The sequence below is a fragment of the Anser brachyrhynchus genome (assembly GCF_964034855.1).
Source record: "Anser brachyrhynchus genome assembly, chromosome: 12".
NCBI lineage: Eukaryota > Metazoa > Chordata > Aves > Anseriformes > Anatidae > Anser > Anser brachyrhynchus.
In genome coordinates, this window is record NC_137707.1 from 8,347,367 (window position 1) to 9,308,850 (window position 961,484).

Consider the following 961,484-nt stretch of genomic DNA (forward strand, 5'->3'; position numbering starts at 1 on the left):
TAGTATTCAGACTCAGAACTATGGAATATATACAGTGCTCATACTATGAACATAATCTGCCACAGTTCTCAGTCTAGAGTCAAATTAATACTTTATGATTTCTTAAGAGAAGTAACAAAGGATTAGAAATCAAAATAAGTAATTTTCATTCTAGGCATTTTTCATGGTATACTTGAACAGTCTGGCAAGTGCTAATCCTTCAAAACTCAATGTTCATGGGAAAATTGCTGATGTAATGAATTTATTATCTGAGGCCGCAAAGTAATTAGCAATCCATGAGCAATTTGTTAAACTAAATTAACAAATCCAATTAGCTTTGACCAGCTACATATAACTAACTACAACCAAGAATTCTAATTGCTATTAGACACCTTTTTTTTTTTTTCTCCTCTTAGCATCCACACCATGGGCTCAAATTTGCCATTAAGAGAACCCCCTTTAATAGATCGATCCTGCAAGAATTGCTTTTGTAGCCTGTACAACATTACCAGGATCAAAGACCTAGTACTGAAGTTCCATGTTTATAACCTAGGAGATTTCCAGGAAATGTCTAGGAAAGCTCACAAGAGGTGACAAACACAACTCAATATTGAGTTAGAACAGGAAGGACAGCAGTCTAGTACTTCTCATCCATCAGAATGTTTTATCACACATACACATGATGAAATGAAGAAATCCCGTACTATGAAGAAGAAATGACAGAATTTCCTCTTGACTTCTCCTGTCTTATAGATCATTTCCAGGCAGCAACTCTGCTATGTAAAAATGAAATTTTTATATGTTAATTTCAAAACTGTATGTAAAATATTTCCCACATATTGACTTCACAGTTTGTTGCAAAAAATCTGGATTCAAGACAATTGTTCATATAACTGAAAAATGTGATTTCCTATATATGCTGGAATGTTTGTGCATTGAGCACAGAAGCTAAACATTAGTGAAAAGTAACTTATTAAAAAAATATAAATAGCAACCTTACATAGCGATACACTAGTACCTCAGACACTACTCACATTTTCCTGATGCAATTCTACCTTTATTAGTAGGATGTCTACTTTTGAACTCCGCTGCACTTTTCAGTTCAATTCTTCTTTTGCTTAAAATTTACCTGTAAACTTAAAGGTTTTTTTTTCAGTGTTATGCAAGAAAGTTGGCCTACAAGCTTCTGTCTTGTGAAACATACCATTAAATATTTTGACCTCAGAGAGAAGTCATCTTTGAGATGCCTAGAGAAGCCCACATTGCAGTGAAGAAACAAAACTGCTGTGTTGTGATTGAATTGCAACATCTTCAAGCCTGTTGAAGCTGACAGTAATTGTCACACACCAGACTATAATAGCAGTCAGAGAAATAAAAGACAGACAGCCTTAACCTGGAAATAAAACATCTTACAAGGGAAAAATCACTAGAAATACAGAAGACATCTGAAGAAAATTGAGGCAATAATTTAATTTAAAAGTGAGTTATCAGTGTTCATGAAGGACAAAAGCAACAGCTTTATTACATCTGCATTTTGCAACAATTTCATATGAAAATATGAAAGAATATAAAACTACAAATGAGTTTTGTGACTATCAGGAAACTGAAGATTGGATCATTCTTCAAATGTAAAATCCTGCTATAATGCTGTAATTAGAAATCTGCACCCCACTCCCCCAAACATCATACTGCCTGCAGAAAATTCACAAATAAAGCCATCAAGACAGTTGCATTTTGCTCTGCAACAGAAGCTTCATAAAATAAATAAATAAATAAATAATAATAATAAGAGTCCTTAGTACTACAAGAATTAGCAGTAAAGATTAGATTAAAAGCCTATCAAGTGAGTCCTTGGCTTTATCAACAAGCTTTGCTTGTGGTACAGGTGGAGTCAAGATGACAAAAGAAAAAAAAAAAAGGAAGGAAAAACAATTTGTACTTTGTGAGAACAGTAACTGTGAGATACTGAACATGCTTATTGCTCTGAAACTTATTAGCTACAGGAATCCACATATTGAGCAAATATGATTGCTAGGAAGAAGAATTTTAAATTTATGAACATATGCAGAAAAAGAAAATAATATATTGAGGATAAAAACACTTCCAACAAATTCAGAGTTGATGGGGAGGAACGCCGCAATGACCAGTGCCAGGAATCCTCAGTGCAAGGCTAGAAACGGAGCACAAAACCTAACACTTCAAGCTTATACAGTCCTAATAATCCTCTGCGACCATTATTTGGCTGCAGACTGGACTTCGATGCAAGTGAGGTATTAAGTGTTTACATTAATATCGAGACTAAAGGAAACATTACTGAAAAACATTTCACCAAATCATTAACAAGTACTTCGGTTCAGGGAAAAATTTAAACACATGCTGGAACTCTTTTTTTTGGTCAACAAACCTGACAAAAACCAGTATGACTTCAGCAAGTAACAAAAGCTAAAGACGAATTCCTTGATGGGAATGGAACAGTAACCTTAGGACAAGTTGGGGAAACATTAGGACGCTTGTTTGAGAAAAGGATGAATTTTAATACCTTCCCAAATCTCTTCGTTAATTTCAGTGTAAAAACAACTAAGAAAGTTAGCTTTAAAGTGTACACAGCTAACAACAACAAAATATACAGCAAACCTGTACCTGAAAAGCATTTCCTTGTTTGCATCTAAGTAACAGCATAAAATCACTCACAAGGCCAGCCTGCCCAGTAGGCAGAAGGCACCCAAGCACACCCCAGTGGCAGCTAGTCCTCAGAGTCACCAGGGCCCTATAAAAATATTTCTGGGGGGAAGCAACAGCCAATGCACATGACATAGTCTGAGAAGTAAGGCAGTATGACAGAAGGGACAGAGGCCACACCCTTACCACCACAGTCATCAATTCCCAGAGAAGTTACCCAATGCTGACCTCCCCACTTGCCCCAAAAAACATCAAACACGGTCACCGTACCATTAGCAGCGACAAAGCAGCAAGGCAAGGTGGTATTCTCCTTCACAGTGAGCTTTCCTGTGGTGTCACAGACTGAAGTGCTCCTCACAGCCTGTGCAGGTTGTGGAAACGCCGCCATTTCACCTAGGCCTAGCAGCACAGCCCTGCCCTGCTCAGTGCTTTCTGGAAACTTCCACTGCAGAGCACAGTGAGATAACATGATAGCAGGGCGCATCCCCCATTACAGGATAAAGAGAGTCAAGGCATTTTCCTCAGACTTTGTTAAGCTCTTTTGAACAGTGGAAAAGGAGGGAAATAGTTTTACCTCACCCTTACCAGGTGAGGCAGATAATAACACAGAGCAGCTGTACAACATATGGCCTAAGTATCTCCTGCTGTGCCTCACTGGTATTGAGATAACAGAATGCTAGTGGTGTTTTGTTGAAGAAAACTTCTGTGTTTTTTTGTTTTGTTTTGTTTTTCATAAGAAAAACTGCTTCAAGTTGTGACTTTACTGAGAAGAAGTTATTCCTCAGTGCTGCAAGTAAGTCTGTGTTGTGATTTGTTAGTAGTGTGGTATAAACACCTTTCAAGTATGCTAGTGTTGTGTTGTTATTTTATACAATGTAGATGCTTGTTTTGGTACTACTTGTTGAAGTTAAAAGTTGTGGTTCTGATCTACTATGTAACTTCTACACCTGGAACTGACCAAGGTGCTTGTAGAAGCTTTCCCCATTTTAAAATTTTGCTTTTTAAAATAGTATTAATGCTGCTCTGGAGTGCTGCAGGGTAAAGGGGATTGAGGGGGCAGGTGTCACCGAGGAATGTGTGTCACTTCCCTGAAGGGATTTAGGGATCGTTAACACAGAAAATGTGTTTACTAGCTAATTAAATCTGTAATATTATACCATGTTATGAGATGTCTAGCAGAAAATGGCAGTACAGATAGTTCTAAAAGTCTGATCCGTTCAAAAAAAGCCTTGTATACTTAACTGTATTGATTTCTTTCAGCTTGTGTTCTATTTAGGGAGGTGGGGAGTGATAAAGACATTCAGGTTCTTCTGCTAAGCTGAGGGAGAGGTTGTGCTGGGTAATTCAAAAAAATGACCTGACCTAGGTTGCGTGGTGAGGTTTCTTTTGTGGTGGTTCCTGGGTGCTGGTGGGTATGGTTTGGTTAGTTACAAATATTCAGCCTCATGTAGAAAGTTATTTTAATTCTTGATTGATTTAGAATTCTTGAAGTAAAACTAGATTTTATTATGTTTATGTGCAAGATAAATGGTTGTGTATCTTATTTAGTCAAATATGTCTTATTTCTTGGGGGCTTCAGTGTTTGTTATTGATAAATTTCCAGTAGGCAAAGTTGGATTTCTGGATGAAGGGGGGAAAATATCTAAACAACTTTCTAGCTGGAAAAGTTGGGTATTCACATGGGATTCTAAAGCTGTTCTGAATTTATTTCCCCTGACTATAAAATGATACACTTCTAAAAACTCAGAAGTTAACTTAGAGTACATAAATTTTTCTTAAACAGGTGGTGGTGGGGAAGCTACTCTAATTCAATGGCAAGCTTGGCTGTCTGTTCATTAGTTACTTGGAAATTCATCTTTCAGGAACATGATAAAGTTTTGCGGGTACTGGTATTATTAATGTTGATGGAATATAAGGAGTTACATTTATTTTAAGGCCGGATATTGTATAAACATTGATACTTATCTTTGTAATATAAATCTATACTGTTCCATGTCATATGCTAGTCATTTCATTTTAATAGTAGAGCAGTGGTGTTTAACTGTACAATCCTCAGATAAAGATATGCTATTCAACATATGTCTGATAGTTTGTGGTCTGCTGGTGTATTTCTCTTAACATCCACTTGGTTCTTAGATGGGCGGGCTCTTTAAGAAAGGTTTTCAATTTTTTTATTTTTGTTATTTCTGTTTCAAACTGGATATAGCTCAGTGGATCACATATGACTAGAAGCAATATCTTAAGGAAAATACCATCCTAATAAGTTTACTTATCACCATGCAATTCTGTAATAGCTTTTGTATGTTATTAGTATAATAAGCAAATATATGAATCTCTTAGAGAAATAAGTAACATTTTATTGTCACAGATAAGTCAGATTACGCACTAGTAAAAAGTTCTAGTTTAGCATGTAAGTTTCTTGCAGGTAGCACCAGTCTTTTGTTGCATATATGCTAAGATACAGAATAAAATGCCTTGTGACATTTTAAATAAACACTAACATATTCATACATCTGTTTAATAATGTTATCAAAATACCTTATTTTTCAGTAAGAAAGCTTCATATTAATCTAATTCAGCATGAACGTGCTGCAAAATTGCTTTATATTTTCATAGCATCCTGGTCTCTGATATTTTACCTTCTATCCCACTGTAACCTGACTCTTTTCAGGTTTGAAGATATATTTTAGACTTTAGATTGCAATACTAGTATACTGTTAATTCAGGTCAACTCCTTTCTGCTCTTGCTGCATTTTTTTCGTGGCTGTTTATTAATGTACGTTTACATTGTTTTCAGGCACAAAAGAAGCATCTACACAGTAGGTTAAGCAAGAAAGTGATGCAAACATTAGCACTTTTATAACTGTCATTGCTTTATTTTCCATGCAAAGATGAAGACATAATCCCTGCAGCAAAAGTCTGTGATTCCCTGCCAGTTGGCTGCCTGCCTTAACTTATGGGAATAGTAATAAATGAAGCCCAAGCAAATGGCCACCATCTGGGTAAAGCTCAAGTGAGCTTGTTTGGACAAGGCTCCAGGGTCATGTAAATAAAATGGACTTTAATGTTAAGATGCATCTGTGAACATACAATTCATCCTTTATAAACTGTCTTGATTCAATACAGGTGCAGAAAGTTGGCAGTGTTTATAAACTAGATATAACCTAGAGATTTTTGAAGATGTTTTTCATGTGTATAAACAGCCATCTGATTCCAATCTTTCAAATCAGCCTTGAAAACAGAAAGACACTTAAAATAAATAAAAGGAAGTGAGCATGGAGCAATCATATAAATAATGAATTCTACTGTGCTTATTCCTATGTGTTGTTTCTCTTCTGCTTCTATCGGTATGAAATACTGATGTTTTGTTATAACTAAGGATTGCATTTATTAAGACTTAAATACAAACAAAAGTTACATTTATGCAATCAGGTGAGTGAAGAAGTATGTGTGTTTTTAACAGCTAAAATGTGATGTATTATTTAAAAGTCTTTCATTTTGAACTCTTTGTTTTAGTTGACTCTGGATATCTTTTTCTATCCCAGATTACAGAAATTTAGATATAGTATTTTACCCTTTCTCAACCCATCCAGTCTTTTAAACTTGTTTTTGGATCTAATTCAGTAAAAGTCTTAGAGATATTAGCTTCAGCAACAGTTACCTATTCTAATGCTTGATTCTTGGCATATTGAGTCACTTAGTCACAGTTGCATTATTTAACTCTGTGCTGGATGGTAAATGTCTTTGAAAGAATTAATTTGTATAGCTGTGTATCACATTAGCAGTCTTACCTGACTCTTTGGTTGTAGTTCTGAGTTGTCGGATGATTGTTTTGGCTGTTTGATGGCCTTATTTATACAAAACTACTGGGCATTGTATAGCTTCTCACTAGTATGGATATTCATTCGTAATTTTGTCTTTTTGTGTATGCATGATGCATATGCAAGTGCTGCATCTTCAGGAAGAAGGAAGGGGTGTTTGGGATGTGGGGGAACCCTGCACCTGTAAGTCAATGTTGCATATTATGGCTGATTCAAGTATTAGCAGCCTTTTTAAAAATATGAAAGAACTTAAATTCTTAGTTCACAACTTCATATTAAAACTCCTTTCACAGATTCTGATGGTATGGTTGCATCCATGGGCAGCATCTTCTGATTTGCTGTTCCTGTGTCTCTGCCCCCATACTACTGCTGTACTTGCCAAGTAGATTTCCATTTATGCATACTCCTTTTTGCGTATCTGTACAGCACCTTATACCTGCACTAAAACTTACTCTTGTATGTATGTCCAGGAAGAGACAAGGGTGTTTCTGCCAAGTACAGTTAAGCTCTATAGCACTATGTAATCACTGAGTGCTGCCGCTGCTGGACTTCCAATGTATTCACCCTTTGCAGTAACAGAACTGAGTTGTAAGTAAGAACTCATGTGGTTCATATAAACAGCAACTCTTCCAGCTGAAATAAAGGGATCACCCCTTTCATTGAGTCAGTGGGAGCTGTGCTAAGCTTCTCAGCTGGAAGTCACTCTTTGCATCTTGCAAGAGACTGACTTAAAATCATTCCTTTGAGGACAGCTGGGGTGAAGGATTTGTTTGGGAATTAAACAGATGCCCCTCAAAGCTATGTACTTCTCTTTAAAATCCAGTTACCATAACAACTGTACAATACTTTTGCTCTCAAACAAAGATATATTTTTTTAATTTATTAGGAAGCTTGCACTCCAAGAGTGAGGTTGATTTACCTTCCCTGAGGAAACTAACCAGATGACATGCAAAATGTCAGGGAATGAGGAATACAAACCAGAGCTATAAAACCACATTAGAAGTGAAATACCTTATGTGAAACTATGCTTTCTGAGTTCTTAATGTTTTTTGATGAGATGATTAAGTTGAACTATACTGTTAACAGTATCAAGGCAGTATCAATAGGATAGATTATTATGGAAATGGCTCTGATAGATTATAAAATATGAAGGGATTGAATGCCAAACCCTGGTATCCTCAGGCATGTGTAAATAGTCATCATGAAGAAACCTACGGATGCCACACTTCCAACAGTATCACAGCAGAGGATGTACAGTGTCGATTGGCAATGCAATACAGTAATGATTGGTGTACCTTAAACTGAACTAGGAAATTCTATATGCAGTAATTAAGGGGATAGATTCTTATTACCCACTGGCAACTGAATAACAGTTGCAATTTTATATCCTCCTCTGCATTACTTTTCCACTTCTGCATCTTTTTTCACCTTTGTATAGTACATGTATGATCAATTATTGGCTTAATCTAAGAGTTTTCAAGTGGTAATAATGGCAATACTATAATGCCTCAATGCTATTGTCCAGTGTACACAGTTTGTTGTCATAATATAATTCCAAGTAGTCATAAGCATACTGTTTTAGTCTTAATATGAGAAGTCAAAAATTTGTTTCAATATGAATTTTTGTGTGAGTTGAGGAAGAAGTTGTTCCTGGACACTTGGGGGGGAAAAAAGCTGTTTGTTAGTTTTTCTAAATGTAATATGCTGTACCTCAACAAAATTAGGTCCTTGAACTCGGAAAATGAAATTATGCTGTTAAGGAAGCCAAAGCAAACCTTGTCAGTTCTTTCTTTCCCCTCTTGCCTGTCGGGTGATGTGAAGAGTTCATTGCTTCTAAATCAGGCATTGCTATAATATGAATAATTACTCCTTAAAAGAATCAAGTTCAGATCAAATGGGAGGCAGCAGACCTTCCGCTTATCTGAGGAAACCAAGAAGTTGTAAGTGACAGAGGAAACAAGTGTGGTTTTTTTTAAGTAGCAGTTACACCACTGATGGGTGTTTAATTACATATTTGCATTCATTGCTGATGTGTTGCTATTTTTGTAGTTCGGAGACAAAATTAGATGTTTGAATATCTGTCATATTTGCAAAATACTGACTTTTCAGCATCAATCTCTCTTAAGATACTCAGTTAAAAACAGAATGTGCAGGCTAATTCACATTCGTGAGCTGTATGCTGGTAGGATGTTAGCTCCTAGTTGAGCAACTAACTATAGTTTTAGGTGATGAGTTCTCTACACAACCAAGTCATGGAACCTGAATGTTCTTCTTACAGACTAGATAAATACTGTCGTTGCTTTAGTTTTGTTTGTTTGGTTTTTTTCCTATTACCAGGAGATGATCTTGGAAGTCATTAGATCACTTTAAAATAGACACTAAACATGTCATTCTTGCACGTAAGTGTATGTTCTTAAATATTCACATGAACTTCCTTGTGATTTTTAAAATACCATGTAAACATTCTAGAATGGGTTACTAATATCTAGTTTGCTGGATGTGTTTGTCACGGACTTTGATATGTTTACGTTCTTTCATGTAATTGGCATTGTAATTCTGCATATTCATACATTAATGTATGTATAGAAAATAGCTTTTTTGCTTAATGCAGGTAATTCTATTTAGGTCTAATAGCTTGCAAGTAGATATTCTAGGTGTTAGAGTACTTAAGTCTACAAAAGAAAATCTTAATTACCATTTAATTAATCTAGTTTAGAGTTAATCAACAAGTGTATGATTAAGTAATCATTACTTCTTTCCAAGTTTCATTGCTGCTAATAGAATTCAGAATAAAGAACATGAGTTAAGAGTTGCTATGCCACTTGAGAAAGGTGTGGAACCATACTGCACTGTAAGTGTCAGTTCTAACTATAACTGGAACAAGATGATTATGTAATGTACAGTTCAATTTTGTGTTAAGAACTTACATATTTTAGCAACTTACATAGTCATGAAGGCCTATTATGTTGAATAAAAGCAATTGAGTTAAAAATTACTAGGACTGCCTGTCGAATAAAAGAGCACATAAAAACAGTTTCTGCTATGCATGTATTTAGAGTTCTATTTCAATCACTTAAGTTAGTCTCTCTAGTGTTTACTTCAGAGGTCAGTGAGTATGGAAAGCTGAAATGGGTAGATTCCAGCTCTGTGATCTGTAGCATGTTATAGTGACTGGTGATAAGTTTTTTTACACCACTGATGGGAAGGGTGTGTGTGAGAACTTTTTTCATGTATATTCATAATCTCGCTTTACACTTCATTATTTTCCAGTTATACTCATCTGCAGAAGAATTTTACATATTTTTGTACTTTCAGTGCTCTCCTTCTCTCAGTATCCATGATTATCTTTTATTGACTGGTAAGGAGATTTCCTACAGAGCTTTATTTTAGTGACAAAAAGTAGTAATCACTTTTGCAGAAAGTAAACACTGTCAGGTAGTTTTGCCTGAGATACTTTGAGCAGAATCAGGCTTGTGTGTGTTATTTTATAATACAAATACAAAAAAAAAAATACAAATGCTGAAAGTAGCATTGACTCAGTAATGTGAAGACATGCGGATGCCTGACTTGCACTGATTGGAAGGCTTTGCATTTACTGGGTTATATTAGGCTTGAAGGCTTCAAATCTGCATTTCTAATAAATTTAATTACCTTGAGATCAGAAGTTAAGTGCTACTTCTGTTTGCTGTGGAAGTCATTAGCCATTTTCACTGTATCTTTGCTAACCCATGTACCTCTGTTTAAAAGTCTCAATCTAAGACAGTCTCAGTCTTTGGTCTGAGAGTTGCTCTGTTGAATTAAGCTCCACAAGAAAAGTATGTGTTTACATTTCCCTTTTGGTAAGGGAACAACTCAATGTATTTATGGTCTTCCATTGACGGGTATGGTAATAGTATGCTACTTTTGGAAAAACAGCTTGAAGAATTATAATGAAGTCCAGAAGCCTTTAAACTTAGGCTGAGCAGGTCTAGTAGAAAATTTTCTACTGCTGTACTTCAGGTGAAACTACTAAGTCTTGGATAAGTTACCAGGGTAGGTAACAAAAATTACTGTTGCCTTACGCTGTTCAAGACTGTTTTTATTCATACTTGTCCTTTTAGAATGACATTTTTTTGGTGGATATATATAAAAAAAAAAAAATCTCCCTCTTGAAGAATGGATCTTTACCAAAAGGTCAATACATGCCTAACTTTTTTTCCCAGTAAAGAACTTGATCATTCCTTCCCTGTTTTTAGATGTCTATATAATCATAGCTTGCAGTTTCTTGCAGCTGAGCTACAGTATCTGCATTCTTATATTCTGATGTACTTTCATGTGCATGAAGAATGGACTAGGAAGAACTGAATAAAAAAAAAAAGTAAAAATATACACATTTAGTAAATAATCTTTTCAGATGAATCTGGTTTGTAGAATATTAGTAAGTAAAGTTTTATGCCTTTGAAGCCTGATTTATTTATTTTACTTACTACATTGTTATGAATGTCATATGATTAAACATTAAGGTAAATCAGATTTCTGAAATGGAAAGAGGCATTCCGTTCAAACTAGTGATTGTGATGCGTCTGAGCAATAACATCTAACGTAACTTCCCAGATATTTTACTATTTCAGATAGTACATGGAATTACAGAAGCAAGTAAGACTTGAAAGGTTTTATTTCATGGAAATGAAAACAGTATTTTTTAATGATTCTTAAACTGAAACTATTACAGGCCATTCTTTTCTGAAGGTCATAGGTACAAACAGAATTCAAACTTCTTTAAATTTAAATGTTTTTCTCCAGTAATGCTAGTTAGTAGTAATTTATATGGTCAAGTAAGGTATGTGTTAATGTGAAACAACAGCACCATTGTGTTTTCTTGACTTTCTGATGCTTTTCTATATTTTCAGTGACCTGTGATTGCAAATAATTTTAGCTTTCATGTTAGTGGCATACGAACAAATAATATCTCAAGGTTTAGTAGTTATCTTCAAAGGAAGATGCAAAAAAAATGATGCTTTTCTATGCTTTCTGGTAGAGAAAAAAACTACTGAAATATGAGGAATAATTATGAATACTGATTTCTTAGGTGTATTGGTACCATTCATTTTTGTATGCATAGAAGCAAGGAAATAGATTTTCAATCTTATAGATTGAAATAGATCTTCAATACATATGTTTTTCTTCCTTGCATATCTTAAATGTAAATGACTTTATTTTTAAATTCTGAAAGAGATGCTTTAAAGTTTGTTTTTTTTTTTGGGGGGGGGGGGGGGGGGATTATATCCAGTATCAAATTGTCTTGAGAGAGATACAGCTATCTCTATTAAAAATCAAGACAGGTAGCATAAAGTCTGATTGCTTTCTTAGCAGTTGCATTTTTTTCTTTTTGGTTTCAGAAAATTGTTTTGAGATCGGATTTCCCCTTACTACTGTATAAAGTCGCATGTAATAAACCATTTTTTTGTTTCAAATACATATTTTTTTTTGGTGCTATGAAGACTCATTACGTAACACAGAAGCACTGCAACTTCAAAGCACAAAGAGTACCTACCTCTGGATGTAAACAGATAAAACTTTTCATAGTGAATCATCCACGTAAATACTAGTGTGTTCATCTTTTACCCAGATGATAGGGAGATCTAACTTCTGAGCATGGGCAGGGGGAAGGCAAGATATGTGTTCATTGTGTTATGACCTACATATTAGTATATTAGCACTGAGTATTGTCAGGTTGCTTAGAAAACTGCAATGAACTTCACTCCTTTTTTTGGTGGTATTTCTTTTGCTGCTTTCAAGATGAGTAGCAAAGCATCTATATCAGATATGGCAAAACTAGTTTATAATTGCTCAAAAATATCAAACTTAGAGACAATGACAAAAAGACCATCAGCTAGTAGTATCGCCTACTGTTTCCAGAAATTTCATGGCCCGCCGCTTCTTCTTGAGTCTCTAGACTAATAATGCACATCTTCTCTTAATTTTTTAAATGTCAGAATGAGAGGCCAAAAAGTTTTTTTTTTCAGTGTAAAAGTGATTTGATATTGTTTAGATAAGTTGAATGACGACAGTAAGCAGAAAGAACAAAAACAGAGCTCAACCAGATCATTGACTGTAGTCTGAGAGGAATATATATAACACAATTTTTTTTGTTCCTTAAATATCTGGTTCCAGGCTTCCATGTTTTAGGATTTTGAGGACTCTATACGTTGTCTTCAGTGCCGTTTGAAATTAAGCTTCTCCAAGCTTTAGTCTTCAGTAAGTACAGTTAATTAAGTTTGAAGAAAAAGAACATAGACCTGTAGTTAGTTAAAAGAAAATTGGTGTGAAAATCTCTGTATTCATCTGCTCAAACTTAAATGCAAAGGGTAGCGATATAAATTTTCCAATAAAAATCTAATTAAGAACCTGTATTGCAAGCAACTTCTTGACCCGATAGCGGAGAAGATAAAAGTCCATAGTTCATAAGAGTACTTGAGTAATCTGTCACATAACATAGTTTGGCTTCATTATAATGAGTTTAGAAACATTGCTATCTGTTTGCAATAAGGAACAGTTGCTTGTCTGAGTGGGGAAGAGATTTTTATCATTTTTTAATGGATAAGTAAGAGGGCAGAGTAAAATCCTGGTCATGAATTGGGATATCAGAAATGCTTATGGTCATAAACTCCATAATTCACAGTGTGATATCTGTGGTGCTGTGCATGAAGTAGACTGTGACAACTGCAAATACCATTTTTCTGCAGTATTGCAAGCCATTTTAAATAGAATTCATAAAGAACTATTCTGTACGAGAGTCCTGTTTTGATAAGAAGTAATGTTTACTTCTGAGTATCACACTACTGCTGAGCTACTGGAACAGATGGGACAACAGTCCTGCCTTCTTTATCCCAACATACATGCTCTTGTTTAGAACACATCTTCATATTGGTGTTGTTGCATAATGCTTAAGAACTTACAGGCCTGTGAGTTCCTACTGTAGCATTGTTATAAGAGGAACAATCTTAAGTGTTACATAGATTTTGATTCTTAAATGTGAAGGAAATAACTAAGCTCATTCAGTGGCAGGTAATTATAGCGTCCTTTGTATGTTTCTGAGGACAACTTGATCTTGCAGTGTTTTTGCAGCTCACACAAACATTTTTGATTATTGTGAGTAACAGTTTGCAAAGGTCTCATAGCTTTAGGCCACTTCTGTGATCAGTTAAAATGTGCCAGGTATATAAAAGGATTTTTCCTTTTTTTTTAATACCAAGCCCCAACACACCCTAGCTTGTAAGTACAAAATACAATTACTTACTAAGTTCTCTGAAGTCACTCAGTTCAGACTGCCTCCACTTTGTGTAGAAAATCATTTTGAATGACTTCAGCCCTTTTTGGGAATAGTAGTGCAAGTTCTCAAAACTATTGAGATAAAGATTGTATTTGTACCTGTATTATCTTAAAAATGATAGTCATGTCTTGGGTGTAACTTTTGCTTTTCTTGTACGCCTTTGACATTCTATCTGCAGTCAATTATAGCATATGAAAACATCAAATGGAAGTAATTAATGAATCTTGTGTCACTTGACTAGTTCTATAAAGTGAATGTTCTAGTACTTTCTTGTTATGGGTTGAGCTATTTATCGTCTTGGGTATTTTTTATGGAACAGTACAGCAACTTTGCTTTTTAAGACCACTGTGTTTATACTTAAAGTTTCAGCTACTATTTCTTACTATAGTGTTTTGCAGTAGAAATGAATTATAAAAAATTACTAAGCTCTGCTTCCCTTGCCTGAAAACTGTCAATCAAATTGCTTGATATTTCCAGTATATACTGGAAATATATATTTCCATATGTGTGTGTGTGTATATATATAATAATAATATATATTTCCAGTATATATATACTGGAAATATATATTTCCAGTATATACTGGTGACAGGGTTTGTTTTTTTAATTTCTTGTGGAATACTAGATGAGTCTTTTACCTTTGAATGTCCAAGTTTCTCTATTTATATTAGAGAAACAGCAGCTCAATTTGTTTTTTTTTATCCTGCAAAATTCACTCGTGAGCACTTAGGAAACTATGAGACGTGCAGCAGGTGGATTACACTGGCTTGTGGCACCACAAACAAGCATGAGTTTTTTGTTTTTTGTTTTTTTTTTTTTTTTTTAAGGGAGGGATGAAGGTGGTAAAGTGGAGTTTCTTGGCTGGGGGGAAAAAAGAAAGGTGAAAAGGTGAAGCAAGTAACATATCTGGGTGTTATATGGCTCTGTGTTCCTTCCTCAAAGTCTGAATTAAGTCAGTAAATTTGCTGTTGTTCCAAATACACAACTGTACCTGGATCTGCAGTGCAGGCAGGAGGGACCTGGAGTGGTATTCATGTCAACGACAGAATAGTTAGAAGGGACAAACTGAGTATTTTGTCCTAACAGAGTATCTTATTATTGGCTGATATATTTGGATGCAATATTGCTTCTCAGATGTCAGCTCTCTAATTGTAACCTAGATAGAAAGGAAGACTTTTAGTAGTTTAGGTCAAATCCATTTTTAAAATGTTCTATACAACAGAACATATTGTGTGATGGCTATAATTTCTTTTGATAAAGATGAAAATATGAACTCAGAAAGCTCTGTAGTTGAAAAGTACTTAGAATACCATATAAAATGTCACTGGTGTAATTGGAAACCTCCTAAAGCCTTTAATACTGTATGTGCAAACTTGACCTTCACATAGCATACGAAGATGCAAAAAAAAGCATAAAAATAAAATTAAAACCTAGAAAGCTATATAGTGAAGGAATTCACACTAAAGTAATTTTCCCTCTGCTTTGTTTTTTTCCACTAGATGCCATCAGTTCTGAGAAACATGTCAATAATCTCCAAACAATGAGCAAATTAAAACATACTAAAGCTGCTAGTGAGAAAATTTTTTCAGTTAAATGTAAATCTGGTAGATCAGAATGTTTCATTAACAACTTCAAAAAGGTAATCTCTTAAAATTGGACTAGTACTGCATTAAGACAGTTTCATACAGAATTGTCAACACATATCACAATGTACCACAACTTAAAAGCTACCAAGCAAATTATTGTGAATTACTGCTTTATGATCACTTTCAAAATCAGAGAAGTTGTATCCATTTAAACACTTAAGAGGTACCTCAAGATGTAATATATCCTGAAAAAAAATCTCTGGCCCATCATAAACATAATAAAAATTTTGGATTATGCTTGATCACCCTGATGCTTCTAGAACATAACTCTGGAGGTCATCAAAAAAAGGGTCTTAAGGTAAATGAATGAGTATATGCTATATGCCATGGGTATAACAACAAATGATATTTTCCTTCCAGAACGAAGGTAAAGCAAACCAAATGCCTAAGGAGTGTTATGCCAAGAAGGTATAATAGACTACTAAATGATTGTGGAAATAAGTCTTTCACTCAGGTCCTTAAAGTTTGCATCATGTTTATTGGACGACAGATAATAATTTATAATAAAGGAACAAATAACATTCTGATTTTTATAACTCACTAATTCTAATATTTGCAGAGGTGATAGTTCTAGTCCATTTTTCTAGTCATTTTTCTTGCTGCAGTTGGGGAAACCTCTCTCTTATTAGATGTGTTTTTATATTACAGGGTATACTACAGTGAAAACTCTGATTAAAACCAGACAGAATTAGATGAAAACCAGATTATTTTCTGCTTGTCTTTATTAAAAGATGAGAATAAGCAGGATGTTTTTACAACTTTCTCCTTTTATTAATACTCATTATTTTAAATCCTTCAACATAGCAGTCCTAAAATGGTGATATGCATTTGTTAATTAAGCACTTCTTATACTTTGCTCTGTTAGTCTGTTAACAACAATCTTTTTACTACTGTAACCTTAAAAACGAAGTCAGAAAAATTTGGGGTTTTGTTTCCACTTTTAAAATGAATGTTCTAGGGAACTTTGTGAAGTGCACCTGTCCAATTGCATTTCTTTCTGTGAAGATGAAAGACAAAACCAAAACCTGAACAGTGAATTTTTAGTGATCTTGGAAGAGCTTATATGCTTCCTGTTTTGCATGACATTGAGTTGCATGTGAAACACAATTATTTGCAGTGGTTAGCGACTATTTGTCATAGCCACAAACTGTAGAACAAATATTATGTATCTTCTCTCAAACTGTTACCCTAAGAGATAACAGGGCTTTTTACACTGATTCTATACTTTGACTATTTGAGAACTAGTTCTTTAGTTGTCTACTGATCAAAACAGTTACTTAAAACTTCTTCAGTGTACTCTGCATCAGACCCACAGTGGTGGTGTCTTTCTGGAAAGACTGGTTAATGTGTCTTAAAGAATAAAATCTCTAGTACATTGCTATAACTAACACCAGAAAAAAAAACATTGGTTTTCCTATGTTTATTTAGCAATGACTAACCTAGTGCTGAAAAATAACTTTTAATTTTCATTTGTTGGCTATATTTAATAATTCACTTCCTGCTTTAGATGCCACTACTTAGAATTTATTTCTGTACTTATGTATCATTTGCATAATGGAATTAAGAGGTCCACTCATGACTGTTTTAGTGGTATGTTGGACAGAGTGGATAGGTTGTAATTAGTGGCATCTGGCTTTCAACTTCATTAGTATGCAAATAGATTTACTACAAGGCTGCAAATACTTGGTGCTATTAAACACACTTCTGTATGTACCCGATTTTTAAAATCATGCTGGTTTGGCTTTCATATATTTATGTTAAACTGTCATACAGCAGTGTATATAAATATATATACGTACAATATATTAGCATCCCTGCCAAGGGCAGGGTGGTTGGAACAAGATGAGCTCTAAGGTCCCTTCCAACCTGAGATATTCTATGATTAAATATGCATATGGGTAAACAAACATATTGTTACTTGCCCTATAACTAAAAGGGGAACCTCAATAAACAGAACATCAACATAAATATTAATTTAATGGATGTATTTATTTTTGTCTCTTTCTTAAATTTTTCTTCCCTTGATCAGGATTTGAATCTGAACATAATACTCACCTGTTTGTGTTTTCTAACTGGAAAAATTACTATATGCAATTCAAGTTCCCAGGTACTTCAAAATATCTGCTTTAGTTCCTCTTAGCTGTATAGTTTCATATTTTATTTATTTATACAATTCTTTATAAAATTTTCATTTCTACGTTTCCTTCAAAGAAAATAGTATTTACAGCTTTTACAGACATCTTTAAATGTTCCAGAAGTACCAAAAATATTTTGGTTTCAACTTTGAATCCCTCTTTTTTTGAGGGGGAGGGGTTAAATGAAAAATTCCAGGTTTATATATCAATTGTCTATATAAATAACATTGCTAAAGCTCCCCCTTATGTGCCAGCACAGTAAAGTCACAACAAATTCCCCTGGATCAATAAGCAACTTTTCATTCTGGAAAGTTGAAACTCTTCTCCCAAGTGGGCACAGCTAGATTGCTAAGTGACTGCTAAAGTGCTATTACTGCTGTGCAGTTGGATTCACTTCAGACTGACAGAAAACACAACTTAAAAGGTAAGAAACTGCGCAGCTAGAGGATGATCATGTGTGTGCTCTTTAGAAACAATATTATTAGCATTTTGTGCTTCCTAACTTGTCTCTTGCTGTTGCCTTTGGCACGATCAGAAATCAAGTATTTAATTGTCGTTCTATGAAGTAGAATAGCTGTGCCTGCTGATCCAGGCAGTATTTGCACTATATAATAAACAAGCAGGTTCTGCTTTTTCTCCCATGTATGCATTTTTTCCTTTTTTTTTTTTTTTTTAGAAACATAGTCGTAGCTTAAATTTTAAATTAAACTGGTGGAAGGTGGTCTGAGGAGAATTCCATATTTCTACTAATAATTGTGATTTTTTTGTTTAAAATTCTGAAGGCTATGTGGCATACAGCTGCCTGTATCTCTGAGGGTCAGAAGCAAAAATTTTTTTATGAAGCTCCCTCCCACCCACTTCTCCACTACTAAGCTCAAATTTTTTTGCCTTTTGTATGGAACCAGTAACTATAGAAGTGGTAAGATCGGGTAACTATCTTCAGCGACCTGTTGCAGCTTGGGGGTTTTGGTATTACATGGTTCAGCACGTTTGTTGGAAATGTCTGGAGCGGTTACATAGGTAAGATCAATAATTAGAACTAAGATGCTAATGGAAGAGTGTGAACCATTTTACAAAGGCATTTATTAAGAATCGGATAGTTTTTAAATTTTAGGAAGGAGATGATAGTTTCTTTGTTTACCAGATAAGGCATCTACTTGGCTTATGGGGTTTTGATATCCTGTTATCACAGATAGTTCTAGACACAATTTATAGCTGAAGCATACTTCTATACAGATTATGAATTTATGGTATTTGATTAATCCCTATTTTTGACTTTTACCTACAAAGTAGAAATGAAACTGGATAATCTGTGGTTAAGAGTTCTCATGAAATCCAGTTCTCTAACTGGCCATGTGAACTTTCGTTTCCCAGTTCCTCTGGCTTTCATTTACATGAAAACCAATTATTTGGAAGTTATGCTGGTGAAATGGAATGTCTGCAAGATCAGAGACTATATTTCCATTGCAATTACTTTATGCTTTATTGCATAAAGGATATACAGATTTCCTTAAGACTTTCCCTGTCATTTGATGCTAACTATTTCTGCAGTTGCACAGAATATGAAAATAGTGTAGCTGAAACTGTCATCTACGTGACACATTTCTGTGGAAGCTATATTTTTAAAAGCACATATAAAAATATAAATATATATAACCTCACACATGTAAAACCACCAAAAATACTAAATGGGCATAAGGAACTACTAAACGCAGTAAAAAATTAGTATATAACAATCCTGAATATTTAACTATTTTTGAACAATATGATTCTGAAGAATAGTTAACATGCTAAATTCTCTGATATTATCTCTTACTTACAGATATGTCTATTTGTGCCAATGTAACCTCTTACATGATGAATCATTTAGTAGATCTGATGAGTATGAGCCCTTTTCATAGCAGATAGCAGGCTAGTGTCAATTGAGACACTTTCTGAGTTATGTAGTAGTTAATATAAAGATTGCAATTATAGAGACTGTTATAACATTTCTTTTTCAAAATAGTGTAACAAATAAACACAAATGCACAAGTAGAAACTTGTGTTTTTTCCCAGATAGAATGGATTCCTGTTTTTTCCCAAGTCAGTAGTAAACTACAGTTGCCTTCTGTTCTGCCAAGATTGCATTCAAAATCGAATGAAACCATACAGGAAATGAATAAATATTTTTCTCATAAACTTAACCTTCTGCATCCTGAAGAACCTAGGAAGTGGCCATGATTTTCTTCGTTCACTATATTACTTTCATAAGACTACAAGTGTTTCTCTTTTGTATGTTTCTGAAAGTCTCCTGATTTTTATAAATCCAGGCTATCTTTGTTTAGAATTCTTATGAATCTCATTAGGAATCAGTATGATCATTGAATCTCACGATGCAATCACGTTTCAGAAGCAGGGCTGTTGGCCTTACATGACATATTCTAGAGCACTGCATACTTAGAACGAGCTTTAGCTGTTAACTTGAAGAATTTAAAATGAAGTATCTGTCAAACTGGAATAAAAAAAAACAAAACACAAACATTTCAAGGACTCTGGAAGTATTTACTTATTTTTGAAGTTATATACGAAAAGAAATAGAGAATTGTTTAAGGACCATTTAGACTCCTTTCTGCGTCTAGCTTTATCTTATGCCACCAGCAGATTTTATATAAATATAGCACTAAGTAAAGTTCTGTTTCATGATCCTTTAGATCACTAGATACAGCTTAAATTACTTTCAAGGTGATGTATGGAGTGAGGTGAGGTAGTAACAAAAGTAATGACTTTATTACCTCTTCCCAGGAATTTAGAAACTCTTTTCACTGCCTATGATTTGATTCATATAATAGTGCTGCAGAAAAAGAATAGAACTTCCTAAACCTTGAAGAAATAAACTTTTTTATTATCTACGCCTAAGTCTCCCCTAAGCATTGTGACAGATCTGAAGAAGTGGGTGTTTGAATATTAAAAGTACAGTTTAAAGTTTCTTCTCCATTATGTTTTGTTCCCAAATGGATTGCCTAGATAGGCCTTGTTAGCAATAATGCTGTTCCATCCCTGATTGATCCAAGGAAGAAAACATGTTGAAAAGCAGTCATGAATAGCAGAGAGAAGGATGGATGAGACTCAGGATGTCACCTGGTGCCTAGAGAGTCTAACAGTATGTTCAGAAATGGAGGGGAAAATAATGAACCTACATTGTATGTTCTGGGAGGATAGCTGTGGGGAAAAGCAGCAGCAGGATTTGTGGCAATTTTAAATGAACATATTCATAAGCTTATACTGAACGGCAGTAAGCTTAACATCTCTCTGATATTCTCTGAAAGAGTGGTCTGTTTCACTAATAGGAGACGTGATAAACTTTAGGTTTATTAATTAGAAGACCGTTTCCTGCTTTGGATTTTATTTTTTGTCTTCCCTGGAGAAGCCTCCATTGATTTTAGTGGGAACTTGAGCACATGCAGATCAATGACAGGAAATGTACTGGTGGTGTCCATGCCAAAAGTAACTGTAAGTAATACATGGTAGACTGTATATTCCCAGCACTTTTTTTTGTATATATTTTCAAATTGCAGAGACTTTAGAAAACAAAAGAAAAAATGCTTTGAAAAGAACCATCTTTTTTTATTATTATTATTTGAGGAGCCAAGAGATGGAAGCAGTAAAGAAAAAAACACACATAGTGTTATGGGAGAAATCTCTAGGGCAGTATCCTCATTTTCCTGAAGAGAAGGAGGTACTAGTGGTTTCCTAGAGTTTATTTTTCAAAGGCATGCCAAGCTTCACTGTCAATAGTAAGGAAAAAAGTTTTGTGGGAAACTGCTATAAATGCTTTCAATGGATACAATGTAGGTGCTTAAAAGTTTATTAGGAAGAAATTGCTGTATATGTTGGATCAACTCTGGAAAAATTTGTCTTCAGTTTGCTGCTTTCTTGTTCACCTTAGATGCACAGAGTTGCATATTGCCCCCATGTAACAAAAACTGTTGTTGAAATCATGGTTGCTGTTCACAGAAAGCAATTAGTCCTTTCTCACAAAAAGGTACGTGTGTATAGGGCGCACTCATGCTGAAAGCAGCTTATTTTAAGAAGGATTTCATAATTAGCATACATGGCCTCAGATTTAAATAGGACTGAGATGGAAGTATGTTAGTTAATTCACAAGTAACTTTAAGACATGCATTAGCAAGTAGTGTGCTTGGACTGTTATATGTACAAGAGGTTCAAGTTTCCTGCCTCCCTGGCTGCATCAGAGCAACCATACAGGAGTATAGGGAGTGGGAGAGAAGTTAGTTAACCTCTTTCTTGCTGTGAACATTTTGAAATGTGTTTTTTTTTTTTTTTTTTCCCCTGTGTGGATGCATCTTTGAAGCAGCAGAAAATATCAGGCATGTGTAATTCTAGTAACCCAAGAGGGCTTTTCATCAGCTCTTCTTGTGGTTGTTAGTAGAGTTTTTAGTCTTTTGGAAAGAGCTTATGATAGAAATCTTATGTAAACTATTGCTAACCGGCACTATCACTGACGTAAAGTTTCACCTTGACTGGCAACAGGGCATTGCTGATGCCAGAAGGTTTTCAAATACACTTTAGAGCATTATCAAGGTATCTAACAGATCGTTTTCTGGCCAAGAATATAGTGAGACTTTTGTTACTTCTGTGAGATCTGTAAGCGAAGACTGCTGAAAAAAACTACATCCTCAATAAGTGGAAGTTTGGGGAAGTAAATCCATTTGTTATAGCTGTTAGGGTCAAAGCCATTCAATGTAGATGGATTCTTTTGTTTTAAATCTCTGCATTTTTCATTTCATCAGGTGCCATATACAAATGAATGAGTAGTAATATATAAGGAATTAATTCTTTTTTGCTTACATTTCAAACTGCAACGCGTTTCTCAATTTCAAGTGAGTAAGTTTTACATGATACTGTTAACCAGATAGTTTTCAATCAAGCATCACTTGTCATATATAACTATAAATCAAAGTGCTTCTTCAGATTTTTAAATGTCTTTATTTTCTGTGGAGTAAATAGTAATTATATATATATGTATATAAGAAAGAGATGATGTTACTAAGATTTTCTTAATACCTAGTTTCAAGAGTCAGGAACTTTCTAAATCAACATAACAATCACTTTGACGATATATTCGATGTCAAGGCTAAGAAGCAATCTTACTGAAAATAATTGTATTTGTGATGGTGAGGAACAGAGGAAGAGTGGATGATATTTTCTTTCAGAAGAGAAATGTGAGATGCTCATGCTCAAAAAAGTAGTCTTGTGGACAGAAGGTAAATGAAAGCTTCTGTGGGGGGTGGGAGTGGTAAATGCTCTGACAACTCAAAATATAATCATGTCCCTGCATATTTACTGGTTAAAGAATACCCTAAAAATCCAGCATCATGTGAAATACTTGAATTTTCATTTATTAAGGACCAGAACATCCAAGCATTAATTGTCACAGGTCTTTGGAGTGAGGGTCAATAGCTGATATACACCAAAAAAAGCCTGCATCAAAGGATTCCTGTAAGGCACCTGACTGAGGTCAGTCAGATACTGAGTCTAGATTAAAATCAAGTCTAAAAGCATGAGACGTGATATTTCTTCTACAAAAGTCAATAAGACAGCTTAGTTTCTTCAGCAGTTTAATAGAATTTTTCCTAAAAATATGCTGTTATGTTTTGCTGGGAACCAGACATACTTAATTTACGAATTACAATCTTTGTAGCCTTTAGGCAATTAAATGCTAATAATAATACTGTCATCTGAGTTAATCACACTTGGATTCAAAAAGTCTATTATTGGTGTCACATGATAGTATACTTAACTGCTGTCTACTTTCTGCTACTATTTAGGTACTTCTAATTCTTTGTCTTACTTGTGTGATCTGGCAGTTTAACTTTCCTCTCTGTTGCTTAGCTGTTAAATGTATTCTCCATACTTGAAATTATTTATTATACTGGCAAATGGTATATCTATCATCTCATGTCTAAGTGGATGAATGATCTTCCTATCATGTCTTTAATCTTCATATGGAAGGCTCCAACCTTCTGTTCAGGATACTTAAGAGAACAATTGAAGCACTGCTTTTAAGCTGAGTTCTTCCTTCCTCCACCACTATATTGGGTGCACGTGAAAATGTAAAAACTCAAGAGGTGATGTGTTAAATGTTTTGCTGATTGTATAACTGCCATACAAGACTGGATCTAAGGTCAACTTATTTTGGCATCTAATTCCAACAGAAGATTGCTGGATTTTTAGGGAAATGATAGATCATCTCTGGAGTTGTTTCCCTAGCTTCCAGAGAATGTGGGCATCTTGAACAACAACTGGACACATTTGTGTTTTATAGCTAATACTGAACCTATGTTCCTTGATTTATCTTTATCCTTTGTCCCTCTTGAGGCTGTATAACCTTTCTTTATTCCTAGCTTTGTGTGGCAAATGTCTTGGCTGTATGAGAGAGTACTCTGGCTGAAATCTGCAGCTTGATGGTTTCGCTGAATTAATCCAGGTTCCTGTGATCTGAGAAAGTATGCGCATCTATTTGCTATTTGTCTTTTCCTAGAATCTTTCAGATCTCCGTTATGTTCACCTTCTCATTATTTTCTTCACGAAACTGAAGACTTGTAGCCTATTTAATTTCTCCTCATATTGAACCTCTTCTGTGCTTCTGATCATACTTCTTTCATTTGTTAATACTTTCTCATTCTCTGTTAAACTGATTTGACAGTCCATGGAAGTAAAGGGAAAGTCGCTCAAAGACAATGATAGAGCTAGGTAGAACTTAGATCTCAAAACCATTTTTCCAAAATGGAATGTTCCTTCAGAAGAACAGTGAAGTAAGCATCAGGAGTGTGTTTGGGGATAGGAAGCTGCTGACTTCCATTATGCCCTGCTGATGTAGATTTGTTGCTCTAATTTGAATTCTGATAACAGAAGTAGACATACGTTTCACCAGAATTCAATACTTCTGTGGTTTGTCATATAGTTATTCATTGGGGCGCGGGGAGAATGAAGGTTAGAATGCCCCTTGGAGGATCAGCAACATCTGCTGCAGTGGGACAGGTATGTAGCCCAGGTGAAAATTCACGAAGTACCCTATTATAAATAACAAGACACCATTTTCAATCTTATTATTTATGTTAGCACACAGATATCTCCAAGAAAAAAATAAGCTATGAAGTAATGGCATAGTACACAACAAGACTAAATAAGAAATAGCAGAGCCCTTATTAAAAAGCAGATTACTGAGTTAATTGCAAGCACCAAATGAATAAATTTAGATAAGATTGTGTTGAGATGAACTTCTTAAACTGTGCTATTTCTATATTTTCATAGAAGACATAAACTGGCAATAAAACAGCAGCCTTCTGGAAGCCATAAACTGAGTTAATAGCTCTGACCTACGTAGTATTTCTTCATCTGAGTAAATGTCTAGAATGAATTACACCAAGCAATATCACATATCTCTTGGTTATCGAGACTTCCTCTTTGAGATGAAAACATTAGTAAATAAAAAAAAAAAAAGTACTTTTAAACAAGGTTTAGGTTGTGGAATTCACCAGCCAGCATGAAGAGAGGTGAAAATGTTCTCTCCTGTTTTACTGATGCTGCTTTGCTTGCAGCACTTCTATGCCATGCCTATGCTATGCCATTGTCCCTCTATGTGATACCGGGTTTCCTGAGTCACAGTACTCCCAGGCAAGCTGATCAAGCGCTGGGCAGTTTGGTCTCAATGCTGGGCCATTCCCTGCATTCTACTGCTCTGTTCATCTCCCCATGCTATCTTGCATCTAAGTTGTCTAGCTTTGTAATATCTATTAGGTTTTCAGTACTATTTTCAGTACTAAAATCTCTTGGAGAAGAATTGGACTTATATTCCCCAAAGCCTTCACAAACCTCCCATGCATCTGCAAGACCAGATTGCACAGTACACAGCTTGTAGGGTGTCATTTTGCCTATACACATAGGCTACACCAACATGCAAGCAGTACATTCAGATATTACATAAATGTGGCTTCTTTTTTTGGGGGGAATATCTCTGGCTGGGAACTTCCCCACTGAAGGATAGCTTGCTAGGTGTCTCATTTAGCCCTTGTTTCCTCACTGCTTTTCTCACTGATGCGAGTGCACCAGTTAATGGGCTGCCAAGCACCTGTGAGCGACCAAATAAAAGTCTAGTAAAATTTACCAGAGCAGTAAGTACTCTACTATATTGGAAAGAAACCAGTCACATCTGAGGAAGATTTACATTTATAGCAAATATAAATTTACTTTCCAAAGAAAACTCATAGTATAGATGTCTCTATAATTTACTGACAAAGGTTAACAGATATTTACTGTGAAAAGGCTTAGTACAAGCTGTGGCTCATCTTGCAGAGAGAAGAGATTTTGACAGTATTGCTGTTTTCACTTAAGTGAGTGAGATGATTAGCAATGCAATATTGTAGGCTTATCAGAAAAACAGACCTGTACATTACAGGAGGCAGGAAAACTAGGTAATTTACTTGATGTAAGGGAAGATATTAGCTACATAAGGTATGCAATATTACTGTTTTGCTGTCAGAAGAATAAAAACAAAAGTGAAGGGTAAAAAGTGAGAATACCTGCTGCTCAGTCTGTTGTGGTCTTCATTATATAGATTCTTCTTTTCATGTTTTCCTATAATTAGCAAAATTCTACCTGCAGTTTACATGTTCTATTTTATAATTCAAATACACATCAGTTGAGCTTGTGTGGCAAAAAGTAGATTGTACCATGAAAGCCACTTATATGTTAAAGATTTTAAGAAAAGGGCCACATTTTTAGTAGTGCTTGGAAGAGTTTCATGAGTTTTTCATATTTATTTCATGCTATGCAAAAATCTTGGTAAATATGTCAGGTATTATATTATTATTCTCATTAGACCGGTCCTAACTTGATAGCTTATCGCTTTGATCTGTCTTTCTGTTTACAATGATATATGCACTTGGAACTGAATTTTGGTGTACGATTCCCAAAAAAGTGTTGAAGATAACAGATTTTTGAGCGGGCAATTGCAAAAAGAACAGGCAATTCGTATTCTGTGTGGTGAGTCAGCAGCTTCATTCTGCTTCCATAAGCCAGCTATAAACTTTCCTCATTTGCTTTTTGAGGACTGAGAGTTAAACCAACACTGTTGTTCAATTGAATGTTCAAAATCTCAAACTAATTACTTTTGTTGTAGATGTTAACCATATAAAATCTCCCATTGGATTAATTCAGAGTTCACTCAATTGTGTCACTGAAGTATCACATAATTTGTATATAGTTAATAATGCAACTTAAATTCAATTTTGTTTGGCACTTATTTTTTATTTCTACAGTTCTGACAAGTAATTCATTCATGAAGTAAAAACTTCATTTTTTAATTAAGTATGAGAATCACATTAATGAAAATGAGTACTTTCAAAGCAAAATATTTTTACTTTAGGGAAAATGGATTATCTGTAAAGGAGGGCTGAAGATATTTATCTGATTATTAAATATTCATGTTGCTCAGTACTTAATCTTCAACATGTGTGAAAACCTAAGGGACTACTTTAGTGAATGTATGAGTATTCAGTTTAATACTGTAAATATTTCGTAGTATGGAAGTACAGTCTGTGGTTATTGTGCAGATAACTGGGACAAAGAAACACATATTGCTGGATAAACCTATTAACCTACCAATGAACAACTTAGGGGAATTTTCAACATATACAGGAACCTAAAACTGACCATAATACCAAAAATATTATGCTCAATAAAATGATGAGTTATATAACATGAAAAATGCAATTGGATTTTAATTTGAGCTTATTGTGGTGTTGCTGGCTCCATGGGTTTTAAATGTTCATATTCCTTTCTGTTATGACTTGTTCAATCCTCCAAATAAAATATGCATGTATCTACTCAACTCACTCTATGCCTTTATCCATTGGATGTATACTAACAATAAATACTAGAGAAGGCCCAAGTGACCGGCTTGCATTAATTGGTCAATAGGGCAAAATGTTTTAAAACAGTGGACTTACTGCTCTTGTAAAACTTCTGTATTCAGGAAACCAACTTCTGTAAACCTACTATGTTCAAAAAGTGCTTGGGTAGAAGCACCGATGCTGTTTCTGTACTGGGGACAGAATCTGTGTGAGACTTGCAGCTTCTTGATATTGCGCAGCTATGCATCCTGAGCGCAAACAGTGCAAATGCTTGGATTTGATGAACAGTTAGAAACGTTTTTCCCCCTTTTCACCCTCCATCAGTATATATTGGCAAATAAAACAATATGAAATAACCCAACAAAAAGAGAAAATATTTTCCGTTGTTGTAGGAAGGTCTTCCACTTAATAATAAGCTATTGCTTTTAGGTGCATGTCATTCTGACAGCCCTCTTATTTTCTGTCCTGCAGTGAGACAGATAATATCACAGCCTGCCATAAAGATAAGGGATTCAGAGGGCAAGAGAACCAAAAAATGGGAGTTGTTATTGATGTATTTAGAAGTCACTTTTTTTTCCTATTATTGTGAAGGTGGAATGGATAAGTTTCATAGGAAAGGGGCATCCTGGACCTACCATCTTCTTTCTCCCCACACCTCTGTACCTTGTTTTTCCTGAACTACTAACTATTATCATGAAAAAAGGAGAAGGAAGAGCAGTGAAATACTTAATGCATGATGTTAATGTTAACATGCAAAAGGGATATTTTTCCAAGGCAATAATGTTATCTGTCCTTACTTTTTTGTTACGCTGTGTTAACACATTCGTATTTCCAATTCAAAATTCATAATTATGCATAACTACAAAAAGGAACATTTTGTGTAGAGCTTACCAAGTGGGTCTTCTCAAGCATTTTTCATTATATCTAGTAGCTTGCAGATCCAAGCCAAGCTGAACTTTCACTGCTATTCCTAAATGCATAAAGTATTTGCATTGTTTTAAATTTTTAGGTACATTATCTGATAGAATCTATGCTTGCTGATGTAAGCCCTGAGACGTAAACTTCAGGTGCAATGCTGTGGGCATTTTTTTTGGTGCAGCACATCCTAGTGGAGCAGAGGCATATATATGAACTTTGTGCTGTACAATTCAGTAGAGTATAGATTAAGGCCTGAGATGGATCAGGCTTATACAGGCTATACGTTTCAGGAACTTTCATTGTCAGTTGTCCTTGATTTAAAAAAAAATAAAAAAAATAAAAATAATAATAATAAAAAAAAAAACACTTGTCCAGCTTCAGAGTATAAAGTTAGTAGGTTTCAATAGCTATAGAATTCATTCTGTTGCATGGCTTCTCTGGTCTGTCAAATCCTCTCAGATAGAAATCCGATGGGAAAAGTGTGATTTTACTTGAATCAAATCACCACCTTGATAGAGGTGTTCACCCTCTGCCACAATACTGCTCTCCAGATTCGGTCCCAGCTGCTGTGTCAGTGAAGGTCACCAAGCATGTAGAAAGATAAAAACACTACTTTCTTGGTTTTAATTCAAAATTTTTGCACTGGAAATACTCAGTTACAGATAGGTATTTTTAATTTGGGCCTTTAAATAATAAAACCTTTAAATAATGTCCAAGAAAATTCTAATTGCAATAACAACTAAAAAGGTAAATTTTACAATAACTATACTGAGCTTTGTTCTCCAGCATTATTTAGAAGTCACGTGAAACTTCACAGTCAAATTCAACTTATGTACTGTCTACTTTAGTATTTTGTGGACAAATTGGTAATTAAAATTAACATTTTTTCTTATGTTCTTTCAGTAAATACAGAGGGCAAAAGGTTTAACTGCAGGTAGTACTTCCATTTTTTGACCTTACAGTTGTCTTGTTAAAAGAAGTATTGGAGTTCTGGATAGGAGTTCCTGTAGATTTAGCAGTCTATTAACTATTGCTGATAAGACACTGCATCTAGTACTATGCATTATATTTTGCTTGGCTTTGAACGCTAAATACTGTGTTAATCAAAGTTGTTGATGTCAAGGACTGGGGAGCATGCTATAAAGTATCATATACATAAGAATAACATTAACACTAAAATTGACAAAAATAGGTGGAGGTTTGACTCCTGTTGATATAAAGTTATGATATAATGTTGATACATTATCTCTTCAGTTAAACCCTTGAAACTGATAGGTGTCAGTTACACTGTTAGGTAAGTTTGCAGATCTGGCCTTTCATCCTTGTGTACTGTTGGAGTTGAGAAAACTTTCCTGATACGATCATATATGTACGTGTATATATATATATAGAGAGAGAGACACCAAAAGCATTAACAAAATTACTTAGGGTAGTACTGGAAGCTCTACTGTGAATACGTTCTCATAAAGGTCACTCTGTCTAAGAGTAGGATGTTGCATTTTTCATCTTGCTCTTTTGGTGACCTCATTACTTCTGCAAAATCACTTCTGCTCTGTAATTTAGCCCATGAGGAGGTAAAGTATTTACACCAATTGGCATGATTAAAAACACTGAAGAAACTGAGCTAGTACACTCAATACTTCAAAGGTAATATTTAGCACCTCAATGATCCATTATGTTTTGTTACTGAGCAGAACTCAGGAAATAAAGCAAATGCACAACCCTTGGCCAGCAAAACTGAGGGTAGGGAGAACAGGCTGCCTGACAGAGCAAGTCTCGCTGTAGGAAGTTTGGTGACATTAGATATATCTGTGTTTTCTGGAAAAGGTTTAAAAAAAAAAAAAAAAGACAAATGCCATGGCAACCTGCAATAGTTCAGAGATATGTGAGAAGCATACGGTGGGTGCAAATTCTACACAGTAAAACTCATCCCTAATTGCTCATAAATATTGAATTCTGTGCAACAGCAACCAAGGGGTCTCTTTCAGGGGTTAGAAATAACTTAGTAATTATGTTATGGTTCATAATAGCTTGAAAACAATGTTACGTACACCAGCATTTATTTGAGAGAGATGGATTATGTTATTCATTGCCTTTTGCTGTAGAACATGTTACGATGTTCACAGTAATGAAGTGCAAATAATGAATGTGGAAATCAGGTTAGTCAAGAAGTGCATACATCCAGGCAAGGGGATTAGGTTTTCCTGATTTTCTTCTGATTATTGTAGTTCTAATAATCAAAATTGGTCTTCCTAGATATAGATTAAACTTTGATTTATGTCAACATATTATCTGTTGCCTCTTTCTTACTATTGCATCTCAGAAGAAAATGTCAAATTTTATGGCAAGGGAAATGGCTTACTCCACAGAGTAGGCTGAGCTAACGATCTGATGAAGTATTTTCAGCTAGCTTTGGAGAGATAATGAAAAAGTAATTCAAAATATAAGAAGTGATGCAACAACTTGTTAATTTGTCCAGAAACTTACTGATTTCTTAACTACCTTAACTTTAACACCACGTTTTATTGGTGGCTTAAGTCAAAACACCTCTGATGAAGCCAAGTATTGTGGTGGTTTTGCCCTGATGGAAAGCTAAACTGCACCACAACCACTCCCTCACTCCCTCTCCTCAAAGGAGAATACTTTACGTAAGAGGTGTATCTACTCTGAATATCCCTAGTCTGTTGTTACCATGATTCATGCTGTGCTTTGTGGGTTTTCTCACCCTGTGTTTCTGTCTAAGATACGACATAGCTTAATAAACTTTAAAAAATTGTTTGTGAATGATTAATTATTGCCTCTCTTCAGGCCGACTATCTTTCTATGTTTCTGTATTTTCCACAAATATTCCTAGTCTGTCATACCTATGGTAAAAGAATATTACAGTACTTATTTTGAATATTATGAGTTCCTTAAGGATTAAATAAACTGAATCTTAAGATTTTCTTGATGATCTGTCTTTTTGGGTGAAAGACCATTCCAATCTCATCAGAAACCAAATATACATCAACGTGTGCAGTACTTAAGACAGAATGGGTAATTGCTTCAGCCTGTGTGACTGATAATGCTACTTGCAGAATTACAAATAGTTCCAGTGCTGAATGGATATTAAGAACAGCTTAGAGGTATGACTTTCATTCAAAAGGTGTTCTGGTTGTATGTGTGAAGCTTGATCAAAGTTGTTCTGTGGAAGGCCTGAAAGTATTTCTAATGTCAGGCTTGTGAACTTCTTCCTCAGGCTTTGAACAGACTGCTCTGTGGAACAGGGAGTCTCTAAAACTCAGAGCATGTGGTGATTCACAAAACATCTTTGTATTCAGTTTCCTTAATGTTATTTAATTTTTAAGACATTTTGATTTATATTGAAAAATTTTGTTTCAATTACTGTATAAGCATAATGAACAACTCCTATGCGCACATCTCTGTACATCCATATTCTTCATTCTTTGTGTTGTTACTCCTACTTTGCTAAATCCATGTTAACTGTTGTGATTGTAACCACGTTCATTTCTTGACTGCAGACCAGTGCTCTTTTTGACTTGTAGTTAAATGACTGGGATTTGAAATCAATCAAGCTTCTTCTCAGCAGTTGTTTGGTGCTAGTAAGGTCACGTACCTTGTGCATAGTGAGGTACTGAACAAGTTAAGTCTAAATGGCTTTCTTCCATTGGTAAATACAAAAAAAGTACTAACCTGATGCAACAAGTTTTATTTATACCCCTTTCTTTTTAAAAGAAATACATACGAGAAACATTTCAATAACAATTTCATATTGTTAACAAAATTGGTATTGCACTAAGAGCCATTTCATTTTACAGTTCTCTTGGTTAACCATTTGTATTAAGCTTCAAGTTCGTTAGGATAAAGCCCTAAAAGTACGTATAACTGGTATATATGTTAAAAAGCATTTTAGCAAACAGAGTTTTCCAGTTGTATTACTGTAGATATGGAATCCCTGTATGAGCAAAAATAATATCTAAATGTAGCCTTTTGGAAAGAAATTTCTTGTATTCTGGGTTTGATTTTTTTTTTATTTATTTATTTATTTTACATTCTTTAAGTGTTGTTTGGAAACAGCCACTCACTGAAGCACAACACTAGATAAGGGCAATGAGAATTTGGTGACCAGGAAGTAATAAAAAGAAATGAACAAACAAAAAAAACACACAAAAATCCCCTAAAACAACAACAAAAATGTGTGGATTGAGACAACATAGAGAAATAAAATAATTCCTGAGATGACTGCACTTTTTTTTTTATACTCAGTGTAGAGATTTACAAGTCTGTTGAACTGCTGCCATCAGCATCTGGAAGTCTGGTTGTTAAATAATCAATATTTATTATTAAATACAGAGAAGCATTTACTAAACTCTCCATGGAGATTTTCCTGACATACCTTAGAAATCTTTCTTAATAAAAACTCTCTGTACTGCTTTTCAGAATTATTTGGCATATTTGGCAGGAGAAAAGATGTTTTTCATTCCAAATATCTTAAAATTAGCCAGACAGAATAAATACCACTTAGGAAGTTTAAAAACTTGAAATTAGTGTAAGACGTTATAATATACCTCTCTTAATGTTGTTCTATTATTTTGTCTTTTGAAAATAAATGTTATTTTAAGGATTGATCCAATGCCAACTGAAATCTTTGGGAAAATCCACACTTCCTTTTTTGAGTAGTACAGACTCATAAGTATTTACTTTTTATTCCAAGATACACTGTTATATGGTAATAGTTCTGAGATCTGTCTGTGTTCTTCACCATAGATTAATAAACTATTTAAACTTTTCTAGACACAATCTCATACTTCAAATAGTGATATTAAAAGAACCACTAATCCTTCAGATTTCTCAAATGAAACATTTCATCTTTCATGTTTTTCTTATATTAACATTTTTTTCTCATAAAAAAGGAAAAAAGTTTCTTTACAATTGTAAAACTTCACTCCAGAACATGTCAATGATGTTTGCAATGTTCATTCCTTTGATAAAGCCATAAAAATAAGGATTTTCAGCGTAGTCAAAGTGCAGAATGTAAATGGGTGTATGTTGTTTGTGAGATTTTGTCTACCCAATAACATATTTCAATGATTTTGAGCAAAATCTGGACTTAATCTTAATTACGGACGTCAATGAAAGTTTTTCTTCTTGGCTTTTGTTTATACGTATGCAAATAAAATATTTTCCCATGTATAGATAGAGATTTAAGATTTTAAATTTGTAATGTGTGTGTGTTAATGCTTAAACTTGTTGTCCAATTTATCTGAGATAGTGCTGAAGCTCCTCAAGAATCCCATTTTTATCTTTAAATAAAGGTAATTTAGGTATTTATGTACAGATAGACATAGAGTAGGTTGTATACCTGGAATTCATGATTAAGTTCCTTATTCAGCCAACACCTTTCCACTTATTATTGTGAAGTCAGTTTTCCCTTTTTTTCCTACCTCACTCAGATAAAGCTATTCTGTGTTGTTATCTGACAGTATATGAACAATAGTGCTCTGAGGAATTAACTAAAGATAGAGCTCATGGAAGCGTGAGGAATACCCCTGTATTAATGCTGAATGTTGAAGAAACTTACAACCAGTAATTTACCTAATAGTTTTTCCAGTACAGAAGCAGCAAACTGATTCCTAGACCTTTCTTTAAAATTAGCATAATTAGAAGATCTAGAGGGGAAAGCATTTTGTCATTCAGCACGCTAAACTCATTCATGCACACCCATTAGTGCATATCCTCTTGGGAACCAGGTACTGTGCTGGGTCTCCAGGCAAGCACCTTTGTAGACTCAGTATTACAGGCAAGCCATACAGAAAGAACTAGCAAAGAGCCCAACAATCTTGCTAAATGCTTGAGTGACAGACAAGTCTGACATCACCTCCTGACACATGCTTTGTCTTTTCTGGGCAACAAGGGAATTTTTAAGGTGAGGAGCGTGGCATTCACTTTAAATCCCAGAGGGAGAAGGTCAGAAGTGTGTTTTTGTGTATTTACAAAAAATCCAAGAGATTTAGTAACTTTACTGAGATACGAAACTTTAAGAGCTTTACTGTCTCTGCAATAATCAAGATACCCTTTAAGTCAGTCATGCAGAACTGTCATAAGTTACTAGCTGAGGCATAAAGTTTGCCCGCCTAGACTGTAGTGTGATACTTGATGGATTTTGAAGAAGAAAAAAAATCCTTGATAATATTTTATTTAGCTCTTAGAAAGAAATAGATAGCTCAGTTGTGGTTTCAAACTATATTTTGCAGTGCTCTTCTCTGCATTTGTGCAGATACTTCCTTTTGTTTGTAAACAGAAGAATTCATGCTGATGTAATTAGTTATTGGGCTTATATTTAGTCACCACATGTGACTGGTGCAGGTAACTTTATTCAGAATCAAGATGTTGATTAGAGGGGTGCAGCTGGCAAAGCAAGGCAGTTGGGACAAGGTAAATGGATTGCAAAGATTTAGTAAACGTCTGCTTTTATGTAAGGCTATGTGTTAGTGTTCATGGGTGGAGTGTGTGGTCACTGGAGAGATGTTCTGCTGCTTTTTTCAAGCAGTTCACTGTAGGAACATTTGCAACCTCCTTTCCTTCTCTCATGGGCTGAACAGTGGGATTAATCATTCTTAGCCTGAATTCTCTGGTTACAGTCTTCTCTTTTATAACTGTGCTTATGTTACAATCCCAGTTGAATTTGCCATGAGTAGGAAATTTTCCTTTGGGAGCTCTTGCTAATTCAAGTGACTCACAACAGCTTATTCAAAACAATTGCAGTGTTTATTCATCCAGAAGAACATACGAAGGCCTGTCCCACTGAGAGTTAGGTTTACTTTCCCAATTTTTCTGAAAGTTTAGGAAGATTGTGCTTGACCCAGATACAGTGAGTTCAGAGCTAGGAGTCACTGCATTTCTCTGTTCGTGAAGTTCACTGGAAAATGACTATGTAACCCATTCTTTCCTTCCCAGTATTGGACTTTTCTAAGAGACTTATCTCTGTGAGATGAACCACAACCAATTTCTCCAAACTTTGGAGAAAAAAAAAAAAGAATAATATAGTTTAGGGAAATAAATATAGATTGAAAAATAATCAGCAAATTTTAATTTCTTATCAACATATTTGTTAGTAATATCTAGAATTAGGAATAATGTAAGTGTAGGCTGAACATGTTTTTTTTTAAATAACATTGGACACAGGATTTAATCTACTATGATTATTATGGCTGTTTATTTTAGCGAAGAGATAGCAGAGATGTGTAAGCAAATTTTTCAGATAGTTTAAAGAGAAACGGCTGAAATATTTTAAGGCATTTTTTTCTACACGTTGTTTAATATAAGGGCTCAGATAGAATCAAGTATATTAGTCTGCTCTTCTCCCATTGTTCACTGAGTTAAAAACTGATTCACAAGAAGTTCACTGGGAAAAAAATAGCAATTATTTTCTCATACTGAATTCATTTAAACTTCTAAGTGGGAGTCCAGAGTTGCTGCTCATTTTATTGCCATCTACTCTAATTTCTATAGTTCTGTTAGCCTTCAGAAAGCTGGAAGTCAGATCCAGCTACTGGTAGAATTTTTATCACTGATTTCTAAGAAACTATGATAAAGTTCTTTTAAAAGCAGAGGAAAACTAATATTCCACACTCCAAGGTATATCACTAGAGTTGTAATTCTAATTTAAAGTCGGGAAGAGTCACTGACTCATTGCTGTGTATGGTGTACTCACTTCTAGTAACCATCTACTAATACTCATGGAGGACCAGGATGCAGAGTTACGCTATTTGTATTTTTATCCCTGGAACTGACATAGCTAGATTTACTATTTTGATTCTGAGCTGTTTAAAAAAACTGTAATGCTTAGGGCTTATGTTTTCCGTTTGCTAAAGTCACTGATTCACAGATTTCTCAATGGAAGCAGAAGTAACCCTCTTTCACAAACACCAGAACGTGTGCATACAGTGTTCATTGAGGGTTATCTGTGCTTTTTACCTTATCCTCTCAGAATGCATCTTCTCTGACAAGTTAAGCTTTTCTACAGTTTGAATCATACTGATAACATATGTCATGCTGTCAATCCATCTTCTGCTACCACAACATCATTTTGTGCCATCCTTAGCATACATCCTTTGACTTCACTATTACGTTTGATTATTTGATTTTTTCGGAGGGGAGGGGGCTTAATGTATTAAAGAAGCCAAATTTCAAAACATGACACCATGGTACCAAGTCCAAACACTTGAAAGCTGTTTGTCTTGTAGTGAGCTCTTTTTTAGTGCTGAATACATCTAGCCCCACCACCTATTTTTCTTTCTGCTTTTGGCTAAAGTCATTGTTACTTAAAAGTACTTTTCAAGTTTGGTGGTGAAAAACAGTTTCTTAATTTCTTTACCTTTTTTTTTTTTGTAATAAACAAAAAGGGCTCAGCGTTTGTCTATCATCAACACCCAAATCTAGTGATGTAGATAGACAAGAAAATAGGATTTCAGAGATGTTTTATCTAGGGCTTGTCTTACTGAAAATATTTTCTGTTGTAAGTGGTGAATTTGTTTAAATTGATAAAAGCTAGAATTCATGACAAGATGATTTAATACAACTCTTGCTAACAAGTTGTAGATGTTACTAGTGTGTCAAAACAACATTGCTACAGACATTCTGGCATCAGGCTGGACTGATAACTACAATGCAGTGTAACAGCTTTCTGACAGCTATTTATTCTTGAACACTACTGATTAAAGTGAGCTTGAGTTAGTGATATTTTTTCCCCTAGATATTTGCGTTAATGTGCCCTTTTTTCCTCACAAATACAACTGTAAATATTTTTAAATTAATAAAATTGAAAAGCTAAGATTCTAGTTCTTAACTAAATATGAAATGGAATTATAAATTCTTCTCCATTTAGACTCTTGCAAAAAATCACACTTTTGTGATTTGCAGCTCAGGAATAATCCCCACTTGTTAGAGGAATTTTTAAATATCTACTATGTGTGTTTGACCACCTCCTTTAGGACATGTGTATGATCAAAAAGCCTAGAATGGATACAGGAATAATTAGTTTTGTCAATTCAATAATCAGATATGTCATATATTAAGTGAAATTTGCAGGGAAAATATATATACCCGTATATGTAGATTATGTGGGACTTGAATTACATTCCCTTGAATTTAGAAACCTGTTGCACTTAAGCACCAATTCTATGCAAACCCCTCAATTTTGATCTGAAATAGGAATGTCATTTGCATTTAAACTGATCTTTATCCTTTTTCAGTTCTATTCAGTGCCTCCATACATGTTATAAACTAAGAATTTGAAGCTGATTAAAACTTTTAACTTTATTTTTCATCAGGTGTACACAGAGAATAACTTCTGAAAAAGTTGCTATTTACTTTGTGTGATTTATATTTTTCAAATTAGACCAACTTTGCGTGTGAAAATTGTAATATTCAATTTTACAGCTAGAAAGTTCTATGTTGATTTTTTTTAAAAAAAAAAAACTTTTACATGCTTTGTCCACAGGCAAATGTAATGGAGAGGTTTGTGTAAAATAACATGGAAGTTTACTGTCTGCCAGAGCTTGAAGCCTCAAAGATTGAATCATGGAGCCCTGAGATTCCCAAGGTAAGGATTTGTTCTTCATGTTCTTCTCGTTCCAGGAAAGGCATGGGTAAGTAAACAGTCAATTTACAGAGAGTGCCTATGTGCTTAAGGAGGCATATATTATTCATGGAGATACAGCCCTTGCTCCTGCTGAGCTGGAACAGTGAGCAATACCGCCACAGTGGTGTTCTACATATATTAGGCTATTTGATGTGTTGCTTTAACATGCCAGTGCTGCTTTCTGGAGCTGAGCACAATTGCTTATGACTGGTGCGGTGTACATGTACCTTGTCATACCTGTGCCTAAACACGGACATCTAGTGCTGTTTCAGACACATTAGTGTAACCATGACATCCATAATAGCTGTGACAAATATGGCATGGGAGAATCATACTGTCCTGGAGCAGCAGCTGGAGGATAGTTATGCATCTAAGGTGTCACTAGATGCCTACCTTAGACAGCTGAATTATTTTCTCAAACTCACTTAGAATGAACTGAGGGGTCTGTATTAGACATGTCTGTAAAATATAACTCTTTATTAGCCATCTCAGTGGAGCAAAATGCAAAAAATTATTTTTAAACAGTGGAAAACAACAGTGATCCATGCATTAGGAAAGACTATGAGGAAATGAAATCAAAGAGGAATGTTTTAGTTAAAAATTATTTTCTCAGGAAAAAAAGTGTATCTAACATGCAAGAAATTTTATGTTGGTGTGGCTCATTTTTGAGTGGGCAATGCTTTATATTTTAAATCGTAGAGATGTTAGTAATAGCAGATTATGTGGTTCCACATATTGTGTCAGTAGTCATATGATTTAAAGGTAACTCTTGATGTTGCCAAAGGGCTTAATCATCTTGGTTTTCCAGACTCGTTAGTATCTACGTGTATGTGAAATGTCCTTTTTCAACATAACACTGCATATTTATATTCTGAAGTTTAATAGATGTCTAAGTATAGTACCAAATGCGAAAGATGTGTCAATTTAATGGTCTGAAAAAGGGGGGATGGGGAAGTAAGAAACCAAATGGGCCCTTTACTTGTACTCTTGACTTATTCATTCAAGCATTTTAACTGGCAGACTCCTTCTAATCCCCTGACAGCACCTGGAGGGGTGCCGGTAGAACACCAAAGGGATGGTGGGAAGATATGACATATGACACTGGGGCAAGATCTGAACTCAGACAAATGAAATCTGTCAGCCAGCTCCTCAAAGGCTGCCACAGTTCTTATCACTGCTTGGTTGAGCTGGCTTGATACACAGACTTATTGTATTATTCAGCTGGTTTGATTTTCCTTTTTATGACAACCTTACCCTGGAGACCATCCATCTTTTTGCAGTGCTGGAGAATGACTGTAACTGAATGATATTTCAATATAATTTATAATCCTATACTGTAAACAGAAGTGATGGTTGCTTCTAACCACTGTGAAGAATTCTAATAGTTGTATTTAGAATTTTGTTTTTTGGAGGGTGAGAGGTAGTCTGGAATTAGGGGATTTTTTTTATATAGTTTAGTTTAATAGTCTTATAACAGAAAAGCTATGAAAAGCCCTGAAAAAAAAATTTCAGAATGTGTCCAGGCAGTTAATGATGCATGTGAACAACTACAGCTGCGACAAATTATTTGCCAGAAGTTTAAATAGTAGGTATTATTATCAGCTTTCTGGATAATGTCCTGGAACGAAGGAGTTAATGGTGAGAAGTTGGGCTCAAGTGAGATATCTGAATCTGAAAGCAATCTAACTAAATTTGGATTCTAGAATCCCCACTTTAAATAAAAGCTTCCGTAAAAGTGTAAAGTAAAATAGGTAGTCTACTGCCTTGTGTGGCAAGCTTAAGCTTGTATTTGATCTTCTTCTTTGTGTCAGGAGAAGGAGGGGGTAAGAATTACTAAATTCCTTAGGAAATGCTCCCAACAATACACTTACTCAATCTGGCAGATTTGAATAAAAAGGATTTGTCCTAGAATGGGAAATAGAAGACCATATCTTTAGCATAACCATTTTTACTTTGAGAAGACAGTCTTCTGGAAATATTCTCCCCACAAAAGATACAAAATAAGATATTAAAAAGATAAGCTACCATTGATCACATTAAAGTACATGTCATTAGATGGAAATCTGAATCATCTGCATTTTGTATTGTTACTTTCGTTGTTTGTTTGTTTGTTTCTGTTTTTAGGGAGCTTGGGGTATTTTTGATGGGTAAACAAAGAGAAAGGATTTACTGATCATGAACAGATATCCCTACCTGACTTAAACAATATATGTCTAATGAATAAATGACCCTAAGAAATGTTGATCCAAAATCTGATTAGAAATGTAACAGACAGAAATGTAACAGATGCCTGCAGTTTTTATAGTAGAATCACTGACCCTGCCTTCTTTTATGGAACTTGGTATGCTTAGATTGAGACGTACTGCACTGAAATAAGTGTAAATAAGTTCTTGGTGAGATTGCTTTTCTGAATATTCATTCAAAATGCACCAACCAGTGGGCTTACTTCAGTGTGTTGAACATATGGGTTTTAGTGACTGGTTTCCACTACTGATTGTGTCAGGTTCTGTTCATCTTAGCACTGTTAGTCAGTACAAAACAAAGACATACAAGCCCATCTTTGTTTCTGTATCTAGCAAAAATTGGCAGAAATGTTGCACTTTGTAAAGGTGCTGGTTGCAACAATGAAATTAAGAACTAAGATTTTCACCATTGTCTTCATTCTGGCTCTTCCTGTGTATTCTCTCCAGCACAGCTGGGAACATTGTGCAAAATGGCTCTTACAAAGGCTGCTGCTTCGTGTCTAGACACATTGTTGTAGTTTTCCAAAGCTGTATATAAAATCTTTGGTGAAATACATAGATCTTATACTTCCAAGGAAAAAACAGACAAAGAGCAATCACAATCCAGCGGATGAAAAAATTAAATTACACTTTTCCACTGTGATTTCTACAAGTTCTCAAAGGATTGTTTCATTTTTCCTTTCCAAATTTTGTGCTTATTACTAATTCACACATGCGGAAAGTATTTTTACACGAAAAAGCTGTAAACATATTTAATGGGATCAGTTCTTGTCACACATCCTTATTGATGTTACTTAAAATGACTTAAAATTTTCTTAAAATCTTTATAATGATAGGGTTTGTATTATTGAAATCACAGAATTGTAGGGGTTGGAAGGGACCTTGAGAGATCATTGGGTCCAACCCCCCTGCCATGTTAGTGTTTTCTTCTGGAAAGTTGTTGGAAATTGATATGATGAAACTGAAGAGCATTATTCCTACAGGTATATAGATGTCATTTATTTACAAGGTGTTATCTATACATGAGTAATATTTTTTTTTTCCCCATGTTTGCTGCATTTATATTCCCGATTATGTTGAATGTAATGGTAGATATATACTTCCTGTCCGAGGGAGTTAATCTTAATCTTCACATGAATTACGTATCTGAGGAAGAATAGTAAAGACAATTTCATTGAGATTTGGAGAATTACTGTTAAAACCCTCAGATACATAAAAACACTAAGTGACTTGGCATGCATGCACATTTACATATTGAAATCAAATGTGTTCTTTACAAGACATTTTTCAGAGTTTTTCTTTGAAACAGAACAAGTCCAAATATGCCTTAATTTTCCATTACCTTAGAGCTTTAGCATATTGTAGCAAAAATAAATATGGTCAGATTCATCATGCACTCAGTAAACCTCTCTAAAATGTATTTCATATTGTAAATACTATGCACTTACAGTGACTAAAGGTATCTACAAATGTGTTCTATTATCCTCTCAAACTTTTTTCCTTTTTTTTTTGTTGGTTCAGAAAAGATTAAAACAAATATTTTCCTTTCGCTACTTACTGTCTTCTAGAAAAATCAGTTTTTCTTGAGTGTCCTCAGTTAATACCCACATAATAAATTCTGTGAGTCTGTAAGCCCATGGAGCCCCAGGTCACTGAGCATATAGCTGGACAGATCAGTTCAAGTGAGAGCAGAATTTACTCCACTTGACCTGAAGTGATTGATCTCAAGAAAAAAAAAATTACATAAAACTGCCATAAAATAATTATTTCATGTCATGAAGATTGGAAGAGGTAATAAAACAATCTACTTCTAATTGGAAGAAGAAAATATTATAATATTGATTTGTTTATATTACGGAATGCTAGCATGACACTTATTTCTAGCACTTGTCAGTACTTTCTTTAACTTCATGTTCAGCAAGATTCATCTCAGAGCAGGAAGTGTATCAGCTTAAAAACACCACTGTGCTTGGATGTCTTAACAGTAACCTCCCTGAGATTGTGCCCATTTACTATTGAGCAGTTTGAATTTTCACTCCTGCCAGTGTGTGAGATTCTAGTTTTACAGTGTTTCCCTCTAGGTACAAGAATTGGACCCATCAAAATAACACTCTCTTCCGTGAATTCAGTTGATTTATCCTTTTTAACTGGAAAGCATAAATAACAGGAGCAGGATAAATATTCAGTATTTATATAATATTAATAATCAAATAATTAAAATATTTGAGTAATTAAAATTAACTTTTAGAATGTGATTCAGTGGAGTTTGTTTTACCATCACTGGTTAAGCTTAATGATATTTTGAAACATGCCTAAAATTCTTTAATGAGGCAGCCTGCTCTTCAGTGTTTAATTTTTTTTTAATATTATAGTTACACATGTAAAGTACAAAGAGAGGCAATGTACAAAGGCTGTAACTGAAATAGAAGTGTACAGTATAGCTCAATAGTAATCCCATTAAGTAATTCTATTTGCTGATGCAATAAAAGGCAATTCAAGAATACAGTCTTTTTTGTACACGTCAAATGGTTCTATAATAATTCAAATGCTGACAGTTGTCATTGTTCTGTGACTGGCAAACAAAGCAACTGTTTCAGTGTTTGATCCGTTTTTTATTGTTACTGTGTAAAATGACATACCACCTCAAACATTTACCAAAAATAAGAGGGAAGTTTTTTCTATACCATGTTCAAGTGAACTATCAACTGCTGGCACTTTCACATTTAACAGCAGCTAATCTACAAACAACACTAACGAAAACTGCGCTGCCCCCTCTCACCAGTATCTGGTATTTTTCTCTGACCAGTGGTGAGACATGTTTGTGTTTTCAAACTCTGCTGCTTGATCTTAGTTTTATTAACATGAGAAGCCCTCAAAGCAATATGTTCTCAAAGACCCCATTTTGAGCTCCTTGTTACAGGGTTGTTCTCATATATTACAGTACTCCCATATACCACTGCACGTGCTGTAATTGGAGGAGAAGAATTAGTAAAGCTCCTAAATGTCTGGGTTCTCTGATTTTAAAAGTAAAATATTCTTGAGATATTTCTGGAGAAAGGAAGGTCATTGAATGTTGCAAGGTGTTGTTTCAACATCTCTCAAAATAGGTTATGTTCTGAAGTCAGGAGTATTTGGGAGGTGGACTGGACTCTTTCACAAGACAGTCTATTCCAGGAAAGAGTGAGAGGCAGATTCTTTCAGAGGTATGGTAAATAACTCTGCACTGGGCCTCTGCACTGGCGGTGTGGTATAGCAGTGAAATACTAATGTGGATTTTGGGAAGTGGACCTTATTCTGTGGTCAAACACACAAATGTGTTAATTCCTAATCCCTTCCTCTAAGAAAACACAAAAAAGATTGTGTGCTTATACTTCATCTAGTGCACTTCAGTGTGAAAGCGTAAGGGAATGTTCCAGCTAAGGTGGTATTGCAAACTGAGCAAAAGCAGTTGCTGTTACCCTGGACAGCAGCAAGATACTGTTGATAACACAGTAGCTTCCATCGCCTGCCATCACAAAACCCACTGCCTTAGAACACTATCTTAGATAGAAACAGGCAAGTAGCGTCCTGCTGGTTGTGCAGGTATTCAGCCATTATCAGAACCTATAGTCTGAGAATGCAAGAGCAGGCTGAGGAAGAACTGTTTGGTGGGAGGATGAGTACTGTAGGGGGAGGATGGAGTAATAGAGGAACATGGGATTGACATGTTAATGTGAGAGAGATGAGAGGTGTCCTAAAATAGGATGAATGTAGAGTCCTAATTTGAGGATGAATCTGTCTAAGAATAGACCTGCATGGAGCCTTTTCATTTGGAATCTCTTTTCACACAGATCTTTATGTAATACTACACTGAGTGACTTTTCACAGTTGACAAAGCCTTAGATAATTCAAGTATCTATACTCAGCACAGATCAGTACCACAGGGATTAACTGAAGGATCCAAGAGGGTAGAAATTTTATAGTTTAGCCCAAGCAATACACCCTGTGTTCTGTAACCTTCCATGCTTGTGGAGTTCTACTGTTCCTAATTCTGAAGATCGACATAAAATATCTTGGACGTTCCAGCTCCAGTTCAACTGATAAGCAACCATTATGCTTTCTTTCCTCCCTACCCAATGATCTCTGTCCTCTGAGACCACCAGTTAATTCTGTCCTGTTTTTTCTTTCTTCAGACTTTAAATTCTTGAGGCAGGGATCATCCCTTTCTCCGTTTTTTTTTTTTTTCTCTTCCCTTCCCACCAAAACTAAGAAAACTGTCAGAACATTAAAAAAAAAAAATGCAGTAACAAATATTCCCTTTTCAAATAGAATCATTACCATAGCACAGTTATCCTTCAGGTACTAGCAGCTGCAAATGGAACAGGGAGATGTTAGTGTTCACTTCTACTGATCTCATTATACAAACCACTAAGAGAAGCAAGGGAATACACTGGGAGAGCTTTCATGTGGTTAAAGCAACAGGGGAAATTCATTCTTTGATATCTCCTTGTACGGTGTATCTAGCTCACTTTGTGTCTGCCCCTCAAAAGGCAAGGCTGTAAAAATATTACAGGATTGTTGAAAGGGATTGGAAAAATGATAAAAGTCTCTAATTAAATGTACAGAAATACACTTGGAAAGTGTTTCTCGGTGTTTTTAAGTTCAAAACCAGACCACCTATCCGAACCTCCTCATTAAGAGTCAAATTCAATTTTCATGCAGAGAGCTTGATATCAGGTTTCTATGTATCTAGACGCTGTACTTATTACTTTGATTTCTGTATTACCAATGTGCCTAACAACCACTGATTGATATTTGTGTATGTAACCTAATGACCTTGGCAAGGAAAAGTCAGCATCACCATATTTTATATTGGGAATGAAAGCTCAGATGTTAAGAGGTTTCTCCACAGTCACCTAGAATGCAAGACACAGTCCCTATCTCTGGAATTCCATGTCATCCATTAAGCATACAAGAAATGTTCTTTCATTCAGAAAAAAAAAAAAAATCATTTTTTTCCCCATATGAAGACAGTATGCTTTGTGCCTTGCTGAGACACTCTTCTATTTGCATGGTATGCAAAAAAAAAAAAAAATAAGGCAATTTAAGATGGAAAGCAAAGTTAATAGTATCCTTTTTTGTTGTTTGTTTATTTATTTTGAGTAGTTGTGGCAGATAAAGCCATGGTAAAGCTTGAGAAAAACTGTAATAAATCCTGACAGAATCTATGTGGATTCAGGTGTCAAAAATAATAGTGGCTATGTATAATTCATTGCCCTTCAGAGTATTACAGTATATATAGCATAGCATATGGAGAGGAAATGTAGCCCTTTTCAGGCTACTGGAGAAGTGTATTTTCTTTGGGGTTTGCTTTCTTTCTCCATTAGAAAGTGTTTAAGTCCCTATGCAGCTGATTCTTGCTCTTCAGAGGACTCATCTGCATAGTCTTTACTTCTACACTGTTTCCAACCTAGGGGGTATATACTGAAGTCTGACGGTGGAAAGAGATGTGTGCATGGCCACTTTGGTGGGAACTCCAAGTTATCATCATAAATAGATGTATGGCTCCCTTAAGAATTTAATTAATCATTTCACTTGAATTATTCACTGGGAAAAAGACACTGTACTGGCAAACTTTTAATCTAATTATCTAGTATTAGTCTATTATCTAGTAGTAGATGATGTTCATCTCCAAATAGAAGATTAACATTATATTTCAGCCAATAGGAGTACTAGTCTTTGAGGTAATGCATATGGTTTTGTAGTGCTCCCTATACCCATTAAAACAGTAATCTTAGAAAAGAAAACAACAACAACAAAAACTGAGGTTAAACAATGCTTTGTGGAATTTAGTTACATGTTGTAAAATTGAATGAAAAAAAATATATGGAGGAATTAGCCTGTAAGAGTGAGAATTAAATATATATATATATATAAAAAAAAGAAATATGCCTGTTGAATATATAAAAGTATATTTATTTATAAACTGCCTGATAAGGTGTCCTCTAAATAAAGTACAGTTTTCAGCCATTGCATGATAAAAAATAAGTATACCTACCTGAAAATATTGTGATAAATAGAATAATGAGGCTATATTTTAATTTTACTAAATTACTGGGAATAGATGTAAAGATTTATTTCACAGAACAAAAGCATTTAAGCAGGAGTTTATATTACTGTTATGCGTCAGTGATAGTAACACTGGGACTTCAGTCTGCATTACTACAATGATTAATTAAAGGCCTTGTTCAGGATGAGTGAACATCATTATTGTTTTTAAATAGGAAAGGCAGATAACCATTACTGATTATTCCTCAATTCCCAGTCTCACTTGTTAAAGACTAAAGAATACTAAAGTAGGTTGTGTAGTTTTCATGAAGCTATAAATGGAGCCAAGAACAATACAATTAATATGCAACACATATTAAGGTAAAGAGTGAGAGCTGGATTAGTTTAAAGTTACAAAAATGCTGTACTACTGTAAGTGAAAATGACAGTCATTTTTATTAATAAGGTAAAAGAAATTTAGACCATCGCTGTCATTTAAACAAATGTTTTAGAATGAGTTCAAAGATGCAACAGCATTACTTAAAGTATATATGTAAACAGAATCTAACTAGCTAGCCCTAAATATGAAATTCTGTAATCTTGGGTGCTTTATATTGGTAAGAACACACTGAAATACAAACCTGTCTGCTAACTCCTTGACTATTAGAGATGGTGCACATTGTTTAGAATCAAAATGAATGAGAAACGCTGTTGTTGATTTGGCTGAAATCAGAAATTATAGTCATAAGAAGTTTACATTAAGGATTCCAGCAGGCAAAATCATGGCTTTTGAGGGTGATAAGCAAGGAGAGCTCCAATAAAGATTTTTATATTCATCTTGCAGAAGAAACTTTATTCTGCATGCTTGAGCGGTTGGTTTGGATTCCTAGATAAGAGAAAAGAAAGTAGATTTCTTAGTTCTGTCAACTGTATAATAGGTGCAAATTGTGCTAGCCTTACAGTCTGACAAAATAAATAAATAAAAAATCTATGTGCTATGCATAAAGCTTTTAATCCCACAATGCTCAGAATGGAACTAGAATGTAGGAAGTGTTGTATATACACCTATGCAATTGCAATAATTAGAAATTAATGTCATGGAATAGGATTCAAATCACTCTAGACAAAGCTGATAGATTTAATCACTAGATAAATTAGCTGGGAAAAAAATACATTCTTTGTTGTGAGAGGCCTTGTCCAAGGCTGTAGGTTCTTGCTCAGGATGTGTAGTCTCAACTGCTTTACAGAAGAAGGTATTTATCTCTTTTTTTTTTTTTTTAAGAGAAACATGGTGATGATAATAGTCTGAGCATTGTCAAGGGATCAGATGCTTTAAATATGATCAGTAAGGATGGAGTGCAATCTTTTATTCTTTCTTGTATTTTATTGATAGCAGGCCCAAGAACAACGATCTTGTTCAGGCTCTCAGCTTTCATATGTGCACTGCTTTAGTAATATAATTAAGTATATGGTGAGTGTCCTGCTTTATACATCCACCTGAATTTTCCAGCATGATTTTCCCCTTCAGTGTCATGACTTTTTTCTGTCCAGAAGCCCTAAATGGGACAGCAAGGTGTGGTATGGTGGCGTGTAACAAATACAGAGGGAGTAGCTCCCAAGCATATTTTGCACCAAAAGGAGTCCCAATAGAAGACGTGTTTTGCTTGGTTCTAGCTATTTTTGCATTATGAAAAGAACTTGGAGGAACATTTGTTCTTACAGTATAAAAAGAGGAATAATATAGCTCTGCTCCTCATGCTGTCCTCTGTGGATGGCCTTCCAGACAAATAACAAAAACAAGGAAAGTCACAGTTATTTCTGATTATTAGAGCATTAATTTCAAGACATCTATAAGTTACAGAAATGCTTTTGAAATTAATCCATTTAAACCATCAATGGTCGGAAAAGATGAACTCTGTATTATGGGACATGCTTGTACCAATAAGAAAAACTTATCTTTTATTTTTTTTAAGTAGAGAAGCATTTTAAGAAATTGGAGTGGGGGGGGGGGAGATATTGCAAAGAACATAAAGTAATCTTTGTGGTTCTCACTGAACCATTATATTCTGTTATTTGTCCTTTAGAAAAAGTGAAAGCACAGCTGAACTGGAGCTACTTGCGTAACAGTCTCAATGACTAAGAATTCAAATTCAAAAGGAGATGTAAGCAAACAAAAACTTCACCAAAAACCATAAGTTGGCAGATAACAGAATATAGGCAAGTAATAGAGATAATGTGTTCTAATAAATAACAGATGTCAAGCAGCAAACAATGAAGGGAAGATGGAGGATGCTGGTGGTAAAAGGATTCTTGTAATAACACATTACAAAACTTCAGAACGTGTGTAAAAGAGAACAACCAATAACAGATCAAAGATAATGTGGTGGTGTTTTGTTTTTTGTTTTTTTTTCAAAAAACCCATAGCTTTCAGGATGCTACCTGAGCACTCAAAACTTGTACAAATGTAATCTCAACCGAAACTGTGAGGCTGAAATTTTGGAGTTCTTTCTCCTTCCTTCAAAAGGAAGACTTGCTTCCTTCAGCAACACTGAAGAATAACTTCCAAAAAACTGTAGCACCGATGACCTGTGAAGAATATCTAATGTGGAGAAAAATACAGAAATGTATCACCATTGATGCATGAAATCTTTCAGATATTTGGTGTGATAAAAAGAAGTCCTTCCGTGTTCATAAAGGACATTAATTATAATCTTTATACAATAGCTGGGGGAAATAAAGCCACACTTGTGTTGGCTACAAGTTTGTCAAACAGATGCAGTTCTTTTGTTTAACAGATATGAAAGCAGCTGAAATTGAAAATTGATTCAGAGATCTGCTTTAGTTGAATGAAGACTGAGGTCTGTGTCTTGTGCCTTTTTTTTTTCTTTTTTAATGTGATGGTGTGCCCAAGTCTCTTGGTAAACTCAGTTAATTTTGTATGTTTTGTTTCCAGTGTGTGGGCTTTCTGAGAAGGACTGGGTATTATCTGAATGTGTGTGATGTGACCCTCAAAAAATAATTCTGATATTTAAATGCTTTAAAATATATATATATATATGTATATTTTGAAATAACTCCTTATTTAGAAGATCCACATTCAGGTTCCACAGCTGCTCTCTCAGGATGTTTGCAAGGAATGGGTTCCTTGTTCTCTAGTTTACATGAATCTATAAATCTTTATGAAAATTTATGGCATATTTTTGGCTTTTTATTACAGAAAATTGTCAGTTACATCTAATGGTGTTATTCAGCGTCCAGTAAAGTTACTGATAGCCATGCTGTTTATTTTTCCAGGCATAGAATCAGGTTTACCTCTTTTTTGCTGAGTATTTTGTATTTGACTTGAGTCTGTTCTCTGTTTTAATACAGTAGCTTTTTCGAAGTTGAGTTTTCCATGCTACTGCAGTAGAAATTTATAAAATTTTGAGAAATCATACCTCTGCCCCAACCCTGATACTTAATTGGTAGGTTTTTTTTTTTCCACAAGTATTTTTTCTTCAAGCAATAAAGGTATTACAGACTTTAATCTGAAGGACTTTGTTCATTCTTTACATATGCTAAACTGTTGTTGGCATACTTGCATTGGCAAGAACGTTAAGTGTGTTTCACTGTAGTAGGTGGAACTGTATTTTGAGTACTGTTCTGCAATACACATAGGATTTTTCTGTCAAATAGCTAGCAATCAGAATCCTGTTCCTTGGAAGAAATTATGAGAATAGCTAGGTGATTCTTGCCTGCTCTATGTGTGTTAGAATAGTTTTCTTTTGAATGCCTTGGTATGGCAAAAAGTTCTCTCTCTCTTCCTGAGCAATGTGGGTTTATGAATCAGATCATCTTTCAAACAAAAAAAATGGGTCCTTTTACTTGAGATAGTCAGCACACAAAGATCTTGATCCAAACAAGTCTGTCCACTTATCCAAGTAGACATTGGATCCACCTTGTACCACCAGTTTTCAACACAAGGTGAATGCCTTTCAAGGCATTGTATCATTTACCTCCAGTGGCTTTAAAAAGAGATTTCCCATTAAACTCCAGGATGCTGCCTGACATGTACAAAGATTTTAGATGAAGAGCTCTAATGGGAGGCTTTTTTTTTTTTTTTAAGCTTGCACTCAAATCTTTTACATTTGATTATGGGGAGATTAGGACATTCAAGAGTTTTTGTGGACTTCTTCTGCAGTAAAATAAACTTATATTCTGTTGGCATATCAAACAATTATACTGAAAATGAAAAAGTCGAATAAAATAGATCAAACAGCTGAACAATGTAAATTCAAAGCCATTTAGCTGAGTAACATCAACTGACTGTAAATGATATCTTTATATATAGCCTTTTTGAATGATCTATCTATATATATATATAACCTGTATCTTTCACTTATAAATACACAGCGATAGTCCTCAGTTCTCCCAGTTTTTCCTGCTAATACCAAAGAAGGGTTTACCTGACCCTATTGGAAGGACAACTGAAGTGTTTAGTTCTTCTATATCATAATTGAAATTCTGTATGATAAATAAATCCTTACATCTAAGTATTTATTCACTGATTTCTCAAAATAGCTTTTGTTGTTGTTGTTGTTTCTCTGTAGTATTTTTGATTTAAATGCTACATTTCAGGCTACCCCAATAAGGTGTTTTGTTTTTCTTCCTTCCCTGCTGTTTTCTCTGTCTTCCATCCACAAGTTCTGTTACAAGTCAATCAAAACATTCTCTGTTTTTTGAGGGCTTGCATACAGAACTGAAACATCCGTAATTTTCCCACCTGTAGTAAAGCTCACTCTGGAAGGCTAACTGTAGGAAAAAAAAAAGTTGAAAGTTGAAAAATAGTTCATTAAATGTTATTTCCACAATAATGTATTGTGAACAAGTTATTGTTCTATAAACACATTGCTGTAAATTAGAGAAGAAACAGGCTAAAAATATTTCAGAGCAGCTGCCTGAAATGGTTTCAGTTCCGTGTTGAGGATGACAAAAGGAGGTGTTTGACTTTCTTGAGGCTGTGTAGTCGCATATTTTAACCATGAGAAAAGTTTGAATGATACCACTGCCATCGTGAGGCAAGTCAGAGTATAACAGCTGAATTTCTATTCAAACAAACCGTTCAGATAGTAAATGAGACTGAATATCATTCATTTCACCTTGTTCAGTCTTTGTACTTCACTATGGTTAAAAATTCGGTATTCTCTCCACTACCAAAAGCACAAGTGCTTGCACAGTAACATTAGTTCTTTAAACACATACACAGTTGCATAGCCTTAATGTTCAGGAAAAAAAAAAAAAAGGATTTACTTTCATTTTCATGTACAGAATGAATGCAGACAGACTGAGGGGACAGTGCTGAAAAATTGTCAGTACTCATTTTTTTATCTTAAAATATCCTATTTTTAACATTCACGTTGTTAAGCAATGAAATTCCATACATGTGCAGAGGCAAGTCATTTATTTGGTTTTTGATGAGACTCAAATTCATTGAGTAGAAATCCATTGAAAACATAACATCTGGCTGGGGAAATTGCTCAATGTAAATTGCTGAGAAAGAATTCTGCAAGTACCTGACTTTTTCTATACTCTTTCCTAAATAATGGTTCAGAGCTATGATAGTTGGACAATTAGGGAAAATAAGCCTTTTACCTGAGCTGTTACAGGTGCTCTTATTTTTGTGGTAGCGTTGTTTGTTTTTGGAAGGCACTTGAATAAAATGGTCATTGATATGTTATTAGAAGACTAATGGGAAAAATTATTTGTAGGTTTGTTTCTACACATGGGGTTGGAAAACTATTCTGCATAACTTTCCTGAGACCACGCTAGGTTTAATTCTGTGTATTCAAATCTTACAGGTCATTTGCAGAATCAGCAGCACAGAATGGAGAGAAAGGAATCACAGTGAAGTAATTCATAGTCACAATAATTACATTCAAATATTTTACTCTTTCTCATAGAAATAAAATGAAATGTCTTTCCAAGACAGTGGCATGCATAGTTGAGTATTGCAGCCGCATGCTTTCCAGGACGACCATCGTTACAGGCTCTCATGCTTCAACCCATGCTCTTTGTTGTTGTCAGCTTCCTGTACTTTAATTCCACTGACTTCAACCATTGCTGAATCTCAGTGTCTCCTTAGCCTTGCTCTGCTCTCCTTGGTAGGTGTGAATGTTTTTGCAGTAGGTCCATTTGACACACAATAGATCATAGTGGTTGGCTCTGCTATACATTGTAGGAGCTTGGCATCCTCACAGAACACTAAGAAGGTTCTGCTTTTATTTCCAGTAATTGCACATCTAGAACTCTTTCCTCCTCTGTTTTTATTTTCAGTATTTTTTTCCTTGTATTGGATTTTACTGGCTTTACTTTGTTACTTACCTAAGTGGATTTCTGTTTTTTTTTTTTCATGCTCCCTGTGAGGAAAGTCTTTTTCCACTTTTTTTTCTCTCTCTCTTACTAGTGTTGTCCCTTGACTTTGCAATTCTGTTCAAGTTTCACTAAAAGCAGCATTTACATGCTGTTTCTAGAAACTGTCTGACTTTACTAATCACTTTTTTTGCTGTTGTATAATGCATGGTACCTTCCAACTTCTATTCACAGAGTGTCTTTGAAATGGCCAATGGGAAGGTTTACTTTAAAATTTTGTCCTTTGCCCCTCAAATTCAACATTTAGTATCAATGTGTTTCATGCTTTAGGATCATTTATTGCTTTTTCTGTATACGTTAGCATGTAATATGGTAATTTTTAAATACATTTATTTTGAAGGTTGTAATAAATGTAAACAAGGTCGCACATAGGACATATTCAGTCTTATATAGCTACATCAGTATTTTAATGAAAATTTATGGGTATGATCCAGTATAAAATTCTGCACAGTGATTCCCAGAAGATTTAGGGAAGCTTTTCAACAGTTGAATCATGAAGTTTTATTTTCAGTTTCAGGAAGGGAAAACTCATTTAAGGCTTTCAGGGTTCAGTGATTTTAAAATTAAGCCACTACAAAGAACTACCACAACATGTTTTATCCATGTGGAAGCCTAGACAAGATGACCTAAGCTGGAATTGCTTGTCTATAGGTTTCATTTCTCACATTACTGGTATGTAAACTATTATGTCAGAGAAAAACTGTAATGTCAATAAGGAAATGCCTTAGTAAAAGTATTTGCCCCCCCCCCCCCAAACTGTCCACTGCAAAGCACTTTGTTTCGTGAAATCCTGATTAATTTTTCCTGTGCACCTGTGTGTGCCAGTGTTCTGAAGGAACTCCACACAGGCAGATTTGGAGTGCTTTTTAGAAGTTTTAAGGCAGCAGCCCTCCTTGCTGGGTGAGGGCAGATTCTGCTTCTATTTGCTTACCAAGATTTATATTTGAACTTCAGTGAGAAAGAGGAGAAAGCTTGTTGTCTATGCAATCCTTTCACATTCTGTTGGAGTTTAGCAGCCTGCTATTCTGTTCTTCCCTGCTAGCACAACTTCTACTTCAATAGCAATTTGATTCAAACACACTAGATCTCACCAGGCTATTGTCGATACATTCTTTGCGGTCAATTCAGTCCTGAGTATAGGCCTGTGCCTAAACGATCATAAAAATTGCATATGACAACTGGCAAGGAAGCTGTCAACTACTGCCAAGGTCTTTGACAGGTCTAAATGCTGCAAATAGATACTGAAAACAATGAGCCTGTAGTTTCATTTGATCTAGGCTGGACTTCCAGGGACTTTCATCTATCTACATTCACTCTAATTCAAAATCCGCTTGTAAGTCAGAATGAATCTGGCTAACCTGTGCCAATCATATCTAGAATACCAGCATTTGATATGTATGTGCATGAGCAACTTGAATATGCTGTAATATTATTGTTTCTGGTACATGCTAATAAATGTATCTTGTATTACTTCCTGTATAAAGAAAGACATATCTGTTAAAGTTTGGAATCTAGTCTCCCATGGTATTTGTTTGGGCAGCAATATGTATGGGTTGTGCCATTTACTAGACTGCTGGAACAGAGGAAAAGGCAGTGACAGCTGTCATGTAGAGTGAGTGACAAAAGAGCAGACCTTTAAGGATCAGCCAACACTTACCATAGCTAGTGGGTAGATGATGGCTTCTTGCCAAAATGTAGATTTACTTTGGTTTTCTGAGAGCAAAATATCCTGCCATTAACAGAAAGTTCCCTGTCTTGTCTTTAGGATCAGCAATTTCAAACTCTTTAGAAATATATCTTAAATTAAAAGTGACTGAAGGTGATAGAAGAATATATCACAATTTGCTACTGTGCAGGAAAGCAATCATTGAATTGTAGATTTATGATAACGCTGAAAAAAAAATACAGTGCACAGTAATTGTCAGTGCTATTTAGTTTGGAGAAAGGACGTTGTATTCTTAGTGTGTTATGAATTACAAAAAAAAAAATAAAAATAAAATAATAGGGTAAGCAATGCTCGAAGTTGACTGAGAAAGTCAAGAGAAAGTAGATAAGAGAGTTTGTACAGAGAAGGCAGGGACTGGGAGTGGGTTCCGTGCAGAATCCCTGAATGCATACATCGGTCTTGAGAAGAGGAGACTGAGAGAAGACCTCATCACTCTCTACGGATTACTGAAAGGAGGTTGTAGCGAGGTGGGTGTCAGTCTCTTTTCTTAGGTGACAAGTGCTAGGAAACAAGGTACTCCTCTCAAGTTGTGTCAGAGGAGTTTTTGATTAGATGTCAGGAAGAATTTCTTCATGGCAAAGGTGGTGATAAATTGGAACAGGCTTCCCAGGGAAGTGGTAGAGCCTCCATCCCTGGAGGTATTTAAGAGGTGTGTGGATGTGACGCTTAGGGACATGGTTTAGTGGTGGACTTGATAGGGTTACGTGATAGTTGGACTTGATAATCTTACGTTTCTAACCTAAATGATACTATGGTTCTTTGATCAGAAAAAGTTCACTTCTTTTTGTCCCAGGAAGTACTTACTGCATGGCATTTCTGCATGTCACACCCTGGAATGATACCCAGCATCTTTCCTGAATGTAATATACATTACTCCCTCCTGCGGACATGCCTCCCATTAGACAAATAGCTTCTTTAGTTAAACCATTTCCTAATTATTAACACTGAACAAAATATAAACCACTCTTCCTGAAAAAAGTTGTCAAGTGTAGTTGGGCATTTTTTTTTTTTTTATGGCTTTATAAGTAGATGAGAAACATTTTCCTGTACAGACAAAAGCCCACCTTTACTTTTATAACCATAGACAAAGCCACTATCAGATTAAAGAACGTGAACAGAGAATGGATAGAATGAAACAAAACCAGACATACAGAATACAGGCTTTACAGTTCAGTAGGCAGCTTGAACTCTGGAAAACCAGCAACCACAAGAGAGATGATCTAAAATAGTCCTTATTGGCTGGTGAGATAAAGCAGGTCTAGAATCCAGCCTTGAAGAGCCTAGCTGCAGTTTTATATTCATTATTACTTTGTTTGAAAGAGGAATAGATTTTTAAAATTTCTCTGACGTTTATGCTAAACATGGGAATTGAAGGAGAAACTGATCAAAAGATAGTCTTCATTAGCTGTGGACTGTAATGTTAAGGAAAAGATAATCATTTGGCTTGCTGGGAGTATGGGAAACAGGTGCACTGTTAAACAAAGAAAACTAAAATAAATTGTTTCCTTTCATATATCCTGAGACATTTCATATTGCCCTGGATCAGTAAGACAGAAGACACATTACGCTTCTAACTAGTATTCTGATTTAAAGAGGGCTATAAACACCTTCCTTTACCATAAAATTTGCATAAAGGCTGTCTCTGGTCTAATAAAAGGGGTTAATTTGTGCATTAAGCCTTTTTGGATGGAAATTAGTGGAAATAATTAAGATGTGGACTGATATATGTGGACTGTATATACTGATACAAAACAGGAATTCTTCTTTGCCACTACACTTTTAAAATTCTCATAAGTCCTCTAATAATAGAGAATGTTTGTTTACTTATGCAAGGCATGGTTCTTCCCAACTGGGACAGACTTTATCATGATTCATACCCTCCCTAACTGCCTTCAGTGTTTTACAGTTGCCTCTAGGACCCCTGGACTGTAATGTTCTGAATAGGCAAAGATCATAGCACTCCTTTAAAGGGTCAGTTGTAGAACTCAGTTTAATTGTCAGATCTGCTTTCATCATAAATTCTGGTTGGAAGGATAATAGTTGCAGTTTAAATTAGCAGATCTGATGCCGAATGTCTTTTTTTTTCACAGTAGGCTTGTCTTCCAGATGATATACTCTGATGCAAAACTCTTTGAAGTCACTTGAGTTTTCTGTTATGTCAAGAACAAACCTTTGGCCCAAACCTTTAGCTTCAATCTCAGTTGTGCTCATTTGTCCAAAGACATGACAAATGTTTATTAATGGATAAGTAGAATAGATTTCCTGCAGGTTTTTTGTATTAATATTTTTCCCATGACTTTACATGTCTTTGCATTAATCTAAGTCTTCCTTAGCATTGGGTCTATTGTAGTCATCAGGAGTTGCAATATAGTCTAAGCATAGAGAAATAGCAGTTGAATATTATGGTCATTTTAGTAATCTGTCTATTGCAGTACTTGAACGTGAAGGAATCTCAGTTAAGACCTACTCTCATTCTAACAAATATTATGTGGAAATATTATGAAAGCTCTGATTAATCTAACAATTTAATGTTTGTTTAATCAAGATATTGCAGAGGGACTTTTGTAAAGCTTGATAAATTACACTAAAATTAAATGTGGCAACAGATACAAATTACACCTACCTACATATTCAAATCCTGAGATGTGTATACAGAAAATAGGTAGATTTGTTTACTTTTTGAAGTCACTCAAACTCTGGTTTAATGCAAATGAAATATACAAAGTTCCCAAATGTGAAACTCAATTATATTATAAATATAATTTTTAATCATGAGAAGAAACCATCTAGACTAAAATTTGTTGTGATGAATATTATGATGATACAGGGAACAGAAGTGATGATGCTTGCTAGAAATATTCTCGAAGTATGCACAGAATTATTTTCTGCTGTACTGTGAACTACTTTGAAGAAATGCTGAAATTTGACGTTTTAGTGTCATGTGCCAGAGTACTGATTTTTTTAGTCTTTTAAAATGCATGGAACTTTAATATGCTATGTGAAATTTTCAGGGTTTCAGGTACAAATATTCTACTTTTTTTGTGGACTGTATAATAAAGTTGTATGGTAATTACTGCTCTTTCCCTGCTTCTTCTGGTAACCCTATGCTGTTGCACTTTAAAACAAACTTATGATAAGCAGAAATTTAAGAAGATTTAAGGAAAATAATTTTGTTAAGTAGCTCAGAATTCTGTAAGTCAAACAAATTTTCCAGGTTGCTTTTGTAATATGAAGTGTATATTCATGTCTTTATCCACCAAGATCCTACCTGTTCTTGTATGAGAGTAGGAAGGAGTTTATGATCAGAAATTGAAAGTGGAAAATGAAGCTAAAACTTATAAGTGATATTCTTTTTCATAGAAACTTGGGAAAAATCATTAGGGTACAGTTAGAATACTCCCTTTCTTCCTCAGAAGACTGAGGTACTAGCAGTGTTGGTCAGCTTGCTGCAAAGAGAAGGAGGAGAGAATAACATTACAGCACCTTCTTTATTTTAAATCCCTGAAGATAAATATTATTAACCTAGTAGTAGTAACATGTGTTCCATCATCTAAAAAACAAATCTCTCTCTCTCAGCTGTTATCATATAATTTCTACTGCTAGAAAAGCAGGCTGGGTAGAATTTGGTTTTGTGCACCTGGATTTTCCTAAGTGATTTACAAGAGATGAGTCAGATGTACAGTCTGTGAGGCCAGCCTTGATGTGTTCAGTAGTAGTTTACACCAGCTCTGAGGCTTTAGAAACTAGTATTTTATATTCTTTGTAACTGTGGAAAGATTTTCCAGGGGCTAAAAATTTGTGTGACAATCTGCTCCTTTACTACTATTTTTTAGTTCATTTAAATTACAATTAAACTGTATTGTATTTAATTAGGACACTTATTAGGAACTCCATGATACACTGGAAACAAGGTGGTTTTTTGTTTGTTTGTTTGTTGGGTATAAATGGCAAGGTATTATTAGTAAGACTGGCAACAGACCCATTGTATGCCAAAACTGAGACAACTGGAGGTTGTGGTGCCTCTGAAAACATGTAGGAGGAAACAGTGAAGGGACCAACAGCAGGAATGACAGAATAACAGTGTCAGGAGAGTGGGAGATGCTCCATGATGAAGCAGGTATGCCTCAGAAGGGCCTACAGCCTGTGGATGTGCCCATACCACAGCAGGTGTACACCCAAAGGGGCTGTAGCCCATGGAGGTTCCAAACCAGAGCATAGAAGCAGCAGAAGGGAACTGCTTTTTCCTGACCCCAAACTACTGTGCCACATGTTGCCTCACTGAAGAGATTGAGTGTAAGCTGGACAATACTAAGGTGGAAGAAGTGTCTGCACTGAAGCTGAGGCTGGGAAAGGGGGAGGTTACGGTTTTTAAAGGTTTGTGGGGTTTGTTTCCCTAATCAGTACTAAAATCAGTAACTATTCATGCTTATTGGCAATAAGTTAAGGCAAATTCCCCAACCTGAACGTGTTTTGCCCACAACAGTACTTGGTAAGCGATTTCCCTCTCTTTATTTCAACCTGCAAATTCTCTCACTCTTCATCGTAGCTTCTCCTCTGTCCCATTGCTGGGGTGGAGGAGAATGAATGAGTAGCTAAAATATTTTGAAGACTGAAGTTCCCTCTCCACTCCTTCTTTACTGGCACCAAATCTGTTTTAGCCTTTTTGATATTTTGACTCTTAACAATCTAAATTAAATTGTTATTCTCATTGCAAATCCAAAAATGTATGGAACAAGGCATTATTTTGTTGTTACAAGATTTCTTTTCCTTTTTTTTTTTTTTCTCCTCATTTATATGTTGCTGATGGTAATGATTAACAGTACAGGAGCATATAAATACACGATGGGGTGGGCAGGAAGTAAAGAAAATGGAGCCATACTCTTCTCAGTGGTATGTAGCAAAAATAGAAGAGGCAATTTCAACAAACTGAGATACAGGAAATTCCACTCAAACATAAGAAGAAAAAAATCACTGTGAGAACAGTCAACTACTGGAACAGGTTGTCCGGAAGGGTTGTGGGTTCTCCATCCATCCTGTTTGATATTCAAAACCTGACGTGGATGCAGCTGTGAGCAACCTGCTATTGCTAACCCTGATTTGGGGAGGAGGGTTGGATTAGGCGGTTTCTGGAGGTCCCTTCCAGCTTCACCCATTTTGTGATTCTGTTTTGACACTTCCAATAGGTACTTGCCTTCCCATGAACAGAAGCACAGATATAAAAGAAATATATGTAATACCTACGATTAATGCAGGGCAATGCCACTAATGTCCATAAAAAGCCATCTGAAACTGCCTGAAATGATTGCCTTTGAAAATAAATTGCACTCAAATCACCCAGCTGCAGACAATTTTAGTAAAAACATTGCTGAGCTTATATGTGGGTTGACGATGTTTCCATTGGCTATGGTTTGCAAGCCTCCTATTAATTTCTCAGCAGAAGCTGCATAGTCATTCATCTTTAGAACAGCTATTCCAAAGATTTATGGAAGCATAATATGAAAATAAGACTAATGTATTATCTGAAAAGGGCATTAATGTTCGTGCTACCCACAGCATAAATCTGGGGTCAAATGGTCATTCACATCAGAATGGGTAAGGCTCCCTATAGTACTCTCTTAAATTCACACTCACTGACATGCATTTTATTTTACCTGTATTAAGAAATGAGCCAAAGTACATATGTTTCAGTGGTCTGAACCTAAGAATATTATGAAAATAACACCACATGCAAAGACTAGAACAGAAGGAGGCAAATATACTAAAGAGAACACCAACTTATTTGGAGTTAAATGCTTGTCTTGTATGCAGCAGAGTTTTGTTGAGAGCAAAGAGGTGCTTTTTGTTCTGAGGCAGTGTAGCAACAAGACTTCTTATATGGTGGCTACCAAGAGTGCTTTGCACTCCTTAAGAACGACTAAAATAGAGAGCACAGGTGACAGGAGTACCATAGTTGTACTGGGATTAAACACTCCAAATCCCAGTTGGGTGAATCATGAGAATAAACTGTGCTTCAGGAACTTCTTGGTCTGCTGTATATTAAAGTGAAACAGTTGTAATTATGCTGATTCGGGCCTTCAGAGAATGACAAGAATGAAAAAAACTTTCATTATGTCTTTTACAGAGATGATAAAACTGCATTCCAATTTTATGTCTGTCTTCCTTTAAAGACTATGAGGCGTGTGTTTTTTTATTTTTTATTTTTTATTTTTTTTATTATTTCATGTGTGCTCCAAGGAAGGACTGTTGCCAGAATTACAGAAATCCAGACACCTGTAAGGTGAAACACAATCATTAGAACAGAGAGCAGTAAAGCTACAAAATGATCGTGGATAGGAATGTTAAAAGTATCAATAAAAAAATTGTAGGTGTGAAATGATGCTTAGCAGTAGATATCCCAAATGGACTGAGAGCCAAGAGATCACACAAGGCAGGACAATTTCTGAACATGTTTTAGTTTTCATATTTTGAACAGTTAGAAAAATGTCTTTATAAAGAATGTTTTAGAGCTGAGAGATCCAGGAAAAGAAATGTCATGTTAACACACTCCTTGTGGTGGGATTTTACAAATGTGCCAGGTCAGTACCTTTACAAGAAAAATGTTTTGCTTACTTTAATGACTTACTTTACTGACTTTAATGACTTACTTTTTTTGCTTACTTTAATGACAAATAGCAGTCCATCCGATATGTAGTTTAAAAAAAAAAAAGTCTCTCTTGGCAACAACATGACAAACAACTCTTCGTGGCCCTTTTAATTAAACAGAGGTATTAGTTTGCTCCTTGGAAAATCTGTAGCTTAGTGAATAAACATTTGTTATTTCTATTTCAAGGAATTTCCTCAGAGATCTCATGTAAGTATTCTGGAAGTTTCCGATTGGCTTTATTCATTAGATATGAAAAACCCACATCCAGAGCTGTCTTAGCTCTGAATAGAGTAAAAAGTCCTCAGCAGCATGCCTCTCCCTGAGGGAAAACTTTTTTAACAACAAAGACTGATACATGTGTGTTCCACAAGTATCATATATTATTTAGCATATTTCAAAATAATATTTCCTATAATATCACAAAGTGAACAAATACTAAATTTGTGTGTGTGTATACCCTGCTGTGTTAGCTTGAGGTCACTGGGATAATTTCTTGAGATATTCAATATTTTGCTAAGCTAGACTGTGGCACACCAACAGGTTCCAATATGGGTAGTCCTATTTTGAGCATTGCCTGGGGATATTAAGTCCAGAACTGGCAAGAAGATGGATGTTTGGCAGAAGTGACAAATTCAGTTTCCTGGAGAAAGCTGCTGACTACACTGTTCCAAACAGAGCTGCTTATCTGCTATTCCAGGTGTGGTGTTATAATGATGACAGCTGTTAAGCGTGATCATGAAGAGGTAAGGGAATGAATGAATCTACTGGAGAGTCCATTTTGTTTGTAAATTTAAGAAAAAAGCAACACTTGCTGTGATTCATACTTATATTCTGTGAGTCACGTCTGTACTCTGATCAGTTTCATTGCACAAAGTAGCAAAAATATGCATGTTAATGAAATTTCATAACTAACACATTTTCAGACCTAGCTGTATGTGGCCTGAACAAAGCAGTGATGTTCTGAAACAGAAAGCTTCCTCCTGTGTGAAATGTTCTCCTTTCTGTGCAAAGTTCTTGATTGTAATAGGCTGAAACGTGTTCAAACTCCAAAGCATAATGTACAACTCAGCTTGCAGTGGTTATGCTATCCTGCAAAATACATTGCACTCTTAGTCCTGCACATTTTTGGCAACACATATTTCTATTATGTGGAAATTATCTTATCCCAGTGGATTTTTATGGTGTGGTATATTTTTAGGTACTGGGTGCCTTGTTCAGTGTAGAATATATTTGTCCCTCCCTCAAAGGTATGAACTTAAAAATATTTGACTTCTGACAAGAGTATTGTTGGTGTCATGCAATGCATACAGGAGATGAGAGGGTTGAGGGGAGAGAAGAAGAAATGGAGATGGAAAAGCAGGTAAAGCAATGGAGTACTTGATGAAAAAGAACTGGCGTAAGAGGAGAGGGTACAAAGAAATTATAGCTGCAGCCCCCATATCATAGAACCATAGGATGGCTTGGGTTGGAAGGGACATTTAAGATCATCTAACTCCACCCCCCCTGCCATAGGCAGGGATGCGACCCACTAGCTCAGGTCAGCCAAGGCCCCATCCAGCCTGGCCTTGAACACCTCCAGGGATGGGGCAACCACAACTTCTCTTGGCAACGTGTTCCAGTATGAGATACTGTAAGCTAGAAATTTCAGATTGTATGCATGCAATTTCTGGAGTGATCTTTGAAATTAACACTGTATTTAAAGGTTATTGTTCTTCTGTATTATTATTAACTGTTTTATTTGTATTTACGTAATTATATACTTTGACATATGAAGTTTTAATGATAGTAAAAAAAAAAAAAAAGCTCTTATTAATGAATGACCATAGTCGTAAAATTGTAAAACAAATGAAGATTGTAAAATCAAGCTACCCAACTAATATCAACAGTTTTACTGAAAAACTGTCTTTTAATTTTTCAAGTGCATCAAATAATGTAAGATACAAAGTTTGTTCAGAGACTGAAACAGATGCTTGTCTTTCATTGAGTCTCTTTTGATAATATGCAGTTATTTGTAGGGACTGTTAGTTTTTTGATGTTAGATCATTCTGCTGATGCATGTGAAAAAGGCTAATTAACCTATTCTCCAATAAACCAAATGACAAGAGTTGCCAAATTTCTGCTCCTTGTGTTGTAGTGAAAAGAAGTTGAGTCCAAGAGTCATCAAGATAATATCATAGTGAGAGGCACTAATCAGATAGACTGGTCCACATTACAATTCTTAGATGCAACCATTTATATAGTTCAGTGTTCTTCTATGCAATGTAGGTAAAATTTTTCAGCAGCAGACTTAGACATTTTTAAATTTTTTAGATTTGGTACAAACTTTCTATTATACTGATGTTTCCAGCAAGATTATTATTATTCTGATGTAGTCATTTTTGTTCTGGGAATATCACTTAGTGATGAATCCTGTGCCATTTTAATAATCATGAACCGTTTGAGAAAATAATTACAATATAATGATTTCTACAGAGGACAATTTAAATTTTGATCAGAGGTTATAGAGGTCAAACATGATATATTGCCTATCAGCATTTTTCTGACATGCCCAATCAGTAGGGATTTCTTTCTCCATTTTCTAATTTTATTTTTGAAACAATTCAATTTAAGATTAAGACAATTTCAGAAGTAAGAACTGGTTTTGCCTTTTTAAAGTTTCAGTAATAAATGAAGGGTTTGCTTTCTCTTTAAGGAAGTGGCTATATTATTTTTTTTTTCCCCAGATATTGATGCAGCTTTAATCATCAGGTTTTGTAAGTTTTCAGTTGTTAATTTTTTCCCAACCCTATTTTTAGGAGAATCACTGTAAATTTTCTTGTTTGTGTATTAAGAGCAAAACTTTAGCATGTACAGACACCAGACATTGTACTATAGTCCAGAGAGGTCAGAAAAGGAGAATACCAGTTACATACAATCAGATTTGCAAATGCCAGTGCATTTAGTGATTCAGTGAATTAATTTGTCAGTTCACTTCAGCTGTTCCATCACAGTCACTGTTAAAAACAATTGTTCTTTCCTTTAAATTTTGATTTGCCTGTCTTCACTTTCATGTTGTACTGTTCTCTGTTCAATTAAAGAGCCATTTTCTAACTGGTATTTTCCCCTTATACATATATTTATACGCTAATCATTTTTAATTGCTTTGTCTTCTTTTTGGTAAGCTGAATAGATTGAACTCTTTAAATCTCTTACAGCAAGTATTTTTCTGCAGCCTTCATATAACGTTGTCTTTTAGAGCATACTTCGTTTTCTCAGCACTATCTTTAATATCTGAACAATCAATCTGCATGAAGTATTCCGGGTATAGGAGTAAAATTATTTACTGCTGTTTGTTTCCTTTGTGTTTCAGCTGTAAATTGCCTAATCACTGACATCGTCATATTCTCAGTTCCTCTTTCTCCACAGTAGTTTACTCTTCTGTTTGTATGTCTTACGTTTACTGGCCATGGATTCTTAGCTATATTAAAATGTATCTTGTATTAATTGGCTCACTCTGTCAAGACATCAGGTTTAACACGTACAAAACACTATCATCGATGTTTTTTGTTGTTTTTTTTAAGTACTATGCTACTCTTTGAGTAGTAACTCAGTGGTGGTTTTTACATACGTTTCCAGATTATAGTAACAATTATTAAAGCTAGCACACCTTTCAACTTCTCTTTACATGGAGTTTGAATGAAATAATGCCTTCACAAGCATATGGCATTATGATATTTCATGGAATAATCAGTACTTCTCCTGTTTCTAGACCTGCAAAGCACAAGGTGGGAGGAGAAGTAGTAGAGGTAAGATTAGCTTCAGAAAAATGGTAAATCTAGTCAGAACATAGCTTCTGAGGCCAGCTCTCAAAAAAACATTCATAAGAAGAAGTTACATGTTTTCAAGATCTTCTGCTAAACAAAGATAGAGAAGCCATCTGGACCTGGTCTTGGGCAACCAGCTATAGGTGGCGTTGCTTGAGTGGGAGGATTGGGCAAGGTGACCACCAGAGGTCTCTTTCAAATTTAGCCATTTTGTGATTCTGTGAATGAGTTATGGCTTACAGGACACAAAGGCGTCTCAGAGCTCTTTGCCCTCCCTAGAGGGGATTTTTCATGCTGTTAAAAGCCTTACATACAACTCTTATGTCTTTAATATAATTTTAAATTTAATATTTTAAGACAAACATTAAAGTCTCTTTGTACTGTGGTGTGCTCACAATGCTAGATTTCAAAGAGACAACAAGATAGTTAAAATTGCGCAGCTAAAACTGTGCATTAACTATTTACATATGTTGTACTGATTTGCTTTGTCTTCTCTCTCTCCACATTTTTCATCTCCAGTTATCCTGCTTCAGTTAGCTTCTGAAACAGTTTGTCTTTCACCATATTTTCCCTCGCTTCCATTGACAGTTCTAACAGTTTTAAATAGTCTGATAGCTAACCAGTATAATTCCATATGCAACTATGCAACATATGCAACTATGTTCTCTCTTGTTAAATCTTCTTAGTCTTCTATTTTTAAGATAAGCACAGCCTGCCATGTTAATGGGCTAGGAAAAGGGTATGTCCTTGCTTTGATTATCTCCAACTTCCTGGCCTTTATTTATATATTTATTTATTTTTCTATTTTATTCAAGATGCTGCCATCAGAAGAAAACTAAATATTTAGTCCAATCAGGTCAGCCCTTCCTTGATTGAAAGTAGATGAGACCAGGTAGAAATTAATGTAACTGATGGTAACGTATTGTGATATACATATTTTGGCATTGTCACTGTGAATCTCGACCAGGTACAAACATTCAGTACTTTTCAGTGCAAACTTTGTAAAGATACTATAGTCTGATCAACAGTTGCCTTTTAAATTGTGGTCAGCTCTTGGGATAAAGTATTTTGCAGAAGTGGAGCTGCTATTTATACTTATTTGTATTGATCTGCAATAGCCACAATAGCCAGCCTGTTGTAGGTGAGTAGTTAATAGAATAAGGCTCGTATGGTATTATTGGTGGGTTTTTTATTGTTGTTTGGTGGTGTTTTTAGAGTAAAGCACATTTCCTGGAGAAGCACCTAAGGAGACGATATAACTCCAGATAAATAGATTCGCCACAAAATGTATGGCAGTCACAAGGCACTGGCTGAGTTCTTAGCAGTGAAGAAACTACTTCCAAATTTACACTGCTGTTCTTGTCTGTCTGACATCTAGAAGATGGTTTTATTTTCTGAACTATGTTTCAAAACTTGTCTCAAATCTTTAAACATATAGAAGAAAGAAGAGCTTACTTTTTCTGTAAGGTAAGAATCCTTTTGATATCAGTATGTGCATGTGAATAATTTGGAATATATCATGGCAATTCATGGGCTGTTGGTATCTATTGTGATTACAGATCTGCCACTGTAGACAGACCATTATTAATATTGCAGTAGCAATTTAATGTCATCTTTATTCAGTAGACATGGTGAAGTAATCTCTGTGCTTAGCCAAAAAGTTTAAAGAACGTTATGAACGTATACATTCATATGTAAAATTATATCTTATATAAATATGAGAGATGTTATTTTACTTTTCTCACTTCAGTATTCACAGTAAACTTCAGGAATTGAATACCTAAATTTATCACTGCAACCATTTCTGGCTTATGCTACAATTTTTCATCACTCCTTTGTATGTGTGTATGCTTGCTGAACTTGTTTGTTTATTTTTCCTTATATAACATTAACTCAGGTAAAACGTGAGGGAATTAATTTCCTCAATTCATTGATCTAAAGTGGTTTTACTATTGTGTAACACGTAATACACAAATTCAAAATCTTTGCACTCCTAGGAGAGTTTCTATTTATTCTAATTTCTCTTCATTTAATGTTCTTTATTGTCCCTCTAACAATAAGAAAAACAGAGATTTACAGTAGAGGAAATGAAATTTATATCATGATTTTGCACTGCTGAATAATTGCCTCTGCATCAAATGGAAGGGAACCATTTTGTTTTCAATAGATGAAAAGGAAAAAGGAGATACTTCACATTTCAGATACCTACAGCTGTGATTTACCTCAATGTGAAATACTTACTTACCATATTTTCAGGCCAGGTTTTGTCTAATTATTTGATATGGAAAGACGTGTGGTTTTTTCGTTTGTTTGTTTGTTTTTGCATTTATTGTCAATTGTGGCATACAGTTCTACAAGGTTACTGTTTTCTGCACAGCCATAGTCTGCCTTGGTAAGTCCTTTCCAAGCTGTCTTTTTATTTTTAATTCTGATTTCCCATGTGTGACATATTAATTGTAGTTCTTTGTTTTAATAAATGCTTTACATATTTCAGGCAATTTATGATTCTTTTTTGTTCTTTTACTATCATACAAACTTTGTTTTAGTATTTGTGTATAAGTATAGTCAGCTCCAAAGTTCATTCCAAATACTTCCCATTCCAAAGTTTAGTTAGGATTCCAGGCTTTGTTGTCACTCACAAATATTGTTTCTATTCTATCAGTTTTTCAGATATTTTGTATTACCCTGTCTAAATCTCTCTGTCATCCAAAATATTCAGTTTCTCAACTAGGAATTGTATTTCATCCTCTTTGATTTCATACAATTACTGACAGTGCTGTGAATGTCATGTATAACCAGTTTGTTTGCCAGACCCTGTCAGTGCAAGAGGCGGAGGTAGCACAGGCATCTTTTCTCTCTATGCATCTGTACTGTTCACAGTCTTAGAATCAGGGTTAGCAGCTGGTATTGTGATCCTGAAAGCACAGAAATAAGTTATTCCAGTTCTTTCTATCCCAGCTGGAAGCAGAGGAGTGGAGGTAGTAGACAAAGGATTATGATCAAACAAAATTATTTAAATTTCAAGTGCTGTTCTGATGCTGAATTGTTTTGCTTTCCATACTTTTTTGTTTATAGGAGTCACTTTTTCATATCAAAACAGACATCAAATGAACATTTTGAACAAGAAAGAACTAAAGAAGAAGGAGTTGCTGTTTGTCACTCCTGAGCTTTTATTTTCTGTGTTCCCTGGGAGTCTATGTCATTACTTTTAATCTGAATGATGTCAGATATCACCAGATTGCAAACCTAAACTATTTTTTTCCTCTGAAACACCTATCAGATAATCTGATCAGTGTTCTATACCATTCTTAATTCTACTGAAGCAGTATTCTTCCTGTAACTTCATAAGGCTGATTTGCTCAGTACATTTCTATCAATCTTTCTAAGTGAAATACAGATATATCTCTAGTTGTACTTTTATCTGAAATGTTACATTTTCCTCCTACTGAAAACCTCGTACAGGATCTCTTATTTTTGCCTTGGGAAATTCATTCTCTGCTATTGTAAATAATGCAAAACTGTTATGTGTTTTGTTTTTTTCTTAATCCATTCATGCTTTATATTCAACAGTTTTGATTTTGAAAATCCTCTGCTGAGTAAATCTCTGTAGGGCAAGTCCTGTCCCTAGGGTAACACCTAAACAAGTTGGTTATGAATTAAGAAATGCAACAAGTACTGAAATCTGAGGAAATCTTTGGTCAAGTACTATTTGTCCATCAATGTTCTCTGGAGCTATTTCAGTGTCCTCTAGTCTCTTTCCCTAAAGATATACTTAGTTATTGATCTACTGACTACACAAGCCTACTGATAAATTTTCCATACTCTGCTGCAGGATGTGTATCTGCTGGCTCAGTAAGCATTTTGTGGGTATACAGAAGTGAAACAGCAAAGCTGTGTTTACTGTAGGAAGAGTCCTTTTCAGCTAGAGAAGAGAACTAAAAATTGTCTTCAAAGTTATAGAGAATTAGGTGTTTCCCAAACAATCAATCCTTCAGAAGTGGAAATTGATCTTAGTTCTCTATGTAGTGAATAAAAATGATATTGTGTATTTAGGAGAAGCAGACAAGGTTAGTCATTTTTGTACACAATACAGTTGGCCTACTTTGGCTTGCAAAATAAATGGATTTAAGAACTTAAAATGAGTCTTACTATTCTCTGAGCTCATTTTCTGAGTTTCCCCTGGTCATTTCTGACCAATACTGCATCAGAAGTTTTTTCCAGACCGGAAAAGGTCTCCCACTGCAGATTTGGAGATGAAGGATCTCAAAAAAGTAATTACATTATCTAAGTAGGAAGGTGAGATCAAAATTTGATCTGTCCCTATTCTCCTCTGGATGATCCCTTTTGTATTGTGACACATCTTTCTGCAGCAGATTGAACAAAACAAGTTGTTGTGGTTTAACCTGGCTGGCAGCTAAACACCACACAGCCGTTCGCTCACCCTCCCCCCTCCCTCTCTGGGATGGGGGAGAGAAACGGGAAAGTGAAGCCGGTGAGTTGAGATAAAGACAGTTTATTAAGACAGGAATATAATAATAACAATAATAATAATAATAGTGATAATGATAATAGTATTAATAATAATAATGTGTAAGAAAACAAGTGATGCACAATGCAATTGCTCACCACCCGCTGACCGATGCCCAGCCTATCCCCGAGCAGCCGGCCCCCCACCCCGGCCAGCCACCCCTATATATTGTTTAGCATGACGTCAGATGGTATGGAATACCCCTTTGGCCAGTTGGGGTCAGCTGTCCTGGGTCTGTCCCCTCCCAGCTCCCGCTGCACCCCCAGCCTGCTCGCTGGCAGGACAGAGCGAGAAGCCGAAAAGTCCTTGGCCTGGTGTAAGCACTGCTCTGCAACAATTAAAACATCAGCATGTTATCAGCGCTCTTCTCATCCTAATCCAAAACATAGCACCCTACAAGCTACTAGGAGGAAAAATTAACTCTGTCCTAACTGGAACCAGGACACAAGTCCAAAGAAACACCTCATTCTTTCATTCTCCACATGGCTATTTCAGTGTTTTTAAATTACTTTATTATTATTATTTTTTAAGCCCATTAGTTGTGGCTTCCTTCAGTGTGGTGTTCTAGAAGTACCTTGTTTTAATTACTCACTGTTCTCCAATCGTGCTGCTGTTTATGAGAACAATTTTAAAATCCTTTGATTTTTGTGTATTGGCATTGGTCTGATTGATAATTTGGTTTGATGGTTTAGCCATCAAAATCTGGATTGCAGCCACCAAATTAGATGAGACTGTAACAATGTTAGTTAGCAGATTATAAACACATGGCATATAGTATAAATAATCTAAAGGGGAGTCCATTGCAAGCCATTTGGTTTTCTTTCGGGCTTTCAGTGGGAGTTTTAGCCTTGCAGTCAGCCTCCAATGATGCAGCACCTGTAATGAGTTAATCTCCTTATAAAAATGCAAATCAGTTTCCCTAATGTAAAAGTGTATGGTATGCCCTAAAACACAATACTAGTGAGACAGATATTTACAGAAAGAATCATAAACTATAATTTAAATAAAAGTGTGTAATGTATGTATCAACTGCTACATTAACATGAGAAGATCTAATGCCTAAAGAGCATTTTATCTGCGGAAAATAAATGATAATTTAAAAATATAACTGGACTGATTCACTGATGGAAAAGAAAATGAGTATGAAGCCAGGATTCACTTCGATGTGTATAGTTGGGATTGACAACTGTTGGTAGTTGACATCATGTTTACCACAGTGCAGAGGACTATAGACTACACGTGCAGCAAATTTGTAATGCATGCCTAGTGTTGTGTCTATTTCTACATCAACTGTGAGGTGATAGCTTCCAGCATGAGACCTTCTGTGTATGGCATCTGGACTTTGGAACCCCCTTCTAAATAATTTCCATGCCTTAAACTGATAGTAATGCTAGACATCAAAATAATGTTTAAGGTCCACTGTTGTCTCTGTACCTTCCTATCATCATGTCTTCCCATCAGGTTTTAAAGTAGAATGTCCTGTCTGCAGAAGAATATGGAATTTCCAAAGTCTTTGCCATTTTGCGTGGTATCTGCAGACATCCCTATCAAAAGAAATTTCTTGCATTAAAGACTTTGCAGACTTCTATGTTTTGTTATTACTTGTCCTGTTCTTGTGCTTGTAAAATCACCCAACCAAGGTTTTTTTGAATACTTTCCGATTAAAAGAAAGAGCTGCTAATTTTTTCTTCCTGCATCTTCCATCACTCTTTTAATTTCCATCCTCTGCATGATACTCTTTCTTCTCCCCTATATCATATAAAATCCCTGTTTCTTAGTACTTTCAGCTTATTTCTGTTCCATAACTATTAGCCAGCAAGAGGCAGAATAGAATAAATGGAGCTATATCTGCTCGGAGTTGTGCAGCTCCCTGTTTTCATAAAATTCATAGAAATTTATTATCTGCCCATTTCTCAAATTCCTCTGAACTACTGGATGGACAAACAGACAAATCACATAGAAAACAGAAGGTGATCTTCCCTTTCCATGGTGGATGTGACGCAAATTATATTAATTTTTTTTTTCTCTTTACCTTTCTTTACTATAATGTCATAATTGGAAAAATTTATATCCTTTGGCAGATTTCAAGAACACCATTTTCCCCTACTCCTTGTTGTTTTAATTTTATTTTCTCTAATAATTTCAATTGAAGTTTCATTTGACTTTTGAGTCTGAGCTTTTAAAACTGAACTTGCTTGTCAAGACTTGGTTATCTTAATTCCCTGATAAGATTATTTGACAGACAGCTTTTTGTTGTGTGTTTCCCTTTTATTACTGAAAGCTGCTTCGTATCACCCTTTTCTGTGGCATTGCTCTTTTGAATATTGTTTTTAACTTAACTGAAGAAAATGTCTATTGAAGTTCTCAGTGAAGTAATTTTCAGAAATTCACAAATAAATATAACCAAACACAGCCAAAATTAAATAACAAAGAATCTTTATTCTCACGATTACTGCGACATAGCCAGTTCCCTTTCCCATCTTTGCTCACTCTGTTAAAGGATTAATGTTTGTGAGATTTTATTTTTTCAGTAAAAGGTTTAACCTTGATTTTCCTCCCCATTACCTTGCTGATCTCGTAAGCCAAGACAGTCCCAATCCTGTTTCCTGCTTTTGCTCCCTGGATCCTATCTGATTCTCGAAACAGAAGTTTGAAATTGCAAAGCTTCAACAGCTTCCCTTTTGCTTCCTAGTTGGTAAAGTACTGAACTTGTTGCCATGCTTATTAAATCTCTAAGTGCAAATCTATTTTCTATTATGTTCAGCTCTGTGTTAATTTGTAGTCAAGTTGTCACTATGTTTCCCAGACATGGTGAAAAGTTTTCTCTTATCTTTCTTTGCTTAATCACAGGCCGTGCTTGACCCTTTAGTGCTTCACTGCAGTATAAATTACTCCAGAAAAGAATGACAGTGTTTGCACAAACTGACCAATATTTACAAGCCATCTATGCTTCATGAAGTGTGCAGAACCACTCTGTGCAGTTTCCTGTATGTCTAACACTAGCTTCTGTAAACAGTTGCTGACAGCTGATATAGAATCATAGAATGCTTTGGATTAGAGGGGTCCTTAAAGATCATCTAACTCCAAGCCCCCTGACATGAGCAAGGACATGTCCCCCTCGATCAGGTTGCTCAAAGCCCCATCCAGCCTGGCCTTGAACTCTTCCAGGGATGGGGTGTGGGATATGAAGCTTGTGATTTCCAGTATTTTGCTACATCAGATGCTAATCAATCTTCTTGTTCTCTTATGATGGGTTCTGTAAGGTCATCGGCCACTGTGGATCCCACCACAGTAGGAAGATCATGGCACAGTTAGTGGTGTGGCTTTCACATGTGTATCTGATACCAGTCCACTTGTATCAAAAACTGCTTTTAGAATTTTCTCATGGAGCTTTTGAGAAGTGCTACAGACCTTTAAAACCCCATTCTACTCATTGGTATTTGGATACAGACAGTAAAAAAACTCAATGATTGCATATGACGACAAGGTTTGTGACCAGAGGAGGATGTGAGCTGACTTCTGGATCATTTAAACTATCAGTCAGAAAGCACTCTAAACTTCAGTGGCTAGAAATGAACATAGATTCACTGATATTTACATCTATTCAAAAGATAAAGTAGGTCGTGGAAAGCAGGAGTTAGTATCTGACCTTAAGGCCTTAATGTATAAGAAAGCAATCGAAGAGCAGCTTCCAGACTTCAGATATATAGGTAGAGAACTATTACAGTGTTTACCTGTAAGGATGAAAAGAAGTGACTTCTCCCCTCAACACTTAGGTTGATTGGTATTTTAATGTGAGATTCTGATATTTCTCACCTCATGCAGATAAGCAAAAGAGGAGTCTACTGGAAATATGCTGCCTTCTTGGCAAAAGCATGCTACCTTTTATGAGTACGTAGGAATGAGAATTCTGCATGTTTTCTCTAATTATTATTATTTTGACAGTTATCTTCCAGGAAGTAACATCTGTTACTGTAATGAAAATACAAGCAGAAATGTCAGTATTTTTTTCCTTGAGGGTTTTTATCTATTAGTAATGTTAGGGGCATCAACTTTTGTATCAATATAAAGTAAACAGGAGTAAAACTAATCACTTAGAAACGTGGAACTGAGTTGAGACCTTTAAATGTTACAGTGCTATCAGCATTATTTAACGAACTTATTTGAAAGGCTGCCCAGAGCTTCCAAAAAGACAGTATAGACTGTAGTACTCATGAAATAGGCAAACATTTGTAGGTTTAATACGCTGATATACATACTTGCATAAAAGAATGGTCAAGTCAGACCTTTAGACTGTAAGCTAGACTTCTTCCCATGTCCAACATGGGAAAAGGAAGAGTGTTTTTCAGGAAGAAACAGTTATATTTCCAAACAACAACAACAAAATCAATATTTGATGAGCTTTCTGACAAAGATTAAGTGTATTTTTAATAATATGCTAATGATTATAGCAGAGCAGACTATAATATATCAAAATGTGGCAGAATGGAAGTCCTGCAGGTTGGTATAATGAGAACTATTATTGTCACTTTGAAGATTGAACTGTTTCATTTAAGCAGTTCTGAATGCCAAAATGCTGAAAGTAAAATATCAGTAGTTGTTAACTGTAATGATTTTTAAATCAGGATCATTAAACAGAAGGATTACTGCAGGAGCTGGTGATGAAAACTGTAGCAATAATGCATCCATTTAGAACACATTCGAGATGTAGGAAAGAACATGAGTGTTAAAGTTAACAGTTCATGATTTAGAAAAAAATCACTTCAAACTTAACCATTTACCCATAAACAGATTTCAAGTAACATTTTCTGTATGTTGCTGTTGAGCTCATCTAATTATATGTTGCTACCCACTCAGAAAACTCCTGAACTGGTTTTAAAAAAAAAATCAAGATAACCCCTCAAGTTTACTGTTGGCACTATTACAACCTATAAATATGAAAAAACTTCCTAAGAAGCAGTATAGTTCAAGCAATGTCAGCAGTGCACAGATATGAATCTTGCAACAATGAGGTAGAATAATTGGTTGGAGGTAAAAATTACTCTGCTGTATGTAAAAGTATTTATTTAGGCAGTTTTATTTAGAGTAATTATACCTATGCAAATCAAAAATTGTTGAATGTACATAGACTCCACAAGCAAACAAGTGCATTTTCAAGTGAGGCTCCAGCTTCCTTTCTTATTCTAATTGAGAATATTTATAGAATAAATAAATGCATATATCAATAAAGCATATAGAATTTGAAAAATGAAGTACAGACACAGTCTGTACCATCGATGTTTCTGTTGTCATTTAAAAATGAAGTCTTGTCAGTGCCATTTGTTGCTATATTTAAGAACGTGCATCTGGTGCTTGTGAGAAACATGCAAATGATGGATTCTTTACAGGTCCATTATTAAGTAAATACAGACTGCTACAGCATCGTCCTATTTCAGTGCTGCTGAAAGAAAGTAATCGAATAATCCATAAATATCTTCAGTGTCCTTTTCCCTCTAAGAAACAAGTTACTTTTTGTGAAATTCATTTACATATTGTGTCTGGTAAGCAGAGTGACAACTCTCCTTTCCCAATGTATAAGGGGGAGAAGTGTTTTTATTATAAAACTTGTCTTTATCTAGCTACCGATAACATCGGTATAAATTTATAGTGAGGTGAGTGGCTTTCTGCTAAAACAGTTCTTAATCATGGCAATGAAGTGTTCTGCTTTTTATCTTAATATACAACTGTCAATGATGGGTGTTAAAAATGGTTGATCAGAATGGCTTGTAGTAGCCGACCTGTATGTGTGTTGATTCCATTTTCATAAATTTTTGGATCTATCATTCTCTTTTGTAGAATAATATTCCACGAATATCCATGGGCCAAAAATCCCAATAAATAGTATGGTTTGAAATATAACTCTCCAGCTCAGCAGGCAAACAAAGAAACTTCATTTACTGTTTTTTGTTGTTGTAGTTGTTGTTATGTTAGATAGCAACAGATCTGCTGCCTCAACTTACCAAGAGGCAGAAAAGAACTGGTTCATTTTTAGTTACTGTGCTTTCTGTCCTGGATTTCTGCATATTCTGAAAGTTTTCCTTTGGTTTTCTATCAGAGGAGGCTTTTAAGACCTTTTTCTTTTTTTGTCAGAACTTTTAAGTGCTTGTCTATGCTTTCTTTCATGTACTTGCATTGACTTTTTTCCCCAAATAAGAGCACTGATAGTACTTTGTCCTCTCCTGTTTTCACAAGTCTTTCGCCAAAAGTCTTTGAGTCATCTGCTCTTCTCAGATTTTATTTTATTTTATTTTATTTTATTTATTTATTCTGAAATTGTGTAAAGCCTCAAGAACTGCTGTGTTTGGAGACAGGCATATTCACATGTCATGTAAACCTCAATATCTTGGAAAACCATATTTAAAAATTAGGGTAATGTAAGCTGTGGATTAAGACAGAGAACACAGATTCAATACCTGCTTGAAAAATGAAATGAAACAACCAAAAATCAGTTCTGAAAACTTTGTCTCACATTCTGCCTTGTTGAAAGGATAGCATCTCAGAACAATGCTGACTGGAGCCTAACTCTAAAGAAATCTCAGGGGATGAGTCTGATCCTTGCCATCAGTGTTCACTAAAGAGGACAATTAGGGAAAACAGTTTCTTGCACTGATTGCCAGAACTTTAAATTCATTCACTTTGGATTGCTAGTAGCCACTGGATTATTTTATTTTATACTATGGACACAAACCTACAAATCCATTAATTTTACATTTGGGTTGCCAGTCATATCATTTTACTTTTCAGTCCAAGCTGACCCAACTTGAACTGACTGAAAAAGATTTATTCCCATATCGTATATGTTCTAAGTATTTGGATGCATCACTCATTTCAGAAATCATGTGAGAGTTCATTCTGATCTGATTCAAACACATTTTGAGCTCTCTTTTACACCTCTGTTGTTTTACAAGAAAGTATCCTATTATAGAAAAAAAAAAGATTAGAATGCTTACACTTCTGAAATGTAAAGTCGACACCTAATCTTGGGATAAAATTCTCTAAATGTTTAATGTTATTATGTAGCATTCTATTTATGTTTTTGATAGGTAGTGTGGCCTTTCCAGTGGTTTTCACTAGACATCTTCCACAAATTTAACGTTACCTTTTAAAGGCAGTTTATTGTCATTGAGGTGTAAGTTATGTGCCTGCTCAACTAAAACATTGTTGTAGTTTAATTCCAGCAGTGATGAATTACTGGAGTGAATTCATGCAAACAGGGAAATTGAAATTAAATTCATCACACTAAGAAAACCATTCTTCCCCATGTAAATTAGTAGCTTTTCTGCTAAAATCAATTTGTTTTGGTAAATTATGCAAAAATTCTCAGAGGACTTAGGTAGGTGATTTATTATATTCTTCGCTGTTTCATAATGTTAGAAAATGAAATTTATTCACACAATATTAGGTGGCATAAGCTGTGAGCTTTAGTGACAATTTCTGTTTATTACAATTAATCTAGGTTGTCTGTGGTGACAGAATTCCCACAATACATAGGACATAATCTTTATGAGAGATGCTTTTTATTAAGCTTTACACAAGTGTTCTTTTGAATAGAACAGATCATTTACTTTTGTATCTTAGGACCTTTCAATTTTTCTAATAATCTCTAATGAAATTCAGTATTTTCACGAAAACTGTTTGTATTTTGAATTCTTACAACATCAAAACTTAAAAATAGCCTCAGAAAGTAAACACTTTCTCAGATCATTTAAGCAACATAAATGAGAGTTATTTTAAATTACTTAAGGCATCTTGTTCAGAGCTCTAAAAGTCTGTTTTGTAGTTCATTCATGCCAAAGAGTCCTGAAGCTGAAATCATCAGTGTTAATGTGAAATGCATGTTGCTATCATTTGATGGGATCTAAGACCCTGAAGAAATACACAAATAGCTAGTGTCAGAGTTACTTTGGGGGGAAATAGGATTCAATCACGTAATTAATGTCTAGGCAGTAAAGCACATGGGCAAGGAAATACATTAAAGATAATGAATATGCATTTATATTTGGTGCATCTTAATTGTGGACTGTTTGGCTAGGCAATATGAATCGTACATATAGAATCATAGAATCATTTAGGTTGGAAAAGGCCTTTAGGATCACTAAGTCCAGCCCTCTACCTAACAATACAAGTCCACTGCTAAACCTTAGCTCTGCATCCACACAGGATGGTAACTCCACCACCTCCCTGGGCAGCCTGTTGAAATGCTGTTTCACCAGTAGCAAGTACAGAGGAATGATTACTTCCCTAGCCCTGCTGGCCACACTATTTCTGATGCAGGCCAGGATACCATTGGCCTTTTTGGCCTCCTGGGCACACTGCTGGCTCATGTTCAGTGAGCTGCTCTCCAGCACCCCCAGGTCCTTTTCTGCTAGGCAACTTTCCAGCCACTCTTTCCCAAGCCTGTACTGCTGCTCTGGGTTGTTATGACCCAAGAGAGCAGCCAGCATGTAGCCTTGTTGAATGCCATGGGACTGGACTTGGCCCATCGATGTATGCAGATCCCTCTGCAGAGCCTTCCTACCCTCAAGCAGATCAACACTCTCACCCAACTTGGTGTCAAATGCAAACTTACTGAGGGTGCACTCAATCTTCTCATTAATGTCATTGATCAAGATATTAAATACAACTGTCCCCAATACTGAGCTCTGAGAAGCACCACTTGTGACCAGTTGCCAACTAGATAGTAACTCCATTTACAACGACCCTGTGGGCCCACCCATCTAGCCAGTTTATTCAGGAGAATGCTGTAGGAAATGGTAGTATTGAATGCCTTGATAGAGTCCGAGTAATCATCCACAGCCTTTCCCTTGTCTGCTAACTGGGTCATCTTATCGTGGAAGTAATCAGGTTGGTCATACAGGACCTGCCTTTCAGAAACCTATTCTGACTGGGTCTTATCTTGTTATTCTGGATGTGCTGTGTAGCGGTACTCATACAGCACATCCAGGTCTGCTCCACGACCTTTTTGCACTGAGGTCAGACTGCCCATCCCTGGGTCCTCCTTCTAGCCCTTCTTGTAGATGGGTGTCACATTCACCAAACTCCAATCAGCTGGAACCTCCCTGGTTAGCCAGGGCTGCTAGTAAATTTTTTAAATTGTCTTTCTTAAGAATTTTTTCTGGTTGACCCCATGAAAATTAGCAAATTCTAGTAAGTACAGAAGGTCTGTCCTCCATCAATTGCCTCTCTCCCTCTAATATGTGACATGAAGGAAAAAAAAAACATTACCCCAAAGAGAGAAGTCTAACAACATAGTTTAACCACAGTGTAATTACAAGATATAATGGAAAAGCACCTTTCTGAAAGAGAATACTATCGCTTCCCATGTTTCAGAGATCTCTTATGAAGAGACATCTTTGTTACTTTCACCTAGCAAAAACTTACAGTAATGAATTGTGAGAACTTTTTATAGAGAGAAGTATAAAATAACTTTAAAAGCTGCTATCCGCTCCTCCTTCAATCATTACTTTTCTGAAGATGAAATAATTTTTGATGTGAAATAAAATATATCATGGAAAGTATTATAAGTTTGAACTGGGGTATGTTTTAATCATCTGACAGCTTGCCTGCGCTTTCTCTCGAGTCTTTAAATATTTTTATGCAAAGTCCAATTAAATTACTGTTTCAGACAAAATATAAATGTTCTAACCAACATTATCAGTTAAAAAAAATAATCTTCTATCACAGAGCTATTTTACATTTGCTGACTTGTGTCCAGCCATGTTGCTTACACCCTGAGTCAATGAAATGTAGCAGTGTGTCTGAAGGGCAAATGAAGCTTTGTGAATATTAATTAAAATGTCAATAGGCTAGCAAGAGATGCAAACCCCAAAGGATGATGTTATATAGTGCCAGGTGATCAAATGTGATGACCCTTTAGATGGCCACATTAATTGACCATTGAATCTAGCAGTTTACAATGTGGTTTACAAGAGCATTCCTTCACCTTGAGATTTAGGAACTTTATGATGTGAGGAGATCTGAAATTTGTGACCAGGATTTCTTTATTAGTAGAAGACAATAGGGTCAAATTGAATTTTCTTTATAAATTTGTGTTTTTTTCTTATATTAGTGTGCAGCTCCATATCTGTTGTACTTTCTCAGATACCCTCTATGAAGAATGTTTCAAATGTGAGTACAATGTATAAGACTAGACTAGGACAGAAAAACGAACTTTTCTATATAGCATGAATAATTTTTATATAACGATTACTATGAAAGTAGTCCAGTCGATTACCACATGACTTGCCCACCTCCCTTTTATCTCTCTCATTCCAAATGCAGAAGCATATCAAGAGTCTCCTAGCACCTAGAAAAAATGGAAATGCTGTAATTTTGACAGTAATATTGCAGTATACTTTTTAAATAAACAGAGTTTGTTAGCTGACTGTAAAGGATTTTAGATCAGCCCTCTTTTCTGTGAATAGTACTTTACAAGCTTGCAGAGTTTGTGTGGATAGGCATGGAGTAATTATGGGCTCAAAGTCTGAGATTAAGGAATGACTGCAGGGAAAACCATATGGAAAAACTACATTTGTCATTTATTTTTAATGACAGACCATCCTATATAGTCAGAAAATGGTCATATAGTCAGTCAAAATATGTAATTTGAGTCATTAAAAGGAGTTAAAATCTGATCTTTTGTCCTCTGAATCTGTCCAATGGCTTATTTCTGCTAGGTTGTGGCTTAAGTGTTTATGAAAACTGCTTTATTATAACGTCATCTTTCATTTTGTACTGATTGGGTCCTCCTTGACAAAGAACATGTTTTTCTCTGAAGACAAAATTCTGCTGTTGTGTGAAAACCAAAGGCTTGATACCATAGTGTGATACCATGTATGGTTTTGTACAGTTAGGTTGTTTACAAGAAAACCCCAAGCTGCAGAAAACTGACTGAAGGAACATCTTTTTATATATATATATATATATATTCCCCCCCCCCAAGTTATTTCCATTATTTTTCCAGTTAAGTCTGGGATTTGTTTTCTAAGCAAGCTGGTAATCTGTACTGACTCCAGGTAGAAACTCTTGTTGAAAATCTTTAAACACTTCTTACATTGAAATAATTCTAAATGCTTTAAGGAGGAGAAAAGAGTTGAAGAATTATATGGGTACTATGGTGATTCACAATACCGAAGAATGTTCAGGGAGCTTGGCAGTTAGGTAATATTCTGTGTGAGTGTGTGTCATGTAACTGAATTTGGCCAAGAAATTTTGACTCATCATAAAGGATCGAGGCTTGACGATTTTAGATCAGGTTAGTAGGTTAATTCTTTCCATTAATAATAATAATAATAATATACTATATGTAGTTGTCATACGTGTATGAGAGGGGCCAATGTGATGCTGATGTGAGCTTTTTGCATACAATTGTCCTTCCCTAAAAAAAAAAAAAGTATAGTTGTAATAGTCTAACAGTATGTTTAAGCAGTACTGAACTAGCTGACCACAGTGCCAAAGTAATCACAGCTTCCACTATGGGCTGTAAGCACCTTGCAAAGCAGCTGGAATATAGGCAGAATGCATCGGTATCTGCTTGTAAAAGACTACTATCATGTCCTTGATATTGCTGTTGCAGTTCTTGTCACAGTAGGAGAGAAAAATGTTGTATTTTAAAGATTAATTTGCTATTCATTACTTTTTTCTTTTTCTTTTTTTTTTTTTTTTTAAATAAATATGGGGATTCCATAATTATGTCATGCATCCCATTGCCTTTGGGCTTCTTCTTTTCTGGGAAAAAAAGAAGTCTAGCTACATTCCATTTTTATAAGAATGTTGTAAATGAGAACAAAAATAATAAATACACAATAATGCCAAAAAGCTATTTTCTCTATTGTATGGCTACTGCCATCAGATACTACGGTATCTGAGTTTTACACAAGTTGTTATACATTTATATATAAAACTGTTAATTTCAAGGCTTGGTGACATTCAATAGTTACATAATTTACATAAGCCTTATGCCTTAAACAATAAATCATTCTTCAGAAAATAATAATTATTAAATACCTCTAATGAAAAGGTAACTATACAAATGTAATTAAAGCTACATTTATGGCACATTTGCTAGTTTTCTATAGTTCAGTTCTGTGTACTAGGAGTGTTCAATATCTTATTTGTAAAAATAAACTCATCATTTATTCAAATGGACTTAGTTTTCTGTATTGGTTGAATTAAATAATAAAAGTAAATTTAATATATTGATTTATTATATATTAATTTAATATAATATTTATATAATTATAATATAATTATATAAATATTAATTATATATTATATATTAATTATATAATTATTAATACAATATATTAATATAATGTAATATAAAATGTATATAATTAATATATTAATTTAAATAATTAAATTAATAATTATTTTGACTTAAAAGATTCCCTGTATTTTAGAACTTCCAAGTAACAGATTGCAATGGCAATCTGGAATATCGGAAAACACTTTTCCACAAGGTAGTAGGGAAGGGAGATGCAAAATAAATAGTATCATACTATGGGTCATCCACAAGATGGCAATAATGGAATAATTTCATAAAAGTTCAAACACTTATGAAACTGGCCTCTTTGCTTCTTTTATGTATTTGGAGATTTAACTTGGGTCAGAGAAAAGCTGAGACAAAAGTTGCTTACTTTGTCTTTTTGTTCCCAGAATTATAATATGATTATAAAAATTAAAGCATAAATTTGCATACAAAACCCACTGATCTCATATATATATATTTTTAATATATAAAAAAAAAAATGTCATTGATACAGATGATTTTTTTTTTCTGCCCAAAATGTTGTGAATGACGTTTGTGTTGTCTGCCTCCATCCCAACTCTATTTTCTGTGAAGGGACCCAGTGGAAATATTTTGAGTGTTTGTCAAAGGACTGTAAGAATGTTTGTGTGAAATTAAACACTTGAATAAATGTCCTAGATTTTAGAGGTGCTAACCATCTTCCAGTACCCATACTTGAATGAGATTTGTCTGCAAATAGGAGTTTCTCCAAAGATTAAGCTCTAAATATCTTTAAAAGACATTTAGAACCTCTTCCCTGTAAAGACCTGCCTCTGAGGGTTCATTCCCGTATGCTTCTACATTTTGAGGCCTTTCAATTGCCTCAGGAAAAAAAAATAAAAGAAACAGAAAAGTGGGGGGTGGGGGGGAAGGGAATATCATTCCTTTTGCATTTCATTTGTTGTAAATGCTATCTAATTATTTTTATTGTTGTTCAAATTTAGTAACAAAGTGAATTAATAGATGGTAGTCCTGTCTTTCTTCGTATTAATTTGGGTAGGGCTGATAGGTTTATGTTCCCTAGGTTTAGATGCTGATCATGCCTAATTAGGAGCTGACACCACTGTGCTTTCTATAGACCAAACACTTGATTTCAGCATCTTAACCCTCAGCAATCTCTGCACTGTTTCCACTTTCCAAAACCAGATAGAAAGAAAAATCCTATTTCAACATGTTTAAGTATGAAGTTGGTAAAATGAAAATACTTGAAAACAGGTACTGTAATCGATAAGTACCTTACGGCTGTAATGAACTGAAGCATCCCTTGAAGTTTCCTTTCTTCACCGTCCATATAGGAAGCTGACAATCACTAGATAAATAGGGCAGATATCTTTAGTGAAAGAAGTCTCCACTAAGTGAAAAGATTCATTATGCAAGACTGAAATCCTATGTCTGAGTGCTTTCATGCAATAGAGTTTGTTTTTGAAGATGGTATTTTTGGCCTCTGACATGCAGAATGTGGTATGTCATGCTTCTTAACAAAACCTTAATATTTTATACAACACGTTGACATAATAAAATCAGGTGAAGTGTGTAGTATATATATATATGTATAGTACTTTTTAAACCTATTGCTGATATTTCAAAAATTTCACCTTTCCTACATACTAGGAATGTGAAATATGGAGCTCAATATTTTTGTTTTCTTTAAGATCTTGCTGGTAGTAAATTTATCGTGGATTTGAACAGAGAACAAAGGAAGTACCTTGTTTCTGCGGAAATTGAAGTTTCTGACAAAATTAGTATTTTATCTGTACTCATTTCAGAGAACTTTGTAAACGCTGTAATGGTGAGTGTACTTAGAAAACAGTGTCACATCATTTGTTAAAGCATAGGATATATATTTAACTGCAGTCAGTATCTTGTTACTTACCAATCCTGTGTTCTTGATACATGAACATCTGACATCAGCTGAAAACAATGGTATAAATTTTTAGATCTCTGTGGCAAATACACTATTATGCTATTGCTGGGCAACATTTAAGTCAATCTTGACTTAATGTAAATAAATTTGTCGGTACGTATCTAAGCTTCCATTTTCCATATGTATATCATTTTGGCTTAAACTTTTTTTTTGAGGAAGCAAACATTATAATGTGAATAGTTACAGACATGACTAAAGAGTTATGCTTACATCAGCTGAATAGTTACAGACATGACTAAAGAGTTATGCTTACATCAGCTGAATAAAGAATAAAAAAGTTCTTTTGACGTTGTCTCTATTCTGTTCAGTGACGGTCTGAAACATGACTGCCCAAATTATTTTTGAACAATACCAAAACTCTTTCATTTGTCCACAAACTTTGAGTTAAATTATTTACTGACCTACAGAGTCAATTTTGACAAAATATCTTTTGTGTCTTTTTTCTATTATTATTATTTTTTGGTAAATCTGATAAAATCAAAAAGTATTCCAGTACAAAAGAAAAGGCAGAAATATTGAGAGATTCAGGTCTTATCTTGAAACACAATTGACAAAAGCTTATTAAAATGTCCCCAAACAGGCAGAGAACCAAGACATGACAAAACTGATCTCAAGATTTATACTGCAAAAATGTATCATGCATCTTCATCTGTGGTTTTGTATATGTATTTTTATGGACTCTTCCCAAGAGACAGACAGGTTAAAGGAAGGAACTAAGAGTGAGTTACCCATAGGATCCTCCATTTAAATACTTATTCTTTTGTGAATTTTTTGAAAGTAGTAATTTTCCAAATTCTTTGTAGTATCGTGCTACTTCCTGTTCAGTCCTCTCTTTTGTTGGACTAATTTTTCATAATAGAAAATGTTGTGAGAATGTAGGCATTAATTGCATTATGTATTTTTAAAATTATTTTTCATTTTTCTGCCTCTAGAACAAGACTAGTATGCCCACTGACTGTACAGGTGTTATGAATCTCTAATGCCTTTTAATACCACATGAGGGCAGAGATGATCCATCATTTTCCCTGAAAAAAATAGAGTGAGCAACAGTGATTAGCTTGCTTTCCTTGTTTTCTTCTCACTGGTTATCTACAATTCATTGGAACTGGTTACCCATGTTCTTTCTCTTGATTGTCATTAGATGAATTCAAAGGGGAAGAAGGAGGAGTTAAAATCTGATCTTAACAGACAGAACATCAAATGAGCTAGTTTTCTATAATTAAGAGTTAAATTCAAGTCTAGAACATGCCCAGAGAACTAGGCATTTTGATTACAGCTGTTTGTTAAAGCCAGACTGTCGTATTTTCATCATTATCCTTGCAAAGTTGTACAATCTGCAGCTGCATGTACCCAGTTTGTGATATAATTTGTTGTTTTCTAAATTTATATCATCATTCCCTCACCTTCTAAATTCATATTACCTTTACCATGAGCTATTGATATGAATTCTAGGTTTTTGTTTTTTTAGTTTTTATTCAACCTCACGTCACTTCAGAATCCTATCCTAAACTAGTTATTTAATCTCCTATCGCCAGTACACTACTATAGATATTCAGCTTTAGCAATCTAAAAGTTGGGTGAGACAAATCATAGGCATCATCTTGCTGTAATATTTGCTAAAGAACCAGTAATGTACATTGTAGTTTACAAATATTAAGTCTTCAAATTAAGATGCAACCTTCAAGAGTGCTAGTAAAATATATATATATATATAACTTCTATATGAGTATAGCTGCTTAGATCTCCTGACTTTTTTATTTGATGGACACCTTCAAAAATGATGTATGATTCCAATGTAATGGACAATTTTTTTTCTTTTGTATTTTTATCTTGGCAGAGACTATAGAAACAAGAGGGTCCCAGGTGAATAAAGACAATTAACTATTAATCAAATCTCTGGTATATTCTAATTTGACACTAATTACTTTGTTATAATTCATTAATAAATATTTAATTTGGCCTTGAGCATGTACTGCTTGTTTGTTCCTGCTAAGACCTAGCATGAAGTCATTGTTTCTTGTGGCATTAGATCTGCAACCGATACAGCAGATTAGAATCTAAGGAGCCTAGTTTAATGGAGAAGTTTCACTAAGGTCTTATACCAATGCAAACAACAGGTATGAAGAGCCTCTGATGCATGCACCTTGTCCTTTGGCTGAGCATTTAAAAGCACCTCTGCGTCATACATCATTGTCAAACAATAAGGAACATTATGTTCCAATGTACCCATCTGTTAAGTAGTATATTTTTTGTCTCAGTTTGTGTAAGTGGAATGCCAGATTTCCAAGGAACTTCCTTTACAAAGTACGTAAGCATATTTCTTAGTATGTTCACATATAGATAAGCCTAGGAAATCATGTATGGTGTGACGCTTTGCAACATTTGGACCTTGTGTTACTGCTACAGATTATAAGAACTTCTGAAACTGGTTTCATTGTTTGTCACAGTTGATGTTCACTTTAATTTCACTTCAGTTTAAGGAATTCAGTACCAGCACTCACTTCAGAAAAAGTTTGGGTTTTGTCTTAATGAATGTCAGAGTATATGATGTACATGGAAACAACAACCACTGGTCTCTTGCTCTCATTAAACACCATTGTGTAAAAACAAAAAGACTAATTTCCTTCTGCAAAGGTGCCAAATGCTTTTGCTTGTCAATTAGAGGATCCTGAAGAGAGACAAGACAATGAAACCCCTGTCATTTTCAGAGTGTGAAAAGGGCAAATATCAAGTTCTTGCCCACTGCCACCTTAATTTTGCAAGTATTTCAAAGCAATTCCAATAAATGTTTCTATCTGCACTGTTTTAAAATTAATTTGTTCTTTTCTTAGAAGTTACATTAGTATATAGCTACATATATTTATTTATATGCAATACATATTTACAATATATATTTACAATATAACATATTTTGCATGTTTTATTCTTCTATCCTAAAAAAGGATGTCATTTTTTGAATTTTATTCTGGCCTTTCTAGTAAATATATGTATATATTTTTAATATTGGTATTCCAATCCTTGTGGAAACAAGCATTTCTAAATCAAAGAATGAGGCTGCATTGCTGTAAAATACAATGTTTTTACGTTTTTCTACCAGGGCCTAATTTTTGAAAGTGTTTTAGGTTCCATTTTGAAGATTCAAGTTATGATACAGTCTGTGAATATTTCTTGCCATGAGAGGTATTATCTGATACAGTAATGAGTAATGATGTAGGTATACTCCCAGTTGTAATCAGCAGGTGGAGGTTTCAGTTCTTTCCATGTCCTCACACAGTTTTCTTTTTTCAGCAGACAGCTCTAATTTGATTCCCACAGTATCACCACCACCCACATTCAGATAGATAAGAAGCCATGAATAGGGATCATGAAAAATGCACAGGGGAGGTGAAAACTGACAGTAGTAATCTAGAAATGCAGGGAGCTCTCATTGGTGTATGTATTTCAGCTCATCGACTTATGTTGGTATCTTCTGTTTCTGATGAATTTTCCAAAACATTACAGAGTTGGACTTTTCCCTACCAATCAGAAGACAGCTCTGTACAAGTTCTTTAACATTCACACATTTCTCCTAGGTAGTGGATATCATTCTAAATGGCCATCCAAATATATCCAAATTTTCAAAATGGCTATTTTGTCCTGCATTTATGGTTATGCACTACCTTTTAACTCCTAGTGTCTTTGATATTAATAGCATATGTATGCACACATTAAAGACAGCTTCCCTTTTCCCCTCTTTCCTACTGCTAACATCTGTAAGTCTGATTCACATCCTCTGTATCTAATGATCAGATATTAAAATCAGATAAGCTCACTAAGCTTTCATACTGACTTTAAAGGAATAAAAAAAGGAAATTCAATAATATGTAGATATAAACTTAATTCCATTGAGAATTATTTTTTTCACATTTTCTGTAAAGTGGAGGTGGGGTAGACTTCCTATAATTACTGAAGATATAACTGGAATAGTTTTCTAATCTAACACATTGAATTTAATCCCTACTGTATCTCACTAGCAGTAAATACAAGAAAAATCTGGAAATAAGGGCTTTACCAAACAACTTGAGTTATGTATCTGTTCTGGAACACTGCTATTAATTTAATGGTAATCATATATAAAAATACTCTTCACCTTTTTTTTTTGTTCCCCCAGAGTCCCAGGAGCATCCATCTGCACCCTACCTACTATGCCCCACTATATGTGTGTTAAAAAAAAAAAAAAGTCAAAGTGAAAAGTATAAATAGAAGAGTAACTGAAAAGCATTTTCATACTGTCTATTCTGTCCTTTTATATAAAGAGAGGAGAAATTACTCTTGTACAGAGATGACAGAGATGCAGACATTAATTGAAAGTTATTGCTTCTGCGTGAGGCAGTTTGACGTTTGTGGATAATTGACATCCAATTTCCAATACCCAATTCTGTGTTACTTCTCCTATTGCCCTTTGTCTTAGCACTAGGATCAATAGCAATAGTCAAATTTAAATAGCACAGAGCTCACGTATACTGCTGTACTTGATCAAAGCTTTGTATAAACAGGGCAGAAGGAGCTTCATTCCATTGTGCTGCCCTACCAGGTGGAAGTAAATCACCTGGAAGTATAATTACAGGATAAGTTGAAAGGGATCTCTGAAGGTCATTTGATCTGACACCCTGCTCCAGACTGGCTGAGTAGCACATTCTAATAGTACTGTGTAGAGGAAAGGAAAGATAGTTTTTTGTTGTTGTTGTTGTTGTTTTTTTTATAAATAAAACTTCAATGTCAGAGAACACTGATGAAGTGCTCTGCATGCGTACACTAATTATCATTTTAGGAGTCACTGTTCCTAGTTGTCTGTGAGGGAACAAAGTTTGAATTTTGATATTGTTGCAGAATTTCAATGAGAGCATTTTTGGGGGTATTTTTTGGACAAGTTAGAGTAGCTATACAGGATGTGCATGATTGAGAGAGGATTTAAAGCATACTGGACTATTCTATTTATGTAGAGTGTTGGTACATATTCTTCAGATTGCTTTATTTGTAATAAAAATAAAATGATTTTCAAATACCACCACTGCAAGTTTTCCATAGAAGTCAGTGCAGAATTTTATTCGGAATGTTAGATAATATTTTTGTCTGAAATGTTATTTCTTAGTTTTCTGTAGCAATACTTCATATTAAATTTATGTCCTTCTAGCGTCTCAGAATAACTCAGATTTTCCTGTCCTGTCTGACTATCACACATCAGCTTGTCTGTACAGAAGCTTGGGAAAACATAGAGGGTGCTTAATACCATCTTCAAATCATTGTTTTACTAACTGATTTCTAGAATTAAAAATACAAATGTAATAATGTTATGTTCACTCATCAAAATATCTATCTTATAATGGAAAACAGACAGTGAAAAACAGATTCAAAAGATTGCAGAAAATGTAATTTAGAATATGTGGCCCTACCAGGGCAGAACAATATGTAACATATTTTAGGTCAAGGTTTTAAAAGCATTAATAGGTGCCTAAAGCTGGAATTCTGGCTTTGTATTTGAGCTCTTAATTGGTTGAGTTTTCCTATCAACATCCTCACTGAATTCAGTGGGGGCTAGTTATCTCTGAAAGCCAGATAACTGAGTTTGGGATTTACCTCTAGACTGTGGAGGCGTTTTTTGAAGTGTTGACCCTAGAGTCTGTGTACAAGTATTGTAGATTTGTATCAAAGGACTCAAAAACTTTTTTAATTCTTTAGAAAAATACTTTCATATACCACAGTGATCGTTTCTGACCCCCCTATTCTAAAGGGTGATCAACAGAGCTAATGCTTTTTGTTACAGATTTATATACACAAACCAAATACAACTATTGTCTATGCTATTAATTATGAGCAGTTTTCATATGTTCATACACAGAAATGTAGTGAAATTTTGTAGTTAACACCAATGCTCTGGCCTCAGTCTTTTAACTTGATTTGTTTCTATCTGGTACAGGTCTCGTGCACGTATCTCCTTGTTGTAGTCCAATTCCTTGCCATGTTTCTCCTATGCCATCATTTTTAACCAACTCTCCTGTCTGCATGCAGACATTGCATCATACAGTTGATTTGGACTATCCGCATCACAGTTAATTTCTTACCTGCCATACATTCACCTCTTTGCCACTTTTGATATGTTCGGTTTTTATTCCTTAATTTGTTACTCACCACCTACTTTCTTACCCTACACTATTGTACTGTTAGACAATGAGATTAGACACACCTGAGTTATCGTAGTCAAGCTTGTTTATATTCAAAACCTTGTTCTGCTGTGTGGCTGCTTCAGTGAGGCTCGCTCATAGCACATCCTACTGTACAGGAGCCAGTCATTGATCCAAGACGTGTTGCAAGTATAGGTATGTGTGGCAGGTGGGAAATATACAATTGTTACTTCTGTTCTGTTTGCTTTCCCAAGTCTTTTCTTTATCTTCCTCAAACTTCCAAGAATGTGGAAGGGGAGAGACCGTTATTTACTTTAAGAGCACTACATTTTTGGGCAATTCAGGCAGATTGTAAGCAATGTTCATGTGTCTTTTCTGATTACTGTGGAGTTTGGAAGGGGAACAGGTATACCTGCAGTTAGATGGTTGAGAAGCTTAGGTAAATATAAGGCTCGTTATGGAAGTACTGCTGAATTTAGGCAGCTACCAAGGTTCAGTGTTATATAAAGTAGAGTAACTGGATCAGAGACTATGACTTCAGTCATTCTACATGCCTAACATCCCATTTAGGGAGTTTGAATCCTAAACTATTGAGAGAATTCTGTCTTTTCATAACCGCTTTGGAAATCACATATACATAATCTGTCATGTTTTCGTTACACACTAAATTCAGTCATTGTATTTAATATTTGTAACTATGTGTGCCCAATTTGGCAGTGAAGGGTAGAGGAGGGGAAGACAGAATGCTTCATCCATTCCTAGCAAATATAAAGTATAGATTAGTGAATATGGAATCAGTTTCCCCTGCTGATGCCCAGGTGACAAATTGTAACTCAAATATGAGTGCTGAATTGAAGGGGATTTTTGTGTTTCATTTATTCTTGCTAATCAATTATGCAGCTCCCAGCTAGAGAGAGATATTTTGCTGCAAATATTGCTTTATTACTTGATTGTCAGACAAACATGCCAAGTAACAAGTTGATTTTCACAGAAAACAGTGGGTGAGACCAGTGTGTCAGCAGACAGCCTTTTGAAAGTAAGATGACAAACAAAAGCACAGACTGAGTTAGTGAGGTAGAATACAGCCCCTCTGACTTGCTGGAAGACTAGGCAAAGAGGAGCAGGAAATGCCAGTCATTTTGATAAAGTGTCTGTATTATTTAAGACTTAAAAGTTTTTTTTTAAATAACTAAATGTTAACAATAAGAATGGTTAGTCAAATCAACCCTGTAAAAAATAAATATATATGTATTCATCAAAGCTCATATTTGTGCTTGTTCTTGACTTTGATAATGTGAACAAGTTGAAATGGTTTTGATTAATGAGCCAATTTCATTCAGGCAAGATCACAGTCATGCAGCATGTTGTGCTCAGCTAAATTGATATGTAAATAGCTAGTAGCTTTCTATGCATCTGATACTTCTGACAATGCAGTGAAGAATCAGAATCACTTGTCAGCCTGAGTTTGTGATTTTTCTGTCCTAAACCCTCCAGCTTTGGCTAAATTTATGCTACTTCCTCAATTGAATTTGGAATTATTGGCAGAAAACACACCTGTGCTGAAGGACATTTTCTTTTCTATTTGCCTTTGTGTTTGAAAGAAAACAAAGTGAAAATATCTGATAAAGTGTTATTCCATTTAGGTTGTAATACAATCAATACACAGATTTCAAATAAATTAAAATATATTATGTTCAATGAAATGTAAGTCTAAATATTTGGTTCTTCAAGTGTTTAATTCCACATCCCTGTCAACTTGCTTAAAGCATTAGTTTACTAATACATTATTCTAAAATAGAATAAAAATTACAATGCTAATTTACATTGCTCTTTCCTTTATTGAATTATTTATTCAATAGAACAGTGTTAACTACCTCTTGGGAAAAAAAAATAGAATTCGTAAGAAATTTTAGAGTAGAGATTATGTGAAAGATAACTGAGGTCTGATAGCATAGGTTTCTGCCTTTTAAGAAGAAATATTCTAACAAATTAGAAACAGCAAAAACGGTATCAGAAAAGCAATAGAAAGTCTCTTTGGCAATAAGATAAATAGACAGTGTTGTACCATCTACTGTTTGTTAGCTATTTGGTTATTTTACTGGACTTAAAAATCAAAATAATGTATATTAAAGAACAAGAAACATACTGCTGGTGAAATGTTCGTGATTTTTTTTTTCACTATTAGATGGAAAAATTCCACATTCACTAAATATTATTTTTTAGAGAGTATGTTGTTCCTTCGTTTCTCCCTTTATTTGTGGTTAGCCAAAATGTAGTATTTCGTTGCATTTTTAGGAGGGAGAGACTGACTGAGGAAAAAAAAAAAGTGAATATTTTAATGGATTCCTGTTTATTGATAAAGAAGACGCAAAATCTACTTTATCTAACCTAAGCTAAATTTCAGCTTAAAAATCTAAGCTTTTTCTCAACATCAGAGCTGCATTGCTTATTCAGGTTGTGTTCTTGGTTTTCTACCCTTTCTCTGTAGCATTTCTTTTTCATTCCTGTCTCACACAAATGCTTCTTGTCTTTCCACATCTCTCACAGGCATGCATCGCTTCACAAATTAATAACTAATGAAGCCCCTATGCCTTTGCATGCTTTACATATGCCTTTGTTCTGGCTGGTGACTTGTGACTGTATTTTCTGTGAAGATTTATTTGGTTTCAACAATTGCCTCTGTAGAGCAGGATAATTATTTATAAGAGTTATCCTGAAAAAGTAGCCACTGTTTAAATTATCAAAATAGATAGCTGTAATTCCATTAATACCAAAATATCTTGAAAATTTTGTCCATATCTTAATTATTATAATTCTGGATAGACAATATTAATTTTCATTTGCTAATATAATATATTCATACTATATATTTTTTAAAAGTCTGTTTGATAACAGTGTGGAATACTTGCTTACAGTTGGTTTTCTTAGATTTACCTTAAAGCAATTTTATATGGAGAAGGAAATAAAGTTTAAATCAATAATTAAAAACTAAAACTAACCCCTACTTTGTTTTCATCTTTCTCAAAACAATATTCTGAATTATGCCCATAACCATGCTTCTATTTCTTTTCGTTCCACTTTCCGTATGATGACCCTCTGCTGCAAAATATTATTTGAAAACATAATTATTTTTAGCATTAACAATTCGGAATACTTAAGGCTGAATATGTAAAAAAAAAAAAAAAAAATGCTGCAATGCTGCAAGCAGTGCCTCCCTCCCCCCCCCCTCCCTTTTTTTTTTTTTAAATACTTAGAATACTTGGTGAGAGGGATCCAAGATTCTTGGCTTTTGCAATAATGTATTTTCAGTAGTGATATCCAGTGATATATGCTACCTGAAGACCTTGTCTGATGCCTTCTGGGCACATTCAGTACTTCAAGATATTTTCATAGGTAGTGGTTTACAAACTGAAACTGTTATACAGGGGCTCACAATATAGGCAGAAATAAATATTTATCATCCCAGCAATTTTTTTTGCATCTCTCCTGTTCTTGAAGGATTTTGGAGAATTTTTGTGTAAATGTTCTTCATAATGGTTTATAGAAATGCATCCATGATCTATTTTTCCTGCTGTTTTTCCATTCTAAGGAAATCCAAAACCCAGTTCTTGAGTTTCCAAATAACCCTAGTGCTATGCTAACTGAATCTGAAATACATTTTGTCTTTTCCCCTACCAATGTTTTGAATTCTTATTAAAGCTTAAGACCATTAGAACTCAGGTTTTTTTTTTCCTAATATTGATATAAAAGGGAAATACTGATTCAGACACAATTCTCAGTGCATGGTTGGTCCGTGTCTTCGTGTTTCTCTACGTGTGAGATAGGCACTTTTGGTAAATGTTTGAGAGGTACTGCTGTCATTGTTAGTCTGTTGTAGAGATGCTACTACTATTTTATGCAGCGGTTGCCTTATAATTAACAGTGTCTAGGCGTACTCTATTGGGCACTAAATCTGGTCAGGAAGATTGGTTTCAAATGAGTTTATCCAGAAATGTGAAACACTGATTCCAGAAAAGTTCCCTGCTGTTCCCCCTTGGAACTGTCATTTAAGTATTTGATATCACAGTGTCTGTTAGCGAACATTTACTGGCTGGAGCCTCTCAGAATGGTGTTTGTATGGAAACAGTATGATGACTGTAATATATTGTGGAGAGGAAGTGTGACTAAAAAACTCAAACCGTGGTGAAATGGAAGCCAGGAGATAGAAGATACTGTGGCATAACAGTATATTTGGTCCCTTGTGGCAAAACCTTGTATTTAAACAATATTAATCATCTCCCTAATAAAAATATGTAATAGAAAGTGATTTTTCTGTTGTGCATAAGAATACAAAACCTGTATTTCTACACTAAAGAAAAAAAAAAGATGTGGAAAATTCTATCGTAATTGGGGACTAAAAATATATTTGGCAGTGATTTTGAAAATGTTATAACTCTTGGTAGTGAGTAAGACCATTTATTTAAAATTTATGTCTCTTTAGAAGATAACTAAGTTTTGTGAAAAGTAGAAATGTCTTCCTTGTTTTCCTATCAATTTGATTACTTAGGCTCGAAAATAAAGTCCATGCTACGTGTAGCATAGCCACACACCTATCCCACACACTAAAAATCTATGGAAGATATATTCAGAATCTGTGTATTGCACTGACAAGCTAAGGGATGAAGTACAGACTGTTTTCTTACTGTGTGTAACAAATTCCTGTGGACATGTAGATATGGAGATGCTTAATTATTTACGGTTCAAGTTAATTTTCAAACCAAAGCTCATTAATTTTTGTAATGCTATAAACTCAATGTGTTTTTGCAGTGAATATATTAAATTAAAATATCAGATTTTGGTAATTACATGTTATTCTCATGAGACAGCTGGAGTGTAAATAAATATTGTTATTTACTTGGCAAAATCATAATTATATCAATTATGGTTTTGATCCTGAAACACTATTTGAGCAAATCTTTAACCACTGAAGGGCTAACAGTCTGGCGTTTTTGAGGAAGCTAGGAGTAAATTAAAAAATGAAGACAAAATGACCTGCAAATTTCTCTTTTTAAGAAACACAAAGGATGTCCCATGAACAAGAAAGGGATTATCAGAGTGAAAACCTGTGTTCTAACTAATATTCAGTTAAAAAACACCCTTGAAAATCTCTATGTGAATAACAGTGCTACTCAAAAAGGGGATTGATCATATGGAAGTTTCAAATTCTCATTTAGTTTATAAATCTTAAAGCTTCTTTTCAAAAGACGTTCTGTTTCAGAATATGTCACCTATTTGTGGTATTTTAGCATTGCACAGAAACCATCATTCCTGTTCTACACGAAGCATATATATATGTTTGTGTGTGCGTGACTGAAGTAAAATCAGCATAGTTCTCTGAAAAAAATCTTATTTAAGAATGTTTTGTTAAAAAACCTGTAGGGAAAGATGTTGTTATTAAATTTCTGACTATTTAAGTGAGTTAATGAGAGCAATGTGCAAGAGGACCTCAAGAGTAACAAACCTACTGTTAACTCCTGTGGATAAATAAGGAAAAATGCTGATCTGTTCTTCTTTACTGAGAAACAAAGGTGAAATAAGAGGGAACATTTTGTTGGTAACCTGTGGAGAGTAAGAGAAGCTAACTGGATTAGCCAGGCCTCATTTACATATCAGATGTGAAGTATGTTTAAAAGTGAAATATTGCATTAAGATTAAATTTCTGCCTGTCTGTAGACCTCTGAATGAGAAACATTAGATGGAACAATAGCCAAAACTGCAACTTCTAGTTATAGAAAAGTCTCAAAGTTGTAGGTGAAAGCATTCACAAATATAATTGGAGGGGCATATGAAGAGAGTAGTTTTGAATACTGTTAATTGCTCAGACTGCTTTAAGTAGATGTTTTATTATTTTTCACTGTTCCATCCAATTATATCCTTCTTAAATCCCATTTAATTTATTGAAGAAGCATTGCTCATTCTTGTGTAACCTTCAGTAGGTCTTCCTGGTGGGTACTTGAGATGTTACTGGTTTTGAGTCTCTACGGTTACCTCTGGGGAAAGCTCTAGTAGCTGTTGAATACAGGCTGAGAAAAGGGGATTACATGTTATACATTATGCCCTTCTATGATGCTTTTCACTGAAAGGAACCAAAGCAAGTCATACACTGAAATTTCAAAATCTGCTGTGTGAGCACAGCATTATAATCTTGGCTGGATGAGAAAGCTGTGTTTCCAGGTACTGAGTTATTTGAAATTCCGTAAATGAGGTTCAGGGCATGGTGTGATGCCAGTCTTCCATATTTTCATCTTTTTCTTCTGAAGAACTGCAATATAAATAACGACCTGGCCATTAGCTTGAATGGCCTAAGGTAGTTCTACTGCTATTTCATTCTTAATGTCCACAAACATGATGTATGTAGTTACATCCTGTATCTCAGTTAAGTACCTATCTGTGTATGTAAACATTCATAAAGTGGGTTAGAGCTATGTGTGGAGCCATGAGTGCTTCCTGCAGTCCGGCATGTACTGGAACTTGCAGTAAAAGGCTTTGTGAGCATAACTGTGCCACAGCACTTGAGGTTTAGAGAAACAGGGTGCACGTAAGCTCTCCCTGCTGTGAGATATAATTAATTTCTTCTTCTCTTTCATGAGAAGAAAAAACACTTCTTTGCCATCTTAAAACTCTGTTCAAACTTTGTTGACGTCAAAGGGAGTTGCCAACTGGCTTGGTGTGTTGTCAGTGCTCAGATCTGCAAGCAAAGGGGAATCTTCTGTGAAAGAGTTCAAATTAAAGCACACTGAATGTCAAAGAAATACGTAAAATCATATAGGTTTTTTAAGGTAATTGTTTAATGAATTTCTTCCAGTCTAATGGTGAATTTCTGTATATTCTCTTGGTGGTCTATTATTCCATTATCACATTATCAGTTAAGAGTCTCTAACATATTAGTGTGTGAGTGGCACTTGTGGTAGTAATTACTTGTCTTTTCAAAGGTAATGTCACATGTGTTTAGTGACTATATCTTTGGTGGTATTTTCATCTGGTGAAGTTAAATAGCTTTTTTTTTTTTTTTTAAACTCTCAAGAGAATAAAACTCCCATCTCTGTGGCTGAGTTCTCTGAAGTTCTTAAATCAGAACAGTGACATGTAGAAGTAGCAACAATCTTAGGTGTGGTAAGCGGAGGAACAAGAGAATTAAAACATATCAGCAAGGTAAAGAAACTTGTCTTAACAACATCTGCCATACTCTCCCTATAAAGAATTTAATTAGTTTTATGTTGAAAAGTCAAATGTATATTTTGGAGCTTTCTGTAAGGTGGATACATATTAGTCGTATGTGGAATCTACTGGCAGTCAGTATCTTTTTTTTCTTTTTTTTTTTTTTTAGTATATTGCAGAATCATTCACGATAATATAGTTACTAAAAAAAACCTGTTGGTTCTGGTCATGACATTTAAATAACAGATACAGATCAATGAGGACACTTCATTTATACTCTGTGCTTTACTCTAAATCATTGGAGTTGAATAGGATTAGTTTGTTACAATCTACATCTATCCTTGCATAATAACAACAGCCGTTGTGAATCTGTGAGTCCCTCTGCCTTTTCTAGGCAAAAAAGAGTTGTCCTACTTGTCCAGTATCTTCTTCCAGCAGACAGCTAGCAATGCTTGTAATGGAAACAAACCCCTTGCATGCTTTTTCATCTAAATTTGCATCTTCTAATTTGGACCTTTTTTTTTTTTTTTGTATGAATCAGCCCATTGAGTCGATGAGAGCCTTTTTATTCATTTATTTTTTAACCATTTTGTAACTTTTATTTTTTTTTTGCTTCCAAATATAAGCAAGATGCGTAAGTTCATGTGTAACTCAAAGCAGTCATGTAACTAGTTTTAATGATTCACTGTTACTGGATGGGAGAAAATTTTCAGTTTAGATCTTTCCACTGAAGAATGTAGGTTCAGGTAAGAAAAATATTTTAACTCACATAAGCATTAATAGGTACTTTCAGATTTTACAGAAAAATAAAGCATGCAATTTTAGGAACTGAACTGTTTCTTGAAATAGAACTACCTTTATGAACTCAAAGCAGTTTAGCCTCCATTCTTGCAGTTCATATGTAATTAAAACAAAACATTGTTTTCTTGATAATTAAGTAATGTCTGTGATCTAAAAATACAATGATAAATCAGTCCTTGTGACTGGATGCTTTAAAGAAGTAATTATGTAGTTGACTCAAAGGACCTGTGGACATGCTTGAAGTTAGGTACAAGATCAAGTGAATTTCTTTACCATTCACTGTATAGAAAAATGAGTGAGAACTGTGAAGTACTGGAACCCTTAATATGAATGTTTCACCTGTGTATGATTTTACTTAACACTGGTTAAAATATAAGCTTATGTTTGGTTAAGCAGAAATTTTGCTTAAGGAAATTACTGTGTGTTTAAGAAAAAAAAAAAAAAAAACTAAATACATTCAAGATCATCATATTATAAAGTTGCCAAATAACTACAATATGCAGGTTAATAGGAATGTGTGTGTGGTGCACACAGTCCTTTACTGAACTCAAAATAATCCAAGGTTAGCTTTAAGTTTTGATTTTTCACAAGAAGAACCTTGCAAAACCTAAATCCATGAAAATAGAATCAATATTACAGTATGAACCTCTCCCACCCACTTGAACATGATGAAAGCTGGTATTCCAAATAGACATGAAAAATGCAAGAAAATGAAAATGCATGATTTTCTAAGAACCAGCATTTGACCTGTGCTCTATAACTGTAATTGATTGATTCATCCACCAGACTGACCAGGCTGCAACAAGCATGTCTGGAGAACAGGGTGGAGTTTTTTGTTTGGTTTTTAGTTTGTTGTTTTTCCCATTTGACTGCTTTTACACATCTTCATGACTGCCAAGAAATTAAAAGCGCCTTTTGGTTCCTAGTTCTGAGAGGCATCACTGATGTCCCAGGACAAAGAGGATAAATGTGCATTCTGTAGTTCATCCATTTTAGAGTCTTGTGATGTGTAGGAGTAAATTACTGTATATCTGCTGAGTGCAGATGACAAGATCTAATGCCTTTTAGGTGAATCCAGGCACATGTAAGGCATGTGTGCTTTTCTTTAGTGTTGAACTGTTGCAGTACTCTTTGTCACTGTTGCTGTTTATCATGTGTAGCCCAAAGGGTGCAAATCTGATAAATATAATACTGTGGTGTATCAGTGGAGTAGAGAGTATTTCTTACAGTTTTCAGCAGTATTTCATATCATATTAATAGGAACTTTAGGGGAAGGATTCTGTCACTTACAAACTTACAGCATAGAGAGAAGATCTGAATTTGTGCATTATAAAATCATATATTTTTACTTTATTAGGAATTATGGATTTTTGTGTTATTGCTCAGCATGCCTCTTAAGTTCCTAACTTAAAAACAAATATTGTCTTGTTTACTTACAGCTACTTACATTTATATTCCATTAGATTAAACCCTGTCATTGGTGAGGATGCAAATCAGTTCCAATGAATTCATCTAGAATCATGATGAAACTTGCAGTAAGCGATAAAGGTTTAGTTGCATTTAATTTCAAGTATTGAATTATCTGATTACGTTCTATACATTAAACAAGGAGACTTTTTTACTTTTTTGCCTTTTTAGTAATATTTCCTCAGAAGCTTTACAGACCCAAGTGAGTACCGTATTTCCTTTACAACTTTCTTGAGATAGAAATAGCCAAGGTTCATAGGTTCTTGCCTGAGAAAATAGCCAGGAGACTTCAAAAGGTAGATTTTCTTTCTATGCAAGTAGAAAATTAGGTTCTTAGATCAGTTTCTTTGAGCACGTAAGCCTTTCACAATTGCTTTTCTATGACTGTCAAACACAGTAATGCCAATTTAATTGCATAATATGAGTAATCAGCATTTCTAGAAAACCTTCCCCTAGTCCCATGTACCTCTTATTTGCTGTTAAAATGAGTTTATTGCTGGTTTATTTTTCACTGCCTATCAAACAGATGTTGCTCACTCTCTGAGGAATTTTTCAGCTTTTCCCAGTCACTCTGGCTTGGTGAGTTGCCAGATGTTTAGTTTCTCTTCTGCATTTCATAAAGGTACTAGAGATATGGAAAAGCTTGCAGAAGTAACAGAAACACAGATAAGTTTTCTTGCTGAGAAGATGCTTCAAAGGGGAAAGCACGAAGAAACCATGAGAAGAGCATAATGCATCCATAAATGTCTACCACATACATATGCATATTTCCATTGTTAGCTCTCAGTAGGCCTGCATGATATGATCTCAATTATTTCATGCTCCAAGCTCCCTTCTCTCAGCCAGAAACACAGGTCAGATGTTTTTCAAACTAAATTAATAACTCAAAACAAACAATTGTAAATTGGACCACTCATAGATTCATTAGTATTCAACAACAAAAGTCATTCCCACTGGATGAAGAAGAACAGAGACAGAAGGAGAAAAAAGGCAATCCATATGGAGGATATTAAAAACAAAATGTTTGTAAATATTAAAAGATCAGGTACTATTATCTCAACTTTAATGGATTTTCCTGAACTTCTTACCAGTCATGAAACAGTAATTGTTTTGTTAAGGAATGATATTGATAAGGTACATTAGGGGAAAAAATAACATGAGAAAACCTCTTAGGTAGCACAGGTGACACTTAAGGTATTAGTTATGCTAGTTGAATAGCCTAAAATGAACTGAACCAAGACTTTCTGAAGTGCCTTTTCTGTTATAATCCTGCTGTGGTCTTAAATACAGGACAGCCACCAGCTCCCCAGCCTAGCAAAAACAAGCTCAGCAAAAATGCTAAGAATAAGTTGTTGTTGCAGGTGTTCTTTCTATTTCTAATGTGTTTTTAGCTATGACTGTTTTCTACTCCTACTGCCGTTTGAGCTCAACTTCAAACCTTTCGAGCTACCTGAATACAAGTTTCTAGGAAGAGGATGTTTGGAACAGATATGCTAATGGATACTGTTTGTCTGTCCACATGTGCTGAGTGGTAAGAAAGGCTGCTTCCTCAACTTGCATCCTGCAAGCCTATGCTAAGTGGCAAGGAAAGGTTTTGAAGAAAATTTGTTGTGCTTTTGATTGTTTTTATTCATTTTTTGCACTTCACAGAATCATAGAATATCCCAAGTTGGAAGGGACCCATAAGGATCATCAAGTCCAACTCCTGGCACCGCACAGGTCTGCCCAAAGTTTAGACCATGTGACTCAGTGCACAGTCCAACCGCTTCTTAAATTCAGACAGGGTTGGTGCAGTGACTACGTCCCTGGGGAACCTGTTCCAGTGTGCAACCACCCTCTCGGTGAAAAACCTCTTCCTAATGTCCAGCCTAAACTTCCCCTGCCTCAGCTTAACACCGTTCCCGCGGGTCCTGTCACTGGTGATAACGGAGAATAGATCACCTGCCTCTCCACTCCCCTTCGCGAGGAAGTTGTAGACTGTGATGAGGTCCCCCCTCAGCCTCCTCTTCTCCAGGCTGAACAGGCCCAGTGCCCTCAGCCGCTCCCCATATGTCTTCCCCTCTAGGCCCTTCACCATCTTCGTCGCCCTCGTCTGGACACTCTCCAACAGTTTTACGTCCTTTTAGTACTGTGGTGCCCAGAACTGCACACAGTACTCGAGGTGAGGCCGCACCAGCACACAGTAGAGCGGGACAATCCCTTCCCTCCACCGACTAGCAGTGCCGTGCTTGATGCACCCCAGGATGCAGTTGGCCCTCCTGGCTGCCAGGGCACACTGCTGGCTCATTCAACTTGCTGTCAACCACAACCCCCAGATCCCTCTCTGTGGGGCTGCTCTCCAGCGTCTCGTCGCCCAGTCTGTACGTATAGCCACGGTTGCCCTGTCCCAGGTGCAGGACCCGGCACTTGCCTTTGTTAAACTTCATGTGGTTGGTGAGGTGAATCTTCCCAGAGGTGAATCTGTAGTGGGGACAAATTCAATCACTTCTGCTGGAAGTAATTTCTCTGGTAAATTATGTGTTGTAACCTGGTGGCAAAATCAAAATTGGGCTGAATTGCAGGGTTGCCTTTTAATGAAGAACAGATGTAGGACAGTCACTTGAGAAAAGGAACTACAGACAAAATGACTACTCATCTACTTGTGGACTGAGACTTTTAGCTAGCTTAATAAAAAATGAATAATGGAAATGACTGGTAAGAATTAGGAATTATCCATCTCTAATAAGAAAATAAAATAATTCAAAATGATGGAGCAGTGGTGTACTAAATATGCTAATATTCATGTTGAATACATTAGGTCTGATCACTGTCAAATGGAGGAAAAAAGTCCAACAAATCTTTTTAAAATTACATTTGACAGATTGAGAGGTACTATAAGCTGTGGATTTGTTTGATTTCTGGCAAAGACATATATTATTGTTTATATCAGTGCTTTTAAGCAAAAAAAAAAAAAAAGAAAAGAAAAATCCACTGAGGTTGCCTTTAAGAATAAATATCTTGGTTTTCACTTCTGCTTGTTAAAAATCTCTCTGAAATTGTTGTGGGAGATATTTCATAAGCAAGTAGAACATCTTTATTACTGTCTGCTTTTAAATAACTTCTGAATGCTTGTAAATGTAAAAGATGATGAAGTCTTATGTTATATATTAATCAAACTTTTCTAGCAAGGTTCTAGTTGTTATGTATGGGAAGGATTAGAACAGATACTATAGGTCTGTAATACAGTTAGATGTTTGGGTACTTTGTTTTTATCAATTTCATCATCACCATCTTGCTTTACTACTAAACATTATTTTAATCAGTGTAATAAAACATTTTCCACTACTCTTTGGTCCTTCTAAAGATCACCCGGACAAAAGAGATTTGAATCTGAAAAACAGATGGCACTCTTCCACTTATAACCTTGCCAAACATACTTTTGTAGAGATTAGGTTGAATAAAACAAGTCTGTGATTCCTTCAATATTCAAACCTAATCTCTTTAAGGCTTTGATTGTATTCCATATACAAGGCAGGGGATAATTCCAAAAGCTCCACTTTGACCAACCTACATGCCATCAATTTAAATCAAATCTCATAATTAAATTACAGATCAAAACTTCAGTGGTTTTCTCAGACTTTTCTTTATAGTTTTTATGGCAAATTGAAATCTTTAAGTCCAAAGATATCTCTGCATAGAGTATAAGGGAACTTCTGAGAATGTGATGACATAAGAAATGGGGTGACAGAGGTGTTTTGGACTGCTCATTGTACTTATATTTCAGTCAGCAGCTAAATATCTATTTATGGATCTATTAGGAAAACATCAATATCAATTATGATGTAAACAACGCTGATATCTTGGCAGACATATCCAATATATGTGAAAGAGGGCTGGGAGAATAAAATTGGAATGAAAATCCAAATGAGACTTCTGAGTGGGTACTTGAACCTTACATCTGTGTAGAGTTAGGGCAGGAAAAAGTGCTTCAGTTTAACTTACCTCCCATATGCTTCATAACAAGGGTGACTCCCATATCCTGGTATATGATTTAGGAATTGATATCTGTGGTTATCTTGCTTTTATTTCATCCATATGAGTTCCCAAACGTCCTGACAATTTGCAGCTGAAATGTCTTATAAAGGAAGATTTATACTCATCCATGTTTTAGGCCATAGTAAGGAGGGAGATAGGCCTTCCCATTTGCTGTGTGCTGCTCAGATCTCCTGAGCACACAGATGCTACAAGTATTATAAAAGCCTTCTGTTCTTCATGCACTGTTCTTCACTATGAAGAAAAAAAATAAAATCATGCTAAAATTAAGCATTGAAAGAATAAACTCTCTAAGAGTGCAATTCCTGCTTGCCATGTTTAGGCTGTAGCATCTGGTAGGGATGCGCTGCACATAACACAGCTGTCTTGTAAGGGTTTAAGCTACAAACTACTTTTTAGAATATTATATGTTTTCATATTTGGTTTAGATACAGAAATACATATGAGAAATGCCAAAAAAATGTTTTAAAACAAAAATGATTAGTTTATTGGATTATATAGGATGTATTAAATATGTTGTATACTAAAATATATTGTACAGAAGCAACAAGTACATTTAAATATATTTTGGAATTTAGTAAGTTCAGACCTTTTCCTAGAAAATATCTCCATTGCATTTCTTTTGATTTGTCCTTCTGCTTATTCAAATACTCAAATTCCCCCTACTATTCTCTGTAACACACAATCCTGAGCGTATGAAATGCTGTTTGATAAAATATAGTTTTTAAATAAATCCACATACATACATAATGTTGTTTTTGTCTAAAAAGTTAGTCAGAAAATAGTTGTATTATTTTTGGTGATCTTGTAGCCTTCTCCAATTGCCTACCTAAACTTTCCAAACAATGAGGTCAAGCCACCTGTCCCAGATCATTTACATGAAGTTTGAAAAAGAGCAAAGCTATCAGTATTTCTAGTATTTTAAATTGACTAGTAATCAATTTAAATAGAAATTAATATATATATAGAAACATTTGAAAGACCAAATATTATGTCATGAGAGTGCATAAATTTAACATATTTGGCTCAACATATTCTACAAAAGGATAGATTCTTTCTAGATTTCTGTATCCCCCAGTAATACCATTTTATTTTTTTTTCATACCTAAGCCATCTGACTATTTCTAAGTTAAGCCAAATAATAAAATTAGACTTCTGCTATGGAGAATCAGATTCCCTAATTGCAAATGTAAATGTTGCTGGATGTACTGCTCCCATGTTTCAATTAATAAATCATTAACACAATTAATAAGGGCCTGGATGCCTAGTGTTTCCACCTGCTTCTTGAAGGAAGAAGAGAGATGAAGGAGAGGTAGCTACAACGCCAGCGCTGGTGTGAATTTAGGGAGCTTTTTTTATGGAGCTTTTTGTAGGGAACTGGAAAAGAAAGATTCAGCTGTTGTATTATCACATGCTGAAGTGGAAAAGTGAAATAGAGAGAATCAGATTAGAGATGGAGCAAGAAAACCAATCAAGTTATTTCTATTTCTGTGATGAAAGAGACATGTCACATCTGATATGAGCCAGACATTATTTAGTTCTCTGTTCTCAACTTAAGGGTCAGTACTAAGGTCCATTTCAAATTGCAATGACTGTTTATGACCATTTAGCAACATCTCACTTCAAACACAAATGAGACCTCGCTAAATGAAACTCTGAAAAATTTTAATGTAATCTGTCAACATTATATGCAAGACTAATATATAATTAACGGTTGCTTTCATAACACCTTTAAAACTCTTATATTATTATGTTTTTTTTCTCTGGTAGTATTAATGTTTTCTCCGTAGTGCTTTCAAAATTTACCAGTTGAAATCACAAAATCTTAAGAAGTTGTGTGGAAGAAAACACTGATGAAAACCTGTAATACACCAAAATGCAGTGTTTTTTGTTTGTTTGTTTTATCATGCAGAAGTAGTTAGAATTGCAAATGTATGGTGACTGTCCATGTTGCAATGCAAGGATTTTAACAAACCATTCTTGGCATGAGAGACCTTTGCCATTAAAACTCCAGCATTTGTCCTATTCTTTGCAGTCCTGCATCTGGCTCTATGTATCTTCCCTCTTGAGACTATTTGGGAATAAAAACCCTTTTGATTAGACCTTTTTTTATGGTCCTTTACCTATTTTGTAATATGCTTCCCATGGAAGAGCTCTAAGTCTATTCTTAATGATAGATTGTAAGTGTAGTTGCTAATGCACTGTAGGTCTTTCATGGGCATGCACCCTAGGTCTTCCTCCTGTCTCCCTCAAACAAAAAACCACAAGGTCCTTAGAGTCAGCAGACATGGAGTTCCAGTATATCATTCAAAAGCTTTAGCTCTGTAAGAGGAGAAAAGTGTTGCAATGCATCATGTAATATAACAAAGTTCAGCATGTCATCTCTTCCAAGCACTGTGTGCTTTGAGCATGCTAATCCAAGCACTTCCTTCCATCTTTTTTCTCCCTGGCACTATTCTTAGCTCTGCTACCTCAGGTGGCATTAACCAGCAGTGTGGGCAGAATGGGTTATGTCAGGCAAATGGCAGTCAGCTTGCTTCCAGTGAGTGAAAATGAACAAATGAAAGTTTAAGAAGTTTATCCACGACTTAAAGAATAAAACCTGAAGAGAACTTTGCTTGTCACACTGTGGTAATTAATAGTAAGATTTTTCTCCTAGCATGATTCAGAAAATATTCCTAAACATCTTTCAAACCGTGCAGATTGATGACCTCTAAATATCAGTTCCATGACTGGAAGACTTTAATTTTCTTAAATTCTTAGTAAATGACAGGGGCATGCCATTATGCTTAACTGTCCTATTGTACAAGCCAAGCCATTAAAGATCTCTGAAGTCACTGTTGCTAAACTTTTTAGCGACAGTGCTTTAATAAATTATCTTTGCTTTAATAAATTATCAAGCTAACACACACACACACACACTTGGCAGCGTCTGACCAAAGTAGTCCCACTGGTATTAATATCACAAGGTGAGGACTGCTATATAGAAGTGTTTATGAAAGACCTGGGCTCAGTATTATGTATATATATACATATATATGTATTAATATATATATTAAGAGTAATTTGAGCAAATACAGTAACAAAATAGTTTATAGACTGAGGTGTTAAAAATCATTAGTTACGTATATTTAAAAAAAAAAGAAAAGAAAAGTAAAGAAAAATTATCCAGTGTTAACCTAATGCCTAGGTCCTCAAACATAACTATGTAGCAAGAAATGATCAGGGAAACAAGTCAAAAGGATTTAAAAATAAATGTTCCTTCATCTTCACAGCAGTGCTACACAGCCTGATTATGCTGTTGCTGGACTGAAGGTCACTCCAGCCATTTCTCAAGTTTTGACAAGTCATAGCAGGCTTAAGTGATGGAGAAGACAAAGCTCTGTAAGACTTCAGAGTTGTTGGGGACTAAAATAAAGAAAATTTTCTGTAATGATACATAGTGAACCATTTTACAGCAGTTATAGTATCAAAGTTATGCAAGCAGCACTGCCTGTATCTCATGCCTTGTTTCAAGGTGAATGACGTTGCACTTCGTTCCTGTGCTCCCACACTGAATTCTCTTTCTCATAAAAGAGGAAGTTTTATGTCCCTGTCATACAACAATCCTCTGTGTCAGGGCAGAAAATCTCCCTTTTAACCTGAATGCCTATAATATCCGTACTAGGCTTGACGTGATAGTTTTTGTGATTAATACCCTGTAAAGACATAAGCTACTGCAGTGTGTATTGTAGGACTCAGAAAAAAATAGGGACAGAGTTATAGAAATTTTGACCCATTTTTAAAGTTTGAGAACTCACTTTTCTATTGCTTAAATAAGCTTTGTATGAAATTTGGCATCAGCAGAAATTGTTCAGATGAATTATTTTCATTTGTCCAAAGCCGTATTACAGTTGTCCAAATGTTAAAGGCTTCCAGTGATTACAGATTCCCTGAAAGCTCATTAAACACCTCACAGTGCTAAACTATGATGTTGGCAATCCAAATATCAAAAAAAAAAAAAAAAAAAAGTTGCGATGTAAATGCTGAGGGGTAAAATCACTTGTTTTTTCTAATATTCTAGAAGTCACTTTGCTATTTTCATCCTGCACTAGCCATCCCAAGTACCAATTCACTTGGAGTGAAAAGGGAGAGGCCAGTAGTGTTCTGCTTAACTGAGCCTCTGTAAAAGCAATCAATAAACTTTCATCTCCTCCAGGAGGCCCACACATTTACATAATTGTACCTACTTTCCTTTCTGTATCTGATTCTCTATCTTTTCCTAAAGGTTAAGATACGGGGCAGATGTCTATATGCTTGCTGCTGTTATTAGCGTGCTTTGGCCATCTCATTTCTCAGTGGCTTTTATTGTGCTCATCTGTTCAGGAAGACTAGGTTTTCCAAGGCTCATTTGCTGGTTAATTGCATTCTCAGATCCTCTAAGATGTCTGTAGCACCTGCTCTCCACTTCACAGACTCTTTTGATCTCTCTAGAAATATCCAACTTTGATTATGTGAAAATCTTTCCTAACTGTACTACGTGCCTAGAAAGCAAGCTTAAAAACTGCCATTGTGACTATTGTGACCTATGTTAGAATTGAAAATATAATTCTATAATATAAAAGCCTGAAATGAAAAGTGATCCTATTTGTTATTCTGTTTGTATGCTTCACTGCTGCCTCTAGTTTTCCTTGCCTTACCAAACACTTAGGCAAAACGCAGGATGTTGCAAAATGCTAGATTACAGCACTGCAGCATACAATTCAATAGCTCTAAAAATACACAGTATAGGCCAAATTATCACCTGCTGGCATGAATTTTCCACTTGCAAATATGCTGAAATTGTGTTTACCTGAAATATCTCAATTTGTTTCTATCAGTATGTATTTGCAAATGTAAAACAGGCAGTTTCAGACACAATTGTCTATTTATTAATACAGATATCCTTTGGTAGGAATAAAGGCTTGGTTTGTGTACCTTTAATAGATTGCAGGCATTATTTGTTCTTGGTTTGACATTTGTTTCATAGTCAGTATGCTAAAGAGCAAAAAATGTGGAATACAACTCTCCTTTGTTACTGACTGATTGCACAATTAAGCTGTTTAATTAATGTCAGTATCAGTTTTTACGTCTGTCTACCTACTTTATGGGGTTAGTTTAGGGGCTGCTGACTAAAATGCTTTGAATGTGTATAGTAGTGCCATTTTCACTGTGCATTGTGGAATCAGCCTTGTGAATGGATTAACTCACACTTCTTTCCGTTCATTTATAGCACTACATATTTTTAGTTGTAATTTTTCATGAGTTTCTCTCAGGCTGTATCTGTTTTCAAAGTTTTAGCCAAAACAGCGCAGCTGTTTCTGAGGGCTGGAAAAATGCTGTGCCTCTTAAAATATTCCAATAATCTATGTGGTTAACATAAAATCTGTGTAGTCTAATTCCTCAACTAATTTGTAATCAAAAGTTGGGAGGAGTTGGCCTCCCAAACTGGAAAAATTAGATGTAAATGCATCAAATTCTAAAATCATTACAGAAAGTATCATAATATATATTCCCAAACAGAAGAAATTAATGTTATACAGCTAACTTTAATTCTAGTGTTTCCTAACTTCTAGTTCTTGACTTCATAAATTTAATAGTGTTCATAATATAATTATTTGTGGTTGCATGCATGCTGGTGAGTGTGCGTAATTGCTGCCATTCTGTGTTTAACACTGATATTTTGTAGTGGATAGTCATGAAATTGTATTTTTTGGTCTCTGTCTCATACCGATCTATGCAGAAAATGTACTGTAATACATTTCAACTGTAATGTAATTAGAAGCAACAATACAGTGTTGGTGGAAATAGCAAGTACTGAGTGAATTCACAAAAAGTGAATACCGTTGGGAGATCTAAAAGATGGAATGTGATCTCTTTCCTTTGATAAATGAAGGTCAAATTGCCCGTGCCACTGATAATGTAATGGCTGCTCTGTGTGATGACTAATCTTTACACTTGCTGATGTGCACACTCGCTGAAGGTGTATTTGCAGTTGTGCTGCAATTTCTCCAGTGAAGAAAAAGCTTAGACATGACACTGCTCCACCTCAGAATTCAAATGGAAACACTAATGATACTGTCCGCAAGACTTTCAGAATGCCCCCAAAAGCACTAAGCATGAGAGATTTATATCAAATGCTGTTGGATTTTCTAGCCTTCTCAAAGCTGACAACTAATTTTGGGTACTTACTGATAATTCAAGGTCTGATGAGCAAGCCCTTCAAGCTTACTTGCGAAAACCTTGCAAATTTATTGAGTCTCATGATGCAGAGCAAGTTTAAAAAAAAAAATATCCCACCAGATGCCACTGAGGCACTCAATGCCAGAAAATATAAGCTGGTCTGAGTCTGAAATTCATTAGGACTGCAGTGCCTCTAAGCCAATGTTCAGAGGGTGGTTACTTTCTACGGCCCTTATCCTGCAAGCATTTTTGGACAAGCCTTGCTTTATGCCCATGTGGATAGTCTCCCATTTCAATGCTGGTATTTATGTGCTTGAAGTTGGGCAGGTTCCTAGTGCGTGCTGTTCAGCCTGAGAAGAGTAGATAATCCAGTTACTGCAGAGAAAAAGATGAGAAGTTTTTTAGAACCTACTCTTTTTTTTTTTCTTCCTTTCTTTTTAAAATAATTACATATAGAAAAAGATGGTACGATATGCAGAAAAGCAGATTTAAGATTCAATTCTGAGTTAAACACTTTACCAACACTGAACAATTTTATCTTCCAGGCCAAAATTCAACCAAATATTTTTCATAGGTAATAGAAAAACTACATTAAGTAGCCATGTGTCTCTGTATCTAGGAGTTCAGAGGTTTTGAACCTTAACACTTTCTGTGAAAAAATCTGTTTTAGGCTGTGTTCTCAGAGGATCTGAATAAATAACTCAATGCAAGTAAACTGTCAGATTTAGTGTTTCTTAATCATAAGCAGACCCAGACTGATTCACATACAATAATCCAATAAATTATTTCACTATCAATGTATATATTTTCATTGGAATCTATGATGTTTTGTATTAGACAGATATTTGAAAGACATGAACAAAAGTTTAATGTTTTGTGGTACATCATCTTTGTGTGTGATATCAGGCTACAAAATTATAGTTTGTCATATCATTTATTTGGCATGCATAGAAATAGATTAGCAAAGATGAGAGGTAAACAGAAGTTAAGTAAAATGTTGATGGGTGAGAGATTACTGAAGCCCATGGGAGATTTATGGTAACTTAGATTTTAAATTCTGTACATGTTGTAAGACTCCTAGGACACATCTAAAATCAAATGAGGAGAGCTTTCATTAACAGGCTCAATGCATGTGGAAAGGAAAGGGTCAATAGTGCTGAGTCTGCTGTATCTTTCACTAGGTAGTGGAGAAGAATTTCAGAAAAAATATTTTTTAATGGATGTATTAACCCTACCTATCCTTGTCCTGCCCCTCCCCCCCAAAAAAAATAAATAAATAAAAACAAACAAACAAAAAAGCTTGTTCAGATTGCAGAGAATACCAGAAAAGAGCAAGGATACACTTGCAGATGTTAAAATTGGCACCATCACCACCCTAATCCTCTTTCTTCATTTCTGTGATTACCTTTGTGGTCAATAATAACTGAAAAGCACCCTGTTTAAAATCAGCCATAGAGATGTTGAACATATTTCACATACTGTTACATGATGAAATGAACAAAACCAAAACAAACAAAAAGAAAACATGCCTTTTTTTTTTTCCTCTCTCTACTTTCTCTTGCTTCATTTCCTGTTTACTGTACCAGAAAGAGCTTTTATCTTAATTTTCAATCCATTAATCTGAAGCAAAGACTGTTTGCTGACATAACAGAACTGAAAAACCTTGTTTCTTTTTGCTGCTCAGTTTATGATAGGTTTATTGAACACATATGCTTCAATAGGCACATCAGGCTAGAAAGGAGAGGGGACATATCAGACTATAAAAGGTTGCAACTAAGGGTTTAAATATATTAGAATTGCACTGGCAGGATTTGCCACTACTGGACTTCTTATAGGAAGTATTATGCTTTATTACTGATAACTCATAACCTGAGCTGTTAACACATTTAATAATCTCAGCTCCTTAAAAATGCACCTACCTGTTTAAAAATGATGGAGAGTTCATCATACTGGCAAGAAAAAGGTATAAATGTGTTTGACAGTGCTGTGAAATTGTTGATTTGGTGAGTAATCTAGAATTGAGGCCAAACTTGTTCTCTCATAAAGCAGCTGTTGCTCATACATATTAGATGTCCAGACTAGAAACTTCTAATTATAGCTAAAGCAAGCCTGGATACTCTTATTGCTGTTTTTGCATTGGGATAGTTTCTCTGTGAAGCCACATTGCTTCTCTCAGTACTTTATTCTGTCCCTCCCCACCCTCATACATTGATATACCCTACGTATGCCTTCTTGGAAGGGGCAGTTTGTCAGACCTGCAGCTATGAATATTGTTTTAAAGATGCAGACTGCAGCTAACTTCATAGCTGCAACTAGTAGGGCAATGTAGCATTCACAGAGGGAATATGCCTGATGCAGCACTGGCATCTGCTGCTACGTGCGCAGTCCTTAGAAAAGAGAATTAGGCAGTTGCCCTAATTACTCCTGAATTTCTGCTTTGTGCTGGGGCTGCAGAACAAAGTGTGTACTACTGAGCTGAGAATCTTCTTCGTATCTGTACTTTGATCCCTGCTGATCTATCTGTATTTGAAAGATTGGAGGTTATGGCTGGTTTTGGTGACAATGATCATGAGATTTCCTGGAGCACGGAGAATGGTTGGCAGAGATCCCCTGGTCGGAGGTTGTCATGCATCTGGAATAAGTCCAGCCTGAGCGAATCATAGCTATGACCTAACAGTTTTTTTCCTGGCTTGGTCAGTCTCTTGAGAGAGGTTAGATTTGCAAGAGAAAGCACAGTACTATCAGTTCTACTGTTCTATGTTTGTTCTTCTGTTCTGTATCTCTTTGCAAAACTGTGGTTTTGTATTGAAAATAAGCTCTCTGTGTAAAAAGGTGATTTAATACCTGTATAAATTCAGAAGAAAAATAACAGTTAGCCTCCTGCAACTCGGTTTTGTAATAAAAGATATGTAATGAAATGTTTTGTTTTTAACAGCTCAATTTCTTTAATAAAATGTTGAAAATACCTTTTATTAATTTACATGATTGCAGAGTGTGTTTGCAATGTCTTAGCTGTTCGTTAGTTACTTTACAGATCAGAGGGTCTAGCTTTTGTAAGGCTGAAAGTTGTCCTGTAAGGTTGATGAAGCCATTCCTATAAAATAGATGAATTCTGGAATCAAAGCAATGGAAGAAGAGATAAGCTCAGAAGAAATGTATGTACTATTTGCTACATAGCCTAAACTGGCTGTTGGTGGATTCCATACATGCACGTACATTGAATCAGTACCTAGCCTAGGGATTTGAGAGTTCAAAAAGCAGACAAAGTTGACAGGTTTTAGAAAGCATGAAGAAGAAGTGTTATGCAATTCTGGAGATGTTACTGAAGTATAGAGAGATGAAGTGATTTAACCATAATTTACTCAAAGGCTTTCTAGGGAGAATATCAGAGTCAGAATCTCCCAAGTCCAGATTCTCGTCCATGAGAACTTTATTCATTTTCAATTACATAATATTATTGAGAAGCCATTTGACTATCTAATATTTCTTTTTGAATCCTAAATATATCGTTAGAACTGTGACATTAATTATATATGTGTATTTTTTCTCATTTTGCATACCTGGCTTATTTTATAAGAACGGTTTTGCTGACTAGAGGATGAGAAATTTATGCCATTTTGGTCCTTATTGTCAAGGCAACTCCTTTAAAAGGCTCTATGCATCTAGCCCCAAAACAGCATGGCTGACTTTGAATGAAAATAGTGCTGGATTTCCTCAAAAGCTACATCCTGATATTCAAACAACATCACTTACACGGTTGCTATTGGCACTACAGCTCTGTAGTAGGAAATGTTCAGGTTTGTTACTTTTCTCCTTGCCAAAAGCATTGAGTTCTATGGTGCCTGGATATGCTTACACTTCTAAGTCATAAATGGCCACTGTGATTCTAACCTCCATTTGCCACTTCTGTGCTAATAAAGCCAACAGATAACTGAAAGCCTTTTCTCAACATAATCTAAGAATGCCAATGCACTTGGAAGCCCAGGGTGTAGTGCAGAGGACTTCTAATTCAGCAATGACTTTGGAATTGTTCATATTCACAAGGACTGAATTCATTAAAAACAAACAAACAAAAAGTTTTAAAATAAATTTCTATTTCAGTTTTTCATTTAAGTATCGCACTAGGCTGATTTACTTTTTTTTGCTTCAGTTTTTTCTTGGTAATTCAAGTGAGGAGGAAGATGATTGAGACATGCTTGAAAAAATGTAGCAACTGCTCCTTGCCCACCATCTAATACTAAAATAACAGCAAAGCAGAGCTATGGTGTAGTGTTTGCACTGGTAAAAAATCAATTCAGACGTTTTCAATATCATTATCTTCAAGGAATACTGAAACAAAGTTTTGTGAAATAAGCTTCCCAAAATCACTCTTTACAGTACAGAGGAGAAAAGAGTAGTAGTCTTTCAAATCCATTCTCTCTTCCAGTCCAGTAGGATACCCAACATAAATGCATCTGCTTTTGTTTTCGTAAAGTTAACTATTTATTTACAATAGGTGGTTAGACCTTGTCTTCATGGTATATTTTTTTGATGGAAAGAAGGAGTTCATTTATACTGAACATACTGCTGATGATATGTATAGACATGTATGAAATTAATGTTTTAACTATGAATTTGTTTGCCCACTAGGGGACCCTGGGACATTATATTTTTGTTCAAAAGAAAGACATTTCAAAAACAATACGGAAGGAAAATCCTCTTGTTCTTTCTCTAAAATAAAATAAAAATCATGCATATCTCATTTCTAATCAGTGCAGAATGATGTGTGATGTGTTTTAAAAAGCTTAATGAGTGGCAAGCTTATGGGCATGAAAGCTAGATCCAGAACATTATTTTAGCAAGTAGTTTGAACTGGTCCATGATATTACTGGTTTTGAATTGCAAAGATAATAGATCATATTTTTGGCATTTTCCACTCATTAAAAACTGTGTCAGAATGATGGATGAATCTATGGGCATTTTCTGTCCTTGCTATAATCTTTGTCAAAGAAATGAGGTATTAGAATTATAATGCCTTTTGTACTATATGAAATATGAGGGTAGGCTTTAGAACTTTGACTTTTTTTTTCCCCATGATGGTTAGATAACCTGCTATTTTACCCCTTTTGCAGGTGAGCAAACCCAGATGCACCATTTGAGTGAAAACAGAAGCTAAGTTTAGAACGATAAACTAATATGAATGAGAGTAGGTTAATGGTGTGTAGTCTATGTAAAAAGCCTTATGTACTTTCCATTAATGTATTACATTCCACAAATATATGGTTACTGACTTTTCCTCTTGTTGACTTTTACTAGAAATGAACCTATAATTTATGTAGCTAGACTGTGAATCGATCAGTGCTTTCAAGCAGGGAAGGAGGAGCCCTCCTGTGCCTCATGAAAGTTTCCACTGCCTGATTTGACTTCTTTCCTTGGCAGGTCCTGAACATGGGGTTGGAGATGTGAGTGGTTTCCCTAATGCTTGCTCTGTGCAGCTCCTCTCATGTGGGGTACTTTAATGTATTGCAGTTGTGGGATATAGGCGTACTGTGAAGAGAGCTTATGACATTGAAGTGTCTCTCTGAACAAGTGCTTATGAAGATGAAGCACCATCTACACATCCTTAAAGGGACAATTTAGATCCCAACCTGAGAGTCTAATCAATGAACTTAGACTGTTTTGTTACTGAGTTGTCCACTGGCATTTTTCAGTTTGTGAACAGAAAACATATGATGAATATCATCCGAATCATTCTTTGTCTGTAGCTTATTTAGAACAAGATACATGCACAAACACTTTAGTTAATTTATTAGATATTTGTGGCAAATATATGACAAACGATTATAGGGCCTACATGGTTATTTCAGCCTAGTTGTAAGTTTTCTTCCTGCAAAATTCTGTGTAAAATTCAAAGAAATGGTACTGTTAGTTTGAGCATCATTGACAGCAAGGAAGGAGAAAATCAGGTATAAAAGTGAAAAAAAAAATCCACATTGCTATACATTGTAACTTTCACTTTCACCCTTTCAGTAAATGCTCACACACACATCTTTTTCTGACTTTCTCACTTCTTCCTTTTTTCCTCTTTGTTTCTTCTCTACCATTCCAGACATTGCTCTTTTAGTGAGATGTATAGCAGCTTTTAGCAATGCCAAGAATACTGTACTCAGTCATCCTCTCAGTGTCATTATTTCTAACCAGTATGTGACCCAACACCTGAGACACAGTCATCTTAAGTCCCGAGGATCCACACTTGTAAAATGACAAACTCAATGCAATTTATTTATTTATTTTTAATTAAACACATCCTACATACTCTTGATGTAAGAGGACTTACAAATATTGCATACACCTAAAATTAAAGACTTCCATTCATTTGTTTGTATCAGGCTCTTTAAGGAAGTCACCAAAAAGGGCAAAATGCCCACAAAAATGTAAGGTCATTTTCCTGTCTTTCTGCATGTGATATATTTCTTAGTGTTTTGAAGACTGTAAACAAGGCTTTCCCACTTAAGTACCCATATGCCCGATACTCTGAAGTTGATTGTGATAAAAGAGTTAATACACCTCTTTCCATAAATTAAGGAACATGCAGTTCCTGGTTTTGCACTATTGTAGCAGTTCTATAAAATCATCAAACTATCCTGAAACACAGCTTTTACTCAGTGTTTTTTTTTCTTCATATCCATAAATATATTTATATACTTGTTTTCTGAACAAAGGCTTACATATATTTTCTGAATGTTTTTAAAAAAGCTGAGTCTATTTATGAAACCTTTTATGGATTATTATATTTCGTATGATACCATTTGGAAAATTATTTCTTAAAACAAGTGCTCCCCTCAGCATCCAGTCTCTTAAGTAATTCAGCCTGTATCAGTGGCATTGTTTAATAGAAATAGTGAATGAAATACTTGTCCTTTTGGAAGTCAGTGACGAAATTGAGCAAAGTCAGGATTTTGTCACTCATGTTTTTGAAAGGAAAACTGTGATAAAGGCATATACCCAAGTGTTGTAAGAAGAGAAATATTTAGGAGACAATCCCTTTATCCTGACATAAAATGTAAAGGGATGGTATTTTAAGAGAAAAATGTAGCATTCCTCTGAGTAGATCCCTAGTGCACATACCACATATTCATGAAAATGTGAAAAGTGCTTATTAAATGCTTCTTTGTTTTTCTCTTAGTCATAGGAGTTGTAGCTTTGTCATTGCTGTTTTTGACTTCTTAAAATATGTAATTTCTGTGTTCATATTTCTTTCAACAACCTATATTTTTTTTTCATAAATAACATACACATAACCGACTTCACTCATTTTTCATGTGGGAAATATATGTAGCTCTATCATTAAATTCTCATGAAACCTCATCATACTATTTGCTGTATAGATTTTGCTTGTACTAAATAGTACTTAAGAATTCTTTTTTAGTGCTTTATTTTTAGGTAAAGTATCTTGTTTCTTACATTTCTTTTTCCCTCATTTGTGGCTTCCTTCTTTTAATGATGAAAAGGATGAGAAAGCTGAGGGACTTCTGTCCTGTGCTTCCACTCTGGTGGGAGCCCTGCTGGGAAAGGTACATCACATTCTTTCAGTCCTCTCTTTGGCCCTTGTGCCTGTGGATGATTTGTGGCAGAGCTTTGGGCTTTATCTATGGAATAGATATCCATTTGGTGTATTTATCTAGTGAAAATGCTAACTATATTTACACTCATGAATATATGCTGATACTTAGTTATAGAGAGGACATGTTGAATGAAAAAAAAAATGAGTGGGATTGGAGAGGGGATCTGGAATGGAAATGCCACTACTAACTAACTCAGAACAAGAAACATACATAAAAAAAAAAAAAAAAAGAGAGACTATACTGTGTCTGCTTGTCTCATTTTGCAAGAAATCCTAGTTACTAGCTGCCTTCATTCAATAGTTTAGGCATGTGCTTTAAAAGATCTCAAGGTCCTTTTGTTTAGGGAGAGGGTGTATAGTAATCAAGAATCCTTTTTTAGCCAGCCACCTTTTGTATCTATAGGAAAGCTGGTACTTAAAAATAAGTATTCATTCTTTCAGACTGTTTAACAAAATCTGCATTTATTTTATTATTTTTTTTTGAGTCATCATAAGGTGAATATAATACCATTGCCTTTTTGTGTTTATAACAAATGTTATAAACACAAATGTTTTTGAGTTTTATAACAAAAAAATCCTCCAATGTTTTTGATGCCTTTCTGGAGTACAAAGTACAGCATGTTACAGAAAAAATGCTCCTAAAGTAGTTTACATTTTATGTGGTAAAAATGAATAGCTTAAAACATTGTAAAAGATGAGCTACGCCCTCAGCTTGTGAAAGCATTGCTGTACACAGAATATTCAGATAATATTATAGGAGCTTGATTTAATGCAGACTATTAATTACTATTAATTATTTAAAATGTTATAAAACTTCTCCATAAATCCCTACTGAGATGCTGGCATGTCAAGCAAGCAATTAAAATACAATACAGTTAACCATAAAACAGAGAGAGCAAAAGGAAATAAAATATTAAAAAGCTAAACAAAGAGGAGGTATTAATAAATCTTGTTCACTTACTGAAATTCTAAATTCCTGAAACTTAAGCAAATGAATTAACTGATTTGTTTTTCAACTTATAAAATCCTATCTTCTCCAAAGATCTTATTGCATAAAAGTCAAATGACTTGACTTTCTTATATGTAAGTTTATGAGCTTTACTATTGGAACTGGTTAATTTATGTCTTAAAGAGAAAGAAATGGTCAAACCCCAGCAAACAGTAAAGAATAGTGAATAAGATGGTATTTCCTTGATTCCAAGAGATATTCTGGGAAGTAGAGTGAGGTGACTGTTAGTTACAAGGTTTTTCTCCTCCACTGACAGCCAAAAAAATAATAAATAAAATAAAAGAGTGAAAATTTTGAGATTTTTAAAGGGAAGAAAAATAATAGCCACAGTAAATGCCACACTACAAAGGTAGAGCTGTTCTGCTCAATTTTTATGCTATGGAAAAAGCCATAAATATTTTGCCTTTTTAAGTATTTTTTAAGTAACACCCAAATACACAATTTTCTAAAAAATGATGTTTGGTAGCATTTCTTTGTATTTTGCCTCTAAGCGGCATCACGTCATGGCACTCATTACTTGTGTAGGATGCCAAGGTGATGACAGATTTGATGAAAGGATTTAAGTGGTAGGCCACTCTCTCAAATATCACCGAAAAATAGTGCTATATATGTGGCCCTATCTACTGTTTCACAAGAGACATCTAACAAATGTACAATATTATATAACCAGTCCAACTGGGGTGGGCCTTTCACAGCTTACTCCTGAGGTACTCTTTTCTTGAAAACTTAAATATAAATTGCTGAATGAAACTGGGGCATTTTCACCCCTTCTTCTGCATATCATTGAGTCATTCATCAAAATATATTTCTAGGAATCAGCTGGTTTTTCTCACCTGGATGCAAATTACAACAAAGTAATAATTTTTTCTTGCTATTAAAGCTTTTGAAATTCTGTACTGATTGCAGTTGTGCCTGCATGGCACAGTGAGATGATGAAAATTCCTTCCTCAAGCCCAAAAGAGGTGAATCCTTCCTGTGCTAATGATCTATAAGGTTTCCTTCCATATGCATGTTTTTAATCATATGTGAAGGTGTCCTTATGTGCCTTCATATGGCACATCAAACTACCATACAGGACAGGCTTCATAGGGTCCTAAAGAGCATTTTCTTGAAACACTGTCTTCTGTTGTCCAATGGTTTGTCTCATCAGAGACTTCAGAGAGAAAAGTTATTGCCTCTTGCTATCGGCTGGTATGACCCTGTGTCTGTTTTGTATGTTAGCAGCAGAAGGAGGGCAGGACCACAAATACTAAGTTCAAAATTAACAGGAATAATATTAAATTATGAAAATATGTTAGAAGGGGTAGGAATTCAAAAATAAAATGTGTTCTACCTTCCTTCAGCTCCATGTGATGGAAAAACAACATAGGAGAACTGAAGCATACTGCTCCAGACCCATCCTCTCACTTCATCCTCCTGTTTTGTTCCGTTCTCTCCAAACATAATGAAATTTAATTTTCTGCAAAAATTACTGTTTCTTATTCAAAACTTCTGGCTGCTGAGCTTATAGGGGAGATGTTAATGTAATGTAGAATCACACAAGGGTTCTCAATACTTTTTCATGTCCTTCATTTATTTCTGTCTCTCAACATGCACATTATCTGCATAACATTCTTATATCACCACAAAATATGCACCCACCTCTGTTATGAAATTCACATATCTTCTTCTAGCCTTATTTCTCCACTGTCTCTCATCTCAGTATACAAATTTGTGAAGTCGGATTTCATGTCAAAAATCCAAGAGATTAAGAGGATTTTTGGCAAGAAAACAAAATAATCATGGCATTTATTTTGGGTATCAGAACCAACTCAGGTTGGTTTTTGAGTTTGGTGTTACTTGGTTTTGTTGGTTTTTTTGGGGGAGTGGGTATCAGTGTCATGAAGTATAGTGCCTTGGATCAAATAATACCATGACACTGAATTCCCATGATGTCGATCTACAACTTTGTTGTTCCATGTATTCCATTCATTACTGAAAAGATTTGTTGTTATCCTGATATTAATATACCTTTAACATTAAACAAGTATTATCTCTTCTGAAAATTGAAAGATTTTATAATGTGTGCGAGGTTCTCTTACTTAATTCTAATTATTGTTATTTTGAGTTGAAAGAAAATTTATGCCACAATGACACTATTCAACCAGTGTTTCAGAAAATGTAAGCAAGTATCTATCAGAAAAATACATCTTTGTGCTCCTCACAGCAGCAACTTTCATTAGAGAGCAATGGCTTGGTAAAGATCAACATGAACCCTTTTCCTGTGGGACCTATTTAGACATTAGCAAATTACAATGCACTTAACTAGACCAGAGTCTGCCTGTACTAAGAAGTTAGACATGCCACTATAAATAAGTTATTTAAGATAAAAGCCTTTTATAATGTAATAGATCTATTTAATTTTTCCTTCCCTATGTCACTGTAGCAAGAGCTACTGTCTGCATACTAAAATGCTGAGAACCGTTGACTATTCTTTTGCTTTTTTACTGCAGTTGAGTAAGTGGAACTCTACAATCCTGAAATTTAACCTACAAGTAGCGCCTATTTCTAAATGTAACAGAAAATATCTGCCTTTGACTGTTGTGTCAAATGCCAAGGGCTGAAATTTTCTAAGTTTTTCCCCAAACCTCAATATATGATATTATGTATTTGCCTTTTATCTAAGTCTTACCTATACTTCTTTGAGTCTTCTCACCTCAAAAGACCAGTGTGATAGGCTTTCTTAATGCACATCTGTCAAATCAGGAGTGTGAAGGGGAAATGATCCAGTGAAATATTTTGCTTTTCGTATCCTACCTTCCTCTGTAATTAAAGACAATTCTGAAATGCAACAGTTTAATACAAATGCTTTCTCTCTACTCAGTTGTTAAGCATAAGAAAAAAAAATGCAACCATCTGTCACGATTATTAGACGTCATCATGATTTGTGCCACAGTTCTTTGAAGTACTGTAGCTTATATATGTCAATTTATATGGTGTGATCCTTTACAAACTCAATATATACATTTTGTACATCAGTGTCTCAAGGGAAGGCTGTTTACTTTAATGGACATCCCAACAACTGTTAAAAACACAACTGTAATATCAAATGATCAATGCTTAACTGAAGCAAGACATAAAACTCCAGAAACGTTGTTACAGGTCACATTCTACTTAATTTGTTTTTTTGGTGGTTTGTTTATTTGGTTTAATATTTAGCATACCCACTTGATAGTTCTGATTGTCATTGGATGTGATTTGGAATAGTAGAGACTTGTGCATTTCTACACCTACAAAAATGTCTGTCAAAATCTGCTCTCAAAAACATGCAACATTTAAAGAATGACTGGTATAGTAAAAAAAAAAAAAATAAAAAAAAAAATCACTTTGAAAATTAATTTTGCTATGCCCTGGTTATGGTAATTGTTCTCCCTGCATCTCAGACTGCTCCTGCTGTGATAGTCCATTGTATCCTTCCAAATATATTGATTTAGAAAGCCTTGGAATGGGATAGTGCTTTTCCCACTTATTTATGTTTTGTTCATTGCAGTGAAGGTCTTGCTCGGTGATTGGTGCTAGATATTCTGCAGTACTAAAACACTAAGTTTCCTCCTCCTGAACCCAAGTTCTTGAAGAAATAAACAACCAAATAAAACACTTGAGAATATTTTTTCTCAAGAAATGATTGGGAACTTCTGGACCTTAGTATTTTGAAAATTACAAAGCAGGCAGGCTCCACACCTTCTGCTTCATGGGCTTGTATAATATTTTAGGAGTGCAAGGATACTAAAGTTTGAACAGCTGGGATGGGCATTTATTGCTAAGCATGATCAAGTCCTGCCATAGTGTTTTTTTGTTTGGTTGGTTGGTTGGTTTGGTTTTGTTTTGTTTTAATAGAGCATTACAGCAAAGCTATCTTTTCTTGTCAAAATACATTGCTGTCAATACTAAGAAGTTTTTGACTTTATATACAGTATTATACAGTAATAGTGTTATTTCTGTGTGAAATTAAATGACTTAAATAATGCCTACAGGATCCAATCTATTATTATAACATTATTCATAATAGATTCAATAATTTTGTATATTATATGATAAGTATAGATACTAAAACAACACCATTTGATTAGCTTTCTTCTGAAATGACTTGTGGGGTAAGTTTTGTAAATATATATGTATGTTAGTTTGTGTCAGGCTTTTTCTTGTACTTCTGCATTCTTGTTTGAGCAGTTACATGAAACTCCTTCTGGACATCAAAAGAAATTTTTTTTTGTTACTTCATAACTGTTTTCACAGAGTGTAGAATTGTTTTTTTGTTAAAATGATTTAAGCTGCAGTCTGTACATACAGCTGCATACAGCTGCAGCTGTATGTATAAGGGATTTTTATTACTATGAAAAATATATAGTAAGGTGTTATTTCTTAAGCATATATATATTATATCTCAAGCATATAAATGTATGTCTGCTTTTAACCCAAACCTTTTTTTTTTTCTTTGAAGATATGCTGAAACACAATTTCAATAGGTAATAACAGACTCTATTTCTGCCTTTTATCTGTTATTTCACTAGCTAAAGCTATAAGCATTTAAGCAGTTATCCCCTTTAAGCAGTTATCACTTTTTTTTTTTTCCAGAGGTTCTTTTTTATTGTTATGACTATGATTTGAGTACCGTAATTTTAAAGCAGGAACATTAAGGTCATGAAGAATTAATTTCGTGAATATTTGGTCAAGTAGAATTATATAAAAATATACTTTCTACAAATTTTGATATTCAGTAAAGTTAGAAAATTAGTACAACATCAAAAATAATCATAATGAAATTTCAGTAGAATTCTGATAGAAAAGTATTAGTTCTTTTGTCACAGATGTTATAGACTTGCTTCTGCAATACATAAGCAAAAATCCACCCTTACTCCAGAAATTCATTGAACCACATGAGACATTGTTTGAAAATAAAAGATTAAGGTTTGTATCTTTGAATGCAAAGATTCTTTTGAATTAGGTGAATCTTCTTTCCATTCCTCTTATCATTGTAATAAACAATTTACGCTAGATAGTGTATCAGGGATGTCTTTTCCTTACCATTAGCCAGTAAATAATTAAGAGATCCGTGGGAATTGTGGATTTAAAGTTCTCCTTGCAGGCTCTGGCATTATTATTATTATTTTTTAAACCTGGAAAATTTGTCCTAGAAGTATTTAAAATGTTTATATACTTATCCATCATTTCAGTCTGCTTGATCAACCTGTACAGATCAACCCTATAGCGCATACATGAATATGTCAATTCTCTAATAAAGTATTGAACTGATTTTTTTTTAATGTACTTCTGGACATGCAGTTGAACATATGCTTAAAGTATCAGATGAGCATATGAGTGCGTGTTACAAAGCAGTAACTTACGGCACAGAGAGGGGGCCCACAAAAGACATCAGCTAAAGTGAGGAAGTAGTCAGCACTACAGGCAGCGAACTTATGGAATTTGTTGCCACAGGAGATGGTAGAGGCAGGGAGAGCCAGGAAGGTCAAAAGAGAGTTAGGCAAATTTGTGGATATGTTCATAAATGGATACTAAAGAGGACTGGCAGAAAAGTACTTTCTACTGCCCCTACTCCAATGACTGTTGAGGGAGAAAAAACAAAGGATTGCAGGACGTAGCTAAGCTTATGTGAGTGCCATAAACAGCATCTTTTATCACTGCTGCAGCTGGAGATACATTACTAAACTAGACTATTGGCTTGACCCAATAGTGCATTTCTTATAAAGTGGCTAAGTGAGTAAGAAACTGCTCCACCATATTCTATGAAGCAATGAACATGTGTTCATGACATTGTGCTTTAGTGTTTTGGCTCCAGGGCATTACAGACCAGATGATATCATAAGGAAAGAAATTAGTCATTGTTAAGGGGTAATGTTTTTAATCCTATATTTGAAAAGATCAAAAAAAAAACGGAGAGGAATTAAGCTGCTGGTGGGAAGTTCTGTGGAGCTTTAGAGACTGCAAAAACCTCAGTAACAAGCTGATCGAGCTGCTGTTGCTCAATGTAGCCCCACCTAGATGGTTAAGCGGCTGTTACACTGTAGTTTAGAGCTCCTTTAGCAAGCAGAGAAGAATTGTTTGAGAATGTCTCTCTCATCGGCCTTATTTTTCAGAATTAAATGTATTGGGCACTGCACAGGAATAGTATGGAATTAATGTAGCCACCCAAGGTCATCACACTGCAAGCAGCACATAAGAGAATTGGGGCCTCAGAAGAACATATGCAGTACTCTTTCGGATATTGCAGCTTGACTATATCTAAAGTCACAGGTGCAGCTATATGTTGTTTTCATTTTCAAAACTGCAGTAATATGGGTCTCAAAGCGCATATGAGTATACCAGCAAAGAATGTTGGGATAGGATAAGAGAATATGCATATCACAGCCATGTGCTACGTAATCACAGGCAGAAAGGCTTTTAGGTGGACACTCCTTTTCTGCAAGAGAGGATTAACAATATTGCTAACAGGTGATTTTCTAAATTGTTCTTACAGGTCTCTCCTAATGTGGGCTTTATAATCTCCGAATCCATTCCCCTGCTTCACTGCTACTATTTCTAGGAAGATTTCTTTTCTCCTTGGTATTTCTTTGACTCAAATGTTCCTTATTCCTTTGAAGGCTTTTTCTTACTACCAGCAGGTCAATATTTATTCCAGTTCTCGTACTGGTCTATTATAAAGCAAAGGTAAGGAGCATTGGAAGCTTAAAAAGATGCAATTAGAGGAGAGTTTTTCCTAGTCTCTAGAGAGGCCATGTGAATAAAACAATGTGAATAAGAGGAAACATTCACAATATTTTGTGTAATCTTGCTTGCAGTCATGTATAAGACAATCAAATATTTCTCTAGATAAGGTAGAGGTGTTTTTAAAGTGTTGTTCTTTCAAACTTTTGTTAATATTTTAGACTATTACAAAACTAAAAGATCCAGAATATTTCAGAATTCAAAATGTGAAAGATCTCTGTTATATCTAAACAACAACATAACATGAAAATAAGGTAAAAAAAATCCTATTAGTTAATAGATAATTAGTTACGTATACAGATTCATTAGTTTTCCATAAAAACAAGGATGAAATGGTCCCAGTGTACTAAGACTAAATTAGAAGCATGGATCTGTAGATTATTTTAATGGCCCCTTTAAATACTCACTAATTTTTGTTAATTAATTTGGAAATTTGCCTGATTGATCACTAATTACAAATGAACTACACTGTTAGATTAGTGATGGTATTTCTTGGACAAAGGAAAGTGGATTCTCAAGGTTAGTTCTTCTACAGTAAGCCAAACATTCCCTGGCACTCTGCAACACCATTTGCATTTCAATTAGATTGTGGCTCAGTGCCACTGGTTACCATACCTTGTCTTCAGTCTAGTTATCCATTGACTGAAAAATAACAGCATTTTTTTTTTGTTTTTTAATATTACTATCCTAAAAGTTGTTTTATTACATGTATTTTCTTATGTGTATTTTTCTTTTGTAGTGTATTAAACACAAAATCAGATGCTATAGTATTTTCTCTAGTTTTAAAGGGATAAAGCCCATACATTTGGCAGCTTAGTACCATGCGTAAATGACAACACATATGTTATTAATATCCTTTAAGAAAGCTAGTGATGACAGTGACAAATACCTTGAATGTTCCACTCACCTAAAATGAGAAGAAGCTAACTTAAATTTCCAGAAGTGAACTTTCTAACTTTATACTTCAGTGGTATCTTAAATCTGAATGTTTTGCTTCACTGATCCTTCATTAGTAGCAGAATTTTAGGGAATACAAATGCTTCAGATTGCTTTTCTGTCTTTCATTAAAAAATAATATATAAAAATAATATAAAAATATATATATAAATAAACAATGTCACATAACTGTCTGTTTCATAAGTACCTGCAAATTTTCTCTTTTTTTTTTTTGTTGGTTTGCTACATCCATTACCCTAATCAATTTTTATACTAAAAATCAGAACAGAATAACATACTTAATTCTCATGTGAGGTAAGTGCAGCAAATAGAAGTTACCTGTATTTAATTTTGTTTGTTTGCTATCCTGAATTGGCCATGCCATATAGAGACAGATCTTCTATTGAACATCCCGGAGTATTTAAAAATATTTTTTTCCTTTTTTTTTTTTTGACAACCTATTTCAAAGACATACAAATAAAAATTGATCAAATTGACTCCCCATTTTTATGCAGTCTCTGTTCTTTTTGTCTTTCCACTTGCAGTTCTAAGATGTTTTGGATTCGAATGCTTTAATGGCCTCCTCTAGTTCTGAACTGAATAATATAGCAGTGTGCTAAATCAAAATCGGTGATCTAGTACAGAAATATGGAAACCTTTGGCAAATACAATAGAAGCAACAGAATTATTACTCTACAAAATTCCTCTTTTTGTTAAGCTAAATTAATATGGAATTTTATATTATATGTCTTAAGAATGACACTGTAGACTGGCAGTGGGGGTTGGCACCTGTCACCTAAAACAATAGGTAGGAAATAAATGCATTCAAATTATCATTGTACAGATTAGGCAGTGTCAAAGACAATGTCGTAATTCTTTTGTTAGCATTAAGAGCACATGAAAGACAAATCCAGTGAGACATTTTGCATGGAGTTCTCAAAAGTGATTGTAAAGAGCAAGAGAGAGTTTAGTGTCAGCGTGTTTTAGGGATGATATCGAGTACTTTCTGTCTCAGGTCTTAAGAGTGTACTGTGAATCCTGTTGTCACATGTTGATTCTTTCTTTTCTTTTACTGCATTTTATTTTCCTGGTTGTTGCTTGTATTTGATTGGGTTGTTTTAAGTTGCATTTTGATTGATTTGAAATGATGGGCTGCTCTCAGCATTGCTTTAACCATAGTCAGACCACCTCTGGTTATGCTCTTGTTAGATCTCAAACTAAGCAGATCCATGTGAATTATCTGTTTAATGAGAAACCTTCCAAATAAACTTCTTGTTACACCAGTTTGGGTAAATAGTGAATCATTAGACAGAATTGTGGGGTATGTCAGAATTGAACGGTTTTCTCACGTTATTTGCTCTGTGCTGGTAAAGATGTTGACATTCATGTGTGAAGAAAAATTATTTCCATTTAGAATAATTTAAAAAAAATCAACCTGGGGCTTTTTTGTGTGTGTGTTTGTATGTGCAAATGCACCATATTTATCACAGTTTGCAGTTGCTTGTTTACTGGTTTGTTTTATGTTCCCTTCCTAATGTCATCAGAGTGCTCTGGGGAAAAACCTAAAACAGCAAACATCAAACTGACAATAGGCAGGATAAGTATTCCCAGACCTTGCATCATCTTAAACAACCACAATAAATAATTAAGTGCAGCCATAGCATCAAGCAAATGTTTGACCAAGAAGTGGTGCCTCACACTGCATTTTAAATGTCAGCAAAGTCCAAGTTCTGGTGAAAACTGCATGAAGCAAACTTAACAGCAGGGTATCTGAAAATTCTGTATTTCTGTACCAAGTGGAAACACTACACTGAAGCACAGATGCACTCAGGGGAGATCACTGACTGACTGTCCACATAGAGATTCTGTATTTGTAGGTGCACTAGAGTCCAAAGCACATTAAAAGCCATAGCTTCTTTTCAGTTCTCTTTGTAAGGGAACCACAATGTCAGGCCTACATAAAAAGAAACTATAACTATCTCTGCCCTGTCACTTTTCCCTTCCCTCTGCCTCCACATATAAGCATGCTCTTTCAGGTCTTATGGTCATGTGTGCTCCAGGTCCTGTGGAATAGGCATTTTGGAGTCCTGCAGAGAAACAAGGAGCTATGGGTTCCCTATTTCCAGCTGCTCTGGAGACTAACAAGTAATTATGCTTTGGGCCCCATAATTTTTATGTTGATGTTATTCCTTTTGCAAGCCTAAACAGTTAATGAACGGATGTTAGAGGCAGCCTGCCTCACTAATAATGTTACTAGTAGATCACCAAGTAATGCTCATTCAGAATCAATAAACATTATAAATTCTTTTGTTTAGTCTCTGAAGAAGAATTACAGGTGTGAACTGTAAAAATATTAGGGTGATTCAGTATGTTAAGCAAACAAAAGTATACCTTGGTACAATCTTTGAGATGAGCACTTAAGCCCTACAGTGGGAGAAGATAGTAAGCCCTTTGCTGTAACCAGCATTAACTTTGAAAATGAAGAAAGTAAACCTCACCTATTAACAGCATGCAGAGCTATAGAGTTAGAATACCCTTTTAAAATGACAGCTGCTTCTGGGATTTTAGTTTTTGTCTGTTCATGGATATCACTTCAATTATGAAGTGAATATTCTATTACAATTTAAAGTTACGCTAATGTCTTTAAATATTTCTCAGTTTAAAGTTGTGGTCACAAAGGGATTTAAGACATAACACTTTCTATTTTGATCTGCTTGACTCAGGTACTATAGTGTATACTGTGAAGTTATGTAAAAGCCTGGTTAGGTTATATGGATATATGAGCAAATTTTTGGCCAATGTAAATCAGCATAGACTTATTGTCAATAGAACTATATGGATATTTACCTCCTACTGTTCCAGTTTGTAGCATGGAATTTTGTAAAATTTATCTTTTGGAACTTCTTAATTGTGTGCTTCCAACTGTATCTTTAAAATGACAAGAAGAGAAGGGGAAAGAAAAGACCATTGACATAGCTTTGGCTTTGGGTCGGTTTAAATGAGGGTGTTTTAACTATGAATAATTAAATGGATAAAGAACAAAAAATATTTTAATTCTTCTGTAAGATACAGTGAAGAAAGCCTTTTCTTCTCAAAAATATGCGTTAGACGTTAGGGGGCTGTAGGGAACACCAAGGAGTTCATATCAAACCTCCGAATGCTGCAGTGAATCTATTCCTGCTACAGGTGAAATGCTGTTCTTTCAGGTTATTGTGCTGTTCCTGTATTATTTATATGGGAAAAGTCAAGGACATTGATCCTTGGACATTTTAATATAGTTACAGACAGCTCTAGTTTCTGGATATCATATTTAAGGAACAACTTCCATGATATGTCTGAGTTTTACTGGTCTAGGTTTTTAGCCTTCAAGGATTTCCTAGCACCCAAAGAGTAGTTGAAATAATCTTGTAAGTATTGTAATCTTGGATAGATAAGATTCTTGGCAAAATTACATATTTAGGTTCCAATGGTGCATATCTTAAATTAGGTAACCTTTGTGAATCTTAGTTGGTTGTTATTAAATGTCAGACTTAATGTCCAGTTATCAATAATAATAACAAAAAGGCACTCTAGATGTTACTTTGCATGCTGGTGTAGATTTGGCTTTAATAATGCACTGATACTGTTTTCTAAACTACTTTTGTAAGGTTTACTTTATAGTACTTAAAATTTTATTAGTGGCTATAGGCTACACATGGATTATGGTCAGTGACAGAATTAAAATGTGTATTCTGGGGAGAAGCAATTACCCTCCCCAAACATCTTTAAGTAATCAGTGCATTATTTCTGTATTTATGTATATGACTGTCTCTCCAGGTGGTCAGAGTCCAGCTGGATGTTGAAGGTGTACTTTTACAGTGCAGTACTTTTTAACCAAAGAAATAATATCATCCAGATTTTGGAATTATCCAAATATCTTGTTTTAGATGTGTGGGGTTTTTGTTGTTGTTTAAGATAAATCTTTTTTTATAGAAGATATCTCTGTCTCCAGTGCTTAATGAGAAATTGTTTATGGATGTGAATAAGAAAGAAATATATAATCATTTCTGTATTATACTTACAAAATACAAAGTCTTTATTGTCTCTGATCTTTGAAACATAGAATAAAATCATAGGATCATCTAGGTTGGACAAGACCTTCAAGATCAAGAAGTCCAACCATCAACCTGACCTGCTCAGTCCCTCCACTAAACCATGTTCTTTAGTGCCATGTTCTCCTCTCTCAAATGCCTCTAGGGATGAGGTCTCCACCACCTCCTTGGGCAGGCTGTTCCAAGGCTTGACCATTTCTTCTTCCCATGAAGAAATTCTTCCGAATATCCAATCAAAACTTCCCCTGGTGTAACTTGAGACAATTTCCTCATGTCCTATTTCTTGTCACTTGAGAAAAGAGACTGACACCCTCTCTACTGCAGCTTCCTTTCATGTACATTGAGGACGATAAATTCTCCCCTCAGCCTCCTCTTCTCCAGACTAAACAGCCTCAGTTTCCTCAGCCACTCCTCATAAGTCTTGTTTTCTAGTCTCTTCAACAGCTTCATTGCTCTCCTCTGCATGTGCTCGAGCAACTCAATATCCTTCTTGTAGTGAGGTGTCCAAAACAATATTTGAGGTGTGGTTTTACCAGTGCTACATACAGGGAGGCAATAACTTCCCTAGTCCTGCTGGCCACACTATTTCTGATGCAGGCCAGGATGCCACTGGCCTTCCTGGCCACCTGGGCACACTGCTGGCTCATGTTCAGACGGCTGTCAATGAGCACCCCCAGGTCCTTTTCTGTTGGGCAACTTTAAGGCCACTCTTACCCAAGGCTGTACTGATGCATTGAGTTGTTGTGATCCAAATGCAAGAGCCAGCACACCTTAGGTCTTAGGATTTCTATACCAGACCTAGTAATTAAACATAAGGTACCACATTTCAGAGATCATGAACAGGTACTGTGATTCCAGTACTGTATTAATAGACTTCTAGAGATAAGTTTTCCTATGTCTGCTTTAAAATTTAAAATATGTCATGAATCAGCCAATTCATCTCTTACCAGGTATTAAAATCTGAGGGTTGTTTTATATGCTTCCGCATTTTGCTTCTAAGTTGGTGAGTCAAGAGTCAAATTGTAGGATATTCCTATACTACAAAAAAGGATGAAACTGATGTTACTAAAAACCAAAGTCTTTATGAAAACTTCAAACCAATTTTGCAAATAAAGGAGCTTGAATAGTTCAAAATTTAAGTACATCCTTTTCCAGAAAACATTATGTATATTGCTGTCTCAGTATAAATAAAACATAACTAAATTGTTGGGTGCCTCTTAAACATTTAAAGTTTCATGTATTTTTACTGATTACTACATAAAATATCAGAGATGACAGCTGGGCACTTTTTATTTGTTATTACTTTGTTTTTATTTGTTATCTTCTCCTGTAAGTTGTATTCTGTAAATTTACTTTCAGTAAATATTTGTACAGTGTCTGTTAATTACAGCCACTGCATGGGCAATGATGACTGAGACAATTAATAAAATATGTGCATAACTTGATGCATTTCTACAATTTCTCCAATTTGGTCCATGTTCATCTGGGCCTGACACATTCAGTGTTCCTGAACTCAGTTTCAACTACTGAAGTATCCCTTAGCGTAACGGAATTGGTTCTTCAACATCCTGCCTGCCAGAATAAAAGTCCCGGGAAACAGTGTTAAGCCAGGACTTCCTCATGCTCTAGCAACTCCTGGAAGCCACAGGCTTCTATCTAGAGTCATGTTCTTCATAAACATAGCATACAGCCAGTCAAAGATTATGCATTCATATTCTTCCTCCCAAAATACCCTCTGCCCCCAACTGTATCTAAATTATCTCTTCCATTATCAGTCATGAATGTCATTGATGATATACTGCCATTTCAGACAAAATCAATGGCTGTCGTGCCAAAGTCAGAAATTAACTTTGCTTTTATTATTGCTGCAGGCAATGACTGGCGGGAGTGGGTGGGAGTTATTCATGTGAAGTAGTCTCTCCTGGCCTCTAATATCAGACTGTGTGACTACTGCTCCAAGCTTATTTAAGTCCATGGTCTTTCATAGCATGTGGACATCAGTATTTCTTGTCTAACAGCTACTGTAGTTCATATAGATGCTTTACCAATTTTTGAATCTTAGTATGTTTGAGAAGATATTGGGATAATGCCATTTGGCATTTTGGAATATTAGGCTATTCAGCATAGACAAGGCTAATTATTATTTTTTTTATCACCTTCACCAACTTGTTTCTTATTGCCAGTTTGGGAGCCATCCATCATCTATCTGACATGGTTATTCAGCAAGTCAGAACTGATAAATCTGAATTATCTGGTCTCGCTTGTCAGCATACATGTCATCCTTGAACAAATGCAAAATCAATTCCAAACCAAAGGGTATGCTCCTGCCAACTGTTAACTATTGACTGCAGAATAAGTTACATGTTTCCTAGTGATTAGGAAACGTTGGCAAACTTCTTGACTCACGGCTTAGTTTGGGAATTAGGATCATACATATACTCTGAGGAGGCAGTGGGGTAAAGCACATAATGACTCTTGTATTGTGGTCTGAAACAATTTCTCTGCATCCTTCTTCCTTTTTCTTCATTGTGGAAAAAAAAAAAAGTGGTAAAAGTCTCCTTAACAGCTAATCAGAAAGTCCCTTTAAAGTATAAAATGGACAGAGGAGGGAGAATTGGACTAAAATGAACAATTCTATACTTCTTGGAGTACACATCTATAATGCATGGCCAGGCACAGGACTGACTTAGCAAGCCTTCTGTCCAGATAACCAGATCACCTTTTGAGAAGCCAACCAAGAGGCACTTTTCTTTTCTGGAGGCATTAACCTGTATCTGAAAGGAAGTAAAATCAGCTTGTCAAAATTGGCTGAAGCTAATCTTTTTGTACCAAAATGAGCTCAAGGTGGTTTAAAATCCTCAGTACTGCCAGATGCAGGTTTCCATTTCTCAGCTGGAACATATGCTTAGTCTGCCTTTAAGTCACTCACACTGCATATGCAAACTTGCTCGCAAGGTCATCCAGAAGAGCTAGTTGTCTGCTGAGTGTAAACTTCTTGAGCGTTTCCATTCATAAGGAAAGAGAATCACAGCATATGAATAAGGAGTTAATGTTGAGCTGAGTTACAGAATGATCTTCAGGAGTAACCAAATTTCTGTGTATACCTGACAACACCTGAGGTTGCTGCTTATCTTTCTCATTACCAGTTGTTAATGCAATTTAACTTGGAAAAATCCTGAACCTCAGACTTGCCATTAATTGCATAACTAACCATTCAAACTGAATGCTGCTATGCTAATCTTTATATAGTTTATAAAATATGTGAGAGTAGAGCTTGCAAAAGAACAGGTCTAATTGTATAGGGAGACTTCACTGAATATTTTCAGACACTCTCTTCTCAGGTACTTATATATCAAAATAAAACCTCAAAAAAATAACTGTATATCACTGTATACCATCTAGACACATCAAGTTATAAATAAAATAGAAGAAAAAACTAAAATAATACTGGAGCATTATGTGAAGAAATAAAGATTCTGTGAAGGTCTTTTTAATTCAGGGAGACCAGGATAAACATAATTGAAAAAAATAACTTCTACTGAAGTCTTTTTACAGGGGACCACTTTATGGCTAGGATGTCTGTTTTTATATCTTTAATTTGCTGAATAAAAAGCTAAGTGGTTCTTTTTCTCTGCTTTGTAGGAAAACCCTGGAGTTAAAAACATGAATGTAAGTATACATACATTTTCATGTAACTGATCCTTATAGCAATCTAGAGAGCAATACAAAAATCCATTAGGTAGAGATAGCCAGCTATCTTCTATAGTTGTGTCCAGCATAACAAATAATGTAATGTGTATGGAGATTTTTATTCTTTGTCTTTAAAGATTTCTAATCTGTCAAAAATGTACCTCCTAAATTCTCCTACAATAATTTCTGTAAGATCAGCCAGTTTACCTTCATCAAATGAGAGATTTTGAGAGTCAAAATACAGGAATAGAATTTCAGATGTCCAGTGTTAATGCTTAATTTAGTTTCTCTTTGATCCACATGGGTACAAATATTCATTCAAACACCTAATTCATAAAAATACACTTTTTTACACATTTTCAGAGAGTTTGTGATGGCAACTATAAAATAATGTATCTGATACTGCCAATCAGTGGATCTTCAGTGGCTTTCAAACAGTGTCATAAGGTTTTTTGCTTCTGTGTTTATGTACTTATTTATTTGTTTATTAACAGCAGATCCGCATCCAAACCACAGCGCTGTTTTGGGTTTGGTCTAATCTGTACAGAATAAAGTACATGCAGAGAGACTATGAATATGCTTACACAATCTAAGAAGAAAAGCTGTGTCTAAAGTGTAAAAACGCTGAAGATGGTGAGTGTTCTTAAGTAAAAAGATAGACCATTATCACACTCACCAGGATGGTTGTTCTGCAGCCATTTACTTCACCAGCATGAGCACTTCACTCAAATCCCACTTTCTTAGCAATTCTAGACATTTGGTTGATTACTCAGCTGACTATATTTTCAAACCTGGACAGAGATGCACTTTAGCAAGAATTTTATGGTTTACATTCTTATTTTAATGTCTAATTTAGGGGACAATATTTCTTATTCTGCCTTTTAGTTTCATGATATATCAAATCACTACTACTCAGATATTTTATTCCTCTAAAACATTAGAAATTATTTTCTAACTAACTTGAATAAGTAGATTAGTTGCTTGTTGTCTAATACAAAAATATTTTCTTAGATGATTTTCCTCTTATTTTTTTGTTTTTGCAATGTTTATTAGTAATTGGTCAGTCCTAACAATTTGTCTTCTCTTTTTTGAGAAGAGAAATGAAAACACCATCATATAATATGCAAATACTCTTCTTCCTAATGTTGTTTTCTTTTGTACCATTTATTGTTTCTTCAGGGCAACTCTAAAAGATAACTAATTAAGCTTTTTAAAGAGGGTTCTGAAAAATTAACTCTTTTATGTATGGAGGAAAAAGCTAATTAAGTCTCAGGTACTAAAAATGTGGATTTTGTTGCAGACCTCATTTTTCCTACTTAGAATTCTCTTTCTTAGATAGCTCATCTGATATTTGCTTCTGAAAAGTGCTTCATTGTTCTTATTATATTATGCTGCATGATGGGCAGTCTGTCCTTGTCAACTTGTCCTGTCTGCAGTTCACCTCCCCAAGAAATTCCCTGTCTTCTTTGGAAGAATAAATGAAGATAAAAATATGAGAGAAATAGAAAACATTGTTTATTTAGTTCCATTAAAAATATTTAGCAAATAAAATTGTTCAGCATACATATTTTTGACATAGATCTTGATTAACTAATACATTCATTTTTTTTTTTATGCTAGTGATAATATGTGGAAACTGTTTTTGGAACCTGTAACAATACACAATATTTCTTGAAAAAAGGTTCCTAGCTTGCAATTCTGTGCTAGAGAGAGTTTAACAAAACAAACAATGCTGTTGCATCTTCAGCATTTATTTTACAGAATTTAAAAGGAGAATATGGTGTCTGCAAGGATGAAGAACTCTGGTTAAAGCTGCAGTTGGATGTCATGTTAGTTGGTATCTCCTTATATCTTTTTTTTTTTTTTAAGTGCATTCTCAGTTGGTCCTCAGAGACTTTTCAGATTTTTACATATAGCCAAGTATCACAATATGTTGTTGTTACACATGGATGGTGTGATCCCATCAGAATTACGGAAGTTAAGTTCTCTGTCATATGATGGTTAGACCTAATCAACCAGATTCATAGTATGGGTTTTGCTAAACCTCTTTTTGAACCTATAAAACTGTGGGTAAAATCAGTAGCATGTGAACATATAAAGTATGTAATTAGTGATGAGTAACTGATGAGACCATCTTCCCCTGTACAGAGCTTCCAAACTCATAGTTTCACATTTCAGATTAAGAGAATGAAGGCACATTGTGGCTTTGTTTTGGTGGTATTTTTTATTATTTTTTTTTATTTCCTTTTGTATTCAAAGATGGCATAGATATGTCCTCGGACGTGCTCTATACATTCTATTATCAAGATCTTGGTAAATTCTTGCTTTCAGTATATACTGTGTAAAGTAAAATCAGTTCTAGAAAAGGATAAAATCAACAATTGGCATAATGTTAACAAAACTAATAGAAAAGCTATTGAAGAACCCTTCATCCTACTGTATTTGCAGCTCTTCAGCAGACCATCCAGGTTAAAGTCCTGATGGTACAAGGAATATCCAGATATATTCCACACTATAAAGCAGGACTGAGAATAGCTTACCACCAGTTCCCTTATAGACAAGTCCCTTTAACAACAGCAGAAATGAAATATGGCTTTCTTTAAGCAACACATTTGAGATCTTTTTTTTTTTTTTTGTAACTTATCTTTCATAAAAAGGTAAAGAGGGCCTTTTTTTTCTTTTTTTTTTTTCTCCAGATAGCAGATCTACTAAAAAGGATTATTTTTCAGTAATTCCTTCTATTACCCAGAAAAAGAGATCAAAAATCCTTTGAAAAATGTCTGGCAGATTAAGGAAGGCAGTACAGTAAGAGAGCAAGATTCTTTCCATCCATTTATCTTCTTTCCCATTTCTTCATCAGTTTATCAGCAGGATAGACAATATTTCATATCTGTGAGGTTGTGATCTTCATGCATTCATGGAATATTTCAGTGAAATAAAATTTTACTTCAAACTGTTTCTGTATTAGAAAATAAAATTATAGATTTTTCAGTGATTGAATCCTACCAAGCTTTGGTGATACGGTCATTAAAAACATATGTTCAGATAATACTACAGTTTACAATGTTGGTAGTATTAATGCAACTGTATCACTCCTAAAAAATAATTACATGTTACAAACTGCAGAAAAGTATAAGGCTCACCTTTTACATCTCTTACACATCATCAGATTTTCACTGTTCCCTTTCTGTTTTGTTCTGTTATTATGAAGTTCTTTGAATTGCCTAAGCAGTCAATGGGAGAACTACTTACCTGCTATTCACAGTTCTTGACATCAGCTAAACAATGCATGAAAGCATTTTATAGAAAGAGACAGACAGGAGAAGAGATGTAGAGAAACTATAGATATAAACTGACATTACACATTTTATGAAATGACAAAAGAAAACACACTGAAAGTCAGAAACCTCTGACAGTAGTGCCATTTTAGAAGACCCTGTAGCACAGTAAACAAGATTCTTCAGAGTCTTTTGGCACAGGGAATAAGGTTTTGTCATTGTTCTCTATTGCTAAATTATCCTTGAAAAAATGAAAAATCCTCCTAGCAAAGAATAACTAATGCTAAGAAAATTTGCTACTAGCAAATAACTAATGCTGCTACAGTAGTATCCTATCCAAAGGAAAAGTTTATGGGACACTTATAGTGCAGAGAACATTTTTTGAAAATGACATATTACTGTTCTTTTCACTGAAGTGAGAACCTATTTTTAGTTCATTTTGTGTGGTGTTTACATCCTTCCTCACACAGGCCTTGTGGTTCCATTTTAATTTTCTTCTTTGGTATTCTGGTGTGGCAAAATTTATTGGCAGTAACTGAATAAATTACAACATTCCTCATGCCAGGGTTAGGGATGACAGGATTTCAAATAATTTAGTTGAATCTACATTGTTTTTAAGCTGTTAATGTAGCCAGGTAACTCAGGGATTTAATATTTCACCTTATTTGGCTAAAAGTTTCAATTTTCTTTCAAATTGGTCAAATTTGGGTCAAATAATATTTGTGAATATTATTCTTTGGCTCACATAAGCTTGCGTGATTCAGACATTATTCCCTGGGTGTGAAGTAGCAATCTAGCTATATGTTCCACTTATTTCAAGAACATTATTTTACATTATCAAACTAAATAATATTTAGAAGATAAATGCAAATGGTAAATGACTCTTGTGCTAGATTTCATACAGAGTATGATACTCATGCAACTTTTCAATGAATACTATATATTGAATACCATGGACAGATATTCTCATAAACACCTGACAAAGATAATGAAGGACAGGCATGTCCTTCCTCCTAAGATCTTAATTGGCATATATATATGAAAATAAATGTAATGTAATGGCGGAAGAAGAGAAGTAGGAACCAGAACTTGTAAATTCCTTTTCTGATTCTGCTGCTGACTTGCTGTTTGCCTTTTGGCCAAGACTACCTTCCCTGTTTATTACTCAGCAACTTTAATAAGCAAGTATAATGCTTCTTACCAGTCCCTTCCTCTCAGGGATGATGTGAAGCTGAATTAATGCTTAAAAAGCATTTTAAGATCCTGTAATTGAGGCAGTGTGTAAGTCCAATGTATTAACATTTTACTGAATAATTCATTATGAGTAATCATGAGTAATTCGTGAATTTTAAGCAGGAAGCATACTGTTAAACAGTATAGTTGGCATGACTGTAAATATTAAATTGTAGCATCCAAACTAGACTTTAAATCAGATTTCCTCATGGAAAAGCCACCACAGTAAACATTCTCTTTTCAGCTGGAATCTGCCTGGGTAGAATTTAATAAAAAGCTGTTTCTTAATATACTGATACCTTTAATACCTTGATACTTAAACTTTAACAATACAGACAGTATATTGTTGGATTTTTATGACAGATATAGATGACAATGAAATTATTTTTATAATGAGGCATCCAGAAATACACATAGCAGAGGGACAACAAATGTTGGTTTGAATTAATATTTAAATCTGATTGTTTGAAACTGTCCTCTTGAAAGAAAATCATGAGTGATTTTTAATAGCATGCATACCCTTAGAGTCCTTTTGCTCTATCAGCTCTGAAGTGTCAGTCTCTTTTAATCAGTCCTTCTTTTATCACTAACCCCTAGATGACAGCCTGAAGTTTCACCCTGAGGTGTAAAGCATTGAAATATATATGTGACTTATCTGACTTCAACTTTAAAAGAACTGTATGGAAACAGAAGGACATATGCTGTCCTGATCGCATTCAGCTTCCTGGATATCATTGAAAATAGCACTGGCAAAAGCTGAGAGGCCTAAGAAGTAGGAAATAGCAATTTTATAAATAGCAATATTTAATTTTACATTACAATTGACAAAATCATCAATCTCATAAGTCTCCAAATTGATTTTCAAAGTCTTAATGCTGATAGGAAAAGCCTAATCCACATTAAACCAAAGGTAGCATTCTCTGATGATGTGAAGGGATTTTATCACTCATATTTTATCACTCATATCATGTTCTGACTCACGAAAATTGAACATCTTGTGGCAAATACCCCAAAGTTGCATCTCATTTTTCTCATGCATTTACTTGTATTCTCTCTTGCATCATATTGTGTGAACTATATTCACGAAATCACAGGACCACAGACTGGTTGAGGTTGGAAGGGACCTCTGGAGATCATTTGTCCAGCCCCCCTGCCAAGCAGGGTCACCTAGCGCACATTGCACAGGATCACATCCAGGCAGGTTTTTAATATCTCCAGATAAGGAGACTCCAGAGCCTCTTTGGGCAACCTGTTCCAGTGTTTACCTTTCTTCATTCAGCTAAGGAGTGTCTTTAAAGAAGTATTTTTTGATAACACTTTATAAAGATCATAGGGAATTTGAAGGCACCTCCGTATAAAGGTGTTGCTAAAAACCCAAAAGAATGCATAACAACCAATCTGATTTGTTGGTTGTTGAAATGCATTGGATCTCTTGGGTGGATGTACTATCAGTAAGAATGGATCTAGTAACAAGATGAAAGGCTTTTGTCATGACTTTTTTTGTTATGACGAGTGTCTGGCAGAGACACTTGTGTCTCACAAAAGAGCTTACGCTATCCCAGGTCCTTCACAAAGGGAAATGTTACAGCCTTCTCTCTCTCTGCTCCCACCCTCCCTCTTCTGTCTCCTTATCCTGCAATTCTGTGCTCCTAAATCTTTTGTGATCACCCTATAAACCTAAATGGAATAAGCAATGATTTTTTGCCTGTAAATTTAACACAGTATTGAATTATAAGAAGGATATATCTTTTTATTATCAGAAAAAGATAACTATATTCTAGACTTTTCCATATGCAACAGCTAAGACTATTGTTTGCAAAACTTATACAGTGGCTTAACTTTACTGTGCAAGAGTACTCATATGCTTGATTTGATCACAACCTTTTAAAGTTTATAGCATAGCAAGAATATCAATATTTCCAGGTTAGATAGACTCTTCCCCATAGAGATAATCCAGAGTCAGTAGTGGTAGTCTTCTGGCATGTGTTCTGGTAATCTTTGTATCCATGTATATATTCTTTATAAAGAAGTCGCTCTTGATTAACACTGGATGTATATAGTAGTAATCTAAGTATACTGTAATAATTTCATTTAGCTAATTTTTAAAAAGAGAATATTTTAAAAGGACATAGTTATGAAAAGGTTATTTCACATCTCAAATATTCTAGGCTTATATACATTTTTAACATGCCTGACAGAATGCCCATCTTCCTATACTTCCTATCGCTACTTTTCTCTGTACCAAGATGTTTGTTTGTTTGTTTTAATGTAATAATGACTGAATTTGGTGAAATGAGTGAAAAAATCCACCTTTAGATCAGGTTTTAAGAGCAAACTCCACTTGGTCTTTAAATCCTTCTTTGAGCGGATGGAAAAGCATTAGCAAACAACTGTTTTAACCAGTACTAGTATGAAATTAAAGTGTCTTTCAGAACCCTATTTTACCATACTTAATGTTTATACCTAGAAACCTGGCTGAATAATGATGGTTAATACTATTAAGTTCTTTGGCTTTTGCACATACTGACTTCCTCTTTAAAAAAGCAATAATTTGTAATGGATAAATCAGGCACCTGTGTGTTTCCCAAAAAGCTTTCAGGAATATAACTGACTCCATAGGAAAGCTGTATGGGCATTTTGATTCGAATCACCTTATTCCTCTAGGGGGAGACACTACTTCACTACTATTTATAGTGTAATCTTATCTTAAACTTCTAATGAAGAATGAAACCAAAAATAAATCTGCAGGTATGTCACCTCCAACAGACCAAATTACCAAACAAACCTAATGTTTTCTGGAGGAAACTGAACTAACAAAGATTGGATGCATCACCCAGCTGAATCACGGTGAACAAATTTGGTCTGATCCTCCTTAATTAAATATGTTTTCCAAAACTATCTTAAAAACAACATAGCCTGCTAAAGTAGGCCTCCAATAAATGTTGTTTTTAAGATGCAGTGAGTGAAACTGGGCATATTCTTTTTTGAAGATTCACAAATGTTAATAAACTGAAGATCTCCTGACAAAGCTTCTTAGGAATTGTAACTTTTTACTAAAAGGCCAAATTCAGCTTAATACAGCTACACAGCTGCTGCTATTTCTCACAATATGAGAAACCTCTAGAATTGCTCTTTTAAAACAGAGACTTTTTTCTTTAATTAAGGAATTCTGATGGTGAATCATAAATATGTAGTATGAATGCAATAATATATATCTATGAAATCAATAATTCCTGTATTAGACATGTTTAGCACTAAATGATGAGTTCTGTTCTTGTATTTAACAAAGAAAATGAAATCACTCGATGTGTATGTAATCCAAATGTATTTGGGTCTATTACACTTGCCAAAGCCAGAAAGATTGAAAAGCTGAAAAATATCAGTAGAGGGAGCTCCTACCGCATTTATTGAAAAAGATATATATATTTTTTATTTTTATTTTTTTCCTTGGGTGGACATGCCATTTTGCAGTTGTTATGGAGAAGTTGCCCCTTGTGATATGCTCCCTGACTGTTTAGCAGCATATTTGAGGCAAACTACATAATAACACAAAAAGAAAATGGCTTAATATCCGTCTGGCTTGTCATCTTTCATATATTATGGATGTATTGCAGGTTGCAGACCACATATAGCATTATTGCTCTAGTTCTATTTTTCTTCTGGATCTCACACTGAACCCTTTCAGTCACCTCAAATGTCAAGCAAAGATTGAAAAAAATCAATGCTCAAAAAAAAAAAAATGGTGTGGCATGGTAGAATTTAATTTGTCTAAGTGAAGGGGAAAGAGAACAAAACAATTTTTTCCTCAATATCAAGAAGACAAGTCTTCTTGATCAATAGGATATACTATTTGCTGGTCTGAAACTCCAATAATGACTTTCCAATTTTCTTAAAAATCTTAAGGGTGTCATTTACTCATTTTCTCACCTGACTTTTCAAATAAGAAAGAAAGCAGCTTGATGAGATCAAGCGCCTGTGACCTTCTCTGTACAGAGTACCTCAGAAACTTCTCTCCTGTGGTTTGATTACTTTGACAGAAAGAAATTCATGGTCACTGTTAATAATGACAACTAGCAATAGCATATGAAAAAAGCCTCTGGCATTGCTGACAAAGGTCAGATAGCAGCACACGTTGCATTTCTGCTGCTATGTTTAGTCATTTTCCAACACAAACTCAATTACATATCTTGCACGTCTGAGCAGGCTATATAACTCAACACAATGAACTGTTACTAAAACAAAGTATAGTGAGGCTGTAGTTACAACTGAGGAGTCACATTTAATATACTGCTAAATTCACCTGTATGATTTGCTCAAAAATTTGCCCAATATTTTCAAACTGCAGGAGATTCCCAAAATATCATTTCTTGGCCTTCTTTCTGTTTACTTATCAATTAAAAAGTTTGCACAGTTTGAATAGCTGTGCAAATGCCCACCTTTGTGTCTGTGGAAGGAAAAAAAAAAAAAAAACAGATTTTTTTCTAAACAAAAAGGTGCTAAAAGAATCTCCAGGCTTTAAGGTATCTTGACATATTTATGGTTATGCTTTCTTTATATTATTATTATTAATAATAATAATAAGAAGAAGAAGTAGGTAGTCTTGGTCAGGTTTTCAAGACATTTAGGTATCTGGATGCACACATAGTTGGAAAGATTTCTAGAACTATTCAAATTCTTTTCAGGTTTTAAAGCTTGCCTTTCTTGATACATAATGCTTTAAAAATCCTCAGCTTAAGTGACTAACATGGCAAAGTATCATTCTTAAAGCATTAAAAAGCATATTTAATTCACAGGTTGATTCAAATTCAGGTTGCCTTCATATCTGGGTTTATTGAGTATCTCATTTGTTTATACAACTTTTCAGGAAATAATGCATTGCACTACTTTCTTGCCTAAGTTCTTTTTTCCTCATTTTAAAATTTTATTTTCCTTAAATGTGTTCCAGATACTGATCAGACCAAGTAAATCTTTGGTGCAGGTTCAGTCAGAAGTGTATTTAATATAGAAATGTTTATTCAAGTCTTCTGAGTATAGTCCAGTTGAAAAAAAGTTTAGTGATGCTAATCGAAGAAATGTCACCTTATGGATTGGTGCTATAGTTTGAAAGCATACGATAATTACCATGTACTGCTCCAAATATTAGCCTCTTTATGATGCTAATTATAACAGTTTTGAAGATTATAACAATTTTTGAAGAACTGATACATAACGCATATAAAATTGACACTTCGAACTGGTGAATGAATAACCTATCTGCCCGAACAAACATATGGTATAGTAGCTGGCAACTTTGCAGGTAGCACAGAAGTACTGCTGTCCATGTCTCTAAAAAGCTTGAGAAACCTGACTGTTAATGGCTGACTGCAGTGCATTACATTGGAGCCAGTGCATTATGTTCTAGGCCAGCAGTGTTAGAAATGTATCACTTCAGATGTGCAATTTTGTTTTTAGAGAGAAAAGGAGATGGATAATTATGCTTAGATTATGGGTATTTTTATTCTCCCTGTAGGTATATTGATGATAATCCCCTGGCCTGAGACATTTTATTCCATTCTTGAGAAAAGGCTTTCATATTTTATCAAGGCTTTTCCTGGAGCCAGCCTTAAGCACTAACAAGAAAAAATGACTGCTTGAGGCTCTGATTTAGCCTTAGCAACTTAGCCCAGAGACTCAAAGGCACTAGGTGTCATGACACAGGTCTTTGCAACACCTAACTTTAGGCATCTGACCACCATAGCAAAATCGTTTTCACTGAATACTGAGCTGAGACCACTTATATTATCTGCAGGCATAATCTTGTACTTTGGGATGAAATAAATGCAGATTAGCATGAAGAACAAAGAGACAGGCAAAATGGTAAGAAATTTCAAAAAGGGAGCGATGTTCTGTTTCTTCTGCCTTCTTTGGCCTTTTACCTGACTGAAACACCCAAGTTCACCTATAGACGCAGCCTTTTTCATCTCCCCTGTAGCAATCATGCAGAAAGATCGATACATTGAGAAGGCAAATAGACCTCAAATGGGAAGGATACTTCATTGCTGGCAGAGCAGGGAGTTCGTATCAACCACCCTGTTGTCTTGGATGGGTATATAAGGTTCATTAAGATGGATGTGGCCTTTGTATACACTAGACACAAGTAGGTATCCTTCTTCAGTTGTAGTTGACAACTTGCAGTCTCTTATGAAGGTAGACTTATAATTCTCTTTTTAAAAACTTAAAGAGATTAAACTACTTTCATGAGATGAGTGAGAGACAATTCCTGTCTTCTTGTCCCTCCCTTGCCCCTGTCAGTATTATTCAGTCTTTTGTAAACTAGAGAACTCAGCTAGGAATAGGGATTCAAAGGTTTGCTTTTGCACCTGTGAATGCAGTCCCCTTCATTTGCATCTTGGAAGAATTCCGAAATCCCAGGTTATACAGCTTTGCTCACTCCTTTTTTCCACTGTTCATATCAGCCTCTTTCATTCTGTTATGCAGTGCAGAACAGCTCATAAAACAGGAAGGATGGAGAGCAGCCCTTCTCCTAGCTTATAACAGAATAGCTTATAACTGTAAAAACTGACCATTTCAGCTTTCAGGGATCCTAGGCATTTCTAATATTTGCCTTGAATTTAGGTTTCAGTAAAAGTCAAACTGGCAAACCATATTTCTCATAACTTCAATGAATCATCATGCATAACAGCTTCCTTTGAAGTTAATTGAAGAGGCTTGGCCTCCATTGACTCTGGTTTAACTTCTGGTTTGGCAATAAAACTTCAAACTAAATGAGTTGTGGCTGCTGTAGTTCTTATTTCATTTCTACAGAAAGTTCTTATTGTACCCACAAGCATATAATAAGTTCTAAAAAATGACTCATTCCTAGCTCATATTTTGCTGACAGAGAAGACAATTTGCACGTGTAACTGTTTTCCATTGGTGCAGTTAGAATTCCTCAGCTTTGGCTTTTTTTCCCATTGATGCCATGAAATGGTCCGTAAAACCAGGCATCAAACTTAAAACCAGGACAAATCTGCTGACAGTTTTAAGACATCTTATTAAGGACAAGAAGGTAATTGGGAGATTTTTGAGTAAGAAGTCATATTTGACCAATGTGATAACCTTTGAAGATGAAATGACTGTCTCAGTGGATTAGGGAGAATGGTGGAATTGCTTTTCTTGGCTTTAGCAAGGCCTTTGACAATGTCTGCCATAACATCCTCGTAGATAAACTGTTGAAATAGCAGTAAAGGAGAATTCCACTGTATTATGAAAATAAAACTGGAACCAGGTCTCTGAAACTGTGTTAGTGCATCCTTGTAGGAGCATGGTGAAGCTAATTCAAGTCTTTTTTATTTTAATGGGACCTGGTGTTCTGAGCAGCATAAAAAATATAATGTGATGAATTCTGATTGGTAATCAATGGATGCTCTAGTGAACTTATTACATGAAATCACAACAGATGACCTCACACTTCAGTGCATATCCTTCCTTTTTGAAGTATACTGCCTTCTCCCTGTCTGTGCTTCATCCCCCAGGGGACTGGGAGATTGAATTTAATGGTTAGCTAAGCAAGGATGAGCTTAACACTGCTCATGTTAAGTTAATCATTGTTCTCAATGTGAAAACTTGTTATAGAATGGTTTATGCACATTGTTTAGTCCAGTAACTACAAATATAATATGAAAAAAAAAAAAAAGAAAAAAAAAGAAAAAAAAGATATCGTGCAGAGACCCTTTACTGGCCACATATTATATAAGTTTAATTAAATGTGGAAATCACTGATTAAGGATTTGAAAAGTCTTAATGAGTTGACTTGAGACTCAGCTGAAGTCATATGAGAAAATTAAAGATTTTTTATGTAATAGATATGCCTGCTTTTTAATTGGCATGATTTTAAGTGGCACAATTGTTTGTATGCTAAATACTTGATAGTTAACTATATTTAACTATAGTTAAGGATAGGTTTTTATGATTAATTCTTCATACAAATTCTTTTGTACCAGACAGTGATATCATTACCAAGAATGCGCTAGGACATATAACAAGTAATTGTCATTCTTTAGTAAAACCCAAACTTTGGTGATTAAGTTCAAACAAAGCTAACAGGAGTACTAATATTAATGAGTGCTAGGGAATCTTATATACTGGTGAGCTGGTCACTGGCTCCTGAAGAACTGTTGCTTATTTTGATGTCCCTCCTTGAAGCCTCAATTCTCTTGTGAAACACCATTTCCTCACAGTGTTTTCTCCTAATTACTGTAAAAATTCCCCAGCCTATGCTCTCACAGCTTGTTCCAATCTAGCACATTGCCCAGTCATGCATTTCCTGATTTCTTATCATAATCACTTGAACCTTTTATAGTTCAATCCATTAATAATCAAAGAAGGCTGGATATGAAAGAACATAAGAGATGAATGCAGTTCACCTCTTTTTTTAACCCAGAGAAAAATTTGGGAGCAATCACAGAAGTTGGCATTAGGCTTTTGTAGAAACTACCCTAGGAAATAACAGACTGCTGCTCATCAGTCTAGGCCCCTCTATTGCAAATAAAAGACTTTAGATACCCCTTTGCATAGGTTTGTCTTTCCAAGCAATAAAATCTATATGTGTAATATAGAAAATCTGAGCACATCTGTCTGGAATGAGAGTTTGTAAAGGCTTTCTTTGAAACTATATAAGGGAGCAGGCAGTCCAGCAGTCACCACAGATTTCTCAGGAACTTACAGCCTATATTTCCAGTTGCATTCAATGGCAATCTCTATATTCCTTTTGTTACTGTTGTAGGGATGAAGACACTTCTGTGACACCTAGTAAAAAGTAGAAGCAGTAAAGCAGAATTCATAGAATGGCTTGTGTTGGAAAGGACTTTAAAGACCACCTAATTCCAACCCCCCTGACATGGGCCTCACACTGGACCAGGTTGCCCAAAACCCCATCCAACCTGGCCTTGAACACTTCCAGGGATGGGGCACCCACAGCTTCTCTGGGCAACATGTTCCAGTGCCTCACCACCCTCTGATTAAAGAATTTCTTCCTGATGTCCAATCTAAATCTTCCCTCTTTTAGTTTAAAACCATTATCCCTTGTCCTATAGCTCCTTTCCCTGACAAAGAGTCCCCCCCGCCCCCCCCCCAGCTTTTCTGCAGGCCCCCTTTAGGTACTGGAAGGCTGCTATAAGGTCTCCTCAGAGCCTTCTCTTCTCCAGGCTGAACAACCTCAACTTTACCAGCCTGTCTTTGCAGGAGAGGTGCTCCAGCCCTCTATTCATCCTCACAGCCTTCTTCTGGACTTCCTCCTCATGATGGGGGCTAAAGAGCTGAACAGCAATATTCTAAGTGGGGACTCAGAAGAGAGGAATAGCGGCGGGGAAAATCACATCCCTTGACCTGCTAGTTACCTCCTTACTTCCTCTGCTACTTCAAGGAATATGTATAACTCCACCACTATCCAAAATTTCTGTCAGTGGCTTAGTTCACAGGTAATTCTGAAGAAGGAAATAATTTTTAGATTGTTATATCTGAAGATACACATAGTGCTTCCCAGGCATGAAATCTAAAACAGTTTGTATAAATTAGAAACAGGAGTGAAGTAGAATAAAGTTTGCTTTCCTACGCGCTTTAAATGAGTCCAAGTTATTTCCTGAGTCAAGCTGTATCAATAACTGACACTTCCCGAAATGTAATGTTAGCAGGCTCTGATAACGCATGGTTAAACCAGCAGTTACCCATTTAGTGTAACCTTTGCTTCTGGTAATTGAGAGTATGTATTGCTTAGACAGCTTTGAATTAGAATTAGTCATGGGGACCTTTCAAGGAAAATATGTAAAAAGCTGCATTCTGAGTCCAATTAGATCTAAGGTCAGTCTTCTTTAGCCCATCTCATTAGTGCACTCTGGCAGCAAAAGTTACTTCAAGTCTCCAAATATTTGATTCCTGGATATTTGTTTTGAACGGATATCAACTAATAGGGAAGGTGTAGTCAAAATATAAGAAGTTACTTAAACTAATTATTGTCCAAATAAAATGTGTATTTTCTACATCATTTTTCCCCTCGTGTAATGGATCTAATCTTTTATGAAGGCAGTCATGTTTTGTGAAGAGTAAGTAGTCTCAACACCCTTCACTCTAATATGGAAGCTGATGCCTTAGAGTTAAGCTTCATGACTCCCATTTCCAAAGGCAGAATATCTGAAATTAACTGGAAAAAAAAATAATGGGGAAAACAAAACAAACAAACAAACAAACAAAAACAGATAAACATGCATAGTTTGATAAGAGATTATAGCGTCTTGTATTCAGTAATACAACACATATACAACCATATGTTTGACTGAAATCTTGTACAGTCTACATGTGAGGCTGTGTTATTGTAGCCACAAAAATGAAATAATTGCAATCCTTATTCCATAAAGGTACAGGGAGATAAAGTGTATTTCCCTTCCTAGTTATATCTAGAATATATAATAGGATATATATCTGAGTATTCATTTATTTCCCTTATGTATGCCTTTATATGTTTCCAGATGTTAAACTCTTTAAACACTTTGAATTCCAGAGAAGAATCTGCAACAGAGTGCAATTTTATGCCTTGGAATCAGTTCCCAACCTGTCCTGCTGCATGCTCAGAGTGTAGCCTGGAACAGTTGGTAAACCCAAGTTATTTAAAAAGCAATTCCATTTCAGATCATCAGTCCTCAGTCCCCATCCACGGCCCAATGTTACAAAAAATGTATTTTCTTCCACAGATATCTAAAATCTTGGATCCTTCCTAGATCAGATGTCAAGGTTGTTTCTTTAAAAGTTATAACAAAAATGAGCTGGTTGGAATAACCCTCACTCCTAAAGTCACTTGACAGTTTCCAGTCATTACAGGGCTTTAAGACATTTTTCATTATGTTAATTAAAAAGATTTCACGTCCAGAGTTGTTTTTTTTCTCTATTTGTATTTTGAAAAGGCATAATTAGAGCAATTAGAGGAAAACACTTTGTAAGTGGTTTGTAATGAAAACTCTGAGGTAAAGCTTATGAATCTTTTAAACTGGTAGTTTAATAAGCATTAGAGGCAAAGGCTTCTAAGGAAGTGACAAGTAGATCCCATCTGGCTGCTAATGCACTGTAAGAACAGTCAACCAGATTGTTCTAGGCACAAACTTGTCCTTACAAAGAGGGCAGTATTGGAAGGAGTTACTATTGGGAGCTAGAACAGATTTATCTGAGGACTAGACAGAGAAGATGTAGCAGAACATGGTTCAGCTCTTTTAGTAAACATGTTTTAGCGTTAAAGTTACAAGGTTTCCAAATCTGGTCTTCTATCTTTACATCTCATTTCATTATTGGGCCTGCACTTCTTGTCCCTAGGCATGCCAAATTACTTTTTCTATGATGCAGGTATGTTACAATTATTTCCAAGTTAAATTAAGTTTCTCAAGCAGTCCTTTATTTGACTTTCTTATCTGTATCTTATTTCCTTTCTCACTCGTTCCACGTATTAAAATGACATGTTGTAAATTTTGATGGAGGAAGCCACCCAAACCAATTTCTAGCTAAGGGTCATAGCTCAGGATATTTTTATATGTATTTAGAATTTTATTAGTAATTCTAACTCATTTCCTTTGTTTCTGTAGAAGGAAAATTCAAGAGAATATGTTAGTGGATATTAAAAAGTAAAGTACAATGAATGTCATATATCCAATGTAAGTGTTCCAGATATGAAAAATAGATATATATGAAAAGTAGAAAGTGCTTTTCATGAATGCTTCACAATTCACATATTTTATTTCAGTGATTCAGGATGCAGAGAAACTGAGGTATGGCTTCCAAATAGTATTACTATACTGGTAAAACAGGTCACTTTCTATGGATCATACTATTAATTGCAGTAAACTAGCCTGACATGTAATAATTCTTAAATGCAAAACTATACTTAATCCAAAGGTAAATTAGGTTGACGTGGTGACATTTCTAAGCAATTGCAGTTAAAAGGAAATGAAGTCTTATATATCTAAGTGAAATAAAGACCTAATGAGATAAAGGCAGTTTATAGAAGGAAAGCATGGTTATGAAATGAGTGCTGATTAAGTGTTAAATAGAAATAAATGTTTATAAATGTATTTTAAAATATTTTCTAATAATTCGAAAGAAAAGAAAGTGATGGTGAAATAAATTAATGAATTTGGGTAAAAAAAATAGGTTAGAAATTGTGTATTTCACTTAAGGAGGAAGTGACTTATAACGATTAATGACAAGCAGAAATTATAACTGTCAGTAGTAATGTTCAGATCCTTCAAGTGCAGGAAAAATAAATAAATAAATAAAAGAGAGCAAAACATTTTTACATAGGCTTGTAGATAAAGCTAATCTGTAAGCAAAACTGTGTATGGAAGACACTAGGAAATGTCAGGAGTTGCACTCATTGATCAGGATTATTGTCTACACTGGAGTCAGAAGGGAGTAGGGGAGGAATTGTGGCTCAGAGAGGTTACTTAGAGGTTGTTTTTTATTCATTCTGCAAGCGAGGCTTACAGTGCTTTTGCTATTTTTTTCTCTTTGTAAAAGGTAACAAAAAAAAAAATCTTATGCCTAGTGTTGGATTTTCCACAAAATCCTAGTGTCCTTTTATATGCACAGTTTTCATTCTGATCTCTAAAGAAATTATTGAGTATGTTTTGAAAGAAAAAGATGATAGGTTTTTCTTGAGTTAATTAGTAGACAGCTGAAGGCCAGACTTTAAGCAAGACATAACGTTATATGTCATACACATATGGGCAGACAGTATCTTTGTTGCTTCTCTGAAGGATAAAAATAGTATTTTATTGAAAAGACAAGGCTACCTTTTAGACTCAGTTATAGTTGCAAATGAACTAGTGAAACAAATACTCATTCTTAAGATGTTTAAATTAGTAAGCAAGTTACTGTTTTGTCCTTTAAAGGGGGTTAAACCAACCTTTTAATTCCATGTGTTCAGGAACAGAGAGCATTGTGAAATTTTGTATTATTCTTAAGTTTGAATTTTGTGTGGTATATGCAGAACTTTTTCATTTAAGAGAAGTAAAACTTGCATGTCAGGTGGGCCATCCAACATTTGTTAATAGAAATAAGAGTGTATTAAGTTACTGACATGAGTATTAGTCTGGTGCTCATAAAGACATTCATGAGCCTTTAAAAATCTTCAACAGTCTTTCTTTAGAGGTGGTCATGTGTTTGCCAGTTTTTCAATGGCCAAACTCTCCCATTTTCCAAGGCTGGTATAAATCATGAATATATGTCATCCTCGCAAGTGTTTTGAACATATAGATCTAATGAATGTTGAATTCTATCAGGTGCTGCCTTTGTGGATTTTTGTTGTTTCTTTGTTTGTTTGTTCTGTTTGTTTGCTTTTAAAAAAGATACTGGACTCTGAATACTGAACTGTATGATTGCATGAGAAAAAAAGGATATGCATAAGAATAATTTGTAATATTTTCATTTGTGGTGGGATCTTTGTGAATGAAAATAGAAAGAATAGGCTAATGGATATCATAGAGGCATTAAGGATTCTTTAATTGCATTCTCAGCTTGTGTTCTTTATATATTTAGGTAACAAAGCAAATTGCTTTCCCTGTCTGTGTGCCAGTTATCCTAACTATAAAATGAAAATATTATTCACTGAGTTTTTTAAGTGTTTCTTCAATCATTAGCTAAAGCACACTGGAACTGTACAAGCTGAATCAGTACAAACTTTTAAAGTGAGAACTATACAACAACAACAACAAAAATGTTCCTTGAATGATTTTAAGATTAAAAGTAGGATTGGAAATGCCAAAGAGTTGCCTCACTTTAAGTAAAAATGCCAAATGTTTATATATATATACAAATATATATATATATTAGCATAACCACCTTCTGACTCCAGTGGTCAAGGATATAAGACATGCCTCACAGAAAAAGTTCTTTCAAGGGACTCTTGCTCTATTCTACACTATATCAAGATTAATTAAGTTGACTGTGCATGTAAAACACAGCCTCCCCTATTCTTTGACTAACCTCTCCCAGCATGCCTCAGCCAAGTCATCACTATAGCAACTAATCATTCCCAAATCCATCAGTACTACAGTGACATGCATGATCCATCTTATGTTATTATTTATAATTAATCCCCATGGAAACATTGTTTATACGCATGTTACACAGGAGTTTGAAAATACATGAAACTGTCATAAGAGATTCAGGATGCCCATAATGTTTCCATGATACAGCACCATTTGCTATTTCAACAGCTCGTCTACCTGTATAAATCAATAGTAAATATTGGAAGGTTAATATTGGAAGACTCTCTGAACAAAATACAAAGACAAAGCATGAATTACGGGAACATAGGTTTAATATGGTTCCTATAGAAAAACATCCCTGACAACCACATAGCTACTTTCTAGGCTTAAATTTGCTAAGTGGTCTTTCTATATTTCTTATCATCCAAAAATTATGAAGTGCCATAAGTTATAAATGTATATAGCCCCTACTAGGTTGTTCTCCAAGTATAGTATTTGGAAGCAGCAAAAGCAGAAATGGCTAGAATGAGTTCCACATCACATTCTGCCTTAATCCTCCTGGAAAAAAGAAAAAAGAAATTGTTTACTGAAAACAGCTGAGGACTTCTCAGTTATGCTCTTTACTACTGAAAGTGTAATAAATCCCTTCTTTTGAAGGGATTAGTAATTACTGCGCTATATTTGAGTATTTTCTGTAATCAGCTGGGAGCACTCTGTTTTTCTGTCTTGTAGAGACCAATCTTGAGTTTGTTATCATTCTAGACTGCTGTAGTGTTCTCTCACGAGTCTTAAAAAGCTACTATGAAGCTTCAACTGTCACAGAAGGTGATAATCTGTCTGCTCAGAGGTGACTGAATATGGTTTTGTACATCAGGTACCTTGTGGACTGCAAGGTACTTTAGGAATTGCAAAAACATTTCTGGAATAAATATTCTGGAAATGGTGGTCAGGGGAGGGATGTCCATTTAGTAGAACTCTGTTTAGGTATCTTTTATGGCCTTCCTCTGTGATAGTGTGAATTGCTTCATTTCAGTATCTTTTCTTGGGAATTTGCCACAACCTAAGGTTTGGTTTTGCTTTGCTTGCTTTTTACCTTCAGGGTATTTGCATGAGTGTGTACTATTTCTGGGTAGCTGTAGTGGTTAATCAGAGTGTCAGAGAAGTAGCAGGTGATCATATCTGGTGCTTATGCCTTACTGTTATAAGCATCTTAAACTAATAGGTCATTATATGCAGTTTATGTAGTCAGCCCACATGCCACAAAAGCAACAGTACAAAAATAGAAGACAATCAAAAATTAGTGATCCTGCTGCACCAATGGGAGCTATTGTTTAAGGTAAAACATATGTTGGATATTCAGTAACACAAATGAGAGAAATATATAAATATACCGCCATCAAGAGAAACCAGACCAACATTTTTAAAGTCCAACTGACAGCCCTTATGAAAATGAAAGGAGAAAAAAATGCATAAAACTGATTTTTAGCTTACAGACAGATAATCTAATCTTCTAGATAAAGAGAATGCAAGAGTTGAAAGCTTTTGTTTGATTCCTGTGAACATCATCAATACATCAGCAATGTATTGTAAAAGTGAATTCTGTACTCAACTATTTATTTCAACCAGTACAAAAATGGTATGTGCTTTTTGTCATCTGTAAGAAAGAAGGAGTTGGATATGCTCCTTTGCATGAGAGACAGTTTTATTAATATGAAGATTAGACATTTGGGGGACAGAATAATATGCTTCATTTTTAAAGGATGCTACTCAAGGCTGTGTAAATGGAGAACAAATTTGTAGTGCTAACAATGCATTTTAAGATTTAAACCAGCTACATTTTGCACTCAGACAACAATAAATTGTGCCTATACAATCTTATGGTTTATCATTTGTAAATAGCAAGCTATATGTTAGGTCATCTTTAATGTACAATTTGGACAATTGATTTTGCTGCTGTCATTTCTCTTTATAAGACATTACATGAACCTGTTTCTTGGGTTATAGCCTCAAATTGTCCGAACTATGTTAATCTGACAGGTCTCAATGAGTTTGGCCAGTGACTGGTTTTTCCTCTGGGACACTGTGGCAGTGGCTTAAAGACTGATAAATAATTGTGTTTGTCATGAAAATAAAAAATAAAAACAAAAATAAAATAAACACCACCACAAAAAAAAGAAAAGAAAAAAAAACTATTTACCTGTAACTATTTACTGTACACATAGAAATACTTAGTGCAAGATAAAGGGCTGTAATGAAAAATTCAACACACATATTTCTTAAGGTGCTTGCTAAAGGTAATATACATACCTTTTACCAAAAGTGGGCAAACAGTTTGTTTACTGAAGTGTCTTGTGTGCTTTTAGTATTTTGTTTCTATTGGCATCCTCACTCTGAGGTGCTTCTGAGACGTCATTCGACTTGCCTTCTTCCCTATACTACCCCCTTTGAATTTTCATGTTCCCTTTTATTCTGGTCTCATACAGAGGGGAGAATAAATCCAGCTGTAGGTTGTGTATTTGACGGCATGTATGCTTTGAGAGTTCCTTGGGTTCCTCAGTCTGCTTTACTGCTGCTGATCTCTTTTAATTTAACTCCTTACCGTAAAGTGAAACAGTATCAAATATGTGAACTGGTGTGCATATGAAATTCATAAAGAAAATATACGCAGTTCCCTTTTTCCCTTACAAGATAAACTGGAGGGGACAATCTAATAATTTACCAGAATGTAATTAAGTAGCGAAGTATTTACTGCTATAAGAGCTTTCCCTAAGGAGCTGAGATAACATGCATGGTAGAATTGCTTGAAAGGTGATGAATTTGAATGAACAAGAAAAAGCAGTAATAAAGAGCTAGAGAGAAGATTACATTAATAGTACTTATATAGTGCTTCTAAGGGTCAAATGCATTGAAGTCAGCTGCAACTGGAGAAAATCCTATATGTCTAACAGACTATATAGACATTGTTTCATCAATAAATAAATCATTAATACATGGACAAATGTTTAATTACTGTACAGAATGAAAAGGGCAATTTTTTTTATATAAAGATCAGGAATTCTTATAAAAATGAAGAAAGAAGAAGTAGTAGGAGACAGTTAAAGACAAACTTTAAATTCTATAGTAAGAATTAGTAACTGTGTTGATGCATAACGAGGAAAAAATATAAATTCAATACATACGTCACTGAGGCAGAAACCGTGTTGGTATTACCACACATGGAAACAGCTGTTTTCTGACCAGGATATGGGAACAGCCTTATATTATAGTCTAGTAGAGCTGATCAAAAATATTTTTAAAATTATCATACAAATATATATATATACAAATATATATATATTTATTTTATATATATATTAAAAAAAAAACCTCTTTCTCACTTCTATATATTCTTCTGTTAAATCCTTTTGTGTGCACAGAACTTGACTCATGAAATCATTATGTCACCATTTCTAGACCTAACCCTCTGGGTTTTTTTAGACTGGAAACTTACACAATTATTTGAATATTTTCACTCAGACTTCCAATTTTCCCTTCTGTTTGCTACTTAGCTTTTATTCCTTTTAGATATTCATCTTTTCCTTCAGCTCCTCAGTTTATAATTTACCTGTGTCTGATGGATGATTACTTGGGGGCTCAGTGCGAGTCCTGTCACAACAGTTTCTTTGGGTGCTCATTGTGACTTCTTTTGCTTGAAGCTATACATCTAAGAGACCATTTCAAATCCAGTATATTTTGGGGTTCAGCGAGTATCTCATCTGAAATAAATTTCATATACATAAATTACAAGAACATATAGTCTGAGCACATTCTGTGACCATCTGTCCAGTTCAGTCATTGGTATGTTCAGATGATGGGGATGCTATTTAATTACTTCCTTGAGGTTTCCCAAGTTCCTTCCATCCCATCCTGCTGTCACTTCTAATAAATAAAGGTGTTACTGGGTAATTAACTGATTGGATTAATGGTGACAGAGGGTGTTTTTCAAACACTTGATGTAAAATCAGATAGTTTTAGATTCTTAATTGGAATGTGTTATGTGTTAAGTTTAAATGTTCTTTAAAAGCATTTAATGTTTTCTTCATTATATTAAGTTTTTACATCAATTTCCTTCCTTAGTATTTTGAGTTTTTTTTTTTTATTGGGAGTGAGTCTCATTCACTCTCATGAAAACCAATAGTAATTTTGTTTAAATTTAGGTAGCCCAATGCTTTTGATGAAATAAAGCAATCCATTTTAAAGTAATAGAGTAACTAATATTTCTATCTTATACAACTAACTGTTGCATTTGATCTGTGTTACTGCATATTCTGAGCTTCAAGGCATTTGGGCATCTGCCACAGAACACTCTGCTCAGGCCACAGATCATGTAACAACAGCATATCTTGGAGAATGAGAAAAAAATGGAAAAGGAGCATTTTCTAAATTTTAGTTAGATTAAATCAATAATATCCATTGTGTTAATTCCATATATATTAATACATTTTTTGTGTCATTTTGTCTAGAAAATATGAGTAGAAATGTTTACTTTTCTTATTGATTTGTCTGATAACAAGTTTGCAAAATACGCTAAAGTGGGGGAAACAGTCCCCCAGGAGGCTACAGGAGAGAACTACACTTCACAGTGTCTTTGGCCACAGGAATGGTTGATCAGAAACATTATAAAATTCAAGAACAAAAAATAAAAAGTCCTGTACTTGGGAAAGAGTAACCTCTTGTAACAATACAGGCTTGGGGCTGAGTGGCTGGGGATTGGCTCTGATGGAAAGGACTGGTACAGAAAGCTGAACTTCAGCTAGTAGTATACCCTGGCAGCAAAGCTTTTGGCCGCCCAAAGCCAATACAGTTCTTGATAAACTGGAGCAAGTTCAGAGGAGGGCCAGCAAGATGTCCAGGTGGGTGGAATATTTGCCATGTGAAGAGGCTGAGGGAGCTGGGCTTGTTCAGCGCAGAGAAGGGAAGGCTTCATGGGGGATCTAACAGCAGTCTTCCTCTGAGGAGGCTGTCAAGAAGGCGTAGACAGGTTCTTCACATTGATGCATGTTGGGAGTAACACTGGCATAAACTGAAACTAGACAGACTTTTCTTTTTTTTTTTTTTTTTTAACCAGGAGGATAGTCTTCATCACTGGAGGTTTGCAGAGAACCTGATTGCATAAAGGCTGCTTGAGCAACCAGGTCTGATCTCAGCTGAAACTGCTTCAGTCAGAAATTCGGTCTAGGTAGCCTCCTGTTGTCCCTTTCAATCTAAATTTTTATATGATTCTATGATTCTGAGGTTCTGTGATGCTCATTCTGTGTTTCTGTGATGCTCATCTTTTTGGCGGCTGAGAGCCTGACAGAATTTTCAGATCAGCTTCCAGGAAGAGGTGGTACTATCATTCTCATTTAGTAGCTGAAGGCATGAGGTACTTAGAGACTGATGTCAGCCTAGTCCATTTTGGAAGTGTCATTTGAAATGACACTGTATTCAGATCTTCAGATTCAGCTCATAACATTCATTTCAAAGTTCTGCAGTGAGTTCCACTGCCTTTGGTTGTAGTTCTAAAGCCTGCTAGTTTGGCATCTAGGCTGTGTAATCCTCTGGACAAATCATGGATAAGACATTGGTGACATAGGGCAATTAGCTCTGTCAGTTGTCATTCAATTTCTGTAGCCCTAATGTATACTGTAAAACAACCTTTCTGATTCTTGAGTCTCCTGCCTCATTCATTATTCATTTTTCACCTTCTACAACAAGTGAAGCAGAAGTCTTATGAACAACATCCTTCAGTGCACTTTAATTAAACAAGTCAACAAAATATGTCTTGGGTCCTGTGGTGAAAAATGCAGGGAAAAAATATGCCATGTAGTGTGCTACAATCCCAAATGTAGAAGTGTAAATGCCTTCCTAGCAATTATTTGCACAGATTTGAATGATGACATTTCTATGTTATGTTTGTTAATTGTACTGAAGTACAGTTTTTTTGGTGTTTATATTCTTATATTTAAGAAAAATGAACTGAAATTTGACATCACATTGAATTCCAGGGGTGTTATCAGTAAGATAATGTATTTGATTCACTATATGTATTTGATTCACTATATCCGTGCATGACCATGTCAGCAGTTAGCAAAGCCTGAACAAGTAGTACAGTGAAATGTTGTCTCATAAATATTAGGACTGATGTAGTATGTAACTCTCTGACAATAGGTTTCACAGACAGCAGAGTGAAAGTAATTAATGGCAATCTGACATGGAAAATTTTTATTAGTAAATTGTTTTTGTTTTGTTTCAGCTTCCTACCCTATGCTTCATGCTCCCTAAACTGCTACTGTCGTATTTTCTCCTCTCTTGCTTCTCTTTGTTAACCTTACACAGAGAGCCTTACCCACCCTATATAAGGATAAATTTTTCCTTCCCCAAAGTTCCTTTTTCATTTCCATGTAACTTTTGATCTGCTCTGTTTCTTTCCCTTACTCTTCTTCCTCAGCTTACAGAATTTCATTCCTGTTGACTAGTTCCCATGTCCAGTCTTTTTATGTTGCTATCTTTTGATATGTAGCCCTCTTGTAAATGCCTTTCTAGCCACCATTTGCAGAATGCTGTACAGATCTACTTGCTAAAATATTCTACTCTCCACCTGTCTTTGTTCCAAGTTCTCATCTTTCTCCAATAACCTGAGACTACCCATTTCAAACAACTTTGTGCCATAGCTATACTATCCCCTTCATATTTCTATTTTTTTGCAGCACGGAAAGTTAAAAAGCAAGTTGCTTCACCTCAGTTAAAATACCCAAGTTGACCTATAGTAATCCAGAATTTTAATGTTTGAATTCTTAAAGAAACTTAGGTTTGGGGGCTAGTAATTATCTGTTGAGCATTTGCATGCTGCAATTTTCAAAGGCTATAACTGTCAAATATAGGTGACTTTCAAATAGATGGCAAAAGGTCTACTCATGACATACACAGTAACCTCTGCCAAATTTCAAAATAGTAAGTGACACAAATGATGGAAGAAAAGGTCACCATAAGTTTTCTAACAAGGGGAAAAGCTATTTTTCCTAACTGTTCAGAAACAGATTAACTAATTTTTTAAAACCTTTTTCAAACAAGAAAACGGATTTCAACCCAAATTGAATAGCACTCTAAACCACACAAACTGATAGCGGGAATGTTGGGCAATTTAACCATACTGTGTATACTGTGGCTGAAAGCCTCCCCACTTTCCTTAAACAAACATCCACTGAAGTGAGTCCAAGGAGATTAGCTCTTTAGGATTATGTGCTTATGGCTCTGAACAATAACATCTCATTAGGAAAACATTTAACATTTTTTTCTGGACACCCTTTTGTGTTTACAGCATAATTTCATCTGGTTTAAACTAACGCGTCACATTTAAATTATTTAACTTAACCAACTGATTAAGTTAAAACAATTTTGCTTGCATCAAAATGAGTATCTTAAGATAAATCAGTTTTCATAAAACCAGATAGATGTTAAAGAAATAACTTTGGATTTAATCCACTGATATATACCAAGCATATCACTTTCTTGCTGACATATAATAATGAAATAGATGTTCAAAGACTAACTTCTGCTGAGAAACAACCATCATAAATGTGAGTTAAAATTTTGATAAGAATTGCAAATGTATTTCTAATTTAAAGAGTTTTGTAAACAATAAAAGTTTAGTAAGAAGGAATCCTAAACCACAAATTTTATTCCCTTTCTGAAGTACAATTGAGGTTATGTATTTCAAAAAGGGAAAATTTCCAACATGATTGAGAAAGGTAGTTGTCTTTCATCTCAGAACAAGATAGGTCTCTGTGATTTAAATTTTTGGCACAAAGTCTTTTGCTTGTCCAGGTGAAAAAAATAAATGCACAGATTGATTATCAGTTGGTGAGAGGTACTGTTTAGAAGTAAGTCACCCACTCTTTGATGTTGATTAGCATAACAAAGGAAAAATACAGATGATACTTGAGATTTCTTTAGTAGCATTTAGTAGCATTTCTTTAATAGGTTTTGGATGATAATCAGGAGTGTTTAATAAGATCACTTTTATTTAGGAATACAATTATAGGTATGTATGATTGAAAACATGACTGCATTATCTGAATCTTTCCCTGTGGACCTTTATTGTGCTGCTATTGCTCTCCAGTTTTCCTCTAGTGTGTTAACTTCTAAACAAAAGGCTTTTCCCCATATGAGCTTCAAACTTTTTGTTGCTGGGCAGCTGGTGAAAATCGGGCTTTTAAATGAGAAATCTAACCTTCCAACAAATATGTTTAAAGGTTTTTAGTTCTATTTGAATGTGTATCATTTCTTTCTCTTTCTTTTGTTTCTGTAATTATATAACTAGGTCAAAAGTATGTAAAATCATCAGAGAAGAAGAAAAAAATATGTTTGAAGGCCATGAGCTTTTAAAGTTTTGCATCTTAGCTTCATGGCTGTTAATAAATCATTTAGTATTCTCATTCAGGGTTCTCATTCTATTTTATGTAGACAGGTGGGAATTTTTTCTCCCAACTCTGAATTAATATAAGGTTTTTATCACTAAAACTCACTCAAACATATTAGACTGTACATAGATTATAGATCAGACTATATGTAGATAGGCTATCAACTGTATATAGATTACTAGAAGCACAAAAATTATATTGATGCTTATAATATTGGCATCTATTGAATTTAAGACAGAATGGTATTCAAAAGAAAAATGAAATTATAAGGTGGTTTGTTTTTATTTTTATTTTTATTTTATTTTTATTTTTTTATTTTTATTTTTATTTTTTTTCAAAACTACCACAGGAATATTAGAACTTGATAAGAACATGTACTTAAGTAATTTTCTTCTTTTAAATTTAAAATCAATATATGTATAGTGTTATGCTAAGTGAACATGATTAGATAATAAATATTTTACAGTTCATTTTTATTTAAAGCATGGTTATCTCTTTAGGCTAATCACTCTAAGTGAGTGTGTGCATTTAGCAGCTGACATTTTCCCATATTATTATATATTTCACATAACAAGAATTATTTTTCTTGTACTATTCCCTGTATCATTCCTGAGAAAAGGAGAGCTGGATTGGCCTAGTGTTGTCATCTCCGACAACACAGCCAGTTTAGTGGGAATGAGAATAGCAGCTGCTGAGAGTAGCAGGATGCAGGAGGTAATAGATTGTCTCTCTGCCTATGGCTGGGGAGTGAAAACAGCAATGACCATCTTGCTTCTACTCCCGGAGCGGTATCATCTGGTGTCCTCTCCTGCCATGGTCTCTAGCCACTAAAAGGCTACAGCAAGATGAGCTGGAAGAAAGCAAGCTGCTTCTTTTGTGCATCCTAAAACAGAAAATTGCCCTAGATTGTTGGCTGGACTGTGGGCTCAGAAGAGAGGGACTCCACGGCTATACTGGAAAAATGGGAGAGGGAGGAAAAGAAATCTCTACACGTAGGCTCTCACAGCCCTTCTCAGCTACTTGCCTATCTGGAACCCAGTATCGTTGTGCAAGCCTACTCTCCCTTTCCCTCCCATTAGAACCCTGCTACACTTACCCAATGTGATGGCTAGGCCGTTTTTGTCTGGCACTGATTCATATCACACAGTAACTTTAAGTTACTCATTAAACACAATGCAAGCTGTGAACGGAGAGAAGTATGTGTATATACACCCATAAAAATTCATCTATATGTAAATAAGAATGTATGTAGGAGCAATTTGATAAATATTGCCACATTTTCAAGTGGTTAGGAAGATATTCTGGAAAGAGGGCACCTGGAAATAAGTTCTAACTCTCTTAAAAGTATACCTACTTTTGCCAGGCAAGATTTCCTTGTTTTAAAACATAATCGTTTTGGATCTAAATTATCTTTATGGGCTGATTTTTGTAAGCAAACATACAGGCTATATAGAGAAAAATATCTTCAGCTGCGATATCAGCTGAACGATGTACAGAACTTACTGAAAGTAGCAAGGTAGGTAAAGTGTAGAAAGGTATATATCAAATTGTGTCTGGGGGGAAATTTACCTTTTCTTTCAAAATTAATTCTGTGTTCTCCTCTAATATATCTGTATGTATTAGTGCATGGACAAACTTATTGATGGCAAACTTTTATATTTAAAGACTAGTTCTGAGATAAACAGGCATTTGAGAAATTGAGTACTTAGGAGGAAAGCTTAACCTTCACAGACTCACAAATGGCTCCACCTTTATAAACTGAACATATCTTTGGAAATGGTCAGGTGAATATATATTGCAGAATACTATTCACTGCAAATATGCAAGCAGTTCTTACATACTAAGTTGTGATCTTAGCAGTGTAAGGAATATTAAGTCCTACTTTTCCCTGCATGGTCTGGAATAGTCTCAGATTTTTGCAGGCAATCTTGATCTGAAGCTGGTCAAAATAAAAATATTAGCAAAATGTGTTGGCTGCCTTCATAGGCCTTGATGATAAAATGTCTTATATCACATCGTGATTAAAAATACTCCTTGGGACAAATGTATATGTCAGTGGCATGGCTTTCAGGGAGCAAGAAATCAACAAAAGTAAATAAAAAAGTAATGCTGAGAAGACCAGCAGAAGGGATGACTTGTTATACGGTTTGCTATAATTTAGAAGATTACAGCAGAAAAACAATAAAATTAATTATTTATTTAGATAAATTAGTTTGATACCTAATGAACATCAGTTTTATGTGGTATCTAATGGGAGTTTTAACAATACAGTTTGCAACTTCCATATGAGAACTCCCCAGATAACATACTATTCTATCTTCAGAGTATTAGTCCTTCAGTCAACAAAGAGCCTCCACAGGTAAGCAGAAATTAATGCTTCCAGTTAAATAAAAAGTAAGAAATTCCTCTTTTTAGGCCAAAAGCCTAAAGGCTATTTTTAGGCTATTTTAATTAGAAATGAAAGAAAGAGATATGGGCTTCTTTTCATTGTGCTATTCTCTACCTACTTCAAGACATATCTTTGTCTGGAAAGCTTTTAACTGTCTAGTGTGAACTTCGTGTACTGAAACATGTATGGACACACGGATTTCTGTATCCAATGGATATTGCATCACCTTTATAAAGATTCTGCACATGTCCATAGGTTTCTAAGAAATTGTCCCCTCTTCCCATTGTGTGCGTGTTGGAGAGAACCATGCTTTCACTATGGAACTCTTTCAAATCAGGATCAGGCAATGGTGTCATGATGTTAGCCAGTAGTTGCTATGGTTGGCTATCGTGATTATGGTAGGTATGGTTGTAACTTTATTCTTTAGGTGAATACTCATCAGGACACACATCACAGCTTTGTAAGACCATGTGGTTCCTGGGGGAATTTTAAGAATGTAAGGAAGAGGACCCAGTATTTCTCGAAGATTTTGATTAAAAAAATAATATACACAATTTCTTTTTTTTTTTTATTTTGCATAATTAGGAGACAGGAATTTTCCTGTCATGGCAGGTGCTTTACAGAAGGACATAACTCCTATTTTTCTCTTCATATAACTAAATGCCACAATGTATTTGCTAAGATATGAATACTTATGCTAATGTAAAGAGTAGGCAGGTGCAGGAGCAAAATATTTTAATATCATTTATGCAGAAAACTATATAAAACTTAAAAAATGTTACTTTTATGGCATTTTAAACACTTTTGTTTAAAATTTCTGAATAACACCTGCTATAGGCAAAAAATAAATTTGTTCTTGCCACTCTAAGGGGAACATTTTCAGTGTGAACAGTGATTTAAGTGCCTTCTCCAGCACTAATAAAGCAATAAAATAAAAACTGTGGGAAGTTTTCTTCTTTATGGAGGTTGGGAATGAGAGCTGCAGTTCATTTGCTCTGAAAGGACAGATGCAGCCAAGCAGCAGGTGCTTTGGCTGGAAGGATGGCATGGGTTGGCTACCTGGGATCTCTCTCTTCCTTGGCACAAGAGGCTGTCAAATTGCTACCTCAGGAGACAGGAGATTGTCCAAGTATGTTATTTTTCTCCCTTCTGGCCTTGAGGCTCTGATGTTTGTGTATCCTTTCATCATCTAGTAAATCACATTGTGTGGATTGAGTGGATTTATTTTCTAATTTTCTTATCATTCAGCATCTGCATCACATGCTATATGCAATGATTACCAAACTTTCCTTCTCAGTTAATCGTTGCTCCAAGCAATTTTCATCTAAGCAAAAGATTCTATAAATTTAGGAACACTGCACCATTAGCATTTGCTGAAATTTTACTGATAATTGGGGGGTTAGTTTATCAGTGCCAAGAGCTATGCAAGCGTAGAATTCTAGCTGTGATTTACAATGCGTAATAAAACATTCCCTAACAACTGAAATGAAAGAGCATTTCTATTAGTAGCACAGTGTATGGTATGTAGCTTCTATCAAGAATGTGATTTACAGGAGCCAGTGATCTGAGGCATTTGCTTACTTGCACTAATTAGCTCAGACCATATTTTGTCTTTAAATGTAGCCTTCAGCAGTAGGAAAGGAGTATCCTCTAAGTCACTTTTGGTTATTTGTGTTTCTCCCACTGGACAGTAGTACTATCTTGACACTGCTTGCCTTTTCTTCTGGTTAACTGCAGTGATCCTTGGGGGAGTTCTGCTGTGCTCTGGTGAGTGGGGAATGAGTTGACCCCTTATTACCAGCAGCTAGTAACACCAAACTCCTGTGTGTTAGGCATTTAGATTCAAGTTTAGAGATAGTGCATAACAAGTTAAGTATTATGAAAAAAATAGCATATTTTATCCTTTTATCAATAATAAATTCAGGGGAATTTATAGATTTATAAATTTAGAATACAATAAATAAATTTCATGTCTAATAAATTCAAGAGGAAGTCTGTTTCCTATGACAATGCAAAAAATGAAACAAAACAAAATAAAAAAAATACTGTAGATACTGATTTGCTATGGAAAACTCAGCACACTACAGAATTGAACTACTTTGAAGTAGCAGAAGATACATCTTATTCATCAGTTCAGTCCAATGTTTTTAGTCATGTTCTGTTTTCTATTCTGACCTGAGAGATGACAGAAGCCCAGTTAGATATTTTGGTCCTACTTTGATATCAAGATCACTTAATGATGACTTTTGGGGAATTTCTGCTGCAATTTCTTGCAGCCTTCAGGTCTGAGAAGCTAGTTTTTCCTGGTTTGTTTTTTACTGGGTATGGTAATATTCATTTATGTGTGATGGAATTTTAAACAATGGTTTAAGTAGAAACTAAAGAACGTTCTTTCATCATCTACTGAGATGTTTTGTTTTATCTTAGCCAAACCTAGGAAACAAGTGGGCTGAAAACTAAGCAATTTTTAATGTTAATTATACTTACACCTCAGACTCTTTAAGCGTGGTAAAGAGAAAAGCTACATGTTACCGTGTTTTCTACTTTCTAAATCTCAAACATGAATTACAGAGAGTTGTGGCTTGAGCTTAGGAGAAAAAAGAGTTTATAATCTTTGGAAAAGAGGGCGGGCCACTCAGGAGGACTATAAGGCTGTTGCGAGGCTGTGCAGGGACAAAATTAGAAGGGCCAAAGCTCATCTGGAGCTCAATCTGGCTACTGCGGTTAAAGATAACAAAAAATGTTTTTATAAATACATCAACACAAAAAGGAGGACTAAGGAGAATCTCCATCCTTTACTGGATGTGGGGGGAAACTTAGTTACAAGAGATGAGGACAAGGCTGAGGTGCTTAATGCCTTCTTTGCCTCAGTCTTCAGTGGCAAAACCAGTTGTTCTCTGGATACCCAGTACCCTGAGCTGGTGGAAGGGGATGGGGTGCAGGATGTGGCCCTCACTATCCACGAGGAAATGGTTGGCGACCTGCTACAGCACATGGATGTACGCAAGTTGATGGGGCCAGGTGAGATCCACCCGAGGGTACTGAGAGAACTGGTGGAGGAGCTGGCCAAGCCGCTTTCCATCATTTACCGGCAGTCCTGGCTATCAGGGGAGGTCCCAGTCGACTGGCGGCCAGCAAATGTGATGCCCGTCTACAAGAAGGGCTGGAGGGTAGACCCGGGGAACTATAGGCCTGTTAGTTTGACGTCAGTGCCAGGGAAGCTCATGGAGCAGATTGTCTTGAGTGTCATCATGTGGCACTTACAGGGCAACCAGGCGATCAGGCCCAGTCAGCATGGGTTTATGAAAGGCAGGTCCTGCTTGACGAACCTGATCTTCTTCCATGACAAAGTGACACGCTTAGTGGATGAGGGAAAGGCTGTGGATGTGGTCTGCCTTGATTTCGGTAAGGCTTTTGACACCATTTCCCACAACATTCTCTTCAAGAAACTGGCTGCTCATGGCAAGGACTGGCGTACGCTTAGTTGGCTTAAAAACTGGCTGGATAGCCGGGCCCAAAGAGTTCTGGTGAATGGAGTCAAATCCAGTTGGAGACCAGTCACTAGTGGTGTCCCCCAGGGCCCAGTACTGAGGCCAGTCCTCTTTAATATCTTTATCGATGATCTGGATGAGGGGATCGAGTGCACCCTCAGTAAGTCTGCAGATGACACCAAGTTAGATGCGTGTGTCGATCTGCTCGAGGGTAGGAAGGCTCTGCAGGAGGATCTGGATAGGCTGGACCGATGGGCTGAGGTCAACTGTATGAAGTTCAGCAAGGCCAAGTGCCGGGTCCTGCACCTGGGGCACAACAACCCCAAGCAGAGCTACAGGCTGGGAGATGAGTGTTGGAAAGCTGCCTGGCAGAGAAGGACCTGGGAGTATTGGTTGATAGTCGACTGAATATGAGCCAGCAGTGTGCTCACGTGGCCAAGAAGGCCAACGGCATCCTGGCTTGTATAAGAAGCAGCGTGGCCAGCAGGTCTAGGGCAGTGATTGTCTCCCTGTACTCGGCTCTGGTGAGGCCGCACCTCAAGTACTGTGTTCAGTTTTGGGCCCCTCACTACGAGGCTTGTGAGGGGTCTGGAGAACAAGTCTTACGAGGAGCAGCTGAGGGAGCTGGGATTGTTCAGCCTGGAGAAGAGGAGGCTCAGGGGCGACCTTATCACTCTCTATAGGTACATTAAAGGAGGCTGTAGCGAGGTGGGGATTGGTCTATTCTCCCACGTGCCTGGTGACAGGACGAGGGGGAATGGGCTAAAGTTGCGCCAGGGGAGGTTTAGGTTGGATATTAGGAAGAACTTCTTTACCGAAACGGTTGTTAGGCATTGGAATAGGCTGTCCAGGGAAGTGGTTGAGTCACCATCCCTGGAGGTCTTTAAGAGACGTTTAGATGTAGCCCTTAGTGATATGGTTTAGTGGTGGACTTGCTCGTATTAGGTCAGAGACTGGACTAGGTGATCTTGGAGGTCTCTTCCAACCTAGACGATTCTGTGATTCTGTGATTCTGTGAAACTATAGAATGTCAGGTTAGTAGAAGTCATTAAAGAGCATATAGGCTTTACTTAGCCTTTCTCTGAGTAAGAAACTTTACATGTGGATGACATATATTCAAAGAGAGTATTGAATTGCATTCACTGTGAATAGATTTTGTGTGATTATAACTCACTAATATAACCCCGAGCAGTACAGATTATCCTGTGTGTAGTGAGGACTCCGTGCTGCTACCTTCCAGGTAGAGAGTTTACGGTCTTGTATTATGCTGTATTTTACTTGCTTTTCTCAATTAAAGTGTGAAGCTTCCACTCAGTTGCATAGGTATTGCTTCTTTGAGACTTCCAGATAAAAGCACCAACTTTAAAATGAAATAATGACTTTCACTGAGATGTAAACAACATCCAGCCTATGTCCACTACTGCTAATGTTCCTAAACAAAACTTGCAATTATAGTTATTCTATAATGCTAAAACATTTCAGAATGAAGGAAAAAAAAAAAGGCAAACAAAATGAAATCATAATTCCTGCCATCTCATGTTTCTACTTTGTACTTGCTCTTTTAGTGCCCTCCTGCCTTGAGTTCATAACATTTCCGTTTAATGATCTTATTTATATAATCCCCACTCTGGCAATTTGAAAACAGGTTTTAGCGATAAATTCTTTTTAAAGAGTATGTGTTCAATTAAATATGTAACCAGATGTTATTGGTATGCCTCCTTAGGTAGCAGCCTTTGTTTTACTTCAGCCAATGGGGATACTATACTTCCCATCTCACTTGTACACAATTCTATCAACTATTCATATTTTACAGACATCCCTTTAACTTCTTTCAGTTCTAAATTTCTTGTATCCTTATGCATACAAATATTTCTGATAAGGTCTTTCTCCCATCCAAAGGAAATTACTATTAATATATTGAAATATTACCAATATAACTATTATTGTAACTATTAATATATATATATATATTATTATTTGTTCAGCTTACTTAAACTGAAGTTGTTCTAAGAAAGAAGTCCAGCCACAAGCCTGTTATCTGTATGAGCACTCATAGAATTTGAATTCATTTCTTCCTGTTCTGTTCTGCAGCTGTATAGAGGGTAGTGGTCAGTGCAGGTCCTTTTCTACACAGCAGTTATAGCTAAGAACAAGACATATCTCTTTTAACTGGTGGCCTTGCTGGCCTTTCCTCTGTTTCTTACACTGAAGATGTCAAGTTTGTGAATGTTGATGTGACTTTACAGGCATCTGGCAACCATTCTGGGGTGAAGGAAAGTGCACCTAGTGTGTACTATAGACAGATTAGAATTAGATACATTTAAATGTTTTCCCAAAAACATTTAAATGAGCATGGGAGAGGTGCAAACTTTCTTCAGCCTGGGAAAGGGTAATGCAATCTGCAATATTTAGCTGAAATCTCATTAAAGAAAATTCAATAAAAGGTAAACTTCTAAATTCATTTCAAATTATGAAGAAAAGTGAAGAACCTTGTCAGGTAATCCCCTTACTGAAGCATAGGCACATGCTGATAACCAGAGGGATTTTTGTCCAGATGTTAGACAATATCCTGGAGTAGATCAAGATTTGGATCACTTTCTCATCCTGGGTTTTATAGTTTTAGAAACAGCTTGAATGTGTTTTGTAAAAGTGCAATAGCACCTGAAAAGCTGTATCAATCATGATTTACAAGCTTTAAAAATATTCCTGTTGTTAATTTACCATAGAACATCATACCAACATTGTAATGTGAAATTTCTTCTGTGTTGGTTTTCATGAAACTTTTCTTGTCCTTTTTGGAGTTGTTTATTGATCCTATATGGAGGCAGCTACCCTGAACATTCCAGTATTACTTTCAGAGACTGACTACAATTATAATAGTATTTCTTTTCAGTCATACAATGAGTACAGAACTTAGGATATTGAATTTAAAATATAAAGATCTATTAAAGATGAAATGCAATTTGAATATAAATTGGAAGATATCTTCTGGTATAGGAAAACAACGTTGTTTTTTTTTTTAAATTTTGCCTTACTGAATCTTAAAATCCAATAAAATCATACACTGTGACAAAAGACAAAACACTGTATTTTCAAGGGCTTCATTTTTGGTGATTCTTGGTAACTTCTTAGAGGCGCTCGACACCCTCAGCCATTATAGAGCTAAGTATTTTAAAGGCTACTGTAAATAAATAATAATAATTTTTAAAATGTTCTTATTTCTCTGTTCTGGGTTGGGCTTGGCCCAAGAAAGAGTTCAGCTAACAAAATAAGGGATATCAAAGTAACAAAAAAAATCATACCGTTTAGTGGTACAATACATTATAATGATTCTAATTGTCCTTTCTTTACAGTTGTTGCATGTATACCATACTGAATGTTGAGCAGGTTCTGAAATTAAATGACTTATTTTTCTAATGAAGGTTTTCAGTTATTTAATATATCTACAGTGGTATTGTACAGTATTGCACAGAGCTATTATTTATATAAAAATGCACTTATAGTTGTCTTTTTCCATGTTTTCATTTTTAGGTTGTATTTGTTCATTTTTCTCTTGCCATGTTTACAGAAATTAGTGGGATTGTCTTGCCTGGATTTTGTTTAAACAAGGATTTATTACTGAACAACAACAACAAAAGGCTGATTTAGGAATAATCAGGGAGAAGAAAAGATATAATCAGCCTGCTGGAGTTTGAAAATAACTCAGAGATGAACCTGAATTATAATTTTGAAGAAAGTTTTATTATTTTGCTTAGAATATTTTGGTGCTCCCTGGAGGGTAGGTGCAACTTGAATTATGGCTCTGGAAAGGAAACAGCTGTGTTTTTTTGTTTGTTTGTTTGTTTGTTTGTTTTCATGGATGCCAGACTGAATATTTGGGCATCCTGATTATCCTATTGCTAAAAACGCTGAGGAATAACTGAGGGAATAATTGAGAAGGGCTTATTGAAATACTGTTTTTAACTATTGTTTTTAGTGAAATAGGACTCAAATGTTTCATTTAAACTTCCCTTATTTCCTCAAAAAAATAAGAGGAGAGAGGAAATAGTCTCTCTTGCATCCTTTTAGCACATACTGCTTTCCTGTAAGGGTCTCATCTTCCTCTGAAAATCTCACAACAATCTACACTGATTTTTTTTTTAAAATGGTCAGTAAAAAATGCTTCTGTTTAGGTCTAATTCCACTCTTAAAGGAATTCCAAAAAAAAAAATCTAAAAAAAATTCTTTTTAGAGTTTGTTTTTCCAAATACAGGAATATCAGGATATCTATTGCATTATGCTTTTATATAAATTGAGAAATCTGGTTATATAGTTGTAATTTTAAGTTTTCTCTTCTACGTATGTATAACTTGTAGAACAACCTTGCATAATTATTTCATGAAGTTAAATAAAGAGCAATTCACGGGGCCAGGAAGTCTAGAATTTTCTGTGGCATATTCTGCTTTTGTTGTCTAAGTTAGCTTTAACACGCATTCACTAAAAAAGGGAATATTTGGTCTAGAATTGTAATAGATTAGTTATGAAAGATAGAAAATTTTGGCTTAACTTCCTATTTCTAGACCTCAAAGAAAAAAAAAAAAAAGCTTTGATATGGGTTATCAATCACACATCTTCATTAGATATTGGAAACTTTAAGAATTGAATAAGTTCATATTTTTTCATGGCGACTTTTATTTCAGTCTTAAAAGTAATGCATTCTTATAATGAAGACATCTGCTCAACTGCATCATTTTCCAAAATTAGAATTTATCAGAATTCTTAAGTTCATAATATGTGGTAAAGGTACAGTGTATAATATATGAATCATGATATGATCCTGAAGTTTGTGGAAGGTTACCTAAAGACGAAGGTTAGAGAAAAGAGGTAGAAATAACCAACAAATTGTGGTCCTGAGCTCATTTAACAGCATGAAGACTTAAACCATACCACTGCGTAATCATTTCAGTGCTGTTGGGGAAAGGAAATTTTGTTACTAAAGATTAAATATGAATAAACATAGCATCATAAATTGTTATATTTAAACATTTATATTTATTTTTATCCAGATCTGCAACTCAGAGAAAAGTTAACTGGATACTTCCTCTTTAAATCATGCAGCTGAAAATACCAAACCCAAATCCCCCAGCGTTAGTGAAAATGCTGGGGAGAGTCTGCCAAAAGGGGACCTTTGCTGAATACACACTGTTCAGATCACAGCAGGGCCTGTTATTTATACTAGTTAAGTGGCGCGTCTGTTTGCTTCAAAACGCAAGCTCTTTAATGTATTATGGTTTTGAATGTGAAATAGCAACTGTTAGTATAGTCCTGCAGTGATAACTCTAATCAACCTACTAAATGATCACTATAGAAATATACTGTTCATTAAATATGAAATATGACTGAGGACACGCAAGAATAGTGTATGTTGATCTGCCTATACAAAATATTTTTTTAAAAAATGTAGTGTGTTTTAAAGGAACAAGGCACAAGAGTACTTCTGCTCTTGGCTACCCTATTTCTGATCCAGAACAGCTGCTTTGAAAAATGTTTGTCCACAAATAGTCCACTTCTGGTTCAGAACCTCAATACTGTGTATTCTTTGTCTGTGAACATTACATCTGCAGCATCGTGCAGCAGGCAGGCTATGACTTGGTTGCCATCACGGAAATGTGGTGGGACCACTCTCATGACTGGAATGCTGCAATGTCTGGCTATAGGCTCTTCAGAAGGGACAGGCAGCACAGAAGGGGTGGTGGTGTGGCTCTCTATATTAGAGAGTGTTTTGATGTTGTGGAACTCGAGGCTGGGACTGATAAGGTTGAGTCTCTGTGGGTTAGGATCAGCGGGAAGGCCAACAAGGCAAGCATCCTGGTGGGGGTCTGTTATAGACCGCCGAACCAGGATGAGGAGACGGATGAGGAGTTCTACAGGCAGCTGGCAGAAGTTGCGAAATCGTCCGCACTTGTTCTCATGGGGGACTTCAACTTCCCAGACATATCCTGGAAGCACAACACAGCCCAGAGAAAGCAGTCTGGGAGGTTTCTGGAGAGCATGGAAGATAGCTTCCTGACGCAGCTGGTTAGGGAGCCTACCAGGGGAGGTGCCCCGCTAGACCTTCTGTTCACAAACAGTGACGGACTGGTGGGAGATGTGGTGGTCAGGAGCTGTGTTGGGCAGAGTGACCACGAAATGGTAGAATTCTCTATTCTTGGCGAAGCAAGGAAGGGGACCAGTAAAACTGCTGTCTTGGAATTCCGGAGGGCTGACTTTGAGCTGTTCAGGACACTGGTTGGCAGAGTCCCTTGGGAGGTAATTCTGAAGGGCAGAGGAGTCCAGGACGGCTGGGCACTCTTCAGGAAGGAAATCTTAATGGCTCAGGAGCGGTCTGTACCCACGTGCCCAAAGATGAGCCGGAGCGGAAGAAGACCGGCCTGTCTGAACGGAGTTGTGGTTCAAGCTTAGGAGAAAAAAGAGGGTTTATAATCTTTGGAAAAGAGGGCGGGCCACTCAGGAGGACTATAAGGCTGTTGCGAGGCTGTGCAGGGACAAAATTAGAAGGGCCAAAGCTCATCTGGAGCTCAATCTGGCTACTGCGGTTAAAGATAACAAAAAATGTTTTTATAAATACATCAACACAAAAAGGAGGACTAAGGAGAATCTCCATCCTTTACTGGATGTGGGGGGAAACTTAGTTACAAGAGATGAGGACAAGGCTGAGGTGCTTAATGCCTTCTTTGCCTCAGTCTTCAGTGGCAAAACCAGTTGTTCTCTGGATACCCAGTACCCTGAGCTGGTGGAAGGGGATGGGGTGCAGGATGTGGCCCTCACTATCCACGAGGAAATGGTTGGCGACCTGCTACAGCACATGGATGTACGCAAGTTGATGGGGCCAGGTGAGATCCACCCGAGGGTACTGAGAGAACTGGTGGAGGAGCTGGCCAAGCCGCTTTCCATCATTTACCGGCAGTCCTGGCTATCAGGGGAGGTCCCAGTCGACTGGCGGCCAGCAAATGTGATGCCCGTCTACAAGAAGGGCTGGAGGGTAGACCCGGGGAACTATAGGCCTGTTAGTTTGACGTCAGTGCCAGGGAAGCTCATGGAGCAGATTATCTTGAGTGTCATCATGTGGCACTTACAGGGCAACCAGGCGATCAGGCCCAGTCAGCATGGGTTTATGAAAGGCAGGTCCTGCTTGACGAACCTGATCTCCTTCCATGACAAAGTGACACGCTTAGTGGATGAGGGAAAGGCTGTGGATGTGGTCTGCCTTGATTTCGGTAAGGCTTTTGACACCATTTCCCACAACATTCTCTTCAAGAAACTGGCTGCTCATGGCAAGGACTGGCGTACGCTTCGTTGGCTTAAAAACTGGCTGGATAGCCGGGCCCAAAGAATTCTGGTGAATGGAGTCAAATCCAGTTGGAGGCCAGTCACTAGTGGAGTCCCCCAGGGCCCAGTACTGAGGCCAGTCCTCTTTAATATCTTTATCGATGATCTGGATGAGGGGATCGAGTGCACCCTCAGTAAGTCTGCAGATGACACCAAGTTAGGTGCGTGTGTTGAGCTGCTCGAGGGTAGGAAGGCTCTGCAGGAGGATCTGGATAGGCTGGACCAATGGGCTGAGGCCAACTGTATGAAGTTCAGCAAGGCCAAGCACCAGGTCCTGCGCCTACGGAGTATTAATATTCTATTGAAATTGATTTTCTCTATTTAAAAACATAATAAAATACTTAATAGTGAATACTTGATAGATAACTGCACTTGAAAGCCTTTGTTTTTCAGTAATTTAAATTAATGTATAAAATATATTGTAATAGATAATATTTTTGTCTGATTACCTATATACAAGTTTAAACTTTTTATGAGTGACTCAGTTCTGGAACTATGAAACATTTACCCCTCTTAAGGTCAGTGGTTTCCTTTTTCAAACACCAATAGTCAGGTGAACTACAGAACTACTATGGACTACTTTCAGGTAGTGCTGGCATTATGAATGTGGGAGCTTGACCTCAAAATAAAAACTAAATTTCCTTTCTTCTGGTTGGTTGTATTTTAATTATCTTGCAGTATTTAATAGTAAAACAGGGCCATTCAGAGCTATGGAATCAAAGCTTTGTGCTTTTCCTAACATCATTAGGTTACACAGTCTTATGTTTTTCAACAGGCAACTTTATGACCCTTGATTACCACTAAGGCCCTGATTCATTCAGAGTATTAAGTATGAAACTGGATATTTGTCTATGCTCAAATTGGCCAGTTTCTCTAAAAATCTTTATCTGCTCCAAGGTATTCTCTGCAGTTTCCTTACATTCATGTATCTTCCTTAAAGGGCACCTGTAATTCAGACACATACGTGGCAGTGACATGTTTGGTGCAGTTGTGTTATTCTACCCATTACCTCTTCGTCTAGTCTGTGCCACCTGCATAGATTATAAGGTCCCTGTGTGACAGAAGGCGTTTATTATACTGCTTGTACAATGCTTAGCAAAATAGGGTATCATCAAGCACAGTCAAAATAAACATGCTAGTACTAAAATCATCCTTACTAGATATTAAGTGGTGCAAAAGAGTTTGTCTGCCTTTATTATCTCCTATGCACCTTAAATGACTATTTAGCCAAAGCAAAAGGGGAATGTTTAGGTGATGACTCTTGATGTGTTCATTAGCTGTACCATTTTCCAAATGAAGCACAACTTTTTTTAGATTTCTTCCACATCCATGTTTTTTCCTATGTTATCTTTCTATACGATATCCATGTCTAACTGAAATATGGATTTCTCATCTTGAAGCTATGCGAACTGCAATGTATGCACCTGTAGCTACAGCTTATTTTATTTGCAACTGCCTGATGAGTTTTGTGCTGAACGAAGTGAGTTGAGTAACATACAGCCATTTTCCACTATCAGTTACTTCATGCAGAAGAATAAAAGAAAATGGAATGCCTATTTGAAAAATGAAATAAAACATACTGGAACCACTTTAATCCTAATTGCTTCCTAGCAGCACTAGCACATCTATAATATTAGATCTAATGCAATTGGTTACAACAACAATGAAACAAGTAATTATAATCATAAGGCTGACAGTAGTTTTGAGGTTATTTTCTATAAGTTTATCAATAAGAAGTTTACATCACATAATCCACACTAAATTTATTCCTGTAATATATCTTAACTTCAAGTGTAGCAGTAGTTAATTGCTAATCCATATTCATTGAACAGAACAAATGAGGACAGCAAAAGTAGATACTTCATGTACCATCAGATCAAATATGTGAACTTCTGAGCTCAGTTGTTCATCCAGATCATTTACATTTGTCTATCTTCTGTCCCCATGACTTAAGAAAGTATTTAGAGATTATCACAGAATTTAACTGGCTACAGTTGATGCTTTTATTGATGATGTCTGGTATTTGCATAGGCATTAATTAGATATTTTGAGTTGTATATGTATTCTTGATTGTAGCTATTGTTCGTCATCAGAATGTGCTTACATTTCAAAAGGTTGATTGTATTTTAGTAATTACTTTTCCAGAGCACCCTTTTGAATCTATATCTCTTTCGTCTGTAACATATTAAACTTCCAATTGAAGGTCCTTGGTTGTTGCTCTTGGCATAACATACATTTCTTTTTAAGGTTCACCTTTGAGCACAGCATGCTAAGTTTATCACACAGCTTTTAGGGCTTAATCAAAATCCCATTGAGGTTGACATTAAAAATAAATAAATAAATGAAATTAAAAAGTCTCTCTTTGACAGTCAGCTTTGGATAATGTTCCTGGTCTTCTCCCTTATGTGCATTACTCACAGATTGATCCCAGCTGGGTACAGTTCTATCAAGTATTTGCCAAGTAGTTTATGTATTTCAGCAAATAGGTTCCTCACCAAGTATAGGGATACATCACTTTCTGAATCATTTTCCAAATTCTTTTCTGTTCCCTATCACTGTTGCTTTATTTGTAACTGAAAGAAAGAATTATTTTAGCTTTCTGCTGGGTAATGATTTGAACTTCTTTAACAGATGAGGAGCAAGAAATTTAAAATAGTAAACCATAAGCAAGTAATGAATATTCTTATCCCTGTAAAGTTATTTTGCCTTTAAATAAAAAAACCATTTGTATGAAGAACTACATTCTACACAATAAAACCTGTATGATATGAATGTGTGGATTCTAATACTGATAGTGTTTGTGATCCATGTCTTATTCAGCTTCCGTTTTAACAGGACTTGTTTCCATTAGTATAAATTGAATTAAATGGAATACTGTTGATGGAATTAAATCCATTAAATATATGTGAAAGTAATCCATTCAAATATATTAGTATATTACATAAATTAGTATTTACCAGTAAAATTCAAGATATAATTCCCAAAAATCTAATAGGAAAACAAACTTATTTGGACAAAAAGATCTGGCCATAATAAATTAGCTTCTCTTCATAAGTAAGAAAGAAATCTGAATGTTTTGACTGGGAGATTAGCAGAAGCTTTAATGATGAGATGCTTTAAAGAAAACAATTCATTCCCTTCTGAGTAAAAAAAAAAAAATCATTTTTTTTAGTGCGAATGGTCCCTCCTCTGATTCTCTGTCATGCTCTGAGTTTGAAAGTTTTCTTTCTATGACAGAAAATATCTCATTTTTAATGATCACAGTATATTTGTATAATCTGACTAAGGATTGATATTTACTACCTTATGCTGTCATCACAAGGGAAATTGCCATGTCCAAACTTTAATTTAGACCTTATTTGGTATGCAGTATAATTCTATAAATATGCTAGCACATGCCTAAATTGCAATTTTGTTTATGAATTGCATGAAATATCTTTCCTGAGCTGGATATAAAGCAAATCCAGAAATAAAAATTAACCACACTTACATTTTATTATGCAGTTGGACAAATGCAAAAGGAAATAAAATTGCATAATATCTCCTTCATGTGATAACATACCCATGTATCAAGTGTCAACAGGCTTGATAGCAGTGATCTTTGTGGGCAGAGAGCAACTGGCCAGGTCCTACTGAAGAAGGAGCCCTACAGAATGTGATTTTGTCCTTGAGAAACAGAAACAAGTCTTGGAAAAATAAGAAGTCTCACAGACATTTTGCCAAATACTTATTTTAAGAGGACATTTTAGAACCATTTCATAGAAGGCTTTAGAGAATAATTGAATACAATATTGGTTTGATGCATTGAATCAGAATTGTATAATTATCTTTGGTTTTTGTGAGAACAGCTTTAGCAAACGGGAAAAATCTATGCTTCATGTCTATTTGTAGTACCATATATATTGCATGGAGTACACGTCTTAGTGCTTACTCTTTAAATGCAGCAAAAACTTACACCTTTTAATACTAAATTATCCTGTATCTTCATTTGAAAATCTGGTTCTGAGTAAATTTTTCTATAAGTCACTTATATTGCAACCAGGGTAGCTACATTCCCTTTTTCCATTTCTTGTCATACATGCATTTTAATGATTCATTAGCTGTAGTTGGTTGGTTAGTTTTCTCATGTTTCAAGATTCGATGGGTATCTAAACATATGCTATAATTCAGCCAATAAGAATACCACAGAACAAACCACAGTAATCAAACTACGTGATTAAAATGGCTCCCTTGTCCTGAGTTGGCATAACTTGAATTTAGCTAATGGGGAGACTTTATATCCATCTTTCATTGAAACAGTGAAGTTATTGATCACATTGTGCACTTAGTCTCAAAAATATGCACATAAATACTCTATGAACATAAAATCCACATTGCCTAGGGATGGGAGTGTTGATAGGATAGACGAAAATCATAGAATCATTTCAGTTGGAAGAGATCTTCAAGACCATCAAGTCCCACTATAATAAAAAACACATTATTTGCCCAGTATTTTCTTTTTCAAAAAGGTAGTAGTGTTTAGCATCATTATGACCAAGTGAGGACACTGTATAACAAGTTTTGAATTCTGTTTATTATAATTTCCTTCTTCTTGGTGTATGATTACCCTACTAATATTTAAAATTATGGGGACTGTTGAAAAATTTGTTTATAATGAATGATAATTTTCATACTAACAGAATTTCAAATATATTTTACTGTCTTTTGACTTAAGCAATCAGGAGTTTTCAGAAAACAGACAATATGATACAGAGAAAAAGCCTGTTTTATAGACTTCAATATCTTTTTTATTAGACTTCCAGACTGTTCTGTAGCAAATTTTTGCTAACTTCAAAATTATAATATAGACTTTCCAGAATTGCAGTGAATTTTGACTTGACTGTGTTCATTATTGAGTTGAGAGATAGAAACACATGTTTTATGATTGGAAAACACTGGGAACTATGTTGATCAATAAGTAGAAGTAATTTTGGGGGCAGGAGACTGATGATATGCAAGATTCATAATAAGATGCATCTCGTTTTCACTTCTCTTCTTGTTTGGAAAGGACATTGAATTTACACTTCACAGTAGTGTGTGAAAGGACTGTTAAACTAAGTTATTCATTCAACTATTCCTTGTTTTTCAGTGACTATCCATACTGTTTTGAGATACTGAGCATGTAAACAAAGAAAATGGAAATGACAAATTAAATTACAGAACACTAAAAATGTCAGTATAAGACAGTTTGCTGTTAACTTTCTCAGAATATATTAAGCATTTATTGCCTTATCTGATTTCTTGTACTCTGCTTTAGCTATGAAGTTTACCACAGGAAACAATATAACAAATACTTCTTAATGAAAATGATAGTGAGAATAGGATGCATTACAAAACTTATTGTTATAATCAGATTGTATATTTTCATAATACTACTATGCAGTGTGACTGTAAATGACAAAATACAATATTTCTTGGTCTGTGAGGTCTGACATATATCTTCGGGTGGTGTTAGAGAAAATACTGTTATTAGATTTTCTTTCAGTACATATATTAAAACCACTAATAGATTCCCTTGAAAATTATCTGTGGCACCTGCTTTTCTTATATTTCTCTGGGACACTTATTACACTGCATTTTACACAAAATAAGAAAAACTTTGACCTTTCCAATTTCTAACCCTTACATGTCCTGTTTGTTCTTTTCTTCTCATATTGATATTTAATGTGTGATTTCAGTTTAGCTAAGTGATATGCCTTGATGGCAGGCTCTGCCCTTGTGAAATTCTAGTAGATTTGCTTTCGGAATCTAGCCTGTGTTATATGCTCCAGGGAACAGTGAAAACCACCATGGTTGTGCTTTTATAACACCTTTCATGATGTGATAATATTAGTATTATCATGATAAAGGTCCATGTGTTTGGCCTTGCTCTTTTGTGTATTCATCTGTGCCAAAATTACATTATTTTTTTTCTTTCCCAGTAGCCTTCTGTTTGTTTCTAATGATGTGTGTTCTCTCAAACTAAAGATAAAAATTGATTACTGGGCATATCAGACTTGGTTTATACATACCAAAACAGAATATATTCTCTGCTCTTGTCTTTCTCTGAAGACACTTTCATAATGGCATTAAACCCAGCACACACAACAAAGCGTGTGACCTGCATGTAAATTATCCAATATGAATTAAGAATACAATCAACACTTTGGTGGCTCTGCAAATTAAAAAGTGTAAACTGTCTCAGACCTTGGCAAAACATTTGTAATGAATTGGGCCCTTGACTTTACTTCAAGACATTTCTACATTAAGTGGTTGCATTTTTATTTATAGCTACTTGGTGGAGCGCAGCTAGATGATGAGCTGAAATTCTGCTACGGAAAAAAGGGTTTAATAGGTAACTAAATATTTACAATGAGCTTTGAAAATAAATATTTACTCGATTAATTTTGTGGGTAGGAAGGAGTACGTCAGTATTTTTTTGGCCTGAACTGGCATCTCTGTTGAATACAATTAAAAATTGAGAAAATAGTATATAATTGGTATGAATGAAATATGCTTTATGAATTAAGAATTCCTGCTGAAAAGAAAGTCTTTGTATCTGGTATTCATGTTGATCAAAGTAATTTTTCAATTTAATATTACCCCAAATAATTATAATTAATTATTATAATTAATAATTACCCCAATTTAATATTACCCCAAAACATCTCTTCTAAAACCAGTATTTCTTTCCTTTTCTGTGGGCCAACTGAACAAGCATACATCTTTAATGGTAACTGCCGTAGCTCTGTTACCTTCAGCAACATCTCTGAGAAATGTGCTAATACTTATAGCGGAGTAAAAGAGTGCTTAGTATTCGAAGCTAGTGAGAAAATCAACATCAGTCAGAAAACAGGATGTCAGGATCTAATGGCAGATCCTGGAACTATGTTACTCAAATGGATTTTTGCTGATCTCATGCTACTCCTGCCCAGTAAATAAAGCACAGGATATATAAACAAGCTTTTTTCAGTAGGTATTATACTACAGTAGCAGAGTACATTTTTTTGAGGGTATTGTCTGTTGTTTTCTTTCCCAAGTGTCTATTTGTCTTACAGTACCTGGATCTTAACAATTGATGAATTATTCTTTGTCTTATATGGAAACCTAAGTACATTTAAAATGCTGACACACCTGACAACATGAAATTGAGAATACAGCTGGAACACTTCAAACTATGGTTACTAAAATATGGTAAATATTTCCTTATGCTTGGAATTATAATGCCCAAAAAAATAACAGATTGCTGTAATATATTTGGATAGATTACAAACAAATGCCTTTGTGATTCTCCACGAATAATAATCTGCCGATGCTCATTCTAGGTATGTAAAAGACTGTATACTAATAGCTGTATTAGATCAAGATTTGAAATTAAGCACCTATGTTGCTTAATGAATTTTTGTGGCATCGCTACAAAACTGATTTTTCTCCCACTGAGAACAATAACAAATATGGATCTCTTGTATAAAGTCATGGATTAGAGAGGTTCTTAATATATATTCAGACCAAGATCTCATCTACCGTAGACATCAAGCAATACGTTCCTATTTAGACCTGATTGAAACGGAGGAACACTAAAAGAGGAAATGCTATTGCATACCTTGTAAGCAGCTAATAGAGTGATGTACCTAAACATGCCCATGCACATACATCTTGACCTGTGTTCTTTTTGAAATTGTTTTCATGTTTTTGGAAAATTCAATTCTTCTCAGAAATAAAAGAAGACAAAAAAATGAGTCTAAGCATAACTGGGTGAAAAAGCATTTTGCTGCTACAGCAGCAAAGACTAATTCAAAGTAATGTATTTACTTACCAAAATGAATATTCAATGTACAGGGTTGGAAGAAAGTGCATAAAATGTGATCAGTAACATGCACAGGTTTTGGACAATACCTTCTTCTTAGACTTTTAAGGGGAAAGCTTTTTGTTAGCTACTGCAAGCCAGAGTCTCTGTCTTTTGTATTGGATATTAGCATGAAATTCTTTGACATACAGTTTTCTTTTCACTGAAGAATTTCATATAATTTTAACTTACTGTTTTCTAAACAGAAGACTCACTTAATTACAGCTTTTGAGTTCTGCATGACCTTGTTTCACCCTTTCTAAATATTTGATGTACTTTTCATTAAAAAAAAATAAAAATCAAAATGTTCTAGTGGAACACTAAAATCTGAGCAGAAATATATTTTCCTTTGATTTTTATTTACTATTTATTTTTTTTTAATATTTTAAATTGTCATCTTTTGTATGCTATGATATTTTTACTGCAGCTAAGCCATACATCAAGAGTCTTGAGATGTGTTTCTACCAGTATAATGTAAAGTAGGACTTGAAGGAACTTTGTTACATGATTTAGCATTTTTGTTTATCCGTAGCGCAGGATCTGCTATACTCACACCATTCCTGACAGCTGTTTGTATAGTCTGGACCTACAGATGCTTATCTCCTTAAGCTGCCCTAGTACTTAGTTGTCAGAACTACTAGAATAATTCTAGAAACATTATAAAAAAGTTTATTCATGTTTAACAGAGCTTTCACAGAATCACAGAATGATTAAGGTTGGAAGGGACCTCTGGAGGCCATCTGGTCCAACCTCCCTGCTCAAGCAGGACCACATCTCAGTAACTTTTAAAGATATCCAAGGAGGGAGGCTCCACAAGCACTTTAGGCAACCTATTCCAGTGATTTCTTGCTGCAATTTCATCTTTTTCCATTCTTTCTCTCATAGGTAATGAAGGAGCAAATACCCTCTTCCTGCAGAAGCATTTTGTGTCCATGAACACTGTTGTCAGTCTTCTCTTTTTATGCTAAACATTTCATCCCTTCCAGGCTGACTTTGTGTTTTGTATGCCTTAAACCACTTGTTGCTATCTTCTGGGATTCTCTCTATATCTTTGGTCCCTTTGATACAGCCAAAACTACAGTAAGAACCTACAGTAGTTGCAAAACTGTGTAAAATGGAAGGATTACTTCAATCTCTGCCATATGATCGCAATCAATGCTTTATAAATACTTAAGTCTGTTTCTTGTTTCAGATGCCCAGGATTTGTACTTTTTCATTTCCTTACCCTATACTCTTGCCTGGGCAGTTTGAGCTGAGCTTTCTCTACTTCTCCAAGCTGACTGCTCCATTCACCTCCCACAAAACCAGTAGCCCACCCTCCCCATACCACTTTGCCCGACCTCCATTTTCTGCAGTCAGCAGATTTTCTTTATCCTTGCATGTTGTTTCTGTGGGGTCACTGATTAAATAAATCAAACAAAAGTGGTCTGGTATTGATCTTTATAGCATGCTGTTAGTATTTTCCTCTGCTCTGAACTGAGTTCTTTTAGAAGCGCTTGTCTTTAATAAGCAAGCCAGTCCATTATCCACTCAAGCAGCTCAGCAGCGCCAATATTATAATCATTCCCCTTACACACAACATTGTATCAGATTACTCAGATCAAGTGAAACGTCTATGACTTTCTCCCACATAGTGCTTTTGTCCTTGTTGTGTGACCCAGAAAAGTCCTTCCACAAATGCATCCTTGAAGCCATTTCTCTGTGGTTTCTGTATGGATTTGTTTTTAAATTCAGCGTAAGATAAATAAGCATTTGTTCCTTTTACTTTGCATTGATTAGGATTTTCTTTCTTCTGTTTCTTGCAAGTGATATTTTGCTTGATGCAGAGAAAGAAAAAATACAAGGATTGCTTACTTTAGAAAAATCAGAATATCAGCACAGGAGCAGCAGTTTAACTATGAATCTTGTTTTTAGTATGATGGCTTAGTGGCAGCAGGTAGGACAGAATAGCTATTGATGTGGAATTGAGATTTGTGCTGCAAAGCTAAAACACACCTTTTGGGGATGTGAATTTTCTGCCAGTAGGAAAGGGAATAGAAAATTAGTATAAATTCTTATGACAGTAGTAGACTTGGTTTTGGTCTTCACAATAACAACATTAGCCTATTATAATTATGTATGTGTAACCACAAAGAAGCCTATTCATTCAGGTGAAAAAGCTGTTGCCTACAATCTAATAAACTGCCCACCCAAATAAATTGCTTGATCAGTCCAAAAGCAAAATTAAGCCTGGAATCTCCAAAATAAATGCATACTACTACTAAACACAGGAGATTAAACAAAATGTTCTTCAGCTAGTAGAGTTTTAATATATCCACAGGTGTGGATAATGACGCAGAGCAAAAATTCCTTCTCAATTTAATTTAATGTAATCTAAATTTTTAGGTGTTACTAATGACTAAATTAATGATATGCCAATCTGAGATTTCTCGAAGACTAATTTTTAAGCAAATTGAATACTTGTCCTTACTTTTGGAAATCAAATCCTTTTGAAATACCTCAAGTTAGAAAATAGAAAACTGAGCATTGCTACTGTCTAGTCACCTGCTTAGCTTCCGGTAGGCTTATTGGGAAATTAGCACAGGTGGAGAAAAGATCTGACTTCAAATGTGTTGTAGGATACTATAATACCCCCGAGGAAAATAATATTATGGTGATATCTTTTAATGTGTTTTCGCATTATAGCTCTTTTCCCATATAGCTCTACAGTGAGCTGTATTACAATGAACTATTTGGGAAACAAAATGTCTATGCTACTACATTATCAGTGGTTAACCATTAACATTGCTAACACAACTGAACAATGCAAATTTAGTTTATTAAAAGATCAAAGGTAGTATAATATTGGCTAGAATAATCTGTTGTTTTCTATAGTCTGTCTTCTGTGTTCCTTTTTTTTTTTTCACTGCAATAGATTCTATTAAATAAAGACATTTTCTGTGTACTGTACCAAACCAAATCATATTATGGAAAGCAGAACACAGTTAAATGAGAGTTAAAATACTCTCAAATGACAAAGAAAGGTTTGGATATGAAAAAGTTCATGAAACATTGTAAAACAGAAGTGCAATTGAATTTGCAGAGAGGTAGATTCTGGGAGAATGGGGGTGGGGAGTATGGGGGGACATGGGAGTCCAGCTGGCAGCATTTTAACAAGTAAATTTCTATTGGAACCAATTAGAATAATGGAATTAACAAAGGGTTGATGGGCAGGTCTCTACTTTGTGATCTTCCATGTACCGTGGCCTAGTTTTATCCTGAGGTTCTGCTGCTGGGAGCTCCTCACTCACAATGGAAATGAGCTCTTTGTAGAACACTGATGAGGCCTGTGCGTGGTGTGTGAGCAGTGCATTGGAAAGCTCTGGGGTTTTGACATGTTGCCAAAATCAAGCTTTATAATTGAAATCACAGATGGGAAATCATGATTCTCTGTAGTTTATAACTGCCAAATCTAAATGACATTTCATGGGACCAGCAAAAATACATTTGTTCAGTGACCCCCAAACTACCTTTAAGCCAAAGTCCAAAGCTGTGTTGGAAATATTCAGTTTTATAAATCCTAACATGTCAAATCAAGTCCAAAAACAATGTGAAGCATTAGATTACTTTCATATGAGTTGCTACTAGGTCTTTGATTCCCAGTTTATCTTCATTCTTCTCAGCACATCTGCTATTGTAAGCATCATAGGACAGGTCAGTATTGAGAAAAAACTTGGTATATTGGATTTTTTTTTATTTTTATTATTATTTTTTCTTTTTGTAGAGTCTTTCTGTTGCATTTCAGGATAGCTGGAGGAAATCCCAGGTCAGAAAGGGTGATTTGCAAGCAAGTGCAGAGATGTGTGAAAAAAAATGATAAATGCTTTGTTCCTGCCAGGTTTGATGGTAGGACAATGGCCACGCAGCAGCAGTGTAAAAAAGAAGGAAGATTAGTGAGCAGGCAGATCTATTCTGTTTGCCTTGGAAGATGTGATTCCTGCTGATGAAGTGGAAAAGGGGAGGTCAGGAGAACTGCTGAAAGAAAGGTTTGAAAATCATGAGGGCAGGAATTAAGCATAACTCTGGAGACCATATGCATTTTCACATAGTTATTTATGAACTCAACAGAGAAGGAAAATTAAATCAATGAAGAAAACAATATGATTCTTGAGAATTTTACCTGAGAAATTCTGGGGGGGGGGAGAAAGCATCAAAACTGAGTCAAAATCCAGTTGTGTGGGAGAGAAAGGGATGAATCAGATGGCATAATCTCAGGCGTCAAACTTCAGTGATAATGACAAGCAATGATAATGGTACAGTATGAGAGGGAGAAGCCTTGTATTGTTCTGGAATTCACTTATGCTCATGTTTCAAGTTGATGACAAGGTGTACAAGGGCAGCGTACAATATATCTGTACAAATAACCGTAATCTGACATCTCTTTCTGCTGTTCATGTAGTAATATTTTTCTTATCAAAGCGCTAGAGATATTCTTTCTCTTGAAACCAATATAAGCTTTAATAAAATTGATCTCTGATTAGCAAAAAAAACAAGTCTCATAAATCAATAGTACAGGTCTAATCTAGCAGGTTTTGTTAGAAATCGATAGGGTTACTGTTTACTTTATAAAAACAACAACAACAACAAAAACTGAATGTTCCTGCTTATATAAAATATTTTCATGTTAAAAAGTTTCAGGAAAACAATTGTTTTTACATTCAATCAGAAGAAAAAAAGATTGATTTATTCAGATAAACATTTCTATAAAACAACCGCCTTTGAATTTCTCTCAAACTTTTAGTTCAACCTTTGATAGCTACTGTCAATCAACATCCACCATATTGTGGCCAGCCTAGCTGGCAAGCAGTTGTGCTTGCATCTGACACAGATGCTACCCACTTCTATTTGGCTTATGTGAAAGGAATACATTAGACATCTGCTACAACATTTGATTGATTTATCATGCAGTGTTAAACTGCTTTAAAAATATGCTGAAATTTTTGGTAATGTTCTAGGAAGTTAAACTTAGATCCTCATTGCTCTTACCTTCCTGAATGAGTTATTGAATATAAAACAAACCGATTCAGGATAGAAAATTTTTAAAATCCTGAAAAAAAAAAAAGTGCTTTATTACTCATTATTAACTAACTAAAGTTTAAATAGTGACTTCATGGTGTAAGATGTAAATTTATGGTGAAAACTGTGAAATGTGGTATAGGCACAGAATCATTTGGCTTTTAAGGTAGTATAATAAATTATCTGACCTATCTTTTTAGCTATTTAAGACAGCACTCAGGATGTTGAGTGAATGGGAATTCTTTGATGATAGTACAAGAAGATAAGTGGTTGTTACTCTGTATTTTAATGGGAAGAAGAGAGGAGTGAATTCACAGAATCACAGAATCGTCTAGGTTGGGAGAGACCTCCAAAATCACCCAGTCCAGCCTCTGACCTAATACGAACAAGTCCACCACTAAACCATATCACTAAGCTCAACATCTAAACGTCTCTTAAAGACCTCCAGGGATGGTGACTCAACCACTTCCCTGGACAGCCTATTCCAATGCCTAACAACCGTTTCGGTAAAGAAGTTTTTCCTAATATCCAACCTAAACCTCCCCTGGCGCAACTTTAGCCCATTCCCCCTCGTCCTGTCACCAGGCACGTGGGAGAATAGACCAATCCCCACCTCGCTACAGCCTCCTTTAATGTACCTATAGAGAGTGATAAGGTCGCCCCTGAGCCTCCTCTTCTCCAGGCTGAACAATCCCAGCTCCCTCAGCTGCTCCTCGTAAGACTTGTTCTCCAGACCCCTCACAAGCCTCGTAGTGAGGGGCCCAAAACTGAACACAGTACTTGAGGTGCGGCCTCACCAGAGCCGAGTACAGGGAGACAATCACTGCCCTAGACCTGCTGGCCACGCTGCTTCTTATACAAGCCAGGATGCCGTTGGCCTTCTTGGCCACGTGAGCACACTGCTGGCTCATATTCAGTCGACTATCAACCAATACTGCCAGGTCCTTCTCTGCCAGGCAGCTTTCCAACCACTCATCTCCCAGCCTGTAGCTCTGCTTGGGGTTGTTGTGCCCCAGGTGCAGGACCCGGCACTTGGCCTTGCTGAACTTCATACAGTTGGCCTCAGCCCATTGGTCCAGCCTATCCAGATCCTCCTGCAGAGCCTTCCTACCCTCGAGCAGCTCAACACACGCACCTAACTTGGTGTCATCTGCAGACTTACTGAGGGTGCACTCGATCCCCTCATCCAGATCATCGATAAAGATATTAAAGAGGACTGGCCTCAGTACTGGGCCCTGGGGGACACCACTAGTGACTGGCCTCCAACTGGATTTGATTCCATTCACCAGAACTCTTTGGGCCCGGCTATCCAGCCAGTTTTTAAGCCAACTAAGCGTACGCCAGTCCTTGCCATGAGCAGCCAGTTTCTTGAAGAGAATGTTGTGGGAAATGGTGTCAAAAGCCTTACCGAAATCAAGGCAGACCACATCCACAGCCTTTCCCTCATCCGCTAAGCGTGTCACTTTGTCATGGAAGGAGATCAGGTTCGTCAAGCAGGACCTGCCTTTCATAAACCCATGCTGACTGGGCCTGATCGCCTGGTTGCCCTGTAAGTGCCACATGATGACACTCAAGATAATCTGCTCCATGAGCTTCCCTGGCACTGACGTCAAACTAACAGGCCTATAGTTCCCCGGGTCTACCCTCCAGCCCTTCTTGTAGACGGGCATCACATTTGCTGGCCGCCAGTCGACTGGGACCTCCCCTGATAGCCAGGACTGCCGGTAAATGATGGAAAGCGGCTTGGCCAGCTCCTCCACCAGTTCTCTCAGTACCCTCGGGTGGATCTCACCTGGCCCCATCAACTTGCGTACATCCATGTGCTGTAGCAGGTCGCCAACCATTTCCTCGTGGATAGTGAGGGCCACATCCTGCACCCCATCCCCTTCCACCAGCTCAGGGTACTGGGTATCCAGAGAACAACTGGTTTTGCCACTGAAGACTGAGGCAAAGAAGGCATTAAGCACCTCAGCCTTGTCCTCATCTCTTGTAACTAAGTTTCCCCCCACATCCAGTAAAGGATGGAGATTCTCCTTAGTCCTCCTTTTTGTGTTGATGTATTTATAAAAACATTTTTTGTTATCTTTAACCGCAGTAGCCAGATTGAGCTCCAGATGAGCTTTGGCCCTTCTAATTTTGTCCCTGCACAGCCTCGCAACAGCCTTATAGTCCTCCTGAGTGGCCCGCCCTCTTTTCCAAAGATTATAAACCCTCTTTTTTCTCCTAAGCTTGAACCACAACTCCGTTCAGACAGGCCGGTCTTCTTCCGCTCCGGCTCATCTTTGGGCACGTGGGTACAGACCGCTCCTGAGCCATTAAGATTTCCTTCCTGAAGAGTGCCCAGCTGTCCTGGACTCCTCTGCCCTTCAGAATTACCTCCCAAGGGACTCTGCCAACCAGTGTCCTGAACAGCTCAAAGTCAGCCCTCCGGAATTCCAAGACAGCAGTTTTACTGGTCCCCTTCCTTGCTTCGCCAAGAATAGAGAATTCTACCATTTCGTGGTCACTCTGCCCAACACAGCTCCTGACCACCACATCTCCCACCAGTCCGTCACTGTTTGTGAACAGAAGGTCTAGCGGGGCACCTCCCCTGGTAGGCTCCCTAACCAGCTGCGTCAGGAAGCTATCTTCCATGCTCTCCAGAAACCTCCCAGACTGCTTTCTCTGGGCTGTGTTGTGCTTCCAGGACATGTCTGGGAAGTTGAAGTCCCCCATGAGAACAAGTGCGGACGATTTCGCAACTTCTGCCAGCTGCCTGTAGAACTCCTCATCCGTCTCCTCATCCTGGTTCGGCGGTCTATAACAGACCCCCACCAGGATGCTTGCCTTGTTGGCCTTCCCGCTGATCCTAACCCACAGAGACTCAACCTTATCAGTCCCAGCCTCGAGTTCCACAACATCAAAACACTCTCTAATATAGAGAGCCACACCACCACCCCTTCTGTGCTGCCTGTCCCTTCTGAAGAGCCTATAGCCAGACATTGCAGCATTCCAGTCATGAGAGTGGTCCCACCACATTTCCGTGATGGCAACCAAGTCATAGCCTGCCTGCTGCACGATGGCTTCCAGCTCCTCTTGTTTGTTACCCGTGCTGCGTGCCTTAGTGTAGATGCACTTCAGTCGGGCCATTGCCTTCTCCCCCGGCCTTGCCATTGTTCCCCCTGGCACAGCTCCAACAAGCCTTATTTCAGCCCCGTCCCCCTTCTTACCTAGTTTAAAGCCCCCTCAATGAGCCCTGCCACCTCTTGGACTAGGATCCGTTTTCCCCTTAGAGATAGGACCCGTCTGCGGCCATCAGGCCGAGTGCCGAGTAAAGCGCCCCATGGTCAAAAAAACAAAATTTCTGTGTTGGCACCAGCCTCTGAGCCATGTGTTAATCAGGTGGGCTTTCCGTGTCCACTCTGTACCCCTCCCTGCTACTGTAGGGATGGATGAAAACACCACCTGTACTCCCGCTCCATCCACTAACTGTCCCAGTCCCCTAAAGTCCTGTTTGATAGCCTTCAGGCTTCTCTCTCAATATTGTCACTGCCAGCCTGGACTATCAAAAGCGGATAGTAGTCAGAGGGGTGAACCAGGTTGGGAAGCTTTCTGGCAACATCCCTGACCCTGGCCCCAGGGAGGCAGCAGACTTCCCTATGGGTAGGGTCAGGCAGACAAATAGGGCCCTCTGTCCCCTGGAGAAGGGAGTTGCCTACAACAATTACCCTTCTGTCTTTCCTGGTGGAGGCAGTCTTGAGGCGTGGAGTCGACCTCCTTGCCCTAGGCATCCTCCTGGGTAGACTTTCTACCGCATCTTCACCCACCAGTCTCTCAAGCTCTAGGGCCTCAAACCTGTTTTGTACTCACACTTGGGAAGGTGGGGGCAGTAGGTGGGGGCGTCTCCTGCGAGGTTTAGCAGGGACCTGTCTCCATTCCTCCTCAACTGCTAGGTCCTCTCCCTCTGCCCGACAGGGCAGGGGTTCCACCCCCATTTGGGGTGTCTCAGCCCGGTACCTCTGCTTCAGGCCCTGCAGGGAGTTGCTCCACCAGTCTATCTCCTGCTCACACTCCCTGATAGTCCTCAACCTCTCCACCTCCTCCCTGAGCTCTAACACCAGGCGGACTAGGTCATCCACCTGCTCGCACCTCACACACACAGTCTCTCTGCCTCCCTCAGATGGCAGCAACAGGCTCAGACACTCCCTGCATCCAGAGACCTGAACTGCCGCATTTTTGAGCAGGCAGTCAGTCTGCGTGGTTACAGACTTTCTAGAGAGAGCAGTCTGCCTGGTGTAGACCATTGCAGCCCAGCTTGTGGTCGACAGCTGTTAGAGGAGTTGTTCGTATGGGTGGGGGGGGGGGAACGTTCTGCGATCTCTGCCCTCCCTGCTCACCCTGCCTGAGCGAACTGCTGTGCCATACATTTTATTTTTGCCAGAGTAATAGGCTTTCAATAATTTCTGGAAAAATCTCTGTACCCAAACCCAACGGTTATATATTAGCTTAGTGAAAATTGATTTTTTGTTAGGTAGAATTCACTTTAACTATTTACCTGAAAAACAAACAAAAAAACCACAGCATCATACGTAAAGATACTTCTTAAGTCAATAACCCAAGTTTTCAGTAAGAAGTGTCTGTTCACTTCGCAGTTTTGAATATTAGCCATGTATAAGTCTAAATTAGGTACAACATTATAATTTTTATGCAGTTTTTAACTGTCAATGCAACAAATGAAATGCATTGAAATATTTTATTTTCCTGACTGATGAAAAACGAAGCAAATAAAAGAATCATTTCTTTTAATGCTCAGTTAAAATGAATAATGAATCTCTTTTTCCAAGGGTTTTTTGGCTTTTATTTTTAAAGCAATTTACTTTCCTATGATTTCTACTCTAAGTATTTCATCAATGATGTAATATTAAAACAATAGAAAATTTGGAAAAGCATTAGTACTTTTCTTGAAGAAAATTAACCCGATGCTAATATTTTTTTGCCAAATGTCTGCTTATGTTGATGCTTTACATGATTCACCAAAATTAACAGCAATTAACTCATCCCTGAAACTATTTCCTATAAATATTTTTATATGCTTTTTTTCTAACTAATCAGCAATAAGACTTCCCCTGATGTTCTTTCATCGCAGTGGACAGGATGCTAGGCTTCAGTCCAACTGAAGTAGCACAACCCTAACAATAGCAAAGTCTTGTAACACAAGAGAACATTTAGACATCCAACTATACAGATTGTATTGTGATAATGCATTGGTGGGTTGTTTTCTTTTTTTTTTTTCCTTCTGAATTTGGAGTGAGGAGGTATGCTACTGATCATTTTTTCAACTTTCTGGCCATCACCCCCTTTTCCTATAAGGGACTTGAAAGATTTGTCTAGTGGCTAGTTCCTTCCTTCCCTCCTTCCTTCCCTCCTTCCTTCCCTCCTTCCTTCCTTCCTTCCTTCCTTCCTTCCTTCTTTCATTCATTCATTCGTTGTCCTGTTGTTCTCTTTTTTTCTCTCAATCTCTTTTTCTCTCTCTCTTTCTCTCATTTTCTTGTTCTCTCTTTCTTTTCTTAAGAGACTCAGTTTAAGCCTTTCACCAGAATTCACTAGTAATACTTTTCTTGGTAAATAAAAGATAGTCAAAGTTAGTTATGTTAGTCTAAGTATTCTAAATGCATAATCCTGTATTTGTCCAGTGATTTTGTTTATGATCACTTTTAACCATTGTAAATATTCAGGTGACTTAGTGCATTTACAATCCAGCATATTGGAAGGAACCTGACAGTCCAACCTGACAATTAGTTAGGTTGAAGGAATCGACAGATGTTCACACTGTTAGGGCACATAGACAGTACTGATTTATTTAAATCAGTTCTGATTTATGAATCAGAAACTTCAGATGAAAGATTGGCCAGTTTTTAAAGATGACTTTTGGTAATATATTTAGTATAAAAGATCTTTTTGACATCTCAGAAGACAGTGAATTGTTTTCAAGAATTTTAAGTGGAAGACATGAAAGCCAAGATGGGTCCATCATATTTTGATGAGGTGGTGGAGCTTGCTGCAAGTGTTCTCTGTAGGGGAAGAAAAGTATGAGAAATTTATAGACATGACATACAAACTAATTCTTAGCTTTAATCTGGTCTTTTGATTAATGTAGTCTTTGCAATACTTGCTTTGCACTTGACAAATTCATGTATCCTAACATATCCTTCTACGTGCCACTATCATGATGCTACTCTATCTGCATACGCTGCTTCTGTTTGAATAAGAAGCTTATTTTTATCACCTACTCTTTTAAACTGTCATAGTCCCAGCAGATTGTCCTGACAGTAACTTCATCTTTTCTTGTTCACTTTTAACTTAGAGAGACAATGCTCTTTCTCCAATTACACAGTCCTCACAGATCATTATGGAATATGGGTGGCCTACAATCACTGAAGCAAGAGATATTTAGTGCAGTCTTATTTAAATAGTTGTCATAGTTCCACAACAACCGCGGAGCACTTTTGCAAATACTTTGTAAGGAATATTTGCCTTTACGGTTGACTCTCCATGTAGGTTTTATGTGGCTCAAATGTACTGGGGTTTGGGAAGGAGTGATGAGCCCAGAGGTGTGTGTGTTCATTCAGCATGTGAGGGATTAGACTGTTGTACTGTACCCGATGGGTTATGTAAGGGTTAGGAAGATATTTAAGATATTTTATTGACTAGTAGTTGATGTGCACCTGGTAGAGAATGGGGGAATGTGTGACTAGGTTCATTTTGGAATGATTTTTCTTTTTACTTAAAGTGGTAGTAAGTGTTCTTAAACATGCAGTGTTTTCTTTCCTTTATGCAAAAATCTAATTACATACTTCTAGAGAGGATGTTGCGTGAAGAGTACCGAGATTAGAAAAAAAAACACACACACATAAAATCCCCAACCTTTAATATTCCATTTCTGTTTGAATCTACAACAAAAGGTAAATCTTTAAGAATACATCCAAAAACAACAACAAATAGATAGCTGGCTACTGCTGCTATCTTGATCTCTCTTCAAACCCTTCATCTCCTGTAGCTATGGACATGTTGATACCTGATTCTTGCCCCAGCCCTACCAGGGCACACTTGACATAAATTGTCCCCCCAGAAAAAAAAAAATCACCAAATTACACTGCACTGAATATACTGTTTGTTCAGCAGTTTAGCCAGTGAAAGAATATTCTTGACTGGAAGTGGAGGGAAACAGAAATAGTATGCCAAAATAAGAATATAAAATATGCCATCTTTCATTAACTTTACTAAAGGTTTTCTCTCCACAAGAGTGAATTGGTGTGAATCAGTGTTTATGAATATTTGAAGTAATAGTGTATTATTTATATATTAAAACACAGTCCAAATTGTTAAAACAAACAAACAAACAAAAAACTTTCCTATGTTTTAAGGTACCTCCTTAGTGTTTTTCATACTTCAAACAAATTGTAATGAAAACATTGGCTTCAAATGAATTTGACTAATCATCTTACTGTATTATTATGCTATTGCTTTCTTTTGCAAAATTATCAAATGTTTTATGGAGCATAATAAAATATTACTCTGTACAATAAAATAGTTAAAGCATTTCTGAAAACTTCTGGACAAGACTCAAACTTTCTGGTATATATGTTTTTACATTAGCAATAATAACATGGCATTTTTTATTTATAACACTGCAATATGATATACATAAAAAGTATTGCATATGAGTATATGCACACAGGGAACAGGGAAGCTGATTCTATCATATTCTCTTATTTTGGTTCTAGTTTATACATATACAGTCTTATTTTAAAGGCTGCTAAAATAAGAGCCCCAAGTTTCATATTTTTTATATAATTCCTTCCTGTGTAATACTTTCTTGTATCTCTGTTTTTTATGAGTGCTGAGGGATAAAATTAACCGATCATATTTCCAATTTTGTAGCTGTTGAAATGAAATAATAGATATCAATTTAGGCTAGCTGAAGAATTGACGAGGTACCTTCTGTTGTGTGTATCCCAGTTAAATTGGGAAGTGATTAAAAACAATAAAAGCACTGAAGCCAATTGACACTTTATAGAAATGGCCCCACCCACACCACTTCAGTAAGGGATGTTATTGTGGTATGGCATTAAATGAGAACTGTTTTTTTTAAAAAAAAACTCTCTCAATTTCATAAATCTCTATAAAATGAAAGCATAACATTAGTTGTGAGAAAAAGCAAAGCTCTTTTCCCCAGGATTCTTTACAGAGACTTTTAGAGGAAGAAAAAACACAACAAAACAAACAAAACAAAAGTAAGCAAAAAAACAACAACAACAAACAGAACTATATGAACCACATTCCCTGTTTTCCGGGTCATAACACAAGTCAGGCTGTTGGCCAACCCAAGACCAGTTCCTGAAACAGCGTCAGAGCAGTGTCAGATCAAGAGGGAGGTAAGGAAATATACTGTTTACTTGATGAACAGGTGACTTTTACCTAGGTTAAAATAATTTAGCTGACCTCTGTGCATGTATCACTTTCATTTACAATTTTCTGGCAAATCAAATGATAATAAATTTGCATCTAGTCTGCCAAATACTCCTGACTGAGATATTATAGCTATGACCATTTCTGAACCTGTTCCCTTTTTTTTTTTCAAGGAAAGAGATAGTAGAGATAAAAATTTTGTACAGCTTCTACTGTAAAGGAATATGAAAAAATATTTTAAAAGTTGTTTATTATATTTAATGGGACTGAGAAGTCCAGAGAAATTATTAATGGTACTAATGTTTTGAGCTTGGGTTGACCTAAGAACCTCAGAAAGCATTTGGAACTCGAAAGGAAGGTTGGACATAGTTGGCTCTAAATAAGGAAGAATTTGCATGAGAGGAAAGCCTCTTAGAATATGTTAATGTTACTTGCCCCTTCAACAAATATTTATAAAATCATATCACACATTTAGTTTGATAATTGGTGTCAGTGCAGAAAATCAGACTCTTCCATACAGTAGCTTTTGTGCCCCTTTTTCCAGTCCTGTTCTTTCTTTACATTTATCTTTGAGGAGTTTTTTTGGAGACTTGTTATCCTATCTTTTCTTTGGTGTCAAGGACAGTCAAAAAGGCTTTTGACTGTTTCAATGTCACTTAACTAAAATGCCTTTATTCAGCCTATAGGGTTGGAACTAGTATAATCAAGAGGCTTGGTTGTCCCTGAAGTTGCTGTAAGCAAAGTTAATGGTATCACAGTTTGTTTCCTCTTCCTGTTGTATTTCTTCTGTATTTAACATCTTGTGTAAGATATGTTGCAGAATTATAAAACTTATCTTTTGTCCCTGTGGTTCAAGATGGTCCATTTGAATTTAGAGTATGTGCAATATACATAGTTCAGGAAAAAAGGTTTACTGGTATATGAGTAGTATGTGAAGGTAAACCGTATCTTAATTAACATACACTTATAAGATGCTGTATGAGAAGAAAAGATATTTGTAAAGTTACCAGTTCTGATTTTGTAGATAAATTAGAAGACTGACCTTCTCTTGCCATTAAAATCAGTCATAAAAAAGCTATATTTTAAATGCAGTGGATATTATCCTTTATTAAATATTTGAAAGAGACCATTTATTTACTTTTACTATTCTATTTAACAGTGCTGAGTTATAGGTCAATGTGAAGATTCCAAGGACAGGGAGACTGTAACTGTTGTTACAGCTATCTGTTTTAGGGCTTTTTTCCAAGTAGATTATTATTATTATTATTATTATTATTATTATTATTATTATTATTATTATTTTCAGGAGCATTATTTTTTCTTACCTTGAAGTTTTAATGCTCCTGCTAATCTGTCTCTTTTTGATTTGAAAACCTCTGAGCTGTCCAACAGATGAGACATTTCTGTCAGAATAAGCCATTAGGGATTGGCAGCTCATTTCAGTACTCCAAAGTGTGTAGACAGAGTCCTTATTTAGGAGGACAGTTAGTATGAAAAGTTAGTATCTCTTCAAAGCAGAAGTCACACATGTTTAGCTTGAAGTATGAACTTAAATATACATGATTCTGAAGAGAAATCAGTGCCTGGAAACAGAGGAATTGTGCCACTAAGAGATAAAGGCTTCATTTTGAGATTTATTTTATTTTTAAATAGTCTTATTAAAACAAAAAGGCACTAAAATGAAGAGGGGATGTGCAGGAACACTTAGACGTCGCAACTCAGCAAATGTATGATAGGAGGGTTTAAGAAAAATCCTCTGCAAATGGAAATCAGATCTAGTAGAGCATAGTAAGAAGAAACAATTTTTACCACTATAGTTGAAAAGCTTGGAATTAGAAAGACTCTCATGGAATTATTTCAGTGAAGTAGTTAATAAGAAATTAAGTATTTCAGACACATGCAGTCTGTGAGAGAGCTGCTGGGTCAGTGGGCCTACCAAAGAATGAAAGGAGCACTTAAGGTGAATAAGGTTTACGCTGAAAAGCTAAGTGATTTGTAACTCTTTTCAAAAAACGTAAATTAAAATGTCAGAGGAGGTACTTGAAAAACATTTAGCAAAAATAGAAGAGGTCCAGAGAAGGGTGACTACATAATTACAGACCTCGAATGACTTTGTAAGAGGATAGATTTGGAATGATTACAACCTTCGTGGAGTAAAAAGGAATGAAATAGGACATAAGAAGCATGAAAAAATGCATATATATATATATTTTTTTATTCCTCTTACAACTGAGTGTATACTCTTTCATCAAAACATATAGTCTGGGGAAGTCACTGCCACAGCTGTAGAATATTAGATGTTTCTATTCTGGACATATGATATGGCAGTGTTTGTAGTAGATAGAATCATGGAGAGTTGCACAGTCAAACGTAAGGCAGAAACACATTAGTCAGAATAAAGATAAAACATATAAAATGTGGTTTACTTTCAGAGTTTTCGGAAGGTTCCCTGAAACATCTACAAACCTGGATGGAGGAATATGTTTCTATGATTATATGAATAGATTAGAAACAAAACTAGTTCCAACCAATGCACAAGTTTCCTAAGGGAACCCATAACTCAACATACAAAAAACTGGCAATTCTATTTCACTTTAGAAAATCACTTTAAGAATGTATATACAATATAGTTTATTAATGTTTTCATATACTGGCTTTATAACATTTTACTATGCGCTGTCTGTCTGAAGCAGTTTTCCACCAAACAACAAAATGAAATGCATACTTTAGCTTTATATACATACTACTTTGCATATAAGTTTTTATATATATATATATATATGTACACACACATTATTTAGGAAAATAGTTGTCATCTGCATGGCTGAGTCTTTACTATTCTGCTGTTGATTTCCTGTGTATTAGCAGTTTGTAGCCGAGTTTCATTAACTCATTTTGCATTCCATTAAAGCCTGAATTCTAAAGGACAATGCTTGACTCTTCTATGGAGTACTAGCTAAAATGGATGCAGAAATCTAATGACTTGTGTGAAAAGTCACTCCATGGGAACTTACAGGACTGTGAAATACAGTACACGGAAGCAGTGTGACTGCAGAATCTCATATTTAGAGGAGAAAATACTTTATGTTTTTACCTTGATGTTTTTATCTTCTTCATACATGATTAAATTATTGATGTAAATTTTACCTTGTGAAAAATCAAAATATCGTGAAGGCATCCACATAGATTTTGTCCATAAATAGGGCTTTTCCAATCTAGCTTGTGCCCTATAAACCTTTTAGTGTCCTGGTGCAAACAGATTTTGACAATGCAATTAAAGTAAATTATTTATTTTTCTTTAGAGCAAATTGCCTATCATCTATATCCAATATACTTCCTGAATCAATATTTTGGGTAAAATTGCAAATGAAACATAACTAAAATTTAGGAATAGATGAGTAGCTGTTTGGTCAAATGAATTAATTAACATAGTGCAACTCTTCCTTTTTAATACAGACAGTTAACTTGCAATAACTCTTCTTGCAATATCCTCTTCAGGTCTGCATCCCATGGAGAGACTGAACCCTTATTTATCTCTGGGTATACTTTCTTTACTTTCTGCATGTTATTTATAAGTGCTATCCTCTTAAGATGGAGCAGTGGATTGTTTGGCGATATAAATGTGCAATTACAACAGTTTAGTCCTGAGCTGGTGATATGGTTCACTTGATTCACTTGGTGCAGAGGAAGATGTACGTTATGATATACATATGCTGTGTCCTTTTCTGATATCATGATAAATCAAATAGGAAAACAGAACAAATGCTAGCTGCTCTGAATGTCCTCTCTGCCTATTCTGAGCATCTGCTTTCACCTTTGAAATTAACATCTCTTCAGATAATTGGGCCAGGATACTTCCCGGTCTTGGTTTTCACTTCAGTACTTTGCATGAACAGTTGTTTGACCAAGAAAGATATTAAGACCATAATTAATTAAAAACAAATAAACAAAAAAAAATGTCTAATGTATCCTTTGTTGATATATTAAAACACAATTGTGTTGCTACAGCACCAGCTATTTTTTGAAAGTTATTTTCTTGCCATACATTTTTCTTTTATTGCTTAATTCTTCTTTTTACCTCTTGCTAATCTTTGTTTCTTTTACTTAATGGGATCTTTTTGCTGCTTCTTCTTTTGGCTCTTCTTTTGGCTTCAGATATGCATTAAACAGTTTTTTTTTTTTTTTGATCTTGTTGAGTAGTTTTAGGACTACTTAAATTCAGCAGGTAGTGTTGTTTGTTTTCTACTTCTAATTTAACATGCCAGCTATTTTTGTCTCTTCCTTGCACATAAGTAGATATTAACTAAGCTGAACACATATTATCTTTGAATTATTGGAGTCTTAATTGTAAGTATTTTTTTCCAGTTTTATTTAATCTGGCACACAAGGCATTCTTTACATGCCTTGTAAATGCCTATTATTACACAAATCAGGCCTCGCTATTAAACACCTTCTCATAATACAAGAGAAGAAAGGAATGGTGTCATTCCAGAGGACTCAAAGGAAACATGGCATGACCTGATTTAGCCAATCACTAGTTCAGATAAAGAAATCTGCTTCCTGAACGTCACAGCATATTCACTCTGCTTCCCCTTTATTCCTAAACTCATACACTGTATCCCAGACTGACTTAGAATCACAGAATCATAGAATCATTAAAGTTGGAAAAGACCTCCAAGATTATCTAGTCTGACTGTCCCCCTAACACCAATATTACCCACTAAACCATGTCCCTAAGTACCACATCCAACCTTTCTTTAAACACCCGCAGGGACAGTTACACCCCACCTCCCTGGGCAACCCTAATGCCTAAATTTCATACAGTCTGACCTAAAGAATCCAGCTTGCTGTGACTTGTCCTTAGTTCTTTTGTTCTGCTTTCACTCTTTTTTTTTTTTTTTTTTTTTTTTTTTAACCTTTACCTTGTTGTGGTTATCATCAGTTGGTTTTTCTTTGAAGTATCTGAAATGTCACTAGTGGGGTCCCTCAAGGCTCCATTTTAGGGCCAGTCCTCTTCAATGTTTTTATAAATGATTTGGATATAGGACTAGAAGGTGTTTTGAGCAAATTTGCTGACGACACCAAACTTGGAGGAGTTGTGGACTCGGATGAGGGTGGAAAGGCCTTGCAGAGAGATCTGGACAGATTGGAGAACTGGGCGAACACCAACCACATGAAGCTTAACAAAAGCAAGTGCCGGGTCCTGCACCTGGGACAGGGTAACCCTAGCTATACGTACAGACTGGGCGACGAGACGCTGGAGAGCAGCCCCGCAGAGAGGGATCTGGGGGTTGTGGTTGACAGCAAGTTGAATATGAGCCAGCAGCGTGCCCTGGCAGCCAGGAGGGCCAACCGTATCCTGGGGTGCATCAAGCACGGCATTGCTAGTTGGTCGAGAGAAGTGATTGTCCTGCTCTGCTCTGCGCTGGTGCGGCCTCACCTCGAGTACTGTGTGCAGTTCTGGGCACCACAGTACTAAAAGGACGTAAAACTGTTGGAGAGTGTCCAGAGGAGGGCAACAAAGATGATGAAGGGCCTAGAGGGGAAGACGTATGAGGAGCGGCTGAGGGCACTGGGCCTGTTCAGCCTGGAAAAGAGGAGGCTAAGGGGGGACTTCGTCACAGTCTACAACTTACTCGCGAGGGGGAGTGGAGAGGCAGGTGACCTATTCTCCGTTATCACCAGTGACAGGACCCGCGGGAATGGTGTTAAGCTGAGGCAGGGGAAGTTTAGGCTGGACATCAGGAAGAGGTTCTTTACTGAGAGGGTGGTTGCACCCTGGAACAGGCTCCCCAGCGAAGCAGTCACTGCACCAACCCTGTCTGAATTTAAGAAGCGGTTGGACTGTGCACTGAGTCACATGGTCTAAACTTTGGGCAGACCTGTGCGGTGCCAGGAGTTGGACTTGATGATCCTTATGGGTCCCTTCCAACTCGGGATATTCTATGATTCTATGAAATACGGATTGTGAACCATGCCATGTTCCTTATTCTACAAATACAGTATAGTATAAAAATTAACACCCAAAGAATGAAAAGATTACGTTTTTTATGGTTGATAAGCTAAGTATAAAGGCATCCTTACTAAGGACATTGCATTCATAGAGGTAGCAACTAAAAATATTTTAAAGAGGCATGAGCTTATTAATCAAGCAAATATAATTAATCAGCACATACAAATTTGCTAAATCAACTAATTATTCTAAATATATATATTATGTTGTAAAAAATGTTAAATTAAAATATATTTCTGTTTTAATTTGAGTGTAGTTATTTCAGCATCTATCATACTACTAATTCTGGGACATGAATAATCTCAACATAACAAAATGAATTGCAACATTCTTTAGGTGCTCCAGTTTCCATATAGTTTGTGTTTTGCAGCCAAGGGCATAACTTTGTTGCTGGGGGAATTCATGGTACATGGAGAAAACAGTGATAGCTGTATGATTGACTGATTATAAGCATCCCTGAATCTAAGGAAGCTTTCCTCTGTGCTTCAGTGAAGTAAGGACCTGCTAAGATTTTAAGAATCTTAGTAATGCTCTCTCAATAGACGTGATGTTTTTAAGTTCTATTTTCCATAAGAATGAGTATCTGAACTTGAGCTAAATTTTATCTGTAGCTGTATTTGAATGCTTTCATTAGACTGAATCAGGAAGATCTGAGAGGTAATGTATTAATAAAAATAAGATGCTTTCTTTAATGAAATACATATTGAAGACTCAATATCTAGAGACATACACAGACAAAATTTACTCCCAAGGAAGGAAAAACCTTATTTACATTATTGGTAAATAGAAAATGTACATTTCATAAAATAAGAAAGAAAAAGTGTTCTAAAATTACTTTGATTCTAGTTAAATATATATGATGTAGTTATCTAGAGAAACTGAGACTGGTGCACATCTTTAACACTTAGGCAAAAGAGATACAAAGCTGACTAACACTGGTTGGTGAATGCAGCTTGTAGAAAGTGAATGCATCAGATGCTGTATTTTCAAAAGTGGTACATAGATAGTTGCTGTAGTTAATGACTTAATTCTACCAGCTTAAAGGCAGATCTCCAAAGTATGTTTAGTCAGGTGAGTTTCTTCATCTCAGAATCCTCAACAAAGAATTGGAGCAGAGAGAAAAGTTATGGAAACTAGAATCAATTGACAGACAGGTACAGGAGAGAAATGATTTTTGGTGGCCTTTGTGTTGATTTCCATAGTCCTCTTTCACACACCCTATTGTGTATTTCTAAGATCTTCTAGACATCAGTTTTCAGCACAGCAAATCTTGGCTTTCCAATGGATAAACATCAGTCTTTTCTCATCAGTCACTACTTACATTATCTTTTTTAATTTTCGACAGATACAGTTTATCTAAGTAAAGTTTGCTTTATTTGGAAATTACTTAAAAAATTCTATTGGCTAATCATTTTATAGATACTGTTTAATTAGTATTCATCTGTACAGAGGAAATGGTATTACTTACAGTGTAAGTCACTGTGAGTAAAATGTAGAAATCAAGCCTGTAAGCTTGCAGTATATGTCAAGGTTAAAAAAAAAAAAAAGAAAATAGATTAAATTAGAAAATTTACCACTGAAGAAACTTAGACAGTCTTTCAATGTACTAATGCATACTTATTCTCCATACTTACTCAGTGGGTTTCTTTACATGCCACTTTCACTTTTTGGAGAATAAAAGATTTCTTAACATACAAAGTTTCAGAATTATTTTCTAGATTCCAATATTAACACTTGTGTGGTTGTATGAAATACTGAATATTATCATTGCATTATTTTCATCTTCAGAAGTTGCATTTGGAAGTAATGCAACTGGGATGGTTTGGACCACATCGTCCACCTGCTATTTATTAATTATTGTCTGGATGACTGATTTTTTGGTAACACTAAAGGAGGTGTAGCTCTTCAATTCTGGCAGCATCCACAGAATGGTGTCACTGTAATGGATTTTTGGACAACATAATCTGCTCTACAGTCATACAGCAGTGGTCTGTGCCTTGAGCAATATAGTACATGTGACTAATCCAAGTGCTTCTTGGATATAAGCGTAGTGGAAGTTGTATTTGGTTCATGACATCTAAATAAGTTCATGTAATGCATTTTTAGATAACTGCAATTATTAGCTTTTTCCTTTCTTACATTTACTTATTGTCAAAAACACATTTCCAGTTAGGGATTCTTGTGTCCACATGGTGATAAAAGGCATGTTGTTCGAGATGAATGGTAACTTTGCCTTAAAAATGAAACTAAGTATTAACAGAAATATGGAAATCTCTGGACTACAACAAATGTACTCATTCCTAATCTAAGCATCCCTTGTCTACAAAATACACCCACATACTAGAAAACATTCATGAAGTGAGAGCTGGAAGGCATCAATAATAATACACACCAGTTGTAAAATGCACTGCAGAGTGAATGCTGTACCCAGCTTTAGCTGCTATCTAAAAGCATTAAGCCTAGCCATAATCTGCATGCTGATGCCAAAGAAATCAGAGAACAATATTTCACTAAGTCCATTTACAAAATCTGTCATATTAGCTGCTATAAAGATTCTTCAGGTTTTCCCCTTGCAGAACAAACTTGATGTGTACAGCTTTTATAGGCAAGTAAGCACTTTTTTCCTCTTGATTCTCCAAAAGGGTTCATAACACATTACATATGTGAATGTAAGCAATGGTCAAAGTTTAAGTGGAGTGCTCTTGAGTAACAATCAGAATTGCTTTTTAGGATGTATCCAAAGCCACACTGGCTCTTAGGGATATTCTCTTCAGTTTCTGGTTGTTTTGTTTTCATCCGCAGTTCTTTTAAAAGTAGCAGAGATGAGTAAGTGGCAATGTGCTACTCACAGATTAAAATAAAAAAAAAAAAAAAAAAAGAAAACCACCTGAAATATTATGTAAGCTACGGGTGGCACAGCATTTTCTGTCCTTTGGTGTTGGAAGTTGATTTTCCCACTATAACATACTGATGCACTTTGCTAATGGGGCTTCGGCAAATTAAGTGCGGAAATACACATTTGAATAAAAAGATAGTTACCTTACTCACATATGTTTCTTAGTGATGACAAGTGGTTTTAAGATGGAGATTCGTGTCAGATGCCCACTAAAGAGTTAAGAAACTTGATCTTCTCAATATTATGAAATTAAACCATCTGTTTTGCTTAGAAAGTCCATAAAAGAACTTTCGCTATCTAAACCCAGCATCTGTTGAAATCATGCTGTATGTATATAGTTAAATCCAGGGGTTAAGAGGGACAGTAGCTGCTCTTTCAGGCCATAAATAGATAACAGTTGCTAAGATACTGTATGGATTATGGAGCATGGAAGGGTCTCTCCTACATACTTCCTCTGGCTTTGGTACAGAGACATAAATTTTACATCTGGAAGGACTGAATAAATCCTTCCTTGATAAATCCTTGCCTAAAATCCTTGCCTAAAATTGTGCCTTTCTGTTTAGTCAAATTATCTCTCCTGAAGCTCATGTTTCTCATCTCCCGTATTAAAATAGGTCTTTTGTCCCTTTCCATCTCCCAGTGGAATTGGATCTTCTGTTTGTTACCATGCTCCTTTTCCCCTATTCTCTCAGCTTCAAATTTCTTTTCACTTATTATACCTGGAATGTATAGATCTGTAGGAGAGGAACCATCTGGAAGTGCCCTTGAGGTTTTGTTTTTGTTTTAATTTTTATTTTTTAATCTTTCAGTAGCGTGTCTTGCTGCAATTTGTGCCACTTGATGTTTCCAGATGACAAGGGCTTTCCAAATTAATCCCTTTCTGTTCCCAATGCGTAAGTTAAGAGCAACACCTCCACAAGTCATACACATACTCTCATACTTTCTTCTGACAGTTTTGGGAGGTACAATAGCTCTGTACTCAGGTGCTCTGCCTCCTGAGTGGCTGGTGAAAGGAGATCCCATGAAGCTTGGCTGTTGGAGTAAGAGGAATATCTTAGTATCTTGCTCAGCAGAAAGGGGGAAAAAGTGGAGCTTTTTTAGAGATCTCTCTCTGAAGTCACAGTTACTTGGAACCATATAACCATCACATGGTGGGGAAAAAAAAAACCTCAATTTTTACTTCTGACAAAAAATATCTCCCTACTCCAGTGATAATCGTTACTAATCATTTACATATTCGTTTTGCATTTTATGAGGGGGGAAAAATAAGTCAGATTTACCTCTAACATGAACAAATTACTTGGGCTTTTTGTGCTTATATTATATGTAAACCTAGTCTTTCTTGCAGGGAACTGGTAGATGAACTTGACCTTGTACCTTGTACTGTGCATTAGTGAATGGCCATTCATATTTTCATTAGTGAAAAAAGGTCGGATTATTCTTACTTTTGTCTACTCGAATTTTGTCCAAATAAGAACTTTTCCAGAGAAAGAACTGCATGGTCATGATCTACATTAAAAGTTATAAAAATGTGGGTGAGGGAAAGAATGCAAAAGACATTCTTAAAATTCCTTATCCCAGTGGTACGTCATGCCCAGTTGCTTTCATCAAAATAACATAATCAGCACACTCATCCGAGTAAATACTGACTGTCACAAACTTTCTGTGAAGAAAGTAAGTCTTCATTGTGGTGTATTAACTGTCAGGCTTAGTATGAATTCACTGTTCATTTTGGTTCATAATGATGTATGTGTTTTTAATATATAATATATGTATTTATATATTATATACACTACATTAAAATATATTTCAAAACTGTATTTCAAAAATGTATTTCAAACCTATATTTCAAATGTGCTGAAAAAGGAAACGTAACAATGTAGTACGATAATGCTGAATCAACTTCTTAGTTCAGCTACTGTTGATATTTCACTGTTGCAAAAAATTATTTTTTTTTTAAGAATCAGAAACCAGTGGGACAACCCTTGCCGTCATCTTTCATATTACACGTTAAAGAATCTTTTTGTGGACATTTGGTTGGCTAATGTGGCTTCAAGCTAAGTGCTTGCATGATGCAAGGTCATCAATGAGTCATAAGTCATAAGTTAGTGATGCTAGGTATGGAAGTAAAAAATAATAATAATAATAATCAACTTCATTTTTTAATGTATTTTTATTTTTTACTGCTTTATTTGCTTTTAGTTCCCTAAAGCATTATCTAAGAAGCTTTCGTTAAAGGAATAGATTAGTTTTCACATAGCCAAAAAATATTCTAAAAGAAATGGCCAATATACTCAGGATGTAGGTTGATCTGGTGTTTTAACTACAGCATTGTGCAAGTTGATATTTTTAATATGTCGTGATTTATTAATATACTTAAGTAACTTTTCATGATCATGGAAAATGGTTAATTTGGGGTGAAATGGGATCATGGCAAATGGTTTGAATCAGCCTAGATTATTCAGACATTGATGTACTTTTAAATCTTAAACAAAAACAGGAATAAGGAAAAACTTCATTCTAATTAAGGTGATTATTAATTTGTAGAACTGAACATTAAAGTTCACTTCAAAAGATATTCTAACATGTTTAATTACAATTCGATTACATTTTCTTAAAGCTCTAATTAGCTTGAATTAAATTAAACTTAGATGTTTTTAAGGAAATACAAAGCTCAAATTAAAGCAAGCATTAACTAAAACAGTTTAGAAATCTAAATTTAAAAGTTCTGGGGTGAAGTGAATGTATATAATATAACCAGGGTCACACACAGAATACTTTCACTGTGTGACTGTGAAATTGTAGTTTACCTGTAATGTATTTGCAGTATAATTTCCAAAGCTTGCACCTACAATCACAATAGAAATTGTGGTTGTTAGTGACAGGTACATATCCTAGATAATTATTTGATTAAAAAAGCCTCTGAAAACCTGAAGCAGTCTCACTAACAAGTGGAGCTTGTCTGAATTATTTTCCTTACTCTTAGCCTGAAGAAAACTCTACCATGCAAGAAAGGAAATTTTAAATAAAGAATAGTCATTGCACCTAAGGAAAAACTTTCAGGTGAAAATAAATTTTGTAATTTAAGTGATATAATTTTTTAGATCTTTTTATCATGTTTGAAACATTTTTCAGTGAAATTAAAACTCCATTTTGATATTTTTCTATGACAAAAATAATAATAAAAAAACAACAGTGCTTGGTATTACAGTCAAAGGCATAGTTAGCGACAGAAAGTATTTTTTTAACAGTAGTTAAAACATTTGCCATTTTGGTTGTAGCAGAGGTATTTGTAACTTTTGGAAACAAATACATTTAAGGCTGTTTTCAAAAGAGAAGCAGATTTGGTGATCTCATTTATGCACTGGCCCAGTGGTTCAGAAAAGTACTGTTAAAATGAGATATTTCCTTCCCTGTAATTACTGAATAGGTGCCTGATGACCATGTTCCCCAAGACAATGTCTCCTCACTTTTCTGAGTACTATGGGATGTATTTCTCTGAAGGAACTTCACCCTCAGACAAAAGTAGATAAAGCAAACAGGAGAACTAAAGCTCTTGGAAGTAGTGCTACAGTTTTTCAAACTAGGGGAAAATGGCAGTAAGAATAGGGAGAGCTGTGCTCCCATACTGCAAATTTTATCATCAACATAAGAGTTTTCTATACAATAAATAAGCTTACAATTCCAGTTTTATAGCTCTGCCGTATAGGTTTTTGTTAACTACTAACTACGTACATGTAGGTTCTTGCACATGTGTAGTAAGTGAAAAATTTTGCTAGCGTCTTCAAAGAACGTCCATTCATAATTATTGATAGAAGTTGAGGATGGATTACTAAATTAGGTCAACAAAGCTATTAGGAGGGGAAAAAAAAGAAAAGGAGAAAAAGGAGGAAAAAAACTCTGCGCTACCTATTGGAATGGACCTCAGTCATTTGTGTGATTTTGGCCCAGCTTTCAGACTTTCTGTGCCCTCGTTCCTCCTGCAGTGTTTTGTTGCTTCAGATTTGTTAAGATTAGTGCATGTTAATCCTTACATTTTTGGGTATCTTCACAAGTCTGAGAATATGTTTGTAATCCTTATCTTCTCTAGAAGTATTTGATTATTAAAGTGTTTATTTCAGCAGGACAGTAAAGAGGTGCATTACATTTTGATCGTTTCTATTTTGCTAATTGTTGAAATAGATGCTGACAGTTAATTTTCATATTTAACATGGAATGATAGTCTTAATTACTTTTCCAGCCACCAAAACTATTTCTATAGCACCTGAAGACAGATTATTTAATTCTTCTGATACATCTACTAGTAACATCAACAAAATTGGCAACGGTGAGCTAGTTCAAGGGAGAATTAACATCATCTTTGTTTGTCACCTTTTAGTTGATACTTTTATGTCATTTTTCTTTGCAGATCAGTTTAAAATACTGATGCTTGGAAAATGCAATTTCTTAATATATATATATATTTTTTTACATCAAAACACTTGGAGTGAAATTTGGAGTCAAAACTTAATATGTCCCTCAGAAATACCAACAAACTAAGTATTGGTAACTTCTATTGCCAAATAAGTTTCAGGAATGCAATGATTTTACAACTCCCTAGCTGCTGTGATATGACCACAAGGGAGGACTACAGCATAAGAATTAGCTCTGCAACAGCAAATAACATCCTGTGATGTTGTTACACCAGCACATGATAACAGGTGAACACATACCAAAATAGTATATGCCTTCACACTTTAGCATAGTTTAGAAATGCATAATTTCATATAATGAAAACATTAGCTACACTTGACAGTGACTTCCAGGGCTAGCTATTCCTGTCTTTTGTATTTTTGTGTAGCTGGATTCTTTTTTCCTTCTGATGAAAACATAAGGCTACACCCTAGTCACTGCCTCAGGCCTGACATTGAATCACATATCCAGTCTTGTTCTTGAGTTGGTTCTTGCTCAGTATGAAGAGCACGCAGTGGTTTGGATCTATTGTTTCACCTTTCCTGCTCCCTGCAGAAAGGGAATTAACCAGTGAGCCATGGTGAGGAATACAGCATGCTCGCAAATTTGGAAAGATCCCTGATTTCTCCAAGCAGGTTGCTGGCTGTTTTAATAACCTCTTTCAAATTAATATTTACAAAGTTAATTGAGTCAGAATCTATCTAATGTCCTCCATGCCCTCAAGGCTTTTTTCGCCCCCTTCAATGGCTAACTGCATTCTGGTAAAGTCTCAGTGGAGAGATTCCTATCCATAATTGACGGAACTCCTGAGACTGTTGGTTTATATCAATGAGATTATGAAATATAGAGTTCAGTAACAAGGACAAAGCATGTGGATAGCAGATTACTCCAATTGTCAGTGTTTTGTTTATTTGTAAGTTTTGAAACTTTAAAGAAAAAAAAAAAAGAGCTCCAAATGGGAACCTGGAGAGAGAGGAAAAGAAAAGCAGAAAGGAAGGATATTTTCCTGTTCTCTTACAACTCCTGTACTCTGACCCATTGTTTTGCTTTATTTCTTTATCCTTCAGAGATGGATATCAACAGCAATTGCTAGCTGAGTGGCTGTTAGGCCTATCACATAGCAAGGTACTGGACATTGTACAAAATGAAACATTTAACGCTAGTAATACTAGCAACACATAAAGAGCTAGCCATTAAAATTCTGACAGTACTGTTCTACCATACGTGCCTCATACAGGACAACATCATTACAGACTTGTATTGTACTGCATGGAAGACACTGAGATAGAAAACACTGACATCTTGTACTGTATTCTTTGGTGCTGTTATGGATAAAACAGCTTACTGTCATGTTGTTGATAGTCAATTTAAATGGTATTGGAACTAAAATCTATCCAGTGAAGAGGTGAATAACAGCAACTGTGCAACCAAGTTATCCTCAGGCATCTTTCTCTTTAAAATAAGATTTTGCTAATGGTGGGATCTGACTTGTGAAAAGCAGCTGACAATGGGAAGCACAGTTGGGTAACAAACTCACAATACAGCTGAAAGTACATTCTGAAGCCTTCAGTGCCAAAAGGAACAGATATGGAGAAAGACATAACAAAATGTGTTAAGTCCCCATGAATTCCAGTTATCAGGGTTGCTATGTCATTGCCCTCAAGAAAAGTGCAAAATTGACATGTTCAACATTTCACAGAAAATTCATTTTTCTTAGGAATTAGTGCAGATAATTTGAGGGGAGAAATAGTTTAGCTTAGGCACAGAATTGTGAAGCTTAGCAATGGAAAAGACATTTTAGGTAAGGTAACCTTGTCACTTCCCCTGACAGGGCAGAATGATTATTTACAGTCTAGCTAAGCATTTCCCTGGGTTTTTTAAAATCTCCTGTAACACTATATTGCTCTTAGTGTGTATTTGTAAATCTCTCTTCCCCCTCTCCCCCTTCTCCATTGCTCCATTCCTCAGATTTTTATTCTGAAGCTAATAACCTGAAACATCTCTCTGAGTTCTTAATTCCTACCTCAAATATCTTCAGTGTGAATGTTTCCTTTTTTTTTTTTCAAGTCTTCCTACCTGTACTAAACTAAGGAGCAGTTTGAATGTATAAAAACAAGAGGCAAAGAAACATTAAATTGAACTGATGTTGTTTCAACACTGTTTAGTTCATATTTTGCACAGTCTAACTCCATCAGAAATTCAAACCAATGCTTATCAAATACAATACATGTAACAAGACTAATTGTTCATTCATTAAAGGTTGGAACTGTTCTGTTTGTTCTTACTAAGCACATTTGAAATTTGAATAACATGTAAAATATTCTAGCCTTAAAACTCAGTTTGGAATGTTGAAAACGATTTGAACAAATAGCTGAAGCTGTTTATTTTTGAACACTTTACCATCAAAGAGTCACAGTTTAGCTTGTAATGCTTTGTCATATTCACAATCCAAACAGCTTTTCCCCAGATCATTTATTTTTAATTGCATATTTCCAGGAAACATGAAAAGCTTCCTTTGGTTTAGAAGAGGAATTTGATGAATTTATAGGAAGCATAGAGACACATCAAATCAATGACCTGCAGAACTAAAACTTGTTCCATTTTGTGCATGCAGATTAAAATGCTGAATTTAGACAGTTGTGCTCTTGGAAATCTAGCTCGAGTGGTTTAAGAAATTAACTTGCATCAATGTTATCTTCACATCGTTTACATGGGAGTGCTCTCTTTTTGTGTCAAATCAATGTGAAATAGAGTAGTGTAAACCCTGCTCAAAAAAAAAGAAAAAAAGTAATGAAATGAAAATCCTCAGATAATTTAATAGTTTTTTAAAAAGTTACTCTTTTTGTATGTTGAGGAAGAGAAATCAGCTTACAATAGGCATGTGTAAAAGGAATAGAATATTCTCTTTCCATTGCAGAACCGTTTTGATTTTTTTTTGTCTGGAATTTTTTTTGAATTCTCCAGGTTTGATTTTACAGCATTATGTTAATATAATGTTAATAGAAATAGCATAAAGAAAAACAGTATGGCAAGATGAACCATTTATGGAGACTTTATCATCCCCACAAGAAGCTGTAGTTCAAACCTCATTTAGAGTGAAATGTGAGGAGTTTAAAATCTGTCCTTAATTGTTGATTTGACTTGCTACAAAGAGGGGGAAATCTGTAAAGGACAAAGAGGATGAGTGTATTTGCTGATTTGATTCATATACTGTTTCACTTTCAAGTCTTTAAGTTCAGCAAAGATAATCAGATCTATTAACTATTAAAAAAAAAATGCCATTTAATGATATTCAGCAGCCTTATAGGGTATAAAATAGCTTAGCTCTCCAAATAGCTTTTGCTGCTAAGTTCCAGTAAAATTCTGAAGGTTAATATCTTTGGTCACCTTACAAGGGGGAAAAACAGGGAAACCAGATGATTTGTGCAATATCACCTGCTTATGTCTGACTTCAGGGACATTGACATTGTCTAGCCTATTTTTATTTTGTATTTTAATGTCTGTGATTATCAAGGGGAAAAGACTCAGTGTACAAGCTTGAGATGACAGCTAAAAGCAATCAAATTCTGCTAGTGTCTTTTCTTGTCCTTAAGCTTTGTTTTGAATTAGGCAGTGTATGTATTATATCAGAAATTAGAAATCGGACACAGCAGTGAAACAGAACATTCTGGGACAGCACTAGCAGCACAGCTTGCTTTTTTTTTTTTTCCCATTTTTTGGCAAACTTTCAATTAGTCTTTAAAGCCCTGAAAGCCAGGTTTCTGAGCCAAGAAGGACTTGAAGACTGCATAAAATGCATCCCAAACTTATGATTTCACCACTTGACATAAGGTGTGCTGAAGTTGAATAAAATTAGAGCTAAAGAAAATAGCTAATTTTGTAACTGTCATCTTATTCAGGTGGAAGAATTGTGTGGAAATGATTTTGAGAGTAAAAAACACCTCTCATTGCTAAAGACAGCATACTTGTTTTTATATGGAAACAGGTTACTGCACAAGCTCTCATGATTACTGTGACCGTGGCAAAGGGCTGGAAATAAAACTGAAGCTGTGGAAACCCCATTCTTGGAAGACTTTGAAGGCGGCCCTGATTTGAGCATCACTAGCTGGTTTCAGCGGGAAGGTTGCACTAGAACTCTCCAGAGATCCCTTCCAATATGTTCTGTGATTCTGTCAAAATTTCAGCAAAACAGATTCCAATGCAAAAGAGAAGCTGTTGAATTAAAAATACATCCAATGTCCTCTTACTGAGGTGTCACACTTTGCTAAGGCCATAACTGTACAGAAATACTAGAAATTCAAATCTGTGTGTGCAAAGCTAGAGTGAGAAAACTTTTTTGCAAATAATTCACCTGCTTAAATGTAAGAAAGCAGCAGTATCCAAAAACTGAGAAAGAACATGAAAATAATGAACTAAGAAACCTGTTCATATAAAGGAAGAAAAATGAAAAACAATTCAGAAGCTTTTGTGAAGGGGAAAAAAAAAAAAAAAAGAAAGAACTTAAAAGAGGCACCATTTAGCTTGTTAGGATGCTTATAGTTACAGTACTGTCTCTACCCATTTCTTCTCACAGAACTCAGAAACATTTGAACTATTATTTAATGTATTGCTCAGTTAAAAAACAACAACAAAAAAAACCACCAATAAAAGGCCTTAAAGTACCTGTGTTTTTATTATCAAATCAAAGGACCTGAGTCTACACTGAGTAACTGGTTTTCTGTCTTATCTGTTCATAAGAATGAATTTGAAAATTGTATGAGTGTTAAGGATGCTTCAGTAAACCTTGGTTTTTAAAAATAATGGAATTACATTTGATGGTGGTGTGGCTCTGTTTTTGTTGTTGTTTGTTTGTTTGTTTTGTATTTTTTTAACCATGCTTTGTTTCTGATGATTTAGCAAATTCTGTCAAACTGCTACATCTGCAAATGTAATGACTTGAACAATATAAAGCCTTTTCTTTCTGTGTTTTTCACAGCTCACAGGTAGAAAAGCTTTGTTTGTTTTGTTTCACTTCTTTGCTTTGAAGATGACACTACAAATAACATGACAAAGCAATACAATTCCAGGTAGTATAATGTTGTCTAATTTAAGTTCACCACACTTATGCTTATTTGGGCATACATGTCTAGCTGTATTAATTTTTATTCATAAATTGCCACAATTCATCCACAACATGCAGATACTTCAGGATTTAGGAATGGGTTGCAAGTGTTTAACATAGAGAAAAGAGTTTGCAAACCTGAATCTGAGAAGTCATTTGCAGTTTTCTGAACAGAAAGAGTAAATAAGGCATAATCTTATCAGACTTTATTTTTATTATATTTTATTTATTATTATTATTATACTATTATATTTTTTATTATTTTATTATTATATTTTATTTATATTTAGTTTTATTATCAAAAAACACAATATTATGTTTTAATTTTTACTTTCTGGAAGTGAAATAAGGGCCAAAATAATAATATACCTTCTTTTTAGTTCTGAAAATGCTGTATCAGGAGGCACGTTCAGTAAAGAACAGTGTTTTGTATTAAGAGTTCAAGACAGTATGACCTGTATGTATTTGAAGACATATCAAAAATGAAATTTTTTTTTATTCTATATACATTTACCAAGGAAGCATTTACTTAAATCTTAAAAGACCAGACATTTGAAGCTGTTACTGTTGAAGGACTATCGCGTCTTTGTGTGTTACAAAGTACACAAATAATGCTGATGTTTTTCATGTCAACTTCTGCACTGTTAATCCCTCTTTTTTTTTTTTCTGTGATCTAGGATTTCAGCCAATTTTCGAGATTTTGAGATTAACATCCTCCAATGTAGTATATTTAGATGTCATGATCATAAATCATAAAAAAGCCCATGTAATCCTTCTGTTTAAGCATTCCAGAAGTGAAAAAAGTTAGTTTTATTAAATAACGAAACATAACAATTTTTATAGGGCATAAGCGTAAAAAGCTTTCTCATAAACATGCAAAAAAACACTTGATTTTTTTGTCTCATTTGAAAAGGCTGTAAAGCAGATAAATTAGTATTAAATGCATTAGATGAAGTGGAATGTCAAGAGATTTATGTTGTCTCTGTCATTCTCCTAAGTGTTTTTTGTTTGATTGTTTTTTAGTATACCAGGACATTCTTATTGGTCACTTCATCATCCAAATATTTTTTTTCCCCTCTTTTAGAACCATGGGATAGTAAAAATAAAATCTGGCAACACTTGGAGAGATCATTAGGTTCCTTCCTTTGCTCAAGAGTAATATTAATAGCTATGGCAGACTTTTATTTCACAAAAATACATATTGCTTTTAATAAATCGCATGTTAAAAAAAAAAAAAAGCTTCAATGGTGAAGACTCAACACATTTATATAAGAACAATACCCATACTCAGCTATCTGGATTTTTATGTTGTTTTTTTTTCCCCTCTAAAGTATGGATTTATTCTCCCTTATTGTAATTTATGAACATTAATATTTAAAACTGTGTGGACCCAAAACTCAGGTTTTTACCATCTTTTTTTGCAGCTGCTTCCTACATATTTCAAGGTTTTCTTAAGGTCTGATTTCAGTAATTTGTTTCTCTGGATTAACAGATGTACTATTTCAATCTTTCCCAAGATTAATAAATTATTATTTTCTAGGCCTCCAGTTACTCTTATTGTCTCCTTTAGATTCTTTCCAGTTGCTAAACTACTCTTTTTCACTGGATGTCAAGAATGCTGGATAAAGTAGGAGGATTGCTTCAAATGAGTTGCATAAAATGTTACTGATCTAGTAATTATGGGATAATGCTGATTCTGATTTAGTTTCTTGATTGCTGTATTCTCAGATTTTATTAAATGCTGCTCAGACAGTTGTTCCTGATACTCCATATAGCTGATTATTTTACCTAAATCCAGTACTTCACACTTTTCTATGTAATATTGCACCTTACAGGTTTGTGTGTTTCTTCAGTTTATCAAGATCACCTCATCTTGCCCTCTGAAATGTTTTCCTTCCTATGTCATCTTTTCACATTTTAGGAGAGGGTAGTGTATTATTTTTGTTATACTCGTTTCAAGCTCTATGTATCCTTCATTCCGTTGTTTACAAGTGCTCTTGAAAGTGTGTCCACTACAAGAAGTCACTTGCTAGGGAACTATTTCATATTTGACAAATGCTCCTACAATTTTGTAATCCTCTGTTGATGTGTAGGTGGTGTTTTGCACAGTGGATTCTCTAATGTAGCTTCAAGTAATTGGTAGTCTGTTTCTTTACCAACCAATTTTGGCTCTTCTGTATTCATGAAAGTACTCAAAAGTTTTCAGCGTTTTGTTTTCAGTCTGAGTACAGTTTCATAAGCTTCAGTCAGCCTTTAACTCTACCACTGGTTTAGCATCTTGCAGAGACGTAATTCCCAAAGTATTTTATGATTAATCAACAAAGTCATAAGGTTCTTTTTTATGTTTCTAGTGTCAGGTCCTAAATACTTTCTGGGAAATGTTCCAGTTCTATTCTACATTCTCCATGTAAAACAAACAAACAAACCTAAACTGATGGTTTAGTTATGACAAACTAAAATATGTTCCTACATGTGTAAGTACAGCTATGAATCTTCGTAAGAATCCAGGACAGAAAGAAGCTATAAAGAAACAATAGTGTATAAACTCTCATGTTGTATTCTGGTTTATTATGATGATAGTTTTCACTTCTATTCACTTCTATTTTGTCACATATTCATGTGCTAAGCATAATGCTACCTCAAATTTATGAAAATCAAAACAGCTCTCCAGTTAAAATGGACAAAATAGGAGCATGCAATTTTGATAATTTTGGCAAGCAAATGTAAGTTGCAGCAAATCATTTAATTCCTTTTTGTTCAATGTAAAATCAGTTGGTTATGTGTTTTCCTGAGTACATTTTAAAGCTACCACGCCTCCTGAGAAATGGATTAGGAAGAGGAAGAAAGTGGTGCTGGAGAAATTTAAGAATTTGATTTATATATATTGTAGTTTGCATGTTGCTTGTGGTAAATAGTCCATATCATATAGCACCAAATAGAAAGAGCCCAGCTCACTGCAAGCATTGCAAATAAGTATTATAGTTAACTTGCATCTAGAGGAGAAAAGAAGAAACAACAGAACACACAACAAATATTTTCAAAACTAGCTTCTCCATAAATAGAATCTGCAGTAGGAGTTTTCTTCACTGTGGCATTATCTCATTATGCATGGTATCTTCCTGTAGTTTCCCATTACTTTTATCTTCTGTTGCTGTAACAACACATCTGAAAGGGAAAATTATTGCCATTGCCACACTGAATGGGATACATACTCTTGGGTGGCAGTGGTTGGAGCACACTGAAGCAAAAGAGCTCTGCATTAAAAGCTATGTAATACCTCAAGCTCTCCATCTGAGGTTACAAATGAAGCCAAGCTGGGTGAGAGAAACTGCTTTATTTCAGAGGTTCCACAAGACCTTAATGAATCATTGCATGCCCAACTGCTCAGACAGCAAGATTGAGTATCCATGGATGTTGTTAGGAGTTTTTTTAGATTAGTCAAGAAATTGTATGTTTTGATGGCTGCCTTATAAAATGGTTAGGACACAGTCTTTTAAAATGAAATTTTAATATTGACTGCTTGTTTTCTTGCAAGTGGTTACTCATCACCTTAAAGTCCATTGAACTGTCAGATTTTTAGATTCTGTCCAGACTACAGGGCAAATATTGATCAGGAAAATTGTAGGTATTTTGCTACCAAGACAGTTTTATAGTCATCTGCTTATCTTCTGTTGACTGGAGTAAATTGTAGAGGGCAGTCAGAGACCTATAGATGTCTATGCAGAGTTATTTCCTTACTTTTCGTTAAAATAAGAGGCTTTTAAAGGACAGTTTGCATGGTCATGCCTGAGAATATTTCATGCTATCCCTGGTAACCTGAGGATAAACCATAGGTGGGTTGTGTTCTATTGACATTGAAATAATTTTTCAGTTCTGCTTAAGATCGTAGTATGGAGCTGTATCATACTGCAGATATTCAGGTGGTGTGTTAATTGTTTGGATTAAAATATGTGATGTTCTTTAGGTTTTTAGAATGAGGTGTAACTGTGAAAACTCTCTAAAAGGAGATACTGTTGAGGTACAGGAAAGGAGAATACCTTCTGACAGGGAAGAAAAATGCATAGAAACAGACAATAAGGGAGCAAGACACAAAACAGTTTAACAACCATGCAGCTATGGAATGCTGCAGACAAGTGATGTGGGGCAGTGAGTGTGGACACAGCCAAAAGATGATTGTAGGGTGAGGGAGGGTCTGGACTTTCTTTAACCTCATTTCACTTCTAGTAACTCAACCACACTTACCAATTCCTTTCTCTGAGCTGTAAGGAGCACAAATGCTACCTGATGAGGAACAGTTAAACCCTTCCTGCAGTTGGTGTTCCTCCCAGAGTTGTACACTCAATTTTGCCCCCTCCAAAATCCACAAGGTTACTCAATATTTAAAACCATGTGTATATATAATGACTGGCGTTTGCTTCTCTGCTTTTGTTTGGGAATTAAAAATCCCAGTACCAGACTCCTGCTCAGATCTGAGGCCTGTGTGGCCTATTATGCTCCCTTGCCTTGCCTTTCTGCACATCACTTTTCCTAGATTCATGATCTAGTGCAAGATCAAGTATTTACATAAACATGCCTTAGACATGGTCCCTGACTAAAGGGCCACATAAACCAAGAAGAAACTGGAAAGGAAGCGTAGACAATGATTGCTGTGTTTGTGTGTCGCTTATGCTCCCTTAGTCAGCAGCTGGTATGAAGGAAGGTGGCTCTTTCCTGAAGGAAATACTGAGTACATGGCAAGCTGGGGCCTTCACGCAGCCTGGAGAGGGGCAAGTGCAAAGTGGCGGGGGCGGGGGGGAGTACGTGTAAGAAGAGCTTTCCCTGGGCATTTGGAAATATTTTCTGCTAACCGAGGAAATCCCTGTTACCAGTGGAATGCACAGACTGAGCTGCAGGGGCCCAGAGTAGAGTTGTATATAAACAGCCTTCTAGCTGCACTTCCCTGAGTTTTCTCTCTGGATGCTCTAGTATATGCCTCCATTTAGCCAGACTTTGTGGAGTTGTAAAGCCTCTTTGTGGGTATGTGTGGAGGGGGATTGCAGTGTGAAGTGTGGGCGGCCTCCTGTCAGTGGTGGGCCTCCAGGTCCTGTCACAGGCCCCATTACCCAGAGGAGCAGGCAGATGCTGCTAGCTTTTTCAACTTCTCCTTCCGATGTCCTGAGATTGTTTAAATTAGGGCTGTCTGTCACCTGACCTGGTTCAAATCATAGTTTAGTTCGAAGAATTAATGATTACAGAAAGATGATGAATCATGAGAAATTGTTACCCTTCTAAATATTAAGACCATTGTCTGCATTAGTGTTTTATCTGCAGGTGAGGTGATTTTTCTGTCGTTAACCTTGGATGGCTTCTGAAGTCCTAGGTTACTAAATAAACTTCTGTTTTCAGTTCGTTTCATGCTGTTGAAGTAGTGCTGGAGTGGAACCAGGGCTCCTCTCTAATACAGAGAGAGGTTCCTGCCCAGTATCAGCTTCAGTGCTGATGCCTCTGACATGATCTAGCTGAGACTCTGGCCCAGTGCTTACAGAGAAACCTCCTGTCACCAAAAGAGTGGTTCTTGTCTGCTAAAATAGATTTTATTTTTATTACTGTTAAGAGTATTCTGCCTGGGGAGGTCATGTTTCTTCCTGAAACATGAATGTAGTTACTTGCAGAGGTGAAAGGGATACAGTACAGCTGTCATGTTTTACAGTACCCTGATGGCAACCTGGAGGCCTCTCATGTTGGCGCATGAGGTACTGGTATGTGTTGTCGATGCTTCATGCCTCTGAGTCTGTGGAAAGCAATGGACAGCAATGAAAGGGGTGTTAAACACAACATCTAAATGTTAAACTTTTAAGAACTTAATGTTATCAGGTCATGGTTTTGAAACCTTCTCACACTCGTCCTCTGGGGCAATTTAGCTCAACTGACCTTTGTATTCTTGTAAAAGCAGCCCTTTTGGTCAAACAAGAGGCCTGTTACATCATTTGCCTAAATGAATATTCATGAAGCCAAGGTTGCAATCCTGACTACATTCTGGTTAAAAAATGAGTAGAAAACTTACTGAGTTGCTGTGCAATTGCGTTTACACTGAGCAGCTTTTTCTTAATACAATGAATCTGGCTCCATAAGGCATTCTCTCAGCTGTCTGTAATGCAGCTGAAAACTCCTTTCTGTGAACTGTACTCGTTTTCTTCTTTAAAGGTCCACCCTTACAGGAAAACTAGAATTTGTATACTACAGTAAAATCTTAAAGGGCTCTTCACTGAATGAAAATGTGCTAGCGTATTGAACAAATCACAGGAATGAATACAGGTTACCACAGATTTTGTCTTGTTAAAAAATACTGGCATAAAAACACCAAATAAGGTCTGGTTTAAAACAAATTTTTTAACTGTAGTTTCACAGTGATTAACATCTAGAAATAAATTCCTTTGAAGACTGTTTCTCTCTCTCTCAAAATGCACAACAGCATGTTTAGTAAAAAGTACTGCAGGAGTATTTTTGGTTTTGAAAACGTATTAGCTATCTAGTGTAAATACGCAAAACTGAAATTCTTGATTTTTTTTCCAAATGATTACTTTCTGATTAAAAAGTGGTAATATTTTATTTAATAATGAGCTTTAGAAATTATAACTAGAGCAGTGACTTTTAAATCCGGTTATGGTATCTACTTTAAATAAATCTCTTAGCCCATCCTACCTATTACTTGCCAAAAGATAAAGATCGGACAATTCACTAGTAGAATAAATTGCTTGCTAGTGCCTGGATGCCTTTGAAGAAGATGAAATATAAAATAACATGAAAAAGTGAGGCTGTTCTCTGCTTTTCTTTTCCTCCCTTTGACCTCTAGAGGTAACAGACATTTGCACTAACATTTGTAGGAGTCTTATTCTGCATAGCCAAACTGAAGCTGAATTAGCACTTGTTTCAGTGGGTCTAGCAATAGAGCATATTGCTTATTGAAAGCTGACAGTTGGACATATGACAGCTACCAGACTTAGTCCTATGAATAATGTGGGACACATGATGTATTCAGTTACACAGCACAACCATATGATTAAATTTCACAAGGAGATGTTGTTTGCATCACAGCACCTTGCATCACATGGCAGCAAGGTTTGGTGAACCACAGATGCTTACACCTTGCCTTCCCCAACTCTGGCTAAGTAACTTCACATAAATAAAAATAAACGTTCCCCACGCTACATAATGTTGGAGTACAATTTTAATTTCTTCAAGCATCATTGACTGAAATTGACCTGGGAGTACTTCTTAGAGCAGCTTTGAAAGGCCACCTCTTTGTATAAAATCTTTAAATCTTTAAATATCTGCAGTCTTACTTTTGTGCGTATGGTCACTGCTTAGGAAGTGTCCCAAATTTGCTGATTAATACCTCAGCTGACCCTCCATGTATTAAGCATTATGTAACAGTGTTTTGTGTTGCTAGTTCTCTTTTACGGGCATTATCTATAGCAAGAAAACTAACATCTTTGAGAAGGTTTTGTTTTCTTTTTCTTTAAACAAGATTATAATTGAAACCTCTCTGTGCTTATGGCTATTTGTTTGGATTCATTCCTCAGCCTTTGCTCATGCAAAAACTTCCGACTGGGATTGTTAAGTAGAAACGTTGCTCAGATGGGGAATGTTGGACACTGCCCTTCATGAGCCCTAGGATTTTGTACACACTTGCTCAATATGAATAGTGAGAAGTATGTTGGAAAAACACAAGTGCTCATTTATTTTCTGAATATTATAGTGTTCCTAATGTGTATGGGCTTAAAAACAAATGAGGAAAACAAGTAGGATAAGTGGGCCTTTCCTACTCAGCAGCAGCTTACCCTTGCACCACAGTAGATATAGGCTGCATTGGAAGACTGCCTAGCAGTTCAAGTATGTTCATTACTGGAGCACCACATTTTGGTTAAACATTCCACATCTTCTAGGGATTACCTTCCCATATCCTGGCCCCATTCTGTTTTCCTCAGCCTTGTAAAGAAGGGCTAGGAGTTGAACAACAGCTCTGTGCTCTTCACAAAAATGGTGGCAGCAAAGAATTGGAGTGAAGGTAGGAAATAATGGGAAGGGATGTGGTAAATATGTGTTTGCAAATGACTTGTAGCGTACATTTCTTAAGGACACTATGTTTGCTGCACCAGGTGGTTTGTGTCCTTGTAACTTCATTCCTCAGACATTGAAGCTAGGGAGGAAAAAAGATTTCACTGTAATAACTGTATTTGAGAATCCTACTGCACAAATAGGGAGTTGTGGAAGTTTATCATCACAAATTCTGTCCCTCTTCTGAAGTTCATCCGAAACCAAAGTCTAAAAACAAGTCAATGGAAATAAGCAGAGGAGAAAATTTGCTGTCGCACTTGTATAAGTGAGGTCCCTAATATCAACCAAAAGTCGTTAGCTGTGCAGATATCACTACAGATCCATTATTATAGTTTTAGCATGACAGAAGTATCCTGACATCCAAATGCAGCATCAGATACTTACTGCCATTGCTACTAGGCAACGAAATACTATCCCCCTGTGAAGGCATTTAGAAGCTGTTGTAATTGGCATCTTTAACCTCAAAGCATCAGGGTATAAAATGAAACACAGGTCGCCAAAATGATAAGCTTTCTAATATTTCCTAATGCTTGTGTAGTTGTGCTACAGAAAATGGATTGAATGTTGATACCACCTAGTAATGTCAAAGCACACTTGAATATACCCAAGAATATACAAAGAGTGTATCTGAAAAAAAAAATGAGGCTAAGGAAGAGAACAGTCATTTGGAGGCAGTCCTATTTATTTATCTTCCCTGTGTCTTCTAGCATAAAGGAACACGAGTGAACTGATATCTGGAGTGAATACAGAAAGCTGTGAGTCTGCTTTGAAAGTACTGCTCACTCAGACGGTAAATACTGTTTTAACTTTTACTTTATAGTATTTAAGTATTGCTATGTGTTTTAGATTCACCAAGGCTTTTATGTACATATTTTAATGTTAATATAATATCCTTTACAGTATAAATGCTTTAATCTAGATCTCGCAAAGAAAGAAAAAAAAAAAAAAAGAAAACCAACCCTGAGGCTAACATTTCAGTGAAGTATGTCTGTTTTCTGTGTGGCCCTGTTTGCTTTTTAATTGACCCATTAATTACCTTCACCTCATGGAGTTTATGTACTGCTCTCTCTCTCTCATGCTCATCTGGTGGCACTGATCCTCCCTTTCCTACGGAGTGGAGATAAGAATATTCTGATGATTCCTATTCTCAGAATAACACGTGGACTGCAAATGAAGGCTTCTGTTCATTTTCAGACTTTTATTGTTCTTGCCAATTATTTTAGCTTCAAAGATTATTGCAATACAGAACAGTAATTCTAGTTTATGTATCACATATTATGCTGGCAACAGAGATCTGAAATTGCAGAAGGGTTTGTTCCTATAGCAGATCAGTAACAGAAATAAGATAAATGTTGCTGAAAACAGAATGATGTCTGAGCTGTAAGTATGTAGAATAGCAAAGCTACTCTGTGCGTTCCAGAAGAAATGAGGTACTTTTATTTGCTTAACTAAAGTGTTAGGTAATATGCAAGCTTGTAAAATATGTTAATATACTGAAATGTGGAGGCTAAAACTTAAGAGATGACTATTGTGGCCATATTTGGGGAAGACATGAGTGCTTTCCATCTACCCACAAGCTGTGGTTTCCACAGAAAGGAAACCTGTGGTTTCCACAGGTTTCCACAGAAAGGAAACCTCCATGGTTTGGAGGGAGCCTTCTTAGTTTCTAGTGCGGCCTTTGCAGATGTTTCCGGAGATATGCAATGACATGCACCTTCCTGCAGCCTTCAAGGCCAGAAAGACTGGGAAGTTGAAGAGCTGGAATTAGTGAATGAGCTGTTACACCAAGTATCAAAACTATACCCACTTACTTTTTCCTACCATATTCTTGCATGGTCAGAGGTAAATCATGTTATGCTACCAGGTGGATCATTCTGTCTGCAACCTGTTATTTTATTCAGTTTCATCTACCTATTAAATTCACATTGAAATCCACACTTTCTGTTGTGTTCTAGAGTTCAGGTTGCGGGTTTTGTTTTTTCTTAACTGTTACACTTTTTGGAGAATAGAGAAAAGCCAACGAAGCATCAGGATATATCTGGGCTAGCCATACATCTCTGGTCTTCTAGCTACTTTTTTAAAAATGTTTAGAAGCACGGAAGTGCAGGTGGATGAAATAGGCCCCTTTATGTCTTAATTTAGCTGTGACCTGACCCCTAACATCCTCTGTGTATCATAATCAACAAGGTTGACAAACAATAGATGGTAGAAAAATTGTGTCGTTGGGCTTTATCTATTCTATAAAAAGCATCTCTGGTTACAAAAAAAAAAAAAAAAAAGTCCATAGATAAAAGGATAAAAGTGGGTTTAAAAGCAGGTCTAAAGAAGTAAGAATTTGGTCTATAAAATAATTGGGAAAGTTATAGCAGAGTAGCTGAAAGTAAATAATAAATAAATTTTAGATAGGAATAATACTGAAGGAGTAGAAGATGAATTAATTAAAACAGAAGCTAGCATAAAGGTCTATCTGCAGTTCAAGTACATATAACAGATAATCACGGGTTAACAGAAACATTGGTTTAATTCTGTTTTCTCTGTGAATGAACATTTCCTATCAAAAATTAATATAATAAAATATTCCCAAGGAGGATCACTGTTTTTTCCTGTTTTGGAGAAACTCAGTGAACTAACACCAAGCCAGTGTCTGAGTTTAATAAATTTATTTAAAATTTATTTTTTAACACAGTGTTTCATCACAGTACTAACATATTATTTGATTTCCCTTCCTGCTGCTGCATGTATAATTGGATGAATGGTAGGATTATGTATTCAGTGGTTATAGAAAGATTTCTGCAAGATGACTTAAATTCTCAGGAGAGTGAGAGAACGACAAAGATATAAAATGATATTTATTTGAATGATAAATCTGGCTATGGTAGGTTTAAGCAGCACTTACAGCCAGCACAAACAAGCATGTTCTGTGAATTCCTTTTAAATTGAAGAGTATGTTCTTGCAGCCTTCGTTGTAGAATTTCTTCCTAAATTACCAGTAATTTTCTCTGCTCTCAGAGTGCTGTATAATCATACATGGTCAAAACATTGTAGTGAAAAGCCTAATAGAAAATGAATTCAACATAATCATGTCTCCATGAGCCCAAAACCATAGCAGGGAATTAGGAATGAAAATGGTGAATTTGAGATAGTATTTGGCTGATTTTGGAAGAAGGGAAGTGGCTTACAGTGAACTGTATGGTTTAATGTTTTGAAGGTATCTGCCTTTGCCATAGAGATTAAGATCTTCATTTTGTCGCTATCTTCTTATTCCTGTAATATGAAAAGCCAGTTCTGAATAAAGACTGAACTCACATGATCAGAAGGAGACGTGTGTGTGTGTGTGGAGGTGGAGGTGAATTTGCATATGACTTCTGCAGCACTGTCTCCTTTTTAAACAGATGATTTCCTAAATAGAAATAGTTCCTTATCAGAAAGCTTCTTTGTAATATATTTGCTGGCTGTGAAATGGATAAGTCATCTCTAAGTCTCTCTTTTGACATTATCATTATATCTGAGAGAGAGAAAAACATTTTGGTATGTTTCTGAGGTTTCTGCTGACCCAAAAAAGGGTTATTGTTTCCTTTTTCATAGAGGGAATAATTATAGCTTATTAAAAGTCAGTCAAGAATCTTAACATGTAAACACATTTTCTAAGTGTTTTTCATTCTCTACTGTTTATCAAGAGTTACTGAAAATGTAATTATAACAAACGATATCTGAAAAAATCACCTATAACAAACCCATAATCTAACAGCATGGCTTTTTTTTTTTTGTCACATTTCGTTTCAAAGGGCATCTACTGCATGTAGAGTCTTCTAATGCAGATTTCTTACACAGCTATTGCATTTTGCTTTTTTCAAATCTAGAATGTCTTAGCTTTAAATATTTTTAAAGTAAAATTTATTCCTGTTGTGACTTAGTTCTGTTTATAACAGTTGTAATTGAAATGTTTGTCTCATTATATTTTGAGTCTGAAACTTGAAGGTATTAATGATTGTTAGTGAGACCAAACAAAAGAAATTCAGTTATCTACAATGATGCTGCAATAGGTTCATTTTAGGATGCTTAATTTTCAGTTAAAGACCTGTACCTTAAGCATGTTGAAGGTTATCTAATTAGGGGAACTTTGGCTTTAACCAGGCTTCGTATTTCATGAAAGGATAAATTGCATTATCCAAGCATCATTTTACCAAGTAAAGAGATTAAGGTAACATACTTAGAAGTAACTCTTTGTTAACTGGGTGTGCTATTGTTCTCTTAGATGAACCATAAGCTACTGAGGAAAAATCAGAAAATATTTTGCTTTATTAAAATATTAGAAGCTAATATATTCTAGTGCTACTTGGCTACAGATTCGAAAAGTCCTTCAGAAATCAATGTTTTTCATTTTCCTCCTGACTTGTCAAGGTGTCATTAACATGAGAGCAATGATAGCCATGTTGAAGAAGATTTTGAGTGCTTTTAGCTAGGTAAAAATTCAGTCATTCATATTTTGGTATCCTCTGTGTTTTCTTCTGTCTTTTAATTAAACAGAAAGCCTTGTGGTTTTCTAAAAACATTTCTAAACTTTTAAGTTGTAAAGTTTCAAAGAAAAAGGTAGACATGTTTAGATGAGTGAGATTTAAAAAAGGTTTAATAAGCATTTGGTGAGTTACGATTCTACTGGAAAAGTTTTTACTACAGATGCAGAAAATGAAATAACGTCTCACAATCTATGAACATAAAGCTGACATAAGTCATCACTGGAAGGATTTCTTTCGTGTACATTCAGTTTGTGTGTGTCTGTGACCTACCAGTTTATCTCTAGTCATAAATCCTGGTGCATTTTCACATTTTCTTTGCTTCCCCTAAATAAATCTGCATTAAATATCTTTATTTCCATATTAGGCTGATGCATATTATACAGAGTATTTCAGGAGATGTCTCAGATTGCATCACATATTTTATATATGAAAGCTTAACCCTGTCTAGTCCTAAAGTTAGGTCCTGAACATTTGTTTAAATTAGTGACATAAGCTCTTTAATGAATTTTCTCCCATTTCAGTGTTGAAGTATGTTCCTAATGTGAAGTTAAATATGGTCTAAACTGGTCTTTAATAAAAAAGGTGCTTCTAAAAATATTTTTCCAAGTTTTTAGTAAATGTTCTTTCATAATCTCAGGTTCTACAGAGAGCAGAAATTTTATTGACATGCAGGACGTATTTCAGTGAAGCTTTTCAGATAATATATACAAGTTTAGTTTAGAGAAAGAAATTAGAAACTCAGAAAGACTTTGCAACCTTTCAAGGTCATTTGCCAACCTTTCAAGGTCATTTGCCAATCCTTGGCTTCGACTAATCTTTATTTTGTTTATTTATGCAATTTCTGAGGTTTTAAGTATTTGCAAGTATTCTTTGTCAGGCAACCACATATCATACAGTGCCTAAGTGCTAATATGCCTGGTATGACCATAACAGTGTTAAAGAGAAGCATACTAGAAAGGGCAAATATTGAAGTATGCAAGGTATAAAGCTTGAGAAATTTTATTGGAATAAGTGGGAGGAATATTCTGTGTGCAAGGGAAACTTTGAAAATAATTGAGCTTTTTGACCTTGAAAGTAGTCCTGCATGAGGCTGAATTCTTGTATAGATGATATAAAAATAGGAGCATCCAACTATAATACCTACTAGACTGCCTTTTCAAGGTGTAACAAGTAAAGATTTAGGAGATTAATTGTCCTGTTATCTTCTAAAATCATTGACGATTCATGATCTTTCATAAAACTCATATGGAAATGGATTAAGATTTGCTCTTGAATGAAGTAAAAGGTTCCTTTAGAACAACTGAATTTTTTTTTCATCTTTTTTAGATAGCATCTAGTTAGTGAGTGGAAAAATAGACTGAATATTTACTGTTCTAACACATTTAAACTGAAGTTACATCAAACCTGAATATGCTGTATTATTAGTGTTATTTAAATATATGTGACAGTATTTGAATTAGTAGTAGTTCATTTTTTGTACTGACGTCCTATTTTTGTGACTGATAGTGTATGGAAAATGTTTTAGTATCACTATAGTTTACAGAGATAGGTGTATCTTACACAATTATTAAAACAGAATTTTCATTGCAAACATTTTGAAATTACTGTAATGCAGGACTAGCACAGTATGCTAGTATGAAATATGTATCAGAGCTCTTTCATATGCCTTAAGTGTTGACTTTTCTTCCTAAAAATCCCCCGTTCACACTGTTCGTATTCCAGCAGGAAACCACCAGTCTCTAGAGATTCCAGCACTTATTGCATTTCTTCCTGATATTGTGTATTGCTCATTTCAAAGCCTGATTTGCTTTTTGTGAACATTTTTGATGTTCAGCTTTGTTCACTTTTGATGCCAAGTGCTTTTTTTGTGTCTTGTACAAACACCTAACACTGCAGATACAACGTGTAGATTGATACTGATTTGTACAGTGCAATTAGCTATGTAAGAGATGATATGAACGTGACAGAGAAATACAAAACAAAACAAAACAAAAAGTACTTGTTAGGACATGCAAAACACATGAAGCTAAGATTTTATTTTAATTTTCAATTATGTTAAAAGGTTGCCCTGATCCAGCCAATTTTTTTGAAGAGTCGAATAAATTGAAATCAATACATATGTGAGAAAAAGCCTCTCCAAAGCACTAACTGTGAGAACAAATTAAAATATCTCCTAGTAATGAGGAAGGTGATGTAGAATGCTGTTATATTGATCTTGATTAAGTTTATAAACTTGTGGTGAGAGTTACAGTAATGAGGACCATTTTCAAAATGACCCATACTCTAGGAAAAGAAGTAAAAGATTGAACCATCACTCATCTTTAATAGCAGACAGAAAGACAACAACTTGAGTTTCATTTCCATTAAGCCATACATTTCTTCTTCTGAATTTTATTGTAAGCTTTAATATTTTAGCTTCCAATTTATGCCTACAATCTGCAAAATAGTATTGGTTAGTGCTTTTATTAGACTGAGTGAGGTGAAATGGCTGTTAGTACACTCAAAAGTTCACTGTAGTGAAGGTAACTCCTGAAATACGTGGACAAAAAAATTAAAGTACACCGGTCACAATGCTGACAAGGGACCTTATTCTCAGCTTGATTCTTCTCTTCCATTTTATTAAAGCTATTCCTGAATTACTGCTAGTGAATTGCTGCTCTGAGCCCACAAAATCTTTCAATAGTTAGTATAAAAAACATAGTTAATGGGCCAGGCTCGTGCCATTTTGCTTCTGTATGAACAAAGTTTATTAATATGAGTCATTAGTATTAGTCACTTTTCTGATCATTTCAGATATATAACCTTTATACTGTGGCAATATAATGTCTATGTATATCTGTTTATATGAAAGTTTTCTATTATTTTCTTTGGTGTATAGACATTTAATGAAATTAATATTTAAGAAAGTAGGTTCAGGGTACTAACTCAAAGTATGAAGCTAGGTAGTAACAGCATAGTTACTTGCTAATTGGTATGTGATTACATTTACATTTGCCATCACAACTATAAAAGGTACCTTAATTGCATCTCAAAATAATGGTGTTACTCCATCATGTTACCTTCTGCTTAACCGAATGGAAAATAAAACTCTTTAATTATTTTGAAATATCATCCTCAGATTCTAGACATTTAAGAAGGTGGGTTTCTTTTTTTTTTCTTTTTTTTTTTTTTTTTTTTCGGGGGGGGGTTAACGGCTAATTATGGAGAAACTATTTCATTCAAAACTAGGTTTGAAGAAAAACCTTAGACTGTATTGAGAGTCTGAAATTAAGCTCCTAATTGCAGGATACTTCTGAACTCCTTATTGTATACCATCAGACTATTAAGGGTAATATCTTTTACATAATGATAGTAATTTAGTGAACATTTATCACTGAATATTTCAACTTACAATGCTTTAAGCTATGCTACTAGTCCAATTTTAGAATCTAAAGATGGTACTTCATAGCCCTAGGAAAACCATTTAAGTTAACCTAATGGCATAAGGAGGCATAACCTCCTTGGGGAGGTTGCAAAGTGTACATTAAGCATTTTCTACCTGGGTCCTACTTGTGTTCTCCACCCAAAGAAGTAAGTTGGAAAGACAGATGATTCTCTAAGGAGATGCCCTCATGCCCCAAAGCTAACCTTCATAGTTGCTTTCAGCCGTAGACTCAAGACTAATGGACATTTGAATTCCAAATACCATCAGGGAATACCTGTTTTGCAAAAATGTAGACAGTAGTCTGTACAGTTTATAAGGCTAAAGCTTGGAAATTTTGAAAGCTCTTGAATGCCCGCATGTGGAAATGTTTTTGTTTTCAACACTGAGCTGTGAGAGACATTCAATTTGCATTTAGAAAACTCCTTAAAGTAAAGGCCTAGTCTCTATTATTTAAATAAATAAATAAATAAATAAAAATATTTGCTTTGTATTGTTATGATATGTTAAGATGTAAAAATAAGTAACTTGATTTTCATTTTACTAAACCCAATATAGACTGCCAAGCTAAAACTAGATAACAGGTCCTAGAAAAAGCTAAAATGGATTGGGAATAGAGAAGTAACATCTGCTAGATCCAGGAAATTTTGAAGAGGCATGGAATCAGTGCTACTGTTTTACTAATCTTTTAGTCCCCATGATTTGAAGCAAATATGGAAAGAAGAGAAATTTTTACTTTTTCACATATTTAAAATAAGGCACTTACATCCTGGTAGCTGCTTCATTCACCTTCTATTTGAGAATAGGTTTGCTAGAAGCAGTATAGTTTGTGTTTGATTAATCTCGGTAACTGAAGAAACATGAAAGAATTAGTACTATGTGTCCTCTTACTTCTGCTTCATCCTTTAGTTCATAAATTATACTTGCAGTACAGTATGTCTGCCATATTGAAACTTGGTGTTTATACAAACTTTATAAATTCTTAGGAATTTCTAAATTGCTCAGAAAACAGTTCTTTCAAAATTTATTTAGTTAAACAAAGAACAAATAATGTGCTACAGTTTAAAATATATTCAAAAACTCATTGCCATTAATCTGGATCAGCTTTTATTTATACAGGATGTGTTATGAGATTTTTATTTATTTATTTATTTATTTATTTTGGATGTAAAGCTCTTGGCTTGATTAGCCTTAGCAGGGCTTATAAGGTATATCGGTTATTTTCCTCTGAGATACCAGGAAGCAATTGTATTTTTCCATCCCAGTGTATTATAGAGAGACATACATCTCATCATAAAAATCTCCTTCCACTGAAATGAAAGCAGAATAATTTGATGGGTATTGCTGCAAGATATTGGTCTGATAACAAAGGCTAACCATATGCTCAATGGTGCTTAAAAAAGGCACAAGCTCATTAGTATTTTTGCTGTTGCTGCTGCCAGTGTTGTTGACAAAAGTATTATTTCTGTAAATAGTTGCCCTTACAGTTTGTGTACTCTAATGGCCTGGGAATCAAGTGGGTACAGAAGGGTAAAAGAAGTGCTAGAAGGGTAGAGACTTGTACTAAAGAACTTGACACAACAGGAGACACTAAGGTCTTCCAAAGCCTGGACTCCATCCACAAGTGTATGATGTTCCACTGTGGTATCGTTACTTTCAATTGCAAACAAGTGTTGTAAACAGGTTGATGCACTGCAAACCCCACTGCTGTCAGATAGCATACATTACAATACAAGATCACTAAACTGTTTGCTCTATCTTTCTAAGTCACTCCCTCTTTCAATTAAATTTACCCTCATTTCTGTCTCCACTGCATCTCTGCATTCATTCAAGGCTCTTCAGACACTTTATTCTTCATTATCTGTAAACACATGGAGACAATTTTTCTCTCTCCTTGTCCCCAACAAGAGAAATCGTTTCACATTGCAGGGTTGTAGCTTCTTTTGATTGTGAGGTAGGGTATGAAAAAGTTGTCTTTATTTTTTACTTGTTTTTCCCACAGAAGTTCTCTACATTTAATTTTGATTAAAAGCAATTTAGACATTATGCTCTAGTATGTCAATTTTTATCACAGTGTATTTTACTGCCCATCTGGGCTCTAAACATGAGTTAAGACCTTGAAATACGTGTAGTGAAACATATATAAAACCTTAATGTCCACTATGAAGTCTTACCCATGTGCAAAAAAGTTACTTTCCAAATCTGATGCTTAGTTCAAGCCTAACTGTATCGATGAACTTTTTTGAGTACATTTTTTTTTTTTAAGATAATAGCTTTGGAAGTTTTCAGCCTTCTTCTGTTTCTGAATCTGCTGCTGAAACACATATTTCTCTCTCATCTGTTCTGACTCACCTCTTTCCAGTCCCTAATGGCTTCCCCCTGCCTGCCCTTGAGTTATAGACCATTTCTGAAATACTGTCTGACAGCACTTTCTTGCAGTGTTTTCAAGAAAGAAAAATTGGCTGTTTATCTCTCAAAGTCCTGAGAAAGAACTTTTGCTCTTAGCATTTTCACGAGGTAGAAGGGCAAGGTTGGATTCTCATTCCCCAATATCAGATGGGAAGACGGTATAGGGAAAAGTAATATAGATAACTGTTTAATCAAGCTCCCAGTCTTGTAAAGCACTAATCTTTTCTTAAGGATACTAAGTATTCTCAGTTCCCACAGAAGGCAGTGTAAACCAAGAACACTCCGTGGTATCTTGAAGACCTGAAATTTAATGGTGTTTAGTCTTAACAGGTACAAATATACTGAGCCACATCATATAGAAATCAACACAGCAGGAGGTAGGCAATCCATCTTGGTCCCTTACACTAATAATTATTCACCTTCCGTGTTTCTTATATGAACAATCATCAGCAGTAGATCTTGTGTATTTTTACTGCTAATTTGCAGAGCCTTTAATAACCTCCATTTTTGTTTGTGAATGGAAATAATTGATTTAGTGCAACCAAATCACCTTTGATCTCCATATAAGCTAAATATGATGACCTATATAAGTCTACCACTGTGACAAATATTGAATATATACATTTTACTGACTTTGGCACTTGATTTTTTTTTTTAAAGAAATATTTTAGATTTTTTTTTAAATATGGACATTAAAAATTGAAATATTATTGTAACAGCAACTTTGACAGTATTACCCTAAATACTTTACCTATGCTTCCTGAATATTTCTGTTTAAAAAAAAAAAAAAAAGGATTTTGATTTTGTTTATTTATTGAGCCACAATAGTATTATTTAGGGGAGAGTTCTGATCTGCTCAGATCCTCTCTGAGTTCAGTTCCTCTCCATCTTGTCATTCATGTACCATTTGTAGTAAAAATGTAAGGGGAAATCCCTATTTCTTAAACATCTTACTGAGAGGATTGTTCAGAGATACTGTCCCTGAAGGAGGGCACTCAAAATATATGCAAAAAGTCTGCCTTCCCGGTGTTTCTTCTACATGTGCTTTTTAGGATTCCTAGATTATAATTCTGATAACCAACTTTTTTTATCATAGGAAATTTTGCATGTGGCTAGTGCTAAAACTCATGCTCTAGGATTCTGCTAGCCCTGGAGTATAACATAATACAAATAGCGTTTGTTTTGAGTTAGCCTTGCCTTCCATGTTGTGGCTTTCATTTGCACTGTAGTAAAGTTTAGGAGATCTATATTAATTTTATGTAATTGAATGACCCATAAAGGGATTATCTCTTCCATTCTTCTCTTGAAATTTGACATCACAGGATTACCATAGCCTGTTGGGGGGAAGACATTGCAGAATGAATCATCCACACATTTAGACTATTTTAGGTGTTTTATTACTTGTATCTTTTCTCTTGTTTCCTCCCAATTAATTATTTTTTTCATTAGCAAGTCCTTGACTGAACCATTTCAAGCAGAAGAGATGAAAAGGCATGTAAATAATGGAGTGATATATACAGAGTGGGTACAGGTGGGTTGTTCATAGCAGTTAGTTGTGTTTAATGATGCTCAAGGCAATTCAATAGCACAGAAGGAAGCCAGATCCCTTCCTTCAGCTGAACAAAAACAAAGTAAATAAATATTTTTTAATATTGACAGAGCACCATGTGTGGTATTTTATCAGTAGTTTCTCATCCCTTCAGCCAAATGCCATAGGCTAGTTCTGCCTGGTGACTGATTCTCTGTATCTCTCAGCTCCTTCTAAAAGAAGTTATTAATCTGAGAGTGGAGAAGGGCAAGCTGTAGTTTACAGAATGAGAGTTAAAGTGGTAAAAGTAAGCTTGGTAAAGGAGAAAAAAAAAAAGAACGTGAAGAAGATGAGAAAGCCAATACTTTAGTGCCTCTTTATCAGCAATTCCAAAAAAACTTTGCAGAATCTCATGGTGCTCTGCAAGCTGCATGCTAGAAAACGAAGTGACAGAGAAGAGGATCTTTGGGAACTGGCTAATAGTGAAGACTCCAGCCAGTCTAAGACAGAGTCAAAACTAGTTGCTCTATCAAAAAAATCTGCCAGCACTATTTCTGTGTTTTAATCTATCATTTCTGTACTATCTTTATACATGAAGATTGACTGAGAAAGCAGATGAGAAAGGGAAGATGTGAAAAAAGTATGAAATCTAAGCTGAAATCTAGTACCTTTTTTGTGAGCTGTGAGCTCCTCTTATGTGGCACTGGCAAAAGCAGAGGTCTCTTGCTGCCTTGTATTAAATGTTAAGACAGAACAAATACCACCATCTCATGTACTAATTTCTATTACACAGATCCAAGTGATTAAGTCTGCCATTTGAGTTAAGCCAAGTAAAAGTGCATCACTTATGAGGGTGATACATTAACAAAAAAAGTAAGCCTGGATTCTGTCAGCATTCTAGGTCTTCCTGTAAGGTTCTACACAAAGTACTCCTCGGCTTACTGTTCTTTCCTGTAGCACCCAAAGTTTCTAATGGAGAGAATACAATTTTCTTGGGTAACAAAACACAAGTTTTCTTCAGGAGCCTTGGCTGAAATAGCACCACAGTTTGGGGCCTTAGCAAAATTAAGTAAGAACTACAAGAGTCATGTCTAGCAATGAAAAGACAGGAATATGGAGTAGCTATGCTTCCAGATTATATGAATATCTTCTCTTTTGGTGACCTAGTAAAAATGGAAGACCAGCATTTATAACATCTAAAATGAAATTTTGAGGACAATATGAAAGTGTTTTCTAAAAGAAAGATACAGCTGTCCCTAGTGTGAGCACAGAATGAAGTCTTCTCTAACATACAGTGGAAAATCTGGAGAATCTCTCTCCATTGTCTTTGCTTCTCAACATGATATAACTTCATATTTCAGAAGTAAATATTTAAAAAAATAAGATATATTGAAGTCTTAGAAATTTTGTTTGGTTTACACCTTCAACAAAAGATTCTTCATCTTTGAGGAGATGTCCATATTTGCTGATTGATTGCTGACCAGATGATTTCTTGCTCTCAAATGTATTACTGGTATTTCATCTGCAACTTGCAGTTTAAGCTTCTATTAAATATTTGATATGCATCACAAACAACCATAGCCAATGCTTATGCATACATTTTCCAAAAGATATCTTTAAGATATAGTATAGTAAATTTAAAGTGGAACAGTAACCATAAAAACTGCATTCTATTCTGAGTGTGCAGTTGGGTATTTATGACTGAAGCTATTACTTCTTTAATGCTTGATGTTTATGCTTGGATATGGGAAAAAAAAAATAAAAAAGCACCAGGACTATTTGTAATTAATCTAAACATTTAATTTTAGGGCTATTATATTGGATAGCCACTATGTGTATAAAGATTACTGTTGATTGGAAAATTCCATAAAAGTACAAATACCTTTGAAATTAATGAATGAACTGGAACAAATTTATTGCTAACTATTTTTATTTCAGTCTCCTTGCTACAATCTCAAATGGGTACTGGCACAGGGGAATACACCCTAACAAAGTGTTTTATGAAGCTTTATCTAAAATACTGGAGAAACAGCTCCTAAATGCAAGCATGTCTATGGACACGCAATCTCTTGAACAAGATGTTTAGCAATTACTCTGGACTTTTTTCATAATATTGTCACTTTAACTCCTTAGATGAGAATCCAACTGCCAAACTTTCGTCATAAACCTTTTTCATACCCTGGTAAAAGCTCTGTAGATCTAGAAAGAGTGAGTTTCTACCAGGACTATGTTTTTCTTGGTGGAAGGGGAAGGCTGTAGAATTTTTTTAGTTCTCACTTTGTCAAACTCAACAAGCTAAAGAAGGCAAATACAAAGTTAAACTGACTGAATATAAATTATGAATACACAGATATCAGTGTATTTTTTTTTTCCATTCTGTGGCTTTGTATTTCTTCCACACTGTCAATGTGTTAAAGGTAGTTTATCTTGAATCATAGAATCACAGAATCATTAAGGTTGGAAAAGACCTTCAAGATCATCTGGTCCAACCATCACACTACTGCCAATGTCACCCACTAAACCATGGTCTGTAAGCACCAGTTCCAACCTTTCCTTAAACATCCCCAGGGATGGTGACGCCACCACCTCCCTGGGCAACCTGTTCCAATGCCTGACTACTCTTTCTGAGAAGAAAATTCTCCTAATTTGCAACCTAAACCTCCCCTGGCACAACTTGAGGCCATTTTCTCTAGTCCTATCAGTAGTTATCTGTGAGAAGAGGCCGACCCCCAGCTCCCCACACTTTCCTTTCACGTTGTTGTAGAGAGCAATAAGGTCTCCCTTAAGCCTCCTCTTCTCCAGACTCAACAACCCCAGTTCCCTCAGCCACTCCTCATAGGACTTGTGTTCCGGGCCCTTTTTAACAATGTAATGATAACAGAGGTGTCAATTTTGAAAAGAAAAATAGTGCAATTAACTGATATTTGAAAATGTTCAGCTGTTATTGTAAATTAATTATATAATAAACTAAAAAATTCTTATCATAGCATAGTAACCTAGGAAAGTAATAATCTCTTTTATTTCTCAACACCAATTCATTAATTTACCCTAAAAACATTTATATAATCATAAATAATTTTATTTTTTCACTAAACAAATATTAGTTGATTTGCACTTTATTTACTAAAAATAGACCAATGCTATTTTATTGTACTCTATTCTTATGACAACTTTGAGCACTTAGGTGTGTGTTGCCCTTGAAGGTAAACAAATTTCTCACATGGTCTTTCTGACTTAGACATTAGTGTTGCCTGGATACAGCTGGTGCTATTCAAATAGCCTGCTGCAATGCTGTCAGCATAGCCATTTTGTTACATTGATTTATAAATGCATTATCTATAAAAGTGGCTCAGCCTTCTACATGAACAAAAGATAGGAGCCAATGGAATGTAATTTAGTTAGCTTTTTAGAAGTGTTGTTTTCCCAATGTCTTACAGAAAGGCAGATACGTTAGAGGAAATGAAGGTTGAATACTAGCAGTATGTACCTTTTAACATTACTGCCCTAGAAGGCATCTTTCAGTATCATTCACCAATTTAAATTCTGTAAGTTACAAAATTAAAAATGCCAATGGTAATTGTCAAATGAGCTTAGAGATGTTGGTATTTTACAGCTAGCATTTTTGCAACACTTCTATAAGTTTTCCTAGTCCCTTTTGATATATACTATATTTTTAATCTTTAACATGATAACACCCTGAGAGCTTTGGAGTTCTACACTCATAGTGCACTCTACTGTAATAACCTACATCACAAGGACCCAGATTGTCTTTATAAACCAGTTTAATATCTCTGTGAGAGCTGAGAATTACAACCTTAAAAAAAAAAATTAATTTCATATGTGCAAAATATGACTTTCTCAGTTGTTCCACAGTTCAGCTTCTGCACTTTAAGGAAAAGTAACCCTCTCAGTAGTGTCACTCAGAAAAAACAATGAATGGTGATGTCTGGGTGAACACCTAGAGGAGGAAATGGTGTCATAAGCTGAGCATGCTGCAGGCCTCTGCAGTGAAAAATAAGTCAAAAATTATAGCAGGAGTCACAGCAAACCTTTCAGCAGTACGTATGAGCTGCACTATACAGTGTTAAACTGGATATCATTAACATATGAAAGACCCTGTTGAAAAGAATTATTAGAGCTGAGAAGCAGATTTTTATAAATGTTGGTGTTTCACGAGTTGTTCTCTGAAGCATCTTGTACTCATCATTGTTTGAGGCTGGATTTTAATAATACCTTAGTCTGCTTTATAATAGCCTGAATGTAATTAATAATTTACCATTGGATTTCTTAACACAGTGCACACTATGTTCCATTGCAAACACCGCATTAGTTACACACCCGACAATAAGGGATTGTAGACCAGGGATGTGGTGTTTAAGCAGACTTGCAGGTATCATAATAGTCAGTTACTACTAGGAATCATTAAGGTATCTCTGAAGTTGTTTTCTGTTCAGGTAAGAGAAGATGCTAGCTCTCTATCTAGCCAGCACTTGGTGAGCACATTTGTGATTTTGGATCAGCTTTTCCCCTGGTTTGTACTGAAGCACTGAGGTGCTGAGATCCAGTTGATTCTATAAACTTTTTAAACTGTAATTTTACCAAGAGTTTTTCTTCAGTTAAAGAAACTGTTTCCTTAATTTATTAAGGGAATAGGCCTTTTAGGGGCAGATCCTGTTAACAAGTGCTAAGAATCTAGTGTTCACTGGTGTTTCTTGAAACGGCAGCTAGGTATTTGGAACTTTTCTTCAAAAAGAGAAGATTCTTCGTAATAAGGGTGACTGCTAGCAAAGTGGATGAAATTTCAGAGAAGAAGCCTTGCTGCTGGAATATAATAAGAGGTTACTTGAAGAGAGAGCAGGTTAACGCCACTTATTTTATTGAATAGTAGGAACACCTACTACTTAGCAGATGCATGCAGTTTTCCCGACATAGCATCTAATAATGCATCACACGTTAAGAAAATGGAGATTGTCTGTTCTCATATTGATCTGGCAAGCTGGCTCTTATTTAGTCATTGTAGCTGACCAGAATAGACCACAGCTGTTCTGTGTAGCGCAAGAAGAGTGGATACAAATGCACATAGCGTATAGGTCTTTATTTTAGCATAACACACCACATTTTGTAACTACATACGCTAAATTCTGCACTAAAACCTACTGTACTTGAAAAACCAGTCAGATTTAAATTCTCTATAAACCTCTGCAGGTGAGCAATATGGGACAGGGGCTTTATTTGTGTTCTGAGTGCTCAGTTCATACCACAGTGGGGCCTTCAACTCCCAGACTGATCATCTAGGTGCTATTTCAATAAAAATGTAATAATGATAATAATAAAATTAACAGTTATAGTTAGCTGTGACAAGCTGGGTATTTTTTTTTTCATCTCCAGCTGGTAGGAAATTGCAGTACATATTTTTCTCCAGACATAGTCTTGTACTTAGGCTTTCCATTATGTAGAAAAATATCCCTGCATTTTCTTGCTCACTTTGTCTGTTCATCTGCTTCAATGACCTTACAGATATGAAACCTTGTAAAGTAGTGAACTAACACTGACAGACACAGGAGGTCAGACACACGTATTTGCTGTAATGAGTGATACTTATATGCTTACATTAGCATCAGTGTTACTTCCAGACTGTTAGATAAACAGGTATCAAGGCTGAGTTTGCAATCATTATTGGAACTGCCTGCATGTCTCTCCTTCTGGTTTTATCACTGCAGAAAAGTCACACAATGTTTACATTTATTAAAGTCTTAGATGACAATAAAGCAGGATTTCTCTAGATTTCTTGCTATGATTAAAATGCTTACTTGTCTGACTCCTGATGAGACATATTGCTGCACAACCACTGTACCAAGTGCTCTGGCTCACAGACTAAGCTGTTATGTATGCTACTGCTGCTGCGTGTTCATTTCAAAAGAAAAACAATAGATATGATATTTTGAGAATGATATTTTAGCACTCAGACAAGAGGCCAATATTGGCCATCAGACATATCAAAGGAGGAGCAACTCCTGAGAACTTCAGAAAAGCCATGCCAACAGATACTAGCAACAATTTATGAAGGAAAGACTACAAGACACAGAACAAGTATAAATTGTTCATTACTGTTATATACCACTCAGATTCTAAACATTGGCAACTAAGGGATGTAGCTAGGGGTTACATGTGAACCATCATTGTATATATATATTATCTAACGCCTTCTGCTGTTCATTTATATTGGTTTCTGTGGCTTCTTGTGCCATGATGCTCCAGAGCTATACATGCTTGACAAAACAAACAAACAAACAACAAAAAAAACCTCACTTACTAATTCTATTGTCTGCTTTCTAGTTCATATATTGTAAGAAATTTTAAGTAATCTTGAGACTTTTACGTATGTTTTATCGACTGTTGTATCCTCTTTCAGTCATTTATTTTCTGAACTGAAGAGGCTTAGTGCAACTCATCTTGTATGAAAGCCATGCTATAGTAATTATGATTCTTGTCATCATTCTTTGTGACATTTCTAGTTCTATCATATCCTTTTCTGAGATGGCATGAACTTATTTTTGTATAGTTTTCAAATCTGAAGTTACCATTTTGTAATGTAGAGTTCCACAGATCTGAAGGGGAGCAGAATGCCCCCCGTATATTGTATAAGCTTTCTTGATAGGCACTGACCACTGAAGTGGCATTTTCAGAGAATATCTGCAGTGATTCAAAATGACCTTCCTTTGTATTTATGAGAAATTTACAAGGTATCAGAATGTTAACTTACTCAAGATTATTCCCATGTGTGTTTAATTTTGTCTTCCATTGCACGTGTCATTTATATGTCATTCTGTACTGTACATTTTTTCTTCATTGTTCTTTGCAATTAGATTTTGTATTGTTGAATCTATTTTTATCACCTGAAAACACTGTCACCTCTCTATTCCTTCCCATGTAATTTCTGAACTTTCATGAAGATTGTCTGGTAATACTCTTTCTTACCCAAAGACATCAACTTGATGTGGTTTGATAATTCTGCATACTTTAGGACTAAATTCTTCATGAGATTAAACTATTAGAATTCTGTAGAAAGGACACTTGAGATGGTAATTCTGAATAAAATGGCACAACATCTACAGTCAGAAAATTTATAGAAGGAAGGATTTTGACTAAGTTGGTTGCAAAGCAGTCAGTAAAATAATCTTCCATTCAGTGAAAGGTACAGTTTCCTGATTATATGTAGAGGGATGATTTACTCTGATTTTTCCAAGTCTTCTTTATCTCTTTATCTTGTAGAAAGTAGACACTGTTAAAAAAAAAAAAAGGCATGACTAGCACACTGTAAGAATAAGAAACCAAGTAACACTGTAATTCAAATATGAAGAAAATAAGGTAAAGGTGAGCATAACAAAGCTGCAGTGTATCTTTCTACTGTTAATTGTGAAAAGAAAGCTAGCAACAGTTATCATGCTGTGACGTCCAAGTCAAGATGTAGTCACAAGAAATTAAAAAATTCTAGGAATTAAAAAAGAAAAACTGTCTACACCTCCTATATACACCAGTATTTTGTGTTATGTTCTCCAGAAATTAAAATAAATAAATATATACATAAATAAAATCTGTATCTGTTAGAGATTTAGTATCTTAACTGTTAGTAAGGATAAACTGTAAAATCCAATAGTATCACAATAATATATATTTTCAGAAATATTTACCTATATGCCAGTAGTGGTAAAAGCAACCATTATAAATGTAGACAACCTGCTTCGGTGTTACCTTAATCTCCTGCTGTACCTTTTGTTTTATGTCCTATTTAAACTACGCCTAGCATTGTTTCGTCCACAGTTTCAGCTCACATTGATAACTCAGAGTGCCTTCTTTCCTTTAAATTTGTGATTCACACAAGTCATTTACCCAACTTAATTACAGGCTTTAGTCACTTTTTGTGTCCTCTTCTGGCTGTAGTTTAACTGAGATTCCTACCCCACTCTGCTCATCACTGCACTTCTGTCTGAGGATAGTGGTGTCTTAAATATGCTGTCTGAGCTGCTCTGTGGTCACTCACGTTCATATCAGTCTTAATGGGCTAAACTGATTAAAACAGTGTGTCAAGGAGTGATTAAGCAAGGAGTTCAGCTGCCAGAACTGTGAATGCACTAAATTCCAGGAGGGAGACTGCAACAAGTAGCTGGGGACAATAATCTCTCCAGTAGGACATCTGCAGCCAAAAAGAGGCAGATGTCTCCAACCTGATTCACTCCAAAATTCTCCCTCGGTCTGTAATAAGTAGTTAAGATATACTTGCTTTTCCTCTGGCCTCTCAGCTTGAACTGACCTTTCACAAACTACCCGAGTCGCTTTCAAGTGTTTTGTTTTGTTGGTGGTGGTGGCGGATTTTTTTTCAGAACAGTCACACCCATCATTCCCTGTATCTGGTCTGCTTTGCAGAATCACCTCATTTCACAGTTCTTAATTAGTTGCAAAGCCCTACCACTGTGCGACCTAACCTTATCACTTATGTTGCTTTCTTCTCCAGACAACACATAACAACAGCTCTAATCCCATCTGTGAGCTACTGTCATTTGTGACTTCTTATAGCATCATCTGTGTTGGTTTTTTTTGTTTCACACTTTGGAGAGAGGTGTTAATTTGTAAAACAAAACAAAAAAAAATTAAACAGTGAAAGCAACAGGGAGAAGCCAGTGCCGACTAAAAAGAAGATCAGGGAATTAGAGAACCAGCTCATCTTGCTGCAGTGCTTGTTGGCTGCATTGATTCGTTGATTGATTCAGTTAGTAGCTCTGACTCCAGAGTCACGTATTACTAACTGGGTTCTTTTAATGTTTTCACTTGGACTGTTCATGTTTCTTGTTACCGAGTTCATCAATATCACATTACTTGAGGAGGAGGTAGAAATAAGATGTTTTAAGTCATCATGACCATCTCTGATGAGATCAACTGAGATCCATTTTACTTGCAACCTCATTTTTGATTGTGAAGTTGGCTAGATTAGAAAAAAACTCAGTTTTTCTCTTCCTCATTTGATTCTCCGGAGCCTTACACACTTTTGCTGAAACCTCTTTAGGTCAGTTCATCTAACTAATCCAAGAACTGTTTGCAAATCTAACTAATTTTAGGGATTTTGCAGTTTTGGGCAGATCTTGTGGTAGCTAATGTTATGAAAAGATCTACTTAACATAAAGATCTCTGTACTGAATTTGATTAATAAAACAAGTGATACCACACTGTGTGACCCCAAATGCTTTATTAATCCATAATAAATAATCTATTCATACGGACTCATCCATCACATCGCTGTGTTGTTGCAGGCAGCCTGAGACTGAGACATGTGTCCGTAAGTGAATAATCAAAAGAAGTATATACAGCAAGTTTAGGAAATTGTGCACATTAAGGACCTAATAGTCCTCCTGACCCTAATAGAACTGCCTAGCTATCTACATTTAGAATTCTACTGTATTTTTTTTTCTCAGTTTATTTTTACTTTCTTGGTATTTAATGTCCTTGATAGTATTTTAACTGAAACATTACATTGGGATATATCATCTGTGAATAAAGACAGATAGATGTTTTATTTCAATCAATACACACTTTGTGCTCTTTGCAGCATACTGGTTTTAAACAATAGCTTCACCCATGAGAAGGGAAGTGCAGTGCAGCAGAATGAGTAAGATCTGAGTTTTGTTCCAACTTCTGCCCCAGATTGCTCAACAGTCTTATGAAAATCTCCACTTCTCTGTCTGAGCTTTACCATTAACAACACTGTGATTCTGATATTTGTATTCTTTGAGTGTTTTGAGAACTTCTGTTTAAATGTATTGTGTAAGAGATGCATGTTACTGTCACTATTCTGATTTGACAAATATTCCTTGATGTTTGCATATTTAGTTTTATATCCAGAGAGAACAGCTTGTTGATTGATTCTGGTGGATTTGGAATTTCTGTTGTTTATGAGATGTGCTCCATGCACCAGAACATTTACTACCTTGTCGCAAATGCATCTGGATTGCTGTCTTTTGCTCTTCAAGAAAGAGCAAAGAAAGATATGATTGTGATTGCATTGTCAGATCTCCTGTTATCCTTAAATTCTGTTGGGTTATGTCTGCTTCAGCTGATATATGCCCCAGTTTTTGGTGTTCCCATTTTGTAGTCTAATCCTCTGTATTTATGTTATGTATTATTTTGTTAATTTCTACTAATAGGTAAAATAGTTAGGATATACAATGTGGTATTGAAAACTATATTGATATAAGAAGGACATGGACCTATTAAAGCGAGTTCAGAGGTGGGCCACGAGGCCCTGGAGCACCTCTCCTATGGGCTGAGAGAGTTGGGGTTGTTCAGCCTGAAGAGAAAGCTCTGGGGAGACCTTATAGTGGCCTTCCAGTATCTATGATTTCATTTGCTAGTTTGTTTATTATTACTGTTACCAACATTGAAAGAAACAGTGAAGACATTTTGGTAAACAGGCATGAATGCAGCAGTAGGAATTTTTATCCTATGTACTCCTTCAACCATTTTATTTGAGTACATAGGTCTTTAACAAATCAGGATACAGAGCATCTAGTATCAGAAGAAAAAAAAAAGTGTAAGCACAGCAGAATGAAAACTTGTTTAAAGACTTTGAGATTCTATTTTCTGGAGTAATTTTATCTGGAAATGAAACCGAAAACAGAGAAAAAAAAACTCTTGCCAATAGCTAGACAAGCTGGAAATGGAGGATTTAATGAAATAAAAGTGATAATTCTAGATCTGTAGTACATATAATTTTAATAAAAGACCATGTTATGGAGAGCCTGAGGCTGCAGCACAGCAGGGGTCTAAGTTTTATATATAAAGAACCCATGTAGTTATGCAAGACAGACAGGCTAGTAGAACTGATTCTGATCTCCACTAAAAGCTTTTTACATTGCACTGTTGTAGTTGTAAGGGGACATAATTACATTTGCATGTATTGTAAGACCTCTTTTTCTGAGAACACTTGCTATGTATTTATATTTTCATGGAACATAAAGTCCCACCAATATTTCACACAAGTGAAAGGACAGAAGAAGAAAAGAAATGAAAAAAGAAAAGAAAACAAACATTTAAAGAACATTCTCTTTATATAATCAATTTACAGTCCAAATGTGTGCACATATTTTTGCATACAGCTACAGCTCTATCTGTTTGACATTAGAAAGTTCAGCAGCTTTTCATGAATTTTAGTACGTTTGGAAAAAAACAGAATGTTGCAGATGCACAATGGGCCTTCTCCATTAAAGAACACACTTCAGTGTAGAAGAAAGAAAAGGTTTCAAAGCCTTAAAAATAACTTTAAATTTCTATTTGTGAGTTTATTTCCATTTATAAATATAATTCATGAAATAGAATAGGAAATGTCAGTTCTTCACTATGTTTAAATTACATGTCACATTTTGTCACACAGGTCTCCTTGATATCCCACTGTGGCTTAAAAGCAGTCTATTACCAAAAAGGAAATCTCTCTAGTCAATATTTTATCTTTTTATAAAGATCTTCTGTCTCTTCTGGGTATAGTGAAACTGAAATATGTTTCAGAAATCTTGTTAGACACAAGTATTATTACTTTACAAAGTTTTATTACTTTGTAAATCAAGATTCATTACATTTGCTTTTCAAATAAATTTTGTAATGTGTATATATGTTCAGAGTACCAATAAAATGTGTAAAAATCATAAATCAATTTAAGCAATAAATGGCTTAATTCAGAAAATAATTTTTCAGAACTGTTTTTAAAATCAACTATTGGCACACCGATTTCCCCCGATACCTACGTATTGACCTATATCTACATATCTATATCTTTACTTTCAACGAAATACTTTTCCCCTTTTCTTTCCCATTTTCAGAAACTATCTCTAATAACTATGTTTTCAACAGTTATATTGCAAATGACTTACTTGTAATGCTTCCTATGTTTTCATTGGTTAGACATGCAAAAAGTCAGAAAGTCAACTTTATTTACTCTACAAGCTATCCTACTCTATCACCTTGGGTGATCTCATCTTCCAAGGCAACAACTGGCAAAGAAACACTTTTTCTTCAGGGGACTTGTTAACCCTACATTAATGATTTCTTAACTCCTTGAAGCTTTTCTGAATATATATGACCGTAAATGTTTGTATGGGATGATTAGGAATGTTCTATATTCATACTAGTGAACAAAATTTGTTAAATTTTATAATACTGAAAAGCAGTATAGGAAAATGGGAAAACTTACATCATCAATTAATACTTTTGGCAGAAAAGCCAGATTTGTAATTTTTTATAGCAGAGGGTCAGTGTGATACAAATGAATGAATTGAAATGCACCTTGCAGTCAAAGCCACCACTGGCTCATTGGAGCAGGTTTTCATTAAAGGTGCCTGGTGTTATCAAAGATATCATTGTATTCATTTGCATTATGACTTCTGAGACTGAGCTAAACATTTAAAGATGTCATAACACTTTAGATCTGAAGAATGTATGAAATTAGATCAGGCAGATCTGCACTAATGAATCCAACCCCAAATATTTAGTATCTCCCCAGAAAGGCGATTATATATACTGCATCTGGTGTGACGGCAAGAAAAGTTTCAACTTGATGCATAAGCTATCCTAAAGAATGAGACCGACTTTTGAAAGACTAAGATGCTGAAAATAAGTATATGGTTCATATCCTTGAGTAGAGCATTCTTTTTAAAACTTACTGCTGATTGAAGAAGCTTTAATCCTTCTGATTGTGCAGTATCTTGACAAATGAATCTTTTTAATTCTGGGAAGCCAAGAATAAATTGTTAATGAGAACAATGGCACTACTTACGTGATTGCTTAAAAAGAAATTTCAGAGAGAAATGTGTGCTGAAGATTCCAGCTTTAGTGTCTGACTCCCATGAGATAAGAAATCTCTGTTGCCATGTATTTCTTCTGACTGCTAGCCTCTAAATGATTTAAACCAGAAGCAATGATGTTTCTGAAGGGACACTGTGTACCCTCTTGAATTACACTGAGCAGATGTATGAAAAAAAAGGAAGAGTTGCAGTGCAGCAATTTACTAAAACTCAGGTCCCTCCTTGTAAATGTTGCTTGCACTACTTTCCACCAGAAAATGAATTAACATGCCCTGCAGTATTAGTCTTACTAAAGCATGTTTGTTCAATAATAATCATCAGATTAATGTTTTCATTTCTTTCACATTTTTTATTGCTACAACACAGGTTATATAATTCATTAGTCATTATTCTGTGTTAGAAAATATGTATAGGTTTGATTTACATAGTCTTTAAACTGTCATTCTCTGAACTAATTTGTAAAATGAAATAAAAAAAAAAAGGTAGAGATGACATTTACGGTTGATTTATAAAATGTGGTAGATTTATAGCTTTGATGAAATCCACTTTGAATAAATGTGATCTTGCACCTATTACGAACGCGGATTTTGCATGAAATACCAAGTGGTAAATTATTCTGTATACCCTGGGCTTTAGTATTCAACATAATGATGGCCTTTAAAAAGTAGAACAAGTCAGCAGCCTAAGTAGCAGGGGATCTGCAAAAAGAAATGAAACATAATTGAGATGAAAAACTTTACTTTGGTAGCAGAATATTATCTATGCTCATGAGGAAGAGTGCAACAGGCATTCAGGCTATGCTGTATGTATTGGTGAGGTACCTAGCGGTTGTGCTCTTCTGCTGTAGGGCAGGATAGCATCTCCTTTCAATGATTTCTCACAGGCTCTGCATGTGTTTCGTGTACCATTTTTACATGCTTTTTTAACACATAATTGGCCTGAATCAACATTTTTAGGAGTTGTTTTAGTAAAACCAGATATACAATATAACTGCGAAAATTCTGACTGCACTGTGCGTCCAGTGAGTACACAATATGAAACTTTGTCATGCAGTCAGTTACTATTTGCAAGAAGCACAATTTTAATCCTACAGTCAGGGTTCTCTTGGGACACTGTCTCTCTAACTTCCTCTTGAAAAAGAATTTAAGATTTTGAGCCCTTTACCTTCTCACAGGACTCTGTGGATGATAATGCCTGTGAGCTGCAGGAAACTATCTGCTCTACACAATTAAAAAAAAAATGAACATGACTGTTCATCCAGTTGACTGTGTCTACGTCCCATCCCTTTCAGCCCTCCAGATTTGACTGTGCAATTGCAGGGTTGAAACCATTATAAGACTCCATTATAAGACGTAGTTGAGGTCTTCCATCTAAAGTGAAAAAGGGAATCCTTTGGCAAAGAAGAAGGGGAAATTATGCCATACTTCAGCCTCCACGCCTTGCTTTTGCTTAATGTCTTTTTATGAGGGGCTATGAAAGACTTTAAAAAATACAAGCAATTTACTTGAGCTATGTTTTCAAGTACCTGGCTTAAAATTTTGCTTGACACTTTGAAATATATTTATATGTATGTTAAAAATCTAGGAGGAAATTACAGACGATAAGTAAGTGTTAATTTGCTTGCAGGCACTGTAAGTTATATTATTCTTCCTAAAAGAAAGGTAATAAAGTTCTATTGTCACAGTAATCTGATGGGAATAAAGGTGGCTGTGACACATTTATTGCCTCTAAAATGACCTTTGTGTCAAACCTTGCACATTGATTAATTTTTATATCCAATAATTTGGTTTTGTTTACTAGTTCACCCAAGAGCTCCACTTATGCTATGTCACTCATTTTCTCTTCTGTTCAGTTAAACTGACAACTGAAGAGCTATTTAAGTTCTGTGTGGTTTTTACCTTTTGAACATAAATATAAAGCAAAACCTGGCAGACTTAAAAAGCTGTGGTAGCAGATGGACTTATCAACATCCCTTTGCCTTTTTTCATTTGAACTGTGGCAACAACCATCTAAATTGAGGCTAATTATATACAATATTTCTACATAATTATGTGCTAAAGATTTCTAGTCCCAGAGTCTGTGCAGTTATGTATGGTTGTCTATAATTTCTTGGTTAAGAGAGTAATTTATTCTCAATGCTAATTGATGATGAACAGATTATTAAAGCTGGATTGTCTGACACTTTCTGTATTCTCTTTCATTTTAAATAAGACTGGAGCAATTCTAAATAGGAAGCTGGTGCCAGAATTATAAAAGGACGGTGTGTAAAACTGCAGACCTTTTCATGCAGTGTTGACTGATAACCCCTGATAAAATTAGAGCAGTGCCATAAACATTTTAATATGCATCATAAAGTTTTTCCATGTATAGCACTAGCCACATGGTATAGCTAGTTTAAGGCTGTAGTTTCAAAAGCAGTCATCAGAAATTATCTTGAATAATAAGTTCTAAGTGTTTTAAAAGCTAAAACTAATGAAAGCTACAATGTTATCCATTTATATCCGTTAAGAAATTCTGTTAAGATTTTCCGTGACTTGACCTTTATTTTATGACAAGATATCTGAAAGGTTGATTTGTATGAGTCATAGCTGTAATTATGATGGTGTATGAAAAAAGGGAAGTTAATGGCTTTTCAGAGCTATTTTGTTTAAAAAAATAAGGAATTAAGAATACTTTAAAGAACCTTTATACTTCACTATCTAAAACATTTCTTACCAGGTCAGCCACTCTATCAATCTATAGTTTAAAAAGAATGGAAAAAGAAAAGCAATATAAAATGTAACTTTGCTGAGTATACTGCGAGAATAAGACTCAAGCTCCAACTCAACATGTGTAATTGTTTAGGAATATAGTGGAGATCCATAATAACCATATGAATTAAGCATGTTTACCTAAGTATGAAATGTACATACATACATTACTGTTAAAAAGTTGACATTAATGGGATTTCTGGTTGCCTATAAAAAATTGGCCTGCATTATTCTAATCCTAAAGTACAAAGGCCCTTATTCAGTATTTTTGCATGGTATACGATTCCAAGTGTCTGATGGATGAAAGAGCTCTGTTATTATTTATACTATGTTCTTTTCCTCTTGAGAATTCTGGTTTGGATTTTCAAAGGAACCTAAATAAGCTACTCTTTCTTCCACTAAAAGCTTAAGGATTTTATTATTATTTACACTAAAAGACTACAGACTGTCCTTGCAGTAGAAAGGAACATTAATTTATATGTGAATCTTACCCAGTAGGTTTTTTATCCCTGCGTTATTTAGGCTCCTTTGAAAAGTCAGCCTAATGCAAGCAATCTTATTTACACAAAGAGAATTCCCATTAAAGAAAGCAAGGCTGCTGAAATAAACCAAGTCTATTCATGTAGAATCAGATTCTATCTGCCCCTCTAGATTTATAATTTTAGTTCTTGCCTTTGAGGACTAAATGTCTTGCTCTCCTCATTTTCTTCTCAATATACTTAACAGTTAAGCCGGGTTGTTGTTTTGGATTCAAGTACAAAGGAGAAAAGTTGATTTACAGATGAATCAGGATGTTTCTTGCCTGCTATTATTGCTAGAAGCTTTTTTGTTTAGTTACATTTATAAGAAAGTTACAGTTATTTTTCCCACGAACCCCTCCCATTCACTGTGGTCCTGAGATGTGTGGTAGGTCTAATGTCATTCTCACTGTACTTCTATGATCCAGTTATTATGGCTCAGATTCATAATGATGTGTGTGGCTTAATAATTCTGAATTTACTGACTCGATTACATTCAGTAAAGAAATTGTTAAAGCAAAGAAAACGTAGGGCAAACAAGTTAAAGTGTTATGGTTTGCTTGGCAGCTTTCAATACTAAAGGACATTTAGAAAAATAAAAGTAGTTACATATGTACTAATACAGACTAAGCAAATTGTCATTAGTAATAGTGGTTTTATTTATGTCAGGATTCCTAAAAGTTTGAAAGCAAGTGTTTGCATTAAGGATATATTTCTGACTTAGAAATTTTGACAATAAATTTCTTAAAGGATTTTTTGATCCTTTTGGGATGACCATATACGTGTGTGGGTATTTACTTTTGTTCAGTTTCCAGGAGCCCAAATGTTTAGAGAACTCCAATTATCTATTCATGCTTTGGCTCTGCTACAGTTTAAACAAGACCAAGAGTAGCAGAAGTGGTTTTCTTATTTTCTAAAATGATTTTGTGAAATAAATCACTCAAGGCTTGAGGTTTTTTTATACTGTGTTTCATCCCTTAGGGAACCTTTCATACACACTTTATAACTTCCTGAAAATAGGCAGATTATGCACAGAATAAATAGCAGACAGCTGTGAGCTATGAGTCTATAATGCCAGCGAAGGGATTTGGTGATCTCATAAACCAGAAAAGCAAAGTTTGAACGTCTTGAACACTATTCAGACCCTCAAAATGGAATGAGTATTCTATAATGCAACTCAATTTTTATTTGGTATAACATATGGATCTGAGTAAATGATTAATACTGACAAGATGGAGCCCTGTGATCTTACAACAGCTCCCATATCATCTCTAGGCTCGTAGCACTAACATTTCCTTTCTATTTTCCCCTTCATTCTCCCTCCTCTTTTACTTGCTCTTCACACTATAGTACTGCTCTCTCATACAGTCTGTAATTTGTTTCCTTCAGATAAATTTCATGTACTGATGCTGACCTGGAGCCAAAATGCCTAACCATACCTACATTAATAGTGCAGGAATAATTTGAATTTCTCCACAACGTACTTGCCAGCAGTCTGGGTCCTAAGGGGGCATGACGCTTGAATGATTGAATGCCTCTAGCTTGATCTGAACAAGTGATATAACTGAATTAATAAACTCTCATGAGATCCAAAGTGCTTTAGAGCATGGTACAGGGATGCCTTCATAGCAATGCTAGACCCAGCTGGTGACAGCTTGCAGTTATTAGCACCAGCTTAGCCCTGTGATGTGGACTAATGCCGGAACCAGAGTTAGTCACATTTTTCTGCACTATGCTTCCAACTATCTATAATAGTCAGTCTTTTCCAATTTTTGGAGTTTCAGAGTGTCCTAAGCATCACTTAAGCAACAAAAATGCTGGAGATACCGTTTCTCAAAAAAGATGCAAAACTAAAGCCCTGCCGTATGTTACGTAGTAGTTATAATAAGTCTAGAAATGATAAAAGCTATGTCATGCTGCAGTAATATTTCATTTCCTAAATCTAAATTATTTACTCTGAATTTCTGTTTGTACCTTCATGTTGTAAACATTTGGGAATGTTAAGAGTTATTGAACAGTTAATAGGTACCATGGAAATGAAAAGACTTATTAGTCTTTTGGAAAAGCTAATAAAGACTTAGATAATAAAAGGCATAAATAAATATTGAATTGTAATTCACATCAGTTGCAATTCAGACAGGTAGTTACTTGATAGGATGTTAAGTAGTGTCTTGGCTGTAATTTGTTATCTTGGGTGAGATATTTGATTAGAATTATTTTATGCTTGTAAAACTAAACTGGCTTCTGACTGTGAGAACATATTCATAGAAAAGCTGCAACAGTACTTGTTGCTCCAGGTGAGTGCCCCACGTTTCCCTTTCTCCAGTGCCATCACGAATTTCTCTGAATTTTGGTGTGTTCAGCTGGAATTCAAAGATAGGAAAGATTTTAAAAATAAAATATCGTATTACATTGTGCATCTAAGTAAATTTATTCTTATTACGGATATGATCTGGAATATCCAACTGACCTAAACAAAGCCGTATAGGCTTAGCTTCAGGCAGAATTATGTTTTCAAAGGGAAACTCAGTAACCTAAGGTAGTTTTTATGAATCTGAAATTTCAATATAATATGCTAGCTTAGGGTAACATTTGATTAGCATTTACAAATTTTCTATTGAATGTTTGCAGTATTGTTTCTCACACAAAAAAATGAACTCCAATTCACTCTTTTGTCTTCTGGTCTCTTGGAAAAAAGACTATTGCTTATTGAACCATTATAGTAAAAACTGTCTTCTGACAGCTGTACAGGGAAATCATGTTCTGCTCTTAATCCAGTTATAAGTAGTACCAGTTGGAGATTTTCCAATAGAACAGTTTTTTTCATCCCAAAATGCTGATTCTTTGAAACACTTCTGAGTATGCATGTTGATTTTTGACAAGCAGAATAACAAAGTGCTAGAATCGTGCTTGTCAGACAGGTTTCAGTCAACTGTCTAGTTGGTTCAGTAACACTACCGAGTCTGTGTAAGTCATGAAACTACTGAGAATTTTCTTAATTTCAGATAATGGCCAACAGATATTCCCAGGAGCATATTCTCATTAAAAACTTTTTTTTTTTTTTCCTCTCATCGTTGCTAAAACAAAACACTAGAATTTCATTTTGGCAGTTTAGAGTGATTAGGAGTGATTTCTTTTTATATCCCCATACCCCCAAAAACCATCACTGAGCAAAAATGTCTTTTCTTGGAAGATATTGTCATCAATCATGTTACTTTTGAAACTAAATTTTGTATGCTCCATCCTTTGAAAAAGATATAATAATCTCCCTAATCCTCTCAAAGAAAACAAGAATAAGACTGAAGATACAGATATATCCTCAACTAACTTTTACTTTGGAGTTCTTTTTTTGGTCAGGGTATTCTGTGTATCATCTTGTGCTGATGACAACACCAATCACAGTGTTCTCCCAGGTGTCACAAGCTACTGACCATAACATGAGCTTCAGAGACCAGCATGCTCTCTAGGTTATTAAGTGGATGTTGTACAGATCTCAGATGTAGGCATTATGCCTTCAGCTTCGTATTTTCTCAGACATGAGGAAAAGATCTGCAGCTCTACAGCATCAGCAGAACATGGAAAGGGAGAAGGCTTTAAAATATTAGTGTATACAAATGGAGATCTAATTCATAAATAGTATCTTCCACATATTCCCATGGCTCAGGTCCAGCAAAATCAGTGATAGCAACACTCGTTCATATTGAAATACCTTCAGGTCTGCCAGTGAAGGGTAACTCATCAAAATTTTGGTTAGGAAAGGCTTCTTTTTTCTTCTCATTGTAGGAGATCAAGTTGAGATCATCATATAGAACATGTGATTCTGAATCTAGGAATTATTTCTGGATGGGAAGGTGGAAGATCCTTCCAACTTGTTAAGAGTAGAGAAAACATTGAGCTACATTAGTTAGAGTAGACTGTGCCCACATAGAAAATATGAAATTATGATAATCTCCCAGTTACAGTGTATAAAATTATATACTATTTGAGAAACACTGCATTCTCAGCAGGGGTTTCAGCAAGTTTGTGGCCAAAAGCTATCTTAATGAGACAGCTTGCTTGAAAAATACAGTAAAAATGGCAAGGGAAATAAATGAACAATTAAGCAAAATGAAACTTGGATGAAAGCATAAAATGAACTTGCACAAGCTGTATCCTGAAGACATTGTTAAACCCCATTTTAAGGGCATGAAGTCAAGAGAATTATAGTTTCTCACAGAACCTTTAGCTGTGTCCTTTTTAGCATCTGTTACCAGGCATTAAAAACATAGTACACCATGCAAGTTAATTAGATTACCCGTGAAATGTTTTGGCACAATTGAGTTATGAGAAATCTTGATTGAAAAAGAAACATAACAGAATTTACTGCTTAGCTTCACTCTAATCTTTTTCACAAATATAACAGAACCATCACAGAATGAGGTTCTTGTGTTCTATTAAAACTGTATACAACTTTTGGGCTTATTAAAGAAAAAATGTCTGGGCAAGAAATTTGAAACTTAGTAACTGGATTTTGTCTAGATCAGAATTATGCCTGAACTATGCCTGTTTCTTGCATATATGTATTTTGCATAAGACAAAGCAGTTTATTTCTGTCTGTGGTGGAACTTCTTTATCTTATTATTTTTAAAATTTCATCAGCAAATACACTGCTCAGAACATTAATGTTAAACCTTAAGGCTTTGGAATAACAAACAAGAAAAATTTAAGCCCTACCAGAGGTATTTTTTTGCCTCCCAGTATAATAGTACCATCTTCGCTTTTAAGAACACTTGTACCCATGTGTGTATGTACAGAAATTTTCCTTACATAAATTCCACTATGTTCAGGGGCAGATCCAGCATTTCTGCTGATTTCAATGAACTTCATTTGCCAAGTAATAGCTATTGGCATTGCTTATGGCATGTAGTAATGATGTCAGTGAGTGAGATGGCAAGTTGGTGTTATATACATAACTTTTTCTATCATTCCATTTACATAAAATTCTGTATCAAAATTTGACTGAGTGCATGGTAACACCTTCATTAGGCAGGGTGGACCAAAAAATAACAATATAAGGATTTTAAAGGAAAACGTAAAATCTGTCTTTTTTCTGTTCAGTTCAGCTGTCAGTGATGAGGTTTAATAAATTATTATTGTAGTGGATCATTCATAGCTGCACCTCAGTGCAAATATTCAAGGATAATAATTAGGATATGTAAGCAATCTGAAGGCAGTGGGAGCAGATCTTTATAATAGGTCATATCTTTTTTAGTACAAAAATGTTGCTGTCTTCTGTGTCAAAACAGCTGAGCAGAAAGATATCTTCATTGCAAATTCCTATTGCAAAAAAAAAGTATAAAACATGATTACAAAAAATAGAGACTTCAGACACCAAGCCTTTCTGACTTCAAAGTATGCTAAAGAAGTGGCAGAACAAGAAAATATGTATGGTGGTACTCTGAAAATGTTACAAATTAGGACATACGCTGAACCTAAGGAAGATCTGACAGAAGAGCTGTCCTGTTTATAAGTAATGTTACAACGCAGAGACATACTTGTACCAGATCCGAATTCTTCCTGCTCTTTCATCATAAAACAGCAGAATTCTCCAGGCACATGAATTTTGTGGTCAGAGATCTTTGATCTGATGAGCACAACGTACTAGATGCTAATATTTGAAAAACCCTCTGTATCAGGGAATTCTGCCAGTAATGAGTTACAGCATAGAATCATGGTAATAGCAGGTGTAAAACTTTTGGTATACAAGTGGAACAGTATGAAATACAGCATACAAATAGGTTGGAAATGGTGGGATAACAGGTTCACCATCTGATTTATCTGAACCTGCTCATAGACAAAAATGACACACCAAAATTAGAAGTGACTTGTACATTAATATAAGTAACTGGACAACAGAAAGTTATTCTGCTTTCTGACAATCTTTCAGTTGCTGCTTTTTAAACACAGAAAGCCTTTTCCTGCCATCATACAAGTTACATTTATTTTGCAATATCGAGCTGTTTCACAGCACCTTTGATGGCTGCAAGAGAAAGAAAATAGAAAAATGAATGAAAGAATAGGAAAACCAACTACTGAAAAGAGAAATCACAATTAGGGAGAAGGGGGGGGATTGAGAAATCACACCCTTATATATCAGTAATGTCTTGCTAAAACTTTGCATTTAAGGAGTTATTTCTTCTTTCAAAGTGCCTTAAATTCAAAGGTGGATGTATTTTTCTAGCCTCTGTATTGCAGTTGGAGAAATTAAAAATCCGAGAAAGATTTCAGTCACAGTCTTCAAAATGTAGCGAATATTTTTTTTATTTTTTTTAACTTTGGTTTTGATGTTCCCCCTGAAGGAATGTTTGATTTTTGTGAGGAATTTAGATATCTGATTTCAGTTCATAGTGGAGTATATTTGTTGTTACTGAGTTTCAAAATCCTGGCTATTGTTCAGTACATCTAAAGGTTTTCCTCAGTACGAGAATGGAAAACACTCTCAAACAAATGACCCAAAAAAAATGTAGTGTTAAATTTGCTTTGCATAATATTGCAGAATTAGTGGACAAAGGGAATTGTAGGGTCTGTATTCATTCTCTAACTCTGCTGTGGTCTGGGAGAGGAGTTTGTACATCCAAAAGTGAAACTTCACATTCTGTTATACTACAGAGAATTACAAACATTAAGATAAAAGGTAAAATCTTCCTTCAAGTCCAAAGTGGAGCTGTACAGCATATCTATTACATATTCTATACTTGTCCCAAATACAGAGTTCTTTCAGGAGAAGAGCTACAGCTTGGACTTTAAAACTGGAACAAGTACTCATTTGGGACTTACAGAGATATGGAGCAGTAGCTTACTTGAGATACCAGTGGAAGTTCCGTGGTTGAAAAAGCTCAGACTACATGGACACAAATACGTGTTCTGGAGTCAAATCTGAGTGACTGTAAAACCTCAAGAAAACAGTCTTAGGTGATGAAGTGTTTGCTCAGTTTTAAAGATTGACTTAAGTTGTTTCAGAAACTGTCACCATTTTGACATGTGGTTCTAAGTTTTCATTGAATCATGCATTCTGTTTACAAATATTTATATTTTGATTTTTAATACAGCATTTTGTGAAACCGCTAATCTAGGTAATAGAATAGTTGGATAAGTAAGGTTTTTAGCATAATTATTTTGAAATGAATTGCTCAGCGTTAAAAAATACATTAAGACAAAAGTCTGAATACAGGGTTTATCAATGACTTAATTTAATGCGTTAATAGTTTGCATTAATGTCATGTCATTTGTGTGTGAAAAAAACACCTAATTACTAGGATGTAGGGCCTTAGAGTACTACATTCCATAGGCCTTAGTTAGTTCATCATATACTTTTTCAGAACCTGAATCCTCAATAGCTAACAAAAAAATAAGGTTAATAAGAAGCACTAGAACTGATAAGGCACTGATATGAAATGCATTATTCAGCTGCTCCGTGGATGTGCAATTGAGGGGTAGATGGTAAGGGCATCTGGTAATATATTTCTCCACTGTGAGGACCCAGAAATTGAGTCTCATCATTCTCATAGCCAGATTATCTTAAGTGCAATGTATTCACATAATGAATTAAATACATTAGATGCAGCATAAGAATAGCCCTTAAATTTGCTCATCTCAAGTTGAATCTTTTGAATTATTTGTTCTTCTCAGTGATACTTCTGTGTCAAAATCTATCAATTTTTTATAACTTCAGATACATCTATGGTTTGACCTTCAGTACTAGAATGCCTTTGAATATCAGAGTTATAATGCATGTGGCATCATAAAATAAGTGATATTAAATCAAAAAGAAGAGTTGTGCACAATGAAATATATCTCAAATTCCTGAGAGCTACTTATTTAATTATGCATTTTGCTAATGCCTTGAAAACAAGTCTATATCTTTTAAAAACCCATCCCAAAATGGCTGAGGTAAATGGCAGTAAGACAGGGATTTTTCTTGGGTTTAATTTCCTTAGACAAAAATATATTTCCTTTACACATAGAGTAAGAATGAGAGCAGGTTTTTTTAGTAGGTCAGTGATATTAGAATGAAATGCAAATGCACAACTAAACTACATAACACAAATCCTGCTGTTTACTCTCTTGGGCATTACTCTGTGTTTGGTATAACGTTCTTATAACATTTTATGAAGTTTTCCAATTAAATATTAATGTAACTTCTTCAAAGAGAAACAAAGATTTATAACCCTGAAGTGAAAGAGAGCGGATGAGGGAAATGATAGCGCAGTTGGGCAGGAGAATTCAGCATCACTTCTGAACACTTTTTCATTTCTTTGAGAGGCTGCACATGCTATATAAAACAAAATATGTATATGTATAAGCTATGCTCTAATTGCATGTGGTTCATGATCATATGTGGTACACTAAGATCTTTCCACTCTTGCAACAAACAGTGTGCTCAATCACTGTTTTAAACACTTCTTCAAGATTCCTTTTGATTTCTTACATTTTAAATATCTTAAGCCTTTAGAAAAAAAAAATCAACAATTAAACTGGAATCTAAAGTTAAAGCAACTAATATATTTTAGTATTTTAAAATTCAATTGAACTTATAATAAATAATTTACTTAAGCATTGCAAAAAGGAAGTGATAACCACTCTTGCCTTTTGGCAAGAATGGGTATGTGGTATGCCTGATTCATCAGCACTAGACAGCAGTAACTCATGTATATGGAACAGCCTGTAACGTTTTTCAGTTTACTTGAGGGAATGAAAAATGTTTAAGATTCTGCATACTCCCAGATATTCTTCAAGGTTACCAGAAGGTATAAAGACATGTTCTGAACCTCAGATCAAATTCATAGGAAAAAAAAGGCAGAAAGAAAGACATACTGTGTAAAGTTCTCGTGTATTCCTTTGCAAAGAGAGGAAGAGCAGTATTCTGTGATTGTGTCAATGTGCACTTAAATATTTTGCTTTTTCTGCCCTCTTAAAAATATCTATCTAGGAACAGTATGTCAGGACAACAAAGGAATTAATCAGCAGAACTGCTGGTTAAGATGCAGCAGTATGAAAAAAGCCTCATCACTGTAGGTCAGACTGAGACATGTGAGGCATTCCATGTAGGGAAGTCATAGAAGCTTTCCTAATGAGCAGCACTTCTGTTTGTCATCTTGGTTTTCTTAACATTTATCATTGTTATCTATTTATGCAGAGTTCTGATATTCTACATTTCTTCTGTCAGACACAGGGATGAACACATAAGTAAAATTCTATTCATTCACAACTATGCATTGTCTGCTCTACCCTCAGGGTAACAGGTTAAGGGTGAACCCTTGCCTGTCTTGTATCTCTGCAATGATGACTTACATTCACTTGTTTAATGTTGATCTAGACAGGAATGAGAAGTGGTGTTTGCTCCTCAAGGTTTATGTACCACAGTGGGATAGAACTAGAACTGATCTAGCACACAACCATCAAATGCATTTAAATGGGCAATTGCTTATGCCTGAATCAGCATATTCCCAAAACTTGTATGAAGGAAATGCTAGAAATAAATAATTTCATATACTTATGTTCTGATAGGTTGCAGTCAACGGATTTGTGGCAGTCTATCGATTACTGTATTTTGTTATCTTGTTTGCAACATGTTTAATATTACAGAGTCACAGAATGGCCAAAGTTGGAAGGGACCTCTGAAGATCACCTAGTCCAACCCCCCTGCTGAGCAGGTCACCTAGAGCACATTGTGCACGATGGCATCCAGGAAGGTTTTGAGTATATTCAGAGAAGGAGACTCTGCAACCTCTCTGGGCAACCCATCCCAGTGCTCTGTCAAATGAATTATTTCCTTGAGTACAGGAGTACAAGATTGACTGATGACACTAACTTATTCCTATCCCAACAAAGAAGAAACTATCTAAAAAAATACATAGAATAAAACTTCTAATTAACATGTCAGGAGAGCATCACTGTATGCTTTATTCAGGGACAAAGGGGGAAAGGAGCAGATTATGCACCAAATCCATACACAAAATTATCATTAAATAGAATTTAAAGAACAGGCCTATGCTCAAAAACACTAGAAGAATGGTAGCAAAAAGCATAACTATTTCTCCATCCAGTGATTTTTCTATATAGTCCTTAACAATGTTGGAAAAGCAAAACTATTAAAGACTTTTATTAAAGATAAGTCATCATAAAATGGGAAAGTGTTTAAGATAGTGCTTGCCTCAGAACAGAACGACAGGAAGAAAAAGAGCTAGCAATCTGGCAGCTAGTGAAAAAAGCAGCAGCAGTTTCTGACACAGTAGGAAAAGAAAAAAAAAAATCACTCCTCTGCATTTGCTGAAAAATGTCAGAGAAGCATCAGCCACACCACATGTTAGGGAGTCATGCCCAGATCCAGTCCAAGGCTTGGAATGGAAACAAGATTGCTTCCAGGGATGAAGAGATGGTTTGCTTGTTAGTATCTGTTTAACATTATGACCTTTATCAGCAAAGCCCATTATTGTAAAGGTTATTTTTACTTCTGTAGAGGGGGGAAAAATTGGTTGAGCGGCATTGCTGACAGCAAGACTGTCATTTTAAAAATTAGGTTATAATGAATATGAGTTTCAGAAGAAGACTACAGAGTAGGTCCCATCTGCTTCCCTCTGGACTGCAGCATGAAAGGGAACAGATGGACATGAATTATGCCAAAAATGTCTGGGAGAGGCTAGACAGCTCCATAGTCTTATTCCATGTTAGCATCAGCCACTTCTAAGATCCCATTTTCTATATACATCTTACAGTGCCCTGCTGCTATTAGGAAAGTGAGGGTAGGGTGGATACGACTGGAAGGAGGAAGAACAGGGAATAAATCATCCTACAAATATTGTTCTGTAACATAATAGCTCAGGCTTTTATAAATTGGTGTTAGTTTATTTAGTAATTCTAGTTTTCCCTCTTGTCCTGGTGCTCACTTGAACACCTTTACCTTCTGAATAGTTATGAGGAAGTGATACCATCTTTTTCCTGCATAGCTATGTAAAAGGTAGGTGCTCTGGAATAAAATTTTAACCTGCAAAATCAATTTCATCTTGATGTGCCATCAGATTAAGATTTTACACTCTCAGACATCTTCTTATACAAGGCTTTATTGTATGCGGTTCTGGAATTGAGTACAATTGCACTGAAAATGGCAAACTTGCAAAGATGTCTCCTCTTAAAAGCACTTGCAGCACAATTTAATTGCTTGCCAGCTCTGACACAGACGGTCTTAGAAAGTTTACTTACAGTTTCATTTGTTTCTCTAATTAAAAATCATGCTTAGATATTGTGCTTTACATATGTTCAAAAACTTTATTAGTAATAGAGATTGTATAGTACTTTACAACACACTACATATAGTGGCGTACCGTAATATTATCGAATATCTATGCCTGAAGTTTAGCCATTGAAATGTAGTTAAGGAAGCAGAAAGATCGGAGCTCCCATTAGAACTCTGCTTCAATTTAAATATACTTTTCTTTACAGATGATGATTGCTAATGTATTTGTGCTCACAGAATTTAGGTTTTCTCAACAAATATGGTGATTGGTAGCTATTCCTTAAGGTGTCAGAGGCAGCCTTCCACAGTGGTCGCACGTTCTTTTTGAAACCAGGCACTTACTTTTTTATAATATTATTGTCCATAACATACAAAGGGCAACTCATGCAATCAATTGTTATTATTTTAATGTAACTTCTGTATTTTAAAAACACCTCTCTCATAAATCTCTTGTATCTCTAGTTCTTTTCTGGTTATAAGCATAGCTTTGTGTTAGATTGTTTAGTAATGGTAAGCTTGGCACAATGCTGTTCAGGCTGGGCTTTTTTACCATGTTCTTTGATGTTTGTACTCCAGTTACTGTTTCACTCAATACTTGATTTAAAACTAGCAATTTACACTATTGGTACTCCTGATTGCAGAGGGAGCAAACTCCTTTTTAGCCACTGCAAACCATGCCTGACATACTAGAAGCCATTCCAGGGCTTCTAAGTATGCTTTTTTTTCCCCCTGTGTTTGCTTTCTTATTATCTTTTTATTCAGAATTTCATGGTAGGACTATTTCTCTACACAGTAAAAGACCATCATGAGTGTTGTAAAAGAGTAAGAAAATTCCCCCTATCTTCCATTTTGGAAAATAAAAAGACAGTCCTGTCTTTTGACAGAACTTATAGGTACATATTGTATCAGTAAAACAGTATTTCGAGCAGTAATTTATTCGTGAAAAAAGGAGAGAAATTATTGTCAATGTTTCATGTAATGCTCTATTGGATGTTTCACTGTCTGTACTTCCAAAAGCCCATTATAATCTCAGGTGTCTTAGAGAAAGCAAAACTGGAGTTGGGACAGAAATCTTTGAACACTTAACAAGAAAGGTCTGTGTTCTACATTTCTATAATTGCATATATGAGAAGTTGTTTACTTTCTGAGGAGATTAGTATCGTATCAGTACACCTTACTATTTGGAAAAAATGTAATTAGAGGACTATTTTCCAGGAACCAATGGGCAAGTACAATCATTAATCAGTGTTTTTGCTCCTTGTCTTCTATGTGCTGTAAAGTCAATGTTTTACACTTTGGCTGCCTCAAGGTCTACATATACTTCAGGGCTTCACTGAACTAGCAGTACACTAGTGCAAAAAAAAAAAATAACCCATTTGGGCTTTTGCCATGAAAAATGTGAAGTCAGTCTTTGAACGTTGACTAAAATCTCATTACTTTGGTAGCAAATGAGGCATGAAACATATTGTCAAAAATATGGCCCCCAAAATATAGTGGCACTAAATATTTTATCTTCATGGAATGTACTACAAAAGGTTTGAACTCTAAATCAGCCAGTGCACTTAGGCACACAGCATCATTCATCAAATGCGAAGTCTTCGTTGCAAAATTTGTCCATGATGGCAGCTTTAATGAAGTTCCATAATTTCTCTCAACCTCAGAAAACTATTATTTCAGCTCTATGAAGGCATAAATCTACCACCAACACTTCAACCCTGGCCTTGCTCAAGGCTTAGGCTATTGATTTTATGGTGAGAATTTCACGGTAATCTTTCATGTTCTTCTCATTGCTGTCTAAATGTTATATGTGTAATATCAACTTGCTGTTCACAGACATGGGTGATTGGAGGAAAGTGCAATTCCAGAATTGGAACCGAAAAGAGTATCTTGGTTATTTGAGACTTCATAACATGTCATGAATGGCTTTCTGAAGTATTCCTGAAGTATCTGCACTTGTGTTCTCTTTCATCTCCATAGTAGAACAGCATTATTTCACTACATGGCTCAGCCAACTTAACAGGATAGTTGTATTTGTTATGTCAAATATTTGAGAGTTGTGAATCTGGGAAACAAGTAGCATTTGTAGTCAGAGAATGAAATGGCCAACTGATCAATACAAACAATAGTAAAAGAATCTTTATCCATAAACAGTGAGCTTTGAAGAATAATATTTGATTTACACAAAGCATCCCTCATCTCTGTAGTTAAGTGATAAGGCTTACTTCAATCATACACATGTAATTCTCAACATACAGCAGTTCACAGAAAATCTTAGCATCTCACAAGCATAGTATTGATTTTTATTTTTTTCACTCTCTTGAAATTAGGTATGCTGTAACATGGGAACCAGAAATCAATGTAAAATATGTATGCTTTGGAGAGGGGAAAAATGACATTCTGAACTTCCTGAATGATAATGAATGTACAACACATAAAGCCATTTTGCTGTCATGATAAGGAAATAATCTCTTTAACTGTCTTGAAATATATGCGTTGCTATTTCTCTGTGCTGTTTGTACTCTTCATACTGTATAGATAGTTGTCTTCAAACATCATGCATTAAATTTTAAGGGGAAATAGTCCAGATGTCAGGCAAAGTGCTTGCAGACAGCATACACTGGAGTGATTTACTAGAAACAGAATCAACTGCAGATGAATAGAATAAGGGGATTTCAACATAAATAGCAAGTTGCAACTTTGAAGATTGTTTTATAGGAAAAATTGTGAACTTTGGCAGCTGTACACAACAGTTATGGTAAAAGACTATTGTTTAATAGTCAAAATTGTTTTAAAAGTTCAATTTATATGCTTCATGTCCCATAATTTAAGCAGTACTTAATTAAAAAAAAAAAGACAAAAACAACAACAACAACAACAAACTGCTTCCATTTTGAATATGGACTGATCTACAAGCTGTAAAATAGATTAAGAAAGTCATCACAACCTAAGAACAGAACTTGTATTATTTGTGAAACTGTATAGACTTGTAAAACAATTTGTTGTGCTTTTAAGAACTCGTGTCATCAGAATGCTAGATTTTTTCCATTTCTCCTTATCTTTGTAAAGACTTGGGATTATCACTTAGTCCATGCCTGTTCTACTGAAAAATTGTATATATTCAATGAGAATATACCTCACAAGAGTACCTCATAAGCAGCAGTATTGTTGGGAGTTATTACATTCATTTTCAGAATTGATCATGAAGAAGTCAGACAAATCTAGCACTTCTTATGTTAGATCACTGGCTAATGGATTTGGTTTCTCCTGCTGTTTTAAGCATTATCACAGAATCATGGAATCATTAAGGTTGGAAAAGGCCTCCAAGATCATCTGATCCAACTATCGCCCTACTGCCAATGTCACCCATTAAACCATGTCTCCAACCACCAGTTCCAACCTTTCCTTGAACATCCCCACAGATGGTGACGCCACCACCTCCCTGGGCAACCCATTCCAATGTCTGACTACTCTTTCTGAGTAGATATGTCTCCTAATTTCCAATCTAAAGCTCCCCTGGCACAACTTGAGGCCATTTCCTCTAGTCCTATCAGTAGTTATCTGTGAGAAGAGGCCGACCCCCAGCTCCCCACACCTTCCTTTCAGGTTGTTGTAGAGAGCAATAAGGTCTCTCCTGAGCCTCCTGTTCTCCAGACTCAACAACCCCAGTTCCCCCAGCCACTCCTCATAGGATTCATGTTCCAGGCCCTTCACCAGCTTCACAGCCCTTCTCTGGAAACGCTCCAGGGCCTCGACAAATGCACGCTGTCTTCCACACAGGCACAGGGCAAACCCCAGCCACCCCAGCAAGCAGCAGGAAGCCACACAGCCTGACACCAGGCTGCACGCTGCCCCTCACATCCCACACACCCCGACTCATGAGGGTGCAAGATGCGTTTCACAAGTGCCTAACACCCACACAGCCCCACAGCTTGTGCTCTAGGGGTGCCTAACAGCTACACAGCCCCATAGGTTGCGCCCTAGGCACCGTTTTGACAGCCCCGGGCCAGCCAGCGCCTCAGGCCAGCACCGCCCCGCTGATCCCAAGCCGCGCCGGGTATTCCGCGTGCCGCCTCAGGCCTCTCTGGCCCGCCCCGCGGCCCGGCGCGGCCGGCCCCGCGCTGACTGTGGCGTTCAAGTATGAGGGACAAACACTATTTTTAAATGTGAACTGGTCTGGTGCAAGTAATCTGGAATTGTTCGTTTGTCCATGGGAAGCAAGAATGTTAAGAGACAGAACTAACTTATTCATATTTGTATGAATTTTTGTATAGAATACTTCACTACCCTGATGTAAGTTCTTACTTCACTACCCTGATGTAAGTCAAATCTGCCGAATAATCAAGTCAGATATGTTCAGGTTCACTCCAGCTTCTGAAGCCTCTTCACTGAGAGTCCTAAATTAAAAGCTTACCCAACTTGTGACATTTTAAAGGCAACAAAGAAGTATTAGCAACTCCAGAGAACAATCACAGTTTATGTGGGCTGAGGGTGTTTGGAGGTAGTTGTCTTATTCCACGTACTGTGAAGAGAGACTATCAAAGTGACCATTTTGAGCAATCTATTCCAATGTAACCATTTATATGAATGGTAACCAGGCTATATATTCACTCTTTACCGAAAAATAAATGTTTGCCTTTCCACATCTGAAAATCCCATTTCCAAGTATAACTTCAAGTTTCCAAATACAATATGCACAGTCAATATGGCAAGGTCCTTCTTGAACCAAAGGGTTCTTCATTTATATGTTACCCAATATTACTTTCAGTAAAGATGTATGCAGCTGTTTTGTTTTGTTCTACCTAATTCAAATTTATGTAGGGAATAAAAAGCAGCAATAGAAGTGAAGCAAAAGATAAATAAATAAATAATCACAGAACCGATTTTCTTAATTCCCAGTGGGGCAAGTTGTTTTTCTACACTTAGTTCAGGAATTCTCTGTTCCAGCTGAAGCCAGTACATATTACTAAAATGTAAACTCAAATAGTTTGAGTTTGTCTTATAATTTAAGTATTGAAGGCTATCATTTTTAAACAATGCCTTTAAAACAGTTACCCTAGAATTGCAGTTTTGTATTGCTGAAGTTTGTGCTGTCATATCAAGTTTGGTATCTTCTCGGAGGTGTGAGGAATAGAAAGAAGTTACTTTTAGACACAGTTTTCTCACAATCATTTAAAATGCTCCATGTCTACTACCAGAGCACACATTTAAAAAAAATGGCCAATGGCCTGAGAAGGTTGGAAAGGCACAAATGGTGTTGTTGACCCTCCTCCATCCTTCATACCTGCTGTTACCTCTTAGACTGTAAAAGCCCTCAAGAATTAAAGTTCATTTTCTGACATTTGTAGTCTTTGTACTTGCATGTTCACCTCTGCCATGACAATTATTTATTAACTTAAAGCTCAAATCACTGAAAACAAGTTGTGGGTTTTTTTTGTATGTGTGTGTGTTAGTGTGTTGTTGTTTTTTTTGTTGTTTTTTTTTTTTTTTCCTCTCTGCCTTTTTCAAATTCTGAAAAAGTACTTACTTTATCAGGAAATGCATTATTTTGAACTCCGAACAGTTAATTATGAATGTCTGAGAAAATGTACAGGATGAAAGAATTTATGACACAAATAACCCAGTACAAGTCATAGATCAACTTTTGACAAACAGTAACACCTTGTTAAGCCCTAATGTAGCACCAGTTAAATCAGACATCTCAGTAAATGTTAAATGTGCTCAGTTTTCAAACAGATAACTTGCAGTCAGGTCTATTTTTCAGACTAAAACTTTTCAAATATATTTTTCTTTTCCAAACAATCTAAAGTAACAGTATAAGGCACATGAATATAAATATTGTATTTAATTATAAGCACAGGCAAGGATCTTTGTGTGATACAAACTTTAACTCTTCTTTTTAATTTTCTATTATCTCCGCCTAATTAATATAATAAAAAGGTTGTTGCATAAATCACCGTGTGACCCCAATGCAGTCTTGCTAATATCCCTGTATCCAATAGATCTTGTTCTGTAATTCCCCTGGAAGAAGTGGGGCATGTCAGATAAATTAAATGAAAAGAACAGATGTAGATTAAGAGTGATGTAAATTTCAAGCCTGCACTTTTAATTTCACTAAATATTATTTTCCATCTTCATGATCACATTACGCTGAAATGTTGGAGCTTCAATTTCCTCTACTATTTCATTTAATAAAACCTTTGTCTCATCTGAGTTCTTGAAGAGATGTTAGCTTTAAATCACATTGACTTCACCCTATCCAATTTACATATGCTGAAGAAATAAAAGTCTTTTCAAGAGTTGCCATGGGGCTTCAGAAGCCTCAAAGGAGTATTAAGACCTTGAGTTTAATGTGAACTGCCTCCAACACAAAACACAAATCTTCCCAACAGAATACTAATGGTTTAGTGTACAGTTACATTTTCTGCGCAAGTTTGTAACGTAAATAAACAGTCCACATATAGGGAAAAAATAACTAAATTATGTCTGAGCGTTTGAATTTAGAAGTATGCCAGCTGGAAATAAAAAATGCTTTCTATAGGCCTGTATTACATAAGAAGTATTATGTGGTTTGACAGATGTACAAAATAGAATACAGGATAGATTAAAGGGGGAATTCAGAGCAGCTCCATTTTTCTCTAAGGATTGTATACCTGCAGAATAGCATTAGGAGTTTCTCAAAGTCACTGCAAATATACATATAAGACATTTTGCCTTAGATCTATACAAACAAAAAGGCTTCCACACTGGACTTACTTTGTTTTACTTGAATGAAAATTTTATATTTATTTTGATTTTTTTGAAATCACAGCCTGTTTCAAAAGATCAACAGACTTCACTGCATGGAATAACAAAGGAGGGAAATGTTTTCCTAATATGACCTCAATCTCATCCCTATAATGGATTTATCATTATAATAATTATATCCCATTAAAATGTCAGAACTGGTTTAAAAGTTATCTAAGAAGACACGTCTGTTTGAGCAAACTAGCAGGCAGAAACCTTGATGTTAATTTACTTGGCATCATTAAGGGAAATCGAGAAGTACAGTTTATAAAATGAGAATCCTTTTGTGACACAAAATGCAAGCAGATTGACTAAATATAGTATTAACTTAACACTTAAATAATTGGTCAGTCATAAGTAATTAGGGAACGTTTCCATTAAACAAAGAGAAGGTTTGTTTCAAGTGGGGAGTGGGGTGAGTGATTCAGACTGAATACTATACATGACAAATCTAGCCTTGTTTTCTGCTAAGGAATTATCAGCAAGCAGGCAGACTTCTATTCAGTTGTTTGGGTGAGATCAAACCCCTGCCTCTTACTGAGTCCTGTTCCTGGGGTAGTGCTACTTCCAAGAGCAGTTGCTCAGTTTGCATGGGAGCTGCTGAGTTTCACCCTTTGTGAAGAAAGTGTCTGAACTTTTTGGGCTAGAGTCTGACAACTTCTTCACACAAAGAATCCGCTTCTACCACAAATGATCCCTGTTGTTTCAGTTCAGTAAGCTCATCCTGGTCTGGCTCGTTATTTAGAATGATTTCCATTCCTTGGGTGTTCATGAACAAGACACTGTGACAGAGTTTCCCGCCCTTTATTACCCGTTATGTTTTGTGTGCAGTCAGACCCTGATGCAGCGAGTGATATCAGGATGAAGTGAAAGAAACCTTGTAAACTGAATTGGGCATGTGAATTTTACTTTGTTGAATTAAGTCAAAGAACGCTTTTTGACATTTCACTTTCATTACTAATGCTGCTTTGCTCTTTACTCAGGTGTTCTCTGATATAATGTCCTTCAGAGATATAAAGCATTTTATAAACACTAAATCAAAGCAAACTGCAATAAACAGAAAGTACAAATTTGTACATGCACTGATCATTGACAAGACTTTTAATGTGTATCTGTATGTCAGCTGGTTATATATAAAATTCAAACCCACTTATATAATTTTTTGTGGTAATATTATAAATGATGGTAGGATGAAAATAGATGAAAACAGTACAATTTCCTATCAATGTCATTCTGAATTTTATTTTATTAAAAAATATACATCCTTATTTGCAACTTAGAGTTCTCACAAAATATCACTACTTCCTAAGTATGTACTATGCAAAGGAAAGTAACTTTAGTTTTAAAAGAAATTACACACAAGCTGACTTCCAAAGATTAATTGGTAATAAAGTCAGAACTCATACTTTTATACAGGCAAATTTGCCATTGACTTAAAGTGAATTTCCCTGAATGAATGGCATGTTGAAACTGCTGGAAGGAAGCCATGCTACAAAGAACTGAATTGAATGGGGTCAAAAACAGTCCCAGAAAGCCCTATTAAGCTTGGAAAACACCCTGCTGAATTTCTTGCCAAATGCAGTATTTGCTATCACGTTATATAAAGAGTAGCCTGCTCTCCTTCAGAAACGGCCTATTAGTATTTGCCAGTCTGCAGGGTGCAGACAGTGTAAACAGCATCCTTGATCCATCCATCTTGCACAGGCAAGTCCTGTCCAGGTTGTCCCAGTATCCTGACCATGCTAGATGCTGTTGATGTGCACAAAGTGCTCTTTATTTGAACTAGACCACAGACTTCATTGCCAATGTTTTCATCTTGACATACATCTAATACTTTTATGATGGCTTTGGCATTGTACAGTGGTGCATTGTAGGGTGTTAAGTGTGTTTACTGTATTTCCTGATGCTGGAAATTTTTTGCCTTCTTAAAATGTTAGATCAAGTTAATAGGGCAAACCTTAGTAAGTAAGGCTAGTTACCTTAGTAATTTAGATTATCCTTGAAAAGGATTGTCAGAAATTAGTTTATTTATGTTACCAGATTAAGGATCCATTTCTTTGTCAGATGTTTCAGCTACTGGGAAGTAATCTTTCTCCTGATAAGCACAGAGAGCTGGACACATTTGTTTCTCATTCCTCTAGATATGCTTAAATGAACTTTTAAGTTACTCTCAATGAATGACTTGAATTTGAGATTTTTAACTTAATGTTAAATGTTCTTATTAATTCTTCAGTGTTTGCTAGTTTTTCTAATTAGCTTCAGTTCTGTTCTCTAAAAGATTTGGTTGTTACACCTAAATGGACAACCTATAGGTGGTGACAGCAGTACACTTCTTGTTTTAACCTAGTTATGCACAGCTTAGCAGCCTGGGCTTTCTTATAATGATATAATTTCTTTCAGTGTAAGCCCTAGTGATAATAAAATATATTTGCTTTTAAAATTCAGAGGTACTTACATTGGTGCAAGTCTGGAATGGCTTAGAATCTATGGTAGTACACATAAAAAATTAGCACAGGAGAGACTAGAATAATGGCAAAAGATTTTAAAGTCTCAGAAAAATTATTAGAGAACAAAATCTAGAAGGCAAAAGAGACAGTGGCACAACTTTTAAATCAATCATTTTTCCAGCCCTAGATTCTGCATATGCAAAACTCAGATTGGTACTTTTAAATTTACCCATACAAATAAGAAGACACATCTCAGTATTTTATTAGAATACTATTGTGAAGCAATGCAATGAAGGTCTGACCATTCACCCTATACAGACTTAGATATATAAATCTTTTGTGAAAATTAAAGATTCATTCTATGTTTAAGATATAATTCAGATCTATGATTGTTTACAGGCAGTGTATGCTATACTGTACTTACAACAGTTAATCCCAGGCATTTACCATTTGCTACTTACCCAGAGTTAGAATTTTCTCTTAATTTGAGAAATATAACATGATAAAATTGACATGATAAAATCAGTAGTTTCTCTTTCATGTTGGAATCTTCTTCTAGAGCTTTGTTAACTAATGACAAAATTCTGACCTCAGATGAAGTTAGTGGGAATTTTGCCATGTACTTTAATGACACACAGTACTAAATTCTTCATTAATAATTCACAGTAGGTCATTTTTCATTACTGAAGATCATTTTTACAGCTCTTTGCTAAGAAGCAAGAGTAGTTGTCAAAAAAATCTGTTTGTATTTTGAAGTGTCAAATTTTAGTTACTTCCATACTTGAGAAGTAGGAAATGTTTTACTGATATAAACTCATACACTCTCAATCCTTTTTTTTTTTTTTACATTGTGAAAATATGTAAACACTTCTTTACTGTGAGGGTGACAGAGCACTGGAACAGGTTGCCCAGAGAGGCTGTGGAGTCTCCCCTAGGGATACTCAAATCCTACCTGGATCCTGTGCATCATGCTCTAGGTGACCCTGCTTGGCAGGGGTTTGGACTAGGTGATATCCAGAGGTCCCTTCCAAGCTCAGTCATTCTGTAATTCTGTGAAATGTACATTTTCATGATCATCATGAAATGTACAATTTATCACAATCCATTTGTAGTGCTGCATGGTTTATTTGAAAATATGAAAAAGTTAAGAGACTCCAGTGATGTCCCATTACTCTGCTTTGCAGAACTCTGCTTACTAGAGAAGAGTGAACACATTTCCCATGTTCTAGAGAAGCACATCAAAAATTACAACTAGACATTGTATCTATAGGATGAACACAAGAAAGTGTTAACATGGAGCTCTACTTCTCTGTTTGGTCAAAAGGAGCAGCTTCAGGAACCTAATGACACAAATAGAAGAAAAAAAGCCAAGGCCATACATAATGCTAAATGCCAAACATCAGTCCAGAATTTCAGCAGATAAGCAACATTTCAACTACTGTAAAATGATTCTGAATACTTATTAAGATTGGAGTTAAGCTATGGATATTAAGCTATGAGACGTGGTATATTACATTTTAATAAGAACTGTGATATTTTAGCTGCTATTATACTGAGATGTACAGTTATACTGATACAGCAAGAGCATCAAAAACTTTTCCATCAATGACTGACACTGGTTAGTCTTAGAATTTCCAGCATGCATGAAATGAAGTATTTGTTTTGCATCATTTAAAATATTTCATTCCAACTTAAACTTTTTGTATTACAATCAAATTGTTGCATTACAACAAGCCTTATCAAGATACCTAATGCAATTGTTTTGCAAGAAATTTGATTGAATTGATAAATTCCTGGAATATTGTGAAAGAGCATGCTCTCATTTTTTATTATTTTTTTTTCTTCAATTTTACATGTTCTAGCTGATTACATGCTAGAACGCTGACTGAATATAGAATAGTTCACTGGGAGAATGAAGAGCAATGGTTAAAAGCAGACTGAGAAAAAACAATCTTCCATTGCAGAAAAAAAAAAAAATAAAGAGATACATGAGAAGAAGCCAAGGAACCATATATAAGGATTTTGGAGCTGTTATTAGCAGAATTTCCTGCAATGCATATTCTACTCCATTTTGTCCTAATTTTCCTGTTCTTGTTTAGATCTGGAGATTGAAACAGTTTAGGCATTTATACACAGTGGAAATATGTTCCAAGAGGTGTCTCTTTACTGTAATATAAAAGATTTCTTGCTTATGCTTCAAATACAATTTTCTAAGTATCTTTCTCTTTTATCCCAAAGGATGCAATATCTGCCCTTCTATGTTCAGTATACATAGTTCAAAAAGCACAATACTATGATATTGATAAATATGAAGAGCCTCCTGTTTATAAACCACAAATGCAACCTCAATTGTACAATTGAAGCAACACTGCAATTAATGCTGCAGTGGTTGAAGGTTTAGCATGGGTACTTGCCAGATGTTGCTTCTTAATATATTACTGGAATGTTATCCCTGCTGGCCAGTACATTGTTAATACATCATGTGAGCAATAATCCCGCCGGCCATTACTGTGTTAATGCATCACTTAGTGTCATTCACTTGATTCATTAAAATAGCAGCAACTACCAGGAACACATTAAAAAGCTCTGAAGTCTGTATGTTTTATTCCAAACAACATCCCATTTCTTAAAAGAATGATTTGGAGGGAATGGAAGAGAAAGAAAGTCTTATGAATAAGACTGGATGAAATATGAATCTAATCCAATACCTGTTGAACGAATTGGAGTCCTTTCACTGACATTAGTAGACATTGAAATTGGATTACACGTATTTATTAAAAGATGTCACAATATTATTTTTGTTAGCCTTTGGAAGACACATTAAGTGCTGGGGACTGCTGGAAACTGTGATTCTTTTATTTTTAATGAGATAACAAGAAATTAAGGTTAAAATAGCACAAAAAAAGTAAGTCAGGTGCTTCTTTATAAATATGTATGGGTGTATAATCACATTCAGATACACACTTCTATCAATTGCATCTGGATACCTATGTGAGAAAAATTTTGTATACAAAGCTTGCAAGATTACATTCTAAATTGGCAGAAGCATAATCCTTCCGGATTTTATTTTGTTTTTGTGGAATTTTGGGGGCAAATGTATTTTTTGTAAAATCATTATAAATTACATCTCTTTTTTATCAGTAGGATACTTTGACAAATGAAGCATCCAAAATTTTACACAATACTGTTTTTTAAAAAATCAGTAGCCTATTAATCATATCAGAGCAATTCTCTCGAGCATTCAAATGAATGAGGAGTAGATTATTACAGACAGATGTAGTAAATTATGGTATGAAATTACATAACAGGACCAGGACTGTAAGAGTGTATTTTTTCTTGTTTGTTGGATTGCTTTCACACATACATGGTTTTCCTGTTACATGGACGTAGATTTTGGTCTCTGAATCATTTATATTTGTAGATAATCTTACTGCAAAATCTTGCTTAGAAACTGGTAGATACTGGAGGACAGGGGTCTCCTAAGTAACTTGGAGCAAATATAGTCTCCTTACCTAATGAGTTTAAAACTGGTATAGTAACATACAAATGTAGTGTAAACACAGTTTAGATTAAGAAAATGGTAGTCAACCAGTGTTTGCTAGGGACATTTAAAATAGTACTTTCAGGAAAAAGGAGTTGGATAAGACTGTAATTAAAGTTGAACTCTCAGAAAACTATACAAACCCGCAAAGGTCAAATTGACTTTTACCAGACCAATATGTTTTATTGATAGAATCTTTTAGAGATTTCTTAGGTATAAAATTGATTCAGGATCTTAATGTAGTAGCTTAGAAGAAGCCTTCCCAGGAAGGAACTGTGAAAAGGAAAGTAATGAGACTCTACCAGGGATTGATATATTATAAATCATTATGTCTTAACCATGTCTCAGGCAGTGCTTTCCTAACTTTTGAAAATTATGATTGACTGAAATGATAGTTAATGTTCCTACTGCTGACTGAGCATTTAGGAAGCTCATATATATCCTTAAGAGTGAGATTGCACTTTTAAGGCTCTACTCTGCACTGTGCTGATCTCCAGGGAATTTCTGGGTGAGGCTCTGCTTTGTGGGCTTTGCTTAGACATTAACAGGAATATGGTCTTTGCAACCTTAGGATGATGCTTGGCATGCTCTCTTTCTCTATTTGTAGACTGATCCATAAGGGGTATCTAAGCTGTCATTTGATCTCCTGCCACCTTTCACTTTCTGAAGAGTGAATTTTACCATCTGGACAAGAATGTGCTGGAACTGCATTTATGCAGAGAGAGAAGAGGATATGGGAAACAGAAGGTTTCTGTGCTCTTTCTGTTCTTGCACACGCACATGTAGGCCAGTGATAGTCTCTCCTTTAACATCAATAATCCAAATAACTGCAATTCTCTCCATGCCCTCACAGAGTTCTTCATGTGTAAGGGAAGTAATTGTATCTGTAAAGCTGTTGGATAAAAATACAAATAACGAACTAGACTAGTCTGTGCTCAGACTGCATGCATTCACCTGAAATCCTCAGACAGCAAGAGGCTGAATTTGTACAATAATAAACAAGCAAATTGTGTAAGCATTAACTCTGCAGGGAAGAAAACAAATGTGGAGTATATTAATAAATGCTGCTAGGACATACTTTTTGAGATATGTTGTCTTCTTCCTGATAGATGCCAGAACTGCTCAGCTTTTTGTTGTGTATTCTCATGCATATATGAAAGTGAATGAGAATTTTCTCATGAAGTAACAAAATATTTGTATTTATACCTTTCAATCTGGGAAACACTTTGCCTCCCAAATATTAATACATAAGCCTGACAAGTGGTCTTGTTGGTCATGTAGTATAGTTTTTCAAACGATCTGAAGCAGAAAAAGGATGTCCCAGTGGGGAAAAAAAAAAAAAAAAAAGATCAATTAAATCAACCTTTCTCCAAAAATTTTTTTTAAAGAGCAGACATACAATTAGAAATCCCTGAGATTGCATCAAGAATTAGGAAAAATAAGGGATTAGTCATCACCAATAATTAAGTTATCAAACAAATAAGGTAGGTAGATAGCTTAAAATGATGCCTGCTACTTACTGAATGTATACCCATAATTTACCCAGTCAGTGAAAGGACTGGGCTAAATAATCTCCAATAGTGATGAATTTCTGTGAGGTGGTAATTCTGAAACATGTAAATATGAAAATGTGAGGTGTCGTTCTTTTTATCTCTGATATCTTGATATAAATACGGATATGTAATGAAAATAGTGCATTTATTGGTCTAGACTGCTTATCTCTTCTCTGTTAACCTGAGGTGTAAATTAACCTCTAAAAAATGCATTACTCTGGTAGCCTTTTCTCTCTCTAATGGAAGCGTGAGGCAAGACTCAGTTGAGATGATTTGAGTCAAGTGTGTTGAGAGGCTGAGCAAAAGTACCCATAACCCAGGAGTCACTTGTTGGTAATTTCTGTGATTCCTAGGAAAATGTGGAAGTGGCGACAAATTGTCTGGCCTTCATTTAGGCTGGAGTAAATATTTAATTTTTAGAACATGGAAAAATACAGTTCTTTTGATCTCAAAGTGTCACTGGTGATAGCAGATGTCAACAAAGATGTTCCCTGTGGTGAAAATAAAAAATCGGTCAAATCATTTTTATCTACCTTCATAATTTCAGTGAAGCAGAAGCTGTGCTAGAAAAGAAACTTCCTGCATGGCTAAGGGTGAACAGGGAGGTCTAAAGCATCTCTGCAGAAAGCGCTCTGAAGCCCTACTTTAGATTTTCTTCTCTGTCAGTCTTAGTGCTGACCTTCTCCCCACCTTTTCATGAACAACACCAGCTGCCGATACCATATTTCTCTCTGAACACAGCTAGCCCTCTCCCAAGAGATACATCCTCCAGAAGGATGAGTGCAGAATGACGGACCTCTTTGTGACAGGGAGTGGATGACTCCAGATCTGACCTCCTAATTTTGAGACTTGCACACAGTTCCTCACTAAATCAAAGAATTTTGTTATTCTTTGTTTGTGGATTATAGGAACTTCATGTTCAGTGGACACAGCCTGTGCTTTGTTAAGAATATATATGTGTATCATACTGTGTTGTTCCTGCTTTACATTTTAATACCATATCAGTAAGTATATACATGTCAATATAAAACCGTCCTGTGTAAATACGTCTGCATGATTAATGGCTGAAAATTATCTACTGACTAGACAGTGCCTCTCCTATATATTCTAGCTCTGATAATAAATTGCTGTTAACATTTTTGCCAAACCAAAATGTGTATTTAAGCCAATGAAGCAGCTCCCGTCCTTTTCTTTTTAACAACAACAACAACAATTATTGCAATATATTCATCGTATACATTCTGCCAACGTATTTTAACAAGGCTAACTGCAAACAGGTCTGATTCTACAGACCCTTCTAATAAGTAATGCCATTCAGTTCCTCCTGCATAAATAGTATATATTTGATGTATGACCATTTTCATCGATAGTAGTTTGCTGGATCTTCATGTGTTTGGTCACATGAAAATATGCAATATGTTTTAACAAATAATTATGTTCTACATAAATACAACTGGCTTTATTTTATTTTATTTTTTTCCTGCTGGGATGACAAAAATCTTTTGTACCTCATTAATATGCAGAAAAGACAAACCTTTTTCTCTTTAAAATCAGTGGCGCTACTTCTTTTGTCAAAGTCTCGATTTTATTTCTAGTTCTTAGAACCTGAAGCCAGATAGCCATGGTTCATCGTGATCTTATCCCTATATTTTGCAAATATGCAAAATATTTGATAAAACAGTAGAAGTCAACAATATACCACTACAGATTTATTTTGCTCTCAACAGTATGTTAGAAACTATTAATTCTTTTTGCCTGATTTTTTTTTAATTAGCTATTTAACTTATGGCTAAGCATATTTTAAGGAAATACGATCTATGGATAACAAGAATGTGATGATTCCTTATCTGAAAAACATTCTAGTTGGTTGGTAATAAATCTTTAATTTCTTACATGTTTATTTAATGTGGATTAATGGTTTATGTCTTATTGAGCTTCACAGACTATTAAAATAAATTTAGTTCTAGAAAAACAAGAACTCTACACATTTCTTTTAAACTAGTATGTAAGTTAGAGTAATTGATTCAAGAATGTGTGTTTATAGGATAAGAGAAATAAATCAATGTGTTTTCTTAAATAGATTCTTATGCACTGTTACATTGCTGAGCCTATTGAGACACTATACTATATATATCATAAAAAGAATATGATGTCTGTAGTATTTATATAGTATGTTTAGTATTTTACAATTCAGTATGCCTATATGATAAGCTAAGAATACTGGTCTGTACAACAAGGTAAAACATTTTACTGAGATTCAGTTTATAAAATCCAAGGGGACACTTATGAATTAACATTTTAAATGAACCCATAAATTGGTTTAGCAAAAATGCTATGGTAATTTATTACCAAAGGTAGACTGTACACGGGATGCACAGTCATAAGAGTAAATAATTCTGTGCTTTCAATCGCACAATGTTACTTAAACAGCAGGGTTAAACAATAATGTTTGTTATGATTATGTTTTCATTAACCACCCACTGATAGCCCCAGATGGGTTTTTTACAAAATCTGAGTCACGACTGTCTGCAGAGATCCATTGACAAGTGACTAAACCTTTACTTTGGGTATGCCATAAGTACCCATTTTCCCCTGGCAACCATTACCTCTTCATTCTGATGATATTCTCAATATTTTAATACTCCAGATTTACACGATCCTGAATTTATATAGAGATGCTTTATAATGGAAAAATCATGGTGATTTACTTGGTGAGTAAATATTAACCAGAACAGCAAGCTACCTCACAAACCTCTAACTTCATGGTCAGTGATACCAATTTTAAACCTATTCCACATCATAATAACAGAAGAAGGCTTCTGTAGAACTCAGATTTGAGATTTGCATACCAGCCATTTTACATGCAAAAGAACTGTGAATTCAAAGGACTTTAGCACATGCTTTGCAGCATCACTGCCAAAACCTGCATAACTGTGGATATTTGCTTTTGCAAATTTATGATTTGTGATTCCTTTCTCTTAAGGGCTCAGAATTTCTGAGTTTACATTAGTTTTGTGTGCAGATGGGTCTCCATACACTTTTGGTATTGTGTGATCGTCACGGTTCACCCAACAGTTCCACCAGTAGATTTTAAGACTGAAATGCTATATCTGCTACTGGGAGACCTGCTTATGAAAAATCTTGTTTCTCTGAGGTCATCTTCTCCTGAGCTCCAAGAAAAAATAAATATTAACTTATTTTACAATATATTATATTCACAGAGTTTAGTAGCTAATTATCAATTTTTTCAGGTGAAGGATAACATGTAATAAACCAAATTATGCTTATCAAATAACATGTACGTTTTCAAAGGCAATGCTGGAGCGTTTTTTTTTTAAGCAGTAATATATCTTATGCTTGCTGCACTGCAAGGTTGAAGGTCAGTCATTTTATTAACCCCAAATGACTTTGTAGCCATAAAGCATATTAGAATTATTAATTAATATTATAGTGTGCTCAGTCCTCTTGTATGTTTCTGGCCTTTGTCATTCCTACTCCTCTGCAGCCCAGTGAGGCTCTTTATGGTAGTTTACAAACCCACATCCCAATAAATAATTAATAATTACTCAATTTGATTTGCTTTTAAAGAGATGACATTGGGAATGAGTATGTTGTAAATAGGAATTTCTACATTTCTTTTTTGACTTTAATATGGACTTACTGACTGCCTTCTTTCCTTTTGTTCATCTGTACAGTACAGATGTTAACAGGCCCGTTTTTCAGAGTTGTTTCAGTGGCCAATTAATTACAGTCCTTTGACTGTAAGCTGCTCTATCATTAGTCCCTGGATAAATACTTCACCTGCTGAGTAACGTACCTGGCATTCTCAGAAGTAGGTGACAGTAGCATCAAAATATTATCTGTAAGAATTATAGTATTTTATCAATTGTCATGCCACTGAAACTGTGCATAAATTCTTCCACTGAGGAAAATTACAGGCATATGAGTCAGTGATCCCATAAAATTGAAATGTGCTACAACTGTCAGAGGATACCTAAGAACCAATGAATCACTAACAAGTTAAACTAAGGAATTTGTAGTATGCCTTGATATCATTTAAGTCATCTTTCTCAAGGTATAGAGTGTATTCAGGTCACCTCTAGGGAGTGGAAAGGTAGTTCTGGTAAGATTTTTTGGACCATACGTAGTTTTTCATATTTTTAATTCTACCTGTTCCACGCCATACTATTTATGTTGTTTGATACCTACGACTGGGGAGATACTATGATAACAAAGTCTAGTAACTTGATACTATTGTTTTACGCTTTCATATTGCATCATTTGTTCACATTGCTGCTGATAAAAATATAATTGACAGAAGTTTCACTTTTATGCCTGAGTTTTTTCACATAAGTTATTTAGGCCTGGTACCATTGGTTAATGTTCTGTGGATTACTGCTGTAGTTCATTACTAAGGAAAGTGGTTTGTCATTCCTCCGTTGAACACTTCATCCTAACAAACTATGATATCTAAATAGTATTTTAGTGACTCTCAGCTGTATGAGCCAGGGCTCTTTTTCAGGCAGAGGCCTGATAGGATTTGCTCCTTTGCTCTTCTGTAAAGGTAACTTGTCAAAAGCCCAGTATTTAAAGTACCTTAGTTAAAATTCCAATACCATACAAGAGATTAAAATGCCTTGGGAAATTCTAGATGAAAGAGAAGAAACAAAAAATAAAAATAGAAAATAAGCCTCAGCCTTGTCCGAAGTTGTTCCAGTCTTATTGAACTGTCTGGCAGCTTGGGCTGGGAGAAGGGGTTGCTGAATTACTCAAACTCCAGACAGTTTTCCCCATGACTTGAGGAATGATTCTTCCTTTTCATCCCTTTTAAAGGCTGGCTTTATTTCTGTTTCTTGAGATACACAAGCTCTTCACTTTCCTTTTGAAGACTGATTCATCCTCATACCTCAAGTCACAAGAGAGACAGCCTTTCTCCTTGCTTTCTAAGTACATTTTTTCTCCCCCAAAACAAACATATACAACAAATAAATAAAATGAAATAAATGGTTGTCATTTATCTTTTAGATGTAAGGGTAGACTGTCATCATGAACATCTTTCTTTCCTGGTCTTGATTTGGAGAGCAAGTATTTTTAGGTTTACCGAAGAAAAGTAGTATGTTTGTTTTCAAGAATTCTATGTCCTTTATACTGTGTTTTTGTTATAATCTGGTTTTGTGTTTTTATTTCGGATTTCATCATTCTCTAGGTGTATTGACTTCTATAGTTATTTATCTGTTTATTGGTTATATTAAAAATAATGTACTTGATACTATTCTTATTATTTTGTTTTCCTTTCGTATTTTTGCCTTTACTGTATTGGATCCTTGACCAAAATTACACTTTTTTATAAGGAAAACATTTTTGGACATCCACATTTTGATAAATTGCCAGTCATAATTTTCTTTTTTTTGGTTATGTTTATCCCTGTTGTCAATCTTGCCTGTAATTTTCCTTTGTTTTCTCTCATCAGAGGTTTCTACCATGCAGTCAGAGCAGCTCAAATTTCTTTTGATTAATTCTCATATCTTATTATCTGAAATATCCTGTTTGAAATATTTGGGCTCCCTGAAGATGTGTGGGTTTTTTCCTCATAAGCATACTGAAGTTTGCTATTCAGTTAGTTACTGCTTCACCTTACCAACAGTAACCACGCTTCAGTGATGTTGTGTTTAAGAGAGCAGCTAAATTTCTGTGTTTGTTATGTCACCTTGCATAGTTGAATGTAGAGGGGTTGTATAATACAGCAGGTAATCTTTATGTGGTCTAACTGAAGTCAGTATTTAATCTTCATTTAAATTTTGTCACTATTGCCGTGGCATTTAAATTGTGCAACCTGAAGTCTTAATAAAAGGCAGTAAAAAAATAAAATAAAATTACATTTTAATGATACACACTAAAGCAATGCTATTGATTAGATTATTTGCTAATTAGCTTTTGCAATTTCTATTGGGTATATATATTGGGTATATATTTCACAAAAGAGACACAGTTACAAATAGTATTGCTTTTAAGATGTTTCTCATTGCTAAATTAATACAAGCTCAAGACAGAACAAAAGTTTCCAAAATATTATTTTAGCCACTTGCAGGAGCACAAAACCTTTTTTTTTTTTTTTTTGGCTAAGAATATCAGGGGATTTATTATCACTAGAAATTTCTCTTCTGTTTTTCTGCAATTTGCTTTTTACTGTGTTCCCAATAATTATACCAATGCTGTATAAGAAGAAGTATGATGTGGTATGGTTTTTACAACAGTTTAGCAGCTGCTGAATTAAAGCTCTCTGAAGGATTTTCATGCTTAAATCTACAGCCTGTAAACCTTGCCTGATTTTACCTTAAGTACCCCATGTTACCTTGACTTGGATTCAGACTGCATTTAGCTTTTCTAGGAAATAATTTTTTTGTCATTCTAACTGTGACCATGGATATCTCCCCAGTTGATAGAGGTTATTCTGTAGCATGATGTGCAGGTAATACCCAAGCAATTCTGGAAAACCCAATTGAAGGAAAATGAGATCCTGTAAGAACAGAGGCATAGGCCCACATGTATGATTATCAGTGGTAAAGCTAAGTAATTTTATTAGTATAAAATCAATTCTTATAATAATCTGAAAACTTCAAAGTAAGAAGATTATTTTTAAAAATAGCTAAGAAGTTGCTTACTGACAGAGCTGATGTTGTTCTGAGTCACTGATACAAGAAACGAAGAAGCACATCTCAAGCGTGTGAGGACGTGTATATATATACATATATATATATATATATATATGTTGCCCTACTTTGCTGCTTTTATCCTCACACAATTGCTAGGCGAATATCTTTAATGTGATGTGCTGTCCTCTGTTCTTACCTCGGTATGCTCCAGTCATGGCTTTCAGATTTCTTCGCTAGCAAAGGCATTGACCCAGTAATTCTTTCCCAAGAGAAAATGATGTTCATATGCTAGCTCTCTCACACACTGGATCTTAACTGGAATAGAGACAGAAAGTATCTCACCTAAGATACCTGTTTTGTTACCTGGTGTAACAGAAGTGTAGAATAACCAACTGGTGAAAAGTAATATAAGCATTAAGAATAACCAGATAACTGAGAACAAGGAATGGCCACCTCCTAAAAAATAACAGTCCAGATTCGTAAAACCCTTTGAGTTTACACCTGAGGGTTTTGCTATGCAAATATGTGAGGGGGAGGTTTATTACTATTTTTTCCACTGAATTAGATCCTTGATGATGAATCATTCGTAGTATGATTTTTTTAATAGAACCAAAACATAATAAAACTTTTGGCTCGGCAAGAGGCACATCTCTCTTCTTTCCAGAATTGCTTGGTCATAATCGGGAACTGAAAAAATCTCCAGTATTATCTTTCATCACTGTTGTCTTCTTTTCTGTGGTTCGTAGTCTTTCTGCAAGTTGTACAATACTGTGTTGCTAAAAGATGTTTGTTCTTTAATAACTGCCAGAGTTGGCAATGTTGTGGTGGATAGACAACATCTTTGTTCAGTAGACACAGTCCTAAAAGCATTAAAAATACAATAAGAAAATACATGTCATTTTTGGCAGCTCAATACTTCCTCTCAGTACTAGCTACAAGCTAGAAGGGTGAAGGAATTGAAATGAAAAGAATAGCATGATTATAGAGGAGCATGATTCTGTTCTCCTTAGGTGATGGCTCTGGTTATTTAGTAAAAATATGAAAAGGCAAAGTACAGCAATACAAAGATGATACATACACAGATAATATTGCTTATGATGACTTTGAACTGAGTTAAATGAGGTAATTTAATCCACCTTTCATTACAAGTGTGGACCATAGCAGGGACCTGATACTTTTCTGGAGATTGCCAGACCTCAGAAGTTTTACTTCCTCAAGATTAACACATAAACTTTAAGTTGATTCGTTTTTCAATTTACAGTATTATCTTAAAATCTAAATTCCAGTGATCTTAATAGAAGAAAATATAAGATTGTAGGAAACCTAGTATTCAATTTAAAAAATAAAGTACAAAAAAAAAAAAAAAAAGATATTTTTCTCAAGGAAATTCAGCATAAAATGCAATAAAATGACTATGGTAGATAGCAACAGAAATCTTTTTCCATTAGAAACTGCCCTGATGATATTTTTGTATATATATTATATATATATACAATGTATATATTTTCACATTTTAATACGGTGCACACCATATATAATAATAAATTACATCAATATTGTTGGGATTTTTTTGGTATTTCTAATTCATTAATCACAAGTCTCCTTGTAAAGATTTTAATTCTGTCTTATTTCCTAGATCAGACTTGCTACAAGTGAGGCAGGTATACACTCAAATAGAAGGGATTAGCCCTTAGAGTACTGATTAGAAGACCAGGTGTTCATAGTATCCTTTGATTTTCCAAGTGGATTGATCAGGTACCAGTTAGAATTGTATCAGCAAAAGGTAGTCTTTGCTCTGAGACTAGAGTGTCTATCATGTTTTTCTAGTGGTTGTGTTGCATCTCTTGTATTGATCTCTGCAACAAGATAAAAGTTGTAAAAAGATAAATGATAAGTATTTCTAAATGAAATTGCAGTTAGCTGTGAATTCTTAAACTGAAAAGTTATCAAAGTTAAAAATAGAAAATATTATTTCTTCGTTTGATTTTTCATACCAGAAGTTTCATACAGGTAGGCATTTCTAACTCTGAGCAAAATCAATTTTGGAAATGTTAAAATGTTTAGAAAAATTGAAATAATGAGTTTTAACTAATTCAGTTCTTGGGTTGCCATCCACTAAACTGTGAACAATTTTGGAAATTGATGTGAGAAACGTGTTTTCTTATTCTTCCTTTCAGTTAAGTCTATTTTATTTTCAAGACATTTGCTGTTGACATCCTAATGATTCACAGGATGAAATCAAGGCTTCTGGGTTTAGGGAAAAAAAAAAAAAAAAAAAGACAAAGAACCTGCTAGGTGAAAAGGACAAAAAGTGTATTCATGCCTAAACAAATGGGTTTTGAATATTAGTATGATTTTTAAACATTAATGTCATAGTTCCTGACTCTGTGGGGGTGAGATGAGGGGTACCATTATTGCATCTCTTTTATATTTTGGTTATGCTTAGCTTGTGGATGATGGTTCTCAATAATAGCAAATGCTTTACTGTTGTGAGCCATCTTGGTCTTCTGGACAACTTCCTGGATGAGTGATAGTCAGAGGAACAACACTAGGCTGGATGTTTTTGATGTTCTCAGTGTGCTTCGTGGTGCATCATGTGAAGGAAGAGTCACCTTCCCTGCTCTTCCATTTACTGAAACCTTCCTTGAGGACTGCCTGGAGTGAATTAAGGACAAAGTGTTTTTCTATTTTTTTTCCCTGTTCCTGAAAAGTATGGGGGACAATGTGGACATGGTACTGTTAGTCAAGCAAAACTTTCCATATCCTGCAGATTGATAGAAGTGAATAAAGTATGTGCAAGGATGCATCTTTGTATGCATTTAGTGTTACAGCCTAAGCACCTCCCACCACCAAGAAGATGGTTAAGTGTTCTGCTGAGCTGAATCAGTGCCCTCTTTGAGAAAAAGAGGAGTGAATGTGTGTGAGCGTTTGGCAAGCATGAGAAACACAGAGAATTTTTTTAAAAAAAGTTTCTCACCAAACTCTATCTTGACTGTATTAACATAAAGTCTTCTATCCTTGTGTTCTACACTGTTACAGTCATAAACTACTAACACCCACCTAGATACTGTCCCTTGACCTGCACATTTGTGACACTTCTTCTAAATAAAGTGTACCACTCTTTGGGTAAATTGCCAATGAATCTAAATCTGTCCATGTGAGAAACTTTTTCCTTCTAACTCTTTTATAGCGTAGTATAATGCATGCTGAACTGTAACAGTTTATCAAAGAGCAAACATGTCATGAGGTCGTATATTGATTGACAGACAGGAGTTAGGTTAATTTACTGTAACCTTCCTTAAAAAGTTTTGCTGGGTAACTAAAAGCCATTATCGCGCAACTGACCTTTGCCAACAAAATATTAATCTTTCACCAACTCTGTTTTGTTAGTACATGTATATCAAACCAACTGTTCTCAGAAATGTCAGCAATCTAAAATAAGCATGCAACATGCTGCACATCAGAAACACTACCAAGTGATAAGAGGAGTGTCTTACTGAAGATGCAAAAAACTAAAAGATTGAAGAAGCTTCCATATGGAGGCAAATTTAATGAGCATCTATAGAGTTTTCCCTCTGCATTTACCAGTTTATTATTCCCAGGTATCTGGTTAATTAAATAGTTCTTACATAAAATCAATAATTAGTTACTACCAAGACAGATGAGGTATTTCAACATGAGTTATAGTTTTTATAGGTTGGTTTTACTGAGCGTCCCACATTCCAGCAGAATAAATTAAAAGGGTAATTAAGATGTGTGTTTTGAGCAAAACCAGTGTGGTTCTGTTTGTTTCTTTGCCTTGTTTGTTTCTTTCCTCTTTTTTTTTTTTTTTTCCCTAAACTCATGGGTGGGCTATTGAGGTTTTGGCTATGGGGTACCTTTTTCAATACATTTCTTCAGCCTTTTTGCTTCATCCATGTGTCCTACATGTATTGAAGTCTCTTAGGACCAGTAGAAGATATTCCTCTGTAGAGCTCAGAAGCTGTGAAAGAGGATAAATATTCCTGTAAAGGTAATGAAGTTTTTCTTGCGAGGATGGGTTTGATTTGTGCATCATCTGACATTGTCTCTTTCCAGGCTAATTTGTAAAATTTGTCTTTCCATTCCAGCTTTTCTCCAATTGCTCTCTATTATATTTACAGTTATTTTTAAAACAAACAATAACTATCTGTATGAGTCCAAGAACTGCCTGCATATCTGAAGTCTTAATGATGTACCTTATTTGAAGATTTTGCCATCTTTGATGTGGGTGCCAGAAGGGAATTTAAGCAGGGACATCTTAAATCACTGCTCAGTATAGCTATCTATATTGAGTCAAGTTGACATTAGATTGCCTATGTCTCTATTCCTTAAACCTCTCTGAAAAAGATGATAAAAAAAAAATCTCAAAGATGATTTAATTGTTGAATGGAATCTTCTCAATGTATAACTAACAGGCCTTATAGCCTAATTGGCTTAATACAACCCTCAGAAGAGTATGAAATGAAGCTTATCTATTGTGGGAAAAATAACAAAGTCCCAGGATTAAATTTTTTCTTACCAGGAAAAAAAATCTGCAGATTTATATGTCTCTATATATGTATTTGTATATGTATATGTACATATATATATAAAAGGGCCTTTAATTCAGAAACACATTTGTTTTAACAGATAGTTTACAAATACGGTTAACTTCCTTTGCTGTGCACATGCATAACAGCTAACATCAGCTTGGCAGGTAGGAACTACACACCACCTTGCATGGTTCAGATAGAAATTTTGCTCTTGATGTCTATAAGCCATTATTACTCGTGAATCACTTACCTCCATAAAATAAATAAATATATAAAAGGTGTCTTGCATACAAACTTAAGACATCACTGCCAGCTATGCGGAGTGTTGTCTGAAGGAAAAAGACTGTTTTAAAAACATGAAATATACAGTTATTAGGAACATCTTGACATCAAGACCAGTAGAGAGAGATCTTTTGATCCAGGATCAGCAGACTAGATTTAAAACTGCATTAAACATTTATTGTAACATATCCATATTGGAATATATCAAATAGAATGCTCTGTGAGTCACTTCAGAAAAGCCAGAATGTATGAAAATGTCATGAATTGCTATTATTTCAAATTTACAAGAAGCTGTTTTGGAAGTGTTACTGTGTACTTTTTGTTGTAGGATTTCACGGGTTTCGTTTGTTTGTTTGTTTTGAGTGTGTTTTCCTTTCTATTTTTCTTCCACAATTGTGTTACTTATGTTTATGGGAAAAAAAAAAAAAAAAGGATGTGCAGGCAAGGGGGTTATTTCTTCCTTCCAGACACTTGCTGTAGCAAAGGCTGTACAGATCACACTATGGGGCTGGGGCACTACCATGAGAAAACAAGGAACTGCAGAGGAGGTGAAAAGATTTTCCTGAGGGGGACCAGATGAAACTGCACAAAGTTTACTTTTGTTCTTAGTTTTTGAGTGGAGCAAAATGAAGCCTGCAAATGAAAGCCTGCAAGCTCACAATAGATAAGGAAGATTGGTGTATGAAACCCTTTTATTCTTTTTGATATCTCTGGTTGCTCTTGTGTTTTTATTATAATAAAAAGCTAAAGGGTTTCTTTTTTTAAGTTAAAGACTCAGAATATTGATTCGTCTTTGGTGTACTAATGATGGAAATTCTAGATAGTTTCACCTCAAAACTCTGGCCAATTTGGGGTCTTGTCACCAGTGAATACAAAGTCACGCTACACAGTGGCCACAAATCAAGTTTTTTTTTTTTTCTGTAAAAGAGGTATTTGGAAAGTAAAGAGGAACAGTTTGAAAGATTATCCTTGAAAGCGAGTTTTCACTGAAAGATAAAACAGATCGAATTATTAATTAATAAATGTAGCCTATATGTGAAGAAAGTGAAAATAGTTTCAGTGCTCATACATCTAGCTGCACTTTTCATTCCAGTGAGCTAACTTCTCATCATGGTCTCTCATCATTCTTATACCTCTGGAAGGAAAAGGATTAAAACTAACAAAGTAAAGAAACATTTGGGGAAAAGGTTTTATAAGTAGGCGAGCAAGAATGCTAAGCTTCATTTTAAAAATTATTGCATAGCTTTCACCTGAGTCTGGGGAGAACAGGAATGCCTATTACAAAGGCTGGATGGAACAAACCCCAGAAAAACATAAAAACCTTGGACAAAACTGCAGGCAAAGAAAGATGATCATGAATTTCCATAGGTAGTTCTACTCCCCCATTCCTTACTTCTTATTTACAGAAAACCAAATGAAATTACAAAATGATACTAAATTTGCTCTAGGATTCCAACACCAAGTTGGCAGTGTATATATTTATTTATTTATTTATTTATTTTCCCTCTGTGCATTTCTTGCTGTTATAAAAGTGAAAGCTTTGTGCTGGTGAAAAGCTATGGTTAGATTTCAAACTTGGTGATTTTTACCTGGGCAACCTTAATCATACTTTCACAGGTTTTATTTTATTTTTGGAACAAAATAAGATGCTTAAAAATATAAATGGACAGACAGCAATGAGCTAATGTTTCTTTAGATTTAAATCAAATTAACTGTCTAAGAACTCCAAGGGTAGATTGGATGGTCTGTGTGTCTCTCCTCGGAGAAGCAGATGAACCTTCTCTTTTGGTATTCCAATGCTTTTTATAAGGGGAAAACACTGGAAATGTTCCAAACATCCCAACGAAAGGACTTCAGTGGCATGTTGCACGTCCTGTGCATCCTTCCTCCAGTCTTTTTTTTTTTTTTTTTCTTATTCAAGATACTCTTACATTTCCTCTTATTTCTGTCATTTAATCCTCATACCTATTAGGAGGCTTCTTTCACCTTCTCCTCTTTATTCCCTATGTGAGGACTTGGGAATTGCCAAAAGCATTGTAGGGAGAAAAAATATTGTACAACATTAAAGAGATTTCTATTTTTGGACAGCTAGTTTCTTAGTAGAGTCGATCATCTTAAATTGAACACTATGTGAGGACAAATCCAAGATGTATTTAATTTATTTGAGTATATTACATGATGGAAAATGTTGCAACTGTCTGTGTTAGTGTGTTAATGTAAAGATGGATTTATTTAATGAGTTAAATTCATCTAAACATTTTGTATCCTGTTTGTTCTAACATAATTATTATGATAATTTTTGTATGCTTTGCATATTAATCTGAGTACATCCTAAGATGCTAATGACCACTGTGTCAGCTTTTTATTAAACAGGAAATAAACATGCAAAATCCTGCTACAGCAGCTAATTAGTTTGCTATGCATATCAAAGAAAGTGAGATTGTTTCCTTGTTTTATAATTGAATGTATTTGTATTATTTGCCAAGTTACCGTTTCTTGAATAAAGCTCATGACTGGCTGGGGAAAAGAGAGAGACTGTGGTTTTATTGGAAAGACTAGCATCTTTATAATATATTATATTAATATGTTACAGTAATAATCATTAATATCTTGTCAATACTGGGAAATGTTGTTCAGAGTCTTTCTGTTTACTTTGAACTCTGGTCCTACATCTTACTTTGCTCCAGTTGATGGTTTTCTGATGCGTATACTCCTTTTTTTCTAAGTCAAGATGTTTTTTTAAAGACACACTTTGCCCTTGTCCACTCTTTGTACCCTGCTGTTGCCCTGAGATCACCTCTCAATCCACTTACAAACCTGTGAAAGCTTTAAGCTTTATTGTCTTTTAAGCCTTGACATCCTGCAGTTCAAAATCAATTTACTGTCACTAGATAGAGTAGATGAAATACTACATTTAGTTATTGATGACATCTTATCATTATGTTAGGTGAAATGAAAAACTGATTCACTGCTGTGTGTCAGATATTGCACAAAAGTTAAGTGACTGGCAGACACTTTACCCGGATCTGAGATATTACCAATTACCCTCATCTTTTTGGTTATACAGGGCAATGGCTGTAAATTTAAAAATCCTCCAAAGGATGATCAGAAACAACCACAGACTACTTTAAGTGATGCACGAATAATCCTAAAGTTGGGATGAGGAGGAGGTAATGAGCTCATTTGGGTGGAAATAAGCTTATTACTGTGTCAGTTTGTGACAGTCTCTGACACAATACTTGCCAACAAATAATCTCTGGCTGCCCACCTGCAGCCAATAGACTTTAAACAAAGCCCCACTCTAAACATGGGCTGAGTGACAGCTGTTTTCACCTGCATCTGTAACTACAAACAGTGGTAATCAGGAACAAGCAAAATCTATAGCAGTGCATAAAGAAAAGAAAAAATGAAAATGATCAATTCCCTAAAATATATAAAACCTGAATGGGATTTTTATAAGAAGGAATGGAGGATGGAATGATATTGAAGAAGTTGGGGCGGAACAAGGGCTGAAATGCAGTGAAAGAAAAAATAATTAAGAAAAGGGAAAGACAGTACAAAATTGAAGCAGTCCACAGCAGTGAGATCAATACTGAAAGCTGTGATTCATTCAAAAACATTCTTGATAATAGCATGTGAAAGTTATTGTTTTGTCCACAAATCACAAAATCCTCAGAAGAGTGACTTAACTATGACCACTGTATTATGATTACGTCTATGTGTATTTTCAGCAACACTAATAGCATGAGAATATCAAAGTTCAGGTCCTGTATTACTATATATGTATTCATATACTTACAAATTAATTCCAGCAAAGTACATTTTCATAATTCATCTAAAGTTTACTACACAGATGATTTGGTTCTCTGATATTCGGGACACTGGGAACCTGTGCTGCAGTTCTATTTCTGTCCAGGGTCAAAAGTGTTTATCATAGTAAATCCAGCAGCATTCATTCATCTGTCAGATGAATTTTGGCATGATCAAACAAACCCATGAGCACTATCTCTATTTGAAATTTTTCCAATATCAAAATATGTCAGTATATAGCATTTTCTACTATTTCCCAACAGTGACACAAAGATAAAAATTAAATAAAATTATTCAAACAGCTGACACAAGAGCGTACTAGTGAGGACTATCAAACCAGACTTCTAAGAAACCTCAGGGAGTAATGATCGTGAAAGAAAGAATGAAAGCAAGACTGAAGACACCAAACAGCTTGATCAATCACTGTTTTTTACAGATTGTTTACTATCAATCATTAGATCTCATCACTGATTCATAAGCTGTAGCAGAGACCTTACCTTCCTTACATTTTGTTAAATATAGTTTCTTGTCATTCCATAGACATCAATCTCAAGGACAGTAAATGTTACCCAATTAAACTGGGTAAGTTTAATGTTTTCATAACACATTACATATTACACGAATCATCGATTTTCACCTGTTATTAACAGCATTTACATTACCGTCTGCTTCCAGGATCACGAAATGTGTTTTGTCCTATACGTGGTAATTTCATTCTCATCTCTAACAACTAATGAAAAGCAGAAAAACAAACAAACATTGGTATTTGTTTCAAAGCTTTTTGTTCTTGCTTTGCTTATCATATGTTCTTAGTATGTACAAAATATCTGTTGACCCCAACAGTTATTTAACCACACGCTAAATGGAATTTAGAGTGTGAAATTATTTCTGGATTTTGGCTATTCAGTGAGCCTATATTATTAGAATAAATAGCTATATCCATCGGTCCACAGGTCCCAAAACATGAGCTGGTGTCTGCAAATGTGGCTCAGTAAATATAAGGTTTCCCTATCATCAGCCATGAGAAAATAATCCTCAAAAGAATAGAAGTTAACGTTTTCCAGTGGATCTTTGCAGCTTATTGAGTTGGATGACAGAGACTGTCCACTGGAGAAGGCAAAACAAAATAAATAAATAAATAAATAAATAAATCAGCCCAAGAATGATGTATATAAAATAATCATATTATAAATATGATTATTCTTTTTCCATGACCCCTTTAAAGGTATCACGTACATTTAAATTAAGAGTAATATTATATTGTCATAGACTCAAAGTGATAAAGAAAGAATATGCTTGTTGAATTTAAAACCTTACTGTTTTTTTGCTTATGAGAATAACATGATAGTGATATAATAGAACACTAGTGCCCTGTACCAGAACCTCCTCCTGTTAATTCTTTCCTTCCATTCATCACCAATCCCCGCTGGAATTATAGGCCAATTAGTGGAAGCAATAACAGATATATGAATTTTTGGCTGTATTGGATGCTTCAAATTAAAAATAATAATAATAAACTGTGGCAGAAATATACATAAAAGGCTATGGGGCAATATTACAGTAACTGTTCAGATTACATTGTGTATTAAGAGTACAGTGAAAATATCTAGCAACTCTCAAGGTCAATAGCTTCATTATTTATAAGTTCCATCCTTTATGCTTGGGTAGTGCTGAGGAATTTCTCAGTGGAGTCATCAGAAATTTTTCCATTGATGTTTATAGGAGGTCAATGGAGTCAATGTTATTTAGTGACAACTACTGGAATCTAGTGCTTATCGAATGTAATCTTTAGGAAAATACCAGTTTATGGGCTGGGATTTTGCAAGCATAAGTAATAGTGGAACAAACTACTGCTCCTGGGACATATATGCAGGCATCAGCATTCTGTACGCTTCTCTGTGTCTATGCTCTGCATTGAGCATAAAGGATTATGATTCTCATTCTTTCTCTCCCTCTCCCTCTTAAAATATTCTGGTTTGAAAATACTTTTTTTTTTTTTTTCTGATATTTTCAGTGGCACTCTATTGATTCACAGAGGCATGAATACTGTTTTTTTCACCTAATAGACAATGTGAGAAAGCTTAGCTTAAAGCACCTTCATTTTAGCATGCATGCATAGGTGTTCTTCAGTAGGATTGTGAGAGGAACAGCAGTTAAATTAGAGGAAAAACAAGTTAAAATATTCTGTCGTGTGTCATAATTTACAGTGTAAAACTGAAGTGAACTAACCAGTATCCAAAGTTCTCAATGTTTACATTGTTTTCTCATTCTTCGCCTTTTTACTAAAAGCTGCACAGACATTTACAGCTCTGAAGATAAGTACCTCTTAGAAAGATTTAACAGTATTATTATAGCCTCATTATTTATTTAAATCATTAACTTATGCTTTATGTAAATATTTTTATTGTTGCTTTTCACTTTGCAAATATATTTTGAATTTTCTTGCATAAAATCTAAGCTGAAGCACATCTGCAGTCTGTAAAGGCATGTGCAAGAGAACAGTTTTAATGAATGGTGCATGCTAACATACTGGAGAAACTCATGTAGCTTGCTGTAGATACTGCTCACTCACACAAATATATATGTTTATGTTCTTGCATTTTCATTTGCTGAAATGGATAGTAAAGTGAAACATTTGTTATAGGTGCAGCTCTGGCCATGATACAGGAAGCCGGTTCATGTTGAAGACCCACTGAAATCAGTAATGGGTCATTGGGATCCTCCTGCTATGGTAATTGATTGCCAAAACTGAGTCTGAAAACTGAAAGTAAAAATAGGATTTAAAGGTAGGATTTTCTTATAAGCTTTAATTTATTTACTTAGTACATTGCAGAGAGAAATAACTTTTTTGCATGTGACACGTTCAGATTAAGTGACTTTTGAGTATCATCAAAATTCACATTTTCATATACACACATTTTCATATACACACATTCACATACATTTTTCACCGATTTATTTTGTGACAGCAGAATCTGCTTAGACTGGGAGCCAGACTCATAAATCAGTTGTTTTAAACATATCATACAAATAAATAAATAAATAAATAGATCTCCAACACGGAAATCTCTGGGAAAACAGTAGAGGAGAGTAGTTATATATTTTTATTTACAGTATGTGGTATTTTTTATACATCAACAATTAGAGAAGGTTGGGTTTTTTTGTTGTTGTTTTTTCCTTTTTTTTTTTTAGTTTAAAATATCAACATAATCCAAAAACTGACAGATTTTTTAGCTATTACCTATATTCTCTTCCACATATAATATAGAGGGTTTTTTCCCTGCAATTCATTTTTTAAATACTTTTATGCTAAACACTGTTATTAATGTTAAACAGAAAATGAATAATTAATAATGACTATGATGAATCTAACTTTTGCAGTACATTGTTTAAAACAAACTCATTAATTTAAGAAGGACTTGGCCCCAGACCCAATTATGAAAGATGTGCTACTGATTTTAGTAAAAGCCGAGACACTCAACAAATCACAGGAGTTCTTGGCATATTTCTGGACACACATTCTAGCAATAAAACACAAGAAAACCTATCTGGACTTAGAGTTTTTCACTTTCAGTCAGGGCACTTAGGTTTTGGCACTTAATTCTGCTGGTCTTATCCTCATGTCATTCCAAACAAGAGTTAAGCACTCTAATAGTATCCAGCATGGCAGTCAATGGTAGATAGGCAGTCTTAATAACTGAAGTGATGATAAAGATGTTGCTTTTTTTTTTTTTTTTCCTTGAAGAGTGCTCAATTCATCGAATGGATTTGAGTGTCACTTGACCATGTAAAAATACTCCCTGGCCTCTGCCAAATTATTATATTTCCAGCTGACAAGGAAGGAAGAACATAAAACAGACCTTCAAAACTACAAAAAAAAAAAAAAAAGAGAGAGAGAGAGAAGCTAAATATATAATTATGGTCTTCTTTCCTTTACAGGTTTCTTAAAACTTGGAGTGAACCTTGCAAAGCACTTTAATACACCCTAAAATATAATGTACAGGGTGCTGTAAAAAAAAAAAAAAAAAAAAAAAAAAGATACTTCTAATTTTTTATTAGATTTAGATTTAGAAAAAAAAAAAAGAATCAAAATAAAAACTCACTGTAAAATGAGTTTAGCATCCTAACTTGGAGTAAATATTTGTAAGTAACACAGTAGGAAGTCTGAGCAGTTGAAGCTAGAATATCTGCATCCTTCATCTTTGCTTAAAGTTTGCCTGTTACATTTACTATTCTGTAATATGCCAAATATAAAACTTTTTATTATACTTCTATTGAAATTTCTGGATGTCCTCATAAAAGTCTAAATGTTAAAGGAACAATATTAATAAGTCATCTAGTTCTTTTTGCGTTCACACATATTTCTTGGCAGTAAAAGAATATTACATTGCACCAGCTGTGCAGAACAGAATTTTGATTCTTGTTCTGGGTCAGTTAAAATGTGCATATAACAAAATTTGAGTCTGGCATCTTATGCTAGAACTTAAGTCTTATTATATGCTGAATAGACTTTGAAGTTTTTTATTTGTTTGTTTTTTAATCTATGACCTCATTTAGCAAACACAGGAAGACTTCAAATAAAAAGCTGGTCATTTGAGTCTCTCCTTCATCTGAATTATATGAAATGATACAGTAATCATATATTCAGATGAACTAATTTTATACAGATTATGTTACTAATATAAAACTTGGTTCATCTATATTTGTCCGATTTCACAGCACGGCTTCCTCACTGGTGAGCTTGCTATTGCTTTTTGGGAGGTTTTTTTTTTGTGACTTCATAACTAATCTCAACAGTTATCTGGACCTGTATCCATTTTTTACTCTCTGATATACTTTAATTGGGTTTACATTTCAGACTGTCATTTTGCATGGCTTTTTTATCATACACAGTAAATATTTGACTTATAAAGGGCATGTCCCTTTTATCAACCTTAAAATGAAATGGTGTGTATAGTGTATAAGTGTATAGCCTTCAAAGGGGAAGCTTCCTATGAGTAAAACATCCTTTTACTAAGTTTCATCATTTCAAGGATTCTGTCCAAATTGTTGTCCCTAAAATTCCTCATAGAGACTTCAGTTCAGCTAAGCATGTATGAACAATCCCAGTGATCACACTTACACCAAGAGAACCTTCAGTCATATATTTCAGCAGATTGAAACCAGTGTTGATTTTCTCTGTTTAACTGCTTTGCTGAATCAGGGTTGTAATATCTTAAAATTGCTCAAATCCTTGCTCTCTATAAATGTGATTTCCCTGAATCTAAAATGTAACTTTTATTTGCTAGGTCAAGCATTCATACATAAAATCAATTCAGGTGCTTGATGTTCAGAACGTTTTTCCAGATTTGGTTTGGGGGTGTCTGTCATCAAATGTGCCCTGCTTTCTCAGTATTAAATAAATTAAACTGATTCTTTTAAACAATTGCTATTGAAAGCAGGTAAAAGACGTGACCATTCATATGGTCTTAAATTTATTATTCTCACATCTTAACAAGGGAATTCTTATGTCGTGGCAATTAAAACATTCTTCATATGCAAATTAGTATGATTTTTTTCCCCCGTTCTTGTGGGAGGCAAGATCATCTCACTTTCCAATTTAATATTTTAAGTATTTCATTTGTATTTATCTTTAAATAGACCTATTCTTGATAACCCTAAACCTACATTCTTTATTCATTTGGGTAAATTAAATTCTACAGTGCTTTTTCCCTCATACCTTCTTGTTTATCTTACCCAGTCTTTGCATTTATCATAACTATACCTTCATTTTTAAAAGTTATGTTGCATGTCTAAAATATCAAAAACTTTTATGTGCATTTACATATAAACCACTAATAAAACTGAGAGTTTTAAAATGGTGAGATTTTAGGTGTTTAAAAATTCTTGAAAGCTGTATTGCCTCTCTTCATCTTTAAGCACGTAAACAACTGGTAATTCTGTCTGTCCGCCATTTGCACAGGCAGGCTGTCTTCACTAGAAGTGAGCAGAACTGTCAGCACCTTTGCAACTAAACTACAGTCCCTTTGTTAAGTTATAGTATTGGCAAAAAATGCTAGAAGTCATTACTTTGTCTTGGTTAGTGTTTACCATTGGGGAATATATATTGGGCATCCCAGTGCAGTTTTGTTAGCGAGGGCTGTGGGGTGGCCTCTGTGAGGAGACCAGTGGCTGCTCTATGCTGGACACAGCCGGTTCCAGCCGGTTCCCCAACTGACACAGACACCACAGCTGAGGCCACCAGCCAAACTATGGGCACCTCTGTGAAAACATTTAAGAAGGGGAAAATGTTTCCCAGGTACTGAGGAAAAAAAAGTGAGAAACAGTCCTGTGAGCAACAAGGGCAGAGGAAGAGGATGGGGAGGAGGTGCTCGGGCCTAGATTCCCATGGGCTTGTGACATTTGCCTCACCCATGACTCTGAAAATTAGTATTGTTTTTCTCTAGATACAGCCTTCCTTTTGAAATAATTTCCACAGACTATGTGTTTTAGACCACCATGTTTGTGAGTGATTTTAAGACTTTTATTACAATAGGCTCTGAATCAAATTCCTTAAATATCATACTGATAATTTATCCCTTGCCATTTTATACAGTGATTATTTGAACATGAAATCTTAAGGAGCTCATGGTAGAAAAGAACAGAGATTTTTTTTTTCTTAAATATCCTTATTTGTCAAGTAAGGTTATTCAGCTGTTAGGCCTTTTAGTCATATTTAATGACAGTAATGTTCATCACTTTATGTTAATCAGATTAGATAGGTGTGGTTATGAGTGGAGATCTGAATATAATCAAAATGGATGAACTGCTGTACTTAATGACAAATATTTGCGGAGACAATAGGGAAAACATAATGTACTATGAACAAAAAATTCTGTAAATGAGATATTAGCAGAAAGAAAAGTCTCATTTTGACCATTTAAGCAGTTTTCTTGAACTCGTTTTTGAAGATTATATGATACAGACTGTCCAACATAGTGGTAACTTTCAGAGTAGGATGTCTAAATTAGTATACCTGTACATTTTGCAGTACTACAATAAAAAGTCTGTGTGGATATATCTCTTCCATGTAGGCTGGTAAATGTTTATGTCAATCTTGTTTCTGATGTTTAAGCCTATGAGGTTGTCAGGCAGTCATGCTTCCGTTGAGCGTTCCTGTAACTGCTTCTCATAGCTGAAAGGTTTGGTACCTGCATAGCTGGACCAGTCACTGATCCTTGTTATTTTTTCTGAAGTGGTTCTGTGCCACAATGCCCAACAAAACAGAGCTTGACTTACACAATGAGCTCAACACAAATCACAGCTGTGGAACACTTGCACCTTTTGCCTCTGTGGAGGAAATGCATACGTTTGGGAATCATGGAAAATAATCCACAATCAACTCATTTCAAAGTAGGTACAGTAGCCACATCATAGTTATAAACACTAGTTGGGGAGGACAAAGTAGCTGCAACAGCAAGACTGAGTAGTTTAGATTTTCCTATCTGGCACTCACTCACTCCTCTTCAATACAACTTGTTAGCTGATTTACCTGCTAATATGCTATTTTAAATCCCTTGTTACATCTTCTATGAAAGATCCAAAATAACTAACTCCAGGCTATGTGTTTCATTCTCTGGAATTACCAGTTTGTATGGATCTAGTCTCTTGTTTAATGCTCATCTCCTCCTCATAACTCTCTGTAGGATTTCAGGACTCTGTACATTACTAGTCAGTCTTTTTTCCAGGCAAAATACTAATATCTTCATTATCTGCTTAGTTTGTAACATTTCTTGATTCATAAGATGTTACTGAATTGTGATAATTTACAAGCATATATCTAAGTAATTGTATCTTTGAACTAAAAAGTCAGAAGTAGAACATACATGTGCATACCTCAGCTGAAGAAATTAATTTGTAGGGCATAACAAAAATTTTGTCTTGTGAATATTGGAAATGTTTTTCAGAATATATGCTTACAGTTATTATGAAGTGTGCATATCTCTGACAATGGGTAAATTAAGGTAATTATTCTTTCAGTTGTCACCAGTACTGAGAGAGTGCTGATCTACATTGTTTTCTACACAGCGTTGGTGCTATTATAGTGATCATGGCTTTAAACACTAGTCAAGGAGGACAAACAATAACAATATCATTTTCACAGCACCGTGTCTGCAGAGCTTGGAAAATATAGTGTGGAAATGGACGTCAGCATAGATAAACTCCATGGCTGCTGATTTTCCTTCTCTTCAGTATATTTGAAGGTAATATTTTCTGACATTTATTATATCAGTAGACAGGAAAAAATGGCAGAGAGGAAACAAAGACTGATTGATTGAAGAACAAAATTTTGACCATTCTCAGTGACTCTTAAATGAGAAAAGCCCCTGTTTGGAATACACACTGTTTGCCCATTGTAGAAGCCGTAGAAAAGAGGTAAAATTAAATCCAACTCTATAGAAGAGGTAGAAGCAGAAGAGTGCTTACATTCTCTGCAGCATTTAAACAGGATTTCAGCTCCTGCACTTCCTGGAGCCAAGAGGAATGTCATCTGCCTACTACTGCTGTATGGGAATCAAGAAAGATTGTCAGATGCATTGTAAGGTCGTCTCCAAATAGGCATAGAACCTTCACTGTGAAGTGGACAGGTGCATGGGGATTTATTTTTGAAGGATGAAGAATTCTTTCTAGCATAGCCAGTACTGGGAATATTTATCACATACAGCAAGAATATAGGGATGCAAAAAGTTCTACCTTTGTGGTTCCCACCTCTCCCTTTTTATTTTTAAGGGAAGGACTTGGTAAGTAATCATTCCAAACTTGCTGGGGGCCATAATGTGTTCATCTAAGGTATTGGAAAAACATGCATAAGTAGATTAAAATCAGATGCCAAGATAGGCTGAAATTGGATGGCTGCAGTTGTTCCCAGCCCAGCTGCCTGCCTTACTCTCCTGAAGAATGACCAGTTTCCCTCATCATATGGGTGTGAGATTATTTAGGGTGGATTTTAGTGTTTCATGTTAAAAAGGTAAGTAGAAAGGAGTGTTACAGTTACCATTACAGAATTTGTCAGTGTCAGTATACCTTTTAGTTTGGGGTTTTAAAGTTAAGGGAGGGAAAAGATGGGAAAAAACTTGCCTAAAAGTTCATTCCAAGTTAGGTGAAAGATATCCCAAGAATATCCCAGGTTGGAAGGAACCCACAGGTATGATTGAGTGCAACTCCCGGTTCCACACAGGACTACCTGAAAACTAAATTTTTGTTTGAGAGCATTGTCCAGATGGTTCTTGAACTCCAGCATGGTTGGTGCTGTGACCACTTCCCAGAAGAGCCTGTTCCAGTGCCCAAACACCCTCTCAGTGCAGAACCTTTTCCTAACACCCTTGCCTGACCCTCCGCTGTCCCAGCTCCATGCCGTTTCTTTGGCTCCTGTCGCTGTCCCCAGAGAGCAGAGCTCAGCGCCTGCCCCTCTGCTCCCCTCATGAGGAAGCTGCAGGCCACCATGAGGCCTCCCCTCAAGTCTCCTCTGCTCCGGGCTGAACAAACCAAGGGACCTCAGAGGTGGGAAGACGTTCCACATGTGCAAGATTTCTCAGGAAAAACAAGCAACCATATCATAATTTCAGTTTGTTATTTGAGGAAACAGAGGCCATATTAGTTCCCCAGTGATGAATAATGAATAAGAAATCAGACTCACACAGGTGTTTTTCCAAGAGTGGTTCAGGAACAGGAAGGAAGGATCCTTTCAAATAAGCTGGTAGTCACTGTTCTACTTACATCCATGATGAGAATGTTTGTAAAGATGCTTGTTTCACAGGAGTATTTTCTGGGGCCTTCCTTTATTGTGTACAAGAAAGGTTCACGGGGTATTTCCCAAGGGTGCCTTTAGTATCCTGCACAAGGTGGATAGAGAGTAAAACAGATTCACTTCTGCAAATGAGGGAAAGATGGGTGAATTGTGCTCTCTCTGTGCTGAATCACTTCACTGGCAGTCATTATCAGCAACATAAAGGTATATAATTAGCAAATGACCATTTTGTTCACTGGAACGCTAGAAGCTAGTATTTAACATAGCTTCAATTACATAAAGCTAGCAAAATTTTGTATTACCAATAACTTTTAATTTTTTTTTCTTTCAGACTGAGTGTCTGAGTGTGAAAAAACTAGTACAACAGTTTTCACTTCTAGGTAAATTGTAGTTGATATTTATTCATTAATTTATTTTGGAAGACTGTTATTAGGCATAAAATATTTACTCCTACTATACTATTTTATTTCTTCAAGAAAGCTCAGGCAGCCTAATGAAGAAAGCATTTTGTTTTCAACATGATTTTCCCGGTTTGTTAACTAACACGGAGAAAAAAGTAAGCCGTGATCGACTTTGAAAGAGTTCAACTTTAACTTGTAAGTAGTTCACAAAATTCTATATCAGTAAATACTTGTTATTGCTCAAGTAAGATTTTGCTAGAGTAAAAGCAAATATTTTTATTCATGTGAGCATCTACTAACAGACTGTGGTGATTTGTTAAAGTCAAGTAAGCAAAAGGAACACCTGGAGGAAGACAGTAATGAGGTTTGCATAGAAAACAAATATGATCTAGTTTTGGTCCCTCATATAGTCCTGCATCTGTGCTTCTTTCTTTTATTGAACGTTTTGTATTTTCTGGATGAGTTATTACCCTTGTAATTGATAGGCCAGTTAGTTGCCAATAATCTTGGAACTAACTAGTTGCATTAGGCTGCTGCTGTTGTGTTTGGCCAAAGATCCTGATGTTTGTTCCAGGAGGGCTCTCTATTACTCTAAGGGAAAATGGCAGATACACAACTCCTTTTTATTTATTTATTGTTGTTATTTTTTTGGCAAGGCATAAAGGTGTATGGATAGAGGAGGCAGTGAAAACTTTCTTTGAAAAGATTAAAAAAACAAATATTGGCTTCATGTTTCTTACACTTAAAACAAACAAACAAACAAACAAAAAACACTCTTATTGAATTTACATATCAACCAATAAAGGGAGAATGTATCAGAAATTGTTTGACTGTGCTGTAGTACATTCTTATTTTTATCCTTGTTATTTGTGTTGGCTTTTTGGTTGGCTTTTTTCCATGACTATATTCTTGCAGTAGATATAGGCTTGTAAACTGCTTTAATCTTTCCTTCAGGAATAATTTAATCTTGGGGAATATGTTCTCTAACATCTTTCATGACTTTTTAATGTTCTTGGTCAGCCCATGAAATAGAGTTGGCATTTAGAAGATCTTTAAGTTGTTAATTATTGTGTTTCCAGATCCTCTGTGAATGTAATTTGTATAATATATCACATACCATAAAAAAGGCAGAAAACTTATTGTCAAATTAGAACTTTTAATATACCAGTAAATTTTGATGACAATGTTGTAAAAAGAAAAACTTTCCTTTGCAATAGCTTTTCACATGTGCCTTACTGAGCTGCTTATGGTACAGCTTCAAAAAGAGTAATGATATGTATCAGCTATAAGTAGCCTAGAGTAATCCTTAATAAAGCCTTAATAAAGTGTTCTTTGAACTACTGTATCTTGACTGTTTGTAATCATGTTCTGTGCACAAAAAAAGTAACAAACATTCAAAATATTTATGACAATATGCTATGTTCCTGGATGTTCAAACAGTATCACATCCTGGGGAATGCCGATTGGTTTTGTTCTTTGTGGGTTTTGTTTGTTCGTTTTTAGTTTTTAGGCTTTGTTTTTATTTTTCTAATTAAGAAACATTATCTTTCAGATTTAGTATAGTTTTATACAGTTACAATATTAATTAGTCTGTCACAGGAAAAAAAAAAAAAAGAGCTTAAATACTATAATGTATACCTGTAATCAAAAGGAATAGGCATACCTACAGATCTGCTCTTTTGTATGGCTATAAAGTACTTCAGTCTTCAAATTGTTATGGATCCAATACCTTTCTTTGAAAGGTGAAAGCTATTGATCTGGATCACAGGAAGATTTTGATTTTTGGAACTGGAGTAATCTTGTGTCACTGAAGATGTTCATAAAGTAGGTGTCACTTGAGAAATAGATGTCATTTGAACTAGTCCTTTAGGCTGCCTTTATAGTTGAAAAGCAGGGACTCTTTGTCTTATCCTAAGATACTCACTTCAGGATGACATGAATCATGCTGTAGAGGGTACCTATTTTTCTTCTTTGACTCTACATCAGTTGAGAAGACTGGCAGAGCTATAGGTGTGTATATCTTGACAGTTAAATCTCAGCTGTAGTGTTTTGGTAGTTTATAGAACTAAACTTTTCTATTTTACCTGCCTGTGAAATTGGTTTCGTGTGAAGACTAAAATCTCTCAGAAAATAAAGTTATCTCGTTTTTCTAGTCCAGTTACCCCAGCCCTCTGGCAGCCTGATCTATCTGTGGTCTAATAGGAGCACAGAAGGAACAGAACAGGGAATATGGTATTTCAGAAAGGAAACTAGCTTTCTTGTGACTGTATTGATCACAGTTGCAAAATATCAGCTCACTGAAGAGGTTTTGCAAGAATGGGAAGACAAGATACAACCCAAGTAAAAGAACAGGAGACCTAGACCTGAAGAGTTACATCCAGTTATAATAAGCCTAGGAACCTCAATGGAAGCACTATGTCTGAACTTGCATATATAGAGTAGAATTAAAAAATGAAATGGCTAATGTCTGCTCATGAGTTTACATCCTCAAAGCGCTCATTGGGGTGTTAGAACCTCGTCTAAAAATGACTGCAGCGGCTCTGTTTCACAACCTTGGATTATCTGAGTAACACCAAGGCACTGTAATTGCAACTCTTTAAATTTTCAACACTATGATTTGTTTTAGTTAGGGCTCTCTTTTGAGTACTTAAGTCTTGCATATACATTTTTAATTTCAATTGCTTCATTGAATTGTATTATATACCTACTAAAAATGCAATATAACAAACTATCACAGTTTTGTGCATAAGTTACAGATGCACAAAATGTAATTACACATTACCTAGCATTTTCTTGTGCTATAAAATTACTGAACTTGGAGAAAAGTGTTAACAGCAACAAAAAGAAATTTTATGGGGATTTTAACTTTCTGTGTACATGCTTTATTTGTTTCTAATAGCTGTAAGTTAATCGCTATTAAATACTGATGTTCTAATACTGAGTTTTAGCTTGGAATAAATATAAAATAATTTATCCTTAGATGGAGCTCCGATATTTGTACTCAAAGTAAACAATGTGCTTCTCGGTGGAAGAGAGGCTAAAATTTGTACAGAACTGTAAAGTTTAAAACCTCTTCCAAAATATTGTTGTTATAAACATTGGTCTTCAGCCCAAGTCAAACATTAGGTAGTTGTTATTGCAGACTGGTTGTAGAAAACAAACTACAGTTTCGGTTTATACAGGATATGCAGCACTTTTCTTTGAAACACTTATTTTCATTTCCTCTTGGATATAATACCATAACTACAAGATGCGCTTGATCCAACATGTTAACTCCTTAAACAGCCAAAGAAGAAATGCAAATTAAGATATAACTTTAACGTAAGTAATTTATTAATTTATAATTGCAGATTGTTTGTAGCAGTATAAAAATAAAGACTGTTCAGGTTATGCATTTACTGTATACTGCCTGATATTTAAGACATTTTATTCTTAAAGTCAGGAATTCTGACCTCGCCTTGGGAGTAAGACAATGCAGTTTTTCTTCTGTTTTTATGTGTGAAATAAACAGTGTGGCTTGAATATGAAGAGATCTAAAATTTATTTTAAACGTAGCCATATGCAGCTTCAAGTAATTTTTTTTTTTTTTTAATCCTAGATCTGGTCAATAATAAATGAGTTTTAGAATTTAAATCAAGACACAGTGGATTTCTCATGGTACATTATTGATAAAGCACACTTATTGTAACAACATTTTCCAAGGGAAAATACATTATTTGCTGGTGATGTTATTGTAAACTCTTACATAAGGCTCTATTAAGCTTTTCAAAATATTTTTTTGTACATTGGAGGAAGTTTTATAAAGAGCCTCTAAAATAATTAGATGATATAATGTAACTCATTACCTTAATGAATAAAATACTATTCTTAGAGTAAGTCTTCAAATTCACTTTTCTGTATTGCTCAAAAATATGTGATGATAATGATGTATTTCTGAATATTACAAATATTTCAATTAAATTTTAGAAAATTTTCCTTCTTTTCTAATAGCTTATTGAAAAAATATATACAGGAAATAAGAACTGCTAGCTAGAAAAACATAAAGGAATTTCTTGTAATTTCCCAACATTCCACCATAATTGATAATTCTGAGATATTTTAATCTACTGGGGTGGGATTGTTCTGCACTGCTCAGGTCAACTTGTCTTCTGATTTCTACTACTATTGAAATTCAAAAGTAGTTTCAAAACTCCACCCTAGATGTATGAATATTAGCAGATGTATGTTCTTGTGGGGATCCCATATTCTTATAACCTGTACCACTTCTATTTCGAAATATTACAGTCCATCTGCTCACTTGCAGATAATTTCCACTTGTAATTTGTCCAAGGGAATGTGTTAATACATATTTCATGAATAGTGTAATAATCTTGATCTATCCATGCTGCTTGAGCTTTGACAAGGATGGTGTGACCTTGAGTTTAGAGGATAGTACCAAAAACTGAAGTGGTACCGTCTAAGCAAGTACTTCTATAAAGATAGTTCGGGCTAGCACCAAAAACTAAAGTGGTACCATCTAAGCAAGTAAATACGTCTAAGTACTAAGTAGTGCTCAGATGCTCTCCTGGGTGTTTTAACCTTTTCATCTTAAACCACTTTTTGCTTAAGAATATATATGTATCTCTGTGTGTATGTATTTAAGTATACATACTAATGTTTTGGGGGACATATAGTTCAGTACACAGTCTTTCAGGAAGGAAGTATTCAGGTTTACTAAGTTTTAACAAAATGCTACTCTAGGAGTAGTTATTCGCTGTTAACAGTGTGTTTTATAGTTTATCTTGGCTTGCAAAATGCTGACAATTTAAGCTCTTAACTGAGGGTACAGTTTAAAACTGGAAGTTCGTATATTTGGGAGAAAATCAAGAACAAGATGCAAATATATTAATTTGAATGTACCTGTTCCTTGAAGGTTGTTAAGTGAACTGGAAAAGTCTAAAATTAGAAAAGAAGAAAAGGATGAACCAAGACATGTTTGCTCCCCTTAACCAGTCTGAAATCAGGGAAGACAACTAGCATTTCATACCCAGTTCAGGAAAAAAAAAACAAACAGATATTTAATTATGTAATGACAGGCTGTGGAAACTGGGATTCACAATTCTGATTCTGCATAAATTTATGTAAATGAGATAGCCAAAGAACTGAAGAAAATCATGCAAAACAGTACTTGTGGGTATAGGGTTTTTTTAATAGGCCTTTATTTTCTGCATTTGTGGATAAGCAATTAATCTTTTAAACACCAAGCTTGTTTGGTTGTGCAGCGTGATAACTTGTAGCATACATTTTTCCTGCGTGGCGAATGATAGGCTTATCTGTCTACCTGTGCATGCAGAGAGCTAGAGAAAATCTTAAGGCTGGGTGAGCGGGTGGCTCCATTGAGGGCTCCAATAGAGCTGTCATAATTGATACCAGTTGGATTGTTTTGCCATCCAGATTTTTTCCATGCTTTTTTTTTTTTTAATTGTTTTTCCCTATGGCTTGGATTTTCATACTTATCTGTTACTATAAAATGAACTTAAAAAAAAAAAAATTCATTTTGCTGCTATTGTTCTATTAATTATTCCAGTAATCTGATGCTTCATAGGCAGGTCTGTACATGGAGTAAGGAAAACCACAGGATCTCACTTATTGGCATTAGAACTTTTAAACATTGACAGTAATTTCAGTGTGCTTGAAATGATGTTCCTCGCTTGTTAATTTTAACTGGAGCTTTTTTTAACAACTTGTTTATACTGATAGATGTTTTAATTCTTTATGGCTGTATATGTGAGGAATATGGCTAGCAAGAAGAAGAAACGTTTTCAGTATTAATCATTTTTTTCAGTATTGGTCAAAATCACAAGTATTTTCAAGAAATGTCATGTTTTTAAGTTATGAACTTATATTTAAAATCCTCTTACTTACGTAAGTGCAACCTTACTGAAGTAAATGGGAATGTTTCCAACTAGCTGGAACTACAGCAAAAGCTGCATTTCTTATCTAAATAGATAAATCTGTGACTGTTAATATCAAATCATATGTAATTATATTTACAAGAATAATAGGACATGGATGGATGGTTAGCAGAGCCTAATAAGTGCATTAGATTTCAGCATGTTTGGTGATGGTTGCAATGTTAATTAACAGCATTAGAAAGGGAATTTTTTGCTACTTGGGAAGTCTTCCTGACATGAAGAAGGAAGTTGATTTCAGCCCTGCATCATTAATCATATCTGCCTACAGCTAAGAAAGTGTCACCTGTGTATATTTTGCTTTCTGCTGTGTGTTGCTGATGAAGATACTGACATACAAAACAGAAGTAATTGGATTTGTGCTAGAAGGCAATGGCAAAAGTAAAAAGCAGTGAATTGGAATGTGCTTTGTGACTGACCTTTGTGAAGAATGCCTTAGGCACCTCCATGTGGTGTCTGTCATTATTAATGGTGACTGTAGATTCAAGTTTGTTTAAACAGTCATACACATGAATTGTTTTTGCATGCATCTTATCTGTGATAGATCCTACACACAATCTTTGCATGATGGCAAGGAGCAATAGCCTGCAGGTTTAGAGAATTATCCAAGGGGACCTTTGGCCTCTGTATTCATCATTGCTGTTGTATTTCTTGGAGGTGGAAAATAAAGAAACTTCTTAATGTACTGTCCCATGAGTAGGCAATGAACAAGATTAAGTCTTCCCACATGAGGGAGTGCACTAGACATTAGCTATTTCTTAGGTTGTGTTTGGGATTGTTCCATAACAAAACAAAGCTGGCCTAGGAACTGGCTTCCCTGGGAGATGGTCCATGGACAACTCACAGTCTGTATTGCTTTCATAAACCTAGTACAGTTTAAATAAAATAGATGTTAAGATTTTGAATAACAACTAAAACTAGAGTTTATGGTAACATCTGCTGTAGTAAAAGTGTGGGAAAACACATTCACATCCATCCTACTGCATCGAGTACCAAATAAATGAGAATAAGTTTATTATAACCTTATATTAGACCTAAAAGCTTCTGCTATGAAGAGAAACTTCTTTTCCTTGATTTAGCTCCTACTAACAGCTCAATGAAACCTCCAAGAACTCTTGGACTCAAACTGTTCTCAGGTTGTTTCCAACAGTACATGAGTATCTGAGGGAAAAAAAAAAATCTAATCTTTCAGTGAATAAATTTAGTTTTTTCAAGGAATGTCATTGTAAGGCCATTTGTTTTTGTAATGACTCTGATGTCTTTGTCAGCCAAAATTGTGGTAGTGTCTTATAAGCATATTAAGCTCTTTTTATGAGAGAAGGGTGGAGTAGCAAATTCAAGGAAACTTGTACACTGAAGAAATTGAATGTTTTGGTGGGATAAGTAGTCCTGACAAAATTTAAACGAACAGAAGAAAACACTGACTGTCTGTATACTTACCATCTTGCAATAAGAGTAATGGATGATAATTAAGTGACAGTCAAGATGGGGGGCATTTGTTTGCTTTTCAGATTAAGAAGAAAAAACTTAAATTATATGATCAAAACTTTTACTAGTCATTTTATGTCCAAACATTTGAGCATCATGTTCTGAACTCACTGGGAAATGTGGGTGTAAAGGAGATCTCGGTACTTAGAAAACCTGTGATGTGCCTGGTGCTGTGTAGGAAGTCTGTGGTTACTTACACTTTCTTTAGAAGTTCAGACAAATATTTATTGCATAGAATTCCTTCTGTATTCTTACAGTTATGACAAGAGTAGTATTGTTGAACTGAATTTCATCACAGATAGCATTATTTCTGCCAAAACACAAAAGCTGTGATTTAGAAATGGCAAGGCCTTCTCTTGCTTTTCAATATTAGGTAATATTTAATAAATCTTTTCAAGTAAAAATGAAGTATTGACTAGACAAGTATATGTTTAGGCATGGAAGGTCACACTATGGACAGAAATTTATAAGAATAACTTTTTTATGAGTAGGAACTTGAAGAAAATGGGGGGGGGGGGGGGAAGGGAAGAATATGTAAACACACACAGCTATGTGCACAGCAAAATGCATCATTTTGTAGGTGCCTAAAGACAAATCCCAACAGGAAAAGTTGCAGGCTCTCTTTCTTAAAAATCAAACATTGTTAAATATGTGGTGTGGTCGATTAGTGCGATGTAGTTGGCCAGACCTCAGTGGAATAAGAGTCAGCTTTTCAGCAAACAGAAGAATGAGACAGAGGTTATTATTTACTGGTGAAAGCAATGCCTGTTGGTTTAGACAGATAAACAAAAGTTAGAAGGACTGCTAATAACCAAAGGAGCAAATGTAATTTAGGCTTTGGAAAAATAAATAAATAATAAATCAGGAAATTGTTTTAAAAGCACATCTGGTAACAGAATATCTAAGTAGTTTAAACTGTTTAATTCTCAAATGTGCAGAATAGATGTCTAATCTCTTTCTCTCTTTGCCACAGTTTTATAAGATTTTGCACAAACCTTTTCTGGGTCTTTAAATGCATCTCCATTAGTGAATGCTACAACATTTTTGGCAGGAGAAAAGTAAATCTCTTTAACAAAGTTTACCAAACTGGGGGCAGTGGTTGTTATCTTGCAGGACATAATTGTCAGAACAGTGGTTAGAGGCTAAGGGTTGCTTTGATCTTCCTCCCTTCCTCCCTTCCTCCCTCCCTCCCTCCCTCCCTCCCTCCCTCTCTTCTCGGCAACTATGCTTATAGTAAATATTTTCATTTAAAATTATGAGTTGCATATACCTCAATGTGGTACATGCTGTTAAATCTAATAAGTGTAATTTTACTGGGTAGTTTCAAGAGAGAATGGTAAATGAGAGTTAAAAAAAAAAAAATCTGTTCTAGAAATTTTACATTTCTTGTTCAGGTTATTAAAAAAAGCAACAGGCACTGAAAGTGAAGTAAGCATTGCATATATTTTTTAGTGCATCAGATAATTCAGACTAAGGTACTATTAAACCTTATTTGTGGTTTTTAGAGTTTTATTATTATCATTTTTCAACTTTTCCTTCACCCTTACACTCTGGGAGAGCTTCTACATACGCACACAATAATTTGCAGCATTATTTCATACATCTCTTTGAATTTATTCACAAAATGAAGTACAGTCATTTGTGAGAATAAAAATGATTGCTATAAAAATGTTGTAGTTCTTTCTGTGCTTATGCCAAAGAAGCTGTTTAGTGTGCTTTTAAAGTAGAATTTGTTTAGCAAGTAAAATTATTCTAATTTTTTTAAAATAATGCCTATATTAGCATGTTTTGTGTGTGCTATGACAGAACTATAGACAACCATAATAACGTTTCTTTGGGGCTCAGCTTTTGTTTTTACATTGACAATTTTTAACTGTGGAACCAATACACTTTTAGTGTTCCTGTAGCTTTGTTAAGCAGGTGCAATGTCCAATGGGTATTGAAATGAAGTAGTCAATAATAATAGAGACATTCCTTTTTTTTGTCACACCTTACATTTCTCATTAGTATTCTACTAGTAGCTCTGTGAATGATTCGAGCTCCACATCCAAATTCCAGTCATTCTTTATGGTTAATTTTGAGTAATCTGGCAGGTAAATTTCAGTTATATAACTTGTAGTGAGAAAATAGAGGAATTATTCCATCTATAAATCAACTCTGTAGAGAATGACCCAGTAATTGTACTTGTCTAACACTAAAGATCTGGTAGATTCTTCTAAATTCGTTTGTTTGTTTGTGTTTGTTTTTTTTCAGTCAGTGAAAAAGTCAGTTTCACTACTTGTTCAGAGGAGCAACCATTTCTACTGATGTTGTAAAAGAAATGTAATTTTTTCTATACTGGATGAATATATTTAAGTTCAAGTCTAGTGACCATAGTCACCCTTAACTTATTTATTCTGTTAGGTAACACCATAAGGTGTAATAAGTGAAGCTAAGTCAAGCATTTCTGTATATATCATTGGTCTTTTTATTTCCCATAGGAAAAGGGAAAACTTTCTGGCAAGTGTTCTCAAAAGGGAAACTAAGCACTCTCTTGGTGATGTGTACAGCTTATTTTGAATAACATGGTATTCTGTTTATATGTAAACCTGCTGCAAACATTTTTTAAAGAAAATTGTGGGTATTCAAATATTTTAAGATATATTCGTGGCAGTTTTCATCTCCGTAGCTGACAAAGTATGCAATGATCCATGATATTTTTACCGTAGGTCTACATATGCCTATTTAGATGCTTTTATTTTATTGCAATGTCAGACTGCTTTTCTGTATCTTGGTCATCAGGGACTTCCTTGAGAAAAATGAAACTTATGAAGGTAGCATTTAATTCAAAATTTAACCATGACTGAAATACCTGAGTAACTAAGAGATGATCTTTGAATGTAGCTTGTCATAATGGCTTTTGACTGCTGCTTTTTGTTGTTCTTAAACATTTTGTTTTGCAAAGAAGCAAGCTTATAGGGGTTGGTTCTAAATAAAGTATACAGAAGAGTATTTTCCATCTTGTACAACACTGGCTGGATAACAGATTTTGTGCAGAAGAGTCAAAGAAACTTCAAACCCAGATAGAACTTGTGCCTTATTACAATATATTTAAGGATACAGAAGATGTTTATAGATGTTTATATTTATTATCATCTGTATACGGTCAAATTCAGAAATAATTCTGGACTTTCGGGAGAGAGAAAAGCAGGAAAGTAGATACTCTTATTTTTGCTAGTATTTTTGCTACCTTTTGGAAAGTAGAATAAGTGAGATTTTAGAATGAGACACTGAGTCAAACTATTTTGAAAGGGCACAGTATGTTTAAGTTCATTGATTTGCAGATAACCCCATATACAGAAATAAGAGAATGAAAGTATAAGGTTGTTGTAATTTATTTTTTGTGCAGATTATTTAAATACAGATTTTCTTATATTTCTTATTTTCCACTAATAAAAGAATAAAATTCCTTCTACAGGAAAAACATTTTAGATCTGACAAGAGCTCATTCTATCTTTTTTTCTTGTTATCCCTATTTTGACTTAATACTTTTTTTTTTTTTTTAACTATCAAATTCAACTTCAGATCATTTGCTGTGCTGCTTACATCCCCTCATAATTCTTCCTGTGTAGATTCTTATTGTCTAGGCTTAGATTTAAAGAGAAACTTAAATAAAAGAACTTCGGATGGAAAAAGGTCTTTACCTAGTCAAACTATGTGCTATGACAGCAAAGAGTCCTAATACTTTTTTCCTTGGTTTGACTTATACTTCTAAGTATTCCTTATTCCACAGAATAAATCAAGGATGGAACAGTACTACAACAGATTTTCTTTAGCAGTTGTTTCTCACACATTTAACCCAAAAGTTCATCTGAACTGTTTTTTCAAAGGCTTATCTATCAGCACAATAGTAATGGATAACTTCAAGGTTAAAACAAGGAGGAAGTCTTTTGTTTTAAATTTTAATATTCATCAAAGTGGAGAACTAATGACACTGAAGACATATATAATGCAGAGAGAAATTGGAAAAGCTTCCTTGCACATATCCATTAATGCACTACTTTATGGCTGCGGAAGAAATTTATCACAGAAACATTTCTAAAGAGGCAAAAATCTTCACCATCCTTTTATTCTTGTTTCAAATACTTGCTCTTTATCTCAATAAATAATCATCCCTGGCAGTTTTTATAGGGTGGATCAACGTGATTAACACATTAATAGTCTTAGAATGATTACAAATAACACAGAGTGAATACTGCAAGATATTATTTTTTACGTGTCTATTCAGATTGTCTAAGGAATTTCTTTGGCTGTTCTTAAAATTCATTTGCATTGGGCTTATATAGACTTTTAAGCAAGCAAGGATACAGGCCAAGAATGTTTGCATGAATAGCAATTTTAGGTAAACACTGAGAATAGAAATGAAATGTGAATTATAAGTTGTAGTGAACAGAAGGGAAAATAAGATATCCTCAGCAGAAACAAGATTATAATTGAAACAGAGATAGAAATATAATATGAACAAATGCTTAATCAAATAAGCTCACATTTGTAATGTCAGATGTCAAATACATAAAAAGGACTCTGTAAGGGAAGACCACAAATTGTAAAACAGAGAGAAAAATTAGAGAATACTGCGCTCTCATCATGAGTATTCTTCTAGTGTGGTGAAATTTGTAACGTAGACTTTCTTTAAAAGTAATTTCTTTGGGAATACTTATGAGAGAAGGAAACAGTAAAAACAAATGTTTGTAGACTTGTGTGCATTCAAAACAACCTTTTGGGGGGTAAGTGCTCAAATTAATTTTCTACTTACATTCACTCATATTTGTTTTGTGCTTAGTTTTTGCCAAATACCATAAAATCACTGTTTCTGGAGACAAAAAAAAAAATAAAATCATACTTCAGGTAATTGAAGATAATTTTTTTTTTAATCAGTCATACCTATAGCATGGTGTGATTCCATCAGTATGAAATGATTGCTTTCAACTGCTTACTCAGTTGGCGCCATTCAAGAATAGGAAGTCAATCTGAGTGATATTCATTATGCTTTCAATTCGGACTTGAAGCCAAATTTTACAGGATTGTACCTTGGGTACTTGTGTGTGTCACCTTGTCAGAAAATAAAAGCAATATAATCATGAAAAGTATAAATGAGAGGCTCATGTTATTTAAATGATCACATTTATCCTGTTAGCTATATAATTTTTCTAATCAATTTACTAAATATAGAAGGTTAAGAATTTTTGAATGAGTATCTTCTTTAGCTAACCATAATGAAAATGAGATTTCCACAGTATGTGCTTTTGTATAAAAAGTATAAAAGTAGAAGCCAGTTACTGACTGTGACAGTGTCTCTTTTTCATTTAATTCTGCTAATGATATGTGATTGCAACACTAGCTGTTTACCTTAAAATTAAAAATAGTCTTGGCCTCAGGTAAGGCTAAGAAAGCAGTTTATTGCTTGTCTCTGTAACTGTCAGTACTGTATTAATTAATGTGCTATGAACTTCTGTATAGAATTTGTCTAATACTAAGAGTTGCCACAGAGTTGAGCATCATCTAAATGATAAATTTATTAATACGAAAGCATAGGAAAAGTTATTTTGCCCAAATTCATTCCTGAATTCTTGCTGCAAAGGCCATCTAAACAGATCATTAATCATAGAATCATAGAATGGTTTTGGATGGAAGGGACTTTAAAGACCACCTGCCACGGGCTGGGACACCTTGCATTAATTAGAACAGGTTGCTCAAAGCTCCATCCAACCTGGCCTTGAACACTGCCAGGGATGGGGCATCCATAACTTCTCTGGAGAACCTGTTCCAGTGCCTCATCACCTTCTGAGTAAAGAATTTATTCCAAATATCCAATATAAACCTACCCTTTTTTGGTTTAAAACCATTCCCCCTTGTCTTGTCACTACACTCCCTGAGAGAGTCCATCCCCAGCTTTCCTATAGGCCCCCTCTAGGTACTGGAACGTCTCCGCAGAGCCTTTTCTTCTCCATGTTGAACAACCCCAACTCCCTCAGCCTTTCTTCACAGGAGAGGTGCTCTAGCCCCCTAATCATATTCATGGCCCTTTTCTGGATTCATTCTAACCTACATTTCTTAATCTTCCACCATCTTCTAAAACTCCCAAACTTTAAAAGTCTTCCAGAAATGAATTTAGGCATGATACGCTACAGATGTACGAGTCCCTAAAGAGGATGTCAAATAAAAATGGAGGAACTGAATATTATGCAACTTTAAGTGTTGATCTGTGCAAAAATCATCTAGTGGAGGGATCTGTTATGGTTTCATAAATTAGTTTAACTGAGGCACAAACTAAGTGATGTACTTGCAGACCTACAGTAAGTTAGCAAAGAATATGAGGAAAGAAACACTTCAGTGTTCAAAAGTCTTTTTAAGACTTTTTATTAAACTGTATTTTATCTTACAAGCTAGAATTGAAAGCAAAGTGTTTCTGTAACACTGTTTTTTATAGATAAAATCTATGGTGTCTATTTGTCTATACACATGCGTATGTATATTATTTTTATTTATATCGTTATATAAATATAAGATGACAGATTCACTTGAAGTACATTAAGTTTATAGCATTTCACATTCTCATTACAATCACTGTCAAAATAATAGGTTCACATTTCTGTTATGTTCTCATTACAACCTTCAGTGAGATATTGGAATTTTAAAGCCTCATATATTCAAAGAATTAAGAGAATATACTATATTGTTGTGACCTTTTCAATATTCTATAAATGGATTGCTGAAAATTTTACTTTTCTTCTTTGTTTACTGCTCTTCTCTTCTTTGCTAATTTTATGGGAGAGGGTTGAAATGGATGACCTTTTCAGTATTTCATGTTTTGATTGGCTAAAAGATGGACCAAACTTGCACTGTACTGTACATTTAACAACACAGTTATATTCTTTCATTAAGTCATATAACGTATATACTTTTTGCAGTTATATGAAACTGAAGTAATATCAGAGGCATTCATAGAATGGTATTTTGTTTCAAAAATGTTTTCACCACTGGTGAAATGAAGATCTGTAATACATAATTTTCAGAAGGTCTAACTTTCTGATATTGTAGGTATTTATGTATGTTTCTGATCAAACCTCTTCTATGTTCATGTGTATATTACTTCTGGATAATACTTTCATTTAGTCATTTAATAGTCTTTTATATATATATATATAATGCTAAAATGAGAATACATATCTCTTACTCAGCAAGGCAGTACTGAGAATAGAAGGGTGATATTTTCTGTTTCAATAATCTTTTAGCGTTAGTGGCTCGGAAACATTTCTGTAAATGCTAAAGGTCTGTTAGCCTTACATCTCTGAAAGAATTGCAGTTAATCTGCTATGTTCTGTTTTGTTTTGTTTTGTTTTATTTTTCTAGTGCTGTGCTCGCTAACTGCTACCTTAGTCCAGACTATTTTTTTTTTCAGTGCAAAAAGGAGGAGTGAGAACGGTATTCAGGAGTAGGACACTTTCAGAAAAGGGGCAGAGGGGACGACTTATAACGTGTGCCTAGTCTTAAAGGGAAGCAAGGAATATTTCAGTCTAAATTTACATTAGTGATGACAAACTAAGTACACTTTGTGAACTGCTGCTTTTGGTGACCTTTTGTGGTGGCATGGTCTTTTATATAAATATAACTATTGTAAAATAATGAGGTGTTAATGATATTGGTGTGTTTCACTACCCCAAAAGCCACTACCTCATTTTACTTCTGATTTGTTCCTGGTTTGTAATGCTTGTATACTGGTAAGAGTTGACAGTCCAATCCAATTCAGAAGCATTGAAGCATTACTTTCAAGTAATTGACATGAGAAGTGGAGAGACTAAGGATTTATCGTACCCTTTGGATTCTTTCTTACTGATACCTTATGTGTAAATTATGGCATAGAACCAATAATTTAAAATAATTTTACCATACTAATGCCAGAAGGGTCCTGCCATGCCATCAAGGTGAATTTGGTGCAGCAGCAAGAATGCTATTGAGAAAAGTGGAAAAAACAAACTAAGACTGACACAGCAATGCACTGCCTTTTTTTCTAATGTCTGAGAATAGTCCCAGATTTGCTGAAATTAATGACGTATATGGCTACTGTGTTTAGTTACTAGAAGCAAGGATAATGATAAAAAAGCATGCTGCCATGCCTGGTTGTTATCAATGTCATTCTAAAAGTTTAGCATTTTAGACATGATTTTTAAATGAATTCTACACAATTCTAAACAATTCAAAAGAGATTTTCCTTTTTGTTTTTTTTTTTTTTTTTTTTTTTTAAGAATAAACCCAGATAACAGAGAATGTTTGTCAGCTACAGAATATATAATTAAAGAACTCAGGGTAACATGTTTGCTTCTTGAAACTTGTTCTTGCCTTGGTTGTAGTCTGTGAGATACAACCTTTCACTCAGTAGCTGTCTGTATCATTCTTAGAGCTGCCATCAGTGCAACTGCCATGTGAAATGCCTCATAATCTTTCTGCCACCCGTCCAGATAGTGTGAGCTTCCAGGCTGCTTCAGACACCATTTATGCATACTCAGGGCAGCATTAGCAGGCTTTGTGTGTGTAAAATGGTAAATTGGGTATTTAGAATGGGCAGCAGTTCTGGGAATCCATCAAGATGAGAGATTTGTAATCTTTCCTGCTGCCAATGGTGAAAACTGTATTTGAACTTTTGAAAGCCATTCTCTGGAGCCAAACTTAGGAGTTCCTTTTTGTTAGAACTTTGATACATTTATTTCTGAGCATCACCTGGGATACACACACATATATACTACAAAAAGTTAAACAAATTCCACATTTTAATACCGATTTTAAAAGACTGTAATTTCATGCATCTTCTTAGTGATTTTTTGAGGGCTTAATTGCTATGTCGTGGTAATGCTTATCAGAAAGCGCTGAAAAGCTTTAATTACTTTGTACTTTGGTTAGTTATGAATGTATGCAAAATTTAACTATTTCCCCAGAAGCAAATAAAGTCCACATTATGTTACATAAAAGTTATGGAATGATTTAGAATAATTAAGCTAAGGGCTGCCTTACTTGGGATTTAACTCATCTAAATGATGCATAAAATTAATCTTAGAAAATTATTTCACATTAAACTACTATGTGGAAAAGAACCATTAGAACCTTCTCAGAAAGTTTCACTATAGCAAATGCATCTTATGGCAGTAAACTGCAGGTATATTATGTAAAGCAACAGAATAGTAGTGGTCTTAGTTTTTCAAATAAATCCAATCAAATAAAACCATCAGCGAAAAGAAAGATGAATTAGGTGTAAAAAGACAGAATTTAAAAGTACTAAACCAGACAAGGAAAGAGTAAAGGAAATATTAGGCAACTTGAATAGAAAGCAGGGAAAATGGAAAGATGCAGGTAATAAGAAAAAAAATAAATAAATAAAATAAACCCAGCATATTCTCAATATTGCCCTTGATGCATTTACAATCAGGGTTTATAACTGCAATAATATTTGGTATCTATTGCCTATTAAAAGCAACTTACATTCTTTCTGACCTGTGTTAGTCAATCCTCAACATTGACTAACAAGGATCAAAAACTGCCTACTTCTCTCAAGGGAATTGATTTACTGTCATTGGTGAGAATTGCTTACATGAGTGAGGTGAGATCAGAAGAATTATTCTACGTGACAAAGCTATGTTAGGAATTCCACAGTTTACTACTTAAAACAAAGCCACAGTCTAAACATTATGAACAGTTTTATGGATAAGAACATGGAAGATGAAGACTGAATGACAAACATACTGAAAGTTGTCACAGTTGTTATTATTTTATAGAGAGTTGTTAATATTTTATAGATTGTTCCAAAGAATTGATAGATTTTCTGTTCATAACGACTAGATTTTTATTCCATTTTTTTTTCTAAAGGTAGGCTTATGTGAGGAACGCTGGAACAACTGCAGTTTTCAGTCTAAAATACAGTTCAGAATTATAAAGTATTTGGGGAGGCAATATAAAAAAAAAAGGGGGGGGGGGGGGGGAGGCATGAAAAAGCCGAACAGCTGTGCTTGTGAGGGTTGGTCTTTCCACTATTTGACGGTTTCTTCGAGGATAAAACAGTTTCTAACCTAAATTGGACACTCTTCTTTTAATTAGCAGATGGAATGAGCCTTGCAATCCGTGAAACAGCTTCCTATAAATCACAAACGTGTATAGATGCAAAATTTCCATCTAACACATTCCTAGTCACTCTAATGCCAAGGTAAGTCAATCAAGTTATAATTGGCTCTAATTAACTTGGCACTCCCACAAGCTGCTTCATTCTTCACCTGAAGCTGGAGTTTCATTCTTGCCTTTGAAAATGCTAAAGAAAGAATTTGCTAGTAGTCTTAACAGAAGATTGCCTGACAGTATAAAACATAGGAAACAATTGACTAAATCAGAATAAATCTGCATATTTAAATGATCAAGACAGACTGTATGCAGGATTCACCACTGAAGTGAGAGGGACAAAGCTTCGATGTTTCAGAAACTATCAGCTGAAGGTTTGATAAACTACATAAAGCAAAAGGATCCTTAATATATGCACTTCCATGGTCACAGGAGAGCACTTGCCATCTATTCTTGGCTAAGCATCCTTCTTTATCTGAGTGTTGTACCTGCCATGAATGATCAATAGGGAGTGCTCTTCCTGTCTGTGAAACCTTCCTTTTACTTTTTCAGTGCATTTGCTTTGTAAAGGAGGGGAAAAAAAAAAAAAAAAGAAAGAAAGGAAAAAAAAAGGTGAATTTGAGCTAACCCAGTTTCTTTGTTTGTTTAAAAAAGTAAGGAAAAGCTGTATGTGTTGTACCATGTCAGAACTACATTGTGTTAGGAACACAGAAAAGGCGTCTTGGGGATCCAAGATAATTCAAAGATGATGCTTAAGCTTTAAATGAGGTTAGTTTCTGCTGTTCTCTACTATCTGGAAGACAGTACTTTCTTATAATCTCTCATTATCTTCCTGAATAATTTTTCCTGTATTTGCCATGATTTCCTTGGGGTAAAAGAAGAGACAAAATCCATTCCACTGTAGAAAGGATAAGCTTAGTCATCATTTCTGTATAAGGGAAAATGATGCTTACTATCCTTCCAGTCAAGTCAAAATCATTTTCAGATTTCACTCAGATTTCATCTTCAGATTTCAGGTTTGTAGTAAAGTAGATAAGTCGTCTTCATTCCTGTTAAAATACAAACTACACCTTGTTAAGCCCAGGCCCTATATATACATCTTTCCTTGATGACAAATGGAGAAAGGTTGGATTTTAAGACAACTTCAGTTCCAGAGTTGTGCTTTCAGAAAGACCATGCTTTCAGAAATACGTGATTGTATCCCACAGTAACTGATTTTGAAGGCTTGGGAAATCCTGAACTTTTTTTTAAAGCCTAAGTAGTGACTGGCCAGCTCTGACAACTTGTTCCATCATATGCTGTAAATTTTAATTTCAGAAAATTCAGAGATTTTAATGGAGGAAATCTTTAGGGACACAATGTGTCCTTAGTTCATATCTATGAGAATGCTGTATGAAAAAAGGCAAATATTAGTATACTTAGCTGTTATGATTTTATCTGAGTTCATTACTATTTATAAATAAACAATATTACAAGCTAACATTATTTAGTTAATGAAAGCTTCACAACAAAATTGTACAATTCTCTATTGTGACAGCTATATATTGGCAGTAAGAAAAATTCTGCTTTCTCAGCTGGATACTAGTAATTAATATCTTGCTGTCTAATTAGATTCTTTCCTACTCATTTGAATGTTGATTTCTGAAGCACACGTTCATGTTGCCAGCATGCTCTGTGTTCTAGTAGAACAGAACATCTGGCTGCCCACCAAGTAATGTAATATACGAAGCCAGGCCTTTCTAAGGAGATCTGTTGGGTTTGTTACAAACAGAAACTCTTTGAGATGCAAGCATTAAATAGAAATGGTATATCGTTATCTTCAACATGCAGAGAGATCAAGGTCTGAAATTTCTGTAGGCCTCAGTGGTGCAAAAGCTTATTCTAGCATTTTCTTTTAATTGGAAAGATGTTAAACTTACATTTTCTGTGGAACTTTAGAGCAAAATGCAGTTCTATTTTGATCTGAGAAATTGGACTATATATGTAATCAAATGAAAATTCTTAAGAACACATAGCAAAAAATAATGCTCTGTTGAAATATAATGGATTTCAAGAAGATAATTCTCTTAAGGAGCAGATATAACCCTTAACTCAAAGAATAAACTTGGATGCATTTGAGGAAAATGTATCTACAGGTCATATAAGTATTGTGATTCTTTAGAAATTAGTAGTTTATGTTTCTCTTCTTGCACTTAGCTGCTACCAGTCCTCATGGCAGCTGTGTCTCAGCACACCAAAGCTCACATGGCCCTCTGTCCTTAGACTATGCAGGAGCAGAGAGACAGGCAAAGAAATTTGCCTCTTTTCCTGAAACACCAACACTGGTAATCAGTTATGCCAACTGTTCTCTTTATTTTTTCCCCCATTTAATATATCTAACTTTAATGGAATGGATATTGTTTGAAGACAACCAGTTAATGTGTGGAAGTTATTCTCAGTTGCGAGGTGTATAGGCGTAATGGCTGGTTTTCAAGGATTTCTGTGGTTTTGAGTATTGCTCATCTCAGTATTTGGGAAGGAGTCTCCATGTTTGGCAACTTTTTTTTTTATTTCCTTTTTTTTTTTTTTTTTTTAACCACCAGAAGGAAGTAATCGGTCCCTTAAAAATCATGAAATTAATTTCAGTGATGCCAAGATGATCTCCTATGCTATATTCTCTCCAGTTTGAGAGGCCAGTAAAGGAAATCTTCAGTCTGATCTAAAGGCGCAGGTTTGTTCAGTAAAAAAGCTTCATCCTCAAAACTGAGGAACTGATCTTAGATGAAGCTTGACAACCCATTTGAGGATAATGTGCAGACCAAAAAGTGCACTGTACTGAAATTATTAAAACTACATTTTTTTAAGAGAAATTGTCCAGTTCACAAAATGCTGTTGTAAATATCACTTTACATAAGCACATTAATGATCAAATATTAGATTACCCTTTTGTGATATTTTCTCAGCTTTAATTTTTATTTAATTGAAACAATATTAGAAGTGCTGTAACATTTAGAAGAATGGCTGTTGTAAGGTCAGGTGCTGTTTATCCAAAAGTACATATTTGTCCAGCAAGCTAATATTTTTAAGACGTTGTAATATTAGCTGTATTATATAAATTTTCCCAGAGATTGTGCTGGGGTGGGCCTGTAAGGTTTTAAAAAATATTGCAAAGAATGATTACAAATACTTTTTTTTTTTTTTCTTAATGTAATGGAATTTGCACTGCCATAACATTCACTGATACAGTTTTGTCAGCTTTCTGTTTGGAAGACAAGACTTAAATAATATTTCATGTGAACTTAGCTGTTCTGTAAATGTTTTGTGTATCATTTTTCTTTTCCTCATCAAATGGGCAATTCTTATGTAGTTACTGACTTTCCTCGCTTCCTTTTCTGACTACAGACTAGATGGTCTAGGTGAAACAAAAAAAAGAAGTGCTCAGAGTTAATTTCAAAATAACTAAAGCAGTCATTCTAAATACTATCGTCTATAATGATGTACAATACAGTGCTGATGAAGTGTTTTATGTGAATCCTCCACATGTAAGAACATGTAACATAAGATAAATACATCAAAGCTGCATTGCATATATATACCTTACAGTTTTTGTACAAAGGATAGACTTTATAAATGTCACCTTTTTGGCAATACTTACTCAGTCTAGCCCCATTTTTCATTTTGTAAGGTAGATAAGCATCCTCAACTTCGTAAAATCTGCCAAATTAGAAGAATTAGTCAGTGGTCCTCCTAGATCTCCAGCTTGTTATAAAGCTCCTTGTTGAGCTCTTAGGGGATGCTTTCTTTCCTGTCACACTGAAAACACTGTGGAAAATTATTTTTAATGGAATACTTTTGTACAAAATTATAGTTGGAAAAGGATTTATTAGGTTATTTTGATTTTATCTTGACAGTAGAAGATTATTCTTTCCAATTTGTCATCTAATATAGCCCATTAATCTTGTCATTTTTCTTTTATTTAAACATCAGATTTTTCAAATCATGTTTATTTTTTCTGTTGTCAATAAACCATTTTTCTCAGACTTCTGTAAAGAGTATTATGTGATATCAAGGCGGAAGCTATTCCTTATGAATGAGCATAGTAAGATTGATGTAAATCTGAAAGACCCTCTCAGCATTCTTTCCATTGTTTGTAATATTAAGGGAATGTTGACCAACTTGTCTTCCCTTTCTTCATCTGGTGCAGGAATACAAAGCATCTTCTGCACATACAGTGATTCAGAAATTTATTGTTGATATAAACAACTTCTGAGATCCTTTTCTAAATACTCCATCTGAGCTATTATACTAAAACCAGAGGTGGTTCTCTTTTTACAGCCTTCTTACTTAAAACTATTCAACGGAAGTCCTGCAGTAAACATCCTGGTGGATTTTTTTCCCTTCCTTAGACTTTCCCTATTCTATGGAATAGTGCCTGGATCACATGTGCGTTAATCTATCAAAGTGTGTACATCCCACCTTTAGCCTAAGACAGCCGTGAGGTTAACCTTGGAGACTTTCACTTACACATTATTTTTGGCTGTAGTGTTATATATAAGGGTGCAATTCACATTAACTGTGCCACCATTGTGTGGTGAAGCTTTCTTTGCATCTTGTTCAGTTCCTCCATAATGTCTTCTCAGTTGCTTGTCACTTGAAGTCCTTTCGTACCATCTCATGCCATCTCTTTTCCTCCATAATGCAATTTTTTTTTAATTTTTTTTTTTTAGTTCACATAACAGTAGGAATGGATCAGATAGATTTCCTTTCAATATGTATGCAGGAACATGTCTGTATACATCTGTATATGTAGTTTTATTGTTTAATCCTTTGTATTGTGATAGGAAAAGCCTGCTGCTTTCAAAAGCCTTGTAGAATTGTATCAATCCAGTTAAAGCATTGAATTTATCAGACTTCAAGCAGTCCTTTCAGAATACTTTTTATTCCATTTTGTCTCTTCAATTATTCACGAAATCTTGTACATATGACTTTGCTAGAACTCCATTAGCTGTTAAGTTGTCTGCTTTTGGTCCCTCCTCCTTGTGGGATATTTTGCTGTGGGATTCCAGTAAAGAATCTGTGATAAATGTAGCTTTTAGAAGGACTGTCTTACACATATTTTTCCTTGATTTTAAATAATTCATTTCAAAGAAGATTGGTCTCCTGAGTAAAATGTGCCTACTTCCTTCAGTACTACATATTTCTGCTTCCTGCTGAAATGAGCTGTTGCGTTTTCTTTTAAGTATGTACCAATAGTTTTAGTAGAATTAGCTCCTACAGGCACATGCTTAACAAATCATAATAACATTTCCTATTCCTCTCAATTCATTTATGCAAAATGAGATGGATGGATTTATTTTTTATTTTTTTTTACTTCTTTACTCTACCCACAAGATTATTTATCCCAAGATAAGTTCTAAATTCTGGGAGAAACATGGAAACAACCATTCATTTATCTTCTATGTAATGCTCCTCTGAAATGATTAATTTCTCTTGAAGTTAGAGTACTTTGAATCTAAGCAACCATTGAGATTTATTTGAAACTTTGATATTGTAATCAAAATTCTCCTCTGAAGGCTGATTTTTCTGATTATAAAATTTCTGCATTGTACTGATTCTTGTAAGACCAAGAAAACCTTGAACTGTGAGATCTGTTTTTATGTTGAAAGGTACTTATTATGTTGTAAGTAATTGTTGAAGATACATTTGTTAATGTTGTTACAAGTAAAGGAAAGAAAACTTTTTTTTTTTTTATTTTGCCTGAGAGGGCAGTTCTTAATTTCTTCTTATCTACAAGGGAAAGTATTGATAGACAGTAATGATGAGTAGATACAATCTTCACAACTGATCATCCTAAATATCGTGGAAACAGGCAGGATAATTCTAGATCTAAATGAGTAAGATGGAACCAAGAGGAGACTGTATTTTGGTGTTTAGGGAGTGGAAGGGATAGCTAGTGAAATTCAAGACATTTCATTGAAATACTAACCAAAAATCATTGGTTATTGTGTTTAAAATTATTTCATCTGACTCTTTAGAATCTGGTTTGTTGGTGAAGGTTATTTTACTTAAAGGTCTTCTCAGGTTGTCATAAAAAAATGTGGTCTACCAAAAGTTATCTCACACTGAATTTTGAAAGCAGCTTTTTTTGTTTGTTTGTTTAACATCAAATAGCAGACGTTGCAGTAGTATTATTTTTCATCTCAAAATTTGAAGTAGTGCTGAAATAATTAGAAGCAAAATAAGGTCAGATGAAACCTGATATGGAAAACCATATCTGACCTGGAAGTCCCTCAGCTGAAAGTGGCCAGAGTACACAGAAGTGCTAGGAAGGCATTTCATAAGCATTTCCTGTTCTTATGCTATTCCCTAGGCACTACTCTTTGGGTATTTTCAGATAAATGGTTCTGTCTCATTCAGTTGGCTGCTCTTATGAATATAGTGAAATTTGTCTGATGTAGTTAAAGAAAAATTAATTGTTTATCTCTAGACTTAGTAAATTACAAGTCTGTCTTACATCTTCTTGAACTCTATTATTCCATAATCTTTGACTGGAAGCAGCCTCTTGAACAAAACTGAAACTTCAGCAAATCATCTTAAAATTTGAGGTTGAAAGAGAAAGAAAACATGATATTTCATTGAAATTCATAATGACTGTAATAATCTCCACTCTTTAATTCCTGTCCCCAAGCCAATAATTATAAGAAAAAGACACTACTGTTCCATAACTCAGTGTCTTCAACTGTCTGTTTTGATGTGACAATAAAGCTTTCAAAAGCACTAAAACCACTGCAGTGCAAAAGTAGCTGATTAAGGTTACTGTTAGGGTTAACAACAAAGCCAGGGAGAGAAGAGATCATTTCCGAATTTTTAACAAATAAAGAAGTGATTAGGACTATTTTTCTGAATAGTAAAGCTAAATTTTTCTATAACTACATGCCCAGCTATGATCAGGGTCTGGCTTATTCCTGATTTGTTGAGTAATAGCTTGTAGTAATTTTTTTAAATTCTAATAGAATCTTTTACTGTTAAAGTCATTTTCATCTTTTTGCCTTCAAAATATGAACATGGGAAAGCTGGTATCTATGGGAAAAGATAATATCTACCATTAACAACACAAGGTTTTGAAAATCTTATGAACCTGTGCATTACTCTTCTGTCTTTTTATTGATGTAATAGGAGCAGATATATGGATATCCCAGTCTTGTCTCTGTCCTTTCTGGGTCTACACAAAATTCATGTGCATTGTGCTAAAAATACTATGGGTTCAGCATTTTCACCCTGCACAGAGATTTAGCAAACGCTGCACCTGGCAAGTCTTTCCACACCAGCACATGTAATAGCATTTGCTATTCATTTTAGTGGGTAATCCACAAAGCGCTGGGGAGTCTGGTCCCTCTGGTTTACGCTTGTCTAGTTAAGGGGGATAGAAAGACAGAGGTTTCCCAAAGGTCAGTTCAGAAAGAATGATAGGTTCACCAGAAATTCAGACTGGCAAACGGACGCTGATAACTCCAAATGTCTTGCTGTGCGAAATTATGTCATCGAATATATATGAACTTCAAATCACATATTCACATGTGGTAGTAAGATTAGTTGGATAATGCATCCTCCTCTGTACGAATAAATGTACTGAAAGATGGTTCTTCTCATGCTTTTGACTGGGATAGAGTTAATTTTCTTTATAGAGGCTCATATGATGCTGTGTTTTGGATTTCTGATGAAAATAGTGATGATAATACACTGATGTTTTTACTTGTTGCTGAGCAGTGCTTATACAGAGCCAAGGGCTATTCCATGCTCCACAGTAAAAGCTGGGGTAAAGAAAGAGAAGGGAGGGACATTTGGAGTGAGGGTGTTTATCTTCCCAAGATATCATTACACGTGATGAGCCCTGCTTTACTAGACATGACCAAACACCTGCCTGCTGATGGGAAGCAGCAAATCAATTCCTTGGTTTGCTTTTCTTGTGCACACAGCTTTTGCTTACCTAGTAAGCTGTCTTTATCTCAACCCGTGAATTCTCACACTTTTACCTTTCCTGTTCTCACCCCCATCCCACCTGGGGAGAGCAAGTGAGTAGCTGGGAGGTGCTGAGCTACTTGCCGGGTTAAACTACCACATTTTATAAATCAGTTTTTTTTTCAGAACTGACCAGCACTGGTCTCTTACATCATCTTATATTGTTCTTCTTATCCCAGGAAGGTATGCATTATGCTATTGTACTAACAATATGTATAGATATAATAAAAAATAATCTGTCTTTGCTTGAGCAACCATTTGACAAACTAATGTGTTGCAAAGCCCATCTCATCTCTGAAGAAAGTTGTAAAGGCTTTTCTGGGAGTAATTCTACACTGTAAGGAGGTGATTAAGGGTATATTGGATTTTTTTTTTTTCCGTCAGGTTTCAGTTGTTACCTCTGTTTGCCTGTCTTTTTCATCCTTTACATTTCCTCCTTCATTTAGCATGTGAGTATGTGTGAGAGGATGTATGTTAGTCAGAGAGCTATGTCCATGCCTGTTAAGAACAGATTTCACTCAAAATAAATAAAATCAGGTCTTGTTGCAGTAGCTGAACTCGAGGTCACTTCCATTTCTGATGTTTATGATTCTGTGGCTGTAGCCTTTAATTTGCATGCATTTTATACAACTTTTAGATCAGAGGGACCATATATTTTGGAGTGATAATGCAAAATTTGTTGATGCTTGTAGTTACTTTACCTGTATTAATAAATACCAATAGCTTAAAATGTTTTGAGGTTACTTATTAATTGGCTAATAAAAACACAGAAATTGGCAGGTACCAATTTGTTGAGTGTTATTTTGATGTAAAAAGTGAAATGTGGGAGGATTCCATCTGGTTTTGCTTCTTTTTACTTATTATTTCAGTCAGATTCAAGCGATAATTGTCATTATTGTCGTCATTTGGATTTTTTTAAGAACATGCAACAGCAAATTTATTGATAGAAATAATATGTATACTTGTATAGGTTACATTTTTCAGGGTTAGATTTTGAGCCAGTTAGTCCGTATAAATCTGTTGTTGTTGTAACATGTATCTTAATCCTTACTGACACGGAAGAAATTAGAATACGGATTTGTTTGTAGTATCTGGGAAATCAAGAACTGGTAGTACCTCAATGGAAATGAAAAGATAACAACATTTACCCCATCTTGAAGTTCACTAGTGTAATTTTTCTCAGAATCTGTGCTATGAAGTATATGTTCAGCTAACAGGGTAAGTGTATATAATCTCTATTAAAACTAAACAGCATTCATGCTTACTGTTAATGACGTTTTTTTAGTTCATTACCTCTGCATTTCATGTAGTCCTGTTATTTTGCTATTCTTACTCCTTTGCCATGTGTGTGTGTATATGTGTATATATGTATATAAAATACATATGCGTAACAGCAATATTCTTGCTGGTAGGGACTAGCTCCTTTTACTAATAGGACGATATTAAAGGTGGAACTAACACAATGATAACTTACGAGGATGGTTTAAGTGTATAGGCAGGATAAGATTTACAAGCAGTTCTAATATTTAGCTGATACAGTTGGAAAAAATAACAGAGCAATTGTTCTCAATTTCTATTTAGTTTTGAAATCCTGTTTCCATTTTTGAAGACTATAGCATGTGTTACTGTTTTGTTTAATGGTTTATTAGTAATGTTTTTTTCTTTTGTAAGGTGTTATGTATCAGTTTGTTCATTTTCATAATAAATTACATAATAAACTCATTTTCATTTATAAAGAAATTGTGGCAGAGAAGCATGGATGAAGGCAATTTTTTGTCTTCAGAGGAGATTGACCCCTTATTTTTACCTTGCAATTAAGTTAAAAAGTAGTCGTTTTCCTCATTGGCTGTAATAAGATTTAGGAAAATGTATTCATCTTGCATATAGCTGTGCAAGGTGCTGAGCTTATGTGGCTTCTTAGAGAAAGGACAGACCTCATTTCAGTGGGTGAGACAGAGATTTCATTCCGTGTCTTCTGCTTGACAGTATATACCTAGTTTTTCTCTGTAGTCAGTGTTGAGTAATTTATGATAGTTTATTCCCTTGGTGAAAGCAGGGTAGCTCACCTCCTGTGTTTAACACTCTTCTCACGTACCAAGAACGTGTTTGTAAGACTGTGACAAGCCCCTCTGGCTTCTTCTTGTCCATCTCTTGACCCTTTAAATCACTTCTGCTTCCAGGTACCTTGATGTTTGCCTTTATCTTCCCCTTAGCTCCCTCCTGTGCTGCACAAAATTCCTTTTGGAGTTCTTGCAAGTAATTATTGATCATGTCTTTTCCTCCAAGGTGGTAAATTTAAGAAGCTGTAGGGAGAAACAAGGTACACTTTGTGTGTACAAGACTTATGAAGTTCTATTAGTTTTTGTTTTTCTGTGAATGCTTCATAACGTAGAGCACTGAGCAAACATGTCCCTTAAGAGAACATACACAAATTAATTTTGTGGTTGCAGTGAACAGAAGAGATTTGCTGGGTTTGTTTTACTTATCAAAGTTATTTACCCTATGGGACATAAGTATGGGTCTCATGCTTCAGTGTATGTGGTTTAGGCATGTAAAAGTAACTTCCTAAATTTTGAAGATGTATTGTGGAACTGAAGCAACTCTTTGTAGCGTGTCACTATTTTGCCAAGTATTTTAGTGGAATTTATCTTAGAAACTGCAATTGTAATTATCAAAATACTTGGCATAATAATTAATTTAATATATAGTAATTTCCCAAGATGAAAGATTTCATCTTCGCTTTCCTTTCCACTCACCACCAATTTGTTCAGTCATTTAGCAGGAAATACCAAGGTACCTAGGATTGTTCTCCTGTTCAGGTCTGCATACTGTCTTTTTTTTTTTACTTTTCTTTACTTTTCTTTTTTTCTTTACCTGCCTGGATACAATGCCTGACCAGTCCAATACATTGTGGGTAGCTAAGCTTCTTAGGAGAGGGTATGCAGATCAATTGGTTGTTTTTGCCAGTGCAGTGAAAATTGTCTTAGGTCAATACCTCTGTTAACATATCAGTCAGCTGCTAGTGGTATCTATACACCTTCTAATGCAAAAATAATATTAAAAATAGTAGTGAAGATGAATTTCTTTAGTATTAAATTGCTGAGTTTTCAGTTTTTCAAGTCTGAATATACTATAACGTATCTGTTAAAAAATAAAAAGAAAAAAAATTCATCTGCACAGAAGTGTTAACTGCTAGTTGTTATAACAGCTTATTATTTAAAATCTCCATTTTCTAAATGAAAACGGAATGAAAACTTCCACTTACCAGGCAGATATCTTCAACCAGCTCCTTTTTTTTTTCTTTGAAGTTTCTTATTAAAAGCTTCCTTCATGTGTGAGGTTATTATGTGTGTTGGATGAGAGGAAGACTGAAAGTAAATATTTTAGTTGTTTGCTGGCCCAACAGTGAAGAAAATAAACAGGAAGAGCCCACAGAGCTGTGGAATGATGTCTAGAGCTGGGTACCTTTGCAGTTTGTCAGACTGTCCCAAAGTACTGTATCACAGGGGATCGCAGGCAGTACTGCAAAACACTGGCAGTGTTTTAATCTGCATCATTGCAGCACTCAGGTCAAGCTCTGAGACTAGCTGATTTTTGTGTTACTGCTTTAGGTTCCTTTTATAGGAAGAAAGTGGAAAAAACTCTAGAGCAGCCAATTTTCCCCTCTCTCTTCCCTCTTTTCCTAGAATATGTATACAATGTCAAATATCCTTCTGTTTTATACTTCAATCCAGGTAGCAACAAACTAGAGCAGTTTTAACTAGAACACATAATAAATAAATAAATATTATGCACATCTGACAGTGTTCTTCAAGCAGTTTCCTAATATTTTTTCTAATAAATTAATATTGATATGTGTGCCTATGCACACATGCACTCATGTCCATGCACTCAATTGATAAGTTACCAGCGCATGTTTAATAGTCAGTGACTTGCATGATATATTTAGGGTATTAGCTGCATTATGACAATTCTCTAGATGTCTTTTTGCTAGTACTGAGACAGCAAAGGAGCAACGGAACTTTTCCTTCCAAGTACACATATCAAGGAACACTAATGTAACTGAAATAGTGTTAAAACATAGTGGTAGGAATATTTTAAGTTTATTGAGTACTGACTAACTTTATCTTTCTTAATTCCAAGTATTATTTTTTAATGGTAAATGGCAACAGCTCTGTGTGCACTTCTCTCCAGGTAGCAAAAATTCAGAGCAAATTTTGGACATAAATCTTTGTTGATTTTAATGTACCCTCGTATTTTGAGTGCATATTTAAAATTATTGTTCTTAGAAAAGTACTAGGCATATTGTGAGTAACATGAGATTACTGTGAGTAATTATGAGAAAATAGAAAACATGTTGTGAGTAAATTTAATCAAAATCTTTTTTCTTAAGAGCCACTACAGTAGAAGAAATCTTTTTACAGCTTATCTTTATGATACTCTACAGTCACTCTTCTGTTTATAAGGTAGTTTTTTCATAGACCATTTTTCAGACTATTTCAGATAAACAATTAAATGTTTTATAGAAAACATGATTTTCACTAAACAGCCATATTTGTTTGAAATACAATAAAGAAAAATGTTGTAGAGAGGAAAATTAGAAAAGAGAGATTCCAAAGGGCACACCTTAGTATATGTGGAAATGCACTGTACAATTTTATAACAAAACCATGTATGTTTTAAGAGCTGACTCACGTCTACATGATACTGAACTAAATTACCTGGAGTTTAGTAGCTTGAACATCTAATTCAATAAAATAAATAATGAAAAAGTGTTATGTTTTCCAAGCAGACTAAATATGAAAAACCATTTCTTAAATTTTAATAAAGAGTAAGGCAAGTTTATAATAACATAATAATGCAGGAATACATTATGATATTATTAACAAAAAACATTTGCTTGGGTATTGAGACTCTCTCATATGGACTTCGAGAGAAAATTTGTTTACCTGATTAAAAAAACAAGAAATGTGTGTGTGCTAACCTATCTTCTGTCTCTTGTGAATGTGCATCTTTTTCCTCCTCTTTCCTCTCTGCCTATCACTTTTTTAATAAGCACTGGTCATTGTGCCTTAGCAGAATTCAATAGTGTCTGTGTGCATGAGGCATAAAGTTGAATACTCTTATTGAATTTGGCATGTGAGATGCATTCCAAGGAAATTTCTAGAAATATGTCAGGATTGCCTGACAGGCAATCAGGATTGTCTGGATTGTCAGGATTGTCTTATTCTCAGGATAACTTCTCTCTCTCCCTTGCACCAGCTTGAATGCTTGAGCTATCATGACAGGTCAAGGAGGTGAAAAACAAATCCTTTTTTTTTTTTCTGGTTTTGTTTTGAAAGGGATCAGTGTCCTGAGTCAGCTTAGGATCACTGGCACCCTCAGCCCTTTTAAGTTGTCAATAGACTTGAGTAAGTGCAGATGCAGCACAACCGGGCATCTTGAACCCCTTCTAGAGGAATCTTGCACTCTCAGAGTTTTGCAAATGTTCCTGTGATGAAGAATGTAAATTGCACTGTTAGGCTTGCAAACTAAAAAATTTACTAGAATCTTGCTATAGGTGTTATAAATCCTTTCATAGACCTGGGACCAAGGCATTTCAACCATATACAGAAGATGTACAGAACTTGAGAATTTACAACCAGCTGAAGTACAGAACAATCATATGAATATTTCTCAGTTTGCTGAATGACAGATAAGCTTTGATAAGGTTCATCTAATCAAGTTTCTGAGTATGATATGCCATGAAAGCAAATTAATGGAGAATATCTACCACTGAATTATTGTCTAAATTTCTCAACTATTTGTTTTGTTTTTATTGTTTAGCTTATTTCCTTTTCTTTCTTTTTCTTTTTTTTCTTTACCTGAAAAAGCATCTCTCTTCTCCATCTTTATTAAAAACATTAATATTAAAGCTGAGCTCAGAAATGTATTGACAGAGCTATATAGTTCATTTCCAGTTTCCTCTGTAATGCAGCATTAAATTTTTATTTAGTCTTTTCTTTACTCAAAATATGTTACAAAGCATGCAGTATGCATATGCTTTTGAGGCATTTGTTTAAATTATAAAGAGTACTTTGGAATTCCTCCAGGGAAAAAAAAGCATTATAAACCTTACAACTGTGTTATAATTGTAATGTTTATCTATACTGAATTAATCAAATACATCAACCAATGTAATAAGTACTCTTCTTAAGATTAGCATTGCATGGTAGATATGTAATTAATACACGAAACATTAATCTTATGAATTGCACAGGTGTATGTATATGTAGATTTTATGTATATCCATTTCTCTCTATATAAATTGTATGTGTTTATTAGTTTACAAGTTTGCTTGAGCTTCATATATCAGCAATGATGACATACATTATATCCTCTGGAGAGCTAATAAAGGGTACAGATTCAGGAGTGGATCCTATGGAAAAACAACACTGGTATGGCAGGTTTCCCATCTGTATGCGCTGGAATCGTGTGATATGAGTATGCAACTGGTCTAATGCCATTTGATTATACTATCCCAAGCAGTTCCTAGTTTTTCTCACACAGATGAGTATTCAAATTAACTGAGTGTCCCTGTAATAACTCAATTTTAATGCAATGTATCTACAAGCAATCAAAGTTACACACCTTGGGACTTTAACAGATGCCCTTGCCTGCCTGTAGGAGTTGTTATTAATAGCAGGAATAGTTCAATATACACAACTTATAGCTAGATGAAATACACTATTCAGGCCCATTCTTACATGAACTGTGTATGCCTAAGCTTAACTCATATATAAAAACCAGAACAAATTTTATATTGAACAAATCACACTGATGCCTTTCCTTTCACCACCAGCACCCTTAACCCCCCCCCCCCCCCCAAATAAATAAATAAATAAATAAAAATAACTAAATTGTTTTCTACATATTTTTAGTCAACAGCAGGGTGATTGTTCAGTAAATAGCAGCTTGGCAGTTTATGCTCTCATTCTTTTATGTGCATATACCCATGAAGATTCCTTGCTAGAAAGGCTCACGTTTTCCAAAAGGCATGGTCCAGCAAGGTTGATTGATCAACCTTGATAAATCCATCTCAGTGAGTGTCTAAAATTTTAATACAGTAGTTCATAATGTTCTCAGAATGAAACTAAGAAATAGAAAATAGTGCTCATGGCACAAATCTTCAGCAGGCCTTTCATCTTTTCAAACAACTTTTTTGTAATCTCCTACTGCATTCTGCTCAGCTTCCAAGCATTTGGAGCCCTACTGAAGTAAGTATTGAACTATTTTAGACATTGCAAAGTTCCATCAATGAAAAATGTCTAAGACTGGAATCTCTGATTATCTTTCTTCCTAAGTCTTAGCTTCCCATAAATCTATATAATGCAAACTATTTTTAAGCCAACCTGAATATAGCTAACAGTTCTTTACCTGAAGTAGAATCTTGTAGCATTTCTTCCAATTCACCTTTTAATGTTCCCTCTGTGACAATAAATAGTGGTAATAACCATGAAAACTATATCCAGACTGTAAGAAACAATGCATATTGTCCTCACATATGTGGTGCCCTGCTTCTGTTCATACTTCAGGAGGTGCAGAAGTACGCATGTCTCATGGAAGAACTAGGATTCATACTTACTCTGTATATGTCTAAATAGACTACTCTGTAGTCTTGAAGCTTTGAAGCTTAAAGCTTGACTTTAGCAGCCTTTCACCTTCTGGATTTTTTGTTACAATAAAAAGAAAAAGTTGCTGTCAGACTGAGATCTAGTGTGCCAAGTTTCAATCGGAAGTAAAATTTTAGATTTCAGTTACAAATACACAATCCAACTGGAATTGTCTCCTGGAATTGTCTCATAATATAATATGGAGAAAGAAAAAAAAACACTTAGGATCTTAGCCATAGATAGAGACAGATTTCTTAAACTTAAAGACAGGCCTTATTTTTGTACTGCTATATACTTTTCCCTGAAGAAACAGTAATTGTGCCCTAAGGTCAAACAGGTGCAGCACAGATCTATACTCTTTGTATGTCCATTTATCTCTCAGACTATCTCTTCTATTAAACGTTTCAGTTCTATCAGATTTGGGGGGGTTGTACCAATAATAGGAGCTATTTGCTGTGTTTTTAGTTTAGGGAAAGTCTCGTAATAATCCTAGTATTTATGAGAAATGTGAGAAGTAAGTGCTGGTTGTGTAAGTCTTTTTAGCTTCTGGCTCATTCAGGAGGAGCACTTAATTTTCTCAGTGTGTTATCATTACCCTCAATGAATTGTGTAGCTTTGTGGAGAGATGAGAGAAGTCATTATACTGAAATGATTTTGAATCATTGAAACTTCACAGAGCATTCCCTCTCCCTTCATCCTGCTTTAGAGTATGCAGACAGACAGGGCCACCATAGCACTTAACAGTACAGGTATTAGTGTTCCAAGCACTGTAGAAACAAAGCAAGTGTCCAGTCATCTTGATTATGCTTGATGTACTCTTCTGAAATGGTTACCATTGATAATTGGACAAATGGTAAATAATATTAAAATTGAGGATTATTTGTCCACAGAACTGTGAAATCCATGTTCATAGTTCTTAGTAAGGTGGTAAGATGGCTGTGAATGAGGGATTTCAGAATAACTATTAGTTAACTCTTAGGATAACTTCGAATAACTCTTAGTTCTATACCATGTTTCTGAGCCAGTAGTGAAAAGCTAATTGTTAGGTGTTATCCTAACAAGGGGCAGCTCTTGCACTAATACTAGTGGGGTAAGTCCCCTCTAGTATTGTTTTACTCATGAGCCTTATGCCTTGCACACTGTACAGGGACAGTACATATGCTACCTGCTATCCTGGCACCATTGCACACAAGATGAGGAGCATTAACCCGGAAGTCGATGGATTTTGTGCTTGTGAATTAGTCCTTAGTAAAAACATTAAAATTACCTTTAATTCTAACTACTGGGGGAAGAAACTTTAAATATCAGATCAACTTGTACTGACTTTCAGCTGACATTGAGCTACTTCCGAAAATCTTACATTTTTTCCTGAAAAGGTTTAGCCCAAGTTCATTATTTTTCCTAATGTGACAAAACTGGTTGCTCTGTTCACCATGTAGCAGCGTAGTCAAATCTGAAGGATTCCAGCGCGCTTCTTGTTGAACTAGAAGGCACAGCTCTTATGATGACCATGGGAGTAGATACATACCCACAGTCTCTATCTGCAATAAACTTTCATTTGCCTTGGAGAACCTTGACCTAACTGATTTCTGTGGCTTCAAAATACTTAGAGAACTGAAATTCATTTTGAGCAGTACTTCTAATGATTTGCTGTTAATTGAAGTCCATTATTTGATCAAAAACTGAGTAGTTTGGGGGTCAAATAATTCTAATCAGCTCATGCAAAATGAGACTATGGGAATAATGTGTTTTCATAACTTTGAACTGTACTTCGTAATTCTGAAATTCTGGAGGACCAAATGGTTTATGTGATTGGCAAGGAAAAAAAATAACATTTCTTTTTCCGTTAGTGCTAAAGATGTGGCTCAAAAAAGCTTTTACTGGTCCAAAAGGTCTTTCTTCCCTGTGATCATAGTTGACAGATTATCATCACTGTAAGGGAATGATCTCAGGCCTGTTCCTCCAAAGTCAGTGTTTAAATCACATAAATATGTAGCTTGAGGCACCTGGCACATTTTCTGGTTGTTTATTTGGGGAAGATGGGGAACTAAATTGGCAAAGAAACCAAGATCAGCTTCAGCTCCATTTTCATTGTATGAAGGATGTGGGCACATCTGAGTAAGCTGGAACTGCTCTATTCCATGTTAGTGTCCTACAGGTTAGAAATGACAGGTCTGTAGCTTTTTCCAAGTAATGAATTCAAGATGTTTTGGATATGTGTCTGCCTTAGAGAATGAGAAGATCGTGTTTATCTCAAATTTCAAGAGATAAGGGAAAAAGCGACACAGTAGTTTGGATTCTCAAAACTGCTGAGTGCCTAAGTTTAATTAATTAACTCGAAGTTAGGCAGTTGGATATCACTGACTTGATCATTGCAAAGAAAAGGCTCCTAGTAGATCTGTGAATGATTCTCTTGCGCTTTCTTTTTAAGAATGTCTTCCATTTTAGCTCAACAACCATGAAGTCAGTACTTCCTGTAAGAAACAAGAATAATTTAAAATAGCTTCTAACGGAGCAAAAATAATTCAGTTAGATATACTGGAAATGAAGAAAATATGGAAAAAATACAATTCAGAGATAAGAAAGCTGCATTCCAATTCGTGTAAACTTGCAATTAATAAGCCAACATTTTTATGTACAGTATCTGGCATGTTGCATTGCAAAGAAATTAGTGTATAAAAATAAATGGGAAAATAGGAAAAACTTGGATATGCCTAGCAAATCATAATTTGAGTGATAATTATTATATTAACGTACCATTGTTTGCCAAACTTGAGCAGGGTATTTTTATGAAGGTCAACTGGCCTTGTTAGCATTCTGAACACAATACACCTTGTTTTAATAGGTCTAAGCACACTTATCAAATGTGAGTGTACCTAAAATATTTTAACAGACCATAGGAGCAACTTTTCAGTTGCTTTCTTTCACGAGATTGGTATTATGTGTTCAGTGCTCTGAAGATAGCTCTGAAGAATGTAGACAACTTTAATCCAAAATGTGGGAGACAGATTGGAGGGGAAATTGAATTGTAAGACTGTTTTAAAACCATCTTATTTTCAAATATTGGGGCAAAATTTTCCTTCATGTTCTCTTTAGCACATTGAAATAAAGAGGGTCTTCTGTGTTTTCTGACTCTGTATTGTTAAAAGAAAGATTTAAGCTTATGACTAGTAGTTTTCTTTAATTTATTATTTTTCATCTTCTTCCTCTTTCACATAAGCTGCTTTCTTTTGAAAAGCCTTATATTGTTTGCCATACACTTTTGTGAACTGTTCCTGTGCCTTTTACCAAATACTGGGATGTTGATTAATGGATTGAACTTCTTCCATTAAATACAAAACTTACTGGAAATAGAAGATGAAAAGGACAGTTTTACACAAATTAATTCCAGAATGATTATTGATTAGAAATGTTACTCACTATTTGCTTCGTCATTTTATATTCATAAGAAGTTGGTTATTCTTGCTGTTCTTGAAAAATAAATATTCATGTTCACAGTTTTGATAAATGTAACACAGATTTTAACTGCCCTAAGACAATGTTTTCGTAGTCATTCCATTATCTATGTAAATTTTTCATATTGAAAACTAATAATACTTATTTACGTTAGAAATAGGAGGCACTAATTTGATAATGCTTGATAACAAAAGTTACTCTAGATGATAATCATGTTGTTTGCTTCTATTAGCAAATACCAAATGCCATTAGGAGAACCCAAAGCACGACTATTAAAATCCTTTTATATGCTTCCTGTACTGAAGAGGTGTTGTCCCACTAAAAATAGATCTTTGTGTCACTGTAAAAAGTTATGGGCTTTGTCTTCTTGGTACATTGAATTTTAATTATTTCAATTATTTGTATATAGCATAAAAGCCACTTTTGAGAACTTTGTTCTGTACGTAAATCCTCCATTAAAATCCTTAAAATTAAAAATTAAAATCCTTTTAGCATTGTCACTCTTTAGGAGAGTATGGTAGCCTCAACAAAAATTCAGTAACTTTCTGTGAGGCATTCTGGTCAAACAGACTTCAATAGGTCTACTGAACAATGAGTCTTACTGATTTTAGGGCTTAGGCAAGATGCAAAATTGGCACATCCAGAAATCACACTGGTTTCTGAACCTTTTTATTGTTTTAAGCATGGACTAACAAAGATTCTGTAATTGTCTGTAAGGTTTGTTAAACCAAAATTTACATTTAGAAGTAATAAATTGCTGACCATGAAATGTCTTGGCATAATATTCATAGATGCTCATTTTTTCAGACATCATCACAGCTTCTTAGGAGGAGGTCCTGAGCTGTGGAAAACTCTGAGAATTTTCAGTTCTCTTGATCTCAGTTGATGTTGTCCTCCAAATCCTGTCCTTGCCTAAGAGGCTTGCAGCATGTTCCAGAGCACATCTGAATCCCAGGTAATTATCTTATGGCTCCTTGAAACTCTTGGATATTTCCATGTCCTTCCCACTTTTCATCAGGATAAAACTGACTTTTAACTTTTCTAAGAAAGAGAAAACTTTGGTTTCAATATTTCCCTCATTCAGCTCCGCATAATTTAGAAATAGGATAAATATCCTCCAATGGTGAATACCATATTGGCTATTTGCATATCTCCTTTTTTTTTTTCTTTATTGCACCACAATTAGTCAAATCTTCAATTTCTGTGAAGTCCTGTAGTAAAAAATGAGTTTTATTCTCCCTTTTTTCTTTTCAATTTTGCAAGGCTGTAGGAAACTGGCAAGCATTCTGGGATTTTTTAAATAAGTTGCACTTATCAAACATTTTACTGTTTTGACATGTGCTGATATTGTCCGCATATATTTTTAATGACAAGTTATGTCAAGCTGCATCTGCTTTAATCTCATGTATTTTGGCAGTTCCTTAACTGGATGAATTTTACTACACCAGGTTGTCATAAAAGCAATTCCTTTCATTTTCTTCTTTAACTGACAAAAACATAAGTGTCTTTACATTTTTAATGACAAACAGGGTTTCTGCATTCAGAAAAATGAAAAAAAGCTTTTTGGAAAAATCAATGCAGTACACATTTGTACACTCCTTCTGTCGTAACTAAAGAAAAATTGTACAGACAAGGACATCAGTGTAGTTCCTTCAAGGTTTTGTACCCATCACTTGCTTTTGAAAATCTTGTCACAATAAACTTGCATGTACTTGACCTTAATGGGTGTTCCTCCATGGTAGGAATATCCCTTTACATAAAAGGGATTCTTCCAAAAATCAAATGAAAAATATATGATCTGAAAAAGAGGTAAATATCAACTAGGAAATGTTGTTATGTGTTGAAATGTGTTGTTATGTGTTGAAATGTGTTGTTGCCTCCTGTCAAGGGGGTGAAAACTGACTCTACAGCGCATCTGGATTATTAACCAAAAAAAAAAAAAAAAGTTTAAAGTGTACAGTACAGAAGGAAGGCTGGATAAGTTCTTAATTCTGCAAATCACTGTTCTAAAAGGTTCTTTCTAACTACAGCTTCTTCCCTATATTAATAAGAAAACACAAATTTAAGTCTGTGGTAGTTGTTAAAGATAATTAAGGTTTGTTTTCTTTTTGCAAGGCATAATAGTTTGCATGGAAAATAATTGCAATATAGATATAGTAATGAACTCAAACTATTGAATCTAACTTTTTTTTAGTAAAAAGGTGATGTAAAATGTTTTTTGAATTAAAGGGAATTATGCTAATTTCTGAAAATAAATCCTGTGAAAGATGTTCTCTTTCAATATTTATTACTATGACAGGTTTCACATTCTTTTCTTTTGGAAAACTCTTCACTATATATTTTTGTTTAATAATAAAGAGGTAGTTTTTTTTGTTTGTTTCCTTTTTTAATTTGGATTTGTAGAATATTTTAAGGAAGTAGACATTTGCATTTCTTTAACTTTTTAAATGAGATTGTGAGAGAACAAGCTAAATCATATTACTCTTTCAACCCTTCCACTGCGTGTCTACTCTACTGAAATATTTGCTAGCAAGATCTCTCACTTTCTAAAACATTTTTAGCATTGGAAGAAAAAAAAAATATATATATATATATATGGAATCATGTATGTGGCAGTCATAATCTCTAGTCATGCAGATAAGCATGTAAGTTTCTCCCAAAATGTTTTCTGAATGCACTGATGAACAGAGTTGCATTTCTTCAGTAAGTTACTTTCCTCACAGTTAAACTATTCTTGACCTCAAATGTAGTCTAATTGAATGCACCAAGCTTGAGTGATTTTTTTTGAACTTGCTCCAGTCCCTACTGAATTTGACAAGAGGCTGTCCCACCTGCAGACCCAATATTAACTTTTTCTTTAATTAGTCCTACACTGTAAAGGATACATCTTATATACTGCCTTTGAAGATTGTACCCAGCCTTTAGCTGAGGCCATATTAGCCTCTGCTTCTGGGGGAAAAAAAAAAAAAAAAGTGTTATAGCTGCTTCCTTAGCTATCTGTTTGCCAGAAAAAGCAAAAATAGAATTACTTGCTTCTTTCATATTTTAGGTACTTGGTATCTGTAACAGCAGCAATTAGGTAGCAGTTATGGCTACTGCCATAAGCATCAGGTAGATGCTGGAATAATTAATTGATTATTATCTCCCAGCTGTTATTCAGAGCGACTGCATCCCACATGTAGAAACAGTGTCTTGTCTCCCAGTACATCCAGAAGCTCCTGGATACAAAAATCATTTTTCATTGGAATACAAGCATTGTTCAGATGCACATTTCTTGGCTGTTAAAGAGCACAGAAAGGGTATTGGCTGTGTCTTTCAGGCTTTCTGTGTCAGCGCAGAATCTCCATCTACTCACTTGTGCATCTCAAGGGGGATTGGCTGCTGCCCAGAGGTGAACACAATATTGTGTCCGTGCATCCAAGCTTCTAGTTTTTAGGCCTTACTTCTTGCTCCTGGAAACTGGATAAAAAGCAGAATTAAAACTTTTCTATTTTTCTCATTAGAGGCTGGCATGCATCTGAATGCAAATAGCTGATTGTCCTGTTTTGGGGGAACTTTGGCTTTATTTCATACTCTCCTATCTTCACAACACCAGTAGATTGCTTTCCTGTAGCTGCAAGCTGATAATTTCATCCTGTCATGTTGTCTCCTCTACCCATGCCTGCTTGCCACCCACTGGCCAAGATAAGTGCAGAATGTCTGTTGAAAATGAAGTGTCTGTTCCATCAGTGCCATTCTGAAATCCCTAAATGGTTGTGTCCCCATAGAAAGAGTGTGGGGCTCTGATCATCCACCAACCAATGAATGGCATTAAGGCTGCTCATTCATTCAGTTAACTTTGTACTTCTAACTAATAATTGATTCCAAAGAAGATAAGAACTGCCTGAATTAGATATATACTACTTTTGGTTATAGAAAGGGGATTGGACTAGGGGTACTCATATGTATTCCACATGGACCTTAAAGGTTTTTGTGGTACTCTGTAGCCTGGCAGCTCACTCAAGTGACAGTCGTCCTAACAGTTTGGCTGTTTAAGCTGCGAATTCTCCTTTTGTGAGGCATTTGGTTGCCAATCATTCAACTATGTTTATTTTCAAGAAGAGTAATGTTGGATCATATATTAACATGCTATTTTTAAAACCAAAGACTAAGATAAAGAAGTAATGGCAACTACATTATTTACTAAGTAACTAGACAGCTACTAGTATTATTATAACCAGTGTGAAGTCAAAAGACAAACAGGCCAGTTTGTTCCCTTCACCTCTGTTATGTAAAACATGACATTGCAAACCACCCAGTTCTAGACACAGCCTTCAGCTTCTGTCTCCTCTTGTTCATTTCTCTAGAATACTTTCCTTAATATAATATTTCTTTATGTGTTACAAATGTACTGTGTATTGCTTCTCATCTTGCTGTTGGTGCTGAGCTCTTTGTTGTGAGTTGTGATAACCCATATTAATGTCTTAAAAACTAAATATAGCAGTCAATCAAATTTACCAGATGGGCAGATGGGAATATCCATGTCAATTCATGGTTCAGCTTCAGCTGAGTCTGGTTATTATTATAAATTGCTCTTTGTAATCTTTTCTCAGTTTCATCTCATACCAGTCCCTGCTTAACTTCCATATTCCCCTTCTCCATACAGTGACAATATTCCTTGCCTTCATTAAATTAGTGTCTCCTCTGAATGCTGAATTCAGTGTTTTGTAAATAACTGCCAATAAATTAGTTCCTTTTTTGTATCTCCTGATGCCTTAGGGCAAGGATAATCTTAGATTTTTGCAAACAAAAAGAGACTACAGGTAGTATAACTGAAGGTGAACCATAATGTATAATCTCATAGTTCTTATCCTCCTGTTAATAGACAGGAAACAGCAATATGCTACACTAATGTGGTAAGAATTGCATCAGAACATCATTACTGATTTTACAGTGATAAAAGTAAATATATAAAAATACTGCTTTTGTTAGCATTGTAATTTATTTTAAAAACATTTCTTTTGAAAGGAATTGCATGAGAAATCGCAGATATATTAGAATACAAGGTTGCAGCCTTATAAGGAGGCAGTGTAGTTCACACACAGGTTTAATCTAATGTAGTATAATATACATATTATGTATTTTTTTATATAGTCCTGAGAGTATGCTGAAATCTGTACAGAACTCTGATCATGACACCAGACCATTGCCCAAGAAGCTTTAGATTCGGGTTGTATGAAGACACTGTCAATTCAGTGTGTTAGTTACATATATAAAAATCAATGCTGTAGACAAACTGTTTTTTTCTCTCTCTCCAGAGACTAGGGATGAAAATATAAAGATTTTGAGAGTTCGCCCCCCTCCTTTCCCCTTTCCTTTTGGGGAAAAAAAAAAGTATAATTTTTCCAGCTGATGTTTTATACTGTGATACGTAGCCTCATCTGTGTCAAATAATATAAAGTTGCATGATGTAATTATGTGACTTGCATTGAGTTATGTCAGTATGACACATCAGACAGGAAACCTGGTTTAAAAGACCTGCTTTCTTGAAAACTGCAGATAGTTTTCTGAAAGCAGAAAGCAGTTGGTAATGGCTGCCCCAGGTAACAGCATCAGGCCTGACATTCTTCAGTATATTTATTATTGATTTGGTGCATGGGTTGGTGAATGCTGTTGATAACAGAAAATTACTTAGGTTAAAGTAAACCTCGCAGAAGAGTAACATTTCCTGAAGGATCAGGTCAAACTGGATGACTGGATAACATGGTGGTGATGAGATGTTGATAAAGTTAAATGTATAACCGTAATACTTTAACATAGAAGGTAAATAATCTCCTGCAACATGGTTTAACTTTTTAATACACTGCTGGGTTCAGAATTGGACAATACTGCTGTGATCTTACTAAAAATGTATCTAAATTTCCATATAGATCACACTTCTGCTACTGCTGAAGTTGATGAATTCTCAATGATGGCTCAAAGCTAAAAAGAACTGGAAATATTGTTAATAAAAATCGTAGGCGATGCTGAGCATCTTCTAGGAAGCTTTTTGATTTTTCCAATTGATATGATTTTGCTATGCAGTTCCCTGTTGCTTGCTTCCATGTCATATGTTATCCTCAAAAAGGCTTCCTACTCTACTGCTGTGTTGTCACTATTCCAGAAGACCAGAGTATTGAGCTCAGACAAGGGGAAAACTAGCAGAAAATGACAAAGATTTTTAACCTACAGTCCACATTTTCATCTTCAACATCTGTTAGAACTCTTAAAATATATATAGTGAAAACTTATGCATGGTCTCTACTAAACGGTTGAGAGAAATTTATCATAAAGAAACCTCAATGTAATCTTCCAACAATTTCATGCAAGCCAATGATTGTCTTCTGGAATTTGTATTCATGGTCATCGACATGCCTGCAAATGATTGTCAAGGCTGTGCAAATTAAGCACATAAATATGGCTTATTCTGTGTTTAGTTCTATTAACATTTTTATGTTGATTGTTAACATAATTTGCTACACAAGAATGAAGATTTGTTGTATTTGATCGTCTCTTTGGTTTAGAAATAAAACAAGCAGAAATAATGCTATCCATATACTGTTAACAATGAATAGGACATCACTGATGGCAATGTATTAAGTGATTATATTAAGTAAGCTCAAAATACTATGTACATTAATCTTAAGTTTGTATTTTGGACTGAAATGAGACAAAATGGAGTAAAAGGATGGTTGAATTTCATCTGATCTTATTTTAGTAGAAGGTGAGAAAAATCAATGTAACAAAGATGTAGAAAGGATATGGAAAGCATTGAAAGATAAATGAAGGTATTTCATCTAGCAGTGAATATACTATGACAAAAAAAAATGATCCAATGTAGATGAAAAATAAAGAGTCAGAAAGGTCTATCTTACATCTATAAGGTGTAAAATATCCGGACCAAAGGAGAAGTATAAAGATTAAAGACAAATAAGTGTAAAAATACCTGATAAGAAATACAAAGGTGGAGAATAAAAAGGAAAGTGCTGGAGGTTAGGATAAATAAAATATGTTTGAAGTGCCTAAAGGAACAAGATGATGTTGAAGGAGACTGTAAGTAACTGTGAAAATAGTTGAGAAATGCATTTTATGAAGAACATATACAATAAAAATCATGCATAAACCAAAATACACTAATCATTTAAAAATCAAGCCTGGGTTTATAACTGAATATGTGCAAATAGGAAAATTCATATTTGGCTTTTTTTCTCTAAGTTTTTTTTCTAATTTTTTTCAGTCTTTAAGTTCTTCCAGCTGTTAAGGTGCCTGGCTTGAGATCTGATTTTTTTTAATTCATCCATTCAGCAGAATGACATTCACAAGAAGAAAGAATTGGAACACAGCAGGAACGATCAGGGGTGATGCAGTTGGCAAGTCATTTTGTTTGCTTTATCATTTGCAATGGGTGATTAGTATCAGATGCAAGAAGAAATAACTGCTGAATCAACAAAGATGTAATCAGGTCCTTATTTGTAGAACAATTTGTAGTGGATAAAGGGGTTGGCAACTTTAATCTTGGCTGTGCTTTAAAGTTCAACTGCTTTGTTTCCCTCTGAAATGGATTAGAGGTGCTCATACGGGCAGCTACCATGCCAGAACCAGGAGACTAGCTTTGTGGCTTTAATTGCTCCAGCTTTTTTTGTAAGCACATCTGACTGTATGAAGATGCAAAAGACATAAATAAGGTATTAAAATATCTGAGGATAGACAGATCTGAAGTAGGATAACAAAGGAGGCAGTTTCATATAGAAAGTATTTAAGTGTTTTCTCTTTTTCCTTATTGTTTTGTTCTATTCTTTGAATAGAATGCTGAAAACATGCTGAACATGCTGAAAAGTTTTTGGAAAATTAATCAGCAAAGTGCAATCATCTAAATTTATTTTTATTGATTTCAGTAATTCAGGGCAACATATGATATTAAGTCACGCTTTACAAAATAGTCTGGATAGATTTTCAAAGACAAATAGTTATAAAGCAAAGGTGCAATCCACTCAGTTAAGGCTGGATGTGTGACAGAGAACAGAAATTTCAGTAGAACATATGCATGGGGAGAGTGAGAGAGAGATTTTCAACCCTCAAATTCCACAGGTTTAAGCAAACTGCTTGAAATTTCTGTATACAAGTTTCTCAGAGTTTGTTACTACACAAAATTATAAATAGTGCTTAGACCGTAAATGCAAAGAGCTTTACTTGTTAGGAGCATCTTAATAGACTCATGTGAAATTAGATGATAGCTATGAAAAAGTCCATGCTGCATTTTTTGTTTAAGTGTGTTACTTACTGCTTTTTTGCACAAAACATTGATGTAATCCAGGTTGTCAGAATGCTTCCACATTTCTACCTAGTTAGTGTGAGTTGTTTGAATTGAAAAAAAACAAAAAAAAAGCTAGGAGGGAGAATAATAATTGATAATATCTTGCAGTACTGAGAATCCTTTTACAGACTGTACATGAACCATGACCAAAAAAAAAAAAAAATCTGGAAAAAAAATCAATGTGCTAATTTTATTATGAAAATTTTCTCCAAATTTAACTGTTCTATTTAATGAAGTTTTACTTTATAATTCTTAAATAATTTTTATGACTTGAGTGGCATAATATCAGAGAGAGCTGGAAAAATGGGTAAGATTCCCCATTTATTACCATGAATAAGCATATTATATTAATAGAGTTTTTAAGATAAGTGGGTTTTGTTTATTTCTTAAGCCAAGTAGTCTGAAAGCACCAGATTCCCTACTGTAGGCTTTATGGCATAAGACAAAGTAAATTAAGGGCAGCTTTCATTTGGGGATTTAAGGAATCTTTTGGGAATCATTAGTTTTGATTGCTCCTATTTGTTCTTATTAATGAAATTTCACTAGATGGCACTGAATACAACTTTTCCATAGATTGAGCATGTTCATCCAAGTGTACTTCCTGCCCCCGAGATGTTTCAGGACACTGATCTATATAAAGTCTATGAAAATATATAGTTTATAATAATAATACTGTTATTTTTAGACAGGCAAGTTTGTGTCTTTAAGAGAAATGAATGTTCTTGTAATTCCTTTTCTTTTTTTCTCCTTTTTTTTAACTGCTTAATTTATATGGAATCATCCTTATGCTAAAATAGGCAAAACCATGCAAACCCATGAGAAAACATGTTCTTGGAGTTTTGATAGTCTTTGCACTTAATATGGCTTTTCTAGATTTTGATCAAGCTGAGAGTTACTAGATTTTTTTCCTTGTAGCTATAAACCATGTTTCAGGCCTTACTCAGAGCTAAAATACTTGATTTTACAAACTGTGGGTTTCATGCTTTGCAGCCTCTACTTGTGTAGACTGGCTTTTGTTATGATGCATCTTCTGACAAGCTGCTGAAATAAAGATCCTTACAAGGGTGGGGGAAAAAAAAAAAAAAACTAAGTAAATTGCTTCTTTTGTAACTTATAATTGCAGATATGGGTACTTAGATTTTCTAAATCCAGTTAGTTAACTTAGAAAATTCAAGTACTTGAGGAGCTGAACATGAGCTCTCTGCATCATGTTATGATTATTGCCTAGAAGAAATCACACTAAACTTTCATTTTCAATATAATTATCTTCTTTTAGAATCCACTACAATTGGCAAGAAAACAAGCAGAATGTACTGAAAGTACCATAACTGTACAAGGAGAGAGTTTGTCTGGTAAGCCAGGACTGCATGGTATTGATGTATGTCTTCCCAGCAACCTATCCAAAACTTTCCTCACCTTTTCTGATCTTTGACTTCAATTTACTTGGGAGCTAGACCTTCCATAAATGTCAACTGAAAAGATTAAAGAATTAATAGACATGAGAAGAACAACCTCTATTTGCTAGGAGTCTATTCTAACTGAAATAATCTTGTTAACAGTTAACTAAACTTCATCTTAAGTTATCTTAAGTTAACTTAAACTTCATTTGCTTATGCCACATCTTAACAGTGAAAGAAAGAATATTTTAGCCATCTCACTTGGGCATGTTTCATTAACAGAATACTCAAAACCCTGTTTAAATAGAAATCAGTACAAATTATGATATTGGATTCAGTTGATATGAGATTATATATATATATGTATATAATTTGCAGAGGGAATCAGGTCTTAAATTTGAGCTAAGGAAAAAAAAAAACATGACTTTTTGCTCTAGTAAAAGGTAGGCACATTGTTCTCGTATTCACAGTTGTTTGACACAGCAGTAGTTTGTTTTGCTTTGAAATCAAATTAATTGTCCTGTGCTATCCCGGTTATGTGATCACCAGATAAGTCAGTTTGTTTTGATTACCACTCTGAAGGTAATTAAAAGATAATCACTGTGTCACAAACATAAGTACCCAATCCAGCTGAGTAAGAAGCATAGGAACCCATTGAATGATAGCTATGTACTTTTGTATCAACATCTGCCAGAGTCCTGCCCTCGCCCCATATTTTTTCTTAACCCCTTAGGTTCTTTTGGTATCCTTAATACAACAGAACTGGGAGTGTGGTGTAGAAAAATAGTAAGAAGTTTCCAGTTTTCTGCAGCTATGAACTTCCGTATTTCTTATGTAAGTGTCCAAATATTTTGCAGCTAATATATCAGCTGTATGTGGCATAATGCCTGCTTTGGGTAGTGGTAACAAAGTGCAAAGGACAAGATGACCCAAAAAAAAAAAAAAAAAAGTAAACAACAGCCAAATAATTCTCTCTTTCCTATCCTGCAAGTGGAATGAACACCTCTAGAAGTCAGTGAGGACTTTTCTTTATTTTGAAGTATTGCAGAACTACATAGTGTACAGCAAATAAATACATCTCACAGACACTTCCAGCTGACAATGGTTAGTCAGTTGAAAAGACATGGCTAAAGCTCTCTGTGCATCCAGATAAGCTCATTTGACTATGGTGGCATTCTTCCCAATTCCCTGATTAGGTCATTGTTTAATCTACTTTTTAGTATTTTACTGTAACTCCGGCTATAAAATCTGCTGGGAGTGGGCAGTTGTTTGAGCACATGCTGTCCATTGAAGGTCCTTTACAGGCCACTGAAATACAAACTCTAATATGCCCAGATTATTCTCACACACCAAATTTAATTAGGTGATCCAAAGAAAATAATGGAATTACTATATAAAATACAAGTAGATAAATCATTAGTGACCATATGCTGTAGGGAATTGTCCTAAATGGACTGAGAAACTGTAGCTGAATAAATTTATTTTTCATTCTTATGAAGAATGATGCTGTGTCTCCGAGAGAGTTAAATAATAAGAGATTAAATAATAATGGAACATCAAGTAAAGAGGGAAATGGGAACATTACTGACATAAGGAAGTACTAATTCCACCTCAGCCTGAAATTATCATTCATTCTACATTTTTGAACAGTGAAATTTTAGGGATAAATAGTAAATCTTTCAAAAAGACCTTTCAAATATATCCAAAGGTTGGAAAGCAACAAACAGTTACCAGATGCACGAATTTCCTTGGTTTCTTCTTTTTTCTTTTTATGTTGTAACATTGGCTGTGTAGTATCCTACTTATCTTTGCTTGTGAATATGCAGGGGTTGCAGAGCTTATTATGTTTGCAAGAGTGCCTTGAGAAATATGACGAGGTTTAGTGAAAGAGCTGTGTTCCTTTTATTTCAAACTGGACCACTGTTTGTACTACTATTATCACCTGCTAGATGTATTCTTTCTGTCCCTGTATTTCATTAAATAGGGATAGAGAAAATCCTATGTAATTTTAATATGTACTGTAAGTACTTTTAAAACTTCTGTATTTACATGTAGAATACTGACCAACTAACTCTGTTGTGCTAGTCTTCATGGCCAATGCGAATTTTAGGAAATGTTTTGTCATCTACTTCCAGTGGCATCCTATTACCTCCTGAAACAATTAAGATAGTCAGTTACACACAACCCCAGTAAAAGTATTAGAATATTTCAAGTCTTTGATAATAAATTTACTTTGGCCAATAGTCAAGTAATTTACTAATATATTCTAGAGAATGCCGTTAGATGAATTATAAGAAATTGGATATATTGCTTTCAGTGACTGGCTCAGAAGGACACTGAGAAATAGGCTGCCTAAAACAGAAGTTCAAGGAGTTTGTTTCTAAATGACTGTGGGTGTCCACCACTGTAATTATACATTTAGAAACTGACTGAATTTTTTAGTTCAACCACAAAATAATTAGTTTGCTAACCCTTCCATTATTTTTTATGTAACAGACAGAATCTGTTTCCAGGATAGGTTTATAAATATTCTGACAGGTAAAAGAGAGATTGAATATTACCTTTCATCCAAACATAAAAGTAGTAACCATATTCTCTGATCTTTCCCATATCGTGAGTGAGTGGGTCCTTTTCTGGAGAACAGACTAGTTTACAACCCACTCATTGCTCTCCAGAGGCCATACAGGACATAGGAAAATAGTATCAATGAAGGTAGCTGCTGCTGTACTTTTGTCAGCCCTGTCACCAATAAAAATGCTGGGAGGCAACAGGAGTACCAAAGCTTAGAGTCTGTGAAAAATATTCGGGAGATTAAATATTTCTTTGATGTACCTGGCTTCAGCAACATCCCATGGTCTTGGCAAAGACATAAATCAGAGCTCTAACAAAGTCAAAGATGCAAACTTAACTGCACTGAAGAGGATTCTCTGGCTGATTTGAAGGGATAATATTTAGTGTGGGAGCAAATTCTAGAAAAAGAAATAGAACTGAAGAAGAAAAAAAGAAAGCAGGGCAACAGAAAGCTACCTCCAGATTTCAAACCTAATAACACTTCAAACATAATAACAAACTTACATTTCCTAGGCCAGCAACATGATTTTGGTAGAATGCTTTGCAGGGCATAACACAAGTTGTCTTTAGTAAATGGAAGGTTAATAGACCCTCAGTCAGACAATTGGTCCTCTTAATCTGAAGTTTCATAAGATTTTAGGTGAAAAATGGAGTTTAAATACACAATGCTGATATTGACAGTATGGCTGTAAATCGGGGGTGAGAAATGCCTCTGCTTTCCAATAAGCTACATACATTTGGAACCCATTACATTTACAGAAGTATTAGGACTTAATACTAGTGATGTTTGTGTTGCATGTGAGAGGAATGCAGTTAGAGGTATGTTGTGCTCCAAGAAAATTCTTAATCCAAAATTTTTCTGGTCTGGCTTATTCAAGTAAGTCTTTCAGCACGCAGATACATACTGGTATGACTCTTCTAAAATGGATTAAAATGCATATCTAAACTGCTTCTGCCAAATTCAGCATACTCCTTGTTCTTGCTCCACTGACCAATCCAATTAAACAAAAGATAGAAGTTTTCATATTGGATCTGACATTCATTATGTCTTATTACAGAAATGTTAGCACCTAAGTGGGAGTCAGGAGACAGTAATATTTTTTTCTAGAACTGAACTGTAATATGTAGTGTTAACCACCTTGTGACCCAAAGAGCAGATGTAATCACCATTTACACTGATGGAAGCTGCATGATCTAGAAAAAGTCACAAACAACTCTTTGATTTCACTTGAAATATCACAACTTGGCAGAGCTGCTTTGTTAATTACTGGTCCATAACTTTGTTGCTCTGGCCAGTTCAGGAGGTGCCAGCACTGGAGAATTCACTCTAGAAAAGATTTTCATTGGATAAATTGGATTTGGAAACAGGCTATTACGATTAAATAATGGATAAATATTTGCTCTTACTTACTCAAATGCATTAATGTGTAATCTGGGTTTATTTAATTCATTCATGTCAGAAAATTGATAAATGGTATTTTAGCTACTTTTGGATGCCTGTGACTGTAAAATTTTGTCCCTTATGAACTCTAAATACAGTGGAACATAATTTTTCATATGATTTCAATGGAACTAAGATTTACACCTCAATAGCTTTGCAACATTGCAATATTTAATTAAATAACACGTGTGGAGTTACATGCATTGTCTATAAAAGCTGAACATAAACTAATAACAGAAAGCTACTAGCCCACTGGATGCATTTTCATGTCTGAGGAGTACATAAAAGGATCACAGCTTTGCCACAATGCATATTATACTACTTGAGTCTTAGAAGACATCTGACTCAGACTCTCAGGCCTAAAAGGATTAAATTTGTCCCTTTTTTATAGTACTTATAGTACATAAAGAAAAGTTCTTTTAAAGTGCTGTAGCTAGCTGTAGTTCCCTGATTCTGAACCTAGTTTTGAATCCAGCCTACACAGTGCTCCAAAATGGATTAATTTATAAATATTTGCATAAGGAACAGCAACATTGAACACTCTGTACCTGCTCAGTACTGAAGTCAGGGAGAGATGCTACAACTCTTTTAGTCTCCCCAGAAAATAAACAAACTCACTATCTTCTACATGTCTGAGTAAATTTATAGGATTATTTAACATATTAACATTGAAGTGACACCAAAGGCGCTCTCCTTTCTTCTGTCTTGCTCTCCACTTTTCTTTTTCTGTATCTTTTGTCCCTTTGTATTGGAAATCATAAATTTATTTTCCATTTCAGGGTTGTTTGTAGATTTTGAAATGTAAGAGAAAATCAGTAATTGTTTCTGAGGACATTTGTAGACTAGCAGCTTTTCCATAACTCTGGTGATAGCTGAGGACCAGACTTAATGACTCTGTGCAGTCTCATGATCCCTTGGATCTGTTTACTAGAGGTCCTAGAGGTCGTTATTACAATGTCCTCTCCTCTTTTTACTTTTTATTTTTTTTCCCTCCATCTAAGGCTGCCAAGATTTATTTTTTTTTTTCCTTGTAGGAACCTCTCTAAAATTTGTGTTATGTCCCTTTCCCTAGCAGCTGGCACACAACGAACATAACCTTTTCTGCCTCATGCCCATTGACTTCAGTAGCCAGCTAAAGTTTCTGTGTAGAGGTGATCTGTCTTTTGTCAGTGCTATTTTGTGTGGCTTGCAGTTGAGGAAAGAGAAAATTTCCAAAGCAAAATAAACTGAAGAAAGATTACAACTACACATCATTAAAGTTTTCTTCTATCTTCTCTGTGTAACTATCTATTGGAGTAGTTACTAATATCTTTCTCCATACAGTGAAAGATGGGGAAACAGTGACTTGTGCAGCTAACAGTGCTGCAGGTGTGCTATTGCCAGCAGTGTAAAACTTGATCTTTGTCAATATGGAAAAAACAAAATAATCATCCTGATTTTTACAGGAAATTTGAACATGTGAATTTCCACACATCCTAAATTAATTCTGGATTTGATTTTAAATCCTTCATACCATCACAGGAACAGACTCTCCTTGCAGTTTCAAAATTACAAAAGGACTAACTATGCAGTAAACAACCTTGATATTCTCTCTCTCTCTGTACAACCTTCTAATGACTGTCATTGCTTTAGCTTCAAGAGGTTGTGTGATCTAATTAGGGCAAATTGAATAAGACTGCTTTTATGCTAACGCGTGAGAAAGTTAATTGAAATCAATCCATGTTCAGTGAAAATGCTAGAGACATCACTGATAATTTAAAGCAATTAAAAGATGTTGTCCTGAAGCAAGGCAGAAACATTAAGTCTAAGAGCCTGTTAAAAGAAAACTACCTAAAATATTTAAATGATATTATTCAGTTAAGATGGACTGGGGATAGCTGAAGCAATTAGAAATCATAAAGCATAGAATCAGTCACATGTAATCTTCTTTGAGTTAGCTCAAGCCATTTGTTTTTTGGAAAAAAATAGATCTTTTTAAAAATCACATTTGTGACATTTTGTGAACAGAGGTGTACTAATGATATGAGGCAGTAGGCTTGCAAATCTCCAGTTCTCATTTATGGGCCATTGTGCTTTAAGAAAACAGCAGGTATAGAATTTAAATTCAAATGTATTTTCAAATGTATTTGGATATATCTTTATATTACTTGTTCATAGAATGCAAAACTTTGTATTCGGTGGATGCGAATGTTATAGCTTTTATCAAATTCCTAAACAAAACAGCATAAAGAGGATAAGGGTTTTCGCTTCTTATGTCACCATCTCAATCAGTGTACCCATGCAAATTGCTCAGGAGATCAGAATTCAGAGCTTCACAGTTCTGCAGCATCTTTATTTAGAAGTTTCTTCTACCAGAAGAAATAAGATATAGGATAAAGAGTAAAATCCAAAAACACATTTGGAGTATCTGCAAAAGTTAATCTTCTTTTTATTTAGCCCCTTGAGCAGACACGATGAACTTGATTGTATTGCCTGCCAGCTCTAGCAGGACTTGTGATGTTCACTGGGAAAGTTTAGCTGCAATCACACATGCTGGCAATATTGAACAGACATGAAATTGTATTAAAGATTAGTTCTATAATAGAACCTATACCATAGATGCAGGCTGAAGATAGATAAAATTAATCTGCCAAATACAAGTAGTTATCTTTTATGATCTGTCACAGCTTGCACTTGCAGATTTTTTTTATAAATATTTATCTTGACCATTCTTAGCCATGGTTAAACATACGGAAGTTCAAAATGACTGATTCTGAGTCAATAGCACAGTGGATTATTATATTTTTAATTAAAATAAAATAAAAAAGAAGGCCCAGCAAGACTATAATTGTGATCACAGCTTTCTTTACTTCTTGTATCACCAAGGGATCTTCAAATAAATATTTAAGCTCATTTTTACTTGTTATAAGCGTGTTCCATTCCCAGTCCCTGATTATCCATCCCTGGTTCAGTTTTTCATCCTGGTTCCTTAGTATGATTTATAGCATGTTCTACATGGCATGTGATGTGTTGCAGTTTTCCTCCCCTGGAGGGCATGGTGCATACCTGGCTTTCATCCACGCGTGCAGATTAGGCATGGCTAACACACAACAGAGGTAAGGGTGGATGCTGGAAGTTGTGTCTTCCGTGTAGTGCACCTACAGGCAGTGTGGAAAGACCCCACACATTCATGTGTCTGACCTGGATGAGGGGATCGAGTGCACCCTCAGTAAGTTTGCAGATGACACTAAGTTAGGTGCGTGTGTCGATCTGCTCGAGGGAAGGAAGGCTCTGCAGGAGGATCTGGATAGGCTGGACCGATGGGCTGAGGTCAACTGTATGAAGTTCAGCAAGGCCAAGTGCCGGGTCCTGCACCTGGGGCACAACAACCCCAAGCAGAGATACAGGCTGGGAGATGAGTGGCTGGAAAGCTGCCTGGCCGAGAAGGACCTGGGAGTATTGGTTGATAGTTGGCTGAATATGAGCCAGCAGTGTGCTCACGTGGCCAAGAAGGCCAACGGCATCCTGGCTTGCCTAAGAAGCAGTGTGGCCAGCAGGTCTAGGGAGGTGATTGTCCCCCTGTACTCGGCTCTGGTGAGGCCACACCTCGAGTACTGTGTTCAGTTTTGGGCCCCTTGCTACAAGAAGGATGTCGAGGTGCTCGAGAGAGTCCAGAGCAGGGCAACAAAGCTGGTGAGGGGTCTGGAGAACAAGTCTTATGAGGAGCGGCTAAGGGAGCTGGGGTTGTTTAGCCTCGAGAAGAGGAGGCTCAGGGGCGACCTTATCTCTCTCTATAGGTACCTTAAAGGAGGCTGTAGAGAGGTGGGGATTGGTCTATTCTCCCATGTGCCTGGTGACAGGACGAGGGGGAATGGGCTAAAGTTGCGCCAGGGGAGGTTTAGGTTGGATGTTAGGAAGAACTTCTTTACTGAAAGGGTTGTTAGGCATTGGAATGGGCTGCCCAGGGAGGTGGTTGAGTCGCCATCCCTGGAGGTCTTTAAAAGACGTTTAGATGTAGCCCTTAGCGATATGGTTTAGTGTAGGACTTGTTAGTGTTAGGGCAGAGGTTGGACTAGATGATCTTGGAGGTCTCTCCCAACCTAGACGATTCTGTGATTCTGTGATTCTATGTGTTTGGATCCCTCAGCATGGGATGGGAACATAACGTCTAAAAGATTTTACATTCTTGCTATGAAATACAGTCTTGGGGTATATATCAGACAATTTCTATTAAATGTGTCAGCTGTTTGCATTTGCATTCCTTCTCTTCATGTATACTATTGTCAGGCTGCAATAAATAAGGCCTGTGTACTATTCAGTATTTCTACTGCTGGTACTATTGGTGAGCTGCTTTTTTCCTTGAAGTGTTGGCTTCACCTTGTAATCTTGTGAAAGTTAATTTGAGTTGAAGTATTTTTTTGCCCCCCCCCCCCCCCAATAGAGAGTATATTCTCATTCTTTTAACTGCAGAAAATAAGGTTAAACAAACAAACAATTAGTCCCTGAATGTTTGGTTCATTCAGGAATTATGAGTCATTATTGAGACTAGGCATCTGATGTTTTATGCCTTAATTATAAAACTTCCTCTGATATTATTTCTGGGGGAAAAAAAATAGAAAATTGAAAAACCAACTCTACCCACAAAAAAATAAATAAATAAAATAAAATAAATAAAAATCTCTGGACTTCTGTACCTATAGCATCTTTTAAAATTCCTGTGTTTTTAAATTTTTAACTTTTTCTAGCTTCAGAAACAAACAAAAATCTGTTTCTAGTCCTAATCTGAACATAGAAACTTAAACTAAACCAGCATTCTATAAGAGGATTATCTCTGTTCTCTGGACGAATATACTTTATGAGTTTTGAACAGTATTCGGTTAAGTGTCAGTTTAGCTGAACTGGTTTTCCCTTGTCCCTTCCTGTTAGTTATATATATCACCTCTAACAACTTTAGCTTTTATGCACTTGCACATTATGCTACAAACTCACTTTGAAAATGCCATGCCTTATTTCCTCTGCAAGATGTTTAATCAAAAATGACCCACAATTTCAAGCATGAATGCCTAACATCTTATTATTAACCACTACCTGGGACATTTTATAACATTCTAACCTCAGCTGGGATGTGGTTACAGAATCCAGGAGGCTACCAGTATTTTACAGTTTAGGTAACCTAACTCTTCTTAACATTTGGTATGAAACAGTATGGGGAAAGATATCCTGGTCTAAATATTTACTGTAGGAACATACCCTTGTTGTACCGTAAGATCCAAGAAAAGCACCTTTCTTCTATTTATTTCTTTAAATTTCCATGGCCAGGATATCTTGTTTGATTGGAATAAGTTTAAGTTTTTACATACTGTGAGTAGATTTTTTATATAGAGCAAGATTTTTGCTCTTGATCTAATTTGAAAACTCAAGAAATCAAGTAAGAGCCTGCCCAAAGAAGGTCTGGATTAATTCATTTTCCCTTCTTCTTTGACTTCTCAAGGGTTTCACTACAATTATACTTACCAGTTAGTTCACGAAATTTTCAGACACCTTTCATCACAGACCTTTCACTTCAATTTGAAGAGTACAGTAAGCTCTGGGCAAAATGATACTGTAACGATTGCCTTTTAATTTGTGTCACATGAACCAAACACAAATATCCAGAGCCAGCCTTTGTAATCTTGTGTGTCTAGCAAGTCTTACTAGTATGGGAAGAACAACTCTTAATTTTTTTATTTTTTTTTAAGAAATGATTTTTTTAATGGAGTAATGTTTGAAAATTTACTAAGGAGAAGCAATGACTGGGGCTAAACAGTTTTTTCCTTTTTTTTTTTTCTCTTTTCTTTTTCTCCCTATAAATCAATTTTCTCAAAGTCATTTAGAGATTGTTTTCCTTTTTGAAAGACTATGCTTTGAAGATTCATTTTTTTTTTTAAGAATGCAGGTTATATCAGTGCTAGAATGATAGAAATTGTACCCAGACTATAAAACTAGTTTTATCTTAGGGTGCCTATGTCTTTGACTCAGTAACAGCAGGAGTCTTACCAGTGTTACAGGACAACCTGTTGATGTGAATGTCTGAGAGTATAAGGGCATGGACTTGTTAAAGCATTTCTCTAGTTCAGTAACAGTGGTAGCATTTCTGAAGTTTTTTTCAGGAATGGTTAGGCATGAAGTGCATCTGGCTTAGGTGCTTTGGAAGTTATATAAATATAGCTGAAGCTTCCTTTAAATGATAGCATGAGCTGAGCTGATAAAATGGTGGAAAAGTGTGATGAATTTGATTTTACTTTTCCTCTTGATGAGGGAATGGGGAATATTGTACAGATAACATATAAAGCAACAAAATGCAGGATCATTCCTGCCATTTTTTTACTCTGTTCTTTAGTACTGGGGTTTTGTCATACTGCTGGCTAACTAATTAAGGCTTCAGTATACAGCATTCTGCCATGGAAATAATCATGCTCATCTGAAGGTCATACTAAATTATGTGGGTCTTAGGTGCATAATGTCAAATTCTAACAATGCTATTTCAAGATAATGATATTGTTTAAAAATTGGAATGCACTTACAATGGGAAATAAGAATTTATTCCTGTATGGTGAGCAGGTAGCTTTTAAGAAGGTCATTTTTGTTTGTTTCTCTACAGAGACCCTCATTTGCAGAAAAAATACAGTTGGCTCTCTAAAACTTTGTCATTTATGAGTTGCAAAGTGGGATAGTTTGGTAATATACAGCCTGCAGTGCTTAAATTAAAATATATATATAATAAAAAATCTTGTGTGGCTATTGGTTACAGTGCTCTTGCAGCACTTTATAGATGAGTTAAATGTAGTGATACAGCTTTGACATGCAATGTAAAGCTGCTTGGATGAAATTCTGCTGAGTCATAGCTAAAGTTCATTTGATATTTTTGTCTGTACTGGATATTCATATCTGCACCATTATGCTAAACGGACTACAGAAAGATCTACTGCTGGTATCGGAGTCTTCTTTTTCTTACCTTCTTTTTGTTCTTTAAAATATATGTTACACATTTGTGTATTTTGGGTATTTTGCAATGCTTACTGCTTTTTAAATGTTAGTTTCTTTTTCACTCACTTTCAATTGAGCGCATATCACTTCATTATATTGTCCCTACTCTTAATATGTGTGTGAACGTTTTTTGTTTGTTTTTGTTTTTAATCTCCTGGATCATATTATTTAAATAATACTGAAAAAAATGTTGCTGCACACAGCCCTTGGGATTAAAACTAACTCTACAGCCATCAACACAAATCCCAAGAGAACAGCCTTCATACTTGGTGCTCCATCTATGATCTGTCCCGTGGGCATGCCTCGGGGAATTCTGAGGTCAGCTCTCTTAGGACTATAGGTAGGAAGTTGTGTGTCTAGATACAGGTTCAGGGAAAATATTAAACAGAATGTCCTTATCCATTGTAATCTGATGTCATTTCAGAAGCCAAATCTCTAATTCTTTTACACCATGTGCTGAATATTTTTTTTTCCTGTGAAAAACACTAATATTGTTTTCCCTTTCATAAATGTAGTGATTTGAGATTTTTTATGAATTTCAACCATTGGCTGAAATAGAGAAAAAATATGTCCAATAAGTATTTTCAGATTGGACATGAGTTTGAGCTATGATTTATGTTTTGGGGGAATTTAGAATAGTATTTTTCTTCCAAACTGTATGATGATGTGTGGAAAAACTTTTTAAGTAGAATCACAGACGTTTCAAAGTTCCTAAGCCATTTAACCTAAAAATTATATTATTTTTGAGATTACTAATAAGAACAAAAAGCATCTTTGCTGACTACATTTTTTTTCTATTGCATTTCACTTTACTTTAAATATCACTTCTGTTTGCACTACACTGTTTGTTTTCCTAGTGCGTTTTCATGAAATTTCAGTCTTTCACCAGCTTTTTTTTTTTTTTCCTGTGAGATTTAAACAAGGTAAAACCACTCCCTGTGTGCATGTTTAAATGAAAAGCTTCATAAAAGCGATATTGGCATTTATGGTATATGCTGAATCCATCTTTTTTAAGTATTTGCTGAAAAATGATAGAGAATTCAATGATAACATTAGTCAGGTGCTTATGTTTTGCTCATCAAAGCGCTTTCCATGAAAACAAAGCCACATGGAACCAGAATCACTGTGTTTAAAAGGCTGTTTGACTTCTGTTATATCAAAGATCTACCTATTTAGATAAAGTGGCAAGATGGTGTTTGGTTGTGGGAGATGATAACATTGAAAAAAATATCTTGAAACATTGCTTTAGACAGATTTTAAAATTTAGTCTTTTTTTACTTGACATAAATTCTAGTTGACTTAAATATGCTGCTTTGCACGCCAGGCTGTGTGTGATCGTTCTGAAGCATAACTGATTGATTGATGCCTATGTAGCTTTGGCATATCATGCATAGTCATTCAGTCCCTCTTGGACTGACACAATAATGCCACTTTATATATACAATTAGCTTGCTCTTTTCTCCTGGGATCAAAGTGTTATAGTGCTTCTGAGCATCTTGTTTTTATGTTATAAAGTTCGATTGGTCTTCACCTGTTGCCAGTTCATGGAGTGTGACCTATACTTTATTTAGAGTTGTCTTCTCACAGTGCTTCAGTAATCACACAAATGAAAATGAAATATGTTTTGATTTCTTCTGGAACCTATTAATGAAGAAAATGATTTTGTCTTTTCTTGTGGAATTTTTACGTTACACACTGGTAAAGAGCCTGAAAAGCAGGTAGCATCTTTCACATGAAAAGTTCCAGCAGTTTGTTCTTGCTTTCTAAAGGGGAAAAATCTAAAGTCATTCTGCTCTAGATTAACAAGAGGCCTTTTGCTATCAGTTTGTATTGCTTTAGAGTTTATTCCTAACAAGCTTTTGTCCTTGCAGTGTATAGCTACTAGCTGTCAGAAGCCATTTATGTAGCTTGTGATTTTAATCAATTCAGCGTGTCTGCTGAAAGTAATAAAACATCATTGAAATTCTGTTTTAAGGAACTTAATACACTAACTGCTTCCCATGTAACTACAGACAGCTAAACTGTAAGATATGGACACTATATTGCTAAGCTTTCAAAAAAAAATTTGCACTGATATCCTTCGTTGCACTTTAACTTATAGATTAATAGACCTTTAAATTTGAAACCAGCTCATCACCTTGCATTAAATGAAACAAGCCTATTTTGGACTGCTTGTAATAAAGGGTCAAGATAATCTTAAAGGTAGATAAATTCTGGCTGGAACAGAAGAAAATTTCAAAAGTTATATTCATGGAAGCCCCAAGGTCTCCATCTCTAGGATTTCCTGTTCTATTTATCTCTTGGGCAGCAAAATTTACGTGCGGATACTTTGTGGTGGTTCTGGTACACCATAATCTTCCTTTTTAAATTTATGCAGGTGCTAAATCTGAACCTTGCCATAGGCAACCTAGAGGAGTGTCTCAGCTTGTAGATCACTGATCTTGAAAAAACTTGCAGAGAAAAAAAAAAAAGCACATTTTCCTTATTATGTTTGGTTTGTTCTTGTTGTTATCACTTTGAGTTTATTAGTTGCATTGTACAGCTCACATCATGACATAATTAGCAAATTCAGTGACCTAAAGAGGTGTCAGCTCATTTGTTCATGTACTGGTAGATATGAGTGTTTCTACTCAACAGCCTTAATCATACAGGCTGGAAATGCCAGAAGGGAATTTTTGGTAAACTCAAAGGCAAGAGGAAATTGTGAATGACCTTCCTTATCTTTAAGGTCACGTCAGATTTGGAAGAATACTTCCAAAAGGCAATGATAATTAACAAGCATTTGATTCTGAAAAACAGAGATGAAACAAATGAATAAATTCTGGGATGAGGTACTGACCAAATATCAACAGCATGCCAGTAACATAAGTACTCACTAAATACCATAACATAAAAAGCTTGCAGGATTTTTTTTTTATGGTGGTTTTCCAGTCATTGGTTGAAATTACTCTGGACTATATAAGGACATAGTTAAAGACGTGTGAGAAGTCACTGTGGCAGCGTCCAGCAAAGGATGCTGACCTTCACACCGATACACACTTTTAAAATGTCAAGAGTATCAGTGGGAAGAGAAGTAGAGGCTGAAATACAAAAGGAATGCAAATGTGGGCAATGGAAAGCTATCTGCTTCAAAGTGCAAGTGGCAATCAATAACTTCTTAACTAGGCAAAAGAGAGAAAATAACTCCACATGGTGTGTTGTCAGAGGCTGGAAGACCTAAGGCACTTTCAGAAAGTGAAAACAGTTGCACTCACAGTATGTAGAGATTTGCTAATAATCAGGCAGGGCATTTAAAACCTCTGTGATATGAAATTCTGGAGAACAGAGAATAAAGAAACATTGGAGCTGGAACTCATAGATCACCTTCATCAGCCTTCATCTCTGACTGCCTGGAGCGCAAGTTCAGAATAACAGCAGAACCTCTTAGTCTAATTTCAAGCCTCTTAGACAAGCAACTTAAGGATAGTGCCTGGGATGGAAAAAAACCATGCAGAGTAAGCCAAAAAGGAATGCTGAGCAACTGCACTTGCCACAGCCAGATATCCAACTTGATGATGGCTTTTAGTTTTGTTTGTTTGTCTGTTTGTTTTGTTGTTGTTGTTGTTTGTTGTTGTATTTTGGTTTTTTTCCTCAGCTCTTTCAAAGTATGTTGGGAAAAGAAGTCAGATAACATGACCTCATGCCATGAATAGTTAGCAGATATATAGGTATACTTGGTCATGTCTCTGTGAGCAAAGTCCTCTTATAGACAAAGAGCTTGGCTGAAGTGTGATCTCGGTAATGGGTAAATTAATTAATCTGTAGAATGGAAGTGGACTGGTAAGTGTATGAAAAATTCTAGAACTACCTAGCACAACCTTTCTTTTGTTTGAAGGCATCTATCCACACTTGTTTAGTTCAGTCCATAGTTTAGGAATATTTCTGTATTCAATGTTGATTCTTGGATCCAGAAGATTCTTGGGTGTGTGGTTTAATGCTTTCTTGTATACATTAGTTTTTTGTAGGCCTTATGCTACCTCTGAGGTACAGTGTGTCGATATACTGAAGCTATCAGCACTTAGAAAATTATAGAAATAATAATAATAATAGTCTTTCTGACTTTTCACTAGTAGACTACCACAAGTAGGCCTGTCTGAAGTTTTAGGGATTAACTACTATCAAGTTTGCAATCCATCTTGTGTTGTTCTTACATAGTGGGCACTCAAAACAGCTGTAAGGCATATTTATTCCAAAGCCTGACCTTTTTAGTATTTTCACCAAGACAGTGGATTACATCAGGATATAAGGACTGTTGCAAGTCTCACTTTTTTCTAATTTCTATTCTTTTTGTTTTTGCTTTATTTAACACAAATATACTGAATTATGTAAAACGGGGGAAAAAAAAAAAAGGCTCCTTCTACATTTTGGGACTAGATGAGGTCTTCCTCCTAATGAAAGGATGAGAGAATAAACCGCTCCGGCGTGCTATTTAATGTGGAGAAGACAGTCAGACATGACATTGAGGAAATCAGTATAAAAATGGTTTCATATAGGATGGTACTGTTTTACTTTCTTTGTGTTCCAGAGTTTAAAAGAAAGAAAGAAAGAAAACAGAACTGGAAGGGGATCGATGCCATTTCACAAGATAGGATCAAACTATTGCTGCAGAAAGCTGGAAGAAGCTTGCAGATCGGCTGAATCTTGAGTAAGTTGGAATGCATAGATAAAAAGTAGTGTTGCCCATGGTCTTAGAAGTTAGTGAGGCTGCAGTTCTCTTGAGTTCTCAGCTTGAAGCCTTTCACTAAAACATTTAGAAAGCAACATAAAACAAGTAAACAAAAGAAATTGATTTTTTTTTCTGCACACAAATGCTGGGTTTAAAGTAAGTCTAACTATAACTTCTGAGTATATTGCCTATAACTTAGCCCACCATCTTGATCTTTTGTCTTCGTCTATGATGTACATCATGTACAGTCATTTTCAAGAGGATAGTTTTATGTTTACAGTTTTTTTTTAGCTCTAACATACATTGCTTTTTATCCAGCTTTATACTTAACTCACCTAGACATTCATATAGATGTGAAAATGCGCTAATTTTTAAGATACTTCATCTAGCTTCATGTTGTGATAATTCATACTGAAATATCAATGCTACTAATAGGTAGGAGACTTCCAACTGAATTCTTTATGAACTTTTCCTGACCTACTATGTAGTGTGTTAGCTTTTCACTCTGGCTGACATTATGCATGGATGGATTAGATAACATCACCACACATTGTGATGTTATCCTTGCTTTCTAGTAGAGTGGCAACAGAATTGTTCATATTACTTTTTGACTTGCAAATTTTGTATGTGTGTTTTTATGCCTCTCACATAGAAAAGCGTTGATTAAAGCTGCAGCATTTTGTTTCTTTCAAAAATATCTCGCTAGATGAAGTAGCCAGTTCCAAGCACTGAGGAATAAATTAGGAATGTCCCTCAGACAGTAATATAGCCTAATTAAATCAAGCTAAACAGTATTTAATTAGACTCATATCTCAAATGAAGGTAAGGGAGGTAATGATATGACTGATTCCTTTCAGGGTAGACTGTGATATCATAACTGTAAGTTTGAGAATTTTAAACCGTCATATTTTCAAGCCCCTGGAAACATAGTCCTCTTTAGAGAGGCCTTGATGTGGGAACCATAAAAATCAAATGTACTGAGATAATCAGTAGTTTAGGAAGCACTTATTCTCCCATCCTAATCTTCATAGATGCAGCTTTAGAATCTTTCTCTTTGCTGCCTAATCCATTGTTTTCAGGAGTCATTACTACCAAACATTTTCTAATATAGCTAAATGAACAGCTCCAAATGATTTATGTGAATGCTTCACAGTGAGTATTGGGAAAGAGGAAAACTCCACAAAAGAGCTGAGGACCCAATGATATCTGTTTAGACTTCTGAATAAATGAACAAGATTTTGAAGAGGTTACAGTGCCAACTTTCCTCAGCGCCAGCTTCTCTTAGTTCATCTCAAATAGTATTACTGGATAGCTTTATTATATTTTGGATAGGAACCAAAATGACAATATTATTTTCTAAAATAATCTCTCGGGAAAAGATAGACAAAACACAGTGGAGATTTTGACATGAAAACAGAAAGTAAATATTCTAATAGAAATATCTGACAGACGGTACAGTTTTCAAACATCTTAAATTTGCTGATTATTGTCTCTAAATTCAATCAAAGTGCCAGGTCAGTGCTAATGTTGTTCAAAAATATTCCTCAGAAATTGTTTATTAAAGTTTTATCTCTAATATACCTCCAATTCAACAGCATGAGGAGCTGAATATAGGGAATTTCAATCTGTGTACAGCCATAAAATACCAAGAATTTTGAAAGCAGTAATGAAACACCCAACATATTAAATGCTCTTGAAGAATTATTATAGCTATTTTATATTTTATCAGGTTTTAATAGCTAAGCAAATCGCTATCTTGTGCAATTGCACACACTGGAATTACATTCATAAGTGTTTTGTGAGAAACGATGTGATATTGTGGGAAGTAATACAAAATAAGCCTGTTTACTTTTTATTTAAATTTGATACCAAGCCTCTATGGACAATGTAGTCTTTTTAATTTGAGGTAATACTTGTGTAGTTTAACTCCAAACATACTTTTCTCTGTGAAAGCAGTTACTATAGCAAGGAGTTTATACAGGTTCCATTATACTGCACAGTATAGCCCCAAAGAAAAATTTATCTATATTCAGAGAAACATGTGTCCCTCTGCATAAAAAAGAAAGAGTTTGGAGGAACAAGGTAGCCCCAGAATTGAGGAAGATAGATTATAGTTTTGTCAGCCCTCTACTGTGGTTCTTGTTGTTCCCTTCCCCTCTTCATGAGATGGTTTTAGACTAGAAATATTCTCATTTTTCTCACTGTGTGCTGAGGCCACTGACCTCTGATCTTCTGCTTGGTTGCTGTTGCTTCCTGTCATAGATTTTAGGAGAGATTGCTGCTTTACATTTAACTTTCACTCTCTGGCTGCCTGGTAATGTAGGACTGATCAAGTCATCCCAGAAGACTGGGCAAGATAAATTAGATGCTTAATTTGCACATCAGGAACTGCAGACAGGCTAATTTTAAAAGGACATTTTGATAAAGTAAAATAGTACTGTGCACATATTAGTAATTGCCGGTTCCACAAAATTATTAATGATAAATGAGCTCTGGGCTTTGAATCTTTGCTTAAATTAATGCTTGAAGGGAATGAAATATAGACAACAAAAGTCACTAGAAAACTTATCACATAATTTTCAACATTAAAACATTCGTGATTTTTATTATTTTTCTGTCACTATCCATAATCTTAACTGCCCTATATAAAAACAAATATAAAATAATGTATATGGTACAGATAGTCACATTGTGAACATTTCTTCCCAAACTAGAAGAATATATTTAGAAATCTGAAAACAAAAGTAATATTTGTAAACTATATGGACTTAAAAAGGAACTTCATCTATAAGTGAAGTGTTGGCAACTCAGTACAGGGTGTACCTCTTCCACTGGTCACTGTTAGGACTCCAAAATCCATTCTTTAACTTATCTTCTGTATCGATCAGATTCCTTCTGCCTTTACATTTGCACAGCTGTACCGTGTAGGGCTTGGAGGGTGTTGTTTTGATCTAGGGGAATATGGTACATAGCATAGATAATAATAGCCATGGTATCTTGGTAATGATAACCCAACTGTATGTACTAGGTTCATAAACCTGGACTGAAATTAAAGCCTACATCTGTCCTTCATATGCAATTGGTTGTTTATATCTGATGACATGCATTCTCCTCTTGGTTTTCATCTTGAGTCATGTACTTTTTACTTGTCTATTTATAAGCTAAATATGCATGAAAATTGTAGTAATTAATTCATCCAGGCATTGAGATTGAGGTGTTTAAGTGTTGTTTTGACATTCACCATTTGAACTGGCTTTTGCATATGGGTTTTCTGGTAGACCTCTGGCATAATACAGGTACCCTGCCATTATTTAGCTACTTATTGTCCCCACTGTCATGTTCCATCATAGCTTCTGTGCACAATATGAAAACAAGGCTTCACATATGTCACCTCTCTCTAACATTGTTCAGCCCGCTTTAAAGATTCCCCACACTTCCCAATATGGCCTGAATGCAGTTGTGCTTAGGGAATGATCTTTGGTGTGACTCCTTGTTCTTGCATATGGTCTCCTTGATGCACCAAAGCCTTTCTCCCTCTTGCTAGACAGATTTTTATCTTTCCACATCTATCCTGAGCAAGCAGAAAACAAAGCAGAACATTAAAAATCTGTGTGTTATGCAGGTATTTTCATTGTCTATTTTATTTCAGTCTATCCTCTCCCTCTCCCATATGTAAATACAAAAGGATCAAGGTTGCTTTCTTCAGATGTGCCATCAGACTCTGCTACCAACCACCTCTCCCAAGTTTTTCAAAGACTGTTGCCAAACAGAAAAATAGACTCTGTATGTGTCTGTATCCATGAATGAAATTCAGCCAAGAGTCTGTTCAGCTCCTCCAATAATCCTTAGGAGAAGTGCTCTTGGACATAATTTTTTAATGGACAGATTTCGATTTTTTTTCCCAGATTTTTCTGTTTGCGCATTCCATCACACATGACTAAAGACTAAACTTCTGTGTCTACTTATTGTCTGATATTTTAATATCAACAGAGACAATAGCCTACCAAACTTTTGTTTACTTTGCATTTTACTTTATTTGTACACATTTCCCATTTATTCATTCTGTTATGAATACAAAAATGTGTATGTGTATATTTGTAGTGGTGTTATTGGTTTCAAAAACTTCTCAAAACTACCTTGAGAACTCTTTAAATCAGTTTCTTAAGTGGTGTCTCTTGAAATGCTGAGGACATAAAATATTGGCCATCTACACAGTTGTTGTGCACATTCTTTTCTCTGTTTCACAAACAAACTGTTTTTATGCTTTGCATCTCATTTACACATTACTGAGAACTGTAACTTGCAAAGGGCAAAGAGTTTGCTGGGGAGCCTTCTTCAGAGCATTTGCATATTACATGTGTCAGTTTGAATGAATATAAATACATGTGTGATTTTTCAAATAAAGTAAGAAAAGTTTGAAAAGAGTAATATAAAAGTAAGTAATTTAAAAGTTTGAACTCATTATATAACTTTCATTTCATAACAAATAATCCTCTATAATTATTCCACTTTGTGTATCACTCAGATACTTCTAGATTTGCACCAGAATTGTGGGCACAGACAAGAACAGCAAAGATTAGATCCAGCCATTAATCCTATAGAACTTCATGAAAAATGGTGTTTGGACTTGAAAAATTCAACTATATAAGGTTGCTCATTTATATATATTGGTAGCACGTGGCTTCCAGGAATATGCCTTTTTGCCAGTGTTATGATCATGCAGGCTGACCGTGCTGAGCCACTGACTTGCATGAATCCCCAGATGAAATGTGTCCTGGGAAAGAGTGTAATTTTGAGGAGTCTCTGGAGGAGCTGGGGTGGAAACAAAGGCCCGTGCCAGCACAAAACCCCTGTATTCACCATTAAAACTGTTGCCATTTGAATCTACTTCTGAGCATCTGACTGGTCCAGTAAGAAATGCTGGTTTTGAAACTAATATTGTCCCAATGTCCCTCCTGATGTCACTCACATTCTGATAGCAAAGCTTAGATAATCACTATTTATTTATTTATTTATTTTTCCCTCTTGGTTTGCCCTTTTGTTTTTTAACTCCCTGACAGTGGTCCTTGATTAATGTTGATATCTAGGGGCAACATTCTTTTCAGTCCTGGACAGAAAGAAAATTCATTTTTACAAGAGACAGCGTCTGCATCTCCCGTAAATGTAAGAAGGTGCTATAGATATTTCAGTACCCTAAGGACATCTTTATATAATGATTGCTCTTGGGCAGAAGCAATTTAAAAATCCCACTGCATACATAAGATGTTTAGTATAATAAATGAGGACAAATGCAAAAGAATTGCAATAAATAAACTAAACACAGGAGAATACTGGATTCAGTATATAATTAATAGAAGTACAGTTGCTTACTTATAAATGCTTTGTTCTTTTTACAAACGTCTTTGGTACAAGTTCCTATTGAAGACTGCAGCCTTCCTAAATTTTCAAATTACCTTTTCTCACTTGGATTTGTGCTATAATTAAATAAATACTTTTATTTCAATAATATTTTTAACTTTATAGCTTCTAAGAACAACAGAGAAACTGTAAGAGTTTGTCTGAACATCTTTTTCGAGGACATGTTAGATGAACTGTCAAAATAATGTTTGGAGTCTGCAAGAATTAAACCTCTCCATCATCTCCTTCATCTTTAGTCGTTGCTTATATGATCAGCTCTATAGTTCCTCATATCGTTTATTTTTTGTTTTTCTGTTTTGGTGGTGGTGTTTTGTTTGTTTGTTTGTTTTTGTTTTGTTTTTTTGTCCACACCCCACCCCCCTTTTTTTGCTGAATATTGAGCTCTACATATTGTTTTTCACAAATTTCCTACCCTTTCAGTCTCCCACTCTGGTAGTCTTGGCTTAAGGTAGTAAATATTCGACAGTGAAAGGAGGGAAGCATGTCAGCGAGGAGACAGCACATTGCAAATGAATGTGAATCTTATGGTTTCTCAGCAGTCTTTGAATTTTAGTACTTTTGAATTTACTTGTATCCACCGTTACTCTGACATTCCTTGGAACATTTAATGCAGTGCATTGTTTATGTATTTTTAGACATAATGTCTCTGAGTAGATTCCGTGTGACTACACCACTTCAGGTGAAAATATCAGCATTTGCAGGGAGAATTATTTGAGTCATGTATTTTTACAGGATTTACAAGTGAAGAAACATTGAAGCTGTAAAACAATTATGTATTCAATTAAGACTGGTTCCTTTTTTAAAGTTGTGTATGATCTTCAGAATAACAGGCCCTTTGTTGTGGATCACTGGCAAAACTTTTTTTCCTGGGGAAAAAAATAAAATTTTGTAGCTCTAAGAGATGAACATCTACTTCAAGAGCATTATCTGTGGATAATGGCATTTGTTTTAAATAGCTTAAGGCTATCACACCTAATTTAAATTCTTTGCTTTTCTGGTGATTGAGATCTGGGTGAAACAGCACATCCCTTGTAAGAGAAAGAAAAAGAAAGAAAAAGCAAAATCCTATTTCTTGCTGATTTATCATTATTTCAGAAAGTCATGTCATCATTAAGTATGGTCTACTGGACAGGAGAATATCCAGAGTATTCACTAAATATCCCAGTATTAATCAGTAAACTTGAAGTTGCTGATCCTTTGTGTTTTATTTGGTCATTGCTAAACTAAGGAATATGATTTTGCTTTAGCTGTTGTTCAATAGAAAATCCAGCTTTAACTAATCAGGATTAGATTTTTAAATTAGCTCAGTACTCGCTAGCTTGCATTTTGTCCATTCTAACAGGAGCGGTTTGGAAGTTCTCATGTACAGTTGTTCCTACTAAGAGCCATGGCAATAGGTTTATGGTATTTTTCAGAGGGGATGGGGAAAATTGGCCATTTTTGACATCTTCTTACAGTGTTTGTAAGATCTGGAACACTTTTCCAGATCTCTGTACCAATGCTTCTATAAAAATGTCATTATGTCCATCTTCATAACATAATACCATCACTGACAGTGGTTTCAGGACCATTCCTTAATGCGTCATAACCAGAAGGGTGGCTACCCTGTGGAAAGGCACTGCCAGTTTATTAATCAGCTTGCATAGTGAGTGTTGCTTCCTACAAGGGCTCATATCATTTTTAACCAATTGTTAGCTTTTTATACTTCACTGGTTAGTTACTAAGAAAATGTACTTGATAAGCAGGAAGCTGTCAGTTGTGCAGATTTTACAGGGCCCTTCTCATTAAAAGCCACATCTAAAGCCCATTGAAGTTAATAGGGAGCCTGTTAGGTTTTCATCAGCCCTTAAAGCAAAAAAAAAAAATAGATTTGGCTTTCTATAGAGGTAAATTAATTGAGGGAGGGAAGAAGATGCATAGATCCAATAAACAAAGCAACTTGTGGTGTTTGTCTGCTGAGGTCAATGGCATTGCATGTGTGCTCAACTTAATCCTTGAATTTTAAGTGCAAGAACATTGCAATGAGATGCAATGAGATATTTTGAGCTTTTAGCTACAAAAGTGAACATGTTTATTTAGCATGTTTGTCCTGGGTTTTGCTGAGGACAGTCTGTGGAGCATCATTAATAAAGTGGCCTCAAAAGGGTTTGCCCAGAAAATGGGGATTGTCTAGAAATGCGGAAGCAGTCTCATATACTGGTTGCTGGCACTAGGGGCAATGACTGGGGAGAGCAGAGAAATTCAGAGAGACTGGGCTGCCTCAGCTATTCATTGATCTGTATGTAGTCCCCTTGGGGCCCATCTTTCAGTAGCTGGCACGAGGAAAAGCCTGTGCTGTCAGTATGCTCTATCTTATGCTGCAAGAGAGCAAGCTCCAGGGTGTATAACTGCAAAATTTCAGTAAAAGTAAGGTACACATTTAGCATAACATAATATCCGGACTGGGAGTGAAGCAGAGAATATCATTTCAAATATGGAAATTTAAAGACTCCCCCCATACCCATTACCCAGATTGAAAAATATATATTGTAATTTTTATTTCAGAAAAAAAAAAAATCAGTTCAAAGCAGTGTATTAAAATTTGTCTTTTTCTGTTTTTCTGTTTCATATTACCTAAATTATATCTATATTATTTATCTAAATCATTAGGAACTGTTGTATGTGGTTCTGTAATAGTTATATAACAACACTGACTTATGAAAATACGAATTTTAATACGGAAGTCAAAGTAATCTATTTTAATTATTGAAACTATAGATTACTTGGTACACACTAAAAATTCTTCAGTTCAACCAACCTCCTTTAAAAAAAAAAAAGTAGTTTATAATTTTATCAGACCACATAAAAGTTCAGTAACAAACATGCAAGTGATTTCATCATGTCAGAAACAGCCAGACATCATTTCTCCGCAGTACTGAAATCTGAAGTACATTCTATGAATGCATTGTATACTAATGTGCTATACTGATGTGTTTACTCACTTCCTACTTCTCAGGCAAAATGAAATTGAGATGCTGTATCAGATTAGCTTTATTATAAAAGTATATATGTATATTTTGAACTGCACAGTTCTTGAATATATTTTCTCAGCATCCCCACTTAAGAGGTTAATTTAATAGAACTACTTTCATCATGACCGTGGTTCTATGGGTGAGATAATAAAGAGTTTGAAAACTAGGAATAATAAATCATTATAGGAAGTTTAGTTTCAATTACTTTATAAATGTTAGTATTTTAGCAAGGAATTGACAACTGATTGGCATGTTGCAGGTTATAGCTGTTCAGATATTAATCAAAGTTCTAAACCTTGCTTACAAAATTACTTAGACATGTACATAATTTTCCTGTATTTACATGGTAACTAAGCCTATCTTTTACATGTGTTTGCCCAGGGCCACAACTCGTAGTATATGCCGAGATTATTATGTATTATAGTGAACAATTGTCAATAAGATTCAGAAGTCAATGGGACAACACATCTGCCTTTTTGATATACATTGTCTAATCTTAAACATTAAAGAGGGTTGTTTTCTCTTTTAGTTTTGTGTGTGTTAACTTTCAGAACTAGTCAGGTTTCTGTCTAAATCTGAGCACAATAGTAGCTTTACTTCAAAAATGAATGAAACTAATTTTTTAGTAGCTTTACTTTGAAAAATGAATGAAACTAATTCGTAAAAAATACAGCTATGAGTCTTTCTGATTAAAAAGGTAATAAAAGTGCAATGCGTGCAAGCGTATTTTGCACTCAGATCTAGTTATTTTGTACTTGAACAGCCTAAATTAAATACTATAAATTCTGTCCAAGAAATGTAAATACTATGAGTTAAACCTAGCTGCATAAAAATTGAAGCTAAAAAGGAAAAGCTACCTTTAAATTCCATCTTTTATATTTGAAATCATTGGGCTTTCCTACATACGACACGAAACACCTCACTTAAGACTGTTAAAAAAAAATGTGTCAATAATTGTAGGAAAATAATGTTATTTATTTCTTTGAATACAAATAAGAAAGAAAAATCTTGACCTAGAGGAAAATAAGTGATTTATCTGACACAAAGATGAGTGAAAGTATCAGATTTCTCTCTTGTTTTTGTTAGAGAGCTTGCATTCCTGGGACTTGCAGTCCAGCAGACTGGGTGTATTAGCAATGGCAAACCATGATCAGTGAAGGGCACACTACTCAGCTCCCACTGAAGTAAGGATTCTTTTTTGTGCAGTCATGAAAAATGGTTAATAGGACTTCCAGTTATTCCTAAGGAAGATCTGCAGGCATCAATGAAGTAGGCATTTTAAATCTGACTTTTCATTTTAGAGTTTTTGGTTTCAATGTTCACAGCCCATCAAACCAGAAGGATAAGCTTTTACTTCCTTTGAGGAAGATAAGGGGACAGTTCATCTCTCGGCAAGAACTCCACTCAGGAAACCAATTCAAATTGCTTTGGCAGCCCTTTGTAGAGAGGAAGGAGCCAGATGTCTACATCCAGTGAAGGTAGTGTGTGGAACGTGTTTGGGAGGAGCTTTAAAGAGCGTTTAGGAGTATTGAGAGTCTCAACAGGAGTCTAACAGGACCTAATTCCTTGTAAAATTAGTACCGTTCAGGTACTGATCAGTGCTAGGACTGTGAGGGACTTTTCTAAGACGCTGAAGCGTGTGGTCCCCAGAAATCAACCTAGGCAATGGGGTCCCTGCACCCAATGGACCCTGCAAGATATGAAAATAACTCAACAGTGAGCTATAAAACAAACATTCAGCCCCCTTAAGGAAACTAGAGCATACCACAGGCCTATTCCCCAAATTGCAAATTGAAAGCTGGCTGGATGAGGATCATTACTTCCTCCCCCAGTAAAGAAAACCAATTTGTCACATTTGAATGATTTACAGTGCAGTACTTTCCACATGTCAATGTTTGTAAGCAGCATTTTAAAGCAAAACAGAAAAGCCCAGAAGTTTAGTAGCTGAACAAATTTCTCATACTCATTCCTTTACAAAGAATAAACAAAAAAAAATCATTTCAGAATTTGGGTGGTATGGGAAATGAGGATTAAGTAAGCAGTAAGTGAAAGCAAGCTACAGCCTCAAGCAAATTTGTAATTAGGTAAGCTACAAAAACTTCAATAATGAAAGGTGTAATAGAAAGTCTGTCAGGTCCTGTACTGTAGAGAGCTTATGCGCACCATTGTAATAAATTAACAGAGATCTATTTGATTTTTTTTTTTTGCTAAAAGTGAGAAGCCCCAAGAGTTTTGCATTACTTCATTTAGTGCTTGGTGAGGCTGTTTATATAAGACCTTCCCCTGCATTTTAAATCACTTATTGCTGCTTTGGCAGTGTCTGTTAGATTCCATTAGATTCATTAGCTCCTCTAAAGAGCATTGCTCTGTGGAAATAGCTGAAACAGCTGCCCTGTGTAATTTTGTTATTGCTTTAATTTACTCAGAATTCTGTTTTAACACTCCAGCTGTCAAATATAAAGAGGAAAAAACAATCAATATAAAAGCTTTTTCTACCTTAGTACTCTTACGTGTACAGTTTGTGGGAAGTGTAAGAAAATAAGCAAATGTAGCTTTTTGTTGTTTTCCAAGTGATTTCTTGGAGCTGTTGGAAATAGCACTTCTTAAAATGCAGTCTGTGGAACAGTACTCTGTGGGCTGAGTTCTCCTCTGCCAAACTACTTCTCTCACACAGTGAAACATCTGTCAGTCTCGAAGTGAAGCTGCATTCTGTCCAGTACCACTTGTTCACTCTTAAGTTTTGGCCAAATAGTGGTCACAAGGTCTCGACATGTGCTGTGCTAGATCTTTAAAGCTTTTTAAAGCAGACACATGGGGTATGGTTTCATTGATCATCTTGGTGAGGCTTCAGAAATATTGCTGAAAATGGGTCAATCCGTTTTGTAAATTTCCTTTGATATCTTAACAAAATGCTTCATGTGTAAAAATGTGTGTTTTTTTTGCTTACAAGAATACAGATTTCTGTGAATGCTTACTTTCTATAATTCCAACCAGACCATCTATGGAGAAAATGCAGGAAATGTCCTGTCGTTGTTGAATACTGATTAGAACTATAAAGCTACAGTACAGGTTATACCAATGACAACTAGTCTGGCAGCAATTCAGGCTCAGTATCTCTCACAGAAACTATGTGATGCTGATTGAATAATATCAACCTAAAATTTGGCTCCTTGTTACAGATAACTTAAAAATACAGCTACAAAAGGACTAAATCCACATCAGAATGGACAATTTGTTTCTTGTCTGTTAAAGAAACAAACAAACAAACAAGTTACCAGTCAAAATACAGTTCTTATCTTGCACCTTGATTCTGCTCCAAAATAAAATTTTTACTGAAATGAGGCAATCATCTTTAAAGGAATTCTAAGATGAGTCTAAGTCTAGTCTTGTTCTATTCCGGGCTTCTGCCTGAAATCTAGGCAAGTAAGCTCTAGTAGTTCAGGGGTGCATTAATTAACTTTCTCCCCAAACTATTTTAAGTAGGCTACTAGTAGGAGTCACTGGGGAAGTGAATCCAGAAAATGTCTTCAGCCAATTAGAACAGTTTGTGGGTAACTTCTGGAGAGGAGAATGTGTGCCTAGTCTTTTTATAAGTTTTACAAGATTATTTAAGATAAATTGAATATTGGACACCAATCAGACAGATGTTTCCCTTCCAAAGATATCTGGGACAGGTAGTGAGACTTCATAAGACTGACAGAGAGATTATTTTCGTTTATAAATGTTTCTTGTTCTGGACTGGAGCGTGGAATAAAAATCATGATCTGCATAAATGGAAAAATCTGATCATGTATTTGGAAATTTAAATCTCTTTCAGTGAAACATCTCTAGATGATCTTGTTAAATTATGCTGCAGTTTGTCCAGCTGCTGAAGATGATTACTGACAGTTAATGACTAGAGTACATAGAGTGGTTGTATTTTAGAGAAGAGGCAAGCACTGCACAGGAACTATTGCTACCTCTGCCTCCCCCACACCTGTCTCCCTTTAGGTCTTCCTTTTTTTTTCTTCCTTCCTTTTCATGTTTTCAGTGCTCATGCTGTGCTGAATGCTGGTAAGGCAATACTTGATCCAAAAACAAGTGGCCACTTTGTATTTCTTAGAATTTCTAAACATTTCACTTTGGAATACCAGAAATGTATTTGTAGCACTATTCTGTTTCCCTGGTGGACTTTCAGAATTTTGCAGGCTAGCTGGATATCCTTATCTGTTTCATAGCCTTTTTTCTCATCTGAGTAACAAAATTGGCAATATCATGCTATGTGATTATATATTTATAACATAAATAAAGGTTCAAAACCTAAGGGTTTGAAATGAACTGCCCTGGAAAATAAGCATAATACATATGTCTACATTAAATGGAATAAAATGATAGACACAACCACTTCATGAATGATCGTCTAAAGGTTTGTAAATCTCAAAGCACATCAGGGAGTTGTTTGGTTCATATCAAAGCTATATATTAAAGCCTGCACCTGTATTTATTTTGTGTATTTTGCAGTGGCATTTTCTCGGTCTCTTGGTGCTGGGTGTGACAGTGAATACAGGTGGGCAGCTTCTGATCTATTCTTTGGTATAGCACTCCAGGATCTGGTCCAGTGACTATATTTTCTCTATTTCCTCTTTTTGTTTTATATTGGAATTTCTTTGTGAATATCTTCACATACAGTGAATCATATTTATTCAGCTCTTTTCTGTCAGCTCTTATCATTTGCTTGTAAAGATATTAGATTATTAATCAATGCTTCTGATGAACCATACTATCTGTAAATATTATTTAGACAGATAATGTGAAAGTGAAAATACCTCTATAAAGTTTGACTATTAATAAAGGAATTCTAAAGTTATGTTAGTGTAAAACTCTAAAGCAAATTACTGAAGTCAAAGCAATAGTTCATGAAAATATCAAATTCTGAGACTTGCATGGTGACTGGAGGACAGTAAGTTCAAGTCCAGGCTATTCCATAGTAAGGAAGAAACAAAATGCCTTGATTTATTAAGCTTTTCAGAATCTCTTACGAAGACAGACCCAGTTATTTTGATATTGTGCATGGCAAATTTCCCTAGACTGTTGTGAAAACAGAATTGCTTTCTTTCCAGTAGGCAGACTACCAGTACTTTCTTGAACAAAATTACCACTTCAAGCACCACCAGCCAGTCGTTGTGCTTAAAGTTGCTGTGCATTCAGTAAGTAAAGTGAAAATTCTGGAATGCTGATCTAAAAAGATATTGAAAAGCTCTTATAATAGAAGATATTGCTCTTCCCTTGGAGGGCCAAGCTTCCTAAGATTACCATTATCCCTATTACCTGAGTTTCAGCCTATCCATTTTCTGTTTATGTCTTCAAAATTAATTCATGGACTTTTCAGAATCATACATGTGTTTTCACATACCAAGGCCAGTGAATTAAGAATGCTGCTGTTGTGCTTCCTTCTGGATAAACAAAAATTTTCCAAATTATTAAGTTGACTTTAAAAGCTTTTTCTGATATTAGAGTGATGCAGCTTAGAGGATACACAGAGAGACATTTTACTTCTCATCATTAAGAAGTCCTCAAATGTTAAACTTTATATTTCTACTGTCAGCTGCAAATGTTTATTTACATCTTCCTCAATAGCTGTCATGTTAGTGACACCCTTTTCTTCCTTTTTTCTTTAATTACCTTTCAACATATAGTCTTGAAGATTAAAGGCCACATGCCTTCTTTCAAAGGTCATGCTTAACTGGCAGAGATGTTCATTACAATTTTCTGAAAGTCAACTCACTTGTCTTAGTAGATGAGTATGTTGTCATAACATAAGCATGCAACACATCTGTAACTAGTATATTTTGTAATTTTCTGCTCTGCAAGTTTCCAGACATGTTATCTTTTAATATTACTTCATTGTCAGAAGACTCAATATGTTCAGAATTAAGGTTAAGGTATTTTTATCTTGAATAATCCAGAAATTACTATGAACTTAACTCAAGTACATGCACTTAACTCAACTACATGCATGGATATAATTTTTTTTTATTTTTTTTATTTTTTTTTACCCTGTTCACCCTGTTCATTTGTTTTTAAACAGACTAAATCAAGGCACTCAGTCTGTGGCTCCAGGCAAAGCCTAGCTTAGGATTCTCTGTTTTGTTGGGTATATAATATTTTTTCCCATGTTGTTGTTTTTTTTCTCTGTTACTTGCTAACAGCTAAATAAGCAGGCAATGATGCAAAAGAAAAGCATGCCACTGAGAATTAATTGCATATGCTATAACATTGTCCAGTCTTTGCTATTAGGATAAACAATTAGAAAATCAAGTGGCACTCTAAATACCGATTTAACTGGTTTCCTCAGAATTGTTGTTGCTGATAATCTCAATATTCTTTGCAGCATTAGTTAATCACATCCCTTGTTTGCAATAAACTCCTCTAAGATTGTCAAGGGACAAACCGAGTATAGAAATTTAAGATATTTAACACTGTAAGGGTTCACTGGTCTGAATGAGTTAGAGAATTTGGAGAGAGTTAATTATCAATTTATACGTGCTGCAAATTCATCTTTTCCTAGCTCTGTGGGACTCATGAAGTGTTGATCATGGTTTCTTGTCACCGCTAGACCAACTGGGGAAAAAATAAAACCAGAGAGGTGGTTTTACACATGATGAACTGTGATTGACATTTAGCATCCCCAGGCTTATCATGTTTAGAAAGGAACTTTAAAAAGGAATGCTATCATACCATTAAAGTTGGGTATTAAAAACCTAACAATGCTTTCTTGGGTGATTGGCATATCTTTTAGGTAACAGTGATGAATGTATGTTTAATTAAATTTTTAACTCTCAGAACAGCCCTCATCTCTCAGTAGCAATCCATATACAATTTGTTGAAGTTACGTTTGTTATTTTTAATTAAGTACTAACGGACAATTTATTGACCTTTTAGGGCAACTTATGTATACCAGTCAGGCTGTAAACTTCATTTTATATGACGTATTACAATGGCATAATCACAATTGAAATTGTATATGAATATGTAATTTTTCATAAGCTGAAATAGCGCACTACATTTAAAATTTTTTATTGAACTGCACTTTGTTAACTTGAATTTCATTTTCATAACCTTTGGTTCATGCATTTTCATGTGGAAATATCATGGGATAGTCTAATTGTACTTTCTGAATCTCTGTGGTTTTAATTTATGAACATCTTCTGGCTTTTTCTTTGAATATTGGTTTAACAAACCCTACGTATTTGGGAAGTTCCTATTGTGAAGATGGTGTAAAATTATTTCCCAATGTCTCTTGTATGCTATGCTTAATGTGTGCTGCTTCTGGCAGTGTAAAATATTAAGTATTTTGCAAAAAAGTATGCCATAGTTTTATGGACTTTTTAGTTTGATCATAAAGGTTCAGATATTATCCAGTGTATGCCATTCAAGCAGTAACTTCAAAATCTGTGTGATAGAATATAATATTGATAATAGTTTCTGTCCTATTAAGAATTTCATTGGGAAGTGCACTGGGATGTGTGTATAGGTGTGTATATACAGACATAATTATTTTATAAAGCTGCTTACCAGATAATATGAATATTTATTCTCTTGTGACTATAGCCAGACATAAAAGAAAAAAAAATTACAGAAAATGAAAGTCCTGAAAATTCAATATTCAAAATACTTGTGATAATTTTATTAATAATGTTTGGGCTAAGAGTCTATACTTACTTTACTACTACTCAGCAGTCTGTATGGGAAGCACACTGATGCTTATTTTGTTAAGAATGTTGGTTATGATTTAAACAATTTCTAAAATCTTTTGACACTTTAAATGGGGGCATATGTTTTCATAAATTTCTCTGGATACAGCTAGAAATGTCTTGACAGAGATATTTTACTTCCGTCTTTGTTTAAAATGCAGTAATTAGATTTAATTCTTTAGATGGGTTCTTCATAGAGGGTATCACAACTGAGTCCCTTTAAAGATTAAAAAAAAAAAAAAGCTGTGTTCGATAAGTTCTTGAGCTTCCATTTTTTTGAATTTACAAAAGCTGTAAGACTGATTCTTACAGCATACTTTCAAATGGCTTTTATGTATATCAGTTCTTTTAAATGCTTTATTTGCACAATTATTTTTCCCAAATGACTTCAGAATTATATAACATATTAATAAACACTAATTCTGATGTTAAATAGGTCTCAAAACTGAAAAATGAAATTCCCCTTGCTCACAAGTATCAAGTAGCTTGTAAGCCACTTGCTTGTTATGCTTCCTTTAGAAATGCTGTTATTAAAAAAATAAATAGAAACTTTTGTTTTTATATGTTTACTGAGGCAAAACTTTCATATTGTCCAGTTTTTGTACAATAGTATATTCATTCCACTTCTGTGATGAAAGAAACATACATTTAAAATAATCTGTTCTGAATCCATTTTCCAACTGAATGGAATGGAGGGGGAAAAAATAAACTGTCAATTTCAAATGTGTCTTATCCTTAATTCAAGAATAGGCCTTATCAACCTGCTAGTTTTGTCTGTTCATTTGCTGATAAATAGAAAAAAAAAAAAAAGTGTATTTTAGACAAAGAATAGAGAACCTTCCAAAGATATCCATGAATGTGAATATTTTAGAAATGTTTGAAGTCCAATTCAGTTCCACACTGACAGAGTGGTATATTTTGGAAGGAACATAGCTCCAGAGCCCCTTCTGAGACATTGTTCAGCTATATTTGCTTTCCAAATACTTGATAACCACCCACATGATTTATAATAATCACACTGTTGTTTGACTTGGAAGAGGAAATATCCTGCCTCCTAGAAACACCTCCTCAGTGGCCAACAGTAATGGCATTGCAACTGCTTCTCAGCCATGTTCAAAGACCTGAAGACAATTTTCTGGCAGCTTCCTTTAAAAGATATTGCTGTTCTAGGATTCTAGGTATTTGTTAAATAGATTAAAGGAAGGCAATAACCGCTTATTTATTATGAGGATATAAGAAATATATGGAGGAAGGTCAGAGATGTGGTTTCTATGTAGCATTTATTTCCCAACAATGCAGGAATATGAAAAACTAAACTACTTAATGCATAACAAGTGCTCTAAAAGAAGCACAAATTAATAGTTTGGACATATGGTCCTTCTCTTATGCTGAATTCCACTGTTACAACACAGGCTGTAAGAGCTTTCTTTGCTGTGGTTATCTCTGGAAAACTTCATAATTTCTTTCCATAGGTTAATATTTTGGTATATTTATCTTATAGCTCTTGTTCTTAGTAGTAAAACGATCTATCAAAAATTATGATGGTATAATCATCATTGACAGTGCATTTTCTGCCATGAATATCTAGCTCTTAAAATCTGAAAATATATATATAGTTTGTTATATTATCCATGGCATTTTAGATGGCAATGACTAAGATCTGTGAACATGGGATATATTTCACTCCTTCCTCACTGTCAATTATCATAATTGCATTTATGCTTGTTTTCTTTCTGCCTTTTTCTCTTGCTGTTCTTAATGGCTACTGTCACTTGTATGAACTAGAAACCAGTCAACATTTTTGTGTCAATCCAACTTGTTTCTTTTCAGTTATCTATTAGGTCAATGCTTTGTATTTTGTTGTTTGTTTGTTTGTTTGTTTTTCTTTTACATGCTATATTTATATGTTTGTTTTCTGAAGCAATTTGAATATTGCACATGAAAGGAATTTGGATATTGCACATATTGTTTAAGTATTCTCAAAATTGAATAGAATTGTTCTTTTATTGAAAATATTGAGTTTTGGAGAAAAGAACTAAAGAATGTTTCTCTCTGATATACCTAAAAGATGTGTGGAGGGCAGCTTACCAGAGGACTGTAATTGTTTTGAATAATGATATTTTTGGGGAAAATATCAAGTCTGGAGAAGATAAACCACAAACTAGTTGTCAATTCACATAATCTAAGTGATGCACAGAAGAAAATACATATAGAAACACACAGATGAGCATTTTGTAGATTTTTATTTCATCTTTTTAAAGGCAAGTCTCTTAAATTAGTATTTGAAATATTCATATAATGCTATATATTCTGAATATGCAAGATACTCAAATAGCCCATTCACGCTTTATTGTGTTTTGTAGTTCATCAAATGGCAGTAGTTTGGCACAGAAAACATAGACCTCATAAAAATTTTGATAGATGCCAGTGGAAAGAACAAAAAAAAAAAAGACGATACTGAAAGCTGAAGTTCTATTATATGTGACTGTGAAGGAGACTTAAAAGGTAGGTATCAGAAACTTTTTGAACTCTACAAGAAAGATTGTAATTGTGCCTGATTCATTATTCATCAAAGAATCCATCTGAAAAATATTCTTGAAGGTAAGTGCATCTAGTCTATAAAATGTTAAGAATAAAACAGCCATTCTGATAGTTATTGGATAATCTATTACACACCTATATTTATTTGTTTATACTCTTGATCTTATTTTTCATTTCCAATACACTGTTCTTCAAAGAATCATGAAGTTTCCTCAGGATGTTACAAGATACTTGCAAGATGTCTGTAAGACAGTCCTCAAAATTGCTGAAAATCTTGATAAATCTAAATAAATATTTTCAAAAGGCAGTGCAACTGGGAATAGAGAGTAGTTAAATGTTCCAATGATTGCACAGCTAATACTATTCTCATAGCACTATGTCTGGATATAGATCTTTACCTCCAGTTTATGGTGTTTTCTGTCTTGTGTGTGATAGCACTCAGGGCTGTGAGGATGAATTGATCATTCCTTTCACAGTGGGTCAAGACACAGATAGGAAACACCATGAGTCCCATCTCATAAAGCTTTCATTCACAAAGACTTGGCAGTTGATGATTTATTCAATTTTAGATCAGGTACTTTCATATTACTGTGTGACTAAGTCTTTTGTAATCCATGTGTCATGCTTCTCTTTAATCAGAGCTGATCTGCAATTTTGTATATTTCTAGTTGGATCTGATTTATTTTTTTCTGTTATATTTCAATAATTTTTCATTAATTACATAAGATGGGAAAAGTATAGAAAAGGAAGATTTTGTACTTGCTAAAGCACAAATATCTTTGACAGTCTAGAGTCAGGAGATGTAGCAGGATTATGGACAAATGAAAAGTGTTTGACTAGGTGAAGAACGGCTAATGTGTAATTTGTTATTGTTCATAAGGTCAGTTTGCTACACTGTCTCATTCACTGTTCCAAAATCTGAAAATGTGTTGTTGGTAGAGAAGAATTCAAGCTGCCATGCTTGGATCTAGTTTTTCAAAACGTCATAGTTTGAACTGAAAATATCTGGGTTGACCTATACAAGGAACTAAAGGCACCCACAAAGATAAAAAACTTGAATTTCCAGGAGCTTGTAGATTCACTGATGAAGATAGAATTTAGGTCTGAGATCTATTCTATCTTTAGGACATTGTCAGACATGATTTGCTGTTCAAAATTCACTTCCAGGTTACAGCAACCTTCATGAATTATTCTAGATTTTTTTTTGTGCTATGTTAGAAATCTCTGTTAAAAGTAATTCATTAATTTTCACATGATTTAAAAACATATGCAAATCAACTATAAAGATAATAATATAAATACTTAATTAGCTTTAAACTGTTTAAAGAAAGAGGTAATAAATTAGAAATTACGAAGAGAAATGACACAGATTCTTTAGAAAACACTCTTTTCTCTTGGCAGAAAATTCAACAATTGTAGTCAGCCAAAAGGGAGGAAAATAGACTAAAAAAGGTTGAAAATGCACGAGGTGACATCCAACAAGGTGAATTAAACATATCTGAAAAAAAAAAAGCATTTCCAAATATGCCTTCTTTGATGGTTAGACTGGTATACACAATACACTGTGTGTTAACCACACAGTTTCTTTTGTTTGTATCATACAGAGCCATGAAAGCCAATTTACTTTTTAAACTAGATCAATTTTCATTCCTAAATGAGCTGAGGTAGGGTCACTCATCAGTAAACCTCTGTCAAACAATCTTTTTTTAGAACGTCCAGCTCTGCTCTTTAATGGCACCATTTTGAATTAGACCTTAATGTTATGTCACTTTAAATTAGCAGCTTTAGTTCGAACATAGCCATAAAGAACATTATCCAGCCAGGGTAAACAGTTTTCTATCAAAACAAATCAGTCTAGGTTAGAAATAGCAATGTCACTGACACACTTGTCTCTTGGTTTTCATTGCTTTACTGGCTAGATCTTTTTCAACTAGGCAAAAGCATTGTTTTAAGCAAAAAGTATGTCTTAATGTTACAAAACTATTGTTATCTATTTAACATAATATATGCAGAACTGTAAAAACATTGACTTGTTTTGCTTAGCATAATTCTTTTTTTCTAATTTATCCCATCAGTTCAGATTTCTCATAAATCAGGTCCATGCTGTTCCCCTGCCACCAGCGGCTGTTATGGTCATGCTGTGGTCAGCAACCCTAACCTGAGATAGTTCACTCCTTTTTGCCCCAGTGTCATTCAGCTCATCAAGTCACGCTAGGTTCTGACGGGGCAGCTCAGTAACACTATGCCAGACGCCATGTGAATCACTGAGGCTTCCTTAACGTTGTTGCAGGAAACCTGGTGACATCTTTCTCTTGCCCAAATAACATCTCCATTTATTTTCAGAGACATCCTAAGATGAATGTGTGGGTATACACATAATCGGATATTGATTTCTGTGCAAAATGTTTGTAATTTACTCACGGGAGAAATAATTTAAAGCAGTTTTCCTGGGGATAGTTAATTCCAAGGGATGAGTTATTGGTTTTGGAATTCTGTATCTTTATGTGGTGAAATCCAACTGAGAATGGTAGTGGGTGAGTTATTTGCCAGATGGCAAAATTTCTCAGGCTACTCAAAGATGATTGTTTATGTGCACTTCCTACTACATACTGCAGGGAAAAAAATCTGTAGAACCTGCAGTTGGCAATCAGCAGTCAAGGAAAAAACTCAGTTGAATTGTCATTTGTCCCTCTAAACAGTCCCTAGTAAAATGAACAGAACCTCTCTGACCTGTCTGTTAGACGAATAAGGGTTGCAATCAATGGAAATTAAATGAATGTAATTTTGGACTGAACATCTATTCCTTAATAAGGCAGAACTACATGGAATAGTGTTGGAATTAAAAATACATAGAAGATCTGATCTATCCTAAGAAAACAAAATCAATGTGAAAATCTAGTTCTTAACTTTATAATTACCAATTATGGTACTGACTTGCAGAAGAAGAATGAGCCAGCTGTTAAAGCACTAGGCCAGAGCTTCAATAGCTCAAATCACTCTGTGCTTTATCACTGACTTGTGGATTGAAAAAATCAGTGACACAAGTTGCAGGGGGAGACATGAACTTGTCAGTTTTTAAATGGAATTATTTTAAACTTTTCCTCCATTTACTTTTGAGCTTTGTGGAGGATAAAATAGAAGTTCAACACACAAAAAAAAAAAAAGTTTAGATTGAAAAAATAGGGAAGACAACAAGAAGCAGCAGAAATTGTGTCCGTATCTTGGTACTGGCACCAGATCTGGAAGCATGGGGGACTGCAGTGCAGATACTTAAGTTATCTGTGCAAAGATCAGCTCACACACACAAACAAGGTATTACAGTTGCAGAATACTGTTCTGCTGAGAAATAACAAGAGTAATTGTATATTAATTCTAACTCCCCTATACTTTCTCCTAGACCTAAGCAAGTAAGAAAAACCACACTGTTCTGTGAAATACTGGGTTAGTCTTCAGAGTTTCCCACTATCTTGGGGACATCTCCAGTGTGCTCCCTTCAGCCCTGTACCTCCTTCTGTCCTCCTGAATTCTCCTATGATTCACTGATTCAGTAGATTAAATCCTGCAAGACAGGAATGTTTTATGATTTCTGAAACTATAATTTATTGTGGCCACATTCAGCAACTGTAATAGTAGGTCTGTTATCATTAAATTTCTGGAATTTGTAAATATTTTCAGAATCTGATCTAAATAAACCTTCAAATGGCAGCATGGTAAAATCAGAGCCAAAACATTACTCATTACTGATGAAATCCATAATAACCTATTGATTTAACTATGATTGCATTGTGTAACATTGAATTTGGAACAAGTTGTTTGTGATGGGAAACTGAGTCAGCCAGAGCTGACTTATAAATTGAGGTGCTTATAAATTGACCTTTTGCCACAGTGAGAACAACCTTTAAAAGAGAGAGAGAGAGTAGTAGGTTTAATGACAATATAAGTTTGACTGCAATTGAGAGAAAGCTCAGCATGAATATGTAAGATAGAATACAGACAAAATGTTTTTTAAAAACAAACAAATACAAAAACCACACACACACACACACACACACAAAACAGACACTGAATTTTTTGCATCTAGCAGATTGGGACAAGTCATGAAAACTCAGCAGTTTTCTATGCTACAGCAAGCTTGGTACTACCTATTTTTAAAGATCTCTAAAATACATTTTTTACACAATTAATTTACCAAATGGATGAAGAAAACAGACCTTCTTTTTACTATCTGATTTTAATACCAAATGATTCATCTTGAGGTTTGCAATGATAGGTGAAAAAGAATAATATTTAATGTGTCCTGGAGAGTTTAGAAAAAAGAGAGATGCATCACTAAAGTCTGGAAGACATTACAGAGATACAAGAAAGATACCACCTTACTGTCACTGTTTCTAATTAACAACAACCTAACCATCACTGTTTCTAATTAACAGAGGAAAATATAGCACAAAACAGTACAAATAGCAGATGGTTATAAAATGCCATAAAGAAAACATGAGCAGCATGAGACCTGATTTTTCAATAATTCTAATTGTGCTAAAGACATTGGACAGCAATGCTTTTTCTGTTGGTAGAACTGAAGTGACAAATGATGGAGTGAAAAAGAGGAAAAGTTAGCAAAGTCTTTTTACCAATGAACTTTGTATGCAGTATCTTAACATTTTGGAGATCAGATGAATGTTTTTATTAAGGACCTGGGAAGGCTTTAGAGCAATGTTTCTTACAAGTTTAATATCTCTTGCTATCTTGAATGTTACATTTATATGGGCACTGTGTTTTGCTGTTCTAAGCTTAAAAATAGCAATCATTTGAAATGTTAGAAATTGATTAGTCTCTCTCTTTACATTTATTTAATGTATTCTACGTCTGGTATTCATATAGTAGGAAAAAAAATTACTTTTCAACTCCTGTGACTTTTATAATTTTCACATATATAAGATCCACGATTCATATTTTCCAGGCTACATAATAAAATGGAAATACAAACTTTGAGAACACAGTGGAAACAAGATACCAGCTTCTGACACCTTTTCCCCCGTCTGTGATTTATATGACAAGTGTCAATATAAAATAATAGGAAGAATTGTAAGAAACTTTAAGTGATGGAATAGCATGTGTTTGCGAAATCTGTTTTCTATAGCAAAGCTGATAATCTGACTGAATTCTGCTTGGTCAGCTGGTTTTAATAGGTCAATCTAATAGCTATTTTTTGATGGCTGATATTAAAGCAGTTGGTGGTGTCGGTCCTGTTTTGTGTCATGTAAAACATTGTTCTAACACTCCAGATGTTGGAAAAAAAATCAAAGGATTGGATGGGCATGGGGTTGCTCTTGTTTTTGCAGAGGCTTTCATGTCACATTGTTATTAGATCCACAATAGTCTGTTGTCAGAGCAGGTATGTCCATGATCTTATATGCTACATCACTGTTGTGTGTTTATTGCTCCTGTGCTCAGAAAAGACATTTTAAAATATATTTTATTTCACAGTTAGAATTACTCTGTGATAATTTGATGTGAAGTAGTAAAAGGCAGCTCCTTTTATGGAAGAACTGATTTTTTTGTGTCAGTCTCAAGACATACATTTCCAGCTTTGAATTCCTTGAGGTATAGAAAATAGTTAGTAAAAGATGTTTTGATTTCAGTGATAGCTCCCCAAAGAGATAAAGTGCAAGGTAATGCAAGGCCAGCTATAATATTAAGGGCTTAACTTATTGTTTTTAATCCAATGATCTTAATATATTTATTTCATATCTGTGGTTTGTCACATTTCATAGTAGTGTGCTTTTATTGTTGGACTACTTTCGATTTCTCTCCCTCTCTCTGTAAAAACACATATGGAATTCTTAGTAAAAATTCCTTAACACAAAAATAATTATTAGACATTAAATGCAGTAACGTTTCATGAAAGGATAGCAAAAGTTCTTAAGCAAGTAGTTTTTCTTCTTCTACCCATTAGGGGTGTTTTGTCACGAAAAGTCTGATCAATATTAGACAAATTACAAGAAGAACAGGCTCACATAGATGTGCCATATTCATATGGAAATACAAAGTATTTCTGCAGCTTTCCCAAGTTCCAACATGCTTTTAAATAACTCATTAGAGTTATCCCAACACCACCAGCTGCAAGAACAGAACAGATTTTATTCTTCTTGGTGTCTCTTGAACCGGCTTATCTTTGCCTTTAAAACTGTCAAAATATTTTGACAGATGCAGAATCCAGTTCCAGATGTTTCATCAGTTTATAGGAAAAATTACCAAGTTTTTTATTGTCAGAGAAGGTCCATTTCAGTTAAATAATCTTTGCTGCAGTAGATGGAGAAATGTGCTCATTTTTTGTTAATTTCAGAGGAAGCTATATTCTGTTTCATATTTACAAGTTCAGGATCTTTTCTAAATCAGAGAAAAAATAACCACTTCCTTTTTTTTTATACCACTTCATAAGCATTAATCTAAGCAAACTTCTGTCAATTTGGTTTCTTTCTGCAGTAAGCGACTGTATTCACGACAGTGCAGTTGCAATTCCAAACAAGAATGGTTGTTTTAAACTGCCTGTTGTCAGGCAATAGAACCTATCAGCAAGAAAACATCATTGAGCCTGAAAGCAATACACCTGGCTGTGTTTCTCTTCCCATACAACATTATTATTTTGCACGTGATTTCTATCCCGGCCACTGTGGAAAGTATATGAAAAAGCTAGTGGAAAGATGCCATAGTTACTGGTGTTATTAAGAGCAAATCACAGATTTATAAAAAGGCAATTGTATATTAGAGTTGAAGAAAAGGAGTATGGATGTTGCAGTACATGTAATGACATCAATAAGAATGTCTTTCAGGCAAGTCATACAATACAAGATCTTCACATGCATAAATTTGTGGGTTTCTTTTATATTCATCATCTGTTTTAAGCAGGAAAAAAAGACTTCAAATCACCTTAAGTAGAAAGAAAAACAGCACAGTCAGTTAAGAGCCAGTCTAACTATCTCATCAATGGCAGTTGCAAACCATAAAGCAAATCAAATCAACTTTTTAAAATGATGAAAGCAGATTATGAACATGATAGTTATAATTCTCAAGCATGTACTGGGAAGCAACACCAGGTAAGCAGTAGGACAAATTTATGAGCAGTTTCTCAGTAGTATGTACTATCATTAATATGATTTTAAAAAGCCTGTGAGCCAACATACGTTTTTATTATCTCTGCATATGTAGGTTGTGCTTCCTATTAAAATCACAGCAACCCTAAAAAGTGTCGTGGTAGCACTGTAAAGGCCACCCTTCATGTAGGCATACTTGTGATTTTGTATTTCCCACTCAGAGTATGTTCACTGCTTCCCAGTGAGTATCAGTCATGTTACATCTAGAAGGCAATGGTAGAATGTCACAGTTTAAGGAAGTCATTCATTTCTGGTTACCCAAGTACTATTGGTATTTGAGAACCTTAAAAGGTTATACAAAAAATGTATAATAATTATTATTAGGAGTCTGATTATTATTGGAGTCTGTTAGCAGACTGAAGAGAACTCATTTTGAAAAGAGGTGTGTGCATCATATTGTAATGTAATTAAATATTTTCTAAACAAGCTCATTATCATAAGTATATTAACTATACTATAGATTTGGTCTCAATCAGATTTTTCTACCATTTTCTGTATGTTGTAAATTGATGACTGGTGGCATTTTCCATAAAATATAGAAAATTGCCCAAACTAATAAAGTTAATGTTACCCATCAGGTACACCCACTCCCTTGATTTCTTTTCTACACCTTCTAAATGCAGAGAAGTTTGATGGTTTGTACCCCTGCACAGTTATCTGTCTTTCTCTCCAAATGCTACAGTACTGGCCCTATAAAGAGTGGTAACTTTTTTAATGTGCAATATGTTGAGTAGGTGTTTTGCTGAAGTACTAGCATATTAAACAGTCAGCACAGTCCCATTTAAAATAATTAGGATTAATTTTCTCTAGCTCTCATGAAAACAAAAAGAAAATTATTTGTAGGTACCTGTACAGTGCCAGCTTAAGTATGATAGACGAAAGTCATTACAGTTAATTTAATTTAAACAAATATTAGCCAAGACTTTGCCAATGTGACAAGTGGCTTTCTGTTCACTATTTTTGTGAGTTCAAGTCAAAACACATCTTCCTCCTTAGAAAAAGCTCAGCACTCCTTAAAATGGATGATACATGTAGTAAGAGCATTTATCATTGTGAAAAACTTTGATCTGAGAAATTTACAGATAGTCTTTGAGAGCCGTGCAAGCCAAATCTTATCCAAACTAAGACAGGTTTTAGAAATGAATGCTGATATTTTTCAGGTATACCTAAGCTATTTATAACAAATGAGATGATTATTTAAGAATTCCATGAAAGAAAAGAATTGTTGAGTTCAGAATTTAATGAAGGTCCATTGAAATAGAAGTATTGAAATAAAGATTGAAGATTTTGATTCTTGTTTAACAGTGATCTATATAGTTCATACATTGTTTTCCTAATGTAATACATTAGGAGTAAAAAAACTTCAGAAACATTTTATGCTTAGTATTAAAAAATAAGTTAGGAAGTAGTTGGAGAATTGAATATATCCATCAATCTTTTAAAACTTTGGAGGTCACTTCTTTCCTTGCCCTTTAAAGTAGGAAAGCCTTCTGAAAAGCTAAGAGTATGTTGTGGTCAGAGGAGCTGATTAAATAAATATCCATTTACTCTCCCAAGCCATAAGAAAAGAATCCTTGATCTTTTCTGACTCATTAATAAAAACTTCCTGGGCCCTGATTTGACATCTGGCCCCTGATTTTGACAGCTACACAAATCTTAATTTTAAAGGAATAGCAGCAATATTTGGTGCCCATGAGCCCAGATTTGCTGTAGATTTCCAAGTAGCACAAAGTGCAAAACATGAACAAGAAATGACAGTATAAATAGACTAGCTAAAAGCGCAAGCTAGACTAATTAATTAATAAACTGGCAGCTTAAAGTTTGAGATTTCAATTACAAAGATGAGAGAGAAAAGAAATGCTCTCTTTTCCCCATTGTTTGTACTAGAGCAGTTTCCATTCTACCTCAACAACTAAAAATCATTCTTAAATGGAAAAGCTCATCTTCTCATAATTTACATACAGCACTACTGTGTGTTGTTAAATCTGTTAGACTCCCCAATGCCTATTATTTTTTGTGATTCCCTATCTTTTTACTATAAAGCATATAAAATAGCATCCTTGAAGCTTGATTTTATTTTATTTTTAGCTCTTCTCAGCATTAGGGTTGTTGGGACTGCTGACACTCCCTATGGCTACGTTCCTGGAGAGCAGCCAGCATTAGCAGCGTTCGGTCTTCTCACAGACCACGTCACCCCTTCACCTCCCACCATCCTGTCATTCCTCATTGCAACAACAGAAACAAATCTCCTGTCTGTCACCAACTTCTAGTTTGTCTCCTGATGGTGTTTCTTTTCTGCTGCTCTTGTCTCCTTTCCCGCTGTTTCCTTTATCATTTCCAACTCATTTCTATTCTTCCCTAACTTAATATACTGTTATGTCAGGAGACATGAGTTGGCCTTGTTACTCCTAGTTCTACAAGTATTTCTCCATGTTCAGGTGAGATTTGATTTTTCCCAGAAAAGTTGAAATGCATTGTTAGTCTTCTAATTCAGTAGTCACTGGAGAGACGCTGAGGTGACTATGCAGAGAATTTTCCTTCAGCTTAATCTCTCTTATTGAAATCAGTTCTTGGAGGAAGAATCAATTCTTACTGAGAATGAGGCTTTTATTGATGCACAATGAGATTTTGGGGTGGAAGAAGCAAGGCAGGTATCTGCTGTGAATGATTTATTTATATTCTAGGCTTGATATATATTTGTAAATACAACAAGCCATTTTTGCCTTGGCTGTCTACTTTTGCCATCTGAGCTTGTGATATATGTACTGCATGTGTACATCTAAAATGTGTCATTTCTGCTCGGTAGTCACAGAAGCTGAGTCAATGCACAAAATCCAACAGATGATGCAGCTCCTACAGAAGCAGAAGTTGTTGGGATAATGCTCTTAATTGCTGATCTGTGTGTTGCTTAAACCAGAACTGTCTATTCTGCAGTCCTGCCAAGGAAAGAGGTAGCATCAGTGATGGTATTGTAACTACCACCCTAAAACACACTTGGCAACAATAGAAGTTTATGTTAGAGGATGTATAAATAACTACCGTACGTGTACCATTAGTACACATATTCTTGTGCTCATTGCTTATTTGTTGACATAGACACTTATATATCCTATGTGTTCATTACTATTGCTAAGATCTATGTGCTAAGAGGACAATTTTCAAAGACTGTATCCTGTTCTTGGTATGAGTAGATGTTGGTAAGAAGGCAATAAGGCAGGTGTACCTTTCAAATGTCTGGTGCCATATGTCCAGTGCAGTTCTCTAGCAACACCCCTCCAGGGGAAAAACATTCTGTAACAGAGAGGTTTCATACAAAGAAATCACTCAATGAGCAGAATTTACATTTTGTCTTTTGTGGGAAGAAAAAATTTAAAAAAAAGAGTTTTATGTCTATTTTTCAGTCCTCAGCTGCTGTATAGTACTGACTAATACTCAAGGTCAACAACTTCAGATCCAGGATGTTTATAAGATCTTGTGCCAGTCTTCAGTTCTACTGCTCTTTTAGAGCTATTGATGTTATGATATGACAGCCTTTGTCAGATTTTCTGTGTAAAATGTATTTAAAAAAAAAATGTAAATGTGTGTAAAATCTTCCCTCTAGAAGACCTAACCGTGGTGGCAGCTCAAACATTGCTGGGAATCTCAGCAGGCAGGTACAGTATACTGGCCTTTGTGCTGTCATGTGCCTGATATTACTGTCTCTTAGTGCAAGATGAGAGTTTCTAGGAGTAGGACTTTACTGAGATGACCCTCAGCAAAGTTGGGGGGGGGGGGGCATGGACCCTTCTACTCCCAGTGAAAGAGCCTGCCCTGAACTAGAAGCCAAGCACATGAAGGTGAACTCATTCTGTAGTTTTGCCTTCTTTCATGCTTTCATCCCGTCATGTATAGTCATCTATGATCCATAGTCATTCAGACTCATCTATGCTGTGTGCCTGTGACTGTGGGTCTGAACTTGCACTTTATCACAAGTTAACGTGAGAAAGCAAATTTACTCTTTCACTTGAAGCAAGCTTCAGACCACACTAGGGAGGAAATCCTGTGATGCGAATGGGTTGAGCAATGGCCATCTGATGTTCCCATATCGTGCCCTTGCAGCACCTCCTCCAGAAGGTTTCACAGTGCTTTGGAGACAGAAAATTGAAAGAAGCCTTTTTAACATCAAATATTGCAAGTTCTGCATCAAAACAAACAACTTAGTCATCCTTTCTCAGTTTTGTGGGCTTTAAGTACAGTAGAAAACTGTTCTCACTCCCATCATAAGGTCCCATTTTTTTAATGCTGCACAATGCCCTGTACACCTGAAATCAATGTTGTCTTCTGTTGTCTAGCATTTTTCTCTCCTTTTGGAGATAAATATTAATAGCTGTAACCATGGATATTCTTTTTTATCTGACATGGCACAAAAGAAGAAAGCTTCTCCAGATCAACTTGACTATTGACCTTGATGCGTCTTTCTGCAACTACTGTCACCATAATTCCAACACTGTAATTAAATAATATATATGTATATATATTTGAAGCAAGGTAATGTTATTCAAACTCAAGAACAAGAAAAATGAGATAAAAAAATGATAGATTAACTTATTTTTTTTATCTTATGTAGCAAGGGTTAACCAGAAGCCAAAAATGTTACTACAGGGTAAAATCAGTGTTGAAGTAGTGTCAACCCTTGAATTTATTGAAGTGAAAAATCTATTTACTGTGAGAGGAATGATAGTTCTGTTGGGAACGGGAGCCTTAAATGAACAGACGTGAAATGGGAAAATGGTTTGGAAATGAGCATAGGCTTGCACAAGGCCTTACTTTGGTTATTTGTTCTCTACATCCGTCATGTATAGTGATTATGCTTTGTTTAATAACAAAGACAAACTCTATTTTAGCACAGCTGTTCTCTTACTTTCATTTTTCTGCAAATAAAGCCATTTAGCAGGTTTTTTCTTGCTGCCCGCTCTTCTAGTAAGAAGAAATGATTGCCCCCCATACCTTCTCTTTCTTTTCATTCCAAGTCGTAATGATCTCTCCTGGATGCTGAATGGATAAAAGCTGGAACAGAATGTTTTAATGTAACTCTGATTGACCTTTATATTCACCACACTGTCTGGCTTTAATTCTTCTTAGAATTCCATTAACATTTGCTGAATGCATATACAATTATATTTGTATACACAGAAAGCTTTGCTATGAACTCTGGTCTTCAATAGAAATGTAATGTTTTTATGCCAGCCATGAGGATTGCAAATCTCTGATTATGGGATTACATTTTCTGCAATCAGGAGTGTTTTGTGACAGAATATTTTTAGTTTCCTTGTATGTTTTGTCTCTTTGCTCTTCATCTGTGAATATGTTCCTTCTCTAAATTTCCTTCTTCACTGGATTTGCCGCACAAAGAATTTATGAATGGGTGAGACATCCATTCATCTCTTTTAGCTGTGTGCATTCAGGCTCTGTGGCTCTTCTCATCTTTTGTAAGAAGAGATTCATTTTCCACTATTGTGAAAATGGAATTAATTCTTAGATTTATGATTTTTAAGCATTTGTTTTTTGAGAGCATAAGCACATAAAACAGTTGTTATGCAAACCAAGTGCATCTGGCTGAATCTTTTTCTTTGGTCTCCTGTAAAAGGACTTGTTCATAAAGTTCACCCTTTGTTGTTTAGAGACATAACAAAAATTGGGCAGGATTTAATTTTCCAGCAACGTAAACAGTTGTAATTTCAATAATCTTATATTCTTATCCTAAGTTTAAATGGGCAAAAAAAAGGAGAAAGAAATATAGCACTTTGGGAGGAAGGGACTGACAGAGTGTGGAAGCTTGGAACAGGATACTAAGATGTCTGGGTTCAGCCTGTGGCATGTCATTAAGTCATATACTGAATAAATACAGCAGGTTTAGAACTCGTGCATTGGCTGTGATTCATAATTAAGTGTACGGTTTCCTGACACTGTCTCATGAAAGGCATGACAGACCCACAAAGTAATACTGGGAACCTGGAGTGCCTGTGATATTAGTTGTGGGCTTTGTGTTGCTTTTCTTTTTGAGGTTGTTTGCTTTTTCTGGTAGGAAAATTAAGATGAATTTAGTGCGGAAAGTCAGGAATCTGATAAACGTTGTCAATAGCTGGATAATGGTTCATTACAAGTACAGAAAATAGGAGGAAGTAAAAAACAAACAAACAAATAAAATCACCACCAAAACATATGAATATCTTCTTGTTTCTAGAGGTCTTTTATCGTAAATAAACAAGGTAAAACATGGATACAGCCCAACCAGGATGGCCTTGGAGGTGAAAGAGATCTCTTTCTTCTGTAAATTGTCTCACCAAACTGTACATTTTTAGAGAGCACCTGCATCTTTTTCTTCAGCACTCAAAATCTGCTCCTGTGACATCTTTGGCTTCCAACACAGCAGCTGGCAGTAATTAGGGAACTTGCAGCTCAGACCTGGTTTATACTTAAACTGCCGATGGTCTGCCCTTCTCAGGCAGGGAATTTGCTCAATGATCATAATCATTTCTGAAATTTTGTTTCTGTTTTTTGAACTCTGAATCCTAACTCCAGCCTCAAGCCCACATGGATTCTCAAAATGTTCTTTGTAAACAGAAAGTTTGACCTTTATCCTGACCTCAGTCTTGGCTCACCTGTCACTTCAATACTCTATATAGATGTGCTCTTATCCTCACACTTCCACATTTGACTTCCCTTGGTTTGTGTGTGTTTTTCTGGTGTGCTGGTGCTCATGTGGTTCATTCTTGACCTGTGGTGCCACATCTGCTCTCAGCCACCCCTGCCTGGTGTTTATGTGATGGTAGGTTGATGCCTTCAACTATCAGGTCACCTGGGTGAGAGACAATGAGAGATACTTGGATGTACCTAAAATTTTGATCAGACCCAGTAACTTGTCTTCTTGTGTTTCCATTTCTAAAAGGAAAATATTTTAAAAGGTGGATTTTTTTATTTTATTTTATTATTTTTTTCACTTAGTCCTCACCAAAACAAGTGTTCTAGTGGAAATGGAAATAGAACAAAGAGGCAACTTCTTTGCCAGAAATCTGGTGTGGAGGCAGCAACTGTGACTGCTCTGCAGCACATCCCACATGCTAATTACTGTAATGCAGGTCAAAGTGATGATAGATATTAGGCAAGGTCCAGACAGTATCTAAAAAAACTTTATTTTTCACCATTATTTTTCAATATACATTTTTTTCTGAGTATCTATCATCTTTCCTCATTCTGTTTTTGTTAAGGACTTCTGATGAGTTAGTACATAAGTATCTCAAGAACTAGCGACTGTCTGGTTTTATGTATTTATTTTCAGGTGGGTTATGGCTTGAATGAGTGTGCTGTATAATATCAAGGTAGTTTTTGCTGCTTATGAGGGCAGCTCATGTCAATATCCTTTTTGCTGGGGTTATTAGAATAAACCTGTCACTATTAAATTTTCTGGTCGAACTGCAGCAAATTAAGTATTTTAAAATTACCTCCTAAACAGAACTTTTGACTAAGATTTCCTAGACTTATTTTTCTGAAGAATACCCTTGTGCATATATACATATATATACAATTTTTTTCAAGTACCATTATTCAAACATGAATTATTTAAATAGAGAGAAGTTTTAATATTTAAATCATACAGAAGAAAAAATTAATAGCAGACCTGAAAGATTCAAAACTGTAATAGTGACCTCTAGTGACTATAGATCTAAGCAAGTCTTCCAGAACAAGCTTTGATTTGCTGTAAATCTAGTATATTATAGAAGTTTAGAATGGCATTATATTATTTATGAGAGAGATTTTTGCTTTTCTGCCTTTTTCATGAAATTCATGATTTGTAGCTAAAACTGGTACCTGGTTAAATGTTCGTTTCTTAATAATCCTTGAACATATTTTAATACATTTATTCTACTGTGAAAGTAATTAAATCTTATTTGAAGCGCATCTGGACTTCTTTGCTGTGTGTTTTCTGGCACATAGAACAGAAAATGAGAATACCCCCAAATGACTTCACACCTCATCTCAAACTCTTTATAAGGATTTAATTTTACAGAATGTTGTCTCCTGTGATCTTAGTCCTCCGGTAGCTTTTACTGAAAACTTCTCATGTAACTTTTTTTTATTATTTTTGGGATAATATTCCTAAAAACACCAAATATTGTCCTTTTAATGTCATCATTAAATCACACTGCTGACACTACATTGGTTTTGAATGATACTGCCTTGAACACAGTGGACACTCAGAGCACCTAATGTTTAGTCGTAGTGTAATCATAGACAACTTTTACGTCTAACACTGGTTGTCAGACATAAACTTAATTTGACTCCCACTATCTATGCACATAGTGTATAGGGTCATTTATTACCTAATCATCTTCTAAGTTTTCTGGTATTCTCCCTTTTGCTTACTGCAAAAGCTTTACTTACTTAATAGTTAGCTGTATATTTCTTTTTACTGATATGCACTGAAAGCAACTTTTTGTTGTTGTTGCTAAATATGCAACTGCTGATCTTGTTTATCACACACCATTTAAACTCCACACTGAACACAGTCATTAATTTCCTCTTTAGCATCTTCGTGTCACAACATTTTTGTTGTAACATTTGTAAAGTATTTTGCAGCAGAAGGTAGTACTGATAGCTGCAAGCATTTAAATCCAAGAATTAGTTGTGGAGATTGCAGAATAGGTTTAGAAAACATTGCATTTAGTAAATTTGGACTTTTTTTTTTTTTTTTCTTAATCTGACTACTGGCTCCATAGAGTTTAGGATTTTTGCTTCCAGGCTTCTCTTTGAAATTTAATTTCAACACCTCCAAATTTTCAGAAAACAGGATTTGAAGAGTCAGAGCATGAACAAAAATATCAGATATGTTTAACAGATATTCATTATCAATTTATGAATCCTGGCACAACTTCAGTGTTTCTCTTTTATATCTAGCAAACTGCAGCAGAAATAAATAATCATGAGCATGCAGTGATTTCAGATGAGACTTGAGGTACTCAGAAAATTTTTTCAAATACTTCAGCAAGTTTTTTACTATTATTGAGTTCAAAACATGGTTCTCATTAACCTGAGCAGTAGTTTGTTCATTTCTAGAGTTCATAAGGAAAGAATGCACAGACATCTTTGCTGCTCACACAAAATAATATTGAGGGACAGAGGGGGAACTGGGCATGTGGCTGTGTTATAACTGTACACCAAGAAACATTCCAAAAGATCAGGCTAACTTCTAAATGTTCTTGTCACAATGGTTGGAAATAGATCTCCAGATTAATATATATGGCTACAATTGCACTTTTTTTTAGAGTCCTTCTAGACCTTGAAATTAAGGACTGAACTATTCTGCTGATAAAAATTTGATATTACATTTAAATTGTGTGTATATATATATATACACATATATATATGGAAGATATATATACATGTTTTACAGAGATGCACAAATAATAGCTGTCGTTAAGCTATGTGAGACCATTGTTCTTAGAATTAATATGGCCCGAAAACGAATAATGACAAGAGAGTTATCAACTGGAGAGCAACCAGAAGAAAATAATGCGAAAAATTAGAGACTTAAGATACACGAACTGCGAGGAAAGCTTCTGAGAATTGGGGGATGTTTAGTCTAAAGAAATGTAAGGGGATAAGTACTTCTGACCTTCAGGCACATAAAGAGATGCTGCAAGATGTGTATAAGATACAAGGAAGAGGCATAAACTGAAAGAAGAAAAAATTAGGTTTGGACACTAAGATAAAATTTTCAGTATTAAGGATAAGTTCTTGGTAAATTAGCATGAAGAGTAAAATGTATTGCCTGGCAGACTGACGTAGGCAGATCTCCTCCCTAGGCTGTGGCAGGTGTAGAACATGGTCAGCATTACACATTGGCTTTTGCCAATGCAATGTTGTAAATTTCTAGTTCTGCAGTGTCCTGAAATGTTATGTTTAAAAAAAAAAAATTATTCACAAGTGGACAGCCTCTCCTTGTCATCTTCAGTGTATCGTACAATCATACCTTTATTTTCATCTCCGTATACAAGGATATGCATATCTGTGCTATTTTGGCACTGATATGCATAGATAATATGTGTTTGTATCCCCTTTGTATTTGGTAATCATCAGCTGCTAAAATATAACCATTTGTCTTAAATTCAATGTTAGGTGGTTGGGAGGTGTGGAGGTGGTTGTTTAGATGCTTTAGATGATTCTTACTGATTTCCTATGTAAAGGAAAACAGTAGAACCAACAAACGAACAAAAAGTCAATCATTTTTCTTGGTTCATGGCAATTCAGCTCAGACTGTATCTCCAGAGTTAGGCCTTCTGATACAAGATGAAAACTTCTACTCTGTCCACAGAGTTGAGAATTGGTTGTGTTCTGCGAGTTCATCAGCTGCTACCCCTAATGGGTTTAGGAACTAGGAATATTTGCTAAGGCCTTGACTGTTTGATTTACTGCTCTAAAATGACATTGATTTTTCTGCAGGATGAAATAAGTCAATTGTTAGTGGTTAAAGATAGAATACACTATAAGCAAACGTTATTTGATTCTGAGTTTTCAGAGAGATTTTTAGAGCAAGTCAGTATCAAGAATTAGACTTATGGCTTCAGGACAATATGTATTTTAAACATTGTTTTTTAATTTTTCAAGGATTAAAGAGAAATTTATATTAACAGGCAACATACAAAACAAAGTATATGAGTCATATTGTGGTCTATAATAATAATAAAACATACCCTTCTTTAGAGCCAAATGGGACTAAATGTCTCTGAAACTACTGACTGAAAAGTCTGATTTAGTCATGCTATAGCAACGTTACACAAGCAGTGTTACAAAAGCAATAACAACTTTGAAAGAGGAAAAGAAATACAAATGCTCTTTAAACCTCTTCTCCACCAAGAGAAGTTGAAGTAAAATATAACCCAAATGGAAGGTCTAAACTTAACATTTGTCATTTTTGGTATAATTCAGTCAGATTTGGAAGATTACATCATCATATATGTACCTCATCCTAGGTCTCTAGAGACAAGAACACAAAGTATAATATTCAAAGCTCATGAGCTAAGCAGAAAACAGGCAAAGAAAAATAAGATTCTTTGTTTCATTTCTCCTCCTGATATAGAAAGTAGGAAAAGCAACTGAATGTATTACTATAAAACAAAAAAAGTGAATGTTTCATTTAGATAGTATTGAAATGAAATATTTTAGATTTTTTTTTCTGTTTCATATAATTCAACTGAATTATACAGGGAGACTAAAATATGACTAGTCAGAAGGAAACAGTGTCAGACCAGCATATAAATAAGTGGAACAAAAGACAGTGAGAAATGTGAGCAATTTCTAATTGATTTAAAGGAGATGCTACAGGCTACACTATGTGGCCAAAGATTATGATATCTTTGTTCTGTAATTAGTGACATAATTTTCTGAGAAAAGATTGCTCTAATTCTGATATAACCTCATGGTGACACTGCTTAGAGGTTGTACAGTTAGGTGTATATACAGCTCCTATTGTGCAGGGTGTTTTGTGGTTTTTGTTTCTTTGCATTGTGTTGTTACATGTGTTATGAATAGATTTATTCCTTATTAACCAGTTTTCTTTTCAGTCGGGAGGAGATAGAGTTTGAAAAATATTTTCAGTGAGTCATTTAGAGTTAATTTCACTGAGAATCTGAACTCCTTTTAACTATTAGCAAATATGCAACATTGCTCCAGGGTTTGTTGTTTCTTTCATGTTTGGTTTGACCAATCTGATATTTTTCTTGTTTGCTGAATAGCAGAATTGTCCTTGATGAGTTTTTCAGGTCTTTCCAATCCCTAGATGTTGAAAACCCCAGAGAATGATTCATGATGATTTCAGTGCCTGGTAGGACAAAAATTTTTATTTATTTACTGGTAGATTCTGTATGTTTACGTCATTGCTAAATGGAGGCCAGATTATTTGGTCAGTCATGCATAAAAAGAGATGGTTGTTTGATTTAATATTTTAGTTAGGGATTATTTTGCAGAGGAAGTTATTTTGATTGCATAGTAAAGTGATTCATATCATGGTCTTTGAGATTACATAGCAGAATTTACTATCATCAGCAAAGTCTCTTTTTTTTTTTTTTTCCAATTGGAAAATTATAGTAAAATCAAGACTGTATTTTCCAAAGGGTAAATCTTTAACAGAAAGTACACTGCTGCTTTGGAGAAAAGCATATCTTTTTGAACTTTCTTGAATCTATTGAGCATTTAAGATTTTCAAAAGCTTAAATCTCAGTTAGTGAACATAATTTTCAATAGTGCTCAATATCACCCAAACTTTATTGCTGACAAGAATCCTGAAAATTAAGATTATTTGTAGATTTAGTCATGCAGGCTGTGGAGCCCTGCTGTAAGGTGCTGTGTTCTCACCTTCACCCAAAAATGGTGGTGGCTGAGAGTATGTATTTTAGTGGAATAAATTTTGATCGGTATTTTACTCTTATTTGATTTTGATAGCATTTCTGAGATTTGTCTAGGGGAATAAGATTTAGTATTACTGGTTTATGTCCATAATCTTATTATTGCTATCATAAACCATTAATAAAGGCTTTTTTTTTTTTTTTGAAATTGTACTAGCAAAAAATGTGAGAAAAAAGCTAAAGAAATGAATGAATTGAGTAATTAAAGTGAGTATCTGAGAATAAAATAACTGTATCATTGAGGAAGCCTCAAATAAAATCTTATCAAAAGTTTTATGGACAAAGCAGATATTAACTGACAGTTAGTTCCCAGGCTTTGTTTTTATAACTTTTAACACTAAAACCCATCAAAGATGTAATACAAATCATTAAAGTGTTCCAAGAAGTGGAGTTCCAATTATCTAAATTACAGAAACAAACCTAGCATAAAGCATTTGCCTCTGTCCATGCTTTTTTTTTTTTTAATAGCATTCCTCAAAAGCACTAGCTACTGTCACTGCTGATAATAGCACTCCTCCCTACCCCCACACACCCTTTTTTCCCCACTTTTTGCCTCTACTCAATCTCTTGAGACAACAGAGCTTTGGGGACAATGCAGTTTGGTGCTGCACACTTGGAAAATTGCACTAGTGGATGTTTATCACTCTTCAATACTATTTACATTATGAATTTAGTAATATAATTCTAAGGGTACATTATAGGTGACAATGATAAGCTTACCAGCTTACAGACTCTGAGGCAGATAATTACACACTGTAAGGCAGAAGCATCTCCTCTTCGAAGAGTGCTGGAGTACCTCTATCATGCAGACAGGCAAAGAACAAATCCTCCATGTTCAGCATGTCCTACATTTGTGGGTAATTGATACAGGTATATCACTTACTGGTAGAACCTATTTAGAGATCACAACCTCCCTAGACTGGAGTTGAAAAGTACACCATGTTGCTCTCTATTTAAAAAATAATAATAATATTAATCTTTCTCTAAGGTGACATACAGCTCCTGGTACAAATACTTAGATTGGACTGTGTAGGCAGGATCTGGACTACTAAGAAGATATTGTGCGATGATTATTTCAAACTCTGCTTTGCCTGTCTCCATTAGCTTTTTATTTTTCTGCTGCCTGTTAAAGGAGAGCCAGATCTGAAGGTTATATTCACTTACCCAAATGTCAAGTTCTGTGTGAACAACTCAGCTGACATTTTTCTCTATGCTTGGTAAAGAATGATCCAAATGTCTGACAGTAGTGCTATACCAACTGTATCCCACTAGCCATGTTCAGACATGAAAGCTCAATTTGGTCATTGTCTCAGAAAGTTGATAAAGACCTGAAACTGGAAAATGTTAACATAATAGCTTGACATTTTAGTGTTCTTTTTTTTCTTTTTTTTTTCTTTTTTTTTTTTTTTCCTGTTTGGCCTGGATTGGAAGTGATTTCATGGATTTAAACGAAGGGAAATATACTATTTCTGAAAGATTTTAGATAAGTCTGAAAGACTACTGCCACTTCAGCCTTTTCTTGCACACTCATCTTTTAGCACTATATAAAGCCCCCTATTGCCAAGAATTATTGCTTTCAGAAAGTGAGAGGTGATTCTCTCTTTAATGCTCAGAAATTTATGGTGTGTCAGATTTCCAAAATAACATGAGTCAGTAGTATCTGATTAGAGAGCTAATCAGCATCCTATAACATTTATATCCAAACACGTAAACTCAAGGCAGAACAGTTGTTAAAACCTATCTTTTATGTGTGTTACTTCAAGTATTTGATGCTTTGGTGAAAGGAAATTTCTTGGCTAGATGCACCATGTTCCAAATATTATCTTAGGCAGACACCAACAAATATCTCCAAATAATATCAGTGGCCTGAAATATGTCAGCTGTCTAGGGAGACACCTTCAGATCCCAAGAGATTAATAGGATTTGTGCTGAACTGGAATTGTGCTCTGGATCCAAGCCAGCTCTGTGGGCATGCACTCCAGAAAAAGTCACGTGTGTCAGTCTCTCTTGCTCCAACTGGACTAAATGGTGGGGAACACTGAGTGTCTTAATGACTCACTGGCCTCGGACAATGCTGTTACTGGCTGGAATAATAAATAAAAAGGAGTGCAGAAGACAGGAAGGAGACTCATTTCACATGTGGTGCTTTTAAATATTATCAGGGTGTTTCTCTCTCTATTGCAGAGTATATGCCAGACCAGCACAGTTGACGTGTGGTATTTTGTTTAATAGTATATGGACTGAAACTCTTGCCTAGTTAAGGAGCCCTAGAGATTATGCTTCATTTTCTCCCTTCTGCATGAGACTGTATGCCAATTCTCAATCTGATAACAACCCAAAATATTTAAAATACTTTAAGTTATCTTTTTCACCATTTTTCCCCCAATTTTTTGCAGTTCTTTTAGGTTTACTTGGGTTTGTTTTAAAGAAGAAAGTTTTATCCAAAGCATTGAAAAATGTAAATAATTGTCCTGGAAAAGTAAGAAGCTGGTAAACAGAAATCAAGACCAAGTGCTGCTTAGCCAAACTCTCATAACAAACTAGGAACTTCCTGGGAGAAGTAGCGCAACAACACATCTCTCACATTCTTTCTCTCTGAGCTTTATTACTCCTTGACATACCTTGAATGTGCTCTCAGCCTTGTGTGTGGATGCTTTCATATTAGAGGTAAAAGTAGAAGCCAATGACTCTCTGCCTGTCACTCACTTACAGACCATGATAAAATATCACATCATCCCTGGCATGCTGTGCTCCTCTGAGATCTTCCCTTCCCTTCCCTTCCTGAGTGAGGAATAAGGAGCTGCCATTTGCATTTCCATCATTGCTTGTCTTACCCAGGTAGACAAAGCAGCTGGCATCAACTCAAGCTTTTCCGGGCCTTCTTTTTAAATGCTATGGCAGCAAGAAAACATTAGAAATATTGTAAATTACAAGCAATACAGAGTCTTATTGGAGAAGAAAAAAGTTGTTAATGTTACTTTGAATGGAACTGGTCTGTGTTGCCGCGATTGCTGTGATGACTGGATGAACTGGAGCTCAGGAACCAATTTATTTTAGAGCTCAGAAAAACAAGTCTCTGTGAGAAAAGTTGTTGAATAGAGATCTGCAGTAAAAAAAAAAAAAAAAAGTAGAAATCTTGTGTTTCTCCTATTAACCACTAAAATCCTGTAAACAGGAAACACTTGGAACAGATCTTGACATTGAAAGCAGAAATGTGGGCAAAACAGTTCTAAATTTTGTTGTTGTTGTTTATGTTTTTTTACTGGAAACCTCTAAAGAAAAACATCCTAGCCCTTTTTTCTCCATTTGTTAGGCTCACAAGGGAAATCACATCATCCAAGCCATAGGAAGACATGTATTGCTGGGATATCTGTGAGAGGATATTCAAATCATGACTTTGACAAAACCGGTAGTTTAACAACCTTTTTTTGACATGATCATATTTTGCTGTTTAAAACCTGCTTGTACATAATTAGATACTCAATTCATATGATTGACAATAGTTATTTGCTTACTTTAAAAAATAAGCAAATAGTTTGACAAGACAAGAAAGGAATGAAACTAATACTTTGTGTCACTGTTCATGAAAAACAGGCTGTAAACATATAAAGTGTTCAGACAGCTAATGTCTATCTGATATATCGACTGAGACTTTTCATTGCAAGTACTATATTTCTGTGCTTCTATTCAGAAATTACCCACATATAATTCAATTTTTGAGTCTTATTTCGTCAGTGAATATTTTAAAGATATGTAACCATACCTTTTACATTTCTGGAAGATTGTTTCTAGCAGTTTCTCTGATTTTCCATGTTTGGTATTTCTTGTTCTTTCTTTAATTTTTTGTTCATGTTGTTGAGCGCTGTTTGCACTTTTATGTAACATATATTAACTATAACTATATATATATAATGGTTATTAAATTTATAACTATATATTTACATTTAATATGTAGGATACATTTCATGAAGGAAACCCATACGAAATTGAGGGATCAATGCATATGCCTCATCATAGGTTATACGTTGGATATTCTGTTGATCTGAAACATCAACAAGGATCTGGCAGGTATGATGCAGAACTTGGAGAAGATGCATGCCATTTTGGATCAACAGCTTTAGTCTAGGGCTAAAATATGTCAGGGCATCTGAAATGGCAATCAGCACCTATGTTTAGGGCATTAAACTCAGCCTTGGAGTTTTTCTGAAAGGAAAATAGAAGTGCAAAGGTATGCTTCACTGATCATCACAATGTACAGCAACAGCCTTATATTGACTCTTAACTGATATAGGACAACTCCCATCTTGCTCAAGAATTTAAACTACTGAAAAAAAAAAAAGAAAAAAGAAAAGAAAAAACAAAGCATCAAAACTGTAGTAAGGCCCATTCCTATTGTCCATTCTTTCTTTTCTGCAGATATTTTCACATGTTTATATTAACAGGAATTCATGCCACCATTTTTCTCCAATGTCTTTTGTGGAATTGTATTTTGCCCTCTTTTTTGTATTTTGTGTGCAGCCTTGCATTTTTAAAACCCTTGTTTTGGGCTTGAACTGCAGGTTTGACTCAGCTAGTTAAAATGCCCTGTTTAAAATACAAAGAGTACATGAAAGCACAAGTAGTTAATTAGGTTGCATTTTTATGAGAAAAGTTCAAGGGATGCTTAGCTAAAAGTTTTGTAGACATAAGCAATGGAACAGCACACTTCCTACAGTATGAACAGCTTTTTTTGTACTTATGCTGCTTCAGCACTTTTTGATTAGCTGGTTTAATTTTGCCAACTAAATCTCAACCCTCCAGCTTGCTCTGTAGCCACAGGCAGGATCTGATCTGTAACCTTTTTTTCTGTTCTTTCACTCTAAAACCAGGCAGCTAAAATGCTATTAGAATCTGGTGCCAAAGTCAGGTTACAGAAATTGCTCTCTAATCCACATAATGTTTTAATATACTAGATAAAATAAGAACTAAATGTATTTTCAACAGTTTAGCAGTAATATGCAGTGATACATGTCTGGCGAGTGAGTGTCTCAAAGTTGAAGAGACACCTCCAAGAGAGCTCTTGGGTTTGCTCCCTGCTGAGCTGACATTCTGCTGAGGTTCAGCAGTTTTTGAAGACTCTTCTCATTTCACAGGCATTAGGCTGTGTATGTCATGGTAGGCAATATTCCCTAACAGTTCTGTGTGCTATAGTATTGCACAGGGGATTAAATTTCTTATTTTCATTTCTAAAGGATGCAGGTGAATTGCATCATATAGGTGCTTTCTCTGGTTTGTTATTATTTATATATGGAAAGGTTATTTAATATGAAAGAAGGCTATTTAATAGCAATCTAAAAAAATGTACTATTTTCAGCATGCATAGTATTACAAATACTTCACTACGGATTTATTTATTTATTTTTTATGCAAAAATAAATAAATATTTCTCAAAATTAGAAAATAAGTTTTCGTTCACCTCATACTGAACTAAATATGACTGGTGTCTAAAATACCTGGACTAAATATTTTGAGTGGGTATATCTTATTTGCTGGCATGTAACACCGTCACTATCTTCACCCTTATAACTAGGACTGGGATTTCTGTACTATGTTATATGATAGTGAAGCCTGATGTTGTGTTTTGCATAAGAATATGTGGATAAGAGAACAAAGTCCCATTGATTTTGAATTGCCTCTGTGATAAAATGGAGAAGTTACAAAAGTTTTTCCTTCAAGAAGGGATATACTCGTCATCATTTTTCACTATAATTGTGCTTGAAAAATTGCTTTTGTGCTTGTTCTATCTACGGTGTTTATAATTAATATTCCATAATGTGTAGGAAACCAAAATACCTTTGCTAACAGCTGGATAGTGTGTACCTGAATTTCTGCCATCTGGTCCTACTGTCTTAGCTAATACAGTGGGCTGAACTTACCATAAACTCAATATTCAATGGAAATTAGAGGAAGTAGCAGAGAGGATGAGTGGAAGAGAGAAGGAAAAAAAAAATACATATAGCAAGAAATGTAATTTTATCATTAGCTATTCATTTAAAATACTATTCCAAATTTCTGTATGTTATGTCACATTCAGTATTAAAAAAAAAAAAACTATTTTATTATGCTAATAGATACAAATATTAATCAATACTCTATCTTTAGTCCTTTGCCCTTTCTACCCTAGTCACTGAAATATGCCAGAACCCTTACCCATACATCCCCACCTCAGCTTTTATCTAACTAACATGTTTCTGTTGCCTAGATACAACTGGAACACGTGAAAGAATGCTACAGAACTGCTGTCAAGATGGCCATTTTATTACAGTGATTTATAAATGGATTATCTGTGAAAATGGCTCAGCCTTTTATGCAAGCACCCTACAGAGGCAGACATAACTCTAATTGGCTGGTCTTGACAACAGGTCTTGCTTTCCTGTAATTTTACAGCAGTAGGCAGATGCTTTACTGCAAATGACAGCAATCTAACCAGGAAGAATTAGACAATTTCTAGTAGTGTTAACCTCTAAGTGTATTCATGCATTTTTTCCTGTTCTTTGTCTCAGATTCCTTTGTGAATCTGACCACCCGCAACCCAGAACCATATTTTCTTCTGAATTCTCTTTAACAAGAGGGAGCAATGAGGACCAACAAATTGCCAAGGCAGGAAGAAATTGTTGCAACTGAAAACCATGGACCAGATCTTTTCTTTCTGCCTTGCAAAACAAATACTATATTGAAGTGAAAGTTCAGATGGGTCGACATTTGTATTGCAAGCTGTTGCTTGCCTTATAGCACGTTTTAGTGTGACTTTTCAATTATTAATCTCTTTTGCAATGCTCAGCCCTTTCTGCAAATGAAAGGAAATTAGCTCAAAACAGTGTGATAAATACTCTCACTTAAATAATTTTTATTTTCTGATTTTTTCTATAACTGTTTTGTGAGAAATGCAACCAATTATTATCCGTTAGACAGCAGATTGGCCAGATTAATTCTTCAGATAAAGAATTTCTGAAAATTCTCTAGAAGAAAGGAAAAGAAAGTCTTACAGCAAGGAGTGTGTCCATTTTCTTTCTTTCCAGCAAACTCACTGAATAAAAAGTTGATGAAGAAACAAGCATTTTCTGATTAAAAATGTAGATATGAGGCCACTAGTATATGACATTTTCCACCACAGATTGATACTATTTATCAAAAGTAAAGCAGGAACTAGTGATTGCAAGTGTCAAAAAGCATGTTTTCTGTTTTTATTTTCTGGCATTCAAGATCAAGGATTATAACAGTTATTTTCTTAGCAGCTTACAGAATTTATGTATTGTAACAATTATAGTGTTAAGAAGCACATCTCTAAATAGCAAAATGCATTTTTTTCTAGTTCATGTATTTAATCTTTGGAAGGGTTTGCCAAAGCTGAAGTTGTTGCAGAACTTCATTTTCATATAAAGAATAGTTATGGTAGTGCATTGAGCCCCTCTGTTTATCTGTAACGGCATAACACAGTATAAAAACACAGGTACAAATAGTAAAAAGTAAATGTTACACATAGTGATTCTTTAAAAGCTACCACTGAGTAATGTAAGAAAACTAGAAATTCTGTTGTGATTCTAAAAAAAAAAAAAAAAAAAAAGTGTTTTTAAAATACTTTAGACAAAGAAGTGTCTCACAAAAAAAAAAATTTACATTACAGCCTGTTCAAAAAAAAATTTTTAGTTTAGTCTTGCAGTGTTTTCTTCTAATTCTCACAGCATAGTAGACTGCACCATTCTAGCCTTGTTTTGTATAATTGTGCAGAAAGATTATTTAAGCATTAGGAACTTTAATTATGCAGAAGCTTTACTGAGGGATTTTAAATAAAAGATTTGTGCATATCATATTACAATGTGCAAAGTAAATATATTTCTTACGGTTGTATAAAAAAATACTGAGGATGGGAGAATTTAATCAATATGACAATTTGATCAATCGTAACTACACAGTGACCTCTTTTTTTTTTTTTTTTTTTCTCCTCAGATACATTGGAACAAGAATTTTTAAAACACTTTAGCTCCATGTAGGTTTTCAGTCCCTTACAGAGGCTGTCATCTATGTTGTACTGCCTAAGGAGTCCTGAATACAATAGGAATGATGTGGCAGATCAGTGACCACATCTGTTTCAGTCTGATTCTCCATGGCTTACACCCCAAGGTAATGTGCCAGCTGTTCTGTTCAGACGGGTGAGACATGTTTGTCAGCAGTTTAAAAAAAAAAAAAGTTTTGAAGAAAAGAGCAAAAAGACAAAAAAATCTCTTGAATCTCACCTCTTCTGGAAAAGTTTCATAAAGTCTGAACCTCTTATACATCCCATAGGAGTTTTCAGAAAGCCACCCCTCTTAGGGTTCTAGCTATGGCAAGGATTACAATGTTATGTATCACAGATGTTATAAGTGGGATCACAAATCTGACAAAACTGTACTGCTTATTTTAGTTTTTGGGATCACCATAAAAGTGTGGTTGTAACTGGAAGCAGTCTAGAATCAGATCATCCAAGGCACCAGAGACAAAGAGAGTGTCAACTGTAAACACCTCATAGTTCACATAGCATTCCTGTTAAGCCCCTCTCCTTTTAAATTTATACATAGGGAATATCATGCATGTACTTTAATCCTAATTCAGCAAAGTATTTTTAAATGTTTCTGCACATCTACTTGTGGTTTTGTTATACTGAAGTATTATGTGTGAAATCCTGTGTCGATGACTTTGGAGAAAAAAAAAATCATTGATTTTAATTAGTCTGGGAGTTTAACCATACCTACTAAATGGTGTGAGTTTAAACATACAACCCTACTTTTTGCATATGCCCATTTGAAACTTACTTCTATGTATGTCAAGAATGATTCATTCATAGCTGAGTAATATTATGAATAACTTTAATGAGTTTGTAAGCAACACTCAGTTTAAAATTTTAACCTGTATATTCTAAAAATAAAAATATAATATATGACATGTGAAGGAGATGTATTATAATCAAACATTTGTTTATACATTGCAATTTAATAAGCACTGACACAATTTGCCATAATGACTTCCAGAGGGTAGTGCTGTGCCACAAATCCATTAATTCTGCAGGAGGAGCAAAGGAGGCACATTGATTTCTTTGTATGCCATGATTATAGCCTAGGAAACTATTTTTGACTAAACTATTCATTAAGTTGTTTCATTTTCATCATTCACAAAGAACAACCCTGGTACTATAGTGTGTTCTTGCTTCTTACAAAACAGTGGGAAAAAAATGCACAGCATTCCCATTTAAGTTAAGGGTGATAGACTCACAAAATAAACACACTTCCAGCTTTCCTTCCTCATATTCTCTTTGTTTTAAAACTGTATTTTACTGACTGCAAAAGTTAAAGGGAAAAAAAATAAAAAAAAAAATACATGAGGACAGATGATTAGCAGGAAAAACAGTGAATTAAATCAAAAAGTACTTCAGTCATAGCTCTGGCCTAAATTGGAATGAAACACCCTAATTACAAGGAAACACTCTTTTTGCTAAGTGTAGGTTAGTACTGAGTCTTATTTCCAAGCAGAGCTACTCAGAGAAAAATATAAAATGCTGAAATAATAGTAATTTCAGGAGAAAAAGTCTGCTTCTAGTTAGGATCTTGGCTATTTACATAAATTCTGTCCAAGGGAGGATTAGGAGTAGTCATCCTGTGTTTCTGATTTCTTTTTTTTTTATTTAGTTTTCCAGTTACTGGGATAACTTGACAAAGAAACCACATGCGTAACACGAGAGTGACTTTTTGTCAAATAATTTATTTTAATATGGGCAAAGATGAGCAGCATTCCTTAACAAACAGCATTTTGACTTTTGTGTGCTGCTGTTACAGAGCACAGTTACTGCAGAAAATTATGGGCTCTGTTAGTCGATTTTCAAAATGACTGTTTTTATTACCTTCATGGATTATAATTTATGGATTAAGCTAATTACACATAAAGACTTGAATCTCAAGTATCTAATCATTATATTTCAACAACACTAAATATTATAGTTGAAAGCTGAATACCTTTCCTTGAAAACTCTGTTATTAAGCTATAAGTATGATCATTTCAGCATTTTAGGATTTGTTTTTCTTTTTTTTACTGTATCATAAGAACAATAGAATCAGTCATGGGCCCTAAATGTGTAAAGGTATATCTATTTTGGGGTAATACTTCACTGCAGTTTGTAGAAGCCTGTAGGCACAGCATTGCCGAGGTTTGCTACCTCTAGCCTAGGTAGTTAGATTGCTTCTTAGTGATTTGTACATCACAGGGAACTATTTCCAGGACCATTTTTTTTCTTTTCCAGGAAAATGCTAGTATTGGAAAATTCCTTGTCATCTGCTGACACTGAAATATACAAGAGCTGGTGGTTGTTTCCTCAGTCCTCATGACCTGGAAAGAGGTCAAGCTTGCTCTGGACATGTAAGGAATTACCTAGTCTTTCTTCTGGGATTGCAAATCACTGGTCAACCTTTCCATAGCTACTGCAGTTCCATATGCCATTAAGCAGTTCATCTCTCACTTCTTTGGAAGTACTTCTTTTTCTTAAGTAATAGAACTTACTATAAAAGAGGTGAATTAGTATGATGCAAATTTAGAAGAAAAAAAAAAAAAGATGCTTCTGGAATAAATTTGGCACAGTTAAGTTTTTTTTAAATCATAAACCTGGTTAACAAAAGAAAAACTATCCCATTGTGCCATATTTCCAAAGCATTTTAAAGTGAATCACATCAAAATATAGTCATTACAAAGTGATATCACAACAGAACCTTAAGGGAAAAGGTTTCTCTCTATAATGTAATTAAATAGCTAATCATTTGCCACTGCAAAATGTATCCAAATTTCATTTCTGTGGTTTTTGCTTTGTTTATAAAAGTGACTTTCTATTCTTTCCCTCCAAAGAATATAACATTTAGTTTTAAAATCATCTGCCCAACGTACACTAATCTTACAGTAGTATCATTTTTCTTTTGTTGCTTTCTCAGGATCTGCTATTTGATGGTTTGCTGCAGATTAGAACAGAACAACCATATGCCAAACAAATCCAGGTAGGACACTGCATTTAATACAATTTGTTTAAGAAAATAAAGTAGATTTAGATCTTTTTTAAAGAGATCAGAGTCTTAGATAGAGGACTCTTCCCCACTGACATACTATGCAAGTGCTTCAACTTCAAGCAGGCTCAGAAGCATTAGCACGTTGGACTCCTGTCATCTTCAACAATTTCACCTCAGGAAACAGCAAGAGGAATCAGTGGCAGGTTTGGGTTATGCTGCTGCTTTTTTTTCTTCTTTTTTCTTCCTTCCTCAATAATTGATCTACCTCACCTCAGAATTACAGTCTAACAGCCTTTTTGCTACTGCAGGATTAAAGGCCAATGACAACGTCTTTCATATTTTCATCTCTCTTTCTGAATGAGCATGTTTTAGGTGGTGAGAGTTTGTTGTACTGAAGATCTTATGTGTATTAGAAGGCTTTTAGGAGGTTTTGTGGCTTGCAGTGTGTTTTCAGAAGAGAAACAGAGGTCTGGACCACTTTGTTATAACAAATGCATGTTGCATGATTCCCTCTGTGGAATGTCTCTGCCTGCAGTGTCATTTCTTACATAGACAAACGTAGGAAGTGTTCCTTTAAAATCACTGTTTAAACTTTTGTCCACATACATGGATGTTCCTGTGCATGCACATACACATTTTGACTGCTTTAACAAATGGAAGCAGAGGTATAATTGCCCTTGCTCAGTTTGGCTGTCCTCCAAAATGATGCAGAAAGTCACTTCTCCAAATTGTCCTTAACTGAACTATAAAAATATGTCCTGGAACTGGCTGTATAGGACCCATATGTATGTTTGGCATATATTATTATTTTTCTGCACAGGGAGTATATTTCTGCATGTTTGTGGGAGGTATGCACAGGAAGCCATATGAAGAGTTATATTTCTATGTGTGGGATTACGTTTTTAAGGGAAACAGCATGTATGACCAGAATTTGTCTCCACACTTTTGTAAATGACATAATATTAATATATACTCTAGACATTAGAGACATATGATCTCAGACCATCTCTGAAAGAGGACATGGGAGAATTACTGATTAGAGAAGCTTGTTTATCTGGGTAGGGATCAAAGGGGCAAAACGTAGTCCATAGCACTCACCATTTTTTAATTATAAACTCCAATTAAGTGATGCAGAATAATCTTCAGCATTCCATCTGGCAGCTACAAGGAGAGAGCTAGAATAGCAGTTAACAACATTAATCAAGGCTTGAAGTAGACAGGTTCAAGTACTGCAGGCTTTGTTTAAAAAAAAAATAGTAGGGGACAGGCTTAGCCTTTGAATAACGTTCCAAAAACACTGCATACAGCACAAGAGCCTGCAACATTAACCCTTTACTCTTTCTTTAACCTTTTGAGCGCTGACATTTTCAGATGGCCAGCATACTGTCATTCACTACTATTTGCTCCTGTCGTCCATGGGGTTAATACTGAAGCTTGGGAAAGACAGAATTATCACATGTTGTTGAAACACCCACCTCATGCCAAACACTAAGGGCCACTTAAGAAAAAATCCATGAATGTTATCCACGTTAAAATGGTTTCAAAAAAAAAACCAAAGCAACCTTATTTCTTTTCAATTATTTTAACAACTGATACTGAAGATCATCAACCTATTTTTACATGTGATATGCTGTATTGGAGACTATACAATATGTATCATTTTACTTTGTTTCTGCTCAAAAGAGAAATAGAAAAATATTTATATTGTCAATGAGAAAACTGTTAACACACTATATATATGGTATGTTCACATATAGCGGCACATACATTTATATGTGTACGTAGTCAATAGGCATATTGACTACAAGCATAATAATTGGCATAATTAGCATTTCATGCAGAGGAAAATCCTTGACATCACTGTACAAGAAGGACTGTATGCTGTTGTCCTGGTCTGTGGTCAGTCTTTACCAGTACAAAAGAAACCCCACTACCATTCCAACCTAGCAACACAGAATAGTCATAATAATAGGATAAGTTTACTGAAAGCATTTTTCTAAAGCTTACAAGTAGAGCTAGAAAAGGCATTTGTTAGCAACTTTCTTGAAAACTGTAGCATAAATGTATCAGATATTTTCTATGAATTTGAGTCAATTTTAAGAAATTGTCCCAGTAAAAAGCTCTCCAAAAATCTAATATGGATTTTTTTAATTAGCTTCAAGTTTCAAACAGATTGAATAATAATAATAATAATAATATCAGATGCCTTGACTACTTAGTTCAGTTTAAATATCCTATATTGTTTGGTTCTTTTTCTTTCCAGCTTACCATAGAGCTGATGAGAAAAAAAAAATAAAAAATGTTTGCACAATTATTTTTAGATAGATTTTAGTTTATACTTCAAGTCATCAAGGGAGTTTTTTCAACAGAATCCTTGATGTCAAGAAAGGATGAAGGCACAAATTGTTGAAGAAAACAGTCAAAAAATATACTACATTATTTTTATATCTATCTTTACATACCACTGTTGGTATGTAGCATTGGCTTGAATCCTCAGAAATAGAGTTAATGATTTCTGTAAGGACACATGTATTTCCAAGAAATGTTGAGAAGAAAATCAAATATGTAATAGATATTTGGGTGGATAAACTTTATTTTTACTACAGACTTAATAAGATGTAAAAATTTTGATTTATACCACATTAAACCTTTCAAAAGTTTATCCGTTTGGAAGCTATGCTAAATGTACTTCATACAAATTTATATCGGAATTTAGTACAAGAGATTCCCCAGATAGAGTGGAAAACAGTACCATGTCCCTTACTTGGGAGGGACTATTTTTTTAATTTTTTTGTGACTCCTGCTCTTCTGTAGATGTTTTGGTAAAATCAGATTACTTTCATCTGAATGCCTTATGGATTGAAAGCTTTTTGGCCTAGGCCAAACAGCAAGCTTGATCTGAGATTTTTTGAAGTATCTCAAGATTGTCAAAACATCAGCTTTTAGAGGGATACTTAAAAGTGCCAAATGCCTGCCTAGTAAGCATCTGAATTAAATGGTTATGAATTAAGGCAATGAAAAAAAAATTGAGAAAATTACTTTTTCTGCATTGCTTCCCAGTGTTTGCCTAACCTCTTTGCAGAGTTTTCAACTATGTGTATGACCTTTGCTTTACTGAATATAGTTTCAACATACATGAGTAAAACACAGCCCAAGAGTTGCACAGATTTTTATCAAAATGCAGTCTGTCTCATCTCTGAAAGTGATGGTCTGACTACACAAAGGTATGCAAATAACTTAAAATTAATTCCCAGAGATCAGTAGTAAAGATCTGTTTCATTATTCTGTTATACTCTGCTGAGAAGTTAGGATTGAATAGTAGATATTCAATAGTTTTTGCTGTAATGGACAATAACAGGTATTTAAAAATCACAGTAAAATATCTAAACTATTTTGGATACGTTATACAGACTATTTCTGTGTTGTGTGCTGGCACATTGTTTAAGACTGGTAAAAGGTATTTTCAGAAGATACAGAATTGTAAAAAATAAGCTTGAGGTTATTGTCTTATTTGGGCTTCTGAAATAGGAGAATAATTGGATTCATTTAAGCACTGTTAATGCAATGATATAAATGATATACGTTATATAAATGTTATATATATGTGTGTGTGTATATATATGTTATATAAATGATATATGTTAATGCAATGATATAAATTTAATGCTATGTAGTACATGTTTCTGCAGTTACTAAAAAATAAATAAAAAAAATAATCTAGCCATAACTGATTCTCTACTACTACAAAAGGGAGTAAAGGAAAAAGATCATTTGGACTTACTGAAATCAATGCAGCATATCTGTTGATACTGAAGATTGGGGTCAATAGAGCATTACCTCAAACATCTGGATTTTTGAGAATTTCATGGACTAAAAATAAATAATATTAAGCCCCTGAGGAAATTCCCAGGCAATTAAGGGATAACTTGATGCCAGAGAAGTATGAAAGTTCAGCTGAGGGTGAAATGTTTCTCTTCAGTTCTCTTCTTTCTTCTGACTTTTGGCAGGTGAAATCTTTCCTTATTTAAAAATTGAAATAGACAGAAGAAACAGCTCCAGTGTTATTGTATTAGGTTAAATGTATATTATATTCCCAAGCTACGTATAGGCTTTTGAGTCATTATGATTTTATGAATTTTGAGTAATTCTTATGACATGGTATAAAGTTAGGCTTTAATTCTAATGAAATGCAATCAATGCATTATTCAAAATTATCAGAATGAAATTATGTTTACCGATAGGTTTTCCTTCATTGTTCCTGGTTTCTGTTGACCACAGCTAGGCCATGGCAGTAAATCATGTCAATACTGAGAAAAAATATTTGGAGCCTTAGCAGGGTTCATATTATTTACTCATCTGAGTTGGAAAAAAAAAATGAAGACACACATTCTGAGGGAACAGTACAAGCCAGATCCAAATTTTAATTTTAAAATGTTCCATCTCAGACAGTAAAGATTTTTGTCCAAGGAACATAACCAGAATAATTTTCAGCACTTTGGGGGAAATTAGGTTTTATTACAGATACATAGATACTCCGAAAGCTAGTTTTGTTAGACTGCTATGCCCATTCAGAGGTCACCCTTCTGGTGGTGGGGCCATCCACAGGCTGAATCAGCTACAGCTGTACAGGTTCCTGCTTTAACACTTTAATTTCAATTGCCATTGCTGACAAACCAATCTTCTCTTTGAAGTAAACTTAAGTGCAAGTAACCGCTTTCCAAAGATAAAACAGACTGTCAAGCTGAAGTGCAGTTTATCTGTGGAAGCACACTTCACTGGTCGTGCAGTACTGGTAGATTTCAGCCCTCCTGGATGACTGCTGTCACCTTCACTAGCACTCAGTTCAATTCCAAAATAAATAAGTGGGGAAGAAAAACAGTTCCAACAGTTGTTTTTGGAACTGAATCAAAAGAAAAATATGAACTGTGATAGGAAAAAAATATATATATCCTAAGAAAAACAGCACAGTATCTGAGAAATATATAAATAAATAAGAGTTTCTATACAGTTTGTTTTAAACATTTTTCTACCACCAAATTCTCTAAAAATCAGCAGCAATTCACTAATTGTTTTTACTTTCACTTTCTTAATCGCCTGGATACACAGGCCAAATCTTTTTATGAGATAGCCATTCAGATGTAACTGTTCCTCATTAAACAATATGGTCACCTGCTTGGGATTACATGCATAAGGCAACAATGTGATTTAACTGAAGGAAGTCAGCTGCCCTGTCTTAGCAACAGAATTCTTAATTTGATGCTTACATGGGGTTTTTCATTAAATTCATTAATCTTCAATAATGTCTCTGCAAAAGAGACAGATAATCCTTAATAAAAAGGTCTTTTCTTAGGATCAGTTAGTTTAAAGGTATTGAGCTTGCATTAAAAGAAATTATGTTTTGAATTACTGTTATCTCCTGATTTGATTTCCTTTTTTTTTTTTTTTTGTTTCCTAGGTTAAACTTCACCTTTGCATGCTCTTTACTCCAAATATACACAAGATATTAGTTTAACTTCTTGATACACAGACTTAATCTCTTCATATTGCTGGAATATTCACTTTACTGAGCAGGAGTGAAATAAGAAGGTTCGAATGTATCCTTTTGACACCAATGCAAAAGCATGCATAGGATGGTGCATCTAAATAGAAGAATTTTAATACATTTCACATAATTATATTTCTATCCTATATCTTTTCAATTTATTCTTCTGGATTAGCAGGTTGATATTCTAATTGTTAGTATCACATTCATACACGTTACTACATGAAAGCTAAATGCCCAGCATAGTATCAAAAACACATGTGGATGAGAACATAGAAAAGGTTTCTGTTGACCCAGTTGGGGTAGTTCTGTACAGGATCAAGATGGAAACACAGCAAGTAATTTAAATAACTAGACTGATATCAGTTGTATTTTCTCCTTGCAATATATAAGTACTAATGTTGCAATTGCATGATGAAATGAAGACCAAAGCAATCAATTCCTGTCAGTAAAATCTAGCTTAATGTTTATCATGGGAAATCCAATAAAATTGCTGTAGATACTTACAATTGAATATGAGGTTTACAAAATTACTAAAATTATTGGATATGATCCTGTTTTCACTGTAAGGAATAATACCTTAAGGATTTCAGTAAGACAGAATTTACTCATTCTGGAACCAGGCATATCTTTTGATTAGTTGTCATTCTATCTAAACTGGAGTTAAATAAAATTTAAGATGAAAAATACATAAAGAAACATGGGGGCATGACTCTATGAAGTTGCTGTAGCTCTTATTGAGTGTAAATACAGTAATTTGCTCTTTTTGTATTGAACCCATATGAGTTTTTGGCTGAATAAACAAATATTGATTCAGCAGTTGCAAAGGAATTTAAGCCCCAGATCTCAGTCATAATTTCACTTTTATTTTATATCCATGGACCTATTTCTGATAGATAGTGGAAAAGTCAATTCTTTGATTTAATGTGGTTAGAGTGAAGCTTGGGAGAGAGTAATTTGTCTCCAATTTGTCTGCTAAGCAAAGTTTCATGAAAGAAATGCTAGTTTGTTGAGTCTATTTTCTTCAAAGTACAAACATGATGAAGTACAAACAAAAATGACAAACCTTTACCAAATCATTGCAGATTTCCAAAACAACTCTATTAAGCTACAACTATTTAAAAATTACATATATATATATATATTTATATATTTATATATATATATGCCTATCTCTGCATGTAAGGGTATGTCTCCTTGTTTTAATGACTCACTCTCATTAAGTTCACTCTCGGCAGGCTCTCTAACTCTTCCTGTCAGTGTCTCATCGCTATCATGCTGAAGATATGTCTGTATTTTTTAAGTTTCTTCCTTCTAGACTGGATGAAAACTAAGATCTAAGAGAAATTAAGATGCAACTTCCTTAACATTTGCTAGTTTAAAGTATTTAATATTAGTTTAAATTAATTGTTTTTGTTTTGCTTTACTTTGTGGGGTGTTTTGTTTGTTTGTTTGTTTTCCACAAAATGAACATCTGGGAGATGGCAGGGTAGCAGCTAAGCAGCTTTTAAGAAGCAGAGTCCTCAGCCAAGAGGCAATGTTGATGATGAGAGCTCTTATTCCATTTTATTTGCAAAGCCAAGCAGGCGAGTTCTGACAGACTAGAAGTGATCACATAGTCAAGTAACAGTTATTTGAGAGATGACAATTAGCAGGTAAATACTAGACTGTTTTTCAGCAAATCCTAATCTTCTTCTGCCATGGTGCTGGTGTATGCATGAATGACTTCACTGACTACAGCACCGTACTAAGCAGTCCAAGCAAGTTTAGCTTGCTAATATGTGAAATATTTTGCATTGAGATTAAATGAAAAAGAAATTATCAGTATTCTCAATACAGATAGATGGGAAATATTAAAGGATTAAAAATATGTTCAGTTACTATCCAAAAGATTTGTTTAATTGTATGTTCTTTTTAGGAAATCATCTTACTTGTAAGTGAAACCGAGAAACTACTAAGCTGCCAGTAAAACAGACTCCATAGAAAGACAGTCATTTAGTACTACACCAAGAATTAACTCAGTTCTGTCACCTTAATTTCATAGGCAATGCATGTTTCTATTTATTATTGTATTTCTCATCTCCCTACTAAATTTCAGTGTAACCTTTAATGTTCACATTGTAACTCTGTTATAGGAATCTATACAGAATTAAATAAAATTCTTACCTTGTCTGCTTAGGAGATGGAGCATTTCTTAGCAAACAGCTAGTCCATAGCTAAGTTTTGTCCTTAAAATCCTATCATCTTAAAATTACTCTTTAAATGTAAACAAAGACTTGCAAGGCAGAAATGCCTTACACTTCTGTATTTACATGAAACTGAATAATATAGTACAGCCTACTAAAAAGCCAATGTATTCCTTACATATAAATGTTTCAACTATGGAGCAATAAAAACTCCATTTAAAATTAGAAATAAATGAAGTTTTAAATTTCAAATATATAGAATGCTTTGCCAACTCCTGAAAGAAATTTAGTAGAAATTCTTATGGAGATGGAAAGAAAGAAAATTAAATATAAATTGATACTAGGTAGCTATTTGAGGGAATGAAAAAGCTGACAAACCTTGTGCTTCTTGGTATATAATTACATAAAATGCTTCAGTCTAAGACTAAGGGCAGTGTTAAGAAGATTCATCCTAAATGTTCAAATTTCAACAGTTACAAAAATTTAAATTCATGGTTTTGGCTATAAATGATAAAGACTTGATACAAGGATAGCAGCTGTCTGAATTTGGCAGTAAATGTTCTTCCATTTTCAACATGAATACTGTCTAATATTAGATAATGCTCCAGCACTCAACCCTAATTTCCACACGGTATTAAATATAGATTTATGTGTAGACTGAGAAAGGATGGATTTCGTCTACCTGAAAATGAAGCCAGCATAATCACTGTAACTCACTGTGGAGCCTGATCTGTATCCTAGGTCACTCCATCCGCGTTGCTCAGGCTCAGACTTACCTGTATGAGAAACCCACCTTTCTGAACAAGCTGCACAAGGTAAATCACAGCTTGGATGTTTTCTATCATTCTGGTTTGTTTGTGGTTAAAATTAATAATCTGACTTTGCACTGTCAAATGTACCTTAGACACGCTGTGGATGTATAGGTCATACTGAGGTTATAAAGAGGTGAGAAATTCTGCCAATTTTGGCAGAGTAAGAAGTTAAAAGTTTGTCAAAGACCAGGTATAGGCCAAAATCACATGTGCTTTTTGTATGATTCAGTAATAATTCAAACTTTTTATTCTTCTGAGAAAAGTAGTTACGTGTACATGTAAAGCATAAATGACTATGAAGCAATAGGGGGTGCGTTATTTTTTCCAATAGAAGAAAAGGTCTTGCAGGAAAATACTTAATATACACCAGTCAATAAAAATATATAACTAATTTCTTTATTGAAGAACATCACGGCAATGATCACAGTAATTTATTTTCCTGTACCCTAATTACTTTTTTAATTAAATGTTCCTATGTGATGATTAGGGTTGATCAAAACGAACTCTTCCAATTTCAACTTTTTGGAATGAGAAGACCACCTGTAGTTTTTTTGCTGTTTCATAAGAACAGAAGAACATGATGAATGTTTAATTTTTTAGCATTAATATACCAAAGGCTATGGGCAGCCTCTCCCATGTACTTCATAATGATTTAGTGAAGTACTCCAAAACAGAAAAACAGTTTCTGATTCTGTGTTCATGTGTATTAAATGTGTATCTGAAAGTGGAGGAAAATGGAATATGTCATTCCTAAACTTCAGGTTGAGTACCTGGCACTAAAACTCATGTGGATCAACATTTCTCTTATCTTTAAGCAGGTATTTGCCAATTCTTGCAATCAAATAAAAAGTTGATGATTATTTTTTAATATCATCTCATGCTCTTATCCTGTAATGACTGTTATAATGTATTATCTGAACGAGCCAGTGAAGAGAATGGAAGTGTATGAAACAGAAAAATGGAGAGCGATCAGAGAGAAACTAAAGAGTTCTCTGGGACTCAATGACAGTAATTTACAAGAAGCAATTACTTACATCTGCAAAACAGGGTCACCATGAGTAGTGCTTGTACACAACAGAACATAATTTGACAGTTCCGACACAAGTTCAAATGTAATAGTGGCTTTAATATTTTTTTAACTATGAAAGAAAAACACTTGTATATGGCTGCTATTTTGTCCTACAATGTTCTCATAGGTGGTGTGAGAAAACTGTTCAAGATATAAAACATGAACGATACTATTTATAAATGGTGTTTTCCACTGTCTGAGAAAGCTGGTGAAATGAAGATATGCATGCCCACCTCATTAAGAAACATCTGGAGAAAAGGCATAATACTTCAGTTGCCACTTGTCAGTAAAGGCAGATGCACTCCCTGTTTCACAATCTCCTGCTCCTTTCTGCCCATGAGACCCAGACCATATGCTAAGTAACAATCTCCATTTCAAATAAATAGCCAGGGAAGGAAAATATCTATCAAAATGTCCTGAAACAGCTGCCCGCACAAAGGTTACGTTTCCAATGATTACATTATGCTCACAGACATAGAGATAAAAACACATGGTGTCAGAATACATTGAAATCACTTTGTACATATGTACCATACACCATGCAGAAAACACTTTGCAAACATGTCTCTGGAAGTGTATAAGACACCATCATAAAAACTTATTTGAAAGATGTGCTTGATGCAAAACTTCTGACCACCAGCATCTGGTCCAACTGTCAGCCATATCCCTTTATACTTTAAACAGCCTGTGGGTTTGCTTACTTTTTAAGTGGATGCATGGCATGAATGGAAGCTCCGTTCATTTGGTTCTTCCAATGCTTTCCACGTTTCATGAGCTCATTTGCTTAACCCTTTCCTTAATCCTAAAGTATCTCAGCTGGTCTTCAGAGAACTAAATTTAAAAAGTTAGGCATCTACTGGACTGCATTCAAAACATTTTGATTAAGGTTAAAAGGTTCAGTTTATTATAGCAGTAAATAACGTGTAAATAGTTTTAAAATATTAATTTCTTGTATCACAATTGGAGCAGCAGTAAGTGTATATTATTTCGCAAGAGAGAAAAGAAAATATTTATATTTATCTGTAAGGTGCCATAAAATCTTTGAATCTCAGAGATTTTAAAAGTCTGTAGGACTCAGTGAGTGGGAATACTAAATCTGATAGTTTTGCTTTACTTTACATGAAATAAACCTACAAAAGGAAAACAGTTATCAAATAGTGATAAGTAAACAACACATTCAGCTAGTTCTAAAAATAGAAGTTTGCACTGTTGATTCAGAATATCTCATTTCCTTCAACATTATATCATTGAGTCCAGCTATAAAGGAAATTTTGCGTAGCATGACGTTGTTCTAAAATAAGCCACTTTGAGCTGGATGCATGGACAAAAATAAGACACATCCCAGCATTTGCTCATTGTATTGAGCACATCTTTATTCACTGTTCACATCAGGTATTTAAGGGGTGCCTGGGAGGAATTCTGAATGTGCTGGTGACTTAAAACTATCTTCAGAAACTGTGATTCAGTAACACTAGGTAGTTTGTTTCATCCACCTTTCCTCCTCTGTTTTACCCCCCTTCTGTTTTGAGCCCCAAAAGTTACTAGTATGTAGGGGAGTAGGGAGGAACGCTGGGCCACTGTCTGGTCCATGGGCAGGTGTGTAGAAAGGAGGATGTTTCTGGAATCAGGAATCAATCAATCCTCAGTTTTTCATTTAATTTGAAGTAGGGTTACTATTGGGTCCATATATTGGCAGCTGTGGCAAGAAAGGTGTCCAGCTAAGCACCCCTTTGAGAAGGGCTGTCCTGTGGCTGAATAGCTGCTGCTTTAGGTCCAGTAAAGTATATGAAATCTAATTATACACAGATTAGCAGCATCACTCATGGTTAATATTAAGCTTGTTCTTAAGTGAATTACTAAATTACAGTCTTTACTCTGAAAAGCAGAAGTCATTAATGAAAGTTGCATAGATGTCTACTGCAAACAACAGCATTTTGTTACTCATTCGCTATAGCTGACTTTGACTTTTCATTATGAAGCCTCTATATTTTCAGGAAATGAATAAAGAAGTGAAAAAATTGAAAGCTACCTTTAGGTACCTTTTTATTACTTGCCTCACGTATAAATAGAATCTAATTAAGAGATTGTTAAATCGCAGGTTTCTAGGTATACCCAGCTCTATAAATGATAACAATTAGTTTACAAATAGGATCTAGGGACTTAGTTACAAGAAAGATTAGCAAATACAAGTAGCATGATAAATTATTTGGTGCTAGAAGTATTTTAACTAGCCCAAAGTACAACAGAAGAATTTCACAGCCAGTTTAGAAAACTAGTGTGAGAGAGAACACTGTTCAATAAACAACATATGGTAGAACATCTAAACTTTTTGCTTTCAGCTGTAGCATACGTATAAAAACTAGACCTCTTCTTAGTTAAGAAATATCTACATTTATTTTTTTTTCAGCTAAAATCAAATAGTAACCATAAGGATTTTTATATTCCAACCGTAAGAGGCAAATATAGTCATTTTTTAATGACCTGGACTTATTCCTTATATAATTTATTTGAACTCTACTTGATCTTCTACAAAGGTAATATTAATAATTAACACTATCTGTGTTATCATAGCATCTGGACTCCAGGTCATGAATCAGAGTCCCATTTGTGCCAGATATGGGATATGCATCCCATATTACAAATATCCCCACTTGCAATTATGCAAGTGCTCTCATACTTGAAAATGTAGATGGGAAATATAAGATGAAGTTGTAAGATATAGCTTTTTTTCAACAATGATCTATTTCCTTTCCTCAGAAGAACCAGAAATAATAAGCCAACGTAAGGGATGTCTGAAGTTCTCCTTCAGAAGTTAGCTTTCTTCATATAGAAGTAAAAATTATTTGTTAATAAGTGCGTTCTCATGCTGGAGTTTTGCACTACATGAGGAGGTGCATGTATGACTTTGCTGGCCAGCTGATGCCATCTGCTGGGGCCTGTTTAAAGAACTGAAGTGACTCATATTGTTTACATGGGAATTGCTCAATGTTAATTGATCTTAAAGCTAGTTCTAATTAAGACTTTTTTTTCTTTTCCTTTTTTTTTTTTTTTTTTTGGTCTGATTCTCAATTTCTAGGGCAATGAGGTCATGTATAGCAAGACAGTAGTCTTAAGCATGGCTCTGGGTTGGTTGGCTTTGTTTTTTGGTGTTGCACTGTTCATTTAGTCAATATTCAGGTTCCTGAAAATTGCAGACAATATCAGCAGGATCCAAAGTCTGTGAATACAAGTTTGGGATACTGAACTTACTCAAAAACCTTGACTTAAAAATGCATTAACCCAAACTTTCAGTTTTAAATGTGTGACTTCTATTTGTTGCAATCCACAAAGTGCTTCATGCATATCAGTATATTAATTTGCTCAACATGTATACCAGGTATAACAGAAGAAAGGGGAAACTGGCCACATGATTTGCTGAATTTGCTCCTGAGTGTCAAGTAAAAACTTTAGTAAAGTTAAAAGCTTTGAACTTTGTTTAAAAGTGTTGAACTATCAGAAGGAAGCACTTGCAGTCTAGTGGTTTGGAAGAGAAGGATCTTCATTTTCACCAAAGTTAGAGAAAATGAGGTTCCACAAGTAACCTATGCGGAAAGGAAATAAAACCTACTTGGAAACCTCACTGTCCTGCAGCTCCCCTGGGTCAGTAGATACCAGATGAAAATGAGGAGCACAGAGTGAGTTAGAGGAATGAGTATGAAAGTGATCAGAGATTCTCATAAGGGCTACAGCAGAGATCCCTTCTGCTGGATGGGTGTGGTGATTCTTTTTTCTCCTTTCAGTTGCTTTCTTTCCTAAACTAATTTGACCAATACTCTGACATAAAGGCTTCTTAGAAAAACAGAAAATAAGGAAGTGAGGAAGGATGCAAATTTTTCTCAACAAAGTTTAGCATTTTCTAAAACAACAGGTGTGGTGTTGCTTTGGATGAAGAATGACAGAATTGCATAGACTGGAGGGGGGGAAAAAAGGAAAAAAGTTTTATATTTGCCAGCATTGCTAGTGTTTCATGGTGACAACTTTTGTTAATCATACCACTTAATAATTTAGAACTTTTCTGTATTATTTGTACAGATAGAGGAGAGAGAATAGTTGTAAAAATTTATTTTAAATGTATTCATTCATTTATTTAATGAGGGTCTTCATGTACCAATGAGACATGGAATTACTACAGATGGAGCTAATGTAACATAGAGGTCTAAGAGACAACACTGCTAATAGTCTACAGTGTGAACTGAAATATTTCAAATGCTGGCTGGTGGGCCTAAGGGCTCATACCAGTATAGGAGCCACATTGCATATTCAGGACAGATGGAGAGAATAACAGTCTACTTAAAAGAGTTAGCCTGTTTTTGCTGTTGTTTAAACAAGGATCTGATCCTTTAAAAAATTCTACACACATGATTTCTTTCAGATATTTGCCTTAAATAAGCCCCGACTAAATCTGATGAGGCAATTGGAAACCCATGATCCCTAGCCCAACCCTGTCCTCTTTGATAGCCTGCACTGATTAAAATTACTTAGATTAGTGCAATTTGATGAAACACTACCAGGGCAAAATTCCTATAATGACTGCAACAAGAGACTCTTGCATATGCTATATGGAAACCCTATTATTATTATTAGATCCATGAAGCACATCAAGTTAATGATAAATCTGGATTGTCCTGAATTCTACATGATGCAATAGCAATGTACTTTAAATGCCTTTAAGAGAAACAAGGAACAATCACTGTGCAGTTACTAATTCTTCTTTTCAGACATATTATGATTTTGGTCCTAAACTTTCTGACCACCAATTAATTTCTAGTATCTATTACTGTTTGCCTTATTCACGGATTGCGATGAAATGACAAAGGCCTCCTGTATTATTACAGAAATATCATTTGTAAAATTGTATTTGTCACACTCAAACTCAGTTACCGAAGCTTATTTTAAAGTATATGTTCTTAATGTATGAAGTTTGCTGGTGACATTGCCTTTTAAATTTCATTGAAAAAATATATATATATATCTGGCTGCCTTGAACTGAAAGAAGCAAGTAACAAGTAGTAGTATTTGTTGTCTACCAAAATTAGTATAGCTCTGATTGCTCTAATTCTTTAGCCAGGTCAGAGAAAACAATAGGATTGTGCACATGTTCTTTCAGGTATTTAATTAAAAGGTCTGTTTGGCTGTGCTATGTCAGTATTTTAGTAATATTTGTAATAATATTTCATTCTTATTCTTTAGTCTTACATCTCTACAAATTTGTCATGCTACTGTGTATGACATTTTGTTACTAGGGCACATGGGTATTCCAACCATGGAGTTTGGGAAAACACATTCCTTTCATTAACTGAAAAGAAGTAGGGTACAGACTTGAAAATGTTTCCATAAAATTTATTTTCCCTGTCTCTATCTCAATCCAGCAAGTCACCAAGGCATGTGAGAATCTGAGTATTTGTTTTAGTCCTTTCCCATTGTGACTGCATGAGACACATTTCTTCAGTCTGTACTTATTCTAATTTGTCAGTAATTTTTAATTTTCATTGCTCCATAGGAATATAAAAGTTTCAAGTGTTTTCTGATAAAAGAGAAGATTGCAGGACATCATTAATTGCATATTATCATATTTTCTCTGAGATACATAGTAAAATGTTGATAAAGGATGTGCGCAAGTCGATGGGGCCGGATGGGATCCACCCAAGGGTACTGAGAGAACTGGCGGAGGAGCTGGCTGAGCCGCTTTCCATCATTTATCGGCAGTCCTGGCTATCGGGGGAGGTCCCGGTTGACTGGCGGCTAGCCAATGTGACGCCTATCTATAAGAAGGGCCGCAGGGCAGACCCGGGGAACTATAGGCCTGTCAGTTTGACCTCAGTGCCGGGGAAGCTCATGGAGCAGATTATCTTGAGGGTCATCACGCGGCACTTGCAGGGCAAGCAGGCGATCAGGCCCAGTCAGCATGGGTTTATGAAAGGCAGGTCCTGCTTGACGAACCTGATCTCCTTCTATGACCAAGTGACGCGCTTGGTGGATGAGGGAAAGGCTGTGGACGTGGTCTACCTTGACCTCAGTAAGGCTTTTGACACCGTTCCCCACAACATTCTCCTCAAGAAACTGGCTGCTCGGGGCTTGGACTGGCGTACGCTTCGCTGGGTTAGAAACTGGCTGGATGGCCGGGCCCAGAGAGTTGTGGTGAATGGAGTCAAATCTGGTTGGAGGCCGGTCACTAGTGGAGTCCCCCAGGGCTCGGTACTGGGGCCGGTCCTCTTTAATATCTTTATTGATGATCTGGATGAGGGCGTCCAGTGCACCCTCAGTAAGTTTGCAGACGACACCAAGCTAAGTGCGTGTGTCGATCTGCTCGAGGGCAGGAAGGCTCTGCAGGAGGATCTGGATAGGCTGGAGCGATGGGCTGGGGTCAACTGCATGAAGTTCAACAAGGCCAAGTGCCGGGTCCTGCACCTGGGCTGCAACAACCCCAAGCAGAGCTACAGGCTGGGAGATGAGTGGCTGGAAAGCTGCCTGGCCGAGAAGGACCTGGGAGTATTGGTGGATAGTCGGCTGAATATGAGCCAGCAGTGTGCTCAGGTGGCCAAGAAGGCCAACGGCATCCTGGCCTGTATAAGAAGCAGTGTGGCCAGCAGGTCGAGGGAAGTGATTGTGCCCCTGTACTCGGCTCTGGTGAGGCCGCACCTCGAGTACTGTGTTCAGTTTTGGGCCCCTCGCTACAGGAAGGACATGGAGGTGCTCGAGCGAGTCCAGAGAAGGGCGACCAAGCTGGTGAGGGGTCTGGAGAACAAGTCTTACGAGGAGCGGCTGAGGGAGCTGGGCTTGTTCAGCCTGGAGAAGAGGAGGCTCAGGGGAGACCTCATCGCTCTCTACAGTTACCTGAAAGGAGGCTGTAGAGAGGTGGGGGTTGGTCTGTTCTCCCACGTGCCTGGTGACAGGACGAGGGGGAATGGGCGAAAGTTGCGACAGGGGAGTTTTAGGTTGGATGTTAGGAAGTACTTCTTTACCGAAAGGGTTATTAAGCATTGGAACGGGCTGCCCAGGGAGGTGGTGGAGTCACCATCCCTGGAGGTCTTTAAAAGACGTTTAGATGTAGAGCTTAGGGATATGGTTTAGTGGAGTACTTAGTGTTAGGTCGGAGGTTGGACTCGATGATCTTGAGGTCTCTTCCAACCTAGAGAAATCTGTGAATCTGTGAATCTGTAAAGCAAGAAGATTCAGTTTTAATGCTGATACGGTATGTGATTTGGTTTTGCAGAAAATTACAGTTAGTTAACTACAAATTTCAAGAGAAAAATCAGATTTCTTCTGCTTCCAAGTAAAAGATGGCTGGTGGCATCAGAATGTAAGCACAGAGCAGCCACCAAGAATTTCATATACTAGCAAAGCAAGACAGTTTCCAGTTGTGTCTCGGTACCTTGGTTCTTTAGGCAGCAGGAGAAGAGTTACTGCTGTGCAACAATAAAAGAAGCAGCAGCTTTGCTTCTAGTCAATAGTTAAAGTTAATAAAAAAAAAAAAAGATAAAAAGGAAGTTATGTTTGGATTTATAATAAAATCCTGGTGTAGGAAGGATATAATAGATTTCAACATAAGGCTACCAAACGGGTAAGAAAGAACTTACTGCTTAGGCTTATAATCAAATGACAGCTATCTTAATTGGCAATATACCAAGCTGCACAAGATGTGCAACTTCAAAGTCTGAGGAATGAGGAAAAATAAATAGTCAAGAGGAAATCATAAATTGTATGATGTGAGTAAAACAGATCCAGAATTTCCATTAATTAGAGATAGGTTTAATCGCTTCAAGATGTTTGACTGGCCAATTTCCACATAGCAACTCATTTCTTACCTATTCACTGTACTTATGATCTTGTTATTAATGGTTTAACATAGTTTTAATATATCATAACAATTTTTTAAATAACTATCTTTTTTTTTTTAATGAAAAGCTGACTTATTTCTTTATCCCTGTAGGTAAACTGAAGTGTTGTTTATCACAACCAAATAATCAAACCACTCTAAGATGAAATGACCTCCTCTGAACTATGTGGTTAAGAGGAATTGCTGAAATGTGGCATGTATTAAGTCCTTACTCCATTTAACTCCTCTGTTTCTTCCTGTGGCTATGTAGTTGTTTTTATTTCATGCAGTAATACTAGGGACTCAAACAGGAGACAGAGACCTACTGTGATAAATGCTTTGCAAATACAAAGCTTGAAATGGCATGGTTCCTGCCATCAGGACCAGATGTCCTGGTTCTCAGAGAGACCAAAAGACATAGGAAGGAGTAATATTGGTCCCATAATGATGTTGTACCAAGGATGGTGAGGTAGGGCTGGATTCAGACTTAGGCATGGTCCAAAGCAAAAGTCATTCTCCACCCTATGAGTACCCACAGAATATAGCCAGCATCATTTCTCCTTGCATTTTCTCCTTGTTCTTCTGCAAGTTATTTCCAGCCTACACACTTGTAGACCCTTGCTCTGCTTAAATTGTCAGTAGAACTAAGTCTCTGGTTATTCTACACTTTTCCCACCTACTTTGCTCTTTAGAGCAGGAGTAAATGTTTAGATAGGCCAACTCACACTTGCACAGGCCTCAGTTTGTGCATAGGCTTTTAGTTTACTACTGCACTGAAACAGTTTGCCTGCTGTCTGGTTTATTCAGTGTTCAGAGAAGAAGGTTAGACACTTTCAGGGAGTTATTTACCTATAGGTATTACAGGAGGTCCAATCTCATTTCATGACGTAAATCCGAACCAATATCCAAATATATTACATGAAATTTGCATAGGTATGTAACTGGGTGTGTTTGTTCCACAGTATCATTGTGTTTTATCCCTATTCTTAACTACATTAATTTCCAAAATGATACATAGTATAATAATAATAATAGTCGTTCTGACCTTGATGTAACCTCTAATTGTTCTGCAAAAACTAAACTGTTAAAACTAAACCAAAGAAAGTCCTGCACTGTTACAACCATAAAGCAGCTGAAGCAGAATAACTACATATAGCCCTTGGTCAAGCTTAGCTACAGCACACCATACCAGCCCGGAACAGATCATATTGTCCTCCCATTCATCTTGATCTCTTGGGGTTATACTGCATAGATTTCTAAATGTACAGGAAACAACCTGAGGCTTAAAGGAAAGAAGAAAGCATAAGTAAGCACCAAGGTGATGGATTTCAAGCAGAACAACTGTTTAGCATAGCTGGTTAGTGAACTTGGCTGATCTTATTTGATAAAAGGTTACAGGTTAATAAGATGAAAACAAGCCATTCCAGGATATACCTTAAACTGCCTCATTTTTAATTTAAAGATTCACATGGTAAAATAAGCACTTAAAAGAGTAATATAATTTTGAATAAGTACGATGCTAAAGGGCATGTTTCTGCATGACTTCCTTTAATAACTACAGTCTACAGCCTAATTCAGCCTTTCAGATTATTGCAGTGTGAGCACTTTCATTTTTTTATAGTCATACAGTGTGTGTTATTATATTCTTACTGTAGTAAAAACATTATTTTTTTGTTGACTTTTTAAATGGTGACCACGTAATTAGAAACAGATGCTAATGTAAGAGGAAGAACATTTTAATTAATACACTTGAGTTGGAAAATATCAGATACCTGAAGAACTGAAGCAGTTTTAAAACAAAGGGTACTTTGTTGTCCGTTGTTTAGAATACAGATCACTTTACTGTAATATAACTAATCAAAAGTTAATGAGGCCATTGGAAGGCTTGTGTAATTTAGTTTGTACATAAGATGTCTAACACTGAAAAGAAGAAACAAGTTAAATAAGCTTCAGTTAATGATGTTATTTTTTTACCTGAAAATAGTATTGTTTACCTTATTTACCCCTCATTAAAAAGTTTATTGTACCCCATATATATTTTTGGGACATGCTTATTTGTTATTGTATGCTATTATATGCTAAATTAGTATTTCAGTAAGATTCCCTTAGAAAAGTAAAGTGAATATTTTTAGGAATCCTCAGATGTCCATGTGGACTTCACCCAGGAGCATGTACCGTTGGTATGTTTGCAAGAGTAGCCATCTGGGAATCTCTGTTCTTGAGATATTCTTGAGATTCTTGACCATGAGCTGTAGTCAGCATCTGGAATAAAGTTATGAAGGCTTGGTGATCCAGTGGAGTGGGATTCATGTGGCATGAACCTCGCTCTTGCATCCCAAATTAATTTAACTTTAAATAATTTATTTCTTTTCTAGAAGAAAAAAAAAAAAAAGACTGTTTTGAATTGTTTTCACCTTCTATGAACTTTCATAAAGCTCATATTTTTCTCTGACATTTTTTTAATATTTCTTTTCCGCTCTGAACTTATAGAAAAAAAAAATATTTTGGTTTAATGTCAGCATTGTATTTACTTCATAAATTCTTCCATTAGGCACACTTTTGAAGTGATAACTGAATATTAGTAAAAAGTCTAAAAGTGCAGGACATTTTTATGAAAACCTGGACTTAAATGTAAATAAAGCAACATGTGAAACACTTGTCCAGTACCAGAGAGCATTTGCTGACATGGGCAAACCTCTGTTTAATTTTAGTTGAAATAATGTGGTGTGATTGACAACCTTTGATTAAAAGCAGCAACACTAGAATTGAATGTCTATCATCTTCTAGCACCACAGGTCAACCCTCAAGGGTAATGTAATATCTGCTGCAAAAATTGGAGAAATCCATTACATATGACCACTTTCAGTGTATATTTGAGGCAAAATTTCTAGTTACAGTTTTTGCAATTGTCAGCATTTCCCATACATTGTGATCAACTCCCCTGTTTTACAGTGTCACGCTGGGGGAGCCTGAGTTCACATGGGTCAGTTTTTGAGTGTAGGGATAATAGGCAAGATTCAGATACTTTTGTTTTATCCCAAGATGTAATCTCTAAAAAGTATTACACTGCTCTGCATAAAGATATGAAAGAGCACAAACCTCATTGTCTGCAATTTTTCCCACGTATGTGTGAAAAGGGAGAAATCATGTCTCTCTCCATGGTGGACTACATTTATGGATTAGATGCACTAGCTCCACACTCACTCCCCTAACCTGAAGAAGGCTGGAGACGAATGAAGGGCCTAGTACAGGATTTCTGTTTGGGAATGAGCGGGCCTAGACATAGCTACATGTTTTGGAATATTTACCACTCTCTTGCTTTGCTCCCTAAAGACAACTTAAGGAAAAATTATGCAACTCATAGTTCTCTGCCCAAAAACTGCAGAGTGGGTTTTGCACACAGAGCTGGATTTTGGCCCAAAATTAGACATTTCGTGACATATAGCATGACTCCCATTTTCTGTTTGGGGGCTTTGAGCATATTCAAACTCTTTCAGTGTTAGCAGTTCTTGGAAAAGCCAGAAATAAAAACACCTGCAGTAAATTGCTGTTTATTCTCCTTTCAGATGTCACACCAGACAAGTTGCAGCTCTTGTGACCTCAATACAAAGTGATGGGAAACCTCAGTGTTGCTTCTAAACAAAAATGTCATTCTTGACTAAGACGTGCAAAATGAGGACATGAAGCTATGGTGTGTTTCGTAGTTACCAATATCACATCACTTACAGGTCGAAGTCTATAGCATCATCAGCATAAGAAAAGGTAAATTATTATGCATTGCATATTTTGCAATAATATGTATTCCTGTTACTATATACTTGTCACTGTTACTACATTATTATTATATGCTTCTCTACAAGTAAATTAAGACACCTCCCTGGAGAGACAATATTCTCTGCTGGCTTGACCATAGCCAGGAGAGTCCTATTCCCTCCTGCTCTATGAGCTGATAGATAACATATTTGCACTGTGTCATGTCACTGTTCCTACTCACTAGTAGGAAAAGACAAGTAACAACCTTGGTCTGGAGAGAGGCATCTGAACTGTCCTTATGACACTCCAAATAAATTTCATATTCTGATTTTTCATAAGTATGTCTGAGTTTTGTTTGGTTTGTTGGTTGGGTAAGAGAAGTTAAAAAATGAGAACTATTAGTTATATATATCTGGAGCAGGGATAAGCATTTTGCAACAGTTTTAGCCCTTGCAGTGGTGTTCTTGTAGAGAAGAACTTTGACTTTTGGAATTAAATAGATATTTTACAAGAAAATATCAAGCATAAAGCTGCAGAGTAACTAATATTACTTCTAATATATTTAAATTTCTGTCTAGCATATTCTGAGTTTATATCTAGATGATGTGTGAAGTCAAATAACATGGCATAAAGTATATTAAAGTCACTGTAATGATGCCTGGGACACTTTTTTTTTTGTTTTCTATACACTTTTAAATAATACCCAAGCCACAAAAGGCTATGGCATAAATTGCCTAGGAAATGCATGATTTTTTTTTATTAATGTGCTTTTGTTATTTGTACAGCTATTCAAGCTATTTTAATAGCATTTGAAATTTATAGCATGCATTTAAAATGCAACTTTTTTGCATTTTTCTGTGGATAGCAGGCTGTACAAAATTACTTCTAATATATTTGTAGAGATTGCACTGATTATCTCTGTAAATGATTAGGAATAAAAGAAGTATGAATTGTATGTTTGTGGGAAAAAGTAAATGTTTTATATAAGAGGAACAGGCAAAGCAGAAAAAAAGATAAGTGTATAATTATGGTTTTGTTAAGAGGCCATTTCAAAAGGATATAGTAGGTCATAAATGAAATTAATTTATCCAAAGATTCTTTTGGGAAGAATTAAAGAAGAGAAGGGAAGGGGGGAAAAGTGTCATTCACATTTTCTATCAAGGTGAGAAAGAGCCATTTCCCAACAAATTCCAAACAGTTTGAGATCTGAGAAAAAGAAAGTGCGTTTTGATCTTTGGAATCAAACAGATACATCTCAGCAAAATAGCAGGTAAGTCTGTAACTGCAGAACAGTTATTTTATCTGTTTATTTCCTGTCTCAGGTTCACTGAGGTAGAAATTCACATTGTTATGTGGACTCAGAGTAAGATGGGGAAGTAATATTTCAACTCTGTTTAGCATTAGTGAGCCCAAACTGAAGTAATTTGTCCCATCTGAGGCACAGCACTTCAAGAAGAACACATACTTTTAGGCCATTTGAAGAAAGCCCCTAAGACAGCTTCAAAAGATATCAGAGTGTACCTTTTGAATAAAAAATAAATGAATTAATATTGCTTAGCCTCGGGGAAAGAAGACCAAAACCAGGATAGTTTTAGTTTTATTATTCAAAAACTGTTATTGTAAAAGAGAGGGTATATGTTACTCCATTATGTCCATCATGGAGAGGATAAGAATAATGGTATTAACAAGCTAGGCTTAGGTTATACATAATGCGAAAAAATACTCTAATGGCTGGGTAGGATATCACTGGAATAGAATGCCTCAGGACGTTACAGAGTCTCCAAATCTAGGAATAGTTAAGAGCAGGGTTGACAAATAGCTACTGGGAATGGCATAATTGTGGTTTATTTGGGGGGTTAGAAGAGGATTAGTGTATGTCTTGAGGTCCTTTCCAGACTCTTTTTTTTTTTTTTAATGCTATGAATTCTGATTTTGGTCCCAGCACTACATGTCTCTCTTGACTGCAGAACTCAAAATGCATTTTAGAGAAAGGAGGGATGAAATGGGAACCTAGCTTTAGTTATTTTATTTAAGTTATATCCACCAATATTACAGGTCACATTTTCAAGTTTGCTGTCTGAGTTGACACCGGGTGAGCTTCCATTTTTTGTAATGACAATTGACTGAATTATTATTATTATCATAGAAGAGGAATTCAGCTATTCTGTGGTCCAGTTGCAATGTACTCTGTAACCTCTTAGGCTGTTTAGGCGCAGGTCTATACTAACAAATAACCAGAGAGCGCTCTTTAAATATTATGATCTTCTATTTACAGGTTAGTCAGGCCTTTCATGAACATATTATCATTTTCATATTTCACAAATTCTCAAGAGATTTGGGAAAGGCTCACACAGAATGAGGCAATTCGCTCACTGAGACTGAAATACCACTGCAGCTGAGGTAATGTGACAATTCCTTGTTTGGGCAAAAAGTATCTACTTGTTCATGATGTAATGAAAAAAATAACATTCTGTCATTCAAAACCCTAAACACAATCCAGCTGAGAATTCTGACAAATTGGGAATGCTCCTATGACATCATTTGTTTTTTTACAAATATCTGCAATGTAACTGTATCACACCTAGTCCCAGGCAGAACGGAATCACATTTTATTAATGTATATTTAAAAATGCCTTCTTATAGTATAGAAGTGTTCTAATACCATTCGTCATGGACTGAAGAAGCAGCTCCTTATTTTTTCACTATGGTATATGGAAAACTATGGTATGCAGTTTCTGAAAGAGGAAGCATCATACTGAATTTTAGAACTCCTTGCATCCTTCTGCTGTTAGTATTTACATTGCCTGAAAATGAAGGCTTTAGTGACAATATAATGATTTGGCAAACTATCTCAGCATACCTGAATTAAAATGTTGTAAGAACAGCTCTTGGCAACTCTGTTGAACTATCATAAAGAATTAAACGGCAACAGATATTTTGGTACAATTCTTTATGTAGCAGGTGTTTGAAAAATGACTTGAACAAAAACGCATTTCTCATGCAAGGGAAATTTGTTGAATCAGTTTACTTGGTATGAGTTTTGCGTGGTGAATGGGGATACTTGAGTGATGGTTTTTTAGAGGCCTAATAAAATAAAATAAACTGTATGAATTTTACATCAGCCAGCACTGAGGATACCTCAGTGTTGCTCTGTGTTGACACTTGAGTGCAGCATCCTCCAACATCCTGCCTTCATTGGGTGACTAGTGTCCCTAGCATTTGACATGGCAGATCATTATGCAAATATTGATTTCCTGCATGTGTGTGTATATATATATATATATTTATTTATTTATTCATAACTAAAGACATGTATTTTTCCAGTTAATATTAATGTGGGTGCCCAAGAAGAGAGGTATGGAAAATATGCTTAGAACAATTAATCTGCTTCAAGGCTTGAGAAAGAGAGCAGAGAGAAAAATCCATAGCTGAGTATCTGTGCAGCCAGAACAATAGTCTCCACACCCTGGGATAAAGCAGTATAGACTCTTATCTACTGCTGTACCTGTTGCAAAATGAAAACTGATGGAGAGGGTCATGAAGTTTCTACTAGTATTAGATTTATAGCACACTTGACAATAAAAGATGCAGGTTATAGTATTTATTCTTTTTAATGAGATAGTAGTCAGACCATGAAAGACTGTGTTTGATTTTACTTTCTGTTCTGGAGCATTCAGCTGTTCAGTTTTGCTGCTCATGTGGGCAGAGAAATCACAGTAAATGACTGCTTAATTCACTAATATTTTGAGATTACAGTCCTGTGAGCCTGCCTTATTAAACTGGCATGTTGTTTTTCATCAATTTGTTGGACAAATTGGTTTATAGTTAAAATGTGCAATATACTAAGCAAAGATTTAAATATTCAACTAGGGTTCTTATAGTAATTGTGGGTATTCAGATATCTAGTTTAGAAGGTCATCACTATAAATAAATCATTGAAATAGACCTTTTTTTTGCTTTTAATTTAGAGAATTTAGGGGTGGAGGTATTGCCATAATATGTATTAATCTAATAATCTGAATTTGTAGCTATATACACATTTTTATGAACAATCAAAACCTTCTGCATTTGTAATGCAGAGAAGGAAATATTTGAAGCTTAATGTTACTCAAGAAGTATTGGGTTTTAATTAATAACTGTGTGAACAGTTATTCAGATAAGAATGCTACTTTTTCTAATGAAATAAATAAATTAAACTGCATTGTGTGAATAATCACAAAGACTTCCTCCTGGACTATGCAAGATAAATATTCATTAAGTAAGATCAACAGTTGCAAGCAGAAGATAAGCATTATCAATATGGAAGGTTCTTTGTGAGAAAGAAGGGTTGTATTGATGGCTTGATGTGACAACTTATAGCACAGTCCTACTGTAAGGAATGACTCTGTAGCAGATTAGCTCCCCAGGTGGATTCAGTTGTATTTGCTTTCATTTGTCATGAAGCTAAACAATTGTACTTTGCTGCTGTTAATTGTGCAAAAGCCAGACAGCTCTGGTAGATGGACAAGGGGTTCTTTTCTGACTCATATTATTAATGGAATCACTAATGAAGTTCCACTTGGAGAACTATTTTGTGCCCTCCCTTATCCCAGTGCAAACCCTTGTCAGTAGAGTTGCAGCGACATGACAATGTTTGTGGATGACTGTGGGATTATTTGGAAATAGCTCAAGCAAAATTTGCCAAGGAAGCACCAAGAAGTAGAGTTACTTCTGAGTTACACCTACAGAACTAGAAGAGTTTGGATGTGGATCTGAATCCTGGATTATAAACTCTTCCCCTTACACACACACACACACACACAAATCTTTAGGTAAACTGTTAGTTGAACCTTAAAGGGGATAATCCTCCCCTGAGATAGAGCCTCCTATGGACCAGATAGTATTAAATTGGCTGCAGTTCACATAGGTCTTACTTGCGTGCAACCTTGGAGCTGATTACCTGCCTGCAAGGGCACAGCAGGTGGAAACAGCTGTGTGTAAGTACTTTTTGCTCTCTCTTTATTCTCTATTTAGTGTTTATTTTAAAATATTCTGGTTTTCTTATTTTTATTGAACAACATTTGGGAGTAAAATCTTTCTACTTGCTTTGGGGAGGAGTGAGTCAGATTAGGTCTATAATATCTTTTTCAGTGCTCTGGTGACTCAGATCCCATGATAGTGGCTGAGATGTATTATTTTCATTTTTTATATTAAATTTTATTTTTTTTACTGTTTGGGACATGTTAATATTGCCAAATTAGAATTAAAATAAGAACAGCGTTATAGTGTATTTTCTTATTATTGAAGTAATTTCCTTTAGAGTGGTTGCAATAAAACTCAAATCTGGGGTCTCCAACAAATGCAGTTTAAAAATTAGTTGTAAGTACATGTCACATCAGTTCCCTCCCCATGGGATTTTTTTACCTGGTAATGTTTAACGCTGCTGGAAAAAAAAATGGACAGGTTTTTCATTTACATGCCAAAAATTATTGTGTACATGCACCAGGTTTAACCTGAATCTATGGTTGCATTTACCATCAGTGCTTCTTCTAGTCTTTTAAGTGATTTTCCTTATTATTTGGAACTACAGAAATTTAGCCTACTTTTGCAGAAGACTTGAAAAGTATGTAAAACAGCAATCAAAATTCCCCATAGTGGAATTCTGATGAACATTCCCCATTTTCAGATGATATTAATGTTTATGAAACCAGATTTTCCTAAAAAGTATAATAACTTCAGTTTCATGAGCTTGGTCTGTTGGAAACAGTTGCATGGTGAGAAATTTTCTTCAAGTATAAATCTGTAGGACTCAGCAGGAAAAGAAAACACACAAAAAAATGGGAAAGATAAGTAATGAAATAGTAACCAAACCAACCAAACTCCAATAAATCATTATTTAATATAAGATCAAGATAAAAACAAAGAAAGGTCAAAATCTAAATTATGTATTTAAAAGAAGTTTAAATAGATTTAGGTATAGGATTAGTTCTTCTTGAGTTGGGGAAACAGAGTGATAGAATTATAAAGGGAAGGAATGATGTAAATGAAAATTTTACAAAGACCTTGCAAAAGTTTTCCAAGGTCAAGACCAAAATATTTTTAATTCCTGTATAATTTATTTCTAATTGTGTTAAATATCAGATGAGAATAATTATGTTTGTTTTAAATTCACAAAATGTGTTGTAAGAGTTGCTACTTCTAACTAAAAACATATTTTAAAAGATGCTAGATTAAAAGGAAATGAAATAAAGATACTTGTTAGGATCAGGCACAAATAAATCAAGGACTGAGTTAGGGGATTTTGCACTTTATTTTGTTGTTGTTACATTGAATAACTGTCCATGTTTTGTAATTATGCTTCATTTACCTCGAAGACAATTTCTTTTGAAGGGAAGGAAAGATGGAATTTCTTATAAAAGATTACATCTAGTGGCTTCTGGTTAAAGAAAAATAAAAATAATTAAAAACAAAAAAAAATCAGTGCCAAAGGCTAAAAGGCTTTATTGAAATTCTAAAGAAGAAATCTGCAAAAGCTTGGTGCTTCAGGCTTGTTATCAGGTACCTGTATTTGGGCATCCTGACACTCTATAATTGAAATTCATTGCTCGACCTTTAGTCTATAAAAATGGTATGCTGTCATTAGCACTGACTGCCTGCTATACCCTCTTGTCGCTCCTTAGGCCAGCTTAAACTATCTTGGATGGTATAGCCTATCTCATGTGAGACCCCTGAGTTTGCTGCTGTTAGAAGGTGAATGTGATATTTAGCAATGCACTAAAGTATAATATAATGGAATTGCAATGAAAGCAGGAAAGAAGTTTCCCTTACATCCCTCCTTTTTCTTTTATAATTTTGTAACATTTTTCATGTTTGTCATTAGGAATCCCATGTCATTGCTAATATTTTTAACATTAAATTTTAATTTAACCTTCTAAAGTGCCTAATCACTTGAAGTAGTTTTCTTCCCCACTCCCAGTCCTGCAGCAATGAGATGGAAGGAGTATAATTCTTGTCAACTCCTGTACTAAAAACAGGAGCAAAGGTACTGTCCACTTACCATATTCAGATGAATCAGCACATCTGTCTAAGCTAGATATTAGATTAAGGTTTTCTCCTAAAATCTGGACAAAATTGAACCGGCATTGAGACAATGCTCTTTCCCTTGCTTCCTTTATTGTCTCTGTCCCATTCTCTTTATCTGGAGAGGAAAAATGTAGTAATTCTGCAGAACTTTTTAGCTGAGATTAAAGAAAGCACGAGCCATTTATGACAGAAAGCATAGTGGGAGAATTTCCAATGCGTATACAGTCTCTTCAGATTTATTGAGATCACAGAAATTTAAAAAAGTAACACAGAAATAAATAAAAGACTTCTACATTGCACATATTAGATTTTCATCCTTAAGTTTAACTCTGACTGGATCTGCCTAAATTTAAGGCTGTTTTAAGGTCCATTTTGAAAAAGAGTTGTTTGCAGAAATTGGCAGAAATTTGAAAGAATAGCCAACTTCCCGCAAGATTTCTGCCATTCAATTTGGGTGACATATTACAAGATCAACTGCTTTCTAACTTCATTTTTCCATTATTTGCAGCAGAAATGCTATTAGATATGGATTTAAGTAATGTGATTACCAGTGAGTGGTAATTTTGAAGTGTCTGTATGAGAACTGCTTGAGGAATTATTGCACTACTGAAATCAAACCGTGATTCAGATTTAAACTTACTTACCCTAAGCTACCCTGAATATTATCAACACCTTTCCATTCCTTTGGAAAATAAATGGAGAGGAACAATACATAAAGTAATAGTATGTTTCCTATATTAAATTTCCTGACAAGCTAAAAGAAGTGATTATTATTTTTTTTAATATAATGAGAAAAGGATTCAAAAGTTTTCATGCATTTTTAAGAAATAGTATTAAAAAAGGCTATTGATCAAATTCAGGAACTATTGGTGTACTGGTCAGATTTCAGTTAATTTTCTGAATAACATGTAACTGGGGACTTATTCTGATGAACATATATCAGCTTGGTATTTCCTCTGTCCATTGTCTGAGTGGTACAGCATCCTGTTGTCTTCTGAACTGCTGCTGTTCTGAGATGATTGACTGAGCTGATAGTTTTAATGATTTTTCTATGGTAAACATTTGAATTCACTTTTGGTTGCTACGCTGGTGATTTGTTCCATTTAACTGTGCTCTCTAAGAGTTGATAAATGACATTTTATTTAGGGTTCAGTTGAGAAATTCACCCAAAAGCTCAGAGTGAGTTAATCTAAAAGAACTGCCAACCCCCAGCAAGGCAAACTGATGCACTCTAGGTCTTTCACTGACAGGCAGCAGAGTTTCCAGACCACCGATCACTATGATCACTGTTTGTTTTCTCTTCTTTGTGTTTTGGGTTTTCCCTGTTTTATTTCCTCAATTGCTCCTACAATACCCAAATCTGCCATCCTCTCTCTGTTACTATGGGTTTGCATTGCCTTTGGTGAGATTTGTGTCATGTCCAGGAGACCCCCTTTTTCTTCATTTTCTACATCTGCTTGTGGTTCTGGGGTTATACCTGAGTCTCTCCACCGCCTCCTTCCTGAATCCCTGACCACAGTGCACAAGCGCCCTGCAGTAGGGCATTCAAGGACTCTGTGTTCCTGCTGATCACTAGCACAGGGATAAGGAGACTAATAGTAAGAAGAAGTGAAATTTAAGTATTGAGTCTTCATTTCAGCCCCCAAGTGAAACAAATGTTACGCTTGCCTTCATTTATCCCTGTTGTCTGATCTCCAGTTAGGCCAAGAAATAATTCCCCAAGGATTGGAGTCCATGGTGTCAGCTATTCCTCTTCCAGGGAATTTTGAAACTCAGCCTTGCAGAAGATGAACTCCTTCCTTCAAAACTTCCTCAGGTTGCTGTTGCTCACTACGTTATTAGAAGTGGTCATTAAAATAAGCGTCTTAGGAGGAGAGGTCTGTAGCGCTTTTTTGTTTTAATTCTGTGGAAAATTTTCTTAGCCATAGAGTTTTGCTATATTTCCAGTTGACAGTAGAAAACTTCCACAACATCTGCATCAACATAGAAATGTCTCAAAACTAGTCACTTCAACTTTCAGTAGATTTTATTTCAAATATAGAACAAATTGACAGAGACAAAATTTCTGCAGTCATTTCTTTCTGAAGAGAAACTTGAAAACTTTTGGTTTTGTTGCTGCTTTTTACAAGGTAAAAAAAAAAATCATTTTTTTTTCTTTAGCTGACAGGCTTTGGAACATAATGTTGTTGTGTTAATGTTTCAGGTTTCCTATTAATATGCATATATTTTAGTAGCAGAGTGATAATTGCTGGGTAGGCTTGCTTCAGAATCACATCTGGAGCCCTTGAACACTGAACGCTGCCTGGTGATAAATGTTAGATGATAACAAGGGCAGATAACTGAGTTTACAAATATGCTGCTGTACAGTGTATCTGTACATTACATTGCCTTTTTTTAAAAACTATTTAGAAAGGTAGTGATTGAAATTATAAACACATTTAAGATACTTGTCTGTTTGGGGTTGGTTTGTTTTTTAATTCTATAGCTCAAAAATATTTTTGAAAGAACATAAAACTCTTTTTTCTGTGTGTGAGCATGGGAATATATTTGCTTTATCTAAGAGTCTTAACATTAAACTGTTTACTTCAACAGTTTTGTCTTGACCTGCAGGGAAGTAAAGAGAAAAACCCTGATTTATATTGTTCCAGAGGGATCTGTAAGGGTTGTTAGTTTGGGTGGGTTGGGATTTTTATTTTTTTTTTCCTTTTTGTTAAATATAAAAGTTTTCTCTACAATGCTAGACTTTGATTTGCTACTTGCTGGAATCCCTTGATAAACTTTAAAGGTCCTACATAAATGATGTTAAAGCTTGCTGATGAAAAATGATTTGGACTTTTTATGAGATGGGAATGGATGTGATATTTTTTTCTGTAATTCATAAACTGAGAACTCTTGGGTTTGATCTTCGCTCAGAGATAATTTGGGTGGAGCAGGTTATCATTCGCTGTCAGTTGGGATGGGAAGAACTGCAGTTGAGGTGACACTCTTGAAGAATCTGCCACAATGTGTCAAGTCCTGAGTGATTACTGGAAAAAAAAATTACCAAAACTGGTGTAGTCTTTGCATGGGTAGGATGAGCAAGGCAGTCTTTAAAAATCAGAACCTATCCTTTTTGTCCTTCAGCATTCATTCTATATGTGGGGTAGCAGGACTAATCTCATGGGTAAGATCATTTAAAATTGTAATTGTACATATTGTATGAAAAAGAGCAGTGAAAAATCATTGCCAGAAGAACTGAAGTTTCAAAAATGTAAAAAATACTAAAGAATATGATCTGATATATATCTATAATGAGACAGGTGTTATTCCCACCAAGTAAATCTGCATAGGAAGTACATAGTCCATAATGCTGAACGAAGGGAGACAGTTTGGAAATCTGCTGTTAGATTACAAAATTTAATACCAAATGGCATATTTTTAAATAGTAACAGCTCCTGTGTTATCTTGGGCATCCATTTACTTCTATTGGCAGTCAAAGTCCTGAGGGTGAGCTTTTAATTTAATGCTTTACATTAAAGAACTATTCTTATATAGTACATTTGCCTTCTAGCCTCTGCAAATAAATAACAAGTGTGCCATACATCATGGTCAAGTGAGTTCCACTGCCAAATGGATAAAACCGCCTCAACCACTTTTTGTAGTACTGGAATAGGAAACATTTATTACATCCATTATAGACAGCAAAGTGATTTAAGAGCCAAAGAGGTGTCACTTATATAATGTTACAATTCTTCTTAACTCTGAGAAATAAAATAAGCAAGGATCCAAACAGGCTCTACATCTGTACTGCTACCCACAAAGCTGAACATTGCTATAAACCTAGATGGTCATCTGAAGCTGGATTTTACAGCCAGACATTTCTACAGTTATCTTGTTGCCTGACTTCAATATCTTCAAACTCTCTGCTGTTTGAAGCATGATTATAGATACAATTTTTTGTCCTGCACCTTCCTTCCTTTAGAAATTAGAAAACCCTTGACAGTTACAGAAAACTTTTCACTGTATCAATGTAAAATTGTTTGTTTCAGAAACGATAATACTGATACCTGGCCATGGCTGCTTCAGTGAGCATTGTTACATAAGATGCATTGTTGCACCCATGTTGATGCTAGAAAACATTCTCTAATGTGTAACCAAGATGTATTACTAATAGTGTTCACTTTTCTGTTGTCATAGCACCTGCGTGATCTTCTCTTTAAACTGGACTCTGTAGAGAGAAAGCCCCAGATCTTTAACTTAAAAAAAAAAAAAAAAAAAAAGTAATGGAAGTGAATGTTCCAAATGGTAGGGCATGTTCTGATAAGCACATGGGAGAACAGATTTAGAAGGAGTCTGGAGCTGAGATTAGACTAGAACAGAGATTATACCAAAAAGAACGTGATAAATTGCTACGGGCATTTATGTGTTTTCTGAATGCATTCATACATCATCAGAGTTATATGAAAATTGTTCAAGTTGCATGTCTTGCAGACATTTGGTAGAAATGACCAAGTGATCAAGTGATGTGGGGGTGTTACATCTGTTCATGGTTAAGGATGGCCTGAAGTACATTTTTACTTGATTTCTTGAAGCTGTTTAGACTGATACCTGCTTCTCTGCAACCCACATTAAAGTCAGAAATCTTACCATGAAGTGCTTCATGTTTTTTAATGTTGTTGAGTTTTCACTTTGAATTTCACTGCAGGCTTGGAAAATTGCATCCAATTCTTTGTGTGCTCAGTACAGGGGCCTGTTAGGTCCCTGAACACCAGAAACTTGCTGAATTTCCCTGGGGCTGATGGTCTTGTTACTCGCTATTGCTCGAATTAATGCTCCTGGGAACCATTTAATTTTTTTTAGCCCTTAAAACTTTCAGAGCTTTGTACTATTATGAAAGGTTTAACTGAACTAAAGTTGTTAGGATAGGGCTTAATTTTGCAAACTCCATCTTTAGTGCCTCATGAGGCCACCTGTTTGCCCTTTCATGCATAAAAGTTGAGAGTCTGGCATATACACCTGCCAAGACTCCACTATTTCAAATCTGAGGGAAAAGAAGTACCACATCAGTATGTAAATCAATGTGTCAGAATATTCAGATGTGTCAGTCAACACCTCTCCCTCCTCACATGTTGCATTATCCCTTCCCAGGCTCCTTTCAAAGGATCCCAGGACCTCCTGCTTTAGCCACACCCTCTGGGATGGTTGTGGTGCAGCTCTCAGTGGTAACTGCTCCATGCAGCTACCCACAGGTAACTGTCCTGCAGCCCGAGCAGAAACCTTTTGCTCCTATGGATGCTTTCCTGGTTAGGGAGGAGATTATTGTTTCCTATTTCCAAGTGGATATCTTATCCACAGTCTGCAGATCTACTTCATAAAGCTACTGAGTCTATATTGTGAGGGGTTGGATTGGTTTAATCCCCCTTGCCCTGTCATAACAGCTCTTCCCAACTGCAGCAGAGATGTCTGTGTGGTAGCACAGGGCCTGCAGCATGAACAGACGGTGCTCGCAAGACATTGCTCCATGGCTAGACTTGTTCTGGAGATACTTTACACAAAACCGTCCTTATACAATGGAGAATCTAGGCTATCTGGTGGACTCTGCATGCATCAGTAGCAGTGCCAAAGTGTAAATCAGAAGTCTGATGACTTAATAGTCATCAGTGAAGACTCAGACTCTAAACAGAATTGTGTGCTTCTGTTTGTTCACGTATGCAGAACTTTAATTCAGAAAGTACCTATTCTGACACCAAGTTTTAGTATAATCTATATAACGCATCTGTCGCACCAGAAGTCTGTTTTCTAATATTGATTTATAATGTAGATTAATGAAGTTCTCAGTATAGATTTGTCTATGTTATGCATCTTTACCTTTTTTTCTACAGTAACAGAAATCTATCCCATAATTCCAGCTCAGAGAAGCTGACAAAACTCAGAAAAGCTAACTTCCTGAGTGCTGTACTTGCAGAGCATTCCTCCCTTCCAAGACCAAACTCAAGAACAAAAACAACTGAAAAAAAATGCCAGAAGAGTAACTATGAAATGAATCCTTTTTTACTGTACAAAAATTGCAGGGATAGCATTTCTCATTTGATTGTGATCTCTAATCATTCAGTGGATTTGCTTGTCATGCAAATGCTCTTGTAACTAATGCTTTAACCTTAGCAGGACTCTCATAAATATTCCCAGTAAAAAACACAATGGATCAGGTTAATGACTAGTAGAAATCACTTTCGGTTTTCGAAACTACATAAGTATTCCGATAACTTGGCCCATGTGTGTAGTCCTGCTGTTTTCAATCACAATTTTAACTCCAGCATTCGTGTTTGAAAAATTGGATCCAGGTCTCCAAATTATAAAGTGGGCAATGCTTGATAGATCATCTGCCTTCCTGTGAATGTTAACCCTCCTTTTCTTGTACCTCTTCTGTGTTGTGTGTTCATTGTTTGTTTGTATGTTTGTTTGTTTATCTACTTTAAAATATGAAAAACAGCTCTCTTGCAAAGCTGTTTCCCATCTAAATGCTTTCTTCTTTGTAAGCTTTTCTTTATTTATATTGAAAACAGTGTGACTAATTTAGAGGTTCCTGGTTGATCCAGACAGGGGAAGTCATGGATCAGCCATGGTTACTGAAGCCAAATTCAGGGTGTTGCTCTGGAACCCGCGGGCACCGTTTGCACACAACAGCCCACTGGGTGCTGCTCTTGTCAGTACCTGCAGCCCTCTCAGGCTTCGTCTCTCTGAAGTCTGTAATACACTGAGATGAATTTTAGTGTGTGGCTGGCAGAGGTAGGATTTCGTACTGTTGTTGTATAAGTGTGCTATCTTGAAGGCACAGATCTGTCTGCTCTGGTGTGTTTTCTTCAGCTTAGAATTCTTTAAAAATAATATTTTGGTTTTGTGGAAATCAGTAGAAAACTGTTCACTTTCCATTCAGGACATAGCCTTGTACTAAAGGAGTGACAAGTTTGATAGTTAAATGTTTGATCTGGGGTACTGAAATCATTATTTGCCACCAAAGAATTGAATTCTGTCATTCATTTAGGTAAAATATTGTTCTTCTGGTGTATTCTGAAGCTATTGATAATCTGTTTTCAAATATCAAAAGAAAAGCTATCCAAAATATAGACTATTCTAAGCATGGCTGATGCAGCTTGCTAATACCCTTTTTCAGTATTTGTCATTGCAGCATGGAAGTTTCTTAAGAACTAAAATGACTGTGTCTAGTGGTTGCTCTTTAGGTAATATCAGTTTACCTAATATCAGTAATATCCTTTCCCATTTACAATTATTATCTCAAAGACTGATATTTGGGAAGTTGAATTGTTACATATTTTTTACTTTGCAAGGACTGGAAGTAGTCAAACATTTTGCCAGGTTTATAGCAGATAAAAGGAGCTACCTTTTCCACAGCATGGTGCAGAATTTATTGCCACAAGAGACTGGAGACTGAAAGCATAAATGGGTTCCAAAAAGGGTTTAGCTAAATTTGTTGGCTACTACCAAACCTGGTGATCTACTAGCACGTGTCAGCACAAGGAGTTCTTAAACTTGTCATCGGAGCTGAGGAGTATGCTGTGGAAGGACTGGTTTCTTGGGGTGCTAAGCAGGAATTCATCTTCCTTTATGCAGATACACTTTCCATAAATGGGTCTCTTATAGTGGGTTTTACTTGTGTGTCATGAACTGAGTAAAATTCTCCGTGTAACAGTACTGTGACACTAGCAGTAAAGCCCCATTCCTAAGGTAGCCAGCCCCATGGCAAGTGAAACTGTATCATCTTCCAAAGCAGTTTGACAAGCATTTGTTTCTTTATGGGTAATGGTGAGGCTGCATCATAAGGAGAGTTGTCTCCCATATGAAGTGACTCTTGTTTGTGTACAGTCAAAACATGAGAGCTAAAGGTCAAAGGATAAATATTAATTGCTATGGCACATTTTTGCAAATTGAATCAATATCTTGCTTGATCAACAGCAATTGTATTCATTGTAGTGCGGGGAGACTTTGCACAGTACATAGGATAGCTGCTGGTGGTGGTAAAAAAACACTTCCTGCATTTTGATTACTTTGAGGGCTTTAAATTCTGCCCTAACAGGATTTCTAGGCTGAAAAGGAGAAGAAAGCCCATGCTTTTGGTAACCCCAAGAGTAAGGAGTTTGTTAAATCACAGCGACCACAAGGGAGAGGCTGTCTCCTGGGGGACTGACACTGTCCTGGTCCTTCCTAAGCAGTGAGTAAGGGTTGATTGGACTCAATGAAGATAACTCTGGTCTCTATAAAGAACTAAAGTGAACTCTTAACAATTTTTAATCAAATGGCAAACCAGTATCATATTAGCTAATAAATTCACCAAGAATTTAGGGAATTTAATCCATTAATCTTAAATTTCTGCACAGACAGGAAGTCATTGAGATAACGAGTCACCTGAGGCAGTAAGATTCAGTAGAAATCAAACAGCTAATTTTTGTCTGTGCTTGTGAATATTTCTTTTAGGAATCCTTACTCTTTCTCATGAGAGAAGTATTATTAGCACTTTCTGCACTCCTTTCATGCCAGAATGCTTGAGAAACCACATCTAGAGCTGAGACTGTGCTCTTGCAGGCATTTGTATCTTTTTCTGATGGTAATTCATGAAGAACATTTCCTAATCCAGACATGTCAAACCATGGGACTAAGTTTTCACCACCTGCTTTAACATATAAAATCTGCAATTATTTGAAGTGTGTTTATGTGTATGTTTGTAAAACATGGACTTGGAGCATATTTTAATTAGTACTTCATTCAGAGGATTTTTTACCCAATATATTTTATTGGTTGCATTCCTGGGTTATTGTTGTTAATTTTGTGGTGTTTCTTTTTTTATCTACTTCCGTTATTGGTTTTCCCACTGGAAGAAACACCTATTTCTTCTCATTTTTTTCCAGTCTAGTCTTCAAATAATTGTACCAAATGCAGCTTCTTTTTCTCTTGCCATATTTGGTTTTTGAATTTTCAGGTGTCTACACAACAGCTTAAAATCAAATGACTATAAAATGGTGTAGCAGAATGTGCATGTGTGTGTGTGTGTGGTGGGGTGATGTGGTGGAATTCAGGTATACCAGCAGGGAAAAATCAATGTTTATCATGATCTTTTCTCAGTGTGAAATGAACTGAGAAAGGATGTTATGTAGCATGAAATCACGTAGAATGACCTTGAAAGAATTTAGAAGGCAATCATGAGTGTTCTGTCTGAGCTTGCAGATTTATTATAGCACAAAGATGCTCTGAGTTCACCTATTATACTACTAAGCAAACAGAGGATTCATAATGGACATCTGTGTGATTAAAAGCTCAATCCCCAGGGAGTGCTGAACACCTCATAATTTATAAATAGAAAAACCATAACTGAGATGTTAAAGACATTCCTCATGCTTGGAATTAATTACATATTAGGGGAATTTAGAATGTGGTCTCACTCAGTGATGTAGGGAATGATTAAATCCTTGTTAAATCTGTTGTATGTTTTCACTTTTACTTTCTGCATCTGAGTGTTTGTATCTGAATATTTCGGATACTTATATTTCTTATAAGCTGGCTGTGCTTACCGTGATAGTACAGAGCAGTATATGGAAATCCACTCCATTCTGGAATATTTTCAGACTCCTCAGAAAACTGCAATTGACAGATGTTGCCTGATGGTTTTAAAATGTCTGAACGTGCTACAAACAATGCTTCCACATTTGAAGGAACTAGAAAATCTATTCCCACTCTTGTCATTAGTTTCAAAATAATTTGCTAATAATTTGCTTTAGAAGCACTTCTGCTTCTCAGCGTTCATTCCCCCGTCACCTATTTTTTAAAAATATTTTTATTAATTTTTGTCAATCTGATGATTTTCAGCTGTCATCATGTTCTGATCTCCTTACGTGGTCTACTGTGGAATTCTTGAATGTTAATTTTTGATCTGCTTCTTAATGTTCTCTACTTATAAAAATCATTTATTAAATGGACATACAGTGTGACAGCTGATGCGCTGGTTTCCAACATTTTCATAGTGCTCATAGATGGTAATTAACTCACAGCTGTCTCAAGCAATGCTAATACTATCATGTAGCATTTTTATCTGTATTTTCATGACCAAAAACTGCTGCAAAATGCAATTCTTTCTTGACATCATTCACCATTGACTATCAGGTACCACAAATAATTGTAAGTGTTGGAACAGTTTTGAAGTAGATAGCTATTTCTTTTCAGCATAACCTTATTAGAAATATTTTGTGTATTTGCAAAACCTTTGATATCTATAAAAAGCTCTTTCAAAGTGCACCCTTAAATTTGAAGTATTAAGAAGATCTAGTTGCAGTGGTAAACCTTAATTGCATATAGATTCTTCTTTTTTTTTTTCTGTCAGCTGTAATGATGTTATACGTGTGCATTAGAGAAAGTGCATTATTTTCTATTGAACTGTGTGAGTCATAGAATAGGTTTCTCTCTTTTCTCACTAAAGAAGATTTTTACTAATTTTCTTAGGCAACATTGTAGCATTAAGGCTTTGAAAAAAATTTAGCTTTGAACTTTTTTCGTATATTGAGAAAATTAAAAATGAGTGTTTCATTTTTTAAGCTGTGTGCTTTACCCACAAGATCATTGCAGAAAAGTGGAAAAATAAACTACCATTCCTTTCACCTGTCAGAGTTGAACATTCTTTGGCTGTTCTTTGTAGTAGGAGGAAAAAATTGTCTCTAACATTTATCTGTAGGATGACAATCTTTTCAATCTTTTTTTTTTTTTTTAAGAGGCCAGATTGAGTCATCCAGACCACATTTTCAGTCACCTACCTTGAAGTACTGCATCTAAAAATATTTTGGGAAGTAGTCTGAACTGGTAGGGATCAAAATTATTGGACATTTTTGAAAATTTGTGCCTAAACATCCACTACAGTGTGTAAGAAGGATCATTCACAGCACTGTCTCACAGAGAGTGTATAAACTGCAGATGACTTAACTGTGTGCTCAGTCAGAGTATGGAGCCCACAAGGGGAAGCCCCTGAACAAGAGTGATCTTCTCAAGCCGTTGCTTTCCTTATAATTGGATTAACTATGGAACCATTACATTTCAGGACTAAATGCAAATCTTTCTCTTTTTCTTCTGTGGTGACACACTGTAATTCACACCTGTGTCTGGCTCCATATTTTCTTCTTTTCATTCTGGCTGTTTGGCATAGCAGAATTATGATGTTTCCATTATATTGCCTTTCTTCCACAGCCCCATAATTTCAGTTTAAGTGATTTAGTTTTATATGTCATAGAGATACAGCACTATGCAGTTTTTATGCAGATGAAATTTGCTTTACCCATGAGCATCTCTGGTGAAAATTTTTCGTAACTTACACATTTCAATTAATGTTTCTAATTCCTGATCATAAGAATGTAAAAATATTTATATTCTCAACTTGATTGTAATAGCCAACAAGTAATCCTACTTACAGCTCCATTATATTTTTTAAAATTACCTGCCCTCTGTTGTGACACAACTCCCACAGCCCAGCAGCACAGACATATAAATAACTATCTTCTAAACTTTCTATCGATGAATATTGTTTTCTGTCATCACAATTGCACCATGAAATATGAAAGTTCAATTTCCTCTTCATTTCCTTTTAATAAAACTTCTGTTCATTTCATTTTTGAAAAGAGATTGGATCTAAATTACTTTGACTTCTTCTGGCCTAACTTTGGTGAATGTTACAAGCGAGAATCTGAAACCCTTTTAAAACCTAGCAAGGAGATTAAGGGCTGTGTTCTTGGGGGGGGGGGGGGGGTGCTACTTACATTCTCATCTCTCTTTCAATACAAGTCTTTTGCATTTAGAAATGACAGTATTGATTCCAGCACTTTGTTACAAGAAGCATAAATATTGTGCCCACTGCTGTAGCTGCTCTTTAAAACTTAACATTTCCAAACAGCAATTTCTGGGTTTTTTTTTTGAATTTTTGTTTTTGAATTTTTTTGTTTGAACAGTAGGCAAGGGAGTTAGCTGCAGAAGTAAATTTGCCAGATTATTTTTCAGCAAAAGCCATTATACTTTATGATACTGATGCAGCCTTCCCAAATTTCCATAGATAGCATTCAAAGGGATGGAAACTGCATGACCTTTACCTACCAGTGGCCTGTTAATGATCAAGTTAATGGAATTAAACCAAGGGAAAAAGTAAAGTGGCTATGGCAAATGCCAGTTTCACAGGCTGGCTCTCTATGCAAGTTGTATCTTATTTTTTCTGCCCATTTTCTTGGATATAGCATGGAAGCTTCTCCTAAAATACAGCCATGCCTGAGAATGTTCAGTTTATATATTAATAGTTTAGGATTGTGGGTCATCGACTCTGCCTGTCCACTGAAGTTAGAGCTTTCTGGGCTTGGTAACATGTAACGCAACAGCTTAGAAGACTAGCCATTCTCATGACACTGAATGCTTCTTACTGCTCTCTTACAGTAAAGTGCATGCTGAATCCTGTTGAGTTGATAGACTTTCTGGTTAAACCTCTCTGACAAAAGCACAGTATTTCTGATTTTTTTCAAAATGTGTCGCGACTGTTGGAGGCATAAATACTAGCAGTCATTTCAGTGTACGTAATTTCATGCACATGTGCATCTGAATTAGTGATGGAATACCTATACTCAGATTTTTTTCATCTTTTTTGTGAGATGAAAAAACAGTATGATGCAGGTACTAAATTTCCCAGCCATTCTAAAAGTGATCTTTCATCAGTTGGGATGGAATGGTAGGGCTGAAAATGTTTGTCTCTTCATAATTACTCTTTGGGCAAATCATAGTTATAGGATGAATAAACCCAGGCAGAAGAAGTGGTTTTGACTGTACAGAAGTTCAGTATCTGCAGAGAGAGTTTTCATGCATGCATCAAGGAGTTTTGTCACTGGAGACCACAGATGCTTTTGAATTGTTTCAGAATGTGAAGTTAAGACTGATATTTTGTAGATGAACCTACCTTGTGTGTCAATGAGACTGCATCTGAAAGTGATACCAAAAAATTATTGCCCACAGTCAATCCATCTACATTTACAATGGTGCACTGCATTACATGTTTAGAATTACATGTTTGGAATTAATATTCCAATACAGAGATGTGAACACAAGGTGTTGACAGACATTGTTTCCCATTTCCTCCATTAAATTGATAATGAGTTTGAATTCTGAAGAATTCATGTAAAACAATATGTTGTCTCCACAACGATGTAATTATAACTATGTTAAACTATTCAAACAACTCTCTTGTACACATGAAATCAAACAAGTTTGGAACAATATTTCATCTAACGTCCAATGTGTAATTGAGAAACGTGCTCTTAGTTTTCTTTGTTCTTTGTTGGGAAAATATTAAAAAAAAACTTCAGACATTCTTAGGTTGGGTGGGGGAAAACAGAAAAGAAGCAGGACCTCAGACCTCAATTTCACTTATTATAATAAATCAATTTCATACTCATTTGCGTTTAATCTCCATTCGAAATTTATATTATCCAATCAGAACTGAAGAAGTCCCTCAGGGGAGATCAAGTGTCACATAAAAATTCAACAGGAAATTCATGGAATAAATCAGTAAAAGTACGACACATACATGGAGATTTTAAACCCATCTAAATTCTATTATAAACCTCTAAATCCTATTTTAGACAGAACAAGAAGGAAGCTTGGGAACTGTAACATCCTTAAGAGGTCCCTCAAAGTGCTAACATACTAATATTTAATCATTTTTAGTCTTTATATATCCAAATTAAGGAATTTAACTGGAGTGAGTATAGCTTTCATCTTATACATTTTCTTCTGACAAGTAGTATTTTATAGAAACAACACTATATCATCATAATCTTCAAATATTTAGCTGATTAAAATGTATTCTGTACATTGTATGTGACCTTTTAACCTGTTGAATTAAAATTTCTAGTATATGTGACAAGAGATGAGCTTATGTGATTTACAGTAGATCTAGACTTTACTTCTAGAGATATGAGTATGTGTATATGTCCCCTTCGGAAAAGAGGGAAGCATCAGGAGCATTTTTTCATAAAAAGGAGGAGTAAGCAGATAAATGAAAATAGAAAAAAAACAAAAGCCACCTGCAGTGGATGAATTAATAAATTCAAGATAATAGGTTCTAAATTTTCTACCTGGAAATGAGAAAAATATGTGGAGTAAAAGTGGATTGTTTCCTCTTCAGCAGTAGTCAAAAAGATAACAGAGCATTAAAAACAATTAGGTCTGGTAGGTTTATAAAATCAAGAGTTTATGAAGAAGCAGAATTTCCAGTTCCAGGGGAAAATTGCTCTGAAGTCATTTGCTGTCCTAACTGCTGCTTTTTTTCTTCTGGACTTCTAGGAGGTTTCTTAAGTGGTGAGAGAGGTCTGAAACAAAAGACAGGAGCTTGGAATGTTTTTTTAATACTAACAAGTAATGCTCGAAAAACTGGAATGACAAAATAGCCTTTTGGGACATATGAGGCACTGTGTGTGCTCCACATCTGCATTCTTGGGTTGAGTTATCCTACATCTTCAACCAATATCTCTGTGGTTAGTATACATGATAAAGCTGTTCTTTAAAGCTTCAACTGTGGTATAGAAACAAGATAGAAGAATAAACCAGAAAACCATTTTATCAAAATAATTGCATTTACAAAGGTCTTGTCTTAAAACATTATTATTTTTTTAAAGTATATATATAAAATATATATATAAGAGGTCAGGCAGTTGGAATTGATGATATTTGAGGATCCCTCCCAGCTAAACTATTCTATTTATACCCCTGAGTTTGAAAAATCGACTTGCGAGTGAGTTTCATTTTCACTTTGGAAGTTGTTGTTACATGGAAGGCTCATTATAACTGACACATTGCTGTTGCCTACATTTCTCTGTTGTTTCCTCAAAATATGAATCACACCTAATCAGAATAGTCATGTTTTTTTTATTACCTTTGGATTGTTTTAGGGAAAGCAACAGATGGTGGTATTTGAGTTGTCCGGATATAGAAAACATGGGCTTGCACCCAACTTACAGTCTGTCTTTGTATCTTGCTTGCCTTTTTACAGACATAATTCAAAATAATTAGGCAAGCATTTAAGATCCTGCTTAAGTACAAAAGTGGATCGATAATATATGCTTGAAATTAATCATCTGGTTAGTGGCTTTCTGAAGTCAATACTCATATGGATAAACCCCTACACCTTTGACAGAAGATAAAACTCAATCTATTGCATCTGTGTAAATCCTTGTGCACTTAGCACCAGACAGGACTAACACTTTGCATATTTAAGAGAAGAAACTTAAGCTTTTGATAGTTCTACCCCAAGGAAACGAGAGCTGTCTAATTCTCATTTATACACTTTACATTTTTTCTCTCTTATTGTTCTTACTTCCTCCTGAAATAGTTGCATTTTCCAGGAGAGAAAAAAACAGATATTCTTGCTTGTGGAATAGGAAAATCTGTGTTGTATCAAGTTTTCTTGTTCTGGGGGAAGCTGCTCTTGGCTGATTCAGGGTGATTGCATTAATCAAATCTGTTATACAGCAAATGGATGAAGAGACATGTAGAAATTAAATCTAAATTCTTCTTTATTTTTATGTAGATGAATTGGAACAAGACAAAATTGGGAATGAATGCAAATTAATACTTCATTTGCTATTGTATTATCTTTTTTTAACAAACTGAGTTGACAGATCAGAATAGCACAATTCAGATTTATTTACACTCTGCTCATTTTTAACTTGGCAATAGAATAAATACAATAAGAGGAGCAAGTTAGTATAAACTACAGTTTGAAACACTTATATTATAGCTCCTTTTTTCTTATCTCATGCTGTGAATGAAAGTCTGCCAACAGTGATAAGAAAGTTCTGTTCATCTGAATCTGTTAACACAATGTTTTTTAAAAAAAAAAAAAGTATAGCAGCAGCTATACTGTCTGAAGTATATAGAGTCTGAAGAGTTTTGGTTCAGCACTGATTATATTTCATACAAATTAGCTGTAATGGAGTTCAAGCATTAATAAGATATTCATCCATTAATAAAAATATTTTTTAACCTAGGGGAAAAAAGGGATTTCGTATTTGCTGTGTACATACAGATTTGTACTGGGAGAAAATAGAAAAGGCAGAGCTCACCAAGGAAGAATGCTGGTGTAATATCTTTTCAGTGTTTGTTGGTTTTATAAGCCCTCTAATAAATTACAAACTAATTTAATCATACTCCATAGTTATGTACTCTTGAAGAAATACGACTCCGGATTCAGACTGTATCATACTTAAAGTACAATGTGTATCACATACACACCCTATGCACATAAACACACATGCACCCTAGCAATAAATTAATGACCCTAAGGCTGTCAAGCAGTAATAAATAAAGAGTAGATGCTTATGACCAAGAATACATTTTATTAGAACCCAAGAAATGCTATTTGACTTTGGCAGAGGACATGTTAAATGGCAATTTTCTTTTTTGTTTGAAATAAACTTGTTTTGAATGTTTGTTATTATCACCAAAATTGACTAATTTGGGATTGACTTTTTTTTTTTTTATTATTGCATTTGATAAGAACAGTAAACCTAAATTTTAAGTCTTTATGATTCAAGATAATTCTGTTGTGCTTGGAGAATATTGTGGAGTGTTATGGTTCTTTCTATGGCTTTATTGTCTGAGAGCCCTTGTTTTGTGCCAGGCTACCAGTGGAGCATATGCTTATTAATATGATGCATTAAGCAAACTAGAGCAATGATCAAAACTGCTCTTTGTTTGTTTGAATTACAAGGATTGTAGATGAACATTCTTTTAATTTGCAACAGATGTGCTTACTCTTTTAGAATCATTAACAGGCAGTCTGCTGTAAAATACTTGATCAGTCAGATCTTTTTCTATAGCCATTTGTTTTCTCCAGTGTTAACAATATAACAAAATCATTATGGCATTCCTACAGTGTAGTTTTCTTTTCAGTCATTGGACTGCATACATTTTGAAAAATACATTGCTGAATTTTCATGTTGCTTTTAAAGAATGCTTTAAATGACTTAAGCCCCGAATTTGATTAGTTGGTATGATCTTTTTATATATGCAAAAATAGGCTCATAGCTAGAAAATAATTCCTGTGTATAGACTCCACACTTCCTTTTTTTGTAAACCACAGCCCCTATTTAAGCACATACCTTCAACACAAGAGACAACAAATCATAGTGTTACATGAATGAATTCCTACTAGCAGAAATTCACTGTGATTTTATGTATGTAAAAATGTTTGATCATCCTGTATTCATTTTCATTTTGAAAACCATGTTCTTGCAGGAGACTCTGTAAATGAGAAAAATTCTAAAATAATCAGCTTTATATCTTAAAACGTTCTCTCAAGTAGACTACCTTATTTACTTATTAACATAAACCTTAACATTTCTTTAAGGTCAAGAGGCATTTTGTGGACTTTGAGTTACACCTGAGCTGGAAGAAATTAAAGGGAAAAAAAAAAACTTTTACAGTGAAACTACTTTAACATTGGCCATCTTTTCCTCTAAGAAAGCAAGGCAAAATTCCATCATTCCAAGTGTTTTCAAACTGATTCATTAGAAGGACATGCTTTAATTAATTTTAAAAACGTATTCCTTATTTGCTTGGCTATTAAATCCTGGATATTCTGAAGTGTGTTGGAAAATGCCCACTTAAAGCTAAAATTAGTTTGAGTTACTCTTTGTGCTATCTGTGTTCTGTTTTACTGCCAGAATGGGGGAAAAAAAAAAAGAGGTAGAAGGTTAGGTAGGTGGAAGTTCTTATGAAAAGCACTAATTATTAACCCTGGTGGTATGTCAACAGGATGTTCGGCTGCTACTGAGAAGAATCGAATGTTTGGAAAGGACCTCAATCCACCTGCTGTCAGAAACTCTGCATTATCTGACAGCCTCCTGACTGATCCAAGCTGCGTTGTTCACGTGTCAGGTTGGTAATCGCTATGTAAGCACCTCAGCAGAGTGAAGTCAGTCTTCCTTCAAATATTTATTTAATTGTGCTGCATTCTGAGAGCTCCTTTTGTGTATGTTCTGCAGGCAGAGCTCTGACTAGTGATCACCAGTGGGAGTAGAGGTCTTGACATGGCTTATTCTTTGAGCTTCTTGAAAGTGGCTGAGCGACCTTGAGTGTCCTACAAACGATAGCAAAGCACATGCTGACCTGTGCTTGTTTGCAAGGCCAGTCTGTTGGCAGCGCCATCAGAATGGCTCTTCTATGCATTCTGCACTGTGAACGGACATATCCTCTACGTACCCTACAGTTTGGATGTGCCTTCTGGACATAGAACTTAGTCCATGAACTTGGTCCATAGAACTTGGCATGCCACAGCATGTCAATTTTTTTTTTCAACAAAAGAAAGAATAAAACAAAGAGTTTTTATTTGGTCTTCATAGGTATAGCTCATTAGCTTACCTAATTACATGAAATCAGAATTAATTTTCTCTTACACTCTATAGCAAATATACCTAACTAATGCTATTCTTCTCTAACACAGTTTCCAATGTAAGTTGGAATTTGCTTTGCAAAATATGGGGTAACACATTTATATGTCATGTTAACATTCTTGAAGTTTGAGTTCAACTACTATTATTTTCAGTCTTAATGGTTTTAGTATTATTCCTTGGATTTTGATTTGTTCTTGTTAATGATTAGTTTTGATTTAATATAGTTGAAGTCCAGCACAGTCCAAGATGTAGAGGGCTATATGCAGTTATGTTATTGTTGATGTATTTAACAAGCCTGACCTAAATAAAATCTCCATCTCCCCTCTGTGAAATATCTTGAAATCCTTTTCATACCATGTAAATTTGGTTGACTGAAGAACACTTTAGACAAAGTTGTTTGCAGGCAATCTTAATTGTATTTTCCACAACATTGCATTATGTTTCATTTGGGGGCAGTAGGAAGAGATGGTACTAAAGTTATTCATACCTCGCTTCTTCCTTCAGACTGCTGTGCTCCTAGAAATTAAGTTTATAGATTTTTGTGTCTTTTTGTTGTTTTTCTACCGTTCACAGGAGTAAGAAAAAGGTTTCGGAAGAAGAACTGGAGGGCTGCTGGTGATAGAGCTGTGGCTGGAGCTACAGTCCCAGGAAGTTGCAGGGGAGATTCATCAGGAAAAGGTTTTCCTCATTCCAGAAAGGTCAGGATAGCTAAGTTGCCACAAAGCATCTACATGTGCTTTTACAGTAAACATGAGGATTTTATGATGATTTTAATCTATAAAATTGCCTAGGTTTCACTGACTCAGGAAAGAAGCAAGACAATCAGCATATTAAAGCCTTCTTTTGCTTTGTTAATTCCTATACATTCCTGATAACAGCATTTGTCACAGAAATTGGCAGCATTTCAACATTGACTTTCCAGCTCTTGACAAATACATTCATATTTAAAGTGTTCATTATATACAGCATTGGAAGTATTTTCTTTTTATTTGGGAATAAAGCAGGAAAGCATCCTGCCTTGCTTTTCTTGGCTTGGGACCACAAAGATGCTGTAAAAGCTACTCTGAGGATTGCTCTTTTTTTCCAATTTACATCAATGAGTATAATTGGAGAAAACAGGTTAAAGATAAATTTAGCATTCTCAAGAAAATGATTATGTTAAGCCTCTCTAGAAAATGTATTACTTTGTTTGCTCTCATTTTAGATGAATATAAGAGCATATTAAATACATTATTCATACACATTCTTAGTGCACATGAAATTTATGTTTCTCCATTACATTGCATTCTGCTTCATTTTTTTACCCCAAGAGTCTCTGCTATAAAGGTATACTTAATTTCTAACATCGGTAATTTCAGTTGGTGTGATAATCTATTGCATTGTATCATAAAATTTCTATGATCTCTGATGCTTATTAAATATGAACCTGAGTGAATGAAGAACAGCTCTCAGATGATATCGTTATCAAGGTACTTACCAGCTGTACTAATATAAAATGTAACATATTCATTGTGGAAAATGTCAAACAAATAACAGTGTACTGGAAAACTTTTTAACTATTTCTGATTGTTGTAAAGAACTATGACCAAGTGTAGGACCAATATATACAGTGGCATGAAAATGTTAGAAGGGTCAGTATTGCTTTTTTCTAAAGTGTCATATTATACCACCAAGCCTAAATGGTTCTTTCAAAAAGATATATTTCTCCCTATGAACCTTTCCATATGGAGTTAAAAAAATAAAAAAAAATTAAAAAAACTTTTGAAATTTGCCTTAAGAGAGCTGGTCAGACTCCTCTTTTTATGCCCATTGTTGTCAGAATTAAATTTTAATAAGAATTTCCTTTAGAATCCCAAATAATTCCAGTTAATTCCAGTGACAATTTAAGTAAGAAAGCATTTTTAAAATGTTGAAAAAATACTGAAAAATATAATGTCTCATTTAAGAAAAATATCTTTTTCTCTAAATACGTATTTTGCTTTAATTTGTAATTCTTTTGCTTTCGCTGCAAAATTGTAAAATTTTTTCATAGCAAACACAAAATGTATTTTTTAATTTAGAAAACTAGATTTAGGCACTTAAAATTGCACAGATTTTTTTTCAAAAACAATTAAAAACCCTAATATCTGGTGTCTATGATGCTATCAGCATTTGATATAAAGTGTTATATGAATGCATTTTCTCCACATATTGCATTTACATTGGATTGGTGTATACGTTAGGGTTGCATCAATTCTTTTTTCTAAACATCAGAACTCTCTGCAGAATGCAAAATCCTTTACTTTAACTAAACTTTTTCTTCAGTAGTCCCACAATTGTAGATTATTATTTTGATAGTATTTTTAATTTCATTCAGTTTCTCCACTTCATGGGTGTAATAATATGGTGAATAAGGCATTTGAGTGTGACCTTAATCCTGTTCGTGATTGAACTAGTCTGTCATTGGAAATGTCAGATTAATAAAACTCTCCCCTGCAATCACCATCCCTATTTACAGATTTTGTTTAAAGTATAAAGCCATTAATGAGTAAAACTTATTCAAATTAGTGTCAACAGTGTAAGTAACTTTCTAGATAGAAATCTGTGAGTAAATATACAAAATACAAATATCAGGAAATATTTTGATCTTGAACTTACATTTTAATTTGGGCACTTAGTGTCTCAGCTGTCAACATGATCTTGTTTCTCTGTGAGTACTGAGCTTGCTCAGCTCCTGCAGAAGCTTGAGATATCAGAATATACATAGAAGTGCTTACTTTTTATGATGAAAATATTGTCTCTTGGAGTCATATAGATGTTAATTATAGTTCACAATGTCATGGTTAACACATATTGCTGCTGTCATAACCTAGAAATTCTTCACAAGTACTGGGAAATAGGAAGGGAAAAGAGAAATGTGAATGCATTTGGTTTTTACCCACACTATTTGTGTATTTTTGTCATCTCCTGGTGGCAGTCTCCTGTGCATGAACAGTAGTTGTTGCCCTTCCAAGTGCAGCTGTGGTGGTGCCTGGCAATGCAGGAAGGCAATTCAGGGTGTTATGGGGATCTGTGTCTGCCCCACTTTCCTATGACTTTCTTATGACTGTGCTGTGGGCTCCAGAACAAGAAAAAGCCGATCTGCATAAAAGCAAGCCCTCGTTAAAATAGGGTGGGGAAGATTAAAAAAAAAAAAAAAATCTTGACCACATGTGCATGCATATTTGTTGAAATAGCTTTCTTTTGAGCTCATTCCAGAGGTTATGTTGTACACATTTTTTCAACTGGATATCATTCATGAAAAAATATGTCCTCAATTAGTGGTGGTGCAGCGTCTGCTTGTTTTCAGAACAAAAATATTCTCTCTGTTTATACCATAGCTCCCTCAGTGCTGCAGCCCAGTAACACCTACATGCCCCAGCTGAGATCACAGTCCCTTTGTGCTAAACAATGTAAAACCTCTCAGTTTAAAAAAAAAATAAAAATTAAAATCGCAAGTTACTAAAGATTTACAAACAAGATCCTCAGGACAGGCATAAAAAGTCAGAAGGGCATGAAATCATTTTCCAGATGTCACCTGCAGGGGTAGGACAGCTGTATCAGAGCTCCAGCCCCTTTCTCCCCATGCCAGCCAAGCAGCTTCTAGACCGCCCTGCCGCTTGAGTGTTTCCCTCTGAACAGTAATTGGAAATTGAGAGAACTGTATGCATATATAAAGAGTCAGATTGTACAAGGGGTTATGAGACAGGTTTCTTTCTTTGTTTTAATATCAGATTATAGAAACTAAAAAAGTCAGGGAAAAGAATTTGAGGGGAAATGAATGAAAATAGCAGGAGATCAGAAAAAGAAACTGTTGGACAAGCAAGATACAGTGGAAGGAAATGAAAACAGGCCTGGAAAATAGCTGTACAGTCAGCCCAGTTTCCAGTGCTCATGGGGGAGTTGAGATTAAAATGCCTAAAACAGAAACAGAATTTTCAGTTTATGATATAGAAAACCACAGGCTGGAGCAATCAGACCGGAACGCATCTTTTGTAAGTTAAATTCAAGGCATAGCTCCAGAGCATTCCAGGATAGCCTGTAGATTTCTATAACAGTAACAGATTTTTAATAGCTCTTTTGTCATGAGGGATTGAAGGAATAGGGTTGCAACCAAATCCTTTTTTAAAAGATTCTTAGCAAGCCAGGAAAAGAGTCTTAGAAGGCTTAACTCCTTGGTAGTTCAGATGCTACGATAGATAAATAGAGGATGAGCTCACCAAGAATCTAGACATACAGAGCATATGCTAATAAAATCTATCAGGAAATTCTGCCAAATGTAATTTGGGTGTATTAGAAAGACTACTGAAATTGTAGAACAATGCCAAGCATAAGGGTTCTTACCGGCCAAAGACTGCGTGTGGGAGGAGGCATTCATCATTGTTGCTCAACTGACCAATGAGAAGGTTGAAAATTGTGGTCAAAAGCTGTCTAAAATGTTTAGATATATAACATAAAACACAATTCTGCATGCCTGAAACATGTACAATAAATAAATAAATAAATACAAGAAATATAACAGCCTGTAAAGCTGTATAATATAACTTAACACAGATGGTAAAAATCATCTTAAGACAGAAAGAATTTTTAATGTCTCTGTGTTTGCACTTGAGACTAACTGTGAAAAGCCTGAATCTCAAAGAGCTAAGAAGTCTACCTGATGAGGTCTTTCTATACATCTCAAAATTAGACACAGAAATTAGACTACCATTAAAATCGTTATGAAGTACGTGCATCCCTAAAGCCCAACTTGGTCAAACCTTGATTTCTTTCTAACAATTCTTATGTTAAATGACACAGCCACCGCTTGCCAGGTATCAGCATGAGGAAATGACATTTATTTTTCTGTTGACATAATAAGGATTTGTTTGATCTCTTTTCTCCAGAGATATGACTAATAGACTTGCACATGAAGTCTTCAAAGAGATCACTCTTAAAATTAAAGGCAGGAGATCATAGGCCAAGCATTTTGAAAATCCAGGTGAGTGATTGTAGGTATCTGAGGGTAAAAGTAAAAAAGCATAGTCTCGGGTATTTATTCTCACAGCAGCTATGTCCTGCACTGAGAGTTTTTTTAGTTTTGTTTTCTGTAAGTCAGTGTTTTCTAATGTTGATCAACAAGTAGATTCCTGTTTTATCCTGTTTGAATTCAGTAAGGTCATAAGTAGGGTAAAATTAAGATGCCAGTACCTGTTTATCTTTTTAATGTGTTTAAAGTATCCATATGTAAAAAGCAAAACTCTCCTCTATGTACTGTCAATACATTTGGGTTAATATATTCACGTCTTAACTTGTAGCCAGATCGGCTGTTTTAAATGATTAAATGTTAAATCTGATATTTACTCTTGGACTGTGCAAAAGTCAAAGGGAACAATTTGTCAGCTCATTCCTATTTTGCTTCTGAAGCCAGTTAACTAATCAGTCTAACAGAACAAGAAGTAAGATAAATGGAGGCCATTCTGTTATGTAGAAAAGTGTACATGAAGATAAATTTTTCACATTTTGCTTCATTTCATCTGCAGTTATCACTGTCATAATTGCTTCTGAACACTCAAGGTGCTCTTCGTATTGCTTCTATGATATAAATGGTTTAAGCTATTTTGGTAGTCTAGTAGCTTGCACCACTAAAATTGTCTTTATTCTTTATTTCTGTATTGTATTTTAGTAAAAAAAAATCCTCAGCCTTTTTACAGCAAAATGAATTTCCTAAACAAACAATAAAGGGTCAAGAGATGCAAACTAACAGCTTCTGCTGCAAACAAGCTGGCATAAAAGAAATCCTGGGCAAATAAAATCTTGCTACCATTGGTAATATAGTTCCCATTACTTTGTATCAAATAATAATAGTATTTAAAAGTGATAATCTAGGTTCAAACAGCTTGCAGTAATTTCTTTTCCTGCCATGGTTTCTGTTGATATAAGGAGTAACAGTCATCCCCTTTGCCTCATCTAAAATGTGCAAGAGGGCTGCCATCATTTCTGGTTTGTGAAAGTAATCAGGTGTTTCTCATTGCAACTTCATGAACTAAATTATTATATGAAAAACCCTCAAAACTATAAACTACTGTATTAAGAATATGAAGAATATGTCCCATTATTTTTAAAATGGAGTAAAGAAAAGTCAGCGCAAAATAGAATCTTGACTGTTTTCATATTGTTGCATCATAGTGCATGTCTTTATTGAGAACTCTTTAAAGCCAAAGGAAAATGCCAGGATTTTAAAAAGTCTTCCTCTCTGTTAACACAGTGTTTTGTTCTGACTGAATTAATTATAATGGCGTAGTTAACCACATATGTAGAATTCTCATCAGGGTTTGTAATCTAATTCTATACAGTGAGATTTTATGATGGATAAGCAACTGAACAAATAAGAAGACCCAAGGTAGCTGTATTAAAAATGCTGTAAAAGGTGTATTAGTTTTCTCAGCTAGATTTCCACAGTGGCAGACTGAGAGATTCTTAAATAGACACATTCATTTTGGCACCCTGTGCACTTTAAAAGGAATCTGATTATTAAAAAAAAAAAAAAAATCCAATTTATGCCAAAGTAGTACAGGAGTGGGACTGGATTTCTTTCTTTAACAATTCGTCAGAAATTTATTGCATTGAATTTTCAGCTAGTCCAGCTGCTGTAGAAGACATGTAGCTAAACAATAAGCTCAGAAAGGTAAATGCATATATGATGTTCTTAAAATACTACTGCAAACTGGGTTTAGTTCAGAATTTCCAAACCCACATCATTTTAGGTTTTTAAGGCCCTGCATACCTTTTTAAAAATCCCTATGAGTTTAAACCAATATATTCTACTGGAAGTAGAGTTCATGCTAATAGCCAAAAATGTGTCGGTCATCAAATACTTTTATAGCCACGTAATGGATTTCATTAATCATTTATTTTAAATATAAGATTTTTTTCTTAAATAAAAAATTAAATTCAATTACCAGGAGTTTCATTCCTTCTTTCATACAATGAATTTCAGCTTTCTCTCAAGTGTTATCTTTTTCCAGTTCCAACGTGGATTCTGCCATTGCATCCTTTCTACTCATATAGTTACAATATCCAGTCAAGTCATAAAAGTATTCTTCTGGAAATTTTGACATGATAGGGAGAGTAGTTTTCATGGAAAATATCTCGTGATTTACAGTTGTTGCTCCTGGGCATTCACATTCTCCACTACATTACTGCAAGTATCTCCACAGATGTCTGATAGAAGGTCATTATTGATGAAGTATTCATGGAGTCCAGATACCAGAAACTGGTCTAGTGAATTGTCATTTGTTGCCCAAGTTTGATAAACATGATAATGTATGTGAATGCAGAGACTGAGCTAACTTTTCCATACCACAGTGCTTTGTCCACGAAAAGAACTGTTACAGTAATTATGGTATATACGTATGTAATACTTATAAGAAAATGAAAAAATACATTTAAAAAGAAAAAAGAAAAAAAAAAAGGGAATTTACTTTATTTAGAAGTAGCAAGGTGCAGGCCAATACGGCCTGCTTTTCATTTCCCAGGAAATGTGTTCCTTTTCAAGTAAGTTATATTTTTCTTTTGTGTCCTTTAGCCTACCCCAAGTGGCTTGCAGTATTTATCAACTTTAATCAATATGACTGACAGGAAACCTGATAATAGAGAATAGCTGTCTCCACTGGTGGGGCAAAATCTTTTGAAATGTCAGTAGTGAATACACTGTATTTACATTTCTTTGGGACTTTCACTCTTAAAAGATTTTCATCTTTTACACCAGAGGGATGAAAGTAAAGGTTATTTAACTATACATCAGAAATTTTATCTTATGACAGTGTGACAAAATATTCCTGCTTTCAGAAGTGCAGAATGCATGCCTCTCATCTCTGGTGCTGTTTCAGTGGTGCAGCAAGTTCATAGCTACAATTTGTCCTCTAATATCCTGAGCTGTTCATCATCCAATTAATGCCAGTCCTGGAACTTTTTTTTTTTTTTGAAAAACATTTGGTTTTGGCCAGCATATTAGTTTCTTTACAGTGGTTTATAGTATATTAAACAATTAAAATTAATAGTAAATCACTTCTAGATTGGCAGAAGAGACACTGCTGGGGAAGAAACATGGCTTTGGCCATTTTGCAGGGCTCTCTGCAAGAGGCTAGGTTGTCTGGTTGTGCTGGATCACATGGAGAAGCTCACATGGAGACATGCTTGGGAGCAAGAATATATTGCAACCTAGCAGACCCTATTTGGTTTCAGTCTGTGAAGTTTAAAGTTTCAGGGAACTGCAGGAATCAGTGAATTCTCATTAGGTCGATAGCTATCACAGTCAAACAACTTGCACTGTGGTTCCTCTCCTTTGTGTCTTCTGCTCTGAGTGTGAGGGTGCTAAGCTTAGGGTTCATGGTTCAGCTAATTGTTGCAGCCGCTCTTTTCTAGGAATCTCCTTATCCTGTGCACTGCCCCAAGGCAGAGCTCTGGATGCACCTAATTTTATGCTTGACAGCACGTTGTACAACTGCTTGGACTGGGAAAGCTGAACTGCCAAATGCAAGAACTTCTGGTTTCATCATGTTAAAGAACTGAGAAGAGTACCAAGTGAGTGTTCACAAAATAAGATCATGTTCTGTTATTTTGTACCTACATACATTTTCTTTGAATTAAGCCTCCTGTCAGACATTAAGAAATGCCAGATTCACAACTGTAATTGCACTAGCAAGGTTTTAAAAAAAGAAGAGCCTTCATAAAGAAAAACTGGAACCAAGAAGAATAGCTGGAAGTAGATGGTTTCTCAGTGAGGGATTTCCTAATCTCTGTAGAAGTCCTGTTTGACAACTCTGTTATCATATAGAGCTGATTCCTTGTAGAATCATGTCATAATTCAGAAGCTGTTTTCACTTTAAACTACAAAATATAGCTCTTGTTCCTTGTGGCTACATTTTTTTATGGTATCAGATAGTGAAACTAAAAATTATTTTGGAAAAAAACTGTTAAAAGATTTCAAAAAAAAATGAAAATTTACATTTTGATGTTGAAAATGCCCTTTAGAAAATAAAAAGTTGAGAATTTTCCACAATATTTCTCAAACAGAAAGTTCATTTTTTGACTTGCTTTGAGCTTCAAACTCGGTAACTTTTTTTTTTTTTAATAAAGAAAAATCACATTAAATTTAACAGGAGAAGAATTAAGCTGCAGAGATTCCATCAAGGCAAACCCACTTTTATGAACATGGAACAGCTAAAAGAAACACCACAGCATACTTACATCTCAGCAGTAATATATTTAGTTTTTCCCCTTTTCCTCTATCCAATATATTAGCTTCAGATGGATGTCCTATGCCCAGTACTATGCCCAGAAGTGAAGTTTCCAAGGCTGACACATTCATTCTGCTGCCAATCTGATCAGTGCCTGAAGAGGGCTGGCACAGGATACCTGAAGCATCCTTCAGGCGCTGCTGGGAATGTTCCACCAGGGGCACGAGGTGGTTGAGAGCTGGCCGTGGGTGCAGGGGACTTGCATGGAGGGACCCCCAGTCATCTGGTGAATGATGGCTACTGTGAGAGCTCAGGCTGCAGTGGAGACCAAGGTAAGGAATACACTTTCATCAAAAGCATTTCTCCAGGTTTGTTGTGACACATGCCTCTGTGACTCTTTAGTATCACCAGTCTGTCTCTAACTTATATACCCTAATACCTTCACTTTCTTTAAGATAAACTGCATCACTTCAGCAGTTATGTGAAAAGCCCCCCACCTCCAGGTTCTGCTCTGCCTCTTAAAATTGATTGAGCTGCTTATAGAGAGAAACCAGGCCCTTGCACATGAAGTAATAAGAGATGATTCATTAGGGAAATTAAATGAACGTGGATTTGCAGCTTGGCAAGAAAAGGCTGTGGCCCCCTCAGCTGCTCTGCGTGAAGCAATCTGGAGTCTTGTGGTGGAGCAGAATTGCTGCCCAGGTTCTGTAAACCAGCAACAAGATTTAACTTCTCCAGAGCTGCTGCATAAAGCCAGCTCTATTCTGTTTAGTCTTCACCAGCACTTCTGTTTTCCACCTCAGCATTCACATTGTTCAAAAGAAAAAAAAAATGCACATAAGGATGTAATTTTCAAGAATCTTTTTATTATTAAGCAGGCTATGCACTGACAGCATTTAAACTAGAGCATTCAGGCATGCTGGGATCATTGCATTTTCATGTGTCACTCATACCTCTGAAAGCTCCCACCATCTAGAAGTACCAGTACTCCAAAATAAGCTCCTAGATGACCTCCACACGATAAAAGGCAGAAGGGGGCTGTTACTATAATATAGAGAACTGGAAGCAAGGAGGCAGGCTCTTGCTGATACCTACATGAATGTGTAACCTGTGCTGCTGCTGAATCATGTTTTACTGATAACCCAGGGATTAGACACATGACAATCCAGTAAATAGGGAATGCTGCCAAGTTGCTAGAGTGAGTTATCTAACTGAAGTTGTATGCACTTTCTCATCGTACAGTCAGAACTGCTCATGTTTGCAGCCCTGATACCTTTCTTTTAGTCCTGCACCCTGTATAAGTGCACGCAGCATGGATTTATATGTAATAGCTTTTAAGATATCCTTTATTTAATTGTGACAGAGAAAATGGCATATCTGGAGTTGTTTGCAATGTGAAAGTAATGGACCTAGTGAAGACCCGGGTAGCAGGAGTCAAAGGCAGTGGCTATCCCCTTGCTCCAGCCTGGCAGGGAAGAGGCATGTCTGCCATGCACCGAGCAGGGCAGTAGCAAGCCATCTCAGGCTTCCCTGCTGTGCTCAAAAGAAAGTGATGGCTGTGCTTTCTGGTGTGGACAACATCCCTCTGCAGTGCTGCCAGTGCATGGTGGGGACACAGCTGGGTCTGTGTGTCATTTATGCATCACACTGGTACTCACCAGGACTAACAAACTGGGGGTAAACTCCCCTTAGAACCAAACTTTGGTGTCAAGAATAATCCTTATTAGAGTGCTCCTCCATTTTGCTTGTCTGACGTGCAGGTTCACAGGAAAGCTCATAAATAAGCCAGCACGTGTTGACTGATTGGAAGTTTCTGTGCTGAAAAGGCTGTGTGGCCCGATGCATGGTTTGTTCTTACAAACAGCCTGTGCAAATTATAGGAAATCTCTAAGGCCTGGATGTTTCCAGATTATGAGTAGTACAGGGATCTCTCACAAGGAATCTGACACACACACACAAAATGGAGAAGGAAGAAAATTGGCTGGTGAGGTAACTGAGCCCATAGGAAGACATCCCATGGCAGCAGAGTGCTGCTTATTGGAGATTGTGACTATCTAGACACTCAGCAGAGTACACCAAATGGAAGAAGTAAGGCTTAAAAATTCTTTGTGGAAACTACATGTCTGATCCTTTACGGGTATCAGCTCACAGAGAAAGGCATATTATTGCATTCAGTGCTAACTCCCACATTAGAAGGCAGAATTAAGAACATTGATACAGAGAAGAGACTATTCTGATCTGAATAATAAAAATATCAAGTTAGTTTGAAACAAGTGTTTTGATGTATTTTGAGAGGTGCACTGGAAATATATTTACATAACATAGAATGCATATTTGGAAGTACCAGAGAAATTCACAAAGATTGTGCTGAAACATGTCACAGTGAGGCAAATGACAGTATCTTTTCACCAACTCACTACGTATCACCTAGGAGAGAATGTTTTATTTAAGTAGCAGCAAGCCAGGGGATGCTGATGACCGAAAAAATGAAAATAAAAAAGTACTGAGGAAGCAGGAGACAAAAAAAAAATGTTAACAAATGCGCTTGAAGGATGAAGATTACAAAGACTGTGCTTCTGCATGATATGTTAACCATGTCTACTTCGCAAAAAGAATCCTCTGAACTCTTCTCCCAGGAGGTTAAGTGATGTGCCCAGGCCAAAAGGCACCCCACGTATGGCTTAAGATGCTGCTCTCTGTGACTGCTGGCTTCCGTCTTTCTCCTGGAGAATGACCATACATATTCATATGATGAAAGAGAGAGCAATCTGGTGCTTATTTTAAAATAGATTTTAGAAGTGTTTGGTCTGCAAATACAGCAAGCACTCTCTTACAGAAAGGCATATGAGGTCCCTAGGAAGTATTTTTGATTGAAGGAGCAAATCTTATAAATAAAAAAATAGTTCAGTAAGGAGTTAAAAGGAATGTCAGAAAGCACAGCATTAGGGCCAGTTTTGTTTACTTTATAATTTACTGACCTAAATTTGCCAATGACATAGAAATGGAAAAGGAGGATAAAGTAAATACAGAGGAACAGAGCAAATAAATTCAAAATGATCTGGATAGATTCAGCTTAGAGGCTGGATAAGTAGCTTATTCAGCTCAGTTGTACAGAAGTGTGAAGTAATAAGATTAAGAACTAAAAATAATCAAAGAGGATAGAGCCAAAGAGAAAATACAACAAACACCGCAATCCCAGAAGCAGAGCAGAGGAAGTCCTTTTCCTTGTTTGTGAGGGAGAAGCCGCGCCTTGGGGCCATGCAGCCCCATGCAGCAGGAACACCTGCAGCGCCGCATGCCGCAGGGCTGGTGGCTGGGGAGCAGCGGGTCCACGGGCAGGGCTGGGCTCGGGAGGGGAAGCAAGTGGACAGGGAACAGATTTCTTCCATTTCTTCCATTTGGTTGCTTCATACGTATGTGGCAATAATACCGGTTGGTGGGCTGGGGCTCACCGGGAGGCACACGTGGAACAGCTCTGGCAGTTCCTGCCTCAGATTGCTTTCTGTTGTTGTAGTGGTTTTATTCTCTTTCAGTTCAAATTTCTGGTGTGTTTTTTATCTCCGTTCTGTATTTTGGTGCCCAGAGCACTATAGTCAGTGTAGTCCCAGCCAAAGCTTACGAGCTTGGTATTAACCAGATTTGTGGTAATTGTCCATGTTGCCTTAGAAAATAATAATAATAATAACAATAATAAAGAATCTTATTATTAAAATTAAAACTTGAGGAGAACAATGCTGAACAAATTTATTTTTAAATTCAGATGACTTTATCATCATATGGTTAGGAACTTGAAACAATAAAACTATAAATAGTTTCTATTCAAGGACAGCACAATGTTAGACATCTTTTCCTAAATCACAAATGATCCTTGACCAAATAATTAAGGACACCATTAGCGGCCTTCTTCTATTCAAAACTACTACTTTTTCTTTAGGAGAAATGGACTTTGAGACTTTTATTGTTTTGGAGAAATTATACCGAGTATTCTCTGTCTAAAGCAGCAAAACAACTCCATAATTGGATTTGTTCAGAGTAATGATAACAAGATTTAAAACACAGTTTCAACACAGGAAAACTTAGTGTAAAAAGACTATTCTGTGTTTTCAGCTGTCAACTAAAAGTATATTGAATTTTGCAGATCAAATTCAAATAAAAGTGTTGAGATTAAAAGTGATAAAGCGGCAACAGTGAGATCAGAATCCCTCCAAAAATTAGATTAAATCCTCCTCAGGACCATAAAAACCTTATTATCTTGACATGACTAGATCAATCATTGCAAGACAATTATCTTAACAAGTTGCTCTGATACAGGAATTTCAGACTATATTTTTTCTTCTACTTGGTATGAAAATAGACAGTGCATGGTCCTGGCATTCCTGAGCAGAAACTGAGACAGACATCTCTTGGCTGTCCTGGTGACAAGCAAGCCATAAAGTCTATCTGTAAACATCAGTAAAGTCCTCCTTTAAGCAACAAAAGCTTACATTATATTGAACTGTGAAATTGAACAGCATTAAATCTTGTCATTATACAGTTTTTTTGTCATTATATAATTTATTGACTATAGTATCATCTTACTTAACACTGTTTTTACCTCCTCACTTCTTTAACTCCAAAGTTGTTCTTGTGACAAAAGTACTTTGTTGTGCTTCTGCTGTACCTGCTATCAGAAAGCTCCTGTGTCTTATCTGGAAGTTCATGCTCATATCGTACCTCTGAGGATGACCAGTACTGTACATGTAGAACTGAAGCATGATGTGAGATTGATCACAAAATAAATAGGGGGGTTCCCAAACTTTTCAGCCTTACTACTGGTAGAAGCAGGACATCAGACTGGCCAGGAATATCCATATTCAAAGAGTAAATGTACACTGCTGATCGAATAGATTTTTCAAGCTTATAAGGACCTAATTGTTCCCATTGTTAATTCGGAAATTAATTTGCTTACATAATTTTATTGTTTCTACTAGATTGTGAAGTGTATTTTCTCCACATTTCATTACTGTGCAATAGTTCTGTGAGCATCTGTTGCTCCTTTGGGGTGGCGTTGACCTGGCTTTGAATTAAAAAGTGGCTCGCTGCCCATAGGTTTAATTCCAAGGCAAATCAATGGGGTTCTGTGTTGAAGAAAGTGACAAACATGGGCTTTTGTTTCAGATCTCAAAATACCCTTGGTGCAATCTTAAAAGGTGAGTGCTTCAAATACTTTCCAAATAAAATCATTTGTATTTCGCACCTTCTGAAAGGGATATTAAATCAAGAGTTACATTTTTTTTCCTTTTTCTTTTTAAAAATTATTTCCTAGTGAATGCACTTCCAGTGGCAAGAGCATCTTAAAAATGATGTTATAGTATGGAACCAGTACAGACAATGTTTGTAAGTGCTTCTTATAATATTGAAGCTAATTATGAACAAAAGCTAAGTGAACAAAACTATTCCTTTGCACAATAAATTAGTTACCTACAGGTGAACACTAAGGCAAAGAAGCTATTTCATTATAGTTACAATATAATGCAAATGAAGACCAGGTAGTTTTCAATGAAAAAAAATTTCCAACAAATATTATATAATTTGGGATATTGTAATATATATTAAGATATTTTCATCTGAGAGACTTCATAATATGAAGTTACACATTCCTAAAAATTGGATTTTAGTACATTTGAACTACTTAACAATGGTGGTACAAGAAGCAATTCTGAAATAAATGGCTTCATAGACCCATGAAGGACAGCTGGTATCAGATAGCCTTACATAAATAATAAGTATAACATTCCATACTGGTTTAATTCCCACATGGTTTTTCAAGTTTTATTAACCCAGGCAACTCATAATAATTATGATAAACAGACATTGTCATCAGAAATCAGCAGAAATTTGATAAGATTAAGTACAATGCAATACATCTTCCTTGCTCATAGAGTCTGTATTATAAATTACTCCTAGGCTTCAGAATGAGCCACTGTATAATTGAGCAAACCAGATCAATTTTTAAGGCTGCTTATTTAAATGCAAAACAGACTTTTTGAGAATGGTAAACTTGATTAAAATCCCTCTTTAAGTGCAAATCACAAACAACAATATCTAATACTCACAGGCCATAAGCATCCTATTAATAATACAATTTATTGTTCAGATATAATCGTAAGGTCTTAACAACATGGCAGCTGTAATCTACTTTAAAAATTAGAAACGATGAACTCCACAGTCTTCTAATGTGGCTGAAATACACACAACGGCTGAGCAACTTGCATTTGGTTACTGAAATACATTGCAGCAGATTAAATAATCAGGCTTTGGGTGTATGTCACACATCATTTTCTCCACCTTTAGTGTTTTGTTCCATAAATTATACTTTTTCTGTTATTGCATAGATATTGAAACCAGATCCAGAAAGGACTGAACTGGAATTTAGCTATCTCAGCCCTGAATACTTTTAATATTGGTTTAAAGCAGGAGGGAGCGCAATACTCTCTTTTTTTTTTTTAAATTCCCTGGATAGGTACAGTTGTGCTTTTGCACAGCAAGAGCATTACAGACTTGAGAAGTGTGGACATATATAATTGGATATAAATAGGACAATGCTTTTCCCATACTGTAAACAACACTGAATTAAAAAGATAAAAATAAAAAAGCATCCACAATCTGTTTTCTTTTATCACTGTATCAAACCCCACCAAACACAAGTTTCTGCTCAGAAGACTTTCCACCAGATCCTGGGGGTGAAGGAAGAGACACCTGATCTTTGGAACAATCTTAAACGTCAGTGAGAAATAAGCACTGTAAGTGGAACATTTATTACTTGAATAACATCTGTTGCTGCAATGTTAATAATCCTTTTTATGACTGATAAACTGCTTATTAGTTCTATGGTTGTGTAGCTGAATTATGAAAGAATGAGCTTTGAGTTAAACATTTTAATGTAGTTTACATTTCTGCACATGTAAAATTAGGTTTGAGCGTTGACATGTTTTCAGTCAGAGTTCATTCAGTCTTCACAGCACAAAATAGGACTGTGTGTTTTAAATGTTTCTGTGGTGCTGGTGTCTGTTTTACCAAAAGCAAATGTATTTCGAGAAATAGTACGGAGCCCAACCCGCTGTGCTCTGTGACAGGCGTCCAGCAGCAGCAGCTCCCAGCTCTGCACCAGGCTGTTGCGGTGTGTGCCCGGCGCTGCTGCAGGGCTGGCTGCAGGCCGGCACACGCAGCTCCACTCCTTCCCTGCAAAGAAGGCTGACCCAGCTCTAGCAAAAATAGAAAAACAGCCGTTGGCTGTTCAGAGAAAGTGGATTGACAAATTCTGTCTGCAGCTCTGTTATGGGATTGCTAACCTTGCCTAGGGGATGGAACATGGTGAGGAATGGGTAATAATTTAGTAAATATTAGTAACTATTTAGCCTTGTGGTTAAATGATCTTAAATCATTGTACTTGAGCACACAAAACCTTTTCTTGTGTTCCGGAAACACAGCCTTTGACTTACATCCCCCTATTCCTCACTGTCTCTGGCATCTCCCCTTGCCACATGTCCTGTTTTACTCTGTGTAGCAATGGATGGCAATGGTGGCAATTGGTCATTTATTAGCTGACCTAAGTAAATTGTAGGTCAAACACTGCTGAAGAGGCAAGAGTCTACATTTTAAAACACAAGTCATTAAGCTCTCTGCTTCATATTTTGCTTCCATAGTCCATGTATTTTCAGACATTAAAGCTGATCACTGCAAAGAAATGTTGGGTAGCTCAGTTATTAATCGGTAAATCAATTCTATCCACATCACAATGTTGCTGCATCACCAGGAATCCTGTTGAGTATCTCCCTGAAAATGCATGTCTCTGAAAATGCTCTTAATGGCATGCTGATTCCTATCTTAGAGAAATGGGAATCGGAGAGTGCTATCATGCAGTAGCATTCCTCAGTAGCCTGTCATACGAGGCTATCTAATTGTCTGTGTTTTTCAAAGTGTGATGTGTCTGTATGTATGCATGTGCACATACAATACACACTATTTTCTGTGTTTTTTTCAATGTTCTTCAGAGTACGTGTTCACCCTGAAAGAAAGACTGCCATTTGAAAATGCTCTGAAGAATCATTTTGCTGTAAGTGTTTGCTGAATCAATGAATCATTTTGTTTTACAGTAGCACCTAAAACATGTTTGGCAACATCCAATAAATCCTGGTGTTTGCAGTCTAGAAATAAAAGGAGAGAAGCAGAATAAAATGTCACCTATATTTCAATGTTCTTAGGTTAGCTATAGTGGAAAGAAACTTAGAGGAACAGAAAGTAACCGATTTCATGCAGCTGGCTCAGTGTACCAAGAACTTACACAAAATTAAAAATAAAAAGAGGGGAGCTGGTAGCAGATCTGTTTTTGAAATTAGAAGAGGCAGATAATGTAAGTAGCAAGGTGAAAATTTATGAAAAGAGCTGAGGAAAGAACTGTAATTTTGGTTTTGATAAGGTAGAAAGGAGATATATAGCAGCTGGGGTGACACAGTCAGATAATGTGAAATTTAGCAACCATGTTTCTTCTATGAGACAAAGATAAATGCAAGTATGCTGGAAAGGGTAGAGAAAGTAAAATTAAAGCATTCAATATATGAGATCCCTGATGAAAGATTTTGGTTAGAAGTACATTAAAAGTAAATTTAATTTCATGCAGATCATAGGATTGCTTTCTAATTTAGAAAGTAACAGCATTGCATACTAGAGTGTATAGTCCACTTCTCTAAGCCTGTAAACTGTTATTAACAGAACAAGTAATAAAATATTTAGATTAGTGCCAGACAGGGATTACAATAGGAAACTTGAAACTAGGACTAATTTTGACAGTTAAGTGAAAGTTTATTCATCTTTTAGTGAACTTGAGTATGACTTCAGATTCCAATATGGTTGGTCTCATGCAAAGTTCAAGATGTAAACCAAAGTAAGTAATAATACCACTCAACACACTAATATGCAATGAAAGTTTGCATCAGGCCATGAAACCACAGAGAAAAGCAAAACCAGAAAATTCTTCCTTATATGCTTGCAGATAATTTCTAGTGTACGTGTGTTTTATACAACAAATACCTTATTCTGAATCTCACTAACATGATTATCTGTCATAGTTTATGTTAACCCAGACTTGCCAAGGAAGTTTTGGCCTTGGTCGCTTAGGATGTTACATTTTTGATTTTAACTTGTTTACTTTAAAAAGTCCTTTAAGCCACTCACAATATTCAAAATGTGAATATTAAAACATAATGTAAAGAAAAATTTCTTTCACTAGTTTAGTGAGAAATACTCAGTCCAAAAACTTGTTCTTAGCTTGTTCCAGAGCAAAAATAAATATATTTTTGCATTCTTTGATGAATCCTTTTTTGAAGGAAATGCAACATCAAAAGCTATTTGTAGGTAATATTCCCCATTAAGCTTCTTCTAAAGACAGAGACAAAAATTCAAAATTAATGCTGAGAAAAAATGTAAAGAAAGAATGAGATGTCAGATTTAATTTAGATTTTTACGCTATTCTTTGAATTGCAACTCTAATGTAATAGCTTGCATATGAATATACGGCATATATTTCATTCCTTTTGTAATCTTCCATTACAGAATGTAGTTAATTCAGTTATAAAATTCTCTAAGAATCACGTATACACATATTTAGTATTGGTTAAGTATATACTGAGTTTACATAGGTTTACAAATTACAGGTTTAAATACATTTTTTAGTATATGATTGATAAGTATTAGCTATTCCTTCTGATGATTTATAAGCATAATTTTAAAGAGAGCATTTGCCTAGTGCACAGTATATTAAATAACAGGTTATGTAAAGTAAATATTTAGGTTTACTAATTTGAAGCAGTGTGGTTTTGTTCCATATATTTTTATTCTAAAAGTACTGTTAAGATTAGAAGGATTATGTACTCCATTCTCACTGTTTAATAGTTCACGAGTAGTAGATTGAATATTACCACGTATGAGAGAGATTGCAAACCTCTTTTATTGATCTGCTCTCAAAACACACATTGAACAAGTATGACACAATGAAACAGATCAGTTCTCTTCCTGTGTTAGGCAGGGACATGACTTTACGAGATCCTTTTCTACCTTGCCAGCACATGGGATGGAGATACCTCTAGAAATGAAACCTGCTTTAACACACAACTAAATTTTGCTTAGGAGTGGGGCTGTGATTTCCAAATCAGAAATATTGGCCATTTGGACTGAATATGAAATACAGGCTTTGTGGATGTGATGGCTCTTCTTCACACCTGGCATGTGACTATCACTGCAGACAAACATACCTTTAACTGGTGAAAGCATTACAGGGCTTACAGGCGGACATGAGTATCAGTCTGACTGGTGGAGCACCTACACCCTGAATCTGCACTGTTAGTTAAAGAGTTGTGGTTCCTGGGGAAGACTCCATTTTTGGTACGCAGTGTTCATTCACTGCTGGGGGTTGCGCTTGCTGGGTTGGTGGCCATGCACGCTACAGACAGTGCTCTGCTCCTCCGTGCTGGGAGCAGGCAGCATCTGGGCACCAAGGGTCCTGTCTGCATGGCCCTGTCCCCACATTGCTGGTCCCACCCCACCAGGTCCAGCTCAAGCATCCCCACAGGGTGCCCATCTTGGGGGGGTCACCAGAGAGTGTACTCAGCCCCACAGTCCTGCTTATCTCAATGACCATGCTCTTTGTTGTGGCTTTTTTAGGTTAATAAAAATGAGAATAAAACACAAACTGCCATTTAGGAGAAGAGGGTTCTTGCTGAGTGTCACATCACCATTTATAAGAACTCAGGGTTTCTCGTCATACTATTGACAACTGTGAGGCTTGCTGTGGATGATTAAATTTCTAACACCTAATTTGGCTTTAAAGGAAAAAATTGAGGCCTCATTAAATCATACGGAACATATCCAAGAAAAACTGAAGGGAGGAAAAAGGCCAGTGACATGGAAATGTGATATCCACAAAAAGTGCCTAATTACAAGCAGGTTAGCCATAGAAATGGCCAAGCTAGACAACTACATATATTGTTGGGGTTGCCTAGGGGCTATGCTGGCAGCAGCTATGTTTGAAGAAGGGCAGTAGTAGGTCTGCTGTTAGCATCCTCTTACTTTTGTTAGATCAGGTATTTTGCTGGTTTGGTCTACACTTCCATATTTTGTTTATTTTATTTTATTATTTTATTTTATTTTATTTTTCAGAACATTATCTATACATTTTCAGAACATTATCTATACATTTCCCTTTCCATTTTATATATGAATTTAAGTGGATAAGCATTTGTGGGCTCCTGAAACCCTGATATTTCTAGAGGTTGACTTTCTTTGGTATTTGGAGTGTGATATAAGAGTTCAACCTTGTCTGTCAGGATCTTATGTTGACAGAGCCCAGAAATACTGACAAGAGGCACCTAAATAAATGTAGAAAGTAGATCAACACATCAGTGAAGTGGCAAAATACTTACTTAAAAGCCTACTGGCAAGCTTTTGGGTTGGTGATCTCAGGCAAAGCAGAGCACAGATGAGGTTGGATACTCCTGTTTTCACACTCCTTTTACATTAGCCCCGTACCAATGTCAGTGGATTTGCTTCTCATTTATTTAGCAAAATAACTGATGATTTCACCTTGTGTTTCTCTATAGACCCTCACAAGAAAGACATCAGCACTGCAACCCAAGGAAAAGCAAACGCAGAGCAGGCGTCTGCCCAGGAGCCCTCACTGGGGGGGATCCCCAGCAGCTAGAAACCATTAGAGCCTCTACTCCAGCAGTCACTTTATTAATTGATGTTGGTTTTCCTGTGCATGATGCACAGATGGCACAAAAGTTGGGGAACAGTAATGATTGGAATAAACCGACCAAATTCATTCTTGACTGAATTTCAGAGCGTCCTTATTTTTCTTGTAGCTTATGGAATGTATCAATAATGTATTAATACAGCCATCCATAAAATCCTGCTGTTTGCTTCCCATAAAACAGCAGTGTAGTAAAGAGAACACTGAAGATGTGGTGGTATTATTTTTATCAGTCTCTAACAATCTGTGCTGTAAGGAGCGTGTTCCATCTTATTGTAATTATTCTAGAACATGCACCTATGCATACAATGGTGGTATTGGTGCTACTTGCATATATTACCTTAAGTGATTAATTAACCTTAATTCCTTGTTTTTTGGAGTATTGGCAAACTGCATAATAGCACTGGTAATGTAGCACTTGATCCCACTTCTGCTTAACTTAGTGTCCTCTAGTTTTTGAACATTGCTGAAAGTGTAGAAATACAATTCCTAATCATTCACTTAGCAAGTAGACATTTAATTAATAGTCTTTATATTTATCAATGTCACAAATCGTGTATTCCATGTCAAATACTCTTCTGTATAATAATTTTGCAAATTACATGAAAATTGTTGAAAATTAAAAATACATCTGTTAAGGTGCTGCTTGAAAATGAGCAAAAGAGAAATCAGCTCCTCCTCCTTCATTGGCTGAAACCTAGTTTAATGTACTCACATTGTAAGTGTTTTAGGAACTTATTTTTGTTTCAATTATCTTGCATGCCATGAACAAACCATTGCCTATGACCCCTCAGTGAGTTGGTTTTCCAGTGCATTGCCCAAATTTCAGTCTATTTTGACAGACTTGTGTGCATTTTGGATGGTGCCATAAGGTTGTTTTTAGTTCTTTTTAAGCTCAGTGTTGATGATCTGGAAAACTTGTATTTACATCATAAGTTGCTCTCTTGTGTATCACATCATTGCTATTAATTGCATTTTTGCAGTAGCTAGTGGGAAAAATACGTGAAAGAGACTAATAAGAACACAGGCACAATGTATATTAATTTTAATTATTTACTTTTTCAGGTGAGTTTTCTCTTGTATCCTGGAAATGTAGTAGCTACTTGAAACTAGACTTCTGGTTTATCTTGGTAGTTATATCCAATTCATGCCTATTAGCCATGTATTCTTCCAAACTTTGGAGATTTATGTTTTTCTTGTAGGCTTTAATTAGTTGGTAGAATTTTCATGAAAAGTCATTAAAACTCAACTCTATACATAACTGTTGTCAACCACCTTCTTTTTTAAACAAGCAATTGTTAGTAAATCCTAGAGTCCCTATTATAGATGAGATTTGCCTTCTATTAGATACACAGATGCTCCAAGTATTTTAGGAGAAAATAAAAAGCCATTGATTAATCATTCAAAAGAATGGACCTTGATCTTTTATGCTTTTATCTTATCTGAATACTAGTGAGTATACCAAATCAGATTAAAGGAGGAATGTTGGTCTCTTATCCCTTAGACTTGGTGAAATCTGGGCTTATCTGCTGAGAGTCAGCTATATTTGTGCTTCAAAATCCAAACATCTGTTTTCAGGCAGTGTTTTCTTTTTTTATTAACCTCCATCTCAGCCCAGCATCTGTGCAGTAATTCTGTATCACAATTCCAAAGGTTTTAAACATACAACAAATGACAGAGATCAATCTAATAGCAAGGTTATATGGTCACCTCTGAATATGGAGGGGAATAACAGACAAAGCAAGAACAGCTTAGTGTGAAATTCAGTTCTATTCCCTTTTATTTCCCCACAGGCTCTTTCATTTTTAGTGGAGACATGTCCTTCTGACATCTTCATGAGAAATTGTGGATGCAACTTCATGGTGCCACAGGCATTCAAGCATTTTTACTTTAAAAACAGTAAGTCATACTAATTCAGGTGAATTAAATGATAAATAAAGTATTATACTATGGTATCCCACAGAGACATGTACTATCAGTAAAAACAATCTTAATTTTTGTGGTTATACTTATTTCTGAAAGAGAAGACAGAGGTGTCAAAAACGTAAACCAAAGTAGATAATGTTGTTTACCTGAATTAATGGGCATTGAAGCCAAAGTAAACATTATAATCATATCCTTTATGGCAGTAACACATAGAATAAATGCTTCTTTGTTTATTTATTATTTTGCTCAAAAATTTTACCTTGTCTTTCTGCAGATTAATTATCAGTAATGATTAATAATTACATTTTTTTAAAAGATTTTTTTTCTAAAAGTTAAAATAATGAACACATTTACGAGCTCTTGTCTTAATATTTTTTAAAAACTATTAAAAATAAAAAGGATATATTCAAAACTGTCTGCTTTAATTGCTTGTAGTGTTCAGTATGCCTTTTGTACATTTTCCAGTTGCTACACTGTTAGTAAAGTTAGGGTCGCTGTTTTGAAGCTGTAGAAATAATGTTTTAAATGGCTTCACAATATGATGCCTGTATTTTCAGTGTGGGGTTCTAGTTCATAGCAAACATAAGTATCTTTTCAAAACCTCAGATGTTTCAAAATATCACTATGCTTGCAGGCAGATCCCTATTTAGGCAACCAGTGTAAATCAGTGTATGCTGAAAGGTTAATCTTGAAAAACTCTCATGAACTTAGGTGTCCCAGTTTAGGGTGCTGGGTATTATTGATTCAGATTAATAACAATTTACACATCAGGCAGGAAAGACAATGCCTCCCAATTATGATCAAATACTTAGTTATTAAAAAATGCTGTGAATCATTCTGAGAACAAAATAAGACAGTTTATTTGTGGAGAAAAATTTTATATCCCAGCAAAGATATTCTTTGACTACTGAATGCTTTCTGTAGTGATTAGCAATATTTTTCATGAAAAGGTATAAATTTTCTTCCAGTCTTGAAATACTATTCCTGGACATTTTATTTATTATCTGTATTTATTGGGGAGAAAAAAAAAAAAAAAGTAAACATAGCAAAATTGTAAGTATTTAATATAGCTGAGAAAAAAAAAATCCTTAACTGTTTTCTTGTGTGTATGTTGTTTTTCTTTTATTCATTGATTTGTGTGTACTAGACCAGAAAATCTCAACCTGATGTCTCTTGGTGACTCACGGCCATTTAAGCTATTGAATATTATTGGTCAGTTCCCTTGTTTCAAGGTATTAAATTAAAGTAAGGCTGTGGGGCATTCCTGTTCTTTTGAATTGTGCATAAATAAAGAAGATACAATAGATTTTATACTCTGTACCTCTACAGTGCTAACGTGCAAAATACTGTCCAATTTGTTGATGCATTTTGAAATAATGTAATTAAAGCAAAGCATCCTAATATAAAATATATATATTTAAAAATCATTCAGTCACATAGAGATATTTACCCAGGTTTTTATTCACTTGATGGGGTTTAACAAACAACCTGCAAGTGTCATGAGACCCTGTTAGCAGTATCAGTGCTGTTTCCCTGTCCATCATTGGCAGCAGGACTTCAAAACACTTGTGGTGGGATCAGGGTGCTTTTCAGATGCTCAGGTGTCACCTGTGAACTGGTAATGGACGTGCCTAAATTCTTAACTGCTTTAAAGGATGCCCCTTATCTCTAAAAGTGTTTGAACAATGCAAGCAGAAATGGCTACTGCGATCGCTGCAGCTCTAGACAGCTTTCTACTACAATTTTCAAAATTGTTTAAGTAGGAAAGGCTTCATTTCTAATGAACGTCTTGTCAGACAATACACCTGGATGAAGGCAATGTTTTGAGGCACATGATTTTTTGAGGAAAGCAATTGTGACAAAGCTATCTAAAAAGCATTTCTCTCCTCAGCCCCTCCTCTGCACCAGGAGCTCTGGGAATCCCTCACTTGATGTATTTGCAGGTACTGTGTTTCTATAGCTCAGACCAAACCAGTCCAAAAAAGCTGTCTCTGGTTCCTATAGGGAATGCAGACTTTCTTATTGCTTCATTTGGGGGATGGACGTGCCAGTGTCGCCTCCGCTGCTATCACTGATCCTCTTTGAAAAGGATTTATTTTGGTTGTTTGTGCTGGTAGGCATGAAAACACTTTACTACGAAGAAGCGGAGGGTAATCTTTACAAAAGATACCTGACTGCTTATCCAGCAGATACAAACACCTATGTGCCAGATCTCCACAGCTGCGGTCAAGATGGACTGAAGTGCTGCTTGTCGTGCACAGCATGCCATATGATGGGGATTTTCTCAGAGGAGGGTTAAGGGAAGGAAAAGAGAAAAAAATAGTATCTGCTTTTTTCCTTTACATCTTACATAATTTTTATCTACTTGTTTTTCATTAGTTTGCTCCCATCCTACTGAGCATGGGTGACATAATGAGATGTGTCACTCCACCCAGCACTTCAGTATTATTTTTGGTCCATGAATAGTAGAATTAAGTTGTGTTTCAGCTAGCACATGTATAATAAGCACCAGCACACGAAGTCCATGTCTGCAAGTCTTCGCCTGAATTTATGAAAAATAGTCAACAATATAAACTTGGCCTCTTTGGACAGCAAAATTTCACCTCAGTGATAATAAGTTTCCATAAAATGACTTTTCAGCCATTCAATAAGATTAACGTAAAGGCAGAATGAGTTCTTTACTTCTAAAATTCCGACAATGCATTCATTTTGAGTGGTATTAGAATGGAGCTTTGTACCTTTCCTTTTCATGCCTATTTAAATAAATACCTGAAGAAAAGTTGAGCATTTGAATTGACATATGTGGGTGGAAGGTTTATGGAATGTTTTCACTTGTTTAGATCCTCAGTGTGATTTCAAAAGTATTCCAATAATTTCTGTGGTGTTTAACTAGGGGTGCTTCTGGCAAACTAATACCCATTGCACACAGCACTTCAACCTTCAGGCAGCAGCAGTGTTTAGCAGTGTTTTATGGGTAATTTCTTACTTCTACCCGCTGTTACCAAAATGATCCATTTCTTTAAAGCTGAAGCCATGTCAGATGGTATTGTGTTCACACACCGTTATTTTGTCGTGCTCAGTGACAAGTCCCCCAGTGGAAGACGATGGCCGTGCTGTACTGAAGGCTCCCGCTGCATTTCTAACCACAAGTGAAACTGCACATGGGCTGGTGGCTGTTCTGCCTGCAGGTATGTACAGAGCAGCTCTGAAAAAGCACAACACATTTGCCAAGCTGAACCTGGTGACAGAGTAATGTTATTGCTTAACTTTCAAGAGAAAGTGCTTTTTGACATTTTTATGCCATGAGACCTGAAGTCACTGGAACAACTTGTTACATAAGGGTAGAAGAGTATTAAACCCAAAAGCATGTTTGCTGTCCTCACACATAGCTGTAATTGCACATTGTTCTGGAACTGGGGAAGCAGATAGGGGAACTGAAGCCTATGGTACCTGTCTAAACCAGCAACCACTGAGCATCCTTGCGTAAAGGTGACGAGTGCATAGGACATGTGCACCTTGAAAGAGTTTGAGGAGCCCCAAGTTTGATTAGAGGTCCCAGACAGAGCTCCTCGGGCAGCGGCTGCACAGCTGAGCAGGCCGTGGCTGCCTGCAGAGCAGTGCTGCACTCTCCTCACAGCAGTGGGAGCAGAACAGCACCTAATCTGTATGCTCACGTAACAGTACAGAAAACTGTAGCTCAAATACAAGCATCACTCCATATGTGCACAAAATTTTATTCCTTATATTTAGGAGGAGATCATGTTATCATGGATGTAGATGAATAGTTTGACTACAGACCATTTACATTAACACCATCCCTAGCAAACACCTCTCATTCCGTCTGTTGTCCTCTGCCCCTCCAAGCAAACACATATTACTATTTTTTCAACAATTACATGATTTGCAAATTGAAGTGAAACCTCCAAAAGGTTTGGCAATAGCAAAAACTGTCTTCAGACTATTCAGCAGAAGTACAATGAAGCAATATTCAAAACTAGCTTATGTAATGGCCCGTCTGTGCTTTGTTTGCTTTTTCTCTCTTCAAACTAGTGGCATTATTTATAAAAGGACAGAAAGATTTGCCCCCAGTGCCATAAAACTTTAATCCACTGCATAAAAGAAACAAAATAATAAAGACAATTGGAAATGTTAAGAGAAGTAATGAAAGGAGGAGTTTTTAGATTTTAATATGAAAATCACACAAGAGACAGTTTTTCTGCTGCACATTATCTACAGTAGCTTTCATTACTGCTATCCAGCATCCAATTTGTCATCTCTAATCAGGCATCTTTATTTTATATTTTTTGCATGCTCAAGAACCTTTCCAATTACTCTCACTAGATGAAGAATTTCATGCCTTTAAGACACTTTTCTTATGTGGAGAAGAACAACTTCTCAAGCAAGTTTTCCAAAATTGTGAAAGCCTCCTGATAGCAGTAATTTTAAAGAATGACAGTATAGGTGGAATATTCCTGTCTTTTTTCATTTCTTTTTAGTCATGTGTTACTTAATGTCTTTTTATTATATTAGAATATTTCATTTTGGAAACTAGCTGCACATGAAATCCTAGGCTTCTCAAGCTACTTTTACCATTTGGATTCAAAGTGAAGCAATTTTTACTGCATCGTTTCTCCTTTGTTATCTTGTCTTTCCATCAGATTCTCCATTAGCTCAATTATAGGACTGCTACAATTTTTACTGCTACTATTATGTAGGCACTATTAAATCATTTGCTATTCTCCAAAACATATTTGTGTATAAAGGTCTAATTCTGAAAGGTTGAAAACTCATCTCAGCATTATCACACTGGTAATCAAAGAAGTAATTGCACAAAATAATGCAGAATAAGATGCACAGCAATTCAGCTTTAGTGATGCAATCTATTTGTGGTTGTAAAAGATAATATTTGTTTATATGGTTGGTTATTTTTCTTCCTGTGATTACCTTGAGATTTTCAATGTGGAAATAAAGAGAACTCGTAGCATAATACGAGACACTGCTGTAAAATTCACATCATATTGGACATCGAGTAATTTAATTGATATGTTTTAATAAATTGTACCTTGGCCAAGTGATGAATATTTGCGCTGTGCGCCAATGAGCTTCATGGAGTCTGTTGCTCAATCCACAGGGTAGCAGCCAATGAATAACTGCTGCAAATGTCTCCCTAAGCAGAGCGAGCTGGACCTGGTGCAGGTTCAGCAGACCATGCTTTCCTCCTTGCCACAGCACTCGCCATTTGCAGATGGGTGTGAGGAATCAAAGGAGATTTGAATTGCCTCAGCTTAACCTTTTCTCTCCCATCTGTTGCAATTCAGAGTATTCGTAGTCATAGTGTTTACTGCTAAAATCTGTCAGGTGTTTCACGCTTTGCAAAAAGCTCTGTGCAAACAACTGGGTATGTCATTATCACACAAATATTAATTGCTCTGTTGCGGTACAAACAGACTTATTGACATTTTGGCTCTTCCAATGAAAGACATGAAGTGGGTGGAATTAACTGTTTGTAAGCAGGAAAGGTCCCTATGGGGACAAATTTTCTTAGAGAACTGAGAACCTGCTAAACCTGTTTGGGTCAAACTGATACAGGGAAAGAGTGATTCCAGTTATACTCTCTTAGTGAAATACATCAAATTTTCACCCTAGTAAGCTTGCACGGTGTATGAATCATTGTAATATTGGGCATATTGAGGTTGTGGATTTGCATGATTTAGCCAATTTTCATTGAATGATTCTTTCATGAATTTACTTATTCTTTTTCAGTTCACAGGTCTTCAGAGTAAGACTCAGCTTACCACATGGAGTAGTAAGCTAATGCTTAGATTTCATTCACGCACTTCAAGTAAAAAAATGTTTACCCTGCACGTTCATATTCCTGTCAGCTTTGAGAGCAGCAAAGAGCTAAGGTTGTAGTTCATTAGCTAATACCTTGTAGCATTATGAAAATTAAAGAACAAACTTCAATAGAATGTAGACATTGTCCCTTACATATGGTAAGATATAATGTATTGCGTAATACTAAGCTGTTAAATATAATTCAAGGTAATATATCTTTAGCTGTAAGAGGTTGTTTAGAGTTGTAATATCATAACAAATAAACAGGGAACTCTGTCAACCAGTGCATAATGGTTTAACAGCTGATATAAGTTCTAATTAAATCATCAAGTAAAATAAAAGACTACTTATTATAGTTTTTATACATGGAAAAGTAAACATTTGTTCTTTATTCTGTATGTTTGCAGAGCAATGTGCCCCAATCACTCAGATGCATGTTTTTTGAGAAACTGTTGAGCCCTAAATCTGCAAGATATATGTTGAAATTGCACCATTTTAAGGTAGGCGAACGTGGCTTCCTTAGAGAAATTCTTCTACTTCCATTGCAGAATTAGACACTTTGCAGTTTAGTTCTTGTGTTTATAAAAGGCAGAGACAAGTTTTTTCATATGTAAAGATTGTAAAACATGGTTGAATTCTGTTCTTGGATATCTATACACTTTTTATTTCTTTTGGTGAACATAGTGTGGAAGGTGTATAAATGTTGCATGAGTCTCCAGGAAATGCACTGAAGTCATTTGGGCTCTGTTTCATGAGATTAGTTTAGTCTAGTATCTCTGTTTTACAAAAAAACAAGTTGCCTATGGAAGACTTAGGCATGAGGGTCAGTCAAAAATGAATGATCGGAAATAATTGCATGGATGATAACGTATTAGATAGGTTAAAATGTGAATGTAGTTTGTGTACTTATAAAACTGCACGTGTTGCAGCCTTGTATTGCCTGGTCTTGAATCCACACTTCAAGGATGAAATCTGTCCTTTTTTGCCATTGATTTTGGTGGTCTCGTAGTTTCTCCAAAGATGAATAGTGTTGGAACAATATGCTGATGTTAAACACTAGTGTCATCACTAAGAGGGTTTGCTCATAAAGGTCAAATAAAAATATGTCAACCCTCTTTGATTAATAATCCATGCTGTTAGTAGATATTGATTACAGTTAAGAGCCTGTGGTTAAGAGGCAATTTAAATTATCTTCAAGCAACAGTACAGGAAATAAGAAATAAGATTCATTTCAAGGTAGATGCTAACAGCAACCATTGTTGTGAAACCCCAGTTTGAGGAAGGGGAGATGGTTACAGGAGATTTACCCATTTTGTATAGGCTGACTGCAAGCACTGGTGGAAGAATCATGAAAAAATAATGACCAGCCATCTGTCTTACTCTGCCTGTGGTAACAATTATGACAGTATGAATATCCAGGAATATTTTGAGCCTGAGTTCAGATCAGAGTGTGGCCCTCAGCTTTTGATATCTGAATGAATAAGTACTTTTGCTTCAAGTACTGTAGGGAAAAAAAAATCCACACACACACACAAAACATCAACAAACAGTAATCCCACACCACCCTATCAAATGCTTTTTCAAAGTTTTTTTTTTTAGGCAAATGTTCTTGAAATAAAAACAAACAAAATCTTTACTACCCATTTAGGTCCTAGGTATGGTAATAGGTATTTCTCATTCTGCTGTTTATGGACAATAATGATTTTCACTCAACAAATTTTGTGTCACTCATTTAACTGTATCAGTTTCAAAGTTTGTATATAAAAGTTCTTTTGTATAAGATTTGCAGATATTTAGCAAATATTTTATAGCACAATTGAGCAGGGAGACCATGGATCTTTGACTGTTTACAAAAGGCAAAGCTGTGCTGTTAAATCAGTTATGAACTATTGCCTCCCCATTCTAACCATTTCTATTTGCAATTCCTTGCTAGTAAGTATGTAACTCAAAGGAAAAGCTATAACTGCCCAGATTGCATAGTGGGAAAGTCTTACACACTTTTAAACATTTATTTAATTAACAATTTAACAATTATTTAATTAACATTAGTTGCATAGAGTCATATAAAGTCATCTGCTGTTCTGTCAATGTAGAGAGTTTTGCTGTTTCTAAATAGATGTATATAGCATGTTAAGCTTACAATTTTCTTTTAATAAAGGTATGCATTTTTCAATGTCTATTTCTATTGCAAATCAAATATTGATTGTGCCACTAGAACTTCTGAAAGCAAATCCAGAATGATAGGATGGATGTATTAGTTCCTGTAATTGATAATTAAATCCGAGTATGTCAGCAGAGGGACTAAATTGAGTATAAGAGTATTTGATTTGTTATAGGTTTTTGTGGGTTTTGTTCATTTTGTTTGTTGGCTGTTTTTGTTTGTTTGTTTTTTGTTAAGCAGTGCTAAAAGTGATCTCAGGCAATAAAACAGCATCACCTGAGAGTAGCTTTTTGTGTATCTTACAGGAAAGGACAGCTGTCGTGGGAGGTGTATAATCAACCCTGCAAAATCTTGAAATACCTTTCAAATAAGCAAGTGTAATATTTGTATGGGTATATTTGAAGACAGGTAAGCAGCGAGCTGACATAATTGGATTTGAAAGTTTTCAGAATGTAGACTGAGGATCAGATGCTAAATTTCAAGATTTTACTTATAAAATTAGGCATGTATGTTGGGAAGATGTTAAAAAACAAAGGGAAAAAAAAACTTCTTGGGGAAGAAGAATGGAGCTGTAAAAGGGGAAGTATAGTCTGTGAACACCGCATGTCTGCAGGCCATCTACAGACATGTACAAATGATCTGAAACTCCACAAATGTGTCACATTCATATGCATATATCACTTCTCATATATGCATGGTATTCTATGATAGCATATCATATGGTAGCATTGTTTTTGACTATTAAGCAATTAAATGGGGGGTGGAGGGGAGTTATGACAGTACAGTGGTCCTTGTCATAATCAGCTTATTTCATTAGCTTGAGTTCACCTACTACAAGAGAGTAATTTACATGAGCAGAAGTAGAAAGCTATTGTGCTTTTCTCAGTCTAGAACTGAGCGTGGCTAGTACAATTTGTTGCTTTACTTCTGATATTTTGGAGATATGAATACTTTTATATAGATGACACTTCTCTAGTATTTTAAGATATCAGTATCGGGGAAAAGGAAATCACACTTTGCATCTTAAATTGATAATAAATGTTCTGTCTCGCTAAGAGTACTTCCATGACCAAAATCGTGCCCTGTAAATTGATTTTATAGATGTAATTTTATTGCAAAAAGCACTACGAAAGCTTCTCAGTGCTATGTAGTTTATTCTTTCACAATAACAATTGAATTCCTATTCCCTTTTGTTAAACACCTCAACCAGTAACCATCACACACAAAAAGTTCTCTAATAAAATTTGGGCAACTGTTGAATTCATCTTTGGATTTGACTTGCTTTGTAAATTAAATACAAATCTGTCAACATACAAGCTAAACAAAAGAATGTATATAAAATTTAGCCCTGATGCAGCTGAATATTATTTTTAGAAATGAAAAATAGGGCATTGGTTTGAAAACCAGCAGCTTTTGGAAAGTGTTTGTGTTAATTGCATATAACAAATGGCAGACAGTTTGAAAGTACAATCACATTCTTATGCCTTCATAAAAAGTATAAACTCATGAATTATTTTGTGTTTAATCTCTTAAATATTTCCTGTATCCAGCTAAAAAGAGAGTGATTCATGGCGATAAGACATTCAATTTCTATTAATTACTTGAACTGTTTTGTGTATTTGTCTCATGAATTAAGCATTTTTAACTCAGATTCTGATTATTTGATCTACCTTTCATTATTAATGTACCATCCAATCAGTCTCTCTCAAAAAAGCAAGACTGATAAACATTTAACATTGAGGAGGTGTATTTATTTATGATTTTTTTAGCATAGAGATAATGAAAGTTCTGACAAATTTCATGTTTCATTGACAAGTTACTTTGAATTTTGAAGATACAAGTGTTTAAAACAACAATTTAATCCAAACTGTTTTGGCACGCCAAAGCAAAATGAATCATGCATAAGTATTAATAATGTTTGTAATCTGTCAGTTCTGCTCCGTCTGTTGCTCCACTGATTTAAGTTGGGATAGATTTGATTTGTTTTAATTTTTAAGTATTTCCTTTGAAGTAATGGATCATATCCACATGTACTGATACCTTTTCGCTTGCTGTGATCAAAGGTGATTCATAGCACATGACATAATAAAGTCTTGCAGTGATATTTACCTAAGGATACCTTAATAGAGGGTGGTAGATTTTCTTTTTTATATTGATTAACAGAAAAGGCTGCAAATGTGGTATGCAGCTTTAACATAAGTAGTAAATCAGATTTTTTTTCCCATGCTGTACTTCTGCCTGATTTATTTCCTGATCAAGAGATGATGGTGATGATTTTCTCAACAAATATAGTGTGTTCGTAAAATACTATCCCATAATCACACTGCAAAAATATGTGTAAATGTCAACAACATTGTGAATGCTCTGATTAATAGAGACCAGATGAATTCCACTGGGAAGAGTTGAAAATGAACCTTCATCTATTATTATTACATTTTATTATTATTATTTTATTTTTCTTGCATGTAAGTAATTTAAGACAATAATTTAGAAGTTTCTCACAAAGTATGACTCCACTTAACAAACTGTCACAAGAGCCAAAAGAATTTATAGTGAAGGACAACTAAACATCTCACACAAGAAAAATAACGTTGAAAAGCAGTAGATGACAAGACAACTGGAATTTGACTGAATCATTTAAAAGAGCTAGGTAGCCATTTTGAGATGTCTGATCTTGCAGAATTTTGCAGTATACCAGAAGTTGTATTGTTTCACCAGACATCGTTATGAATATTAAGCTTCAGGAATTTATTATCATCAGCAGGCCATGGTTTATTGTTTGTTTTTTGGGGATATTTTCTGAATATGACCGTAGCGAGTCTTAGGAAACTTGTTTGGTTACCTTATTAGCCACCTATAATCGCTTACACACTCCTATTTTTATATATTCCGTACCATATGGTGTCATACTCAGCATATTCCGTACCATATGGTGTCATGCTGGACAAGTAATGTGGGGTGGCTGGCTGGGGTATAGCAGAATCACACAGAATCACAGAATTGTAGGGGTTGGAAGGGACCTCAAAAGATCATCAGGTCCAACGCCCCTGCCAAAGCTAGTTCCTTAGAGCAGGCTGCCCAGGTAGGCGTTCAGACGGGCCTTGAATATCTCCAGAGAAGGAGACTCTGCAACCTCCCTGGGCAGCCTGTTCCAGTGCTCTGTCACCCTCACTGTGAAGAAGTTCTTTCGCACGTTGGTGTGGAACTTCCTGTGCACCACCTTGTGGCCATTACCCCTTGGCCTGTCCCCACAAACCTCTGAAAAGAGGTTTGCCAAATCCCTCTGTCTCTCACACCTCAGGTATTTATACACATTGATGAGATCCCCTCTCAGCCTTCTTTTCTCCAGGCTGAACAGACCCAGGTCTCTCAACCTTTCTTCATAGGGAAGATGCTCCAGGCCCCACATCATCTTTGTGGCCCTCCGCTGGACTCTTTCCAGGAGATCCCTGTCTTTTTTGTACCGGGCAGCCCAGAACTGGACACAGTACTCCAGGTGAGGCCTGACCAGGGCAGAGTAGAGGGGGAGGATCACCTCCCTTGACCTGCTGGCCATGCTCCTTTTAATGCACACCAGGATCCCATTGTCCCTCTTGGCCACCAGGGCACACTGCTGGCTCATGGTCAACCTGTCGTCTACCAGGACCCCCAGGTCCTTCTCCTCAGAGCTCCTCTCCAGCAGGTCGTCCCCCAGCCTGTACTGATACATGCGGTTGTTCCTTCCCAGGTGCAGGACTCTACACTTGCTCGTATTAAACCTCATTTGGTTTCTTCCTGCACATCTTTCCAGCCTGTCCAGGTCTCGCTGAATGGCAGCACAGCCTTCTGGCGTGTCAGCCACTCCTCCCAGCTTTGTGTCATCGGCGTAATTGCTGAGGGCAGACACTATTCCCTCATCAAGGTCGTCAATGAAGATGTTGAACAAGACCGGACCCAGCACCGACCCCTGGGGAACACCGCTAGTCACAGGTCTCCAGCCAGACTATGCGCCGCCGATCACCACCCTCTGAGCTTGGCCAGTCAGCCAGTTCTCAACTCACCTTACTGTCCACTCCTCTATCCCACACTTTCTCAGCTTTGCTAGCAGGATGTCATGGGAGACAGTATCAAAAGCCTTGCTAAAGTCAAGGTACATGACATCCACTGCTCTCCCCCCATCTACCCAGCTGGTGATGCCATCATAGAAGGCAACGAGGTTGGTCGAGCACGACTTCCCCTTGGTGAATCCATGCTGACTACACCTCATAACATTCTTCTCTTTCAATTGCTTGGAGATGGCATCCACAACAAGCTGTTCCAACACCTTTCCAGGGACAGAGGTGAGACTGACTGGCCTGTAGTTTCCCGGATCCTCCTTCTTGCCCTTCTTGAAGACCAGAGTGGCATTGGATATTCTCCAATCTTCAGGCACCTCTCCTGTTCTCCAGGACCTTTCAAAGATGATAGAGAGCTGTTCGGCAATCACCTCTGCCGACTCCCTTAGCACACGTGGATACATCCCACCGGGACCCATGGATTTGTGTGCGTTGAGCCCACTCAGACGCTCCCAAACCACACTCTCATCAACCAGGGGGAGCCCTCCATTTCCCAGACCCTTTCTCCTCCCGTCAGGGTCGAGGAGTCCTGGGGGGAGTCCTTGAAGCAAAGACTGAAGCAAAGAAAGCATTCAGTACCTCCGCCTTCTCAGCATCTCCCATTACCAGGACACCCCCCTCGTTCAGCAAGGGACCCACATTATCCCTAGTCTACCTTTTACTGTTTACATACTTAAAAAAAAAAAAAAAAAACTTCTTATCATCCTTTATCTCTTTGGCAAGCCTCACCTCTAGGTGGGCTTTAGCCTTCCTCATCGCATCCCTGCAGGCCCTGACAACACTTCTATACTCCTCCCAAGTGGACAGGCCCTTTTTCCACATTTCTTAGACCTTCCTCTTCCTTTTGATCTTGTTGATGAGTTCCTTGCTCATCCACACGGGTTTCCTGCCCCCCTTCGCCGATTTCCTACTCAGGGATGCACCGATCCTGAGCTTGGAAGAAATGCTGTTTAAATGTTGCCCAGCTCTCACAAGCACCCTTGCCTTCTAGCAACCTAGCCCATGAGATACCCCCAAGCAGGTCCCGGAAGAGGTTGAAGTTGGCTCTCCGAAAGTCCAGGGTAGCAATCCTGCTTTTAGCCTTACTTCTTCCACCAAGTTCCATCTTGAACTCCACCATCTCATGGTTGCTGCACCCCAAGCTGCCCCCAACCTTCACATCCCTAACAAGCCCCTCCCTGTTGGTAAGGACAACGTCCATAAGCACCCCCCGCCTTGTCGGCTCCTCTACCACCTGCGTCAGAAAGTTATCTTCAACGCATTGTAAGAATCGTTTGGACTGCGTGTGCCTGGCCGAGTTGCTTACCCAACAGATGTCTGGATAATTGAAGTCCCCCCATGAGAACCAGCACCCGGGATTGTGAGGCTACTACCAGCTGCTTGTAGAAGGCCTCATCAACCTCCTCCTCCTGATCTGGTGACCTGTAGTACACCCCTACAGCAGTGTCCCCCATACCAGCCCACCCCTTAGTTCTCACCCACAACCTCTCCACTTGTCCTTCACCCTCCCCCAGGTGGAGCTGGGTACACTCTAATTGCTCCCTCACATAAAGGACAACCCCAGCCCCTCGCTTCCCCAGCCTGTCTTTCCTAAAAAGGACGTAGCCCTCCATGACTGCGTTCCAGTCATGCAAGCTGTCCCACCACGTCTCTGTGATTGCAACGACATCGTGGCCCTGCGACCGAACGCAGATCTTGAGCTCATCCTGTTTATTTCCCATGCTCCATGCATTGGTATACAGAATTTGCTTTCAGTGAAGTAACACAGGACAATCTGTGCAGAGGGAAGGCACATCAAGTCACACAAGCAAGAGGGAAATTAAATGGGAAATTAATGGATATTAAGGAGAAAATAAGAATTTGATTAACTCCTGTACAGGATGGTAGGTCAACTCACTATTTCAGCCACTTGCTTGCACTGTGGCTAGTAATGGGAAATAATGGGAAAGAATTTGAGGAGTTCAAAGTGAGGAAAAATATGGAGTTCAATATTTTCAGAATTCAGATTTTCCTTGTATTAGTTATACCTTCTTTCCACCCACCCTGCAATCAAATTCACTGTAAAAAAACATCTTCTGTCTGTGTAGCACGAGGATCATGCTCCAGTCTCAGTTCTTCCAAAGGAAGCATGAGCTGTTACAGATGCCTCTTGTCTATAGTTGGCGTAGGTTTTAAAAGGAATCATTGCAGTACTGAAAAAGTAGGATTATCTGATGATAAATATTTTACGTCTCAAAGTACAAACACAAAGATAACATTCAACTGCTAAGTAACAACCACTAACCTCTAAACCTGCAAAACCTTGATGATACCAATGTGAAGGACAGGATATTATGCTTCAGCCTAAGAAGTAGTTTTTTTCATGTTGTCTTCTTAGCAAGATGTGTGCTATCAATTCTGCCTAGAGAGTGTACTTTGGGGAGTAGAAGTATCCCATCTGCAGACAGATGCTGATATATCATTTAGATGAATGTTTATGAAAGTATACTTAAAAGTATATCTATGATGTGAATTTGTTAAATTTAGTTTGTCTCTAGACATGCTATAATACTCTAATAACTGTAAATTATAACATTAGATTGTGGAAGAGCCCTTGCTATTAAATTCCAAACTTTCTTCCAGAATAGTTTTTTGCTTTGATGTTTTACACTATCCCTTTTCAAATAGTGTAGAATTTTCCCAAATTCTAAATTCTAATCTTGTCTTCTTCTCATGTCACCTTCTGTATCAAGTTTTTCTATTTATTTTAAGCACAAGGGTAACAGCAGCTGCGATGTAAATGTCCTAAGTCTTCTTGTCTGAAGACAGTCTGCTAGCAATGTTTAAGGATGATGGTGTTCCATTACATGCCATTTGAAGCAGCAGAGGTACCACAGAATGGCTGTTATTGAAATTTTTCCTTGATTATTATTTTTACTGCCAGGCTTTTAAACCATACAATATCAGCTTTCTTTTGACTTTGCTTCTTAGTTCCTTCTATGGTAAAGCTTAATACAGTGAACATATGGAGCAGCTGAAAGGCTGCCAAATGTTTAAATGACAAGGTTATAAATATAGAGACAGCATGTTTTTTTTTCCCCCCTTAATGTATAGTCCTTTTGGTTTGAGCCAAAGCAGACAATAAATCAGAATGTATAACTTGTTTTGCCATTAACTTTATAGATTTATAACACATACATTAGTACCTTAGTCTAATAGAATGAAACAATCTCACGGAGTTTATGGTACTGTGGGGGAATGCTCAACCATGCCATGGAGGAGACCTGTAATATTCCATTAAAAAGTCTGTTTTACGAAAAGTTCCCAACAAAAGTCACTTAGGTCTAGGGACCTCCCTTCTTCCTCCTGCTTTGATCCTCAGCCATTGGGGTGGCTTCACTCACCTGCTCCTCTGGGTGGAGAAGAGATGCTTTGCCTTTTTTTCTGCAAGTGAGAAAGATGCTCCACGCACCTGGAAATAGAGACTTCTTCACTGCAGCTGTACTCACTCCTGAGCTGCCAATCCTTCCTTGCTCTTGTCTGGTCTTCTCTTGCAGCTATTGTTATTTTCCCATAGCAAGCAAGGAGCCATGACTAATGTCCATTACACTGCTTGGATGCTCAATTTTTTTGTTTTGGTAGGAACTATATAGTTGTTTGTGTGAGTGCTGGGGAAAGCAAGGCAGCACGAGGTACCTTGCATGGGGAGGGAGAGGGATAGTGTTTATGAAAACCATTTTTCTTGTGAAGGTAATTCCAGCATGATTTATTTAAAATTTAGAAAGCAAAATGTGCATTCTAAGATCCTGTATACATCATCAACACCTTTGCTTTCTTAATGTAGCATGTTAATTTTTGTCATCCAGATTTTGTGGCTATGTTTAATTAGAAACTTGATGATGTGAAGCTCTTGTATTTTATCAGCAGGATGCATTAGAAGTACAGAAAGTTTTGTGTTTCTGTTTTCTACTAGCAGCAAATGTTTTTCTCAGCCATCCACTACGAGAAGTGAGCTACCCTACACCAGAAATAAAGCTATGACAGAATCAGCACTCCTAAAAATAATAATTTGGATTATTTGCAAACAGATGGCTAGAAACACAAACACTTTATCTTACAATCATCACTTATCCCTTTGGCTGCCAATACTCCACTGCACGTCTTTGTTGCTCTATGCTAATAATATCAATTGAAAGGACTTGGAATGTCAGCCCCTACCTGCTGCACTCAGGAAGCGAAGTGCCAGCTGGACTATTTGAGGAAAAAAGAATGGCTTTGTGGTTAAAGCATTTGGTTTGGACTCCAGAGATTTGTGTTTGAACCGTGGTTCTGCCATAATTTCCTTTGTGACCTTGAACAAATAACACCCTCGTTGTCTCAGCTGCCCATCTGTTAACAGAGGAATGGTAATTATGATGGTAATGAATTTTGCTTTGTAACAGTTCTTAAGGTTGTAGCCCCTTCATCAAAAGTGTAGCTCAAACCCTAGCCCTGAAGACAGATTCCATCTGAGAACTGGTAGCAGAGGATGAGGCGGTTTCTGTGGTGTGATCCTCTCAGTTACACTGATTGCTAAGTAACGGCAGTAATACAGTAACCTTAAGGCTGAGCTCATTTTCCAGAAGCCTCAAACTGGGTATCTCTGCTCTGCCTCTTGTAATGGCCCTTGTACCTCTGCTGCTCTCCGGAGACCCACCTCCGTTTGCTTCAGTCGGTTCGTCCCAGCCCAGGCTTGGAAATTTCTCTTGCAGACCGAGCACACCATTCTCTCTTTCCTCTGGCCTTTCTTTACTTTCTGGGTGTTTGCAAAGATTGCCTATTTCTGTAGCAGCAACAGTGTACATCATCAAATGAACTTTTCTTAGCCATTTAATGCATCTGAGTGCTTTGGTGTGATGTACAGTCTTTGTTACAGCAAGAGTTGTTGTGTCATGCAATCAGGACAACCATGGAGGGGACAGAGCAAAGGACAGCAGGAATCCTTGCTAATAAGTAAACAAACTGTACGGATACAGCAAAACAGTACGTAAGTGGTTGATCACACTGATGTTTCACACACTTACTTATTAATTTGCCTGAACTGAACAGTCACCAGCCAGCTGTCCTCTTTGGTGTGAGACTGGCTCTTGCCTGATGGTCCTCTCCCCCTTCCCAACTCTCTGCCACGTATAGCTTTAGTACTGCACTGCCTATCTGATAACTTTCACTGCCTTCTTCATGCATGCAGCTACTGCGTCCTCAGCTTACCAGGTTACGGATAACTGGCAAGGCACAATGAAAGCATCCTAGTTTCAAATCACCTCTTTCCAGTTTCCTATGAAAAATTTTATTAACAGGATTTTGGTTTCCTAAGGAGGATTTTGGCAGCATTACAGCTCTTTTGGCTGTAGTTATAACTGATGTATTACAATAGAAGTTATGGCTCTGGCAGCTGATACCAGGAGGAAGATGGTCATCATAGCCCTCACCCATGATTTCTGTAAAACTGGGTCATCTTAGAGATGTACAAGAATGGAAATGGGCAGTGCAGTGGTTCTGGGCATGGTCTGGTTTTCAAAGGCAGCCCACAGATACTATCATAGCTGTAGAGGTGTTTGAGGAGGTTACACGATGCCCTTCATTGAGCTGTCTTGTATGGAGCACAGAGACTTTCTAATTGTTCTCTAAATATACTTTAGTGTGGTTGGATGCTGTACTAGCATTTTATCTTCCATTTATGTATCTAAGTGACTAAAGAACTGTTCTGAGCTAAGTGTTCGCCTGCAGGATATTAAATAGACTGGAGTTCAATTGGGCTTTGGTTCACAAGTCGGTTAGCACTTCGGGGGAAGCTGTCTGCATGTGTTTGCATCTCCTGAGTTTTGCTTAGAGTTTCAGATTCAAACAAAATTGAAAGCTCAAAGGAGAACCCAGCCTGAACTGCCAGCACAGTCTGACTTGGGATTGGAACTATGCAAAACCTCTATATTTAGTTTGGTTTCGAATAGCTACCATAAATCCTTATGCAGATCCCAGGAGGTGCTTTAAAGTTCACTCAGCACATACCCCAAAAGTACCTTTGAAATATTTGGTAATTTCAGAGTTTTCTGTACTGTCTGCCAGGATTTTAGGTTTATAAGAAAATCTGATATAGGCATTTTTTCCTCTTTCTTTTTCTCTCTCAATTATTGTACTAAAGTAATACACAAAAAGCAAAGGATGAACATGGTTTGCATCATTCTTTTAAAGCCATATGTGGAGTGAAACCCTGAGATACTACTTCCCCACTTTCTATTCCCCCTCCTGCAACATTTCTCATTGATTTCAGCAATATTTTCTTAAGTAATAACTGGCTCTGATCCTGGCACGTAGTCTTTTGGAAGCTTTTGTCTGGAGCTCTTTACAGAAAAGTATCACAAAATAGACTGTGATGTGAATAACCATGGAATGTTTTTCTTGAGCTGGGCTCACCACATACAGAGCTATAGCAAGACACATACATTACTAAAAATAATAGCCTAAAACTATGCCAGTGTCATTTGTTCATTATTAAGTCTATTACCTCTGAAATGAGGCTGCAGTACTCAGTCCTTTCTTGTTCTGTGCAGAGCAGTTTATTAATGGTCCCTTTGTTTAAGAGGGATGACACAGAGAGCTGAGCGGAAGACTTGAAGCTGCTCAGCAGCTATGAAGCAGCTACTAGGTACTGCTTAATATCCTAAATGACTCCATGCCCATAAATCAGCCAGCTATAAATTATATTTAATGCTGAAAAATAACCACCGACCAAACAGATCTTTAACCTGTAAATGTTAATTCTGTTTGTTAATACTTAGTGGCTCCAGCAGTGCTCTGAGGCTACACAAGTTATTATTCATTCTGGCTCCAGTCCAGCCCTTTTCAGAAAAGCCTCTCCAAGATCTTCTCAGAGCAGGAGCTGCCGTGAGGCGCCCACCACTGAGCAGAAGCACAAGCAGTGCGGGTCAAAAACCCAGATCGTATCTCCACCGCTCAAGACACCACGCTGTAGAAGCCCTGCAAGGTGTGTGATCGGGGTAGTTCAAATACTAGGAGGAGTATCAAGTAGAGGCTGAATCGGAGCTGAGCCTCTGCTGGAGCTGCTGGCTGTCAGATGACCTTGCAGGTGCTTGGCCCTGAGATACACTGGCTACACTGCTGGGGCACTTGGGGCCGGTGCAGGTGACACCGCGCTGCGCCCGTGTGCTCCATCACCTGCCCCCAGCGCCAAGCGGGGCCAGGGCTAAGCACCAGGGAAGAGACTGGGAGGAGCATGGCTGCAGATGTGGGTGCCCTGAAGTAGCAGGCAGGATGCGATTTTGGACGGAAACGCCAATAGCAGAGGGTTTCTTCTCTTCCTTCCTTGTTTTGTTTAATCTCAGCTGTGGTTTTGGCTTTGTGGGGAGGTGGTAACTGTCCTTTATGTGAACAGCATGATTTTACCCACTCTAGACTGGAAGCAAGAGAGGACTGTGGCCTGCAGGATGGAGATGAGGGATGGGAGGAGAACATCCCTTTCCAACAGTCCCTCCTTACTGTCCTGGATCAGTGATGTACAAATTGTTCTGCAAATCAAATCCTATATATTTGATGCTCATTCAAATGCTTTATTTTTATTTAAGGCTGTGAGAGTTGAAGTTTCAAAACCTTCAAGCACATATCATGAGGTGTCTATTTGCCTTTAAAAGTTTACTGCTGAATTCCTTAATCTGTATTGTTCACAATATTTTCAGTTCTAAATCTTCTGCTACCACTCTCTCCTTGAGTAAAACTAATTCTCGCTATGAACCCTGGCTTTATTTGGTCTTTCTATGCAATATAAAAACCAAGGAGTGTATAATGAAAAATAATTTTGTACATCAGTAAACTGGCTGGCCATTAAATTTATTTTGCAGGTGATTATATATAGGTGATTATTGTGGTGAATGGAGTCAAATCTGGTTGGAGGCTGGTCACTAGTGGTGTCCCCCAGGACTCGGTACTGGGGCCGGTCCTCTTTAATATCTTTATCGATGATCTGGATGAGGGCGTCCAGTGCACCCTCAGTAAGTTTGCAGATGACACCAAGCTAAGTGCGTGTGTCGATCTGCTCGAGGGCAGGAAGGCTCTGCAGGAGGATCTGGATAGGCTGAAGCGATGGGCTGAGGTCAACTGTATGAAGTTCAACAAGGCCAAGTGCCAGGTCCTGCACCTGGGGCGCAACAACCCCAAGCAGAGCTACAGGCTGGGAGATGAGTGGCTGGAAAGCTGCCTGGCCGAGAAGGACCTGGGAGTATTGGTTGATAGTCGGCTGAATATGAGCCAGCAGTGTGCCCAGGTGGCCAAGAAGGCCAACAGCATCCTGGCCTGTATAAGAAGCAGTGTGGCCAGCAGGTCTAGGGAAGTGATTGTGCCCCTGTACTCGGCTCTGGTGAGGCCGCACCTCGAGTACTGTGTTCAGTTTTGGGCCCCTCGCTACAGGAAGGACATGGACGTGCTCGAGCAAGTCCAGAGAAGGGCGACCAAGCTGGTGAGGGGTCTGGAGAACAAGTCTTACGAGGAGCGGCTGAGGGAGCTGGGCTTGTTCAGCCTGGAGAAGAGGAGGCTCAGGGGCGACCTTATCGCTCTCTACAGTTACCTTAAAGGAGGCTGTAAAGAGGTGGGGGTTGGTCTGTTCTCCCACGTGCCTGGTGACAGGACGAGGGGGAATGGGCGAAAGTTGCGACAGGGGAGTTTTAGGTTGGATGTTAGGAAGTACTTCTTTACCGAAAGGGTTATTAAGCATTGGAACGGGCTGCCCAGGGAGGTGGTGGAGTCACCATCCCTGGAGGTCTTTAAAAGACGTTTAGATGTAGAGCTTAGCGATATGGTTTAGTGGAGTACTTAGTGTTAGGTCGGAGGTTGGACTCGATGATCTTGAGGTCTCTTCCAACCTAGAAATCTGTGATACTGTGATATATTTTATTATTTTGCCCGTGCATCTCACTAAGTGTAAGTCTTTGGAAACTAAGTTAGTTAAAAGATGGTGAAAATCTGTTGGAACAGGTAGTCAACTTTGTAATTAAATATTTTATCCACATTTGAAAATTTTGAAAAAGCGTAGTTAATTCTGCATATATGTGTGTGTGCGCATATCTGTGTGCTCCTTTTTCTGATGCTGGTAAAGTACCACTCTCTTGAAGAAAGACTTTTTCCTATTTCTCCATTGTTTCTCCACTAACGAGTCCAAACTATAAAGCTGAAGTTTGCCACTTATTTAGCTGTAAACTATATTAGCTATACTCTGTGAATGAATTGTCTGTTTTTATCTGTGACAAAAATTAATGCTATATATGAAGTAGAGGAAGAATTTTGTGATAGTTGAAGCTTTTACATTAAATAAGAATTATAAATATTTTTACATTTCATTACGTAATATAAAAGGATGTTAGAATATTAGTCTTGATCTAAATGTCTGTCCAGCAACAGGGGGAATACATTCATATTTCTCTTTTCTAAAAATACACCTGTTCAAAACATAACACAGCCAAATGAATAATGTAGAAACTGGGCAGACAATAAAATGTAAGTGGGAAACAAATGTTAACATTCTACTTATCAACCTCTTACAAGCAGAAGAGAGCATGTAGAATGGTAATTAACACCCACTCATCACATTCTTCTAGAAGATTAAAGAACAGGTCCTAGCCTCAGTACTTACCTCTGCAAATATAATCTCATCAATTAATCTAATTCAGAAGAGAATGGGTTTTTATTTTAGCTCACTTAGCCACGTTTTTTTCTCATTAGACTGTTTTTCTCTTTTACCACACAAGAATCCATATCGCACTTCGCGGGGAAAATTCCTTGACCTTTAAATTCACTCAGTTAAGTCTCTATAAAAATAGATGAGATATCACAGATGTAGGAATTATAGGAACAGGGTGTATGATGTATAATAAAGCTGAATTTAAGCTCCTGCAGAAATATATTAGTTGCATATAAAAATCTAACCAGGGAGGCAGAGCTTTCCATTTTGGCCCAGAGTGCCATGTATCTACATTGCTACCAGTGCTAGCATTAGACCAGTAGCTGTTTTCATCGAGAGACCATAACTTGATCTCCTCCTTCTAATGGAAATGTCATGCAACATTGCTTTTAATTCAAATCACTAAAAATATATATTTAGTTCATTTTTCAAAATGTGTAAGTTACCTAATAGCATGATTGGTTGGCTGCCTAATTTATGAGACGTTACTTTCACAACTGGCAGATAAGTATATATAAAAGTTTTGTCTGTATATATACAAAAGAATTTCCTTTAGCTATTAAGAATATATATATATATATCCTAAAGAATATGCTTTATTAGTACCCAAAATCTCCCTTTTTGATTTTTTTTTTTTGGTTTTCCAAGCATATTTCATTTATAGACTTCAGGCTTGGTGATTTCTGCTATGCTCTGAGACTTTATAAACACAACTGGTTTTATTAGCTGGGGAATCACAGTCCGTTAATACACAGTTCGTTTACAGCTGGCAACACCTATCCCTGCAAGAATCCTCTCAGTCATGAGCATTTTCATGGTGTTATCATGCAAGTATTTCCATGCAGTATCTTGCTAAGAATTTAGCAGATGCAGATATTGTGGTCTTCTTTTTGAATATTTTATGTATGGAGCTGAAATCTGACTTCCAGGGGAGTCTCATAGTAAAAACATCTTAGTAAATCTATTTTGAACTGGAATTGCTGGTTCTTGGCCAGGAGGTATTAGTTGAGAATTGGTAGAAGCACAAGTAACAAGGCAATGAAGGTGATCATTAATGATATTATATATATTTGCTGGAGCAAAAATGAAAATTTCATTCCATTTCAACACCATTAGGAACCTGAAGAAGTATAAAAATGCATTTTGCAATCTTCACTTAGATAAATGATTGCTGCTCTCAAACCCTTGAATAGTTTTAACAAATGATTACTGGATAGATTCCAGTGTTGGACCGTAGCTTCCAGAAAACTGTGATATTTAAATACATAAACACAGATCCTAATTGAAACCATTCTCTATATCCCTTCCACAATTCCTGACAGAAAACATTTAGTTGAAAATGACTGGAAAATGTAAAATGGAGCTGATACCAAGGTTTCCTAATCTCTCTGTTCTGTTAAATTTATAGATGTGCTCACATTGATGTATTATTTAAATTTCTTTTCCTAAAAGCAACTGTATCATGGAGCACATGAAATGTAGTCCAAGGTAAATTAAAGTAGTTAAACTCAGTAGTTATCATCTGATTATAACTAAGTACATTAGACAGCTCAGTATCCTTGCAAACACTTAATATATTAAGATGATCAGTCATCAGCACAGTTCTCTTCATCTTGCTGCTATTATGAATCACTTTTATAAGAAAATGAACTCTTGATTTCTGTCCAGGTATGGAGAGGAAAAAAAAAAAAAAAAAGGAACTGTCAGTGAACTTACACGAAGGCACCTTTTGCCTGATTTCTCCACTGAATTGGTGGTTATTCCTACAATGTGCAACCTCCTAGAAGCACCCCTTCCTGTGCTTTTCCATACTGTCCATTAAACACTGCTATTGTTATTCAGCTCCCAAGCATCTGTATCGCAGAAAACTGCAAAGAGAAAATAGCAAAAATGTTATAATAATAAAGCACGGTTTCAGAAACTTCAGAAACTATAGTTGGAACAGATTTTCTGATTTCACTCAAGTATGTTTCATACCCTCTGAATTTTTCAAAAGGTGGGAGAGCATGCTGGGAACTTCTAGTTTGCTGCTGAAATTGCAAGATTCATACTGTTAGTTGTCAATATAGAAGTATATGTTTTAGAATATAAGAAAAGATAAATTTATCAGGGCTCTTTCCTTATCTCTATCAGCTTGACTTTTAGCAGCTGAAGAACAGACCTTCTTCTTGGTCTACATTTATCTGAGAAAAAGCACATGCATCATAAATGTTTAAAATAATGTTATAATGAACTGGAAAATTAAAAATGGGGGAGTAGAGACTTGAAGGGCTTGCAATTGAATCTGGCTTCTGAAAAGAGTACTTAACATTACAAACAGTATAGTATTTCAGCTTTCTTGGAAGCAACAGAGAAATTACAAACATGTTGTTTAGCATATAAAAAACATGCTATATCATCTGTATTACTTGCATGAAAATTGCAGTGTACTGTAAACCACTAGCTGTGGAAGCTGCGATGAACTCTGTTGATGACACATTCGTTCCAGGTGGAGCTCCAACCTGCTCTGAACTCAGAGCTGTAAACTGAGTCCTGTTTGCATCATAGCATACTGCATATGTATGGTTGAAATGAATGTGTTCTTTGTTCAGGTAAAGATTATCTTCCATGTTTTCTCAGGGGTTAAGTACAGATCAGGGCACTGGAAGAAAAAGTTTTTGGTCTTGCACAGCACATTTTTACAGTCACAGTAATTGACTGCATTGCTTTCATGTTGTTAAAGTGGTACAATAACAGCACATACAGCATGAATGAGTTCCCAAATCAGCAAAACACTTGCATTTTTGTTAAATGTTAACTACACAAATAATCCCATCTCTTATCATAACATACAAAACCATATTGAATTACAGCCAAAACTAAACCGTGCTCCAATAAAGAAAAATTAAGTTTTGGTGGCGGCTATTCCTTGTCAGAAATAAGTGACGTGATTACTTTGTGTTAAGAATTAAGGTCATGTCCTACCCATAGCTTATCATGCAGGGGAAGAAAAAATGCTTTCTCTCAAAATGTTTTTGAATAACATTTCTATTGTGGGATAGATACATAGAATACTCCTAGTATTAGTAATTGTAATTGTAATTTAGTAATTGTTTTAGCTCATGGACAGGAGTTGTTGGCCGTGAAGCAGAAAAGACTGTACTGTGTGTCAAGAACAGAATTCCAGTTTTATACAACCTTTTTTTATTGTTAGTTAATCACAGATAAACTTGACTGATCTACACTTTGATATTACAAAAATATATATTGCCTTCTTTTTGCCTCTGAGAAGAAAAGACTCAATAAAAACCATCAGAAAACCTCAAAAAGTAAGTCAGGTTTGCAAGACACAACAGTATATTTACAAGTATGTTATCCATAATTTAAACTTCACTTGTCAAAACAGATGAAGGATGTATGTTTTTGTTTTTTGCATTCTCCTTATGTTTTGCATTTGCTAATTGACCGCCAGTCTGTCAAACATCAGTATGAATTAGAACATATTTCCATTTCTGAAGGAAAGTTGCCTCAAACTTTCAAAGCCCCAAGATCTTTAGAAATTATGAATTTGTCAGTGGTAAGTTATGCTGAATAGCGCACTAATAGAGAGAGTAAAATGCTCATTGTTTTTCAGTAACTACAATAGCATTCATTGCTGCTTTCCTGATGTCTGGAAGCACCTGCGAACAGCCAAGTGTTTAATTTCCCTTATGTTGTAGAATGCTTCCAGAAAAAGTTCTCTGTGCGCTGCTGTTGAGCTCTGCATCTCTTTTGAGTGAATTCCAATGAAAGCACTTTGTTAAGGAAATTTCAAGGGGGATATTTTGTAGTTCTTCTGTACATAAAAATTATCTTCCCTGAGTCAAAGGTGTTTGTTCTGTCTGTCAAATCCATAGGTGCAGCACATACTACTGAGAAATCCTCAGTTCGGGCTATGAAAGGAATGAGCGGAAACATTGTAAGTGGTGCGTTTTGGTATTATTTTCCAGGAATAAAGAGTATGTGAATGAAATTCCTGCTCCCAGATCTTTATTGATGCCTGATCCAAAGGGACAGCATAGCTGGGAATTATCACAACTCTCTTTGCCTTTCTGCCATGCCCTGTACTATACATTGTGTTCCTATTTCTGTTTTGAAGTCAATAAAAATGATTTTAACTGCTATTTCCTTTATATTATTACAGAAGAGGAGAATCATTGTAATAAAAATCTCAGTCAATCTTCACCCATGAAGACTGTGTCAATCTTCACCACCTCTTCACCAGTGAAGACTACAGAAAACCAGAGTGTCATGGGGACACGGTATGTTTTTGGTGTATCTCCTCCTTCTACTCACATCGGAGTAAGATGCAGTAATAGGCAAGGAAGAGGGATTAAAATTTCTCCCTCTGACTTTTAGGTACTTGACCCAATAATGGTTTGGCAGAAGGAGCTTAAAGTCACCAGAGCTACAAAGGTACTCAGCTTCTTTCTGTCTCTCACATTTCAAGTATGCTCTGTGCATTTCCAGGCTATGGAAACCATTGTGTTTTACTACCAAGCAGACAAACAACATCCTGTAGGCCCTCTTTTATTTTTCCCCCAAAGCTAAGCAGTGTGCATTTACCTGACAAGGCTCACCAGTAATCCATGGCGGGGATGTGCAGTGGTTCCTCAGTGAGAAACAACCAACCTTTACTCCCCTGTCCCAGGGGCACAGGATAAGAGACGCGGGGCCTGGAAGAGCAGCGTCAGCCCATTGATCATGATGGCGAGGGCAGAGCAACGTGCATGCCCTTTCTCACAGCCGTGCTTCTCTTTTTTCCCAGGGAGCAGCTCTGTGTCCTGGTCAGGCAGATCTCTTGTAATTTACAGATCCCTCTGTCCTAGGTTTGACCCTTTCTTTGAATGGTTGCAAGATGAACATTAATTGCCCAAATGACTACAAGCTAAGAACATCAGATGAATTTAAGCAGTCAGCCATCCAACAAAGAGATTTTTCATCAATATTCACAGTACTTAAGAGTGCAACAGAGCAGATATGCAAAGTGATACTGATCTTATTCTGGCAGTTGAGCACACACACTTTCAAGGAAGAGCAGATTCGTCACACCAGCCATGCTTTCTGTCGCAGGGTAAGGATGTACATGCTGATATATGGCATAACCTTTGTAATGGTGCAAAGAGTTGCTAAATATAATTTTGTATGGGAAGTTGAAAGACTATAATGCCATTTGCTTACCTTTTTGATTGGAGATAAAATTTAAAGAACAAAGTATTTTCAAAGCTGGTCCAGAATACTGGTATTTTTGCTTGTTGACTGTCATTTTGAAGGAATGTCTTTTGCATATAAGACTTGCTCAGTAAAAGAATAAAAAAAAAAAAACAGAGAGAACAAGAGAGAGAGAGATGCATAAAACAAGGGCAAAAGCTTTACTATTGCATAATATTCTTTTAACCCTCAGACTTGGAGGTATCTTCTTCAAAGAAGTCAGTCTTCTTGTACATGCTACAGGTGAACACATCTCATTAAGTACCTGTCGTTTTGCAAGTCATCAGAAAGAGTAATCAGGAAAGGGTAGTTGGTGGGGGTCTTTTTTCCCCCACATTTTTAAAAAATATTTAAATTCCTTTTGCATTTGAATTGCTTTATGTTTGGACCCAGCTGCAAAGCCAACACCATTTCTGTTAAGAAAGAAGCACAGTTTTCCAGATTCTTTAATGTTCCTTGGGTGGATTGCTCTAAGATGTAACACACTTAGTGGTGTTCTCAAGTGAGCCTTCAGCAGATCTGAACCTTTTAAGGGTTCACCCTCATCTAGTTAAAAATTAGAGTGTGAATATCTATCAGTATGCAAAACATTCATTTGCTACTAGAGTTAGAGTTCCTTATTATACCAGGAAGAATTTGAGTTTTAATTAGCATTTCCTCTGGTGTACTAAACCCGCTGAGATTACTACACTTAGTAAAATTTAATTAACTTGACAAAAGATCCTAATTGTTTTCATGCCACTAGTCCTTAGTGGGACTAAAAATAATACCCTTCAAATTAAGTGTCTACAACCAACCTGCCTTTTGGTTGTCCTATATACATAAAATTGGTTGGCCTACATATTGTAGTTGGTAGAAAGTCTTGCCAACCATGGAATCAAGGTTATTTGCTTAAAGATGGAATACTTTTATTGCAGTGGATAATGATAAAAGCTTATTAGTCAAGAGGCCTCAGCTAACATTAATTATTCCCACCATCTTAGTAAGTTTTGCAAATAGGAGTTTTATTGATTTATGTAGGTGCACAGAATAATCAACAAGATTGATTTAAATCAATTTAGTAATATAATATTGGCAAGAGGAAAGAAAGATAAATGTATCAATAAGGTAACTATGAGAAACAATATATGTCTATATCAGGTGTAGCATGCCTAGGAGAAATTTGGAATTAAAATGAAAATACTTGCAGTCCAAGACTCTTATTGCAGCTTTACTTCTTTTTCAAACAGAGCTGCTCACATGGTACCAAGCCATAATTCACTTTGAGACACTCATAGAATCAGAGAATCATAGAACATCCCAGAGTTGGAAGGGACCAATAAGGATCATCGAGTCCAACTCCTGGCACCATACAGGTCTACCCCAAAATTCGGACCATATGACTAAGTGCACGGTCCAAATGCTTTTTAAACTCCGACAGGCTTGGTGCTGTGACTGCTTCCCTGGGGAGCCTGTTCCATTGCGTGACAACTCTCTCTGTTCTCCAGCAACAGATCTAGGAGGGCACCTTTCCTAGTCGGCACCCTTAGCAACTGTAACAAGAAGTTATCATCCAGGTGCCTTAGGAACGTCCTGGATCTGCTCATGTCGGCAGTGTGGTAATCCCAGTTGACGTCTGGCAAGTTGAAGTCCCCCATAAGGACAAGGACAGTTGATCTCGAGGTATCAACATTTGTCACAGTTTCCCATAGGATTCTACTGGACAAAATGTCCGGCATACAGCTAACCAAAAACATCATATCATGGGTGAGCAATTGGCTGATGAGCAGGGCTCAAAGAGTTGTGGTAAATGGGGCCACATCAGGATGGCGGACAGTCACTAGTGAGGTCCCCGAAGGCTCCATTTTAGGGCCCGTCCTCTTCAATGTTTTTATCAACGATTTGGATGTAGGACTAGGTGGTGTTTTGAGCAATTTTGCTGATGACACTGAACTTGTAGGAGTTGTTGACTCTGAGGGGGGAAAGGCTTTGACTTTTGAAGGTGGATGCCCTTGATGTAGGCCTCCGTCCAAAGACCTGGACAGCTGCATCTTTCCCCGAGACCTCCGTCTGGGTAGCCACACTGGTGCCTGTGGCTGGAGAGGCCGCAAGAGATGCGGAGGCTATGTTTTTCTGCCTGGTGGATACCATGGCCGGGCTCTTCATGAGCAAATTACAACCACCGCTGGGAAACACCGTTGGAGAAGAGCGGTGAGGGGCCCTCCCTGCTCGGTCTGCCCGCGCAAACTGCCGTGCCCCGGCCTGTTTGCCCGTCCTGGCCGCTCGCAGTCCCTAGGCGGCTGCCTTTAAACGGCCGGGGAGGGGGCGCTGCTGGTTCCCCCCGCGCGTCTTCAGCCTTCCTCACGAGGGCTGCTGGGCCCTGCCGGCTCCCTCGGCTGGCTCGAGTGGCCTCGGTGACAGAAAAAAAAAGGCCTGCCGGCTCGATCCCCCGCTGCTACAGAACGCGCCTGCCCCGGAGCCGATCGCCTCGGCGAGTACTTTCACTCATCTTGAAAGAAATGAGAGTGTGGAAAGCATTAGAAAGCAGACAGTTTGAAGAGTACTGGGGACAGATTTCAGCCCACAAGTTCAAGAACACAAGTACTGGAGTCCAGAGGATCCTTTGGCTCTGGAAGCCTAAGTAAGAGATTTTAAGAAGAGATCAAGGAAAAATACCTTAGATATCCTGTGAAGATTAGGGTTTCATCGTGCATTTTTGCATTATAGTTATCGGATAAATTTGTCTAATGATAATCTCCAAAATATAAGGAACAGATCAGTTTACAATAATAGGAAATCAATCACGTTATTCCTATATTGAGCTTTGTTGAGAATGATTATCCCTGGTGTGCTCAGAAATTACTAGTAATACAAATACGGTTTTGGCAACATAATCCCTTGCGTGGATATTCTTTTTTGAAGAAAGGGTGTCTTTGGAAAGGCTGAAACTCCATTCCTTCCAGAAAACAACGCCATTCAGGCTGAGGTTTTACTATAGAGAATGCAATAGAATATTAATTATGTGTTAATATTACGTCCTTATATTACTGGGGGGGGGGGGGGGGGGGGGAAAGAACCGTAAATCAGTCTGCATCTAAAGTCTTCAGCTTCTTTTTCTGCCCAAACATCTGTCTGCTTTATAACATTTGAATACTAAGAAGATTATCTTGGCTGATGATCCAGCCAGACTGTTGTTAAACACCTCTTTTCTACTTTCCTTGCCAAGTTCCTCCTTTGTTTCTTTCCCTCTCAGTTTAAAACACTAGTAGCTTTTACAGGCCTCAGTCTTGCATCAGAAATTATTAATGCCAGCTCAAGATATCCATCTATTCCAGTTATTAAAATTTTCTGAATGTAAATAAACACAAAATATTTTTAATAAGCATTGATAGATTTTGGCCTAATAAATAAATTTATGATAAAGCTTTCACTCAAAACCACAATGTGTACATGTGTGTCTGATTTATAGAAGCATGGAATAATTTAGTCAAGCTCCCATTATTTTTTCTCTGCAGATATAAAATAGTGAAATGTGAAGAGTCATCAAAGTTTTAAATTTAGTACATAAAAGTCAAAGAAAGCTGGATTGAAAGGGATACTACAGTAATAGTCCAGAAAAGAATCATTACAGAAGACTTTATGCAGTTGGGAGAAATTATCAGATGTTAATTACAATGTTGTTCCAAATAAATAAATAAATAAATAAATAAATAAATAAATAAATAAATAAATAATGCATTCTTTGTTTTAATATGCAGGGTTTGCCATTTGAAGACTTTCACATGGAACGGGAATCGTTGCTTGATATATTCCAGTAACTCCAGTGAGAAGGACAATATCAAAGGTATATTAAGTTGAATATAACTGTCAACACAGGATATTTGTTGAGAAAGTGGTATCACAAAGAATTGTGTTGGTTAATAAAGGACAGGAGAAAAATTCTCTATGTGTATGTACATGTGTGAGGTATATGTCTGTATATATGCATATTTGTAAAAGAAATTGTGATCATGGAAAAATACAGGTCTTCCTTGGACCTTTACTTCCTATAATAGATAATATTTCTCATCCTTAAACAAGCCTTCTGATCATAATCAAAATGTTATGATACAAGTTCACGTTTATAGGAAAATGGAAATACTGTTCATCTTCGTTCCTGTTGATAATATATTTAGAAGATTAAGTCTTAAGTAAACTGTGGCACCCCTTACCTCCTCTGCCTTTGATTTTGTTTTGTTTATATGTCTAATGAATCATTGGAAACATTAGATAAAACATAGGAACTTTATCTCTCTGATATAAGAAGCTGTGAATAGCAGCTTGGAATACTCTAGTATGCTTATCATCACTTACTAGAATGCATTGGCTTCTAAAAAGACTGTTTTCAGCTGTTTTTCATGACCTGACCTACGGTTCACCTCAAATATTTAGATACTTAATATCTGTAATGAAGAAGAGGGTATTTTATAAAACAATTCATTATGATACAGTTTTCTGATCCAGCATTTTCACACACCTTTGGAGTTTTACATTATACCATAACAATTTATGCATTCAGAAAATTAAAGCATAATTGAAAATTATAGTGTGTAAAAGCAGTTCTGATTAACATAATGTACAGGCATGTAATAGGAATGTTAAAGACATAAGAAAGAAGAGAAAGTATTTTAAGCCTCTGAAGTTTAGCATGGCTCTATCCAGAATGCTAACCATCAATAACCCAGTGATTTGTGGGAATGCTGAAAACATTTACAAAATTGTCTCCTCATTATCTTCCACAGAGAACACTGATAATTTCATTTGGATCTAGTCTTATTCTATTCTAATAGTCTATCTTTGATTATGTAGACACATTTTTAAATGGTGTATTTTATATATATTTTTAAATATATATGAATATATTATATATATGAATATGAATATATATAAATACTTGAAAATTTTAAAGGAAAAATTGGTCCTTAAAGTAACAACTACTAGATTCAGAATGGTCTTTAAAAAATAACTCATTTGAAAAGTGAATGCATGCTCAATGTTAAATGAGTCTGATGTTCTTAAGTACACTACAGTTTCTACTTTTCTATGGCAAATTTAATATTTTATTCGGTCTGACTCAAACAAAAGGATAATTTATCATGGAGTAAGTTATCACTTTATCATTTTTTGTTTTGTTTTTTGTTTGTTTTCATGAGGAATATGTCTAGTACAGTTCCACTAAATAATGCAGAAGAGAACATTACTAGAAAAATCTGAGGTTTTGGTTTGGTTTGGATTTTAGGGAGGTAAACAGAAGTATTGGTGGGATGAATCTCTGATATTTGTCCATGGATGACTTTGTATAAGATATTCATAACCACTTTTAAATGTCAGTATCATAAATATTCATCTCCTGTTCCTTCAAATAAAAGCATTTTCAAGGAAAACCTTGAGAGGGTGAGGCCTTAGCAAGTGTTAACATATCTCTCTTGGAATCAGTCAAGCTATTCTGATCTATATAATTTTAAAAAAAGACTAAATATGGAACTAATATTAAAAAATGCGCACTAATATTTTAAAAAAGACTAAATATGGAACTTATTTTCCCATGAAGAGCAAACGGGGCCTACTCTCCGTGTTACAACGTTGTTATGTTTATCATGCTGTCTGTCTATATGAAAAACAGACTTCTCCAATGGAATGCTGAAGTTAAAAGGTGAACTCACCAAAATAAGAAAAACACAGATAATGCTCCACTTTACTTGTCATGATTTAAGCTGATCCTACCATTTGCCATTCCTTAAAAGATACTGTGAGAAACACTCCATAGCCAATAACTTAGGCTCAGGCGAGGATCTCAGTGAAGTAGTAATTTATTCGCGATTGCAATGGCGGGCGCCCCACAAGCAGGAGAGCGCGCCTACTAGTTCCAAAAACACAGTTTATATACTTTTTGATGACAGGACCCTCCCCTGTTTCCCCACTGGAGTGGGTAATCCAGGTTCACAATCTATCTGATGCTTCACAGACAATGCCTGGCCTTCAGTTTCTGGCCTGTTTTTGAGATGGTAATGTTTTCTCCCCTTATCTGGCTTGACTTAACATAGTGATTTTCACCTGATTGCTCTAAGGAGTCTGGTTGTCTGCATTTTAGGAGGTCACCTGCTGAGCTTTCTTATCACTGTATGCATATCTCAATACCACATTCCTTCCTTCTATACAATGTAACACTGCAAAAACAACATTTCTATTCCCACAATCCCCCCCTTTTCTCTTTTTATAATTTGTTGATTTTTGCAAATTTTTTCTCTAAGATGTAATTTGGTAGATGTCTTCCTCTTCTTCACGTTCTTTGCTTTCCATTTCCTCTAATATCATCATCTTATCTGAGTAGGGTGGTGGATCCATGGTCATTTGTTTCAAAAGTGCAGTTTCAGTAAACCGCTGGACAAGTCCCCTTACACAGGGGATAATGCGACAACCAATGGCTGTCAAAACTCCTGCTACTACAATCAAGGATGTAAATATGGACACTACCATCCCTTTCCATTTACCAAACCAAGATTCCAACCATCCTGTGATGGAAGTGTCTGCTCCTGAGTTTTCTGCCAATTCATTGGCAAGGGTGGTAAGCCCTTGCAATGCTCTAGTTACTGTGCCATCCGGGGCAGTATTGTTAGGGATAAAAGTACAACAACGGTTGCCCAGCATCATGCACACACCACCTCTCTCCGCAAGAATCATATCTAATGTTATTCTGTTTTCCCAAGCCATTTTGCTGGTGGCATCTAGTTGTTCAGCGATTCCTCGTATCGCATCCCTTGTATAATTTATGAATCTCTGCTGATTATAATAAATATAAGTAATCCAATCCACATTCTTATTGATTGTTACCCACCAGAACAGTGACTCAAACCCTGCAGCAATTTGATTCCTGGCTTCCTGTTCATCGGGAACTCCTCTAGGCACCCCAATAGAATCTACGTACGCTCTATCATCAAATGATACTCCTAAGCTTCTTTTACTTCTTCTGGGTATTTGTGATGTTTCTCTTTCAAATGCCAGGGTGAAGGGTATAGCTAATTGAACAAGTGCACAAGTGCCTCCCCAGTTAGATGGTAGGGTGGACCGTAAGATCTTCCCTCCACAGTACCACCAGAGATCTGCCCTGGGGATCTCAAATCTTGAATAGTTTCCCATCAAGTCCTCGGTAGCATTCAAGGTCCTCGTGCACAAGGCAAATTCTCCCAGATGCCAGGTAGCACTCACACCCTGCCGTGAGAGGCAAGCTGTATGGTTACCTATAGCTGTGGAGAATACAGGGGGAGCCCTGATACTGCTATCATGCAAGGAAGGGAATAGCAAAGAGAGAGACTTACAGGCCTCATTTCCCCAGGCAGTCTTTTCTTGGTACAATGCAATCATACATCGCATTCCCTGGGAATCCTTGGTCCACCCCAATGGGCAGGGCACTATCTGGGCAATCGGTCATCCCGAGGCACAAGCATAGCAATTGCTATGGTTGAGACTCTGGACAGTATATTTGACCCATTCTATCCAGGCATTCACAACCCCATACCCTGTTTCAATCTCAAATGTTTGAACTGCCGCATTTCAAAGAGGGCCTCCTGTTTTCTCTCCTGTTTTCTCCTTGAGTTTCTCCCTTTCTCTGATGGCAATAGAGGATTGTTTCCATACAGCTATTCTCAATCTGGCTGTTGGGCCTCTCCCAGTTATTTGTTGTCTCTGCTCAGTTGTCATTGGGCATTTAAATCTCCACAAGCTAACACCTCACAAACATCAAACATGACAGATTGTGGTACATAACCCTCTGTCACATTCACCCATATTTTTATGGGGTATCCCGTCTTACTATTATCTGGTCATGCCTTTTCCAAGTTGCCAATTGACCAAGGCTTTCTCTGAGGCCTATAATCACTAAAAACAAAATTAATAATTGATTTTTCCCTGTCATTATTTTTAAACCTTAGGTTTCCAAATAATTATCAATACAAAGAATAAGATATACACTACTACCATAACAAACCCCCCTTGGGAACACTTCAATTCACTATAGGCCAGTCCTTTCTCTCAATCACAAGTCACACTCATTAGTTACCTGTGAAAATAAAAGGTTAGTTTACAATCGCAAGCTCTTATCCCGCTCAGAGTCCACTATGAGATTTTTCTCTTCGATTTCAGCTTCCAACAAGTCTTCTGTAGGAACAGCTTCCCAGGTACTAGGGTCGACGGATGCCTTCACTCGAGTATAGTGAGTCCAACCTTTTTCCGCAGTTCCTATGGCTGTTTCAGTGGTTAGTAGTACTTGGAAGTGTCCTTCCCATTCGGGCCGGAGTTGATCCTTTCCAGGTCTGAATCAGGACCCAATTTCCCACGGGTCCTGAGAAATGACAAAGAAGAGGACAACCCCAGAACACAGTTCTTAAGAAAACTCTCTTGTTTCGAATTGTGGTATCTCATCCCTTCTGCCCAGACAGGGTAATCCGAACAGCATCTCATACGGTGAAATTCCTATATTGTTCCTTGGTGCTGTTTGAACCTGGAGGAGTGCTAAAAGTAAACATTTTACCCAAGGAAGTTGGGTTTTTAACACTAATTTAGTTAATTGCTTCTTTAATGTCTGGTTCATTCGCTTTGCCTTCCCAGAAGAGGAGGGGTGCCAGGGGGTGTGAAAAGCCCACTCAATCTCTAAGGCCTTCATTAACCCTTGCAGTACTTGTGAAGTGAAATTATTTCCTTGATCTGAATCAATGTTTTCAGCTATCCCATATCTAGGGACTATTTGCTCCGGTGATACCTTAGCCACCGTGTTTGCAGTGGCAGATAAGAGGGGAAAGCTTACACCCATCCAGTCACGTGGCCAATTAGGACAAACAAGTACTTAAATCTCCCTCCTTTACGTAACTCAGTAAAGTCTACCTGTATACTTTGTAAAGGTCGAATCCCTGGCTCCCGTCCCCCTCTAGGTTAGTTACAAATGACCTTTTTATTTGCTTTTTGACATATGGTACATCCTCTGCATATTTGCTTCACTAAAGTGTATATTCCTACACAGACATACTTTCTTAGCACAACATCACACATTGCTTGCATCTCCCAATGACTCTCTTGATGTAAAACATCATATTTGCCTCATTGGTGCTTTATTCAGCATTTCTCTCCCATCAGGGAGTATCCATTTTCCCTCAGGCTTCGTGGCTCCTGATTCCTTACAGAAATCTCTCTTAAAAACTTTTTAGTTCTTTCTTAGTTTTCAACAATTCCCTGAATCCTCTCTGGATTTATTCTCAGTTTTCCCTCAGACATTAGATGCCTTAAATACCTGACTTCTCTTTCTACGTATTGTAATTTATTTTTCAATACTCCCAAGCCCTGCTTTCCCAGAAAGTTGAATAGCTTGTTAGTAGCTTCCTTCACAACTGTTTTCTCCTGTCCTGACAATAAACAATCATACACATTTTGTAACAGAAATTCCTCCTTGGGAGGTTGGAATTGCTCCAAAATCTGTTCTAGAACTTTGCCCAAATTAATCAGAGGCCCTGTAAACCCCTGAGGTAAAACTGTCCATATGTATTGTTGCTTCCGCCCCCACTTCAGAGTCTTTCCAGTCAGAGGTGAATATATCTTTGCTCTCAGGGCCTGAGAGCACTCCATTAATACCACTGTTATTCCAGTCTAACAATTTACTATTTGAATGCCCAATTTCATCATCAAATCCCTTCCCAACAAGTTAGTCCCTGCCTTGGGTACATACAATAATTGCCCAGAGATCATTTTATCCCCTAGTCTCAGCTTGGTACCCCCCAAAGGTGGCACTGTTACCCCAGCCCCTTCTACCCCCATCACTTGTTAGGGTTTCATTAGTTAATTTAATCCCTGATACTTTACAGGCCAGTAATGACCTAGCTGCCCCTGTGTATTGTGTTTGATGGCAAGGTTCGGGAGGGGGCTGCAGTGGCAGCCCCCACGAGGAGAATCCAGAAACCACCCCGTAGCAGATAAGGGACAATTTCATCCGGCCCCAGAGGGGCCCACCGCTGCCCAGAGCCAAGCCATGAGCAACACAGTCCGTGCCTCTGTGAGAGCACATCCACGAAAACAAACATACAAACAAACAAAAACCTGCTGCTCAACAGCAGCTGGGAGAGCGAGGAGTGAGAAACCTCCCCGCAGACACCAAAGTCAGCACAGACGGAGGGGGTGGAGGCGCTCCAGGCGCCGGAGCCGAAGCCCCCTGCGGCCTGTGGAGAGGCCCCTGGTGGAGCAGGCTGCCCCCCCTGCCCCCCTTTTCTCTTTACTTGGGAAACTGACCAAACACCACAGCAAATATACCAAAACTTCTAGACGGTTACTTAGATAATGCCTACATCCTCTTTCCCTGCTCATTCAACTTTCCCAACTCATTCAAAAAAACAGCTCTGTCAAACATTACATACCACACCTTTAACACCTTTAATAACCCTTTTTAACACTTCTTCCTATCTTTCTCCAGCCTGTACTTTCTCCAAAGTCTCAGTCATTAGCCAACTTAATTCCATACCTTTCTCCCTCATCCCATTTTCCTTCTCTCCTCCTTCTTCCACTCCGGATATTCCTACCTGAAGTGGCCAGCCTGCCCACACTTAAAACATCCTATCAAAGCCTGTCCCTGCTAAGATTCAGGTCACAACACGGGTAGCTTTCCTTGCCTGCCATTCCTTCATCTCTCTTCCCCTCTTTTCCATCCTGGCCCTGACTCCCCCTGAAGATTTTCTTCCTCTTTCTCCAACCCTCTGCCTCACTACCTGCTACACTGTCAATACCATTAGTTTCACTCTCTGCTTTTCCTTCTCATCTCCCCTCTTGACACACACGTTCAGGGCCTCCCACAGGAGGGCCCCCCAGTGACTGTTCACTACATCCCCCCCCACCTTCTGGAGCATTTTTCTGTGCATCTTGCCAGGCTTCAATCACAAAATGAACTTTCAAGAGCCCTTGGGATACCGGGTCCTCAGGATTCATCCCCAAGTACTTTCTCATTCTGACCCCAAGTCTCTCATATGATTTCTGTGTTGCACACTATTATTCTTCCAGCCAGGATCGGCAAGTGGTTATTTCTGCCCTGCCGGTATTACCCCTGGTCCTGGAGGATGAGTTCTTTCCCATTTTTGTATTGCAGCTCTCCTCCTGATCATTCCCATTTCTTTCCCTGTAAACAACATATTTATATACATAATTCCCCCTCCCCAAGAGTATAAGTTAGGTCCTAGGAAACTCCTAACCTCTCTGCTGGTAAGGAGGGGGGGAAGTTCACTTAAGAGGATACACAGATAGTGTTAGTGCTGTTAGTATCAGGGAAGGCAAAATTCTCAGTACCTCTTCTACCTTGTTCTAATTCTTTTACCAGTTTGGGGTACCTCCTGTTCCCAGAGCTAATGTTATCTATAGTTCCTGTCTCTTCTTTCGGAGAAACTGCTACAGCAGCCGCTGCTGCTGCAGCAACTTGGGGGTTATAAGGAGGAGGTAAGTTATCCAGAAGGTCCCATTTATCACTTGTCTCTTCCTTTTTCTTTCCCTCTTTATTCTGATTTTTGCTCAAAACCAAATTTATTCCTTGTATCCAACAAGCTGCATACTCCGATTCTTCTTCCGAAAATGGAAATTTGTTATTAACATAAAAATTTAAGGCCTGACATACCCAATCTTTGTCAGACCCGTATTTTGGCCAAAATACTGCAGCTCCTTTAATTGGTTCTTTCGTCCAGACTGATACACAATATTTAACCATTTTCTCCCTATCTTTTTCCTTAGTTTTGGGGTTATTCTTCCAATTTCTCAACATCCTTCCTAAAGGACAGTCGGGAGGCACTCCCCCAGGGATATCTCCCTGTCCCTTGGAACTCATATTTCCCATTTTTCCTATCCTGGAAAATGGGGGTGTACTGCCAAGCACTTCCCCGTGCAAGGGCTACCGCACACCTATAAGTTACCAAATTTCCCTGGTGTACTCCGAGCACTACCCCATGCAAGGATTACCGCACACCAAATTTCCCTGGTGTACTGCCAAGCACTACCCCGTGCAAGGCTTACCGCACACCAAATTTCCCTGGTGTACTCCGAGCACTAGCCCGTGCAAGGATTACCGCACACCAAATTTCCCTGGTGTACTGCCAAGCACTACCCCGTGCAAGGCTTACCGCACACCAAAATTCCCTGGTGTACTCCGAGCACTACCCCGTGCAAGGATTACCGCACACCAAATTTCCCTGGTGTACTCCAAGCACTACCCCGTGCAAGGATTACCGCACACCAAATTTCCCTGGTGTACTCCAAGCACTACCCCGTGCAAGGATTACCGCACACCAAATTTCCCTGGTGTACTGCCAAGCACTACCCCGTGCAAGGCTTACCGCACACCAAATTTCCCTGGTGTACTGCCAAGCACTACCCCGTGCAAGGCTTACCGCACACCAAATTTCCCTGGTGTACTCCAAGCACTACCCCGTGCAAGGATTACCGCACACCAAATTTCCCTGGTGTACTCCAAGCACTACCCCGTGCAAGGATTACCGCACACCAAATTTCCCTGGTGTACTCCAAGCACTACCCCGTGCAAGGATTACCGCACACCAAATTTCCCTGGTGTACTGCCAAGCACTACCCCGTGCAAGGCTTACCGCACACCAAATTTCCCTGGTGTACTCCAAGCACTACCCCGTGCAAGGATTACCGCACACCAAATTTCCCTGGTGTACTCCAAGCACTACCCCGTGCAAGGATTACCGCACACCAAATTTCCCTGGTGTACTCCAAGCACTACCCCGTGCAAGGATTACCGCACACCAAATTTCCCTGGTGTACTCCAAGCACTACCCCGTGCAAGGATTACCGCACACCAAATTTCCCTGGTGTACTCCAAGCACTACCCCGTGCAAGGATTACCGCACACCAAATTTCCCTGGTGTACTCCAAGCACTACCCCGTGCAAGGATTACCGCACACCAAATTTCCCTGGTGTACTGCCAAGCACTACCCCGTGCAAGGCTTACCGCACACCAAATTTCCCTGGTGTACTCCAAGCACTACCCCGTGCAAGGATTACCGCACACCAAATTTCCCTGGTGTACTCCAAGCACTACCCCGTGCAAGGATTACCGCACACCAAATTTCCCTGGTGTACTCCAAGCACTACCCCGTGCAAGGATTACCGCACACCAAATTTCCCGAGACTCTTCCTTTCTCTCCCTTATCTCACGCTTCGTCCGTCTCCGGCCGCGCCCCTCGCGGAGCTACGGAACCGCGGATCAGGACTCCACACTCGCTTCGTACAAAAGTACGTCTCAATCACACATCACACAGAGTCTCACCCGACCCCCAAAGCAATACTTAATATTTCTTACCTTGGTCTGTGCACAGAGTTACCGGATCAATTCTTAAAACCCTGAGTGCCTACCTTCTTCCCTTTCCCCACTACTTCACGGATCCTGCCCCTTTAATCAGTCTCGGGCCCTCTGTCAGCTCTCCGCAGAACCGCCACCGTCGATGCACAGGACCGCTGAAATCAGCGGGGCATGCCTTCCTGCTGCTGCGGCGGTGGGGCTCCCTGGTAGGTGACCGGATCCCGGACGAGCCCCCAAATTGTGAGAAACACTCCATAGCCAATAACTTAGGCTCAGGCGAGGATCTCAGTGAAGTAGTAATTTATTCGCGATTGCAATGGCGGGCGCCCCACAAGCAGGAGAGCGCGCCTACTAGTTCCAAAAACACAGTTTATATACTTTTTGATGACAGGACCCTCCCCTGTTTCCCCACTGGAGTGGGTAATCCAGGTTCACAATCTATCTGATGCTTCACAGACAATGCCTGGCCTTCAGTTTCTGGCCTGTTTTTGAGATGGTAATGTTTTCTCCCCTTATCTGGCTTGACTTAACATAGTGATTTTCACCTGATTGCTCTAAGGAGTCTGGTTGTCTGCATTTTAGGAGGTCACCTGCTGAGCTTTCTTATCACTGTATGCATATCTCAATACCACATTCCTTCCTTCTATACAATGTAACACTGCAAAAACAACATTTCTATTCCCACAATACTGACTTCATGATGAGTTCTTGTTGATACCAGATGGGCAGATCTTTCTCCACAGGTAAGCACGCACTGGAACTTCTGCCAAAATAATGTCTGGAATGCTGAAAAAGGGGAGCCCTACTGTAACTGGGTAGAAAAACGATCAGGCACAGCAGGGCAGTAGGAGATGGAGAACTCCCTCAGAACTGTAAAACTACTTCTTGGTTATGAAGAAAGCCTGGTAAAATTATTTTATAAACAGATCAAACTTTGTGGAGGGAAATGTAATTTGAATCAAAATATAAGATAGTGTGCTATGTTCAAAGCAATGATGAGCTCAGCTGAGGAAGCCTGAGTTTATGGCTTACTTTTCCTCATTATCAGAGATCCCAGAAGGCCCTGGGATATTGTGATGCCTCAGGTCAGACTCTGGTGTTTTGTTTCCTGGGTTCACTTAGTGACAGATCAAGGAAGTGTGAGCAAGAAAATTAATGGTACTTGTGCAAGCAGCTAGTTTATACATTTGATATCTCACATCTAAATTCATACTTCTAGGTGAAATTAGCCTCTCAGAACAGTTGCCTAGAACATTTATGTAGGGCATAGACTTCATGCTGGCCTGCAGAGAAGAAACTTTTACATTCAGTAGTGTTTCTTTGTTTGGCTTATGTAGATCACGTAGCTAAATGCTTTGTATTTTTAGCTGATGAGAAAAGACTTTCTCAGTACAATATGGGTTAGAAAAATCTATTCAGTCAGGAAAAAAAGGTTTTGATGACCCATTAAGGAAACTGCTTAAACCCAGCAGTTTCATTTAAATATGTCTTGTTTCTTCAGTCTGTTAATCCCAAACAAGCCCTAGACATTTTTGAACTATGCAACTAATCCTGAGAAAGCTCACTCATGCAAATTGTTGCTTAGAATGGGAATAAAAGATTATGCTGTCAGGTTTTATATCTAGGACATGTAGGACTTCACTTTTTAAATTATAGAAATGTCACTACTCTTCTGCAGTAATGAAGCATACTTTAACCTTGCATAAGTACTGCTTTACTATCATTAAGGTAAATAGAATGAATAATAATAGTGTTATTTGGCCTGGATAAGATGGAAGGCAGAATCTGTAGAAAATGTAGTGCATAAAACTGAAATTGGCTTGCTTGTTTAAAAACCCTTCAAATGTGTTAGCATCCCAAATGCTATTAAGATCTTGTGCGTTTTTTTTAAAAAGGTATGAGTCTAAGTCTTTCTCTAGCACGTTGCACATTCACATGAGTAGAGGCTGCCTACTGATGGAAGACAGCAGGATTGATTTGCTGCTAGATGTTTCTCCATTTCTTCTTCCTCTATATCTATAGGTCTCCCAGCCACAAGCTACCAGACATGGTGGGTACTTAGATTCCTTGGGGAAAGTGGAGGAGAGAGTGAGATCATAGGCCTAGATTATATGAGTGTAGTAAATTATTCATTATTGTGGTATATATATATATAGAATCTGCCTTAAGTGGTTCTTCAGCATCATGAAACATGACAAGTTGTTTCCTTGATTCTAATAGTCAAATAGACAAAAAACTTGAGACATCTTCTTTCTTTATTTCACCTTTTTTGTGTTTTTTTCCCCCTTCCTGTTTTTAACTTCATGAGCATGCACTTTATATGAAATAATACAACAAAGCAATGAAGATGGCATTTACAGTAGGACAGAACTACTTGTCCAAAACACTATGTAAAAGCATCTTGCATGCATTGACATTACTCCTCTCATACAGATTTAAAATATGTATTTCAAAACTTTCCCAGGATCCTAACCCATAAATATTTAATTCTGAGTATTATCATCAATCAGATTAGACAATCTATGAAAGATGTTGGTGGTAAAAGCTTCTTGTGCAGTTTGCTCTAGACCTCCAAAAGCACTCCAGGTTCACAGAGAGCTTCTGAGGAGCTGATGGCAGAGGGGGGCCGCTGATTAATGGCTCCCTAGGACACTCAGACACCTCTGCCTGGATCAGAGAGATAAGAGACAGCCAGAGTCTGCCAGAGAGCTGTGCTTTATACAAGTGAGGCAAAGGTTAGCAGCACTGACGAATTCCTTCAAGAAACGTGAGATACACAGCTTTCTCTGGGGCAGGATAATGGCCTGCAAATGGGAGTAATAGAGTGAAGGATCGTTTTGTAGTACTCAAGAAAAAAACAAGAGACAAGACAGATGATGTTAAAGGGTTAGAATAAAAGCAAGAATAAGAATTCATAGCGAAATGAAGCTTAAATTATGTCAAGCTTCTTCTTCATTTTTTATTTTTTTTAGTATAGTTTAATTTATCATCTGTAACTGAGAGCTTTTGTCAAGAGGGTCTTGTTTATTCATTCTTTTACATCATACTTTGCCATGCTAAACAAAGTGCATTTCTCCATGGTAGGAGGGCTAACACCAACAAACCTAACAGTACCATCCTTACTTAGTTAAAATAATGTTCACATTATAGTGTTGCAAGGAAAATTCAGATGGATTGGTTAAAGGGACATTTGGTTATTTGTGATAATTGGAACAAAACATATATGGTAGAAAGGCAGTTTCCATGACCCAAGAATATTGCTAGTGGTTCTTACATGTAAAATACAATGGGACACAGGAACTTGCAATGGTCAGTAATCTATTTACCCTTTTGGAAGTGTCCAGAATCACATGCTTCACAAGAAACTGGAAAAAAAATATTACAGGTTAATTTTATTTCTCCCCAGTCTGTGCTTGAATTCATGGTATAAAACAAATAAATAAGTAGTCTTCTTATAGTCAGTTTCCACTTGAAGTTACTGGAATATTTTTTTCTTGAGTAAAATGTCATCACACAGGTTGCATTCCTGACCAAGCAGAGAGCCTTGTTATTTACAGATCTAACTATTGGTAAATGCCGTGCATAGAAATAAAGGTGGCTTTAAACTTTGCAAATGTCGTTTGGAAAAAAAGGCATAAGACAGCCTTGGGAGAATTCTGTAAACAGGGTTTGATCCAGAGAACCTGGGAATCATTGGAGGGAAAAAAATAATGTGGCTTTAATGAGCTTTAACTTCATTTTCAAAGTAGTAAATTTTGACACATTTGGGAGTAGTTTGCATTAACACAAATGAGCCAGGAGCACAATTCTTTGGAATGGGAATTATTTGAAAATGATTGCAAACTGACATCACTAAGTGAGCTTCAGTACGCCCTTTTCAGTGGCAAAGGTGAGGGATAAAGGTCTATCAGTGCATGACTTGTTCTCAGCACGAACATCACAACATCCCCTAGATCTGGGTGGGCACAGCCTGGAAATAGTTACCAGAAGCTCCTGACTCTGTGGGTGCTCTGTTATGCAGTGTGCAAACAGTTTTTACTGGTGGCCTTGGAGAGCTGCAGGTGGAAAAGACCAAATGTCAGGTATATACCCCTTGGCACAGGGGTATGTACAAAAGTAAAAACCCCTTACAGGAGCTCAAGAAAAAGCGTTTATTTGGACCAAGAATGAGGATTTAGAAAAATCCTCACAGAGCTTTTATAGGAAGAGTCACTTGGAGACGTGTTTTGAGACTATGAGGATATATCTTTCGGTTGTCAAGTGCATTACCCATGAGATCACACACAACCCACATAGGTTGTGCTCGATTTCAAAATGCAGTGGGAGAGCAACAAAAAATAAACTTGGAGAACAAGATAGTTTCACACAGAGTTGGTCTTTCAACACAAATTGTGGATTAGTAAATGTCAATTTACAGAGACAAATCTTTGTTGCTTGAAGCAACAAAAAAAAAATATTGCATTCTTTCGCTAACAGAAAATTAAGTTTTTTATTTAACTCTATTGCCACTAACATAAACAAAAACGTGGCACAACTGAGCATAACTGCAAAGAATTATAGTTCATGTTGCACTTGCTTTCTTTGCTACAATGGCTCTGAGAAGCATCACTGTAATCAACTATTCCAAAAGCACAAGATTTTAAAAAGGTATTTAAGACAAGTTTTGTGGTTGTTGTTGGTTTTTTTTTTTTTTTTTTTTTAGGCAAATGAGTATGGATTTTGCTGCCTATTTAAAAACAAAACCAACAAAAATCAAAAAACTAGATGCCTTACACCAGTGAAATAGCCTGACAAATAACACTTGTAATTCTTTAAGTTTTGAGACACAGACCTAGGAGGTGTTGAACATCCCTTTCTTACAGCCTTATGCCTTTAATGTCAAGGTTGTTACAACTGCAAAGCAAATCTGTGACAGGAGTTTTGCTAGTTTAAAACTCTTAAAAGTGCAGTCTCACTAGGGAGAGAGGTTTGGAAATAAAGGGATAAGCTAATTATTTATAATTAGGTCAGACTGGGTAGGCTGATTGCCATAATTAACATTGCCTAATGACTGTCCTCAGGGAATCTTACTTGGATATACCAGGTGAAATCTGGTAAGAGCAGATATCTATTCTGCACTGCTGGTGCGAGAGCACTTGGAGCTCCGGCTGAGGCAGGCGTGAGAGCAGGGACGTGCGTGGGAGGCTGGGAGCGCGGCGGGCTCAGCGCTGTGCAGGCTGGGAGCTGCAGGGAAATGTAGGTTAGTGTGCTGGAAGGCTGTGCCGGCCGTGTTACAGCAAGCGCTTCCGGGAGGGAAGTGTGTGTGTGGGCTGGGGAAACACTCCTGAGCTAGCGGTGAGGGAGCTGGGTGATGCTTATAAGTAGTTAGAGATCTGTGCATCAAAGCGAGCTGCAGCGTTCTTAATTGGAAAGGAATCTCTGGAAAATAGGGAAGGAGGATTCATGTGGCTCAGATACCTAGGGGGACTTCCTGCAGACTGAGTTAACCAGAGGTACACAGACTGTGCACATAAATAGTTCACCTAGCAGTCATGAGTCATGAAGACTTCCCTTCCTTCCTATAGCGTCTTTCACCGTTAGCTCAGACAAGGCGCTGTGGGATCCCATCCTGAGTGTGCTAGAGGTGGTGCCTGACTGCACAATGTTCTCCTACAGCACAGTGTTCTCCTACCTGCCCTCGTCTCTCTGCAGGAAAAATTTCCTTCCTACAGCCTGGTTGCTCTCTCTGACCTCAGTCTTCTGTACGACATACATAAAATGAAGCTGATTGACAGCCAAGTGGGTGCAAGAAATAATTCACAGCGTTAGACAATTCAAAAGAACTGGAGACGAGGATACTCCTAGGTCACTTAGGAAGAGCAACACACACACCTTGCACGAGCAGAAGTCCTGCCACGGCCCTCACACAGCTTTCCAACGTGGGTGTTCGAGATTTCAGGCTACAGCCACGCCTTGGCCTTCACAAGCAGTACCATGCCAATAGTCCTCATTGTTATGACAGAGAATGCTAGCCCAAACATTTGTTGACCAAAGGGTAGTTGCCTGATGAGGGGGTAGAAGATGTAAAAACCACTGGCACAAACCATTTAGTACTTCATAGGAGACAATGGCTGTGCCTCCATAGAGAGTAGTGACAGGGACAGAGTGGACTGATTGGTGTTGCCCACTATTAATATCGTGTTTAGCTTAATAAAAAGTGCTTTTTTGGCTCCACAGACCTAAAGCTCAAACACTTTTAAGACTTCCAGGTCTTTCATAGTATTCAGTGCTATGGTGAGGACAAATACACACAACAGTTTTTCTCTGATTTAAGCAATATCAATGCCTCTCTACTGCATCTTTGGAAACCTGACTCTGTGGTTTTCAATCTCAGAGTTACAGCTGTCTGAGGTAACAAAATGGTGTGGCTGAAGGATCTGCAAGACCCACAGCCAACTAGATGCAGAACCAAAAGGCTAGAACTTTGTTAAAAACTTAGTTGAACTTTGTTAAAAATGCAGGCTCTTGACATTGATGTGCATTGTCAAATCACATATTACTTTCATTGAAATATTCATGCCCAAGAAAAACTAACACAAAACTTTATATATATCAAAACATTTCATGTTGACAGGTCTTAAACACATCTCTGTTTTCCATTTGCATTAGTTTTCATTTGGAAGTTTCTCTCAAGTTTATGTAAACTTTCCCTCTGAACCACACAAAAGACTCCTTAAAATACTGAAATGCAAAATGAAGTGTTCGTTTCAGATCAAAGTAAATGCTCAGATTTCCTGTTAAGCTCCCAATCCGTTCCTATTCCCCTCAAACCGTCTAAAAACATTGTTCTGATAAATCTGCCTTTTTTTTTTTCCCCAACTCCGAAAAGAACCAGCCAACCACATATTTCTGAGGCAATTTGAATAGTGATCCAATGCAGCCGGATGTCATGGTGCTGTGATTTGATACGGCGCCTAAGACAAGAACAACTTTTTCGAATGTTGTCCATACCGCATCCTTTGCTAATCGACAGCTCCAGTTAGGCACTCAGAAGGGCTTTTTGTCCTTGGCTCTCTGATGGTTGCTTGCCCCAGGTTACTGCCAGTGTCTCAGCCATACAATTTTCAAAGCCCCATGGGACCTCTCTCAATTAGTCCCTTTTTGCCTTCTGCCAGTGTTAAACATTCCTGTCCCAATTCCTTCTTGCAAGGGAGGACTGTTGGGGCACAGAGTTTTAATTACTGTGCTAGAGATGACGTTACCATTGACCCAACAGAAAACAATACAGTGTTGTCTTACCATTACAGAGCATTTTAAAGAGGACCATTGTAACTGCAATTCACAGGTACAGCTGTCAGCCTGGAAATCCCACGCTGACACCAAGGGGTACATAGAAGCCACTGGAGAAACCGTGAACTAAATGAATGAGTTCTATTGAAACTGGTTCTAAAAGAAAAGAGTCATGCGCTCTTAACCAGCACAAGATTGTTCATTATAAAAAAATAGTACCTCCACATTTTAAGCTAATGATGACTTTTAGGCATGGTGTAATTATAGCACCAGTGGGAACCCATATGTCACTGAGTGCTCAAATGTAAAGGTTGTGCCTACAAAATGAAGCCATATATTCCCATTAATTGAAGCAGTTGATTTCCAGTTACACAATATTAGTTTTAATGGTGAGACTATTAGAAAGACTATGAATTTCTTTTTGCTATTGATCTGTAGTGTTAAGGTGGCACACTTTTAACTGATCAAATTTGGTGAGAGGGTAACATTCATGCCAGCAGAGTTATAAATATGGGTGACTCTTACAGTTGCCATCCATAAGTTAACATTAGAATAACCTTGACGGAATGGTAGTTTTGTGCTGTCAGCACAGCCTGCATAGCTAGAGGATAAAGGATTAGCAAAAGAAATTTTGATGAGGGTATTTACTACTAATGGCTGACTTCAGAATTGCCTTTTATCTACAGCTTTTCAAAGAACTTTCCATTCATTAAGCCTTTGTAGAATTGGTAGAAGGTACAGAAATGCAGATATCTTTGTGCCAAAACATACAGTAACACTTTGACAGAAAAGGGCAATAGTATACACAAAACATGTAAAATAGGAATTGCACAATTTTACAGTGATGCTATCTCTTTGTTAATTAGAGTTTGACCAGGACAGGGGAACAGTCCTGCTCCTAAGAAAAATGATGTGGAATAATCAGGAAATAGTGCTCAGGGCTTCTGTTTTACGTTGTAGCAGAAAGACAGATGCAATTTATGCAGTGAAAAAAAGAAAAAAAAAAGTTAAGAACACGAATGACACCTGCTTTTTTATTGTAATGAAATCTGCTTCCCAAAGTGCCAACCCCAAGAGATAAAAAGCAGTGAGTCAGGCCTTCTAAACTGATGAGCTGAAAACACTGAGATTTTAGAAAGTAATAAATGTTGGGTCTTTTTTTTTTTTTTTAGCGTTTAGTCAGATTGCTGTTCCTCTGCAACCAAAAGGAATAGAAATTGGGGGGGGGGGGGGGGGGGGAAGAGAAAAAGAAATTAAAAACAAGCTGTATCTATTGAGATGTTCAGTCTAGCGACAGGCTGGAGAAATGGATATTTGAAGATTGTTACAACAGGCTCATGGTAAAGCATCACGCTTTTTTTGGTATTATTCTTTCTTTTTAAAACTACATTAGTTACTACTATTTAAATAATCACTGAATCACAGAATCGTCTAGGTTGGAAGAGACCTCCAAGATCACCCAGTCCAAATTCTGACCTAACACTAACAAGTCCTCCACTAAACCATATCACTAAGCTCAACATCTAAACGTCTTTTAAAGACCTCCAGGGATGGTGACTCAACCACTTCCCTGGGCAGCCCATTCCAGTGCCTGACAACCCTTTCAGTAAAGAAGTTCTTCCTAATATCCAACGTAAACCTCCCCTGGCGCAACTTTAGCCCATTCCCCCTTGTCCTGTCGCCAGGCACATGGGAGAATAGACCAACCCCTACCTCGCTACAGCCTCCTTTAAGGTACCTATAGAGAGGTACCTATAATCAGCTAAGATTTAGTGTTGCTGTTTAAATTTCTGGTTGCTCAAAGTGCCATAGAGCTCAACAGTTGCTATAGGAGCAATGTTTAAAGGATATCAATACAATTAGTCAGTCCTATAAAAACACGTAATTTAATAGCATATAACCGAAGGCTGCCAAAATATACAGTAATCTGTTGGAAATCTGAAGTTATATGCACGTGTCAGTGTGAGTCAGTAATATGTACATTAAAAAGAAGTAGAAACATTTTTGCTTGGAAATTCATTGTGCCTTACAGTATATCTGAATATTTTTGAAGGGTAAGATGTAAAAGACAACAGACAGGATCACTTTCAGAATCAGCCATGAACTGGTCAAAGGGATACAGGATTTTCGTTTTGCGTCAGTGAGAGCACATCCCTGCAGTGATCAGAAGATTCAGTAAGAATGGGCATCATCACAGTGAGTAAAACATTGCATCTAATTTGGGCAGCTTCCAGAAGATTTTGTTATTTAGTTCATTTTCTTATCACTTTATCATTTCAGCTCATTAAACCAGCCAGAAATTAAATGAATGTCAAAAAAAAAAAAAAAGAAAAAGATTTCTGCCACTTAAACAGCACAGAAGGTTGGATGAGCACCAGAGATGGTACAAGGGAGGCTGGGGGGTGAACAGCGGGCACGCACTAGAAGGCTTTTAGCAGCTCCCCCAAGAACTCCCCCAGTGGTTTCTAGAAGGAGCCTATGGAAATCTGTTCTTTCATTTGGGTGGGTGTGTAAACCCCTACTAATCTAGTGTAATGGCCTAGCCATGTCAATAATTATTATAATAAGGTTGTAAGAAGAACATAAATGAAGTCTGTTCTAGGTAACATAGCTTGGCAGTACATAGGAGGTCTTTTTTGTTGTTGTTTCATGTGGCTGTAAAGCTGTAAATTTGTTGATTAAGGAATCGCTCTTTAAGCAAGTCCAACATGCACTCTTGCTCCCTGGTAGAGTGCAGCAAGCTAGATTTCAGTTTGCAGTGGTCATGCTGGTTAAAATATTTCCATTCTGCAGTGTTAATCTGTTCTTTAATAGCCTGGCTCTGGCCATTGAAATTCACTGTAGGATTTTTTTCCACCCAGTTTGATTCACAGCATTTTCAATTATTTAGATAGGAAACAAACAAACAAGCAAACAAAAAATTGCTTAGTTCCACAAGAAGAAGGAAACTTTCAAATAGGTTCATGGAGCACAGCTTCTCTTAAAAGGAGGATCTTGGGAAATGCTTTGAAAAAAGGGCACTTCAGATTTAGGGTTCTTTTGAAGCCTGCACTAGGCACCAACACAACAACTTTGAAGTCTCTTAAGTGCTTCCTTTATATGCTAATGGCACACAGCTCAGTTAAAACACTCAGCTAATTTTTAATCAGAGGTATGAAAAAGCATATAATAAGGATGTGGATTTCTCTTATAAGGCTTGTTGGCCATGGAAGTGCTGCTGAAATGGGCAGCTACATTTCCATCACTTAACGTGACTGTAGTAACTGCATGGCCACAAACGGTGTGGGTCTTCAGCTGAGAGCTGACATCTCTACAGAACATGTGTTAAGAGAATAATGTATTTCCACAGACCTCCTTCCCAGAAAGTAAGCATAAAACGGTATCACAAAGCAATTTCATTACTTTATCTTTACTGTCAGACGAATTAAAAAAAAAATAGAAGAGGGAAGTTTAAAAAAATGTTTCCAGCAAAACTAGTTCCAGTGTTTTGGTCAGTAGAGGGAAAACAAATACACAACTTCTGGAAATACTTGTTGACTAAGTGGACATGAGGAAAAAGTGATCGTAACTAATTTGCTTTGAGCGTGACCTGTATCGTCACTGTTCCCTGACTTCTGAAACTGAGCAATGCAGGTTTGTAAAATGTCTATGGTTTCTTGACACGAGAAAACTTGCTTAAACTCCTTTAAAATAAGCAGAAATGTTATTGTGTTGGATAATACTGAGCCCACTCCCATCCTGTTTTAACTCTCATTGTAGCCAACTCTATGTTCACAGTCATCTGTGGGGGCTGATGCAGAGTCTGGGCAGGGTATGGAGAGGAGGGGCACATTTGTTGCTCAGACTCTAAAGAATTTAGCTGCCAAGTACTAACAGGTCTTTTCTGAGCATCTGCAAACTGAGACTCCCCTCCCCCCCCCCCCCAAAGCTTATATGTTTTGTACATTTGGATGGGTTTTCTCAGGGAGAGCTAAGTGTAAATCAGTGACGACATGGTTATCCTCCTGCCAGGTTCCACATCCCTGCTCCAAATCTTAGCCATGCTGATACTTCATAACAAAAGCTGTTGTCAGTATTCTTTTAATCTTGGCTCTGAATTTTCACTGAAACTTTTCATCAACTCTGCTCCTTCGAAAACTTAACATTTTTAAAAGCACTAACCCAGGGGAAAAAGAAAATATGAATGTGTGTGTGTGTGTGTGTGTGTGTGTGTGTGTGTGTGTGTGTGTTTCGGAGGTGGATATCATAGTGTGTAGTTGTGGTGCTGTCTACAGTGTTATTTTGTTAGGACAGTTCAACAGGGTTTTCATAGGTGCCTTATGCCAATGCAAATGTTTGAAAAATAATTAAGCTGCTAAATCTTTTTTTAAAAACTCCTATTTATTGTGTAAGCTTTCGACATATGGACTTAAATATCAGTATCAAAGTCCTCTATTTCACCTATCTCATTACAGAAGTATATGTGACAGTTATAAGAATATAAGGGTTATGTAAAATTGCATCCACTATTTATGTATTATTGTATCCAACACATATGTCCTTTCCATATGGGATGTTCTCACTGTACAGAACATGGTCGGTTCCAAGTATAACTCGACAGAAGCATTCAACCTTTGATTTTAAAACTGTTATCATCTCCACTTCAACAACCCACATTGAAAGGAAATTCCAGATTGTGGGGGGGAAATGGCTGCCAATCTGAATAAGGAGGAACATCGTCAGATGGCAGGGAAGTATTTGTACTAGTTGTATTAACAGAAGCAGTGACCTTTACACACTCCAAAACAAGCCATATGGGCCTTGGATCACAGCAACCGTTTGTCAAGCAAAACTCCTGAATCATTTCAAGCAGTGTTCAAACACACTCATAAGAAGCCTGAACACAAAATGCTCTTCTAAAATGTATTTTCTGAAAGAGGGAGTTGCACCAGATTTTTAGGTAACAGCCATTTAAATCTTAAAATCCTAGGACAAATTTTTTGGCATAAATGTTGGCCCATCCATTGTTTGGGATGGAAAGCAGATGGGCTGCATTTTAGAGTTGCAGTAAGACTCCAAATTCAATTCTGTGGCTTGCTCTTAGGAGAGTTAATGAAAGTTGAATAATATGTACTGGCAGCCCCTGAAACCTTCTGTGTTTTTCTTTTTCTTTTCTTTGGCAGGGTGAGCCTATTCTGCATTAAATTTGCATATGACCATCTTTTCCCCTAACATAACTGTAGTGATTCTTCTGGCCTTTTTGCTGATAAGTGTGGTCCCTAAACTTCACAGACTTTTCCCTCATTGCTCAGGCAATCTCGATGCTTCTTAAAACTCCTGCAAGCAAACCAGGAGGACCTGCAGAAGTGAGCAATGATTTAGTATTTAGCCTGTTTATTCATCAAACAGGTGAGAGTGATATTATGCTCCTGCATGACAACAGTGATCTTTAACTGAAACAAATTAAATCTGTACCGTAAATTTTCTTAATGGAAAGTAATACACTGAGTGCTGGATGCTGGTGGCAAAGATATTAATGGAGTGCACAGAGTGGCAAGCAGAATACATTTTAAATGTAATCTGAAAAAGATCAAGAAAGAAAATAGCATCTTTCAGGAAAATAAATAAAAAATTAGAGAGGGAGAGAGGGCAAATTGTGCATCTTTCTGGTGAGTAGCATGGAGAGAGAGAGAGAGAGAGAGAGAGAGAGAGAGAGAGAGAGAGAGAGAGAGAGAGAGAGAGAGAGAGAGAGAGAGAGAGAGAGTGTGTGTGTGTGTGTGTGTGTGTGTGTGTGTGTCTGTCTGTGTGTGTGTGTCTGTGTGTGTGTGTCTGTGTGTGTGTGTGTGTGTGTGTGTGTGTGTGTGTGTGTGTTGGGGGTGAGATGTATGCAGAACTGTGCCCAGAGAATCTCAGAGAGGTGAGGCGTTCATTTGTCAGAAAGTCAAGTCTAATAACTCAAACAATAAGTCTTCTGAGTTTAAATAATTTCAGGGTTCAAAAATGACAGACAATGACTAATACTGTTGTTTCTGAGAAAGAGAGATATAGAAACTCTTTGGCAGATAAATAACTCTGAATTTGGCCCACTAAGTTCAACAATCTTTTACCTGCTGGACACCCCACTTCACTGCTGTTCAGCTGTGAATGAGGACGCTTTCATGATCTGAGCGCTTAAAGGATGTATGATGCTTTATAGCAGTGCTCTGCTCTGCCCCCCACTGCTGTGACAGCAGAGGCGTATTAACCAACAGGGCAGACCTGACCACAATACAATTGGAAAGGAGCCCAGCAGAGAGCCAAGGAACGTTTTCTGGGGGTTCGTCACTATTTCTAAAGATCAGTAGGATTATGAGAGAAAGGGATTCTAAAAGCTGCAAGGTTATATTTGAAGTCAGCAATGGTCTAGATCCTTCAAAATCAAAAAAAAAAAATCAAAAGGAGACCACTGTCAGGTCTCCTGAATGGGGGTCTTCAATCTGCTGCACCTCAGAACAGCTCTTTTTTGTTTTAATAGCACAGATGATGCAAAGCAAACCTTTTCCCCACTTTGCCTTGTCTCCCATGCCTGTGTTTTGGTGTCGGGTCTCTGTCATGGCAAAGTGGAGGCTGGAGAATGGAGACCGAAGCAAGCATTGAGAACTGAGCCCTTTTTGTACCTTCATTCATGCTCAGATTAGCTTGCTTGTCTTGTAGGCTTCTTTTTCTCTTCATATATAACTGTATCCCAATCAGCCACAAAATGGGTTGTCTGAATCCTTTTTCCTCCTGCTCTTCCCTATAATAGCTTTCAAGACAAATAGTAAAGTAAGGGCAGGGAGAAGGGGAGGGTTTAGAGCAAGACCCTCTTCTTTCCAGTACTACCTTGGCTTCAGCACCTCTTCTGCTGCCTCTCCTTTACACGCACACTGCCTTCGTAGAAATGCTTCTCATCTGCTTCTTGACTCCCAGAACTGAAACGTGGTTTGGGGTGTTATTTATTTATTTTTTTTTGATGCAGTTGGTTGCAGCACATCGCTAATGCGGCAGCTCCAGCTCTGCCCTTGGCACAGCCACACAGCCCCCAAGATGCTGCTGCCTGAAGCATCAGTCCCACGTGGGTGCCCTGTGCCAGGGGGAGCCCTGAATAGCTCATCCATCAGTGAATATTGCAGTTTGTGATGCCCAGGAATATCTCATAAATTTTGCCCTTAGACTCTGCAGCCAACACAAATTGGTAGCAAAGAATGATAAAGCCTGAGGCTTATGAGGAAGGTCACAAGAAAGGACATAGTCTGGGCTATAGGAGACAGATTATTACAGTAACCTTCTTGCTGCCAAATAAACAGAACAGCTGACTGTTGCTGAAATTTGGTTCACCTTTTGTACGTGTGATGGGAAGGGGGCCACTTCTGCAATGAATTGCTGTCATGTTGCTTCATGCACTGAGCTGGGAGGGTTAGTTTAGCTTCTGAACTTTATAGGTGCACTGGGAGTCTAATGCTCTTTTATTAGTCCAACTCCGTATTGACCTCTATGCGAAAAAAAGCAGGGACTTTCACATTACCTCATAATCCACCAAGGGCAAATAAACAGTCAGAAATTCTAGCCTTTCTTTTTCCCAAGTCTCATTAAAACTGTGGTCTCTGTTATTCTCATGCAGACATTTTGCACTAGTTTTTTATTACAGTTGAGTACAGATGCCCTCTTTATTCTGAAGCACTGTTAATAGCAAAGATTGCTTGCAAAAGTTTCTGATTATCTGCTATGGCTGGGAGCAGTTTACCAGCAATAGTCTCCTTGGAATATGCAGGGTTATGCACAGCTTTTAATTCTTTAAAGAGTTTGGTGATAAGTAGCTTGTTTATACTGTGATCTCACTTGAAAAGCAGCCAGAAGAATTCTGACTGTGCTCAGCTCATCCACTTCTTCCACCACGGAGCACCTGGTCCTGAATCACAAACGTGAGACAGGTAATGTGAAAGCAATGCCACGTATTTATTAGACTTACCCTGTTAGTATCAGGAGGTTTTACTATGCACCATTAAGCACATCAAAAAAATGCCTCATATGTGATCTCTAGGTGCTGGTGTGCGTGTGTGTTCAGGAGGATGGCTTCTGACCTTATGTCTCTGCACTTGGAGCAAGTTTAATTTTGCAAGTGTGATGGGAAAGGCGAAGGGGGGAGCAAGAAAGAAATACATCATCTGTTTTGATCTACATGTTATAGTAGCTCGATAGTAGGTGCTGACCTGGCTGGCAATTTACAGTATCTCTCAATACAATGAATTCCTATGGCTTTCTTCTTGCTTTTTCAAAATGTTTTAAAGCAAGTACTATGGCTTTATTTATTTCCCTCTTCCATTTTTTCCTCCTTACTACAGTTGCATATTGTTACTTACATGAATGAAACATGCAATCAGTTCTCTTTGGGTGGCCATGACAAAGAAATATGCCATTTTACCAGTTCTTAGTGAGATACTTAGGTGTTATTGGAGGAATTTTTCTCCATGAAAAGAGTTTTACATGACACCGGGCACTTCAGAGCAGAGTCTGCAGTGCAGTAGCAGTATGTGTAGGCACATAACGTGCTCATATTCTTTCATTTAATGATGTTCCAACACAGTGTGAGATATTAGCTTCCAGTAGTGTGGGAGCACTTAGATTACAGTAGTGTTACCTCATTATACTTACTATTATGAGTGCTACCATTTATTCACAGTAGTAAACATTGTGCTAAATAGTAAGCATATACAGGATCTAGGCTTTAGAAAATAATACCACAATTATGAGCACTGAACAATTTTGAGAGATTGTGTTTAGTGAAAAACGTTTGCTGGATCATTGTGTAAAGCCACAGAAATAGGCAGTACTCGGTTGTTAGAAACATTTCCCTTTGAAATGTATTTTTTTGTCCACATAAAATTCAGAAAGAAATTAAATGTCTGAAATTAAATATGACTCATTAGTGACCAAAGCTGCAGAACCTAGGGCAGTCAGCCATTCTGTCTTTACCTCTTCTGAGACTGTTAGAAAGGGTGATTGATAGATAGTTGGATGCTGATGGTTTTTGAAGTGTAGATTTCTGCTAAATCTGTGGACAAGATATGTCAAATTTCTAGTAATTTTTAAGAGATTCTGCCAGTCCCTCCAAATGGCTACACTCTTTCTTTCACTGTTCCACTATACCAGGGCCATGTAACATGAAAGAGAGAAAATTACGTTGTATGAGTTTTTATAGTTTAATGCATCCACATTTCCATTTTAGAAAGCAAAGAACATAAACAACAGTTTTGCTTATATGTCTGGATAATGTGCAACAGCTCCATAATCAATAATAGAAAATGTTACTGAAAGGCCCAATAGACCTCAAAGAGATAATGTGAATCGGCCATTAACAGTACGTCATTATAGAACTTATTAAGTGAAGCCTTGGGGCTGTCATAGAGCCTAAAGGTTGACATAAATTTTTCATACACATTGAACTTTGCTAAATGTGCTTGCATTTGATTAATGATGACTTTCTTCAGTATGCTAATAAGAAGAAGGAAAATATGAGCTTGGGCTGCAACAGGGAGAACAGCCTCCTGGAAGGAAGGCCGTCTTCAGCAGTAGGGGGACAGAGGGGCTTCTAAAGCCGTCCTGCCAAGTACAAGGGAGTTTATTACTCCCTGAAAAATTGCTCCTTCTCCCCCCACTGATAGGGCACTCAGCACAGCATGGGGACATAGAAAGCCAGCTTTGCAGTAGTGGAAGAGAATGTTTCATGGCTCTAAAATAACCCCACCCTCCACTCACCTTAGAACCTACATATACCTCAAAGAACACTACAGAAGCACTTCATATTTATAAAGAAGCTCTGTAAGATGACTGGTATATCTGCAAGGCCTACTAGAGCAGTGAGTTCAGGATTCATGGAATAACATGAAGTTTGGAAAAGAAGACACTATAACAGCAAAAGAAGGCCTTCACTTGCAGAAAGGCCTGGGCAACAGCATGTGGATTTGGTCAGTTGAAATAAATATGTTTTGCGCTTGTTGAGCACCCCATAATCAAAGCCTAACAAACGCCTCTAGACAAGAGGGCTAGGATTTTATTAAGAACTACAAGAGATGTTTTTCAAATGACAATGAATCTCACTTGAGAGGAGGTCCCAGTTGGTTAAAATTGTTCTTGTGACTTCGGTGTTCGCAGTCACACCAGCTCAAACAGTCAAGGATTTTAAACAGCTTTTCCTATCAAATACTGAGATTAATGATATTAAGTAATGGCAAGCTTGATCACTAGCATGCCTGGGGTGCTCTACAAGCTGCACAAAAATCTACAAAACATCTCCCAGAGCAGGCCCAGAAGCCATTTTGTTCCCCTGTCAGACTAAGACACCAAGAAGTCCAGCACTGTTGGATGTTACATAGCCTTTGAGCTGGATCAACACCAGGAGCCTGGGCACACAATACAGGAGGCAGGTTTGAAGATCTGATGGGCAGCCACATACCACAGACATTTGAATGAGTTAGATACAAAATATGTTCTATTCCATTGCCAGCCAGGCCTAAATTTAATTGTCTCAGGTAGTTCCTTGTTTGATTTGAAGCTGAACTCTATGGTACTTGAATTTTTCCAGGTGGGACTCGGCCGAACTGGTCAATCCTCCATCTCAGCCCAAATTAATGAAAATAGTAGCAAAGCTCCAGAGAGCTAACTCTAGATATCTAACTAATGTTATCAAGCTCACTTATTTCCTTACACAAGCTATTTATTTATTTATTTTTAATATGGAATGTGATTCTGATGCTGACTATTCATCTCTGACTACTGTACCTCTGTACTTCACTCACCAAAGTGGAAAACTACACAGGGTCTGATATTTATTTTAATTTTAGATTTTTTTTTGAAGATTTATTTTATTTGCTACAGTTTTCAATAAAAACACCTAATTTTGAGAATTCTGATGGAATAAGGACATAAGACATGAAAGAATTCCAGGCTTTTGGGACCCAGAAAACTAAGTTTGCCTTTTCGTGAGCCTGACTTAAATTCCCATTCTTCAGTTTTCCTGTAGGCTTACTGGCAGCAGTGTGGTAAGATTCAGCATTCTATTTCATCAGTCAACAGAGTGGAATAAAGAAAACATGTAAGTTATTTAAAAGCTTTTCTCATCTGTGGTCATATCAGTTTCTGAGGCATGATTTTGCACAAGATCATGTAAATGTTGGTGGCAAGCTTGTACCCCTTGACAAGGTATCAAAAGCTGCTTGACATGTTGGCAAGAACATGACAGAGGCAATCTAAAAAACCCCAAACAAACCCTCCTCTCCCATATCAGTGTAGGTTTTGAGAGTTCCCTTAGCAACCAGCACTGAACCTGCATACCTAATTGCTTCTTGCTAGTGATGAGAAAAATTGTGTACATTTGTACTGTGGATATATGAGAGATAGGGGACGCATCAGCCTTGCTCAGATGCAAGTTTTCCTGGTGACAAGCAGCGAGAAAAGGAGGGGACTATTTTTGCCAATGGGAGCACATACATCTATCTATGTAATGTATTCCATTCGCAAAATAACTCTTGGTTAATGTCTCGATGTCTGTAACTGATGGAATCAGAAGGAATGTTGTTGTTCCCCCTATTCTTCCATCTCAAAATGATGATCCTTAAGCAGGATGTATGAGAGGGAAAATATGGCCAAAACATTATCTGCACTTGCTAGTGTCCGTTAACTTACCTGCTGCAGAGTTGTGCTGATCCTCCCATTAATTACTGTTTGCCTTCAAACCCACTGGAGTTACAGTGAATCTCTCTGTGGCCTTCCATGGATGTGAGGCTCAGTCCTTCCCTGAGCTAAGGCAGACAGTGAGACTACCTTAAAGTAGCTCCTGCAAGTAAATCCCTTCCCAGGTTGCTCAGATCCTTGGGAGCACTGCTGCAAACTACAACCCCAGCCCACAGTCTTCTCTAATTTGTGTTGGGGACTAACCCAGCACTGCTGTGCTGGGCTGATTTTTGCACTCAAATTATAAGCCTGAGACTCCAGCAACCACTGCTGTGAAGTTTAACACAAATAAATGCCCTGTCGTTCTGCCAAAACACACTGTTCATTGGGGTGCTGCAGATGATACGTAATGAGTATAATTCCCAGCATTTCAGAGGTAGTGTTGGCTGAGATTAGCAAGACTAACTTAATAAAGCACTATCATAATTGCATATTCACTGGGAAAGGGAAAAATAATCAAATGAAAAAGGACAAAACCAGCAGGGAAAGAAAATTTATTTCCAAGCATCTACGAGAGTGCTACAAACAATAGAGACTAAAACTCAAAGCATTTAAAACTATTAAAAATGTAGTTGACAATGTCCTTCTTAAAAATCAAACATAAAAATGTAGAAAATGCAGTTATTAATTCTAAAACTTGCTCAATAGTGAAACAAAACCAGATAGCATCAATGAGGATGGAGTCCTACAAATGACTTTTTTTAAACTTTATTTCCATTTGTTAATTTGTAAATTGATACTCATTTCATTTTTTAATGTTTATTTAAATTTATAATGGAGAAATGTGCAAATCTAGCAAAATATTCTTTGGATTATAAACAGAGAAAAAATCAACAACCAAAGAAATTTGAACTGAGTTAATAATAAACTATAGAATTATATAGAATGCATACAGCTATAATAAAGTGAAATATTACAATAAACATTGTAGAGCAAATCTGCTGATTTAGCAAACTTTGCCTTATAAAACATAGGGATATAATGGGACAAGTGAATATGTTATGATTATAGAGCTGAAACATCATTCATAATTTTAATGAATTAAATTTTAATCTAACTACACATATGGGGGGTCTTCAGAAAAGCAATACACCAACAAATCAGATTTCCTCTCAGATCAAGCAGTTTGGTACTTGACTGCAAATGAAGGACAGGGTCTGTAAAATGAACAGTAGAAAAATGTATATCACTTCTATTTATTGCCTCTTCCCATATTGCAGCTGCTGATCTCTGACCCTAAACAGCAAACTATATTAAATTTAGCACAACTACAGCTGTACACAGATGCTGAAAATGTTGATGCACGGAACATATTCCAATCCCTTGCTCATTCTGAACTAATATAAAAAAAGTTATAGATCATTTTTCGATTAAAAACATACATTACAAAGAACAACTCTGAAAGCACTCTGTATTTCTGTCATCACAAATTAAAATGTCTTCCTATCAGTGGACGATGCTATTCTACTGCAGTAAACAGAAACAAAAACAAAAAATAAAAATAAAAGTAAGTGCCAGAATCTTAATTAATACTCAGGTAAGGTAATTGTCAGGTAGAACAGTCTTTAGGGAAATTATAGCTAAATTGGATGAGATTTAAGTCTCTAAAACCCGCAGAAGCTTAGCACAGATATGGAAATCACAAGCCTGGAGTAAACTGTAAACACAGAGTGCTCCTGTCCACTTATAAAGTCATTTCTGAAACCTCTGGAATTCCTAAGATATAAGATAAATGCGTATTACATGGGACATATTTAAAAGTATTACACTTAATTTAATCCAGAAAACACAGTCATATTATATGAAGATTATTACTGTGTTCTGGGAGCAGCCACAAGCCGTAGATAGAGAGGGTACAAAATGTTCACCAGACGTTACTTTTTTTTAATCTAAAAAACAGTTGTAAAATGTACTTGATTTTTAAATAATCACTTAACAAGGCAACAAACCAACTACAAACACATAATAAATAAGGCTATTAAAAGGTCACAACTGTAGTAAATTAGTCAGAACTATAAATGGGACATTAGAAACACTATGTTTTTCCTTATATGCTTAATAACCAGAACAAGAATTAAAAAAGAATCAGTTTATTTCAAAGTCTGCTTCTTATATTGAAGCACATATTAAAGCAACAGTACAATGTTCATAAAATATAAGTGTGATGCTGTAACATTTCTTACATGTCAGAATACTGATATTTGTATGTATACTAAAATAAGAATTTTAAAATTGTACAAATAGATACATTAAAAATGACATAGAAATAGGGCGCCTCCCACTGCAACAAGACAGAGTTTTTATATCTGGCACGTATTAGTTCAAGATGAAAGTATAAGCAAAAAGATTTACAAGAATCAGCAGTAACAAGTTTGATGCTCAAGAGACATAATAATTGTACATTGTACTGTACATACATCATATGGGTTTAAGCTGGCTGAATATTATATATTTCAAGTTTAAAAATGCACTACCATATAGAGTGTCCATAGTTTAAGGCGAAATTACAGCTCAGAACTGTTATCTTTTCTAATTTGTGGAAGCTTCTTTGACATAAAAGATTTAGATGTTCATAACACGTAAAAGATTTCCCTTAGTTGTAGGTTCACTTTTAGCATTTTCCTTCATTTAAATATTTTTTATTTCTTAAGTGGGTTTTTTTCCTCTAGTGAAGTTGGCAGCCAACTTCTATATTTGCATTTTGCAGGAAAAGGTACTTCACAGTATTTACCACTTTTATGTCCTTTTTTATCAAAGGAATCCTTTCTGTCAAACTTACATGTTTAAATGAGACTTTTCTTGATTTTTAAAAAAATACCTGCTTAAATTTCTTCTGGATTCTTCAGAACATTGGACACAGTTCTTAAGGCCAAATCTTAAACTTTATTGTTAAGAATCATCATCAAAAGTGTCTTTGGAGCCATACAAGTCTGCAAGTTTCTTAAATCGAGGTCCCCAGTTTTGTAGATAGTCGTAGTCCAAATCAGAATCTGTTGTCGCTGACTCTAACGAGCTAAGTGAACCAGCCACTGAGCCTCTTCCTTCATAGCCATAGATCTGAATAGAGTCATAGGGAGGAGCAGTTGGATCGTTATCAGCTTCTTGTATTCTTGTGTTGATGAAATCATCAACATCAACACTATTGGGAGCCGGCCGAAGCCCTGGTCTTGGCATATACTGATACTCAGGTTTTATGTCTTTACGAGGAATAAATCCATTGATGCCATCAGGGTTCTGCAAAGTAGCTATGTCAAAAGCTTCAGTATCTTCTTCTCCTCCACCTTCATCATCATAAGTAATAATGTTCTCCCGGACATCTTCTTCTTCAAAAACAATCAGCGGTTCTTTTTTCTGCCTTTTCAGTGTTACAAACAACACTACAATGACTATAGGGGGAAAAAAAAAAAGGGCAAGTTAGTCTGCACCTCGAACAGTAGCTGCTTTATAAATAAGATTGTTTCCTTCACCGAAATCTCAGCTTTTAAGCAGCAGTTCAGCATATATTTGCTAATATCTGCATTTTTAGAATATCCAGCTAAGTAAAAGCTATGATGTTTGTCCACATGAATTGAGCATACTGATTTGAGGGTTTCTCTTTGGGCTGAATACCACTGCTCATACTAATTGATCATTAATGCAAGACTTTAATTCAGGAAAAGCATTTGTGGGTCCCTAATGCAGCAGAACTGCCTGAGCTGCCCAATCACATGTCTGCCTGCAGCAAAACAAGGATCAATCTTTACTCTCCCCTGTATGCCCAAAGCTAAACTCTAATTCCATGTTCTGGGCATTTCCATGACAATGGAATTTTTCTGACGGAACAGATGAAAATACATGCCTTTGTTGACGTGTTCCTTCTCACTGCAGATTTCTTTAAAATTACTTAAAAATACATAAGAAAAGACTATAAATTACTGTGGACAAATTAAAACATTTTATGTAAATATTTTCAAATCATCAGGAAAAGCTTTATAGTGCTTTCTTAAAAGCAGGTCTTCTGAGCCCTTCATTTGTCTTCAACACAAGAGAAGTTAGAGGGAAATAGCTGGCAGGAGCCATTAATCCTGGCTGACCTCAATAAGGAACCTGTCATCCAGGGAAGATCACAAAACTTAAAACTGTATGTCATGACCTCCTTTAAACAGTGTCCCTGATTAACTGATATTAGGCCACAAAAGGACATTCTCTAAGCACACACAGACAAATTCTCTGGTGCTTTCTATTGCAGTTATCATATATTGCATTTCAGCCTGCCAGATTAGTGCCACCTGTAAAAATAAATGCTAAGAAATTAAGATTGACTTCTCCATCTCAGAGCCAAAGACAAAGCTTTTTTTTTTTTTTTTTAATACAAACAAGTATAGAAGAATAATAAGTAAAGAACTTTTTTACCTAACAAAATCACAATGCAAGCGAGAATGGCGATTAAAGCTCCTGTGCTCAATCCAGCATTGAGGATGTAGGCTTCAGCATTACAGGAGAGCAAGGAGCCATTGCTGTCACAGCCGCAGACTCGAATGGTGAGGGTGTTGGTGCTGCTCATAGGGGGGAGTCCACCATCACTTATTACAATGGGAAGAAGGTATAAATCTTGCTTTTGGCGACTAAATCCTTCACGTCTAACAAGAACACTTGCTGTGTTATCTGTTTAAAGAAGGGAGATGGTCGTTATCATTTTTTCCTCAAAGTTATCATCTTAGCAAATATGGAAAAAATATATTTTGCCACAGTGGCCCTGAATTTTCAGATGTTTTAGAATGTAAAAACAACATGAACAAAGTATCACCTTCCTACTGACCCCAAAGCAATTACAGTACTGTGTTTCATTTATACAGTACCACCCCCAATTTTAAGGGTGATGAGGGTAACAAAAGGAACACAAAAAACATCTCTTTTTGTTAGTACTTTTTAACGTATATTGTTCTCTTTTCAAAGTATCTTAGCATCCTTCATATGCAAGTTCACCAATTACTTAAACACCACAAGGGAATATGCTAACAGTAAACAAAGCAATTATTATACAACTCATAATGTTTATGTTTATTATAAAACAGACATCGTATAAACAGCTGAATATTAGATACACCAGCTAAGGCAACATAACACATTAACTGTAAATACTAAACAGTGCATATGTCACCGAAAGCCTACCCTGCAAACCATTATCACAGAAAATGACAGTAATAGTATTTTTTGCACCCCAGCAACTTTCTGGGAAAGTCACAATACTTCAACAACTGCTAGACTAATTGGGCCTTGGTATTGCTGTTTGTACTGGTTCTAAGCTCTTTCGAGAATTAAAGCCTTCAGCGGAGGGGAAGAAAACGAATCCTCTATTGACCTATTGCTCTTGGTGTTAGACCTGCAGGAATGGAAAACACCAACATGGCCTGTGTGAATGAGACTCCCACCAAAACACAAAAGCCAATGCTTACTGTGTATTAGCAGATCAGAGTCTCAATGTTCATCTACTTCAGTAAGATGCACTGAAGCAAGCAGCATTTTGGCAAAACCAGTTTTTCACCCAAACTTCTCCAAACCAGAATTCAGACAGCTCAATCATACATGCACAGCCTGTCGGGACACGTTATGAATTACATGGACATGTACTGCGTTAAGGTGCCTGTCTAACACCATTTCCACTTGTTATCACTGAGTAGTTGCCTGCCTTGGGCTTCCTGGTCCAGGGCATCAAAACCAAGCATCCGTCTCAGCACAGAAGGCTGTTTTGGATAGTCCTTTGAGCTCTCTGGGGCAAAAGCATTTGAAAGGGAAGTGTGTGACATGAAACACTCGGATGAGATCGCCAGGGCTTCCTGCTCCCAACCTTGACAGACAAAGGCAAGGAAGCATGAACAGCATTTCTTTATTTGTGCTTCTTGTTTCTCAGTTCTCAGACTGAACCAAAGTTTATAAAATTGTAAACATCCCAAAGTAAAACAAAACAACCACATCTGTGGTTTTCAGACCTTCAAAAACTAGTTTATGATGAGGATTTAATTCACACAACCTTTTCTGTTTTAAGAATGCTCTTTACTTTTCACTATATAATGAAAAGAAAAAAGAGAATAGAATGGTCCTTTTATCTACTAACAGAGGGCTATTCTCCTCCATTTTATTGCTGCCTTAGGGTACTGCAGAAGATTAATCATTTTCCTGTTGAAGAGTCAGCATAAATTCAAGAATTTAATAATGCAAACCATAAAACCTCTTTTAATGATCTAATCATTTTCCATGAAAATCTGTGAATAAATTATACCAAAAGAGAAGTGTCTTGCCTTAATCACCCTTGCAGACAGTACCCCTGATGTAGGAGAAGGTCTGAAACAGTCTCCAGACTTGATGGACACAGATCAATTTATGGGATGAGAAGGATGCTTGTACTAGGGTCCTGCTTATTGAGATCCTCCACACTAGAAAATTTTGCAGATCACACCAGAAAAGGATGAATTTTTTTAGGACTGTCTTAGATACATTTGATACATGCAGAATTAATTCACCTCCCAATATCACTTCTGGTTTTTGGACGTGTCCTTTGTCTCTTTTCAAAGTCATTCTACCCCTCTAAATGTTTACATGCAACATTTCCCCAGCTAGGTTTTGTGGCACAATTTTTTTTTAAGGACTTTAGTAATATCAGTGTTTATGTGATAGGGGTCTTATTTTTGGATAGTAAGTTAAGGGGCTCATGATGATTTTATATAAATAGAAGTGTAACGTTTGATATCTATTAACCTAACAACAAATACCTGAACTAACATATATTGATACAGAATCAAATTATTCCAAAGGGTTGTCTAAAATGCATTTAATAATTCATTTCATCAACCTGAGAGCAAAGATCTGCTCTATTAAATTAGAGTGCAGCAGGACAGACAACTCTTGTGCCAAAATATATGAACATCAATAGAGGACTGAGATACAACTACCTAGAGGCTGTAAAGGCAAACTGGAAGGAAATATATGCAGTATCAAGTATTCGTATATTTAGTCTGTTGGTTACACATTTTTTATTATATCATATTGCATGTTTCCTGAATTTTGGCAAATATTATTAACAGCTTAAATAGTATTCCTACTAGAAATAAGAAAAGGATGGAAAATTACTCAGTTATTATACAGTCTGGCCAATTCCACTGCGGTCAATTACATTATACTAAAGCTGAATGTGATCCAATGGGTCATTTATCTGGTTTAAGTTGAGGTGATTTCTAAGTTTATATATATATATATATATATATATATATATATATATATATAAAAGTAAAATCCAAACAACATTCCTGGCTAAAAATTAAAAAGGACTACCATGTCATTTTTTATTTTATTTTTTTCTGTGTATGTTCACTTCTTACATTTAGAAAGACATAATATCCACAGGAGAAAATAAAACTCTTTTACCTAGATAAAAGATAACATATAATCCTAGCTAATATTCTCATCCTCGCTTTTTCATCATTTTCAAGTACCAGGAGTATAACTATAATCCAGGTATAATGGCATTTTTTTAAGCCAAGAAACAGAAGTTAAATGTCAATACCAGCTTAAAACTATTACTTAACACATATGGGAGCTACTTGACTGGCAGTCTTAAAGAACTCAAAGACAGAAAGAAGAAGATATCCATCTCAACACCATCCAGAAAATACACATGCTCTCATTTTTCCAGCTATTATTGTCACTGATTTTAGTGGATTCATGAACTTAATTTCAGTCTTCATAAAGCTCTGTCTTGCATATTTGAAAACATCACTACACCTCACTTTTGCCAGTGTGGTATAATGCATCCTTGTGCAGCATGCAAAAGCGAAGTGGTTGCAGTACTTCCAGCAGTACTGGCTTTGTGCCTGGCCTCCACACAAGGTGAGCCCAAGTAAAGGGCATTTCAGTTTAGGACAGACAGGGCAGGATTTAAAGCAGGAAATCCATCTGCTAAAAATCCATCTCTCTGTGGTGAAGTGCTATGAGCCTCTGCTGCTCTTTTGAAGCTCTGACTTCAATAGGAGTAAAATTGAACAGAGCCTGGGCAAACACAGTGCTGTTTACTTATGTGGTATAATGTAAGTAAACAGCGCAAAAGTAATTCGGTATTTTATCACAGCATGCGATAAGCCATTATCTCATGTTTTCTACTGAAGATAGTCTCAGCTGAAAAACTTGGTAACACAGTAGGCTATTAATAGGATGTAGAATGTGATTACTTTTTTGGATTACTGCAATATGTGATTACTTTTAGGAGTTGGTAGAAAGAAACTCTATTAAATGATAATTATAGGACTGTATTCGCTTTAAAGTTCTGTAATAGACCCAAACATTGGAGTTTTCATTAACTGTTCTCCACAGTTAATAAAGCCATTTTTCTCTGAAACTAGTAATTCCCTCTGAAAGCAGTGGCATGGTATATAGACTGCTCAGATTTACAAATGAAAAAGAAACTTTAAATGATCATGTAAATTTTTTGACTTGCCAATGATAGCACACTCTGAGAAGTTCTTTATATGGAAGTAAACAGAATTTTAACTCTCTACAATACCATAACTTAGATTTTTTTAAAAAACGAAACAACACAGAAATAGTTAAATTAACAACATGACTGCAGTAAGGATTGTACAAAAATGATAGAAAAGACAGGATGTAAATGGATGGATTGCACTACACTATTTATTTCCTAAACAAAAATTTATACAGGAAGATTCAATCCTTAAATACTGTCTTGTTGAAATAAACTTTTCAGATATTTAGGTATAGTCACTACGTTTGATGGACATCATCATTTCTATCACAAAACAGTTTCATCTGGGCTTTGTCATGAGAGAGAGAGAGAATCTGCTGAATATGGAAATGAAAGATTAATGGCATTGGCTGGAGTCAGGCACCATAAGACCATTTGCCAGCAACTGTATCAAAGCATCTCAATTCTGACCTACGCATTCTCCGTTAGATTATACAATCTAATCCATTTTCAATTTAGTATGGCGACCAGAAAATATCTTGTAAGGAGAAATTTGACCTCAGGGTCTCAAGCAAAGAATTCATTTCTATTTACTTCTCTTTAAAATACATTCATCAAATTTTCAAAAATGGTGTTTTTCTTACTTCAAAGAGAATAAATATATTCTCTCCACTGGAACCTTTACGAATTGCTTATATATGTACAAGTGTCAAGTACTAGGCAACAATATTACTTTGATCCTTCAAGAATTATGGAACTTTTGTTTAGGAATTCTGATGATAATGGCCCTCACTTCAAATTTTGATGGCAATAGAAAGCATACCACAACATAACATTTGAGAGAAAAAAGTTGTTACTGAAATTATGTATCTGGATTATGTTGCCTTTTGTACTTCTGTCAATCTACAATAAATCATTATTTAAACCAGTTCAACTGAGTTCTACATTTCAGAAAACAGTTGTTTCCTTCACACATTAAAGCTTGCTATTTAAAACCAGTTCTTTAGAAGCTGAAACTGTATTTTTTCCCTGTACAGGAAAACAACAAATGAACATTGAACATAAATGTTATACTGATTATCACTAAATAAACAGAATAAATATTTATAATGGCTGAATCTGTATTCCCCCCCCCCCCCCCCCGATTCCTCAACATTTGGCAAGTCAGGTTCAATGATGTTATCATGTTGGAATATCAAGTAAGTTTTACCTTTTATTTATGCTTGCTTGTTTTGTTACTAAAATTTCTTACCTCTTATGATGCTCATTCTGAATGCAAGACTATACTGTATTTCGTTAACAGAAAATTGGCAAAGGGATCGGGATACCCATATACTGAGATACACCCACTCTGGATTTCTGTTTCACAGCAGAAATTTCCTACAAAAGTTTAGTATCACAGTGACTTCTTTCCATTAGGACCCTAGTCCATGTCTCCTGACATCCAAAAACTAGCAAACAGAATTAGGTGAACAAAATACAAGCAACATAATTTATCCTTCCCTCACTAACTTTAGATTAGGAAGTAGTTTTGTTTAAATCAAGGAGACCTGCTAATTAAATTTAGTGAACATTTTTCTCAATGTTTTGTACCTTCTTCCTGGGTGATAAAATGGCAGTGGATTTTCATGTAGGGTGTTATTATGTAATTTTAAATATGTATTCAAGAAAATGAGTGAGTTAAAAAGCATTACATTATTCCAAGAACATCCCTGTATTTCAGCTGTATTTTTTCTGCCTTCCTCCCCTAAATCTCTAGAAAACAGGCACTCTGTCAAAATTAATGAAAATGCTGTTGCATGACATTAAATTGGCCATTAGTTTTCTTTTGTCATTTCTTTGGACACTATTATAGAGGGAACCTTCATACAAACCTCTGTTGTCTCTGAGTGTAAAATTTGGATTATGAATAATTTCAGGTGGTAAACTGAAGATAAATCTTGGTCCATTGGCCGAGTCATCCTTGTCATCAGCACTAATTGTAATAAATTGCTGTAAAAGAAAAGTGGTGTGTAAGCAAACAGCTCCTTCTGTGGATACATCACATGCAGACAGCATTCTGAGAAATCTTTTGAATACAAAGAATTTTGAAAGTCAGAGGAAATAGCTGAAAACACGAAAATATCTCAACAAACGTATGCAATTATAAACATAGCGCAGACTCAAAGCTAGAAAGGCAATCTTTACTTGATATTACATTTAACCAACACAGGATTATAGATGTAAAAGTATACACCTAGATACACATTCTTATATAAAGACCTGTGCTAGTGATAACTTAGTAGGCTAAATAACATTTGCAGAAACTTCAGCAGCTCACAATGTCTCTTCCAAACTGCTGCACCAAATCAAAAAGTGCAGGTAGTGTATAGTGCCTTATTTCCACCTGATGCTCTCCCTTTTCCTCGCAGGTTGTTCAGGGATAAATCTGTAAACTACACCATACAAGCACTATACTGTGATTCTTCTTATAAGATGCTGAGTATTTCTTAATATCCAAACCAAGCTCACAACTGGGAAAGTTGTTCCCAACCAGCTCTGTTGCCCATGTACTGGTGGATACTTACAGCCAACATCATTCACATTCAATATACAAAGCACTCTTATTGCTAAATGTTGATAGCAATACAAAATGAAAACACAGGAAAGTACACACAGGATGAGTACTCTAGGCATTTTGGCCAAAATTTAAAAATAAATGTTCAGTTGCTGCTATTTATTCAAGCTTTCAACACAAAACTGGGCTAACACCCTAAAGTAAGAAATTCAAATGTGGTGAAGGTGGAGCACGCAGGCTTACCTGATTGCTTCGAGCATTCTCACAGACAAACGCTTCATAGGCTGCCGCAAATCTGGGGGCATTGTCATTGACATCAACAACCTTAATTGCAACCGGAACTTTGGCTTCCTGGTGTTGTTTGTCTATGGGTGTAAGCAAAACCAGAATGAAATGGAAGCAGGAAAATCCCTCAAAACAAACAAAATCACAGCAAAAGCTGTATTAGTTGTATACAAGTGAAAAAGAAATAGGCCAAGCTATTTCTGTTAGGATTTATTGCAGCGTACCAGTTTGAGTCAATTGGAAGACAACAGAATTTATAAAATTGATAATAAAATAATTCAGTGAAATACTTACGAACTTCAACTGCAAAGACAGAGATATTATGCCAAGCAATTTCTTCCCTATCCAAAGCTTTTATTGTCTTGATGTTGCCGTCATCTGCATTAATAGTAAAATATCTTTCAAGGTCAGTGTGACGATCAATTGAATACCTAAAGAAGATTGAAAGTTGGTAATTAGGTAAAAGAAAGATTTAGCAGTTTCATGCATCCAATTTTTTTATAACATTATCATTTTTAAATAATTGTAAGCAGTACCCTTAATATTATTTTCAATGTAATGATAAATGGTTCTTTTAAAATGATGTTCACTAGGTTCAATTCTACGTTTAGAAAAAATATTATGTCAAAATACTAATAGTAAGTGAAAATTATTGTTCTTTGAAGTCTCTATATTAAAGCCCCCCGATTTTTTTTTACATTCTTCTCTTACAAAATATGATTAAAATATCTACAGTTATTTCTGATTTTTATCTATATCCTATTAATGACAAAGATCATTTAAAACTTCTGATCTTTGGATTACTCAGAATGTTACTTGATCATACTAGGTTATTAAATATTATCCATTACCTACACGTGTCGACAGTTTTATACACCTCTGATTACCTCTTTACCATGCAATTCTTCAAAATGTTAACTATACCCACAAAATGGTGTTTTATAATTTAAGTTACACTGAGAACAATACAAAGTACACTAATAGAAGACTACCCAATATAACTGCAGAAAGTAGGTGTGTGTATGTGGTTTCCATTAGAAATTAACGCTTTACAATAGTCTGTAATCTACTGCACGAACTTCTATCTTTTGAAAAAAAATGCTGTGATAATAAAATAAGATTTTTTAAGAATGATAAGATATAGAATAGAATCTAATACAGATGTCCTCAGGTATATTTTAGGTAGGCACAGCTATGGGACACTTACAGCACTTCTTTCTGATACAGACTTTGAGAAAAGAGTACCTTATGGAATAAGACAAAAACAATGCTGTATGGTTACAGTTAGCAATATTCTGTGTAAATTAGGAATATTACTATCTGAGGTCTATTATGCTATCTTAATAATTTGCATAACAATTCTAAAAGCTTACCATGCTTAAGAAAGAAACAGCCTGCTCTAATGAAGCATACCTTATAGCACTGTTTGCAGCATCAGGGTCTTTGGCATGTACTTTTCCAACCACAGTACCAGATGCTGCATTTTCTTGTACTTCAAAAATATAACTTGGTTTTAAAAATACAGGTGGTTCATCAGCATCTTCCACTGTAATCTTCACTGTTACTGTGTCCTTGAATGGTCCATTGCTGATGAACTTCGGATCGATATGTACATTGGCTGCCTCTACCTTCAGACTGTAGGACTTTTTGGTTTCAAAATCTAAGAGCTGTGAGAAACAAGAAAATAACGCATTCATTCAACAGAGTTAGCAAAACTAGTGTAAAAGCAGTAAACAGTCTCCTAGTATTCAATAACATAAAACAAATGTGAGCATATCTGTCAACAAGCTTGGACTGAAATGTGTGTATTTAAAAACAAAAAGACTGAAATAGAAGGAGCTACATTCTATGTATGGAGCAGCATAAGAAGGCACTCAAAATACCAAGACAAGAGTCTTTGTCTTGCTCTTTGCTTCCTGTATCTCTCACGAAATCATCTTTACCGGGAAAATTAACCTTTCCTTTGTGCAGCCTTCCGCATAGCACAGAAGAGGGATGGATAGGAAAGGGGTTCCTACAAGATGTCAGGCTTGGACTATCCCCAAGCTGCCAGGCATTCCTTTAGAGATATTGATATGGACAAAGAAAAGTTTTTGTTTTTTTTTTTTTTTAAGTAGTAGAGGAAATGTGAAGATGGCTTGCAGTTCTTTGATTTCTCCAGTTCTTTCCATCCCCAGATCTCATGTCACTTTACAAAGGGGAGGTGAAATAATGCCAGCTAGGTGCTTTAGAGAGCCTAATCCAAGACACAGCATATCTGCATTGTCGTCAACATGAAATGGCTGCAGTGTTGCAGCATTGGTCACCTCAAAATGATCGCGCCTTTAAATATGTGAGAAACAGGTGCCAACCACAATTTACAAAGTAGGCTAAGAACATAAATTGAATGCAAGCAGTGACAGTATGCCCCCATTTTAAAATGCACAAGACATACATTCCCACCTCTGCTAGAACAAATACAGGAATTGAACCACAGGATAATTTTGATTAAAGGAGATCTCTGGGTCTCCTCCAGAGAGATTGTCCCAATTTACAGAGCAGGGCTAACTTAGAAGTTAGGTTGCCCAGGCATTCTGCTTTGACTTTTGGATATTTCCAAAGGAGATGAATAACTAAAAAGATATGAAGGGCAAAATAAGAATGCTTAAATAATGAATAAGATTCTATGATTTCTAAATCATAATTTGTTTCATAACACTTTTAAAAATCATGCTGATGTATGAAATCACTTTAGTATTTCTGCTGCTTTTGGCATAGCCTGTGACTCCTTCAGAACAGTATTTTGGACAATGCACAGCTGAGGAATTCAAACTATAGGGCATGAGGCTGTTCAGACTGAACATAAAGCAACAGTGAATGTCTGCTACTTATCAGCACTAGGCAAAACTTCATTAACAATGAAGCTGATGGCATTGTATTTTACCGTGACTTTTTATTATGAATTCATTTAGTTTGTGAAATTAATCCACTGTACAGTTTTTATGTAACTCTTCTTGGTTATTTTCTTCCATTCCAATTCAGCTAATGGGGAAATGGAATATTAAGAGTTAATCACAGCTTTAGAAACAAATTAAGTGAAATTGCATTTACTGATATTTTAACTTAGGTGATAACCCATTACTGCCACATACTCTGTCAGAAACAAAGAACACTGCACTTTGGTAGGTTTGAAAGGACAGTACTACTTACCTTCTTAAGCTTTACAACACCTTCCTGAGTCTCATAGTCTGTTGTAATTTCAAACATATCCACTCCATCTCCATCAATGATGCTGTAAGCAACTAAGCCATTTTCTCCAATGTCCGGATCTTTGGCCTTCACTCTTCCTACTTCCTCTCCAGGAACAGCTGCTTCTGACACTGACATCTGGTACACACCTGGCAGAAGAAAAAAAAAAAAAAGACATTTGCCTTAAGTATGCAGTCTGCTCTCCAGTTGTAAATTTGCTCATTTAACTTATAAATTCCAACTAACCACAGTAATTTTTTACTCTTTGAAATTCCCTGAAGGAATGTTATGGTATAAAGAGCTCTGAGAAGGCATCTGTGAAATCTTAAAACACATTGCTAATCTATATAAAATTACCTCTTCATTGATGTTTTACATAACATCTGTATACCTATCTGTTCCGGGAGGGGTTAAAAAGACAATTGATTCGTCAGAATGCAGAAATTGTTGTGACGTCATCAAGCTTATAATTCATATTCAGATGTTACTACAAAAATTGAAGGAAAATTCTGTTTCATATGACTCACAGTATGACATTCAATTCTATACTTGTGAAGTGTTTCTGCCAATTTATTCAGTAGCCACAAATTATATATAATATGAACTGGATAGACCTGACTGCTGTACTGCCTAAAGAATAAAACTGCTGCTTTCTATGGCTTTAATTTGGAGTATGAATGTATTGTCATAGTGATTATTACAATTTACCACAACAGAGAATATATACCAATTTGTGTAGGATTCCATACTTAAAAAAAAAAAAAAAAGGCTTTCCCTCATCAAAGTTAAAAAGGAAAACCATCCCCAAATATCCCATAGTTGTGGTGCTACACGTTTCTCTTTGTGTATTAAGGACACTAGGGCAGACCAATACTCTTTCTGGGTAAATCTCCTACCAAAAGTTGTCCTGTAGGGACCATTGCTTCCTGGACCTTCCCAACCTACCACAGTGTTCACATAACATAACCTGGTTCTAAACCTACAAATCTATGTCAGCATTTTCTGCCATTTCATCAATATTAGTGAATAAAAAAATAATAATACAAACAACAAAACAGCATGAGAAAATGAAATAATCTAATTTATCCTCCTCTCCATAATTGTTCTTTGTTGCTACAGTAGCACTCTAGGAACATCCGGAGACTTACACCAGGCAGGGACTTGGCTCATTACCCGTAAAAACAATTGGCACATGTCATGGAAATAGGCCATTAACTCCTGTCACAAAGAATCCAAAATTTAAGCACATAACTCATTAAGGGTTTGAGCAATGAACAAAACAAAAAGAAAAAAAAAGGTAAAAAAAATTGCATTTGGCTATTTATATAAACCGGTCAAATCCTGGTTTTGTTACAAAACACTCCCAATTAAGGTTTTAAAATTAGGTGCAAATGATTAAGTCAAATAACTGATAGTTCACATTTGCACACATTGATTTAAATATTTTCACAGAACATATTTTTTTTTTTTTTTTGCACTCAGTAAAATGACTAGAATTTGCTGAGAAAAATACATCATTTGATGTAGTTACTGAGCAAAAATACCATGTAGTGGGGTCCCAGGATATGACTGGATTAAAAAGATATGTTTGTGAAGTGTGTAGAACCTGACATTTTTAGGATTTAACACTTTTCTGTTAGAATGTAGAAAACGCTAACAGATTTTTACATTTACAGACTGGCTATGTCATTTAAGCTCTGGCTTGAGGGTCCAGGAAACTGCAGCATGAGCAGAGAGCCATGTTCACATCCAGGATGTATCACTGTTGTACGGATGCTCAGAGGGGAAGCAGGGTGGGGTAGGATGGTGCATATGCTGCGCTCCAAAACAATCCCATGCAGAGATGAGATGTAGGACAGCTGTGTGGGTCCATTAATATACTTCCACCCAACTGTGAAGACTGAATCTGTTAATGTCATCCCTGACTAATTTTGTACATGAAAAATAAATAGCACAGGTATTGAAATAGACTTTATTTGACCACCAGCAATATACGTCAACCATCAATTTGAACATGTAATTGTACCAAATTTGGTTTTATTGCCATGATAAATATAAAGCATAAGGAGTATCCAGTCTTAACTTTTATCCTTACTGACATACATCGTTCCCTGAGAGTGTTTAGAGAAGTAAAACATGAAGCATCAACACTGAAAATGAAAGGCTATGTGAAAATAAAAAATGATGCTCACTCGAGGGTCTGTCAAAGACCTGAAAGGGCATAATCAGGAGCTGTTAATAGGCTGTACAACACTTCTGTCAAGGGTCCAAAAAGCAAGACTCTTGGACCCTGAGAAATACATCTGTAAGAACATAAAGTAGATCTCCTTTCCTTTGTCAATCTTCATCAATAAACAAAATGGATTACTGAAAGGCTTGAGGTGAGGCCACTTGGAGACTTCTCTCAAACATGGGTAACCTTTACTGCTTTCTGCTGCACACACACTATGAGAATACTATTTACTGGATCTCTCCCACAACAGAAGAATCTGTTCCTATATAAAACATGTAGGAATTTTGTTTTAACCTCCTCCTATTTCCCCACAAAGATTACTTAATATTGTCATTGTCTGAGCAGAGAAGTAAACGCACTTTGATTTTTAAAAGTCTTTTACATCCACACTATAATTACGAAAATGAGAAAGGCAGTAAACCAGCTTAGCCTAGAACTGCTGCAGGGGAGGTACGTCTTCTAGTACAGATTTGCTTGAACTGTCCCGGAAAATGAGACTTCTTTCTCCATTAACAAGGAAGTCCACACTATGTCTCCCTGATCACATCACAGGTATATTTCTAATATAACATGGTCCAGTAGTGTTAAAAATTAAGTATTGAGTTAGGAATCTTTGAAATCCAATTTTAACCTTAAAAAATGGCTCATTGCAACACAAAGTAAATCACCCAGATACTGAAGTTCTATATGTTATTAGCAAAAATGTGCAAATAATATTTGTCTATTCCTACGTGTGCTGTGATAATCCATCAGTTACTGCTTTTTGAAGTTTTGAATATGTCTGATATTATGCAAATACGGGTATTAGTAATATATGTGATTAAGAACTGTGTTACTTACTTTGTGGGAACTTTGGTGGGTTGTCATTGACATCTGTAAGTGTAATTGTCACTTTGGTTGTCCCTGAGAGGCCTCCCATGTGTCCTCCCATATCTTTTGCCTGTATTACAACATGATACTCTTCCTTAGCTTCTCTGTCCATATTTGGAAGGGCAGTTCGGATAATTCCTATAAATACAAAGAAAATATGTCACATACGAATTTTCACATGTTCACGTCATGAAAAACAGGACAGTTTTTTTAACATGTATTAAAATGCAGAAATATTTGCAATAATGTTCCAGATTCTCTTTCCTCTATGCTGTGCATGACACTATGAAAGTAAACTAGCCCAAATATTTAGAATAGTTGAGCACAGAGCTGCCCCAGAGAATTACAGTTCAGCACAGAAACTGTTATTTCTATCATACCATATCATACCACAAAAGATAGAGACATCTTTCTAGTGTAGTGTACCAAGAAGCTCTACTAAATGCCAGGGGAACAACCTGCTAAGCAGCTTAGCTAGCATCAAGAGAGAACAAGGAAGCTTTGCTCAAACACATCAGCACATGTACTGCCTTGGTCAGTATATTTAATTCTTCATTTTAATGGATTCCAGTTATGAGGTCCTACTCAAATAAACTGGTCAATAATACCTGTTTGAGCTTCCACCGAGAAGTACGGCTGACCTTCAAGAATACTGTAAACCAGTTTGGCACTGTTCCCATATGTAGGATCATCAGCATCTGAAGCCGTTACCTGAATAACGGATGTACCTAAAGATGGAAAGCAAAGACAGAGGAAATACAAACAAAAGCAAATGTGTCTGTAAGAACCAAGCAGAGATACTTTCAGTATGGCTACATCTTAACTTTTTTTTTCCAGGTTTGGTAAATGAAAAAATTCACTTAGCAATTTATACATGACAGAATAAACTTATAAAATCCACAAAGATTTGTCACCAACTGTGATGTGGATTAATGTTCTAAACACTGAATGTATAAAAGTCAGCAGTCACTCTGTATCATTGTGCTTTTTTTTTCCTCAACAGTTTATAGCACTATATTCCTTTTGTCATTGGACAGCTAAACAACAGTTTTCTTTTTACATTTTCCTCAAAAAGTGTCAGAGAAATCATTCCTGTAGAAATCTCTGTGATATACACACGCTCAAACAAGAGATAAAAATGGAATAAATAGTGTGGCAATAGCTCTTTAGCTTTACTACACAGCTCAGCCAAAGGAATGATCTTGATGTTTACCCCAGAGGATTCACACTCCATAAATTCTAGGGGAGCCTCATACTCCTGCCTAGGAAGAAACAGATGTGTTCTAGGAGCAATCTAGAGACACCTCAACCATGACAGTAGCTCAACAAGCTTTGATTTGGTCAGCAAATTAGATAAATTGACTGAGTCACTGACTGAGCTTGAAGAAAATTTACCTCCCAAAATTCTAGAAGAATTAGATTAAGCCAAGAAGTACTGACAATGCAACATCCTCAAAAAACAGGGACTGAAGTACATTTATGAGTACTCACCTACATTTGATCTCTCTGGCACATTGGCATGGTAGTTTTCATGAAGGAACTCAGGTGGGTTGTCATTTATATCTTGAACTTTGACAATGAATTCAGAGGGTGGTTCCAAAGGTCTATTAGTGTTCCTGTCTACAGCTTGTGCCGTGAGAGTGTACTGAGCTCTCTCCTCCCGGTCCAGTGTCTTTGTTGCGTGGATGTTCCCTGATTTGTCATCAATAACAAAAATGATTCCTGCTCCTTCACCTGAGAGAATGTATTTAATGTTTCCGTCTCCAGAATCAATATCTGAATGAAGCTACAAAATGAGAAACAGATATACTTTAACAAGATAGCATAAATTTCATGTATGTGTTTACCAAAAAAAAAAAAAGAAAAAGAAAAAAAAACATAAAATTAGTATAATTTCACAGTTTTCTAAAATCTTGTCTTACACTAGGCAATAATCCATACACAAGCCCATGCTATGAACATCTGCCCTGCATTCAGACACTGCCTGCATAGAGTTGCATGCTACCACACACAGAGTGCAAGTGAGACTCAAGCTTTGAGATTTAAGGAAGAAAATACATGAGAAGTTAGTTATAACAGGATCCTTATTTAAATGAAGTTGGAAGAAAGAGCTTTACAGAGTTTTTACAAAGGTTTTGTACCTTTCATGCTAATCAGATTCTGCAAAATGTAGAATTCTACCGTGTAAAAAAAGTTAATTGACAGATGGGATGTAACAAATGAGCCAGTCGTTGATTGCCAACTAGGTTTTACTTTCAACCTCTTTGTTACAAAAAAAGTAACAAGTCCTTACTGAATTATCTTACTTTCACAATTGTACACTTCAGTTTGATGAATGAAGGGAATATTGAGCCAAATTATGGATTTATTGATTTTATGTTTACATCTACAAATTGTATGCTTCTAACCATCTTGCAAACAAGAATACCCAGAATGGTGTTTGGTGTCATTGATCCAGTTCTCCACTCTTTGTGTTGGCATTAAGTCAGCACAGTTCAGCTGACTCATTATAAACTGGTAAATATGCCTTTTTTTTTTTTAAATATATATATATACACACACACACACACATATAGTCAGTTACTGTTAGATAGTAACAGAAAAAAAGACCAGTCCAGGATGTGTGTATATACATACATACACACAGATACATATCTTCTACTATATATATACCTACCCCTCATATACTTAATTTTACTGATAACTGTAAAATGAAAGGATGAAGAGATATTTTTGAGCTGTACACTTTTACTGAGCTGCTGGGTTAGACATTACACTTTTAATTACTCATTTTAAAGAGAATGATACCAGATATTCTTGGGACATGCTGTTGTTCAAGTGATTGCTGTGGTCTTAAATGACAACTATATGCATTCATTCAAACACTGCTGAGGTCAACAAAAAAAACTTGTATTCACTTAGGTTGTTTTTGATTAGCTCCTTAATTGAACTACAATAACGTGATTAATTTTAGGTAAATAAGTAGCTGCTGAAGAAAGAGCTAATGCAACAGAAAAGCAATGGCAAGAAAAAGAACAACTCACAAAATAATGATATTAATTAGTGAATATTAATCAGTGAATGAAAAACAAATTCTTACCCTTCCCACTAGTACAGGATCTGGTCCCGTGTACTCTTCTATAACAAAGAACTGATTCCACACCCAGCCTCTTTTTGAACGATGAAGAATTTGTCCTTCTTTTCCTTTTTCATGGTGACCATGAAGTGATGGCCTTGTGTGGTTCAGTTTTTCTGTAGTTATGGCATGGCTGTAATACAGCATGCCCAGGCAGATAAGAGCGGCATGTAAACAATTGTCCTCCTTCATTTTTGGTTATTTTGTAGGCACAGGAGTATTCGAGAATCTACCCCTTCCACCTTGGAAGTCAAAAAGTTTGGGCCACTTAAGAGTTTCAGATAAAATGTTCTGCACATAGGTTGCAACCACACATTGAATGCATCACTTTAATGCTCTGCAGCTTCCCAACTTAATTCCTGAAAGAAAGTAAAATGGACAAAAATGTCAATTCTTTTATGTCTCTGAGGTGCAATAATTTCTTTATCAAGCAAAACATAATTAGAACTAACTTGGAACGTTTTGAGATAACAAGATTAAAATATAAAAATGATTACGAAATACTAAGTAACAAGCATAGTTGGTGCTTTAGTACATGTAACTACCACCTTATAAAATCTCCTGACTTGCTGGTTGGGGGCACTCATTTGGAAGTTGAATTATATTCCCTCATGATCCTTCCAAATGGACTTAGCCCAAGATGCGAGATGACTGTAGAAATACCTAATTTATATCTAAGCCTTCTTAGAAGCTTAGATATAAGCCTTAGATATAAGCTGTTAAGCCATAGGTTTAGATATAAGACAGATACCAAGATACTTGCTTATCAAGATTGGAATATTTCTACACATGCCTGCAAAAAGGCCTTGGAATGACCAACAGATTTTCATGCCCAAAAATAAATGCCTGGGGGTTTCAAGGCAGGAGCAGTGGCTGACCGGACTCTGAGGACCTAAATTTTGGACTTAGGTCCTTGAAGTAGCATTTCCACTCCCTCTGAGGATCAAGTCATCAAAGCTGAGAAGCAGCACTGATTGCCAATGTTTCTGTCTGTGTTCTGGTGATGATAAATGCCATAAACTAACACAAACATATTTAGATACTTTTGATAATACAGCAATTGATGTGGCTATTTGCTCCTGTTTTCCCTGTGGTATAAATTACCAGAATTACACTGATGCTTATTTTCTAGTATTTTTTATAATACTAGGTCAGAATTATTATTTGAAGCAGCAATTGTGTAATAGAGTGAAACCTGAACTAAGGTCTACAACTCCATCAGTTAACGATCCATCTTAAAGGCCACTTTGACTTATCACTTGGGTTTCCAACATCAATTCTTCAATCTTCACAGAGCACCTAATTTTTACTAGGTCCCTAGGGTGTTTTGTTTCATTTTTCAGTGTAATTCGTATTATTCTTCTGCAACACACTAATAAAACACTCAACGTTATATTCATACAGGCATATGTATAAATTTCTACCATCTTCTTTAAAACAGAATCATTTTTCATGAGAAATAAGAAGGTACTCGTAGCACAGAAAATGTGAATATAGGGAAAAGCTTCTACCTACATCACTACCTATAACTCCGGCAACAAATAAACACCTCAATAATAACCAGCCCACTCGTCTTGGGAAGTCTTTCTCAAATCCTGGGCACTCATGTCTTCCCATCCACATTCCTTTGCACAGTTACGTAACAACACACACTGAACACTGAGATATTGAGTTTTATAAATAATTCATAAATAAGGAAGGAAATATTTGTTTTTCATTTCCTCAAAAAAGCTGCTTTTAATTTTTTTTGAAAACTGAAATAACTTCAGTTATAACACCATAATGACTCCAGCATAGTGAATTAAATGAAAGTCCCACATTTAAATATAAACATAATCTGGCACGAAGTGAGGAATTTCTACATTCGCTTTTCTTAAGCGTATTTATTCATTACAGCATTTGGTGTATCCATTTCATTTTTTACTACTGTTACACGATGCCACATTACAGATGACTCATAATAGCATGGGAGATATGAAAAAGAAAACGATCTCTTATTTTGGTCAGAAAAATGCTCTTAAAATTCAGTTATTCTAATACAACATTTGCATGTGAACTGTGGAGCATTAGGCCTGTATTTTCAGAGCTTTTTATATCTCTAATTTGTTGAGAGGTAAAAATCAGGTAGGACTTAAAGGACATGAAAAATTTTATTTAACCTGTTTTAGAAGTGGCTTAAGTATGATAAGTCTTTCAACACTAATTATTGCAGTAGCTTTTGATGATAAGAAGTTCTAAAAGGAAAGGACATTGATTTTTTTTCTATGTAAAACTGAAAAAAAAAATCCTATCTGAAACCCCTAGTATGCAGTATTTACTTACCAAGCTTCCCTGCCATTTAACTATCTATTAACCCAAGGACCTTTTTAAATACAATCCATCAAATTCTGTACTCATCCCACAGATGTAAAATGAGCTCTTCTGTCTTGTTTAAGAAACACCTCTGGGTTTACATCATTGTGGTAGGCAAAATTTGACCCCACAGCAAGCAGGCTCTGTTAACTCTTTTGGGTAGTCTGTCTACAGAAATTCAGTGGTGTAACTAAATTATAAATAATAAAGTTACATCACTAAAAAAAAAATAATTTACATAGTAAGACCAGTTCAGTCTGCTTCGAAGTTGCATTCAGTTAATCAACAATACTGCTGCTTCAGAAGTAGTTTGCTAGGGGGTGTCCTTTCAGCCAAATAGCCTTCAGTGCCATGTCCAGTATAGCTAATTATGCTGGACAAGTATACTAGCATGGTATTTGTGTGCAGCAATTACTAGTGGGGTTGTTAAGCAGGGTCTACATGCTCCAAACAGAAGTGAAATAGAAAGGCATGCCTAGACAGCTGTGCATTTTATAACCTGCTGCTAAAAAATGTTAAGTAAACTGCTTACATTACTAGATTTTGGATGTGTTTGAAAATTAAACTCTCTGATAATTACTCTTCATTAACATCCCATAATGATCTCAACAATGAAAATAAGTAAACAAATATGACCATTATTCCCAAACTTCTCAATACTGTTATGTAAATCAGTAAACACTTTATAAAGATGCTTAATAATAATGGAAGAGCCAAGCTGACACATACCCTGGTCATTATCAGCTATTCAAGTATGAAGTGCTGGAAACAAAACATTAATCACACATCCATGCTTAATTTACTAATGAGGATTTAATACAAAAATTGCTTGCTACCTTTTGTTTTTATTCTCTCTACATATATAGAGAGGGAGCAATAATGCTACAAGTCTTCAGGTTATATCTCATCCTATGAACACTGTTTGGGCAAAAAAAATAAATCACTATAGCTCTTAAATGGTAATTACTTCTATTTTGAGTTACATTGTGAAAGGACTCCATGCTAGTAATACCAACTTGGCTCTTAAGTATGTGATCTGCTGCTAGATAGGTGAGAGCTGCAGGCTGGAAGGTCTGCCCAGCCTCCGCGTGCCCCCCTCTCCTTCTCCCTGCCTGCAGTTCATTCTCTCTGTTCCCTTACATAGAGGCTGCCACAGTGGTAAGCCCTATGACTCCTATTGTCATTAGAAAAGTTAATAATATAAAGCAATATAAAGTTCCACTGAAGTCTGTGAAATAATTAAATTCCTAACAGCTACAGCTTGGCTTTCTGCAAGGTACTTTCTTACTAAAAGGCAAGGTGCACAAGATGCTCTTTAGCTATAGTTAAAATAAACTGCATTAGGAATGAAGTGGTATTATTAACAAAAAACAAGTCTTTTTTTTTTTTTTTTCTTTTTCAAAACAATCTACTCAAGGCCTTTCAAATATTTTAACACAACTCAGCTGCTGAAAGCTAACAGTTTCCCATTTTTTTCAGGCAGAAAATATAGAAAAACAGCTACGCAATTTATAAAGCTTTTCCTTTTCTCCCATGGACGGTGCTGAGGGACAAATACCTCATCATCCTCTAAGCATGGAATACAGATCTGAGGCCGGCACTTGCAGCAGCTAGCTGGAATGCTGCTCTGGTCAGAGTCCACACGTTCTCTGTGGGTAGCACTTACTTTCAGACACTGCACAACATTACACATACAGGGAACTGTCACAACCATTTGCTGTGACTGTTTCTAGACTTTTTTTTAAAGTCATGATCTGAGAGAGATCCTCAACATCGTTGTTATTTCTGCACACAGATTTTATTCCTCAACTACAGCAAACAGAATCTGGGTGGGCATTTGACCAAATTGCAACATCCTGATGTTTTTTCCATTGTTGCTTAGAATTACACAACTTGTAATTTTGAAATCCTAGGTTTTCCTTAGAAATCTGTAAAAATCCAGTCTTGCTTCCCTCTTCCTTAAGTGGAAGAATGGATACCAGGCTTGAACTAAGAAACACCTTTTCACAAAAGCAGCAATTCCATTAACAGATTTCAATCACATACAAACGAACATTCGCAATTTTGGTACCAAATAACAGCTCTATCAGAGTAAAGGAAAAACCGTGCAGTACACAAGATTAAATCACAACAGTGGCATACATGAATGCAAAGGGACTCCAAAATGCTCCCATGTAAGTTATCAGTTGACGTATGTAAGACTGAGAATTGTTAAAACAATATTTAGTCCACACTCTGAAGAACATCATGCATAGGGGGATGTCAAAATGTTTGCATGGAAATGCAGTATTTCTCCCTAAATAGCTGTGAGAAGAAGCTGTCAGGGCACTTCTAGCTATGTGGATAATAGGTCTATGTTCTTTAGTTACAGTTGTTACTTATTTTTGGAAATGCAAAGCTAACAAATTTCAATTTTATCATAAGCAAAGTCTGTTCTGCTACCACTAGAAAATACAATCCATCACTATTCCTAGTGAAAATACATTATTCAACTAATTAAGAACTCATCCATCAGCAACCTGAAAAATATTAAAATTATGTCCACAGACTACAGCACAGTGTAGAGCCGGAGTATTGGCGGCTCCAGCATGCATCAGCTCCACTGCCCTTCTGCATCCTCGCACTGAGACTGCAAAATGCAGAGGCACAGCAGAGAGGTGGTGTCAGCTCTAACAGGCTAATCTGAAAAGTCAGTCCGCTCGACAAAACTTCATACACAAATTTGAATGACTGCTTATAGATGACTAACAGACAAAAATAAAGAGCCAGCAATGATTATTTTAATGACAAGACCAGTCACGGAAATGGTCTAGCCAATTTTAAATTTCTTTCGTTATATTTATAGCAAAAATAATCCCAAACATTCATGCTGACTTCCTGTGTGCTATTAAATGACCATATGCCAAATTATAATAGACTAAACAATTTTTTCTGATTTGTCTAGGCTACAACTTCTGGATGATACATTAAAACAGCAATTGTTCTCAGGAATACACTTGGCAGAAAGCAGTCAAGAGCGCAGTGTAGCAATATAATAACAGATGATTATATTCTGAAATGTTTTGCAAGAGTGTCAAGTAAATATAGCAAACTACCAGTCCAAATGAGATTTTAGCTGTAATTAGAATTAGCTGAAAAGATGAACAATTTATTTTACAATAATTTTATTGTCAGATGAAAAAATGAATAGTTTTTTAATAACAGCATAAATATTGGATCCTGGTAGCTCTGGAGGTCAGAACACCCGAGCTCTGGGCAGAAGGATGCAGCACCTCCACAGCTGGAGGAACCCCCGCAGCCCATGGCAGGGAGGGACCCGTTGAGGCTGGGCAGTGCCCCAGCTCCTCAGGGACCTCTCGTCCATGCAGGCAGGTGTTGCAAAACCAACCTGGACGTTTCTCTCCTTTAGGGTCAGGGCCATTCTGAACAGGCTTGGGGCTCATGATCTGTGGCTTAACTTAAATGGTTCATTATTTCTTCCTTGAATACTACAGTCAGGGTCATGAAAATGAACAGTTCCTATGGAAAGAAGGTAGGAAAGATTTCCAGATCAAATAATCAGTTAAGTCCCAGTGAGCCCATACTGGTTAATCTTTAGGGCACATCCTGAATTTAACTGCTTTGGGAGTTTTTATTAAAAGACATGAACTGAGGGATGTGGACTAGTTCTATGTGCAAGTGTACATCTGTCTGATACTGATGTGCATTTGTAAATGTATGCGTAGCAGCGTGAATACAGGATTTAGACATGCCATGTATTTTTATCACCTTGTAGAAATGCTGTATTCTAATACCTGATGCCTAAGTATTTTCGAGAAATTCACATAATTAATATGAAAATATTTTTGAGTGAAGCTAATTCTTGCTGCAGAAAGCTACTCAGCCCTAATCAGTAAGTTTCACATATCTTGATAACTTAATCTTTGGTTTCAATTCAATTTTTCCCCTCTTAACAGAACTTTGTTTTCCTCCTTGACTCATTTCAAGAAAATGGCATCTAAACATTTAAAAATATCCTGGTCCCTTTTGATTATGAAACAAGATAAAATACTTAGTATTTTGTATGGTGTTTTTTTTTTTTTCTATTTTAAAAGTAACTTCCACGTTTGACTTAGTTCTATCAATTGCTTTTTGCTTTTAAACTGCACTGCATTATCAGACCAATCTCTGAATACGTTTTTTAGCTTAGACAGACTCATTGCAAACAATTCTTGTGGAAGAGAAGGCACATCTCATTTTATTTACTTGAAATAGTGTTTCACAAAGTATCAGATCTGCTATACAGCCTATCCAGATTGCATGATACACATGGAAAAAACAGTTCCAAGAACAAGTCCTTCAGTCCTGAAAAATGCCAGAGATTCTAGGTACCCTGAATCTGGACAAGATTAGAATTAAAATTAGAATTACTGTATCTTCCCACTGGAACCAGAGTATGCCTGGTTTTTTCTTCCCAGAGCTACCTATATGATGCACAGAACTGAAGAAGGTGCAACACTGGCACCTCATCATTTCATCATTCCCAAGGTGTACTTTAAATGGAATGAGCTGAACGAAAGGACAAGACAATATTCATTGGTTTTTTTGTTTGTTGTTGTTGTTGTTGTTGTTTGTTTTTTGTTTTTAAAAAAACTTTCAGCTGCACTACAGTAGTGAAGGGCTTTGTGCATGTTATTCCAGTCAGGAAATCATCCCATCAGGAGATGGATTTTCACTTCCTCCAGTGAACCCCTTCTCCCACAGCAGCATCAGGACACAGAGCTCTATTCATATACCCATAGAGTTCCTTCTCGAAGTGCCAGAATCGTGGCCCTTACTCATCACATACAAAATAGGAAAATGAAAAACTAAAAGACTCCAAACCCAGCTAACTGACTTTATGAATATGACAAATCCCATGAGACTAGTCATGTATATAATTATCTACTGGCAGTCAAGCATTAAAGGACAATATCCAGTAGTCTAATGTAAAACATTTTGTTTAAATGACAAGAGCTCTGATCTCTGATATAGGAAAAGATTTTCATGCTGTATATGTAACCGGTAAATCTCATTTTTCTCAATGTTTAATTCTAAAACAGACCGCCAGCAACTAACTCCCTGTGAGCCCTTCAGAGGCACTAAATCTCTCTTCTTGGTGAAGCATATTTCAGGTCTCACTGGAGCAAACAGCAAATAACCCTCATCTGAATGCAAATTGATATCAAGTCTTTTGTGTCACTCACAAAACATAATTAGGCTTTTGAGACAAAAGTAGTCCATAAAAGGAATTTTTTTTAATCTTTAAAGATATTTGGGAAAACAATTCTGCTAGTTATTCCACTAAATGAGAGCCACACCCCCCCGCCCCGCCCCCCCCCCCCCTTAACACACTCTTCATATTCCACTGTGTTGCATGGGAGCATGATGCAATTATAAAGGATTATAACCCAAAGTTGCAGTTTTGCGGAATTAACGTGTGTATATATTTAAGTTTATATATCGTGTGCAAACAGATGAAACTTCTAGGGATATCCTGCTATAGCAAGGCTCTAGGTCATGGTAAGATTTGTATGTACTAAATATATAAATAAAATCTTAACAGAACAGGTGATTTTCATCTTTAGCAATAAAAGTTACCTTCTAAAATGCATAGTAAGCTTTGTAGAATCCTATTCTGAGTTCTGTAGAATCTTGTGCATAGAAATCCTAATCCTTTGCAATTTTAAATTATATTTTATAGCAGTGTATAGGATTACTGAGATGTTTAAAGCCAATAATCCCCAGCTGCTCCAAAGAATAGTTTCTGAAATGTAGCCATATTTTCCTGTAGCAGCTTTGAGATTCAGTGTTAGGAAGCCATAGACAAAGAACCATAAAATGATGGTTCTTTGAAAATAGAAGTCACTTTGAAAGAAAGAGGAAGAAAAATAACCTCTTTATATTGTGATATATCCTTCAGTATTCACCTCTGAAACAATCGTGGAAGGCAAGTATTTTTACCAGACTTTGATTTAATTTGTACTCATTCAAGAAGAGTGAAATTGCCATTTGGTGTTGCTCATACAAAGCAGTAGAAAGTAGGAAGACAACTTAGTACATTATGAAGTGAATGACATAGAAATAAGCCTGAGAGAGTGATATTAAAAGGCTTGGGAAATGAAAAATGGCTGTAAACAGAGTTTTACATTTACTTGCTGCCCCAGGGAGATCCACTTAAGATAAATGTGACAGAGGCTGTCTGTTTTTAAGCATAAACTCTACAGGAAAACAACTAGCATAAGAAAGGTAGTCTTATTAAAGAACATGGTGATTGATAGAGTCATTTGAAGTAATGACTAAGCTCTTCGTAGAGTTTATTTTAAATAGTAATTGCATTCTCGCGCATCTCAGACAAACTGGAATTCTTATAATTTCTTGTAAACTGAAAGCCCAATATAGCTACAGCTTATGCCCATGCTAGTTTTAATATATTTTTCTATTATGTAAGTGGTTATAAATGACACCTCTAGGAGAAAGTAAGTGGCATCTAAAATCAACTTACTTCCAACTACTAATACTGTGCTCAGATGCTAAGACAACCCTGAATATTTTTCTCTAAGAATTTATAACTAACACTTGTGCTGTGACTGGGGGTCTTTTTGGTTTATGACAAAAATGAGACAAAGTCAAGATTAAGGAATGATAACTGAGAACCTAGCAAAAACTAATGACTACAGGCAGGCCTATTCAGCTACCAAACCAAGCCAGAATGAATTCCAGCAAATGATCAATTTCTGTTCTGATCTACAACCTCTTGCTGAAGGGCAAACATCCTCCACGCAATCAGAAATCTAAACTGAATCTGCTGTGTTGTACTTACAGCTTCATTTCTAGAGGCAGCTTCAGCAGTGCTGTTGAAATGCCAGACAATTATAGCATCTTGCGTGGTCTTTATATAACCAACATAAATACATAACACTAAAGAGCACAAAAGCTATGGAACGTCTTTCTCTACAACACATTTTATAGTGCCAAAGCTTTTGGGTTATTCTGGTTGAAGTCCTACTATGTAGTGAAAGCAGTTACCCAATGCAGATATTGCATAGTTTTTGCATACCCCATGCACAGCATGTGTAATACATTTACATATATATAAAGTACCTTAGAATGGAGTTTCCCATACAGTTCTTTTTTTTTTCCTCTCCAGAACACCAAAATACTTTAAAAATATTTTTCTTCAAAAAAAGTGATTCCAGTTTATCATAGAAATAATTACTTCTGCAAAACATCTGAGCAGGGAATGCACTGCTATATCTATAATCAATTTCTTCACTGCACAGAGCCTTCCTCTACAAAATGTTTTGCCACTTTGAATAGAATTCTACTAGACTACTCGATCCCCTGGTCCCCTTCAATTTGATCTCCGTCAAGTAGGAAGGTTTCTGATAGAAGACTGCCACTTCAGAAGCACATGCAAACCACCTTGAAAAGACAGCAGTTTGTTTAAGTCTAGCAACCATTGTGATTCTCATTTAGAGAGGCTCACATAATTAGATTCTCTGTAACACTTATCTTTATAAAACTTGACAACTTAGTGAATTACCAAGAGTCTCTTTCATTTTCAAATACATTTGACAGGGAAAGAAAGGTGAGAGCTAAATTTCTAATCAAATTCCCCTCCTTTTCTCAGCTTTCTTGGAGCTGCAGAGGGATGAGTTCAGATCCTTCAGCCATGCATATGCAAGGTTCTTTCTGATTGCTTGCTTAACTGTTCAAGTTGAGTGCAAATTTCCTCCATAAAGAGCATAAAAGCCACTTTGAGATATTTTGAATGAACAATTGAATCAATAATTAATTTTTTCATAGGCAGATATTGTCTGTGAAGAGACTATTTTGGCTCAACAGCATGAGGCAATAACAACAGAATACTCAAACCCATTCCTAATGCAGTGTCAATAGCCCTAATAAAAGACACCATCACTGTTGAGGTACCTAACGGGAGGCTAAAGCAGACAGGATCAAAACTGCAGATTTAACTGATTATTTAAAATCCATTAAATCACAAGATTATAATTCAAGCAATGTTTTCATGAGTATTTCCTGGGACATCTTGTTGTAAGTAGTCACCATAGAACTTTTGCACTTTAAAAAAACCACACGCACAAACAAAAAAATGCCTTCATTAAGAGATAACCTTCCCTTTGGCCCCCGTGTGGTGTGATCTGCTCTGAGCACAAATCAGAGGAGCCATTTGTATATTCACTGTTCCAAGTGATGTGATCCAAAGCTATGAGGACTAAAACATAATTCCCAGTATTACGATAAAAATAAAACAAAATAAAATAAAATTTAAAAAGGGCAACGAGGTGCTGAGGTGCTGCAATTAGACGCTAAGCATATAAATAGATGCTAAGCAAAAAAACAGGCTTGCCAGCTTGCAATTAAAATTTGTTTTTCACGCAAGTGATACATGTGCAAAAAAAGAGCAAAAGATTCAGTGTATTTTACATGAACATAATTCATTCCAAGTCAAACCTGTTCAATTTTATATTTCTAACTGATCATACGGAACACTAACACATCCCAGAGAGTACAGATTGGCCTATTTCTGACCTGTAATTACAGGTGATTGTGACAAACCACTTCATTGCTATTCTTCTGATAAACACCATTAACAACAAGAGCTGGGAAACAGTGGCTTCCTGCTGTTAGAACGATGCTTGGGGCCTACGCGATAATGCAGAAGAGGCAAACTTCAAATATCTTGAACCTATAGCTGTTCTTGCATAAAAACACTAGCTTCAGAAACTGATTTTCCACAGAAAGCTGATCATGGGAAATTGGCAAAAATGGGCATTTGTTTAATTAGATTAGTGTTATTCATAGCTGAAGCTATGAATCAGCTAGATTAGATATATTCTGGAAGTGCATTACTTGAATATGAAATACTCTACCTCTTGCCATTTATTTTTTTTTATGTCAAGCGCAAATCTTGACCTTAACAGAGCAATAATCAGGATTTGTGGCATATATTTACAGCTTAGATCAACATTCTTAGATCATTAATGTCCTTGTTAACAACAGGACAGTAGGAAAGTATTTGTATGTGAATAAACACATGGCCAGTCAAGTAAAGCTTTAGATTCTGGATCTGTAACTGATAGCTTTCTCTCTAATGGAGACCAGTGATGTGTGACTTAAAAATGAGCTTGAGGAAAAGAAACGGGAAAACAACCTGACACTTGGTAGAATTGCTGGATTGAAAGCAGCGTAATTTTTGGATGGAATGACCATAATATTAGGCAAGTACACATGAAAGAATTTATATTCATGGAAGAAAAATAGAGGCCAATAATAACAACAAAAAGAATTAACATACACGTATACATAAAAAAAAAGACTGAAAGCTTCAGTCAAAAGGATGGAATTACACATTTCTTTTCACATTAAATATACCCTAATGTTCAGCATATTTTGTACCAAAACGTTCTTTTCAAAAAGTTGCCAGGGTGATATCACTATTTCAATCCAACCAATTTCCTTTGAAGTCTCCCATAATGGCAATTAAATAAATTGCTCTTGTAGTACTTATGTTTTTTCTGGAAAGGGAACTGTTAGGGTAAAGAGAGATGAGAGAGTCTGTCACCAAACATAATCTTTCGAAATACGTTTGTACATTTATGGGAAAAATGATGGAATACTTACAAACTCTGGACCTTTCTAGTTTTTTTTAAAAGGAAATGTCTACCTGACAGTTGAAATAAGAAACAAACTAAAATGACTGCTGACAGTCCTGGGAGCATATATAGAAAGCAAATGAAAGTTATGAGTCAATAGAAAGCTTTTAAAGACTGTATGTGTTAAGCCCAAGAGAGATAGTGTGAACTAGAAGCCCAAATTACCGTCTTAGAAGCAAGTGGACAAGATGAAGGTGACTGAAAGCCTAAGAGGGTAAATGTACAGTATAAAATGGCATTCTCCATGCAAGCACAAATACATCATGTTTGTAAGAGCATGAGGCTTTGGAGGCCAGGTTACTATAACTCCATTAAGAGAGTTCCTGCATGGCAATTCACCAGTTCAAACATCTCTAACCTCTGTGAATTTTATCTTATTAGACAGAGAGAAATGAGGCTTTCACAGTTCCAGTGAATTTCCAAATACATAACAACTCAGTCTCATCTGTACTTTTCCTCTCACTTACAAGTCAGGTTAAAATTGTTAGTTACAGCATTTTGAGTGTGCCATGAATTGAGTTTTGTTTATGTTTTTCCTCAGTTAAATTTCTTATACTTTGGTAAAGATTCCCCTTTGTAGAAATCGACCATATGCCTGCCAAGCAACCTGTGGCATCCACTGATTTAACCATTAGAACTGACTGACATAACCTCTGCCTTGTTCTCTGCTCTAGTCTGGTATCTCAGCCTTCACAGAATCTGAATGCAATACTGGTGCTTGATGGTTTTGTTCACATTACAGAGAATCTGCAGTTTTTCCTATAAAAGCCTACATAAAATCCATTCAGTGGGTATTTGCTTTTCTTAGCATATAATGCTGAACACTTCTATCTTCCTTTTTCCTTTAAATCTCTTTGGTAAATAATATACGGTTGCATAAGACTAGCTCACATGTATCAGTATTTGAATTTCTTTATGGTGTTTTTTACAATACCACATCCAAGGATGGTGATATGGTGCTCTTCTACAATGCTAACCCTGTATTTTCTTGCCATCTTGAAGAACAAAAGACAGTACTTTGACCCCAAAAACTCAAAAGAGGGAGCAAAAAGGAAAAGGAATGATTTGGTACCATTTGTCCCTTCACCTGCAGCCAAAAATAGTTTCCTGGAAATCCAGTGGTCAGAGAGAATAAAGCACCAGACAGGCACCAGCTGGAGAAACTGGATCTGGGGACTCATCCAAGAGCTGGGAACATCTTTCTGAACAGACAGTTATATTTCTTGTTCAAATGCAATGGCTGTCAGGGTAAACATTGCCTCAAAAAACTTAACGTGTTCTTTTAAAGCTATTTCTGCAAATGATGTGGACCCCTTCTGGTTTAAGCTTTAGTAAGTGCTCAGATATAGACCCAAGGAATGATAAATGTATATTATAAGCAGAAAAGACTCATTATGAAGGTCATATGCAGGCACTTTATATTATTTGTAAACAGAGCTATAACTAAACCCAGCACACGGTAACGTGAATGACTATGTAAAAAATGAAACTAATATGAATATTTTCTAAATGCCTATTTAATAGTGGGGTTTAATTAAATAGTGTAAAATAATTTTCCACGTGTATCATGAGCTTGTTACAATTTCAGACCCTTGTAAGACACTGAATATGGTGTTGGCATTGCTTGCAATGTGCCAAAGACTGTGTGAAACTGACAGCACAGGCCTCAGGACTCGTAGGCTTCATCTGGATTTGTTTTGGTCTGCCTGGAACTTGGTTTTATTTAGCTTGCTTGGATGTAATAGCTTATCTGAGGACCAACTGACTATTGTCTCTTTTTTTTTCCCCCCTTAGTTTTAGATGACTGTGTGATGTAATACTGTTACTGTATGTATACATTTGCAAGGGACAGATAAAAACAACAAGTAGCTAATTTGTATAGAATGAAGTACCTATGACCCTTGAATAAAATGCAGCATAGAGTCACGCACAGGATGATATGAGGAGGCTCTGAAGTCCAGGTACAAGATGTGAGTGAAGACCCCAGGCTGTAAACTGCTCACTAGGGGTCTGCTACTGGCCACTGAAAGAATTTAACCTTGGAAGCTGCCCAAAAGCTGTTTCAGGGATAACACAGGTAGCACATAACACAAGACAACATTTGATATACGTGTAACGCACCATTCACAATAAAACTGGATACAATATGGAACCAGAGAGCCATGAAAAAAAAAGAGCAAGGTATAGAGATGTGGAGCGCGTCAGCAAACACAAAAATGACTCCAGGTGGACACCAGAGCGAGGAAGAGGAAGGAGCCATCATCGTACTGCTCTGGGATGCGAGGGCCCTCTGTCCAGCCCAGGCTGAGGACAACTGCCTGAGAGGCAGCTGGCAGCCAGAGTGACACCAGAGGAAGGGTAGATGCTAGGAAGCTTATGTGTATCACTTAACTGTACATAATATTGGACTAATGATTCTTTGTTTAGACTGTTGAGACTTTAAGGATAACAACACATCCTTGGCTTCACATTTAAGTTTTGTTCCTTTGGCCTAAATGAACCACACAAGCATAATAAACTGATAGAGGAATCAAGCAACCTAGTCTGTAACCTGGATGCAGCACACTGCTAACTGCTCACAGACAAAGTAGTTCACTTGAACAAAAGACAGTATCATCAACTCTATGTGAGCTCACATTAAAGAAAATGGAGCCCATGCTGACAGGAATTAACAGGATGTGGGGAGCAAAAGTTTAACCCAGATAATGACTGGGCCAGCAGAGCACTAACCTCTGTTCAGGAGAGTTGGTTCTGACAGTTTTTAAAAGAGCCACTACCATTCTATTCCTTGCTGAGAAGCTTCCCCACTTAAATATTTAACTCATCCTTATATTTGTTAAGCAAAAGCACTTTAAAGCAAATCAAACTGCTGCAGATCTACAAGGAGAAAAAAGGTCATTCCATTTTATGCAAGGTTTCTTGAAAACACAGCTATTGCATTGTACTGTTTATCCTGCAAGCAGCAAAGTAGCAGTAGGCACCGGGTCACTAGCTGTACTGTGAACCAGCACAACACAGTCTTTTTTGAGCTTTCCTTGAAGTGAATCATTGTGATTCACCGAAAAGCTGTTCCCTGTGATGAGGCTGTTCTCTCCTGTGTCTTATGCAGGGCAGAGAGGGAGAGAAGACAAAAGCAGTACCTTTGGACATGCAAACAGTAGAACATAATAATGAAGTTTGCAGTTAGCACTCAGTCTTGCAATTAACAGCTCACTAGTGAGTGCTAAATGTCTGTGCAAACGCACACTGCAGCTCATGCGTGTTGCCTACAGTGAAAGTTTGAAAACAGCTCTGGAGGTCTAGGGAGAGTCTTTTGGTTGGTCAGTTATTTTTGCTTCATTGCTGCAGCCTCAGATCACAAAATGTAGCTTATAGCATGAAACTAAGCCAAGATAGCCAGGAGGCCTGTGACCAGCAACCAGGCTTTTGAGGTTACGTAATCTGTTTTTCTATTTTGAGGGGAGAGAAGGAAGGGAGGCCAAATACCCAAGTTTCTCTTGTAATAAGTATAAGCTTGTGAAAGTCCAATGAGATCAGATCCCAGAGCCATCACTTTTCAGTATTTTAGGCTGTTGTTTGTAAAAGGAGATCATGTTCATAAACTGAACCAGAGAATACCCCAGAGGGTCAGTCCTGTGTTTGATTCCAAACATTATATTGGCTCAGGCTTCCCATTTTCTGGCCTCCCTGTTATCCTGCTGAATTCATTAGAAGGTTGTGGCTACTGGCCAAAAGAAATGGTTAATCCATCCCAGACCCTACATTGTTTGAAATATCTTCTAAGACAGGAATTTATAGCATTGCTATAATAAAACTCAGATTTCAACATTAAAGGACAAGCTTGTGGTACTTGCCACGCATACCAGAATTATACAGAAAATCTGAACCATGAAACTCTGAGGAAATTAGGAAAATATTCAGTAACATCTAGAAAGAGGCCATTAAGATTTAGTTATACCTTTAAGCAAGAGCTAAATCACAGATGATGCTATACAGGTAGCTGCAATGAAGCTAAAAGAAATGCCACTGAATTATAGATCCTTTGGTTTTGCTACAGAGCAATTTTGGATAGCAATTTTAGACTGGTCTGGGGCACTTACTACCTTAGACAAGAAAAGACGGGACAGAGTCCTGATTGTGCCCTCACTTGGCCCCTCCATGCCACTTCTCAGCTCCAAGAAGGTTTGTTTTTTCTTTGATGCATCTGCTTAGTGTGTTCTAGTCTATTCTCTTTCATAATATGTTTGTTATTATGCATTCAAAGAATAATGAACTATGTGCTTTCTATCCCAAAAGAGTGCATATTAATCTTACAGGAATTACAAAGTATTGCTTTTATAGACAAGAAACCGTATTGCTTTTTCCTGTAAAGGAACAGAAGTATAGACTTAGCCTAAAACCTTGGAACAAACCTTCATTTATGAGACAGGGGAATCATTTTTATTCCACTGCATGAATTCAGTGGGCTGCCACAGGCCAGTCATAATCTGTTATTGTTTCCCTGCAACCTTGTACTATTAATTTTTCTTTTTAATGAACTGTCCAGTCTAGTTTAGCTATGGGAACTATGATGGAGCTGCAATATAAATGGTTTATGCCATGCCTTTGTCAAAAGGCTTTCCCCTAAAGCACTAGAATATAATTGAAAAGCCATTTTAAAATAAAGTAACTGAATGGTTGCAAATGCAGGTTGTCAGGAATAAAGTGGGAAAATCCTATGCATTATATTAGATTTTACCAATCACAACTTGTGTGACTTTATTAGTGTTTACGCAAATTAGTAAAGCCACAAATTGCATATGTTTGCATGGTTATATTAGAAGGTATTCAAGAAAGATACTGAAGCTATTTTTAAGAAGTTTTTCTTCAACAGTAACCAACACTGTAGCAATTGGTTTGATTAAATGTCTCAAAATAATTAAATACACTATATTTTGTTTTGCTTTATGGCATAAAAAAATATGTCCATGTTTGAGACAGTAAATGAGCTTCTGAGTAGCACTGAAGACAGTTTTTGTTGCATATGAAACCTTGAATGGCTAAGTGCACAGTACTCTTTTTATATGCATGTGCGAAATATATTTTTTTCTTTTGCTTAGATTTTCTAGTCCTCTGTATGCACTTTTGTATTGTTATTACTATTATGAAAGACCAAAGAGAGGAACTATAGAGCATTTATAATCAAAGATGACATCAATTTTCTCAATAAACATGCAATGAGTTCATTACATCAATGATTTGAAGATCAAAATTGTTTCTGAAAAATGTTGATTTAGTTTTCGGTTCCCACCTTTAAAATAACTACCGAAATTTTGTCAGAAATTAATTACATAGGAACACATATTGCCCAACTAATATCAAAATACTTGAAGTTGTTTTGACTCATGGGAACTTGGGTTTTTGGTGATTTTTTTAGCCAAGGTATGAACCTTTCCAATGTCTTTTTCTTCTCTTATGGTCAGTCCCTGCAGTTTGTATAGTGCAGTCACTCCTTTGCTTAGTAAACCTCTTGCCTCCTGGGAGCCTCCAGAGTTTCCTGTGACATAGTCCAGCCAAAGTGCTTGAGCACACAGGGCAGAGCACAATGTAGCCCAAATAAGGCTGGAATTTCCCAGAAGGCTGGGAAAAGGCAGAGTTAAGTGTTTGACAACCCATTTCTTTTCAGCACTGGAGCAGAAACAAGATTTTTGTCAATAAGACCTGCGTTTCAGTTCTTTCAGAAGCCTTGATGATTTATAACAAAATAGTGATTTCTCTGGTATCTGTTTGACCAGAATATACCTCTTATACCATTCTAACAATATTTCCAAAGGTGCTTGGAAATAAGCTCAAGCAAGCCTTCAGGAGAACCAGCAAAGCAGAGGTAACAAATTCAGACTCCAGCTCATTAAACTGAATGTGTGCAATGAGACTGACACAAGCAAATTGTTCTTGACATTTCACTCTCAGGCCATAGTTTAAGAAGAACTTGTGGATTCAATGTACTTTGGACCACCATCCCACTAAAATCAAAAACTTTGCACTAATCTAAGAGCCTATGCCATTTAGACTAGCAATATTCAACTAAAATATATGCAATAAACTAATCCTGCAGATATGCTGTTTGTTCTGTGGTGCAGTTTTGTGGGTTGAAGGTGAGATTTCAAAAATCTAGGGCTTAAAACCTATATAAATGGCTACTTGTTCAGAACTGAAGTAAGATGTAATACAGACTACAGCAGGCAACTGGAGATGTAACACTGTCTGTTCAGATATGTAGGCCTCATGAAACATGCTAGCATTGTAATAAGACAGGGTGATTCTACGCAACTGAAAACTTATCTCCTTTCCACATAGCATTTGTGCAGAAACAAAGCAACACAGCAATTTCCTTTCAATATCTACCCTGTATGCCAGGAACACTGTATTTTTCCTATTACAGGCTAGGTTTACTATGTGACAATTAAAAACAAATAATAAAAAGGACTTTATATCTGTAAGAGGCAATTTATACGTTATACAATACTGAATTTGTATATCCAGCAAGTGAACCTAGGTTTTTTATCTTGTATAAGATAGATTTTTAATTACGGCAGTATTCTTTTTTGGGGGGGTCTTATGAATTGACCCCCATGGATTGAGCATTCATATATAATGTTTTTCAGAGTAATGTAATAGAGAAGAAACTCATCAATCAAGCCTACTCTCACCCCCTTCAGAACTTCAGTACATAGACCCCATGCAGCATAGGAAGGAAATCCCTAGTCAGGATAATCCCACTTAAGGAAACTACTGGTCATTTTTGGTGTGACCGAGTAGCCAAGCCTACATCATAGCTCCAAAAGAGCTCAGTTGTGTCTTTCTGTCTGTGCTGTTCTTCTTTGTTCCATTAACAACAGTTAAACATGAATATTTACTTTGTCAACCCTTTGATTATCTGGATACTGCAACAGGAAATTTGCATTCCTGAACAGGCACAGCTGGAAACAATTTAAGAAAGAAAGATCCTTCAAAAGAAGAGAAGAGAATTTAAGAAGCATATGGATGCCCAGGTTTACATGATAATCAACGAAAGCATGCTTGTTCCTCCTGTTTTGTAAGGAGCCACTTCACACTCCAACCAGAGAGAACATCCTACAGTCACTCTGCAGGAAGCTTGCTTTCAGAAATGATTTGCTTAAACTCTGAAATGTAAAAAAGTCTTCCAAAATAGATACAACAGTTTCTCAGATAAGACAGTTAAAAATAAATAAATAAATCTTGAGTAGAGACCCAGACTGCTAAATTCATACTAGTGCGAGTGAAGAGATTTTCTTTAAGATTATTCATCCAGTCGTTTAATTTGTTAAAATTAAATCTGTTTGGAAGTATAGCTCTGAAGTCAAGAACATAAAGAGTAGAACAAACCCTGAGCCAAACCACGAAGGGAGATATAAGAAAGTGCCAGAAGAGGCAAACTGAAACAGTTCAATGAGAAACTATGAGAAGATCCACATAACTGTGCATGGACAGGAGACTCAATGAAACCAAAAGCACAACTAATTTAAGGTATTTTTGCTATTTCTTTTTGATGCCCATATATGAACTTGAAACCTAGTCAGGAAGTCTTTGGTCAAACTGAACCATCTTTAATTTCATTCAATTGAAAAGTTGTATGTTAAAAAGAGCAGAGCATTGCTTGCAAAATTTGGACCTTGTGTTCAGTGAATGACAGGATATGAATTTCATATGCTGAGCTATTCCTAATGAAGAAGCAAAGGAGCTCACACATTTCCCAACTAAATTAAATTGAATGCTGTTGGTATCACTGTCAAATATGCCCTGTTTCATCTTCACAATAATTGCTGCAGCCCACCTTAACAAGTTGGTGGAGACCATATACATATATCCTATATAGCTGCTCACACAGATGCTGGCCCATTTGGCTGCTAGAATTAAGATTATCGCCATTTAAGGACATTTCCACTGAAATGAAGCATCTTTCAAGCAGGACTTGAGTGCACTGAACACGAAAACTGTGAATGAGTCAGCTAGACAAAGAGCTTTAATATTATGGCTTTGTACTCTTTATCCAAAGCAATTCAGATGGGATCTTACCTTTGACCATAAAAATTATAATATTTATGTATTTGTTATCTAATACATTTAATCTATTTCCCTGTTAAGTTAAAAAAAAAAAAAGCATGAATACTTCTGTAGGTGGCCAGTTCTCACATCTGAGGAATCACTGGTTTCAGCAGCAGCACAAATGAAAGTCTCACAGGGTATGAAAAATTAAAGGCATCAGAGCAGCAGATATAACTATTTTTAGGTATAGGGTTTCCCAAATTGCCCTATTTCCACACTTTCTACAGCCACCTTCTCTGAAACCCAAGAGTCACCACTGCAGTTTTTTTTCTAACCCAAGTCAGAGCATTTCTTTTAAACTCAGAGGTATTGCACAAAATATCAAAGAAGTAAACCAAATATGGTATTAATCACTCACTCATGTAGGTCCAGAGTAAGAAAAGTATGAATCTTTTTGACTGATGAAATCAAGTTGCAAGCCTGTATATTAGAAAATTAGTTACATTTCTGCTTTTCATTGATATATTGTTGTGAGTTTTCAAGAGGTTCTCTGATGTTTTAAACAAGAAATAAGCGTGATACAAAAATGTACCATATCAAACCATGCTTTACACACATAGCAGGACAGACACTGTCCTACAGCACCAGCTTTCCTGAGCTCAAGACCAATGGATAAGCTATGTATGAAATTGCATGAGATAAACTTGCTAACAGCTCACAAGCAAGAGATTATAGTCATTGCAGAAATTTTCCCCTATATTGCACAAATATTGGAGACACTGTAGAAACAGGCGATGGCTAAATGTATCTGACTTGTTACTCAGAAGATCATACAGTTGGATGTAGTACTTACCTTCACCCACTGGAAACTCGTTGCCAATTTACGTAGCATATTCCACACATTTGAAAAGTCACTTAATGACACTGTGACAACAGTGCAGATGCAAGCTTTCTACTGCCACTTATCCAGTACTTCAGCTCTGGCTGCAAAGAATGAAAAACTTCATTTGAAATCCAATGCAGTGTCAGTACCATAATAAAAGAAAATTCAAGTCGAGCCTATAAACTATCACAGTAGCCCAAAGAGAGTTTAAAGACTAGCAATTAAATAATACTTACATGCCAAAAACAGAATTAATAAATAGCTTTTACCTTAACAGACTTACTATTGCAAGAATGTTCCCACAACTAAAATGCTGGAGGCCATCTCAATATTCCTTCACATCTTTTTTGTTATCTCCTGAAAAAACATTTCTACGGAAAATCTGTTCTGGGAACATTATCCAATACAAGACACACTGGAGGGAAAAAAAGAGTAACAGCTGCAGATACCATTAGCCAACACAACGTGCTTTGAACATTTCTAAGTGCTCTAAAGGCATACTAGAAAATTAGTATTTTTACCATTATGACAGAGAAGGGAGTAGATTATTTTAGTAAGTGGAACCACCACTACATTAGAGAATATATATCTGGGATAAGGCATTTGAAAAAGAAAATGAGTAAAAGGTGCTTCTGTAAGAAGTTCATCTGTGGTTATTTCAGTTGTCAAATTGTTTGGTAAATGGGATAGTGCACTGAGACATTCTGTATAAAGGGCACAGAAACAAAAATAAACCAGCTAAGTCACTTCTTATGAGTTGAGGTTAGTCTTCTTGCATTTAAACAAAGAGGTTAAGAGTGCTCAAGTTTGAGGGAAGCTCGCAGTCCTTCATCATTCTAAGTATTTCTGACAATATGTTTTCACACAAGTAAAAAAACAGCTAATGTGACTGAATGTCAGAGAAATACTCAGTATTATCTACTGTTATGTACCAACGATACTGTATTTCTGATTCTACTTGATACCTCAATCGACTCTTAAATGGGTACTAAATGAATCCTATGACTAGGATTCATTTTAGCCAAGGAAATCAGGCTAGGTTACCCAGGACTTTCAACTTCTTAATTGATATTTTTAAAGGAAGAATTACTGCACAATAGCCTCCGCAATTTGTGTTGTTACTATTTAAACATGGATGTCCATGTATGTACATCCAAATCAGTAATTTTTTTTCAGTATTAAACTGTTAAAGCTGCCTCATCTATATTGATCCTCCATTCTATACTGCCTTTCCACCCCCATTAAAGCAATCAAGTTTTACTGGCACAAAAATAGTTCAGCAGCACAGGGTAAATTCTAAAGTTGCTAGCAAAAGCATTCAGGAGAAATGGATAAGCATTGTCTGAGTATTAGATATTCAATATTGCAATATTACACTTAAACATATTTCACACTTAATCCACCAAAAGAAGACATAAAACCACATTGCCAATTGTGTCTGCAGATATGTTAACTCACTGTTTTAAAAATATGTCATACATGTTCATCAAAAAACACATTCCTAGATAGTGAATTTTACTGATAAGCTCAAAGAAATGTTTTCTGTGATGACAGTCCCTAATACACAAAGCACTTGGTTTATTAAAATATTCTACATATGCAACATATTTATGCAATTTGCTGTGATGTGCATATGGCATCTTAAATATGTTAATTCTGGAAGCAAATTATTTTATTTTTTTTTTCCACAGAGCACCCTTTTGAACTAATTCACAATTCATCCGAAGGAATGAAAAGAAAGACTACAACTGAATAAACTTTATTTTGATATTTCGCTCAATATCTTTACAGATGACATCTTTGCAGATGACTTCACAGTTCAAGGATTCTTTTTGCCCAAGATAATTGAAGTTGCTTAGATATGTATTTCTCAAAATATCCTCTTACGCATACCCATGGTCTAATTTTTTTCAAGATCTGCTTTTGCTTTTAGAAGCAGCAAATATAGTTGGTAATAGATACTACCACTCTTCAACCTGAGCTGCTACACTATTAAGCTTTATCCTGTATGTATACCTGACCACCAGACAGTGAAGTGCCCACATAAATAATAATTTAACTGTCAAATAAAGGCTCCATTTTCCTGCTACACTGCATTTAAACAGACATCAGAGGTTACAAATCAATATTTTTTGTAGTTCTAATCATTAGTTGAAGCAAATAAATCTTCATATTAACATCAGGCAAGGAGAGAGAAACTCCTGCAGATATCAATTTTCAGAAAAAACATAATTTAAGACTGCTGAATGATTTCCATTATTAATACAGCACAAGAAATAGTTTAGCTGGTTAATTTTGATACATAGATACTAGATATTACCCCTTTTACTGTATATTATTTTCCTTATTTTCTGCTATAGTTGAATATGGCTACAATAATACTAACTGCATAACCTTTAAAAAGGGAGAAAAGGAAAACAACTGCTGTATTTACAGAAGACTGTTTCAAAGGCCAATTATAAGAAAACTCGAAAAAAGAGCCATTAAACAGTTCTAATGCTCCAAATAGACTTGACACAGCAGCACTTTAAATCAAATCTTCTAACAAGATTTTTTTTTTTTAATATAAAATAAGCCGTGTCTTCAGAGTCGGTTTATACAAAGTGACAAGTTGAACAATTTTTGAAATGTTGCTAGTTAAGAGGGGAAAAAAAAAGCCAACCAACCCCATTGTCACTATGGTAATTATTTCACAATGCCTGATGTTAAATGGGCAGTCCTGTGGCCTAAGAAGCAGCTGAATCCTGCATTGTCCTTGCATGATAAAAAGATTTGAGAGTCTGAAAAGCAGAGGAACGGAATCTCACAGCTTCTTAGACTTTGCACTGAAAGGGCCATTGTAACATCATCATAAATCCTGGGCTCCCCAGGCACTTGACAACTAAAGCAGTGGACAATAGAATTCTTGTGTTGAACAAAACACTCCTTGTCTGCCAAAGGGCTTATCTGCTTCATTTACAAATGTCTTTCATTGTACCAAAATAATTCCCTATTAGAAAAACTATTAGGAACAGAACTAAATAAATATTCACAGCTTTGTGGTCTGTTTGGCAAAATGAATGAACTAATACAATCAAGGAACATGCAAAATATGAGATTTAAATAAAGGAAACCCTAAACAACCCCAGACCTCTCTTTATTTTCCTCTCTTCATTTTCCCTCTTCCTGATTGCATGGAATTACACTGAATATATATTTGTCTCTATAAAAAGGACCTGGGCTATATCACACATTAAAAGAGAAGAAAAAATTTTGAAATCTGCAAAGATCTTGGGTTGGAGCAAAATAGTGTCCAATGTTCTTTTAAAGTTAAGTATTTCCAGACGAGCAATTACAAAAATAAACTTGGGGACATATCTGAGAGTTCACTGAAACAGAGGCAAAATACTTAAAATCATAAAGAGATTAAAGCTGTGGGTTTATAACTACATACGTTTAGGTGCTGAGAGACACAAGGGGCTCAGATTTTGAAACAAAATTGTGGCCACATTATTACAACTTTTTTTTCAAGAAGCTCAATGAAAATTCTGGCAGCTAACATAAAAGTGAGTGAGAGAGAACAAAATATTCTAGAAATACATATTTGCAACTTTAAAAGTGTTTCTAACATTCAGAATTCCATTGCAGTGGATTTTTACATAAACAGTTATTTGATTACAACTCACTAGAAAAGTGCTTATGGAACAACAATTTCTACCCTACACAATTATTAAGACAAAAACCTACCATTCTGAACTATTGCTCAAACAATCAACACTGACCACATCCAAAGCGATAAAGTAATCTGTATGGCTGAATCAAAACACAGAGCAGTTGAAACTTCTTGACCAAAATACTGATCATAAATTATTATTCAAATCCAATATAGAAAAAATGCTTTTACACAGCTCAGGCAAATGGCTGAATATTTTTTTGTTTGTTTGTTTGTTTTACTGTGCCTAATAATTACTTGCCTAACAGACATACAAGTATTTCTAAGCTGCATACTAAACAGATATTCAAGTGGGAAAATGAAATATTCAGAATGTACACAATGAAAAAACATCAATAATGTTAAAAATACAAGAAAGATTCCAACAGCACGGAAAATAAAAATTAACATAGATTTAAGCTCACAACCACCAGATGACAGAATAGAAGATTTAGGAATGTGAGCTTTCCACGGTTCTAACATGAATTTGCAGTGCCACACACCACTTAACCTTCAAGCCATTTCTAAAAGCACACTGTAAAAGATTTCACCTATTAAAAATGTAGCTATAGGTACAAAAATCAGAGGAAAGAGGCCTGAATTCAGACCTCCCACATGCCAGCTGACTACCTCTACTGTTTGGGCTCAGAGCTTCACCATTTTGCCTCTCACGTCTCACGCTCTCTCCTCAGTGACTAGTTATACCTATATCTTTAGAACAGTGAGATTCTGTTTTAACAAAGAATTTAAACCTAATTTCTCATATGCTATTTTTTGATTTTTGCTGTTGTAAGCTACGCATCACCAAAACTCTCCCCTCCCCCCCCCCCCGAAGATGCATCACCTGTATAAATATAGTTTGCATAAAGTTACTCTGATCACTGGTCAATTCACAATTCAGGAATATGTATTTTAATTTAATTTTTCATTTTTAAACAAAACATGTTTCCTGCCGGCTCTCCATTTCATTCCAGCTCCTACTACATGATACACAGCCACACTGCACTGTGATGTAGCCAGCAGTCTCTGCTTCAGTCTCTTAGTGCAAAACCAGCATTTACCCCTCCTAGTGAATATATATATATATACACACACACACGTAGAAACACACGTGCCTTGACTAGGGAGGAAGTGTCCTTGGCTATGTATAAATTGTTCCTGCAAGCTATTATTTCAGCATCTAAATAAGCTTATGCTCTGAATCACCTTCCGGGAGAATCTATCTTTTTTCCATTTACTACAGGCAGCTAAGTTCGGTAATGCGAATCCCTACGTGCAACAACCAACACAGCATCCTAGAATACTTTAGGTGGGAAGGGACCTCTGGAGGTCATCTGGTCCAACTCCAGCACTGAAAGCAGTGCTAATTTCAAAGTTACTTTAGATAATTAAAGCTGTCACTTCATCACTGTTAATAGCTGGTATTTGCAGCACAACCAAGCGCACTCCATGTGGACGTGAATGCTCCAAGGACTTATCATCATAGGCTGAAAGACAGACAAATAAAAAGTCATAGAGTAAAGAAAAGGGCAAGCACTGAATCTGGAAGAATAAAAAGACAATTGTGTATAGTTTGCCTTATAAATATATATATGCATGCAATTTCAGGGCCTACAGGCAGGTGAGCACCAATGCCTTTGATGACTGACCATGTTTCAGGGTTGGGGGGATGCTGGTACAGCTCTGTGCATGCTCCTAAGCACCCAGAGCCCCCTGTGCTGAGCAGCAGTGATGGAGGAGCACATATTTCCTCTCTTACTGGCTTCCAACACCACAACACTTGAACTCTTCAGTTTGTTTCAATTACCTCCTGGTTTTGAGGTAAGAAATTGTTAATACTTGTATTTTACAGTATGGAGTTAAGTCCCAGAGAAGTTAAGTGTTCAATCCATGATTTGCATATTGAAAACATATTTTGTTAACCAAACAGTTGTGCCATCTCCTCTCTCCTCCAGAAGGAAAGGAGGACCTCACCACACAGCAGGGACGCCTTGTGGTAACGCAGGACACATGAGGAAAGGACAAGGCCCGAGAGCTGCAGAGAAGGCTCCACACAAACAAGGCTCAGTTCAAAGCCGGTAAACAGACCATTTCTCTTTCTTATGAACTACACCAATTTTATATTCTATTCTCAAGCAAAATATTTTCCTCTGGTGTTCCCTTGCCTGCGCTGTTGAGCGCAGGCCGACGTTCAGCAGGGTGCGCTGCCCAAGCAGGGAGCTGGGAGCCGGCCGGCCTGCAGGCTGAGGGAAAAGCTGTCCTGAATCCTGTCAGTAGTGAAGGCCACGAATGATGGCTGAAATTAGCAAACTAAAAGGCAGAAGAGCTGCATGCTCTCATAAGAGACAAAAATACATATTATCGCTTTTCTTAATACTAACAGGCTGCAGACTAAAGCCCAAATCTTGTGTGCCCAAAGCCAAATTAAATAGCAGTAAAAGCAACGTTCAACATGGGCACACAATGAACAAATTAACCCCCCATCTAAAAGCTCTTTACAGACCTCATGCACACCCAAGCCCTGTGCTCACCTAACACAATACAGCTTCATCAGTTCCTCTCCTGCTTTTGGGTCACAAGTGCCTGAAGGTAGGTGATAGGCCCTTAAGGATAAAGTCTGTATTAATTAGCTTCATGCTGCTCCAGTCCCGTCCTATCCAGGTACTAAGAATACAAGCGGATTGGGAGGCCTGAAGGCAGGTATGTTCTGTCATTTTAAATATCATAAACCAAGCCCTCTATTTCCACGTTTCCAACTTCTCTGAATTTCTTCTAAAAATTGAATTTGGAAGAAGAGAATCCCCAGCAAGTAGGTACATAGTTTCTGTCCACATGTGCCTATACAGATATGCACATAAATAAATCTTAATAAAAATATTTTTACACCTTCATGCATAAACAAATCTTCCTGTGTACCATACTGTATATGATTTAAATTTCTTGGATTTGGGAAAAAAAAAGAATAAGACTCTTTATATTTGCTGTCTAGTAGATTAAATTAAGGATATATTCTTAAACCACCACCATTAAAATGCTCATATATGTTCCCTCTTGAATAAGCATATACATTAACAGCCTACAAAACCAGTTATTACCACTGAAAAAAAAAAAAAAAAAAGGCATGTGGAATTGCTCTAAAACCTTCTAAGTCATTCTGGAACTTATCTTCCCCCAACAGTAGATGTCAGAGCCTACTGGAGTGGGATCTTGTCGTCATGGAAAAATTCTTATGGCAAATTTTCACTACAGATTTTCTGTTTGTTTGTTTCCTCCCATTGGCACATTCACTAGTGCTTTTCTTCCACTACACACAAATAGCCAGATCCTTCTGTAGTAATCAATAGCAAAGCTGTAGCATGGGCCATCTTCATCAGCAATTGGTGCTCACTTTATCATATCTTTCCCTGCTGCCAATTTCAGTAGACTGTTTTCTATTTCTTTCCTCTGGCTTTTTTCTGCTCTCTTTTATCAACCTCTTCTAGTGACCTGAAAAGAAAACCTAAAAATTGAGAGCCACTGAAGTATATGCTGAATGCCCCCATTAGTCAAGCTGTAGGGGACACTCAGCACAGAAAAAAAAAAAATTAACCTTTCAAAAAAATTTTTCACATAAATGTTCAACAAATGTTCCTGCTGGTTCCAGTTCCACTGGAGACACCTGAGAAAAAATAGTTCTGGGACATCAGAGATACCATAAAGGAGAATATCTCAGAATTCGTCCAAGAGACTCAAGAGAGACACAGTTCTTTGGTCTTAGGGACATTTTTTTTCCTACCTTCTCCCTTTTATTAATAAATAAAGAAAAGAGGAGTTGTTTAAAGTTACCACAGAGATCTGACATTTTTGAATATCTGCGTGCCTCATTCAACTCACTGAATATCTCTGTCATCACAGAATGATACATGATTCATTCTGGGAAGCCTATTGCAAACCCAGCAATAACTCTTCAAACATTTGCAAAGATTTTTTAAAAAGTTTAATTCAGTCTTATTTCTGGACTGAATACACCTCTTTCTCTATTCCCCCCCATCCTCTTCCCAAACTCCCGCTCATCATAGCTTGTCTAAATCTAGGGAGGATGGAGTGAGGGGAAAAATGGATAGTAAACTTATTTTAGGTCAACCAAAAGGCATTCACTCTTTCTTTCCTACTCTTCTTTTCCTCATTTCCTTTTGTGCTTTCTCAAAGGACATTATACAGTTGGCTTCTCAATCAAGGACAAGGCAATGTCAAACACATTAATTTGTCCATGAAACATTCTTTAAGGGTTGACAAAAGAAAGCTTAAAAAAAAAAACAAACAAAAAAGACAAGCTAAACTTATTGATTCTGCAAACAAGCTTCTTTAAATGGTGCATTTCAGTTTTCAGGACCGAACAATACTGAACAACCAATGTTTTCATACTATTCCCAACAGCATATAATTTTCAAAATGGTAAGTAAAGATACTGTGAGGTATCAATGGGTAAGCATAGGATTTGGAATACAAGCAAGCACTAGGAGTGTTCCATGATGCCTGGTGCACACTTTCTACTCACAACTAATGCAGCTTTACAGAATTGCAGCAATGTTTATGGCAAAGATGATATGATTTTCCACCTCCTATTATTTTGGGATATTACACTTCAGAATTTATGATATACTAGTATTTTTCATGCAGTTATTTTGTCTATATTTGGTAGCATGCCTACAATCTATTCTCGAGAGTTGAAATATAAATGCAGATCTGTTTCAGTTGCATCATGTAATGAAGTGCTCGCAACACTGAAGTTCACAGCCAAAATTAACCAGAATATTTGACAATATTAATATTTAACATTTATCTGCTCTTCATTATGCCTCCCAAATACCACAGAGCTGTTAGTTTTCTGTTGTGTAATTATTACAATCTATGAGCAAGTGCATTATGAGGTTTCTTCAAAACAATGATTGTGAAATAGAAATATGCATACCTAAATAATAACAGAGTAATTGCTCTCCATATTCAGGAGAGACTGCATGATTAGGAAAGAATTCCTACTGAAGTCTATGGGAGTTTTGCCTGATGAATACAGTCGTAGGTGCTTCAAATAACAAGAAACGAACTCCAGAGTACTGTTCCACTAGTAAACTCAGACAAATGAGAGAAGATACACTTAAGAAACAAAGAGGGTTGATAAAAAACAGACAAATGAACAACAACAAAAAACACTAGTTGGCTAAAAGCTGAGACGCTATATGTGCTGTTTGAAATAATGGGAGGCGCAGATCTCTTCTCCCTGGTAATCAATGATACAACACGAGGGAATGGCACAAAGCTGCAACGGGAGGTTCAGGCTAGGTATCAGGAAAAATGTCTTCACTGTGAGAGTGGCCAAATACTGCAACAGGCTTCCTAGAGAGATGGTTGACGTCCCATGGCTGTCAGCGTTCAGGAGGCATTTGGTTAGCCCTGGAGTGTCAGGCAGTTGGACTTGATGATATTCATAGGTCTCTTCCAGCTTAACCATTCTATTCTATTCCTCAGAAATGCACCTACTCTCTAAGTTTCAGTTGGTTTCTTTTGGGACTGAGCCAGGAATGCCCAACATTAACTTAGCCAGACAAAATGGAAGACTGCACATGGAAACAACCTAACGCCTAATAAAAGTTAAAGATAACTTTATAGTAACAGAAGAAGTCTGTTTGTTAACTGTGCAGAAATGCGGCTTCTCAGCAAATGAATGGACAGGTCTCTTTGCCAAAAGATTAACTAAAAAAACCTAAGTGGAATAATTTTCATACAGCAGTAACATTTTTCCTTTTCAACTGAATTGGACAGGGACAGAAGAATATTCTGGAATATTCAGAAGAATATTCCAGGCCATAACTTAAGTCTCCTGGGTGGCCTTGGGCAGATTTGCTGGGAGTATCTACACAGTATATTGCTGGCAGATGTGAGTTCCTCTGCCCAAGTTCCAAGCTGAGTTGAATCTGAATAAATGTGGTCAGCACAGCACTGAGCCCAACCCACCAAGTCCTACTGTGAGGCGAGGCATATGAGCTTGTGATCAGACCTGCTAATTCAGATTTGGCACCATGATAAACATGTTTGTGTAGCTCCAGTGGGCTGAGATTCCATCTGCCAACAATAGACTTGTTCAACGTGCCCTCTGCTCCTCAGCTCCACTACTAAACTGGAGATAATAATTAACGTCTGAATCTGAAAACTATATAGTGAAGGTAAGTTAATTTACTCTCACATTGATCGTTAAGATGCTTTAAAAGCAGAATCATATACCTGCATAATTATTAGTTAAGGTAAACCTTTTTCACTGTGCATGCTGCAGAACTGAACCAAAATAAAGCTGTATACATACTTTATGTTCAATTTGGTGAGCTCTCAATTTGTAAAGTATTAATAAAGATATTCATGTCTTCGTATTACCTTCAGGTTAATGAGATGTATAAGTATTTGACAACTCAACATATCTAAACAAACCTGTTATTTTGTTTTCAGAGGTGTCAACCTTAGTGAGTTTTATTAAATATGTCACCTAATAGCTTTACCTAAGAGTGCGGACAACTTTGCTTCAACGAGTTGCTGATTCTCCAGTCAACATTCACAGCAATTCTAATTATAAAGTAGTCCTTTTCAACAGACAGCATTCTGCATGCTAAATTGTGGCTGAACACTTCAGAATACTCTTTTGAGAAGTTTCAAATGACAACAATAAACTTCCTTACTCCCTTTTTAAAGAAATCTAGTGATTTATTCTGACCATCTTAGACAAAATGTCCAGTGTTTTCACATTATTGTTTACTTATTACTATAACTGTAGCACACAGAGAAAAAGAGGGGATGAGGAGAAATAGAGAGGAGCAAACCACAGAAAGTCCACTAAATGTTGGATTTTTCCTTTTATATTTGTGTTTTATTCATGTGCTCTTTTTATGCTTTTATTTTTCAGGGCACAAGAACCTCACTGGCCACATTTGAGAAAATAAACCTCAACAACCCCCTACATCAAGACAGTATAATTTTATAAGTGGTTACATAAATTATCTTCTAAAAACTTTGTGAAGAAGTATCTTGTGGTATTGAGAAATACACAAGGCTGCAACTCCAAAGGTCAAGATTTCATGGTTTAAAACACTACACATCCATAAATATGGTACAGTAGACCAAATAAAAATGACCAAAAGTTGCAACTTTCAGAAACAAACTCTGTGCTGAATTTATAAATTTAGATGACAGCAGGGAAAACCACATACCTACACAGCACAAGGGCAAACACCACAAAGCACCACACACTGCTCTGCCCTTCTCTAGGCATACAATAATCAGCCATTTACCCAAGCCTGGTGCAAGCGTGGTCTTCTCAGCCTCTGGAAACACATAAACCTGGAAAGCTGTACTTTATGTTATACAGATGTTATTAAGTGCCTTAGGAACAGGAATCCAAATTGTATATTATCAGAAAGATGAAACAGACAGCTGGAAGTGAAGTGGTTGAGCTGTACGTTTTTCCTACAGATTTCTTTGTGCCTGAGTTTCCAGTATTAAAGTTGCCTCATTCCAGCACAGAAATATCTCAATTAATTAAAAATAATAATTGCAGAAAAGGTTACTTACAGAGAAGAAAATAGTTCCAAAGCTTCCAAGCAATTCAGGAGCATAACTTCAATTGAAAGTCTTAATTTCATATATCGTTAAATCACATTGATTTTGAAAAAAAAAAAAACAAAAAAACAAAACTTGTGATGCTGGGCACTTGAATATTCTCCCCCATAACAGCAAACTCAAATCTCAGAGTTAAATGTAATAAACCCACATGTGCAATGAAACTTCAGTGCAACTGTTCAGTGCCTTTCATCAAATGTCATTTATTTGAATTTCCAAAATCAGAGCCAGTATTTGGTTTGTGCTCTAGAGAGCATATTTTCCCCGAATCTATCCAGGTAGGGAAGAGATTGCTATGTGAGCTCTTGTACATACACACCAAACAGTAGCCTAAAGTTACTGGCCAAACTCAGGAGCAATCTCAAGGGCCGTATTCTGCATTGCCCCCTACCTGCATTTGCCAATCTGACACCTAGAAATGGACATGCCTGCTCTTCCATGGCCCTGCAGTGGCATACAGGACCCCAAGCTTCCTAAACCCAGCTCTGAGTAGAACAAAGCAACTTGTGAAATAGGAAGACAAGTATAGCTGTCTTGGAAAAAAATATGAAAATAAAGAAAAGAAAAAAAGGAGCCTTAAGAATGACTCCAGCAAGCTCTGAAGAGCCAGCAGGCTCCCATGTTAGCCATATGCCTTCATATGTCTGTTCTGTGGGAGTGTTACAGCTCCTGCTGTTCCATTCTTCACTTTTTAAAGAAAATGTTACAAGGCCACAAGGACTCACAAACATTTGTTGACATTTCTTCTGGGTCAGCCTTAGGAGGCCTGCAAGAATTTAAACATATGGCAGTATTTAGTTGCATGAGGGAATGGGCTGTTTCAGAGAAAAGCAGTCTTTGGTTGCAAAACAGTTTAAGCCACCATAAATTTTTTTTTTTTTTTTGGCCCAAATCCAACCTTTTCTCATTATATTTTTACATTATATTTTTTAAAGCAGCAGCAGCTTTTCAGCTGAGCTGGTACAGTGAAATATTTCACAACATTTTCTGCTGTCCTCCACACAAGCAGTATCTTGATCTGGGGTTCCAGATCAGACAGACTTGATGTATGTCTAGACTTGGAAAGGGGAAAAAAAGTGTTTGACTGACCACTGAAATGAAGGCTATTTCCCAAACTAGTCAAGGGACAAGAACCATGACCATTTTGAACCACAAGATTATTTGAATTGGGTTCTTAGCATGGTTCAGCATCAGTACTTACGCATTTGCAAAGCGGAACAGATTTACAAGGCTTTATCTTGTTATTCAGATGACATTGTTCTAAGTCAATTGCTAGTAAGTGTATGATAGCTCACTTGCTGGCATTCTTTATATAACGCTGTTAAAAAACACATTGCACACAGGGTTCTGAGCTGAGCTTTGTCTCAAACCATAAATAAAGGGCAGCGCAATGTTAAGCTTACCCAGTAGCAGACTGGGAACACTCCTGACCCGGCCCTACTGACCAAGCTGCAAAACCAGGTATATAGCACAGCAACGCACCTCACAAGCAGAGGTGAAAGCCCTGGGCAGACTGGTTTTCCTTCAGCACTTTCTCCCTCAACATCACAGCACACTACAAGGAGCTCCTGCCGCTCTTTTCATTTGCATGACATTAAATAGGCCACAATCATGCTTACTAATGGTATAGCACTGTATTTAAAATGAGTAATTTCAGCAGTTGAAATGAAAGGTCTTGCATGGAAAACCAGGATGCAAGAGCCCTTCTCTTTTCCAAACCATACAACAGGCACAGTTTTTAAGACGTAGACATGAGCAAGAAATTATGCTTTTCCTAAAACATTCTGTTAACTGACATCTAACGTGACATGCTAACTCGGATGAACCAGAAGAGGTCAAACGTAAGCCCCTAGCCCTTGGAGCCCTTTGCAGGCGTTGGGAGCACCCTCAAGTGTCCCTGCAGCTCTTCTCTGGTTTTGAACAACACTTTGAAGCCTAAAAAAGAAGCCAGGTTTATTTTGGCAAGAACAAGTGCAAGAAATTCATTGAAGAATGACTGCAATAGATAAAGAAGTGTTTTTGAAACTATAATGGAAAAGCGAAGTTATCTATTTTTAACAAGCGAATTGCACAAATAAATAAAAAAAATCTGGATGAAGAAGTTTAAAAGCTGTATCTAATATGCTTTCTATATGCGCCGTCTTGGTAGGTTACTAGCTGCCAGCAGGCATTGTTGGTTGCATTATCTATGTTGTTAGCCAGAAGAATGAAAGTTACTCATGTGTTATTTTAATACAATCACAGAATGGAAAAGCAGCAAACATTCTGAAATTTTCAGTAAGTCAGAAGACAAAACTTTTGTCATTACAAAACTGAGATCTACTGGTTTCTGTAATCAAACCAAAAACATGCACAGACATTGTGCAGACATATAAACGGTTTAAATAAAATTTCAAGGTCAAGTTACTTTTATCTAACTTCCATACTCTCAGCAAAACTATCATTCAAACTTCGTTGGGGTCATAATTTTCGGAAATGTGGACTTTGCAGTCTTTAAGAACCACAGCACATTGCATCTCAAAATTTTGCAATTATATATATATAATTGCTAGAATTAATGTGGTATTTTCTGAAAGCTACCAACTTACATTAATCTTTCATCCAAGATTACATTTTCTTCTAAACCGTTCAGTCATAAACTGCAAGAGGCAAACTGAGTTTTAGAATACAGCATTCAGCCATGATCACAGGCAGGCAAACAGAAATTACTATTAAGAACTAGTAACTTCAGAGGAAACAGTAAATCGAACAAATACTGGTTATTATCATCAGATAACAAATCTGATGACTTCAGAATAGGCAGGTCTTGCTGACTTGCGCTCAAGAGCAGAAGTTGGCCAAGATGGAAAGACCTGAATGTAAAGAAGACAAGTTGCCCAGTAAGAGGAAAGTAATGTCCTCAGTGGTAATCAGCTGCAAATACTTTACCCAAATGCCTATTTGATGCAGTTCATTAAAATTACCAGTTGAAAACAGTCTAACAAAGTAGTGTCCAACCTGGTAGCTGAATTCAAAGCTTAAGAACATGTAAGCCAGATGGATCAAAAGATATATCAGTAACACAGGAAAAATAACAATACAATGAATAAAAGGGACTGTATGAGTCACTGAAATGTCAGTAAGAAAATGACATCAGGGAGCTGAAGCTATCAGCTTGTAACAATAACTAAGAGGTTAAAAATAAGTTTTATGTATTCAAAGAGTGGCAGGAAGATTTAACTGCAAACTTTTCATTGCCTTCAGTGGCAGGGCTGTAAAGCAATTAAAGCAGGGAATTGGAATGATTTTTTTGTACAAGCACCTGGCATTAAAGTCACCTTCCTGCCAACGTTATGATAGAAGGCAAAACACATAGGTCCATTTTTTAACTTTGTTTAAGACAAACAATGGATTCTTGAGTCTACAAATCAAAGCCTTTTTTCAAGGAAATAATAATAATAATAGATGGGTTCAGTACTGGTTCTGTACAAAACATAAATAAATACAAAAAATAACAGTGTTTGGTACGAAACTGAAAGACTACTGAGTTGAGGAATCCTTTAGGAGTGACGAATTCTTGTAGGATCGCAGTGGTATGCTAAGGGTTTTCTCACACGTTCAGGCTGAGAGCAGCATGCAGCGCAATGCCCAGGTGGGCAGGCTGCTGAGGCTGCTGCGGGGAGCCAGGGAAGCTGGTCTGCACTAGCACAACTGCATGCCCCATGTTGTACTGCAGAACCAGTGCTATTTATCATGGGTTTCATTAATACAAGTCTTTGTCTTACAAAGATCAGCAGTTGTGCCTTGGACTCCCTTGGATACAGTTCTAGCTATCAGCTATATTGAGGAGAATTTAATTCCAACAATCTGAAATCAGCAAAGAGTTTGTGTCTGTATTTAGCTACTTACCACTAGCTGTTCATTCTTTTATGTGATAAGAAATTGAAGACACTCTGATACACCCATGAGCAATTATAAAAGCTATGCAAATATTGCCAATGTATCTATAAATATTCATTTCATATTAAATCTTTTTGATCAGATTCACACGCTTTCAGATTCTATTTCTGCAAATATTTCCCTGAATTCAGATGATCAAGCATGTTTGCTGAAACAGCATATTTTAAGTAACTATTCACAGCAGACTTTCAACTTGTAATTGCTAATATTCATGTCAGAAACCTAATTCAAAGAACTACACTTATCCATTTAGGGAACTGAAGTTTATCATATTGCTTGTATATCCCATCAATACAGCTCAAAACGCACCAAATGGGTCACAGAATTTATCAGAATAAAATACGATCCTGATAAAAATACATGTTAGGGGCATTGTGCAAGCAGTATACTGGATGAGGAAAGCTGGTGATATACATAGGTGTTTGTTGAATATTTTTCTGAAATTAACTCATTTTCAATGAATGTATTAGAATATGACTATCAGAAGTGGAAGAGCAAGAAGACCCTCATTTAATGAATTATTTGCAACAAATTAAATATCCTCTTACAAAAAAAAATACTTTAAAATCTCAACTATATATACACAAAAAGTTTCTGTATTAAATGATTTCATAATACCTCATTAAAAGATACAATTCTAGAATAAGCAGATGAAAATTAAGTTGATGTGGTTTAATATTATTCTCTTTAGGCCTGATGTAATCCAGCTGAAATGAATGGAAGACAGTAAAATAAATGTTCTTGGCAGCTACTTGTTTGTGCCTTACCACATTATCCATTCTTTTGATGAAATCAATATTTATTAATGATTTTTTTTTTCACTTTTAAAACACTGCAACTGTTTCTGAAAGTCACCAAAAGCATACTGTCTTCTGCACAAACATGAAGACAAAACAAACTTGAAGATCAATTTAAACTCATAACACATAGCCACATTTTCAGCTCCTGCAGTTCCATATTATTCTTTGGTCAATATTTGTATTCCTCTACCAGCTCAGCATGAGAGAGTGCTTCAACTAGTTGTAGCAACTCTCATCCAGCAAAGCTACCTCTTTGGCAGGGTTTGCTCCAATTGCTTTGCTCTTTTAACACACTCCTCTCAGCTGAACGTGCTCCCGTACACTATCATTGTTTACGAGACCATGCCCAATCCCAAATCCCAGAAACAGTTGTACTGTATTGGTTCACATTTTTCATTTCTATGAAGGTCTATGAAATATAAAAAGGCCTGGCTAATTCCAGATTCTTGTAAAGCTTCTCTAGCTGTTAATTTTCATTTCAACTATTCATAATAAACATCCCAAGATTTTTTAAAGGAAGACTCTCAGTGGAACGATGTGTGCTTACTTCAGCTTCAACTTTTCCTACCACGGCTGATATATGTTGTGAGCCAGATACCATGGAGATATGTAGCTACTGAGAAGTGTCATAATTAAAAATGCAAAGCTCAAGCACATATGAGATTAAGTGTTACATCCATTTGCTTAATTTTAATTTATAATTAGAAATTATGAGGAAAGGACAATATATTACCATGATTCAATGGCAAATTAGGAGCATCTGTTAGGATAACTGTAATAACCACAGTTAGAATTTCCTATTATCTACATCCAGTTGAATGCCCAACACTTCTGGATATTGTCAAATCTAAAACAAACTGTAGCCCAATTTTCAGCAATAATTAGCTACAATTAGCAACCTGGTGGCTGCCTCAATCAAAAACATCACAAGTGAGGCTTAGTAATTCCCACCACTTGGGCTGAAATACAGATTTGATCAAAATAATTTTCCAGTTATATTAGATCTAATAAAATATATTGGTTCAAGCAACTCTTATTTTTATTATCCAACAGTATAAATGTCTTTGTTTCACTGAAACAAACAAACAACAAAAAAAAAAAAAACCACGATGGAAACTATTCCAAAGACATCTGCTCTCTTCCCAAAGCTCAGTCCCATGAAATTAGGGAAAAGTAGAGAAGCCAAGCACAAGTTCAACTCACCACTAGAATTTTTAAATGATCAAGTCATTCTGACATATTACTAGTACTGGCTCTGATCCTAGCAAGATATTAGCCAATCAGGGATGCCCGTATTCTTATTTGGAACACTTTGTCTTCCGTCATGACTATTTATTACAACCCCAAATAAACTGGATATAGTTCAAGCCTAATTTCTTCCTGGCCTTGGGAAGGAAGACCTCCAATTCATTAAATAGATATTAACCTTTTCTACTGTCTTGCATAAAGTGCCAGCACGTGTTCAGTAATAGCTTCAGTTCAGATTATCCTCAGGTAATTTTTGGCTTGTGATAAAACACCTTGTAACCTTTGTGTTTAACAAGAGCTAAGGCTTAACCAGGCTTAGTTGAAAGGAAGATGAGACTGACTGTATCTCTGAAAGGGACACAACCTTTTCTACATAGCCCAAACACCATTACTAGCATATCTTCAGTTCAGTTGCTGTGCCAATGTCATCCTCCTTTCATTCTAAGCCAAACTAGTTTTATGTGCTTAAAAAGTTACATATTCTTTTAATTTGTTAATTTTTTAAACCTTGAATCTCTCTCCAGCATCTGAATTGTTCACTTTTTTCCTGTTTTGGCCTAACTCACCTTCTTACCCTTAGATCCCGAACATCAATAACATGTTTTTCTTAGTTCATAAGTTTTTCCTGCATGTAGGGCAGGTGACAAAAAAATAAAATAAAATTCAAATCATTCTATTAAACACAGAGGAGTAGCAAAAACATGGAACGCATATAACTCAGCCAGAACTGTCACACGTACACGAAGAAGAAACCAGATCTACACCTTATTTTCATTAAATCTGACTTCTGAGGAAAGAAGAACAAAAGAATATGAACAGGAATTCATGCTAAAGGATAATACTAATGGAAGGAATCTGTTCTGTTTGTCAAGCACATTCCTTGACCCGCAGACAAAGGAAAGATTCAGCATCAGCTGATTCTCACCCTCTGTATTTCATTTTGATTTGTACAGTGCCAAATCCCTGTAATATAAACTCACAGATGCATTGCATATAAACCAATAATGGTGAGGAGGAAATAAACCCACAAAGGTTTCTATAGAGAGGAATGCTCCTGATATTTGTATCTCATATCATTTGCATCTTTTCTCTACTTGAACATCTTCCTCACCGTCTCATTTCTCCTTGGCAGCTCCCACACATCTTAAGACAACTGTAACCGGGGATGGCTCTGACCTAAAGAAACACCAGCCAGCTGATTTTGAAAGCACAAGAATTTGGCACTGATAGTTTCTCCGTTATCTGGAATAACGAAGTGCTTTTTGCACAGCAGCAAAATGCGAGAATGCCATGTGTACTGCAGTAATACTAGCTTTCTTGGTGGGCAAGAAGCAACAGAGCTGTACCAATTTAACAGTTTTATCCTCATGTAACTGCTGTTGACGTATCCAAACTGATCTGTAACAAAGAGATTTGAGAGCTTTTTTCCTTTAGTTTCTGTCCTACCTCTGCCTAAACAACTATACCTGCAAATACAGACTATGAGAGAAGGAAAAGGAAAAAAAAAAAACAACAAAAAAAAACCACACACCCCAGGTCTGGAGTAGATATTTTTACACCTAAAAGCTTATACACAGAAGCCTGAAAAACAGCTTAACCACAAGCACTGATAATTGAATCCTACTGCATATGAATAACATATATGTTCCACCAGCAACCTACTAGTGACATTTCCTAGTTAAGAAGTGCTTCATTTTGATAACAATGTCAGTGTGTATACACAGCAATAACTCCTTCCACACGTTCTGAACTCCAGGCCACTGTTGGCTGTGTTCAGACTATGTTTCATCCACAGGTTTTGGGTCTCCTACACAAAGTTTTTATATAACATGTAAGAAAATTCTTCAGACATTTTAAATTATTTAGACAAGAAATTATTCCTGGTTTGACAGTAGGACCTGTAGCCCTAAACACTCTTGTTTTTTAAAACCATGTGCAAACATAAGAGATGGGCAGAGCCATCTGGAGAGGTGTAAAGAGATGAATGACCTGAATAAATGCCATACAACAAGTCATTAAAACAATCCACAATGGTAGGAGAAGAACCCACATTTTTAATGAGATTCTTCTAGATTAGAAAATGTGACATTAACCCACATACTGTATTAATCTTTTTTGTGGGTTTTGACAGGATGTAAAATCCCTTTTCATTGATACCTTCTTGTGTTGGTGAGATTAGTGTTTCTTTAAAAAATATGACATTAAAAATGATCCTTTAAAAAACAGCAGGAACTTTAGAGATGTCTAAGTTAGTAATGTTGGACTTTCTCTGGCACCCTGAAAATGTGGGTTCAGTCTATGTCAGCCAGAGACATACGGTTTCACTCACAATGGTGTAAGAAAAAAAACTGAGAACAGAAATATTTCAGCTGGCAAAGAGGAGTCATTTCTGCTATATGAGTTATATTCATGAACTGATAAAAGCACTCCTTTGCCAACACATGCTGTGCCTGAAATAAGGATTGTTATTGATATAGATGTCCTGGCATAACTATATTATCAAACGCTTTCTACTGCAGAACAAGCCCAAAACCATACCTTCTTTGCTAGGATTTTTTTTTTCTTTAAATTTCTGAACTGCAAAAAAAAATCCTTAATCTTAGAGTAAAAGGTTTAGAGATAGTTAAAGGGAAGAGTTAATTTCTTTAAAATGTAACATCTTTTACTTTTGAAGCAAATTTATTCTTCTGCTACTGTCCCAGTCTCAAACTAGACACAAATACTAAAGAAATAATTTCAGACCTCTTACCTGTAAAGGCCATTCTTATATTCTGCAGCTCCATCAGTCAAATCTAGCAGATTTTTCCTAATACTCAGCACGCTAAACAGAAACAGCTACTGCCAATGTTAAATGAAACTGAAAACTCTCCCACTACACACACAGTGCCACACTCTCCAGAACAACCTCAATCTGAGGAAAGCCGTACAAGCACTGATAATGCATTCTGCAGCAGAAACCAGATAACAGCCACGTTGTAAAGCTAAGCACGGTGTGATTGTCTTTGTAGAAGCAGCATGGCCTGAAAGCCACTCAGAGAGCTCAGGGGCAGACTGATAGGTGGGAAAAGACTTGCTGGGCCTCCTAGCCCACTGGCTGCCGCAGCATCACCTGCATCACATTAGGCACCATCAGCCTCTTCAGAGCTGAGCCCTCACCAAGTCCAGCTCTTGGAGCAGCGTCCCCCGTTAAAACATCCATCCGTGGAGCTCTGCAAGGCCACAGGGGGTACAGCCCTGAGCAACCCTGTCTGATCTTGCAGCTGACCCTGCTTCAGTTCAAGCAGGAGGCTGGACTAATATGTCTTCCTGACATCTCTTCCACCCTGAATGATGAACTGATCTGTGATACTTATCCATAAAACACATCTGATGTATCTAACCACTATTACCTCTAGAGAATAAATTAAATTGTAACATTTAATTTAAACATTTGCATTTAAAATATAAATGTGTGCATACATACATTATGTCTGTATACAATTGTAAATCCCATTCCAACTCCAATTTAGACAATATTGCACTTCTCAAAAAATATCAAAAGAGAAAAATGTGTGTCTGTAAACATCCATACATTCTGTCCTAAACAGAAACAAGAGGCAGACAAAAAACAAATCTGGAAACTAGTTTCAATTGAGTCTAACTGACATGATGTGGGAGCTAGCAATTCGTCTCAAGTTCAATCTTCCATCTTATCAAAGTAAACATTTGACTTTGAAAACTCTTACATGATTCATTTGCTAAGAATACTAAGAGATCGAATTAATTTTCCTCTGAATTAAAAAATCTAATTTTTTTTTTCAAGGAAAGTATTTTAAATCACAGCAAGCGTGTTGCTTTATGATTTTCTATTTTAGAATCTGAGAAACAACAACTTCCAAGTAGTGAATGCCCTTTCTTTTCTGCATAAAGAAGTTCAACTACTAGGTCTGTGACTGAAACAGATATTTTGTAATATTATTCTAAAAGAAACTGGAGATAATAACAGTTCAAGAATAAGAAAAAATCTGTTGGAATTCTATACCATAATATATGGAGAAAATATTTGGAAGAAATGATTAGACTGTATTGATTTAATGTTCTTTCTTTTGAAAGCCTTAACAGTTCCTTGGGAGACTATTACAGCCACAGCTATCTGAATTTTGTTTTGTTCTGTGGTATCCTCATCACGTTCTTGAGGAACAGTTTGCCACAGAAATAAAATATTTACATTACCTCCATTTTAAATGTGAGGAAAAATAATCAGAATGGAATTAGTAGTATTGAACTTCTTAATAAGCTGGAAAGCAGCAAGTAACATACAGGGAACACCTTGTGATCTAATAGACTTTAAACAGTTTTCACATTTCTTTTTCAATGGTAAAGGCAAGACTAAGAATTTCAAGAGGTCGATTAATCAAATGTACACCCCTTGTCTTTCTCAGGCTCTATGAGACTATAACAAATACGTAATATCTAATCTGAAAAAGCACGAGAGTCATTTTATATAGAAAAATAGAGCTCATCTTTAATGACCTGAAGGACATCAAATAAATCCGAATCTGAGTGGACTTAAGTTCCGCTCTCTACTTCCTTATTATCAGAATCTTTTAAGAACAGCTTTGGTATTCTCTGACTAGAAGATCCCTACTCCAACAGTTTTTCTTCCAAACTGACTTTAGAAGCAACAACTCACCCCAGGATGCTACTGGGGGCAAGTTATTTAAAGACTGCAGTTCAGAAGAACCAGACAGATTTAGTGGGTTCAGTCCAGGTTTAGGTAATCAAAGCCTGTACAGCTGAATGAGTTGGAAGGACTTTAGTAGCTTTATCTTGATCATTCAACAGGAGAAACTCTTCTGACAACCACTTAGGCTCAGTGCCATGTAAATAGTCTGGCATAAGTAATTCAATCCTCTTCACTGCGCTTCCTTGCAGTAATCTACGGCCTCTTCAAAAAACTTATAACACTGTTTGCTTCTGAGGATAAGATGCATATTGTGTACCCGGTTTAGTGTTCTGCATATCATTTAATACTCCCCAAAATTTGAAGTACGTAATAATGATTGAAGTAAGTGGAATCACAGTTTAAAAAAAAAAATAATTAAAATAAAAAAGAAGATCCCTGCAATAAATGTGCTCTAAGTTTGAACTGAGTTTTGGGAATCCACTGTACGTGGCACTTTGAATACTTAGACCTGACCCATTAAAATTCAACAGTAAAAATCCTACTGAGTTCAAGGAGTTCAAGAATGTGGAAAGGAAGTCTGTGGTACTAGTATATTTAAAAATGAGCAATAGAGACAAAAGCTAAAAGAAAGGTCCAGACACTAAAAAGATGAAAGGCTAAACAATATGGGGGTGAAAAGTCAAGAATAAGAATCCATTTTCTCTCTGTCTTTAATGGAAGAGGAATAAAAAGAAATTTTATTTGACAGAGTGCATATGGAATAAAGAAGATCCATGTTCTTCCCAGATCTGGCACTGCTTACTCTATCTTTTATTTCAGTTCTCACAATGGAGCCCATAAACATAGCTTGCTGCAGAATAAAACTTAACATGAAACAGAAATTTTAAGTACACCACCTCCATGATCTTTCCCTTTACCTATATTTAAACATGTTCATCTATCCTGAAAATTACTGTCCCCTTCCTCATAAATATGTACAGAGATTCCTTTGATACTCAGCTTCAATCCAGAATACATAAAGATGCTTATCATCTCCGATCACAATGCTATACCCTGCCCAGAATTCACTGATAGCACTTCAGGAAAGAGAAACCAAGACACTGATGTCAGTAATACGTCAGTCAGTAATGTGTTAGTCACATCTGGAGTCAAGGTCCCCTCTCCCCAAAACCACTGAGAAATCAGAGCTTCACCAATAAATTATTTGGAAATTTCTCGAAGGAGCAGTGATGCATGTCCTGTATTCAGTGACATAAAGCAAAGCGGAGAGATAATTATCCTGTGAGCAGAGAGTCAGTGCAGTGTGAAAAAGGTGCCAAAAATTCCAGTGCTGTCATTAATTGCTGCTGGCTGCTTGTCATCTGAGAGTGGAGGACAGCCCATCATCCTGTACTGGTAGATGGGGAGATAAGAACATACCTGTACACAGTAGGATATTTATAAAATCTAATCATGCTGGAAAAAAAAATACAGAAGTTGCCTCACAAAGACTTGTAGCACTTATTTCCGTTACATGACATTTCATTTTTCCTCTGGAGCCTGCAATGTCATATTGCTGATCTCTTCCTGATTTAAAACCAACTTCCCAAAAACCTATTAAATACTGAATTTTTCTATAGCACCTAAACTGAAACAGGATCAAAGAAGGAAAGAACCACTAAATTAGTAGAATATTTTGTCTATGTGCAGCTGATCTATTTCCTTTGAAAGCTGTCAACATCAGTATTTCTAATGTTTTTAGAAGCACTAAGAAATAAATTGCCTCTATGCAAAGTGGGTTTGACTGCTAAATAACAAAGAAGAGGAGCACACAACCAGACCTTGGTCACTGACTCCAGTCACCTCAGGCAAGCAATACAGAAGTACTTTAGGAAGGTTCACAAAGCAAAATCACACGTAACGCAGCAGATAGGTTTCAACGCATATGATAGCAAACTTAGACACGCAACACAAAACTCAAATTTTTAAGTACAGTGAGCCACAAGACAAGAGCTTGAGAATCACGTTTTGCCACTGGTGTTGGTACTGGAAGAAGAACACGTTTGTTACATAAAACCTGCAGATGATACTCTAAAATTCCACGTTACAGATACAGGAAAATACAGATTGAAAACCAATCCTGGTGGGTCTCATTTGATTGTCTACATCCTGCCCAAACTGCAGCATCTCAGAGAAAGGTGAACCATTCCCTCGCTCCCATGCCTGGATGCCAGCTATCCCTCAGGAGTTTGGAAAGGAAGTGTCTTCTCCTTCCTGTTGGCAGGTTAATTACAGCAATCTTAGGCAATTCTCTAATTGGAATACCTATAGCCTTTTCAAACAGAGCTGAGTTATTGAGTTAATAGGGAATTTGTAATTTTGTTTGCAGAAAAGGTATTCCTGTTTTTATTTTTTTTTGTAGCATCATAGCATTACAGTGAATATCTTAATCTATTTGAACTGATGAATATACATTTTATCCTGTTTTACTCACTGACCAAGTTCTCTACCCAATTCAAGAGACATTTGCTAAACTTCTAAAACAATTTAATTTCATCTGATTTCTCTTTCATGTCTCGAATCAAGTTGTAAAACACATTTTTCTTATTCATAAAAAGTATCACAAACACAGATTCCAGTTGAAGTCTTATCTACGTGATAGCTGCTGAAGCCACACACAAGGAAAAACTATATATCAAATTGAATGAAACGGGATATAAATGATAGCACCCTGAGCAGTAGGTGCACTGCTGAACATTGTACCAGCAGAACTGGTTAAGATATATTGCTTTGACTATTGTATTTTATTCTCATGGCAAGAGCAGATTGAGTGCACTTCTGTTTATACTTCAGCAGCAGGTCTTGTTCTAGAAAGCTCACAGCAACAGGACTAAGCCAACTCTGAGGTGTTATTGCACAAAGTGAAATTTCCCAAACTGAACTTGGTAGTTCAATTCACCTGTGTCAGATGTAAACAGAGCTTCACTTGGCTCAGTTAACCTCCAGGTGCAATTCCGCAGAGAAGGCACATCCTCACCTGGTATGAACTGCCGCTGCACCTAGCTCTCTATATATTTCCATCTTTTCCCTTTACTTCTTGGGCTTTGGAGAACACCCGTTCTCACTTACACAGAAAGGCAGGCTCCCCCCAGATGGCTGGGAGGAGTTCGCTTGCTGGACAGGAATAAAGAGGAGCTTTGGTGACATTTCCAACTGGCATTTTTTCAGCTGATGCTTAATCAACAGCAAGATGTGCTGACGCTTGGAAACATCAGTGTCCGAAACCAGGTGCAGTTCAAACGAGATTTTGATTTGACAGAAATATTCTGCAAAGCTCAGCTCTCACACACTGTGTGTAGAAAGGAAGTCATTTAAAAACTGCAGCGCATTCCCCTGCCCCCTCCTCTACAGCCCATGTAAGCAGAATGGGTCCACTATATGAATATGAATACTGAGCACATACGTTGTTTATCTCTGAGAATATGACTGGGCAAACAGACCACTGTTCTTACATTACTTGCCCTTGCTATATGCTTCTAGCTGTAAAACCTCCCATTTGATAGCTCCTTGCAGAATTTTAAACAGAATATTCAATGGATATGAAGAAATGGTAGGAAAAAATGCAAGGAAGAAAAAAATGAAAAGAGGGCAAAGCTGTCATTGTCTGAGGAGCTTGACAGCAGAATGAGACAGTAATTTTCAAGGACTGTGCAGCACATACAGTAACTTCTGCTGAAAAAACTGAAATAAAAAAAAAAAAAGAAAAAGTGGCCAGTGTTACAGCTTCATAATCACTTTAGTGGACCCTTTTACTGGTGAGTTCAGTTGCTAAATGAGTCTTCCCCTTCCTTGGATTTCCTCCCTTTCTCAAAGGTTAACTGACTTTACATTTGTTCGTACACCTTTCTAAATCTACTGAGCTTTACTTTACTGTCTATGTATTAATCTTATAACTTCAGTAACAGTAATGTGAAGTTATTTATAGTATTCAGTCTCATTTTAATGTATGGAGTAGTTGCATCTACATTGGCATAACACCGTTTAGATGTACATTGGTATGTGTTGGATGTTAACAGCTACTACATAAAACAAAGTTTAACTCCAGTTTCATAGAGATTGAAACATTCACAAAAGTCAGATTTGCGTCTGTTCCTATACTTACATAACGTGAAAATGCAAGTCATCATGCATGTAATACACCCACTTACACTTAGCTTAGCTTAGCATAGACTAAAAGACAATTCACATACAATACACTATGTCAATCTTAAACTCTGAATGTCAGATTAAGGATTTAATCATGTTTAAATAGAAATGTTTGTATGAATGTTTCAGTAAAAGACTGAAACAGCTGTCCGTACAGCTTCTTACTGGCATGAGTGTTGGTATCTAAATATATTCTGCACTTCTGTTATTTGATCAAAGGTAGGTAAGTCTTGCATGACTTGAATTTTAGTACATGCTGGAACATGGAGCATATTTGTTTATACTCTTGCATTATATCATACCATGGTATAATAAAAATAAATGTATATTCTTACATTTTAGTCTTGAACATCCTTATTTGGGCAGTTAAAGGGAGAAGGGAGCTGTCCGGCACATGCCATTTATAAAAATCTCAGCTGGTTCAAAGACCTAAATGACGACTCTTAGGCTATGCCTGGATTTGTGACACTTCTTAGAGGAACCTGTGTATCTAAAGCAATGGATGAATTACATTCCTCATTTAACTAGTATTTTCAGCTGCTACAAATGTTACCAAAATCCTCTATTTTTCCCTCTATTTACTAAAATACAGTGACTTTCCTTCAAATATATCTTGTTAAGCAGTTTTATTTTCATAAAACAAAGGTTGACCTTAGCAAGCAACAGTCAACAATGGAGATTTATGCTTACTGCATCTTAATTTCTTAATTGCTTTTCAGTCCCTAACTTAGTTTTGAAAAATTTCAAACCACAGACTCTATATAAAAACTGTCAATGGACAAACAGAAAGGTATCTTTCCATTCAGTATGGAAATGTTTACCTCCAGTATACAACAACAGAACATGCTGCAGTGGGTTTAGAGCAGCTTTCTCTTGAAATCAGGACGCACAGTCCAGTTGTCAATGTCTTCCCTTAGCACTTCAGTATGACATTTTATCTACTTATTTATTTCTATAAGGATACTTCTCTCTAATAAATGTTCTACGGAACTCCAAGTCTTGTTTAATTGCATTAGCAGGTTTATAGAAAATAATTTATAACCAAAATTGCAAAGGTGGGGGTGGGGAAAGGAGGAATATTTCAGCAAGATGTAGCCTATTATGTAAATTTGTCACCACATGCCATACATAATGAATAAACCTTGTGCTCTTAACACTTTGATTATAGACTATACAGACAATGCAAATTAAAATTCCTGCTGCTCTATAAATGCAATGAGAGGAAATTATGTAAATTTTAACACATTAGATTGATTTGGTTGAAATGAAACCTGTTCCACTTGATGTTTTAGGGGAAGAGCCACAATTACAATGATTGAGAAAGTGCAGTGTTAATGAAGTGTGTTATTGCTAATCAATTCCTCCTCCTCTGGTAATGGCACAGGCATGTGCACTGTCACTACATCATTCACAGGCAAATGTTACCACTCACACCACAATATAGTTTACATGGCAGAAATTAAAGCTTCCATAAACTCATGCATGCAGTCCTGCTTAGTAACAAAGATTTTGCAGTAAGACTATGATAGACATTCAATAAGGGTGCATGTGCACATGTATATATATATGTATGTGTGCATGTGTATATACAGGTAAAACTTTGGCAATACTGCCTGGTTGACTATATTATTGCCTTGGATGCTACCATAGATTTGCTGTGATACCAACCAAGCAACTTTACTTCGAGCTAAATAATCACCTTTCTATTGGCTGATCTCCTGGAAAATATTGAATGAGACTATCACGTTAATAATTTGAACATATTTAGTTAATTGAAATGAAAAGCAAGGTCTTTCAAGGTTAAAAGAAAGTTTTCCATTCAAGCTGAAGAAACTAAAAATTAGTCTGGTTGCAAAAGTTTCACAGAAACAAGGTAATTCTTCCAGTAACAGAATTACTTGGGAAGTCTGGTAGGAATTTGGAATGTCTTTACGACTGAGCACTTCATTCTGCAATCTTATTGTAAGGAACTGAAGTGCATGCAGCTGATAGAGCTGTTTTACAGCGTGCCAATATGCGAAGTAGATTACAACACCTTCACACTAAACTGAGGAGCATGTCACTCCAAGCCTCATGTCACCAGTTAAACAAAATACTTTGTGGAACTCTTCACCAGCATGGCAATGACACGAAGAATATGGCATAAGTTAAATTGTCTTCACTATTTAGTGTGTTACGTGAGATAATTAGATTGTTTAAAATAATTTTGCATTTTGCCTTCCTTTTGCTCAACAAAAATTTCCATGGCATTTTTTCAAAGATATATTTTCATTTGCAAAAGGATCCACAGTATTAGAAATCTAAGGCACTTATTATTTCACAGTTAAATATGAGAAGGTGGGATGCGCCAACCCATTTTATTTTCTTTCTATTTATATAACTTACTTATCATTCTCGGAAACATTTGTCACCACATGTAGAGACTGCATTTGTTTCCTGTCTCTATTGACTTGTCTCCCACTACTTTATTTCTGCTCCCTGCTAAGATATAAGGAAGTACTCTGCACAAAGACATCTCACTAGCTGCAAGAGCAGTTTGACATACAGCACTGTTGCAGGTCATGAATATACACATACAAAATCAGGAAAACACAAGCAATGAGAAAGCTTTTATGCAGAAATGATATAGCAGATAAACATACAATTCGCACACCGAGACTGGCACTTACCATGACATATTAGTATGTTATGTTTTGTCCATGAACATGGAAAAAAGAGGGATGCGCCCCAGCTGTGAAAGAAAGTCTGGCCAAGGAAAAGAAGAAAGTGCAAGCATAAAAATAAAAGGGAATATTACAAAGGAATCTTTCCAAGGAATAAAGAGACATTTGTTTTTGCAGGCTGAGAATCTGTTCTTGTATCAGCGTGCACATCTCTGCTATGTTTAGCATTTTAAAAAAGCCAACTGATTTTTGCCCTATTAATCCTGAACAAACAAAACTGCCATCGATGGTGAGAAGCACAGGGAGTGCATGGGATTGAGTCCTGCTCCTTCAGATCACAGACATCTGTTGCCACCCTAAAATCCTTCTGCCTTTTGGCTGGGAGTGCTGGAGGAACCGGCTAAGAACTCCCCTCAGCATTAGGGAACACGGTTTACAGTACATTGTGCCAATTTGAATCTCAAAGCACGATGTGGTCAAGGAGCCACTTAGAGCTTGGTAAACAGAGATTTGCAAAGCAAAACATGGAAAGTCATGTAAAATTGAAAAAGAGGAAAAAGAATATCAACTACGGGAGCTTACAGAAATAGGAGGTAAGCATTTCAGTTTGCAAGTTTCAGTACAGATATTTAGTTATGTAAAATAAACACAAAGAATCGCAGTGGTAAATATCTCACCCCACAGGAATCAGCTTAATTTTCAGCTCACAAAGCTGCTACGAAACTGAAGCTCTCCACGCTAGCTTTTGCTTGAGTTCTTTGACTTCAGGCTGCTTTGTTTGTAGGAAAAAACTCTCTTTGATGTTGGAATATTAGAAGGAGTGAAACAATAAATTTCCCATATTCTAATATCCAGACATCCTGAGCTTGTTCAAGGACCCCTTGATTCATGAAGGCAAATAATTAAATTACCTGAGCTTTGATCAAGGAGTTACTGCAGTCCCTTTTTGATGTAGAACGTGCCTGTTTGAAGCTCCAGACAGATAACTAGCCCATATGTTGTTTAACCCTTTTGCCACTAGTAGCAGTTTTTCGCAATGTTTTGGCATTTCACATTGAACACCACAATATCATTTGGAAATGCTGCTCCAATAGGAAATGCAATGAATATGTTAAATCCAATAGGATCTTCATGGAACATTTATTGAAAGGCTGGAACTCCCCCTCTGAAACAAGCTGCAAATATTTTTCAGCCAAGTTAATTTACCTTACTATTATACTTCGGAGGCTGCTCTTCAGATGGCGTATCACTAAGAACTTCTAAAAAACTTCTGAGAACAAGGGATTTTGCCTTTGTAATACAAGAGTTTTCATCACACTCAATGCTTTCCAAGTATTTCCCCCAAAAGGAGCATGAGTGGGCACACAATCATCTTGTCAGGTGAAAGAACACTCTTAAAACAGGAAAAACAAACACACAGATTTAAGGTTTTCATTTTTTCCCATCCTCAAATGCAAGTGGATGAAGTCACCTTTGCCACTAACAAGCAGAAGTCCTGTAAAACTGAAGAGAAACTAGAAACAAGTCCTGATGCTGTCCTCTCCGCTGACTTGTAATCTTGAATGTGATTACTGAGCTAGAAAGAATTCCTCTCCATAAATGAGGAATTATGCTCCTCTTTGTTCATTCCAGGATTCTTCTGGGACATGGGGAGGTTACTAAAAGTGTGTAATTAGAAGGCATAATTAATGTATAGGGATCTCTTAGTCAGTTCCCCATAAAGCTTCAGCAGCGTATATGCACCTAATCTTAGCAACAGTTCCATGGATTTTATGGAAGTGACTTCACCGGACTACTGAGAACCATGGAAGAACTTTTTTGCAATGGGAGTTTTTCTGGTATAGTTCATGGCAGAAAGGTGTCTGTCCTTCAAGGCACAGCTGTGAAAAGCATTCCTGTCATTCAGACTGACATCTCAATTCGTAAGGATACAGGATTAAGGAGGCATAATGAATATGCCTGGTTTACTAAAGATAACAGACAAATTATTTTGGGGCATGAGGATGTAGATAGAAATTCATGTCTTTATGTTTAAAACACTTGATATGTTATTTAAAACTTGGTATGTTTCTAATTTGTTGGAAAATAAAGCTGGGGGCCTTTTATAAAGCCCAAAGTGGAGATCTGTATAATCAACTCATACAAATGAGAAAGGAAGTTATGTGTATAAAAATTCATCTTTTTTTTTTTTTCCCCATTAAGTCACTAGAGCTGCTTCATATCTGACTTAAAATACTCCTTGTAACATTATGGAAAACCATGAAAAGGAGGAGCTGCTGATCTCCAATTCAAGAAACAATTAGCATTCATTAACTCAAAGTAATAAAGTGCCTGAGGCATTTGTGGGTTAAATATCATCTACTTTTAACCACATGGAAACAGTTAAAACACAAGCTTTTCTGCCGTTTACTTTGAATGATTTCATTTCTAGTAAAAATGGATTTAATTTCCAGATGGGGTATACCTTTGGGCAACAATGTTCTTTTCTTTTCCAGCAGACAAAATGATTTAACAATACCAGAAAATCTTTTGTACACATTATTAATTTCATTTACATTATTTTCATAATAAAGTTCATGGTATCAATGGCCTGTTTTTTTGTCTTGTATTTTTTTTTTAAGTCCAATTTTTGTAAGGTCTCCCATTACATATAGCTTTCAAGAAATAACTTGCTAGTCTTTTATTTCTGCAAGGAAATATCATGAAGTCTAAGTTGTTCCACAGACTGTATATGGTGGTAGTCAGAAACAGGACTTAATGGCTGTGAGAACAAAATAGAGATTTGTACCCAGCTCATCGAAATCTGATACACGTAGACAATCTGGTTCAAGTCTGCTGCAGAGGATGGCCTACAGAATCTTATGAAGGCAGCAATTACAGCTAGCATACTTTCTGACCTCCTGCTAAACATAAAAGAAGCCAAGGTCATGACAACAAGCAACTGTCAAATCTTGGTAAGTATCAGAGCTGGCACTTTCTCTATAGACTTGATTATTTCAGCCAAACTCATTCCTTGTTCAATTTGATTGGATAATTAAACCAATATTAGTGCAATTTCTTACATATGATGGTGTATAGATGGCATTTCTAATGCAGGTATGATTAAAAACTGCCTTAGCCATGAAATCCACACCTCCACGCAAGTTCTGCTTAAAACTTAGTTAATGTAATAACCAAAACTAGTTTGAATTTCCATATGAAGGTCATTGTTCAGTAGCAATGTCAATTGAATAACCTCATGGATTCCAATACAGTTTCTCTGCTTTATTTCAGGATGACCAGACAGAAATTCAACCAGCAAAGTATAAATGTCAAATATATAGTTTAAACACGTCTGGGTCATAGAAGTAATTTTTGAAAGTCTGCTAACAATAACAACAAAATTCTGAGGATATATTAAATAAAGAGGGCATTGCCATTGCTTTCTCCATGTATTAATACATACTGAAGGGTACAGTAAGGTGGTACTCAATGTCAACTCAATGCCATTCAAAACAAATTAGAAGATTATAATTTTATAGTTTTACTTCTGATTTGCAGTAAGTGCTTTGATTTCTCCTTTCAAAGACTAGGCCAGCAGCCATCCATTAAGTTGTGACACTGTAGAATCATAGCACATCGCTGTAGCATGGAGTAAATCTTTGTGTTTCCTTTTTCAATGGAGTTCGTCGTGTCCTAGTTACATACAACATCTGCATATATAGATAAATGCTCTAAAGAAGTTGGTTGCCATTTTCTTTTTCATAAGACTGCCTTAATACCACTCAAACAGCACCAATACCACTTCAGACTTTGGTTGGTAATGAACTAAATATATAGGAAGCCACTGAATGTACCAAGAATTTTTTATCATATCTTACTGCTCTCAGTAGAGCATTATACCTGCATATGGATTAAAAAAAAGAAAAAAAAAAGTAACGCGTGCGGAATGTAACTGGACAATAGCATCTACAAGACCATAGTGAGGGGGGTTTTATTACATTGCAGGCTAGGAATGGGAGGTCCTCATTTAATTCAGGTAGAAGTAACAGTCAAAGGAGAAGGTAAGTGTTGAATTATCTTGACCCACTCAATCAGAGGATTTCTTCACATTTGAGGATGAGGAGGGTAGTTCAGTGGAGGTGAAAAATGGGGGGAAAAAAGAACACTAGAAAAGTAGAGTCCACTGTACCTAATAAAATGGAAGTGACGGGAGAGCAGGGCAAAGCTGGCATTGAAAAGTGGGAAACTTTGAAGGTGAGAAGTTCACAGAGTATTAGATTGCATACTGTAAAGGGGGAACGGAAGCTAATAAAGTGAGGCATGAGAAATATCATCTAAACATAAGCAAGATCAATAAACTCAAGGAGATGATTCGGGAACCTGAGAAACCAGGAACTACACAATGCCTAGGAGCACAGGTTCAATCTTACCAAGGTCATATAGACATTAACCTTAAAGGCTGTGCATGTTTTATTTTAATCCAGATCATGCAGATGCCCTAGTTAGCTGTGAGGTCTCCAAATCAACCTTGCACTGATGAACAGAATGTGAACTGCAGTACAGAACTGGGAATGTAACTGAGGAAGGGATCATCTCAAGCTAGCTTCAATACAAGGATACGGCAAAAGAATGCACCATGGAAAATCACATAGAAGAGCGTCAAATTTAATACTTGGAACTTGACCACATATTTATAGTTTATGAACTTTTTTTTTCGTATCAATATTGAGAAATCCACAATTTTAAGGACAGAAAGAACTTTAACGACCATCCTAAGTGTGACCTCCAGTTACTCATCTTGCTACCTAATCAGCCCTTTTGTATGTAAATGGATAAATTGTTTGTATGTAAATGCCAATGCCTGCTACATTTCATTCTTGCTTTAGAAAAAGAAATGCTATGTAAATTACAACCGTGCTAAAAAGAATCAAAATGCATACTAATCAGCCATATTCTCTGAGCTATACCGGCTATAACTGGAATAGGAACAAATAAAATGGCAACAATCAGCAATGGACAAAGTCTTCTATTTGAATCAGGGCCCCAAATAAAATTATTATGCAGCTGCTTTTCAAAATTTTGGAACCTCTTACGTCTGGGAGAAATTGGATTTGAAACTGTGAATGAACGGTAACTTTCACTAATGTGAAATGTTAAAGAACTTCACTGAAATTTCAATTGCAAGCAAACATGCTGAAAGAGAATGGGAAGGAGAAGCTATCTTTAAAAATATCTGATCACTGTATGCATTGGGTAAAAGTTTGAGCGATTCTTCAGTGACATCAGAGTGGTCGTCTCTGTAGTTAGTGATGGTTGCATGCAATATGAAACTGGAAGTTCTGATCACTGTGCTGCACCTACTGAACTAACCGGGCAGCACTCAACTGTGTTACTATTGGTCATTCCTCAGAGAAAGCTTACAGACATTTCAGCTCTGACTAGAAAGTACCCTGTACAATGCACTGAAACCTTGTCTTGACTGTTGGTCTAAAATGAACTGAGCAATACTTAGAGACAGTTAACTACAGTCAATATATGGTCGAGTCTGCTGAAAGGAAGGGCTACTTGTTGAAATCACTGCTCTGAGAGTATAAGATTTTATCTTAAAATGTCAAGTGTGTTCTCTAATGCTAATGAGACCAGTTGTTCTTTTTATTGGTTAAACACCATTTGAAGTTCTACATTTATGTCAAGATTTATCTCAGATAAAATTATTAATTTCAAGAATTAGATATAAACTTTCTGAGTGTCATAATTTAAGTTGGGATTTTTTTTAACCTGTTGCCTTGCTTAAAATTCTCTAGTAACCCACAAAAATAATTTAAAATATATACATGTGAAATGAAAATAGATGTGCATGAAGCGCACGTAAATTGCAGATATGTACACAAGGGTATGCAACTAAGTAGCTCTAAAAAGGATCCAAGGAACCTTATCTGGGAGCTGGTACAGTTACAAGGTATTCTGCTCTATACTTAAAATTTTTGTTTCTAGTAATCCAATATCAAATGCTGGCCAACTTTGCAAAAACTCTGTTTCTTTTGTTTGCCTTACAATGTCTACATACAAAAGAAAAAAAGGTTAGTTGATAAAAGATGAAAGGAGTCACACAGTTACTCATTCAGCCGCCAAGATATTTGAGATAATTACTTTAAATCAAGAAGGGACAGACCATTTAAATTTATGACTCAATGCCGACACATGCATGTATTAATAAAACAGTTAGCATTAATGGAAATAGGGTTTAGTCTCCTGATTCAAATAGAGCTATCATTTCTGGTTTATATTGAACTAATGACTTATCTTTGGCAGAATGATATGTATGCATGTATTTAACTATTTAACTTAACCACTGAGACCAATTAATATGTTTCTGAAGTTTTATTTTATTTTAAAATATATATCAGCAGCCTCACTGGGATAAAAATTATGTTGAACCAGAGTTTCTATGGCATCAGTTTAACCTTAAATGTAATGGAATATCTGATGATAACACTGTATAATATGAAGAATACTAAAACACAGTGCAGAAGAAAGAGCTCTTCAATGTGACTGACATTAAGGAACTTTTTAGCTTACCAAGCTAGCATAGACTCTGTATGATTAGGAGCTCGTGTGACAAGGAACAGGAGCTGCAAGTGAGTACACCATAAATTTAATTTCTACCCCACTTGCTAGCGTGAAGATAGAAGTGAAGAACAAAGCTGTGCACAACCATCTAGGTCAGGCTGTTTTCAAGCTATGGGGTAGTAACAATGCATGCTGGTACGGTAGCAAAGCTTGCACTAGTACACTGTACAAACGTGGAATGTAAGGGACCTAAATTCTTGGGGCCATCAAGCTCACAATGAAAATTCTGTGACTTGTGTTTTAAAGGGTTATTGAATGTAATTCTTTCTGCTCATCACTCTGGTCTTTGCGTATACGAGCCTGTGTCTCCATGCAATCATTGGGAGTTCAGTGGAAAGTCTCAGACCATACCAATACACTTACATGAAAGATTGAGTGTAATTACTGTCTAGATGGGCATTTCCTACCACTCACATTCATGTATCAAAGTTCTGTTCGATTTTGCCTACTTCAAGACTTCATGATCCACAATTGTATTTTATGTCAGTTTGCCTATAATGTGGCTACTGTCTATCTGTTGATGAACTATTAAAACATTATTATAATAATAAATTATACTTGGAAACCTATTGCAGCTTTGTTCACCAATCACTCTGGAAAAACCTGGCTCCTCTTTTACATTCAGTTACTCAGTCCTTTTCTTTTAATCCATTTACATTGATTTCTCCTACTCCAACTCTGCCTGCCATTGCATTACAATTAAGAATTCTGATGAACCCTTGCTGATTCAGAAGGGAGAGGGCTCTTACTCATTGCCAGACTTTGGTGAAAAAAGCACAAAACCCTCTTAGAATTTGCTTAAGCCAGCACTTTAAAATTGAAGAACTAAATTATGGCTCATGGAGCCAACAGAGCTCAGTGGGACTGGGATGTCTGAAAGCCACCACACCACCCAAGCAGTTATGGAAGAAGGCCTTCTGCCTTTGTCAAGCAAAATTAGCCCTAATGTCTCCTTCCCCAAGGGCACTGCTCAGCAGCAGGGGCTGGCTGCTCCAGATATTCGTCTCTGAATTCCTGCTGGCCTGTGAGGCACTGCTAATGTTCCAGTGATGCGTAATGTTCTGCGGAGGGCCTCAGACACGACTGGCAGCTCTGACTTTTCCACCCACCTTGAGAGCATCTAACAGAATAAAGGATGCTCCCTGCCTCGGAGCACAGCAGAGGATGGGCAGCTAATGGGTCTCAGGTTGCTCTTCACACCACAGCGCTCCTTAGCAAAGCGGTGCTCATTTCCAGTACTGTAGTTACTAACACTCTCACGAAGAGCTGCTACTGTAAAATAATTCTTAACTAATATCTAAAATCAGGTGACTGACAGAAAATAGTACAATTAAGGCAACATCTTCCCCATTTTTGGCATCAAAATCATGGATAACGATTTCTATTAGACACATTAGCTTCTTTGGTTGCTTATTTGTCCAAGTGGATATAATATACTGTAAAACTCTGCATGCACCCTGTCACAAGTAGGTTATATTTCTTATACACAGGAATTTGACTGGTCTGAGTCAAACCCTGGCCTCCTGCCTGATGTGGAGATCTAGGGAAGAATGTGAGACCAGGACAGGTGGAAATGAGGCTCTGTTTGACCTGCAGTCACTTCAAATCTACTGTTAAGTACGTCCTTTCTGGTCAGCATGTGCAATGATGGGCTGTAACAATTTCTTTCTTATTCCGAGGTGCTAGAAGATACTGGGAAATGACTTAGGCTAACCTACTGCAGTTTGTCTGTTGTGAGCTCCTAGGTAAAATTTTACCTAGGTAAAATTAGGCCACTTTGGCCTAACGTGCCCTTCTACTATCCAAGATGGCTATATAGTATATCTCAAGCCCCGACAACATTGTCGAAAGCAAAATTTGTTGTTTCACCGTATCATTTTTTCTATCTTAAACTCCTCTCGGCATGGCGGGAGCTGACATCCCCGTTGAGAAAGGCAAAGAGGGGCGGCGAACCCCTGAACAGCCGCGGAGCGGGGCGAGGCCGTTTGCCTCTCGCCGAGCCGCCGCCCCCGGGGCCGCGCCTCAGCCCGGGCCGCCGCCAGGCCGCACCCCGGCCCCGCCGCTCAGCGCGCCCCGGAAGGCGGCGGCGAGGCAGCGAAGAGCGGCAGCGCCCCCTGGCGCCCGCCAGTCCCCGCCGCCGAGCCCCGGCCGCGGCCGGAGCCCCCCCGGGTGCCGTGAGGGCAGCGGGGGCGGTGCGGGGCGAGCGGGCCGGGCACGGCGCTGTGCCGGCCTCCTTCCTGCGCCTCGGCACCCGGAGCCGGGACCCGGAGCAGGAGGGCAGCTTCTCCTCACGGACCGTGAAGGAGCTTTAGGAGTATTCGACGATGTTCCTTAACCGATAAGGGATAAAGTATATATATATATATAAAACAACCTATGTGACAAAATTACAAGACTTAAGTGTAAACTAAGTCCTCGTGATTCCCATGGACAAAGAGAAGCCAATGGCCATCTCTCCTCCCTCTGCTTCCCTAAGCTTTGAGGTTGCGCCCAGCAAAGGGACCTGAAAACTGAAGTGTTGTTTTAAAACAAATGGGTGCTGCACAGCAAATTACAGACAGGTTTTTTGCTTATAAATACTCACAGAAAAACTCAGGCACTAAAAAGAAAAAAAAAAGTCTAGAAAGTATGTTCCTAAACTGTTTCAAATTAATTGATTCCAGATGAGACCTCTGTTTCTCACACACTGAAGATATTTCGCTGAACGTCCAGCGCACAAAATGGATTCAAAGTCATTTTAGGGGGCTCACCAAGAAAGGGCAGGCAATAGTTTTAAGTTTGGAGTTGCTTTAAATTTCTGTGGTGTCTGTGCTAGAAATAACTTCTGAGATTATTGTAGAAATCTCAGCAATAAAAATATTTACCTTATACGTGCTTTCTTTAGTTACAGCATTTGCAGAAAACAAAAGATTTAGCCTCAAACTACTGCAACTCTGAACTTGACGTATGTTACTTACACTAAATTGAATTAAGTATGTCAAATTTTGTCAAAATGGCGTATTAATTGAAGTTGAAATCATATGATATAATTTAAAGCATTTGATCAGATGAATCACAAAAACGGTTCAAATCTTTGTAGTTTCCCCACATTGTTATGCAAAAGAAAATTTAATTTGATTGTTCTGTGTCTCGGTCATCCATTTCCATACATATTTCCTTCTCAAACTGTGCTGATGAATCGCAATGACTTATCTCTTGATATACTCTACTGTAGCAGCTTCTCTGGTAATGAAGTAATCTAGTTCTTAGTGATTTTTTTGGACGGACAACACTTAAAATTTTAGCAAAGTTGAAGCTGGTGTAGAGTGGTCTATAAATAGTACATTCTGCCCATGATCATTCCCTGATGTTCTAGTGCAAGGCTGAGGTTTAAAAAAAGAAAAAAATAATAATCCCATTTCAGGGCCTAAGAACAAGAATCTGCAGGAGGAAAGGTGCCATTTAGTTAATATTCTTAAAGAATTTCCAGTTCTTTTATTGAAGATGTAGTTCTTTGTTCTGTAACTTTTTTTTTTCTGTTCTGCAAGAGGAAGAACTGCTTTAGAAGTACAGTCACAAACTTGTTTCCTATAGCGTAGTAGACTAAGAAATATGCTAGAAAAATGTTGTGTGTTAAGGCATGAAGCCCCAAACTAGACCTTCTGCTCTCTATCTCCCTACTGTTCTCACTGTCTGTCTCACAACATGATTTGCACTGCTCTGCTATGAAAATGCTGTTTGTAAGCAAGCATCTGCAATTCCACTTCCATGTACCTCTATATATCTCTCCTTATAAAATCATCCAACGGATTGAGTACAGTCATCGATTTGCGTTTCAAATCTCAGTGGAGAGAACTGAGGCAGATGTCAGATTAATTATTGCAGAACTTCCATATTGAAAGCAAATTCACTTATTGATATAGGGTAGCCAGCATAGAAAAAGGGAACAAAGTCTCTACCTGGAGAAATCACACAGACTTTGGAAACACTGAAGCAAGCACAGGAGCAAGGGAAGGGGAAAAAAGACAGACACTCAGTAACGTCTGAGTGTTTGCTTCCCTGCTTCTGAATCTGTTAGTGCTTTCCTCACTCAACAGTTTCATTATGAAAGAGTTAAAAATATTTAATTTCTTAATAGAGTCTGCACAGTCTGTATCACCATCACAAATGAACAGGAAGAAAGTCTTTCCCGGGGAGTTACTACTCGCTGGAATGTGAAAAAGAAATGAGCATTCTGCTTATAAAAGGCCAGTTTCTGAATTAGTGACCTCATTTGCTAAAGAGGTTCCTTTGTCACAGATATCTTAGTAGGTAAATACTGTGTTACACAGCCACACTGTCCTTTGTAGCAATGGTACAAAGAAGATCTCCTAGCATATACCGGTTCTCTGCTCAGCAAATGAATATTTAAAAGAGTAGACAATAAAGGGGGACTTCTATAGAAGGTAAAGGCATTTGTATCATGATGTCAGATTGCTATATGTGCTCCCCAGGGACTGCACAGGAAGCACTTTTATTCTAAAACTTAATGGTATTTATGGGGACCCGCAGCCCGATCTATTTTACCTCTCCTGGGGATGTGCTTAAGCACGTATCACCCAAGAGTCTAATGCTTTTTGGACTAGCCCGAATTAGAGACAGATACCATTTTGGTACCTTGTGAATAGTAATGCATTTGAAAGCCAGCAAGCAAATTAAAAAAAAAAAAAAAAGATATAAATCAAAGTCTTTCCCTCTTTTATTCCGGGTAGAGTACCCTTCATTTCATGCACTCATAATTTCTGCATATACATTTCATGCCTGGGAGCTACACTGCAAGTAAAAGATTTTCAGTTCGGGGCTTTCAATATCAGCTTATCCGGAGGAACATTTTAAAACGGGCAAACGCTCGCCCTCCCCCTCTCCGCCCCCCGGGGGCAAGATTTGAAAAAAAAAAAATAAAATAAAATAAAAGCCAAACACAACCCAAACCCGAACCCAAACCCCCAAAGAACCCCAACGTCTGCCTCCCCTCTCCGGGGCCGTCGCGCCCCTCGGGCACCCGCCGGGCTGGCTCCGAGCACGGCCGGGGGCTGGGGGCGCACCTGCCTGCCCCTTCCCCTGCCCCAGCCCCTGCCCGAGCCCCGCCGCCAAGTTTCGGATACACAGACAGACGGACGGACGGACGGACAGCCGCGCAGCCCCCGCCAGCTCCTCCTGCCCCGGCCCCGGCCGCCGCTCACCTGCGCGTCCAGCGGGGCCGGCCGCTGCCCGGGGCCGCTCGGGCGGAGGACGAGGAGACAAGTCCCATTCACAAGTCGGCGCTGGGCAGACGCGGCGGCATCTTCAGCCTATTACACTCCACTGGCAGCGGCTGCTGAATGAGGCTCCGAGCTAGCGGCAGGAATTAGAAAGAGGGAGGGAGGGAGGGGAAAGGGGAGAGGGAGGGAGAGGGAGCAAGGGGGAGTGAAGCAAGATTAGAGGAAGGGAGAAGCTGGAGGCTGTTGCTTCTTCTCGATTTTCTTCTCCCTCCCCCTCGCCCCCGGAGGCACGCGAACCCCCCGAGCCCGCCCTCCCGCAGGGCGCCGCGTCCCGGCGGGGCGCAGCGGGGGCTGCAGGGGCCGGGCGGGGGGCGCCGAGCCCCGGGCGCTCTTTTTCCCTCCATCCCCGTCCCCACGGCGTCCCCACCCCACGGCTCGGCTCCCCTCGGACACGCAGGCACCCACGCACGTCCACATGGGGACGGGGCCGCCCGTGGTGCTGTGCCATGGGGCTGCGGAGAGATGCCCCCACCCTGCCCTGTCACCGCTCCTCTGCAGGCAGCCCAGGACTACCCCACGGTGATGGGGTCGCCGTGGGTGGGCCTGAGCCCACAGCAGAGACCAGGGCACGGCAGGGTTTACACAGCACCGTGGGGCTCTGGTGCCCATGGGGCTCCCCACAGCCACCCCAATACGCAGATGGGGAAGTCATCTCAGGTGGACAAACAGCAGGAGCATTTTGTGCTGAACGCAGTCGTGTCGCCTGTCATAACCAGGCGTTTCTCCGAGGGGAAAGAAAAAAGTTTCCCAAGCGTTTCTAGATTTGGAAGATCTCGGTCTGCATAGCCCACACCCTGTCGGGCTGCCCTCGAGGCACAGGGCTGCCCTCCTCCTCCTCACGCACCAGGCCCCACGGCTGTGGCTGTGGCTGCGTCTAGCTCCGGCTTCCTCACCTCAAGGACAAGCCCTGGGCACGGTCCCCAAGCACATCCCCTCGGATGGAGGGGAGCTATGCAGGGCGAACCGCACAAACCCAGCAGCAGCACACTGTGCCCTCCTGCCCTGTCCACACCAGCACGTCGGCCTGCCAGGCTGCACTCACCCCTCAGCTCCCCCATGGCGGCTGAGGCGGCTCGCCACAGTGGGTGCCATCGGCAGAGCAGGGCGGGGAGGGATGCACGGCTCAGCCCCTCCAGAACCAGGATGCAAATGTCTAGGTACATCTTTGTGAGGATCATCTGGCCATCCTCAGGCAACCCACCCGTCCGTTCATCCCCCACACCACAAGGCAGCACTCACGCTGCTCTGCGATCGCACCGCTCCTCGGCCCTGAAGAACAAGGCTTTTATATTCTGTGGTTAATTAGCTCTGCCAATAACTCCAGGCAAAGGAAAAAAAAAAAAAAAGAAAAGAAGAAAAACTGGCACAAAAGCTGCCACTGTACAAACAAAGAATTTAGAAGGAGGGAAGCTGATAAACAATGCAAGGAGGCTGGGGCACACTGAACTTAGCCCAGCGAGCGGCGAGCCCTGCCTGGTGTCAGCCCCAGGGAAAGAGCCGCAGCCTCCTCCTGCCTGCAGAGCTGGGGGGCTGAGAATTCAAGCTTCAGTTTGCTTTAGAGAAATGTCGTGAGTTCGCAATTCTACCCACAGAGGCACCGAGGCCTGCCTTTACCGGGAGGTGGGAGGGCAGGTGGGCTCTGAGGCAGCATGGGGTGCCCAGGCAGTGCCCCACAAGCAGGCCCTGGGGCCTGAGCATCTGAGCGCAGTGCCCGCTAGGCGTGAGGAAATCAGCTGCTGCTGCAGAGAACTTGGAGCTTGGGACAGACAGGGAAAAACAGGGAACATACCAGAAATACCCTGGGCTGAGCTGAAAGTGTGAGGTAACCAGACAGCTAATTAATTGGTACTGAAATACTAAAGGCTTTATTTGGACAGGAAAAGGGCTGTGGTGGTAGGAGAACTAGTTTTAGGGAAGAAGTGGTTTTTGATAGGAAATTTGAAGAGTAATAAATTACTATCAAGAAATAAAACATGAAAAAAATAGCATTTGAGAATGTATTTGAGGAAAAGTAGCTGAGGAAGGAGGGTAATACACATTAATTTGGAACAGTTCTCTCCAGAAATTGTTTTTGGAGAGAAAATATGAGAGGAAAGGAAATGTCTCAAAATAGTTTCATATAGTCCCAGCCCAAACCTATTGACTTTAATGGGTCATCAGTCTCCTGTGATGATAATATGAGAATTACCATTTGTTTTCTTTACGGATACACTGCAGCAAGCACTGCTTAGCACAGCTCTGCTGCTGGGCTGCCAAAATCACCACCTAACTAAAGCCCAGGGCTGGACAGTTGGCTGAAGAATTTTTCCCTTTTTCCTTTTTCTTGCTGGCTTTAGCAGCACAGTGGAGGGGATGACTTTTCTAATTCCCTTTTTTAAACTGCTGAGATCAGGGTTTTTTTTGGATATAAAGGAAATGTGAAAGCAATTTCAATCTAATTAAGCATATACAATAGGTACCCATAATATTCTCTAGTCAAAGACCGTATTGATCTATAATGAAAGGTTTCATTAATTCCATTCGAGGAGGCATGTTAACAAATGAGTGTAGTAACATCTGATCTGATGAGTGGCTTGAGTTTCCTCCCTTCCTTCTGCACTAAAATCTTAGAGTAAAGCTAATCAGATTAGCTATCTTTTTTCTTTTATTTGTCCATCTTCCTATAGGATCTAGAGATAGAAGGTCCTATCTGCAAACAAAATTAAAACAAAACTCCTACTGAAAGCTATGTTTGCATCTCTGTGCTAAGTCCCAAGTCTGATTACATTAATAATCAGTGTGGAATTCATTTGACCTAACTTAAGCCATTTTAAAGTTAAGTATCTAATAGGCTATCTCTACTAACATTTAATGTCAATGAAAAGAAGTCCCTCTGGGAAGGGCCGCTAGCTGGAGATACCACTCTCTACTTACTGAAGGTTCTGAAAACTAGCTTGGACTGGAAACCTACCTACAACCATCTAAAGTAAGATGAGTCCTATTTATTTATTTATTTTATGAGATACAGAAAATAAGAAATGGTCAAACAAAAATCAGTGTATAGTGCTGATAAATGAGGACATGTGGCATGTTCCCTTTACTAGAGACTGTATTCAGGCAGTTCTAAACAACCCTGCCATCATTTCAGCAGAACTTCTGCACAGAGGCCTTGCACAAGATATGACAGTGGTTCACATCAAGAGAAACGTGCAGGGAGGAAGGGTACCCCAGACATCTGCAGAACTACTCAGCTGAACTTCTAGCAGCTCAGTGCTCACGTGTGTACTCACAACATGTTAGATGGAGATCTTCACAGACTGCCTAAGTCATGCCTTGCCATTTCTACCATACACAAAGTTGAGGAAAACAGGGTAAACTATTGCGAAGTTCTGCCTTTGCTGACTGTCTCTCCTGGCTGGGGATGCTTCACCTATGAAGCCTTAGGCTAGTTACTACCTTTACTAATGGCGTGTTGCAGCCACTGTAAGTTCCACATGGACAGTATCAGATTAACCCCAGATTAAAGTGAGAGAGCTTTCTAAATACGGTTGCCACCTCCCTTTAGAAAATGTTAGATGTGAAACAAAAAAGCAGGCCTCAGCTAACCGGCTGCCATGGAAGTCACAGCTGCTTGAAACCTGGTGGCAACAAGGAATCAGTGTCAGACATAAATAAAGGAAGTTTATACATATTTTAAACAGTATTTATTTTTGCATATCCATGTATTTAGGTTAAGAACATCTGTGATAACAAATCTATGAAACCTAAAAAAAAGGTTTCTATATCTACCATGGGCTTACAGATTTTGAAGTTTGTTAAAATTCTGCTCATTGCTTGATAAATTCACCCATTTATCATTTGAAAATAAGCCAGCTGATTTGTTTTCAAAGCATCTGAAGGGGTACATGCACTTCTGCTAATTGAATCATTGTTCTAGGAAACATTGCAGCTGAGTTCATGAAATACACATAAGCAGGTGTATCATAAGTTTACGGCTGGATATTTGTATCTGTATGAAAAAGCTTGAACTGTGAACTTCAGACACTGACCTCTGATAAGCCTTCCACAGTTCCAAAGATTATATCAACGTCTTATTTACTCAATACCTTGCACACACCTACACAGTAAATGTGAAAGAAGACTCCTCTTTCCATGTTTTGACCCTGTTTTCTCCAGGCCTTACAGGTCCTTTACCCATATGGCTTCCAAGAGACTCCCTCCCTTCTCAGCTACCTTTAACAGACCTGTAATTTCCTTCACTTTTCTTCTCCCCTGGAAAGTATTAGAGATTTAAAAGGCATATTGCTAGCAGCAGGAGCTGGGAGTTCAAGAAGAAACAAGAGAGACAGTGAAAGAGAAGGATAGAAGAGAGTCACAATAAAAGATACTCCATAGACTGAACAAAGTTTTTGTTCCAAATGCCCTTCAAGTTCAGTGTCATTCTGCTAATGAAACAAAGCCAAATTTGCTTCCTATGTGAAAATGCAAAAGGCAAGCAGGACTGAAGGAGAAAGGAAAAAAAAATTCCTAATGACCTCCAAAAAAGGAAGACTAATGAAAGCCACAGTACCAGCACAGTGAGAACACTACCGTGCAAAATGAGCATAACTTAACAAAAGTGTGCATCTTGGGGTGAGGGAACAAGGCTTTTGTTCAATGCAGAACAGACATTTCAAAACAGCCATTATCTAAAGCTTCTCAGCCCCCCCCCTTTTTTTTTTTTCCCCAATAACAAATGTCTTGCTTGTGGAAATACTTGAGAAAGGTTAAAAAAAAGACAAAAACATCATGAAAAAATGTTCGAGCACAAAATATCAGATACATAACCTATCCCCACAAAGTTAACAATATACCAGTGTGTTACTTGAAGCACTGAAACCTGGAGAGAAAAGGGAATTTTGAAGTGGGAAGAAGCTGAACCATAGAAATACTACAGTCATAGAAATAGTGCTAAAAATATATATTCCAGATGTGCACCTGGACCTTCCTCCAAACGCACTAGCTGTACAGACAAATCATCAGCTTGAGTCACCTACTCCAAGTGGTGCCCATGGCAGCACTCTCAAAAGCAGAATCGATGTTCAAGGAGGCATCCAGATTTGGGGTTTGGTTATCTCCTCTCCCTGTCCACTACACAAAAAAAAGGCCTCATTCCTATACCAGAGAAAAACAAAGTTCTTCCCATTAAACTGATGTTGAAGCCTGGCCTGATATCATTCAACATTTTAACTCATCTTCATAATGAAGATGAAAATCCTCATCTTCAGTCAAGCCCAAGTGGGCAGACATGGGCCACAGGTTAAGAACCTGCCTATCCATCAAAGACAACACAACTGAGTCCAAAATGGTTCAAACTCCAATACAAAAGTCTATTTTTCTCCAGTTTTCAGAGAACTTTTAATGCTAGGTTTGTTTTTATTTGATTTTGATGAGGGGAGCTCCTTATTTTATAAAATCTAAGGAAATGGTTTGGCATGTACTGAGCATAGAAAATGAGACATTTCTGTCACTGTCTGAGCTTTGAGACCATCCTACCCTGAAATAGGATCCTTCAGGATCTTTTGGGGCTATTTTACTCAATTTTAAAAACTGCTGTGATAAGGATGCAGCAGCATCCTTGGCCATCATCCCATCTCCTCAGCTCTGTTAGGATGTACTGAAGAGCGGGTGGGACTGGATGAGTCTGCTGTTATCTTGGGAATGGGTCTCTCAAGCTTGGGAAATCTCCAGAGGCACCCAAGACAGTCTTTTTTGGGTTACAGAGTCGACCCAATCAAGGATCAAGCCTCAGATGTGTTGTTTTTACAATACTGAAATACATTTTCAAAGAATAGTATTCATAAAGGCATTAAATGAAAAAATACTGCATGCAAGGGGTCTGGTGACCAATGTAGATTTGCAACTATAGACTATTTATAGTTCCAAATTAGCATCAAAAAATTACAGCACAAAAGAATTCAGGAGGGGAGAAAAAGGCGTAAATGGTAAGTCAGACAGACCTCATAAACATTTGAATTTATCAGTGTATATTCCTAATAAGTTTTCAGAAATATAAAACAGAAAATTAAATTTTTCGTTTAGACAAGGTATTATTTAGTTAGGAACTTGAAGCTCATTTATTTCTGACACTGCACATTAAAAGAGAAAAATGCATTTCTATATATATGTACACACACCTGTGTGCATGGCATTGTCCACATTGACTGTCAAACAGGATGAGGCCTACAAATAAATTCCTCTAGTTTATTCACTTTCTAGTTTTAATGGAGAAAATAGCTTATATAATTTATTAGAAAATAAATTTGAAAAAAAAATCACTACATCTTACTAGAGAGCATGCACAGCTTGAACACACATCGCTTGATAGTAAAATATAGCATAGTTAAATTGGACATAATTGCATCTTTTAATTTCATTTCTGGATATCAGTCATTTTGTACAAGATGTACTGTACGATTAATGATTATGCTTCTTCCAAAACATAAGTAAAAATACATAGTCTTCACAATTTTGTGTTTTCTGTTTTCCTGTTTTGTCTAAACAATATGCATTTGTTAGAATATACTTCTGCTCTGCTATGAATACTTTTTCCATGTATATTGGATATATCTAACATCAGTTTGCAAATAGTCCAAACTGTGTCCAAGAAGATTTAAGAGAGAATGATGTTCCTGTAATCTCAGCTGCTAGCCCTTCTGTACTGACGAACACCAGGCAGTCATGCTTATCTAGCACAAAGATCTTTCTTCATTTAATGCCCGCAGCTTGAGATAGTCAATCTTGCCCAGCATGTGCCTCAAGTATTTCAGATTTTTATTTGTGATTTTTGTGTATGTCCCCTTGCTATTCCAGGTACTATGAGTCAGTAGCTACTTATCTATCCATACAAGGCCATAATCAAAGGCATTTTTACACCAGTATATGAATGACCATGTTGCATAGATCCAGGAGATCAATCACTATCACGACTGCAAGAGTTCAGTAAACAATTATAAATTGAGCTGTTATATACAGACTAGCAAAATAATGACAAAATGATAAACCTTTAGCCATAAATTCTACTTTAAGCCATATACAACACTGAACCAAGTGATATGCTATCACTGCATTAACATCTATCTGCTACTGAAAAAAGTACTGTCATTTCTCTCTAATGAGCTGAAGTGAGTAAAAATGTTATAAAAAGAAATATAGATTTGCTTGACTATTTAAAGTCCACAAGATTATAATTCTTTAATATTGTTTTTATCAGAAGATAAAAATATAACTAGACTTAACAGTTTGTCAGATGAGTCATAACTAAAAACATTAGATGATTCACACAATAATCAATCACAAAACAGGAAAACAATCTCAGTTATTAAACTTGATGAAAAATGAAATGGCACTGCTTTACTATAAACCTGCCATGTGGTTTAAAATTTCATTGATCACTAAGTGCAAGAGCATACTTTTTAAAAAAAATCCTATGTATAATAAGCTACCATTTTGCTTGAATTCAGATAATTATTTAAAGGGTCTAGTAATATTTTTTCTAAATTTCCAATAAAAAACAATACTGCACAGCATTTTAGTCCCACGTACAAGTAGGTCAAAGGGCTATAAATCACACAGTGAGAGGTGATAAGAGGCATGCTTGAAAATGACAGGTTTTACTTGAGGAAGCTCAGATATACATTTATCTTTAACTGGTGTCTAGATAAATGACCTAACAAACTTCTAAGAAAAAAAAAAAAAGTATCCTTTAGACATCTATTAGAAATCAGTACAAACATTCAGGTTCTGCATCTGAAAGAGCATGAGAAGGGAGATCTCAACAGGGCATGTCCAATAACTGCAGAAGTTGTGGAAGGCTCTGCATTGACTTTGGTGAGCTTTGGATTAGGCCCAGTAGCTTCACAGCATCCGCACATGGGATTGAACTAAATGAACTGCTTTCATGCTTTCAGCAACCAGCAAGTGCTTGTGAGAAGACGTGTTGGCCAGTCAGTCTTCAACTGCACATCTCAACTCATCACACAGGTCCACTGTGCATCTACACAGTCCAACAGCCACTTCAAACATACCACCACTGTTACAGGGATGAGGTCACAGCAATGGTCATATAAACTAATGTAAACAATTCTTATCTGACTTACATTTTGGATTTCAGTTTCATTTTTGATGTTTCCCTGGTTAAAACACAAGATCTCTGTTCCTGATGTATTCTATAATGACATTACAGATATTGTAACGTAATGACATTATACATATTGTATTCTCCAAAGAGAAATATGGCTTTTTATAACGCATTTTTGTTGCTTGGTCATTTGATGCTTCTAGTTATTTGTTTTGTACATTTGGCGATGGTTTTTAGTTTTTGAGAAAAAAATAACACAAATCTTTTGTTGATTCAATAGCTGAGATGTCTTACTGTTTACCTTTCATTTTTCAAAATCAGAAGGTAGATTAACACAGATGCTTAAAACATCAAACAGTGTCAGGTTTTTCCCAGTGAAATATCATGGTTGCTAACAAATCATGGAAAATATGTTCAAACTACTGCCACACTGTCAAGTACAACTAGAAGAAAAACATACTCCATCTGAAAATTCAATAAACCATCCCATTAATTTAATCAACAAAGGAAGAAAAACTGCACAATTAAAAAAGAAACAAATGCAAATTTCCCTGTGGACTAGGCCCCTTCAGCCCACATTCATGTTCAGGTTATACAACACAAAGAAATGCTTCACACAAGCATTTCATACAATTTAACTCATCTGAGTAGCTCATTCCTAGGAGTATCAGAGAAAATTACAGATGTTCTGGATCTGCAGAGTCCTTAATCCATGGAAAATGATTTCATTTCCATGAGACATACTTAAAGAAAGCCTCATCTTTCTCCATTTTCCACTGCTGTAGTCTAGGAATGTGCAAGTAGCCCTCACTAAACTGTTTAGCATCTAGATGAACTCATTTCCATGGAAAGCAGTACCTGCAAGCCTCTCCAGTGCAGTAACATTCACCAGGTTCTCTGTAGGTGCTTTCGGCTTTTAGGGATGTATCTATTATTCTGACTCTCCCTAGCTTTTCTAAGCATCTTCTTGGAAAGTGGCTGCCTTCTCTAGCATTTCAGAAAAAAGTGAATAATCTCCCCCATTTCTGCCTACTGTATATTCCAACACCAGGCACTGAGACTTGTCCTGAATGGACCAACATTGGTCTAAAACAGAAAAAGCATATGTACAAGATGGTAAAATGAGGTAATTAGTAAATTTCTCAGATTTTAAAATTCAGGCATTCCAGAGGAGTCTCTTCTACCCTTCTGTGCACAGAGTCTTGCACCTGTCTCTTAAAACTTGGCTCTTACAGTGCCATACATAAAGTACTTATACTGTAGGCCTAGATATTTTTCTTCCGGCTTGACATTGCAATTTCGTATTGTTTTAAAGTTTTAATTAGATTGCACTGCTTGTGATAGATCATAGTATTCACAAATGTTGATTCAAGAATACCAGAAACAGAGAATTCAAGAACAATATTGATAAATAATACCCTAATTTCCCCAAGAGTAACTCATGCTCACACATTTAAAAAAAGATTGGGTCCATGACAGCTTTTCAGTTGTAATAATAAAATTGATAATAGTGATGGCTCAAAGTGTAGAGATTGAAAAATATATCCAAATGGTTGAAGTTCCTGAACATATAGAGAAAAAGGAGATGTTTTTCTTTTTTCTTTAATTGCTATAATTCAGACAACTAAATTAATACTGTTCCTTTACTGTTTCTGTATATAATTTGTTGAAAAGTTAACAGAGACTCTATAGGAGAATTGCAAAATAAAGAATTGCAAACAGGTGAGGTAAAGAAGCTAGAGAATATAATTGATTAATTATTAATGTAATGATTCTTCAGATCAAACTCAAATAAATCAGAAAGACTTTTTTGGCTAGTAAGGATGAAGAAGCAAGACTACACGATTCATAAACTTTTCCACCTGCTATTTCAATGAACTAAAACATGAAGATGCTATGCCAGATTCTATTCTTGTGCCATAAATCCAAACTAACACCATTAGCTTACTTAGATTTTTACATTGACTTCAGGAGAGTTACTCTGAATTTACATCACTGTGAGATCAGGATCAAACTGCTGAGGGGATATTAAAAAGAGATTAAACATGATCTTAAACTGTGATATCCCAGGAGATCCAAGGATTTTCAATTTGCAAAATTTTACAACTGTCTGAGAGCTGGATAAGTTTCAAATACAGTTGCTGATAAGAGCATTTGCATCTGCCAAAAGAACCTGTTTTAAGGACCTGAAAGTTGGCAAAGAAACTGAGTATCATGGAAGACAGTAACAGAACATGCACGTCTGCAAGCAAGCAGAAGGGAAATCCATGGGTATTTGTGAGAGTATGTGTATGTAGCTGGATTCATCCGATTGCAGTTATTGGATAGGCTTATGCTATTCTTTTAACTGCTCATCCAGTAAAACTTTGAGCACAGGTTTAAAGCATGGATATATGTATTTTCGTATCAAGGCCCGCATCCTTCAAAGTGTCAGCTACCTCATTCTTGTTCACAAGATTGACTTGTGCTGAAATCAGCTGAGAAGACATTTCAATATCTTGGTCTGAATTATTTTACTTCTTGCTGAACACTTGACTGGTATTCAGCACTTTCACATCTGAATATTGATTCAAATGGTATACAGAAAGTGCCCCATCTTGCTTTCATTCATTCATTAAACTGTATTCCATATAGAATTTAATGGAAAAGCTATTTTTGTCAGCAGGCTTGTGCACTTAGATCTTTGTAGCTGTTATTTGCAGAGTACTATAAGAGTATCAGTGAGATGAGTGCAACAATCTAATCTGTAATTCTTGAGGCAGAGGAATTCATTTCATCCGAATTAATTTCTCATCTGGCATAAGAGGACACAATATCCATCTTCTGATGCTCTGAAAGTCATAGGCCCAGTTGATAAATTTTCCTGAATAAATGAGAATCCCAAAGAATTGATTAACAAACAATGAATTCTGTTCTGGTGCTGATCTACGGATAACAGATTTTGATAAGAGATTAATGTTACATGCCCAATCCATGTGTGCAATTTGTGTCCATTCAATTTGTTTATGCATGCATGTACAAAATGACTAGTCATGAAGTTGAGCAGATAAACATACGCTTTCTGAGTACAATTTTGATGGTTATGTATGCAAAAGTATTGAATAACCCCCCCACAAAGTAGACCAACACGTTTTTGTGTGTCTTTAACCTTGAAAATCAAGTACTGTAAATCATCCTCTTCAGGGATGTGCTGCACTAACTGAAGTGTTAAGATTTTGAAGATACCAAGAGTACAGTTCTAAATAATCTAAACTACATAAAGACATTCTACATTAAACAAGGAGCATTATATCATAGACCAATTTGAAGATGTCTCCAAATTCTATTGCCCTTAAATATGGATGAGAAAAAAAAATCGTAAATAAAGTATCTTCTCTAATTAAGAAGTGATTTTTCAGTATTTGGACAGTACGAGGCAACAATGCTCGAATTCACATTTCATGTAATTATGTAGCAGCTTTTCTGAAATAAAATGCACGTACAGAGTAAAATAGCTTATTTTCTATTGCCCAGAGCAATTACAGCCTAAAATCAGACACCAAGGCTGCAGAGACTGTTATAAAAGACCACGTAAAGTATTCAAATCTCAATATAACTTCATTCTCTTGAAACAAAGTTGTCACTAGGAAATATAATACTGGTATTTTTAATTCATTATTTAAAAAAAAAAAAGAAAGAAAACAGAAATTATATACCATGTACTGAAACATGTCCTACATGACGCTCCTAAGAAGTCCATTAAATAAAAAATATTTTTGCAGTATAGTACGTGTAGCTTGAAGTTATATCCCTGGTCTATATGCATTTCACCTCTTTGTCCTAAACCAAATAGCCCTCATAGCACTCAATCTCTGCTATTTGAAGACGCCTTGCAGAGCATTTGGCAGTTCAGCTTTTGAAAAAAAACAATTAAAATGCCAATTAACAAAAATAATATTTCTTTTCAGCACAAAGCATTCAGTGCTTTGTCTAATTTGGACTTTAATTCACATGTCCTTTTTTTGTTTGTTTTTCAGTCATCTACAATTTAGAATATGTATTTCGGTAGTTAAAACAAAACAAAACAAAACCTTCAAGTGAATCTATTAGTCAAAATATTAAATGGAAGTTTCAACAATAAAGAGTTGGTAAATTGCCATTAAATCCAGTGTGCAGGTTTGACTGAGAGGAAGTAGGGAAGGAAAGCATTGCAGAAAAGAAAAAAAAATGCTTTCATATATTTTAAACAAAATGTGTTATTTCTAACTGAGGAACAAAATGAAATGTAGCTAAAATTAAATTTTCAAATCTAAATGGCTAAAATCTAGATGTAATGCCCTGTTTGAGCAGAATACAGAATTTAGTTCAATTGTAAAAATAATTTGTGAGTTTCATTTCAATGAGAAAAACTAAGTGCTAAAACTGTTTCATTCAGCCTACGGAATGGAAAAATTAGCTCACTGCTCAGTTTAAGCTTTTTCTGTAAGAACACCAATAAGTGTTTGTATCAAGTAATAAGATAATGATGTGTACAACAATATTCCACTGAAGTTCACTGGTTTGATAATAAAATATTTTCATGACTTTGTTCTTGCTAATGGATGGGTTCTCATGATAACGTATCCAGTATAAATATATTTTTCTTATTTACATATTCCAGAAACAAAAAAAAGCCGGAGTATTTCTATCAATCTTCATACATATTAGATCTGTAAAAGCCAATGAAACATGAAAAGTCAGCAGTTAAAATGTGTAAAAACTAACATTTATAATGATACAATCAAGTCTGAGCACAAACTTCAACCTATTTATGGTGCAGATTACATGACATCTGATGATTGATGGAGATGGTTAAGTGGAGTTCTATTAATAGCAGTGTGATGTTCAAGATAACAAGGTTATCAAACCATTATGCATTTTCTGGATGGAATAACAGGTAAGCCTCATTGGCCATCAAAATACTGTATTGTAATCGAAGTCCTTGAAGGCACATATTTGAAAAACTGTGTATCTAAATGACAAAGACAGAGAATTAGATATTCCATTGTCATAAATTTTTACATAACTAGAAAACTATGGGAATGGATAAAACAGAAAATATGTTTTGTTGCTCATGACTACATAGTACAGCTCTTCCATAAAAAACAAAAGCATTTTATTGTTTTGTAAGGCATACTTCTTAAGGCATACTCGGAGAAAGAAAAAAAAAAAACTAATAGATTTGGTCTATGCATCAATATACAAGTTTGCCTCAATTAAAGAAAAAGTTATGCAAAACACAGGAAAGCCATTCAGTAGGTTGGTGACCTCTGTTTAGTGCTATCAGCTCAAGCCAGGACAAAAATAGAAGAGCTGATGGTGGTGACTAAGACTGAGGAAAAACCAAACCAAAAAACAAACAAAAAAAAATCAGCACCTTAATTTTAGTGCATAGAAGAGGTGCACGTGGCTTCTTTCTAAAGCTGAAGACCTTGTCTCCAAGACAAGGAGTTTTTCCAATGTATTTTTTGGAAATACATTGAAATACTAAGCAGTGGCAAGTGGAAAGAACTAAAAGCAAACCTAATCAGGTTCCTAACCATACTAATCTACAGAAAGATGATCCACAGCAAGAAAAGGAAAGAATAACTCATAATCTAAATTAAAATGAAATATTGTCTAAAAATCAATGGACTTGTCAATATACTAAAAACTTACATACTGCCCTCTCAACAAACAAAATACTATAACTCCATCAAATGTGAATACAAAAATTCTGTCTCCATAACAAAGCAATTATAACGGGATTTGTCACTCATCTCCTTTACAAAGGTGTCGTGAGGCATGATTCATTACGCTCGTGAAGCGCTTTGAAATCCTGAGATGAAAGATGACAAAGAAATGCAAAGTATTATCTTCATAATACAAAGTTGTATTATCATTGTCATCAAACAAAGTGCCTTAGGAAAGGGCACTTTTACACATGAATTAATTTATGATTTTAACAGCTCACTTTTCCAAAGTAAAGCTTCTGTTACTATTAGGTCCAAATTTGGATGCAGGGAGTGAAACTATCAGGACTATATTCTTGCATTCCCAGCCCCAAGATGTCATTACTATAGAGAAATGCATCTAAATTACAGCTTAGCTCAGTGCAGTCACATTCAGTCTATGTCTGTCAATTCAGCATCTACCTCGGTGACCGGCAGCTGCAGCTCAGGAGCACCTCTCCTCCAGGACGCTTGCATATTAACTGTCTCTTTTGAGTTCGTGCAAATGCTGTTCCAGACACTATTGCACAGGGAGGGTGCCAAAGTAAAATATAAATACAGATGCATTTAAAGTAACAGAAAATGACCTTTTGAAAAAACTGACCCCTTTCCTTGCATTTTGACATGTATTTCCCCCAATTCTCCATCCAAGTGATCTTTTCCAAGCAGTTTGACTTCACAAATAGATTGAATCCCTCCAACATTTCCTCATTATTAGCTGAAAATTGAAAAAAATTTTGCAGTTCCAGACAGCAGCACAGACTCACTCAGAGAGCTACATCACTAAATCATGGGTCTGTGCTACTTCTGTTGAAGTAGGAGAGATTCTGGTTCCCCATGTCAACACCAACTCATCCACAGTGGTACAGCAGCAGAATTGCTACAGTCAACATCTGCACACAGACATATTTGTGGGGAGCATTGCAGATACTCCCCAGCAGTAACAGAGTTCTGACAAACCCCTTCACCAGACAGGCTTAGGGCTGAGTTACGGCTTTCTCCGCTGATGTTTCCTACTGATTAAGTATTAATGATTCCTTACAAGGTTCAGCTATACCACGTTGGTATTCTATTACTTTTACCCACTTGTCTAAGAGTGAGCAAATGACATAAAGGTTTAAAAGGTTACTATTGTTATTGATCTGAAAACCCTGATCTGACAGGTGGTTTGTTTTGTTTTTCCATAGGCAGTATTTTTTGCAACATTTCTCAACTGAATAGCATTGAAATTAAATTCCTGCTTTGGTTCATTAGAATATTCAGCAAGTTAATACATTTATAAATCATAATTAACTACTCCTTTCTGTTTTGCTTCTCTCCTGAACTGCTCTGTATTTGTTTTTTACTGTTTTGGGGGCAGAGAGAAAGCATGCATATAAAATATTTTGAACCTCTCCTGGATAAAAGAAATTTTTATTTATTGTGTCTGAAATCTTTTGTCCCTGCTTGGGGAGGATCAAGCTGCCATTGTTTTTTCTCCATTTAAACCTAAACCAAGCTACTAAATTCAACTGTGCTGTCCAGTCTTCACATACCAGGCCTGTTGCAACTTATGTCTATGGCTGTTAAATTCTGGTATTAATTCACAAAATAGTACTGAACTCAATGGAGTTGTGCCAGTTTTCCTATGCAGAATATTCTGCCCATTATTCTGACATCATACAGAAAAGCTACAGAAAAGCTCCACCAGACTCCTTGTTTTTATCAAGAAACGGTTTATTTAAATCAAGTGTATTGTATTGTACAACACTTTCAAAAAGACTTAAAAAGCCAAGGGAGTATAAAGAGTAGATTACTGTATTACTTACAACATGGGGGTGGAATAGCTTCATTTTTATGTAAATTCCTCTAAGGAATGATGGGTTCATTTTGCCTTGATAATGTTCAAGGTAACAGTAATTTTTTTTGGAAATGTCACATCAGATATACAGAAAAGATTCCCATTAGAGTACACTGGAAACTAACATGCTTGTTACTTTTAATATAATAATAAATAGATGAGTTTGGAAGCAGCTTCTTTTCCTTTAGCTTTTTCTGATGGCTTGGAAAGTAATTATCAGCATTCTCAGCTCTTAGCACAGAATAGTTTGGGGGTAATCAAGGGACACACATGCCATGTACATAGGCTGAAAAGGAAGTAACACAGCTATTTATCCTGGCCCCAACCAGCCATCAGAGCAAACTGGACATATACACTCATTATTCCGAGGAATGATTAGCACAGTGCTAATCCCATCTGCTAAATGGTAATCACAGCACTAATCCTGCATACTGAGAAGTCTGGGATTTTGCTCCGGGGATAGTTCAGTTTCACATCTCCATACCACAGATATACATGCACTTATCACAATCTGGCCTCAAACCATGTTTATTTACCTAAGTGTCTTGTTGGTCAAAAGAGTATGAACAACAGAAGGCAGCAGATATAGAATCGAATCAAATCAAATAGAACAGAATAATTAATTTCGAAGGAGCCTACAAAGATCATTAAGTCCAACTCCTTGACCACTTAAAGGCCAACCAAAAACTAAACCATATTATTAATGGCATTATACAAATGCATCTTGGACACTGACAGCCATGGAGCATCAACCACCTTGCCAGGAAACCGAGAAGAGACCAGTGCCTCCCTCTCTTCATCAGGAAGCTGTAGAGAGCAATGAAGTCACCACCTTTTAGCCCCCTTTTCTCCAAACTAGACTGTTGTCTCCTGTTCTCCAAACTAGATACTTTTCTACTTTTACAGAACAGTATCCAAGTAATGCTTTCTAAAACGTGATTTCCAAAAGAAAAAAAAAAAGAGAGAAAAAAATTAAAACCTTGTAAAATCAACCTACTCTCTCCCTCTACATTCTACATCTCGGAAGTCAGGAGACCAAACCACTGAAATTTCAGGAAGCTCTGACTGAGTTGTCCATTTCACTAGTGTTTTTAGTTTGCATCTGTATTAGCAGTGCAGAAACAGCAGTCCACTAGTTCTTGGTTTACAAATTACTGTGTCTTTACAAAAAGACTACAGAGAACACAGAGAAGTTAATGTTGCCTAAAGTACAATTTACTTTCCACAACTTATCTGGATCATTCCTCTGATTCAGAATAAAGTTTCTTTTTGTATGCTGCTTTTTTTCAAGTCACCACTATACCTATTTACATCTATGCCATTGGCAAAGAGAAATATTATGTTTCATTATTTATATGGTGATCTCTGTCCCTCTACAGTTCACAGCTGTAGACTATGAAAAAAATAAAGTGTTGATCCTCCAAGAAAACTTGAAGACATGAAAAACTGTCTGGGAAGCCCAATAAAACAACATAAAATGAAGGAAATGAAACTAAAGGTACAGAAAGAAACTACATATTGTTGCTTCTGTTGAAAGCACAGGCTGCCTGAAAGAATGCAGTATGAATGTAACATTGAAGTGACCTACAAAAATCATAAACACACGGTGTTTGAGTCGCAAGACAGAAAAAATCTAGGTAAGACATCAAATGCAGTATTAAACAGCAACTATAATAGCCAAAAGGTAATGTACAAAGGTGAAAGAAAAGAGATATTACAAAAGTACTAAAATAAAAAGGTTCTAATTGCCATTCAGCTTAAAAGTATGCAATTTTTCAAAGCACTGTAACTAGCTATACTCTATGTCCTCACCCCCCCCCCCCCCAAAACCAAACAAACCAACCAAAAAAAACGCACCAAAACCACCACAGAATATTCTAAGTAAATTGTTCTGAAGCTCATTGAATTTGGAAAAACAAAACATGAGAAAGTAGTACACTGTCTTTAATCGTTACATCACCCTTTGTAAGTAATGTCTTAGTGAGTAGGTTAACATGATTATTTGTATCATTTAGCACAACCATCTGGATTAGGAGTCCCCAGGCTTACTTCTTTATAATGCTTGTCATAGCTTAGCTTAAACTATCACATTAAAAAAAAAAAAAAAAGTTTGCTTTTTAACTAATTCTTATATTTACTGTTAAAATAAACACATCAGAATTTATTTTCTTATTGAATTGTAGGTATCATGTTCACTTAGTCAACAGAAATTTGTAGAAAAATATACCCTCAGCTGTGCAGGTTCCAGTCAAGGAAATATGGAGCATATGGAAGCTTTGGAGCTCTTCCATACACTTACAGCTCTAATTCAGTGGCAGAAATAACTTCTGAGTCTCAGAAAACACTAGATAGAGTTCATTCTTAGTAGGTCCTTGGCGAACATTTTGGGAACGTGTCAGACTGCAGTCCCTTCACTATGGAGTAGGAGTGCCTATACCCAGCCACACTTTTTGGAAGTGTTCATGCATGTCTTCTGACAGAAGAAGTAGCTCTGTCTTCCTCCAATGATTTAGATGTGCTAAAATGTCCATTAAGATAATGCTTAAAGCAAAACATTCCAAAAGATCAAGAACAGAGGAATTCGTGTCCTATATAAGTCAATCCTAAATCATAGGCAGATGCTATTTTCTCAAAGTAGTATTAAAAATAATATGGTATAAAATGCAGAACTAAGTATGATTTCCTTCTACCATTTTTTCTCAGTCAGTGTTTCAAAGACTTTGGGATAAAAAATTATTGTTCTGGACTCTCATGTAGTCATCAATAATCTTCTGTTTCTAACCTTTACTATGCTCTCCATTGCACAAAATTTGGGGTACACCTGACCGTTGCCTTTCATGACCTCATCTACAGGAAATCTTCCTCTTTCAGAGATCCTGCAAGAACTTCACCTCACCTTGAAACATCCATCTCATTTCAGTTGAAATATTTATTCCAGCTTTAGTTACTTATCCATGGATAAAAAATTTCTCTTTGTGTTTGTTCAGCACTGTTGGAAAAGGCCATACCGGGACTTGAGTTACCCACAATCTAGGGCAACTGGAAAAGCTGCACCATGTTCAGCCCTCCTCCTCTGAATTTTCTTGTATGAAATAACTTTTGTATTAGTATGAGAATAAACATCACATGCCCCACAAGTCATGATTAAAGCCTTCTGTATCATCTTGAGGGATTGTAGTCATAAAAGTCTTAGCATTTGCAGATTCCCTAGGGCAAGCCAAAGAAATCCTCAAAGTGTGGCAGTGCTCAGGGATTTATATGGACTAAAATACCCAACAGAACTCACTAAAACATACAGCGAAGAAATGTTTGTTCTAGACATTCTTATTAAAATCTCCCGTTAGACTAACTCCATCTGTGACCTACTGATATTGACTTGCTCACTACAACGTAGCAGTATCAACTCAGCCAGTCCAAAAACGTCTAGATATTACACATCCTGTACTACTGCTATAGTGAACGGTGCTTGCACCTTGTAAAATTCACTGGGGAAAACAGCAATGGAAATTTGATGAAAAAAAAAAACAACACACAACAACAACACTGCCTCTATTTGAAAAGCATTTTACTTTTCCTTGAATGAAGAATACAACATAAAAATAAATTGGATTCAGCATTGTAGATGTGGAACTGTCTGGCTGCTAGAACAGAGAAACAGCTATTGAGATAGCAAGAGATAATTATGGATGATGATGGGACATCTTGTAAAGTCTCATGGGGAAAAAAAATAATTGATCCACACTACTGATAATTCCGCTCCATCTTTTTGTCTCTTCCTTCGCTTCTTTTTCTTCTTTCTTTCTACATTGCTAATACTCTTATTTAACCTTCAGCTAACCATTAAGGTAACCACTGAATAGCAGTAATAATTGTGTTAAATCGATGTTGTGGTATATAATCTTCTTGCTTTTTGCATTAATGTCAGGCGGTTTTCTTCTTTTTAATGTCACATTCTTAATGTTACCAGTATGGTAGGAATTCATTTTCTATTATTTACAGTGCCTTCAATTGTTACTGCAACTGTATTTATTATTTTCCAAATTTTGAAAAATGCTGCCAGGAGAAAAACTAGGATCCTGAGCTTAATTTCCTCTTCCTGCCAGTGACTTATTTTTGAACTGGGCATAACTCTAGATCTATCCACATTTCAGCAATTGTTTAGTCCATTGTATCATTAAACATTTAAATAAGAATTACTTAAAAGGCCTCAGAATTCTTGCTGATAAGATGACAGGAAGGTACTACAATAGTGGTGCTCATGTAGCAAGAAGTGCAAGCATAAAGAAAAAACCATACCCAGTTTTCAGTTTTGTTGCAATTCTGGATATACTGTTGTATTATCTATTACCAGTGACTTTCATGATTTAGTTCTGCAGAGTATAAATTTCCTCTTAACAGATTTAGTAAGTATTATGGCTTCTAAGTACTAGCAAAAATCTTGTAAAGCATAAAAAAATATTAACATTAACATTTAAAATAGTGCATATAAATGAAACTGTGAAATTAAATAATAATATTTCTGCTGGCTCTATACTTTAAGAAAACATTTGAGTGTCACTCTCAGAAACACTGTTAGGAAATTCATTTAACCTGACTATGCCCACTGAAAATAGTGAGGACTGTGGAAGATGAGACAACACAAAGACCTGACTTCAAAAAAATTATTTTAACCAGATCCTCTGCAAAAAAGCACTAAAACATGCAAGCAAGACTAATTTTAGCATTTTGATTTGTAGCTAGAACTGCACCAACAAACTATTACTTTGTCTCAGTAATGTCACAGTGTCAACGGGAATTTTCAGTGACAAATGGAGGACATGCGAGACTGAATGTGATTTTTTTCAGAACAGTATTGAATTCTTTGTTGAATACAGTTAACGTAACAGACAGCAAACTTATTTGGGGAAATCATAAACGTATGTGACACAAAACATGTTGAAATCAGACAAATTCAAACTAGGCATATACTTATAACGGATAACTGAACATAGTAGTAAGTAAGGAGGATGGTGCCTTTGTTTCTTCCCATCTAGGTATTTTTCTTGTTAAAATATTGTTGCTTCATTCACATCGTAGGGCCCAGTACAGTAAAGGAAAAGGGCAAGATTTATTACACACAAAAGGTCAAACTAGATAATCTAATGGTTCCATCCAATCCTTAAATTAAAAACACTTTTTGATTACTTGCTCTCTAAGCTCTATACACATCCATGTCTTTACAAATGCCTGAACTACACAAGGAATTTCCTTCATACTGCTCCTCTTACTTGTAATTGCTATTGTTCTGCACACTGATTTTTTATTTATTTTTAATGGAGAAGAAACAGGATAGAATAAAAGGTCTAATATCTTTTATTTATTTATTAATACCAGTTACAGAATGAGTCCTCTTATTGCTAATAATTTCACTGCTAATATTCCTTACCAATAAGGCAGTCAAACAGTGTTTATATTGAAACAATGACTGTTGCTCAAATAACAGTTTTAGATTACATTTTTTCATGTTTATGAAAAATATACCGTTTTGACTTTTTAAATCCAAAATCTATTTTTTCTGAGGAAAAGGATGCATCCAAGATATGCTGTTAGAATGAATTAAACTAGTATTTGAGTGCCGTCTACAGAAATAACTATGAAGTGACTTGCCAAGATTAGTTAATATGGCTTAAATGTGAAGGGAAGAAAGAAATTAGATAATTTTGAAAAGGCAAATTAATTTTGAAATATCTAGTGAAATCTGTATGGCAGACAAATACATCGAATAATTTATAGGTCCCTTCCATCTCAATTTTTATGATGAGAAAAACTACAGAAAGCAATATGAAAAGGGCAATATCCCTTGCATAAATACATGGAATAGATATCCACCAATGCTTTTTTTATGCAATGAAAATTTGTGCTTTAGAATGTTTTTCAGCCTTTCTTTAGAGGTAAATCTCCATCCAAGCACATGTTGAAACTAAAAATGTCAATTTGAGGGTAATAAAAATGTGTTTCTGATTAGAATTGCACATAATGAAGAAAGAATTGTAGTCAAAATAAAGCAAAACCCACATTACTTTCTTGGGTTGAAGAATCAGATACTTTGTTTCCCTTTTTTTAAACTTATGAATTTGAAAAATGTTTCCTCGTTAGGATATAATCATGAACATGTGGGAGAAAGATCTAAACTGATGATACTCTCAAAAAGCAATGAAAGAAACAGATTTCCAGAGATAAAATTCTGATTTCGTAATACATACACATAATTGTAACTATGGAGGAGAAAGAAAAAAAATTGCCAAAAACACCTGTAATCAATCTACTTTAAAAAGCAAATAGAACAGTTCTAAAATTCCATATTTAACCCCCAAAATATTTGTCATAATCCCACAAGAAAAAAAGAAAAAAACCTTCTATCTATATCTACACAATTACCTAAAGATTTTTTTTAAAAAATCTGTGCTTTTAAAATGAAAAAAAAAAAAAAAACTTCATTGGATCTATGATTTGTCAGAAGCATAAGGATCTTAAAACATTTTAAAATTTAATTTGCATGGTTTTCACTGACCACAAATTTTGTTGTTTAATCTAAATGTCAGTAATGAGAAATCTCCCAGACTCAGTCTTTGTGTTTGGTTCAACATCCAAATAATATCTGATATTTTCTAGGAAAGTGTGATTTACTGCAAGTTTCCAAACAAACCTCTACTGACTAAACACAGATGTCATCTCTAGGTGGGATAAATTACCTTCCACTTAGCACCTGAATCCTGAGTGGAGCAGGAGAAATGATGCCATGTAAGTAAAAAAGAACACAAGAAACCAGGGAACAGAACTAAAGGATCTCACCACTGCCATTCGCATTCATTTACCAAATAAGGTCACATTTTATTGCCAAATATCAGCTTCTGGTGGTCTGTACTCATACAGCTCTATCAGCACTACAGCCTGTGTAAGTATATGCATTACAGCATACAGACTCTTCAGCATTTTTCTTCACGTTCTTGTCTATAACATAATGAGAGTCATATGCTGACCAACCTTCTTTCACACATTTATTGGCTATCAGGATAAATAACTCTAGTCTCCCTTCTTCTCTTCATTCTTTCAGAGCAAACATGGGGTTTTAACAACTAAATCAGATTTGATGAACAGGCGGATATTGGATTTTTCACCCTTCAGTTTTGTAGGGAAAAATGCATGAGATACAGCACAAAACTACAATCTCGTAAAATTTAAGAACAAAATTGGCTTCAAAGCATTTGATGTTAAGAATAATGATTCTCTGTTTCTTTCCTTGTTCCAGATATTTCTGAAAATTTTCTGAACGTGGATAAGATTCTGTGATGGTGCAATTGGAAGTCAGCAAACCTGAGCTAGCTTATTCTAGCAGAAGATGTGCCCTCATAAGACAAACTTCAAAAATCATATAAAAATGAACACAGTATGAGGATGAACACAATTCCAAATGTAACTTTACTGATTTAAAAACAAACAATAGTTCTGTTAGAAACTGGCAGCATTCCCTATAATAATATTTAAACAAGAAAAGACAGAATACAATATGCACAGACACACTCCAACTATTTTAAAATGACATATTACTGTATACTTTATGAGAAAAGTTCAACCAGATTTGTCAAATAACTCAAGGTCCAGCTATTCAAATATCCACCACACATAAAAATTGCCTGTTTTTTAAGAGTTCACATTCTGTACAGATACCAAAAGAAAAGCTCTCATCTGAGGGCTGCCATCTTGTATAGGAGCAGGAACACCATGGGAATTTTCCTACACTGTATCTTGTGACGAAGGTTTTAAAATGACCAATACAATGTCCTGTTGTGACCTGCCTTACACACCGAGCAGGGTATGGACAAGCTGCTTCCTGTCTGCCCGTCTTCAGATATTATGCTCCTCCAGGAGCCAATTTTGCCTTCCCTGGAACAAAATGCCTGCTCTTGTGAGAAGTTTCTGCAAGGCTGCTCACAGACCTTGAAACTTCACAGGAAGCTGCTGAAGACTCGGAGCAGTTTGTCCCAACAAAAACTTAACCAGCACAAGGTCTGCTAGATTTAACTGCTTGACATTGTTTGAGCCCCAACTCACAGCATAATTGGAAATTTTTACGCTGACACATATTTATAGGGTCTGTCTGATACTTCAAGATGTACAAGAGTTATGGTTCCACACCGGGCTTTTCAAAGATTTCTTCACCATCAAATAACAAAGCGAAACCCATCAGTACAGACCCTGTGGATGAGATTAGATATGTTTTTAGGTCGCAAGCTAAAAGCTTGCTAATGCTTACAGGCATTCCTTGTCTAGGAATGTTTGTTAATTTGAACTCCCCTCCCTTGCTGTGTTTCTTTAATCTCCCAACCAGCTGTCTCCCATAAAAAGATATTTCTGTTTTTAGTTACAAATCTGTTTAGAGATAAAACTTGCCCATAAATACACAACTGCATCCATGGTCTTTTTTTGCTGACAGCAGAAAATCAACTCCAAATGAAAAATCTTAAACTTCATTTAATAGAAAATGCATTCTACTTGCTCAAAGCATGGCACATGTATAGATGCCCTGGATTTTAGGTCTAGCACGACACTGTGAAAGAACTCACTGAAACAGACGTTTTTGTTACCTTTTCAGATTTGGAACTCATCAGAATGGGATAAATGAGCTCTCTCAGCTCATGGCAGTGTTTTTACCTACAGAACTCCTGAACAAATGAAATAGACTCAGTGCTAACAACAGAAAACTCCCGCAAATCCCACACCTTTTCTAATAGCAGCAAAACAGCAGGTTATTTCTGACTTGTTTTGCCTTCGCCTGATTTCTAGATTTTAACTAAATAAATTACATTACCTTATTGTATATTCACTATAGTGGCATCAATCCAGAGTTCAACGTTACTGGAACAACAGTTTCAAGTATTATTAAGGACTACAAGCCAGAACCTCTAATTCAAATACACACACATTCAGATGTTGTTTAAGCATTTTCACTAGAAAGGTGTTAAGAACTTTTTAATTTCCCTATGCCCAAACTATAGTCCTCTTAAAGTAACTTCTATCTTTTCTTACCGGTTTTGGTTTCCACTAAAATGATTTTTGGATTTTTTAGCAGAGAGAAAATGAACTATTTCTCCCTGTAAATTCAAGCTAAAAGTTGAGGAGCAACAGATTGCAGATGCTTAATTTTACTGTTGTAGAAAGTAGCATGTCAGTGATATCCAAAGAGCATTCCACAAAATGCTTCTACCCACAATCCTCATGCCTAGAGGAAACATATACTGCCCCAAGTCTATCATCCCTAGATTTGTCAACTGCTAATTGAGGTTCTGGAAACTCATCTTGCAGCAGTACTTCAGAATTTGGCCAAGCGTATTTTGTATAGAGACAAAACATATAATTACTCTGGTATTACTCGGTATATCTTCATTATTAAATGATTATGTCAAATACATTTTCATTAATATTTACTTTACTCCTGCTGCAGTTCTACATACAGTTCTGAATAAAATGGTTTAAAAATATAGTTGCATAAAATATATGAAAATTAAACTATACTAGTCTCAAAATATCAAGATTTTATGGACAATGTGCCAAAACTGTGTTATACCTTAGAGCATAAATATTTAAAAATGAGTTTATGTATCAGTAGTTCAACATTGTGGGATGTATTCATTCTCCCAAGCGAATTCACATTGGAAGAGACTCTGCAGTCTGTCAGTTAGTTATTCCACGTAGTTATTTTATCTCAACTCCCTTCCATGGGAGGCCCATGCCATTTAGATCCTGAAGTGATAGGTGCCTTATAAATACCTGGGATAGATAAAGGTGACTGGCAGGAGCTAACATGAAGCAGCAAATTGCGTCAAAATGAAGAAATACTTCCTTGGGCTTTACCTCAGGAACACACGTTTCAGACACAGAAACTACCCTTTGCTTCTGCCCATGCTCGTTCACCTTGCATATCAGATTTTCTAACACAGCTGTGTTTCCCCATTTGTTTCTGTGTAATGGGTGCACAGTTCCAAGGGGCAGAGCCGGAAGCAGGGAATTTAAGCTCTGAAGCAGATGTACAATTATCTCAACTTGCAATGTCTGGGACAAACCTTCAGCCCACTCTTCCCTCAGCCCAACTTCACATAAGCAATGTGATATCCCCATGACTCCATCCCCTCAAGAAGCCTTGGAAAATCCCTGGAGATCTATAGGAAGCTAAGCAGAAAATCAGCACTAACAATTGTTACAATGCCACGGAAATTGTACTGCCCATTACCATCCATCTGGCCCCACTGTGCTTATCCTTACATCGGAGCAGATCCATATAACTCGCAGTTACTGCACAACCACAGCAAGATTACTGAGTGCAGAAGACACTAATTTAAAAAAACAAAAAACCAAAACAAACAAACAAACAAACAAAAAAACCAAAAAACACAAAAACTGACAAAATGAAGACTTATCCAAAACTTACTCTGGAAGTAATGATAATAATAGCAGTTAACAGAATGGAGCTCCTAAGTGTCCCATCTATAAATTAATTAAAGAACTAGTTACAGGCAGAATAAATATCACACACAGGCCTGTGTGGCACAGTTGAAAAATGATCTGACAAACATGATACCTCTAGAGGAATGAGCTAGCAGTTAAACAAGACAGGTTAATACCATGCTTACATCCACAAGACATTCACAATGCTCCCTTGCAACTGCTGTGACTTGAGACTAAAGGCCTTAACCAATAAAAACTATTAAACCTTGGCAATAAAACAATGCCAACCACAACAGGCCACGTGACTACAGATCAATAGGTGGTATTTCCTTTAGAAATCATGTCACAGGGTTTTCAATCTGAAAATATTTTTTTCTTGCCTTAAAAATGCAGAGAGAAAATTCGAAAAAAGAAAACAGAGACTCCTAACTTGACTCTCTACATTCAAGGAAAACTGAGGCTGAACTTGCCACACAACTCTTTCTACAAAGCCTCGGGAGGGCTTCTGAGCTAACTTCCCAACTCTGCCTTTTAGTTCCTGAGAATCTGGTTTTCCCTTTCCCCTTTTGTGAAACATAGAAAAAGGATGATCCATATTTACCTCTGAAGGCTGTTGCAAAGCTTCATTTTTGAAGTCTGACATAGATAGGAAGATAACACAGATCCCTGGACACTCCAGATTTGTGATTTTCCAGTTCTACAATCCTTCCTGTCCATGTTATTGCTAAAGGCACGAGGGTGTTATATCTACACAGTCAGTACATTTATCTTAACCAAACACTTGAGGCCAGCTAGGCAATACCACATTTTGTTTCTTTTTAAAAAGAACAAAAAATGATATAAAACCATGATGAAACCTTAATTCTTAACTGAATGACCTGTATGACATCAAATTACTCTGGTATTTCAATTCCTTGTGCCTTAATGGGATAGCAGCTTTATCTCTCCCAATGTTAAAGGCCTTGGGGAGTCAGATCGGCAATCAAAGAAATAGAAAAAGCAATACGGAACGTATATAAACTGAGCTGAATATCCTCAAATGTTTTCTCAGCGTGTTGGCTGTTACAAGATCAGACACCTGGATAGTAAATTACTGGAGTTTGATTTGTGTAACAGGCATTTTGTGTGTGGTTAGCAAATTAGCAGAAACAATCCAAAAATTCCCCATAGTTACAGGCATCCATGTTCTGTTTTTGAAATGTCATTGCAAGTTTACTTGAGAAGGAGCTTTGAAGGGCAGTTTTCCAGAAACAACTTAAATACATTTTCATGGGTCAATTTCTGGAGAATATTATTGTTTCTATGCTGAATTGTTTGACCTTCATGTTATTAAAATCAAAGTCACGCAAAGCCTTTTATATATAAACTGAAATTAGGAAAATGTCACTTCTTACATTGGTAAGAAAGGCTCAGAAGCATGCACACACACATACACACATTCTGCATTTCAACTCCTAGCCAATTTTCTATTTCAGTAAATAAAGGAAAAGGGAAGATTTATGGAAGGAATAGTTTCCATTTCTTTCTCCATGATTTGATTTTTCTCCTTCTTATCCACATATCAGAGAGAAATATATTCAAGTAGAGTAACCACAGGAAGAAAGTTAAAACTTTATCAGATGTAGGAACAAATCTTCTGGACCGCCTACCTGTTTTTTGTTGTTGTTGCTTTTTCTCTGTAGATAGAATATGATTTGTTTGGTTATTGGAACACTCATTTCGGGCAAACAGGCTAAAGTGTAGTGAAGAATTTCTGCTGCTGAGAGAAAGCATTAGGTTGGAAAGAAGACAAATCACAGGAGAGAAAATCCTCCTCCGTGCTACCTTACCTCCTCTCCTCCTGAAAGATTTTCTTCTTCCTCGTTTCAAAGTCAATAGATGCAAGAACATAATGACCAATTGACCTTAATGAGTAATAAAAGACAAGCACTGCTTTTTCCTGTCAGTAATAAGTACCACTAACTCCTCCTCCTTTAGCATCCTTTCACTCCCTCTTCCACTGCTTATCTTGCAGTGTAACTAAAGGTTATCTTTATTAAAGACCACCTCTGCCCATTACTAGCTTGAAAATCATAAGTCAGCAAACATATTAAAAACATTCTAGTGCTACTGGTTGTTCCACAACTGCAATCATGAACAGGTCAAACAAAATGGCATGGAAAAAGAGAGAGAGACCAGAAATAATACTGCAGAAGCCAAAGGTGAAGACAGGAAGCTACTTCTTAATGGCACAAATACTTCATAATGGTTATTTTCCCAGAAAAGCTTAATTTTGCACATATGACTCCTTATCATTAATACAAGCCAAATGATGCATAACTATACACCTCAGTCTTTTTTTTTTCAAGACATTTTAAGTATTTATTGATTTGTAAAGGCACCATGACTCCACGCTGTACTGACCTTGGCGAGGGCGGGAAGACAGTAGGATTAACATTTTTACAAAATGACCTCCAATAGCTATAATGAGCATTACATCACGGGTGTTAAACACCTTGGGAGGGCCTGTGCAATATGCCCTCACACTTCTGACTTCTGATCGCTCCTGGGGCACAATATCAAACTCACCAGTCCAGAACCGCAGTGTCCAGAGAAGGAACACAGGGTAGCAGAGAAGGGGGAAGGCAAAGGAAGAAATCTTCTTTCTCAAAAGGAAGTTTTTGTTTCAGTTGGCTAGATTAATGTCTGAAGCCCAGATAAGGGATTTTAAAAGCACTCAGAATGCAAACACAAACACGTTTACAGACTACAAAATGAGGAGTGAGAAATGCCCAACATTCCCAACGAGTGCTGGTAAGACTTTTGTACCCTAACCATCTCATACGTTCTGTCAAAAAGTATTTCTCGAAAGATTAAAAAGGAGTTTTAAAATAGACTGTTGGCATTAATTCTGTAGCCTATGCCCATCAGACCAAGTTCTACAGTGAGTGCCAAGACTGAGGGCTCAGAGGGAGAGAAAAATGAGAACTAATAAATTCAGCTTTGCTTTTGTAAGGCACCCCCTCCCAGCCTCATGCTGATAAAACCTTTATGCCACTCCATCACATATTCTCTCTCTCTCCCTCAATTTTAATTTGAGTTTTCCCACATCATATGTAGCATATGCAGAATACATGATGGTGCTCGGTATAAAGGTTTCATTAGCACTCATTTGGGATGCAGCATAACTCCCTTATGATTTCACAACATGGAAGTGAGGGAGCCATTCCAAATACCTCCTGCTGAAACATTTATAATGCAACAAGCTATCACCCACTTTCTCTTTCACTCCACATCCACCCTCCACCCACACACCCTGCCTACCCCATTACAAGCTCAATTTTGTTTAGTTTCTAAGACCTGAATAAACAGACCGTTGCTGTGTACATGTGCATCCAGTTCCTATGTCTTGTATATTAACATCATTTTAAAAACTCTTTTTTATGGGGTTTGGGTCAAAATAACTACAATGGCTCAACTTGAAAAACACAAAAAAGAAAACAAAAAATAACAAAAACCACACACATTCCTACCTAAATGCCTTTTCATTTTTTGCTTTTTCTATAGTAAAACCAATAAAAGTCATCGCAAGAATTTAGTTAACATGATATCTTAAACACAATGCACATTCTGAAGAATCTGTTAGAAAGATTTAGAAAGAGTTCCAAAAGAGCTGAAAAGCTAACATTTCAGCAAGATGCAATTGTGTATCTTTATTTTGCTGGCCATGGAAATTGGATGGAAATGTGTATTTTTTTTAGCTAATCAGTAAGTAAAAGTCCCAGTGTCTTTTAATATACCTGTCATCGTAAAGTTAGGTACTATACTTAGTCTCTAATTGTACTGGGAAAAAACTATGTTGGTACAAAAACTATTAGAGAGAGTACGAAATTTTTGGGTGGAATGCAGTGTTAATGAGAGCTCATTACTTTACCGCAAATTTTGACATGCTGCATGTTTTTCTTACAGTCCCAGCTCCCCAAGCGAAGTAAGTTTAATTTCTCTAAAAAGGTAAAGTAAAAATATGCTTCCTCTCTATCTCCAACATAAAAAAGTAGAATAAAAGGATAAATAAGTTAGTCCCCCATTACTTGAAAATACCCTAATTATGTAGGATAAAGCAATTTATGACTTTCAAAGAAGTGCAGTTAGTGAGATAATGGATATCTGCTGTCTGTCAAAACAGAAAATAGCAGGGAACTGCCTGTCAGGGGAGGGGGATCTGCCCCTCCCCAGCACTGGGCTTCGATGCTTCTTGCACTGCTTCGCCAGCCAACGCCACACGACTCGTTTGTTCGGTGTTTACTTTTCATCTTCACCTACTGCAAGAAGCATGAGGCTGTTACTTGTTCTGATTTCCAAAGTAACAATGATAAAAGAACATAAAGTGTTAATATTAGTTTTTAGATGGCTTCTTAATGACATGATTTATAGATGTTATTTTCAGTTCTTAGAAAAATGTACACAGGCATCTATATGCTCTGAATAGCTTTTTAGTTACATGTTCTATATGAAGATGGGCCTTTCATACAGATTCAGTTTTAAACTGAAGCATCTCATATAAAGTGTGTGCATTTTCCTTACTCTTCTCAACTTTTCTGGTATTAAATAGCAGTGGAACTAACCAGATTAGCTGTTCCATTCAAATGTCTGACCAATTTACCATATAATAAAGTGGTAAAATTGTAGACAGATCAAAAATTGTATCAATATGAAATTTCCTGATCTTTGTTTTTATCTACTGTAAGCCCTTATAGTAAACACAAATAACTGCCAAAATAGCGTCCATTCTAGGACATATCTTTAGATCTGACTGTGTTTCTTCCTTCACTTTCAAATGTTCATACTGCTTGCATGGGCAATGCTGCATTCCCACAGATTACAAATAATTATGTTAGCCTTTCTAAAAGGATGCACATCCTTTCTGCATCTGCCAGATGACTAGAGGAAATGATCTCATTGTTACAGCTGTAGCATCACAGTGACACAGGCAAGACTATATCGATCTGTTAAAAATTCTAGTCCTTGTCTTACAGCCGAACAAGAGATGATGCCTGAACTGAATCCTACCTTACAATGATGTTTCTCTGCCTGTCTGTATCCTTGAACATATTTTACAGTCTTCTTTGCAGTTAATTAAAAGTGATTTAGTCCATTTCTTTTCAATTTTCAATTTAAGACATTCTTGTGTGTGTAACTCCAGCATAAGTTTGTTTTGAAAACTTAAATTCACCACTCTGCACATTCTAAATTTGGTCTAATTACTGTTGATATCTAGTAGATAATTTACGACACCAAGAAATCCCATCACAGGTACACATGTACTTCTCTGCTGTACAGAGGTGAACACAACGGCAGAACCAAGAACTCTGCTGCATCGTCCTGTAAACCAGAAAGGAGGCCAGACATTTTCCTGTGTCTGTGTTGTTTGGTGTTCAGCCTCTCTGCCTACATCACGCAGTTCATTTATCTAAAGGAAATACAGCTGAGAAAAAGCTGTAAAGTCTAATACAAGAGGAGTCTAATTCTAATTGGTCTTTTTGGACACTATCTAAAACCAAATAAAGAATGGTAATAATAGCAAACTAAAGAATAGTAAAAAAAAATAGCAAACTTTTTCCCATCAGCTTTTGCTCCTATTATTTATTTCTTGTGCCCTTCACTGAGACGATCAAATAATATTTTTGCTAGTAAATCAAAGGTTGGGTTCCTACCGCCAGTCTTTAGGAGGGGAGCTCTCACTGACATTTTCTAAATTTAAATTCCTTCATTTTATGGGACTCAGGCGATGCTTGAACTCAGTACCACCTCTGGATACAGAGGTTTCAACTTAGATGTAGGAATTGCTACTGTAACTATGAAAAAGAGATCTCCAAATTAAAACAAACAGAAACCCCCATGAAATGCTTTGAACAAATGAGTTTTCAAAATGTTAACAAGAACTATCTTGTTAAGTATCGTACAACTTTGAGACGCTCTTTAAAGTGACTCCACTGGGTCAGCATGGTGGTGTTCCCTTCAGTGACTCTGCAGGCCTGAAGAGGCATCACAAATTTCACCACCTGCGCTCCAAATTCAAGGCACATTCCTGTCCAATATAAACACAGACAGTTTGTATATAAAACAAATCAAATGACAAACCCTACCAAAACAAAATGCTCCACTGCACACACAATTCTCCCTTAGGGAGAGAATCAGAGAACAAAACACGAGACAGATGTAAGTCATGTTGCTTAATGCACTCCTGGAAGGCACTCGTAAAAAGCCTATTTTAAAAACAGAGTAATTTCCTGTTCCTACTCCTTTTTTTCTATGCCACAACAATAACTACTCATTTTGAAATTGAGGATAAAGTCTTGCACAAGTACGCTAGGCTCATCCCATCTCAGGAACATCGGAACCCAATGCATCCTAAAAAGGTTGAAAAAAAATTCAGGTCAGGAAAACCTGAGAAAAGCCACAAGAGGTAACCAAGGTCTAGGGCAACCAGGAGGAAGCAACCGGAGGCCTCCAACACCTCACACATTATATTTTGTTAAAAGGGCGATAAAATAATTTGAAGGAAATGTTTTGATTATGTTTCTGCACAGACATCTAAGTCTTTATTCGCATAGACTAGCACACAGTTATGTGAATATTAAATATTTTTAGAACAATTCTGATTTTTGATTTCTATTTTTCACCAATGAGCAGAGACGATAAAAAAATGAATGACTAATTTGACTTTAAGACCCTTGGCTTAAATGATAAAATACAGTGATGTTTGCATTAGATATAGTTTGACCCCTAGCTAATGTATTTTTAAAATATCTTACATATACCTTGCATAATAATGAAAATTATTCACTACTACTACGTATTTATTCACAAATAATTCAATTTTATTTTGGTAATGGGGCCTCTTTTAGACTTACAGAAGGATTTATAGCTCTAGCTAAGGGCTGAAACTCCCTTCTACCCTTTCATAACATGTCAGTCTAGAAGTCAGTTTTACATTTATCTGACATGGGATGAAAAACCAGGTGTGGACTACCACATTGAATGACTACAGCGCAGCACAGTCAGATTCTACCCTCATTCTTGGCACAATTTACCTTGCATTTAGCTCCCAGTCTCTGCATTAATAATTGAGCCTTCCCATTAAGAGTTTTCAGAGGAACTCCTACATACTGACGCATTACAGATTTTCAGCCTAAAAAAGGGAAAGCATGGGGAGAAAAAAAATCCCTAGAATAAAAACAATATATAAATCGGCAAAGTTTCTGTTGCTAATTTAACTGACATTAAACATTGCTGTATGCCAAGCCTCAAAATACTGCCTGCAAACATATGTGATTATTGAAAATATCACATGGGAACCAGCCATGGCAGAACTCCAGAAGTCAGCATTCGTGTCAGTATGTTTGGGGTGGGGGTGAAAAGAAAAATCAGCCCACGAGGACCCCTTGTATTTTACCAGCACAATTAGCGTGAGCTAATTCTCTAGGGAATAGGTTTCACAATCACGGACTCTGATCCAGAAAACCGTGCATTTATTTGAGCTGCGTTAGTCAACACCAGCTACAGTGCACATTAACATGCAGCGTAACATGCAAAATAAACGATGAGTTCTACCAGCACAGCCAGTGTTATTATGCTTTGTCTGTACCAAAAGCTTAAAACACACAGTCTTTCCTAATTTGTATTGCATGCAGGCGTGACATTGCGTTAAACTGTTCTTGACTTAGGAATTAAAAGTCTGTTGGCCAGAAATGTGGAAATTTCTTCTGCAAAACGCTCCGTTTTTCTAAAAACTTTAAAAGGCATTCATTTCCTTCAGAGGAGGTCACAGAAATGGGTGTAAAATGTTGATGTGTTTCTGAGAGCATAAATTGACCAAACTTTGTAAAAGTAAGGTTTTTAACATGCAGATGACTGTTGGGTTGGTATTGGTAGGGCTTTGTCCTAAACATGCTTTTCTACTTTCCTGATGGCTGTCCTCTGTGTAACCTGGATTTTGTTTTAATCTGTAAAGAGAGAGATGATTTGCAGGTTGCATCCCTTTCTCTCACATATATATCTATTCTGTTCTCAGAACAACTAATGTCAAAAGTAAACTTCCACGTCATAATGTATTAATCAAGTAAATACAATTATTCACACAGGAACCGTGGATTTGTAATTAAATATAATCAGTTGGACACCATTATGTTTTTCACTGGAATGTGTAGTCTTCTTGGGATATGGGATGCCAAAGAAAAAAAATTATTCTAGGATACTTCTAGACTATCTGTTGAGAGCTTGTTAACATACTTAACCATCCTGTTCTCCTCAGGTCATCAACATGACTGGATTTCTTTAGCCAGATGTGTCGGCTTCTAGAGAGGAACTTCTCAGGCCACGGAAATGAGACAGCATGGAGCACAAACTAAAACCAGCTCCAGCCAACCCTAATACAAGCTTTCAGCAGAAAACAATCCTGAAAACCCAACATTCTGATGAGAAAACAGAATTGAAATATATATGCACATATATCCTTGGAATGTTTCCAGAAAGACCCCACTTTAATTTCATAGGCACTAGGAGGATTAGTGACACAATGATTGCTTTGGAGAAGGCCTTTGCAATGAGACCTCATTAAAACAGGCAGACGGAGGCAATTGTCTGTCATTACTATCAGTGATCACTGCACAGCTGAAAGTGTAAGTTACAGCACTATCAAAAAGGTAAAGACGTCCTTAATCTGTCAATTACAATAAAGAGAATCTCACCAGCTGCAGTTCTCAAAAACTTGTCAGTCTGTCTTCCACCTAACGTCTTTTAGATCACGTTAGATATCTACCTAACACACAGACTCTATTAAATAGAGCCCTGTCCCCAATTACAGCAGACCTTTGCAGTTTGCATCCAGTCCACAAAATGACAGACACCCTCAATCCCACTAAAAATCCAAGAGAGTCCAAAATGCTCAACACCTTGCCTAACCAGGCCATCTGTCACCCAAATGACTGCTTACTCGAGGAGCAGCAAAGCGACACGCGGCTGGATAATGTGCACACCTTTCAAAGGCTATTTTAGGCTCAAAAAACTCAACTGCCTTAGCAAGCTCTGCCTCTGGGTAATTCAAACCATTTTACCAGGCTGAGGTTTTTATATTGGTTTTATAAATGTCTTAAGGGATAGAAAAATATCTTCTACTAGCTAGAGACTCACTGAATATGCTATGATGGTATATAGTACACTTAGGCCCAACTTAAAATAAAAGGGCTATAATTTGTCTCATGTCCATGTCTAAGGTAAAATAGTGTCTAGGTTTCAAAAAAAATGCAGGGCTCAAATCATTCACAGTGAATTTGGAAAGTGCTGAACAATTTTGAAAATGAGCCCAAACATTTTTTGCAGCCTACATATGAATAAGAATCTAACCTGAGGCTGCAGTTCTCCGAAAATCCTACTGCCCTATATTTGTTTTTTACTACTCATACACATACACAAGAAAAAGAGTATTCTCTTTCTGGTCTCCTTCCTGCTCTTTCCTACTTTCCCCTCAGTGGAACCTGAATATGAATGAGTCAGCCTCCCCAAGCCATGAAGTTCAGTAAAATTCTTAACTATACAAACCAAGTTCCCCCTTTCCTACCTAAAATGCAGGTACAATGCAGAAAATGCAGGTACAATGCAGAAAAAGAGATAATAAATGCACAGTCATTATATGAAATATCCACATCCAACATCTGTAGTTCGACATTTAATTACTTAATACTCCATTGGGAAACACATCCTATTCTCTGTTATCCCCCTGTCCCTTATGTTTGCTATTTACTGCTAAAAGAAAAGATTAATATCTGCAATAAAGAATCAATAATGTTACAGTTATTACATATTTTCATTCTGTATTTAAAGCAACACCATTCACAGAGGACTCTGAATGGCTGCTTCAAGTCTTCTGAGATGGGAGTTCCAGAAACTTACATTTTCAATTAGTAACTTCAGCTGAAGAGGCACAATAAGTGAGAACTGTACAGCTTTTTAAGCTTGCCTGACTATAATTACTTTATAATTCTTAGAAATAAAGATTCATCTACATGGCAGATGAATTTGCAGCATTCTTGTGTTTCAGAATCTGTCAACGTCTTTTGCATAATCTCTTAAGGACTTTTAAATGCACAGCTTGAGGGGGAACAACACAGCTCTCCAAGCTGCCTGTGTACATAGCAGATTCACCTTTACTTTCAAACAAAAGACGAAAAGCAAACTTCACTTTGCAGAGCATAAACCTCTTTGTCTTAAAGCATTTATCAGAAATGTTCTTAGTTATCAATTTCTGCAAAATTTCTCCACAAACAAAAGAACAGTTATTCACTTACATTCTCTTAGACAGACAGAATATCATGAACATGTGATAATTACAGTACATTACTGTCAGCAGCGTAGGGCACAGAAGCATTTGGCAATAGGCATGACCTTATCCTTCTAATATTGGTTACACAAGGCACGTTTCTTCACACTAAATCTTGAATTTGCAACATTATATAACCTCACTCCTTTTATATTTTCTTCAGCATCTGATGTTGCATCTCAAAAGACCAGCTTTTTATGTTTGCTTACATAAACTTCATGTTCCTATTTAAACTGAATTAAGGATGCAAGAGATTAGGTATGCACCTTGCTGCTTAGAAATACAAAGGTTCTCATTTCCTTCCCAGTGCTGGGGAAAGTATCCAGCAATTCAGTATGGATTGGAAATGACATTGGACTGAAGTGAAAGGGCAGTTTAAATGACAGAATAATTAAACCAAATATTTCATATCTGAAAATGCAGCAACTTAACGCCAAACTGATCAGAATTTGGAAGCTTCGTCCCATAGCAAACGATCATTTTTCAATACCTCCCCAAGAAGGATAAGAAGGTTAAATGTCAAGTAATTACAGGATCAAATATTAATAACGGAATACCAAATCTGTGATGGAAACAGATGATCTGAAAGTCACTAATTTAAGGGGAACTCCCTCGAATGCAGGAGCCTTCATTAGGCCCCAGTTACACACCTCTGAACATGTTTTTCCCAGCTAGGCTGAATGTATCACTAAGTACCACTGCTAACAAAGTCCGTTAGGCAAATCACGTGAGTGTCATGATCAATTATAAATCTTGAAGCATGAAGAGTACAAAAAGAAAACACAAATGTTGCACAGCCCTTAAGCAAACTTGTAATTGTATGTTTTTTTCACTACAGCTCAAGATATGTATAATTACCTTTAGACATTTCAAAATTTGAAGTGATGAGCATTGCTGAATACAGATTAGAAAGCAAGAATTACTCTCAAAAAAAAATAAATCTACCATTATAATGAAATGCCCCTAATTACAATGAGAACATTATAGATATTATGTTTGGGAAATACGTGATTTTAACAAGGGGCAAGTACATGTGTAAATCTCCACTGATTCCCATGGTATTACTTATTTATCAACTGAATATTTAGGGGTGAAATTATGTGGTTCAAAATTCTAGAGATAAAGATTTTTAAGATATCTACAAATAATTGATACTTTGTACATTATATTGTTTAATATAGTTGTTGATCTCTACCAGAGCCTGCAGGCCACAATTAAAAATAATGATCCAATAACTATTGCATTGAAGTCAATAATATGTAAGTCAGATTTAGGTTTAAAATGCCAGGCAGGATTTTGAGGCGGTTTAAAGGGGAGAAGAGGATGGAAAGTTATATAATAACAGCTGATAAAACAATATTAAAGCTGGAGACAAGTGAACTTCACCAAGCTTGGAGTCTGGGTTCAGGCCTGATAAGCATTCAGAAGTCCAGGGGCTTATCTGGGCTTATCAGAAATAGCCAGATCCTCTGGGTCTGCAAAACTGAGCTGTACATCTTGCAAGAGATCTCTGTTTCTGGTTGGAAACTCTTCACAGACAGCATATTTTACTGCATTTTAGCATTTTAATTATCACTCTGACTGGGGCTCAGAAGGCATATGAAAGGAAAAGGAAAATGAGCATGTCATTTTTAGAACCTCCATAAAGATTTCTCAAAGTTCAAATTTTCTGAACGAATAAACAAACGCGACAAAAAACACACATCTCAATTTTGGAATTGGATCTGAGATGGAATGCAGGTTTTGTTTCCTTGTTTGTTTTTGTAACTCCATTTATTATCCAGCCCCAGTCAAACTAATGAACCACGAAAAAGGATATTAATTTTAGAACTCACCTAGCATTGTTCTGGGATCTGTTGAAAATGCCATCAATAATAGAAAATATATCTAGCGTGAAGGCAGCTTGTCAACAAGACGACTGAGTCCTGAACTCTTAAATTGGTTATTTTAGCTCACATAAGATCTTATTGACATGGATATATCTGAAACAATCCCCTCAGACGTAGTCATGAGGTTTGGCAAGATCTAAAGCCAAGATAAACTATTGAGCCACATATTTCCAAAGGTCAATATTATTTATTTCCTTCAAGAGAGGAGATGGTGATGAGCGCGAACTTGCTGAAATTTGTGTCCAGGATGCATTACACAAGCTATCCAATAAGGTAGCTTTTTATTTAGCACATCAGATATTCTGGTCAGAAAATTTAGTTGCCATTTGTTAATACTCCAGTTTGTTATTGTAAGGGTTTCTCAAGGATGAAGATGAACAGGGTTTCTAAATCATACCACCTGCTTTTAAAGCAGATTGCCTGTGAAAGCCCTCGGATGTTCTGCTTAGACAGACCCACTGCTCTGCCACCCAACCCCTACGGTTACGGAGCTGACCTGGCACCCGCTGCCGGCACAGCCCGCTGCAAGGCGGATTTTCTTTTGAGAGACACATTCTGGTATTTCCAGAATATGGAGACCCTCACTGTTGCTGTCAGTGCTTTGGAAGTTCTTCCTTAGATAGTGTTGCTGTTTCCTTTCTTCTGAACGCCCTTCTCTAGGCTTTAGTTCATAGCGAACAATAATGCAAAGCCTTTGTGCACACCTCTCCTTTCCCATCTACTGCCTTCTCTCCACGAGAGAACAGTATAAACTTTGTGGGTTCACAGTGAGATTTCATTTGGCAGCTGCTTCGGTATTCACTGAAGCTAACCTAAAGTTCCCGTTGACCTCAGCACACTCTGATATTTTATTTTGCAATGTGACAAAGTTTTACAGACAATGTTACCAGACTCTCTCTTTGTGTTATCAGTATTTTTTTTTTTAAGACCCAGGGAATACTGAGGTGTTACCAATAATTAGTGAGTCCGGCATACCTTGTAATCTCTTCCACAGTCTGCAATCTACAGGTAACAGCCAACTGCAAACCTTTGAACATCACCCAGACTTCACCAGCTTTAACCAGCTCCATGCAAACATGTTCAGGTGTCCAAATACGTTGTGCAGACTGGGCGGATCCCAGGACTTACAGCACCTACCCCAGGCCTTGGTTGGTGGGAGACCAGAACAAAGGGCCTAGTCCACTCATAGTGTTCCTAACACTCCCATGAGTAAATAATTTTCTTGCCACCATATACCACCAACTCCTCTTGGAAATACACAGATGAAAAGCAAAAAGTAAGAGAATTTTTAAACACGCACGAGGATATTTTAAGGAGCAGCACTGCCATGAGTGTTTTGGCAGGACCCCAGTGACCAATCCCCAGCTTTAAAACACACACACGATTTCAGACCCCCTAATTTTGCAGCACCAATTACCACATTCAGGAAGTTCTGACACTGTCACTTCTGAACGCTTTAGAAACCAGTGAACTGTCTCTGTATTCATGTACAGGTGCTTAAATGTTCCCTCTTTCAGCATTTTTCTGCCAATGAACCTTAGCTGGGACTCTGAGGTCACTCTGGCATGCAACGATAATTCACATAAAATTGTCATTACTCATGTGAAGGAAGACAAATTATCGTACAGAACTGTGCTTTTCACAGGAATCTGAAAGACACACAATATGAGTCAAAATGCCCAATTTACAGCTAATTCTATTCAATTTTCAAGACAAAGGATATATTAAGCTAAAAAAAACCAGTGAATTTTGTGCACTGGACCTGTGAAGATTTGCAAACATTGTATTGGTATCAGCTGCAGGTTTTTTTTTTCTTTTCTCTCTCTTTTTTATTTTTTTAAAGAAGGTTCTTACAGTGATGTTAGAGTAACATTAGACAATTGCTTTTCCAGTCACAGACAAGCGGTGTTTACCCCTGTGTGAGCCAACAGTGGGGGGGAGGGTTTTTTTTTTTCTTTACCACACATACATATGCACACATATATATGCACACATGTATTACATGTGTATGCACACATACACGTATGCACATATACTTTGATTTATGAATGTAGAGATTAAAATCTACCCAATGTAAATAAATAAATAATTTCCCCGGGCACCCTGAGCACTGAAAACCAGAAGCTCCCCACTGAAGAGCAGCTAGACAGAGAGCGCAAGTAGGCACAATAGCGGCTCCCTCGCAGCATTCAGGTAAAGGCTGACCTGTGGACTCCCTTCTATATGAGAGGGAGGTAAATCTGCTTCTATGTTAACTTAATCTTTGGCCTTTCTCAAACAGACATTGCGATTGCTTCACTGTGCTGCATTTTTTTCCATTTAATATCTTTGCAGGAAGAATACTGTTCCAGAAGGACGAAGCTGAAACCACCAAATAGATTTCACGCTGGACTGGACCACCGATTAGATGGAAACTCCAGTCCCAGGGGCACAAGTTTAGTGCTTTATTCATTCTTCTATATCTATTATTTATCAGCAAGGAGAGACTGAAGAAGAGATGGAGAGAAAGCAAGATCTTGTAGTTTAATGCAAAGTCTTAATCATTCACATACTGGATTTGAAAATAAGCTGAAACGAGGGAGTGCGACGTGCTCCGTCCTTTCGTTACCGCCCTCACTGGACAGCAGCGTGACATCAGGCTGCTTCTGCCTCCAGGGATCACTTAACTGAAGGACCATGAAAAATGAACGAGTCCCTTCTCAGGGGAGCAAGGGTTACAAGGACGCAGCCCAGCTCCATTGAAAAAACAGGACTGGCAAAACTGAACTTTAAGAGACCTGTTTGACAGAAAACTAATCTTGTTTTTACTCTGTCTTAACAAAGCTTTTGTGAAAGAACAAGCAACAGACAGGAAGAAACACAACTTTTAAGCAGACATGCTGGAGGAGGCTGAAGAATACAGTCCACGTACAGAACTGATGACACGTTGCTATCATTAATATTCAAAGGTTTATTAAAGGAGTAAGCCCCCTATAAAAAAAATCCAGGGTCCCATTACCTGCATCTATCTCTCCTGCTCGGCAATAGAAATAAATTGAGTGTTATACTAAACGCAAGTGTGAAATTATTTCACTAGCTGGAGTGAAACTTTCTGCAAGTGTTCCCCTGGTAACTAATCAATTGAACTCCCATGATGACCACAAAGTATCCTTCACATATCCAGGATGCTCATGCTCTTTATGAACATCCTGAATTATACATGGAAGCAAATGGAAACACATCACAGTTCTCCAGCTGGTACAGTATATTCACATCAAACTAATACTACCAAACATATTGGCAGCCTTATTTTGCATCAAGTGAACTTCAAGTAGATTTCCATGTAGAGTGCAGGAAGGTAATTGGACTTCTCCCAACTAAGCCACAGATCCATATGCAGCGGCGAAGATTTAATGGAGGAACTTGTAATTACCTAGCTGCATGCAAATTACAGCACTTTTCTCTCCAGGCTACTGTTGCTGGCTATCTAATCTCAGCCACAGGGCAGATCCATAAATTCTGCACTTCCCTGGTTTCTCTGAGAGGCATCTAACCTTTTTTCACTCCCTTAGCATAGATTCTCTTCAAGTAAATCTAGCCCAACAGTCAGACTTGTAGAGTTATCGCAAACTGTAACATGCAAACTTCTCTGGATGTGATATTAATTCCAGCTCCTACTGAATACCTCATCCCCTCAATCCCTCCATCCCCCAAAGAATTTATTACCCTCCCCATCTGGCTCTGGAAACAGAAAGTGAACCAATTCACTTCCAAAAGAGGTTTTCAGCAATTTTTCAGCATCACATGGAATTGTGAAAACCCAAGTCTTTCTGGATGTGGACCACAGGAATATGAATTTGTTACCCAGAGAAAGGCTGGCATATACACTGCGTAACTAAACAGGACCTGCATATGTATGTTTATATAGTTCCTACTGAGGTCAATGGGCATAACAGCAAAAAAAGGTAGTTTCCATGTTTCGATCCATATTAATCAATACATTTGATATGATGAGACAATTAATGTACCTTACTCTGTTTTTATTCTTGCTATGACTGTGCAGTCACTCCGCATCTTACACTTTCAAAAATCCCTTGGAGATTTTGCTCCTACATATTAATATTAATAGTTGTCTGTATCTCTTAGGATTCAGACTTTAGGATTCTGTCTTTGGAGCACTATCTTCACATGTAAAAGCCCTATTTCTCCAGCTCCATAAGCACATCTACCGCGTGTCAGTTCTTCTCAAGCGATTTAATCAAAAGCACCCTAACTTTATCACTTCTGAAAGAATACCCAATTGCCACTTCTTCTGCCTCCTACCTGCAGGCTGCTGCTGCGTCCAAGGTGAAGCAGTGTGGCAGAACACCACAGCACAAGAAACCCCCCAGTTCTCAGAAAGAAAACTGCATCCCTCAACCCACTCATCATTTGTCTTTTCCCTTTTCTGAATCTGGCGGCAGCCATTTGAATCTTCACCTGTAGGTTAACCGGGCCTCAACTGAGTGATTCCAGCCTGACCAAGTGTATGATCCCATTCATTGTTTGTATCCTGGGGGCGAATGGCAGCCTGAACCACCAGAGATTCTGGAAAAGGCAAAGTGCTTGGGACAGACAGAATGTTTTCCCCCAGTTTTGTAAAAGAAAATGACGTTCTCTTCAGAACAGATCCAGAAGATGTATTCCTTTAGCACGGTGACATCAAGCCAACTAACAGGAGCAGTTTAGCACATAAATATGTGGTTATGAAAGAATACAGCAACTGTCACATACTTGGTCCCCTGGCTTTCAAAAAAATTAAATCACAGTTGTTATTACGAATTGCAGCATTGTATTTACGATGGGATATTGATCTCAATTTTCTCTCCTTCACGTTGAAATAATGCAATTGCTTACTTCACTATGGGAAATCAGGAGACTCTAAATCCTTTTGAGGAATAGCTGCGAAATCTTCGGTTTTACATAGTATTAATCAGGCCTGAAGTGAAGTGACAGAAAACCAATAGTGGTGTTGTAAAGTGAGGTAAGAAAAACTGAAAACCTTATCAGATTGTCTGCTGTAACATTAGTGGTACGTTTGACCCCAGGTTCAGGGCAGGAGCACAGTACCTGGTAGAAAAGCCACTGGGAAGGCACACAAAGCAAACAGCATTTCCCATGGAATCTGCCTTCAATGCCTGTGGAAGGGTGGGAGCAAACTGTCCACAGCATCGCTTGCTTGAAAATGAGCTTTCCTGCTCACAGTCTCATAGGAAGTAGTGCAGAAGGATGGCCACTGTTCTGCCCTCCAAGCAGGCACCTCACAGCAGCAGAAGGGAGCCTCTCTCAAGAAGTGTGGTGAGGTGATGGGATCTTTCGCTGAGTCACATTCATACCAGTCCGTGTGGTCTCAAAGGCTTTGGTCCTATAATTATGACAGAGACCATCCCTTGCCTGCCTCATCATGCTCCACACCTGCCCAGCTTCCCAGAGCTCCACAGGCAGCCAAACCTCCAGTTGCATTCTTATCACCTCGCCCAGTGAGGCTTTGTTTCAGAAGATAGCAAATGTACCAAATTTATTACTGCCATTAGCATTTTCACATTGCATTAGCAAACAGTGCTTGCAAGGAGCAGAAAAGTACATGGAATTCATTAAAACCTTCTGGGTCTGGAATACAGGGAAGCAGAAATAATTGATCCTGCAAAGAAGGGATCAGGAGGTGCTACCAGAGACCCACAGAAATCTCAAACAGGGGAGCAGGAGGGCTGAATTTTTCACAGAGGCATTCAGCTGTGTTGAAGATCACGGGTAGCCTTTGAAATTTTCAAACCAGCAACAAAACTCCAAGGAATTTCTTCTTATGATATGTAGCCCATGCAGTAGAGGTTTTTTGTGCCCTTTAACTAGTTTCTGGAGGAAAGAATTAGTATATGTGCTGTGATAGTGTGGTAAGAGAGCTGCAGCACCATCAACAGCTGACACTGCAGAACAGTTTTCATCATTTATTAAAACTGATCTGAAAATCTTTTGAAAGCTTACTCTGTTCGCATAGATCCAGCTGAGAAGATACTTATAATATTCAATATACATGCTCCTTTGGTCAACTTCCCACACATCCTTGGAGCCATTCCTGCTTCTCTTCAGTGTTTACAGTCTTAAGATTTTTTGCAGATTGTTATCACATCTATTAAGATATACAATACACAGAACTGCAGGCAAGAAAAACACTGAGCTGACCTTACAGGGGCTCCATATGGCCTCTTGAATGACACAGAAACCACACAGAGTCAGGGGAGTCAAGAAGTTAAAGGGAAAGGAATACAGGGAAACAACAATTTAGATAACTGTGAACTGCTTACTGAAAAGAGTCCTGTTAGAGACAGCAACAGAGTCATTAATTTCATGGGTCTGAGGAAAGAGCAGAGATAACCAGTGGTCAAGTCAAGAAGCAAGGACTAGCGCTTATGAATAAGGCATTCAGTTTGATTCAAACATAGCTGCTGAACAACAGGCCTATTGGATAATGTTGCCTTACAGCCTTACTTGCTAACCCACACTAGATTTGCACACCTTAAATTCTCATGCATTTAAAACAAAGAAAAAAAAAAGAGATAAAATAAAGAATTAAAACTCTGTAGAACAGAAATTTTCCAATTACTGTCATGAGAATGTTTGAAAACGTCAAAGCTTTCCTGTCCTTTCAGTCCTGCAAGCACTAATGACAGAGAATGGGCACTCAGTGAAACTGAGCACAGCTTCTTCCCTGCAGCATAAAATCATAACAAATAGGGCTGGAAGGACACACTTTAGGTGAGCTAGTCCATCCCCCTGTCCGCAGCAGGAGCAACAATCCCTGCATTATTCCTGGCAGACATTCATCTAATCTCTTTCTGAAAGCCGCTAGTGATGGAGATTCCCCAAGCCCAAGGCAGCCTAGGCCAGTGGTTCACCCCCTGTGCCGTTCAGGTGTATTTCCTAGCTCTGAATCTAGTTCTGTGCTGCAAGTCATAGATGTCTGTTGCTTCTTTACATAATCTGGAGCAGAGCAGGTTCTTGCTTTCCTCACTGCTAGCACCTTTTACAAACATGAGGGCTGTGAATATCCACTGCACAGCCCAGGAGGAGGTATCTGTAACAATACTGATACCACCTGCTCAGAGACCGTGTGTTTGGGGCAGGCAGAAAGAAACCTGTTCCAGCAAAAACTCTGCTCCTATTGGATTTTGTATTTTTCCATGCGTGGGGAGATGGCAGGAAATTCCACAGCAGACCAGACTAAGTGCTCATCAATTCCCAGACCTCCCAAAACACCAAGAATAAGACTGAACAGAAAACACATAACGAAGCATTAAGACAGATCATGTAAATAGGGGCACCAGTAGTTCCTTTTGTGGATTTTTCCCATGCTGAGAAAATAGAAAAGTGATGTTTCAAACACAAAGGAAGGGACGGGATTTTTCTTTGGGGAGAAGGGTTTGTTATGTATCTGTAGATATAATGGACATTCTCTTCAGGATCTGTATACCCTCTGTGAACTACAGGACTCAATATATCAAGTCTGCAGTCTCCAGGCATACAGCTGTCTTGTAATTCCTATGCCAGGGAGTCTGCTAAGAAATCTGACAGTGATTTTAATAAGTAGGTACCAAGTCCTTCAGTAATCTGTTTGTTCCTTCTTACCTTCAGAAGCCTGGGTACATGATGTGGATGTGGGTCAGCCTCTAGCAGGGTTTTCATTTCATTGTGTGCAGCCCTTTCATACAATTTGCTGCATTTCTACCCCCTATTTAATAACCCATGTAATTAAGAAATGTACAGAAAGAGGAGTCTCCTGGGTTTAGAATTAGTGAGAGCTGACTGCTTTGTTCATCTGAAATCAAGCTAAAAGCAACTGTTAGGGGAGACCTTCGTACAGAAACACTCCAAGGAGCACAGGGTATAATTCTTTAAAAATAAAATCTTAAGAGCCCTGAAAAAAAAAAAAAACCAACAGAATTTTCATCATGACTAAAATAACAGGCCTTCAAATTCGGTATTGTACCATTACAAGTAGTTAGCTGAACATCAGCATGTTAACTCCCTCGGCACACTTATTCCTTACTGCAAAATCAAATATCTCCCCAAAGAGAACACAGACACTCAAGTGCAGGATATTCAGTCTAACATCATACTATTACAATCCAATCAATATTTTAGTAAATAAGCCTAATCCTTAAGCATTGCTGAAACGGTGCAGGACCAAGGAAGTTTTTCCTCTGTCAAGGAAGGACACTTCAATAGCACATTTTTTAAGACTTCTATATTTTTTAAGTCACTGTGTTCACTCTTCTTAGTTCCAGCTTTATACCACGCTGCATTTTAACTCATGTTTCCATAAATGAAAAATGGAAAAGTCTTCCATTTTAAGGTTGATTCCCACTCACTGCAATCTAGATGATGGCCCCATTTTCATACTGATCTTGTGTTAAATTGGCTATACAGAGCTGCTGCAAAATCTTAACCATGATTTTCGTGCCCACTGTAAGCCACAAGGAGTCTTTAGGCCCAGAACAAAGACAATGGAATAAATAAATTGGTTTCTTAAAATATCTCCATCCTTCTGCACCTAAATGTGCTGGTAATTTCCAGCCACATTTCCACCTGCAAAGGTTCTTATACTTACCAAGCTCATCAGATAGGTTAGGGTTAAGCCACTTTATGGAGTTAGGAAAGAGACCCAGCTGTACAGAGATGACTTGCTTCTCCATTGGATAATTAAAATCAGAACGAGAGGTGGGACGATCCTCAGCATATTCCCATTTCATCTCCCTCCTATCCCTTTGAAAAAGCTTCCAACTATATATTGAAAAAAACTGATGATGTCAACCACAAACTTTTGGACTGTTTTCTCCTTTCTCTTTCTATCTCTTTAGCCCCGTTCTCTCCAACAATAGATGCACACTATATCCTATCTCCCCATAATTTTTTGCCATTTTCACTCTCACCTTCAAATCTTAATCTCTTTCTCCTGCCTGCCAAAAGGTATTCCGGTCATACGCACTCCTGATCAACAGGTCACATGCATTTGTTCATTTTTATTCCAAATCTTAGTCTCTTTTTGTGTGTTCCACGCCGAGTGACAAAGATTCTCTCTGGCTTGTGCCACCTCACACACATATGGGCGTCTCACAGCCCCACTGATCCTGACCCCAACAAATCCTCTGCCTTCCACAGTGCCATCCTGCCTTTCTGCCTTTTCCCCATTTCATACAGCTCTCCAACCACATTTTAACCATCCTCTGTCATCGCTTTTGCATCTCTCTAATGTCAGAGTCAGTCCTCATAAAAAATGGCAACAGTGGAGTGTGGAATAGGAAGGAACAGCCTTGTCTGAAGCTCCTGTGCTGCCACAAAACATAGGGCCCACTCTAGCCAAGGGTGTTACTTTTTCTCTTCCAAACCACGAATGTGGACGGAGGTAGACACGAAGACTGTACATGTAGTGATTTGTCTGCGCTGGTGTGTGAGTTGCCTGCGCCACGGATCCTCAGGTGTGCAGATGGGAGGTGGAAGTGTTTTACCAAGCAGAGGTTGCTGAACACTCAGGAAGCAGGACCTGGAGACCTGAAGTTAAAAGGGGAAAGAAGAAAGCATGGAAAAGAAAGTGGAGACAAATAGGCACACATAAAGCTCCTGCTACCAGAAGGTGGTAGGTGGTTCCCAAAGAAGGGCCTGGTGTGGTGCTGTGCTGGAGGGAGCAAAGCAGTGAATTCAGCTGGCTCTGATAGCTCCTGGAGCTGCAGGCAGCGTGGGGAGCAAGAAGGCAGAATGACAAAGATGAGCTTCTGCAGGTGCTGAGGTGAGTTCACGGAGGGCTGGACTTGTGCCACAGACAGAAGAAACATCTGGGGAGAAAAAAAAGCCTCATCCCTTGCTTTTGCTACAGACTGTAGTCACTAGTGTGGTACCTAGTCCCAGGGTTTTCAGCTTTTAGGGTGTGTGTTCTTAGACTTTGCTCTGTGTCTATACCTCTAAGAGACAGACTTTTATTTCCAAATGTCACCTCTGGGACATGGAGTTTTAAAGAACACACCTTACACTGCAAGCAATAAAAGTCACCAAAGAGAATGGCAAAATCATGAGAGCTGGCAGCAGGCCAGCACCATATGTTGACAGCACTCCAGCAGCAATGCAGAGAACTGCTCGGGGAATTTGTCACCGTGCGTTCTTCATTACAGCGGCCACAAACTAGTTTCCTTTGGATTTAAAGGCCACTTTTGTTAACTGTATTAAATACCGGTTTTACGACACAGAAGTGACAAAACTGACTGGTTTACGAGCTCCCAACACGAACCCTTTTCTTCCTATGGAATTGTTTTCTTGGCTGCATAGTGCTCCTTGACGGCTGATGCAGCAGCCCTCACCAACACCGCTCCCAATCACTTCCAGCATATCTGAAGATACCATATAGGTTGCCCTGAATGTCCTCTGCTCCCCAGAGACATCTGAAAAACAATTACTTCAGGGACGCTTAGGTCATTTTGGCAGCTTCCCAGCGAAGTGTCCAGCCTTAACTGTTTCACCAGCAGACCTCCCAAAACGTGATCTCTGCCACTGCACAGGACCCGACTGAGCAGTAATGCACGCTTCATCTCTGAGCATGATCCATACGATAAGCTAAATGGAGGCTTTCACATTTTAGCAAGTTTTTGCAGGTTTCAGCAGTTTCTCTGCTGAAGTTGGCAAGGAATCCCACAGTGTTTGTAAAGTTTCAGTTTTGCTATGAAATGAAAATTGACATTTCAGCACAACACTAAATTTCAACAATTAGGCTTAAATTGAAGTTCTACTGTATTTCCTAGAATTGAGGTTTTCAAAACATAAAAGAAAGCAATATTATGCTAAATACCAACTCTATCCTCTCTCATGCAATAATCAGTTTGTAATCATGCCATTCACTCTAATGGCTTTGCATACATTTCTTGGTAGAATTTGTCACATAAAAGGCTTACATTGGAAACCAAGCAAGTTGGCTATTTCTCCCTAATTCTAAAGGTATTCAGAAATGTTGGTATTAACTGAAATTTAATTTCAGGACTTGAGGACCCAGTTAATTTCAATACAAGTGACCAGAGAATGAAGTAACACAAATATAAATACAACATACACACAAAGCTCACTATTTAGGTTGCCATGTCAAATGCTTATAAGTTACAAAATGCCATTAAGGCTACCATGCAACTTGACTATCTGTTGTGTCTATACACACGCGTAACACACGAAGATATAATTTACAATTACATGATCTCACAGTATTTTCCCCACAAGACCCCTGGCTACATTGCCTCAGTTCAATAGGCAACACTTACTTAATGAACAGCCATTCGGCATTTTTTCTCATCACTGCTCCATGCATGGCCTAAATCTCAGTTGTTGCTCCCCATTTAAACCTCACCCTGCAGACTATTGTTCTTGAGGCTTCCGCTGTGCCTGTCACTACAGTATTTAGCACTCTCGATGGAAACTTTGAGTCTGTGCAGTTAAAATCTGGGCAAAAAAAATAAGTAACAAAAAAATAATTATTAACGGAAAGCATCAACTTAGTAGCGAATAGTGCTACTGGGGCAACTGCTAAAAAGTTGAATCACATGGATCTATTTTTTCATCCCCAGGCACCTCAAAACCTCAAGGAATATACAAAATTTAAAGACAACCAATTTCTACTTTGCTGTTACACTGATTAACCCTACACAGATCAGGACAAAAGAAATACTGCTCTATTCTACAAGAACTCATGACCATGCTATCGTGCCTCAAAGAAAACCAGAAATTGCCATACAAGTATCTGTGCACGCTGAGGAATGCAACAGAGAACAAAAGGCGAGATCCAAGGAGGAGGGGGAGAGGGGATGCAGAGCGTCTGCACATGCTATAAAACATACAGCTTTTACTGCAGAGCAGCTCTGCGTGCCTGTTCTAGGAGGGCTCGGCAGCCCAGGAAAGTCCTTTGGTTTTGCTTATTTTTGCAGACAGACAACTAAAATGTTCTGTGCAAACTTAACAAGGTAACAGAGAAAAGCAGCTCCCAGAGTACTGGGGTTACTAAGCACGCAGATCGCAAACGGCAGCCTCCCAAGCAACTCCTGGTCAAAAAACAAACCAGTGATATCCCTGTAATGTCTCCATACCCAAACTGCAGCACTGGTATTGACACTTCACACAGGCAAGCTGTTCTATCCATGCTGAAAAAAAAAAAATAAAAAAAATAAAGAAGTCAAATTCAACCCTCTCAGAACACAAAGTTTCCTTGTCTAGAAAATGGTATTTTTTACAAGACATGTTGGAGCACTTCTGCTTTATTCTAAGACATATTCCAACCCTCTGCACATCCTTCATTCAGTCACGGAAAACTTCCAGACTCCCAGAGAGCTTTAGAGTCTGACATGTCAAAATACTCTCGTGTTTGGGTTTCTAGGGGCTGAGGATGATCCTACAGCTGAGACCATGTACTGCTAGCCTACTAAAGCTTTTGCAATGACTTTGCAGTGCAGAATCAGCTGCAGGAAACCAAGGATAAAAAACGGCATGTCTATTCCGTATAAGCACATATACAAATAAATCAATTTGCTCATGTATGTGGACAAGGGACAACGTAAAATTTAGCTGCTTACTTATCGTTATTACAAGGGTCAGACTCTTTTACGAACAACAGTAAAAATCAAACTACAAACAACTTTAAGCGCTGTGACCACCAATGGCGAATATGCAGAACAGAGAAAAGAAACCACACAAAAGAAACCACAAATTTTGAAGCACAAGAAAGGCTTCTGAAAACACAGATCTTTTGTATAGTTAACAAACATACTGACTTCTATGCACTTTAGCATAAAACATAAGCCCCTAAAATGCTTTGGAACCTCCTATGGTTATATTTGTCCAAGCAATTATTTGCTCCACTTGTTGTAAAGGACATTAGTCCATTTGGGAAGAAACATCTGTAGGAGAGTATGAGGAGATGCTAATTCCCACGACATCAGGGACAGTGAGGATGTTTTTACGGTAAACCTGGGAAGAAAGAGTACAGGTTACTTGCTTCCTGTGCTTACGAGCAGAGAACCTAGCTCCACAGCCAGCAATGATAATGGAAAGGCTGCACTGATTACAGCAGCTCTGGATTAGCGTTGCCAAAGTTCAGAACTTTTCAGGGCCCAGAAAGGAGTTGCCTCAGAGGAATCTAGATTCAGACATCTATATTTGGACAGCTAACGGCCACTGGCAGTTTCATCTAGGTGTGTGGATACACAAAGGAGAAGAGCATGAAAGAGTACCATGTACAGCCCCCATCCGCTCCTTCTGGATAATAACCTGCTTGGAAGATGCAGGGCTATTGTATTTATTTTTTCTTGCCATATGCCTATTGTATTTATTTTTTCTTGCCATATGCCTTGGGGCAAAAGGTGACAGCATCTGTTTCTGTTTAGATTCCACGTTTATTCTGAGGTTTTGGCTCCCTTCTGATCATGATTCATATAGTAGTTATCTGGTATCTTTTCTCTGTGCTGCTACTTATACGGGCACAGGAAGAGCCTCGCTTTCCTTCAAAAAGTCAGGCAGGCAGCCCCCGCTATGGACTGACAATCCACAGCACCTTTCAAGATGTACTTTACACTGGTTAAATATAAAGAAATATATCAACATCAAATGATGTTGTTGGAAATATGTTCCCTCTTTCATGTTAATGCATTCAAATAATCTAGCATCTGCTCTATAAATACCGCTTCCTCTTTCCACATCATCTCAGCAAAACATCACTATTTCCATGTGAGGATGAACACTACTGCAGGGAACTTGTGTAAAAAGGAATTTTCTGCATTATAGGATCCTGTAAAACAAAGGACACTTTATGCTGCAAAGGGCCAGCCAAAGAATAGGTCTGAGGAATTGCATTCCCCTGACCAGCAGATCTAACAAGACGGCCCTGTTTGAATGTGGAACCTTTTTCTTCAGCGCTGTGAAGTTCTTATATTTTGCCTATGGAAGGTATGCATCCCTCTGTTGCTCTGAATTCATCTCGCAGTCAGCCTGATGAGCAGCACAGAGAGAAGTCTCAGATGATGCATCAGTTTGCTTTCCTCTCAAACAGATTAAAAGAGCTATAGAGGGGGAGACGCGAGAACAGAGCCTATGGAACAAAGAAGCAAAGGAAAGAAAACACTTCCAAAGCGAAGATTAAGAGAGAAATGTTGCTGTAATGGAAAAATTAGAAATCATAAGGCAGACAAAAAGACAAAGAAAGGAAAGGTCTGCTTCTGCCATCAAGTTGTGACAATATAAACCACACAGACCAGCTGTGACGCACAAAGAAGCTGCAGAGCTAACACGTCAAGGTTTGCCCATCGGCAAAAGGCACTTGACTAATATCAGCCTTACTTTGCCTGAATCATTTCCCTTGCAAAGCACACTCATTTCTTCTGATCGTTTAAGTCCTTTTCTCTTCCTGTTGTTAGCTGCCTCTTCAAATAAGCTAGCGTTTCATTTCCACAGCAGTCTGGAGATATTTCATTGTACTATAGCACGCTGCTCACGCTGCTCTAGGAACTAGGAAGACGTGTGCCTTCCTCTTTTTTTTTTTTTCTTTTTTTCTTTTTACTCATTGAGGAAGGCCCCGAAGCCATGTTCTCATTAAATCTTTATGGCTCTTTAAAATACGAAGTTATTGTCCCATATACCTCCTTAATTATGCACCAATCAAAAAGTTTAAAAGAACAGCCCTGCCAGTGACAGCCAGGAGACAACTGAAAAGAAAGAGAAGGGTGTAGAGGGAAGAAACCCGCTGATGAACTAGCGTTTAAGTTTGTTCCCTGTAACACAGGAACCTACATAAGCATGAGGCTGGCTTAACACAAGGAGGGACTAAAGGCTCCTGAGGGGAAAAGGTTTTAGGAATCTATTATTTGTCAAATTATATTCTAATTTAGAAGACATATATGCTGTTATTTATTGCTTCAGATAGGCTTCACGATATTCATATAACAAACATATTCAAAACAGACTTTGAAAAACTCTTTAACCTCAGGTGCTCATTTTGAGACTCCTGGAGCTGAAGCATCCAACAGAAGTGGCTTCAGACATAAAGCCATTATGTAATATTAAAAACGATGTAATATTAAAAATGCAATAGAAAACTAGCTAGATTCTGCCACATACTACATACATAAATAGCTTTGACTTCAGAGATGATAAAAAAAAAAAGAGAGAAGAAATTTGTACAAATAATACTAATAGCATGATGAGGAAAAAAAATTGTCTTGTTCTAAATTACATTTGCATTGATTCACACATACAATTTGGAAGCAAGAGCACTGCTTGTCATGAGCTTTCCTAACGAAGCATTTAGGCAAATGGTGGAAATGCCTAGAAGATGAGCTGTTTCTACCACCTTCCACCCCAGAAGCAGCAAACGCTGCTCACAGTCCCCTGCTGCCAGTTCCAGCATCCCAAGCTGACAACTCCAGGAGATATTGGTGCTCCAAGGTCTCAGGCTTGCCTGACAGAGATCAGCAAAAGAACAACACAATCTCATCCAGTCTTAGAGCTGATGTGGAACTAATATCAAGAGTACAGGTTTAGATTATGCTACTTACCTTGAAGTTTGAAAGAAGGTTTGTAGTAAGGAAAACTTCCCTTTGTTCTCCCACAAACGCTCGGGCTGCACCACAACACAAAGGGTAACAGCAAGCGGGGTTTGCGAGTAGCTCAGTGGCTCCATCCGAACTCGGAAGTTGAGCTGTCCGAACTCAATGCCGAGCTTTTTGAAATATCACTTTTTTTTTTTTTAAACCTGTATTTGAATTTTATGAAATTGCACGCTGGGGCACGAAGTAATGATTCTCTGGGGATTAAATGCTTTTCTAAGCCTAGACGATATTAGAAATAAATTAACATAATTACTCAAAGTTACTTTTCCTCAAACCATTAGCATTGACACTCAAATTAAGATCACGTTTTGTGCATTTTTACCTATTTAAACAGTGACTGGAGGCACTGTAGAAAGGGTTATCACTGACTACAGCAGTGCCGAACACAAATACTTGTGATATTTTCCAGCATGGAAAAGAAGTGAAAATGTGTAGAGCAGCCCTGGAAATGTAATCAAGCACAGCGAGAAGGAGAACTGATCTGTGCTTCAGCTGCTAAGCCAGGCTCTGGCCCTCACTGTCCGCAGACATGCAGCTCCTGCAGCACCGCAGCGACAGATGTTTGGCACATGTAATCCTTCATCCTTCTAATCCCGGCTGAGGGTTAGAATTGATGGACCCCGAGCACGCATAAAGAACTTGGAAATATGTAAATTCAGGCCTGAATAAACAGTATCAAATAAACATATTAATAACAATATGGGCTTTACAGTAAGATTAGCTGCTGACACAAATAACATTTATTCACACTACAGGGAGTGATTCTGAAGAAATAACATGAAAGTGTACAGACAAATGTTGCTAAATCAAAAAGGCTTTGCACAAAGCAGCAAAAAAGGAAAAATGATATGACAAGGAAACTGATGTTTCTTCTTTTTTAACTGCATGACAAAAAATTAAACAGCTATAGAAGCTACAGGTGCAAAGTAGAAAATGGGGATAATCAAATCAATGTTTCTTTTCAAATGTTCACATGTAACTTTTTCTAATACGAGACCTGAATAGAGAGGTCGACTGTTCTGTTACGCACAATGGCATAGTTCATAGCTAAAATCAGGTACAATTTCCCTTTGTGGCACAGAATTACCTCTTTAGAAATGTCACAGCAGAAATAGAGCATCTACCTTCTATTTTTCTCTATGTGAATCCATCACTTTTACATCTGAACACATGCTTAAAATGCTCTAAATTTGTTGTCTAATGTCCAACTACACATGGCTGATGCAAAGCCAAGGCCTTGGTTTCAGCTGGAAGCATCAGGCCTGATTTTTGTGAAGTTTGTCCCCCAAGAAATAAATTACCCAAAGGGGTCCCAGCATCTAGTATCTATTATAGTGACTTGTAATTCATACAGGACGCTGAAACATGACCTCTGTATGAGATTTCCACTCACAGACTGCAAAGAAAAAATGAGTAATTTATGGGTGGGCTGAAAGAAAGATCTGGGAAACGGTTGGTGCAGCAGGAGTGTAACGTGCCTGATGGATACAGAGGTGCCGACTGGGCAGAAGGGCCTGGTGCAGCTGTAGGTTCGGGGAACCACCTTGTTTTCTGCTTGAAGTGAGAGACAGATGGATGACTTTGACTGCGGGGATTAACCATTGTGCAGGTAAGTATTCAGAGACATCAAAACCCTGAAATTCACCTTGAATTGTGAAATGTGTTCTGTTACCCTGTTTAGCAGAGTTGAACGCTGCAACAGCACTGACATAAGGCAGCTGGGCATGCTCACCTAGGAAGGAAAACAGGAGGATAACCATGGAAAGTATAGATGAGGTTGTATGCTTTTTGCACTTTGTGCTTTAACCTCGCATCTGCCATGCAATATATTCTTCAGATGCAATGGGTATAGCATTCCTTTCATTTGTAAATGGACTAGTGGGGGTTTCAGTGGCAGGTCACTGGACAATGCTTTCTAGTATTTTCACCAAGACACAGTCCAAGTCTGTGGGTGAAGTTTGACTACTGATTCCACAGAAATGACGTATGAAGTTCTTAATTGCTTTACGGTCCCTTCAACCTCACCCTATTTCCACGATAAAATAAAATAAAATAATAAAATAAAATAAAATAAAATAAAATAAAATAAAATAAAATAAAATAATAAAATAAAATAAAATAAAATAAATGAAATAAAATAAAAAATAAAGCAAAACAAAACAGTCCTCAGTCTTTGGCACACCTTATGTTCAGACAAGCCTGGAAGATGATTGAAAGCAAATAAAACTTCCCAGATTTGACTGAATATTCCATGCATTTAGCACGACGCAAGGACTTTTTTCCTTCAGTGGTCCCACAAAGAATACTGAAAGTGAGCTCTGCTTCCTAAAGCGGATGGATAACATACAAGCACAGTACAGTAAACTTACTTTCTCTGCCAGATTTAGCCATGAGTCAGTAGAAGTCTTCTTACAACCCAGAAAACTGTTCTTAATGGCAAATTTTAATTTTTCGTCACAGAATTTTTTTTTGAATTTTTTATTGTCACTGACATATAAGGCATTAAATCTGAGTTTCCATAGATAATTCCAGTCAACTCAAGACCAACAACTTCCAAGATAAACCTGCTGACTTTTACAAAGGGCCAGGAGGCAATGTCCTGCTGTCCTTCCTTATGATGTGGTTGTTGTCACAGAGTCACAGAAAACTTGGAAGACCAGACCTCAGTTCTACCAGAATCCACAATCAGGCTCACTAAATTTGGCTGTGGCACTGACTACCTCTCTGTTGCAAAAATACAGCTATAAAATGGGAGCAGAAGTCCTTTTCCATTTCTCAGGAACACTGTAGGAAGGGGATGTACAGTAAAAGCTTATCGGACTGTCAGCCGCCTGTGATGAAGACTACACATCTTAGATTGAAAAGGTTCTGCCATTTGATTTGATATTTTGATAGACTGGAGATCTGGTACGCCCCTAAGAACACACTTCTGGAAAGAAAACAGGAGCAAAAAGGATCTGCAGTTACTGAGAGCTGAGGGCAAAAATCACTCTCATCCCACAAACAAAACCCATCTTCCGATTGCAATAGCGTGGCATAACATGCCTCCTGGTTTGACAGTCAGAACTAGGTCCAGCTGAAATCCTCATTATACATAGAGTGAATTTTCCACAAACTGCCAAAATCTGTCAGAACAGAAGAAACACTTTAGCGCACCCACCATAGCTGGGGGAAAAGATAGCGGGCTGCTTCCAGAGGAAAAAAAGTTAAAATAGAGTAGTAAAAACTCTGCTGAACCGCAGTTACGGGGGGATGAGGAGAAGTAGATTCTGCTAGAGTATGACCCAGCACCATGATATTTTTCTTGTCAGAAACCATAATGCAAGGAGTGAAGACTCTGAGTTCCAGCAATGTAACAAAAATTGATGCAATTTCAGCTGCGCGCAGCACTGCACACACCATCTTAGCTGCTATCCATTTCTGTCTCCAAGAACAGTGGTAAAACAAAACAAAACAAAACAAGCAAACAAAAAAAACCAGTAAGATTTTCAGATAGTGGGTTTGCGAGATAGGCTAATGAAATTTTTACATACAGCAAAATGATCTGCTCCTACTTGTGATTAAGTCCAAATTGGCACAGAAGGGAGCAGGGCAGCACTCAGCTGGGATGCACATAGAGGGGGACTGCTTTTGCAGAGGTGTAGGTTTCTGTAATATTTGCATTCCGAATAGGCAACATAACACACTGCTAAATTACTCTTCCCGTGTCCTCCAGGTCCTAACAGAGGCAGTACAACACACATTTAATGGAAAAGAAACTGAATGCTTTTATGGAAGGTCTCAGAGTTCAGATCAGAGAATGGCAAAATTCCTTTGATCTGTGGTATGAACCCTTCCAGTTCCCATCTCCGCTGCTCCCCTGTCAACTGAATGTATGGCGAAATGAGAATTGTAATCCCTAACTAGCTCCGATACTGCTTTCCTTAAGAAGCTAGCTTTCTGTACAGTTTTTCGCTTGCCCTGTACAAAGGTTACGGGCACAGCAGCAACAGCAGCAAAATATAGCCTGCTCTAAATCTGGGATGCCTGATTAGTTTCCAGAGACCTTTGAACACAGAGTTTCCATGGTGTTTTGATTTTTCCCTCTGCAATTTTATTACTAACCTTCCTTTATCATCCAACAAGCTCATGACAATCTCAACTTTAGAAATAAGCAGAAGTACAAAACCTCTAAATGAACCTAGCACTTCACATGTCTAGGTTTCAGGTACAATCCTCATGTAAGCACCTAAAAGTAAAACTTTATAGTCTATTTTTTCCCTTATTTGTCAAGCAATAGCACTAATGATTTGATTTTGAAACTCTTATGCATAATAATGAGCTCTTATAAAAAGCCTGATTTTAACTCAAAATAATGCCTGAGCTTACTAACTTCAGAGGAAGAAACAGGGAAAAACTCAGTGGTAAGAGGGACAGTTACAGTGCGATTTGTACACAATATTGCACTGCTATCAATTTATAATTTCTTTACGAAACCACAAAGAAATATACATTATCTGCCAGAGGAAAGATAAACAAGACAGAGGTGAAAGTGGGAGATCAGAGGTTACTGAGAAAAGAATACTTCAAAGAGATCTGTTCCAGGGAAAGAAGGGTTTCAGGAGACCAGGGCAGGCAGCCTATTGCACGGGGAGAGGAAAGGCAAGCCTGGAACAACACACGTGCTGGCAGGACTTGAGACAAGGGCTTGAAAATGCTCTGAAGAAACGTCCAATAGTGACCAGAGGAGTTCTTCTACAAGCACAAGGATTACTAAAGCAGTTTCTTCTACATATAAATAAGCCAGCAGAAGGACAGGAGAGGCATCTCCCCCTCAGTGACAACTGACATCAGTGGTTATTTTAAGGGGGAAGAGATGTGGCCTCATACTTATCAATTTCAAAAAATTGGATTTTAAATCGGGTTCCAGTTTTCACACATCATTAAAAGCTTCTTAATCACAGCAACCTGCACCTTCTTCTTCCTTTGTTAAATTCTAATGGAAACAGTTTTCCACTTGGTTTCTAGTGAACAAATACATGAATATTTTTCATAGCTTTTTTTTTTTTTAATGAGCAAAGTATGAAAAGTAAAAAATCTATTTTGCTGGAAATTATAGATCTCAATACTTAATGAGGCCAAATGAATTGTACATCTACCATTTCCAGCATTTAACTTATGTCTTTAGAGAGAATTAGAAGATTTCTACTAAATTCCAAATTAAGGCATTCCAGCCAGCAGTCAATGCTAGTAACCAAAGTCTAGTTTCTTGATAAAGACCAAGTTTCAAGGAGTTGCTCGCTATTACCTATGCCTTTAGCCCTCTAACATCCCCATGCTGCAGTTGTCAGTTCTACCATCTTTTGTTCGGAAGTGGCCGTCAATGTAAATACCTGCAAATCTACCTCTTTACCTAACACACTCAATCAGGAATAGCTGTGTTACTTCAAAAGGCGAAAGCAACACAAACACAACTTTTATTTATTTCACTGTAACCCAACTCCCTCTGTTTACAAAACCTCTTTTTTAATTTCCCCACAGAGCAGGCTCATGGCAATATCCTTCTCACAGGCAAAAAATATTATTGGGCTCAAGACCGTTAACAACTGTTGTATTGCCTTCCAATTTGCTTCAGTGTATCGCTAGAGATGTGATCCTCAACCAGTCTTATATTACTTTTACACCCTGCTTCGTGTTGCAAGCCCAGCAAGTTACTTAAACGACTGCCCAAGAGGAAATACACCAGCATTCCCATTGGTGAGCGAACAGCCACCTATTTTATTTATTTATTTACATTTTCCTCTAAGCCCATCGCAGTGTTGGTCGATCAGCTCTGATCAATGCGAAGGTGTCAGCTGAGATGTACGCCCTTTGAAAAGCGGCACTTTGGGGCTTAACAATAATCGGGAGGTCTCCAGCCAACACGTTATTGAGCCTGAAAGCATCAGTCTCAGACCAAATCTGTTTGACCCTTTATTCACATCACTGCAGCAGAACCTTAAAGAGCCTTTTGCAGTAGGAATACTCCTAAATAACACAACTCAGCAAATGTACTCCTTGGTAATTTGACTGTAATCTTCAGCTTTCAAGGTTTTCTTGCATCTTTGTTTGCTGAAAGTTAGGCTGCTATGGGGACTCTATGGAGACACCCCACAAGAAAACCCACCACTACCACCAACAAAAAAATCAAACAAAAAAGCAGAAATCCCATTAAAAGTATCCTCACACAGTCCTTCAAGCACACCTGCAAAACTTTATATCCTTTCTTTTAATTTTCTCTAGAGACTTTAATTAATCACTTATCAGGTCATGAGCCTCTAGAACATTTACAAAAAGAAAGTATTTTCCAGGTGCAGAGGCTTTTAGCTGCTCTTTTTGCTTTCAGTACAAGTCTTTACTAATGCTACTTTGCCCTAGAGCAGAACATATTTGATTCTGTTTAGGTGAAAATCTGTCATGTCATAAGCAGACTCGTAGCCTTTCTGAATATTGAGGTTTGGAAAACAAGTTTTATAATTTCACTTTTCTATTTCTTTTAAGATGAAATCACAGACATTCATTCGGTACAGTAAGGTCTAAATGATATGAAAACACAGAGAAGAGATTGCAGGTGATTACTGAGAACCTCCGCTAGATACGTCCTTTGCATTACCCCAGTACCTCAATAAAAGAGGATTTGGCCATGGTTATACAGAAATTCTACTCTAAGTAAGCACTAAGTGTAACCCATCTCCAAAAGCATGCAGAGTAAATTAGTCATCTAAAAGCTCACATTTTGGCATGGGGAAGGGTAAAATGTTACACTGATTTCCCAAGTGTCTAAAAAGTATATCAAGTAACACTAAAATGAAATTGTCAAACTAGTAAATGATTTTCACTGAGATAATCTTTATACTTAGGAAATAAATATTGCAGATGATTTCTAGTGCAGTCCAGCTCTGATGTGCAATGCTCCTTTAACAATTGTTCCCTGTTGTCACATACTCTATTCTCACCCTTTTTAAAGTTACTTGCTTGCAATCAGCCCTGAAGGTGATATTCATGAGGGTCTGGAGAAGATTTGAGATCGCAAAATTTATGGTGAGTGGACCAATGAATACATGCAGAACGTTTTGCTGCTATCATCTTTATCCTTCCCTGTACACTTCATCCTATCTTAAATCAAATTTCCAATGACGCTCATCGCAAGCTGTAGGAAGAGCCCACTTTGAAATGCACATTACCTCCCTGCTCCTCTACACTTCATGATAATCTGATCCAGGTGGTACAAGAAGTAGAAAACACTAGCGAGTAGTGTAAAACAAGCCTGATTTCTGCATACTTAACTTCATGAGGAAAACATTCTTCTTTCCAGGATAGATGTGCTAGAAACAGAGAGCAGCTACTCAACTAAGTACATCCTTTTCCTTTTTCTCCCTGCATTTGGTCTATTACTCCTCTTTACTATTCTGTATCTAAACGCAGGTCCTGATCCTGGAAGGTTCTGCATTTGGACAGAGGCAGCACTTGGATGTAACCTCCCTGTCAGACAGCAGCTGCCTGGTGTGCCCCAGAGCACACACAGCACCCTCCGTGGCAGAGATCTGGGCTGCGTGGCAAAGCTTGCAGCCTGCATGGGAGCGCAGTGACACCTGAGCTGTTCTTTAACCCCTGGTTTTAACAGTTCTCTCTTCGAGGTGTAAGCATTTGCTTCACTCTGCTCTACCACTGAGGACACTGAAAAAAGTAAGAATATATTTTTCTCTGTATCTCATGATACAATGATACAGCATCAATGTAATGTCCTGGAATCTGACCAGCTGCAAACACGAATGTCCCGTTTGTGGATATCCACTTCTCGGTGTCCTCCCTGGTACCTGCCATCTGGGAGATGCATTTGGTCCCCGAGTCCATGAAAATAGCATTACAATTTCAGAACAAATGACTTTAGCAACATCATGGTGGGAACATGACATTCCTAAAATTATAATATCTGTACTAAATAGATACTGGACATCACAACCTGAAAGTGAACATTATTTCAGCGTCAAAGCAAGCATATACTAAATAGGAAGCTCTCCCCTTAACTATGCAGTGCTTCTCCACACTTCACTTCTCACAAGATCTCACATGATAATTAGTGATGTTTCGGATTATTGAAGCAATTCCTAGTCTGCCCTTCTGCCACAAGAGGGAATGACAATCTGAATCACAGGATTAGGGAGAAGACAGAGAAAAAACTACTCGTTTCAGCCTTCTTCCTTCCTTTCCAGAACACATGCTCCCACTGATTACAGACCTCACTTCTATCTAGTTGCATGTTATTTCAACAACAAGCAAATACTTCATGGCACCAGACTCTGTTAGTAAGGGCTTTTTATTATTATTATTTTTAATATTGTACTGTGTCAAATGCCCTCCTACTGCTTAAAAGCTCACCTTATTGCTAAAGCTGTGACTAGTGGTGGAGAGCAGTTACAGTGCCCCAGTTCCCAGCCTGGTGCCCACTCTGCCAAGGCCAAGCACGTCCCCGTGCTTCTTGGACTCAGCGCCACCCTGTGCAGGTCGGGCTGCGGGCACAGCACCCTCCTCACTGAGTGCAGGGTGATTCCTAGAGAAAAACAGGCTGTGCATTTCTGTCAACGAAAAACAATCAGGATGGCCATTTTGACATTGGGCAAAGAAGGGAGGTAGGGCAACATTTTCAGTAGCATTTTCAGCATTTTTTATACTTTGCTGCAGTTTTCCACCCATGGTGCAGCACTGAACTAAGAGCTGGAGGGAACAAAGGAGCCTCAGTCCCCAAAGAACAGCAGATGAAAAATTAGTTTTCTTATTTTTTTTCAGTTTTGATTTTTCCTAAGTCCTGTGTCAGAAAAACCTAACGGGAGAAGCTGATGAGGCAGGCTGGGGGTGAAGCAATCCTATGCTGAGGAATCAGAGGGTTTACTACGGAATGTGGTACAGCAGCCAAGCTCCACGGCACCAGTTCAGAAAAACAATTATAAACATTCCTAACCCCATCCCTCCTCAGGAAACGACTTAATAAGGTGCTCCTCTTTAAAAATATACTGTGCTCTGGGATGTGCATTTCCTGGATTGCCGACTGCATCTGGAGATAAGATCCATGTGAAATAACACGTCTCTCACCAGGTCTACAGAAAAAAAAAGGTTTTTTTGGAAGGTTCAACAAAAATTAGTTATTATTTTTATATTTCTGGCAAAGAAACATAAGAACTGCGATTCAAAGACACCAAAAGAGGTAGCTTGTATAAATGCTTCTCAAACAAAGCCTTCAAAACCAACCACATGTGAACATGCTGGTGTGAGCTGCATGTCCTGCCCAGGCTGGCTCCAAACCTTTGTCCCTTCACTACGCCCTCCCAACCAGGCCAGTTTCAGTCAGAGCACAATGGCAGCGAACACCTCGATGCCTGGAAGCAGCCCACGAAACAGCCTGCGAGAGCTGCAACAAGAGCACGGCCATGGTACTGCACAGAGCCATTTGGGACTGAGGCACTGGAGCTGTCCCCATCACACCGAGCCGCCCAGAAGCACACCACCAAGCAGCCCAAGCCTCTTCAGATCTTTATGAGTTTACGCATAGGTAAATTGACTTCATGTGGTACAGCCTCCGGCTCCATTAGGCTCCACCTCCCTGTGACCACATCTGTAAACAACATGATGGCTCCCAGCCATTTTCATACAATTTCTATTAATTGCAGATTTAGCAACAGAATTCCAGAAAGCCACAAAACAGTTGGTGCAATATCATCTGGGGGCCCACTCCATATTTTCAAAACGCACCAGGATTTTTGATGTTCCCTGAGGTACCAATGCTATTTCTACCTTGCCTGGATGCCAGTGCAGCTAGTCACACACTTTACAGGGACATCGCGCTGATAAGGAGCAGAGACATCCAGAGAGAGGTTCCCCTGCACCGGCTACTTCAGAGGAGCGGTGAAGAAAGCCAGGGGAAAGGACTGACACATGGTACCCCACAAAGGGCAGGCTTTTAGGCAGAGGCACCATGAGATGTGCTGAGCTGGTCAGGTCTCCGCAGGTACCGGCCACCACCTGTGAGGTGCTGTGCCGAGGGGAGCACTGCAGTGGGCTCAGCGGGCTGTTCTCTCTCTCTGCCTAATTTTTTCCTGTTTTCACACAGACAGTCTGTCTCCTTTATCCAACAAATCTATCATTTCTGGTAAAAGCAGAAGCATGAAGAATTTATCGTGAGAAATGCTCGGGTCAGTTATCGGAAAACTCCTACCAAAAATAAGGACATGAAACAGCAAAGAGGGAAAGAGCACTTGGGGGACGGGTTTTTAAAGGGACTAAGGACCCAACTCCCACCAAAAGAAAATGGGAATGAGGAGCCCAGGCACTTCTGAAAGAACTCTGCCCCTAGTTTTCAGCTGCATAAAGTAAAACGCCTTGTGGTAGTAGCCTGGGTAGGGCACTGCATCTGAAAGCACCATAACTCGGTGTCCTTTGATAGCTGAGGATTTTGCAAAAGGCTAATCCTACTCCCTCAAACATAAACATTGTTCCTCCCTTTAATATGTGTATCCAAAACTAAGATCAGGCAGAGTACACATGAAAGCCAGTCAAGAATTTGCAGAGGCTACTGCTGTCTGTGTGGGTGCGGTGGGAGCTTTAAGCCAAAGAGAGTCTGGGTTGGAGTACATCATAAAAAAGAAAAGAAAAGGAAGGAAAAAGCTGAGAGCAACTGCAGCTCAGTGAACAGGCACAGGCAACAGAATAAGATTCAGCTAAAAACCCAAAACTCTTGAAAAAGCGTAAAAGTTTCATCAGATGGTGCACTTTCATGAAGTGCAGAATAGTTAAAAAATAATGATAAAAAAAAGCAAGAATAAACACGCATTTTATGGTGTACTTTTGCTTTTAACTGTAAAACAGAACTTCCGATCTGTCTTCTGCTCTGACACATTTCGAGAACGAGCAAATAAAAGGAGAAAAACGGAAGTCAAAATGAGAAAGAAGGCTGACTTCAGCCTGCAAACTGAGCACTACAAGAGACGGATGTGGTGTGGGCATGAAGTCAAATTGCAGCAGAATAATGAGACAGGATTTTCTTCTGGAAATAAACACTGAAGAAAAAAGTGCAGTTTCTCAAAAAAAAAAAAAAAAGAAAAGGAAAGAAACGGTACTGAACAGCTACAGGAATGCCTGAAATGAGACATCCCTGTACAAGAAACATAAAAACCCTAATAGCTTTTTATATATTTATAAAGAAAGTGACAGAAAGGCTAACCAGGAAAGTCCCAGTGTTACTTAGGGAATATTCACACAGCTCCTATTAGCTGTTGTTTTCCCACACTACAGTCTTCAGGGGAATTAACACATTTCCAATTGAGAGAAAGGAAAAAAAGACAGTTCGTTTATCTGAGGAAGCGTACCCATCTTATCACGGTATCTGAGTAGATCAAAGTCCCATGACACCCCCACCCAGTACTGGCACCAAAAAATGTGGACCACCCAAAGAAACTCTTCATTCCCTCATGTAAATTAAAAGGTAAATAAATGTTCATGGCATCACACCTTTAGCAATGTTTTGCTGCAGTGCTGACACAGTGGCAATGAACCTGAATTAGGGTGATACTCTCATGAGCAGAAGGAAATAATGGGCTGTACAGCCAAGCCTGAGTCCACACCCCCTGCTCAAACCTGTATGGCATACTGCGCTAAGAACTAGGCAGTAATGCTTAAAATACCTACTCCTGCTTGTCCCTGCGCTTTTCAATCTGCTCGTATGGATTGTGCCTTGTTTGACATCTTTCAGCTGAAAAGGATTCCCTAACTTTTTATTTTCCACATACCATTCGTATGTGGCTCTGTGTGCGTGTGTGCACACATATATAAAAACAAGGCCTTCACAATTGTCTGGATTTTCAAGGGATCCTAGGAGTGTCAAAGTCAATTTTTAAAATGCCATCTCAGCTTTTCAATCACATGAGAACTGCCTAAAATGCGACTCAGCCTTTAACTCTATCTCCATAAAAAATCTCCAAGTAAACTCCATTTTAAATTAATAATAATAATAATAATAATAATAAAGCCCATGGGCTGACCTGCACGACATGACAAAACCAAGTTTGGTTTATTCAATTACCTGCTCGTTTGAGAGATTAAAGCAGTTATCAACGCTGTAACACAGATTCATAATGAACAGCACGCAGGGAGGTTGGACTATACTGACTGTACCTGGAAGGCACACTCCAACTCCTAGTATTTGATGTTACTCCAACTAAATAGGAATAGCAATAGTTAATTAACTTCTCTGATTCTCTGAAATCTGCAAACCCAGGGATTAAATCTGTAAAGTGCTAGGCATCTTTTGCTCCGAGTGTAGCCAGGATGGAGTCCCAGAAGACCATTAGGTAAATTTGAAGTAATCTTACATAATTAATGGAAAAATCCTGTGACTTTTGGACAGCAGGTGGGTTTATGAAAAGAATCTCATAACACCACCAGAAGCCAGTTGAGAGATTACAAGTGCCATAATCTGCTCTAACAGTCCTTTAACTCCCGTGTGCTGAAATTCTAACCAGGGAATGAGATGGAGGTACGTCTTTATGTCTTTTAAATTGTCATTTGATTAAAGGTAAGCAGCTGCATCATCTGATACAATACAGTGCTCACGCTGGGAAGTCACGAATGTAAACCGTGCTCTATTAAACCAGTTAGAAGCTGTTAAAATGGAGAGTGCTGCTGGCACACCTTTTAGAGCAAATGCTAAAATATTCATCATGTGGGCACCTTAAATGAGTCATTTTAAAAAAGATTTATTTTTCAATCTTTCTATAAACAAGAATAAATCAAAACAATTCAGTCTTTCACCCCACTGAGACAAACTAAGTGCAAATGCTGTTTCAAAGTTAATTGGCTCTGAAATATTTAAGTCTGGGGAAAATAATTTTGAATGACAGAACTTTAGCAAAGCATCTATATTTATTTCTATATCCATCATATTCCTTTACATTTGTAGCTCATGAAGCATAAAAATATTTTTAATAGGTTAGCGCAACTACATGCAAATGCTAGAAAATGTGTTATTCCTCATATAAAATCAGGTTAATATTTGTCCTTATTCTATTGCAGAAATAAAATGCAGAGATATGAACAAAAGTGAAATGTAAATGGTGTAAGTGTGGCTGGTGACAAAAATTAAAGCTTTGATCTACCGCAGTTGAAATGGCTTTATTGAGGCTATGCTCGTGCGTGCTATAGGAACCAAGTAGCACTGTATAAACTCATCTACTACTTTTGAAGCAACTTTTCTAGTGCTGTTTGCAATTGTTGGTCTCAACTGAAGTCAAATATTGATCTGAACCATGTAAAATATAACGAATGTGCTTCAAATAAGGTACTGGTTATGTGGGAGAGGGCAGCCGGGGTGCCATTTGGTTCCTGAGCGTGCCACCACCCCAGCAGCACGTTGCTCTGGGAGGAGAGCACTCAGCTCTCGCCTGTGCCGAGGGGTCCCCGAGACCCATCATGGGCATCCAAAAGGCCAAGCTGCCACGTCGGGCCCCCAACACAAAGCCCCCGCTCCCCCTGACCGCGCAGACCTGCAGCTGGCAAGCTCAACCGTGGGGGTCAGCTGGCAGCGGCCAGCCCGTGGAGAGCAATTTGCGGGGCTGTAATATGTGCATTGAGTGCTCCAAACACCCAGAGAGCACCCTGGATTCTTTGTTTGCTTAATAAGAGCAGACAGTGAATGGCAGAGAAAATAAGGATAATTCTGCTGATATCTTTCTCTAAATTCTGTCACCTGCATTGCAATGAGCTGCAGACGTTCGTGGCAGCTCTTCCGGACAGCCCGGGATTGTGCCTGTCTGCTCTGTCTCTGGTGGCGGAGACAGGTTTCTTGCCTTCCTCCTTATGCTAATTAGAAGCATGCATGCTCTGCTGACCAGACTATGATTGAATACAAATTCTGCCTACATCCCTTCTATCAATCCCTGCGTGCTCTCTTTCTCTCCCTTTTCCCTTCCATCCCCAGTCACAAGATGCTTCAGGCAAAAGGCAAGAGCATTGTAATAAAATGACATCTCCAAACAGAGAGCTTTTTTTTTCCAAGGCCCCTGGCTATCTCGGTTTCATTACATTTCTCAGGAGGGGGCATCACTCCCTGACAACTAACATCTGGCCCAAGAGACCTCCTAATTTAAAACAACAAACTAATTATTGTCACCTACTCTTTCCTGTAGCTTTTATCTTTATTTATTTTTTCCTGGAAGAAATATGTCAGCATATTTTTCATTTGAACTACTAATGCTCTGGGTTTTTTCCCCCTTAAGTATGCTTAACTTTCTTCTAAGGGGAGGAAATCCATATTTTATCAATCAGTTTCAATTACCTACTGTATTTCACTCCACAGTGCTGAATTATGAGTTGGAAGAATGTCTTGATTAAAGACCTTACCAACATCTAGATATCAGAGTAACCAATCCTTCTGCCCGTGTGACATGTTATACAGAACACTGGGAACTGACATTATGTTAGATTTTCGTTATTATGATTTCTTTTTAAAGTTCGAGCTATCGGTCTCTTTGTTACAGCATTGATAAAAGCAATAAGGAGCTAGAGGCATTTATTTAAAAAGTGATTTTTTTTTAATTATTTTTCAGAGTATTGTAGGAGATACCATGCCAATTTAATATCTACATGGCTGTTTTCTACTGGAATAAACACTACATTCATGACTTTGACATGAGAAGTTGTAACCCTTGTCTTGCCACCAATTTTCTTTGCCTCTATGCTAAGTTATTTACCAAAATTGGCTCTCCAGCTTTCCCATCTTTAAACTGAGGTTCACAGTACTAAACTTACTGGATGCAGTGTCCCTTAGTACTTAAAAACCTGAAAAGATTTAGAAAAAAATGAGCATGTCATTACTGCTAGAGACAAATTCCATTATTGTATATAGTAAATATTGACCAAGATTTACCATATAGCTACAGCTGAGAAGTTGCTACTTACATTTGTTTCTAGGGTTTGATGGGGAAAGATCAATGTAATCAGAATATAATAATAGAAAATGAAATCAAGGCTCGATTTAAGCTAATGCAAAATTTTAATTGATAACCATACTGTCAGGATTTTATTTTTGATCTAGCATAGAGCCATGATCCCATGCCGAATCAATTTCTAGAATGCCATGGACACAGAAGCAGCTCCCATTGCTTGGTTGTTCGGTATATATTATCTACACATAAAATTTCCCAAATAATTTGGCAGCTTGGGTGTTCATTCCTGAGAAGTCATCCATCCCACCCACAAAACACTGCAAGGACACAGCTCTGGATCACCCTGAGAAAAATACTGTAACCAAAATCCAAAAATATTCCAGTTAAGGGAAAAAAAAAATCAACAAAGGTTCTTTGCCATTTAATCTAAGGATAACTACCATCAACACGAGTTTTAGAAGAAAGAAATAATTATTCTCCGTGACAATAAAACACTAACTTGATCTCACAAAAATGAACAGCTGAGCAAAAGAACAGGGAAATTAGAAGAAAATTAAACCTTAGGCTTCTGAACTTAGTGGGAAAATAAAAGTGGGATTGATCCAGTCTTTTCTGCTCCTGACTACTGTCACCAGAACAGCTATTGATCAGCTCCACAGCTATGGCTCTGCATAAACTAGTGTAGGCTAAGGAAAGGCAACGCCAGCAAGTCACCAGCAGTGTTCGTTAGGGCTGATTTATTTATTTATGGTCACATACCAGAGCTCCTGCCCTTTGATGCAGACCAGAGCTGCTTCTATAAGCAAATGCTTAAAGGCAGACAGAACTAGTAAATACCCAGCCTCAGCCTGCTCGGGCTACGTGAAGGCTGAAGGCAGGCTGCAGACTGCGAAGAAAGCTGCTGGACTTCACCTCGCACACTAATTCGGTACCGCAGAGCAGGCTCCTGTCTGATCTGTTTCTACAGTTGAGAACAGGAGGTTTTTGGCAGAAGGAGAAAATGTTTTGAAAGATATCCATAATCTAGATAATAAAATTAAATAAATAAATAAATCATTTTGTTTGCCTCCATATTTCCACTACAGAGAAGATAATGAAAGAGCCATGACTAAATTCTCTCTTTAAACCACCTAGTTTATTGAAGGTGAGCAGGCTCCTTGCCTGGTGCTTTGCAGGAGAGCAATAAAGGGCTCATTGAAGTTTAAACTGGATGTAGAAGTCTTTAAAATTATTAATATTATTCTTCTTTATGAAGAGCAATTTTATCAGCACATCTTTATTCTAATATCAGGAGATATTACCTCAGGTGATTTCACATTCCTCAGTGAGGTTGTTTGCAGGTCCCACACACCGACGGCGCGGGGCTGAATTACCTGCTGCAGCCAGACTGCCACGCCGTGTTTCTGTATTTCTGCATCCCTTCAGCAGAACACACTCTGCAAAGGAGCCAGCATGGGGGCAAAAAACCTTGGCAGATCACTCCATCAATCACACGGGGGTCGGGCTGAGGGGTGGTTTACAGCAAAATGAGTTTTGGATATGATGGGGGAGATAAAGAATGTTATTTTAGGCCCAAGAACTTCAGATGCAGGGAATTCAACAGGAATCTGGGGCTGACCACATGCAAGCCAGATGGCAATAATTAAGCCAAGGCTTTCAGGCTCCCTTTGACTTCCATTTAGTGCAGCTGGATGGAATACCAGTTAATACCAGATAACAAAGGGCGGGCAATGCCTCTCTGTTCACTGTCTCCCCACCTTTCATTGTAGAGAGTGGATTTTAGCATGGGTAGACCTAAGAGTTAATGTGACCTTATTTATTGTAATACGGTAGTGAGGACCTTCCTTGCTCTAAGTACCTTAGACACCCAGAAAGTCTCTGCCCCAAGCTGCAGTTCACACACCTCCCTTTTCTATCACCTAGTTATGTAGTGACAAGGGCATAACACTCCCGTATCGTCCTCATGCAGCTCCATGCAGACCTTGGATCCCAGGGAAAGGCAGCCCTGTGCTCACGTCAGGGAACGATCCAGCATTTTAGGGCATGCTCTAATTCAGATGCTGCTGGATATGGTTTCTAAATACCCCAGGGACTATTTAGGACAAGCAAACCAGATTTCCCTCATGCATATTTGAAGTCTAAGTTGAACTGAAAGGCAAAGTGAAAAAAGACATAATGCAGTTGTTTACTTAAGATGTACGAGTGCAGGAAGTTACTTTATCATGTCCTAGATGGTGACATTGAATTCCCCCGAGTTCTCAGCATGTTTGCCTTGCCTTTGGTCTGTGTGATTTGGATATAAGCTAGTTGTCATTTATAACACATCCAGTTATCTGGCACACACCAAAATGATCTCTGACTTTTTTTTCCCTCAGGGGGTTTGCTTTTGGCTCCTGACAGCATGACCTTGAGAGCAGTCCCAACTAATACATTTAAAATACTTAGTGGCATAAGTTTAAATGGATCCTGACTATAACTCTTGCAACAGTACAATTATGCATCTACTGCCGTTTCTTCTTGAAGGAGAATTGTAACGTGGCTGTTACTGATCAAATAGCTCTGAGCTTTGAAATACACTGAAATTCATGTTGTTTATTCTATGCACATAGCTTAAACATTAAGGGACAGACAACATGAATAATATTGGAAAGAAATAAAACCAGAAGATGTATCCCAATCAGAGCAGTCATACTCAAATCTAGGAGATGCCATTAAGAAAATTCAGTAAGAACTGTGTTGCTGCTCATTTTCACTTGAAAGGTGCATGGATACTGGAACTATGAGAAGTCCTATGATGCAGAGAGGAAGGTAGAAATAACTGCTGAATATTCAAATAACCCCATGTACCCTTTATCTGTCATTTCCTGAGGCCAGATCCCACAAGGTACTTAGCAACCACTCTTTTGGATGACATGTACACCCCACTTTCAAGCTTTATTAAATAGCTCTGAATAGAAAACATAAAACATAGCAATTAATTACCTATTTAATGAACATGGTTATCAGTAAATATGGTGTGAAAGCATCATTAAGTGGCACCCTTATTTCTGCATATGTTTTAAAAGGAGGTGAGAAACACTAGCTGGCATTTGAGAATAGTGTTACTTCCAGATTTATGTAGTCTAGGCAAGAAATAGACCACAGAGAAATGCAAAGAGGATGCAACAGCAAGAAAAATGAGGAAAAAAAAATCCATAACATGGAAATCTTTACCATTTCCTACAGCTCTTCAATTCTCAAACTTTCGGTTGACTACCATTCGCTAAGTAAGTCCACACAATTCCTATCAGATACTATATAATAAGGTGTTATAGAATATATGTTTTATAGAGTATGTGCTTTAGGAAAAAAATAAAAATAAAAATGGTTAAGAACCAGTGAGGAAGACAGGAAATTACGATATACATTACCTATATCCTAAGGCTTTTCTGTGTGGGTTTAAGATGTTTTCCACACATATTTACAACATCCACAAGAGGACTTAGTGCATGCTAGGAGACCAGAGAAGAGGGAAATACTACAGCATCAGGGGGCCATCAGCCTACAAGGGGAATGGAGACAGCAGATGGACAGAGCAAAATGCTATCCCAGGATGAGGAGCTGTTTTAGTGGTCTCCCTGCAGACAGGCTAGGCAAGAAAGAGGGATTTCTGTCTCATCACCTTAGCTAACAACCAGACCATTTACACCTCACCAATTCAAAATTATCAACCTTCCCTTTCCTCTCACAATCCCTCACACTAGCAACCTTCACTCTCAGGATTAACCCCTCCTACCTCAAGAAGTGCTCACTCGGTACAAGTCTGTGCATGGTGGGATCCTGTGTCACAGAGAAATTCTTCCCACCATTTCACAAACAGGCTCCAATGTGCTCCTGTGACAGGACACTGCCCGTTTGGGAGCAAGGCAGCTCATCCCACTAAAATGATTTGTGATAAGCATCCCATAGCATGTTTAAACAACCTCCTCTCATTCTCTAACAAGCTTCTAAAAATAACCTCTTGAGATTGACACATGGGGAAATTATTTTGAACTGTAGCTGATGTGGAAAAATCAGTATTTGAAATTGTGTCATTCAAGAGATTATGGCTATTTAGGTATTAGTTTTTACTAGCATAAAGGTACCTTAAAGTAAAAGGTAGGAACGTGGCTGAAAAATAAGCCAAGTTACGGATTCAGAGCAACCTGAAAATGTGGGTTACTTAAACCTCTATTTCTTCTGAAAGTTTCATCTTAAGGAAGTTTTATACTTCTTGTCTAAGAATATAATGGTTGTCAGCAGCAGGAGAATGTACATATCATCTTCTGAATATCCCTGGTACCATAGACCTGAGTGCCTGTAAGCTGTCCCCATCTGCCTCTTCTCTTCTTTTCTTCCTCCCTTCACTGCATCTTTTCTCTTCCTGAAACTCTGATATTTGGAATCTACGATAATTACTAGAGTCCTGGCTGAAAATAGTGACAGAGACTTTTCTTCCTCTTTGCTACAGCCAGAGAACCAAAGGAGAATGGGGTTCTTCACTCCATGCCCTGCCCTCTCTTTCCCCACCTCCAGTCCCTGCACTGCCCTTATAAATGCCCCGTTCACACAGGTAATTCAGCACAATGAATTTCCAAAATATTTTTGACCTGGTACTGAAATGTGCTTCCCCAACTGTCTTCTTGTGCTAACCCCCCATCACACCTTTGCTAAATTTCTAGATGTATATATTTTTTTGCTTTCTCCCATTTCGCCCTTTCAAATATAACATCCTTATGCAACCCCCTTCTTTGCAGCAGTCAGTTCTGGTATGAAATGATTCGCCTGAGAGATTGTTCTGCTGTTCAGTGCCACCTGCCCTTGAATCTCCACCTCATGCTCTACATGCTCTGAAATGATCTAAACATCTTTTAAACCAACCTATGAGAATAAAATAATGAAAAGGAGGTAGAAACAAGACCTGTCAGGCACACAATTCACCCCACCTGGCTGAAAAACACTTTCAAGAACACTAAAAATGAACTGGTGGCAGAAGCAGAATCACACCTTTCTCTGATGAAGAATGAAGGACATAGAACCAATTAGAAGCTAAAAGGAAAGAAAGCCTGCAATTACCATAAATAAGTGTAGGTTCACCCAAATCCCACATGCTTACCCATTCCCATATGTTTTCAGAGATAAAGTTTCTGCAGAGCACAATACCCATGTTTTTTTGTCACTGAGTTAGAGTTGCAAATAAGAAGCCAAATGCTGAGCTTCTTCCTTGCTATTTGCAATAGCAAATTGCAATTTGCAAAAGTTTTTTTGATAACATTTGGTGTTAATTGAACTTAAAAATGTTAATCTCCCAAATCACTGTGATCTTAAAGACACATGTAAATTATCTCAGCATGTAGGAGAGCAAAAGCTCAGATTGCATTGAACTTCTCAGGATCTAGGCCCTTTCAATATACTGCTAAGGACATAGGGTGATTTACTGGTCTTGACGTTTTTTGCTTGTGTAAAAATTAAGAAAGCAAGCATATACTATATTGAACATACACAGATAACAGTTTTAGATGCTAGAAACAAAAATATATATTTTCTAACTAAAACTATAGCAAATTATTTTATGTTTTCAAAGGTGGACCAGATTTTCAGTTCCAGAGACTGATCTACTTCATTTATCCACAAAAGGGTGGATACTTCATGGTATAGGAACTGTCCTCCTTTATGAGGTATTAGCCACGTAAGTAGATTTAACCACCATAAACACAACATGGAGAAGTCATCACTCAGTCAGGAGCAGTTTGGATTGATAATCCCAACAGCAAATGAGAGATTGGTTACCAGGAATCTCATCTATTAAGAATTAACCAAGCCTACCTACAACCCAATTAGCACTGCAGTGAAATAACATGGCCTGGTTAGCAGTTTGCCTATTATAATAGTTATGAAAACCAGATCATTTTCCTTTTCTGCTTGAGAGAGCAGCACACTCTCCATTTTTTGCTGATCTCTGCATAGGCTTCCATTCTAGCAGAACTTTATCCGTCTTACCTATTCCTCTCGGTCTGTCCAGCTTCATTTCACTAGCTCTTAATCATCTTCCTCATTAAATATAACATTTGCATCATCATTTGGGAGACCCACATAAATTTTTCCATATTTTTTTACACTGTTTTTCACTTGCCATTTCACGACTGCGCTCAAACGTCAACATTTATTTTCCTATACTTCACTGCAATCTTACATACTTCAGCATCTTATTACTATGTTTCTACATTCCATCTCCTCCTGTTTGGAAGACAAAAAAATACACATTTCCTACAGCCACTATTGCCTGGCTCTAAAGCTGCATATGCTAGAAAACCAATCCAAATTTAACACATATATATATGTATATAAATATGTTTAAAATAGTTTGGCTTTGCATCAGCCTAGGATGGGCCCAACCTGTAACCTCCCTGATCTACCCATAGAAACTGCTGTTTATTCTCATCCCTCACAAATCCACACGAGTACAGCTCTTGATCTAGACACACCTAATGAAACCAGATAATATTTCACTCTCTATACAGCCCTATTAATTCCTGCATGTTCAGACTAAGGTTATAGGAGTGGTCCTTTTATTTTTAAGCTTCACGGGAAAGGTTCAACGTTTTTATCATCTCTATACTGCTACGTTCACTCCAGATTGTAGGACAGGAGAAGTAATAATGGCTTACTTGTTTCCAGAGATGATAAAAATAAACGAGTAAATAAATAAAAATTAAAGGTTGAAAATTAGAACCACATAAACTGCAGAAATCTAGAAATCAGATATGATTCATTCCAGCAAGATATTTTTCTTAAATTTATTCTATAAGAGGATAATATCTGAAATCATCATTAAAGTTTCTGCAGAAATCCAGATTAGATGCATTTATGCAGAGCTTGGCAGATGATCAAGCCTAAAAATCCTTTGAGATTCTGAACATTAAAGCCAGATCCAGTTTGCATAAGGGTAAAATTAAAAATATATTTTATGTTACAGATATAGTGCAGATTAAATATATTTTAAGATAAATATATTTTTAAAGATTGTAAGTGAAACTCTCTTTTTAATAGCAAAAGTGGAACAAAAGGTACTTCAAGTGCTAGAGGGCTATTCACATTGTCTTGTGAAACTGCCACATATCTACCCCCTTGAATCAGGATTATCTTCCTTCTCTTTGAGGGGATGAGAGGCAAAGGCTGCTCTTAAGGCTCTTGCAGTGTCTGGGCAATGTCAGCAGGCATTTGCAGGTATACAGAAAAGGCTCAAAGACGTGTTTAATTTAGCTGCGGAAACAAGCTGGCTGTACCCAAATTGTGACACAGGCCAAAGACACGGCAAATTGTTCAGTGCTTGGCTCATCACCTTTGGTAGGGGGGCCTTGGTACTTACATGCTGAGCCCAGTTCTACTAGCCATAATTCGTGAAGAAAGACAAAGCATAGATGATGAAGCACAAACCCAAGAGCACAACCTGTAAAAGGAAGGCTTGATTTATTCAGTCTATAAGCACATAAACACACACAGACCCACAAATATAGGATAGTTCTTTTAATAAGCACATATAGCAAGAAAATTTCAAATTAAAATTAACATAAGGCACACATTACTTAGCGAAGGTGTGTAGTTAACCCCTGGAACAATTTGCAAAGAGTCATAGTGGATCACTAGGAAGAAAAATGAAACAAAACCCGCATGTCTCACATTGTGAGCTCTAGCGCACGTTGAGGACTCCTGCCACATACAAAGCTCTAAGAGGTAGTTCAGCCATTATTTTCTCATACCATCTTATATCAGGTTGTTAGATTAAATTTAGATCAGCTAACAGTACTTTTCTACAAAGAAGATGACCTGAGTGTTACTTCAGGAATTTGATAAAAATAAGTCCACAATATCAATCAAATATTCAAATGTACTTGACCTAACACACATTAATTTTGACATAAGTAGCTTCCATTCAGATATATTAATCCTAGGACACTGTAAAATCCATATGAAGACAGTAAAATTATGCAAATCATACGATACCATCTCTAGCAGAGGGTGAAGTAAAAAAAAAAAAAAGAAAAAAAAAGGCCACTTGAATGCTTCAACCAGACCACATACGGGGAACATGAAAAAGCACACACACTGTGCACAGGTATTTCTGTGACTTTAGCCATTATCAGATATAGTTTAAACAAAACAAAACAAAACAAAAAAACAAAACACTGGTGGTTTTAAGACCTTTGTATCAAAAACAACATGACCACACGCAGAAAAGAAAAGGAACAGGCTGCCTACTAAGAAAAGCTTGAATTTTACCCACTGAGAAAACAAACAAACAACTCAAGAGCTATTAAAATGATGCAGTTCTTTAACTATCCCCTAGGGCATGCTCAGATTTAATGTGGATACCTGACCTAATGTACTCTGCAGCTTTGCCAGGTTTAAATAGAGCACCTTTCTGTCTCCGTAAGATGCTATATGGGAAGAGGTAAGTGAAGGAACCTCACTCACAAATCAGGGGCTTTTGAGGACATTAAGGTAACCAGAAAAGAAAAGCTCCATTGATTTGTCACGTTGTAAGAAACTCACTCGTTGTGTGACATATGTCACAAACATCCACTATTATGTTCCAATAAGCCAAAACACTGCTAGGAAAATACGAGGTTTTAATTGGTAGTGAAAAAAGTTTGACCCAAAGGATTAATCAGCATTTTGATGTACCTCTGAAGCTGACTCCTGAGGGTGACTACTGCATGCGCGATGTAAACGTTCTGCCGAGTAGCTAGCTGAGGTACCAAACTCTGAACTACAACACAATCATACCAAAACCTCTCACATGTTGTATGTTAAGGCCATGCCAAAGTAATTGAGCAGGCTTTAGGAAAAAAAGTCTCAGATTTCTGTAAGCGTGTGTAACCATTAGTTGTATAAACAATTATTCCAGTTGTGTGGGTCCACTTAATGCAAATGTACCTTCAAGAAACCAGCTAAATATGTAATTGGTCTTTTGTACATACAATTACTGTGATGTGTACACTGAAGAAGCTCTCTAAAAGACAGATAGCTAACAGAAATTATAGGAGCAAATATTGTGCAGCAGAGTTTAAAACAGAATCCCAATTTAGAAATCCAAATGCCAATATGAACGTTCAGATACAAAGCAGGTTTATAACCACAATACTCAACTTTAAAAATGGAATCCACGGTGCTATTTAAAATAAAGCAATAAAAGAGTCCTGCATTAATATTCCTTGTTGTCATTTGTATTCTGCTCATTTGTGCAGCTCCATTTCATGTTGGCTTTTTTTCCTGCACATAGACCAAGCTAATATCTTCATGGATTTGTTTATAATAACCTTTAAATCCTTTCCTTGTCATTATGCTGCATAGCTGTTCCACTGTATATACACTCTTTACTTCGGTTCATTGCCTACACATCGATTATTTCACATTTGTCTATGTTAAACACTGAACAGTATTTTCCACTTACTAGGCCAGCCATTTAAAAAGACCCAAATCTATCTGAATAAAGTCAGTTCCTTATTAGTTATACATTTAATTCTGACAGTATTAGCAAAACATCAATCAAAGTTGGTCACAGGGTTTGATATTTGTCAGAGAAGTGATCACAAAACCAGCCTCCTGCTTGAATATTTTCATCTTCAGTAGTAATATTCATGAAACGGTAACGCTGAAACTGCTGACCGAGTTCTCTGTGCTGACTTTAAAAGACTCCGCGCATCCCGTGAGAAAGTGAGACTGAAGTATTCCTGGAGGTATCGAGCTACTCTGCAATGACTCTGCATGCAGCTCTTGTCCTGAGGCACTGCAAAGTGCTAGCTTTCCCTCTTTCATTCTTTAAATGCCCTGGGACAATGGCTTGTTTGTTTTGTTTTCTCCAATATTTGACTCTATCTGCAATAATTAAAATATTACTAATGGCAGAATTTTGTCCATAAGGAGATTAAAAAAAACAAAAACATGTCAAAAACCTGTCAGTCTCTGGTAGCACAGCATACTAGCTCTGTGAATGCTGGGGGATGCTGGATTGACTGGTGCATGTATAGAAGTGCACATGAAGCAAATAATACAGAAATACTGTATCTGAGATGTCTGATCATGATATTAAGGCTAAATTTGCCTGCAGAAACACTTACTTTTCTGATCTTTCCATAATCCTAAAAGTGACATGAATAAAGCCTGGTCAGCTGTGTCTATTATTATTATTATTTTAAGTAAAATGAAGTAAGTTTAAGCTGCAATGCCTTCTGAAACCAATGAGGTAGTTAGCCTCGGTAGAATGTATTAACTACCACTTAAAGACCAGTCTGAACATCTCCCATCCGTTTTCACCCAGGCTTTCAGTATCTACTGGTTGGATTTCACCTTTCACTGGTAAAGTCAAGGACAATATTTTTATAGTCTTTCTTCTCTACTCCCACTTTCAGAAATATTAAATGCAAAGGGAGGGCCTATGAGAGAAACAATTTAGAGCCATCATAAGATGCTCAGAACAATCTGAATTTCTGTGGCTGGCCAACATATTAGCTGCAGAGAAGAGGCAGTTATTAGGAGATGAAAGTGCTCACGAAGTGTGCTACCCTCAGGTTTTCCAGAATACCAGCCCCCATCTGCAAACTTCCCAGGTACTGAGCACAAATACCCACTCTGTAGACATAATGCCCATAAGCACATTTCTTCTTCCATAAGTGTTGGCAGCATTGCCCCAAAACTCTGAGCAACTTGTGTCCTTTCCCAGCCTTACTTCAACATTACTCTGAATTTTGCCAAATTTGTAACAGCCTTTCCAGTGTTTTTCCTTTCTATTGTGTATTTGTACTGTCAACCACTCACTCTTCCACCTCAGCTGAGTAACTAGGACATGAACTGAGGCAGTTTTCTATCCAATCCTTTCTCTGTTTGAAAGGCAAAAGCAAACAAATGCAGCTGTACTTTTTCTGAGAATTGATTTTTCTTTCTAAAAGAGAAAAATATGTACAAAAAAAAAAACCAAGCATGAAGTAATACAGAAATTGTAATTCTAACATTAAAAACATTATTAGTAAATATTGCCTTCTACCTCTATAAATATTCAAGCCAAACGTCCACCTCAGAGAACCACCTGCTCTGGGTAATGTGATCATTACAAAGTAATGCATCTGCCTTGGACAGAGTAATAGTGAAAAAAATGCAAAGAAATTTAGGAATCACTCATCTTGAAACACTGGTAATCACTAGTCTGCACCCAGAAGCAACAAGCTATTACACATTTAGTCACAATGAGGAAGATTTAGAAAAACAGAAAGAGAGAAAGAAAAGTAATAAGACAATGCAGGTGGATCTGGCATTTGTCATTTGCTTTCTGCTGTTTTCATTTCAGTGTCTTGGGCTGCTCCCGCACTATGCAGTGTGCCCTAGCTCCTCCCATTTATCAAAATTTTCATTTTCTATCATTTGCATTCTTGCTTCAGCTTTCTGAACGCTCCCAACTGCCATTTCAGCTCTCAAAAAAAACCTCAACCCGCCATCCAGTATCGTTCTACACTAGATATTATTCTTTCCTTTGCTTGAAGCACACCCAGTATATGTTTCTTCAATCCACATTTTAATTTATTAGCAGGGCAGAAAATAGATTTTCCAGCAATGTCAGTGCTGCTGGAGCCTGATGACCACTTCATGACATTCTAACAAGTAATACATACTTTTTAAGGTGAGTAGAACCACAGAGATTTTTTTTGGCATCTGGAAGAAGACTGACCACTTATGAACTAAATCAATAGCAATGTCTGACAGAAAGACTTCCACAGTCATAATGAATGCATGGAGTTCCTCCATCAAATGTTACACAGGTTATTTTAAATGATAATGTTTACCATGGTGTTTTGTTTTGTTTTGTTTTCCTAGCTACAAACACGATCTACAAATCCCACTGCTTGCACCTGCATTGCAGTTTTAAAGTGTATTTATCTTCCTGTTCATCAAGGTAAGACAGGGAAATTCCAACACTGTTGTTATACAATTCAGAAGCTGAAACCAAGACAAAGGAACTTGAGAAATCTGCAATGGGAAATTTGTGATGGAGAAGAGATTTCCTTCTCTTGCATGTACACCCTCGCCCTTCCTTTTCTTTGCCCTTGTCTGTTTTAACAAAACCCTTCTGCTACTGTTACTATCCTTGCCATTTAGCCACTCAAATCTGTGGATGAGGGCCTGAGCCCTTGTTTGGAGCTTCAGCACTCCACACTCACTGTGATGCTTCACGAACGAACGGGGTGCAAGCTAACACAAAGGGAACGGCTGACTAAATTCCACTCTGCTCCTGTAGAACCCCATTTCCAAAGCAAGAATCATTTGTATTTTATTTACACTGCCAGCCAGAATGTTTACTGGGAACAGAGGTGGGAGGAAGGAATATTTTGCCAGCGATACAGGAAAATAGCAATTTATATTTTACAGCTGATGAATATTCACCCCTAGAGGTTATATGACAGTTGGGTGAGTTTTCTTTTAGGGAAAAACAAAATCAAAAGACAATTCTTCAATCGAAACTATGTTCCCACTGTGAATTACATTCACCTTGTAATACTCGAGAGAAAGCATTTCATTTTTTCAATTAATTTGACCTTTATCAAGAGCTAGCACAGAAGAAACTCTCACGGAGCTAAGTACTTGGAGTCAGAGTAAGAAGCACTGTACATCTGTACACTGTACTACACAAACTGATGTTTAAAAGATATTACTGTATACCCCATGAAACTGCTTCTAACTTACAAGGGTGTACACGGTTCTTGACCGAACCGTTCACCAGAATCTTTGTGCCCAAAAGCAAATGAGATGCCTTCAAGTGCCAAGGAGAGCGCTGTGTAAGCTCCCCCTGGGTGGAACCCGGCCGTGCTCCTCCATCCCGTCCCTCTAGGCAGGACACACTTAGGCCTCAGCACCAGTTGAACACCAGAACTCCCTGTCAACAGGGATCCGAATGACCAAAGTGCCTGCCTGAGAGCAAAGCCTGCTGTCACTCACACAGCAGAGCCCTGGGTGGGGAGCCAGACCTGGAACTGTCTGCAAAGAGCACGGCTCGCTCAGCACCCCTAGCGATGCCCACGCGGCCTAGGCTGTAAGCAGGCTTCATCTTTTGCCTCCCTCCACAGTCTCCACAGAACTGGAGGACCAGGAGATCCATAGTATTGAGTTGAGTGGTGAGAAAGTTAAAGAAGCTCCAGACCCAGAAGAAGGGAGGATTACCAGACTACCACAAAATGAGAAGTGCCCCAAGCTAAAACCCAGCCTCTGTGTGCTGTGAGAGCACGCTGATTGCTCTGAGAATACAGAGAGCCATCCTCAGAAAAGAAGAACCAGATACAATTTTACTTTGTAACCCAACCTTGTGCTACTTTTTACTTAGCCATTTTCAAGTAAAACTTGCCTCGTTTTTCCTTTTTTTTTTTTTTCCACTTCCCGTCCCTCCCCAGCTTCACCACAATGCATTCTTCTCTGCTCTGCTGACATGCGGCAATGCATGCGGCAATGCAGACATCCACCTCAGTCATCGACACATTCTCCTCCTGTTTGAAAACCCTGTGTCATTCCAAAAATGCCAGATAAAGTCCTAAATGCTAAATTCACATAATCCCACCTGTATTACATTGGCAAAGACAAAAAAGGCTGGGTTTCATGATGAGGATTTCGTTTTGGAAAATTATGAGAACACAATGTCTACTCTCATTCACTGCGGGCGTGTGCTCTGAAATAACAAATCGTCCTTCCTCCTATGGTCTGACATTATCTATCTGAAAGACAAATAAAGTGATTTTTGAAAGTTGAGAAATTTCACCAGAAATTCAAATTTTTTTTTCCACTAATTTTGAACTGCAACCTGTATAACTGAGAAAAAAAGAGAATGCACCGTAGAGAAGCAGGTATGTACTGGAATCAAGTATCCTCACCTGTGAGAAAGCTGGTAAGTGACAGGTCATGCTGCCTGCTTTTTGTGAGTTATTGCCTTCCCCATTCAATCCCACACTAGATTTACTTTACCATACATTGAGACTACAGGATTCTGCAGGATCAGCCCCTAACAGCAAATGTATAAAAGTATGTCCAAATGCTGTCAGTACCATAGTTGCCAAGTCTTTTTGGCTAGAAAGCCAAAATTGACTCATAAGTACTGCTATTCCCAGCCAAAAATAAGTGTGTATTGCCTTACATTTTCCTTTCCACATTTCTCATAGACATTTACATTTATATCAACACATAATGAGTAGAGGAAACACAAAGACATTTGAACAGAATTTTCTTTAGCTTGTCAAAAATGCCTTTTTCTCCCTTTTTCCTAACATTAACATTAATTGGAGCTGGGCAAAAATCCTCATGTTAATATGAATAAAAGTAACACTAGTACATTACTTTTAATTAGCATCTAAACTCACGATCCTACGCCCCGCAAGCAATTTCCACCCGGGAAATGTTGTCTGACAAGCAAACACAGACAGCTCTGATGCGGCGTGGGGCAGCTTTTCCAGATGAACAAGAATAAAGGGGAGAGGATGCAAATCCAGCCACGGGGGCAACAACCAGGTAAGTGGGTCAGATTAAGACTATCTGGGACAGCAGGGCAAACATTGCTTTCCTTGTGAAAGCAGGCTTCCCTGTGAATTAAATCAACGTATGTCAAAGATAATTGAAATCATGTTTACTGCACAGATTCATAAATCTGAAATGTAGAGCTCTGCAGACACCATTCGATCCTGGTAGCATCATAATAAATCAAAAGACCAGTAACTTGAAAGTCTTTTGTGCTTTTTAGAATAACCCAAAGATGTATTCACAGCATTTGTTTTTTCTGGCCTCCTTTATTTTTCCCTGTCTTGTGGAATGTGTGCTGCCATCTATATTTGACAGCTAATGCAAAATACAGACAGTCTTATAGATCAGAAAGGCTAAAGTTTCTTCTTGCTCTTCTGTTCCCCTCAGCTCTCTCCAATGCCTCCACCCCCCTCCCTGGCTCTTGTTTTCCTCATCTCCATGCTGTTTCATTTATCCTCCCTTCCTCAGTCCCTGCAGTTCCCTGTTGTTCCTTTCTCGTCTTTCAGTTCCACCTCGTCTCATTCCAGCTCTTGTGTTCTGATCTCTTATTTTCAAAAATACCACATAAGAAGGTACTAAAAAAAATAATCAAAAGCTCTTGTAAAAGCCGCTGTTTTCTAAAGTACCTAAGCAGACATTGTGCTACTTTTATTTTAGGATTTTTTAGGACAAATCCAAGCAGCTGCCCTTTTTATTCTAACAGGAAGATCTTTAATTTAAAAACTGTCCAAGTTACAAAGCATTATTATGCTATTTTAAAGAACATGGACACTTGCAGCTCTGCTGACAGAAGACAAAAGGCTAGTTCAAATTATCACAACTTTATCAGGGACTCATCACCTTCTAATTAAGCTACACCCATTAGTCACAGCCTTTTTGGTTTGTTTTTTGTTATGGACCCATGGAGCTAATTTTCACTCTGGGTCAAAACTGAGCGGGCCGATTTTACCAGATCACAGTTTAAACCAAGTCTCAGGCAAATCATTCTTTTAAACGCGGTTCCAGCTCATTTATGCTCTGGGTTTGACTTAGCCTCCTGCTCCAGTTCTTGACGAATAAGCTCAGGATCTCCTCCTGGGCTCTTCTGGTAAGAGAACAGGGCAGAGAAAGTATCTCACCATAGAGGATTTGAAATGGACTCAGCACTGTGTTCTCTGCATGAAAGTCAGCACATCTGCATGCCCGTTTTGGAAACGGCATGTGCCAAGTAATGGAATTGGCCATTTCCACAGACAGCATCCCGAGCTGTGTGTGTGGTCACAGTAACTGGAGAGTAAACTTGCTTGAGAAACCTGGCTAGGCTTATATGCCACCTGAAAGCATATCTTTTCAAAAACATTTGAGTATAAAGTTTTAAAGATGCTTTTTTGATGGCTTTTAAAGTGGTTGCCTCCAAGGATGCGTAAACAATTCTGTTCGCCGTTGCTGATTAGCACTGCGCAAGTATTAATCTCAACAGCCACACTGTGGTCTGCAAAAAACATTACTTCCTCTTAATTTCTGAGTACCACAAATAATGACCATCTTTGGAGGTGGTCAAAGTAGTGCAAGGAGAGAGGGAAGTTGTGCTTAAAAAAATTAAAATAACCACAGACATGGAGAAAAATCCCAGTAGTGTGCCTGAGCCTTTTAAGGAGCTTGTGCATACCACCCCGTATATCACAGCATAATCTGCAGAGGTTTGAGACAGAAAGAAATAAGCAGCAAAATAAGATTTCAGAGTGTTCTTAAATGGACATTGAAGCTTTCTTAGATATATTGTACAGAATGTTTTGGGCTGTTTTTTCCTCACCATCCTGAAGTAAAGGTTGCTTTTTCCCCGGAGGGGTTGAGGGAAGAAAGTGTGTTAAGGATCATCTACAGCTGTAGAGCTGGCACTAGGTACTGCGGCTCTTTGTGTACTGGCAGCTCACTATGACAACTGATAGCCTGGATGAGGACGAACTGTGTTTCTTCACTGACATTGTCAGACAGCAACGACTTGAGTTTGCACAGACTTCTGCCACTATTTGAGACTGATAAGATTAAAACTGTTGTGATTTTGTTTTGAAGGGAGCTCCTGTGCGAGCGCACTGCATTGTCTCCGGCGCAGGGCTGCACGCTCCTGGGTACGGTGGAGGAGCAGAGGAGGGCGCACTGTGGTACAGAGGAGCTGTTGTTCTAAAACTGAACTCAGAAGCAATGTGAAAGCTGGGGATATTATTAACGTAATAACCTCTAATGCATGTCATTAGAATTGCATACCGTCTGGTGAAAGCTCCAAGTGGCCAGGTGGATGGGATGACTGCATAAAGAAAAGCATGGGTAACAGTATGTAAATTAGGATGTATATTAGCTTAAGAGAACACAGCATGAGAACATCTGAGCATAACAAGATTGGAAAGGTCCTCTTGGCTGCAGAGAGCAGAGATCCTCCAGAGAGCATCCACCTCAGCCAGGATGCCCCTCGCCACCCCACCGCCACCTGCAGACAGCCGTCCTGCCCCGGCAGCTGGCTGCCTTCATATCGGGCAGCCCAGGGACCATTGCACTTGTCTGTTCCCGAAGAATCAAATCCAAAATTCTGTGAAATTAACAGAACTCCAGAGAAGTCGGCAACTCTGAATCAATTCAAGATTACATATACGGTGAAACGCAGAGCAAGCTACTTAGGACTGGCTGCAGTGGGCCAATCCCTTTTGCTTTACTATTTCTCATTCCTTTAGCTATGGTGTATGATCTTTCTCCTATTTATCTTTTTCAAAATGGAAAGAAAACAGGACTGGAGGGGACTTCCTGAGTAACCAAGGATGATCTCCCACCAGCGGTGGGAATGATATCATAGAAACCTTTTTATTGCCCCTTAGATCTCCAGGATAAGGACAGGTCCTTTTTTCTGAGCAACACTGTGCAACTCAAAAATACACATAAATGCAGAAAAAGCCAGAGGTGATCTAAAAAAATAAATAAATAAGGGAAGGGAGATAAATAATACAGATGGTCCAGGCTACACACTCTGAACACACTGTGACCTATGTCACTTTCTTATAGATTACTCCAAATCTCTTATCTGTCTTTGTGGCTAATGGCCTGGAATAAAATATTCTCACATTCGGGCATAAAGATAACAAGCAATCCCACCGAGAAAATTAGTAGTCATGTCTACAGCTTCTCCTCTGGACTTCCCTGTGTCAGTTCTGCAGGTTTTCTAGGTTTTCGTGTTGTTACAAGCGAGCCTGCTTGCAGCTGCCTGCGGAACAGGTGAGCAGCCTGCAGAAAGGCAGGGCTGGGCGTCAGCCTCGGCCGGCCTGTGGACGTCACCCACCCTAAGGAACAACGCGAGGCTGTCGGAGGCGTCCTTTGGCACTTACTGAATAAATAAATGATAATTAGATCAGGAGCATCATTGCAGACCTTGTAGTCACTAAAAACAGGGCATTTGTAACAAGCTGGTTAAATGCCATCTCTTCCTTAGAAGCCTAAGCAAGGAAAGGATAAAGACCATCACTGCTTTCAGTAACAGAAATAATGCTTCTTGCTTAGGTGGCTGAAGCTGAGTGTTTGTTCCTACGTGTCTCAGCTTCTTCTGCTAACAATTTATAGCAGGGCTTTTTGTGTGGGTTTGAAACCACTCCCAGTGACAGGAGATGTTCTAGGTAGAACTGCCCCAACTAAGGACCATCACAGAATCACTAAGATTTCTCTGTATAATTTACGGAAATCTTTTTTCATGGTTATTTATTTATTTATTAGGTTCCAATACTACATTAGTGCCTAAGAAAACCAAATCCATACTGAATCTATCTCGGTAGACTTTTTTATACTTGACAAACGGTCTGCGGTAGTTAGAAAAGCATGTGGATTTCTACAGAATTGAGAAATTGGCTCTGGCAAGCTGTGGTAAAAAATACAGTTTTGTCTGTGTTGATTTTTCAATATTTAGTGTGTATTCAGAATACATCCTCAATGCCATGCTATGCTCTATAGACTTGATATATGATTATACAGCTGTGACTAAGAAATGATGTATGAAATAAAAATCCCTGAACAATGCATTGGGAATACAGACTCTGTAAGCTACCGCATGCGGTAGTAGCTGCTGTTTGTCGCACTCGGAAAGAAGAGAGCCAGCGCATTTCAGTAAGGATCCAAACACCAACTCCATTAAAAACCTTTCAGAATACACAAAGCCCCTCTTTAACGTGCATTATGCGTTGTAAGATAAGGCTGAACAAGAGAGCCGTTTGGGATCTTTTTTCGACCTGGGACGCAGGACGCTGGGTATCCATTCTAATCCCTGCAAAGGACCACGAGCCAGCGGCTCCACGCCAGCAGCAGCCCGGGCCAAGCCCAGCCCCTCCATCTTGCACTGCCATTTCTGCCCCTTTGCAGCAGTGATCAAACCAGAGTGACAACACTCGTCTTGTAAGCCCAAAATACAGAGCAATAAGAAATTAATTTTGCTGTGACTGCTGGCACGTTACTGTGAGTTTTCCAACTTAAGCCGTCACAAGGAAAAGGAAAGGGAAAAAAAAAAAAGAGCAAGCAACTCTGGCCTCCATCTTCCTGCCTCCATCTTCCCAAAGACTGAAATGAAGCCACCGCAGCAGAGCCTGCTCTTCAGGTACCAAAAAAATCAGCTTCACCAGTCAGCATCCAACTTGTTCCTCTCAACTGTAGAGACCAAAATATTGAGCTTCTAAAATTTTTCACCAGGTTTTAGTTGGAGGAACCAGATGAGACATAATTGAAGCTGCTAATGCAAGTTTTGACTTCCTCAAAAAGTTCCCTAAAAGTTGCCTGTGTGAGCTTCATATACCCTTCCTGTGTTGTCAGCACAAAGCTGCTGAGGCCTTGAGACTGTGCTGTTAAAGTCTACCTGCTTTTGCATTACCTGTGTGGGTTTTTTTTAAACTAGCGCAGCAACAATTTCCATGCTGGCCTTCAGCTTTGGTTTACACATTTCTTCCTGCTGAGGAAAATTCTACTTGCTTCTGTGTGCTTATAACACCAGTGCAAAAGCCAGAATACCTTTATTTCTGTGCTGCAAGCCAGCCCTCCTGCCTCTGCCCTCCCACAGGCCCCAGAGGCCACAGCCCTGTCCTTCACAGCCCTTTGCACGCTTGTCCAGCGGTGCCCATCACGGAGCACAGGCAGACCTGTGCCGCTGGCAGCAGGACCACTGGCAGCCCAGGGGGACACGCACAAGTGGGGTGACAAGTTGGGTCACCAGAAACCCACCAGGGAAAACGGCTGGAGGTGCCTTGGGCTGGGGGTTGCATGGGGCCGGGAAGGGCTCATGGCGCCCCAGCAGCTACAGCAGGCACAGGCTTTCTCCATGCCAGCAAAGGAAGAAAATGCTAAAAGTAAGCATTTCCTAATAAGAACAGACTTTAACCACATTGTCATTGCTTTGATGGATGTGATTCTAAAGTATAAACAAATCTGAAAATTAATAGGTATGCCTGCTGTACAGACAAGAAATTAATTGTGTCCAAGTGGGGCTGGAAGGGATGGAAGGGCGTAAGCAAATTACAGCGCTACGGCATGGTCTTCGTACGCTGATAGAAATGCAGCTGGTTGTTCGGCAGCAATAAAAACACCCAACTTCAGTAGCAGCTGCTTTTGTGAATGAAGGGTTTGTACGCAACTGTTCACAAAAAGCTAGCACCAGTAGACAGCAGAGGAGAGGACTGTGAAACAGAATTAATTTAGGAGTCCGGTCTGGGTGTGAAACCAGATTCTCTGATAATCTGCTGTACCAAACCCCACCATAATCCTTCACAGGGTCCCACTGGAAGAGCCCAGGGAGTTGTGTACATCCTACCTAGCAAAGGCTGCATCGGCTCACACTGCAACACACTATCACAACTCAGATAGGATCAGGAGAGCACAATGTCATTATTATTATTTTAATAAAAACTTCTCAGGACGCTGTTCATAAATAACAGAGCCATAACTAACTCCCCCCAGCACTCCATTCCGGGATCACGGCAGTGACGGCCCAACAGCACACCATGCAAAATGAGCCAGCACAGAGCAAGGCAAGCGCCGGTGTGAGCTCTGCCTGGCTGCCCACCCTCGCCACTGCCCCACGTCTTCACCCAAGTCACGGAGCAGACGGACGCTTACCTGGTGCTTCAGCAAAGCACTGCCGTCAGGCTCCAGCTTTTTGCCTACAGATTGGCAGGGAAAAACAAAACAATTTTAAAGCTGTCATCTTTTGCTAATGGCGTTCTCTGAGATCTCACGTCGCTCAGACAAATGGCCAAGATCTCGGCCTTCTTTCTCCATAAAAGATCTATTAATTCCAAATCAGAGTAGACAACACTATTTCTGTGGAGCCATACGAAGGGAGTTTGGTTAACCTTTTTCTTTACAGAGAAACCTCCAGTTTGTGTGCGTGAATAGCTCCAGGTCCTCTCAGCTATTCCCTTCAGGTATCTATAAAAAGGTTTACAGCTTCTGCCTCTGAACTCTTCCTGAATTCCTCACATCCCCTTGCTCTCACAGCACAGTGCAGGTCGTGCAACGGCCCTATATGGCATACATCTCTAATTTTGCCTTCAGATGTATACTGCTAAACCAACAAGCTAAACCGACACTGGCAGCTTCCAGTGACACCAACTGGAACTGGGAGCTTGCAGCTAGCTTAGTCCGCTGCAGCTGAAAGCAGCCCAGGGCGGCCGACCCCTGCTCTCCTGCCTGCCCGGCCACCTTCCTTCCTCAGGGGGCACCGCACACCCTGCTTCGGGCACGCCACCTGCTCGCAGCAATGTGACTCGCATTACAGAAGCCGTGACTGGCAATTTTATTTATTTTTTAAACACTTGTCCATTACAAATTGTGACACTATAATGATAAATTACAAATATTGGTAAAAGGACTGGAAAAAGGCCGGTCTTCTTTATTTTATTATTTTAGTATCACTCAGAATTAGGCTTCCTAATTCTGATGAGTTATGGAATAATAGCCATTATTTACTCCATTAGGAAGCTATTACTGCATGCCGTTGTTGAATTCTAATTCCCTAAAAGCTCTAATACAATGTCTGTATGCATGCAGATAGAGCAAGGGTATGTGAAAGAGCAGCACAATATTCAGAAGGAATACTAAATGAAGACACAAAGATGGGCAGTCTATATTTTGGGGCATTTCTAGCCAGCTTGGTAGCCTAGTAGCTTGCAAAATAAGAAATCAGAAATTGAAATTCTTATTTCAGTGGTATCAGGATGCTCGTGACTGAAAAGTCTTGAATGAAACAGTCCATTAAAACAATTTTTTTTTTCAAAATAATAATAATAATTTGTGCAGGAAACCTGACCCTGTAATTCTCTGAGAAGACTGTGCATACAATATATAGAACACAACGGCATTCACAATCTAGAAATTATATAGCAAATACTGAGATAAGAAGGAAATAGTAATTCACTAGGAGGTTTCAACAGAAATACTGATATATATTTTTAATGAAACGTCATGAAACAGCTTGGCTTTAGGACCAAGAATTGGCATTCATTGGAACAACAAAGATATATAAAACAGAACTAAATCAAAATATGCATGGGGTTTGGGAACGCATCTTCGTGATGGGTATGATGTATGAGTGTCAGGCTCAGAAAATACCAAAGTAGTAATGGGAGCTGAGGCTTAGGATTTCTCAGTGTGTCCATTTTGGTTGCAAAAGATTTTTATGCTTCATTTCAGTCATTATTTAAACATTGTTATTTCTGCAAACATGCCACACTGAGATAAGGTTTCATGCCATACCACAACAAAATGTAGACTGGTGCAGAACATCAGAAAGTGCCTTTATTGAGGTAACTGTTTATTAAGCTGCTCAGGAATTGAAATTGAAATCCTTGAAGAAAGAGAGGCAGAGGGAGAAGAGGGAGAGAGAGGTTATGTTCTCTTTAATCATGGGATTTGCACAACATCAGTACAGTTATGATCTAAATAAAGTTTCTAGAGTCATCAGGATATTATACTGTAGCTGCTTCATTTAATCTAATGGTTTCCATTTAGGTAATTTTCATGCGTTTTAATCTATTTAATGATCACCTTCCCTTGGCTGATTTACTATCTCTGAAGCTATATTGTACTTTATCTGCAAGATTTGGGATTCCAGACAACGATACCCAGAGAAAGACCTAGAAAGTTTAGTAAAGATGCTATTTTGCATTTTTAACCTGTTACTCATGCTACTTCAGTAATGCAGAAAAACCTGAATATAATTTCAACCTGTGAAAAAACAATACTTGAGAGATTTACAGTAAATGAACTTGACCTAGATTTTGGCTTATTCCACTCTAAGAGAAACTGTTAAGATTTCAGACCCTGAGAGCACATGAAAACGAGCAGGAAGTGCAATTCAGTATTTGGCAAACCTGAACCCTCGCTAAAATGACCACCTGTCTCCGCAGCAGATTAAGAAGAAAGCCATTCTCTGCTCTTGGTGCTTTGGTTTTTCTGGAGAGGGGAGCATGCTCTTGGTGTGCTGAGCAGCAGTACGCGGATCACCATGTCACTGCTTAGTGCACTACCACTCAGCACAAATGCGTCTCTATCACAGCAGCATAAGCAGTGCCGCCTTCTCATCAGAGGCTGGAAATACTTCGGAGGCTCAAGCAGAAAACATCTTCCTCAGCAAAGACTGTCCTTCCTCTCCGGGCATCCTGCAACTCTGGATGGTCCTGCCCTGGCACAGCAGTATCACCTAACCTCAGAACACCAACCAGCATGCCAAAACTCCTTTATCACTCTGAGACACAAAAGTCTTGTCTGAAAACACAAAGTGAGGGAATAGCATTGCACCAGCCATTTTTAAACTAATTAGAATGCAGAGCTGCTATGACAGCATGTGTAAATGAGGTAATTACAAATGCAAACGACTAATTACGTTCACCTGCTTGTGCAGTTACCCAGTTCTTGTTGGGCAGTTGAAATAATTGTGTGTGCAAATTAGACACACAGCTGGATGCCGACTTTACACTAGTAATTACAGACTGAAAGTTGGGTGAGGATTTGAACAGGTTTTGAGTTATGGTTTTGGTTCTGCATTTTACAAATGCAGCCCTGGATCCGAATATGATGCACTTTCACAGGTACCTGAAAACATCAGAGTGGTGCAGGAATCTGAGGGATACAAGGAAACAGGAGGTTTGCAGTTTGTATATACACAGAGCGCTCTAGGAATGAAAACGTTTTGCTAAAATTATGAATGGGAAACAGGAAGAAAGCTATACCACATTGTGAATGTCTGGACAGATTTAGGTATAAGCAGATAACAAGATTGTGAAATTCAGACTATAAAATGTACGATAATTAGAAACTCAGAATGTCGTAAGTCTTACCGTCCAAATAACACGGTGATGGGTCTATAGATCTGCACAATATATAGCACAGATGCCTACAGCACGGAGGTTCGAACATGCTTATGCAGGTGATTTAGAGGCCAAACAGTAACTAAGAAAATGTCTGTTCTGTATAGCACATAAGCATGGTCAAAACTTTTTTTTTTTTTTTTTTTTTTTTTTTTTAGCATGAGCAAGGGCTCTTTTTAGGCTTGTAAAAAGGGCACTGGATTTAGCAGCAGCTGAAGCCATTGCTCGACATTGGTTCAGAGAGACAGTCCTTTTTGCTGCTCTCCACCGCATGTACAGACATTGCAGGAGTTCCTCCAAATGTCTGCCTTTATTTTTAACTGTTTGGGGTTTAGAGCTTTTACATGGTAATCTTTGGATATATGAAGTCCAGGTAATCATTCAGAATGCATAAACCATAAATATTTACAGTACTCTAACAACAAAAACACTTCAAGATACAAAGTTCTCAGTGAGGCTTTGATTACAACTGGAAATAGCCAATCTGGATCATTTCTGGATTATCAGTAATAAAATAGCTCCCTTGCTGAAACAGCAAAAATGTTTCTGTTTTCTTTTAGTTCCTGCCAATATCTGGTCTCTGACAGCAACAGTAGCTACAGCACATTAATGTTTTACTCTAATGCACTGCAGACAAGGAACTTTAAATAAATGGGGAAAAAAATACAGGAAAAAAAAAAAGTGCTAGATCTTTTTCCTTAGGTCAAACCCTAGCATCAGCAAAGGGCTGACAAAAGAAGTCAGTCTCTCTATCTCCTCTAACAGTCTCCCAACAGAAAAGTCAACAAAAAAAAAACACCTCAGTGTACATCCTAGAAATGCCTAGATTTGGAGGGAGAGAGCAGAGACTTCTGAAAAGGGCCTGCAGAGAGGAAGAGCAATCGCCTAGCCAATCTTTGAACAGGCAGCAACTCAGCCGGTGTCCATCCATACCACATCCCATCAACAGGTCAGCAATGTTTTGCAGTCAACAGCCTCAAATATGGCTAGGTATCTTACCAGCTTCTTAAAAATTAGTGCTTTCATCAAGATACACGGTATTATGTTAGAGATGCATATTTAAAAACAGGCTTGCAAGCTGGGATTTCGCTCATCTCTAATGTCTGCTTCATATTCTCTCTCAGACGTGCACACCCTCAATCAAATATAATCCATCTCCCCTGAAGATGAGGGGTAGTGCAGAAAATGGCCAAACGCTGGCAGCACGGGTTTGTTCATCACAGCCTGCACGCAAACCCTCAGAGCGCTGCTACAGATCTCCCAGAGCTTTGGAAGCACACAGAGAATGTACGATGCGAGTCTTCACCAGCTACCAGCAGCTTGCTTGTTTCAGAGATCATCTCCAGTGAAAATAAAGTACTCTCAGATGTTGCAAGGATCTTTTATTATTCTCTTCTTGCAAGGAAAATTTTATTTAAGTATTCATTTTTGAAACTTAATAAAAACTAAAAGGACTTGATTTATGTTTATGTTCATTACAATAGAAAATAACAAAATAACGCTGGGTGATTAGCCCTTTGGTAACTCATTAATAAATTAGTTACAAAAGTAGGTACAAAATTTTGGGTGGGGAAAAAAAATAATTATTCAGTAAATATTTTAACCCACTATCACTCAGGGAATTGGTCAGCTTGAAAAATCTTGTTTGTCACCAGAACAGATTTATTCTGAGTCTATGAATTCCTAACAAGGCTGCTTCTCATAATGATTAATGATAATTATATTTTTAAAGCTTAATCATTTACCTGAGCATCTCCTGTCTATTAGATACCATGATCAAGTTAAAATACTTCTCACAGTGAAGGTCCCTTAACTGTCTCACTGGCTGCGGCAGTCACAATAATTAATCTTGAAAATATGCAAAAGAAAAAAAGATTAACCACACTCTCAAGTGTTAAATATAGGTGAATGTACAATATCCCCTCATATCTTACATCCTAACAGATAATCAGTTAAAGAGAATGAAAAGGAAAGGAACATTTTCTAACACAATATCCAAAATGGGTCCCTCGTAGAAACCTCCAAGAATCCACAATGCGTGAATCCACACATTGGGCATCCACAATAGGAGAGGAAACCACAAACTCAGCTCTGCTGTGAACTCATCTCATTCTTGCACCCTTTTTTTCTGCAGCAACTCAAACCAACCCAAGAATTGCATAAGTATGTAAGAGAGGAGTGAGCGGTGTTCTTTTTTCCCACCAAAACCATCACTACTGCAGTAAAAATTGCTCTCGGTTAGGGGCAAGAAGAGTAAAACTCAAAATTCAAAATTCATTTATCACTGATTTAATTCATTACATTCAGACATTTATCTCTTCCAAATGGTCGTGATAATGGTATGAGTACAAATACTACCAGGATAGTCAAGGGACATGTAGGACTACCGGACAGTACTTATTTCAGACAGTGCAATGTATCTTGTGCTTTCATTATCCCCAAACAGGGCTGGTTTGGTTGCAAAGACATCTCAAAAATGTGCTCTACAGTCTTCCCCTCCTTCCCACAAGACTATAATTTTTTTGTGATTTTTTGGCACATGACAGCATATTTTGCTGTAGGAAACAAGGTTATGTTTTAATAGTGAAACAAGAGATGTATTCTCACGGAATAAGCCATGTTTTTAGTGTTTTTCTTTGCTCTCAGTCTTTGAAAGGCCTGGAGAACTATTTGATCTCTGCATTTCCCTGATTTTTTTGGTTGTTTTTTTCAAACACTGCAGAAGAGATGGAACTAGGAGATGTCTTATTGAACGTAAATAATTTTCAAAGACAGCACTCCTGTGCTTACAGTGGTAACTCCCTGAGTGACTGTTCAAGAACAACAACAGGCACATTCACTCATGCCTTTCCAAGATCAATTCTACAATTCTTAATCATCCATCATTCCTTACTGTAGCTGTGCTGTGCTGGACATGCACTTTTTCACAGCTTGTATACGTCAAAATCATACTGAAGCTAACGGTATGGCGTCAGAATCTGAACAGCAAGTTTTTGCACTCCAGTGGGATCAGAGTATAAACAGATGTGGTCAAAGTATTCAGATGGAGGATTTATCCAAGCTAGCTGAGAAAAAACAGGAGCGCTTAGCTTTGGTCATTAAAAACTATATGGAGTGGGATATTTAGTACAGGAATTCCTCAAAATACATTTTATCTAAAAGTGGAAAAAGATTACCTAAACAGAAAAATATCCTTCCCATTTAAAAGACTTTGCCTAATAGAGTAGATGCACTTGAGCATTCTAGTTTTTTGAAAACTGGCCTAATCTTCAGAGTAACTTGTTTCTCAAAGCATTCTTCCAAATGGGAAAGTGTTTTAATTTTACTCTTAAATTGACTGATGAATGCCAGAAAAAGCTGAAGAGATGTGTGAGATTGCCTGCATATATCTCACCGAAAAAAGGAAGGACCTGTTAATAGATTTTGCTATACAATATGACTGCATCTGTGAGACTCACAAAAGGGATAAGCACCCACACTTGTAACTACTAACCTAAAATGAAGCTCACTTAGTTTAATCTAAAATTTAATGGCAAGAACATGGTCATGTTTTGGAGCATGCTTTGAGTTGGATACAAATTAATTTGAAAGACAGCAAGATCAGGATATCTCCTTTGTCTGGAAATATTTTCAATAAAGAGAACAGAGGGATTATGTTCCATTCCTTACTCTTAGAAAATGTTAACAGGTAGGTTAGATGATTTAACAAATACTGTTTTAATGAGACATTACTTTAATGCCTGCTGCTGCTAAGGTCATATATGTTCTGTGTGTCTACTGCTTAGATTTCTTACCCAACAAGATTCCTTATCTTTAATGAAGCAGCTACATGAAACTGTCATTTTTTCTTTCGTAATTGTTCTCAACCATGGAAGACCCAGTACCTAATGATCTCTCTCAGCATTTTTGGAAGTGAAGAAAACTTGTTAGACTACAGGACAAATGACATTCTCAAATACATTAATGTAAACTGGGGGGAAAGAAGGGGAGGGGGGAAACATGGGACAAAACAGCTGAGATTATGAATTCAGTCAGATAAAGAAATATGGTCCCACTATTGAACTGAGAAATGACAAATGACATACCTTCAACTGATTGCATCACAGGCAAACCAAAGTACCATCAAGGTTAGGAAGAATTCATCCCTGTCTGTCTGGCGTAACACAACAGAAACCTCACACTTTCCATGCTTGGCAGCTACATGGGAGGGTTCCTTTGGAGGCTGAGCAAAAGGGCAGGTCCTCTACACCACAGCAATGACAAGACCGGGGTTTGGGCATACTCAGCTGAAATCTAGTGGCCTGGGAAACAGTATCTCCTTGACCTCAGTGTGGTTTGGGTGAAGTCCAGATATGGCAAAGAAAGGAAGAATGGCACAGCCAATACCACAATAAATTCAGTATAAAATCCTGCTAGAGACTGATTAGTTCTATTTGCTATGTGAAAATAAGAAACTTTGCTGTCTTCCCGTTCTTTAGTATGAAAAAGGCTGACTATAGTCCTCAACAGCTCTAAGAAAGTCCTCACTACAGTAAGATTTTGGAGTCTTGCAGTAAGTAACATTTCAGTAAGAAACGTCTTGCAGTGAGGAAGTGCTAACCATCCAACCGTATGCTAGATTTGCTCTTTTGTATTTTTTTTCTCTCAAATATTACTTTTATAAGATCATGCATATTGCATATTTTTAAAGTTCAGTGACTTTCCAGACATTCTTAAACATCTTTCTCAAAATTGTTCTAGAGCTCCCTTCATCATATCGACCCACATTCAAAAGCACCTTTGCCATATCCTGAGGAATTGAAAATGTCCCTTCAAGCTTCATTTTTTAGAAACAAACACTCCACTCAACTTTAACCTTTTCCCACATCTTTCCCAGGAACTGTTTATGACAAGCAGGGGTTTCCTTTTACTGAAGATCATTTGTCTGAACATAATGGTACTTCACAAAATAGGTAATAAAACTGAAGAATTAAACCAAAATTACATAATCTATCATCCAAATTCTAGAAGGAGAAAAAGAAGAATAAATCCGTTTTGCTGTTCTAAAATAGTAATTCTTATATTGGACATTGGGTGCCTTCTTACCCATTCCCCCACTTTATTCCCTTAATATGCTGCACCCTTTAAGAGTATGTGAAGAGTATAGAGACACAAATAAGCATCTTCAGAGACTCATGGAAACTGGCAATGGCACAATTCTGCCACGTTTTTATGAATTCACAAGGTCTTAGGCCCTCTTGCCCAAAGCCATGCTGGTGTGCTGTATTGCCATATAGAAAGAGTTCTGAGGGGGCTTTTTAATCTCATTTTTTTGAGAGGTGAAGGCAGAAGCTTACTTTACCACTCAGTTTTTTTGAAAACCCAGACTGGCTTTGCCACTGCTTCATCCCATTCCCCTTTCATTTGTGCCCCTCCAAAGCCCTAATTTAGCTTTGAGTCCATCCTGATTTTATCCTGATTGCTTTGTTTCTTCCTATTGGTTCCACTTTTTTTTTTTTTAACCTCCCTTTCTATTCAGCAGAGGAGCATAGCAGCATGTATTCTTGAGTCTATATATAACATAAAGACTATATATAGACATGCAGATAGACATTTCGGAAAGCAGCCTGTCCCCTTAACGAGCATTACTGCTGAGCGTTTGGAATAAATATGACGTAGACCTGAGTGATCTTGGAGCGCTACAGTTAAACAGCTCTTTCCAGGACGAAGCTTATATGCTCAGCATACATCTGGCCTAAATAACCCGTTAGCTGTTGAAAGGCTGCTCATGATAGAGCATCAGCACAGCTCTCTCCAGGCAACACAGGCTGTATGAGAAGACTGAAGTAGTTAGCTCTACATTCATGTGAGATCAATTAATCTATAGCTACAAATAGATCAGTCACAGACTTCTTTATCAAGTTACTTGTATTGCATTACATTGTAGAGGAAATTTACCTTCCTGCAACGGTGCTTTTATGACAAATAATGTATTCCTGCAGAATACTAGTTTAAGGTCTGTTCTCACTGCAGTATAGAGTCTTGCTTTTCACAGTAACCCTTGACCCAGGGAAGCCTTAAAACGAGCGCTCCCCGACTCTGCAGGCTTAAGGAATGTCCTGGAGCCTTGCCTTGTAACCTGGATGTTGCTTGTTTTAAAGCAGTTCCATGGAAATCATTACTGCAAGTGCTGGAGTTGGCCCACTGACTGCACCATTGTGTTCCTCCTTGTTCTGCTCCTCGTTAGAAGGGGACCAATTACAAAACGAAGCAATCACTTACAGCAGTGTTTTATACCATCAAAAAGTCTCTCTTGTTTCTGGGTAATTCAAGTTGCAACAGCTGATGTGGAGACTTGTTAACAGGCTCCAAGCTTCTAAACACCAGGATAATTGAAACATCTCTCAGCTAATCAGCAGCTTAAATTACTTTTCCACAGGTGACCTAATAACATGCACTGTCACAACAGCAGTATTTCTCAACCCAATATTTGGCCCAAACCCTGAAGTTGGTAAGACCACTGCCACGTGCTGCTGACCATCTTACATTGTGGTTCTCATTCTTCCCCTCATTTTTTGATTCAACTACCATGCCACCAGACATGAAAAAGTGTTTAACAATATCACAGAACAAAACTTGCATCTAACATTTGATTAAAAATACAGTTTATCATAGCTTATTATCGAGGTGCACAGTGTCTTTGAATACCATGATAACTGTGTTGGATGAATTAATCTCAGCTTTTTAGTGTAAACATGTCTATAGGCATGCATTTCTAAAAGACATAAGCCCTGTGCAACCCAAAGATACATCATCTGAATAAGAATAAACAATACTCCAACCTAAAACTCCATAACAGCATTCCCAAATGCAGGTTAGAAGAATGGCAAGGACAGAATGCAGCAACAACAACAAAAAGAAAGAAAGAAAAGGGAAAGCTAATCTTAACTATAGGCAAGGAGTTTTTGGTCTTGTTTTTATCTCTTTAAACACATGATTCCTTTTAAATAGGATATCTAATTTGCAATATTGAAAGCTGCCTTCAGAAACCGAGAAGAATAACTGAACAGATTGATGACGAGTATCGAAAATACTCCAAGCAGTCCCAAGAGCCCAAGACATCCAATAGTTTGTGATACTTCGATAAGCATCCATTAACATAACAAAGTACTTGTACACATTGATCCTCTCTAATTTTCAAAGGCATCCGAACTGCAGTTCAGAGTACTTTGAACTCTAAATATTCTTTGTTATTTCAGAATATTAACCATGGCTATTTTTAAAATAAATCAAGCCAGTCCTAAGTATAAGTGAATGGCATATTCATACTATCGGTCTTAACAAAATATTCATCCAAAATTATCACTGCCAGATCTGCAAAAAGAGCAATAGCATTAATGATAAACCAAATACTATTCCACAGTTTGTTTGCTCTACTAACACTTATTTTTATTTTGTTTTCTGAAGAAAGTACCAGAATTTTCATCTAAAGATATAGTAAATTTATACTGCAGTAGTAATATTCTTGGTATACACCTCACAAATATATTCTAATGACAGTGCAACTTATAAGAAATGTATTGAATTCACCATAAAAGAGCCATATTTATGAATCTGTTTTCAATACAGAATATAAAGGGATTTGTCAAGAAACAGTTGTAATATCAGTGGTGCAGAAAAACTGCAGTGCTATTTGCTGAGCTAGTGATAGGACCAAGTTAAGGACAGAGCTAGGATTTTTCCACTGCATTGGCTATGACCATCTCAAACTTTCTTTTCTCTGCTCCCTCCTCAGCACACAAACTACGGCTTTTTTCCCCATTGTGTTACCAGCGCTGTTACCATTTTAATCTGAAAAAAGTGAGAAACAGATATGTGAGCTTTGTAGCCTATGTAACAGATCTTAAAGCTACCCTATCAGAACATAAGTGCTAAAGGGTTTTTTGAAAGTCTATGTGAAGTATAGAGCCAGATTAGACCATCTGATAGAGATTTAGATCACAGTATACAGCTAGCATCTGTGTTTCAATCTGCACAACACTAATGGAAAAAAATCAACATATTTCATTGTAGAATCCCCCGAACAAACCAGAAGATCCAGCTAAATAAAGATTTAAATCCACTCAGTGCATTCACAGCATACTGATGTCATATGCATTTTGACAAAATATAATATATTGAACTCTGAAAAATCTCAGAGTCTATTAATTCATCTTTACAGCAAATCCAGGCTCTAGTTCACCATCCCCATATGTTAACCAATATTTTGAGCATTACTGACAGGTCTTGAAACAAATCTGCTATCCACAAACAAGTAAAACTGATTACTGTTTGTACCAGCACAAACAGTACAGCATTCCTTTATTAGCTGAGTGGAGCAATATTCCTCCAGAGCCTGTTTGCAATTGTCTTGTGAAACTGAACCTCCTCCTCTCCATACAAATCCAGACGCAGACGCACAGCACTGCTCCTACCGCCCCTCTGATGCAGACAGAATCTGGTTTTATTTCCTTCATCACCAAATATACCTTGACACACAATATACCTTGACTAAAATCTGAATTATTTAACAACTCATGGTATGATGCTGTGTGAAAAACATGCACAAGCCATCCTCAGCATTTCTCTGACAAAAGCACTGTTGTTGGTTTCAGTTTATGCTCATTAATACAACGTTGAATTGCTTTGTATGTTAACCACTCATGGTAAGTCTAACCTTTTGAAATGAGCCAAAACTTTGATCTCACTTAGTTGATGAGCATATTGTGTATCTAAGAAAACTCCAAAAAAAAAGCGCTATTTCAGGTACTGGGGTAGTAGCCCATAGAGTAGAGGAACAATTTGATTTCTCTGCAGGGAAGCTGAGTCTGGTTCTCCACATTTTAGCCTTAGAGAACAAGGATAAAGGAGGTGAAAAAGTAATGAATAAGAAAAAATAAACAGGGAAGGGCTGAAAATTAATTTGTCAGTGTAGGAGAGAGAAAAGCCACACTGTAGAAATTCAGAGAAAAACAACAAAGATTGCAACAGGGACAGAAAAGGAGGTAGGAAAATACTGAAGGTAATAACAGACTGTGGAATAAAGACAAATGTCTTGCGGGCTTGAAACAATAAAGTAATTGTTGAAGACATTTTATAATGCTACAAAACTTAACATAAGGAAAAATACAGAAGCTATAAAAGCAAGAGAAATTGTAACAGGGAGGATAAAGATGAGACAACATAAAGATCAAAGAACATGATGCTTCAAGCAATAGACAGCAATGTCAAAGATTTTCCAAGCTCTGAGTAAGTAAGAAAAAAGTTAAAGCTTGTCTCGGAACTGACCCATGCTCCTCTGAACACTAATAACTTTTTTTTTTTTTTTTAAGATAAGTTTACAGCAATAAGAAACTGTACTGCAAGGTAGAAACCTCTTACATTTTCCTACAGTTTTTGGGTATGAGCAGGCAAAGGCAGCTCTCCTGAAGCCTCCTGAAGTCTATGACTACAGTAGGATGTAGTGGGATTCAAAATGAGCAGATGTCTTAGGCAAATAAATCAGTTGCTGCTAAGTATCCAACTTTGACACTTAGACTACTCCACTATGTGAGCCAAATTATCTTAATAGTGACCCAAAGGTGACTGCTTCAAAATCATGCTACTGGGCTGAGCTAAAGCACTGATGTAGGCACACCTTGCAATGGTTCATTTATGAGCCTACAGACCACTGAGGAGGCAAAGTCCATTACACTCAGCTAACTGCATCGAATATTTTTGCCTATACAGACACACATTCTTTCTAGTACAGTACAAAGACACATACATTTACAAGATATTACATTCTAGCTGATTATATTCATTCATAGTGTATAATAGATTTTTTTTTAAAGGACAAAACTTCAAAACAGACAGGACTCAGGCAGTGACAGCTGTAAATCTACTCATTTAATCAAATGAAAAGTGCTCCCTTAAAGATTTCTCTGTGACACCATCTTTCAGAAAGGAGACCTTGTTACGATTCCTGCAAAAGGTCATCAGGATCTTAATTTCATCTTTAGTTTTACAAAAGAAAAAACCTTCACACGGGAAGAGAAAGGGGCCAGATGAAGTGCCCTGGCATTAAGATAAAATCAGTTTGTACAGTAACTGCTTCTGAAAGTTTGTGCTTCTGAGAGAATATTTTATTGTATAGTATTCCCATCTACTGTACAAACACTGCCGCCTTCAACAGTTACAAAAGGTTAAAGAAGTGAATTAGTGTGTGCCCAGAGGTTCATGAACTGTGAGGAAGTTGTCTGATCATACACTCTTGCTGAACTTCTGCAAAAAAATCCCTGGTCTTTATTATCTATATGACGCTATGCATAAGTTAACAACAAAGCTGGCAATGATCTAGTGAACTGCCCAATTCCTCTACTAGTAGCTTGGTATCGCAGACTGAATGAAAACACATCGCATGCAACGTCGTGCCTATTACGCTAAGCAACACAGACATCAGAACAAAAGGATCTTGATCAAGATTAATTCCTCATTTTCTGATGGAAAATACGTGTTTTATATTGAATTTCACATATTCATCAGAAAAGCATCGCTAGGCAACGCAGCAGGGAACAATGCCTTTTCTACAGAATTTCAAGTGATTCCTTTTTAAACAAACATTCCTGGAAAGAACCCTCTGAAGGGCTGGAGAAACATGAAGTGCCTCAGCCTTGCCTACTTTTTTTCTTTCATGTAGCAATCACGTTGTCCTTTGTAGATTTGTCAGTCCTACAAGTACACTTGTACACTTTACTCTGTAAAGGCATCCTGCATGAATACCTTTGATGAGACTTAAAATTATACTACAGTCCAAAAAAAAGTTCTTTTTATCCCATATACCAAAGAAACTCAGCAGACAGATATATCTTTCGAGATCCATTGAGTTACCTGTTGGACTTAGGAGGAACATTGGGATCAGCCTTTGAGATATCACATGATACCTGGCCATATATGATGTCAGTGCTGGGCTGATGATTAATCACACCTGAGTTAGGTTCAATTTCCCTTAAAAGGCAAGCCAAAGACTTTATCAGTTTTAATAATGTTGGCAGACACTCTGGACTGGTATAACAAAGCTGCTGTATCTCTGGTACATGACCTGAATTTGAATGGCTTTCTCTGCAAGAAAGGAACTCAGGCCATATGATAAGCATATCTGAAATGAAGTTTAAAAATCTCTAAAGAAAACAAAAATTCTTGAAACTTCAAGATATTGGAGATAGCTTTGTTTTGTTATCGGAGATCTTGCACAGAGGAACACTACATGTGCAGGCACACAAACTGATATGGCAGGGATTTTTTCAGTCATGTGCCGAGAGAACGGGTTGCATCCCAAAATATTTGTTTTTCTATTCAGCGCCCATTTTCCTCCCACACTGATTACTGCATAAACTTCCTCTCTCTCCTACTATCCCCTAGCATCAGTCACAGTATTACATTACTATATATTAGGAAATAAAAATATCAGTGGATTGAAACCTTTTAGTTCATGTGTTAGCTGTGTTATCTTGATTAGTCAAAATGCTAATATACATACATAAGTTCCATTCTCAATTATCCCTTACATTTCTAGAATTTCTTCACCTGCTTCAGTCAACTTTTGGGTATTTTACACTGGAAGTAAATCAAAGTGATGACATACAAAATACTCAGTTGGATTACAGGAAAGCTACATGAAATCCATACTGTTTACGCAACACTGCATAATTTTGCATGTTAAAATTTGCAGTTATTATTATACTTTGATTTTTAGCAGAATTGCTACTACTTCATTATAATTTAACTTTACCTTGCCTTATCTACTGAAGATGTAAGAGATGATTATTTGATTGCATACACAGAAGCACCCATGCAAAATTGTCATAAAGATATCATGTAAGTTAAGAGCTGGGATAAACTTGCCTGACATGTACTGGGCAGACTTGTTAACATGAATTTAAAAAGGGGAGGGAACTATCCCAAGTTTCAGCCACAGCTCTGAAGCCTTATTTTATAGAAAATTACCTGGAGGCTCAGCTTATCCAGCTGATATCTTTGTAATGTTTAGTCTTGTGCTGCAGAGGATGACATTTTTCTGTTAACACCAAAATTGTTTTTTTATTAATAACACTCAGGACAGAATAAGGCAGTATGTTCATGGCATTAGTGGATTTTACTTGCAGTTATGTAAAAGGTTTAGGGTTAGTCTGATATTCTTCAGCTCTCCTTCAGCATCTTTTCCCAGAGCATTTATAAAAACAGCAAAATCAGAAACAAGAGACCCGCGCAATGGAAGGCCCAACATTCATTTTCTTTGCTCTCCCCACTGCCAAGTTATTCAGTGACTGCACATATTTTATAACCCACAACCTCAGCATTCTGGAATGTCTTAAAAACCATGTCAATTAAGTTGCACTCAGCTGATCTTTTGTTTCAAAACCATATTTAGAAATCTTTCTTCACACTACAATAATTCGAAACACTTTCAATACACAGGTTTCGACTACAAATGTTTGTATTTGAGCTCCCGGCCTTCTCACTCCCACTAAGGGCAGATTCTGAAATGTTTTTTCTTCAAATACACTAAAATCAATATTTTGTTACAGAAGTTTAGAGCAGCTCTTATGAAAGGTCTTTTTTTTTGTTATTTAATTATTATCTATGGCTACTTGTATAAGTACTTGATGAGAAATTGACTTTATATTAGGAAAAAAAAACATTCCCAAGATAGTATAAAATTCAACAGGAAGAAGTTGATCAGAATCTGGCCTTCTATTAGAAGACATTGTACTACTGACTTGACGGAGAGCAATGGAAGCACAGTGACTGATTCATTTTGAATGTCATTCCTTTAAAATGCCAGCACTTGAGAACCTCTGGACGCTCTCCACTAGTGAAAATCAGCTTAGCTTGGTTAACTTCAGTAGAACTACCGTGATCTAAACCAATTGAAAATCTAGTCCTTTGTGCTGAGCCTTCATTCTCAACAGGAAAAAAAAAAATAATAAAAGGCAGCACCACACAGCCCAGTAAGTTTTTTGCAGATTCTTGTCCTACTTATTATCTACGAGTGCAGCCTTACTGCTGTTAGCAACAATGAGAACGACAGTACAAACCAGAGTCATGACTTTCCTGCACCATGTTAAAAGCCCCACTCAAAGAGGAGTTTGATGACACAGCAGTGAAATCCCTCTGGCTGGTAGAGACTGTAGTGATTGTTAACACCACTGCATCTCCAGTCATTGCTAATAACAAGTAAAAACCTGCTGGAGGAGACAAGGCCAAAATGGGGCTTTAATCAGGGCTGCTGTCAGGTCTGTATTACTGGAGGCTCCCATGGTACCCAACTTTGTAAAAGATAACATAATGAATTTTTGATGTGAACAGTACTGGAGAAGTGGAAGTAGCATAAGAATACTCCCTTTAACTGCTGGATGCTCCCAGCATCCCTGGTTGTAACCTATATTCATAGCATAGCCAAGCTACTCCATCTGGAAGCCAGTCTGGGACTTCTTAACCTACAGATACTTCCAGCTCAAGGAAATTTAAGTAAGTCCGCTGGAAAAACTAGGTTAATTTACACCTCCAAATGGCATCAGCTAAACGTAACATGCATACCAAGAACAATAAAAACAGAAAACAAAATTAAGGTTGGCTCAGAAACTAACAATAATATTTTGTCAGCTTCCCTTTTGGCATTTAAGCTCTGTGGTTCAAAACTTCAGTCATCCTATGGAATTTTATTTTGTGCTTCTTCATCTGCACACAGAGAAATCAAAGAGACCGCCATGATATCGCTATTAAATATGGTTCATATTTCATTATTTAAATGAAATTCCTTTACTCATCTTTGTGTAAATAACATGATAATTGTGAGGTGCTTCCTAACTAAAAAAAAAAAAAAAAAAGTAAGGAAGGATCTGATCCACTTACCAAATAGCTCTTTGCTTTCTGAGTGCAAAAGTGACTGGAATTTGTCCTAACATCAACTTTTCTGCAAATTTCAAAATGTTTTCCAGAAATTCAAGTTCTCAAGTACACTAATTTTGGGTATCATGTTGTTTTTCAAATAATCCTAATATATGGCTCAAACTACAAGATTGAGTATAGGATTCATCCAGAATAGGATTTAGCTCAGCTTTTCAGTCCTCCCATAACCACTTTACTCCAAAAGAGAGAAAGGAGGAATATCTTTCTAGAACTCATCACGTCATCTTTCCTCACACACACACAGCAATATTCCCATCTTCCCTGCTTTTAGGAGCTCTGTGGCCTTTTACCCACACAAATTATTGGCTGTAACCTACAGTGAACTAAGCTGAATGTGGCATTTTTAATTCCTTTTCTAATTAACCTATTTGCGTGCATTTCAGTAATTATACAGCTTTGCATACCTAACAAGAAATGTCCCACTGTGCAATGCTAACTGTCCATACATTGCAGTAATCTGTCTTCCCCAGTGACGCAGGAGATGATATTTAGGGAGAGCACAGAAACTCGGCCAGTGCCTGTGGCCACTCCATTCCCCCAGCACCCACAACCAATGGATGAAGGTGTCAGGGGGTACGTGGCCGGTCATTCCTGATAGTATCTGTTTTGAATCTCCTGTCCAATAACTCATCTAATCTCTTTTTCAAACTGATGACATTCTTCATCTCCCTCCTACGGCTTCATCAAGTACTCCCAAACCTCTTACTGTGGAAGCTGCTCTTTATTCACTTCAGCTCCTGCTTTTGTGACTTTGCAAACTTCAGTCACACTCTCTCCCTCAACCTTCTTCTCTCAAAACTGAAAAGTCCCAGTATTTTCAGCATCTCTTTGTACAGCGAAAGCTTTCCACCACTGACCTTTTTACTTGCCCTTGTCAGCTCCATCTCTAACTCCACTGTATCCTTCCTGAGATGTGGAGATCAGAACTGCACAGAGCGCCGCAATGAGAGTGCTCCAGTGTCTTACACACTAGGAAAATAATGCCCTCTTTTGCTCTCAGTACCCTTTCTCAGGATGCTTGACATTTTGTTGGCTTTTTTTGGCTGCCAATGCACTTTGAGTTGAGGATTGAAGGAAACTGCCAACAACTCCAAGATCACTTTCCTGAGCTGTAACTGTCAATTACTAATTCGACGTCATATTATCCCAGTTTGGATTATTTTTTCATAGAGTACAGTCACCTACACTAAAGCTCTTTGCCACCTTTTTTTCCCCAATGACACTGTTAGTTTCACAAGATCTTTCTAGAGTTCCTCACCATCAGCAGCGCATTTGACTACCTTAACACTTTACAGTTTGGAGACTCCACACAGATGGTACTCAGCCCTTCTCCTGGTCATTGATGAAGGAATGGATTAAAATTCGTTCTCAGCAATGTCCCCTCTGTGACTGATCCTTCATTCCTGATACCCCCAAACTGGCAACAGAGCATACAGCTTTTTACGACTAGGCAGCATTTATTCCTTCCCTAAATTGCCTCTCACCCAAGAGATGCATGCCCAGTTGACCTAAAATTGGCCACTGTAAACCTCCTCAAATTGTCTGTGTGTCAGAGAGGAAACTCCACCAGGGCCATACTACTACCAACACCATGTCTGTGCCACGTTGCACACTTGGGTCCATTAGCAGGACTAGCAGACTTGAGCACTTGTCTGAGAAACCATGGCACAAGACAGCCAAGCGCTCCCTGTGAGGTGCTCTGGAGCTTGCCCCAGAGAGCTCCGAAGGCTCGGGGCAGCTCAGCAGCTGGCTGTTTAGTCACGCAGTCAGAGGGCAGATACGTGCAGAGCAATGAAATCCATTCTCTTTCACTAGGAAAAAACATTCTATTTATCTACTTGCCAGTCCCCAGCCTGAAATTCTAAACAAGTAACTTGTCTCACCTTTTTATTGACAAACTGTTTGATTTTTCCTTTAAATGTTCCACTACACCAGTGCAGCTACGTCAGGCGCATGTAGCCTACACTGCGTATAGCAGGGACAGATGTCAAGAACAGGGAAGATGAACACTGGGAAATGTTTGACACAATGCCAGTGGTATGGATAAGGCTTCAGAAGGAACTTGCACTCCAGAAGCTCCATCAAGCTGCAGCGGTTGTTTCTCAGCAGCTACGCGTGAAGTGCCGTGCTCCAAAGGGATTTCAGCTCCTCCTGCAGAGCCAAAGCCCACAAAAAACTGGGAAAGGAGGGTGGGAGGGGAACGAGAGAAAAGAGAAGTGCAGCAGCAATATGCTGTGCTGGTATAGTTCTTCTGCACTGCAGACTAACTTCAATGCACGAAGACTTAAAACAGACCACGCTTCTCTCCAACGCCAGACAGGGCAGAGACTAAAAGCCTGGTAGCTGGCAAGATCACGCTTCCCCAAGTACGTTCCCAAAGCTAGGAATGGAAACCAGAGGTTGTCTTATGGGGAATCTTGCATCAAATGTTTTACTGTTAATCATTTTGTCTCTTAAGAATCAATCTTTAATTTGACCTCATTTCTGAAATATTTTGTTTGCTATATTGTGAGGGGTTTCCAATACAATTTTTTTAAACTAAAAGCTGAAATGCTTAACAGACCGAAAACAGTATGTTACCATACTCTAGACTATAGTATGCATAGGATATTATAGTATGTAGACATTAATATACATTGTTCTGGACCATCTGAGAGAATGACCTTCACGAAAGCATTTTTTTGTTTTATTCTTTATACTAAAGAATACTAAACAAAACAAAACAAAAAAAAAGTGAGGACCATAAAGGCTTAATCTACTCCCAATAACCATAGCGCAAAGTCTCATTCTTAATTGGGGAATGGTACATTTCAGTACACTGAAACTTACCTAACATTCTGTGGAGATGGCTACAGAAATAGTCAGACATAACTCTGGTTTCATCATTTCTGAAAGTACAATAGTCATTGAAAGAACTGCTGCTAACGAGGCGGTGCTTTGATGCAGATATCCTCCCACCGGTCTGACTGTCCATTACGGCACTGCTTTTACAGCTAGCGAGTTCTGCTTTTTAAGGCTTCCAGCGCCAGCCTGCCACTGCCAGTTTTAATTCTGCGAGACAGGGTTATGAATATACTATTGTGAGTTCCTTTCAGGAGGTTACAGGGTGTTGATCTCAGGTCATTCAGCAAAGTAGGACCAAAGGAAGCACCACGAGGGCAACAGTTTCTGCTCACAACTAATTCTACATCAATCCAAATCTTGACCCAGGATCATGAGACCTTATCCCAAGACAGCAACTGTAAAAGTATAGTCACAACTCCACTATTAGAAATCAAAACACAAAATGGTTGAGTTACAGTGGCTAAGCCTGAATGACCTCTTACAGAATAGAACAACAGAATAAAGCGTCAAACCGGTTAGAAGAAAATAAAGACACAACACTTAAATATAAAGCACTCTAGGATATGACTGATTTTGCAAATCCTAATTATACCACCAGAAAGTACCAGAAACAAAATAGTTAATGTGAGTTTTCCTAGTAGGTTCAGTGAACCTGCTGTTAGGACACCAGCTGAACTAGCTGCACATCAACAGAACAAGCTGAGCTTTTGATTTTTCAGTTTTAATTTTTTATGCATTTATTTTCAATGATATGTGAATAAAGGAAACTTTCCAAGTCTGATTTAGCTTAAGATGAAGCTACCCTTTTGTTTATTTAGTCCTGTCCATATTTCAGACACCAAGGTTTTAATTGGATAGATTATAATTTAATCTTGCAGATGGAAATCCTTATTAAGACGTTTTCATGGAGGAAAAAGATTATTTTGAGAAAAGGTGATTCTTACGAATCTAAGCATAACTGCAGGGCTGGACAAACCGATCACAGCCATATGAACATCCTCAGAGTGTCACCAGGCCCAACACACATTCCACCAAAAGACGCTGGTGGGATTTAGACATAAGTATTAAGTAGGAAATAGGGCTCACAGAGAATAAGGGCACGAAGAAATATTTTTATATGAGTAACACTGCTGGCAATAGCATGCAGTAATGTGGCTGAGGACATATTAGCAAACAATTAATGTATCTGGTGGCATATGTCAGTGAGACATCATCGAGGAAAAAAAATGATTATGCTAAGTACCGATAAGGCACTCTATAGCATGCTAAATTGAAAATACTTTTTATCATGTGACATCAAGCATATGGTACGTTGCTGACTGGTGAATGACAAACTTTGAAAGGTCATTATTACCCTAATGAGAAAACCTGACATAAAGAATTAATTAGCTTTTAATTTATTTAGTATTAAGAAATAGAAAATAACACAGACTCCAGATGGTAGTTTGCACAGTTTTTAAGGTGGTGGGGAAGAATCTTCTATTTTTTCTGTGTCTTAGTACTTCGTTCTAGGATGGCAGGAAGGCAGAAGTTGAACAATTCCGTAGCAAATTTCTTATTTGCTATGAGAAAAAAAAAGTTGTAATAGACCTGATAGATTAAGGATTTAATCCTGATAGGGTATTAGGCTCTTTTTACAGACAAAGCGCTCATTCAATAAAAGTTATGCCCAGTTCTTTTCCTTTGGCAGCAGCTCATAAGGCTTGCATAAATGTGACTTTCCAAGCCTTGAGTAGATTTCTGACATGCATAAACTCAGTCATATCTCTTTGCTGAACAATTGAGCAGCTCGGCTAGGTTTTCTTTCTGAAATATATATTATTACTATATTGGAAAAATAGTATGTTTTTGAATCTTTAAGTAATTTGAGCACAAAACATTAATCATAATTATACTAATAGAGAGAGAGGAAATATTCTGAATATATTCTATCTAATCAGCATTATGACACAGAGCGCAGCCCACAGCTGACTCTCATGACCTCTCCAGACACATCATTATGTATTTGAAACACACAGCCTTACCAACACCCTTCCTAACACATCTGAAAATGAGTGCCATCAGACAGAGAAAACCGGATTAGCTGGCTGAGCAAACTCTCCAGCAAAGGAGGCAGATTAACACAGATTTATTAGAAAGAAGTGAAATTCCTAAAAACAGAATACCACAAAATGTACAGTAAAAGTCTGTTTAAACAGTGAAAAAATGACTGCTTACCTGTAGACTGATAGGGACGAAGGGGATACGAGGACAAATTAAACTATCTAACAGTGCAAGCACTTTGAAACCAGTATTTTCTATAGCAGTAGCTACAGACACGCACACACTGTCACAGAAGAAAAAAAAATCTTCTCTCCATTCAAGTCTGCAGCCTCAAAATCAATTATGTTTTTTAAAGCAGTTTTGGATTCTTTTTTTTTTATATCATTGGGAGGTTGAAGGTTAGGTACAAGGTTTCATAGCTACAACTTCCCCCAAACTTCATTTTGCCATCACAAAGAGCTCAGTTTTGCCTTGGTTCCACTTCTGACTAAAGTGCCTCATGACAGGTTTATAGTATTAATTTCCTCTTCTAGTGCACTCCTTATAAATGTTTTCTTTATAGCATAAATCACATTCCCAGTACTAGATAAGACTCATATAGATCACTACCGGATTTCATACCATGAGCACCCTGTAACAGATTACTGTTCTCTGTTGATTATTCACGACAGGCCATAATGACCAGAGCCATTCTAATGCCCAGAGAAATGAAATGGTGATAAAAGGTAAAGAACATTAAATTAAATTATTTCTTAGGACTATTACTACTATGGTCACAGGGTTTTCTAAGGGATGGTGCTGGTTTTTGGAAAGAAGTTAATCCTGCTAGTAACATTTGGTTTTCTTCCGTTTCAGTAATGCACTTTCAGATACATAGATGAGCCTACGGTGTGTTTGTTTTTCAGAATGACTTTATCTCCTGGGCCCTTAGATAAAAGGCATGAGTTCTGTGGATCTGGGAAAAAAAAAATAAATCAGCAGAGTCCAAAATCAGTCCGCTGTACCTACAAGCGTTTCTCAGCCTGTGCTACTAACAGATTGCTGATTCAAGGTGAACCCGCACAACACCCTCACTCCCTTTTGTCATCAGCCCTCAAACAGCCTCGGAGCACCCTTGGCTATCCCCCGGCCCTGAGCACCCAGCAGGACCTGCAGTGGCAGTCAGGGCCACGATTCCCAGGGCGCAGCTAGGCCAGCAGCTGAGCTCCTGCTATGGCCAGCATGCCTGTGCCTTGTGTCTACTCAACACCTCCACCGCCTCCGCGACATTTGCTTCACAAATTCAGCCCTAGCGCATCGACACAAACACTAAAGTTTCTAACGTGCTCAAACACACCAAATTCAAAGCACCCCTTTAGCCAAACATATTTTATTTGTGATTGTCTCTACCGAAGTAAAGGCATGTGACTTGGATGAAAACCCTGGGATTTGGTAAAGTAATGCATGTAAACTGAGACTACGGCTGTGCTCATACAAAAGAGGAATGTCATCACCTTTGCGTGGAGCAGACCCAGCCCCCTCTCACCGATCTCGGTGTGCCACTTGGAGCCAACAAGGAAAACATAATTAGGTGGAAGGAATTTGTTCAGCCTGCTCTTTCAGCTCCCTGGAAATGCCAAGGAATAGATGGTGCTCTGGGAAGTGTATCTTTTAGTGCTACATTTGCAAATTGTTGTCATTCTTCCCCCCACCCTGCCTTCTTGTTCTTCTTTGTGCAAATCCTAATGGATTTCTGCGGGGCCCAAATTCTCCACTGGTGACCCCCCTCGAGCAGAATGTCAGGCAGTCCCCACAAGTGCGAGATCCAGCCCAGAGCCTGTTCCCCTGGCAGCAGGGCCAGCAAACGGCCCTGCTCGTCATCACCGCCTTGTCGCTGCTCTTTGAACAGCCCATCAGGAATTCCGTGACCCATAAGCCTACACACATGATCTCCAGGACCTTTTTACTTTTTCCTGAGACATAAATGCAAAGCTTGAATCTTTGTCTAGACCTAACTTTCCCATGTGGCCAAGCAAGCTCCATTTATTCCGACTTTCAGAGGATAAAGCAGGCGTATCAGCCCCAGGCTACAGAACGAAAGGAGCATTACAAAAATATGAAAATAAAATGTTCCATTAAAAAAATAATTTCATTATGATTCAAAAACTATTCCCTCTTTCAAATTGGGCCTAAGATGGTAACGTTTACTTTGCACACTGCTCTGCTGAAATGAAAACTTTTATTAATAACATGCCTCTGTTTTTTAAAATTATCATAACAGATGGATTTATAGATCTAAAATAGTAACCAAATTCTAATAATGAAGCCATTTAATATGTAACTCAATTTCTGACAAGTTAATATTGGCTTTGAAAGCAGTAGTCCCTGAACTAATATGTTTATATCCCAATATAAGTTGCACGTATGTGCTCCCTTGCTAGCTGCTCATTGTGTTGCCCTGACAGATAAAGCTGTTCTGCACATTTTGCTTCTTTACTCCATTTTGCAAACACATTCTTAAATTATGAAAGAAATTAATGATCAAGATGATCTTAGAACATTTGTAAAATAATAATAATAAAAAAACAAGTGTTCTCTGATTCTTTGAGACAACTGTGGAGTTTGTGAGATGCAAGTCTCCATTTCCATATAAATGGAAATACCCGTGCAGACATACCTATGCACATACACACAACATATTTATAAGATAACCCACAATTATTCTTCATCATATTGAACCGTTAGAAATTAAATGCATTTATTAATAACCCTTTTGTTTAACTGGATATTCTCAAAACTAAAACTGTTTATAGTATGTTCTGTCCCAAAACACTTTTTATTCATATATTTGCCAAGGACAACACCACCCAGATTCAGGGAATGGCAAGATAGTGGGAAATACAGCAGTTCCAAACAGATTAGCTTTGCAAAAGTATTTTTAATCATGGAAATGAAAAACAACGATTGTTTTTATTTCTGTAGAACTACAGAAAATGTACACTGAAACTAAAACAAAACTGCTAACAGCTTTACAGCAGAGAGAAAGGACCAAAATCTGCTTTCTGTCTCAGAACTACAACTCTCATTTATTTCAGGGACTACACAGCTGCAGCCAAGCATCACTGTCAGCCCAGTAGGAAAAACAAATCCATTTCTGGGCACATTCATCTCCTTCCCAATGGTCTCTTACCTGAGCTGCCTTGCAGCTCTCTGAGCTAGGGGATCTCTCACAGAGATGGAAGCAGAAAAGTCATTTCAGGGCCTGGTACAGGAAAAATTTAGGGAATTCAGCTGAAAGAGGGACAGACAGTTAAAGAGATTAAGATTGATTTCACAGAATTAATCAGGAGACTTGGGAGGCTGTGTTCAGGATGCTCTTTGTGGAGCACATACACAATTGAGCCTCATGGACTTTATGAAACAAGGCTTGTGCAGGCCTTTCCATGACCAACTAGCGTAGTCAAAAACAACAACAACAAAGAACCACCAGACTCTTCTTGAATATTGAAGCTTTTTCCAGTTTCTTTGGCTGTGCTGTCTTGGTCTATTCTGAACACTTTCTTTGCCAAGCCCTTAAGATTAGCACAGCACATTGTCACAAGAACCTGGGCGATCTGTCAGTCTCAACATTGTCCAACATCACCATCCATTTTAAGCAATATTTTCAATTGGTCAACTGAATTACTGACAAAGATCCATTTTAATTAAAAGCTTTTAACTTTCACATAACTTACAGATCAAGACATCACAGACAAAAAATAAAATAAAATAAAAATTCCATAGAGTGTGATTTCAGGCACTTCTTGAGCTTGCATGTGATTGTACCCAGAATTCAGTTCTGGCACAGAACAGCCAGTGGAATAAAAATAGTTTAAAGGCATTTCTGGAAAAACTATATTTCAAAATAGAACTACAATGATCATTTTTGTTCCATCTTACATTTCTAACTCCTTGCTGAAAACGTTTACTGTTAATTTTATTTCTACTTTTAAATAACTATAAATGTGTGAAATCAAGAAGAGGTATGGATGCGTCCCTTTGCAATTATGTACCTAATGATCATTACCAAATTTTAATATCATAGTTATAAATATAAGTCTCAACATGTATTTGCAGGACTCAACTTTTGGTCCTCTCATCTGCCAGAAAAAACCTTGGCTCTGAACCAGTGGCTACAATTAGAAGTAGAGCTTGGCACAAATAAAAGTGCTCAGAAATGTCGAGGTGAAAGGCTTGATCCCTCTCCCTCTCACTGCCATATCACAAAGCAATTCCATTTCACCTGTAGCCTGAATGGATAGGCTAGAAGCACAGAGTGGCATCTTCCGCATCAGCCAGCAATAGTTACCTTTCCAAATATTAACTGCTTCAATTTATTTTGAATTTAAAATAATAGACTGTCAGGGCGCATTTAATTGGCCCTTGTTCTGCCAGCGGGGTATCTAGATGGGCATCAACACCGTTCTCTCCACTGCCAAGGATGACCACACGTGAATAAGTGACATGTGGAAACTTCCAAAGCTAAATCAATGCTTCAGCTGCAGTTAGCCCTGTTTCCTAGCTACAAAAGTTTTTAATGTATTGCAAGGCCAGCAATGTCTTTCAGTCTCGTCATAGTCCGAAAACAGAGGTGACTGTTTTCATAAAGAATAATTTGACTGATACACACATACATGCACAAATATATACATAAAATACATACATACAGCCACAGAAACTATGCAGTGAAAGTCAAATGAATTAAGAGCTTCTATTCATAGAAATATTGATATATTAATTGATAATGGGTTTAATGGTTTAAAATAATTTCTTTTGCTTCAAAAAAAAAAAAAGTTACCTAAAAGGCTCATTTTCTGGTATCTTCCTTCCATATATTTCATACGTTTCTCTAGCTTCATGATTACCTAACAAGACACAGTACTATTGATCTCATATGCTTGGTTGATTTGTAGATTACCATGTACTGAAAAAAAATCTGCTTCTGAGACATTTTGCTTGATCCTGAAAAACATTTCACAGGCCAAACATATTGATTCACATTCTAATAAAAGAGAAATCAGGACTTCTGTTTTCTTTGCTTTCTTCCTTCAAAAAACAGAACCCCAGTCTCTTGGACTGTCTAACAGTACAGTTCAGTAAAAAATACCTTATTTAAGGACTTTAGCTCTTCTTCTCCCATTTTCAATACTCCTAAGTTACAACCAAAAGTTAGAATCAGGGATTAATCATACTTGAAATACACCAAAATATTGCATTTTATTTCACTTTCATTATTTCCTGGATAAGAGATTCCTAAACATCAAATTATACTTTTATAAAACAGGTGGATTAACTTGATTTTAGCTCCTGGAGCATTCAAACATCCAAAAATACATAGCTTTCATTATACATAACAAAGTGCAACGATGAGGAGATACTTAGGAGTATATGCAAATAACCACGAGTTCAATACACATGCATTGACTCAGACACAGATTTACGATGCAAACATTTTTTCTATGTAAAGAGCTATTAAGGTACAGATATTACTGAATGAAGTAAGAGATTGCACAGTGAGCCAAGTAAACCTTGAATCAGATTCTAAAATCTGATTTAGACTATGGCCCTGAAGTGTCAATCAGTGGTGTTCTTCATAACAAATCAATACTGATGGCAAGCACAGGAAAGATGCATATAGATGACATGTTCTGAGTGTTTCTCCTTACCTGCATTCACCTCTGTTTGGTTTTTTAAACAATAAAAAACCCTAAAACCTCTAAATTACTTTTTGCATTTTATCTCCATTCTAATAATTCAACTCTGAGCTAACATAAAATATCCTTTAAAAAGAGATTTCAGCTTTAAGCATTTAATGCATTACTTTTACAGCTACAGGAAAAAAAATCTGCTCTAACAACTCTGAATAGAAAATATTTCTAATATAATAATATCCCATTTACCAATGTATAGTATTCAGTGTTCCAGAATATTCATCTTTAACCTCTGTGAGGTTTTCATTTGGCTGTCAGACTTTACAATGAAATCATTCTGCTTTTAACCATTCATTTTAACCTTTTGTTCTGTAATTCATACTTTACTATTCTGGCTTATCTTTTTCTGTAAATTGAACAAGAGAGCCTTCCATCGCAGCCTTCATTTTCATTTCAACTATGAAAACCAAGATTCTGCTATTGAACAAACCTCTAGCAAAACTCAGGAGACAGTCAAGCTGTGCTCGGAGGACAAGTATCATGAATTAAGCTGTACCATACAAAGAAAAGGTAGTTACACAAATTCCTTTCATCTCTTAATTAGAAAAAAAAATATGTCTGATGATGAATTAGAGCAGTTGTATACTCATTAAGAGCCTGCAGTGACCTGATGGCCCAATGAAAATCAACAGCAAAATTTCAGTAAGGTCATGAGTTTGCCTCAAACCCTTCACAAGTTACCAGATGTGTTTATAAAAAAACTGAAGGAACTAAGTTCTGAAAATTTGCCATTACCTACAAGGCATAGAGCACCAAAGAAATAAGGTCCAGCAGTCCTGGCTCAATTCACTGCGTACCCATCCCAAGAACATTTGGGGCCTCCTCATATGAGCTACACCTGAGCAAGCGGCAACGGTGCCTCCTCCAAGCTGGCCTGGTCAGCTCTGCATTGCTGCCCGGGGCTGCAGCCGTAACTGCTCTGCACTACAGCTGTGCTTGGGAGATGCCACCTCCACGGAGCAGCTCGGCTTTCCCCAAAGCCACCCAGAGGCGTTTCTAATGGCAGCCCAACCTTTTGCAGACATCAGGAGGGGAGCTATGCTCGGCTAGGAGCTCGCTCGCTTCTTAAGAGCTCCATGACTTTTTCCACTGTCCTTATACACAGAGGTGAATGTTACCCCTAAGGAAAACTCTCTCTGTTGATACAATGGCAAAAATTATTTAGGGTTGTTTCTCCTTCCAAACTGTTTCTCATTTAATGTAATTTAATTTTTAAGATATTGCATTTTACATAGTAAAACAAAACAACTTTCAGTATAAAATACCTCTGAAAGGTGAAAAAAAAGTATTTTCTTACAGGTTGTAACAAGTACCAATGTGATTCTGTGCATCACTGCTTGAGCTTTCTGGGTTTGAAACATCACTTTTCTGAGCTCCATGTACACTTGTTCAACATTTGTCAGAAAACGTGTAGGCATTTAACATCCACATATTCAAAGGTACTCACGCTTTGTGTGTGTGTTTAGAAACACGTGCTGATTAATGCTAATAAATAAGTATCAGTCTGAACAAACTCAAGGTCTTTTTGCACTTAGTAAGTCACACTTTTTCTGCTAGCTCCTTTATATTCTGTCAGAAGTATGCAGTTGTTCTTTAAAAAATATTTCCCCAAATGTTCTATGTTCTTCCCTTTAAAAAAAAAAAAAGGAAAGAAAGAAAAGCTGCTTTCATGAATGTAAGCTCAGAATATATTAGAAATGTCACATAGACTCTTACAGCCATAGATATAGTTATCAGCAGTTTGATATAAGTTGTATATTCCCAGGAAGGACTGGAGCACTTCAAGGACATTGGGATAGCAATCTACAAATGAGACTGTGTCAGGAATAGTTAAGGGTTAATCTACATGAAATGCCAGGTGATAATAACTCTCGGTTGTATTCAGCATATGGAACCTGATTTCACAGGATTGCAGGATTTCCCAAGTACTTTAAAAACAGCTGGAACTGCAGTAATTTTGTAATTTCCTCAAATTTAGGGACAGCTGCTTGCAACTCAGTTACCTCCTAGCTCATGGCATGTAGCTATGCGATTTGACCATGCTAAGATGTTTCATAATCTTTATTAACTTTTCCCTGCCTGTCTGCTTATTCAGCTCCTCGCGCTGTACTGGATAACAAAGCCTTTGTGAGAGCTGGGTTACGTCAGCTTCCAGTGCTGTCTCTCATCAGGTTCAATTCATAACAGCCAAATCATATGGCTGGACATGAATGAAACCAGTCAAATGGTTCATTGACAGTTCCATTGCTTCAGCTAAATAAATCAAAATGTTTTTAAGACTGTACAGGTCTCCTTTTCCAGGAAGAGATATATGGAAGAAGCCTTTGCCACCATGATTAAATGATGGGTATCTGAACTGCTCTGCTCATCCAGTGCAGGTGCAGGGAAAGAGGCACGCAGACGAGGGGACCTCTCTGCGCCCGTAACACTCCTGTTGATGCTGTAAAGAGGTTCTCAGTCCCAGCAGGTGTGGGGGCATGGTAAGAGCAAATTACCCAGTAGATCACTGAATGGCAAAGTAGTGAAGTGTGCTTTGGGCACCAAACTGCATATAATTTCAGGAATTGCCATATCTGCCTTCCATACATGCTCTTCTTGGAGGAAAAGAAAATGAGAAGTAAAGGTATATGGATATTAGGATAATTGTTTTCCTAAAAACGCAGAATTATTTTTCCTTCTATCATATTTTAGAACAATTTATTTTGTTCAGTGCCACCAACTGCACTCTGATAAGGTGACACTTCTGCGAAGGATGCACAGCATCTCAAAAGGACAATGATGAAATGGGTCATGCAGGGACCCACATAAAAAATAAATAGACAAATTTCACAGTATTTTAAAAAGTGGCTGCCGACATCACAAATCACTGTCAGCTAAAAAAGACTTCAAGAATGACTTCGGATACACCAGATAAACTTCTTTTAATTACACTTGCAACTTGTCATAATATTGTGAGTGTGTTACGTATCTGAAATCGATGTACCTGCCATAACGCATTAAGAGCTACATCCTCAGAGGGAACATCACAACTCTAAGCACTGCATCACCTAATTCTTCAGTGACTCCACAGCATCTGGGTAGATGGGTACACAAACAACAAGAAGACAGGTATCTAAGCATGAAATCTACAGAAGCCATTCATTATGTCTGTGCAGACACAGTAAATACAGCAACAGTAAATCTTAAGGAAATACATGTATCCTAAGCTATAGTCTTTGGTGACTTCAAGGCTATTTCAGGGATTTTTTTCTCTACTAAAAGCATCACACAGGAACAGAGAAAAACATCTCCCCCCTATCTTCTGTGGGACTGATCCAGTAAACAGACTGAGAATGTTTCTTAGACCAAATAATCACAGGGATGCTCATTTTGTAGTTCTGAATGGGACTTAGGCACTTACATCTCACACTGTCAACACTTTGGAAGTGCTGGGTATGCACAGTAGCAAAGCTTCTACACCTAGGCAGCTTTCTTGGCAAAAAAACACAGACTCCTCCAGAGCTGGGAAGCAACTGAAAGGACACACGAGGGAAAGAGCTGCTCATGGTTTGTAATTTGGCCTTAGATACCTATGAGGGAAACTGTGCTGTGCAATCAAGAAAGCTGGAAAAAAGAACTGAGCAAATTACACTAAGCTAATCTCCATGCTGGGTCAACTAGACTATGACCAATATCCAAGTTAGCCAATTTCAAGCTGACTCGGAAATCTCTCCTGCTGTAACTGCATTGTAAACAACTCCTGGAGGCCCCTTGCTTTTGTAGCCTCAGACATGGAATACATAAGCAACAAAATCTCCAGGCTAACGAGAAGCAAGGGTAAGGCCAGATCCTATTTTATATACATATAATTTAAATTCTGCCTTTCAAGTTGGTCCTTTAAAACATCCCTAGACATTCCAGAATTTTTATCTCAACATTTGAGCAGTATAAGCAGTACATTGACATCCATTGTCTAGGCTGTATCAGCAGTTATCTTTGGAAACCTTAAAGAATAGTAAATTGTCAATTCTGAATTAATTTAACTCCAGGAGTATGGGGTATTTAGCTGGTTGATTATTATAATTATTTTTAATTTACTTTCAAAGACATGCTAAAAGGGATGCAGATGCAAAGGCAGAGAAAACAGTTCATTTATGGACTTATTTACACATCACTTTTGAACAAAACAGTGCGTTAGGAAGTAGTTTTGACAATAATATTCACTTAGATAGCTACTATGTGAATTACAATAACATCTAGCCTGTTCTAGAAGTCAAGGAAGTCTGAAAGTTTTCAAACCTTTGGCCTAAACATGACAAGTATTGCAACATTTCTTGCTTCTTGTTCAAGGAAATCTCACTGGAAAATAAACAGCAGAGAAGATAAGCTATTAAGCTGGGCCCCTGATGCTGCTAGTTCTTTCATCAGGTCTTATATCTGTTAACCTTTCATAAATGTCAGTCTGAAAAGGAGTTTCAACTAAACCATATCCCAATGCCAAAAATTCCCTTACTCATTCTGCTAGACCACAGGCTTCTAACAGCTGCCTTACTCCCACAAAGAACTGAGATATGCAGGAAGAATAAGTAGTACCACGCTGTAGTTTCATCTGCCACAATAAAATTCAGGTTGCAAGTTGTTTTGTCTTTGCAGGTGCAATGTCCTAATTGCTAAAATCACACAAGGAACAGACTTTTCACTTAAGCACGAAAGGAAAATATGGTACTATGAATAACAAAAGCTAGTTCAATCTAAAGTCACTGTCATCTACCATCTCCCAGAATTTTCTTGTTTTCATGCATCTTAGCTAGTACAAACTTAATAAAACTTAAAGTAACAAGTTTGCCCTTGTATGTGATGGACCTCCTGCAGTTACTGTTTTTATTCAATTAGTCCAAGTTATAATTGAAGTTGAAATGCAAAAAGTCTACGAACATTTTCAGTATCTATTACAAAGTAAAGATGGTTTTAATGAAGAGTTGTTAACAGTTACCTGCTCTGAGAAATCATCTGCCTCGCTTATTATCAGTAAGAATTTTTTAGTGTCTATGGCCGCTGCTAAAACAACCATCATTTACAATCAAGCTTCCATCCTTTCTCTCTCTTCAGTAAAAAAGGCAATTTTCTTTTCTCCTTTCAGGCAGTAACTACTCATGCTAAAGGCTTTTCTGAGCTACCATGTCCATACAGCAAAATACCATAAGGGACAACTAAACCAAAATCCACATGGAAATGGGTCCAGACTCCCCAGTTTATAACTTCATTAATGTCAGACAAGGAGGCAGCTATTTCCCTACAGTAGTGGGAGGAATTAGATACACCTTTTCCTCACCCCTGAATAATCAATGACCAGACATTTTAAAACTCCATTTTTAAGTCACAAGTGAAAGACAAAGCAATCAGAACTTCAATTTCAGAACTGTAGTTAGAGCACGCTTTGTTAGAGTACACATACGAGCTTTCTCTAGGTTACCCTGTCCACGGCTAGTATCAGAGTCCATTCCAGCTTGAAGTACAACAAATGAAACTTAATATTCAGGAAACTCAAAGGATGAAAGAAGTACATGCCTAAGGGTCAACAAGAATATTTCTCTCTGCCATTCCCTACCCTCACACATGTTTTCAAGGATTGAGATATTAGAATTTTTTAAAAAATTATTTTATTTCGGGGCTGATGTATCCATATGGTTTAAATTCAACTCTTTGAGGAGATCCTCAACTCCAAAATAACATATATCTTGTTCATTAAAAAAGAAAAAAAAAAGATGGAGTCCATTTATATATCACTCTGGATTTAACGCTGCCATTATCTCCTCCCCTGAAACACTGAAGATGTTAGGAAGACAACGTAGGGAACTGCAATGATTTTAAATGGAGATTTAATACCTAACTGTTACCCTGGCCTACTACAGAGTTAATAGCAGGTCTGTACAACTCCGTGCTATTCAATACCTTAGAGCTGAAATAAAGACGTCTTGATATTTCCTGAGATCCAGCTCCTCAGAACCTTACAGCTTTCATCACAGTTTGAGGATTTTGTTTATTTCATGTAGGTATCATCTGCTCTGATTTGTTCCCAGAAAATAATATCCACCAGGAAATCATTCCTTGGGCAGCAATTTACCCTAATAATAGTTCTACTTTGCACATTCTTTTTGCTGATCAGGTTTTGCTGTGTTGCTTGAGTGCTACAGTACCAAGAGCAGCAGAGCTCACCTTGAGCACTGAGAAGGGTCTGAAATTGATTTTGTTGGTTATTACAATGGTGGCAGGAGCTGACCTCACATCCAGCACAGTGGAGTGTAATTTTTGCACACAGTGTTGAATTTGTCCTTGTTATATGGAATTGTACTGCTTTGTAGGAATCAATGACATTTGGAAATGACAGTACTGTGTTATCACAAGAGCAAGCCAGTTTGGTTTCGTAATGTGGATGGTTATAGTGTATTACTGCTGCTTATGCAACCTGAGCTTGTCCTTCAACACCCCTGGCTCCCATGGAGTGACTTGTAATAGTCACAGCCCAGGAATTACTACATAGGTGTGTGTACATGTGGCAGCACATCCATGAGAAGTACTAATGAACTGACTACAGCAGGCCACATTAAGGAGCATGACAGCACATATAAAAAAAATGAGGATTCATCAGAGAAAACATCATTATCAGGTTTTCTTCCATGTAGAAAAGACCCAGAAGAGTGTTCAAATGCTCAAGCAAAATGGAATAACAAAAAATAATAAAATTTTAAAAATTCATAAAGATTGTTCTATATCTGTAAAACTGAAGACATACCATCCGTCTCACCAAAATGCTTTCCCCCGGCTTAAGTTCATCAGAAGAAATTATTTGAGAAACAAAATAATTTGTTTGAGAAAACATGGTGGGGAAAAAACAGATTTCTAGATAGTGATTAGTATCCTTCAAAAATGTAAAGCATGAAATAGCTCAGGACTTGGTTACAATAGTCAGGCAAAACAGACAGCGTACAGCGATGTATACTGCTCTTTCCTAGAGCATAGTGTGTAGATGAACAAGGTGGTTCAAAACGGTTTAACCCACTGGTTCACCCCACGTATATGAATAATCAATAAAAAAGATTTTTAAATGACGTTAGGTCTGCCAACTATAACTATGTACCATAATAACAACGAGCTCAGTTTAACGTGAACAACAATCTTATGTGGAATTTCTTAATGGTAGCTAGTAACTATTTTTTTGTTGTTTAAATATTCATTTAATTGTTATTTTGTAGTAAGGAAAAATATACTTATTACTACAACATCCTAAACTTGTACTGTTGGTGTTGACTTTAAACAGAAAAATATATTTTATTTATGCATACATAAGCAGTCACCAAATATCTTGGAAAATACAAAAATGTAAAAGAATGCAATTTTTTTCCCCAAGACTTCAGTGCTGAACTCTTTCATACTTCTGGCTCTGTACTTACATTTGATGTTGCGGAGAACTCTGAGCCACTGCCCCCCCCCAGACAACGAAACAAAGCCATAGCTTAGCTACAGAAATGTCAGCTTTATTTCGTGAACTGGTACCTGCCAGGCTGCCGGCTCCACCCACCTGTTCTCAGACAGTTACGCCTGGGACCTCCTAGGGCAGGCTGCAAATTGCTCACAAGGCCTCAGGCACACCAGGAATTCCCAGCACGCCCGGTGGCATGGGCTGGGGCAGCCCAAAGTTACCCTCCCCTTAGCATTAAAGGCACTGTTTACTGCAGACACAGTCACAGCCTAACAAATGGTACCTCTCCTTAAAACGTTTGCTACTGAAAACTAATTTTTGTAACAGAAGATGAAGCGTATAGGCTGACAAGCAGGCAAATCAGGTGGAAGATAACAATCTTGATAAGACCAGGTTATGATAAAAGTGAACGTGGTGCTTAACTCAGCAATTCTGAGATGTCTGTAGATAGGCAAACAGCAGTCTGAGGCCAGGAGTCTTTTTTCATACAGTGAGATAAATATCTGTGTATTTGTTCGATACCCTAAATAAATGCAAATGTCAGTAAATATAGATAATCTGTCTCCTCAGAAATGCCAGCAGCTTGCCTTATACATCCCACATGCCAGCAGTTCCTGAGGGATAACAAAGGAGAAAGAGGCTTCACAGTTCCTCTGAGAGTTCATAGCCAGAAGATACCGGTGTGTTAATTGCATCCAATTACACACAGAAGACCAAGTAGTTACATTCTGTAGGCTTTGTCACACTAGACCATTACACAGTTATTCTTATTCTTAGTTGCAAATAATGCCAGCATTTTGACATGTTTAAAATCCTTCTGGCAGGCAAAATTTTTTAAACATTCAGCCTCAGACTGAATATCTCAGGCTTTACATAGCCTTTGCATTTTTGGTCTCCTCAGATCACATAATCTACAAAATAATAGTTAAGCAGGAGTCTTACTGTTGTTTTTAGGTTCACCACCTCTCACAGGGTTCTGCAAATACCAATGTGATTTTTAATTTAAGTCAGAAATTTGATACACCGGTTATTCAATTAGTAAGTTGCTCTTTTCTTGCACATTAGCCATTGGGTAGGTATCAAACTGAAATACATTTAATCAAATGGCTCGTGAAAATGGCCAAGCAGAATGTTTCTGTACAGTTCAATGAGCAAAGAAGTGAAAAGGCAGGAGGAAAAAGATTTATTAAGTTAGACTTTATATACAGAAATAATCATCATAATAGGTACATGCATTGAGCTAACTGCTATAATTCTGAATTTGTCTTCCTACATGACTGCCTCCTCCACACCATCCACCTAATCTTCCCAGGTCACCTTTGAACCATTTTATCAGGGAAGGTAGCTGAGTACAGTTTCTTAGCATCAGTGGTATTTTATAGTGTTAATGCTACTACCAGATGTCTAGAACTAATGATGAGCATCCACTTACGGCTCTAGACCTATTTTTAAAGAATTTTCTGGAAAAATAATCTGCCCAAAGAGGAACTCATCGTAGTTGCTTGCTCACGCAGTGCTCCAGAGAAGGGCTGTGGGACGACCCCTTGGGCCAGACCAAGCCATTTCTCTGTTCTGACCTGCGGGCAGAGAGCACTCTGCAGGGCTCTGGAACAAAAGAGGAACTTTTTCCAGGATTAAATGCCAGCTTTGAACTGGCTGCTCTCTGCTAGAGGCATGTTTTCATCTCGGTGACACTGGCACGAACGCAGGGCGAGAGGGCACACTGCAGCGGGCTGGAGGGAGCCCCTGTTCTCCCGGCTGGTGCCGCACTTCCAGACCTCCTCTCCCCCTTCCATCAGCTGCTAAAACCACCTCTGTCTGGCAAGCTCATCAAAGAGCTCAAAAACGCAAACAACCTACTGTCCTCCTCTTCTACTTCTCTGCCAGAGCCGTGCCTCCGCACAAGTAAACCACAAGCAACACATTAATTACAGTAAGCTGGCTCCTCACAGACACAGGATCCCTGACTTGTGGCTGAAGCCACATCCTCAACTCCCCAGGGGTACTGATGAGGATTAAAAAATAACTATCAACTAAAACAGCTTTAAAGACCTGCCGCATGCTTGTCATATGCTCAGCCAATATTCTTTTCCATTTCCAAAGGCAGCCCTGGTATTTTCTGTGTTCTTCCACCTCTGAAGCTTCAGCACAAGGAAGAGTTTTCACAATCCTCACAGGGGACAGGCACTGGAGCTAATTTATTTATTTTTTATTTTTTTTCCCAACAGAAGGCAAATCTTCAGATTGGTTCTAAGGAGCCTTTCCCAGGACACCCAGAACACCTTAGTCTCCTCGACCATGAAATGCAACTGCTCTTTTGAGCAACAAGTGGCTTGACAAAAGAAATCACTGTAGAAAGGTCAGGACCAGCTGGAAAAGGGAAAATGAGCTTGCAAGGTCGGTCAAGTACATGGGCAGTGGTAATTTCGACCACTGGTGCAGCCTTTTACAACTGATGGACACGGCATCCACATGCTGGAGCAAATGAGTTAGTTTCTTCCATTTTTGATGCAATATACCCAATTAGCAATATTAGGCTTTCACATAAAACAACATGACTAAGCTAGGAGAACCTTTGAGATTAATGTCTCCCTGTTCTGGGTCTTATGAACTTACCCATTTGCCAGCAAACCTCGCCTCCTTGATCTTGTGGAGAAACCTCATACATTTGTAATGCTGGAATGGTGATCTAAGTTGGGATCTTGGGAAAAAGGCCTTCATATTCATTCCTGTCATCCTCACAAATTTAGACAGACTTTTTTCCTTTTTTTTTTGTTTAATGTAGTGACACAGCTCATTCCTCCAGTAAGTACTTCTTACAGCTGGCAAGAGAAACCTATCCCCAGATTGGGTGATCTGTCCCTCACATGATGCCTTCTCCAGGCATCTTACTGCCCTTCTTGTTTTGTATGCACAATTATCATTTTTAAATAAAAATTTAAATTTAATCTCAGCAACTTGATGAACTGAGAACAACATTTTTCCTGCCCTGTCTCTAAATACCAGTTTAAGAGCTTTTTGAACTCAGTGTGCCCAAACAATATATTAGATGTGTCCAACAATATGATGGGAAGAAGAACATTGAGCCTTGATGGAGAAAGCTATATTCTGCTTTTGTAAACTGGAGCTTTTCCACAGTTTAGATTAATGGATTTATTTCATTGTTTTCTATTTCAAAAGCACAGGACTGGCTTTTATTAAATAATATTACTGGCTTCTCTGGTATAAACACCATGGCAAGAAAAACCGAACGCTAAAGAAACTCAGTTGAAATCACTTGTTCAGTAAACATTGACACTTTGTTTGAATTTATTCTTCATCCTGTATACATGTTTCTAATCCTTTGTCTTGGAATCCCATTTTGTTTCCATTTTCCACATTTGTTTTTCATATTGAAATTTGCCAGGAAAAAAAAAAAAAAGATCTGCCAGCTGAAGGAGAATTTATGTGAAATGCATGTCCTCACCTAGGCTACACGTACTTGAGTGGGTGCTTAACTACGAAACAAGTTCCAGGATTGCAATGGGTTTGCTAAGATATTTATATTTAGGCATGAACAGAAACATATTGCTGAACAGGGGCCATATTTCCTTCTAGACTTTTTAATTGTTCTATTTCTAAAAGTTTTACCACAGCACTGAGAATTTGGTTCCTTCCCTTTGCAACAGATTATAGGTTTTATGACTAACCATAACTTTATATTCACTGGCGCCAAGATATACAGTGCATCAATTTTCTTTCATTTTTTGTTTCTCAAACACTACAGCTAAACACAACACTATAAATATGTGACACGACTAAATGATGAAACAGCAGCTTCCTGCTGAAATTTTAAAGCGAGATAGACATTGTTTTAGCTGAGGAAGCCATTTAGATACCAGCTGTTCCCACTGAAAAGATGTGGCAGCCATCAGCAGAAATAAGAAATGCTCTCTCCATACATATTGAATAGAGTTTTATCTTCCTTTCCATTCTCTTTTGTGTTCTTGCTGGTGAAAAAGACAAAATTCATTTCATTCTCATATTTCTACGCAAGCACAAATGTTAAATGAGAGGCATCTATATCTTTGCACCCATATACGCACTTAGGTAGGATCAAAACCAAGAGCTACCAGGCATATCACCTCTGCTCAGCAATAAACTGATGAACAGCCTCAGAGCTGGAATTGAAAGTAAATGGAGAAACTTGTACAGATCTCCCCAAATCACTTTTCCATATTTGTTTCTAGGTAGCATTTATATTTTGTGTTCTAATTAGAAGAAAATAGCATGGTACGTGTCAGATGCCACTGAGTGAAAACCCAGAATAAATACGAGGAGTTTAGTGACACCTGAAAATAGCCCTTCATTTGCTGCACCTTAGAATGAATATCAATACTAATCAATAGTCACACATTTTAGAGAGCAGAATACAGTTACTAAAATGTTCTAGCATGAAAAATATCATAGACTATGCATCAATAAACTTCATATTGCTGTATCTGTTCAGAATACAATTTTGTAATGACCAGGACAAATTTTGTTGCGCTTTGCATCTGAAGAAGAGATTATGAAGTTGACAGAACTAACATCTCTCCCTGGGGATGCTATAAAAATCATTATATCATATTAAAGATTTTGCTACTTATGCCATAGGCAATCAATTCCAAAAATTTGATTAAAAAATGTTGCATTCGTGTTGTATTCTCAAGCTGCTTCTTATTAACATTTTATTGTAGCGTATTCTAATGACAACCAGTATCAGCTCTCATTATTCTAAATAAAGAGTATAGTCATTTTTTTCTTAATGACTGAAGTGAAATGTGTCCATAGGGACATTTTAGTTTACTCTCTCTTACAATGTAATATTGTCATTATTAATACTTCTTGAAGAGAACTTGTAGACTACAATTATCTTTGTAGAGTCACCAGATTTTAATTTTTAAATATGTGTGGTCTGAGTCACATGCAGAATGTTTGATTCCTTCAAATACAAATAACACCAGCCGTTCATACAATAAATTTAGTTCCTTGAAATCTTTCAGTGTGACAATAAGACCCTTCACGTTATGATGCCTGCAATAAAAGATATTAAGAAAAAGTAACAAATTAAGTTTCATGTGGGAAGCAATTTACCTGCTTCACAAAATTCAGGCAAAAGAGGTGACGTGTGATGATGCCGTGTGATTTGTCTATTGCTATGCTAAGCAGCCCGTGAAATATAAAAGAAGGACCATAAGAAAAGTTACTCAGACTGCACACTGCATGAGGACAAGAACTTCCATTTTGGTGCATGCCTGTGTGGAGCCGAAGGCAGCGAAACCCAGAAACAACCAGGATGCCTCTGTAATGTGTCAGTATTAACAAATGGGCAAAACCAGACACAGTTACCATTTTTCTATACTTTCATAACAACGCAAGAGGAGTAGCAATCACCTCCTGGTACTAGCCAAAGACCAGGTTTTACAACACATTTCAAGCAACCTAGCAGCAGCTATCAAAGGAGCTGCGCCAGCCCCCTTTCCGCCCACCCAAACCCCCTGCCCTCCTGCATAGTGCTTGTTCTCCCTCCCTCGCAGCCAGGTCTCTGAGAGGCTGAGGCATCGCTTACCCCCTAATGGTTTGATTTTCCAACTAACTGAGTGGCTAAGCTTACTTTTTCAAAGGCACTTTAGAGCCAAAGGATGCAGAGAGATGCCTGGGGGCACAAGGGAGTGTTTAAAGGAGGTTGGCATTAAGCCCAATTGATTTCCAATCTAGAAAGGTACCTGCCCAATATCTCTGCATCCAAAATAAATCCTACCACGTACCTATTTCCATCTTGGGTACCTGACTAGCACTAAAAATCTTTTCACTATAAATTTTCATGAAATCGATGGTTGCTCAGGACCTTGGTAAACATCAGTTAAAAGCACACATTTGGAAACTTTAATAGAGACTTAGGAGTCTCTGTCCCCCTGTTCAGTTATTGTTCTTGTCCTTTGCTTTTTGCCAGAGCAAAAACTGGTTATTTATGTGATAGGTTACCGGTGCAGTCATTTGCTACTTACAAGGACATACAGGTAGAAACAAACAACTAAAGGCACCCAAATTTCAAAAGCTGCCTTCTCAGCCAGTTGCTTCTCTTTCTATGTCTAACAGCATCGTCCTCTACTGCCTGCTCAGACATCCAGTGGCCCACAGAAAGCCACGTTCATCAGCAGCACGAGCCCTCGTGGCTGCCGGCTCTGGTAGTCCCCAGCTATCTTTCCGCCTTTAGCCACCTCATTTGCTGCCTTCATTAATCCTGACTGACGTGACCGAGCTCTGTCATTCTCTCTGGATTATACATGCTTCACGACAGCTGTTGCCGCCACCACCTATAGCAACATCTTTGCTCAAGTCCTCACATATTCTGTACCAAACCTTGACTGTATTGAGGCACGATTCCTTCTGCTAGTGTTTAGATTACATAAAACCATTGCATTCCCAGAGCAAGCAAACTGAAGTTGTCAGAAAGCACTGCGGACTCTGGCCAGAACACTAAGAGACGACCTCCCTCTCTTCATGCTGTCCCTTGGTCACCAGTAAGCGTCCTGGGATGTATATCACCAGTTTATTTGCAGGGGTTATTTTTTAAGGCTTCTTCCAGGGGTTATTATTGTACTACTACTACAAGACTAATTAAATTCAACACATAGTTTTATGAAACTCAACAACATATGAAGTTCATCTGCTCCAGTACTGAGGAGGCAATGTAGCATCCTCAAATTAAAGAAGGCTGAGCTGGAAAAATCAAAAACGCAAACATTGCATGATAAACAAAAGGGGTTATAAATTGCAAAAAGATGCTACAGAAAGCAGCGTATTATATTTTCTGAGGCTAGATTAAATGTATTTTATTATCAAATATTAGAGCTTTTAAGTATTTAAACCCTAACTAATCTGGGAATCTCTATCTGAAGGAAAGCTTCTTTAAAGCCCTGAGCCTACAAGATTAATTTTGACTCCTGTCAACTAAACAAGCATATATTCTCATCAATCACCATATTGTACCACTATAAAACAAACAAAAATTCCCTTTGGGTTTAGAGAAACGTCCACAATTACAGCGTAGAAACCTGTTGCAATTAATGGGCCTCTAACACTTTATACCAGACTTGGTCTTATCCTAGTTGTGCAAACCAATGAGACTCCCAATACTTTCTATGGAAGAAGCATCAGGCATCGTTTCTTTGCAGACCAGCAACCTAAACAGCTTTGTGGCTTCAGGTTTATGCAAATTTTAAAGCTATGCCCATCAGCTGACCAGCTAGATATCTAGAAATCAGTAAGTGTGGTGGAAATCACAGTTGGATTCAGAGAACTTGCACTGCTTTTACTCTGTCTGAAATGAGACTCTAATTTGGTTTTAATAAAAACTAACTGAAAGTAATTTAATACCAATTGATTGTTAAGGGGATACATTTTGCAGTTTATCAAGTCTATAGAAATGCTGTATAATTAACTCAAAACTGCATAGGCAATAATGTAATTATAATCTTAACAACTCTGAACTGCCAAGCAATGCTTAAACAGTTAATTAAAATTTTAAAAGATAGTGCTATATTACATGTCTATAATGTTAATTGCTAAAAATGCTAATCAATATTTGTTAAGTAATCCAATTAATTGAGTAATCTAATTTCTAGTATCTCCGAAGCTAAATAAATAACTCCATAAATCTGACATACAAGCTGTATAAATATCCAGATATTCATCTGAGATAAATTAATAATCAATTACATATTAAACAACTGTATGTTATTTATTATTGACAGAGGGGCAACTTGAAAGCAACCAGATTAAGGTTTTATTGTTTTATCATTTCTCAACATATTGTTCAAATCTTAGTTAATTGATCTAACATCCTATTTCTGAGTACCTTGAGTCAAAAGGTCTTCCTTTTGTTCCCTTTGGTATGCTAAATGTGCAGGTGCAAACTTAGAGCAGCTTTCATGTGACTTTCCAAAGCACACGTTAACTGCTGGAGCACAGGATTCATCCTTAAAATGAACAGATAAAGGAGCCAGCTTTCCAGTGCTGCCGATGTGATGGTAATACCAGTTGTCCAGGGGCTCTGGGACTTGTCCTTTGACAAGTCTCTGTTTTTCAGGTCCCAAACCTGTTCCTCCTCACCACCAGAGATCTCTGAGTTACACAAAAGAACCTTCCCAGCACCACAAAAAATTGCAAAAGCTACTTTCAAATTTGCTGCTCATCTACTCTGTGCTGTTAAAATTTCATTACGGAAGAGAAACCATTCCCTTTGTCATTTCTTTGTATAACGATATGTTTTGAGATGGTAATTTATGAATGTTAAAAAGCTTTATCCTAAATGACATATCACCTTGTGTTTGCTAGTGAGCACTGGTAGCTGTTACTGACAGCTATTTTAACACACTTCCAATGAACCATGGTTAAATTACCGAACACTGTTACTGCTTTTGTCTCCCATCACTAAATTCTGTTTGTAACACACTGAATGCAGCTAAAATAACCTCTTTATCTGCTATCCCAATTAGGTATTTGCTCATTATTCCTAGGTCAGCTGTAGATTGAAAACTCACCAGGACAGAGACCATCTCATCAGATATGTTTGCGGTTCTCAGCATACTGCCAATATTTTCAGAAAAACACAGTTTCTAAATAGTATTGCACGACTTGGTTTTAATGGATTTGACAAAACAGCGCATCAGCATGAGGGAGTCAGGAGATATTTTGCAGGATCAATTTTTAAAAAAATATGTTGTATAGGAGAAACGAGGAGCTGCACGGATAAAGACAGTAACACAGTAAGAGGTGTCATTTTAATTCTGGATTTCAGTTTTACAGTGCTGTTCACCATTCACACACCTCTCTTGAGGCTCATTTATGTCATCACAGCCTCTTCAGGTAAACAAGAACCCGCAAATACAGACAGGACTGAAGGGTTAAAGTGCCTGGGATGGCAAGGTCTGCCATCCTGTTACTAGAGCATCGCAGCAGGACAGCATGACATTCACAAATTCCCTTTAGCCTTCTATTCAGGTTAATTTACTCTTAAACCTCCAAATGAGCTCAGTGCCCGAAACAAAGGTGCCCCAAAGTTTCCATACTATAATTTTATTTGAAAGGAGAATAGCAATAAATAAATAAATAGATTTCTAACCCTTAGGTTTGTTCCAGAGACAACAGATTACTGTAGCACCTGGACTTACTAATTTATTTATTTATTTTTAATTTTTAATTGCCCTCCAATGCCCAAGAGGTTAAAAAGTAATTAAGAGTGAGAAATAAAATGAAAAGTAAAAGCATACCAAGGTGCAGCACTTAACGTCTCCACAGTACAGGACATTTCAAAGTGTATTGTCCACATGGCATCAGAACCATGGCTCTGTCTTTGACAGGCTGTTCCAAAAACTGTGTGACAGTTTTCATTGTAAGCAAAACTGAAGGACAGGAACTTCATTCCATCATTTCATGGCTGTCAGCTCTCCAGACAGGAAGGTATATTTTAGGACAACACACTTTTCAGCAGCTGCTTGCATGAATAAGAACACACTTCCATCATTAGTCATATAACCTATATAATGTGACAACAACACTTATTACAGAAGCTTGGAGACTCATGACAGCACCAAGAACTCAGAACTGCTCTTTATATAATTTGCATGTGTTGAGTGCTTCAAGAAGACAATGTATTTGAACATCAATAATATGTCTTCCTCCTACCCTAATTTACTAGATCAAGAAGTGCTGAGACACAATTCATTTCTGAGTCTTCAGAACCTCGTACGAAGCCACCACCGTGTCAGGTACCCCACTGCAAGCATCCAGCAGCATGTGACTCACAAGGCTATCTCCTTTAAAAAGTAAAGCCAAAAAGGGCACCAATTTCAACACACACCTGAAAAACAATAACCAATACTCATAAAGATTGAGCCAGTCTTATCTATGACATGGGAACTATTCTGATGGTAAGCAATCCATCCCCCAACCCACCCTTCCAAGGTCCGTTCTGCAGTAGCTACCATCCAGCCTCCCTTTATCCCCCGAGAGCTGCACAGTGCTAACTGGCTGATGGAGAGCTCACCTGTGCCACCGTGCCTCCTAGTTCTCCTCCCCTTGCACATCTGTGCAGAACAGGAAGGACTCAACTCTAAATGTACATTGAAATCCAACTGTTTTGCTGAAGTCTCAGTTACGTGACATTCATACATGAATACGCCGTTTGGGTTGATCCTGTTACATAAGAACACTGCAGCTGAAAGAAGTTTTGATGAAGAAACCCTGAGTACAAACTGAATGCTGCAGAATTAAGGTAGCAATTAAAGTTTATAGACTTGTCAGTAGTTACCTTGCCATTTGATAGCATTCACCATGAGTCTGTGACAGCCTGATAAATACAGACCAAGCACTTAGAGATTCTCGAGTTTGACAGTCATCAAATAAAGTAACAGAGAAGGCAAGAATTTAGATTTAAGATTGCCACTTAGATTGGTGACATTTTCCAGACTGCTAGCCAAAGAAAAAAAAGGTCTCAAGCACTGTGCAGGCAAACTTTTAGGTTGGGAAGAAGCATCTTTTAACATCCACAGCTCCTTTGTGCTTAATGTTTGCAGACAGGACATCTACATTTGCTTCTCTAAGTTGGATGGTTAAGCTTCTAATTAAAAAGACTGCTTAAAAATAATAAATAAAAAGAAAAACCACTCAAACCCCCCACAAAGACTACTTTCAACAAACACAGTAGGTTCACAAGAAAAATCCTTGAGTCTACAGCCATATTGTGCAAGCCTGATGTTCTCTGTTCACAACATTCAAGCAGGTAAGAGAAGACTTTTAAAGAAACAAATGATATAGAATTAAGGGGCTTTCTTTGGAAGTCAATCAATACCTACATCTGAGTCATGTCTGTGAGAATCAATCAGTGCCAAATATCTGATAAATTTATGTTGTGTCTCAGATACAATTCAAAATATAGTTAAAAGTCTGAAAACAATCCACACTGCTTGCCATGTGCTGCATGTTTTTCTGTTTGTTTTCTAGCCACTTATGCCAGAGATGCTGCAGGCCTACCAGAAATTTGTCAACAGCTGATGTATAATTAAAATATTTAATGCAGCATAAATACTCTTCTTTTCTTTTCTCCTCTGGTCCTTAAGTAAAGTGATGAGGAAACCACTGTTTTTCTTTTGTTGTATACAGATGAACAAGGACTGCTTCCAGCTAATTACTTTTTTAAACAGTGTTGCAACAAGCTTCAGAGACTTCCTCCCCCAAAGCAGAGAGCTGACAGAGTTCAGCAGAACCACCCCAGGTGCTGGTGCAGGGTTCGCAGCGGGTCACAGAAGTACAAGCCCAAACCACTACATCAGGCACTTTACTATTCCCTCTGCAGACCACTGATGTCCAGATTATGCACACCCCATCCTTCAGCAATGTCAAAGTTGCAGTCCCTGGTGAATTCCTTCTTCACCTCAACTGTAAAGCAGGAGGAGCAAGAGCTGATGAGAAATAACTACCTCGTTTCCAAGCATTAGATCTACTCCAAAGGGCATGCAACAAGATCCTACATTTTGCACAAGAACTACTACAGTGAATACCTGCATTTATAGAAAAATTGAGACAAGTACAAAACCAGAAGGCATGAAACTAACACTTCATGTTCCTACTACAGCTAGCCCACGTGAGACCCACCCCAGCCAGTACCGTGGCAAAAAGACTGGAGGTTACAGTAAGAAGCACATTCCAAAATGGGAATCTGCTGGTCAGAACGTTATGAGAGTCTGGGCTTCAGTCTTGTGAAGATGTATGACAATTACTTCTCAGGGTTTTGGGGACTCAGGACCAACGGATACATTCTCCACATGGCTCTAGGAATTTCAGAGGCAGGATCTGAACATAGGTTGCCAAGCCCCCAAATGATGCACATTTCCCTTCTACAGGAAAATCCCTCTAATCTTAACTGGGCTGCTTCTGAATGAAGGCCTGTAAAACCAGGGTGCCTTTCAAAATATCAATGCCAAGTGATTTAAAAATAGCTTGCCAAGCTTTTTCATGCCTATGACCATCATATAAAAGAGTAATTTCAAAAAAAAAATAAATTCAAGGTTCTTGTGACTTATAGACAGTAATTTTTTTTTAGGATGGCATAAGAAGAAACATTACAGAAACAGCTATGCAAATACAGTTCACTCAATAAAATTGTAAATAAGATTCATAGAACAGCCTTAGAAACCTTGAAATATTTATTGTAAATGAGAGGGATTAAGTCCTCAAGGTAAGATTTGTTTCTAATGTGTAACCAGTATTGTTGGGGTTGCAGTATTTTATTCTATTTATCAAAGCAATAGTTCTCATAAGAGAACTACCTTAACCTACTCTAGCATCTACTAACTGATATTTTTTATTTACCTCTTTAAAGATTTTTGATTGTTGTCATCCTGGTCTGTATTCCAACCAACACGTTACATGTCAAAGCTTAGACTGGCACCACATTTGCTTGTCATCCACTGTTTATACTCAGGATCTATATATAAGGAAAATCTTCCACCTGTTTGCATTACCATTGCGGGAATTTGTCTCATGGCTGAAAACTTCGGGCTGGAGGTTTTGCATTTCTTGAACTGATTGCTTGCTAAGCCTTCATCTATTTTGGTTTTGCCTTTTACAAGGGCATATGGTGATAGCACCAGGAGTGCTGCTTTTAAACTGAAAGAGGGTAGATTTAGATTAGATATAAGGAAGGAACTCTTTGCTCAGAGGGTGGTGAGGCACTAGAACAGGTTACCCAGAGGAGCCGTGGATGTCCCATCCCTGCAAGTGCTCAAGGCCAGGCTGGATGGGGCTTTGGGCAACCTGGTCTGGTGGGAAGTGTCCCTGCCCATGGCAGGGGGCTAGAACTGGGTGATCTTTAGGGTCCCTTCCAACCCAAACCCATTCTGGGATTCCATGGTTCATTACCAGTGTTTTCCAGTATCAATCATTTCAACAAATACATTTGTCCCTTTGGATTCTCGGTTTGGCTTGATAGCACCTGACTCTGAAAACTTGACCAAAGTTTAAAAAAAAAGTCTAAGTAATAATCATACACATTGTATTTATTGAGGGAAAAAAACTAAGGTGCAATTTTGAATTTCTTTATCCAGAAAGCAGAAACCAATAGCAATCATTGGAGCCTGTGACACACTGAAAACACAACATGTTTTACAACAACAGCAAAATTTAAATGGCATACTAACTGTACTTCCAATGATCAAACAGTGGAATTGTATTTGTATACTTCTGTCTAAGAAAAGAAGCTTGTGTTTTTAGGAAATATATGTTGAGTGGGTGAGGTTTTTCTGAATTCATTTTTAATAACACTATTTTAATAACACCATCTGACATGGAAGTCAACAGTGCTTTCTGTTAAAGATTTATCTGAAAAAGAAATTGATAATATGCCTTCTAATTTCAAAGATTCACTAGAGATTTGGGAAAAAGCAAAGAACTGATAGAAGAATTGTAAGAAAGAGATAAGGTGGGCCCTGCCCAACAGATAAATGCACCTTGGGAAGATTTCTCAGCTATAGCAAAATTTTTCTACTTTTTATTCTTAAAACATATTGTGGATAGATGCAAGTAAGCAGTAAGACATATTAATAAGGTATATTATGAACAAATATTCTAGATTCATAATAATTTGTAATTAATGTGAACAAATAGGTGTACATTCAGCAGGATAAACTAAGAAAGAGATGAAATTGTTATGACCTTCATTTCCTAAATCTTACCAACCTATTCAGATATGCAACTGTAAAAGCCCTCTTACGCAACAAAACCTTACGATCTATACAGCATTTAGCTCAAAGTCATTGTAGCACTGCAAATGCAGGAGCAACGTGCTGATGAACTCAAGTTTGGAAATCACTCTTGTAGCACATCTCCACACCAGTTCAAGTCTATTTCTAATAGTAGTGGGTAAGCAAGGAAAGAGAGAATTGCAATCATCAATCCCAGAAAAGAAAAAGACTTGAATCAGAACTTCAGTATCAGCAGGAGACAGAAAATGCTGCAACCTAGAAGCTATGTTTCTCAGATGGTAATGAGAGACCTTAGAGACTTCAGATACATGAAGCTTGAAGGCTGAGTCAAAAATAACCTGAAGCTTGCTATTAGCTGCATCGCCGTAAACTGCTGGCCATCCAATTCAGTGTTTGTTTGCGGGGTGGCTTTTCAAAAACGTGTAGTACCGAGACCAAATTATTGTGCTTTGTTTCCCCAGAACTGCACTGCAATTAATTACACTTTTTAGTCCAGATGCAATGCAAGCATAAAGACTGTAGTAGAAAAGGCACAGAAGCTTTAAAATAATTATAGCAGTAGTACTGTTTATATATAGCATATATTTTGTATGCTATATTATATATAATCAAGTTATTTTTTTATTATTATTATTTTTAGAAATGGTGTTTTCTGGAGAAGTATTTATTAACTACATAAAATTAAAAGTAATTATTAACATGTACAGAAAAATTAGATAGAACTTTGCAACCTATGAATAGCTGCCAGTCATGAAAGTCCCTGATCTCTTCTTGCAAAAGTGTTAATTCGGTAGGTTTCAGGAAACAAATGCTTCAGATAACATTTTCTTATATTCCTTGTACAAGAAACTCTCAATTTGCATTTGTTTCTCAGCTTCCTCGACCAGAGTGTAAACAAGGTAGTTAATTCAGGAAAAAAAAAAAAAAAGATAAAAGTTTGTATCGCAGTGACTTAGGACCACCTACTTCAATTGCAGCACTTCTCCTAGTGGCACTAGTAATTCAATCCAGCTCAGTTCAATTCAGAAAATACGTTACAGAATGAAACACTAAAAAATAATTTTTCATTCTCTCAAATCTATTTCATAAAAAGCTGATCACTAGGTGCCTATCAGATTACATTTAGCTAGATATATGCACTTTTTAGTTAAAAAAAAATTCATCATGAACTGCAAGTGACATGGACTTGCACAAGCCACGCAGCTGTACAGTCTTCTGCACGATCTACAGCCCTGGCCCAGTGTGACCTGCCAGCAGAGCGGCAACCAACCAACAGGGGAATCAGAACCTGGAGTAAAACAGAGACCCAGCCAGCTCCTCAGACCCAATCACTTCTAAACTGTATTGTTGGGGAGGCTGTTGTCCCATTTCCCACCTGTCAGAAGCTCGAGGCTGCACTGACAAAGGTAACCCTGCACCTGACAAAACAGCTGGCACAGCTGCAGGCACATAGGGAAGCCGGGGCTGGATTCTCACCTGGTGCAAGGCTGCATGCTTCGGTCAGCTCTCTACACAAGTCTTGACAGTCTGTACCAGCTGAAATGCTGGACCACGCTCCAAGAAAAGTGTAATTCAGATTTATGAGAAGACATTTAGTATCCAATATAATTGATTACCTACTGTAATGTGAACAGAACCTAATTTGTACTAATGAACCCTATGCATAACACAGCAAAGCATTTAATAATATGGGGACCACAAAATGCCAAGCCAGATGTCATTGATGGTGATAACAATTTTCCCAGATGGCTACGTTTCCTCTCAGTTTTTGTCGCCTTCAGGTTTGAGAAGATGGCATTTAATGCAGGAGAGAGCTCTGATATTCTACATCTATTAGTTTTGTGCCATCACAGTCTGTGTACTCTACCAACACACTATTCTATTACAGTTATTGTTATAGTATGGAAATGCTTGTCTGCTCTGGCAAATTTTGATAAATGTAACATCAGATTAAAAATAATATAACCACACAAGCAGAATCTAATCAAGATTGAAGCTAACATCTCTTTGGGTCTTTTACAGAAGAAAAACAAGATTAAAACTCTAAAATTTAAAATATTCAGTTATGGAATTGGTGTGGAAATGAAACAACACACATACGTTATACCAATAAAAACATGCTTTACCAGGGAAAAAAAAAAAGACAGTGTATTTTTAAAATTATTCCGTTCATCCACTTGATGCTCTTTTTACATCCTAGGACCAGTGATAAAATTAACAAGCCATAGATTCCTTCATGCAAAACAGCAATCAGCATGAGGGCTAACTGTGAATCACATGCATTTGTAATAGGAATACTTCTTTGTATCCTATTTGTTAAAATTACAAAGCATTTTGCTAAATGTCAGGATGTACTGTAATAGGACACAGAATTGCTCAAACTATAAAATTAAAAGCTGAAATTCAGCGTTATTCGCCAGAATGCAAATCTAGATTCAAGTCAGTAAGAGCCTGTAACACAGATCAGAGTCGTTATTTTGGTGGGTTCATTACCAAACACTTCTAACTCGCTAAAACAATTATTTTTACAGAATATCTTGCATACATTCTTTCCTGTATATCCTGTATCATTCTGAGCAAAATCATACAAAGAAGGTTGTAAATAGATATTCTCCTGATTTTGCAGACTTCATCAAATTATAAAATTAAAATGTAAAGGAAAAACTGTAGGACTGGGTAGCAGATGAGGCATTGCTGTTAATGAAGAAAAGAAGTATTTAAATTGAGAAGGCATCTTGGTGTTTTTCTATGCAAGCTGAATAGGAGAACATAATAGGAAAATAAAGCAGCTATCAGACAAGATAAATAGGAATACATCAACAGGGACTGTGCAGAATTAGAATGGTGCAGCAAGAAAAGCGAAGTCTTTAGAAGAATATACTAAAATTTTTACTTTGCATTATAATGTCATCTTAGAAACAGATGGCAAAAGGCCACTAGAACAGGAAGATGTCAAGAAATAATAGTGTCAACAGCTATATAAAGAGCTAAAAGATGCTTCAGACTACCTTGTATTTGTAAGGGCACGCTCTACAAAGTCTTAAAATAATTTCATCTATGCAAGCAAAACAAGCAAAGCAACTGCAAACTCTTGCCTAGCCCACCAGTCACTTTTAAAAACAGAATCTGGGTTCAGAATCAACCCAGATCCAGAAAACTATGCTATAATGACGCAGTATTGTCATAGTTCCTTACAAACATGCAAAGGTCAACACATTCTTAGAGTCATTAAATTTGTTGTGACTAATTAGGAATTAGTAGAAAGAGGTAGCAGGGACTGATTCAAGTAAATGTGCTTTAAACGCTAGGGCCATCATCAATACTATTAATACATCCTGTGTGATCCCTAACATGTTGAAAACAAACTATAACGTGGGTCTATCAGCACACAGGGATTCATAATGCTTTATAAAAGACAATTTATACAGCATCATAAGTTTCAAATCATTAAAAGGCCTTCCTTAAGCTTCTAGCTAAGTCCCAGATGTTTGCTTTGCAAGGCATCATCCTTAGCGTCATGTATTGCGGAATTCACTTACATTAACAGGGAACAAGGAAGGAAGAAAAAGACACAACAGGAAGGGGAAAATGCAAGAGCAGACAGCTACATATGGTAAAGGAGTACTGATTATTTAGACTACATTTTAAAAGAGGACAGACTTTGAAGAAATCCAGGCAGAAAAAGAGGGAAAAAAAGATGGAGAAGGGACAGAGGGAGAGCTCACAAAATTTATCCTGCCTGGAACATCAAGGCTGTGCTGCCAGATGCCAAGCTAGCTGCAGAAGCTGATTCTGAGAGGCCTCAGGAATAAAGCTGCCCAGTCTTCTCACTCCTACAGCCAGGGTATGTCTCAGAGAAATCCAATACAGCACTGAACTTTAGCCAGATATAATCTAAGTTCATGCATTTCTCTTTTTCTGCTTATTGTTTGTAACTTTGGTTCCAGCTGTGTACAATTAAGAGCTTAACCAGGGCTTTCTCAGAAACATTCATGTTGAGGCTTGAGCTGTCTTTAAAATTAACTGAATCTCTAGTATGACAAAACTCAAAAAACCCCAACTGTTTTAAATCGAGTTGCACATGCATCAAGCAAGTCTTTGGTTCTCCAGCTTGTCTTGCATTGCTGGAGTTTAATAAGTTGTGGCACATGTTTGACTGTGTGCCAGGAGATGTACCAAAGACTGGTGTCATGGGCTCAGTGCTGGCTGCAGAGATACGGAAAGGGCAACCCACGACATCAGTCGCAGGCATTGCCTGTAATTTATGTATGGTAAGAAAACAATACAGACTCATAAAAGGTAAAGGAGGTAAAAAAAAGTAAAAAAGAAAAATCAGACCAACAGTAAAATGAATTCATTTCACTTGCCAATATTTTGCTTTTTTTTTTTTTGTATTTTCATATTTATGTATTTATATTTAAACCAGCTATACGTTCTTAATTCCTAGTTGCCTTCAGAAGGATGGATGTCTCAAACTGTAGGGGAATCTGCCAAAATAAAGGAAGAAGTGATATTTGCTGACTGTAGCAAATAGTATTTTCTGATAAATGGCACAGTTGAACTCTCTAACTTAACCATTTTTCCATTTATGATATGAAGGCTGTTAGATCATTTGGGTAATAAAATACAGATTGTTGACTGAATCAGTTATTTTAAGGATATAACACAGTGAGAACATACATTTCAATTTATTCTCAAAAGCTGTAAAAGCAGCCATAAAGCAATCAGAAAGCAGGTAAAGAATGACTCTTATGGCAGGGTAAATGAATGATAATTAGGCAACAAAACAGGAGGCATAAGTAGCTGGAAAGCTTTGTTTCCCTGTGCCATCAAGTCTTTAGGTTTGAAAATCCTGCTGACAATACTGAAGAGTTTGAGTAATTATTAGCAATGACATATTGCCAAAACTGGTATATTTTGCTCATTTAAACCAATCATTACATCTAGTAATGACTCATCAAGGCAATAAATATTGGGGGAGGAGAGGTAATACTGTGCTAAAGCAAAAACAGGTCTTTTGAGCTTAAGATCTCTAAATTACCTATTTAAAGCAAAGTTTCCATAATAGGTAGGAAATGAGAACACATGACATTTCAAATAGTCATAAAAAAGAGAAGAAAGTCACTCAACGAGATATTGACAGTTCAGTCAAGAGCTAGTTTGCTGCAAGACATTTAAGACCCTTTGCACAAGAGCTGATTTAGCAACTGCTGTATTATATATATAGCGCTGCAGCAGGATGGAGTCTTCTCCTAATTCCTGCACTAAATGCATTCATAGTGAATTCATATTCGTCTGCACTAAACGTATTCCTAACAGCTCCCATCTGTTCTTGTGCTAACACTGTGTCTTGGTTTACCTAGGTATTTTCTCCTTCCAGCAAGGAGAAGGCAGCAGCACGTGCTGGTCTGGCACTGACTCCAGCCTAAGACAACAGGAACCTCTCCTGTTCCTCTCCTTCGGCAATGAGAGAGTGGCTGGCAGGTGGCGTTGTCCTGAGCTGTCTACTATGTTCTATACCCTCGGGATTTTCCCACAGTCTGGGGTATCATCTCTTCATTATCTCAATTATAATCAACCCAGTGCACTGTGCTGGGGGTAAACCCACAGCCATATTACTATATGACTTTCTTCAAGATTTGTTCTAAACTTTTGCAAACTGCTGTAGTCAGACTACTCGTTTGGGGTCACAGGCTTGAATTAGATGCTACAATTGCTGTTTTCTGGTTGTGTTCTACTATAGTCAACTCAGTAGTTGCACTGAAAACCTTTGCTACTGGGTATACATGAAAGCAAACTTCTGTATCAGCTCTTTCAGAGGGATTCTCCCACTCAGCAGATTACTCTAGTTGTGGAGTTTCACTACTGTCTTAGATAATTTTACCACAACTAAAGTATTAAAGCCTAAAGTAATTTATTTATTTTTAATAAAAAGTAATTTATTGCAGCATCCTTCCTTATTAACTTATTGAAAAAGACAAACCCACAGGTAAATGTATTTTCAGAGTGTTTCTAACAGCCAAGGCCACAGAGGTGGAAAAACAGAGACCTTTCATTTTGTAATTCAGCCACAATGTTGTACAATATATTTAAGGTGTTGTAGCTGGGCATAGAAGGCATTCTAGGGAACAAAAGCTTTTGAAAAAGTAATTTGCACTGTATTTCACAATATAATGAAGACATTTATTTGTGTTGATGTCTTCAACACCACAGAACACGTCTTACACAATTGCATCCAACTCCCCTGTCCTCACCTTTTTTCTTCCCTTTTTTTTTTTTTTGAATAAAGGGCAATAATTTCTTCTACACAGTTTGTATGGGTTTATTCTGCCTCTGACATTTGTGAATCTGTATTAAACAAACAAAATTAGAAATCCTTGCATCGTTACCATCAAGACACTGGGCAAATAACTTTAATAAATGTTTTACTCAAGATAGTGTTGACCCCCGCCTGCCCTGCAAGTCAGTCAGACACTGAAGTCAGCACAGCTGGAGAAACCAAGGATGTGGTTTCTTCCACAAAAGAGAAAGGAATGTTCTGCCAGGGCTGTCATCTCTGCACTACAGTGGCTCTTCCCCTGCGCAACATTATCTAACAAGTCAGAAATTTGACAGAGCATGTATATGAAATTGTTTAAAACTGGCATCTCTGGTGTGCCTGCTTACTGATAATTTCTTATTCCTAATGATCACCCTAAGACCCTACAAAAACACACACTTCACAATTTCAGGGTGACCCTTTTATATGCTGTTTTTTATGAATGACATGTCATTTCAGAGCAGATGAATTTGAAAACATATCAGCGTTGGGCAGGATTGTAATGTTACATAGTTCATGGCTTCTGCATCCCAGGTGGAGAAAAAGGCTTGATTTGCATCTCAGTTTCCTTCTGTTGTAAAAGGAGTTGTGCCAGCATGTTTCACTCTCCTGCTAAGGTCCTTTAGAGCCACACAATTGTTTCAGCTGAATTATCTGAGGTCCCCTCATAGTAAAGCTCTGCAGATATCCATGTGGGTCTGTAGCTGTCCCACAAAAGCTACTCCTTCTGTTAACCAGGGATGATTCCTCTGTACAGACACCACTCACTTCTCAAGGCATCTGGTGGCACAAGAACTGGAATTTGAGCAGAGGGAATATCTTAGGTATTAGCTAAGGACAAAGATTCAAAAAGTGTGTGTGAGCATTGAATAATGTAGGGATGAAGAAAGTGATGTAGAGCTAGGGACTGTCAAAAACCATGCGTTTTTTTAGCCTATTTGGCGCAAAGAATGGGACCGATTAATTATACAGAGTACCTAATAGTGACATTCAGATGAACAAAACCTGGAAGAGGTGATATAGAGAGAAGATACTACCAAATTAGGATCCAATTATTAAACCATACACAAAGGAATGAGAACAAAAAATATGGGGAAAAAAGTCTTGATCAGTAAAGTAGTTCAAACCATTATTGTCAAGAAAGACAGTAAAGGAACGAAATAAAGACCTGTGTGATGAAATCTCAGAGGAAGGATAGAAAAAACTGGTAGGAGAACGTAGATCTCAGCCATCTGAGAGAGGTGCCAATTTGAATGGAGTGGTTTTTGGAAGAGGAGTAGAAAAGGCAGAACAGGTTACAGACATATTCATCAATTCTTTCCTGAAACCAATATGGAAATTATTAGCTAAGCTTCCCTTCCCTTTACTTTTGTTTTAAGGAACTTATTTTTCATTACTCTGCCTTAACAAAATTCATTGCTCATATAGTGAAAACATAAGATGGAGCTGTGAGAAGGCCGAGTCTCTAGCATACATGGCATTTAATCATTTTATTTTTTGACACTGTAAACTTCACTATATCACCATATAATCTCATCTAGTGTCACTGTGTATTACAGCTTCTTCTCTCAATAAAAGAATTGTCTAAGTCAACACTGCATGAATGATCTTCATGAATTTATGCTGAATAGCCCAAAATGAGGTACTGTTGCTCCTTGTTCACCTCTTAATTATCCATGGTGCTGCATTAATAGAGCTTCGGCCTGCTGATGCCTCCACTGCCTCCTAGGAGCACATGGATACTGCTTTCCCTATATATTTGGTATAATCCTCTTTTAATAATGTAATTGTTTTAATTTCTCAAATTTAACTAAATGAATAGATCCTATTCCTTCTAATACTCATCACTGTTATATGTCCAGAAAGCAAGTGAGTTCACAAGAAATTTCATACATAACTATAAATTCAAAAAGACCCACTGCTTGAAGGATAATCTTTGCCACACAGCAAACTACCCACTTATCACAGTTAACATGCACTCAGCCAGAATATAACATAATTTAACACTATAGTAGCTTCTCAGAAGGTAGCATCCAGAGCCAACTCTGAATATGATAATACGTACTAGAAACAACCAGTGAGAAAAATAGAATTTCATAAACAGAACAATTGCTCCAAACTTACTCTCCACAGCAACCTAGTTTCATCATTTATGTCCAAGTTGTTTTGCACAGTGTATCCATATTTATGACATCTATTTCCATTTAAAAGTTATATCTATTTGATCTTCTCTAGATAAGATTCTGAGCAACCTGATCTAACTTTGAGGCTAGACTTCTGTGATCAACAGGCTGGACAGATACGACATGCAAAGGTAGCTCGCAACGAGAAGCATTCTATGATGTGCAAGATAAAATAAATAAATTCACTATAATTCCAATTCTATACACATAGTATCGATGATATATGTTAATCTTACCTTGTAAGATCAGTTTTAAAAAAGACCTCACAGCCTATTTAATCAGTGTTGCACATTTCAAATCAAAAAAAAAAAATCCATCTATTTTAATTATAATCATTACAAATATTTCTGAGTAATGTGCATTTTAACTTTTGTTTAATTGTAAGACAAGGCTAATTGCCAGAATTTTTTCACTGTACTTATACTCTGTGGAGTACTAAAGGAACATAAGACAGTGAAAACAAAACAGACTCTAGATGTGTTTAATTTGCACATATTATTTTCATGGTGTTACGCTAGATGAATTTAGCATAAAAACAGAGTTGGAGGGCTCGTGCACTCATGCAATAAGGCACAAGGCATTACTTTTAACTAGTTCTCCACTTTCCAAACAAAAGTAATTCCCAAGCTGAGTTTTTAATCTGCTGTCCATCACCTTGTTTTCTTGAAGTTTTAATGTGTCACAAGAAAGAGTGTAATAGATAATCACTGACTTGGAGCTCATTCCTCTCCCAGCCCTTTATAAAGCATTGCCAATAATAAGTAGTGAAACACATATAATAAGTAGTGAAACACACAGATTATGGTATTGATCCTCCTCTCATGATGGATCAAAAACATCTCTCTTCTACTTAGATAATCTCTTCATCTGAGATGCTCTCAAATCCATTTCTATATGTTCCTTTGGTGACTTCACCGAAAAGCCAAAAACAGAGAAAAAACGTTCCTTCAATAATACCCCTGGCAATACTTCTTCAAAAGTTTGCATTCATTGTGACTTCTTTACATAGAAGATCGGTAAACACCGAAGTCATCTAAATACAACAGCAATGCTATTGCTGTAGCACCTCTGCAATACCAGTGTCCAAGAGCAATTGCAAATAACTTCAGTTCTTTCCCACTTCCTTCCACAATTCCCCCTGAAAGTGAACTTGGCTGTATATTGTGACTAGAGACAAAGTAAAATACCTGCATTGCTCTGACAAATGACTTATAATAAACACATATACACAAAATTTATAAGCATAAATAAAAATATGTATACATATGTTGTTATAATAGTCGGTCATTTTAAGTACACAGCACCTTAAATAAGGCCAGATTAGCAAAAAAGTTTTGAAGAATATTATTAATAAGCAGTATTTGAGGTAAAACAAACAGTAAGAAATTACTACTTCTAGCTAGTATTTGCCTATGAATTCTCAAATGAGACTTGAGCTACTGACTACAATGGGAAAGTCATTGTTTAAGCTATCAACAATAACAAGGAAACGGTGTCAGACGACACCAAACTTAAAAAGGCCTTTTTATTGGTGAGAAATTGAACAATCTCTACTGTTAGCATATTCATCATTGATCAGGAAAAGCATATATAATAGTATGACATAGCTTGTCAACAAAGCAATGCTTGTGCTCTTTATATTAAAATTAGCACATTATTTAAATTTGTGTGTTAGGTCTTTTTATTATTATTACAATTAGGACAATCACCTCACTGAAGAGCTGCAAGAAGAAATACAACCTCGCAGTACAATGGCAGGTGAAAATTAATGTAAATAAAACCAGACTTATTGCTTTGTGAAGGAGTAGCTTCTAACTTTGCACAAAAAGTGATGGACCTAACACATTGTGGAAAAAAGGCAAGAGCCTGAACTCACCATTTTAGTAGCTGCCATAGTGTCATGCATTACACTAAGAATTATTAGGAAAGGAATAGGGAACAAAACACAAAGCATACTTAAATTTCTAACCATGGTGTACATGCATCTCAAATAATGCACATAGCTTAGGTCATGCACACTCAAAAAGATAAAGTAAAAGAGCAGAGTGCAGAAGAATTCAGAACAATGAATGTGATCACAGAAATGGCATGGCTTTCATAGAAGGAAAACTACATGCAGTAATTTTGGAAAACAAGTGGCTGAGAGGAAATACGATAGAGGTCTATAAAACGATGAGTAGTATGGAGATAGTGAATAGGCAATGATTTTTCATTATTTGCCATTATTCAAGACATAAGTGGTATAAAATGAAATTATGAGCAAGCAGTTCAAAACAACCAAGAAGAAGGACTTTTTCTTCACAACTCATAATTAAATCATACAGCTCATTACCCCAGCACGACGCTTCTGCCAAGAGTATAATTTTTTTCAAAAGGAATTAGATAAATTCCTGGAGGGACTGTCCATCTTCAAAGCTCAAGAAGCAACTATTCTGTGTATTACTAGAGCCGAGAATATAAAAAGGCCCAATCTGCAGATACATCTGTAGATGTACCGCGTCCCATCATCTGCTGCTGTCCATGCTGGTGACAGGATGCTGTGCTGCGCCAGGGTTAACCCACTGATGCACATCTTACGTTCTCCTTAAGTAATCCTACGATCGCATGGCAGGCCTTCAAGTCTCTTATCTTATAAAAAGTAGGATAGGAAAAGTAGGCAAGCTTTACAGTGATATGATTGATTTCTAGGACTCAAACTTAGATTGTCCTAGATACACAGAAGATATGATTTTTCACCTGGGGTTGCCACCTTTCAAAAAAAGTACAATGCTCCCAACCTGCTAGGATATGGAATTTCCTTCAGCTAATTTAGGGTGATTTCAAGTTTGCAAGGAGTTTGGGATTTAACCTAGAACTTTTAAAGTTTAACTGAAATGCCTTTCTGTTAAGTATCTTAAATATAATGCAAAGGATGTGGCAACCTGAATGAAGCACTTTGTAAAAACTGAAAAGGGGTTGCAACAACAAGAAAAAGCACTATTCTCATTTTAGGAGAGTACATAAAAAACACATTTTTTAAAACCAAGTTTTTAAGTTGTCTAGCAAAACTGAAAAAACCTTCATTTGTAGAAATCAGATGATACTTGACAAAAAAATGCTCATCTTGAAATTACTATGACTCCATCCTCCATTAAGTCAAAATACCGTTACCCACTCGATTTTACCACATCGAGCTTCGTGGATGTATGTCTCCCAAAAAGATTCTCTTGGCTTGCAATGAGACCATTCCCGTTCCAGTCAGGACTACAGAAAGAGACCACCTATGCACTGATATGAGAAAACCCAATAGTACAAGACCATAAAGTACTCTGCTACGGTTACAGACTATAAGCCTAGATGGCTGAGATATCAATCTCAAGACATACCAGTGCAGGATGAAACTGACGGATCTATACCCAATAATATTTCACTCAGTCTTAGCTCCTGCTGCCACTGCTGCCCTGAGAATCTCCTCCCAGAACATCAGCTGCAGGAATACTGTGCATCTAAAGAGGCACTACTGAATCACAAGTACATCAGCTACTAGGGATGGCTGACTGGGCTGTCAACTTCTGCCATTTGAATGAATGAAAAAGGAAAAAAGAAAGGCAATAAAAAAAGGAAATAAAAAGTGTTTGCTTTAACATGGTCTCTGGGTTCCTGTAGCACTTCTCTTAAGAGGCTTTTATTCTGATGACCTATTTATTGATAGCAAATCTTGGGAGCTCTAGAAATGTAGATTAATTCTGGGAATTCTCTGCCTCAGATTTCTTGTTCTATTTTCTCTTCCTTTCCCCCCACACTTCTAGTCAACTACTTTGGTGTTTCTGTCAATGACAAAAAGATTAAAGTAAGCTAGAGTGCCTATTTTCCAAACTCACTTTGATACAAGATGATAGTAAGTACTCCCAGAAAGAGAAATCTACCAGATTGATTAATTAATGTACTCATTCATTAAGTGACTGACTTCCAACAAAGAAAAGATTTATACTATCCTCATGTACTGATATTCCCCGCAGTTAGCCTGCTGTCAAGGATATTCAGCAAGGTTAGGAAAAGATGCATAAAACACAGTTAACATCTACCCAAAACTAAGGCTAAGAATAATAAGATAAAAAACAACAAAACAATAAATTCACTGGTTCCCAAAAGACTCTTTAATTCTTTGGTATCTAACACTCTAAAACGCCCTCTAATAGCTTTGTTGCTTCTTATGTTAGCTCAACATTAGCGACGTATTAAATTCACACATGGTAACTGCCCTGATGGGGTATTAAGGAAGAAAAATGCATAGAAAGTCTAATTAGGCATTTAAAAATAATTTCCTATGTGCTTTTATGATCAAACAACACAGTATAAAACAAATATTTAAAACTTATCTTAAAACATAGCTACCCTGATAAGCATAATTTGGAAATCTTTAATGAATTCACCTCAATTAGCCTTTAATTAAATAGCTCATTAAAAACTGATTTGATTATTGCTCCTGAAGAAATCCTTGTTCAACTGTTACGATAGAATAGGAAGTCAATGAAGGTAAGCTTAAACATGTTTTGGAACAGTCTGAAAGTCATAGTGTTGGGGGGAAAAACCCCTTAACTTCTTACAACATCCAATACAAGATAAACTGAAAACATGACAGATAAGCCTGAGAAAAAGTAGAGGTTGGTTTGGTTTGTTTTAAATCTATTCAGAAAGAAAACAGAACTAGCAATGAACTAATCCATCTTGAGTATGTCAGCTCTCTTCAAAACCACTTACCACCAACCCTGTTCTAGCCTATATTTTCAGAAAAACAACTGTTAATTTTAACTTCCCTTTTCAGTGGAAACACTATCTTACAAATTCCCATGCACACAAATACAGACCCACAGAGAGATTCCAAAGAGCCAATGCATTCAAGGCTGCTTGGAAAACACTGCATAGCAATAAATGTTACTTATGCATGGAAGTAGTGCTCTAGTAGCTAGCATGGCTTAATGACCCAGGAAGGGAAAGTTTAGTGCAGAGGAATGTTATTTTTTTATTAAACTAACCGATGTGATAAACGTTATTAAAAACAAACAAACAAACAAAAAAACACTAATTGCCTATGTATTCCTTCAGTTGATCTAACAAAATATTTCTTTCCTCTATGAACTTCACTTCAAACACAGCTCAATGCTTTACGCTGTTTCAGGTCAAGTTAACATGAAAACTTTGGGTAGTTCTAAGCGAGACACAATCAAGACCCAGAGAAAGGAATGCAAAAGAGTAGGGACAGGCCGGAGGCAGGAAAGATAAAAAGTAAAGCCAGACCTTTATATGCTATTTTAATAAGCATACAGCATGGAAGCACTATTTTTTTTTCCCCACTGGGAAGAAAACTAAGGCAGGAACAAGACTGTCATATTGGCACAGCCTTGTGTCAAGAATGATGTTTTGCTGTATTACCTGGACAGGTCACTGAACAGTAGGACTTGAAATTGTCTAAATCGAAGCCACATTCTGTCATTCATGTATGTTACAAAATGTACAGAGCCAACAAAATCATTCTTCAACCACAGAAAAATACTTAGGAGCATTTTTTGCCTGTAAGCTCCTGTACACTGGCCTTAGGCAGGGCCTTTACTTCCCACTGTGCTGGTTTGCTCCTCCAGAAAGGTCAGGAAGAGACTAGCCTCAGAAAAAAAAAAAAAAAAAAAAGTTGACAGCAATTCAGATGCTTCAAGTGCATGAAAAAGTAGCATTAGCATATAAATCCAATACAATGCAAGAGTAAACACTAATAATATCGTTGCAAATATTAATAATTTAAATCCAATAGAACAAGTGTTTCAAGAAGGCATACATATGTTATGAACATTGCTAATTTAGTTGTCTAAAAATACATTTTTAAAATATTTTGTTTCGTTCCATCAATGATTAATACATATGGATAGACACTTAACAACTTATTCATATGGAAATAAGTAGTGACCCCTCTGAGCAATCAATAACTTTTAACCAAGATCCGCACTTTCTTCTCTGTATATCAGAATTCACAAGGGCTCTCACAGGCTCTCAGAGACTAGGGAAACAAATGTATTATAGTAACTATCAAAGACCGGTATGAACAAACATATCACCTCTGACTCAGAAAATCCACGGATCCTAGCAGGCTCACAAAAAACCTGAGGAAGTGCCAATGCATTACTCTTACGCTACTTCCTACAACCGTCCTGATCGCTGCAGAGAGATATACTGGTGTGAAAGGGTCCTTTTGGGGGTTGGAGTAAAAACTAATCCAAAATACTGTATGTCAGCAAAGAAAAATCCAAGTAATTAATTGAAAACATGCACTACTTCAAGACTGACCATGAATGCTACAGGGCAGATGAACCCACCCCACCTGAGGGGCTCAGCACACCGCCCCATGTACCTCTGGCATGCACAGGAACCATTCCCACCGCTCCAGCCCAGTGCCCCACCGGGACTATCTCGATCGCGTGCTGTTCATGTGAAAGACATTCACACATACAGCCCTTACCACTTCACTCCACAAGCAGTGAGCTGTAACGTCCTCAGGAAGCACCCTCCCTCTCTCCTTCTGCAGGCCAAGACCGGCAGAACCAACAGATCGCACTGCTGCAAAGCTCACCTTGCCTGTCTTTCCCCTCGCGCTGCTCACAAAGCTCACCTTGCCTGTCTTTCCCCCTCGCACCGCTCACAAAGCTCACCTTGCCTGTCTTTCTCCCTCTCCCTTTCCACTGCACTCAGGAAACATCCAAGAGCACGCACAAGGGCCTGCAGGCAGCACCATTTCACAGCAATTCAGCCTCTACTCCACAACTGTCTTACAGAGAGTGCTTTTTCAGGGGCTGAGGGGTAGGACATCGCTTTATAACACTTTCTATATATTTGATATTTTCCTCTCCTAAAAGACCTTCAGAAAAGCATGCCAGCAAGTTATCCTGTAAATAGGAAAGGCAGTGGATTATTAATATTAGAAAATTACCTGCTGCCTCGGTAGGCTTGACACAATAAGATGCGAAGTTCAGACAGATATTCACAGGACTTGATGATGGGATTGAGCTCAGTCATTCAGACAGAGCCACAGATTTCTTTACTTTCTGATCTCTTCACAAATCACATTACCATAAATCACTGAAATTTCATCAACAATGAAGCACTTTATGAAAAGAAATACAAAGCAGAGGACAGTCAAGCTGATTCTAATGAATACTCCTTTTTCCAGTAATAAAAAACTTAGATTACAACATGCCCTTCACTGAGTGCACTTCAGAGAGAGGAGACGAGGCTGAACACAACCACCATTGGGTACAACAACCATCTTCAAAACTGTGTACCTGCTTAATGAGTGATTTTAATTCATATTTCATTCTACTTGCAGTTCTGAAGAACTGAAGTCATCTGTGCTGATGGCAAATTCCTGCTGAGAGGCTTTTTAACCCCCCCACTCAAAACAATAAAAGATTAAACAGACTGGGAAAAAAATAAAAATCACAGCACAGAAATGACTCTAAGAAGAAAAATGGAGAGGCAAAGGAATATTCTTGACTCTTCTGTGCCATAGGACGATATACAGCAGCCTTATTTTGTGACCTTAACAGTGAATGAGCAAGATGACAATCAAAATATCTGATAAAGCAGAGAGAGGCGTGGATCAATAACCAGACACTAAGAGAGAATCTATATTAACCTTAGGAACTGAGACAAAACCTCTATCTACAGCTCTCCAAACACAAATCTAAGGGAAAAAATAGGTAGAAAACACAGTAAATTTCCATTACCCTTAAACTTGCCATATTTTTTCTTTTTATAATCCTGTTAAATAAATACTAAGTTTTTAAAATATTGTAAATCAATAAATTTAATTTATCACTTTCTTTTCACACAATGCAGTCAATAAAACACATCTTCTGCTCTGTTTATATAGTGTGACCATTTGACTCCACCACTACCCTCAAAAACATCTTTTTCTGTCAGAATTTTGTCCATGAAGATTTTGGATACTTTAACCTTATATCCTGAACAGAAATAGTAGCTTCTGCAAGGGAAGATGCTTTCATGATTATATTTCACTCTCATCTGTTTTGTGCATGAGGACATGCCCAGAATAGGAGCTCGTATGGGGTGGGGAGTGTTTGGGATGGTAGGGCTGTAGCTGTAAGGTTGGAGAAAGCAGGCAGGAGGAGAAAAGAAATAAAAAGGAGAAAAAGAAAAAAGAAAAAAAAAAGGAATTGGTTTCTGGCCAGGGTGGGATTTGGGAGGTTACCACATCACACTGAGGAGGCATAGGCCTGGGGCAGAACTGCTGCTGCAATTTTCCTTCTGCTTCCTCTTTTTAGCGTGTGATACACAGAATCAGATACAAAAACCGGCCACTAAACCTATTTGCTTTATGTGGTTACATTGTTACGGTTCTGGATTAATAAAGAGCCCATACCTATTTAGCAGCACGATTAGCGCAGGTCTTGGGCACTGTCTTCCTTAGAAGCCAGTTCTGCTTCAAAGGGGAAGTTAACAAGGGGCTGGAGACAGCAGAGAGTCTAAGCAGGAGCTGTGCTCATCATTAATAACAAGTAGTGAGCATTTTAGGAGGAGACATATAACTGGACTGGGAACTCACCAAAGGTTACGAGTTCTCCTGCGCTTTCTGATAATATACTGCACGTACAGCTCAAGACTAAGTGACCTAAGTGACACAAAATATAATTTGATGGATAGAAGGGAACGTATAAGATGCGTGCTCCGTGGTTGTAAGTCTCCTGTTATAGGAGAAATTGTGCATGATCTGCCTATTATCACCACTTCTCTCTGTTTAGGGAAAAAAAAAAAAAAGGAAGAAAAAAGTAGCCTTCCATTTATGTCTTGTAAGGGCATGATCCAAGAAGTCCGGACTTCATTATCCCAAAACTATTTAAAAAGTATCTTGAGAAATTTTGTGTGTGTTTCTAGATAGATGACAGTTTCCAAAATGCAGATAAAGTGAACTGGATTCCTCTGAACAAGTGTGAAGGATCCTTGCACTGACTTGTGCCATTCTTTCAGCCATTTCAGAACCCAGACCAAACCTTGCCTCCACCAGCGCTCTGAAGGTGATGCCTGAGAGCAATTTTCTTTTCCACTTCATTCGCATTTCCCATCTTATCTTTTTGGCCCTGAATCTTCATAACACTGAATAAAACGGACCACATTTGAGCAGTTCTGGATGAATTTAGAACCAAGTGTTGAAATTTTCTTCTATGAATTTTGCTCAACCATGCTTTTTGTTGTTTCTAATCTTCACATGATTCAGAAGAAACATGCAGAAGCATCCCATGATTATGATTCCTGATGATCATCCAAATTAAACGGTACCCATAATATTTTTGTTACATCATATAAACTGAAACTGTCTCGCAGGGTGAAATAGTGAGGTATCATTGGCACGAGGAAAGGTTTCCTATATTTGAACTCAGAGTTTGGTCACACATTTTTCAGAGCAGTGCAACTAAGCCTGTACTGGTTTTTATGAAGCTTGTATACATGAGGCAGTAGCCATTTTGTGAGGCAAAAAAATCAATACAGTATGGAACAGAGACTTGCACATTCTCTAGTTATTGAGGTTTTATACCTCTCCTCTTTTCTGCTTCTTTTAAAAATTGCTCTCACTTGCACCATAATATTCTTCACGACACAAAAAATTATATTCCTTTTCCCCAAAGTTCTGTTTAGTACTAAACACCTCCAATAGCTCCTCAGTTTTGAAGAAAATACAGTGCCTGACACATCTTGGTTAAAATATGTCATGATCAAAGATTAAGTCCTCATCATGAAATGGCAGTTCCCTGTAAGATGCTTAAGAGGATAAAACTTTTGTGTGACAGATGTCACAATAAAACAAAGTAAAAGTGTAGCATCCAGGAAAATGTAAAAGTCTTTTATTCTTCTCCTCACTGATGATAAATAGGGTGGAGGAAAGGGAAATAACTTATATGCATTTATCTTGACACATCAGTTCTGGTGAGTACAACACTTTAAGCAGCCAAAATTAAAAAAAAATATATATGAAAATAAAATCTTATCAGGCCTGCATCAAGTGGATTTGTCAACGTTTAGTTGAGTTATATTACAAATTACTGTTGCATATTAATACATCTCTTGAGATTTATTTGTGTATCTGCGAGCCTCAAGAAGTGAAATATTTTACTCTCAGCGTCATTCAACTCATGGCATAACAACGCTGCTTTTGCTGCACTTCACCATCTCCAACTTCGAATGTCTAACACTGCATTGATGTCATTTTTCATAACAACACAATAAAGCTACTGAAATTTAAAACAAGGTGAGGAATTAGAACAAAATGGATAAGCCTGGAGGGCAAAAACTGTGCCACACCTACAGGAAGCACATCTGAAGGAGTACTTCATTCCAGAAAGGCAGGGGATTCCTTAAGTCTTACATCCCAGCTTCTTGCCAAATGCTCAGAAGTGCCTAGAAGACCTCGTGAATAGCATGGTTTTGTTTCTCCTCCCTAGCCTTCTGCGTGGTCAAAAGCCTTTATGGATCTACCATAGCCCCACGCATTAGCTGCCATCACCTGACCACAGCCTCGGGAGGATTCTCTGCCCCCTGTAGCTGCCCCACCACCAAAGCTCCCTTCTCTCCTCTCCCTTTCTCTCTCCTGCAGCAGGACCAGGTGCTCAAAGGAGTGAGGGCTGCAGTGCTTGGCCAGAGACCTTTGCTATTCTCAGAGTCTGTCTTAAAAGGGTACCAAGGCCAAGCAAGTTTAGAGAGATGGAAACGGAACAGGTGTTTGGTGGGCAAGCAGACGGCTGCGATACGGCCATTAGACAAGCCCGGGCCAGGCAGGTTGCCGGACTTCAAGTACTCGGTTCTGCTTTGTTGATGTACAAGTGAAAGATTCAACCATAAATTAACCAAGTTTGTTTTTAATTCACAAAATTAAAGTTACACAAATATTAGCTAAGTCTATGCATACAGGTTATAATACCAGTGTGAAAGCAATGAAAAATTATAATACTAATTTCGTAAAGTACATACTTTAAAACCTCTCTTAAATATCCAGTAACACCAACGAAAACACATGATTTCAGTGTAATACATCAGAAACACTGGTGCCTGACATTTTAAAGACTGACTTGTTCTCCTTTCACTTTTCCAGGATTACATTTTAGAGTATTTTTACATCTCTGCCCCTACAACGGAAGCACTGGCTTTCTCCCCATTTTGCAGAAAGAGGCAAGATGCTCTTTCATGAGACAAAACATACCCGGAGCTTTCTCCCAAGCACAGCATCATGAAAACATGCTACCTTATTCAGCAGATTTCTCACCACCCAGTGTTTAGTCTGTTTATCAGAAAAATAAAAAGACGGTAAGTTTTTGCCATTATTGCTATGGTCTACACAGGAACAATGAAGACAGAGGAAATGTGTTACTTTATTGACACAGACAAATCAACAGCTGGGAAGAAGCAGCCTCCTAGAAACCCTGCCATGCCTCTCCCCAGCCCTGAGCTAGACACTCCTGGAGCCAACTTTTGCATGAAGGCTTTTACAGGCAGCCTGCTGTGTCTTTTAACGTTTGACTTTTTAAATGAAAACTACCTGGCACAGATTAACAAAGTTCCTATATTCATCTCATAGCAAACCAGACAGATGCAGAGAGATACCTTTCCTTAGGTAAACCCAAGGAAAGCCTGCTCATTCACAAAGAACCATTACATTTTTGTGTCCTCTACCTAGCACATGCGTTAACTGCGTAACTAAATAATTCTTCTCCAAAGGTATTTTTCCTGCAGTCAGATGAAACATTTAGAGGAATTTATTGTATGAAGGCGTACATTGTCCCAGCAAGGGAGAGAACGTGACCCTAGCCCTTTGAAACTAACTCGAGATAACATGGTCTTTTGTCACTAAAGAATTAGACACTTACATGCACTGCACATACAGGACTTCATTTGCACTTCTGTACCTCATGACATAAACACAAGGTGACTTTTCCACTCACTGAACAGTACCTTTCTTCTTTGTGTTCAGGAGCCATGTGTGCACAAGAGGATTTCAGGAGGATTACTTAAGGAATAGGGGATGAGGCAGAGTGATTAACATCAGAGAAACTTGCTCCTCCAGGGATCACATAGCAGCTACGTGTCAAACTGCTCCACTGAAGTATATCAGTCTATAAAGTGTCTAGTACGTCCTACAACAGCACGATCAGCTTAGCTGGAGATCTAGAACAGATTCACTTGAGAAGACCAAAGACAGTAGGGAACTCCCAGTTACTACTGCATCAGTTACTTGGTTACTCTCCTGAAAAACAATGCTGAGCCGAAGCTCAGGCCTCACGGAATTTGCACTGCTTGCAATCATGAAAAACATACTTTTAGGGACAGCTCTACCAGAAATTCTGGCTTTTTAAGATAGATCTACTAGCAAGTATTAAAGGCCAGGTGTATGCTTTAAAACATTATACCAAAAAGCAGGAGAGAGGCAACATTCATTTTCCATCCTACTGACTGCAGACTTGTTTTCATACACCTAAGATCAATTGTATGTATTTCTCTCTCCTCATTCCTAGTCCAAGAGAGTGGCCAGTGAACTTGTCAGGTGCCGGGACTACGTAACTGAAGACTGTGAACAGGATTTGCTATCCTGTGAGACACTTAAAATCATGTCATCTACAGGTGGGCAGCTTGAAAACAGATCCAAGCACACCTCATATTTGGGAAAAAAATATCTAGTCTCTACACTGTGAGATTCAGCTCATCCTTTACAGTATATTATTAATAATACAACACCATTAAAACATGCACAAAAGTCTGTCAATCCACCACTGAAATGTACAAACACAGCCTGTATTTATCTACAGTTTAGGATAGGAAAAGAAAAATTCATTTGTCTCTCAATCTGAAGGGCAAATTTTTAAGTCAGAATTTATTAAGATAATGCTACTGCTAAAATTATTGTAATCATAAATATACAAAGTTGCTTGCCTTTCAATAAAAAGGAGAAAAAAACACTTTAGCCGTAGTAAACAACTCACTTTTTATTACAAATCAAGTATTTTTCAGCAGCTGAACAGCTTCCCTTCACCCCCATCAGATCTTTCTTGTATTTTGAATGCCACGAAATGCAGCTTTGGTCAATTTTGCAGTGATTTACACACATTTCGTTTCTGGATGTGCATTATTCCTGGTCCTTACCTGAGGCAATGTAGATATCCAATAGCTCCTCCCTTTTCAAATATTGCTGTTGATTAACTGAAGGATTAGATTTCTGGTTCTGTAATGGCTTGTTTTTAAAACCTTTGAATGTTCAGACCCCATGCTTAGAGCATGGTTTTACTTGCTAGTAAACAGATGTTGTAAGGGAACATTGAAAACTCAAGGACTGGACTGACTTTTAAAATATGAATGGAGCATTAATAGAGACATTTCCCCGGGCATGGCTGAATTACAGTTTTCATAGAATTCTATAGATCGGAAAACAAATCCCCAACACTATGTGCACCTTTAATTTCAGCCAAATGTAGAGCAGCCTTAGAGCTCCCAGTGTTTGCCTAGCTCCTGCAAAACAGGGCTCAACGGACTATTAAAAGCCTTGCCATTATTATTACCCTTCATTGGAATTTGTCTCTCATAAATTGGGCCAGGAGGTCTCAAGAATCATTTTGCCAGCACAGTAATATTTCTTTGTCTTGTATAGGTGCTTTCAGTGCATTCTTATCCCAACTACATGAGCAAGGAGTAAAACAGATCAACCCTTGGCCCGCTGTTCGACAATTTGCTGGAATGGCTTTCATCAGTGCCACAAATACAGCACAGACTCCATCCAGCAGTTAGGGTTTCAGAGCAAGGCTCTGTTAATTTGTGTCTCATTTCAAGAAACAGACAATTTCAATTTAGCAAAAGGAAAAGGTCTTCATAAAATTAACTGAAGTAATAAACCACTCATTATCCAGTGACGTGTTTTTCAACTTCTTACCTTTAACTTCACCAGTCTTCCAAACCAGGCAAAACTTTCCACTCTCTGAAGCAGGCTGCTTCGCCTCCTCTTGTGGGCGATGAAAAGCACGCTCGGAGCTCCTAGACAATTTTACATGAAAATACAGTTCAGTGGAATTATAGTTTATAACACTTTCTGATATTTCACATAATAAAAGGTAAGAGATCTCCTTCAAATTTGGGACAACCTTATGTAAATCAGGAGGGTTTCCTTGAAATCTGAGCTATGTGAATTTACAGTCACAGGCAGGATCACGATTCTGATTTGAAATATATTTGCCAACTAGTGCAGAACTAGCTTTGTCATTATTAGTGCAAAAGCAACAATTAAAAGATCTGCTCACAAATATTTTTAAACATATCATAAAACAATACAAACATGGTTTAATAAACAATAAAAAAATATTTGAAACAGTGCATGCTTTCCTCCCCGGGGGAGAATTTAAGATGATTATTTCAGAGATGATCCTGTTTATGGAAGTTAGATGTAAATAATATAGAGCAACCAACAGAAAGGAAAACACACTTTTCTGTAAAGAACATGCACAAACTTGTTTATGATATAAATAAATAAATAAAAACCAAAGTAATCTTGGTGAATTATATATATACACACTATATGTAAAATGGAATGAAAAACATGAATCAACATTTAATAAGTCTTAGATATCTTTCACAGAGCAGCTGATAAATATTCTCCTCTCCTTCCCTCCCACAAAAGTACTAAGCTCCAAGTGAGTAAAACATTTTTAGACACTTGGTGGTTCAATCAAAATCTCCTGAAAGGTTCTCTTATGTCTCCTCTGTTTCCTGTACTTTACATTTCATCCAGCACAACAACAACACGAAAATGACCTCTGTTTTTTCAGCTGGTAAGAATTTAACAGCCTTGCTGTAAATTCTGTGAGACCTTTGACAAAGAGTGGTTAATAACTGTGGCATGCTAAAGGAAAGATTAGTTTTCCAAAGTCTCTATCATTACTAATAATAAATAAATAAATATATAAACAAATATCACAGTCACACAGTAGCTAACGACCAAAATAAATCTGAGTAAATAAGAATCCAGCAGTTTTCATTAAGTTTAATCCCTAGCCTGGAAGTGTTAAGCATCACATCACACACAAAATATGACAGACTTGGGCCCAATACAGCAGAAAACATCTCTAACCTCCTTGACTATGGAGAAAGAGCCACTGACTGGGAACATGTCCGTTTTACTCAGAGGAGAGGCTATAGCTGCATTTGTCAAGGCGCAGGCCCACAGAGCAGCCACAAGCTGTGGGGCAGACTGGGTACCAGAAGGGATAAAGTTCTATGAAATCCTGATTCACTCCCACCCAAAGCCAGATCCCTACCTTGAAGCAAAAGTTATATTGCTAGTGCCAACAGTGTCCAGAAAACACAAAGGACTACTTCACGTACTTCCTCCAAACTCCTAATTAAGAAACATGACCTAAAATATTTGCTAGGTATTTTTTGTACACGTTTTTTTTAAATTCAGTTTTCCCACTTAATGAAGTCCCTGAAAATTCTCAGTTAAAGTCTTTAAATATATTAATAGTTTTCTTCTAGATCTCCAATGTCAAGGCTACCAGAGTCTCTTTCTTTGGACCACACAGGTGGCTTGAGTTGCTGCAGCTGTTGGATGAAGGTCAGTTATAATTTAGTCTTACTTAAAAGCTACAAAAATCAAGGAAAGCAAAATATAACATCATTTTCCAGAAAAGCATTATAGCCCAGTAACCTGCAGAGACAGGAGAAAATGCACCTCTCTCTCTCCGGTAATTTGGGATTTGAAAGGGAGTGCTGACATAATTCTGACGACACTCATCTCCAGGTTTTTAAATGGAACTTGATAATAGAGTAAAACTTTCTGCGATGTGATAGCAAAAGAGAAGGACAGCAGACCTCATAACCTCCCTTCCCCCAACATACTCCCGTTCTCTGGGTCCGAATTTTCACCCATCATCTTTAACTTGTCACTCTAGAAATAGCCTAGAAATAGGCTTCCAAATCAATTTTCTGGCAAGAAAACCAAACCTAACCATCTACTGAATGGAAAAGGCTGCGTTTTGGAAATCCCTTATAATCAACCTCATCAATCGATAAAATCGTATTTTGAACTACCAGCAGCAGGAAGTCAAACAAGGGTTAAGGCTCTTTACAGCTAAATTAATCCATTCAAAATTTGATTCTATGATTTAAACCAAGCATAACTAATGACTTAAAACCTCCAGCAAATTTTAAATACTCTGACTTAATTATGAGGCCAAAGTATAGAGAACAAAAAGTATAGCATTTTCAAAGTTACATCAAAGATTTTCTCACTCAGTGTATCAACATCCAAACTATAATGTGTAAATACACACCTGTAATGACAGCCAAAAATTCTGAAAGCCACAAAGAGCTGTTTCTGCTGCAATAATTTATCCTGAGAAGTTTCATACAACTTCAGCTTCATAATTTTGATGGAAATAATTCTAACTAATGAAAATAGAGGCACAGAAAACACGAACACAAATTAATCTACAAAGAAGTGTATCGAGGGATGACAATGGGTGAGATGAACCTCATTAATTTAAATGATGCGTTTTTAAAGTGCTGTATTGTACAAATATCCCATGCCATAACCAAACGACAATGGCAGCACCCTGCGGTCAGCCGAGCTGCGGCTGCTTGGCCGCAGGACCTGCAGCCAGGCTTGGGAGCAGCTGCACTCGAGCTGAGACTCAACCAGCTGGCTCTTCTGGCCACAGCAGAAGAAAAGGAAGAAAAAGGGATAAAAAAAAAATCCACAGTGGCTTCTTACATTTATTTTGACTGCCAAAATTGTCATCTTCCCAGTGTTTAAAGCAGACAGGTCTCCAAATACTACCAAATGGTGCAATACCTTCTAAAAATTGCCAAGTACAAGAAAATGTCTTTCAGACTAAATAAAGTCAGTAATGACAAACACATGAAGCAAAACTTTGTAGAGTAATATAGTGATTAAATCTGAGTACTGTGCTTAGCTTTCCAGATAACTCTGGTGCCAGACACAGTGTGGTTGGCATCCTTATGACTGTAGGCTCTGAAAATGATTTCCTTTGAAAAAGGCTCCTATTCTCCGTCTACGAAGCAAGATGATCCCTTTTTCCCTCTTGCTTCTAGAGCAGGGGACCATCCCTGGCAGAGCTCTGTGCGGCACACACTTGTACAGTCACACACCGTGTTTGCAAAAGGAGAACCAGAGCATACAGATTTAAACTAACGCTTGCTAGTTATACAAACACATCGGCTATGTAAAAATATATACTTGCAGGAAATACTATATATTTCATAACACATTATTAACAATTCACCACAAGAAGGCTTTCCAAATTATCAAACAAAGGAACCATATTCAGAGATGGCAAAAATAAACTTGAAGTCACTAAGGTGAAGAACAGTGAAATCTGACAGTTGTTTTTTTTTTTGTCTTCATTGTCATTCAGCTGTTAAAACTTGCACAGAAAATCTTCCAGGAGTTATGAAGCAGAGCTCCCCTAACCTTTCTCTGTAGTCTGTACTGATGTGACCCAGAAGTTCCAGCAGGAAACAACTCTAACTGCTTTTACCTGAGGAGAGTCATAATTGAACATAACTTGAACTTCCCAAGTTTCTGCCAAAATACCTGGAAGTTTATCTTAAAAAACACTCTGAACTGCATAGAGTGCTTTCAAAGATGCTTAGACTTAAATACAAAAGGGATCTTTGCTCCTAAAAAAAAAAAAAAAAAAAAAAAGGAAACATAGTACAGCAAACTGTCTTTCAGTCCAGGCATTTTCTGTGTGCAGGAATCCTGAGAAGCCACAGAAAGATCACACGCATCCCAACACAGAGAAAAAGCACTGTGTCTCTTCAAAAGGATGCGGTCTCTCTTCTTCTTGGCAGCAGCCTATGTTCATGAGCAGGACAGAAGTTATTCAGAAGTTATTGAGGGACTGAAGACTCATATTTGATAAGGATCCAGACACTCAGTATGTGCCATTGCTTAAGCAACAGCAGAGGAAAGAATGGCAATCTAAAAAAGGCACTGTCTTAACAAATGCTTAGAAAGAAACATTACACTGCTGAAGAGAACACACAAAAAAATGAAATGCATGAATTATTTAGGTAAATGAACAGTTACTAAAAAGAAACACAAAATGTCAATTAATTCCAGAAGCATTTCTACTCTTTTAGCCACTTTATTTTTAGGCTGCAGCATTGCTTCTTGTATGAAGCAGAAGCCATTTGTCAGTGCAAATAATGTGCGATTAAGTGAGCAGCCCGAAACTGCAGCATGCAACTGTGAAATACAAAGTTTGAATTTAGCAGCATAAACTCCCTCCACTTTTTAACATTCATCAGGCTCTTTTTCTTAATGGTTTCGTCTGTGTTGGTGTATGAGTATATACACAGATGTATATTTTTTTCATTGACTCACAATGACTGAAGAGAACTCTCTACGACCTATGCACATGTAATAGGCACAGCTTGGACCAGAAAACAGTGACTTACGGGTCTGTTAACATATACCTTCCTCAGTAAAGATGAAAACATTAACGACGAGGCCAAACAAAAATCCTGTGCCAGCCTAGCACGTGCCAGTAGTTTAGAAGGAACGTAGCAAAAATCCCACTGAGCTACTGCACAAAAAATCCAGCAACTTCAAACGAGTTTCTGTATGTCCTGAGTCACACAGTACTATGCATTACCTTGCGAGGACTATAACCAAGATGAAAGAAAAGCAATATAGAAGTACTACTGCAGCAATTAAGCCATTTGATGATATACTGCATATCTACAAGTCATGCAACAGGCTGTTTACTATGTATACATGCTTGGAAAAATCCCCAAATTACCAAGACCAAATGTTCTGCTTGCGTAAATTTGTGTAACTTCATGAATTTGTGCGAAGATATCAATACAATCCATTTTTGATTCCTCAGTAAATTAGCTTAAAATGTAGTCTTCAAAGGATGCAGATGACTCGTACGTTCCCTTGGCTGTAAAAATGAGCGATATAGCATATGTGCATGCAAAGCACTTCTCCATGAAAGGGGCTCTTTGTTTTGTGATGATAAAATGATTAATGGTCATGGAACTGTGATGCGGATCACTACCAGTGACTTGGGACATGTTTTAAATCAGTAAGAAAGTTGTTCACACTTTTAACACAATAGTATAAATCAGGGCTGTTTTTCAAAAGCTCTCTTCTAAGCTTGCGTGCATCAGAACTACCCCTGGGACTGCCTAGGCTCTTAAGTTTAACAGCAGCGCTCTATGATTTAGCCTAATAAAATTAGGGTTACAGTCTATTGGGAGATTTGCGTACTATAAACGAACAGAAACAACTACAAATTTCAGCAGAAATTACACACAATTTCCTTTAACCCTATGATAATTACACAGGCAAGTGATAAAACTCGTGCAACAAATAGATGGCATTTTAAGAGTTCATATTTCTCTTAACTATTACACTGAAAAGGTACACTGCTTACCAACTAGTTCTAGGCTCTTGCTGATCTCCACTCATACTTTACCCAATCTCTTCTCCCCTGCTTAAAAATAAAACCCATTTGTAATTGCGATGTAGAAATGAGCAGAAGAAAGACACTGGCAAGCAACAACCCAAGACCCATTTTTCAGCAAGTTTTTAAATGTCGCTAAAAGCTTTCTTAGGGAGGAAAGAGTGGCCCCCCGTCAGCCCCCTGCCTGGCTCCCAGTTCTACAACACCAGCTTTAACTTCTTCAGTTTTCCAAATTATTAATGCAAGGCAAGACTCTACAGCAATTCCACACAGGAGCCTGTCCATAGACGGAAGGATAACCAGCACGTGGCAAGCCCCGAGGACCTGCGCTCCCCGACCTGCAGCAGGAGGTGGGGGTGGATGCAGGCACAGGGATGCTGTCAGTGCAGGCTCCCACCTTGGCAAGAAAGTGAGGAAAAGGCAGAGCTCATGGTTTTACTCAGCATCCACCCGCACCTGGATCTTGAAAGGAAAAAGCCTCAGAGCACAAGATAAGGTGAAACGTGTAAAAAGCACTTTTCTATCAGCAGCCCCGTGTTCTGCTGTAGGAGATTTATCTGGTCTGAAGATTAGACGGCAGGTCTGGAAATCTACCTGCCACGGTTCTGTGTGACACCAGCACGCAGAGCACGGAGCAACTGGTTGGGGTTCTGTCCCAGCCCCAGGGCCCCCAGCTTCACAACCAAAACGTAGTTTTGCTCCTGTAGCAGCCCCAGCTGCTAGCAGAGACCAGCCCTCGTCTTCACACATGCCGCCACCGGAGCACCAGGGCCTCCTCCCAGGCTGAAAGCAGTCACAGAACAATTCCCAGCCTCCGATTACATTAATAACCTACTAGCTGGCTTTGCTCTGAGGAACATAACTCTTCTTTATTGCCTGTAGTTCGGAAAGCTCTTTGGGTCTGGCAGAAGCAAGTATGAGGTCAGACAACCAAGTTTCTATCTGGCTCAGCTATGTGGAAGCTCCTAGCCAGGCTGCTGGTTTGGAGCTATAGCTGCTTACCCCCCTTTACAGCCTTAAGGCCAACCTTGTGAACGTTGCTTTAAGGAGGCATTTGCCGGACTGCAGATGGCAAAGCACTTTTCTTGCAGTACCTTTTCATGTCCTCCTATGGAGATGTTTCTGAGCTAGGAAATATCATGAAACAAAGAACGAGTCCTGCTGTTGATTAAATAGCGGGGATTTAACTAGTAGGAAGTTTGCACATCTGTTTCTTTGTCTCTGCTTTTGCTGCTTGTACTGTTGCAGAGATTATGCACCGTGTGAGTCACATTATAACTTCTAATATTAACAACCTGATTTCCCACATTTGTTTTCTCCAGAAGCACGAATTACAAAAGATTTCTCCTTCCCCCTCACTTTTGAAAGCAATTAAAAACAAACTATTTAACAAATCCCTAACTGCCAAAAAGCGTTCAAATCAGATCTTTTATTTTCCTGGCCTTCTTGCATTTGACTTGGAACGGAAGCAATTGGCTTTTGCTTCTCTCTTCAAAAAGGCACTTCTAACTAACATTTCAATGTATTGAAAACAGCAAAACAAGAAAATTTGTTTTATGGTATGCCTTTAACAAGCAAGATGGATTTCCAAAGATGTATTCCTCCACCAGGTATTGTTTGGATTTATTTCAAACATCATGTTACCAGACTCTAAAAGATAGATGGAGGCATGCTAATATCATTTTTTCCTCATTATTCAAAATAAACATCGATGCAGAGCAGAGGCAGCAAAGAAAAGAGAATGGAAGGGAAGGGGAAAAAATAATCATTCGCTCTCTATTTCTTAATAGCCTGGATAAGATGGATTTGTATGTTTTGGCTTTCGGTAGCAGAAATAGAATTGCTATATAAATGTCACTTGGAGCAGAAAGACCCGACAAGTTGGGGCCCAGCCCCCCACCTCATTCTGATCATTGCCAGAGCCGCCTGCTTCCAAACACGCCTGCAGAATGGTTTCATTGTGAACGGGAAAGGGGCTCACTTTTCCAATGGAAACACTGTTATCTTGCAACAGCTGGTTATAGTTAACTACAGCCATACTTAAAACCTTTAAAGTCTGCTTCTTGTTTAGTCTTGTATGTATGGGAAAGGCTTTGGGGGAGATTTAACCCATTATGGTCCATCAGGACAGCACCAGGCAGTCAAATCAAGAGCTGAAAAAGGCACCGCACTTGAGAGGGCAGGGCGCTAACCAAACCCTGTGAATAAAAACTCTTCCTTTCCATTTGCCTTGCTCAGCAGTTAAAACTAATGAAAGGTTAAAACTTCTGGAGCTAAGTCAGCAGAAGCCTATCCAAAAGCATTTATACAACCCTAAAAAATATACAGTGCAGAGCATTTTGATACCAAACTGTGGGAACTGGAGAAAGAAAAGAGAAATAAGTCATCACCCCCACCCCCGTAAAATAAGAGGCTGGCTTCTCAGGTTTTCCTTCCTTTTGATTTCAAGCTATTCCAGACAAATAACAGTTATTGTTTAGGATGCTTTCATGCTAAAATCCTTTCTCTCTCCTTTTTTTTTTTCCCCTCTTTTGCCAGCAGTACTTCTCTCCTGTTGTTCCTTACAAATCTCAACAGAGAATATCACTCATCAAACTACTCCACACCATTTGGCTGGATTATAAGAACACACAGAAGGAGGTGGGGAAGGCTTACTGTAATTAAAATGTGCTGCCAGTAATGGGACACAACAAAGGGAACCAGGAAAGAAGAAATGCTTACATGCTCACAGCTGTATCTGCAAGTTTAACTGACACTGTGAATGCTTCATACACCTAATTGCCACAAACAAGTCATGTGCTTTTCAGCAGGGTTGAGCACAGCTAAGACAGTGAATTTTTCCATGACCCTAATTCAGGGTTAGAAGACCCAGTGTTCTTTGTGGTATTTCACACAGCGCAAGCTGCTCAGTAAGTATTCAGCATGTCTAACTTCAGCCTTTAGCAGCTTCTGGCAAGTTTCGGGAATGACACATGACACTTGATGACTCTGCTTCCAGCACAACCTCTACAATTACATACAGATGGGAAGGAACAAGAGGTTTAGCATGATTTCGTTGTTTCCATGCCACCTCTTTCCATATTCATAAGTTACACTTTTCAAATGATGTATTTTTATCAAGGAGACCTTGTGTGGCATGATATGCCTAGGAATTTAAGCACATTCCTTTTACTGTAATAATTTACAAATGATTTTGAGCACGCAGTTAAAAACAAAAAGCAAGCTACATTTGTTAAGCTTACAGACTCTCAGATTAAAAAGGAGAACTCTCGGATTAAGTCTAGCAGTTTTATTTCTAATTCTCTAATTACAATGTTCAACCAATCTATGATGTTCTTAAGTAGCCCCTCCCCACTACAGCTGTCAGGCAAAGTGGCACAGATCATTTTGATTAGTTTAGACCAAGCTTCTAGGTTATACTCTTGCTTTGCTCTTTAGAAAAGCATTGTGCTACAATTAGCGAGGTTTATGAGCTGACCTTGTCATTGTTTTTCAGGTTCAAAGCTATCTTGGGCCATTTTGAATCACACGCTCCCGGAGAATTATTTAACGGATCACTGAACCGCTCTGAACACTTAAAAGCCCTCTTTTTGTTGTTTGAAAGTCTTCTTTTGGCAACCTGGGACTTGCGAAGAATAAAATTCTCAGGTTATAAGATTTTTAGAACCAACTAAGCTGCGAGCAGACCGGCTGCACGTACCCATCGCACCGCAGTGGTGAGAACGCCGAGGATGTAAGACACCATACAGTAGACTGCCGAGCTGACGTGAACTGTAGCATCCCAGCCATCTGCTCAACAAGTATGTTACACTTTGTGTTGCCAAAATAATCCTAAGTGGGATACGTATGCCTCTAGAAGTGAAGTGTGATGCAAAAGAGTACTGAGCTCTTCAACTTTCCGGTGTCTTTAGTTGTAGCTGAGCACACTTTAAGCTCAAACCCCAAATTTTAAAATGAGATTTTTCACTATTTACCCTTTTTGGCAATAGAAATTCTCAAGGCACAAAAACGCATGTGCACTTTTGAGCCACCTCTAGGCAGGGAGAGAAATTTGTTTTTCCTGGAAGTTGAAACAGTACCACAACCTGGTATCAGGTGCCCAGTGCTGATTATCATTGATGCATAACATAGAGAAACATGTATTAACACATGCAAACAACTTTTGCCTTCAGAACGGATTTTTTACTTTGTATGTCATCACTAAAAACCATGGCAGAAATGGCTGAACAAAAGTAGCAATCTCTTCAATCCAAAACACAACTCTGACCACAGGAAAGCTACCTGGGCAATTGCAGAGTTATGAATTATAACCAACCAAACAGACCTTCCTTTCTTTCCTACATTGCTTTGTTCTTGGGTTGCCCTAATTCAGGAGTCCCTTTCTGTTCTACTGTTTCCTTGATTTGGTATCAACTGAAATTCTTCTAGATAAAGGAATTAGGGACTTTCTTCAATACTTGTGCAAAGCTGAAGAAAGTGACTTCATATCCAAGAATCAACACCCACTAACACTTAAACAGCTAAGTCAAGAGAATAGCACAAGTAAGCCAAGACTATGCTAGACCATGGACTATTAAAGCTAAGGATAAAAAGCACAGCAGATTTTTTTTTTTGTAAAATAATGATTGCATTAGACAGAGATGAACTTTTTCTGAGTACAATGAGAACAAATTGAAGAACTGGCCTTCTGCATGACAATGTGCTGAAATACATCACAAACCCAGAGTGCATGCAACTGAATTGTTCCCAGAAGATAATAGGAAGGCTGCAAGACAGAGGTTTTCCTTTGGTTTTACTTGGAGTACTCAGATGCCAGGCTGCCCAGCTGGCAAGTTCAACTACCAATTTATTTTCATGAGGCTTCATACACTAAGGACACATACAATCAATTAATTGCAGGTCTGGATGTTCTCTGAAGTCAATGGAAAGGTATCTGCTGACTTGGCTGAGTTTTTCAACTGATCCTTAAATTCCACTGCTTTGGAAAACAAATGCTGTTTATAAGGCAGGACACATTTTTAGTTTATAAATGCCGTTTTCGTAACTACATAATTTTTTAACATATACACAGAAAAAAGATGCAAAATAATGTTGCATTTGAAACATGACGTGCATTTTTAGAAAGCATTTCATACTGTGGTTAATGAAATTAGACTCCAACTTTTTGCACTGTAAATGTGCCAAATGAGCACGCTCTGTTTTACTTCACATACACAAATCAGACCAACCCAGCTTCTTCAACATTTGTAGAATGGTTATACATATTTGAAAAAAGTTGCTGCACGTAGAAGAAACTGACAGTAATCTCCACAGTCAGCAGGTTACATGATAATGTCCAGAGAACTGTTCTTACAATCCTGCAATGCAAAGTTTATAGACAGCTTGAAATCAAAATTGAAAGTGTGCCTGAGACAATGTCAGAAGGAATTTCACTATGAAGCCAGCACAGAGGAGCGGAGGCTAGGAGCTATTTACTAGGCAAGGAAAACTTTTTTTTTGCCAATTTAAGTAAACTAAATCACTCACATTATTTATGTGATAAGCCACTTTTTTTCTTTTTTTTTAACCTGTTGCATCAGTGAATATCCAAGGCAGGTATAATGACATTAACATAGATTTAAACCAGGCTTACACTAACGTATCTGTAAGAAGAAAAACAGTTCAAAGTGTTTGCTGATTAACTGCCTCTCTACTCACTCACGCATCTTTTTTGTTTCTCCTTAATCACAGAGTGATGTGGGTTGGAAAAACGTAGGTTGCATCATTCTCTACCACACACAAAGAGCCTGAAGAGCCTGAAACATTTTTAAGACACACATAAAAGATTTTTGCAGTGCTTAAAGCAGATGGCATTTGAAACCAGGAAGACAAATTATATCATTCGGAAATAATACATTAATTACTAATTAGATTAAGACTTACATTTTGGAAAAACTTACGGTAACATCATAAGACGTAATCACAATCTTCCCTTCCACATAAGGAATTAAGTGCATTACTCTCCAATCACTGAAAATAAATTTTGCAATAAACTTCAAGGAAAAAAGCTGTCAGAGCTCTAGGGCTGCGGCAAGGGTGCCTGCAGCGGCCAGCTGTTAACTGCTTGGAGCACTCTAAAGGAACGGTGACAATCTCTAGGGATGACCAAGAACAGAGAGTGGCCTTGCAGACATCCCAGTTCCAGAGAGAGGAAGGCCAATTCAGGAGGAAAAGAGAATAGGGAACAGTTACCTTTCATGCGCAGCTGGGAATAAAGATGATAACAGTAAATACCTGATCTACAGGTAAGTATGATCAACAGCTGGGACAGATCTATGTTTGTGTGACCATATCACAATGCAAGGTCAAAAATCAGTATTTGCAAACAAGGGGCAACACTAAGGGTCTCATAATAGCTTTAAGAGAAAATTTTCTTGCTATTCTAATAAATGGTTATAAAAGCGTGTATTTTTATGGCTAATTTCATCGCTCATCTCATTTGTCTCATACTTCCTTACTGCTGTGAAAGAATTGTATATCCTACTATAAACAGTAGGAAAGATCAATATGGAGTCTGAAAAATCCCAAAAGCTTCACTTCATGTAATACTTCTGTACAAGAATTTTAGCAAGCTGCATCTGAGCTTTTGACAAGATTTTAGCCTGCTTTCATCCTTACATACCGATCTCTATTAGTGGATAATCTGAAAATGTATTGATTGAACCCTTTCACAATACAAACGGGCAGAAGTTGTTATAACAAGGAAAGTGCTTTGAATGGAGATAGCAAGTGTGCTTCGTAAACAACCGAGCTGAAGCCAGGCAGTCACCTTTCTTGAGGATGAAAGTGCCACGTACGATAATGGCAGCAAGCCTCAATCCTGCTTCAGTTCACATGTGCTCCCTCCCCCATAAACCAGTGACATTTATCATCAGCTGAATTTAAACAGCCCTTGTTATCAGACAGTCATAATGCCTTAGAAAGGCTTTCTTTGCTGCTCCACGTTGCCGCCCCCACACACCTCCCAGTTCAGACGTGGAGCTGCTGCACCTCACCAGCAGCCCCACACCTGGCTTGTGCGAGCACTGGCTGTGGCTGGGCATGCTACTTCCCAATTGCTCACACTGAACAAAAAGCCATTTTTCCCTTTACTAACCCAGACTTCTAACAGAATTCATTTAAATTACTTTGTAAAATGTAATCAGCTTGGTAATAGGTCACTTACAGAAATATGATTCTGCTTTCAGGATCTCTTTCCATTATGCTAATGCCAAACTAAGGTCCATGAACATTGTTAGACCACACTTTTATTTCTGCAACGCTGTGCAGTAGGGCGTTAAAGAAAGTGTCAGTTAATACTGTGAATGTGGGGAAGTTATAAAACTAAAAACACACTTTTAATAATATAATAATAATCAAAATGCCGGTCATGACTCTAGACTACAAGGAGTTATTAGAGCAACATCAAACTGTTCACCAAAGCTTTACTTTTTTCTTCTCTCTGCTCCTGGTGGCTTCATTTTTTTTTTTTTTTATTTTTAAATGGACCTGAAATTTCATCTTCAGTTTGCACTTAAGAAATTGAACTTAGTTATACTCCAAGTCTCCAAATAAGTAACACTCAAATTACCAAAAAAAAGTTATCCATTAACTTCAAATTCTCACTGACAAACGTAGTCCATTTCTTCTTCAAATAAACCATTTGCTTAAACTTCCAGTCTATATATCGCAATCTGACAGTGACGCAAGAATTCTGCAAGCATAGGTTGCCTCCTATCCAGGGCTACTTTCAGGAAGATGCAGTTGTTCAGTCAGTTATGTTTATGTCATGGTTACTAACTTAAAACAAAGATATGCACTAGGAAACAACTTCAATTGGGGAAAGCCCACTAATGTTTCTAACATTATTGAATTATCAAGAACTGGGAGACACGCCGACATAAGAAACATGTCTCCAAATTAAATGTGCCTGTTTTGTTCATTATCCACAGGTTTCTGGAGTCCCAAAGAAGGTCAGAATAGCCTAATGAATTGTGATGTATTCTTCTGGGATTTAACTACTCAGAAGTAGTAAAAATATCAATTAATATTTTCAGGGCTGATTGTATGCGCTGTCCCTTTGTTCCCTTACTGGCCTAGAGCAATCTGAAGACAAGATGAAATTCCCAAGTTAGGAAGAGGGATGGAACATATTAATAATAAGGTCAAGATTAGAATAGGAAGAAAGTAGTGCACAGAGAGCTTAAAAAAAAAAAACACACAAATCAACCAGCATTATTTATTGAAGAGAAAAACTGACCACTAAGATAAGGTTACAGAACTCTGATTTGTTGCATATGATGCTGAATTGTAAAGGGGTACACAAAGATTTGAATCTCTTGTAAGTTATCAAGATATCAAGAAATAAAATGATACAGGCAGTCTGTGGCATCTCAAAAATTTCTCTTGGAGATAGAAATGTATTTAAACAGAATGGCACCAGCTCCAGCTGTATCCTGATGTGACATGAAGTGAGAAGTTGAAACAGGAAAAAAAGTAAAAAAGCAAGTCAACTTCACATTTAGTTTGACTGCAACAGTTTCTAAACTAAATGCACATAGAGAGGGGATGAAGCCCTTGGGTAAGTTCAGATTTCAGAGTGAGTATTCCTACTACATCTTATGAAGGAGCTCATCTCCCAGAAGAGAGACCTACCCCAGAAACTTGATAGCCGCCTGCTGTGTCTTCCCAAAGAGTTCTCCAGCATGGAGGTCTTCAGAACATGCCCTCCCTTTCAGCTGCACAATTCAGCAACAAACCAAAACACACAGCACTCAGACAGTCTTTGATGGTCTATTGAGCTGAATGCCTGGAAAACTGCTGCTGTTCAGGTTATATTCTATGACTAAACAGCCCACACATACAACCTACAAGCAACCCTCCCGATCAAGACCAATATTCTGACTTTAGTGCATCAGAAGAACAGGAAAAATGTTGTATGTCACTGTCACCTGCTATACTCCTACCAGCCAGAGCTGATCTTGTCTGCTTTTGTTACTCCAGACTGAGAAAACACTAACTTAGGGGGACACATACACACAAAAAAAAACACTAAACAAAACATCATGTTTTTAAAATAAATTTTAAACTGACATAGCGAACAACAGTGCTGTGTATCGAAAATTGATACAGCGTGCTGTTTTTTTCAGCATCCACAGAATCATAGAAACAATTAATGAATTACACTAACTGCTGAAAAAGACCACACCCTGTGCACTGCAAGTCACTCCTTGCCTGAAAAAAACACCAAGTGATTGTTCTAGGCCAGATGAGGTGGGTGTAACAAGCAGTCCAGTTCCACCCCAGCAGCACGCCAGCTCCTGAGACTTGTGGTCTTATCTGGAACCTGCCTTCTCCCCTTGGAGATAATCAGTCATCTGATTTTGATGGAGTACACAAATGTGTCAGTCTTCTGAAAAAAAAATGAAGTATACCCACAAATGTTTTAGCCTGACTTCTGCAACTTCTCAGGGGTGCTTTCTATATTACACCTGAAGAGACCAGCACTTCTAGGAAGGACATTAAAACTACTTCCCCCCCCCCCGAGATATCATGATCTCTAACAGGGACTCATCCAGGAATGAATCTACTAAACATATAATCAAGGCAATCTCCTATAATAAAATCCCAGAAGACAAGCATGCTAGCCAGACTATTAAAAGTGGATTTTGCTTGGGCTCCCTTTCATAACTGTTGATGTGCTTATATGATAAACTCTTCCTTGTCAACAACACTGAGAACCAATTATAAACACAACCACTAAATATGTTTTTCCCCAATGCTTCATGATTATTTTTTTAAGCTACCCCATAAATTTACAGTTGTCCACGCAGTAAGATGGCAGAACATGCCAAGATGTCCAAGACAAAGTGGCAGAACAGATAGCAGAGACTCAATGTGTTGTTTTTTTTTGAGAAAATTATGAAAACTCTTATTATGTAATTAAAGAATAATTGAAATTACAAAGTTTCAAATAAAGATGCAAAGAGGAGTAAAAGGGAAGCTTTAGGTTAGAAATACTGATTCAAGTTGACAGAAGAATGTTCCTATGCAAGTATTTGAAAAATTTCATGGTACTACATTTCCTGAAGAACATATGGGGGTTTTACAGGTTATTTATTTTAAATGAATTTACTGTTTATAGATATGGTCTGACAGGTTTCTGACAATAGTCCTTCAGCTTAATATACAGTCAATAACAATCTATCTTACCAAAACATATTTTACTCTTCTCTATCCATCCTTCTAGAAATAACTGCAGTCAGATTTTGCTTACACAGAAACTTTTTTGTCCTGAAATCTCTGGAAGCTCTCAACTAATTATCATTTATGTAAGCCTGTCTTTTTTCTGTAAATGATTTACAGATGTGCTCTGATTGTTCTTTAGTACCTGACGTATTTCCTTCCACCCGACCATATTTAATACATTTACATAAAGACATGAAATTATATCAGAAGGAATATGACTCAGCTATCAACCTTGTCACGCACTGTAACACTCAAATTTTTGCTCCATTCTGCATTGGTTAATTATGTGGTTTTTTTTCCTAATGGATGTATTTTGAGACTAATGAACAAAAAAGATATATTTTTCATGCAGCGTGACAGCAATTATCATTAGATCTAACAAACAGTTGTTAACAACAGGACAATTAGAGGTTTATAGGATATGCTGTTTTCAAATGAGTGTCTGTTGTAGCCTTGTATTTAAAAGGTTCCTCACTTCAAAAAACATTGTAGTCATCCTTTAGAATCCATATCATTCCTTACTATCAAAAACATGCAGAGTATAGCGATCCTGTCTTAAGGTAGCATGCAACTTCCTGGCTAACATAGGTAGCCAAAGATCTTGGCAGATGTGACCCTTCAAAACAATGAAAGGCTTAAGAGAAACCATCCTAAAAGCAGATCTGATGGTTGTAGACAGATGTAACTTCAGCCACTGCCTCCTAATGCTGAAGGATCAATTTAATCAGAACTAGGCAAAAAAGTCTCAAAGTCTAAAAAAATACAGGTAGAAGGGAAAAAAAAAAGAAAAAAAAACCACAACTTCTGTAGGCAAGTTGTCTTTGCCATCATAAAGAAACCATTTGTATTCTTATGTACCTTGTATCTACATCCATAAAGCCCAAACGATCATTGCTAAAAACTCAAGTGTTTTTTTCTTGCTGGCACCAGCATCGATGTTGACAGCCTGTGAACTCAAGTTTCCCAAGGTGAGGCTATGGTTGCTACCACGACTTTGGTGGCTTTACCAAGACTGATGTTAGCAGGTCTAAAACCAGTATATAGGCTGTAGCCAAGTCCCTAGATTAGAAACTGCTGAGCAGAACTCAAACATTTCAGACCAGAAAAATGTCTGATTTCAAATTTCATTTAATCCATTCTACAATTCTGATCATCCAAACTACATTTGTTCCAGGCTGCCAGAGATAAGTGTTTTTATACCCAATACCTACGCTTCCAAAACCCAAAACAAAGCCCTACAGCATTTTTTCTTGAAACAGGGAGGAGTGTGTTTCAGAATTAAATCTTTTTTTTTTTTAAACCCAAATCCAAGTCTGTCATCACCACTTCACCTCTGCCAAAAAAGAGGAATACAGTTTCTATAGTGAAAATGATTTCTACAGCACAAACCTCTACTACATTTCGTATAACGGTTCATAGACTCAAGTTTGAAGACATCTAGGTTTAAGTATCCCGTGCTAGGTTGGTGCCACCTTACGTTCAATAATTGCTGTTTTACAGGTACTCATCACTTTGGTGAAAACAGCCATGTTTTGTAATGCCCATTTAACACGCTGCATTTACCAAGGTATCTCCCTGCTTCTTCCTGAAACAAGAAGCCCTGGACTACTATGAAAGAAAATACTCAACACCAGCATTTAAAGTCGGTGGCTTATGTTATGGTAACAACAACCACGGCACACACAGGAGCGAACATCCAGATCCAACAACAGGCACCTAGGAACACGGCTCGCTAATAAGGCCGTGTACCTGTTATTGCCTACACAGCGACTGGAAATAATGTATTCTGAAGTTATACCTACTGTCTTAAATACATATTTATGAAGGAAAGTTAAAAAAATAGTATATCATCAGTTTTTAAGTGGTTTTATACCAATTACTTATCCCATTAACTTCTGGTAATTTGTAACAAGCTGTCATATCATTAACACAAGAAGTCAATAATTGCTGTCACTACATTTTCAACCCTCTGCTCACAACGTTCTCCTACTTCAGCAGGAGACACGATTAATGAAGCTTTCACGCAGGCAGTATATATGCACTTTATCTTTCAGCAAATACTAAGATCACAGTACATGTTAAATTTTCCTTATTTTGCATCCACTATAGAAAGAACCAGGATGTGTATACACAGGAAATTATTTCATTTCGTAGTATAATGGGAAAGGATAATAAGAATCAAGTGCTTGCCAAGATCCTTTTAAATTAGCATTTTCTTCATATATCTGTTTTCTGTCAAAACAAACCTTCCTTCAAAAAAAACAAAGCTAGCTCTCTTCACTGCAGAAATAACCTTCACAATGCAAATCAATTCACTTTTCCAACCTTGCAAACAAATGCTTCCAGAAGCAACAAATACAGCGAGAATCTTATTGCCAGCTTTCCTGCTCCTTGCAGCGAGCTGGAGGCTTCATCTCCTACAACTCTAAATAGCTGGAACAAAACCATCAGAAACAACGCAGCTAGCCAACATTGAGTGCTTTTGAAAGCCAAGGTGGCATTGGTTTTCTAGCTCAAATCACTCAATGGTTACTTTTAAATGAACAGAAAAATTACAAGAGTCAAAGCTTCTTGTTGTTTTACTATCCCAGCAAGAAAGGGAAAGAGATTCAGAGAATTTACAAAAAAAATAGAGAGAGCTAAATAAATACTGAGCTTTTCTCGCTACAGCAGTCTGCTGCTGTTCTTTCAGAAGCTGAATTTATAACAGTCAGAGGCAGTTGAACTGATAGACAGGTCTGTTTTTCATAATGCTGTCGTTACTTTTTTTTTTTTGGGGGGGGGAATATTTTACGTTGTTATGAAATTTAACAGATTCATTGCTCCGATGGAATAATGCACTACTTATAAATTAAAATTCTTATGTTAAATTAATAACCTTGCCATAAACCAACTTATGTCAGTGCTCTGAACAAACTTCAGAACAAGACACTTCAGAGGAAGTACTTTACAGATTATTTTACTCAGACTAAATTCAGAGTCCTTTGTTGCAAAGGATTTAGGTGCAGAAAAAAGAACCAAGTCCATCACTGACATGAACTACGCTGTCAACATGAAGAACAAGGCATACAAATACATCCTCATATACTATACAAACTATCTGAGTACGTTTTTATACAACAGGAAAGGTCAGCTCAAAGCCAACGTAGTTCTAACAATTTCTAGTTGTTAGGTTCCTTCTTCCCTGGGTCATGTAACATTCAAAAACACTTCATACATGCAACGCAGTTATTAAATGCACTTTATGTCCTACCACTGCAGATACCCAATAAAAACAATTTATATTTTAAGTCTAAAAGAGACTCTTATTATGGAGGTGCTTGTTAAATGTAGATGTTTGGAGGAAAACCTGTATTTATACACCTATATTTTGTACCTGGATTGACTGTTCTTTCTTCAGAGACCTTCTACCAAGTTTTCTTTCAAGTTTATAAGAAATTATAATCTTAACTGGTGTAATAAAAAAAAAATAAACACAGAATTAACGGTTCAAAATGTCTAAGAGCCCCAATCGTATGCATACATTTAGAGGGAGAGAACGTGTGCAGATGCATCACAGGATCCTTTCCTAAAGCATGAATTATAGTATCTTCAATTTGAGTATTTCTGGCACAGACTTTTAGAATGTAAATGGGATTTATTTATAAAGTATGTTATTAGACCATTCAAAATACCTATGACACTTCTGCAGTCATATTAATGAAATACTCATGGGACTATGCTTTGTTACATTGATTTCTGCAGAGAAAATCCTACACAAATGCATAACAAATACTTTCTCACACAGAAGAAATACAAAAAAGGAATGCTTATTAAATTCAGAGAGTGTTTTATTCATTTGCTTTCAAAACCATCTTCTGAACATTTGTATTTATATCAGTAATGTTTTATATCCCACTGTGAATAAAATCTGTATGCTATTGTTTATCCAAAGGTAATTTTCAAAAATTTTTGATCATTGTTGCAGGAGCCTTTGAGTAGCCCTGACAAAAGCCTGCTGTAGGGTTGTAGGGATGGCACAGCACACTGGGAGGATGGAAGAATGGCACTGATTCACTGCAAGGTTTAAATTCAACCTCAGACCTTTGTCGAAACTGAGACTTAGCTTTGCTCCTGGACAACAAGCAAAGCATACTTACAGGTCAAAAACTGCTCAGCCTGATTCATCTTGCAAAGCACAGTAGTAAAATGTTCCCTCCCACTAAGATCCATGAAGCAGAGCAGCAAACAGAAAGAGAAGCCCCAGCTGGTCTGCCTACACCCTGGTGCAGGTGGAGGATTTCAAACAACTCTATTTCCAAACAGAAACTGCAGCTTAATCTGATGTTTGAGGCACACACTTACATACAACTATAGAGGAGTGGTTACTGCTGACCACACAGATGTGAGATACAAACAAATGCTCAGCACTGGAGGACACACACAGCACCGTGCGGTATGTTCACACACTGCTTGCCAAAAAAAACGAGCACGCGGTGCTCGCTCGCCGCTTACCATTCTCTAAGCAAAGCACACCGGGCCCTCCAGCTCCTGCTGGCAGCCAGCGTAGCCGTTGCATAAAGCCTCCTTCACAAACTGCAAGTAGACCCGGGTCAGCTGCTGGTCTAAAACTTGCACCCCAGCCAAAATTTGGCCCTGTGTTTTCACAGAGAACTACACATAGAAATGTGTTCATAGCCTGGTTCTCATCATGTTTTCTGATCACCTGTCCCTCGCTCCTGGCCTAAGCTATATATATATATATACACACATATAAATATATATAAAGTAATTTAGAATCACCCACATATCTGATGTGTGTGTGTACATCTGTAGCTATCTGCTTTCTCTCAAACTTTTTCTCTCTCAGGCAAATAAAAAGAAAATAATACGATCTGTCAGGTATTGACTGTGGGTTTTTTAGAAGAAAATTAATAATGAACGTAATTTTAAACAAATTATATCACAATTAGTTAGACAATTTTGATTCCCACAGCAGGTCTCACACATTTACGACCAAGGTCTGCTTTCACACTGGAGGGGGAAGTACCTTCGCCAACATTACCAGCGCTGTGCAGACCACGCGCTGGCTTTCAATTCAAAGTACATGCAAAGAAGTTTGATGCAATGCATGTGTTCAATTTTTAATTTAAAAAATAGCATTTCTAAACTTCTTTTCACTGTCTTCAAGAAGAATAGTACATGAAAAATTCAGTAGGCATGAAAGAAACAGCGAGCATCACGAACTGTTCCCCACCCCACCAGTTCTGTGGGGCTCCCAGCAGCGTTTCATCAAGGGACTGTCTTCATTCTTTGCCAGACGCCCAGGATTAGCATGTCCACCTACGCGTTGCACTTCACACCACAAATGCAGTGCCACAGGATTTTGTTTCGCTTTTTAGGTTTACAAAGCAAAACAGCATTAACCTTTGTACTTGCCAATTATTATAATCTGATATGACATAACCCTCAAACTCAAGCTGCCCGTTTTTCTCCCCCAAACATCCACCACAGCCATACTTTTGAACCCACTTCAGAAGATACTATATTTGTGTGGATGACTTTTTTTTTTTTTTGAAATATAATAACCACAATAACTGTGCCTACGCAAAAAGAAGAAATTACTTTGCCATGTAGAGGTAAAATAGTCATGTCAGAAGTTTGATAGAGAGGAGCGCTTATTTCTGTACACAGGGCACAGCAATAATGAAAGCCTACATTTCCTGTGCAGAATGAGAGCTTCCTTTAATACAACCCAGCTCTAGTTTTTAATAGGAAACTGTAATAGTTGTTAACCTCTAGGTCATCTTACATACATAGATTCCATAAACTACCTTCTAAAATAATAAAATCATGCCTGAACAGGATGCGTACTCAACATATGCAATAGTCTGATATAAAATAACTTCTACTTAGAAAAAGACTTACTTTATTACACTCTGCTATTAATTACTTAATAAATGTAAATACTTAATATTTCACTTTAGGGCAACAAAACTCAAAACCTAAGAGATCATTTGAGAGGGGTGTTTCCTTCCACTTCTTTTGGTGAAATCTACTTATTGAAAGAAACGGATTTGCTTTTTCTTTCCTCTTTATTACTGTTTCCCTTTTAGATATCTCATGCAGGAAGCTTGTGAAAAGTCACAGTATGTGAATTATCTCGAAAAGAGGCTGTCATCTTATATTTATGGAAAAGGAATAAATCTCAAGCTTAAATAGAACTGGAATAATACCTTTCTTTATATTCTTTCAGCGTAGCCTTAACGGCAAACACAAATCATCCCAGTGATATTTTAAAAAATCAGACTGAAATAAAGGTGTATATGGTGCAGTCATTTTATAAGTAGAGAGACTTGCACTGTTCTTTGAAAATGTGATTAATAACTGAGTTCAACAAGTGAGCAAAAAGCCAGTTAAATAAATACAGCTTTCCCTCCAAGTAATACTTGCTCAACTAGAGTATTTACTCTATGTACTGAAGTTGCTATTTTTATGTCCCCAGGGATCGATGTGACCATGACGGGGCAAAGGCACTAGCCTTGTAGCACAAGCACAGCAAGTAGGGGTCCAGAATAATTCAGGACTTGACATCTATTAAGGATGCCCCTTTCTTTATAATGAACATCATATTAAGCACTTCTCCAAGCCTACATCAAAAGGAATCCAATGGGCAGGAACACTGTTTCATTGCTGTCCAGGACAGAACTACATTAAACTTTGTGGAGTCAGTGCCAAAGGACGGACCCTTTACAAGTGTCCATGGCTTTTGAAGAATCAGGGATCTCAGTGCTTCTTCAAGCACTAAAAACTCCAGAACAGGCTGAGTACTGAGCAAGTGACAGCACTATGGATCAGTACTTTGTGCTGCTTTTCCAGAAAAACACTGTTACTGCAGTTTAGTAAGCACAACAATTATAGAGCAAATATTTGTTTTGACACTGCTGTCAGGAACAAATCTTCATCACCAGGAAACCAAAAAGTTACCATATGCAAAACCATACACTATCAGTTATCTGCCCACCAGTGAGGTCTCCCTAGTCCCCAGGGCTGAGCAAGGCCTCTGGGCAGGTCTCCTATCGCTGCTCATTGGGAATAAAATGGAGACAACACAAACCCCCTCATTGATGTCTCTTTTGTAGTGATACTAGCAAGACTTCTGGCCCTTGTAATGCCAGAGCTGTTGCTTCCAAAATAACGTAGCTGTTGCAAATACAAAAGAATTGACAAATAGTCACTAAATGAACTTGATTCAACACTTCATAATCCTATATTAAGGGCTAAACAAAAAAATAAACCAAACACTAATTCTCGAGCGCTGTTTAGTACCACAAGCTCTTTCTGATATACATATAACCAAAAGTCACCTGGTAACTTAAAAAATATGCCATCCTCAAGTCATCCTACAGTAATGGGATTTTACATACAGCACCAATTCTTTAAAATGCCATTTTTAAAGTATTTTCAAGTGAACACTTACTGCCACTTTAAAGATTACACATGGAAGTGTTCTCACTCAGTGATTTCCCATGCACAGAGAGAATTTGCATTGCTTGAGGTGATTTCCACTTTGAAGAACTTTTAAATCACAGAGGAGCTGTCCCTTACAAAGATTTTTACATCTTTGGGTAACTACTTTCCCTTTGAGAGTTCTCTTGTTATTGTGTAATTCCCCTTTTGAAGATTTGCATATTGATGAAGAATCGCCTTTGAAGATTTTCACATTGTTGGGATGGAAGCAACTCTTTGAAAAAATGTTCACATCATGGAAGATCTACCTTCAGAATAGTGTTCATCAACAGGGTATTACCCTCCTGACAAAAAGTTTCATTGCTGTATTAACTCAGCGAAATAACTTTTGTTTTTGCACATAAATCTCTCACTTTGTAAAGCTCTTGGAAAATACATTATAAAAAGCATAGTTCTCTTTGTCTCCAAAAGTTACAACCAGAATTATCAAATAGGAAGCAGAGAGCTGACAAAAACCTTACAAACTTTTACATGCAAAAAAAAGTAACCCATCTCCTTCATGTAACTGCACTGCAAGATGATAAGAAACATCTCATGAGAAAAACAGAAGCCCAACCACCTGTTGGTGTTACATGGGTTAGGAACCAGAGCATTTGTGCTCTGGTCCTTCAGGACATCAGCATCCATCACATCTGTTCAAGTCTGCCTTAAAACTACCAAGTTTTATTTAGACACATGCCTTTTACTTATGCAAACTTATTCTATAACCACCAGATTTTTGCACAAATGCAAGAAAATAATTGATCAGCTTGACTGAATAAATGACACCTGAAACACTGTTTACATGATATTCTATATTTCCAGCTGAGCCTGAGTATCCGCTTCCATGATGAAGAACAGACAGAAGAAACACATTTATCAATTCTTCAAAATTTATCTAATATTCTACACACAGCAGTTAGATTTGCCAGTTAGTTTTACATGCAGGCAAATAGAACATTTCCTCATTTAAGAAACTTAATTTTTCCTTTTAACCGTTGCAGAATTCTGAAGCACTCATTTAAGAAAGCCTAACAAAATTCCCAAGAAACTACAAAAAGATCAATTCTTCCCACAAAGAACATTGTGGTACAATGTGAATGTATTACACAATATAAAGTTAGTGATACTTGAAATAAAGCAAGTCAAAATAGCAACAGGAGAATCCTCTGAAGAATCCTCACATTTCGTGATGTCAGAAAAGCCCAGTTGATGTCAGGGGGTCATAATTTCAAAGCCTTCTAAAAAAAGTTGAGGTTTTCATTACCACAAATTAGGTGCTTGTATCATTAGATGTTGTTCAATGAGAACCTACAAGCAGTTTACCTGTGCTTCCACATCTCCTGAAGCAGCAAAGAGCACTTCAAGGTAATAGAGAAGAAACAACTCCCCTGAGACTTCCTACCGGGTTATTGCCAGAAATTCTTGGAAAAAGCTGTTATATTTCTATAATATCTGACAGGCCAAAGTTTGTTGTTTTTTTTTTTCAAAGGAACAAGATATAAAATTATGAGAACTATTTTTGTAAGTGAGCAATATAATTCCTAGATTTATACGAATTCTACCACTGGCTTTGCGAGTGGGGAGAAGAGATGAGAACATACTAGTGCAGGACTGAAGAAGGGAAGTAGTGTTGGAGGGGGAATTTCTTCAGTAGGAAAAGGTGAGACTGGAAAAGTTTCATCCGTTGGCAGTAGAGAATGAGGATCATGATGTCAACTGTAGCAAATATATTAGGCAGGTTTTTCCACAGTGACTTTCCATAAATCATCATCAGGTGTAAATTAATTGCTGTGGAAAACAACATTATTTTCATATGAGTGGTTATGAGATCACTTTGGTACTGTAAACACAAGCTTTGCAGTCAAATTATAATTTCCTGAAGGCTTCCTATTGCAATGCAAAGGAAGTCATTCTAACAGAGCAAGGGACAGCGAGAGAGTTAGAGAAATGAGCATTAACAATCTCCATTCATTAGCAGGAAGCTGTTAATGGTTTGTGGTGATTAATCATATTAAATAACTATTGACCAGCCACAGTTAAAAACTATTTAGTGTCCTGTTCCAGAAAGCTCTAAGTAGGTACTTCATCTATTCTCAAATGAAACATTTTACTTGTTTTTATGCAGCATATTTGACCATTAAGCCTGGAACCTGAACTTTTTAGTATTATCATGCCAAATGCATGCAAGTTTAGTTAACTACCGTTATTTGAAGACTTTCTCCCCACCACCACCCACAAACTTGACACTTAGCAAATGTCTCTAACATACACCAATGTGTTTCGGTCTTTTTTCCCCTTCCAGTGCAGATTACGAGCTCCCACCATTTCTAATGGAAATACTTCTGAATATCCCCAAATGAAACACCACCACCATCAGTTTCAGCTGGTTTCTCACCAACCATAATTTCTGACAAAATCTAGAGTTTGTAATAAATTAACCTCAAAACAAAGTTAAGCACAAGACTAACTTCTGGAAATATTCCACACAACTCCGGTTTCTCTTACTCAGATCTACCAGCCATATAGATGGCAGATTTCTATGTTTCTAACAACAAAAGTTGTGAAAAAACACTTTTTAAAATAGATTATAGGTAGCTTTGGTCCCAGCAGCTGGTTGAGATGGCAAAATCAACTTAGTTCTTTTATCGTGCTTTCAATCAAACTTTTGTCCCAGTATCATTGTAGGTTGTAGTAGGTCCCCACCACTATACTTTCCTGGGCAAGTAGAGGTGCTGTTGCAGCCCTATGAGCCAATATGATAAAGCTTTTCAAAAAGCAGGGGAGCTGTCATCAGCAAGTTCTGACAATCCCTGGACAAAGTGGGGGGTGGACCACCATCACAAAAAAAAAAGCGTGTGCACATGTGTTTAAAAATAAACAAAAAGACAGGCAGTTCTGACAAGAAAGACTTCAAAAGGCTTCTCACAGTCTTGGGTAATGTAACCAGATCACCATTCCCTGTCCTTTTTCAACCATTTCATACTCTCTTCCTATCAGAGGAGAAAAGCTCTTTTGTACTTGGTCCCCTAACGAAACTTAAACACTCACTTTCTCCCACCCAGTCAAATCCAAACTATTATTGCTAGTTCAGCAACATGTTACATACATCATTCATGGCACTTCTTGTACTTCAGACCAAACCAATCCTTCCAGAAATAGCTTGCTTTTCAATAAACTTCTGTTGCATTGTGACCTCTGAAGATAGTGAGCACATCTCATTTCCCTAAAGTACCACAGCTGTTTCCAGCATTAAATACCAGAGCCTTAAAAATTTACTAGTTCATGCTCTAAACATTACTTCAGTGTTTAAATTGCAATTGCAAAAGCGACTGTCCCCTCACAGAAGATCACGATGAGATCTTACAGCTCTTCATTGCTATTAGTCACCCTTACCTTGGCAGCAGAATGCATCACTTGCATCAGGTGTCAGAGAGCTTTCCATAAGTAAAACTAAAACTTCACACACTCCAGTAATGTTTGCAGTGGTATAGCTGTTCCCCCCCCCCCTTTTTTTTTTTCCTCCTGTTGTTGTAAGACATTACTGTTTCCTAGTTCCAAAACAGGCACTGCACTTCTAAAGTATGTTATGGTTTAGAGCACCCAGCAGCTGATACTGCCCTTAGATGTTACCAGAACATATAAGGTGCTTCATATTTAACAGTAAACATGCAAACACTAGGACAGATTTCACCTTCCCAAAGAAAGGTCCTGATTTCATAAATATTGACAAGAGTCCCTGCTACAGACAGAATGCACTGACTACCCCTGTCCCAACTAATAATATCATCCTCTGCACAAAGCTGAAGCAAGCAACTGGCTTCTGTCATACTATGGTTCAGAAGTACAACAGCACTTCCCACTTCATATTTGGATCCCATCAGGCCATGCATACTGGAGATTTCTATTCTTTTTTTTTTTTTTTAAAAAGCACAACTTCATGATGCCCTTGATACTTTCAGACATCTTTGTATATGCATGTATGATGAGAGATATTATGGATTTATCAGCTCTGTGTTTTGGTTTAGGTATTGTTGAAGAATTTCATGTGTTTCATATGAAAAAAACATGGAAACATTTCATGATCTGTTGTCCTATTTACGTCTGGAAATTTTGTCATAACTTTCATAGCTCAGTGATACGATATTCTGATACTCAGTGCTGTTATGACAGAACCAAAACTTAGGGTGCACTTTCCTTAGTTTTGAGAGAAACATTTTCCAGGAACATTTATTAGGGTCACAGTGAAACTTACAAAGGGATGGTGAATTCGCTGCGAGCAAAATGCCCCACTGCCAAGAATAAGAAAAACTGAGGTTTCTCAGGCTTTTGTCTATCCTGCAACAAGCAAGTGAACTGGTAGTATGCAACATCCTCTATTATAACTATAGAAGTTTGACTATGAGATGCTGACAAGTCTGTAGTATGCTCTGCAGAAACACTTTTCTCCTGAAATTGAAATATCTTTTGGCTCTTTTATTTGACTAAAGAAACCCAAACAACTGTATAAAAGACTTCAGTTCCAACAGATGTTCAAGTGAGCAAGCTGAAACCAAGCAGGAACATTGCAAGGCCTGCCCCTTCACTTGCTAGCAAAAAAAAAAAAGTTCAGTATAAATATATACTTAATTGTTTTCACCTTGCTCCCTTGTCCTTACCCTTTAAGCAATATAATGAAATGCAAGTAATTAAGTATTTACATACCCACCTCCTCTCCACACAACTACAATAACAGGATAAAAGAAATTGTCAGGTATACTTGCATATTCAGCTTTTACAGAGCCTACATACCAGTACAAAATTAAAATATTTGAACTTAAATTTGAATTTTGTGCTCATAATTCACACAAATTATGAGACTTCAGTTTGAGTTTGTTTAGGTGATGGAGAATGGCATCTAACCTTTCAGCCCTCTTATTCTGGGACAAAATCATTCTGAAAAGGTGACCAAAGCAATCAATTGCCTCTTTGCCTAAAAAGAAGGTTATTTACATTACTTGGGACTGAGGCACAGCTTAAGAAACTATTACAGAATGGTATCTTGATTTTAAATTAAATGTCAAACACAGTTATACAGTGGTGAAGTACCCTCGGCTGTCTGGCAAAAGTGTAACATATTGCATGCAAAATATAAGGAGATAAGATAGAAAAAATAAACAACCAAGCAGGAAACCCTAACTGCAGGGGGAACAATTCCAGCATAGGCACAGAGAAATACTGCTACCCTGGCTTACTCTGGCGTACTGCAGCACTGTGGTCTGCCTGGTTCCAGAAGGCCTACACGGACAGGGAGGCAGAGGGGGCCTGCACTCAGGGGAGTTTGCAGGAGGGTGGAAAGACCTACAAACATAAGGAAGAACCTTTGAATTTGTGTTACAAAGCAATTAAATAAAAAAAATAGAAAAAATAATTTGCATATAACACCTACATTTACCCAATCCACTCCAACACCTAAAAATTTTCTGTCACAAATATGCTTCTCTGCAAGTATGAGCATAGTCTTTAGAAGCCAAAATTACGCGATGCCTTTTCACAAAGGTACTGCTGGACTAAGCTCGCTTCCTTTGAGGCAGTCAGATGCTAAACTCCCGCTTAGCCCCTCACCGGCCGGCCTCTGGCCCGTACTGGGTGCCCACAGCAGGGTGCCGGCAGCAGAGGAGCTGCTGAGTGACCGCTGTGAGGAGAGGCCAGCGACTGCCCCAGGCCGGACGCAGCCAGCTCCAGGCAGCCCCGCAACAGACCCACTGCAGGACACAGCTCAGCCCACCTGCAAAGCTGGCAGCAACTCTGTGAAAGAATACTTAAGAAAATACATAAATCATCCCCAAGTCAAGTCTGTTTTGCCAGTGACAGTCCCTGTCTTTATCTTGACGCACAAACTTTTCCCTCTCCTTTCCTCCCCTAGTCAGGCTAAGGAAAGGGAGTGAGAGAGCAGCCGGATGGGCTTCTGGCAGTCAGGCAAGGTCAGCCCACCACACGGACACTGGCAGACATGACACCTAACATCATGTAGCTCACCTGAAATACTATAAACACACAATAGTGTTTTTATATTTCCAGCCAAGTAACCAATTTGCTGGACCACATTACTCTGGTACAATGTAGGTTGTAAAACACCAGAAGATACAGATTTGATACAACAGGCTACAGGCTGGATATATTTGGACTCCAAGTAATGGCCACCATGTTTTGGACACCGACCATGACAGAAACCACAGTTCTTCCATTACCACAGAAAGCTCAGATACCACCTTTGCAGAGCAGGAATTGGCATATTTGGCTCTGTGATGGCATTCAGAGCTTCTACACTTTCTTATTTCTTTTTGTACATATGTACTGATAAGTGATCATGAAAATTCAAACAATATTCAACAGCACATTCTCATGACGGCCTGGCTGTACAATTTATGCTGTCTGAAGATGGCACGTATAATAACTTTATACGAAGATAGTCTTAATAGAAAGTTATACTTAATAGAAAGTGATACTAAAAAAAAGGAAAAAAAATAGTGTCATTCTGCAGTCTTGTTTCAGTGAGTGAAATGGAGGATTTAATCTACACACCAAATAAAAATGAAAGTTTCAGGTGGTCGTGACTGATCTACACAAATATCATAGTCTCAAGAGTCAACAAAGCAGTTTAAATTTTCAAGCATATGGCTTTTACAGCTTCAGTTAATTTAGGCCTTTTTACTATGAAAACATTTAAAACACCTGTCATTTTTAAACTTATGAAGTTATTATCAAGGTCAGCTACCAACAGAATATTGCATATTACTGAAATAATTAGTAACCAATTTTCTCAAAAGGCTTTTTTTTTTTTTTTTAAAGAACTTGACAACAGGTCCTTTAATCTTCATAAACTCTTTTGGAATGACAATTTCATTTCCAAAAGTCAGAGATGACAACCTAATGAAAACTCACCTTTGTCTGACAAATTACTGCTAATGCCATGAAAACATTCAACCAGATGCTGATCTGCTGCTTATTCAACCACTATAGTTTCTAATTAGAATGAATATTTTTATAAGCCTGTGTTATCCGTTTTTCTGAAGGAAAGCTAATAACAGAGCTACTAACTCTTACAATCCTGACTCCACATACATCAAACTGAGAAACAAGATTACAGTGCTAAGAATGCCTTCATTTGGTGCTGTTTCCTGCTCACATCATACGGGTCTATTCTTATTTCTGTGACTGCACTGCCATTGACTTTACTATAATCACTTCTAATCTACTACTATACTTAGTGACACAGAATCTCAACTGTATTGATGTTTGATGAGTACATTTATCTTTCTCTGTTTTCCATGGCTCACATCCGTAGCCATAAATTAACCTCATATAATTTTTACTGTATAATATACTACTTTATCTAATTGAAAGAACTGCATGAATCAGATTTATAAAGTGTATTTCTAGCCATTATAAAACATTATAAAACCATTATCACAGCAGTCTTAAGCTTTTAGAAAATGCTCATAAACAGAAATTTTTCCACAAAACTCCACTAACATTGCAAAACCAGAAGAGAATCTTGTTGATATTCAATGAGATTTGGATGCACTATGGTGCAGGTATTCCAAATGATCTTTAGAGACATATGTATAAAAATTAATATGATATTCAATGTAAATACAATGGAAGAAAGTATTACTAGGTACTAGACTAAAGAGAGCTAAAGTCAACAGCATATTGACTTCCTACTCACCAGAAGGTTTGTTTTCCTACTGTACACCAAGAAGGACAAGTCCTGGAATAGATCCCAAGCACCTTCTGAGAAACATTTAATTGAATAACTACTTCTGATACAATGGAAGAGTATTGTTGATAATAAAGAGATACAGAGAGACACTAAACATGGATATTTGTACAGACCTTCAAGATCTAAAAGCATTATTTTAAAAACTAAACAAAGTATTAAAATCAAGCAAATACATATGAAAGCCAAGCTATCTTCAATCTGAAATGCTGCCAGGAAACCTTTTGAGTTTCTTTTAAGAACATACGATATTCATCCTCTTGGTGAGAGGGAATCATTTCTGTAAGGAAACTGTGAGGCATCAGGTAACACCAGGATTTCAGTACAAAGGATAATGAGAGGCATTGTATAAACATTTCAGCATCAAAATACTTTTAAATTGTTATTGAAGAAACCAGGATAAACTTAATAAAAAAAAAGTCAGCCAGCCCACACTAGCATCCTTTATGCACTGTTTACTTCAAGAGATAAGCACTATCCATTGCAAAAGAACGAACATTAAACCAATGCTCCTCTGTTTAACAGGAAGAGCCACACTACTGGACTTGCCTTTTTTTTTTTTCCAGACAGTAAAATTGTTTGCTATTTGAAGAGGCTAAAAAAAAGTTATTACTTGTTCCTAATCAAGTTCTGTTTCACATTATTATACAGTATTGTATAATATTGTAGGGTTGGTTTCATTCCATTTGTTCTATTATTCTTTAGCTCTGAAATTCTCCTATAGCGCCACTTGTCAGCCATTGAACATCTCAAGAGTACGCAGAAAATATCTCAATTGCCCCATTCTCTCCCCAGCAAGTGAAGAGATTGTAACAAACTTATTGCACTCTACAGGTACCTTAAAGGAGGCTGTAGCGAGGTGGGGATTGGTCTATTCTCCCACGTGCCTGGTGACAGGACAAGGGGGAATGGGCTAAAGTTGCGCCAGGGGAGGTTTACATTGGATATTAGGAAGAACGTTTTTACCAAAAGGGTTTTTAAGCATTGGAATAGGCTGCCCAGGGAAATGGTTGAGTCACCGTCACCGTCCCTGGAGGTCTTTAAAAGACATTTAGATGTAGAACTTAATGATATGGTTTAGCGGAGGACTTGTTAGTGTTAGATCAGAGGTTGGACTAGGTGATCTTGGAGGTCTCTTCCAACCTAAATGATTCTGTGAAACTGCTCTGAAACACTGAAATGCTAAAAGACTGCAGCATAAATCCAAGTATGGTGTCTTTTTTTTTTTTTAAGAAAGAAAGAAAAGGAAAAAGAAAAACAAAGGAAGAAAGAAAAACAAAAAAAGTCAATATAATGATTTTCCTTGAAGCAAATAGAGCCCAGCCAGTTAGGGGATAAAGACTTTACCCTTTTTAAGTTAACACCATTCAACTACTCCCTCCCTAATAACTTCTGGATACTGCAGTGACTTGTATATATTTATACACTTAATCCTACATTATCCAACAGGCTTGGATAAAGCTAGCATTATTTTGCAAGGAAACGCAGGCCTCTTCTTAAAGAGGCACTGTGGTAAACAAGATCAATAACTTCTAATTTCTTACAAGTCCAAGTGACAGCGCACAATGCGGTAAGACACTATTTACATGAGAAGCAATGAATGAAACCATGATGACTTCAGATACGTTAATGATCCTGTCATTGAAATGTGCATTTACAATGGAATGTACACATGTATCATGTTAGCCTTACCTCTGATGATTTGACCTACCAAGAAAAAAAATGGTAAAAAGACATGAAAATGCAGAATTTCAGGAAATAGCAAAAACAGTTCAAGCCTAAATGTACAGCAATAAAGGAAAGTTCTTTATTCTTTCCCCTATAAGTTTGTAGTGAATTAAAGCTTTTCCAGACTCAAAAGATAACATTTTATACCTTTATTACTTAGCTGTATATTTGAAAATGCAGTGCACAGACTGGTCTGAGTCTGCAAGAAAGTTATTTTGTTGTATGAGGAAGTTCACAAGGTTTATTTTTTCCCCTCTTTAAGAAATCACAAAACCACATGTCACATGTAAACAAAGAAATCCGCAATATTTATTCTGCCCCAGGAACATCTTTTCTAGATAGTAAAAAGAGAGAGTCTCTGGTTTAAAAAGGAAAAAAAATGCTTTGATTTGGTAAGGACATACTCAAGCATTGCCTGTAGTAGGTTACACAATGAGAAGGCATAGAAGAGAGGTTCCTACAAAAAGAGATTTGACAATGAAATTAAGTAGGGATTTAATTATTCTTATAACTTTTGTTTAACATACTTTAATACCATAGGGTGAAGAAACTTGTGCTGAGAAGGCTTCTTCCTAATGATGCTCCTCTAGAGGGAATCAAATCCAGCTTATAACTGTTCTATTAAAAATAAATAAATTTAAAGCTTGATGTACCTGCATGTAGTCAATCTAACATTCAGATGTTGCCACTACCACCCATGTAGTTTTTGAAATTATTTTACTATTGATCCATTGGTCAATAAAAACATCTTTACTATGCATTTTCTGCCTGAAAATACAAGCCACTTGGCAACCATAGCATGTTTGGAAGCAAGCAATTAGCAACCAAGAACACGTACATTGTCTATAATCGAGTTTTTTTTTTTTACTTGTTTGTTTTATTTAGCTGTTCTTAAGGAGGCAGGGTTTTGTTTGTTTTGCATTTAATTTACAACCTGCTGGTTCATTAAAGACTTATCCTTTGATTATAAGGACCCTGTTCCTCCTATCACTGCTATCCCTGCTTTCCATCATAACACTAGTCTGGACAGCACTTTTGAAAAAGTATAGCTACCATAAGAACCAATTGCAATTTTCAAGCAGAAAATAGGTGTATACTACTTTCAGTAGGCAAGCAGCATTTCATTATTTAGGGATGACATATCATTACAGCGTTACATCTAGAGGTTAAAATTCTAGCATGGTGCTGAAAATTTTAAGTGGTATACTGAAAAGCCACTATCATTATTTATAATAGTTTTTCCAGCTGCAAAGTGTGGTGGATGGTGCAAATTAAATGTTTGCTGGGAGAAAACCTTCTCTAATAATAACAAAGTTAACAGCAAACTATAGATGCTAAGCCAAAAACTAATTGAAGTATAACCAAAAATGAGTCTGGGAGGTACATACACTTTTCTGCCACTCGGAAGTAATTGAACAGAATATCCATAAGAACAAGTAGGAAATTTCTAATTTCTGAACAATCCCCATGGAAAGAATACTTCATAATACGTAGTGTCATTTATAAGCTATTTCTTCCAATTGCATTTTTCTTATGCGGGTACAAACTTAATTGCCTTTTAGTTCTCAGCACAATCATATGAAATTTAGCCCTTTGCAGAATGGCATAGTGAAAATTCCCGTGCAAGGAATACAAACAACCGTTCCTTGTAATCAACACACACAGCATGAACACTGCTGGACGAAGATGCTAAAAGTGTGCAAGAACATAGGACTTATGGGAGACAACAGCAGAGTGCTGCCCCTGTCAAGGGAAGGCAGGCCAGAGTTTTATTTGTGGGCTGAGCGATGATACACAACATGCCCAGCTCAGCAGAAAACAACACTTACACAATGCATAAAGCCTGCATTGTAGCTGTGCACACTGCAATGTGATGAAACTTAGGGACATTTTTCACCCTGGAAAGCGTGGGTAAGCAATGACCTCATGTTTACTCCCTAAATAGAGTTTACATGGATCCATCTGCAAACATATTAGTTTCAAAATAGCAGGTACAAAAAAATTTCCCTGTCTTCCTCTAGATACGTGACTCTCTTCTTGAAATGAAAGAGAAAATAATGATCTGGAGTATCTTAACATGCTGAATAGCCAATACAATCCTGAGTGGACTGAACATTAGGACTTATTTCTTCCTTAGAGAGAATGATCAATGTAAACATCTCTAACAAACATCTTCAAGGAATAATATATTGGATAGAGGTTACCTGTTACAAGACTATATCCTTCAGACAGGGAAGTATAAAAATAATAGTAGTAGTAGTAATTTGTGGATGTATGGCAAAAAACATTTTAACTTCTTCCCTTGACATTCTGCTTTAATATTTTTTCTTATTAATTGCTCAACATTTAAGCATCCTGAAATACACTGTAAAATAAGACTGTTCTATTTTAGCAATCAGCTCTTTTGACATCAGAAAACCACACGTTCTAGGGAAACATCAAGCATATTTTGACACACCCAGAGCCACAGAAAATGGTTCTGCCACTTGTTTACAGAGCAAGTGACAATATTATTTCGAAGTTCTAGAAGAAGCGATAGACAACTGGTAGCCTCCAGGAAGCATGCAGTCTTACAAGCAGTACAGCATTTTGGCGCTCCGCTCCAAGCTGTGGACAAGGCTGCCACCTCACCGATAGCACTGATCGACTCCAGGAACTATTCAAACCTTGCATCACACCATAACTCACAGCCCCTTAGCTAGGGACACACATCATTTGAGATACTCGCCTTTGTTTGTAAATTCTTCTCTGTTAAATCAGCAATGTTATGTTTTTCCTGTGCTCCACTTAGCATTACGCCAGCATGGCAGGGAGCTGATTCTTGTTCCTTCAGCGGACAGGTGGCGTGAAGCTGCAGCTTAGAGCACAGAGATAACGCAGCCCCTGAAGCTGCCCTCCAGAGTACTCCCAGCTCAGCACAGACACCTAACTCTGGGACTGCAGTCCTCCCTGAAGGAGGAATTGAAAAGGGCAAGGGAATTCAATAACTTCTGAGCTTTTAAAACTCTAAACTTTTAGAACATTTAAAACAACCTAGTATCAGAATTTGAAAAATAAAATAAAATAAAAAGTATTTAAATATATATCTTAAAATACATAGAGAAAGAGAAAAGAAAAACAGGACTTCCAGTGGGGTTTTAAAGTTAAAGACTTTCCCACTCAGAAAAAAATATGATTATTATGTCATTGTAAAGCAGAAAAGAACTTTTCTTTCTTGAGCACCCCCTGGACTGTTCGGTATAGCTGGAGCGACAATGCCATTGACTCACAGCCTTTTAGAGAACAGCTGCACCCGAGGCCTCTGATTCTAGACATGCAAATAAATCCCGAATCTCCATACAGCACGTCTGTCTCAGCTAGAGTGCACGTGAAGTACTGTGCAGAACAAGTACTTCTGAACTTGGTTTGGTAAAACACGAATTCAATTTCTTTACATTAAAAACAGTAGAGCTTTTTTCTTCTAATTTCTTGAAACAAAGCCATTTGTGTTCCACAGGTGCTTGTGAAAGGTGATAACCTAAAATGTAAACACCTGAGCACATTTACATTGCTCCACCAAGAGATGTGAGAAAGAATATAACGTTTTTCAGAAAGCTCACAGATGCATTTGACTATATACCCTTTTAAAATTATTTTATTTTTTTTTAAACACAAAAGTAGAATCAAATTGTACCTAAACTTTTCCACATGCCAACCCACTTAAATAACTAATAAAAATCATGACAGCATTTAGTCCTTCAAGTGGGACATCTTTTCAAGTTTGTAAGCTATGGTAGCTTTTTAGATTCAGAAGTACCTGCAGATAAGAAATGATTTTCAAAGGACATTACCAGAGCACCTAAATGGGACAGATTTTAAACATGCTCAGCAGTCAACAGGTCTTGTTTACAACACACAACACTAAAGGAGCATCAAGATATTATGAAAATATTTTGAAAGTTTTCTAGATCCTTATGTTGGGACCATTCTTTTTCCTTTGCATCAGCCTGCCCTTTTAGTTCTTTAGCATCTGAGCTGTTTCTTTTAGCACTGGTTTCTCCTTAGAAGCTTTTGTCATGAAACTTCTGTCAGCTTGAAGTCATCTGTGAGCCAGAGACAAGGAATTTAGGTTCACATATTGCGGTTCTGTCACATGTTTTGATATTCTTTCAGCCTTCAGTGCATCCTTAACACTTCACAGATATTCACTGGCTTCTCCCCAGAATGATCTCCTGGACCTACCATGTAGCTAAACAAACTGATGTACTTCATAGATCATGTTTGGTGCCATTACCCCCAGGCAGGCAACACTGACAAAGAAACGAGCTCTTGGGGTTGTTGTGTTTTTGTTTTATGAGGTAGTACGATGCAGCTCGGCTGAGATACTAGTTGGAGCAACACAACAGATTATGAGAAACAAGACAAGATCAGAATAAAAGGCTTTGAGATATTGACAATCTCTCCATCAACCTTGCTGCAACTCTTCTTTATGAGACGCCTGAGCAAGCTACAGCTATATTTCCATTTTCCCTTTCTTTTTTGTTGTCCACACATGCCTACATGCTCTGTAGCATACCCAGTTCTGCATCAAGTTCTGCCAAAGCCTTAGAGGGACGTGGTGATGAAAGAAAACACAGAAAACTGACGTTTGTAAATGAAACCAGTTAGGAAATATGAATAAAAGATATATATATAATATATATTCAGAGTTGAAAGGGCACATCTGCGTTGATAACATTATCATATTTTTGCATCATTCACATAGAAAATTTCTAACCAGAAGTAGGTGATACATAAAATGTTAATGTGGGGTACAAGATATCTTACAATCAGTAATTAAAACCGATTTTTAACCATTACTACCAGTGAGCTAAGCATACTCCTGAGACATACACCAACCTGCATTTAGCCATGACTTTTAGTACCTAAATGGTATCCAAATAACCTTTGTCTCCAAAGTATTCTCCAAAGCAGATAGATGGGGAAAACAAAAACAAAAAACAACACACACCCACACACAAGATCAGGTGCCTTGTGAGAAAGCAACACTTAATCACAGCTGACTAGTATTTAGTTATTCTCTTTTAACCACACTTCTTAAATTAAGAAAATACTATGTATTTGCAGCCACCAGTAGAGAATTCACTCGGAAAATGCTTTACATGTTTTTGTCATCCTCTTCCTACTTTAAATGATTGCTTTCTAAGGTGTTCATTGCTTCAAAGTTTCTCAGTCATTAAAGGCGTAGTTTAGGAAATATAGGTTTGTGAAACGAAAGTTAAATCTTCCAGCAAGAATAATTCTCAGTCAGTCTAAAACGATCCGGAGTAACAGTGATTTTGAGAAATATCTGTTCCCTCTGTTTGCCTGTCATATCATAAGGAATGGGAGCAAAAAGGGTAAATCCAAAAATTAAAAGCATTACTTAACATACACTCAGACCGTGTTAATGCATGCAGCATTCAGTTAGGAATATAAAAATCCCTAACCATTTCCTGAGAATTTTCAATTTTTTGTTTCTTTCATCCTTACAAGCAAAATCTGTATTTTCTGAGGTTAATTTAATTTTGCCAAAACATCAAGCCAAACAACGCCTTTGACTTCACTAAGAACTCCACACAAATTTTTAGAAGCACAATGTGCACTGCTGCATTTATAGCATAAACTGGGAGACTGGAAAACAAATTCAGGCTTAAAGACCTATTGCAGCTTGCTCTGAGCACAACTGTGGGCAGGAAAGGCCTCAAGTCAGTAATGAATCCCTTCCTGCAGCACTTCTCATTTACTAGATTGCGATACATAATGCATTCTTTCATGTACACTTGCAGGTGTCACAGCGAAAGCACCATTAACTGTTAAAATTAATTTCTACAATTCTTAAAACAAAATAACTTGCCATACTACGTGACTTGAGCTCCAAGAACACATTGCCTGTTTTGGGAAGAAAGCAAGACGGTCTGATACTTCTTTAGTTATTTAGAGTACATAAAAAGCTGGCTTATCTTTTTGTTTGTTTTAATCGTAGCACTCAAGGGAAGAGTTACTTAAGATCCTGAATCTTCAGTTAGCACCCACACTACCCAACTCAGCTCAGACAAGGATTTACTCATTTGGATATTCTCTCAAAGGACTGTTTCTCAGAACCATATACCCCGCACATGAACTTCAGTCTCTACTAGTTTGACCATTTACTTAAAATGTTTGTTACTTTCTCCTGTTTCCAAGATCAAGCTGCAGCACACACTGCTGTTTCACCCGCTCTCCTGCCTGGTACTACATCTGCAGATTCCAAAACCATTTCATGTGACAAGCAGTTAACCATATGCTTCACAATTTCTTCATTGTTTCAGAGCAGATACGGGAATTTAAGATGGGAAGTGTTAATGTAACCATATTTTCCTGTGGCTACATAGCTATTCAGATCAGAAACAGTATGGAAGATCCAAGACAGCAGGATGAAGATGGTTGAGCAATCAATACTGACACACAGCCTGTAATTCAAATTCTCACCCAGGTGGATAACTAATGTGTACTTCTCAAGCTTTTATATTCAGAAATCTTTACTTATTGTGGTGTTTCAAATCAAGTAAAGTCATCGCAATAAATGAGCCTGGAAAGGTTTAGGATTAGAGCTTATAAGAGTTTGCTAATTAGAGCAAATGCAAAATGCCCTGGTCAAAGGGAAGCAGAGATACACAGGTTAAGCTTTCCTCATTCCTCCACTTCAGACCATGTGTGCTGAGCCCAGAATCTGCTGCAGTAAGGTAGTATCAACGAGTACAGGAAATGTATGCATAGAAACCTCTAATAATACAATACAAGGAAAAAGTTGGAGGTTTTAGACCTCGCTAGAAAAGATGAAATCTTTTTCAAATAAAAATTGTAAATTATCTTTACTGATGCTACGCAGAGAAACCAATACTTTCAGAACAACCATTTGTCAGATTTTCAGAAGTTCTCTGGTCTAATTTTGTATTTGAATATTGTCACCAAATACTTTATTTGGTGGGAAGACTCCAATATCTGACATGCTAAATTGTACTGTAGATTTGTCCGAGTATGTAAAACCTGATCTTCTTCAGACTGTCTCTGATCTCCATAAAGCTTTCATAAAAGACCATCTTCCTTTTGTCAAGAGACTTCACTCCCTAGTTTATTCCTACAGTAGAAAAATCCAATTTATGTGAAATAAAATGCTATGAAAAACATTTTACTACCTACATACTAGAAAAATTTCCTACAACAGGAAAAGAAATCATTTTTCTATTGAAAATCTTCATTTTACAAATTTACATGTGTTTTCAAAACTTTTAGGCAAAACACAGACTAATTACAATTGATTAAAGCAGATACATTTGTGCTCATTTTTCCAGAAAGTATCAAAGTAAAATTAACTTGACTTCAAAAAAAGGATCTTTACTCCCGTGTAGAAACAAATGGAATTCTTGCTAACAATGGCTCAGGAATGAGCTATATATAATTAAAAAATGAAAGTGTCTGTTGCTTATGTGCTCCTATGTGTAACTTTGAGCACAGCAGAAGAAAAAAAAAAAACAAAACAAAACACAGAACACTTTCTAAATCCAAATTTAATTTGAAAAATGGCTTGGACCATTTTTTTTTTCCAGGTAAACACAAGGCAAGATTTCCAGATTTTAACAAGTACATATTTCAGCTTGAAATTATTAATTATAGCATTAGTATAATTGTGAAAAAAATACTATAGTCACAAAAATAACACATTAAAATACAGTTTCATTAAAAAATATAAACAAAAAGAAAGTTGTCTACTTTTTGCCTCTTGTTCTAGCTAAAATAAAAATTCAGCCTATCCTTCAAAAGAAGGATTTTCAGCATATTTTCCAGCTATAATCAGGAGGTTCTCATCGTAATTCACTAAACTGTGTATGGTTTGGTCAACTGGCCCTTCTTCCAACCAAAACTCAGTATCATTTCTTAAATAATAAAATCAGATAGCACTGTTAGAGCAATTGGGCACTGAGTCCTACCTACCCCGCATTCATAGAACAAAGATTATAGAGAGGTAAAATACAAAAAGCAACCAAGATGAAGGAGAACCTGGTTTTATACCTGATAAATAGGACATTGAAAATTTATGGTAAGCTAATAAATAAAACCATACGGAGAATACTATAAAATCTAATAAGGGGAACTGCTTTTCACTCTTGTAAAAACAACCAGCTATTTTGATGTATGTTCCAGACTCCATCCACCACCTTGTCTAACCTGCTTAAAATAGTAAGTCAACAGTTTTATCAGTCTCAGCTGAAAAAAGTTGTACATAGAAGCTGTCACGAAATACGTAAAAACATTGTAGCAGCACCTTTTAGAAAAAAAATAGACATGTTTATGAATTGTAACACTGGAAATCAACAGTCTTAAAGGCAGACATGAATTTACACACCTTGCTGTTGGGTAAAACTATTTGTCTGATACAACTGCATTTTTGGAGAGCGGCCCTCGTACTTCACGTACACACACCAAGTAGGATGCAGCCCTGCACAGATCACACAGCCCAGGACATGTTGGGCTTCTTACTCTTAGCTACTAAGAAATCACATGCAGGCTATAGGGCTTTCCTCAGTGTCCACTTTTTTTTTTTTAAGCTTTAAACTGCATGCCTCCTTCAGCAGAACCCTGGAAAAGTTTTACCAGTTCCAGCCACACGTTTCCAAGCACACTACTGGTTCCTATTACCATATTTTTTTCAAGGAACGCAAAAATAGAAACTCGTTCTTTCATTAGCAATATCCTCCTCTCTAAGATTGGCTCTGTTTTTCTTTTATACTCCTAGTCCCACTTGTTCATCAACAGCTCCAAGTATAAGTCTCAAATATCTTATATGCAGAAAAACAGAGCCAGCAGAGTCTGGAAATAAATAAATCATAGTATGCTAAATCTGGGAAATTTTCCCTAAAATGCAATAGAAATCCCTAGCGTAGGGAATCAAACAGTCTTCAGAGCACATCTGCTCATATCCAACCTCTGCAAGCCATACCAGTGTAATTCCAAAGAAGTTTTCTCGAGCTACTCGGTTTAACTTCTCTTAGTAAGTAAGATGTCCTAGAGCATGGGAATCTGCAGTTCCTAAGGGAGTAATAAAAAGGGGAGATGGGAAGGGAAAGAAAAGATCAGTTACATACATTATATTTTGTAAATCTCATAACCTGGGTTTTACTTGCTAAAAATGGAAAGCTGAAGCTGCTTTTGAGACTGTTATAAAAATATAATGTATCAGTTTCCCTTGGCTCTCTTGTTCATTAAAGTTTTCTTTTTCTCCCTCTCCTTTAAGAAAACTGCCCTGCTGCAAAGGGCATTAGAAATAAGGATTGCATTTCAACTGAAGACAGAGTGAGCAAAAAAGCTTTCCTAATTACGTTGCTGATTACTTGAACAGTCCTCCATTTGACAATACAATTATACTGAAAGAGAAGAGAATGTCTTCATTACACTGGAAAGAGGGGAAAGTGGTGTGTTTTTTTTTTTCCTGCTTTAAAATTTATGGACTATGAGCTGGACATATAACCTTCATTTGAACTCCAAAAGGTCAGATAAACTTTCTAAAAATACCAGTTTTTTCCTTGCACAAATATCTGTGCTATATAATTCATACTTTATGTTCTTTCCAGTAGCTCCTTCACCTACCAGGGACAAGCTAACCTCAAAGCCTAGCAGTAACAGCGCGTTCCAGCCAGCCTCTGTTACTGGTTCTATTTCAATGTCTGCTCTACTCTATTTCTATTTTTATTACACAGAAGTCAGCAAAAAGTCATAATGATCCTGACACATCTGGCAGTGCCAGAGGTGCAATATAGCTCAATATCATAGGAACACTTAATTAGCTTTAAAAAAGGGGAGGGGTGGTGGTGTGGTGCGATAAACTACCAGAGCAAGCCCTGTCTGCAGAAGGTAATGCCATAGAGTGACAATGGTAAGGGCAGAATGGCAATGAATGCTATGCTGGAAGTCATCATCTTCCTAGGTTTAACCTTCTAAATAGTTTAAACATTCATTCTTCAACCACTTTTTAACATGGTTTTCCAAATGGGTGGCTCAGGAAGGCTGCACGTCCGTCCCTCCCTTTCCTGATGGCAGTGGAAAACCCCAGCTGGCTTCAGTTATGAAGCTAACTGAGTTCAGCTGGCTGTCAAGCACACTAAGATGGCTACAGACAGGACTCAGGACCCCACTCTTGCACTGATACCCTCCCCAGACACTTTCCAGTGTCTGGCTACATTTGGGTACATTCCTGGAAGCTGAGCACGAGACAAGAATAGCTCTGTTTTGAAAACCAAATGGGAAATGGGGAAAGGTTAGCAAGAAACAGCAGTTTCCCCATAGTACCAAGTACTGCTCTTCTAGTGCAGAACAGCTCTTAACTGACAACACTGTATTAAGCCACAGTCATCAGCTCAGTTACATTTGTGAGTTTGAGGTTTATCTGGTTTCATGGAGCATGAAGTTGCTCTCCTTACACAGAAAGTCCATTTGCTCTGTGTCACGTAGGCCTGCTCCACCAAGGCACAGACAGATTTTCTTCGCGGCTGCCCTTCCAGCTGCAGACATGGTCGGGGCCCAGCTGCAGGCAACCCAACAGCACCCCAACCCCAGGTCCTGCAACCCAGCCATCCCGCCAGGCTTCCTAGTGAAACTTGTTCCTTTTAGATGCCTCAGTCCCACTAACCATGCTATGTGATGCAAATGAAACAGAAAAAGAGAGCACAACTTGAAGGCACCTTATTCAATGAACGCTGACTTGAACCAGCGATAGACACACCCTTAACAAAGCAGCTACCTAAACATACCATTCACATGTTTAACTATGTCCTTTTCAGGCTAATTCATTTGATTATTTCAAGATGAAGAAAGCTCAACAATTAGCTGCCATTTAACAACTGGAAATTAGTTAATAGTATTTTACAAATACTGGCAGATATGAGTAGTGGGACTCAGGTACAATTAAAGTTGCTCATTATAGAGCACTGCAAGCTTGTTTACTGTAACTGCAGTAGGTAATTTTTCCCTTCTGCTTTAAAAAATAAAAAGCCTCATTTACACTATCCCCAATGGTTCAATTTCAACCACAGTTTTTAAGGGCAAGGTTTTGAGGAAGAAAGCAAGAATTGTGCTAGTAGTCATATAACTCATTACAGGAATAACCCGAGCATTTCTCTGTAACAGGATAGGCACGTTTCCACTGTAATTGCTATCAACAGCACAAATAATCTTGCTTCAGGAAAGTAGCATTTGGATTTATTTTCCTATGTTGGGCCTAAGTTTATCAAGAAAAGAAAGCTCAAGTTCCACTGTCTAGCCCTTTTAAGTAGCTCAAAGCAGTAAGTGCAAGTATCTCAGTCCTACAGCTGAGAAACTTCTCCTCGAGTTGCACTCCATTACACAGCATCACTTATATATCCCTATATCATCCTCTTACATATACAAGCATATATGTATACTCAAAAGACATATATGCACATAAGTACACCATATTAGAGAGCAAGGAAAGACCTTTTTAATTCTTAAGAAATAACTCCTAGAACAACCTACCTGCTCCTGTTTAACCCCTTATTCATGAGCAAGCCTCCACAAGAGCACCCACAAAGCTCTTTTAACAAGCACACTCCTTCCCACCAGGTGTGCCTCATAATACCAGCAGCTGCTCTCATCCTCCCTTCACTTGTAAGGTAGTGAGAAAGCGGGGAGAGGTACCAATCGTTGCTGATTTCAACAGGATTAAATGCAAAAAATCTAAGTTCTAAAAAATCTAAGCTACTTTCCACACTGAGGAGGACCTCAAATTCTGTCCTGCGGTTCTACACTGACATTTTATTAGTTAATACCTTACAAATTTCTTCTAACAATTTTGATTGTGCTAAGCAAGATCCCACACTTAAATTCAATGGCACACAACCTGACTTGGCACGATCACTACTCCTCTGTTGCCCATTCTCTTGAGCCAACAAAGCAAGGAAGTGACATTTAATAGAATACCTCATCAGATTATGGGTTGAGCTCTTTGTAGCACTGAGAGAATGGGAGCCTGGAAAGAAGCTGGAACATCCATTACATTTTAAATATTAAATATTTCAAAGGCTTTCTACAATTTATCACGCTTCAAAAGTTTTTGACGTTTTTGATTTTTCTGTGCCATTTTGCAGGTTCTTAATTCTAAAATCTATCTATACATTTTGTCATGTTCCTTTTACAATAAACTAAAATATAGCTGATTTTTTTAATTGCATGAACAAACATGATCTGAAATTATTTTAGAGAATTCTGAAGTTCACTAGTAATTACGAAGTACGCTTCTTCCGTAGTTGACTCTTCAAGCTTAAGCTTGCTCATGGATTGCACAAATCTGCTCTGTTTTCAGCACTTACCAAGATGATTTTAAATCCATACAATTTCCTGTGTGAATGAATATGAACAAATGTTTGCAAGATGAGGCTTTACAGCTTCCTGTTTTCAAATGGAAATTTAATTTTCTTTTGGTTTTTCATTCTTTCAAATATTCAAATTGTAAATTCAAATGGTAAAGATATATAGCAAATGAAATATGCAGTAATGCAGTGGGTAGTTGAGATTTTATCGGATCTCATTTGGCTGAGCTCCATAATTCAGATAGTTACATATGAAAAACCTGATTAGATAGATTTTCATCAAAATAGCAATAAATAACCTATTTCATTTTGTGGTAATTTGTATGTAAGCAGCTTACAGTTTATTCCTTTTCAGTTATTAGTTGAATATATTCTAAGCATATTTATTCCTACAAACCCTTTATTTCCTTTGCTAAGTTTTATTATTTCCAACATAAGAAATGATATCTGCAGAAACATAGGTCACAGAATCAAGTCCTGGATACACCAGACATCACCATGAACTTCAGATTTACTTTCTCTGAGAGTTCACTGCTGGATAACAGAGTCAGGAACTCCACAAAAATCTCCTGCCAATCCAACAGATTTCAAAACTACAGACAGGCAGCAATAAAAGCCCTAGCAGAAGTGAAAAATTCTATCTCCTCAAAACATACTGATGTTTACATAAAACCGAAAATGTTTGCCAGAAAGTTAATATAAATAGGCACTAAAAGCATGTATATTTTTCTCCCAGGCAAATGACCCCAAAATCAGTGGCGGCAGCCCCTAAAGGCAAAAGTGCAGGCAGAAATCCCCAGGCTGAATCACGGCCCTTTCTTTGTTCTGCTTTCAGCACTGGGAAATTAGGTGCTGGGAATGTCTGGTGGCTCTTGGACCACAAGTGGGAGGTGGGAGAGGCGCGATGAAGCAGCTTTATGGTTGTTTTATGTACTCCTTGCTGGCCTCTGAACTGCGAGGGCTCTGCTGAACGGCTCCCTTGGTCGCCTTCAGGCCCGTTCCTGGGAATCAACGCTGCGAGAGCCGTCGAGGCTTTGGATTTCTCAACTTATTGCTGCGCTGCTGGATACTGAAGTGGCTGGTGACTAGTAATATTACAGTTCTTGTAAAGCCCCCTCCCCCAGATGAGGAGAAATTTGGTTTACATTACAGCATGCCTTCTAACCCCGGCGCATTCCTCGCCCACAGAGCTGCCTCCTCCCAGCGCTCCCGTCTGCGCAGCCGGGGCCAGGAAGCTCCTTACACGGCCCTAATAAGTTCAAGGCTGCAAGCTCAGCCCGACCACTGGTGTGTGAATCACAGGCAAACTTTTGAACTGTGTGTTTCTCACTGGAGCTCACACCTGCTATTTGTTTAGCTATGGATGATACTGACTGAATTTGAACAGAAGAAAAACACTTCTCCTTTGAAGACGCTGGTGTAATTTATTTGGCTATTTCTGGCCAGTTCCTGAGGAACATGATACATGTCTGAAGGACTTAAATAAGCTTGTTCCAATTTATATTATTTTCCATTATGAAGTATGGCACACAACGAGCATGATTTCCAATGTATTATGCTAGAAAAAGCAGCCTCCTGTGCTAATGTCACCAGTCAGTAGGGGCTGTTAGCAGCCCTGACACTGGAACTGAAGGGATGGGGTTATTAATGTTCCCAAAATATCTCACTAAAGATATTAACATCCATAAATTATGCCTACTCTTTCAATGCCAGCAGTAGGTCTGGTTGAGGTTCTCTGTCACTGCTAGCCCCGCAACTTTACCTACACACTGTGCTATTGGAGCCGTTCACAAAAAGACATCTGCCAGTAAAATTTGAGGTGTCTGAGTTCTGAATCTCTAAATGTTGTGAATTTACAGCCTTCTATAGAAAAAAATTGAGCTGGATGAGAATGAAGATGCTTCCAACTTGGAAGATACATACATCAGCCATGTTCTTGCAAGCAGTTTTAGAAAGTAAAAATCCTAGTGATAAAATTAACCACCAAAGATTAAAAAAAAAACAAAAAACAAACATATTTGCCCTCCAATATTTTCAAATACCTCTGAACAGCTACGTTGACAAATAAATCTCTAAACAGAGTGCCAGCTCTTCTTTTAGCATGAGTGTGTGGAAGTATTCAAAAAGAACGAACCAAAACCAATGGTTCAAATACACAAACAGGCACAGCTTCAGATCACACTTTTTTAATGGAAGTAAATTCGCAGAAAATAAAATTAAAACAAAACAAATAAAAATAGGCATCTTCAAAGACCTAACTAATTTTGGATGCAGACTTCAAGTGCTTCCCCCGGGAGCTGGCACAAAGAATCCCTGCAGCTTTGCAGCATGTCCCATTGACAAAGGTAGCACTTCAGCAGGAAAATCTCTTGTGTTTATATTACAAGTAGGTCAGAGAGGCACATATTTTTACTAACTTTCCTCTGTGTATTTAAAAGTGGTCTTCCATTAGCATTTAGGGAGGATTTCTCTACTTTGAAAATAATTAATTTTTATTAAGTTTGACTTCCATGATCAGAGAAATCTCTTTTATAGGCTTAAGATACTGATACATGGTTACATTTCTGTAGAAGATAAACTGATAAAAACTAAGGAAATGACTTACTGCAAAGTCTGCTTTCACAAAACTCACTACTGGTTGAAATGATTTGTCAGTAGCATCTTTTCTCACATATGAATGACAAAGGATGCAAAGTCTAGAGCATTCTGTTTGGAGTCAAATGCAGATTGTATATTTCAATTCCTTTTATTAATTGCTTTGTTGTGAAATTCACCCTAAGAAAATACTTTCTTTATCAGTTGACTCCACTTCAATTTAGTATCAAATCCACTCAGTATTCTTTTTTATTTTTTATTTTATTTTATTTTTAATTTTGTCTTTTGTCTGGACCAAGTTATTTCTAATTTATTGCTGTATATCATTTGCAATAGGATCCTTCAAGTTTCCTCTCTTAATTCGTGACACCTGGTTTTTGTTATTTTTAAGACAGACAAGGACACTAGGGCATTCACTCCACACATTGTAAAAACAACTCTTTAAAAGGGTGGCAGACACATGCATTAAAACAGAAACAACTCCCCCTATGTTCCTGAAAACTTAAGAGTTCATTAGAGTTGGAGCAGCGTTCCGGCTTCATGTGGAAGAGGCTTTTTTTTGTTCAGCTCTGCGGTGAGATGTCACAACTGAACAGGGCTACCTCATGTATACAGAACAAATTCATTCCAGTTGAGCTCAGGAGGCCAGGCAGGGCCTGCGGGCCTCCCCTCCGCAGCTGGGAGCCATCACTGCCCCCGGCACTGATGCCTCAGGACCGAGAGAGCCTCATCGTGTGCAGGGAATTCGAAACCCCGCTGAATTTAGTAGGAGTACTCAGTTTGTCTATGATTTTAAGGTGAAAGTAGAAAAGGCTTAAAAGTATTTAATGATTCTATGATTCTATTTCAAACATATATTGGGATTGATAACGGCATTCATTTTACATTTTTGACCTATTCATGGTAATGTCACATAACCAGTCCAAAGGACTGACTTGAGCCTATGCAAGTAAAGCCAAGCTCCAGCACAGAAAGAGCTGTTAGGTCAAACATATGAAAAATCTTTCATTTCTTGTCCAATTTTACAGCACCTCTCTCTTTTTTTTTTTTTCTCTCTCATTTTAAAGCACCCTGTAGTTCATCTTGAGCTCATTTTATTTTGTTAGTGTATTAAAATTAGTGAGAGGAAAGTTGCCTAGCTGGTACACTATTCCCCATACACCACTGACGGCCATTTTGCAATGTAACACAATTCCGCCTGAATTTTAAAAATGAACAATGCCAGAAGGCATGCAATAACATTATGAATGTGTGTGGTTTTTGTCTGACAACAATAAACAGAGAAGCCTGTCATGGGCAGATAGAACATTTTGAAAAATTGAAGACATCTAATTACAGTGTTATAGACTTTGAAGAATTATTATAACAAAATACTCTGTGGCAATAAATCATACTTTGCTCACATACACAAAACCCTATTGAACATCAATAAGTAATATGAAACACTATTGTACAAAAATCTGAAGTTACAGATTTAATATTTTCAGCTGTATATTTACAACTGGTCACGTAGCGTTGTTCTGTTGCACCATGAACATCTTATCTTTCCAAGGCTTTTACATTCTTTTGCTGACTTTACCCTAGAGCAGCACTGCCTGCATAGCAAGCTAGTGACAACAAAAATACATGATTTCAAGGTCATTTTCTCTTTTTAGTAATTCTTAAGTAACTCAGACTAAGTAGGATTACTAATGCTAGACTGCTTTTCTTTAGGGAGGTCCTTAGGAAAAGCCTTGAAGAAAGGAAAGTAATATGTGATTCAGATGTAAGAGCGTACAGGATTTGACAGAGTTAGGTCCGTTGCTTTCTTTCTCTGCATGACCATGGTTTTACCCATTCCTTACAACGTGCTAAGCTCCTATTATTAAAATGCACTGTCATGTTCTGAGAATCTTAATCTCATTTCATGAGCACTACAGCATTGATATAGTATCACTTGTGTTAATTTTCCCTTCAATAGTCAGTCACTACCTAAAACATATGGCCATTATTTTCAAGGACAATAATCAAAGGAGATAGAATTTGAAATTCTTGTTTAGGTATTTAAAAACTTGAAAGCGTGTTTTAACTTCAAAGATGATTAGTAGGCCCATTGACTTCAGCGAGTGACTGAAAAATCAAACTGGCTATATCAGGGATCAAGTTTTAGAAGCCAATTTTCAAAATAGTGTTCTTCAGAGAGCAATACACTTGTATTAAAATGGCAATTTGGACAATAGCCAAAGCCTCAGCTATTCTAAGTTCCATGAAAACGTTCATTTATGCAAATTTCCAATAGCTTCAGTGCAGGGATACAAAATTATATTAGCAGCAAAGAAGTGCTAGATATAAGTTAAGACTTGTACTGTTACTGTGTTATCCAGGATGCTTCCCTTAAAATTCTTAAGCAAGGGGTGATACTACCTGCATCCATAGTATGGGACTGGACTGCTGATACAAAGACTTCGAAAAGCAAAGAGATGAAGATGACCATTAAAGATATTTTACAAGCCCAAGCAATTTCCTGTACATGTCCTTATTTCTGCACAAGAAGTATCGCATTGTATAAAACTATACTTAGACCCCTTCAAAACATGGGTTATGCAGTAAAAAAAAAAAAAAAAAAAAAACAGGATCCACGAGTCTGACATTTTAAAACTGCTATGAGAATACTATGAAAGGCATAAGCATAAAGAGAAAACTTTAAAGATAATGATAATTCATTTTTCCTTTAAAGCCCTCAAAACAAACATTGCTGACAACATTCTGCAAAATATATACTGGGATAATAAAAATAAATCTTACGATTCACAGAAGAGACAATCTCAAAAATTTGTTGTGATTTGAAGAACTGAATTCATGACTCATTAAACACTCTGATTTTCACAAACTGTTCATCACCCATGCACTGAAAATCAGGCTGCTAAAAGAATTTTAAAGATTTTTCTGAAAATCCAAAGCACCCAAACTCACAGGTGACTTGAGAAGCTACATAACATATAGAATGATATGACATATAGAATCTGTATTTTTTTATCATTATTATTCCTTTGCCACTAGTAAAACTTGAAAGAGTACTAAGTGCATTCTGCAGATAAACTGAAAACCAGAATTCATTATAGAACTAGGAGTGGCTAAACAATTTATTCATTGAATTTTGCCCTCTTCCCTCAAACTAACTATTCACAAAGAGATTTTAATATCAAGATAGCTTTTATTATTCATATTGTTCTCTAAATCATTTATAAAAACGTATTTCAGCAAAGGTTTTTTAATGACATAGTTGCTATGTAAATGTTCAATTCATTGCAAACTTCACATGGGCTTTTTAGACTTCCTAATTGGCAGTTTGAAAATTTTAGTGGGAAAATGAAAGGAATGAAAAAAGCTGGAAAAGTCTCCTATGAACCTTAAATTTTCCCCCAAAATTCTACAATATTTCATCATTGGCTGTCAAATTTTTGCCAAGGGCCATCATGTACATATGAAGGTTTTATGAAATAAGAATAAATAATAAAACATACAGTTTTGCTATCGTGGTCTATGTTTGAGTCCAGAGGGGTGGTAGGATAAGCCCTTTGCACTTAGTATTCACTGGAGCAAACTCAGGTCCAAAAACTAGTGCTGAAACCTGCAGTATGCAAAGTGATCTCGTGATGTGTTGTCAATATTTGCGTTAGGATGAAAAAGAAAGCCACAGAAACCATACAGCTCTGAACAACTCTGAGACAAGACTATACGCAAATGAAAAGGTTGAAGGAACTTGAGCTTTTAAAAGGAACTCCAATAAATGAAAAAGAAGCAAGAGATTGTAATAAAGAGAAATTTGAGAATTATTTTAACTTGACCTCATGAATTACACAAGATAGCAAACTACAAAGGGAAGAAACAGTAGCATGTTGAAAAAGTCCTGTATTGCACGAACAAAACAAAACAAAAATAACAGCTTTATGATAAGAAGAATCTGAAGAATTCTTATGAAACCCGAAGTTCTACATGTAGAATTAACCTCCATCACCTCTCTCTTCTGTAAGGGTTCACAGAAAAGACATCCATTGTCACTGACTTGAACAAAGATGAAGAAAGAAAGAAACCTATGCAGATCTCTACTTATCCAGCCAAGCTGCAGAGAAGCCATCACAACGCACCTCCAAATTAAAACGGAATTATGCAGATGAAACGCTTCCTTTCAAACTGAGATGACATAAAAGTACCAGAAGGTTGAAATAAATCAGTAGGCTGAGATTGGCTCCAATGGCTGAGACATACAGTGCAGAGACCTCTGCTTCAGCCCAGGAATACTAACTTTGAAAGTAAGGGGATTATGACCTATACAAGGCTGTATGTTTTTAAGGCGGAGGGAGTATTTTAACCTTAAAACACAGAGTAAATTGGTTCTTCCATTGTCTTTAATGCAGACAGGATACAACATTCAAAGTATCTCAATTTCTGCTGCAAGTAGGATTATTATTATAGAAAAAGTTCAAGAACAGAGTCCTCAGGTTCTGTGTGTGCTGGAAAAACAAATAATCAAGTGACAGTGGAAGTGAACCAGTGCTTTACTCCTGGAAAAAGTAAATAAATTATTTCATTTTTGCAAGGATCAGATTTAAAAATTATTTTTCATATTAAAAAAAAAAACAAATGAACAAAACAAAACATAGCCCTATGTTTAGAACAGTTTGGTATTCAACAGTGACAATTTCAAATGACAAAGAAATATTTTCTCTGGCATGATGGTGAATCTGTGTGAGATGATGACCCATATGGTATTTGACATGTATGCCTCAAGATCTTGATTTAGCCAAGAATGCTACAAAAAATATTTATGCACTTTTCTCATAAGGAGAACGGTAAAATATACTATTTTCTTTTTCCTGTATAAAACGATAGTTGCTGATGGGTGGGATAACATAAAACTGAGCCCTCACAGAGGAGGTGCTCAGTGCAGACATTCTCTTCTACAGACACACAAAAATATCTGTTTGTTTTGCAGTTTTCATTTCCCAGAACAAAATATTTGTGAGATGTTTGTGTTGGTTTCTAAATAGCTTACAAAGTCCAAGCCTTGAAGGTTTCCAAATGGAACAGCAAAGTTTGTCAGTGATATTAACATTTGGTTTACTTTTCTTCTAAATTCTTTTTTGTGTGTGTGTCCTAAAACAACATTTGGAGAGAAAGACTACAATGCTTGTGGTTTGGGTTTAGTGTGTGTGTGTTTGAATACCAAATTCTTTCAGAAATAGGGTAAGATCAGACACAACTAAAGAAAATATCCAGCTTGTTCCAGAATCAGCCAGAACTATCAAAATAATTGCAGTCACTGGATGATAATCTACTTTTGGTCCAGCATGTGAAAGAAAACATCAAGTGTTTCATATTCAACAGCACTATTAAAACAAAAATCAGCCAATGGCCTCAAGATGTATAATACATGTAACCATACAAACCTGTATCTCCTAAGAACTTCTGAAGTGGATCAGAGATCACAATGGACTCTGAGAGAAAAGGCCTGTAAATGGTTGTTTGGGTTTTGTTAGATAACCCTTGCCACTGTCATTTCAGATTTTCATGGCTGTGATTCAGCAGAGGAAGCTGAAAGAATATTAAACAGACAAAGAGTAATGAGAAACCCAAATGTCAAGTGTTTTCTCTGAATTTAGTAAGACACAATGGATTTACCTACCACGAGCCTGACTTGAACCAAGTTAAGTTTTTAAGCATCCAGAACATCCTGTGGTAAGAAGTTCAAGAAGCTCTGCACAAATTAACTAACTACACATGGTGTGAACAAGTGCCTGTTTGCTCCAGTCCTTTTCTAACTTTTTTCCTATTTCCTGTTCATAGAAAGCATTGAACAATCAATCTCTGTGCCGTGCAATCTATGGGACTCATTCTCATTTGCCTCCTCGGCACCCCTTCTCTTCCCTAGGCTGGGGTGCCCTGGCCTAAATAATTGTTCACAGTCCGTAAGCCATCTCATGCTTTTGATCATCCCTGTTGCCTTTTCCTGACCCTTTTCCAATTCTCTGATATCTTCTTTGATGTAGCAGAACCACACACAGTATTCAAGACGCAGATGCATCACAGACTTATACAGCTGTGCTTATAATAGACTTATACAGTCTGTTCCTTTCTCAACACTTCCTACTATCTGATTTTCTCTTTACCAATTACTGTAGATTAAGCTAACACTTTTCTTAAGCTTTAATTTCTAGCTCTAGTTTTCCTAGAACTACCTTGTTGCTGAGTTGTATTGGTCAACATTATCCATTCATTCTTTCATATATACAGGTTTTACTCCTGCTGATCGTATTTATCTGCATTTAATTTTGTGTGCTATTTCAAAGCCAAGTCACAGAGGAACTTCTAAGGTCTTCCTGTAACTCTTTGAAACAAGCCCTTGTTAAGCAGTAGTAAGGATCTAGCAGGATTTAGCAAAGACTTGAAAGGGTTTTAACAAAAAGATTCAAAATGGTAGCTGTTACAGCTAACTTAAAAATCAGAATGGTAGAGGTTAATAAAGATAGTTAAGGATGAAAAAAAAAGTCAGTTTATGCATGGAAATACAGGAAAAAATATTTCACCTTGCTTGCATTCCTTAAAGTTGTTCTTACATTTGTTAAGGCAAAAAAAGTCATTAGTGAACTAATACACTGTTTATTGAATCGCTTTTGGGGGGCTTGGTTTTTCGCCCTAGTTTTACAGTGACCACCCCTTTCAGTTTATGTCCTTGTTACAACTACTGTTAAAGATACTACAGGTACTTTAAGCTATTTATGATAAACAAAAAAACAACCCCCACACCCTTAGATTTTTTCTGCAAAACTGGTAAATTTAAAATGAATAAACAATGAATATATACTGGCTATGATGACTGGAACAGTAGCACAGCACTCTTTCAGAAACACATATCTAACAATGTTTTCAAGATTTTTTTCTATTTATCTTCACCACAGAACTCGGTTTTTAACCTTCACACCACCAGCACCAAAGCAGCTCTCTTGGGTTCACATAGGGAAATTTTCAACATACTAAGGAGAGTCAACTTGAAACACAGCCATGTATTGTGTAACAAACATTTCATTTTGGCTTTCATAAGACGTATGTTTATAAAATACCACGTTGCAATAAAATCTACCTTCCTACCTAGTTACTGATGTTTCATATGTTATATTCCTTGAGCCAACACAATGCAATCAAAGGATATTAATGTTGTAACATGACTAATTTAATAAGCCATGTCTGCCATCAGCATTGCTAGGGAACATTGACATTACGTGGCTTGAATCAAGGGAAGGTTTGCAGAGAACTCTCCTGAGGTGTGTTTGGATGTATTCCAGATGATTGTATCTGACATTTTCCCAGATACAGTTTATTTAATGAAATATCTCCTATATGGTCAAGCAGGTAAAAATATGTTGATGCAGTTAGAGGAACGGAAAATTGAGAAATCTTTTTATAGCAAAATTTATCTAGAAGCAAATGTCATATTGAAATAAAACAGTTTTCTTCAGACAGTGGGCACAGTTCTGCTTTCATTAAACAGACAGACACTAAACATCTCTAGCTAAAATTGAGATAATTGTCTCATGCAGCATACCTTCTCACTGGAGTCTTCAGGTTGGCAAAAATGTGACCAATAACCAGGCATCAAGGTGTATTTGGACTAAAAAGATTTGTATATTTTGCAACCTTAAATAATGTTGCTAGATAGATGAAAGTGGAAAATGTAGAGTCAAAACCACTTGTGAACAATCTGGCATCATCAGAACTGTTTAAAAGGATACTAATGACAAATGTTTTCATTAGTTAAATTAGTCAAACGTACCAAGGACATCTTACACATGATTTTGTTGCCGATAACCAAACAGCAGTTTGACTGACAACCTCTTACTAAATTAAGCAAGTAAAAAAACAACACACAAAAGACAGCCTCTGAGGGCAATAAAGATGACTGTCTGATAAAGAAGAGAGAGGAGAAAAGAAACAGTCAAAAACAAGTAAGACAGCCGAGAGTCCAGAGAGAGACTGTATGTCCTTAACACTGACCTCTGAAAGGAAATAACTTTGTATTCTGTGTATATATGTATCTAAATCAGTCTCCTCCATTTTTTAGTCGTAAGTAACTGCTCTTAAACATACATTGTAAAGCAGTCAGTAATTGTGCTTGTTGCATGATCCCAGGTCACATAAGAGGCAGGAAAGAAGTTCAGCAGGCCTGCTCCTTACCAAGGGAAGAAGTGAGAAGGAAAGGCAGCAGCTGGAGCTTTCACCCCAAACACTGTCTAACTGACTCAAGCTGCAGCACCGGTAGAAGGTTAGTATTTGCTTCCTGTGCCAGCCAAAGAGCTGAGCAGCACAGTTTTTCAGGGGACTCTTCCAGGAATGAGACAATGCAGTTCCCTCCCATGACAAAGGTAAAGAGGCAGAAACTCAACACAAAATTCTCATTTCATCAAGACCTTAACTGGAGCTGAGATTCTAGTACCAAATGGACAGGTACTAGAGCATAGGACAAAGGAATGATTTCTTCATTATCTCTTTTTAAGTGAGTGTGTATTTGTGTGTATATATGTAAACACACAAGTACACTACAAATTGTATATACAAGTACATATATTAAGCACAATATGCAAATCACTAATCCATAGATCTTTAGAAATATGTAAAACAATAAAAATTACTCACATATTGTTTATCCAATTTGCTTCAGTAAGTTTCTCCTACACAGTTTTTGCTTTTTCCTATGAGAAAAACAGAAATGAGGTTACTGCAATGCTGTGACTGTACTGCCTGAACTGCCCTGCTGGGCTATTACAGCATAGATTTGCCAATTAAGAAGAGCAGTTTAAAAGTTCTTAAAAAGATTGCACTATTAACAGTATAGTGAGAATGGATTAATTTTGTACTATCTTCTGTCCTCATTAAACTGTTTATTAAACAGTCACACTTTCTATTCATGATCTTGTACAATAAAAAGTCATCACAATTCTAATTAGCAATATATATGAGAAATTGTGACAGTACTTCTGGTATGCTTTATAATGTAATTGTTCCACCTTATCATGATCAGAGTGCACAAGTGCTCTTCTTCACCAAGAAATCACTATAAATTTAATCGTTCTGAAGTTACAGAACATCAGCCCACTGAAAAATATCTGTCTTGACTCTGAGTGCAGACAGTCTGGATAAGGTATCAGAGATACCTGAACAGAACAGTGTAGCAGCAGTGTTTACAATGGCTGGAACAAGAGCTAGCAGTAATTCTAGCTCTTATATCAAACCTATATGAAATATGATAAGAAATTAGGAATTTTCTGTAATCCCCTCAGGAGTGCTTGGAAATTACTCTTCTGCAGTTCTGAGCTGAATTATTTTAGATACATACAAGTATATGTTGAATAATTATTTGTTCCAAACACTAACATCCACAAAAAATGACCTACTCTTAGGAAAAACTTTAAATGGACATGGATGCATGGGCAACTGTGTCGTCAAAGAAAATCAAGTAATCAAAGGTGCTGAAATTCTAAGTAAAATTAAAAACAAAAACAAACAAACAAAAAAAACACAACAAAAACAGCAGGAGGGTACATGCTGCCATAATACATTTTACCTTTGCAATGAAAAAAACAACTGTACCCATTGACTAATCTGCTTCCTTGCAGAGTAATAAAGAAAGATTACGCCAATTGCATTACCTTGTTTTGGTACCAAATTCAGTCACACTGAGCTTATTTTGGTAGGTTTTAAGATGTTATAAATTTCACATTCCCTACATCCTAACTTCAGAAAAAATAGCCTTGATTGGCAAACACTGACCACTGCAAGTGTTCAAAGCAACTCACCTTAACATCTTCGTGAACATCTTCTGAGGAGTAAACTGATTAAAGTCTTTATATCACCCAAATTGCGTTTAATAGGTCCTTACCTTTCAAAAGCTTGCCTGAATGTTAGTCATGCACAAAGTTTTGGGGGGTTAATTAGGCTGATCATTAGCTATTCTACATGATCTGTAGACACAGATTTTCTTCTCAGACACAGTTGCTTCAGCAGTTACGAAGCGTGTGTTCCGAATGCTAAGGTGTCTAGATAAGAGCTGCAATTAATGGGGCAGATTTGTATTGCAACACTTGGCTGATACCTACTTCATGATCTATCATCTACATCAGCTAATAGCAACACAGACAAATTATAACTCTGAGTTGTGTGTGCTGCATTTGGTGGGCAATCTTATCTCTTACTCTGTTGTTTGATCATATGCACTACTGTTAAATCTATCTAATAATCAGACAATTCCCTTTTTTTCTTTTAATCTTCTCATTAGTTACACTAGGTGATGTAGTTAATGCATATAAAAATAAAGTGCTGCCTACTGGTAACTTCAGTTATAGGCTATTACACATCTAAGACCAAATTTACCTGGCTGGAGTTTTTCTTCTACCAGAACATCAGGACTTCAGCCATTTGCCCAGGATTACCAGATGGAAAATCACTGCAGAGGAACTCTCCAAAAAAGGCACAGTAAGAGGGCCACATCCAGAAAGCACTATATTATACAGATGAGGTGCAACTCCAGACTATGTCAGTCCTGTGTAGTACACACAGGTTTTCTGGCAATCCCAGACAGAAATTTGGGAGCCTCCCCTAGTGCATACCGAGCAATGTGGTATCTGTATTCCAGTACAGGTGACACATCTTGCATATGTGACAGCTGTCATATCAGCCTGTCAGTCCTTTCAAACACACCTGAATTGAGTGCTGATGAAAAACTCTGAATTGAGCGTGCTGAAGATAATGCTGCTACTCAGCAGCGTGTAGGGACTCTGGGAATGCAGCTGCCAGCATACTTTAGACCCCTTATTGGAAGAAAATCTTCTAATAATCCATATCCATTCATTCAGTGCCATGCTGCTAGCAACACAACTTAGTTTTCCAAAGAACATGCAGCAGGAAGGAGGCTGAAAGAACACCCCTATCCTATACGTTGTCAAATTAACAAGTGATGGCAACTTACAATTTTACTGTGAACACAAGAGACTAAAAATACTCAGTCTTACTGTGCAATTGTCTGGTTATTTCTATAAGAAAAAATTTACACCTACACTATAATAAAACAGTTTCAGACATAAATAGTGACAGAGCAGCTGTCTAGATAAGATCAAGAAGCAACTCCACAACCAATGTTTTACCCTTTTTTGGAGATGAATTTGCCCTAAACTTTTAGCAGCTGAATAGGCTTTACCTATATCTTATTTATGCATACTTCCTGAGGCCATAGCACCAAGGCAGATCTATTCTTAGCAAGTGGTATTTTTAGTTGCAGATAGGGAAAGAAACATATTCTTTTCCCGACCACCGTTTCCCTGACAGAAGTCTTCACTGCACTTGTCCTCACTTCCTTCAGACCCTCTCCCTCATTCCTGCTCCTAGCCCTGATGACCTAAGCCCTAATCCTGACTCCAAACGCTAGTTCTTCCAGCAGTTTAGGTTCACCTCAAGAGTCTAAACTTCACTGAGAATAAATAACAATCTTCAGAGAATCAGCACAGGAGGTACAAGCCAAGAGTAGTTCGGAATACAGTAATAACACTGACTACAGCAACTGCTGTGAACCCAGACAGGAAGAATTCAGGACCTGAGAAAGATTATCTGACTGCAGTCCTAGAATCACTGATTATCCAGAGTTGGAAGGGACCCGCAAGGATCATCAAGTCCAACTGCTGGCTCCTCACAGGACCACCCAAAACCAACCATACCTCTTAGTGCATTGTCCAAACGCTTCTTGAACTCTGACAGGCTCGGTGCCCTGACCACTGCCCTGGGGAGCCTGTGCTGGTGCCCAAATAAGTGTGATAAAATCCAGCTGCATGTAGGCACATACATTTCTTCCACGAGATTAGGAATTTCTTCTACATAAATGCAAATACACCTTTACGAGAAAGATTACTTCATAAACAGAATTATTTGATTTTGCTTTACTGCAATCAAGCTGTATGAAATTATTTTTAAAATGCCAGAGTAAAAAAATCAAGCCAGAAACTTGTGTGCTGGGCATTGCATACATATGTTCGATACCTTTTTGCCCATTCAAGCTGAACTGAAAAGTGATCAAGTTCTTGTTGCCATCATAAAGTCATTCTTACAGCTTTAAATAAAACGGTTGATTTCAGTAGCCTGTAAATGAAACTAGCAATTTCCCACAGAATGAAGCCATAGATGTGACAATTTTCTCTACATCTCAAAAGCTTATTGATATAAAGTAGTACGAAGAAATTTTGAACTCTAATAAGACACTACTTGCTAAATACAGAAGCTAAGCTCACATAAAATAGTTCTTTCTCAGAAAAAGTTGAACTTGAGGACTGAAATTTCACTGTGTCCTTGTAAATAGCATGATAAAAAGTTTTAAGAAGCTAAACATTTGTTTTAAACTAAATAATTTTAAGAAATTTTCAAAACTATTTTTAACCACCGAAGCTACAACTGGAACATCATTCTATGTGATGAAGTAAACTTCAAATATTACAATCCAAATTAGACCAACATGGACTCAGAACATGGATTAATACACTGAATTCACAAGAAGGTGATGGATGGGTAAATTCCTCAGTCAGATAACCTCCAAACAATAACAATAATGATGATTATTATTATTACTATTTTAAATATGATTACAAAGCTATTTTCAGGATTGCTGGAACATTTGATTTTACAATCAATTTTACACGCCAGGAAGTTTCATTCAGCTTGTTCCACCCAAAGAGATTTCCTTAACAATATTTTTTCTATTTGCAGCGTAGATAAAATTGGAAAAAAAAAATGTAACCAAGTGGAGCTGCAGACTGTGCACAAACTTTATTTGAGCTGAACAACAACTGTTAGCAGATTAACAGGTGACTGAAAATCCTGTATCCTCTTGCATCATGTGATACAAAGGAAACACTAATGGATGCTCTTTCAGATTTAAATTCTATAAACATTGTGTTAAGACAGGTCTGATAAAGGACCTTGGGCTTCATTACATGTAACTGTCCTTCTTAAAGGACACAAACTTTATTAATGGTTGCATATAAAACACTTGGAAAAAGCAATTTCGTGCAACTGACAGGGTCCACAGGCTTCAAATATGTATTCAGTCCTTAACTGCCATTGGAAACTTCCAAAGGTTCTCCGTTTTAATTTTGACTACTGCTGTCCCCTTACTGGGACATTTTTGAAGAGTATCACATTCTCACCAGAAAAGGAAAAGTAAATAAAATCCTAGAAATTCTTTTCAGATGCTGCAACCTCTCTTTCTGCTTCACATATAATCATTTTAACTGAAGTAGTGTAAAACATTAATTTTACATTAATATTAGCTTCTTGTACTGATACAAGTTACTATATCCCAATATAAATACTCAGTGGATTATGGCATTGGCAGATGTTGACATTATTGTTACTGATAACTGAAGTTACCGCTTTGCTGGAGCCTAAAAACAAATTTTTAAAGAATTAGGAAAGAAATGACATCATACCATGCATGAATCAGCTTTTCATGAGACACATTTTAGTATTCAGTGATTTATCACTCTGCAAGAGGCATGTTCTCATGAACTAGTCATCAGAACTCCTTAGATGTGCTCTGATTCAAACCACATATATGCATAAGTTAAATGCCTGCCATTTAGAAGCAGAAAATGATAGCGTGAGGCATTAACAGACTGTTAAAAAAACAAAACAAAACAACAAACAAGACCAAAACATTTTTTAGTCTCAGGTTGGCACACATTCAGATCTGTGATCTCCCCAATACTTCCAGGTTTCCCTACCTGCTTTCATGACTTGGGTCACTGCAAGGCCTTGAAAACTGTCCAATTCCTGCATTGTTTCAGTACAAAGTTACACCCCGCTGTGACACTGCTACTCACTCCACATAAATCAACCAAAGGCTTTGCTTGACAGAAGCTCAGATCATCTTGTCTTCTACAATAATTTTTATTAGCACTACCTGTACCTGTGGGCAAGTGAATGAGTATGGCTGTACTCAGATGCCCTATTTATTGCTTAGTGCACTTTGCCTAGAGAACATGAGCTTGCTGCACTTCTTGCTTCCTTGTCCTCAGTGTATAAAAGGATGAACTTTCTATATCTGACACATGCCTGCTCTGCCAGAATGAAAAATCTGCAGTGGCAGGCCAAATACCTTTGCCAAGGATAAATAAGAGTTGGGTATGTTCCTGCCACATCTGAGAGCTGCTGAAAGAGACATCACTTCTACCCTTTTTACACCCTTTAGTTAAATCTCTGTAACCTCCCTTAGCGCCCTCCCTTATCTCTGAAATATCTGCTGCTACAAAAAGTTAAATAGTTATTCTTGGGGTTTTTTGTTTTTGTGCGTGTTTTTTTTTTTTCCCTGATGCTTTCAATAGCTTTGGTGGTGAACAGTCAGCACAGCAAGTCTTTGGAAACCTACAGTACTGTCTCACAAGTAACAAAGGCACACATTCACCTTGGCTCTGCTTTTCTTTCATGCACGGGTTATGTTTCTGCATCCAAGCCATATGAATTTGAAGGAAAAAATACAGCTCCTTCATCATATTCAAAGTTAGCAGCACTTGCTGAAATACTGGGTTCACTGCTAGGGATAACCACTGCAGCCATGTGGGGCAGCGTTACCTCCTGTGTGTCTGTTACCTCCTTTGGGCAGTACTTCTAAGACCGAGAAGCACTATCCATACTAAAATGATTAATGCTTTTTTTGTATTTAAAGTATTGCACTTGTATTTCCTCAGCCATTAGTAGTAGTTATGGAAATGTCTTGGAACTCCAAGACACTTCACAGCCCCAGTGCAGCTCATATCAAACAGCTGCACAGGCAAAAGTAGTTCCCGACTTAAACAGCTTAAGTATTTTCCTCAGCCAAACAGGGATCCGCAAGTTGGATGGGGTTTCGCTGAAAATACTTGTCTCACAACAGAGCAGATATAAACATATGTTGTTTGTCTGCAGCTAATTTATACTTTCACTTCTGTAATGTTCTTGGTTCCCACTGGGGTAGGAGCAGCCGGGGAAAAGTTAAATCATAATCACATGAGTAAATTATCAGTGACACCTAAAAGCAGTTGCAAACTGCCTTATCATTGCAATTAAACTGGGAACTCAGCTGGTTTATGTCTGTATTAGTCAAGCGGTACCAATCAGCAAATTATTACAAAGGCAAACACCATAAATCTTCATTGACTAACAACGATGAGGAATTTCCCGTAACTTCCTCTAACTGGTCCTTACCCTGGGCTTTTCGTACCCTCCTGACAGGAGGCACAGCGCTGCAATGGCACGGTCCGTGCTTGTGTATTTCCTGCTCCGTGGAAACCCATCATCCCGTTGCTATCTCTTTTAATGTCAACACACAGACAGAACCCAACGTACGCATGAAACATTAATAGCAATTATTTCCAAGAAATGCCCAACACCTTTACAGCGCTGATCAATACAGGTTTACAAAGCTTATCCACCGCGACTGAAAAGTGCTGGCCAAACGTGTTACGGGAAGACACTAAAATACGAGCAATCCAGGTTCAGATGCCTGCCATTCGAAAAACACGCACCATGTGATAGGAAGAACAACTAACCATATTTAACACAGCTTAACACTAGTTCTTAGCACATTTTTAGCAATGTTTGATGGTACAGTCTCTGGTGGGAATTTGTTCAGACTTTTCAAAATAGTTTCGGACAGCATGAAATTATATATCGGAATAGGAAGACATAACGTGATCTACCACAGTTTGTTTAATCAGAAGATTTATCAGAATATCTAGTGCTGAAATGGTGAGTCTGCCCTTACTCACAAGGCACCTAATAATATAATATAATATTTAATTAAAAAAAAGTACATACTATTCATAGGGTATGGTTTGTTTACCAAATATGCATTTTCAAAGGCTCTTACTAGGGACAAGTAATTCCCAACACTCCTACTATAGCCTGATACATAATGTATAAGGTTATAGAAAATGTGTATTCATGAGACTTGTTTGGCTTTTGTCAAAAAAGAACTGTGAAAAATTATGATGGAACAATTTTCATTTCTGACACATTGTTTTTATAGTTCATTCATGACTGGGAATTGAGGGGTTTAGAATTTTGTCTGCTGCAGATGTCGCAGAGAGGAGAGGAGCTACAGAGCTTCTTATTTGGTGCTTTGTTGCTGACAGTGACAGGAGACCTAAAGGAAATACTTCTCTTGACATTAAACATGATGAGTAAATCCCTAGGCTACTCTCCCACTTCGCTGCATTAAAAAAGCCACTGCGCGAGGCATTTGGGAGCACACAAAAACAAGGATGTTTTATAACCCAAACTGGCCTGTGGCAAGAAACTTTGAGTTTCAATACAGGACCTGGAATTGTTTATAATAATAAAAACTGAAAATCTAGGTAAAACCTCATAAATCTTAGTAAACTGTCAGACAAAAGAAATATTTTGGTTTTGGATAAAACTTGTGTTTAATTGCTTCCAATACACACATTGACTCTTTTGACTACATTTCATAGATTCCTTCTTCCAGACATTTTTTTCTGAGGTTGTAACTGCCAGTGTGACAAATTCAGTGCCAATTAGGGAAGCCAGAATCTTAAAATAAATAAATAAATAAATCCAACTCCTCCATTACAAGAAGAAAAAAACCAGAGACCCTATTTAAATTCACAGCTGCACTTAGTTGTCAGGTAACTCAATTAACTTTGATCCCTTTGGGAGGATAAAAGTTCTGGAGAACAGCAACAGCATAGGAAACCTTTCAGGTTGCCTTTCTGCCTGAGCCATCCATGCACATAGTGGAGCTAATGTATATATCCTTATATCCTTCCCCATAGGATTTATAGAGATTGCAGTAACCAGATACAATACATTTGCCTAGAAGATGGAAATATCCCTCCCTTCATCTTTAAATGTATGGCATAACTCCAATATTTATTACTGTAATTATTTTCCTTACTCCACCTATTTATTTTGATTTCAGCATGTGAAAAACATTCCCACCAAGCTCCAGTGCCACAGGCAAGTTGCACGAAGCGCAGACCAGTGGGTTTTGTTCATGCAGAGCACTCCGCTCAGCCGAAGCCCCCTGCAGAATGCTAGTCAGCATTCAGCCTCAGTCTTACCTTTCCTGTTCCACTGAAATCACAGCTGGCTCTGACGCGTGATCCAAGGGCCCCAAACTTGCCTCCTTCTGCCTGTCCTGATGAAAAAGAGCATGCTGTGCAGGGACTGCTTGGCTTAGTCTCAAAACACTGTTAACAGACCAAACACACATTACTCTTTGGTGTGGCAAAACCCATTTGCCTTCCTCTTGTTTGGAGCAGGAGCCACTACAGACTGTGGAGCACCAAGATACTGCTGATCAAATACTCAAATGAGCCAGGCAACAGCAGAAGCACCAGACATTCCTAGGTCTATATGCCTAAAATCACACTTACTGCACGCACTCAGAGCAGTAACTCTGCTCCATGACTGCAGACACCATCACTCTCCCTTCAGACAAATCCTTGCTTCCCCAAAACACTGGATTTTGTGCTTGTGCTGTGCAGTTGATTCATATAGGCTTTGTGTATATATCCAAAATTCACTAAACTGCTGTCCACTACTACCCTGTGTACCTCGATGAACTCTGTACGTACACAGAACCACGTCCATTTTCAGCAGTTCTTTGGCTAAGTTTAAAAACAAAACAAAAAAGAAGTTGCTTAGCTTAAGTGTCCTCTTGTAATAGGCATTCCTCTTCCTAGATAAAAATACTTTTAAAATACAAAACAAGATATTTCATATAGCATTCCAAATAACATTTCATCAGTGCCTTTTGCATGAGCACCAAATCTCTCCTGGTAATACCAACCCCAGCACAAGAGGACTTGCCAGTCTGATCTTCCTGGCCACAGCCATCGTGCATCCCACCAGCACACCCAACTGCTCCACCTCCGCCCCTTCCCCTGAAGCACTCCCACGTAAAGCAGAAATTCTGTTGTTCTATTCCAAGTGCACAACCCTGCTAATTTTATTGTTAATTTGATCCCAATAATTGTTACTCGCCAGACAAACAGCTCCTCCCACACAATGCTCCAATTCTCCTCTCTGTTATGATTTCTGTTTTGTCATCACCAGTTTTCTTGGCCACACTCCCACTTGAAGAAGATATTTGTGCGATCCTCAAACCTTTCTTTCAAGAACTGTGCAACCACTCTCCTTTTCTGCAGATGGTTCTCCCTGGCTCGTGTTCTCAGCTACCTCCTCACCAGTTCCCTGTTTCACAATCCCCTATCACAATTTTTATCCCCAATCACAGTTTTTCACCTTAAATCCCATTTTTCCATAGAGCGCACCAGATCAGCTTTTTGGACCTACACACATCAGAATTTTACATCTAGAAAACATCTACCTTAACTAAGAGATAGATGTCTAGCTTAAATTGATTTTCACTGCTTTTTATGCCACTTTATCTCCGTTTTTTCCCCACTAATTGCAGTGTTTTTTCTTTAACAACATGCAGTCATCTGATCCCTCTGATACGTCGTATTAAATTCTCCAGCTTCTTATTTTACATCACATATGGCAATATCTATATCTTTACACACAGTACTACTAAATCTTTCATTTTGCTGTCCATGTTCTATATTATCTACTACCCTGGAAGCCCAGAAGAATACTCAGTTTGTTTTCTCTTGCTTTTTTCTTTGCCTGCCTCTTGCCAAAGCAAATCCCTGCCTGATTACAGCTAGGAGAAAACACATTTCAGGATTCAGTTTCCTAGACTGATAAAGAAATACCTTACAAACACCTTTCTAGAATCAAACGGAAATACCCGCTATTACAGTCTCTCTTAAAACATGGATCTGAAGAGCAATACATATATTTGCTTCCTTCTGTTTCCCAGAACATTATCTTTCATTTAAAGTTGAGAGGTTAATAAAGGAGGACTGGTTTTTCTTGCACTTCCCATGGCTGAGGGGGGTCTTTTTATCTCTGAATTTTTAAAACGTGAAAGAGACATAGCAATGCAAGAACTTTGAGACAGATTACTGTGCCATTTTTTGCCCATCTGCTGCTTCAGGCACTGAGATATTTATAAAGCAAGAAACAAAACTGAAAATATTAAGTTTCAAGAGAGCAGTGACAAAGCATAAGAACTATTTCTATAACAGGCATGGTTCATGAGGCATAAATATATTGACTCTTAGTTAAATGATAATCTAGAGATTCAAAGACACCCTAATTAAAAGTTCAGCATAAATACTGCAATTATTAACCTTCGCAAGAAATAGGCAATAAACTCAGGTGTTATATATATATGCATGCTAAATGGCTAGATTTGTTTTTCCTTCACAAGGCCAAGTACAGAATCTTACAAAAAAATTATATGGAAACATTCTGGTCTGCACAACTGAGACTTGCTTTATCTCCTTAATCTTGCAGGAATTAATTTTTAAATGAAAAACTTCAGAAAATTTTTAAAGCTTTGCTTTGTTAGAAGCAGAGAACAAAAGTAACCATTATTCTACAGCCATTTTCCATGTTCTAAGCTCATACTTTCAATTTATGTGGATAATTAATATACGATCATTTAATTCCTTTAAATTTGAATACAAGTGTTTAAAATGTGCCTTCCTCAATGGCCATTTCATTTTATAGCCTCCAATCTCTGTTGCTTTACTTTCTGTTACCAATCTATGACTCTCCTACTGATTCTCTCAATACCCTTTTCACATTCAATAACTTTAAATTTTACAACCAGTTTTTCATCAAGTTTAAAGGCCATTCCTTTTTTATTTTTAAAGACTTCATAGGCCTACATCATTCCTGTAAGTAATACGTAATACAAAGCTATAGATGTAACCTGTGTAGAAATCAAGTGGCATCCAGATTACTTGTCTCTCTCTAAAATAACTCATTTTCATCTATCTTATCAGTTGTTCTGATCTCCAGTTAAAACCCAAGTAGATTTTAGGAGAGCATTCTGACAAATTTCAGCAGTGATTGCACTGCTAATTGCAAAGTTCAAAACCATAAACCTCAAATTACTGCTCTTTCATTGGCTGTGATGGAGCTCAAGGAATCAGCAGCGGCTCACAATCTGGCAAACAAAACAGACTATTTCATTTAAAAATACATCTGAACTGCTCCTGAAAGTCTTACGCTATTATACACATATATTATCAGTTTTTATGTGCATACATACACACATTTTTCAAGACTTTAGATTATTACTTGCCAAAGTAGTATATCATTACTGGAGGGATGCAAATGTCATTTATAACATTGGCCAGTTTTGCTCTAGAACAGAAAGTAAGTGCATTAGGGAACAGGGAGCTACATAAAAGCAACATAAAGCTATTACCGCACTTTCTATCATCACTCTCAGCTGTCTCTGATAGTCTGTGACATCTGCGACATCTGTGATGTAGCCTGGAAAAATTCCCCATGTCCCTTTTTAACTTGATGGCTTTTTTTTTCCAGTGAACATTATTAAGTAGGAAAAAAATCCAGAAACAAGCCTGACACAACATTAATTGAAGCCTAGTGATTTATGTTTGTTTTCTTTCCATCCAGACCAATTCAATACCATTCTGAATCTTTTATGATGCTTGTTATAGCCCTTACACCTGATTTATTTCACATACTATCTTCTGAATCATCCCAAATGCAGATATATTTATTTAAAATATTTTGCTGAGACTTGGAAATGTTTTCCCCTTTCTTTAAAGGGTATGTAAGCATCCTCTTGAATTATTTTTTGCAGCAGCATGTCATGACTTCTGCTGTGACAGAATTCAGGTTAATTTTTACCTGCCCACATGATAGTTAAGGGAGAAAGTACAAAGCATCTCCTCTTTGTCCCACTTAGGAAGACTGTGGGGATGCACAAACTACCTTGGCACTCCCGTGGAGCACAGGTAGAAAACGATAACTGAGTGAAGACCAAGAACAGAGGAGTCTCTGGAGATTACGTGATAGCTGAAACATCCTTCCCAAAACATAGGTAAGTAGATGTTCATTGATAACTGATTTCTTTTTTTTTTTTTTTCCATAGGCAGTTCTAAAAGAATGAGAGGTTATTTCCCAAGAGGAGACAAAAAAAATGCACCAAACTATTTCACTAATTCCAAAGTCAAACTATCACCTTTGATGAGTGTCTTGTTAAATTTCTTTGTGGTTGTTTAAGTAAAGTAAGTGTAAAAAAGCTTTCAAATAGAAAAAAAATTGTTCTAAGTTCTCAAAGCATGCTTCCCCCAGCATCAACTGCCTCATCAGCAGTAAGACTAGGAATTATGAAGCATTTCTTGCATTAGTTTGGTGCTTCCAAGGACACAGGTTGTCTACTTTAGAGCTGCTTATTCAAGAAGCAAGGTTTTTGTTTTATTTTTAACAATTTCTCCATTTTACAGTAAGAACTGTATAACGAAGTTAAAGCATAGCTCACTATACTAGTACTAACAGCAGAAGAAACAACATGAAGAAATGCATGAACATAAAATAAATTAGACCCACGTTTCATTTCTATTGCGTAGAGGAGGTAAAAATTACCAACTTTAGTCCTTATGTAATCAAAAAATCTGACCATGTGATTACATGATCACAAAACTAGTCCTTCTGCAGTGCTAACAGGATCCTTAATAATTAATACTCGGAAGGAGCAGCTTCTCTGGATAAGCTGGCTGAAGTAAGACAAAGGTTCAAATTAGTCTATAACATGATAGTTTATCAATTATTTTGTCTGAATTACTTATTTCCTTTATCCATTTTAAAACCAATTGGTTAACATTACAGAATGTAGAAATGCTGTTCCCAAGCAAGCAGGCAGCCCCAGGATGGCTCAGGGCAGCACCGCTCTGGTTCATGCTGCTACACCTGACCATGAGATCTGATCTGAAGTACCCTGCGCACGCAGGCTGGCTCCATGGCACAAGCCTACATGGCAGTACCCTAAAACAAAAACAGGATAAACAGTCCAAAAGACTGTTACACAGGTCAGTAACAAGAAGTTCAAAATCCTGCACTTTGGCACCAGCACTTAACTGCACAAACCCAGAACGAGGAACATGCACTTGGACAGCAGTGCTGCAGCAGAGAATATGGGGCGATAGCACAGGAACAAAAATGTGATGCTGTTATCAAAGCCTAAATAGCAGGAGCAGACATAATCCGTGTTGCTCTTGCCCAGCACTCGCAAGGTCTCAGCTGGAATACCATGATCAGTTTCGGGCATCACCAACCAAATACAAGAAATACAATGAGGATTATCTACATAATTTGGAAGAAGTGATGCATGTATTTATTACTATTCCAATCAGAAATTAGTGTTAAGATTATTTCTCACAGTAGACTGAATTGTTGCTATGAAATGTGGAAAGGAATGCCCATTACTGCTACATTTCAGAACACAACAATTTTTTTAAATGATAGGCTTTTGACAACACGCTTGGCATTTCAGACATTTAATGCAATGTACAAGTGGAAAAGCCAAAGAGCGTAACAGAATGACCAGTACTTTGCAAAATGCCTGAAAATTTTAGTGATTTCATAAAACATTGTTTCCCAATATCACTAATGTATGTGGACACACAGGTAGTGCATTGCAATGCAGTTAGATTAAAATTTCCTGTGCTGAACAAAAACATATTCCCCTTCCCCCCAAAAAGGATTATAATCAAAAGATAATCAGAGAATGAAACTGTTATGTTAGTAAGATTTGCAAAGATGCTTCTCACATCTATAATGAGGAAAAACAGCTGGAGAGAGAAGACAGGAAGCAGAAATTCTGAAACATCCAGAGCTCCTTTTGTTCCTTTTTGTAAACTCTCTGCGTTCTTTCAAGCCATCTTTGTCTACATTAATTCAAATAATTTAAGTATATCTGAGTATTTCTTCTTCCTAAACTTTGAAGTTTTTTGTACGACATGTCCTATCATCATGAGTCATGAAATGCAATCAGCAAAGCAGTGTTGGTGGCTTAGATGTTGAACATTCCTTGGCATTAGCTTTCATGGATACAGGGTTCAAACAATTTAAGTGTGTTGGGGTTTTTTGCATGCCCACATTTTGCTCCTGCAATCCCTTCCAGAAAAAGAAAAACAGTGCATGACATCATCTCTGAACTTTCTAATACTTTTTGCTAGGAAAGGTGAGCAGATATCTCTATAGCCTTCACAGATGTAATTAAGATGAATGACCTGCACCCCCAGCTTGCACAGTGGGTGCAGGCACGTGCTTCCACAGCTCCCACGAATGTTTTCATATGTAGCTACTAACAGACAGACTGGGAGAGTAAAAGTAATAATAATTAAAAATAATTTATAAGATTTTCAAATACAAATGCAAACCGATCCATATAAAAGAAACAGTGCCCCTTTTGTTTTCCTCATCAAAATAATGTATTTTCACATTATGCCTCCAAACTATACACAGTTGGTGTGTAAAATATACTGAATATACTGAATATAACCACGGAACATGTAGCTCACGATAAAAACCATCTTAGGTGTAAATTAGCTCAATATTTATCTCATCTAATATGCAAATTAAGTCAATGTATTCTCATTAACATCAGCTCCATTTCCTTTAAGCTAAACTAAATCTTCAGCCGACGCAGGAAAAAAAAGTATATCTGTAGTTCTCTTTGAAGCTAATGAGGGTGTGATTAGCCTCCCGCTTTGTTATGAAGTGGCACGCTCAGGAGAACTTACCCTGGATAAAACACAGCATAAACCTACACAACCCCAAAACCAGACAGGCTTAGTATGGAGCCATAGCATTAATAAAAAACAAATCAAGAAAGGGTGAATTCCAGATAGCTTCTGAAATTTAAATGTGCAATAAAACAGAAAAGCATTTTCTCCAGGCACGTATTTAACAGCACCAGATATGACATAGACCTTACTGACAATCTGGAAGGCAGCAAGAGGATTTTTCAGAAGATAGTACGTCTTATAAGCTCTGAAATATATCACTTACTGCAAACCAGTGCATCTGCTGGGTGGAATCTATGTTAGTATCAACTTGGTTTAGAAGCATTTTGTTTTCTGTTTAGGATAGGAAAAAAAAAAAACAACAAAAAAAACCATAAAACTGTACTTCTAATGGATGGTGCTGCCCCCCCAGCCTCCAAAGATTAATGTGATGACTTTGTTGCTCTGCTAAAGAGGACAACATAATGTTATTTATTAAACCAGTTTTAATCCATCATTGTCCATAACAATTGTTTCTGATTAGCAGTTTGAATTCTTGCACGCACTACCTATATTCAGCTGAAGCAATGGCTTCCAGCAGCCTGAGGGGACTGCAAGGTAGAAAATGTTGCAGTTCAGGATTGTTCTTAATTTCCATATGTTGCTAAGCACTTCGAGTGTCACCAGCATGGTGAATTGAGAGCAAATAAAAATATGCAGAGAAAGCAGAGGTCACGCTACAAAATAAAGAGAAGAAAGTTGTTCACTGAAGCAAAGGGAAGGTTCCCTTCTCAACCAGCACCTCCACAGAGATTTGACTGTAGCAAATCTGACAGCAGACAGGCCCACAACCGCATTAAGTGCCACAGATACAGGCAATGGCTGGGTAAAGACAGCAGCCGGGGCTTCTGCTGCTGCGCTGCACCTCAGCCCAGGGAGGCAGAGAGCGGGGCAGCTCTCTTTTCCAAACTGTGCAAACCCACAGACTTGAAAAGCCTTCAATGGAGCTCCAGCAGTTTGTTAAACAGCTGGACCCAGGATCAAGTTTGCGTCAGGACATACCTCAGTGCCTGGTGCGTTCAGCATCAGAGGTGGATCCACCATCCCGGTGAGAGATGCAGACATACTGTAACTTACTGGATCTCCCTTGAAATTTCACTTTTAAACAGCAACAAAACCAACCAGCCTGCACTGCGGTGGCACTGACTGGCCTGACCTCCTCCACCTCCCACCACGAGGCCTCGGGGCAGCCTGGGGAGCGCACCCTGCTGCCAGCCCCACTTCTTCGGCAGACACAGAGCACAAGGAGGCTCGGTGGGACCCCTCTGCCAGCAGAGCACCACAGCACCCTCCGATCATGGCTCTTTTCACCCCTGCTCCATATCAGAAACGACTGTGACACAACTGGGCAAATCAGCCAAGCAGCCAGCTCCTCTGTTCTTTGGAAGTTATCTTGCTAACTTCATACCACGCGTTGCTTTTTTTTTTATTTTATTTTATTATTTTTTTTAATTATTCAGGCCAGGTTTGAAGTTCAGGTCCTGGGTTCATTCAGCCTTCATCTCTTCCAGAGGTGAGAAGCTAGGAAAAGCTGTGCACAAGAAATGGGTCTAGCCAGCCTGTTTCAGATTGTCCGTGCAATAACAGTACCTTCTACATCCATCAGCGTGAGATTTAATCAGAGCTAGATTTTGCTAGAGTCTCCTAAGAACAAGGCAAGTTAAATTCCTCTAATCCAACCTGTTCAGGTCACTCCAACCCGTAGCCAAGGAGGAGCCCAAAGCCCTCTCAGGGGTGTCATGCTGAGGACCAGCGCTCGCTGTTGCTTAAGGCACTGTCAGGACCATGAGTACCAGAAACAACAAGGCCGAAGAAAAAGCCACACACAGCTTTAAAGCCAGCAGAGTACTAGCATTTTAAAAACCTGACAGTGCTTTCATGGTTTATAAATCCATTTTGTTTTATTTTGCTTCATCTTATTTGTGGCAGACTCATGTAAAAATTCTTTTCAACTCTAATGTTTTCCCTTTGCAGTATAATCTTGGAGAAAAAAAATTCACTATTCACATTACTGAAAAGACATCTAGGTTGTTTTATAGTCTCCAGCACCTGGGAAAAAAAATAACAATTGAGTGATATGACATTTTGGGTAGAACATGAAGGCAATCTCTAAATGAGATTTTAACTCTTAGGCAGCTTTATCATGCTCTGATACTAATCTAGATCAGATCTCACTTCCAAGAGTGATGTGAATTCAGAGCTCGGGCCATTTTCCAATTAAAACAAGGTAAAGGGCTGTTTTTTCCAGGTAACTGGAGAATATGTGGAGGTCTTGACCCTCCAAGTTAAGCTTTTAACTAGAAACCTCCATTCACATCTGTTTCTTTCAATGCACTTAGTCCAAGTCCTCCTTCATCCCCCCCACCTCCGTAATGCTCAGGGCTCCCTCAGAATCGCCGGCCCCTTCCCCATCACTCTCGGAGCTGGGGCTTCGTCCCTGAAGCCTTACTGCCTCTGGTATCATCATTGCCACAAGTGCTTTGCCAGGCACCTTTCTCAGACATGGCAGGATGGCTAGCAATGCCCAACGTTTTCCCACTCTCTGACACTCTAGAAAATAGGCTATTGCACTGCTGCGGTGTCTCCCAGTAACCCTCTGGGGAGCTCAGCAGCTTCACCAAAGCCCACATCACCGCCCAGCCCTGCAGTCTTCTGACCAGGACTGTGCTATCTTTCCATTTTTGTTCCTGAGAAATAAGACATGCTCACACGAAAACATCACCTTTTTATACCTTGCTTTAGCATCTGGAAACTCATGAAAGTTTAAAGCCAACCCTATTTGGAGAGGGAGCCTACTATTTGGCTGGGCTGCTACTTTCAATTAACAGCCCTGTATTAGAAGACCTGAGCGTTGAAAACACAGATGAGCTGAACATAAAAAGCCAACAATGCTTATTTTCTGGAAGATGAAACCTGGCCACATTAACACCACCATACGGAACTGCTAGAGGGCAAGCAGTTACCCAAACAACCTATCACAGAAGTTTGGAAGCAACATGAACATACGGTTTGGTGTCCTGGGGACTGATGACAGCATGGGGGAAAAGCCCAACCACGAGGTTCTTCAGTTCACCCCAGTTCAAAAAAAGAAAAAAAAATAGATTTCTTGAGGTAACTGAAATTTTGAAAGATCTTTTTGTTCCAATGTCAAAGGAAAAGCTGGAAATCTGTCTGTCTCACAAAGCCACACATCTGTTCTCTCACATTTTCATAGTACCCAACTGCATTTGATCTGTGAACTTTGCAGAAGCCAATATCCCAGTACAAATGGCACTTCTATTTGAAGAAAATGATCACAAAGTAGAAATTTACTGGAGAGGCATAACAACCACCCACCGCTGTTCCACTCTCTGCTTATGTGGTGTACAACAGTTAGAGTTAGAAAGAGCACCAGAAGAGCATTTATTTCACTTATATCCCCTTTTAGCACGTGAAGTTCTACACCATTAAGCAACAAGATGGAAAAAGATGCAAAACATCTAGAACATCTATATACAAAACCTACTTAGAGATCCTCATTCAGGCATCAATCTCCCCTGTGCTGAAAACGAGCACCCCTACCCAGTTTGGGCACTCCTGGAAGCCCTGGCTGTGCCAGGGATCACGCACTGCCCTCAGGGGGGCATGATATTTCACTCTGCAATTCTGTCATCTTTCCAAAGTGTCTATTTCCAGAAGCACAACTTCTAATGTACTTTGGAGATGATATCTTTTAATATTAAAATCATCACCTCTGAGTAGCAACACGCAAGTAGGAAGATTCTTTATATAAAAACAGATTTTTTTGACAGACATGATGCAAATCAGCACTTGATATGCATATAACATTACGTATTCTAGCATTAAAGAAGCCCAGATCAGCAAGCATTTATATACACACAATCACACTCGTTGGTTTGTAATAATGACAGGTAAACAATGGAGACCTCCCTTTTCCTGTTCACAAAAATCGCAGGTATTGCAGAAGACAATCTCTCTCTCTCTTGAATTCTTTTTATTTGTAGAATGACTGGAGTAATAGTTTGCAAGAAAGAGACTGATCAAGCTATTTGCCTACAAACAAGATTTTCCTGTATAATAAACAGAACAGTCTCCTGTGCCCAGACATCACCCTATTAAATGTGACATGAAATGCAACCAATAAACAATTAAGCCTCTGATTAGATATAAATAAAATAAAAAAATAAAATAAAATAATAACATTTTAAGAACCACAGTCAGTCAATTATCAATATTACCTAGCAATTACTAAATGTTCAAGCATATTAAAGAAATTAAACTAGAAGTGCAAGGAGAAAAAAATCTGTTTGGAAAGGGTACGAATAAGGAACTTCTTAGATCTTGTGCAATCTGTACATTGTATCCCATATAGTTCATTCCTATATAAGCATTTGTTGCTTGGCTAAACTGATGACACACTGCATGTTAAGATTTACATGATGGAAGTGTCAAGTTATTCACATCTCCAAAACCCTTGCTCAAAGAATGCTCTTTACAGCAGTCAACATTTCAGTGAGTAACAATATTTTTCAATATTGAAAGCAGTTCATTTCTTATTAATTGTTCCTGTCACAATACCACCAACAGCACTGACATGTTTTCCCGAATAAACGCTGTTTGACAGACAGGCTAGAGATATTTTAAATACTCCCTCACTGTTGGTCACAAAGGCATTTCTCATAAAGAGCTGTAAGCCACTGCTTATTATGTGTTTCTAGGAATTCACACTAGCAAGGTTCAGTGTCTAGAATTTATTTCAATGAGGCAGAACACACAGAGAAATCTTCACTGCTGAGTGCCCACATGATAGCTAATGCATCGTGTCACTCACAGCAGCCAACTTTTATTCCGCTGTTCTGGAAAGGGGGTTCCAGCAGCTGGTAATCAAGGAGTACGGATATCTACAAGGTGTTGGGTGGAAAAAAATCATACCGATATGTGCATTTTGTACTGCAAGAAAACTGATGAAGCAATGCATCGAGTAGTTGCATAATGTGCTTGTTCAACCTACAGAACAGATTCAATAACAACACACCTTTGACTTCTATTATTAGATATCATACATTAAGAAACCTTAAGCCAAGCAAGGCTGTTTAGAACTGCTTATGATATATTAATACAAAACCTCCCCCCACGCACACACAAGCATTCTCTATCCTTCCATACTTCTATAGCCAAAAGGTAAAATAAATAACTAAATCCAAAGATGCAGAAATATGATACACAGAGTCAAGTCAATTTAGTAGGTTGCCTGCCATGTTCCACAACTAAAAACCATGGCTTAAGAAAGGTAAAAGCATCAGCCACAAAAGAATTTCACATAAGAGGGTCTATGTACACATGACTTGAATACTACATATATTATTTCTGTATAAAGAATCTTGGTTATTTTTAGGAAGACAGATTCTTTTCTTTCAGTCATTGAAGTGAATGCAGGACATCAACAACTGCTACTGTACATCCACATTAACAGACGCCATGTACTAGTAAGCTACAACATAATTGAATTGATTTCAGCTGTATCTGATACATAACTATCAGTATGCCACATAATTATCTACATCACATTAACAAAATCAATGAAGAAAGAACAGCAACTTCTAGACAAAATAAATATACATACACCACACAGCACGACTCATCATCCTTTCATCTGAGGGCATGACCTAATTAATTCAGTTTTAATGGCAGAAAATATTTCCTCTAAGAAAAAAACATCTTTCCAAAATAAGATGTTGTTAGACTTTGTATTCCTGCTAGCTGACACAAAAATGACTCATAAAGGCAGCTGGATTTTCAGTGCTGCCATGAAGAGTCAACATCCACTCTATTGACTAAATGTTTTTGCCTTAATTTTATTTATTGATCCTGGTATCCAAAGGTTATGATACTACGTACAGCATATGTAAAATACAGTCTTCCTTAGTGCTATTTCTGCACACTACTGTGAAGCAGAACTAATACATTTAACTGATAAATACATCAAAGGGAGCATGTCTAAAGCAATAAGCATCTCCTGTGGTGGTGATGTTTACGCACTACAGGAGACGTTCTGCTGAGTACGTATGTCCCATTGATGCAGTTATCATTATTATAATGAAAGCATTAGTTGATTTTATTGCTTTTTAAACACCACTGTTGTCCACCATAGCGCCATTAAATATAGCTGTGTTCATTAATAAAGAAAAGTGAATGAAGAGGTTTTCATTTAGGTCTGCATGATTGTTGGTAGAATGGCTACCACAGCATAAATCCCGTTCTTTTTCCTCACGGTCTCCTTGTTTTAAGGGTGCCACTGGGAACCAAACTACTTGTGCTTATATATAGATTCACATTTAACCTAAATCAGGAGACTGACCATGAAAGTTCTTGTAATTCTGGAAGATTCACAGAACTGGATTAATCAGCTTCCACACAGAAACTCATTCTGGATTCAAGTTTTTACCTCTCTGAAAGAATTCCCATAAAGTTTCCACTTCCGTTTGTTAAAGCTCACCATAAATACAAGCCTTGTAACAGGCTTCTGATTAACCAAAGATAAACACTTAATGTTGCAAAATAGCCTGACCACAATAATATATGCAGTAAGTATGTGTACCCAAAAACACATGCCCATGCATAACATTTTGTCAAGTATTTATGCTTAGATTTCTAAAATTCCAGTGCTATGCTCATAATCAGGAGTTTCAAGAAATTTTGACCTAGAAAACATGTTTTTTTCCTGCAACTGATCCCTAAGTTTTTCTTAGTGTAAAAGTCCTGAGTGGTAGCACGAGCAACCTTCTAATTCTGGAATGAACACCAGATCCTCTGACCTGATAAACTGGATATTCAGTACTGGAACAGTTTGTTCAGCAGCTGAATATCCAACCACGGAAGTTTAAGAGCCAAAGACTAGATAAAGCCATCCTTGGCCTGGTCTAGTGTTAGGAACAGTTCCCTTTCAAGCCAGAGATCTCCAGAGGACCTACTCTGACTCTGCTAAAGGTGTAACAGCTCTCTGGTGCTACCTTCTTTAATGAAAGATTTTAATGTGTGTAATGGTGTAAGTTGGCTTCAAAGGATGCTCTAAGACTGTCTTGATTGTTTTAGTTTTGTTGGTTTGTTAGTTTTGTTGGTTTCCTTTTTAATAAGCACCTTAAAAACTACAAAAAAGTGATCTGTAGAACCAACGCAACAGACAGCAAAAGACACAAGTGCAGAATTAAGGAAATCCACCCGAACAGATGCCCCGAGCATGTTCCCAAAAAACTTTATAAAACCATTTCTTGGAGAGGTCAACTTTGCAGAGGCAACTATAATTTTAATATATCTCTACAGAGATAAATACAAAAGAGATAGCATAAGACATTTTTGGCAAAAACAATGCTATCCATCACAGAAGTTTGGAAATTACTTTTGTTAGGTTAGAAACAAACTAGAGTTATAATTAATACTTGCTGTTGGAAATTGGTAATTGACTGCAGCATGATCATAAGCTTAATTCACTTCCACAGAGAAGTTCCAAATACTTAGCATTGCAAAGCAGAGCACCTGAAAACAGTATGTAAAACTTTATTTTTTATTTTTTACCCTCAAAGGAATTAAAAGCACCCAACAGGCAATATAATTATCCTGATGTACCTGTCAAAGTGAATTTATAAGCACGTTTTGTAGAATAAATTTATATGGATAGTACCACAAATAACTTCATATTTACAGTGAGATAACTGAAGAAGGCAGAAAGAATTCTGAATATTTTTAGATTAGATATTCTATGTTAAAGAACTGGGAGGGAGGGCTAATGCAGTCCAGGCAATATCCCTACAAACCTAGCTTCAAGACATTTTATTCTCCTTTTGTGTGTTCCTGAGAAGCTAATCAGGAGTTTCTTATTACAGTCAATTACAAAAGTGCTGCTCTAGATGGGTAGTTTTCAAGTAAAGTTTGCCAGAAATTCTCTAGGCAGCTTCTAACTGCTCTGGAAATGGGAAGAGTGTTAGAAACACATCAAGTGCCAATATCACATGCTTCCTTGCTGCATGTTTTAAACAAACGTCACCACCTGATATTTGCCAGAAAATCTCAGGTCAGTTATGGTGTATCAATCCAGTACCTAAACCCGCCTGTTTTCCATTAAGCTATTTTTTGGTGAACACAGAAAATATCTCATGAAACATATGGGAATTTGAAAAGTCTGTTTTATTTAGAAAACTAGCTGAATAGTAACTCGGTTATTGAGTCTTCCAAAAAAAAAAGTATCCAACTATTTGCAATTGCCACAATTTTTGTCCTGCAAATGAAGGAAACATTAGAGGAAACTGCACTAATCCATGGATCCAGTGAAATGCTGCCAGAGACAGTGGCTATTCAGTGAATTAAAACATGGTGTTGGAAAAGGAAGATGTCAAATTAAGCTGCAAATTAGAGTCAAAACAGGGCAAGGTCAGCAATGCAGAATGTAGAAGTCTATTGTTTTGGTCAGGTTCCAGGCTTGCCCAGGTTTTGCAGATTGGTCACAGAGTGCCCTCAGGTCTCATGAGATGCAGGAGTTAGATGAATAGGCGGACAAGAAATATACGGTCCTAACGATCCCTGTAAGAAAATACTGCAGCACTATCCATCATGCTTAGACTGCTGAATCAACACAGAAGGAATTCTTACTCAGTGCAGGGCAGGACCTCCACTATTGCTCAGTAGCAACCTCTGCCAGGGGTGCAGGGCACGGTGCCAACTGCAACGTGTGAAGGAGCAAAGGGGGAGATATAAAAGCGCTGGGCACGCTTTGAGCCACCATGATGTCTCTCACACTTCAATCTGGGACTTAATCCAAGTTATTTAAAAACTTGACAGAAGAATGGGGCAGTTCAGCTTGTATGTGATATGCTATGTATCTCCCCACATTGCTCAGTGTCATGAAAAAAAAATTGTGTAAGTGAAGGAATGTGAATTTTCCTTCTTTAGTATTTCAGCTGCTCAGTGGGTTTTATACATAAGACACAAAGAAGAATATCTAGGGTAAGCCCAGTTAGGAACTCCCCAGAAAATGAATTCTATCCATGATAAAAGCCTAGTTGCTTCCGTCAAAATGTTTCAGAGTAATATGCTGGTTTTAACCACATTTCTATCAAAAAATGTTTTTCTGCTCCATACTGGAATTTTCAGTGAAAAAAAATCATCCCAGTGCTACAGGCGTTAAGCTCCAGCCCAGGAGCAGGGCAGGTCTCACGGCCTGCTGGCTGTGAGTACAAGCAGGCCAGCTTTAAGAGCATTGCACTGTCATACTTGCACAGAAATCTCTGCTGGGAGCTCTGTGGGCTTGTGCAATGCTGCACGTAAAAACCCATGGCAGGATGTGGTTGCACAATTGGAGTAATACTTGCTGGCTGCTTTGTTGTGGTTGCTTTAATACATTAATCTTCTCCAGCCAACTGTGTCTTGCATTATCAATCTTTCATTAACATATCCCCTTCTTTCTGAAATTTTTTTAATACAAGGATTAGTGCAGCTGTGTCTCATCAGACCTCTTGTGTCTTTTTCTGGGACTTTGTAAGGGACCCTGATTAAAGACTGCCTCAGCTGCTGTTCTCTTCTGCATTTTTCCTTCCATGTTGCCACTGAATATTAAGAATCTTATTGTTCCCTTTTGTAATTATGTTAGCACTTGGGCACTTTAAAGAAAAAAATAAAATGCATTATTTACTGAATGCCTTCTTCCGCCACTCCTCCCCCTAGCCTGCTCCCCTACTTTCAAATGAAAACCGATTGAAAATGCAGCAGCATGTTTGCAGAAAGCCTCAGCAGAGGATGTGGTTCTGGGTTCTCTGTTCACATCTGCTGGTCTCAGTGTTTTCGTAGATTAATCTTCCCTAATTGAGTTGTACATTTTAAAAGAGCTTCCATCCAGGAAAAAAAAAAAGAAAAGCACACCTTTTGCTGTGGTGTCTTTTATATCTGCAGATGTAAGAGAACATAAGCTTTCAATTCTGAACAAGTTGTAAGATAAAAACATTTAGTTTCCTCTGATGAATAAAACAAATGGCCAGTTAGATACAATACACCTTGAGAAGAAGCCATCTAAAAAGGTCCGAAATTTTTCCTATTCTATTGCAGTCTGATTTTTAATGTAAATTTTGACTTACAGCCTTCACCCGCTAGCTACAATTATCTAACAGGAAGGTACTAAAGGTATATTAGACTCTTTGAAACTTATTAACTTTCTGGACTTTTCCTTTTTTTTAATTGAAGTACCCCCCCTCCAAAATGAGCAATTTTATGCTGTGAAGTTTTTGAAAGCCTCCGAAGCACTGCAGTTTAGGAATCTTTCTCCATTACTATCTACAGACCATCTGAACAGTACTTCAGAGCTCCAAAACAAAACTTCCCTTTTTTGTAACTAACTATTAGCAGAATGTGGATATTTTAGTTCAATGTCATTACAGAATGCCTTACAATTATAGCAAAGAAAATTAGAAGATATATTTGTAATACAAACTGCTAAGTACTTTCAGCTGGCAACACCACGTCCTTGCATGAAAATTTTGCTATTATATTCTATGACTGTGCATGAAATGTATAGATCATGGCTGCTATAAGAGACAAAACGCAGGGAAAAAATATAAAAATGATTCGAGTTGCCACAGAAAATGCAGCTAATATTTGCTTTCTTTGCTCTTTTTGTCTCTCTACAGCAAGGTAGAATGCAAAATTATACTTAGCCTTTGCAGATATTGCTGTTTCTCCAGCCTCTCTCAGATGATTCCTAGAAAGGTATTTTAATGTAAAAAAAAAAACAAAACAAAACAAAACAAAAAAAAATCCTAAGAACAAGAGATCACATAAAGAAGGATGAAAACAGGGTTAATTTTCACTGTAGGGATGAGAACGTTAGTGTCAGTGAGCATTTAACAGTGCATCTGGTCCTATGCAGAAATACCAATTCCACAGAATTCTATCCAGGAATTTTAACAATTAAGTAGGATCAGATTTTGAATGGAAGGCAGTAAACAGATTTTCAACTGCTCCAACAGCTGATGTATAATGTCTTACTGGCTACTTTCTTCCACCACTGTGGCCAGATTACATCCTCAAATGTGAGGAATGTATAAATGAATTTTCAATGAACATGTATACAGCTTTAAGTGTGGAAAGTGCATCACCTTCTCCATGTGGAAATTATTTGCTCTTTCAAGATATACCAAAAACATCCCTAAAAGAATTTGGCAGATATTTTGAACAAGATGATGATTTACACACTTGTTCTCTTCTTACCAGGTTAAGCCAATCTTTAACATACAAAATTTGTTTCGGAGATCTCTCTTACGCACACACCAAACAAGAAATTTTATTTGTAAGTGAACATTGGTGTGCCATTATTATTAAACAGCAAAAGAAACCCTCAAGAAAACAAGAAACTGCATTAACTAGGAGAGAATATGGCAGCTGTGATCTTCTGTGCAATTCTGCAAATAATGAGCCAAGAGCAAATTGGAAAAATTTTGCCGGAAAATGATTTTATTCACTTGCATCCCTTCCACATTCTGCCTCCGTTAGTACACCCTGCTTTATATTTCTCTTCATTTTCCACTGAATAATTACTTTATGGACCACCTACTGCCCTTTGTGTCAGAGGGAGTTGTGTGCACAAATTGAAGACAACGTATAGCTCTTCATATCTACAGCTATTTTCTCCAACTGCATAAGAAGCTATTTTATAGACTTTGCTATAAATTCATGGAAAAAAAAAAAAAAGAACACTGAAATTTACTATCTTGTTCTGAGATACCCATGAAATGTATGATAGTTTTTACAATTCATAAAGTAAAATAAGGATGATTTACAGCATTCTGCAATGGCCGATGACGACCAAGGACATTTGCAACACACTGTTCTTGTACAATTGGCCATAAAAAATGCTGAGAGTCATCATTTACCAGCCTACCTTGCAGGTCCTCCCAGGCAAGGAATCAAGCCACCCCAGCATCCCTGTGGCTGTGGGAGCTGTCCCTGGGAGGAGGAGATGGGTTTTAATCTCAGCAGCTATTAGTATTCCTGCATCTCACAGCTTAAGAACTAGCACACTTTTCAGAAGTCAAGTATTTACCACCTGCTCTCTCTATGCTTCTAAACACCACCACAGCTTGGCCAAAGTTGCAGCTACATCTGCAGTTTAAGGGTTTTCCTTATATTACCCAAGAAAAGATTCAGAACCTAAGTACTGCTGTCACACTGTCACTGGTAAATTCAGATTCACTGCCAGGTTCAAGAGAAGAGACCCTATTAGGAGAAGGAACTGCTTAACAGTCCAATATACTCCCAGACATGTCACAAGAGATTTTAAAATTATTACATCTACCGCCTTCTCAAAGCTGTATTTCTTTCCTGACGTTAGAACGAAGCGTCTACTATTTTACCAAAGAAATAATTTGTATGAGGGCATATGACAGCAATTATTTATGTTTTATTAGATCTGAACTATCATAATAGGGCACGGTCACATTATTTATATGATCAGAGGAATAAACTCTTTGTGCTTCTATGATGCTACCTCCAGAACTATATAAGCCATAGATACTGCGTTCCTGGCATTTCTCCATCTTACTCCTGGTAGCTGGGAGACTAATCCAACCAGAGACTATTTGTCCTCTTCTTCCCATACAGGGCTGCGATGTTAAAGGGTAACACAGCAACACCAACTTTTTAAAGTATTTGCAAGTCAACCTTCCCATAGCAGCGAAAGTAGACGGCTACAAGGTGTTCCTCCTGCTTTGCGAGGGATTCCCCTGGAGCAGGGCTGCTTCTCAGGGTAACACCTGGAGGGGCAATCAGTCCCGCATGATCAACTTTTATTAGCTTTTCAGTAGATACACCACCTTCTTACCACATTACGTTCTCTGCTGGGCCTTACAAGCACCAGCTGACATCTGTAACCACCATTTCTAAAATGCGTTTTTTTTTTTTTTTTTTTAAACTTCCATAATGTCTTCAGGGCCCCACCTTTTTTTTAGGTAGCTATTTCCAACCTTGTAAGAAGATTCTGCACTTCAACTCCTTAAATTCTTTTTTAAAGTTTTGCTTCAGACATACTGCAAAATCATCACAACTAACTGATAGCAATTTATAAAGTCAGTAGCAAACCCGTGCCTCAAGAACTCAATTCACTACACAACCTCAAAATGGTTGAATTTTCAACCAACAAAAGAAAGCCAAAGAAACACCCTGCTGAGAATGGCAGACAGGTCTTCCTCATACGGGGATGGTGGCAGGCACAGTAACAGGAAGGTATGGTTGGTTACTCCAGGAATTAGAGCTCAGTCTCTCAACCTCACTAAATGAAGCAACAATTCCTTTTATTCATTGTCTTCCTCGGCTCAAGGGAGGGACGACGAGCCTCATGAATGATTCTTTAGGATTTATCCTAAGTGAGATTACCACGATGGCACATTCCCCACATATATAAAATGACTTTGCATTGTTACAGACCCAAAGCCCTGAACTGCCATATTCTGGTCTTAACTTTTCTATAGACAAAGCGAGCTACCCAACATATCTCCTCTTTTTCTCAATTTGTACACACCCCCCCTCCCCAATTAAATTAAATGCTTTCACTTAAAAGACTCACAAATTAAGTAATGTAAGGGTTAAATAGCTAATATTTTACTGAGCTTTGAAAACAATGTCTGACAATCTAATGCTCTCTTTCCTCGACAGATGGCTTAAAAGAAATCTGGGAAGCCTTACCCATGGAAAAAATTACTAGCCTTAAGAACAATTCATATAACAGATATCTGAACACATGGCTGCCTTTCAACACTTATGCTTAAACTAGGAACAGGATTCAAAAGCCAACATCCTCTAGAAAGTTTTCTCCTTGCAGTGATCCCACATTACATCTTTCTTCTCTCTCTCCTCAACTGCAGCCTTGCCATACTAATTACCGAGCTGTTATTTAAGTGACTATAATAAATCCAACATCTATATTACTTTAAGACTGAGTAGTACTTTAACATTTTATAAAGATAAAAACTTACTAATCTAAACAAATAGTCTCAAAATATTAGGATTGTTAGCAGATTAGATAATCTCTTTTAAACAAAATCTACTTCGGCAAAAACATAAGAATGCCTCCACTCAATATGCTTAAAAAAGTCAAACTTTTGCAATGCCTGGAAACTAACATTTAATTCAAAATGAAATTCAAGTATATATTTAAATAAAGTTATTACAATATAAACAGTAAAAAAAAGATTTCCGTTTAATCTACCTGATTCAATGCTAAACAAAATCCTTTTTCAATATCTCAGGTCTATAAAACAATAAAATGAATGGCAGTTTGCCCAGTGATAAAACATTTGGGCAGGTATTTTCAGTGACCCAAGCCTTATCCTCTTGTTGCCTTACTCTTAAATTAACCCAGTCTTTCAGTCACTGCCCTGTGCCCACTCCCGAGGCACGGTGCTATCTTTCCCCTCCATCTCATGTCTCAACACCCTATCGATACTTAAATCCCCTTAAAATGACAGTTATAAAGCCATCGAATTTGCAGTAAAAACTAACTGCTGTCTTTCCCTAACTGGTCTGCTGATGTTGGATGGCTATTTGAGTGGAAACCATCTTCTTCAAGTCATCAGAAAATATCTAGCACATGGTGACTGTTCCTGTAAATAACAATTGGTGTCTTAAAGAAATCCACCACTGTTCTGGCAACAGCATCTAGAGACAGTACTGATAAGGGGTCAGGGTTGTGCCAGAGGCAGTTCACTACAATCAGCTGTTAAAATCATGGCTCATTGCTGCTCCTAATGGCCCCAGCAAGTCTCTGTACACACTCCTCTCTGCACTTTTGGCTCAGAGGGCTCCTCATGCTGCAGGCTCCGTGCTTGTTTTCCAGCCTCGGTGAGTTCCTGAAGACCCAGGAGTGTGCAGCAGCCTCTTCATCCATGACCTCTGGAGGACTCTGAAGTCCACCTGGCCTCTGTCCACCTGCACCAGCAGTGAAGTATGTGTCCCTGGTTGACTGTGCTGACCTCAGGGAAGGCACAGCCTACACAAGGGAGAGCCCCAGCTGCTGCCAGGTGGCCTCTGGACCCACTGCACCTGCCACACAGCTCAAAACCCAGCATCACCATAAGTGGAGTAGGACAGACAGGCAGTTCTACACCCCCATCTGCTAGTTCACTTCCAGCCTAATCACCTATTATAATTAAGATGAACCTAGTGTGCTTGATTTATATTTCTCCCCTCCTCATCTCTTGTTTTCATGTTTTTGCCCTAAAGTATTGATATCATTTGGACAATCACACCAAATCTCAACTTCTTAAAGACTACCTAAAGTGGTCTGTAGCTGTGCACATCACAACGACTTGTAAGGCAGAGCATCTGGGGGGTATCAGCTAAATGCTTACAAGAAAGATGAAAATCTTCAGTTTCCTTTAGGAAAAGGAATATTAAGGCACAAGATAGAAGACCTCCATGAGAGCTTATATATGTCTGCCTGCAAATGAATGAAATGATGATAAAATACCTTTAGTGGCTGCTTTACTCCCCCTAGAGCCCTTTCTGATGTGCCAGAAAAATAGGAGATTCCTTTTCTAAACTGTGCTGTTCCCTGGCAAGGCTAATAATAAACCCTGTAGCAGGTGCTGATTATTATAATAAATGACATGAAATGATGCATGTAGTATAGTGGAGAGCTGTCAGTATTACCTGTATTGGAAATACTGTTCCTTCTTTCCATGTTCTAAAGCAAAAACAATTCCCATTGCCCAGGAGATCATCTTATTGCATTAGCTTTCTTTATCTGTGCTTATTCCCGTCTTTTCCTCCCTCCCTCCCCCCAACATATCAATATGTACTACCACCTTCTTCTTTTCAATATCCTAAATTCCCAAAAGTTTGGTCTGAGCCTAATTTATTTTAATTCCCAAGCATCACTCTCAGCCAGCAGATAACAAGCCAAGGGAGTTACTGCCTAGAAGCTGAAGGACAGAAAAACCCTCCATCAAGCCACATTGTACACAGAGCACCGAATGACAGTTAAATATGCATTGTAAATAGACTTTTTCCCTTCTGCTACCTCTGCACAGGATGATAAAAACCATCAAGGAATGTGTGGACTAGAAATATGCAGTTAACTATACCATGGGACATCTCTTAGGAAAAGCTATCCAGGCAACATTCTTCCATGATAATCAGTAGCACAAACAAAGGTTTGGCTGCCATGCCACCGCCTTGTCTTATTCAAAGTCAAGGTCCATTTTTCTGTTTAGACCTTCAATATTTGGCTTGCGGTGTTTCTGAATGGCTTGAGGACACAAAACAACTTCTCAGAAACATAGTAAATGCTCTAAGACTAATCTTTGTTGACAATTGGTTTGTTGAAGAGTGCCAGAAAACACATCATAGAATCATAGAATATCCCGAGTTGGAAGGGACCCATAAGGATCATCAAGTCCAACTCCTGGCACCGCACAGGTCTGCCCAAAAGTTTAGACCATGTGACTCAGTGCACAGTCCAGTCGCTTCTTAAATTCAGACAGGGTTGGTGCAGTGACCACTTCACTGGGGAGCCTGTTCCAGTGTGCAACCACCCTCTCGGTGAAGAACCTCTTCCTGATGTCCAGCCTAAACTTCCCCTGCCTCAGCTTAACACCGTTCCCGCGGGTCCTGTCACTGGTGATTACAGAGAATAGGTCACCTGCCTCTCCACTCCCCTTCGCGAGGAAGTTGTAGACCGTGATGAGGTCCCCCCTCAGCCTCCTCTTCTCCAGGCTGAACAGGCCCAGTGCCCTCAGCCGCTCCTCATGTGTCTTCCCCTCTAGGCCCTTCACCATCTTCGTCGCCCTCCTCTGGACACTCTCCAACAGTTTTACGTCCTTTTAGTACTGTGGTGCCCAGAACTGCACACAGTACTCGAGGTGAGGCTGCACCAGCGCAGAGCAGAGCGGGACAATCCCTTCCCTCGACCGACTAGCAGTGCCGTGCTTGATGCACCCCAGGATACAGTTGGCCCTCCTGGCTGCAAGGGTACACTGCTGGCTCATTCAACTTGCTGTCAACCACAACCCCCAGATCCCTCTCTGTGGGGCTGCTCCCCAGCGTCTCGTCGCCCAGTCTGTACGTATAGCCAGGGCTGCCCCGTCCCAGGTGCAGGACCCGGCACTTGCTTTCGTTAAACCTCATGTGGTTGGTGATCGCCCAGCATAGTTCCTGGTACCTAACTAAGGTACCAAGAGACTTGTGAATGCCTGCTCTGTTGGAGCACCTGTAATTCCCACGCATATTCAAGTCTGATGACATGGGCAGATGCAAGATGTCATGGTCTCAGCAGAAGGAGCAGTGCCTCTGTGTGCGGGCAGTTGGGGATCTGTAGGTTTTCTCTACAAGTTTTCTAACAGGGAAAAACAAACGAACAAACAAACAAAAAAACCACAATTATTTCTAACAACTCAACCAGCTACATCACCATCAGCCTTTGAAGGAAAAGCAGCATAAGCACTGCTTGTTCTGCATTCTCCTGTGATGATCCTTTATCAGAAAATCATTCATCGTTATTTTGATATTTACAATTGAAAAAAGAATAAAAGGCCAACATCATAAAGAGAACAATGGCATCAGGAAAGGACTGACCAGCATTAAAACTGAATCCCTGATTTAATTACATGTGAGGCTTATCAAAATGAATCGTCACTTGTTCCCAATGTTGCTATTTCTTAAGAGAGCCATGAACAAAAACAAGGGGAAAAAAATCTGTTTTGTCAGCTCTGTACATCCAAGAAACAGAAAACAGGCGCTACTGTGGGGACCTCTAACAATAAATACTTAATACCAGAGGGAAAAATGGAGACATACAAATTCAGAGAATAAACAATCCACTGCCCTTAGGTTATTCCCCTAACTGCTCCGTATTCAGAAAAATATCTCTGCCCTCTGACATGTGGATTAAATCAGTAAGAATCCCTGAAGTGTAAAACAGGGTATTCACTGCTAATCTCACTGAGATGGACATACAACATGACATCACTAATCTATGGTGGAAACAAAGCAACCGCTGTATTAAGCAACTGAGTGAGTGCAGAAATCATTTATTTAGCAGACATGGACTTCTAATAAATTGAAAGCCAAACTCTACTTAATGGGTTTAGCGTGACCTTCAAAAAAAACAAAGTTGCTTAAGAGGACTGGTCTATTGAACAGGTTTCCTTATAGCTAAAAATTTGTAAATCACTGGGAAGGCAGAAAAATAAAACTGCTATGAGAAGTCAAGGTATCAAATTCTCTTGTACAACAAAACACATTGTATTTTATGTTTATGTGACATATTTAATTTCTCTAAGTCTTATCAGGAGCCTACAAAAATTTTTTCATTAAATCAATGCTGTATGTCTCCTTTACTATGACGTGCTTGATTAAAATACCACGATGTATGTATTTTTTCTCTTTTCCTTAGAGGCCTAATCCCATAATACTTTATAAAGATCTTATTATGTAGAGATTGAGCTCTTTTTTCCCCAAACCATTCATCTTATTCAGTTTGATTAGGGTCACAGGGCCAGACTCATCCCTGGTCTAATTCCGCTGTAGTCAAAAGAGCTACACCACTGACCACACTAGACCACATAAGCAAACATTTGGTGCCCTACATTTGGCAATACAAAAGAGTAATGTTGCATCTATTCAGTTTGCAGTCTGAACCATACTTTGATATATCATTCCAGATGCTAATGAGACGAACAACCATTTACAAGAATAGATACTACAAGTGTACCAAGCTACTCAAACTGACTCCCTAGTCTTCATACTTTGGGCAAATCTTCCAACCATTTGAGTAAATACTTTGGATATGATGTGCTACTTAGGCTCTCAGAGTGGAAAAATCTCATGCAACCTATTTTAATCTATTTTGGGTCTCAGTGACTAGAATTTCCCTGTCTGCTTAAGAACCAGCATTCACCAGTATCATCTGAAAGATACTTATCTTCCTACCACCTGTGCAGTACCTTTAAAGTAAATTACAACTAGCTAAAATTGTCTTGTTCTACATGTACCAAACTCTATTAAATATTGTTCGAAACAATGTCATTTAAGGACAAAAAAACACTGAGCTCTGAAAGATCATGGATTTTTTTATCTTCCTGCCCAAGAGATTCCAACAGTCCTAAGTTCTGTCTTGTTCAACAAGTGTGTGTTGTACACAGGGACTGCGCCGAGTAACCCACAACTCTTACTCATTTGGAAGAAAAATGAAGAAATGGAAAGGAAACCCCTTTAAAGGAAAAGGGGATAAGAAAACTGCCTTGGAGCCCTCTGTTTCTGAACTGCAAATATTTACAATTTTTATCTCATCATATAAAACTTGGACTTGAAGATCCATTCTATTTAATATCCACTTTTAGGCGGTCGATAGTCCCCATTCACTTCACATTCTTCACGTTTACTGCTTTCTCATTCTGTTAATAATAAAAAGGTGCCACAGATAATTAAAAACAAACTCAGTCCCAGCATTCATTAAGAAGGAAAATATGATCTTCTGAAAAGCTGTCACATGTAATAAAGCAGTGTTATCTGCCTAGAGTTAGTGATTTCAAATGGATAAGTCCAGAGGAAGAAATCCACCAAAACACAGTTAAATTAATTGCTGTTTTACAAGGGGGAGCTTAAAAATGCAGTAATTAATTGACCTACTGTTTGAGACAATTTCCCTATAGTTAACAATCACTCCTGCAAGAAATGAAAAGACAGCTTTCTTTCATTTGAAAGAAAGGCTAATGAAATCAGCACAAACTAACAAGGCCAATCTTTTTGGTATATATGAAGCATAGAGTAGAAAAATAAGAAACATCCACGGGATGGGATAAACTGTGCAACTTCGTTGCAGCTAATACCATTATTTCGAATTAGGAGGGGCATTCTCCCAGCACCCTAACATTCTGAATATTTAGCCCTAGGTCTATAGTTACTTGGGTAGAGAACAGTATAATTTGAAATTAATTGAAAAAGTCATTTTAGTGTTAGAGACTCAGAAAAACGTATGGGTTTTATTCAATATATGGGTTTTATTCATTTCACTTGTTCTAAACTCTGAATTTGCATGTATATTCCTGCAAATACATATAGGTACCATGTGCAAACACTGCCACTACTGCTTGTGCAACATATAAAGCTTTCAGGCACAACATAAACATAGATCCGCTAAGATTTGAAAGGAGAAAGTCATCATCATGCAACTCCAGCAGACTGAAGACAAATTCACCAAAGAGAAGTGAACATTTCCCTTGCAGACCAAATTTATGCATTTGCTTAGTGATTTTATTCTTTAGATGAACTCTACCACCTTACTGTGGATGGAAGTTGTGCTTATCAGCCCACTGTCCCTAGCACCCCACTGGCAGCTTCAGAGCGCATTTAGGACTGGAATAAACACAGACAGAAATTCTGATTTTGAGCCAGCCTTGACAGAAAACTTATGAGATACAGGTTTTGCACAAGGCCGCCTGTTATAGAAAAGAAAGTATGAGAAGACTAACATTTGTTGTTACAGAAAAGCAAGTATAGGAAGACTAACATTTGTTTAGTGTGATTTTTCTTACAGTTTATAAGCACCTCAAGATTTAAGATCAAAAGTAGACCCCAGTGAAGAATGCAAATTTCACAACTGTTAGAAAAATGCCAAGTGTGTACAGCTTATAAATTTTGGCGAAGTTCTCCAAAAGCTGTGGTTTTCTCCTTTAGAGATGGCCCTAACTCTGTACACAAGTAGACATACATTAAAAAAATCCAGTTTCTATAAGGCTTTTTAAAGCTGTAGTAAGGATTTTTATAATAGTCTGATTCTGTGGTTAAGAAAGATCAATGTATATTATTTAGCAATTTAATTGCATTTATTTAAATAGTATTGGCCTATTAATATTAGAGATCATAAAATACTTTTATAATAAATGCAATTTGATTTTGGTGGATGTTTGGTGCTATTTTCTTGTTGTTGTTATTCAAGTCAACAAATATGCATCAAAAAGTTAAGAGAAATGCCAATACACTATAATTATATTGTTAAATTTAAATATTCTATTAATTGTTCTCTTCTTCCACATAGAGTATAAATTCAAAAAATTATGTCAATGGGTTTTACTTCAACAGATTTATTAAAATACTTAGATAGCAGTTACTGTCTTTTTGGTGGGAAATAGCTGGTATATGCACTACCAGATCAGATCCTTTAATCAAACAAAAAACAACAGAGATTCTTCCAGCTAAGGATTAATTGCGCCAACTTAAGTCAGACAAAATATATTTTGGCATTGCTTCTGACAGATGAAAATAAAACAAACATTAGGGATCAGCTTGCAGCTAACAATATGCAAAATTAAAGAATATAAAAATTTTAAACTTTTATGGGAGTGCTGATTAGCTTTTGTTCTAAAAGCTGCATAGAACAGACTTTGCTGTTAATCTTGTTACACTTCCACTTAGCAAACAGAAACAAGGATCCTTAAAAACCCTGCTATTCAAACAAGATAATAGACACTGAATGAATACTATGTATTAGTGGCCTATGAAAAAAAAAATGCCTTTTTTGTATTGAACAGAAGTAAAACAGTAAAAAGCTCAAATTATCTCTGAAGTCATGTATGACTATAAGCTGATTATAATAAAGTATACGGCCCATGCATTTTTCATTTGAAGGTTAAATTCTCAATTAATTTTTCAGCATGTTGCCATCTCCACTGAGCGCGGTTGCTAATTGCAGTAAAACAATAGCTTTCACTGGTTGAATTTGCATGTTGCATTCAAGGCACTGTCAGAGAGCTAATAGGCTCAAGCGTACTGAAGCCCAGACCAGAATTATTGCAGAAAATCAAAATCCAAACATCAAGCAGTTTTCAGATATTTTAAATTCTCACAGTTAAAAAACAAAACAAACAAACAAACTTGCTATTCTTGATTACTTTTACTCCAAATTTTTCAGACTAACTTATTTTTTTCACGTAAGCAAAAGATTTCAGTAGCTGACATCCTAAATGCTCTTCAGTTACATGCATGAGGAACTGACAAAATGCATGTGGACATATTTTAAAGTTTAGTATTTGAGTCTTGTATGCAAACAATATGCTTTAAAATATAATTTATTGTTAAATGAGAATTAATTAACACCCAACTACTGAAGAGTATTTCAGGATATACTTTGCTTTATTAAAAGCCATTTCTTGGAATTTTGTATGGCTCTTAATGACTACGTAAAAGAGACCAAATTATATACATGTCACTTAGCCATCCATTTCCTCAATGCCTCAGAAGAACGCTGGCACAATAGCTACCTATCCCTCCTTTCATAAAGTGTTTAGGCAAAATGGATCCCAAACTGCTTATCTTGTGTCACTCTCACCCACCCTCCAAAAACACCATGAAAATTGTTTTGAACTGAGAAGAAAATTAAGAACGCAGGCAAGTTCCGCTTTTGTTCATTTAAGAACTAAGCTCACGTTTAGCTGAAAGCTCACTCTGAGAAAATTTACACATATACACCTACATATTATGCATGTACAGTGTCCAAACTTATAAAATCACTCAATAAATACAATTTTAACAATAAGCCAACAAGTCACAAAACTATTTTTTTTTCTTTGTTCTCGTTAAACTTAAATAGATCTATAGGGCATGATGGCCAACACTGTTTCAGACAGGAACAATTCTCAGGTATGCTATTTCAAGCTCTTCCTCATCAAAAATGGAACCTTGAAATGAATTGAGAGGGAAGAGTCCTGTGTTCCAAGAGACTGAAATAGCACACTTTATTGAATGAAACACAACGAAAATTCATCTGAAGTACTATTTTTGGCCATTTCTACTACAAGATGTTGGTTTTCCCTTTGAGCTCCAGACTGCTGGAACTAGAGTCCATGCAGCACCATCCTTTTTAGGAGAAGAGCACCAAAAGCACAGTCTCAATCCATGGCTGCAATATTTTCTGTGCAGCTTGTACATGATATATACATTCACAATATATAACGGTGCAGTATAATGTTTTCTTGAGACTCAGATTGACTTGAGTAACTCGTGACTACACCATAAGTAATGTTGCCAACTTTTATTCACCTCTAAACTACACCATCTCATCGTAATCTGCAGTCCTAACACGCACATAACTTCTCAGTTTAGCCACAGCACACAATTGCCTTTGACAGACAAATAAAACGTCATTAATATTTTCATTAGTGCCATCGTTCACCTACTCCTTTCCATCACAAATGAGCAAGTTCTGTGTTTGAATTGCTACACTTTCACAGCATTTTTTTTTAACACTGTTGTTTATTAAAAAAATCCAAGTACTTTAAAAAATATCTAGATTCTCTGCTAGAGACTCTCTCTTCTTCTTACCCTACATTTTGCCTAGGGTAGAAGCAGCTCCTGACCATGAGAACTTCACTACATTGTATGTCCCTCTCAGTGTTTTTGCTAAACTGGTCTAAATGCATTGGTTCATAAATGACAAACAAGTAACATTTGTGTGAAAGCAGCTTTGAAATAGAATTAAATTGTAAGAAGAAAGATTAAGACAGGACAAATTCTGATAGAAGCCTTCTGCTCCAGGTTTGAGCCCTGAAGAAATAAAAGATTTTGTGTCTGCTCAGCAGAGCACCTGAGATCAATGGTTATTTATCTCTCTCTCAGAAATATTACGTAAGTAGATAAAACAGAGAAACTAAGATACAGAATGCCTTCACTTAAGGCTGATCAACATTGAAATCATTACCTGAGCAAAGACGTAGACACACTCTCTTGGCTTGCAGTTCATCGCTCCATCCCACAGAGTCCCTGAAACAGGCACTGATCCAGCTCCGAGCCAAGTCAGCCAAATCTCCACAAAGATTAATCTCAGCTACCACACTTCAAAATCACCAGCAGATACAAAGAAATTACAGAAGAAAGAGTAATAACAGAAACTAGTACTGGGCTGTTAATTAACATAGGCTCCCTCTACTTCAGCTACGTGTTTTTACAGGTCTGTTCCTCTAGTTTCCTTACATTTAGACAACACGGGTCAAATTCCATTGCTAACTCCCCAGTGTTAATGAGAAAAGACATTCATGCTTTTTTGGAAGCTGACATCCTTACTATCCTGATACTCTCTCTTTACTCAAATACACTGAGGAGGCAAAAAATCATCAGTATGAAAGAGTTCAGATTGGAAAAATCTACGAGACAAGAAAACTCTAAGATTGCAAGGCAGTAACAGTAGAAAAAATAAAAGCAGTATCACGTGAGCTAGGCTTTATGTCCAAAGGTAGATTCTAATTTTGGATTTTGCACCACTTAAAGTCAGAGCTTGCTTTTACAACCTACCTGCTTCCGTGTATAGCTATGGAAAGGCTCCTCTATGTTACGCCATTAATCTTGTAACCCTTAAAACATTTCTTTGTTTAAAACTATGAAGAAAGACCTTCACTCAAGCACAGTTGCAATCAATGGAGAAAACATTAATCACTTGAGAAGTAGTGTTTTGAGACTCATGAAATTGAAATGAATCACAATATAAAAAATGCAATTATTTTTAAGGGCTTTGTTTTGTTAACATTCAGTCATTCAATCTGCTCTTTGCATCTGTGTTCTTCGGGGGGAGAAGTGTTTAACTGGTGTTTTGGTGCTCAGTGCATGCTCCTTCCATCCCAGGGCCTGCCTCCCTCAACGCCACACTACAGGCTGCCTCAGGCACGCCTTAAAAAAACCATCACAAGAAATATTGCGGTCCTAACAACATCATGACAGTGATCTCCTTCCAACTGTTACCTTTCAATCCAGCACCTCAGTTCAATCCTGCACTCAAATAAGCCTGAATTTCCCTGTGGCATGACACAATGATTATCTTTTATGGCTTCTGTTTGTTTGTTTGAAAAGGTTCTGCTGTCAGAGGCTGACTACATGACAAAATTCAACCCTGCAATAAGTAATGAATTTACTTGCTAAGTATTTATGACCCATTACCTTTCAACAGCCTGTTTATCCGACAGGGTTGATCCCACTACAAACTCAATAAATTGGTGTGCAGAGTAATGTTTCAGTGAACCAGCTCACTAGTACAATCTGTGAAACAAAAATAAAAGCTAGCTGATGATTTCAGCATGTGCTCTTCCCTGGTAAAGAGCGTTTGGGCTAGGTAGAAAATCAAGATGCACACATTGACTTGCTGGCTGCTTGACCAACCTATCACATGTGATATCAGACAAATGTATTGAAGACTCAACTTAGACAAATGCAAGGTTATCAGAGCTACAAAAATGCATTTCCCCGACAGACGAAGTTGAAAACTGTTTTCAGAAATTGACATTTTTATTTTATATATATATATTTTAAATTTTACTTACGGTAAATTACAGCAAGTTTAAAAAAAAAAAGAGTAATTTTTTTCTTTTGAATAAATTATTGGTCTATGTTCCGGTAAGTCACTAACCAGATGGCAAGGTAGACCATGAAATGTGCTGTTTTCCAGTGCAGAAATATCAGGTTCTAGTCAGAAAAGAGCACTTCAGTTTTCTGTTGTGACAATGACTTTGTTTGCAAAAGAAGATTACTGACGGGCTGGCTGTCCTCACCAAGAACAGTCGTGTGCATTCCTGATGGGGCTGTGCTTTCCTTTCAAGCAATAGCAAGGCTCTGGGTTCTCTTCCAGGTGGCAGAAGATCTCCCTGAGATTCTTCACATGAGAAGGGATTTCAATGGACAGAACCTATCCCTACTTAATACGAAGGGAGCCTTACTATGAAAGCACAGAACAAGTACTCCTGCCCACAAGTAGCTATGGACAGGCCCTACAGCACTAGTGCATCTCAATAGCTCTTTCAGGAACAGTCCCATTAATATCTTTGAGACACACCACGTGAGCAATAAACTCTGCTTGCGCTAAAGGATTCTTGTCGATTTCCTAATAAAGAAAAATAGCCCTATCAGAAGAAATACCTAGATTGCAAACAGATTGAGTGAGCAATGCCCTCAGCTGGAGGCACTAAAGCCTGCTATACAGCACAGTGGTAAGAAATTAAAAATACAATGACTCTAGCTACAGGTAGCCAGACGCAGGCATGTCTCATCAGAAACCTGAGATTTCAAAGAATGCTAATCCATCAGAGAGCTGTAGTAATTGCCTACTTAAAAATAAATAAATAAAACCAGCCACAAAATGAACTTTGACCTTCTTGGTTGGTGCAAGGAAAAGAATGGAGAATTATGTGACATATCTACAACCCCGCGCTTTAGTTTGTACTTGGAGAACATCATTACAGATGCATCCTTTGGTTTTGTAAGTATTGGAACAACTGTTTCAACATTTTTTGACTCTGCTCCAGTGTCAATCTTCATTTACCCTGTGATATGAGAGACATGGTAACATCCTGACCATCATCATGCAGAGACAGAAAATCTTCTGTGGTTCCACTGCTGCAGGCGGGTAGGAAGGGTGCGCACTGCGAGCTGCACGTGGGGAAGGAGCATGAGGCAAAGAAAAATTAAGGTTGCTCTAACAGAGTCAGCTCACTCCCTCTCCAAAGTAGGAAAGGAGTAAAATAAAGTAGCAAAAAGTAAAATAAATATGTTGCTCTTCTTACTGTTATGGCTACCCACAAACCTGGGATAATTTAAGTGCTTCAGGAAGATGGAAGGTCTTCAGAATAAGACAAAAACCTCACTAGCTGTCAGCAAGAAACTTGTGGTGACACCACCAAGACCAGAAAGTGCCTTACCACTGAGGTCACAAGTGGTGGTGAAATGTTTGTTTTTGTTGTTGCTTTTTCTCACTATATGGCTTAAGACTGATTGCTTGAAAATAAATGCACGTAGCTTAAATTTTATAGCCAGAAAGGGAGGCTAATATAAATAATGAGCTCACTGAGAATAAGTTAAATGGCATTTCAAGGTTTTGAGGAAATCTCTTGCCACGCATGTATGCCCATAAAGCACATTTACCCAAAGAACTCATGATCTATACAGATGCGGACATTTCAGTGAGAACAGAGAGATGCGTACTGTTTTGCTACTTCTATTTCTGGCAGTGCCTATATTTACCCTCTACCAGAAAATAAATCAAACTAAAATAAGCTGAATTCTAGAGCCCTTTCTCATACTGATCTTGTCTGTAGAACTTGTTCACCAATTCAAACTTCAGTGTGCTGATTCAAAACTTTCATCACTGAACACATAGCATTTAGTGGTATGGAAATTTGAATGCGAAGCAGAAGAGAAATTTGACTGTGAACTCCAAATACAGAGCACTGTTCTGCCAGAGCTGTTTTCAACTGCTCTTTTTTAATTCCATTAATCAATATATTTAGACTTATTTTCTCCAGAAGACAAATTCACACATTCATGCATTCATATGAGGATTTTTTGTTAGACATCATTTGTTAGAGATCAAAGAAATCCTTGCAAAATAACACATTTGTCCCTCAGTTTTTGATTAAAAGAAAAAGAAAAGCCCATTTTTTCCTCTTTATTTTATATATTCTTGGTATTCTGAGGCTATACTGCAGAACCCTTCCTTTTATTCAACAGGCTAATATAAAGAAATCAAAGTTTTTACTCTCTTTTGCCATCAGAGCTTACAAATGCGTTATAAATGACCATGTGACATTGCTGCAAGCCTGCACTCTCTGATTTCATTTACACACCAAGAAGCCCCACATGCCAAAGAGCATCACAGCTAACTAGAGGCCAACAATAGTCACTGAACTGAAAGTTTATAGCTTGCTAATTATTTCCAAGTGACATTTAACAGAAATAATTTGTTTGCCTATTTTTGTCTCATTAGCAATATGTGTAATTTCAATTAGGTTAATTAACCAAGTTCCACCAACCAGTTAATCTCACTTATTTATTCCCTGCAAATTTTCCTTCTTTTCAAAAAAGTCAAACAAAGCTTTTTGTTTGGAGTAAGTTTGGCAGTGATGAAGGAGGGGCTTTAGGTGATGGGTTGGAACAATTTTTATCTGTTATTTCTTATTAAACACAATGATTTCATAAAGCTTGGTGGTGGCAATTCAGTGTAGCAGTCATCAAATAAGAAATGCAATTGAGAAGAAAGAAAAGGAAAAAGTCGTCATAAGGTGTAAATAGAAAAAATCCACAGGGGAAGAAATGATGCAAGGGGATCACTGGTGAGAGAAAATTTGATCATGGTGTGCTTTGCTGTGTGAAGGATGCTGTTTCTTAGATAAGCTGCAAACTAAAGTTTAGCAAGACATTTTGTTTTACAAGCAGACTGAGGGCAACATGGAATGTGCAGCACAAACATTTCAGCTCAGACTTAAGAATATTTCATCCGTTTCCATTTCTCTATATATAATTGATAGATAGCTGTATTATCCTCTGGATTTGTTAGTCAAAGTCTTATCTCTCAAGAATTACTTAATGCATGAGAATACACCAAAGATCAGTCAGACAAGAAGCAACAGGCTTATTTTGTCTGCAAGTTTTCAACCTCAACTAAAAACAGAAATAAACATCTGTTTTCTGTAAATGCTTAATACGAAACACGGACAGAAAATAGCAGTTAAAAGAATTAAAGGTATCTACTCATTAACTAGGTAATTTAGAGCTTGTTTTTTTTTCACACTAATACCTAATACAGCTTGGCTTTGTATACAATTTATCAAAGCTACATTCAAATATGGATTTGGACAGAAAAGTCTATTTTTTTTTCCTGTGATGTCCGGACAGCAGGAGTTTATTTACTGTGAAGTCTCGCTTTCATACTGGAAATCCTAAGACAGATCTGACAATCACACAATTAAAGCACATTAATAACTAAAAGAATAAGAGCCTATTCACTGCTGTAGGTGAGCGTACAAAACTTCGTCTAAGATACAGGCCCTGTGTACCAGAACAACTCACCTCACTGAAGATACTACAGGAATAAAGTACTTTAACAACTGTTCATTGAGTGGATCCCACAATACGTACATTTCTGTACAACTCTGCAAAGAGCTTGACTCAAATGAATCTAAACCAAAATTTTACTTTTGTACAACCATGTTAAAACAAAGAAGTGTGTTTCTTTGGCTCTTTCCTTTCACATCTAACAATGTTTCTAAACAAGACATTCAACTGGGCTGGAATTTTAGTAGCCATTTACATGGAGGCAACTTAGTACAGTTAAGTCTTCAAAAAGCTCTGGGAATACATGACATCTTCATTCCTACTTGAACACAGATAAATGCTGTTCTCAGTTCTAGTTGCCATTTTCACAGTAGCCAGGTGAATCTGGGTAACATGTGAATGAATTATATTCTACTCAACAATAAACCAGCAGGCCAGCATTCCACTATTTTTTCTTGCACTTTTGACCCTTCTCTAACTTGGATAAACTTCCAGCTGAAGACTGTAATTTCCTTAAGAGCTAGATCATTTCAGAAAAACAATAGTAAAAATATTTTACCATAGCAGCTCCTGAGATTTTTGAAAACATGATTAGGATGAAAGGAATATTCAGGTTTTTATCACCTAATCTTGAAGTATAACAGTATTATGGATACAACTGTATGCTATCTTCATGTTATTTTCTTGATGTAATTTGTTACAGAAAGTAAGGATGTTTGTGGCCATGCCTGGAAATACAAACTAAAGCATGCTCTGGCTGGTTCAATCAGAAACATGGGATTTAAATTTGTGAGAAAATAAAAGTTTGAAAGCTTTGGTGAAGGGGGCGTTATTCAGGAAACTGGCAGTCTTCTACATGTGTTCTCATTACTCTGTACGCCTCTTAACAGAAAAGGATATTAGCAGATAATACTTTGTTTGGGATCCATTCCAAATTGACAGTATCAAGTAACTCAGATTGGTGCAAAACTGTAGCCTCGAGGATTATCTCAAAAAATTTGATTGAATTTCACTTTTCTAGAGAAACTTTTTAGAACAACAGGCCGAGAAGCAAATATAAGCCAGCCTTATTTTTAACTTCTCTCACCTTGAGTTTCACCATGCCTCTAATAGTCTAGCATTAAATGGCCTACAGAGTAGCAATAGTAACCTTTATATGCTGTTTCCTAATAATCCCCTGTTACAGCCCAAAAAACTGAAAGTGCTTGATTTGATGCCACTGTATCCTTGTTGAGCTTTCTCAAGCACCACGTATTGCAGCATACTACTGGAACACCAACATACTTGTTTAAATGATGCAGTAAATTCCATGAGTTTTCCATTATGTTTTATTGAAAGTGTTCTAGAAGTTTGTTTTGTTTTGTCTTTGTCTTCTTTTGTTTCAGTGCACTTAAATGTTATTATGTGACTGCTGTGGCTATTATATCCTACAATGAATTAGTGCATTGTACTGCACTTCCATATCTGCAGACCAGCCATTTAATAAGTAAATAATATGCCAACACTTAAGATATAACTACACATTTCATCAACAAAAAAAATTAAGTACAATGAAAAATAAAGAAAAGCCATCTGAGACTATCTACTTGAACTGCTGAATGCAGCAAGCAAGCACAAGATTAAAAACAAATCTCTAAGTACATGACTGTCAAAGCAGGGCGTTACAGCTTAAAGGATACATTATGACAGCTTTTTTTTAATTAGTAATGAATTATAAATAAATACAAAGCATAAAAGCAGTATGTGCTCACAGTATTCTCTTCTGAAAACATATCCAAAATTGGATAACTTCTTCATTTCACAGCCTTCCTAACCTAGATTATAAATCTTCACACTATGTATAAGGCGACATTTATTCCTATGTTCACACTGAGTAGGAAATGGTGAAATCACTGTTATATCAGGTCCTAGATGGTATTTGCTATCGGTGTGCTAACTGGATACTACGCAGGGATTTGTCTGTTTTCTTTTTAACGTCCTGGCTTTGCAGGCTGGCCAGATGTCTGATTACGGTGCTGGACACAGATCCTGCTTCCGATGCATCCACAGCAACCAGTCCTCCTGACCTATGGATAGGGTAATCACTCATGGCTAAGTGCACAGGAAATATATGTGTACAGGACTACTTGATGTAGTTCAGTCTTAGGTCTGTTAAACATCTCATCCAAGGTTGAGTTAGACCTTTATAAAAGCTTGTGGCAACCAGTATTTGTGGGCGGATAAGCAGACATACAAAGAGAAGCATACAAACAAGCCAATGTTTATTCTCCACTGAAAACTTCCAGGAGTATTTTAACACCTACTTTAGCTATAGACTTAAACATTATTTTAATTTCTCCTCCCTCCATTCATGCTTTACCAGCCTCTTCTTTTCAACGTAGGAAAAATAGCTTAGCAGTGTTTTCTATTGGGACTAACTCGTCTCATCAGAAATAAACCTGCTCACTTAACCTTGATGATGCCAGATCTCTGTAATCAACATATAAACATTGACTGACTTTTATCAAGTTGTTTAAAAATTGCATATGAATAGCACTTAATACAACATTATTTCCCAAACCTAAGGCACTAAACACTAATACATTTTTCCTCTTGTTGCAAAATCATATTTATAGCTGATAACAAATAACCCAAGCAGAGATGCTCTTCAAGATGCCTCAGCTTTTTTGATTCATTCGATAATCCTTTCAGTTAAAACTTTTCCAGTGGAATTCTTCATATAATAGGAATTTTAACTATTCTAATTATGAAATTTATTTCAATTGAATGGCAGCTGGGCAAAGTGGCTTTGAGTTGTAGTTACATGTTAGTTGTTAAAGGTTACCAGGAAGGCTTAAATCTTTCCCATTAACTAGTGGTTCCTACTCAGACTTCAGAAAAATGCTAAATGATTGTAACAATGTGGAATAAAAGCATCCTCGTGCAAAAATACACAAAAGCAGTCATTTTCAATAGCATTATTATGTAGAAACATCACAGTACTCATCAACAACATTTTAAGAGCTCATTGAAATAATAAAGTGGTTACAGTAATTTCCATTAGAAGGTTTATAAATAATATCTGCTGTTTGGTACCTTAAGAGAGCACAACCATGTAATAATTGAAATGTCAGTACATCTTCCTTGTGAAAGTTTCTATTTCTAAAAGCAGACATCTGTCTTACCGTCAGAGATGGAAATTGTACATTCTTCCTTCTACCTCAGCGTTTCAACTGTGGACCAAAATGCTGCTTGCTTTTCTTATTCAGTTGTGCTTCCAAATTAAACAAGGCCATATACAAGAAACAAAATATTTCATAAAATTATTTCTGTAAGTGCAGGATCATAAAGAATAAGAACACATACACATCCCTCCTGGTTTATTTTTGTTAACTTTCTCATTTTGAATCAACTGAAATGCTAAAAAGAGAGGGAAACAAACAAGACAAAGTATAACTTCTAAAACTAAGCTCTTCTAACTGTATAATAAGAAGTCATTAAGTATCTATTCTATCACATTCATTGTTATAAAAAAAGCTCTTTATTATGCTGAAATGTATACTTACAAAGCATTTCAGTTATATAATGAGATCTTTTGTGAACAATTTGGAGGCTGACATTCTGGACAAAAATAAGAGTTTTTCAATATTGGTGTCCCTAGATCTTTTATTGATACTTCTTATCTTAATGCTAGCAGATACTCTCCTTCAGAGGCCCTAGAATAGAGTATAAAATCTTACTGCTTATGCAACAGACAATAATTGTTTTCTCTCAGACACAAACCTTTAGCTCAGGTTATAGGCAAGAAGGCTGTGCTGATTTGTTTGTTTTTAATTCCATAAAACAGGCTTGTATTACTTCCCAGTACCAGCCCTTCAGTACAGTAGACCAGTATCCTTCTCAACCTGAATAACTGGTGAAAATTTTTCCAGTAAGAATATGTTGACCTTCATCCTCCTCGTCTCTCCTGCTTTGTCTGGTACAAAGTACCAGGTACTATGGTTTATTACCAATGAGCTTATGGATTCCTTTCTTCCCAAGACAAAACTCTAATTTGATTCATCAGAGAGTATGTTGAAGGAAAGCAGTGGGATTTCTTTCTGTGAAAAACAGGTCTGACAGAACTCTTCTTCAGTCTCAGATATGCTGAGCAGATAAAGGGCACTTTGGTCACTGAAAACTGCCAAGTTCAATTTATTTGTTATTTTTTAATATGCCAGAATAAAGTACTCTGTAGTTTTCCAGGACCTAATCAAAGTACGATATATTTGTGAGGAAGAATAGGTAAGGAAGGGAACGAGGATTCATTGCTTAATAGAGCGTGCTGCCATGGTACGAGCGCTGTTAAGTCATGTTAAGAATGAGATCTTACATGACTGGTGTCCTAACCAAAATTTCAGATTAGTATTTAGAAGCGAATGTTGACAGTAATATAATACAAAGATCACACAGGTATGTATTTTTTGCCTATCTCCCCCCCCGCCAGCATTGTTACTGTACTTCATAGGCCTATTCTCCGAATGTGATTCATAACAGGAAAGGTCATAACAGAAGAATTTCTAATAACCCAGCATACTTTTGCTAGGCCAGGCTTCAAGTTTTGTTAAATCAGTTCTATCAAGCAGACAAAAATCTGTTCTAAATCATCCTTATGCAAATTTCCTATGTAAGAAAGAATTTTTCAGTTAAAGTCAAGTTTTCCCTTGTTAACAATAGAAGCGGTCAGAAATGGATGTTTCCCACCTAGAAAACAGAACAATGCACAAACAAAAATTGGAGAAAAAAGAAACCAAACCAGCCAACCCACAGATTTTGGCAGAAAATTGCTGATTCAATGACAGACAGAAATCGCTGGTAAACAGGAAGATACTTGAGATTGCTCCTTGATGCTAAGCAATAGCGAAGCACTGAGTTTGGGCTGCATCATCACCTCAGAACTGTCTGCATAAGGTTTGATTACAGGTACCTGCACACACATCTTACACACCTTCAACTATATTCGATTCACCCTTTACAACACATTTAATTTCCACATGCTTTGAGTCTTCCAGCAGGACTGCAAGGAATCCCAGTGCCAGTGCTCACACACAGGAAGAACTGGCCAAGGTCCATCGCAGCCTGAAACTTGCAAAGATACCATCCCTATAAAAAGAAATACTTAGAGCTGAGCTTTACTTCAGTCCCATTAGTCTGGATGCATCCTAAAAAGTGATACTTCCTGCTTCGCACTGACATTTTTCCAAAGCAAGTGGTTGCACAAAGCATATCCATGAAAACAAAAAGAAGGATTATAACAGACATGGATATATCCAGGTCTGAACAATTTTAATTAGTCTGATAGCTCTCTATAAAGCACAACTGAAATGTTAGGGCTATCAATGAAATTATACTCCAGCTTTTTATGAAATGTACACTATTTTCTCATCCTCCAAGCTAATTAGGCTGATGGTTAGGACTGCAAAATACAGCTGTTTTCCTGACACCTTTAAGTTCAGCTAACACTGAACTCTGTTTTGTTGAACCTTTTCCACGTTTGGTTCAATGGCAACAGACTGCAAACACAGAAAAATACCCACTTTAATTAACTTTTACTCCTTTCCAGGGGGTGTTAAAAGAAAACCAAGAGCTATTACAGAGACAAAGTGAATGAGCCTTCCAGGCAGCGAAGGCTATTACATTCAATTGTTTGGCAACACTTCTATTCAAGACTAACAATTTCAGAGACTTATGTTCTTAATAGAGCAGACTCAAACTCTTCTGATGAACAATTTTCCATCAGAAACCGCTGATTTTCTGGATCAAAACATGCTACGGGAATGTGTTTATTCCACTAAAACTTCTGATGGAAACCAGGCAGGCCAGCTAGAGGGCTGGTGGATTGGCTCAGCCGCCTGCCTGCCGCAGCCAGGCTGGCAGCAGAGGCGGCAGGCTGGCTGCCCACCGCCTCCACTGCCCAGGCGACTTGGCCCCCTCTTCTCGGGGTCCAGCACATCATGCGTTGTAATCGTATCTAGTATGGAAACAGTCAACATTCAGAGGAACAAGACAAAATATTTCAAGCTTCCGAAAAATTAATATTCCAGTAAGGTTAGCAGGAAAAAGCTTTTTCTTTTTCTTTTTTTTTTTTTTTCATAAAAAAAGTTCAGAAATTCTCCTGTAAGGAATATTTATGGTCTTGTTCCAGTTCAAAACCATAAAGACCAAGTCATTCACCGGACTTTCTGCAGAACAGGAGCTCCAGGTTTGGAGCACATTTAGCTATACACAAGCAACTACATTCAAAACAAGAAGCCATAACAAACCATGGTATTTCTACAATAACTGGCAGAGTTAGAAGACAGTTACTGCCTTTACTTTTCCAATAACATAAGGAATTTTTTAGTGTGAAAAAACTTAAGGACTTATGTAAAGGGTTTTTCTTTTCTTGCTCATTCTGAAGTGATATATTAAAAAAGACTAAATTGTTATCTTTATAACTACCATAGGTTGCGCTGGCAGGACTTGAAGGCCACATGTTCTGACTAGGCAGTAGACATTACCTTTATTTTCTCCTAACACCCCCCAGGAGCACCCAGGCTGTTTGTTCACGTGACCACAAGTGAGCACGTGGAAACCAAATGCAAGCATCCATTGTACAACATACACAAGCCCAATGAACCCTCTGACAAGTGGCCTTTAGAAACCATTTCTCACAGCAGTTACATTCATGACATCCTACCACCATGTGCCACTCCAAGCTGACGTGAGGGGAAAATGCATACTGTGTTCACAGAACGTGCATAGCTAGCATGCAGACTACATTCTCAGAGTAGATACCCCTACAGCCTGCTAGAAGGCTAAGTTATCTAGCATATTCAACTAAATGTTCTTTAATCATAGCAGGTGCAAATTTCTACGCCCCTAAATCCTGGCCACGTTTAAAGTACAATAATCATAAATTTAATTCCTGAAAACCTCATAGAACTTTTCCCTACAATAACCATATTTAACAACTCAAATGACAAAATAAACTTTCAGAGAAAATTAGTAAGCCATAATGAAAGTCTACATTTTGTTCACTTGTTTTTATGGTGCTGAGCCGTGCAGCTATAGAGGTTTTGAACTTTTTTTGCATAAGATCTATTTCAGGTTTATTACGTTGTACAGGCAAGAGTCATGAAGAAACTGAACAGAACCAACAGGATTCACAGATGTGAAGCCCAAGACGCCTTGCACCACTGGGGGAATATTTCTGCCAGAAATACCTTTTAGTAGTTTGATACTGCCATTAGTCATCTCCAAAAACATTAAGCAGCAGTAGCACACATTTAAAGAACTAAGAGTTGCCTTCAAAATGGCAAAAATCTGTTCTTCCCTCACATGTGCTAGAAGCACAGGAGTTGAGTGCTTCTCCTTCCTCAGAAAACCCTTGATTCCATAATCTTTAGAAATCAATGCTATCAATGTTCACGTTTAAAAATAACCTTGCATTTACCACAGCTAGCGTTTTTACTCCATGCGTTGCAAACACTATATATAGTATCCAGGAACCCACACTGGAAAGTAAAGGTGACACAAGCACAGTGACACAAACAGGACATATAGATTAGGGAGTATTTATAGACAGCAAAAAAAAATATTTTGCCAATATTGCTTGATCTACCAGACAAGGACAAAACTGATTTTTTTTTCCTGGCATACCACATACAGAGATTGACTGAAATATATTCTACACCACAGTACCCAAACCCCATTGGAAAGCCAAATATATCACTAATATGGCAGTTCTGCCACATGTCATTGTATCGGGCTTATGTGGCAAGGTTTTGGTCACAGGGGGGCTGCAGGGGTGGCCTCTGTGAGCAGAGCCTAGCAACTGCCCCATGTCAGATCAGAGCCAGCTCCAGCCAGCTCCAAAAGGAACTCTGGTTTCTTTGCAATAGGCAATACATTGCGTGAATCTCCCTGTACTTAGTCTGTTTTGCCTGTGACCGTAATTGCCAAGTTATTTCCGTGTCCTGATCTCAACCCGTGAGCTTTATTTTTCATCATGGTTTCTCCCTCTGCTCTTTTGAATACGGGGAGTGAGAGCAACGTGTGGTGGAGCTGAGCTACAAATCGGTGTGAAACCATCATAGTCACACACCCAGGCAGATCTGAAGTAGCAGAGAGAAAATACCTATTTGAAAATACTAACGTTGCCAGAAGTGTTGGTGATTGACGCGGGGAATAGTCACACAGTGCAACTTAAAGCCCTATAAATTACAACAGAAAACTCCTAAATTAGGTGTTTTAAACCTGCAGGTAAAAAGGTAAATACTTCCCTCATGTAGCACCTTTCTCTGAGTCAATATTGAGTCAAGCTTCCTACCACAACTATAATACCTTTAATAAAATAAAGCTAACTCTAGAGGTAATCACAGTCAGGCTTTCAGAACCTTAAGAATAAATGTCGTGAACATTTCAAATATCAAGAGATTCCATAAAATTGAATTTGTACTCATTTTACTTCACTTAGTTAACCTCGATTTCCCAACGTGAACTGACACGTAACATTGCTGTGCACTACTCGACAGCTTCCGCTAGGCGCGAATACCAACTCCCACTTCACTGTTCTCCGTTCGTATGGCAGGGCAACAGGATGCTCCGGGCGTTTCACCTCGCCACCCAGGCATATGGACCTCCCATATGGCAAATACCAGATCCACCCCAGCAGAGAAGCTCCAGAGGGTGCTCAGAAACCCCACCAAAGCTGCCCCACCCAAGCAGACAAAGAAAAAGTTCCTGCTCAGGAATCTAAAAACTGGCCCAGTTGTTCTGAAACACTTCAAGAAACACATTCCATTGCTAATGATTTGTAAACTAAGTTATACCAAAGTTACAGAGTGAAGTCTCAATCTGAGTGGGAGGTTTGGTTTTGCTCCTAACCACTGTTATAGAGAAGGTATGACACGGAAGATGAGTGCCCTCTCACTGCTGAAGTCTAGATAAGGCAGATGTAGCATTTTTCCAGAGTAATACAATGCCAAATCCTCCTCTCTTCATCCACATGAGTAAAGTCACGTCAGTGGGTATGCTTTGTAACATCAGAAAGCAGAATTTACCCAGAGGTACCTTACTTCAAAAGCTATTTAGCTATTTTTTTTTTTCCTCCTTCCATAAGCTTAAAAGTTTGTGCTTTTCCAACACATTTCCAAGCATCAGTAGACTTTGACAGTTAATTTTGTTTAAAAAAGTGATAACTTAATTGCTCGAGTTAGCTGAAAGACTATATCACATGCTGTTTCAGCGTGTTTTATTTCTACTCTGGTACAGCATTAGTTGAAGTGTTAAAGAGCATATAACTGTTGGGCATGACATGAAGGAAACAAAATCAATGAGATTTACCACCCAAGGCAGTCCGCGAGGCAGTGCCAGTTATCTGAACTGAGACAATGGAGTTTTGTGATTAGAATTTTACTGATTAAGCTGCACTTGTGGGTTTCTGTCTTTTCTTAATCCAATATAAGTTTTACTGGCTCATTACTGCCAATTAGGAAAGACTTTACTTTAAAAATTTATTGAATGCTGATGATGAACAACACAAACTCTTATGAAGTGCAGTATTAATTAGATGTCAGACTCTGAGTAAACTCAGATAATGAATAAACAAGCGTAAATACACAAGTTTTCCATAAACTGCATTATAGCATCATAGTCGCAACACAACACTTCACTTATGATTGAGGAAGCCTTTTATTTAAGCCCACAGTTTCAGGGCTCTTTCCTGGAAACATTTTTGTACGAAGCAAGGAGCACGTGGGGCACTCAGGGAGGTTTTACTGCACTATGGGAACCATCCACTTCTTAAAAGCAACCCCTAAGCAAACCCACTCCAAGAGGGATGAACAAGACCGAGTGCTGTTGTGGTCTAAGTAAACTCATTAAGTCTTTTCAGAGCAAGGTCCTAAAAAGGTTATTGCAGAACAACCAACACAACTGGTACTAATAAGGACCCCAATGGGGGCTGGAAACAACACAGAGGTCCACAACCAAAGAAGCAGACAGCCTTCCTTCTTCCACCTCTCCCTAGGGAGCTCCTCTTGCCATGGCTTATGCCACACCTGATCCATACTCAGATGACACTATCAGTCCTTAGGACTCAAACACTTGGAGTTATAAATTATTTTAGTTTTCTTTCTGTGCTGGGCTACCCTCATGCATGAAAGCGGAATTTGGCAGCCTTTGGATAACATTCTTAGATGTGGCTGAATTAGCGTCCCGTCCCCCAGGTTTTTCTGTCACAGTCTGTTTTTCTGATTTTAGGTAGCTTGTATCCACTCTCATAATTCAAAACACATTCACTTAAAAAAAAAAAAAAAAAAACAAAAAACACACACACACACCACTTTGTACCTTAAAATGACTTAAAAGCATTTTTCTTCTATATTCACCCGAAGAAGCTTCACCAGTAGTATTGTTTCCTTTTGTAATGATTTTGTTTCCATGGTTGTTTGTTTGTAAAAGGAGCTCAACACAAAAAAAAGACTGATACAGTTATGACTAAGTATATAAATATACTACTAATTAAGTAGCAGAAACATTAAGATCAGTAAACTCGTCTTGCATCCAGCATTTAAAGTACACAGGTTTAGACTATGATAGACACTGAAGTGCATTACATACAGAGAACTTCTGTGTTCATTCTTCTGGCTCTTAGCACCTACAAATGCTCAGCCCTCGCACAGAATTATTTTATTCATCCACTAAAGCACACTTTTGGCATATCAGACTGGATTCTATTACCATGTACCATAGAGTAATAAAGACAATTAACCAGTTAGGTCCTAGCTAAGTGGAGAAATTTTTTTCCTCCACCCAAACACCAGTTAATTCCCCTACACCTCTCCACTCCATGGCCTTTAAAAAGTCCCATTTAGCAGAATTGCTCAGGAACTTCCTGATAAACCATTTTTCCACAGGCCAAAAAAAAAAAAAATCAATTCTGAAAAAAGAAGCTATCATAGAAATGTATTTATGGACACCACTTCCATCTGTAAAATTCTTCAGGCTCAAAGGGAATTTCTAGTCAAAAGTCAAAGCCCAAAATAACCAGCAACCCAGCAGGCAGGTTATGATATCACCATGCTTCCCAGCAGGAATTAGAATCAGCATGTCTAACATTTGAAGCATACATCTCAATCAGTGGGCTTATTGACTTTCTGGGGCTTCCACTATCTGCCTTTTCACTGACAAATAAAATTAAAGGCTTATTTTATCTTGATGTAGAATAAAAACAATTTAGAAGTTAGCAGAAATCTTGTTTTCCAGCCACCTAGTATTCACTGAATTAAATGCTAACAGGATGGTGTAAATGTTGCTCATCATCTATGTATGGTTTTTTAATGTTAACTCTTTTTATGCAACCATTGAGCAGTGAGCAATTCCTTCACGTTTCTACCAAAGGAGGACTATTTCAAGTATTTTAAAAATTCACCAAATATATTCACATTTTTGTTAAGATATGGGTCCGATCTAAAATGTGTGTATATACATATAATCTGCACACAAATTCCCAAATGCTTATTGCAAAAAAAAAAAGTTCTAACTTAGAGAAGTAGTCCTAATAAGATTAACAAATAAGAAATGTATGTCTAAGGGCCCTTTACAAAATCAAACCCTTGTACTGTTCTGTGGTAAGGAGCTTCTTTCCTCTCTACAACATCATCCTCTGAATACTAGTGACAAGTAATATAAAGTTTCCTGGCTAGGGTAAAGTGTTTCTTGAAAGCAGGCCACAATTTATAATAGCATTAAGCATAGTTTTAGAGTGTATATGGAGTACAAATGCAAATGGGGATCTTTCTACTGTCACATATTTCAGTTTGTAGCACCATCTCATGAATTTGCCATGTAATACAACCACTGTGTGTTAATGAAAACGAGGCAGTGGAAGCTCATAAGTCTCTTATTTGCGTTCTATCATGAAACCAACTATCAGCATTTGTAAAATCCCCCAAAGCACAGCTACTTAGGTATATTTATTATCAAGTTGTGTTATCTATTCTATAATTTAACACTGAAGCTAGCTTTCTAATGGTAAGCCCCATTTTAGAGGTTGCCTCCTCCACCACAGCTTCCTCTAAAAAGCAATCTATTTCTCTTAAATGTCATGTGCCACATCACAATCAGGATAAGAATTTTCCTGTCCAGCTTAGAAAAAAAAGAAAAAGACATTTAAATACCCCTACTTAAAGATCTCTCTTTTATGTAAAACACTCCAAATTGCCTGTAAAACCATATTTGTATATACACATCATCATACACAATTGGAGTCCTTCTGATAGGTACATCAGGTCACCAAGGAAAAGACTTTCTAATACTGGAGCATTAACATAGAGAAAGTCAGGAGCTGAACAAAACAGGCTGTAAAGAACAGGTACTGAACTGACCTCAAATCCAAGGTATTGGGGAAAGACAGGTTACCTTTATGACCTTTATGATCATTTTCATGACTATTTCTCTTTCCTTCTCGTTATAGCAAGAATTTATTTTTTTCCATCCACGCATATAGCTGGAAATTCAAAAGGTACATCAGAAATAATCTCCTAACATTATCTATAGGAACATCCAAGCTCTAGCTGCAGAAGCAGTCCCCACCCATCCTTTCCGTTCCATGAAACTTGTCCTCAAAGGCTCATACAGGCTGTAAATAGCAAAAGCAGTATCATCCTCCAAACCAATTTTATCTCCAAGGCTTTCCATAGCTCCCTAGCTACTTTTTGCCTAATGCATGTCCTGTGTCAAACTAGTGATTCAATTTGTAATTCCTACGACATATGAAAAAAGTTTGTTGTTATATCAGTGCTGGATATGCATTTCTAAGGAGTTTTATATTAAAAAGGAAAAAAAGTCTTTATCCTTTAAACTTGGATCAATTTGTTCTCCATGCACTTTGAGTTAATTTCTGGCCTAGCTAATCTTGTCAAACAATTTTGTACAGCAGTGACCTCACTTTTACTATTTGTTTCTCCAGAATCATATCTCATGGTCTCCATGCAGACAAGTCCCTTACGGGACTCGGTGTTTATCCAAACAAGAGTTCCAGAGCTTTATCCAAAATGAAAAAAAAAGCAGCATCACAAACATTACCATAGAAACAACGACAGACATAGTTACTAAGGAAAATGAAAAGTAGAAGGTAACTTAAACAGAAAAGATAGTTTCCTTTAACAGATAACGCTAACAAGATGGAAACGAATTTTATTAAGCACTGAATGATCAAAGGATATTACTATGCCTTTTATTTAAACAGGCAACTATAACTGACAAAAAATCAAGCGAAAAGCCTGATTCTGCAACCTTTGTAGACCTTCAGTAACATCCTCTTGATTCAATTCATCACAGTTTTATATCATCCTCTGATTTTCTTTTGCCTGACTGTCCTACAATTGTCTCTATGGCATCTTCTCCATACTCTGAACGTAAAAATGTGATCTCATTTAAGTCACTAGAATTAGGGGCAATGGACCTTATATAGCACTTTTCAACAATGCAACACTGCTCTCACTGTTTCAATCTCCCTTTTTATATAATACTACTAACCTCAAAGAGGACAACCTTTACAATGTAATTCTCAGATTTAGGAACATCTAAGTTAAGAACATAGCAACAGTGACGAAGGTTCATCCTTCCCTCTTGCAGCTTGTTATTATGTGCAGCTTCACAGAAAAATTAACTGTAAGTAAAAACTATAAGGAAGACCCAGACTATACTCCACTTGTTTCTGACTGTGCATTGCCTCTAATGTCTCTAGGATTCCACAAATTTATCCTAATAATGAACTTGCCAGTGAGCCCGTCTGCAGATTCTAGAAAGCTACACATCACAACTCCTCTGCAGCATCTTTACTTTTGTCTGTTGTTTTGCTGTTCATCTTGACATGTATGTGCTCCTAAAAAAATTATTTCCAGACTATTAAATGATGGGTACATCACTCTCCATAAGATCTTGTGTCAAGTTCCAGATTTCTGCAGACCTAATAAGATCTTTACCCACTGATGCTGAAAGAGCACAGCAATAGAAATCATGAGAAATGAGGCAAATAACTGCTGTGCCCAAACATTGCTTAGAACTGTAGATGCCTACCTTACCATCAAGTCTCAAATACTGAAAGAACATACAGAAAAAAATACATATATGTAAAAATAGGAACATGGTAAAGGTAGCGATTTTTCTGTGATGAAACTGTATGGAAGTATTGAAGAGATTTTTTTTTCTTTGTGGCTAGGTTATGTACATTCCCATTTAATAAACTTCAAAAAGCAAACTGTTGAAGAACTAAATCATTTAAAAAGACCAGTATTCAATTGCACAACAGAAGTTGTAAGACCTTTGGACATGCTCGAATTGCAGCAGAGTACTGCCGATTCCTTGATCACCCCAGTGTAGACTGGTCATCTGACATAGGAAACTGCTCATTGACATGATAATTTTTTTTTTAGATAATTATAGCATGGGTTACTAAGATCTTACATATGCTGTGTGAAATAAATCCCTGTCTTGACAGATGGGCTGCAGACTGCTCTCTTTTGAAGCTGAAATGGCTGTTTCTGGAATCCTGCTGAAGACAGCTTTGCCCTCTGCCAAGACAGCGGTGCGGCAACACGGCTCAAAGCAGCGCGTGGGCAGCGCAGGACCACAGTGCCGGCTTCCATTTCAGGGGGGCAAGCAGAAGCGGGGAGGAGGGACAGACATGTTTGGGACCAAAAATTAAAACAGCTCTAAAGAGCAGAAAAAAAACATAAGTATCAACCTCAAGGCCTGCTCTTCCTCAACTACACAGTTCTCCAGTCTAACTATGCTGGTTACACTTCAGCTCCCACTGAAATCAACAGTTAAGATAATAAGTATGGGAAACGTAGAAAGTAAATGCTGCTACAAAAAAAAAAAAAAGGAAAGTGGGGAAAGTGAATGTGAAGGAAGCAGTTTATTGATTCCTCAAGATACTGCTGATGAATTTTTTATGAATAAATTTTGAGTTTATTCTGTGTGCTGTAGAACTCTCCCTAACACTTTTTAAAAAATAGGAAAACAGAATATTACTAGTTCCTAACTATTTAAGTTATATAAAGAAACCTCTTTCACTTCAAAGTTTAATAAAACCGTATCATCTTTGGAACAAAAACTCAGATTTCATACCATTCCTTCGCATTTATATTGTCAGATGAACCATGGCATTAGGCTTAAAAGCTAAGCTAGACAGCAGTACTGCTCCAAAGGCTGAATAGCAAACAAGAAAAAATAATTAAACTTTGTATGTTTACAAGTGAGAATCTGCTGTAAATAACCATGTCAAGTAGATCTTGCTGTGGGAAGGTGGGATCAGAATGCGGATAAGAAGTGACTGAAAAGGAAGGAATAGCGATCAGCAACAGACTACAGAAGGCTTGAAGTATTTCCCCTCCTCTTGGTATTACACTGATGTGACAACTAACCTATGTAATTTCTTAAACTTGTGTCAACCACTTTTCAAAACTTATTCTCTGAAATGAAATCATAGTTTAAGACAACCTAAAGATATTTTCTAATACCTCATACCATTCTCAAAGAAATGCTTCTGCAGTTCTGCCACCAGACATTCCTGATGTTATCTTCTTGAGACAAGTTGATCAGCAGAAGAAACCATCATCAGAAGGCAGATATTTCATTGCTAATAGCAGCATTTACAGTACAGAACTACTTTTAAGAAAAGCAGGGTTGAACCAACGGATGCTGTCCATTTGAAATCTGGCTCTTGAACAACTAAAGCCTAATTCTTTCAAGCTCTTCCTTCACAACAATAACAAAAAAAACACCCACACAAAATACTTTTGTGTTCATTTGAATCTCAAAAGCATGTTCGTTTGTGTTCTGCAAATGAACTTTACGTCTTTAGTATGTGACAACTGTACATCCCTGATGAAATGGTCTACGCAACAAGCCATACCTGCATTCCAACAGGAAGGAGAGCTGCAGGATGCAATGAGCACCAAACCTAATGCACTCTATTTCAATTTCTTTCCTAAATCTTCTCTTTACAGTGCAGAAATATTGTCTCATTTGCCCTTGAAGAGATAAATTAAGAAATGCTGCTACACAAAGTTCTCTTTAAACAATTACATAGATTCTCATTTCAAAGGACATTTTAAAACCATTCTCCCTTACAAAACATTAGCATATGCTTTTTAAGTACTCCTGAAATAAAATTTATATCATTACAGTCACAGCGTTAGTCTGTCTACAGCAGCTAGTATCAGCTGCCTTGGTTTTAGGACTTGAATCAGAATCTCCTTGCTTTGAGTGTTTTCTCTCTGGGGTATAAAATTTTACCTCTTAGTCCTCCTGAAAATTAGAAGGCAATCTAAAAACATTCTCCCCTCCTGTTCCTCATCTAAGTACCCTTTTCACCATCCCTCCCTTCCAGAAATAAAGTCAGAATTCAGTAAAGATGTAAAAAAATCCCTCGTTTCTTTTCAAGAAACAGTTTGATTTTTAATCAACTTTCTCAAGTTCTATTACTTTTAATATGTTTAATAAAAGGAATGACTCAGCAGAACAAAAATGAAGAAATTACGTAAGCACATTATAATTGTTCCAAGCCCCAATCAATACATCTTGCAATGTTACTGCATCTTCGCACGCGCAGCTCCCGACCTTGACACCTGCACATCCACCAGTCTCACTGTTAGAGCTACCATCTCTGTACGCATGCAGTAACTTGTGCTGAGCTAAATCAGCTGAGCAGTGCTGCATTGATAATCATTTTGTTCTTAAAATTACACGGTGTTTCTTGCTCCCACTATACAATTGGATTGATTAAATAACAGTATTCATATTCATAATATTAGTGTAACAAGACAAGAATAAAAAACAGACCCTTGCGTATTTTTAGACCAACCTCTATTCAATTGAAATTCATAATGGCTCATGTTAACTTGAATTAAACTTCTACTTCCCCCGTAAGCTCTGGTTAGGAGAGGTTTTATTTTCATATGTTTCCAAATCCTGCACTTATAATTGCTTTAAAATCATCCATAAACAGGCTTAATTTCAGAGAGTCAAAAGAAAACAAGAGCATATTATTTACCACAGTTCAGCAATAAATGGAGATAAGAGCAGATTCTGCTTATATTAATTTAGGATTCTGAAAATTCTATAAAAAAACAAGATACTCATTTGAAACAGGCAATTTCCCTTGGGTTTTGTGCCAGACTTCAGTCAGAAGTGAGCCTGCTACAATGAAAATAAGGAAAAAAAATGTATTATTTTATTGTTTTTCCCCAAATAGCCTTATTATAAATACCATCAGCTAATTAATGAACATCTGAAATATTTAAACATCACCACATGGATCCATACAGTCCCTGGAATACCAAGGTTTAAATTCAAACATATTGGCACAGCAACAGGTGAAAGCGTTTGCCAAAACAGGGCATGCTTTGGAGAACACTACAAATTGCAGAATACAGACAACCTACAACCAGGTCTATTCAAACCTCAACCAACGTTAGAAAATCTGCAGTTCTCCACATAACTGCACACACACACAAGGCCAGAAGAAGTAAGGATTCTACCACACTTCATATGTACTGACTTGGATATGCCAAATACACCTTTGTTTAATGATACTGATCTCAATGCTACATTCTACAGTTGTTCCACACACGCAAAAAAAAAAAGCGAGACATGGTATGGAGTAAACAACTGGTCATCTTGGTATGAATTTAAAAGAAGTAAATCTTTGCTGTTTCTAATCTGGTTTCATTTATTATTTTGCTGTTGAAAAACTCAAGTTTTCATCTCTATAATTTTAGTCCAGATGGATTGCAGGCTCAGATAACAACATAAAACTGGTTAATCAACTTTCATGCCATATTTATGCTGCAACAGGGAGATTTTACTGTTGCCTGCAGTTTAGCAGTGCATACTGTGGAATACAGCCAGTGTTTTATGTATCCTTAAAATCGCAAGCTGCAGCCCATTTTGCTGTCAGTGACCCTAAACCTGCCACTAACAACAATCTCTTGTCTTTGCTGAACAGTGATTCAGTTAAATTTAATTCAAAAAATGCAATTCTGTTCCAGCAAGTAGAATTCTATTTCTCTTATGAAATTTATGAATTCTCAGTCCTACTGGTTAAACTGGGCTCTCTGACACAAGATAAAGTCAAAAAATATTCATTTCTTATTTAGCTTGTTATGGCATCGCTGCCTTCATTCTTAATGCAAGTTTTTGGCTGTATAATATATTTCTTTTACAGGAACGACATTGTAACTGTAGCTGTGATTATCATATTTTGACAATAGTACTGCTTTGGTTTTACTGGCATTACTTCCCCCAGTATGCTGAAGAACTTGGATGGAAAAACTTGTTGAAAGCTGGTATGGCATTCTGTGTTTTATAAATCACTTGTGAACATCTATGGCAGCAAGTAACTTAGTAATTAAAATCAAATTCTATGGCTTGTTCAGAAAAGTCAAGACAGATAACAGTGGCTATTTGAACCACACTAATTACATATAGCTTGCAATTAACATTATTACTCATCAGTTATAATGTATAATGCATCTTGCCTAACCACATGAGCAAGTAGTAAAAGAAGAGGGAATTAATCATCTTTCAGCAGCTGGCTTTCCTGCATCACCATCACTTTCGCAGTGGAACCAAACAAGTTCACCTACAACTTTAAGGCAGTATCAGTAGACTTCAATCAATGCATTTCATTAAGATTTGCCCTCAATGTCTTATTTCACCTATACTTGAAATCCGACAACATTAACCTATCCCATGTTGTTTTATTTTGTTTATTTAATGTAGTGTAATACCAATCAAGTGCCTACGATAAAATAGTTGAAGGTTTAAATGTCACATAGAAAAGAGTTCTATCACAAAACAAAAAACCACCAAAACTGACCTGGTATTAAAACTTCCAGTACACACACACACACCCAAAAAAACCCACCACAAATTCAATATACTTTATGCCAAATAACTTTGTCTTTACAAAAACATGAAAATGCTTTCAAATTAAAAGCAGCTGCTAGGGATCTTTTTTTTTCTTCTTCTTTTAATCGATGACTTGTTTTCACAACCTTCTCTGGCATCAGAATACAGAAAAGATTGAACAAATTTCAAAGGCAGGTTGTCACATTAGCTTCAATTACAATAACAACAGATACCTGTCAGTGGACACTCATTGTCCTCTAGTATGAAGCATTCTGCCACTCCCAGTGATACAAAAATAAAAATATTATTTAGAATTTAAAATTATAACATGGGTAGCTATAAATTCATCAGTGGAGCAGGACTAAGTATTATCTGTGGGCACACTGGATTAAGTTGATTTTAAGGAGAATGGAAAAGCACAAAACCTACAACTACAGAAGAGTGTGAGAGAATTTGAATTGACTCAAAAATTTGGAAAAATTACAGTGAGTTCAAGTAGCAATAGTTTAACAGAATACAACTGAAGTCAATACAAGAAGTATTTTCTCGAACAGTTATAACCTACTTTAATCACGTGGCTATGAAATTTGTGAGGGATACATCTCTATCTTCAAAAGTGCTTAAATCCCTTCCTACAATAGCACTCCCTGAAGTTTCAGTTTCCAGTTTTTTTCCTTCTGCTATGAATCACTTGCCTTGCGCTCTTTACAGCCAGCCAAGACCAAGTCACAGTCTCTCAGCAGCTAACCTGGAATTTACAGTATTTTATTGACGCAACTAGTTTTGGTCTCTGAGCTTTCAAAGAAGCTGTACCTACCTATACCAAAACAGTTATTTGAATACACCCCACTTGTTTTATTACGTTTCATTTAATATTCAAGTACAATTCAATTAATTGCCAATAATCTCTATAAAAAAATGAGTCTAACTGGAAAAAGAAAAAATTATTACTGAGTAAATTACGATTCAAGTGGTATAAATAAAAAGCTGCTTTAAGTTTATCATCACATTAGCCACCACAAGCAATATCTAACAGTTCTCTGGAATGATAAAACTATCCTGACTTCCAAAAGCCATCCCACAGTTTTCATTCTTTCTATAACAATGCACCCCAAAGCACATCAACTACTATTACCAACACATCTAGGACTCAGTAGCATAAAATGCCGTACCACCTTTGTGGGAGGACAGGCCTGTAGTGCAGGCACAGACCCGGCTTTAATAAAATGCAGAAATATTCAGGTTGGCTGGGTGCCAGTAACACGAAGGAGTTGCAAGTCGTGTACCTTCTTTATAAGTTAAATAAGCATGGGAAAAACATCAGCTCCTTGCTGTCGTGCCTGCCCTGTTACTGGAACTCACATTGATGCGGTGTTTGTAACTGCTATGCTGCAGTCACCTTTAGGACAGTAATAGAACTTCTGAATACTCAGAGGCAAGCAAAAGCTACCGACAACTTCAAAAGGACAGAAGTAGTGTTAATTTAATCAAGGAGAAAGGTCTGCTCTGCGGACTATTATACTGAACCAAAAGGTGATTTGTTCAAAACATACTCTAAAATACTGCTGATAGGAGGCTGAAAAAATAGTCGTGATGTCCTGTTTTTAACAGTGACCTCAGAAAAGTACAGAAATTCTAGGAACAGTGAAACTTCAGCATGGTTTTGTGTTTGGTTAATGACCAAAACAAGAACATTGATCATGTATTAATTATTAAAACAAGTGATGTTTTAATTTGAGTGATGATGGCAGAACAAGTTAAACAGTATTTTCTCATGAAGCTGTACTTTTTTTTAATGGAGCAATAAGGCCATACCAATTCAGGTAATTCAACTCCGAACAGGAACAAGGCTAACAAACAATTTCTCAAACTCTGACCTATCTCACCAGTCGTTACTCCACTGCTTTGGTGTATTGCTGTCTCTTCTTTGTCTTTTTCTGGTTTTCTTTGTTGGTGTCTTGGTGTCCCACGTTTCTCTTTTTATCTTTCTTCCTTAAAAAAAAAAAAAAAATCTTTCAGCCTTCTATAATAGAAAAGTAAAATTTCAGATTATACACTAGTTACTTACTACTCTCTTTTTTTCTCATTGAGATATTTTGCAGTTTTGCACTGGAGATGCTTCTATACAAACCCAGCACACAACTCTAATCCTAGCAACTCCCTAATAGTTATTAGCACACCCCTATTAAATTTGGTGGATTAATTGTAGTTCATTAAGAATTCACCCTCAACACCAAAAATCAACTAAGTAGCTATAGCCTATTGCTGTGAAAGTGAAAAAACATCAAATTTATGAGCAAAATGGCTTCCAAGGGAAGCAATCTTCAATGGTGAGGAGCTGGTGAAAAAGAGTTCTAACTCCAGACCAACAGTATTTCCAAGACAGGGATCTGCAGAATAGTTCAGCTTTCAATACAGAGGCATCCTTGCTGACAGTAAATAAAAATAAATACATAAATAAAGATCAGTAGAAATGGATCAATAAAACATGAAAACTACAGAAAATTTTAAGTCATATCCACAGGACTTAGTGTAATAAGCGATCTTCCTTCTGCTAAAAATCTCTTCTCTAGCACTAGACTAATAAAATGTATTTTAACTGTGGTACTGCGTATATTTTAAACTCATTTAAATGTTGTCTTCAGTTTTCTACTATTTTGGCTGAGATATCTCTGTAATCATGGAGAACAATATACTCTGTTTACCTGAATGATAAGGGAAAGTTACAGAGCTTACTAAATCATGCGTACATCCAAGGAGCTCTTGACTGTACAAAATGAAAAGAATTAATACTGTAATTTTACAGTGGTTTCTCCAGTAATCCTTAATCAGCCTCATAGTATATAACTAGAGCCACCAAAAAATTAAAGCCTTAACTCATATACCCAGGCTCCATTATGATAACTAGTCAAGTGCCCATATAAACAGATAAAGAGTATTAAGGGTTGTTTCCCATCTTCCTGCCTGAGAAGACAATCAATCCACAGAAGTACCAAAACAAGGCAGAAACTTAAAGTTTTCTAAGTATAGTTCTTATATTTTGTAGGAACTTTATATAAAGCCAAACAGTACTACAGGTACAGCTTCTTAGAACAACCTCTGAGAGTCCAGACACCAAACATCTCCAGTTGAAATCATAGATTCTGTTACAGGCGCAAACTAGATTCAGATATGTTTATTACCATTAAGAAGTCCAGAAGCATACTGATGTGACACCAAGTTCCTTCTTCTGAGCCCCAAAAATGATACCACAGTGCCTAGAGTCGAACTTTGATGCAGTGACCTCAGACATCCGAACAGCACTGCCATTCAGTTAAACAGGTTGAGCAGCTCACATTGTAAGGAGAATTACAACCAGAAACCAACACGAGCCTCCCCAGTGCTGAGGACTAACCACAACATTTTGGGTGTTTTATAAATCAGGGGAGTCCATTTTTAAACATCTCATAAGAATGGGAGTTAGTTGCTTTAGATCAAGAAGGCTACCATGGGAATCACAGAAGCACATAAATATGAAATGTTGAAAAGTTTCTTAAAATCCCATGTCCCTCTAGACACTAGATAATTTATTTTGGGATGCCATAAAGTAATTATTTCCCAAACAGATTCAAAGACTCAAAATTCTCAGAAGTTTTTGTTTGTTTGTTTGTTTTGTGTGTTTTTTTTCAACGCAATGGTAAATGGTAACAATAATGGAAGTATCAAAACCCTTTTAGTAAATATCAGGATAATTATAGGGTGCACAATATTCGCATTCAACTTCCATCAGTCCCACAGCTCTAAGACCAAATACAATGGACTATACAGTTACTTGTGTAGTTAGTTCAGATTTTCCTGCTGAACATTCCATTATTTTATGCAATATTTATTGTATTTGGTAATTACTGAGAAACAAGTTACTAATGGAAATATCTTTCATTTAGTATTTGATTTGTAACTGATTTCTAGCCCTTGCATAACATAAACCAGCTGCAAAAGGATCACAGCAGAACTGCATGCTGTCAGAAGTCCTCATGCAATGTTTTCATAAATTGAATATTGATAACTCAGATTTTAACTATTTAATGTCAAAAATGGCTTCAATAAAGTGTTGAGATCAGTAGTTCAAATAAAACTTTAGCTAACACACAAATCTGTGACTGCAGCCTTGGTCCACCACAAGGGCTCTCACAGCCCTTGAGAAATGCCATGCAAGATCATTGCTGTTTGCCAGAACACACTCTTTAACCTAGAAGTTCAGCATATAGTCATAGAATCGGTTTTCTTTTTTTTTTTTTTCCCCCCTTCTTTATGTGCTTACATCTGCAGAAGGGCCTCAGCATCTTGCAGACATCCTAGGTGTCAGTTTCTTTCGAACAATAAGGTTGTGATAATCCCTGATTCAGTTGCACTAACTTTCCCTGACATGGTTTGGAGTCAGTAAGTACAGTATTTCTTTCACCCTTTTAATCACCCTTTTAATCAACCAATTCAACTAGAAATATCAGTCTGCACCACTGCTTCACTGCGAAGTGATGGAACTTTCCAGAGGGGTTCAGACCTAGAGCTTGTGACTGCTTCTCCATTACTGCTTAGGGTACTTATAACAATTATTTTCCTCCTGGTACCATAAACAGTTCGGCTTCAGATTCAAGAAATACAAGAGCAGTCCCCACATCTTTATTACCCCAACCAAAGACTCAAGCAGCTACAGAATTTTAATGACGTCCAGTGTTTAATTTGGACGTTCCCAGCCCTGAGCAGCTATGAAGAATCAATGGAAGTTAGGAGATATAAATTTTTTAAAGTATTCACATCAGACCCCAGTGGGCTCCTGCTGCTCCTGCACCACGAGCCAGATGGAGGCACTCACAGCACAAACCCTTCTCTCCTGGTTGCATGCATTCATTTCTCTGACAGAAGCGGACACGAACTCCAGTGTTGATCATAACACCACACCAACCCGCATTCACAGCTCAGACCGTGGGAGATGAATTCTCTAAACATATGGTGTAAGGAGGCTGCAATTCAGCCTGAGAACCACCCGCATCTTCTTAAAAGAACGAGGGATACAAAGCTGCTTTCTAACGAGTCACACGAGATGATGCTTCCTCAGATACTGCATTTAAGTGTGGCACAGTCCACAGCTGAGATTTGTGGAAGTTAACAGCCACATACAAATTTCATTTGCACACTCCTAAAGAACCCAAAAAAAGCTTTGCATAAACTGTAAGCGTAGTCTCTTCTCACAAAGAAGCTAAGATTTAAGACATCTAAGTGTCAAGCAAAACATAGCCCATCCGCTTTCCCCTAAATATAACTTCTGTATCTTCCCAAATCATGCTCCAACAGAAGAACACGGTGCACTCGCATGGCGCATTGCCTCCCAGAGCGAGAACAGCAGAGCAGACTCAAGGCCTGGGCTGTCAAACAGCATTCCATCCCAAACTCATCCCATACACTGTGGGGAGCCTTTTCCAACCTGCCTTAAGCACCCGAATGGAGTCTAACTGTTCTATGTTATTTCTGCAGTCTGCAAACTATGAATGATTGCTTAATGTTTTTCTTTTCCCCCCGATCTGTTTAGGAGATGGGGCAGTAAGGAAGTGTAAGGGAATTTTTCTTTCACTAGAAGCAAGCTATTTTAAGTAGTGTCACCAAGATTCAACCACAGAAATTTAATCTTATAAATGTTTTGAATATTAGGCTTGTAGCTCCCTACTTGAGTACAGATTTTCTTTTATCCTGGTGGTTATTGATCATGGTAGCATTGACGATGCTACAAACACAGCAATGCTTGGGGGCAGCTCTGTTTGGTAGCTAGCATCTACTATGAAGTACATTAAAAATATCTATATGTAGAGAAGGAGTCATAAAGAGGTTCTACATCCCAATACCAGAACCATACAGAACGCAATTTGTTTCAAAAGGATTAGGCAATGAACAAAGCTTGAAATACCTAACTCCATAGAGCTTCCAGTACACTTGAAATCTCTAATCACTAAATAAAATAATGCTTGTAACCAAAACTTAGTCTTTTATTATGTTGCATACATACGCAGGATTTTTGTAGAATTTCTTCATTCAGAAGATGTTCGGTAACTTAAAGGATTTCAGAAATGGACCAATAAAAGGGCAGTTTAGTATGAAATCAGCAACATTTTCAGAAGTAGTTTTTTTTTTTTATTAGCTATGAAGCAAATAAGATATTGGCTTTGTGTTCTTATGAAATACACACAACTGCACATGAATGTAAAAATCATGCCTCCATTACACCCATTTCCAAGCCCACTAGCATTTGCAAACATGTCTGCAAATTTGGATATTTGAAAATAGAATGTTACCATAAATTATCTGAAAACTGGTTTTAGGAGCATCTAGTTGTCCAGGTTTTTGTGTTTTTAACAGTAGTCACATTTATTACTTTGCAATACAATGCAGCTCATGTGGCACTCCTGATAATTCTGTAATAGAAATCAGCTGCTACGATTTCCTGCAGAAAGCATGATTCATTCTGGATCAAAACCAACTTAAATACTTTCTGCTTTCAGTTAGAAGTTAAAGATTTCTCTGGCACAGATGTTAAAATTGATTGGTAGATTGTTTTACTGCACTTTTAACCCTTCTCCACAAACCAAATAACCCTGAAAACTCAAGATGCCACCTAAAACCTTGGTCAAACCTATTAAAAAATTAAGACCGTAGGCAATGGAATTTTCATAGCTAAGATTGCACTTCATTGAAGGTCCAAACACTAAGAGTTGTGGTCTTTCATAAATTGTAAAAACGTATACTAAAATATTTAACAAGCACTGAGTTACGGAGAGATTATTTCATTCAGCCAAAAGCAAAAAGACAAAACTTAATTATTTGGCAAAGAACACGCTTCTTTTTCACCTTATGGTATGATTGTTATTTAAAAAAAAAAAAAGTTTTAAGAACCATATTCACCAGATTCTTTTGAAAGCAGCAGAAAAATCTTTACAGTTCTCCATAGGAAACACTTTCCTTCACCATTCAGACACAATATTTTGCATTCAACCCAAGGAACTTGCACACCCATCCTTGCAAACTGTTCCCAACTCAAAACCTAGTTTAAAAGTTGGGACCCACTCCTCCAATTCTCAGGAGAAAACATAAGTAAGGTTCCCTGAATCCTTCAAAATCAGTACCTGTCATTTCAGGGTCAGTGAAGTTTTTTGCAAGACTCTGAAATGTTACTACCATGCTACAGATTAGAAAAGAAAGACATCAAATAGACTTGTTGGAAATGTGAGTCCATAGAAGGGAAAAAAAAAATGAAATGAGATTTCTACTAGCCAACCCACCTCTATCTAACATTGTGGTTTTGATTTATGGTTTTGTTTTTATTCATCATCACCGAAACTTCCTTCATAGCAAATAACTGCATATTTCTGTACAATGGAATGCATGTGTGATCCATATCTTTCCCAAGTTTTCATCTACTAAGGACTTGTCCCCCACAAACTGTAAACAGCTAGCACAAAGAAGAATTACTTAATTTTTCACGTAGAACCTTCTGTTTTAGTATTTTCTGCATCTCCTCTGATTAATTAGAAGTATTGTTTTTCAACATTTGTTTATTTTCAGTGTCTAAAGCAAGCTGAAATTAACAATTTGTAGGAAGAGATTTTTGTTCTTGTACAAGCATCAGTACAGTCACAGGTTTCAGCTTTAGATCCACTGCTTTTACTTTTCACATTTGATTAAGAAATAAATACAATGTTCTCCACATTGTAGCCAGCCAATCTCTAGTATCTGGAGCCATGCTGTTACAAAGGGAAACAAAAGTGCTCTAAATGTCTATTGTAACTAGATTCTGATTTCTGAGAGATGGTTCTCAGGTTTTAAGTCTAATTTATCCACTGGACTCGAACTTTGAATAAAATTGAGTTAGAGTTATATAGTAAAAATATGTATGATTTATTATGGATATTCTATCTTTATAGTCTTAATCTAATACTCTATAGTGTTTTAAATATTATACTTGATTGCAAAAATTAATCCATTTTTAGTAATAATACAGCAATGTATAATACTATATATACATGTATAGAAAGTATTAGGAACTTCTTAAAACACCTTATATAAAACAGGTACAAGCCAATATTTGTTGTTTGCATCTCTCTACTTTAAATATCTTAGAACCTTTTGGACTTGACCAGGCAACAGAAGTGTGCAAGGAAATGTGTGAATTTGCACTCACTTCTGACTGACAAATTTTAAACATGCTATTTGAATTTTGTGAAAATTTCTCCCAAAATATTATTTGCAAAAATTCTTAAATACAATATGAACTAGTCCAATAGCATGTAAGCTCTCTTTGAAAATGGGTTTCGGATTGGCATGCCCTTGACATAGTCTGGGATTGCTAAATTCAACCCACAAAAACACAACACTTCTAAAATTAGCAAAAGTGACAAAAACTGGTCTAGAAATTAAGCTTGAAAGAACGGGAGTGAGACTGAGCAGTGCGTTGCCTTTGTGAAAATAAACAGGAATGGGACTTGGGACTTAAGGCCACTTCAGAAATTTCCACAGAAAGACAAGCTTCTTGGTAGCCAGAAGAGGGAGCCAAGGATCTGGCCTAGATTCCCCAAAATCTCAGGAGAGGCGTTGCTCAGAAGATGAAGTTACATGGTAAGATTGCTCACATCATGGCTGAAAATCACTGAGAAGCTTGAAATGCTTTTATAGTTGGTTTAATTCACACAGATGGATTTCCAGCACAGGTATTAATATCACCTTTGCTGGATGCAATACTACATTGACTTTTCTCTATCTAAACAAAACAGTATGAGAGAGTTTGGTAGGCACAGCAGTTGACGCCTTATTGTCAAAAGTCTGCTTGTTTGTTGGTGCTGGTCCTCAGCCATAAGCTATCTGACAGGAAAATCTCTGCTGGCAAGAAAAACTAAAACCAGTTTTTTTTGTTTGTTTGTTTTTGGGGGTAGACACTTCACATTATTCTATATATAAGAAATCAGATTACTTTCAAAGGCCCATTTGAAAGTTCAATCTGTTAGAAAGAAGCTAACAAGACAGAAAAAGTCAAAAACAAAAGCAATATAACCTTGTTTTTCAAATATTTATGAACATTGATTTTTGACTTGTACTTAAAAACAATGTAAAAAAAAGTGTTTTAGAAAATGTGTTAGGTACTAATAGGCATTACTGTTTTAATTACATGTGTCTGTTTAGGCTATGCAGACATGACGACAGCCTACATACATATCCTAATGTCTAGACTAAGACATTTTAGTTGTGCAACTGAAACTTAATTTCTCCTCCCGTCTCAAAAAAAAGACCTTTGTTTATGCCACTAACATGCAAATTATTTGTAAGCCATATTACTTGCCCAGAAATAACCACATAAGAAAGTAGGTACACATTTATAGAGAAGAGCTTCTAGAAGCCTTATCTTAACATTTCCTCACATCATTTGATATGCTTGGCTGGACCTCCAAGTAAAAATAAATTACCATTTTAAGTTTGAAGGTGTATTTTTGTAGTGGATAAAAATTCATGCATCTTTTTATTTGATAACTGCTTCAGGCTTTCTTTTTAGGCAGCTTCAAAAAGGGGGAATACATATATATGTTTTTTTTTTTTTAATGCTGAGCTGCCTTTTGAAGCTGGACAAATATGAGTTACAATGTGCTGTAAGGGAAACAAAAAAGGAGCACATTAAAAACCTATCACTTGTATGAAGAAAATAAGTCCTGAAATAGGCATTTCCACAACAAATTTATCACTATCAGACTTTTAAAATATTCTTAAGTTTACTGGAAAAGTTAAAAACACACCACCTTTCAAGTTTAAATATTGGTATGCCAAATATCTAAGTCATTATTATCGCCTAGTGACTTATGAAGCCTGTTTAGTCATTGATTTTATGCACAGAAAAATGAGTACTTCATTACGAATTAGCAGAATTACTAAGCTACCTAATATGAAAACGTCTGCCTACAATCCTCAGCTTGGTTCAGAACATGCTTCTGCACATAATGTTTAGTCATCTTTGCCTCCAGAAGACGTTTGGAAAAGGCAGTTGCAACATCATTTATATAGCTCCTAGAATCATCATTTATTTTGTTACTAGTGTGATTCTTCACTGTAGTGGTTATATCAGCAGAGCTCCTGTTCTAGTTCTACCTCAGGAGTATAAATACCTAACACCAGAATACTGAAAAACTGGTGGTCTTGAATTTCAGAAGATACTATTCCAGCATTTGAAAAGGTAGACAGGTCTGATTTACCAGGGATTCACACACAAACTATTAAGGTCTGCGAGGAGTAAAATAGGAGAAAGTCTGAAAGGCTGGATAACCAGTAAGGAGGATAGAAAATAAATGTCATTGTCATTTACTTAAGCGAAAAAAAAATAATTCCAAAATTATTTCATGCAATACTACTTGTAATCACAACTAATAAGAATATTTTCCTTTTTCAGCAGAACATTTATTACATTGTTTTTCAGAAGCAGACCTTCGATTTTACATCAAACACTTGTTTGATAACAGGAAGAGCTGTTTCTTTCAGTTTCAAAAAAAATACACACAAAAAAAATTTAGCTTCTATAACCACTCAAGATTGGTTTTTGGTTTACGTATTGTTCAAGCAGAAAGCAGACTTGTCCCCAATTTAACGAACTTGAAATTTACAGGCTCTTCAGAGCAATCCCTAATAGATGGCATAGAGGCCTCGCAGCTGTAGCGAGGAGACTCATCTGTAACACAATCTACACAATAGCACGTTACCCAGTTGTTAGGCTAAATGGCACTCTTTGTTTCATTGGCTTACTAGTGGGAAGTTTCTAGGAACACATGAGTAGAGCACTGGGGCACAGGCTCTTCCCAGCATATGCCTTTCTGCACAGCTGATGTGCAACAGCCACACAGTGCAAGACAGACGTGTGCAGGTCTCCCATTGCTACTATATCCATCCTGCACATCTAATAGCAATTACGAACCCCACAATTTAGAAAGATTAAAAAAAAAAGAAATACGATTAGCAACCACATCATTTAAAAACTAAATAATACCTTTGTAATTGCCATGTTTCAACTCCCAAGAAAATAAGCTGCCTTCAAGAGCATCACCTGACAGAAGCTGCAATCTACAAACTCCAGTGAAAAAAAAACGGTTTTCCATGGTCAAGATGCCTGACCCTGTTACATCTCAGCTGTCAATAGCACACAAGGAGCTCATATAATTAAGCTCAAACAAATTCCTTGATCTAGCAGAGAATCTCCATATTACTTTCTCATCATCTTTACAGGTTGTAGATGACCTTTTTGAGCTTCCCTAATAACCATTTATGAAATACAGTAACATGCAACCTAAATGTGTAAACATTTGCTAAAACAACTGAAGGTCTGGCCAAATGAAAATCCCAAAGCTGCAGTCATGGAATACCTTAGCGGACATCATAAACCCAGAATCAATTCTGTATGCTGGGTTGTGCAAATAAGCTCAGAACAAACAAAATCCTCTGAAATTGAGAGATTCAAAATAAATGAGGCCTTTGAATAACACTACAGTAGTTTAATGTTCTGATTTTATACATGTTGAATAGCACGAGGAAAAAAAACCACTTGCTCCAGACTAATATATTATCCCAGGAGTAATGAAACAGAACTGACAGAAGTGAAAGAAAGTCATTCTATATTTTCCAAAACACATACTGCTCTTTTCTTGGTAAAACAAAATATGTTTTCCAGCAAAAAGCCAGTTGTATATAACCATATTTTAGTAAGGTTGAACCAGGACTAAATATTGATAGGACCCCTAAACCTAAAAAATCCCAAAGAACTCTTAAAAGGTATCTGAAACTTATAAATCAATTTTACTAGACTCAATAAAATTCTCAGCTCTATAGTTCAGACAGTTATTTAAGGCCTACTCCACAGAAGTTCATTAAAGATTCCTATTGACTTCTGCGAACTTTGATATAAGTGCTCAGATTTTTGTAGCTATAAAAAGAAATCATCCCAGTTTTCACAGGTGGAAATTATAGTACCAAGTAGAAAAAATAAAATTAAGTGCCTAATGTATCCTTTTATGGCATAAATAACAACTTTAAAAGGTTAATCCAGTACCACCACGCAGAGAGCTGTTGAATGAGACTTCCTCTAGGTTGATGAGGGTGAAGAGCACCGTGGCTGTGCCAGGACTTGCCCCTCTGTGCTGGGGGGGATGGCAGTGTCACATTATAGGACAAACTTCATTTCCTTGGCTCAAAAAGCACAGAACTCCTCTTCTTGGGTATATTACTTTGGTAATTATATGTCAACGTAAGCTATTTTAACACCTTTAGTATGTATAAAGAATTTCACAGACAAACATGGTTACCCTTTGGCTAGCTCATTTTCTACAGCTGCATTTCTACAGACATTAAACAGTTCTAGTATCAATATTGAACCCTGAGCGGTATCACTAGTAGCTGCTCTCCAGTTGGGCTTCGCACCACTCATCACTCACCAAGCCTGTCAGTCCAATTTTCTATCAGTCTTATCAGCCACTTGTCCTGTCCACTTCTCCCCACTTGGACTATAAGGATTCAGACAGATCTTGTCAACGACCTTGATTTTAGCAAGACATCCACTGCTCTCCACCTGCCCACACAACCAGTCAGGAATCCCGATCCCTGCATGCCCAAGCCAGGTCTCTATATTCCTTCTAGGTAACTCATCGCTGCTTTTATTTTCTGTTTATTTCCCTGTATTTGAGCTTAATCCAGAGTTCCTTACTTATCCATACTGGCTTTCTGCCGTACTTGCTTGACTTTTTTAACACTGCAACAGACTGGTTTGTGCTTTGAGGAGGTCGTCTTTGAATATTAAACCAGCTGTCCTGTGCCCCTTTGCCCTCCAGGGCAGTCTTCCATTTCAGTCTGCCAAGAGAATCCCTGCATAAACCAAAATCTGCTTTCCCAAAATCCAAGCTTGTGATCTTACTTTTAATTTCTCTTACTTGCCTCTCTAAGGATATTAAATGCTATGGTCTCATTGTTACTTCAGGAAAGGATGCCCTTTTCCTTTATATACTTGAGAACCTTTGTTCTGGGGGAAGAGATTCAGCAGAACATCTCCCCTGCTCATCCACCTCAAGAAATTGTCTTCAACACAATTTGGAAGTCCCCTGCTTGCAGCCACGTGTATTGTGCTTCCAACAGGTTTGGGGGCAGCTGAATTCTCCCCTGGGTACTGCAGCCTGTGCCTTCCCTACATATGTGAACATGGAAGTTTATTTCACTTGCTCTAACACCGCATCACAGTGTCTATCAGCAACAGCATCAACGTAACCACTTCCAAAGACCACAGTGCTACCAACTTGTCCCATTTGTCTCCATAACCCTGCTACCCACTACAGGGAATACTACTATATACACTTTCCTAAGAGTTACAGGTGGTCCTACCACCAGGAACGAGTTGATCAGCACATGAAAGCAGGGATTTAATATAATGCATTTGTTTTCTATTGGCATTGACTGCTTATCTTCCTGCTTTAGTTGTTAGGGAGTAATTATGGTCTGATATAAAACACTATGACTAAAAGCCTGATTAAAGTACCTTCTCATCAGCTTGACCCTATAACTCATACCCACAGGGAATTACACAAGTTATCCTATTTCATTGCAGTTACAAGAAGTTTGACAACAATTCTGGAAAATAAATACTGCAGGAAATTGCAACCTTTGCTTTTAGAAGCAAAACAAATGCCATTTGCTCATTATTTTTTGAACAGCATAGACAAGAGACTTGTGAGCCACATGATCCTTGTCTTTCTTTTCAGCTCAGAAAAGGAAGATTTCTTTCACCCCTCTTCTCTCATCTCTTTAGGTTATAGTGACTTTTTCCTCCTTCATGCTTCGGCAGTGGAACTGAATGCTGATGAGACAAAACTAGGTGCAGCACTAGGCAGTCACTTGTAGCCTGATTCTCTGAACAACTAAACACCCTGCTCAGGCTATTTTACGTGACAGGTAGGCCAGACTACCCAACTGCTGTGAGTTTCACTTGTATCAGCTAGGCTGATCAGGTTATTCTGTCAGTCTTAAGCACTGATTAATATAGAAACATGACTGATTCTGAGGGACTGGTAAGTGTTACGTAAAAATTTGTCCAATATTGCCTAAACATTTCATCTTTGTGAAAAGGTAACAGTGGTTACAGCTAAACCCCACTCAAATTCCCTGTTTATGAGGAACAGAAATCTTACCTGGAAAAAAAAAAAGTAGTTTTTCAACTATCTTTACTTGAAAGCTCTACAAATAACTGTGAAATATTTTCCAGTTCCTTATACAAGGACGTAGGTGCACCACTAGCAGGTTTTTTTTAAGCTTTCAAATAAATGACAATATTGGACAGATCATCATCATACCAACCTCATGCAGCAACACAGTTTATGGATGAAGATTCAATAGGTGGTAAACATTAGAACTTAAAGTCAGATTCCAGCTTTCTCACCAAAACAACATTACCTTGATTTTAAAAGGTCACTGGACAACTCACATAAAGCTGATAAAACTGCTAGAGATTTGCAAAAGAAAAATCAAAGTTAACAACTTAAAATCTCTAGGATGAGATTAAAAAGGTATGCAGCATCTGGATCCAAATAGCCAATCTACTGATGCATCTCATTACATAATGAGAAATATAGAGGATAAAACACTTTTTTCATTTTCTCCCCAGTCAGTGGCATTCATATTTGGACACAGACACAAAACTCCCATGGCAATGAACTAAAAATGCAAGGATTCTTTTTGGAGCCACTTTAATTGTGCTACCTTACAGACAAGTTTAAGCAATTTCAGTTTGAGTAAAATGGCTTGATCTCCAAAACTGTTATTTCCAACAAAATGAAATATAAATACATGAAACATTAAGGGTTTTGTTGTTTCCTCTTTTCTAATCCCTCTTCCCCCACCCCTCCGGGCTGTGTACCAAAAGGAAGAGTAAGCTTTGGAACCACTTTGAACTCATCTTCTGCCATGAAGCTGTGAAACTGTTTTAGGCCAAATGATTGAAATTGCCTCACTTCACTCTGCCAATCAGGTCAAGAGTGTTTTTATGCACTTCAGCGAGAACCCAGCCTCAGGTCTTGTGGCAAGTTAGAGTTGGGAGCACTGCAGGTTCTTTCAGTTCTTACCTTTCTCAGGTCACTCTGACACGTTTCACAGCTAGGGAACAGCCAGGATCTCATTGCCACACACTCACTGTACAACAAAACCAAATAAATGTAGTTCTGGTGGCAATAATGAGTGGAGAGACAAATGGATGGGAGGGTGAAAGTGAGCAGTACACCAAGGGGGGCACAAACCATAAATCATACGGTAGTGCAACTCCTGATTTCACAGTACTAGCACTCCAAGTCATGGTATTTACATGGGCTTTCAAGTCTGCCTTTCCATGGCTAACTGACAGACCGAAATGGAATAAAAAACCTTCTGCAAAAGAACAAAACCCTCAAAAATCATACTGTGCTGCAAGAGGATAAAAAATGACCACGTGCTGCTCAGCACATCATGTAATTTATTAGGAATTCTCAATTTTGCAAAAAGCAATCTTCTATGGATGCAGTTGATGATCCACAATTGGAAATAATTATTGAAATTTTAGGATGAACCAAACCCCTATCGCAACTTGATTTGAAAAAAAAAAAAAACAAACGTTAAAACCTTTTTACCAGGGTACACTAAAACGGTGTGTATGATCAATAGCACTTTCTTTTTAGAATGAATAGCTTTAGATGTATCCTGTAGCGTACCTCCAGGATTTAACTTTCTGCACAGCTCCAAGTGAGTCAAGTCTCAGAAATAATAGCTAGCTCAGAAAAGGGAATAAATAAAAGACGTTTGTTAGATTTGTGGAAGAAGAATTTAGTGACATTTCTTAAGTGTCCCATAAAGAGTTTGGAAAAATAAGGAAAAAAAGACACTGCTAGTATGAGACAGTGAAAGTCAGGTCAGACACTGAAGTTCTGCCAGATAGTTCCCTGTGAATTAAAAGTTGCACCTTAATTAAACCGGGTTCCTTCCACCTGACCTTCTTCCCGTGAGTCTTTGACAGGACAGTATTTGTTTGCCTCTAATCTTGAACCTAGGCCTGAAGTAGCTCAGGATTCTTCAACTACACTGCAAATCGCTTCAGTATTTACTGTGTCTTTACCAGAAGATAGCTGAACATTTTAATCTCCATTTTCAGAATTGTATAGCTGCTAAAAACATCTTTCAAAATGATGACACTGTTTAACAGCTTGCATGAGCATTAGTAGGTTAAAATTACAAAAAGGAGCTTCAAGAAAATGTATTTTAATTAACACTGATTAAAATTTAAGACCTGAAACAAGAGCATGAATATGAATTACAATTCATATGCAGAAGAATCGTCCTTTGCCAAGTACAAATAACATACACAAAAAAACTGTTCGAGAGAATCATATCACACCTTAGCTATTATGCAAAGTTAAGGATATAAAAGTAACCTTTTTTTTTTTTTTTAGTTTCTTACGCCTTCCTAATTCAATTAAATGAGAACAAAACTAAGATGAGGATTACATTTGCAAAGGCATTTAGCATCATTAACATTGTCTGATGGAGAGATTTTTTTTTCCTAAAGAGAAAACAGGAGCATGGCCTTTCAAACTTCCTATTTTTTAAAGCAAAAAGAATAGTACTTAGTGAAAACCCTCACAGCAAAATTTTAAACCACAGTGTATGAATGCCATTGATAAGAAATTCATTTTGTATGGCACCTGCTTTTTCCAATGGTATTAACTCACATTGCCAAAATAAAAATTACACAGCATAAAGACTTTCAGTGCAACCCTCTAGCAGTGTCACAATTTCTTTGAGCTTTTCGTTGTTGATGCTGCTGTTGGAGCAACAAGAACAAAAAAGCCTACTTCTCCAGTGATATATTCTCAGAAGAACTACAGAAAGAAGTCCAGATTTACATTAATTAAGGTCAAACTTCAAGGCTTTACAGATACAAGGGGCAATGCTCTTAAAACACAGGGAAGCGAGTGCACAATAAGGTATAACATACACACAGCAAGCTAGCTACTCCACCCTGCAGGCACTCCCAAAGAGAGCCAACACACTTCAAACTGTGCTCCAAGGTAAGACATCTAAATCATCACTTCTAGGAACAAGAAGTATGTGTGAGGAGCAGGCTCACAAAGCATGCCCAAAAGAAAGCCTGAGATCAGAGCGCTGAAATAGAGCTGTAGTGATGTCTGTCTGCAAGGAACTGAACCTTTTTGTGCCAGTCTCCAAGCACCTCTCCTCCAAGCATCCTAAGCCAGTCATGCAAACAAAGTTCTGAAATAAACTCAAACAAGCAATATAACTTGTACTGTAGATGAAAGAGTTGACAAAGACTCTAGCCAAAAAAAGGATAGCTTTCTTAATCTCTACCCTTAAAAACTAAGCTAGCTGCAAGTCTGAAATGAAAATATCTTTATTTACACCATCTTTTTTCTTATGGGCTTATCACATTCTGTACACCATCTATGCGCATATTTTGTTAGCAGTACCCAGCACATCATCTACAGACAGCTTTTCTGAGTGTCAGCTTCTGCACATGCACAACATTAGCTCTCCCTCTGCTTTTATTATACTGAATAGCTTAATTTTCACCGTGTTTCCTATTTGTAAAAATTTTCTGTAGAAACCAGATTTATAACCCAGCCATTTCAAATTCACATTTACATTTCCATTCCTAGAGACAGAGAAACTAATAAGGATAAAACTATTTCCTTTTCCTTACTTGTTCATTTCGATCTTCATATTGATGCTCAATTCCTGTGGAGTAGGTTGTATATTATGCAATAGCTATGTGTATTTGATATTACTGTAAACAATCCATAAAATCCTTAAAACTTGGTCAGGCAATTCTATTCTTCAGAAGGTTCAAAACCAGGCTGGTGCCCCCACCAACTGAGAAAAAAAAATAAAAAAATAATGAATATGTAATGCTATCTTGCCCCACTTACATTACAAGCTAATGAATGTTTTCATGTTATTTCTTATGAAAATACAGTAAAAGCCATAACAAAAATGTCCTGCCTTTTGATTCTCTCACAAATATTCAGCTGAAAACATGTCTTTTCAGACTTGCCAGGTATTTCTCATTATAGCAATTGCTACTACAATTTCGTTACCACTGATAATGAAAATTCATTACAAACCGTGTATTCCAGTTAGGATGGCCGACAGCACACAGAAATGGCCTGGCTAGACATAGTATATGCAACCTAGGCTTCAGGAAGATGATTTGTTGGCTGCCTGAAGAGCACTGCTCTGTATTGTCCCACTCCCCCTTCCCACACCCCCGTCCCTGTCCTTTACTCCTCATTCACTGTAGGCATTTGTCTGCTGAGAAAATAGAGGCTGACAGGGAAGGTCATTGTGACCAATTGTAAGTCTCAGCATACAAATGTGCCTTTTAGCTGTTGGCTCCACAAACAGTGACCGTGTCATATTATTGATAAATCCTTGAAAAGACTCTAATGTATCTTCATTTCAGAAAACAACTGCCTTCAAGGTTGCTCTGAGAAAATAAGCAGCCAGAATGCTGAAGAATTCTCAAAGTTGGCATTCTCCTGAAGATTAAAAGATAATAACACTTCTATTAGAATCACTCTGCTACGCTGTATTGATCTCATCAGGGAGGCCACTGCAGGTCTAATATGAACAGAGCAGTTTTAGAATTAATCACAGGGGTTTTTATTACGGTTCATAGTGCTCCTCATTCAAATGGCATCGTTTGCAATATTTATGGCCTAGATTGGTTGCCATTATTAAGTGCAAGTGTGCCACATGGTGTCTGGCCTGCTGTGTTAAAACACAAAGTCATTCTTCAAAAGTAAATCTTATCTAAACTATGCACAAAAAGCCAATTACTTTTTGATTTACATTTTAATTTCACATTCAGCTTTCCCCTTATATAGAAAAACCTTACTTAATCTTTGTTTTGGATTAACTAGCACAGGCATACAAGGTACACTTCATAGTTTTAAGTAGACCGTTAGAGCATATTAATGCACTCTGCTCAGAAATATATATTTGGTCAATGATAAGCTACAATTTCTCCATCGGAGAAGCAAAGGAACAGGTGGAAAAAATACAGCATCAAGGAAAAGTAGAGCCTCCACCAATCTTCAAGATAAAACTGATTCATTAAGACTCCCAACGCAGGCTGTACCTTTGGAAACGTAAAATGTTCAATGTCATGGCAAGCCTTCACTAACCAGCTCCCATAATGAAGTAAGGTACAGCTGTTTAATTTCCATGCCCCTTTCTTTCCTCTCTCCAAAGATCTTCTTTGCCATATCATCTACATTCAATTATATTATTCCCGTCTACCAAATCTGAATTAGGTTTCCTTGCCACAGCACTAACAGAAGTTTAAACTCAAAGGCCAATGACTATATGCACCCCTGACAGTAAGTTAATAAACTGCTTGAAGACCTGGGAAAACGTGTGTCACTTTTGTGGCCTTTTTTTCCTTCAAAAGTCAGTAAGAATCTTGGAGAGCATTCTCCTTTTCCTCACTGAATGCCAGGATGGTCAAGTGAGCTCCAGGAGCCTGCAAGCACGCTAAACAAACAATTAAGGCCTATCAAGCACACTCAATTCGTTTTTACATTTATACCTCTATGATAGGGCTAAGCTGACTTACTGTCACGTTCTTAAAATCATCCCTCACAAAAAAAAAAAAATAGCAACAGTGCTACAAACAGCAGGAGCAGCAGTCAGAGCCCATGAGGGTTTGTTGTTGTTGGCAGGGAAAGGGTGCTGGTTTTGTCACTGACTCCAGGTCTTCTCCAGCACAAATAACCTCCTCACATTAAGGCAAGGACAACATAGCACACAGCTGTGTGGAAACTACACAACTCAGTGGCCTTTGCCTATGTTTCCATGACTGGCAAAGGAGCTCTGAAAAGATACAGTTATAACAACAGGTGAAACATTTCAAAACAAATCTCTTACCACCACAGCTTCTCCAGGATGAAAAATTCTGACGCTTCAGCAACTGACTGGCCCACTAGGGACACAGAGAACAGCCACGAACAGCAGAAATGGCTGCACCTTCCTTCACGCCATGACAAGCTCCTGTCAGGGCCCTGAGTGCCCCTGGCCTGCCATGGGCACAGGCCAGGCCGTGGCTGCAGGGGCAGTGTGGGTGCCCAGCCCTGCTCCCCGCCTCCCCTCAGCCCCTGCCATCACCTCCCCGGGGCCCGACTCCCCCAGGCCTGTCAGCAGCCGAGCACTGTGGGTGCAGCCCCCCCGGCCCAGCCGCCCACCGCGCTGCTCCCCAGCCAGGGCCCTTTGGCCTGACCACGCAGCTGGGCTCCAAGGACAAACTTCCACACACAGCAGCAGTAAATATGCTGCTCTGGTGAAGAAACACCTAGCAGGAAAAGCAAGAACCTGTTTGGTTACACCTCTGCATCAGCGAAGTGAAGAAGCAGGCAGTTCTTGGGACCACATAACTTATCAACGTGACTTATTTATGAAGATGCATTACCAGATGCAGATTTAGGCTAAACCCAATGAGAAATTTTGTATTATATACAAACACAGGCCCTCCCCTGTCATGGTTTTGGCTGGGACAGCCAAAATTCCTTGGTTTGCTTTGTTTGTGCACACAGCTTTTGCTTTACCTAGGAAGCTGTCTTTTATCTCAACCCATGGGTTCCTGCACTTTTACCTTTCCTATTCTCCTCCCCATCCCACCTGCGGATGTGAGCAAGCAGCTAGGAGGTGCTGAGCTGCCTGCCAGGTTAAACCACAACATCCCCCGAAACTCCCAAAACTGAATCGTTGTTGTTCCATGTAAGCATATCCACACCATCATCTGATTTTCCTCTCTGAAGGACTTTACCTCTAGCTTTTATTTACTAACCAGTAATCTGACTGCAAACATCCAGTGTTTGGTCTAGTTTCACTCTGAATATAAGCTTTATTGCAGAACACAGCCCCAAAGAAATTCTGCCATGATGTTTTCATTGCATTCTGGTCACTCTTAACTGCGCAGCAAAAACAGGTTTGGAGGTCATTGGCACAGCTCAGCTCTTCTCCCCAACAGCACTGTGTTTTGCTAACAACCGTTAGCGCTAACTGAATGAGTAGAACTGGCATAGGAGGTTTTAATCCTTTACCCTGATTTCCCTGAAAAAACATCTGTCGTTCAGAAGGGTTTTCAATATTCCCAGTGAAGTACACTGCTAGTTTTTGTCCTAAAACTCAGATTCTATTAAATTTTTAGTGTATTTTACACAAGACAGCTGCACTGACCTTTGCAAGGCTGTATAATGAATCTACACACTAATTCCCCATTAAAACTAATCATTAACCTATCATAAAATGAATCAGAATTGCTTGTCTAAATATCTGTTGACTTGAAAATCCCTCATATTTTCTTAGCTCTATTTCCAATAAAACCTTTATTATGACATTCATTTAAATTGAGGGACTAATTGCATGTTAAAAGCATACCTAAATCCTTTGAAGGATGAAAAAACATTTAAAGAATAATTGTATTTATCTGCTTAGTCAATGCAGGAAAAATAGGTATGTTCCATGCTTGTTTTCGCTAAAAGCATGGTGGTACTGAGCAGTATTATGAAATAAAAAATGAATTAGCAAATACCTCCCAACCTTGCTAGAGCTGCAAGGGATATATGGTTATAAGCTCTCAATTCTGTAGACAAAACAAAAGCCAGGTTCTGCTGAGACATCCACTTTCTTGTCCCAACCTATTCACAGCATTCCCTACCTCCATTAATTCCTTCCAGGATTCTGCTATAAATCATCTCTACATATTTTGGGACTCTTCTAGGCAAAATGACATGAGAAAAAGTAACTTCTGTGACTTCTACAGCAGCATCATAACACTTGTGTGCACACACTTACTGTCATATTTCACCTATACTGACCTACTCATAACCTTCAGGAACAACTTGCATTGTGAACAGCTCTCTTGGTGGCTACCACCAAATACACTGGTAAGAAGCTAACTCATCGGAATTACAGCCTCATAGCCAATGACAGTAAATCACAGCACACAACTAAAGCTCTTGGTTTCTGCTTTCTATGTTTTCTACACTTACTGTTTATTAGTATCCTTGTTTACCACTGAACTTAAAAGCCACTCGTATAGCATGTGATCTCCTACATTTGAGAAAATCAAAACTGGACTTGGAACACAGATCTGAACCTCTGTCCTCTCATGACATCCTAGGGCATGGACTTGTGCTCTCATTCTGATAGTTGGGTGGGGGAGGGGGGGAGCATTGGTTTAGTTTGGTATTTTGGACTAAACATCTTCTCTGCAACAGAGCTTCTGAAAATAAGTACTTGAATCACCACACCGTCTTATGCGTTCTTCCTTACTTGCTATGCTCCTGAAATAGCATATTGACTAACACTTTCACCCTATGACGGATTCAAACCTAGGTCTCCTAGAGTGAGAGATTAGGAAGTTAATCCACTATGAAACCTCGCTGCAAGATATTAATGCTTTAAAAAACAAAGTGATGGATGAATATTATTCAGGTCAAATAAGATCAGAGTGCTAAGAAGAGCTAGCCATTTTCTAGTTCCAGCCAACAGCATATGAACAAACAAAGAAGCTATTCAAACTTTTGCAGATAGTGACCAGCACCATTAATTCTACTGGTTAGCTCAGCACAAAGCAGGCACCAACAGCCTATTAATACAGACCAGCTGTGACACATCAACAAGTATGAATGCCAATCTCTAATAGAGCTAGTCTCCCTATATTGCGTATTTGCTCAGGAGTCTTTATTATTGTACAAACATTAAAGAGAAGCTCCAGGGATATGAGTGTGTGTGTGTGTATATATATATATATATTTAATGAAATCTGTATCTTTGCCACAAAAAGTAAGACACACATGGTAGCCTGACCCAAGTAATATGCTATAGAAGCATAATGTTATAGAACCAATGCATGTTTCACTTGCAGCAGTCAAGAACTTACAAATCCGCCCTTTCAAACTGCATATTTAATAGAGAAGGTTCTTGCGAAGCAAATCAACCAAGCAAGCTTCTTTTTCTCGTTTGCAGATGTCACTGCAGTCTCTGTACTGTAAAACATTTAGGGTTGCAAAAAGGTATAAAACCATAACTTAATATTTGAAGATAAATCTTTTTTTTTCCATCCATTCAATATTTTCAGAACCTAAAAACAATAGAAAAAAGCACACCACTATACACTAAGCCCCATAGAAGAATAAAGTAACATTAAGAAAAGAGACAGCCATTTCACCTCAAATCAAATAATTATTTTTCCTGGGATTTAGTTTATAGATAAAACAGCATAACTGCTGAATAATTATAAAGGCATCTCTTCAAAAGGCTATTTTAATTACTCATTGTCCTATCATATATAGCAGACCAAGAAACTGCAAGGTACTTCCACAGTTTGAGCAAATCCATATAGCTCTAATGATTTCAAAACCATCAACCAAAAATTACTTTTAATCAGAAGTTAACAGGCAAGTCCACTGTCATGGACGCATCCTTACTTTACTGTCACCGAAAGAAGGAACTGAAGCATCAGTAACTGTTTAAACACAGCACATAAACACATCTTCCCCAGCATCAAGATAGCCAAAACCAACCCAAGTTGCTGAACTCCCAGTGCAGCCATGACTCACAGTAAGTCCACAGGTAACAGCATCATCCCATGAGGAATTACTAACAGCAGAGTGATTTTTAACTGAGCGCATCCAAGGTATGTCCAACTCTCAGCAAAGCTTGTTAGCTCAGGCATTGTGGCAGAATAACAGAGTCCAGATCCAACCTGAGACACAAAAACCCTGAACAAATATTCCCAGGCCTTCTGGTTTTGTAACTGCTCCAGAAGCAAGCCCGGGTGTGCTCACTGTTACCAAACATGTTCCTGTCACTCTGGAGATGTAACAGGGAAATGGTTTGAGTTCTGTAAATAGCACAAAGTTTCAAAGTATTAGAGCTCTCTGATCCTAGATGCTGTCAAAACATATAATGAAAAGGCAAGGATGAGCAGATCTGCAGAAACATGCTTAGAGACGCATGTATTTGCCAGTGCAAAGACGAGATATTTTACCCAAGACAACATTAGCTACAAGCCAGTTCTGTAGCTCAGGCCTGCCGCACAGCAGCTAGGAAGCCAGGGAGCTCTCCGAACACCAGCACCATGGAGTAACATGGCCCTGTCCAGACTGGTGACTCCCCACGCTGCCACCTCGTCACCTGTCCCTCTTGGGTGTTCTTCAAGGTCCTGTTACTGAAACTGTTTGGCAAAACACAAATACCACCACCACACACCAAGCATAAAAATCCCTGGAGTTAAGGTTAAATTTCAACATGGAATTAACACCTGTTTTCTTTCCAGTAATACTATTTCAAGGAAAATATGAAATATTGCAATAGAGAGCATCACATGCATACTGCATTCTTCCATTACTTACTGAGCTTTGAATTTGTTGCAATAAAAAAAAAAATCAAACAAAAAAATTGTGGACTTCAAAGCAAATGGCCAAAACTTTAGACATACTTAGAAAATGAAGAAATCCCCAGAATAAGTTGTTGCCAGCCAAATGATGATGCATCGTTTCAGAAAAAAATAGTTTTAAACTGTCAGTGATCTACTTATTATATGCTTCAATAATTCCTTGAATAGTGGAAAGCCATGCATGACTACATAACATAAGAAGCAGATGATATGCAGACTTCCTAGTGATGGAATCTGATTGCTGCTTTCTATAAATATGAAAATATATTTCTGTGATAAAAGCAAAGGCAAAACGTGACAGCAAAGGTGGGGGATTTTATTTTTGTAAAACAGTGAGAGAAGTCTGGACTGAGCCTTGGATGGAAGGATGAACTAATGCCTCAATTCCCTGTAGTTTAAGTCTCGTTATACATTTCTGTCTTCTAACTCCCGTTCAGGGTTTTAATATAGCAAAGATTCACTGGGAATACATGGACAGAGATTGATTTTCATTTTCCTACTGGGAAATGTTTACAAAAAGGTAAGCTCCTCTGCAGTACTCTACGTTGACATTTCCCCTAATTATTTCTGATTCCCCTTGCCCTCATCAAGTCCCTGTGATCTTCATCTAGGGACCACATCTAAAATCCTCATCTTCTTAATCTTTTAGATCAAAGAGTGGGCTGAATACACTTAAAGTCAAATTATGGGATAAACTATTTTCAAAGATAGAATCCTAAATAATAGGTAGGAAGTGTGTAAGAGGGTGAGGTTACACAGCACTTTTCACCTGAAGAACGTAAGACTTTCTCTATGTATATTATTCCCTGTTCACAGGGCTGTCACTGAAGTGTGAAGACCACCTGAATTAGCTTATATACAACAAGTCAGCTTTAGAAGGTGGAGCAGAGATGGGCCGGAGGGTAGTTACGCATTATCTACTTTGCCAACTCACAGAAAAAAAATCATATCAATTCCTTTTAAAAACAACACTCACCGCTTTGGCTTAGAAATCAGATGCCTTTTCTTTTAGACTGACAGCCTACCTGTCCTCTTTCCAATGAAGAAAAATAAAGAAAAATGTAGACAGTTATTTTAATGCTTATGAAACCCTTCCCACAGCTTCCATGCTCAGAAGCAGCTAGGAAAACCCACGTTACTGCTGTGCCATAACCATGATACCTTCTCTATGGCCCATCAAACTGAATGCCCTGCGGTATCAGTGGGACACCTGCTAAGAACATGGACACTTTCCTCTCAAGCTGCTCAGTGCCTTTGAACCTCTCTCCGGCGTGCTGCATCAGAGATTGCAGGTGTGCCAAGAGTAGCTCAGGTTCCCCTCATTTAAGGCCACTAAACCCACAGTGTTCATCACGCTGAACACCTCTTGTCCAAGCTGAACAGAAAGATGTTGCTACACCAAATCAGCGCTCAGTGAAGCACAAACTGATAGTCCCCACTACCTGTAGGAACGTTTAGCAGAAATACTGTAGCCCAGGTTTCATGCTGCTGTAGTTATTAGCCGTTCTTCATATGCTCTCCAATTCACTTGCAGCCTAACCCTATTTCAGAAATCAATTACCATAACCTAACACACAATTTTGAAATTACTTGAGATGGGGAATTTGTTATACTCCATCTACATCTCCTGACAACAGTACCACATCACTTAATTTCAGCCACCCATATTTCTCTGGTATATTGAAAAGAATTCACACACAAGAAATTCTGTGCCTATTCAGTGCCTAGCTGCATATGTCAAATTATCAACTGCCAATTCATACTGGTTGAATTCCTTTCATCAATGATAATGAATCACTTCTGTTAGCATATGGCTACACACCATGTGTCTGACTATACTTTTGCCCTCTGAAAAATTATCTGAAGAACTATTTACTGAAATTTTAGATATGGAAAATTCAACATTAAGAATTATTGATGCCCACCGATATCTGTTTGCATACACAGACTGCAGGCTGGGCAGTGAATGTTCACATAGCAGCAGTGGATTAGTATTTTTAAACTATTTCTATTATTGATTTAACCACTTGAAGCTGCTGGAAGCAGAGTTCCTGTCACAGCTGTTAATGCAGAAAGCATTAAGGAAAATCCCTACTGTGAAGGTGTGCAAAAATGTTCACACATAAAATGGTGAGATTTCACTTTTCATCAGCATCATGTACAACTGAAAATCCCCATTTTTATTCAGCTCAGCTAGATAAGAAACATGAAAGGGGAAAAGCTACTATTTTCTTTTTCTCATTTGCTCTCATCTTGTCTAACGACCAGATCCTGCAACCTACCCAAACTGAGTAAGATTTCTTTTCCCTCAAGTTGTTCCATTAATGCTAATGCAGCCACTTGCAGAGCAGGGCTATTCAAAGAGAGAAAGGGTATCAGCGTAGCTCTGCGTGATCACAAATCCATTAACAAGATCCTTAAAAATGAGGAAAGTAGCTTTGCCAGAAGTTGGAAAGGACCAGGCCCTGCAAAACAGTTACAAGAGCTGGTGGCTAATGCAGAGGGCAAAGTAGTTTCTGAATCAAGTTAAATTAAAGATGAGTATGTAACTCAGGTCAACGGTATGAATCAAGAAGAAAAAAATCATTTAGTTGTAAATTGTTTTCTCAGCATCTTAAAATTCATTCTGATTGAGGCTGGATGTGGAATCAGCCTACAAGCTCCTCCAGAGTAGTGCCATGCTTATTTTATCTTATTTTGAATACTCCCTCTCTTGATTAGCTCTGCTAATGTAACTCCTGTGTAGACAAGCTCTTACAAGGTTCATGAAGGAAACACTTCAGAAAATACGATGATTTTCAAATTCACTTATGGGCATTACACCCTTCGCTTACTTTTCACATTAGCACATCTCTATTCTGAGTGATTATTTCATTGATGCAAACGAAAATTAACATATTACTGCCATGAATCAACTTCATTCATTGCCTTGACAACGCTGCACTTCAGTCCTGTAAAACAGTTGAAATCTAAAAACCATAAAAAATCGTAATTTGGGAAAAAAGTTCCAAAGCGTACGCAAGAGACCAAAGCATGAAAAAAGCTGAACTCACTATTCACCAAAAAAAAAAAAACATACATATTTATGCAAACTAAGAAAACAAGGAGCTTCTCATATGCAAGTACAAAAAGGTGCCCTACAACTACTTCAGAATACCTCTGCACACTGAATACTTCTGTGCACATGTGCACTTGTTAGCACAGGAGTCATGTGCTTAGCTGTTTCAACTACTTCACCCACATCCAGGCATTTGTAGCCCTGAAGGCTTCAAATGACATATAAAGCATCCGGAGTCACACTGAAATGAAGAACATTTCATCACCTACAGATGTTAACAATGATACTATATAAAACACCAGGGAAACACAGAAACAATATGCCTTATTAAACAGTACCATTCCATTCTGGTCATATATACAATTGCTATGACAAATGGTTCACTACTACGCCACCAGCACACCTTTTAAAAACCCACTTGGCCCGTGGGTCCAGGTCATGTGTCCACGGCTCCTTTTAAATACATACCTGGCAGAGCAGTGAATCTGAGCAGGATGGTTTTCTATTTTAAATGAAAATAGAAATGGAAAGGAAAGAAAAAATTAGCCAGAGTATGAATGAGATACTTGCAAACGTTTGGCTACTAATGAGGGAATTTGTTATGCAGAACTTTGGTATCTAGAGTTCCAAAATCTAAGGCTACAGCATCAGTTAGCACTGCCTGTTTGCATGCAATATTTCAATAATGCTAATCAGAAAATACTGCTTCTGAAAAGCAGTATGCCCTAGATTTATAGCGCAGGAGAGAGATAGCATACCCGCTGAACCCATTGCTCTACGGGTATGCCACTGTTTGACAGTCCTATGGTTGATTATACTCATTTTCTACTTCAGCAAGCAGCAAAATTTTATGAGATCCACCCCCATGGATGTTTGTTCCCTGACACAATCTGGTCTACAGTTACAGAAGTTGCTAAATATGATTATTGCCTGAGAAGAAAGGAGAAAAATGTAACAACCAAATACACTAATCCTAGTAATTCCTCTTTTTAACCCCTGAAAAATAACGTCAAGGCGGGGCACTATCATTCAAATCCCACAAAATCTATAAAAAGAAACAAACTGCTAAATTAATAAGTAGAAATCCTATCTATTTATACTTGACGCTAGCACATGAGCGATGCTGCTTTTTATCCTTCTCAAACAGTAGCAGGCTTCTTGTTTTAAGTAAACCTGTTTGTAATTACCTAGCTGTCAGACAGTTGCACAGGTATAGAGGGACAGAACTACTCATTCCTGGTGCGACCCAAAGCTTAGTACTTGCAATAACAAATACCTATTAATATACAAAATACAAAATTCTTGGTGCAATTCCTTCATTGTTTCTGTGTATAATGTTTCTGAACTGTCTGATCTTATCTTGCAAACAAAATTATTCTCCTCCTTTGCTGCTTTGTCCCTCAGCATGATTGAGCTGAAGCACAGCACTGTCCCCTCTGCCAGCCGCCAACCCCGTCCCCAGTTACTTTTGATAAATTTGCAGCATTTAATGCCCTGCATACAGCAGGTGTATGTCAGTGATCATTCTCCCTGCTGCATTAAATGGCATCCTTTCATTAGGAAATGTTGCCAAACATAGCAGCACTCTGACAACTTCTCATTTCCAAGCATATTAAAGGGTTACATCTTCGACTAGTTTTACTGTTATAGATTTAGATTGAATCTGCCTCAATAGCGTTGTCCCATTCTGGGCTGATGACGAAACCTGAGCTATCCATATGCTTAATTGTGCTCATAAATGGAGCTCTTAACAGTTTGTGGTAGCAATGGTGTTACAGTTGCTGTTTATGGAATTGTTCCCTAATTCCCTTTTTTTTTGTAAGCAGAAATATTTTTTCCTAGGACTTGCACGCAGTCTGATGGAGAATGGTATTTTTCATGAAATGTACTTGGCCTGTAAACAGTAGCAGAAGGGAAAGGGAAGGCAACTGAGAAATAACAGAATGAGGTAAAAAAAAAAGTTAACTGTATACCCAGGCTGAGAAGTCATCCTCAATATCTCAGACACAATCAAGTTCCACGTAAGGAGTAGCAAGTTATGGAGCAACCAAGGAAGCAGCCTGGGCACACAGTAGCCTCCTTGGGTAACCAAACATCACCTGCCAAAAGCCCTGCTGGGGCACAGCACCACTGCTTGACCTGGGCAGCTCCCAACAGGTGGTGGGAGGCACCAGCACAAGCCCCAGAGGAAAGGAACCAGCTCCACACATCGGTATCAAAGTCCTATCAGCAAGGGAAGAATGCATTTCTGAGATTTCATGAAGCAACACGACATGGCAGATAACCCTGATCTTCGTTCACAAACTGCTTTTTAAGGTTAATTACCCACATCTGAGATGATTTAATGGGGAAATACACAAATCCATCGAGTACCAAAACTTTCAGCACATATACTTGTTTTTGGTGTTGTTCTTTAAGACATTCAGTGGAATGGAAGTCTCCATTGACTGGTTGCTTGCTTCTTTCTCATCTCTTCCCCACTGTACACATGATCTGTAATAATACCTATGAAAAGTTTTAAATCAGCTTTTTGACCAATGCTTTGAAATTACATTCCCATTTCAAATACAACTCCAATCATTCTGAAATGGCAACAAAGGTTCATCAAATAATAAAAGTGATGATTCACTTAAGCTAAACCAAGATGCTAACTGGAAAGTTTTGTTTTGTTTCAGGAAGACGTGCTCAGAAGAGATTATTTCTAACCAACCAAAAGTGAGCATGACTGGGAGACTTAAAACACTTGATATTATGCCTGGATGCAGAATTTAAGGCTCTTGAAAAGCAATCCTCACATCAAATTTTAACTCAGTTGTTTCATCTCCAGTGAAAATGCTGCTTGCAAAACCAGTAAAAATTAAAAGATGGAAAAACACACAAAAAAGCCTTCCTTTCTTCTCAGCTGTATATACTAGCCCACTACTCCTCCCACTATATTAATAAAGAATTGTATCAATTTGGGTGTAAAATACATTCTTTTCAGATGATTTTAAACATTAATGATTTTTGGAAGAGATCACTGAGACTATGTCCTGCGACATACCAGTTACATATCTCACAGTACCACTTACCAAGAGGAGGTTAGCCATATTTTGCAAGTATAAAGAGTAATGTTAGCAAAATTCTCTTCTCTGCTATATTGCAGCACAGCTGACAGGAAGGTTATCTGATATTTGCAAACTGGTTAAAGCCCCTCATCCTGTCACTGCAACTGTGAACTGTCAAAAGGATATAATGATAAATAGACCTTCCATATGCCACAGGGAAAGTATTTTAATCATTTATAAGCTGGTCAATGGGGTTTAAAAGCACTCAGACATGCATTAAAATGTGTCTGAGACTAGAGCTTGGAGTCAATTTTCAATTGATTTTGTCTAGCAAATGCTGCTTAAGTAAGAACCTCAGAGTTTCCTTTCCCCACCCCCTTCCTCCTCCAGAAGGCAAAAGCTTAATTAGGAGAATATCATTCTGCTTTACATGCCTCCAATTATAGTATTTCAATAATTATTTTTACCATACTTGTAATAACTTAGAATTTAATCTATGAAGAGCTAAGAATTATGTAATACAGTACAGCATCTAGATCACAAAACACAAAGTATCTCACTTAAGTCTATTTCACCTTGCTATTTTAACTCTCTTACTGAAACAGAACAAGTTAGGGAGAGTCAATTTCACAACTTTTATATATGTAACAACAAAAAAAAAAGAATGACCACAGCCTGAAAGGTGGGAGTCTTATTGATTTTGCTGTTTTTCCACAGGAGTGTAATATCAGCTCTGCTTGCAATAATTTTTATTACTAATCAGCTCATTAAAAGCCAGTAGAACAATGTTAGCTTATGGTACAAGACACTTGTGGTTCATTTGCCAATATCAATAACATTTCACAACGTATCAGGCAAAATTTTTTTGGTCATTTAGGACATCTAGAGAGGCTTATCTGCATATCTGCTTTATTGATAATAATATTGCTAACAGGGATGGTAAAACTGTGTCGCACATGAAGAAATATAACACAAACAAAGGAAATGCCTTTTGGACTAGAAATGCCTTTTGGACTATAAACTAAATGGCAACTAGTAAGGCAACTAGAATTATCCAAGTAAAGGTGCTTAAATTGAATAGGTTTTCAAGTAGTAGCCTGGTTTTAGTAGTAATACTAGACATCTCAATGCCACGTCCATAACATTCCAGACTCAGGCACTGCCACTTCAATTGTTACCTCTTAGGAATACCAAGATTGTTAACAATAAAAATATGACTTAAGACTCTGCAAGAGCCACCTGATACAAGACTCTACAAGAGCCACAAACTTTTCAGAGCTTTAAGTGACAAGAGTAGTGTCTTAGGAAGGTTGGACAACTTTAAGTTTTCTATGTAAATTCATAATCCATACTATGCAGTTGGGTTTTGAAGCTTCATACATACTTCAAATACACTGACAGTTTTTAGTTTGTTTTCTTGAGGTATTGTTTTCTCCACAATGAAGTATGCTACTGTTTGGAGTACAAATACAGAAAAATGGTATATTGGATTCCTGCTTATTTCTAGATATCATTAAACAAGTTATTGAACAAAACACCTTCTCAAGGATGTCTGAAATATCTTAAAACTGCTCATCCTGAAAAAATGCCTCCTGAAATTTCTTTCAAGTAATAACACAGAGTATGAAACATACTAACGACAAATAATCCGCTGCACACATCTTGCTAAAAATAAAGCATTATTTTTTAGCGTACTCTCCTCAATATATCAGTTATGAGTGCAGGATTTTTTAGCACGAGGTTCATGTTTAGAATTTTCAAAGAGAATTATACTGAGGTATTAAAGTTGACAATAAAACTTTATCTCCGTTCTCTTCCACGCATGTTGAATTTCTCAAATACCTGATTTTTTATATCTATATAAATAGATAATTTGTTTTTCTTCAGCATTTCTCATTTTGTTCACAGTATGGCTAACTACCTTTGGAGAAGCAATTATTCTATATTACTATCCCTTATTGTCTATTCAGGTTTTTACTTATTCCAGTATACTCAGATTTGCTTTGTAAATGCAAAGTCCTCATCACTATTACACTTAGGTTTTCCAAATTATTTAGCTTCTCAACAACACTGAGCCAGGAAGGTGGTAATACAGTTAATAAACATATAAAAATACAGAGATTAAAATAAACGTGAATAAAATAAATGTGAAATATAGCAAGTCTCAAATTTCTACTGCAAAGAACCAGGACATGAACAGCTTTCAAGAAAAGCCAACAGCACCTATTTAAAAACAAACAAGCAAACAATACAATCTATTTTCCCAGCTTTGTCCTAAAAATGTCTGCAGCCATTCAACTGAAGTTTTCCAGAATAGTTCAATCTTTCAATCTAGAGCCTATTCCCAAACTGATGGAGACAAGATACTTATTATAGGAATTATATATAGCCCCAGTAAGGGGCATATTGTTGCACTCATCCCCCACCCCTCTGTAGGCTATATATTACTATAGATTAGGTTACTTTGAGCAAGATTAGCTGAATGTCAATAGGTTTCAGCATTCACATAAAACAAAACACAACATTTGTTGTTGGAAGTTTAGTTGTCGCTAAAATGATATTACTGTTTTACATTTCTTCCACCTCTTATTTTTATTTTGTTTTTACAAATATTTACTTTTTTAAGTAAGCTGCTTGAATGAGATGTGTTCTGAGGTGAATCTTCAATTTTCCATCAGCCTAAGTAAGTGGGATGCCAAAACCATTTACCCACGTTCAAAAGAATTACTCCGACTTTTAAATTGAGATATAAACAAAACCTTTTTAGTCTAGCACATTACTACCACAGTCCTCAGACAAACCCACTAAATATAAAAGCTAAAAAATAATGCTTATCACCAGATTGCTGATCATGTACCTGCTGTTATGAAGGCATACTATTATTGTGCCACGTAAGACTAACTTCATATTTTACAATATATTGATATATTTTAATATGGTGAGATTATCTGCTAGATATCATCCTTAGTAGGTATTAGGCAGCGTATTTATCATACTTAAATGCTTCACAGTTACCAACCCTGAGTGTATTTTTATCAATATATAAAAGTGATAAGAAATAGAGAGTACAGCAGAAATTCAATTGAGAACCAACATTACCATCCATTCCAGAGTTTCTAATATTTTTATCCATTGTGAAAGGTGATTTGCCCTGAAATGAAATGTTTATCTTGGATAGTCTACCTCACAGCAGTAGCCCTTCTAAACACTCCTTGAAAATACTTTCAGATATTATCTTGCTCTCATTCCTCCTTCCTTCCCGTTAGATTCTAGGCAGCAATATTTGTTTTTCCTTTTCCATGCTTGGTATGGATAGACTGCTGATGTGAAGAATTCGGTTCTGCGTATTATACCATGCAAGAGGCACCCTGATGTTTTCCAACACTGAACTCCATTCAGCACAGCAGTACCCAATAGACTAGCTAAAATACCACTGCTTAACCAAGAAAGGAAAGTAGGACTACAGTAATAGTTATATTTAAACTTGCTTATGCTCAATATGCAGAGACAGAGGCATTCAACAAACAATTTAAGGAAGCCACATGTAATATTATCTCATTAGCTTCCTTTTAAGCAATAGCAAGCACTTGCACCTTTGCACATAACTTCAACATTTAAAAAACCTACTGCATGAAAAAATATCTTCCCAAGACTATTTGCATTGTTGTGAGGCATGGAAACATTACGTTTACGGTGTAAATAGATCTATTCACTAAACACAGCTAGAAACACCCACACTTATCCGCTATGCCAAAAAAGGTGGTGTTTTTTTCCGGACAGATTTTCATAGTAAGTGATATATTTGTAGTTTTCATGTTTTATTGACTATCTTGGACCTGCTTTCTCTCACTGCCTCCTTTGCATAGTAAACCTTGAAGTACACCTCTATCATTTTAGAAGGCACAGGGCACACAAGCAATGCATGAGAGGGCAATCCTCACTCATCTTGCCACTTAAACCTACACACACCAAGATCCTGTTTGTATTATCTACCTTAGGTCTTTATATTTAGCACTATAGCAAGAAAACTCTAAAAAGAGATGAGAAACTGAACTGACCGCACACATATGAAAAACCTCATTTTAACTTGACCACAGCATATCAACTAGAAAGTCAAAGTTGGTCAAATGCAATGCTAACCAGGCAGCTCTCACCACAGCCACAGTAAGTGATACTGTTTAGAGCAATCTACAATCACATTACATGGTCAGAAATCATATTTTTTCTATAATCAAAAGAAAGACTGAAGTCTAAATGCAACAATCAACCTCCCTGGGCAGTGTTATTTACCTTTGCTGTGTAAGCACACAGTAGCCTGTCTTATAATGAAAAGGAGAAATGAATCTTGTGCTGAGTCGTTTCTACATGCCAATTCAATTTTACATAAATTATAATGTCACAGTAACCATACCGATCTGGTGCATTAGCATGGCCAGCATAGCTTATGTCAAAAGTGCAGGCCCTGCCTACCTTTGCACAGCCAATTAGTATCAACAAACACTCCCTTTTAGAAGAGTTTAATATAGACAAGGAAAACGAAGCTGACACTTCCCCAAACATTGAGCCAGTCCATCCCTAAGATTCTCTTGAAAGAAACCAAATTGTCATGGGACAAAAAAGTCCTCGCATGGCAGAAATGAAGTGATGCATTTTCCCAGTGAAAGGGAGAGCGCTGCAGCAATCCGGGCTAGTCAGCACCGCTCACAACGAAACAGAAAGGAGGACTGGTTAGCTAACAGACTTCGTGAGAAGCTGACAAGTTACCAAGGGTAGCACACACAAACTGTGGAAAACCCTCCCAATGCCTAGTGGCTGTGCAATAAAGCATCATGAAATACACAATGTTTAAGTGAGGGGGGAAAATTACATGTAAAATTTGAGTTTACTATAAATATTAATAAATAAGCACCTGGGATTAAAACAGATCCACTCACTATTCCACACCAATGGCAGATAAACCAAAACTTAGAAATTATAACAAAAAAGTACTAAATATACACCACATAGTCATACCCTAAATACTGTTTGCAGTTTTGCTCCCTCATCTCTAGAATCTAAACCACAGACTTCACATACACACAAACAGGTGCAGAGAAAGGCAGAAAAACCATGGAACAGTTTCAGTGTGAGGAACAGCTATATATGTATGTGTACATACGTATGTGTGGGCATGTGCACATGCACGTATGTGCATATATACACAAATTAAAAAGACACTCCTGACTATAAGGCAGATAACTGAAGAAGGATGTGACAGATCTACATCTTCAGACCGGGTACAGTTTTACAGTCATCAGCAGATCCATCCCTGCAAATGAAAAGCAAGGGGCAGCAGAAGAAAGTTCGGTACAGTTACCATGAAAAAAATAGTTTATTTACACAAAGTACAGTGACATATTCTGCCACTGGGTTCCACTAATGCTCAAAATACATGTTAAACTTCCTGCACTGAAATATGTGTTTAACAGCCTTTAACAGATTTTTCTATATTTAATGTGTTTATTTATTTAAGGTCACAGCACAGGTGTCCAGGAGGACATTGTGGGAAATTATCACCACACCTCTGCCTCGCTCATACTCCTCCACAAGCACCCACTGCCAGAGAGCACCAGAGCCTTTGGTATAGAAGTTGGAGTTGAAATTCAGGCTGCCATTATTGTTTCTCCTTAAAGCTTTGTGATAATTCAAGAAAACCACTTCATATGATTAAACATGGTTTCACGTCCCATATTCTGTTTTTATTTACATTTCATACATTCATATATCTGTGCAGGTAGGGCTGCCCACTTCTTACCCAAATAAAGCAGCAAAATGGAAGGTCTAAAGCAATTAGTCAAGCTACACTGCCAGTACTTAAATTAACCATCTGTTCAAAGGTATACAAGACCAGAGTGTTTTTGAGACATAAAAGGCAGCTCTCATTTCTGCAATATCTACCCTCGGTTTGGAAAGGTTACATGTGCTGCTGGTTTGAAATCAAATGCAAAAAGGGCACTAATGTCACTATGTTATGTCACACAAAAGCATAATTCTGTCATAGGTTTCCTTTGGAACAGGAGGAGGCGTATATTGTTTTTCACAGAGTGAGGACATACATGAACAATTAAAAACAATGTGGGAAAGTCCACTCAAAGAAGTTTCCAGAGTACATTGTGTAAACTAACATGCAAATGTAAAGTGCAAGACAATAGACTAACCAATATTTCACCATTGCACAAAAAATTCTTGATTGAAGAAATTTGACCCTTTCTTTCTGGTTCAAATACAGCTTTTAATTTGGAAAGAAAGAAAAAGTGAGGGGCAGGAGACTGCTTTTTTGTCTCCTCAAAATCAGACCTAAAACATGACTACATCCAGCATCCAATTCTAGAATTATTTTCATAGTACATCACTGACATTTATATATGCCAAGACTGAACATGCTCATTATGACTGTTTATTAGACAAAAGGCTACTAGTAGAATGATAATTAATCTGTTGGCATTGATTGAAATTCTTGATGAAATGAAGCATGAGCTGTTGAAAAATAATTGAATGTAATCAAAATCCATGAATCATCCATAGAAAGCGCTTTTATTAAACCTGAATTCATAACGAAGATACTTCGTCTACGTTTTTTTTTTCCCCTTTCTCTTTGGATTCTCTGCTGTTAAATATAAAAGCCAGATGTTCCTACAGCAAACCTGAAAAGAACAGACATCAATCAAATATCGCATGCAATAGTAGAATGAAATTTGATATGTGACTTATTAACTAACTCAGAAATATTATAAAAAGCACAAAACAAAACATATTTGGCATGATAGTTTAGGAAAACCAAGAGGAAAAAATAGGGGCCTTCAAAAGAATTGACCAAAATGAGTTTTCATCCTACTGTAGCAGAAAATTTTAAATTAGCTTAGTATATATCTAGTTATCTCTTCTCAATAATATTTTTTGTGATGTAACATCACAATTTCAAAGCACTGACAGAAGAAACTCTTTGTACACAGAAATGAAGGAAGCTTTATTTTATTTTTAAACCCTTCATTGACTAAACAGTGAGTGATACAGCCAAGATGAGTAATGTTCCTAATATTCAAATATTTCATGATAAAATGGTCTGCAATTGTATTTAAGAACTGGGATTCAATTCAACGGTAGTCTCATTTTCTGAAGATTACAATTAAGTAATTTTATATAAATCCTGCTTTCAGAAGTCACAAGTAATAATTAGTGCAACCATTATATTAATAGAATTGCTAATTTCCCCGTTAAACTGACTGATATTTGAGTAAACGTGAACTTTGTCCTAACAGAAGTCAAAACATTTATTACAGGAAAAATTGTGACCAGTTAATCCTTAACATTAGATTAAACAAGAATTGATCTTTAATCATATAACTTCATACTAAACTAAAAAGCTGTGTTTTAAGACAATTTCAATTGCAATTTTATTTTCTGTTCACTATCTAAAATTAAAATCTTTACAAAAACCAAATACCCCAGTTTAAATGTGTGATTAATACTATGAAGATCTGAAAAAAATATATATAAGGTACTGATTTATCTGTTAAATCCCAGAAACATGGATCAGGATATTTGAAGTACACAGTATTTCCATTTCAGTGATTCATATATATCAGAAAATCTTTCTTACGGCCTTCTCACGTCCACAGATAGCAGACAGTAGTTTAGCAAGTCATAAGAAGATTTTTTCCTTCAAAGCAGCATGTAGTTGCAACACAAAATTGTAGATTGGACTAACAACAAGCAATGACTAAAAATACCTTTCTACTTCTACTTGTTCTGTTTTCTGGATGAAAAATACCTTCTTTACACAACATACTAGCACCCAAGTTCACTATGGCTAGTGCTATCCATTTCTGTAATTATCTCCCTTACCATCACTAGCCAAAACAGTAAGGTTAGATGCTGCTGCATAACCTCTGAACTCTACAATCGTTAGTTTGGCATCCAGTGCAAACAGCAATGCAAAGTACTGTTCTAGTTCTGCCGGAAAACAAAACAAAACCTTTGCAAATGTCCGTACAAAAAGAATATGGTTATTCTAAATGCTAGAGGCAGAGAGCAGGGAAGGGAACATGGAGACAACACCACACCATTGAGCACAAAGTTTCTGTAGCAGGTTATTCCTTTTTCTTATAAGATATCAGCATTGCTGTAAATGAGATTCATCAGAGATATAATAAAACCATGAGTAAGGTACGCTGGTTGCACTGCCGACTTTCAGCCTCCATTTTCATTTCAGTACCGTTTTCTTCTGTTAGTACTTATTACAGAAGTCCTGAGCTCAGATGTTACACAGGAAACAAGAAAACCTGTCCCATGCATGCTTTAATATTACATTCAACACAAACAACAACACAATATTTAATATTACATTCAACAAAAACAACACACTAAAGTCTCAAAGAAAAAAGCTGAACTCTACCAAGGTGAGATAAACCACAAAAGTAAACTATTACTAAACCAACTGAAAAAGCTTTTAAAGCAAAATCTTTTTTTTTTAACATTACTTTTATGTTGCTCAGCTGCATACCCTCTTGTGCACCCCGCTGTTCTACCCCAACACAGCTATAAAGTTCTAAATAGACAATATTACCACTGTGACATTATTTTAATAGGGAACTCTAAAGTATCTAAATACCTAAATGCTACCCCCATAAAACATAACTGAGGAATTAGGATTTGTTGATGGAGATTTTCAATACCTGCAACTTTCACCAGAGAAAAACTGATTAAATCAGGTTGAGATCCGTGTAAGGGAGATTTGAGGAGAACCTATACTGCTTTTGTAGCATTACCAAAAAAGCCACAACGGCAGCAGAACTACTGTAGCAGTTGCTGAAATTTTCTTGTCGTTAGGTTATTTAAAAATTTCTCAAAACAGAATATGACACATTGACAGAGTATCTCCAGTAAGAAGATAGTATGTGATGAGCACAGGCACACAGCCTGCATATTACCGATAAAGACAATACTAATGCAAGCTCTAATAATAATGTCTTATAGAATTTCATCAAATAGACTTTGTTTCTATGCATTATTTATCCACATGTACATTTCAGCAAAAGCAGCCTCAATCTAATTAACTAAAACTTTCCTATGGTTGTTAGAGATAATATACATATACACTGTTTTATGTTATATTCCATCTTCGTATCATCACAAGCATCCAATAATTACCAGTTCAGTTATTTAAAGTAAATAAATAGCAAATAAAGGCTTCATTTACATATTGATACCAACAACTAAGTTTCTCTTACAGAAGTCTGAGTAATGTACAGCCTTTTCTGGTTCTTTCCCTGCTATTACTTCTGAACCAGTGCACTTAAGATTGAGTGTTCTACAGTGTTAAAAAACACAATGAAATAGTTCAGAAATTAAAAATTTAACTTTTTGAAGAGGCAGCTATAACTAGAAGTCATGTGGATTTAATGAAAGCCCCCATTAAGTTCGTTTAATATGACAAAAGCAATTATTCCTTTTCTTCCTCATCAGTGATATTCCCTTTACTTTCACACACTGCATAAAAAAACAAAGCACTCCAGTCTTACAAGCAGATAGGAAAAAAATCCTTACAAGCAACCTCACTACAGACCTAATGGTCCCTGTGAAACTCCATTGCTTCGCCCCCTCACATTTTCTTCAAGCCCCACCACAAGTAAAGTCTGTCCTCTAGGAGGATCTTCAGTAATTTGGGCACAACAGAAATGCCTGACCTCTGTTTGCTTCAACACATTTGTTCATGTCTGGCTGCATAGCAGGGAAAGGAGGCAACACTGACTGAGCTTACAGAACAGTTCTTTTATAATTAGAACTAGAAATTGCATAAAGGACAGACATAAATAAAAAATCCATATTTATTGGTTTGGAAGAACCCATACTAAACACAACATTAAGTCACATATGTGTTATGTTCACAAATAGAGTTTGACTTCATATAGTACCGCTGTGCGTTATCCTAGATCTTGCAGTTGCCTTACGCTTTGCTAGAAATAGTGAGGAAATCTGTGGCTATTGCTGCTTAGCTGACATTGTAAGGTAGGTGAGCACAGGAGAAAAACAGGGAGCCAGTAGTCCTGCAGGTATGGCACAGACAGAGCTCAAGTGATTAAGAAAAGGCAAAAGTTGGAATAAGAGAAACAGAGCTGCACTATGTGCTAGGCAGAGCGAAGAGATGAGGCCCAAAACAGAAAGGAATGTTATCTGCTGCAGGTTATGTTAGAAGCGCGTGTGTAAGCTTTAACTGCGAGCCACAGGACTTTGATTTCTGTGTGCATGTAGTTTCTCAACAGTATCACAGGTGGGTTAATTTTAGGAAAACAGATTGTGGAGATCTAAAGAATTAAAAACCCATTGGTGTGAGATGACTACTACATGCTGACTCTTCATAATGTCTGCATGTATGGAAGTATTCCGCATTTTTCCAAGTGTTTCCCTCCCCACAGACATGCTGCCTTCACTTAATCTTACTAGTTCTCCTTTCCACTCAACTTTTCTGTACCCTACACAACTGGCCTCCCAGTATATAGTCTCACTTTTTCCCCTTGTTTCCTCAGGCTGCTCTAAAATGGTGCAGCGCACAGCCCAGGAAGACCCAGGAAGAAGTGCTGTTCTCATTACATCTGTTCCAGCCTGACGAGTACTACAGACTGACTGGGGCTGCTCTAACATCACACAGAGCCTTCTGGTCCTAATACCTGAAAGGCACTGTATTATATTTCTCTCCAAATATAAGACAAATCTAACGTTGTTCCAACTTATCAAGGCTTGCAGTCCTATCTAGCCCCCTCTGCTTTCACATAAACCTGAGCCGTATTGTAATGCTGCAGCTTCCTTACAGAGCACCTATGACCCAACTGCAGCTGCAATTTTCATACTTCCAAAGGAGTAAATGTTAAAATACTACACATACCTCTCCATCACCAGTAGCATACATGAACTGTGCTACTTGTCTTTTAGACAGCATCTACAAAAAGCAGAAAAGGAAGTTGTTCTTTGCCAGTTTGAGGCCCAGAGCAGCACATAACATCGTTCAACTGCAAAAATATCACCCTGTGTTTGCTGGAGAGCATCCTGCTCAGAAACACCTTAGCTGCTTACAGGATGCTATGCCCCCATGCAAAACATGGACTTCTGCCGCTGATGGTTATGAGCGTATCCTCAGCAAGCCTTGCCTACTCTTCCCACAGATTTGCTGCACAAGCACCCACGGGCACCATAGAGGTCCTGACACCACACTCAGAGCGGTTACAGAGCCCTGGAGCTCCAGGCAGGGAATCTGCCTCAAACCAGCATTGAGGGGCTGCTGAGGAAAAGGAGCCCTTGCTACTGCCGAAGATAATAGATTCTGCCTTCTGCTTCGCTCTAGTGAGGATTTAGTACCATCATTACAGGTTTCTTACATACTGAGAAAGAAGATTGTTTTACAGAGCCAATTATGATCATATTAAAAGAAGGAGGGGGGAGGGAGACAAAAAAGCATCCCCTGCTTTCAGCTATTTGGTGCATAACAAACAGTACTCTTATTTAAGTAAGGTCAGAAGATAGTATGATGCTAGCCTGAGCAAATCAATGGGGTTCTGTCTTCTCCTTTATTTTAAAAGACCAGAAATGGAGAATAGTTTACTTACAGCCAATGAACTCTAAATCAGAAAATGAAAAATCACATGCTCAATACTACTCATTCAGCTATGCATTTGTCTCAAAAAAAAAAAAGTGGAGAATTTATTCCTGACAATGACAAATCAGTGAAATTTAAAGCCCTGATTTTGAACTTACTCCCTTTACCAATTTATTGTAGTGTAAATTCCACATATTTTTTGTGGTAGTAGTCCTGCTCCCAGCAAACCAATGGAAGCTGCAATATTAAGCTTGCTGCTTGCTCATCAATTTTCATGTCAGTCTCACTGGCAAGTAGCCCAGTCGCAAGAGATGCTATTGTAATTAATACACCTATACCCAAAACAATATTGACTATTTAATTATTAAATAACTTCTTTCTAACTAGATATTTTCAACCAGTTGGCCTGACAGAGCTGAAAGAACTCTTTTGTGCACAAGCTTGCTCAATAATGAAAAGTTGCTCACTCTCAAATAACTTCAGTCTGAGCATTTTAAGCTGTCTGCATCCTTAAATACAAATTTAGAGCCCCTTTGTGTGTACAAAGCTGGTATAAAGCACTGACCTTGTTACCAGGCAATGAGAAAGTTGAAGTCCTGCATCTAGCTCCCAGCTTAAGTCCTATTTTCTCTCTCATTGCATTTTTCACTCCCCAGTTAAGTGAAGAAAATGATATTGAGAGTATTCACGACCATTTGGAAAACAATTTCTGGTCTTGAAAATAGGTAGGTGTTTTTACCTGACAATCCTGTGTGTTTTGCTGATAGGAGAGAAAAGGCTGAAAAACAGAACTGTTAATAGCTCTAACATTTCACTTTTTGTCCCTCCCAAGTAATTTTCAGTCTGGGATCCAGGCACGGAATCAGCATGGAAAGGAAAGTTTTTAAGCATCTAAAGTGTTCCTTAGACCTCCTTATCTCCTGCTACGTGTCTAACAGCCAGAGGGTCCTTCTCACACTTCTGACAGACATACAAGGCTACTGACTACAGTGCCCCCTTGCTAAATAGAACAAGATAGACAATCATGGACTAAAAGCAATTCCCCAGAACAATTTAGCTCTGTGGCAAAAACTTAGGCTAGAATGCCCCTGTAGTATCCAGAGCTTTATTTCTTCAGTGTGTTCAAGCATCAAATTAGTTCAACCTGTGCAGGCAGTCATCACCTGTGACAGTAAAACTGGTGAACGGGTTCAGCACATGAAGTAGTTCTGATGCAAATAATTCAACCAAGTGGCCACTTCTTTACAAGAAAGTATGTCATTTCAGCAAATTGCACTATTACCACAGTGTCTGTGCTATTACCACAGTGTCTCACTTATTCTAATATTAATCTAGAAGAGACTCAGCATTTTGGTTTTCTTTGGATTGAGAAATACCAGACACCAGCTCAGCTTCCAAACCCTTCTGGGTGGTTTTTCAGCAACAGCTCGATGTCTGCAGATTGCAGCATTTTAACAATCCTTACTCAGCTCTGTTGCAGTGACAACCAGAGTAAGAAATAAAAGCTTTAGATAGTCTTATTGGCACATACATTATACCTATTACATTTGCAAAGACTTCAACTTATCTAAAACTGTCAACTTCTGCTTTTTGAGCCATTGTGTATTCTGCTGTGCACGACTCTATGCAGTTAGGCAGTGTCAGACATGCAACATCAATTCTAAATAAACAGGAGGTCACAAAGCTCACATTCTCAAAGCTATTATAGAAATTGCAGGCTTCATCCAATCTCAAATCCCAGTGCTCACTTAAAAGTTCTAACCATATAATTAAATGTAGGTCAGCTTAAAAGTGGACAATTCTTTTCAGGCTTTATACTACGCTCTTCAGTAAAGTCTTCGGCAATTGTTCTTTTATCTTGGAGGACTGACAGATCATTGTCAAAGCCAGGGTCTTCCTGGTAAAAAGTTTTAACACAGAAAAAGGTACAACAGTGTAGGAGGAGATACTTAAAAAGGGAATAAATCTCTAGCCTGCTTTCTTCAAAGCCAGAATTCTTCCCTTGTCTATGACATACTGAGGACAATTGTAACCCAGGGTAACTCTGCTATCGTCTAATGGCCTTGCACCAATGAATATTTTGACCCAAACTGTCTGAGACATGCCTGGAAAAATAACCTTCTATTTTCCTCACAGTCCTGCTACACAGTGGGAAATCTTTCTTGTCAGCCCCTGCAGCTCACATCTTAAGTCTTGTCTAGAAATTCTCCCCTGGCTTTCTTCACCCTTACTACCCATTTTTCATAAGAGCAGGCCAGGTTAGATTGTCCTTTGCTCCAATGGATTTTATCCAGATATATACTAGTGTAAGTGTTAGAAGAACCTGGCCTTGGTTTTTGCAGTCCTGCTATGGTTCCTTTTCTAATCAGAACTAAGAGAGACTATGATAATAAATCAAGTGCTTGAACTTGGCGCAGGTATGCTTAGACAGGTTTTCCACTTTACTGCCTTTTTTTTTTTCTTTAAAGCTAAATAACAGAAAAATACACTCAAATTATTTTTCTTAAAAGAAAAACTCTTCAGAGAAGATGAAGAGGTATTGGAGAGTGGGATAGGAAAGAAGAATAATGAAGCCCTTATATAAAAATGTAGAAGCCACCTGCTCAGGAAAGGAAGTATTGTCATGTAGCTTTACAAAGCATAAACCAGCTTGTTTTCAACTTCGGCCATATTCTTACATGTATTTTAATCTCAGTGAAACTTGGCTCACTGAGGCTTTTGTTCACTTAGCAAACTAAATCTATTCTATGGGATAAAGAGAATAGTATCAAATTTGCTATACTTCTACATTTGAATTTAAGCATGTTTAATATTGTTAATTATTATAGTATTTAAATTGTCTCAGTATGAAAAGAATGTACTAATTTCAACTCCCTTTCAAAATAACCCATACTTTCTCCTATCTTTCAAAGAAATAAGTAATGCATTCTTAGTGTTAAGTAATCACGGACACCCATTATCAAGCTATTCTATGAGCCATCTAAGCATTTTAATCTTTTGTTGTGAAATCAATTCATAGTTTAATTACTGAAGATTAAAGACTACCTGATCTAGCCGTAATTGTTTTCAGTCAGTAGAAAGCAGTGATACACTGTATTTGGATTCTTTTTTTAATGGTAAAGGCAATGCTAAGAAATATTCCAACCAAAAACATTTAAAAGGACCACTAAAGAACTCATACTTCAAAAAGTTTTATACTTCAGATGTTTTATCACTTGCATCTTGTGCCCAGTTTAGCAATGACACATGTCAAGGAGAAAAAAACACCAAAACCACCAAGGCCCTTTGTACTACAGATTTTTCATTTCCTCAAGGAATTCCTGAGCAATGTCATTATTCAAGACATTTAAAGCCATAAAAGAAGATAATTCAAGATAAATGAGCTCCAACCAAGACTAACCAAGGAAAGATTCTGCGTTTAAACATTTCTTCCTCACCCTTCCTTTACTCCCCTTGTGGTCCGCTCAGGCATGCTTTTACAGAACATAGCTCTCCTTTCTACATGCTAACAATACTGAAGTAAAGTTTCTGCTTTCAATCTAGTATTATTACAGTGATTAACCCATGACTTCTCTGTTACTCCATTAAAAAATTCTAAGCCATATTTTCCACGTATATCAGCACGATACAGATCTGACATGATCACTAAGATGATTTAATACAGATTCACACAGACCAGCTTAACTTGATACAGATTCTTGACACAAACACCTCTTATGTGAATACATAAAACCTTTAAAAAGTTGTTTTCCATTTCCTGTTCAGAACTTCCCAGAAAGGTATGTATATAAGTGTGCGTAGGTATACAAGCATCGTGCATCTCGTTCTCATCGTAGCACAACAATCTGGATCGATCCATATACAGATCTGTGTGTTCAAGGCAGGTGCTCCTGGGTATCAAGCTGCTATCACCAGGCAAATATAGACACTTTAAATCCCGTATCAGAGTACATGACTGTTAGTAGCAGCAGTAGTAGTAGTATAAACACACGCTTGCCAAAAGCAAGGATGAAATCTCAGCAAAAGGTAAAACTATCCTTCCATGGCGGCAAGTTCCAAAAACTCCTGTTATTTTAGAAGTTGATTCCACCCCTTCTCCCACCCCCCCAAACCTCCTTTTTTGTATTAATATCAAAATACCAAGTGGAGCTTTCAGCGATTACAAACTTTAGGTACAGCCAGATGCACTATGCAGCCAATGCCATGGGCAGGGTACCTGAAGCAGCACACCTTGCCTCCAGTCTGCTATGAAGCTGGTGCATTTGATCCAGGTCTTCAAAAATGCCTCCTGCTAGCCTCAGGGGATAGAAGATCAACCGCTGGCTCTTGAAAAGAGTTAAAACCCTCTATCCCACTTGCCCAGAATACTGAAGACACAGCTAGCATTCTATCCATTTCCCATATAATCCCTTTCATCCCTCCTTTCCTCAGTTCCTCAGTCACATGTTGAAATGAAAGAATTAAGCTCTCATTTATTTCCATCTACGTTGATTCCCAACTGGAGAGAAGCTGCTGCTTTCTTCTCCTTAGACAACTAGAGTTGTACATAATTCAAGTCAATCCCAGCCAGCCCTTTTTGAGAGAAGTGCATGAATATTAACATGAAACACATCTTACACCAAGCTCCAATTCTCCTGCTCGAATAGGCTCCCACTATATGAATAAATGAGAACAGGTCTGCCAAAACAGAGCTAAAATGCCAATTCAGTCTTTCCAGAGCAAAGCAATTATTTATGCTATTACACAACAAATATTTAAATAGTGAGAGCAACACAGGTCAAAAGTACTAATGCTAAATCAGTGTTCTTTTTACTCCTCCATCACAAATTATAAAAACATATTCATAAAATGATACTATCTATACACTTCAGTAAGCATAGCTGTGTACAACAAATCCTTAATAAAGAAAGCTCAGTCCTCTTTAATAAAGCAGCGAAACAAGTTAAAACCATCACCATTTCTTCCAAGTTATTACTGCCACTGGAAACATAAATGATGAAAAACTTTCCCTGTGCTGTTTGTAAATACTGAACTTGAATTTCAAAGTTAGGCACTAATCCATAGAAACAAATCAATGCAGAACACAAAAATACTTGTGACCTATCCAAACATCATGCGAGTAGCATATGTCTTCTCAACTGATGTAACATGATTCACAGACTTACACGAAAAATGTCGCTCATGAGGAATATGGGTAACAACTTCAAATATTCATAGCATTACTACCTATGCCTTCAATTCTATCCTTAAACAGCCAAAGGTACTGTGGAAGTCTCTGAACAGTGAGTGTTTGTGAATTTAAGTTAGCTGAAAGCTGGGTCGCTAGCAAGCTAGAGCTAATAGTGGATATTCATCTTACTTTTGAGCCCCAGAGCTTTAATAGCAGGGGATGTATATCACTAAGAATTGCTAATTTGGGAATTTCTTTTCTTTTCTTGTTCCTTCGCTATCCTTCATCAAACATCTTTGGATAAAGACATATCCTTCATGTCAGAACTTAAAATCTGTTTCAACACAGAGCTGAAATTATAACAAGTGCGGTAAATTAAAGACTTAGATTGTAAAACAGAAGGGAAAACCTCAACACTCAGTAGTGTAATCTACATCTCTTTTCAGTGCGTCTGCCCCCACTTCCTCTTTAAAAAAAGAAAAAGAAGAGGAGGGAACAGAATCTACTACATTCTTTCATGCTTTTTCTATTTACAGAATAATGCTCGTCTCTTTAGACTCATCCCTTTGGCATCCTCCTTGGGATACGTTACATCCTGACAAGAAAGTAGAAAGCTCATTAGTAAAATATTCTGATTTGCAGGAAAAAAGATCTACATACATAGAAACAACACTGAGCTACCTCTGTAATCTAGCAGAGAAAAAAGCTTCAAGGAAGTCTCTGAACCAGAGCAATAATGGTAAATTAAAGTTAGAAAATGGATTTAGTAACTTATTTTTTCCACAGAACTGATACTCTGTTCAAAGATACAGTGGCTTTTTTTCTTTAAACTATTAACATCTTGCATATGACAACTCTTTCCTCAAGTCTGGCCCTCATGATCAGATGGAGTTATGTATTCCTCTGCCTGCTGCTATTGCCTTCTGTCTTAGAATCTTAGAACTACCGGGAACTTCATAATAATAGAAAACTGGTTTAGTACTAAGGCTTTACAGTAGAAAAAAATAAATCATCATTAGGCAAACAAACAAATCAAACTTTGCTGTGGCATTAACTAGTGTGCCTGCCTACTAATTTGCAATCAATTTTTAAGTAGTCTCACTGGGCCTTTTGCAGGGCACTACAGTTTTTTTCATGCACACATCATGTAGGCTGTATGCCTAAGCCTCCTAGACAGTGCTTGCTTCTCTTTGAAGAAGCTCAGAATTTTTTTTTTTACTGCTAACACATATTAGAAAGTGAATTATGAGTACATTCCCAGAACCGACACCATATCCACATCAAGGTGGCATCAAAGCCAGCAACAAAGCAAGATAAAGAGATGGCTGTGGTTCTCCTAGCAGAAGGGCATTGCAGAATCCCTCCGCATAGATTAAATTCAGTGGGATGTGAGCTGCATTAAAAATGTCCAATTCAACCTGAAATGCACTGAAAAAAGAACCAATACTGTGTACAAACCAACAAGCGGTTTACATCACATGTATATACACACACACACCAGATACGATGGTTGCTACCCACATTATTGCTTTGTATATTTGAGACTGGTTCAAAGGGGAGACATCTTATTGACATAGTCCCTGTTTTTATATATTTGATCAGCTTGAATTTCTTTAGGGTAATTGAACACTATCAACAGTGCAGGTCAACGATAACTTAGGTCAGATACCAAAAGTGGGGAGCCTGAATCAGAACGGTAAACAGCCACTCACAGGAGCCTCCCAGGGAAGGAAAATACTACAGAAATTCTGTGGACCAAAACCCTCGAAGAAAGGAGCCATTGTCAAAGGCACAAAGTGTGAAGATGATTTACTTATAGGCCTTATTTTAGTCTATTTCAATACATCTCTGAAAACTTGATGGTCTACATCAATTTCTCTCACTTAGAACCTGAGCCATTTCAGTACTTGTGGTTTCTGTACATCATGGAAAAAAGTCTACAATTCTGCACCTTAAAGTCCTGGTAAATTTGGGGTTCAATCATTATAAAGAACTTCATTATTTCCTAGTGTTCTTTTATTATTATTTTTTTTTTAATAAATACTAAGCTGAAATGAGCAAAATACATTTAAGAAAAAAGGTCAATAAATTAAGCTTCATGTTCAGTTCTGCAGGATTTCATTGATCATTAACAATAATGACCATTAACAGAATCCCGAATTAGTTTTTCAGTCCAGCAAAAACAGTTATTCATGTAATTGCAACTGCTGTTTGAAGAGCAGAGAACAGAAGTCTAGCTACAAATTCTCTTAGTGTTGGAAGGACAAGGAAAAGGAAGATACCTGATCTCCAACTGAGAGGAATTTCCATTTTTATTAAAAAAATGATTCACCAAACAATTTGTTACAAGTATTAATAAACCACAGGATGGCCAGAAATAAGTTCACTGTTATAAACACAAAATGGAAGAACAACATTTTAAAATAACCAGCAGTATATAAACAAAGTCATCAGAAATAATAATGGTGTGTTGTTTTTTTTTTTTTTTTCCAAATTATAAAAACATTTTTAAAAAAGAAACTGAAGACTCCATATTGATATTGAAGACCTCAGCGTTATTGAGGCTTCTGCCTAAATGATGTCTGGGACACAACTATGGATGCCATCCATTAAGAACCTGAAAAAAAAAAAAAGCCCAAGTATTTCCGCACAACTTATTATTTCAGATGTATACCACTATGGCCTTACTGAACTGTATTTTGTATTTATGAAATCTCAATCAGTCCGACACAAAAACCTTCATAGGTACTGCTATCCATTAGACCCTTACTACTGCAAAACCCAAAAATATAATACTTCTGAATAGTATTGCACACTCCAAACCATTCACCTTCAACATAAAGCAACAGCCTGACACTACCTAGGACACTGAGAAAGATTGGGAAGTAAAGGAAACACTATTTTATTTCTGATTTTAAAGAATAAGTTTAATTGAATATTCAGCAGAAGAGAAACACTAAAAAAATAACCTGCAGTATTTAGCATTCAGTACCAAGTCTGTCACTTTACGTGACTTATTGTTGTTTCCAGGTGACCAGCATAACTGACATTTTTCCATTTCTATAACGTCAAGTCTGTAATGCTTTAAAATAACTTATGAAATATAATACTCAACATTTTCAACTTCTAAGTTATCAGTATAAAGGGAAAGTAATGTCTGTGTCATTGATAACCTTGTACGCCATACAAAGGTAAGGCATCTAGTGTTGTTGCTTTTTCCACTCATTTGATAAAATTGTAGCCACTGATCATCAGATTTACAGAAGTATTTATCACGTCACTATCAACCAGCTCAAGTAAAGGAACAAGTTTTAGACACATTAATACTACAAACCTGTTTCTAGTGGGGTCAGCTCTGATGTCCTTTGCTGCAGAATGGCACAGCTCAGCTTTTATTCATGCCACATTCCTCCCACATGAACCCTATTCTTCACTGACACATCACCAGGTAAGCCTCTTGGCCCATTTTCACCTCCAGAATCTGCACTTCAGCATCCAGTCCCAAAAGCAAAGACCGTGCAAACACCCTTCCTACCACAAGTATAACGTTTGCTCCTCAAGCTCCTGATGTCAATAATTTGTTTGACTTGAATCTTCTGGTTTATACTTCAGCTACTCAGGTGAAGACAGATACAGTACATTAGGTACACCAGACTGCTTGGCATCACCCATTTTTTTTCCATACCATAATAAGAAAGGTTCCTTTACAAACCAATAAACATCTTCACCTACTTTTCCCTGGGAAAAAAGCCGGAGTGCCATCTGTGCTGAAGGTTGTTTTCCTATACCTCATCAGGCAGCTGTAAGTAGTTTATAGTTCATTTTCCCTCACCTTATCTCAAGCAACCTGAAACAAGCATCTTGCTGGAGGAGAACACAGATGGCCAGGACAATAGGAGGAAAAAAAAAGAAAATACTCAATATTGTTTTTCATTTCCTCCTAAAGAATTCTCATTTAAGCTTCATGCAGAGGGAAAAGCTTGTCGAGGGCTACAAGTAGCAAAGCTTTTCACAACATCCAGCAGCTTATCCTGTAAGTCAGCAATGAGCCTGAAGACTTTGAAAATTTGGTCTCTCTTGCATGCAAATAGGATCTGGTCCTAAGCAGGGCTGAGCACACCAAACTCCTGGAGGCTGCAAACTACAAGTAAGTGAGAACAGTTCTCATTTTTCCACCCTTCCCAATACAGTGTTCTTTAAGTTTTGTTTTCTTGCTAATCCATTTTCACATGAATTCTCTTTTCTACACTATTTGTCATTCAATACCAATTAAGCTTTCTAACCACCTGATAACAGATAGCAGCTTCTAAATCTGTTTCAAAACTTGGTAAAGGGTATTGGGGGTAGCAGGGGGACTACTCAGAATATTAGCTAATGCTTACCAGATTCACAGGAGAAAAAGTGGTCAACAGAACTGAAGATCTTATGAGTTCCAAGAACACCATCACTGTGCTTTTATTCAAGGCAAGAAGATGGAACTGTTCTTCACACGTAGAAGCAAAGTTTCTAGTCATGTAAAGAAAATTCACTTCTTCATTTTCATAGAGTAACTGCTGGATGTTCACAATACTTATTTCAACCTGTGCTGCTATTCATTTCCCAGGAACGTTACGATGCATTCAAGAAGTCATTCATTATAAAGGTAAGTCCATCACATCACAACTATTAAGTTGCAAAGAAATGGCATAATTTCACTACTGCCTATAAGAATATAGGGCAGTGGCATACACTTGCTTAGCTCCAGTCCCCTGCATAGCCACTAAACCTATTCCACACACAGCTCACTATTTCCTGCTCTCTGCTTTACATATCTCCCCACTTTCCTGAAAAAAAATATCTGGGCTTTTTCTGTTCTGAGAAACATCCCCCCACTCCTAGTTTTTACTCAAAATAGAGGCCCACACAGCATACAAAGTATTTCAGAGAACTGGCAGATTTCACAACATGTAGTTTTTTCTTCTGGGTTCCATGATTATACTGACTGGGGCATACAAAAGTATTTAAACTTATGTTACTATTCCTCTGCAATTCACTTGGCAGAAAGATCAGAAAAGCATTTAGGAGCTAAAAACCCTAATAATAGTCTCTTCCTTTGAGTCTACAGTCACCTGTGAAAGTCCTCCACCTTTACTCCTCCCTGCACATCTCAAACTGTGCCATCTGTTTCAGAGTAGAAAAATATGTATAGGAAGGAAGTCTCATGCAGCGTAAAACGTGACAAATACAATTCCTTTTTCTCCTCATTCCCCTTCTACCAACTGAACATAGCTGAGTAGGTGTCTTAAAGCTGCAAATGTATCAGGAAAAATAATTAGCTAGTGCTGTTCACACATGTTGAGTACAACTACTTTCACATCAAAGTTTTATTTCTGTCTAACAAAAGAAGTTGAACAAACATCTCTAGCAAAAGTGTCTTCTCACAGTCTGCCTCTGAATACCTGAATGCTGCATTATAAAATCTTTATTGCACGGTGATCTTAGTGACACCAATGACTAATTGCCACTGAGATGAAAGAGTATAATGCGACACTTCATTTCAGCATACCAAAAAATGCATTTTAGGAAGAATGGTAGGAAAAAGCGCACCTTGAAATAACATGCTAGAAACTAAGTACTCTTCTCCCAGCAACATAAGGTAAACAATAATGAAAGCTGAATTCGAGCATAACTTAAAAGGGAAGTCAAAATTTATTAAAGCAATTATTATTACTAAAATAAATAGAAAAGCTATTTTGTCTGTTTCAGAGGTTGAGGTGTTCTGTTCTCTGATGAAGCCAAACGACTGACATTTTATTAGCTAGTGACCTAACACAGCTTAGTACCTGTAGTGGGTTGAAAGAGATTTTTGAAACACATAAAATGGCCAGCCTGTGCTGATGTGCAGACTCCAGGCATGGTCAGATCAACAGAGCAAGCCTTTGTCTGAAGCATGTTTTTATTACTTAAACTGTTAAAATTTACAAACACATAGTAAATCCTCCCTAAGCAAAAATAAAGGACCTCTGCATTTGGAAAGACGTCTTCCCCAGGCTCTCCAGCTTCTACACGACAGGTTCCTTTTACTGCATGGCTGTATACTATTATTCACAGTTTCCCAAACTTTTACTCTTCTATAATTTCTGTATTTATATATTTCTATATATGTATTTCTATATTCTATATTTATGTATTTCTATTTCTCTAGTGCCCATAATTTCACAACATACATGTCAGTTATAAATTCCATCATGAAGGCATTCTACAGAATCAGGATCATCTACAAGATGCACAGGAGTGCACATCTACTCTGCTTTACTGCATCCAGTCTAGCCAGGGGGAGCCTTCATGGCTTTATAATGGCCTTAAAAGAAAAGAAGGTGACAAACTGGCAGTAAAAGCCAAAAAAAAAGCCAAACAAATAAGAATCTTCCCAGGAATTCAAAAAACAACAACAAAACACCACAAACCCAAAAGATACCCAGGCATACCGTGGAAGCCAGCTCAGCTAACAGAATAAAGACATTGGAAACAAAAATCTCCTGTCCCATAGCAAAAAAAGCTGCCCATCCGCACTTGAGTTAGGTTGAGCTACATTTCTCACACTGAATGGCAATGCACAGTTTAATGTATAAGCCAAACTTGCAGCTTTTAGCTGCAGTGACTAAAGAGCTAAAGGTGCTAGAGAAGGTGGTACAATGACAATAAGGAAGAATGCAGACAGCAGCTCCTCTCCAAAGCGTGCAACAACGCAACGTTTTAAAGTCACTAGAGAAATAAAACTGGGCATAGTCTTGAAGAGCCAGCACCGCTCCTGAGCCCCAAAAGCTCAAGAAAGCTTCTGTGGCCCAGCAGCTGTGGAGACCATTTATCTTACTGCAATGAGTCTCAGGGGAGTGCGTCTAATGTAAGTCCGTGAAGTTAACACCATTAGAAGATACATTTCCTTGATGATTAAAAATTAAATACACAAGTATTTCAAAGCTTTTGAAATAACTTAGAACTAATGAAGGACTAATTGCTTCACTACATGTCTTCTTACAATGATGTACAAAAACATTGTGTCAACTGTCTTATGTCAACTTTTGCATCACTTAATTACATGTTTGCCAGTCATCCACAGTCACAATTAAAACATGAGTATTCTCATAATTAGTTTTCTGTTTTAGAGGAAAAGACAAGTGAAAGAAGTGTGAAAGATCCGTTGACTTTTTTTGTTATTAAAGCTGACACAATAATTACAGCCATGTTAGAAATTAGTTCCATGGTTAGTTGGCTAACGGTAGGTACGTTGCTGAGGATCAGTTCACCGTTACAAAACTCTGGTTTTCAGTAAATGGAAATCCACTAATTTCAATTAGCTTTCTTATTGTGAACTATCATGAGCAACATCTAATAATTTATTAGAACAATAAATAATTAACTTTCTTACGAAAAGTTCATAAATGAAACGTGTATTCACTACCCTTTTTTTCATGGAAATATATATAGGACTGAAAGTACCTTAATGTTGGTTTTTTTTTTTTTTTATACTTTCTTTACTTATGGGAAAAAGTCTGCATGCAGCAAACATGAAGTCTGTATGTATCAGTGGCACAAATTTGAGACAAAATTAGTGGGCAAGTCCCACGTAAACACTTGTACAGAAGCGAGTTTCTTACACAAATATTTAAGACAGCTTTAAAACAATTTTTGGCAAAGTGAACACACCACCACCACAACAGCCCTATCCCAGAAGCTCCCCAAATACACATGAGCAGTTACAAGAAAAGACTAGGGTATTAGAACTACAGTTGCTGCTCTCTTGCTCCAAACTACAACCACACATGCTTCAGCAAGGCTAAAAAATCAGATTGACCCAGCATCAGGCTGATACTACAGAGACACAGACACCAGGAGGTGTTTCAGACATAGCGAAGAGATAGTGTAAGATAGTATGAGGCTTCCAGATGTTCCCTCCCAGACTTGCACAGAATGAAAGCCTTGCAGAAACAACACAGAACAAAACCCAGCACTGCAAGTTTGTGTTCTCTCTCTCATTGTGCATCTATGGCTTCAAACGCATTTTTCTCCAAAATATCTTATTCTAAGATTTCTGTTCACGTCTACAAAGAGACAGTGAGGAACAGAACTGAAGTCAGTTAACTGAAATCAAGCTAACTGAAACTAGCAAAAAAACTCCAGGCAGTGGAAGAGGTCTGGGCATGTGCAGGTCCTGTGGTTTCACCCTGAGAGGTACGCATGACAAACAGCACACCCCAAAGCAAACAGCGGATATGCTCAAAAGTTACAAGTTCTAATGAATCCCAGAAGTTTGAGAATTTCTTTTTATTACCACTCAAGATAATAGTACTAATTGGACCAAGCTATTCCGTAGGCTGCTGAGGCTTGCTTTCAGAACAGATTACCTGTACTAACAGGAGAATACTACAGGTAGTCATATTTCTGGTCAGCCACCCACACAGCCCAGGCAAATGCCATAACAACTGACCCTCCCCTGCACCAAAACATACAAAACCCACAACACCCCACACACCAGTGACAGTTATCAAGCTCTCTAAAGTGCTGCTGATCACAGCAATGCATGGAGAAGGTTGTGGGTTTGAGATGAATGGAAACAAGGATCTTGGGTATCAAAAACAACCGACAACACTACTTCCATATATTTGGAACAAAATCATAGATTTTTATTTCCAGTTTTCCAAAAGAAAACTCCAGGACGCCAGAACCTCCAGTGTCTCCATTATAGGCAGGATTTACAGCAAAAACCAACAAGTCTGTCTCCTGGTTGTCCCCACGCTGCTGCGAGCAGAAGGAGCAGAGCACAAGCCCACAGCCCTAACCTCCTCTCCAGGAGCACGCAGCCACACAACAGGCATCAGTCACATCAGCCATGGGTGAGGGCTCCTTCACCCCATGCCACTCAACACGCATCGCTCTGGAGCTACACCTACTGCTCATGATATGCGGCGGTAGGTCAGCCGAGCACAGCTCTACTTTCAATACAGACAGATCTAAATGAAATACTTTTTCTAACAGCCCTGAATGCATCCTAACCTTCTGGGGGTCAAGATGAGTGCAGCCGTACCTCATTTGAAGGAGTCGCAGGGGCACCTCATTTCAGAACGACTCCTTGCATCTTCAGAGCTTTTACAGTTCACTCAAACTTCTTGAGAGCTGATCCTTTTTAACTGCCATTTAATTCCCCTGAATGAACTTGAAATATGATGGACATGAAAAGGAATAGTAAATTCGTGCTATTGCCAGAAGGGAGATGCACTCACAGAATCCTGCTGTGTACGTGCTTCTCTTGCACATCTGAGCTTGAATGGGGGCAGCTTGCTCCAGATGGGACGTGCTCAGTGGGGACAGCCCACCCTGCTCCTTACCTCTGTTCTCTGGTACTGAAATATGCCAGCATCACCTTTCACAGGGGAGGAGCACTCCTTCCAAGGCCACAGGAGAGACTGCTTTCTGTGACAAGGACTTCAGCCTCCTGACTAGATCTGACAGTGGAGAACTCTCCATACATCTCCAACCATGCCTAACTCTAAGGCAATAAGCATTAGCAAGCAGCTACGCTTTAGCACACATTCACCAAACTGCAAACACATTTGATGTCAGAACTGCATATGGACTAAAGGACTAGGACACAGAGGGAAAATGAAATGCAACAGAGCCCCACTACCTCTGCCCAGAGAGGATGTGAGGGATGTGAAAAGCAGCGGCCAGGAGTTTGGGCAAAGTATTTT

At 36.9% G+C, this 961,484-nt stretch overlaps 3 protein-coding genes across 9 annotated transcripts in view; 1 reads left to right on the plus strand and 2 right to left on the minus strand.

The window, feature by feature from the left end:
- Nucleotides 1–3,062, minus strand: part of CDH8 (cadherin 8) — a 360,605-nt gene extending 357,543 nt beyond the window's left edge. Inside the window, exon 1 of the mRNA XM_080552795.1 lies at nucleotides 2,929–3,062. Coding sequence (XP_080408921.1) covers nucleotides 2,929–2,931 — 3 coding nt within the window. The 5' untranslated portion in view covers nucleotides 2,932–3,062. The remainder of the gene's footprint in view (nucleotides 1–2,928) is intronic.
- Nucleotides 3,063–5,476: 2,414 nt separating this feature from the next.
- LOC308176731 (uncharacterized protein) lies at nucleotides 5,477–589,329 on the plus strand. 2 transcript variants are annotated; one of them, XM_080552863.1, is made up of 34 exons: nucleotides 5,477–6,090; nucleotides 8,817–8,878; nucleotides 37,907–38,008; nucleotides 133,580–133,606; nucleotides 212,547–215,589; nucleotides 222,467–222,549; nucleotides 293,286–293,427; nucleotides 298,785–298,884; nucleotides 300,760–300,808; nucleotides 300,905–301,024; nucleotides 318,394–318,499; nucleotides 338,322–338,469; nucleotides 344,770–344,902; nucleotides 347,123–347,198; nucleotides 362,825–362,944; nucleotides 381,491–381,632; nucleotides 409,246–409,419; nucleotides 411,566–411,681; nucleotides 412,245–412,307; nucleotides 433,347–433,542; nucleotides 435,809–435,933; nucleotides 458,413–458,535; nucleotides 459,624–459,748; nucleotides 463,955–464,049; nucleotides 467,475–467,633; nucleotides 468,354–468,621; nucleotides 473,447–473,478; nucleotides 474,977–476,384; nucleotides 481,868–481,973; nucleotides 485,081–485,188; nucleotides 507,669–507,737; nucleotides 507,956–508,073; nucleotides 512,760–512,845; nucleotides 588,760–589,329. In XM_080552863.1, the coding sequence occupies exons 28-34, from the start codon at nucleotides 476,253–476,255 to the stop codon at nucleotides 588,816–588,818; spliced, it is 678 nt and encodes a 225-aa protein (XP_080408989.1). In that variant the 5' UTR covers nucleotides 5,477–6,090; nucleotides 8,817–8,878; nucleotides 37,907–38,008; nucleotides 133,580–133,606; nucleotides 212,547–215,589; nucleotides 222,467–222,549; nucleotides 293,286–293,427; nucleotides 298,785–298,884; nucleotides 300,760–300,808; nucleotides 300,905–301,024; nucleotides 318,394–318,499; nucleotides 338,322–338,469; nucleotides 344,770–344,902; nucleotides 347,123–347,198; nucleotides 362,825–362,944; nucleotides 381,491–381,632; nucleotides 409,246–409,419; nucleotides 411,566–411,681; nucleotides 412,245–412,307; nucleotides 433,347–433,542; nucleotides 435,809–435,933; nucleotides 458,413–458,535; nucleotides 459,624–459,748; nucleotides 463,955–464,049; nucleotides 467,475–467,633; nucleotides 468,354–468,621; nucleotides 473,447–473,478; nucleotides 474,977–476,252; the 3' UTR covers nucleotides 588,819–589,329. The 2 variants fall into 2 exon arrangements, 1 of the variants encoding a protein (XP_080408989.1); XR_013938546.1 differs by lacking the exons at nucleotides 5,477–6,090; nucleotides 8,817–8,878; nucleotides 37,907–38,008; ... (17 more) ...; nucleotides 512,760–512,845; nucleotides 588,760–589,329 and adding exons at nucleotides 194,507–195,166; nucleotides 385,066–387,749 and having other exon boundaries at nucleotides 212,547–213,627.
- On the minus strand, nucleotides 541,853–904,572 carry CDH11 (cadherin 11). Of its 6 annotated transcripts, XM_080552811.1 has the most exons (18): nucleotides 840,393–840,498; nucleotides 838,240–838,384; nucleotides 813,580–813,685; nucleotides 785,035–785,135; nucleotides 623,760–623,910; nucleotides 583,397–583,528; nucleotides 583,084–583,214; nucleotides 562,099–562,493; nucleotides 560,490–560,784; nucleotides 559,607–559,726; nucleotides 558,969–559,136; nucleotides 555,857–556,044; nucleotides 554,081–554,334; nucleotides 552,962–553,098; nucleotides 552,626–552,747; nucleotides 551,700–551,817; nucleotides 545,766–546,017; nucleotides 541,853–544,759 (listed from the first exon to the last, which is right to left on the minus strand). In XM_080552811.1, the coding sequence occupies exons 8-18, from the start codon at nucleotides 562,324–562,326 to the stop codon at nucleotides 544,263–544,265; spliced, it is 2,379 nt and encodes a 792-aa protein (XP_080408937.1). In that variant the 5' UTR covers nucleotides 562,327–562,493; nucleotides 583,084–583,214; nucleotides 583,397–583,528; nucleotides 623,760–623,910; nucleotides 785,035–785,135; nucleotides 813,580–813,685; nucleotides 838,240–838,384; nucleotides 840,393–840,498; the 3' UTR covers nucleotides 541,853–544,262. The 6 variants fall into 6 exon arrangements, with proteins under 6 accessions (XP_080408937.1, XP_080408935.1, XP_080408938.1 ...); XM_080552809.1 differs by lacking the exon at nucleotides 583,397–583,528; XM_080552812.1 differs by lacking the exon at nucleotides 583,397–583,528 and having other exon boundaries at nucleotides 583,084–583,231.
- Nucleotides 904,573–961,484: the final 56,912 nt, after the last annotated feature.

What these genes read in the sequence shown, in the direction of transcription:
- LOC308176731 (XM_080552863.1), top strand. Translation starts at nt 476,253, where the DNA reads ATGTGTCTGTATGTATGCATGTGCACATACAATACACACTATTTTCTG. An exon ending in CTCTGAAGAATCATTTTGCT is followed by an intron (nt 476,385 to 481,867) that starts GTAAGTGTTTGC and finishes ATTTCCCCACAG; the next exon opens with GCTCTTTCATTTTTAGTGGA. An exon ending in TGAGAAGGACAATATCAAAG is followed by an intron (nt 512,846 to 588,759) that starts GTATATTAAGTT and finishes TCTCTCCTCCAG; the next exon opens with AAGGAAAGGAGGACCTCACC.
- CDH11 (XM_080552813.1), bottom strand. Translation starts at nt 562,326, where the DNA reads ATGAAGGAGGACAATTGTTTACATGCCGCTCTTATCTGCCTGGGCATG. An exon ending in ATCCTGTACTAGTGGGAAGG is followed by an intron (nt 560,785 to 562,098) that starts GTAAGAATTTGT and finishes CTCATTTTGTAG; the next exon opens with CTTCATTCAGATATTGATTC. An exon ending in CTCGGTGGAAGCTCAAACAG is followed by an intron (nt 559,137 to 559,606) that starts GTATTATTGACC and finishes TTGTATTTATAG; the next exon opens with GAATTATCCGAACTGCCCTT.